Source organism: Lepisosteus platostomus, chromosome 7 (assembly GCF_059453375.1).
Source record: "Lepisosteus platostomus isolate fLepPlt1 chromosome 7, fLepPlt1.hap1, whole genome shotgun sequence".
NCBI lineage: Eukaryota > Metazoa > Chordata > Actinopteri > Semionotiformes > Lepisosteidae > Lepisosteus > Lepisosteus platostomus.
Window position 1 is genome coordinate 9,311,884 of NC_142617.1, and position 1,075,676 is coordinate 10,387,559.

At 39.5% G+C, this 1,075,676-nt stretch overlaps 45 protein-coding genes, 5 long non-coding RNA genes, 3 other non-coding genes and 10 pseudogenes across 99 annotated transcripts; 40 read left to right on the forward strand and 23 right to left on the reverse strand.

Moving 5' to 3' along the window:
- The first annotated feature begins 2,879 nt into the window (after nucleotides 1–2,879).
- On the forward strand, nucleotides 2,880–3,761 carry LOC148658096 (odorant receptor 131-2 pseudogene; annotated as a pseudogene).
- An 8,188-nt stretch (nucleotides 3,762–11,949) lies between these two features.
- Nucleotides 11,950–12,564, forward strand: LOC148658097 (odorant receptor 131-2 pseudogene; annotated as a pseudogene).
- Nucleotides 12,565–15,335: 2,771 nt separating this feature from the next.
- LOC148658098 (odorant receptor 131-2 pseudogene) lies at nucleotides 15,336–18,563 on the forward strand (annotated as a pseudogene).
- A 6,110-nt stretch (nucleotides 18,564–24,673) lies between these two features.
- Nucleotides 24,674–25,288, forward strand: LOC148658099 (odorant receptor 131-2 pseudogene; annotated as a pseudogene).
- A 5,798-nt stretch (nucleotides 25,289–31,086) lies between these two features.
- On the reverse strand, nucleotides 31,087–31,917 carry LOC148658100 (odorant receptor 131-2 pseudogene; annotated as a pseudogene).
- Nucleotides 31,918–39,734: 7,817 nt separating this feature from the next.
- On the reverse strand, nucleotides 39,735–40,507 carry LOC148658101 (odorant receptor 131-2 pseudogene; annotated as a pseudogene).
- A 2,313-nt stretch (nucleotides 40,508–42,820) lies between these two features.
- On the reverse strand, nucleotides 42,821–46,906 carry LOC148658102 (odorant receptor 131-2 pseudogene; annotated as a pseudogene).
- A 4,449-nt stretch (nucleotides 46,907–51,355) lies between these two features.
- Nucleotides 51,356–52,324, forward strand: LOC148658103 (odorant receptor 131-2-like). The gene has a single exon (XM_088639433.1). It carries the CDS (start codon nucleotides 51,356–51,358, stop codon nucleotides 52,322–52,324), a length of 969 nt encoding a protein of 322 aa, XP_088495559.1.
- A 3,190-nt stretch (nucleotides 52,325–55,514) lies between these two features.
- Nucleotides 55,515–57,435, forward strand: LOC148658104 (odorant receptor 131-2 pseudogene; annotated as a pseudogene).
- Nucleotides 57,436–61,775: 4,340 nt separating this feature from the next.
- Nucleotides 61,776–62,720, forward strand: LOC148658105 (odorant receptor 131-2-like). Its single transcript, XM_088639484.1, has one exon. It carries the CDS (start codon nucleotides 61,776–61,778, stop codon nucleotides 62,718–62,720), a length of 945 nt encoding a protein of 314 aa, XP_088495610.1.
- A 10,143-nt stretch (nucleotides 62,721–72,863) lies between these two features.
- On the forward strand, nucleotides 72,864–73,736 carry LOC148658106 (odorant receptor 131-2 pseudogene; annotated as a pseudogene).
- Nucleotides 73,737–74,689: 953 nt separating this feature from the next.
- Nucleotides 74,690–78,455, forward strand: LOC148658107 (odorant receptor 131-2 pseudogene; annotated as a pseudogene).
- Nucleotides 78,456–85,876: 7,421 nt separating this feature from the next.
- Nucleotides 85,877–88,144, forward strand: LOC148658108 (odorant receptor 131-2-like). Its single transcript, XM_088641905.1, has 2 exons — nucleotides 85,877–85,930; nucleotides 86,280–88,144. The coding sequence occupies exon 2, from the start codon at nucleotides 86,291–86,293 to the stop codon at nucleotides 87,248–87,250; it is 960 nt and encodes a 319-aa protein (XP_088498031.1). The 5' UTR covers nucleotides 85,877–85,930; nucleotides 86,280–86,290; the 3' UTR covers nucleotides 87,251–88,144.
- Nucleotides 88,145–88,954: 810 nt separating this feature from the next.
- or95a1 (odorant receptor, family 95, subfamily A, member 1) lies at nucleotides 88,955–96,803 on the forward strand. The gene is made up of 2 exons (XM_088639104.1): nucleotides 88,955–90,703; nucleotides 96,667–96,803. Exon 1 carries the CDS (start codon nucleotides 89,689–89,691, stop codon nucleotides 90,616–90,618), a length of 930 nt encoding a protein of 309 aa, XP_088495230.1. The 5' UTR covers nucleotides 88,955–89,688; the 3' UTR covers nucleotides 90,619–90,703; nucleotides 96,667–96,803.
- p4ha3 (prolyl 4-hydroxylase, alpha polypeptide III) lies at nucleotides 94,637–108,434 on the forward strand. Its single transcript, XM_088639098.1, has 13 exons — nucleotides 94,637–95,165; nucleotides 96,667–96,821; nucleotides 97,105–97,328; nucleotides 98,483–98,632; nucleotides 99,191–99,242; nucleotides 99,805–99,968; nucleotides 100,682–100,858; nucleotides 103,126–103,190; nucleotides 104,504–104,663; nucleotides 104,833–104,895; nucleotides 105,047–105,115; nucleotides 106,757–106,853; nucleotides 107,852–108,434. The coding sequence occupies exons 1-13, from the start codon at nucleotides 94,945–94,947 to the stop codon at nucleotides 107,920–107,922; spliced, it is 1,668 nt and encodes a 555-aa protein (XP_088495224.1). The 5' UTR covers nucleotides 94,637–94,944; the 3' UTR covers nucleotides 107,923–108,434.
- A 4,358-nt stretch (nucleotides 108,435–112,792) lies between these two features.
- On the reverse strand, nucleotides 112,793–126,699 carry ppme1 (protein phosphatase methylesterase 1). The gene is made up of 14 exons (XM_088639099.1): nucleotides 126,454–126,699; nucleotides 123,427–123,521; nucleotides 122,775–122,866; nucleotides 121,969–122,026; nucleotides 121,275–121,326; nucleotides 120,077–120,231; nucleotides 118,827–118,917; nucleotides 118,623–118,688; nucleotides 117,550–117,682; nucleotides 117,047–117,176; nucleotides 115,886–115,930; nucleotides 115,141–115,205; nucleotides 114,663–114,730; nucleotides 112,793–113,767 (listed from the first exon to the last, which is right to left on the reverse strand). The coding sequence occupies exons 1-14, from the start codon at nucleotides 126,540–126,542 to the stop codon at nucleotides 113,749–113,751; spliced, it is 1,158 nt and encodes a 385-aa protein (XP_088495225.1). The 5' UTR covers nucleotides 126,543–126,699; the 3' UTR covers nucleotides 112,793–113,748.
- On the reverse strand, nucleotides 118,962–120,070 carry LOC148658112 (uncharacterized). The gene is made up of 2 exons (XR_015940028.1): nucleotides 119,430–120,070; nucleotides 118,962–119,356 (listed from the first exon to the last, which is right to left on the reverse strand). It is a non-coding gene; the product is annotated as an uncharacterized LOC148658112 (long non-coding RNA).
- A 59-nt stretch (nucleotides 126,700–126,758) lies between the features above and the next one.
- On the forward strand, nucleotides 126,759–154,288 carry c2cd3 (C2 domain containing 3 centriole elongation regulator). 2 transcript variants are annotated; one of them, XM_088639095.1, is made up of 33 exons: nucleotides 126,759–127,781; nucleotides 128,384–128,653; nucleotides 129,444–129,601; nucleotides 129,988–130,208; nucleotides 130,835–131,070; nucleotides 131,485–131,614; nucleotides 131,903–132,061; nucleotides 132,402–132,549; nucleotides 132,692–132,855; nucleotides 133,359–133,571; nucleotides 133,842–133,954; nucleotides 134,051–134,169; nucleotides 134,470–134,601; nucleotides 134,769–135,269; nucleotides 135,633–135,784; nucleotides 136,481–136,724; nucleotides 137,085–137,268; nucleotides 137,593–137,776; nucleotides 138,352–138,524; nucleotides 139,204–139,339; nucleotides 140,044–140,312; nucleotides 140,879–140,959; nucleotides 142,511–143,122; nucleotides 143,893–144,213; nucleotides 146,018–146,156; nucleotides 146,413–146,477; nucleotides 146,608–146,813; nucleotides 147,006–147,139; nucleotides 147,431–147,559; nucleotides 147,761–147,978; nucleotides 148,176–149,106; nucleotides 150,070–150,178; nucleotides 153,973–154,288. In XM_088639095.1, the coding sequence occupies exons 1-33, from the start codon at nucleotides 127,697–127,699 to the stop codon at nucleotides 154,111–154,113; spliced, it is 7,077 nt and encodes a 2,358-aa protein (XP_088495221.1). In that variant the 5' UTR covers nucleotides 126,759–127,696; the 3' UTR covers nucleotides 154,114–154,288. The 2 variants fall into 2 exon arrangements, with proteins under 2 accessions (XP_088495221.1, XP_088495223.1); XM_088639097.1 differs by having other exon boundaries at nucleotides 133,362–133,571.
- Nucleotides 154,289–157,096: 2,808 nt separating this feature from the next.
- Nucleotides 157,097–161,193, forward strand: LOC148658114 (dicarboxylate carrier UCP2-like). Of its 2 annotated transcripts, XM_088639101.1 has the most exons (8): nucleotides 157,097–157,299; nucleotides 157,759–157,896; nucleotides 158,063–158,270; nucleotides 158,675–158,882; nucleotides 159,334–159,531; nucleotides 159,651–159,752; nucleotides 160,042–160,222; nucleotides 160,871–161,193. In XM_088639101.1, exons 3-8 carry the CDS (start codon nucleotides 158,145–158,147, stop codon nucleotides 160,983–160,985), a joined length of 930 nt encoding a protein of 309 aa, XP_088495227.1. In that variant the 5' UTR covers nucleotides 157,097–157,299; nucleotides 157,759–157,896; nucleotides 158,063–158,144; the 3' UTR covers nucleotides 160,986–161,193. The 2 variants fall into 2 exon arrangements, with proteins under 2 accessions (XP_088495227.1, XP_088495226.1); XM_088639100.1 differs by lacking the exons at nucleotides 157,097–157,299; nucleotides 157,759–157,896 and having other exon boundaries at nucleotides 158,005–158,270.
- A 2,505-nt stretch (nucleotides 161,194–163,698) lies between these two features.
- Nucleotides 163,699–169,375, forward strand: LOC148658115 (dicarboxylate carrier UCP2-like). Its single transcript, XM_088639103.1, has 8 exons — nucleotides 163,699–163,856; nucleotides 164,137–164,287; nucleotides 165,520–165,725; nucleotides 166,254–166,464; nucleotides 167,572–167,769; nucleotides 168,085–168,186; nucleotides 168,276–168,456; nucleotides 168,933–169,375. Exons 3-8 carry the CDS (start codon nucleotides 165,600–165,602, stop codon nucleotides 169,045–169,047), a joined length of 933 nt encoding a protein of 310 aa, XP_088495229.1. The 5' UTR covers nucleotides 163,699–163,856; nucleotides 164,137–164,287; nucleotides 165,520–165,599; the 3' UTR covers nucleotides 169,048–169,375.
- A 616-nt stretch (nucleotides 169,376–169,991) lies between these two features.
- Nucleotides 169,992–174,348, reverse strand: dnajb13 (DnaJ heat shock protein family (Hsp40) member B13). The gene is made up of 8 exons (XM_088639102.1): nucleotides 174,117–174,348; nucleotides 173,914–174,017; nucleotides 173,008–173,169; nucleotides 172,711–172,868; nucleotides 171,617–171,730; nucleotides 171,174–171,287; nucleotides 171,008–171,084; nucleotides 169,992–170,214 (listed from the first exon to the last, which is right to left on the reverse strand). Exons 1-8 carry the CDS (start codon nucleotides 174,182–174,184, stop codon nucleotides 170,061–170,063), a joined length of 951 nt encoding a protein of 316 aa, XP_088495228.1. The 5' UTR covers nucleotides 174,185–174,348; the 3' UTR covers nucleotides 169,992–170,060.
- A 1,261-nt stretch (nucleotides 174,349–175,609) lies between these two features.
- Nucleotides 175,610–181,180, reverse strand: LOC148658117 (proteasomal ATPase-associated factor 1-like). The gene is made up of 12 exons (XM_088639105.1): nucleotides 181,041–181,180; nucleotides 180,918–180,958; nucleotides 180,584–180,687; nucleotides 179,936–180,025; nucleotides 179,638–179,736; nucleotides 179,324–179,474; nucleotides 177,836–178,030; nucleotides 177,377–177,468; nucleotides 176,960–177,075; nucleotides 176,684–176,766; nucleotides 176,415–176,497; nucleotides 175,610–176,285 (listed from the first exon to the last, which is right to left on the reverse strand). The coding sequence occupies exons 1-12, from the start codon at nucleotides 181,085–181,087 to the stop codon at nucleotides 176,208–176,210; spliced, it is 1,179 nt and encodes a 392-aa protein (XP_088495231.1). The 5' UTR covers nucleotides 181,088–181,180; the 3' UTR covers nucleotides 175,610–176,207.
- Nucleotides 181,181–184,657: 3,477 nt separating this feature from the next.
- mrpl48 (mitochondrial ribosomal protein L48) lies at nucleotides 184,658–190,219 on the reverse strand. Its single transcript, XM_088639106.1, has 8 exons — nucleotides 189,498–190,219; nucleotides 189,192–189,244; nucleotides 188,921–188,952; nucleotides 188,601–188,689; nucleotides 186,701–186,870; nucleotides 185,951–186,053; nucleotides 185,236–185,325; nucleotides 184,658–184,862 (listed from the first exon to the last, which is right to left on the reverse strand). Exons 1-8 carry the CDS (start codon nucleotides 189,516–189,518, stop codon nucleotides 184,788–184,790), a joined length of 633 nt encoding a protein of 210 aa, XP_088495232.1. The 5' UTR covers nucleotides 189,519–190,219; the 3' UTR covers nucleotides 184,658–184,787.
- A 1,840-nt stretch (nucleotides 190,220–192,059) lies between these two features.
- rab6a (RAB6A, member RAS oncogene family) lies at nucleotides 192,060–230,844 on the forward strand. Of its 4 annotated transcripts, none has more exons than XM_088639111.1 (8): nucleotides 192,060–192,452; nucleotides 217,267–217,325; nucleotides 218,965–219,018; nucleotides 220,000–220,105; nucleotides 223,587–223,698; nucleotides 225,148–225,241; nucleotides 227,162–227,228; nucleotides 228,301–230,844. In XM_088639111.1, the coding sequence occupies exons 1-8, from the start codon at nucleotides 192,383–192,385 to the stop codon at nucleotides 228,363–228,365; spliced, it is 627 nt and encodes a 208-aa protein (XP_088495237.1). In that variant the 5' UTR covers nucleotides 192,060–192,382; the 3' UTR covers nucleotides 228,366–230,844. The 4 variants fall into 4 exon arrangements, with proteins under 4 accessions (XP_088495237.1, XP_088495236.1, XP_088495235.1 ...); XM_088639110.1 differs by lacking the exon at nucleotides 220,000–220,105 and adding an exon at nucleotides 219,807–219,912 and having other exon boundaries at nucleotides 192,061–192,452; XM_088639109.1 differs by lacking the exon at nucleotides 225,148–225,241 and adding an exon at nucleotides 224,462–224,555 and having other exon boundaries at nucleotides 192,067–192,452.
- A 6,051-nt stretch (nucleotides 230,845–236,895) lies between these two features.
- plekhb1 (pleckstrin homology domain containing B1) lies at nucleotides 236,896–245,946 on the reverse strand. The gene is made up of 6 exons (XM_088639112.1): nucleotides 245,688–245,946; nucleotides 244,332–244,484; nucleotides 243,087–243,189; nucleotides 242,825–242,864; nucleotides 238,371–238,473; nucleotides 236,896–237,445 (listed from the first exon to the last, which is right to left on the reverse strand). Exons 1-6 carry the CDS (start codon nucleotides 245,722–245,724, stop codon nucleotides 237,312–237,314), a joined length of 570 nt encoding a protein of 189 aa, XP_088495238.1. The 5' UTR covers nucleotides 245,725–245,946; the 3' UTR covers nucleotides 236,896–237,311.
- A 3,677-nt stretch (nucleotides 245,947–249,623) lies between these two features.
- On the forward strand, nucleotides 249,624–314,391 carry fam168a (family with sequence similarity 168 member A). 5 transcript variants are annotated; one of them, XM_088639131.1, is made up of 9 exons: nucleotides 249,624–249,846; nucleotides 270,096–270,202; nucleotides 276,492–276,583; nucleotides 295,514–295,594; nucleotides 301,374–301,499; nucleotides 306,617–306,759; nucleotides 307,127–307,301; nucleotides 308,206–308,336; nucleotides 308,855–314,391. In XM_088639131.1, the coding sequence occupies exons 2-8, from the start codon at nucleotides 270,132–270,134 to the stop codon at nucleotides 308,316–308,318; spliced, it is 801 nt and encodes a 266-aa protein (XP_088495257.1). In that variant the 5' UTR covers nucleotides 249,624–249,846; nucleotides 270,096–270,131; the 3' UTR covers nucleotides 308,319–308,336; nucleotides 308,855–314,391. The 5 variants fall into 5 exon arrangements, with proteins under 5 accessions (XP_088495257.1, XP_088495259.1, XP_088495255.1 ...); XM_088639129.1 differs by lacking the exon at nucleotides 249,624–249,846 and adding an exon at nucleotides 251,215–251,235; XM_088639130.1 differs by lacking the exon at nucleotides 249,624–249,846 and adding an exon at nucleotides 251,216–251,235 and having other exon boundaries at nucleotides 301,377–301,499.
- A 5,094-nt stretch (nucleotides 314,392–319,485) lies between these two features.
- On the reverse strand, nucleotides 319,486–349,777 carry relt (RELT TNF receptor). 5 transcript variants are annotated; one of them, XM_088639117.1, is made up of 12 exons: nucleotides 349,759–349,777; nucleotides 335,958–336,032; nucleotides 333,761–333,874; nucleotides 333,084–333,262; nucleotides 332,366–332,451; nucleotides 331,787–332,050; nucleotides 327,048–327,128; nucleotides 326,880–326,958; nucleotides 324,867–325,106; nucleotides 324,087–324,276; nucleotides 323,543–323,592; nucleotides 319,486–321,640 (listed from the first exon to the last, which is right to left on the reverse strand). In XM_088639117.1, the coding sequence occupies exons 2-11, from the start codon at nucleotides 336,000–336,002 to the stop codon at nucleotides 323,545–323,547; spliced, it is 1,326 nt and encodes a 441-aa protein (XP_088495243.1). In that variant the 5' UTR covers nucleotides 336,003–336,032; nucleotides 349,759–349,777; the 3' UTR covers nucleotides 319,486–321,640; nucleotides 323,543–323,544. The 5 variants fall into 5 exon arrangements, with proteins under 5 accessions (XP_088495243.1, XP_088495240.1, XP_088495241.1 ...); XM_088639114.1 differs by lacking the exon at nucleotides 349,759–349,777 and adding an exon at nucleotides 347,853–347,982; XM_088639115.1 differs by lacking the exon at nucleotides 349,759–349,777 and adding an exon at nucleotides 338,021–338,126.
- Nucleotides 346,874–347,772, forward strand: LOC148658123 (uncharacterized). The gene is made up of 2 exons (XR_015940029.1): nucleotides 346,874–347,380; nucleotides 347,483–347,772. It is a non-coding gene; the product is annotated as an uncharacterized LOC148658123 (long non-coding RNA).
- Nucleotides 349,778–352,746: 2,969 nt separating the features above from the next.
- On the reverse strand, nucleotides 352,747–444,676 carry arhgef17 (Rho guanine nucleotide exchange factor (GEF) 17). Its single transcript, XM_088639119.1, has 21 exons — nucleotides 439,300–444,676; nucleotides 378,979–379,056; nucleotides 376,574–376,756; nucleotides 371,028–371,144; nucleotides 369,915–370,007; nucleotides 368,364–368,540; nucleotides 367,523–367,573; nucleotides 366,869–366,978; nucleotides 365,712–365,797; nucleotides 365,208–365,326; nucleotides 363,491–363,698; nucleotides 363,115–363,188; nucleotides 362,539–362,726; nucleotides 361,592–361,830; nucleotides 360,649–360,892; nucleotides 359,548–359,634; nucleotides 358,934–359,001; nucleotides 358,368–358,516; nucleotides 357,907–358,081; nucleotides 357,024–357,290; nucleotides 352,747–356,607 (listed from the first exon to the last, which is right to left on the reverse strand). The coding sequence occupies exons 1-21, from the start codon at nucleotides 443,599–443,601 to the stop codon at nucleotides 356,402–356,404; spliced, it is 7,221 nt and encodes a 2,406-aa protein (XP_088495245.1). The 5' UTR covers nucleotides 443,602–444,676; the 3' UTR covers nucleotides 352,747–356,401.
- A 729-nt stretch (nucleotides 444,677–445,405) lies between these two features.
- p2ry6 (pyrimidinergic receptor P2Y6) lies at nucleotides 445,406–466,948 on the reverse strand. 4 transcript variants are annotated; one of them, XM_088639126.1, is made up of 3 exons: nucleotides 466,790–466,948; nucleotides 465,757–465,896; nucleotides 445,406–449,407 (listed from the first exon to the last, which is right to left on the reverse strand). In XM_088639126.1, the coding sequence occupies exon 3, from the start codon at nucleotides 449,347–449,349 to the stop codon at nucleotides 448,378–448,380; it is 972 nt and encodes a 323-aa protein (XP_088495252.1). In that variant the 5' UTR covers nucleotides 449,350–449,407; nucleotides 465,757–465,896; nucleotides 466,790–466,948; the 3' UTR covers nucleotides 445,406–448,377. The 4 variants fall into 4 exon arrangements, with proteins under 4 accessions (XP_088495252.1, XP_088495253.1, XP_088495254.1 ...); XM_088639127.1 differs by lacking the exons at nucleotides 465,757–465,896; nucleotides 466,790–466,948 and adding exons at nucleotides 451,106–451,164; nucleotides 461,026–461,339; XM_088639128.1 differs by lacking the exon at nucleotides 465,757–465,896.
- Nucleotides 466,949–477,456: 10,508 nt separating this feature from the next.
- Nucleotides 477,457–486,170, reverse strand: p2ry2.1 (purinergic receptor P2Y2, tandem duplicate 1). 2 transcript variants are annotated; one of them, XM_088639123.1, is made up of 3 exons: nucleotides 485,886–486,170; nucleotides 484,782–485,272; nucleotides 477,457–480,651 (listed from the first exon to the last, which is right to left on the reverse strand). In XM_088639123.1, the coding sequence occupies exon 3, from the start codon at nucleotides 480,625–480,627 to the stop codon at nucleotides 479,629–479,631; it is 999 nt and encodes a 332-aa protein (XP_088495249.1). In that variant the 5' UTR covers nucleotides 480,628–480,651; nucleotides 484,782–485,272; nucleotides 485,886–486,170; the 3' UTR covers nucleotides 477,457–479,628. The 2 variants fall into 2 exon arrangements, with proteins under 2 accessions (XP_088495249.1, XP_088495248.1); XM_088639122.1 differs by lacking the exons at nucleotides 484,782–485,272; nucleotides 485,886–486,170 and adding an exon at nucleotides 482,306–483,242.
- On the forward strand, nucleotides 480,164–484,395 carry LOC148658127 (uncharacterized). The gene is made up of 2 exons (XR_015940030.1): nucleotides 480,164–480,300; nucleotides 483,237–484,395. It is a non-coding gene; the product is annotated as an uncharacterized LOC148658127 (long non-coding RNA).
- A 290-nt stretch (nucleotides 486,171–486,460) lies between the features above and the next one.
- Nucleotides 486,461–569,133, forward strand: LOC148658128 (F-BAR and double SH3 domains protein 2-like). 2 transcript variants are annotated; one of them, XM_088639120.1, is made up of 21 exons: nucleotides 486,461–486,592; nucleotides 489,919–490,016; nucleotides 504,612–504,657; nucleotides 532,363–532,439; nucleotides 532,546–532,690; nucleotides 533,746–533,879; nucleotides 536,161–536,215; nucleotides 536,651–536,779; nucleotides 543,157–543,279; nucleotides 543,883–543,978; nucleotides 545,923–545,994; nucleotides 550,018–550,134; nucleotides 551,585–551,689; nucleotides 553,723–553,884; nucleotides 557,662–557,796; nucleotides 558,168–558,251; nucleotides 558,754–558,931; nucleotides 559,680–559,900; nucleotides 561,142–561,316; nucleotides 562,486–562,571; nucleotides 563,529–569,133. In XM_088639120.1, exons 1-21 carry the CDS (start codon nucleotides 486,572–486,574, stop codon nucleotides 563,610–563,612), a joined length of 2,343 nt encoding a protein of 780 aa, XP_088495246.1. In that variant the 5' UTR covers nucleotides 486,461–486,571; the 3' UTR covers nucleotides 563,613–569,133. The 2 variants fall into 2 exon arrangements, with proteins under 2 accessions (XP_088495246.1, XP_088495247.1); XM_088639121.1 differs by lacking the exon at nucleotides 545,923–545,994.
- A 1,159-nt stretch (nucleotides 569,134–570,292) lies between these two features.
- Nucleotides 570,293–581,352, forward strand: LOC148658129 (NACHT and WD repeat domain-containing protein 2). 3 transcript variants are annotated; one of them, XM_088639137.1, is made up of 7 exons: nucleotides 570,293–570,806; nucleotides 571,204–571,292; nucleotides 572,226–572,342; nucleotides 572,800–573,007; nucleotides 573,707–573,847; nucleotides 576,095–576,675; nucleotides 576,977–581,352. In XM_088639137.1, the coding sequence occupies exons 1-7, from the start codon at nucleotides 570,704–570,706 to the stop codon at nucleotides 580,706–580,708; spliced, it is 4,971 nt and encodes a 1,656-aa protein (XP_088495263.1). In that variant the 5' UTR covers nucleotides 570,293–570,703; the 3' UTR covers nucleotides 580,709–581,352. The 3 variants fall into 3 exon arrangements, with proteins under 3 accessions (XP_088495263.1, XP_088495262.1, XP_088495264.1); XM_088639136.1 differs by having other exon boundaries at nucleotides 570,294–570,806; nucleotides 572,800–573,003; nucleotides 573,694–573,847; XM_088639138.1 differs by lacking the exon at nucleotides 576,977–581,352 and having other exon boundaries at nucleotides 570,302–570,806; nucleotides 572,800–573,003; nucleotides 573,694–573,847; nucleotides 576,095–576,772.
- Nucleotides 581,353–582,436: 1,084 nt separating this feature from the next.
- On the forward strand, nucleotides 582,437–588,608 carry rps3 (ribosomal protein S3). The gene is made up of 7 exons (XM_088639139.1): nucleotides 582,437–582,594; nucleotides 583,322–583,452; nucleotides 584,272–584,365; nucleotides 584,728–584,822; nucleotides 586,511–586,698; nucleotides 587,841–588,042; nucleotides 588,536–588,608. Exons 1-6 carry the CDS (start codon nucleotides 582,565–582,567, stop codon nucleotides 588,038–588,040), a joined length of 738 nt encoding a protein of 245 aa, XP_088495265.1. The 5' UTR covers nucleotides 582,437–582,564; the 3' UTR covers nucleotides 588,041–588,042; nucleotides 588,536–588,608.
- LOC148658131 (small nucleolar RNA SNORD15) lies at nucleotides 585,514–585,661 on the forward strand. Its single transcript, XR_015940650.1, has one exon. It is a non-coding gene; the product is annotated as a small nucleolar RNA SNORD15 (small nucleolar RNA).
- On the forward strand, nucleotides 586,857–587,004 carry LOC148658132 (small nucleolar RNA SNORD15). Its single transcript, XR_015940652.1, has one exon. It is a non-coding gene; the product is annotated as a small nucleolar RNA SNORD15 (small nucleolar RNA).
- On the forward strand, nucleotides 588,243–588,390 carry LOC148658133 (small nucleolar RNA SNORD15). Its single transcript, XR_015940651.1, has one exon. It is a non-coding gene; the product is annotated as a small nucleolar RNA SNORD15 (small nucleolar RNA).
- A 1,499-nt stretch (nucleotides 588,609–590,107) lies between the features above and the next one.
- kctd14 (potassium channel tetramerization domain containing 14) lies at nucleotides 590,108–592,771 on the forward strand. The gene is made up of 2 exons (XM_088639140.1): nucleotides 590,108–590,359; nucleotides 591,473–592,771. Exons 1-2 carry the CDS (start codon nucleotides 590,303–590,305, stop codon nucleotides 592,142–592,144), a joined length of 729 nt encoding a protein of 242 aa, XP_088495266.1. The 5' UTR covers nucleotides 590,108–590,302; the 3' UTR covers nucleotides 592,145–592,771.
- A 3,104-nt stretch (nucleotides 592,772–595,875) lies between these two features.
- On the forward strand, nucleotides 595,876–607,180 carry ints4 (integrator complex subunit 4). The gene is made up of 23 exons (XM_088639144.1): nucleotides 595,876–596,035; nucleotides 596,829–597,026; nucleotides 597,613–597,730; nucleotides 597,875–597,981; nucleotides 599,025–599,210; nucleotides 599,306–599,356; nucleotides 599,686–599,774; nucleotides 599,997–600,117; nucleotides 600,204–600,275; nucleotides 600,387–600,561; nucleotides 601,268–601,473; nucleotides 601,794–601,936; nucleotides 602,161–602,276; nucleotides 602,470–602,603; nucleotides 602,983–603,140; nucleotides 603,460–603,553; nucleotides 603,644–603,724; nucleotides 604,498–604,628; nucleotides 604,839–604,898; nucleotides 605,350–605,509; nucleotides 605,760–605,903; nucleotides 606,155–606,275; nucleotides 606,969–607,180. The coding sequence occupies exons 1-23, from the start codon at nucleotides 595,925–595,927 to the stop codon at nucleotides 607,154–607,156; spliced, it is 2,964 nt and encodes a 987-aa protein (XP_088495270.1). The 5' UTR covers nucleotides 595,876–595,924; the 3' UTR covers nucleotides 607,157–607,180.
- A 354-nt stretch (nucleotides 607,181–607,534) lies between these two features.
- Nucleotides 607,535–612,001, reverse strand: aamdc (adipogenesis associated, Mth938 domain containing). 4 transcript variants are annotated; one of them, XM_088639149.1, is made up of 4 exons: nucleotides 611,905–612,001; nucleotides 608,660–608,829; nucleotides 608,173–608,268; nucleotides 607,535–607,869 (listed from the first exon to the last, which is right to left on the reverse strand). In XM_088639149.1, the coding sequence occupies exons 2-4, from the start codon at nucleotides 608,789–608,791 to the stop codon at nucleotides 607,729–607,731; spliced, it is 369 nt and encodes a 122-aa protein (XP_088495275.1). In that variant the 5' UTR covers nucleotides 608,792–608,829; nucleotides 611,905–612,001; the 3' UTR covers nucleotides 607,535–607,728. The 4 variants fall into 4 exon arrangements, with proteins under 4 accessions (XP_088495275.1, XP_088495273.1, XP_088495272.1 ...); XM_088639147.1 differs by lacking the exon at nucleotides 611,905–612,001 and adding an exon at nucleotides 609,763–609,841; XM_088639146.1 differs by lacking the exon at nucleotides 611,905–612,001 and adding an exon at nucleotides 609,698–609,805.
- A 2,093-nt stretch (nucleotides 612,002–614,094) lies between these two features.
- On the forward strand, nucleotides 614,095–634,047 carry rsf1a (remodeling and spacing factor 1a). Of its 2 annotated transcripts, none has more exons than XM_088639141.1 (16): nucleotides 614,095–614,492; nucleotides 618,129–618,220; nucleotides 618,633–618,725; nucleotides 619,067–619,272; nucleotides 619,673–619,830; nucleotides 620,166–622,072; nucleotides 623,153–623,374; nucleotides 623,852–623,956; nucleotides 624,239–624,318; nucleotides 624,437–624,551; nucleotides 625,937–626,040; nucleotides 626,303–626,370; nucleotides 626,530–626,737; nucleotides 627,624–627,835; nucleotides 628,359–628,538; nucleotides 628,810–634,047. In XM_088639141.1, exons 1-16 carry the CDS (start codon nucleotides 614,336–614,338, stop codon nucleotides 629,472–629,474), a joined length of 4,572 nt encoding a protein of 1,523 aa, XP_088495267.1. In that variant the 5' UTR covers nucleotides 614,095–614,335; the 3' UTR covers nucleotides 629,475–634,047. The 2 variants fall into 2 exon arrangements, with proteins under 2 accessions (XP_088495267.1, XP_088495268.1); XM_088639142.1 differs by having other exon boundaries at nucleotides 624,437–624,491.
- Nucleotides 634,048–636,172: 2,125 nt separating this feature from the next.
- On the forward strand, nucleotides 636,173–642,822 carry clns1a (chloride channel, nucleotide-sensitive, 1A). The gene is made up of 7 exons (XM_088639145.1): nucleotides 636,173–636,628; nucleotides 637,172–637,308; nucleotides 639,142–639,267; nucleotides 639,774–639,884; nucleotides 641,150–641,323; nucleotides 642,046–642,112; nucleotides 642,545–642,822. Coding segments are annotated over exons 1-7 (735 nt in total). The 5' UTR covers nucleotides 636,173–636,509; the 3' UTR covers nucleotides 642,546–642,822.
- A 3,832-nt stretch (nucleotides 642,823–646,654) lies between these two features.
- LOC148658139 (aquaporin-11-like) lies at nucleotides 646,655–652,171 on the reverse strand. The gene is made up of 3 exons (XM_088639150.1): nucleotides 651,429–652,171; nucleotides 649,507–649,623; nucleotides 646,655–648,983 (listed from the first exon to the last, which is right to left on the reverse strand). Exons 1-3 carry the CDS (start codon nucleotides 652,018–652,020, stop codon nucleotides 648,871–648,873), a joined length of 822 nt encoding a protein of 273 aa, XP_088495276.1. The 5' UTR covers nucleotides 652,021–652,171; the 3' UTR covers nucleotides 646,655–648,870.
- A 1,197-nt stretch (nucleotides 652,172–653,368) lies between these two features.
- On the reverse strand, nucleotides 653,369–655,809 carry LOC148658140 (aquaporin-11-like). Its single transcript, XM_088639151.1, has one exon. It carries the CDS (start codon nucleotides 655,605–655,607, stop codon nucleotides 654,903–654,905), a length of 705 nt encoding a protein of 234 aa, XP_088495277.1. The 5' UTR covers nucleotides 655,608–655,809; the 3' UTR covers nucleotides 653,369–654,902.
- Nucleotides 655,810–659,354: 3,545 nt separating this feature from the next.
- On the forward strand, nucleotides 659,355–704,178 carry pak1 (p21 protein (Cdc42/Rac)-activated kinase 1). 8 transcript variants are annotated; one of them, XM_088639161.1, is made up of 16 exons: nucleotides 679,916–680,024; nucleotides 680,620–680,729; nucleotides 681,184–681,400; nucleotides 684,825–684,919; nucleotides 685,812–685,959; nucleotides 686,268–686,305; nucleotides 687,743–687,856; nucleotides 690,222–690,399; nucleotides 692,181–692,244; nucleotides 692,852–692,900; nucleotides 695,175–695,287; nucleotides 695,767–695,884; nucleotides 696,251–696,350; nucleotides 697,008–697,204; nucleotides 699,794–699,931; nucleotides 700,928–704,178. In XM_088639161.1, the coding sequence occupies exons 3-16, from the start codon at nucleotides 681,208–681,210 to the stop codon at nucleotides 701,012–701,014; spliced, it is 1,632 nt and encodes a 543-aa protein (XP_088495287.1). In that variant the 5' UTR covers nucleotides 679,916–680,024; nucleotides 680,620–680,729; nucleotides 681,184–681,207; the 3' UTR covers nucleotides 701,015–704,178. The 8 variants fall into 8 exon arrangements, with proteins under 8 accessions (XP_088495289.1, XP_088495285.1, XP_088495286.1 ...); XM_088639163.1 differs by lacking the exons at nucleotides 679,916–680,024; nucleotides 680,620–680,729 and adding an exon at nucleotides 659,355–659,374; XM_088639159.1 differs by lacking the exons at nucleotides 679,916–680,024; nucleotides 680,620–680,729 and adding an exon at nucleotides 659,428–659,586.
- Nucleotides 697,842–711,150, reverse strand: LOC148658142 (uncharacterized). The gene is made up of 3 exons (XR_015940031.1): nucleotides 710,798–711,150; nucleotides 708,918–709,056; nucleotides 697,842–700,051 (listed from the first exon to the last, which is right to left on the reverse strand). It is a non-coding gene; the product is annotated as an uncharacterized LOC148658142 (long non-coding RNA).
- On the forward strand, nucleotides 709,764–744,634 carry LOC148658143 (glycerophosphodiester phosphodiesterase 2-like). Of its 4 annotated transcripts, none has more exons than XM_088639155.1 (16): nucleotides 709,764–709,970; nucleotides 727,734–727,986; nucleotides 728,922–729,025; nucleotides 729,383–729,476; nucleotides 731,066–731,125; nucleotides 731,726–731,824; nucleotides 732,016–732,109; nucleotides 734,200–734,345; nucleotides 734,659–734,741; nucleotides 736,867–737,017; nucleotides 737,460–737,684; nucleotides 738,403–738,560; nucleotides 739,630–739,777; nucleotides 741,737–741,819; nucleotides 742,214–742,293; nucleotides 742,772–744,634. In XM_088639155.1, exons 2-16 carry the CDS (start codon nucleotides 727,804–727,806, stop codon nucleotides 742,882–742,884), a joined length of 1,821 nt encoding a protein of 606 aa, XP_088495281.1. In that variant the 5' UTR covers nucleotides 709,764–709,970; nucleotides 727,734–727,803; the 3' UTR covers nucleotides 742,885–744,634. The 4 variants fall into 4 exon arrangements, with proteins under 4 accessions (XP_088495281.1, XP_088495280.1, XP_088495282.1 ...); XM_088639154.1 differs by lacking the exon at nucleotides 709,764–709,970 and adding an exon at nucleotides 718,209–718,574; XM_088639156.1 differs by lacking the exon at nucleotides 709,764–709,970 and adding an exon at nucleotides 718,209–718,536.
- Nucleotides 744,635–746,885: 2,251 nt separating this feature from the next.
- LOC148658144 (unconventional myosin-VIIa) lies at nucleotides 746,886–794,720 on the reverse strand. Its single transcript, XM_088639153.1, has 48 exons — nucleotides 794,579–794,720; nucleotides 783,459–783,572; nucleotides 782,829–782,981; nucleotides 779,962–780,146; nucleotides 779,394–779,515; nucleotides 779,090–779,232; nucleotides 778,541–778,654; nucleotides 777,978–778,131; nucleotides 777,750–777,826; nucleotides 776,845–776,964; nucleotides 776,551–776,693; nucleotides 775,931–776,141; nucleotides 775,319–775,454; nucleotides 774,658–774,764; nucleotides 771,759–771,896; nucleotides 771,289–771,447; nucleotides 770,776–770,868; nucleotides 769,566–769,660; nucleotides 769,115–769,199; nucleotides 768,447–768,665; nucleotides 767,665–767,772; nucleotides 767,014–767,223; nucleotides 766,331–766,534; nucleotides 765,827–766,003; nucleotides 765,065–765,154; nucleotides 763,691–763,818; nucleotides 763,422–763,548; nucleotides 763,141–763,260; nucleotides 762,746–762,919; nucleotides 762,095–762,322; nucleotides 761,686–761,856; nucleotides 760,893–761,010; nucleotides 760,290–760,416; nucleotides 759,761–759,930; nucleotides 757,826–758,016; nucleotides 757,342–757,466; nucleotides 756,559–756,716; nucleotides 755,878–756,031; nucleotides 755,351–755,506; nucleotides 753,788–753,893; nucleotides 752,893–753,006; nucleotides 752,590–752,677; nucleotides 752,014–752,120; nucleotides 751,339–751,524; nucleotides 750,856–750,972; nucleotides 750,333–750,416; nucleotides 749,836–749,955; nucleotides 746,886–749,437 (listed from the first exon to the last, which is right to left on the reverse strand). The coding sequence occupies exons 1-48, from the start codon at nucleotides 794,594–794,596 to the stop codon at nucleotides 749,345–749,347; spliced, it is 6,537 nt and encodes a 2,178-aa protein (XP_088495279.1). The 5' UTR covers nucleotides 794,597–794,720; the 3' UTR covers nucleotides 746,886–749,344.
- Nucleotides 794,721–802,055: 7,335 nt separating this feature from the next.
- Nucleotides 802,056–839,710, reverse strand: capn5a (calpain 5a). 2 transcript variants are annotated; one of them, XM_088639169.1, is made up of 14 exons: nucleotides 839,538–839,710; nucleotides 838,469–838,519; nucleotides 832,435–832,607; nucleotides 824,307–824,438; nucleotides 816,447–816,655; nucleotides 816,016–816,208; nucleotides 814,788–814,981; nucleotides 811,094–811,171; nucleotides 810,185–810,380; nucleotides 809,006–809,128; nucleotides 808,222–808,418; nucleotides 807,320–807,441; nucleotides 806,571–806,707; nucleotides 802,056–805,408 (listed from the first exon to the last, which is right to left on the reverse strand). In XM_088639169.1, the coding sequence occupies exons 3-14, from the start codon at nucleotides 832,597–832,599 to the stop codon at nucleotides 805,226–805,228; spliced, it is 1,929 nt and encodes a 642-aa protein (XP_088495295.1). In that variant the 5' UTR covers nucleotides 832,600–832,607; nucleotides 838,469–838,519; nucleotides 839,538–839,710; the 3' UTR covers nucleotides 802,056–805,225. The 2 variants fall into 2 exon arrangements, with proteins under 2 accessions (XP_088495295.1, XP_088495294.1); XM_088639168.1 differs by lacking the exon at nucleotides 838,469–838,519 and having other exon boundaries at nucleotides 839,538–839,707.
- On the forward strand, nucleotides 817,377–819,714 carry LOC148658146 (olfactory marker protein-like). Its single transcript, XM_088639173.1, has one exon. It carries the CDS (start codon nucleotides 817,457–817,459, stop codon nucleotides 817,928–817,930), a length of 474 nt encoding a protein of 157 aa, XP_088495299.1. The 5' UTR covers nucleotides 817,377–817,456; the 3' UTR covers nucleotides 817,931–819,714.
- Nucleotides 839,711–840,008: 298 nt separating the features above from the next.
- LOC148658147 (uncharacterized) lies at nucleotides 840,009–847,479 on the forward strand. Its single transcript, XM_088639167.1, has 5 exons — nucleotides 840,009–840,983; nucleotides 841,338–841,874; nucleotides 842,938–843,107; nucleotides 843,360–843,660; nucleotides 844,387–847,479. Exons 2-5 carry the CDS (start codon nucleotides 841,349–841,351, stop codon nucleotides 846,102–846,104), a joined length of 2,715 nt encoding a protein of 904 aa, XP_088495293.1. The 5' UTR covers nucleotides 840,009–840,983; nucleotides 841,338–841,348; the 3' UTR covers nucleotides 846,105–847,479.
- Nucleotides 847,480–847,610: 131 nt separating this feature from the next.
- Nucleotides 847,611–854,936, reverse strand: dcun1d5 (DCN1, defective in cullin neddylation 1, domain containing 5 (S. cerevisiae)). Of its 3 annotated transcripts, XM_088639170.1 has the most exons (11): nucleotides 854,802–854,936; nucleotides 852,982–853,038; nucleotides 852,545–852,590; nucleotides 852,351–852,459; nucleotides 850,632–850,723; nucleotides 850,001–850,071; nucleotides 849,529–849,620; nucleotides 849,255–849,363; nucleotides 848,831–848,935; nucleotides 848,451–848,553; nucleotides 847,611–847,937 (listed from the first exon to the last, which is right to left on the reverse strand). In XM_088639170.1, the coding sequence occupies exons 4-11, from the start codon at nucleotides 852,419–852,421 to the stop codon at nucleotides 847,882–847,884; spliced, it is 699 nt and encodes a 232-aa protein (XP_088495296.1). In that variant the 5' UTR covers nucleotides 852,422–852,459; nucleotides 852,545–852,590; nucleotides 852,982–853,038; nucleotides 854,802–854,936; the 3' UTR covers nucleotides 847,611–847,881. The 3 variants fall into 3 exon arrangements, with proteins under 3 accessions (XP_088495296.1, XP_088495297.1, XP_088495298.1); XM_088639171.1 differs by lacking the exon at nucleotides 852,545–852,590; XM_088639172.1 differs by lacking the exons at nucleotides 852,545–852,590; nucleotides 852,982–853,038 and having other exon boundaries at nucleotides 854,802–854,902.
- Nucleotides 854,937–858,412: 3,476 nt separating this feature from the next.
- On the reverse strand, nucleotides 858,413–875,267 carry LOC148658149 (cullin-5). The gene is made up of 19 exons (XM_088639174.1): nucleotides 874,986–875,267; nucleotides 871,573–871,682; nucleotides 871,229–871,328; nucleotides 870,858–871,034; nucleotides 870,414–870,555; nucleotides 869,921–870,066; nucleotides 869,260–869,340; nucleotides 868,787–868,880; nucleotides 868,249–868,379; nucleotides 867,621–867,728; nucleotides 867,245–867,309; nucleotides 866,484–866,616; nucleotides 865,915–866,046; nucleotides 865,261–865,384; nucleotides 864,899–865,074; nucleotides 863,019–863,180; nucleotides 862,522–862,640; nucleotides 861,891–862,014; nucleotides 858,413–861,136 (listed from the first exon to the last, which is right to left on the reverse strand). Exons 1-19 carry the CDS (start codon nucleotides 875,007–875,009, stop codon nucleotides 860,942–860,944), a joined length of 2,343 nt encoding a protein of 780 aa, XP_088495300.1. The 5' UTR covers nucleotides 875,010–875,267; the 3' UTR covers nucleotides 858,413–860,941.
- An 815-nt stretch (nucleotides 875,268–876,082) lies between these two features.
- Nucleotides 876,083–890,323, forward strand: LOC148658150 (queuine/queuosine transporter SLC35F2-like). 4 transcript variants are annotated; one of them, XM_088639178.1, is made up of 11 exons: nucleotides 876,083–876,195; nucleotides 881,943–882,023; nucleotides 882,713–882,854; nucleotides 883,417–883,540; nucleotides 884,760–884,935; nucleotides 885,559–885,686; nucleotides 885,915–886,074; nucleotides 886,699–886,855; nucleotides 887,693–887,745; nucleotides 888,392–888,546; nucleotides 889,661–890,323. In XM_088639178.1, the coding sequence occupies exons 4-11, from the start codon at nucleotides 883,434–883,436 to the stop codon at nucleotides 889,889–889,891; spliced, it is 1,167 nt and encodes a 388-aa protein (XP_088495304.1). In that variant the 5' UTR covers nucleotides 876,083–876,195; nucleotides 881,943–882,023; nucleotides 882,713–882,854; nucleotides 883,417–883,433; the 3' UTR covers nucleotides 889,892–890,323. The 4 variants fall into 4 exon arrangements, with proteins under 4 accessions (XP_088495304.1, XP_088495302.1, XP_088495301.1 ...); XM_088639177.1 differs by lacking the exon at nucleotides 876,083–876,195 and adding an exon at nucleotides 881,362–881,430; XM_088639176.1 differs by lacking the exon at nucleotides 882,713–882,854 and having other exon boundaries at nucleotides 876,084–876,195.
- Nucleotides 877,192–881,145, reverse strand: LOC148658151 (ras-related protein Rab-39A-like). Its single transcript, XM_088639180.1, has 2 exons — nucleotides 880,336–881,145; nucleotides 877,192–879,751 (listed from the first exon to the last, which is right to left on the reverse strand). Exons 1-2 carry the CDS (start codon nucleotides 880,548–880,550, stop codon nucleotides 879,325–879,327), a joined length of 642 nt encoding a protein of 213 aa, XP_088495306.1. The 5' UTR covers nucleotides 880,551–881,145; the 3' UTR covers nucleotides 877,192–879,324.
- Nucleotides 890,324–892,923: 2,600 nt separating the features above from the next.
- Nucleotides 892,924–904,818, forward strand: elmod1 (ELMO/CED-12 domain containing 1). Of its 6 annotated transcripts, none has more exons than XM_088639183.1 (11): nucleotides 892,924–893,058; nucleotides 894,648–894,725; nucleotides 897,935–898,080; nucleotides 898,243–898,271; nucleotides 898,567–898,664; nucleotides 898,772–898,901; nucleotides 899,554–899,687; nucleotides 899,999–900,067; nucleotides 901,230–901,280; nucleotides 902,562–902,695; nucleotides 903,225–904,818. In XM_088639183.1, the coding sequence occupies exons 2-11, from the start codon at nucleotides 894,709–894,711 to the stop codon at nucleotides 903,395–903,397; spliced, it is 981 nt and encodes a 326-aa protein (XP_088495309.1). In that variant the 5' UTR covers nucleotides 892,924–893,058; nucleotides 894,648–894,708; the 3' UTR covers nucleotides 903,398–904,818. The 6 variants fall into 6 exon arrangements, with proteins under 6 accessions (XP_088495309.1, XP_088495310.1, XP_088495308.1 ...); XM_088639184.1 differs by having other exon boundaries at nucleotides 892,966–893,054; XM_088639182.1 differs by lacking the exon at nucleotides 892,924–893,058 and adding an exon at nucleotides 893,409–893,888.
- A 660-nt stretch (nucleotides 904,819–905,478) lies between these two features.
- kbtbd3 (kelch repeat and BTB (POZ) domain containing 3) lies at nucleotides 905,479–911,025 on the forward strand. Its single transcript, XM_088639187.1, has 3 exons — nucleotides 905,479–905,810; nucleotides 906,677–906,921; nucleotides 907,371–911,025. Exons 2-3 carry the CDS (start codon nucleotides 906,701–906,703, stop codon nucleotides 908,968–908,970), a joined length of 1,821 nt encoding a protein of 606 aa, XP_088495313.1. The 5' UTR covers nucleotides 905,479–905,810; nucleotides 906,677–906,700; the 3' UTR covers nucleotides 908,971–911,025.
- Nucleotides 911,026–912,460: 1,435 nt separating this feature from the next.
- sln (sarcolipin) lies at nucleotides 912,461–914,826 on the reverse strand. Its single transcript, XM_088639189.1, has 2 exons — nucleotides 914,701–914,826; nucleotides 912,461–913,243 (listed from the first exon to the last, which is right to left on the reverse strand). The coding sequence occupies exon 2, from the start codon at nucleotides 913,128–913,130 to the stop codon at nucleotides 913,035–913,037; it is 96 nt and encodes a 31-aa protein (XP_088495315.1). The 5' UTR covers nucleotides 913,131–913,243; nucleotides 914,701–914,826; the 3' UTR covers nucleotides 912,461–913,034.
- Nucleotides 914,819–916,541, forward strand: LOC148658155 (uncharacterized). The gene is made up of 2 exons (XR_015940032.1): nucleotides 914,819–914,892; nucleotides 915,586–916,541. It is a non-coding gene; the product is annotated as an uncharacterized LOC148658155 (long non-coding RNA).
- Nucleotides 916,542–921,298: 4,757 nt separating this feature from the next.
- Nucleotides 921,299–937,679, forward strand: alkbh8 (alkB homolog 8, tRNA methyltransferase). 2 transcript variants are annotated; one of them, XM_088639193.1, is made up of 11 exons: nucleotides 921,299–921,467; nucleotides 922,025–922,259; nucleotides 923,135–923,263; nucleotides 923,564–923,659; nucleotides 923,846–923,950; nucleotides 925,521–925,591; nucleotides 932,934–933,040; nucleotides 933,385–933,536; nucleotides 934,332–934,597; nucleotides 936,117–936,266; nucleotides 937,002–937,679. In XM_088639193.1, exons 1-11 carry the CDS (start codon nucleotides 921,330–921,332, stop codon nucleotides 937,533–937,535), a joined length of 1,983 nt encoding a protein of 660 aa, XP_088495319.1. In that variant the 5' UTR covers nucleotides 921,299–921,329; the 3' UTR covers nucleotides 937,536–937,679. The 2 variants fall into 2 exon arrangements, with proteins under 2 accessions (XP_088495319.1, XP_088495318.1); XM_088639192.1 differs by having other exon boundaries at nucleotides 921,300–921,467; nucleotides 923,132–923,263.
- A 1,245-nt stretch (nucleotides 937,680–938,924) lies between these two features.
- Nucleotides 938,925–982,735, forward strand: cwf19l2 (CWF19 like cell cycle control factor 2). The gene is made up of 18 exons (XM_088639190.1): nucleotides 938,925–939,047; nucleotides 942,043–942,153; nucleotides 945,005–945,127; nucleotides 947,513–947,620; nucleotides 951,143–951,262; nucleotides 953,109–953,202; nucleotides 957,452–957,567; nucleotides 958,984–959,624; nucleotides 961,103–961,226; nucleotides 963,325–963,432; nucleotides 965,757–965,885; nucleotides 967,791–967,928; nucleotides 972,945–973,157; nucleotides 975,170–975,286; nucleotides 978,536–978,691; nucleotides 978,998–979,078; nucleotides 980,518–980,619; nucleotides 981,983–982,735. Exons 1-18 carry the CDS (start codon nucleotides 938,955–938,957, stop codon nucleotides 982,121–982,123), a joined length of 2,715 nt encoding a protein of 904 aa, XP_088495316.1. The 5' UTR covers nucleotides 938,925–938,954; the 3' UTR covers nucleotides 982,124–982,735.
- A 7,355-nt stretch (nucleotides 982,736–990,090) lies between these two features.
- On the forward strand, nucleotides 990,091–1,036,458 carry gucy1a2 (guanylate cyclase 1, soluble, alpha 2). The gene is made up of 8 exons (XM_088639191.1): nucleotides 990,091–990,321; nucleotides 993,481–993,542; nucleotides 995,120–995,241; nucleotides 998,555–999,282; nucleotides 1,011,307–1,011,792; nucleotides 1,014,537–1,014,680; nucleotides 1,026,676–1,026,830; nucleotides 1,034,065–1,036,458. Exons 1-8 carry the CDS (start codon nucleotides 990,091–990,093, stop codon nucleotides 1,034,282–1,034,284), a joined length of 2,148 nt encoding a protein of 715 aa, XP_088495317.1. The 3' UTR covers nucleotides 1,034,285–1,036,458.
- The last annotated feature ends 39,218 nt before the right edge of the window (nucleotides 1,036,459–1,075,676 follow it).

The window sequence follows — 1,075,676 nt, forward strand, 5'->3', positions numbered from 1 at the left end:
GCTTCAAAATGTGGTCGAGATGGAAGAGTGCCACCTACCTGTCTATGATCACCACTTAGAGCTGCACCCTTGTGCTCCTTAGGGGTCCATCAAGCCAGAAATTTTTAAGAGACATTCAAGTGGCTGGTCCACAGTTGAATGTCTTACAAGCCAGGATTTAGGCTGTGCTGTGGCTATTGTAAATAATTCTGAATGACAGAATAAACCTTTATTTTCTACAGGAATTTTCTAAAAATATTTTAAGAGACATGATTATCTAGAAGGCGCTGTTGCAATTCAGTTAACTAATCCCCTAATTGCAAACAACCTTTTTTGAAACCCTCCAATCTGGTTTCCAACAGCTTCACAGCACAGAAACTGTCCTGGTCAAAGTTACTAACAGTCTTTTAATAGCATCTGACTGGTTCTCTTTCTATCCTCTTTCTTCTTGATCTCAGAGCTGCTTTTGACACTGTTAACTGTCACGCCCTCTGCAGCCAGAGGGCGCTCCTTCTCTGTCCTGTCCCTAGTTTCCTGCCTGCTGTCCTTCCGGTTCCTCTCTTTCCCTTGGGCTATATATTTCCGGGTCTTGTACTCTGCCCTCGCTCAGCATTGACGTTCGGATGTCCTGAGACCTGCCTACCACTAGGTCGCCCCACGTCCGCTACCTGAGGGCATAGGTTTCTATACGGCACGCCTGAACTCTTTGCACTAATGAGCCCGGGCCTTTTTCCCCTCTCGCTGCTACGCATATGGGTCTTTTTCTGCTCTCCTGCCACTCCACGGTTAGTCCCTTTGGACGTCCGTGACATTAACCACGATATCTTACATTCTCATTTTGAAACTGTGTTTGGAGTTTGTGACACTACTCTCAAATCGTTCAAGTCTTGCCTCACTGATTGCTGTCACTTTGGCTCTCTTGGTGAATTTAGGTCTGAAATTGGACTCGTTAAGTCTGGTGTTCCTCAGGGCTCAATACTGGGTCCCCTACATTTCAGCATTTACATGTTTCCGCTTGCTCAGCTTTTAAAATCACATGACCTCAACTATCATTTCTATGCTGATGATACTCAAATCTACATCCATACCAAACCCGACACTGATGTGACTGGCTCTATTCTATCTAATTGCATGTCTGACATCAAAACATGGATGACTCAAAATTTCCTTAATCTAAACTGTGACAAAACTGAAGTCATGCTTATTGCCACCTCCGCCCCATCAACTTTGTAAAGCCAAGGCTGTAACTTTATCTGTGAAAGGTACTGTACTTGAACTTCAGTCTAAATTGAAAAACTTGGGGGTGATATTCGATTCAGGCTTGTTTGACCCACATATGCAACACATTGTCAAAACATCTTTCTTTCACCTTAAAAATATCGCTAGACTATGTCCTATGTTATCGCTAACTGTGGCTAAAAAGCTGATCAACACATTTGTCTTCTCCCAAATTAACTACTGTAATGCTCTACTCGCTGGAGTTTCTAAATCCACATTGAACAAACTCCAGTATGTCCAAAATTCGGCAGCCCGAATCCTGACCTGGTCTAGTGCAAGTGATCACATTACTCCTGTCCTGGAGTCCTTGCGCTGACTTCCTGCCAAGTTTCATGTCGACTTCAAAACACTCATGCCCACCTACAAGGCTCTGCATTGCTTGGCACCTCAGTACCTGTCTGAGTCCTACTCCCCACTTTGAAACCTTTGTTCTTCTAACTATGGTGTCCTAACAGTCCCCCAAGCCCATCTACTCTATGGGTGACAGGGACTTCTCCTGTTATTCCCCAAAACTCTGGAACTCTCTCCCCAAGAATATCAGAGAGTCACCTTCTCAAAACCTTCTTTAGAAGAGCCTTCACTTAACTGGTTCTGTTCTTTACCCCTCTGCTCCTACTGTATTCAGTACCTCCATCTACTGTGTCCTCCCATTGTGTATTCTCATTATGCATATGTTGTATTTTTTCATTGTTGTTGTTATCGTTCTGTAAAGCACTATGAGAAGCCATATTTAAAAGTGCTATATAAAATAAAGATTATTATTATTATTATTATTATAAATGTATAATTTCAAAGGTCACACATTGAAATGGTTATGGCACTAAAGGGCAAACAATCCTGATATTAAATGCAGAGCACATAGAGATCTTACGGCCCAAAGTTGTTTCCCATGCTTGATTCATTTGTTGTTGACAGGTTTCAATGGATTTCACATTAAAGAATTAGTTTGTGCATTTTGTATTACAAGCAAATTAGGAAACAAGGATTTCGAATCCTGTAGCAATTTAAAATTTGGTGAGACAGTGTATCTTGGATTGACATGTAAGCTCTTAGTGGTTCCCAATTAATGAAAAACAACTTGCTCTCAAAGGGCTCAATTGGATTTCTCAGTGGTTTGACAATATTCAAAACAGCATTCCTCAGAGAATGTTGATGTGCAAATTAGACGAACAAGTACTACAAAAACACTGTCTTCAGAGCAGTCTCTGAAAATACCATACAGTGTATGCTGTTTGAAGATACTATCAGTGTGTTTTAAGGTAATGCAGCCTTTAAATGATACACATTTAATATTAGACTATACAAGATAATGATTAAATAGGCACATTATGGTCATTACTCTATGGTTGATTTTTATTTCCAAGAGTAACAGAAGTATGCAGAGAAAATGTTTTTTAAAGACACATTGTTATGGGTCATTGGTTTCATCTGAAGAAACAAAACATGATGAGGAATATTGCATGTCTGATTTCCTTACATTTATTTACATTACATCTGTGATGTGTTTTCTACTCTTTTCTTCTTACTGTAGGTTATGGAATATGATTGAAAATACCACACAAAATAATGTGAGCACTGAAGACATTTTTTTTATTCCCAGCTTAGCTGTTCGCCAGCTGAGGATGGTCGTTGTCCAGGTGCTGGTTGCGATTTTTCTCTGTGTGAACTGTTTCATGCTCTTCACTTTTTTCAAAACAGAGATTTTTCGGACAACCACACGCTACATTTTGTTCGCACACTCGTTACTCAGTGACTCAGTTCTTTTGTTTTTGACAGACCTTGTGATATTGCAGATATATTTAAATATCCTGCTTCCTGTGGAATTTTGTATTTTACTCTGCATGATTATGGAAATTGTCTCCCGCACAACCCGGTTTCTCATCACTGCGATGTGTCTGGAGCGCTATGTGGCCATCTGCCTGCCACTGAGACATGCGGACATTTCCACCCTGAGGAGGACACTGGCTGGAATTCTCTTCATCTGGGCTCTTAGTTCTGTCTATGCCATTATTGATCTCTTCATTTTCACTGCTACAGCACCTCCAGGTTATTATGCAGAAAAGACATTCTGCAGCTATGAAATTTTATTAATGACAGAATGGCACAAGTACATGAGAGCCATTCTATCAAATTTGGATTTTGCTGTAATAGGAATCATCCTGGTATTTTGTTATATTAAAATAATGTCGGCAGCCAGAGCTGCTTCAGGAGATAATAAAAAATCCTCATCCAAAGCTCAAAAGACTTTGCTCCTGCACACCATGCAGTTGCTCCTTTGCTTAATTGAACTATTGTGTCCGTTTGTAGAGATGGCTGTTTTGGAAATTGACTTTCAGATTTTTGTAACTGTAAGATATTTCAATTTTATTGCTTTTACATTGGCTTCCAGATGTCTCAGCCCTCTTGTTTATGGTTTAAGGGATGCAGAATACTTTAATGCTCTTAAATATTATGCATGTCTTAGACTGAAGAAAACAGTGTCTCCTCACTTTGTATACACATAATGGAAGGTGTAAAACGTTGTTTCTGAGTTCTTATATGAAACTTTGTAAAAGTCTCTATTGCATAATGTAGAGAATTCTGGTTCTTGGGCTTGTGCCCCACTATGTCCCTCACCACATGGGCTCGAACCCGGGTCTCCGGCATTGTTCAACAGGGGTATTGCCAGCTGAGCTAAAGAAGACCTTCCTCGGCAAACATCCCTGTTATGCACAGGGGCGTATTTGTTAAACTATGTTCAGTGAGTAAAACATTCTGTCATCTTTAAAACTGAATTTTGCATATTGATTGTGGAATAGAAGTTTTTCGAACAACCTCAATGAATTAAAAAATCTATAAATTAAATAAAAATACATGTAAAACTTCACTTAGGAGCTAAGTGGATCTGGTACATTTAACAATATCACTTATGCAGGTCAAATGGTAACATTCTTTTCTAGGTGGATAAAATATTTGCCCTAAATACCATCTCCTGAAAATTATATTCAGTTCCAAGTTCCATGAACGGTTCACTGTGCATATTAATTATGTTTAATAAAGGGAAAAGTCTAAAATTTCAGTTTTTTTAAAGAAATGACATATGAGAACACATTTCTGATCTTAAAGCATAACTTTTGTTGTTTATTGCAACAGTAATAATATTAATACTGCATGTGAAAAGCACTGACACCAAACACAATGCTACAACTTCCCAGATTTCTCAAGCACAGAAACTCGGCCCTGTTTATATCCCCACACTGCCTTCCTGCAGGTGTCTGTCAATCACTCCAGCCCAAAAAGCCCATTCTGAGAGATTCAACAGAAAAACACTGAGTGTCTGCCCTGAAACACAGAACATTCTTTACTGTGAAACCTCTACAAAGCCTTAAATCGAATATATCATTGTATTACAATTTAAGAACTCTGATCAATTTTAGTGTATTGCTACATATTGTTTCTTAATTTTACAGATTTATTTCTACAATTACTATATACAATAGATGCACACTATTTTACATCCATGCTTTCACATAAGTATTAGTGTTTCCTTACAGTAATCCTGCCCCTAATGTTAAACAGTTATTGAAACATTCTTGTTCTGTCTTATTGCAGCAGCAGCCTTTGAACCTATGAATAATTGTGGAACTGCATCTTTAAATCTACAGCCTTGACTTCACCTACACAGCTGGGAGAAAATATGGACAATGAATGATAACCTCTTTTTTTTTTAACTTAAAACTCATGCATCCAAAAATAAAGTTATGCTTTAAGATCAGAAATGTGTTCTCATATGTCATTTCTTTTAAAAAACTGAAGTTTGAGTCTTTTCCCTTTATTAAACATATAATTAAACTGTTCTTTACAAAACCACTGTATTATGTATGAATAATATGTTATTTTGTAGTATTAGTATTATGTAACGAACAGTTCTTTCCGGACCCTATGCGGACGACACAATCCGAAGTGGGGAAACACAAGGAAAAAGTCATGCAGAGATACGGGGCTGAAAACAGGGGGGGCGTGTCCAAAGTGCGTTGGTGCACAGGGAAGGTGTGGCCGAGGCAAACAATCCAAAAACACAGGAAAGTCCATAGCCAGGTGATCCATCCAAACAAGGAACAGGAACAGGAACAGGAACAGGAACAGGAACAGGAACAGGAACAGGAACAGGAACAGGAACAGGAACAAAAACCTTAACGGGACCAGGCGCTTCCAGGTCCCGGACTCGCACGGTGCGGAAACCAGATGCAGAGCCAGGATGAACGTCAGCGCCTGGCTTTTAAGGTGGGCTGGGAAAAGGGGTCAGGTGCACAGAATTAAGTCTGAAGAGAAAGGGCTGGAGCACCCTTAAGGAGGAGGGACTATAATCATGACATATTATTACTTTTTGCCTCCTACCGAAAAGCCAGCATACATATGGTACAGATTGCTGACACAATAATCTAAGTGCAGCATGGTGAGTTAAAAGACAGGTGATCCGACAGTATACTTGCTTAATTAATGCTGCTCTTAATTGTGGGAGAAGGAGGTGATAAGAGCAGCTGACACACTGCTGTGTCTCTGGGAACACAATGGAGGCGAGAGGCCTGTGGGCCAAGACTGGAGATAGTGTTCACACTTCTCAGCAGACTGCAGATAACGGAGATATGAAAGCAGTAGCTATAATTATACACTCTTATGTTCAAATCATTTCCATGAGAATCTATTTTTATTCATGTTTCCATATTAGTGCCAACGTAAAGCTGATTTCTTTATTACTTTGATTGAATGAGAAATATACATACAGTACATGTATTTTTTCTGTAATTATTATGCACAGCGAACCGTTCTCCTTCAGGAGATGGTATTCAGGGCAAATATTTTATCCACCTGGAAAATAATGTTACCATTTGACCTTCTTACGTAATATTGTTAAATGTTCCAGATCCATTTATTGTACCAGTTTAACATGTATTTTTATTTAATTTATATATTTTTTTTAATTCATTGGGTTTGTTAGAAAAACTTCTATTCCACAATCAATATGCAAAATTCAATTTTAAAGATGACCGAATGTTTTACTCACTGAACATAGTGTAACAAATACGCCCCTGCGCATAACAGGGATGTTGGCTGAGGAAGGTCTTCTTATGCTCAGCTGGCAATACCCCTGTTGAGCAATGCTGGAGACCTGGGTTCGAGCCCATGCGGTGAGGGATGAACTGGGGAGGGAGCAGTGGGGCACAAGCCCAAGAACCAGAATTCGCAACAATATTATGCAATAGAGACTTTTACAAAGTCCAGACACATCGCAGTGATGACAAACCGGGTTGTGCGGGAGACAATTTCCATAATCATGCAGAGTAAAATACAAAATTCCACAGGAAGCAGGATATTTACATGTATCTGCAGTGCCACATGGTCTGTCAATAACAAAAGAACTGAATTACCAAGTAACGAGTGTGCAAACAAAATGTAGTGCGTGATTGTTCAAAAAAAATGTTTCTAGAAAAAGTGAAGAGCATGAAACAGTTCACTTAGAGAAAAACTCCAGTTAGCACCTGGGTAACCATTGTCTTCAGCTGGAGAACACCTTTGCTGTGTATAAAGAAAAATGCCTTCAGTGCTTACATTATTTTCTGAGGAATTTTGAATCATATTTCACAATCTAGAGTAAATGGAAGAGAAAAGTTTAGAATAGACATCATAATGTTAAGAAATAGCCAGCAGCCATATCACCCTGCAACTCACAACTGGCAACCCACTGAAGCTAAGCAGGTGTGAGCCTGGTCAGTACCTGGATGGGAGACCTCCTGGGAAAAACTAAGGTTGCTGCTGGAAGAGGTGTTAGTGGGGCCAGCAGGGGGTGCTCACCCTGTGGTCCGTGTGGGTCCTAATGCCCCAGTATAGTGATGGGGACACTATACTGTAAACAGGCGTCGTCCTTCGGATGAGACGTAAAACCGAGGTCCTGACTCTCTGTGGTCATTAAAAATCCCAGGGCTCTTCTCGAAAAGAGAAGGGGTGTACCCCGGTGTCCTGGCCAAATTTCCAATTGGCCCTTACTAATCATGGCCTCCTAATAATCCCCCTCTATGAATTGGCTACATTACTCTGCTCTCCTCCCCACTGATAGCTGATGTGTGGTGAGCGTTCTGGCGCACTATGGCTGCCGTCGCATCATCCAGGTGGATGCTGCACATTGGTGGTGGTGGAGGGGAGTCCCCATTACCTGTAAAGCGCTTTGAGTGGAGTGTCCAGAAAAGCGCTATATAAGTGTAATCAATTATTAATTATTATTATAAATATAAATGTAAGGAAATCAAGCATAAACTTAATCTTGTTTTCTTTCATCTGTCTTTTTTCTTCAATTTTTAGGAAATATAATGAGATTATTTAATTGATATTGTGGTGCATAATAATGATATAATATAACAATTGCAATAATAATTAGTGTCTAATATGAAAAAGTACTTTGATATGCAGGTTACCTTTCTTGCACTTGATAGTAAAGGTCTAATACAGAGTAAATCCAGAAAAAGCAGATTTAAAGAGTGCATACAATATTGCCTGTTTTCAGAATTTATTTTTTCTTTGCTTTGTGTAACAGTAAATGTGTATCATTATATATTGTATTACATTACATAAACACTCTGATCCTGAAACAATATAAGGTATTTCCAAAAAATATTTGTGGCACCTGAAGAAGGCTCCACGGACGAAATGTTGTGTCTTCTCCCTTCTTTTTTTCAGCATGGGATAAACCTATTACTTGTTCCTTTGCAGCCTACACATGCTGACGCAGCTACCCACCTGAAATATTTGTAATTGTTTGAAGACAGTGCTTTTGTAAGCCATATTTATCTTACTTGCAGATCTAAATTCTTTGAAGAATGATGTTTGGGTATTTTCCAAGTGCTGACAAGCTTAATAGAGCTGTAAACTGAAAGCAAGTTTACAGGATACAATGTCTAACCTAATTTTAAATTACTTCATTAAAACAAAATCCCTGTTTCCAACTTTACTATTTACACAACATGCACAAACTAGTTTTTTCACCTGAAAACCCTTGCATAGTTCACAAGGAATCTATCACCCACCACTGATGACGCAATATCCAAACAGATGTAACACCTATCTTCCTAAAACATTAGTTTGTATTAAGAAAACAGCTTGTTTTCATTAGAGGGGATGCATTTAGTGCACCAACAAGAAATCAAGGTCAATACTGGCAATGTGTGCAATCTGTTGTTTTGGCTCTGTAGATCAAGAACTGAAGTGCTCAGTATTTCAATTCAATATTTTACAGATGGGAGGACATGTTCAACACACAATGACAAGCTGATGTGAAGATTGCAATCCCTTCCTTCTGTTTTGTAACAGTGGGAGTCATTCTCCTTTACACATATGCAGCAATAATGTTGGAGGCCAGGTCAGTCTCCTCTGACAGAGCTTCAGCAACAAAGGCCAGGAATACAGTGCTGCTGCACGCAGTTCAGCTTAGTCTGTGCCTCATGTCCTTCCTGTACGGTGTGATAGAGGCCTTGTTAGCAAGGATGACTGTGTCTGTCTTCATTCACCTGCGGTACCTCAACTTTGTTGTTCTTCTCATCCTGTGATGATGTTTAATCCCACTTATACTGTATACAGTCTGAGAGACAAGAGCTTCTGCCAACTATTTAAATATTATTTTTTATGCTGCCTAAAAAAGTAAGACCCACATCAAAAAGAATATAATACAGGCCTGTCAGTTAATTTAGCCTTCTGATATATGATCTTAGAAGAGAATTACACCACTTGAGGCAGTCACCCATCTGAAATCAGGTCATTTGAACTATATTTTAAAAGCAGAGTTCCTCTGGTAAGCAAAGCTGATTTTAACAAATGTTGATGTATCTTTTAAATAACTTTTTCCAACAGGAATATTTTAGGCCTTCCTGCTGTGCTTATAAAGATTTAACACAGATGTTCAGGATAACTGTGAAGATTTCTAAGGATTCTGCTGTACCTGTGCTATGTATTTAGACTGATTGCAGAACAACAACTTGACAATGACATCCATATTCAAAATCTGTGCGTCTGTGTAAGGCTCCTCATTCAGTGTTATCCTCATGTTCTTTACATTTTCAGGTAGGGGGCCTATTTCATCATAAGCAAAACATCTTAATTAAACACAGAGCTCGATATTAATAATAAATGAAGTCTTCACTCCCTTTTCCTATAAATTAAGCACCTGAGAGTTTCAGTACTGACTCCATTTTAAGGTTAAAGAAGTTCAACAATGTTTTGCTCACAGATAAAGAAAAGTTCATTCTAACTTTTTTTTTGGATGACACTCTTGTGGCTGAGTTCAGCCAAGGAAGAAACAGGTACTACAGTGTGTGAGATAGCCTCTTCCTGGCTTTCTGCTTTTTCATGTATGACATTAAAGGCATCCTACCTAAATGATTATTAATTAACATGGACTCATGTCCAGTATCTGACCTCTGGCCCTGATGGGATGAGTATCTTTACAGACTAATCCTTGTCATTTAAACACTTCATTACATAGAAATCCATTGGCTTTATCGGTGGATCATGTGATGGGTAGGCTTCATTTTTTAAAATCGAGGTAGTAAATATTAAATAACTTAATATAGGCTGTAGCTGTAACACCAGAGTTGACTATTTCAGCACTAGCACCATTACAAGCATCAACATAATAATTAACCCTATGTGCACAAAAAACATTTTCTATGGATTTGCTCAGCACAAAACCAGGGATTTATAATAATAATAATTATAATAATAATTGCTTACACTTATATAGCGCTTTTCTGGACACTCCACTCAAAGCGCTTTACAGGTACTGTAATGGGGACTCCCTTCCACCACCAATGTGCAGCATCCACCTGGATGATGCGAAAGCAGCCATAGTGCACTAGAACGCTCACCACACATCAGCTATCAGTGGGGAGGAGAGCAGAGGCCCTTACCAATTTCCCATTGGTAAGGGCCAATGGGAAATTTGGCCAGGATGCCAGGGTTACACCCCTACTCTTTTCGAGAAACACCCTGGGATTTTTAAAGACCACAGAGAGTCAGGACCTTGGTTTTACGTCTTTTTACATCTCGGTTTTATATCTCATCCGAAGGACGGCGTCAGTTTACAGTATAGTGTCCCCATCACTATACTGAGGCATTAGGACCCACACAGTCCGCAGGGTGAGTGCCCCCTGCTGGCCCCACTAACACCACTTCCAGCAGCAACCTTAGTTTTTCCCAGGAGGTCTCCCATCCAGGTACTGACCAGGCTCACACCTGCTTAGCTTCAGTGTGAGTTGCAGGGTGTATGGCTGCTGGCATTTACATAGTTAAACCTAAGTGTCCAACTCCTGCTACAATTATGGCACATTTTCTTACTCTTAAAGGAATCTATATCTGAGACATAGTAGAGAAGAGTATAGTAGAGTAGTTTTTTGCCATATGTACATGTACATTGGAATTCTTAATTCCAATAAATGGAATAATCGGAATAAACTGACACATTAGACAAGATTATGTTAATGTTGTGTTAGACACTTCATTGGATGCAAAACTTTTACCAGACAAAAATAAAACAAACATAAATAACAAGAGGCTTTCACAAGGCCGATCCTGTACAGAACATTCCCCATTCATGCCAGTTCAAATTTAGACTATGCCATTCATGAAGAGCTATTCTGAGTACTGAGGGACAGAGTGATTGATATGAAAATGTCATTTTGTTTAACAGGAATTTAAAAACAAGCCCAAAGGCCTATGGAGACACTTTCGGTTGTCCAGGTCACACCTTAGAATCTTTGGTTTAACAGGGGCAAACAATTCTCAAATTAAACTGGAAGCACATTGCACATAGCACATCCCAAATTGATCCCATGTGCTTAATTTGTTGCTGACAGATTCCATATGAATTCACGTTTCTTTCAATGGTTTTCACATCAAAGAACTATTTTGTGAATTTTCTGTAATTACAAATTAGGAAACAGGCCTTTTGTCCTGCATGGTAATTTACACTTGGGATAGACTTTGTATCTTGGGTTGACATGTTAGGTGGTTGTGGTTCCTAATTAATGAAAACAAACTTGCTCTCGAAGGGCTCTAGTGGATTTGTTAGCGATTTAAAAATATTCAAAATGTCATTCCTCAGAGAATGTAGATCTGCATGTTTGATAAGTATATAAACACTATCTTCAAACCGTCTTTGGAAAAATATCATATATTGTTTGAGGATAAGAGTGCTTAATGAATGTAATGCAATATTAAGTGCCACAAAATTGATAAATTGTTCTTAATTTCCTTATAGATTTGTAAACCTGTGAAGCGTCTTCTAATCTTTTCTCTTCATCTTACTCCAGGTTATGAAATATGATTCAAAACTCCTCTCAATATAATTTAAGCACTGAAAACTTTTTTTTGACTGCCAGTGTTACTGTTCAACAACTGAAGACGGTAATTGTCCAGGTGCTGGTTGCGATTTTTCTCTGTGTGAACTGTTTCATGCTCTTCACTTTTTTCAAAAAAGCTGTTTTTTGGACAACCACACGATACATTTTGTTCGCACACACCTTACTGAATGACTCAGTTCTTTTGTTATTGACAGACCTTGTGGCACTGCAGATATATTTAAATATCCTAGTTTCTGTGGAATTTTGTATTTTACTCTGCATGATTATGGAAGTTCTCTCCCGCACAACCAGGTTTGTCATCGCTGCGATGTGTCTGGAGCGCTATGTGGCCATCTGCCTGCCACTGAGACATGCGGACATTTCCACCCTGAGGAGGACACTGGCTGGAATTCTCTTCATCTGGGCTCTTAGTTCCTTGTATGCCATTATTGATCTCTTCATTTTCACTGCTACAGCTCCTCCAAGTTATTTTGCACAAAAGACATTCTGCAGCTATGAAATATTACTACTGACAGAATGGCACAAGTACATGAGAATCATCCGGGCACATCTGGAATTTGCTATAATAGGAATAATCCTGGTATTTTGTTACATTAAAATAACAATAGCAGCAAGAGCTGCTTCAGGAGACAATAAAAAATCCTCATCCAAAGCTCAAAAGACTTTGCTTCTGCACACAGTGCAGTTGCTCCTCTGCTTAATTGAGATGTTGTGTCCCTTTGTAGAAATAGTTGTTCTGGAGTTTGACTTTCAGATTTTTGTAACTGTAAGATATTTCAATTTTATTGCTTTTACATTGGCTTCCAGATGTCTCAGCCCTCTTGTTTATGGTTTAAGGGATGCAGAATTCTTTAATGCTCTTAAATATTATGCATGTTTTAGATTAAAGAAAACTGTGTCTCCCCACTTTGTATACACATAGTAACAACTGTAAAACACTGTATCTGTATTCTAACAAATTATGCAAGGTTGTTCAGTGAGTAAAAGATTCTATCATCTTTAAAATTTCATTAAGCAAACTGAAGAATATAGGTTTTCCATAATAAACCCAATTGAAATATTAGGCTGTGTTATTTAAAAAATACATGTAAAACTGCATTTGCAATTTTAAAAAAAATTATTTATCATTTAATAAAAGTAATACAAATCAACATTACATTGACAAAAAACAGTATCCAAAACATCAATAAATAGATCCTCATGGAAATTATGAACAAAATAAATATTTGTACTTTTTGTATTATTGTACTGTAATTTCACTATTACCTCTAATTTGGTGGAATCTGTTGAAATACAATTATTTAAATTTAGTATAGAGGCTGTTTCTCATTCGAAGATATTAAGATATAGTAGTGTCCTGTAGCAGGACTACAAAATATGATAAACAGTAGAATAGCTCAGGTGCTCTTTAAAGAATCATTTGAGATCAGCTCAAGTTAAGCATCCTTACTTACATCAAAGCAATTAGCTTCCACCCCTTTTTAACATTAGCACAAGATTTGTAGCCCAGCTTTAAATATTGCATAACTTCATGTATCTATATCATTTATATTTATATTCTTTGGTAGTCAAGCCTATGGTTTTCAGCCAGCACAGACAAGCCATTCAGAACTATACTACATATAGACTTCTGTTCATGTTCAGTTTTTTTCTCATTCTCCTCCTTCTCCTCTTTTTTTTCTTCACAGGTTGCTGTTGCAATAAGACAAAACAAGAACTTTTCAATTATTGTTTAATATTAGGAGCACGACCAGTGTTAGGGATGGGGTCATGCTTAAGTGACAGATGGGAAATATGTAAAACACTGTGCACATAATAAGTAACAGCAGAAAAAAAAGTTAGTATTCCTGCTTTGCAGCACTAAAGAACTGTGTTCAACGCCTGGGGTGCTATCTTAACGGAGTATGTATTGTAATGCTCCCGGGCTTCGCTGACGGAAAGAAACAGTCCGGAGGCTCTGGCGCGGGTTGGCAGGACGTTTATTGAAGATGCTGAGGGGGCTTACACACACAGCAACAGGGGAAACACAGCACTGGACCACACCCGCACAGTCACAAGAGGGAGAGGGCGTCTACAGCCCTCGTCCCACTACTGTCTAGACAGGCGGGTAGTCCCGCCCCTCAGCCGCCGTTCCCAGCCTGCCTTGCGTGCGCATGGCGATATAGTATAGTATGTTCTCAGTATGTTTACTGAGAAACATGACTCTTCAACAGTAAACTGAAATAGATTAGAGATTTTATAATAATAATAATAATAATAATAATAATAATAATAATAATAATAATAATTGCTTACACTCATATAGCGCTTTTCTGGACACTCCACTCAAAGCGCTTTACAGGTAATGGGGACCTCCACCACCACCACCAATGTGCAGCATCCACCTGGATGTAATACATTTATAATTTCAATTCAAAGATTTGTAGAAGTTTCAAAACTATAATACTTTGAGTAATGACCTGTTGTTACAGGTCAGACATGTCTGGGTGGTTTTAATGTAAAGGATTCATGATTGATTTTTAAACTGGAGTGGATATGTGGATAGGAGTATAAACCCTATAATTTATTGAAGACAACTGAGGATGTTTATACAAAGGTTTAAACTGTCTAAGAAACTTGACTTAAAAGGAGCATCTCACTTCATCATTTTACATCACCAAAACCACAAAATGGTTTTGGTGATGTAACTTTTGTAAAGAACAGTTTAAATATATGTTTAATAAAGGGAAAAGACTCAAATTTCAGTTGTTTTAAGGAAATGAGATATGAGAACACATTTCTGATCATAAGCATAATTTTTGTTGTTCATTGCGACTAATAATATTAATACTGCATGTGTAAAGCACTGACACCAAACGCAATGCTACAATTTCCCAGATTCCTCAAGCACAGAAACTCGGCCCTGTTTATATCCCCACACTGCCTTCCTGCAGGTGTCTGTCAATCACTCCAGCTCAAAAAGCCCATTCTGAGAGATTCAACAGAAAAACACTGAGTGTCTGCCCTGAAACACAGAACATTCTTTACTGTGAAACCTCTACAAAGCCTTAAATTGAATATATCATTGTATTACAATTTAAGAACTCTGATCAATTTTAGTGTATTGCTGCAGATTGTTGTTTCTTAATTTTACAGATTTATTTCTACAATTACTATATACAATAGATGCACACTATTTTACATCCATGCTGTCACATAAGTATTAGTGTTTCCTTACAGTAATCCTGCCCCTAATGTTAAACAATTATTGAAACATTCTTGTTCTGTCTTATTGCAGCAGCAACCTTTGAATAATTATGGAACTACATCTTTAAATGTACAGCCTTGACTTCACCTACACAGCTGGGAGAAAATATGGACAATGAATGATAACATCTTTTTTTACTTAAAACTCATGTGTCCAAAAATAAAGTTCAACCTAACATTTAATAATGTGTCAAAGCTCTTGTGATTAGCTGAATGCATTTTTGAAATGAGGAAAATAACATTGAGATGTTAATTTATTTAAGCCATTTAGTTGGTATAAAAAAACTAGTGAGATCTGGAAAGTGATCAATGCTGTTTTTTATGTCATTCCAATAGGACAGTGTTATGCCTCGCCGCCCATCAGGATGACAGGGGTGGAACAGGAGAAGTTAAATACTCGAGATAATGGGTGCCATTGTCCAGGGTTATTGACTGACACGCTACAGAATGGACTCTGCTCTGCCAGGACAGATAGAAGGAGGAGAATCGGGGGCAGGTCCTGGGATCAGGCAGTTGGCGGAGCGGTCTGGCAAGGACAGCACCAGAAGTGGAAGTTTGGAAGTGGTCCAAATTAGACACGCTTTCAGAGTGGTCTTCTCCAGAGGGCGGGCTGAACTGGACACGCGCTGTCAGGGCGGCCCACTCCTGAGGCCGGGCTGAGCCAGGGTTGTGATGTCAGGGGAGGCCCACAGAGGACGCACCACGGATGGGGCTGAATTATAATAGTAAATACTTTTCTGGAAACTCCACTCAAAGCGCTTTTACATGTAATGGGGACTCCCCTCCACCACCACCGGTGTGCAGCCCCACCTGGATGATGCAACGGCAGCCATAGTGCACCAGTACGCTCACCACACATGAGTTATCAGTGTGGAGGAGAACAGAGTGATGAAGCCAGTTCATAGATGGGGATTATTAGGAGGCCATGACTGGTAAAGGCTAATGGGAAATTTTGCCAGGACGCTGGGGTAACACCCCTATTCTTTTCAAGAAACACCCTGGGATTTTTAATGATCATACAGAGTCGGTTTTATGTCTCATCCGAAGGATGGCACCTTTTTTTCACATTAGGGCATTAGGGCCCATACAGACTGCAGGGTAAGCGCCCCCTAGTAGCTCCACTCACCTCTTCCAGCAGCAACCTTATCTTTCCCAGGAGGTCTACCATCCACGTACTGACCAGACTCACACCTGCAGTGAGTTGTGAGTTGCAGGGTGACATGGCTACTGGCCATTGTACCTCATGTGTCCCCAAATCTAGTTGATTTTGGCCTTGTTGTTATTCGAGCTTTATGACAACTGAAATAAGAGCTCAAACTCATAAATCAAAAGATTTACTACATTACTGAATTAGACACATTTCTTTACTTTTACATTTTCCTCCAGATGTTTCAACCCTCTTGTGTATGGTTTAAGGGATGCAGAATTCTTTAATTCTCTAAAATATTATGCATGTCTTACATTAAATAAAACAGTGCCTCCTCACTTTGTAAACACATAGTACAAGTATGACTGACATATTTTCAACCTCTTTCAGATCTCTTTGTCTTTGGAAAATGTGTTACAGTACATGTAATGCAAGATGTTTTTGAAGCAATAATTTTATCAAGCAGAAATAAAACAAACATATATTTTAAGAGATATTCTAGTGGCTGGTCCTCTGTTGAATATGTTCTTTGCTTTCTACAGGAATAATATTTTAAAAAAGATTTTAAATGGTGGTATGATGATGTGCAACCTTGAAGGCCTGGAACATTTATGGGTTTAAAGATCAAACATATACTGCATGTTAAATGGATTTAAACTCAGAGCTTGATTCATTTCTTGTTAACAGCTTTGAAATGAAATAAAAATGTTATGCATGTCAAAGAACTAGTTTTTGTTTCTTTTCTAACCAGAAAGTTAGGAAAAAAAGATTTTCATTCATATAGTAATTTCAAATTCGGTTAGACACTTTATCTTGGGGTTAGCTCTTAGTGGTTCCCAGTTGATGTATCAAACTTGCTCTCAAAGGTCTCAGCCGGATTTATCAGCAGTTTGGAAATATTCAAACATCATTCCTCAGAGAATGCAGATCTGCATATTAGACAAACATCTCTTTATAAAAACAGTGACTACAGACCAGTTTCTGCAAATACTGTATGTTGTTTGAGGATACTATCAGAGTGTTTTTTAAGGTAATTCAATATTAAATGGTACATGCTTTACAAGACAATAATAAAATAGGCACATAAAGAATGAAATAGGCACATCCACACTTTTAAAATTAGATTTTGATCTTTACTCTGTGCTTCATCTTTACTGACAAGTGTTACAAAAGAAGTCTGCAGCGAAGTAATATTTTTCTCTTATTCGACACAATGTTATTGGCTTTCATTGAAGTCATTTGAAGAAAAAAACTAAATAAAGGAAACTACATGCATGGTTTCCTTACAGATACTGTACATTTATTAACATTACATCTTCATTGTGTTTTCTAATCTTATCTTTTCTTCTTATTGCAGGTTATGAAATATGATTCAAAATACCACACAACATAACGTAAGCACTGAAGACATATTTTTGCTTCCCAACGTAGCTCTTCGTCAGCTGAGGATGATCATTATCCAGGTACTGGTTGGTTTTTTTCTCTCTGTGAACTGTTTCATGCTCTTCACTTTTTTCAAACGGGAGATTTTTCGGACAACCACACGCTACATTTTGTTCGCACACTCGTTACTCAGTGACTCAGTTCTTTTGGTTTTGACAGACCTTGTAGTACTTCAGTTTAATTTAAATATCCCACTTCCTGTGGAAATTTGTATTTTCTTCTGCCTGGCTATGGAAATTGTCTCCCGCACAACCCGGTTTGTCATCACTGCGATGTGTCTGGAGCGCTATGTGGCCATCTGCCTGCCACTGAGACATGCGGACATTTCCACCCTGAGGAGGACACTGGCTGGAATTCTCTTCATCTGGGCTCTTAGTTCTGTCTATGCCATTATTGATCTCTTTATTTTCACTGCTACAGCACCTCCAAGTTATTATGCAGAAAAGACATTCTGCCGCTATGAAATATTATTACTGACAGAATGGCACAGCTTTATGAGAGCCATTCTGTCAAATTTGGATTTTGTTGTAATAGGAATCATCGTAGCATTTTGTTATATTAAAATAATGTCAGTAGCAAGGGCTGCTTCAGGAGATAATAAAAAATCCTCATCCAAAGCTCAAAAGACTTTGCTTCTGCACACCATGCAGTTGCTGCTCTGTTTAATTGAACTGTTGTGTCCGTTTGTAGAGATGGCTGTTATGGAAATTGACATTCAGATTTTTATACATATAACATATTTCAATTTCCTTACTTTTACATTGGCCTCCAGATGTCTCAGCCCTCTTGTTTATGGTTTAAGGGATGCAGAATTCTTTAATTCTCTTAAATATTATGCATGTCTTAGATTAAATAAAACAGTGTCTCCTCACTTTGTAAACACATAGTACAATATGTAAAACACTGCTTCTGAATTCTTCTAAGAAACCTTGTAAAAGTCTCTATTGCATAATATTTTCAGTGAGTAAAACATTCTCTTACCTTTAAATTGCACCTTTGGATATTAATTGTAGAATAGAAGTTTTTAGAAAAAGACCAATGAATTAATAATATATCAATTAAATAAAAATACATGTAAAACTGCACTGAGGAACTATGGTAAGTGGATTTGGTGCATTAAACAATATACAGTAACTAAAGAAGGTCAAATGGTAAAATTTTCAAAGTGGATAAATAACTTGTCCTGAATACTATCTCCTGAAGAAAAGAAGTTTGCTATGTGTAATATTGACATAAAAAATAAATGTTTGCATAATTCTCATTTAATCAAGGTAAAAAAATCAACATTACATTGGCACTCATTTGTAATACTGTTATATATAGTAGATTAAATTGAAAATTATTATAATATAAATATCATTAGATTATTGTGGAAATTATTTGAGCAAAATAAAATGTATTATTATTATTATTATTATTATTATTATTATTATTGTAGTTGTTCTTGTTTTCAATTAAATCTCCAGTCTGCTGAAAAGTGCTGAAATCATGTGATTTAAAATTAGTGTAGGGTTTTCATTAAATTACAATAAAATGTGAAAAGAACTGCAGAAATGGCCTGTAGCATAACTGCATTATGAGAAAATATGATACAATCTCAAAAAGCTCAGCTCCATTATAGCTATCCACAATGGTTGCCCACATTTATATTTTGCATAAAGTGTTTAAATTGACACTGAAGTACATTGCTCTTTGTGAGTGTATAATGTGTATAATGTTTTCAACTGGTAAGGATAGTCTGTTAAGAAATATATACAGTACATTATATATTAAGCCTGAGAAGTGAACACTGTAGCAGTTCTTGGCCCACAGGCCTCTCGTCTCCTCTGTGTTCCTAGAGACACAGCAGTGTGTCAGCTGCTCCGTATCACCTCTGTTTTCTCCTGCAGTTAAGAACAGCGTTAACTAAGCACGTATACGCTCTGATCATGTGTCTCTCAACTCATTGTACTGCACATAGTTTATTGGGTCAGCACTCTGCACCACAAGTATTAATGTTGGGTTCCTAGGAGGTGGTAAAAGGTCACCCATGTTCTCTTGTAACATGTAATGGAGAACCCTGATGTCCACATAATCTTACAGTGTTGTTGTAAAGAATGTTTAAAAATAAAAGGAAATGACTCAAATCTCAGATCATTTTTCAGTAAAGAAATAGATGTGCGGCACACTAACCCAGCTCATGAAAAAGCATGAAAATTCAAAAAGCTTTGAACTGAATATATCGTTGCATTAAAATTTAAAATCTATCATCAATTTTAGTGTACGTATGAAGAGTGTTTTTTCTTAATTCTTTCTGCAATGAATTAATACCTGCATAGTATTTTACGTACATACTGTCACTTTATTATATTATTGTATTAGTGTTTCTTTACTCCTGCCCCTAACATTAGTTCAGTTCAGTTTATTATCATATGCACAAGTGCAATGAAATGCTTATTTGCATGTATGCTCAAGTACTAAGACGTTAAGGAAACACCAAAAACATGAACACAGAACAGCAGCAGCAACAACAAAAAGAGTCAAATAACATACAACTGAAAGAAAAAACATCGATGTGAGCCAGGGGCAGAGGTAGAAGTCAGAAATCTGACAGCCTGTGGGAATAAACAGTTAATGCAACCTCAGGGCTTGTCAAAGTTGCAGTGGCCAGAGGTCAGGCCTCCGCTCTGCTCTGATCGCCGTGGAGACAGCTAATGCAGAGCACCTGGATGTAGTAAGAACTCTCACGGTACCAGGGCCTCTGGGGAATTTAAACCCTCTGCTCTCTTTTCTCGGTGATCTGAGAAGAAGTATGACGTGTTAATCCACCCTTCAGTGTCCCAGCAGAGCCCTTTCTTTTCTGGTTTCCAGTTCTTGGGCTCCACCTGTCAGCTCTGCCCACAGATGTCCTCTCCAGGGCTTCTCCAGGTTGAGTGAGGACCGCAGGTAGGGACCCTGCTGCAGACACAGACCTCAGCAGACAGCTCCCTCAGTCCTGTCTATACAGCATCTCCCCAGTCCACCCTGACAGAGCACACTGTTCCTGTATCTGGAGATAACCTCCCAGTGAGCAGGTGCCCTGTTCATACTGGTATCCTTGAGGATGACAGCTCAGACTGGGAGTATCCTGCCCAGCCTCAGAGCTGGACCCCTCGGCCCCGCGCTACGCTCTGTAAACAGCTTAGCTCTGGACCTGACGACTCTCCCTGTCCTGCAGCTACTTTCCCAGCACTCCTTCCCTGTGTTCCAGTCCTTCCTCCTGCCTGTCTGCATCCCAGGAAATTCCAGCAGTCTGTACACTGCCCTGCGCAGCCTTCTCTCCTGGAGCCTGGCCCAGGAATCCCGACTGAGCCTGATGGCCCACGTTACTGGTCCCTGCCAGCCGATTTCTGCCGACAGTGTTGCCTCAGACTGGCTTTGTGGCAGCCTGTCTTGTGCCCTCTCGACTGTGGCACTCCAGCTTTTGGGTCTGTTACTTCATTCAGCGTCTGCCCCTGTCCTGGGGCGCGGCGCAGGTTGTAACACATTTATCTTATTGTAGCAGCAAAAAATGAATGAAAAAATAGTGAGGAACTACATATTTAAGTCTGCTTCATAAAAGGAAGATTCACGGCGCGGCCTTGACTTGATTTTTTTTCTTATTACATATTCTACTTCACAGCTGAGAGAAAGTATGGAAAATGTGTAATAACCTCTTTAATGTCTTTTACTTAGCACATATTCTTTTAAATATAAAGTTCTGTATAACCCTGAATAATGTGTGACAGCTCTGGAGATTAGCTGAACATGCTGTTTAGTTATCAGCTCACTTGTGCAGAGCTCCAGGATCACAGGTGTCCAGTAAGTTCATATCCAAAGGCCAGCCTCCCCATCTGTATCAGTTCTTTAGGCACAGAGGCACTGTCAGTTTCTCTATGTCTCAGCACAAAAAGGTGCTGTGTATTATAGCAGTCCCCCTTAAAATCCCTCTGTGTGGGTGGTGGTGTATGAAGAGAGGCAGTAGACTGTGACAGCAGCTCACTCGTTTATTGCACTTTTAGAATATATGAGCTTTTTAATCACTCAGGCAAAGGCAGGGAAAGTAGCAAAATGGAGGCATGGTGTACAGAGCCTACTGCTCAGTTATGGGTTTGATGCGAGAATGTGGGAAAAGGGAAAGGGGAACCCGATTTCTATGGGAAGGGAAAAAGGGAAGTGAGTCTGAGAAATTGGTGATGTCAAGGTCAGGTGCTCAGGCTCCCAGGGGTGCTGAATTCTCAGCCTAACATCAGCAGTGCTGGGGTGCAGGAGGTAGAGTGTTGCACTGTGGGCCGGCAGGTCCCCAGGGTCCAGGTTAATCATTCTTCCAGGCCGGTGCCTTGCAGATGTAGGGGCATAGTCCCAGTCTTCAGGATTCCCAGGTGCTTGCACATGGCCTGGAATACCCGTGACTCAAAGTTCCACTCCTCATCTGAGTACAACTCCTGGGGGATTCCAATCCAGCTGAAAATCCCGTCGATAAGGGCATTACACACTGTCTCAGCCTCTGGGTTCAGCAAGGAATAGGTCTCCGGCCAGAAGGTAAAATGGTCGATTGTGACTAGCATGAACCGATTTCCACGGGGGGGTCTTCCTGTCCTGCTTGGTGCTGCACACAGTACTGGTACCTTCTCAATCCATCTGGCCACATGCCCCTCTGGCTCTTAGAAAGACATCAAACAGCTTAGTGCCAAATGGTCAGCGAGGACGGTGAATGGTAGGCCGCTGACATGATGCGTGAAGTGCTCTACAGCATCCACCACTGCTAGTAGCTCTCGTCATGTAATGTACTAATTCTGCTCTGTTTTGGTAAGGGCTCTATTGTAGTAAACGATTACCCTTTCTCTATCTCCCAGGTTCTGGGCAAAGGCAGCACCGATTCTGTTGTCGCTGGCATCAGTGTCCATGATAAATTGTGCCACAGAGTGTGAGTTCAACAAGGCACGCTAGTGGTGTCTGATCCAGCTCTATGAGGTTCCAACCCAGGTATGCTGGTGTAAGACAAGACAGATAAGATAAGACCACTTTATGAGCCAAATACACTTGCTTGCATTAGGAATTTGTCTTTTCACGTAACCCAGCTTGATCTCCATGAGACACACAGACAGGGAGAGAAGCTTGGGGTTAGAGCGCAGGGTCAGCCATTGAACAGGCAACCTTCTAGCCACAGGGGCAGATCCTTAGCCACAGTGCCACCGCTCCGCCCACTGCAGTGTGTTGTGTAGGGTCACAAATTGGAGTTAGTAAATGGCCAGGCCCAGGAAGGTCCTGAACTGCTTTGCATTGACAGGCATTGGCCAGTCTTGCACAGTGCACACCTTCATGTTTTTTTGGGGGCTACCCCTGCCCCACTCACACAGTGGCCCAAGAAAGAGAAGGCGCAAAGTGGAGCAGGTGACGTTTGCGACGGCGAAGCTTGAGCCCGCTATCTTCTCCAGATCCAGTTCTCCAGGGAGCATATCCAAAGACTCGTCGATCCGAGGCAGCAGGCAGGAGTGTTTCCGGGTCACGGCATTCAGCTTTCGATAATCCACGCAAAACCTCCAACTGGCATCCTTCTTCGGAAGCAGCTCCGCTGGCCTCCCTGGTATCTCAGCAATGGCGTGCTCGATGGCTATTTGCTTCTCTGGGTTTAGGTGGCAAGGTTGCTGTCAGAGTGGCATTGCATTGGCGGTCCTGTAGGGGTGTTGCACCATATTAGTGCAGCCAGGGTCCCGCAAAAACATACTGAAACCATTGTAAAAGCTCCCAGACCTGTATGTATGTAAAATAATATCCCAAAATTACTGGATGGATTCTATTAAGATCATGGTTGTGAAAGTTATCCTTATAAATTAAGAAATGGAATTGCATTTTTTATTATACCCCGTGCAACCCCAAATCTTGTTGTTACTGTCAAAAGTACAGTTGACATATTTTCGAACTATTTTAAGAGACATTGAAGTGGATGGTCCACTGTAGAATATGTTCTTCATGCCAGAATTTAGGCTGTGCCATTTAATTCTTATGACTATTCTGAGGACTGAATAGGAGAACGAATGATTTCTCTAGAATTCCTTACTTTCTACAGGGATTTTCCCAAAAGATTCTCAATGGACATGATGACATTTAAACGCACAGTCAAACATTATTTCCCATGCTTGATTCATTTTTTGTTAACATATTTGAAGATAAATAAAAATCTTCTGCAATGAACTTCTTATCAAAGAACTTGTTTGTGTATTTTGTCTAACCAGCAAACAAGGATTTCTACTCACGTAGTAATTTAAAATTCAGTTTAAGACACTGTATCTAGGGTTGACTATTTCTTAGTAGTTCCCACTGGATGAAAACTAACGTGCTCTCATTGGGCTCAATATGATTTGTCACCAGTTTGGAAATATTCAAAACATCATTCCTTAGAGAATGCAGATCTGCATATTAGACAAACATATCTTATAAAAACTGACTTCAGACCTGTTTCTACAAATACTGTATGTTGTTTGGGGATACTATCAGATTTTTTTAAAGGTAATTCAATATTAAATGATACATGTTATACAAGAAAATAAGAAAATAGGTAGAGAATGAAACAGGCACTTCCACACTCTTTAAATTTGTATGTTGAGCTTTACTCTGTGCTTTATCTTTACTGACAAGTGTAACAACAGAAGTATGCAGATAAGTAATATTTTTCTGTCTTATTCGACACAATGTTTTTGGCTGTCATCAATGTCATTTGAAGAAAAAAACAAGATAAAGAAAACAAACTAAACTACATGCATGGTTTACTTACAGATACATTTATTAACATTACATCTTTAATGTGGTTTCTAATCATATCTTTTCTTCTTATTGCAGGTTATGAAATATGATTCAAAATGCCACACAAAATAATGTAAGCACTGAAGACATTTTTTTGATTCCCAGTTTGGGTGTTCGCCAGCTGAGGATGGTCGTGGTCCAGGTGCTGGTTGCAATTTTTCTCTATGTGAACTGTTTCATGCTCTTCACTTTTTTCAAAACAGAGATTTTTCGGACAACCACACGCTACATTTTGTTCGCACACTCGTTACTCAGTGACTCAGTTCTTTTGTTTTTGACAGACCTTGTAGTACTGCAGGTACATTTCAATATCCTGCTTCCTGTAGAATTTTGTATTTTACTCTGCATGATTATGGAAATTGTCTCCAATACAACCCCATTTACCATCACTGCGATGTGTCTGGAGCGCTATGTGGCCATCTGCCTGCCACTGAGACACGCGGACATTTCCACCCTGAGGAGGACACTGGCTGGAATTCTCTTCATCTGGGCTCTTAGTTCCATATACGCCATTATTGATCTCTTCATTTTCACTGCTACAGCACCTCCAAGTTATTATATAGAAGACACATTCTGCAGCTATGAAATATTATTACTGACAGAATGGCACAGCTATACGAGAGCCATTCTGTCAAATTTGGAATTTGTTGTAATAGGAATAATCCTGGTATTTTGTTATATTAAAATAATGTCGGCAGCCAGAGCTGCTTCAGGACATGATAAAAAATCCTCATCCAAAGCTCAAAAGACTTTGCTCCTGCACACCATGCAGTTGCTCCTTTGCTTAATTGAACTATTGTGTCCGTTTGTAGAGATGGCGGTTTTGGAAATTGACTTTCAGATTTTTGTAACTGTAAGATATTTCAATTTTATTGCTTTTACATTGGCTTCCAGATGTCTCAGCCCTCTTGTTTATGGTTTAAGGGATGCAGAATTCTTTAATGCTCTTAAAAATTATGCATGTCTTAGACTGAAGAAAACAGTGTCTCCTCACTTTGTATACACATAATGGAAGGTGTAAAACGTTGTTTCTGAGTTCTTATATGAAACTTTGTAAAAGTCTCTATTTTATAACATTGCAGCAAATTCGGGTTCTTGGGTTTGTGCCCCAGTGCTCCCACCACAGTTTGTCCCTCACCACATGGCCTCGAACCCGGGTCTCTGCTGTCGCTCAACAGGGGTATTGCCAGCTGAGCTAAAGAAGACCTTCCTTAACCTGAATGGTCAACATCCCTGTCATGCGCAGGGGCATATTTGTTACACTATGTTCAGTGAGTAAAACATTCTGTCATCTTTAAAATTGAATTTTGCATATTGATTGTGGAATAGAAGGTTTTCGAACAACCCCAATGAATTAAAAAATCTAGAAATTAAATAAAAATACATGTAAAACTTCACTTAGGAGCTAAGTGGATCTGGTACATTTAACAATATTACTCATGCAGGTCAAATGGTTACAGTTTTTTCCAGGTGGATAAAATATTTGTCCTGAATACCATCTCCTGAACATGATATTCAGTTCCATGTTCCATGAACAGTTCGCTGTGCATAATAATTACAGAAAAAATACGTTTGCATATTTCTCATGTAATCAAAGTAATACAAAAATCAACTTTACATTGGCACTCATATGTAAAACATAACTAAAAATTGATTCTCATGGAAATTATTTGAACATAAGAGTGTATAATTATAGCTGCTGCTTTCATATCTCCGTTATCTGCAGTCTGCTGAGAAGTGTGAACACTATCTCCAGTCTAGGACCACAGGCCTCTCGCCTCCTCTGTGTTCCTAGAGACACAGCAGTGTGTCAGCTGCTCTTATCACCTCCTTCTCCCACAATTAAGAGCAGCATTAATTAAGCAAGTATACTGTCGGATCACCTGTCTTTTAACTCACCATGCTGCACTTAGATTATTGTGTCAGCAATCTGTACCATATGTACAGTATGCTGGCTTTTCAGGAGGGGGTAAAAAGTAATAATAATACAAAATAACTTATTATTCATACATAATAATACGGTGTTTTTGTAAAGAACAGTTTAAATATATGTTTAATAAAGGGATAAGTCTAAAAAAAATGACATGAGAACACATTTCTGGTCTTAAAGCATAACTTTTGTTGTTTATTGTGACAGGAATAATATTAATACCGCATGTGAAAAGCACTGACACCAAACACAATGCTACAACTTCCCAGATTCCTCAAGACAGAAAGCTCAGCCCTGTTTATATCCCCACACTGCCTTCCTGCAGGTGTCTGTCAATCACTCCAGCTCAAAAAGCCTATTCTGAGATATTCAAAAATCAGGATGACAGGGGTGGAGCAGAAGAAGTTACAGACTCCAGATAATGGGTGTCATAGTCCAGGGTTATTGACTGACATGCTACAGAATGGGCTCTGCTCTGCCGGGACAGATAGAAGGAGGAGAATCGGGGGCAGGTCCTGGGGTCAGGCAGTTGGCGGGGCGGTCTGGCAAGGACAGCACCAGAAGTGGAAGTTTGGAAGTGGTCCAAATTAGACCCACTTTCAGAGCGGTCTTCTCCAGAGAGCGGGCTGAACTGGACACACGCTGTCAGGGCGGCCCACTCCTGAGGCCGGGCTGAGCCAGGGTCGTGATGTCAGGGGAGGCCCACAGAGGACGCACCAGGGACCGGGCCGAATTATAATAGTAAATACTTTTCTGGAAACTCCACTCAAAGCGCTTTTACATGTAATGGGGACTCCCCTCCACCACCACCGGTGTGCAGCCCCACCTGGATGATGCAACAGCAGCCATAGTGCACCAGTACGCTCACCACACATGAGTAATCAGTGTGGAGGAGAACAGAGTGATGAAGCCAGTTCATAGATGGGGATTATTAGGAGGCCATCATTGGTAAAGGCCAATGGGAAATTTAGCCAGGATGCCGGGGTAGCACCTCTACTCTTTTCGAGAAACACCCTGGGATTTTTAATGACCATAGAAAGTTGGTTTTATGTCTCATCCGAAGGATGGCATCTTTTTACAGTACAGTGTCCCCGTCAATATACTGGGGCATTAGGGCCCAAAGAGACCCACACAGACTGCAGGGTGAGCGCCCCATACTGGCTTCACTCATCTATTCCAGCAGCAACCTTATCTTTCCCAGGAGGTCTACCATCCACGTACTGACCAGGCTCACACCTGCAGTGAGTTGTGAGTTGCAGGGTGACATGGCTGCTGGCCATTGTACCCCATGTGTCCCCAAATCTTGTTGATTTTGGTCTTGTTGTTGTTCAAGCTTTAAGACAACTGAAATAAATCATGAATCAAAAGATTTACTACATTTCTGAGTTATACACACAGCATTCTGAGCTGCTTTAATGTTCTATATTAATATTGAACATGTTGCCAAAGACACTGAAGACACACAACATCTCCACACTCGATATTCAGTAAATTACATATCCCATCTCCCATGCTCCCGCCCCTCGCTCCTCCTCTCTCCCAGCTTTTGTTCTTCTGTGCTACATTACCTTTGCTTACTGTCCTGTCTTACTCACACCTGAAGAAAGCTCCACGGCCAAAATGTTGTGTTTTCTTTCTTCTCTTTTCAGCATGGAATAAACTTATTAATTGTTCAAATTACATATCCCTCCTTGTAACGTAAAGTGACACTCGCCATTGTCTGTACACAGTGTTATCATTCTCCTGCTGTTTCCAGTGTTCCCAGTCCCTTAAGGCTCCCCCAGATGAGAGCCACTAGGGCTGATTAAAGCACCTCTGCCACCTGTCTGTGCAGGCTCATCACCCACACAGAGGTGCCATGATCTGTCTTGTGTTAATAAGGGAAAATGGACACAATGTACTGGCACATTACTGGATTCTCATCCCGAAGCCCAGAAGCCCAGTTCTGTGACTGGCATTTCGTGCTCTGGGACAGGCCCAGGCTTGCTGAAACCTCACCAGGATGAGGTCACATGTTTTTTAATGACGAATTTGCCACCTGTCATATTATGTCATTTTCTTGAGCAAATTAAGAGAGCAATGACAAAGGCTGAGGCTGGGGAGATGTATTAAGCTAAAGGAAGAGCACGTTTTTAAGCTGGTCTTAGAACAAAATTAATAAGCTGTTTAAAACAAAACACTAATGTTGTCACCATATCACCGAGGACCTCACATGGTCTCTCAACAACACCTGTCTGATCAAGAAAGCGCAACAGCGCCTGTACTTCCTAAGACGGTTGAAGAAGGCTAAGATATGTCCCCAGATCCTCACTAACTTTTACAGATGCACTACAGAAAGCACACTGACAGGCTGCATCACAGTGGGGTATGGCAACTGCAGTGCTGCTTACTGCAAAGCCCTACAGCGGGTGGTGAAAACTGCCCAGTCCATCACTGGGGTTACCCTCCCATCTATCCAGGACATTTATGACAGAGGGTGCTTGAGGAAAGCTCTAAGCATCATCAAAGACCCCACAAACCCCAGCTACAGACTTTATGATCTGCTACCATCTGGAAAACGGTACCGGAGCATTCGACAGTTTTTACCCCCGCACTATCAAACTGTTAAACTCCCAGCCTATCTCACTCTCACCTCACCTCTCACCTATGATCTGAACCTCACAGTGCCTTCTTTCTTTCTTACCAAAAACCCAAACACACATTGAAAATCTACCTCTACCATACATGTCAAAAGCTCACTCCCCATAATTTCTATCCCTTTATTTCATTCTGTTGATGCATATTTTTGCACATAACCTGTTACCTTTTTGTTGTTTTGCACATTGCATGTTGTTGTTTTTTGCACATTGCCAGTTTATGTTTTTGCACATCGTCTCTTGTTGTTTTTTGCACACTGCCTGTTGTCTCTGTCTTTCTTTTGTTACACAATTGTATAATTGTTATTGTTTTTTTTCTTTGTACTACTTATGTCCGAGAGCTAGCTAAATAGCATTTCGTTATACTATATACCATGTACTGTATATGAGTATAATGACAATAAACTTGAACTTGAACATTTCCAGAGAGAATCAAGACCTGTGCTTTCAAAAGACGTCCATAGACTTTTTAAATAAAAATATTAATTATTAGGAAACTCCTTATTGACATAACAAAGATGACAATTATCTCATTAGAGGGGATGAATTTAGTGGAAAAAATCAAGATAAACGTGGATTGGGTGTTTAAAATAAAAATGTCTCCAGTTGTGTCAGCATGATTTTTTGTTTTCTTTTGTTTTGTGGAGCAAATCCACTTTCAGGGAGTCTTCCCTCTGCATCGTATTTGCCATGTGGTCTGCAACGAATCTCTACCTCTTCACAACAGCATATTTGTACCTGGTTAGGGTGGGCTGACAGTGTGATTATAGGAGCACCTTTTACAACTCCCCTCTGAAGTTTGTTGTCATGTCTCTTGTGAAATAGCTACTACAAAAAGGACAAAATCAGCCACATCTATATTTTTTTTCTACTATATAAATAGGGCACCTAGATTTTCAGTATTTTAATTAAAAGCACTAGTTTGCACAGCAAATTTTGTGTAACTAACAAATTAAGAAACAGAAATGTTATTTCATGTACCAATTTAAAACTGTTTTAGACCTTGTATCTTGGGTTGAAATGCTAGTTCTTAACTGTTTCCAATTAATGAAAACAAACAATTCATACTGCTGGGCCTGTTTTCTGAAATCTGCATTGCAATACATACTCCATTAAGATAGCACCCCAGAAGTTGAACACAGGTCTTTAGTGCTGCAATGTGCTTGTTTCCTAATTTTACATTTTTTTCTGCCGTTACTTATTATGTGCTCAGTGTTTTACATATTTCCCAGCTGTCACTTAAGTATGACCCTTCCCTAACCCTGGTCATGCTCCTTATATTAAACAATAATGGAAACTTTCTTGTTTTGTCTTATTGCAACAGCAATCTGTGAATGAAAAAAATAATAATGAGGACCCAGGACTGCTATAGTGTTCCCTTCTCAGGCAGCTGTAGAAAATAAAAAACTAAACATGAACACAACAGTTTTTTTAAGTATATTTCTGAATGGATTGTCTGTGCTGGCTGAAAACCATATGCTTGACTACCAAAGAGAAATGCACGTCAGTGCAAATATACATTATATACAGTAGATCCATGAAGTTATGCAATATTTAAAGCTGGGCTACAAATCTTGATGTGCATAATGTTAGAAAAGGGGTGGAAGCTATTGATGCATTGATGTAAGTAAGGATTCTTAACTTGAGCTGATCTCAAATGATTCTTTAAACAGCAACTGAGCTATTCTACTGTGTATCATATTTTGTAGCACTGGTACAGGACACTTTCTATATCTTAATGTCCTCGAATGAGAAACTGCCCCTATACTAAATTTAAATAATTGGATTTCAACAGATTCCACCAAATTAGAGGTGGAATTAGATACTGTTTTTTTTGTCAATGTAAAGTTGATTTTTATTACTTTTATTAAATGATAAATAATGATGCATAATTTTGTGAGCTTCTGTAACTATTACGCACAATGAACACTCGTCATTCCTGATACAGTATTCAGAACAACTAGATTATTAATTAGAAAAATAGATTTATAGTTTAGTAATATGGTTAAATGTACTAAAATGTAATTTATGTTAAATGTACTAAAGCCACTTAGTTTGCAAATGCAGTTTTACATGTCTTTTTTAAATAACACAGCCTAATATCTAATCAATTGGGTTTATTATAGAAAAATTATATTCTTCAACTTGCTTAATGCAATTTTAAAGATGACAGAATCTTTTACTCACTGAACAACCTTGCATAATTTGTTAGAACACAGGTACAGTGTTTTACAGTTGTCACTATGTGTATACAAAGTGGGGAGACACAGTTTTCTTTAATCTAAAACATGCATAATATTTCAGTGCGGCAAAAAAGAATTCATCCCGTAAACCATACACAAGTGGACTTACACATCTGGAAGCCAATATAAAAACAATAAAATTGAAATATCTTACAGTTACAAAAATCTGAAAGTCAATCTCCTGAACAACTATTTCTAAAAAGGGACACAACATCTCAATTACGCAGAGGAGCAACTGCACTGTGTGCAGAAGCAAAGTCTTTTGAGCTTTGGATGAGGATTTTTTATTATCTCCTGAAGCAGCTCTTGCTGCTATTGTTATTTTAATGTAGCAAAATACCACGATAATTCCTATTACAACAAATTCCAAATTTGACAGAATGGCTCTCATATAGGTGTGCCATTCTGTCAGTAATAATATTTCATAGCGGCAGAATGTCTCTTCTGCATAATAACTTGGAGGTGCTGAAGCTGTGAAAATGAAGAGATCAATAATGACATACAAGGAACTAAGAGCCCAGATGAAGAGAATTCCAGCCAGTGTCGTCCTCAGGGTGGAAATGTCCGCATGTCTCAGTGGCAGGCAGATGGCCACATAGCGCTCCAGACACATCGCAGTGATAACAAACCGGGTTGTGCGGGAGAGAACTTCCATGATCATGCAGAGTAAAATACAAAATTCCACAGGAAGCAGGATATTTAAATATATCTGCAGTGCCACAAGGTCTGTCAATAACAAAAGAACCGAGTCATTCAGTAAGGTGTGTGCGAACAAAATGTAGCGTGTGGTTGTCCGAAAAACCTCTTTTTTGAAAAAAGTGAAGAGCATGAAACAGTTCACGCAGAGAAAAATCCCAACCAGCACCTGGACAATTACTGTCTTCAGCTGTTGAACAGTTACACTCGTATTCAAAAAAACGTTTTCAGTGCTTAAGTTATATTGAGAGGAGTTTTGAATCATATTTTATAACCTGTAGTAAGAGGAAGAGAAGATTAGAAGACACTTCACAGGTGTACAGTTATGAAATCTATAATGAAATTAAGCATGATTTATCTTTTTTGTTTTTTTTTCTGCAGATAATATTAGTGTCACTGAATATTGCATTACATTAATTAAGCACTCTGATCCTCAAACAATATATGGTATTTTTCCAAAGACTCTGAAAATAGTGTTTATATACTTATACTTATACTTATCAAATATGCAGATCTACATTCTCTGAAGAATGATGTTTTGGATATTTTCAAATCGCTAACAAATCCACTAGAGCCCTTCGAGAGCAAGTTTGTTTTCATTAATTAGGAACCACAACCATCTAACATGTCAATCCAAGATACAAAGTGTATCCGAAGTGTAAATTACTATGTAGGACAAAATGCCTGTTTTCTAATTTGCTAATAGTTTTGAATGTGAAAAGCTTTGAAAGAAATGTGAATTAACATGGAATCTGTCACCAACAAATTAAGCACAGGGGATCAATTTGGGATGTGCTATGTGCAATGTGCTTCCAGTTAAATTTGAGAATTGTTTGCCCCTGTTAAACCAAAGATTCTAAGGTGTGACCTGGACAACCAAAAGTGTCTCCATTGGTCTTTGTTTTTTTTTTTTTAATTCCTGTAAAAATAAAAATTACATTTTCATATCAATCGCTCTGTCCCTCAGTACTCAGAATAGCTCTTCATGAATGGTATAGTCTAAATTTGAACTGGCATGAATGGGGAATGTTCTGTACAGGATCGGCCTTGTGAAAGCCTCTTGTTATTTATGTTTGTTTTATTTTTGTCTGGTAAAAGTTTTGCATCCAATGAAGTGTCTAACACAACATTAACATAATCTTGTCTAATGTGTCAGTTTATTGCGCTTATTCCGTTTATTGGAATTAAGAATTCCAATGTACATGTACATATGGCAATAAACTACTCTACTCTACTCTTCTCTGCTATTCCTCAGATATAGATTCCTTTAAGAGTAAGAAAATGTGCCAGAATTGTAGCAGGAGTTGGACACTGAGGTTTAACCATGTAAATCCCTGATTTTGTGCTTAACAAATCCATAGCAAATGTTTTTTGTGCACATAGGGTTAATTATTATGTTGATGCTTGTAAAGGTGCTTCTAGTGCTGAAATAGTCAACTCTGGTGTTGCAGCTACAGCATATATTTAGTTATGCAAGATTTACAACCTAGATTTTAAAAAATGAAGCCTAACCATCACATGATCCACCAATAAAGCCAATGGATTTCTATGTAATGAAGTGTTTAAATGACAAGGATTAGTCTGTAAAGATATTCATCCTCACAGGGCCAGAGGTCAGATACTGGACATGAGTCCATGTTAATTAATAATCATTTAGGTAGGATGCCTTTAATGTCATACATGAAAAAGCAGAAAGCCAGGAAGAGGCTATCTCACACACTGTAGTACCTGTTTCTTCCTTGGCTGAACTCAGCCACAAGAGTGTCATCCAAAAAAAAAGTTAGAATGAACTTTTCTTTATCTGTGAGCAAAACATTGTTGAACTTCTTTAACCTTAGAATGGAGTCAGTACTGAAACTCTCAGGTGCTTAATTTACAGGAAAAGGGAGTGAAGACTTCATTTATTATTAATATCGAGCTCTGTGTTTAATTAAGATGTTTTGCTTATGATGAAATAGGCCCCCTACCTGAAAATGTAAAGAACATGAGGATAACACTGAATGAGGAGCCTTACAAAGACGCACAGATTTTGAATATGGATGTCATTGTCAAGTTGTTGTTCTGCAATCAGTCTAAATACATAGCACAGGTACAGCAGAATCCTTAGAAATATTCACAGTTATCCTGAAAATGTGTGTTAAATCTTTATAAGCACAGCATGAAGGCCTAAAATATTCCTGTTGGAAAAAGTTATTTAAAAGATACATCAACATTTATTAAAATCAGCTTTACTTACCAGAGGAACTCTGCTTTTAAAATATAGTTCAAATGACCTGATTTCAGATGGGTGACTGCCTAAAGTGGTGTAATTCTCTTCTAAGATCATATATCAGAAGGCTAAATTAACTGACAGGCCTTTATTATATTCTGTTTGATGTGGGTCTTACTTTTTTAGGCAGCATAAAAATAATATTTAAATACTTGGCAGAAGCTCTTGTCTCTCAGACTGTATATAAGTGGGATTAAACATCATCACAGGATGAGAAGAACAACAAAGTTGAGGTACCGCAGGTGAATGAAGACAGACACAGTCATCCTTGCTAACAAGGCCTCTATCACACCATACAGGAAGGACTTGAGGCACAGACTCAGCTGAACTGCGTGCAGCAGCACTGTATTCCTGGCCTTTGTTGCTGAAGCTCTGTCAGAGGAGACTGACCTGGCCTCCAACATTATTGCCACATACGTGTAAAGGAGAATGACTCCCACTGTTACAGAACAGACGGAAGGGATTGCAATCTTCACATCAGCTTGTCATTGTGTGTTGAACATGTCCTCCCATCTGTTAAATATTGAATTTAAATACTGAGCACTTCAGTTCTTGATCTACAGAGCCAAAACAACAGATTTGACCTTGATTTTTACTGCACACAGTATTGACCTTGATTTTTTGTTGGTGCACTAAATGCATCCCGTCTAATGAAATATTAGTCTTCTCCACAAGCTGTTTTCTTAATACAAACTAATGTTTTAGAAAGATAGGTGTTACATCTGTTTGGATATTGCGTCGTCAGTTGTGGGTAATAGATTTCTTGTGAACTATGCAAGGGTTTTCAGGTGAAAGAACTAGTTTGTGCATGTTGTGTAAATACTAAAGTTGAAAACAGGGATTTTGTTTTATGAAGTAATTTAAAATTGGGTTAAACATTGTATCCTGGGTTGACAAGTTAGATGTTGGTGGTTAACCAATTAATGCAAACAAACTTGCTTTCAGAGGGCTCTATTAAATTTGTCAGCACTTGGAAAATATCCGAAACATAATGTTTCAGAGAATTTAGATCTGCAAGTAAGATAAATATGGCTTACAAAAACAATTACAAATATTTTTTGGAAATAACTTATATTGTTTCAGGTTTAGGATCTGTTTATGTAATGTAATACAATATATAATGATACACATTTATTGTTACACAAAGCAAAGAAAAAATTAATTCTGAAAACAGGCAATATTGTATGCACTCTTTAAATCTGCTTTTTCTGGATTTACTCTATTAGATCTTTAATATCAAGCGCAAGAAAGGTAGTCTGCATATCAAAGTACTTTTTCATATTAGACACTCATTATTATTGCAATTATTATATTATATCATTATTATGCACCACAATATCAATTAAATAATCTCATTATATTTAATATAAATTTAAGAAAAAGAAAGATGAAAGAAAACAAGATTAAATTTATGCTTGATTTCTTTTCAGATATATTTCTTAACATTATGAGGTTTATTCTAAACTTTTCTCTTCCATTTACTCTGTAAAATATGATTCAAAATTCCTCAGAAACTAATGTAAGCACTGAAGGCATTTTTTTTTTACACACAGCAAAGGTGTTCTCCAGCTGAAGATAATGGTTATCCAGGTGCTAACTGGAGTTTTTCTCTGTATAAACTATTTCACGCTCTTTACTTTTTCTAGAAACATTGTTTTCAAACAACGACTCGTTTCATTTTGTTTGCACACTCGTTGCTCGGTAATTCAGTTCTTTTGTTATTGACAGACCTTGTGGCACTGCAGATATATTTAAATATCCTGCTTCCTGTGGAATTTTGTATTTTAATCTGCATGATTATGGAAATTGTCTCCCGCACAACCCGGTTTGTCATCACTGTGATGTGTCTGGACCTTGTAAAAGTCTCTATTGAATAAAATTTTAGCTAATTCTGGTTCTTGGGCTTGTGCCCCACTGCTCCCTCCCCAGTTCATCCCTCACCTCATGGGCTCGAACCCAAGTCTCTGGTGTCGCTCAACAGGGGTATTGCCAGCTGAGCTTCCTCAGCCAACATCCCTGATATAATGTCCAACATCCACTTAACTATACATAGGACGGGGACACTAAACTGTAAACAGGCACCGTCCTTTGGATGAGATGTTAAACCGGGGTCCTGACTCTCTGTGGTCATTAAAAATCCCAGGGCGTTTTTTTCTAAAAGAGTAGGGGTGTAACCCCGGTGTCCTGGCCAACTTTCCCATTGTCCAGAAAAGCGCTATATAAGTGTCATTATTATTATTATTATTATTATTATTATTATTATTATTATTATTATTATTATTATTATTATTATTATTATGTGCAGGGGCGGATTTGTTACACTATGTTCAGTGAGTAATACATTCGGTCATCTTTAAAATTGAATTTTGCATATTGATTGTGGAATAGAAGGTTTTCGAACAACCCCAATGAATTAAAAAATCTAGAAATTAAATAAAAATACATGTAAAACTTCACTTAGGAGCTAAGTGGATCTGGTACATTTAACAATATCACTTATGCAGGTCAAATGTTAACATATTTCCCAGGTGGATAAAATATTTGCCCTAAATACCATCTCCTGAAAATGATATTCAGTTCCAAGTTCCATGAACGGCTCACTGTGCATAATTATTATGTTTAATAAAGTGTAAGCAATTATTATTATTATTATTATTATTATTATTATTATTATTATTATTATTATTACTTCAGCAAGTCAAATGGTAACATTATTTCCCAGGTGGATAAAATATTTGCCCTGAATATCATCTCCTGAAGGAGAACGGTTCGCTGTGCATAATAATTACAGAAAAAATACATGCACTGTATGTATATTTCTCATTTAATCAAAGTAATAAAGAAATCAACTTTACGTTGGTACTTATATGGAAAACATGAATATACAGTGCCTTGCGAAAGTATTCGGCCCCCTTGAACTTTTCAACCTTTTGCCACATTTCAGGCTTCAAACATAAAGATATAAATTTTTTATTTTATGTGAAGAATCACCAACAAGTGGGACACAATTGTGAAGTGGAACGAAATCTATTGGATTTTTGAAACTTTTTTAACTAATAAAAAAATGAAAAGTGGGGCGTGCAAAATTATTCGGCCCCCTTGCGTTAATACTTTGTAGAGCCACCTTTTGCTGCGATTACAGCTGCAAAAACCAAATCTCGGTTATCTGCAGTCTGCTGAGAAGTGTGAACACTATCTCCAGTCTTGGCCCACAGGCCTTTCTCCTCCTCTGTGCTCCTAGAGACACAGCAGTGTGTCAGCTGCTCTTATCACCTCCTTCTCCTAAAATTAAGAGCAGCATTAATTAAGCAAGTATACTGTCGGATCACCTGTCTTTTAACTCACCATGCTGCACTTAGATTTTTGTGTCAGCAATCTGTACCATATGTATGCTGGCTTTTCAGGAGGGGGTAAAAAGTAATAATAATACCAATGATACAAAATAACATATTATTCATACATAATAATACTGTAACGCTTATGGCCGACAGGTACTGTGTAAGAGCCAGCGTTCCAGAGCAGGTGACGTCACCGCCCTTCCCTGTGATAGCAAGACTACAGCTACTGGGCTGTAGAGAGATCTCTCTTTGGCTCACAGGGCTGGGTCCATGCTGAGTGACGTGGGAGTCCTGGGTTCAAGCCCCCGACGGCGTGGGGCCGACCTAATGTGGCAAGGGCGCCTGCCTGAGCCCCCGTCGTGTTACATTGGTGTTAGGTGTGGGATGGGATAGCCCTTCGTTGGGGACAGCGATATAAGCAGGGGAGAGTGTAACGCTTATGGCTGACAGGCACTGTGTAAGAGCCGGTGTACCAGAGCAGGTGACGTCACCGCCCTTCCCTGTGATAGCAAGACTACAGCTACTGGGCTGTAGAGAGATCTCTCCTTGGCTCACCGGGCTGGGTCCCTGCTGAGTGACGCGGGAGTCCCGGCTTCGAGGGGCCGACCTAATGCGGCAAGGGCGTGCGCCTGAGCCCTCGTCGCATTACAATATGTTGCTTTTGTAAAGAACCATTTAATATATGTTTAATAAAAGGAAAAGTCTCAAATTTCAGTTTTTTTTTAAAAATGACATATGAGAACACATTTCTGATCTTAAAGCATAATTTTTGTTGTTTATTGCGACAGTAATAATATTAATACTGCAGGTGAAAAGCACTGACACCAAACGCAATGCTACAACTTCCCAGATTCCTCAAGCACAGAAACTCGGCCCTGTTTTTATCCCCACACTGCCTTCCTGCAGGTGTCTGTCAATCACTCCAGCTCAAAAAGCCCATTCTGAGAGATTCAACAGAAAAACACTGAATGTCTGCCCTGAAACACAGAACATTCTTGTGTGTGAAACGTCTACATAACGATCAATTTTAGTGTATTGCTGAAGATTGTTGTTTCTTAATTTTACAGATTTATTTCTACAATTACTATATACAATAGATGCACACTATTTTACATCCATACTGTCACATAAGTATTAGTGTTTCCTTACAGTAATCCTGCCCTAATGATAAACAGTTATTGAAACATTCTTGTTCTGTCTTATTGCAGCAGCAGCCTTTGAACCTATGAATAATTGTGGAACTACATCTTTAAATCTACAGCCTTGACTTCACCTACACAGCTAGAAGAAAATATGGACAATGAATGATAACCTAATTTTTTACTTAAAACTCATGCGTCCAAAAATAAAGTTCTACGTAACATTTAATAAATAGCTGAATGTATTTTTGAGATGAGTGACTTTCTAGACAAGAATTTTTACTTAGCTCTTAGGTAAATGTGACACTTTAGTGCTGCAAAGTGCTTGTTTCCTAATTTTACATTTTTTTCTGCTGTTACTTATTATGTGCACAGTGTTTTATATATTTCCCAGTTGTCACTTACGTATGACCCTTCCCTAACCCTGGTCATGCTCCTAATATTGAACAATAATTGAAACATTCTTGTTTTGTCTTATTGCAACAGCAATCTGTTAAGAAAAAAAAGAGGAGAAGGAGGAGGATGAGGAAAAAAATCAACATGAACACAAAAGTTTATGTGTAGTATATTTCTGAATGGATTGTCTGTGCTGCTGGAAACCATAGGCTTGACTACCAAAGAGAAATGCACTTAAGTGTAAATATAAATTATATAGATACATGAAAACTGGGCTACAAATCTTGATGTGCATAATGTTAAAAAAGGGGTGGAAGCTAATTGCTTTGATGTAAGTAAGGATGCTTAACTTATACTTAATTTCCTTGAGGATCTATTTATTGATGTTTTAGATACTGATTTTTGTCAATGTAAAGTTGATTTTTATTACTTTTATTAAATGATAAATAATTATGCATAATTTTGCGAGCTTCTGTAACTATTATGGACAGTGAACACTCCTCACTCCTGACACAGTATTCAGAACAACTAGATTATTAATTAGAAAAATAGATTTATAGTTTAGTAATATGGTTAAATTTACTAAAATGTAATTTATGTTAAATGTATTAAAGCCACTTAGTTTGCAAATGCAGTTTTACATGTATTTTTTAATAACACAGTCTAATAGTTCATCAATTGGGTTTATTATAGAAAAATTATATTCTTCAATTTGCTTAATGCAATTTTAAAGATGACAGAATCTTTTACTCACTGAACAACCTTGCATAATTTGTCAGAACACAGATACAGTGTTTTACAGTTGTCACTATGTGTACACAAAGTGGGGAGACACAGTTTTCTTTAATCTAAAACATGCATAATATTTCAGTGCGGCAAAAAAGAATTCATCCCGTAAACCATAAACAAGAGGGTTTAAACATCTGGAAGCCAATGTAAAAGCAATAAAATGGAAATATCTTACATTTACAAAAATCTGAAAGTCAATCTCCAGAACAACTATTTCTAAAAAGGGACACAACATCTCAATTACGCAGAGGAGCAACTGCATTGTGTGCAGAAGCAAAGTCTTTTGAGCTTTGGATGAGGATTTTTTATTATCTCCTGAAGCAGCTTTTGCTGCTGACATTATTTTAATGTAGCAAAATACCACGATAATTCCTATTACAACAAATTCCAAATTTGACAGAATGGCTCTCATATAGGTGTGCCATTCTGTCAGTAATAATATTTCATAGCGGCAGAATGTCTCTTCTGCATAATAACTTGGAGGTGCTATAGCGGTGAAAATGAAGAGATCAATAATGACATACAAGGAACTAAGAGCCCAGATGAAGAGAATTCCAGCCAGTGTCGTCCTCAGGGTGGAAATGTCCGCATGTCTCAGTGGCAGGCAGATGGCCACATAGCGCTCCAGACACATCGCAGTGATGATGAACGGGGTTGTGCGGGAGAGAATTTCCATAATCATGCAGAGTAAAATACAAAATTCCACAGGAACCAGGATATTTAAATATACCTGCAGTGCCACAAGGTCTGTCAATAACAAAAGAACTGAATCATTCAGTAAGGTTTGTGCAAACAGAATGTAGCGTGTGGTTGTCCGAAAAACCTCTTTTTTGAAAAAAATGAAGAGCATGAAACAGTTCACACAGAGAAAAATCACAACCAGCAACTGGATAATTACCGTCTTCAGCTGTTGAACAGTTACACTGGTAGTCAAAAAAATGTTTTCAGTGCTTAAATTATATTGAGAGGAGTTTTGAATCATATTTCATAACCTGGAGTAAGAGAAAAGATTAGAAGACACTTCACAGGTGTATAGTTACGAAATCTATCAGGAAATTAAGCATGATTTATCTTTTTCTGCAGAGAATATTAGTGCCACTTAATATTGCATTACATTAATTAAGCACTCTGATCCTCATACAATATCTGTTATTTTTCCAAAGACTCTTTGAAGATAGTGTTTATATACTTATCAAACATGCAGATCTACATTCTCTGAAGAATGATGTTTTGAATATTTTCAAATTGCTAACAATTCTACTAGAGCCCTTCGAGAGCAAGTTTGTTTTCATTAATTAGGAACCACAACCACCTAACATGTCAACCCAAGATACAAAGTCTATCCCAAGTGTAAATTACCATGCAGGACAAAATGCCTGTTTTCTAATTTGCTAATAACAGACAATTCACAAAACAGTTGTTTGACGTGAAAACCATTGTGAAAAACTGTGAATTCACATGGAATCTGTCAGCAGCAAATTAAGCACAGGAGATCAATTTGGGATGTGGTAATGCGCTTGTGTGCTTCCAGTTTAATTTGAGAATTGTTTGCCCCTGTTAAACCAAAGATTCTAAGGTGTGACCTGGACAACCGAAAGTGTCTCCATTGGCCTTTGGGGTTTTTTTTTAATTCCTATTAAAAAAATTACATTTTCATATCAATCACTCTGTCCCTCAGTACTCAGAATAGCTCTTTGTGAATGGCATAGTCTAAATTTGAACTGGCATGAATGGGGAATGTTCTGTACAGGATCGGCCTTGTGAAAGCCTCTTGTTATTTATGTTTGTTTTATTTTTGTCTGGTAAAAGTTTTGCATCCAATGAAGTGTCTAACACAACATTAACATAATCTTGTCTAATGTGTCAGTTTATTCCGATTATTCCGTTTATTGGAATTAAGAATTCCAATGTACATGTACATATGGCAATAAACTACTCTACTCTACTCTTCTCTGCTATTCCCTAAACCATGTAAATCCCTGATTTTGTGCTTAACAAATCCATAGCAAATGTTTTTTGTGCACATAGGGTTAGTTATTATGTTGATGCTTGTAAAGGTGCTTCTAGTGCTGAAATAGTCAACTCTGGTGTTGCAGCTACAGCATATATTTAGTTATGCAAGATTTACAACCTAGATTTTAAAAAATGAAGCCTACCCATCACATGATCCACCAATAAAGCCAATGGATTTCTATGTAATGAAGTGTTTAAATGACAAGGATTAGTCTGTAAAGATATTCATCCTCACAGGGCCAGAGGTCAGATACTGGACATGAGTCAATGTTAATTAATAATCATTTAGGTAGGATACCTTTGATGTCATAAATGAAAAAGCAGAAAGCCAGGAAGAGGCTATCTCACACACTGTAGTACCTGTTTCTTCCTTGGCTGAACTCAGCCACAAGAGTGTCATCCAAAAAAAAGTTAGAATGAACTTTTCTTTATCTGTGAGCAAAACATTGTTGAACTTCTTTAACCTTAAAATGGAGTCAGTACTGAAACTCTCAGGTGCTTAATTTATAGGAAAAGGGAGTGAAGACTTCATTTATTATTAATAGCGAGCTCCGTGTTTTGCTTATGATGAAATAGGCCTACCTGAAAATGTGAAGAACATGAGGATAACAGTAAATGAGGAGCCTTACACAGACGCACAGAGTTTGAATATGGATGTCATTGTCAAGTTGCTGTTCTGCAATCAGTCTAAATACATAGCACAGGTACAGCAGAATCCTTAGAAATCTTCACAGGTACCCTGGAAATCTGTGTTAAACTTTTATCAGCACAGCAGGAAGGCCTAAAATATTCCTGTCGGAAAACGTTATTTAAAAGATACATCAACATTTGTTAAAATCAGCTTTACTTACCAGAGGAACTCTACTTTTAACATATAGTTCAAATGACCTGATTTCAGATGGGTGACTGCCTCAAGTGGTGTAATTCTCTTCTAAGATCATATATCAGAAGGCTAAATTAACTGACAGGCCTGTATTATATTCTGTTTGATGTGGGTCTTACATTTTTAGGCAGCATAAAAATAATATTTAAATAGTTGGCAGAAGCTCTTGTCTCTCAGACTGTATACAGTATAAGTGGGATTAAACATCATCACAGGATGAGAAGAACAACAAAGTTGAGGTACCGCAGGTGAATGAAGACAGACACAGTCATCCTTGCTAACAAGGCCTCTATCACACCGTACAGGAAGGACTTGAGGCACAGACTCAGCTGAACTGCGTGTAGCAGCACTGTATGCCTGGCCTTTGTTGCTGAAGCTCTGTCAGAGGAGACTGACCTGGCCTCCAACATTATTCCTGCATATGTGTAAAAGAGAATGACTCCAAATGCCATAAAACAGAGTTTGCTTCTATACAATGTAGTTGATCCTCTGCTTAATTGAACTGTTGTTTACCTTTTTACAGTACAGTGTCCCCATCAGTATACTGGGGCTTTATGGCCCAAACAGACCCACACTGACTGCAGGGTGAGCAGCCCCATACTGGCTCCACTCATCTCTTCCAGCAGCAACCTTATCTTTCCCAGGAGGTCTACCATCCGCGTACTGACCAGACTCACACTTGCAGTGAGTTGTGAGTTGCAGGGTGACATGGCTGCTGGCCATTGTACCCCATGTATCCCCAAATCTTGTTGATTTTGGTCTTGTTGTTGTTCGAGCTTTAAGACAACTGAAATAAGAGCTCAAAATCATGAATCAAAAGATTTACTACATTTCTGAGTTATACACACAGCATTCTGAGCTGCTTTAATGTTCTATATTAATATTGAACATGTTGCCAAAGACACTGAAGACACACAACATCTCCACACTCGATATTCAGTAAATTACATATCCCATCTCCCCTGCTCCTACCTCCCGCTCCTCCTCTCTCCCGGCTTTTGTTCTTTTGTGCTACATTACCTTCGCTTACTGCCCTGTCTTACTCATACCTGAAGAAGGCTCCACGGTCGAAACGTTGTGTTTTCTTTCTTCTCTTTTCAGCATGGAACAAACCTATTAATTGTTCAAATTACATATCCCTCCTTGTAACAAAAAGTGACACTTGCCATTGTCTGTACACAGTGTTATCATTCTCCTGCTGTTTCCAGTGTTCCCAATCCCTTAAGGCTTCCCCAGATGAGATCCACTGGGGCTGATTAAAGCACCTCTGCCACCTGTCTGTGCAGGCTCATCACACACGCAGAGGTGCCATGATCTGTCTTGTGTTAATAAGGGAAAATGGACACAATGTACTGGCACATTACTGGATTCTCATCCCGGGGAAGCCCAGTTCTGTGACTGGCATTTCGTGCTCTGGGACAGGCCCAGGCTTGCTGAAACCTCACCAGGATGAGGTCACATGTTTTTTAATGATGAATTTGCCACCTGTCATATTATGTCATTTTCTTGAGCAAATTAAGAGAGCAATGACAAAGGCTGAGGCTGGGGAGATGTATTAAGCTATAGGAAGAGCACGTTTTTAAGCTGGTCTTAGAACAAAATTAATAAACTGTTTAAAACAAAACACTAATGTTGTCACCATTTCCAGAGAGAATCAAGACCCATGCTTTCAAAAGATTTCCATAGATTTTTTTAATACAAATATTATTAGGAAACTCCTTATTGAGATAACAAAGATGACAATTATCTCATTAGAGGGGATGAACTGAGTGGAAAAGATCAACGTGGATTGGGTGTTTAAAATAAAAATGTCTCCAGTTGTGTCAGCATGATTTTTTGTTTTCTTTTGTTTTGTGGAGCAAAACCATTTTCAGAGAGTCTTCCCTCTGCATCCTATTTGCCCATGTGGTCTGCAATGAATCTCTACCTCTTTACAACAGCATATTTGTACCTGGTTAGGGTGGGCTGACAGTGTGATTATAGGAGCACCTTTTACAACTCCCCTCTGAAGATTGTTGTTGTGTCTCTACAAAAGCTACTACAAAAAGGACAAAACCAGCCACATCTATAATTTTTTTTCTACTATATAAATGGGGCACCTAAATTTTCAGTATTTTAATTAAAAGCACTAGTTTGCACAGCAAAGTTTGTGTAGCTAACAAATTAAGAAACAGAAATGTTATTTCATGTACCAGTTTAAAACTGTTTTAGACCTTGTATCTTGGGTTGCAATGCTAGCTCTTAACGGTTTCCAATTAATGAAAACAAACTTAATTCATACTGCTTGGCCTGTTTTCTGATATCTGCACTAAAATACATACTCCACACAGGTCTTTAGTGCTTCAAAGTGCTTGTTTCCTAATTTTACATTTTTTTCTGCTGTTACTTATTATGTGCACAGTGTTTTATATATTTCCCAGTTGTCACTTACGTATGACCCTTCCCTAACCCTGGTCATACTCCTAATATTAAACAATAATTGAAACTTTCTTGTTTTGTCTTATTGCAACAGCAACCTGTTAAGAAAAAAAAGAGGAGAAGGAGGAGGATGAGGAAAAAAATAAACATGAACACAAAGGTTTATGTGTAGTGTATTTCTGAATGGACTGTCTGTGCTGCTGGAAACCATATGCTCGACTACCAAAGAGAAACGCACTGCAGTGTAAATATAAATTATATAGATACATGAAGTTATGCAATATTTAAAGCTGGGCTACAAATCTTGTGCTAATGTTAAAAAGGGGTGGAAGCTAATTGCTTTGATGTAAGTAAGGATGCTTAACTTGAGCTGATCTCAAATGAATCTTTAAACAGCAACTGAGCTATTCTACTGTGTATCATATTTTGTAGCACTGCTACAGGACACTTTCTATATCTTAATGTCCTCGAATGAGAAACTCCCCTGTACTAAGTTTAAATAATTGGATTTCAACAGATTCCATCAGATTAGAGTTATTATAGTACAAATAGTACAAATATATTATTGTGTTCATAATTTCCTTGAGGATCTATTTATTGATGTCTTAGATACTGTTTTTTGTCATTGTAAAGTTTATTTTTATTACTTGTATTAAATGATAAATAATTATGCATAATTTTGTGATCTTCTGTAACTATTATGGACAGTGAACACTCCTCATTCCTGACACAGTATTCAGAACAACTAGATTATTAATTAGATTAAAATAGATTTATAGCTTAGTAATATGGTTAAATGCACTAAAATGTAATTTATGTTAAATGTACTAAAGCCACTTAGTTTGCAAATGCAGTTTCACATGTATTTTTTATATAACACAGTCTAATATTTCATCAATTGGGTTTATTATAGAAAAATTATATTCTTCAATTTGCTTAATGCAATTTTAAAGATGACAGAATCTTTTACTCACTGAACAACCTTGCATAATTTGTTAGAACACAGATACAGTGTTTTACAGTTGTCACTATGTGTATACAAAGTGGGGAGACACAGTTTTCTTTAATCTAAAACATGCATAATATTTCAGTGCGGCAAAAAAGAATTCATCCCGTAAACCATAAACAAGAGGGTTTAAACATCTGGAAGCCAATGTAAAAGCAATAAAATGGAAATATCTTACACTTACAAAAATCTGAAAGTCAATCTCCTGAACAACTATTTCTACAAAGGGACACAACATCTCTATTAGGCAGAGGAGCAACTGCATTGTGTGCAGAAGCAAAGTCTTTTGAGCTTTGGATGAGGATTTTTTATTATCTCCTGAAGCAGCTCTTGCTGCTATTGTTATTTTAATGTAACAAAATACCAGGATAATTCCTATTACAACAAAATCCAAATTTGACAGAATGGCTCTCATATAGGTGTGCCATTCTGTCAGTAATAATATTTCATAGCGGCAGAATGTCTCTTCTGCATAATAACTTGGAGGTGCTATACCGGTGAAAATGAAGAGATCAATAATGACATACAAGGAACTAAGAGCCCAGATGAAGAGAATTCCAGCCAGTGTCGTCCTCAGGGTGGAAATGTCCGCATGTCTCAGTGGCAGGCAGATAGCCACATAGCGCTCCAGACACATCGCAGTGATGACGAACCGGGTTGTGCGGGAGAGAACTTCCATGATCATGCAGAGTAAAATACAAAATTCCACAGGAATCAGGATATTTAAATATACCTGCAGTGCCACAAGGTCTGTGAATAACAAAAGAACTGAATCATTCAGTAAGGTGTGTGCAAACAAAATGTAGCGTGTGGTTGTCCGAAAAACCTCTTTTTTGAAAAAAGTGAAGAGCATGAAACAGTTCACACAGAGAAAAATCGCAACCAGCTTCTGGATAATTACCATCTTCAGCTGTTGAACAGTTACACTGGTAGTCAAAAAAATGTTTTCAGTGCTTAAGTTATATTGAGAGGAGTTTTGAATCATATTTCACAACCTGGAGTAAGAGAAAAGATTAGAAGACACTTCACAGGTGTATAGTTACGAAATCTATCAGGAAATTAAGCATGATTTATCTTTTTCATTTTTTTTCTGCATAGAATATTAGTGCCACTTAATATTGCATTACATTCAATAAGCACTCTGATCCTCAAACAATATATAGTATTTTTCCAAAGACTCTTTGAAGATAGTGTTTATATACTTATCAAACATGCAGATCTACATTCTCTGAAGAATGATGTTTTGAATATTTTCAAATTGCTAACATGTCTATTAGAGCCCTTCGAGAGCAAGTTTGTTTTCATTAATTAGGAACCACAACCACCTAACATGTCAACCCAAGATACAAAGTCTATCCCAAGTGTAAATTACCATGCAGGACAAAATGCCTGTTTTCTAATTTGCTAATAACAGACAATTCACAAAATAGTTGTTTGATGTGAAAACCATTGTGAAAAATTGTGAATTCACATGGAAGGTGTGACCTGGACAACCGAAAGTGTCTCCATTGGTCTTTGGGTTTTTAAAAAAAATTCCTGTTAAAAAAAATTAAATTTTCATATCAATCACTCTGTCCCCTATCAGAATAGCTCTTCGTGAATGGCATAGTCTTAATTTGAACTGGCATGAATGGGGAATGTTCTGTACAGGATCGGCCTTGTGAATGCCTCTTGTTATTTATGTTTGTTTTATTTTTGTCTGGTAAAAGTTTTGCATCCAATGAAGTGTCTAACACAACATTAACATAATCTTGTCTAATGTGTCAGTTTATTGCGTTTATTCTGTTTATTGGAATTAAGAATTCCAATGTACATGTACATATGGCAATAAACTACTCTACTCTACTATTCCTCAGATATAGATACCTTAAAGAGTAAGAAAATGTGCCATAATTGTAGCAGGAGTTGGACTCTTAGGTTTAACCATGTAAATCCCTGATTTTGTGCTCAACAAATCCATAGCAAATATTTGTTTTTGCACATAAGGTAAGTTATTATGTTGATGCTGTCACGAAAACGTTCTTTCCGGACCCTATGCAGACCACACAATCCGGGTTAGAGTGAGGAAAACTATGCACGAGTCGGGAATGACTCCTATGCAGGAGGGGGGAAAAGCATGCAGGAGTCGGAAATGAAAACAGGGGGCGTGTCCATAGTGCGCTGGTGTTCGAGGAAGGTGTGGCCAAGGCAAACAGTCCAAAACTGAGTCCAATGGGGAATCCGAGAAAAGGCAAAATCCAGAACCGGGCGGTCCATCCACGACAAACAGAATTAAAACTGGAACCGGGTCGGAACCGGCAGGAACAGGAACTTTAAAACCTTGATGGGACCAGGCGCTTCCAGGTCCCGGACTCACCTGGTACGGGAACCAGTGCAGGGCCCAGAACAGAGTGAGCGCCTGGCTTTTATAGGACGGGGGGCAGGAATCAGAGGTAGGTGCAGGGAATGAGTTCTGAACAAGGAAGGGTTTACGATCATGACAGATGCTTGTAATGCTGCTTCTAGTGCTGAAATAGTCAACTCTGGTGTTGCTGCTACAGCATATATTTAGTTATGCAAGATTTATAACCTAGATTTTTAAAAATGAAGCCTAACCATCACATGATCCACCGATAAAGCCAATGGATTTCTATGTAATGAAGTGTTTAAATGACAAGGATTAGTCTGTAAAGATACCCATCCCCACAGGGCCAGAGGTCAGATACTGGACATGAGTCCATGTTAATTAATAATCATTTAGGTAGGATGCCTTTAATGTCATACATGAAAAAGCAGAAAGCCAGGAAGAGGCTATCTCACACACTGTAGTACCTGTTTCCTCTTTGGCTGAACTCAGCCACAAGAGTGTCATCCCAAAAAAAAGTTAGAATGAACTTTTCCTTATCTGTGAGCAAAACATTGTTGAACTTCTTTAACCTTAAAATGGAGTCAGTACTGAAACTCCCAGGTGCTTAATTTATAGGAAAAGAGAGTGAAGACTTCATTTATTATTAATAGCGAGCTCCGTGTTTAATTAAGATGTTTGGCTTATGATGAAATTGGCCCCATACCTAAACGTGAGTAAAATGAGGATAACACTGAATGAGGAGTCTTACACAGACGCACAGATTTTGAATATGGATGTCATTGTCAAGTTGCTGTTCTGCAATCAATCTAACTACATAGCACAGGTACAGCAAAATCCTTAGAAATCTTCACAGTTACCCTGAAAATGTGTGTTAAATTTTGATCAGCACAGCAGGAAGGCCTAAAATATTCCTGTTGGAAAAAGTTATTTAAAAGATACATCAACATTTGTTAAAATCAGCTTTGCTTACCAGAGGAACTCTGCTTTTAAAATATAGTTCAAATGACCTGATTTCAGATGGGTGACTGCCTCAAGTGGTGTAATTCTCTTCTAAGATCATATATCAGAAGGCTAAATTAACTGACAGGCCTTTATTATATTCTGTTTGATGTGGGTCTTACTTTTTTAGGCAGCATAAAAAATAATTTTTAAATAGTTGGCAGAAGCTCTTGTCTCTCAGACTGTATATAAGTGGGATTAAACATCATCACAGGATGAGAAGAACCACAAAGTTGAGGTACCGCAGGTGAATGAAGACAGACAGTCATCCTTGCTAACAAGGCCTCTATCACACCATACAGGAAGGACGTGAGACACAGACCCAGCTGAACTGAGTGCAGCAGCACTGTATTCCTTATATTTAACATAAAAGCAATCTGAACGGCAACACATTCTTGTGTGTGACACACCAACTTAATGTGTGAAACTTTGGTTTGAATTGAATTTTAGTGTACTGCCGAAGAGCATTCTTATTAATTTTACAGACTTTTTATGCTATTACTTGTTACTTATGCATACTATGTTGTACACAGTTATTCATCACATTGATAACAGGAGGACATAAATCTAGTGAGATCTGGGATGTGACACTTCTGTCTCACTTTACCTACTGATTTAATAGATAACTGCTGTTTAAACCATGTGCAAAAAGTATCTTTGTACTGTGAACTTTGGACAGACATTGTAGAAAGACTTGCAACTTGTAGTTCTGTGAACTAAGGAAATGGTGTCTAATGACTAAGGAATATGTCTCTCTAAGGTTGCCCTCATGTTCCAAAACACATGGAGTGTGGACCTTGCCTTCACAGCTTCTTAAGTTTCATATTACTATCACCCATATTTACTCAAATCTTCTTGTTATTAGAGCTTTATGAGAAAACAACATTATTGAGAAAAAAACTTTAAAATAAGTGCTCCTATTCATAAATGCAAATATATACGATATAACTGAATTACAGACTCAGACTTCCTGAGTATTTTTATGCTTCATACTGCTATTCAGCACGTTACCAAAAGTTCTAAAGACACACACTCCATATAAAAGAGATGATGTGTAATTTTTGTAATTGAAAGTGACACTCAAAAGGGCTCTGAACGCTATTCTGATTCTCCTGCTTTCTCCAGTGTTCCCAGTCCCTTAAGGCTTCCCTAGACCGGTGCCACTGGGGCTCATTAACACACTTCTGTCAGCTGTCATTTTACAGTAGATCTTCAGCTCTTGAAACATTAATCACCTCTCCTGTCACTTTGCTGTCAAGGCACCTCTCAGGACTGTATACCCCTGGTGTTGCTGAAGTGATGTCAAGAAATCACATGATTCCATGAATAGTATTTTAGAGACACCTGCCAAAGAGAAGATGCTTCTTTACTTCATCACCAAGAGGAGGTGCTGGCAGGTACTGTATGCTTTGCTATGCTACTGTTTACCAACAGACACAACAAAGATATTGTCATTTGTGTCTTTAATTTACACATTAAACTTTAATTCTGTAGAACAAGTAAGGAAAGTACTTTTCTTAATTGCAATTTTATTATTCACTTAATCTATTAGATACCATTTTCAGTCTTGTATTAATAAGGGTAAAAGGACACACCTGCCCTGCTGTAGACAGTGCAGTGTACGGTAGTCTGAGACAGGCCCAGGCTTGCTGAAGCCTCACCAGGAAGAGGTCTGGATAAAAGGGCACATGTGTTTAATTGCTCATTTCTCATATTTGTCATTTTCTTGAGCAAATTAAGAGAGCAATGATACAGGTGAAGGCTGTGGAGGTATATGTACTGAGCTGTAGGATGTGAAGTAGGAAATAGACTGCAGACACATTTTTAAACTGGTTGTATAACAGAACTTGTAGAACAGTTTAAAAACAATACACCATTCTTGCCACCATTTCCACCCGTGCTTGAAAAACATACAGTACTTACAACTATTTTATGTTTGTTTTAACAGGGAAATTGCCTATGGAAATGATAGAGATGTCAAATATTTCATTGGCGGAGAACAACATAGTGCACCAACAAGAAATTCGGATAGAAGTGGACTGGGTGTTCGGATTGAAAGTGGCTCTAGCTGTGTCAGCATGTTTTTTTTTCATCTATGTGAACGGCGTCATGCTGTTCACCCTGAGGAGCAAAAGCACCTTCAGAGAGTCTTCCCGCTACATCCTGTTTGCCCACATGCTCTTCAACGACTCCGTCCAGCTGCTGACCAGCGTCCTGCTGTACATCTTTGCAGTAGCATATCTGCACATAGTCAGGGCTGTGTGCGCCGTCATTGTGATTATGTCCAGTACCACCTTTTACAGCTCCCCTCTGAACCTTGCTCTCATGTCACTTGAGCGCTACATAGCCATCTGCTTCCCTCTGAGACACAGTGAAATAGTGACTCCTAAACGGACAATATTGGCTGTATGTGTGGTCTGGTTTTTTGGCTCAATAAATCAAGCAACTGACGTGATTGGTATTTTAATCACAGACCCCTCATTTTTCTTAACAACAGTATTTTGCACAAGGGAGAACATGCTCAAGACAAAGTGGCAAGTGGATATGAAGATTGCAATCACTTCCATCTATTTTGTAGCAGTAGGAGTCATTCTCCTTTACACATATGTGGCAATAATGTTGGAGGCCAGGTCAGTCTCCTCTGACAGAGCTTCAGCAACAAAGGCCAGGAATACAGTGCTGCTGCACGCAGTTCAGCTGGGTCTGTGCCTCATGTCCTTCCTGTATGGTGTGATAGAGGCCTTGTTAGCAAGGATGACTGTGTCTGTCTTCATTCACCTGCGGTACCTCAACTTTGTGGTTCTTCTCATCCTTCCCAGATGTTTAAGTCCACTTATATACGGTCTGAGAGATGAGAGCTTTCGTCCTCTTTTTAAATATTATTTTACCTGCAGTTCAAAGAAAGTAAGACCCATATCAAACAGAAAAAAGTCTAAACCATGATATTGCATCATTTGAGACAGTCTGCCACCTGTTGTCACCTTATAAAAGCTGAATTAATTTGGTAAGTGAAACTGAGTTTAATAAAACTGTGCTATATCATTCATTAGATAAGATATTCATACAGTAACACCCCTTCTTGTTGTACCTTTGAAAGTTTAACACAATATATTTTCAGGGTATTTGAACAGTTTTCTAATGGTTTTGCTATGTCTATATCATGTAGTTTGTCAAGGTAGTCATCAGTATGTGTAATACTTTGTATGAACTGAAGAGGAAAAATATATGCTGCTGAATATATTGTTTTTTATTGATACCAGTAATGATTATTATACAACCATCTAGCAACAAAAAAATAAACTGATTTCTGAAAACAAATCTGGTTGTATTTATGCCATTTTCTTTTTAAACGTGTATGATCTTTTTTTAGTAATATATTCAGGGGTAAAGGAGAGCTGAGGTTTGTGGGATATTCACACTGTAATGTTTAAGTTGAGTGCCTTATAATGACTCAGAATCTATTTGACCTATATGCAAGAATATAGTTTCCTCTGTGTCATGCTGCTGGATGACTGGTGCAGAATCTGCTTCTTTGGCTAAGCATTCCTTTTACTTTCCTCATTTGACCATATGCAGTCTGAGAGTTCCCAACTTCAAATACTGTGTTCACATTAGAGTCTTGTTTGGCGTGTGTAAATGTGGAATAAAAGGTCAGTTACCTGTTTGGTACGTTAAGTGCTTTTTTTTCTTCAAGATGTTAATGCTACTTCAACACAGTGCAAGGAAGATTTCACTTTAATATTGTAATGTCCACTCAGCTGTATAGCCATGGGCCACACCTCCCCTCTCCTGCCTGCCCTGTGCCTGTTGCTGAATGGACAAAATTCAACACGTGTTGAATTTAACAAAATTTAACACGTTAGGCTCCGGCGTCCACCACACCCCTATACTGGGTGAAGAAGTAGAAAATGGATTTATGGATAGAACTCTATTTGTGGACTTTCCAAAGAGAATGTTTTAAGGAAAAAAATAATTTATTAAAAAAACAATGAGAAATACTAGTGGAAAGAGTCTTCAAAAGTTCCTTAGTCACATGTGGCAATAAATAATCACAGGATATGCAAGACTAATTTAAGGTAATGAGTTTACATTCAGTCTTGGATTTATTTTTATTGTTTTAACAAAACCCAGAAGAGAACTGATTATTCTTAGGAACAGTTCAATCTTTTAATGACTGTTTCAATGATCTGCAAAGCAAAGTCTCTTGAGCCGGGGAGCTTCACTGCCTCCTTATCTTTCCTATTGTGATCAGAGGTGTATTTTCTATGTTATATAGTCATATTAAGCAGATGGAATTTCAAATAAAGTGAAACATATTGGAATTAATTCACCTTATTATTATTAAATATACTGTTGCAGAACTGACAGGGGAAATGAAGTTCTAAATTCTAGATATTTATTTGACATCTTTTGTACTTTTTTGTACTTTCCTGTATTTCAATTCTCTGATTCACACTGAATGCTTCTCACACCCAGTAGAGGAGTGAGTGGGCTGTCAGAGAACCCTGCAGTCACACAGCCCTTCTCTGTCCTGCTGTCTGAGAAGTGAACACTAAAGTTGGCCTGGTCCAACTGGAGTCCTGCAGCTCCCCTCTCAGTTCCCAGAGATACTGTACCAAACTCTACTCTGTAGGACATTGCTACTATATGTAACAGATTGCAATGTATGCTCTAAAACAGATTACACACTGCCTTGGTTTGTGTCCTTCAATACAACATATTGCATTAGTGTATATAGTATGTAGCCCTAATGATGATCCTCAGATGATGATCCTTATTCAAAACTTTTAAACGATGTATTACACATCAGCTAACTGGCTAATACAAAAGGTCTTTATACATATAAATCCCAATTACTTATTAAAAAGTCTGACTTATACTCTCAGAAGGTGTGAATTAAGTTATACTGTGGACTACTATGACTTGAGGGTATTGCTATATAATACATTAAATATACATTACCCCTCATATGAAAGTTATTACATGAAGTTCAAAAGGGATAATAACGGTGATAAGTCAATCTCCCACAGCCTAATAAACACTATCATTATGGAATTTCTGTCATGATTTCTGTACACATACACCTCCCTTTGCATTTGTCTCAAGCATCCCTCCTCCACACCATCTCCTCCTTGCAGCTGCCCCCTGGTTCACTCCTTCTGAAAGGGGTTCAAGCCTCCTCATCCTGCGGATACGGTCAACCTGGCTATCGAGGCCTCTATCAGACCGTACAGGAAGGACATGAGGCACAGACTCAGCTGAACTGTGAGCAGCAGCACTGTATTCCTGGCCTTTGCTGCTGAAGCTCTGTCGGATAGGACTGTACAGGCTAACCTAACATTAGTTTCCCTGTTGAAACAAACTAAGGTTTTTTAAAGACTAAAAATGTTTTTTTTTTAAATAGAAACTTCTGTTGTAGAATGGTGTCAACAGTTTAATTTGTTAAAGATTCCATATAAAATACAAGTAAGGCTGCGAGGGTTTTCAGGTAGAAGAATTTGCGTGTGTTTTTTGTGCAGATAGCACAAAACAGGGACTGTTAGGAAACAGTGATTTTGTCTCTTGTTGTATCTTGGGTTGGCATGTTAGATGTTTGTAGTTCTTAATTGATGAGAACAAATTGTTCTCCAGGTTGCTCTCAGGGTTGCTCTCAAAGGGCTCTATTGGATTTGACAGCAGTTTGGAAACATTCAAAACATCATTCCTCAGGGAATGTAGATCTGGAGATTGGTTAACCATGGCTTATAAAAACACTGTCTTCAAACAGTCTTTTAAAAATTGCCATATTGTTTTTGGGGAGGATCAGAGTGGTTATTTAATGTAATGTCATCTTAACTTATAACATGTTTCATGTTTTAAAATGCCAAGCAATAAAACAGAATGATTTGGATGAGGCACATTAACGTTATTTAAATTTGAAATTTAGTTTTGTTACAAGTACACAGAGAATAAAAATCTCTGGTTGATTGTCTTGGTTGATATGTACAGCAGCATTAATTTAATTTGAAGAAAAAAATAAACAAAAGGGAAAATAAAAACACCTGCTTGATTTTCTTACAAACATAGTTCTTAACATTACATTTGTGATGTGTATTCTAACGTTTTCTCTTCTTCCTCCTCCAGGCTGTGAAATATGATTCAAAATACCTCACAATACAATGTAAGCTCTGAGAACTTCTTCTTCACTCCCATCGTAGGTGTCCGCCAGCTGAAGATGATAATTGTCCAGATATTGGTTGGGATTTTTCTCTGTGTGAACTGTTTCATGCTCTTCACTTTTTTCAAAAAAGAGTTCTTTTGGACAACCACGCGCTACATTCTGTTCGCACACACCTTAATGAACGACTCAGTTCTTTTGGTTTTGACAGACTTTGTCACACTACAGTTCAGTTTAAACATCCTGCTTCCTGTGGAATTTTGTATTGTACTCTGCATGATTATGGAAGTTCTCTCCCGCACAACCCGGTTTGTCATCACTGCGATGTGTCTGGAGCGCTATGTGGCCATCTGCCTGCCACTGAGACACGCGGACATTTCCACCCTGAGGAGGACACTGGCTGGAATTCTCATCGTTTGGGCTCTTAGTTCTGTCTATGCCATTATTGATCTCTTCGTTTTCATCGCAACAGCACCTCCAAGTTATTATGCTGGAAAGACATACTGCAGCTATGAAATATTATTACTGACAGAATGGCACAAGTACATGAGAATCATCCGGGCACATCTGGAGTTTGTTGTAATAGGAATCATCCTGGTATTTTGTTACATTAAAATAACAATAGCAGCAAGAGCTGCTTCAGGAGGTAATAAGAAATCCTCATCCAAAGCTCAAAAGACTTTGCTTCTGCACACAATGCAGTTGCTCCTCTGCCTAATTGAGTTGTTGTGTCCCTTTGTAGAAATAGTTGTTTTGGAGATTGACGTTCAAATTTATGGAACTGTGAAATACTTCAATTTCATTGTTTTTACATTGGCTTCCAGATGTGTAAGTCCACTTGTGTATGGTTTAAGAGATGAAAAGTTTTTTTGTAATCTTAAATATTATGCATGTTTTAGATTCAATAAAGTAGTCTCCCTATTTTGAATACGCATAGTGGAAATCGTAAAACATTAGATCTGAGCTCTTCCAAGAATCTATGTGAGAGTGGATATTGCATGATGTGTTCAAGTTATGTTCATAGAAGTTTCTATTATTTCATTATTTTCGATTAATTTATTATGATCAGTTTCCAAAATATTTTTTTTACAGATGTATTTAATGAAAATATTATGCAATAACCACTCCCATATTTAAGAGTCTCTATTGCATAATATGTTCATTGAGTAAAACATTGTTGATTGATTGTAGAACATACATTTGTATAAAAAGACCAATCCATTAAATAGCTTATTAATTAAAATAAAAAATATGTGTAAAATTGTATTTAGTAACTTAATGGCTTTAGTACATTTAACCATATTACTAAAGCAGGTCACATTTGGAAATAGTTCATAATGACTAAGTGATCTACATCCAAAATGACATTTATTTACTGTGCATAATAATAACAAAAGATATGTAATTATGCATATTTCTCAGTTAATGAAAGTAATATCAATCAACTTTGCATTGGGTCAATTCATTGAAATATCCTGATGGAAATTAACTGAACCAAATAATATTTACTTGTTGTTTTCGAACATTGGAAATTATTAGAGAGTCAGTTTATCATTGGAGAACATTAAGATATGGAAAGTACTGCAGGAATGGCCTGTAGCATTAAAAATAGGACAGAAATTTTAAAAAATGTCCTGTTTAAAGATGTGCTTAAATTAAGGATCCTTATCTATAACAATGCAATGATCTTCCTCCACTTCCTTTCATTTTAAACCAATCCACAGTTGTAGCCCAGCTTTATATAATGTATCATTATATTTTCTTTACATTTGTATTTACTCCAAAGTACATTTATGTTTGTAAGCAAATCTGAAAGATGTCAACCAGTACCGACAATCCATTCAGATGTATACGTACAGTATGTGCATATGTTCGTTTCTCTTCTACAGCTGCCTGAGAATTGAACACTGTAGCAGTTCTTGGCCCACAGGCCTCTCATCTCCTCTCTGTTCCTAGAGACACAGCAGTGTGTCAGCTGCTCCGTATCACCTCTGTTTTCTCCTGCAGTTAAGAGCAGCATTGATAAACACACACTGTTTGATCTCCTGTATTTAAACTCATTATACTGCACATAGTTTATTGGGTCAGTACGCTGTACCATTAGTATTAACAATGGCTGCTCAGGAGCTGATAAAGGCCAACTGATGTTACGTGCATTAGAGCCTAATGTCCACATAACAGTACAGAGTTGTTGTAAACAATATTTAAAATATGCTTAATAAAAGATAATTACTCCAGAACCTTAATTAAAAAATTTCTGACAATGCATGACACCTGAGTACCTCTTTCTAAACTTAAAGCATAAGGTGTAACATCAATATTGTGACAGAAAGATTTATAATAATTTAACAATTCTGACGCACAACATCAAGCACCCACAACCACCGATTGCTTTTACAAAGGAAGTTCATCCCTATTCATATCCCCACAATGTCTTCCAGCATGTGTCTGTCAAGTCAGTCATGAGATGAGATTCCTGACCTTTAGCATAAAAGCACCCAGACAAATCTGTCCTGGTTTCTTTCAGAAATTACTGGATTAAATCCTTAGATCAGCCATACATCCTAGATGGGCCACATGGTTTCCTGTCATTTGTAACCTTTTGTTCTTTTATGATATTCTCTTTTTAGAATTCCTATTGTCGTGAACAGAAAAATTATTGTGTGTTGTATATTAACTACAGTAGAGTAGTATTTTTGAATCTTCCATAAACTTTATATTGAATGTGTAGCTGTATTCAATTTTTCTGTTTCTTAGTTTTATCAAATGTTTGTGTGTTTACTTATTACTTGCACACTGTTTTTACATATTTACAGTCACCTGAGAATTAATGTTACCTCACCCTAATCCTGCTCATATAAATAATTATTTAAACTTTTTCTTCTGTTTAATTACAGCAGCAACCTGTGAATGACAAAATAATGAAGAACCACAAACTAAAGGAAATAAAACATGAATTAATAAAAATTAGGTAAAATCTGCACTAAGAAAAGAATGAACAAGGAGCAGTGCTTGATTTTTTTTCTTAGTCTGTTTTCACCTACAGAAATGGAAGAAAATATGGACAATGTATAATAAACCCCTTTTATTTTTTAATTTTACCTGGCATATTCTTGTAAAAATAAAACTTTAGGTTACACTGAATTATTTGTGATGGCTCTGGTAATTAGCTGGGAATGCTGAAGGGGTCCAGTGAGCTCATTTGCAAAGGCCAGCTTCCCAAGCTGTACGCATAGCATAGAGGAATTGTTAGTGTTCCCCTGTCACGAAACACAAAAAGGTGCTGACAATAATAATCTGTAATGTTTTAAAAAAACATCCATAGATTTAAACTGTCACAAACCTATGTTTTGGAGTGAGAAGAAAATGGAGAGAGGGTCACAATATAGCACGCACATAATTTTATTAATCAAAACCAGAAACTTTAATGGGTTTTCTTGGTAGCTGATCTGGAAGGGTGGATATTCTCCCTTTTATAACATTCCAGGCTTGTAGATACAAGACAAAGAGAGGATACAAGTTTTTCTGGGGGGGGGGGGGGGACTTTTCTTCATACATAACCCATTTGGAGGTGGGGGAGCAACGATATATTACAGGGTGATACAGTCTATTTTTGGAACAGTACAGTATCAGATACAAAAGGAAAAAAAATGAAATTCTGCTCAGATAAGAATGAGTATTGTGACGACTCCAGTGTTGATTAGGGAAGGTGGTGTGAAGGAATTGCCCTGCTGTTTCCAGGAGGGCATGATAGTCACAGCTGGGAGACAGCTGAAAGGCCGGTGATGGACATGAGGCAAAGGGGGGGAGAGTAGAGACTCCCCTCCCTGTTTTTATAGGAGAGGAAGAGGAAGCAGTGAGGTAAAGAAAGGTGAAAGGGGAGAGGTTATGACCTAGTCCAGTGGTAGGGGTGCGGAATTCTACATGCCCACCCCCCTCAGTACCCTCTCCCCTGAAAGAAGATTTCGAAATCCTGGAATTTGAATTTGCTGTCTTCCAAGTTCCTGGAAGCAGCAAGGATCTCCTCCTGAGCTCTGGGGGGGTCTTTTTCCACAGAAGGCTGGGCAGTCTAACTCATGGGGGTTCGTGGACATGGGGGACGCCACCCTCTCTCAGTCTCTTTTCCAGCTCTGATAACTTTGCTTGGCCCACTTGCTTGCTTTTCAGTCCAAAGCAGCGTCCTCAGATCTGCTGTACTGCAGCCCTCACCTGCCTGGCAGAGGAATCTTGGACTGTCTCATAATGTTCTGTCTGGGAAGGAGGGCATCCAACCAGCTCATCCCACATAAGGTTCTGGGCAAGGGCACGCCTCTTGACAGATCATCCCGAATCTGGCTTTTGTTCCCAGTCTGTCACTTCTGGAGGCTCTGACAGCCTGGCTCATGGTCAGTGGGGTCTTGCCCAGGTGTGGACTCCTTGAGGTGGGGCTGAACAGTGTCTCCTAAATGCCCAGGGACTCTGAACTGCTTCTGCCTTAGGCAGCAGTAAAACAACACTGGACCTCTGGGGCACCTGGCAAGAGGGTGCTGGAGTATATGGACCATCTTCAGTCTCCCAGGCAGTGTACAGGGGTCATGTCCTTTCTGGAGTTGGAAGGACCCATTTCAGAGGTACAAAACAGCTTGAGCCTTCTTGCAAGAAATCCTGTCCTACAATGCAGGTCTCCAGGATTCGAGAACTATAAAATAAAATTTTGTACATCCACCTTGGTCATTTATGTAACTCCTTTGTTTTTCATTTAACATACAAATAATTGACAATAAATTAATCCATTTTCATAACACTTAGCCTGGAGGACATAAATCTACATACTTGTAGATCTGGGATGTGACACTTCTGTCTCACAGTACCCTTCTGGCTTAATAGATAGCTACTGTTTAAGTGATGGGAGGCCCCTGCAGCGCTGGGGCCCTGGGTTCAATTTCAGACCTGGGGTGCTATCTGCATGGAGTTTGTATCTTCACTCCTTGTTTGTGTTTCCTCCAGGTGCTCCAATTTCCTCCCATAGTCCAAAAACATACAGGTAGATAAATTGGATTCTGGGAAAATTGGCCCTGGTTTGAGCACTTGCGTGTTGGTGTCTGTGCCTTGCACACGTGGCCTTCTTCGGCCAAAACGTTGTGTTCTCTTTCTTCTCTTTTTAGCATGAAATAAACCTATTACTTGTTCCTTTGCAGCCTAGGCATGCTGATGCAGCTACCCACCTGAACTACTATACTACTGATTTACAGGCCGAATCTTCACAGCTTGTTATGTATTCATTTTACCATTCAGCATGTTACCATCAGCTCTAAAGACACACAGCATCTCCACACTCAATATTAAAGAGATGTGTTATTGAAAGTGACACTCAAAAGGGCTCTGAACGCTATTCTGATTCTCCTGCTTTCTCCAGTGTTCCCAGTCCCTTAAGGCTTCCCTAGACCGGTGCCACTGGGGCTCATTAACACACTTCTGTCAGCTGTCATTTTAGGTCTTCAGCTCTTAAAACATTAATCACCTCTCCTGTCACTTTGCTGTCAAGGCACCTCTCAGGACTGTATACCCCTGGTGTTGCTGAAGTGATGTCAAGAAATCACATGATTCCATGAATAGTATTTTAGAGACTCCTGCCAAAGAGAAGATGTTTCTTTACTTCATCACCAAGAGGAGGTGCTGGCAGGTACTGTATGCTTTCCTATGCTACTGTTTAGCAACAGACACAACAAAGATATTGTCATTTGTGTCTTTAATTTACACATTAAACTTTAATTCTGTAGAACAAGTAAGGAAAGTACTTTTCTTAATTGCAATTTTATTATTCACTTAATCTATTAGATACCATTTTCAGTCTTGTTTTAATAAGAGTAAAAGGACACACCTGCCCTGCTGTAGACAGTGCAGTGTACGGTAGTCTGAGATAGGCCCAGGCTTGCTGAAGCCTCACCAGGAAGAGGTCTGGATAAAAGGGCACATGTGTTTAATTGCTCATTTCTGCATCTGACATATTTGTCATTTTCTTCAGCAAATTAAGAGAGCAATGATACAGGTGAAGGCTGTGGAGGTATATGTATTGAGCTGTAGGATGTGAAGTAGGAAATAGACTGCGGACATGTTTTTAAACTGGTTGTAGAACAGAACTTGTAGGACAGTTTAAAACAATACACCACTCTTGCCACCATTTCCACCCGTGCTTGAAAAACGTACAACTATTTTATGTTTGTTTTAACAGGGAAATTGCCTATGGAAATGATAGAGATGTCAAATATTTCATTGGTGGAGAACAACATAGTGCACCAACAAGAAATCCGGATAGAAGTGGACTGGGTGTTCGGATTGAAAGTGGCTCTAGCTGTGTCAGCATGTTTTTTCTTCATCTATGTGAACGGCGTCATGCTGTTCACCCTGAGGAGCAAAAGCACCTTCAGAGAGTCTTCCCGCTACATCCTGTTTGCCCACATGCTCTTCAACGACTCCGTCCAGCTGCTGACCAGCGTCCTGCTGTACATCTTTGCAGTAGCATATCTGCACATAGTCAGGGCTGTGTGCGCCGTCATTGTGATTATGTCCAGTACCACCTTTTACAGCTCCCCTCTGAACCTTGCTCTCATGTCACTTGAGCGCTACATAGCCATCTGCTTCCCTCTGAGACACAGTGAAATAGTGACTCCTAAACGGACAATATTGGCTGTATGTGTGGTCTGGTTTTTTGGCTCAATAAATCAAGCAACTGACGTGATTGGTATTTTAATCACAGACCCCTCATTTTTCTTAACATCGGTATTTTGCACACAGGAGAACATGCTCAAGACAAAGTGGCAAGTGGATATGAAGATTGGAATCACTTCCATATATTTTGCAACAGTGGGAGTCATTCTCCTTTACACATATGCAGCAATAATGTTGGAGGCCAGGTCAGTCTCCTCTGACAGAGCTTCAGCAACAAAGGCCAGGAATACAGTGCTGCTGCACGCAGTTCAGCTGAGTCTGTGCCTCACGTCCTTCCTGTACGGTGTGATAGAGGCCTTGTTAGCAAGGATGACTGTGTCTGTCTTCATTCACCTGCGGTACCTCAACTTTGTGGTTCTTCTCATCCTTCCCAGATGTTTAAGTCCACTTATATACGGTCTGAGAGATGAGAGCTTTCGTCCACTTTTTAAATATTATTTTACCTGCAATTCAAAGAAAGTAAGACCCATGTAAAACACAAAAAGGTCCAAACCATGATACTGCATCATTTGAGACAGACTCAGATCATGTAAAATATATCTTTAAAGCTGAATTTGTCTAGTACTGTAAGTAAAGCTTATTTTATAGCATTTTGCTATATCTTTCCTTAGACAATATATTTACTCATATACATAACACACCTTCCTGTTGTGCTTATGAAAGTTTAGCACAATATATTTTCAGGGTATTTGAACAGTTTTCTGATTTTTTTGCTTTGTCTGTACCATGTAATTAGTTTGTCATGTTATCCATCAGTTTGTATCATAGTTTTGAAAAACTCCTTCTATACATCAGTTCTTTCACTATGGGTTCACTGTGTTTACTGCTTTTACTATAGTACTATAGTGTAATATCAAATTGAAATCTGTTCCTTTGTAGCTTTAATCCATTTTGTATGAAATCAAATTCAGTTAGTGTAAAATGCTTTTCACACCCTTTTCGCAGAATATAAAAATGACAATGTGAGGTACTGCTAATATTTAATTGAGAGGTCAAATGCACACTGCAGAATATTATTACACAAATAACACTATAAAAATGTTAAGTACTAAGATCCAATAAAATTTAAACTGCAAACAGATATGGTTTTGATTTATGGCATTATTGTATATGATCATTTTTTATTGATATCCTCAGGTGTGAACAAGGGCTTAGGTTATTCACGTTTTAGTGTTTTAATATGACAGAAAAGGTTTGCCTTTTACACAACTATACAGTTTCCTCTGTGTGATGCTGCTGATTGTTCTGTGTTGAATCTGTTGCTCTTCCTTTTTTCTGCATTATTTGATTAACACAATCTGACAGTTCCAAATCTAAACCCTTGTGTTCACATTACCGTCTTGTTCTGAAATTCGTGAAATTAAAACTGTCTGGTCTGCAATTGTTTTCCCTCATAGGACTATTTGGACATAATTTCCATTGGTTCTGACAGAGTGCAAGAAAATTTTCCTTTTATATAATATAGAATATGTGTTTAATTTCCATCTGCAAGCAGAAAATTCTCAATATGTCAGAATACTTTCCAAATTCAGTCAAATTAGTGTTAAAACACAATCTAGGAACCTGATGTAGAGATAATCTCTAAAATGATCTGCTCATAAAATGGATGTAACATGAGAAATCTAATGACAAGAATACATTTCTTTTTAACTGTGTGCCAAAGCAGAACCCAGAAAACACAGGGGGCAAGGCCAAAACACCCGGGAGATGACACACACACAAATTGTGGAGATACCCATTTAAACTTTGGAATGAAGAAACCACAGACCAGAACTGAACTCAGAATCCAAAAGCTGCAAATCAGCAGTTCTAGCCCCTCTCTAAAAGAGTGCCACTCTTCCTGTTTCAAGTGTGGTTTGCTTTCCCTGTACCGCATTTTATGTATCTAAACAGTGTTATGTTGTCCAGATCTGAAGATTCTCTATGCATATTATTGAATTCTTTGTGTTTTTAAAAAAAATACTGATTCATCTTTGTGCTCCTTACCTCCTCTTTCTGTTCCCAGAGATACAGCACTGTTAGCTGCTCTGTACCCTCCTTTACTTTTAATCATACACTCACTGTCTGGCCTCCTGCCTTCTAAACCATCAGGTACAGCTTTCATTAAGTATATAACACCGCTGACATATGTGTAGCTCGTGGATAATATGCAGTCCTTGGTCCTATGCAATGCCAAAAAAAAACATGTACATCAATCTCATTTTTTAAATGGGGTCATCCCTTACTCATTTAAAATAAATGTGTACTCATATGAAGCACTGTTGTTTGTTTTCTGAAATGTCCCAGATTTCTTAAATACATTACATTTGGTCTAGATTAGGTTGCCCAGCAGTAAAATAAAAGTCTATACTGTACTGAGGGCTGGAAGCCCATCTAGGGGTCCAACCTACTAGAGCTTATCCTAGTTTCTGTAGTTTTAAGTGGACTGAGAGTGTGAAACTGTCCCCTGGATGTGACAACAGTCCAAGCAGGATAACATCAAGGTGCAGTTGCTCCTCAGGTTACAGTAATTTAACTGTTGTGCCCATTGCCCATTTGTACAGATGGCTGTTCTGGAGATGAAAGTGTGAAATATTTCAGTTTCATTGTTTTTAAATTGGTCCACTTATTTACAGACACACCACATTTATAAGACACACCACATTCCTTCCTTTTAAAGATTAGGCATGGTGGCACAATAGTTGTCATTGCTGCTTTACATCACTGAGGCCCTGGGCCGAGTTTCTGGGGTGCTATCTGCAGGGAGTTCAGATGGTCTTTGTTTTGGGGTTCCTTTGGGTGGTCTGATTTCTTCGAATAGCCATTTGTACAGATGGCTGTTCTATAAATTGAAAATGATTCTTTTATAAATGTGAAATATCTCAACATTTCATTGCTTTTACATTGACTTCCAAATTTATATGTCCTATTGTGAATGGCTTTTGGGATGAAAAACATTTTGTTACTCTTAAATGTTATATGTGTTTTAGATTAAAGGCAAGAGTGACTCCTCACTTTGTGTTTGTAATAATGTACATGTTTGCACATATTTGTAATAATGTTTGTAAGAATGGGTATTGCAGCATGTGCTCAGTGAATAAAACATTCTGTTACCTTTAACAATGAAATAGAATAACATAGTATATTAATTCAATAAAGAATACATGTGAACAGTACTTGGAAATTAAATGGATCTCATACATTGAACAATATTTGCAACACAGGAACAATTGTTCAAAGTATTTTCTCCTGTATACCATATGTTTAATGAAAATCATTTACTGTGTATATTAATATCAACTGAAAATATTAAATTAAGCTTATTTCTCATTTCACGAAAAATAAAATAATTTATAAATGATAAAAAACAATAAAAATAAAATAATAAAATCCAACATCAACTTAACATTGACTCTCATTCATATAAATAGAAACTCAGGGAAATTATTTGAATAGAAGAATATATTCTTATTGTTGGTGTTGTTTTCAATAATTTCTCCAATCTGGTGAAAACCAGTCATTTAAAATTTGTGTAAAGAGAGTTTATCATTAGAGGACATTAATATATGGAACATACTGCAGAGATGGCCTGTACCATTACAGCAAAATTTGATAAAATGAGAAAAGCTTAGTTCCCGTTTAAAGAATCATTTCAGATGAGTTCAAGCATCCTTATAGAAATTATGATCTTCCTCCACCTCTTTTCGTTTTTATACCCATCCAAAACTATGGCCCAACTTTATCTAGTGCACATCTTTATACAGTAAATCTATATTGTTCAAATTTACACTGAAGTGTTTTCAGACAACATAAACAATCCAGATTTATACCTATGTACTTCTGTGTTTCTGTTCTTTTTTTCCTCATCTACAGCTGCCTGAGAAGTGAACAGTACAGCTGTTCTTGGCCCACAGGCCTCTCTCCTCCTCTGTGTTCCTAGAGACACAGCAGTGTGCCAGCTGCTCTGTTTCACCTCTTTCTCCCACAATTAAGAGCAGTGTTAACTAAGCACGTATCCTCAGATTTCCTGACAGTTCCTTGTTTTTATGGTTTGCAATAGAGTGGGAAGGATGTTTAACAAAAAATATTAAACATCAAATCGGAAAACTGATTTCATTATGAATAAAATGTCTGCATAATAAAGTTATAGTAGCATATTGAGGAAGAGAGTGAGAATAGAAAGGTGATCATGAAGGTCAAAGCTTTCCTTGTTTCAGCCATTATATCCAGGAGCAGAAATCTGAATGATGCCCACAACGAGAGAGATCTATATGTACAACATAATAAATGTTAGAGAAACTCCTATACAGTATCTTGAGTTCAATTCATTGATCTCCCAAGAAAGATGAAATATCCATGTTTACCATCCTTAAAAAAAGATTCAGCTGTTTAAAGTCACACTGAAAGAAAACAATGTGCTTTTAATGAAGAAGCCTCCACAGCTTAAACACTGTGTTTCATTTTTCAATGTGTTGGAACAGCAGCCTGCTGCTTCGATCTGTTTCATTGAAATACCGTGCCCATTCATAGAAAAAGCTGTCATGGAGATAGACTTGCATGTTTTTGTATCCTTGAGATATTTTGACTTGATTGCTTTTTCCTTAGCTTTGCGATGTCTAAAGATGAAATGTTTTTCACCGTTCTAAAATATCATGCTTTTTGTGGATTACATAAAACAGTATCCCCAGTTCCAGTGGATATCTGGGAGGAATAGCCTAAAACAGTTCCTTGAAGGTTTCTTATATTAAAAACGAATCTAAGTTGATAACCATTTATGATTTGCTAATAAATGTAATTACAGTATACATTTATGTTGAAAAATAAAAAAATGTAAAAACATTAGGTACATAGAAAGTAATACAAAGAGCATAGAAAATAGAATAGTTACAAGTTAGAATTATGGCATTTATCTCAGAAGTACAGTATCAAGATACAGCAATTTAGAGAGCAAATCAGCAAATCTAAAACTTTTCTGCATAACTCTCTAATGTCTCTCTTTGCACACTCTACAGCTTTGCAATCTACAAATTGTGCATAGATGTTTAAAAAATAATTTTACACTGCTATTTAAGAAGAAGCAAACCAAGACACTGTTATGTGAAAGTGTAGTATATTATTTTATATTTAGTCTTTTTTATTATACTAAGATGAAACAGGCTTACAATAAACTGTAAATAAAAATGCTATAATATTAAAATTTGCATTTTCATATGATCTTTCACCACCCAAACTGTACTGCCCCTGTATTATTGAGCTGTAACTTGGAGTGAGTTGATGTTGTGTACTTTTTGACACAGGCAGAGTTACACAAATAAAAGCTCTTGCCCCAAATTTCATTTGAACTTTTCATTACATTCATGACTTGCTTACAATCATATTAGATATGTGTAATTTCCTAAATCGATAAAATCACTGTCAGCTCTAATTAAAATGTTTTTAACTGAAATCTCAATTTGTCACAGTGTAGCAGGGCAGGGGATACGATGCTAGCAGATGCACTGCCTCTCTGCACAGCAGCCTGGGAACTGTCAGGGCTTTGAATGGAGTGTCCAGAAAAGCGCTATATAAGTGTAAGCAATTATTATTATTATAACTGTCACTAAAGCAGGCCTGAAGCCACTGGGCCATCTTTTGTGTCTTCTCAGAAACACAGTGTTGCGCTGCCTGCTCTGTGCATCAACATCTCCCACAGTAAAGTGTGCTGTTAATCAACCACAAGCTCTCTGGCCTTCTTTCACATTGTTAGTTTACAGTATACACAGAAGTAAAAGGAGACATTCTGTGCTTTTGCCTCATATCCGTTTTTCCATCTCAAACCCTACTGGCTTGAATATACGGCAAAAGTAGCAATTTTCACTTCACAGCCCAAATACTTCCAAAGGACGCTGTCATATTGAATGCTAATCAGATTAATTATTTATATATTGTTTCAGAAAAGCACTATAAAATGTAATTGTAAGTGATTGCAATCTGTAGGAATTTGAGATTTAGGTCACAAAAATCATTAGATTTACCTCATCCAGTATGTTTAAAAACAGTATGGCATTGGGCGGAGTGGTGGCTCTGTGCCTGTGGCTGGAAGGTTGCCAGTTCAAATCCTTCAGCTGGCAGAGGAAACCTACTCTGTTGGGCTCCTGAGCAAGGCCCTTAACCCCAACTGCTCCAGGGGCACTGTAGAATGGCAGACCCTGCACTCTGACCCCAGGCTCTCTTGTTTGTGTGTCTCATGGAGAGCAAGCTGGGGTATGTGAAAAGATAATTCCTAATGTAAGAAATTGTAAAGGGTTAATAAAGTAATGTTATATAACAATTTTGTGCATATTAAATACAAACATATTTTCCATATTATGTCAACTTTAGGTTTTAATTTTGTGCGCCTGAATGTTATTTTGTGTATGGTCTGTCTATACAGAAACACATGCCTGTATGTACATACTGTAGACAGTTGTAAGTTCAGTGGCTTCTCTCCAGCACTGGTATGAAGCAGCAGGAAGTAGCGTGAGTGCAGCTCTGTCAGACTGTAATGAGATCCTTGTCTGTGATACCTAATGCACATTTCCACTGAGACCGTGCTCTAGAGAAGAGGAACAAAACATGCTGCTTTGGTGCCAGTTCTGTACTTTAATAATTAATGAGGATTTTAATGAGTAGTGTGGAAATAAATTATACACCTGAGCTTTTTTGCAATTATCCGTCCATTATTGAGGAGACTATAACTCTCAGGACACAGGAACATGGGAAAATGTCAGTTTTATTATTGCAGAGAGCTTAACTGTCTTTCACCCCCCTGGCTTCATCTGGACTGATTATCTCCAAACCAGAAAGCTTTAGCTGGACACTGGGCTACAGTTGCATGAGAGCTCCATAATACAAGTTTTCTGTGGCTTGTGTACATTATTCATTTATCTGTATTCCCACTAAACCTTAAGTTCTTAAAGTGGGTATGGGGATCAGGCCCCTGTCTGGTCATCTTCCAGCTTTTCTGACCTGACCTTTGACCTTCTCTGGTCAATGTTCTGGCACTCAGGAAATCTTGCATCCACTGTCTGCCTGGGTTTCACAGTAACCCAGTTACAGTACAAGCAAAATGAAATATTGCCAATGAAAAAAATGTAGGCAGTGCATACAGCATGTACAGTAAATCTAGGCCTGTATCATTGATTTTCTGTTATTATCCTAAATTGCTTCTTATTCCCTTGTTCTATTAAAACAGAATGGATACACTCTCACCGCTCCAAAAGCACCCAAATGTTCTAAACTGTACTGAGCATCATTCTCATACAAATTCCCAATTTAGAATTTAGTTTGACTGGTCAATCTTGGTCTTAGTCAGCCATAGTCCAGGTTGTTCAGGTTAGGCTTAAATAATTGCAACAACAGTGTTGACCATTGAAACTGGTGAGTTGGTCAGATGAGTCATTGGTCCTTACTCCTGGTTCTGGAGTGCCCTTGGCTCTGCTAATGTTTATTCCAGCTAGGCCCTTAATCAGCTGTGCTAACTGCTAACAGCAATGAATCTGCTTTCTTGTTATAGCTGTTTTTCTGCTTTCAGAACTTGGCTTAAAAAATACTCTAGTACAGTGTTTCTAAGCCTTAGTCCAAGGTTACACTTGGGCCTTCTGTTTTTTGAGGCCTTTTGTAAATTTGCTTTTACCTATTAATTAGCTGAAAGAGATTTGGAACTGTTGGACAGCATGGTGACACATGGCTGCCGCACAGCAACGGGGCCATGTGTTCCATTTCTGGGGTGCTATTTTCTTCCTTCGTTCGTGTGGATGTCCTCCACATATTATAGTTTCCTGTCACAGTCTGAAGTCACACTGACAGGCTAATTGCTTCTGTATAACTGGCCCTGATGTTTGTGTGTTCATGTCTGTGCGTGCATTGTGATGGAATGATGTCTCATCCAGAGTGTATCCCACTTAGAGCCCGATGCTGGCCAAGCTAGGCTCCAGCATCCCCCAAGCCGCTGTACTGGATAAAATGGTTTAGAAAATGGATGGATGGATAATCCCTGTGTTTATTAGTGAGTTTCAGGACAGATAAGATGGTTGAAATATAACCAACTGGACTTAAAGAGTAACTGCAGACCAGTTATTAAAATCATGGTAACAAAATGAATTCATTGACATAATAGAAAACTTTTACCAATTTCAAATTAAGGACAATAATGAACTTTGTGGAAGTACTGTATAGTCGCCGTTGTTTTTGCAAACTCACTCTCGCAAAACCTTTGTTTTTGCAAGAGTGGGAGCTTGACTTTGTCGGCAAAACCTTCTTGAAGATGAGTGTGATATTTCTATCAGATCAAAAGAGGGCCTCACAGATTTGTTCCCTCGTTCTCAATCGCAGACAAATGACAACATGTCCTGTCTGTATACATGGAAGCGCTGTGGAGACGGTTAAGTCATACAAATACCTGGGCGTCCACATTGATGACAGACTGGAATGGACCAACAATACCAAGGCCATTTACAAGAAGGGTCAGAGCCGACAATACATGGAACTGGAATGGGCAATTTATTTATTATTCACAACTGTGCAATAGTTACCTATTCTGTGTAATATGCTTGGGAGTGTGCAATATACTGTGTATCACATCTTCCTTGTGTTTGGTATATTCATACTTTTTACGTGTGTGTGCTTTTTCTTTTTTGTTTGTAATTCTTTATTCAGTTTTTTTAAATGTATTTGTATCTGTATCTGGTAATCTGTATTGTATTACTACTTTTTTACTTTACTGTGTTGATTGTGCCTGGCTGCTGTAGCACATTAATTTCCAGCATGGGATTAATGAAGTACCTACATACTGTACCATTGCAGTTTGCCTTTAAGCAGAAGGAAAAATAATTTCTCATTGTGGTTGTTGATTGATTTAGTTTCAAGCACCTGATCAGAATTGTTCCACCGAAACAACAAATTTTATTAACCATTTCCAAAATGCAAAGCAAAACACAGGGACAGCATCCCTGGACACTGTAGGATTACAGCCCTTACTGTTATATAGGTTAAGATCTGAAAGATGAATCCTTGCTGATTTACCTGAACTATGACAGTCTCTTGCTCCAAGACAAGAGGACCGATATCAGATACAATGGCCACACATTATAGAACAGCATTCCTTTAGCTCAGATTCAATTTATAACTGCAACACTGTGACATCAAAGAAAAAGGTTCATTTCTGCAAAAAGTCTTAACAAACATTTAATTTGAATTTGAATGATTTAGGTGGTGTAACCACTGCATTGATTCTTGAGTACTGTTGGGAATAGAAAATGTCATATTACGTCTATGTCATGTGTATGGTTGCTTCTGCTAAACTATATTTGAACTTTTGTGACAAAGTGGCTGAGATATATAGATTTGTAATGGAGCTGGATCACTCATCTGGCCCTGGAGTACGTTGTTTGAAAGAAATAAAACCTGGCTGGAAACTGAAAGGGCTCTCCCCACCATTTTGAGCGTCAATACTAGAACAGAAGCACTTTAAAACATTCACATGTAAAATCTGGAAACACCAAAGCATTAAAGTTAGTTTTAAGGTGGTTAAATAGGCTTCCTATTTGAGAGCCAGATTTTAAATCATAGAGTTAAAAAAAAAAAAGATTTTTAAAATTAGTCAAGGTGCTAAATGAGTATCATCATTAAGAATTATCCTTGTTCTCTGGGGAGTTGAGTTTACTAGTCAGTTAGTGCTATATTTCTTTTCCAATGGTACATGATACCAGGAGCTTATCTGTTGCCAAGGCTCAGATTTGTCATCAACATCCTTTGAGAAATAGATCTGTTGTTTAGCTTAATACAGTATATAAAGGCATTGCATTAAGTATTGTGTCTGAGGTCATTGCAAGAAGATTTGTTGAAGGTAATTTGTTTTGCATTTTTTTCCATTCTAAGTTTAAAAAACTAAATAGCACTTTCTGATATAATAACACTGGTGAAGGAGGAAGTTTGATGATTTTGCAGGCCTGAATCTTTTACTTGATAAGCAATGTGTAAACAATATTTAGCGATGAAGGCTCTTGCTTCTGGCTTTTAAGTTACTATTTTGTATCAGGTTTGATATCTGGAACTGGTTAGAAGGGATTCATTGAAGACAGATTTAAGGACGTTCAAGACACATCAATTTAACTTGTAAATATGCATTCTGTACATAGATGTAAGATATGCATACAATAATTTTTCATTTTAATAAGAAACGCTACACCAATGTCTATATGATATATAAAAAACTAATATTAAAATAAAAATATTTCTTTAGAAGCAAATTTCTCCCAATTTACCTCTATATAGACATGAATAAATGTATTCATCTGTTCAGTTTTACTTTTTAGGGTATAAGGGAATATGTTATTTATTCAATTATCCTTTTGTAGCTACTGAAACATCAAAAACCACAGAGCAGAATACCACTTGTAGTCGTCCAGTCACATAGTCCACCGTGAAAGTATTATGAGGGTGGTGATCGTACTGATTCTGGTGATTGCTGCCACAGAAATGTTTTCTACTCTCTGCTGATGTTCTTTTCTTATCCTAGGCAGTTGGACACACAAAAACACAGTCAAAAACACCATGGTAGAGAGCCGTACTATAAACAGTACAGCGGTAAACTCTACTGGATATCCACCCAATCTGAAAATGGGTATTGTGCAGATCCTTGTTGTGGTTTTCCTGTATGTGAACAGTCTCCTGATTGTCACCTTCTTCAAGAAAGAAGCTTTCCGGACGAACATGCGTTATATGTTTTTTGCACACACACTAGTGGTTGACTGCATATTCCTGCTCCTGACCAATTTGGTCCTCCTGTGGAGTTACTTTAACATCCTAATAACCGCATGGTCTTGTATTTTAGTCTGCTTCATTATGGGAATCCTAACTTACGCCACCCCGCTGACCCTCACTGCCATGTGTTTGGAGCGCTATGTGGCCATCTGTATGCCCCTGAGACACGCGGACATTTCCACAACCAGCAGGGCCATTTCTTCCATCTTAATCATTCTGGCTCTGAGCGCCATACCTTCTACTCTCATCCTCACCATTCTCTTTTCTTCAGTATCGCTCAGTTTTTACACGACACGCACAATCTGCACCGTCGAGATAACGATCGTGCACAAGTGGCAATCCTATCTGAGGTCTGCTATAGCGCAGTTCTGTTTTTTCGCCATGGCAATTATCATTGCATTTACCTACCTTAAAATAATGGCAGCAGCCAAAGCCGCATCCTCAGATAACAAGAGGTTGGCTTCCAAAGGCTCTAAGACAGTGATTCTGCACTCCATGCAGTTGCTTCTCTGTCTAACCGAGATGTTGTGCCCATTCATAGAGATGGCTGTGTATGAGGTAAACATGCAGCTATTTCTTGACGTGAGATATTTCAATTATCTTGCCTTTATTTTAGCTCCAAGATGTCTAAGCCCCCTTGTGTATGGTTTAAGAGATAACAAATTCTACCTGGTTTTAAAATATTATGCCTTATTTGGACTAAATAAAAAATATCCCCATACTACATGAAAGACTAAAAGTCTACAGCACCAAAGAAAAACACTGTGATAGTAATGGAAACGTAACTGTGTTTTAAAGATAAACAATTAAAAAATAGAAAGTACATGTACTATATGTACAAAGGTCAGTGTAATTAATGCAAATTATCATATCTAGCTCAGCCCTGCAATGGACTGGCGTCCTATCCAGGTTGTATCCTGCTTTGTGCTCTTTAATTCCTGGGATTGTCTCTGGCTTCCCTTCGACCCTGAATTGGATGAAGCAACTATAAAATGGATGGATGGATAAATAAGTATTTAAAGCACTACTTCATAGACTAATTAGCTGTTAACACTCCATTGACTCATTGGCTAGCAATAGGAAACCAGTTGAAAAAATTACAGTATTATAACTTTTAAAACTATTGTGCCTACTGAGAAAACTTCATTTTCATATGAATCTATATGAATACGTAAGATTATTCATAACACCTTAAAGAACACTTAACACTTCCCAATCATTCTGGATTAAGTATTTAAACTGGAGAAAAACTATTTGGGTTTTTTTTTTTGAAACATTGCTGTCTTCTCGAGAGCATAACATCTAGTCATTCTTATGACCTCTGGGAAGAAGGAAATGTCTGGGATATCTGAGCTTCACCTGATTTCTGTGCTGTGTACCATCACCTGCTCCTACAATAAAGTATTCTCTTTAAATATCTCAAGTTTTCTCAATTTTTTTATTTAATCAGATTCTTTGTTGTGCTCTACTTTAATAAAATATGAACTGTATACCATGCTCCTCCTGTAGATGATCCTCTGTAGTTTTGTAAATTCAAAATGAATTGGCAAAAAACATGAACTGTGGTGTAACTAGGAGGTGGTGTAACTAGGATGCAGAAAAGAGAGAATGGATCCCGTGCAGGACTCAGGAGAGAGAGAGAGAGAGAACACTGAGTTCCAATCCAAATCACAAGGCTGAGAATGCGAGACTGGGCAGAGGCGCGTGCGGAATGCGGAACAGGTGGCCAGTTCAGGCAGGACGGAAGCTCTGCTCTGCAATACTGTACGTTCCCCAAGAAGCTGCAGGAATGTCCTGTGACCCTCACTCACCTGACCTTTTGGGAGCAGACAACTGGTCAGGTGGCAATTTAAAAATGAGGAAGTCGAGACACCCACACCATACCAGGTTCCATGGAGTGATGAGGTATTGTCATTTTTTGGAGGTCTCTAATAGGAATTTGAGTTTGGAATCTGGTAAGCAACCTAGCTGTCAGGAAACTAAAGAAGTCCAGTTAGTAGGTCAAAGTAGAGCTCAGGCTGTGTTTTTTTATTATTTCTATCTCGCTTTAGGTAAAAGAGCTACGGTTTCGTACCTAGCAGCTGTAGTTCTGTCTGTGTCTTATATATCACACCTCACTCTTAAAAAATGTATATTTTATGTCACCATCATAAGTAAAAACCTACTTTCTGGCTGCTGGCTTTAATAGTGGCACTTCCTAATTAAAAGAGACAAAGTTTGCAAAGGGGAGGAGAGGCCATTCCAGTCATTTTGCTGGTTTGGTTCTTAATAATTTATGGATCTGAGGCCGCCATCTAGCTGTTTCTCAAAAGCAGGGATGGGTTTGATAACATGGCTTGAGTGGTTTGTCCCAGGCTCCCATAAACCTTTTTTCGAAGTACTGCCTCCTGCTTTGTTGTACATGCTCTCTCTTTTGGTTTCCATTGGTGTTCACTGGTTCATGTGTCACTGTTAATTCTGAAGAAGTCAATAGGGTTGTCCCTATAAAAGAAGTTCCCTCCTAGATCTTGCTGCTCTAGGATAAAAAAGAATCAAGTCTTATAGCCTAACAGTGTAGGACAGTTCTTTGAACCCAGGAATGTATCTGGTTCCTCTTCTCTGGACAGGTTTCAGACTAGAGTTAGAAGGTGGCAGATGGAGACAAGATGGAGGCTCTTGTCAGGAGCCTCTGCTTCCTGGTTTTTAAATGTCACCCAACCAATTGTCTTTCTCCAAATGGTCAGGTGACAGAGGACAGCTTGTCATTGCCCACAGATTTTTGAGGAGTGTGGTTCCAACAAGACCCCCCCCGCCCAATCATATCTATACATACTGCTCTCTTACTGTAGCAACATCTTGAGTGGATTGTGGTGACCAAGTCCGAACAAATTATTCACTAGCATTTGAATGTTCCTAGGTGGGACTACAGTACAAATGCAGCCATTCAAAGTGCGCGGCACAAACACGTACCGCAGGCATTTGGCTACATCATAACGCGTCATCACGCGTAATCAGGCATCATACCGCGGTACATGATTGGTTGGCCAAAATGACCGACCAGGGCACTCGTGGTGCGTGGAAATATTTAAATGTCTTTACTGTGCATGTTTTAGTATTGAATATTTATATGGAATTTTACCACTGAAGGGAAATTTTAGTAGCTGAGCATAAAAAGAATAGGAGCATAACACATATGAAGGGCATAAACAATATTAATTTTGGAACATAAACATACAGTATTATGTAAACTGTATATGGCTGGTCTCTGTACTTTAAAGAAAAAATACACACCAGTATTCCATTTCTCCATGAACATTTTAAACATCAAAGTATTTAACTAACATGTGAAATTACATTAGAAATATCTTCGGTAAAGACTTTGATGGCGACAGCTCAAACGCTGTACATGAGAGGTTGAGCTTTATTAGCTCCACCTTGCGGAAATTCCGGATACTATTATTTTACTTTATATACGGTATTAATATATATGGTATTAATACGGTATTATACAGTAACTTGAGTTATACTGCGACAAGCGCACCACGTTATAATGCGGTATCACCCGTTTGTTTTGAATGGCTGCATCTGTATTCAGTATCAACACCTGGCAACATTCATCAGCAAAAAGATCTAAAATTTCTCATTCTTTTCTGAATAAAAGTTCAATAAACTTTCAAACTCTTGATTTAGAAAGAGTATTTAGCACATCTATGAATGCTAACCAGCCTGAATCTAAACACAGCACTGACCAGTAGCCATTTGGACAGTCACACTTAAAAGTAATGACTCAATTTCATTAAGGAGCACTCATTAAGTGTAGACATTTTCAAAACATGATATTTTATTGTTTATTTATTTTATTTTATATTTTATACAATCATTAACTCCGTAAACAAGATTGATAAATCACACACCACAAAAAATACTATTAATAACATTTTGCTTTCCTATAAAAAATCTACAAAATGTGGCAATAATACTAGTTTGTTTTACACTATGTGAGCTACTGATTTTTTTTTGGCATTCAATATTGAAAAATAAACTGTGTTCAGTACTGTGTAGACGTCCCGAATGCAGCAGTACTCTGGACCTATACTGGTAGCGTTGTGGATTTCAGCCCATCCTTAAACATGTTACTTTAGCATTATTTCTCCAGTCACTCAGCTGACTAAAGAGGTAACAGGATTGCTGGGAATAGAATGGACTACATGCCCATGATATACAGTATATGTATGTCTATAACTGTCCATTCTAAACATCTGCATATATTTACTCAGCTAGTGTCTGCAGTTTCATGAATCGACTGCAATGTCGATATCATGGGCTTAGTCTAGGTTATAGCAGTACACTTTATTACAAGATTCCTCACCTTCACTGCTTTAACTTAACTCTTTCAAGTCACAAACGCAGTACTTGCACAGCATGAAAAACGAAAAGCAAACAGTTTTAACACTTCCATGCTTTCCAATATGGTAGTGCAGGGTTGAAAACTAAAGGTACTTTTAAGATGTTAAATGAGTATCATCCTAAGAAATTAGCCATTGGTATTGTAGCGTTTTCAGGTTTCCTCAGGACAAAGGACAAGTGGAGACGCAATAGTAAACCAACCAACTGCTTTATTCTCCTATCGAAACCACACAAAAACCAACCACAGGATATACACACACATGAGGAGACCGACGGAACACGCACAATCGTTAGGGTGGTAATTCGTTAACAACAGGCTATACACTTATAAGGGTACACAGGACACTAAAACTACTATAACACTATTTAACTTAAAATACATATTTTAAGTAAAATAGTTAAATAGAGCGATACATAGCCATCTGTATTCCTCTGAGACACGCAGATATTTCGACTCCGAGAAGGGCATTGGCCTGCATTCTGATCATTTTTGCCCTCGGTTCTTTACCTCATTTTATTGTTCTCTTTATTCTTGTTGCGTCAGTGCCAGTTAGCTTTTATAAGGAACGTACGGTCTGCAGCGTCGAGATAATGGTTCGACACAAGTGGCAGTCCTATCTCATATCCACACTGTATCAGTTCTATTTCTTTGTCATGACAATTACCATTGCTTTCACCTACTTGAAAATACTTGCTACAGCGAAAGCCGCTTCTGCAGACAATAGGAAGTCCGTATTGAGGGGTCGCAGGACGGTGATTCTGCATGCTCTGCAGCTTCTCCTCTGTTTAATTGAAATGTGGTGTCCTTTCGTAGAAGCGGCCGTGTTTGAGATTGACGTTGGTTTATTTGTCAACCTGAGGTATTTCAATTTCATTGCCTTCATTTTGTCTCCAAGATGCCTAAGTCCACTTGTTTACGGTTTGAGGGATGAAAAGTTCTTCCTGGCTTTCAAATATTACACCTCTTTTGGACTAAACAAAACACTCTCCACAGTGTGACTACATTTTTAATCAAGATATTTTAAATATTTGAAGCAAGAAAAAATACAATTATGTTTAAAATAAAAAGTGTTTTAAAACTTGGTTAAAAAGCATGTATTAAATATGATTATATGGAAAAAAAAACGACAGGAACTGTATAGATACAGTAATTAGGCATAAGTAAGTTCCATTTTAGTTAAGAACATTTTATTAAGTGTTAGTCTGTCAATATGTGTGTCTAATATATTGTTTATTACATTAGAGGTACATTTAAGTCATACTATATATACTCTGGAAGTATTCCAGAGTCTTCCCTAATTTTAATAACTGTAACCTCAAAACTATAGATGAGCATTCTCTAGTTTATAATTCCATTGGTGTTACATATTACAACTGCAGTATTAAAACGGAACAAAACACTGGAATTAAGTTGGACTGCACCCACAGCCTAAGAACATTGTTCATTTCTGTGTATAGACATGTGGTTACTGCACAGTATAAGATATGCTTAGGCTTGGAAATGTTTGCTCATGTTAACATTGTGTAGCAATTGCTATACAGTTCAACCAAAAGAGTCTTGTCTAGAGACCATTTAGTCATGACCGGAGGAGACATCTGGAACATCTAAGCACATGCCAGTCTTCAAATGGCATTTTATCTTGAAGTCGCCTTGAAATAGTGTTTGGTGTAGTGGTTCCCACTCCTGGTCCTATTGAATCACACACCCTTTGGTTTGCGTTCCAGCAGTTCAGTTACACAATCAAACCCTTCACTGACTTCATAATAATATGATTAATTTGAACTGTTGGTTCCTTGCTCTTAAACATATTGGAGCTTTAACCATCGTATTTTGTAAGCGAAGTAAAATCCCAGTCTTGTGACTAGAAACAAAATGTAAATATTCCAAATGAAGTAACTTCTTAGATCCATTAAGTCTTCAATGACCTAATGAAGGCGGGATTGAATGAAAACCAGCAGGCGTGTGGGTCACCAGGACTGGAAACCACTGGAGTAGAATCGTCTTGAAGAGCTTTGGTTTTTCTCTTTGGCTACAATAATGTTCCACTGTCTGTGTGAAGTTTGTACAGCATGTTGTCCCTGTGTTCCCATGGGTTTTCAACCAGGTGCTCCATCCCATCCGGGCTGTACCCCACTTTGCGTGTGTTGCTTGTTGGGCTTGTAGGCTCCGTCTCCCCCATGACCCTGAATTGGAAGAAGCGGTTTGAAAATGGATACATGTTTGCTTTAATTTTGAGCCTCTTCTTATCTCACAATATGGTGGTGAAGAAGGTGGGCTGTTAGAGAGCCACAACAGTTGCACAGCTTTCTTCTCTACAGCTGCCCGAGAAGTGAACATCAAAACTTTTTGGGCACTCATGCTTCTCATCTCCTCTCTCTTCCCAAAAACATTCTTGCCTTTTACCATAACCTTCTGCCACTACAATTCATGATTTTAACCTGTCCAAACTGTTGTCTCTTGATCTCACAAGCTGTCAAAACTATTGTAATACATCAGAAGATATTACCCTAATAAATCTACAATGTATTTCATGAAAGACACGTTTGTGTTGTGTGATTTTCTTGTAGCATCCTCCTTGTTATATATCATGTAAGGTGTACTCTGCCTGATTTTTCACCCAGCTGAATAATTTAGCCAAACAACAAAAACATTGAGAAAAGATCCTCAAGTATGAGGGAGAGGTGAACAGGTGAACACAATTGTGTCTCACTGTCACTGGAGAAAGGGCACATCACACAGCCACTGTTAATACTGTGGTAATATTACACCCTACTGCAGTGCTGAGTGGGTCAAATATTGGTATGAATGACTATCTTTGAAACATTCAGATACCTACAAAGAAATAGAAATGGGAAAAAACAAAGAGCAACATATATTGTCCAAGAGCAAAAGAAGCAAAGTTCTGCTGGTAATATCAGTGTGTGTCTTGCCCTCCTCCTCTGCAATAACAGCGTTGATAAAAACAACTGACTTAAATATGTTCTAATCTAACTTTTCTTCAGACTGTCACGGATGTTGGAAGGGCATGCCGTGGAATGACAAAGAGAGCAGTAGTAGTAGTAGACCCTATGTGTAGCGGCAAAAAGGGGCAACACAGAGGTTAGCCCTGGCTCACGGCGTCAGACGATGTCAGATAGAAACCTATGCCCTCAGGCAGCAGAAGAGACGACCTGGTGCTAGGCGGGTCTCAAGACATCCGAACCCTCAATGCTGAGCGGGGAGCAAAGGGTGACCCAGAAATATATAGCCCCACACAAAGACACACCGGAAGGACAAGCAAAGCACAGGGAAACTAGGAACTAGTTGAACTAGTTGAGAAGGAGCACCCTCTAGACGTAGAGGGTGTGACGGAGACTCCTAACTTTTTTGTATCACTCATAAAATGATTAGTCCAGTGTGTACCCCGTCTTGCACAAGCTGTTTGCCAGGATGGGCTCCAGCTCCCCACGACCCTGAATCAAAAGGAGTGGTTAGAAAATGGATGGATGGATAAAATAATTCGTTTTTTCAGAATTCATGCAATTAAAATTCAGTTCTGGTTTAAATGTTATTTCAGAAGCAATAGCTAAAACGTTGCCCTCTGAATTCTACTTAAGGACTAAAACAAAATAGCAGGTGAATGAGTAACAGTATGTCACAGTAAGCATCATACTTTTTCTGCGAAACAGCTGCAAAATCATTTATGTGTAACACAGCACTTCTCTGCAACTGCAGAAAAGTAAACATTTAAAGAGGTCTAGGCCCAGTGTGTCCTCCCGGCGTCTCTTCTCTTGGTCTGTGTTATCATACAATACTGGAGTCATCACATGTCTCCTGTGTATCAGTTCATCATACATTGGACAATCATGAAACCATGTTGCTTCCGTAAATTTTCCTGCCCATTTGAAATGTGAAGGAAATGCAAGTGAATCAGTCGGTATCGAACATTTCAATACTGTATATATATTCTCCTCTTTAATAACAGGGAAGGATGCCTTATTTCCAGTTTTAAGAGTTTATATAGGGGTGTTTTTTATGTACTATTTTTATGTACAACATGCCCATTGATAGACAGAGATAAAATGCATTGTCTTTCAGATAAGGACACAAAAAAAGGTATTTGTAGATGTTTAGTTCAACAGCATTTTTGTTTTGCAGAGCAGGTGTCCTAACCTTGGAGTTACTGCCACATCTGTAGATGCAAGTGAATTATTATATGGCTATTAATCCAATCATGCCAATATCCTTAAATAGGATTGAAATCCTATTTACTGTGCCACCTGCCATGCCTAGATCTCCTTTAAAAAAAGACTCTTCTATTTTAATAAAGGCTTTGTTCCTGGATTAACTATGTAAATAAGATGCAAAATGGAAAAAGCTAATAATCATAAAACATCAGTTTAAGATTAACAGTGTTGACATACTAATTCAGTGCATAGCAGTCACTCAGAGACAAACAAAATAGCAAGCAAGGCACCTTATTTCAGCACTGAACTCAATGCTTCACAACTGCAGTTAATAATTAATGATACCCTAATGACTGAACAGGGGACTATTTACTAAACCTTTACCAAGCACCAATTCAAACTTGTCTCCCAGTCCCAGCTGACAGCCCAGGGGCTACGTAAGCTTCAACCTGCATTTCGTCACCCAGGGTGCTCTTCAGTGGCATCTCACAAACTTTTTCACTAGTAGCACGAAAAGTTCAAAGAGTTTCCGAAGTGAATTAATTACACAGTCCTTAACACAATCAAAATGTTGGGGTTTTATGCTAAGCACTTTAAAAGACAAGGTGTTCACCATCTTTAGGCAAACCGAGTGAATTTTGTAATAGGTCTACAGTATGTCAGTGTCTTGTCTGTAATTGCACCGTGCACCAGGAGAAACAATATTTCGCTCCACTGTATCCTTGAATTTGGCTGGCATGACAAATAAACTTGAACTTGAACTGTTTGTCTTTAATTATTAATCACCCTCACCTGTCACATCACTGCCACAGTTCTTCTTGATGTCTTCATTAACGGCTCAGGGGAGATAAGGGCTTGTTCACATTAGCTCAGCAATGTCCACTAAGTCCATTAAGTCTGCAGGAACACAAAGTGAGTCAACAGCTCTCGTTTGGTAGCAGCTGGATAAACTGAAAGGTATTCCCTTCCTTCCAAAAATGATTATACTAGTATTTGTTTAGAGGAAGGCAAAGAAAAACTGCATTCTGGTGTATAAATAATAATTTATTGAATCATTTAACCAATGTCCTGAGGTTGAGGGTGCTCAGAGCCTCACAGAATTTATGATCGTACTAGGCATTTCTTTTAGAAAATATTTACCAAATGTACTAATATATTACACAAGATCAATTGCAACATGTACCAAAAATATAAAAATACACAAAAAAGCTCAGATAAATTGAAGGAACTGGATCATTGTATAAATTGAGGCTCACTTTACCTCTTTCTACATCATTAGTTTATACAAACATGAATTATTGAGATTCCTTCAGGCTACGCAGGTATTTACTGTGAAATCCATACGTAAATGACCAAGTGCTTTGCTTTACAAATATCTTAATTTTAAAAATAAATGTGATTAGTCAAATGTTATTAACAAGATCAGTCTGCATTAACATTACGCTTTGTTCAATCTAGGCATTTCAGAGGATAAACATAACCCATCAGATATTTTCAAGTCTTAAATAAACATTTTTTTTCCATGTTATACCTCCAAAACTGACTTTAATGATAAGAACAAAAACATAAAACATAAAATATCCATTTTGTAATCATTAAGGTTTAACATTGCTATACTGTAGAACAGTTACCAATTTAGATATTTTCTTCTGGTTTATGGTCTGGCACTTTTCTAAATTCTTCTTTTAAACCTTCAGGCTGTTTTATGTGGTTTGTCAACTAGTACAGTACCAATTTCTGACTTTATAAGTACACTTCATTCCAGTATATTTGCTCAAATATAACCAACTAGACTAAACATAAGGAATAAAGTAACACTCACTGTGGGATGATAAATTGTCATTCCCAAATGTGACTTTTAATCAGAAATTGATGTCCTATTAACAGCTATTACAGCCAGAAGTAAACAAACTTAATTACCAGCTTGAGGAGACACTGCATAAAGATCTGTGTTCTGAAGTTCTTAGAAATAACATTCTAATTCAAAAACCAAGAAACAAGAACTAAATCAGTAAGCAGATCTTTTATAGGCACTAATTAGAATCAGGGATTAAGAGCCCAAGTTCTGACAAAAAACAGTGGTTCCCCAGAACCAAAACTGAGATTCACTGCTGGAAGGAAGGTTTGTGAAAGAGATTACAGCAGATGGACTCAGGACAGGGCTCGACTCCAACAGCAGGCACTGAGAGCAGAGGAGGACGTCCCCAACATCGTTTTTTCTTCCTATCTAACCAAAACTAGACTTGGAGACAAACAGGGTAGAAGAGAACATTGTAGAGGTACAGTGTAGAGGGACTCATTGTTTAGGACACCCGGGTCTGGAAGAGATGCCTAATAACCACCAAAGGAACTACAGTATACTGAGGACAGAACCTGGCAGCTGGGACATTTGCTCTGGAAACTGGGGTTGATGGGGGGCTTGAACTGGTCTGAAATGTGTGCCCCTTGGAGAGAGTTTGTGTCATGAGCTCTGGATGTTGGACAGACAGGGTGTTGTAACTGAGAATAAAAAGGCCACCTAAACAATACTATGTTGTCTGGTCTGTGGGTTCACTGGTGGTTCTGGGAGATAAAAAGAACCTGGAAGAGAAGAGAAGAGGGATCACCCTTTGAAATTTCTCGGTGCTGTAGTCAGCACAAAGCAAAAATTAGGGGTCACCATTCCATGACTTATTTTCGTATGCCACAAAACTGTAGCCACAAGTGTCTTGGAGCATTACATCATTGTACTCTCTAACCTGCTGTTAGCAAGAGATTCAGTGCATAGCAGCGACTGAAAAACATTGTTTGCCAAAGAAAACAACAAGCAAGGTACCTAATTCAGCAGTGAACTCACTCTGCACAACTGTGGTTAATTATTAATGATGTACTAATGACTGAGCAGGGGAATTCAGGCAAACCTTTTAACCATGCACTTGAGCTTTTCAGCCCTCTCTCCCTTCTACCGACTTGCGTAAGTCTGCTGCACAGGGATGAAGTCTTCCACAATCCCCCCCTGCATTTCATCACCCAGGGTGCTCTCCATCGGCACCTCACAAACTCTTTCAATTGCTGGATGAAAACTCCGTGGAAGAGCGCACTTCTTTTCACAGGTTCTAACGATGTCCAGAAATTCAAGGTTTATGACATTATACAATTCAAAAGGCATGCCATTCCTCTGTTTACAAGCAAACACAGACATATCAGATTTGGAAATACCCTTTCCAGCAGATGGTATCATGCTGTAAGATGCATTCACGCAGTGTTACTCAGTGGAGTTCCCTTAGAACAAACTTTTATTGACTCAGCAACACAGATTGGTATTCAGAATTTCACATTGCTTTTAGGGTAGCTTTAGCTATATAGATTCATACTAATTTATACAAGCTATGAAGAGAAGAGGGTAATGTAAATATACTATAACTATATATTGCAGAGTAATTTGTTTTTTAGCTACCAAAAAAGGCATGTTATTTCATCCTGGCATTTACAAACCAAACATTACAGAACATTCTAGAACTGACTTGGACATAATCTGTCTGATCGGAAGGAAGTGTTGCTGTGTTCTAGAGGCAGGGCCTATTATTTTGAAACTGTGTGAGGGACCATGACCTTTGCCCTTTTCAGCTAAGATATCCCCTTCATATGTATACAGCGAGGTTCTTAGGATTTCCTTCTCAGTGTGCCCTAATTTGTCTTCTGGTGTGCACACTTAATATTATTTTTAAACATTGGAGAAAAAATATTTGTATTTTACTAAACATATAAAAGGCCTTTTTCCCATTCCAGATTGTCTGCATAAAGGCATTCATTTGATTTTGGAAACTGAGCCTATAAATGGTTGTGATTTTGAATAAATGTGGACATCCCTATATTTCTATTTATATTCTCGCTCAGAGCTCACAAAGACGTATCTCATGACCGCAAATGGGGAAAAAAAGAGAAAAATCTAAAATTATTTGGTACAGAGAGACTTTATTGAAAATCTTCATTCTAATATAACTGAAAAGGCCAGTAGGCTATTTACTAGGGTCTTCAAATTAAATGAAAAGATTCCCAAGACTCAGGGCACATCAATCTTCTAAGTGGAGACAAACAAGAATCCCCTCTCATTTGCCTCTATCTTTAGCTGTTTCAAGTCACTCCAATTACCACTTTCTTCCCTAGACTGCAGCCAATGGGACAGATCACCCACTCTGCTTTCCAGGGCTCTGTTTGTCTTTAATTATTAATCACCCTCACCTGTCACATCACTGCCATGGCTACTCACGATGCTGAGCACATTAAGTCAGTGATGACAACTAAATCACGTGTTCATCTCCACTATGTCTAGAGAACCACAGAGTGAGTCGTCAGCTCTTCTTGTTGATTGCAGCTGGATGAACTGAAAGGTACGGACCTCCTTACAAATATTCTTATACCAGTATTGTCTTAGAGTAACCCAAATAATAAAATATATTCAGAGGTTTATATTTCACTGTTTTATAAATGTATTTTACTTCTTAATGGTTTAATTAAATGTTAAAATCGTTTTTTTTTCATGCTGGGTACATGGTCTTTCTATAGAGAATGATTTGGTATATTGCACTTTTTACAAAGGTGATAAAATAAAATTTGTAGGTCTTTTGTTTCAGTCTAAAATAATGCACTAATAGTGACTAACAGTTGTTGGTAGCATTTCCAGAGAAGCATAAAATGTGTGATTAAAAAATAAAACCCATTTTCTGTTTCTTTTAACAGGGAAACTTCCTATGGAGCTGACAAATATTTCATTAGTGAACAACTTCGTGCACCAACAAGAAATCAGGATAGAAATTAACTGGGTGGTTGGAATAAAAGGGACTCTAGCTGTGTCAGCATGTTTTTTCTTCATCTATGTGAACGGCGTCATGCTGTTCACCCTGAGGAGCAAAAGCACCTTCAGAGAGTCTTCCCGCTACATCCTGTTTGCCCACATGCTCTTCAACGACTCCATCCAGCTGCTGACCAATGTCCTGTTGTACATCTTCGCAACAGCGTATCTGTACCTAGTTACGGCCGTGTGTACCACTATTTTGTTCATGTCCAGTACCACTCTTAAAAACTCCCCACTGAACCTTGCTCTCATGTCTCTTGAGCGCTACATAGCCATCTGCTTCCCTCTGAGACACAGTGAAATAGCGACTCCTAAACGGACTTACATTGCCATAGGGATAATTTGGATTCTTGGCTCTATAAACCCCATAATAGACGTATTGGTTCTGCTAAAAACTGAGCCCACACTTTTCCTAATTCCTATGTTTTGCACACGTGAAAAGCTGTTCATGTCTAAATGGCAGGCAGACATGTATCAAGGATTCAACGCTTTCTATTTTGTAGCAGTGGGAGTCATTCTCCTTTACACATATGTGGCAATAATGTTGGAGGCCAGGTCAGTCTCCTCTGACAGAGCTTCAGCAACAAAGGCCAGGAATACAGTGCTGCTGCACGCAGTTCAGCTGGGTCTGTGCCTCACGTCCTTCCTGTATGGTGTGATAGAGGCCTTGTTAGCAAGGATGACTGTGTCTGTCTTCATTCACCTGCGGTACCTCACCTTTGTGGTTCTTCTCATCCTTCCCAGATGTTTAAGTCCACTTATATACGGTCTGAGAGACGAGAGCTTTCGTCCACTTTTTAAACATTATTTTATGTGTGGTTCTAAGAAAGTAAAACCTGTTTTGGTTAAATTTTAAAATAAAATTCCAAATGTTAGGCCTTTAGTTTAATTTTAATTTAAATGGAACAAAAAGTAAACAATAATAATCCAAAACATTTGGATTTATCTTGAACTTAATCTAACTGAGTTTCACATTTTCTGATTGGTGTGTTCTGCCTTTAAATAGAAAAAGGTTAGTGCAGGTTAAGTTTCTCATCATTATATTGGTAGAAAATGCAGAACTAAATTGGTAGAAATAATGCAATTAAAACAGTTTTTAGTCAGTTTGTAAAAAATGTTCATGTGAAGAAAAAAACACATTTTAAAAACTGAAATAATATTTGCTGTTATTTTTGTTTCAAATTAATACCTGGTGGTTTTTACAAACATGTATTAATTATACATGCAACCTGAGAAAACAGACATCCATCCATTTTCTAATGAAGCAGAAGCCTTTTATGGCAAGCAACGGGCACAAGGCAGGATACCCCCCTGGAAAGAAAGTTTAAGTTTTTACCAAGAAAGCTGTAAAGAACATGAAGTTTTGAAAAACTTTCTTACTTTTTTTATTTGTTTTTAATACAAATGCACTGTTGCCAAAACTGTTCTTAAATTTCTAAATGTAGAAAATTCAAATAGAAACTTAAAATTTCACAGATGCTGAAGGTGAGATCATCATGCTTCCTGGATCTTACAACGTATACTGTATATATATTTATAACCTTCAGATAAGCCTTCCTTTAAACAATGGCTAGATAAGACCATTAGATCAACTGTGTGTCAACTATCTACTAGCAACCAACAATCCAGATGGGTCTAACAGCCTCCTTTCATTTCTAACCTTTCCTCTGTTCTTCTAGTCAAAACAATGCTAAACCAACACCAAATTTGTAGAATTATTAAATATATACCATTGCTTGTAAAAAGCCAAATTATTTAAGCACAAAAATCAAATACAAATTTAAATGTTTTAAATTCAGCATTCATTATGGTCTCTCTCTATAAAAAAAGGTTAAAGCATTTTAATAGGGTTGTTTAACCCAATAACAGGGAATAATAATAGTAAAGCAAAAAACTAAAGTTAGTGGTAAAAACAAAACAACATTTTTTCCATCAACAGTGTGCTTGTTCATGTTACTGTTGTTAATGAGTATTACTTTAATACTAATACATGTGCTGATCTGAGTTGCTCATGGGGCACCGTGATGTGATACCAATTCAAACTGAATCCATAATTCTGAGACAGCTGTGAACCATTCTTGGAGTACAAATCCTTTCCTTGGTCTTTTTACCCACAGTTCCAAAAGAGATCTATTCCTTACTTCCCATAACTAACATCTCTTTGCTGTTGTTTCCATCAGTACTAATTATCAAAATGATGGATTGTGACTATAGCATGAAATTAATTTACCCCATGAGGAAAAACAGCATCATACAGACTAAAGAATATGTTTCCTAAGAGGATGAATTTCCTGCAGCTCTTTTAGGGCACTATCATATAAAAGTTGAACAAACTTGAAACTCTGTTATTATATTCTTCACTGGGCACACGAAGGTAAGATGGCTGGCGATAACAAACAAAAAGCTGAAGATTTAGCATTGGTGTAGATTTAGTAATATGCATCTAAATGCAAACCATTTTAAATTGCTAAAATGCAGCAAGATGCATGTAATCAATCTACTCACAACAGGAAACTTAAGAAAAGACTTGTTTAATTCTAAAAATGTATTATTTCCTTTATTCACAATCGTTTGCATTATTCACAATTGCATCTACACCAATTCAATAATCCATCTTGAAAAAGATAATTAAAGTCTACTTAAAGCAAAGCTTACCTAAACTACTAATATAAATCATCATAGAAACTCTTAAGGGACACCAACATATGTATTTTATTGTACACTATAATCATTTCTCATTCTTTGTTTTATTCAGATTCAATGTTTCATTCAATACAGTTCATAAGACTAAATTGAACAGACTTTCTTTCAAATGAGAAAATTATTTTAGTTGTTTTAGTCAAGCTTGTGAGATCCGGAAAAAAACAAATGGAACAAAGGGCATGGTGCAAAGCTGCTATGCAATTGAATTTGGAAGTATCCTGTAAGTATCAGTAAATATGAATCACATTAAAAGGCACCAAGCAAGTGATAATTGTTAGGAAATTAATGAATATTTATATCTGAAAATGATTCAATCTTAGGAAATACATTAAATCAACAAGAAACATAAATATCATTCCTAATTCTGTGCATATTTATAAAGGCCTTCTCTATAGCATACAAGAGACTGTCTTCTAACAATTAAAATAGAGGCGAGAGTGGGACTGTGACACGTCAATTCTTTACAAAAATAATGTTTTCAATTTCTGTCATCTGGATAATGACTATAATGCTTATTTTGTAGGTTCTCTGGGCCACATAAAACACAAGAAAGTCAGGGTTGGCCCTGTGTGTTACATGTGTGCCTAAGCCATGCAGAATTCACCTGCTCTCCCAAGCAATGTGACCTCTCCTGCCAGCAGTCTGTCAGTTGTGATAAAGATCTGTGTGGTCACCCCCCTTTTCTGCACCTTTTTGTACTTCATAATTCTGATGCTCTTCACGTTCGCCTCGCACAGACAGTTCTGGGAGAATTCCCGCTACGTGTTGTTTGCCTACATGCTGATCAACGACACCGCCCAGCTCCTGTTCTCCGTGCTGCTCTTTCTCTTCGTCATGACCAACGTGCGCTTCGCTGTCGTGTTCTGCACACCCCTGCTGTTCATCTCCACCGCCACTTTCCAGAACACGCCTCTCATCCTGGCCACCATGTCTCTGGAGCGCTATGTGGCCATCTGTTACCCCCTGCGGCACCCGGAGATCTGCCGAGTGGACAGGACCTGGATCGTGATGGGAGCTGTTTGGCTGATCAGCTGCATCCTTCCTGCCGTCGATTTTGCTCTAGCTGGGTCTTATTCGGACATAGACGTGTACTCGACCCCTGTACTCTGCAAGTCACAGGTCCTTAACTCTTCCCCCACTCAAACGCTGTTCAAAGTCACTATGAACGCCTTGTTCTTTGCTCTAGTCGCTGTCGTCATCCTGTACACCTACATCCGCATCTTGCTGAAGGCCAGGAAAATGCACTCCGACAGAGCCTCTGTGAAGAAAGCCCTGCACACTGTGATACTGCACGGAATCCAGCTGCTCCTCTGCATGATGTCCTTCACGCATCCCATCACTGAGAGCCTGATAGTGCTTCACGTGGGCTGGCTGAAGGAACACATCTCCTTCTTCAACTACTTCTGTTTCATTCTCCTGCCCCGCTTCCTCAGCCCACTGATATATGGCGTCCGAGACGAGAAACTCCGAACTCGCATGAAGAGAGCCATGCTGTGCTGTTCCAATAAAAATGTCCCATAATGCCTCAGGTAACCGCTTAGTAAAACGAGACAGGATTTTCTGTCAAAGATCACCAGGGAAACCAAGTGTTTCTAAAGAAAATGAGGTACGTCAAGATATTTTTATGTTATAATCTGATTAGTTTGTTATTCCACTAATGGAAAGCCAGATTTTTCTGATGCCATGATGTTGTGGTAAATCAATAAATAAAAAATACATAAGGAAAGCTTGTACATCTTATTTTTTTATGCCAACACAAGGTATGAACAGGAATTAATGCTTGGTTGATTGCAATAATGTTTTTTTTTTGTTGTTGTTGCTGCATAGCCTCTATGCTAGCGAGGAACGTAGAGGAAGAGTTTTATATTCAAAAGCTGAGGGTGGAAAAATTATTTGGAGATTTTAAAATATCAATTTGGGCAGGTAAAACGAAATTTTCTTTCTTAACAGCAAGTGTGGGTTTTTTTCGTTGCTAACAGATTCTAAAATATCACATCTAGAATAAAAAAAATGAAAAGAAAACATGTCCTTTGTCTTTAATTTTTGCTTTTGTTGCTAAACTCAGGTTTTGGCGCTCTTTAGGCTCGACAGCTTTCAATGAAAGGCTTCGCCTTATGCTTCAATTTAAATTTTTCCAACCAGTGCTTCATGATTTTGGTGCAGAAAAGTGTAATTTTTCACCCTTGTCATTTATATAGCAATACTGCCCCCTAGGCTTACCTGTAGGTCAACTGCCTAACCAGCTTCCCAGAAAATATTGCAAAATTCCAGCCGAGAGAACTCACTTTCAAAGGAGCAAAATGCCGCAAATATGCCTTGAATGTATGATAGTACATTAATGAATACTTAATTTATGTGTCATGAGAATGACAGCTAGCTTTTCAATTATACTCTTGAGCCTTTTCTGTATTCCAGTCTTCAACAAATGAATAAAATTCCCTTTGAATCTGAGTAGATAAAAAACTAATGCAACCCATAACACATCTGTCCCTAATTGTGCTTTTTGTGCCTGTGGGTAATACTATTAAAATGGTGTTTTATCTACTATATCTACTATAATATACTGTAAACATATTTCATTGAAATAAGTCCTTTTTGCAAATTGACTTAATTTTACCTGAAAGGAATCTCATCTAATTATTATTATTGCAATCATTTATTTTTGTTTCATTAGTCTGTTCCTGTCTTTCAAAAATGAATATATATTCTAGGGTTAGAGTTTATATATACAGTACATGCTCCCAGGCTGCTAGTAATCTATGTCGAAATCAAAAGCTTGCTCTTAAATTGTAATTGTCCCCCTCCAGTGCATTTCTCATGAATAAATAAATCCAAAAGTATCTATAGCTGACATTTTAACATTTTTACTAGAAAACCTGAGAGGAATGCTTTTTGCTCTCTTTTTTAGATTTTGCACACAATTTCATGTGAAGAAACATGTAGAAACATATTCCTTTCAGAGGATCCACGCTGTAGGTTTTACTTTCAAAGATGATTCATTTGGCTTAAGGGGTTACAGAAACACATGTTAAAGATGTTGTAATCATTCAAGAAAGAAAAAGGATGATGGCTCGGGGAATCAAACACTACTCTAATGAAGAGTTGCATAACAACAGCTCTTGGTTACAAAATATACATGAAGGTTCTGCAATTAGTGAAAACAGTGTGAGAAAACAGCGTCTTAATTAACTCCCAATCAGACTCTGTGCAGTTTATCCCAGACCATTAAGGAAAACAATTGAATGTAGTGTTACATGAGCTAAACAATGACTCAGCATTTGAAAGCAGGTTATTTTTCTCACTGCTCGACTTAGGGGAAAGTGCCTGTGTTTGTATCTATGCTCCACACAGACCCTGTAATTCTATTATATATTTTTTTAATTTGCATTATTCATCTCCCTGGGCTCATATCAAGGGAAGGGTGTTTTCAATTCGGCTAAGGAACAATTCTACTCAGTGTCTGCTTAAAAATGTGAAACAACCTTGGTTTTGCTTTGTTTTTTTTTTAAAGGGTTTATAGACAGTGGAAGACAGGGAGAGCAGGACTGTCAGACACATCGAATTCTGCTTTGGTGGTTTAGTTTAGCCAATGGAGATGTGTGCAGAATAGGCATAACAATTTAAGTCAACACACATTAATTTTGTGTCGGTATGACATTTTCAAGACTTTATTAGTATGCATTTACTGTAGCTCACAGCCAGAACAGGTGTTTCAGTTTCCACTTACACAAACTGATCAAGTGTGCAAACAATTGAATATTACATTTCAAAAGTGTGAGAGTGTGGGGAGGTTCTAAGATACAGATTAAGAACCTCAGATAGATAGATATATATATATACAGTATATATCTCAGATACAGATACTTTTGGATCTAATTATTCATGAGAAATGCACTTGAGGGGAATGATTACAAATGTAGAGCAAGCTTTTGATTTAGATTTCGATTACTAGCAGCCTGGCGGCATATATATGTAAATTTTAATGCTGTTGTCTGATGTTTCAAGTCTGTCAATACAAAAAACCCATCACAGGGAAAACAATCGTATTCTGTTTAGCAGCACTAGTGCAGGATGACTGCGATTCTATTGGAAGAAATGTTTCAAGTAAAGTTGAAACAGTTAAGCACTTCAAAAGCATTGAATTATTGTTTTTGTGACAACCTACATTTTGTTTTCTGAGGTATAACACTCCAACATATTAGAAACTAAAACAACCACTTGGTTTTGATTATGCTTTTTGTGGATGTGGTAAAGTAACAATGGAAAAACGTACCCTGTACTTTTTCCAAGAAAAGTGACAAGGGACACCTGAAGTAGGCTCCACAGCCAAAACCCTGTGTCTCCTTTCTTTTCCTTTCAGCATGAAATAAAACTTTACCTGTTCCAATTCGAGCATTTTGGTTTTGGTTCCAACTTAAGGAGTCATTTTATCCATCTGCCTATTCTCCCAGTTAGATCCTGTATATATGTTTTATTTAATGGCCGACTTATGCAGCCGGTTACTCAAAACGTTCACTTCATAAAAGGTGCAGTTACCTACAGTATAAAACCCCTCGTAGTGTAGTAAGGCGTTTTACAATTAGGCAGTTAATTAAATTTAACACACACACAAAAACAAAACAAAAGACGCTTGACTTTCCAGGAGCCGAGTTTGAGACCATTGATTTAAAACGGTTGATTCTCTCTGAAATTTCTCTATATGCTAATTCTACTATTTCCTCCTGGACGTAAGTACGTATTGCTGTAAAACTCAATTAAAACCAATTCACACCGTTGAAAAAACACTTTAAAAAATGTAAATCCTTTCACTAACCCCATCTGGAGGTGAAGGAGTTAAATGAAATGGAACGCTCTGCTTCCCAGGTGACCTTTGTATGCTGCTTTCCCCAAGATGCATTTAAACCCTCTTGTTATTATCATTTAATTTATTGTCTGTAATTGATTGTGAAAGTCTCTGCAAATCGGAATGCAATCCTCGGCAGATTACGCGTGTAACTGCTGTTTTGCTGTTCGCGTGGAGACGATTAGTGATGGTGATGTTTCAGTTTTGTATTTTTACAATTACACCTCTTAAACGCGTGCTTTGTACTACGTGTACTGTATATCCCTACCTCTATTTTACCTTTTTAATTATAGAGCAGTGGAATCCTTGATAAATTAAAAATAAAATTAATTAATTAAATAATCTAGTGCTCGTTATAAGGATTTTTCGAGTAAGAGTGTTGTGATTGGTTTTTGATGCATCAATATGTATAATATGTATGGTTTCCCAAGAGTCCTAACAATAAATAAAAATTAATTTTGATTAAAACAATAAACACTATTTCGGGGGTATTGTATTGGTATATTCGGCGGATTCCTAGAATTTAACATTTTTAAAGTGTGCTAATTGATATAGTTTGTAAAATAAAAACGTTTCAAATGGAGAAAACTAATAACACTTTTGTGATATGAAAACTAGTGCATATACATTTATTTTAACATTTTCGGTCCCTGTCCCAGAAAATGTCATAAACTGTAATTTAAATAAATATACATTTATTTGTTTTGTTCTGACCACATAAATTCGTCTCCTGCAAGTGTGGGCTGAACGCACTCAGACCTCCTGTGTTCACTTAGTACCTCATCTGCGTGGTCTCACATTTCTGCAGAGAACTGCGCTGGCCACAAGGAGATTTGGGAGTTGCAGTTAAAACGTCTGAAAGTAATTGTTAAAGGTTTCGAGAAACGCTTTAAATTGTGCTGAACTACTGGCTTTTAGCAAGGAAAATGCGATGGTTTTTTTTATATCCGTTTTCGTCGTTTATGCTGAACGTATTCAATGCGACTCTTTTTTTTTAAATTAAAATGACTTATCGAATATTATCCAGACACCGTGGAATATCTATCTTCCTGAAAAATCTCCAAATTCTGGTTTTCATCAACTTCATTGTGGTGCCGCATTCTCTCGGTGAAATTTACACTTCTGTGGTTAATGTGCAGAAAGCCATTTCTGTAGAGAAAGAGCTCCTAAGCCATTTAAGGACCTATATTGAGGATGAAACCCTCAGGCTGAATGACATCAAAAGGTGGGTCCAACTCTGTTTCTTGGCTAAATTCAAAATGATTTGTGTGTTAAGAGTGGCTAAGGCTATTTACCGTTTACGTTTTGCTTATCACTTTGCATTCATATTGCAGAGCTGTTAATCACAGCTGACAACAATTTACCGTCATGTTATCATATGGAAGTCACGCATTCTGGCAATATTTGGTCATATAATGTTTACTATTGAATATCACGTTTTAGATTCTAGAGGCGGGTTTTGTGTGTGTGTGTGTTTCGATAAGGCACTGCTAGCCTTTTCCTTTTCTCGTGTGTATTGGAAAAGCATACTAGCCCGTTAGCCCTAAACGGGTGTAATCTAAAACTTGTGCACGCCGCTTTCGTGAGATGCAGCGAGTCCGTCATGGCACGCAACTGTCATCACATAAGGTGTAGGATATGCTCAAATGCTATGGTGTGTGTGTGCGCATCGTAGTTTTTTTTCCCCCAAATGCGGAATTACATGGAGTGTGGTGTTTGGACTTGGAGAGAACCCATGTTATACTGAGTAAAAGGAAACGGTTTTTGAATATGACTGAAGAGGAGAAAGCTCTCATCCCAAAAAAGTACTCTTTAGCCGTGTTACCTACAGTACCTCTCATTTATTTATGTGTGTTCTTGTATTTGTGCTGGTTTCCCCTGTCTTGCTATTGGGATTGGGGTATCTTATTTACTAACCAATGGACATGAGGCAGAGCCAGGCTAACAGCATGTGTCATCAGCCTGTACTCTTTTCTCCTTCTCTGAAAGAGTGTGTCCTGTGGGGAGCAGCAGGGAGCTTGATCACTGTTGTTCCCTTCACAAAGGAACATTTTACTATGGCTTCTCGCACGGCTCAGCAGCCAAAACTGAATCCTAAAAAAAAATGGGTATTCTTTTCCCTGGTCATCGCAATTCCTGCTGTGTATTCAGCCCTCCTCAGACCCAGACCCATTGATTATTCTCAGACCCATTGATTATTCAATGTATACTTTCATTAGCCAGCTCTCTGTGTGCTGGCTTCTTTTCTTTTTCAATGAATTTTACTAGTTGTGTCTGACACTTTGTCGCCCATACGTCATTATCTGTTAATTGGACTAAGGCCTAACCCAGCCAGGAATATCGCATTTCAAAGCATCATTTGAAGGCAGAATTCAGGGGCTACTTATTAAATGGGAATCAGCTGTCAGGTGCCGGGTTTTGCCTTTGTAGCTGGCGAGTTCAGTTTTTTTCTGAACCTGAGTTCATTCTGCTTTCAGTTTTTCCTGCCATTCTAGGTAGGCAAGGCAAACCTGCAGGTAGTTTTTAGCTAATAACCAGCTAGTATAACAAGTTAGTAGTATCTGTATACAGACACAGACCTTAATTCATTAATTAAGGTCATTCATTTTTTGGAATAAATAACTTATACAGTATATAAAATAAATTGGAACTCCGTTGTTCTCAGGCTTTCATATGTGGTGCTATAGATAAAGTCCCTTACACATCAATCCTGTCTTTCCTTTCAGATTCTATGCGAAGGTGGCAGACCTGCACAGTCATGTGTATCACAGTCCAGTGGCAGCAATGGCTAATCCTCTGGTGGCATACACGTTGATTAAGCGCCTGCAGTCTGAGTGGCTCAATGTGGTCCACAGCAATGAAGCCCACGAGAACTCCCAAGGTGACAATTTCACGGCCGGTTTGCTTAACAGCTGAAGATCCCCGAGACGCCCTTCCCCCTTCCAGGAAGTAGCTGAACACTTTCAGCCTCTGAGTTCTGAGGGCAAAATAGTTCAATGTTTTAGTTTTTGAGTAGCGTGCTCTCCAAATTGCCGCGGTCCTTTCACCAGTTGACGTCTAATCAAGGCACGACTGGCTTATAAAGCAATTTTTTTTAAAATTGTTTTGGTCGCAATGCTGAATTGTGGGGCGGAGAATGACCCAGTTTCCTTGTCGTTGTTTAGCCTTCAAGTCGGGCTTTGAGAAAGAGGAGGGCCGCCTGCCCAACTTCGAAGATCTGGAAGGGGCTGCTAAGGGGCTGATGAGGCTCCAGGATGTGTACTCTCTCCGTGTGGAGGGGCTAGCGAATGGACTGTTCCAGAGGGTCACTGCAGGTCAGACAATGGACATTTACAGACCCGCTGTCTCCGTCCCCCTCTCGGGAGATGACTGCTTCCAAGTTGGAAAGGTGGGAAAACGCAAACAATCAAGGTTCTTCTGAGATAACCTTGATTGAATGGGGATTCTCACTGATCTGTGCATAATTGTAGCGGTTCATGAATTATTCAATAAAGCCAAATAAGAGTCAGAAATAATGACAATTCAGGCAAGGAAAGGTTGTTTAAAGTTCTGTAAGCCGAAACTGTTGCAGACAGTTCAAATAGGGTTTTTTTGACTGTTGGGACTGAGTGAAGAAACAAGTTCAATAATAGCCTAAACAAGAAAGCAGATCAATTAAGTCGTCAATTATCAATGGGTATGTAGGGCTCAGCTTGAACAACAGCCACAGTGACAGTGTTGCTCTAGGACAAAGGTTGGATTCCACTACCCCATATGTTGTCAATAAGACAGGAGGATCAACAAAATGCCGACTTGTGGGGTATGAATAATTTTGCACATTGTTTACTTAGAACAGATTTGGTTTTGCAATACCCTGTACCTGTTGCAAGTGTACATTCGGTATAAGTAATTGTTTTGGTAAAACCAAGTTTTGCATCAAATATCATGTCCATCAAGGGTAGCAGTATACAGTATATGAATTGTATGAAAAACTTGAGCCAGCTGTAATTCTCTTTTTCTTCAGACGCCCATGATGTCAAAGTGTTTTGGCAGACAAGTGCCCTGATTTCACAGCTAAAAACTGCGGCCTGACTTCCCACTCTTAAAATTCCACAGTGTAGAGAATAATTACAGCATTAGATTGTTTGGTCTTTAACAGTTCATAGAGACAGAAATCCGCGCATTCCCTGAGCACTGCAACAGGTCACTGGTGACTTCTGTGTGTCATCAGCTGCCTTCGAAGGACTCTTCACATTTTTTCCTTTAAATTTGCGTCTGCTAGGAAAGAGTATTCCACTGTTTTGGATTTTGTTCCTTAAAAACATAGAATGAGGATCTCCCTGTTTTTCTTTTTCTACTGGTCTCTGGCTATATGAACCAGTCTGTACAGTAAATAGAAAAAGTACCTGCCAGGGGTTTACATGTTCAGATCCATAAGCTACTGGCAACCAAATGACAATTGTTCTGATGGTCCTTGAGAAATGGAGGAATTAGTTTGGATTAGCTGTAAGTGTGCTGATGCAGGTAGCAGCTGGACATGTTGCCTGTCGGGGTGTGTTTCAGGTGGCCTACGAGATGGAGGACTTCTATCACTCAGTGCAGTGGCTGGAAGAGGCAGCTCGCCTGTTTCGCAGGGCTCAGGGTGAGTGGATCACTGAAGATGAAGGAAACCTGGAGGACACCCTGGACCACCTGGCCTACTCTCACTTCAAGGTAACCACATTCTCCCTGTTTCTAGCTCCCTTTCTCTGTCTCTCGTTGGTTTTCTTTCTCCTGCGTTAGGGGCCTGTCGACACAACCGCTAAACTGTAATCCAGCACTGCCTCTGCCTCTCAGCTACGGCTTACAGTAAGTAAAATTGCAGATGGGCGATTTATTTTGTCTACAGCTAGGCTAGAGTTTGAAACGGTGGATGGCAAAACATGCTTACCATACAACTCCAGACAGACGCACAAATGTTAGACTTAAGGCTCATCCTGCTTGGTTTTGTATGTAGGAGATTGTACGTGCTCTGTTTTGCTGTTTTCTACATAGCTCTGCATCTGTTTAGAACTGCTTAATGCATTTTGTAAAACCTTTCAGGAAATGGGGTGGGAGAACACCTCCAGAACACCTGGAATGTTAATCAGACCATCCAGGGGGCATTTAAAAAGGTACAGTGCAGGGTAATTCAGAGCAGTGCCCACTCACGGAGGTAGATAGGATTCTGTTCAGGAGAACTAGCTTTCTTTTCAACAGGCATTGAGCTCTTTTTTTAATGCTGTGTTTCAGACGGGAAACATATCCTACGCTTGGGTTCTCTCCCAGGAGCTCCTGCGTTATGGTATGTTTTTATCCACACTAACCGTACAGACTTACAGTATCTTCAAACAATACAGAGCACCAGCATAAGAGTCTGTGTCAAGCAGCTGCTTTTCATATTCTGCAGGATGAGATCCTATGGCATTTCCTTAATATACTGTATAAATGCTGTGCACATCGAATCATCTGTGCATTAATGTGGTTTTAGGTTCAGGTCTGCTTCAACAGAAGCGGAATATTAGGACAGGTTAATGCTTGTTGCTTGTTTCTCATGTTTGACATTTCTAAAACATTTTATGGCTGTTCTAAAAAATATTTTACAGTCTAACATTGTATTTAGAAAAAAGCTAATCGTATCGATATTGGGTCAAAAACTTTCATTTATTACAAGCTTTTCTTATGATTTTTTTCCAGTTGTTCTGTTGGTTTTGCAGCAAGCTTGGCTCAATTCTAATGGCTTTTCTATTTAGCTCCCACATTACTGCTGGAACATCCCATCCCCTTAAGATCACTGTTTTAGGCAACAAGCTGAAACAGTCAGGGTTACGCCATGCTCAGAGATTCTTTTGTATTTGTTTTTAAAGATCCTTCCAATAAAAGGGTTTCCCGGAACATTGAAAAATATGAAAAACTTCTTGCTGCATCTCCACCCATAGAATCCCACCATACTGTCCTGCAGAGACCAAACTCCACTCACTTGCACACAAGACACGTGTATGAAAGGCTGTGCCAGACTCTGGGGTCCCAGGTAATAACATATATCTTCTTTTGAGTCAGTGTTTGAGTGAGGAAATTGTTCCTATAAAGAATTTAAAAGCACTACAGAAACAAAAGTCATCTGATCAATGCTGTTGCCATTATGCTCCATTGTTTTTATTAAATGATTTTTTTATGTTCATCTTCAGAAAAATCTGTATACTCATGTGTTTATGGGTGGGGAGTGTTAAAGGGTTCATATGAACCCTATGAGCATGAAACGCCTTGTTACTTTTTAAGACGGAATGTATCTGTCATCATGGAGTTAAAATATAGTTGAAAGCGTCTTTGTGTTCTCTATTATAGACACACATCTAATTCCAAAAAAAGCTTTGCAATATTCTTGAATTCAATTTTTTCTTGTAATGTTATATTGACCTCCGTTTACAGGCCATTTTAACATTTTAAATCTTTCTGCAAAAAAAAAAGAAATGTTGAAAAGAGGATTCACGCAAAGTAGAAAAGGTTATTAATTAAACTTGATTTCCTATTCAAATTAACGTGTCCGTTATGTTTTAGAAATTGAAAGCTTTAATTTAATGAAATACCGTCACATCTTTTAGTCTTTGAAATGGGAGTTGAAACTGCTGCTGAAACCAGAAAACCTAATGCTCAAAAGAACAAAATTGACAAAAACACAAAAAAACAATGGTCTTTTTTTATTCCAGCTTTGTAATAAGCTTCATATGCTGTTTCTGTTTCCAGCCAAAACATTATGAAAACCCCGGGCTGTTCTGCGATTACTTTACTAACGGCAACCCAGGTCTGATTCTCGAGCCAATGAAACGAGAGGTCGTCAGCCTGGAACCATATGTGGTTCTATACCACAGCTTCGTCAGTGATGCGGAGGCTGAAAGTGTGAAGAGCTCTGCAGAACCAGGAGTAAGTTTGTACCCTTCGCATTGGTAATGCTCCTGTTTGCTCATGCCATAAGAATGCCATGCATCTGGAATACACTATGCTTTCTCCATCCCTGTGCATCGCTTTTAAAAATAGCACAGTTGTACCAATTTTCTCAGGCCACACAAGTGTCCACAAAAAGGCAAATATATTCTAAAGTGTTAAAAGTCCAGCACAGGTAATGGCAATGCTAAATATAATGCATGGTTTTTCTCTCCATAGATCCACAGTTTCAGAACTAGCATTAGTGAGTGTAGTTACAAGCCCACTTAAAAGCAAATATACAAAACAGCATATAGGCAACAGTAGAGCTGGTATATCCTCCTTGTAAAATTTCATTGACACACTTGAACATCAGAAGTTTATTACTCATCCGATAACACGCAAACAAAAAGTATCTTTGAGATTGGGTTTCTTGTTCAGGTGATGTGCAAATGTGACCGACCGTTTGCGTTTCGCAGACATTTCGGTTTATTTGGCTTGGCAGTCCTGTTAAGCTTCTGTTTATTTTAGGAAGTTTCCAATTTTGAAAGTTTGGAATCGGGTTTGTTTAGCGGAGCTTCAGGCTGGCGGCCAGGTGTACATTTTCTTGCTGCTTTATCAAGGAAGGTTTAGATTAAACTGGCAGCCGGACAGTCATACATTCAACTATAAACCATAGTCGATGTGGCAGTGAGTATATTAACTACTGGTCTGACTTGATGTTTTGTTTTATCTTCTGGTAGGTCACTCGGTTCAGCCTAGCATGAAGCTAATTTGAATAAATTTACACCTTTTTTGTGGCTCTTATAAATTAACTCCCAGTGCTGAATTTCAGTGGCCTTTAGAACTACCCAAGACAAAAACATAATACAAAATACAATTTTATAATTTTATGTTCAAAAACCCACATTTTGAGTAGCTTGAACTTTCTCAACTTTCAGACATGAGGTTAACTCTGTAAAATAAGTTACTTTCTATAAAAATGGGAGTCAATATTTCTGATCAAGGTTGGTCTTCATATCTCTTTCAACTACAGCTGTTTGCAATGAGCAAACAGATCCCTATGTTTGGAGGTTACTCTTGCTATTCGAGACTGCTTTTTTGGCCCTGTTCATATTTGGCATTGAGAGTGACAATTGAAAGACAGAGCAACAGACATCTGATACCTTCTGTGGCTCTGAAAATGTCTACAGCCATAATGGGCAAGTGGGATGTGATTCATACCTCAGATCACTGTACGTCCAAGTGATATTAATGTGGTCTTTTGTATCTGGGAAATTAGTGCTGCACAGGGATTAACAACTCCTAAGCGGAATGTTTGATGTGATTGCAGGCATTCTCTAGGGCATAACCAATGAATAACCAACACTCAATTTGTTTTCAATATTATCCTCTCTGTGAAAATTACAGTCCTCTTGGTTTTCTTCACATCCGTATGGATGGTGGAAACTATTCCCTCACTTTATCCTGTGGTGGGATAGGCAAGCCGGCTCTTGTGGTTTTGTGCAGAATTTTAGGAGATTCCATGAAAACAGTCCATCAGTATTAGCCAGCAGCTGCGGATGATTTACGTTTCTCCATTCCATCATTAATTGAAAACGTCTGTATTTATTTAATTGGGAATTCAAAAATATGATCATATTGGACAGAGTGCATTAAATCCAGACACGGAATATGTCTCATTTGCCCAAAATTTCGGCTTGTGTCACTTATTCCATTCTTTCCTAGCTCAGGGTCTATAACCTAGACATTTGAATGCTAGTAAGCAATAATGCAGAGCAAGTATTTGAGCATATCCATTCAAACACAATGCTCATGCTTTTTGGTTGAATTTAGTGGCAGTTTACTTAAACTAAATAAGCGATTTGCCTGAGTGTCCCTCCTTCAGCCTCTAGGCTCACTACACCTTCTACCCAAATATTTAGAATAAAACTTAAGAATGCATAATATATCTGAACATGTGTGATGTTTTGAAGACTTGGTGAAATTCTGGGATGGCAATCTTTTTGCCATTCCAAAGGTTTCCATGTGGCAGACAGCCCACAGATTGACCACCCTGAGCTTAGTGCTTTGTATAATCGTCCTGCTACTCTTTGTTTGGAGAAAACAGTGACGCACACGTTGCTGGAAGTGCAATAGTGTGAATCATAAGAACCAGCCACAAGAACTTATGGAGAACAAGACCAGTGGATTCTTGTACTTATTGAAGTTCCGTCTGAGGGAGCTAAATGACACATGTACCAACATTGAGTCTCTTTCTGTATCAGTTGAGAAGATCAGTGGTGGCCTCTGGAGAGACGCAGTCCGCAGCAGAATATCGCATTAGTAAGAGGTACAGTAAATAAAGCACGATACTACAATAAACGTAGAAGCAGTCCTGTATAATGAAAACAGAAACCAGCCAGTCATAACATTTTTTTTTCTTAATTGGGAACGGATAAACAGGGGTTAAGGCAAAGCTGTAAATCTTCTAATGCTGATATTTAGAAACAAGCATTCTTGGCACATAAACATCCATGTGTCTTTAAAACATGTTGTTATAGTTGACTTTTGTGTGGGGAGTTACCAACTAACAATGCAAGTCGTACTCTGTCTCTGAGCTAATTTTGGATCTTGAGATCAAGTAGTTTTCGTCTTTTAGAACAATATAAAGGCTGTAGAAGTTATCAAGAAGTTAAGGTATAAGATTTTCCCTTTCACAGATGTTCATCTTTCTCTTTTTTTTTTTTTAAAACAAAATTCACCCAAGAGGCTTCAAGGTCCATGATCCCACTCAAATTTAGTCATCATAGAAAGTAACTAAAGAAACTGTTAATTAAACAACAACAAAAAACCCACTGGAGTCCATAAAACTGAAAATGCGTTTCAAAAAAGTTCTCCACAGAAGCGACAACTGCCTCAAACTGCGTTTTATAAAAAGCTAGTGGTCTGTAAATCCCAGCTCTTTGAAGATGGATTCTGCAGTTCCTTCTAAGTATCATCTAAAAAGACAAAACGGGGCTCTCGGAGAATCTATGACGTGCAAAAATATTTAGAGTGAAAACCTCCCAGTAGTCCCAGCAGGTCTGGTCTCTCTTGCTCCTCTATACATGCTATAAAAAGCTGAAAACGGTCCATAAACATTTGCAAGGCTCTGTAATTTGGAAACTCGTTAAATGTTTATAGAAAATGTAATATACTGTGCTTTCCAGGGTACTGACACTCCTTGTTTTAAATGTTTCAACCTAATTCTGTTTATCTATTAAAATGTTGTGTCTGATTAGGAACGTGAATTAAAAGAACCATGTAGTCCATATCATTTGACGTCCTTTTCTATAGTTATTGTAACATCGTAAATTGGATAAAGATTTTTCATAAGTCTATTTTACAAATTTTTATTTTTAATATTGTGATTGTTCATATAAGATGCATTTTCATTTTGGTGTTACATGGTCATCACTGTAGATTTATTTTAAAAAATGTTTCTTCTCCATGCAGATGTGATTGATCATGCCCGTATAAAAGATGTTAGTGTTACGTCATCAGTGTGGACTTTCTGGACAATTAAATAAAAAAGACATGGCAGGAAGAAAAAAAAAAACATTGCAGACCACTGTTACGACACACTATAAAGGAGAATGACCAGAATGTCTTATGCAATTTCAGTGCCTGGCTAAACGACACAACACACCCTATTGTCAGGAGGCTTGACCAGCGAATTACTGCACTGACCGGATTAACCGTGCAGCCACCATATGCAGAGTATCTCCAGGTGGTGAATTATGGGATTGGTGGACATTATGAGCCTCACTTCGACCATGCCACTGTGAGTGTTTTCAAACATCTACTGTAGTTCCTCTGGCAATGCAGAACTCAAATTTGAAGGCTTATACCTTGTGCCTTGCCTTCAAATATCTACTTTGTTTTGCTCTTGTTCATGCCTAATTCTTGCCTTTTATAGCTGCTCTGATTTATTTTTTTCTTTTTGGAACCAGTCCGAGTCAAGCCCAGTCTACAAGCTCAAAACAGGAAATCGTTTGGCAACGTTTATGATCTATGTAAGTGTGATTTTTCTGTTTATGCACTTGTACTAATGTGCATAGTAAATACATACTAATGTATAAAGACCTATAACATTCCCTTTAGAAAAATGTGAATATAGAGTGATGAATCTGTAGTGTACAATGAACCCATTGTTGTCTTTGTCAGCTCAGCTCTGTGGAAGCAGGTGGATCCACGGCATTTATCTACGCTAACTTCAGTGTTCCAGTAGTGAAGGTAAAGACACATCTCTTATTTTTGCATGCTTTTAGCTTCTGTCAGTGTGCAGCAAGATCCATCTAATACCTTTGAGTTTTCTCAAAGATGACATAGACCTGCTTCAGTTTCTTTGATTTCAAAACAAAAGCCTTAGAGATAATTGTCCCAACTGGCTACAATGATTTTCTCAGTGTCCCGTGCGTGTGCTTCAATAAATTGAAAAAAGCCGTTTGTTGTCTACAAGTGTATTTAGACTTCTGTCTTTTATCTATGGCAATTGTAGAAGGTTTATTGAAGGCGCGTGAGTTGGTAGCTTGATGAATATCTCCTACACAATAGACTGTTTCCATAAACATGCTTGATAAACCTGGTTTTCCAATTTTATTACAATAAATAGTCAAGCATTTTTTCATCTCTCCTAGCAAGAAACAGTGTCTGTGTCTTACAGTTTACAGACATTGTCATCCCTCAGAGGTGTAAAATAAAGATCAGCACTTTAATGGCTGGCTGTCTTACAAACAGGGTGATGAAATGTTTTTTTACTGAAACATTGTCACTATACATGCATTTCTTTAGTGCAAGGAACACAAGATTTGGAAACACTGTTTTCTACATTCTCATTAAGACAGATACGGCTGCTTTACTTGTAACATCCTGTCATTTCAAGAAAGTTATATGACCACAAAAATGTTTATATATCCAAAATGGAAGATAAATCGTTTGGGCTGGAAAGTAGTTTTTCCAATGTAAGATAACCTGGTGCATATAGAAATGTCCTCATTACTGTGACATTGTAAATGATTAAACAGACCTGATATCCAAAGCATTATATGTTGGCGAGACGGTTTCTTTATATTGATAATATGAAATTACCGACTGCAAACCTGAAGTGTAAAACCGAGACGAGCTGCATGTTTTTTCTCTTACACAAACCAAAACTGACTCGGAAATAGACACTTGGTTTTTAAGGATAGTGCACCTTCTGAAGGTAGCTGCCCACCTGGCTGTACTCTGGCCCCGTGTGCTATCTGTTTATTTCGGGAAATGGGCAGGCTTTGTAATAGCAGAGAAGCTCTCCAGGGCTTTAACCTTGTGACCTCTGAGAAGCCACAGGGTGGAATGTGTAAACACCAGGGTCTGGAAGGTCCTGCTTCCTTTGCAAATGAATATTAATTGTATTGAATCTGTGTTTTTTTTTTTTACAAGGTCATGGTTTAATGAGAATAGCTTTTAACATGTTTTAGATTCTCTTGAGTTTATCTGCCATTTTATTTTGGGGTTGTAATGCTTTTCTTTTAGCTGCCTATATTTAAAATTGCCAGTTATTTTGTATTAACATGCCCATCCAATTCAGAGTGACTGATTTAGCCTCTTTAATTCTTGGCTCACAAAAGCAACAACTGCATGTACATGGGCACCATTGGACAGGGAGACAGACTTTTCCAACCTGCCTACCCACTAAGTCATTAAGTCATTAATCTCTTTACAAGCTACACACTCTGCTGTGATGCACAGGAGGCACAGTCTGCGATGGAGTTGCAGGGAGTGCTACTTGGAGTCGGGAATCTTAGCTGACTAATCCCAGTACTGCCTTTGGCAGTGCTGAGCTGATTGTACACCAGCATTGGGGAAATCCTAATCCTCCTACTTTTGTGGCAGAATGCAGCCGTTTTCTGGTGGAATCTGCACAGAAATGGCCAGGGCAATGGGGATACTCTCCACGCAGGCTGTCCTGTCTTGGTTGGAGATAAGTGGGGTAAGTCACTTTGAGCAGTCCTCTGTGTGAAATCTCTGTGAAGAGTATGCTTAATTTACGAATTCATGCAGAATTAACTCGGACGAAATGGGAAAAATAAGATTTCGGATGAAAACAATCCCATGTTTCCAAATATTTTTGGAATGAGTGTTGTATTTCTTTCCATGAGAAAAGTCTTACACCATCAAAAAAGAATTTAAGAATTCTGCCAGCTGATGTATGTGTACGTGGTTTTTCTCTTTTTGCCTACCCTCTTTTCACCCGTCTTGAGCCCAGTAGGCTCAGGGCCCAAGCTTAAATCTTGTCAGCCACTCCCACACATTGTTACTGGTAATGTACAATCGCACAAAACCAAGCATAACTCGATCTATTTAAGCTTGTAAGATTTTTTTTTTCCAGTTCAATAACTATCCACTTTAAAAACTGGCACCAGCTGTCTCCTCCCCATGGCAACATCATGAGTGCTTGGTGAAACATCTGGCTGATATTACAGCAAACCTGGGAGATTTAAGGCTCTGCACAGCTTCGAACACGGCTGACAGGCAGGCTTGCTGCACTGCCCTGTTATATAAAACGCAGGCAATGACAACTTAATAGCCATAATCTAGAGAAACTTTGCCAACAACAAAAAAAATCTTTCATAAAGCACCATTCTTGCGTTTTGAAGAAGGACTGATGACTACAGATTTGTTTATGGTGATTGCTGTGTTTTGGTGACTGGGTTCAGAAGGAGCCAAATTGAGATAAAGCAAAAAAAAAAGTTGACCTTTCTCCTTTAACCATTCTTGTTTTTACAACAAAGGCAGCCTTTTAGTATAACTTCCCTTAACCTTAAAGAAAACCAAAACACTTGGTTAGATGAAAAAGAATCTTTTATTTCCTAGTAAGCTGGCTATCTGCGTGCTTCTCGATCGAAGCTTTGTCTTGGTTGTCTTGTCTCCAGTGGTTGCTGCTCTTCTCTACTGGTTCTCACCTGCCTGCTCTCCTTCTCCTTCCAGTGGCCAACAAGTGGGTACACGAACACGGCCAGGAATTCCACAGGCCCTGCAGCTTCGACCCGGAGGAGTGAGGAGGGGCCCGTGAGGCAGTGGGACCGGTTGGAGTACAAGATCCAGCCTCAGAGCCGGAGCTGCCGGGGAGAGGAGGGGGAGGGACGGGGGGGGAGAGGCAGTTTCGAACAAGCCTGCCATACTGATTGGAGGGGCCCGCTGGAGGACGGGGCCGTCTGGATAGGGCTGGATGGGAATCTGGCCAGAAGCCAGCCAGGCAGGGAGGCAAGCGGGCAGGAAGGCAGCCGGCATGCCTCAGCACTCAAACTTCCCAGGAGGAATGGAGGAGGGATAGATGGGATGGTCTTTGCTTTCCTGTTCATTCCCTGGTGTGGGCGAGGACTCTGCTGTCAGCCCCCGGCTCTTCTGTTCCACGAGGCCGGCTGTCCCAAGCATTGCGCTGCACATTGACAGCAGCTTGTGGAGGGACAAATTTAAGCCTGATGTTTTTGTTGGGTTCTTTTATGATTTGTGAAGGAAGACAAAATTGCAGGGTTTTAAAAAATAAACATCTTTTGTTTACCTGCAAGAATTTCTAAACTGACTTTGGGTTTCTAGCAGCAGTTTCTATGCCTGAACAAAAACCAGATAATGCATTAGAATGCACATTTCTATTTATGGCTACATTAATGCTTTCATGTAGATTTACATCTTTACTAAAATTACAGTGTTAACTGTGATATGTTTAAAACAATGGTTGATCCCTTAAAAATATTTTGATATGTTACTGTGCATGTTCTAAGATTGCTGCCTGTCTTTTTCAGCTTTAAGCCTCAGCTATCCTTTTCATCAAAATACTTTTCTAACACTTGTCAGGGTTTATGTCATGCATGTGCCCCCTTAATAGGAAAAACATCTGCTCTGTCCTTTCCTTGACCTAAAACGGTTTTCTGTAGATGTCTGTCTGAAAGCACAGAATTATAACAGTTGGAAAAAAAACTTGCCAGACACTGCAGAAGCAACGCCTTAACCCATGTTGTAAATGGGTTATAAATCAAACCAGAGGCTAGTCTGTGCATACAACAGGGAGTGAAGCTAGTATGTTTTTCATTCATTCTTCAGTACTGGTGAGACTGGAGGCAACGTAACTGGACTCATTCTTATGAACTTCTCCAGGGCAACCACAACAAAAACCGAACAGGAGATACAAAGCTAATCCTTGTCTGTGGCTGTGTAAGCAATGATTTAAGTTTTCTGACATGGTGCCTCTGAGGCTGAACAATCATAGCACTCAGAAACAGCCTAGGCTACTGGTAGGAATGCTTGTCCTCCAGCCACATTCCAAAGTTTTAGTGCCTGACTATTCCATCAAAAATGAATTACAGCCTTACTTCATTTGACACGCCGATGAGAGGAGTGGACTAGATTAAGGCCTCGCAGACTGTTAAAACTGAAGGGGGGGTTTACACCTGTGGAATTCTCTGAAATACTAGTAGGGAGAGAAGCCAAGAAGAAAAGTCAGATGACAGTTTTAATGTTTTGATTTTTTTATTAACCCACTGACAAAAAAATAGCGAGGTGCACAGACAAAAGCATTTAGTCAGTATGACTCCTAGTCGAAATAGTCACAGAAGAAGCTGTAAAAAATAAAACAAAATATTTAGCACTGCATAGATCAGACTCAAAAGGCAATAACATTTTAGCATAATTGAATAATTATTGTCCTACATTAAGGTTTCTGTATAGCCTAAATGTGAATTTATCTTAGGTGATGTAGAGGGTAAATTGATTTTATTGTATTGTATGCTCACCTTAGAGACTTTTGTGCCATTCGAAGTGGCTAACTACTATTTTTCTCACTTCTGGAATGTGTAGCAGCAGCTGACCTCCACTAGTCTCAATTGCGCCCTCTACCTGTGTGTGTCATGTTTTTCCACAGCAATGCTGATGATGATTTCATTTCCAGGAGTCTTAGGGTCAAAACCACAATACCTAAGGCCACAGCCCCTGGACTCTGACAAAGCCTGTCTTTTTGGTTTTGTCATTCACGGTTTCCCCTTTCACTGAGTGTGCGTTCTTGTGGGCTAGACGGCACCAATTCAGAATTGCTATGAAACCTCTCCAGATGGAAAAAAAACACATTGTAGTGATGAGTTGGAGAACTATTAAACATATTCCAGGGTTTGGGGTTCTTGGTGTTGTCAAACTGAGATTGAGACACCTTGTCAGTAAAAAAGTATTTTAGTTGAAGTAGGCAAAGCAAAATTAAAATAACAGGGAGTTTACATGTAAGACTTCTTTGCAAGGATGAGTTTAGTAACAGCTTCTGGAATAGATTCTAATGCATGTTGCATGGGTCAGATCTCTGGTTTACAAGGAATAGTAGGACATAACTTCATACTGATCGGTTTTTAACTTTTTGTCAGTTACTAGTACACCAGCACATGGTAATCAAGTTGCGACATTTTTTCCTACAAATACTACCTGTTATCTCTGCAGGCAGATCACTTTGGAACATTTCTGCAGTGAAATATCTGCTGCACAACTTGTACTTTTTCCACTCGTAGCACAGTAGCACATTAGTCATGACCGTGACTAGCGAGCAGGAAGGGCTGCATCATAAGGCAATTCGCGCGAACCCTCGCTTTGGCTACTCAAAGTTCACGAGCTCGTGCTTAATTTGAAATTTGTAAAATCTTTCTAAATCAACAATGAATTTATTTTATTACCAAGATTTAATACCCAGTTTGAGAAATTGGGACTGCAGTTGCCATTTAAATCAGTACACCCCAGGTGGTAATAATTACTCTGGTATTGATGCCTTACCTTTAATCTTCTGCTGAGTTTTTTTATGACCTTGAGACCCCAGGTGGAAGCTGCCAGTTCAGAACTGATGGCTTGTGCTTTATCTGAAGTTAATTACACTTAGGCCATAGAGACAAATTACATGTAGGCAGAGTTTCTTTGATGTAATCTAAAATATGCTAAGGAAAAGCCCTAGAAGTGCAGTTTTTTTACGGAATGGAGTAGAGGTTAAAGCCCTGGATCTCCAGTCAGGGGGTTGTGGGTTGAGATATCAACCGAGAATCTGCTGTTGTACCCTACACCAAGGAATGTCTCTTAACCTGCCCCGCGTAAGATCCCACTGTATAAATGAGTACTCTCCATCATTGTAAGTCAGCATTTGTTGTCAGGTGATTTACCGATTTAAATAATCAACTTTCCTGCAAAATACGCATGGCATGAGAGATGTTTTATTAAAATACATGCTCTGTGGGCATAGACTATTCTCTGTTCACCTTGAATGGGTATAAAGTCTAATAATGACGTCTTGTATATTTAACAAGAGGCAGTGTTCACATTGCAAAGGAAAAGAAAACCATTGGGTTTTACTTTCTAATAAGAATTGTAATGTTTTTCTGTCTCAATGCTCCAGTGCCTGAGTGGAAATAGGTGTAGTATGATCAATGTGCTCACCAACACCTTGGTTTGCACCACCGTATGATTTCGGAGCCCATACCATCCACCAAACACAAGTATCAGAAAACCAGAATTTTCTGATAACAGTGTTTTCCCATCTAGAAACGTTCTTCCAGGGGAAGCAGGAAAACAGAATGGAAGCCATTGATCACTCTAGGAAGCCTCACTAGAAATGAAATTTAAACTCTGTGTGAAACAAGGAAGTTTATAGCTACTATTGTGTTGCTATGGAGACATACTTCAGTACAAATGATGGTGATTATTCAGCTCGGCCCAAAAACATCTGTACCTCTTTGTGAAGAAAAGTAGAAAAGACAAGAATCCAGTATCGGTAACTTACTGTTTGTGCTATAGAAACTTAGTTAATTGTTAATTAACTGTTAATTGTTAGTGCTATAGAAACAGAGTTTGAAAAAGACTCTAGAAACTATAGATAGTAGTATATCTGTCACTGACTTGGAAATATCCCTTTGTTTTTGTCTTTTTTCAGAGAATTGTCAGCTCTTCTAGGTTTTGGCCCAAGATACCTATCAAACAGGCAAAGGAAGATTTTGCGTGCATCTTAAAAATAATTTATCTTTACCAGCCTACCGTATGTGTGTAAAGTTCTAAACTCAGCCCAAAATATCTAAGATAGCAGTAATGTAAGCATTAAAATAAAACTTAGAAAAATATTAAATATTAAAAAATATATTTTTAGGTTTCTTATAGTTAACTTTTAAGTTGCAGTGTTTCAAACCTTTAAGAATCCTAATACTTATATAGTGCTTTTCTGGACACTCCACTCAAAGTGCTTTACAGGTAATGGGAACTCCCCTCCACCACCACCAATGTGCAACCCCACCTGATCTATTTGACATCTGTCACTAGGGCATACTATGACTGCAAGTGTATGAGTAAAAGGGGTTTAAAACACAGCCATTAAATTCTGTTTGTTTGCTCTAGGTATAGACATTTTGATCTTCTGTTCTGAATTCAGCGTAAAAGGTTTACCATACACCTGAGGGGAGGAACGGTCAGAAAATCAACTTTGTAACAGAGCTCACACTTGCAGCTTCACTGCAGAATTGCATTGGTCCCAGAAATACTTCAAGTCAAAGGCCAACTCTTTGAAGGTGTGTTGTTTAGTAATGTCCAATTCTCCTGTTAAGTAAAACTTTTCTGCTAGACATGTCAACTTACTACTTTATTTTTAACATTTACATACAGTATGTTTATCACAAAAAAAATAAACTGGGATAATCAGTTATATGCCTTGTTTAAACCGTTTAAATTTTAAGGTGTATGATATCTATAAGGTGATAAGATATAAGGTGTATGATTAAAGCCAAAATACAAAACCTATAAACAGCTGCACTCAGATATATACTGACACCAAGTGGCAGTTTTAGCCGATATTAAGGTACAGTTATCTGGATTCACCAGTTTCCATTTCTCAGTTTGGAACTGATGTAATGAATGTACATGGGGTATATCTGCACAACCTTTTATTTTTTAATGATTGCACTATGCCATGCATTCAAATACATTTGCCGTAATCATTAGGATGAACAGTTTTGTAATTGCATATCTTCGGCCTTTGAAGGTCTTAATTACAGTTTATTCACCAATATCAGTTTAATTAGATGAATGGGGCCCATCTCTCATCTATACAGACTACATAACGGGATTTCAGTGGGGAGGTGCATCAGCAAATAACAAGATTGTTTAATAGGTTAAGGTTTCTTCAAGTGTTAGAAGGTTTAAGATCTGAAACTTTAGTTTTAGTTTAGTTTTAGTTTTTACTTTTCAGCATAGAATACGCCTTTTATTATTCCTTTACCTAACAGGGCGACATTTTTCCCATAGGTTTGTAGGTAGTGCATTACATTTGGACAAAACCACATTGCCATCTAGCTGCAAAAGTACGCCATTACATGTAAATCACACCCAAACAAAATCAGCACATTACAAAGTCAGCTGCATTTGCCGATTTTTTTTTTATTACTCTTCTTCTTAAAAACCAACCATGAGAGACACGTTGGGCATATATCGTACTGTCATCACTCAAGACTCCAGAACAAGAACAGGCAAGGTATCACAGAAATAAAAAGGAAAGAAAAATAAATAGGTATAAATCAAAATTCCCTGCAATCTTGAAAAGGCATGACCTTGAAGAAGGTAAAAGAAACAGAATGTACTATTTTGCTCTGTAATAATTACAGCAGTAATAATAAACCAATACAAAAACCCCATATTCTAAGAGCTAAGCAATTTTTCAGCTTAAAGACCAGCACTTTTTGTTTGCCCATCTCAGTAAGAGCATCAGATGATTGCCTTTTGTAGGTTGCTGTATTGTCGATATTGTTGAATGGAGACTAGGCTGATGGAGGACATCACAGTGACCCCTGGTGCTTATTTACAGAGTAATCGAGGACTGAAGTGTATTAGCAAGCTGGAAACACACTGAAACAAACACAGAGGAGATCAAAGTTAGCTGGGAATGTGTATAACTGATTATTTCTTTATTGAAACAATATCTCTGTCAACTGTGCCCACAAAAACCTTCACATCCAGGTTATAATTTCCTGCACATCCATTTTTAATTGGGTTAGAACAGTTTAACACTTTGAATTACACCTTCAGAGCCAAACATTGATGGAATAGTACAACAGTGTATGCAACAGTATTTTAAAAACTAGACGAAATGAATAGTCATGGCACAGTTAAATCTAGCCTGGCCTAATCCATATTTGTATCAAAACAGTACAAGAAATTCAATAATATCTCACTAACGATGATATTAACTTTAAAATAAGAACTTTGTAGAAGTAAAAAAAGAGGATTCAATACGTAAACCTATGTGCTACTGAAAAGAAAGAAAAAGTACCTTTGAAAGCTTCTACTAGGTACGATACAGTTTGGAAGGGATGCACAATACTATGCTCTAACCATATGCACATGTCATATACATATGTCTTTCTACACCTCTTCTTATTTATAAATTTATAGCTTCCTTGAGTTGCAATGCAACACCTCTGAATCACACCCAAATCACCTACTTGAATGTACAGTGAAATGCAAACACATCTTAGCTCAATCTCATCGAAGGATACGCAGGGCAAATCAGATGGGGGAATGTCCCAGTCACGATTTTCAGAGTGAAGAATAAATTTCACACAGTGTCGCCACAGGAGGAAGTGTTGTCATGGGAACAGCACCTGAGCCGTGGTGCAGAAGCTACATGGATTTTAGAAGCTGCCACCTCTAAGTAAGACCTATGCTAAACTCACCGGATGAGTTTTTCTTGGCGATACTACAACATAAGGAATTGATCAATTGACAAATCTCTCTCTCTTACCACTGGAAACCCCCTTTCGCATCTGTGAACTTATGACGAACCATAAATGTTGCCAAAGCTTCAGCTACCTGCAAATGGAAAGAAATGAATCTTGACTTGGGCTCCGGACAATGACAGGGTATTCAGCCCGAGTGCTCGAAATATTCACACAGTCGTTCTTAATGAACACTCTTACATGCTTTTTATCTTGTCAACAAAAAAACCCAGAAATGTGTCAATCTTGAATATTAAGAACTCTGCATTTATAATATAGGTGTGATTTCCATCCTAAAACTCAGATAGGAGAACAAGAAATATTTGTATGGAACAGCAGGAAAAAATAGTTAAATGCATTATCAGACTCTTTATATTCAAGGGTAGTAACATTCGCCTCTCTAAATCTGAGAATAAAAAGAACAATGAGATAAATTTTTGACTTTATTGATATTACACATGTGGTTCTAATTTTAAATGTATTATATTAGGTCATCTCACTTACTTTTTCAGGGGCATCCTCATGCACAGCATGGCCGCACTGAGGAAGGACCTGCATCTGGAATTTCCCTGAAAGGAAACAGGCACGAGGAGTACTGTCATTGCAGGGAGCACTGACATTAACTTATTTTGAGCTGAGCATCAGTTCCCGCCCTCGAAGCTGAGAGATATTTTGATCATTAAGTTATAACTGTCAAATTTCTTTTAAAAAATACATAAAAACAATTCAAACAGGCAAATAGGTAATGTGTGAAATTTTGGACATAGAGAATATCTCTGAATGCTATGTTTTACTATGTTGAAACAGGGTTGTTTGGAGGACATTACCATTAATATCAGAGTAATAACACCAATGAAGCAAATTTCACACTCTAGTGGTGTAATCATAGAAATGTAGTTCAGGTGGGTAGCTGCGTCAGCATGCGTAGGCTGCAAAGGAACAAGTAATAGGTTTATTCCATGCTGAAAAAAAAGAAGAAAGAGAACACAACGTTTCGGCCGTGGAGCCTTCTTCAGGTGTGGACACCTGACACCTGACACCTGACACCTGACACCTGACACCTGACACCTGACACCTGACACCTGACACCTGACACCTGACACCTGACACCTGACACCTGACACCTGACACCTGAAGAAGGCTCCACGGCCGAAACGTTGTGTTCTCTTTCTTCTTTTTTTTCCAGCATGGAATAAACCTTTTACTTAATCATAGAAATTCTGTTTAAAAAAAAGACTAAATTCCTTACCTTGCATTTGTCCAATTGTAAGATCTTTATCCAACCTGTCAACACCTATTAACAAATTATTTAAAAATATTAGTGTCAGACACCTGGATTCTTAAAATGATCATTATTCCTATTTCCTTTCAAGAACAGTGATCAGCAATTGTGCAGAGATGATACAACGTCATATGTGTTTGTATATTTGCATGCATTATGGAAATCACAGCCTGAAACAGGGCGTGAGTCATAGCAGAACACACTGGAATGTCATTCTGGTGTTTTTTGGAACCTTTTAGATAAAAAATAATTTGAAATAAGGAAATGAATCAATATTGCCATCACAGGGTGCATCTCTGTGTTGTATTTTCTCTTTCCAATTTGGTGCTGCATGTAAGCAGTTTTGCAAGCACAGTGTCTAAGGGTGCAAAATGAATGTAGCTGATGAAAAAGCGGTTGGTGAAACTGTATCGAGCGTTCCAGTGAATCTTTTTGGGGGACTCCTGCTCTGATCTGTACAAAACTCCCTGTAGAAAGTCAAACACGTTAAACGCACCGACTGCCACATACTACATTCATTTTGCAAGCCAGCAGCCATATCACCCTGCAACTCACAACTGGCAACCCACTGAAGCTAAGCAGGTGTGAGCCTGGTCAGTACCTGGATGGGAGACCTCCTGGGAAAAACTAAGGTTGCTGCTGGAAGAGGTGTTAGTGGGCCAGCGGGGGGCGCTCACCCTGCGGTCCATGTGGGTCCTAATGCCCCAGTATAGTGACGGGGACACTTTACTGTAAACAGGCGCCGTCCTTCGGATGAGACGTAAAACCGAGGTCCTGACTCTCTGTGGTCATTAAAAATCCCAGGGCGCTTCTCGAAAAGAGTAGGGGTGTAACCCCGGTGTCCTGGCCAAATTTCCAATTGGCCCTTACTAATCATGGCCTCCTAATAATCCCCCTCTATGAATTGGCTACATTACTCTGCTCTCCTCCCCACTGATAGCTGATGTGTGGTGAGCGTTCTGGCGCACTATGGCTGCCGTCGCATCATCCAGGTGGATGCTGCACATTGGTGGTGGTGGAGGGGAGTCCCCATTACCTGTAAAGCGCTTTGAGTGGAGTGTCCAGAAAAGCGCTATATAAGTGTAAGCAATTATTATTATAATTATTATTATTATTATTATACTGTACCTGCCAGCAGGAGCAGCTTGGGAACAGAGCAGCTGAGGAAGAGACTGGACAGCCCCCTGAACCAGCCGTCCCAATACTTCTCCGTCTTGGCCAGCTCAATCCTCCAAGTGTACATGCACTCCTTTTTCGCCTGCAGCAATGCAGCAAAGCCCATTTAGTACAAAGTAACAAAAACGAGGGAAGGTGGGGAAAAAGTCTCATTTCTCAATTAGTGCAATTGAACTAATTGCATACAAACTAAGCCATTAGTGCACATGAACTAAGCCAATAAAAGAATCGTCACAATATTTGCAAACGTCTAGCGCTGTGGGAGACTGTTTTCAGAATGGCTTTACGGTTCATTTTAGAAACAGTGTGGTCTAATTCCCCTGCTACTGGACTGGTGTGATTCCAGGCTTTCTTTCCACCTCAAATCTCAATTACCTAAATCAGCTTGTTATTGGCCAATTTGGCCTGATTATTCGGGAGGAATAAAACCAGTGTAGTTAAAAAAAACGGTTGACCTCAAGATCGTCTTCCTTCTTTCTTTTGTGGTTGGACTCTCCTTCCTCCTCCTCCTCCTCTTCCTCCTCCTCCTCAATGATCCCTTCAACAATGCTCTTGGAGCCACCAGGACTGTCCAGAGGGTCCTCACACCTATGCAGGGGTGAAAAATGCAGCTGAGTAGCATAATATATAAAAAGTAGCACAGAACCAAACATTCTACACAGTAGAACTTGGTAGTCAGACCTGGAGCTCTGGTGTAACATGCAACAATCAAAAGTCGATTTAGTAATGATTATAAAACAGTGTTACAAGACCAAACAAATCTTCCCCAGAGCAGTATAATACCTGTATTTGTTTAGGCTTGTGGAATAATGGATAAAAAACAGTGATGTGCTTGGCTACACCGTATTCTTACCAGCAGCTATATCACCCTGCAACTCACCGCTGGCAATGTACTGAAGCTAAGCAGGTGTGAGCCTTGCCAGTACCTGGATGAGAGACCTCCTGGGAAAGTCTGTTGCCGCTGGAAGAGGTGTACGTGGGGCCAGTAGGGGGCGCCCACCCTGCAGTCTGTATAAGTCCTAATGCCCCACTGTAGAAATGGGCACACTATATTGTAAAAAAGGCGCCATCCTTCAGATGAGACGGAAAACCGAAATCCTAACTCTGTGAGCACAAAAAAAAACCCTAGGGCATTTCTCCAAGAGTAGGGGTGTTAACCCCACTGTCCTGGTCTTTATCTATCACGGCATCCTAATAATCCCCATCTATAAACTGGGTTCCACCACTCTGTCCTCCTCCCCACTGATAACTGGTGTGTGGTGAGCATACTGGTGTACTTTGACTGCTGTCGCCTCATCCAGGTGGGGGCCGCACATTAGTGGTTGTGGAGGGGAGTTAAGCGCTTTGAGTGGAGTGCCCAGAAAAGTACTGTATAAGGATTATTATTACTACTATTGCTGCTACTGGTACTGGTAGCACTGGTAGCTGCTACTGGCTTGCGATGAATGAAAGTAAACCTAGAGGAGCTAGGAGCTCAAAGCAGAGTTCTTGCTCTGCAAAGCGCCGAATCTGAGCTTCACAGACTTACTTTTTGACTTGGCCGACCATCGAGACGCGTGCAGACTCGACGTTCCGGATCTGCCCACTCTTCACACTGCAAGACAAGAAAGCCAATCCGTTCAATCTACTGGAGAAATGAACAGTTTGTAGACTTTCTGTTCATTTCTTTACATGAAAACAATATCGCCTATTCCACCACTACAAGCGGGAAACACAGAATCTTGAAACGCACCTCCATTCGATGGCATTCTCAAGGGATTTGAAAGTTTTCGGTCGACTCCGCAAGAAATTCTGCATGCTGTTTAAAGCATCCATTGCAGTACCTAGAGAGGAAGTACAAAAAGTTCAGTTATTCTACATGAGAACATTTATTTTATTTTTGATTGCTTCAATTGAAATATTTTACATGATTCTTTAGATCACATTGCTGGACGTGTGATCTGGTCACGGACGTGGATGTGGATTCTGGCCATGCATCAGGTCGCAGTGATGACTTGATGTCATATCTCTCTTCAAATCCAAACTCAAACATCAGCTTTTTACCAGGGTCTATGTCGGATTGCCCTACATTGTAACTGTATGAGCCTGTATGCTCCTGTTAATTTTTTTCATTGTATTTTCGGATTTTTCGGATTTTTCTTTTACCACTATGCACAGCATTCTTGTGTTTGGAAAGGAATTTATAAATAAAAGATAAGTATATAGGAAAGGTAGCTTAGTTCCTTTGTATAACCTCAATATAATAATAATAACAGCTAAAAGCTTCTGAAACATTGGGGTTGATAATAATAATAATAATAATAATAATAATAATAATAATAATAATTGCTTACACTTATATAGCGCTTTTCTGGACACTCCACTCAAAACGCTTTACATTTAATGGGGATTCCCCTCCACCACCACCAGTGTGCAGCCCCACCTGGATGATGAGACGGCAGCCAGAGTGCACCAGTACACTCACCACACACCAGCTATCAGTGGAGAGGAGAGCAGAGTAATGAAGCTAACTCATAGATTTGGATTATTAGGAGGCCATGATTGGTAAGGGCCAATGGGAAACTTGGCCAGGACGCCAGGGTTACACCCCTACTCTTTTTGAGAAACACCCCGGGATTTTTAATGACCACAGAGAGTCAGGACCTTGGTTTTACGTCTCATCCGAAGGACGGGGCCTGTTTACAGTGTAGTGTCCCCGTCACTATACTGGAGAATTGGGACCCACATGGACCACAGGGTGAGCGCCCCCTGCTGGCCCCACTAACACCTCTTACAGCAGTAATCTTTTTCCCAGGAGGTCTCCCATCCAGGTACTCACCAGGCTCACACCTGCTTAGCTTCAGTGGATTGCCAGTTGTGAGCTGCAGAGCGATATGGCTGCTGGCCATAAAATATTAATATTAATATATTAATGTGCCATAAGTGCCATATCCCAGCATCCCTACAAGAGGACCGACGTGGAGTCAGCGATTTGTGAATTACCTTCCACCACATCGATTACACAAAGGCCCAGCAAAGACGGAACATGATTGGCTGCTGCTGTGTGAACCGCTATTGCCCCGCCCATACTGTGACCAATCAACATAATGGGCGGAGGATTTTCACCATAAAGAGCTTCAACCACCTTTCCAACATCCCTGGAAAAAAAACAAGAACTGTGAGCCTTTTACACGCACACAAAATACATTCAGAAAGATACAACTTTTCAACTCAACAAACTTGACATTGAAACGCAAACCAGATAAAAAAAAATACTTGGAAAACTAACAAGAGGCCAATTTTAGCACAAAGACTTCTAGAAGTCTGGAAGAAATTAGTCAGCCTTGTTATTCAAAGCTGATATCCTGGATTACGCAATAAAACACTGGACTGAATTCTTTGACCAATTACCTACTAACTACCAAACAAGCTAGATGAGTCAAATGACTTCATCTTGTCTGCAACCTTTCTTATGTTCTTAGAAAAATTAAAATCTTCATCTACATTTACATTAAAGCTTTGATTGAGCACTTCAAGTTGCTATTGTTTTCTGGCGCGTGTCTGTCCTAAAAATAAACATTTTCAAAAATGAAGCAGGGCTACAGTAGAATCATCCCATCAGGGTAGATCAAACAGCAGATGGCTTGCTTGGCACCCCCTGGCCTATCTGAGGAGTCTGAAGTCTCTGCAAACTTCAAAACAATTTCAGAGCCTCTGTGAAGCTCAGGTAAGCATGAAACAAAAGAAAAAGCTTGTTTCTTTTTCTCCCACGTAAAAGCAGCAGGGACTGAACGGTACATCTTAGCCCATTAAAAAGGTGAACCACAAAGCAGTTTACACCAAAACAAAGAACCGCACAGGAAGCATGTCATTACCCTTCGTCTGAGCAGTCCAACAGTCACTGTCATCACACCAGGGGAACATTTTATCATTAAATTGTAACATCCCTAAAAAATATGAAAGTTATCCAACCAAGGAGATAGGGAGTGTGAAAAAATTTGAACTTTAAGAATACTTCTGATCTTTACTGTTGTATAAAGATGGATTTACAATACAAAATAATCCATCGATTTATTTATGCCCCGAGAATCTATTTTTTTAATAATTGGTTGATGTGGTTCTATTCTCCTACAGCTTCAACAATGATTTTTTTTTACCAAACCTATTTGGTTACAAACAAATTTAAAAAAAAAAAACTTACTTAGCCATAGTTTCTGCAGAAAGGTCTTCAGAATTTTTAACTTTCGTGTCACCTGTTAAAGAAAGTGTCACATTTGGGAGATAAATTTCAAGTTCTCTATTTATTACTCACATAAAAATACTTTTTTAATGATGACAGAGAGCGGGGAACTAATCACTAAGCACAGATTAAGGACACGGGGGCACTAATCACAATTATAGCCTTTAAGCAATATGCAATGATGGGTCACATCAGATGATAACTACATCACAGAGCGGGGAAAGTTACCAAAATACAGTACAGGATTTTAATATCACTTTCCTGACTGAAAGTCATTTTATTTTGTGTGGTGCAATACTGATCAGGCCACAGAAAGATGCTTTTGAGCATCTTTTGACCAGAAAAGGCACTAGACTTAAAGAGAAGCAATACATTATGATAATACAGGGGACTTATCGTGAACAAACCTGTGGCATAGTGTACAGGTGACTTATGAGCCTGTTTGGGCTCTGCTGTGTCAAACACACCTGTCTTGGGCACTCCAAGACACACAACTGTCACCATTCCGAGGTGGGAAGGCCCACCTCTCTTAATCTGGGAACAAGCAGCCGGAACAAGCAGGGAACCGTGTTGTGTCTGCCGAGAGCACAGCTCCACAGGGAGAAGGAAGCAAACCTTGGCCTGAACTTCACACAAGCCATCGACCAGCCCTTACCGTGTCCCCTGAGGTCCACGGCCACAACCCTGCAGTGGATCCGGTTAAATATCACAGCCTACGGGCAGAAAGACGCATGGGTTACTTTAAAAAAAAAGTCACGTTCTCTTCAATTAGACAGCCAGGCACTCTCCCCTATATGCCCAGTTTCAGTTATCTTCTTGAAAATCAGTTGAACCCACACTCGGCTCGTTTCCCCTGGAGGAAAAAGAAAAGAAAAGGCTTCTACGCAACAAAGCGTTTTTTAATAGAGAGTGTGATGTGTTTGCCAATTTACTGGGCAATTGCAAGGAACGTGTAGAGAGAGTATCAGGACGGCTGAAGGAAACATTAGACTCCTACTCAAGCACAGTGGGCTGCCTGACTGGCCCGCTAGAACACTGCTTAGACCAACACATTTTCCTGTGGGTCCAGGGCGTCAGCCCAGAAATAGCCTGGCTGCGTGTCACTGCAGTGAGTTTGCCAAGTGTCAGCGTTATACCTGCAGACATCCTCATACACAGATATTCTTTATTCTCTCGAGAGTCCCAGGAACTCAGAACCAAATCATCACGATGCATTTCTCCAGGATTGACATCTAAAAACACTCACATGAGCTGCACGCCCATTCGCTGAATTACGGTTCAATTGACTAATTGACTAATACTTTCAATTACAAAATAATTCCTAGTTTTCCCACACTCCAGGAGAAGAGCTCTGGCAGGTTTTGTGTGAAGAACAAAAAAAAAAAGTCAGGGCTGGTTAACTTTTTGACTGCAATGGAAAATGAGAAACAATATTGGAACACAAAGAAACTGCTGACTTACACTGAACACTGCCCATGAAAGGGCTGAATGACCTCCCCCGTGCAACAGAAGAACAACAGGGCCTTCTGAACCACTTCTGTAAATTCTAAAAGTGTGTGAAACAGTTAAGGTCTCCAAACGGTGCTGACGTGCCAAAAACAGAGGGAACAGAGAAGCAACAACCGAACAACTAGATTGTTAAAAGAGTGAGGACTTCAGCATTACAAAAATATAATGAAGGCAAGGGCGTCCACTTTGATACAAATGAGCAAATATGAATAATCGTGAAATCGCTATATCAAAAACCCCTGCCACATTTTTAAACTCAATGTCTACAATATTTTCTCCAGTGACGCACAATTAATCAGAAATCCCATGTTTTAGTATACACTAAAGGTTGATTCCAAGAGTTCTCGCTACACATGGTTAATATGATGTGGTTAATCCACTTATATTATAGTTTTGTATGGAAATGACTGTCTGACTCAGAATTGACAGTTAGTGTGATTATCGTTCTTGAAAGTCACCTCTAGCTGCAAAGTCATGTGACTCAGCACATTACTGACAAAACAGTAATCAGCTCCACACACATTGCCACCGTTTAATTATTAGTGCTAAAACCGCACATCATAATGAACCGATTCGAGTGGATAAGGAGGACGAGAAAAGGGTATATCTTTGCTGGATTCATCCTCAACTTCCACATCTTCCATCGACTCGAAATACTGGCTCCAGGGAACAGGCGAAAAGTCTCTCTTCCTTCCAGGCCTGTGAAAGAAAGAGATTCTGTCAACCACAGACAAACGTGTGCATCACTCCGGTCCACATCTGGCCACCCTTTGCTTTCAAGAAAGAGAGTCTCCCCATTTCCAGTCCACCTCAACAAATGAACTTCATCCAATTATAATGTGCTGCTTCAAAACGCAGACTATTTCTAGGTTTGGATTCTAAAGACTGCATGGCTCAGGAGCATTGATTTTTGGGGGAAGGGGCAGATGGAGGAGTTCAACAACAGATTTATCTTCTAGATATGCAACTTGAAGGTATGTAACTGTAGTCAACAGGAAATTCTTGCAATCATGGCCTAAACTCTAAACTGACATGAAATTGAACATCTTATCTTCTAGATAACCCGTTTCTGAAAAATAAATAATTTATAGCTTTTTTCTGACACTTTCCCGAATGGCGTGTGGCAGCCATAATATTCCAACAATACCAGCATATAGCAGATCAAGCTCAGGGTCATATTTGGCCTGGACACCAGGGTTGACACCCTTACTATTACAAACAGTGCCACAGCGCTGAGCACATCCTGTGAGATCCTGCGACTCGCATAAGTCTTCAGTAAAAGTTATGCTGCCTAAAGCCCGCGCATGGCCCAACAGCAGGAGAAGATAAAGTAAAGAAGGCCGTTATATTATTTTGAGGAAGGAAGAAATATTCGCTGTGACTCCTGATGATGTCCCTGCTATGGTCGGAAAACCAAAGGCATTCATAAAGATCGCCGCAAAACAGAATTGGCTGCCAAAAGCAAAATTTTAATTGTACAATTCATCAAAACACTTCTGCTTGTGAGAACTTGCAGCTCCGTGCTTCATGTAGTTATGCCTGTGGACTGTTGCTGAGCTGTCTTGACACACAGGCAGTTTCAAGCTCTACTTGAGCAGGTACAGTGTGTACAAGGACACTCCGTCTCCCAGCTGTGTTTGTTGGCTAAACTGTGCAAATGTTTTCACACACTTTGCGGACTGTCGTGATGTAACCAAGATCTTTTTGTCAGAAAAAGGCCAAAACTACCCAAAACCAGTGGGTCGCTGGTGGGATGACCAATGGGTTGCGTATTGAACATTTCCAGCCAACATCACTACGCATCTGAAGGAACTCAATCTCGATCTGCGGGGTCCAGACTAAAACTTTTGAGTCTGAAACATGGCAGGCATTTCTTGAGAAACCTGCCTTTTCCTCTTGGGACATTTTTCTTGGCACTACAGCTGACCACTATTTCCAGCAACTTAAATAACTCTCAAAATATCCCACCATCGGCGTTCCGGGGATGCAAGATGCAAGAACTCACAACAGAATTGTTTTTTTTTTTCAGATTTCATGATTTCCAGTGTTTTGGCCGAGTGGTTTTCCTTTCAGATATCGTGAATACCAGTGACATGGATTTGACAGGATGTCTGTGGATGGGTGGTGAAGATTAAAAAATGCAGCCCATTGAACTACAATGCTCCTCCTTATGAGCCTGGAAGGTTACGGACCTGCAAACTCACACTAGAGGCTACCGAGAGAGATCACAGGGTCTGTAATGTAACCTGATGGACGGCCCTGCCTGTGAAATTTGGCCGTTTAAAGAAATCGGCATTTTCACTGCTCTCAGCTTTTGGATCTCCATACCTCAGTCAGCGGATATATTCAAAACTGAACACTCGGGAGGTTTCCATGCCACTGGAAGTATAAATCTACAAGCCTGAGACTGGAGAACTCAGCAAGGGAAAGCAAGGGCTAAACAGTAAGATCTGTACCTGAATTTATTAATTTCATACTTATATTTTAATCAAAATGTAAGCTGTACCATTAATGACATGGGAAAAGTATCAACGAATAAATTAACTCTTTGCATTCCATTTCTGAAAGGTACAATAGCTAACTATGGGTTAGAAAGTTGTAAACCAGTGTGAAGAAAATCAGTCAACACTACACATATTTTCCTGGATTGTGTGTACATTGTATACACTGTCAACAGAATCTTCCACCGATTCCACTTAAATATATATATTTTTTTCAAAGACTACGCATTTCAGAACTGCTTTAAGAAAACTTAAAATTAACATCAGCTAATACGCCTTCAAATTGGCATTTCCTTGACTGAAATCATTCAGTTTTATATGCATGCATGGCTTTAATTTGGATGGCGTAAATATATTTAAAACAAACCTAAAGAGTAAGCGTAAGATTTTATTTTCCCGAGAACATCTGACCCAAGTTTTCTATATTCTGTAGTACACTGACTGTACCAATGCTATAGTAATGCTGTCGGTTATCGTCCTACTGAAACAACTATAGACCATATTGTAGTAACCTGCAGAGGTTTTGCGTGTGTTCTATCCTCAGTATCACAGCTAATAATACGGTTTCTATGAGAAATGCGCTCTTCATATTAATATTCGAAAGGGGTTTTGTTCACCAGTTGACGAAGGAAATGCTACATTTTTAAAACACTGTAGAAAACAAGACTGAACACAACGTATTTCACTGCAGCGTCGGTGATCAAAATGCGGATCCTCCCCTCAGACTTGATGTTGTTAGGTCATCCTAACCTCGATATTTAACGAAAACTTGCGTAGAATGCAGCAGTTAGCACAGCAAATTAAAATCAGAAACACTGACATCAACTTAACAAAAGCAAATTTAATCGGGGTGCATGCAGCATTCGTAGTTCAGCTTTAGAGATCAGTTTATTCAATTTGCATTACGACGCCGAAATAAAAACACCTCTTTACAAAATGCAGTTGAATTCGTAGCTGTAATGTGTTTTTTACTTAGCTTTAGCGTGTATAATAGTGAAGTTCATAAAACACTGTAGGAAAGACTAAATTCGTAGACGGCTAATCGTAGTAGTTCTGTATACACACGTATTTCCTTTTGGGAATATCACAGTGACAGAGACTTTTTTTATTAATTATATAGTAAAACTCACCCCATTCTCATTTTAGACCCTGACTGAAAACCTCCTCCAGACACGGGAGGTCTGGAAGATAACCGATTTAGATGCAACTGCTTCTCCATGTCGCTCGTGTGGGTTTTATTGCCTTGCAGGAACACTTTCTGTTTGATGTTTAAATCTTTTCCCCCTCCCCTTCACTCCACTTGATTTACCCCGCAAAAAAATCAGACTGAAACGTCCGCAGGTCAGATTGCAACAAAAATAAAAAGGGGTTCCTATACATCCACGATCTCCTCCCACAAAGATAATCGTCGTGCGCTGCTGCACAGTGGGAAATGTATTCACCGTTCGGGGGACCGATCCTGAAAACAGACGAGGATGGAAGTTAGAAAAAACTACAACACCCAGAGTGCACAAGAAACCGGCTGTTGGCGGTGTGACGACCGAAAAGGGTGACGTAATGTTTTAGTGGTGGTGAAGAAGGTTCGCAGTGAGTTAGTCCTGAAGTGGAACGAAATGGAAAGAGGTTGAAAGAACTGTAAAATATGAAACAACTGAATTTCTGAAAAAAAGTCTAAAAAAAGAGCAAGACATTTTTCTAGGCTGTTTTTATTTGTAATGTGCAAGAACAATTAAGCACAAAGAGGTTATGCGTTTGTGTTTTTGCGAAGTATTTTATTGTAGTGGTGTTTGATAATAGTTTTGGAGTTTGTTGTAGTTTTACAATGTCACCACAGGAAAATAAAACGTAATGGACAATGGTTTTTCGATCATTTCTAAAAAAATAATATTTTTTTTAATTAAATAACTAAACCAGATGTAAAATCGTTAAAAATACGTACTGACGTATACATTTTAAATGATGTGGCTGTATTAAATTAGGTAAAATAATGAAAATCATGTATACAGTAGTTGGAAATCGTGAACTATTGAGATAAGATCTATCGGATGATTTTGGAGAAACAAAAAGTGCAAAAATAATGTCTGCGACAATGCAGGCATACAAAACTTTACTTCTGTTCAGTTATTAATGCTGGTCTTGTCAGCTTTACGGCTCGCGTTCACGAGTTTAGGTTTAGGGATACCGCCTCTATCCCAGAATGCAACGGGCAGCAGCGCCAGTAATGTGATTGGCGGCGGGACGGGACAGGGAAGAGAGGCCGGGACGTTGTTTTAGTTGCCGAGGAACAGACGGATGCAGCGAAGTCAATGTTTGCGAGGAGGAACTGACACTTTTTTTTGATTGAAATGGTATCATGCCACTATACAGTCCTTGATGCGTTATAACGCCGCGGAATCTGGACATAAAATGAAGAATAAGAAACTGAAGTCCGCCAGGTTATGCAGCAAAAGAAAGAAAGGTAACTCATTTACTGAGATTGCATGCTGTGTTCGGTACCTGGGTACCTGTGGCCCGTTTATATTTCTAGTACGACCAAGCAAAACCTGATAGAGCAACAGCCTTCGGGTGTAAATTGACAACAGGTTACTGCGATATTGTTGCCTAATGCAGACATTACCAGTTGTGCAAAATATTGACGTGCTCAAGCATCGTGAATTGTTGTATGTTACAATATGTAGGCTATTTGCAGATCGTGATGTATAGGTTTGTGCTGTTGAAGTGTTGACGAATTAGCCGCTATCAAGAGTTAAACTGTGCAATTGGTGATGCAAATCATTATTTACAGTAAGTAAAACGCAAAGGCGTTTTGCAATACAGTGCTGTTGTTAAGCAAGCTACTAGAAATAGAATCAGATATCTCCCTAAAAGATAATTTTTCAAATCAAGGGAGTACGGTAGCTCATACGTAGGACGGTACAAATCTATGATCCCCACATCAAAGTTAAATACTGGAGAAAGTCGGGATGTACGTTGCACTTCAATGATAAACCGTTTGATTTGTGTTCACTGTAAGCCCTGTGGTATAAGGGGATGCTCACTTGGAAAGCCTGTGTTTTGCAGCTCCCAGTGATGTCTCCCCCTCCACCAGCCTCCCCCCTCTAGTGGAAGGCCAGCTGCGCTGCTTTCTCCGAGTGACCGTCAGCAGGATCTTGTGGACCGTCCCCAAGCCCCCGCCGGCGCCGCGGGTCCGGCTGCGCTGGTGGGGCGAGTCATCGGACGGCACTTGTTTCCGCCCCAGGGACAGCTCTCAGACCGAGCAGAGGGGCGTCAAGACCACAGCGCGCTTTGCCATTCGATGTGGTCCCAAGCAGTTTACCTCCTACCTGACAGGTAATACTGATGGAGGTTACTCTTCTTCAGGGCGCTATGCTATGGAAGGTTGCCAGTTCAAATCCCGCAGCCGGCAGAGGAATCCTATTCGGTTGGGCCCCTGAACAAGGCCCTTGGCCCTTGGCCCTTAACCCTTAACCCCCAACTGCTCCGGGGGCGCCGTATAAATGGCAGACCCTGCGCTCTGACCCCAAGGTTCTCTCTCCCCGTCTGTGTGCCTGTGTGTCTCATGGAGAGCAAGCGGGGGTATGCGAAAAGACAAATTCCTAATGCAAGAAATTGTGTATGGCTAATAAAATGATCTTATCTGAACTATTATGACTTAACTGCTGGATTGTCACAAGCAGTTTCCAGCGCTGGAAACTGGAATGCAGTGTCTGGAATGGAATGGAGCAGGTCTTCCATGTTGTCAGCAGCTTAAGGCTGTGAAAAGAGATAAACTGATAAATTTGATCCGTTTATCACTTCTCCCAGGTGAAAAGAACTATTTATAAACCCAGCTGGATTCTGTGCCATAAGCACTGGAGTTGAGAATCTCTGTACTATATATTAGTTGCATCTGAAATGTCAGTCAAATAATTTGAGAAAAATTCTTGTTTTTATAGAACTGTACCTGAAGTTGCAGTCCAAATACACAAAGAAGGAGTCTTTAAAAAAGAGAAAGGATGGGCAAAAATTCTCTTTCACAAATAAACCCACAGAACTACATAATGGTTAAACTGTTGTTTCCATTTTATTTACAGTGCATCTGTAGTTGATGTGAACTTTTTTTTTCCCCACTGGATTATAGATATGGGTGCATTGGTTTTGGAGGTTTTAACCAAACCAGACCACCTCCCTGTTGGCCGTGTTCAGATCAATGGCATAGCTCGACTGTCTCCATCTCATTCCATCAGTGGGTTCTTCACCCTGGTGTCTCCCACCTCGGAAAAGCTGGGAGAAATTCAGGTAAGATGGAAAGAAAACATCATGTTTAACATATCATCTTCTAAGTAGTTCTTCCATAAAGGGAACAATCACAGCAGAAATTCTAGACATTTCCTGTGCTGTCAGAAAATAGTATTGTATTGTCATAGAATACAGCTTGTTGGTTATATGCTGCATTAATTTAATGTCACCAGTCTGTAACCGAAAGCATTATGTGCTCTATAATATGCACTTCTCTCAGCAATTGGAATCAACCGTAGATTGAATAGTTTTAGTGTAGTAAACTGGTAACAACAAAAACAGCACAGATTTTGATATCTAGGAATTTAAGAGTTCTGTACCTTACAGGAAGCCAATGTTGTCCAACCCATCCGACTTACGAGACCCTTAATGTTAACTTGTTGTAGGTTTCTCTGTCTCTGGAGCCGCTGTCAGAGACCTATGACAGCAGCAGCTCTGTCCCCACCACTGATGTGAGTATCGATGCTGCAATGTCCTCTGTCAGCTCCAGGTCCAAGGCTGTGTCACAGGAGAACCTACTGGTTATCCCTTCTCTGCCCAGGCGTCTGTCTGTTAACAGCAACAGTGGAAAAGAGTCTGCAGGAAGCAGTGTTGCAAACACACCAAGGTCGGTTATCAGTTGTCCAGTCTTTCAAGTTTTTATGGATGTTTAGTATGCTGTCTGCTGAATCAAATAAATTGCATTAATGCAAATTCTGAATCATTTTGTGGTAGTAAAATCTGACAGAGTTTGGTTATTAGAAAGATATCTCCTGTTTTTGTGACTGGTGAAGTCTTATAAGTTAATGCCTTGTCGATAATCATATACAGTATTTTGTTCCAAATGTCATTGGCGTAGCATAGAAAATAAATTCTGTGTGAGGAATAATCTGACAACTAGACATGAAAGTAGTAAAGATCCAAGCACAGAATCCCATGAAACATCTTCATAAGAACATTAGATTTGTAATAGCCACAATTTATGGATGCAAAAAAGAGTCCAGACCAATCATGGGAAGTTCCAGTAACGCCTAGGTAATTTTCCATATGCTCTCCTGCATCTAAGTGATTCTTCTTTCACCTTCCAAAGACAAGCTGGCTAGGTTAAATAGTATCCACAGATGGTTCCTGTGTGTATCTACAGTACATGCCCTGTTTTTTAGTGGTGACATCAGGAAAAAGCAGATTCCTAATAATGTATAAATGTTAATAACTGTAATGTTAACTGACCTGAATACTTATTAACATTTTTAGGGGGAAGGATCATTTGTACTTCCAAGAGAGAAGTGAGAACCAGAAAGAGACTAGCTTTCCCAGTACAAGACCTGAAAGACCTGAAGATGGCCTGAGGAGTCTGAGACTACCATCCCATCACCACCAGGCAGAGCAGGGGCCCTCCACAGAGCCCCAGGGCCAGACAGCCTCAGACAGTAGGCCTGAAGCACATAATAAACAAGCAAGCAGCCAAGCCTCTAAGGACATCTTGTCAGGTCAGATAATCACCATTGTAGTGATCCTGTGTAGAATGGCTATATAGGGCCAACAATTAACTTCACCATCTGGGGATATCTCTTAGATACCTTAACTTTTTTAACTGTTCTTGGTCTAGAAATTATACAGGAAAGTATTCAGTATTGTATTGTTGTAACCATGCTTTTGTTGCTTTTTAAATACAGCAATTTTTTCATTAATTAGTCTGTGCCAGGTGGACTTTAGAGCTGTTTTTTAAATGACTGGACTGGTGAAGGAGCGAGAATCTTTAAAGGGCAAAAGATTATCCAATTGTATTTACTCTTACAAGGAGTATTGCTAGGGGGGCAGTATGTTTGTCACTGTTGTATGCTAGTTAACATAATAATGTGTTAGGTAATTCATAATTTCTAATGGACCTTTTCTGTGTTTAGTTCTTCTAGATCGTGGGAGCAAGCTCAGGAATGCCATGGTGGTTTCTGCTCTCAAGTCTGACTTGGATTGTGAGCCAGCTCTAAAGGACATTCCCCTGCCGGTCTTTAAAGATAACATCGACACACCAGCGTTAGTGTACTCATCAGAATTTAAAAAACAAAATCTTCAAGACTAGTACTTGGGAATAAAACATAATATTTTTTTCCACCAGGTTTAAGGTCTTTAATAAATTAAAATATGCATTGCTTTGCTCATAAAAGCTTCACTTTACAAAAGCCCTGGTGGCGTCTCTATATATGAGATTCCCTGGACTGCAGACAAATAAATCAAACCCTAAGAGAACCAGTCAATCAGATTCTGATTTTCTTTTTTCTCATTAAGAAAATAGCTAATCATATTTTTTTTCCTTTTCTTAAGGCCCCACTTGCCTTCATCAGGGAACCTACTGCAGAAACTTCTGCACTCGGACCCTGGTCTCTTGCCTGCTCAAAATAACCTCCTGTTGTCACCAGAGTATCCTGAGCAGGACTGCACTGCAGACACAGAAAACCGAGCCATAGAGCTGCTTCTTGGCAGGTAAGGAAATCAAAGCTTTTTTTTTTTACATTTGTTTTACCCTGAATTAATTTTATGGTTTACCACTGCAATAATGTAAACCTCTGCTGTTTAAATGCGGTTTAAGCACAACTTTGATCCAAGCTGCGAAACTGAAATTTTCCAACCGGTGACAGGTTGTGGTTTTATATAAGGTTTGAGCAACTAGCTTCTGGGCAATAAACACCAGATGAGGATTTGTTCGGTGACTGATGGGAAACGTTTCGATCTAATCCAAACTTTAAATGTTGTCTGAGCAGGTGGTTTCATTATCCAACGATAAACTAATGACTGCATTTGTTTTCCTATGTTGTTTTTTCAGTGTTAATGGGACTCCACTGCGATACTGGGATGGAACAGGTTCACCCCCTGAGAGTCTGTCAGAGAACAGCAGTATCTTTGGTGACAGTGAACTGAATGATCCACATTATGACCAAAGTCTGTTAGAGAACCTCTTTTATAAGACCCCTGTAAGTTTCTCAAATCCAACTATTCTTTTACTAATTATGCTTAGATGTAAAATAAATATTTTGTTTTCCATTTCTGTTTCCAGTTTTGTTCTGTGGGTGGTGACCTGGAACATGCTTACATTGTTTGTTTTCAATGTTGTAGAGATCTGACACCAGCCTGAGTGATTTTGGCAGTGAAGATAATGAAAAACAGTCTGTGAAACGGGAACTGAAGACCAGAGATGTTATAGGACTAAATGAAGAGCAGCGGCTTAGACATTCTCATGGGGCTTCATCTGGTCTGAGAAAGAGCAGCAGGAATAAACAGTCAGTTGATTTTTACTGTGTATTTTAGGAGACTTTTCAGCTTTGAATTGTTATAGAAATGTGTCCTTGTCTACCTTAAAATGTTTATATGTAACAGTTGTTTGTACAGAATATTCTCTGATGCTTCCTGTTACAGGTTCTTTTAAAATGTATACTTAACGTCATGTTTTTTAATAGCTGATAGAGGAATCAATTAAATATGTTTACTGTAATGTAATTCAGTATTAATGATTGAAGCCTTTGTCTGCCCCTCTTGCATAAAAGGATAAGTGAATAAGACGATGAAGTTTTGCTTTCTGTCATGTGGCAAAAAATCATTTCAGAATCATAATTTTTTAGCAGTAAATCACCACAGATAATGACAATCGCAAGAAGCGGGATATATATTCACTTAAGGTTTTCCATTTAAGGAATTTTCTGAAAGGAACATTTTAAGCGCCACAAGTCAATGCTGAACTGTGTTGAAAGATGATGTACCTCTTTTGTTTTTCTACTTTGTGAAGCAGTTCAGTCTTGGAAGAAGCGAGACCGACCGCAGTGAGAGACAAGTCCAGATCCGCTACGCTGAGCGTGGACCAGATCACCCTGCTGGGGCGGATCCATCTGGCCAGGGTGGTCATCCACACCCTGGGCATCCCTCCTGACAGCACTCACACAACACCCCGCCAAACGGCAGGCAAAGGGAGACCTCCCCGACCTCTGACCACCAGGAAGTGGTACTTTCTCATGCCATCAAGTTTTAGTGCTCTTGTTGTTGTGCTCAGTGTATTGGCCTTTAGAGTTCTTCTTGACTTCGGTGTTAACTTAACTTCATCCTGTAATTCCTGTATTGTTATTAGACGCAGTAGAATTTAACCTGCAGAGACTATGGGACTGGTACCTTACAGCTTTCATTAGCTATAGTTATAAAAAAAAAAACACATTCCCAGAGATATGGGAACATTCTGCTAGAGGCCAGAATGTTTAAAGTCTTGTTTCTCTTTCAGCACGTATTTTGTGGAGTACCTCTTCCCTGTAACTTCATCCAGAGGGCAGGCTGGTCAGATTTCCATGGCAACTGAAGTCACTCGAGTCGCTTCCAGCAAAATAACCGGAGGAGGTAGAGATCCAAGTACAGTGGAGTTCTGATTGGTGGGATTCATTTTCTTTGTTTTTAATGTCACTCGTCTTGATTTTTCTTCTTCATTCATTGTAGTTGTGAAGTTTGAGCAGCGGTTTGTGTTCCCAGTTCAGTTCAGTGGGGCCACTATTGAACGATGGTCGAACATGGATCTTGCCTTTAAGATCTATTCAAGGAAAAGCTCACAAAGAAAGGTATGTACCATCTGATTTTATTTGAAACATACTTTGTTGTGGATGGAATTCACAATTTATGTTGAGGTAAATTGACTAGACTATGATCTGTGGTTTACAACCAAAATATAACTGTGCATTGGATGGATATTTGGTGCTATAGTTGCTTTTAAAAAAAAAATATTTATAAAGTCAGTGAAAAGGTCTGACACAAAATTGTGGTATTGCTAGTTAAATGCAAAACCTTAAATTGTCCATCAACCCAATGTCATTTCAATTTTAACAATTGTAAATATTGTTTTATTTTTTCCCCCTTTAAAGCCTTTTCCTATTGGTATAGCACATTTCCCTCTGTGGAAACTCCTTCAGTCTGAGGAGCTGAGTTTGTCGGCAGAGTTATCAGTGTCGGCCCTTGATGGAGAGACAGAGAAGCAGGATCTGGGCCCTTTGAAGGTGAGCAATGCAGGGGTTTGTTCCGAGCCTTCTTTCTCCAGACATCTCCAGCGTAAATTTACAGTATGTTTTTGTGTCTCATGAAGTGAGTGTTGCAATTCTTAATTTTATCTTGGTCTTGGAAGTTGAGATTCATTTACAGATTTTTTTTTCTTTCTCTTCCCAAGGTGTCATTTGAACTGGCAGCAGACAACAAAGATTTTTCTTCAGCCCACGCCAGGGTGACAGGAGCCTCTAAAACCACTTTAAATGCTGTTACCAGTCCTGGAAAAAAGGCCGTCCCCCAGCATTTCAACTCCAGCAGTCAACAACAGGGCCCTGATGAGCCCAAATGCAACACCTCTGTACACATAACGGAAAGCACTGAGGTGGAGGTGAGCAGACCCGAAACAATTGCAGAAGTCCCTACCAAGAGCGGAATACAGCAGCCTGTGCCTTGCCACGCTCCACCCATTTACAATTTAAAGGACCAGAGAAACTGCAGCTTTGAAGAGGAAGGTGGGCTTCTGTTGCATGTATTGCTTATGGTGCCCAATGGAAAGGACTTTAAAGTGGGGCCCATGCAGTCCTGCAATGTCTATTTAAACTGTAAGCTGTTTGGTTGTGATGAAACCACAAGATCTCCTGTCATTTGGGGCCAGAATCAACCGACGTTCAACTTTACTCAGGTAAGTGTTAAAAAGGTAAACTTACTTTTACAGGCCCAGTGTTTGGGGACACTTGTGTCTATTGTATCTATAAAAGCAATATAAAAAATTGGTTATTTATGGAGTGTAATTAAACCTGTTTACCTTTCAGAAAGATTTTTCTTTGTGGTTTTGCTTTAATGTACTCTACATACTGTAGTTTCTTATAATGTGTAATGTTGAGAATAAAATTAGGTATAAACAAAATTCAGGCATGGGAAGAAGAGTTTGCTAAATTAATCATTTGGAAGTAATTTATAATGTTACATGAATCTTTTTAAGTGCTTAACTGTTTTGCAAACGAGAAGGTGATTCCAGAATCTCAGCAATGTCTGTTCATTCCAGGTCGCTCCTGTGACACTGACCTTCAGGCTGCTGGAAAGAATGAGGAATAATATGATGGTGATTGAGGTTTGGCAGAAAGTGTCAAGCCCAGGGCAGGATCTTCTCCTTGGGCTAGTGAAGCTGCCACTGCACCAGTTCTATATGTCCTTCAGGTGAGTATGTAACCTGGCCAGGCTCAGTTCTCAAAAATAGTGTTACATAGCTGCTTTCCTAATGGGGGAGTTAAACTCACCTTAGCTGCATCAGCAAGATATTATATCGTAACGCATCCCTTTGCCTCAAAGCATAAGAGAAGACTGATTTGTTGTATGTTCAGCAGTTGTGTCCCTGTGTCTATGCCTGTTTATGTTCTTCCTGTCCTGCCCTGTGCGTCTGTGATTTGGGGGTCTGCCTTGCATTGAGGTGGACTCCCCAAGATCCTTCAGCTGGGGCTATTCTCACACGTACCCATGTGGTGAGGGGATTCTGTTAAGGTGGGAATAAAGGAGGCCAAGCTCCCACTGGTGCAAAAAGCCCCCTTTCCTCCTGACATTACAGATCCCAGGGGGTGATGAATGTGAAAACCCTGCAAGGATTTGAGCAGACTAGCGATAGGCAATGCAGTGACAGTTCACTCTGCACCTGAAGTAATGATGTTATCATAGACAATGGATCATTCTGTGGCAGAATGAAAAGATATACTTATAATCATATGCTCTAGTTACCCTTTAAACCTCCATCCCTGGAAATGTCAGATGACTGAGATAATTAGGTAATTACAACAGAAGTGAACTCAAAGAATATTGCTCTTTTCATAACTTTAGGTGTCAGATTTGCTTTGAAAATGTTTGTTTTCTTTTTCTCATCAGAGATGCAAAGATTGCAAACCTGTTGCTCCAGGCTCAGTACCCTGTGGTGGGGGTCGATAGCTATATGCCCGTCGTGAATGTGTTTACGGGCAACATTCAAGGCAGCCTTCGGGTCCTTCTAGCTATGGGCTTGGCCGAACAGATAGCAGCACTGCAGCGTTTGAGAGACGAAGAACTGACTTCAGTTCCTCAGCCCCAAAGACCACTCCATTCGCTGGACCCCATGCCAAATACAGAACCTAAGGTTTGTATCTTAATACTTTCTGTGTAAAACAGATTATTTATTTGTTCATCTGTTATACATATTTTATTGGCCTGTGAAGAAATTAGAAAGTACATTTAGATAGATTCTGATTAGAGATATTGGTATTGGTTCATTTTCAGTGTTAACTGCATTTTAGATATGTGCCAGCAGATGAGTTTTACAATCAGCCTTACTGACCAGTCCAGGTATATTAATTGGCACATTCTTCTGAGTATATTCAAGCATTTTTCCTGAATAGTAAGCATCCCCTTTCTTACACTGTTTTATAGTTAAAATAGCTTGCGGAGACATTTTAGCAATACGGGGTAAAAGAGTGCTAGTTATTTTGCTTTCTTTCAGGTTAGTGGAGCGCATGAGGATTTGATCAGAGAGCACGTGTTTGAGATCACAGTGGAGCGTGTGAAGGGACTGACTCCTCTGCAGTCCACTGTTTGGGGAGAAGCGGACTGCTACGTCCAGTACAGCTTCCCCACTCAGGACACGGACACACCAGGGTCTTTGGACTCCCAGGTGGTAGAAAGTGGTAAGTTTTTACATTTTTTTGAGACAGACTTTAAGCTCAATACAGTTTCATAATGTTCTTTTTTTTTAACACTTCCATTAATTTTTATTTATTCATTCCCAAACTAAAGTGCCTTAACGTTCGATGAGACAAGAAGTCTAATTCTGTACCTCACAAATCACATTTCAAGAATACATCATCATGAATTGCACATTCTACCACGTTACCGATTCTCCCTGTTATGCTCATTTGTTTCTTATGCAAACCTCAGCGCAGGGAATCTCTGTGAGAGATGTGATGGGAACAGTGGAGCCGATGTTTTGCTTTTCTTCTTTTTTCCTGCAGGAGTTGGCATGAAGCTGTTCCGCACAGCCACCACCCTGTGCGTACCCGACCCCGTGTTCAGTCACAGTCTGAAGCACTCCCTGCTGGTCCCTGCAGGGGTTCCTGTGCAGAGGCTGCTGCTCAGTGCCTGCTCTAGGCAGGGGTTAGATGGAGGAGGGGGCATCCATTTTGAAGTCTGGTGCAGGTAAATGGAAAGCAATTCCACACTAGGGGGCAGCAGAGCCATAAATTTAATTTTTCTGTTCAGTTTCCATCGTTGCACACTGGGGGCATCCATTTATTCATATATTAGAAGAGGGGTTCCCAACCGGGGGTTTGTGAGATTGTGATGGAAATGTCAATGTCAAATTAAATAGTCCTATTAATAAATAACAATGTAATAATAAGAATGAGAAAAACAAGCGTAGTAATATTAATGTTTTGCAAAGTGAAAAGAAGCATGTTAAGAGGGTTGCTGTAGCATTTATCTACAATTATTGAAAGGTTTGATTTAGTTAAAATCTCAAGTAGGTGCTTGAGGTACATAATTTAGTTTGAAGGGGTTCAGCTGACAAAAAAGCACATGACATATGCATATGTCCAATATTATATATAATATAATTCATATTTGATATTTTAGGTTGTGGATATTGCAATTATATCGCTGGCTGGCCAGATTTGTTATGATTATGAATTTGCGGGTTTTAGAAATGTTATTGCCGGCTTTCTGTGTGCCTTGATTGTTGTCGAATCCTGTTGTTTGTTTTCCCCCCGCTGCAGGTATTACTACCCCAACGTGCGAGACCAGGTGGTAGCCAGGGGGGTCCTGCCTTTGTCCAAGCTGTGTGCCATGGTGACCATGCAGAGAGAGGAGCAAGCAGGAGCCCAGGTCTTCAGCCTGCCACTGGTCCCCAGAACAGAGCCTGCCCCCGGCCACCAGCCAAACCCTTCAGGTAGTCCACGGGATCAAAGGATCAGTGTTATGCCCAGGCTGAGTTTAACTTGCTGAGTTCTCGGTTCAGGGATTTTTGATGGAGCGGGTCCTATCTATACCATTGTAACATTTTAAGAAATCATGGGAAGATATACATCTTTAATTGCTTTCATTTACCAAATCCAAATTTTTTGTTTTCCAAATGAAGTTAGAATGTTAAAAGCAATTTAAAAGAGCACTGTTGTATTATTCTGTATAACATAAGGTGCATTAGATAGATAACACTTTATTAATCCGGTAGGGAAATTAATAAAGTTAATTAATTAACTTTAATAATAACTATAGCTATTATTAATACCTGAATAGTTATAATTACTATAACTATTAACATTACTATAGCTATACATTAACCCACAACAAAAACCCTTTAGCAGAAGAGTATCTGCAGCAAAAATTGTTTGTGAGTTATAATCCAAATATTGAGGTAGAAGCGTAATATTGCAGGATCAACAATTTCAACAGTGTATTCATTTCTCTGAAAGTAATATCTAATAAAATACTCAATCTCCGCAGTGGCATGTATTATACATTCTAATAAGAGTTGGTTTGATAACATATAAAAAAGTGAAAGGTGGTGAGCATCTTCATGATTAAATGATTACATGATTACAAGAATATTAATTGTGTATTTCTAACAGGCTTGCTCGATGTGTGTATATTGTACAAGCATGGGCCAGTGAAAACAGACTGTGTGAGGGAAGAAGCAGTGGCATCGCGAGTTGTTTTTTTGGCTGTTCAGGTACACAGAGCTGCAGGACTTAAGGCTGCTGCAAGGTAAATTCATTGTGTGAATAATTATGACAGCAGTGCTTTTAAATGTTAGCTGATAACACGATGAGGCCACAGGTCTCTCATTGGAATAGTGCTATAACCCTGGACAGCTTGTGTGGATGTTGTGACAGCATGTAGCTTGGTTTGCACATAAGAAATATCAGGTTTCATTAGAAGATTACTACAAGTGAGAGCGGGTCTTTCAACCCCTCTACTTTGTATATATATATATTTATATTTTATATGTATATATTTATTTATTTTTTTAAACTTTAAAATTATTTTTACAAATCTTAAATTATTTTGTGTTGCCACTTCTGCCTCTACATGGATGTTGTTTTTTTCCATTAATTTATCTACCAACCAGCACTGTTGAATTCTTCTTTGATGATGTTTTACTGACCAAATGAGCTCAAAGTGAGAAGTTGGAGAAGTTGTCATTGGCACTCAAATCAATTCATGTAGTACCTTTATTAGTGGTCTTTGTGGTCACTCCACAAAATAACTAGATTTCATATTCCTTGTCCAAAATCATACACCTGCAGTTGAGTACAGTATTTACATTGGGTTTACAAAATGTTTTGCCTTTGTACATAGTTGTAATTTCCCCCAGACGTCATGTCTATTCTCTCCATGGTTAGAATCATTCATTTCTCTGAATGTACATCAACACGTGTTTTTCCTCCATCAACCTTTGTGTATCACAGGGCTGTAGCAAAGCGAGACAGTTCATTCCAGTACTACATGGATGTTGGCGTTAACACGTACGTCACTATCCAGCTGGCTTTCTTCCCAGAGAGTGAGAGGAGGAGCACACGAGTTGTAGCTCGCTCCTTCTGTCCCGAGTTTGACCACCACACTGAGTTCCCCTGTAGCCTTCAGAGCCATAGGGCCAGCGGGGAGACCTGCAGCCTGGCAGAGCTGCTGGAATCGGCTCAAGTCCTCTTCATCGTCTGCCATCGAGACAGCCGAAAGGGTGAGCAACACTGCTCGCTGCCTAGCAAGCAGTGTGGACTTGAGACCTCTTCTCTTTCATTGCATGACGTTACCTGAAGGAAAACTGTCCAGGCTTTGACCCCCTGCTGAAAAATACATGCATTCATTGGTTAATTATAAGCCCATGGTATATAAAGTTAATTTATGCAGTGTATAAGTCAAAATCCTTTTTGCCAACTTTTCGAACCTAATGTAACTGTTCAAATAGATGAATAGGCAAAGTCACTGGTTCTCCTCAGATACCAGGATTTTGTTTCTCTTATGTCGCATTTCCTTGTCAAATGATAAAAAATAAAGTAGCATAGCTCAGCATCATTTAAATTCAGTTTATTCGTCACTATTAATGTTAGACAATTTATTAAAAGTCATCTTTTAAAAAATAATATATGAAAATATTTTTATTGTTTTATGTATGTATCGTGTCAAACAATAACATTATGAAATTATCATTAGACTTGTTGACGCCTAAACTGTTATTTATTCTCATAGTACTGGCAGTCACAATCAAGGTTAAAGTGAGATTATCATTTTGTTTTCTTATTGCAGCAATGGCTCACAGAATTTCAAAGGACACCGTATTAGGAACAGTAAAAGTACAGCTGGCAGAGTTGATTCATAAAAAGACAGGTACGTCAACTGAGCGTATTTATTCAAAATATTTTCTAGCAAATATTGAGAAAACGTGGTGCTAAAGACAATGAATTAGACTGTTTTGTAGTCTTTATTTCTGTAGAAGCATTATCAGGGAGTCTCAGTCTGGTATTGTGCACACAGGCAGAGAAGTTTTAAAAACCGCACTTAGGAGATCAACACCTTTTAAAATAATAATAATAATAATAATTGCTTACACTTATATAGCGCTTTTCTGGACATTCCACTCAAAGCGCTTTACAGGTAATGGGGACTCCCCTCCACCACCACCAATGTGCAGCATCCACCTGGATGATGCGACGGCAGCCATAGTGCGCCAGAACGCTCACCACACATCAGCTATTAGTGGGGAGGAGAGCAGAGTAATGTAGCCAATTCATAGATGGGGATTATTAGGAGGCCATGATTGGTAAGGGCCAATGGGAAATTTGGCCAGGACACCGGGGTTACACCCCTACTCTTTTCGAGAAGCGCCCTGGGATTTTTAATGACCACAGAGAGTCAGGACCTCGGTTTTACGTCTCATCCGAAGGACGGCGCCTGTTTACAGTATAGTGTCCCCGTCACTATACTGGGGCATTAGGACCCACATGGACCGCAGGGTGAGCGCCCCCTGCTGGCCCCACTAACACCTCTTCCAGCAGCAACCTTAGTTGGATGTCAGTCTTAGTTGGACAGGATGTCATGACACTTGTCAAGGCACTAGGTATTTAGGTATTTCTGTATCTGGGGAAGCATAATCTGCAGGCTGTTGAACTGCAGAATCACACAGAGAACATTTTTTTGCAGTAGTGCTGTATGTTTCTGTGTGAATGGGAAAAACAGATCATCATTCGTAGTTCTTGCTGCACTTCAGGGTGCATTTGCAGCACTTTAAGGCAGGAGTAAACCAGCTGGTATTTTAATATATCCTTGTGATGTTATTGTGAATTCTAGTATGAACAGAACCCTTTCTCTGTGTTGTTGAAAAATGCACAAATACAAAAGAGCTGAAATAAAACATGCAAAAATGATTTCAGAACATACTGTACTTACAAGCTGCCTTGTTTGCACATTACTTACCTAAAACAAAAAATCAGTGTTAAGAAAACCAGTACCAAACATGACAATATAAATCATCCTTGAATTCTGTCGTTTGGAAAACATTCCTTTAAATATGCAGCCTAATACATAATTCAGTATTGTCAGTTTATTAGCAGAAAGCACTGTATTACACATTGTCTGTTAACTTTGTGTTGTAGACATTGTAAACCTGTTGAACAGTAATACTAATGCTCTTTATAACGTGAGACACAAATAACAAGGGGGTCCCCATCTCCTTTCATAACAGGGTAGCACTGAAGGTGTAGTTTTAAATTACACACAGAGAATCAACCTTCATTTTAACACAAAACTCAAAGTGAAGTCTCAGTAGACATACAAGGTGCTTAAAAAGGAGCTGTCCCAGATATTGCTATAAAACCTGCTTCCGTCACGCAGTAGGAGTACAGTTAGTCTTACAAGGGAGCTGTTGGTATTACCTTGCAGGAATCTCAGGGTGGTTCGCGCTGACGGGGTCCCAGGATCCTGCCTCCTCCGAGATGCTGCAGAGCACCGGCGGGGGTCTGGAGATCTCGGTCAGCTTCGCTCACCACTCGGACAGGGAGAGGGTTCTGGGCGCCGCCAGGGCCTTGGGCTGGGCCCCGGGGGAGGACAGCGAGGGAGAGTCTGGGAGCAGTGAAGAGTGGGAGGACGGGGAAGAGGCTGTCTCCATCGCCGTGTCCGTACCCGTGGTCTGGCTCCCGCTGCACTGCCTGCTGCCAGCCGGCAGGAGAGACCTGGACCGGTCCACTTACTGCTACTTCAGATACAAACTGTACGACAGGGAGGCCTTCTGCTCCCCGCTCAGGCACCCGTCCCCAGAGGAGGACGGGGACGGGGTGGTCAGCGTGACCTTCCCGGGGAACAGGGCCGTGGGGCTGAGGAGCAGCCAGCCGCTGCGCTGGTACCTGCGGGAGGAGAAGCTGGAGGTGCAGGTGTGGGTGGCCTTCGGGAAGGAGAAGAGGCCCAGGCCGCACGACGCCGACCGGCTGGTCGGCTCCGCTCACGTTGACCTCTCCAGGCTGGCGAGGGGGACTCGGCGCCAGCTGGCAGTCAGTGGTGGGTGAAAAAAGGGCGGAGCAGAGCGGAAACTTCGCCGTGCATCTGAAACGCTTTGTGTTTTCTACAGAATTTTCTTTAACTCTTATTACAACTTCATTAATGCATCAAGTTGTATATCTTTACCCCCATCAAAAAACAGTAGTGGCATAAACTGAGTAGCATTAAAAATACAATGAATGACTTTGGTTCCACCACGCCTTTGTGGCATCTTGAATGCCTTTCAGTATACGTCGCATACAAAAAGCAATATTGGCAAACAACATAATTTTGCATTGCACACAGGATTCCCATGCTGCTCTTGTAAGGATTGGGACATAAACGCCCATCAGGGTGTTTCTCGAAAAGAGTAGGGGTGTACCCCGGCATCCTGGCCAAATTTCCCCATCGGCCTTTATCAATCATGGCCTCCTAACAATCCCCCTCTATGAATTGGCTTCATTACTCTGCTCTCCTCCCTACTGATCGCTGATGTGTGGTGAGCGTTCTGGCGCACAATGGCTGCCGTCGCATCATCCAGGTGGATGCTGCATACTGGTGGTGGTGGAGGGTAGTCCCCATTACCTGTAAAGCACTTTGAGTGGAGTGTCCAGAAAAGCGCTATATAAGTGTAAGCTATTATTATTATTATTATTATTATTATTATTATTATTATTATTATTATTATTATTATTATCATCAACCCCAATGTTTCAGAAGCTTTTAGCTGTGGGAAATGTCAGTGGTGAAGAGCTAGACGTTTTGACCCTGCGTGTGTTTGCTGGTGGCAGGGGTGTACCCACTCTTCAAACGCACTGCGCCGGACTTGGCGGGAGCCGCTCTGAGGGTCCACATCGCGCTGACCCCGGCCAGCTCCTCTGACCGCCCAGAGCCCGCCGCGCCCAGCGGGCAGAGTGGAGCCGAGGACGGCAGTGATGAGGAAGGGCCTGCCGGGGCACAGGATTCCCATCAGCCACGTGAGGACAGTCGGCACGAAAGAAGACCATCGCTCGTCGCTGAGCCGCCAAGCTCTCAGGCGTCTGAGGTGGATTTGGAAAATACGTTTGCTGTGACGATCACTGTGGAAAGAGCCATGCATCTTAGCCTAAAAGGTAAAGGAGTACGATTTTGGTGTGCCTTTTTCAAGTTAATTATTTTTTAATTACTTTAGTACATCTATTATCAATGGTAATATTATGGAAAAAAAAAACTGTTTTTAAAAACAAACTTCTTAAGACGCTTATGAAACTAATGTGCGTCAAATGATTTTTAAGCCAGTTCCTGTCATCCTATCTGCCATAATAGTCAATGTGAAATATGAGATAGGTGTTGGCCTATGCAGTAGTCACACATACAGTGCACATACACCGCAGATATTCTTTCCCTCTCTTTTCTCGGATCTGCCCTGTCTTTGCCATTCTCCTTTCCACTTCTGAACACCCTTTATACTGTATCTTGCAGAAAATAGCATCTCACTCTACACCTGGTATTTCACTGGGCAGTCAGCTGCGATCGCTTGCAATCGATTTCACTCAATCCAACTCGGTTTGATGGCACAGAAATTGTTAAGAGCACATCATGGCATTTACGAGTCGGGTTGTGGTGGCAAAGACAGTGATGAGACTAGGCTTTGCCAGGCAAAGAGGTTTTACTGATAAAGTGTACAGAACATCTTGCACTGACTTCCTTTGGTTAGCATACTGATGTAAACATGAGTGAAAAGACTGCTAAAAGTCTATTGGTGTTAGACTAGCAGTTTATTGAATGACACTTTCCTGGGAACAGCAAAAGTAAAGTTGTCATAGAGCATAGAGACAGATAGAGCAATTTGTCACTTTTAAAGGAAATTTCTAAGAACAGCAAATGGAAGGTTTTTGAACTAAAAATGGAACTGCCGATAAATGCACAAATACAATCATCCACATTTCCCTGGAATTTGTGTTCATCTAAAATTGAATTATATTTAGTATTTTCAAAGAAGTACCTTAAAGAATGCGTGCTGTTAGTTGACTCAGTTAATGCAATGAAATGATGCTACAACAATCTAATCATAAGGGAACAAAATTTGTGTGAACTGCATTCTTGTGAAGAATCCAGCTTATTTACATGAAGAGAACAGCTGGCTAAGGACAGGACATAGGCATGCTCACAGCCCTGTATAATTACACTGTCGAATCATACAGTGCATGTAATGTCAAAAAACAAGCTCATGGTTGGTATCTGAATTTCTGTGACCCAGTTCTTCATACTGTAGTTTCATATTGAAGCAGAACATTCAGTGTTCAAATGTTTCATGTTCTGTCACATTTTTCTCCAGGCTTGCACTGTCTCAAGGTTTAGTGAAACAAGACCTTTGTCAAATTACTTTTTGTACTAAATGTAATCTGATTTTTTGCATAGTTTAAAACGCTGTATATGAAGAGCCTGCTTTTTGGCTGAGGAAAATGTTGAATTCCATTGAAGCTGCAAAATACCTCTTTCCTCACTCATTCACACACCTAACTGAAACCTCATTTAGGAGGTGATATAGTTCAGAACAGTTCTGTTTCCTCACATTTAGGGAACATTGGAATATGGCACAAAATTAACACTTCAGGCTTCCACATAAACTGTTGTATACATTTTTTGTGTCAGTTGCAATAGATATTATACTGCATAACTGAAGTGACTAGTTCTCTGAAGAGGCTTCTTAAGCTTTTCAGAGCTGTCTGGAAATAGCACAGCAGAAACAGGGCACAGCTCTTAAGGTGCATTTCAGTTGTGGCCTGACAGCGCAGCTGTTATAAATGGCCCTGTGTATTGTGACAAAACGGAACAATGTGCCACGCGAGAGAAAGAGAAGTTGTCAGCTCCAGTAAGTCGAGATTTATAGCTGCAGTCACGTGCAAGTTTTTTTTTTCTTTTGTACTTTTCTAGGCAGCCCTCTGGTAGAATGCAGTGGAGTGAAGCCCAGCTGCTGTGTGTCGTATGCCACTGCGGATACTGCCAATCCTGTCACAACACAGGTCGTATCGGACAGTGACTGTCCCATGTGGGACCACCAGGTGCAGACCCGGTGAGAATTCGACTCACAGACCTGTCTCGGGCATCCAGTACGCTGTCCTTCAGTACAGACCCAGGGCTGCCTCACACATGCCCACCCCACTTTATTTTTAGTTCCATTTATAGAACGGCACCTGTAGGTGCTTTGTCGTTGTTGGCATCTGATACAGTTTCTTCTGATTTGAGAAACAATGTGTGTGTAAACATTTTAAAATTAAAACGCTGAATTACTAGACTGACCCAGGTTTTGTTGTTTTCTTTAATGGCAGGCTTTCAAAGGAAATATTAGTGGATCCCCAACAGACTCTGGTGTTCAAAGTCTGGCATAAAGGAGGTATAGTATGAATATTGCCTTTAAGATATGTTCTGCAGAAAACCCCTATGCATTAACGTGCTATGTCAGTGGAGTATTTAACCAAGGTTTTTTTGCCCTCATGCCAGTCTTTTTTTTTTTTTTTTTTTAGATGTTGAACGAGTAGTTGGGTTTGCATCTGTTGACCTGTCCCCCCTGCTGTCGGGGTTCCAGTCTGTGTGTGGGTGGTACAACGTCACGGACTTTAATGGACAATGCCAGGGGCAGCTCAAAGTGTCCATCTCTCCCTTGGAGACAGTGCAGGACCTTCGAGAGCAGAGACTGGCCGCATCAAAAGGCAACACCAAGGAGTCTGAAGTGCGTACCATGTATAGCTTGGCTTATGTTTTCCTGGAAACTCTTAATTTTCAAAAATTATTCAAAGTTTTAATATATTTCTGTATATGCGGCATGAGTATATTGTGTCATGTGTATTTCTGGGGGGAGTGAACATGAAACATCAGATTTTTGAATGTCTTAAGCTATTTATTTTTCATTTTGCCACTCTAGGCAGCTTTGCAAGGTTCTGCACTATCTTATCGGACTTCAGCCATGTACAGTACCTTCCCTACTCATATTACCAGATATCCTGAGCAGCTTGTTAACACCTTCCCAGAGCAAGCTGATTTCTTGGTATCTGAAAGGTAATGTCCTCCTGTTGGCATACACGTATCTGTTGAATTGTAGACTGAGTGCATGTGCCGTGTTTTTTAAACTTCCATATAATTTTCAATGTGATGTTTTGATCATTATCAATGAAATAACTGAGATAAAGTGTAGAGAGCTTGTGAAAGTTTTGTTACTTTTAATGGAACAGTTACGAGTTCATTTACTGCTGGATTTGTCATTACGGTTAATGAAATCTATAGTCCTGATAAATGAACTGTCAGTATTAATGATGCTCTAATTTTTCTTTGCGAATCCACTCTTCACAGTCGCCATGAGAAGCACATGGAGAATGTACGCAGATTCCACCAGGGCCTACAGCATGAGCAGAGAAACCTCCACAGTGCTCCCAGCAGTGAAACGCAACCATCCCAGTCTTCACTGGTCTCGGCTCTCAGGTAGAGAGACACAAGGACGGCTTCAGTAACTCACGTGGAAACAATTCGGTTGATTTTTCCATCGGTGGCGAGGCACCATTATTCTTGACATTTGAATTTTCAAACAGCTTGGCATTAGTTTCTTTTTAGAAGTTAAGTGAGAAACACTCTCGTATATTTAGAGAACAAAAATTTAAATTTTCTTTTCTTTGTCTATCACAGGAAAAATCTCAGTGAGCTGGATGAAATTCAGAGGTATTTCAGTCGTAAACTGTCCTCCCAAACATTTCCAAGCATTTCTGACCCTGGGACACTGTCCAGACGAGATGAAAACGTGGACCCCTTGACTGAGAACAACAGAGACTCTCATGTCACAGATTCCACACACCTGCTGGCAAAGTCAAGCAGACTGGTTGGTGAAGTGAATAACCTGCTTAGTGGTGAGATAGCTTTTTCTTTGTTAGGTAGTTATTGGTCGTTCAAAATCTTTATTGCCAATAATCTGTAATGTAAAAACAATCTAGAGTAAATATGTTTTTTTTCCAGCTTCTCTTACCAACAGGGCTACAGGAATTTTTAATTATTTAATTAACACATTTCTAAAGTGTTGTGTTCTCTGAATGTCCCATTTCAACAGGTCTGCATGAGAGAGATATGGATGTTTTATCTAATCAAGCTCCCCACCTGCCTCAGGGCAGCAGCTGGTTGGTTGGCTCAGCACAGGACTGTACTTCACCAATAGAAAAGTGTGAATCTCACGAAAGGGACTTTCTTTTACCTAATGTAGCAGACGACGTGAACCACACTGTAAAGAGTTCCCCCCCAGCTTCTCTTACAGCTGATGTCCCTGATGAAACCAGTAGCCAAGAAAAGATCTGTCCATTGAACGCTGAGGAGGAAAAGGATTCAAGCTCTGATCATGATCACAGCGAAGGTGACGGTTTTGCCAGTGGTTCACACAGTGAAGATGAGTATGAGGAGACAGTGGTACAGCCAAGACCCCTCAATGATGTGACCGCAATGACAGACAAAACCAGCCCCTGGTCCAGCCTTCTGTCGGAGGAAGAAGTGGAGAATTGGCCAGGCCAGGAACATCTCGAGAAACAGTCAGATTCTTCCAGACAGGAATACATGAGAGCAGACGGCAGCCCTTTGCCAGATATCTTGCATGATGGGCACTCCAGCATGCCTGGCAGTGCAAGAACAGCAGAGTCACAGAGTGTGGGTGACTGCGTAAGGACTGCAGAGCAGAAGGATTCTGATGAGTTTGAAGATGGAGCTACATTCAGACTCAATGAAACTGAAGGGGACTCCCAGAAACAAGAGAATAGGGAAGATGCAGAATCTAGTGAACATGTCAGGCTGGATTTCTCTTCGGATGCAGAGGACCCTCCAGACAGAAGAAAAGGCACACAGGACTCGCAGTCCTGTGAAAGAAATGAGGACTCGGGTGACGAGGTATTGAGATTACCAAACATCTCGGAGCATCTCCAGGACACGCCAGACAGAAGTGGGTCAGGAGAGGCAGCTTTTCGTTCAAAGGATGAAAAGGAGTCACCGACCAAGTTGTATCCTTTTGATTTTGTCTGCCTTTCTCCTTTAGGGCATTTCAGAATTTTTGGTATAAGGTTAAGGTTAGCATTCATGTGTAATGCCATGCAATTTGGGTTTCCCAGTGGCTCTACCAGTAAAGGCGGTTTCCTGAGCACACATTGAGCTCCATGGGTTATGTCACTATCCTATTTGCAAACACATATCAAATGAGCGTGTAAAAAAATTCAGTTCAATTCAATTCAACTTTATTTATCATTATACTTACACGGGTGCATGGTACAGTGAAAAGTGTTTCTCATTAGTCTCTCAGGTGCAGTATATAAATAGAACAGAAGACAAGACAATAGAGAGTAATACAACAATAACAATGATAAACAACAGTATGGTGCCAGTGCAAAATGGTCAAAAACAGAGAAAAGTATACAAACAGGTCAAAAACAGTGCAAAATAATACAGAGAAAATTAATAAATAGTACAACTAGTACAGTTTTAAGTACAATTTGGGCTTAAATAACATGACATATAACATAAAAATAACGAACAAAATGCACCATTGTTTGAGAGCTAATGAAGCCACCTTCTGGTTTAAAATGTAATAAAAGTTGTTTGTTTTTCAAACAAAAGATATAATTATTCTGTGAAATTTCATTGAATTTACAGCCTAATTTTTTTAGAATTTAATTCATATGACTGGAAAGGTATAAATTTGGATTCCCAAAACCGTTTCTATAAACAGATAAAGAGTTGTACACTGTTATCTTCTAATACTAATAACAAATGTTTTAATATACTCTTGTTCTATAGTACTCCAGGCGCATATAACAGAAAATTAAGTCTTAATCTTACTCAATCATTAGATTTCAGTGTGACACCAGTTTCTGTGGTACACAATATCTGGATGCACTGAATACATCTGCAGAGTAGACCTGTAGGGCCAGGACTGACATGCTTTTGGTTCCTTAACCTGGACTCCTCAGGTCAGATTCTGTGCTCATTCCCAATTTCTTCCTCCCCGCTCAACATCTGGAGACGTCAATGAGAGCTCTGCACATAGCCCCAATCTATCCATCAACTTCCTCTGAACCAGTGAGTATTCTAGAGAAGCTGCTGCTTTATGCCTCTTGCCAAGAAAGTTCCACCAACACCGCCATGTCTTTATTGTAGCATGTTTAGTCAGAAGTGGACAGTGCACGGAGGAGAAGAACATTACACTATTGTCATGCCCAGGCCAGATCCGACTCACGTTCCCAGCCTGTCATTCAAACTAGATCAGGATGCCGTTCAATTAAGCCAACCCTTTTTCAGTCGGGCTCCTGAGCTAGTTCCCATTCAGTTAGAAGCCCTGTTTGGTTTCTTTGAACCCCTGTATCATTGCTCTGTCATTAGGGCCTTAATCTCTGTGCAAATGGTTGCATCTCGCTAAACAGAAGTTTTTCTTTGTGTTTCCCTACTTCGCTGCACTGCAATACAGCTGTTTCCTGTTTATTTTTCCGTTAGCCTTGATAATTTTTTCTTTTTGTTTCTCATTTTTTCTCCCTTTTCTTTGTACTTTGTTTTCCTTTTTTTTAAGTCCTTTCTTTCTGGTTTGGCTCGCCAGCTTCCCCCTTTTAATTCTTATCTGGGATCCTCAACTTATTTTTTAGACAGTTCTTAAGAAACTGACCAGTTTCCAGTCTGCATCATTTCTCATTGATTGTCCGGATCCCCACACCTAGCGTCGTTTCCTGACCTATTTTTTCTTAGAATATATTAAAATCGAATGTTTAGCAATCGGGGTGTTGAATTAATCATCTGAAACTGATAATGCAGCTGTTGGATATACATGGATATACGGCTCCGCATCTGTAAAACCTTTTGCACGCTGTTGTCCCTCCAGAGTTAGTGTGCGCTTGGCTTTTGTGTGTTTATTCTACACGTCTAGGTTCTGCATGTTGGGTGCATACTGCGTCAAACCGAGTTAAAGATTTTGCAGTGGATTTCTGGAGTTATTGCCTTCTGTGTCCAAATTGCCGACATAAGGTTAATAATTTTGTGTTGGTGTGATAAAATTGCTCAGGATAGTAATGTTCTTTTCCTAATCATCTGCTATCTTCTGACTGCATAGCAATATTTGTTTTTCTTGAAACAGTAAAATTATCTGTCTCTTGTGTTATGTACTGGATTTATAAGAAACAGAAAAGAACAGAAACATCTACACAGTCAGTTAATGTTTATTGTACAACAATTTAATATTAATATACTTCGTCTTTCAATGGCAGTAAGACCCTTGAAAGAGACCAGGCCAAAAAGGACTCCTTGCTTCACAGACAAGCTATTCAAATGTCAGGTTACATAAGATCAAAAGTCTTTTTCTGTCTGACATTATAAGATTTGGGGACATAGCAGGGCTCCATGTTATTAGAACTGCTAAGCTACAGATTGTAATCAGGTGCATATTGTAATTTTGCACAATTATCAGGTGACCACCTGCTGCAGATATGGCAATAGAAATGCCATCCAAAAGCTAAGGATGTTTAGTGTGATACATTGTACCAATCCAACTACCATAGCCCTTATGAACCAGAAAGCTTTACGTTTTTAGATTAGTAGGACACTGAGAGATAGAGGAGATTTGCAGTGAACATAACATGGTTATGTTTATGCATGGACTGATTATTTATAAGAAGTGTCTAAAATTATTTAAATATATTTTCATTCAATTAGGTTTCACAGAGATAGCAGCCAATACTAACACATGTTATTGCAGTACAGAAGATCGATTCAGATAGACCATGATACGCCATGGTACCTATACGGGCAAGTTAAAAGCATGGAGTGGTTTTGCATGGTTTGAGAGGCAATCCTTGTTTTTAGTTTTAAACACAGACATCAATAATTGAATATACAGGAGTGCTGCATGGCTGTAGCAACGTCTGACCTATATTCCATGGTGGCAGAATCATTAACAAGTTTAAGTCCAACTGTAAATGAGTGGGATGTTGGCATCAGGTTAAGCTTGCAATAAACTCATGTTGGCAGTAATCTGAAGCCATTCCCATTTTGGAAAAGGTACTTAAGGGGGCATCAAAGCATGAAACTGTTCAGTCTGTAAAAGGGCACGGAGGATGTCGCCAAGCAGGCATACGCATAGAAAATGAGGTTAAAGGGCAGGAGGATGATCTTTCCGCTGTTGAAGAATGTGTCTCGCGTCTCACAACTGACCACTCAAATCTTTCAACTAAGTAACAGCTCCCTGACCTTTTGGACTACTTAGAGGCTACAGACGTTCGAGCAAATCTGTATAGAACTGTGTTGTGTCCGGGGATGAGATGTTTGCCTTATTCACATCACCCAAAAGGATATTAAGAGTTAAATGCCAATCTGAATAACAGCTAGCGAGGCAGGTGCCTGAGTGCACTTTTTGTTTTGCAGGAAATGCTCTCAGATTACTCTGGATTTGTTACCTTTGCAATACAATCTTGTTTCCCTGTGAACGAAGGAGTTAGGTGTTACTGTTGTTCTTTTAAACAAGTTTATCTGGATTGCCACCTGTAACTCTGATGTTTTTAGAAACATATCAAAAGAACTACTTTATAACTACTGTATTCCTGTGTTTTGTGTTTACATACTGTACATTAAGGTAAAGTTTTCACACAATACAGAATCCTCTGGCCAATCCTCTCCCGACATGTGGGAGACAGGACCCCAACTGTACTGATGCACCGCTGTTGTCTTCATTTTAGCGAAGATGCAAGAAAGCCATTTGTTCTTCTGTACTTTCAGTTGCAGTATTCTCAACTAATGATATTAGTTTAGATATTTTAAAAAATATCGAAATGTACCATGTAAGATGAGATTTGGAAAGCGTCTTTGTCAGCCTGTCACACCTGTATTAAATTTCCAGAGTTGTTTACCAGGAAATCTGTGTGCAAAGGTCACGAGACGCGTCGAGGAAACTGGTTCCAACTGGTCTGTAGTGTTTCTAAATGCTGACTGTGTAGCAGCACACACTCCCATCCTCCCTCAAGAACAAAATGTGCAAAAATAGCTTTTGGTTAAATATTCACAGTATACTTCAGCAGGAGAGAAAATATGTAAAGATTAGCTTATTTTAGAATTGCTCTTTTGTTCCAATATTTTCTTTGTGTTTCCCAGTTCTATGCATATACAATATGACAGGGAAACATGTATATACTGTATGTTAAGTGCATATATGAAGTATATTAAGCATCTGCACATGTGCTTAATATACTTGATCCAGGCATTCCTATTAGTATGATTGATTAAAGACATCACTTTTTTGGGGTGTTAATTAAATATTAAGTTGGCAATGTTCTTTCCACACAGAAAAGGGGATTTTAGATACAGTTATTAATAGAAGACACACAAAAAAACAATATACAATTGCAAGCATTTATTTGACGCAATATCCCAAACCAAAATGAATAAACATTGTATAATTTATAAACATAAGTTGATTATGTTTTGCCATTTTTTTATCAAACTTTTTTTTATCGCTTTACACTCCATGCATATATCCCTTATTTATCCAACCCTGGCTGTGTAATTAATAAACCATTCTTATTTGTGGAAACAAAAATCCATCTTTATCACTACTTGAAAATATGAACAAAAGTGAAATTTGACCTCACTAGTTGTTGTTGTTTTTTTAATACAGTTAAAGCATGCTTTAAACAACTGCCATAAATTCTCAATATAGGCTATCTGTGTTGTGATTTGTGATTTTTCCATTCACCCATATGACTAGTTGTTTTTGTGTCTCTCGGCTTGCAGATTTTTTTTTCCGGGAGAAACTAATGTAAACTGCGCTTAAGTTTGCAGAGCTGTCAAATTACTCATATTACTAGTCTTACTGATGGCAGGATCTCAATTCATTTCAGGCACAACGTTGTGCTCAGCATGGAATTCCTTTCAGAAGAGCTGCTCGCCTAAAGCCCAGTATACCCTCATCTTCTAAGAAGAAAGAAGAAACGAAAAGAATTGCTAAGATATTTGCAGCTCAGTTTACCGAGAAAAAATAGCCTTTTACTCTTTGTGTGTTTCTTGATGTGTTTATAAAATTATTTATAAATTATGATATTTAAATTCTCCAGTAATATTTGGGTGTCAGTGTGTCTAATGTTTAGACTTTTGTAAATGTAAATGTTTTTACTTTTTAACGTGTAGTATTTTTGTTGCACAAATAAATTTTTTTTTATCAACTGAGTGTATTCGGAAGCAATTTGGTGATACAGTTATCATTTTAGATAATTAAATGTTTATGTGGAAACTGTATAAGGAGTTACACAGTCTGAAATCTGACTCCATGTTAACAAACATGTATGTATGTGATCATCAAGATGTAACTTCCAGATATCTACAGTTCAAGGAATTTCATGCACTGATATTTCTCTTTGTTTGTATTCAGTCCATGAATGCAAACAAAGTTACGTTCGTCACAGCTTGCCACAGAGAGAAAAACAAGCACTTAAGGAATTCAGAAGTAGTCTTTCGTGTAATTTGGCCTTTTTTTCACGTTTCAATCCAGGTTAAGCTGTAAACAGAGTGGTTTGACTGTCTTCTCATCCAGTAGTCAACATCACAAGTCTCCACACTGTTATACACTGAAACTCACCCTGAAACACCCACGATCTAAACAGTACAAACTGTGCTTTTTAATGCGAGGGATGCTGGAAATATATGTTTTGCTTTGTTGCACTTTGTAAAGTCTCGTTGAGTCTCATCATAATTAAAAATGAATCATTGTTACTGTTATTGAAGTACGTGGACATGAGAGGTATCACATCCTGGAAATCAGCTCATCTATCGTAGGGAGTGTTGTAATTGGTGTTCATTTTAAGCTATTCCGTGCAGTTTGTGAAAGCCTAAAAAAAAACAATCTGGGGGGTATTCTGTAAAATGTTCTTATTATCAGAATGCATTTATTTACATTTCTAGTATACTAGAATACACAAGTGTGATTGTAATGTCAGATTTGCTGCATTTCTGTAGTCCAAAATCTAAATCATGTTCATTGGTATTTTCATTTGTTGTTCTACAGATTATTTTGAAGATAGTAGGAAATTGTACTTTTGTATCTTTTTTTTGTTTGGATTTTATCCCAACGTTGATTGAATATGTAGTGAAATACTTAGAAGCAGAATGACCAAAATCCGTTGAAGAACTCCAGGGTCTCAAGCCATGAGGCAAAATGTATGCAAGTACTTACGTACGCTCATATGGTTCTAACATGCTCACCAACGCTTATTTCTGGAACCAGATGCTTTCACAACTCCAGAATTGCATACAGATGGTAACACACCTCCTGTAAATTGTGTATGGATTGGCTAAATGGTTGGAGTTTCCTAACCTCCGTATTAATGAAGTAAAATTCCTTTCAGGGTCGAAGGGAAAGTGCTACTTCAAAGAAACAGACAGTAGAGCGTTTTATGCGAGACTGTTTCATCATCTGTAGACGTATTACAAAAGAAGGGTTTTTAATCTTTTACTCGGTTAAATATATGACTTTATTTTGCGTACAGCAGCTTTTCTATTTCCTTTCATTGAAATGAAGTGGTTTTCCAAGTAAGACCATCTATAAATGTGTACCAGTGCTGAACCTTGTTCTGGGTGTTATGGAAAATTGGTTTGGTCAGATGTGAAATTTAAAACAGCCCCTCTAATCTGTGAGTTAATCCAGATTCGCTCCATATCTTGGATATTGATACACAATACAGGGAATATTAATATTTTAGTAGCCCACAGCTACTTCCAAAAGTAACAGTGCACTTCAGAAACTAATGTCTCGTTGGTCTGCATTGTCAAGATATCAGTATTACTTTATTAAGTGTTTGTAATGAATATGTAATTGGAAAAATTGATGTTTTGTCTTAGTTTCCACAATATCAACCATTCTGCAATTTTGGGGTGTTTGAAAACCAGCTAGAAAAAGACTGGATGTCTTGTGAATCTGCGATGTCTCGTATACATTACAGTACACTAGGACATTAAAAAAACACACACAGAGAGAAGCCAGTTCTGTGGCGGCCACAACAGGTGTCACCCGCCATGAATTTAGTACTGTACACAGCCAGCTGCTGGGAACGTCATGTACTTCCCCGAATGAAATCTTAACCACTAGGACTGTTTATCCCAGACGAGCCCCCGGGCTGCATACCTTCCTGTAGCTTTTTCCGACAAACGGAGATCCAAACACAATAATGTGCACACACCTCACCATACATGTACCAGGTTCTCGAGATACGTTAATTGCAAGACTTTTAAGTGATTCTGCTATTGTATCATTCTGCAATCCGGGTTTACTTCTTAAAATACTCATCGTAGGATTTAACGAGGTGCCACATCGAATGATCTGTATTTGCACAATATTCTACTCGAATAGAAAGTGTAGTAGACCAGTCCAGCAGTTTTTCATAACAATTCTGCACATTTGATTAATCGTATAAAATCAAAGGAATCTGCGGAAAATGATGACTGTAAGTGTGATATTCTCATTGCTTACTTTTCACCCTATTAACATCAGTTTACCAGAGTCCAATTCAGTATTCCCCTGAGAAGCTGCAGACTGCACCCTTCAACAAAACTTGTTACTTGCCACCAAGAGATATCCATCTATGATCCATCTATCCAAAACCATGAGAACTGGTGAAAAACTACAAATCTGAGTTTAAAATGTTTTTAAGTGATTTTTCTGTGCCATTTCTGCAGATCATGTCAAGATTTTCAGAATCGTTTAGCAAAAGTAGACTGCAGGAATACCGAACACCTCCCATTCTCGTTACTGGACTGGAAGGACTGGTTGTGATCTTATTTAATTTATTGCAAAACACTCTTTTAGGCGGTATCTCAGTATAATCCCACCCTTTAGGAATATTTATAGTTTGATGGGTTCATTTGGTTACATCACTACATGGTTTTGCGGGGCTGCAGGTAATTTCTACACCACTTTGGAAACAAAACTGCACCGATTTGCAAGTGACATTCGGCAATGTCCCCGCTGTTAGGCAATTGTTGTCATGTCCTGAAACCTAATACCAATAGCACTTCAGAGAAGATGCTGGTATAAATAGAACGGTTCTTTGCAGATTAAAGGCAGTTTGAAGGGACACTAGTGGACAGACTGCCACTGATGGAAAACCACTGTCTGGAATATTGCATGTTGAATCTTCATTTTGGTGCACTGGATTAAAATCACTTATTTCTATCAGGTAAATATATTAATGTATTTTTAATGGAATCTTCAATTACACATTATTTTTATTAACGATTGAGAAGGCTTTTCAGGTGGTTGTGAATCAGTGAGAGTGATTTAACAGGGAATGAGAAGATAGTAGTGCTTTAAAAATGAAATTGAAAAGCACCTTCCTCAGAAAATATCTTTTGGGGATTTGCCTTCTGTTCATTGATTCAGAATAAGTATAAGTGATAAGTGTTTGGCTTACTTGCTTTACTGGTGTGCTGAAGGTTCAACACTGGACAGGTTATTGAATGCATCCAGTTCAAGCAACTTTTATTAATATTTACCTGGTGCATGCTTATTAAAAGTTGTAATATTTTCCAATACAAATCAAACAGAATCACCACTCGGAAGTTTTAGTACAGGGAAGTAAATTCCTGAAATCCCTAACATGCATCTCACAACATAACGCTGCTGTATTATGTTGTAGGAGGTGTGTTATGCTGCTGAGGAGCTATACCTTTGGCTGTTGTATGACTCTATGCAACACAAAAGGTAAACACATTCAAGGGAGACATTTTCCTCTGCCTGAAACGTGAACTTCGCAGAAGCATCTCTTTCTGTCCAGGTAACAGAAAACATGGTTGTGTTTGTGTTTAATAGTGTTTAATCCTAGCAGACTGACATTTTTTGGAGAGCCTTGCAAGTCCAGAAAAAAAAACAGGAAAAGTTTTATCCAGCTTCAGTTATCAGAATAACACAAGAATGTCTTGTTTTTCGGCTATTATCCTCAGGTTGGAAGAGGGCCGAGTATATCCTCCATTCACTTCAGAAGAAACAGAGCTCCCCTGCGATATCCACAGGCCTTGCGTGAGGATGGTCAGAGTGAAGACCACAGACCTGGCCCCCACAGCCACCGTCAAATTCTTTGGAGCTGGAACAGCTGCCTGCTTTGCTGATCTGGTCACCTTTCCCTTAGATACAGCCAAAGTCAGGCTTCAGGTGGGACAGGAGGAATTACTTTAGAATTCCCAAATAGTAGTAGTTGTTGTTGTTGTTGTATACCATAGTAACAGAAAACAAAAGTGTACCAAAGAACATTGAAATCACAGTAAAAGCATAATAAAAAAGAGGGAATTGTGGTAAAGCACAACATCATAAAATGGAAAAGAGGTGTCCAGTATTATAATTTACCTTGCTAAGTCTGTTAAACTGCTGCTTATAATGTTTAGAGACTGGCTCTACTGTGGCATCCAGTAGCTTTATGTTTTTCATAATATTAGTTTATGATTGCAGACTGTGTCAAGGCTCCTTCTTAACTTCAGACACACGGCAGGGCCCTGCAAACAAGGCCTTCAGCGACAATTCTGGAATCTGTTTTTAAACTAGGTTGGTGTTGTTTTCAGATCCAAGGAGAATCCAGGAGTCTGGATAGCAGCAAGGCGATGAAGTACAGGGGCGTGTTCGGCACCATCACCACCATGGTGAGGACAGAGGGGCCCAGCAGTCTGTACAACGGGCTGGTGGCCGGACTCCAGCGCCAGATGAGCTTTGCCTCGGTCCGGATCGGACTCTATGATTCCATGAAGCAGTTCTACACCAGAGGATCTGAGCGTGAGTCTTTACACACACTTGCGCTCCGTATAAACAAGTCCCGCAAGCGATTCAGAAATATGTGCCTCAGTGAGGAATAGTGAAGACTCTACCAAACCTCCATCTGCCTGGGGTCTTTACCAGATGAAAGGAGGAGTGCTTCTAATTAATACTAAACCAATTAAGGTCTGAAAAAAGTACTTAACCTACCTCGAAATGGAACATCTGTACAGCATTGAATGGCAACCCAGCTTGAACATACAGTACAGAGATCCACCCAAAGCCAAAAAATGAATGTTATTATGCATATTAATAATAATATAGTTTGCAGGTTGCTCAGGATGTGAGAGATGAATCTATCATACTGTTGTGACCTCAACATGGTCAAAGCATCCTTTTGATACAGACGCTTTGCTGCAGTATTAAACCTGACTCAGATCTGCAGACTCTCACTGGTGGATTCTCTCCTCAGAGGCGGGTATTCTCAGCCGACTGCTTGCGGGCTGCACCACAGGGGCCATGGCAGTGGCTTTTGCTCAGCCCACCGACGTGGTCAAAGTGCGGTTTCAAGCCCAGGCCAGGCTGGCAGATGGCATCAGGAGATACAGCAGCACCATGGGAGCCTACAAGACCATTGCCAAGGATGAAGGTGTCAGAGGCTTGTGGAAAGGTCAGGGATTCTCAAAACAGAGGACAAGTGTTCACTACTTGTATGTTTTACAATTCCAGACCTAAGAGGGTTTTATTGACATTATTGACACTTGTTCTCACTCTCTCTTTCCCTGTTAGGAACCTTCCCTAACATTACCCGTAATGCCATTGTGAACTGTGCAGAGCTGGTGACTTATGACATCATCAAAGAGCTCATCTTGAAATATGACCTCATGACAGGTAAGAAACGTAAAGTGAGCTCCTGCTTTAATCTTTAAACTCGTTGCCTGGGAAAAGGTCATTTGAGCTCACAAAGTTTGTAACACGTTATAGTTGCACTCACCACACACAGTAAGAAAGGCAAGAACGAAAAATGAGTTGTTCATGCTAAGACATCTTTAAGAAAGATGACAAGAACATTGTACAATTCATTCAGCTTACTTTCCCCGGCTGATTCCCAAGCATTCTCTGATCTGCAGATAAGCGCCAATGTCTATCAGCCAGTACAATTTGATGTTTTGTGTTACAGATAACTTGCCTTGTCACTTCACTGCTGCTTTTGGGGCTGGTTTCTGTACAACCATCGTGGCGTCCCCGGTGGATGTGGTGAAGACGCGCTTCATGAACTCCACCTCTGGACAGTACAGCAGCGCTCTAAACTGTGCCATCACTATGCTCACTAAAGAAGGACCCGCAGCTTTCTACAAGGGGTAGGTACCTGAGATGAGAGAGAAAACCTTCGGTGCAGACCGGTGCACGGTAGTTCTCCAGTGGGCAGAAACCTGGAACAAACCAGAGCCCGTCTTTCAGTTTCTGGAATTTCTCATCTCCTTCACTTTGTCTACCACCGCACACACCCCTCCTCCCATGTTTCCAAGAAGCTGCCTCACTAGTGGGGGAAGGGAAGCGATGGCAGACTCAGTATATCTCGGAAAGAATGAAAAGAAGCCCTAGGTCAGGCCTCTGACCGGCAATTCCGACATGGTTACATAAGTGACTGCTCTGCAGACCCTGATTAGCGTTAACCTTGGGCTAATGTCATTTCAGGGTACACAGGTCTAGGAGTCTTGCTAATCTTGTCCTATGAATCTAGCCCAGAGATGTATGTGGATCCAATGCATGTGTTTATTATAGTATTCGGTTTTAAAGCCAAATTGCAGCATCCTAAGGTGGTAGTCGGTTATGCAAAAGAGATATTTGCTATTGTTGACACCTAGTTATAATTTTTCTGCATGTTGTAAGAAGCACGATGGCTTTCAGTTAAAAAAGCCTGCCAAAAATGGGCATTTTTGTCAGTATCTCTTCAAAACTATGTACACTACTAAAACTTTTTTTTTAATTTAATTATCCTTGTCTAGGTTCATGCCTTCCTTTCTGCGCCTGGGATCCTGGAATATTGTGATGTTTGTTTCCTATGAGCAAATCAAACGAGCTGTAACGAGAGCCCAGCAGTCATGGGAATCTCCAGTTTGAACCGATTTTCCTTTCTGGAATCACTGAACAAGAATATAGTAAGGGGAAAATGTTTACATTGGTGTGATTGGTTGCTAAGGTGTACAAATAGAAGTACAGAAGTACCAGACATTGTTTGTTCCATCGCTGGTCGATGTATTTGAAACATGTTCTTTGTATATATTGGTGTTTTCTACTTATTTACTGTATAATAAATCTTCCAAAATCTGCCAGTCTCTTCTGCTTCAAAAGATGAAAGGAAAAAACCCCAGTGTCTAGACATTGTACTGCTGAGCTACAAATAGCAGTGTAGCTCCTTAGCACATTTTTATGAATCATTTGCTCAACCCCAGGAATGCCAGCCGAGCCCAACTGAATGAGACAAAATGATGGGTGAGGAACATTTCGTTGATGGTGGATGGCACAAGAGGAAAAGAAGAAATAATAAGAATGGTGATAATATTTGCAGCTTTTCATTCCAGTGGAATACAGAGTTTTCAGATATGGAGGGGGGCCCACTTCAGCCTTTATGTGCCAGCAGGTCAAACATAGGAATGAGAGGTTTCTGAATTAAGGAGAAGGTTTAGGAAGGACAGACTGTTCAAGCCCAGAACTGAATTTTGCCGAGACACCAGGCGTTAACGCCCCTACTCTTTCGACCAGTGCCAAAGGGATCTGTAATGTCTAAGTAACCAGGATCTTGGTTTTAATATCTCATCCAAAGAAGAAACCTTTCAGAGTTCCCAGGAACAGTGTTCCCTGTCACCACTCTAAGGCTTTGGGTTGGACATTCTAATCCGGGTGCAGGGGTGCCACCTACTGGTCCACCAATAACACTTACAGCAGCAACCTGGCTTTCCTTTGGGTGTGATCACCCCAGGACTGACGAGGCAATAGCCTTACATAGCGTTTGAGATGTAAGAAGGTGACGCTACGGGGTGGAAAGGCAGTTGTCAAAATATTTTTTCACTGTATAACAAAGCAGAATAAAACTAATGAATCTCTCAACTTTGACACAAACTGCTTGACGAGCTAAAAAAAAATTAGTTTCCAGCACAGGATTTGCTGAGGATCACTAATAAAAAAACAATTCTCTCCATGTCCGTGAATGCTTAATTTGAAATTGGTGGGACACACAAAGCATTCTCCGCTTCATAAAAACTGGAATCGGCTCTGCAAACAGTATTAGTTGTCATGCAACTAATGCATGTCTTGCAAAATCCAAATTAAGCTCAAATTAAGTGTATATGTAGCTGAACCATATTTTGAGTCTATGGCATGAGCAATAATTGACTTGCTGTCCATGTAGTGACGTATGATTGGTTACCAGTGAATGTCAGAAGTAAACTCACCTGCAAGCCAGCTAGGTATGAGGAGGCATCATTGAAAGAGACAGTGAACAACAGCACGTTTGTATTAGGTGTCATGCAAGCGGGACAAAGCATCGTTGAGAGAGAGAGTGAACTGTAGCACATTTGCCCATCTGCAGTGGCTGGCTCGGCATTTTTGGCTGCTAATATGCCGCAGTACATAAGGGCAGGACCAGTCAATCAAGCCTACGATTAGCTGAGAAAGTGGCAGTACTTACATATGGAGTTGGGGGCTTAACATCACCTTATCCAGTTAAGCTACGACACACAGACTGGTTTCAGGTATTTATTAGCATTTCAGAACATAAAAAACAAAACGCTTTCAAGTCAGCTGGCAACACTTGATCAATGACAAGCTTAGGACTTAAACTGAAATGGCAAGTTTCACAAGAAGTGAGAATTTTGGCACCCCGGGCTATTTCACTCAATTTCAGACCCGGAGCACAGAACTGCTTGACTTGGCCAGACAGCCCAAGGCTACAGCCAAGGACATCTGGCTCATAGGCACACTCTCATTTACTTCAGCTGAGCCCCCCCTCTGAACTGCAAACCAGATACAAAACATTAGGGCTACATTGCAGAAATGCATATTGTCAGTATGAGCAGTGTATACACTGTGCATGTATGTTATATAGTGGCATATTAATATAAAATTTAATTGATTTTTCAGTTCTAAAAACAATGCAAATGCAGAATGTGCTATATATTAGTGTACCATCTCTCGTATATAAGTGAATAATTTGATATTGTTGAAATTAGTTTTTTTTTAAAAAGAGTCTAGCAATACCTGAACTGCTGAGAGACTACCCAAATTTATTTTTAATTTAGGATTAATTCAAATGCATGATGCATTGTTAGGCCTCAGTGCCCTATAGTGCGTTTAAAGTTGCTAATTCACAAATTTAGAGCTTTTCAGTCATACTGTATACTGGCGTTTGTTAGTTGCAGTCCTTTGCATTCTGTACAACGGATTCGAGTCGAAAGGAAGGCTAACCAACTTTTTTTTTTCCAGTCCTTTGTTAGCGACATTGTTTCCTAACAACTCAAGACTTTTACTGCATTTCAAACACGGGTAGCAGACAGTATCCGGGTACTGTAAAAACCCCTGAGTGACCATAAAGAAAGTCCTATTTAACAGTTATAGCGTCAAAGGAAGAGCAAAGGGCTCCCAGGAGATAGGATGAAACAGACACAAAAAAAAAAAACTCCGGGCAATTTTCGAGTTCAAGTCGAGCCGACATTGATGTATGATTATGCGAGAGCTGTGTGTTATCGCAGCGAGGCGAACTCCTTCCTGGAACATTTCTGCGCAGACTTTCACTTCTCCTTCAGTGACGTCAGCGAGACAGCGGCCGGGAGACTATAAAACCACCTTCAAGTTCAGCATCCCATTGTGAAAGCTACCAGAACAGGAAGCTTTCTTCTCGGGGGAACGTCTGTGTCCATCGTCCATCATCTCATCTCGACAGAAGAAGCCATCGATTTCACCTTCTAAACTAAACCTTTCACGTTTGATTTTAAGGTAACTTTTCAAAGCGTACCGGTAGGTTAGGCTAGGTTACAGTATCGCACAACGTGGAGATAGTTTCGATTGTTGTCGTTTATGTAAATAAAAAAGACAAAAAACGATAAGACTTTAAATACAGTTAAATAATGTTGCCTTTGGATTGTTAAATCTTGAAAAAATATAACGTGTTAAACATTTCTCCCTGTGAATAAAATATACGAATTGGTATCCGGCAATTTCATTATCAAGATTGTGGTTAATACTAATAATTGTTGATGTTACTCTTTTTTTTCAGAATTTGGATTATGCTTTTTGCGAGTTTAGTTTTGGGAATTTTTTCTATGGAACAACAAGGGACCCAGATAATAGTTGAAAGTAATTTCAACGAGAGGGATACCTTTAGAGAATCCTGATCAACTGCGCCATCCTGGGTTACTTGACAAAAGGTAAGGTATAAAACACGAACATTAAACCTGTTGATTTCAGTTACTTTAGGCGGACACTGCAACTCCTAGTTTGAAAGAGACTCATATAGGATTCATTATTTAAATATCCCACGGGACGGAAATCCACAGAGATCCGTAAGCAATTATCAAAATCTAAACGTATACATACATGTCTTTTATGTGGTTTGTAAAGAAAAGCTTTACAATTTAAAAAATTTAGAGAAATACAATTAAAATAAAAATATACAGGTCATAAAATCCTCCTGTTTTGTACCCTATAACAAGTCAAATAAAAACGTTGTACTGGAAGAAACAAACAGCTGTGATCTATTTCCAATACAAGCACAATGCACTTTTTGTATTTATTTAAACCATTATTACAGTATGTTTTGAATAAAGGTATCAGCTACACTAATTGGGAACGTTTTGAAAGTCTTATTAATCCCTCCAAACACGCTGCTTGAGACGTGAATTTGTATCCTTCGGCGTTCTTACTCTTGACTGCTACCGCGGAGTGACCCAAAAAGTTAAATGTTTCACGCTGCGGCAAAGATCTGCTGTACATGGACTGAAACAACACATTTTTTTTCACCTAAGCATGCAAATAAGTGCTCTGACACAGCAATGCCTTTGTTAGCTCCTGCTGCGTCTGCCTATTGCGTACGCTTAGCAACAGGCAGGGGCCAATAGGTACGAGTTCCGCTGACAAGTGCGTCAAACAGGACTTAGACCAGAGTCGCTGAAGCAGAACAATATGTTCCCCGCACCCTCTTCCCAAAGCGGAACATCGTGCGGTTTTGTGAAGATAACGCTGCTCGGACTGAGACAGCATGGCCACACCCGAGTTTCAACGGCTTTAAAATAAGCCACTGTATTATAAAATTATAACTTTTCAGTCCAAAACGCGGACGTAGACGTGCTCTAGGGAGGAGTGCAATTGTATTTCAAGTAAAATTGTCTTGAACTGGAATTCAAGAGTAGAGTAGACCACATGTCTACTAAGTGATACAGAGAAGGTGCATAATACACATTATGAAGAATAACCTTCTGATGTTAAATGTATCTCTAATCTGAGAGGATACATCATTTAAACTTGATGGTTGCTTCCTTTGAAGTTCAGAGAGTCCAGCATGTCAAGTTTGAAGAAATTAATGCAGGCTGCTGGAGCTTTTGGTATGTGCTGCAAATTTCATGGCATGTGTTTTTCATCCGACTGATTTCTCCCATTTCAGAAGGGGCCAGAGTTCATCTGCCTTGTTTTCACACCACCTCTTCGTCGTCCATTCATTGATCTCCCATTATCTCCGCGAAAATGGTTGGATTCGGGCCTGCAGACGTCCCCCCTACCGCAGCCGTGAAGTTCGTTGGTGCAGGGACTGCGGCCTGCATTGCCGATCTTTTCACCTTCCCCCTCGACACGGCTAAAGTCAGGCTCCAGGTAGGCCGAGCTGATGACGTCAGCGTGCCTGTCTCTCTGTTTACTGTATGAGCAAGCACACTGAGTCCCAAGTCTGGCCAGTTTCTTCCCCTCCTGGGGCTTTAATTTGCCTAGATTTGACATTCCAGAAAGTTGCAGCAAAACTTTTCATAGTCCCGCGTGGCTTCTGTATCCAGACCAGGAGCAAAGTCCTAGATTTTAAGGTGAATCCAGTTTTGCTGTGTTGCAGCTCTCACCGGATAGATGGTTGTGTAATTCCCGTCAGTTTTAGTTCCCGCTGTTGGTGCCACATATGGATTTGATCTGAAGTGAACCTGATCTTTGAAAATTGAAGATGTCCCTGGGATCCGTGCACTTACTGATAGTCTCTCTCTGTGTATCTCTCTTGACTCCTCACTAGTAGACTCAGATGCCTAGCAGTGCGAAGCAGAGGACCATGAGCCGTGAGCTGTTAGTGACCTGGGTCTGTGCCCTGCCCACCCTTCCCGTGACTGTAAAGCCTCTTCATCCCCCTTTTGTCCTGTGCAGATCCAAGGAGAATCCAAAGCCACCTGTCCCAATGTCAAATCCGTCAAATACAGTGGCGTGTTTGGCACCATCACCACCATGGTGAGGACAGAGGGGCCCAGGAGTCTGTACAACGGGCTGGTGGCCGGGCTCCAGCGCCAGATGAGCTTTGCCTCAGTCCGGATCGGACTCTATGACTCTGTCAAGCAGTTCTACACCAAAGGAGCTGAGCGTATGTTAAAGCACATCCCTTTACAGCATTTACGCATGGCAGCATTAAATATACTTCTCTGAATATTTTAGAGACCATTCACCTCAGTAAAAAGCTAAGAGTCTGAACTGTTGGATCTGTGATTGATTCACACCCAGTTGTGTATAATTTATTCGCGAAAGAAAGAAATTGTACTGAAATTTCAACACCATGTTGAATCTAATTCCACCCGCTTAGATCACGATTCTCCAAACCTGGTCCTGGAGAGTCTCAGTCCAGTTAGTCTCGTCTGTTGCCAGTTTTTTCAAGTTTTGCAACTATTTTTAGCTATTGATTAAGCAAGTAATCTATTTAATTAAGATACCTCTGATCCTTGAGGGCTGAAGGATTGCTTATGATTTAGCTCTAAATGACTTCTCAGTTATTTTATTCAACAAATCAGGTGTTTAATTTACCATGGTAGAATTCTTCCATCTCTTTAGAAATTGGTGATTATATATATTTATATTTCAACGAGTGCATTTCTAACCACAATGAAAGTAAAATGTACTCAATAACGTGTAAAACCTAGAATTTACATTTCAAAATAAACTAAATTTCCAGGTAGGCGCAGCACTGTGTTCTGTGATTTAGAACGAGGCAACAAATTTAGTCATGTGAAGCGGCCTTATTGCATTGTAAAGAAGCAGTCTTGTGAATACATCTCTTTTAATCCAATAGAAATAACGCTCTCGACTTCCAGGCGGTTTTGCCGACAAATACGACTTGCTTGTTAACTCTGAATGCAGGTCATGTTGGAACATTTCTGCGGTGAAATGCCGGCAGCACAACCTGTACTTATTTGCTCGTACATCCCATTACACTAGTCATCACAGTGACTAGTGAGCAGGAAGGGCCGCTTCACGTCTCAATTTGGGTGAACTCTCGCTCTCGCCCGTGGCGAGACCAGTGGTTTGCGACACCACGGCGGCCATACAGTACTTTCACAGACGTCCCGATTTTGTGCGTAATTCAGAAAATGTTGCGATACCATCATTGAGTTGATTTAAGTTACGGAGATGAATAACCTGCTCCCCTTCAAGAATGCCGGAGGGAATGACAAGGTTTCTCTCTTGCTCGGGTCTCAAGATGCTGGGATTGGCAGCCGTTTGCTGGCTGGCTGCACCACCGGGGCCTTGGCTGTGGCTGTGGCTCAGCCCACAGATGTGGTGAAGGTGCGATTCCAGGCCCAGGCCAGTGTGGGAAACGGCAACAGGCGATACCAGGGAACCATGCATGCCTACAGGACCATTGCCAAGGAGGAGGGAGTGAAAGGACTGTGGAAAGGTGTGGGGGGTATTTTATTTTCATCACTGCAGTGAAGATGGAGCAGCAAATAAAAGTAGCAGATGGGAGAAGCAGCATTTTCAGTTGGGTCCGGTGGTTGAAAGCACTTTTCAAGATATTATTGTAAATACACAGGGTGTGGTAGCATGAGTTCAATTTTTCCTCTTGTTTTCACACCTTGCTACCAATGGCTTTTCTTTTGTGTTCTTAATTTTAAACTTTATTGAAAGATCATTTCAGCCATTACATCCTCTGCTCTACAGTCCCTCGGTAATCAAAGTATTGATTTCAAATATTGTGTTGTTTGATCCACAGGAACTGCACCCAATATTGCCCGCAATGCCATTGTAAACTGCACTGAATTAGTGACCTATGATCTCATCAAAGATGCTCTCCTGAGACACACCTCGATGTCTGGTATGTGAATGTCCTTAATCTGGAATGGCAGTTGACTTGCTAAGGCTTCAGTGTATTTAAGTATAACTCTCTCATATTTTGTTCTACAGACAACCTTCCTTGCCACTTCACCTCTGCTTTCGGTGCGGGTTTCTGCACTACTGTGATTGCTTCCCCTGTGGATGTAGTGAAAACAAGATATATGAACTCTGCTCTTGGCCAGTACCGCAGTGCCTTGTATTGTGCACTCACCATGTTGACAAAGGAGGGGCCCATGGCTTTCTATAAAGGGTAAATATACAATTATCTCTTGAGAAAATGATAACATTTATTTTTGGTTTTTTTTTGCTAAATAATACAGTGGTTATGGCTCTGGCCTTATAACTTGAAGGTTGTAGGTTCAAATCCCAGGCTGGGGTATGCTGTTGTATCCTTGACCAAAGTACCTCACTTCAGACTGCTCCAGAAAAACTGTTACATAAACAGAGGTGCCCTCCTGAGTTGATGAATTAGATAAAGAGAATCATCTATTATAAATGTAATAAGATTTTGTTCTCAGTTGACTAGCCTTTCTAATTCTTTTGGTGAAAAGAATATGTGCTTGAAATTAGTTAATAAACTACATGACACGTCTTCTCATATTACCAACTGTTTTTAAGTGTCTCAAAGAGGCCAGGGGGTTATTTAATGTATAGGAACTTTTCAGTTTAAATTTGAGCCTTTAACATCTTCACATTTCCCCACTAATTTTATTTATATGCCGTCAGGTTCATGCCTTCTTTCCTCCGTCTGGGCTCCTGGAATGTGGTGATGTTTGTCACCTATGAGCAGCTGAAACGAGCAATGATGGCAGCTCGCCACAACTGGGCATCTCCTCTGTGAACGCCGCTGTAGTGCCACAGTGCTTCTTGCTGTAGTGTTTGGTTTACATTTGTTTGTACTGTAGCTTTGTAGCTTTCTGTCTCTTACATATCAGTTTAACATCCAGAGCTTTATGCCTACGAAGTAAATGCTGGTGTTTTTTCTTAATTAGACCCTGATTAGATAATGATCTCACTTGTAAGACCTTTCTTTGTTTTAAACCAAGTAGGAAGCCTTTATTAGATAAATTCCCACACTATCTCATTCATGTTGCTGGAGTGTTCTTCCTCTTTTGTTCTTGTAACTATGTTCAATGCATCAAGCAAAATAAAGAAAAACATCACACTGATATCAATCTTTCAGTTTTTGAAAATCTTTTACCTGTACTATGTGACTGACGAATTGCTAACAGGACTAACCATACTTTAGAATAACCACATCACAGAATAAACCACATAGCTGCAAATTATAAACAAGGGCTTGCTCTCACTTAGACTCATATATAAATCTCAGGAGAAAATGTGATTAAAATACACACCCTTTTCAATACTAGTAGTACAAATGTATTAATCAATTTCACAGATGTTATTTTGAATATGTGAACAGGTTATAAACTGGTAATGAAAAGGCTGACATCATAATTTCATAATCAGGATAAAGTACATCTAATAAAATACAGTTGAAAAGTAGGAAGAAAACATATTGCCAAGACAAAAACACTATCATAGCAGATTACACACACTTATACTTAATCTACACTCAGGTCTAATTCATATGATTGATACAATGTAACTGGAAGCAGGCTTTTGTAAATACAAATGAAAGTGTAATACTTTAGGAAAGTACAAATAGAGTAATAATAAACAGGTGACTGAAGATAATTCTTACATATTAATGTAAAACTGTTTTGGCAATTTGTCAGTGGTAGTGTAGAAGTAAAGTAAATATGACAGAACACTATGGTATTATATTAGAAAATATGTTATTGGTAGAAATCATGGAAGCAAATTCATATGAAGGCATTAATACATTATTCAAATGGTAAGGGCTTGTTTTATGAGCCCCTTCTTTTCAGGTGAGAGCTTTTCAGGAAAATGAATTTCAAACTGAATAACGAGATTGCCTCTCAGGCTGGGGTTCTTGGTTAAGGGCATTCCTTCACTTGGCACCACTTTTGTATACTTCGGGCTAGGAGAGAAGGAGAGGGATATGAATTCTTGATCACAACTTCACAGGGTTAACAAAAGTCCTTCTGCAACAAATCAGGTGTTAAATCTGTAACTGTAGAATGTCAGTGTCATGGCGTTTACCAAACTGCTATATACCATACACTGTCATGGGACGCTGGAGTCTACCCGGCAAGCAACGAGCACAAGACAGGGTACCCCCTGGACAGGACACCAGTCCATCAAAGGGCAAATGCAAGCCAATCATACTTGGGGACAATTTAGAGGTAAAGGCCGAGGGGGGAATTTCACCCGGACACTGGGATAACTCCCTACTCTACTCGAGAAATGCCCGGGGATCTTTAATGACCACTGAGAGTCAGGACCTCGGTTTAACGTCCCATCCGAAAGACGGCGCCCACTACAGTATAGTCCCCGCCACTATACTGGGGCATTAGGACCCACACAAACTGCAGGCTGGGCCACCCCCCACTGGTCCCACTAACACCTCTTCCAGCAGCAACCATAGCTTGCCAGGAGGTGTCCCATCCAGGTACTGTCCAGGCTCAACCCTGCTTCGCTTCAGTAGGCTGCCAGTTGAGAGCTGCAGGGTGATATAGCTACTGGAATATACTGAATATATTCATTCAAAAAAAGTTACATTGTCTTTTACATATGAACTATAAATTATGCACTGTCTTAATGTATTTATCAGAACAATCCTTAGTTTTGCTAAGCTAAATGTACCTAAATGAACCTCGGACAATTTCTACCACATACTGTTGAAAACAAATAGCACTGAAAGCCAGACTCACTGAACAATGTCGTTAATAGGAATGTTGATGAGCCTGCCATCTAGTGTCTCCACGTCAACAGCACAGCCTATCAAAGCCTGTGAAGGAGGAGATGAAGTGGAAAACCATGAAATAAAGAATACCAGAGACATGCACGGCCCCAGGAAATAAATGTAGCTTGACTAACCTTCTCTAGGTGTATATGTGATGTATAGATCAGGTCATCCTGGTGTCTGGAAAACCGTGGATGTTTCTTCTCTTTCACAACAAAGACAATGTCAGCGGGAATGTTGTTAGGTCCCTTTAACAAAAGAAAAAAAACCCTAAACCGGCCATGCATAGACTTACTAATCATGATGAAATTGAACTTGTTACAGCTGTAAAGAAAGTTTACAAAGAAAATACATATATATTTTGACTGATAACATCTATCATTAAAATGCCATATTGACTTTTGATTTGTTGACTAAATTGGTTCTCTAGTAACAAAATGTTTTGGATTTGGACTTGTTTAGACAAAAATACTGTTTAGTCATTTTCAAGAACCAAAGTAGCACACTTTTCCACATTCAACCGATTTGTGGAGATCATAAATTTCCATGAAATATCTTTTTTTTGTTGTTCTTTTACTTGGTCTCCTTCTTTGGTGAATGTAATCGTCATCCCTTCCTTCCAGCCTGGTTTGACGTCAATGGTTAAAATCTTGTCTTTGATGCTTGAGGTGTGGCCATCTTCATTCATAACCTGGTTCAAAACAATAAAAACTCTTCATGCATGAAATCGATTTTGAAATGGTTCTTGAAACATTTTGGTGTAATGCCCATCATGTCAAATGTACTTTAAAAAGGGTTTTTCCTGCAAGTGTTTATTTATCTGTTATAAAAAGTTACATTTATCCAATATTATGAGACATATTTAAAATATGTATTTTAAGATTAGAAAACAATTCAAGTTCTATTTTGGGGGTTATACAAATAAATAGATATGTTTCCCTTAGACTACTCTTTATGCAAACACACAGAAAATTCCCATTATATCTCTTGACACACAATATTTTCTAAGGGGAATAATGTAGACTACAAACATACTACAAAGACAAATAATATTGAATTTATATTCAAAAAGTAATCTAATTCTCTGGAAATGTCATTTGTGATGGGGCTCCTACTACTTATGTTCTTGACAGGCCAAATTTAATACAAATTAGAATAGTGGTTTAGTTCACAGTCCTAACATTTTTATTGATATCCTACGGGTTCTACTCATGTTCACGTAGATTTCTCGTGGGTGTTCTGGTTTCCTCCCACAGTCCGAAGACATACTGGTAAGTTAAATGGCTTGTGGGAAAACTGGCCCTGGTGTGACTGTGTGTGTTTGTGTCCGTGTGCTCAGTGTTGTACTGGCTTCCAGTCCAGGATGTACCCTGCCTTACGTCCACTGTTTGCTGGGATAGGCTCCCCTGTGATCCTGTCTTGCATAGAACTGTTAGAAAATGGATGGATAGGTAAACTATATTTCCCATTCAATATCGTGAAAGAGAGAGGAATTGCTAGAAATCACCTCTACCCATTCAAACAAACAAACAAACAAACAAACAAACAAACAAACAAACAAACGTTCCATGTGTAGAATATTGTAGTTCAGCTGAAACCTCAGCCCTAGAGATGGACAAAAGCATAGACTGTTCACTTCTTCCCCTACCCCAGTTCTCCGCCCATTCTTACCCGTCGGGATATTTTGATCTTCTTCGTGCATCCATAGAACAGGTCTTCCAGAGAGAGGTAGAGGTCTCTCTCAATCGGAGGGTCCTGCTTTTTCACACCGCGACCCCTCAAGCCCCCGAAACCCGTGTTCACCTCCCCGCCATCTTCTGTGTAGAAATCTGGAGGGAAAAGAAGGCAGGCACACATGCACAACAAAATAGAAGGATACAGGGTCCCCTGCATGTGCAAAGTGCACAGCCAAATGACAATTTGGCCATTTTGAATTTCATGAATTAAAGTGCTACCTCAGTTTCTCACCAGAAAATGGATTGTCTCCTCCGAAAAATTCCCTAAAAACCTTATCCGCGTTGCCATGGTAGGTGTACCCCGTGGTCCAGGCTCCACTGCCCCCAAACTCTGGAGGGATGCCGCCTTTCAGGCCCTCCTCTCCAAACTTGTCGTAGGTAGCCTTCTTCCGAGCTGTGGGTGAAATGACATCACAGGAGTCTGCTACGATGAGGGGGCACACACTGGTGCCAGTTATTCAAAGCCCTTACAAGTATCAATTTCATGATATTACAAGGTATAAACAAAACGAGGGAAGATGCTTTTTTTCTACTAGGAAGAAAATGTGCGGGAAAGAGTGGACTTCTACTAAAATCAGTCTGGAAAATACCATGATGCAACCAGGTAGTTTCTGACTGTATAGGTACGATGTCTCAATATTACTACAGGGAGAAGTCACTTCTCCATTAGTGATGTCTGAATTCCGTACTGAAAGCAAACTCGTCTTTGTTTTACTCATATTTTCCTCCGTAAATTGAGGAAACTTGCCTCTCCTCAAGCAAAGCCAGTATCCTAGTAGTTAAAATATTTAATGCTTTAGCTGGTAAATGTATTTTATATATGTCCCATTGTATGAAGGAGTTAGGTAAATTCTCTTTTGTGAAAGTACTTGAATGAAGTCCGTTGGCAACGTAGGAATCACTCCTGCAAATAATTCCCTCACTCGATTATTAGCAAATATTTGTTCAGAAACGTTTCCTGTCTGGTTAAATAGAGTCGCGTATGTGTATCATTTTAATCGCAGTGTAAAATTAACTATCACAAACCATAACTTTGTGATATTCGACCAAACACGAGCATATAAACATTTCAGCACTGCGAAGTAATCGTACAAATAATTAATTATCCCGTCGACTGCAGGACAGAAAAGTTACTCACAGTCACTTAAGACATCGTAAGCTTCTGCAAGTTGATTGAATTTTTCAGGGGCACCAAGCTCGCTGTTTGTGTAAGGGTGATACTTCAACGCAAGTCTTCGATACCTAAAGGAATCGAATAAAAACAAATTAAACGCCAGATGATTAAGGTTTTCCAATTAAATCATGCACAAGCTGACTCACACGAAGTATATTTGTACTTACGATTTTTTTATGTCTTTGTCGGTTGCGCTCCTCGTTATTTCTAAAATTGCATAATAGTCCCGGCCCATGATAAACAGAAAAATGGATAATCAATTCCTAGCAAAAAAAAACGTGTCTGCACAAATATATGATTTAATTATTTTTTATGTTGCATTTATTGAAACTCTTTAAAATGATCAGCCACAGTCCAGTGGGTATCGCTCGGTTTCTAGGCTCGGTTGTTAAGGACGCAGTCAGCTCCGCGGGGGTTTCTGGGAGATTCCTGTGACTGCTGTACTGACTCGTTTGGCGATCGACCTGGAGAGAGTGAAAGAGGACTATTGTAGGATGTTCTTGATTACCTCACCAAGTTTAGGTTAGAAATGTTCACTTAAAGTATGTTCATGGCATTAAAAGATTGATCACGATTGCAATCTCAAATGATTAGTTTGCAAAGTACGAGTCTCACATCAGGAGACGGGGTATTTACTTTTCTTCATAAAGCATAATGCACCAGCCTTTTCAGAATTAAGTAGTTTATGAACATAAAGAGGCTGTAGGGGTGGTGGTAGGCCGGGGTCCCATTCTGCAATGCAGCATGTTCTGTGCAGTGTTTGCGTGTTCTCCCCAAGGTTGCGTGAGGTTTGCCAGATGCCTCGGTTTCCTCCCACCTCTAAAACAAATGTTTATATGTGCACCCCAGCATGCTCTTCAGCCTCGTGCTCCATTCTTACTGGCAATGCCCAGCTGTCAGTGGCTGAATGGGGACGTTGTATATTCTAGTTTTAATGAAAGCATAATTATATTAAAATAATTCCTGGACACTCCCCTCAATGTGTTTGGAGGTAATGTATCACCCACCTGGATGATGCAACAGCAGCCAAAGTGCACCAGTACACACCAGCTATCAGTGAGGAGGAGAACAGAGTGATGAAGCCAATTCATAAATAAGGATTATTAGGAGGCCATGACAGGTAAAGACCTGGGGAATATTTGGTCAGGACATCGGGGCTATCATCCCTACTCTTTTCAAGAAATGCCTTGGGATTTTTTTATTGGAGCATCAGGACCTTGGATTTATGTCTCATCGAAGGACAGTGCCTTTTTTTACAGTATAGCCTCCCCATCGCTATACTGAGGCATTAGGACCCACATAGACCACAGGATGAACACCCCCAACTGGTCCCACTAACACCTTTTCCAGCAGCAACTTTAAGTTTTTCCCAGGAGGTCTCCCACCTACTGGCCATACTCACACCTGCAGAGCTTCAGTGGGTTGCCAGTTGCAAGTCACAGGGTGATATAGCTGTTGGCTAATTCCCGTTTTTGATCACCAAACAACGACAGGGGTACTGTACTAGACTATTGCATTTTCTCATATGCTAACAATTAGGAAAGTTCCATTATCTTACAATAGACTGTTTGGTGCAACAGACCCATCTCTCAGGTTTTTTCAATCCATATTTCCCAAATTCTTGAAGATTGGTTTACATTACAAAAAACACAACTTGCTGTTTTTCTGAGGATAGGTATTTTATTTACATATTTTTTCATTACAACAGGTGCAGCAACGTGAATTACTACCCTTAACAACAGCAGGAAATACCTAGCATTTCATCTTATAAAACTGAGCATTGTTTCAACCCCCTACTAAACAAGCCACTCCTAAATGAAAACTTAGCAATACTGTAAGCCCAGTCTCAGGGATGTTCGTGGCACATTCAACCATGGTTGTCCTTGGTCTATTTCTTCTAGAGCTGGGGTAGCCTGCCCTGGTCCTGGACAAGCCACAATCTAACTGCTTTTATAAGGTCACCTTCAGATCATCCCATTTGTAAAGACGTGGAACAAACGAGTCAATGAAGTCAATTAATTTGTTTAATTAAACCATGAGTGGCAGATTGTGTTCCCTTGAGCGATAAAGGGAGTTCCACTTTGGATAACCACTACACTATGTCAACACACACACCAGCTGCTTAAGTGTTCAAAACTCAGTCCTTTTGAAACAAAATAGAGCTGAGGAAGAAGTGATCCAAAGGTCACCCACGCGGCTTGCTACACTGTGGCCTTCCAGAGCCAAGGTTGGCCAACCCCCTTCTGATGGAAGAGCAATCACAGATTAGAGAGCTGGTACTTCCTCACAAGTCCATCTCTGCAGCACGTGAAGACACTTTTTCCCCATGAAGTTGCCTACAAGGAAATGAAAAGTCGTCATCTCAAAGCGTCACTGATTTACCATTTGAAAGCTGATGGGAAAAAAAAAAAATGACTGAGCCCATACATCCAGTATAATTTGAAAGCATCTTAAAAACAGCTTACCTTGTAGACTGGATCTGCTTCAGGTCCTGTTAACTCAATGGCATGATCAAGATCCTGCTGAATCATAAAACAGCTTCCGTCACCTGTGAGAAATACACAAGGAGAATGTTGTCTCTGAACATTATGGTTTTGCATTTGTATTTTCCGACTTCCACCTACTTCTATAACACTTTGAAAAAGTATCAAAGATACTAACATCTAAATACTTCAAAGCCCTTAATCTCAACACAGGTTTAACATTTAGATGTTTTAAATTAAGACTCACATACCTTGGGTAACTATAAATCCTTCTCTGAATGGCACTAAGGAATGGACAGGAGCTCCAGATCTATGAATTACCTGCACAGGGGATCTGCAAAGAAACCAGTGAAAGCGGAATCTTTTCCAGTTAAATTTGTCAATGAAAAGTAATAAATTGTTGAATTTTGGCTTAACCAATATACTAAAGGAACAAGGAATTTTAGAAAAAAAAATCAGATCCCACATAGTGCATTTTAATGTAGTACAGATTTTAGAATTGCAAATTCCAGAGGTTAAAGATGTACCTTAAACATCTTGCATCTAATTTGTAGATCTTCCCATCCTGTGTTCCCGCAACTAAGGACACGCAAGAGAGGAACGTACAGCAGTTGAAGGCATCTGCTCCATCAAACATGAATACCTGGGAATTTTAAACAGAACTATGACAAAAATAATCGGGATACCAATATTAGCATAGGAATAGTTGAAAATAAAATGTTATACTGTACATAACTCCCTGAAACAAAGAAAGGCATATATTAACTAGCTAAACGAAATACCTTTTGGCATTTGTGGACTCTCTTGCCAGATTCCAAAGACATGCAGTCAAAATAATCTTAAATGGCCTGCAGAAGTCTGATTTATTTCCACATACACGCCTGTTTTTTCCATTTATATTTTGTATTTTTGTAAATAGCAAATTAAAATATATCTGCACTTACAGGCTGTCTGCTTTGAAGACCCACACCTTGGAATTTGTTATCTTCTCGAGCCAGGAGCAGCAGTTTGTCCTGTGTTCCTATTTCTCGATCACCTGCCAGAGACATTTAACCCCTTCAGTCACCGACAGTGCCGTCACCCAGTACTCTTCTACTGCAGCAGCGCAGGCAAACGGTTATGTTTAGCCGCTGTTTATTTGATTCTGTTAAAATCAGACAAGCCTTTCTTTACATGCAGTGTCACACAACAACCAAAAAGGGTTCAGGAGGTACATATTGACCCACTTACACCTTGGCCGATTTGCAGTCTTAAATATGTTTGCCACAGAGATCTACACCAAAATACAATCATCTGATCTCAAGTTGTGGGAGAATGTCAAGTTAAATATTTATACATTTCATTGTTTGTTTTTCTTAATACTAGCCTATGAATTTTAAATGTAAGGAAAGCTCTTGACTTACTGGTGGGCTGCTCTGGTGTCCCCAGGTTTATACTGTTGTCAGCGGTTCCAACACTGCAGCCATTGACAGGAGCACCACAGTCAGCCACCACTGCCAGGCATGCCGATTTCCCACAATCCCACAGGCGGGCAGTGCCGTCCCGCGAGCAAGATATTACATTCCGCCCACGGTCCACAATGGCAGTATCAAGAATACCTTGGGAAAGCAGCAGACACATAACATTTAAATTGAAGGAAAGCAGTGATGCCTGTGTCATTTGCCAACTTAGATCCTCAGGATGTTAGATCTGGTTCAAAAAGCAAATAACATGATCACCAGATTTACAGAATTAAATTTCCAGATCTGGGGGAATCCTTCATTTGAGTGGTTCTCTAAAGTAGGCACACATTACAGGTAGTTTAGCCCAGGCGTCTGCAGTAAGATTTATGTTCTGTGAATTCAGTACAATTGTTTGGCTTTTTTAATTCTTTTTTCCTATCCTGAATCAAAGTACCCAATCAATAAACAAGTTCACAAAAAAAGCAATGATTCATGAGCAAGTGCTCTCAGTGCATTATAGACAAAGTGTAGGGGTAATGTGTAATAATGTGGGGAGTACATTTACAGGTTCTGGTGTGCTTGTGTGGATTCCTGCAGGAGTGTTATGAAATTAATGTATGTATGTATGCACAGGTGTTTGTTATGTAGTAATGTTAGTATGTATTGTAACTTTTGTGTGTAAAACACAGCTGCTTTAATACAAGACAAAGTTCTGAGAAATCACACTAAATATTATGATATTGTATCTTATAGGTTGGCGCGAACATCCCCAAGAAATTTATTCTCCATAGAGATCAAGCACAGTTATAGGAACAAGTAATAGGTTTATTCCATGCTGAAAAAAAGAAGAAAGAGAACACAACGTTTCGGCCGTGGTGCCTTCTTCAGGTGTCCACCTGAAGATAATGCATTTTCATTATCTTTTTTTTGTTGTTGTTGGTCCTTGCACACAGTTTGCCCCCTTGTTTAAGTCTGGGCTCAGGCTAACCACTGGAGCAATGTTAGTAGTGTTTGGATGTCTGTGTTTCTTTGTATCGCTGTATTATAAGTATAATTTTGCACACCTGAAGAAGGCTCCACGGCCGAAACGTTGTGTTCTCTTTCTTCTTTTTTTCAGCATGGAATAAACCTATTACTTGTTCCTTTGCAGCCTACGCATGCTGACGCAGCTACCCACCTCAAGCACAGTAATAGTTCAATATGTTACTACACTACAGAAATCTGTGAGGTATACGATACAATAAATGCATATGTTCCGGATCTGATTTTCAACAAGTGTTGGAAGGGGATCTGATGCCAAAACGTTTTTTTTTTTTTTGTCAGTGAAAGACAGTGTTCCTGTTAAGAACAATGTGACAGTGTTCGGCAGTGCTTATGAAAGACATGACCAAAGCAGACAGAAGCAGCAGCATGTACTGTATTACAGCACTTCGGGACCATTCCACTTACCTCCTTTGTGTCCTTTAAATGTCACAGGACAGGTCCCGTCCTCACAGGACCAGATTTTGACTTGGGCGTCCATACCGCCGCTAAGAACCACCATGCCAGAGGGGAAAAACCGGCAGCAGTTCACTTCGTACACGTGACCAATCAGATCCCTCTGGCAAAGAAAAACACACACAGAGACCTTCTAACAGGGCGGGGCAGCACGAGTCACCAGTCTTCTCAGAAAAGATAAGAAACATCAACATCTGAACTTTTTGGCAGATTCTTCATATTACACTAACCACAAAGTCTACTCAGTTTCAGATCTTCCACTTTACCCTTCTGTCGCCATTTGTGCAGTTCCAGATCTTCATTGTGCCGTCTGTGCTGGTGGACACACCAAGACCTCCACCACACGAGATGTCCAAGCATGTTACCTGTACAAAGAAACACAGACATCCAAACACTACTAACATTGCTCCAGTGGTTAGCCTGAGCCCAGACTTAAACAAGGGGGCAAACTGGTTGCAAGGACCAACAACAACAACAACAAAAAAAGATAATGAAAATGCTGGAAAGAAGAAAAAAGGTCCAAATAAAGAAAGAATTAACTGAAATGTATCTGTGCATACTTACACTCTTGTCATGAATTCCAGCAAACGTTGTGTGTGGTGCAAGGAACTTTGATGATGTGTTCCCAGCTGGACAGGTTACATGGATACTTTTCTAAAAACAAAAACAAAAAAAATATTCATCAAACAAAGGTACTTTTAATAGACTAGTGGCAATATAGAAACATTAAATATCAATGAACTTTCCCAGTCTCAAGGTGTGTTTCCTTAAAATGCTGTATTATAAGTATAATTTTGTGCCAAAATTAAAAAGTTAAATCTACAGACTTGCACACACTGCTTGGGAAAGGAACGGTAAAAAATGAATAAATTACATGTTACTTGTGTAAGAGTTTACTTTTTAAATAAATAAGATGGGGAAAGTATTTCTATGAGGTAATATCTTATTTAACATTGCGAATACACACATTACTACACAGATAGCTGCAAAAATGAAGACTTTTTCAAATAATTAGATCTTCTTGTTAATTTTCAAATCCCTTAGACAAGTAAGTGTATTTAATCACCTTTTTCAAAATAATCTTCCCCAAACGCTGCTCATAAACTACAATAATGCTCAAACGACGGGAATAATTAAGGAGTATTTGGAACATCACGCAGAGTTTTAGTTTGGTTAACTGAAATTGTTTTACTGGCAATAAATTGTATCCACCTTAGAAACTTCAAGCACTTCAAACTCTTCAGAAGCGGTGACTTCAGGTATTCCGTCGTAACTCACGCCTTGACATTTCAGTGTGCCGTATACGGTTGGTTTTCCTAAAGAAAAACATGTCTAAATGAGTACTGGCGATGTATTCCTTTTCTCTGTGAAGAAAATCAGAACAGAAAACAGCTGTTGCGAAACAAAACATTGTTAAGCAATTTTAATTCTACCTGAATGTTGCGGGTTCTGACCCATGCAATCGCTAGACATAACAGGTTAAACCACAGTAACTATTTCTTTACAGTAGCTATAAGCATTGCGACATTTAGGTAGAACTTCTTACCTGTTATTTTGCAGCAGACCCACACTTCTCCTTCGTTCTCTCTGTTAGAATACACACAAATCCAACAAGATATAATTGCGTAAACGTGTTTCTTGTTCACATTCTTTCGGATTAAAAGATTACCTTAATACCTCTGACCAGTCACTTTGCAGCACAATCCTCGCTTCCATCTTCTTGCTACCTTACTGCGAACGGGCGTGTCGGAAAATGTTCGTCACGTCAGTGTCGTAAATACATACGGCAATGCCTCCTTTCCCCCATAGCAACGGGGAGTTTCTGTGTCAACAATAGGGGAAACTGTGGTCTGTACTTGGTTGTAGAGACCTTAAAGAGTCGAGGCTTTTTAAGTCGCATTCAAACCCTAACCTTCAGAAATGTTGGCACCGATTTCTACAACTATGCGGACAAGAGCGTGTAGTGGTAAAGTACCTTGATCAAGGGTACGACAAAAGTTTGGTATGTGGCTTTCAGCTGTAAGAACAGGGACCTGGCCACAACTCCACACATCTTGTTCAATATTCGAGTAACCTTCAGCAAAAAAAAATAAACGCAGAAAATGTACAGTGATTTATTTTACTCCCCCCCCCAGCACTACGTTTCCTCCTCTCTCAATATACAAATGATAGATATCTATCAGGAACAAGTAATAGGTTTATTCCATGCTGAAAAGAGAAGAGAGAAAACGCAACGTTTCGGCTGTGAAGCCTTCTTCACTATGCATGCTGACGCAGCTACCTACCTGAACGATATCTATTATATTCTGAAATTCAGTCCTAAAAGCAATTTTGTCTTTACCGAGTAAAAAACAAAGTCCTAGATAATAATACTATATAAAATGGGGTTTTCTTTGGAGAGTGTCTGTAGTCTCTGTGTTATGTAAGTTCAGCATGGTTCCACAGTTAACAGGGACCGCTCTGCGGGGGGTTCGTTCTCTGTTAAGTCATTTTCTTTACAAGCGTACAGCAGCTTCTGAGGGGATCCTGCTTTAGACTACTGATACTGACATCAAAGCTGCCGTGACTGTGGTAACACTTCACCGTAATTGAGGGATTAGAGCCATAAACAGGAAGCTGGGGAAGAAATGCTCGAGAAATAGAACAGAATCAATGGTAATGAGGAGTGATTTTAGAGGAAGGCATTTCAGCTTTTAGTGTTGGCAAGATATAAATGTGATTATTTTCTTAGTGCACTTTATCACATGCAATGCATTTTAAAGAAAACTGGGTGGAATTTTAAATTACTATTTTTTAGGTGGCTATGCGTTGAACCATAATGACACATTTACAATTTTGTTCGTTTCAGATGAAGCACAATATACTTTTAATGTATTTTTTTCACAGTAATTCACTTCTGTGATACTTGAACATGGAAGGAATCCAATCGTTGCAGACTGTTCTAGTCCAAAAGAGAGACTTTTTTTTCTCTTTTTCGAGCAGAAAGCAGAACTGGAAGCTCACTGTCCCTGGGCATTTTGATAGCAATGAGGACAAGCACATGCTGCGTAACATAAAGGAATTGCTTGTTGATGCAATGGGCCAAGAGCCAGCCTGATAGAACCAGTGGTCCCTGAGGAAATGACTGCAGTCAGGCAGGCAGTCAACTAAGAATTAGAACTCCTGTGCACTGGAACTAAAGCTGGTTTATAACCAGCTAACACTGTTATGTTGCCTTTTGCAGAAAAAATATTTTTAAACCTAAGCCGTTTCAACATGGGGAGACACAAATTCATGTCAGTTTTTACCTTAGCGGAGTTAGTACTTAACTGCAAAATATTATTCACCGTAGGCTCCCTAACCCTATTGTGCTTGCTGTTTTGTCCCTTCTATTTAAAAGAAAATACCCAACCCCTCACAAACACACATACTGTATATTTACAGTATTTGTATTATGGGAATTAATATTAATGAGCTCTTAATGAAAGTCAGAATTGTCTAAATAAAATTCTAATTCAAGATTGCATATATGAAATCAAAGGAGCTATGGACTATTGTAGTAGCTGCTTTGATAAAATCAGAATTGTTATGAACAGTTGTTCCACAAAAAAAAAATATATTGTATGCTTGCTTGACTTACACCAAAATAATTCAAAATGCACACTCCATTAGAAATTGGATGCCATTTCCAGGGAATTGTGGGCTTATCCCATCTCTTGTTTCATCCAAGCCTTAATAAAAATGTATTTTGTCTAGCTCTCTGCATTAATTTTAATTAGACTACCTGACAGTACTTATCAACCCATAGTGTTGTATAGGACAGATGTTCTCTAACAAAATTACCAACAGAAATAAACTGCCATCAGAAAAACAAATTGATCTCTGAAACCAAGGAAACTGAATTATAGAAGAAAACAGTCAGTTTCTTTTCCTAAGACATTTTTTTTGCATTTCATTTGTGAGAGATATAAACAAGACATCCTCATTCAGAAGAGAAGTTTTAATTTGAACTCCTACATCATGTTTTAAGTGTCAAACAAAGAGTCTGCTTCAGTGAGCTAGACACACACCACCCAGAAATCCTACAGGCTCACAGTAACATTACAGGGCTATGAAACCAAAACCAAGTGAACCACTTTAATGACTGATGCAATGAGACGATCTTCATCCAAACAGTCCAGCTCTCATTATTTATTCATGCTGGTTTAACAGCATTTGTTTTGTAAGGGCTTTGCAAAGATCTATATTCACTGTCAAAACCCATAAGCCTCATCAGGTGGGCAAAACTGGCAGAAAAATACCTTCCCTTTAAATATTGGTATTCAAGATCATTTGTCTGTTATTTCCATGCCATTCGGAGACTGCCATTAAGACTACCTATCTTAATTATATTATTGTATGCATTGTATATATACATTTTACTACATTTTTGCTATAATGCGCATTTAAACTCTGAAGGTCTATTTGCATATGAGACATTAATACAGATATTTCTAAATGTAAGGAAATAATTATAATTGTAAAAAATGATCAATTAATCAAAATGATGCCCAAAACTTCTAATGATTATCCAAAATGTATATTTCCAAAATCATAGTTTTATAGATGCTTAGTATATTTTGGATTTTTTCATAGTGAAATGTTAAAAGAAGAGATACAGATTTATCAACATCACAACAATAAATCCCATAAATTAAATGAGAAATAATAAAAGTTATATCACACCTTATGACACAAAAATAGCAAATATCATCTTGGCCACCGAGGACACAACTAAGATGAGTTCTTCATATTATCTTGAAATAAACATTTTAATTAAATGTTTAAATTACCAGACTTGAACATTGAAGCAGAAGATAATTAACTTGCCCTTCATCGTTATTGATAATCCATATAGTTTCTAAGAAATGTTATAGTCAGCAAAGGAAGTTCTAAATTTTATTAATAAAAGAGATTAAAGAATTTGATGTAAGCCTCCCTTAGGGTAATTTCAACTTGATGCTCCACATATAGTACCACTTTTGTAATTTGATAAGGCAGTAATTTAAACAATACTATATCCAGATTTGTGATTGTTGTGAAGGAGCTCTTTAAGAATCATTTTTACCAACCCTAACCCACATATTTCCTTAATTGTCTCCACACCAATTATATGCTGATATAACAGATAGTAGAAAACTAGTATACATAATTAAAGCGTTTGAAAACAATCACTGCCCAGATTAAACCATCTAAATGAATATGGAATGTGATGTTTTTGTAATCACACATCGAACTGTCATTCAGGCAGAAATAACATGGACCAGATAAACGGACACATCGATTTTATTGATTCATCCACTTCAAAGGTTGAGAAAAGGTCATGCTATAAGGGTGACCTTTGACCCAGGGCTACAGAGGGAGGCTGTTCTGTTGATGGAATTCGATGTTGCTTTGCTCAGCTCATTTGTGCAAGCAACCCCTCAAGCTCTGGGCGAGCTTTAAACCGGGCGTAGAAGTCTTCCTCTGTATGCTACAAAAAACAAGACCAGAACAGTGATCAAAATGGTAAGGTGGACATATTCATAGTACCACCCTTTTGATGGATAATGTATATTATTTACATGATTGTTTTTAGTGTACATTATTAAAAAGTTATTTATTTGTTAACAATATATGAGCTATGGGGCAGACTCTGCAAACTCCATAATGGCTGTCTTGCCTACAGTACTTGTGATGAAAATTATTGTCCTAATCATATGCAAAGATAACGTGAGATCATCAGGCAAACAATATAAATCTTAAGATGCACATTCAATCACTTCTGGAAACAAGTCCCTCCCTCCCCTTTAATTCACAGAAACTTCCTGTAAGCCATGTAAGTTTGCCATTACTGAAACCCCTACCTCTCTGACTGAAAACTGGACTCCCTCAGGCTGATTTCGTAGAAGAACCTCAACAAACACTGGAGCCAGCGTGGAACTCAAACCACTCAGCTACAAAGAGAGAGGAAGGAAACCGATCAGCGCTAAATAAAACACTACATCCAATAAGCAAACTATTTCATTCTTATCAGAATTAATTACATGAAGATCAAGTAAAGAAATCTTAAGCAGACTGTGTGGCATACATCATGAAGCCTAGTCCTAAATGTTCAATTTAGTGGCACAATTAAATTCATTAAATGACTTTTAATGGCCTAGCAAATAAAAAACGAAATGGTCACACGGGCTGGAGTTTGGGTTTACAACAAGATGCTTGAAGGTAGGCGATACTTGTAAACGTATTAGCAATAAAAAATAACTACTGGTAAATTATTAACAATAACTGTAAATTGTAAAGGCTGGAGTTGAAAATTCTTTCAGACACAACTAAGGCTTCTGACAGCAGAATAGAAATCATTAAAGCCATTAGAAAACCTACAATTCTCATTTTGTTCAGTGTATTATCCATAATAAGCAACATTTTGAAAGCTTTTCCTGACCAAGAGCAGTTGAAATCAGCTAATAACTGATTAGCTTCCAAGGCAATGACAGACACTGATAAGAATACGTAGAAATAGATATAGCATTAGAAAATTGTTTATGTTTCTTAAAAGCAAAGCACAGAATATTCCTTTACCTGCACAACCCTCTCATGTGTTTTGAGAACAGCGTCCACATACATCTTGGTGCCCTGCTCCTGCAGAATCATTAGCTCTGTGCTCTTTGTGGGCAATGCATAGCTAACAGGAAAGCACAATGGTGAGGGGATTGATCATAGAAGCTCATAGAAACTCTGCTCAGACAATACAACACTATGATGTGGTACTAATGTCAAATGATATGTCTACAGTCTTTGACTTAGAAACTAGCCTTTTTTCCTGGGAGGACACTGGCATTATTTTCCCATAACAAACCAGATATTGACAGATATTATAGTCTGCTGTTCCTACAGTTTGACACTAATGAATATTCCCTTCCCGTAGTACTGGTTCCAAACATACTACTAAACTTGGATAAAAAGCAATAACTTTCCTACCCCGTATGATTTCAGACTGATGCATTTGAAAACCTACATTGCAGTAGGCAATAAAAAGGAACTTACTTAAGCTGGTAATAAAGCACTAATGTGATACAAAAGAAAAGCTGAATTGTTTGAATTCTAACCAAATGCTTCTTTGACTTTTCCCCAAAGGGGATGTCCACATTATTATCCCCCCCCCACCCAAGAGTGTTTATAACTTTCTTCTCAACATCATCACTGGGGTTTCCTTGGACCATGATTATATTTATTTTTCTTCTAATTGTAATTATTTGTCTATTTATACATGCTTCATTATATATTGTGTCTTATTACTTCAGCATGGGGTCACGAGAAACCCCCTATTACCTCTCATCCACTGTGATCTTGAGGCGGTTGCAGAGTCTGTGGACATACTGAGCGTAGTGTTCAACTAACGTCATGTCGTGGCCCGACACCATCACATTCAAAATGCCATACTCCCTGTCTGTTGCCGATCGAATCTTCTTCACCTCCAATTTCTCCTTCTTCTTTTTAGGCTGTAGGTAGCACAGGAGAATGTCAAAGGAAAACTAAAAATATGCCCCAAATTGCTTATACCTGATAAATAGTTCAATTTATAACTTCCTTGGGGGAAAAAAGAAAAAGAAAATCCACACGCACACACCCTGCAGGACTTACATTACAGTCTCAAACTGTTCTTTAAATCACTGGCAAAAAAACAATACAGTACAAGTGCAAGCTGTGAGTAGACAGGATTTACAAAGCAGGGTAAACAGCTGCAGATAAATAGCCACCACTTGTTATTTTATCACAGCTTATTGCTAATGTTATTGGTCATCTGCCTCATTAGTTAGCTACTGTTGTGCTCTATTGCATACTGTGCATTATGGCAGTGCAATACATCATCCAGGGTAATGAACATCGGGAATCTACAGCTCAAAGCTTGGCCTAAAAGTTGCTGTAATGAACCAGAAAAATAACACTCCTGTGGCTACAAAATGGTTTGCTTCCCCCTCATAAATCAGTCTAGCTTTCACACTAAATCCTTTGTCATATTTTAAAGAATACCTTATCCAGCGTTTACCACAGTTCAGTTCACGTTTGTCATTCCAGCCATATACAAGTAGATAGTGGAACAAAATGTGGATAATTACAGCTACCACTGGGAGGTCAAATTATTTTCTGTATTTAAAAAAGGATTTCCATCACCTCCATGTTCACTTAGCAGTTTAAGTTTTTTTTTTTAATATACCAATATTTCCATATTCATATTTCAGAGGTTATTGGAATCAAGGCAATATGAGATTGTTACAAAAGTGTGTCCCCAAATGTTTACTAATGTTACTGGCATTCCCATACAGGTTGTCTTAATTTGTCAGCATCTTAAAAGGTATTAAAATGGAATGTTAAAAAACAAAACATTTAAATGTGATTGTAATCCTGAACACAATCCTGTTGCAATAAGTTTTTTCTAACCTTGTGCATATATTCCTTCATAAACAAATTAGGTATTAATTCATTCAAGAAGTTTTTAACCATAGAAAATGTTCCCTCCAGTAAAAGCAGGTTCTTCAGAATGCAAGAGGTAAGGTACATGTAAACACACATGAAAAGAATATCTTTCAATGAACTACAGGGGGCAATGTTAGACCGTGCAGTCAACTAAACTGTTTTCTCACAATAACTGATACCAGAACTGGCTTTATAATTTATAATAATTAACTGCACTTTATATACAGTATATAGCTCCTTTCATTCCAAACTTCTTTACATATAAAAGGGACCCAATGCTCTACCACGTGGTGCACAGCAGGTATTACTCACCAGCAGCCCCAGTGCACAGCAGATCACGTGTAGAGGTGAGAAATTACTTCACCAGCTGAATTAAGGGAACGTTTAGGTAGGCAAGCTTAAAATGTAATTCAGCCAGGACCCCAAGTTAGAACCCCTCCTCCTATGATCAGTGCTATGAAATCTTAATTGACCAAGTTGTGAAGACCTTGGTTTAACAGCTCTTCAGAATGACAGCACTTCCTACAGCACAGTGGCCCCGATCACCATAAGTGGGAATTGAATTCGAAACTCTGTTCCACTGGGAAGAGCATCACCTACTGGTCGACCACTGACATCACCCATCCTACTACTGCCCAGGCCCAAGCTTGTTTAGCTACTGGAAATGTGAAGATGGTGCACCTTTAACAGAAACAAAACATATTCCTAGGAACAACAACTTCAGTGTAATATTGGATATAAAATAGAATCTTACCACTTCCTTAGGTAGTAGATATTTATACCTGCCAATGCCATGAGTTGGCATGGACCTGTAATGTCTTTCATTGCTGTGTAACACTCCGCCTATGGAGAAACAGAGCTCAGAGTCACCATGTCTGTGGCTTTGAAACTACATCATGAACCTGCCTGCATACAACCTTCAAAATTGCACAAATACAACGCAATGACCAGGACAATACAACCTAAGAAAGAGCACGGAAGCCATAGTGTAGTAAAAGGAATACTATTTGGTGAATAACGCAAACAAAAGTGTTAATTTATACATACAGTACATGTCTGATAGCGAAGTCTTACCTAATAGTGGACACTGTTTTGAAACAGCTAACCTAAAAACAAAGATAAAGAAAAGTCAGCGTGACATACAAAAGCTGAGTTTTTTGCAACTAGAACCGTTTACCGAGGTTCAAAAGAATGGAAATCTCATTGGTATATATATATCATTATCAACTTTAACAATAACAATTGAAACATTAGTTGTTATACATGTTTACAAGTTATCCAGAACTCCATTAAGAAAGGATGTACATAGCAAAACGCGAGAGAGCTCTTATTAATTGTATCTTACCTAAATATCGATACAACTTGCTGAAACTCCTTTGCATGTCTTACAATGGATCCCTGCGATAATAAAGTACAACGTAAACAACGAACGGAACAATTACAGCATTTTATTTATATAAATCTAAGCATTGATATGCAGATACAAATTAGACGTCAAAAGCAAAGTTATACAAAACGTGTGCGAATCCAACAACAAAAGTAAATTACAATCACATATTAACACCATGCGCAGAAGGCAAAAGTGACCTTCCGGTATAAAGCCACGATCCTTTCTAAACCTTAGTATTTCGTTATTTTTCCAAATTATTACCTTCGTGAAAAATTGATACATATTTCCAATAGATCCTTCTTATCTTAATAACAGCACAAATACAACAGAAATGTACTTTTCGTTAACTATTAAGGAAATTGGATAACGAAAATACATTGGTCCGCCTCGTGAAATGCAGTCGGGGAAACTCAGACACAGAAAAATACGTTCCGCTTTCCCAAAAGTTAAGGTGAAGTATTTCCCATCATCAACATAAAATAAGATTTGTCTTCACTTGATTCTTATGTTAAAGCAGTTAATTGCCCTCAGTCATTACTAATAAAGTATGAGTTCAACAAATCGGTACGGTGGTGGCTTTTTTCAGAATGGACCACAGGCAAACTTAAAATAAATCAGATTTCCGTGTTTTCCATTTTTATCTTTCAAATACAGGTAAACGCGATAAAGGAAAAACAAAATCTGTCATGATCTAGAAGAGATGAAGTCAATGATTATACAAATACAAATTCAATGGTATATTAACTGATATAATTTTGTAACTCCGGTTTTGTTACCATTGTGATACAAATAAGTCAAAAGTCCTCATACAAACACTGCTCGTACATTATAAAGCTGAATTTTTATTTATATAATCATTTACCTAATCTCTTCTAGATCTTGATACGTTTTTTTTTTCCATTATCGAGTTTACCTGAATTTGAAAGATAAAAATGAAAGAAAAAAAACACGGAAATCTGTGATTTATGTTAAGATTACCTGTGCTCCATTCTGAAAATAACCACCAGCGTACCGATTTATTAATCTCATACTCATGTGTATACGTATGTAGTTGAACTGTAATTTAAGTTCACTGCCGCATGCAGGAGGTGGAACGTTTGTTTTGTATGTAATATAATCAATCACTTATGCTTAAACGAAATAAAGATGATGTCATCGCAAAAATATGTTTTCAGACAGGTGATCAACACTTCACACCCTCCTCAACTGTTTCTCAATCGGTGCTGTTGATGATGGTGATGATGGCAGCACCCAAAGTCCAAATGTGACGTTGCAGTGTGGTTTACGATGATAACGTGGCGCCCTCTTTGCTCAACTAAACCCGACGGTCAATTATGCCCGCCTTTCCCGAACACCTATTGGTTACTTCGCATTTAAAGGAAAGGATATCGCTGGATACTATTGGTTTAGCTCTGTACCATTTCTGTCAAGGGGGACGTAAACAAAGACAAAGAACCCCGCCCCTGTCAGAGGTCTGTCTGTGACATGTTTAAAACCCAGCGAATTTTAACGACGTCCATACTAGTTGTGGCCACGGCTGTGTTCTTAACTTTTCAGCTCTCGTTGTCTAAAATGTTAAAGAGCGTTTTGGGGTGAAAACCGCCTCATCAATATAAGAAGTTATTATTATTAAGATGGCATGCCATTTTTTAAATAAAAATGATAGATAACATTTAGTAATTAATAATTGCTTACACTTATATAGTACTTTTCTGGACACTCTACTGAAAGTGCTTTACAAGTAACGGGGACTCCCCTCCACCACCACCAATGTGCAGCCAACATGCGCCAGAACGCTCACCACACTTCAGCTAATAATGGGGAGGAGACCAGAGTAATGAAGCCAGTTCATAAATGGGGATTATAAGGAGGCCATGACTGGTAAGGGCCAATGGGAAATTTGGCCAGGGTGCTGGGGTTACACCCCTACTGTTTTCAAGAAACACTCTGGGATTTTTAATGACCACAGAGTGTCAGGACCTCTGTTTTACATCTCATCCGAAGGACAGCACCTTTTTACAGTATAGTGTCCCCGTTTGGACCAACATAGGCCACAGGGTGAGCGCCCCCTGCTAGCCCCACTAACACCACTTCCAGCAGCAACCTTAGTTTATTTCCCAGGAGGTCTCCCATCCAGGTACTGACCAGGCTCACACCTGCTTAGCTTCAGTGGGTTGCCAGTTGTGAGTTGCAGGGTGATATAGCTGCTAAATCATCTACTAACTATTAGTAGTAACAGTTTAGTAATTACAAGTACTATTCATTATAAAACCTACCATGTACGGAATTAAACGTGCAATTAATTTAATTCTTGCTTATACTTAGAATGAAGTAGCTGGAAGTTTAAATTTGTTCTACTCAAGGTTATATTTGAACAACCTAAATATCGTAAATGGGTTGTCTTTGACGTACTAAAGAAGATGATTTAATTCATATTTCACAACATATTTAGGTGAGCTCTTCTTTGTATGAAAAAGGATTATTTTCAGCCACCCACGATAAAATTATCCAGTATAGTACCCATAAACTACAGTCTGGGACAATACCACATAAAAGAAAAATATATTGAGATGTACAGTAACAATGATAAAAAAACAAGTTCTGCATAAACAGGAAATAAAACAATACGGTTTTCGTAGTATTTCATACGAAGGCCGGTCTCTACCGAATCTAGAGTCCTGTTACAAATCCCAGACTTCCAGTGGGGGGAAATAACGGGAAGAATGTTCCGCCACACCCAATATGGCGACCAGACTGCGAGGCGGGTTTCGGATTGGCTGAATGTTCCTGTCAGTCAAATTACGAAGAGAGGGCGGTAGGGCGGGTAGCAAGCTAGGCTGTGGTGAGCTCCCTAGTAACAGAGTGGAGGAGGGTGAGGTAATTCCGAGAAGATTCTGCTGCACCGAGACAGACAAAAAAAGTCTATTTAACAGGGAGGAAAGACTAGGAAGTGCAGGAGAATACTTTTGAGTTTCGCTCGCCGAATTCCGTAGGTCTGAAGTAGAAGCATACTGCCTTACGAAGGGAGAGCTGGTAGTTTTGTTTTTTTTTTTGCTCTCCAACTTTACGAAATAATAAAGTAGAGTGTGCTTCCCAGACCCTCCGGGTTTTTTTTTTTTGCTTCGCCTTCTTGAATTGTTGCAACCATGTCCGCGGGAGGAGACTTCGGAAACCCTCTCAGGAAATTTAAACTGGTCTTTCTAGGAGAACAGAGCGGTAAGTGCATACTTTTTCGTCTTCTGCGGTTTCCATAAGCAGCGGTCGGGGCGAGTCCTTTCAGATCGGTCCCCACCAGCACACCGAGAGTGCCGATTTGATTTTGTCGCATTAATGAGTAGAAATTTATTCTACCACCACCTACTGTACAGCAACAACTGTCTTTCCTGCTGGCCCCGAAGTACGCTTACCTTGTTGGTGTAAGGGAGTTATTTCATCATCATCACCGTGCTGGAGACATTTGGCAGCTCATCGCAAACAGAACCAGTAGCTACAGATTTAAGTAGCGGCAGGAATTTAAAAAAAACGGATTTATTCTCACCGCCTGCTGTCCTTGTGCCTGAACCGATGTCCTTTCACATATTATGAAATTAAATCGACCGTCTGTTACATAGCGATCGCACACCCTGTTTTAAGTAGCGAGGCTATAAAAATGAAACATCATGTGTAACAATGAGGTCCGAAACTGTTTCTCTGGTCACCGGTGCGAAACTGTTAAGTCGTGCTTCTTTTTTTTTTGTGTGTGCACAATTACTTATTCCGCATCTTTCTTTCGGCAGTCTTTTCAAGTTGAATGCTACTCGGGAGCGCTTGTTGCAGTGACGGGTGGCTGCCAAAAGAAAAAAAAAACCGTCTCGCCTGTCAGGACCCGCAAGCCCATGGTGTTCCCACAATCGCTTCTAATCCCCATCCGACCGCATGAAATCTGCTCAGTTCCTGCGAGCTAGCTTTCATTAACAAGCATGGGTTTAATTGTGTGGGGGGGCGGTATGAGTCCATCTGCAGTGTTGGGTTAGTTACATTAGACGCTTTCAGTCGGCTGTGATTTAGGAAATTATTTTTTAGATGGGGGGGGGGGGGACGGGAACGTAGATCCTGCTTGGGTATAGAGGACGACACGTTCTTGGGTTCGGATGTAAACTGCTTGCTTTTCAGGGTCTGTGTGGTGCAGTCTGCCGATCAATTAGTTCGTGATGTAAGCGTGTCTTGATTATGAGGGTTAGCTCCCACCGAGCAGGGCGTCGGGAGCAGGGCCCTTTACCAGCCCAGCTCCTGCTCGTCTAGCTCCGCGTCTAGCCGGGAAGAGCCAAGGTGCAGCTTTCCCTGCCGGCAAATCAGCGCCTTTCTCTCTCGCCGGCTCCGATCGGGGCTTACGTCGCGTCAGGTGGATCGTCCACCCAAATACATTATGATATACAAGGCCGGCGTGATTCCTTCATCGGGTTTTTTTTCTTCTTCTGAACCCTGAATTTATCTTAAATAAGTAAAAGCCTTAACATTTGGGAACGATCTGATTCCGAATGCCCTATTCTTGTTTTGTGTTCGTACCCAAAGAAGTTCGCGTGTTTCTCTAGGCAGGTTTTAATGGTCTGCCGTGACAGAATGCTGTTCCGGCACTCTTGATTATTCTGTTTTGAACAGTAGACTGTGTTCCATTTGCATTGAAGAGAAAATGTGCAATGCTGACTTCCCAGGAGGAAAGTGCTTGCTGCAGTTTTTTTTTTCCACATTGCCTACAGGTTGCCAAACACCGAGTATTTGACAAGCATGCAAAGCACTGGCAAAGGGACGTTTACTGAAGTTTCCCCCCTTCCACACAATCTCTTCCCTTTCCCCCACAACTGTTTGCTGCCCAGCTTTTAAACTGTGCTTGATCTGATGGGTGCAAGTCATGGAAGAAAAGGTTTCCCAACCCTTTCTTAAGTGTAATGAATGTATGTTCAGTTTTTAGCATTCTTTCAATAGATCTTGATTACAGTTGAGCCTTTGGTAATCTGATACACATTCATTGCAGTGTTTTTTGATCTGCTTCTGGGTGTCATTGGCTGTATATTGGAAAGCTGTTTTGTTAAGCTGAACAGCAGTGATAAATGTTTTTTTTTTATCTGCAGTGGTGAAGCAAGGAGTTGTTGAAACTAAGCCAGCTAGATGTGATTGATAATGAATTATTTATTTTAGATAGACATTGGAGGCTTTGGAGCAGGACATACTCAGCATGACAGAAGTGCTATTTAAATGAGGAATTCAGCAATATAAAATCTTTGAAACATTCCAGTATTTGCTGCAAAATAATTAGATTAGATTTTTCCTTCAGATATGTGTATCTCTTTTCAGCATAATGAGATATTGCTGTAATTTAAATACAAGCTTTATGAGTGGACAACCTATATCAACTACTCAAGAACTCTTCTGTCCACTAATAGCCTTTTATTTTTATGTTTTGTTTTTAATAGATGTATGTGGTAGGTTGGGGTAATATTTATTTTCCTGCAACATTTCATTTGTGGAGCTGAATGTGACTCACAAGGTTTCTTGGAACACCATGAATACAATACATCTTTGATTTATGTGTTATTGAAACAACTGAGATTTGTATAGTTTAGAATAAGTCCTACATATACAAGCTTTTATGTAATTACTAATTGTAAATTCATTGTACAGTTGTATTTAGTTGAAAATGTTTATTTATATACTGAAGCAGTTTCACTTTTTATATTAATTGATGTATTCAGCATGGTTTGTGCATAAGCTGTCAGTAAATCTATAGCTCAGATATTTATCCTGGCTCACTAAAGTTTTTACTTGTGTCTTGTGTTACAGATGTCTTTGAGCCTTTTCAAATGTGTGCTTCTACAGCACAGTCATGTTGAATTCCTGTCAAGGGTAAATTGTAAAATGAAATTTGCAGGTCATGTTTTCTCTTCTGCTGTTTTATACTAATTTTAATGGAAATAGGTACACATGCCGATGCAATTTCATCCGATAAAACTGCACTAGGTAGAATTTCAGCATAGTTTTCATGGGACATTTTGACCCAATACAGTGACTATGTCGTCTGATGTTTGCACACTCAGAAATGGGGAACGATTATACTGTGAAGTGGAACTGCAAGTTACAACACAAAATGCTATTGATTCTTGAATTAAAAGGGTGCCTCAGATAAAGACTGTGCTGCTTTTATCTGGTTCTCAGGGCTGAGTTTCTGAGTTCACGCCTGGAGCCTTGAAAGTACCTCAGTGTCAACCATGTTCCACACAGAAAATAGGTCACAGTAATTGCTTTATAAAAGGGGAATTGCTTTCATAGTTATAAATCACTGATGTTACACTCAAGATTTTTCCCAGTTTTCTTTTGTTTTCACCTCGCTGTTAATCATGCTTGAAAGGTGTATAGGGTAGAGAAAGAGATGGGGAAAAAAAAGTTTACCTGGGTTTAACCTGGTTACTGCCTAGCTGTGTAGTTCCACAAGTGTATGTTCAATTGCTAGAGCTGCTTTTACAGTTGTAGTTGTGCTTGCTTGCTCATGTGATTTCCTGTATACATATATATCTGCAGCTCAGTCTGATACAGGCAGATGATTACCTTCCACAGTCCAGTAACATTTTACACCCTAGAATAATTTCGCTGTATGACATCCTCCAAATGCTGGAAAAAATGTTGAACAGGAGGAATCCATTCTCTTTTGTTATTAGTAGCTCATTGATTAGAGAATCTCACTGAGTGTTTTCTTGTCCAGTCACACTGTGTCACTATCCACAGCATTGCCTGGTAATATATTGCCATCTTTTGCCTTTTTGAGTGATACCTATGTCTCTGGTACTTTGATAAAGAGAATAGATTTAGAATGACCTGGTGCTTTCTGTACATATAATGTGAAGTCATCTAGCAGTACTGGTTTCTGATGTTCTTTTCCCAGAGTGCTAAATGCAAAATAAAAGAACAGTGTAATGAATAGTGTGCAATTAAACACGTTTTCCAAATTTCCCACATTTTTCCTGAACTGCTGAGGTTGATCTGTGAAACACTGCATCACCGAGGACTAATGGGTTGAATTTCTTAAACATAGATATGAAAACAAAATCCAAGAAATTGTTACAAAATTCAGATCAAAGAATCATGAAACGTTTTCGATATGAAATGCGACAAGCAGTCAAACTAAAAAAAAGAATGTTAATATCAGCTAGAGCTCAGTATAGCTTTCTTGAAGACATATCATTCTAATCCTAGCACTACAGTGCTCTTATGGTCTCCTGTTGGAAAATCTGCATTTTGTTCAGATTGACTTGCAAGAGCGTAAAAACTGTTGTTTCTAGGACTTGGTCAATGCATCTCTGAGTTCTGAGGTTGCCAATTTCTACACCATGGAGATTCTTTCACATTTCCTCTATCCTATCGGTGGGTTTCAACAGCGCAGGAGTCGGTATAACACTCACTGTGATGTCTCCACACACATGCTCTTCTGGCAGGTCTGTTAGGGGCAAAATGCCCTTCTTTGGTGAATGACACACTCCAGCCCTCTCTCTGCTGCCAGCGCAAGTGTTCAGTGACCAAAAGGCGATGGCAATTTTGTCTCTCAGCTGTCAACATTACTCCTGAAGGACTTCAGGGCATTTAGATCATTTTCATGTAGACAGTGAGCTACAGTCATTCTGCTGACACACGGGTTATTTTTCCTCGCTACTGCAGTCTGAAAATGATTGCAAAGATGTGTCGGGTGGATAACACAGTCCTTGGCCCTTGTGGTGACCCTGTACCTTCCAGGACGGGACTGTTCCTCGCACTTCCAGTTTCCTGCTTTCTCTGGTCTAGACGGCTGATGGTTGAACCTGAATATATTGTACACCTGGAGACTTCTTTTCTAGACAGGCTTCCTTCTATCTTGCCAGGGGCACCTAAGGCATTGTCATTACTCCAGTCATTCCTTTTGCTGCTCTTGCATTTAAATAAAATTCTTATTCTTATTATTTTATGCATTTAAATAAAAGTCTTAATCATCTCATGTTGGCAGTTTGGCGTTATATACCAAGTAATCAGCACATTTTGACAGTGTTTGTATGTAAGAACATGTCTTGAGCTCAGTATTTTGTTATACCTTTAGAAATGACATGATTCAATCAACAAACCTTTCTGCTCATAATTTTGGATATAAATAACCTTATGCACTTAATGAGCTGTTGCTGTAAATCATAAACTGCTAAGTTTTCATTATACATCAGTATGTATTAAAAGACGTTCTGTTTAAGTATTAAATGTCTTCAGACTGAGACTGAGGCTTTATTCATTATAAGGATATGAAGCTGCACAGACTGTGAGATGGCATAGGTCTACTGTTTTAGATTGCTTGGATCAGTATATAGGTTTAGACATCTGACAGAATAGTAAAGGAAAATAAGGGAATATATCCACCCTGTGATCGTAGAATTACATCACTTAAAATGTTTTACCGTCTCAGAATTAGTTTATATTTTATGCACAGTTTGTCTGCTTACAAGACAGGCCACACTGGGATATGTAAAAATAATTCATGAGTTAGAAGGCAGGATGGCTATGCTTATGTCATGGTAAGCTTGCATTGCAAGCTCGTGTCATCGATTTTTCATTTTATTTCTGCAAGTGATTTGCATTGCATTTTTAAAAATTGGTCTTAAGTCAAACACAACAGAAAAAGACTTGGTGTAAAAAGATGCGCTTATTGTATGGTGGTGTGAGGGCAGAGGTAAATTAAAATTCCATCAAGGATAAAAGGGAAAATAAAGATTTGATGTGTGAAATAAATCCCTGGATGAGAAATTACTGCTCTTTATTCATGGCTTCTTAAATGTCTGCTGAAGAGAGCTTAGCTGAAAACGCAGTGTTTCATTCAGTTAAATGAAAAAAAATCCCTTTCAGGACGTTTATTTCTCCTTTCACTGTTTTTAATTAATTTTCTAATAATTTTCTATGTGAAATTAGTCTGCATTTTGAAACGTTCTTTTTCGGTTTCATTACAATGAAGTAGCTTCACATTGTGGGAATTTGTATAACTAATTGTTGAGTGCTTTTGGTCTTTGCTACTGATTTTACTTCGCAGGATCTATCTGAAATTACCAGAGATGGGGAAAAAATCAAAATAACTTCCTTTGTTTCCAGCACAAATTGCATACTGGTTCAAATGAAATTACTCTTTTTGAAATATGCCCCCAGAGAACAGCTTTGTACAGTTGATATGTAGCAGCAAGTTTAGAATTCATTTTTCCTTTTTTCAAAATAAAGAAAAATCATCTTAATTCCAATAAATCAAATATATCTGACTATTGAAAAGTTCCCCCTTTATATTTGTATACCCAGCCTATAAGGAAATGGTCTTGTTTTTTGGGCCAGGAAAACAAATCAATAGAACTACAGCAGTAACACTATATAAAATGAAACTTATGTGAAGCAGAATTTTCATTTTAGCCATTGGAAGTTGAGATAAAATGACGAGCGCATTCTCCATTACTAATGTAAAGTTTAAAATGTATTTCCACCTATAGTTTGTTCAGTCTTTGAGGCATCATGTTGTTTGGAGCCTTTCCAGCTTGGCACCACTGTATTGGAATAATTGACAGAAAAAAATAGAATTCCTGAGGGGCAGCAGTATTTATTCTGGATGAATAATTTTGGTTTACATTAAAAACAAAACTGCAGGGTGATAGAAAAAGAAGTGTATTGCAGCCCATCAGATTACATTCTTATGGTCCTAGGGGGCAGAACCCCAGAAAAGAAAGTGATTCCTTTATTGGTCTTTTATTGAAAATTTGCTGTCTTTTGATTTTACCGAGTCCAGTGAAAAATGTTGGTATAACAAATGATAAAGAACAGAGGATGATCTCAGCAGTGAAGCGCTGAGATTGAAAGTGAGATAAAGGAAGGTGCTAGCCCCAGGTCTAAAGGAATATTAAAATTAAGATCATTGAGTTCTTTATATAGCATGTGTATTTTTTTATGTCCAGTCACCCAGCAGTCATTCAGTAAACCACAGAAAGATGTGGCAGAGAATTACTTTTAACTAAAAGTTAATGCTGTGCCAGCTCTGATAACTTTTTAGATAAATTGTCCTCAGAATAGTTAACTCCTCATTAATCACTGCAAATAGATATTACTTTTTCCACTACACTGACATGCATTAATATATATTTAAAATATCTGAGCAGTTTTTAAAACTGATCACCACTGAGAACAGGCAGCAGAGTTGTATGAAACGCCCAGGATGTCCCAGGTTCCAGCTCAGATCTTATTCAGTAAAGTCTCTCTTCTGAGGTTTTCTGCTTGGCCCCTTCTGACTGTTGACTCGCCGGTACTACTAGCAATGTGTATTTCAAAGCATTGCGTGCCCTGGGGGAAATAGGGACATCAGGAAAATTGGGGATTATAATGTGGACAAAGGAATCAGGCGATTGGGACAGTGGGATTAGAAGGCGGATTGTAGTGATTATGGAGGTGTGTGGAGAGCATGTCCATGAGCACCAGAGATGCAGAAAAACAATTTCCCTGCAATTGCAGTGGATGTGTTTCCATTAAATGCTTTTAAACAAGTACTGTATTTACAGTGTTTTTCTAGCTCAGGTCTAGATTGTACAGATGACATAATCATATAGGAAAGCTATGTTATTTAAGATCATTTTAATTAGAAAGTCAGTCTAAGACTCTACATGCTAATTAAGGTCTGATTGCATAAAATGTCTACTATGTTTGCTAGAAGTAATAAGTACTGACTACAGATGCATGAAGCAGTTGTAAAGTAATTTGGATTGAGCCTGTCATGGAACAGGTGGTTTAATTCAGATGCTTGGTTGTATATTGTACAGATTTCTCAGTTTTGAGAAGCTCATAAATTACTGCAATCAGTAGTCAAATGTAGACTGTTTTTCTGTTTTTTTTCTCTCTATATAGCAATGTAATTCTGTAAATAGTTGCAAAACCTTTTTTAAAGAATAGAAATCTAATTTCAGTGAAATTGTGCTCGCAAAGTGTATGTAAAATATTTCCTTTGTTCAGAAAGTAGTTCCCTTTGCATTTCAAATATTCATAAACCCTGTGAAAAGTATTAAGGCTTGCTGTGATTAGATCAGTGCCTTTTTCTTCTGTAAGTACAGCTGCCACATTATCTACATGATTACCTAACATGCAGTGCTTTTTGTGCTGGACCTCTGTGCTTTGATGGTAAGGATTAATTAGTATACAGTGTATGAGATCATAGTTTTCTGACACTTAGGATCATTCTCAATATTTGATGCCTTATGTATTCTCTTGGACTTTGTGTTTCAAAGAAAGACTTGTACCTTCCAAAATCAGTCAAATGTTTATATTAAGTGTATTGCCTTTGACCTGTGAAGATCTTGTGCTGCTTAAAGACATTATTCCACCCTGAACATATTCTGAGCTCTGTACAGAAATGCTTTTGATTTAATTTAGTAGCTTTTATAAGGGAACAGTTTCTTAGTCATCCCTAGTTGCCATCCATTTGTGTCATTTTTCTTTGTTACTCCCCATAAAAAGACTAAAATGAACTGTGTCTCCATTTGTGATTTATGACATGAGCCTTGTATTGACACCTCTCAGAAGAATACATATTTCTTAGCATTGTGTAACCTGTGGTCTGTATTATTTATAAATCTTGAAGCTGCATAATTCTGCATTGTGGTGGGTTGAAAGTCTTCTGGCAGGCAGCACTAATATGTTATTACACTTTGATAGGAACATAAAGGGAGTGAAAAGCCCCAGGACAGAAGTTTAACATTGTCATCCTCTCATCCTAAGAGGTTGCATTTACACATTTTATATGTGTATAATACATATTGAGCATCAAAAGAAACATCACTCTATTTCTGTATGTATAGTACACAGAAAAAATACAAAATATACAGGTTTTGCATCTTGACAAAAGAATTTTGGCATCTTTCCGTGATTGGCTCTGGTATACTTGCTTCATAGCCACAAAATCGTCGCATTAGTGAGAGCACAGCTGGCAAGATTAATTCTGTTGAATATTAAGAAGCCTCCATGCCCCAATATCAAGAGGAAAATGCCTTTGTGTCAATGATATGTAGGACCAGGACCTCAGTTGGACTCACCAGCAGTGGTGCCAAATCCTCTTTAGCAGTGAATCAAGGTTTTGTGTAGACCATATTGACTGACTTCATCGTGTACGTGTGGAACGCTACTCTTAATTGTTGTGTACAACGTACAGATCGATGGGGAGGTCCGAGTGTGATGGTCTGGGCAGGAGTGTCTGATTGCTACAGAACTCCACTTACAGTGATTAATGGCAGCCTGACTGCAGGGTGCTACATTGATCAAGTCCTGGGACCTCGCCTGCTGTACTTCTTCTGGACTCACCCTAATGGAATGCATGTCCTCTTTCTGATCTTGTAACACTGGCTTTCTTGCGAGAAGAGAATGTGCCGGTTGTGCTGCAGATGTCCTGTTCGCCATATTGAACATTTGTGGGAAGGGCTGGCATGATATGTGACATGAAGACACTCAAAAGCTTCAGTTAATAAAAGTCTCAGTTAACCTGCAATATGCCGTCACTTTCCTGATGATCATTTTGAGGATTTGTTGCGGTAGTGATAACTTTTTTGTTCTCAATATCTGTATATATGAGATAAGATGTTGTAGTTTCTTTCTAACCTGGATTTTATACACCAAAGTACTGGGAGCCTGTGGAAAAATGACAGAAGCTTTGCGCAAATAATTTTATTTTTTATCTATATCTTTTTTAAAACTTATTAGCCTTGATTTATTGATGTAGACTAGAAAGGGTAAATAAACTGTGGGTATGTTCTTTGATCCTTTGTGACAATGTGTGAGAAGTTCTTGTTGTACAAAATTATTTCTCTTTGCACCGATAAATTCTTCTCCTGGTGTTGCACATTAGGAGGGCACATTAAGGATAAGGAGTGATTTTTAAATGTTTGGACCTCTTGTTGCATTCCCCACCTTCGTTATCAGCAGGATTTGCATGTCTCTGACTCATTCTTCGAGTGTTGCAACCAAAGCTGCCAAACGTGTAATGCATAACTAAAGAAACACCTGTCTATCCCTTCTGTTGGGTTTTCTCCTAAGCGAACAGTGTCAGAGTTAAGCCCAGACTGAGTTTGTCAAATCTAGACCTGTGAAAAGGTTAGGAGTTGCCTGGAGGATACCTTTGCTGGTTCTGCCATGAACAGAGACATTAAAGCGAATATGGATCAGAAACGATTCTCCAGGCGATTCCTAACCTTAGTTCCTTTAGTGCTAGTATGGAAATTGTAATAGCTGAATGAGCTTTGATAACAGGTGGCTTAGGAACAGAGTAAAATAAATTATACAATACCATTTTAAACCGCTGTCGTGTCTGTTTTGTGCTGTGAAAACAAATGCTTGAGCTACTTGAACTAAAGTATTGAATTATAATCGTTACCCAATTAAAGGCAGTACTCTAATCACTAAAAGTTTTTCATGATAGTGTAATCCTTACTTGGTTCTCAACAAAGTCTGTAATTTCTTTGTGATAGCTATGCTATTTAACTTATAGTGTGGAATGTAATTACTTATTGAAGTACTTATATTCCACATTTTAAGTCAAACATTACAATGTAGAAGTCTCTGCTATTGGTATGATTACCAGCTGACATTAACAAACCATGTGAGAGCCCATGTATTATTTAAGAATATTTAAAAGAGATCTTAAGAGATATTTCTAAAATAGATCATTAGAATTTCACTGCCTGCAAACACTTCTCTCCTTTCTGCCTTCCTAAAAGGCTCATTTTAGCATTGTCTATGTGAATGAGATTTTACCAGTCATCAATTCCAGTATTCACCTGTCTGACAGCTCTGTAAACTACTGACTGCTTAAATGTCAAAATCAGTTAGCTAATCCCTCCTTTCAATGCATTGTTTCCTTAAGTCCATTTAAACCCCTTTCCAAGTAATATGCAGTTTGGGGGGAAATGAATGTCTGAGGTGTTCAGAACTGTGTTCACGAACACCCACAGTTCTTGACACTCCAGACGACTTGAGAACTCTTGAGGCCTGCAGAGAGGGAATACTTGAAAAATAAAGCATTTGAAATTTAACAAAAACTGGAAATAAGACTCTGAAGCACCATTTCCAATCTACTAGTTAACGCAAGTGATGGATAATTAACTTATCTTGTTCTGTCTCATCCAATCAGGACTTTTATCCTGGTATTTCTCTTTTGGCCACCAGTATCCGTTGAACAATATGAGGAAATGGTTAGGTTTCATGAGAGCCAGCACGCATGTCTAGTGAAAATGCACAAATCTTGCAGCAACCTTTGACCCAGGCAGATATCAAATTTTCCCTGTGCTTTCAAACCACTGAAACGTTCTCGGTTTTAAAATTGTAAGCTATGGCTGACACGAACGTGTATAAATGTGTTTGTGGGAGCCCCTTTGCTGGCTGAGCCCAGGTAAGGCTTGTCTGAGGAATGCCTTTCCTTCCTTCTTTCTGTGATGGGCTTGTTTCGAAGAACAGCACAGGGGGAAAGGAGGTCTTGTAAGAATGCAGCATTGCCATTGTAGTTATTGGAAGCCGCGGTGTGGAAATTTACACAGGAAATGGGAGTGGAAACAGAATAAACCAGCCCTGGGGAAAAGGACAGCTAAGCAGCTAAGGCAGGTAATAAACACGGCGGCTTTGCTGCCCCAGAGGAAATTCACTTTCGGGAGAGCAGGCTGGAATATTTTGAGAGGTGCCTGGTCCAGTTGTGGAGAAGCTCAGCAGGGAGTGGGTGTAAGTTCGCATAGAGGTATAGGCCTATAAATTGGCAGCAGTCCTTTTGAATAATTAAAAGTTGCTGGGAAAGAAAGAGAAAAGGGGGCAGCTTAAAATCGCAATGCTGAGAAGAAAACCAAGGCATACTGACCGGTTCCTTGTCAAGAGTGTACCGAGAAGCAGATACTGGGGTTTTCTGAACTGGTCCATTTGTGAAGGGAGTGGCAGTAATTGACGTTCTAGATCATTTAAATTTATCCTAGATGTATCGAAGAGGTATGAAATCCTAGTTTCCCGTGATCGGGAAAGTTGACATTTTTTCCAAAACTGTGTTTTTACAGTAGCATTACTCCTTAAATTGTACTGTTAGACTTTTGTCTGCAGAAGCTGGAAATGGCCCATAGTGATGATGCCACGAGTGCACAACATGGACCTAAAGTTTCTCTAATTGCTACTTGCTTTCCTGGTGTAGAGGCGAGTATTGTCAGCCTGTGACTGGGACTTCCACTGTGGCAGGCAGCAGTGGGGGGCAAGGGGGGAGAGAGACAGAAAACCACTTGCCGTGAGTGTCAGCAATACAGAGCGCCTTGCGTCCGACCTTGAGAGTCAAAGGATGGTTAAATCTTTTTACATCAGGACTGCGTGCTTGAAAACAGACTCTAAAGACAGTGTTTCGCCTCAGAAACCCTGCGTATTTTCCATCATGTCCTGAAACTGCAAATTTCAGAACTCAAATGAATAAAATGCTTTGGAGGCCATTGCAATGGTGCAGGATTTTCAATGGTACTTAGAGTAGACAAGGACCTGCATACAAGCACTGAAAGAGGTTTTGATTTCTGTTTTAGGGGATGAAATGACTGAACACTTTCATACATACAACATTTCACCTGCCCTTGGCTTTTTACTACAGATTCAGAAGAGTCCTGTATATACATTTCCATTCCTTCTTAATGTTGCATTTTGCAAAAACACAAATTCATGTATAGTGTTGAGATTTAGAAATTTGCTTGTATTATCTGAATGTTTATTTACATTTTGACATTTTATTTTTAATGCAGACATTTTCCATGTAACAACAGTTGGACATCTTCATATGTTTTTTGCTTTTGTATCATCTATCTTTACCTAAAATATTATTCCATTATTGAAATTAACCTTTAAAATAACATTTTCTAATTTTTTGTCTGCTTTACCTGAAACCCACTGTGACACAATCTTTTTAATATCTCGGAAGGTCAAACCAATTTTATGCTGAGTGAATCAAATCTCCATTAGATGACAGTTTTCTGGATTTTAAAGTAGGATTATGGCTCTCTGATTTCCATGCCTCTGTTCACAGTATTTGTAGTACATAACAAAAATCAAAAATAGCAGCAAAATATTGGTTATGTTTTTTCACACCATACACCTCTTTTGATAATTTTACGAAGAATGTGTGCTTCATATAAGCTGTCAGATTCAGCAATTCTCTGCTACATGTTGTCTTTGATACCAGAGAGTTTTTATGATTTACAGGTTATGATCATGACTTAGAATCATGACGGGTCATGACTTAGAAACAATACATAATCAAATGGCAAATCCTTCTGTAAGTAATTTTGAAAATGTACAATGTTTAATTTTTTTTTCTTTCACTCACTGCATTACATAGCCTATTGAACCCTACAAATATGTTAATGCTTGAGGAGTAAAAAAAACAGAACTGTAGGACTTTTAACTTTACTGTGTTCACAAATCTATTTGACTGTTTTTTAGAAAACCTCACTGATTAACATTGATTACAAAATCAATGTTATAATCATACCTTGAGTGCATAATCTGATATTTAAAATTCCCCTGAATACATCAGCCCATGAATTTCTGTTATCTGCCTTCAGTAGATTTGGGTAAAAAATGAAAATGTAATCAAACACAGGCTTTTTCTTTCTGCCTCTGACTGTTGATTTGTGCTGTTTGTTCCAGCACACTATAACTGTAGCACTGTTAACGTAGGTTGGTTTCCTGCTCCTCTGGGAAATGTTATTTTAAATAATTAAATTGTGGATGTGTAGTTATACTGTCAATTTCCTGGGTAGCATGGCCACTGATCTTCAGTATGTGAAACACGCCATTCGAAAATCATGTTGAATTGTGAACTCTGAAATCTCTAAAGGATTCAAAATAACTGCTTATTTTTTACACAGTACTCAAGCCTTTCTTTGAAAACATCTGTTTATGAAGTGTTGTATTTTAAAAAAATATAATCCATTATATATAATCCATATAATATTATAATCTATTTTATAATAAATATTTTAATTATAATTTATCTATAGACATGTTCATTTATAAGGCACATCCACTATTTGGATCAATCATGATGCTAAACCATTAATATGTATGCTGGCTATTATACAGTATCTGCTATAGGCTTTGTACTACACGGTAATGCACAGTGGAGGTTTTGTCAATGATTCTATCACCATTCTAAAATCACCTAGGTTTTTCTAGAATAAAACCATTTACAGGCTACAATTATCGTTAAGGGGAGAAAAGGATACATATATTTGTATGTGTGAAGCAGCAAAACGCTTTCTCACATTGCATATAATTAGGCAGTCTGGGAGGAAGAGTGGATAGCTGCTGTGTTATCAGAGAAGCCTGAAATTACACTTGTCTGGTTAGGAAGTGTCATTCATACAGCAAGATTAACTTTAAATAAGACCGCATGAAGGGACTGAGTATCTCCTGATACTGTTGGAACTTGTTTCTCGATCATGATCATGAACAGAGAGGTTACATGTTAGCAGGAATCTACTATCTATGCCTACTTGGAGATGGTGTTTCATATATTTGGGTAACTCTTACGTGATTAATATATTCTGCTTTCTCCACCAAAGTTTGAATATCGAGAAAATGCTGCTATCTATCCCAGTGAATTGAATTGATTGCTTGTTTTTATCGTTAAAAAACATCTTTGTGTTTTAAATTGGTGCCGTGTGAAAGCATCACATAAAAGAAGAAACTGCAGAGCCCATTAACGTGCTCTGTATTTAGATGGTTTATATGCCCCAGCTGTGCAGTGAAATATCCTCCCCTACATCAGTGTGACAAAAAGTCATTTTCAGCTGGAATCCATCTCCACACACCCTCTGGAGCCTTATTAAAGCTACAGTATACTGCAGTGTTGGACCGTGTAGTTGTCCACACACCGGAGGATTTAATTTTAGAAGCCCTCTGCAAATCACTGCCTTCTATACAATTCTCCTTTAAGCCATCTATTCTCTAGTGCTGGGAATGTCCTGATACACAGATTTTCACAACCAGTGTCAGAAAGTGGGAAAGGAATAGCCAGGTTCTTGGCTATAATTCATAATATTTTTAATAAACAAATTCTGCATTGATTTTTGACCGGTGTGCACATTTTGAAAGTCAAAAGCGTGCCATTGTATTGTGAATTGGTTAATGATGCTTAAAGCGGATTCCCACATTGCCCTCATATCCAGTGGGATGTGTTTATGATGAGCTCCTGTGTGTGATACAGTGTGAAGTGGAATTTTCTAGCCTCTCCACATTTGTTCACATTGATACTTTGTTCTTCAGCTAGATTAGGCAAAGGTGTTGTTTTCCTTCAAGTGCTGCAGGCTTGCTAAAGTAGGTCATGTCAGCATCTGCAATGTAATGAATCCAGGTGTTTGGCTATTATTCTTTATGGTAAATTTCCTTTGAAAAGTAAGGCTCTTTTTTACCTTAGCTTTCTTAACTCTCATCTGTGAGTCTTCTTAACTGCAGTGAAACGTAGTTTGTTGGCTTGCATAATGATCATAATGCCTTGCTACACCTTTTACTTTTGCTTTATTAAATTCCTCCGTTGATGTAGTTGGGTGATACGTTCTCAGATATAATCATTCCTGAACTGTATCCAGGAGGATTGTGAAACTATCCAGACCTTGCGCAGCATGGTATGTTTTAAAGTCATCAACTACTTTAATTGATCACAGTGAGAGAGAGTATGAATTACGTTCTGTAATTAGGTATGTGACTGGATCTCTTAAAAATAAATTTCTGGATTCTCGTTTCTGAATTTTTTCATATTACTAACTTTGAGGGGAAAAAAATTGCAATCAACATTTTTTCCCTTCTTATGCCAGAAAATAAAATTCCAGTTTCATTGTCTCCAGCCTCATTTGTGTTCCAAAGCGCCGTGTTAAATAACACAGTTTACTCGTTTAATGAGCCTGCTGCTGGGACTAATCACACACTCATTGCAGCAGATTCTCTGATGTCTGCTGTGACAAAGAAGTAATGACATTTAAATTTAATTAAACTAGTCTGCCTAAAATGTGCAGCAGACATACGCCCTCAAGGCCTGGGAAGAAAGAACACCCACGATTTCTATGAGCGGGTTGGCAAGCTATTAATAAAAAACCCCAACAGGTTCTCATTCCTTCACAGGGTCTTCAGAAGAGCCAGTCATGGAGATGACTGGTGCCTCAGTTGTTTTATTGTCCCTCAGCTCACCGGCGCTTAACAAAGATGTAGAACAAAATTGTTTATTATGGTGGAATTGCAGGGATTAGCGCCCCATTAAGCTTGCTTAAAGTTTATGTATACAGTATTTCTGCGTGAGGGCAACAGGCCCAGGGCAAAGACCTCTCTGGACCTCTCTAATTCGCAAATTATAAATGAATATGGATATCCATGTGAATTATCCCCTATTGTGTTAAGAGTGGGAAGAAAGGAAAGGTTTTAATTCTTAAGTTTTTAAATCAAATTATTTGTTTCATGTGCATTTTGATCATGTAGTACAGTATATTGACTTGCATTTGTTTTGCCATGACCAACGATGTGGCCTCTGTGAGTTACAGACCCAAACCCTCCTCGATTTAAAAACAAACAGCTGTCTGCATCCTATAGTTAATGTTAATTTAACTTTTCACTGTGTTTTTTTCGCACTTGTCTCGCATCAAGATGCTCAAAATATTTCCAGTCCCGGTCATGCATGCACAAAACCCCAGGAGTGGCAATGTGGAGAGCTCCTATGTCTGGAAGATGCTGTGTCAAGGCTTATCTGCAATTTTGTTGCCATCTATTCCTGACAATGGTGTCTTCTGGGAAAAGAGACCATGGCTTCAGTGCAATCAGTGCATCTACAAGAAAATTAGAATTCTGTGCAGAATAGAGTGAACCTTTCCTCAAGAGCTTAACGCTCATGTCTTTGTGGATGATTCCTCACATTCACTTTTTGAAGGCGATTTTGCGAGCTGCCCTTATCATCTGCTGTAAATGGCTCCTGCTTCTTCCTGTTTCTGAACAAATGGGATGACGTACTACAGAGGAGGGATTATGGGGGAAGGACTGAAGCTGTCATTACTCCAGTGCCTTTTTATCCTGCACTCAATCCCTCTATCCTGCAACATGGTCTGCTAATAAATATTCATAAGGGCCTTCTTCCATCGCACCAGCCTTTGCCTGTGTGTCAGTGATGCATGCGGTAGGGCTGCAGACACAGTGGATTGTGGAGAGTCTCCATGGGACGCTGGCTTGTCTCAGCCCCTGGGCATGTCCAGAGAAAGCACAGCGTGAGGTCTTTTTAGTCACATTAACACCAGGATTCTGGGTTATGGCGCAGTGAAGTTGTTACACCTCCTGCAATGTGTCATGTCTGATTAACAAAGCAGCAGATTCAAAGGAGCAGCACAAATGTGCAATATTATGTGAAGTAATCAACACGGTTTTCCTTGAACCTAGGTGCTGCAGATGGGTTTGGTCCAGTACTGTCTTACAGTGAACTAAGGCATGCAGGATTTGCATAAAAGCACACAAGGAAACCCTGTATGATTCAATAAGTAAAGGTTTTGGCTGTTTGTCAATACGTTCTTCAAAGATGCTGTCATATTTAATAAGAGAAAAGGAATAGTTTTTGGGTGTAGTTTTCCTTGACAGTCTTCTGCAAATGTCTTATTTACTGATGTGCGTAGATCATTTATATGCTTAAAATGTCACTAGTAACAGAAGAGCCATTTGCTGTGTAACTGGGAACATAGAGCCTCATTTAAGAATGGTTGTTTGAGGCCTTGATAAATCTCTTCTTTTAATTTTTGGTTAATATTATTAATGCTCATGAGGTACTTCCATTGAATATTTTACTGTTGTCTATCCTGTTTTTGCTTTTATACAGCAGCTTCTTCGGTAACATCATGTAGACCTAACTAATTTAGTAAACAATAGGGAACTGCTAAAGGAGTTATGATGTTTGTACTTTATATAAACAGATAGTAATTTTCAAATCCGGATAAAATCCTGAATAAAAATTAAATATTCTCTACCACTTGGTAATTTGCTTCTGTTACTAGAGGCATCCTAGTTTTTTAAATTATCAGCAGTGACGATGGCTTTCTCCTTCACTGTCTGTTGTGAAGACTTTTTTAAAGATCAATTTCCATTGAAGCCGAATGGTAAGAGATTTCTACAGTGACACCTCTGACAGATGTAATCCAGATGCAAGTGGCCAACTAGTTATAATTTTGTGTTCATGAGAAGCAGACGGGTAGCAATCCCTTTATTTAGGATTTGCTTCACCCAAAGTTTTTTTAAAGAGATGCTAGCAGAGAAGAATGTTGAAGTTCTCTGACTGCATTATTTAGGGAGGCATCAAGTGTGGGAAATTGTTTTTCAATTATTTTAAAAGTGAAATTCGCGCTGAATTTACATTTCTCAAGTAACATTTCCAAAGTCCAATGCTCAAAAGGGATACCTAATGTCCTTGGACATTATGTAAATGACAAGGAAAGTAGCCTAGTAATAAAATAAAGGAATTAATATAATAGAGGCAATGGTTTAAATGACAGGCCCTGGGAAAATTTCTGTGGTGTAACTATCGAAAACCCATTTAACACTGAATGAATCGTTCAGTTTTACTCTTTTCTCCTCTCTGATTTTTCTTTAGAAATGGAAAACTTTTTTAAAAATCTCAATGTTGAGTAATTTTTTAAATATCACGTTTCATTGGTGTACTTTAAAACCACTAAGGAAAAAGTTAAAGTACCGTTTCAGTTAAATATTAAACTTGGAAAATAAAGGATGTCCATTTGTGCTTTGATATATAGGCAAATTAATTTAGTGTTATTGCTTCAGTTAATGTTCCTTTCCATGAGTCAGGATTGACCTCTGTAGGACTGTCAAAATGCTGCTAATCAAGAAATACTATACTGAATATTACTACATTGGGAACAGGTAAGTAATATTTATACAAAATGTGTTGTCATTTTCTATGTTAATGTTATGTCATTTGTCATGCGAGGAACTCAGGTACATATGACAAACGTGAACTCCACTTGATTAAAATATGAACTCATTGAAATGTCTGATTTAAAGAAAATGACTCCAGATAGATACCCAAGAACTATTTTCACAAGAGAAATTACTTTGCAATCTTTATACATCTTCGTGCATCAAAAGCAATGATGTGGCGAACATATTGTGGTATTTGAAGGAGACAATATGATCTCCCTGGGCCACGTTATTAGATGATCACTTCCTGCAAGTCAGGTTATTTTTTTTCTAAATCAAAGCCATTCAGATATTTTTATGCGATTCCCAACAATGCTGAAGTGCAATTTGAAGTGAGCTGCTGTGCTGTGAGTTTTGATTGTATTAATTTTAAAGATTTGTCAGTGAAGAACCTGGTGCAGCAGTGCTTTGGAATGTTCTGTATTTGCTCTCACTCCTCTAAAAAGCTCCTGAGCCAAATGTCTGTTGCATTGTCTTTATTTTATTTTTTTAAAAGGCTGTGTGCCCTTTTCAGATGAGGGCTTTAATAGTGATGCAATCGTGGAAGAGCATTTCAGAAGAAAAGCCTGTTGTAGTAGTTAATCACTTGGGTCAAGGTCTCGAGTGAGACCACAGAGGTCAAAAGGGCTCTGATAGCTTATTTTGATTTTTAGAGAGGATTTTGCTATAGACACTCCAGGGAAATTTGGCTGATACTACTAAAAATGGTATAAAAAGAGACTGTTCTATGTATGGAGGATCAGTCAGGAATGGAAAATAAAATGGGTTGATGCACAAGATTGAGAGCAGATGTCATGGGACTTGTTCATGAGAGGGAAAAAATATTTTACCTTTGTTTTTTTACTTCTATATTAGCTATCTTAAGCAGAACAGGATAAATCTCTTGGTAGTTCTAAGCAACTTTCTTGCCATCTATGTGTAGGACAAAACAGAAGATCGCTGTTAAAAAAATCTATTTGATATGAATTAAATTGTAATTTCTTCCTTCTACACAAAATGTTTAATACAATTTTGAGATGAACACTGCTATTAATTCCACAGATCGTCTCTTTTTCTAATAATGCAGGTTGTCTAAAACTATACTGTAATTAGTATAATTGGACCACATTTGTATAGTCCAATCCTCATTTTAAATACTACTCAGCCTTTTGGATCAACTGTTGTTGGATTCCTGGGACTCTTGTATTAGAATAAACTGCACTGTGATGTCCCGGACAAAAAAAGCCAATGTAGAAAACAGGTGTGTGTTGGGTTCCACTACAGTTGCTGTTCTGAAGCACGTGCTTCATATTAAGGGTTTTTTTGGAGTAGCAGCAGCAGTAAGCTGTTGGCCTGCATCAGAGCTCCTGTAGTCCTCCAGTTTGTGTCCCATGGAGTCTATTGTTCCTTGAATTGTACAGGATGCAATCCAAGTAACATCACACAGCTTTGGGAATTATAACTTGGTTATTTAGGAATAACTAAATAAGCAATTCTAGCAGACTGTTTCCAGAAAGTATTCCAGCAAAACTGACATCTATCAGGTCCCTCTTGACGACATGCAATACACCAGGTTGTTTCAGTGAAATCGCAGAGATCACAGTGAAATGTGAAATATTAATCTTGTTACGCTTGTGGACCTGGTGGCTGAGGCAAGGAGATATTCTCATTGTTTATTATTGGAGATATTGAACTCCACTTTCCAAAAACCTGAAGCACAAGCTGTTTAATTTTTCAGCGTGTTTTCAAAATAGCTTTAACCATGGTATTGGGGAACGATCTCACAACCGGAGCTCCAACAGCAATTTAATGTTGGCTACCCCTCACCCCCTGCTCTGTTACACAATTTAACAACTAAGTGTCTTTTTATTGATACAGAAATATCAAAGCATATTTTATATATTTTTTTAAAAGAAACCGTCCCTCACAGAAAACAAGTTTCACAAACTTTTCACCTTCAGTTAGTTGCTCATAATTCACATCTTGCTGATTGCCTTTCTGATGCAATTGTCACCTGTTGCTGTCCCCTCAGTGTAATGGAAGCAGTACAGATTTTGCATGACCACTTGCCATGAGACAGCTGTTCTGACTCCTGTTTCTCAGGTTCTGTTGCCTTAGCTATCGGAGAAGCACGTGGATGGGACCTGGTGCAGTGCTGGAGAGAAATGAGAGCAGCTGTCTGGATCACCATGGCCGTAATATCGGGTGTGATCCCGGAGCCTGTTGACCAGCAGTACCGCATGGCCAGGAATGGTTTACTTCATCTGTCCCTGGCTTATGGTTTAACTTGGACATCGATTTGGTCCAAGTGGGTACACAGCAAAACCAAGTGTTACACTCTAGATTATAATGATTAATTGTATTTATATAGCGCTTTATATTCCAAAGGATACTAAAGCATTTCACCTATAGGAGAAAACCCGTTTCATCTGCAACTACAGATACAGATAACTGCTATACCTACTGTAGCTGGGCTTATTCATGTCATGAATATAATGGTGTATGGATCCATGCACCACATGTATTTCCCTGATAACCCAAATCACACACCACAATGATAAAAACAGTTAATAAGAGCCTCACGACTGCTGCAGTGCCACATGATTCATTTGCATCAGGCTTGCTTCCTCATCAAGAAGAAGAAATTGTCATGTTTTGTCATCTTTCAGTTTACTTGTAAGTTTAGACTTTCATTGCACATGAAGGCTTTCTCGTGGTCACAGAACTTAATGGCGAAGACTAGATAATTCTAGGAACTTATTAAGGGGTCTTTTTGAACAATAGCTGCGACAAGAAGAGAATAGTAAGCAGATTGATTTTACCAAGCAGAAGGTCAATAGTCTTGTATTACTGCTTGGGACATTAATAACACAGTAGATTATAAAATCGATATACACTGTATAATAGTTAGTATCTTTAATCATTTGAATGTGAAGATGGCAAAATGTTGTTTTATAGAAATACTTGGGTCATATTTGCAGTGCAACCAGTGACAGTCAAGGGGTAATTTGTATCACTTTCCTGCCCTTCCTTAATGTCTTGCCATTTAAAAGACACCAGTATGATGTATCAAGATCAGGAGTATAGCAGGAATTGAGTAACATCTCCATGAGCAAAAGCTATCTTTTCTCTTGTTGCTATTTTATTATTAATAATCACCGATACTTGCTCTTGCCCTGTATGTGAAATCACAACCGTAATATTAAAAAAATAATTTAGACTTTTTTTTTTGTCAGTGAGAAACCTCTTTCCTATAGCCGGATAATACAGGTTTAATGTTTACATGGAAAAAGTTGAGGAAAACTAAAAATTAAGTCTGTCTGACTGCTCAGTGAAGATGTTAAATTATGCTGCTGTTTTGTGTGAGTCAACCACATTTTCAATAAGTGGTTAGTGTTTTATGAAATGGGGGGAAAAATACAGCATCAGTACATTTTCAGAGCCAAGTGGGGAAAAATAAAATGAGATCAATATACTTTTTTATTGTACACAGGGTTCTCTGTCTTTAGAGCTATTAGTTTTCTCAGTAATATATACAGAAATTTCCCTGTTCTTGCAATTTTGTTTTACATGTGCTTTGTCTGTAACTGTAGACGTGTGCTTTAGCCTATGGTAAGCAAAAACAAGAGTTTGAATAAAAGGAAATAAGCACTTCATTTCCTTTTAATTTTGAAGTTACATCAAAATTAATATCAGGATGATACACATGATCAAGGGACATACTCTGAAAGAACTAATCATTTCATGTCAGTTAAGTTAGAAAAATGAAGCATTTTGCAATGACTCTTCTTTGCTTTAGCTGCTGTTGTGTGTTGTACAGCACTTTGAGTTTGTTGCAAAGCGTGAATAATATTGTATTATTATATTCCGTTTCTAGTTAGACCGTTAGGTGTGCCCCAACACTAGTAGGGAAGAGTCTTGTATACTGCTATTATACAGATCACAGTAGGACCTGCCGTTGTTACTTTAATGTTTGTTGTCACTGTATATACACTCAGCATATTTCCAATTGAAGAAGGCTTAACAGCCAGAACAGGTTTCTTTCTTCTTTTCAGCTTGGAATTAGCCTTTACTCGTTCTCATATGTAGTAGTAATAGTTATAAATCCAGGTGGGTAGCTGCGTCAGCATGGGTAAGCTGCAAAGGAACAAGTAATAGGTTTGTTCCATGCTGAAAAGAGGAGAAGGCTCCACGGCCGAAACGTTGTGTTTTCTTTCTTCTCTTTTCAGCATGGAATAAACCTATGACTCGTTCCTTCATAGCGATATAAATGTTTGTGGACTTTTTGTTATTCTCACTCCTTGCAGAACCACGTTACGACAGTACGTGTCCGGAGAAGCTGACGGTTTGTTTCTCTGACGTTCCTGGTACTTCTGAAAACTTATTTTGTGACTTGTTTCAAGACTATTAAGAACATCAACATTTTAAGGCTGTACGTAGGGCTGGGGGCGATATGGCCTAAAATTTACATCACGGTATAATTTTAATTTTGTACGGTAACGATATATATCACGATATATAATTTTTTCTCAGAATTCCAATAGAACATACTTTAAAAGACTTGGATAGTAAGTTTTTGTTGTCTGGAGTTAACTATTAGGTTATTATTAACCCACGTGAACCCCCTAGCGTTACATTGGTGTCAGTAGTGGGATGGGATAGCCCTTCGCCGAGGACAGCAAGTTAAGCGGGGGAGAGTGTAACCCATACGGCCTCCATTGCTGGCGAGAGCTGAGCTGGCTTACCAGAGCGGTGACGTCACCGCCCTCCCCTGTGGATAGCAGGGGCCACAGCCGCTGTGCTGAAGGGAGATCTCTCTTTAGCTCAAGAGGCTGGGTTGAGTGACGCCGGAGGCCCAGGTTCGAGTGCCCAACGGTGGGGGGGCCGACCTGATGCGGCAGCGGCGAGGGCGCCCGCGTGAACTCCGTAGCGTTACAATATCATTGGAGCTAAAATACGGCAGAAATGTCCAAACCCCGTTTTGCGACGATGCTGGCGGCACAACCTGTGTAAACATCAAAATCCATTCTCTACCGCCCACCCCTAGCTGTACGTTTAAAATGAGGTCAAAAACATATCCATGAAGCTAATGAAGAGGATGCAAAATGTTATGCTGGTGATTATATCTGTCAAAGCTGCAAAGATGTATTTTGTATAAGCGAACACATCATCAATTCTTTGGAATTCCACACATTTGAGAAATTACCTGCAGCAATTTCCATCCTCTTACTTCTTCAGAAATGCTGTTTCAAAGGTGTTCATTCTTTAGAAGCAGGTACAGTATATGCTCATAAAATTGTCTAGAGCTTTCGAATAACTTACCCTAAAAATTATTATTACCCTTATGAAGAAACTTTACTGCCAGCACTACTCTGATGCTCATGCAGAATTCTGTTTAAATAGTAATATTCAAAAAGTGCCTTCTGTTAGCATCATAAAGTAGGGAGAATGGGGTAGGTTCAATTTACAGTGTATACGTTCTCTCAGAACAGTTAATTGGTGTGCGAGCTATAGGAACCAGTATAATACAAAGGACATCTGTTTTCTTAATCCTGCTTTATTAAATTTTTTTCAGTAACTTCACAGTGAAGATATAGTAATATCTTTATTCGTTGTGGTCAGTCTGAATCATTGACTGGCTTAGAAGTGGTAGGCTTACTTAGTCTTTCCAAATGCAACTTGTGCAGCTAGACACTGTTTCTTTGTTCAAATTTCAAACTGATTAGAGTCCACAGTACACAGATTAAATTAATGAATTGTTGGCAAAAAGAAAAGGCAGTGACATTTGTTGTGCTTTGCACACTTTTAATTAAATTGTCATCTAAAACTGTCTCCATGCTAAAACTGTGAAATCGGTTTCTTGGGAGAATCACCTTCTACATTGATGAGCTGTCAGTGATATGGTGGAGCGGAGATCTTTATTAATTGTATTGCTAGACGCCATGTTATGTGTGCGTGCTTTGTTTTTTTTTCAAATCATCACTCGTTATGAGTAGTTACATAATAGCTTACTGGTGTATAATAATTTCTTCTTTTCTAGTTGGAAAAACTTCATTGATCACCCGATTCATGTATGACAGTTTTGATAACACCTACCAGGTAAGTGTATGCCCTATTGTTCCTTTGGGTGTGTCTCTTTAATCTTGTTTCCCATTTTAATCATACTTATATTAGTTTTGTTAGGAGAGCAATGAAGTACAAATAAACCTTCAGAGGAACCGATCATTTCTGTAGCTAATTCACCAGTAGTTTTTTATGTAGGCTTATAGTTAATAAAATTTATTGTGCTTTGTGTCCATTGTTGTTTTTACATTGTTTCAGCACTGATTTTGATAAGGAGGCCAAGGAGGCTCAGTCCTGCTGTCACTGTCTAGGACTGTCTGGGAATTGATGGCTGTTGCAATTGATGAATTTATTGAAAGAAGTCTTTTTCCCATCCAGAGTTGTTCATGTCATAAAGCATGTTCAACATACGATGTGTACATTTGAATCATGTTTGCACAGGTCTTTGCCTTCAAGTCCTAGGCCCTTTCACATTTATGCTCCAGGTTGATCCTGGACTGCTGCCACACAGCTGCCTTTTGTCAAGTTCAAACATTTCCAAGATGAAAAGGCAGCCCTCACCCAACCTACATTTTAGGTCACACCTTAAGACCCAAGTTGGGTAATTGCAGGATCAGGACCAACGTAACAACCTATGATTGCACAGCTGGTCACAGTCATTTATGTGTCATATTATCAGTGAGAACATGTGGGGAACAAAACCCTGCACAAAAAAAGAAACTCGACACTATTGTACTTTCAGGGTAAACTTCCTTTTCATCAAGTCCTTTTTAATAATAACACAGCAGCCATTTAGTTTTTATTAGTAACAGTAATTGGTTAGAATTGTGCGTATCTGCGGCAGACAAATTACCGTATTGATCATCCCAAAAAAATCCCTAGTTATGCATTCACATTTTCAGAAAAATGAAGTATTCGTATTTTAGATGATGATGAAATTATCTGAGCTTTTTGATTGATCATTCATGGCTGACTGTGGTAGACTCAAGTGATTGCTGACAACCTGACTGCTGAGCGCTACATTGATCAATTCCTCGCAACGAACTTACTGCCTTTTCTGGCGGGCTCATCCAGACCTGATCATTTTCCAGCAGCACAATGTATGTTCTCGTGCTGTTTATGAAACAGGGACTTTCTTATGAGATGATAATGTGACTGTCACTTTTATGAGATTATGCCCTACTCACCGGAGCTGAACACCAGGGAACATTTCTGGAATGATGTGTGGCATCTAGGTCTTGTGGACGGTGCTTGTCCAGGCTATGTGAGAGGAATGGGACAGAATCAACCCCAGACAATATTGCGCAAAGCATGAATGAGATGAAGGGTTTTTAGGGCATCAGGCAGTGGCCACAGTTGCAACTAGACTGTCTTTTACCATATAACCCTTTCGATGACAGATATTGAAATTGACCATATCTTCTCCTTTCAATTTGGGTGCACCTGAAGCAAAAAGTGTCATTTTTATGATAATTGTCTGAATCAGTTGCTTTTATAAGTGCATGTTTCCTTTGATGCTCAGTGTACACTGAGTCTTTTAAACAAAATCCTGTCTGGATTATTTTGTCTTTTTCATCATCAGTGTTGTTTTTCAGGGTTTTGGTATTCAGGGGCAGGAACTGTGTTGCGCCGCTATGCACTTCTCAATTACCTTTTCCTCTTTTTCCCTCCTCAGGCAACAATAGGAATAGATTTTTTGTCAAAAACAATGTACCTTGAAGACAGAACAGTAAGTGGCATTGAATGTTTTGTTTTGTTTTCAGAAATGATGCAGACATTTGATTTCTCAAGATGGTGCTGCCATGATTTGCTTATATATTGAATATTACTTGAAATAGGAGGTAGGAGTACATTCAAAAAATAAAAGAAAAGAATGTACACTTTTGCCACTAAAGGTAACGCAAAACAGTGCTCTATAATGTGTGGGATATTTATCAATAGATGAAGCTGAAATAGTAGCACTGGAGAAAGTCTTGTGTTCCTTTGTAATTTAAATGCAAGACAAGTGCTCATATACACAGATCCCGTTGCATTGTCTGCTCTCACAGTTTTAATTCAGCATTTGCTATCAGGGTGTTTTGAGCCTGCCGTTTTGGCAGGGAAAGAACAAGCCCCGAGACTTGCCTGCACCTCATTTCCATATATTAGGCTGTTCATGTCATTAATTTTGATTGCTGCTGCTTCAGGGAATGATGTGTCCTTAAGCAAACTCCACATTTTTTTATGTGTTAGTGAAGGGTTTTCTTCAACCCTTTACTGCTCCCTTTTACCCCCATCCCCAAGTTTTGTATTATTTGTCTGTTCCAATCAGACTATTGGATGAAAAGGAATTTCTGAAAAGGTCTTCCTTCGTTACAAGACGCCCGTCTTTCTCATTTGCGTTATTCCGAACCCCTGCATGCCTTTTGCTTTTCATTTGGTCTTTTACCATGTTCTTTTAAGCATTTTTTATTTCTTTGGTTTCGATTTTTTTTTTTTTCCTTTGTTCGTTCTGTATAATTTTTCCCCATCCCACAGATCAGGTTGCAGCTCTGGGACACTGCGGGCCAGGAGCGCTTCCGCAGCCTCATTCCCAGTTACATCCGCGATTCCGCTGCAGCTGTTGTAGTTTACGATATCACAAGTAGGTATCTCATTCCGGGGGTTCCCGTTTCTTATCGCTGCCTCTTTTTTTTTTTTTTTTTTTGCTGTTGTCTACCTGATGTGCCAGGTGCGGCTGCAGTTGTGGGACACAGCAGGGCAGGAACGATTCAGGAGCTTGATTCCTAGCTACATTCGTGACTCCACTGTGGCAGTTGTTGTCTATGATATAACAAGTGAGTGGGGTCCTTTTGATGTTCTGACAAATTTGGCTTCAGATCGGCATGGATTCATTTCTCTCTCCCCATCATTACTTCTTCCTCAAGGCCCACCGTAGTAAGGCTGTTCTTCGGTTTGTGCCCCTTTCTGGTTAAAGGGGTCAATTTCAAACCGTTTTTGACATGAAAATTGTTTTCTGAGATTTGGATTTTTATTATTAGTGGAGAAGAATACCATTTGTTTTAGTTATGTAAAGTAATAGTGATATCACTTAACCAAGCCCACACCCCTTTGCTTACTAGTCAGTTTGAATACTAAATCTACATTATAATGTAATTGTTATGAGTAGAACAACTTGAATAATTTAATTTTCCCTTTAACATTTATTCATAAACACAAGATTACCCTAGTGATTGAATGTAGGCATACCTACAGAATGGAATTTTTCCTTTTTTTTTAAATAACAATGTTCAGTGAAGGTAACGACTATGTATTAAACACTTAGGAGATTTTAAATATTTCGGTGTTACACAGTGGGGGGGCTGGAAGTGCTTGCAGGTGTGTTCTGTTGGTAACTTCTTTAGCAGTACACCAGAGCTGAAGTGAGAGACAGAAAAAAATACCCTCCTTCCCCCTCCAAAATTAGTGGTATGAATATCATAGACCTAAATTATGGTTGCATATATATGTTAGGATTGTGATTTACAAGACTAGTAAATTGACCATAATAAGAGTAACATTCTGCAAAAGCAGTGTTGTTTTGGGTGACATTTTTTATAGGCTAAATTTAAAAATGAGCTTATTATCGGTATCTTATGGTATAAATCCAGATGCCTATATGATTTGCTGTACAGCCCACACAGGGCGGTGTAAATCCATTTGCTTGTTTTGTAATATCTTTATACACAACTTGAAGTTAAGTGTCCTTTGTCAGGGGATGGTGAACCCACCTTTATTATTCGGAGTAATAGATTGCTTTGTCAGGCTTCCCTTTTTACATATCTATTTTGTTATTCTTTATCGTCTGTCTTTAGGGACATTTCTGTAGGGGACTGAAAGTGATCTTGCAAGAATACAAAGAGAATCAATCTAGAGACCCTTGAATAAAATAAGGCTCTGTTTTTGCTTTGAGGGGAAAAAAACCTTTTCCATACTTTCAGGCAGTTCATTTTGACTGACATGAATAGTAAATATAAATGCTGCCAAGTCAGTCCTGTCCAGTGACTCACTGAGAATGCTGTAATGTCGAGGAAATTACAGAGCATGGAGAAAGGTGTTGTCAATCCATAAAGCTTTTATCCTTGAATTTAAAATCAATGTGTGGCCACTGGACCTATCTTCCAAATAAAGTGCACTCAAATCATCAAACGTAGTTTGCATGAGTAAGCCTGAGTGCATTGTTTTTGAAAGGTCTGTCATATGAACAGTGCCGCACAGAACTGCAGTCGGATGTTTACTTAAGATGTTCTAACTGGGGTGGTTATGTACAGCGTAAGGTTTCTTCTCCTTAATTATTTATTCTCGGAACACTAATTAGAAAATTGATTCTCCACTGCTTAAAAGCTAATATGTTCATGTTAGCAGTGCCTTTATTGGGTTTAAACTATGTGCAGTCTCTGTAGACTAATGTTTAAAAGCATTAGCTAGTCAAACTGGAGGATGACTGCTTAAGGCAAGAGCAGCATGTTGAAGTTTAGGAAGAAATAAACAATACAGCTTCATTACAACCTATTTTTTATAACATTTTTTCAGTCGGGATTTTACATTGAGCCTGTAAATAAAATTCTATCATTTAATTTTATGTAAGGAATGAAGAAAATACTTTCTTCACACAGCTAACTTGAAAGAACAGAGCTTTTATAGCAAGTTCTGCTTTGATCATTGAATTTCCCCCTTAATACCTTTAGACATAAAACAAGCATTTGTTTACTAAAACAAAATACAGATGCATTTTGTAGTGTGTAAAAAATATTTTTAGACTATAATTGTCAATTGTAATTATAGGGCAGGTTGAATTGTTTATTATTATAGATTATTATAGGTAATTTACTGTTGCTCTTTATTCATTGTTTTCCCTTTTTTTACTTTAATGACTATCTCCTATTTTGGTATGGTGATGCAGATGCAGGATACATCTGAATATAAGCAGGTTATCTTGGAAATGCAGAATTGCTTCCTAGCACATGTGCCACCTCAACAAAGCCTGCACCAAGAATGTCAAGTGGCGTTAGTGCAGCTTTATTCCTGTAATTGCCGTTCAACTCTCAAGTGAATTTATCGTTCTGTACCCTATTTATGTGCATATAAAAAACATCAGCATCCAGAGCTCATAAAGATTTCCAAAGTTCCTTATTAAGCCCTGAGGGAATGTCTCCGGTGCTTGTATGTCGTGATTCTTATCAGTACTGAAGGGTTTAAAAACAGAACACTTTGTATGGTTCACTTGTCTAGTATACAGACAGCTTGAAACAAAACCGTGAAATTGGTCCAGTGCATCAGAAAATTAGAAAAATGTCAATAAAAACCTATTCAGAAGGCTTTTGTAGATGAATACCTATTAATGCATGATTGGTTAATGGCTCCTCTTTTTTTTCCCTATAAGAATTTTTTAGGTTGGTATATTTCTGTTCTGTTTTACTCATTGTAAGGAACTCAAACCATTTTCTCTTCATTGTAAAATTGAGTCTTCCACACTCTGCAAGAATGTTGTTTGAAGATTTAAGGTTATTTTAATTTCCATGCACTTTTTATTTCTATAAAATCTGCATGCATGATATCCATGCACAATTAATTCCACTTCCACTGATGAAGTGTTTTTTAAATAACTTGCCAGTGTAACATGTATGTTCCTGAGACATGGACACATTCATAGTTTTAAATGAATGTGTCCAAAGTCCTTTTAAATAATGCTGATGGTCTGTTGTATTAACGTTGCTGGGAATGGAAGATCTGTTTCCTTACAAAACTTTTGATTTTCTTTTGTCTTTCTTTACATGTATATTGACAAAACCTATATAGTTTTAAATGATTGCATGCCAACTCTTCTTAAATAATGTTGATGGTCTGTTGTGTTTTATTAATGTTGCTGGAAATGGAAGATATGTTTCATTACAAAACTTAAATTTTCTTTTCTCTTTCTTGTGAATTTCATCTGACCTCTGGTATTCTTGGTTCATCTGTTCAAGGAATGCACAGCTCAAGTTCATAGAACCTTCCTGTTATTTTACCTACCCTGTGTTCTGCAAAGCTATTAACTTATTTTCCAAAGTTTTTAATTGCTGATCATTTAAAGATAATCTTGATGCATTGTTTGCAGGGTTATTTTCACCAGAAACCTGAGTTGTACATGAGTGACTTGAATAATGGTTACTATGTAAAGGTCAATGAGAGGATTCTGTCAATATAGTGATTCAGAGTATTGTCCTGTTGATATCACAGTAATCACTTTGTTCACGGTCTCCATCAAAAAGAGTGATTCACTTCGTTATTTCCTATCAGATGTAAATTCTTTCCAACAAACCACAAAATGGATTGATGATGTCAGAACGGAGAGAGGAAGTGATGTCATCATTATGCTGGTTGGAAATAAGACAGATCTTGCCGATAAAAGGTATGGCCATGGACCTGTGTTGATCTAGTCCATACTCTGTTAAAAGCACCCTGGGTCCCATCATTTATTTGTGCCAGTTCCTCTGTTTAAACCAAACCCTGACTGACCGTCTTTCAGTCTAGAGGCTTCAGCAACTGTGCTATGTGACTGTTGTATGTGTATTAAATATTATGATTCTTGGAAAACAGTACACATTTACAAAGTGTCAGTTATCTTTTATTGAATAGTATTCTCTAGTTTGTAGTTTTCTTATTTTAAGTTATCCACGAAGGTTGTGGCCTTTTTTGTCAATTTAATTTATATGTAAAAATGCAGCAAATCCTAAATAATTATACATAGAAGTCTCTGTGATTTAATTCCTACTTAAAAGATAATCATTAAATTAGCAATACAAGGTTACACTTAAACAGGCTTGTTCATGAAGACAGCACATAATTGGATACCTCTGTGTTACTCATTTCAGTAATTTACATTTATCATTTTATTGTACCAATACCTCTTATTGTATCAATACCTCTCATAACCTTTGTTTGCGGAAGCGTGGTTTACAGTACACTTGCAGTCCTTACAGTTGCGGATACCTTTTTGTTAGCATTTCATTAATATTAATGCTTTTTATGTATGAACATCTTTTGGGCATCATACAGTTTTTCATTTATCGGTGCCAACATTTTTTTGTAGTCTAAAATATTTAAATTCAAAAGATTCTTGTTTCAATGCATTTGCATATATATCGCACCTTTTGACATTCTATTTGCTACAGGCAAGTATCTATCGAAGAGGGCGAGAGGAAAGCCAAAGAGCTGAATGTAATGTTTATTGAAACTAGTGCTAAAGCAGGATACAATGTTAAACAGGTGAGTTTGTGCACTAATTGGACACTGTGAATTATGTTTGCTGCTGTTGTACATTTCTAAAGAGGAAATTTCAACAATTAAAATTGTATAGAATAGTGGGATCATTTCTCGTTTTGTAGTGCAGAATTGTATAGCTGCATATCCATGCTTCCATCTTTCATAGCTCATGAAAGTGCAGTCGTGATGGTTCCACATCCTATTCTTTTAGGTACGTGTAACATAAGCGGTAGTTGTTATTCATGGGGAAAAATGTTTAATTACGCACAAACCTGTCCATAGCCTATTAAATAAGCGGGAAATAAAATGATGCAAAATAAAATTAATTGTTTTAGACAGATTGAATAAAAAATGAATTTGGTGAAAAATCTTCGAAAGTTCATCGTATTTTGAAGTTCATTAGTTGTTAGAGTATTGTAATGCTGATGAAAACCTCCTAGAAGTCTGTATTCCCAGGCTCGTCCTCTACACTGTGCTTTAGATTTGGCTACAGCAGCAAGCAGATGACGCAGTGTGTATTTTCCTTTACTTTTTTTGTTTATGTTTTTTGTTTTTGTTTTGTTGTTTTTGTCCCTGTGTCTTGCCTCCCGTACAGGCAAATAACCACTGAGGAGGGAGAGCAGAGAGCCAAAGAGCTGAATGTTCTCTTTATTGAAACAAGTGCAAAGACAGGCTACAATGTCAAGCAGGTAGAGCATGCTGTTTTAGTGTGGGACAGAGAATCACAGTTTGACAATTCTGTATTAGGGCCATGTACTCTTTACCAATTTTCATCAGTACTTCTAAGAAAAGTGTTATAGCCAAGAACTATTCTTGATTTCTTTTAACCTTTTCACTATTTCTGTCCATACTTTAAATCTGCATGACTAAACTATCATTTCCTCACTGGTCACACCATTTATGGTTGATATATTGGGTTTTATTGGATTATGGAAAGGTCAGTGTCTGTGCTCTTATTCATATAAAGTAAAACAGTCATGTAAATGGACACTGAGCCTTGTATGTTTCCATAATTCATTTCTGTGTAAAGTAGAAGGAGGTAGAATCAGACAAAAGTATATCAACGTCATAGTGTTAATTTAGAGAAAAAGCATGGGATCTCTGAGTGTCTCATCAGGTAAATGCTTCCACTTAGAGTCCTGAATGATACCTATAGCCTTCAGGTCATCAGCCTCTCAATATATATATATATTAAATATATATTTTATATATAGGTACCTTTAAAAAAACTCAAAAGCTCTGTTCTGAACCAAAGTAAAAATCATGCTTCAGGACCCGAAGATAATGCATAATACATAGCTAGGAATGACAACTGAAAAATTTGTCAACTGCTACACAGGTTTTTGTGTCACATGACCTACAGTGTCATTTGTATCTAGAATCTGTGACAGGATCTGAATCCAGTAACTTAACCATAATGCACCTATTTCCAGAAGTTTCTGCATAACTTCAAATGTGTCCATATGGTTCTGAAGTTAACATTTTTTTTGCTTTTTTGTTTCTGATCGCTTTTATAGAGTACTGCTTTTCTGTTTTAAAGCAGTTCTTTGTTACAGGAACTTAATGCCATTTTTAAAAAGAATACTTCCTGAATTATCAGAGCTCAGGAAAAAGATGCAAGCCTTTAATCCATGTTTTTACTGACCATATGACCACATTTGATTACATAACTTTGTATTGAAAAACATGTCTTCAATCACAGCTTCTCTTATGCATATTGTAGGCATACGTACTGGCACTTCCAGTGTTTGTTGTGGTATTTTTTATCATTGAAGATTTAAAGTGTTACTGTAAATGGAAACATTCTTAAAATGTACCGTAATGTATGATTTTTTTTTTTACAATTTGGGTCTGGATTTGGGGAAAAAAAGCTGTCATAACATTTCTGGGTTTGGGTAAGACTCTCTCATAAGATGGTGCTAAATAAGAGTGTCAAAATCTGATTACCAAAGTCTCCAAACACCCAATAAATTTAAGAACCTTGGAAAAACAATCTTGATATCAATGTATTTTTTCACTTTGGTTTAAGGGTCTGTTTTAAGATTTGATTCTGCCTTAAGGAAGGATTTGCACTGCTTGGTAGAACTGGTCTGTTTTTTCTCTGAATCTCTGAGTGAAGCTTTGACTGTTGAATCTGACTGGGTGTTGCAAGAAAGACTGAATGGCTGTGAAACAAGGAATCTTATTTTTGGTTCTAATTGTTCTTTATGATACTTAATTAGTTCACTGTTTTTTCTTGATTTTGATCACTTATGTCTTCTGAGACTTACAGGTTTAGTATCTTAAAACTTGCTTATAGTTTTTGACGAGTTTATAAATTAAAGCAATGAATGCAATGAACAGAGTAATGTTTTAAAATAAGAATATGGCAATAACTAGCTGTTTATTTTAGCTTCTGTGCACAATTATTATTTATCCTTCAACCTAACATTGCCCATTTGACTTTTTTAAACGTGATTAGCAGTTCATGTATCGGCAAAGCCTTACAGTTGCCAGTGCCAATTAGCCAATCTGAATCAGACATCCGAAATGTTCCTGCCTGAGGCTATTTCATTTCTTTGTGGCGGTTGTCTACCAGATAACCCTAGAGCTCTGTTCTTTCCCCACAGCTATTCCGACGTGTAGCTGCTGCCTTACCTGGAATGGAAAGCACACAGGACAAGAGCAGGGAAGACAGTATCCTTTTTAACAGCTTCTGTGTTCATGGTTTAAAAGCAGCTAGACTGAATTTGATTTTTCTTCTGTGCTCCAGTCCACATGCAGTTACTGGCATGGTTTTGGGTAGTGGAGCTAAACACGAGCCTTGTGGATCAATATTTTATGATAATTACATTGAAGACGTACTTGAAAAGAAGGACATGATGATAAATGTGAAATTCCGAGTAAGCAGCTTTGCTCATTGCCACTGCAAAGCAAAAAAGATGCATATTGTGCTTACTTGCCTCTGACGCATGCACTGTGGAGTGCCCACAGCTAGTATCAGATGGAGGAGTGCTGCATCACTGCCAACACTTCAAATTCCCAGACACCTGGCAAGTCACAGTGGTGACTCTAGCCATCCAAACCTGACAGCGTTTAGCCAATTGTACGCAGTTTTTTGGGGCATCCTGTTCACACTGAATTAATGGGGTAGCCCTGAGCATGGAGATCAACCTGCACTTCAAAAGAGCATCTTTATGGCTGAACCATCAGGAGCCTTTATGCAATTTTCTTTCTAAATTAACCTTCGGTGTTTTTCCTAAGGTTCTGGAAATCTTTGATGTACTAAAATACCTCTGAGTATATTCACACCCAAAGAAGGCCCACAGCCGAAACATTGTTTTCTTTCTTCTCTTTTCAGCATGGAATAAACCTATGACTTGTACCTCTGAGTATTCCTTACCTCCCCAAGCTAAAAGCTGGGGAAGTGAGGAATTTAGTAGGAAGGACTTTTTGTTGGTACCCGGGTTTTCTTGCCCTAGTTTAGCAAAGAGCTAATTATCCCCAACTCTTTTCCCAGGACACTTAAAGCAAGGTTATTTTTTGCAAATGTACTTCACCTGGAATGTTCATTTGTTTAATCATTAACAATAAATAAATCAGTTAAAAATTTTCAGATTTTTGGAAATAGCCTTAAACTCGGACTTGTATTGCAACAACGTGTAGACTTAAGCATTTTGTAAATTAACTTTTTTTACAGTAAATAGTAAAGGTGTTGATTGTTTTTGGTCTTTGTATAATACAGTATCTTCCTTAACAGTGTTTCCAGTGATCGACATAAAGCTTGAAAAACCACCAGAACAGCCAGTCAGTGAGGGGGGGTGCTCATGTTAATACCTTGTATCTCATTCTTGCTCTTTCTCTCTGTCTCTGTCATTAAATGCCACTGCTTATCTCATTCCCATCAGCTGCAGTGTGAATATCAGCTTGTATTTTTCCCCATCAGAAAAACATCAAAACACTACATATAAAAAAAAAAGGAAAGGAATTTTTTTTTTTTACCATTGTTGACTGTCTCATAAAAAAAGACCTGTTAGCTTCTCAAGCACAAACAATGGACTGGAATGATGAGTTTTGTGATCTTTAAAGGCTAACAAAATTGTTGTACTGTTCCAACAGATGTCAGAGTTTCATTTTATTGTTTGTGAAATAATGCACATCAAGGAGTGCAGTTGTTTTAGGCTTGGCGTGAAAAGCTGTAGTACACACACTGGTCTTTATATCACCTTGATGAGATTAAAATAATAAACATACTGAGTTCAGTACATGGAAAGCAAACATAATGGACATTAATATGTTGAAATAGCAAAGTATAACATTGTAATCTGGTTTTTAAAGGGAGTATAGAGACATCATCATGGAGCAATAATTGCCTCTCTTGGTGATAGAATGCAAAGTTTATTAGGAGGCATGTATCCTTTCATCTTTAAGACAATTTTTAAATAATAAATGAAATGGGGGATGGTACTGGAGATCCCTTAAATTGAGAACAAAAGAATTATGTTGGGAAAGGATATGAAACAATGATGGAACTATTACGGAGCATGACTCTTAAATAAAATGTTTTAACACTTTGATCAAATGACCTGGTTTTCTGATTGGGATCTTTTGAAGGAAAGGATATCTTCAGTTTGCCTGCCGTTTTCACCTAATACTTATGTTATAAATTTTATTTTTTTTATTTTTTTAAAACTTGGAATCCACAGAATTTGATTGAAAATAAACTTGTATAAATGTGGGGAGTATCTCATTTAACGCGAGAGCAGGTTTTGTAAGGGAAGTATCGCATTTGAGACCTGACAAAATATGCAGATTTGCCTTTTTTGAAGCATTAATACTTTAGGGCTTCCACTGGTTTGGTTTTGCTAGGTTTGTAAAGTTTGATTTAACCTTCTTGAATATGACACTTTAGCTCAGATGTTTGTTGATATTTAACTTGTTCATTTAATTAACCAATTTCTGTCATATTTATTTTTACCGGATTGTTTTTTTTATTATTGTAATTATTTTAAAACAAAAGTCATTTAGTTTTTTTAAGTTAGTGTCTTACATTATTTTTGATCCCTTTTCCAAGAACATACTTTAAATCTTTATATTCCTGTTACTTACTGCAGATTCTACCCAGTATGTGGTACAGTGCAATGGTCTGGAAAAGTTCTAGTTTTATTTTAGTTACCTCTAATTCCTTTTCTTTTTTTAATAAAAGAAAAGATATCACCGCTACTGTGCACAGAAGCTCATATTTGCACTGCTAAAATTAGTTGTGGCACACAGTCTCTGTCATCCATAAAGGAACTGTATTTAGTGACTGTGCAAAATAGCTTTTTGGTAAAGATTAAAGTACTGGTAAAAAATGTGCCTGGTTGATCGGTTTCATCGCTGTCGTGATTTCCTGTTGCTATACAATTGGATGTATCCTTGTTAATAATTAAAAAATGTCGTCCACAAACATCAAATGCTTGTAGGAGCCTTGCTTACTACACACAAGGTTCTATTATCCTTGATCTTTAACAGAAACACAGCTGCGTATCCTGCTTGACAAGTCTTGTTATGTACTGTTGATTCCTGGCTTTCTACTGGCTTAAGAGCTCTTAACAATCTCCTGCTTCTTCAATATGGTTTTAATATACATAGTCTGGCAGCTTGGGTTTCTTATACAAAATAGTGTAAACTTTTGCTACTTTTTTGTACATTTAAAAAAATCACCTGATAGAAAAAAAAATACAAGTGTCTAAAGCCTTTGTGTGCCACAAGGAAACACGATATACAGTAAATATTAAACAAAAAGTTCAATTGGGCCATTGATTTTAAAGGCTGTAGATTGTAATGTCCACAACTTAGTTTTGAAGCATGACTTTTTAATGCATATCCTTGAACACAGGAAAAAAAAGAAAGCTTGTTAAAAATATTTCTATCTGAACAATAACTTCTCTCTTTTCTTTCTTAGTGGAATTGGAATGTGTGACACTTCTAAATTCTAAGCTGATATAGGCTATTGTAATTTTGAAGTAGATATAGGGTTTCTAAACACATCACAGTCTACTTTGGCTTGACTGTTGTGCCAGTGCAACTCTTTGTTCATTACTGATTTTCTGTATGCTTTGTCAATGGGTGTGGGCCAGTGCAGGGCAGGGAGAGTTGTGATTTAGGAAGAGCTCTGGAGAGACGCAGGAGTGCTGATCAGACGCAATGCAAAGAAACTGGAAACTAGTTCTGTCATTGAAACATCACCAGTACCTCAGCCTCTGTTTGACAATGTTAATACCCAAAGCCTGAACAGAAAATTAAATAAAACATCTGCCTATTCAATTACCTTACTTGTGTCCTGAACTTTGTCATCAGTTTGTGTTTGTTTTATCTGGAAAAGGGGTGCAAAATATTTATGCATTTTAATGGCTGATGTTACACACCTAAGCAAATCACCTCTGAGTGAAAGCCTTGAATGCAGTGAGGAGAACCATGGCAAAGAATTTTAAAATGAAGCCTTTAAAGTAATGCCTGTTTATAAATCAAGAATCTTTAATCATTGTTTAAATGCAATTTTTAAAAATCTGTTAAATCTTTCAAATCTGTTGATAGTGTATTGAAGTGTGCGGGTGAATAAAAGTGTAAACGGTTTCCTTGGTTCTTGTGAGGTCCATCAATCCCATGAGATAAGTTGTTTTTTTTTGGATATCCATGGGCGTAAATAGTACTGGTTTAATGTTAACATTTTGAAAATGGCCTCATGAATAGATTTTTTCACAAGCCTGTAGATTAAATGCAAATGGTTACAAAGTCAGCACTGTTTTTAATTTTAATCTTACAATCAGGGATGAGTAATCATTTTTAATTTCCTCTGTTGCATGGTTTCCTTTCCACCTCAATGTAACTTAATTACATAAAGATTTGGAGAAGCTGTTAATCTACCTGTAGTTACAACTAAAGCCTATAGAAATATGACCCTTGAGGAATGGAATTACTCATTTTAAGAAGTAGGGTGAATAAGGTAAAGTCATATTACACATGCAATTATTATAATTTCCATATATCATTACTGGTGCAGGAACATGTTTGCAGAGATAAAATACTGGGAAATTGATCCTTTTAAGTCCAACACCCTTTCCAAAGATACAGCATACAGTTCATTAGTAACAGGATAGTATGTATGGTTCGTTATGCTCTTCCATCTTTCTGTCTCCATTGTCATCACTAATTTGGAAGTAGAATCCTTACTCAGAACCTTACTGGATCTTTAAACGTCATCAAGAATTTCCTGAGATTTTTTTTCTCTCCAACCCACACAAGATCCGTCTGTTCAGCCTGCTGAATCGTGAAGCCCACGCTGCATGTTAGTACAGGCTTTTATTTATTACTGTAGCTGAAACAAAGATGTGGGTCTTTAATTTGAAAAAGGAATGAGTAAGCATCTGTACTAGTCAGAAAAATGGAAGCATTTTGCTAACAAAGAATCATTGTTTTTGTTCCCTGCTGAAACATCTCACTTCTTTCATTGAAAAAAAAGATCTGAAAAGGTTAATAGCATGCCTGTTAACAGCTTCTAATTTTATGAAGATTAATAAAATGCTTGTTGTGAAATGAATTTCTCCTTGAAGTGTTTCGTTGGCTGCTTGTCTGTCTATACATGTGGGTTTCCTGTCTTCTAAGTGTCCCATTTGTAGTGTGTGTAGTAACAATCTCTTTCCAAAAGGAGAAAAGTTTCTAAAGGCTAAATGAATAAATATTTTTCACTCAGAAAAGTTGTCAACTTTTCAAATTGAGGAACTTGTTCTTATTTACCGTGTTATCAGTAATCACATTATGATTTAAAAATCTCTTTATGCCTAAACCCAGTACTGAGAAAGCTTCACCAAGTTTGTTCGACATTTATTAGTAAATATTTCATATTTTGTAATGTATTTTAGGTTGTAAATAAAGAAATATTGTACATGGAGTTGTTTTAAGCTGAACAGATAAGAGGTCTGGAAAGAAGGATGAATAGTGAATGTATTCAGATACTGTGTTTAAGTAGAAAGTGTTGAATTTATTTCCCCCATGCATACTTGAATTGTCTTTGTCACTGTCTTATTAACTTTTAATTTTATATGTTCTGAGTCATGAGCTACAATTGATTAAAGAGCAGTCTAGACTGAAGAATGTTCCTCAGTTTGCATTTTAAAAGGGCTGACAGAGGATTCAGATCACTGAATCCCTCTAGACATGCTAGGATAGTGTCTATTATATCATTGGCCTGGGTAGGAGGATGAAAAAAAAATCTCTCAAATCATAATCCAGACATTCATTCAGACAATGATATCTTGCTTCTTCATCTGAATCATTAGTAATGTCTTCAAGTCGTTTGGTACGGATGTTAAGAACTGTAGCTAATTTAAAGTAATGAGACACTGTCCCTGTGTTAGCAGGTTGTCTAAATTAATACACCATCTTGTAAAAATCCTTGTTGTCAGTCGACAGAATGGTAGGGCCCAGTTTAAATACAAGATGAACTTCTAGAGCTACGGCTGCATTATTCTGAGGACCTTTAAATGACCAGCTGACCAGGGGAAACTTCCTTTGCCTGCTGGCTCTTTACTACAAAGTGCAGTGGTTTAGTGTTAATGGCTGACAGAACATTATGAATGAGATAAGGCTTCTGTCTGTTGTTATAGGCGGTAGCTGAGATTTCTGACAGTCCTTAAAATTGTGGTACAGTGAAATAAGCCTTAGGCTATGGTGTTATTATTGGTTGCTAGATCTTAATAATAATTGCTTACACTTATATAGTGCTTTTCTGGACACTCCACTCAAAGCGCTTTACAGGTAATGGGGATCCCCTCCACCACCGCCAGTGTGCAGCCCCACCTGGATGATGCGACAGCAGCCATAGTGCACCAGTACACTCACCACACACCAGCTATCAGTGGGAAGGAGAACAGAGTGATGAAGCCAGTTCATAGATGGGGCTTATTAGGAGGCCATGACTGGTAAAGGCCAGGGGGAAGTTTGGCCTGGATGCTGGGGTAACATCTCTGTAAAGTCAACATTTGTTTTTTAAAACACTAAAATTGCCTGAACTATAAATCTGGCAACACAGTGATAAACACCCTGCAAAATGTTTTAACTCGCTACTCTCAAGCCAGCTTTAGTAACATCCTATCTTCTGAAGTCGAAAGTAGCGGATGTATGGTTCAAAGAAATGTTTCTGAAGTTTTATATTTTCACCCCTCTGCCGAGCGTCTTTAAAAGTGGCCAAAAATAGAAAGGTGGAACAGACACGAACAGCCTGCCTGACGAATTTTGAGAGGCAATTAGTGGAGGGAGCTCAGCAGAGTTCAGACAATGACAGCAGTGGGGAGGCTGGGGAGGGGTGAGGCAGTGAAAATCGCAGGCTGGGCTGGGGTGGGCTGAGCGGAGCTGGGCTGGGCTGGGCTGAGCTGAGATGGGCTGGACAGCACAGCCTGGGAGCTGCGAAGCGTGTGTGTCTGCGTGGCGGCGTGGGTGTGTGTGCAGTCGTGCAGCACGGGATGCCAGGGCTGCTCTGGCTGGCTCAGTCAGAGGGAAAGGGGGGGTGGAGGGGAACTGGACTGCTCTGAAAGGAGAAGAGCTGCGCTGTCTGACTGGCGGGTGCTGTTCTTACACAGCTGCTCGTCAGCTCATCCATGCTGCCAGGTGTTGGAGCACATTGAGTCAGGTTCATCTTTCCTGCTAGTCAGTTTGATCAATAACTTTTCACTAACCTATAATACATGAATCTCCCCACTGATAGCTGGTGTGTGGGGAGCGTACTGGTGCACTATGGCTGCTGTCACACTGGTGGTGGTGGTGGAGGGGAGTCCCCATTTCCTGTAAAGATTTCCTGTCCAGAAAAGCGCTATATATGTGTAAGGAATTATTCATCATTATTATGAACACATTGGAAATGAATTCCTTTTAGCTGTGTCGGTGTGTGCGTTACAGCCACTCCAGTTGGACAAGATGTAAGAATTCCTTAAGAACTTTCGTTCAAATCTGCAGACCTGTCCTCGATCTTAACCAACCTTTTACTGTCAGACGTATTTCACAGATCATTCAATGTTCATTTCTGAGTTCTCCACAAGAACCATGCAGTATTTAGAAAGGCTGGAGTTACAGAGTATGACTATAAAGCACTAATTACAGTACTTACGAGTTGGCTGCTTGAGATGCAATCAGCAATTGCATATTAATATATAATTGTGCACCTTCATTGCTGTCGTATTTGAAGTGGTAATGATATTTAATTGTCAGCTACTAAAATACTGTATTATATTTCCGTACAAGGCCAGTGCCAGGACTTTATTTGATTGCTGAATTAGTCACCATGGGCTGGCAGTGCAGCAAGTAAACGTCTTTAAATTGCTTAGAATTCTGTATGGCAATTATAGGAAAAATGCATCCAGGAGAATTTCTATTTTTCCTTTTCTTTCGATTATGAAAAATTCACTTGGGGGTCACAGCAACCTGCATCTTATCCCAAACGCATAGGGTACAAGGCAGGACCATACCCTGGACGGTACACTAGTCCATCACAGGGCACCAACAGTCACAAAGCACACTAAATTAGAAACACTAATTAACATTGCAAATGTGTCTCTGGGAGGTCTGTGTAAACAGGACTGAGCACAAAGCCACATGAACACGGGGAGAACATGCAGATACTGAACAAGCCAGAATTGATCCCGGAGCCTAAGAGCTGTGACATAATTAAAAAGGAATTAAAATTGTTTAATTAGGCAAAAACGTGATAGACAGTAGGACAGTGGATTGAAACTGGATAGATGAGTGAATGTCGATGTGAATATGCTCCTTTTCTACCTTTGTATTGGTAGCGTTACATTAATTGTTCTATAGTTGTTATCTCCCTCTAGTGGCTAATAAACGTCATGTCATGTAGTACAACTGACGTTTTTGGAGAACGGTTTTTCTAAATATAGTCTATGAACTTGGGCTAAACACTTGAAAATCGGCTACCAGATAGATGAGCTTAATGCCACTATGTTCAGTTAGCCTGAGGGCTAAACTGTCTGCAGTCATATTGCAGTTACACAGTTTAATGTGATTTTGCCATCTTAAAACTTGGTGGTTGATTTTTATTTTCCATTTCTGAGACTCACGTTTATCACAAATTGTAACAACTCGAATTAATCTGTAACCATCCAATAGTTTGTGGTTTATTTCTTATCGAACTGCGTGAAAATACGATTTTGTTATTCCTCCTAGTTTTGCAAGAGTGTAATTTGTATAACTCAGACTTAATTTGTAAGTCTGAGAACAAAATGTCATCTGGTGCTGTCTTGAATAAGGTACTCAGAAGCCTCATCTTTCATGTGCATTTAGAGTAATTCATGACAGAGTTTTAAAGGATAAAGCATTTTAGAGTAAACTCCTGTAAGTGAAGAATCCAAGTGGTTCAAATCTGGTAGAAAATGCACATTGAATGCAATATCTTTCCTTGTCAGTGAGTCATTACAATTGAGGTGCAGCTGTGAGTGATCCTGCTGGGCTTGAGACCCTGCTCTGCCCTAACAGTCCGCTGTCCCTCTGCAGGCGGAGCCTCTGGGATTCACCACCAGATGAAGGGACAGCAAACAAAGAAGGAAGCTTTTTTATCCAAAGGACGACACATTCTCTCCGCCAGAGTTACTGCTTGGTGTAAAGCTGGAGTGTTTAAAAAACTTCTTTTTACTAAGTTGTCTTGAGGCCTTCCTGGTTTCTAAGGAGTCAATTAAATAATTCACTTAAATCTATCCCTAGATTGTGAAAAGCAGTCGGGCAGTGTCCGTATGTGCGTGTGAATGCTGCACACATCTAGATCTGACCAGTTCAGAGGCCAGTTTTCCACAAATGTCAAATTGGTGAGAAAATGCCAGACATTTTTAAAAACGGACACACAAACTCTCTTTACATGGGCATCTGAAACTTCTATGAAAATATTTTTGAGTGGTTTAAACATCTGTTTAACTGACAACCCAAGTGATTTTTTTAATCCCTCCAATTGGCAGTTAAATCTGCTCTGTCACATGACTAATGGTCTGTGAGAAAATGAACAAAAACATACCTAGTTTCATTGATTCAAACACTCTGTACAACAGAAACAGCCCTAAAGGTTTTTTGATAGCCTTTATTGTAATAATGCTTTGCTGTGAAACTCACAATACAGAAATTATTGCAAATATACAGTACATATGGCTTCTCCTTGCTTTAATAAGCACAATTTTTGCATTTGTTTGAATCCATTTTTTGTAAACTGTATATCGGAGTCTTTAGAAATATTTATTGTCTTTATTCAAATTATTATTATTAAAATGTAAAGTAATGGAACTGTAGCCTAATAATTGTGAGTGTAGCACAAGAGGTTTGGTTCAAATACTTTTTTGTTGTGCTTTAAATGCCTCTCATTTAGAAATCTGATTTATCTTGCAGAATATGTTAAAGTTTTCCCATCATTTTTTGGTTGTTTCATGCTTTATCATGCTTCTCCGTGCTTAATTATGAGTTCACTGTAAACCTTTACAAAGGAAGTCAAACTGTTTCCAGGTTCTGAAAACAACCTCACAAGGATATCATTGTTTAACACCACAAAAAGACATTCTTCCTCATCTCACAACTACGAAGCTTTGGTAGAAGCTGCTCTGTGTTCCAGTGTTTCCTAAGTCATGGTTTTCTTAGTTAAAAATGTCCCTTTTGTTGTGATCTAGCCCTGACAGCCTTTGGGTGGGGATGTAGTAGACGTAGCTGGCCAGTGAAGGTGCTTTACTGTAGCCCCTCGCCATGACGATCTCCTCAACAGAACCAGAAGGGCATCCACATCAGAGAGCGCAGCGCCGCCCCGGTGGCCATGCCAGCCAGCAGCCCCAGAGCCACCTGCGTCCCAACGCCTTCACAGGGGTCGCTGTGAACCAGCACGTGCTGAGGGCCTGCAGGTGGAGGGAGGGAGGACATGAGCCGTTATGTCAGAAACCGTTCTTACGCCCTTGTAGCCCTTCTTGCATTCCTGTTACACAAAGAGTTGTGGGAGTGTGGAACAGCCCAGCCATGTGGTTGAAACCGATACCCTGCAGTCTTTCAAAAAATGGCTGGACGAGAGCCTTGGGTTAATTACCTACTAACAAATGAGTTAGATGGGCCAAATGCCACCACTCGTTTTTAACCAGTCTTATATGCTTAAAAGATATGAGAGTATCTTTTAAGCATATATGCTATCATTGAGCTATCCCTTCCCTTTCCAGCCCTTCCCTTCCCTTTCCCTTTCCCTTTTATCACCCTAAGCATATATCACCCTAAGCATATATGAGGCTTAGGGTGACAATGGTTATCAACAAGTGCTTTCCCAATCCCAAGACATATTGTATTCTTGTAGCATTAGGTGTCGTGAACAATACTGAGCCTAATATAAAATACAGTAGATAGTCCATGACTAGTATTCAGGCACGGATGAGCAAGAAGGGTAAGGTTTAAGGTATATCTCGTTAAAAGCTATGAAAGAAATTGACATCTACGGGGAATGGAGCATGAGAGAGAGTAAGGTGAGATGCTCCCCCTGCATTTATAGATGCATGTGTTTTGAATGCATTTTGTCACTCTCCTTCCAGGTAAACGTATTTAACAGGTTAAAAGAATAACATCAGCCAATCCAGTGCTGATGTTTGTTTTTCTGGTGTGCTTCATTTTCATTTCAATTGCACAATCTCTCTCAATGAAGCGTTTTGGCGTGATTCTGCCGAGTTCAAAAGCACAAAGCCTCTGTGAACTAATACTCCAGCCTCTTGATTTCCAAAGTGTGGGCATTTCGTAACAGCCTGACATGCCGCAAAAAAAAAAAAAAAGAGGATGTTGAGATACCTCCATAGCCATATCCTGGGTATGCAGGGCTGATGTAGACAGCATTGTGACTGTCCAGAGGGACGGTGTGATAAGAGTCATCATAAGGATCATAAGTGTACACCTACGGAGACAAAGAAGTCAGAAAGCCCTTTAGTCTTTTATAGAAGGAATTCAAGCTCTGCATTGAGATGATTGTCTTTTTGTTCTATGACAACATTGCTGAAATACAGCTACAGCAAACAATAAATATTAAAAACCAACCTGCGGTGTAGCATTTCTCAACACAAACCACGCAGATGTAATGTATTGAACAAAAATTCAGGAACTATTTTCCTTTTTAGGGCCCACAGGACACCACAATTTCATTACAACCCAGTGGAACTGACAGGAAATGGATTTAATTGCAGGAATACAGAAATAGGACTGTTGAATTTTGCCATCTCAAAATGAATCAGGACATTAGACGACTAACAAATATAGGGATAGAGTTTGAAATGGTTGGAGGAAAAGCCTAGACATTTCATCGTCTTGAATGTCTTCAATTCAGAATCTATCCTGAACTGAGATCTCCAGTGACCTCTGTTGGTGAGATACAGCAATCAACCAGTTCCATTCTTGTCCAGCATCCAATACATATTGATTTATTCTTTTGTCTCAGAATTGTGAAGGTTAGAAAATATGATTTGCTTGTTATTGTACATTGCTGAACACTTAAAATAGCTTAACCTTTGTCTCTGCTAGTGAAGTCAGAGTTCGTTTTACTGTTTGTTTCATTCGTCTTTCCATTGTAAATGATTCCAGCTCTGATACTCTGAAGAGTTTCTAGCCGATACAGTCAAAGTTGTTGATGACACGTCTGCCTGCCACAGACCTGCATTAACTGTCATACCAGCAACATGAGGCAGTCCTCAATATTCTTAAAAGATTTTGCACCCACAGCACTGGGCACACATGCCATGTAGTGATAGAAAAGAAAAATAAATCGATTCCACGCTTCCCTTTGTAAAACTGCTTCTGGTCTGACCCCCTTGTCTTTACTGGGCTATAACGAGCTGGAAAGGGAAGGGATAGCTCAATGATAGCACACTGCCCAGGGGCACTGGACTTCAGCGCGACAGTACACAGCTTGATCAACACATTAACGGGGATACTGCAGAACTTTCCACTGTTCTCCACACCAGCTGGCAGCAACTCCTTTTCTTTGGGTTAAGAGCTTGTGAAAAACTGCTGAGTTAAACCGAGACAGGTGAAGCACTTAGCCTATGTACAGTAACTTTACCCTCTATTTCCTTTATGTTAGTGATAGCTATGCTCCATTTCCCTGATTTTATCACTTACGGAACAGCAAACAGTTTGTTCCTTTTTGCATTCAGGATACTTAAAGGATGATGTATATTGGTAAATTATTTAAAACTACCAGGGAAAAACAACCAAAGTTGCAGTAAAACATTGCTATGAATTTACTGCCAGTTTCTACACACTCTTAGCTTGGGGCATTACCTTAGGCTGTGTGTCAGCCACACTGACACAAATTAAATGCCCTGCTCCTTAGGGACATTATATTAAAACTAGATAGAGAGCTTTCATACGTAAGCTCAAATAAGCAACTACACTCAGTAATTAAGTACAAGAGCAGATTTTTTATATATATGAGGAATCGTGAATTATTCATTAGAAGAGGAATTTAATTAAAAACATTACAAGTCTCAGAGGCACAGTGCGAATCACACCAATTGTCAAAATTACACTTCTGAGTCAGGCTCAGAAATGAACTTAAATCCAGCAGCTACCTCCTATTTTAAGTAATTATTTAAATGTCACAGAGAACAGATGGTCTTCTCGAGGACATTAGTGCATTCCTTTGATGTAATACAGCTTGAGCTCCTGGTATTCTTCTCTGACAGAAAAGGTTTAAAGATGGAAGATAAGGAAAGAGAGGCCAGGGGCTCTTGATTGTGAAGTCACAGTACCTCTTAATTTCTCAAGTGTATAAGCTATTTCACCATTAAAAGATTACTTATGATTTAATTCAGATTTACATCTTCTGAAGTTCCACACTGGGCTCTTTGTGGCTTTATAAATAAACACATGATAATAAGACTATTAAACACAAGATAAGACATGAGAGTGTTAAATAACAGACACGAGGACATGTCAGAGTGACACAGAAATTATATGGTGTTATGGCAGACCATGCACAAAAGGAAAACAGATTCAATTAAAGAAGACACGTACTGATGTGTTTTCATACAGGTGCAAGGAGCAGAAATATTGTTTAAACCAGGTTTGCACCTTGTCAGTTAACTCTTTGACCTAAATGGTTCAAAATGTATCCAGATGACCATATCCAAATGTCTTTTGGATCCAAAGTGAAGTCTGAAAAACGCTGAGAGCAGACACATGCAGCAGTATGTATCACTCTCTCGGATGTCCCAATGTCCCACCCCACTGCATTACAGACTCATTACAGACTCATTCCCCTATTAATCATGATGAACGCGCAATCAGAGCTGATCACGATAAGCTTCAATGGGCCTCCCACACTGTGGTGGGGGTGGGGTGATTTAATTTCTAGTTGTTCTTATTAGACCTGACTTACAGCAATGGGGACATTAATCAGAAACGCCACACCTCACACACATAGTGCTGTAAAATACAGTAGCTCACAAGCCAGTGGCTGTTGATAAGACTCCAGTAGGCTGAGGAAACCATTATTTTTTCTTAATGATGAAATTGATCTGTGGTCCCAGTACTACCTTTGTCATCTTGTAAAAGTTCACAACCCACGTTTTCTAAAGTTATGTCATTGAACTAAAATACAGATAGAGAATACGTGGCTCAACGGTCTTGGCAAATTACTGTATGCCGAAGGATGTGTACACCAGGCAGTAGGTAGAGAAGGTAATTTCCATACCTGAGCCAAATCAGCTCATTGGGCCTGAGCATGTCCCTGTTTCCATGGCAGTAAGCAGACTGAGAGGACATGACTCCCCTCCCCCAAACACAGCTGGGAGGACTGGAGCAACTGGGGTAAAGTATCTCACCCAGGTACAACAGCATTGTCTACAGCAGGGACTTGAACCCATAACCCAGCGGTCCAGAGACTTACCCATCACACCGCAGTGTATCCCCCACTCACAGTTGACAGTATAGTAGAGAAAATAGCTGTTATTAACGGATTTACAAAAACATAATTCTGTGATCATGCTGTACAGCTCTGGAATAAATCATAATATGGAAATGTCTCCAATCAGATACAACCAGGAAAGCTTCAATATGGCCATGCACACCTTTCTGTGTCAGTATCTGCACAGTTGCTGAGCCTTTTGTTCCAGAAAGCCTGTGATCATATTGCTCCCTAAACTGCTGAATCTGTAGTATAATTATCGCATCCTTCAGTGCTCCTGTGATGTACCCATGCTGCCAGAACCTTTTTTTTTCTTCATGAACTGTACAGCTTTCCCGGAATGACCAGTCCGTGTAACTGCATCCCCGAGGGGTTGCCATCAAGGTGTTTTCACGCTAATGGGAGGCTTGATAGATTGTGAGTGCTCTGCACCGAAAAAGAGTCTGGCAAGGAGCAGTGGCTGCTTGGCATGGACCCACAAGAGGAGAGGCCCAAGACAGACACACACTTTCCTGATCCTAGCAGCCTACGCGCAGGAGCTACAAAGCAACATCCTCAGCCTTGTGACTGAGACATAGTATTGTACTCTGTAATTTCTTGATCCACTAACAGACTTTTACAGAGATACAACATGATAAAGACATGTTAACATTTTGTAAAACGCAAAACACTACGCAGATTTGCCACAATGGGTAAAATGGGTTTTTAAGAGCTACACATGAAAGTCCTGATAACCCCTGGGGTGGTACAAGGGTTAAAGCAGTAGGAAAACTGATCATAAATAGTAATTCCAAAAGAGGGAACCACGAAGAAAAACAGTTGTCAATTAGGAAAATGTCTGCCTCAGGTAAGTTCAATAGTTTGGAATTGAGTTGTTTTTCTTTGTGCCTCTCTTCATAAAGTCATCTCTGAAAATGTATGATCACTGTATCGTTTGTATCTGTGATTTAAACTGAGATGCCAAGACAGTGCATCTGAAATTCTGTGTGACTGAACAATGTAGTAGAAAGAATGGAAATCCATGTAATTCACTATAAAGACGAATATCTAGAATAATAAAGCATCTTGAGCAGGGGTGTCTAATCATAGTCCTAGAGGGCCACAGTCTCTCCATGTTTTTATTCCAACCCAACTCATGATGAACTAAATCAGCTGGTTACTGGCTTAACTGGAACAGTTTAACGGCTTCTTCTAGTTTTTCGGGCACTGCTGCTATAAAGAGACCTGGGATACTTGCAGACTCACCAGCTTTCCAGGATCAAAACTGAAGATCTCTGACCTAGAGTACATAATACAGCATCTAAAGTCATAATGTTCATCAAGGAAAGAAAAAGCTGATTCTTACCGGATTTCTCCTGGCTTCCAGCAGCGCCAGCTTCCATGCTCTGTGAACAATAAAATCCGAAAAACATCTCAAGGCAAGACGACAAATAAAGCCAAAACTGCATTGAATTTAATTAGTTTAGTAACTACAGCACAGGGGACCTAAGAAGGATTTTGCTGTCAAGGTAAGACACACATAATCATAAGCAACTTGATTCTGTCAGGTGGAACCTGTTTCAGTCTGCCTGTTTCCTGTCAGGAAGTCGTAGATGGGGAGCACTTACAGCGCCTCGTCTTCGCTGTCAGCACACAGCGCCAGTCTGGAGCCATCCTTCAGGTAGACCAGTACCAGGCATTCCCTTGGCCTGCCCTCCGGAGGGTCCACACCTGGAAGGGGCATGTGGAGAGGTGAGGGAGTGGCCCGGTCAATTACAGTTCTCCACTTTCGCCAACAACGAAAGCCAACATGAGGTTTCACACCATGGATTTCCGAGGACTGAAGGCAGTGCTCGGGCCAGGACAGAAAACAGTGTCCCTCCAAACAAGCGTTTCTATTGTACTCTGAAGAGCTTGATTTATTGGACACATATTGAATCCAAGAAAGAAGTGCAGTATGTGACAATCAATATATATAATCTATAGATTTTATAAAATATATCATTACCATCTCTTAGATGTTTTTTTTATATTTAGTAGTGCATCTTTACATATGGAAACAGAGTGGATGGTGGGAAGTACTGTTACCTTTAGCAACCTTAATTTGATTTGGCACCCTGTGTGTGGAGTTTGCATGTTCTACTGTGTTGGCATGGTTTTTCTCAAGGTATTCCTGCTTTCTCCTACAGTCTAAAGACCGACTGACTAGTAAATTAGGTTAATAAATGTCTCTATATTGTCTGACCCTGTGTGTGTATGTGAGCCCTGCAATAGACTGGTGTCCCTTCCAGGATGTGCTAACTTGCCTCATGCCCTATACCTGCAATAGGCTCTGCAATGCTGCAGCCATTACCAGAATGTATTTATCTCAATGCGTTGATGGATATGGATAACTGTGACCAGTATGACTCCTAGAAAAAAAGTACTTTGTTGCTTGAAAATGTATTCCAATTAATTGGGTCGAAGACGGTCCAATATCTATAAGTGGTACACTAAGATTTTTAAAGCTCTCCATTTAGAAAGACTGAGTGCAACAGTGAGTGGAAATGAAAAGTAATTTTTCTTAAAATGTGGCTGGTTTTCTTGGCCTGAGTCCCTAATGACTGTCAGGTATAATTGGAAATAGGCAAGTGTTTCTGAGCTAGAATAAGTGAGGCATTATTTAAGGTATACAGAGCACACGACACTCTGTTATTTATCTGCTTCATTAATTTTATTTTGCTTTGGTCATTTTTTAATTGTTTCTAATGCATGATTTTTCCTTATATATGTTCTTTTTTTCTGTTTCAATATTGAGAAACTACTAAGGTTTTCCTGAAAGAAATAAGCGTAGTTAAGATAGAGGATTTGAGGATCAGCTGTGCGTATCTTACCTGCGCATTCGAGTCCAGCCTTAACAGCGACACATTTATGCTTTAAGCGGACCCTGTTCTCATAGTCTCTCCGGCTCTCGTCTTCATAATACAGCAGGTTTCCGTCCACCCACAAGTCGAACCAGTTTTTCTTCCAGCGCCGGAGTACAGAGCCTCGAAGAAGAACGCAGGTAATGCTGTCAACTTCTGAGGAATTACCCATGTGTGCCGGTGACAAAGCCATCGGCTGAAAGCCTGCTGCTTGGGCGTGAGACACATCTTTCCATCGGTTTTATCCAGCTCAGGGCTGAGGGGGAACTGGAGCCAATCCCAGCAAGCAATGGGAGCAAGGCGGGATACACCTTGGGCAGGACGCCAGTCCATTGCAGAGCAGATAGACACCCCAGGGACAATGGTTATACTGACAGTAAGTCTTAGGACTGTGGAAGAAAATAACAGCACCTGCAGGAAACCCACACAATCACAGGCTGAATTTACAAACTCCACCCAGATTGCAACCCAGGATCCCAGTGCTACAAGGCAGCAATGCTAGCCACTGCGTCATCGTGCCACACACTAGTCTATTTCTTGATAAATTACTAAAACTAAGTAATCTCCATCCCTTTGGGCGATGTTGCTGGCTGGCTTCCTCCTTTAATATTTTTCTTCAGCCTTTGTCACAAATAAGTAATAGGATTAGCATCGGGTCATAAGGGTGTCGGTTTCATAACTGATGACCCTCATTTTTTACATTCCTTTAAACTTAATGGAGCTATCACCCTTCCCAACAAAATACTTATAACAAAATACTCATCCTTTGATAACTGGATTTTCATGACCATTATAGGAATAACAAAAGTAGGAAGACTGATATTTTCTGATTCACATCCTTTCATTGTATAACTACTGTAACTTTGTTTGTATTGAGAGGCATTACAATATGTACCAAATGTGTACTGGGACCAAGAGCACGTGATGTGTTTTTATTGTCTGTCAGTATATAATTCATCGTTACAAAACATATCTTGTGTCAGCCTTTAGCTTTGTATCCAAAATTTACATGAATGAAATTTTCAAAAATGATATTCTTATTTTTGGTATTTAAAAACCCCTCATGTTTGGTTTATCTATAAAAACACTACTTTGAAAGGAATCATGTGCCGCACTGCTAGAGTATAGAGTTCTCTATACGAGTTGTTTTACATTATCTGAACTTTATGTTCTATTTCTTTTTGTGGTACTACTTCATGTTTTCTTACAGCTTGTAGAGCAATAATGTTCTGTCCCCTATTGTTAATTAAGCATCATACTCTTCAACTAGAGGAAAACTAATCAAAGCGGTTAAGACAGTTAACGATAAATCAAATGTCCACTTACTTTGTCTCCAAAGCCATCCTGACCTCATGAGAGCCATCTGGGGAAATTATACCTAACGTCGGCTTTAAAGTGTGACGATGAACAGTGGGAAAACGTGTCCGGAAGATCTCCTTTTGATGTTGATGACTATTCTAGGGTTTTGCTCCCTGGTTGCACAGTTTTGGTAATCGGGGAAATGGTCCCAGAGAAGGAAAGACTGCGACTCTTTGTTTTCTTCTGGGTCTCTCTGAGGCGATGTCCCTTTAATCTCGCTGCTGACACGTGGGATAATGCGGGATTAGTGACCTGCATTAGCCTGTGGACATTGAGAAAAGCCTGGAACTTTCCTGCACAAACAGCCCTGGTCTTCCTCCGCAAGTTCCAGATTTAGAACCAACGTAGAGCTTCTGTTTAGAGCTTCCATTTAGATTTCCTTGCTAACCGTAGATCATACACACTAAACCTAAAAGCATTCGAACAATAATGTCATATATTTCAGCCCTAATTTAGACACACTTTATTTCAATGCTTTTACAATACGTTTGTTTTGGGAGAGGCTGGGCCATTTCTCATTTTTGCTATTGCACTGACTGCATGTTGATGTAAAATATTTTGGAAGGTAGATCTGGTAAATGCCTCTGTGCAGCTGGTATGGATGTTAACCAGAGGCACATGACCTTGGTATGAAACATGAAATAAATGAAACGGTGAATCAAACTGACATTAAATTAGCACTCAATCCATGGAAAGTGTTAGGCATTCTTAAAATTGCATTTTATATTAAACGTTACTTATATGGGTGTAACTCAGGGTGTAATTTTTGTTTAAGGTTTTGTAGGCTATTAGGTTTGGAAATAAAATGGAACTTACAGTAAATGGAAAAAAAAGACGTGACTATGAAAGATATGAAGATGAAGTTAAGTAATTTTAAACAAATACAAATCCCAGCATGCACTGTATGTACAGTAAAGACCACCTGAGATACAGAAAGAAGACAAGTCTTGAAGGGTTGGGTCGTTAAGCTCTTATGTTGTAAATCCCTGACTAATACAATTCAAATGACTCGTCAGGTTGTCATAAATACTGGACTCACATGACCACGTTCCTACATTCTTGATGACTTCATCTGTTACTATTTTGCTCCATTGGGGCATTTTAGAACTATTTCTATAGTCAAGGTAGCTGAATAGAATGGAAAAATGATGAATAAACTAAGCAGAGGCCAATCGATGTGCGGCAAAACCTAATGCAAATCAAGAGTGCAGCTCTGCAAAAATAAGAAAAGAGCACTATCTGACCGGTGAATCACTGGAGTCCACAAGGCAATATGTTGAAGCTGTTGTAAATGAAGTTTTACCACACTTTTTAACAACAAGGTACCAAACAATGAAGACTCCCAAGTATTCCAACACTACAAATCCAGTTCTTCTGTTTTAGCAAACTGTCACACCATTTCATTTCCAGTGCAGAACGTGCAGTGTGAACTATTATTCCTTCTTTTTTGCAGAAAAAAGGGCTATTTTACCCTGAGAGTTTAAATAACTAGATGTTTATATCATTGGAAATAACTTGTGTGTTGAGGTTGATAATAAAGATATAGAATATTGGATGGTTTATCACAAGAGGCTCTAAATGTGTATCTTACTGTAATATTCCACAACTTATGCAGATTTAGTGCTGCAAAATAAAAGACTTATGTATTAAATCTTCAGGGAGTCTACACCTAGTCAGTATGATATCTTAATGTCTTAATGTAATCAGTGCTGCCATTCAAGTGCTATTAATTGTTCAGCGGTCAGATCTGTGGTAGGCTCAGGACACACAGACAGCCACAGCTTGCAGCTTATCAAATGTATCCTTGACTCATGTCCCCTGCAGTGAATCTGGTTATTCTTTCAGGATATCTATGGTTTGCTTGATTTCAAACGTCTGATGTCCTGAACAAACGAAAAGGTCAGACTTTAGAGGTCTCTATAGAGAATAAAATTGTGGGCTGTCTGCCTCGTTTATCCATTTCTGGGCAGCGGGCCAAAATAAAGAGATCAAAGGGTTTAGGCCTTTAGCACAGTGATGAAGATTTGTCTTTTGTAGTACACATCTCTGCCACAAGAGGACGCTCACCAAATGCTCACTCAGACCTCGTAGAAATTGCCAAAACCGTTCGTTCGTTGCCAAAAATAATGAGATTAATTAACACCATAGAGACTTACCTGGATTATGTTTTTTTTTAGAAAAGGTGCACTTTACGCCGCTCTGTGTGTTTTGAAGTCATTACTGGATTTATAATTAAATCTAAAATAGACAAAAGTTAAATATGCTCAAAGGGACTGTGGATTTTCTGTGCAGAACACACACTGGCAATTGATTCTATTCCGTTACAGGGTGAATCCTCTGCAGGAAATAAGTCTCAAAATCCGCTTCCATTATTGACCACACAGGGGTGATAACGCAATATTGGTCTACTGTAATGGCTCTAAAGCCTGAAAAAAGCTAAATTTACCGTCATATCTATGTCACAATATTTTGAGTCAGGTCAAACGTGGCTTCAGTTTTGCATATTTTTTTTTGCTAAACTTAATCAAAACATTCACGTCTAGATTAACTGAATTGCTTTTAAACGATGTTGAAGATTTTTTACGGTATTAAGTCCTGATTAAATCAATTAGAGCGAGCACACGTCACGTCAAGCAGTGCTGAAGATCTGCTCTTAAAATCTGCCCGATGTGTTGTGAGTTCAGTTGATTGCTCTAATAAACTGTTTATGATCTCCCAATAACCACTCTGAATTTGAAAACGTCGGGGTTTGTCTCACCTGGGCACTGCGCTTGCTTTCTAGTCTGATAGTATTTGTTTTCTGCAACAGACCCCATTGGTCATGTTTGGATGAGTTAATAACAGACACATCTTGCTATTTTCAGATATTACAAATATGTGCACTCTGCTTCAAACGTATTTAAAGGATCGGTAGAAATATTATTTTTAAATCTGCTTTCTGAATTGCTGGCGCACCTAGTCGTAGAGGGTGGCTGCTTTTCAATTGATTTTGTCCCCGCACAGACCACTGCAAGCACAACCCATAAGCGATGTGACCGCTGGTGCAGTATACGTTCATACGTTCAAAAAAAAATTAATACAATTTGTTTCAGCTCTCAACGACAATAAAACGTTAAGTAGATCACTTATCTGGCCAAAAATGGGGGTGAATTTAAAGAGTACACCCTGTGTCCTCCTTACTAGACTCTGTTTCAGGTTTCACATACAAAAAGTATTGGGTCCTACATATCCTAATTCTTCATTCCCAGTCACATAACCGAACCCCTAATTGACTTAATAACACGATTTACGTGAACCCATTAACTGTTTCCCCTTCCAGCTTTTGCGAAGAAAAAAAATAACTTGCAAAGGTTTCAGCCAAGCAGTTCGCTAGTTCAATGAAGGATTCGATGAAAAGAAAAGCTCGAGTGGGTTGGGGCCCCCTGTTCTAGAACAGAATGTCTTCTAACATCCACCCGGGACGTGGTTCTTTTTTTTTTCACGATCACGTCCGCGTCATGGATCCTCTGACACATAATACAAAATGGCCATTAAAATGTAACACATATATAACATGGCTGTTCGTCGCAAAACGAACTAATTTCATGCTTGGGGAGGACGTTTCCCAGGCTATAAAAATAACAGCATCTCGTTGAAACACTCCTAGAAAGACTACTCAAGTAATATATTAAAAAAAAACAAGCTCAACATCATTGTCCCACTGATTAAAAATGATGCACACAGCAATTTGCTTGAAAGGCGCTAGTTTCCCCCCCCCATGTCCACGACCACTAACGTCACTAGTGTGCGCCATGATACGCGAAGGGACAGAGAAGGGGGAGGAGGGAACAGTCTCTGTTTGTTCGTGTAATTTGACGTCACAGAGAAAAGGTCCTCCTCCAATTTGCTTGCTTGCTTGCCTCCCCCCTCCCTCGCCTCTCGGTATCCCCATCCCCCACATTGTGTATGCGTGTGTCTCTGTTACCAACACTGACTGCAAGCCCGAAATCGCTGGAGCAAAGCGAGCGAGAGGAGGAAACCGCCAGCGTTCATAGAGAGAAAGGAGAATACGCACAACACAGTAGTGCTCGGAAAGAGTCAGAGGAAACTGGGAATAAAGTCGATAAATCCAACTGGATTACCACGGGTAAGAGAGGATCGCTGTGTGTTGATGGTCTGTGTGTATCCTGCTAATGCGTTTTTTTTTTCCCTCTTAAGTGTCCAAACCTGGAATGCAGTCATGCAAACTGGAAAATATGAGAAATGGAAATGGTTGGCGCATTGAGGGGTCAGAGGGGGGAAAAAGGACATAACGATCACAAAAATTAAATAAATATATTACTTATAGGACATTAGCTATCGTGTTGTATGCTCTCCTTCCATCACGTTAACACACAGGCAGAAGATACTGTACACACTGAGAGATACACAGAGATGCAAATGTTCAATGAATGCAATGGAATTGTCCGTGTTCAGACTTTTTTTTTTTGGGTAGACTTTTTACAAAATGTGTTCCGTGCCCTCATCCCAGTTAAAGGAGGGTGCTTCTCAAAATGGTGTCGGGAGCCCGTGTGTGACCATTTTAAAACGGAGTGGATTTCTGAGTGCTGCATTTTTTCTCTCCCAGAAATATGGTGCATAAAGATTAAGGAGACAAAACAGATATGCCATTTAGGGGAAGCCATCGCTAAAAAAAAAAACACGATCAGAGCAGGGCTGCATCACAGTCTTATTTTAATTTAGGGCAGATATTGTTAAGACAACCCTTTTTTTTTTCTTTTAGTGCGTTTTAGTATTTTAAGGAGGTTAGGAAAATACTTCTGCAACGTCTACGATGGTTCCTTTTTGCGTTATTTCGGGCATTTAAACAAATACCTGGAGTTTATTGATACATATTTTTTATTAGTAAACACTATGTTTAGAAGATCTGTTTCAAAACGAAAACAGAGGGGATGTAGGATACATTATTACTACGTGTTGGCGTCAACTGCGCCGCGGACTATGTAATTGTGACATTTCTAAATCCAAATGTTTTCGACCTTTGAGAAACAATGTAATAGGGAACACATTTATTTACGTCAAAAACCGTCGAGGATGTCAGCAAAGTGATCATGTAGCTGGTCATCGTTGATTCAGTGGCAGTATATAGCACATTCCCTTGACTCTGAAGATTGAGTTAATATTGTTAAAAACATTAATTTCTTTACGATGTTACATTAAGTTAGGTTACGGGGTTTTGATAGACAACACACGATTGCACTATGGCGTCTACATACCACTGGGCATCCTTGTGTAGTGATTGATTGTGCTTTAATTGTATAGTATGAACTAGTTTATTATTTGCAGTTCTGGTAAAGGAGGCCAGTGCGAGGCAACAATGAATTAACTAGTAAATCATGGAACCACGTGCCCCTTTATCGTGCTTTTTAAAAAAAAACATTTTGCATAATAACGAGGTGTTCCTCGAAAAATACTTGAAACATGTCGCAGTGATAGACGAGTTCGGGTTCCTTCGACAAGTTATTGCATGTGTTTTGTAAGTATATATATATTAAAACATTTTTTTTCCAGTACGTTGCACACAATCAGTGTGATCGTAAGACCTTTGTTGCGTTTCACTACTTGGAATCGTAGGTTCTCCGTTAATGACTTATTTTAATTGCGTGGAAGTTTCAGAAAAGATAAATCAACTACAATGGGGTACAATATTTGATATTTTATCTTTAAAAAAAAACCCAACGCTGTTTTTGTAACTTCCAGGTTACAGCCACAGATGCAGAACTGGTAGGTAACTTGAATTGTAATGAACGGAAATTAATGAATCTGGTTTCACCTCTGAGGCGTGTTCTAACAGGCGTGATTTTTAAAGCAGGATGCTTTGTTGTCTTGGAATGCAGCTCCATAACACGCAGCTGATGTTTTTCCTTCTTTGTTTAATCGCTCAGTTACTGGGAGTCTCGGCACGTACAGTCTTTCTTAGGTGTTGTGCGAGAGAGAGAGAGGGGTGGCTGACACTTCTAAGGCCTAGTTCATGACAAACCTCTTCACACGGGAAGGTTTGCTGAATAGTTATCTGTGCGCCTGCCTTGTAAATACTGGATTGGCGCTAAACAATTAGTATTGTCTTTGAAGTCAACTGCTTACGGTCCTCGTTAAGGATGGTTAAACAGTGAGGTAGGTATTGTCGGAGTGGGAGGCAAAGGTAAGGTTGAGATCTGTCTTCACAACATCATTAATATGTGGCAGATTATTTTTTATAGGCAGTATTATTTTAAATATTCCAGGTCTATTGTTTTTAGAAATTGCTTTTGACACTGGCTGTATCAAAAGAGACAAGTACTTACAGGTGGTGGCTTGGTTCAGAACACTTTGATTTTGTGCATCATTAGGAATCTGTGCAATTTTCTGTACTTAATACTGGTGATCAGAGATTGTCATTATTGTAATGTAATGAATGCATTATTGGGTGCAGGTGTTTGATTTTGCGAGACATTCCCTTGAAGTGCCAGTCAAGTACATGGGAACATATTTTTATGTTGCTCACTACTAGCTAAGAAAAGTCTGGAAAAGTATTAGTTTGTACTGTTCATACAGATCTGTCAGACTTGCTTAGTTGACAGCTGTCTGCATCCTTAGTGAAACACAAGAGGGCGCTATGTAAAACTGGTCGTCAAAGGTAAAATCTTAAAGGAGATGCTTTGTGTTACTGTTGACGTTTTAAGTAGAATTTTTTTCTGACAGTAGATTTTACGTTAGAATTCTTAATTTAGATATAATTATATTTTGAAGTAGCAAATGCATGTGAATGAATATATAAACCTATGTACACGTGCTCTTAAGAGCCAGCTGCCCAATATTTCAGTGTTCTTCAAAGATGAGCTTGGATTCATATTTTATAATATATGAATAGACATTTTAAAGTCTATTCACAGACCTTTAAATTAAGATTCATTCTTAATGCAGCACAGAATTTGATTGAAAAGGTATCCACTTGGCGTTGGTTGTTTGTCAAGAAATTTACATAAGATGTGAGATCTGTGGTACTGCAGGAAACCGAGAGTTGTAAGAAACAACTGCAGAAGATGTCTAAATCGAGGAATGTGTAGGTGTCTTATCATGTGATGGCTCAGGACTGGTTTTGCTATGATGAGCCAAGCTCTGTAGAGGAGATAGCTCGGGGAGTATACATTAAGAATTTAGGATTGGTTTCTCTGAAGGCTGAGCTGTTTCTGTTAATGTTAACTGGTTTAGTGTCCCAGCATTGTTGCTATATGGCTTTAGCAGTCTCTGTCTCAGTAGATAAATCCTTATGTGTAATAATAATGTTTGTCAGTCTTATTTAGATCACATACAGCACTTCCATGTTAAAGGTCAGTGTTTAAAGCCATGTCTTTATCACACTTCTTTCACATTTATAGGTTAAAAAGATAGTGGGGTAAAACTTTTAGTAATAGGGAATGTATTTAACAATGTTTTTTAGGAGGGTTTTAGAAATCCATTTGCCCTTGTCAAATGGGTTATCTTAGGTTAGCATTTGATTTGTGTTCTGCCTAGAATTGGGTCCAGTCCATGTTGTAGGCACCCATTCAAAGGCACTGGTTACTTCACTCAATTTGGCACGATACCGTGCTAATGAAAACGTTACTCAATAACAAGGCCAAAGTTTGGTTCCTTAAAACAACTTGTTTGTCAAAAAAAGGGAGCTGTGAAGGATGTTATTTGAGAAAAATGCCAGTGGGTTTATGATTGCCAAAATCTTTTAACAGTAACAGGTTTAGGCTGTTCTTCTCATGCTGTTTTATTTTGATGGGGCACAACTTGCTGTATTGTAAAGCCAAGAACTATGAGACAAGATCAGGCCAATTTAGTTGAGCATAAGTATCATGTGGCTTCAGATCAGACGGGCAATTAAGTTTTTAATTGCCTTAATATCTTCTCATTTTCTCCACATTGAAGGAATCGGAAATGGCTTCACTAGTCACTAGGCTGAAATGCAAGTTTTTATGCTTCTCCTTCATAGCCTTCGTTTTCCATATTCTGAATTTTTGTATCAATTTGATCATGAAAGGGATGGTACTTTTACGAGGTGTGATTGTCTATGGCTTGAATTTGGTGTAGTCCACAGGAGGGGAAAAAAGTGAATTATTTGATCCGATTGTGTAACCCGTGAATTTATACTTTTCAGTTTGAATGTTTACGTGTTAAGAGGAGGAGGAATTCTGGGAGACTTAGCTGACTTGTTTGCTTCGGGGCTTGTCGTGTTGATTTATTATTGATGAGATTGTTCACAGAGGCTCTGGAAGGCACTTGGCTCAATCTTTCATCTTTTCTTTATCTATGGAGCAGAGAGTCTTCACTTTTTTCCAGTGATGGTGAGGGTTAGCAAAACAGATTCACCGCGAAATGTATTCATTGTATACTATATTTGGGGAACTTAAAGATTCATATCCGCTGCTATGCAGTATGTAATCTTTGATTGGGATTTTATAGCCTAGATGGGGATCAATTTATATAACCGTGTTCTGTCAAGAAATGTAGATTTGGATGTGTGGATTGAAATACAGTGAGTATAGACAGTCACAACCCCCTTTCGAAATTTGTACCTTATGTTGTATGACACTCTGAAAATAAAAACAAATCAAATTAGGCTTGTTCCATTTTTATTTACACACGGTAACCCACATTAGCCAAGTGAAAATGAAATGCATTAAAACATTCTGAAAATTAACAGTAAAATACATTATTTGGATAACTGAACACCCCCTCCCCCTGCCTTACAATTGCATTTGTAAATTTGCTCAGGTATAACCAATCAACTTTCCTGTTATCTAGCTCTAATGCAGCTGTAGAGATGTGAGCTTTTCTCCAGTGCCACGACCTCTGATTTGCATTGTCCTTCATTTTGGCTTTGCCCTTCAGGGGTCATGTGTCGGTACTGTGTAAGCAGGCGGGATGTGACTGTGATGTTAGTTTTGCCGCAGGTACTGTACTGGAGGAGCAGCAAAGTGAGAGCCTGCCTTTTTTTTTTTTTGGCTCACTGCGAAAGATAACTGGAATAGCAGACTCTCAGATCAATAGGGTAGGAATGTTTCCCTGAAGCTGTGAAAGCTCTGGGGGGAAAACAGACATGGTAAAAACCGAAATTCAAAACAACAACCATCAGGCTGAACTACAGAAGAGGCGACTGAACGTGCCACCGTGCAGCCTGACTTGTCCGAATGGTAAAAGTACATCCGGCTTAAATAAAGTCCTGGAACGTTTATTTCAGGCAGCAGCATCAGGAAATGTATAGTGTGGGAAGTCCCATGAGGTGGTTACTCAACCACTAGTGTGGAGTGGCCTGGTCCTGTCAAAAAGACGGCGTGAGGACTGTGCACTGAGCTGGCACAGAGGACATGGGGAGGGCTGGGGGACTAGGCGTGGTTCATGAATGGACGGCACATTACTCCTTTTCTTTTAGAAAAAAAAGAGTAATATTGAAAGACCCAGAGAATAATTAAAAAGAATGGTCCACCCTGGAGAATACTTCATTTTCTCAGGAATGTAAGGGCATTCAGTTGTATGCAGGATGGGGACTCAGGGCTGTCAACTGGAATGTTGGTTTTGCTCAATTGTTCAGGAGATAATGGCCTTTACAAAACAGATGTAATGGTTGTATGAATGCCAGGCGTTTAATTAGAATAGGCTTTTTACAACAGAGAAAAGCACTCTTCAAGGGTTTAAAACAATCGCAGTATTTGCAGAGCTGAGAGGATGTTTTTTTTTCTTCCTGTGTAGTTACCACAGTGGTACTTACACAGATCCTTTTTTCATAATTGTAGTAAAAACTAGGTATGCCTTATGGATAGATTAACATTTTTTTTTAGCTCCGTCTGTTAATTATAATTTCTGACTCACAATTCGCATATTGGTTTTTCTATATGTCTGTGGTTTAAGCATTACGTCACTATACCGACAGCTTCAGCAGTAATTCTGCATATAACCTCCTGTCCTCTTTTAGCGCACTTCTTTCAATTATGGTACACAACTTTTTCTCTTAATTCTTAATTTCTCCTAATTTTTGCTTGATGGGAACTGATTTTATCATCTAAAGACTGTTCAGCAAATGCCTTCTTTTTAAGGAATTTGAGAGTATGCGCTGTCCTCTTCATGACATCCCAGTATCTAATTCAACTTGGCAGTGTGTGGTACTAGAAACTGATACATGTGTTTCAGTGGAAGTCATTTCTGCTCTGAAGTATCTTGATGGGAGACTCTGTCAGGGGCTCTCTGTTGTGTCTCTGTGGCCATCCCTGTTTTCTACTAGACGTGTTTCATTCACCCTCAGCTCGCAAGAGCGGTTTGCTTATCTAATCACTAGCTTTTCACCATGGAATTCACAAACGTCTCTCGTGCATCGGCAGGTTTTTTTTGTTTTTTTTTCTGCAAGATGGTCCCTTGGTACCGGGATTCTTCTTATAGTGCTTGACTTGACATTGAGGTTTTTTTTGGAGGTGTTGAGACCTATGTTCTTTTTCGCCTAACATTACAGGGGATCCTGCTCCATTTTCAGTAGCTCAGCTGAGCTCGGTCTAGACTGATTTCCTCCAGCAGCAGTGTCTGCTGGTTCAAAGGCCGTGCTGCAGGGACAGTGTCTGTGTGCTGCAGGCGTTCTCGAGCAGGTCTTTACCCGGATGCTGTGCTCTTGGGCATCTGTAGCAAACCATTTTCCAGCTTCTAACCCCCAGGGACCATTTAGAGCCTTCTTGATCCAACCTCCGAGGAATGTTTTGTGTTGTATTTGCAGGATTTTCTCACACCTAGCCCACCCACTCCCACCCCCCGGCCTTAAGATAAATATTGAAGCTCATTTAGAATATACAAGCCATGCTCATTATATTTAATAAAATGTTAAAAACCATGACATGAGCAAGTTTAAACACACGTGCTTGAGTGTGTTTGGTCTTAATTTAAAGGAAAGCAGTCCCATAGTGACCGCAGGATTTCCTTCAGTTTTCTGGTTCTTAGTGTGTTTTAAGTGTAGCTCATTTAGTTCTGTGCAAACTTTTGCTGAGTGTAAAGCGATAAGGTTATTTAACAGGCTGTAAGTTTTGGCTCGCTCTTGCCTTTGTAGATTCTAGGAATCAGCATTTTGTGCTGAACGTGTTTTTGTTGTTTGAGCACAAAGGATCGTTGTCAAGTCAAGGTCATGTTCAGATTTGGGATTCCAGTTGCTGCTCAACATTTTAACTGGTCCACTACCCTTGAATTAGAGCTGTGTTTTTCAACAACCTGTCCATGTGAGATTTTCTGAATTTTTTTTGAGAACATAGACAGTTTTAACGTTTACTGAATGTGAGCTGAGTTTCACCAAACCACCACCTACCTAGTGCTCGCAGTGAGCTGGCGTTCTGCACCATTAGCTAGCTCCTCTCCGGAATGAAATGTGCTTAAAAAGAATCCACCCACATCTCTATCAGACATTTAGGATTTATAGTCCGAATGTCAACACCGGAAGTATTTTCAGTAAATAGGAGAAATTGTGCATTATGTTTTCTTTCATAATCTTAACGTCTTATGCATATCATGTCTTGGCATAACGTCTTGATTTATCAGTTTTTTTTTAATTGTCATGCTCTTATTATGTTTAACGTTTGTTGTAGGTTTTCGAATTGGAACAGACAATAATAATAATTCCTTACACTTATATAGCGCTTTTCTGGACACTCCACTGAAAGCGCTTTATAGGTAAGGATGACTTCCCTCCACCACCACCAATGTGTAACCCCCACCTGGATGATGCAACAGCAGCCAGTACACTCACCACCCAACAGCCAATTGAAACCAATTTATAGATGGGGATTATTAGGAGGCCATGATTAGTAAGGGGAAAGGAGGCCAGGGTTACACCCCTACTCTTTTTGAGGAACGCCCTGGGATTTTAAATGAGATTCAGGACCTTGGTTTTACTTGTCATCCGAAGGACGGCACCTTCCCAAGAGGTCTCCCATCCAGATACTGACCAGGCTCACACCTGCTGACCTTCAGTGGGCTGCCAGTTGTGAGTAGCAGGGTGATATGGCGGCTGGACAATTAAAAAAAGTGTAGCAAACTGGTTTGTGTCCGTCTGACCATTTATGGTAAAGTTAGTTAGGAGTCGTTGACCTACGTATTGTTATAGAGGTGTGGAACAAGCAACCTAGACATGGTATTGAAACTTATACCGTGTCTTCTTTCAAGAGATGGCCGCATGAGATCCTTGGATCAATTGTCTCCTAACTACCAAATGAGATAGATGACATGTAGGGTCTCCTCTCATTTGAAACCTTTCTCAAGCTCTAATGCTGCATATTGCCAAACACATTTAGGCATTGACTTATTGGATTTGCCTTCAGGATCTCGTTAATCTGTGATTAACGTAAAAGATTGGTTAAAATTCAAATAGGTTTAAGTTTAATGTTTGATAGTTGACACTTTAGTAGCCAGATATTGTGAAATGCACAACAACACTTTTATCATTGTCGGCGTATGTATTTATTATTTTTTCTGGCATGGTATATATTGTAGTATAAATGCAGCAAGTTTGCATAAAACAATTGTAGCATAAGTACATCAGGGTTTCTTTTGATCCCCTTTCAGGTTTGTCCATACTTATTTTCAGCAGTATACACATTCACTCTCAATTCAACCTCATATTCTGTGCAGTACAAAAGGGGTCTATTGCAGGTGGGACAGTCAAACTAATTTTGAGTACTTCAGTAACACATGGAGTGAAAATACAGTTGTCATGCAGGTATAATAAGTTTCCATATGCTGTAGGCCTTTGTCCTTTGTATTATTTATTCAAATTTCTGTGGCACCTTCTTTTCTAACGTTTACCTGCAGGCTTTACCACTGAAAAGTTACAAGCACGAAACTGGCCTGGTTTTTCAAAGGACTACATGGGCCGCGGGAGTAGGAACACTGTCAGTCTTTCTCGGGTGTCAGAATGGTTGAAGCACTGCTGTGGTGTGGTGTGTCCTGTGCTGGATCTGAAGAAAGTCTGGCTGGCCAGTTCCTGGGCATGCTCGCACTCACAAGAGTGAATGCTGAAAAGATAAATGACTTCATCTTGCGTACATATTCTTCTGCGCTGATATCTGTGCAGGTCTTTGACACCTCTCCTGCAGCCTGGGGACCGTAAGCTCTGAAAGCATGTGTTCTGTGGAGAACATGCGAGTCTGTACACAGCTTTTGTCACATCACCTGAATTGTAACGGCACAGTGCTTTCCGCTGGTCTCTCATCTAGCTGATGGAAGGATTTGCACTCGATTCACTGAACAGCACCCCTTTCATTCTCTCTGACATTTATTTCTGTCTTTCTGGAAGGTTGATATTCTTGCTTCATCATGGGTTTATGTTGTACAACTGCTTTGATTGATGAAAGTGCAGTTAGTAATTACGGTGCATTAAATTAAAATTACCTAGATTTTATGCAAAGTCGTTTGTCTTGCCTCCAAGTCTATCTGTATCCTTTATGAGGTGCAATTAAAAGTTCATTTAGCAAATGTTGGTTTTCTAAATATTTGAGCATTTCAGTTTCTGTCATTGTAGTAAATTTATTTAATTGCTCATTAAGATTTTTCAGTATTTATGAATTTAAATGATAAGTATTAGAAGGCGTGCTGAATATAAACATTACACAACTGTAAAACAAAATCCCATTTCCGAATACAGTCCTCATATTTTAATATCATTAAAAAGTCTACAAATTCAGTCTTCTAATATATGTTGGTTATCTGGTAGCTTCACAAAACATCAGACTGCTCATGAAAGCTTATAGACGTCACCTTTTGCCATTGGTTATAAAAGGAGGCTCATGGGGGAAATCAAGAGAATTGTTCAAGGATCGAGATCATGAAGATGATCAACTTTGAGAGGCATGCAAAATGAGATCTCCCACTTGTGCGTATGTGCCTTTAACCCCCAGACATTCAAGGTTAGTAAGAGGACATTAGAAAGTTTTGCCCGAATGTGCGGTCTGAAATCCTGTTGTTTGGTGGGATAGCTATCCCTCCAAGGCAGCAATTTGAAATCTGGCCCATTAGGATACAGTTTCTCTAGGGGACCATTCAAGGCCGAATGAATGAGTTTGGGGTCTGTGGCAGAGTTCCATGACAGGATGAAAAGACATATTTGCCAGACAGCAAATAATTGACTTCCCAGTAAAATGAGACCTGGTACTGTGGCTGGGTAGAACACAAACTGAGGAGCCTTTGGAAAGTCTCGCCAGCAGTGTAATTAGCACAGAAAGGCGAGGCGTATGTTGAAAAAGTATGTCATCCTTTCTGTTAAGAACAGAAATGGATCTGTTCTTCTTTAGAGTCGTTTTGTATCCTCTGGTCATGATGCCAGAGCTGGAGAGGTTCTGCATAGAGTACATGTCCTTCAGGAATAGCTGAAGAGCCTTTTAAAAGTCTGCAAGAAGCATCATAAGGTTATCAAGCAGGGATCACAGAATACAGATTGCAGTATGGAGAGCATTTGAACCTCATGAGTTCAGAAATGTAGCTATTTCTGACAGATGTTCCATCTATATTTTGTACAAATTCACAAGTCATTAGTTTGTATATCAGAAAATCCGGATTATTAACATATATACCTTTAGGTTTTGATGATAAATCAGTTTTGTTACAGATCAGGAGAATGAATACATTTGATCTTTACTTTATCAATTATAGGAAAAAAAGACATCTGGGTATCATATTCTGAAGGGAGAAAATGGTTGTAGTTTAAAATAATATCACCATAACAAATTCTTTATTGCAATCCATTTTAATTATTTGGAAACCGAAAAAACTGTGGTGGATTTTATTGGGAGTGTGGCCCTTTAATTTATGGCAAGGGTGCAGTGGTTAAACACATTTAGTAGTGTGAAAAAAAGCCTGTAAACTGGGGGACAGGTTGTTGGTGAATGAATTATGAATTATAGATTAATTTTTAAATGGCATACAGGCAAAAAAAGTTCTAGGTACTGACTTTTTCTGACAGTGCATTTCAGTCCTGCTGTAGCTGAGTGCAGTGCTTCGTGTTGGGAATTATAGTATTCTAGTATAAATATGAAGATTAGCAGTGTTACCACCTTGATGTCTCGGGGTAAAGGAGAACTCCAGTCACAATTTCTCAGACTGGTTATTAAATCTCAGTTACAAAATAAATTCCTTGACTTTACAGAACCAATGTACACATTTCGAATTAAGCACAGAATTGTAGACTTTGTGAAAGTACTGCATGTTGCTGCAAACTCGCATTCGAGTTCCCATGAATTGCAACAAGATGCGGCCCTTCCTGCTCACTAGTCACCGTAATGAACTGGGATGTATGAGCAAATAAGTACAGGTTATTTAGCAGGTATTTCGTCTATGTAGTGATGTTAATTGGAGGTTTCACAGGTTACTGTGTACTTTTTTTACTTTCGTCGTGGTTTAAAACGCACTCCTCGATGCTGATTCTTTCTAACCCCGAAATATGAAAATAGCGCTGCAGTTGCCATTAATTAAGAAAACCCTGTTGGAGTTGCAAGTTGGTGGACCAGTAGGTGACGCTGTTCATCGTGGATCACAATTTCCACACCAGTGTTCCAGTAGGGGGATGGGAGACACTCTGCTGTAGAAAGGCAGCCTACAAAGGACTGCTCTGTGCAGCATTGGAGGTTCAACAATCTGTATAATAGAAGGACAGAAAGAAATGAACTGCCAACCATTCTTCTAAAGAAAAAAATGGTTATGTCCTATGGAAGGGCTTTTCCTGGTGTCTTGCTGTTCAAGGCTTTGAGAGTTTAACACAGGCATTTTGCCACCTCAGGCTGTGATCTTAGATAAAAAGGCCAAGTCAAAAGACAACTGGCAATCAGGCCTCTGGTTATACACGAGGATCCTCAGTCCTCACAGCACAGAGCAGGCTGTGGTGTTGCACTGTCAGCAGGGGCACAGCAAGACTGCCTAATGCACTCTTTGATTTTGACTCCAGCGGCGCATGTCTCTCACTGCCTCTTGTAGCAAAGCCTCAATGATTTTCAGTGGCTTTTAACTCGCTGTGAATAATTTAAGCTCATTCTCCTAGTGTGCAAGGCCTAGATACTTATAATTCCAGGAACTGGTAGAGAGAGAACACTGATTTTTGTTTCTTGGAAGAAAGGAGCAGTGTAATTTTATTTTAAGGTTGAATGCTTTTATTTATTTATGTGTTTGTCTCTGCTGAGATGGAAGAAAGAGGTTCTGTAAGATCTCCTGACTTCTTAATTACAGCAAGGGATTCTGCCACCGTTCACTGCTTTTGTACATGAAATTAAAAAGATTTTATTTTTTCCCCACCTGCCTGGTGTCTGCATTTCCTAGGGTAATGTCCGCTTATATGCAGTAATAGAATAAGCTACAGACGCCTATCCAATATCTGCGTTCTCCTTCGTGTAGGCTTCAGAAGTAAGAGGAGGAACCAGATCTGAAGTGAGACGTCACACTGGCAAGGAAGCTCCTTCTGCCGTGCCCTTGTCCTGCCTGGCAGGGAGTGGATGTGCCCAGCTTTGGGTGCAGAAACGATCAGTGCCAGGTGGTGCCACTCTTGTTGTCCTGCCTTTAGCCAGAGAGCACAGGAATGCGTGCACTACAAACCTGGGGTGTCAAGCCCGGGCTAAGAGATTTAATTTCAAGCCTTTCACTCATGGTTTCTGAGGTCCAAACTGCATGAAGGGTATTTTTCCAGGCTCGGGCTGCTTCGGGAGGTTTAGATCTGGCATCCCTGAATGGAACCGAGACTTCGCCTGGCAGGCTCTCGCATTGCTTCATAGCCCTTGTGCGGTCCGTGGTTCCTTGATTTTGGAACCCGAGCAAGAAGAAACTCTTGAAAGCTCAGCTAGAGGGAAGCTGCTCTATAAACCCATGCAGAGATTTAGAGATTTTTTTGTTTTGATGGTCTGTGCTTTCCTCTAAGCTCTAGCGGAGTTCGTCTGGGATACCCTGTTTATTGTCGCGCAAGTTCGGCAAACAAACAGAGAAAAGCAAACAAATCATCCGTGCCGACTTGCACCGCTACGTGTTTTCGGGTGTGGAGATCGCACCCCTCAGTGGGACAGCACGCATTCGATAACCTGACGATAAAAGGTAGATCGTGCGAAACGCGGAGTAAATGAAAACGGGTTGTAAGTGCCTTCACATTCCCTTGTTGAGTGAAAATGACTGTTGCTGAAACAAACGAGCTTATCTGTAAGCGTGGAATTGCATGCCTTTTTTTAAATCCTGCCTCTCTCAGAAGTGTGGTTTAGCCTTCAAGTTTATATCTTCATTAATTGCCTTTCCACCGTTGGTGCGAGTGTGCACCCCCTCCCCCCACACACCGTTTTCTGAGGCTGACGCGCAACAAACAAGGGTCACAATAAAACCCAGAAACGCCTTGAACCCATTGTCAAGCATTGCCAGTTCTGTGCGACTGCGGTCCGCACTTCAATAGTTAAACCAATTATGTTCTCCTTATTTTAATGAGAACTCTCTTGCTTGTATCACGTTATACGGGTAGTTAAATTCCATGTGGGCTGGGAAACACTGACAGCACCCTTGCTGAACGGAGAGAGGGAGGGAGAGCTGGGTTTAGTATGATCATGCCTCGCACGCAATTAAATTTATCTGTGATAAATTGCACAGCCAGGCAGTCAATTTTCTGTAAGGTTTTAGGGGGGAAAAGGTGATGGATAGGGAAGACTGCATAACAGCTGCCTTTTGTTTCATCAGGGGAAACGGTGTTGAAGCTACTGCTGTGATCCAGCTTTTGGTTCAAAGCTGATATTGCTTTGCAGTTGTCTTATTCTGCATCCTTTGTATGTGACTTTTACACAGAAACAGCAGCACTTTATTTTAGTTTCAGCGTTGTTTTAAATATCAGTGTAAATGTCACACATTTCTTATATAAGATGATGAAAGCTGCATTTGGCTAATGCTTTATGCAGCTAAGTCAAAGCTATGTTTTAATATGTGAGGATTTACATATTACATATTTATAACCTGAAGCTCAATGATTTGTTTGTTTTAATATTGGAAAAGGCTGTAAAGTCCTGTAAGGCAAAGAGGTGTGGTATGAACACAGCAGGTCTGGGATATTGTGTCTGGTTCTGGGCTGGTTCACCCAAACTGGTAATATCATGTGGTCATAAATAGTACTTACATAGATTAGAAATAGTTTTAAAGAACTCAAAAGTATAGATGAATGTATGAAGTTTGACTAGAGAATTTGAAAAATGGCTTTTTCTGGAGTGTCGGTCCGGTTCAGAAAGAGTGAATTATTGGAGGGGAAGAGATTTTCTGTACAGAAGCACAGTCGCAGCGGACTCAAGTTTTGCCCTTTATTCCACGTTCTGGTATATAAGGAGTTGCAGAGTTCAATAACAAAACACCACTAATTGTTTTGAAAGCGTTTACCAGAAAGAACCTTGAGAAAAGTTTGATTCATTTTTTTCAGAACTTTTGTTTTCTCACAATTAAATCTGAGGGGAAAGACTGTGAAAATGTTTCAGTTTAAAACTGAACACATAGTGTTCAGGGTCCTAATTCTAAGGCTGAGCAACATTTCTAGCATTTTGATTTAAGCTGTTTATTTTTTGTGCGTGTGTGCTGTACTTACTGTAGATCAAACTGTTAATAACTGTGGAGTTAGTGAGTCAGGATGCCTGCTTGATAAATTAAGGGAAGATCTTTGTAATGTAGTGCAACTTTATACAAGGTAACAGTTTGTTGCTGTTCCTTGCATTTCACCTTCTTCTTATTCTAAGAAATGTATTTGTGAAGAACTGTCTGCTTTATGGTTTCCTGTGGCTGAGGCCAAATTTAGAAGGATTCAGATTTATCGTCGCACAGCTTTCTTTGCTTTGGAATGGTGACGTTAACAGTAAAGACTATGTTGGCAGTCATCCTTGTTAAAATAGTACATCGCGTAGTAGGTGAGTAGGTCGGGTTGGGTTTGCAGGAAGGAAACCACAGGGTTTTAAACTTAATTAACTATGACTAATACAGTTTCAAATAGATGAGTATATTGTATCCGCAAACAACAGAAAGTATACACAATGTAAAGAGACTCATTCCACTTTCCGCCCTCCAGGTTTGTGTCTGTGCTATAAATCAACGAATAAATAGCATTTTATGGTTTATATTAAGCTGCTTTTCAGATACAATTTGTCGTCGTGCTTTTGAACTTTTTGGAACTGAAAGTTGTGCTGGGTGCTTTCTGTATCCAAACCAAGCGTGTGCCTTAGGCTGAATATGACCCATTTGCTCCTGAAGAACAAGATGTAGGACCTATACAGCCTAAACCTTGTGGTGATTCATCTTATTTTTAGCAAAATCCTATCTTTCCCAGAGGAAATTAAGATGTGCAGTTAAAGAAAGAGTTCATGCTGCTCTGTTCGGTAAAAAGTGCAACGTGATTTGTCAGATGGTTGTAGAAGGCCTGGAGAGTAAAAGTAGAGTGTTAGAAATACACGAGAGTGGACAGTTTGAGATTGTGTGTGTGTGTATATAGAGAGAGAGAGCATGCATGTGTACACTTTGGAGCGGAGGATCTCTCCTCCTTTTGTAGCCACTTTCTTTAGTCATATCTCGGTGTCAACAGGGGGCAAAAGAGCTCTCTGGGCCACAGGGAAGCTTATTACCTGTGGTGGCGCTGGGTGAGTCATGGCCTCATCTGTCACGTTGAGCCCGGGCGGATGGTGTGCGGGAGAGCTCTTATTCAAGAGTAATGTGAAGCGTGCTGCCAGGCCCCTCAGCCATTGTCGTCCTGCGGGCTGGGTGATTTACCACTCTCCCCCCCCCCTGCCTGTGCATCATTACCAGGGCTCTACACCATCATTGCCCCAGGCACAGCCTGACAGTAAAAGTGCTAATTTATAACACAGTGTGTGTGTAAAAAAAAAAAAAAAAAGTGCATGGGCCACTTTTTTTTGTTACAAACCACACACACTTTTTTTTTAGAGGTTAAAATGCCTTCTGATTATTGTAGTTATCCGTGCACTGTGCTACTCTAACCAGAGAGGATTCACTGTGTCCTCTGTGGAAGGTGAAGTCCTTGAGTTCCGCCTGCCAATGGCAAAAGGTTGTGATAAGAAATCTTGGTGGCAGGTTCATAAGCACAGCTCATTATTTTGTAGCCACAAAATGCGTATTTGCCACGTCTCTTTGAGGCCTGTGGTGAACACTGTGTTCATCCGTGTTACAACTGCTGGCAGTGTTTCCAGACCTGCAGTTTCACGAAGGGCAATGCTCCTCACAGTCATGTTTTACCTTCTGTTACAGATTTGGCTTTATTTTTGCCTTGGTATGAAAACTAGGTTATTACATTCCTAAATGGTCAGAAAAGGTTCAGAAAACAAACATTTGTTTGTTTGTTTATAATTTGTGGCGTTGCTTCTGAGAGGAAAAAAGTTTTTATTCACATTTAAAGTACAATTTAAAATTATTACAGCTTTAGGCCGAAATACAGGTGTTTACATTTTTTGTCACAGAGTCACTGAATAAAAAGGCTTTTGTGAATCTCCCAACCTGAATAGCCTTGGTGAAAATCAAGATATATTTTCACATTGTTGCTTTAGCTAACACCTGACACCAACAGGAACACTATCTAACACCTTTCAAACAGCTGGCAAGGAGCTCTGCACTGCATTACCAGCTGTTTCTGTAAAAACAAAGCATCTGTCAGTACCCACACATGCCTTTGATGTTTTGATGGTACCGTACATTCTTGAAATGCAGGGCTGAGCTGGAGTAGTGTTTTTTTTTTATCAAGCCTGTGCCCAAGCAAAACTGTCTTTTTCCAAAATGTTAAAAAAGGGAAGACATTCCGTAACTTATTCCTGCTCTTCCAGAATGAACCGCGAAAGGCACTGCGGATTTGTTCTCTTATGTGGCACAGGATTGCAGGAGCACTAAAAAGTTGTAAGACAAAAGAAAAGATTCAAGAGAGACGAGGCCATTTGGCACATGTTGTATAATCGGTAGTTAGTCGCTAGCTGATCCAAGGACTTCATCCAACTGTTTCTTGAAAAAAAAACAGGGGTTTCTGCTTCAGCGACATAGCTGGGCAGCTTGGTTCATACTCCTGCTACCCTTTGTGGAAGTGCCTCCTATTCTCAGAGTGAAATGCACTTCCACATAGTCCTACTTGTGGTCTTGTGATTGCTGTACATGGCTCGTGGAAGCTGTTCTCTGTTATCAAACAAAAAAAAAAAGCAAAACTCTCTGAGGCTCTGTAACATCTGAAGAGATCAGAATACTTAGCAGCACACAGTCTCCTGGGAGTCTTTGGTTTTCCTTTCATTGAGAAGTCAATCTGCAAACACACCTACCAACAAACACGGTAACTCAGGGATGTCTTGGAAGTGAGCCTCTGTCCTGTTTTTTTCTGAGCTGCAGTGTTGAAATAATGTTTGCTTCAGGTGCCCTCAGTGCATTGTAATGATTCAAGAAGTGTATGAGTGTACTATCGCTGTCATCCCCTCAGGTCAGGACTGAGGCGTATTTGTGGACCCAGGGCAGAAGAAGCTGTCATTGCTTAATGGATACAATATTGTGCCTCTGTCTAGGTTCTTAGGTAGGCAACTATTTGTCATGAATGAATAAGTTTTATTAAACATTAACGGCAGATTCCAGTGAAATAGAAAAGGATACTGAAGTTAGAAGGGTCTGTTTTGGAACTGGAATCTGCCTTTTCCTTTCTGGAAATAATAATTGTCAAGTGTTTAACAGAAACATAAGAGTTGAAACCATTCCACATATTCCTTTTGATTCTTTTGTAATGGGTTAGAAAAACGCGTAGTGTACAGTAGCTTTCCAGATGTGTAGTAAAAAGGAAAATGGAGTAATTCAGTCTGTGTAGACCTGGGTTTCTTAACTTGCTGTCTGCTGCTCTGTTTTACTTTGACATCAACAGCTGAGTTTTTTTGTTGTTTCTTTGGCTGGTTCTTGAGTTTGGCCTTGCTTTGCAGTTTACGTCACCTGAGTGTGATTTGGATAGCAGTCCACTGCTTTAGACCGAGGAGAGTGAACGTTTAAAAGTGACGTTAAAAAGAGGAATCTGTTGTGACCTCTGTGGTATCTGTGGTTTTATCTGGTTAAGCGTGGGGGCCATTGTTCTTGGTTGGTGTCTGTAAGGCTTTCTTCATTAAATTAAAAAAAGATGCATTCGAACTGAGCCTTTTGCAGATGGGTTTGAACGTAGAAGTTGAAATCAGAAATGTTCAAGAGGTGCCTTCTGTAATCATACTTTTTATTGTATTCTGTTTTAACTGCTTCTATACAAAGCGCAGAAAAGTAACATACTTTGAAGTGTTTCCTCTGAATAGTGTGTGTGACAGTGGCATGTGAAAAAGTGTGGAACATGAGAAAAAGGAAACTGAAACTTCCACCGTTATTTCCAGTATTTGGTGCAGAAAATAATAACTGAGGTTTCTTTAAATCCAGGATGAGAAGATGTGACTGGGAAGGAAATGCTGTAATGCTTTTTTAGCTTTTTAAAATGTAGTCTTTTTTAATTTTTTAATGTGCTAACACATTCAGGACTTCATTTTTTCTTATTGATGTCTGTGTGTAGTGGCCTAGTCTTTTTGCATTCAAGAAGAGGTCTGCCATGAGACGTCATTAAAGTCTTCTGCAATCTTTTATTGCTGCTTAAAGGGGAACAGCAACGCTGTTTTTATATTTCGGGGTTGGAAAGAATCAGCATTGATTCTTGATACACAGTAACGTGTAAAAGCTCCAATTCACATCACAAAATAGACATTTCCACGTATGCGCAACGCCATATTGCTGTCCTGCCATTCAGAATGACGCTACAAAACGTCCAGAGATTTAAGTGGCCCTATTACATTGTAAACAAGTAGGCTTGTGAATACATCTCTTTTCATCTAATAGAAATATTGCTCTTGATTTTCTGTGGAAAAGAAGGAGTGGTACAGAAAATATTCATGCCTCTCTATTGAATTTTTTGTGGTCGTATTGTAATACGTTCCTAGAACATTAAAAAGTCTGAAAGTTGACGAATTGATATTTGTATAGCAATATTTTAGGATTTGTGTAGTTGTAGTTATACTAAGACTTGTTTTTATATACAAATGTCTGTATGTCTGTTTCTGATCATATAGTTATACTGTAATGTCTTTTGTCTCTGTATAATGTGACCTAATGTCTTCCTGGAATTTCTAGGTGTTATGATATTGAAATCTTAGCATGCTGCATGCACTTATGTTGCTTAAAGTCTGAGTTCTTAAAAAAAAAAACTATATACATCTTTAGCACATCAGTTCTCGTCTGATTACTGCTATTACCAAATCTGCTGTTTTGGCTTAAGTACATATTTCTGTTTTGATAATTCCATGCAAAACCAAACAAAAACCGTTATGAATAAAGAATACCTTTGTTTTTGCAATATGTAATGCATGACATATTTTGCTGTGAATTAATGTTTTTGTTTTCCAGCGTTTTTGTGTAAAGACAATCTATGTAATCTGTACTAAATTGTTCATTCATGTATATTGCGTTCTGTGGGCTGTTTGTAGGCAAGCTGCAGTTTGGAAGATGTTTTAGAGGCAATGCAGCAGAGTTTCTCTTCATGAACATGTTTCATGATTCCATGTGGGTTTTAAAGTGTTTTTCTTGGAGGATCACTTTAATGAGCAGTCCTCATGCAGTATGATATGGACAGTGCTTGAATTATGATGTAAATATCAGAAAGAAATAGTGGTGTTCAGGGTATCTCATAACAAAAGACATAGGACCATGTAGAAAAACCTATTGTAGCATTGTAGCTTATAGCACTGGAATTTTTTATTGTTTCTAATGTCATGGTTTAAGTACCCAAGGTATTAAAATCTTGTTAACTCACAAATGTTAATTTTCAAATGTTCTAATTATTCTGATCATTTCCTTTTAAAAACGACATTGCAATAAAAAACACTCAGGTAACAGACCAACTGACCTTTCCAGTTGCAGACTTTCTTCCTTGTGGATCCAAGGCTAAATAGTCTCCACTTGGCTATGTGCACATCAGGAGGTTCTTAGAACTGCAGCTACATGCCAGTGACCTGTGAATGATATAAAATTCAGGAGAGGGAGGTTCTGTTTTCCATCGAATAAAGAAGGTGTCCATTATGGCTCCATCCATTGTTTTTCAGTGAATTTATCACGGGCCAATATTAGAAATGGAAAATCACCTCACAGCCTGTGCCAATTAAACTTTGGGAGTTAACAGAGTGAAAATGGATTTTAAAACCTTAGGTAATGCAAGTCAGTGTATTTGTAATGTATTAGAAGCCCTGATGAACCAACGTTGAACGCTATATGTTTTATTTTTTCTTTTTCTTTTTGATGTCCATTATAATAATGAACTCTTGATGTATTTTTCAGATTGCATATCCATTCCCTACCTTAGCTTTTCCAAGAATGGCAAGCGGGCACTCTACTGACAAATTCAGTTTCTTGTACCAACCTGAAAGCTGTCAAAACATGAAGAGGTCAGTGTAGAACTACTTAAATGCTTTGATGTCCAACACTGCTGATGATGGGGCTGGATGAGTTGGCTTATTACAAAGAAGGAAAGAAACCACCATGTCCATCAAGCCATGCCCTTGAATGTCAGAATGATGATCTTTTCTAATAAACAGACTCTTTCTATGTATGCCTTAAACTGATCTGTTTTGTTCCTGTGTGTTAAGTGCAGTTTTCATGTCTGCTTAGCATAAAAGATGTTCTATTTGTCTTTAAGTGTCCATGTGTTTATTTTTATTTTGTGGGTTCATTATTCACTGCCAGGATGTTGTTGCTAAACGAACTGAAGGCATAACCTCTATTTCCCTCAAGTGATCTGTTGTTTTTGTCAACTACTTTCAGTTACATTGATATGAGCACTTTCTCCATAAGTTGTGATCTGTGAAAATTGTGTGGAAAATGATACCGAAATTTGTAGAGGCCATGGTATTTCTTCATTGTTACAGAGCTTGGGAAGTTATCTAACAGCCGTCTGGAGTGATCACTCTGTAGAGTTGGGATACACAATAAAGAACCACTGACTCAAAGGTGAACTGTTTGCAATGACAGAGACATGAGTCTGGTCAGAATGTCTTGAATCAACTTGCCTGCTTTATGGTGCGGTTGTGGTTGGGCCCAATAAAATATATATTTTTTTCACACACACACAGGATGTTGTATGTCTGTTTCAGATCAAAATAAGCTGCAGCAGAACTTGTAAAACGTTTGTGTGCTGCTTACACAATAATCTTTGGGTTGCAGTGTCTTATTGCCACATCTTTCTGATCAGTAACGTAAGGGTCTGAACGTGCAATAACCTCTGTTTCGCCCCTTTTCAGTTATTTGAGTTTTTCATGAAAGCAGTGCATCAGAACAGGCCCCTACTGTATTTATTCATGTACCTTCAATTGCTCTTGAATTGTTTCACAGGTGTTGTGTGTTTGATTATTGAGAATCAGTCTTCTGCCCATTTACTGCATCCTGCCATGCATAGTGAATAAGGCCGAGCTACCAGATGCAACGTTGTCTGTTTTGCTCTGTCCTTTTTGAGGCGTTACCTTTGTGTTTAGACTGTTCTTTTTAATATTGCACAGTCCCTTTGTTTAACTGAAATAAGAGCACGCAGTTGTGTATAGGTTATCAGGAAAATGTTTGTCCGCAACACTAGTGAAATTTGGCATCTGATTTTTGAGGTGGTTAATATGTCAACTTTGAATTTGGGGCAAAAGCAGTGGACAATAAAGGTGTTTTGTTACAAGGCTGAAATAAATATCCAATCAAAAGTTTATCAGCTTTACAGCCACTCTTTGAGAAAACCCGAATCTTTAACTTTTAACAGCTTAAAGTGTTTATTTTTATTCACTGGGCAGATGCATTTGTCCAAATTGACTTACAATTGAGATAACAGTAGAGCAAACAATAAAATTGCAAAAAGAAATGCAGCCTTAAGTGTTCGAATGTATTTGCTGCTTGACCGTGTTCCCTCCTATATTATGTATAGATTCAGTGTGCAGATATGATGTACTTATTATAATTTTAACTTCATCACATCCATAAAGCAAAAACAATGTGCAGATGAGTTGAAATCCAAAGTCTGTCCTATGTTTTGTCACTGTTAACAGAACCAGAGAGGAGAAAAAGGATTCAGTATTCCTCTGTATTTCCTTTTTTTCCTTCCTCTCTGTGTTTGTTCTGTTAAATGAATGTGGAAAACGATAACATAGTGATTTCTGTGTCTATTCAAAGAATACAAATTATTTTTTCCTTTTAGCTAAATATTTGTACAAATGCTGACCAAATGAGGTAAAGATGCCAGGCTAAATTTCTAGGGTTGTAGGACCTTTTGAGATGTCACATTTAACACTGTCTGCAGTGTCTGTTATTATTGTGGCTCTCAGGCCAAAAACACACTGTGTTTGCCAAACACACAGGAAAGGAAGATTAGGGGGCAGTGTGTATTGCCTCATTTAGAATTGCAACATAGACAAAGGATTAATTATAACTAAATGATGATGTATTCAAAATAAAACAGTTGACCCCAAAGACCTCATCATCTATTAATGAGGGGGTCAGCGGTTTTATTTGTTCATCTTTTAATGCAGGTCTGGGCCCTTCAGAGCAACTCTTCACTGAAGCGAAAATGTCCTTGAATCACTTTCCCCTTCTTTCACCAGTGGGGAAAGGTGGCTGGCTCACTGCGGAGAATTGATTGACAGACCCATTTACACACTTCCCAGCTTCTGCGGCAAAGCTTTTAGTGGATAATGTGATAGTTTTGACACAAAACTCTTGTCGGCATCCCAGGGGACAGCCCGATTCATTTTGATTGCAATTTGGCTCTGAAGAGGAATTATGTTATCGCTGTAATAATGCAGTACAATGAAATGACTTTGAAGGGTGAAATCTCTGTAGATGTGGTTTAGTGGATATATTAGTCCAGTCCAGGTAAAGGAATTTCTCGGGCTTGGTTTTGTAATAGGTTTGCTGTCTCTTAAGTCAAGCATCTGTTCTCAGCCTTGAGCTGCTTCAGTTCCATAGGGTGTACTTGTATTAATACTTTGCAGTATTAGTGAGGAAAAGATCGGAGAACGCTCAGCTTGTGTGTCGCATCACCTGCATCTTTTAATGTGCTTTCCTACATCTAAATTCCAAAGCAGAACCCAAAAAAGCAAAGGCTTATTTTATCACTTTCTGGTCACATGCTGTTTTTGACCAAAAAAATAATATTCTCTGTTCTGCTGAGTAGTGGCAGCAGTTTTAACAGTTGTTGTGGTGAGCTATTGGTACTCATTTCTTATGTTAGTACCGACTCTTGAGTCCTGCAGGAATGTGCTCTTTAATGGTCTCAGTGGCTGCATTTCTCCCATTTCAGCCTCTGTCTAAAATACATCCTGATGCGGTCCACGTGTCTGTGGCTCAGTGTTTAAGCTATTTCAGCTGCATATACATCTGTGATCTTAAAACAGACCAGCCTCCACTTTTCCCGTATCTATAATCTAAAAGGACGTGAGGAGGGATAATGTCAAATATAGTTTATGGAGCATTTCTGCTGCTCTCTTTATTAGGAGCAATATTATAAATGGTTTAATTGGTTCGTTAAATAATGCAGTCTTATAAACCACTATTGTGAAGATGCATTAGTTGCCAACATTCTTCATAATGCAATATGTGCATGTTGAACATCAGAAAGGCTACAGGTAATAGCCATTTGGCTTATTCTGTTCATCTGTTTCTATTTCTCATAAAAACATGTTATGTCTGTGTGTTTCATTGTAAAAAAATGGGCTGATATAAATTAGTGTGCGAGACGCATTTGAAGGTGGCACAACTTAAAAAAAAAAATCTCAGATGCGATCCATTTATTTAAAGCTTGGGAACGCCTGGTATTCAGGTAAGGGTCCTTCCTAAGGCGAAAAGTAGCTGTTCTGCGTCTCAGTGGTGTAGTTCACGACAAAAAAACAAAACACCAGTTTGAGACCAAAAATACAGGTGGCACGTGTTGGTAAGAAATAAAACACTTTATACAGTAAATGAGCATTATCATCACGTAGCAAATGAAAATAATGATCTGGCAGAATCTAGGAATCTTGGAACTGATGGACTGCATTTGAGACAGTGATATGGTGTCTGAGATTTATCACTAAGCTCCTCTCAATTTTTGATAGCTCTGATGCAATATATAACATACAGTACCTCCCACAATGGGCAGGCAAGTACTAGCACTGGACTTCACAAATAAAGCTAAAAGATGGAGTTCTACAACGATTCCCTTTGATAACATCTGTATTGCATGTTAGGTAATAGCTTAAGGCATAGAAACAGAATGTTCAAAGCCTTCTCTGTTTTTTTTAAGACATTCTCTTGGCACCTGAGTTAAATATATACAGTGAGAACAATGTTTCACTGTTTACAGAAAAAAATACAAATTTAACATTAAACATAAGGGAAGTGAACTGCAATGGAGGCTGGTTTCATAGGGTCCACAAGTGCACGAGTGAAGGCGTTTGTTTGGCAGTTCTGTCTCCTTGAAGCCAGCGGAGATGCCACTAAGTCTTTACTGGCATTGCAGTGTATACCCAACATGTTTTGTTTTTTTTAATGGCACAAGTTTCTCTGCTCTTGGTAAGAGGCGAAGGCAAGATGTTCCGCTACTGTTGCTACCTGGGTAAAGAGCAGCGAGTCTGTTCTCGGTGGCTGTTTCCACAGCACAGTTCCTGTGGCGGGGGAGGGGGTGTGGGGGAGGGGTAGACAGGACTCTTCCATTGAGAGGTGAATCCAGAATCCTATTTGATTTTCACACGTAGGACTGGAAAGACCCAGTTTCTCTTCTTCCGTTAATTTGCTTTCTCGGTGCATAGGATCGCCACTTTTCTGTCAGAATAAAGAATAACCTTTGGACCAGGTTCTGGGATGGTTACTATTTCGTTTGGCAGAAACGAGCGCGATGCTGTGTCTGTATGTACACACGCATACATACGGACCATCTTAATTTTCCATTATGTGTAGGTTTCTTTATTAGCTGTTCTTTGCTCTTGAGGTAATTCGACTCTTAGTATAGGTACAGCCTTTGTAAGCTAGATGTACTTGTGCATGTTTAAGGTTTTTAACATGTAGCACTAAACATTTGTTCATAATGGAAAGTGACTAATTCTTAGTTTCAGTCCATTAAAATTTATCGTGCAGACAGCATTCACCGGCATTGAAGGCAGGACCTGGTATATTGTGTGTTAAACGTGAGATGGAGGGAGCTGCCATTCTCTCAGTTCAGTGTTATGATGGTCCATAGTTGCTGCTAGGCAATGGAGGGTCTCCACAGACAGATTTCAGATAATTACCGCGGCATGCATGTGCAGAATCGGAGAGCACACAGGGCTCAAGAGAAGCTGCCATGTCAGTGAAGCTGCAGTGTTTGTCATAGAGCAGTTGGGGAGTGAAGTGACTGGGAAAAGAATATAAGCCCTAATGGCAGTTGCTGGAGTAGCTCATACAAGCCAAGGGATTTCAAGCCTCTGTGTTAAAATGAGCGCACTCCCCTTGCTGGTGTTGACTTTGTGTTAGTTGGTGAGGTCAGAGATCAGTTTGACATAGAGGAACAAAAAGGGGGAAGGAATGAGGCACTGAAAGGTAGTTTTAGTTTTTAATACAAGGGAAGTGAGCTGGGTTCTTCAACAGTTCAGTAATATCAGTTAATACTAAATGGCAGACTGAGTAATAGTTTTTTTAAATCGGGAAATCACATGATATGTTAGGCCTATTTTAAGAATCCGTTTGCTTAATACGACTGAATTGCTGTGCTTCATTAAAAAAAAAGCATTTTCCTCTTCTGTGCTCCTCAGGGGAGTCATTGAGCAAGTTTCAGTCAAATTGGCAAAGACTGGCAAAGGCCTGTGGAGCCATTTATTTAAGGAACGTTATGAAGAATGAAATATTAAGTTTTAGCAAGGGCAGGCAACATAGCTAAAGCAAAAAGGAATATTTCCTTGTTTGTTGCAGAAACATTGTTCCAATTACTTTACAATACCTCATCACAGACTTAACATATTTAGTGGTTCTGTTATGCATGTTGATGTATAATGTATAAATTGTTTATATTCACAGTTCAATTTGCAAAAATCTTACATCTTACATTTGTATCTGAAATTTGCTGTTTTTCACGGTCTTATATCTATTACACAGGTGACTAAATCTCTCTATATGAGGTGTGTGCTCCATGCCTTGAAGGCTAAAATCTAAAGTATGTGTTGTTTCACTCCACCGTGCTAAAATGAGTATTTTGCCCAAATGTTCCAAATCCTCATGTAAGTGAATAGACCCCGTGGCAAGTGTTGGCTGGAGGAGTTGATTATCATTCCTGGCTGGAACAGTCTAGATTCCAGTGGTGTTAATAGTGATATGGGCAACCCACGCATTTTTACTACCACTACCCTCCTTACAGCCCCAGAGGTCAACCTAAGTAGAGACATTGGATGGGGTTTAGCTGTGCATGTTGAACAACATTGCAACATACCATGTCCTGTTACTGTTTCTCAAAGAGGCCAAACGTGATCTGGTGGGATTCCTAACATTTTGACCATTAGAGAGTATGTCTGTAATGTTGGGGTGTTCGGACAAAGTCAGTCTGAGGTGTTATCGTGATGGCCATCTTTTTGGACTGCAAACCTCTTAACAAGGAATTGGCTAATGTTTTCAGAGATAATTGATCACATTGTTAAGTTATGTTTATATAATATGTTGGGCTTCATCTATAAGTAATTGTTTTTATTTTTTGTCTTTCAGCAAAAGTAGACTGTCTTCCACTATGAACCCAGTTTACAGTCCCGTACAGCCTGGGACTCCCTATGGAAATCCTAAGAACATGACCTACACAGGTGAGAATCTCCTCAGCTTTCCTCATACTGTCTCATTCTGCGTGGAGTTTGTGGTGTGGAGATTCCAAAAATTGAAGAGGGCAAATTGAGATTTTCATTATGGGTTTCAACCTTTCAAGGGGTTTTAGAATCTTTGAAATCTTCAAAGCACAGACTCCTTCCTTCAGGAAAACCGTAGTCAGTGTTGGATGGCATGCATGTATGCAGACTGTGTGTAGACAAATGTATGTGTATCCTGCTGTGTTTTCCTTTTACTTGTTTGTGGTGGGCGGCCAGGTTCCTCGGCCCATATTGTGCACGGAGGCATAAAGATTCCGTTAGGAGCGTTTGAGTGGATCACCCTAAAATCCTTGTTCTACTCGTATTAAACTCTTTTGTGATGTGTTTTTTCCCCCTGTTTAATTCAGGCCCCAGTGAAACACTGGGACTTCACACAAAGGACTGCCGTACTCCACTAAAGTGTTTCATGTATTTTCCAGATGCTGGTGTACCAGCGCCTACTGTACAGTACATTTGGAATATACCCATATACTCATAGACTCACAGAGTTCATGTACAGTCCTGCCCTTTTTTACACCATGTACTGTTTTTTGGCTATTTATTTTAAAGAAAGGCTTTAGAGCTAAAAACGTCTATGTACAGTATCTCCTTATGTCCTATCCTTTTTTATCTTGGTCCATTTTAGTGAGTTTGCCTTTGACTTCCCATTATCCCCGTGACCAAGTTCGAAGTTCTGACTAAATTACTAGGGAATTACATATATGGAGCAGCTTTAAAAAAAACTCCCCCACTGATGCGCTTACCAGCAACACTTAGTTCCTTGCTTTTTTTTCTGCTTTACTCCCACAGAGTTGAAGTGTGGTATGTTTTCATACTGTAGCAATGGGGAACCTGTTTAATAACATCTCCAAGCCTATGATCCTGCCTGACAGACAGAGCAGAGTGAGGGAGGGTTATATTCTAGACACATCTGCATAGTCAGATGGATGCCATTTTGAATGAGGATTCCAAGTGATGCTTTTTTTTAGCTGAATAGATCCTGTCAGGATACATTGCACATAGCTCTAAAACACTTCAATGCGTTTTGCCCAGTTTTTAATCTATAGATGTCTATAAAGCATTTCCATGTACCTCAAGCGTTTTAGGATTGCTGTAGTTATGAGACTCTCATTAAATGTCATAGCTTGACATAACACAGCCTGACATGCTGCCTGTCACACATCAACACATATAAATATCCCTAGGAAGATTAGTGACATTTGTTTTCATTCCTCCCCCCCCTTTCCATCACGATCAGGTCTTTTGTGACAATATTAAAAGAATCCTTTTTGCCCACTGTTTCATTGAAGCACATTCATTGAAATACTTCAGTCTTGTATCTTTACTTTCTTCCATTGGGTGGGTCCACATCCTGCTTCGGCTCTGGTTAGTTAACATCCACTTTGTGCATCTCGCCCACATCTTTCATCCAACCACCCATTTTCTAACCGTTTCTTCCAGTTCAGGGTCGCGGGGGAGCTGGAGCCTATCCCAGCGAGCAGTGGGCACAAGGCAGGGTACACCCTGGCTGGGACGCCAGTCAATGGCGGGGCACACAGACACAAACACACACTCGCACCAGGGCCAGTTTCCCCAGAAGCCAAACAAGCTGCCAGTATGTCGTTGGACTGGGGGAGGAGACTGGTGCGTCCAGGGGAAACCCACGCGAACATGGGGGGAACATACAACCTCCATGCAGATAGCATCCCTGGTCTGGAGTTGAACCTAGTGCCCCACTTAACCACTTACCACTAATGCTAACTGCAGCTCCACTGTGCTACCTGGTCATACTGTACCTCATATATCCACTGTATATAACGGTATGTGACATATACATACACCAAGTTACTGACTCATGACACTGCAGATCTTTTTTTCTAAACTGAAAACGCCTCAACCATTAAACACAGCAGAACGTTCTTGGATGAATTCTGAATTATTTCATGTGCACTCCGTAGAAATCTACAGAAATCCACAGAAATCACTTGATACTGAAATAGAGTAATGCTCTGGTAAGCCCGAGCTCAGAAATGCTGTATATGCTCTGGCTGTTTGCAACAGAAAACAAATGACATTTGAGCAGGAGAATATCTCTGGAGAGCAAGCAGACTTTACTGGAAGCTAAAGGGCATTGCTTGCATGTAATAGATGTGTTGAGAGAGATGGACCTGAAGAGTAAAACAAAGTGACACTGGAGGGATTTGATAGGAATCGCTGTCTTGCGTGTGATGGCAAAGGCCAGGTCAAGAGGATATTTGGGGATATCAGAGGGAAGATTTAGAACGAACATTGGTAAACTGAATACAGTGTTTGTAACATTGTTATTTCTAAAAGGGTAACATCTCACAATCTTTTCTTTGGGGCTTTCAGGAACCACTGAAATCTTTAATTAAGCTGCTTAGGAGTTTATAGTTTGAAAAGAATGCTGTAGTATGGTTTGCCTGTCTGTTCTATAAATTCAGAGAGACTCAGATGCTAAAAAAGTCCAATTTACAAATACAGAAATTGAAATCGTAACTGCCTTTACGGTAATGTTCCTTCTGACCAATGGAGATTTTACTAGTTTGCTGATTAAAACTGAGTTGAGCATTCCAAATATTGCAGGAGATGCATGAACTCCCTATTTATTTTCTTCTGTTCTTGTGTTATACTTTATTTTTTCTTCTAATACAAGTATAAAGTTTGAATGATATGTGTAAACCCGTAATTTGGGTTTACAGAAACATACGTCACTGTCTCCCCATCTTAACATTTTTAAAGCTTCCTAAAAAAAACCTTTCACATAAACAAAAACGTCCTTTGCATTCTGGCCATGTGAATTGCATCTAGAGGATTACAGCATTTGTCAAACGTAATTACGCTAACTTCGTAATGTAAATAAATTGACTGATGGATTCAAATTGCTTAGCACAGTTCTTCACTAATCCAGGTTATGGATGTCTTCTCCTGTGAAGTGCAAATCCGTTTACTGCTGTGCCTGACTCTGATAAGGTTTGTGGGCTCCGTGGAAAGCTTATCTCTGCCATTCAGCAGCAGAAACTGCGGCAGTTGCTTTTGTGCTTTTCTGGTGTGGCATATTTTAAAGAAGTATTCCATTTTGAGCATCATTATACCATAATTAGTCTAATTAATTAATAGAAACAACTTTTTTGAAAGTAGTGTGCCTCTGTCATAATTTAATATGTGTTATGGTCAGGTGAAACCTGAGCCTTATGTCTGGGTTGGTGTACTGAAGAGGTGATTGAAAGTCCTCTGGTAAGACGATAGGAGTTTCTTGTTCACAGTAGATAGTTTGTTAGTGTGGCTTTGTGAAACAGATTCTGCCCAAAGGCCTCATTTACATGGTCTCCTACATTGGTATGGATTGATAACAGGGAATTGGTGATAGAGTACAAGTATAATGGCATACAATTGTTTTTTGCAAGAGGCTTCGTTTTAAGAAATTAAACATGTACTGTACTGTAAGACAGTAGGGCCTCCTTGCTTTCAGTAGTGCTTAGTCGACTTGCAATTGTGCCCTCTGCTTTAGCAAAAAGCACAGTACTGTTAATTGTATTTTTCTTCATTATAACTAGGATACAGTGCAAAGAAGAGCTGATAACATTTTTATATAATATAATCTGTTCTGTAGTTAGAGGAATTTTGTGGAGCTACAAATTTCACTGTTCGACAATAGTTTTAATCAGAGATTGCAGCTGAGTTTTTAGAAAACAGCTCCCCCCCATATAGTATAGGTATCAGGGTTTTGCAGAAGCTGTCCCATTAAATTTAAGATCACGCAGTGTCTGATATGTTTTAGATAGTCCACTAGAATATAAATGCACAAACTCTCTGATTAAAAATTAGTGTTGTATAAGAGACCTTTTCTCCTGATGGAAAGATCAGACTTCAGTTTTGCTTAATTTTTTCGATTTCGTCAGCAGTATGTTTCTGTACAGCTGTGCACTTGGCTCTTGCAGAGTGTAAAAGTCATTTCTGCGCATAATATTTAGACCAGGTGAGCAGTAAATATTTTTCTTCGTGTTTACAGACCCATGACACCTGATTCCTGCTGCTTGCCTACTCGGTTGTGTCTCTGGCGGCTGTAAGATACTGACTGTATTACTTTTGCTTATCATTTACCCTTCAGTGAGGTGACCTGAATATAGAGTGGGCAGGCTCTTGTGCGTCTTTCTCTTTGACTCTTTGCAGCATCTCTCTCTCTCTGTCTCCCCCTGGCGTCTGGCTGATTGTCGACCTCCTTTCAGGAGCAGATGCTGAGGCAGGCCTGGAATGTTAATGGTGTGGAAGGCCAGGGATGATTTATTAGCTCCTGTTTAAGTTTGGGGGGGAAAAGAGGGCAGCAGGAGGAGACGACTGCATCCCTCAGTCCAGGTGGCTAGTGCTAGATCAGACGAATGAATGAGTTTCTTCAAGGCCTTTACTACTGGGTACTCACGGGGGCTGGGTTTCCATATTCTTGTTCACTATTACACTTGGCCTGAGGATTTACCTGAGCTTGCTGCTGACTCCTATGTGAAATGCTATATGGGCGATGCTGCGATGTTGAGGACGCTTAAACTGCTTTAGGATATTTGAAGAGCGATATATATATATATTAGTTCAGGTGGGTAGCTGCGTCAGCATGCGTAGGCTGCAAAGGAACAAGTAATAGGTTTATTCCATGCTGGAAAAAAAAGAAGAAAGAAAACACAACGTTTCGGCCGTGGCGCCTTCATCAGGACACCTGAAGAAGACTCCACGGCCGAAACGTTGTGTTTTCTTTCTTCTGTTTTTCAGCACGGAATAAACCTATTATTTGATATATATATTATATTATACTTTACTTTTGCTTAATTCAAAGCTGAGAGCTGGCGAATCATTCCTTAGTACGCTGGAGCACTGAAAACCTCAGTCCTGACAGGGGTAGTGACTGATTCCTTTTCAGTGAATGCTTTTCGGATGGGCCTCTTTGGCTTTAGGAACTGGCACTAGACTAGGGGGAGATTGTACTGCCCTCCCCCCACCCCCCTTCTCTTCTCCCCAGCTCTCCTGTCACGTGTCGAGGAGAGGGACTTGCTTTGTTCCCTCGTGTTCTGCTGCTGTTCTCTTCACTCACCCTCCCCGGCGCTCGTGCTCCTCATTAGCTATTTTCGGATTTTTGCTGTTGGAGTTGTTTTTTACCTCCTCCGGGTCTGTACCTCTCCTGTCAGTCTGCAGACATCTGCTTAACGGATTCACCAACGGGCTGCCTCTCTGGGTCTCACTTGCTGTTAGCTGTAAGGTCTCAGAACGTATTAGAACGTATAAGACATCAGTTTATCATAGCATTCTTCAACTGTTGAAAGATTGCAGGGCATCGTTAGCGTGGGTGTGACTTTTCTTTCATTTGGTTGTGTTATTTGTATTATTTGCCAATAGTTAAGCTGTTCGACTGTTCCCATAGAAGGCAGCTTTTATTTGGAAGTGCGTGAATTTTTGTCAGTTTTTCTGGATGTCCTGGATAGATCTGCAAACCAGTCTGAAGTTAACGGGAGCTAAAAGTATTCTTTAAATGTATGTTTGAGCCACATATTTCTTTTGCCAGAAGGGTGATCACTACTATTCTGTCTGTAGAATTTGCGTGTTTCAGTTTCCCCAGAAACGAGAGTAGAACCTTTTTTGTCTTTGTGTTGGACATGTAGTTAACGCATGATATCCGTTTGAACCAATACCAAATTAACGCAAAGCAAGCCAATAATAAAATCCACCACACACAATCATAGGAAATGCAGAACTTCTCATTCTGCAGGCTGTGCCCTTCACTTTGCTTCAAGATCGTATTGGTAATTGACTACATGTCTTGCTGCTCTGTGGTAAATAAGTACATAAATAAGAATGTGACAAGGAAAGGCTGGATTTCGTCTGAAAAGGGCCTCTGGATGTGCTTTTTTTAAAGGTTACTGCTTTCTGTGTCTTGAAAGATAAAACATAATGTCAGCAAAAAATGATTTATGTGTTAGGCATGTAATGGGTTCATTTGTTTTCTTTTGCAGCTGGGGAAAAATGTCATCCTCAGTCCAAAATATATATATATTTTTACAAAGACCTGTATTAAAACATGACTAGTGCAATGTAGATGGCGCTTCTGCGGAATAGCTATAAAAAGCTTGGCCTTATGATTTTTTTTTTTAGCCTGGATGCGAATGACTCCTGCTTTGTCAGTAAGGTGTCTGGAGGAGCATTAAAACTCAGGTTCAATCACGCGACAAAAAAGGATTGAGGCATTGTGGGTCTGTGGGTGGTGTCGATATATTGTAGGGTTATCTCGACTAAACCCTTTTGTGTCTAAAGAAGTATATGTAGGGAAAGGATTCTAAAGGCCTGTCTTCTCATCAATTTACTAGAAAACATAGCTTAATAATTGGGTCGCGTTAGAAAAGAATGCTTGCTTAATTTAAACCATTTAGGTCTTGCAATTTTATGGTTAGTGCTATAGGACATTTCAAGTCGCTGGACTTAATAAATATCTCAAACCTCCATTTTAATTAAGTGAACAGACAGCATTCATTCAGTTTGCTAGTTGGGTCACAGAAAAAAGGAATTATGGGATATTATCCACTTGCTGAACAGTACATTTTCATGCACTAAAAACCATCATGTGCAAAGAGACTGTCAGTTTACTTTTCCATCTTGAATTTCACATTTGCATGTTTTACAACTTAATGTTTTCCTCAGATTAGTGAGCAGACTTAAATTATGTCCTGTAGGGTGTACAGATACTTCATTTGGTAAGCACCAGCATGCATTAGAAAATTTCCGTAATGAAGCACCTGACCCTGCCATTCATAAATAAAATTTGCATTACACTTTACATATCAAGATTTTGGAAGCAGTGATCAGAAATGCTGTAAAATTAATCTCACTTGTGACATTATTTTTAATGAAGGGATATTTTCTATTTTAGGAAATAGTTGGTTTTGTAAATAATTTAGGGAAGAGGCTTAATCCGGCATTGAGCTTCCAGTTCAAGCTGTTCCACTGTATTTTACATGTAGTTTAAGCACAAGGTACTTCTGGAAAGACGCCTGCTGCAATGGTGGTCTGTTGTGCATTAGTGGTGACATTAAAAACATTTGCCTGGTGATAAAAATGTAATTCTGGTTTGTTCTGAATAGTTGTAGACTAAGTTAGGCTGGTGACCCTTAAATTGGTTACTTTCCCTTGTTTACTCTGCCTTTCACATTATGAGGTAGTATAAGCCCAGTTACCCTGTTTGTATCAGACTATTTCCTTGCATTAAGGTAACAAAAAAATTGATGCAGCTCTCCAAGCATAAACAACATCCATCTGAATCCCGCTGTTTGATGTTAACCCCAGTAATGAAAGCTCTCGGATCAATAAATAATTGGATAAATCCGAAGGATGAGATTAAATTTCTTTTATCCATGACTAACGAATCTGCAGTGCATCAGAAAGAAGTGTTACCTGGGCCTTGTGCTCCCGAGCTGGAAATAGCGATTTGCTTCACACATTAGGGATATTCGCAGTTGCTGATGGCTGTATTCTCATATTTGCAAATATCTCTAAGCTAGAAGAGAAAATGTTCCCTTCCCAACCATTTGCCTACATTACATCAGAACAACTATAATAAATAGTTTGTTCATTTGTGTGAAATAGTATTGTATGCGTGTTCACACAAAGCTTGATAAAAGTTATTTTCATTATTCAGAATAACCATTAAGCTAGACTTGAGTTTACCTTTATCCTGGATTTAGTTTTCTATCCCTAGGAAATGTTTAATTCTATCGCCTTAACCTTATCCCACCACACCTCCCACTATCTCATTTATTAGGCAAGGAAATATAGAGGACTTCCACTGATCATTTTCATCATCCTCCACCTCTTTTTCGTGGTCTTAATGTGCTGAGCCTTTAGAAAAAGGGCTAGAAAAAATAGAAAAGGGATTTATGCTGCTCTAATTGTCTTGTTGCTGGAGGCTCAGAGTGTAATTAGCATTCCAGCAGAGAGGCTGTTACTATGGTTCTGGATATTGATGAAACGCAGCGGATGCAAGCGAATTAATTTAAAGGTGCCTGCAGCAATATGTTTTTTTTTGTAATTTTTTTAGCCTTGTGGCTTGTTTTTAAGGTCCAAAAATGAGAAAAGAAAAAGACATTCCGAGGCACGGCGAACCTGATCTTGAAAGAAATGCTAAATCTGTGCACCACAGTTCAAATAAAAGCAGCTCACTTTTATTGTGAGCTCAGGGGATGAAGATAAAATGGAATGAGTTCCAGGCAGCGGTCCTGATCGTATGAAGGTGGAACATCTAACCTCAGGGTTTTTACACTTTCTCTCACTGAGAGAGGCACCCCTCTCTGTTTGAACCCAATATTTTCTTCAGAGGCGGCAGAAAGATGTGGGAAGATGTAGCAGTATCTGAAACGCAAAACCATCGCCATAAAGCATTTGAAAAAATAGTTTGTGAAAGGCCATAGCAATTTGAGTGGATGACACTTGTCTCACAATTTGGATATCCCTGTTTTCAGACCATGTTAATGGAATATCCACAGCATTAATGGACATGCTGCAGATGCTGAAATATTTTAGTATTTTTCAATGTGCTTTGTACCCCACTCTGTCTGTTAAGTGTCATACTGTAGTTGTAGAGTCTGGTTAATACAAACCGGCTGCTAGAGTCATAAAAACGCCTTGTGCAGTGTTTGTTTTTTTGGGGCGAGGTTCTGTGAAGACCTCTCAGAGGGTAAGCATTAGTGGATGGGGGCAAGTAGATGGAACCGCGCAGTGTCGTGGCCCGGCCTCTCTTGCCATGGCGAGCCTGTCACGCACCACGTCACCGCCACACTGAGCCAACACAACAACACGGTTTGGCAGCCGATGTCTGTGGGAGTCCTTAAGGCTACAGCCTCAAAGTGGAATCTCTTCCTGATTGATGATGCGAGAACAGTTCCTCGTCGGCCAGCGATAATGACGGCGCTGCCACCAACGCAAGCCACAACCAAGCGCTGATGTGGACTGTCTCAATTGCATCCCACCAGAACTGACTTGCCCTGGTTTTGGTTACAGAGGGAAGGGCAGAAATGCAAAAGTACATTGTGATTGTGCCTTGTGTAGCACAGTCAGCAAACTGTCGTGAATTACTTGAGTGCCTTATAATTTAACTAAACAAAATACGGCTATGTCGACCTCAAGGTTTAAGCCTTTGTATTTGAAGAATATGTTTCTGGAACCTTTTTATAAAAGGATCTGTGAGGTCAGAGTATATACACAAACTTGTGGGTGTGTGGAGAACAGACTGCCTTAGATTTAGATTAACTCACAGAGACGAAATGACAGGGCTTTCAGGTGAATCCGGTAGATGACAATAGACTCTACTCACTTGTAACTTCTCTTGTTTTTGTCCATTATTAGACATGCATTCCTCGTCTGTGCTGTGCAATAAATAAAAAAAAGACCTTAATTAATGTGTGGGTACTGCATTTTCTGAAAGTGCGTGGGAGTAGTGTGCAGGGAAGGTTTAATGTGGCACAATAAATGGCTTTTATAATTTTTCATATTTATGGAAGAAGGGAAAGTCTTATTCAGATCTGCCTGAATTGCCTTAGAAATCCTTTTGTTTCAGTGAGTCTTTGTAGCTAGTAGTGATTATTCAGTTTGCTTCCTTGGGCTGGAATAAAAGTGTCTGTGTGCACCTACATGGTAAGGGAGAGCCCCTGATTTTATTATTGTTGTAAAACTAGTTAATGAGTACATTCCACCCATGATGTAAGTTATTTGCCATGACCATCAGTCTCAATGTACTTGTGAAGCAAAGGTCACACCTAGGTGAATGCCAGGTGTGTGATGTTATTTTCTCCGAGGTCTGGCTGTGTAGCATATGCAGCACATCGGTGTCTTCCAGAACAGCTGCGCCAAGCTTGGCTGCATGTTTTTTAGCTCCGACTCGGGCTGTGGAATCTCCTGAAGCATGCTTTTCCAGCCCATGCATCCTCTGCCCATCCCAAGGGAGTAAGTACTGCTTTTCCTGAAGGCCGTACCCTTTGAGTGAACCTTGTGCTCATCCCTGTCTACTTTTCACCCTAGAATCCATTTTCTCATGTGTTGCTCCACTAACAGAGGGACAGTACAGTAGCCTGTGCTGCAGAGATGGCCTATGCAATTTAGGCCTCCAAAGGAACGTTATTGGGTATACCGTCTAAAGACTGGATGAAGAGTGCACTGGTGGTTTGCACGGTTACTATCAGGTCCCGAAAATGATGCCTTTAACGTGTTGCACTGTGCTACACAGCCCTTCTTCAGTTGCGTCTCTCACTCACACCTTAGAGTCCTTTTTGTCCACAGTGCCCTGCTGTTTTACATGTAGACTGGCATTCATAAAAAACAGAAATCCCTTGGAGATTCTAATAAAGAACTGGGATACACAGATGGTATTGTGGTGCAGTTCGAAATGAAGAGAAAATGGTGACAGCCTTTTTATCTGGAACTTAGCATAGCAGGTGGGAGTAACCACTCCGGTGGGAGTACTGGCACTCACTGCTCCAGTTTTCTGAGATGTTCTGTCATATTAGGAGCTCATCTTCCTAAACGAGTCTCGCTGTTCCCTCTGTCCTCCCTCACCTAGGGAGGGAGCAGTTTCAGCCTCACCGTGCTGTTAATGGAGTGCCAGTGCTTGCGAGTCGCCCCTCAGCAGCTCATGTGGAGGGTGTCCCCGCTCATCAGAACAGTTTCTGAATAGTAATCAGTGCTTCAGTCACTGGCTGTGTCGCAGAACTGACCAATCTTTTACCTCCTCTATTTTACCCATAAGCCCTCGTTCCCTCCCCCCCCCCCCCCCAAACTGCATTGCCTGTTTTGATGCATTAGTGCTGCTTTACAGTTGTAGCAGAATGGTGGTCAGGAAGAGGTCTGTCTGAGCCAAATGTTGATTTCTGAAAAGAATAGTGCAATAAAAGTGGTTGTGGGTTAGTGTTAAGAGTCCTAGTTTGTAGTGTACACACGGAGGATGAAGTGCCTGTGGACAGCCCTGAGGTGCCTCTCTGCCGTTGTACAGCACCTGTTTCTAGCTAACCACAGGCCAAGACGGAGGCTATTAACTTGGCTGAGGAGTGTCACTGCGCTGAGAGAGAAACCACACCACACACACTACAGGTGTGCACGTTTGTGCTTCTTGAAGCAGTTGATCAGACTTTTTTTTTTATTCATGATGGTTTCTCAAATTAGTTTTATCTCCCATGTTATATATAATGTCATCTATGCCTTCAAATACTAATCAGACTACTTTACCATGATTAAGTAGCTGCATTGATACGAAGTTATACACAAAACAATCCTGAGCCGTGGATATTGAGGTACTCATGTAATATTTTTTTTTGCTTAAGTTCTTGCAAATGGGAATGGCTGTAAGTGACAGTTAAAATTACAATGTTTGAGTTTTATTTGGCGGTGTGGTACAACTTCATTATCAATTTTTTCATGTTGAATGCCCTAATGAAATTTCACACCCACTAAATTTAATTGCAAACGAAGACTCATCAGGCTAGGCAAGGGAATGATTAGCTGTATTGAGATGTGCTCTACGTATGAAAATTACAAAAGCCAGCATACTCAGTGTTGGGCATGGATGTTGAGGGTCTGTTCTTCTGAATGACCAGCCACTTCACGATCTAGGGTTCGGCTTTCCATTTTCTTAAGACAAAAAGCACAGTTGTTCCTTTCAACCCATTTATAATTTGTAAATGTATTGTCAAGGTGCAAGAAATTTGCTGCAGCAAAACCTTTCTGTTACAGAAGAAAAGTTGCAGTCACGGACATTGAAAGTCGCAACGATTGACGTTTTGCCAAGAATAATTTCATAAAAATCTTTTTTTTTTTACATTGCATCTATTATCGAAATGAAATTGGGCATTTTTTAAAGGAAAGGCTTAAGAATAAACGTTTAATTTTTATTGTCCCCATACCTTTGAAGAGTACATTGGGAGTAATGCCAAAAATTGAGTAAGAAATTGTTGACTGATCCTAGACAAAACAATTACATATTTCAGCTGGCAAGAACCAGGAGTAACGTGTATCAAGTGTAGTGTTCTAAGCGTCTTGTATTTTCAGTTTTTACCAAAACATTTTTTTCTAATATTATATGCATCTATTAGGCTTTCTTGTTTTAACTAATTTAATCACTTTTTCACACTTCTGACTTCTGCCCTTCTGCTTGCGTCCTCCTCTCCAACAGTATTATTCTTCTCAATTGTATAACTGTACTGTGAAGTTGTCTCTTCAGTGCTGCAGTACTTTACTTAAACCACATTTGTTTTCTCTCTCGCTTGTTAAACACAAGCTAATTAGCAAACAAAATTGGCAGTTTATCTTGGTTGTGGATACTGATGTAGTTCCTCACTAATTAGTTTGGCAATCATGTTAAAAAGTATGAAAATCAAGATATACATCCCATATGGGTAATTCACGTTAAATGCATTTTAATGAAGATGGATACAGCACAACTATGAAATGAAACATCTGTGAGGGTTACTTTAAAAAAAAAATCACATAAACAGCTTGGAATGCATACTCCTGTTATGACATTTTCCATAAATGACAGCTCTTGTTTCAGAATAAATTATAGACATTTTCTGCCTAATGTTTTTAATGCATATTTTAAATCTTTATGCACGTAACACTGTTTAGTGTAAATTAAGATGCACTGAGATTGACTCGGGTGATGGAATGCTTTTTTTAAGAATGCTATTACAATTGTCAAGCATCCCTAAAATAACAAAGAAGTTTGTTTCATTCTCTTAAGAAATTCAGTTAGAATTGTTTAAATAGCAATCTTTTGTCTACACTGTTTAGGAAACATCTGCAATTTTTAACTACCAGCTGATGAGAATTTTCCCCCTGCCCCTGATGGTGATCAACCGTGCTATCATACAGCTCTTAAAGGCACTCTTCATTAAAATTTTATTAGTGAACCTGAGAAAGGGAGAGTTGTTTGCATTTACAATTTACATCTCCTACATCTGTGAAATCACCTTCAATACTCACCGATTATAGTTAGCTCTAAAAAAGGACAGTTGTTTTCGAATGTCTTTAATTCAAACCACTGTGGTCACCTTGAATAGCATCTTCATGGTTTGTAATGGTAATTGCATAGAGACTCTAAAAAATGCATAATAAAAGAAGCATTATTTGGAAGCAGAACTCAAATTGATTTGTGGTTAGCTGTTTGATGGTTAGGAAGGCCATGCGCCAGTCTGCATGACCAAGTTCAAACCCACATTAAGTGTGTCTGAATAATGGATGAACAAAGTATTGAATGAATAGACTCCTTAATGGCTTCTGTGTGCTTGCAGATTGCGATAAACTTGCTTAAGAAAAAGTACTGAGTTACTGATCGCAGTGGAATTGCAGAGAAAGAATAGGTGCTGGTGAATTTTTGCACAGGACAGGGTGGTGTTCAACATGTCATGATGACAGCAGAGAAAAACAAAGTCTTTGGTTTGAAAGGAACATTTACGAGGAAATGACACTGCTTAGAGAGAATAAGACACATGCAACTTTGACGTTGCATTCAAGTGTCTCCCCTTTCTTGTACCTGCACATACACCATAACTGATGTTGCATTTGGGGAATCTGTCCATACTGCAGCTGTGTACGTGTGTGAGCATATTGACTATATAAAAGTGATTTATGCAGAGTTCAAGGGGAAAAAGTTCTTGTTTCAGGATGTTTTGGGTCAAGGAGTTAGCCATAGTGTCACAATGGGCTAAATATTTAATGGGCTTTTTTCCACTGAGATCTGCCTTATTTTCTCCTTTAATGTAATAAAAAAGGGACTTCTGACGTCTGCTGTACTGATGGTGTCGGTGCATAATGGCTGCCATCCTTCTCTCGTGTGTCTGATGCACGTCAGTAGTGGATTAAGTGGGTCACCATCTCTGTGTAAAGTGCTTTGGGATGATTATCACTTAACAAATATAAGGAAAATTCTTATAAGATTAGTGGCACGTTTGTGCATGTCTTAAGATTTCCACTATCGATTGAAGGGATTTCATTGAGAAGGATATGTGTGAAGTGATCTTTTACCCTCCTGATCCCTCTAAGTAAAATGTCCATGCGTGTGATTTTGCAATACAGTCTGAAGAGATTTTCAATTGGTGTTTTCATAATATAAAGAAATACAGCTCACAGCCGAAGAAGGCTCCACGGCCGAAACGTTGTGTTTTCTTTCTTCTCTTTTCAGCATGGAATAAACCTATTACTTGTTCCTAAAAGAACGTTAGCCTAGTGGCAAATGCTTTAGGTGTTGTGTCCTGTATTTCTTTGTCTATTGAAGTGTGTTTTGTAGATAACAGCCTCTGTGGTGCAGACATAAAGAGAACACGGATAAAACGGGTGAATGGTATTCTGTAAAGAATTCTCATGTCAAATGTTCCACTCTGTTCTAGGGCTACTCAGTAGGACGGGAGCACTGTCTAGTGAGATGGTGGTCCTCTGTTTTAATAAACTGGGTTTGCCCCCAGGCCAGTCTCATGAAATCCCTGATTGCTTTCTTTGTTAACTAAGTAAATGAAGAAACTAATTCCCTAGCTATACTGAGTGGTGGAGGGGAGTTAGCCCAGCCCTGGGAGGACTCCATCTGGCCTATGTTCAGTCAGTTTGCTCCCTGTTTGCTTAGGAGTCTATCTGCCATCTGGGACAGAAGAACAGCTTGTGATGTACACTTGGACTTTGTAATGTGCCAAAACCATTTCTTGCAAGTGTCTTTAAATAGTTTCATATTTTAAATGATTTCTAAAAATTATCTACAGCACGGATATCGTGGAGTCCTTTCCTCTTAATTAGGATGTGGAGATTGCTGGAACAGTAACGATTGTTTTAAAAGTGTTACTGAAAAATAAACGGCAAAAACTTTTAGCCCTAAAAATGTGTTCAGGCTTGATTTTGTTTTTGCTTCATCGGGTTCAAGAAGTGCTTCATCCATCACAACTTTTAAGTTCTAGGATTGGTTTTCCATTTGTTTGTTTTTCCCCTATTATCACTTCATTTGTAGTGGTTACTATATGGTGAATTATTGAGGTGTGACCAGTTGAAATACCTGAAACTAATGCCTTCTCTTGTTTTCCCAATGCGTTGAATGCAGTACAGTAAAAAAAAAAGTCTACAGATTTTTATGGGTTGTCTGCTCTTAATTCTGGGTGTTTTATGTATTTGATTGTAATGACAGTGTATATAGCAACTGTAAATATTATTGCCAAGACAGTAAAGCATTTGCTGTCTCACTTAAACAGTTGCTTAAATCTTATCAAGGGTGCCTTACAGAATTGCTTAAAACCTTTTGAAGAAAACTGAAGCATAAAAGTTCATATACAAGCCTGTTTAATACCACTGTTTTTTATTACAGAGTGCTCATTGTTTGTCTTCCAACTCAAGAATTTAACAAGGGCTACATTTCAGTTATTTCTGCTAATTCCCTGTGATTTATATTTTATTTAGCTATAGACTGATGTCAACACCATTAAACGCCTTTGGACAATATGACATAATTTATATGTTCATCAGACAATTACAGATCAATGGAAGAATACTGCAGTTAGTTGAGGTCTGAAGGTTTATTGTCCATAATATTGTAAACCAAATTAAGTTACTACTTAGACTCTAAAAAGCAAATATATATGTTAGCTTGTCTTGCGTCCGTGGAACTAGTATTTTAAGCACACTTTTCCTGCCTTTGAAAAATGCAGGGGATTTGCCTTAATTCCGTTTTTTTAAATGACTGGCAATGAGCAGCTCCTCGTGTTGTGTTAGGTGTTTATTAATTACCACCATGGTTATGTACTGTGCTGTAATTATACATGGTCCCATAAGGCAGTTTCTTTTTTTCAATAAAACTTTCAGAATCATTTCTCTGACCATTTTTCTGCTCAGACCCTCTGAGGTGCTGGTAGATATTTTGGGTTATCATCCAACGGAACATACGGCATCATCTTAAATGTTTTTTTTTTTAAGGATTAGGATCCTTGAAGGCGTGAAAGTGCCAGAGTGACTAGAAGGGAGGCAGCCGATGGTTATACGTTTGGCCTGACATTACACCACCTGCATCGTGGGTTCTGATCGCCAGACCACTGATCTTGATGCAAAAAAAAAAGTGTCTGTGTATAAAGAGCAACAGTGCCAGTCTTCGAATGGTTGGTTTGGGTTAGTTGAGATGCTCTGTTGAGCTGTGCTGTCACAGTATGCGTTTGAAGAGATGCAGGTGCCAGCAGAGTGTTGCCTGTTAGACCAGCAGGGACAGTGCTCTTTCCCTGGCCACCACAGTCTGCAGGAAGGGCTGTGCACTTATCTACAAGCACGGGGGGGGGGCTGCTCAAATCACATTTGGCTCAATTCTGCTGCCTTTTCTTAGATTGCCATAAGGTAGATGTTGGTTTGTCCATCCATCCATTCCCACTCAACAGTTGAATAACCATTTTCTGGAAATGTCCTGTCAGTATTGTGCCAGTCTATAGTCCGCTGTGCTGAAAATGAAATTAGTCTTGCTGCAGTGAGAGGTCTGCTGTTAGGCCCCAAGAACAGTTAGAGCTGTAAGACACTTTGTAGCTGTTCTCAGCCAGATTACATTCTTTTACTAGGGCTGAAAAGGTTAGCTTGCAAAGAAGAGAGAGAAAATGTTTCTGTGCGTGTTTGAATACTTTGTACGTGCTGCAGTGAGCCGTTGGAAAAGGAAGCTATTGTTCTATATGTTTCACGTGTGGAGTGTCACTTTCTTTAGATGGGGTGGTGAGCTGTCAGTGGGAAGTATGATATTCCCAAGACTGAGGTGTTGAATGTCGAGGCAGTCTGAAATACCTTCTCCGCAGTCGTGAAGAAAGGTTCTTATTGTGATAACCTCGAGCTGGCTTTTGTCCTCTGGAGAGCTTCAGGGAAGAGGAACAGATTTTATTTTAATTGCTCAGGGAGAGAGAGTGCTACTACTTGGCTTCAGAACAGCTAAATTTGTCCCTTCAGAAACTGGTGGGGGAAAAAAAGGAGCATCAGAACTGATTTGTGATGACCTTCCTCAGTTTTCTATTTAAAACATCTTAACTTGCAGCTGTGACACAGCTTCTACCAGATTCATGTCTCAAGCATGTATGTTGCTTTTTGTCAGTAGCCACTGTTATTATGTAGCAAGGAACCAATTATAAGATGTCAAGGATGCTCCAAGAGGAAATCATTTGTGACAGAGATGAGTGAAAAACTCTTTAAAGGTTAACACCATTCCATTCATTTTTTTTACAATATCTCACAGTGTAATAACAGCAGTCTGGAAGGAAATAATGATTATATTTGTTTGTTTCTCGAGGAAGCTGGGTTTCTCGACAAAAAGCTTCTTTTTTTTTAAATTCATCTTAATTTTCTGAGTTGTATAAAGTTGATTGGCCTCCAGTGAGACACAGAGGGTGTGCTCTCTTGAGTGGGTCTGCCACCACAATGTCATATTGATTAAATTTCTGCAAGCTGGCGAAATGAGATCCGTCAATGGTAGAAGTCACGTGTGCCCATATTCCTTTACTTCTGGAGTGAGTCATATTCAGATTCTAGGATTCTTGAAGGAGCTGTTGCAGAGCGAAGCTGAAATGAGAAATTTCACACACTAACAGATAAAGGAAGGCTGCCCTGTTAACGGTTGGTGAAATGAAGCGCTATTTGGGTGGATTAATGGGGAGATGAAGAAAGAAATATAATACACAGCTAGTAGATATACTTTACTCCATTAGCACTAAAGGCAGGAATGAGAACAAGCCCTTTAGCTCTTCAGTTCTGCTTGGGTTTTAATTTGCATATAACAATAGAATTATGTGGTTTTAAAATCTTCTGAATCACATTTTACTGTGCATCAAACTTTTTTGATTGTTTTTTTCCTGTTTTAAAAGCCATAACTACCTAATGTAAAACACTTTTCATTATAACTCGCATCGTTCATGTTGGGAATTACTTCTAATTAGTCCATTTTCAGCCTTGTCTGAAGCATCTCTGGTCTTCTTGCTTTTGTCAGAAGTAAGATTAGTATTCTTTCATGTTCTTTCAAGAGAGGACTTGTGGAATGACACCATATTTTGGCGTTTTGAGTACAAATGAAAACTCAAAAAGCATAAAATCAATACAGTAAAACACTGCTCATACTGTAGTGTGATTCATTCCTTGAACAGCAAATGAAGGTCAGTGTTTCGGTTTGCAGATATGCCTGAGGAGGGTAGTTTACAGATTCTAATGCTGACCTTCAGGTGCTGCTTTGTAGTTGAGTGAGGAAACTTGTGAAGCACAGTAGTGATGTTTCTCTATCAAATTGTATGCCGAGTGCTGTGTATCGGAGTGCTCTGAAGATACATTGAAGTAACACGCAGCGGGACTTTTTACGGGTATTTATTTTTAAACAAAGGCAGGTTTAAAATATTGTGTGAGAGAGCCACATTCATTTGTTAAGTTTTTTTTCTATATTTCACTCATGCCAGGCTGATATCACCAGCGTCGGTCGTGTCCTCCTTTCTTCATCTGTCTGTATAAGCTTGTGACCAGCGGCTCACTTCACCACGTGTGTCCCTACAGTCACTGGGCCCCCTGGCTATGTTACTGATCTCCAGGAGCTTGAGATGGTATAAAAAGTGGATTGTGCGCAGAGATGGGTGGGGACTTTTTCACATGCTGGTTTTCTGTGCACGAACTGGAAGTGTAGGCTCTTCTTTGTGGGACAAATTGGAGTAATCTGGTTGCTGGGTAATCTCTGCTGGAGGACGCAACGCCCTCGGGCGTCCACAAATCAAAATAATATGGGATGAGATTATTCCGAAGCTCTTAAATGTTGCTCTTTCATATTCTCTGCAGAGCTTTGATTGTTCCATAAGGCCGTGTTCTGAAAACAGTTTCTTGTGTCCTCAGGCTATCCAGGAGGATACCCTACCACAGCTCCCACTTATACACCCAATCTCTACCAGACTGGAAGCCCAGGATACCCCCCAGGTAAGACCAGTAGCAACAATGCATATGTTATACAGTGCCAACACTTCCCTTAAAGCCTTCCTCCAAGGCCCAAGGCTTATGTCAGGTTCAGGCATTTATTATCTTGATCATCTCGTGTAAAGCCTGCAGTGCTTTCCGAGTCTTTTCCATCTCTGTTCTCCTGTGTTAACTGTGCCTGTTCTGTAGTTTTGTAAAAGTGCACTAGATTAATTTTATGTACAGAACTTTCAAGGGTTTTACCTTTTTTTTTGTTTTTTTTTTACAGCAGAAAAGCACTGCAGTGGTGTCCAATGATAATGCAGAAGTGTTTTGGGGTTGTTTGACTAATTGCTCAGTTCGAAGCAGAAAGAAAATAGAACAGTGAAGTAATTCATCTTCGTACGGGGCTCAAAGATAAACGTCATTCTTTCTTTGTTCAAAGCTGTTGGAAAGTAAAAGATGAGTAGATGTCCTAAATTGTTTGGGAACTAGCAAGCTAAGGTTGTTACATAATCACTAATATTTTTTAATCAAGCCACGGTGATACATTCTATGAAAATTGTTGTTAAAAAACATCCCCAGAATACTTCAGCATGCAACCAGAAAATGTGTAAGAGGGCATGATGAATTGCACTGGTATTCTGATAATTTGTGGCATGATGTATACTACACATGCAGCAGTTATGGTATAGCCGATTTCTACTGTATTCATATTGAAAAACATGAATAGTTTTCATATTGAAAACTATTTGTAACTGAAATTGTTTCACAACATTTAAAAAAAAATGTAATTCAAGTGTTTGAGTCTTTTAACTTTGAAAATCTGTGCGTCTCTGTTTTGTTATGGTTCTAGTACACATGTGTTTTTCACAGCTTTCATCAAAATCTGGATGACAGGTTTAAATTACTTATCCATTTTCAAGGCATTGTTTCATTAGACAAAAGTATTTTTACCAAACTACGTTTCCAGTTTGTACCAGTAATCTTTCATACACCTATTCAAACATTAATGCCTTGAGGGCTTTTTCCACAATTTTTTTCAGAGAAACAACTCATTTCATCTGCGTTAAGGGCCTTTAATACAGACACCTTTTTTAAAACACAGTAATGTTTACTTTGTTAGTCAAAGGATGAGTTTTCCTGGATTAACCTGGAAGAAAATTCAGCAAAGAAAGTAATTCAGAGCGTTACTAGCATCTCTAGAGTTGAAACAATCTTGAAACAATTCCTGAGGTGAAGCTTGAGATAATCAAGATGAGAGAAAAATTCGAAATGACTCAACAGTTTGATGTGAAAATGGAGTTGTTTCATGCTAATTTGTTATACAACATGAGGATGTGAAATAAAATCGACACACCTGTCTACTTGCTGTAATCTGCTGATGTGACAGGTGTTTTGTGGCTCAGTCTTGGACAAATTTAGGAATAGTGTCTCTGTAAAAGGGAGAGAGATATTATCTTGAGGGTTTATATTAAAATAACTTCATGGACTAGGTATTTTTCTGTAATCTTAATTACTTAATGGAGTTTGAAGTGGAATTTCCTGCTTTTAAGGCTCTAATTCATTTTTAATTGAAAAGTAGCTGTGAAAGCCGAAGGACTGTGACCACCCTCAAGCACTGGGCCTGCTAATGGGATACGTTACAGAAAGCCTAATGTAACTCGTTACTCAAGGCTTGGCAGTAAAACTCCATTTGGTCTTACAGATGCATTAAAATGGTTTCAGTTAATGTAATAGCTAATTTTGTGGCAATTAAGAGCTCAGGTAGAAAGAAAATTAAGATTTGTGACATTGATGAATTGGGTTAGGTACGCTTACTGAAACTTTTGAAATGTATGTGCTTTATACAGGTAGTTCTACTCACTTAAAACTGTAAGTGGGAAAAAAATACATTTGTATTCATTCATCCCGTAGTGTTAAAACACCGCCTTGGTTGGGGAATATCCATCTTTTCCAAGTTACATGTAGGGAATAAAAGAGGGCCAGTTAGTTGAATTGATCCGAGCGTGGTGATAGCAATACCAGCTGCCATATCATCCTGCAACTTGCAACAGACAGCCCACTGAAGCTCAGCAGATGTGAGCCTGGTCAGTACCTGGATGGGAGACCTCCTGGGGAAAAACTAAGGTTGCTGCTGGAAGAGGTGTTAGTGGGGCCAGCAGGGGGCGCTCACTCTGCGGTCTGTGTGGGTCCTAATGCCCCAGTATAGTGACGGGGATACTATACTGTAAAAAGACACAGTCAGATGAGACGTAAAACCAAGGTCCTGACTCTCTGTGGTCATTTGAAATCCCAGGGCATTTCTCGAAAAGAGTAGGGGTGTAACCCCAGTGTCCTGGCCAAATTTCCCATTGGCCCTTACCAATCATGGCCCATCTATGAATTGGCTACATTACTGCTCTCCTCCCCATTGAGAGCTGATGTGTGGTGAGCGTTCTGGCGCACTAAGGCTGCCGTCGCATCATCCAGGTGGGGCTGCACATTGGTGGTGGTGGAGGGGAGTCCGGAGTCCCCATGACCTATTCTTGTTATTAATACCAAATTCGCGGGTTCGATCGCAGCCAGCACAGAGCTGGATACAGGCCAACATGTTTTTCTTCTTTAACCAAGTACCGTGTACGCCAGAACAGCGGCATGGCTGCCTCACAGCTCGAAGTCTCAGAGTTCCATTCCGGTCTGGATCTCCTGTCTGAACAGAATTTGCATGTTCTCTCCAAGTTTGTCTTGGCTTTTGCTTGGACTTCGTTTTTTTTCACCTCCCAGGGACATGCAAGTTAACTGCTCCGAATTACTCTGGGTGCGAGGGGTGGAAGTTTCAAGGGGAATTAATGCTTAGTGGCGTTTGTTCCCACTTCAACCAGTTCTCTTGGTGAGACTGTAGAAAAATAGAACCAGATAAGTGCAATGGGACCATATGGACTCATCCTTTCTCCTGACCTCTCAGAAGATGGATTTCCGAGCCAATATATTGAAAACTTTGGTGAGAACTGGATTACTGTTCACAGCAATGACGTGAACGAGGAGGCAGTCTGCATGTAACTGATTGTCGTGTGTTAATTCATAGTGGTGATCATACTCTTGTCCAAAAGCTTATATTCTCGGAAATTATGGTCATCTTAAAATGTGGTGGATGCCTCCTTTATGGAGAAGGATAAAATGATCAGTTCTGTCCTTTTCTTCCTCATGTGACATCTACACTGCCCTTTATTCAAAGTCATTCTTGTATTAAGCCTGGAAAGATGTTAGTTTGTGATCAACAGAGATGAAGGATTTTCAGATTTCCCTCACCCGAAGAGCACACAACCTGCGATAAATGCCTGAGAGAAATAAAAACATTTCATCAACTGATTCGATTTACTGAGTTTGAAATTGCCAATTGTGCTCTGTGTAACTCACTAAAGCAAAGTAATTTGACTGCATTTCTTATTGCTGTAGCTGCACCAGGAAAGTGTTTGCTTTAAGGATCTCTTAAGCTTGGACAGACAGTGCTGTTTGTCCCTAATAATGTTAATGTGGACACAGCAGGAAGAAAATGCTGCACTGACACATCTACATTTAGCAATATACCTCTCAAGACGAAGGTTTTAAGCACAAAAGACCAGTGGCGTTATCATTAACTTAATTTCTCCCATCTGCCTCTGCCTTTTTTGAAATTGCATGAATTTGCAGAATATTCATTTTGAGAGGGTATTGCCCTTGTTTTATCCGTGTTGGACAGTGTTTGTTGGTTTTAATTGAAGTAGATCCACATCAGGTTGTTGTAAGCTAATCATAATAATTTAAGAGGAAGTGACTTGTATCAGCTGAGGATCAACACCTTGGTTCACAATTGTTTAATGCTCATTGAGCCAAGAAGACCTATTTTGCATTTTTAAGAAAATGGAAAAAAACATTCAGAAAGTATTTCATTTATGAATTTGAAGATTAGAATACTGCTGCTGCTTAAGATTCTGTCCTTGATTCAAAATTGCCTTTTATGCATAATTTACTCTTGCTCAGAAGAAGGAACATTGATTATTTGTGTGCATCATGGGAGTCCAGTATGATTATCTAAAACACTCAATTTCAAAGGATTTTATTTTTGCTAAGCTACTATTGTTTCAGAGTGCAGATCTCATTACTGTATGTTTTGTGTGAAGTTGTTAGTTCAGGTTGGAAATTAAATTATTATGTGCTTCTGTGCTGTGCACAATAGTGACCTCAAAGCATATACAGTAGGTTCTGTATGATACTCTTCCTAGCATAGAAAATAATAAATAATTAATAAAGGTCTTCCTTCAGAGACTTCAGCATAGTTCGGTATGCTGTAACATCCCAGGGTGTGTGAGAAAGAGTTGTGTTAGTTGTAGGGATTCCAAAATGCGTACATTTAAGTGTGACTCTGAGGACCAAATTAGAGAAAACATCCTCACAAAGACTGTCTCCTGAGAAATGGGCATTACAAAGAGCAATAGGGATATCCTCGTAAAATTTTTATGTTACACATAGTGTCTTCTTTAAAATCTTAATATGGCCGAACTATTTGTTTTGGCTCTGTTTTCACCATATGCCAGTTTTTTTTGCAAGTACAGTGTTAAAATAGGATGCCCGTCATTGCAAGGTTCTCACAATTAGAGAAGTACGAAGGTGTGTGTACATCTTTGCAGGTGTCTGTTTTACATAGGCGCTTGTACTGAATGCCGTGTGCTGTGCTTGCTTTTGAGAGAGTAGGGTTTAAACCCCTGGAGCCTCATATGAAGACAACAGGCACATTGCCTCTGTGGGCAGGTGTAGTAGGAATGCACCCCAGGCGCCCTCTGGTGGTTGTACAGACATTTAACAACTATTCACTTAATGCAGCTGCAGATTAACTCTTTATTGTAAAAAATACTGCTTGTTTTTTTTCTGAGGCCCCTTTCAATTGAATCTGAAATTCTTTATAGATGTCTTTATTGATCCTTAAATCTGACCTGAAACATGTATCGGGAGATGAGCCTAATGCGGCATATTTATACTCACGCTTTTAGTCTTTATTTTCTGGTGCCTTTTACAATATGTACCCTACATGTAAACATAAGGAGGGAGGTATTTCCTATAAATACTGACAGATTTCCTTTAAACAAAGCGTTTTTTTTTGTTCTTCTGTAAAACACTTAACCGAACGAGGGACACTGCGGAGCGTAATCACTGCGTCACCAGCAATGATGAGTGCCACTGCGGTGTGCATTGTGCTCAGCTTGTTTTGCGCTGTTGGGAACGTGCCCGAGACTGGGACTGTGTGCGAGCTGAGCCTGTGCCCGGCGTGAGCATCATCCTTCTGCGTGGAATCGGTCACTGAGTGGGCGGAGGGGGCGGGCGCGATGATTGATCTCGTCGGGTCTGCGGTACAGACGGGGCTAGCAGGCACCTTGAGCTCCTCCTGCAGTTCCCCTGCGGCTTTACCTCTCTATAGGTTATCTGCATATTGCCTTAGCAGGGGGGTGTGTGTCAGACTGAAGGTCAGCCATATCTTCAAGGGCTCTTTCCTCCCACGCAGAAAAAGATCTTTATGCTATTTTTGGGGGGGGGGGGGTCTGGGCTGCGGCTCGTTGTCCCCCCCAGACTTGAGTGGTCTCGTTTTTTCCCACACACTTAGTCTTTAACTGCCTTTTCTCCCTGCCCCTTCCGAACAACAACAACAACACCACCACCACCACACACCACCAACAACAAAAACAGCCCAGAGCCCATAGCGGTAGGCGCAGCGGGGCGGACAGGCCTGCGGGAAATGGGGGGAGTGTTTGCTGTGTGTAACACCCTTCTTCTGTTGTCTCTGCTTAAGCAGTGCTGGTGGTGAAGCAGGGCTGGCCCCAGACCTCAAGCTCCAGTACCACTGAGGGTTCCTATGACCTCGCAGTGGACCCAGGGACTGAGAACAGAACTTACCAAGCCTCTTCTGCTGCATTCAGTAAATATTCTCCTTTTATACGGAATTTTAACCCCATTTGCTAAAGTTCCAAGCACAGCAGGGCATTGTAGGCTGGGGACTTGCTTGGCTTTCACTCCAGTGCAAAGTTTGCATTTTGTTCCCCCCCCCAACCCCTTCTTAACTCCATAGATCCAAACCTCCTAATTAGCCCCTGTGAGCTGGCTTTATCAAGGATTTTGAACTGAAGTGTGTATCTTCAAAACTACACTTAAAAATGACATCTAGTTTTTTATTATTCTAGAGGGGAAGGAGGTGTGAGCTTTGAGTTTCTTGCTTGCAGTTTACTTGATGCTTCCCCCCCCCCCTTACCTAAAAGCAATGAGAAAAGTGCACTTTGATGAAAGGTCCTTGATAATCTAGGCTTTAAATTGTCATTGGGTTACTTATTTGTGGTCATATTTTTGCCACTTAGTAATGTTGCAGATTTTACACCAGAGGAAAGCTCGGTAATCTTGGCTTTGTGTACACGTGTGTGTGTGTGTGTGTGTGTGTGTGTGTGTGTGTGTGTGAGAGAGACTGTAAATGATAATTTTGTGTGTGTGTATATATATATACTTAGAGGTTCTAATCTTGGAGACAAGAAACAAATGAACAGAGCGTGTGGAGGGATACGGAAAATGTAGTTCTTTCTTACATACAAAACTCCTGTAACTAATTAAACCTTCCCAGGATGAAAAATCCTCTCCACTTCACAAATACAAATACCTGTGAATTAATGTACTCCTTGGACCCAGTCATCAGGTTTGGGGTTCACAGGTTCAAAAAGTGGTTGAAATCTAAGTGCACAAATTAGAATTGTTGAAGTCCATGAACTGTGTTTTGAATTATATGCTTTTTTCCCAGTCTTTTCTGAAGCAGCTCTCTTTTACACAGGACTGACTACTTTCTCAGCCTGTGAATCTGTAGCTGGCCGTACCTCGGCACTCATTTTACATTTAGACAACAGTGTTTTTAAGCTAGATCCCTCTGAATTCTCAATCCTCTGGACATTATTTATTGCTTCCAAGCTTTAAACCTGTGTGAATGTGTATATGTGTGCATCTTGCGTCTCTGTGTAAGAATATATAGTTACAAAATAAACCTCCCTCTCTTGTACTTGACATTCATTCACTCAATGATAATTTGTAAAACTCTGTTCTGATAACTACATTTTTGGCCGGCGCTTTTGGTCCACAATATTTCCTTGAATAGTTTTTACATTTCTGCCAGATATCACATTTCTGGCCATATGCTGTATCAGACTGTTGGTTGACACTGATGATGAAATGGGCTCCCCATACTTTTGAGGTTAACTGAAACTCTTATTTCAAATTTAAAAATAATTCAGGATGATAACATTTTCCAGGTCACATTTCAAGTGCACATAATGTGTTTTATCATTGATTGCTGTTTTTGTAAACATGTTGCATTACAGTAAAACGTAAGCCTGTGTTTCATGGATTTAATTAGTGGTAATACTTGCACTTTTGGATAGCAGGGGGCTCAAGGCTGCAGTGATTTATCATTCCAGTCTTTCTGCTTGCAGTTATGTATCAAAAATGAGATGAATAGCTGTTGCCTTGTGCACCTCAAACTTAAAAATCATGAGTAATAATAACCCAATGAGTTATAGGTTGGGATACTGATTAAAAACTGAACATCACTCTTCATGAAAATTACTGTTGCTCTCTCATTCTGTTCTGTGGTCTATGGAAGCCCGTTTCCGCCAGGGAGTAAAAAAAAAACGCGCTATGGTGTCTCAGAATTGCGACTTAGCGTCTCAGAATTGCGACTTAGCGTCTCAGAATTGCGACTTTATATCTCACATTTGTGACTTCGAAATAGCCATATTTCATTGTCTGTCCTTTTGTTATTGTAACGGATTCGGGTTCTAGGGCTTGTGCCTTCGCCGCTCCCACCCTAGTTCGTGCCTCGCTGCACTGGCTCAAACCTGAGTCTTGCTAAGTCGCAATTCTGAGATACCATAGCGTGTTTTTTTTTTTACTCCCTGGCGGAAACGGGCTTCCATAGCGGTCTGTATTCTTTGCCTTTTAAAATTTACAATTATTCCTAGTTCCACTGATTTGCAAGAATGCTCATGTTCCTGACAACAATCTAAAATTTAAGATTATAAAAAGTTTCGTAACTATATTTATAACCATTTTCTATTTTACCCTGACATGCAGCTGTTAGGAATGGCAATATCTGAATTTCCTTGCTTTTTTGCTTTTTGTTCATGAACCACATTTCCAGTTATTACATATTGAAGATGGCGTTAGTTTTAGATTGAAGTTTAGTATCAGCCAGGGAGATATACAAAGTTAGCTTTGGAAAGATTGAAAAAAATTACAAAATCTTCAGACTTCAGATATTTCTATTCAGATACTTCTAATATCCCTGTTCCCTTTCTATATTTTCCTGACTAATTGCGTTTGTATGTGGAATGCATTTTTCTCAATTAATATTTATTTGCCAAGATCAGTCTTGCTTAGTCGTGTAAGGTAATAATACTAACTGGTCTAAAATTTCGAATTGGTTTTTAATTTTTTAAATAAATTACAATTTTGACTTGTTCACTTTTTTCTAATTGGTTCTGTGAATTGTGGACCTTTGAAGTGAGTTCATTTTAATCTGGCATAAAATACTATGAAGACACATAACATTGTACTTTTCTCCAGGCCTTCAGTGTTTGACTCTTATTCTGTAAGTACTTTGAAACTAATTGCCTTTCACACCTCGATAGTTCAGTAAAATAAGTCCTTTCTTAAAGCAACCAACACAGTCCAGGACTTCCTGTCTGTTAGTATCTTAAATCAAGAGGCGAAAATAACTTATATAAGCGGTACAGAATGCTATTAAATACCAACTATTATTTGAAAACAGTTTCTTATCCACATCAGCAAATAGTTAATCTGTGCACTTAAGTCACAGATGTTATTTTATACAAATCCTTTTTTTGTATGTTAATATTTTTATTGGACTAACATGCTGTCCCTTCAGTCATTTTAATGTCTGTCTTTAATACAATTCTTTACAATTTGCTTTCCAGAGATGTCTAGACTAAGTGAATAATGAGCCTTTTTCCTTTCATTTTGTAAGCACGGTATTTTAATAAGAGGAATGCTAAAGCGCCTTAGTTGCTTAACTGTCCCCTCATCCCAAGTAGAAATGCGCAGAGTCCCAAAGAATGTGACAAGTAAAAAAAAAGGTGTTATTAAGGCTCACAGCCAGAGAAGTTCTGCTTTAACTGTATCTCACCAGCTCACAGCACACTGCAAATCTCAGGTTGAGCTTTCTCCCACCACATCTGAGTAATAAATTCAACTGAGGCACCTAAAAATGTCCAAAAAGGAGTTCTGCAGCTACGTTGCAATACTAGGCTCGATACTATAACACTAGCAGCTCTTTGTTTCGATCCAAGTATTATTCAATAAAAAAATAATGCTAAGAATCTGAGGAAATGGCCTCCTGGTCAATAAATACTTCCTCCTCCTTCATCTCTGAGGACACTGGCGTGATCACCAGTGGTTCACAACAAAGCGAACAGATGAGTGCGTCACTTTCTGAGCATCAGTCACTGTAAGAGTGTGTTTGAAGGGCTAGGATGAGGATTTGGGACGAGCGGGGCTTTCTGGAAATACCTTGCAGGGTTTCTGGACTTCACGGGAGCCTCTTGCAGCCCCTGCTGTCAGTCTGAGGTGCCGAGGTGTGAAGTGGAGATCAATGCTGAGGCAGTTATTTTTTAAAAAACAGAGACGCGGAAACGAGGCCCTAGTGCAGAAAGATTACCCCAGCGGGGCTGGACTGCTTTTCGCTTTCTTAATGAAGCCTCGTCACTGAGGCTTGTTTTCAACATTTGAGCTGCTTGGCTTGAAACACGGTGCTGTTTGCAAGACTAATTATTTTTGGTTCTGAGGCTGTTTGTTTGATATCTGAAAGAATAGCGAAGGCTTAAACAAAATGGGAATGATAGATCTCTCACATTTACTAGGTTTTTCTTCCAGAATCGACAGATATGTTTCAAGGCCTTTTCTTGGGGGGGGGGGGGGGGGTGTTTATTAGTTTTGTTTATTTGCAAACAACTTTTTAGAATTTTTTTTTACTTTAAAAAGGAGGTTTGTAAGCAAATTTGGGAGTAAAACATGGCAGTTCTGTTCCACACAGTGTGTTTTATTGCCTCTGAAGTAGTTGGATCTCACATTTTCAATATGTCCCCCTCACACATTTGATCAACGCAGCAGATAAGACCAAACTTTCACAAAAAGGGACAGTCCTTCTGGAACTCTGTGAGATTAAAATTCTTACAGCTCGTCAGCTGCAGCCTTCTGTTTCCTGTATGTTCAGTTCAGACATGGCTGAAAGAAGCACTGAAAAGAGGTTTCTGCAGCTGTATTGATGTTAGGCGTTCTTGGAAAATGATGGCTTTCCAGCCAGTATGACGCATAAAAAAAGATTTTGTACTGACCGTATTCTGCCACAAGAGGGAAGTATTGAGGCATGTTTGAAGGAACGCTGTGAAAGGATGTGTGCACAAAGTACTCCATTGTTGTTTAAACCGAAATATAGCAGTTACATTTGATATGAGATTTTTACGTTTATCCTTACGCAATTCTGAAAAGAAATGGAGAGTGAAGATAAATATATTGTAAACGTAACTTCCAGGGACATTTCCAGTAACCAGGTGATAAAATATTGATTTTGCCATCAATGAATAAGCAGGTGTTCACCAGCATTAGTAGAGTGTACTAACAAAGGCTTAGACCTCCCTGGCAGTGTATTCGGCTTAAACGTCCAAGAGCTTAAAAAGACCTTACAGTGCTCGGTCTAAAGTATTTGTTGTTTGTTGACCTCACCTTGCATAGCTACAGTTTTTTGTTTTATTACAGACGTGTTACTGTGCTTTCGGTAGTATTGAGTTTCCTCTGTCTTAAATGTCACGGTAATTCAAGGCAACTCATGCCGATTAAACTAAATCGGACACTGCCGGCATTGTTGTGCAAGGCTGTGGGGGAGATGGGGTTTCATGCAGGCAGTTCAGCGTTACCCATGTTGAAAGAGGGTTTGTGGCTTGTGCTGCGTCCGGCTTGAAGTTGTATTTTTCTTTGTCTTCTTCTCAGGATACACTGCAGGAACCCCCTACAAGGTCCCCCCAACCCAGACTAATGGGGCCCCACCACCCTACTCCCCATCTCCAAACCCCTACCAGACAGCCATGTACCCCATAAGAAGTGCCTATCCACAGCAAAATCTCTATGCTCAGGTATGTGTCATCTGTTCTCCCCTAGTCCATCAGCTTGCTCAATAAAGAACAGTGAATTAAAGAAATGCCTGTGGTAGGAACCTAATGTTAGGATATCCATTTTGTGCAAGGTCAGTTGACCATCTTTGCAACATGGCGATTGCTTTCTTTTCATGTAAAAGTTCTTCGTTATTAAGATAGTCGACGTGACCCGTCTGTTTCGTGCTGTAGATCATTTTTTGCTGTTAACCAGGACGGAGAGAGAGAGAGAGAGACTGTTTTCTTGTGGAGCAAATGACTTTGTGCTTGTGGGTTTCGCCCACTTTATTGTAGCCTCTCTCTCCCCCCGTGTGTCACTGACACTGTCTCCTCTCTCTGGCTCTCTCAGGGTGCGTATTACACACAGCCTGTATATGCAGCCCAGCCTCACGTCATCCACCACACCACGGTGGTGCAGCCCAACAGTATTCCCTCTGCCATCTACCCAGCCCCTGTGCCGGCGCCCCGGGCCAACGGCGTGGCCATGGGCATGGTGGCAGGGACCACCATGGCGATGTCTGCAGGTGAGCCCCTGCTGTCTGAGAGGCCGCTGAAGGGCCGTAGATAAACTCCTCCATTCCCATGCATGTGCTTTGTCAAACCTGTCCTCAACTTCAAAAAAAGCTGATTTTAAGTGCTGCACATAATAATAATAATGATAGCTTACACTTTCTGGACAGTCCACTCAAAGCGCTTTACAGGTAATGGGGACTCCCCTCCACCACCACCGGTGTGCAGCCCCACCTGGATGATGCGACGGCAGCCATAGTGCACCAGAACGCTCCCCACACATCAGCTATCAGTGGGGAGGAGAGCAGAGTGATGAAGCCAGCTCATAAATGGGGATTATTGTGAGGCCAAGATTGGTAAGGGCAAATGGGAAATTTGGCCAGGACGCCAGGGTTTCACCCCTACTGTTTTCGAGAAACTCCCTGGGATTTCTTAATGACCACAGAGTCAGGACCTCGGTTTTATTTACTTCTCATCCGAAGGACGGTGCCTTTCTACGGTATAGTGTCCCCGTCGCTATACTGGGGCATCAGGACCCACACAGACTGCAGGGTGAGCGCCGCCTACTGGCCCCACTAACACCTCTTCTAGCAGCAACCTTAGTTTTTCCCAGGAGGTCTCCCATCCAGGTACTGTCCAGGCTCACACCTGCTGAGCTTCAGTGGGCTGCCAGTTGTGAGTTGCAGGGTGACATGGCTGCTGGCCATCGTTCACATATATCGAAAGCATGCTTTTAAATTCGCTAGTTTTACTTCCAGCCTGCAAAAGTTTTGGGGCTTTACATGGCAGATTAAAAGGGGCGTTTTTCTAAGGGTGTCATTTTTTTAGATGCTTCTTTTAGCGGTGTTGGGTTTTCAGCAGCAGAGTCGTAAGGGCTGTTATGCTCCTGTACTGACCTGCCTTTCTTCTGCGCTCCAGGGACCTTGCTGACCACTCCACAGCACACGCCCATCGGCGCACATCCAGTATCCGTGCCAACATACAGGCCTCAAGGAACACCTGGGTACAGCTACGTGCCTCCTCACTGGTAAACGCGCTGGCCAATTCATGTGAGTTATTCCTTCAGCCTTCAGCTTGACTCGGTCCCTGTGGTCTGTCTGGATCAGTCTCGACAGTTCAGGTCTTGCGACACAAGCCGTTCGCTCCAAGCTCCGAGAATACACGCTAGCTCATAATCCGCAGATGCACACCTGTCTTTGTTAGCCTTTTACGAGACAAAAATGGTCCAGCTGTGATGATGATGATGATGATGATGATGGTCCAAGGTTTGCCGCACTAAGTAAGCTTGTATGTAAGAGTTAAGTAAGAGTTTATGTTGTTGAATAAGGTCAGACATCACACAATACAAGCAAATGCTGATATCCATTTGCACAGCTTGGCTTGCTCTTACAACCCTGGGTTAAGTACCATAGTCGAGGATGTAATAACCATGCGTGCCTAGGTGACTTCAGCAGGTGAGCCTCTATCCATGGGTCTGGAGAGCTGGATGGAGGTTCTCTACTCCCATTTGCTTTGGGCTCTAATCCCTTATTTGTTCTTTAAATTGCTTTTCCCCTTTGTCTTTCAGATCTGGAGTCAAACATTGTATGCAACTACTCAAGTCTTACATTGGTGCTGGAGTGTCTACATCAGAGCACCGAGTCTGTTTGCAAGAACAAAAAAAAAAAGTGCAAGGGTCACTTTATGCATTCTTTAGTGTTTTTGTAAAAGCTGCTTTTTTAAGGAGAAATTGCATCTTGGTTTTTTTTTTCTTCCATTTTTACTTTCACGCTAACTCCAGACACAGACCGATGGTAGCAGTAACCATCTCTTTCTGTTATTACCATCTAATTCTATAATTTAACACAAGGCCAGTTCAGTGATGGGAATGTATACACCATTTTCTTACGCTGCCAAATTTTCTAAAACAAAAAATACATTTTAGAACAGGGTCTTTTTTTCCAAGTTTGCTCCCAGAAAGGGCTGACAGTTTATGCATTCATTATTTTTTTTCCTTTGATTTGTCCTTCCTATTTGGTTTTAAAATTTCATCTTCCAATATTGACAAAAGGGTGTCTTCCAGTTAGTATCAATTATTAGGTAGACTTATAAATATATCAGCTGTATTACAATATAAATGTGGTTATCCCTTTGATAGGAAAATAATATTACAATAATCTTAGATATACAATATGTAGATGACTTAAATAAGTCAGTAATTTCATTAGCTTGTACTGCAGGATGTAGAAAGCAGTTTTAGGACTATAAACACATACATATATACATACCTGCATACACACACATATGCATGTGTCTGTATGTATGGCATAGGACATGTTGTACTGGGAGTTGGCTGACAAGTAGTAGCCCCTACTTGAACTGAGTTGTCACTACAGGCACTAATGTGATTTTAACTTCTAGCCATGTCAGTCTAAGAGTGGAATGATTGCTAAATAGGAATTATTCAGGAACATGTTAAGGATTAAAAGGGATTTAGAGTTAGCAATGTATGCTTTTAATAAATAGAGCAAAATGTTTTTTTGGGGATGGGGGTTGAATTAGTGCTGAAGCTTAGAGTTGTGAAGACTGGACCCATTTGGATATGGGATAGAGGGTAAATTCCTGCCCTGTGTCCACTACACCTTTCAGACCCTAGGTTTATAACCCTATGTGCACAGGTGCCAAAGAGGTTGAATTTAAGGGATGCAAAATGCTACGCTTATTTGGTTGGAGTTTTCTATATGGAAGAATTTTTTTTTTTAAACTAGAGCTGATAAAGATTGAAAAACAAGTCAATGTTTGCAATAATTAGTGTTTACATTGCTGTAATTTGCATAAGAGGCAGGCCTGGCAGTGGTCATTTTAAAAACATCCATTCTTAGTGTCGGTCGGTGGGATACGGCCTTGTCTGTTCTGAGCCTAGCTATGACGCTGTTGATGTCAGTAACAGTTGAAACAGGGTGTGGAGGGCACAGGGCAAGGAGGGGAAGCAGGGAGATAGGGGCATAGACAGGCCTATTTCTGCAGTAACACAGGTCACATCTGCTCATATTCCCAAGGGCAAGATATAGGCGGGATGTTCCCTGGTTTTCTTGGGACAGTTTGACTGCTTATTATTAAAACAAGGCAAGAGGCTCTGGAAAAATCTGATTATTTTCCATGTAGAGTGAAATGAAATGGCATTTGTTTTCATTTGCAATTTTTTTGGTCTGTGTTTCTTTTAGACATCACATGTTCTCCCCCTTGTGAGGTGGAAGTCATAAAGTCGCATCTTGGTTTGCTGGCTCTCTTGCTAGCTTTTGGTGAACAAACAGGGTCTGTGCTACAAATTCCATTTGGCAAACGCCCTCACTAGCGTGCCGTGCACTGGTTGAGAACTGAGCCAGTGCATGGTGTTTACTGTGAGCTGCAGAAACGGGTGTATATGCACATCCAGAGTAAGCCATTGCTTTCAGCAATGACTCACATTGGATTTGGTGAGCCCAAGTGTATGGTACCTTTATTCTGAGGAGCAGATAAATGAAGACGAATTTCCTGCCAAGCTGAGCAATTGATTAGGATACATTTGCACATAAGGGTAGGATAAAGAGGAATCTGTGAATGACTAGATGGTGAGAGGAAGAGTGAAGCTAGGAAAAATGCTTTTGTGTGACATTAATAGAGGTGCAAAAATCCACACTGCATAATGTTATAATTTTGCACCAGGACTGTAGTCCCTGCCAAGTATTATGTTTCCATCATGCATCTGCAGAAACCCAAGTTTATTTTAAAACCAGACTTGTTGGTTGAATCTGAAATTAGTTTTATAGCTTTACTTGACCACACCTGGCCAGGATTTGATTAGCAGCCCATCATGCTATTTTCTTTTACATTTGAAGGAAGAGATGACTGTAGGTGTGTGACTATTTGGAATTGACAAGGCTGGGTGTTTGCACACCCTTCCTCACATTCTTTACATGTATATTTGTGATAAAGTGACCACATATCAGAGGTATTCTGTTAAACAAGTGCATTTAGATATGTTGCACAGACATCTATAGGTAATCGCTTATACTGATTAACAGGTACTTCAAATATACAGTACATGGGCTCTTTAAGCAGAGCTTTTGTTATAAACAAAAACAGATCTTCGATACGGTACCTTTTGGACTATATTAAAAGGAATAATATAAACCCAAATAGAACACTATCATTTATTCTATTAGCTAGCCACTGATAAAAAAAGCATTTTGTTTTGCAAAGTATTACCCACAGCTACTACACCATAAGAAAAACATGTATTCACATGTATGATTGCATGTATAATATAACTGAATGTGTTATATATGCAGAATGCAGAATTATGTCCTTGCAAAGCATGGTTACGTGAGATGCAGTGTAGACTGCAACCTTGATTTGTGCATTTAAACCCAAACTTTGACGAACACATACCTTAATCCAAAAATGGTCATGCATTGGTAAATGTTTGAAACATTGACATAGCTATCTGGCTTCCAAAGAGTTAGTTGCTGGAATCTGACCTAAAGCTCTAATATTCTGTGGCCTTCTATTGACTGTACATGAAGCATTCCATTTAAGGTCTTAAGGTTCATATCATCCTTAAAATATAAAAAAAACAGCACTATATTATTTGGGCATTCTTGTTTACATTGGTTAAAACATTCCAAATTGTGAATTAAATGTGAATTCTTCTGAATAATCCAGGCATCTGTATTTTGTGTTTGGAGAAGCATCTTCAATATGGTAGGACCCCCCCTGGATTTCACAAGCAGTGTTAATGGTGGCTCCAGCTGAGGTGCTTCATGTTAAGTTAAGCTCCGTGGCTTTTGGTGTCACAAGAAGGAGCTGGGGACAGGTCATTCCTCCAAGGGGCAATGCGTAACTGTCTGAACGCTGCCAGCATTGGGTTGGGCTAAGATAGCTAGGGTGTTGTCGGTACCCAGTGAACAACCAGCCCCAGGTGCCTGCAGGGTCATGGTGACATCAGTGAGGGGCACACCTCTCCTCCAATCAGATTTGACCCTCCTGGGTGTCACTTTGGAGTTTGCAGTGTGCCAAAAGGTGGCTGGCTTGATCAACAAAGGTGTTGGAGGAGCCTGTCTGCATGTCCTCACACTCATTCAAATGTAAAAAGACATTAGGCGCTTGCAAATTGGTGAGATTTTAAATAAAAAATAAAGTGATGCTAGCATTTCAACAGTTCTGCCAATCCACCGAGTAAAAACCTTTAAATCTTTCTGAACATTGTAATGCAGAAGTGCATTGGTGATCTTACGGAAGGGTTTTCCCTAATTCATTTTGATTTACTGCATATTGAACATTTGAGTGCAACCTTGAGGCTCTCAGATTTAAAGTATACAGTAACCACAAATCTGAATCCATTACAATGGTCTATACAGGCAAATTTGATGTAATATAGGCATTTGGATTCCACATAAATGCTGTCCTTAGTAAACCTGATTTTTGCTTTTCATTTAATGACACCTTTCATTTCATTTTGTTTTCACAATTTGCATTTACCACCCTATTGCTTGTACAGTTTTATCGTTACACAAAATCAGTGCAACAAAACCTTTGGCCAGGGTTGGCTGATTTTAAATCACTGATTTAAATCTTCATTGAATTGCTTACTTTATAAAAATACATCACTGATTTAAACCATTTTTGCTATTTTGTACAGTCTCTCAAGGAAAATATGTGAAAGTTTGTTTTAAAAAAATGTTCCGCAAACATTTTGAATATTTACTTTTTATCTGTTTACATTGGATTTAAAGGTTTCAGAAGGAGTAAGACAAGCTTGTGTCAATAGGTCATGAAAACAAGCTTAACTGTTTCAGATGATGCAGACTAATATACTCAATGGGAATTAAGCATAGCTGAACAGAGTTTGGCTTGCTCCTGGTCTACCTTTCTGAAACTGGTTACACTTCTATTACGTTCGACATAACTCGGTGATGTTTAGTTGTTTTAGAAGTAATTTTGTAACCAGAGCCTAAGGCCAGCATGACCCGAGACATTTATCAGTGTAACTCTGTATATATTACGGCAATGCTTTCAATTGGTCTTATGTGTCAGTGCTGTTATTATGATGTCTGGAAATTGGTTGTACCTGTCTGAAGAGATGTATGTTAAAGAGTTTATAAAATTCAGCGCTAGGGTTAGGTTAGAAGAGACTTATTTTCTCTTCAGGTAGCATCTTTCTGATAAAGTACCATAGTTATAGTTATACTAAATTTTTGTATTACCCTTCTCTGTTATTCTGTTATATAATTGACAGGTCATTGTTTAAATACTGTATACCTCGGTTTATTACTGTACTTCCACTTTACATACAGTACAACGTACATTACTTAAGAGTGGAGATTAAAATATATATCTTATTTCATATACAGGAAAACAAATTTGGTTTGGCATGTAACTTTTCACAAAGCATCACTTGCAGCATATCAAGAATGTTGAGAATATTTGGAGGTAGAACTACAACTATGGTACCATTCAAAGTTTTCCGCAGTTTAAAAAAAAATTGGATTTAACTTAAAATAAAAAACCGCCAACCCTGCCTTTGGCCCCTGTCTATTTTTTAAACTTAAAATACACAATTCTTAAGACGTAACAATGAAATCCTATTTTAGTGTTAGGATGTAGCAGCTTTAATGAACCTGTTTTAAAAAAAATATTCCAGGTTTTCCATGGAAAATAATCAGCAGAAGATAAACCAGTCCCTTGGTGTCACTGTCTACATGAATGGAAACGTTCCAGATTATAGAAATCAGATAGAAAATAGGCTTGTGGATAACTTTATTTATGTTCTGACTGTTTCCCTAAAATATGTAGCAGTTTACAAAAAATAGTGTATAAGGAATAAAGCTGGTGACATATTTCCACTACCTTGGGAATAATCCCCAAATCAAAAATCTTACTTTGAGACCATTAACAATTTTTTTTGGATGTCTTTGCTAAAAAATGTAATGCAGGACTTGAACAATGCATATTAATAGCTGTACCGGCCTGACTCGATGTTGAAGCAGAGTTCAAGAAGGGAGGAGAATTAACTTCAAGAGATTAAACCGTGTGTATGAGTATTGCCTCCGATATTTTAAACTTTAAGAAAAGGAAAGAAAATAACCTAGGTTAAAAAAAATCAGTTCTGATATGTAATTTAAGCGCTTTTTACCATAAGTGTTATTTAAGTTTTATTGATTGATGTTTATTATTCTTAAATAGAGGAACTTTATGGTTGAACTGAAGTCAGATGCTTCTTTGAGCTTCAGGGAGCATTTCAGAACACAAGTCTGTGGGGTTTTGTTTTATAAGAATCCTTAAACTTTCTTTTCTCAAGGAAAGGGCAAAAACAAGTGTTGTATGAAGCATGGGTGTTTAAATACTGCAAGACATTCGCAGGCACCCCCTACTACCCCTGATTAACCCTTAACGTAGAGACTAGTGTGTGAAAATACATTTACGTCTCGGGTGGTTTGAGTGTACCAAATGGTATTTAGAAGATGCTGGCTGGAGATTTTCAGGAAAAAAAGTAAAATTATTGATAAAAAAGAGGTGGCATTTGAACCAGTGTGGTAAGAGTCCTCTCTTCCCACTTCTGTTCAGTGGGCAACCTAGTAATAGGATATTTTATTTTATTGTAACAGGTGTCAACAGTTAATTTTATGGCACTATGACTCGTACTTCTAACTACAAAAAATGACCAATTTAGCTAAAGTCTGTGTTTTACCCTTTTTATTCTTCAGTAATTTGTCTTAAATGAATACAGATGTAAGAAATAAGGTTTGCAAATTGTATCCATGCTGTTCAGCTCTTGCTTGCCCTGTCTTTAAGAGCCTTCTGCTTTGAAGCCATTCCAAGCAACACAAAATTTCTTTTGTCTTGACATCGACTCAAATCAACAATGCTGAGTTACACTACAGCTGACGTATGGAGCCAGTATTTGTCTACGTCTCTTAAATGTAAAAGTGTACGAAGTTGGCTCAAGTAAAAGAAATTCCGGTTTGAAATAATTTTGATTCACGGTGTAATATAGGCAAGCCATCATTTTTTGTCTGGATTTGATCAATCAAAAAAATAGTTGTTTTTTGAAAGCTTAAATGATCACAGGTTTGAATCCTTATGAAAATCATGACAGACTTTAAAGGGTGTGTATGTCTGTATACACATGTACAGTAGTACATGCACTCTGTAATGGCCCCAAGTAGTTAAACTCTGTTTGTGCTTGGATTCCTTCATAGCTGAGGTATGAGAAGGGTAAATCAAGGTTAAACTGCTGCATTCAACAGATTTTATTTTCTAAATCAGCTGCAGCTTAAAAGTTTGTACTTTTTCTACTATTATTTGAACACTAATTGTAAAGCAAAAAGTGGAAATTCAATGTCTTCCAAATGTATTTCCAGAGTGGTTTTTTTTTTAAGGACAGCACCTCAGTCTTATGAAGCAGAAACACCCTCACCAGACTTGTGAATATGAAGTGTAAATCTGTTTTATTTTTGTTTTGTTTTTGAAGATCAGTTAGTGATCTCAGTGACAGAATTAAGCCAAGTTTGTAATTGTATGATATTTACTGTAAGATGTAGAACATTCAATAACTATTAAAATCTTTCCCAAAAAAAAGCCTGGTTGTTGTTTTTTTTTCTCCAAATACCCTTTCATTTTCAAGTGAATGTTTGAGAATGATTTTAAAGAGGACATGCTGTTTGTAGGGGAAAGAACCTCCAGAGGGTAGAAGCCTTGTTTTGATCTTTCCTTTCCCATAGGATTTAATATGCATCAGTTTTCTCTAGTCCTGCTCCTGGAGTTGTATATGACTTTCTGGTTTCCATTTATTCCATTTGAGCTCTTTGACTTAATTGGGCTTAATTACTCAATTAACATTCAGCTACTGAGAGAGAGGGTTTATACAACCTGAAGAACTGGTTCACCAGGAATGAGTTGGAAACATGAGTTTTCTTTTTTTTTATTTTGAGGTCACCTGTGTGCTGAAAAGAGGTCCTTTCTAGTTTTAAGGTTTTTTTATGCTCAAGTACAAAATTCGGCATCTTTAGTTTCTTTCATGTGTCTGGCTCAGCTCCATTTCAGTTTATTAGGCTCTATGCTTTCACGATAAAGCTATCAAGTTATTTTAAAAATATTTTAGTGAACTTCTGATAACTTCCTATTGGGGGGGAGGGGGGAATTGAGGTACAAGCTACCAAGGTTCCTAAAAGCAATATACACTGCTGAACTGGATTGTTAAAAAATCTCACTGCTTACCTATTTCTGTGAGTTTCCAAAAGATGTCACCTGGATTTGATTCTCTTCATCTGTTTCTCTGATGTGTTGATACTTCTGTGGTATTGGATAAATGCTCAAGTTCTGCATGAGCTGGGAATGTGAGGGATACCCAGTGAAACATGGGTGATTATTTGAAGATTTATGGTATTTAAAAAAATATATATTATACACAGCTGAAATAGGGCTATAAAAACCCAATTGCTGTATTATATTTAGTGGAGAGAAATAGTTAAATAGTAGAGAATGATTCACGTTTGAGTAAGGTATTTACTATTTGTAGAGTTAAATTAATCGCTCTGCTTCTTGTAGTAAGGCTCCCTCATCCTTTATCAGAAAGTTGAAAAGGTGCTGTCTGTCAGATGAGATGTAAGACTGCCCTGACACTCTGTGGTTGTTAAAAATCCCCAAGGCGTTTTTTGAGAACACTAGGGGTGTAACCCCGGCATGCTGGCCATATTTCCCTCTGGACATTACCAGTCAAGGCCTCCTAATAATCCCCATCTATGAACTAGCTTCATCACTCTGCTCTCCTCCCCACTGATAGCTGGTGTGTGTTGAGTGTACTGGTGAAATATGGCTGCTGCTGCATCACGCAGGTGGTGGTGGAGGGGAGTCGTCATTATCTGTAATGTGCTTTATAAGTGTAAGCAATTATTATTTCTAGTTAAAAGTCTCGGCAACTTATAGTCTGAGGCAGACAGCGCAAGGCAAAACCGATCTCCCGACAGGATTTTAGTCTGTCGCGGGACACTCGCACACTGACACATTTTGGAGAGGCCCTTGAGATTGCCAGCACAGTATCGCAAGCTGGGAAGAAGCTGAAAACCCATGTGACGATGGGGAGGACATAAACCTGCCACGCAGATGGCTTTATACCAGGGTAAGTGGTGGGCTTTGCAGCACGTTCTCGCGGTTCAGTATGTAGTTTTTGCCTCTTACTACACCTTCTGCATTAGTTCAGTGGTGGTGTAGAGCCCGTGACAAGTTTAGGAGGTGGTTGTGAGAGGAAGGCCGCCTTTTCCCTTTGAGTGTTGTTCAGTTCACACAGTAAACACCTCATGATAATACCTCCTTTTACAGTCTTCCAGTGGAAATGGCTTGCATAATGTTTTAGTGATTATTTTGTAGACTTCCTCCTGTTTGTCAATTTGTGGTGCATTTGTTATGTAAGACACTTAAAAGGTATTGTTTAAGTCTCATACTTGTTGCAAACCTGTTATGCCCTTTGTTTTTCGAATCTTCAGTGATATCCTGGGATTAAATATGGGTCTGCATGTCATCAAGAATGTTATTGTCTTTTAGTATTACGTGTTTACTTCTATTGGCATCTCAATACTTTTCAAAAGAGATTCCCAGTCCTGTCTTTAATGTTCCCCCGTCTCGTCTGTATTCTTTTCAAGACATGTTGCTTTGCCATGAGCTGAAACTATTTTAAATTAATTGAACTCTGGAAAATGGCATGAAGGATATGGAGGAAGATTTTGGGATAAAGAGGATGTTTCTGTCACTCTTCCTGAAGGTTTTCTTTCCATCCTGTGGGTTTAATGATGTGACTGGTTTTAATTAAAAGCATCCTATTTTTTTGTAAAAGCATTATAAATACACCCATAAAAATAACACTGGGTTTGATGGAAAAAGTAGGAGGTGTCGATTTCAAAGTTTGCAGCAATGTGTAAATGTTTGCTTTTGTCATTTATTGCGATCGCTGTCGCGGGGGCAGGAAATAGTTTAATGCATGCTCCACCCTGTCCTGTTTTCCATCAAGGATTAAAAACCAATAGGGGACTTCCTGTGAGGCCCAGCAGGAACAGGTCACCTGGATGCAGGTAGAATGCTCTGGTCACGGGTTTGAGCCTTTATCATGGCACTAGGATTATGTGTGGATCTCATACCCCATACCTGGGGCTTGCTAACATATAGAACTGTTGGTGAGGGATGTGCACGGTTGGTACATGGTTGTGTTGCCTGGGATATAAGAACGAAAGAAAGGTTACAAATGAGATGAGACCATGCTGCCCATTTGTTAGTAGTTTATTGGTCCAAGGATTTAATTCAGCTGCTTCCTATAAGAAAACAGGGTATCGGCTTCAACAACATCTAGGTAGCCTGTTCCATGCTCACACAGCTCTTTGTGTACAGAAGTGCCTCCTGTTCTCTGTTTTAAGTGCATTTCCGCATTGTTTCTATTTGTGTCCACTGTTCCATGTGTCACAGTTTATTCTGAAGAAATCCACCGTTGGCTTTCTCAATGCCTTTGAGGATACTTTGAATATTTGGATTGGGTCTCCCCTATTCAAGACTGAAAAGGTTCTGTTATTTTAACCCACGCCACACATGCCTTGAAGTCTCACAATGCAACTTATTGCTCTTCTCTGAACTTAGTCCCGAACAGCTATAATCTTTCTATAATGTGGTGATCAGAAATAAGCCACGATTCTCTAAATGAGGCCTCGCTAGTGTATAAAGTATTTTTAGCATAAAATTCCTTCATCTGAATTCTACACTTTTTGACTAACATTGTTTGTTTTTTAATTGATTCTCTGTTATCTAGAAAATGTCCCAGTCTTGAATTTGATCTAAATCATTTTGAATTTCATTTGCTAATTGTGACTCTAACGTTTTGTTCCCCTGCTCTCTGTATGAAAGTGGTTAAGTGTTCCTATACAATTTTTGTAACCTGCATTATAAGTCTGTGAAGCTCACTGTGACAAAGGGTGCTGTAGCAAATAATTGGTTTAATTTTTTAAAAGGAAGAAAAAAGCTTACAATATATTCAACATCTGTAGTATTCAGCGTCAACAGTTAGGCCTAGTAACAGTGTTTGTTCTCTTCTTATTGCTTGTTTGTCATTGTAAAGTCACTGAAAGTTATGTCAACTTCCAATGTATTCATCTGAGAGTTAAGTTACCTGGATAAAACAGGAAAGACTGTTACTAGAGGAGCCTTCCAATGGTTTCTTTATTTAAAGAATACAAATACCCAGCCAATGCAGCATAATAAATTAAACCTTAAAGGTTGGAGAGATGATGTTTTTACTACAGACATTTCAGTTAAAAACATTTAACACAGATGGAAAAACGTACAGCACAATGTCTAACCAATAAATACAATTAAAACCATTTTTTTTTAAAAAAGACCTTCACAAACGTACAAAAAACAAAAATGACTTGTAAACTATACAAAAATGTTAATGTAAACGGTCTCGCCAAAATTAACTCCCACAGGTCAGTGGCATTTTTCTGTTTTTTTTTCTGTTCCTTTAAACAAAAGAAAATCAGTACTAAGAATACTCATCCAGGCTTGATTCAAGGAAGGGACTGTGACAGGAAATGGAGATGTCGAAAGCAGCGTTTCAGGCCGATTTGTGCTCACAGCAAAGTAAAGGCTGTGAGACTTGGTAATATTATACTGTTGTTTTGCACATTCAGTTCCAATAAAGCAAAATAAAGCACAATCTGTCTCCTGTGGCAGGAACTCTCCTTCTTTTTTTTTTTGCAGCAGAAAGTCTGCAGCAAACACGCCTCCAGTGTCAACAGGTATCCAACAAAAGCATGTTAGCCGGGAGACATTACTTCATTCATCTTTTCTCTCTCTGTGTTGTGTGGTTTCTCTTGAGAACTTTTATTTCCCTCACTGGCATGTTCTGAAAGGAAGGCTTAAAGATATCCTGTTAACTACCCCTGCATCTCTGTTTCAATAAACGCTGACGTTTTGCTAGCCAGCATAGAGAGAGGTTTAAAAAAAAGCAGGACTGCACTGCGACATTAGGAGGTAATTAATCAAATCCATAGTGCAGCAGGGGTGTTGGACTGCAGTCATGGCGGAGTGTCTTCTGTAATTTGTTTGAACTTCAGCTCCGCAATAATTCAAATTTTTCGGTCGGCTGGGAATCGCATTAAAGTCCTTTTTTAAAACCTTTTCCCAGCTGATGGTTTAAAAAAAATTCACTTGAATCCCAGTGCAAACAAATCTTTTTGAAGGCAATGGGGCAGGGTGTTAAATCTGCATCATTAAGAAGATAATTGGACAGGTTAAGTAATAAGGAGCTCAGATGGAATAAAAGCCTCAGCACAGTAGCATTCAGAAGAACAGTGTACTGCTGTGTACATATGAAGAAAGTCCCAGGATAACCATCACTGATCCTGTCATAAATTAGAAATCTGATCAGAGGCACTGAACTGTGACAAATTGTGCGCCACTTAAAAATTGTGTATGTTAGGTAGTGGTAATGTTTAAGCTTCAGATTATCCTGCATAACTAGATCTTTTCTTTTTAAACGTAATGTCCATACACTGTTACAGCAATGCACATGCATGTAGCAAGGCTGTTTGCAGCTGGATACAAATAGTCCATAGCTCAGCCTTCTGAGTGAAAGCCTTCCTAACCCCTGAGTCTAAACCTGAATAATAATTTTGACTCCTATACCTCAACTGAGCTGAACTGGTCCCACTCTGTTGTGATTACGGCCTTGTTCCAATTTATCCAATACTGATACTTAGTATGCAGGACGTGTTCCATTTTTTTATACCGTTTTCCGAAAGTGCATTCAATGTTATTCACAAAGCCTACAGTTTGAATTTCAAGAACTGGAATTCATTCCAATCTAATGAAACCAGTAAATGAACAATGGCTTTTTTTATAGTTTGCCGATTTTTTAAAGAGAAACTCGATTTTTAAATATGTTTAGAAATTACTTTTTTAACATCAGGGCTGAATAACATGCAAGTGCTTGTGCTGTTGATATATATATGATGTAGAATGTTTTCAGAAAGTGCACCGACCGCAACACTGTAGTGATTGGGGAAGCACGGCAAAATAATTTGTTCGTCAGTCTCTTAATTCAGAATTCAAAATATAGCATTTCATCTTTGAGTCAATTAAAAAAATAAAAAATAAGCTTTCGGGCCAGGCCATGGAAAAATCCCACTGCTGCGTCAAGTGTTATGGGAATCTTTGTCATTGTCGCTGCATCAGGTGTCTCCTCAGGCTGGCGTTTTCAGCTCATTTCTCCTGCACACTCCTTGCTCCCAGATGTGTGGCACCGAAGCAGAGTTCTCTTCCAGCGCTCGGGTTGCTTCTCCCGTTAGATGTTCACCTGCGGAGAGAGGGACTGCTGAGTAATGGGAACAAGCATAGTCATGGGACTCGCCCCTCATCTCCTGGGGTTGAGGGTGGGCATGTCTGGGTCTGCCTGAAACATGATGAAGGAGAGTTGGAGTCAAAGCCCTTTATTGCAGATATTACCGTTTCTCCCTAAGACGGTGAAAACACCAATCCTGAACCTTTACCCCAATTACAAAAGGTTCCCCCACCCCGTAAGCTGAGTTTGAATGTTTAAATTAACGTGGTTTGCCTGTGCTGAAGCAGATGGCAAGATGTATAAAAATGCAAGAGTATTCCATTTCTGAGCTTTTTTTTAGTTAAGAATCTGTCATTTCAAGGCCATTCGCAAGTGTTTGCACACACCATTAGCTGAACTGGATTAACAAGAGGACAGCTAACAGTATATTAACAGTATACAACATATATTTGACTTAAAGCACACTAAGTGGTTTGAAATCAGGTATATCCTGTAATAGAGTATCTTAGACACACAAGAATTATTCACAATTTCCTGACTACACAATACGTTTGAAACAAGTAGTCAGTGCTAGCTAACTGATTCATGTCTGTTGCAGTTTCTTTCCTGTGGGTGATATTGCAGACTTTTGTTTGCATTGTTTAATGAAACCATTACGGATCTTCTATTGGCATCTTTCCAGACAATTTCCAGACTACCTCCTGTTGATCCAACTGGGTGAGGATGTGGAGTAAATGACAGGGCTCCTGAGAAAAAGAGTGCTCAGAAACCTCAGCTTGTTTTCAGCTCAGTTTTGCTCACCGTCTTCTTACAATGTGTGTTTGGCAGGATGCGGTATTTGAAGTTTATTTGAAGAGATAAAATGCAGTGTAGCAGACGCTTTAAATGGTAGTTTCTGTTAACACTGTTTGAATAATGCAACCCACAATTACAACTTCATTTGTTTAATCCTTGCATTTTCATCTGCATTTCCTGTGCCTACTAGGCTATGAGGTAACGGTCTAGTCTGATTAAACTGACGTTTGCCGTTTTCTCTTCGCTAAAATCAGCTGCTCTCAAAAATTCGTGTGCACATGTGTCGCAAGAGCTTTTCTGAGACTTGTTTAAACTTCGGTTTAAACAAAAACGGCATGTGTTGTAGCCCGTCGGATAGATTTTAAGCTATTGATTCTGCTGTCTCAATGTCATTCTAGTGCTCATTAAATTTAATAGACAAGTCCCTTGCAGAGTTAGTTAGTCTATTCAAGTAATGGTTTCAATAAAACTGCACCATGGATATATGTAATGTGGAACACACAGATATCCCTAGAAAGTTTGTTCTAAAGGGTGACAATTTTCTGTCAGCTGTTTTGCTTGGAACAGTGACTGGCACATTGGTGATGGCAGTGCCCTCTGTGAGTGCCGTCTTGATTCCTGAAAAATGCGTTTCCCATGTTGCCATAGAGCATGTAGCAAATTTCATTGCTCCAAGATTTTTATGATTCGGTTATGAATAGGCCAACTGACTTTTATCACATGAAATGGCCAGAAAATTAAGCCTCAGGAAAACAAGCTCCTTCTTCTCAATGAGAAATGTATTACGCCTTTGAAAATTGTTTTTGAGGAACTACCAGCATGCCATTTCTTGGTTTTCCACAGAATAGCAGTTCATATTTCAACAGCCACTCATATGGAAATTTATTGCAATTCACTGACCAGCGGGGTCACTCTAGCAGCTGAGTCACTGGCCAGCCCCCACCAGCAGCCGCCGTGTCTTTACTAAAAAAAAAACCGAAGCCAAAGCCGCAATTTTATTCAAAGCAGAACCAAAGCAGAGGAGCAGGGCCGAGTTACTGCGCTACACTAAGCGAGTATTGGAAATACGTCAATCAGCGGTTAACACCCAACCACCACCACATTACAAAACTCTTCAGTTACCTTTAAATAACAAGATTAGTTTCTCCCAGTCTTATGACAAGTTTTCGGTCCTGAAACGAGGGGAAAAAGCACTGAGTTATGATGGAAGATGGACCACAGGCTGAGAATTAAATTCTCAGTCAACACTGAGGGAAATGGTTTGCTTTTGGCACACATGAAAAAAGAAGCAATGTCACAGTGTAGGCCGTGCGGGGACATCTTCTTTAGAAAAACAGACTTAGCATTATGCATCTCATTAATTTGGCTAATCATAGCACTCGTGTAGCACTAATATCTTTTGTGGTCATTGACGGAAATTTTAGATAACTTGACAGCGATTTTTAAGGGAAAGAAAGAGGAAGTGCTTCAGCTTTAATAAATACAATGAGCAGGAAATCTGCATTGTGACTCACTGCCTGTTTTAAGTGAAGCCTGTTTAGCAGGTTGGGTTTTGTTTTTTTCCCATGAGTAAGCATTCATCGTATACGGCTTTTTTGACACCTTTCTATTAGTTCCCGGACCGGGAATTTATTCACCTACTATGCAGATTTCCCAGTTTGCTCACCTCTGGCTTGCTGTCCCCGGGTTTCAGCCACTTGGTCTTGGGACGGGTCGAGGAGGAGCTGCCCAGCAGTGACTTCTCGTCAGCTGGCTCTGTGTGTGTAGTGTCAATGGAGTCCGTGTCACTCGACTCCAGAGGGGTGAGCTCGGCCAGGGCGGTGGGCTTCAGCTCGGGAATCTGGGCCACCTGGAACCTGTGGAACACACCGTTTACACACGGGGTTTACACACTCTGGGGTGCACACACTCAGCAGGAAATTGAAATCGAAAATCAGTTTAGTTTACTCCAACTCCACCATGGTATTTCCCCCACCTGAGCTTTATCTCAAACTTAAGACAGAGGGGGGCCAGAAACAGGTGGGCTCTTTTTATTTCCGGCTCTTTGTCTTTAAACAAACAAAAGTTGGCCGGCACTGGAATGTTGCTTTCCTAAACAACTGTGGTGCTAAACTTGTGTGGTTGTTTCGCAGTACTGTCATTTTCATCGCTTCACAGAAGGCACTTCACAGAAATCAGTCCAACAAAAACATCCTCTGAGAAACCGTTTTCTCACAGGACAGCCGGATTTGGCAGAAGCTTCACCCCCTGAAAACAAAACCAGTGTTTACATTTCTGTGGTCTTCTACACCTTAGGGTCCTTTGTGAAGGTCCAGCTGGGCCTCCCCTTAGCTTTTGGCATATTTCATAGTGCTTTTGAATTTCTTATTGACATACATTTTTTAACACGTCTCTGCATGGTAAGAAAGAGAGCCCAGGTGGCGCAGGGAGTCTAGGGTTACCTCACCTGCCCACAGAGAGAATGGTGATCTCGCCCGGTCGGCTGTTCTTCGTGCCCACTTTGGTGGTCTTACTAGTGTCGATGGGCATCAGGATCTCTGGCCATTTCTTCTGGCTGCAGCGAGAGCAGCAGGTGCCCGAGCACGGGGCCAGCCCTTGCACGGTGTGCAGGTGGTGCTGGTGAGGGCACAGCCTGGGCAGGGGTCGCAGCTGGGGCAACTGGGGCAACTGGGCCACAGGAGGGAACCTGGAAGAGAGGAGCAGAGAGCAACAGTGTTATAACAATGCTGACAGCTCCCAGGTACGATTGCGCAGCACCCCAGCTCACTGGACAACAGCTGCTCCACCAGAGTAGCGCATTACTCATCTGTGCAGGCAGCAGGCTTATGAATAGCAATGTTATGCAACATGCAGTGCGGATGCAGATCACACTTGTTTTTTGTAATAGGCGTGTTGGGATTTTTTACTCTGGCCTCTATCTATAGACAGAAAGCCTATCTGTTTTGCATGAGCGCACAAAATAGATTGGCCTTTTTTCACATTGGTAAAAAATGCCAAAAATTCCTTTGTGTTTTGGGGGACAATTTAGTAATAGGAAGGGATTTCTCGTAGTATTCTGTCAGTTTAGAGCAGACTTATAAATAAGGATTCAGTCACGCTAATGGAAAGTGGCCCAATCTCACAGAAATTATACAGGGGCACTAAACTAAGGCACCATTTGTGAAAGTGTGGGCCTTTCTATATTTCAAGCTGCAGTGCAGGTGACCTTAAATTACCCCATACAGTATTAAGGGTTTGTTTTGTGGGAAAGCAGTACAACTAACAGCAATCTATTTTTAAAGAGAGATTTGTTCGTAGTGTAAAATCCAATTTAAAAAGGTTCAGTTAGATTTTGAACTTCATCTTAAAACTCGTCACCTATGGCACTGCAGCATGAAATGCCCTATTGTCCTTTTGCCAAGCAACCTGTAATATTTTCCGCTTGCAACAACAGTCCTGGGTGCCCCCCTGAGTGCTGCGCAGGGAACAGACAGAATGTGCTAGAAGCGCCTGGTACATGAGCCTGCTGCCATAGTGACCACACTTTCACGAGCTGGTGAATGAAAGCCTGGCTAACAATAACAAATTACTGATAAGAATACCTCAACCTGCTCCGATTTGATGTCTGAAGTGTATCTTGAAAATGGTGCTCTCAGTTTTCCTTTTGTTTTTGTACTTTGTTTCACATGACATGAGTTTTAAGTTATTCTTGAAGCAGACTATTTTGGCCTAGAATGAGCAGAATAGGCAAAGCCTCTCCCACAGAGATGCATTTTTCTGTTAATTTGCTGGTGTTCACTTATATTTCCTTCATTTCAGATTTGGAGTTGAATGGCATTGTGTGTTCTTTTCTATTTGTACTGTCTAGTCTAAGAAAGTGGGGGTTTAGGGATATTCAAGATATCTTTCAGCAATGGGGTAGAAGTAAGTGCATTGCTGGTCAAGGATTTATCCTGGTTTTCTTCACCGTTCTTAAAGTACAAAGCCATCTGACAAAACAGCGAGGTAACACCTTTTACCCATGTTGCTTCTCAGATCTTGCTTAAAAATGGAATGGTATACAGCTTGTGTAAATAAATACCCACGCCATTGTCTGAGGTTAGTATTTTTATGGTCCTGTGATAAAGCACTTGAATCAATAGCATGTTATGGAAAGGAGAAAATAATCCCTGAAGTCTCTGATTTCAGGTTGGTTTTGGTTCATGAACAAAAAGAGAATACAGCTATCCATGTCAGACTCAACCTTTTCCCTCCGGTTGTTACCATGGTACTACATCTTCTCCCACTGCTACAACTTTCATGGCAATCTGTAAACCTAGATCTGTCTGAGCTTTGATAGGTATTTGATACTGAAATACTATCTGCATGTTAAAGCAGAACTCCTCTCAGGAACATTAAAGATGTTCACACTGTGTCCAAGTGTTGTATTTCCAGGGGAATAAGAGTATGACTAAAATAATCATTTACAGTTGGTTCTTACTTGATGGAAGCTGCTTTACTGATGGACATCTGTTTGCTCTCATATTCCTTCAGCAGTTCTTCTAAAGCAGCAGCATTTTCTGAAGAAACAAATATGTTTTACTTTGGAGCTGTGACAGGTTTTACACATTAAAAATCAGGCAAGGTTCTCCCAGGCTTTAGAACATACCTTTTTTTTCAGTTATAAGTCGCACCAACACACTGATTGTGTCTTCATTGGCATCATCCACAGTGTAGGGGCAAACATTACCTTTAGGAAACAAGTAAAAAAACATACAAAACAGGCTGATCAGGATCTGGATTACTGGAGCTACTGGGGTGTAAAAACTGTGTTTCTACATGACCAGGCACTGTAGTAGAAGATACATATAGCATACTGAAAGTGATCCATGTCTTTCTTAGAGGCATCTGAGCTCAGGTTTTCAGATATACAGTAACATGATATTACTGGTCGCCTTGGGAAAATTAAAATATGACCGCACCGTAAGAAACAATCTACAAGAAGGTAGAAAATGCACTTCTTGTGACAGGAGACATCACTAGCACTGATGGAGAGGAACAGTTAACATCTAGGAAGATATACAGAAAAGCTGCAGGCAGAAGATAATGTTTAAGCGTAAAACATGTCTGGCAAGTGACGTATAATTATTTAGAAATCGAGGCAGGGAGTACTCTGAACTCGTGTCTTAGGCAGTACGGCTCAAGATTTTAATAGTGAAAAGTGGCTGTGTAATGGAAAGCTTTTGTTTATACGAAGGAAGGTCTGCTATATTAGAACAGAAATCGCCATGACAACCAGTCCGTTCCCACAGTTGCAAGAGGTCAGCATCTAGGCAAGCTGCAGAATAAGCCATTTAAGAATAATGAGAGACCTTTTAACGGTAATCCACTATTCAAAACAAAAATACTCTTGATTGTTATTTTAATCAATCCTCAGTCTCAATCAAGTCTCAATTTAAGCACTTTGTGCTTCCAATTCATGCTCACTAATTCAAATAAATAATGCAGCTTTCCCAGCAACAGTACATTAGTCACTATATACCAATGTATAGATTATAGATATAATAATTTGACGAAAAATTGTCCCTCAATTTTCTATCTAAGCAAATGCTTTCCTTCCACAAATCCTTTGGAATTTTTTTCTGATAATGTAAGAGCACATTTTAAGAAATAATATCTAACAAAAATAAAAGGTACATTCTCACATCCATTTGCAAAATAGGATGCTTACTTCAGGAATTTCCAATGTAGCACTTTGACATCCAAAATATGCTAAAGAAGTATCTCCTTTCTATCCCTCCTGTTTAAGACTTAAGGGAAAAAGTCACGAATACATTTGCAGGATGAAGGGGTTCAAGAGGGAAATCAGATTTTTATGTAAACTGAGCTTGAAGACACAAGAGCAAAGCAGAAGTGCAGATGAAAAACAATGTTGTTTGAGCTGTATACCTACCCTTGACCTTTCTCTTCTAACACTAACCTGATGTTGCAGGTTAAAGTATATACTTAAAACAGTCAACAGAAATGATAATAAGCTTCCACGATTACTGTGTGGATACTGCACACAGATAATAACAATTTTGTAAAAGGTGGTTGAGGTCTTTTCCTAGAACCCTGTCTTATTGTGCATGATTTTCCTGTGTGTTATAAAGTTTGCAGTATTGGCTTGAGTATTTACATATCAGTGCTAATTAAGAGCTTATAGCATTGTTTCTGTATTATTTTGCTTAGAGTTTTGAGAAGTGTCCAAAAGTGGTACCAAGAACAATCATTACAGAACTGCACAAAAAGAGAGATGTCAACCAGCATGGATACTGTACGCTGAAATCAAAAGATAAAAATGAAATCTGTCACCCTAGCACTGTGTGAAAGGACACACAGTGTCAAAGAATTGTCAGAGTTTCCTCTCATCTTTCCTGTATCTCTGTACTGTACTGTATGTCCTGCAGCTGTTTTAAATACCTGAACATGACTTTGCCGCAGTGTTCCTCAGAAACGCAGCAAACAGCAACTTTATAAACACAATGGAGCTGTCATCAAATTTATGCCCTGGACTGACCCCAATTGCAAGTCATGTAGAACACACAGTACGCACGGCAACAGTACTGAAGCTAAAGCTATTGCCTGACATTTTGTTTCACCTGAAGCTACATCGTAGAGAAACCAATGTTTTCTTTAAGGATACTAGACTTTTGGTTATAGCTTGATATCAGCTGCCATTGTTTTATTAAAAGGAGTCATTATTAAGCATTATTTAATTATTTACTTGGATGATAAGTGGAAACTTGAGTAATGTCTTCAGTGGGACTGCTAGTCACCCCAGATAGCTTATAGTTTCACAGGAGTCAGCTGATACTTCAGACATGCAACAGGAGCTGGGGTTTCTTACTAAGAGAAACCACACTCTTTAACCATTTAACACTTGTTCCATTTATGACTACTTTCTTAATATTTTCTGTTTCACTAGGAAACATTTCCATAAACCAGTCATTTCCTGACTTCTGCATCAAGAGGGATTTCCGTTATATTCACAACCCTGTCCCATCTTTTCCTTAAAATATGGCCTCTGCCACCCTATTATTTTTTGTGTGCTCTGTTTATTTTTGAATTTCATGCTAAAATCTAAAACTAGTGAAAAGGACAAAAAATAAATTCCATTAAAACAGGGGTGGTTCAGGTTGCAGGGCTGTACCCAAGCCACTCCACCACTATGAATTCCTCAAAGGGCTTTAATTAAAGATGAGCAGTTGAGTTATTCATCACAGCATGCCTCACCTGTTCCAGCAATGCCATAAAGATCCCCCCTCCCCACTGCCTTACCCTGCTATACCAACCCCCGATCAAGGATCAAAACTGCTGTGTCAGCAAGGCAGGTCACAGCATGAGTAATCACAAACAGCCAGTCTGCACATTTCCATTCAAATATATTAACTTCATAAAAGATCTGTAGGCTTTCTGTAAAAAATGACCAGTTTTGTATTGTCAGCTTTCCTAATGTACAGAATACTGACAGATTAGCTCATATGATGTGTTTGTCGGACATTAAGCAACATTGCTGTGTGTTTTCAATATAACCCAGGAAATTGAGAACGCATAGCTAACAGAGGTCATCTCAATGAGTGCAGTGTGTGATTATACACAAGAAAATCTGATCAGACTCCTCTTGGTGCTCTTCATGTGCTATCATATCAACCATCTATCTAATTTAGTCTAAACACTAACATGCTGTGGCCACCACATGGTGCACTAAAAAAAGTAAACCCCCTTTACTTAGCATGTCTGGACACTGGCATGCTCAGAGTCATGAGCTACATGGCTCGTCTCCAGATCCTCACCATGTAAGAACCCCTAGTAATCCGATATCTGATATGGGTTTGAGATTCTCTAGGAACGAGGTAGGGGAGTTCTGTTGAAAAAGTATCGAAAACGGCAAATTCCACAACAGTGACGTGAAGCACACAGTTCTGATTCACTCTTGTGAATGGAAAAACAAAGAATGATGGAAATATGAAACACAGCATAAAAAAATGTAACTTCTCTAACAGTGGTTTTGTTGTGTCCTGGACATAGGAGCCTAAGCCTGTTGGTATTTTGGACTTCCCCATTTGTCCCTTAAAACAACAAATCTTCAAAACAGAACTGAAGTAGAGGCTAACATAGAGGCAGAAATATATTTTAAGAACATTTATAGTGAAAACTGAAACAATTTGGCAGCAGAAATTCAGTCCCAATCAGTCTTTTGGATAAAAATCTTTTTCTGAAGTGCAGCATTAACAGGAATCTAAAATGCATGTTACAATTATTAAATTTGATGAGTGAAGGCACAATTCAGCACTCTGTTTCAATAGACTTTTTTTTTGTCAAGGTTGTTTGGTCAGCTGTTCATTATTAAATACTGTTTTTTTTTTTAGTTTGCTTCTGTGTGGAACAATTATATAATTTCAAGGGGCACACATAATGACCTTTGAGAAAACTATTAATTTGCATGTCTTGTGTTTGTTTTACTGTAGCTGTGGTTGCACGATTCATTAGAAGCACAAAGAACAATTGATTATAAATGGAAAATCCAGATAGTGCCACTCATTTGTGCCTGTAAGGTAGTTTGGCTTAATGTGGAAAATGGACGCTATTGCAAATGTGCTGGGAAAAAGGGACTGTAGCCTGAAGAGGCAAATCTACTAAAACTACACAAGTCTTCTTACTTTATCTCTGATATTCATATGGGCCAGAAGGTTAATACTAAAGCTTAAAAGAGAAAACTATTTTGGTATTAGGATGCTAACCCGTATCAGGTATTGACCCTTTGAATATCACATCAGTACATTTCCATTGAAACATATTGTCAACCTACTTTAAATTGAAAATGTATATTCTAGGAACCTGTAACATTGGCCTAAACAACTAGAACCTTCAGCCTCCACAATATCTCTCCTCGCCAAAGCAAAGGTTGGACTTGTATAAGTGCCACTCTGTTAAAAACACCTGGATTTATCCCAATGCTTCTGTCTACCATATTTCTTGAACTCAATATACATTTTGTGCCCACATGAAAACAATACTTTGTGCTGTAAGATGCAATTAATTCCAACCTTTCAGTTCAGAGGAGCCTGTAAATCATTCTATGGTTATCAACCCAACAAGCCAAAGCATGCAGAGACTTAGACCCGCCAGCCTATGACTGATCTCAATGTAAAACCTTTGGAAATGGAAATATCTTGCGTGCCAATACACTGAGTGGGAAAACCCAGCTACATTCGGCGGCCTTCTAAACAAGTCATTAATCTTTTAATTGCAACTAAAGCCACACTGATGTCGCTGTGAATCGCAGAGAAAAACGCAAGCGAATTTCAAGCAATTGTCGCCCGGGCTCTCATTCCTAACCCCCCCAGATGATTGGGTTTTTCTTACCGTCTTTCTCCGGGACAGGCGCCTCCTCGTCTCCGCCCTCCTTTTCTGGCACGCAGTGGTAGCCCTTCTTCTTCAGGATGTTGCAGATCAGGATGCCGAGCAGTCCCATCACGCAGAAGATGGGCACCAGGGCGAACACAGCGTACTCGGTGGTCTTCTCCTCGGCCGTCAGCGTGCTGGTGGAGTTGGCGGAGCGCTTGCCCGGCGTCTTGGCGGCGCTGCTCCCAGAACTCCTCGGCAACCGCGGGCTGGGGTTCGGGAGTCCTGCGGCAGCCGAAATATAGCCGTGACTAAATCAGTCGCTCTCGCCGACGCTTTAACGCACACAGGAAAGGTGCTCGTTTTACAGCCGGACAGTGACAGAATCCCACTCGCCCACGTACACAGCACAAAAGAAAAAAGCAATTCAACACTTAAATACAATATGAAAAAAAATTGTGGGATCAAGGCCCATGACTAAATGCCTCTACCACGGACGGTCACCTACAATACTCTCGTTGCGGAAAGTAAGTTATTTATTTTAACTGGAAAAGCTGATTCGGTGTTTAATAACCAGTAAAAGAAAGAAAATGGACTTGCCTTCACAAGCAGAAGTTCCTCTGGGTGCCAACTTGCAGCTCAAACAGGGGCTGAGAGCAGAGGGGTCCATCTGACTTGAGTAGAACCTACATGGCCAAGTAAATCCAGGTCAGATTCGGGCCTGGGAATAGCCCCACACATCCGTCTACCCTATAATTACCAGCAATGTATAACTCGCATATCAACAATGGATTTTTAACATTTTTTTATTTAAAAAACTCCAACACATTATGAGAAAAATCAGTTTAAAATGAAATGAATTCCTGAACCAGTGTGACCAGTGTAACCAGTGTGTTACAAACTACCAGTCCACTGGCTAAGCCCATTAGAAATATATCGTTTTAGAAATACACCACACCAATAGCTGGGTATTTGCATATTTGTTCTTCTGCTTCATTGACTTATGAATGGGACTTAACCCATTCATATTTCCAACCTTTAAAGTACTTCTGTTCCTACAGTGCACTGATCACGTTCTCTCTCCTGTATCATGATAACAGACAGCAAGCCTGAAACTATTTTTTAAAGATCTTAATCATGCGAGGCTACCATAAAAAAAAAAAAAACTATTTCATAACTGGGGTACACATTTTTTTCATGTGGTCAATTTCTTTTTACCACAGACGCTGCTCTGCCTATTTCACATTGCATACCGATTAACTGGGAGTAAGTTGCTTGTTAACGCTTGTTTTATGGCGATAAAAACACTCTGACATACCCAGGCAAGCATTCTCCACAGACCGTGTCCGTCTCCGCTGTCCCATGACGAAGGAGGGAGCGGTTCAGTGTGTGACACTGGGTATGAGGCCTACAGGGCTCGGCGTCCAGCCTGTCTGAGAAGGTACCACCAAGACAGGCCCTGCACGTTGACCCCAGAGCATCCTCAAAACCACAGGCCTACAAATAAACCATCCCGAACAGCAGTTAGATTTTTAAAGCAAGAAAGTCAAAAGTTCCATAAAAAATTTTCTGCAAAGTCCTGTGCATCTGGCTTCATATTCTATAGACTGGAATATCGCTCAGTATTTATCTAATACAGTTTTTGTGGTCATGGGGCTCAATACATGGCGAATGTATTTTCGCTCGTAAATCCATACAAATTGTTTCACACAAGTATTTTATTAGGACATTAAAGAGATCGTAATTGGCCTGTGTATGTGTTATACACAAAAATAAACAAACAATATCGGTACATCTCGAGTTATGTGCTCTTGCAATTCAGCCTTTGTGCTCTGAGATTATTTTTTTTTACTTGAGGGAAAAATGTCTAAATGCCAGCTGTATATCACTAATCTCTAAAAAGGCAATATGTCCTGACAGGGGAAAACGGGATGTGATTCTGATAAAGGCGGGGGCGAGTCAGTGTAAACTGGAGGTGGAGCTCTTTGATCTCACCCGGTCAGGCTCCTGTCCCTGGGGGCAGGTCAGGCAGGGAACACACAGACCTTGGCTGCTCAGGACCTCTCCTTTCCCACACTGCAGTGACAGGGAGCCCCGCCAGCTCAGCATCTGCATAGCAACAAGGAGGAGGGCTGTGAATTCTCCGGAGCCAAGCGCTTCAGTATTGCCTGAGTCCATGCATCGCCATACACTCTCTGGGTGCAGTTTTGAAACAGAGAGGTGATAACATATTTTGAGTACCTTCATCCTGCACTGTGCAATTTTGTTTTCACTTACTGGCTGAAAGATGGACATAATCCCTACTGCATCATTACCACCGACTGATGGTGATCTTATAATAAAAAAAAACGAGACTTATTTCATTTTATAGTTTGATAAGGATGATTCCGTTCCCAAACATCTGGAAAAAAAACAATCAGTCTTCAAAGATACCGTTAAAATGAAATGTTATTATTTAATTTATTATTAGCTATTGAAACATCAGAGAATTAAAGATATAAATTACATTCTGAGTCAATCATCCAAAGATCTTCACACGTTTAATGTTGTACTGTTCTGTTTATTCTTTGAGAATATAATGTCTGATCTGTGTTATCAGTGTATCAGGTCATTCCAAACCCTCAAGGGCAGAGAGAACCCCAGGCCCAGAGACTATGGGCACTCACAGGGAATACTATCATCAGCCTCACTGCAGCTCCCAGTAACATCCTCCGGAGAGCAACCATCCTAAATCTCTTTTGTGAATCTCAGATTTCCCACTGAATTGGCGAATGTTGAAAGGCAGCACATTTCCCAAGAGTCAACAGAATGACGGAGAACTTGTCTTATTGTGCCATTGCCTTCTATCAATCATATCATGGATTAATGTTGGAATGAGTAAAAGTTAATTCCACGCTGAAAAGTAGAAAGAAGGAACACAGAGATTTAGGGAGGTCCTTTAACCTTAAGAGACCTTCCTGTGTATTGTGATGATCAATGCCAGCCAGCTGCATTAACAGTGTTACACAACAGTCACGTACATTTCTAAAGTCCCCGGCTTGTTTTGATTGTGGTGGGCACCCTTTTGTTAAGTTCACAAAGCAAAAATAAAAAAAAATAATTCTCTCTCAGCAAACTGCTGCCGCGCTAATCGGGAGGCCAGTAAAAAACATGACACTGGGGGCCTCAGAAAGGGGTCTTAATTCCTTAAACACCCATTAAAAGTCAAAAGTCAGAAGATGACCCCCAGTTACAGTCCATTGCAAGCCCAAGTCCTTGTGTATCCAGGATAAAGCCGATTTAATTAAGTGGCGCTTACAACAGAATTAATTTGATTGTGCTGGAAAGGTCAAGGGGTATCAGCTGAGGCTGTCACTTCAGCAACGTCAGACAACATCAACAAGTCTTCCCTCTGCTGTGAGTTGTGGTCCAATCCACAGAGCAGCTGTCAGGGAAACAGTGATGTATGTACAAACCCTCTTTATATGCCCCCATATGGAATAAACGTAGGCTAACTGTGACTTACGTGAGGAGAAAAGAGTCAAAATAAAAAAGTGAATGCGAGACTAAAAGACTAACATTTTTGTTAGTGTGTTTTAGTAGGGTTAAATATGTAGCAACTGAAGAGGATTGACAAGATGCAAAGCAATGTAGTCTCCCCATAAACTATTGTAGCTTACTTACAGCTTTGAAATACCAATGAACTCTGTTGACCCTGAACCACATCATGAGATAGGAGCCTCAGATCGCTGTTAAAGCTATGCACAGGAGCAAGGCTACTCAACTTGCAGGATCTCCAGCCCAATCCATCGCACTATGTTGATTTAACCAGACACAAATAAATACCCTCTAGTTTCCAATTCAAATAAATGAAATAATTGCAACTAGCTGCAGAAAAATTCTGAAATGGAATGGGTTTGTGGGGCTACAATCTGAGTAACCCTGCACTAATTAAATAATCCCCTTCCCCCAAAAAAGGGAGCAGTTAATTTTAAGAAGACATCAATTACATCAGAACACAGTGAGAAAAAAAGTATGCAAAGTGTCCCGTGCTTTTACAGTTAAAATCTGTATCTGTGATTTAGCAAAATGTAAGTATTAAACTTAAGCATATACCCAGAGCTCACTCATAGAAGCATCAGAGAGATTCTTAACGCCTCAATCTGTATTCAAAACTCATGGAAGCAATGCAATACGAACGCAGGAAACTTACTGTGAGAAAGAAGAGAGTTGAACAACGAAGGTGGTTCCTCATCATCTTCAAGGTAATCTTCTATGACCATAAGATCTGAAAAGCAGAGAAAGGGGCAGATGCATGAGGAAGGGAGAAGGTTATCTGACAGATGAAAGTTCTGCAAATTGTTTTATCCTCCGACATTTCTCAGCTGGATCCCTGACACAGAAAAGAACCCAAGTTTAGGACCTAAACCAGAGGTCAGAAAAATGTTTGTCACAAACAGAGCAGTACAGGTTTGCTATCACCCTAATCTTTAGTCTTCATTTCTCTCTTTAGTATGCATTAATATTATTTATTGCAAATTTTATGCATGTTTGGATAACTCAATCTTAAGATCCTCCACTTTTGAACAGAAAATTTCCAAGAATAATGTAAAAATGTCTCACGTGGTTGAGGTTTTGAACAGTACTGGAGTGTGGAAGAGTATTATGAGAGTGCTAGCAGAAGTCATTCAAAGATATCTAAAACTTCACAGTAAGTGTGGAAAAAAACTCATCATAAAAACTCTGATAAGATATACCTCTGCAAGGTGAAAATAAATACAGAACACTCTGGGATTACAAAGGAGGAGGTGGAATTCCGTGTTTAATGGTTTAGTGGTTTTCTGTTTATATATTTATTTTTAGAAGTTTTGCAGGCAAGGTTATATTGGGATCTCACACAACAGGGCCTTAAAATAGAGTCAGCTCTAAAAAAAGAAAAATGAATCAGAACAGTGGCTTATGTGATTAGAGATCCATCCTACAGTGCCAATGCAACTAAGAAGCCCAATTGTTTGAGATGCTATAGCACCTTATTACTGACACCCCAGCAAATAACAGGTCCACAGCAGCCTCCATCTGAATGAACAGTGCACAAGTTGTCATTGCTTAAACATCTCCTCAGCCTGCCTAGGAAGATTGATATCAGACGTATAATTAAATGCAAGTTAAGGTGCTCAAACCATATGTCTCTGGAATGTTTGAAGTGCAAGTTAATACAGCACTTCCTAAGCATGCCTGTCAGGGTTTCACTCCAACTGGAATAGGTTCGAATCATGCAAGGTGAACACTGAGCAAATTGTCTGAAAGGCAGCCATCATTGCCCTGAGTCAAAGCCAAAGATCATTTGAGGTAAAGCACAGCGAGACACCCTTTGGGTATTTATCACGTTACTCACTCAGGATTTTAAATAAAAAATATTAACATTGGATATTGAGGATTGACATAAATTACAATCTTTCAACAGCAGCTTGTCTTAAAGGAAAATACAAAGTTTGGAATACTGTGATTTAGACCTGTGATACATACTGTGCATTAATAATGAAGCTTTAAAAAGAAACAAAAATAATATTGTTAATTTATAAAAAAAACACAATTCATAATTCTTTTAATGAATCATCATGTGCCTAAGATGTGTAGTCTACAAAAAAAACAACCTAATCAATGGAGAAAGAGAGTTTTTTAAAAACAGCTCATCTGTAGAAAATACAGGCACAAGGATTTTGAATGCCATTATTACTGTGAATGTACATAAAATGTTTTCCTTCTAATGCTTTGTGAAAAAACAATGAAAGATTTGCCACAGAATCTCAGCCTGAAAGGAAAAAATGAATGAATGAACTTTGTTTTTAGCAAAATCAACTAATAACTCTGTGCAACTACACCTTAAAGGTTCTAAAAAGGACAGAACATTCAAAACTAATATTAAATATATAGTTTGAAAAGAAAATGATTTTGAAATATACTCTAGAGAACTATATAAAACTCAATATTAAACTGAAAGAAAAATGAATCAAGGAACATTGTTACTGCAAAAGCTACTTGAAACTGTGCAATTGACCTGAAAGGATAAAAAAAAACAATATTAATACTAAATATATTTATTGAAAAGAAAATGATTTTGAAATATTATTTTGAAATAAATTAAAGATTCTAGAAGAATTTAGCTGATGGAGGATTTAAGTAAGATCTGTATTTAACTTGCTCACACACATACCGTATATAATACATATATTTATTCTGCAGATATTCAGACAAGAATTAAAAAAGCAAACCTACCCCAGAGCTCTATGTTGTGTCTTTGCTGCCCCCCGTAGCACCAGATATGTGTGGTGGAATTTGGAGCAGAGTCAATCACAGTTCAGAGACAGGAGCTAAAGACTACCTGCCTGGGACCAAACTATCTTTACTTATACTATCCCTTCATCACTAGGCTCCACCTCCTATGCCAAGACACTGCCCAACATAATCATCACAGTTTACCATTTATGTGCATTGAAGACAAATTAAAACGACCAAAGAGATAATGAGAGTTGGCCCGCGCAGCCTCATGGTATGGTACTCCATAATAATACAACAGTCATCATGTAAGAGAGATGCTCTACGCTGTTTGTCTCCCTGTATTACACTCACACACACACATATATACAGCATAGGCATCAAGCCAGGACCTTATAATCACTGTTTTCCACAATAATCGCCTGCAACAACAAGTCAGACAATCCCTGGTTGGCTACCCACCTTTAGAAAATATGACAGAAGTTCTCGGTTTCCAGCTGTGAGGTCTACCCAGATAACACATTTGGCCTAACACCCATCTAGAATGCTTGAGGGTTAGAATAATGGAAATCTCTGGCCACTGAAAAGTCAATAACATGTTTTGCAGAGTGCGGTACAGCTCAAGTAAACCGTGCCTGTTGACCTCTACTTGAAGGCTTGGTCATCCACTCCAAAGCCTTATTGGCAACACCTTGATGAGTAATGACTACTCGAGGCTCAGTGTAAGTGCAGGTCTGTGAGGAGCATGGGAGATTTTGATGTATCCACCATGTTTTGTGACCAGATGTGCTCATTTCAGTAAGCACATCAGCTCCGGCGCTTGAAATAATGTTTTCTCTTCTAAATTCACCTTAGAACCCCGAAAGACTTAAAAATAATTCTGCAACTTGATTTACATGTAAGCCCATGACTTGTATCACACTCTTGTTTCTGGGTTTCCTTTTTGAACTTTATACATTTTTAGAAGTATAATCATGCAATGCAGTAAATTACGGGGTGTTTTAAAATAATATACAGCTTCTGTAATTTTAGGGACTGAGAAACTAAAAGACCCCTTCTCAACCACCACTTAGAAAAACTAAGACCTGTCTTTCTGCGCAGTGTACAAAAGAAAGGCATGTGTAGCGTGCAGAGAAAGTTTAAATTTAGCCCCCGTGAGGAAAACTCTCCTTAACTAGAATCCTATAAAGCCAGAAAGAAACCTAATTACAGCTTGTTAAGTTTTTTTTTGGTGTTTTTTACCCTTCTTTTGTGGCTTTTGGTAGCACTTCAAAAACAAAGACAATAAAGTCAACTACTAACAAATTAAAAACGTATTTTTGGAAAAAATTATATAAACTGGTAATGGTGGGTTCTGGAAAAACTGTCAGATCATCATTTCCCCCTGATCTAGGGGCTCAATCTGGGTGGTTGTGCTGTTCGGTTTCTCTGACGTTACTTTCATTGGATGGAGATAAACAGGCGATCTGCAAAGGCAAGGCAATGTGCTTTTTAATCGGTGTGCGCTGCTGGTTCCTCGTGGACTGTACATGATACATGGCGATGAATATCAGTGCACGGTGGATGCATTAGGATTCCCACCCAGCAGAGCGTTTCTATCGTTAACTTTTAACTGTCTCTCTAGCACCAAATTCCACTGGTGACATCTAGCTCACCAGAAACAATCCCCAGACAACAGGACAATAGCCACCACAAAGCCCAGTCTGGGTGACTGGGACAAGTCATGTCTAATCAGCTTGATCTGCACAGCTCTATGTAAACGGTTGCCACCGATAAGTAATGTCTGATGGATTACTTAGTCAGACAAGATTTACCACTCCACTAAAAAAAAAAATGAACTCGCAAGTCAGACTTTCTCATTTGCAGCGGTTCTAAATGTCATGCTAAAAAAACGTGCACGATTTTCTTAACTCCATTTTGAAACTAAAATCAAAGATAAGCATTGCAGCGAGACCCTGCATTAAACCAAACAGTTAAGGAAAATGGAGGGAAGCTGTCTCAATATTTATGCATCAATTTCAATTGCATAACTCAATCCGGCAGAACTTTTCTGAAACACACTGTAATATGTGAATGCACTTTTGTCATGACTCTGACTAAACACAGGTTTGTCAATGCAACCTTTTGACCTAAACTGTTCAACTATAGTAGAGAATTATGCAGAAATAAATTCAATGAGTTCAAAAATTCATGGCATAACTAAGTCTCCAAAAGAATATACTGTACACACACTGCAGTCCTTATTAAACACACCATCAAAATCCTGATCAACAGGATTTAAAGCAGAGGTGCAACTCCCCAGTTCTTAAGGGGTGGAGTGGTTATAGGGTTGCATTCCACCCGAGCTCTCAAATACCTAATTAAACTACCTATTAGCTAAATGCAATCATGGATTTTAAGAGACTATTAACACATGCTTGTATTTCTTCAAAACTTTCAGAGCTTTATATACAGCCTTGAGATAAAAGGGAGGAATACACTTTAAATGGTCATTAACATCTGAAATAGACAACTGGAAAAAAAAATGTCAGAAAGTGGCTCAAGTAGGTATTTCTACATGTGTTGTAAGTTCCCCCTATCGGCCCCACAATACATTCACTGCTGTCAAGTAGTTGGGCTTTGTTAAGAGCAGAAGGGAGAAGAAATGTCTCATGTATGAATGCCGCACTGCAGATGATGACAGTTCTATTTTCAGGCCAGTCTTCCCCTGTTATCAAGACATTCATTCACACCATGAAACAGTTACACTCTCCATTGTGTCACAGCACATATAGGACATTACAGATTTAGCAGACCAATGTTGCATTTTTTTTTAAATTAACATGGCACTCCCAAACCAACTCTAATCAAAATATGACTTTTATGAGAGTGTTGTAACTGTATGGCAATAATTTCTGTGAATACAACTGATAATGTAGAGAATGAATACGTTAGTAGTCTGAGAGGAGGGTTGTTAATTCAGATTTTTACCACAATCAATGAGTGTTTTGTCCTCTGTCCCTTAACACTGATTTCATTCTCTATCAGACTACAAAAGCCATATCACCCTGCAACTCACAACTGGCAACCCACTGAAGCTCAGCAGGTGTGAGCCTGGTCAGTACCTGGATGGGAGACCTCCTGGGAAAAACTAAGGTTGCTGCTGGAAGAGGTGTTAGTGGGGCCAGCAGGGGGCGCTCACCCTGCGGTCCATGTGGGTCCTAATGCCCCAGTATAGTGACGGGGACACTATACTGTAAACAGGCGCCGTCCTTCGGATGAGACGTAAAACCAAGGTCCTGACTCTCTGTGGTCATTAAAAATCCCAGGGCGCTTCTCGAAAAGAGTAGGGGTGTAACCCCGGTGTCCTGGCCAAATTTCCAATTGGCCCTTACTAATCATGGCCTCCAAATAATCCCCCTCTATGAATTAGCTACATTACTCTGCTCTCCTCCCCACTGATAGCTGATGTGTGGTGAGCATTCTGGCGCACTATGGCTGCCGTCGCATCATCCAGGTGGATGCTGCACATTGGTGGTGGCGGAGGGGAGTCCCCATTACCTGTAAAGCGCTTTGAGTGGAGTGTCCAGAAAAGTGCTATATAAGTGTAAGCAATTATAATTAATTATTATTATTACAAAAATCATTGAGATTTCTAAGCAGAACAGAGATCATATTGAGGTAATCTTCAACACCCAATCACGACATGCTTCATACCTTTCATAAATAATACGAAGCACGTTTTAATTCTTTGGTTTATAGTCTGTGCAACAGTCTGGTATGTTCTGGTGTCAAAAAGCTGTATACAAATATTGCTGTATAATGTAAAAAATTATTTGACTTCACTATAGATCTAAATATCTTTTTATTTACCAAATGCTTGGCTTCAGACATAACCATTTCTATGCAACACAGAACCATAATGTAGTACTTTGTATTAGTATTATTACTTGTAAAGAACTGAAATTTCTCATAAGTGAAAATAAATATCACATGACTTTGAATGCAAAGTACACAAAATTTCTTTTAAACGGTACATGCTTAATATTTTAGCAGGTGTTACTGTACCGAGTGTCACAGGACTCAGCAGGTACTGAGCACGTTACGGAAGGTGACATCACTCTTTGGAACACGGATAGTGTTGAACTCTCCCACAGTGAAAGTCCCGGCCTTTTGATGTAGAAGAATTCCATGCTGCCTGGCCAGAGGTACCCATGATATTCAAATCCCAAACAGGAACAGTCCTGATCTTGTCACATGCACACAGTTAAAAGGCTTTGTACTTATAAGAAAGACACTGTAAATGCCAATGAAGAACTCTTGGTCTATGGTCTTAAAGTCAAAATCATATTGAAAATGTGAAGTCTATTCACTTAAAGGAAACAGGCCCTCCGGCTCCAGTTATATTGTAATGAAGCCTGTATAATATCTACAATCTCCAGCTTGCAAAACTACTTACGGATGAGTGAAGTATCTTATGGTAAATCTCTGCACCTGCTTCATTTAAACTCATGAATCCTCCTCCTCTCCCTTGCCTTGTTTTTGGCCTTGTCCCTCCCTTACTTCATTTTCTAAAAATTATAGTTTATTGTTTTCCATATCCTGAGTGTTTCTCCTGGTTCACAGATTGTGTGCTTCAGGCAACCACAGTTATTTGTAACAAGAGACCAGGAAGGAGGAGAAAATTAACACTTCTGAAAAACAACAACAAGTTGGACTAATGAGGAGTTGTGGCAGCTTGTAAACAGCTTTCTTTATAATTTATATGATTCAGTGGAAAATGATCCATAAAAGTAATGGAATAAGTCAAAACAGCCAGGGTAAGTAAAGGAGGAGTTCCTTGTTGTTGCTAGTGTGTTTTGGGATAGTAATTGCAAGTTGTTGCTGAACACTGTTTCTTTGTAATGATGTCAGGATATGACAAAGACCAAACAAGGGTATCATGGGTTGTTGTGTGCGTCTCAGGTTATTTGTAACCGGGCTCAGAAACAACTGAGAAAATACACTTCAGATTTCATATATGTTATTAAGCGACTGACAAAAAGAATGAGCTATTTTTCAAATATAACACAGCATTCTTCAGTAACGTCTGAGACTTTTTGAGTCCTTGGTGTCTCTTTGTACTGAACAAATCTTCCGGATTGAGATGACAAATGCAGAGCGGATTTTCACATAGGTTCCATTTAAGACTGACTAGACGTGCGCAGGCAGACACAAAAGGAAAGGTTGTGCGAGGTTTTAAATTACATTGAGGGGACAGAAATGCTATCATCACTGTGTCTATGAATGTACCTGGAGGCTCCTGTGGAGTCACTTGACGGTTTGTAAGTGCCCTGACAGGAGAGAAGCAGCAGTGTAGTTCTTTAGATTCAGCCAGCTTTCCAAACTTACGTTTGAAGCATTTGTAAACTGGATGCTCATCCAAGTTTTATTGTATCCTGTATGTGGCTTCTCTCTTTAGTTTCACTGAACGTCCAAAGAGTGCAAATCTGAAAGTCTGTACCCCATCATGGAACCGAAAAACACTTTAAATGATCATATGAACTGGGAAAGAGTGAAATTAGGAGTCCACAAAATTTGCTTTCAAACACATCAATCCAGCACGCCATGCAAATGCTCTTCAGTTATTTAACTAAACTGACTAAAGATCCGTTGCAAAAGAACAGGCATTAAAAGAATGCTCAGCATGAGTCAATAATAAAGTGCAGTTTAGCGATGATCGGAAGAAATCCTTTCTTTCTAGATTAGGACAGCGGAGGCAAACTGTTGGGCAGAGGAACAGCAGTGCACGAGCAAGCCCAGTACATTCGAACAGAAACTATAGTACATGCCTAATACAAACATGGTGGAAATGCGAAACCAACAGCAGGACACCACTGGCTGTGGATGGAGAATGGAAAAATTTCAAACGCGCCCACGTGTGTATGTTAAAATAAGCGGAGAGGTCATTCAGTTTAGCCAAGCGAAACCAAAGAGAAAAAGGAAAGCCTAGAGGACTCTCACTTACATATATTTAGTAAAGGTCTGTATTGCAGGGTTGGTCTGTTTTTGCTGACAAAAAGAAGTGTGTGTGTGTGGATATGACTCAGAAAGGTGCAGGACCATTGGACTGAGTCAATGCTTTTGGTGTGAATGATACTTCAGCAACCCCTGGTGTAAGTGACCACCTGATGCCCCTTAGACTCGGCCTATAATTATGCTCCAAAAGAGATTTTTAATGACAAATGTTATCTTTTAATGAATGACCATTGGTTACTATGAACAGCATAACCCCATTAGGCAGAACCAAATGATATTCTAAATACTGTTCTATAGCATGATTTTCAGCAGGAGGAGCACTTCCTGTCACATGCCACTATTGCATTCTTGCACATTTTTCTCAAGCCAATCCCAAGAAGCATTTCAACCATAATTATGACTCAGGAAAAATTTAAATATTACTTATACTATTTCTGGGCCTGAGGTTTACATTAAAACCTTTAACATTTTTAATGTTCATGACCGCATGAACCCAGAACTATACACATAAAACAGATTGTGACAGACCAACGGCTTCACATACCACAGCTGTTTATGGATTAAATGGATACATAGGATGAGAAATGAAATAGCTTAGTTTAGCTTGCATCATAGTCCAAAAAAGAATAAGAAGACAGCAAAAAATTAATGGTCTATGACTTCTAAACCCCTGGGTTTATTTCAGAAACAACTGTTTAAAAATCAAGGTCATCTTAAACATCTAAAAATGATCTAATTAAATAAAGAACATAATCTAAAAATGATATGCTATAAGCACTACCAGTATAAAAATGATAAAGTTAGCAGTTTTGCTGTGGATATGCAGTATGTAACTCAATACTTCTCTAGACCTCAGCAAGGTCAAAATATATATCTAGATTGTTTGCAGAAATTGGGGCTTTCAGCTGGGGGAAGGAACTATCACCCTGTTGGCGTTTCAGACATTTCATATTTGTGATAATGCTGGTCTGTTAAGAGGTATAAAAATTATTTGCATGCAAAAAATCTCTTTGCTTTCTGCACAGTCATCTGCTCTTTGGTGTCCATAGAGCAATAGCAGGTTCCTGTGGAGGTGTGAGGTTTTGGGGGCGGGGTGCTGTGAATAGATTGTAATTAAATCATCGATCTTCTTGTCAGTGTCAGGCATGAACTGAAACCACCCTATCAATTTCTGTGGAGCTGTGGCTTTGACAGGAGACCAGTTCCAATGACGGATGAGAGAATCACTGCCAAATGTATTCCACTTCAAATAGTGGCACAGTTAAACTCCTTCCAACTCATACCCGCAGAACTAAAGCATTAAATATACAAATTCAGGCCTCCATGTCGGATTGGCCTTATGTGACCCACTCCATCTCTGCCTGTAACAAAGGATCCTGATTCATAAACACTCAGAATTCTCCAAGGCCAGTTTTCAGAGCAAAAAGAAACAAGTGTAAAACTAGATTTTCATTAAACAATGTACTGTTGGAACAGTTTACATCTTCAAGGCTGGAAGTCATACTTAATAACCAAAGCTCACTTGTGACCTTCACAACTTATACTATCTGGCCAGCTTGATACATATTGTACCACTAATAAATGGGAATGGCATTGTCTTTTTTTTTATTTCAGAAATGCAAATTTCTTCCATATTGCAAAGGCTTCTGCTTCATTTGATACAGTTCATAGGCTAAATTAAAAATGGAGAAAATGTGTTTCAGGAATTTCTTCAAACCAGCCTAATCACTTCTTTTTTTGTGACAAGAGAAGAGTTTCCGCTAACTTGGAATGCTACCAAATCCTAGCCTTGAACGTAATTGTTACGGTGTTTTATCTTTGAAATTTAAACAAACTAGCTGCTGACTGATAATGTAAGCCGTGCAAGCCTGAAATTGATAGGTTCTCTATTGTTTTGATCCAAGTGTTGAAGACACAAAGGCGAGGTATCATTTTTAAAATCACATCCTTCAGTGAGAAAACAAAATCTGGATCACATACTTATTATAGAGAGATGGCGAGAGCATATACCATCTGTGTTTACTATACATGTACAACACATGACTAAATCGTTGGCAGAGATATTTTGCAGTGATAAAGACCGCAAGCAACATATAACTAGTGATAATTTGTATGTAGCCTCAAGGGCCTTACCTTCTGAATTCATACATCTATTAACCAAATAATCACTGTAACTCTGTTTTTACTTTATGGGGCCCATATATTTATAAGTGGTGGCACTGGGCACTGTAAACATGAACACGGTAATATCAGGGCAGAGAATAACAGTTTATTCCCATTTCAGTGGCGAGAAGCACAAAACACCAAAATAAAATCACCATGACACATCTGGATAATCTGTTGACAGTTTTACTTGTTTTTATGTTTTTTTAAGCTCTTGTGCTGACCAGTCATGATTCAAAATCATCTTTATAAAGATTATATAACATGTTAAACAAATTGCCAAACAAATGTCCTGTTCAGTACACCATCTTGCATAATGTTGCAAATTTGGAATATTGCAAAAATGTGGATATTTCAAAGCTTACCAGGTGATGACTTACTAGCTACAGTAAAACAGTAATCGCTACATTTCCCTAAAATTGCACAATGAATGCAAAAAGAGTAAGAGCTTGTACAGTCTGTACTAGGTTATTTCAGTTACAACACATAAATAAAATAGTGTCTTCTACTACACTTTAGATACTGATTGTATTTTTAAACTTTCATTAAAAGCAGAAAACAATTCAAAATAATATAAAAAAACAACAATGATTTCACTAAATGCCTAAAAAAACTTTAATAGAAATATATCCATAGGACTAGCATAATGACTGCAATTCAGCAAAAAAAAAATCAGAAGCCTTAATTTGCAGTAATGGTATTTTGTTTCTGACTCTGGTGGATACAAATGCCATTCAGTTTGATTAACAGGAATTTCAATATCTGCACAGGACTATAACCTAACTATAAAGAAAACGTTTTCTTTTTGTTTGTGTCATTTGTTTTTTGGTGAAATAGGTTGAATTATTAGTAGTGAATCCCTCACGCACAGCACAAAACAAGACGACAACAGAAGACCCCCAACACCATCGCCCCGTGTCGTATCCACTTCAGTATCGCCTCCGAAATGCGCACGCGTCACACATAACTTTTGTTTTTTTTAGGATACCTAATGATGCAGAGAGGGGACTGGCTGCATGATTGTGCCTTCGCTGATTACGACAGGGATAAAAAAAACACAGCCCATGTCAGTTTCTGGGTGTGTTTAATGCGTTTGCCATTGTTTAATGTACTGTACAAACGTTCAACCGCCACCACTTGAATGAAAGCTTAAGCAATCCTGACACAAGACAGAGGAACGCGAAAGAAAGCACACCAGGGGTATGTGCATTTTTTCTCCTTATGTGTTATAAATCAATCGTTTAGATGTTTATTACGATAGGGACATTTAATTTACGACACCTGTCCCGTATTTTCTTCCAGTTTCCGCCCACTATATTTCCCAAGGGTAGCTACGACAGAGACGGTAGGAATTTGACCGCATCAGCTGCAGCATTTGAAGACTCAGCTAACCCCTCACCGACTTCCACATGTCCGCATTTCAACATTTCTTGATGTCACACGACTGAATTAAAAAAAAAAAACATTGTCGTCTCAATTTTATAAAATTAAAAACTGGATTTGTGGACATTGTTGCCGGAGAAGTACTGTATGACATTGTTTCTTATTTGTGTCCCATTTAAAACTAAATAAAAACAGCAGAGTGTTACCGATTTAAAGATGTTTCTCACTATTTGATCATCATGCCAACCCTCATCATCATCGCACGGATAATAAAAAGAACCAAAATTACCGATATTTTTAAATGCCCCTTTGATATAGAGTAGGTCACCGCTTCAGGTGCCGGCGTTCTCTGACTTAGTCCTTAGTCTCTTGTCTCGGAGATACTAATTCGCGTAGCACCGACACTGTTTCGGACCTTAAATGAAAAATACAGAGGTAACTCCATTTGGTGTAAGAGTGGGACTCAAATCTATATGGGCTATGCGTCTGAAAACGGGCACGTCTTCACGGCAGTCTCTCCGGTCCCGGTTGTAAGTTAATGGATCTCTGCCGCACTTAAGAACTACTGTAGTCCCAGAACAGTTATTAACCTAGAAAAATTCAAAGATGTTCTGTTTATTAATTCAGACTACGAAATAACCTGAAAAAAAATACCTTGGGCGGGATTTTAAAAACACGAAAAAATCATTTTCGTTCAAAACTTTATATCCTAGGCCACTGCACATAGAGCGATAAAGATATTCTAAATTCAACCTCTGTATCGTAATACTGTAAATGCCAACATAGATGCAGTTTGATTGCTAGGTTATAATAAATTACCTTTATAGTAAAGCGCACCACGGTCTACACAGTAGGTGCCGGTCCTTCTATTTGTATTTTTTCTGTTTCTAAGTATGAATGGATTTGGGACATCATAACCTAAAGTCAAAAACACCCCTTACATCATATCTGCTGTTCTTTTAGGAGTTCTTTCAGGAATAGCTTAATATAATTTTCTAAATTCAATTTTGCAATCTGGACATAAGTGGTGTAAACAGCTAGAAATTATTATAAAATAACTGGTTGCCTACGATCAGTTTTCATCTTATTCAAAAACATTATTTAATTTGCCGTTAAGTTATTTTCCCCGACAGTTTTTCCCCACAAATACGGAAGCAACTGAGCTGTACTCGCAGGACTACTAAAAAGGCAATTTAGATCTTCAGTCTGGTTGCCTTTGCAGTCGCAATGAAAATCACCACTATGTAACAAGTAAAATATTTTACTTTACAACCTTATTAGTAGACATCTTTAACACACAGGCAAATGTCCCATCATGTCCCTCAGTGTTAATTATATTTAAGGAAACTGCATATGAATTGTCTATCGTTATATAGAGTTAGTCTAATGATGTTCTGCTGAAAATGAAACCGCAACACTATCCCACCGAGTCAGAATTTGGAAATTACGCATCCCCGCGTTGACCTGGCTATATGCGGACACTCTCAGTAAAAAAAAGGAGCCATTTATTTAATACAGATACGTACATATAAAAAGTCAGGGAAAGTGTTCAAGCCTTAACTTCCTGGAAGCGTGCCAAGCCGCTACTAGACAGGATGTGGTTGCTGTAGTACAGCCTCTTTCTCTATGACTAAATTTAAACTAACTTTTGAGATGTTCAAACAAATATGGACATATAGCAGGCGCTCGATTTGTAACTTTTGTGAAGAATTAAAAGTTTCCATTTTTTTGTACCCTGTTCATTTACATCGCTGAAACTTTAGTCTTCACAAATATTACATTAGTCTAAGTAAACTATTTCACTCACTAACATTTTATCTAACGACAGTTTCGTCTAATCAACATATATCGTTATATGTGTAACAACTTTAATTAAAATACTCCGTCCATCCATCTGCTGTTTAAAGACAGCCACGAACTCATTTTTATACTCAGGAATACTTTATAAATAGATATGAAAACGTTCTTACCTGGTTATGTGGTTATATTATAGCAAGTTAATGGTCTATAATCATGGTTTAGGTCTTAAATATAAATATTTCTTAAATAAAAAGTAAAACGCCGGTAGGAAGTACCCTTGGCGAGCTCTTCTCTTTGTGATCCAAAATTTAAAACAGAAATTCAATGGTTCGCTCAGCGCCTCAACGTCATCGGATGAAACACGAGTGCATGTTTCCCCACCCCCTCTTACTCACTTCCCTGTTCCTTACACGACTCGCCCGGCGAGGAAAAGCTCTTGTTCACCGTAGCCATCTGTCGGGAGCTATCCGCAACCAGCCCGTTTCTAAGCTGCCGGTGGCCTTGATTAAGACACGAGTCCCCCCTGCGTCGTCTTATTGACTTTTCAATATACAGTATATACAAAGAGGTTTGGTTTCCTTTACAGATAACATCCCTCCCGGTCTTAAGCGTGCCTATGTGATGACTTGACAAAGACAAAAAGAAGGAAAAAGAAAAAGTCTTCAGAATGAAGGACATGAAGCTTGAAACTACAGTTCAGACCCCTGGTTAGTTACAAACATTGCACTATTCAAACGGGCCTTTCTTTTTTCTCCCTTGCTAAGAATGAACAGAGGCAGTCTTTTGACAGTGATTCATAGACTGACAACAAAGGACTACTGTACAGAACAAGTCAAGCACTCCCTTGAGTCCAAGTAATGAATTCTTTTTAGTAAACTCAAATTTAATGGACAGAACTGCTTTGTATTAGACGTTTGGTGACAGAGAGAATGTCCCGAGATGAAAAAAAAATAGTAGTAATGAGCATTATATCAGGGTTTTGTGATGTACAGAAACTACTCATCTTTGGACACTATCTTTGGACGATAGTGTCAGCCAAATAAGGTCATAAGAAAAATGTCCGAGCGCAAATTCGTGCTTGATTTTTCTTTTGGCAACATCAGCACCTGAGAATGCAGAAGCTATTTTTTCAAAAGCAAAAGCACTCCATAATGTGCATTTATGAAAATGTCCCTCTTTACATACTTTAAAACCATCTAGCTTTTATCACTGTGGAGTATCACTTTAGATAAGATAAGCTCACTTTATTGGCCATATACAATTTCTTGTATGAGGAATTGGTCTTTTCGCATACCCTAGCTTGCTCTCCATGAAACACACAAGGAGAGAAGCTTGGGGTCAGAGTGCTATATATCATATATCTCTCCATGAAACACACAAGGAGAGAAGCTTGGGGTCAGAGTGCAGGGTCAGCAATTTATACGGCACCCCTGGAGCAGCTGGGGGCTAAGGGCCTTGCTCAGGGGCCCAATGGAGTAGGATTCCTCTGCAGGCTGCGGGATTTGAACCAGCAACCTTCCAGCCACAGGCGGAGATCCTTGGCCACAGAGCCACCACTCTGACCCCCAAATAGGGACAAAAAGGCTCCTTTTTCTTGTACTGATGTTTGTAGAGTCAGTTTTTTTTTTCTGCAGGTACAGTGTCCACCTATTCTGGTATCAAGTATAGCAATTTTTCTTGGGCAGTAAGCAGCTGGGAGAATAAGGGAATGTGGCAAATTTTTATATGGAGAAATACAACTTCAGATAATCGTTATTCTTAAACTGATTCAAGTTTAAAAGCCTAGCCCTTTAAAACACTTCAGCATCAAGCAGAGCGCACAGCAGAGTTCAGCTCTTTTCATGCTGTGTTAAAAGTACCTGTCTTTTACTGTACATAATTTTCCATCTCACTTCTGTCTACGGTGTGCACAAAGTGAATTTCTCTTTATAATTCAAAAACACATATTTGCTCGTTCCCATGCCAACGGTCTTCCTCTTTTCATGGAGCCGAATAATTTCACAAAGCGTTTCGCTAACGCTGCCAATGCGGTCCTATTCAGATATATTTAATTTCAAGGGCTTTTGTAGTGTCTGTTTGCCACGACAGAAATAGTAACCTTAACCTTTGCAGATAAAGCATCCCACATTGCAGCACTAAGATCAAAAGCCGTCCATGAATGCTGCAGTGAACTTTAATGTTGATTCCCCACACATTAAAGCTGCAACACTCCTCCCCATCCATCGGTGGCTTTGGCTTAAACCTGCAAACCAATTTCTTATGGGGAAAAAAAAAATCTCTACACCTGCACCACCTGTTGTGACGAACTGAGAACGTGCTTACGAAAGACAGACAGCAACTGCAGTACGTTCTACCTTATTAATTTATTTATCAACTGAAGATGCCCCTCTCTTCTGTCGAATTGACTGCGACACCATTTTATCTTAATTTTCCAGGAGGAGGAAGCACAGGTTATGCGTTCGAGGGACACAGCCTGACATACTGTTGGTATAGATTCTTCTACTCAGAGCGTTACTACAGTTCTACAGTGAAGAATTAAATGTGAACGGAGTTCACCTCAAACAACAAACAAGATTGATATTAGTTAATAACTAATGACAAAAGGTCTTATGTATTCAGACAATACTCTCACTCCCAGTAGCATAATGGATCACTCGTTATCCACCACGGAAACATAAAATCTGCTTGAGCTTTGCGGAGCAGTTGGCTTTGTTACTGATCCAGGGCAACCGATAAGACAAATTTCTGTATTAATGAAGACCATTTCTTTAAATCACTGCTTTCCTCCATGAATACGATACTTATACACAACTAAATTACATTCTATATCCTAAGATGGGTTTATATACTGTAGTACTTTGCACATTCCTTTGTAATACATTGTATTCCATAGAAAATGGGCCTACAAACATTGCATAAATACTGTTGTTCTTGCTTGAATAAGAGCATTGTTTTTAACTGGACTACATAACTACACAGTCCTCCCAGGCAGACCAGACACAAATATCCATTTAAATTAAAAGCATACTTTGCATTCTCCTTACTTGGACAATGTAGGGCAGTCACATACACAAGCAAGTAAGGAAGATGTATACCAAAGTAAATGGAGACTCTGGTGTGAAATACTTTCTAGCCTGGTTAAGATGCCCAATTGGTCTGTTTAGAGTTCAATATACTTGCCAGTTACATCATGCTCAAGCTGAATTTGACTCAAGGGTACAATTGGTACAGTAGAAACTTGAGACTTATGCTTTTCCTGCAGAGTTTCCCTACTGAAAAAAAAACATGACAACAATTAAATCAAATTACCGATAATCTGAAAACACTGAGCTGTCACAAATTAAAATTATACAAAATAGAAAGAAATAAACACAGAGTCTGGCACCAGTGAACTTTTTAATTACAAAGAACCCACAGTGACAAAAAAAAACATAGCAGGAATATGTGATACTGATAATCATGACATCTGTAATATCTCAAGATAAAAGTTTTCATTTTCTTCTTTAAAATACTGTAATCGTTATAATTTAAACGTGATGGCACAATAGGTGTGTACCTAAGAAAACTTAAACAAGTATATAAAAATATGCCATTAGATTCATATCAACAATTGAAGACTGGGAACAGTATGTACAGAAAAGGCAATATATACCAATATTTACAATACACAAAAACAACTTCTTTCACACATGGGCAGAACGGCTAATTACAGGGACGAGTTACAGTACATGATTCCTGCAAGAGAAGAGTCTATTTTGACCCAATCCGCATGGTAGTAACTTCTACTTAAGAAATGTTTTTTTGGAACAGGATAGGCAGTACTAGTTGTTTTAAAAAATAAATTTGAAAAATGTTTGAATCGAAAGCCTTTTTCTTTTCTCCATTTTGTTGAAATGTGTTTTATTCTGGAATATAAGGTCACAATTACAAATATTTTTTAAATATATTCTTGAGAACATACTTCATTACAAAGCCTATACGAATTTGTTGTTTTTAACAGCTCTGAAAGCAATGCCTTTCAGAAACAGTTAACGATTTTTAATTGGAACACTGTTCATGTGGTAGAGAACTGAAGGCACATTCAAATATTCAGAGTTGTCTGGAACTCTACAGAAATGGTTGAAGTGTAAAATTCCTAGCAATACTGGTTTTCTCTTATTTGTACAGTGCATATAAGTATGCTTCATTAGTCAGTCCACTTCAAATATGGGTTATCTGTATAAATAAAATACCAGGCTTTTAATGAACATCTACAAAAACAAAAAATACAGGCAATTTAAGTTCCAAATTCAACCATGAACCTGATAATGTAATAATTGTTTACATGCCTCTCGGATGGGCAGAACTTGAAAAGAGGCTATTCACCTGCTTTCTGGAGGAAACTAGGTAAAATTTTGCTTGACAATACCTGACTACTGTTAAATGAACGCAGTCAATTTCCAGACCGCTAATTCTACTTGTTAACTAATTGAAAACACCAAATCTTTTCTCTTGTTCAGAATAATAGTACTTACGTTACCAGACAGCTCATAACAAGATGTTTTTAATCTCAATTTAAGCATCATAAGGATGTTGACATACTATATACTGTGCAGTAACACATGAGAAAAGGGTGTGGACTGGGAATAAAGCAAAGTGTTTATTTCACACATGCTTTATAAACAAATGACCTCATTCTGGCCACGCATCACACAGACTAGTTACAAACACTTACAACTTACACCGTTTTAGCATTACAGTTTGAAAACACTTCAAATGCCATGTTTTGTCTGCACTTTACAGTTTGTACTAATCTTGCTGTTTATAATTTAGCTGAAATACATAACAGTAACTGTGTATTGGTAACTTCTATTTTTTATCAAGACTGCTACCCTCAAGTGGGTTTGTGTAATTTCCAAACCGTACTTCCAGAACGAATGTTTACTTCAGTATCCTTCAGCATGGTAGTAAGCCACAAGAGCTGCTTGTGTTCAAAACTCTGTTCAAAAACCTTCACCAATCCCTCTTTTGGTGTGAAAACCCTGACCAGTCGACTCATTTTAATCCAAAATGGGCAACAATGCAGGCAGGATCTGATGGAGTTTCTCGTCTTCCACTGTATGGTGGCGTGGCAAAATGAAAAACTAACAGGCAACAATTGTGACTACAGCAGATCAGACATTGAAAAATCACAAAAACCCTGAAATGGCAACTGCACTGATTATTTCAGAGATCTAATGCAATCTTTTAGATTTGTCACCTAAACAAACTTAAACCTTCTTTGTACATTACTATCTGGTCTTATTCCACAGCCTTAATGAAGTTTCATCTGCTTCTTTCCAGAACATGCATGATTTCCGACAATAAATGTAAAATGGGATAAAACAAACATGAACAATTAACTGCAGGGGTCTCCAAACGTCATCCCTCAAACCACATCCAGCAGGTTTTACAAGTGTATATTAAATCATTAATTTCTGAAGAGTTGGAAGAATTCATCTATAATCTGTTGTAAGAGGTGATTTGCTACAGTATATTAAGTAATTTAGAGATCACCTGGAATAAAAATCGGAATGTCTTTCAGGACCCTCACAGACCAGAGTTCCCTCGATTGAAAAAATTACTTGATTAAATCATCAGTCATTTACAGTGTTCCTCCTCTTTACAGAAACAGGTGATTTAAAACGACCTTCAAGCCTGACTGGGCTGGTTCTCTCCTTAACCATAACTGGAGCCCTTTCAAACACTTCAGCTGCAGCTCCTGAGTGAGGCGAGAGATTTCACGATGTAACTCTCAAACTAGCCACTCAACCTCAGCCCCACCTTCTGGCCCACACTAAAGAAAAATGTATAAATTAAGTGCTGTAAAAAGATAACTCAATTAAAATAAAACATAAATACTGTACAAACATGACTGGTATGGTACCATGAACAGAAAGGAATAAGATTTCTCTAGTACTGTGGTGGTCCAACAACAACAACAACAAATAACAATAATATAAACTTTAAAATGTAACAAAAAATAAAGTGAATAATGTGTCAGTAACTAAACTGTGGTTCTTAAGACTGAAGAGAGACACAAGCCAATTCATATCTCAACCCACAGACTAAGATATATATGTACTATATATAATCTCCTGTCAGGTACCCCAGGCCACTTATTGCACATTGGTTATTGTCTATGCTCTCTTACACTCTTCAATTAATAATAAAAAAGGAGATTTAAAAAAAAATCTTCATTTGTAGAGACACAAATCACAGTCTGAAATTAACAGTAGTTACCACACCATCAAGAATCGATGTGTGTTGACCATTTTCCTCTATTGAAATAAAAACATAGGTCGGGCAGAATATGTGATTTTCTTCTCTTGAATTCTGCCAACGTCCTCCTTCCGTTTCTTCAGACCTTTTTGATAGTCACTTGCTACGCCTCATTTCCCCCCCTTCCCTCTTCTTTTACACTTCACCTCTCTTTAGGCTGACCATGAGCCAGCCTGTGGAAAATCAAAAATATGCTCAGTGACGCCTTCAGGAAAGAGCTGGAAGCTTCTGGCTGAAAGGCTGACCTAAAAGCAAGGGCCCAGGGGTGAAACATCTGGAGGAAGCCAGCGCGGCACTGACCGGGAGAAATCGCACTGGGGGAATTCAACAAAGAGTTCAGACGCTTATCAGTCACTTTTCTTTTTTTTTTCCCTGTTTAAAAACAATTGCTTCGCTTCTTCAAACCCCTCCTCTTGCTGCTGCTCATGAAGTTAACAGTTTCAGCACAACGACAGAGCCGGGAACAACACAAGCCGCGCGAGATAATACTTCTTACACCGAATGGAAAAAAAAAATTGACCAAAAAATAAACTTTTTTTTTATGTGACCCCCCCACACACACACACATCCCCCCCCGCCCCCCGTGTTAAGAAACGCCCATGCACAGACAGACTGGATGTCCAAGTAGAAGACGTTTAGAATTTAAAAGACGAAGTCGAAGGCGGGGAGCCAGAGGCCTGCTGCCCCTGCGGTACTGGGGAGGGGCTGTGGGCAGGTCTGACTGCAGCAGGCAGCAGGTCACAGCCTCCACAGCAGCAGGTGGTTGGTGCTGTCATCCCGGCCCACCGTCTCGCTGCTGTTGTTGAGCATGAAATCCTCATAGCCGTCACCCCCACTGATGACGAGGAGGTTGGACTTGGACTGGAGCAGGGTGGAGGCACGCCGGCGGGCGGAGTCTTGTCTCTGAAGGCCCGACCCGCCTTCTCCGCCTGTGGCCGGGTTACCTGAGGGTGGCAGAGAGCACAAATCAGCGTGGCTGAAGCACACCGGTGGCAAAGTTCTGTTCCTGAAAGTATTCCCCAATAGATACATTGAAGACCCTAGGGGAGCAGTAATGGGGAACGGTTTCATGTGAGCAACTAGAGTAATTTCAAGATTCTTTGGATGGCCCAGACCTCATCATCCACTGACTTAAGATAACCAAGTCGAAAAGCATACTGGCTTGATCCCTGAGCCAGTTGGGGGCTTGGAGAGAAGGCTGTGTGAATTATAATACATCCAAAATCTGAAGAGGAAAGTTTCCACCTTCTGGAGTGAAACACAAGCAATGTGGCAGCAATCGCTCCAGCCCTGACGGCCTCCACCACGCCACCAGCTTCGAATATCCCTGTGTAAGACAGAGCAAGGCTCCCGCCTGTACCTTGGTCTCCAGGCAGCGGGAAGGCCACATCGAATCCCTCAGGGAGCTCGATGGAGGTGAGGAAGCGAACGTGGCCCGTGTGTCCGTGCGCCGAGCCCATGGGGACGGGAGGAGCGCGCAGGGGGCTTGTGCCGGAGGAGACGGGGGGGATGGTAAGGGTGAGCACCACCCCAGCGCTGGTGCCGATCCACAGCAGGTCCTTGCAGGCCAGCAGAGCCGTGATACGCAGGCAGGCCGCCTTGTGCTGCCGGATGATGGCGTCTGACCCTGTAAAGGAAGGCGGGAGAGGGAAGCTATTCAAAATCCTCAAGGGGTCTGAAGGAGTCCCTTGGGCTGGCATTGTCGGAATTAACAGTGGAACCTGAGCCATAGGAGACCACTAGAAACGAACATGGAAGCACACTTAAATCTGAGAGAAGGAGACTTTGGATCTAGTCAAAGGGTATTCAATCACGTTGTTTAAGTTGGATAACCTGGCTACTTTCAAGAAACAGCTGGATCAATAAGTAAATAGCTCCCAGACAGGATAGATTAGCTGAATAGCGTCCTCTCGCTTCTTAAGTTCTTCAGTCTTATCAGCTGCAGTCACACAGCCTTAAGCCCTGTAACTCCCTGTGAACACACTAGAAACTACCCCATGTTTTAGTGCAACAAATAAAGGCCCAATTCTGTGGAAACACTATCATTGATCCATGCTAATTTTGAACAGTTCCCACTATTTACAGATCAAAAACTAAAAGCTGAACAAGGTGTATCAAAGTGGAATATTTGTACTGTAGTCTGAATTGTAGCTTCCTACCGGATCACGTTTTCATTCTGCACAAGCAGAGTGGCTCAGGCCACCTGTGTGACTACGGCTCACTGCCCAGTGTCCGGCACTCACCCGCCAACATCTTATGCACAGCAGGGGCCACGTCCACCTCCATGAGGCTCTCACAGGTGACGGCATGGTAGAGCCGGACCTGGGCGCTGCCCTGCAGGGCGATCCACACACCCTGGCCGTAGCTCACCATGCTGGTCACGCAGCGGCTACTGTCCTGCCCAATCTGGAATGTGTGCTGCAGCAAAGAAAAAAAAACCAATAACAACCATATGCGATCAGGGGAAGATCAGTCCATATGCGTTTAAAAACAAATGCAAAATAACTGTTCACAGAGCTATGCCACATGGTTTGTGAGTTTGGGAGAAAATATTTCAAAAGTGTTTTTCTTTTTAATCAAGGTTGCAGTGAGGGAGGAAAGAAATTCACAGCTTGATCCAGTGTCGTGCTGTGTATGGGTGTACTGTAAGCCCCTTGGGCTATATCTAATCCTTGGCTGTGGTGTGGTGAGCCCTGTACTGTACCTCCTGCGCCAGAGTGTTGGTGTTCAGAATGAGGATGCGGTTCTGACAGCCACACCACAGTCTCCCTGTCACCGGCACCATTTTGGTCACAGGACTCCCGGGGGTGCCCAGAGACAAAGTCTGAGAGTTCTGGGGATCCCAAAAACTGCCTGTGTGAAAGAAGACATAACCCAGCAATGAATGCCTTGCACAAAGTCTTCATACCCATTCAGAATGACACCCAGAAATCTTCCGGTACTACGCTACATTTAATACCATCTAACTGTCTTGAAAAAGACAAGTAATCTTACTTGTAGACAAGGCTGAATACTTTTACACCTCTTGGGGAAAAACCCCTTAGACCATGGAAATGAACGAATAAAATGAATAATTTTGATTGATATGAAGGAACAGTGGTTTTTCACAACAGTGAAAGCATATGCTTACAGGCGGACACTGCTTTTGTTTCATTTGTTTGCTTCAAAACCAAATACGGTAAAGCTGGTCTTCCCAAGATGTGGATTTAGCAAGAACGGCCTCAAAATGATACTGCAAGTGGGATTCCTGCAGCACCTACTCAGACTCACCTGCTTCCCTTTGATAGACAATGATTTCACCGTTGGCAAGAGATACAAAAACTTTGTTGTCAAGATACCTGGAAAAAAGAGAGGAAGAGCTATTATTACACAAAGAAGAGTTCAGTATTTTATCTGCGATTCCTTCTTAGAATGATGCAGGTTCATAATTGCTCGGACAATCACAGGTGAAACAGTGCCAGTTCTGATACCTTATTCTAATTCTGCTTGATATAGCAAATAAGCCCATATTCTAGTTCAGCACATACAGGCTTGATCGAGGCGCTCACTGCTTTCACTGCTATTATTTTAATTTTGCAATTCCTGTTACACCTGCAGCAACATTTGACAAGCGGTCAAACAAAACTGCTTGACCACATTCGCAGCTGAGATACAACCCTGAGGGCTGTACTATCCATCTCTGTTATTTTAAGGTCACCAGTCCATGACGTGTGCTCTGTTCTTACCCAACATGTGAAGAGTTGCCAGCAGCAACAGCCCACACTGCTCTTTGGACAAACTGAAATAATTGAAGTTCTAGTAACGTCACATAGGAGTACACAATTTAAATTATTTCTCTTCTTCTCTTATAACGGTGTAAATGAACACTATAACCGGCAACTTACAAGATGCACAAAATGGATGCTGAGTGCTGCATCTTCATGCTGTTCTTCCTGTTCCGAATGTTGTCCGATGACTGATATACATGAATGCTGCCAAAACATATGAAATGTTTGTTAAAGGAAATCACTGAGAATATAAAACTAGTCTTGTTTCTTTAATGATATGCTTTCAGAAACGTAACGATGCAGTTCAGATGACGAAAGTGCAATTTGTCTTCCTAATATACTTCAAGGCTCTCCTGGCCTCTGTCAGGGATGCCGCGTGAGTGACCAAGCAAGGGAGTGAACAGGGTTGCTGTGCGAAGGGCCAAGCAAGGGAGCCGTGCGAGGGAGCGAATGGGGGAGCCGTGCGAGTGGAAGAGTGAGGGCGCGCACTGGGGAGCCGTGTGAGTGGAAGACCGAGGGAGCAACTCGGGGAGCCGTATGAGGGGTTGAGCGAGGGAGCCGTGAAAGTGGCCAAGAGAGGGGGCGAACCAGGGAGCCATGTGAGGGAGCGAACGGGGGAGCCGTGCGAGGGAGCGAACGGGGGAGCCGTGCGAGTGGAAGAGCGTGGGCACGCACTGGGGAGCCGTGCGAGTGGAAGAGCGAGGGAGCGCACGGGGGAGCCGTGCAAGTGGAAGAGCGAGGGCGCGCATGGGGGAGCCGTGCGAGTGGCCGAGCGAGGGAGCGCACGGGGGAGCCGTGCGAGTGGAAGAGTGATGGCGCGCACTGGGGAGCCGTGTGAGTGGAAGAGTGAGGGAGCAACTCGGGGAGTCGTACGAGGGGTCGAGCGAGGGAGCCGTGAAAGTGGCCAAGAGAGGGAGCAAACCAGGGAGCCATGCGAGGGAGCACAAGGGGGAGCCGTGCGAGTGGCCGAGCGAGGGAGCGCACGGGGGAGCCGTGCGAGTGGCCGAGCGAGGGCATGAAGGGAGCAGCCGTGCAAGTGACTGAGTGAGGGACCAAACGGAGTAGCTGCGAGAGTGACTGAGTGAGGGCGCAAACGGAGGAGTCGTGCGGGGGACAAAGTGAGGGCACGAGCGGAGTATCTGTGTGAGTGACCGAGCGAGAGAGTGAACGTTGTGCAAGTGAAAGAACGAGCCAAAGTGGGCGAAACCCAGGCAGTACCAGCCATCCTCGGTGCCCAGCCACACGGAGCTCTGGTAGGCCTCGGGGTCAATGCTGAGCAGGTCCTCCAAGCTGGCACGAGTGAAGGAGCCCCGGCTGGAGCGCCTCATGGCCCGGCCATCCATGGGGCTGTCGCTGCTGAGCCGAGGGGGGCCGTACGAGCTGGCCACCGACGGGAACTCCTGCTCCTCCTCCGAGCTCGTTGTCTCGGTCGTCATTTCTTTGGAGCCAACCATTTCGTCATCTGGAAGGAGGGGGGAGAGTAAGCCAGGGTGGGATGGCGGGGAATCGGAAGAACAAGGTGCAACAAGGGCAAAGGAGACCGAGAGAGCTGCAGCGCTTCAGAGGACAACATGCCTGACAAAACTCTAAGAAATAAAGCAATGCCTCCTATAACAATAATACAATGCCTCCTTTAACATTTTCAACTGAATTTTAAAGAAAAAATATTCTAATTACAAATAAAGAAAAAAAATGGTATGGCCAAGGCAGGATATTTCTCTCACCATCCCCAAATTTTATTTTTCCATCCTTTCATTTCCTTTACACATCTCTTTTCCTTCCTTTACTTAATAAACATTTTAATTTCCTTTCACTCTCAATATTTAGTATGTTCTATCTGGTGGTTTTCGTCTTAAGCAGGCCTTAAAATTGATTCATTTTACATTTCAGATTATAAGGAATCTTCCATGTTGAATTTGTACAACATTAAACCATTCCATGTGGGATGGCCTGTATTATCCACATATTTCCACATGATAGCGGGAGTACAGTTCAGGAAGTTCAGTTCACTTCAGGTAGTACAGTTTTCAGTTTCGATTTTCTTTTACAGAAGCTTATAGGAGGCTGAAGTCAGAACCGAGCCCCCCGCTACTCCGTGTGGAGGAGCTGTGGGGTGAAAGAGGCTGTCGAACACAGGAGCGCGAGCTCTCTCCTCACTTACTGCCAAAGCTCGAGGAGATGGTGGAGCGGCTGGCCTGGCTCTGGAGGGTGGAGGAGGGGCTGGGCGAGGACTCGTCATCTGTGTCGTCGCTGTCGAAGGGCACGAGCTCTCGACCCCGCCCTCGGGGGGGCCCCACCAGCTCCAGGGACGAGCCCGAGATGGAGATGTGGAGGTTCTGCTCCGAGGGAACAGGTGCTGGCTCGGGCGGGGGTGGGCTAAGCAGAGACTCCCCTCGATCCCTGGGAGGAGGGGGGGAAAATGTGAGCACACAAGACAAACTATAGACCTCTGAGAGACTGCAGCTGCTGCCCCGTTCAGCTGAGCCACTGACAATCAATCAGTGTCCTGGCAACATCTAGTTAGCACTAGAACCCAATTAGTGCTTACGGAATACAGTCTTCTGCTGAAACGTTAATCTAGTCCCTTAGAACCTAATAACGCTAATACACAGAAGTGGCCCATGAAAGCATAACGTGCAATTTTTCTTTCATTTTGACACTGACGTTTTAATTGAAGACATCACTTCAAAGATGCCGGTCTCCTGTTTACAATTCACTAATTCCGTATTTCCACGACACCAAAAAAATGTTGAGCACAGAAACAAAACACATCACAATATAGCCAAAAAAACCACATTTCTGTTTGATGCTAGCTTTGTAGAAAAATCAGTGAATCTTGAAAGAATAACGTCCTCCTAATAATGCACATCTATCAATTGGCTTCATCACTCTGTTTTCCTCCTCACTGACAGCTGGTGAGTGGTGTGTGTACTGGTGCACTATGGCTGCTGTTGCATCATCCAGATGGGGCCGCACACTGGTGGTGGTGGAGGGGAGTCCTCATTACCTGTAAAGCGCTTTGAGTGGAGTGTCCAGAAAAGTGCTATATAAGTGTAAGGATTATAATTTGTAGATCTAGAGGCAAGCACTGTAACCTCTCAGACACACCTGGCCTTGAGCCCCGGAACAGCAGAGATGCAGATGATCCTGGCAGAGCAGACAGCAATGCAGGCCTCCACTGTGGGCTCATCCTTGATGTTCAGAAGGCACACCTGGCCTACATAGCCATCGCTGTTACACACCCACACCTCATAGGTGTTTTCTGGGCAGCTGTGGCTGGGAGACGCACAGGAAAACTGGAGGAGAAAATGGGAGAACCAGTGAGAGTGGGCAGAGCTTCACTACAGAGAACATGTCCATTACACAATCAGTGCTTGTCTGTTTTTTTTTAGAACAGAGCCTTCAGAAACATCAGCCACCAAATGAAAAGGTGAATTAGATGTGTTTTTATGTTATTCAAGTATTTACACAATAAATCATTTTTCTGTATATTACACATTAACCTATGTATCTGAGGAAACATTATGACTCATTTTTCCCCCGTCTTACTGTGAAACCCTGTTGCAACATATTGCAAATCTGTTGTAGTGAAGTGACACTAGTTAAGCTGCAAACAGCACTACTGTCAAAAAAGAATAAATTCAATTTCTCAAACAGGGCACAGCAGAGCTGACACAAACTCACCTGCATTCCGCTTCTGGTTTTCATAATTGGAATAGCTTTCAGAAATTCTGGATCCCAGTAATCTTTATTCATTGCTTGAAAAGAACAGTGCACAAAAAGATGTTAGGGAAAAAAAAACAATTTTGGACCTCCATGCCATCACGACAGAGAGTTATAATATCACGTGGTCCATTTAATATCTAGAATTCCTTGTTCTAGAATGGCCTTACTTACAGCTTCAGACAATGTGAGCAGGATTTATTTTTTTAAAAAAGCACTGGTATACCAGTGCTGTCTAACCACTTCTAGGGGAAAGAAAAGACATTATGCTCCTTAATCTGTCTTCTTGAGAAAGCTGCTAGTATTTCCTTGCTTTTACATCCGAATCCCCAAGTACCGAGTTTCTTCTTGGCGTCCTCGAAGGCCTGTTCAAAGTTGCTCCGCGCCTCCGGTCCAGTGAACTCAAAGACGAAGGTGTTCTCAGCGGAGGCGGTGGTCAGCTCCACCTTCGTGGGCAGGAAGGTCATGCTGAAGGACAGCGACTGCTTCTCTGCCAGCTCGCGATGAACAGCAGCCATCAGGTCCCTGATCACATCATCCAGGCCCTGAGTTCAAACACAGCGGGTTAATCCCACTTCAGCCTTCAGGGAATCATTCACTGTGGTGACTCACCTGAGCACAAACTGTGCCCTCTGCAACAAAGAGGGGCAGACCCCCGGTGAGGGCAATACTCTACAGGCATCGCTCGATTTATATCACCCTGCAACTCACAACTGGCAGCCCACTGAAGCTCAGCAGGTGTGAGCCTGGTCAGTATCTGGATGGGAGACCTCCTGGGAAAAAAACTAAGGTTGCTGCTGGAAGAGGTGTTAGTGGGGCCAGCAGGGGGCGCTCACCATGCAGTCCATGTGGATCCTAATGCCCCAGTATACTGACGGGGACACTATACTGTAAACAGGCGCCATCCTTCGGATGAGGGACGAAAACCGAGGTCCTGACTCTTTGTGGTCACTAAGAAATCCCAGGGCATTTCTCGAAAAGAGTAGGGGTGTAACCCCTAAACAAATTTCCCATTGACCCTTACCAATCATGGCCTCCTAATAATCACCATCCATGAACTGGTTTCATTACAGTTCTCCTCCCCACTAATAGCTGGTGTGTGGTGAGCGTTCTGGCGCACTAAGGCTGCCGTCACATCATCCAGGTGGATGCTGCACACTGGTGGTAGTGGTGGAGAGGAGTCCCCATTACCTGTAAATTACCTCCACTTTGAGTGGAGTGTCCAGAAAAGCACTATATAGGTGTAAGCAATTATTATTATACATTTGTGCTACAACAAACGCTGCAACTTTATTCCGTGTTTTGAAAAACTGACATGTTTTCACTACAGTGCCCAAAAATCCTTCACTGGTGAGCATCCTACTATAGGTGGAGGAATTGACTTCAGTGTGTAGCATAGGTTTAAGCATCCTATATTTTCTACTACATTCATATTAGGAATTGCAAATTTATACTCTACATTTTGTATAAAATACAAACCTGTATCAAGTGTAATAGTGACCTCCCTATTTATTCATTGGTGAGCACCCTACCGTAGGTGGAGAAATACACTTCAGTGCTTAACATAGATCTAATAAACAATTTCAGACCACTAAGTCATCATCTACTATTATAATTATAATAATTAAGGTTTTATTAAAGAAAATTGTTGCATGTATTGCTTATGTTTTTTTGCACTATTGAAATACCATAACTACTGTCAATGTAAACATCTTTTAACATACAGAAAATAATTAGGCCTTTAAAGGTCAGCAATTTACATGAAAAAGTAATATGGTTGTCATTATAATTCTTTTGCACTTCACAAAAGTAAAATTTGTGATTGTAAGGAATTTGGAAACCAGTAAGAGGGATTTACTGTACATGTAATCTTCTTAGGGAAATTCATTTTCCATGTTCAAATTATGAATACATTTTTTGGAAAGAATTTCGTTCGTTAACCTAGGAAGGATACTTACCACAGCACTACGGGCACCTCTGACCAGCAGGGGTCATCCCTTCTAATTTAACGGCTGTGTACTGCACTGCCTGCTCCACACGGCCATGATCCTCACCTGATGAGGGAAGCTGAGGGTCTCGGACAGCTTGCTGATTTGACCCAGCGTGCTCAGGTCTTCATCCAGCCTCCCGATCGTCTTCTGAATGTTCTCCCGATTGGTGGCCTGAGACGTGCCTGTCAAGAGGGCGGGGAGAGAGGGCAGACACACAGGTTCAAACAAACATCTCTGGGCTCCCGCTTCATTTTCTTGACTTAATTCCCCGAGTCATTAGCACTTATCGTTTAGCATTGCCCAGAACGGTGTTTGGGCTCTTACGTTTTTGAGGTAGACAACAGAAGCAGTGGATGAAAGCATCAATAAGTTTTAGCAGTTCTCAAGAATGATGGTCTCCTCCAGACAGGCAGCGTAAATTGTAAGGTTACATAAAGTCTTATTTTTTCAAGCTCTGAAACAAAGTTCTTGAAATCGGTTTCCATTTCCCACTAAACAATGGAGTTCGTCACATTGGATACTGTTTGAGAAACTGTTATCTAGTAAACTACATAAAGCACGATTTACCTTTAACCATCTCCACATCTTCTAAAGGCAGTTTCCAAAGGAACTTATATTTACTCGAGGTGTCAATGACGCTTGCCGCCGTGTAACTTAAAAAAAGAGGAAGAAAAGAATACAATTACCAGGAATGACCACTAGATGGAGCCCTGCTGCGCTGAATGATTTAAAAAGAGTATCGTGAATAATGCATGTGCCCCACAGCTCTTTCAGTGCTTACATTTCCTTATACAAGCCGAGTGGTTTAAATTGACAGACTTTGGGAGACTGGGAAACAGAAGAAACATGATACAGCCACTTTGCTTTGCATGGGACACATTAATCCTGATGGGTTCTGAACAAATATGGCAAACTATTCGATTAAAGAAAATATTTGCTTAAAAAGAGGAGAATATGTTGGTGATTTTGGAAGGGTTCGGGAGGCATCACAATTAGTTCACTCTGCAGCATAATGGTCTGAAATTACTTATGTAAATGGCACAATTAGGGGAACTTCACCTGCATTAAGGGATACTCATATCTCTGATCATGATTAGATTTTAACATGTAGCTGCAATTGTTTGCTACCAATAAATTTGGATTGACCTGTAAGTAAGATGAGAAAGACCTGCTAAGCTCACATTTAGGCCCATCTGCCAAAAAGGAGGGCAGTGAATAGCCTGAACCCACGCCACAGTTCAATTAAAGTTTGACTATAACCAATGTACAATTGACAGTCCCGTGGTAATCATTCATCTGAGGTAGGGATATGAGATTAAAAGTCAAAATCTCAATTACTAATGATGTTTCCTTCACTCGGAGATTGGAGTGTTTGTCAAGGGAATTTGTCAGAGTTGCTAACTGTAAAGCAATCTGTCATCAGTTAGTAAACGAGAAAATCATTTGCACATCTACCAATCTCTTCTACAGAAACCAAGAGAAAGAGAGAGTAGAGAGAGCAGAGTAGTTTACACGTACATACATGGGGATTCTTAATCCCACTGATCTCTCGGGACATACACAGCACAACAGACAACACGACACAATGTAGACAACAGGAACAACAAATATATTGTGGAAAAATAAATATGTAGTAGTGAGATCGAGGGAAAATCCAAAATCAAACTCGTCTTTCTACCTAGGCCAACCTAGGCCATCATTCAGGTAAAAACAGAGTCACTTACAGACTCATGGAACTGCGACGCAGGGACCCTGATTTCCGTTTCAATGTTGTGCAAATCAGCAAGTCACTGAACAGGAACAAGGAACGGTCTTTCTTGCCACCCACAGTCTTCTGCAATACGCAGAGCAGTGTTAAATGCATTGTATTATCAGCAAAAGGAAAACATTTTTCTCCTCCAAACTGTACACACATATACAAAAAGACTCATCTCACAATAGCTCAGTATGAGCCTGTTCTTTATCTCAACACACGCCACAGACAGGAAACTGGAATTGTATTAGAAAATTACTTTAAAAGGTTGGGTAAACCTTTGAAAACTATAAAATCTGACTTCCAGATAACTACATTTAGGTATGCACATTCCTGAAATAACAATATGTTAAATAAAGTCCAGAAAGACATGGGTTAGTTCTGTTTTCCAACTACTCTCCATTGTCCATATATAGTTTTATTTTAAATATGAAGAATGAAGTAAAATATAGGAATGTATTAAAACATTAGGAATGCATTAGTACAGGTTACAGCTGTTTGTGATCTAGAGGGAAGAAATGAGTTACCAGCCTTACAGATGAAGTGCATTCACCTGTAATCCAATGTTAAGGACAGGAGGGCATAGAACTCTGCAGAGAAACTATAATAAGGAAAATGTTCTTACCACTTCCACCACCATCTCTTGCCTTAGGAACTTCCTCTGAGGATTTAAAAGCTATAAACGAGAAAGGTATCTCAGCATCACCTTGCACATATTAAAAGCCAAAAGATTTAAATCCCCAACAATCATGTTCTGCATCGATGAATCCAAATGAATAAATTCAACAATAACTCAGCATGGAGTGCTGGAACACAAGAACGGTGGGGAAGACAGTTCTACTCCACTCCAGGTGAACATTATTCGGATGTTTAGAAAAATATCCCAGTCTCGTTACAGCATTAAGCTTACATATATTTTTCATTCAACAAGCACAGCCAACCCAGAACTGAGGTAAATCACTCGTGCTGTTTTTAGGTTTTAAACTTTTTGTGTATTTAATGGAAGGTGACCACCACTGAAAACTAAAACTATGAATGTTTTGAGTGGCTCTACCTTTAATGCCGGCAAATGTGGAGCCTAACAGAAAATATCTGACCGTGCCTAGAGCAGTCTAGATCAGGAAGCAACACCATATCCAACAGCACTGGGTCAATAAACCACACGCTGAGCGCCAGCTGCCTGCCAGCCACAGCCAACTTGTTCATCAAGACAACAATTACTGGTCCACTTTCAATTGAAATTGATTTACAACAGCCCACGGCTGTCAGTCACGCTGAGGATTAAAATTTAAGCCAAAATCCGCCCACTCCCTGTGACATGAAGAGTGGTATTCTGGACCGGCTGGATTACTGAAGGAGAGCATCCGGCCGGTTGGCCTGTTACAGTGGGCAGAGAGATGAAACGACGAAGGGGAAGGGATGAGAAACGAGGGAGGACAGGGGAGGGAGTGGGGTGGCAACCATACATTCTCCACCCCCTCGATGTGCGCCTCGATCTCCTGCAGAACTCGGGTCTCCTTCTCGGCCTCCTCCGCGCTCCGCCGGCCCTTGTTGATCCTCTCGGCCAGCCTCTTGATGTTCTTCTGGGCGTCCAGCAGGAAGGGGTGGTCGGGGTGGTCTTCCGGGGTGTGCTTCAGCAGGTCCTGCCGTCCACACAAAAACACACACGTGCCGCCGTCAGACGCATCCCCCCCACCGCGAGCCGACCTGCAGCCTAGAAAGGTACTGAAGGAACCCGAGGTGTCGCACAAAATAGCGGGACGCAGAGAACAGTTCGTTCCTGTCGAGCTGCAGCTTTACGGCTTAGCCCTGCTCACTAATGACCGGACTCTAGGCAGACTAAGGAATAATTTGTACCATTCCATGTTACCCTGTTCGGCCTTTTACACACATTAAATAACCACGCAGGGCCCTTTAAGGAACATTTTTTATTGTTTTTTTTAAGGGTTAGTCTTCATACTCATTTCACTTTGTGGCCCCGCGTCATATTTTCACGACCCCAAAAGGACTAGTTTCCAGAAACTCCATGAGACAATGAATACCATATATAACCAGGCTGTAACCACACTCCAGGACATGTGCTCTGTGGTTAATGTAATCTATAGCGGATGTGGAAAACAAAGAAAACCTCTGAACTAATCAATGACAGACTTCACCAAGAATTACAGCTAAGCGCTTCTGCCTCTTCAGTTGACTTCCCTGTTACCATCACGTATGAGGATTGAGCGACTCGCTCATACTCCATCCATTGTTTTTTCTGTCCCATGTTGCTATCATAATATTAAAACAGCCGACCTTAAGGGCACAAGATACCTACATCTTGTTTTACTGGCAAAACCTACAGGCAATGTACAGTACAAAGATGGAATAAGGATAAAACAAGCTCCTTATCCGCTGCACTAGACATGTCCCTTTCTATCCATAATGATCATAATATTTTTCTTCACAAAAAAGGAAATATAGGTCACACATGTTCACAATCATCTTTTGTAACTTTAGATTACCCTGCAATCATCACACTTAATCCCAGATGCAATGCGAGGAGTGAATGCCCGGTGACATAATCCAGGAAAACAGGAATAGTTTGCAGATGACTAAGCTGCAAGTCAAGCAAGTTCATGTGCACCACAGTTGACATTCCCCAAGAGAAAATGAAAGGACCAAGAGGAGACAGATTGCCCTGACTACACAGCTGCCTTATGTATACTACAGCACCTAGTGAGATCCAGCACCTCTGAGATGTTTCAGTGTCACAGATCAGCACGTCAGAGACCAATCTTTCCTGGCAACAATGATTTAACCTCAGTAGGTCTTCAAAAGAATAAAAAAATCAATCCACAGATCTCCTCAGAAGCTGTCTATAGGAGCCATACCATTTTCGTAGTTATTATTTATGTGAAAAGATTCATAAGAAGCATAGCTGGAGAAAAAAAAAGTGTGGAGTGGGGGACTCGTAGATTGTTTGTTTTGCTTTTGGCAAGACAAACTTGGTCCTCCATCGGGTAAGGCGGACTCACCTTCACAAGAAGTTCGTAGCGGGGGATCCTCTGGACTGGTTTGATCATCAGATCTGACAGAGCTTGTTTCTCCTTGTTCTCCCTTGTACATTGCTGGCGATGGGAAAGAGAAAACAACAGAGGAAAAGCTGGACTTGTGGTTTCTATGGCACGCTGTGACTAAGAGCCCCAGTCGATATTCAAAGCAGAGTCAAACACTGCTTGACAAGGCAAACCAACCACTGATTAGGGCAAACCGCTGGCTTTCCAGTGTTTCTCCTCTCCAAAGACTTTGGAGAAGAACAAAGAGACATAGGTAAAAAGATGTTTGGTGAAGTAATGTAGTAATTTTATTTATTTTTACCTTGTGATTATCATGAAACTCTGTCATCTGAAGCCCGCAATCTATTATAATCCCCTTACTTTGCAATCAACCCTAACATTTTGAGAGTGGGTTATAGATAAAAATATCCAGCAAATGAAGAAATGTGTACTGCACAATGGTGTATGTTATTGCAATGATGTCCAGTAGGTGGCACACACATGAACAGAATATTACAACCAGATTAACGGTTTTATGAACATTTAAGAAATGACTTGAGTGCAATTACTCCTTAGTTAAGATGAAAAAATAGTGAGTGAATCATTGTCAAGAAAACTTCAAATATTTAGCATCAAGAAGAGAGGTTTCAACAGGTTCATGGTTTTGCTGGGAAGGATTTACTATCAAAGAGTGACAAGATCCAGCTCTGCAGTACCAATACCAACATACAAACAAAGTCACCACTACTTTGAAAGTGAACAATGAAAAATATATTCAAGCAAAACCAGATATCAACCTGCAACAGCCCTCGTATGCACTTAAATTTTTTTCCATTCCAACCCGTTCACAATCAACATTCACAAGCAAAAAAAAAAAAAAGGCAGTACGTTTTACGCACATTAAAATAATGAAGATTAATGCCAAACTGCTTGCTGACAGCACCTTCCTTTCAATATTCAACTCAACGCAAGCCCCGGGTGATGTCATTTTCCTTTTAAAAAAACCTGAACCCTTCACTGATTGTTTTACTCTGTGGTGAAAAGCCTATGACCAATCAAGGCACAGACCAAGGACAAGTAAACCCAACTCACCTCCAAGAACTTGAGGAATGCAGGCTTGGCCTCCTTGGCTATTCTTACGGCGTCTTTGGCATTCAGAAAGTTGTCTATGTATGCTGAATAAATATTCACAAGTATGTCCTTGGAGAACTGTTCAGAAGAAGACAAGCAAGCCACACAGCTTTATTCAAGTTAAATGAGGTGTAAGCAGCAGTAGTTCCAGTGCATTGACAAAAGCTTTATCAGTCAGCAAGCTACCGAAACCACTGTCTGATAACGAATGTGTGCTTACATTTTTATGTTATGAGTAAAACATGACATTTATTCAAAACTATAACAGAAGAACATGCGTTTTTGATAACGATTAATGACTTTTCTCCACCACACACTTCATGAAATAATACTGTGCTTTTTTAAAGAAGTGCTGTTCTCAGACTCATATGCACGTTCAGATGTTTTCCTTTTAATTACTGACCTTAAGGGAGGATTTAAGAGGCAGAACAATGAATATACATTATAACACCTAACTTCAGGTTGTGTTGGAAGAACAGATATACTCCCGACCTCTTTTGATGTTGCACACTTCCAACATTCAGGGTGAATGGGCCTACACTTTTGTAGCGATTTTCAAGGTAACTCAATTCCTGCCTCTAAGGACATGAGTGGACCCATGAATGCAAATGTGAGGTGGTAGGCTATCAGAAACATTCCCCTCAGTTGCCTACAACACCACAGCACAGAATGTAACAGTAAAGCATGTCTGAACCATTAGCAGTAATGAGCATGCCATGGTAGTAGTAGTGATACTGAGCCTGCCTTATGAAGGATCATAGCTCTCAATACATAATCTCCACCTGACTACCCCATAAAGAGGGAATTATCTGCTGGCCTCATCCTCTATAATCTTCTTCCATGTTGCCTGAAGAACACTATTTGTTCTATTACCTACCGTATAAGTACATCTACAACAGAAACATTTAATTCATTTGTGTGCCTGGACAAATTTAGAAGCTCAAGCTTTTTCTAAGTGGAGCTTTTAAGAAAAGTGAAAGGCTCTGATGACTTCACAATAAAGAAAGGTTTTCATTCTCTCCAAGAAAAGAGGGTAAATATTGCCCGCTGCAAATTATGAAACATGGTCTTTATTTATAGCCATTACTATGCATAGGCTTCAGAACAGTTTTTTTAAATGTAAATGCACAGAATTCTCTCCAGTCTCAACCATCATCAGAGTGTATACCCACCGCAACAATTCGACAACTATGAACACTTCAAACATGGAAAAAAACCATTAATGATATCTAATGAATGAACAAAGCTTCTAAGAGACTTCCCCCATCCTCGGAGAGCTTCACCCCTCTCTACAGTGTAAATGTAATTATGAAACAGCAACCGACAGCTGTATTTATTCTTTCGGGAAAGCACAGATTCATGACTCATGATGATATGTTTTCCTCTCAGCCGTTAATTCATCGCAGGACTAGGTGAGGATGTCGCTATGTGCCATCATGTTGGCACGTCAACACAGGCATGCAGTGGAGAAAACATTCAAGGTGGGCTCAGGTTGCTCCCCGAGGCCCCCGATGCCATAAGATCACGTCATTGGGAGCACTTGCAAGAAGGCGACAAATAACCAAGCTCTGAGGTGGGATTCTTCAGAGCCAGAAATCTTACGTCAACATTTCAAAGATCAAACCATAAACGCCGATTTAAAAAGGTCGCATTCCATTTCATGACTTTATATAAGCAAACAGAAAAGCCCGCTGAAGAAAAAATAAAAAGTCAACTTCAGCTTGATCGGAAACAGTTTCTCTTGAGCTAAGAATGCCAACAATGCTACAAGAAACATACAGAATTTGGGCCAGAAACTTTGCAACTGTTCTATTATAAATGTTTTTTATTTGATCTGAAGCAGAAGCCACATGTTTGATTCAGAGCTGTTAAAGCAATATGAAGTGTTAGATATTACCAGTCTGGTAATGACATATCAAGTACAGGTAATTTGCACACAACAAAAAAGGATCTCAGTAAGCTTCTGTACTAAAATGGCAGGCAGAACTGGTTACCTGATAAAATCGATTGGTTTTAAATCTATCTAAATGTTCCTTTCACAATAGCAGCAGTTATACAAGCAATTGCATTTAAAGAGATGGATGAAAAATGATGCTCATGTTGAAAGAATGTCAACCTTCTCCCAGATAAGTCTGACGTCTCAAGGATTCTTTTGATTATTCAGTTCCAAAGGACTATCTTTTTTGAAAAAAAAAAATACCGGCTCACACCCACATATTGCTCCAGCAAAAACAGCCACATCTCCACGTGGTCCAAATCATCCACTGGGGCTGTCAGTACATGAAATTGGGGCTTATCAGTCCCCCCTGCTGCTCATTAACGACGTAATCACTTGTTAACTGTGTTCATCTGCTCCTGTATTTAAGTCCTGACTGAGCCCATGCTCAGGGCTCCATCATTGGGTTCTCCGCTGTCTCAGCCAAGCTCTTGCTTGCCCTGCTAGAGATCTCGCTCTGCTTGCTCTTTCTCAAGCTCGCTATATGTCCACCTCCTTTAAGTTTTCCCGACCGTGATTCAAGATTTCCATGGCTTTTCTCCTCACTACTCCCGGGTTTCCAACCCTGCTAGCTTGTCTATGATTTCTGGAACTCTGGGCTGGGCTGTGTTTTCTGTACTAGCAGTGCCTGTCTCTTCGTCATGGAGGCGCAGTGGCCTTCAGGTTGTAGCACATCATTACAATAATACACTATCTTGTCATTTACACTTTCACACAATTAATCAAGAGTTAATACAACAGCATGGTAGGGATAAAGAATTGATAAGATCAGATAAGATCAGATAATAATATCAGATAAGATCAGATCACTTTATTGGCCATATACAATTTCTTGTATTAGAAATTTGTCTTTTTGGATACCTCAATGTGGTCTCCATGAGACACACAGACAGGGAGAGAAGCTTGGGGTCAGAGCGCAGGGTCAGCCATTTATACGGCGCCCCTGGAGCAGCGGAGGTTAAGGGCTTTGCTCAGGGGCCCAGTGGAGTAGGATTCCTCTGCTGGCTGCGGGATATGAACCGGCAACCTTGCAGCCACAGGCGCAGATCCTTAGCCACAGAGCCATCGCACTGCCCCCGAATAAAGAATTGATAATGTTACTGAATAAGGAAAAAACTAAAAGCCAACACCTGAAATTAACGTTGGACGATCCCGATATTCCAAAGAGTATTTAATACTCTCTTTTGTGTTTTTTTTACCGCTAAAAAGGTGATGCTTCCGGATGCGGATATCCAGTCAGGAGTGTAGAAGCACAGTGTATTTAAGGGTTCCTCTTCTTGGCCCCTCCCAGAAGTAGTGAGTACAGCAAATCCTAAGGGTACAGCTGCCAAAACACACTTACGCCTCAACTCAAGTGCTTGGCGACCTACTTTTGACAGCTGCCTTTGTGCCAGGTCATGGCTAGGAGCTCCTAGACATGGCTGTCTTGCCAAGGACGTCAGAGAACATACACAAGAATATGCATGGCTTTGTTCTTGAGAACACAGCGACTTCTGCAAGACCCAATGGCATGGAGACCAACACAGCTGAAGATCTCACTCTGCTGCAGCCTTTGTCCACCAGAACAGGCCTCTGGGATGTTATGAGTGGAAGGCTATCCATTATTCTTTGGTTGCCAGAGCCCTGTTTGCAGAGTATGGAAGATGCAGGAATCCTAATGGTAACAGAATTGCCTCCAGGGCTGAAGTTCTTTAGAAATTCACCCTTTCCAGACAATCCTGTCATCCCTGTGGTGACCCTACATGAACTGCTGCCCAATGTCCATAGAGAGGATGCCAGGGTGGACAATGGAAAACCAATAAACAGCCAGAAACCTTCAAGTGCTAAGACATTTACAACAATAGCTAAAAACCTTATTTGGACGGGCACGTCACGGCCCTGGGACTCATTCTAAATGCTAAGAGGCTCTGGGATTTTTATTCATGAGTTCTTGTTAAACATCCCACTACTTTCCTTTGACATACAGGAGCACTGGGGTACTCTACACGCTCCTCAACAAATCAGATTATAAATCTCTTCCCAAAACAAGGCCGAAATTAAAACATGCAACGCAAAATCTCAATGCACTGAAATGAAAAATGTTTATTAATCCTCTCTGCTCTTATCAACCTAAACTATTTACAGATTTTTTTTTTCTTCAAGCATATTTATTTGTGTTCCTAGTCTCCAATGCAATGCTAAACACGGAGAAACCAAAGCAAGAAATATTTTTGATCCGTGGGAGAAGAGCCACTGTTTGAGTGCCAGAGTTTATTTTCAAACAAAGAGGAGGTTTTGTGTAGTGGGGAAGAAAGCCACTGACTTCTGTAACTTACTGGGGTAGAAGCACCACATGGAGCAATGACTCACTCCTATTCAGATCTAGACACTATCTATCAGAGCCTCTGTACACCAGGCAGTAACAGACCTTTCTTCTATTCTGTGGACAGTTAGGTGGAACTTTATGATATTTACTAGCAATCTTGAAAACAGTTTTGGATATTTCTGATCATTTATTAACCTCATTTCAGAAAGGTTTAATATCCGTCACAGAGGCTCATTATCTAGGATGCCAAGGTCCCGAGGTCTATACAGGGTCTATGAGCTAAAACCTACAAGGATTTAAAATGCCCCATTTATCCAAAAGGAAATATACTGGATATAATGAATTGTTAAACACCTGTGCTGAAACAGAAATATGATCAGATTTCCTCTGCCTCCAGATCCATTTGGGTAACTCCTGTAGCCTGGGTTTTACCAAAAAAGACAGAAAGGGGAATGGAGAGATGTCCAAGGACAGTGAGAGGTACATGAAAGCAAGGGTTACCACATTAAATGGATTCCAGGGCATGGCCTCCCAGGGGCCAGTTGACAATAGTATAGGCACTGTCACATTAAGCTTCTGACTCAAATAAAACAGTCCACTGCCAGAAATAACAAGATGCACTTAAGCTGCAATGCGCCCAAGACACTGACAGCTCGAAGTTCTATTTTAGATACTGTGGCTCCATCCCCAGTACCCATTCCATTTATCACTGACCCATCCAGTCTGCTTGGGGGAGTGAGCTTCTAAGGCCCTGTGGTAATTGGACATACAGTATGATGGGTAATTAACTTTGAAAAGACTCCTGTCATGATGATGCATTTTCCAGTATGCGTCCGTCTGGAATTTGCATTCCCTGAGCTGTTAACACCTCACTCCCTTTCTGAACCGGTACTATGCTACAGAAAGAGTGGCACACGTCTCACTTGGGACATCTTGTTAGACCACACTGTGCGCTGGAAAAAGCCCTTGCCTGGCTGGAGACACTGTGCACACAACTCGATGCGCGCAGTTCACAGCAAAGTTGTCCTTTTATTACATGAAGTCGAATTACAGTTTTGGAAGTAGTCCTGTTTGACCTATGAGTGCAGAAAACAACGTGCAACGCTGCCATAAAATCCATGCCTTTATCCATCAGGAATACAAACCAATAACAATGTAGGAGGACCATGGGCATGGCAGTGATGCTGGGCACTGTGGCCTGCTTACCGATTCGATGAGCAGGCTGCCTACTTTCTGCTTGTCGTGCCAGTCCTGCACACAGAGCAGGACCTGCTCTAGGAACTGCTCATGGTGCTCCAGGATCTCGGGAATCTGGTAGAACATCTCATCCACCAGGGAAGGGTCGCAGATGAATGAGTTTTCCGGCTGCTTCAGAGGCTTCATGTATCCCTGTGGGATAAAACGGACAGACAGAAAGAGGGAGAAAGCACATGAGGGTTGTGACGTGGGGTACAAGTAATAAGTTTCAATGATGGACAGTGTGAAGAACTAATTTGCCAAATGAATTTAAAATGTATGAACTTCAATCTTGGCATAGCATTATAACCCAGTGGGACTCACAACACCCAGCTCACAAACTCCTTTTTCTCAAGTTTAAAATAATGAGACGTGTAAGAGAAGAAGCTTTTCTTCCCGTTTCTATCTTAGCATTTCTTTCATTTTCATTTATTAAGACGATAAGGAACAACCTGGAATCAAGGGTCTAGCAAATTAAATGAAAAAAATCTAGTTTGGGCTTCGATTTGCGACATTAGCAGGTGTCTGTATCATTAAAAGCTATTTTTGTCCTCAAAGCAAATGAGTCATTTAGGCTAAATGCTCTGTTCTGTTTAAGGTTGGTTCCACCAGCGCTGGTCTGGCAGCAATAATGTGGAAATATCCTCTAGTCTTCATATTCGCTATACTGCTTTGACAATAAAAACAATGATGTATCTACCTCAAATAAAAGCTATGGGAGATTGAGGGAATTTCCTTTTACGACAGGCAAGCCATCCCAGAACATGCCTGGTATTCCATTCAAACTGATTTCATAGCAGGGAAAAAAGGTGATTAATAAACATAAATAATAAAGAACAGCAATAACTACAAATAACAAATAAGCGTCAAGGCCTCATACTGTTCACGCAGTGTTCCTCTGCCCCAGCCTCAAAGCTTCCTGAACACGATGCAGTGTCTGACAGCTACACAAGCCCTGTTTCTAAAGTGAGCTCTTCAGGGGTTTCGTTCCTAGCTGAACAGCAGGAACCCATTCTTGCCTGACAGTCAGTTTTTAAAATAAGAGGGTGGGAAGAAGCTCCAACATGACTCACATGAAAGAAGGGCAGGGAGATCTACGTTAATGGATATTTACCGTTTCTACAGATTGCAGCCTATTTTAAGGGGTCAATAACCATCATTCAGCTTCACTTACTGTAGGCAGACACATCCATAGGCAGGTATAGCGATTTAAACTTTTACATACTCAGGTTGATCTATATGGTTGAGAATTTCTATACTTCAGTTCTATATTTAAGGCATAAACTTGAGAATCTTGAGAATCAGTGTCTAGGTTATTTTTTTCATTTCGACTGCATTGGCCACATTTGTTTGACATGTCTTTATAGATGACAAACACCCTTTTGTCAATCACAATTTTATACCAACAATGTCTGACCTCTTAGTTAAAAAATCATAAAGCCTTGTCTTTATTTTTAAACCTTCGTATAATATTTTTTGCCTTGAGTGAAAAATGTCATTTTGAAAAAAATATTTTTAGAAAACCATTTAGGCTAAAGACAAAGACAGGTTAACCTATGGTAAAATAAAAACTGGTAAACTGATAAAATATTGCTCACTTCTTTTAAATGTGAATAAACCTGGATTATGTCTTCAGAAATAATATTCTCAGATGTCAGAACAGCAGTCTTTATAATGCTTCTTGTCCAGTAGCCATGACAACGGTATGTGCCTCCTCGCTCCGGATAATATTACAGGAAAGCAGAATGGAAGAGCACACAGCTCTGTTGACAGTGCTCAACAATGATTAAACTTTTCAATATTTTTATAGCAATTTCTTCCTGATTCAGAAGCATTCATCCTACTGAATGCCAGAATTAAAAATCATGATAAATGTTATTATGTCAGTCTTCGGAAGCATTTTTCCCCTTTTTACGGCTGCACATGTTAAGGAACACCCCCAAAAGGCTGTACTGTATATCAAAGAAGATGATGTCAGGGACTGACCAACGCAGAAGATGTACTGCACAATTCACCAACAGATGGTAGAGTCAGGACAATGGTTTGTTATATTAATGTATGAACAGTTCCTGCCTTTGAGTGTCTTGCCGCATAAGAGATAAGTGTGCCTGAAATGTTTGTTTAATACCACATTAACTTTTGCTCTTCTCTGCAGTCCCATAGCCATTTCATTCATAAATAGCTTGCACTCTGGAGGAGGGAGATAGATATTAAGAGCCTGACAAGCTCTATATATGGCTTTATATGTTTTGATTAATGGAATTGTCCGCCCATGGATGAAGACAACTCTAAAGCAGGAGGAAAGAGGCTAACTGGGAACAGACCTGGAAACCACTGAACTAGATGTCTCGGTAAATAGACAGAAATCTCCTTACCTGTATTAAAGTGCGAAGTGACTCCACATAGGATTGTTCGGTGTCTAGAAGTGTCATCATGACATGCTTTCTCATATCCTGGAAAAAAAGACCAGCGAAAAACAGAAATGCAGGTTAATTACAGTAAGGCTTTTTCCATTTGATAAAAAGAAGGATGTATGTCAATATTTCAATCACAGGAGTCAACAAAGTCTTTCAGGTTCAAAAAACGATTTATATTACCCACTTTAAAAGCATTTTCAGAACACAGAATTCCCTGAAAAAGCATTTATTAATGTTTAAACAGAGAAATAAATTTTGATTGTAGAATTTATCTGAAAGAAATGCAGGCATAAAATATATTCAAAATACCATACATCACGATCTTACTGTGGCTAGGAAAATGCAAAAACAAAAGAAAAAGCATTTGCTTTCCGTCTACTTTTCTGTTCAGACATTTTTATTTGATTTTTAACTGCACCCTTGCACAAAATGCCTGGAAAAATCTGGATTGTTTCATACCGTTCACTGAAATAATACAAAAAATGTTAAATTAAGTGTAATAAGCCAAAAACTGAACTAAAACGTCCGATTCGTTAGGTATCCCCAAGAAAGCATGATGGGGATTAAACTGGACAAGGAGAATGTTGTAAGATCAACAGAACAGTGAAGCCCACTGGACATCCTTAAACTCAAAGGCATCACAACACAGGCTAGAATGCTCATTTAAGACAATATACCCCCCAGATTTCTTCTTTCTAGGTAGATGCTATTGAAACTGGTGGGGAAAAAAGCATCAGTTTAATCTGGCTAACAAGCTTAATCGAATGACTTAGACTCCGCGACAGATCTAATGCTTCCCTGTTTCAGAGTGCGCATTTCTGTTTATCCTCTGGCAACAATCAAGAAAGGTCTAGGATGCCCGACGCACTATTCTCTTGCAGACATCAGCGCAAATCACACTGCTGTCAGACTTGCTGGGAATGTATTTACATTAGCACCGGAAACTGTCAGCCTGTAAGAACCTTGGCTTTATCCAGCGGCTCAGGGCGCTAGCCTAGCGCAGCCTCAGGCCCTCCTGCTGCTCATACTGTAGCTTCGCAGTGCGTCAGCATCGCAGCAGCAGGGCTGTCTGAGGACAGTCTCAGTGGCCCGACACACTTCACAGCCTGATGCCTTTTTTCCTTTTCCTTGCCACCTTACTGAAACACCACACTATCTCACCAAGACCTACAGATATGAAAAACTGGCCCTGGTACAGTCTTGAGGTAACAAAATGGAATCTGGCTCCAGTGCTCTCAGGCCAGCCTCTACCGAACAATGGCTATGCAAAAGAGCAGTGCTTTCCCCCATTGCTTCGGAGATGTTTTCTCATGCTGAGTTTTAGATATTGAGATGTTGCCCAATCCTGTCTTAGCACCTTGATTTAAAGGCTAATGAAAGCATGCCTTTAAGCACACCGTTCATACATTGGAACCTCCTTAGCAGCAAAGAAGAACAACAGAGCATTCGAGCTGCTTTCCCCCTCTTTGTATTTCATGTATAGACTATTGTGAGCTATAATCCTTCATTGTGGTAAATAAACCCAAACTCCCGAAGCTTATGGGTAAGAGTAGACAGACTAAGTGAAGATGAGTCCAGCTTTGACTCTTTGCACAGGAATACGATTGGTTACATCCAGACATGTTGTATAGGGATTTAAGCAGAAGGTATGTTTTTTTTTGTGCTACACTACCTCACATACTGTACCTAGGAACCTCAGACCACAATAACAAAGCATTTGCTTCAGAGACAAATTTATAACTGCTTTTTCTTTTGTTGAAGAGAAAACTGATGGTTGCAACATGTGACTCCAGGATTCCATTTTGCTTCCACAGGAAACACACTAATTGATCACCATAAACACTCACAATTGAATTCTCCATCTTGTGCTTTTAGTTGCAAGAGTCTTAAGAGGCTTAAGGAAGTACCTGTATTTACTTTAATATCTGTTGTACAGCTGTGTTGGACAGACTATCATTAGAGGGAACTATAGTGAACATGTGTATATGACCTAAAAGGTCCCAGGAAAACATACTGTAGGTTGAGTGCCAGCAATGAGATTTAAAAAAGAAATTATTGAATTGGAATTCTGGAAAAGTGTTTAGTTATCGGATTGTGTTTCTGAATTCCAGAGAGATTATGACAATTGACTGATGGAGGAAGGAGATCTGGGAAAGAGCTCAGCACTTTGATAACCAAAGATTTCAGAACGAGAAAGCAAGCAAGAAAGTGAAAGACCTTGCTGTGGTAGCACAGCACAGAGTCCCCTGGTAAAACCTGCTTTCCCTGCTAGATAGTGTGCAGATCCTTTATTGACCTTATATTACCAGCCTTCAGGTTCATGAATCATTCGTCCTTGACGTGCAAATCTAATAGAATTAAACTTATTTTCCTAACAGCTGAAATAACCTTACAAGCTTATTTTGCAAATAGTGAGGTAATGTAGATAAAGCAAACCAACTCTTATATGGAAATGTTTTAGGATCCTTTGGGCTAAAAGTTGCTATATAAATGCATGGAATTATCATCATTACTGGTAATTTAGTAGTCTGAAATAAGATTTCTGCTATTTCCTATGCAGGAGTGCATACTGCATGTATATGAACTGTAAATTGTATCTTTTGTCCTCTGTTAACATGGAATGACATGTGAAAATAGTTACAGATGTATAATGTACTGAACACCAAGAAGAAACTTGTAATTCTGACCTGGGTCAAATACTTAACATTACTTATTACCTATTATTATATTAGAGTGTAAGAAGATAAACTATTTTTGTCTGTACTACATTAACTTTATGTCAAGATTTAGACGTATTATTGTATATATAGAAGGTTAACCCTTTTTCAAATGTTAATTATTGTTACCTGTATATATTGTACATCTGACAAGATATGAATTCATTTTCTAAATGCTTTTTTGAAACTGAAATCACAAAAAAATGAAAATTCTTTCAATTTCTACAGAGCTTTCCATCCAAACGAATCTCAAAGTGCTATACATACATACATACATCAGCGGACATTATGAGCCAGCAGCCCCTCTACAACACCAGAGAAGTGAGAAACTACTTTGGGAAAAATACTTGCTCTGCCACATTTAATATAATCAGAATTCTTTGTTTACGAAAGGCACAGTACGTCATCATAGAAAAATAGAACATTTTGACTCGTTTGTATGAACTAGCAAAAAACAATCTCAACAGCCTATATAATGTATAACGCTGACAGGAGGGCCAAGAAATGGAATCAAACTTGTGAGCAAAGTTACAAAGCTGTCTCAACCCACTCTAAACAGGCCATCACAAATGTTATACATAATATCCGTTATATATAATACATATGTTATACATAAATATAACATTTACATTGTAATGAAGTCATGTTGAAATATTTATATATCTTGTCATTCCAGTCCTGTCTGATCACATTTATAATAAGATGAATTATAAACTTGAGTGACAATTACAGATATCCACACGCAGTGCCTTACAAACATTTAACAGCTTTAAAAACAACATCCCCCTTGTTGTTCAGGTGGGAAGGCATTTTCTATGGATCCTAAAAAAAAAACTATCCAGAATGAGATGTTTTCTTCTCTCAACGTTCTCAGCTGGGGAGCAGTCCAGGCCCTGGAAATCCACAGAGCAGCAGGCGGCAGGAGGAAAGGGGAGACACTGTCGCAGCTTGCTGACGTTCTACTCTATTTTGATCTCAGACTTTATCGATTGCATGGCATCAAAGGTTTCAGATCCTCTTTAAGTGTGAAGAGATCACAACATGAATTCAAATCTGTCTGGAGCTACCAACCACTCTGCGGCTGAGTCTTCTGCCTCTTCAGAGACCACGGCAGAAAAATGAAACAGCTCTTTGACAAAGCCAAAATTAGCCTCCGCGTGCGTTCCTTATTTTTCCCTGACAGATTTTGATGACTGAGTGTCAGAAGTTACGAATGACATGTTTATTGCATTATGGAGGATTGACTCAAGAGGAGAAACAAGCACTTGTTGCTGCTACTCTACCTCGTGATGAAGTGCTCTTCTTTGCTGCCTTTTTTTATAGTGGTTCAATACGTACAATGTTCAATTCACGACTCGGGAGCCTCAGACATTTCGGCCTGGCTAAGATGTTGCACACGTAGGGTGTATTGAATAATGGCAGTATTGTTTTCTTTGATTCATATTTCTATTCTGACCTGTTACTCACACTGACCTGTCGTGAAGGTTATCTGCAGAAGATTTAACTGCGCCAGGGAGACACCTTCTGGACTTCAAAGGGAGATAAAAAGGAGTCACATTTCGGCTATCAGCTATGTATCTTCTGTCCCTTTTAGTTCTTTAATACAGGGAATTCACTATTTACTTTGAGAGGTTAGTTATGCTCATATATTAATCTAACAGTATTACTGACAGATGTCAGATGTAAAAATACTGGTATATGATGCATGTCTTTTAGGAATTGTACAAATTTTAAAAGCAACTATCCAAAGGTAATCATGATGCCCGGTGTGTAGTTGAATCAAAGCAAAAAATCAAAAAGGCTGTATTTTGTGCCTGTTTTTTAGGGAGTAAGGGCTTCTGTGCAAGATGTTGAACTGCTGCCATTGCAACAGTCTATAATGTAGCTAAGTAAAAGGTCTTCCAGGGTTTCACATACTCACAGGCCACAAACATAAAACTGAGTTCGGTATGAAAAGGTCGATTCACAGGTAAAGTCAAATCTAGGTCTCATCCCATGACCATATTTTAGTGACGTGAGCACACAAACATGGGAAAAAGAATACTGCTTTTCTAAGTCCGTACTCCTTACTGCGGCATATTCTTGTATTTACACAGGCCTGTGTATCTAGCTCATCTAACCCAAACACAAGAGCAGGAAACGGTCTTGTTTGCCTTTGTGATTATTCCTCATGCTTAGAACGCAGGCATCTCCCAGACCGACATGTGACCCCAAGACATGGCTCTGCGGCCTTCGTAGTTCACTGACTGCAAAATAAACAGGTTTCCTTAGCACAATCATTCCCTTGCACGTTGATTCGTCACTCCTCTGAGACTTGTGGGTCCCAGGACCAAACCACTCACCACAGCCCCATTCCACATGGTTGTCTTGAGAGGGGGGGTTTTACAGTATACTTCTTAATTTTAACTTCATCACCACGTGTCTTATTCACTTCCAGCATAACTTTAAAAACCAAACATAAAAATGGTTCATTAAAAAATATGCCAGTTTCAAAGCTTTTTAGATTGTCCACTGTGCTGGGGACTTGTAATTTCTTCTTTTATTATTAAATGGTTTCAATTTTTCATTCCCCAGTTTCAAGTCCTTGCTTAAAGGTATTCTGAAAAAATATTAAACTCAGATGAGTCTTATTACTCCTTCTTTAATGAAGCAGTCGTATTGAGCTTTTTCTAAATCAGTTGCTTTTTCTACAATACCACAATAAATGCAAATTTATAACACCCTTACTACTGTAACTGGTATTTCTGGAAATAAGCTAAAAAATTAAGGTATAACCCCTATATACTACATATCATTACATAATGATTATCAAAACATTTTAAGTAAGTAGCCAATTAAATAAATTCATTATGGCCATTAACATTTGTTGTCAGCAAGATTGATCCACTACAAAAGTCAGTGGCCAATATTGTGTGTGTGCTAGAAGCAATACAAGGCATGATTCTCATTGGGTTGCAAATGCTGTCTTGAAACAGTTCTCTCCCGGTCCCCAGGGACAAGCATGTGCCTGTTCACTGGTCCCTGAACCCCAGATCTCACAAAACCTCTCAGCTCATCTGATAAATGCTCAACGGGGCTCACATCTGCCAAGCACGCTGTCACCTGCCACAGGCTCATCTGAAGAACGCCAGAGTTACTGTAAAAGAGTGGCACGAGGACATGCGCAGTCCTACTGGAATGTTATCGCATCAGGATGAGGCCCCAGGAATGGCAGCAGCTCTGGTCCCTTCATCCATGTGATGCTGTGCATTCAGGTTCTAAGCGATCACTGGGAGTAGAGTTCCCCCACTGGACACCACTGCCAAGACCATCACACTTTGACCTCCTCCTCACAACAGTGTTGCAGAAAATCAAGTAAGAATATCGTTCTGCAGGTCTGCAGCACACCCGCTGGAGCCCATCACGTTGGTCTAAACACAACCCTCTGACATTTGATTTGATTCCAATGCTGGTGCAGTAGTAAGGTATAACCCCTGTATACAACACATCATTGTCATTATCATTGATATGTCCCCAGCATCCTACTGCCTCAAAGGCAACATCCTCTTGACGAGAAGCTCACATCGATTCCTTTCCATGTATCCCTTTCACAATTTTCACCAGGTTTGACATCCAACAGGTTAAAATCACCTTGTAGCTTGTGCCCAGTCACTAATGAGGTGATTTAGTGTTCATGCGACAGTCACAGTGAGTCATGATCAAAACATATCATGTTAGAAACAGTGCACAATATTTCTAACAACATTCATGCATAGCGATGAGATTCTTTTGTCCAATATAGATGCACAGATAAGATAAGATCACGTTATAGGCCATACACATATTCCAGCCACAGGTGCAGATCCTTAGCCACAGAGCCACTGCACCAGATCAACGTCAATGCCCACTAAATACCTCCTAGTATTAATATTACTTATATACACAATGCAAGTTCATAGGAGCCAAAATGGGGGTGCATGTTAAAGTGCATAATCAAGGGGAATACAGAGCACACATGAGACTCATGCACTCAATCATTCTCATTATCACATATGAAGACTTTCCTACTGTATGTACTTTTAACACAGTGGTACTCAAGCTAATGTTACATCCCAGTGAGAACAGAGCGTGGCCCTTCAGTTTCAAAATCTTGGTTTTTGGGCTGCCTTTAAAGGAATAAGTGCAGAACAACAAAACTTTTTTCCCACACTTGTTTTTTCACAACTCCTTGTGGAAAGTCACACTGCCTGCAGAGTCCTACTGGCTAGACAGTGTATACCGTAGCTGCTGAGAGATGAGAATCTGCCTTTTCTCCTAAATCAACACAGACATCTTCTGTCAGAAACCTAAATGGGGCACAAGGACTCCACAACATTCTACAGCACCCTGGTGGAGGAACAGGGTGTCTGTGTTGGGTCTTGACTGCCGATATACACAAAATTCTGAGCAAGAGCTTGATGGTCTCTGCAGCGTCACACCATACGCCTTGTTGATAAGGTTATAGTCACAGAAATAGCTAAGATCAAACACAAAATTCAATTGAACTAAAGTAAAGGGTAGTAAAGTACATTAGTTTAATGTCATTTACACTTGCTTTATTTCCTCTAGCAGAAGTGGGCTGACGCTTATATAAGAAAAAAAAATTCACGGAAACTACAATCTTTCACACAGAATATTATATTTTCACTCTACCCCTTTGCAGAGCAGCAGGGTAGTGCTGTGTCTAGCACTGCAGCCGTGCAGAGCTGCAGCCCTGAGTTCAATTCAGGACCTGGGGTGCTGTCTGCGTGGACTTTGCATGATCTAACTGTGCTCATGTGGGTGTCCTCTGGATGCTCTGGTTTCCTCCCCTAGTGAAAAGCCATGCTGGTAGGTTAACTGGCTTCTGGGAGAACTGGCCCTGGCATGAGTGTGTGTGTTTGTGTCCGTGTGAGCCCTGGAATGGACAAGTTTCCCATCCAGGCTGTATCCTGCCTTGTGCCTTGTGTCTGCTGGGATAGAGTCCTGCTCCCTCGTGACCTTGGACCGGATGAATTGGTGAGAAAACAGGCAGATGGATATATGCTCCTTCAATTATTCAAATCCAAACTGTATGACAGGAATTGAATTAAGGAATTTAAAAATGATTATACGCTCTTAAATCATGTTTTTATTAAATAATTTCAAAGTGGTTTGTCTTAAACAATAGTGCAACGCATGATCCTATAATGACAATAATTTATACAGTAGATGCAAAACCTAGAATGCAATATATTGGGCCTTCAGATAGCTTTCCACAAGTTATGTGATTTTATTGTTCTCGCCAATTCAAAATAAAACAAATAAATGGACTTTTGTGAAGCTATTAACTAAACAAGTCAAAAGGTATTTGTATTTTTGCGTACAGATTACTTTTATCTTGCCACTAGACAAGGCAGACGTACCTCCTTACAGGGTAAGCTTGAATTAGACAATAATGAAAAACAAGCACACCTTTCCACCCACCACCTGTACAGAGAGTGATTTTCCAGGCAGGGGTTTCTCAGCCTTCCTTGCAGAAATAGGGCCTGGTTCCAAATGACACTGTGTGGCTTTATTAAAAAGCCAGTTTTTTCTACTGAAAAGGAAAGCTTCTCTTTTTGTACAAAAAGCATGAAAACCACAATGGTGGTCTCTTGACATGGGGTTTGATTTTAAATACAGAAGGTATAAACGCAAAATTATGGGGAATGTAGAGCCCGCAACAAGGATGTATTACAGTCCATTTGAATTCTGTGTGTGGGTACATTACTTTTAAGAAAGCTTCAGACTTTATATTTTAGTATTCATTTGTTAGCTGGATTCAGAAATATTGCCCTGTCAATGTAAGGTAAGGTATGCGCATTATAAAAAACACTACAGAGCTAAAGCAGTTAAGATGTTCCAATCAACTTATGTCCAGTTAGGTGTATGACTAGAAAATGGTGGCTTTAAAGAAGACTCCAACTTGAATAAGAGTCTATATGCACGACACAAAGACAAAAGCCACGGGACTAAGGTGGATAAGGCATTCGTGTACATTCCTGATTTCATTTCTGCTAGAATGCATGCTTCCAACAGCACCCAAATAAAACCCAAGATGGGCATGGAAACATGATAGATCAGAAGCTATTTGCCTGGCATTTCAGCCTGTCATCTGTCTTCTACTGCAGGCTCATCTCCATCAGTCAGCAGAGGGCATTAACTGCAGGGTGCAGGGGTTTCACAACAAATGTCTTTTAAGTACATCCACTCTTGAGAAATGTGCGGCAATTACATGTCTATGTGCCCCTCTCTTCTACACAGAAAGTAGAGGGTGGTGTGATTTTAAGAAATTGTAAAGTACACACCAAATACTAATGAAAAACACAATTTAGTGCTTTACAGCATCCACAGCTGGGACACTCCTATGAACAATTTCTGCACAAATCTCTTTGGACTTACATAAGCAATCAAGCCAGAGGCAAGGGCACATAGCTAAGGATTCACAAGAGCTGAACACATGGTCTGGAATAAAATAATCAATGCACACATTTCCCATCCTTTACTTGCCTATGAGCTACAGAATCAATGGCCATCCACTGTGGGAAAAGTCACAGGGGGTACATTCAGCAGTATTCAATGTATCCAACGAAACACCACAGCACCACATGCAGCAGGTTAAAATATAAAAAACTGGACGACAGAATGACATGGGATTCCCTGAACTTAGCTGCATACATCAATGAATGGATTTCCTAACCCTGGCCAATCACAGAGTTGAAAAGGAAACAAGGAAATTCTTCAGGATTGCAGTTGATTTTAACATTAGCATTAAATTTGCTGAATTTTATATAGCAGTGAGAGTCTCAATACTTATCGTTATCACCATTAAAGCTGAAAAATAGATCAAAATATTTTCGCATCCTTTGGACCTTTATTCCCCTTGAAAATGCCTCAGTCAAATGAAATACTGTTCCACATAACGTTAACAATTATTAACAACAATTTTTACAAGGATACTTGCAAACTTCAAATTCAGTTAAAGAGGATAATGCCAAGTCAAGGGTAAAACACTTTCAAAAGATCTCCAAGTAATGAAAAATAAAATCAGCTTTGGCACGCTTTTGTACTTTCAAGCTGGTGCAGTCTCTCACATACTGTAGTCAGGGATGACAAACAGATGTCTATTTAGAGCCCAGCTCGTTTTCCCCCACATTTTCTCAAAAGATAAAACCACTTGTTGCTTCATATCACAAGACATAAAAAGTCAGTGAGACACAAGATGAGGCAAAGGCAACACAAGTATTAATGAGCTTACAGACACTGAGGACCTTTTCAAGAGTCTCCAATAACAGCCAGAGAAAATGAGGGAAAAAAAGCTTCTTTACAGCCAGTAATTTGATGAGATTTGCACTGTAATCTAGTTTGGCCTTTATAGCACAGAACAAGAAACCCCATGAGCAACGTGTCTTACAGATTGCGAAACACAGGCAAAAAAAACCCCACTACACTCAGCGTGATGGCTGCAGGAGTTCAGCAGAAGAGATCCGATAGGATGTGGAAGCTCACTGAAGATGAGAGAATCTGTAATCTAATCTGCTTTGCAATTAATAAAGGACACTGCTTTAGTTTCAATTGATTCTTATTTAACACGACAACCTTAAGTCATATTTCAAAATTTCTAAACAAGGGGGAGAGGGAGAACTGAAAAGTCATACAGATATAGAAGGGAGATGAGTCGTGTTGCTATAAATAATGTGCTATAATATTATAGCAATACGGTATTATAAGTTTTAGAAAGAGCAAACTACACGTAGGAGACGTAGATAATTCACAGCACAGCACAGACAAGGACTGCATTCGTAAAAGGCTGATTCATTCGCAGCTGTTTGGAAATGCTTTAAAATCTACAGATTGTAACACAGGACGGTGACAGCACAATTATTCTTGCAACCCAAGAACAAAGGCAGGAGCAAACTGCCTTAATTTCAAAAACCAGTGGGTCCACCCCTCAACTCTGCACATCTAAGATTGATCAAATTGGGACACGCTGATCCAGACGGAGGAATCTGGATCAAGCGGAGAGGAGCCCCGTACACAGCCGCACAAAGTGACGCATGCAGGGGTACCTCGCTGGAGGTCTGCGGGGAACCCGTGCCCCCGACGCCGTTGGCATCCGCGCCGCTCCTGTCCAGCGCCTCCTCCCCGGCCCCAGTGTCTTCGCTTGCACTCTCCCCATTCTCTCGCATCTCCTCCAGTGCGATGGTGAACTGGGCGAGCGTCCTTACCATCTGCAGCATGCGGGGCGCCGGGCGTTCTGCTGTCACGCGTGCCCGTTGGAAAATCGTCCCCCCACCCCCCCCCCGCCACCAAGAAAAAAGAAAAACAAGAACCCCCACAGTCTCCGGAGAGCCCCAAATCCGATAAAAAGCCCGGCTCCCTCCCTCCACGTGAAGGCTTGGGCTGCCCTCCCTGCCCGTCAGAGTGATCCACCGAGCCTGACAGTCCCTCACTCTTCTCCCTCCGTCGCTTCTCGCTCTCCCTCTCCTTCTCCTCTTTTCCAGGTGTACAGCCTGTGTGATGCACTGCTCTGCTCTTCAGTACATAATGAGAAGCAGCTAGCTAGGGAGCGGGCACAAGCCAACAGGCAGCAGGCTGAACCAATCAATAGCAGATCTCCAAGCAGATTGAATCAAAGCAGCGGGCACCAGCACTGCACTGCGGGGTTAACGCTTTAAAGATCTCCACAGCGCACGAGCAGCGGCGTCACTGAGGAGCACACTCGCACACACACGCAGACACACTTGCAGAATAGACCATCACAGCACGCAGGAAAGCTGACAGAAGTGGTATTGCCTATTTTAAATGGTCTGTGAACACAAAGCCTGTGACACTCAAGGCCAAAATGAGCACACTGATGCACCTTGAATAGGGTTTTAGAACTCCCCTCTGACAAGTAATTGCAATGGATAAATACTAGACGAGAATCAGTCCCAAGATAACATCATTCAGCTGTGAGGATCACCTATCAAATGGGCCTCAAATCCTAGAGAACATTGCAACTATAACGTAAGCACAGAATATTGAATTAGGTACTTCCAACTGACACCTTGGCATAATCATAATTAATTACTATGAGCCAGCACATTATAGTAATGACACAAAATCAAACTATTTAAAAGCAGTTGCCCTTTCAAAGCCAATATACTGTATATCTACACCTGAAGGACATTTCAGCAGAAAATGTCTTAATTAACTTAATTGCATGGAAAAAGACAAAGCCACTTCTCATTTTCTAATTTGGAAAATACAATTGTAAGTGCCAAATAATGTGCTTCCTATCTATGATTCTGTCAGTAAAACCTAACTCTAATTCCTACTGATGGCAGAACGCCAGCACAAGACATTCTTCGTTTTTCGTTAATATTAAAGACTGAAAAAAACATGGACAAATTAAAACTGGAAATCAGTAAATGCAGAGCTCATCGGATATTAAAATTGATCATTCTGAGCATATGTTTTGGAGATTGGAGGAGTGAATACAGGAATTTTTTGTCATTTTAAAGTCAGTCTATAATCACACAGTCTGTGCAGTTCAGGCATCAGGTACAGAGGGCTAGCTGGATGTATTATTGAGATGGACCCTGCAGTGCCTTGTGAGTGGAGAGAGAGCTGTCTTCCCTTTAGCTTGGCAAGATCAGAGAAGTAAAAGGTCATTCAAACTGGAAAAAGGGCACCTTTTATCTCGTTGCTACAGCACTGGAAAATGCACATTCAGAGCAGTAACCTGAGTATCCATCCATCCATTTTCCAACTGCTTCATCCAATTCAGGGTCGCAGGGCTGCTGGAGCCTATTGCGGGCAAGCAATGGGCATAAGGCGGGCTACACCCTGGATGAGACGCCAGTCCATCGCAGGGTAAACACAGACAGGCACACACTCACACCACAGAAAACTTTCCCAGACGTAACATGGTATTTTGAGTTTTAAAACAATGAGATTGGTTGAATTTTTAAATATTAAAGAAGGAGCATCAAAACGAAGGCCTAACTACAATGTACTTTCCCACAGAGTGGCAATAATAACCACAAGCCGATGCCCCTCGGTGTGCAGAAGGTTACACACTATGCCCGAGGCAATTTTAAATGTTTCATCAGAACAATATCTCGTCTTGCTTTCTTGAAAATTAAATAAAAAAAACTCTCACGTACAGCCCTAGCACCGTTTCAAAAAACACAGCTTCCAACCCACCCCCATATAGATAAGTCCGCGAGTCTCTAAAAAAAAATCCACCAGGGAAGAAAGAGTTAAGAGAGACATACAGGCCAAAATAAAGCTGCTAAAATCAAAAGTTTAAAAAACAGGCAATTGGAAATGGTACATTTGTGAGCAGGGCCTTTGAATTAAATTAAATTTGAAGACAAGCCGCACAGCAAATTATTTTACTAACCACAAAATTCTAGTCCTTACAGAATACTCCAAAACAGACAGCCAAGCACTGTGATTCATGCACTGCAAATGTGTCATAAAAATGCCTTTGTTGACATCAAAGCTCCCGCACAGACAACATACTATGTGTTAACAAATGATTTAAAATGCATCACGATCTCCTTCCTTCTTCTGGGGTCATTTCACCAGTGTGGACCTGATATAGAGAAACAGCACACCCTTCTCAGCGGGTTTCTTTGGGAAGTCTCAGAAAATAGCCAAGTGACACAAGTGACATTCCAGCATTCTAAACTGGTGCTCAGACCTTTGCTACCTTGCAGGGAGGCAGCAAAAAAGTCTTAAAAAAGACACAACCAGGCAGACGAGGTTGCTCAGTCACATTCTGAGGGGAATCATGTCATAAACCCTCAAAGGAAAGGAGAATACTCCTCACTGGGGTAGATTTGGTACAGTACGTGTGTTGATATCATGCAGTTTCAGGCTGCCAGGATGACTTAAAAGTTTTTTTTTTTCCTTCAAGCAGCTCCAGCAGTCTCTAAACTCTGCACCTCTTCAAAACAAGGCAGGCCTGGCTGTGTCTGTCGGGGGCAGTAAATCATGCAAGGTCACAACCTGGAAACTCGTTGTCAGAAGGTGCTGTGCAGTCAGCTGTCGGTGCGCAGTGATTTAAGGGGCAGGAAGACGTGAGGAGAAGGGAGCAGGGAAAAGGATTGGGGCTTGTTCCGTCATCCACTTTCACAGGGAAACAGAGGCCTCCAGCCGGGATAATGATGCTCCCCTCTAAATCTGTTTGATTGTTTGCTTTCTTCTGCTAACAATAATACTTATCACAGTTGGGCCTTTCAAATTAGAACTCCAGAAGAATCTTTCTCTATGCTGTGTACATTGCTTTTCATCACCATTTTATAACAGTACTGTATATTTAAGTCTTTAAAAACACCCTTTCTTTGTATTGCACCTTCCTGGCTTATTATATCACAGAAAAATCTCTGCTGATCCCCATTTTTCCCATCTTGTTTTTTCAGTAGATACTTCTGGTTCTTGTGCAGACCTACTACCCTTATTTTTGTTTTTGACCAGATTTGTATTGTATTGCTTTTTTCAACAAAATGTCCCAAAAAACAAAAAACAGATAGCGAGTCTTTTCAGGTCCCTATAAGGTATTCTAACATACCAATCTTCAAAGGTTTTTGCTGAATATGCTGTATTTGTTTTCTCATTCTGACCATATTATTTCTTCACATTAAGTTCTATGTGAAATTAAATATCTACATCAACACAGCTCATCATCTTCTGTATCATATAATAATAGTGTTCCCATTTACTATCCAGAAAAGAACAACTTCTGAAGCCCTAACATATACTGTATAGATATATCTTGTCACACAACAGCACTGATACTAAGGAACAACAAATTCATTGAGCTAACATTAAGAATTTTATAGATATGAGCAAAGCATATATCCTCTTTCCACGGCACCCAAGCTCTTCTTAATGGCCAACCTAACAGATAACCTTTGGATGAATAACAAATCAATCAGTATCACTGACACCCCTGCTGTCTTGACATGCACTGGAAGTTATTAATATACAGCCTTGGCATTTACTGTTAATTATCTACCTACTACCTCCAGTGAGAGAGTGGGCAGTAGCATACCCGTTGCCTGGCAGTAGGGAAGAGACAAAAAGAGAGAGATCCTGATTAAGTCAATAAATAGGTAATGCAGATAGTGCTTTCACTGCATGCACTCTGAGACAAAACCTGACCCTGGAAATTATCAAAAAGGGATCAAAATGCATTACTATCAGCCAAGAAAAAAGAAACAAAGTATTGTGGCTGCCCTCCTTAATAGCGAACGCTCCATGAATTAATCCATGGTCTAAGTTTAAGTATCACAAGCTAGTTCCTTTTTAATGAGTTGAATTGTAAAATAATTTTACAACCGCTTCATTAATACTTGTCTTAGAATTATAAAGAGACCAACCCAGGTGAAAACGGGTGTTCTCAAAAGTTTACCTCTTATCACACGAAATCTGGAGCCTCTAAAGAATCAGTTTCATCTTGCCGTTTCATTTTCATGTTCTTTATACTGTAAAAGCCATGGAAAACAATTTGAATTGCAAAACACTTTTTAAGTTTGCTTTGTTTTTGCTGTTGAAGGCTAATGTTTTCCTTGATTCATGAAACAACTAAACTACTGGCCCACCAAATCAGCATCACCAGCAAAAGAGTGCTGCCTGATGACAGATCTGTCATCCATTCCTACACCACGGCCTAGATAGACCTTTCATTATCACTGAAGCTCTGACCTCAGACCATGTTGTCACAAATCTTCTCTGCCTGTAGAGTCCACTTGGAGAACAGGCTCACTTATTGATAGTCCAGAGACATACTGGTAAGTCAACTGGCTTCTGGGAAAATTGGCCCAGGTGTTAGTGGGTGTGTTTGCCCAGCAATGGATTGAATTGAATTAAAGGGTAAGAAATGGATGGATGGAAATATAAATTAAACATCCACACAGATATTCAGATCACAGCTACAGCAATAAAAATAGACCACACAACTAAGCAGCTGTAATGTCACACTTATTAGAAAGGAGAAAATACAACCTTTAATGATTTAATGTTTGTTTATAAACATGCAGTTTCACAAGTATTTTTTAAAAGCAAACCTAAGTTACTAAAAGAGCCGAGCAGAATCTAGTAAAAGTGGTTACTGGAAAAGCTTTAAAAACCTCACATTTCCTCACCACCCAAGCTCCATATCAGGTTATGCTGGATAAAAATGTGTTTCTTTATCCTCTCCAGATATGGTTATGGTTTTATAGCTTATAAAATCCTGCCCAGTAACAGACATGGAAGTCTCATTTATATGATTTAACATTGTTACCGCTTTGTAATCAATGGTATTCATGTGCATGCAAAAATAAACTGGATGAATGAAAATTCAGACACGTTCTCTCACTCTATTCAAAAGCAGACACTGAGCCGTAATCCCTGCATATTCTCTGGCGAACAGATGTCACAAGCTGTTACACATAATCCATGTTAAGTTTCCAAGTCAAATAAACAGAAGACATCAACCTTTTCATAGTTCATTTTCTTCAATGACAGTTCTGCCCGTATGAAAAAAGCCCACATGAGGAACAAATAAAACACACACGTGCATGACCATGAGGAGAACAGCACCCCCTATCTGTCACAAGCAACAGCTCAGCGAAGACCTAAGACCTGGGACAGTACTTTAACACAGGGACAACGAAGATGCTGTAAAAACCTTCGGTACAGCAACTTTACCTTTTAACTAGTTTTTAGTTTCTTTTATGCTCTTTGGAGGTGGAAAAATCAAAAGGTTTTTTTTTCCAAAATAAATATACATTACAGAATGCACGGTGAATGAGAAATCCGCATCAAATTGCTCTGTCTGGTACACGCTGATGACCTTAATATAAACAAAGACACACCAAGGAAAAACAAGTGAGGTATTTCTGATACCTCATGAAACACCTAAGCTATTGTGTCCCTGAGCCTAATTGTCCTTTTTCCTTATGTATTTCACCTCCAACACCTGGTGCGGGCCTGTGTTGTGCTGTGACGCTAATCTGATCCTTTACCGAGTAGGTGGCTCAATGTTAAGTGTCCACAAGCTCCTAACGTTCTCTGCAGGAGGTATCCTGCTGCAGCTGGACAGGGGGTCAGGGAGTGGTGGTGTAATGATTACCTGATGAATAACTAACTTGTCTAGCATGTGCTCTGTCAGCTACCTATTGCAACCTGTTACTCACATGAAAAATCCAGGGGAGACAATTCCCATGTCTCCCGAACTGCTTGACTGCATCTTCTAAACGGGAATTTATGGAACGTTTCAGTGCAAAACTGAACAGCATGGTAACATTTCCCCAGTGAGTCCATAAATTACCCGAAACCTTAGATTTATGACCCCAAAAACCATTTCTAGCCAATCAATCAATCAGAGAAAACTATGTCAAACCAGACTTCCATTTTTGTGTACAACAGCAGATTGGCAGCAGTGTTAACACATTGTAGCCTGATCTGGCCAGGTCTCAGAATTTAAACAAGGCTAAGCCCAATCAGTACTAGAACTGGAGACCTCCAAGGAAAACCACGCTGCGAGAGTTTGTGGAGCAGTAGGAGGTGCTCTTTCCTCTGGATTAGAATTTCTAAAACATTGATTCCAACAAGGTAACCAGGGACACTGTGTTGCAGGAGCATGCCTTCTTTTTGGACGAAATGTTAAACCAAGGGACCAACCTCTTGGTCACTGAAGATCTCATGGCAGCGTTTCAAGACGGTATAGCTATTAACCCCAGTGTCCAGGCTAAATTCCAAACTGGGCATGTATAAGCTAGCCTCCCAAGTTTCCCTTTAATTCAACGAGTGGATCAAGTTTGAACTTCACTAGAACTGCTTTGTGGTGGGAGTGCTGATGCATAATGGCGACGCCGAGTGCTGCCCATCAGTGGTGGATGAAGTGGGTCTTGCATGCTTTTCGTGGGATATACTGTACTGTATATGTGTAAAGCATTCATTACCCTGCTTTTCATGGGACAAAAAGGGCTATGCAGGTCTACGGAATTCTTAATGAATATACATTGAGGCTAATCTAGTGCCACATGAGCACAAAATCTCGGCAGAAATCATAAGTTTAATACTGTGCACTCTTATTAACAAAATCTTTTAAGATATTTCTAGTACAAGAAGGCAATCTACAAACCCCAAGTGTCACGTAAAGTAAACTGCTGCAGCCAGTGGACCATATGTTTACTTCTAAATGCCGATATCGACTCTCACTGTTCTTTCTCTAAGTAAACAAACCAAACCTGACCCAGGACGTTCTAATAAATGCATAGCTATGCAGATTTCTTTATGTTTTCCAGACGTGAAGAAACCATCTGTCTTCAGACTAAACAAGTTCTTAAAACATTTGGTACATTTTTGGGCTGTGCAGATCAAGATAGACCAAATATACTGTACCAGTATTTCCACCCATAAATCAAAGACACAAATAATTCTCAGACATCCTTTACCACCTGAAAAGAGATGGGAGCACAATGAGAACTCTAGGAGGTGGAAACAGCAGGGCTGTCTGCAACACAGGCCAACAATGACAACTATAAAAAGAAAAGAAGGAGTCAAAAAACACTGCAGAACTGAGTGATTTATACTTTTATAAGTGCAAACATGATCAGCTAATGCCATGCAGGTACTGTATATACTCCATTTTACTTTCTCTTTGTGTGTGTAGAAATACATTTATTGAAGGGATTTTAGATTCTTTGAACTGATTTAATTAGTTTTCAAAACAAAGCTGCAAAAAAGTCCTTCACGGTTTTCTGATTAACTCAGGTTATGTTGTATTAAAAAAATCTTTAAAAATGTGCCAGCAATGATTTTTGATAATGTAAACATACTCTGGAAGGATTATTTGCAGTTTATGATCTTTGCATTTCATTCCATAGGGCTTTACTGGTAACATACAGAATGACTCTCATGGACTATTTTGGGAGTTAAAAGGAAAAGATATTGCTGCCCTGGAATCAGTCCAGAGAAGAGAAAACAGATACATTACAAGGCTTAAAGAAATGACCTACACTGGAGGCATAAGGAACTGAACTCTTTTTGTCTTGAACAGAGGAAACTAGAATGGTAACTGAGACCAAGTTCAGAAAGTCGTCAAAGTCAACGACAAAATCAGGCCAGCGGAAGTCTTCAAAATGAACACTGAATTACAAACTAGAGGACACCAGAAAACTTTTATCCAAGGGATTTTGGGGGGATTTTAGAAAACAAGCTAAACCCTGCCATGTTGTTGAGGTTGATACCCTCCATGGCTTCTTTCAAGAAATGGCCGGATGAGATCCTAAGATCAATAAGCTGCCAACTACAAAATACCCAAGTGACCTCTTATCTGTGTCTGTTCTTATGTGCTTACAGTTGGCACCAACCACATAAACCTCTAATCGCTGGTTCACCTTGGTTTTCAGCTGGTTTTCACATGATACAAATTGCTTTGAGAGGTGCGAAATCGAGAACAAGGTTTTTAACACTTGTAAAGCACATAAGGTCTCAGTTTTTCCTGTACCGAAAAACAGAGACATTTAACTTGAAACATATGATCGCATCATGTCAAGACAAACTCTGTGGGGGGGGGGGGGGGATTTCTGCCGTCATGTTAATAAGCCTGCGCTCTGAGCATGATCTCCATGACCCAGAATAGCTTTTCTCTTCCCGTAAGGCTCCGAGCTAGTCAGCCATCATAGTGACAAAGAGGCAAGGGTCTTCTTTTGCAATTAAGAGCCCAGCACTGCCACAGGCCACGAGCTTCCTCAAATATTTCCGTTCTGCTTCTCTGGACACATTCCCAGCCTCTCTGTGTACGCTGTGGAGCTGCTGTTTAGCACAGAGTGTCTGGAGGACGTAAGAGAATAACATCATCCCTAGCAGGGCCCATCTCCCACAAACATACAGTACTGGGCTCCTGTCCCACCCCTCCTCCTTTGTTTTTGGCAACCTCTAGCTCGTACAGCAAGATGTGCAGTGTTTCCAGTGGCGTTGATTGGAAAATGATTTGTAAGGGGTGCTATTCTAACAACTGTTTGTCTGTCCTCCCCCCCCCATCCCTTTAGGATAAGGTTCAGAGGGACTATTATTGGAGTAGTTTGAAGCATAAATCTTTCTAGTTGGACCTCCACACTACCCAGTTAAATCTGTACTACAGAAAAAAAATGCTTTCCACCAGGAGGCACCAATGTGAGCCAGAAACCCAGGTCATACAAAATCAAGGAAACAGCCAGAATGTATTTCTACTCCCTTGACAGTTGTCACAGGATCGTGAAAAACATCATAACAAACAGGAGTTTTCTATAGTATAGGTCTGCAATCCTTTAATACCATAAAATAAATTAAGGTCTGACTTTTACTCAGTTTGTAAATGGAGTTTTGAGAAAGGTGCTCGTCCGCCAGACTGAAGGAGGGCTTTACAACACTCCTGAATTGCTGCAATAAAGAGGCCTGTTGTCCCAGAGATCTCAAATCAAGACTATTACTGCAAAAAAGGAAGGAATTACATAGACCCCCATGGCAGAACCACTTCCCTCATCTTTTACGTTTTGTCTTTACTTCCTCATTGGTGTGATTATTCATAATAATCATTCAAGAATCCTGAAACATTTTGTTCAAAAAGGTCTGTAGATTGTTTTAATTGCCTACTCTGCAAGCATTATGCACAAACCATGTAGGTATTCATTCACAATGAAAAAAGCAGGAACGAGCTTTAGAGTTGGAGAACAGCAATATATGCACAGGTAACCGTTTCATTTGTATTAAATTCTACCTAAGCAAAATTCTCCAGAGTTTTTTTTTCCTGTTCAGAGAAAGAGTAGAGTGTCATTAGCCCGAGAAAAAGACTGAAAAGAAGGCCAAATGCATTCTCAGCTTTACTGTGCAGAAAATAGTTCAATTTAAAGACATATTTATTAATTATTTTTTCTAGCATCACTTTATTAATTAATACAGCCTTGAGTTCCGTTTTTCTAAAACCATTCCCACAGTGTGCTTGTCCTAAGATGTGAACACAGGAAATATTCAATATTACCCAGGGTCACGTCCCCCCTAACTAAGAGCCCAGGGTGTCTGCTAGTTCCTGATTCCTGGAAGCCTTGCTGTCAAACCTGGTCTTTGGCGACCACTGTCTCTCCAGGTTTTTGCTCCAGTCATACTGATTCCAATTTTCTGTTTCTAGCTGTATTTTAAAATTTTTCTTCCAGCTCTGAAAAAGGTTTAGGGGGCTTTTTCTTGGTCTCAAAGCTGTGCCTTGGTCTGACTTCCAAAGCTCCCCTCCTTCAGGTGCCTGAGCTAAAATATAAGCAAGTGGACCTAAGCAGAAGCAGAAAAAAACCACTCATCGAAACACCCAGAGCTGAAAGGATATCCAGTGCAGGGGTATCAACCAGGTTTCCTGGCAAAATTCTTTTCTGAGCTTACACATTCCAGTCTACCTAAGATGGCCTCTTATTTCATCTGGTCAAGCACTGGGACAGAATAGCAGCTGTGTGTCACTCTGGTGACTGCTGCTCACAGTTCACCAGGGGTTGGATGAAGAGCCTCTCTTTCCATGTGTAAGGATTAAAGCTTCTATATAAATGCAAGGGGGTATTACAACTGCTCTTTATTTCTGAAAAACGCTCTCGAATATGTTGCACAGCCCTATGGATCTGTGCTACAATTGCAAAAGCAGTAAGAGAAACACCCATTGAAGTGGAAGGCTCTTTACAAGAAGGCAGAGGCCTGGAAAGTTGACTATCCTGAAAAACTGATGTCAGTCGGCGATTAATTACTATCAGCCATGCATCCCCGTGTTGAATTCCAACACCCTAAGCCATGTCCCAGGAAGTGACCCACATACAAACCACTGTTGACACAAGAAAAAAAAAACATTTTTACATGCATATATCCCAAACATTCCTGGCATGCTAATTTGCTAAACATTCCTGGGATGCTATTTTTTCATGATCATGTCCTATTTTTAGAGATGAATAAATAATAGAGGAAAGTCATTTTCAAGCTATTATTTCTTCAGCTCCTGTGACCGCTTCTCTTTGTCATAACCCTGATTAATGAATAAACCTCTTTTTAAAGCACTCTTAAGCCTGGAGCTCCTGTGAAGTCTAATTTACTGTGGCGTCCCTGCTTTATTTTAAAAAAAAGCATATTGCAGTGATATCCATGAGTACAGAACTGGTTGGCAGCAACAAAGGCTGACTCACACTCCATAGAAAGCTAATACAGTTGACCCTATTTGAATCAAATCAGCATTGCAGTTACCGTTCTTTCTAATGGCTATGAGGAAACCATTAGACTGGATCAATTGGTTTATTCTTTCTCTGTGTTATAATTTGAATCAAGATGATTGAAGTCTAGTGTTTTTTGTTCCCCATGCCACATTTCGCAAGCACACAACCACAGGTGTAATCACAGAAGAAAAGAAACTTAATTTGCTGTGGATGAGCTCCACTGATCATTTTCTACGTCGTTTCTATACAGGATTGATTTGAAGCTGCCTTTGATGACTTGTCTCTGTTGTCATCATCTTATCTAGAGGAGGTACTATAAAGAAAAAGCTTTCTGTTATCCCAAACCTCATCTGTATGCCCTGGCTGATTGGGGCTTTCACTCTACTGATATTCAGGACCTCCTAAACTGTCTATTGGATAATATCAGTAGATTCCCATTTATAATCCCTGTATAAACATGTTCAATCACTTTGTCTTTTAACGTAATTTTCCTGCTCTTTTTATTTTTTTCTTTATACAAGTTAGTGATTTTTGTCTGTACTATAAATGGCTCTTGTCTCTGTACTGCTATTGGACTTGACCTTTTGTTCTGCTGCAGTCTTCTGCCAAACAAGAATATCTGGGTGCCCCATATTCAAGGAAAGTCAAATACCTTGACAAAGACAAGTCCAGTAAAAGCCTGCAATGTGTCCTCTTCTTCCTAGAAACTCATCTGTTGATATGATCTACCTGTCCTCAGGAAACCTGACTTTTGTACAAAATAAGATGCAATTCATTAAGATAGATGTTTTCATTTATGGGAACCATATATCAGAAACATAATTATTCTAAAGCCCACTAATGAGTTTGAAGTATATGTAATTTATGTTCCTATAATTATAACACATCTTAAAGAGGTTGAAAAATTAGTTGGTGAATTGCAGGCAGGCCCAATCCTGAGTTTTCCTAATTGCTTCTGCTGCTGTGTTTGAGAGTGCCAGCAAATCTACGCTTTCCCTTGCTTTCATACTCCGCCCTACCAAGAACTGAATACCCATCAAGTCAGGATTTGTTTTAGAACTCTAAACACAGCAGCTAACACAGCAAAAACGGAACAACAAATTTTAATGTATAAGAGAACAGACCAAGTCAATAAAGCTGACATTTCTCTGCATAAGCATTGATGATCTATACAACCTATGACAGCAACCTTAGAAGCACATTAATGCTGTGTTTTTGGCATGCATATGGCATACTTTTCAATCATCATCCTACAGAATGTCACAGTCACTAGGCACAGCAAATCCCATCATTCTGTTACTATAACAACCTGATGAATTGACTTGGAGTTGCTATGTCAGCATATTCTTTTAACCCGGCAATCAAAGAAAACCCATGCAACAGTCATATTCTGCACTATATACAGTACTGTCTTGCTTTTGATTTCCATATGGCAAACTGTAGTCTTTGATCCATCTCGGCACTGCAGCAACCTCTGTAACTTGCTCCCTATTGTAACTTGTGTCCAGTTCTGAAGTTTCGGATGATCTCTTTTTGTTTATACAGCTCTGCGTTGTGTTTGGTTCTGTTAGGTCTTTAGTGTTTGTATTTACCTTAGATTAAGGTACAGTCTAAATTACAACAGAAGCAGGAATAATTGGAACACAGCAATTTAGGAACTATTTATTAAAAATGAAATTGGTCAGATCAAGGACAATTACCCATCAGATACGCATCTGAAATGAATGTATTTTCAAATCTGCACAGAACAGCTTACACCCAAACCCCGGTTTCAGAAGGGACATTCAATTTTCCTTGCAGAAGGCTGCATCACAAGATGTATGAAAAGGCTTCTTTTACCCTTCTCTAAACAGCACTGCCTCAACGCAGGCAAGCTTACAGAATCGAAAAAGTGATGTCCAAGTACATATTACATATATTTGAGTATCAACTATGACTTCTATCTTACTTATAGCTACTCTGAGTGAACTATCTCTCATTTCTCAGACTTCTTTATTGCAGAGTGGCTCTTACAAAGACTGAGGACAATCCTCCTTTGTGAACACCTTTGTTTTATTAATGCACTGTACAATTCCATTATTAAATTCAGTGTATATAAGCAGAAAAACAGGAAGTTATTTATCTCAAAACAGAGACACATACTGTAGGTTGGCAAAATACTGTTTTTTATACTTTCCACCACAAGGCAGCTCAGCCCAAAACTTTTGAGCAAGGAGAATGTAATGTAAAAAAAAACAACATTTGACTGTTGTATATATAATACGAGAGAAGGGTCTGAGAAGATGAAAATCTGTGTAAACGAGGAACACTTGCACAGCACACTCAGACCTAGTACACACACTCCAAAAGTCATGGCAACCACCCATAAAGCACTTTAAAAGCGGATATTTCCAAGATAATCCTATATGCTCAAGTTTTGCTCGAATAGAAATAGTATCCCTTTGCCTTCACACAAATTCCCCACAAGATTCAGACTTTCTATTTTCGTTCAGGAGGATTGTGTAACTGTACCTCACGTGACACCAAAGAAGGCGTTTCACTACATTAGAGCTAATTATAGATATTCTTAAGGAATTAAGAAAATTGCAGGGCACACTCCCTATATATTAGAATGTCATGGTAAGTGCAGTCTTTGCAGATTATGAGCATGTGGTAAGCAAACTACAGTTTTTGAAACTGTTAAACCTTTTCTTTAAAGATAATGATAAACTGAACATTTCACCCTCAGAGACCCAGTAGCAGACATCTACGCGGAATCTCCACTTTTGGTCCCTTTGCCCATTAAACTAATTGACGAGAAAGACCTAAATAAGTTCATCACTGACAAAGCAAAGCTATTAAATTTTGTCCTCCCTTAAAACTACTTTTTCAAAAACCAAGATAAAATATAACGGATCTTTAGACATCTTGCAACATAAAAAAAGTCCTTACAAAGACTTCAGGAAAAAAAAGTATGCACTGAAAAGATTTATAACCGAGGTTCACGAAGATGTTCCGAGACAGCTGTAGTTTTCAGAAATATAAAACTACCATCACCCAGTTATGTTTATTTTAGCAACTCCTTGATTCTGGCTAAAGGAGAGACTCCAGGCCTGGGCATAAAACAAAGGGATTTGGAGTATGTCATGAAGAATGAGGTGCTGAGGAAAGCACACCTGGCAGCATTTAAATTCAACCACCCTGCCAGCTGTAGAAACTGTACACTGCAGTGAACACCTGTGATTCATAGAAGAGCAGCATTCCTGCATAACAGACAATGACACACTTCAAAACACAGCCAGAATGATTATTCATCCCCTTTACATATCACACTTCAAATAAATATGGTTGGAACACCTAATAAGAAGAACTGCATTCTGTAAATAGACACGTCTAACGCTGTTTCTGAAAGAAACATTTTCCAGTGCCCCAAACAAATTCCATTGCCTTATATGAATGACCACACTAAAAGGGTTAACCAGGTAAGCAAGAACTTTTGGCATTGTGTGAGAGGTTACAGCCTCTCACCTTTTCCACATAAACAGGTTTTAGATATGTTTCCTGTGAGATTTGTTAGTCATATAAGATGATCAAAGCCTCAGTCTTCCTAGAGTAGTATGGCAAAACAGCAGCTCAATCTTTCACTGTCCCTCACCTAAAGGTGTTTAATAGATTAGTCAACTCTATTGATATTATAATTACTGCTCTAGCCCTGCATTCTTTCTCTGTTCACCAGGGAGGTGCCTTAGGTAAGATCAAAATGCTCTCTTACTCATGCACTTGACTGATTTCTTTCCCCCACTAGCCTATTGCATGGGTCTAATTCATTTTTAACATGGATCTATTATTCAGACATGAAAAGTGGTTGTTGTTGCGACTACCACCTTACAGCAATGCCAGGATCGCAGGAGGGCTGCTTTCAGAATTCACAGAATCCATTTTTCAAAACCTAAAGGCTATATTATGAAGCAAGAACAGAAACCAGTTACAATTTACAGCAAGCCTCACGAAATGGTCGCATAGGCTATAGTAACTCTATAATAAAACCAGAGAGCTCATGGCGGTCAGATATCTGCAGACTCAAATTCAACAAGCAGAATATACAAAAGGCAAGAGGACAGACAGACAAGTACAGTATTTATGGGGCCCCTCTAGAGTTAGTGCTTCCATATTATTAAACATGAACAATTAAAGTCCCTGTGTGGGGCTGCTCCTCTCACAGGGACATAGGTCAAGGCTTTTAAAAGAAAGTCCACAAAAAAAAAAAACAGAAAAAGAAACAGCCAAGGTTAGGGTTCACTGCATCTCATTCTCATACTCCTCCCTGCATTCCTCAGCAAGTGATTCTGCTCCAGCAAAGTTCCAGCCAGTCCCTCGCTCCCCTGCTTCCCTACCATTGGAGGGCTGGTTGCTATGTGACACTGGTTGCCACAGAAACATCCTAAATGGAATTCAGTCAAACTACAGCTGAGTGGCTAAACTTCAGGAGAGGTGTGCATCATCCGGCTTCGCTTGAAACATAATCGTATTCATTGAAAGAAGAAAAAAAAAACACAGAGCAAGGATATAACATTAAAGGAGACAGTATTAGTGTTAGGGTGACCCACGCACGAGACTCCAGTCTTGGACAAAATGCAGAGTAAACACTGCATGTCACACTGCAAACATTTGGAAAAGGGAATCTGATGTGTTTTATACTCTGTTCCCTTTAAGGATGGCAGCACGTCTTGGTGGAATAAAAATCTCTCTCACATGCGTAAAATAATGTTTTTTAATGCATTAACGTAATAGAAGAGAGCATTACAGAACAGTTGTTAGGGTTCTGGACTCCAGTAGCACAACGCTGTTGTACCCTTGAGCAAGGCGCCTCACTCAGTACATGTCCTTCTGTATAAATGTTTTTTTGAGGTCAATGTTGCAACTAAGAATTTGTTCTCAATAGACTTGGTAAAGAACACACTTGTCTTCTCTAATATGAAACCAAGAAGCGCCATTCCTCAGAGTCAAAAGGACTGAAGCCTACCTGGTGGTGATTTTTGTTTTAAAAGGGTTGGTGTCGAAAACATTGCTTTTTTTTTTTTTAATCGGCTTGTTTTGATCAGACATGAAAGAAAATCAAACCCTGGCGAACGTTAATACACATTCTCATTCTTGGTCTCTGCTTGTTTATGTTAAACTGACAGGTGATCTAAAGGAGAGCTTAGTGGGGGAGGGGTAAGTTAAATGAAAAATAGGACATAAAAAGCTGGCACTTTTGTGTTTGGGAAAAAAACCCAATATCCGACAGCTTAGAGGACAGCTGGTCTGCTTAATGGATACTTGCTAGAGATTCACTATTGCATTCTTTCTTTCACACTGTAAACTCTCAGAAAAGCCCCGAAGCTAGAATTCATCACGTCAAGTATGCAGCCACAGCTGCAATAAACTTAAAATCAGCGTTATGTAAACTCAACAGCATTCAGACCACCTTACAATGCAGAGGTACCCAGTAATCTAAGCAGATAAGTGCACATGGCTCACTTTAGAGATGTTGTATGATTTTTACATGTATCAAAGTAGACTTTTCTACTCCTTCAGGTTGCTTGAACCGAGCAGATGAAGCCACCCAGGTTCAGACAATCACGTGGACGCCTACGGGTCATGCAATCGGGAATCTGCAGGGAATCATTTTTCCCCCAATGAAAAAGCATGAAAATGTACAGTAAGTCATCAAAGCTACACTGGCGAGGAGAATCCGAAGAAGATATTCACACTGCTAAAAATGTAAATTCAAAGGTAAAGTGCTGCAAAGTATGAATATCGCTCAAGTCAGAAACTAGGCGTTTTTCATTATTAAATGCAGCTGCCAAGATTAACATCACTGAAGTAACCAGCCATAAATTTTCCATAGGCTCCTGCAGTCTCCATGTTTACTGCACAATGAAGATACAGAAACCTGGTACTGTACACTGGCAAGCTAGAGGAGAAGATGTAGAAGGATATTTTTGATTCCCATTTTAAATCTCTGTGATTAGGCAGGGTCTTAAGCATAAAATCCTATACCTAGGCGTCTCTTAATTTAGGGATTTGAAAAAATTCAAAGATGAAAGGCTTCCAAGCAGATGAATGATTCTGTATGATGATTTACAGCTCCATGTTCCGAAAACCACTCACAGTACTCTCTTGCCTCCAGGTAGATTGGGCGTTTGTTTATTCATGCACAAGCAAAGTATAGGTTTTAGAAATCTTTGAAAGTGCTCAGTGTTGAGTTATCTTTTCTAATGAGGCTATAATGCGCTTCATATTTTAGAACCACCGAGTGTGAGCACAGTAAAGAAACACACATATTGAAAAGGCTGGCAAAGACTCTGGCAGCCCAGCCTGTATTGTTCACAGCTTGTTATCAACACCTTGAGTTTCCATGAGGACTTTAGATCAGAAGTAAAAACACCCTCGCACAGTCTTTACCAGATCCAGGGGTCACTATCTTAATCCCAAGGAATGGAAAAGTACCATGTGTCACAACTCTTTGGATTACCTTCATGTAAAAGATCACAAACTGAGGAAACGAAGCACAAGCAAGAAATTTACAGTATGATTTCCTTTTTGTAGCAATGCTCATTTTTGACTGTCATTTCAACAAAAAGACAAACTTCACATCCAAGCACCATGTGCTTTTTGAAGATACAGAATGGTTTTACTAGCAGGTTCGCCGATTCCTGCCTTCAGCAATGGAGTTCACCTCCCCCCACCCCCACCTGCGGTTTCCCCTTCATTACCTCTTGTAATTGCTTATGTTAAGATGAATAATAACAGAAATGGGCCAATCAAGCCTATGGAAGTGCAACGAGGCATTTTCGACATAAAAAAAGGTTTAAGCCATTTGTCTCTGCAAGGTAGTAAGGTTATCACCCGGCAAGGTAATAAAAGTGTAATGCTATCTTCGCTGTCATCTCCAAAAAAGGGAGCGATTTCCATGTACAATAGACTGCCTCATTGCTTTGAAAGGACACTTAGCTCCCTCTCAGAGTAATGGGATTCCAGCATAAATCATGAGGCTGATCTGTTTAAGACAGGGAACTGCTAACCTGTTCTCAATAATAACTTCCCTAGTACATGCCAAAATTTGCTCATGGTATCACCATCACAGGTACCACTGTGTCATAGGGCTGTGAGGAAGCTTGGGTAAGATTACTTAGAGTATATAAGAACTGATGTTAAAGATTCATTAGATAGCGGAAAAGGGACGTCTTACAGACTGCAAAATAATATAGAAAAGAGTGCATATACAGTAGAAAGGATCAGTAACAGTTCCTCAATTCCAGGGCTGGAGGGATGGCTGGTGTTACTGTCTCAGTACTCCGACTCTTGAGAGCCAGCAGGTTGTAAGATGCATCACAGAAACATCAGCATTGACAATGGACTTAATGTCCTATCAATAAGTTTACAGAAGAGTTTTCCTATTCACCTGAACTATGCAGCAGTTTTACTCTGCCAACCTTGCAATCATTCACATCTTTTCTATAGAGTATTACCTTACATCCATGCAGCTTTTTTGTTACACTATGCTACTATCTGCAATAAATAAATGGCAGCAAATTCTATATAACTGAAAAACATTAAAGGTAAAAAAACATGAAGAGTATTTAGCTCCATTTCAGGTACTCTGGGCAATCCTTCAGGTAAGAAGAAGGATCACGCATAAAGCAATTGCAATTGTTTCTTCTGGAATCGAGAATTGATAATCACGCCCCACTCGCAGGGGTATCTAGACAAAGTTCACTTTGTCCAAAATTCAGCAGCCAGAATCCTGACCAAGTCACATGCAAGTGATCACATTACTCCTATCCTGGAGTCCTTGCACTGGCTTCCTATCAGGTCTCATGTCAACTTCAAAATCCTCCAGCTCACCTATAAGGCCCTACATGGCTTGGTTCCTCAGTACTGACTTATTATCTGTCGGCTCCCCACCTCACAACCTTCAATTGTCCGATTCTGGTCTCCTATCTGTCCCCCAAGACAGGGCCTTCTTTAGCTACGTGCCAAAGCTCTGGAATTCTACTCCAGGGATTTCAGAGTCACCTATCCTAAGCGCAGCCATATCCAGACTCAAAGCTTTCTTCTTCAGAAAGGCATTTATTTACATTTTCTATCACTTTTCTAATCTCCTGTCTTAATTTGTGCTCAAAATTGATAGGAGATCTTTAACAGTTTTCTCTTGTTTTTACTTTTTAACATTTCCTAAAAAGCACTCTGTGAAGCAACCTTAAAAAGCACTATATAGAAACAAAATTTAACAATCCTCCTCATCCTCACTCCTGCTGATGGCAAAAGCACTGTAGATTTTAGAAGGTACATAAACTCCTCCATGATTAATAACCTGGGAACATTTGTAATATGGCTTACTGTAAGTCACTAACTGATTGAGCTCAGTTTCAGCAAAACTAGTAGACTCTGTGGTACTCTGGGACATGAAGCAAGGATGGCTGTGGTAGATATTTCAAGCTAGTTACCTCATATTGAATTAACTGGCACAGACAGGACTGTACGAAGTTCAAAACCTTTTTATGCTTTATCACTATTTGTAAAACAGCCGAGGCTCATAAAACATGAAATGTTATTAACCGCCTGTGCAATGGAAGTTTTTACTCTTTCCCCAAAACAAATTCAGGGGCAGCAAAGGCCCAGGGGTTCTCTTGGGCGGAAGTTGTGGATACATTATGCCTGTATAATACCAAAAGCTCTTGCTCCTGCAAATCTTATCATAGATCTTATCGGATACTGGACTCCAGCTCCTTTTGCACATTTCAGTTTGCTTTTTCTCTCCATTAAGTCGGACAAATCTGACCCCGTTGAAGGAAACGGCTCTGCTGGGCGATTTTATTGCTTTTGCTTAGGTTTGGCAACACCACAAGAATGGCAGCAAGTTAATAATTGGACAAAGAAAAGCCACAATGCCCGAGTATACCAGACCTTAATGCAAAACTGAAGACCTCTTCAAGCATCTAAACGACATTACAAGCTCTCCCTGAAAGAAAATAAAGAAGGCCATCCTGCCAGTTAAATATGCAACAATGTACGCATTGTAAACAAGCAGGCAGCTCAAAAAAAGAAGTGCACATTCAGCATTGCTCTCCACCCCTGCACGGTATACTCTGAAAGCTTTATTTCTTTTTAACAACACTGCCATTCAACTCTATGAACACTAACATGTATTTTGTTCCCGGGGTCAAAGGTCAGACTTTTGGCACAGGCTCAGTTAAACATCCTTTCTTGTTTCGCAATGGGAAGGGCTCGCACCAGTTCTCGCGCGCCGCGGCCCTCTCGAAAGAACCAGAGACAAACCGCGGCTCACCCTGCGACTTTTCATTCGGCCGAACGCAGCACGGACGGCCCACAAACCCTCTGCAGTCGCAAGCAGAAGAAGCTTGGTATTAAATGCAGTCATCGCAACCAAAAAAACCCCAATATTTTGTAAGTGTCCCAAGCTTAAAATGCTCCGTCTAGATTAACCTTACTTCAGACGATGCTGTTCTAACACTTTGGCTCTACCCGAGGAATAACGGATGGACGGTCTTTGATTTTATTCTCTCACGAACATTGTCTTTGTTAACTTAAAAGACGCCAGGCGATAACACAAAGTTCATTCATCCGAAGAAGTTCAGACTTTTGGCTGAGGAATTCATGCGCGTTCCACTTATAGAACTTTTAAAGGGGGACATGTCTAGGCTACAAAAAGCAGCAAAAAAAACAACCCAAAACTGAATATGTATGAGCCAGCCTATTAACTTGTGGGTTTTGAAAAGCCCTTATAAGTGTTTTTTTTTCCCTCAACAAGCCAAATCCATGGATGAAATCATCACTAAACAATGGCACTTTAATCAGAGGTCACTGCGCAGCAGAAGCAGAATGCCTTCGAGACAGATCACCTACGCTGGCAGCTCTCATTTAGGGGGAAAGCCGGCCGAGTGCCTGGGGGAGCTGACGTGGGCCTCTGTCACTCATCAAAACCCTCTTAGGAAAGAGAGCAGGCCTCAGAACAGACAGAAACCTGCTCTAATTAAATCTGGATGATATCATTTTAACCCTGTAGCAGAAACTGGCAAGGGCTCCATAACTAGATTATATCTCTGAAAGGCCTGACATCTGTTTAATCCTTTAGTCATGAAGAGCCCTCAACAGCACTATGTCTTTTTCAGGTCTGGCACCGTATGGGATAAATACAACTCATTATTTTATATACTGTATGTATTTTCTTATTGCATCAAGCCTAGGCAATGCAATTGCATCTGATTCCATCATCATTAATTTTTCCTCACGCAAAAGCTACACTTATCACCTAGGTGCTGACAGTTATACAGCCACTGAACAGTATGGATTTAAAACAATGATGTTTAATATGCATGCATTAGCTGAGCTTACACTTTCTTTCTGTACAAAGCAAGAACACAAAGCAAGAACGTCATCTCTGCCTTTACGATGCATTTTTTAAACTATATGTACTTGCAGGGAGCTCTAAGGTCTACAGAGCTGCTACCCGTAAAAGAGAGCAACAACAGGGAGTATGAACATTATGATTGTGTTATGCACTCTGTTCTTTCCAGAGGGTGGAATATACATGACTGATAGTCATGCACTGTAATCTTAGTCACTTAGTCAAGTTAACACAATTTGACACATTGCTCAGTCCACATTTAATACTTCAACTAACGCAAGTCAAATATTTTCTTCAGACTGGTCTTTTTTTAGGCGAACCTGCTCTGTGTGTTACACACATGCAAACACTTGACTCCTTGCCTGCCACAGAGGGAGACAGAAAGCCAGAGACTCCCGATTCAGCTCAGGTGGCAGGAGCTCATACAGGTCTCTCTCCTGATGCATTGACCTTCCTGCTGTTCAGCACGCTGCTGAAACCATTTCGGCAGTCACCGCAGAGCCTATTCTTAATATTTTAATTCAAGAAAAACCTGGACATTTTGTCTGCCAGACACTTCACTCTCCTCAGTTTTGGTTCATGAGAACCAAAATGCTGACCTCAATTCATGTAAAATCATGTAAGGTCATGGTAACCTCGCTTTTGGTTAACATGAGTCCATTATAGGCAATTTTGCTATTACTGCCACATCAAGCAAAAATGATCATATCCCCATGCCTTACTTTGAGATAAACATAGAGGTGGTTTTGGGGGAGGAGTTTTTTTTTGCATGCTGAATCTCTCCTTGCCTGTCTGGTCCCAAACATGAAACAGGGCTGAGCACCCAACTTTAACACCTGCCCCCAAGAACAGTGATTCAGGTTGCTCTCTTCCCTAGGATTAGGACTTGCACTGCTAATGGGAGCACAAACTATGAAACATAATTGTACTTACTGTAGCTCAGACATTATGTAAATTGCACAACTCTCTTTCATGAACAAGAAGGCATTAATATGTAAACACTTCATACAGAACTCCAGGGCAAGAGCTGTAAAGCCATTTAAATAATTGAATTAATATGAGATATATGTCAAAATCATTAGATTATTTACTGGTAAGATTGGGGACATCTGAAACTTCACATGCAGCATATAAGGCAAAGTTTTTTTTTGGGTGGGTGGACTCCATAACATTGTAACTGGATCACTGTCCTTGAAGCTTCGGGGAAAAAACCTTGATAAGAGGTTTGTGTTTAAACATATTACACTTAAAGAGGAAGACTTTCCTGGAATAACAGCTTAAAATAATAATTATTACACATTAAAATAATTCAACAGTGGCTTATACTTTCAATTCTCCTTCCTACCAAAAACACCCTGCAATGAATCACAGCGCTGCCTTTCTCCTGAATGTGGTCAAGCAGATCTGCTAATAACAAGGAGATGTGTTCAAATACAGAAAGGGCAGTACAAGGGAACAACAAGCTTCAAATGATAAATATCTCTCACTTATATTTACCAAAACCTAATATCAATTTCCTATTTAAAAATGATGACAGTTTGGGGCGGAGCGGTGGCTCTGTGGCTAAGGATCTGCACCTGTGGCTGGAAGGTTGCCGGTTCAAATCCCGCAGCCGGCAGGGGAATCCTACTCTGTTGGGCTCCTGAGCAAGGCCCTTAACCCCCCAACTGCTCCAGGGGCGCTGTACAATGGCTGACCCTGCGCTCTGACCCCAGTCTCTCTCCCTATCTGTGTGTCTCATGGAGAGCAAGCTGGAAATACGCGAAAAGATAATTCCTAATGCAAGAAATTGTAAAGGGTTAATTAAGTGATGATGTTATGTTATGTTATGTTATGTTAAAAAGCTCCCACCCTATACATCAGCTTCTGAATACGTCCCATTGCACTCTAATTTCCTTAAAACAGAGTCCCCAGTCATGGTCACCGGAGGGCCAGTATTCAGTTTTTAAAGCACAGCACCTAAAAAGCTCGAAGAAACTGTTAAACTGGTCCAATTAAGCCAATATTGTACTATTTCAAGTTGTTAAAATCTCAGATAGACTGAAAACCTATAGATCTACTGTACTCGTGCTCGAGTTGGGACTGGGAACCCACATTCTCATTTGCTAATATAAGAACAAGAATCTAAACCTATACTGGCACTGGGGACCCACACACCTGCAGGTGTTTGTTCCAGCTGAGCTCTCAAATACAAGAACCCTTTTCCTTCCAGCTACTACATTACTGAAGTTCACCTAAAATCTCTAACCTTTGAGTAGAAAAAAAAACTGCAAAGGTTCTAACAAAACGTCTAACCAGTTCAATTATGTAAAGACCTCATCTGTAATTAAAAAAAAAAACAGCAGATGCATGGATCCCTATGGCCAGAAGAGGGAAGGACCTGATCTAAATGTAATGCCTACTTTACCTTACTGCACCAAACTATGTTACTGTATCATTTACCACAGTTTCATTCAAATTCCTGCATGGCTCCCTAGAGAGCAAGCCAGGATTCTGTAGCTCAGTCTGTTTGAACAGGCGAGTTATGCGCACAATTCCCATAAAGCAGACTAAAAAGGGAAATGTTTGCTTTTGCAATCCAAAAGATATCAGATACTTCAAAAGACACCAGATAGCTTTATAACAATTAGTGTAAAAGCACATTCCAAGAAAAGAATCATAGTTCTTTCCCATTAAAAGACAAAGCCTGTCTGCTCTGTCAGCTAAGGTATCTGTAAACACGGTGATCCAATGCCATCACACAATGGGAAATGAGGTCATCCAGCACTGAGAACTTACACAATTAGTTTCAAAACTTTAAAGGTGTAGCTGTTGATGGAAGAAGCATGCTAACATTCAATATTTCACTCTCGTCATAGGGCCTGGCTTCGTAAACTGCGACTGCAACATTACAAAAACTAGAAGGCAGCTATAGATAATTAAAATGTCTACATTTGGACTCCCAAAATAATCTTGACTGGCAGTCAATGACAAATTTTTAACTGTACTGAAAGGCAGATAAGACAATACTAAAGTCTCCCCAAAATATTTTAAAGTAACATAAAGCAATCCTATGGATCTATATTTAAAAAAATGCCTTTATTGCATAAGCCACTTCTGAAAACAAATGTATAAAATAAAGCGAAGATTGTTTTTCTAAACCAGTGACACCAGTATTCAAACATTCACTCAGTCAAGACAATTGGAATCCAGTCCTTAAGTGTTTGACGAAGTGCAGTGTTTCAAATCAGACCAATGATTCCACTCAACAACGTTTAATTTCACTGCTACTTTATTGTTTCAAGAGACAGATAAAGCGGTTTCTTACAGGGCTAATGAAAATCAAATACCTTACTTTTCGCTTTCTGCCAAACACGGTACAGATCTGAATCTGCTGTAGCTGTGCTAAACGTACATTACCTGGTGTCCCAGTTTCTATGGTGATTTATAAAGCAGTGGTTTGGTTTAATATTGCCAGTCTCTATCCATTTTAATGCTTTAGTCAAATCTCCATGCTGAAAACGTTCTTTTATACTCTCCATGTACTGCATATTTTTTTTCTTAGAATTATCCTACATCTGTAAAAATGGTAAGAGATGAATCAGGTCTTTGGTGAAGACGGTGGTTTCTACTACATGAGATAAGTGGGATAATCTGACAGCGGACAGAGGACACAGCTGATCTATCAACATTGCTAATCCACATTTTGTGGAGAGAACAAAGTGAAAGCCAACATCAAACATGGTGAAAGTCACAAAAAGCAACTATGAAGTGAAAGAACGAGCGACTTCTGCTCATTGTTTCCACTTGTAAACATCTTGTTTTCCTAAGAGGCCTTCCTTGAGCAACTCTGTCTTTTCCATTTCATCTTGGATGGCAGAGATGAATTCCAGGCCTTTGTTTGCAGCTGCTGTAATGACACTAAAAATGGCCCTTCTGGAAATAGACTTTCTTCAGCTTTCTGCTGGGAAATCAGCTTGATAGCATTACGGGGATGTTCCTAAAGTCCGCCCTGAGCTCATGTTAAATAAACTCGACTTAAGTGGGATGATGTGAAGGATGCTTGCAGTTCAAGAATGGGCAAGAATTTACTTCCTAATGATGGGCCCTCTTTCTAATCTTTTCCAAGTAACCAAATCAAATTCCAGTTTATGAAAGCACATGGTTGTGCATTTTGCGCCAGCAGATCAGGAGTAGAGAAACTGCTTCACCAAAAGCAAGCACTTAGTGGAATTCAGCCAATAAATTCAGAAATAAGCAATTTTGAATTCTCTGCTCACTGCTAACACACATGGGGCAACATCTCATTGACGCCTTGCTCAATTCACCTTTTCCGGATTCAATTTTCTCTTGGAGGGCGGAGACTAATTTAAAGGTGCAGGAACCCATCCAAGAGGTGTCTGTGTTCTCAAAGACGGTTTTCCGAACTCATACATCAGAAAGAGTACAAAAACCAAAATTATCCTGCAGCTAGGATCACACCTTCCCCCTTCTCTTAACGACAGACTACTTTTCTTCTAAATTTTCTCCATTCATTGAAGGTTTCATTTCACACCTCTCTTCACCCATCCTGACTTCACACTACCTGATTGGCCACTCTGTCTGTCCCCCTGTTCCCGCCTCTCGCTCCTCCTCTCTCCCAGCCTTTGTTCTCCTGCTACATTACCTTTGCTTACTGCCTTGTCTTTCTCACACCTGAAGAAGGCTCCACTGCTGAAATGTTGTGTTTTCTTTCTTCTTTATTTCAGAATGGAATAAACCTATTACTTGTTCCAAGAGGTACTAGTTTGCTTTGACATGAATCCATCACTGAATGACAATGGGGTGTTACTTTTCTGAACAAAATCTCAGAACATTAAAGGAAAACATTTATCCTGTTACCTACAGTTGCCATACATATGACTACAAGGCTAAAAGTAAAACGTGATATAAAAACTGCAATGTTTTATAATGTATGAATACTTCCTTGATTCCTTGCTAATTCATAAAATACTAGTGTTCCCATTCTTGAGGTGCCACACTGGTTACATATCTAGATTAGATATCTAGTATCTCCAAAACTGTGAATCCTGTCTTCATACAGCATGTGCAAATTAAACCTGGAGCAACACAGGGTAACAACGGGAGAAGAAAACAAACATGAGGTATCATTCAGTAAACATACAACTTCCTGCTGAAGCCCCCAACTCAGAGAGGGTGTGGGAGAGGGAAAGTTAAATAGTAAATAGTAACTCTTGTATTGTATTGTATTGTATTGTATTGTACTATTAGTATATAATTCGTTACACTGTGGCTGTGTTGTGTGTGTTAAGCTGCTGTTGCACTGCAATTTCCCTCACGGGATCAATAAAGTATCTATCTATCTAAAAGTTCTGAAACAGAGCTCCAACCTGAAGGAGTTAAAACATGCGAGTTAAATGAAAACTGACTGTTTAAATTGAAAGCGCTATTAAAGAGCAGTCACTGCTAAACACTGTGCTGAAGCCGGCCCATCCTGCCAGCCTCCTTATTCTTTCACCAAATATGGAAGGTTTTTGCCGGAGATTTAGTCATGCGGGCCCTGGCCCAACAACTCTGCTTTCCAGATGATTAGATCACAGGCTGGCCTCCCTCCTTCCTCTGTCAGCGGGTCTTATCAAAGCACACTGGGAAGCTGCCTGTCACGTCTGGAGCCGCTGTGCTGGTCACCCTGTCAGTAAGTGACCAAGGGCCTAAGGTGTCCACAGCCATTAGAATTCTGGAAGTCAAATCTCTGTGTCAAATGCTAAAGTAACACTTCACTAAAAAAAAAAAAAGACACCAAGACAACCAAATAAAACCTCCCGTCAGACTCAGAGCCTTCTAAAAAGCTTTTAAGAACAGCATGCTGTAGGCATACAGTACGTTTTTCTGTGCCAAGGGGCGAAATAATGTTCCTGAGCCTTTTTTCTGTGAAAGCTGAAAGTAAAGACACAACTCAAATCCAGGTTATGAGGGCTTAAATCACCCAGAATTCATCCGCTGGAGAAATGTTTAAAGAAATGAAGAAGCCAGCACAGTAATTATGTGTTTGCTGAATCCAAACACTTTATTCTAGTTTAGGATAGTGTTTTGGAGCGCTGCTTTGATGTTGAACAGGAGACCTTTAATAAGCATTTAAAAAACAAAAAAAGATGTTTGAAGTGTAATATGAACCAATCTGTGTACAGTTTTATGAACTTGCTTTGTTCAGCTGCCTTGCTTTTATGTCAGCCTTGACTTTGTTATTAAACGCGTGTATAAAGTTACTTTTTTAAGCTTGCCATGTAAAGACAAAATAATCGAAAAGAGCTCTACCAATTAAAAGATTCCTTAAAAATACAAATAAAAATATCAGTCGTAGATGTTATCCAAGTGAGTTGCCTGTTACAATGAAAGGCAATGTATTTAGAAATGATTTGATTTTAAATAGTTATCCTCTTATGACAAGACTTTAATCAGAAAGTGCAAAGACAGCAACAATGTCAACACTTCCACACTATAAATGGGGAATGCAATAAAGATTAGGACAAATGTTTAAGGCACAGTATCTGTCCCTAAGAGCAAACAATAAAAAACAGCTAAGAATTCATGAAGTTCTCTCCTCACAATTGGCTACATTGTTCTACTAAAAAAGGTCAAGTATTCCGAATAACAAAAAACCGAATGTCGGTCTCTTTCTGAAAAGTTCACGTAAATGAAGAGAGTGGTGTGGTTTGTTTTTAGGACTGTATAGAATTCCCATGGAAATACACTCCAGCCTCCTATTTATAGTGCTGGAGTGACGGTCTTAATTTAGCTGTTCCCTCCGAAATTCCTCAGCCATTGTTCACCATGGTTACCAATGAATCCCAGAAACAGTTAAGTGAGAGAAGACCACATCCCATACCTTTAAAAGGAAGTCAGAGGGAAAAGTTCCCACAAGTCACTGACACCAAACAGCACCATTCTGAAATAAATAGTGAAAGGAGTCTGCGCCACTCACAAATTTTATATAAATTTAAAATAAATGAACTAGTAATTACAATGATACATAGAAAGGATAATGATAACAAAACAATTTTTAGGCAATCATTACTTCATGTATTCACATGTTTTGTATTTTGTTTACTGATTATCTTTGTACTTTTATTCTGGGTCGTTATGTCACAAATACAGAATGATGCATAGTCAAGAGTAAACAATAACTGCATTTTAGTCAAGGGGTCTCCAACTTCAGCCTCATCCATTAATTTCAAAGCGTCTCTTTTGATTGATTGATTGATTGATTGATTGATAATGCTCACCTTGTAGTCACTATTTTACTTCAGCCCTCTGCCGCAGAAGATCTCTCCAAAATATTAAAAGTTGCTTCTTGCAAACAGAAAACAGATGCAGGGTAATCGCAAACAGAAGACCGACACAGGGTAACCACAGCGTACAAGCAATCATCTTCTACCGACTACATACAGTTTGGAAAAAGTCGATGAACAAACGAAGCACACAGAGTAGTAAAGGCTAACATCCCATAATGTATACAACCGTTTTCTTGTTTTGTGAGGCGTTCTGAGTCGGAACATTTGCCTTTGACCCTGGAAACAAAATAAACTTGTCGGTCAATTGTTTTGAAATTATTTTTTGTCGGACAATGAAGAGAACTCTACCTAAAAGTTATCATGTATTAAATGAATACAGGAATATAAAGGAACACCGGCTGGAATGAGAAGGCTACTTGGCCCACTTGGCTTGTTTGCTTGCTAGATTGATAAGAGACCGATGGCTTGATGCGACCGATTCAAGGACCTTTTCCAAGTGTTTCTTTGTGGAAGCCAGAACAACAGGTTTGAGATGTAGATGCCAGAACAGATCAAGTATTTACACATGGACTTGCATCCAAAACAAATAATTTAAATGGTATGCAAAACAAAAGCTTTAAATAAGAAATAAGCAATATTCTCAATAAAATTCTAATATTCAAAAAATGTAGCCTCTCTATATGAACAATACATACACTATGCCAGTAACTATATCTCCTTACACCACATAACTGGCAGCCCAATGAAGCTCAGCAGGTGTGAGCCAGGACAGAACCTGGATGGGAGACCTCCTGGGAAAGCTGAGGTTGCTGTTGGAAGGACCAACAGGGAGCACTCACTCAGCAGTCTATGTAGGTCCTAATGCCTCAGTATAGTGATGAGAAAACTAGACTGTTAAAAAAGATGCCGTCCTCTGATGGGACATAAAACGGAGGTCCTGATTTTCCATGGTCATTATAAATCCTGGGGTGTTTTCGAAAAAAGTAATCCGATGTCCTGGACAAAATTCCCACTGATCTTCACAATTCATGGCCTCCTTGATCTCCTCTCCACTGAGAGCTGGTGTGTGGTGAGTGTACTGGTGCACTATGGCTGCTGTCGCATCATCCAGGTGGGGGTTACACATTGGTCGTGGTGGAGGAGACTACCCACTATTATATTATTGTTGTTGTTGTTATAATATTAATAATTGTATAATAATAATAATAATATAATTATATTATTCTTTTAACACTGGTATATTATTAATTCCATCAATGAGAAAAGAAAAGCATTGCAAACTGGCAGTTTTCACAGGGGAAATACTGAAACCAAAACAGGCTGCTATCTTGAACTGGCTTGCACATTAGGAATAAAACTGCTGATCTCACACTGCAGCTATGAAATAATGAAAATATTTTTCCCCTGCAGGTGAGTAAAATGTGGAACCGATTTTTTTAAATTAATTTCAACCTGCGAAATCCATAATCCCTTAGCAGAGGGAAGTTGGACCATTCCAATTACTTGTGTTTAAGATTAAACCACTGCATGGTTCTATATAATTGTTGAATAATTACACCAGGGAGAAAGGCCTGCCGAGCTGATTGAGTTCAACAACACAGTGATTTCCCTTGCCCTCCTGCTTGCAGTAAATGGCTGAGGTAATTTTCTGTACTCTGTGTTCTGTCATGATCGTCTATGTGCTGTGAGTGCACAAATTTTGTGCTTTAGCAGGCCAAAACGTTCAGCGCCTTCCTACATCTTGGCTCTGCTCTTTCAGCTTCAGCTTCTTTTTTCCAGGAGCTTCAGCACTCCACAGTATCCTCCAGACTAGGAAACATGAAAATACTGATCAGCTTGAACATCTCTAATGGATGTTAATGCGGGTCACCGTTTGAACTGAAAAACGTGATACTTGAACCAGAGCAATCACAACAGACAACACAGCTCACAGCTAACCCAAAAAAGACAAGTCTCAGTTATTCTCAGTTATAAAAAGCAAAACATAAAACAATAAAACATTTATAAACCATATTTAAGGAACATTCTGACCTACATAACACTTTAAGAACCACTACTTTATCCAAAATTGTATATTTTTAAAAAGATGTTTCGCCCACTCCTGTATGTTTTCTGCTTCTTTTTTCACCTGCTCTTCGTGTGAAGCATTCATTGCAAAGAGTGAAGTTTTAAATCAAAGAGTAAAGTATGTATTAATTAAAGGTTGGTTGATTGGAAATAAAGGAAAAATTAAACCACGGTAGCACTACGTTTTACATGCCTAACCACTTCATTTCTGCTCTCACTGTACACATCTTCAGACTCGCCCTGTCTAGTTCTGTAATGACATTAGCTATACAGGTAGCAATCAGGAGAAGGAATTAAAATTCATACCAACCCTGGCACTTTGTGCTGCTTTCAATTCTTGTGTTTTCCAGACTATCCCAGTGTGTCATCTAATCACAGTTGCTGTTGTTGCATGTGTTCACTGATTCTAATTTGAATAATGTCTCAGAGTCTTTAAAAACAAGGCTATTTAAGCCAGAGCAGGTAGAAAACAGGAGGATTTGATTTAGTTTATGGGTGTGACAACTTCTATGGTTAAGGCTTATAGCAATAAACCATGGTGACCCTAAATCAAGTCAGAGAAGGCTTTATCGCATTAGTCATCTGTTTTGGAGTATTTTGTGGGTATTGCGTTATGTCCACAGTAATTATCTGGGCATGGATAAAACAAGTCTTTTACTTTTTTTTTTTTACAGCTGTCAATGGGTTTAAAGCCAATACATTTCTTTGCAAAAAAAGAAATGAAATATTCTGGAGCCTCAATCTATATGTGTTATCTAAACATTTGCATTCAAGTAAAGTTGATTTGTTTTTGTTTTTAAAGTGCATTTATATGAACATCAGACATAAATAATTTAAATAGACACATTAGGCTCTCAACATCAAATTAGTCATATCTACTGCCAGATGCAAAATACGAGTTGAGTAACTACTTGCAACAATTATCAACTTCACTTTCATTGCCCAAAGATAATATCATCAAAACAAGAAATCCAAGATCAGTTTGAGCCGATTGGAAGTTTAAAGTCAATATTGGAAAATTTCAAACATTTATCAGTGATGCTGCATCAATACAAACCATAAAACTGAACGCATCTGCTAGAAGTTATTCTACACCTTACACTTAGTAAGCATGACTGCAGTGAGCATGAAAAGAGGCCAGGAAAACCGGTAGTATTTTAATTAACAAGCAGTGAAATAAAACCTTATTGATTTTCAAACAAGGAGCAGGAGGGCTTTCTGCAAACAGTAAGTGAACCACTGATTAGTATGAATCAATGTGGGATCTGATGACCTCCATCTGCTACCTATTTCTATTTTGCTCTTACAGCAACCAGGAATATGGTTATTTTTTCTTACTTGTCAACGATGTAAAATACTGAGAAGATATTGATCAATGACAGCTACGTCTGATCAATCTTTCAGTTCGCCTTCTAAGGTTTACGAGCACAGTGAATCTCAGGCTCTCAGCTGAGATCTCAGCAGCTAAAGTTATAGGGCCTATGTCACTTCCTATACATATCTGCGCCCTACTGTTACAATGCCCCTTGCAGCAGCACAAGAATGTCCACATAATCACACATTATTACAATGCTACCTAGCGCATTTCACCGTAACCCCGGTCAAAGGGTAATACGCACAAGAGAGGATCTGGATTTGAGAGGTCACACGCAATGTGGAGCCTGCAGAATTTCACACAACAATGCCATCCTGCAGGGAGAAGCGTGACCACTTCCCTGAAGAAGGAGACACATTAATCAGCAGTTTTATCCCTGAACTCAACACTGTATGCAAACAGTGCTATATTTATCCATTTTAATCAGTGAGAAATTTTCCCAAGGTTAAGGACATGCGGGTGTGAGTTTTCTTTTTCATAATAATATATCCCATTGATGTCTCATTTATAAAACCCGTAGTCCTAGTAAGTTGTAGTAAGACTTCAATATAAAAAACATTTCTGTAATTCACATCAGAGAAACATAAGAGACAACACACTTCCGGAATCTGATAAAAGAGAAGTCATCAAAGAACTGTTATGGGAACTTTCTGCAGCTTTTCTGATGGAACATGAGCACAGTAGCCTTACTAAACCTTTACCTTGAACAATACGGAGGGGTTTATTTAAATATCTTACTGTGCCGATTTTCCCACTTATAAATGCAACTTTGTCTTTTATGGAATTGCTAAAGCAGCACCAAATAAAAAGCAGATGTCAAGTTTAGGACAAAGAAGAATTCAAAGGCTAAAAATACCCCAAGATTTACAGAATGAATAGCTACAGTAATCTGGGGGCATTACTATGCAAGAGGCCTTTGGAGAAAAGCAAAAGATAAAGAAGAAATTAGATAGACTCCTTCATCAGGTTCAGGCACTTCAATTAAAAGCAGCTTTGCTGTACTGTAATACTTGAATGCCGAGATTATTTTTGGACGGAGAGTTCATTGATATACATGCTTTTCCGCTTCCCTGTGCGGATATAAACAATTAACCTGCTACAGTAAACACACAGGTCCCCTCTGTGAGTGCAGTCTTCCTGCCTTTTGAAACAGTTCGAAACGAGGAAAAGAGGGGATTTTAAAATCGTTCACGTGCCGAGACAGAGACGAAAAGCACAGTAATCAAGTCCAACACACTCTAATGGAAGAAGATGGTTTGTCTGTTATTCGGCAACCATTATGATGAAACAGAACAACGGGATGGTAAATAATTTCACATGCTTGCTACACTGCATTCATTAATACTAAACACAGAAGAACAATTCAGCGCTATAACCTACAATTCCTGCCATACACATAAAAGGAGGTACAGCACTGGCAAACATTTATTTGTTCTTGCAGCGACTGTGTCTGTTAGATCTGAACAGATAAGATGGATTTCAACTGAATGAGATGGGCACCAAGCAGCTTGGAGCAAGGAATCGATATTCAAATGTTAAAATTTGAATGGAAAGGGAGAGAATCCAGAGAAAATCTACCAGGGAGAAACGGGGGGTCCACTCAGTTCATCATGATCTCTGCCAGTCACAGAATACAAGACAAGTTTAATACGAGACACGGCAATACTAAATGACAATGTCTGAAAGGCTGCCAGGTCCAAAGATATGATCTACTTCTCTGGTTGTTAATGAGAGAAAGGTTGCAAAGCGTAAAATAGCATAGGCTTTGGAGCTTGCAGCACAGTCCTTGTTAAAAGAGGAGTGTGCCTGATTTTACCGATTAAAATGTTACTTCCCATCATATAACTGTATAACATTAAAAAAGCAAACTCTGAAAGGTTCATCTTAACAGGACATTAAAAACTGGGAAATGGGAAATGAGAGTATACTGGTGCATTAGATTTATTTTTTTTTAAGATTAAGCTTCTACAGCATGTTTGATGCACATTTGCTTGCTCTGCGTTCTACCACTCATGTCATACATGAGAAACCCATCTTGAGGTCTTATTGCTGGGTAGAGTATTCAGTGTCGCATATAACCAAGGGAGGTCCTTCACTAGAAGCACAGCAGTGTACCAGTCAACACAGAATGCAATATTTTTGTGACAAAAAAGCCATCCAAAAAGGAAACGGAGACCATGCAAACTACGACTTAAAATGACGCGGAAATTTTCTATTTCGGATAAGAAGGCGAAAAAAAGAACCAGTTGCAACATCCTCTGTTATTCCAGCTGTATGTATTCCTCTATTTATGGTGACAGGCACTTCACAATAATACTAGCACAGGAAAAGGCTTGCAGCGAACATTGCAGGGGTTTACAAAATAAAGCCAAGGGAAGAAGGCTGAAATCTGTAGGGAAAATGACAGGAAAGACAAGACAACAAGAGCTTTCCCAGGTCATAAGGGTCTCCATCATAGTAACTATAAGGAACCATCAAACAGCACTTAACACACCAGCTGCAGAGATTCTCTTTTAAATATACAGATTCAATACCCTAATCTGTACTACAGAACACCTGGAAATGTGGTTTTACTTTTAACAATAGCCAAAATGTTAGCCTCATAATGGTGTCTTGCTACTCTAATACAGCTATCAAAGCTAAAAAACAAAATCAGTGGACTATATTTCGTAATACTTGGTTTGTACTGCAGGGATTACTACTGTGAATCACTTTGTTGTGGAGTAATGTAACTATATAACAACATTTCCATAAATGTCTCTAGTGGTTCATAGGCAACACCTTAGAAAAACTTTAACACTACCACTTAGACATTTACACATCTCTGAAGTCTCTTTACTGGACAAGAGGTACTTCAGCACAGGACTGATATAATTTCCATGTTAGAACATTTGTTTTTATGCACACAAACCCATACAGGAAAGGTAGAGTCAATTGCTGTCATGAGGGGTTTCTCACTTACATCACTATAAAGCCTGATATGATGAAAACTTTATCTCTTGACATTTAATTCTTCAATTTAAGGCTCCTTACCTCCTTTCGGTAATTTATGACATTTATGACAGTCAAACCATTAATCATCAGGATTAGAGAAGTAAACCTGACAATATCCTTTAAAAAAGCCTCAAAAAACACCATAGCTTTAGTCTTTCATCAGGTTACTTTAAAGATAAACTATAAACACAGGATCTAAGAGAACACCACTTACACAGAATCTGAGAGATATTTCAGATAGCTTGGTTAATCTTAAACCACAAAGAGCATAAAAACCCGGGATCTATGGTGCTTATCAGCCTTTTCATTCTCAACACACTGATTTAAACATGCAATTCACTAAAAATGATTTGCTCAACAAAATTTAGATTCAGCCGTAAGTCACCTTTGTGCTGAAAAAGATACACGAGTCATAGAGGGAGTCTTAGTGAAGGAAAAAGGGAATGATCTTCGAGTAGAGTTTCTGAGATTACGAATAAGACAACACCGTAAAGAATGGAAAAGAGCCGAAGAGTTGGAGTGAGGTGATTGTTTCCTCTTCAACACCATTTAGCTTATCATCATGATTAGAAGGCAAAAACTTCAGACTTCTTCCCTAATCTTAAGCGGCACAGTTAAAACACATCGGCTGTGCTCCAGTCGAAATGTCTGCACTTGGCAAACAAATGAAGTCAAAAAATATGAGGACAGAGGCGCCAAGACGATTTCACACATAGTGAGAACTAACTAATCTCAGCTAATGTTATCCCTGCAGACTTGCAGCATTTTAACAAGCTTAGAAATTTGCCATTGGAGGAGCATTAGGTAGTTCTGGTAGGCTTCAAGAGCACACTGACGCAGTTTAATGGACTCCACTGGATTGAAATCAATTAAGGAGCAAACAGAGGAGTCCATTTTAGAAACTTCAAGGAGTTCTCTATTCCTTTTTTTTTCAAATCCTGTGGACATGATGAACTTTACCTAACCAAATTTGGTTGGCTCGGGCAGCAGGATTGTATTTAGCCTCGCTAAATTTGGAAAGACTGATGCCAGCTATGATGATTCCGAAATGCATTCTCAACAGGAATCTGGATAGGACCGGCACATTATGTAAAAAGCCTTTCCAGTCTTGAGGTCCTCTATTTTCTGTCTTTTTATTCCCGTTTTTCCTCAAACGGCTCTGGTTGTCACATCAAAAATGGATCTTTGCATCACACACTTACCAGGTGCCGTCTGGTAGATGAAAAACAACCACTGAAATCACAAAGTTGACATAAAGGGCAGAATTACCAGTTGAATTACCAGTCAAACAGTTGACAAAACCAAGAAAAAGGAGGAGGAAGGCCATTATCTTGTTTGGCAGGGCCATCAAACAAAACTCCCTGTTTGCACTGAATGATCACCTGTCATATATAAACATCTGCACCGTCATGCATCTTTGACAATATATCGGTGCATGTGAAATTTAATCTTGTTAGATGACAAGGACTTGTTTCTGTTTTTTAAATACAAAAGCACACACCCTCTTGCAACCCCTGTGGTGCGCGGTGCAGTAGAAATGAAGCGAACACAGAGCCATACTGAATCAGGGCATGGGAGTGAACCATAGGTCACAACACAACACCAGATGTGCTTCTCTCCACCCCAACTGCAGAAAACAAGAGGGAAAAAAACTGAACCACAAAACCATTATTATTTTCAGGCCCACCCAAGAAACCAAACAACAATTAGCAATATGGAAAGGACGGCAATGGCCTTTTTGGAGTTTTTTATTCAGAAAAAAAATAAGTCAGCAGTCCTTCCTGTGGAAAAACGACACCGGTTCTCTGATGATTCAGGCATCCAAGTTGAAACCAAATTCAACACAAATCTGTATAAATAACAGCTGATGGAAACCTGCCTTGCTGTAGCTCAGGGACAATATTGCTGGATGTTTTGATGTTGCACTGAGCTTTTGCATTCTGGATAAGAGCACAAAAACATGTTGAGCTGCTTAAAGTGTGTGGGTTACATTAGACAGTTCTGCCTTATTTAAAACCCTTTGCCTCACTGAACACCTATGAGGGCCTTGTTGAAGAACAGCTGAGGTTCTGCAGGTAAAACTATTCCCTCAAGAATAACAACACAATCTCAGTCCTCATGTCACTAGCGACAGAAGAGAGAGGACAGGGAACCAAAAGAGCAATTCAGAAGCATTTCAAACTCCTCATAGGCTCCTCAGTAGCATAACACGGATTTATGTATTCATGTATTTAATATGTATGGGTAGGGTTGAGCATCGCCCGCTTAACGGCAAGTCTGCGCATAATTAACGGTCCGCTAAAACTTCTATCACGCTGAAAGGAGCCGCACGCATTCCATTTTATGATCCAGCAGCATTTATACATGTAAATAATACATCCTTCCACGTAAATGACAGTGTGCGCCGTTTTGTTTTAAAGCCGAAAGCAAGCCAATATCTGCCGCCCACTTTTACCCTAAACCCACTGACTGAAAGAAAAAGGTGCAAAAGGTTTACAAAGAATCCCCCTCCCCTCACAGGGCAAAAGCCTGGAGTGCTATGTAGAGCTGAAATATTATAAACGAACTGAGGACTTACGACGTGGTGCGTTATGACCAAAAATACAGAACATCACCCACCCCTCCGCACCTCCACAGCACCCCCAAAAATGTAATCAGTTGTGACTCTAACTTGAGGTAGAGAAAGCATTCACAGCACGTTACCCTTACATAACGGCTCTACTCTGTAATTAGAAAGGGTGGTTTCCTAGGTAATGACTAGAAGATGGCTAGCTTGTGAAGAAAAACATACACTTAGCAGGGTTAGAAAATGATAAGGCATCCCGACATCTGTGGTAAATGCCAAAATAGCTCATTTTCTCTATATTGAGGGGTGTTTCAGTGACAGGTCTAGAATTTTTGAGTAAGACAGAAAGTTTGAAGGAAACAAAAGGGAAGCAATTAAAAAGAGAAGAGCTCAAAGGCTTTGGGACTCCCAGCCAGGGTTAATGAGTGATCCAATCCTCACAAACTTTAAACCTACAAAAATACTGCCCATATTCAGGAAACAAGCTTTTACACAGCCTCGCCATTCTTCCAGCACAAAAAGTGGGGGGAAAAAATCACAACGTTTTTTTTAAACTGAAAAATAGGCCAGAGATGCCCATTCATTATTTCTTTCATTCCAATTTCAATCCCTAACAAGCTCAGCACTTGAGGAAACGCATGGTAAATCTCCATTTAACATATGAAAATATCCACTGGATATGGAGGCTAATTCATCTTCGAGACGCAGTTTACCTGCTAAGGCAGAACAGGTCATCTTCAGGTAGTCAAAGAACGTTACCAATTGCACATCAAGTGATCATGGGCTCAGGCAGAATAATACTGACAAAATTAACCACCTGCAGCCCACCAAACAGCTGCTTCTCACCACCAGATAAAAACACCACCTCTTTATTAGCTTTTTGGTATTGTGACCCAAAACACGGAAGATTAATGCTACCAGCAGAATGCTGGAAATCAAAATACAGAACCAAGGAGTGTTTAACATCTTAAAGCATAAAAAGAAAAGGCAATGAAGGATGGTGACAAAAAAAAACAACTTTCAAACATTTACAATTTTTAGACCGATTCTGTAGACACTTCTGTCACGAACAGGATACAGTCACTGATTTTTATCATTTGCAGGGGGGTCGGATCCTCTTCATGCTGAGGATAAAGATCGTGGGTCTGCATTCATGCAGCTTCAATTTGTCAGTAAATGCCCTGGGGTTCCACACATTCACTGCCTGTCTGAAATAACAGGAAGCAGCAGGAAGTTAACTACAAAATTAAATCCAGTTTTAAGAATCCCCAACTCCTATTCATAAATGGCTACAATTCACAGTGAGATCAAAGGTTTTGATACATTTAACTTCATCAACCAGGTGAACGATTATCCAAAGAACTGAAATTGATCTAGAACACTGCAGCAGAAGACACCTGAAGTACTAACAGAACCTTCCTTCCCAACCTAACCAGCAGTTATGTTACAACATGAATTTAATCTTTAAAATATTAGCATATACCTGTACAATAACATAGGGACAGAAGATTATTATTTTATTTGCACTGGTCGGTTAACTTCAAAACTATTTTAAGACCTGCTGACACCATAATAAACAGATCTTTTTTTTTCCAGCGGACCTCCTACCTCAGTGGAACAAAACATTTGTGTTGCTCACATCCCAAAAACAATAATCCTGCCTGCTAGCAGAGAGGAAAGGCTATGTAAATTCTCAGCCTGTCGGTCTTTGCAGCTCCCCTGCAAACGCTACAGCAGGTCTGGCTTAAAAAAGTATTTTGAATCACATATTTGCCATTCTTTCCCTCTCTTAGCAGGGCAGGAGGTAAAAAAAAGTCAAGTGAATGCAACAGCACACATGCCAAATAAAGTGTCCCCTTGTTGCCCTCTGTGATTGCCAATTAGGGCACAGCATGGACTTAAGTGCCTGCAGCTACATTACGTGTGTATTGATCTGTGCTTTCTAACAACTCAAAACGATGAGACAAAGTGATCTGCTCCTCACTGACTCCTACAACTGGAGGAAAAGCTTCTCCCAGTAACCACCACACACTTTCCACAGATCCTCCTATGGCACGGCCTCCATCTGGACCACTGCCAGCGGTACCATGGGAAATTTCAAAGCTCTTGCTTTTCTGTGCCCTTCCCCAGTGCTTTTCTCATGATGTGGCCTCCAACCGGCTGGCCCCTCTCTCCCTCTCCCTCCCTCTCTCTCTCTCTCAGAAAGGGCGAACCAGAATTCCTAATGATCTCCAGCACAAAGTGGTGGTGGGGTTCCGACTGGGGAATCCTGTTGCAGATGGATGTCTTCTTGTTTCATGCGCATGTGTCATCTCTACACCCACACTGCTGTTTATCAGCTCTGTGGCTCTCATCCTGCTTTCCTTAGTAAGTCAGGGATTCACAAACATGTGGTCTGACGCTCTGCATCAAAAGCCCGAAAGAAGAAAAGAAATACAGATCCCACAGATCATGCAGTTGAACCGCAGTTGTATTCAGTTGTAGACAGAAAGTGGCTTGAAAAGTCTAAGACTGGGGTTTTTTTTTTGCACTATCACATCCATTTTATGTCATAGAAGACACGTCTGCAATACATATAGCATTTTATTGGAAACGGGAGTTTGCAGGGATTTTTCAGCATTGCACAGTTTTAAAGGCATTCGTGTTATCTAGCACAGCAATTTTCAGGAACAGAACTAGAAGAAACAAATCAAAGAAAAGCAAGGATAGCTCAGGTAAAAAGAACATTAAATGACCACTTGTGAAACCTTGGGGCTTTAGCCTGTGAATTTTAGGAACCCATCTTAGGGTAGCCAATCTTTTTTTTTTTTTGGCAAGCTACATCATTGAGCAGATAAAGTCATACAAAAAAAATGACTAGAAAAAGTTTTAACAAAAAACTCTTGTCATTAAAAGATACAATTCTAAACGACGTGCAGTGCCTTTAACATTTCCTTGCGGTGAAAAGTGAAAACGAAAAGTGAATAAGATTACACAAGCCTTGATAAAGAAGGACATGGGAGGTTCTGTTCCAGATAGTGGGCTAAAACTTTCCAACTTAATTGGGGAATGTAAAGCAAATCTTCAGTTTTTGTGCCGTCACGGTGACTTCCAAAGAAACACTTCAAGAGCAGCAGGAGAGAAATTTCTCTAATTGCCAAGTTTACAGAAAGACTTTGAGAGTCTTTGCACTGCATCTCATACTGTCAAAGACTTTTCAAGCCACCACATGCTCCCTTCCCACTATCACCCATGATCTCTGGGGTCTGCGGTAGTTATACATCCAGCAGACAAACAAAAATCACCAGATGTCATTGCATATAGAGTTGATGACCAACTGACAGTTTACAAGGTCAAGGAGGGATGCGGGAACAATCAACCGATTTTGACCTGGAGATGAGGGGTTTTTCTTCAAGTTCCTCCAACAGCTTTGAAAAACAATTTGTTCCTCTGGTATACCTGGCAGACAGCATTGCACTTCTGGACTAGCTGTAAAGGCTGTCCAAGGCGGACTTAAGATGAAATTAGTAGAACAAAGTCATGGCTTGACTACATACCTCTCGTTTCATAGAGGCAGCACAGTGGCTTGTTAGGAAAGAAACAAGCATCGAGGCTCCACAGGGATTCTGAGGCCAGAAAGCCGTCCATCACTATACCGGCAAGAGACAGCACTATCTACAGCTCTGACAGCTTGGCAAAACAGGGAGAATGAGCTAAGAATAACTGTGGACTCCAGTCATCTATTTATGCCATGCATGTACCACATCAATTTCGAGCACAGAAAAATGCCTGAATACAAGAAAAACAAATTGGTTGATGTCCCTTCGTGCCACGTGTTGCTTTAATCTGACTTTCCTCTGGCTTATTTTTGCTTTTTTGTTGAAGGCCTGCAATATTTCAGCACTGCATTTGCCTAATGTCACATTTTTTTCTGCCAGTGCACTGGCTTCGCCAGGATAGAAACTGAAATACAACACACCTGCAGTACAATTTCAGGGAACATTTATTTCAAATTATTGCAATTCTGCAGCACAGCAGGCTCTACTGTTCCTTAACATCCCCAAAACACATGGATCACAAGGTTTAAAAGCAACCTGAACAGAGAGAGAGAAAAAAGTAATTCTAGTGGAGATTTTCATCTTAAGTGGGCGATATGATTAAAAAGTGTTAAAAGAGGAAACACAAACAACAGCTTTTTAGCTGCAACTCGTAGAACCTTTAATTGGTCAAAATCTTCAATATTTTCAATATTTCATAAATTAAGACTTTTTTTCCAGGCCCTAAAACGTTCCGTCAGTACGATTTCCCTCCCAAGTCAGAAACTCGGGCCAGTTACCTTTTACAAGCTGGTGAAAAGCAACAGGAAATGCTTTGTGTATTAAAATAAAAGTGCAGGAAGTTCTAGACGTCTACTGAAGAATTTACAGCTCTGCGAACACGCTCTGCATCACCTCTGTCTTTTGGGATTCCTGTCTTTAGATGTCACTGATTATAGAACAAGAAAACCAAGAGGCAAAAACTAAATCTAAAAAGACTAACGTGGTATCCTCAAGGATGCTAGGTACAACACCCACATTAATTCAAACCAAAATGCAGGTCAAAAACAGTATACTATATGATTACGTCATAGAAGCAAGACATCAGTTTCAGAAACTTTTTACCCCAATCCTAGTTGTTTTTCTTCCCTTCGGTGAGGGGCAGACATTCCAATACCAGTTAAGGAAGAATATGTCAGGCAGCAGGAGGATACGAAAAAAAGAAAGAAAGAAAAAAGATACAGCACAGACCCTATGCCAACTGTCTGCCCCCGTTACCGGTGATTGATTACTTCAGGATGCAATTCATTTACGTCGTGGCAACATCCAAGGCAGGGTTCAAATGCCAGTTTAAAGCATTCACATTAAACAAAAAGACGGTTTCATCCCCCTTACATCTAGGAATTCCATTAAATCCAGTCAACAGTGGAAACTGCAAAGATGTATGTATTTCCGATTTAAAGAGACTCATACAAAGAAGAACCCAGGCTTGTTTTCATAAAAAAAAGATCTTGGTAAAGGTTCCTTCCATAATAACAATTCATATAAAAAGTTGTTGCCGTCTGGTGTCTGTGAGACATGAACCCACAGCATGTGATTGTACAGATCTCATTTCATTTATGTAGAGCAGAGTGGAACACCAATAGAATTTCACAGAAAAGACAATTTCACAGCCATTTACACACGAATGTGTGACTGTATTTACCATACGCCTTGCAATACCACCTGCAGGAGGACTAGATCATATGCCGGTAAGATGCATGTTTTAGTTTTGGAAATTCCTTATGAAGAACAAGGACTTACGGCAGACCCCACGTGTGGAAAACGGCAGAGTATTCTAGTAAACTTTGATAACAAAAGCCACCAGTCTCTCTATGGCTCTCTCCTGTCCATACTTGTGCTACAGCCCAACAGGTTTGGTTCACTGAAAAGAACATAAGCAATGGCAGGGAATTCAAAAGGCACTGTAACTCATCGCCCATATGGATCCTGTATAAGTACAGGTGCAGTTTCAGGACTCTGCACAATTCTGAAGCAGAAATGAAAAATCACAGCTACACTCTCATACCAGACCACTTTACAGCTCATGGCCTGATTTTAGTCAGCCACGCATTTTCAATTACCGCGCAGGTCGGCAGGCCTGGAATCCATCAGCGGGACATTTTTAGATGCCTCTCCTGTTTCCCCGAGTAAAACACAAGCCTGGCGCTACAGAATCACGGCACGCCAGCGTCAGGAATCAGCCCCATCTCATTCTGATGACAAGCAGAATACTTGTACTGACTAAATGTGCGCTGTTTCAGAGCTCATTTCGCTACCACTAACTAGACCACTGTTGCAATAAAACACACACTATATCCACAGGGCCAGAAAAGGGAACCGACAGCCATCCAAACATACCTTTGGACAACTGGAAAAAATTAAAGGAAACATTTTTGATTAAATACGAAGACTAACCGCTACGGTTGCAGTGGGAAAGGAAGGAATAATAAAGCTGAACAGGAATCACAAGAGCCAGATGTTTATCAAGCACACCTCTGTCCGTTCGGATGATCCTTTCATTATTCTAAAAAGTGCAGACAGGTGGAGAGCACATTAAGTTACAGCAGGCATGACGTATAGAGGGAACGTCTCCGAACACCTTGGGTCATTTTCTCAAGCCCATTACCCTTCTGCCTGCTTTCCAGCAGCAGAACAAAAAATCCTTCCCAGGGAAACTTGATATTAACCAGTAGCAACGCAGACTACTAAAAAAATAAATAAATAAGGGGGCTTTCTTCAGTTTATTTTTCACTGCTTTCCAGACTCGAAAGAAAGATAAAGGACAATGTAAAAGTATGAGCAATAAAACATTGTCTACAGCATGCGCTGTCTTCCTTTCTGCATACATTACAAAACAACGGTTCATCCTTCCAGTATGCTAGCACTGGGGAAGCACATTCCACCAGCTTGCTTTTGTGAAAACACTGCACAGTCCACTCCCAGCCCCCACTATAACTTTATACTATATATACCTGATCTCTGGCCTGATCCTGATTTCATTCAGCCTGAAGGGAATGACTTCATTTTCCAACTATGCTTCCAGTTAAGAACTGTCTGAAAGGGTTTGAGGAGAAAAAAAAGTGCGTGGCTTAATGTATGGAAAATTTTAATTCAATGATTTATTGGACATTACAACACCGCTTTGTCAATTATGTTTTAAGTACCTAATACATGGTATTTTACGGTCTTTGGTGTGGAAGTTGTAGCAGGCTTCTTAACCACAAAAGGGAAAAATTCACTTTTCTTGGTACCTGACTGTGGCTTTCCTCTCAAAACTGTACTGAAAAGGGTCTGTTTACTTTGCAAGTGACACAATCCAGACGAAACTTAGCACAAATGGTATTAAGCGGAGACACGATCAAACAAAACAAAAATGATGAAAATGAATAATAAAATGGAGCTACTTGCACCTCCTAAACTCGAATTCAAATTTGACCGTTAGAGACATTTTCAGAAAGAAGACTGACAACTACAACATTGAAAACAAAACCAATATACTGTAAAAGCCTCCTTGACCCCTTTGACATTCCTGCCTGCTCTTACCGTCTCTTCAAGGCATCATGTTAATAAAGAATCAATTCTGCAAATTAGAAAAGGTTAGGATCGCAAAAGGTAATTTAACCCCTGACCCTCATCAGACATTGGAATAAATCCATAGTTTAAAAGGGAAAGATCACTGCTATTCACCATCACTACAAGGAAACACTGTACAGTACATGCATGATGAAGATGTACTTGAAAAAACAAAGATTCTAGTTTTCTTGTGCTTGCAGTTTTGCTCTTCAATGGACAATGGTGTGAAGACCTACTGTACATGATAACGCCTCATGAGGGAAAGGCAAACAGGAGGATGTCTGTCTGGTTCCGAGAGAGGGAACCATAAATGACAACAGATTTAGGCTCTAGTCGCTTACTTGGCTTCAAAAGCCTGTAAAACATAAGCAAGGAGGGACAACCTTTCGGCTAATTTCAAAATACACAACATTCATGACGCTGTTAAAAAGGGGGGGGGGCTCTGTGGCTAAGGATCTGCGCCTGTGGCTGGAAGGTTACTGGTTCATATCCCGCAGCCGGCAGAGGAATCCTACTCCGCTGGGCCCCTGAGCAAGGCCCTTAACCCCAACTGCTCCAGGGGCGCTGTATAAATGGCTGACCCTGCACTCTGACCCCAAGCTTCTCTCCTTGTTTGTGTGTCTCATGTAGAGCAAGCTGGGGTATGTGAAAAGACAAATTCCTAATACCAGAAACTGCATATGGTCAATAAAGATCTTATTAAATAGTCTCAGACATTCTGGATCAGGGAATGGAAGATGCAGCTATTCGGAAGCAGTGAATCTATTTGCAGGCTGATGAGCATCAGCTCTAGGGCTCTTCCATCTTTGTCATGAAGTCGCCAAGATTTAAAAAACAATCTGATTTATCCTGGATCCGGTTTACATTTCTTTATTATAAAATAAATAAAAAAGCACATCTTTAAGAGAGATTGTTGATTTCATTTCAGCTATTTCAGTATGTTACATTTAGTCATGTCAAAAGTCAAAACTAAATATACCATACAAATGTCACACCTGCAAAATGACCACAAGCAAAAGTTCGCTCGCCTTTAAGAACTGCATCATGGAATGGTCAACAAGAAGGATGACCTTTGTCAATTTCTCTAACCCGACACAGAAGATGCTAATTTAATCTACAGATTGCTATGTATTCCTAACCTGGGACAAGAGAATCAATAGCTAAAGGGATTTAAATCTCTTTATGGGATATATCTGCCAACCAACAGGCGTTATTCATAGTGAGATACTAAAAAAAAAGACAATTACTGAATACATTTTAAGAAAGCATAAAAAAATCATAAAAAATAACTATTTAAACAGCATTGAAAAATTGTATCTAAACCACGTTTTGTTTCTGTATGCATTTCCTAAAGTGAGGAAATATCTGCTTGGCCCCGCAGGCTTCTTTTAATCCAAGTGTTTTTTTCCCCACATTTGCTGAACACACTAAAGGGGAGAAAATCAATTTTGGCGAATGTCTCACACAGAGGAGCAAAAGAGGAGTTAATTCATGTGAACCACCAGCAAAACAACCCCGGCAAATACAAGGAGGAGTGATTTAGTTGGTCATTAATCCTTTCTTCTAAACAAGTCTCCCTCCACAGAGGTTGGCTTTGCAACCTGCTTTTTCGCACTGAGTGTGCAATGCAATGGTGACATGGATGAGCGAATTAAAAAAAATACAGGGAGTGACATTTTTTCATGCAGCTCCGTTCCGCATGGCCCAATGATAACGTTCCCAAAACAGTCTTCCAAACAAACAGACCAATACTTATAAAACTGACGCCTGTCCACAGGAACTAAAGAAGAAACAATATAGACATTCTAAACATCAAAGCTCAACAATTGGCAGGCCAACTTGCCATTACATTTCAGTTTTAATGATGCACTCAAAGGTTCACACTGAGTGCAGCTCTTCACAAAGATGCAATCAGCATTTCCCATGACACACAAACTTATTCTACTGCATAGAATACGGATCAACAAATAAACGGTACAGTTCCTTTGTCCGTCATGAAATACCACACAAAAATCAAGGCCTAATATTCCTGCTAGGACAGAAAATGTTGTGTTGTGAGGGGCTGAGAGTTTGTTAAAATACTGTAAGTATACACAACATTCTCATTAAAAGCACATATTCACCTGATATACCAAGTGCAATATCTGACCTTTAAAGCTGACCTCCATATAAAAGGATCAACAAATGGGCAGCACAAAAATAACCTAGTTTATTGTGCTAACACTACACTCCTATTAAACTACACTCAGAGACTGTATAAGGGAGGTCCTTTGTTCTCTGCCTATTGAAGACCTGTTAACTCATGAACAATCTTATAGTCCGCTAGCTGAACCTCCTAGAAAGGAAAGTGAGTGCGGAGTTCAAATCAGGTCAACACTGTGATTAGCCTACATTGATCAATGCTGTGAAAGGCAGTGCAAAACATAAAAATCAATAAAATCTGCTTTCGCCAGGCAGCTAAGAAAAAGGATCACCACTATGAGCTTGCGCGTTACAGAATCGTAGGACATATTCCTCCTTATGACTAGAAAAAAATGATAAAAGCTGCACCTTGTCTGTCGTCTCACCATAACATTGGCATGACTCAAGTCACAAAAAATCTCATACTTCACACACAGACAAAATGCTCATCCAGCCCCTGAACTTCCTGCAATTGACCAGTGAAGAAACATCTTTGAATGTTCAGGTAAATGAATCCTACATTTCTTTGTACAGTACATCTTAAAACCAGGTCGGTTTGACAATGTGTGCTCCATGTGGCCTGCACAGAGCACTTCACATCTGATCAGCGTTATTGACGTAGTGGTTAAACTGGGCTCTCTTCCCTTTCTCTTTTTAATGCAACCAACCAAGTTCCACAGCTGTATTTCTTGGAGTTCTTTTAAGCTTTGGTTGACCTCATTTGAATTTTTCAGTACTATTCATCTTGTATATTTTAAGATCCCAGTAAATAAGTCCTAAAAAAGGGGAAACCAGTTTTGTGTTATTTAAATTGTAAAAATCTCTCAATTTAAAGTGTAAACATAGCACTTCTGTTTTTTGTGGCACATTTAGCTGAAATTCTCCTATAATGCACCTTAAAACTACTCATACAATCAAAGACTGGTGTATTTGAATTATTTTAACACAAACCAAGGCTCACCATCTACTGTATACCTCTTTAATGAATAGTAGTCTTGCAAGACAATGGACTTGCCTTTGTCAGCTAGATATTGAAGTAAATATTAAACATGAGGTGTTGTAGCTATTAGGTGCTGGATCCATGCCTACAGCTATTAGCAGTAATGGCTTGGTGTTATTATTAAGTTTCTCCATCCGCGTTCTGAGGTACTAGTACAAACAGGTATAATCTTAACACGAATCAGTGCTGTAACAGATAAAAAAAAACTATAACTGCTCCCTACACATAGCATTAGTTTAAAGAAAATACAGTTTCCTCAGAAGGAATTCTAACTGAGAGATTCTTTGTTTTTAGTCACTTTTATTTATTTATTATCGATCAGAAATTATCAGAAGGCATATACATCAGATCAGTTATATTACACAGCTACATCATGCAAGAAACCCTCAAAACCTGTTTCAGCTGTACACCGGGTGGGGCTTGAATTTTTACCAGCGCAAGCAATCATCTTCCTTCTCATTGCTTTTGTATTCTATAACTAAAGTCCGAGGCAGCATCTACTAGCTGTACCTTACCAAAAGATTTCTCTCTCTTCAGTTAAAAACATTACTTTTACATATAAACTGTGGTAACAGCAAGCAGTGGTAACAGAATTTAATACATGCTAATGTTATGTTAACAAATCAAAGGTTTCATACTGGAAGACTGGAAGACAAGAGCAATGCTTTAGAGCAAAACCAGGTAAGAGATGGAACAAGCAGGATCTTATGCAACACATAGAAATCATTAAGAACTTTTGTTCTCATTCATTGTTCTCATTCTTGCTCACATCTCAAGATAAAAAACAATCCTAACACATTCAAATATCTGGATTCTAAGGCTGAATGCTACCACATTAACAACCTACTCTAAAGTGTAAGTTGGCTTGAACTCCTGAGGTCTTCTAACAAGACTAATAACTTTAGTGTAAATTTTATTAATATCTTTGCTCGTGCCTAGCAAAAACCATATAAATGGTGACTTCTTAGCATTTAACATTCAAATTAAAAGGGTTCTGAAACAACGGAAGACTACAAAGACTAAAGATGAAATATAAAATTAAATTAAAAGAAATGGCTCTTTTATAATTCAAGTTTCTCATTTGATTTTCTCTGTCTGCATCTGCAAAACCAAAATTCTGTTAACTTATCAGCTTGCATCACCCTTGTATTCTGGGTCTAGTAGTCAAAAGGAGCACATTAAACATCATGTCCGGTCCCACCATGACACTAGAAAGAGCAGTAAAAAGCATAAGAAGAAAAGATCATTCTTTAAGGGGGAAACAAACTTTTACAACTTTCAGCTGAGCCTAACAGGGATGCTTTCACACACAGCGATGTTACTCAAAAAGTGGCACAATAAACTTCACAAAAGCTTGGTACTCACCACTTGGGGTTTGCTCTTCTGAGCTGCAGAGCTCAGGTCATCGTTGGCCTTCCTCAGGAGCTTCGCTTCCCCTGTGGTTGGAGTAGCAGGTGTTGACCTAGAGGTTTCTGGGGTTACGGGAACAGGTGTATCGACAGCGTTCAAAGTCAACATATACTGCTTGGTTACGTCCTCCAGAGAAGGAGCTTGGACGACGGGGTACGGTTTCTGCGGTGGTCTGGAGGGCTCGGGAACAGTGATGTGAACCGGATGGCTTTGGGACAGGTGCGTCTCGGGTGCGACGATGGGGACGAAAGTGGCGGGCTCGCTGGCGTGCCGGACATGCTTCGATGCAGGCCTGAGCTTGGGAGATGGCTGGAGCCGGTGCAGGTGCTCGGCATCATCCGGTTGTTGGTGCGCTCTGCCCTCCTGATGCGTGGCCCGATTGTTTCGCTTCTTGGAGCTGCGTCTTGCCATGCGGGGCGAAAGGACTTCCGCCAACTTGGGGTCAAACGGGAAACACGGCGCCTCTTCCAAAGCATCCGCCTCGAGGCGCGAAGGCAACATGTGCTCAGATTGGGAGCGGAGCTTCGCGTCAGGCCTGTACAGTTCCTGGAGCTCCCCCAGCTCATCCCTCTGCTCAGAGAGGATTGGCTCACTACTGGATGGTAGGATGGATTGGTCCATTTCATTGATTGGCTCACTTGGGCCCTTGAACCCAGGTGTGTCAGACTCCCCTCGGCGACTGGGATCACTAAAGGATTTCTTCTTCACAGTCTTTCCATTGCCCTTTTCGTCATTCAACTTATCCATGGCTCCAGGCTCCCTCACAATGCTCTGGATGACGGTACTGTAATCCTTCAGCCCATCACTGCAGACTGAAAGGTCACTGGCAGCACTGCCTGTGTACTCAGAGAGATCTGTGGCAGAGGACTCTGGCATCCCGTTCTTGGAGTTGAGTGAGCCCAGGAGGTTGCTATCGACCGAGAAATTCTTGGCGTCTTCCGAGATAGAACATCGTCGGTGTGGCATGGGGTCACTGAGAGATCTGTAGGCTTCCCCACTCGATTCGCCATTGCTTCCATTGCTGGAGTCTGAACCATTGTTTCCTGCAGAAGAAAACTTTCTCCTTCGGCGGATTGCGCTGGGTGTTGAAGGAGCTTCAAGAGGCCCTTGACTTACACTTTTATTATAGTTGGATTCTCCCCCAACTGCTACAGCGTCGTATTCAGTTCTAACAACTGGATCGGGCGCAGGAAGGATTTTCCCAGGTTGCAAATCCGTCAGATCTTCCTTGTAAAGCCCACTGCTCGACTGCTTCCTCACCTTTACTGACTTACCCAGAACGTCTTTGCTAGATGAAATCCCACAAGGCCCAGTCTCTGGCTCTGTAACAATTCCTTCATCTGTCAAACTGGACTCGTGTCCAGACAACTCATCTACCGATTTCTCACGAAATATATTTTCATCCGATTCCACCTTCTTTAAACTTTTCACACTTTCTCTTTTATTTCCCACAACCGAGCTATTGTTCTCTTCCGGGAGTGCTCCACCTTCCTCCTCTTGGTCCTTTTCCTCCCCCCTTTTGAAACATTCATTTTCCTTATAATCCACACCACAATAATATTCCTGCTGAGCCCCCATCTGGCTGATATCTCTGAAAACCTGTCGAGCTTCTTGTATGTACTGGTCTCGTAGTGGGCTTAGCAACTCATCGTCAAAGCCATCACTTCTCTGGCCGACGTCACTCTGCACTTCCCTGTCGGAAACAGCAGTGTATCTGTCCCCCAAGGTGTCCAGCATTTGCTCAGAGGGACTCTGCTTCATCGTGCCAGTGGCAGACTGTCGCCGCCCTACTGGTTTTTCAGAATAAGTAAAAGACTTGGCACGTCTTAAGGTAGCGGTCAGATCCTTAAGAGAAAGACGCCCTTGTGGAGGGAACTGGGCCCTTGAGCCCACTCTGTAGGCAGGTGAAGTGTTCTGGTAACTGGCCTGCTGACTGCAAACGGCTTCATTTCGATCACCTCCACCCTTCCCTCTCTTTCGATACCTTAGATCAGAAAGATCCATTTTGAGGAAGTTGAGCAGGGTGCGCGTTTCTGAAGCAATGTCGGGGTTTGACACGGACATCCTGTGTTTCGCTTTCTCGTTGACAAAGGCATGGGGGCTCCTGTTCTCAGACAAGCCCTCACTGGGAACTCTTACGATACCAAATGGCAGCTTTGGTCGTACGCGTACCTGAGGTCTGGGAACACAGTCACCCTGGCTGAAACTGGGTGACCTGTACATGGTGAAATTGCCATGAAAGCTTTTGCTCATCAGAGAAGAACCAGTCGAAGGCTGGTCTTCCTCCTTTAAGGTCTCTGTGCTTGAATACCTGCTACTGCTCTGGGAGCCACAAGGGCTGGGCATGAATGAAGAGATGTTGACTTTGGACACTCGGGAAACCTGCGGAATGGAGGAGCCAACCGAAGGGCTCTGGAAATTACGCTTATAGAACTCGTGTCCTCCAGAACGCTGCAAGAAATAACTTCCTTCCACTGGAGGGCACGTGTGGTGGTCCCGGGGCTGGCCAGCGAGGGAAGGGCGGTCCACTCCAGCTGTCAAGCTAGACCTGGGCCTCAGGACTTCATCTTTACACACCCAATGCTCCAAGTCGCAGGGGAACTGGCGTCTCTCAAAAGGCTCCATCAGCGGCTCATCATAACTGTCGTCAGACTCTCCATTGTTGCTGCTCCCACCCACATTCTTCTTCTTTTTCCTCAGGGATTTCCGACGAACGTTGTCCTTGTTGTGGGCTACTGCTGGCGGGCCATCCTCTTCGCTGCCAGACGATCTCCCCGGGGGCCGGACCCAGGAGCCATTTTTGTTCCTGCCAGCGCCGCCGCTGCCGCTGCTGTTGTGAGTCAAGGGGAAGCTGCCTCTGCTACCTCTGCGGTAGGAATCCTCCTCCTCGCTGGAGCTCACTTTATCACAGGCAGGAGCAGCCGAGGGGGCAGCCTGTGGTTTGGAAGAGCTATGCAAAGAATGTAAACTATCTGATTGCTGTCTTGCCTCCTGTTTGTGCTGCCAACCAAAGGAAAGCGACTGGGCTCTAAGGGAAAGGGGAACAGAGCTGCTCCTGGGCGGAGGAACTGGGGGAGGGGGCCTGGGGTCACTGTTTACCTTTGCAGTCCAATTCTCCACATTCTCACTGGGACTCCTTGTTCTGCAGACATCAGGGAGCTGGTCCTGTCGCTGCTGGCTGGTAAACTGAGCTTCATCGATGGGTTTAGTGCTGAAAACAGTGTCCATATCCGAGTCCGTACTCCTCTTGTTACTTAAAACGGTGTCCTTCCTGTCCACACAGCACACACCACGATCATCCTCAGGGCTGGCTTGCCAAAGTTTTGGTGGCGGTGGCGGCGACTGTCTCTCACTTATATCTGTCAGCGCACTTTCTTTCACACAGCCGAAGTGCTGACTTGCAGACTTCAGGTCGTCAGCGTCAGACGTTGACCTGTGCGGCTTTCTGTGGCCGTCTCCAAATAGCTTTCTAATTTTTGTAACGCTTGGCCAGTTGGTCATTTCAACACAAGGGGTGTCTGCTGTGAGAATGTCACGCTGCGACTTGCCAGCCGAGGCTCCCGCGATACAAACATCATCTTCGGTGGTTACGGTCTTTGTCAAACTAGTCGGCGTGCCAGGCGGCGCAGCGGTTGGAAAATAATCTTTCTTACCTGCGTTCGGTGTACCTGTATTCGCAGTTCTGTCGATAATCCCTCCGTGAGTTTTCACTGTCCCGTGGGTTAAAACAGATTCAGAAACTAAGTCTTGCTCCGCCTGAGCTTTGCTCGCAGCAGTCCCTAATGGATCTCTATCCGAGATCGGCAAATATCCTTTCTCCTCCTGCCGCAACTTCTGTAAAAGTCCCTCATTCCTGGATTTACTCCTGTTCGGAGCTGTGCCTTTTGAGACCCCTTTACTGACAGGAGCCGGAGCTGGCGTCCTCTCCGTGGCGGTGTTAAACTTCTCTGAAAGCTGGCGTATCGAGGGCGAAATCGAGTGAGGAGAGTTTTTCTTAAAATCTGCGGTCGAAACGTTGGCAGCTGAAATTTTGGAAACTTTTCTTGACACACCAACACTGCGCGTAGCCGAGGGCTGCGCTTTCTCGACTGCGGCTTCTGTAGCTAGAGGGGGATGGGCGCCGCTCTCTAAATCTTTTGATTTGTGTTGTTGATCATCAGTTGCCGAACGAGTTTTATTTGCGCTCCAGCTTTCAAGTCTTTTGAAAGAAACGCTCCGATACACAGCTACCTTCTTTCCCGGCTCCTTTTCTGCCATTGTGCGTTCCCCTTTTATTCGTTTTATTCAACTTTTTTACTTCATAGGTGCCTTACTTTTCTGTCGTTGTAATCCACAATAGCATTTTACTCCCCCATTTTCTCTCATCCACACTCTTGTTTTTTGGCAGGACTTCCAAAAATAAAAATAGAAAACGTTGCTTACAACTGAACTAATGAATTAAAAGGTAATCCAAGCGAGGAAACGTTGCATTTTGACCTCTGCAGGACTTTTCCCCTCCAGGATTCTGCTCGCTTTTCATCCATGCACAGAGAAAGGCTCCAAGTTTGGCCAAAGTTTTCCCTCAGCTTCTTCAATCCTGTAGCCCCTCCATCGACTTTTAAAAAATGCTCACTTTCCCAAACAAATCCCATTTCCAACGTTGCGGCGCTCACTACAAAGGCATCCCTTCCTAGGATTGTTTTGTAATCTCAACCAGTTCGTGCATTATTTTTATCTTGACATAATTGAGTTTTCCGTGACTTTTGTCTTTTAACATGCAAATACTGGGTTCCAAGGTGGGCGGGATTAAGTCAATAAGACCAGTCTTAGCCCCTTAGGTATGGGAAAAAAGATTTTTTTTTTGATGCGAACAAAGATACCGCGGACCAGACAATTCACGAAATATAACCCCTCAAGTGCTGGTAATAATTTTATTTCGGATTTATACAAAAGTGCGAAGAGGAACTTTTGAACTATTCCCGGAGAAAAAAATAAATAGGAACGACAACAAACATCATTATTTAGATACGTAGAAAAGCGCAGGGCTTTTTAACTCTTTCGAGGGTTAATGGTTTTGGACTTATGTGAGTTTTGCAAACAATCATTCTATTGTCGCTAGATTTCAGAAGCCTACTTTTAATGCGATCCTTTGTTCTCAGCATTGTTCCGGGGCAGAACGCTTGCTCCTGTCGACCTCTCGCGGAACACTGCAGAAGTGACGCTTGCGGATATCTTTTCAGATAATAACTAATTCAGGCGAGGAAAAACATCTGGAAGGTTATATATTCAGTAGCTCTGGGAAACGAGCTGTAGTCTTATGGGCAGGTTGGACATTACAGAACTGTGGAGGGTAGGTTTTTTTTTTTTTAAGCGTTACAGGATTTTCGGTCCTGTTAAACATGACGTACCGAATTTGCGAACACCGCGGTTAAAAATGCTTTATTGGTTAAGTTTTATTCCTTAACCTATTAAACGGATTCTTCCAAATCATCAACCTTGACAGTCAGAAGTGATAAAATGTTCATATCATACCATGGACGCCTCTAATGTTTCGACCTGTAACTCTGTTTCTCAACATTTTGATAACAGTACAGACAACATGCTCTTAATTTGTAAATATGAACACTAAGCTAAGAAACACATTATTATAAATTTGCCTGAGATTGCATGAATTATAACATTGTAACGTGAGGAGTGTTTTTACTGTTTACAAGATGTTATTTATAATTATTTTATATTTGTAAATAATAAGTAATAATATTTTCAGTTGTATACTTATTTGTACAGAAGTAATAAAAACGTGTGTGACTGTAGGGAGAAGGCGGGTGATCACACAGACAGAATAAGTAAAGTCCTAAGAATTTTTCAGTTACGGCAAACAATTGAAAACCAAAATGTTCAGACAAACTTTGGTATAACGAACATTTTTTAATGAAGGATCTCATTTAAAAAAATGTTGTTTGTCTAGTGCATTAGTTTGTTTTAAATGATTCTGATGCAATTCGATCAACCCATCAATCGCGATCGTCAGTCTAGCACCTTTTTGAGCTCCGATGGGAGTCTAAAACAGTACTGCAGTCAGTTAAAGGCAAGTGAGTTTATTACATCTCATTTAAGTTTACAAAAATTAACAAATCCCAAATTGGACATGAGAAAGAAGTAAAGTTAAACATTAGTACCTGGTAAAATAAAACACCATATTTTTTTCCCACAATAAATATATGCACATATATGTTACATTAACCTATGTTAACGTAACCTTGTCTCACATTTGAATGGAAATAAAAAAATATTTCAATATATATCGACTTCAGCAACGTATGTTAGAAACGAAGTTCTGCTCACAGTAATACTGGTACAGTAACAGCCATTTTTCACAATTACATTTGGCTTAGCTGCTACATTGTTATAACATCATACAGTAATTCCAGACGACGATTGAGGACAAGTGTACTTCATTCAACGGAGTGCATCACAGTCTCAAGTGAGTTGAAAAGAGAAAGAATATGGTTCCCCTCTTAATAACAAAGCAATACACTGGCCAAAAAAATAAAAAAAACAGAAAACCGCACACAAAATAGTACCATGGATTTAACGAGGAGAGAAGGCGAGTGTCATCTTATACTGTATATCCCATCTTACTTCCTGTTTGACCCTCCTGCACAGCTCATCAAATTGTGTCCAAGGGCCGTGAATAATCCTTACATCCAAATGTATTGTTAAGATTTTCACAAGCTTATTTACTAATTTCTCTTCATTTCTGTTAATTATTGTTAAATTTAATCGGTGGTGCTCTTTCGAATTTAATGATAACTGTCTATAAGACACTGTGAAAAAGTGGGAAGTTCAGTAGGATCACTTGTGTGACAAGTGACCAGGAAATTCACATTTATACAGAGATTCAGTCAATGCATTTCTGCGGGACGCAGCTGAAGTTTATAATGAGAAGCAAAATAGAGTATGTGAGCGTATCTGAAAAATGATATATTAACCTGAGTGTTTCCCCACTGCTCAGTGGAATTAAGCTAAGCTCATATTTGAAACACTGCAATAGATGTCTGAATTAATCAACTTTGGCCAGATAAACACTGTGTATCAAGCCTTTCACATGCAATATATTTTTTTTCAATTTTGGTTATGCTGCCATTCATTTATATACTGTAGTACTTCTAAGCATATGCCAACAATATACAAAGAACACAGAGTATGTCAAAATACGGCAGTGTGTTCTGTTTATCTAATGTTCTATATTGTATCATTCGGGAAATTACAGTTGGTAAGTAACATACTTAATTTGTCAATGCAATGAGGCAGCAATACACACGGCACAAATCAGCAGGTATACCACATACAAGACCTCTCATTATTATTTATCATGTAAAGATCATTTTTAAGCCATTTTGCCTTTTAGTATGTTATTACTTTGAAAGTCCGTTCTGTTACTACACACAAGAAACACAGTTAAAGATAAAATTAAAGGTTGAACCAAGGCCAACTGACTGAGACGTAAACTGCTATGATAGATCAATGTACAGTACCTACACATTTGTGTAGGAAACCAGAATGCTGGTTGTATGGGGAGGACATACAAACTCCATGCAGATACATGTACTGTAGCACCCCAGGAACTGAACCCAGGGCCCAGTGCCACAAGGCAGCACTCTCAAGTCCCAATAGCTTTATTTCATGTAGCACATCTGAATGAAGACAGTCCCGATTCTCACTCATTAGCACTCATTATACCCATTACAAATCCCATTCAGCGTTTTAAGAGAAAAAGAAATATGACAATGAAAATAAATTGACCAGTGAATAATACCAGAAACAAACACTAGAAGACACAGGGGCTACCCCAGATCACTCCATAGGTGTACAAACTAGAAAGCACAGGGGTTACTCAAGACCAGGACTGAGAACCACTGATTTAGTGGTAGTAAATTGTCAGTGGTTTTGTTCTTATATGGAAAATAAAAGAACAGGGAGACACTTTTCAAATCTGATTTTTAAATGAGTTCCATTGCTTACCTAAAATGCTGCTTTCTTTGAATCTTATGTCTCCGATACTTGTTAATGCATGTTCCATTCACTTGCATACAAGACCAAATTAGAACTGCCTGTTTTTGCGTAATCTTTTTCTACCAAGCATTTCCCTTGGATTATGTCATGGAAATCCTGCCAGATTGTAAACAGAGTTCTGTTTTAAATCAGTAGACATGGCCCAGTCAGTGTCAACTGATTTAGACCTTCATAAAAACACTATTTTAATCTCAAAACTGTGAGAAAAATAATGTGGAGTTCCCGTGCAGTAGGTCAGGATGATACAGGTTTAAAGGCAGTAATCTGGGATAGATTTGCATATGCTGTATGGTATCCACCCACATCTTGGTTAGAAAAATCTACTTTATAGCTTCAACTTTTTTATATATTGTCTTGAGAAGAATCTACATATTCATATTTACTGGCTACTATAACTGCCTTTCAGGAACTGATCACATTGATTTTTAAAATAAATATTACAAAAACTGTGACATTTTATTCAGAAAGAAAACGGTATTAATAAAGAAAGTTACAGTTACTGAACAGGCAAATTCACAATCTTCTTTTAAAGTTCTATTTGTCTGTATCATATTATACAAAAGTAATAACATTTTTGTTAGTAAGAGATTTACTTTGGTAGTCTAAATCGTTCAACAACACTTCTTCAATACAAATACCCAAACATTTTTTAGGAGTGTACAATGAAACTAGGTTCATAATAAACTGTATACACACTTACAGTTTTCTTCACAAGCCTAATATTCTCAAGTCAACAGTTCTAAGACCCATGCATTTTTGTGCATTGTTGTTCCTTCAACTGGTGAAAAGAAGCTATTTGACAGGCAAGAGATCTGTTTGAGAGACAGGAAGACACCTACTAGGGTTGAATATTGGCTGTCCTTTTAAAGAAACCGACATGAGGTAAAGACTATTTTATGCGGACAGGCAATACGAAACCCAGTCATATGATAACACCTTATTGTTGTGAGCTCCTGAGAGCTCGCAAAGACATTCTTTTTATTTTTTTGAGGTTTTGTCTCGTTTGGTGCTGATCTTGTCCATCAGCAGCTTGGTGCCCTCTCTGAATTTCTGCTGGGTGAAGTAGAAGAGAATGGGGTCCAGCACACTGTTCATACTGGCAAAGGGGCGAGTGCACTTGTAAATGATTGAGTACCGCTCCCGCATCCCGCAGGCCACATCTGTTAAGGCCCGGATAATCAGGTACATGGTCTTGGTCAAGTGGAAGGGGAAGAAGCTGATGGCAAACACCACCACCACGATGACAATCATCCGGATGGCCTTGTCCTTCTTCTCCCGTACCGCCAGGCCGGTCATGTGGTTGGTCTGGCAAAGGATCCTGGTCATGCAACAGTAGCAGACGACGATGGCCAGGAAGGGAATGACGAAGCCGATGAAGGTGAGGGCCATGCCGTAGGGGAAGTACTGAGCCGACCGGGAGGGCTCGCTCAGATCGTAGCACACCGTCCTGTTCCTCTGAATGCCGGTAGTGGCGAAGTGGAACGTGGGCGCACAGATGACCACGACGATCATCCACACCGCTCCACAGACCACCCAGGCAAACTTCCTGCCCCCCTTTTTGTGCCACTGGGCAAGGGGGTAGCAGATCCCGAAGTACCTTTGGAAACTCAGGCAGGTGAGGAACATGATGCTGCCGTGCAGGTTGCTGTAGAACTGGAAGCGCACAAACTTGCAGGTGTACTCTCCGAAGGGCCAGTAGTCGTGCTGGGCGTAGTTATAAATGAGCAGGGGGAGGGAGCAGACGTACAGGAGGTCCGCAATGGCCAGGTTCAGCATGTAGATCCTGGAGCGGGTCAGCACTTTCCGCGACCTCCAGATCTGAACGATGACTGTGAAGTTCAAGGGCAGCCCCAGGATGAAGACCACGCTGTAGACCAGAGGCAGGAGGATCCGCTTGAAGTCCTCATTGTAGGTGCAGGAGGGGCTTCTGGAGACTGTAACGTTCTCCATAGGATTTCCTGGGCAGACGTCCGAGTTACTGTGGGCAGGTTCTGTGCCGAGTTACATTCTGCAAGCCAAAATGAAAGAATCAGAGAACACAAGAACAACCTTGTTAACAACACTGAACAGGAATACCTTTTCTTTCTGTATAAACACTTTTTTTTTCCCCGTTTCACAACGCACACCGAACAGCAAAGATTAACCACAAGCCTCCGCTATGAAATTTCTGCAGGACCCTCCGTTGTGAAAGGGGATTCTGCAATGTAATTGTGGGGTATTGTCAAATCAAAAATGATCCCAACTGCTAGATATTTTGGTGTGATTTTATCTACAGAGGCATTAAATGATAAGGAGGTCATAAGGGCCACAGAACAGAATAAAATTGTTATTCAGTACTTCAGTTATTCAGTGTCATAAAGTCACAGATAAAGAGTATGTACAATAACCACAAGCCTTTATTACGAACATGTAAGAAATGGCAGACAGTGTGCCAGGAAATATAAGAATTCAATTGCTTCCCACAGAGACTCGAAGGACTCAAAGCAGGAAATAATTACTGCAGCAAGCCAACACAATCTCACACAGACAGGACAAAAGGGAATGGCGCTTGAAGGTTAATATAAAACAGCACATGATATGATGGATTGTGTTACTGATTATCTACCCAAAGTATGACACAGTAATTGAAAAACTATATGTAGTGTAAGTACTTAGGCCTATATTTTTATATCAGTATAAATGCACAGCTATTTAAAAACAATAAGAGACTGGTTTTAAACAATTGGCAGTTGTTACAGTATAAATCACAAGTTTTTATGGATAACAGTTGTCTGCTACAGTTTATGTGTTTGTGTGATAGTAATACATAATTAGCAACTCTTTTAATAAAGGTGAGAGACATTACTGGGTCAGGGATATTTCATTTAAGTGTCACTTTAAAAGTAGTTGTTTGAGGATGTCAGTTCATTTTATCCTCACTGAGCATGTTTAGTGATGTTTAGTGATGTTTAGCTGAAAATTTACATTGCATTTTAAATCCATGATCTTCAAATTTTTTTCTTAAGGAATTCTGAAAGGGCAAATGGAGATACTGTAAGTAAGGAGCTCCATCACAGAAATATGGCTGAAGCCTAGAATGACTACTATTATTTATCCAGACATTTTCCCAAATTTTATTTGGTCTTCATTTTAAAAAGCCACAGGAAAATTAAGTGCTCTTTAAACGGTTTTTTCTCGATTTACGAGCATACCGATTAACTACAGAACATAAAAATGACAATGCTACACAAAAAATATGGAAATAAATAAATACAAGACATTTGTGACTTATTCAGGATGAAGGGTTAATATTTTGTCTTCTAAACCTGAGGACTCAGTCCAGCAGAGACGGGAAAGTTGCTTCAATGTGCTTTTGTCTCACATTTCCCAAGTACTTATAGCAAATTAACAGACTATTCTGAACTCTGTGGATTCAGTCCTATCGTTGCAGCTTCTAAAGATAAATTGAGAGAATTGAAATGTAATTCAGTTTAAAAATCTGATTGTCTTTAAAAAACCCTTTGTCACCAGAGGGCGCAGTGAGCGCGCCTTTTTACTTAAGTTCGTAAATGAAACACAATTGCATTAAACTTCCAGTAGAAGACTTGACAAAAAGAGAAAGTCAAAACTACGGTGCTTCACAAAAATCGTACTTAATGTTTACAAAATAATTTATGCTTTCATTATACTACACAAACTTCACACCACACCATATCAAACCAGCTACCTTTGTCGGGTTTGTATGGTTCTCTATAACGGCTTCTTTTAACCAACGAGAAACCGCATCTGAAATGAAAAAATACAGCCGTCAGTGCCCATTAATTTTAAGTGTTGGTGTTAATTTTAACTCCCCTTCGATAAGAAATGTTTAATTTACATTAACCAGGCAAGTTTGGCCGGACTTGTGTCCAAGGCCTGATGATGTGTACTTTATACAAGGATAAAATAGTCCACATTTCAGCAACAACATGTTTGTTGTGGTCTTCCCCCCTTTATAAAGAAAAGAGAGCCAGAGTAAAAAAAAAACTCCTCCACACTAGATTAGTTTTGCCCTAATTTAATACATGTTCAGTAAGTTTAAACCCATCTGCAGGCACCGGCTTTGCCATTTATAACGTCGGCAATACGAGCATATGGTGAAAGCCACACAAAAACACCAGTAATAGCTGAAACCACCCTGGCAAAAACATGTTGGCTGTAAACGCACCGAGCTGACATCTAAACAAATCTAACACATCGTACCCAGAAATGAGTACGGAGAGGAATTTTCAGCATTGTGAAGGGTAAACGAGCAGATGGCGGCAAACAGTTTCCTGGATACAAGTGCTTTCCCCAGCTTCATCAGCCTGTGAGTTTTCTTTCACTGCCTCGGGAAGCTTGTTTGAGTAGGGCAGAAAAGGACCTGTTGAGCTGAGCGATTCATTATCCTCCTGTGCGGCTATTTGAACTGTCTCAAGCTCATGTACTGTATTACTTGGCGCATTCTGCTTGCAGACCAAATCCTGAGACATAACTTAATTTGCATTTACTACCAGACCTACAGTAAACACTGTTATAGTCTTCCCAAGTATTGTTCCTCATACATACAGTGTAAAAACAGGACAAAAAAACACATTTAAGTACTTAGTTAAGTAGTTGTATGCAGAATTACTCTCTTCAGAATGGTTTTCCTCTATCCCTTTGACTAAACGTTTTTTCTGGAATGCAGAACAAGCCTTTTCATCCGTCTAGGCAAGCCTGGAAAGATGAGTGTTTCCTGGGGTTGAAACGAGAACGTCATTATTAAAGAAAGAGTGAGCCGGTCACGTTCTGCACTCAAAGAACGATAAAACACAAGTATAAAAAAACATGTAAAAAAGCCTGAGCCTAAAAAATCCTAAAGAGCCCAAATAAGAAGGAAGAAGGTACATTGTAACTCAGAATTTGTTTTACACCTGCTCCAACTGTTCTGCCACTTGAGTAAGCCTGTGAGAATAACTACAGTATGGAGCACCAGTGGAGCAGAAATGGTCAGTGATCTACAGAGACAAATATTTCCCATCACCCCTACACAACTGCAACGCCTTTCTTAACAACAATTCCAGTGAACCAAACTCCTTTTGAGAAGATTTTGAGGCACTAAACAATGGTGGCTTTATACCCTCTGCGGAATTGCTGATTATGATGGAAGAGGTCCCCAGTGCCTGAGGAACCAGCTGAATACAAACTGGACAAGGTAAATAGCCTCTGCTTGTTGGAGGATATTTCATTCCCTCCTCCATGGAAGAATACGTTCTTACTGTGCAAAACAATATACTAAAAGGAGCAATTGGACAGTAAGGGTAAGGAAACACATGAGCTCTGAAAGTGCTAATTAACTCTGTTAATTAATTAGCTATTACATTTCTTTTGGAAGTGGTATAAAATAAATATTTAACCAAAGACATTAATTAGTGTAGAATGTTTTATTTTACAAATGGTGAAGTATTAGCTAAAGGTGAAGCATACTATAAGTACAGTATACTATATTGAGGGTGCTCATACAGTCTGATTTTGATAACATCCTGATGTGGTGCAGACAGCACCAAGAAAACTGCCTTTCTTCACTCATAAGGAAACCTGCAACAAAGCATCCACGGCCAGGAAGCAGATTTCTGCAAACAGCAGAAAACAAAGAAGTGAAAAAAATATAAAGGATGCAGCTGAATTCTTTCTTTTGAATTGAAGCTCTTGCACAAAGCAGGTGCTTTAAAAACCACCACCTGTGGAAGGAAAAAAAAAAAGCTTTTGCCAGTTTTCGATGATTGGAAAAGGCTCACAACTGACAGCCCCTGCTTAAAATGTGTTTTGTTCATTTCGCATAATTTATTACGAATAAATAGATCTCTGTATGTGTAAAGAGACAATAATGATCACATTTCATAATAATTAATATAATTTATACACAGTAGTAGCACTTTTCATCCCAAAGAACCACAGAATGTTCTACACTTACTTATTAGAGGCAGCCTTGAAATGCAGCCTCACCCTGGTGATGCACAACAGTGATTGTGCACCAGCAGCTACTGAACACAGCAGACCAGGTAGAGACGTGTGAATCAGGTGTGACAAAGTTATTACTAGTTTTCCAGCTTTGTATCCCATTTTAAATGACCCTTATGGATTAACCTTATATATTTTTTTTGTTTCAAGAAATGTTCTAAATCCTACAGTCATGGTCACCCTGCTTTTATTTCTTGGGCGGGTTAGAGAAGAAAACGCTAACAACTTAAAGACATGAAATTCATTGCCTTATGTCTCAAGATAATTAGCTCAACCACAGAACTTCAACCACTGTATAGTCTGGATTTTGTGCAATTGCTGGGAAACCAAGTACAGACTTGAACTCAGCTTGTTTTTCATTAACATGAGTTTTGAAAGTTAAAGTACTACCCTTACATTTATAAACAGCGACTTGCTCTATCTTTGTTTCACCTTAAAATCAGTGGTTTTGTGATCATTATGGATGTAGCAACTACACAATTTTCCCTCTATTGAATTTAACAGAAGAATTTCTCAGAAGACTCAGCTCACAGAAAGCCTACTAAACTACTTTATATTGAACCTAAGTTGCAAATCTATCATTATAGATGATAAAGTGGGTCCTTTTAAGTATAAAATAATATTGTCTGCATACAGTAAATGAGGATATCAGATTTACCTAACACTTCTGCAATATTTTTGCTGGAGACAAAAGTCAACCCAATATAGAACTTTGTTGGCCCCCCTTTATAACTGGAAGAGGTTGGGATACAAATCTAATTTTACACACAGCAGACAGTTTTCTTAGTAATTCTGAAACAATGCAAAGAAGTTTATATGAAGACCAGTACTGTGCAACCTTATCAGGACTGATACACAGACTCAAAAGGATTAGGTAAATCAGCTCAGATAAATCAAGTCTGATTCGTACTGAGTGCTGGTATGGTATCACAGAGAACATTAAAGGCTGCACAAAATGAGAACCAGACTGGATACAATTTCAGCCAGAATTTTCTTCCATGATTTTCAAAACCCAAGGCAAAATGGATATACTGGGTGTACAGTATGTGTATAAACGTTAGGGTCTGATTTATCACCATAACTACTAAAAAGAAAGCAGAATAAGGGCAGCCTTCCTATTTGCTGGGATTTCAGCTGTTTTAAAAGAGAGATGTATAGGTAGACCACATACAGTATAAGATGAAAAGCAATAATAATAACTCTACACCACTCAGCTGACTTATTTCTGTGTGCCTTACACAGTTCATTGAGTACTCCTGATTCACTAAATGGCTGTTTTGCAAAACTCCACGGACTTTGAGGTGGACCACTTTGTAATCAAATCATTCAGCAATAATGTTAATTATCCAGTTGACTTGTCAAACACGAGAAGCATTAGTGACATGTTCAACAAATTAAAAAAACATGTTTTATCCGTCACATTATTTTATTAAGTAATTTTAACTGGTAAGTGAGGGGGTAATTGTTTGTCCTCCATGAACTTATTTTGCCTTCAAATTTTCTTAATGTGAAGAAAGATTAGAATAGTGATGGTTGTAGTACCTTACATTTTAGAACTTTGTGATAACTTGTGTGCTTTGATGTCTAATCTGCGTGAAGGAAAATCTTCCAGTGGGATCTTTAGAAGCCCCAGCAGTTCACTGGGCTTTATTCTTTCTCTTAATTAAAGTTGACAGCATGGAGTCAAACAAAGAGCTGTCATATAAGTTATTATATATTTCCCCTTTTAATTCTATTTGTAATTGATCCATGCCTCAAAAATGTGTTTCCCAAAGATGATGATCTCATAAATTGCTGTCTACAATGACACAGGCATAGAAACCGCACAACAAGGGCAGTTTGAACTTTTTTGAATGTTTCAGATTTATTTCAACAATAAAGTGAAGCAAATGTAAAAATTATATCCCACATAATTTGCAGCCTGTTTTGGTAACGCTGCCTGAGAGCCAAAGGCTGTTCCGATTTGTGTGTGCCCCTCGCCCCCTATTTTTGTGAGTACAGGGCCTGACTGATGTGTGTGCTGACACGACAACCAGCCTGCTTGTCACTTCAGAAGCAGGCAGGCGATGAAGACATTTGCCAAGACCCAGAACCTCTGCTTCCTTCAAAGAGTCAGTGGGAGATACAGCCAAGATACTGATCCTGAGCCCTAACGTCCACACTTCCAGACTCCTAAACGAGGTTCAGTTCCCTCTGGATTACTAACAGAAACAGACAAGATAAGTCACTACTAATCCAACGGAATGTGTAACAAAAACATGGTTGTCTTACTTATTAGATAGCTGTATTAAAAGCCAGTCACAGACGGGTCTTTCAGCATGAACAGAAATCGTTGTCCTTCCTTAGTGTTTGTCACATTTCAAGTACATGTGAATGAAGAGTTTCGTCCAAGATGGGGATGGAGATTGGACTCTCCCTATATTTTCCTTCAGATCCTACGCTATGCAGATCTGCTGCTTTTGATTGCTTTTGAAGTTTTGCCCAATATCATTGCCACATTTCAGCAAAGTTTATTTTTCTTCTAATTTCTAGAATGTGGAATTTAGAGCTAATTTAGAGCTAATGCAGTGTGATCAGACAAGGAAAAGAATTCTGCTTTTTTAAACTGATTTCTTGTTCTTTGCCTCCAGCTCTCAGTTGTTAATGCGCTTCACCTTAGTAATGTAGCTTCTGAGAAGACGCCCTTTATAGAGACGGCAGAGTTGAGATTGACAAGGCCCTCATAACATCTTCAAAATCATTCAGATTGCTTGAAGTCAGATTGCTTTGAGATTTAGCATATCCCAAAACTTATTATGAAAAATGCCTTTTCCTCCTGAAAATCTTAAAATCTTTCCTGTCTAAACATTTTTGCTTGTTAAATTGTTAATGGGAAAAAAAGAACGTGCACTCGGGTTTCCATTTTTGGAAGTGTTACAGAAGCTTTTTTGCAAAAACTGACTGGATGTGTCACGCCCAGTACACCTCGAGGGCACTCTACGTCTCTCCTGTTCCTAGTTCCCTGTGATTACTCTTGTCTTTCTGGTGTGTCTTGTTGTGTAACCTATTAACTTCCTGCTTCTGCTCTGCTCCTCGCTCAGCATTGAGGTTCGGATGTCCTGAAACCCGCCTAGCACCAGGTCACCCCACGTCCGCTACCTGAGGGCATAGGTTTCTATACGGTATTTCCTGAACAGCTGAGCCCGGGCTAACTCTTGCCACTACGCATAGGGTCTTTTTCACTCTCCTGCCATTCCACGGTTTGTCCCTTCTGACATCTGTGACAGAATGCTGAGCTTACTCTAGACCCCGCGAGCGTTTTTTTTATTTTTGTTTCCTGGTTTTTGGGTGTTTTTTTTCTTTCTCCTGGTTCTGAGCTTCCATGCCCCCTGCCCTCCCTCTCTGTTGTGGGTTATTTCTTTTACGTGTTGTTTGTTCCCCTGTTCCGTCAGGGTTTATATTTGTTGCATGTTTTGTCTCGGGCTCCCACGGCCCCTGCTGCTGTCTCTGTCTCTGTCCCGGACTCCCATGCCCACTGCTGCTGTCTTTGTCTCTGTCCCGGGCTCCCACGCCCCATGCCGCTGTCTCTGTCTCTGTCCCGGGCTCCCATGCCCACTGCTGCTGTCTCTGTCTCTGTCCCAGGCTCCCACGTCCCCTGCTGCTGTCTCTGTCTCTGTCCCGGGCTCCCACACCCCGTGCTGCTGTCTCTGTCCCGGGCTCCAGTGCCCACTGCCGCTGTCTCTGTCTCTGTCCCGGGCTCCCACGCTCGCTGCTGCTGTCTCCATCTCTGTCCCGGGCTCCCACGCCCCCTGGTCTGGCTTCCAGGCCCTTATGTGTTATTTGTTCCCCTGTTCCGTCAGGGTTTATTTTCGTTGTTCGTGACTTTTTGCTTGGGTCTGGGTTTGTTTTGTCTTGTTCCTCCAGAGCCCAGTCCAGCCCACCCCCCACACCCCCCTGCCTTCCTCTACTCAATAAAGGTTTTTTACCCCGGAGGAGGGGGTAGCTCTCAGCCATGGACTCCCGGAGGTTTCCTTTCAGTTAAATGAGGTTTTTCCTCCCCCCAGTGCTGTGCACACCTAGAGGGCACTCTACTTCTCTCCTGTTCCTAGTTCCCTGTGATTATTCTTGTCTTTCTGGTGTGTCTTGTTGTGTAGCCTATTTATTTCCTGCTTCTGCTCTGCTCCTCGCTCAGCATTGAGGTTCGGATGTCCTGAAACCCGTCTAGCACCAGGTCGCCCCACATCTGCTACCTGAGGGCATAGGTTTCTATACGGCATTTCCTGAACAGCTGAGCCTGGGCTAACCCCTATCTTGCCACTACGCATAGGGTCTTTTTCACCCTCCTGCCATTCCATGGTTCGTCCCTTCTGACATCTGTGATAGGATGGTAATCTTCACGGATTTGGGGAAACTTTTAAAGATTGGAAATACACCCATACACCAGTCTTGTGGTATACATTGCCTTAAATCCTATTATTCATTTCTCAGCATATGCATGATATTAAATTATATATTATATATGACAGAATATTCATGATGTTATATTCTAATCCTATCTGTTGACCTTATTTATCATGTAAACAATACAGTTATTCTTAGACAAGTGAAGTATCTTCAACAGCGTGGTACTGCCTGAAGGAATATGTTTTAAGCATAACTGAGGTTGGTTCTTTGTGATGGAATCTTGACACAAAGACTTTATCATGATTCAATCTATAGTGCAGTTTAGTCAGCAGACAACAAATGGATTAGAATTTAAAAGCCCGGACAGATTAGTGGGTATTTATTTGGCACATTTACATAAATTACTACTTTGGATTGTATGCTTTTTAATCATATTAACTATATAAATGAATATCCTGTGTCATGTTCCCATTCTTAATTCTTTTACATAATAATTTCTAATAATGTAATAGAGAATACTTAACTTTCAAGACTTGGGAACAGCCCACTAGGGTTTCTGTAGGGTTAAATAATGTAATTAAAAAACAGGCTTCAAATATTACCAGCGTCTACATTTCTTAGATATTTTGACTTAAATGTTTAACATCTGTCCTGGCCTACAGAACCAATGAAAAGAAATCAAGTCATTGATTTACAGCCCTGTCCGCTGTTCGACTGATGCTGCCTTGAATAAATTTAAGACTGGACAAAAACCTGGCAGATGACTTTCAATTTGCATGTGTGAATACAAACATAAACTACAAGATTAGTGATGCAAATTCCTGAGTCTACAGAAGCACAGACCTTGGTATCTATTGTGTGATCTTATTTTCCTACTCTATGTAAAAGAAAAGAATCATACAGTACATCATGTTAAGATATATAATTGAAAATGTAGAATCAATTTGTGTCAAAAATGTGCCAATAAAAAATGCGCATCTTCTTTAAAATATTGAAAACGGCTTTAGTTGCAAAAAAGATACCGCTAGTCTCAAATCAGTCAGAAGGAATTCCCTTCATTTACAGGCTAAGAGAACCGAACATTTTTAGTCTTAAAAAAAAATCTAAAATCCTCAAACAATGTCAAGACAATGGACGTCTTCGTAATCAACAATGAACCAAAAAGCAGAGAATACAAGTCAAAAGGCAAGAGTATTTAAATATTTGAATCTGAGAGCACTTTTCTAAATAAATGGGTTGTGGGTATCTCATAAAAGCTAACGCACATGTAAAAATGCAGATACCCTGGCTAGCAACCAAAATAAGCCCAATGGCCTCTTGTTTGTAACCTTTGTTAAGTTCTTATGAAGGCTGTGCACAGAGGTTCTACTAATTCAGCTCTTTGCATTTGCTGTGATAATTCACTACTTTTAGACGTAAGGGGGTTTGTCTCCTATTTCACAACACCGTCTTTGGGGCTAGTCTTGCTGAAAATAAACGATCGGTGTTCTGTATGCCACAAAACTAGGGTTTGAAAGGCGAGGTTCCAAATAGAGCAGAGACATTAGGGGTCCAATTTGGAAGGCTCTCCACGCTGAGCTCTGTTTCCCTGGGAGCCCCATTCAGATGGGCTGTGACATTCTTCAGTGATCTCGTTTTCATCGCTGTTCTCTGCTGCCAGAGATGCGATTGCTCGCTCTCGCACTCTCTGGGTTCCAATGTGTTTACCAGTTATTTATAAACCTGAATTACATTGAACAACGAGACCTAATTAAATCATATAGGATAAAATCACAGAGAGATTTTAACTGGTTGATAGAAGTTAGTTTAAGGACATAAAACAGTTAATAGGAATTGTATTAAGGTTACAGTGACCTGTTTACTGTGCTGTGTGCAGGTACCATAGCAAATAACATACTACCTTTTAAAAAGAACTTGTCCCCCACCTTTTACTTGATTTGAAATGTAATCCTTTATGTCAGTAACTGAGTTCTAACATAAGTAACACAAGAGTGCAATTAGGATATCAAACGTAAGAGACCCTTGGATTGCAGCGTTTAAAAATACTGGAACATATAAAAACAAGGCAAGGCCATGCATGCTGTGGTAGGAATATTGTTGATTCTTTGTCAGAGGGACAGACATAACGAGCCGAGACAGGAATGGACTCTGCACCAAGATGAAATTTCAAGAGATACTGAATGTGATAATCCCTATGTCACAACAGCATTTGAGCAAATAACGTGATGAAAAACAAATTCTTAAAACAGCACCTGGTTTACTGTTAGGAACTGCTAAAACAAATATGCTTGCTTACTGAATTCACGTGGGTGTGGGCTGTTCAAGGATAGTCTGTAAGAGTCTGCTCTAAAAAAAAAAAACTATTCCAAGATTGTTCTCAAATCTCGGTGTATGGTTGTATACTGAGTAATAGCTCAAGACATTGATGATCAAGACAACTCCTGGATCGCTCCATGCTTTTGAAATGCGTGATATGGGAATGTATTTTCAGGAGTATTGGCTGTGCTTAAAGGAAAAATTAAAAAATAATAATATGGTAAAAAATACTATTGTTAAAAATGGAGCGCAAACTACGAATGAATAGATAGCAATGTATTATAGTGTATCAACGAAGCTTTAGAACAGCACTGAACAGGTATTTGAAGTTCGAGTTTGCTGTGGATCTTTTTTGAATGACACAAGATATGAAACTGTCGGCGCATTTTGTCTGTCTTAGCGAGAAAGCTAACCTATAAAGCACTATTTTTTCCTTTTTATAAAAAAAAACAAAAGTTTAATTTCGTTTTCTACGTTTTTTTATATTTTGATTTTATCAAAAAAGCCCGCACAGTCGATTTTATACCTAAATGCAGCGGTTTGTTGAGCTCAGATGAGGAAGAACTATACAGAAAGTACAGGTCTGAAGTATACAGTTTATAGATAACAAGCACCGCAAAGAAGAACTTCGAAGTACAGTAGCTGTCTTCTAAATACGTCCTGACCCTACTTTTCCCTTGGGAATTACTTTCACCTTCACCTGAGCTTGAAATTGTACTATTAGCAGCGTGAACGATACATATGCGACCGTTGCCCTTTTTTTAGAATAGCAAGGGTTAATCTGCCTTTTTACAGTGTATCTGTTGGTATTTAAAAGCGATTTCTTTAACAAAAGAAATCTGCTGTTTTACTCTTCTAGCAGAAAATAGTGTGCATCATATTTTAATTAATTAGCGCCAATTCCTTAAATAAATTAATTGTACTTACCTCAAACCTCGAAAAAATATAATTTTCATCCTTTTCCACCGTACTATTGAAAAGATCCAGATTGTTTGTATGCACTAAAGTTAGGGCACGATAAAAGTGCTACATCATGTTTTTATCCCGAAGGAAAAACAAACATCTAGCTGCGCCTAGTAGCAATTTGCAATTTCCATGCGTTTTCTTTTGGTGGATTGATTTCAGTGAACTGCTGTTCGGCTCCCACACATCATAAATCTTCCCCTTTCTTGTCTAACATTTGCGCAGCGAAGAAAGCAGTCGTCTGCGCCCGCTGACTGCTTGCTCAATACTTCAGAAGGTACAGTAGTTGTCACGTCGCTTGCGGTTACTGCCGCTGCATACTAATTTACTAACAGACCAAAGGAAGACTGGATTGATGGAAATCGTCTTCATATATAAATCATAAACAGTTTTCCGAGTACTGTACCACGTTTACCGTTAGGGGATACACGGTTCCACGGTGCTGGCCCTCATCCAATGAAGTATTGTGTTGAGGTGAGCCTGTATAGTAAATACTGTATCTTTCATATATAATTCTTAATCCTTGGTCAAGTGCCATAGCCGTTTAATATCAATAAGCGAATGACTTAATTTAATAAAACCCCTTTAATGTCACTGAATCATTAAAAAAGTTTTTTTGTCGGGTGTTTGGGTGTACTGTATGTGGAGGGGGTGTTATCCAAATCAATGTGAAGAAATGGGTTCATATAGAATAGGGTTTAGTGTACTACTCATTAGATAAGAAATATTCTTCTTCTAGTGACACCAAGACAGCTGATAAGGACTTGATTTAAAAAATCAAAAAAGTTTTTTAATCAATTAAAAAAGTGGCTTTAGGAAAAGTAGGAAACAGCTATTGTACATGTGAAAAAATATTTTGTTCTAGAGTTTATTTTTTCTGTCAATTTAAAAGATTCCAGTGAGTTTTCAAAGAATATTAATGTACTCTATTAACATTTGATACGGACTGTTGAAAGGTTTTTCAACAAATCTAGAATCTAGAATATCTAGAAATAAGCAAAAATAATAAACAGCACTTTATACAGCACATTTAAGAAATAGAGCTGGAACTGACTTGAGAATCTGGTCTTCAGATTTCAGAGTCCATATCAAGGTTTTCAGTGTGAAGAAAGTAAACAGATAGCCAGTTTTCTTTCTTGGTAACTTTCAATGTCGTCATAGCTGATACCCTAGCAGTTTTCAAGAAACTGGAAGAGATCTTCAGACTAGTCAGCGAGCTAGATAGGCCAGATGATCTCCTACTATGTCCTTGACACAGAGTTCCCATATTTGTTGCTTTGAATTTGCTTTGATCTTATGTTTTAGGCATATCACCAAGATGATGACACTAGTTAGTGAGCAACCCAGGTTTCCTTTACATAGATTAGGAACCTATTGACTCATAAGTAACAAGATAATTGCCTTTGATAACATTAGGAGCTTTTTTCAGTGTGAATGCCTACTGATTGTACTGATGACAACGCAGTGATTCTGTTTGTATGAAAGTTTTAATTACAGGAAGATCACTGTTATCTCGGATTAATTCATTAATATGTTTGTGAGGGCCCTACTGACAAACACATGAAGTTCCCCGTTTTGATATGAAACTCACAGCAGGAAGCAGAGAGCAGGGACATTACACAGCACAGATTATGATAATCTCACTAGCAGTAACACTGCAATTTAAGAATCAGTTTAATATCCCTCACGAAAATCTGTAGACTGCAAAAGAGATACAATATGCCCAAATGTTAAAAATAAACAATTTGTACTCTGTGTAAAATCGACCATTTTTAGTAACATAATATTTTATCGTTGTATGATTAAATGATAAATATCCCTTCGAAATTATGCGAGTCTGAAATCAATCCAGGAATTGATCAGAATTTTATAACACAATTCAATGAAATAAAGATCAATATAGCATACCTAAAGACTTATTCCTACTCTGTACAGACTCATTCCTGTTTCGTAATTATTTAAACGATACGGCCATTCCAGATGTACACTTTAGCCTCCCCATATGCCCCAATTAATAAAGGAAATGAAAGTCCTCCTCATGTAAAAGAAGAACCACATTTCCCCCATAGAGCTGCAATTATGATAAAGAAACTTAAGCGAATCATTTCAGTTTCACTTCTCGAAGGAAGGTAAAAATCTAAGGTTATATGACAAACAATTCTGCACATATTATTTTTTTTCAGCGATGTGGGCGTAGATACACGTACTGTACCCTAATTTTCCAGTTCGGTAATACACACACGTGGTTCAGTCTTCAAGTAGCGTGTTTCAGCCCTTGTTCAGACAACACAAGCCGGCAGGAATGGCACCTAAATACCAACATGAGAGACTGATTCTAAGGAATCTACTCCAACACATGTCAGTTCTCATTTACCCTGTTATGCATCTCTCTGGTAATTTTACACACGAGGTGCATATTAAATAACTTGAATGCCTAGTGGAGGATGCAAAAAGCAATAAAAAACTTTTAATATATTTTTTCTCACAGTTTGTGTTATGATAATATCTTACTTGCTCTTTGACCTAAGTATTTCCCTTGTAAAAGGAAAATTTAGTGTATGTAATAGGAAACAGCCTATTAAGGGTACCGAATCGGCCATTAGCACTGAATCAGTGAATCAGTGGTTTCATGGCTGAGTGAAGTAAGCAATTGTTCCAGGTTTGTTATAAATTAAGTTATTGAATTTCACAATAGTGCACTATAATGTAGGACTACTTAACTCATCATAACACTCTGGAGCTCATTTTAGGTGTATTTATTCCATATTGTTGGTCTTTGAGGCACTGTATTGTAATTCTGGTAAATTAAAAGCATTGATCTATCAAATCAATATACTATACTGTTGCTATGATTTCATAATCAGAAAGCGCACAATCCGACCTCCCAAATATTATCTTATCCTCAGGCTGTCATTCACTAATGGATCTAAAGCTCCAATAGATTGTGTGCTTAAATACATTTTTAGAGATAGGTATATTGGCTTTTGCACTTATTCTGTGTTTTTTTAAGATGTTAATTCCCTAATTTTAGGAGTGGACAAGAATATCTGATTTTAAACTATAGTAGTATCTCTGCACTGTAATCACATTGGTCTGTAAATCTGTAACTGTTGGATCTTGAAGAAAAGATCTGGGTTTTTGTTTTGCATCCGCATTAGAAAAATAAAAACACCACCAACGTCTCTTCACTGCCTGTTGTTTGTTGCCCAAAAATTAAAAGAGCAAACAATTGTTTTGCTCTCTGAGATACAACTCTCTGAGACACAGAGACACAAAACAATTTTAATTGTAGCTGTTTGGGATTCAGAAGATAAAGCCGAGAAGTACTGTAGGTTTTTGACTTTGGTCTATTTCAGTGATATCCACTGTCAAATCATTTTTTTACTTTCACTGCCTGTTCATTGGGCTTTGTGGGTAATGGTTTGAAGCAATGGTTTTGAGAGCAGTTAGAATTTGTGGACTTCTATTTTTTATTACAATGTGGCATCGCCGAGATTAGAGTAAATCAATTTTTTTCTGAACAGGCACTTCCATGCAGTTTTACAGGGATGGATTCAGTCCAGAAGGTCACAATGGCTCTGTTTATTTTATTTGTGGGAATCTGGAAACCTTTGCAAAGTGGTGTCAACGTGCTTTCTTTTTCTGTCTGTCTTGCCTTTCAGCAATTGATATATGGAAACCAACAGTCGAACACTTGGTCTCACTTGGTGGAGCTGTAGTCTTCCTAGGATCTCTCTTCAATGACAATAAGTCTTTACAGTGTTTTTTCCTGCCAAATGAGCAATTGTGAAAATAGCCTGTTATATATCAACGTTCTGGATACCACAGTGTTGAACTGGACAATGAACAGTGACATTTATTGACCACATCTCAAAGGCTCAATTTAATTTTAGTGATGGAGTGCTACAGCGAGCGATTTGGGGATAAATTGATAGTGGTGGAGGAAGATTTATATTACACTGACTCATTTAATAAAAATGAAAAAAATAATTGTGCCAACAAGCCTGGTAATAAAAAGACAGCCTGCATGGTTTCTTTATGTGGTGGAAAAAAGAAATCACATACATTTTTATATGGAGCAAAAGTTCAGGCTGTCCAGTTCCAAGTCAGTAGTCTTAAGTCCTTGTTAATAAAAACAAAGCTTTTGACTTTGCCTTCTCCTGTGGTGTTCCTTATCTACACATTACTGCAACTTAAAGAAATTGCAGCTCTATTATGCGGTAAAAAGTTAAACAGTGAACATTATATATATATATCTGTGAAATTAGGAGCAATAGTTGTATGAAGATTAATCTATTTAGGTTAGACATTACAGTAACGTATTTCATAAGACAGTTCATTAAAAAGCTTCTCTTTTCATCTGCACTTGGGCATAAAATAACTCTATATTCTATAGTTCTAACCTCTAGTGTTACAATAAAACAAAATTATCCAATACTTGGAAAACCCTAAATTATACAATTACACGTATACTGAATATATGTATATACATATTATAAAATATAGGAACAAGTAAATGTTTATTCCATGCTGAAAAGAAAAGAGAAAGAATGTTTCAGCTGTGATGCCTTCTTCAGGTGTGAAGAAGGCTCCACAGCCGAAAAATTGTGTCTGGAATAAATCTTTACCTGTTCCTTTGCGGACTACACATGCTGACACAGGTACCTACGTGAACTTCTATTTTGAAATACATACGTATATAAAGGCCCTTAGAATGTTGCTGGGAGAAATGTCTGGATGTGAGATTGTTCAGGACATTCGTGGTAAATCCAGCCACCACAACAGTGCTGATAGGAGGCATCTTTGGCCGACCCAGGTTGAAAAGATTACAGAAACTAGATTAGAAAGAGAAGGCATGTGAAAAGTGACCTCTGCAAGGCAAAAGCAACAGCTGCTAATACAGAAGACCCCTAAACCAGATTACATTCCCAAGGTATTCCCCCAGAGGTACTGGTGCCCAATGCAGGTGTCTCATCAATGGTAAGATCAACTACTGTGCACACATCAACATGGGTGGTAGACACCTTGACTATGAAAAAGAGTGATTTTTCTTCCGGTGAAACATTTGGCAATGGCAGTATTAGTAAGTATAAGAGAAATCTCAAAACATTCACAGAGGTCAGTTTAAGGGAATAATATTGTTTTAGTGGTGGGAGCACCGCCACCCAGTGGGACCCGTTAATGCTGACATTATGAGTTTGTTTGTTGCTTGTAGTGACTGTTGCGATCTAGCATTGGCCTGACAAAATTCTGAGAGCCATGCATGCTTTCTGAATTTTTCAGGATCTCCAACATTAGTGTCGTCCCGTAATCTTTCATTCCTGCACCGCAAGAATCATTGACATTTTCCATTTCACCATTTCACCTGGGATTAACATCATATTCAGCTTCTCCATCTTGCTGCAAAAACCTTGACCCATTTGAATGACTATGAGAGGTCTTGTTTGTTTGGCGTGTAGTCCTTGATGATTGGAAGAGCATCAAGACATGTATCTCACCTAGGACTTCATTTGTAGTATCTGTCTTGCATCCTCCTCCATGGCTGCTAATCTGCACCCTTGCAGCAGCTCCCTAATTCATTCCATACACTACTGAAGGGGGTTTTGGCCATCGGATAGACTGCCACGCCCTCAGCTAGGCAAGACACACCAAATACTTTCTATATAGTTCATCCTTCTATCAGATTCATTAGGATCTAAACAAACTACTGAAAAAATTGTTTTCTTACCTGAAGTAATCTTCAGCTACATTCCAAAATCCAGTCAAAAAATATTCATTTTGTTCCCCTTTCTGTAGTTGCAAAGTCTAATGCTGGGTTTGCATCGTTTGAAAATGAATAGCAAAGTTTTGTGTTGGGTTTCGAAGTTAGCTTTCTGTAACCAATTTGCATTTTGAGGAGGTTAATCCAGCCCTTCCAGAATAGCAGCATCTGACCTCATAGTTCAAAGCACTTCAGTGCCACATTAGAAACCACATGCTCTCCATATGTAAATAACCAGACAGAGAAAGAAAAGTTCTGGGTGCCAAATAAAATATCACTCAAATATTTACCGATTGCCTAAACTTCAATTGTAAGACCAAGAAGCATATTCAGACTTCAGCACTAAAATAATTTGTGGATAAAAGACTATGGCTCTGCTGTGTACATTCCCTATTTGTTTTGAGGCGTTCACTTCAATAAGTGTAGAAAAACAATTTTATCTGGAAACTGTTGGCACCGGTTAAATATACACTACTGAAAAACCGGCTGAAGTTGTTACAGGATGAAACAAGAACGTATTTCGTAGTTTACTTACCTCATTAATGGATTTTTAAAATTTCAAGAATTGATTAATGACATCTTGTAAGGTCTGTAGGTTCACAATCATCTGAGCTTCATAAGCTTTAACAAGCATAATATTATTGTAACGCTTACGGCCGACAGGCGCTGTGTAAGAGCCGGCGTACCAGAGCGGGTGACGTCACCGCCCTTCCCTGTGATAGCACGACCACAGCTACTGGGCTGTAGAGAGATCTCTCTTTAGCTCACGGGGCTAGGTCGCTGCAGAGAGACGCGGAAGTCCCGGGTTCGAGCCCCGGACGGTGCAGGGGCCGACCAGATGCGGCAAGGGCGCCCGCCTGAGCCCCCGTTGCGTTACATTATTAAGTTATCATAAGCTTTAATAAGCACTAAATAACCCAATATGTCTGCATATCTGTTCTGTTCTTTTTAATGTGGATCCTCAGTTTACACTTTCTATTGATATTGTTGGTACAAGTTCAGGTGAAAAATAATGAAAGAAAATAAGAGCTGCCTGTCGTATGCTGCAGAGTCACAACAAACAGATGTGTGAAAGAAACAATCCGTTCCCTGTCAGCACTGGAAATCTCTTGTGCACGCCTTCACATCTGTAAACATCTGGATGTGGTATTGTCGTGTGACACCAACATTATGTTTTAATCTGAAAAACGAACGGGACAGTGCAAATGCGAACGGTAACAGAATCCAACACTAACAAAGGCTGTGCGGATCTTTTACAACATTCATTAGAAAGGCTGATCATCCATTCCTTTGATGAGTTACATTCCCCCTGCTCATAGCTCATGCAAGCAGAGAGCTATAGTACTGTCTTGCCGCTATGTGGAATGTGATCCCTAATTTTGGCAGGCCAGTAAAAAGCAGTCATTAACCATAAGATATTTGGTATTATATGGTATCTGCAGTATACAACGTATTGAATGCATATCTTTTAAATCGCTTCTTCCTTGTAGAGTTCAATGTGTCATGAACACTGCGGTTTGGTAAGGGGTGATCTGCATTTCTCACATATTCTTCTGTGGTGTAATTATTGTACCTTTCTAACAAACTGAAATTAAAAACACACTGAAGCAAAGTTGCAACCAAAACAATAAACGAGTCAAAACCTTGTTGAGATAATCATGCATTCTAAATCCACATCAGTTGTATTTTTGACAGTGTGTGGAGTGCGTTTTGGTCTGTACAGTACATTAGGTGCTGTTCTCTACCAATGCCCAGGAGTTTGGTTACTCTCGGATGTGTCTGTTATAGCAGTAATCAATGCTCAAAAAGATAATGATGACTGTGAAGAAGACTAAGGAATTAGATGGGGTCTGTTGTTTCTTTTTCTTGAGTTTGGTTGAGATATTTACTGTACGTGATATTTAGGGCCATGACTCAGCCTCTATCTCTACATTTCCTTTTCCTTGGCTAAGTACTTATTTAATCTTTCTTTCTCTTTTTCGTTTTGACTAGAACATTCTAATGTGCATTGTGTATCTGTGTGAAGTGTGTGTGGTCTGTTTTGTAATGTGAGTGCTTTTGTGTTTTTTCCCCCTGTGGGGATGGGGTGTAAATAAATAAAATTAATGATAACAAATGTTAAAAAAGATAAATGCACATCAGTGCCAGTGGTAATTTTGTGCTTAACCCCAAAAGGTTTTTTTAAACTGGGGACTAATTGGTAATATTAATGTTGTCCAACACAGCTGCAAAACATATGAGAAAACCAAGTGTGCACTGTAAATTATTAACGAACAATCATTCTCATTGTGCTGGACTATAGATCTGGGAATGCCTGGGTAATTCATACAGAATCTCATTGTGCACATGAGCTTTTTTTTTCCTTTTGGAAAGCTTCTTGAAGATTTTTTTACAAACGTATCATTCTGTTAGCTCTTTAACTCAGTCCAAGTTCACATTAATAAAGATTGTATTGAATGTGCAAATCCAGAGATAAGTATGAAACCTTATCGTAAATATTTACTTGTTACATAAATGAATCCCTGTAGTTTATTACACTTGCATTAACACAGGGCACGTAAGCAGTGGTTAAGAACAAAATCCCATATTGCCTGTGTTTTAATATCTATCCATTAACACATCTGCTAGCATTGTCATGCTCTGCAGCTGAGTTTTCTCTAGCTGTTCTCACCAAGACAGAAGTTGTGGTTTCATGAATGGAGGAAGGATATTGTGAAACAACTTTCAGACTGTGAAAGCACCATCATGTTTTAGCAGGTCTCTCACAGAACCCCTTAATTTAGACAGACTGTCTTCCATAGAGTCATATGATCATCTGAAAAGACGCCAAAACTCTAATTTCTGCTTTGTTCTTGAATATCATAATAGCCCCAGCACCTTAATTGGCGTTTTATCTGTGATATCCTGGCTAAACTCTAGTTTGACCATGTATAACTTGGCCTTCCAAATTTCATCTCTTAATCCAGTTGGTGAAGTAATTTCTTACTTTTCAACTGGGTAAAGTGTGACTGCTGGTGCACCCAGGTGGGTGCCACACTTATTGTTATTTTTAGTAGTAGTGGTAGTAGTAGTAGTATAATACAAATTTGTGGATTGCTATCTTAAAACTATTAATGTATCTTCAGAATTCCACATCCGGCCCAAACAGTATTGATTAAGTGATGGCTCTGTTAGATCTTTTAGTTGCCACTCAGTAAATCAATCATCTAACAGAAATAACGGGACAAACTTCTTCCCAACAATAATCAAATGAAGATTGCATCAGTTCCTTTCACCCAATAGTGAAAGACTTTGATTGAAGTATTGACAAACGCTGTAGAAGTACTGGTAAGAGAATAAATTTAATAATTACAAAAGCTGTAGCAGGATGACGTACTGTAAGCTTGAAGGTTTACAATTTGGTCAACAGATCAAGTGCTAATGCGATCTGAAGACTTCTACTGACTTCTGTAAACTTTACTGTTGATTAAAAAAACAATGATGAATGCATTGCTGGGAACAGAAAATAGGGATTTACTGTACAATCACCTTGCACTAACTATTCTTCTGCATGCATTCTGTAACCAAAGCAAGTAGCAAGCTTTTCATACTATCCTGTTTGCCATCAGCAATTTGGCTGTAAGGAGTGTTAACAAGGAGGGCTTTGACACCTTTGTGTGCCTGTATTTCGCTCTCAAAAAGACATGACTCAAGGCCAAATACCCCTGTGAGGGAGAAGTTATTCTACCCATTCTGTCTGCTTTTTAAATAGAACTTCAGAAACCTCACCGCAAGCATGTTATTACACAACTTTCAGTGAAACATATAGCTGCACCTTCAGCTGCAAGTACGGGCCCAGAGCTGTTTTAGGATCTGCACTTAATCTGAATCACATTACAAATCCTGAGTCAGCTCATTACTATGGGGCCTATTCATGTTTCAGCTATAGTTAGACCTGTGACACCTGAACCCATAGAAGACATGGGTGATGTGATGTGTGGTAGGCCAACGTGTTTTTAGAAATGATCGCAGTAGAGCTCGGACATACCGGCACCTTGATATCACAAGTCAGGTTAACTATGTTCAACGTGTTATTATCTAAATATATAGGAGGATGAGAGGTAGTAAGTGATCCAGCCGTAATTTGCAATCTGGCTGAACACTCATCTGTCAGCGTTGAAAGAAACAAGACTGCTGGTTGGAGATCTAGAGACAGCTCTTGTTGCATAACTCGGGAAACTAGAGGAGTAAAAGAGTTGCTCATCTGCTTCGCTGTTTCAGAGTTAGCAATGTAAAGACAGACGGGAGAGTGTGTATCTTTTTGTCCAACATTTTGGATATAGAAAAAGTACTTCACTGAGAATTGTATTCTCTCCACATCAAAAATGTAGCCCTTGTTGTGAAGGAAGGAATATTTCAGCAGTACAGGACATATCTGGACATGTATCAGAACACTTTTAAAACCTGGCTATTTATTTAACTTACCATCAAGCCCAGTTTGCTTTCCTGCTGAAACCCGCTTTGGAATTATTTTGTCAGAAAATGACATTGCCAAAGGAACTTGCAATCTGTACAGCTGCTGGAATACTGCAGTACATACTTGCTGATTTATTTTGCTGGTACTTGCATTGCATCCAAAGCAAGTTATACTTGTACCCATTTACAGCTGGATATTTTACTAGCATGAGCTGGGTGAAGTACTGTAGTTTACTCAAGAGCACATCAGAAGAATCGCACCCACATCCTTCCCATTACAAGCCCAGAACCACACCTACAGCTCCACTATGTCAGCATTGGCTCAGTATGAGATGTTTAATTCAAAAGGTCAAAAAGCTGCTGAGTTATTGAAACGCACTTCAAATACATTCTCTGGTGCCTGTAATGATAGAATAATGTTACATGGAAAGAAAACACAATCGTTTTACAAATCCTCTTTTGCTTATTATCTCATTTCAGTGTAAAGAAGATTTTAATTTCAGAAAATAAGTTTTATTAATAACAAAACTGATATCAATTGCAGAAAATAAGTATGTACACTGAAATATGCAGAAAGGTAACTCCATTTCTCATAGTGGAAAACTGTGTCTTAAATGTTTTAATCCCTAATTTGGTAACATGTTTAGAAAGCCTAACACTCCAATTATTAAAAAGCTAGCATTTAAATCCATTTGTATTAGTATGCAATACAAAATTATCTGCTGAGGTAATATTACAATATTCTTTCATTTTTTACTTGAATTGCCTAATTTAAAAGCTGCCCTTTTCTCTATAGTTAATATTTACCTCACAAAGTTTCAGATCTGCATAGGGTGCAAAATCAGTGTTATTTAGCTGGTAAACACTGCTGATGCTTTTCGGACTTTTGCTGAAATCAAATGTTTTATGTTTCATCATGCACTGCCAGGTAACACATTTTCCTAATTGCTAAAGCTCTGTGTTATTAAAATGGACCTAATAAACTGTGTGGTGAAATATTTTTTCATACACCCATATTTACCTGTGTAAACAGACATCGAGACAGCAGTCCATTATAGCTTTATTTGTTTTGGACAAGACAGGCGCACTGGTGCAGTGGTTAGCATTAATGCCTTACAGCACTAGGGTCAGGGGTTCATTTCTAGACCTGGGATGCTCTCTGAATGGAGTTTCCTGTGGCTGCTCTGGTTTCCTCCCGCAGTCCAAAACATACTGGTAGGTTAATTGGCTTCTGGGAAGATTGGCCCGAGGTGTCAGTGCATGTGCGTCTGTGTGTCTGCCCTGCAGTGAACTGATGTCTAGTCCAGGCTGGACTCTGCCTTGTACCCATTGCTTGCCACAATAGGCTCCTACTCCCCCATAACCATGAATTGGAGGAAGCAGTTAGAAAACGAATGGATTGATGGATTCCAGACAAACATCATGAAAGTAAAAGCTACCAATCCAAACTTACTGTATGACATGCTTATGTCTCACATTCATAAAGGCAATGCTCTTGTAATTAGTAAGAAGGGGAAAAAATAAGAGGTTAGAAGACGATATATTCTTATCAGAATATATCTCCTCAACAATCAGAATTCATCCTTCATCCTTTCATAATTTTAGTAGAGCCAAGAATATATATTATGCAGACTGCGTAATGAGTGCATAATTTAAAATACAGTATAGCCTTTTCAATAATTCATGCACTAAAATGAGAGTACATTGCCATACATTGCCAGCTACTTTTGACATTTTCTCGTCATTCTCCCCCCTGATTTTGAATGTTGAGCAGGTGAAAAATATGCATTTTTCCTAATGATTTGGGTGAGAGCTTGATAAAATATAACAGGGACTACAAATATTACGTTTCATGCCACATGTAGTCAGTGAAGTTCTCAGGGAGAAAAATAATATGAGAGCTAGGAATCCTGATCGTATTGAAAAGTTTTATTCAAGTTTTATTTTTGATGGCTTTCGTCCTGCAACACCATCGCTGAATCCCACCTCGTCCATAAAAAGTGTCATGGATTGCCCCTGTACAATGTCCATCACTCTCATGTTTGTCATATAAAACATTTGTTTAATAATGTTTAGAATACATACGTCATTTTATGGGGATTGTGTATGTGTGTAGAGTTTTAACCTGTTTAACTTTAGGCTGTGGTCCTCGATTGGGACATTATGGAGGGTCACATAATCATTGCTTACAGTCTTTGAGAGGTTCATATTCATTCCGAGACAAGTGCAGTGTTGGAGTTCAAATGCATGGCAATTGCCCGACCTTGATAAGCCCCTCACGTGCCTTTGCTGCAAGAAAATATTTGGGAAAGTGGAATGCTGTAATGCAAAAAAAACATCCTGTGTTTACTCCACATTACGAATAAATTCCTGGCAGATTGGACACCAAAAATGGATATTTTCAGGGTATAAAAGAAGTGCTGTATAATACTGCAGCCTGTGTTTAATTGTAACCAGCTGAAAATAGTTTGTTCTTGTTTTTTTCTGTCCTGTACAGATAGTCACATATTTTAATCGAATTTTTTCCTCTGGTTATTGTCAATTTTCGTCCTACTTAAATCATGTTTCCCTTAGCATCCTTCTCAGTAGGTTCACTCTGTTCTGAAGCTACAGGATGAACAATACTGTGGAATCTTCTCTTTTGGTGGGATGTCCGAGACACCTGTACCATCCCAGGGCAGCTCTGAGTGCTGATGGTATTGTAGCATGCTCGGGTTCTTGGGGGGTTTCTGCCCTTGCTGCTCCTGCCCCAGTTCGTCCCCCGCGTCAGGATCAAACCCGGGCCTCTGGCGTCGCTCAACAGGGATATGGCTGGCTGAGCTAAAGAAGGCCTTCGTCGTTATGCACAGGGGAGTAGAGGGAGGTGCCGTCACTGTGTCACACTCTCCCCCGCTTAATTTTTGCTATTCTCAGCGAAGGCCTATCCCATCCCACTGCTGACACCAATGTAGTGAATTTGGATTTTTGGGGGGTTTTCTGCCCTTGCAGCTTCTGCCCCAGTTCGTCCCCCTCCTCAGGATCAACCCCAGGCCTCCAGCATTGCTCAACAGAGGTTATTGCCGGCTGAGCCCCAGAAGGCCTTCGTCAGCCCTGGCGGCCAACATCCCTGTTATGTGCAGGGGAGTAGAGGGCGGTGCCGTCACCGCGCTGCAACGGGCTCGTACAACCTGTATGTCAGCCGTTCGTTACAGTTATGCACAACAGTAGTGTGTTTTTTTGACTTTTCAGTGTATATAAATTGGCAACTTTGCCAGTGCCAAATATTCTGCATTCAGTAATGGCTCCAGATGGCTTTTAGCGGATGCCGATAGTGATAACAAGTCTTTTAATGGCTTCTGCATTAACAGCCTTTGGCAGCTAACTGTTGTGGTCCTGTAGGTGTGCACGCAAAATAGATTTTAATAATTTCAATCAAAACCAAGAAACCCAGCTGGGTTTGGTCAAGTTAATGGAAAACCATTCAACTAGATACATAAGCCACTACATCTGTTGTACTCAAGATTAACACTATCAAAATATTAAAGGTGTTTCTGGGTAACATTCTTTCAGTTTCAAATTGTATTGCATGTGATTTTAACAGAGGCATCTTAAGGAAGCAATAAGATGATAGCAATTATCAGTAAGGTGAGAGTTTTAGACATGCTGCAGAGTATGTCTTTAGAATGGAGAAAGATTAGCGTATGTGGCTTTTCATGAGAGCTTTGAGTCCAGTTATTATTTGAGTTCTGAAATTAAAGTGCCCTTTAAAAAACGACAGCAAAGACACTCTCCCCAAGGGTCTGCTAGACAGCTAGCATGACAATCTGACACCTTGTTGTGCTCAAATACGTCCATGGAAAGGTGTGCACAACACCCTGCAGTTAGGAAAGTGAATTGATGGGTGTCAGATGTAATAAACCAGCATGTTTTGCATACCGCATTAAATCTTGCTGTACTGGTAAAGCAAAACATAAATTGTGGTGAGACATTATCAGGAAAACAGAAATGCCAGCGAAGTATTTTAATACAAATATGAAAATACTATGGAATGAAACAACATAAACATCAAGGAAGCATGGTTAACCACAATGAAACCACATAACGGTGAGGGGATATTTTATGATATTCGGTTCCAGTAAAGAGTTTTATTTCTTCTCAGTCCTAACACAATACACACAGGGAGCATAGCCCATAGAATTCCTTTCTCAGTGTCTATCTCTGCTCTGTCTCCCACACAAGAACACATGCCTTGAACTCTACTCATTCAAACACAAAGCAAAATAACACCTCACCAGCTTTGCAAATTTAATTCCATGACAAATCTGAGACCTACAATCGCAGATTTAAATAATATCCTGATTTATATCCCTAGTTCTTTCATTCAAGTGTTCTAATGTGACAAAAAATCATCAGAACTGAAGTGACACCTAGTGGTCTTACTTAATAATAGTAGTACTGTGACACTTTGACACTTCTGTGACAATAATAGTGAGACACTTTAAATTAATAATAATAATTGCTTACACTTATATAGCGCTTTTCTGAACACCACTCTAAGCACTTTACAGGTAATGGGGATCCCCTCCACCACCACCAATGTGAAGAATCCACCTGGATAATGCAACAGCAGCCATATTGCGCCAGAACGCTCACCACACACCAGCTATTAGTGGTGAGGAGAATTCATAGATGGGGATTATAAGGAGGCCATGATTGGTAAGGGCCAATGGGAAATTTGGCCAGGATGCCGGGGTTACACCCCTACTCTTTTTGAGAAACACCCTGGGATTTTTAATGACCACAGAGAGTCAGGACCTCGGTTTTACGTCTTATCCGAAGGACGGCGCCTGTTTACAGTATAGTGTCCCCATCACTATACTGGGGCATTAGGACCCACACAGACCACAGGGTAAGTGCCCCCTGGTGGCCCCACTAACACCTCTTCCAGCAGCAACCTTAGTTTTTCTCAGGAGGTCTCCCATCCAGGTCCTGACCAGGCTCATACCTGCTGAGCTGCAGTGGGCTGCCAGTTGTGATTTGCAGGGTGATATGGCCATGCTGGCTTTTCTGAAGGATTCTGATCCTTTTATGGGAAGCTGACCATCCCAGATGCTTAACATCTGAGATCTGCCCAACCTCAGGATTTATTCAGGAGATATCTTTAAAAGATCTTTTAAGATGTAGTCATTACTTTTTTGTCTCGATCAGAGATTTGAAAAGTCACACACATTCTGTACAGGGCTGATTAAAAGGTGAAACAGCTCGTAGGACAAGACTGATTGTATCTGCATTGTCAGAAAACTAAAAGGGCTCTGGTGGTTCGTCACTTTCCAAAACTAAGATGAAATTAAAAAAAAAACTTAAAACAAACCAAAACTTGTCAAGATAGTATGTTCTGAACTCATCATTTGCAAAGACATTATTAAGCTTATTCTGGATACGTGGATCATGCATTCTGTAAATAAAAGAGGAAAAAAATCCTTGCCTCCTGTGAAGTTCAGGGAGATTTAGGTACGTGCTCCAAGCCCACTGATTATCCTGCTGGTTTTCAGCCAGTCCTTCTTGCTGGAAAAGCGGTTCAAGGGTCAGAATGAAGTAATTCATAACACTACCACCATGTGTTTACAGTATGTCCTCATTGCTGACAGGATGCCTTTTAATCAAACACCTATCAGATTATCTCACCAATGAGGCAAAAGCAGAGATTTGATGAGGAGCACAAAAGTTTTGTGAACCTGCGAGATCTCTAACAGTCAGTCCACTTTTTCATGGTACCGTCTTGCCACAAATTCAATATCCCAGCTTCACCTGCTCAAAGATGTTATACGTATTTTGGTCACTAGAGGGAAAACATTGGCGATTATACATAAATGTAGAGTATTCTACTCAAAAATACTTCAGAATAAAGTGTATAGCACATCGTTATTAATTACAGTTGAAGTGCCATAAATGTTTCCTAGCTTTGAATGTGTTGATACAGTAATTAAAAGAATACAAGAAACCAAACTGAAGCATCAAGAAGAAATCACATCTGTATTTTTTCACAAGGTAAGTGAAACGGTGAAAACATATATATTCATCCAAGTCAAAACCATTCCTGCTTTTACTTACGTCTGGATTTTTTCAATTCAATTCTAGAGCAGAACCCATCCCGAAATTAGATATCCAGTTCTCAGAAGAAATCCAACACTAAAAACAGATCATGTTTAGTTTTTTTTTTATTAAAATACCTCGCAAAGCCCCTGCTCCTTGATTTCTGATCCATGCCACTCTTTCCAATAAATGCAGTTTCATTTATGCAGCTGGAGTTTGCAGTTTCAACTTTCAGTGAGGCATTAAAATTGAAGACAACAATCATATCACCTATTTGGCTGTTGTTGATGTTTTTTTTGCCTTTTTGACAATAGGTAATTACTTTGAGTGATTCTGTTTTGTTCCCTATTCATGTCCCATAGTCAATGCAAAGATTTCCCTCATCCATGCAGAATTTTGTTATGGAAATCAGTGACACATAGGCAGTACAATAGGAAACAAATGAATGCACTTTCTTTTCCCAGAGGACTTGCCCACAGAAAAAAAAAAAAATGAATTCTGTCTGCTGGACCCATTAAAATGTTTTTTAAAAATTATATTATTCAAGAAAAACCTTTTATTGAAAAGCCTGTAGGCAAGTTCTGCCTTGTTTCCTCTGACATGCTTGTTGTGGCAAAATATGATATTAAAATTGTTTCCTGTCTCTTTTATGCACAGTAGTGCTGTGCACCATTACACTGCTTCACATGAACTATTTGGATTCATCTTATGTAACCAAATAGCAGCATTTCCAGTCATCCTTGTTCAGTAACCACAGAAAGTGTGCTATAATTACATGACCTCACTCATTGACGCTTTATATGCATGTCCATTTGGGCAGTTTTGAGACACTCTTGGCACAGAGAGAAAGATTTTTTCTTTTTTATTCCCGTGTTTCATTACATCTCCCCTGCTTTCTTTGACATTTTTTCAAAGTCCACCAAACTGAACCGATAGTGGCATGCGAAGAGTTAACGCCGCACAAATGCTTGACATTCCAGACATGTAAGATCTTGTGTGAGAACTGTCTTGAAAAGATAACAACGGATCATACTGGACCCCTGCTCAGAGCCCAAGATTAACCAGAAAAAACATCATGTTGGTGCTGTCATCATTTAGGATACCACATTAAAAACATTTTTTTAATATTTTCAGTTCATGAAAGGAAACCAACATTTACAATGAAACTAGCAGCCAGTACTAAAGTTAGTTGCATGAAAATGTATATTCACCATCTGCAACACACATTGAAGTGTATACAAATCAGAGATTTTGTTCTAATTTAACATCAATGACCATAAAAGGCTCAACCATGTGTCATTTTAAACTGGTAGTCCCTATACAAATTTGCATAATACACATCTATTTAAAATGTATTTCCTGATATTTTACAATAATGTTTCCCAGTTCTTTATGCAAACGCATATGGCTGGTCTATATTAAAACAAAGTTTTTTTTAGAAATAAGTACAGTATTTTTAATAGGTTGTATTACTTATATGACAAAATCATGACGTTCCCAAACTTTATGTCTGTCAAATAATAAATAATAAATGTAGTTCTGTAGGGGGTTTTCTGTGGAAGCAGGATGGATACCTTTCCTTTTGCGAATAAAATCTACGTTCCCTTCTGAATGATGAAAGCTCTCATGTTCCACCATTAAGCTTCCAGCCTTTTTTTAATCCTTTTCTTTGGAGCAGATAATTTCCTGTTTGTTTCTGAATTATGTTCACACGACGAGCAATATAACTGGGGGTCAGATTGGCTTCGTAGAAAGTGTGGCTCCACTTAACTGGGAGAGATGAACCCACAAGCATCAGACGACATACATGAAGTCTGCGTTTCACATCCGTTTGGGTAGAATTGACCCATCTTGTGTTTCCCTGCTGTATCTGTGCTTAAACAAATATTTCCCTGAGCTCTTAACAAACCCAAAGGCAAAGTGTCAGCTGGGATGATTGCCGTTGTGCTGAAAGGTCATTTGAATTAGAGGAGCTCCGTCAGGAGTATGGCCACCTTCCCTAAAGAGTACTGTACCTGTTCCCCACTCACAGCTCCAAGAGACAACAATTTTCTAATATTTGGGCATTTTCACACTCCTTTACTCATCATTGTGACACCACATTGTTCCAGAACCTGCTGATATGGCTTGTACACCCTTAATATGATGAAATAGTCCTACAGTTTATATTTTCCTATCTCGTGTCATGCCTTTCTGCCTCTCTACCAGCACAACAGGTAGAACTGCTTCTGAGGAAACCAAGCGCTTTATTTACATTATTGCTTCATGGTTTCCATCCATTACAGTTGAGTGGAGGAGAGCTTTGCAGTGCCTGCTTTGAGAGAGAGTTTCTTCTTTTCCACAGACAGCTTCTTACGAATTCCCTGCCCTGCCAGGAAGTACAATATGGGGTCCAGGCAGCTGTTGGCACTGGCAAGAGGCCTCGTGACCTTGTACGCAATGCTGGCGCCTTCAAGGGCACTGCAGCTGATGTCTTTGCCCAGGTATCTGAGGACGTAGTAGAGAGTGCGAGTGAGGTGGAAGGGCAAGAAGCAGACCATGAAAACCACCAGGACGATAATGATCATCCTGATGGACTTCTGTTTAGACTTCGACGAACAGGCCCCGCCCGCACTGGGCTCTAGCAGCTTCCTGACCATTAAGCCATAGCAGACCACGACCACCACGAATGGGATGCAGAACAGCATGATGGAGATGAAGGAACTATAAACCAGGAAGTCTTCAAACAGTTCACTGCTGGTGGTGTCGTAGCACACGTTCACCTCCCCCACCTCTGTGGTGCGAGAGAAATACAAGATGGGGGACTGAAAGGTTATCACGGCGATCCAGACGCCTACGGACATCAAGCGGGTCCTGTGCTTGCTCACCCACTGCAGGGACTGCATGGGGTAGCAGATGCCCAGGAAGCGGTGAATACTGATGCAGGACAGGAAGAGGATGCTGCCGTACAGGTTGGTGTAGAAGAGAAAGCGAACGATTTTACAGAAGGGCTCGGTGAACGGCCAGTCATTTTCACCTGCATAGTAATATATGAGGAAGGGCAGAGTGAAGATGTACAAGGTGTCGGACACAATCAGGTTGAACATATAAATGGTGCTGGGCTTCCAGCGCTTTGTCCTGAAGACAATAACATACATGGCGATGCAGTTGAGCGCCATTCCAATGAGGAAGACCAGCCCGTAGCTGACTGGAAGAAGAAGGTACTTAAAGCTTTCATCGAAAGAACAACGGTAGGGGCTGCTCTGGTTTGACTCACTTTTGTTGAGGGTGCCCATCATTTATCAACAGGGACTGCTCAGGAGCTGCCATGGGGAAAAAGAACAGAAAAGGACAACATTAAAAAAATGAGAGCAGACGCAGGCACCCCAGATCTCCGTCCATCTTTTTATCGACCAAGCAAATCCCTCATGAAGATTTCTATGATTCTCATACCTTTTCTATGGAAACTGCAGGGTCATTTAAATTTGCGATGGCGCGCACATATACTGTATGTAATTCAATTCCTAATAGTAAAGATTAGAGGAATCCCATGCAAACTCAGTTTTCTGTTTTGAAAATCGGCGAGGGAAGCTGGTCGATTTAGAGCTGCCTCGTTTTGTGGTTCCAGAGGCTTCACAACAGTTTCAGTCTGCTGCCCAATGTTAGCACAACGTCATGAATTATTAATGCAGTGGTGTGGAGGATCCATTAGGGCTTGACCTGGATGGGTTCGTATCCTGTTTGAGGCTCTGCTGCTGAGCTCTTGAGCAAGAGATTTCGGGATTTCAATCAGAATTCGGATTGCTCCAGCTGTATAAATAGTTACAGATGTCAATCTCTTTGGAGAACACTGTCAGCCAAATGAAATAATAATTTATTATAAAGGGCAATGTAAATAACGTGAAACAACTCACTGCTCGTTCAAAGCCCTCAGTAAAGACTCCGGGCTGATTATGTTATAAAAGGCACTGGGGTTGGAACAGTGTTGCAACAAAGAAAACGCTTGCTTGTGAACTGCAAATATAATGACTGAAAGAGTTGTTAGATGCTAGTTAGGTAAAGAATTTACTTTCTGCTTTATAGGGAACAGAGTGTGGTCTTGAAAGCGTCTAAAATGGTAATAATTATTTATAATACTCTGCTGACAGCTATGTCTTTTACTACCTATAGTGGTTATTATCAAAACATAAGGCACTTTTAAGGTTGTTTTGACACGCTTGAGGTTATGTGTTATCTGTTCTTACAAACTGTAGACAGTTTACACAACAGTATAATTTTCTATCACTTTTGAGAAGTATTGGGCTTGTTTTGGCTGCTTATATGTCTGTTCTGCAATCGAAGGTACAGATAATAAAAACTGAAAGCTTAATGTTCTTAAATTATTCTTTACTCCACATTTCTAAAGGGAATATCTGTATCAATCTCTCTATTGGAATCAATCCTTCAATCCATCAACCCAGTAAATCATCAACCAATCAATATTTTATTTTCTATTAAAAGCTTACAGCAGTTTACCTTTTGCTTTCCTTTTAAAATATTTGGGTATTCACTAAAAAGTTAATATAAAAAGAAATACAACTTCCATTACACCATATAAAAAGTGTCAACTGAATTAAAGTCAGCTGATGGGTTAACAACATATATTCTTAATCACGTCAAACATTAAGTTTTTCTCTTGAGGTGCAATACGAGTGATACACACCAGCAGAAAGCTGAGTAAAACAATTGTACAAACATACGTATGAGATGCAGTATGTTAAGAATGTCTTACATGAATCAACTTGAAAAATAAGCTTAAATATTCATTCAAGGCCAGTGCTTTTGTGATCACTGTGTAATCCCTTCAATAGTAGTTTGAAATATATTGACCCATTATGTTTCATAGATAGAAAACGTAAAAAACCTACATTTGTGATGTCGCTCTGCCCCTTTCTCAAACAAATATTAACGTTGTTTTATATAATTTCATTTACTTACAGTTTAATGTCTCGTTAAGGATGTCAAACCCCTGCTACTAGATGCATGGTCTGTTTCCTCTTGCTCACTACATACAAAATGATTAGCACCTTCACGTGGGAGTTAAAGCACATCTTTGCAAGTCAGAACTCGTGAATCTGTGGCATAACCAGCATGTCAGAGTGCATTGTTTGCACAGTATAATGTCAAGTCAAACAGAGCGGGTGCAGAAAGCCGGCTGTCAAACAGGAGGGAAAGATATCAAAGTTTGGATATACTGTAACCAGCTTTTTACCGTTTTGTTTTCTTGGTATCATCAGTTTATACTGTCGGTGCTCCGTAAAAAATATATATTTTCAGGAAGAAGGACCACATTCTTCGTGAAAAAAATTGGAACCAATCACAACTTGTTTTTACATACAAAGATAATGGAGGGAATGGCAGTTATAGTAACAAAAGTGAAAATGAAGCCTGAATAATAATTACACGCATAGTGTGCAATGTCACTGCAACAAATCAGTAAACAATAGCATCTTCCTTTCCAAAGTATATATATTTAATTGATACAACCTGTGTGCACTTAAATAATTTGTTACACTGTCGGGCTTCTATTATTTTCAGATTATCAATACAGTTCATTTCCATTCCCAGAAATAAAAGTCATTTTCAATAACACTGAAAACTGAAATTAAGCCATGTCGGTGTTGGCACTGTACGGGCTGCTGCCTGTGAACAAAACGCTTATCAAAAGAAAGGGATGAGATAAGACGTCCCTTATGTCAGAAGCAATATGGCAAACTTTAAAATGGTAGGAGAAAGTCTGGACACACAAAAATTGGCGGGTGGCTACTTTCAGTAACGCAGTAGAGGGGAGCAGCGAGAAACCCATTAGGCACAGCGATCGTTTATATCCCCACTAAATATATGTTTTAATAGTAAACATTTCACACAGGAGATGCCAGACGGGATAGCCTTGATGCGGGTGCAGGTGTCCAGGAATCACTGTGGGAATGCCAAAGGAAACATCCAGGAGAGACACCCCTGTTGGCATCCTCCTCCTCGACATCCTCACCACACTTCGGGCACAGGGCAGAATGCAAAATGTGAAAAGTGACACTTCCCAGTCCTTCAGAGCCGCAGAAAACAACAAAGTCAACATTCGAAAACCTTTGAAAATAATAAGCTAACAAGTCGATGGAAGAATTCTCATTTTTGTTTCTGTGGGGAGATGGAAAAAAAACAGGCATTTCTGATCAGTGGCTTATCAAAATTAATTGGAGCATTAATAATTACTTACTATGCAGATAAGTTAACATTGAATAGAAAACCTCAAGTCAATGTCTTTCTTTGTTCAACAAGCAACTCAAAGGAACATAGACTCTACATTTACATTGCTCTAGAGAGCCTTATAATGATATTGTTGGCACTGGAACCGTTAATTCGTACCCGAGTATGTTAATATCCAAAAATGCACAGAAAAAAACTAAGGTCAAAGCCATGACGAGAATTGTACTTACAGATGTAAATGTACTCAGATCCCTTAGAGGCATAATTCAGGTACTGACAACAAATTTGGAGTATATGTTATGAAACACACAACGTACAAATGTTAGTCAAAAGGTATCCTCCAAGGTATACACTACGCGTTTAGCTATAATTTACTTTCATTCGGGTTACTAGAGTGTCGCCTAGTGGGAAAAGTGCATAATGCCTTTCTTTTAAAAATGAGATTTTTTAAATCCTACGGTGCATACCGGAAACTAGATTGCGACATTTAAAGAGCATTTTTATTGTGTTTTCATTTTTCTTTCTCAGTTGAATGTTTGAGTCTCACGGGGCTAGTAGATAAAGACTAGTTTCATTTTTCTCAGTTGATTAGTACAGTCATAGCAACCATCCACAGATGTGCCCTTGACCCCTTTTTAACGGATAATTGAATTATCCGTAATTATTTAAAACGAGTACACTTTTGTTGGCATGAATTTGTTCTTCGCAGTTGTTGAAATAATAAAAGGGTCAATCCAAGACATCACTGAGGTTTGAAATTATCCAAAAACTACTTTCTTTTTGGACTATTGCATGGAATCTGAATAAAATCCCGTTACATTTCAGTTAGAAAACACGTTGTGTTCTTTTGAGCCGCAAGCGTTCTTGCAGATTACACCGATGAAGCAGAAAATGCATCTAATGTTATCCCAACATCATTCATCGTTTGGCGTTGCTTTACATCTGAGCTGACAGCTTTTGACACCTGAAGTAAATAGAACTACTGCAACAAATGCCTTATTTCTTCTCCCCCTCATGTTGACTTCATTTAAAGCTCTCAGAATAAGACGTTGCTATACTGGAACAGAATCCAAAATCTGTCAAATGAATTTTAATAGAAGTAATTGGTTTAAGAACCGAACTGGCGATATGAGTCGTGTGGAGAATATATTTGTCATTGGAAAACATATTGGACATTTGTGTCGATCACCATTTAAACATCATTGTATACCTCCTCATCACGGAGAAAACTGCAGCTCACCGATGCTAACCATTGACTATCCTTCTAATCAGTCAGCATCCGACTAGAGGCATCTTCTAGACGAGGCAGGGTATTGTTTATAACATCAAATTGTAAAAAAGATACACCTCAAAAAAGTCAGTCATCTTCATCACTACTGGGAGAGGTAGTTAAGTGATTATTTGAATTAGAAATTCCACATCAGTGATTTTTGAATTACTACAGCTATTGTTTATAGATTTCTACATTAATAATTACGTGACATAACGCTTTCATAAAATGATCAGACCTGTAAATTGTTTGGGGTTTTTTTTTTCAATTAAAGGGTTAGTTATGACATTTTTAAAACCCTTGAAGGACATCAAGGATGCTGAATCCCTTTCTCTGGGTTTGACTGCCTCTCTGTTGCCTAGCCCTCTCCAATCAATGTGATGTGCATCGTCTGCTTTTCCTTGTTGCTGAGCAGGTCTGGAGACGCAATCCTGCAGGGAATAGAAATGTTTGACACCCGTTTAAAGGAGTCAATAAATCTGGATTACCGCAGCGCGGCGCTATTCTCTCGGTTTCTGAGAAACGGGTCCACATTCTTCCGTGCATCAACCGATTTATGTTTTTTTTAAATAAAGAATTACATATTTACTTTGCTTGATTCGTGCAAAGCCTCGAAGTCTTGATACCCTGAAAAGGGCGTTATCCATTATTATGAAATCATATTTACCGCTTTGGTAATTTTTTACATAACTTTATTAGACATATCTTCATCAATATAAATCTACATTAATATGAACAATACTGAGAAAAAACAGCAATTGGCGTTTTGATTGTGATACCCTGATTCTCCGACGACCTGTGATGATTAAAAAGCGGTATTAATGTATTATATGTATCAAAATCATGCCCCGTTAATTTAAAACTTTATTCCCTGTCGGTAAATAACCTAAAGAAAATAAAACTGTCGCTTAAAATATCACCCATTACTCACAATACAATACACTTTGTTTAATATTAGCATTTATGCTAGGATATTTGCAACAAATTATTTCGATACTCTTCCTAGTGCATTTACAGTACATCATTATAATATACGGTACATACCTTTATACTTTTACGTACTTATCGTGCACAGAAAGAAATTAATGTGTTCTTATGAATAAGCTAACCACATTTCTACTCCAAACCTTGCCTTTTAGGTAACAAGTCATATTCGCAATATATTTGGGTCTAGTTGTATATTTGTTTCCCAGTTCTCTGTAACATATCCTTTATTTAGTTGCTCTCTTCTGATGTTTTATACCGAAGTTTATTGTTCTACCGGTTGTACATGGTGTGCCTTTTTCCCCCCTCATCATCAGACATGATGTTATGTAAATAAAAATCCCTGGGAAAAAAAACCGGTTCAATAACAACAACAACAACAACAACAACAAAAAAAACCCTCTTTTTTTAAAAAATGAAAAACAGCACACACTCTCCCTCTCCCTCGGATAACCTCAGCATGTCGCCATTGAGCCTGTTTTGGACCGGAAACCTGGCGCTGCATTTCCATTGCATTTCGGCTATTATTTTCCTGCATCGAGCCTCTGCGCTCTGCAGTGCTCAGCCTGTGTGAGTGGAGGTGGTTATCATGGCCGCCTGAGCGAATCCCGATCCGTCTGTACTCTCTTCTCCGTCTCACTCTCCTCTCTCTCCTCGGCTCCGGGGTCCTACATCTTTCTTTTACACCTTTTCTCGGGCTTAAACTCACTTCGCTAAGGATTTATCATTCATGTCAGAGCTCAAATATGCAGCCTCCTCCGAGAAAGGTAAGTTTTTTCTTCTTCTTTTCTTTGCTTTTCGGTAGTCGAAAATGATGCCCCCCCCCCCTCCCCAGGAAAAAAAACTCAGTAAGGCAGACTCTTATTTTGTCTCGGGGAGTATTTTGAACGTGCCAGTTCATAATGAGCAGTCGGGGACGTAGCTGGCAATGTGGTGTATAATATATAACGTTTTCGCCCATGCAGGAATGCATTTTTCACTTACGATTTCGGGTTTTTGCCCAGTGCGGAGCAAACGGTAATAAGATTGTAGCGGAACTTAACGGTGAACTTAAAATGTTCGTGTGGGGTATTTACTGAGCACACAGCAATGAACGATGTTTTGTTTCGGGTTTTGCTAGCTGTTTGGCACCAGTGATTTCAACTTTCTTCTGACCGATTTAACTTATTTAGTAAATACCGACTTTATAGGCTGCGGAGTCAAAGTCTATAAAGGAGACCCGGACAATATTTTTTATTTGATCTGGACGGTGATAAAAATATTTTTTTAAAGCCTACGTATTTTTTTAACTGTTACAGAATTAAATCGAACATCTAACCGATAACAGAAAAAAAAATGTGTACAGAGAAAAAAATGTGTAGATAGTGACATTTATTTAAACACAGTGATAAAAAAATATGTAGCCTAAAATTTTTCGATTTAGCTACACAGAATATCAGGGGACACAAGAATGTCAACACAAAGATATGGGCATCTGCTTAATATTATTGCAGAATAATGAAAGAATACTGTATGTCACACCCTCAGCAATACTGTACGGACTCGCTAAATTGTTGCAAATCGGTAAGAGTCTAGGTAAAACGAATTGGCGGTATCATCTTGATCACATATTTGGAAATAATTTCCTTTAGGCATCAATCAATTAAGCGCCCTGGACTAAAAAAAGCGTTCTGATGTTTGAGCTAAAAGGACAGTTTGGGATTGTGTTCTGTTTATGTACATTAAAGTATAAATATATCCCTTACTGTCGAAATTGTATTTACAGGTGTACGTAATCTGAACTGGGCTATACACGCACTTTGTAGAAGAGTTATTAGTAGACATACAGTATCAGTAAACCGCTGCAGTTGTAACAGTATTTACCGCTGGCATGAGTGACATTTTAACCCGCGTCATGTATTTTCTTCAAGGTTATATATTGGTGATATTAGCACCTGAAAAATAACGTGCTGAAGTGGCAGTGGGTGGGTATTGGATTCTGGGTTTAATCAAACCACTCGAGACGTGACTTGTAAGATCCTGTCAGTCTTGGGGTGTGTGACCGATTGAGGGTAATTAGAATGCAGTAGAGATTAGCTTATTTATTTTGGGGGTATATTGGTTTCACATGAATTGCAATTTTTTGTTAAAATACTCAGATATAGTGATCTAAATATTTGAAATGGACGCTCCATAATATTTGGCTTGTATCCATGGATTTTTCTTTGCAGTCTAAAGGTGGTTTCTTGTGCTGGGTGATGGTATCCCATTACAGATGTTGGCAAAGTTATCCAAACAGATTGTAAGCCACTTATGGTTCTCAGCGACTGCCCTGAATGTGATGTTTGCTGTACTTACTGTAAGTCATAAAACTTGTAATTTCTTTGTACTGGCTGTTCTCTGAGCGTAGCTAAGGGGTGTTTGGATAAGACATGATAAGCTGCCTTCAGAGATGTTTATGGCATTCGTAGACCAGCAGCTGTGTATCTTTCCATCAGTCAGTGGCTTCTGTTATTTTACATATTTTACATTGTTAAAGAGCCTCTTCTAAATCGCCCCCAACACAGAGGATAGCGGGACATACAGCTTCTTCACGGTAAATCTCAAGACGCCACCGAAACCAATTAACTTCCTCAGAGTTGGCCTCTGTTAATTGTAATTATTTTGTTCTGTTATTCTTGTGAGTGTATCAGGAGTCAGCAGCGCGGGCGCGCTCTGTGAGATTGGAGTTGCCCTCCTGGGCTAAGCCAGCTGTTGATTGAATTTCGCCAGCCAGCGCCCCTGCCCTCTGGGGCTGCCGCAGCCTCTCGGAAACCTGGGCTCGTGGGCGAGGAAGTTGCTAGCTGTCCCGCCTGTCCTCGCTCTTTGTTAAAGAAGCCACCTCAAGGTGTACAGTAGCCAGTCTTGCGTCCACTAGCTGCTGTGTGCTCTCCTGCAAGGGCACTGGTGTTGGGTGAGGGAAAAGAATGGTGGGGTATTTGCAGTGCAGAACTATTGCATATCGTTACAGCTGAAAGTGTATCATGTAATGGGGGGAAAAAACAATAATCTAATCCGGGGAGTTATCTGAATCTGCCGTTCTCTGCTGAAGTGCAAGATGCAGAGTACAGACTGTTCTTGAGAAGGCATGAGTGCCAAATCAAAATCAAAAAGCGGACAGGTTATCTAATATGTTGTCTTGCAAGCATTGTATGTCTGGTATTTTATACCAGTGGCCCAAGAAATAGGGTCATAACTGATGTCACAGCAGGGAAATAACCAGGCTCTTAAAACAAAAATGAATGAACCTCTGGTAAAAAAAAAATATTAGTTTATTCTGTGTCTCCAAATCATTTTAATTTGGATTTTGACACAGTCCACAGTACCCCGCCAGCATGCAATCACAGCTGGCTATTAAGTGGTGGCCCCAGGCGGGGGAACTAGGCAGAGATATGGAAAAATGCTTCTGATTTAGTTCAGATCTAGAGCTTTATTGCTCCCTTTTACGAGAACCTAATTTTTCACCCTGTTTCATTGTTCTTTGCTTGACATTCTTTTCTTTGTGTTTAGCTCCCTCCCTTGGAACTGCGCTGGGGCATTAAAAAGCTAACCGTTGAACAAACAGTGGAGGCAAACTTTTAAAACTGCGCTGTTGGTTATGACAAACAGTGGCCCACTGTCATACACATACACTATATCCATATTAAATGCATACTCCGTATATGCACACAATACAATGGCAGCTTAAAGGAACGTTTAACATTTATCTTCTTCCCGACTTAAAATTAAGATATTTGGCACTCTATATTTATGTCATTAAATTCAAATATGTAATACTGTAGTTCTCTAATTACAGAGGCTGAAAAGGATTTTCATTAGCACTAAGGATACACACTTACTGTAAATGTCAGCATTGTGAATTGGAGTATTTTATGCTGAAACAAAAGGGCGTGCAAACATTTTTTTCTGTAAAAAGCAGGAACGCCATCTGATGCCAGACGCTATTGTAAAATTGTCTTTTCACTGTAATTAACATTCTGTAGTTGTAAATGTGCTTTTTGCAGATTGTCAGGAGGCAGATAATTGGGGGGGGAGTTAAACAACACGTGGCTGATCTTTATTTTTGGGTTTGTAGGTAAAAGTCACCCAAGAACTGAAGAACATTCACGCTGAACAGATGACGAGGCTCCAGGTGAAGCACCAGGCAGAATGTGATCTACTGGAAGACATGAGGTAAACGCACTACTGTATATCATTAAAGAACCCCCCCCAAAAAAGAGGGGAAAGATCCTGATTTATTGGAAGAACATTCAGATTACAAAACTCGGGGATGTGACGAAGGAATTTCCTCTTGGATATCCTGCTCTGGGCCTTAAGAGGTCTGACACAGCTGGAAGCCATAACTGGAACTAATGCCGTGCAAATATTTTCCTTTTTTTTCCCCCTAATGAAAGTGTGAGGCATGTAATAGAAAGATACTTGACATACCAGCTAGGATCTCATTTTACTCCGTAGTATGTTGCAACGCTGTGGAGGCAGCCCGCACAATTTGGTGATTCTCGTCAAAAGGATGTCGGATTACACAATAGCCTTGATGTTAAGTGAGGTCGGAATTCTGTTTTATGCGAGATATGAAATATGCTTTATCGTTGGAAAGCAGTGGGATAGCTGGTGGTGGTAAGCTGTCACCAAGCAGGCCTGTGACAGTGAACGTTTCACACTTTTTCTCGTGCACATTTCTTTTTGATCGATGGGAGAATCGATTATATATTGAAGGGGCCTTGTTTTTTCCAGCAGCCTGAATCGCACTTCTATTCAATATTAACCCTTCAGTAGGAAGGCTATAGGGCTTGAAGAGCTGGAGGCTGGGCATCAGTTCCATTACATGTGAATGGTGCCAAGCTTGGTGTGAGAGTTCTGATATACTGTAGCTAACGCCCGGCTTTAAGGTAGTTTGCTGAGTGTGAGGAATATCACTGAAAATCCCTGTGCAAGTGTCAGAAGCACTGTGGTGGGAAAGAGATGAGTGATGCATTTTCCTCCATATATATTTGAACACCAGTTAAATGAACGCATTACATTTGTGATAATGGTTTGGGGTTCTTTGCACAGCTAGCAGGAGCTACAGAAACCGACTGGATTGTTTTCAACTATGCATTGTTTTGTTTTTTTAATTCCTTGCAGCAATTTCAATCCCCCTGTAACCTTTTTTTTGTGTTCATCGCTCGAAGGAAAATAAAAATGCCGGCGTTCTGCCCGTAAAGTGTAGGAGCATGATCCGTTTGTAGCGATCACGGAGTGTTTTGACTGGAGGAGATGGCCGATTTTGGGATGTGTCCTAGAGACATGAATACAGCTAAACAAGCTGCTGAGAGACCAGATTGCAAAGTCAGAGTGCTGTTCTGTAAATTGCTTAGCAACACCATCTATAGGATTCCCTAAAGACAACCGACTCCATAAATGCTGTCTGATTTTTTTTTAATCCGGGGAGTACCAGGGAGACTTTGTCCGCCACAGAAAGGATAAATCTAGATCTGAAAGTTTTTTTTATTCTTGTTTGTCAAGGAGTAATTGTAATTCCTGTTACTCCCCTGTGTCTTGTTGAAGAACTGTATTTAGGCACTTTGCTGAAATGCAGATCATTTCCAAGAGCTTGTAATAGACTTATTTAAATGTGATAACCCTGTTATTTTGGAAATAACATCCTATGTTATGCATTTTATTTGTTTGTAGGAAGTATGAAGTATTCACCTTTCGGCAGGAATTACCCTAGGCTAGCAAATCAAATATGATTGCCATTGCTGCAAGAAACATAATTTAAAAGGTGCCGTCACAGAAAATACTTGAAAATATAAGTGAGAATGGTAATGTGGAGACATTTCTAATGTGGGGAAATTAGGAAGGAGTTTAATATTAACAGGGATCCATTGTGTGATCCCTTTAATATTTAGTTGCTATATTCAGTCCAAAATGGAAATTGAGGTATTCTGAAATGTAAAAAGAAAATATTGTTTGCATATTTTAATACGCACATGAATTTATCTGCGAAATATTCCTTTATTATAAATAATGGGCTCCATATCATCATGGAGACTTAACCCCTTAAGACGGATTCTTTTCCCAACACGGATATTTTACACTTGAATCTCCAAAGCAGCTCTGTACACATTTACCTAATTAATCCTCAGCCTGCATTAAACCATGAGGGTCTGTGAGAGGTCACTTTCAGATCAGCGCCCTGGCCAGTCAATCAGAGCCGTGCCTTGTCTTTTGTGCTCTTTGGTGGGGTGTCTTTTTAGCAGAAGATAATGCAGTGTCACTGCAGTTACAGCAGACCCTGCAATTGCGCAGTGAAAGCAGCTACAGTAGGTGTGTTAAAGGCACAGTCAGTGGCTGTTTCAGCTGAAGACTGGAAACAGAATGAAAACAGCAGCTAATGGTTTGTCTAAGTGATGTCTCGCCCTTTAAGGCTGGAAAGATAAGAAAGGAAGAAGCGATGCAATGGACTTGAGAATATAGAAGATTTGTGGCAGTGGATGAGATAAAAACATAATCCTGCAGATCTTCCTTCAGCAAGTCACAGGTGTGTACCAGTAAAAGGTTGCTTTTGGTTAGCTTGAAGAGTGCCCGGAAATATTCAAAAAGCACATTTCTGCCCTTCAGAAAAATGTGAATGCCCTGATATCAGAAGTCGTAGCACAGGAAATAAAAAAATATGACCTTCTTGATTTGTTCAATAGGGATTATTCGAAAAATACAGGCATTCTGAAAGAATTCCATAGTTTACATGACTTATCTACATCCATCTAGGATTCTTGTTTAAAGACCAACTTGTTTTTGTTGAAGGAGCTAGATGCATCACATTTTCAATCTGCATTGATCCTGAGGACAAGAGATATGAGGCTGATATGGCCTAAGATAGTTCTGACCAATCCTGATCAGACTCATCGCAGTCATAATCTGTATTATTGTCTTAACCATATTCAGAATAATACTAGAAATATTTACAATATGATTGGGCACTGGTGGTATGCCATACAGTATATTGTACAGTATTAGTTATATACAGACAGTATACAGTATTGGTTAGGTTGTACCGCTATTTAGCTGTGGGGACTAGGGTGATCTTTCTGTTTTTATAGTGCTGTGCCCCCAGTGCAGGGACTTTGGCATTGTAATAGCTGTTACTAAGTGGATGATACCTGCCCCCTCTCCTCACAGGGTGAAGGTAGCTAAAAATACTGAAAGACAAAATTGTTCAAATATACACTAAAGTTACAGGATGTCCTGCTCTGTGTTTAGGAGTTAAGAGGAGGAACATGCTTTATGCCATGCTGGTTTACCCTGGACTTCTTCTGCCACGTATGTCATTGTTTTGAGACTAGTGAAATACAGGAGGGTCAGTCAATTTGACAACCCCATGGAACATTTCTCTTTTATACCCTTTTCATTTTTTTCCCAGGTAAAATAAATTATTTTAAAAGAGCAATGCCCAAAAATGTTATTCTCATTTTTTTTTATTTGGTTGTGATTACAATGCCTCTGGTGTCCAATTACTGCTCTGCCTTATACAGTTCTGTCCTTCAGGGTATTCTCTGTGAAAGTTGATCTTGTAGCAAGTCAAGTTTATTTTCATTCCTCTATGGAAATCTCTGCAGTGGGGAAGTAAACATCCTCTGACTTCTTTCCTTGAAGGAGACAAGATACAGGGCAGTTTCCTCTATACTAACTTCACACTGGAACAGCTGAAATCTCTTAAAACAAGAAGTGGGAAAACAAAAGGATGGTTTTCCCTTTTTTTGCTGATTCTTTTGATACAGGACACCTGCTATGTTTATGAAGTAACATGATAATTGCACATGTTGTCACATAGTGTTCCCCAGTGCGGGGAAAAAAAGAACTTTAAGGTCAGAAATCATTAAAATAATTTACAATGGTCACTTTCATCATTATGCCTGTCAAATTCTGAAAGTTCTTTATTATTATTGGCTGTGCACGTCTCTGGAGCGAGCTCCTTCGGTTCACAGATGTTTTCTGGGAATGAGTTTGAGCTCTTCGGCTCACCTGGAAGCTTTCACTAGGCACATGCGTGATGTAATCTCTTTGGAACTTGTGAGGTGGGATGTTCTAATTTAATCACTTGAATGCTATTAATAGTGGACACACCTGCATCTGGGTGTTCAGCTCTGTAAATCACACTACGTCTCCCCTCCCAGACACCTTCTGTTTAATATTTACAGGTCCATTACACATTAAAATACAGCCTTTGAAGCGTATTTAATCTAGCTACGAGTAGCGTGCTTTAGATAGTGTTAGTATCTTTCTGGAAAGGTGAAAGTGTTTTGAACACCACAGTGTGTTTTGAGAGCAAACATTCAATCGGCCAATCACAGATCAAGGAATGAGGACCTATCTGAATTCCTGTATGGAAATTTACTCCACGGGATGTTTTCCCTATGATTAGCGCGTTCTTGCTTTTGTGCCTCCCAAGGACACGTTTTCGCTCAGCTCGGTTGAAACTTGCCGTGGTATTCCCGTTTAAATGAGTTTGTTTGGGCAAAAAATAAAAGATACACGTCAGTGCATGTGAAGTTACGTTAAGATGGACAGCGACAGCAAGCACGTCCGGTTTTAAAGTGTGGGGGCAACTGGTTCTGTAATGCCCCACCATCAAAGGTCACTTTCTACAGTAAGTGGTCTCTGTAGATGTGAACTCTGCTTGGTCTTGGAAAAGTCAGTGAGCCTCTTAAGTTACTACTATCTGGTAGACAAAAAGAAGCGGGTGCCTAAGTTAATAAAGTGTTTTTCTTCGTTGATATCCAGTTAAAAAACCTGATTGATTGATGGGAGAATTCACTGATCCCCAATCCTCTTCCCTTATTTGAATTGCACTCTTCTATGCTGTCTCCGCAATCTGGAGAGAGCATGTGTGTGGCTTTAATTCCGTGTTCAGCAGGCGCTGCAGAACTGTGAGCAGAATGGTACTGCTTGGCTGCAGTTCTTTTTAGATATGTTCCTCTCAAGGCTGGTCAGCTTGGCCCGAAACTAAAAGCCTGTTCCCTGGGGTCCCGAGGTAATATCTGTAGCTCTGCTCAGCTGGAAATCTCTCCTCAGAATTCTCTGAGAATGCATTACCTTACAAGTCTCTCAAGTGTAGGAGTCTGTCTTGGTGACTACAGGGAATCCTTTTCAAGTTTTCCATTTTGAAGTTAGATGTCCAGCTTCGTAATAAAAAGAAACTTTGTGTCCCTCACCTTTCTTTCTGGATCCCAAGTTAAATTGACTTTCTTCAACAATACCAAAACGACATAAATTGAGGGCTAATAACATACAGTGGTTGTAGTAAGTCAGGTGCATCTGTGTTACCAAGCAAGATGTTTACTATTTTATAAGCTTTATTTCTCCAAATCTGTAGACTAGTTTGTTAAATGTTTTATGTGACAGGTGTGACTGTTCACACGCTACAGATATGGATTAAAGGAACTATAATGCAAACTTCAAGTCAAAATTGGGAGAAGAAAATGTGTATTGTTTCTTAATCATTTAAACAACCCTGGTGTTCTCCAAAATGCCCCTGTCTTCATTTTATTGTGTATTTATAAATGCTGTAAATCCTAACAAACTGTATTAGTGCCATTCACAAAGTCTCCTGCATCCCACTCCTTCCCTTTACAGCTGGGAGAGAGAGCGCTGGAACAGCTATAGATCTCTGCTGTTCAGTCTCTCCAGAACAAGACACATTCTCGGGCATACAGCACATTTCGGAGTTCTGGCAGTGGCAGGATGCCCAATATGAAAATAATAGCCAAGGTTCAAGAGCACCCCATCCCCCAGTGCCTCCTCCCCAGCAAGTCCGCATTACTGAAACCTGCCCAAGACTGAAGCCCCTACTTGAACTTTTGACACCGAAGCACACAGAGGTCAGCACTTGAAAGCACAGTGCTTAGTACAGGAATAGGGCTAGCCTTTTGCATCGGTTTGTTTGTGGTCCAAAGCTTTAGAGAGCTCTACATTATAGGCTGATTGTAAAGACATCATATGAGAGATGAGTATTCTTTTTCTCTGGATATTTATATAAATTCTGGACTCTTGATTATTGTTTGTCGGGCTTTCTCTCATTGATCATCTCAAAATGATCGTTGTTTTCATCAATGATGGGAAACTAAGTGTACACTTTTTAGTTTTGACTAATAATCACAGTCATCTCGTTAGCCTTCTTCATTGCAAATTAAAGAAAAGCATAATAACGTAATCTGAATAGCCTATATGATGAGAGACGGGACTGTGTGGCGTTGTTGGTACTGCATGTTTCTTGATGAAGGATAACTCAAACAGTAGCTCAGGCTGATGTTTCCCCCTGTTAAATAAAACTGAGCTGAAATAACAGAAAAATGTCATCACTACTACTCGAGTGGATCTTCATTTGTGAATATACACCCGATGTGTTCCCACAATAATTAATAAATCATGCTCTTGAGTTCTGTGTGTGAGGCCAGACAGGACTGTGTTCTGTACAGAGATCACATGTTCTTCCCAAGCCCATGTGGGTTTTCTCCAGGTATTCTGGGTTAGAAAGATAGCTCAATGGGTGTTTCTAAGTGGATCCTGTATGCTTGTGTATGAGTGCCCGGTGATCGACGGGTGTCCCATCCAGGGTATTGTCCTGCCTTGTGCCGTATTCTTTCAGCAAAGGCTTTGTGTTGCTGTGCCCCTTACCAGAAATCAATTACTATGGCCTTATTGAGAAGAGAAGCTTGTTCTGTGGGAAGGTGAGAGGTGGATAAAAAAGCCAGAGTTTTTCATAAAGGTGCTGTTGTTTTCTAGAATGGTCTTGTTCTTGCCTGATTCCCAGGCACACACAGATTTGCTTTACTCTGACCATTTGTGCAGATAAAATTAAGTGTGTTGTGATCCTAGGTTTTGCATGATTATGTATGTAATATACGTATGTTAGAATCTGGAGTAAAAGCAGACAGTTTTTTTTAACAAATTAATCTAAATGTATATATAAAATGTTTCCACTGACGAGGCGCATAAAAGACAGGAACCATCTTGCTTGTAGGTGAGAGACAGAGACAGCATAACAGCGATCATTGTTAATATCGTAATAAAATTAAAAAACACCAGCATACCCGACTAATTTGATTGGAGGGGAATTTAGCCAAATGACACTTAATTTCGGTGCTGGCCAGCCTCCAAGAATGAGCCGCGCAGGAGAAATGAAGTGCTGTTTTGCTAGCCTCTGCATCAGTTAAATTGAGATCTATCAAACCTGTGTTGGCATGGTTTGCGCTGCATAATGGCCGATGATGCGAGATATCTTTTATTATTGTGTTTCTATGTAGGTATTACTGTCTTTTTTTATTTATAGATATGACAGCATAGCCTAGCACCTTATTTTGGATGTCTAATGAGACAATTGTCTGAAAATAATGTTGACGTAACACTGCAAAGAAAACATCAGTCTTGCAAATAGTCTGAGAATCAAGACACTTCTTATTTTTTTTCCAAAAATGTACTAGCCACAGTGAATACTACGGTTCTGGGGTGTTTTACTATCTCACTGGCGTATAGCTGGAAGACTCTGGTGATTCCAGGGTTTCTGGTATGTGTGGGTGTTGACAGGTATTATTACCAAAATTCTGAGGCCAATTTTTCTCCCTATTTTGTCCTTGCAAACATATGATGTGGGAACGTCCCCACAATCTAAATAACTTCTTTAGCAACCACAGCTGCTTTTAAATTCTAAAACTGATAAAAAAAAAATGCTGGGGGTCTGCTTTCACCCCATGTAGAGTTCCATGTGGAACTGTATAAAATGGATCGCGTGTCAATGGAAGGTGCCCGCAAAAGTATGAATACGAATGTTAGTGTGCCGTTCGGAGACTGGACCCAGCAGAGATCCCAGATGACTGTTGACATAAAAGGGGTGCTAAAGCAGTGTTGAGTCTGTTTCTGTTCGCCAGAGTCTGTATAGGTACAGCACACAACCCCCAGGCAGTGGCTGTCTTGTGCTGCAGTTGGTTTTCCACGACAGGTCCTGTCATTGTCACGTATTACCTGGAACACTTGTCTTCCTCCTATACTTTTCAGGAACTGATTCTTAGTTCCCCTTGGAAGCAGTGTCGAGGAGAGTAAGAACTATATTGCTGTCAGTGTGAGCTGAGCTTCACTTGCTCCTGGTTATGAAATAAAAATAAATGATTCTGGTCAGCTCTACGATTGCAAGCCTGATGTGAACTGGGACACGCGTATATGTCTAACGCAGCATCATTTTAACTTAATCAAAGATTTTCTTCTCAGTTTAAGCTGTACTGCTGTCGTTATTTCTGCAGCTGACATCTGGAAGCAGAACTATATGCAGTACTGTATATTTAGGTGAATGGAGTTTGTCCTGTCTAGAGATCCGCTTAGCCAGCGTTTTCCCAGGGATGTTTCTGCACACACTTGGCCATAGAGATTGTGGCTTTGTGACTGTTGTGGTTCAGTGGCAGTAAGGCAGTAAGGAATGGGGCATGAGGACAGGCAGTTAGCACTGGATATGTTCATCTCTGTAAACTGGAGTGAGGGGTGTTCCCAAATGATAGTGCACTGTTGTCAACTGCAACAAGGTACCCTTTTCCATTCTTTTCAACTCTGCCATGAAAATAAAATAATTGCCAGTAACTTGTTGTTTCGGTGGAAAACTCTTTAAACTGAAGAATGACATGGCCCTCTTACCCGTGGCCTCTCCAATACAAAATAAGATTTAGCCTAATTTATTACAGTTATAAGAGCCCACAAAAATGATTTATCCTTCCCTCTTTCAGAAACAATGAAGGCAGTAACACTGTCTGCTACAGAACATGTATCTGAAAAATGGAAAAAAGGGTTTTTTACCTTAAGGGGACATCAAATATGTCTTAAAAGCTACCCTGTCTAGGTGAGGGGATCCAGTAAAAGACATTCTGTAGTAAACCTGACTCGAGTGGTTTTTCAGTTCTGGTCTCCCAACTTTGTTTCACTTTTGTTTCTTTGTCTTTCTGCCGGCCTTTTCTGTCATCTTATCTCTGTGCTTTATTATTCTTTTTCCCCCTTCTGGTACTGGTTTAGCTATAAAAAAAATCCAAATCTGTGTTTATTTCTCAATCACCGTGAGAAGAGTCAAAAAGCCCTGAAAATTGCTAGTTGGTTCCAAGACTGTTTGAACCACAGTGGTCTAAAAAAAATAACTGTTCAATAAGCAAAGTACCAGGTGGGAGACAATGGTCTGTCATAGACACTTGTTTCCAAAATATTGCAAATCCCACCAGATAACCTCAAATAACAAGTGAGAAATGAGGGAAGAGGCTTGTTTTCCAGTGAGCAGCTGCATTGAAAGAGTACCATCTCTGTGGCATGACATTCACTTTGACCTTTTATTGTTGTAGAATTAAGAAAAAAGCTATATACTTCCCATATGGTTTTAGAGCAAAACAATAAGCAAAGTTAAATCTTGTGAATCTAGCCATTTTTTTCTAAGGGAGCAGCAAACAGCAAAAATTTCTCTCATTAAAACCTGACACTCATCTGCTTTATGGTGTTAGTGGTTGGCTAAATATACTGTATGTGCCTCGCATGTATAATTAGTCAGCTATGTAGTTGGTTCTTAATATTCTATTTATTTTTTAAGTGTTCTGAAATGCTTTAATGGTGAACAATGCTTAAGCACCACTTGAAAAATGTTAAATCAGTTTTATCCTTTTTTTCAAGCTTACCAAATCTGTTTTGTAAATGTATTTGTCAGACTGTATACAGTAAAAGATAACTTAAAACAGTAACAGGTTCGTGTGGTAATGTGAATACATAATTCAGTGTTTGCCACTTCTTATGACTTATTTTAAGCCAACAAGTAGGACCAACATGACCTACTTGTGTTTTGATGCATTAGTGAGCAACTATATGATCTCACTCCATGCAAATGCCTGGACTGGGAGAATAGACACTCACTGTCAGACAGTGTAATTTAAGCTGATTCAAAACAAGTTACAGTAAGTGACAGGTCGTTCGTTACTGATCCAGAGTTTTCAGTGGATCGGTAGATTGCTGTGTAGTACTGAGTTCCTCGCTTTTTATTAATATTTCTCCCCCGTGTTTTGGGAGCTGAAACTATTCATTTACTTTAATTGATACACCACTGTGCAGCTGTGTTTCTACAGTATATCCTGTTCTCTGTGTTGTATGTGGACTTTCTGAATGATCGTGCCTGATGAATTTGTCAGTATGCCAAGTCGGAGCTCTAGGAAAAGAGAACACGCACTACTTTCTCTTGCATATCTTGCGAAATGTGATTAAGTTTTATTTACTTTTGTGTGTACTAGTGGAATTGTTAACACCCACTGCTTTTTTTAAAATGATTAAATATCAAACTTAGAACATAATTGGCTGTTATCTGTTTCAGTGAGTGTATACTTCATATTAGAGTCAGGGACTGTACAGGTGCTGTAGTACAGCTCAAATATTTCTCTTTATGTATTGTTCAACTTTTTCTTATCATTTTTGTGTTTTGCACTTCAGCATTTAATTTATATTGTTTGTTCCTGCTATGCTCCCTGTGTTTTTTTTTTTATAAACAGGTAGATATCGCATACTTCCTGTTAGAGCAAAGGTTTAGAAACACGAACTGTTACAGATTTCACAGGAAGTGGTAATGAAAGATGGCCCTTGTTATATTGCATCCTGTACTTTGAAATAAGTAGAGAGCTCACTGGCTCAGTTGGCACTAGACATCACCTGTCTCCGCTTCCTCCTCCCAACAGTGTTAGAGGATTATATAGCAGAATAAATCAAAGGATAAATTCATTGTCTCTCTTCTCTTATGAAGTCCCTTGTGACCTACTTTTCTTCTTTTTTTCGTTTTTAGTGACAGCATTGTTGTCCTTGAGTCTTTTTATGTAATCTGGCATCTGTCAAATCCCGCTGGTGCATTCACTGAAAGCATATAGACACACAAAGCATACTTCATAGCAAGAATGTTTTAGAAAGCAAATAGGGATGAGTTGCTTTGGCCACATGTCAATAAAAAGTTCAAATGTAGCACAAACCAAAAAAGCAAGCTTGTTGCTCCCTTGACAGTGGCAGAGAATGATCCCACAAAGAAGTGAAAAATGAATTCAGCAGTTTGTATTCCATATTTTCTGCACCCCTGCATATGGATTTGGGAAGAGCCAATATTCTCAGTTTGTAGATAATTGCAATAGGTTTAATGTATGCTTTGATTCATGAAGAAAAGTTAACAAGTATTAAAGATTTTATCATGCCACCCAAGCTGCTGTATTATATTAAACTTCTTCCCATTTTGTGAGTGAGTGTCTATCTGAGAGAGTGGGCTTTGGTTTTAAATTTAGGTATGAGGTGTGAGCTGTTGTATGTTACACAAATGTTGGATGTGGCTGTACTGTAAATAGTGGAGGTCTGCTCACACTCTTTGAGGAGAGCGGAAAAAAAAAAAGCAATTGTGTTTTTTAAGCACTTTAAATGTGGGTTGTCCTAATAAAAGGAGAAGATAATGCTGTCTTTTCTGCTAGCTGAATGCCTGGCTAGTAATTAGCAAGCCCCTGCAATTATAGATTTAAGTATCATTATCTTCCCTCTATCTTGGACAGGTTCCAAAGCATCAACAGTAGTTTTTACTTGCACAGTTTTAACAAGAAAATAAATTTCCCCAAGTGCCTGTAAAAAAAAAAAACACTTTACCTGGATTTTCATATCTCTTGTGCTTTTTACATAACTTCTGCTGTTTTAGCTTTTCATATCATCAAAAGATCAGTGCAAGAGGCTCTTCAGAAACAAAACAAGACAACTTTGGAATCCTGCTGCTTAGAATCTGTGGTGACCTTTGACCTTTGACCCGTGTGACTCAGTTTCCTGTGAAGCTGAAATGAGAGAGCAGGGTCATAAGGGAAAGTATTTCTGCGGCCTTACTGATCTGATGGTGCTGGACTGTGCTCTTCACAGATGAGTTATACAGGATGTGGGAGCCAGAGAGCAGCAAGATCCCTGGACAGACAAGGAGACGCTGCACAGTAATTAATAGTTTATTAATCAGTTGCGTTCGCTTTGCACTTTTCCTCTCAAAGGCTCCTTCACATATACTGTAGACACAGGACCAATTCATCTACTGCTGAAGAAGTGCAGCTGTACTTGGTTCACATTTGGCTGCAGCCCCACAACAGAACTGATCAGGTAGAGAAGGGAGAAGTTACTACACAAATTGGATTAAAGGGGATATTTAGGGAGGCTGGATTGTACAAGCCGAAACTCCTAGCTAAAACCCTTTTCTTCTGAACAGTGCCATGGGATCTTTAATGACGGATCAGAACCTTGTTTAACTTCTTATCTGAAGGACGGTACCTCCTCTGGCCTAGTGTCCCTTGTCACCATACTGGGCTACTGTGTGTGAGAGACGTGTGCTTACAGGAGTGACCTGGTTTTCCTGAGAAGTTGACATCCCAGTACTGTCCAGGTCCAGCCTTGCTTAATTTCCAAAATCCACAGAGATCAGGCTACAAGGTGGTTAATTGCTTGTTGCAGAGCAACAGTTTTCCGATTTTTGGGAGCTGGGAATACAATGCAGTAATACGTAGGATATTTCATGACTTGCTGATCTACACCTCATCATTTTTACTGCGATTTCCATGTTGTAATAAGTATTCTAAGTCTTTTAGTATGTGGCTTTAACTTATGACAAATGCCAATGCGAGTTTTGAACGGTAAAGAAATACATTTAAATCAGAAAAGATGTTATTTTTTTAATCAGGTCTGTGTGAGTGTACTTTTGTTTTTTTCTTTGCTGATGTGGAATTTTTTTTTTTACCTCTGCAATCTGGCAGGAAACAAATGTGGTCAATCAACTGAAAAATAGCCCCAGAGTCCATAAAAAAGGGATTTTTTTTGCTTTCTTGTTCTGCTTTAATTGAAGTGTGGGGAAATCCTCTCAAGACTGAATTCTTCACACACCTGTACGCCTACCCCCAACACCACCATCACTACCGCACAGGAAGAAGCTGGGCCCCTGGGAGAAATCTGAAGACTTGATCTTTCTATGTGTTGTAGAGTTCACATTCTTGTATATCGCTTGGCAATCAAATGTAAAAACGTTCTGTGACATTTAGACTACTGGAAACTTATGAGTTCACTTTTATGACTGTAAAAATTAAGAGAAAAGTGATCTTTTTTTAATATGGTCAAAGATGATTCCATGCTGAAAAGAAAGAAAAGTGACATACACAAACTTTTTGGCTGTAGAGCCTTCTTCAGGTATTTAGCGTGCAGAGTGATAAAGCCCTCTAACCTTTGGTTTTAAGTATGCATAAATCTGTGTGGATAAAAATGTTTGCTAGTGACAGGGGATCAATTTTGTCCTCAGATTCATTTAGTTGACATCTCAGACAGATGTAGTTTTCAACGTCCTCTCTTTCAGGAAGGCAGTCGATATCACTCTCGGGTGAAGTTATTTATAAGTGCCGTCTTTTGTCCACAGATGGTTTTATACAGTTTATGTTCCGTATTTCTGTATCATGAAACAAAAAGGTCAGTGCTGACCAGGAATCAAGCAACAGTCAAAAAGCAAGGTTTAATGTCATGTCATTTGACAAACCACTTTATACCATACGATGTGAAGGTTTAATGTTCTCACAGAATTACTTATTATTGAAGATAATGTAACCTTAACATAGGAATTTATTAGGTGGGCGTGCCTGCACACAGTCCTTCCTAACGGCACTCATGCCTCTTAAAAATTCAGAACACTGTGTGATAAAGGGCTGAATTAAAGCTTGCTGGAAGCTGGTAAAGAAATCTGGCAAAGCTCAGGGATTTGCAGTAAGTCATGTATTACATAACAGTCAGCAGATCAGGCATCACACAGATGTGGGCTGAGCCATGGGGAAAAATTCACTCTTTGTCTGAAGACTTGTGTTACAGTCAGGCAGGCCCATAACAAGAACTGCCCTGCCTGAACAGCAGGGAGAGGTTTTAGAATGTGCTTAAAGCAGTTATCTGAGGGAGGTTTAAGCCAATTGCTTTTTGGAAAGAACTAAAAAAGTTGATGTATAAAGATACGCACCCTGGGCCGGGCGCAGATGTTCACGAGAGAATGCTACACGTGTTTTGCGAGCAGCTGGCAGGAACAGAAGACAGTGATTATGGGGGATGCCAGTTCGAACAGCACCTTTCATCCCCAACATACTGTAGAAGTCAAAATGCCTCACCCCACCAGCCTGTGCCACAGGATATACCTTTAAACCTTTTTTCCACGTGAATTCCATCACAGAAGGATACTTTCCCTGGAGAACTCTTTTCTTCCTGACGTGGATCTCGAGTGTGTTCTGACTGTTCAGGTGGACCTGTCCATTGGGTCAGTAGCTGAGCTGTTACATAAACAGGCTGAGCCTGACTCAGCTCTTGGGGTCAGCACGGTTCAGGCTGGCTTTCATTGCAGGGCTGTTGTCTTGCCAAACAGCAGAGCCCCTAGAGGAATCATTGCATGCTTGGTTTGCTTTGGCAAACTATTCAACGTAGGAGAAATAATCTCTCTTTTAGTCGTGAGTAACCCTCAATACTATGCCCCTTAGCAAGCAAGCAAGCGAAACGTTCTGTATACCTCCAAATAGCAAACAAACTAAATGCTGACCTATTCTTGTGATGTAGAGTGGTGGAGAACAGAAGGTTGACAAGCAGTGTAAAATAGTTCTTTAAAAAGCCTTCAAACGGTGTGTGGTACTAACGAAGGAAATATTTTGTTCTCACATACTGTGGTATATTTTATTATGGCTCCAGTTCTAAGTTGTTTCTTTTTCTCTTGTACAGAACTTTCAGCCAAAAGAAGTCTGCCATAGAGAAGGACTATGCACAGGTATGTTGTGTGATTCCATTTTTTTAAATCACCACCTTGCATTGCTAAACATTATAAGTGAGTTCCTGATTTGACATCTATTGGAACACTTACCGTTGGGTAATTTGTTTTTGCAAAGGGTGCAGTACAAAGACTTAAATGAAGGGGGTGTTAATCTCAAAATCAGACCAGGAAGGCAATTCTTCAGTTACCTGTTGTATTGTATGCATGAAATTTAGCTGCTTCAGATTGAATTATACAGCAATTTAAATGTCTTTCTGGGTATGATGTTGCAGATAGGCTGAATGCTTTAATTTGGCTAGCAATTATTTATCAAATGCACAGTTTGTCCATGTACTTATTAAAGAAAAAAATAAGAATTTGTCATATATGAACACATTTATGCATGTGTATATAATTTAATGGTAGCGAGGTAATAAGATATAGTTTGCTGCATCTCGATTTCTAAGTGTAGTCTAAGAAATATACTATTTTCATAAAAAATGGGGATATGAACTGAGATTCGCACTGAATTAATATTGAATATCTGAAGCAAAATCTCAGCCACACGGCCTGCATGAATTAATCCTAGTCCTGCATGAGGCGATGAGTCAGCAGAGTTTCACCTGTGACGAATCTGGAATCGATGCAGTGTGCCACACTCCAGAGCTTTGCAATGGGAGAGACAGGCACACAACAGCAGGGCAAGGGCAAGAGCAGGGTGCCATCAGGATGTGGAGCCTGAGTTTGCCTTCCCTGTGACTCAGCACAGTCAACCAGCAGTGCTGCAGTGTCTAAGAGTTAGGAAAGAGGTTGGTTACGCATCTTGGTCCTAATATGGCTCTCTTGGCAGAGGAGGCACTATCTGAATATCTGATTCTTAATGTGTTTTTTTTTTAATTGGGCAGTCTCGAGTCAGATTGTTCCAGTACATTTGTGAGATGCAGGTTATATTCCGTATACACTGAGGAGTATTGGGATCAGAGTATTGTGTTTAAGTCGGACAACTCTGGGGATGTTTGTTCCTTAGATGAGATTTTAGTACAGTTTGCTCCCTTCTACTACAAAAGCTGTTGTTTGTGTTGTAACTTTTGGAAAACACTTTACTTCCTGTAATTCACAAAATGTAACAATGTTGTATTCAGTACATTACATATTGTTTTATTGTTTCAGATGCCAGGCTTTTCCATGTTTTAATAGAAATGAAACTCCAGGGCTACTGTTCCGTACTTTGCTCTGAGTTTCCACATATACAGTAGATTCCAAATATAGATGTACAGATCGACAGTAACCATTTAAAATACTTATTTTTTTTTAAATGGAGGTGGCCTTTGTGACAAAGCGTTTGAACTAGCAGAAGTTTATACAGCAGTGCTTGTGCTTGCTTTTCAGAAGCCTTTTTGGAAGAGCTTTTCTTCATTATGTGTAACACAAATACAAAACATTGCAGCTATGCACACTTTGACGTGCAGCTTAGTATAGTCTGATATTTACCACAGTTTCTTTTATTCTGTGTTACTGTCACAAAATTTAACTTACAGTTTGATTCCTTAAATTCTTCTGTGGGCATACTTAATCATAATTCTGTCTCATCTCCTGCATCTGTTGAATTCCAGTATTTTTTTTAACTTCAGATATGCATTATCCTGTACATGTACATGACCTTACTTGTGCAGGTTTTACTGCATTTACACTGGACATTTTTTTGTTCAATCTTGAATCTGGGTTGCTGAAACCAAAGTTTGGATCTCCTTTGCTGCAGCTCACCGGTCTGTTCACTGCCACATAATAAATGTGATCCTCACATGAACCCTGCTCTGGGTCAGTGGTTCTTTTACTTTTCTCTTTGAAGAGAGATTTGGGTTCAGATGGTTTTGCGCTCGGCAGCTCTAAAAAATAGAAAAATGTACTTGCTGCTGTGCTGCCAGAACTAGTTATTGCAAAGGTCAATTACTCAATTTCTAGACTAAATACTTTTCCGTAGTACAAAGGCGGTTCAGCGTTTTGAGGTAGTATAAATTCTGCAAGATTTATCTTGGAGATCTGGCACACAACCCGAATACAGACCCCATCACCAATTTGTTTGTGACAGCAGCTGGTCTCTCATTTCCATGTGCAAAGTTATTTAAAACTTGGTGGAACAGTTGAGCTGTTCATCAATAAAACCTTTAAATCCTGCAGTTCTCTCATCCTGCTGCTGGGAGTCGGGGGCCTCAGTCATCCTTCAGCAAACATTCCCATGGCCAGACTTCCACTCTGTCAAGCTGCTGCAGTTCATTTCCACAGGGGCATGCCAACCACAGGCAGGAAGTGTGCGCAGTGATACAGCAACGGCAAATAGGGCCTTTCAGCCTTTGCCTACCTTGGCATCGCCTTCTAGTAGATACAGAAATACTTCCTAAAGAACTCTGGCCGACGTCCAGTTGAAGACCAGCAGGGCAAAGTTAGCTGGATTGGTTGCTACCACAGTGCCGTTAGATACGCTAATTGGATGAAAAACATAAAAGCTTTAAGTAGCCTCATCCTTGCATAAAAGCTAGTTACCTTGCTGCGTATTATCGGTTGAGGTAAGTGTCTTCTGTCTTGCCATTAGGAATGTTTTCTAATCCCCGATGAGCGAAGATAGTTAACCTTGGCTTAATGTCGTGCCCCTGCCGTTACCGTTCAGTGATCTCCTCTTTTTTGTAGCGGGGGAATTACCAGCGGGAGCCCCTTAGCGTGCGCGCGATTGTACCGAGGGTGCCCAGAAAAGAATGGGCCGCATTTTTTAGAAAACAGACTTGAAACTTTCGGCACCGTAAAATTAAGCGGCCCCTTCTTTTTGGCAGAGTTCTTAAAATATTCATATAGAATCCCGTAACGATTAGTCGTTAAGAAGCATTGACCCAGAAAAATGGCGGGAACTTTTACTTTTACAGTTACTTTCTGACTGAACTACTTCTTATTTGGCTGATGGTCTCAAATGTGGCTAGCTTTCACAAGGAGTCGACCTCACATTCTCACCCTGCCCCTTTAATCGGAAAAGTTTGACAAAGCCATGCACTGAACACCTGTATCCATCCTTAGAGCTGGGACTGTGTGAAAGCTTCCACGTCTTTTTCTCATTGTCCAGTCTTGGTCCTGGGCATGCCATCCCCCGCAAGGACAAGAGGGAAACTCAGTGCCCACGATTTCCAGTGTCTGACTTGAAGTACCCAGATATCTCCACCTGTTGAATGGACTTGAGATGCTTCAGGCAAATCTGGCAGGATTTAGCAGGTCACCAAATCTGCCAAAGATGGATTTGAAAATACTCTATGAAAACGTGAAAGGTGTTTGTACCAATCCACCTGAAAAAGCACCCAGACCTTTTTAAAACATCTCCCGTCCACTTCAGCCTTTCCTGCAATTGGAGTAATTGTTGGTGTTTGTTTTGTTTGTTTTTTGCTGTTGTGATGTCCCACTGTATATTGCAATAATGTATAAACATCTTTATTGACATTGTTTCAACTCAACTTGACCCAGTTATTAAAAAGCAACTGACTTTGTGGTTTTAGTTTAATTTGAAAATCTTGTATTTAAATTACATTTAACTTTTTATGTTGAGAAATACAAAGTTGGGGTTGTTTGCCTGTCCAGACGGCTCTGAGTTAGTTGCCTTGTCAGTGTATCATTACAGTACCCACACTCTCCAAATAAAAATAAAAATCAAGAATTGGTTCTGTGAGGTGGCCATCGGGGACTTTTTTTAAGCTAAAACCTTTCGTTGTTCTGGAAAGATCCTAAATAAAGCTCCCCCTGTTGATTGTGCTAGGTGTTGGAGTTTTGTGGTTTTTCCAGCTGATGCCAGGCAGGGCGGTTTCGTTTAGTCCAGCCATTTTGTTTGCTTGCTGTGTCTAGGTCCAAGAATAGCCCCAGTCAAGTGTGACATCGTCTGGCTCCAATGGTTTGCTATTTCTGTCTTAATAAGTGAGGCAGGTTGGGACTTCGGCGAATGCTGCAGATTTCTCTGATTGTTGACTACAGTTTTAAACCCAGCCTTTGGCAGAGAGCACGGCTTCAGGCTGATGGCAGAAAAGAATAATTAGTGAGGCAATTTTTATATTTGTCCATTTTGTTTGCATTTCTTAGAAGCTGCACTGTTGTACTGTATCTGTTTTTTTTGCTGAATAATATACCCCCCCCCACCACCACCACTACCCTTTTCTCATGTTCCGTAAAGGACGTGAAAGGGAAAGTTAGTGACTCGCACTCCTGCATTCTAATTCCGAGAGCTTTTTCCAAAATAATGATTATTTCTTAATCTGGTTTATTTAACAAAATAATCCTCTGGAAACACTGGTTCAGACCAGGTTTGAGAATACCGTCACCTTAACAGAATCATGATGTCGCATTCAGCTGTTGCCAAAATGGGAAGGCTTTAACAGTTAAAGGGCAGCAGGTTGAATTATCACCTTCTGTGTAGAATAAGGAAGAGTTTTACGTCTGAGATCAATAGAACCCAGTAACTGATGTGCTGCAAACTGATGGGCACGTTTTGTGGTCAAAACGCAAAAGAATCCGAAGCTCCAAATTAATTGCATGTGGAGAGGCAGGTGAACAATGAAGCCACAGAGCAGCAGCTTGACTTCATATCTCGGCCTCGTTTTCAATTTAATGAATTAATATATATGGATATTTCAAGATGGCTGTGTTTCAGTGCTGTGGGTGTTTGCACGTGTGAAGGTTCTTTGCTTTTTTATTCTAACGTGTGTGTTAGTTCCCTACAGGTTACATCAACAATTATGTTAACAGTGACATCCTTTTGCCTGCTGCATTGCTTTTAAATAATACAATTTCCCCTTTTTTCACAGCCACAGGATTTTTTTTTCTCCCCTTTTCTAATCTTTTATGTGACTCTGTGCTCTTGCCCGAGTCCCCAGCTCTGCAGCTGTTCACACAAATAAACATTGTTTTATGGCATCCTGGCTAACAGAGATGCTTCTGATTCCAGGGGGTTTGTGGGTTCAGACCCTCACTGTGGGATCCGGCGGGGGTGGGGTTACAGAAAGAGCTGTTTGTTGTTCGGCCTGGGTCAGGTCTGAAGTTACCAGTACGACAGCAGCCGTCAGACAGAGGTAGCTCCATTGCTATAGATCCAGAAAAGTCAAACACTGTCCTCTTGTGTATCACAGGCCAGCGTCGCAGAAAAAAAAAAAGAAAAACTGTCTTTCTTGTAAGTTTACAAGTAAAACAAAGCAACTTCTACACCAATGAAAAAGCAAATCTTTCGGTGATGAGTTGGAAGCTAAAATTAAGATCGCGATTTTTTGTGTACTGTACATACACAGCTCTTTAGCAGCTATGTCTCAGTGTTTGTTGTTTGTAGAGTTCCGTTTTTTTTTGTCATTCTTTGAGAATGCTTTGTCAGTTCTTGCTCAAGTAACATTATCAGATCGTTGTTAGGTCTATGTAGTTCAAAAATGAGGCATAACAGATTCACTTTATGTACTCTAAATGCCACTTAATAAATTTTAAGCATTTGTTTGTCATTAGAATTGTGGGGTCCCTGGAGATGTTTCAAACAAGCAGCGCTGCTCTTTAACGCGGGTTGCTGTGAGTTTGACGTGTTGTTGAGTTCATGATTCACTGTGTGGCTTGGGGTATTGTAGTTTCTGGTTGCATGATTCACATTGTGTGGGTCTGTTTGGTTATGTTCCATCTATAGGTGCCGGCAGCCTTAACCCCAGGTTGTATTGATGTTTGTTATGTTTATTTGAAAGGACTTTTCTTCGAAATGTATAGTATAGAACTATTAAACCTTACAGTAATGTAAGAAATAAGCCTCTGAACTTCTGGATAAGCTGTTCCATCCCATCAGAACTTCTTCAAGGATTGTCACCATGTTTTAACCTTGATTTCTTCACTGCAATATTTTACATAATCTCAAATATCTGGAAAAGGCTAGTTTCTGGCCATCTGTTCACACGTTTTCTCCAGGAAAACCAGGGTCTGTATTAAATTTGTTTCTGTTCTGCAGGTTTTGAAAAATCAGATATTTTGCATTCTACGCCCATTGTCCACAGGCAAAAAATGGAAAGAGTGGGTAGTATACAGTGTAGCCTTCATTTTAAATTCATCATAAAACGAAAGCTGTTGTAATTGAGTGCCCTTTGCCTGACTTAACGGACACCTCTCAGCTCAGTCTTCACATACTGTTCAGCAAGGTGTTTTATAGAAGTCTGATGTAATGAGCTCAGTAATTGCTGAGATCCCAGGTTTGGAAACAAACTGCAAACAGGGTCAACTTTTTTCCTTGCATTAGAGTTGTCAGTTTGCCTTCCTCCCGGTTGTCTTTTGACACGCTGCAGGCTTTACAAGAATGTACAGGAGGGGCAGAGCCAAGTGGAAAAGAAGCTTGTCCTTCCCTGATGACGCTACAAGTCTGTGGACATTTTGTTGAAAGCCAAGAGAGCCCTAGTTGACTACTTGTACGTCTGTCCTTGCTAGTGTGGAGACAGTTGTGTCCCAAAGCATGGGGCGTCCCAGTTGCAGGGTAGTAGTGACAGGACCCAGGTTTCAACACATGACTTCTGCATCACAAATGTCAATGTTTTGAATTGGACAATTCAACAAAAAATTACCTTTTTTTTTGGCTTTCATTTTTCACGCATTCTCCTGCAAAAGGATGTTCGCAATTCAGTAGCTGTTTACAGACCGGCTGAATTGAAAACAATGTGGATTTTAAAGTGCATCTAATTTGAAAGTCAGCTTAATGCCATTATCCATGTGTGAGTTCATGTTGAGTTCATGATGCACTGTGGGACTTGACGTATTGTAGTTTCTGGTTGCATGATTCACATCGTGTGGGTCTATTTGGCTATATTCCATCTATAGGCGCCGGCAGCATTAACCCCAAGTTTCACTGATGTTTTTTATGTTTATTTTAAAGGACCATTCTTCTAAATATATAGTATAGAACTGTTAAAGTTTTTGTGTATAATCACAGCAGACAGTAAAGAAAAAAGCCAGTAAAATCCAGTGTATGGATAATATATCAATTATCGCAGCCGTGTTGATAGTTAAATATCGATTCTCTGAGCTGAAGCTACCTCTACCCTGATAAAGCTCAGGTACGGACAAGCCTCATGCTTGTTACAAGCCCTAAGCTGGTGATTTGGATTGTCTTTTCCAGAGCTGCTGTATATATCGAAGGTCTTTGATGGGAGAGTGGAAGTCTTTATCTTTTAAAGCTGAGATTTGTTTTGCAGAAGCACTTGTTTGAAGGCGGGATTCAAGACATGAAGCTATACAGCCTGTTGGCTCAGGAGTGAGCAGACCATCCGAGTGGGAAAAGCCCAGCTCCCAAACCTTATGAGCCTTTGATTTTTCTTTTGCACTGCAGCCTTTTGTGTGCCCCACTCCTCAATCCATTGGGATCACAGTTTTCTGATAAGTAAAGTTTCCCCACTGCTGACTAAGAAGTGCCTAACCTTTCAGTTAGGCTGCCTTTGGGATACAGCCAGGGTTTTCACTAATCAATTCCAAGGCAGTTTTCTTCCATTTCTCCTCTGCGCTGTGCCTGCCTCCCTAAGCCTTTTTCGGCATGCCTGAGCTCCTGTTTCTTTCACCTGCGAAGTGCACAGTTAAGGCGCTAATGTCGCATACATGCCAGCGCCGTGCTGTTCGGTGCTTTGAGCTTTGTTTCTCAGTGCCACCCAGCAGAACTACAAGCCATCTCTGCGTGTAATGCCTTGCAGTTGATAGAGTGAGTGAGAGGCAGAGATAAGATATTTACATTTTGATGGTGTAAAAGCTAAGCAACATTTGTAAGCATTGTGTATAGATTGTGTACGTAAAATGGTTGATTTGTGTTCTTCCTCGCAATACAGCAGGGGAATGGAAGCTGTTATTGAGGAGCCTATGATTTTGTTTGCTTTTATTTTTTTTTATCTTCCAGGATTAGGATGCTTTTTCCAAAATCTCTGTCTGGCACAGTGGAAATCTAGCACACAGTCTGTGGCTTTGACTGGAGAAGCTGCCTTAAACCTATTGCCTATTCCTCCCCCAGTCTCCAGCACTCAATCCCCGCCCCCCCCCCGCAGAACCTGTCAGGCAGCAAACAATGGCATGCCTCTGCATCAGCAGCACAATTCCTATGCTGCAGCTCTGGAAGGAGAATATCCACGAGTACACGGATGCGTTTCTCGAATTGAGTACACGTGTTACCCCGGTGTCCTGGCAAAACTTCCTCCTGGCCTTTTGCACTTTACCAACCATGGCTAGTAATCCCCATCTCTGAACTGGCTTCATCACTCTGCTCTCCTCCCCACTGAGAGCTGGTGTGTGGTGAGCGTACTGGTGCATCATCCTGGTGAGTGCTGCACATTGGTGGTGCAGGGGAGTAACCATTACCTGTACAGCGCTTTGAGTGGAGTGTCCAGAAAAGCGCTATATAACTGTAAGGATTATTATTATTAATAGTAGTAGCAGTATACATTCTTCAAGGAGTGCCTCACTGGATTATTTTTCATTCTCCGTGGGGCTACAGTAACGAAGCAGTCCCTTCATCTGCCTGGCAGGGGACAGGTTAAAGGTCGTCTTACACTCAGGGGCTCAGGGCTGTTTTTCCTCTCTTCCTTTTCGTGTACGTCTTTGATCCGATGGGCACCAACAACATTTTAAAGCCCTGTTGAAGTGAAGTCTTTAAAAAAAAAAGTCAGTGTGACACAAAGAAAATAAGGCAATAAAGTCTGTTTATGAAAAGGGAGGAGGCCAGTGTATTTTTAAGAGGAAGTGTCACTGAAATGTATTACTTACATAACATTTTGTTATGTAATGTCTCCTGCGTTGCTCTGTATTACTCTTTAGGGACGTGTTTGCTTATTTTGACTTTCATACTATAATCTGTTAAAATTGCATAGATTGCATTCGGTAAATTTTCATTCAGGTTCGGGTAATAAAAACAAAAGTAATCACACTATTTCTCCTTCACTCTGTGTGTACAGCGTAACCGATGATAAGAATTCTTTTAGCAGGCTGTGCTGATCTAAAAGGCCCAGACTTCCAGGGAATATTCTGCATAAGGTTTTGATTTCAGATGGGGTTTGTGTTTCAGCGAGTGCCAGCATGACCATCGTAGAGTCGGCAGGCAGAACAGGGTTGCTACTGGACAGTGTGCACGGTTGAGGCTGTGGGGCAGCTTTTCCACAGGCTGGGAATGAAGGCCTTACCACAGGCTGAAGCCCAGCCCCAGACCTCTCCTGCATGTTTTGAATACGAATGGAAGGTGGCGCGTTTGTTTTCGAATCGTTGAAAAGGTGATGATCCGGCTTTAGCTAAAGAAGATTGAGGAGGGCTCGCAAAACACTGTCCCAGCTGTCAAAACAAGTGTTAAAGAGGACATAGCATTCATTGTTGTTGCTTTTGCTGTTGATTTTGTTATGGCACAAGAGATGGATCATAGGCCACATGATTAAGGACACATTTAAACAATGAAGATTAGTCTGTATATGGCTGGTTTTCTTAACAAAGCATTTATCTCCTGTACTGGACTGCGGTCCTATTACATGCTAGATTTCTTGTATGTTTTCACGTCTGTTTTTAAATATTCGGATTGTGCACTTCATGCTCATTTCACTCATTGTCTTTCATGAGCTGCTGCATACTGCGTTAATAAAATCGTAGAATGCAGCTTTTGTTGTTCGGTTCGGGTTGTTGGTTTTTTTTTTTCTTTCCACTCGCGCCGCTCAGCCCAGTGCTGGGAACAGGTCTAGGACCCTGATAAATGACTCTCCATTAGAGTAAAAGACCGGGAGACAATCGGAGAAGTGAGTTAAATGTTAACCCGCCGGGTCACCACGCTTTGCCCCATTCATCAAGTGTGTGTCTCGTTTCCAGGCGCGTAGACCGAGTGTGCTGAGCGGAACTCTCCCACGAGAGGGCTCGGCTCGGTCGAGGAAAGACCGAGTCGGTCCTCTAGGAAAATAAAAACTGCCGCTTTAAGAGAAACACGAGCTCGTCCTTATAATTTGCCGTTTTATTCGTAACATAAACGTTCACGTTAGCTCATTTCGGATTTTCCTTAAATAAAAATCTATTTTAAAGTTCACCGACGTCACTCTCCAGCATCCAACGTTGGACCGCTGCATAATGCCCAAGTCTCCTTTCAAAACCTCTGTCTTGTACCCGAAAAAAGGCTCTTCGTGGTGTTTTCACAGGATTTCCACAGCTGGATATCTTTTGGACCGTATACACCCCAAAAGTGCGCAGTTAGTCAAAGCAATAGCGTTTCAGCAGCATGTGTTGTAGCAATTTCACAGTATGTTAGACGTTGTACTGGGGCACGAAAGAATCTGGATCTGAGATGCTTCAGATTCCCTCGACCAGAGGGCAGACCCAGAACTGACTGAGGAGGAGGGTAATTAGTTCAACCTCAGCACATTGCTGCTTAACTTTAATTATCGTTCAAAGAATGTGATAAAATATCCCCCGTGAGTCCTGGCTCTGGGAAAAAAGGCTCAGTGGTGGCCCAGGGTGAAGCTTCTTTTTCACGTTGTGCTGCATTCCCTCCCAAATTGACTTTTGTCATTGCAAAAAAAAAAAAGTTGCTGGCTTGTCTTCTGAGCGTCTTTGCCAAGCTTCAAACTTTTCACCTTTTCAGTTGTTCTCACCCATGTGCTACGCAATATAGAGAATGTCTTAAGGCAAAACTTGACTTCGAAAGTCTGTTTCATGGGGATGTTTCACGTGACAAGCTGTGATCTGCAGGTGTAAACAATTGCAAGTGGGCAACAAAATGCATCAGTACATAGTAGCTGCATAAATTGTGAGCTTGTGATGAGCCATGTGCAGCCAATGGAGCATTTCGTTTTCTCTGGTTAGGAGTCCTGCCCTGGAATTTCTGAAAGTTTTGTTGTGTTTGGTGCTCTTTGTTTGCTACAGTGTTGTTGTTTTTTTACTTTTAATGTTTTTCTAAACAGTTTTTTTGGAGTGGCTGAAGTGAGGAAACAGAAAAAGTGATTTCACTTGTTCTAAGAGTCCTTTATTTTCTTGAATGCAGTTAAATCCAATCCATTAATAAGAGGCAACAACAAGACACGAATTACTGTACCTGTTGTGAAGTGCGGATGTGCGCTGTTGCGTACTCTATTCCAGTTTTTTTTAAATCAAAACTTATCACTAAATCTTCTTAGAGTGGGTTAAATGGTAGGATAAATAGCCAGTGACATTAATTTTTGGTTGGAAAGGAGAAGACATCCAGACGTATTTTTTTATAAAGCAAAAACAAAGTTTATTCGCAGTCACCTTAAGGAGGGAACAGAGCACATTTGGTTTTGCAACTGTCTTGAGTTCAGAAGTAGTATGCAGGAAATAATTTAATTTTATTGTGGAGGAAATTTAGTTAAATATCAATCGATGTCTAGGTAGTTTGTGTCTCATTGCGCTGTTAAGTGACTGTTGATTTTATTAGGGTATGTGTGGCTCTGCTCATATTTGCATACACTTGACATGAAACCCACAGGCTCTTGACAGTGAAAGGAAAAGCCAGGTGTATAATTCGGTCTTTCTTTTTTCCTGAAGATACAGTTTTGTTTTCTACAGTAAGCCGTGAGTCACTTGCATTCAGTTTTGATTTGAATTCTTTTAATTATTGAAATTAAAAATAGGACTCTGGGTATCCATTTCAAATGTGTTTAAGATTGGCATTCAACCCCAAAAAAGCTGAGCACAGTTAATAATGTGTTCTTCACATAAAGCATGTGGTAAAATTGATTGATTACATGCCATTTTTCCATATTATACACTTGTTTTTTTTATCCATATAGGTAACAATGTTACAACTTCGTTTCCTGAACCTCATTCATATCTCCAGATTGAAGTTATTGTAAATAATGAAAAGATCAATCAAATCAGGGTTTGTTTTCAGTAAGCCAGGGTCTGACTTATTTTTAAAACTCTTAAAATGCTCTCTGTAACTAAATGAGTAAGTAACGAAAGACATCTTATTTGATAGTGACTTTTTTTTGCATGGTAAATATTAGTGGTATAAATATTGGATGTATTATACTAAAGTATATATAAAAATGCTACTTCAGAGGGAAAGATGTATGTTTTTATGTTTAGATGCGTTAAGTTCCACAGCACAGAGATTTAATCAAGAATTTGGTAAGATCCTCCCTAATCCATTTCACTTGTGTGTTTGAGTGGAGGGAGGAGGGAGTGACAGATTTCAGGTGATTGACAACAATGGGGGATCACTGCATTTTACAGTAACACCGAGCGCATCTAAGACATGTGTGGCTTTGTCGTCCCCCTTGGGACATCTCTGTCACAGCAGCAGACACTGCGGTTCTCTTCCTCCCGGGCACACGTCCTTCATTTGAAAGCATTCAGACAGAATCTCGCCCTGGCCCTTGATTCCTCGCTGTACTGTACGTGTTCTCAGAGGCGCTGCTTTGACCTCTCGCAAGGTGGCGGCTTCCCGACCTAACAGACCGCGGCCAGACATCACTGCTCTGTTTGTACTCCGGCAGCCTCCCCCCCCCGCCCCCCCCAACAACCCCCCACCCTCCCCTGGCAGCTCTGGGGCTACGGCTCCGGGCTACCCGTCCTGCGTTTCCAGTATCCCACCCCGGCCCTTCCAGCGCGAGAGGGAGGGAGAAAAGAAACCGTCTTCCTCGGTTTGTTTTTCCACATGGCTGAGGAACAATTACCTCTTCCACACTGAGCCCTTCTCCCCTTCCTGGGAAAATTGCTAGGAAAGGCCCGCATTTGCATAATCGTCTTTAGTGCTATTGTGGGCGGGCTTTTCTGAGGCAGCCGCGAGAGGCAGCTTGGCCACCTGTCCAGAACAAATGAACTTAGCCTTTGTAGAGCATGATGTGTTCTTCTGTGCCATTACTTTAATGAATAACTTGATTAAATATTAAAGAAAGGGAAATCCATCAGTCAATTAATGTTACCATATTAGAATGTCATAATAAGATCTCCCTTTTGTGTGTTCCTCCCCAACCCCTGGCTCCTGTCTCACTCTGATCCCTCTCTTCTCTATCTCGCCCTTTCAAGGTTTGACGAACTTGGGCTTTTTCTCATTTTTTTCCCCCCTTATTTTTCTGTGGGTGCGTGTATATCCGTGTGCTCCCTTTTGTGCTGCCTATGGGTATCGATCACAGTTGCCCTGTGTGCAAGTGCTCTCGTCTCGTCTGTTTCTTTGTGCGCCTGGGTGCATGCCTGCACGTGTCTGTGTGCGAGTGTGTGTGCGTGTGTGTGTGTGTGTCTACGTGCTGTATTTACTGGCTCTTGCTTACATAGCTTTATAGCTTTATACTGCCCTTTGTGTATCATAGCCCTCATGAATATTAAAAGGGGAAGGAGTGTGGGAATGAAAACAAAAAAGGGAAGAGAAAAACCAAAAACATGTGTTCATATCCCCAGGAAGAGACAAAAAAATAAAAAAATACTATAGGCCATTGGACTCTCCCAGACTGTCTTATCCAATCTGTCTACAATAGTAAGCATTGAAGAGCAAATCAACCATGATATAAAACAGATAACGTCCTGATAGTTAAAAATCCCTTCCCTTTGTAACCACAAGGAAGAGCGATACAGTAAGTGATTGCCCAGCACATCAGGCCGCCATCATTGAAATCCTCAGGTTTATGTCATTGCTTTGGACCAGATCTGGAATGTCTTAGCGCATTTGTCAGTGCAGGGAACAGACTGTTTTTTGGCGCTCCCACTGGTCTTGCTTAAGATCTCTGTTACGTTGTTTTCCCTGGCTCACATGACGGAGAAAGGAGGCTATTCAGGGGTTGTGAGAGTCTGGGAGAAATACCTGGCCTTGATGTCCTGGCTTCTGGTGGGATAAAAGGCTAGATGAGCTTTTTAGATCACTTAGTTACTAGCAGGCAAGCATCCTTTCTCCTGCAGGTCTGAAAATCCGATTTTCAAGGAGACAATTGTTGGACTCATGCAGACATTGATGTCCATTTCTAGACCTTACATTGGAGTTGGATTGGGATTTTGTGTAGTGTCTTCATATTTATGTGACGCTGCACAGTACATGCGAAAATGAACCTTTAGGCTGATAGACCCTGAAACAAACAATGGAATCAAAGTTAGTCTGCAATTTCCTTTCATATAAAAGACTAGGGGGGGGGACATCTGAGGGCTTGATTCGAATCCCTTGAGATCCCTTGTCCTCCTTGATCGGATTTAAGTTGTGCCACTTAACTTTACCCTTTAAATGTACAAGCTGCAATGTTTGGGAAAATCCTCACCCGTTCTATTTTTTTCCACTACGGTGGGCTCTGCTGGGAGAAAAGAAACGTTCAGTGCCTGGAAACGTGCCAGGTGCTTAACGGTCTCGAGCTCCCAACCTGGTGGAGTCACTCAGGCGTCAGGCATTTAAAAAACAATAAAGCTGCTGCACAAAGCAGGCTGTTTCGCTGATAAACTGGGACTGCAGGTAGAGCAAGAGCACTCCAGACTGGCACAGCTGCAGCCTGCTCTGAGAGGGCAGAGGAAGCTCCTGTCTCTGGTGATAACAATGCCTCCAGGGAATGTCAGCACACCAGCCTGAAAAGATTCTTCTTTTTCATGTAGCTGAGGCTAGGATAGTCTGGGCTTCGCACTACACTGCTGAGAGACTTCGATTTAGCCCTCAGCGTCAGAAAAAGACGGTTTCTGTGAGGTGCTGATATAAGAAGCAAATACAGGGTACTGGAGGCTTTGTACCTTTTGCTTTTGTTGTTGTGGATGTTGTTCTTGCAAAAGAAATTTAGGTTTCCTGGCTCACTCGCTCCTAAATTTTATGTTTCTCATCAAACACAAAAGCACTGTCAACTTTTCAAACCCCAGAGGACCCTCATCAGCCGGAAACCTCCGTGTTAAAGACTGTTGATCAAACATAGGTAAAGGAAAGGAATAACAGTCAACAAAGAATACAGCAACAGTTGCGCTAGGTTCATAATTACATTCCCAACAACATCAGCTCACAATCCTTTAGGCCCGATTAAGGTGGTCAGCAATTAAACCTGTATGAAAACTATTAAGTCAGAAATACATTTCCTAAAAATTAATATTATATACATAGATAACCCTGGCACAAACCTGAATTACAAGACGTGCTTAATAAAGTTTGTGTTAGTTAGTAAGAGTTCTCTCTTAAATAACAGGGTATTAGTATCTGTGTCAGTGATCACGTCAGCAGACGCTCTGCTTTCATCTTCAGCTGTGTCTCTCAGTGGGGTGTTAGAGGAGCCGGCAGTATCGTCTCTTATTTGTTCTGTGTAATTACTGCTCATCAACGCAGAGAAAGAGCAGAGGGCTTCACACCTGGGAAGGAAGACTTGAGACCCCATGCTCTGTATTCAGGCTTGGGAGTGTGCGGTTCTCTCTCTCATTGCTTCTCTCTGTCATGCATGCTGTGCAGTGTTAAATAAAAAAAAAAATCTTAGACGAATACCCCCCTGTTTAAATTAAGAGGTGCTAAAAATAGATTCCTTTTAGAATCCTGCAGTCCTGGTTTATGCTATAGAGAACCACAGTGTTATTTTAATTAAAGGTGGATTTCCTGCACTGTGTTTTGGGTGCTAGTGAAATAACCTCAGGAGCTCTGGGTGCCTGAACTCCTTGTCCCCTCCACAGCTGTGCTGGGGCTCTCAGCCTGTTGCAGACTCTGGCCAGTGATTTAGGCTGGGAGTCACCCCTCTGGTCTTGTGTGTGGGGTAGGGGGGGCAGACAGTGGGGGTTGGGAGCTTAGCTGATGCTCCAGTCCCAAGCACAGTATTCTTTTCGCAGGTTGGGGATGGCATGTGAGTGTGGGACCCTCCGGCTTTGTTACATTATCAGGAGCCTGACCTCTGGTACCTCATTATAACATCTGATCAGATCCCATTGAATGATGGCTTGTGTTGGAAGTGCGGCCAGCTGGAAGTGCGCACTGGCAGGGGTAGCTAAGGAACTGGAGGGGCTTTTGGAGGGAGGGCTGTTTTTTAATTTAAGGGGGGGAGAGAGTCACTCTGAGGCCAGATGACAAGCAGTAATTTATCACTCTTATTTGTTGTTGGAGCTCCATATTAATCTAGGTCATGTTAATCTACCACAGAGCAAGGTGATGAGTCTGTGTGGGTTTTGCATGGTTAGACAGATCATCGACACCTGACGGAGATAGATGTCAGAATGTTTTGATTTCAGTCTAGGCGTTGAAATTAAAAACCTAATTAATGGACATCCTGCTATGTGTGATGGATGCGTTTTCATCGGGAATGTTTCTCTTCACCTTTGGTGTTTAAATCAGTCTTCCCAGGAGTCGTTAGACAGAGATCATATAAAAGTGTGTTTCTGTCCCCATGGCTTGGGTTTCCTTTTCTCTCTTGATTTGTTTATCGGTGCTGCACAGCTTGGACTGCTTGACAGGCCATTTTTCTGTGGACCCCAGCTGTACCATCAGTTAAATTACAGCTTTCTGTTGTAATTCATTTTTACCCTTGCTGTGGTAATTTAATCAAATCAGCAGTGTTAGTAGGCATCGTATTGATTTTACACAGGAATATATGTTCATCCTTCACAGGCTGTTTTATTGCTACAGTACTAATACTGGTGGTGGTGGAGGGGAGTCCCCATTACCTGTAAAGCGCTTTAAGTGGATTGTCCAGAAAAGCGCTATATAAGTGTAAGCAATTATTGTTATTATTATTATAATAGAGCTATATAAAAAGTGCAGGCTTTCTCACAGACTTGGATTAGCTTTCAGACTGACACAGGCTGAATATTCTTGTAATATGGATCAGAATGAAAAGAAACAGTTATATTAAAAAATCCATGAATGTAAGCCTTCAGTAGGAACATTGAAGGGAGGTCATGAATTATAACAATCTATTAGCAAATAAATAACATTAAATAAATAAAAAGTTTTGGTCTGAGATGCTGTTAAACATTCTACATCGGTTTATTCCTTAGTTTCACTGATTTCAAAAAGCCTGGAACTGATGATATAGTACAAGCTTGGGGAAAGGTGCTTAAACAGGAGATCATTGTGATCAGACGAAGTTTGATTATAGTCCGTTGTACCATATATATGTTAAGGGATGATCTTGTGCATCTCGGGTCACAAAGAACTTCTGCACAAATCTCTGAAGTGACCATTTTTCAGCTGTGTCTAGGTTCAGTACACTATCTAGACAGTAACCCTTAACCTAAACCTGAGTAGATTCCCCCTGGCAAAACTAGGTTTTCTCCACCCTTCTGGTTTTTGCCTTTGATTTACAAATTTCAAGAATCTTGCATGCCGTTTGTCCTCTTTGGACCCAGAAATGGGCTTTGTGCACAGCCAGTCTCATACTACATGGTGTGCTTCCTCAAGTGCATTAGATCTCTCTCCCCGTAAGGCACTTATCCTGTGAATTTGTACTTGTGCACTTGTCTGTCATCGTTTTTAGCTGAACCTAACCCCCATCGAAAAATCCCCCAAAAATGTATTTCTGTATCCTCCGGTTTAAGACTCTTAATGAACAGCACGATTTCACAGTGTCCTCACTCACGGTCTTCTCCCAGATTCGTTGGTCTAACCTCTGGGCTGGAGCAGTATTTATGTGGGCCACGAGGTTAAAGGCTGGAGATCAGAATAATAGTGTGGTTGCTCTTTGAGGGGTCATTCGTGATAGAGGACACTTACCCTCAGCAGAATCCTCCTGTCAGTACACTGACATTAAAAGCTGTAATTAGAAGAGATAAATCTGAATCCTTTGCAAACACTTGGCCCTCAGCTTTGTAGTGTTTAGCCATTAGAAATACGCGGATCAGCACAGCATATGGTAGGCAGAAAGCCCTTGGCTATATAACACTACAGGACAATACACCCAGTGCCCAGGAATCACACTCGCAGTCTTGAAGTGGGCTTCAGATTTTCTGCTGATATTCAAATGCATTACGGACATAAGGTTGACTAGGAATGTCTGCTTACTTTAATGCCTCAGAAGGCAAGCCAGTGATATGATGTGATTACAGTGGGGTATTGTGTGCTTCTGTAGGGTCAAAGAGGTGTACCTGCGTTCTGTACAGTATGTTGGTTCTGCTGATTGTGTATGAGAAATAAACTCTCTCTCCCCCAATGAGTTTGCTCATAATCAGATGAATGGGACTGGGAAGGGTGGGTGTGGTTATTGCATCTTTTGAAAGAATGAAAGCCTGATTCTGGAATTCTCATTATGCCCCGGGCTGAATGCATTCATTATGTCCAGTACAGTTGGTAGGGTTTCTCGATAACGAACCTTTACTGAGGGAGCACAATGATGGGGCTGTACTGTAATGGTGAAACTGGAACTGCAACAAAAATAATGATAATGTTTGTACAATTCCAGATCTTCCGCTTTTGTTTTCGTGCACATTTCCAGACCCTGGAAGACTCAAGATGGTGTTTAACCTGTGCCGCTATCCAAAGGCTGTAGTGTAAATGTAGGGCAGGTTTTGACTTGGCAGAACTAGTGAAAATCAAACAGCACCATGTCTTCTGCTTCCACATTTCCATTTGTGCAGACAGAAATAAAATCAGTGATGTGTAATTGTTCTGTCACACAGAGCTGGCCCAAACTGGAACATTGGCACTGAAGAGCTGCAAAGTTATTGTTCTGACAAAGCATTATTCCACTTGTTGACCACAGCAGTTTCCATTGAATTGATTGAAAAACCACATGGTTTTTGAAAAGACGCTGTTTTAATATAGGAGCAATTAATCTTGCCATAGGAGCCAAGGCAGGAAATACTAAGATCCTGTTGTTTTAATCTACAGAGACAAATGCTGATGCAGCATAACCTGCCTGGTCTTTTCTATTCTCTTGTTTCCCAGTGTTTTCCCAGTTCGCTGACTTTACATATTTAAGCTGAGACAATACGTTGCCTATACAGTTTTTTAATGAAGTTGGTGGATGGGCTTTGTTGTCTGGATAGGCTAGACTGGGTGGGCTGCAAACGAGGCAGGCAGCTCGAGACCTCTGTGCAGCACAGAGGGCGCCAGAGCAGTGAGAGAGACAGAGAGGAACCCTGAAACACTAATTTAAGCCAAGGGGAAAATGTCCTTCTTTTCCCACTGCCTTCAGACCATCTCCTAGGACATTAGAGTTTTGATAACTCCAGGTGCCGGTGCTGGAGTAGAACATTGTGCCTCTGCAATTTCATGCCTTGAAACCAGGTGAATATAAAATGTGTAAAAAAAACACTGCTGTCACGCATAGTGTCTGTGTTATAGTACAGTTTCGGTTTCAGGGGCGCATCTAATGGAGTTTACCAAAACTGCACCAGAACAAAACCTGTAGTTTCTAATCATCCTGTCTCCTATTCACACTACCTGTACTGTTCTGCTTCTATCCTGTATTAACTGAATTGAAATTCGAAACTCACTGCTAGTGTGAATTTTTTCCCTGAGAAACAGAGCTTCTGCAGTGGTTTTGGTTTCAAGCCAGGTTCTCTGCAGACCCACTTTTAGGCTTATTGCACCTCGAGTGGCTAATTCAGCTTTGTAATGGGATACATTGCATTATAATAAAGGTTATATTAGCCACAACATGAGTGTGGTGCAGATGCCACAAGCAGACTAAGTGGCAATGCCCTTGATGTTATGAAGACTAGTAAGGTGTTCTTTTGTGCACGTTGCCATCTTACTGAACTAGCTGAAGGTTTTTAAACAGTTTAGTTTGTGGCGCGTCAGTTTACTGTGTTTCTGTCTCCCTTTTTTTATTACGTATATACTGTTAAACCGCCTCCGAGGCACACAATACACGTGTCCCGCTCAAGCAAGGACAGTTTTCTCTCCACCGGTCTTGTTTTGTTCAGGAGGCTTTGCTGCGATGCGCGGGGCGAAGGGCTGAACCCCCTTTTTGGTTTGTTCCTGGGAATTTGAAAAATATCCACGGTGTTCTCCAGCAATATTTGCCCACAACACAGAACGGAAGTAAGCGCTGATGCCTCAGAGCTGAGGGGCGCGGGAGAGTGAGGCGGAGTACAGGAGCCGCGCTGTGTAACTTTCTCTCCTTGGCGCTGGGGCTAGCGGCAGCTAAACGGCACAAGCAGCAATGGCTGTCTCGCACAAGGGGCGGTCTATGAGAGAAGACCGGGGAGCGGGCGCTAGCCGGGCCGGGCCTCTCTGACGCCCTTTCGCCCCCGCCGCGCAGCCGCTACCGCCGGGAAGGCTGACTCTGCTGTCCGAGGAGAGGCCGGCTGAGTTCGCGATTGTCCGGTCTGCTGAGGATATCCGCCTGGACAAAAACAGGAACTCCGCAGAGCACCCAGAGTACACTCCAGCTGGCACCTCTTGGAAGTGCCGACTCCATGCTTTCCTGTTTGTTCGATCTGAAATCTTGACGTATAAAAATGTGTAGCCGAAAAATTACTCTTACCAAACATTTTTTTCTCATTAGATGTTATTTCATAAAATAAGTTCTTATTTCCCTTCCAGTTTGACTCTTTGGTTGTTTGAGCCTTGAAAGATGTAGATACTGTAAATGCAGACCAGGCTTTTCCAGTGTGTTCATTTCCCTCACATGACTACATTTCTTTCTTTCAGAGACTACCCATTCAGTTTTCAATTGAACTGTTTATTGGAATAGATTTTTAGTTGTAATTACCCTTAGTACAATATTATAAGAAACCCAAAACATTTGATTGGAAATTTGGATGAATATGCCATTTATTTTACAGAATTCCATTGTGATAACAGGGATTTGTTTAAACTGGATTTATGCATCTCTATACCTGTTGAGTTCCTTAATAAAATCCTGCTCTTACCTTTTCTTGCATTAACAGAATGGGGAGAAAAATCATCATCTTTAGCCAAATCAGTGATCAGATTCTCAGAGATTCATCCACGTAATATTGAATTAAAGGTAGAATTGTGTAACTAACACAGTGTATTATTGTATTAACACTGTTAATAATTAAATTAGTCACTATGACAAAGCCTCTCACTTAGTACAGATGTCTTTTTTCCCCAGAAGATAGAAAACTGATTTTCATGTACTTTTAGCTTGTGCACTGCTGTGTCATGGCCAGTAAAATTTGTCCCACTCCTTCTGTACACCTCAGATAAGGGAGATTGGGCAGCTCTGACTGTCCTCCTTACTGTACACCACTCTCCAGCCAGGTCTCCTGAGGTTACACACAGACCTTGGTATGAAGTGGTTGCCTTTGTGTGGTATTATTAATAGCTTTTTTGTTGAGCCTTTATATGTGCTGTAACTTCACAGAGAGTCATTCAGTGCAGTCCTTAATTGTATTAAGAAACCCACAATGTGTCAGACCTCCTGACCTGTTCAACACCACCAGTGATCTATCCACATTGCCCCACACTCTTCTCACTGTTCCTTTTGAGCTGTGGAAACACGTCGAGGGATGAAGAAATAGTTTCAGAGATGCTGAATACACACATGATTTCACATGAAAACGGTGTTGATCTTGCCTATTAGGCATTGCTATCCCAACTGAAGGTGAAGGGGTCTTCAGGTGCTCAAACCTGTGTCAGATATTAACAGTCCTCTAGATGCTCTGACTTGCCTCCTGAGAAGTAGGGGATTTTTCCTTCAGTTTTTGTTGTATCATAAAAAGTAATAGCATATTCAGTATAATATACTAACTGTACAACAGCTATTCAGTTTCATGTATGCTGTTTCTAACTTAATCACCAGCTGTCAGCAGTGGTGAATTATCCACTAGTAGAAACAATAACAGAACTGTGCTATACATGAACTTATTTTAATCTATTCAGAAACTTTTCTGTCTTTTGTGAACTACAATATAAAAAAAACAGCTTTTACAGCCATTACTAGGCAGATAAACTTTTTAGACTGATAAGAATATGAGTATGAATAAACAGTTGGTTTTACTTTTTCCTTTATTGATGGAGCTATTTGTTGTCTGAATTTAACAAATGCCTTGTTTCACTAAATTTCTAGGGTTTGGTCTAATAAGTAGTTTACCTAGACCACACAGGAAGAAAAAGCTCTCTGTTAGACATCATCTGTAAACCATAATCAATTTGAAATTAAACTAGAGGATTAGTAAAACCTTACAGGGACAGGTTAATTTTTAAAAATGTTTTACTGCTAAAGTCTGGAACACAATGGAAATCAACCTTCATGAATATTTACCGCAGTATTATTACACTGTAATTTGTGGTTTCCTTGATGTTGAATACATTCCAACTAAACATTTATAATGTATTACATTCTAGGCCCGTGTGCATTAAGCTATTCAGTTCATTCTGAGTTATTGTTTGTAGGGGGAGCTGTATAATTGAGTAATTTCACATATTTTGTTTGGTCACCCTGTTTTTCACTCTTTTAAAATAGAAATAGTAAAAAAGGATTTCAGTAAACCTGACAGGCAAATCTAAACTGTATCTGTAGTGTCAGGCAATGGACCATTTTGTTTCACTACAGACCAGTTTTATTTTTGCCATTATCCCTCAATTTAAAAAATACAGGCCTTATTTTATATTTTCCATTTCCTTTCCTCTGCAGAACTTTTGAGTGCACAGTTGCTGAAATCTGCTGTATCCCTGTATTATATGTGTGTATTACTGTAAAAATGTGAAAGAATAAAGTTAGAGGAGCAATAATTTGAATTCTGACTACACAAAACCAGGAAAAAAGAATAATTTTTGTGCTGTAAGGCTTGAGTTGGAGTGCTGCGAGTAATTCAGTAGAGTAGTTGACATATTCAATAAAAATCCTAGCGAATCCATCACTGCCAGCCCCCATCCTTTCCCAACTGCCAAGCTGCCCAACAGGAGAGAGCCAGGCTAATCTTTCTGCCTTCGTCGCTATTGTATCCATGCTAGGGAAGAAAAGGAAGAGAGAAAAAAAAGTCATAAAAAATAAAATCTGATAATTGCATTAATGTCAAGCTGGTTTCACGGTCTCTGTAATTGAATCTTGTCATGGCAGTGTGCCTCTTGCCTGGTCTGTGGCCTCACCGCGGGGAATAGGATAATCTATGTGCTTGCTAGCCAGGCCAGTGGTGCCTTTAAGAGGCTCTGAAGAGGGAGAAATACAGGACAGGGGAGCAGGAGACCAGGGACAGCAGAACTCTGAGCATCGCCGCTGAACTGAAGTTAGGCAAAAGATGGTCAGAGGTCATCAAGCAGCATCCTGTGTGTAAACTTGTTGCCTTTTGTCTGCATTTATACACTAAATGCTGTTTCCAGTACTTTTGCATTGACTTCAGTTGAGACTTCCTAAGTGCTCAGAACATCTAATAATTAATTCAGGGCCTGTTGGTCATTTTTGTTTTTTAAAGGCCGTTGAAGTGGTAGTAGTTGTCTGATTTTGAGGCAGTAGTGGGAGAACCACACGGTTAAGTGAAATGTATGAAATTTGCTTAAGCCATTGTGGAGATGGAGACACAGGTCATGTCAAGAGCCTGCAACTCCATTTTTCTCCTCCTCCTTCCATGAACCTGAAAGCCTGTCTTCATGAATCACACAGGCTAGTCTATTTTTCAGTGTCTTGTTTGTCTCTTTGCAGAGATCATTGTATGTTTCCAATATATTTTTTCTAAGTTATATTTCATTGCTACGGTCTCTGTTTTGAAACACTGTTGAATTTCATCCCTCTCTGTAATAGACAATATTGCAGAGTTATATCTGTTTAAATCAGTAGTGAAAAGTAAACACATTTTGGGCACACTGTTATTATTGTGTGTCCGAAAGGTTAGACTTGAATAAAATGTTGTGAAATTGAATGTTAGAACCAGCAATATTATACTCTTTAGACCGATTGTACATTCTTTCAGGGTGTGGGTAATGTATGAGACATTATTTTCTCACGGGTATGGTTTTGTGACTGACCAGCCCTTTCATCAGTATTGGTGTTGATGTATTTTTTTTCAACACCTAACTCGGTACCTTTGAATTACTCATGCTAAAGAGGAATATTCAGAAATGCATAAAATAGGTGCACGATGTTGGTGTGGGTTGAAGAGCGCATAATAGCCATCTGTTACTTTAACCAAAAGCCTAAAAACACAAGCAGAACAGGCTGTATTCATCGACAGTGTGTTAGTAAGTGCAGCAGTAGCTGTTGAAATCATCATTGCAAGGATTTTAAAAGGGTTAAGAAAATGTGACACATCACATCGCTGTTCAAAGACCAGCTGAACCACAAAAGCTGTCTGACAGCCTCTGCTGAAGGTGTACTGGCTAGAGAGGTTAGTTTGATGTTCTTTGACACTGCAACTTCTGGGTTATGGGAAATCTGTTTTCGAAAATGTACTAAAGAGAGTTAGATCTGCTTAAAACAAATGGCGATATCTTCCAAACTGGGTTGAGATAAGATATAGATTCTCTATTGGAAGCCTATCTTCAAACCCGTCAGGAGCCTTTGATTATCTTACACTAGGAGTTGTGATTTTTAAATCGAATCCGCTTTTAACAAACTATTTTGTGCAAAATAAAGTTTCTTCCCTTCGTAAAGCTAGGAACGGACGTGCAGCCATTCTGAAAACTTGATGGCTAAACCAGTATGGCGTAAAACAGATGTTAAGAGCTGTTAAGATGTAACTCCTGGCCGGGCTAATCTGTTGGCTCACCAGTTCAATTTCGGGGCTAAGACTCGATGGCCTGTGACAGATAAACGAGTGTCCCGCACGTTCCAGGGACCTGTTTGGAGTCCCATTGGGGCAAAGGTTAAACTATCAGTGAAATTCCCGGCAGACTCGTGCACACACTGGCCATCATTGTGCTAACTGGTGGGGCTGAGATTCAGGGAAGCAGGGCAGCGAGTGGTGGTGAGCAGAGGGAGGGAGGGGTCAGCTGTTCCATGGGCACGCCACAGAAAGTTCCAAAACAGGGCCTTCGAAGTGTTCAGATTTCTATTGGTCAATTATATGTTTGGGGGGGGGGGGAAACGTCCAGACATGCCAATGGGAACGCTTTCCTTCCTGTTACATCCCTTCTTTGCAAAAAAAAAAGCCATTTCAGCTGGGTTTGTTGGGTAACACCCTCTTCCTAAGTGCTTGGACTCGTGACTTAGCCTGACTTCACTGGAGAAAAGCTCGTCTGGGAGTTATTTTAAAGCCCCAAGTCGAGAAAAATAAATAGAAGACGTAATCTTAGCTGATCAACATCCCATTGACACAGGACTGATTTAAATTCTCCAGCACTAAATGTCTCCATCAGAGGTAGCATTACTCCTCCTTCACAATAAGCCTTTAGAGGGGATTTCATATCATCATCTATTTACAGAATTACACAGCACTGTCTTCAAACATGCTTTGTTCCAAACTAAGCAACTGTAAGACACAACACACATTTTTGTAAAAAACCCAGGTGGCGAACAAAAGGAAAATTTAGATACAGAATGAAGATGTGAAGATTGGCGGCAAAATCTTAAATTAACCGATTTGTTTAATTTTAGGCTTTTTTGAAGACATACTCAGGATGACCAGGTTATTTGTGCTCTCATGACTCGTATTATGGTCGAGGGTTAAACCACTGTTGTGCTGAAGAAAAAATAAGTGTTGAAGGGATTAAAGTAAATGATTTTTTTCGTTGCGCCATTGTGTCTCGGGGAGTTAAATTCCGTTTTAACTGCAATTAGGCAGAACATTAAGCTTCATAAAGCCATCGAGGCCAACTGTGATTAAGACCTTCAGTTTTAGAACACAAAGCCATTGTAAAGTGAGAGTTAGTGTGAGGTGGCAGTCACACAGCTACAGGGCATCCTTATGTCCTATTGGCTGGCTGCAGGGACAAGGCCTGCTTGGGCACTGTACCAAGCCCTTTTTTTTACCACCCAGGTGCTGTGGCAGCTGAACTCAAAGACACCACATGGCCACGAATGGAGTTTTCACATGATGAATAGGGCATCCAGTTTCATCACTGGGCTACACTGTTGCCATTCAGAATCCCTCCTGCCATCCTCCTCCTTCACCATCCTGCGAAAATAAAACACTGCTGCAAATGAATACCTCTTTGTAACATTTAGATCTAACTGTTGCAATAGAGGTACAGACCAGCCCCAGTGCAGACACTGCTGTTGTTTCTGTCTGGCATGATACTAGTAGGATTCTGAATCTGCTGTAACTGTAATTTGGAGTATATATTTGCTACCATACAGTACCTGTCTTTCCTCTGTCCATTTTGCACAGGAATGGGCATCCAGAGTGTTTTTAAATATTTGCAGTACCTGCAATCCTCTGAATTTATTCTGGTCTCTCACAATAATTTTCGTTGATACGTACTGTATTTCTTAGTGTTGTATTTTGTAATGCACTTGAAATTCCCTCCTCCGTTTTGTGTTTTGCTTAAGATCTGGCTTATCTAAAACATGTTGCAGCTACTTGTCTGTGTGTTTTCCCTCAGCCTTAAAAAGCCAGGGATTTCTGTCATACAGTATGACAGTCACTCTTGTATGATCAGAGCTGCTTGAATGCCTGTGCTATAGTAAACTGTTGGAATGACGGTATTTCGCCAAAGTATTTCCTGACTCAGACATTGATGCAAACCGTACGGCTCCCTTGCTGCTTCTGCTTTATGTTGAAGAAAAGAAAGATTTTTTTATTTGCTTTTTCATAGTTCGGGAAAGGGACAAGAAAAAGCTTTTTCATAGAGGAGCAAAGATTTCTGATAAGCTCCTTTCCAAAGGGAAGCCTGTCGGGCGCAACATATCCCCAAGTCTAGGGCCGTTCTCCACGGCCACTCCATTCCTCTTCTGTTTGTTAGTATTTTAACTTTAATTTTCCTGGCTGTCCCCATGGTGCTTTGTTTCATCATGTTGTGGGGTCTAAGATCTAGCTCACTGTTTCCAGAACTTCTGTCCTTTACTCTTAATTCAACCAAACCAACTTGAGAATCAATCAAAGCCCAATACTGTTGATCTTCGCTTGATTGTGACACATTCACATAAACTACTTGATGTCCCATTGAACAGATTGCTGTAATTATTTGTAATGTCGGAGACCTAGCAGCTGGTTTGCTTAGAAAGAGAAAGAGCACTGCAGCTTGTCAGACTGGAGCTTGCTGTTGTATGTCTGCTTCATTTTTCCAGGCCTCATCTTGGCAATAAATTCTTTTCACTTGACTGAAGTGATGTGAGAAGGGACCCATATGGCCTGAAAGCATTCTGCTTGATCCTTGGATCCACTTGGTTCTGTCATTGTAAAGATCATATTCTCCCTGTATGCACATGCTATATTCCCCAGACATGAATTACATGTTAACGTTGAAATTAAAGCACAATCTTTTTCTAAACAATTTTTTTTCCTTGAATTATAAGCTCTTAATAGGTCACTATCTCAAGAAGAGCAAAACTGAGATTGGGAAACATCTGAGTTAGTTCAACAACGATCTGCAGGGAGTACTGACATACAGAAGACATGATGGATGGATTAATACCCTCATTCATTTTTTTCTTTTTTTAATTGTATAATGTTAGCATGCCCAAAGGGTTTGGGCAGCCAGTTGACCTTGGACCCCTAGAGTTTTTTTTTCTCCTCACTAAGGAGTTCTTGGTTCATCTCCTCTGTTCTTTTCTGTTCTGTCTTCACATGTATGGTTAAGCACCTTGGGGCAACCTTGTTGTGAAAGGCGCTATCTAAAAATAAAGTGAATTGAATTATCTCATTTAACTCCTGATAATTTCAGAATCAAGGTCACCAAACACCTTGAAATACACATCACAAGTACTGTCATATATTTTGCCAAATGAACAGGTTATAACCTTGACGCCCAATATTAATGTCTTTATTTAGACATTTTTGTCCTTATTTTTGCAGGCTTTACAGAAGCTGGCAAGCCAGTACTTAAAGAGGGATTGGCCAGGAATGAAAGCAGAAGAACGGACTGACTATAGGTAAATACCACTACCACTACCACTACCACTATGCTGCATTTTCTTATTATACTTCATGTGATTATATCTTTGTCTCACTGTGATCAAATGGTTGTTTCTCCTTCAGGAATGTCTACGCTGTCTGGAAGTCTTTCTTAGAAGGGACAGTGCAGGTGACCCAGTCTCGCATTAATATCTGTGAAAACTACAGAAATGAGATTTCAGAACCTGCCAAGATGGTCAAACTGCTGAAGGAGCAACAGCTGAAGAAGGTTAGCACCCTCACACTCGCAGCACTGGCAAAGCCTGACACCCAGATAAGGCCACCAGAAGCTTAGCAAAGTGGAGCTGTTGAAGTAATGCAGGTTTTTTAGAAATGTTTGCGAAAGACGTTTAATAGCTTTATCTGACAATTGAATGAGTGATGTTGCTTGCAGTATATGGTGTTTTTGAACAAAATAACGTAGAATGAAATCCAGAGCTTTTGAGATGTCTTAAGAAACCTTCTCCCTCACACATTTCTAAAACTTATTTCTTTATAACTGTGTCTAGAACTGCTAGAAACCAATAGACTGTAAAGATTTCTAGATATTTTTCCTGTGATATACTACAGTGATGATTGCAAACCTGCACAAACTCTGTTCTTAAAATATTTATTTGTCACATTGCTGTTAACAGTCAAGTATGGCGCTAGTCCTGCAACATGATGCTGACTTCTATTTTAAGCTGTTGTTAAGCTGTTGTTTCTATAGCCTGTTTGCATTCTTAAATGTATTTAGGGAATGCTGTACCAGTGGGTAGGTCTCCGGACTCGTGACTGGTGTGTTGTGGGTCCAAGTCCCCTGTTCCAGACATTAGTGTTCCATCTAGAGTGAAGTACTTTACTACAGTTGCTCAGTTGCTCCAGCCTGCGCAGCAGTATGGAGAACCAGTATTTGCTGGGGGAAGGTTTGGTAACAGACTGGCATCATGTCGGGGGGGGGAGAGTTATGAGTCGTGCTCTGTTTGCTTAACGCCATGGAAACCAGGATAAACTCTGGACTGATGGACCAGAACTGCCTACTTAGCGGTGATCTCATTAATATGTTAATATTCGGCCTGGCTTTTTGGTCTAATTCATTTTTTCTGTCGACAGTGAGTCGGAGGTGTTTTCGTTCAATACTGCATTTATTTCAAATGTTAAAATCTGCTTTAGTGCCGATCTCTTTTGTTTTGTATCCCCTGGCTCAAGCGCCACGCGTTGTTGCTGTGTGGGGAAAAGCACAGCGCTGGCCTCTGTCCGTCTCCTGCTGCTTTCTTCACGGTGTTGTCAAATGTTTTTCTGCAGTGTATAGAGCAGTTGACACGGATTCAGGCTGAGCTTCAAGACACGGTCAAAGACCTGGCTAAGTCCAAGAAGAAGTATTTTGAGATGGAACAGATGGCCCATGCAGTGCGGGAGAAGGCAGACATTGAAGCCAAGTAGGTGCATCGGAAGAATGAAATTTACAACAGTGAGAAAGTCAGACCGCTGATAACTAGGTGTAATGAGTTCTGAAAAAAAGCACTGTAAGAACCTGTGAAACTCTGCAGCAGAATTAGAGTTTTTGACTGGAAATAGTAACCTGCTAGGCTTGGAAAGCCAGGTACTGATAACTTGAAAAGTGAATAAGACTCTCTTTCACAAATATCATAGGTGTGAATTCTTTTTTTTTTAAGTCATGGGGTTTACTCATCTTTGTATATTAACAATACTTTTAGTATTCTAAAAATATTACTGTGCTCTCCCCATTATCTTTATTAATGGTGAAAAAAGAAGTGAAAGTTGGTATTAAATTCAGATCCTGGTGGAAAATTGACTCATTTTCCTAGGTGGTCTGTATTAGCGCATTGTGCTTGGTGGTGGTCCCATCATTGCTGGTCTTCTAGCTGGAAGAGCAGGGGTTTTTAAATTCTGAATAGTTAGGAAAGGGCCAGTTTGCCTCACGATGCCACAAGAACCTCAAGTTATCAGGCCTTCAGTTGTCTTAATCGTGCTGTCGTTAGACTAATGACCATTTGCTTTCAGTACTCTCCTTCATCCATTTAGACTCCAAGCAGTGAGGAGAGACTGCAGCTGGGTATACCAGAAACCGAAAAAACACGAAGAAGAGCTTTTATCATCTTATGTCTTATCCAACAGAATGCTTTGAAGAGTGCTATTTGATTCCATTTCCAAGTTGAAGTTGCCAGGCTTAATGATGGCAAATGAAATACAGAGAATGTGGATTGTTAACTGTGGCTTTCATTATTCAAGAACATAGTCTAATTTCAGAAAGACAAGTAATGAGCATTCTTAGAAAACACTTTTCCAGTTAGCAATTCCCACTAGTACAGCATTTTTTTCTTTAAAGGATCTACAGAGTTCTTATCTCAGGTCTTATTCTGACTTCCCCTGATGACCACTGGGCTTCTTATGTCCATCAGCAGTGGGATTATGTGAATATGCATTTTTAAGTATCTTTGCAGCTCTTTGTAGTGCTTGGTTCTGTATGAATATGAATTGGAAGTAGAGCGTTAAGTACATCTAAAACACTGGTGTGCTGCATTTAGCAGTCAAATACATAGGGAATACATTTTAATTAAGAAATGTTCTGTATATATTTCTTCTTACGTATTCTCAAAGCTCATGGCACACACTTAGCAGAGTTTTTGTGCAGATAAATAACCCTGTTGTTCTCTTCAGGAATCTGCAATGATCACCAAATTGAAGTGCCAAAATGTTGGAAAGTCTGTTACATTATCAGGCCTTATCCATCTGTTAAAAAGCAGAATTCCGTCCTCCTCTTCAATACCCAATAATCTAACTTCTCTATGTTAATGCTTTTAGCAGATGTTCTGAAAAATTGGCTTTTGCTTATTTCTTATTTCTCAGTACAAGCCCTTACAGTCTATGTTCACATCGATGCATAGTACTGAAACAGCTCTTGTTAGGCTTACTTATGATTTACTGATTACTGCTAACTCTGGCTTTTTTCAGTTTTTGTCTGTCAGACCTCATCTCTGTCTTTGATATCGTTATTCAGAACACTTGCTGAATAGTCTAGAGAGGTTTGTAGGTATTAATGGAACTATTGTGGCATAGTTTAAACCTTGCATGACTGACAGAAAAGGTTGTTCAACTTGGGTTTCGTTTCCCCTCAACTAAGTTGGTCATATCGAATGTCTCTCTGGGCTCTGTTGTTGGTCCTATTCATTTTAATATCTAGATATTGTAATTGTATAAGTTTCTTAGTAGGTATTATGTCTATTTTCTTTTCTTTGCTGGTGAATTTCTTTTCAGATAAAGGCATGGCATGAATCAAGCACTGTGTACCTTATCAGAGTGCTTACACAATAATAAAGAATTAATAGAGCCAATGTTTTTACTTTTGGACTGTGGCCTTCTTTCTTTTCCCTGAATAAGGCTTTCAGTCCTGGGAGACACTGCTTTCTGTACATGTGTGCCATGGATGATGGACATTTGTTCTATTCTGTTCTCTTGTTTTTGCTTTTATCTTGTTTTAAAGAACCTTTAGATAGTGGATTGTGAATGGTTCTATATTACATTCCAAGAAAAACAATCACTATCCCAAGTAAATGCTGAAAGACTAATATCCTTCTAATACCTAGTTATCCAGAGTGTTCTGAAGCCTAATTGCACCAGTCACTCTGAGAAAATGATGTTAAAAGATGACCTTTTTGGATGCTTTTCTTAAAAATGATTCTCTTCTCCTTATTACAGGTCCAAACTGAGTTTATTTCAGTCAAGAATAAGTTTGCAAAAGGCAAGTGTAAAGGTAAGGGTTATCTCCCAAGACATCTTTCACATGTATGCAGGGCCTTGACATGTTTGTTTTTTTCAACTTAAATCTCTTCTCATAGGATGAGTTTTTGCTTGCGCTGCCAGCTATGAATAATAAGAACGGTAACCTGGTACTTTGAGTATATAACTAGTGAATCACAGGAGACAACAGCAGTGGTGTTTTTAAAAGGTCATATTGATTTAGTTATTTTTTCATTCAAGCCAGAACTGAGAAGCCCAGCACTATTTCAGAAAGTCTTACCCTGATTTCCTTGGATGTGCTGCATTGCAAGGAGGTTGTGACTGACTTGTATACAGGACCAGAACCAAAGGGTTGATGAGTATACGAAGTGTTTAAATAGATAGGATTCTCTGCAGAAGTTCTTTTTCCCAGGTTGCTTTAAACTAGCAGCTTGCCTGTCTCTTGCAGTTAAAAGCCAAGAGGAGTGATTGCAACTCGAAAGCCACCCACGCCAGGAATGATTATCTTCTCACCCTGGCTGCTGCAAATGCCCACCAAGACCGCTACTACCAGATAGACCTCATCAGCTGCATCAAGGTAAGGCAGTGGGTGCCACTGAGAAACAGTAGGGATGGGGCTACGTGCCTCTAGGGAGAACAGGGAGAGCATTGTTTTTCCAAACACTTCACATTACAGGTTACTGAGCCATAACACTTCTCCGTGATTTTTTTTCCAGTCGAGGGTTGTTCTCGACGGTAGTGGAAAGCAGGAACAGGTTAATCTGAAGTGATAAAAGATTACATGCGTCCAAGAAACATGATGAATCATGTTGCTGAACTGAGGAGGTCAGGGCTGTGAGCTGTGAGCTGTTCGCGCACCGCAGACTCCTCTTCCAGCAGTGACACACCGAACAGATGTCATCAGAGCTGACTGACAAGCAGTGCGTAGGAGGGCTGTGATCCATCAGCTCAAGGCCTCCTAGACACAGAAAGCTGCAGTGTGGCTCAGATGACTTTACAGTACCCAGCTACATTAAAGTGACCACCTTTGCCACCTGATGATATCAGAGCACTAACAAAGTACTTCCATATACCAGCTTTGGCTAGTGCGTCATGCAGGCTCTGATATGAAGACAGTCATGCAGATGGATGAAAGTTATTCCACTGGCACAGCTATAGGTGATTTTCATATGTCTACATTCCAATATTTACATCACACAGTGAAAGTATTTGGGTATTTAGATCACCTCTGTTTAATTATTGAGTTTATTGTCATGCCTATATTGAAGTTTAAAGTGAGGGTTAACCTTCTGAACGATGTTTGAAATACAATCCTTGAGAGCTCCCACTCAAATGAATTGGCTGCCTCAGGGCACCTCAGACAAGGTGCATTTGACTTGAGGGGCAGAAGACAAACGCCCATCACCTTCTCTGTTCAGAATAACCTCCATATCTCGACCTGATAGGAAACTAAAGGAGCCAGTCGATCCCACATATTAGTCCCACAGATCATTACCTTCATCACAGCCTCAGCTGAAGCTAATCCTCCTAAAAGATTGGCTTAAGTCTGTGCTGCATTATTTACAGCACCTTGTGATATACAGTACACGCCATGTTACAGTATGTTCAGGTTGGTTATGTTATTTGCAGAGAGCTATTATGTTATTTACAGTATTTACAATATTTCGGCCAGTGACTTCATTAGCTTTGGAGAACTCCCTTTTCTTCTGTCAGAAACACAGATAGACCTTGTTGTATCTGTGTCGTAAGGTACTGTGTTAAAAAAAATCTGTTCTGTATTTCTGTAAAGCAGTTTATTCTTTGTATGAATTTGATTTTCAAGGGTAATTTCTAGCCTCAGTCTCTTGAGAGACAGATAAACAATTTCTTAGATTTGTGAGAATGTTAACAATGTGCTACTTTCTTGATTTTTTTGTGTGAAATTAGCATTGTTTTCTGAAAACAGAATTGGAAGCTTACTGTGCTGTCACATTCCTACTGCCAATCTGTCGCTGTTTTCTTCAGTTTGTTCAGGCAGTGGTAGTTTGGTGTCTCTGCCTTGCCAAGTCCTACATGATTAACGTTGTTAAACATGAGCCCAATTACTCCTTGCTTAGGTTGGGTTAGTCATTGAAAAAAACTAATGATCCATTTTACTGGCACAAATTCCATGGGAGGGTTTGGTCATTTCTTGATTCACTGCTATAAAACATATGTGCTGGGATGGTTTGTATTAATCTATTTTTTGTCTGTCTTATTATCTTTGTTCAACTATCCTAATATGTGGGATAGGGTTTATGAGGCTGTTAATGCAGTTAGAATATTTATTCCCTAATCCTGCTTTCAACCTTGTATTTTAATCCTGTACCTACTGTACAATAGCAAATCCCTTCGAGTTTGGGCACACTCGTTTACTCTCATTTTTAAGCTTTTTTATAGCCAATACTTATTGGCTCTCATCTTTATGCCAGAGACATTTTTATAGACACCACATTTGCTTGATATTTTGATTAGGAACAGAAACTCTTGAACACTAGAACGCGTAAAAGAAAATATTAAACTTCTATTTGTTTATTGGCCAGAATATAGATTGTTGAAAAACTGAGCCCATCTATTCAAAAGTGGTCTTTTATACATATTGTATATACAGTATAAAGATATCTGGGAATCATTATTTTACTGGCAGTGTTTTTTCATAGCCTTCATAGCACAATGGGGTTAATTGTCACCAGAGCTTTTGATTGATATATGACTCAGCCTGTTGCAAAGTTTCACTTCAAAAGATGCTTAGGGTGCAGGGATTTTATTGTGTCTGCTATTTGTTAAAAACATTATTAGCAAAGTTGAGTTTCTTGTACAGGAGATGTGGAAGGAAGGTAGTGTGCAGAAACCATAATATTTAAATATTCAACTTCAGCCACTTGCTGAGAACTCCACATCCATAGAGTGATGAGGCATTGAATGGATATTATGTGGGATATTTCCTGTTTGAGGTTGCAACATGTTGTGAAGAAACCATCAAATTAATTAACCATTCAGTTAAATTCTTTCTATAATAATTTGACTTGTCCTGGGGTAATCGAGGGTTAAGCTCCTGAAGTCCTTTATTTCTGCTTCATCCATGTGATTGTCAGGTGAGAAAGAAAAGTGACTTCGGGAGACAGTGTGATGTCGTACTTGATAAAGGTTACAAACAATTCCCTCTGGCCTCTTGGGTTTGTAATAAAACGGTTCAAGTGTAGCAGGTTTCATTTCAGACATTCTGGTTATCCTCACAGTGGTGTGACGCTTAAGAATAGTATTTCTTAGATGTGTTTTTCAGGAGAGTTCCACAGTTTCTATACAGTGTGATATGGGTTAGTGATCTAACCTCGTGGCCTGGGTGCATATTACCTCTGCCATAGAAAAAAGCATATGTGTTTTGTCAGGGTTCTAGTGTCTTTAGTCTGTTAGTAGTGGCTCTTTGTTGCTCATTAATCAGAGCACTATATGATACATGTTGAGTTGTATCAGCACATGCATAGTATTGACGGATAAGAGCACTCATTCTTTCATGGACTTTGCTGGTGGCAAAAAAATAGTGTTTCGTAATAAATAATTTACCAGCATTCTCATGACAGTGTGTCTGGTCTTGGAGGGCAGCAATCTGTGGTAATATACTGCACATTCTCTTTGATTTGCTTAAAGTTATAAAGGTAATGACCCAAATGGCATCATTCGGGGATTAAGAGAAATCCCTAGGCTAGTGTGTTTGGAATACTTGGTTCTTGGCACACAGAAGAATGGAAAGGGAATCAACACTGGAACCTGTGGAATGTCAGAGAGCACCCCCTTCTGTTGACTTGAGGTATTGCGGCCTAGCTAAGTAGAAAACATGCTACCTACCTGATGATCACAATTTTTAGAAAAGCGTGCTTCCCATCCTTCATTGAGATTACAGTACAGAATATCAAGGCATGGTGCCATTATGAAGCATGTTTTTTCTTGCCTATTTGTAAGTAGCTTAATTGTTGCCATTAGTGTTCCTGTTGTTGTGAAGGCTGTTTTTTGTCAAGTGAATCTCTCAGTATGTCCTCTCATGCACAACAAGACATGTTTGGGCTTCCTTGCTGTGCTAGCAGGTACATACCTGTCTCTTGTTGGTGGTGATTATTTTATTGATAGTAATTGTAAGAAAACAGATGAATAATCCATATATCCAAAACCCTAAAACTTCTCAGGAAGACTTTTTTTGCAAGCGCTTGTTAAAATGCCTTATAGCTATATCCAGTCTTTTTTTGTCATTGCTTATTCAATACACTTGATTTATGTTTAGGCTACTGACCATCCAGCCCGAGGGTGTATGTAGCTTTTAAAACACTCCCTTCAGAACTGTGCCCAGGTCACTAAATTAGTCTTTGGACAATTTTCAGGACTGCAGCACCTGACTTACGTGGGTGGACATGAAGATGCTGGAAATGGGATTTTAGTGTTATTGTAAACCATAAAGGTTTTCATTTAAATAAATTCTGTTTTAGACAGATGCTTACAGTGTTACATATGAACACAGAATCCTGGGCATAAATCAGATCACTTTTAAGCAATCACTAAGCCTCTTTTCGTTGTTTTTTTCAAAATCTTTCAGCGGTATGCCTATCTTAACTGTCTATCTGACCTTACCACAACAACAGCGGTGAAGAAAATAGTGAACAGAACATAAAGCCTGCATTGTGCAGCTGTACAAAACCCTGTAAGCAAAGACTAAAATAAAGGGCTGTTTTCGTCCTTCAAAATTTTATTGCCACAACAAGCACTTTAGTGATATTGAAGGGAAAGTGTGTATTATCGTTGTACCTTTCCTTGTATAATTGTAGGCAAATGAAGATTTTAATGCATAGTTGCAAGACAGATATGGTGTCCTCTTTGTCATGAAGTGATTTGAATCAGAGCTACAACAGTGAGGCTCTTTAATTTATTTTGTGCATGCAGAATGGTTACTATAAGCCATCGGCTCCTTCTGGTTGTTTGGTTGAGGGTGTTTAGGAGAACACTCCTTTTTTAAAGAATGTGTTTTTTAGAAATGCCTATATTTGATGTTAATATTAAAAGTATGGGTGCAGTTAGAGGGCATGCCAGTTTTCTTCCTTTTAGGAATATTTAGCACTCTGTTAGGTCTTTCAGAATCTGCTCTCTCACCAGTCGCCTTTTGGAATGCAGAAAAGCTATTCAACACTCAAGTTGCCTGATTTAAGCTTTGCTATAATTGGATAATTGCTAAAAGCGGAAGGGATTGGGAGAAGTTAGATTTTATTTCAGACAGTACCTCCACCCTCATAAGGAAATTCCCTGGTACCAACATCACTGCATTGTTTCCTGCAGTAGACAAACAGACACAAGAGACTAGCTTGGATCTGCTTTTACAGCTGTTTTTAAAGAGGCACGACCAATCAATTTTGATTTTGCTGCCTCTTTATGAGGTGGTAATCCCATAGACTAACTTCCTTTTTTATCAGTGAGAATATAATATACTGTACACTTGTCTTTTTTAAAGCTGCCAATTAAAATTTATTTAGGTGCTCTCTAATTTCAGCACATGATTTACAGTGGTATTTAGTACCACCCAGGTTTAAGATAGTGGGTAATTAATCAGACTTCATGTGCAGTTATGTCTTCAGTAGCAGAGTGTGTGCAAAATTAGATACAGGATTACTCATCTGAGCTCAGAGTTTCTCTGTAAAATCACTTTACAGTAAATCTGTTATGCTCTTAAACTACTGTATGATCATAATGATATTCAAAAAAGAAGGTTAGCTATTCTATCATTAGTCCAAATGGGATGTCACATTTTTTGGCACTGGAGTTTCTCTGGATTTCAGAGATATACTCTAGAAATAAACACCAGAGACATTTGTATAGTGACAGTGAAGTCCGGTATCAACTGGTGATGCACGAAACAGGGTCTTTCAGACACCTTTTTGAGGGACTAGGGAGCTCTGCCACTGGTGGAACATGCACCTGTATAGAAGTATTCTTTTTGACGGTATTGCAAGTTAAATTTGCCAGTGAAGCCCCTTTTTAAGGAACCGTCACAGATCTTGACTTCGCATTGCCTACCTCCTTGAAATATAAACTTATTCCTAAACATGTGTGCTATATACAATGCTGATTTACATGTAATACTTGACTTTATCTTTTTGAATGGTTGGCTGCTGATCTTGAGTTCAGTGCTTTTTGTTTACGTTTTGAAAAATGAATGAATGAATGAGGTACTCATATCCAGTGATGGTAAAAACTAATTTGCATCAGTACAACAAACAGGTTTTTTGGGGTTCATTCAAATAGGCATGTTCTAGTTCACATCAGTAGATTTTTTATTTGACAGCGCAGTGTTTTTTAAGGGTTTAAAACAAATAGTCAGCAAATACTGCGTGTACTGCATAAAATTTGTTTATTTTGTGCATCTATTTTGCTTTTTATTACAGTTCTGACTTGGATTCCACTTCTATTTTGAACTGTTCAGCCTTTAGTCTTTTTTAACCTCAGGCTGTGCTGAACAAAACAAGGAAGTAATTGGCTCAAGGGCTGAGACTCCAGAGCAGACTTGGGGGTCCTTTGTGTGTGTGTGGAGGGGTTCTATACTTACAGGACTCTGTCAGAAGGAAATGCAACATTTTGCTGATGTCCACTTTAAAAAACCATGAAAGAATATGCATCTCTCATTTGGCTGCCTGGAAATTAATTTAATCAAAGCCCGTCGCAGTACTTAAAGCTTATGAAATATGATTTTTTTTTTAGATAATATGAAATTTACATATCATTCTTATGTAAAGGCCATCAAAATTTGTTTCAGCACACCATGACAGTTCTGAACAACAATACAAATGCTCTGGCACAGTTAAATAAAAATGCCTCTCTTAGTTGTTTCACCCAAATGCATGCAGCTTCTCCTTTTCCCTTTGCTTGTAGTAGACATTGTTGTTTCTCTCTTTCTCGTAGGCTCTCGATGGAAGTATCTACGATCATGTCAAGGATTATTTAATATCATTCTGTCGGACTGAACTTGAGGCCTGCCAGGCTATCCACAATACATTCCAGTTCCTGTTGGAAAAATCTAGCAGAGTGAGTCCGTTTTGCATTTTTCTTTTATTATTATTATTATAATTTAATAATTTATCATAATATTATTTTCATCCTTGAAATGAAGGTAGTAACCCTTTTATATTTGTATTTGTAGGCGGAACAGAGGTAATATTTTTTTAATTGGGGCTTGTCTATTTAGTAAACTGGCCTAAACCTGTAAATGCACAATATGAAATAAAATCCCTGTTAAAAACTCTATTTACTTTAACATAATCTCAATTTAATGTCTTTGCCATTTGGATTCAATTCGAATTTTATTCCCTTCCTTAAATCCATTTTTTTTTCATTCTTGCAGCCTTGTCCACATTTCATGGGTTTTCAGAATACCCTTAATTTTTACTTTTCTGTTTTAAGGGTGTTTGTGGCTCGAACACCACAAGTTATCCAGCCTCGAATGTAGTTACACTATGAATGTAGTGTATTCATCATGTCTGTCACAGTGTAGGATAAAAAAAAATTAAGGGTTTATGCTGCCAGTGCAGTTAAAGGACGCAGTGGTTCCTGAGTCTCATCATTAATGAAAAATGGAGAGAAGTGCAAGTTAGTGCCAATGTAAACTCAAGCGTGTTTGTGTTTTCCCAGGTGGTGCAGGATTTCAATCAACAACTTTTCATGCAAGAGAACGTGTGCTTTCACAAAGCACAATGTTTCCAGTTTCAGCCCAGTGACAGCGACATGGTAAACTCCTCCTCTATACAGCCAATCTCTTCACTCTCAGCCAGTCATTCTGGAGGGATTTGAGAATTTTATGTGTTTATGACACAGGCAGATCTTGGTCTCGTGACAGGATTTTTCCTGTCCTTTACTTGGCTACACAGCAGCGTTTCTCTGGCACAGAGCACTGTGCAGTGTCTGTAACCCTGTCTGTTCTAACAGCTTTTGACGTACCTAATCAATGAGAGACCAAAAATAACTGTACTTTCTGTTTGTCTAGATTAGTATTTTCTTAAAGAATTCTGTGACTGTAATGTTTTCGTTCCAAGTAAAGTATACAGAAGACGTTGGGTTCCTAAAGCCTCATGCCATTATGTTACAACAAGGAAGTCCTGTTCCATACTGTGACAGATTCCAGCTGTTTGTTTTATTTTCAGCTTCTTTTTGAACGAAGAAGAAATTGGAATGCATTCTCTTTCGAAGGAAAGAAAGGACACATTCAGATTTGTCTAAGCCGTATTATTTACCGGTTCTACACATCATTTCAAACTTTTTTATAAACCTTAAAATCTTTGTTCATTCTCATATTTTCTCATATCCCACACGTTTTTTAGGATCTTTAAATTTACATTAAAAAAAATTTGAGAAGGGTCTCATTTTGTTTGAGAACAAGCTTGTTGATATAAAAGAGTGAGATGGAATCGCAGGGCCTAATGTCAGCAGGACAACCTGAGAAATCCATGATATTGAGATCTTTATTTACCCACGTTTTCTCTCAACACTGACATGTATTTAAATTGCCTGTCTATATGTGCTGAAACACTATAGAAATCTTTAGTAATCCCATATTCACAATGTATACAGGAGATTGCATGAAGTTATGTTTATTCTATTTCTTTATTAATCATTTGTAAACATTGTAGACAGGAAAGTTTGAAAGTCACAAGAGATACTGTCCACACAATACTTCGAAGTAGGGTTTAGCCACTAGCTAAGTGGTCAGCCTGGGGATTGATGTGCCGCTAGCTTGAATGCCAGCATGGAAATGCCTTGGGAAAACCAGGCAAAACCTGGAATATGGGATACAGACGTTTCTCCATTCAGTCTGAAGTTATTTAATGGGGGGTGGCAATGTTGTTAATCGCTAATTGAAGCACAAATTTACTGGGTGGCCATGGCCAAGAGAGCAAACATTCTATTAAATAATAAGGGATTTTGTTCACGCTTATGACATACAGTATGGTGGGGCACACATGAGGATGCATATGACAACAGGTGAGGCACAGGTGTTTAAACGCCATCAGTGTAAGAGTGCAGCAAAATCACCAACTAAGAGATTTAAATTTGGCATTAATGGTGTCCCATGTACTGTATCTGTGTGCTTTTGAAGCTAACCTTGGCTTTTCACATTGAAATCACAAACACAAGTGCATCGTCACACTGTTTGCCATTTCAGACTGAAGTGGTAATGAAGAGCACAATAAGGGATGGAAGCTCTGACATTGTACACATGCATATCACTGCCTCTCATACTCAAAACAGGTTAATTGGTTACAGTTGCATTATCAGTAAGGGTTGTCTATATCTTTCAACAGCCAAAATTCCAATAGATTTCGCCCAGGTAAATTGTCACAATCTGTAGGGCATTCTCGCTCCTTTTATTTAATTTCTTCTTATAACAGTCCAGTTCCCATGGCAACGGCACAGTGTCCAGGGATGACTCATTGCGTATCTGCTGGCAAAAGGACTTGATGGAGCTGTGACAGACTGTGCTCTTTAACAGGAGGACTACAGCACTTAACACTTGACTGTCCTGCACATGCAGACTTGACATCATAAAGTGGCATCATAAACGAATCCACTAGCTGCCGTTTTTTTGGCTGTTGTGTAAATAATGGCTTTGCACTGTGTTAACTGCATCTTCTATAACTGTCCTTGTCCTTGTGCAATTGTGTGTTTGTTGTTCAGAGTTTAAATGCCATCCAGTTGGTGGACATTGAGCCTTCGCCTGTGAGTGCTATGAGAATGACCTTGGCCGAGGTATACGCTGGTATAGACGGAATTGCTTGTGTGTTCTTTGGGTGTTGTCTGCATGCCGATCGCAGGAATGGGGATTAGACTCGGAAGTATAAACATATAGCCAGGTGAACGCCAGGCTCCTTGTTTCATCTTTTTGTCGTCATAAAATGGAGAATGTGCAGGTGCAGTTTAACAAACCTTGCAGTTGTTCAATGTAGACAGCTCTTTGTTTTTTTATGTGAGTGGTGTACTGTGGAGGGTACTCCTACATATCATGCAATCCCAAAGCAAGTGCTGCCACTGCACATGGAACACAATCTGTGCACTGCACGTCCCTCTGTTTAATCTGCCTGCCTGCCTTTCTCTGTGATGCTGCTGAGGTGCTGTTATTTATGGGATATGCACATGACTGTAACACTACTGAAAATTTGCCAGCTTGCCGAATGTGATACAGTTGCTAGTACTTTCATTATTTTTCTCCGCTGTTCTGTTGTTTCTTTGTTTGTTGTAAGCCCTTGCATTGCCAGGCTTCAGCCACACTGAGAACAAAATCGCTGCCTTTTTTCAGTGCTACAGAAAACCGTGCTTGTTGACTAGCAACAAGGTGGCAATTTAATTACTTTCTGCGCAGAAATGCTGTGTAGCAGTGCTGCCAGCAGGCAGTTGAAGAACGCATTCATCTGTATCTGTTACTTAGTTTGGAAAGAATCATGTTTCCAAAGACAGTTGGAATTGAGCTCTCTGAAAATGTAGCGAGGAAGCTTTACGTGCATCAGTAAGGTCAATCAATCATTTTATGGGCGCCCTTTGCAACACCTTACCCCAGAGCGCTTTACAGATTTAGTTAGGCGTTAACCGAAAACAAAAACTCCCAGTGGGAAAAAATAAGGCTCTGGTGGTCCCAGGCCCAGCGATTGTTGCCCCTCAGGGCAGAGGGTTTGTGGCACATTAATCATAACAGATCATGAGCAGTTTCTCCAAGTCTAGGTTGCCATGGTTATGTGCATGACAAGCTTTGTAATTAAAATATTTTCACTTTTTTGTAGTAAAGTTAGGGGACCCCCCCCCCCCCCCCTACACATACACACACGTAGTTATCTGCTAGCAGAAAGTACCTTGAGAGAACAGGGCCTTTTAAAGATCTGTTCAAGGAACCTCCCGAATCTGTCACAGGGTTGCACTAAAGATCAATTCGCGAACGTTCTCTGCATTTTATGAGTTTGAAACTGTTTCAGGCTCAGAAGCTGATTCCACCCACCTAAGGGAGTTTTTCACACTTGAGTAGGTGAATTGTCAAAGCGCTGAATTTACATTTGCACTGCATGTGAAAAATCCTTCTGCATGGCTGTGTGTTTCTATAATCTCTCCCTCGCGTCTGCAGAACAGCATCTGTGACTCGATAAGAGTTCTGTACCAGCACCAGCAGCTGAGTGAAGAGTTTGTGATTTCACTGCATATTTTTGCCACCTGAGCTTATTTTTTTAGCCGACTGGTATTTTAACACCGTTTTTCCCCCCGGGTTCAGGCAGGGAGATGCCAGTTTTACCGACTACACATGTTTAGTTCCATAATAAGCTTTTGTTCAGTGCATTTAATAATTGTGTAGTCACTGAGGTTCCTATTACAGGAATATTCTAGTGGAGAATGGCGTCTTTTTTTAGTTTCTTACTTTTTTTCCCCTTCTGGTGTTGTCATTTATAATGACATATAAATGAGATATATAATATAACTCTTCCCTCCCCCAGTAGGCGTGAGGAGAAGAGCACTGGGTGCTCCATGTGTGTTTGGTGGCAGACTAAGCTGCCTTCTCTGGGTGTGACCTTCCAGGTTTAGCCGTGATGGGACAGGCCTTTGACCGGCCCTCCTGTCCTGCAGTGAGCCTAGCACAGAATAGGCAATTTGTTCACGTCTGGGTGTGTTTTCATTGGAAATCAAACAGGCAGAGGTCTGTTCTTAATAAAATATTACTGATGTTGTGTTCTTGCTGGGAAATTGCAAAGAAAAAAAACAGAAGGCGTACATTCAAGGGCGCAGGGTATTAGTGGAAGCCTGGAGCTCCTTGTTAAAAGGAATTTCTGTGAAGTCTCGCTCTGTCACTGAACCCAGCAGCGTGCGGACAGGCTGAACCTCCTGGCCTCGTTCGGCATCGCCAGCTCATTCCAAGCCTCTGGATGCTAGAGAAACAGGAACTCCCGGCTTTCAATTGATTTTGCCTTTCGTGTTTTATATTCTAGAACATGGTTACAGAAAAAAAGTGCTGAGTTTGAAGGAATTCACCTTCGGCTGCGCTGAATTTGAAATATGACGCCTGTTAAATGCATTTAACCTGGAGGGCAAACCCTGCTGATGAATTTGTAATCTAGTGTACTTTAGCTTAATCATTTTTTATTTTTCATTTTATTCTCAATTATTTTTTCATGGCTTACAACAGTTTCTGTAACCAATTAAAAAGATTAGCCTCCTTTTTCTTTCCATGTTGTTCACAGCTGAACTGGTTTTTATTGTGCATTTTTCAGCCACCCAGAAATATGGGTGGAATTTTAAAGCAAAAGACAAAGTTTTTTTTTCCCCCCCTTGTGAATTCCTAGAGTCCTATGTGCATATCCCATAATGAAAGGCTTTCATTGTTGTGGGATGGGGTTAAATTGTCTGTTGTGTGCGTCTGCTCTGCTTGTTTCGCATGTTTACGATAAATGCCTGCTGAAGCATCGTCTTCACAGGACAGGAGGTTTCGTGTACAACATCAGTCATGGATGTCTTGCTTTTTAATGTTTGCGGAGCATAAAACAAACCTTTGTGAAGGTTTTAGTGTCATCAGATCTTAGCACAGTTATTGGTGGTGGTATCTCTAAAATCCTGAATACACAAACACAACTAAACAAAATGTTGGGTTGTATAAAACTTTGGCCTGAGCTGTCCAAAAGTGCTGGATTGATTTTGCATCATCATCCCAATATGCCTATTGGTAGTTAAAAGCAGATTAGTTCTCTTCGAAACATGCACTGAATAACATCTAACAAATGATTTTTTTTGTTTTAGCTAAGAAAAGGCTACTTAATGTGACAATTTTCTCAGCAGAGAAACTGTCCAGTCTCTATTTTACACATACAGTAGAAAAAAAATGAAATTATATTTGTCCATTATTTTTAATGAAAGTATTTGGTAAAATGTTTTTTCTCTGCATTAAACCTGTTCACATTCAAGCACAATGTGCATTACCTTTCTAACATGGTTTGACTAAGTATGTCAGTCATTCCTAATGAATGAGATTTATTTCTGAAGTCAGTTTGTCTGCATTTATCGTGTATTATTTATACCAAACTTGATATTCTTTTCACTTTCTTCTGATGTTGCCCTGTAGTTCTGGGTATTTCATTTGCTACATGCTTCTTTCTTGGCATGCTGCTCTTCTTTTAGTAGTAATAAATCTGTGAGCCGGCTTATAGACATCGGTGTGCTTTTCAGACTGGAGCTAAAGTGGCACTAAAATGGCTCATGAGGTGATAGATTTTGTGATTGTTGTGTTGAGAATCTCCATCTGCATTGTAAGTGTTAGCTTTATACCACATGACAATTTCCAGGACTTTCAAATATGTAGTGTGCTCTATTGAACTTAATAAGATACACAAGTAAAAGCCAGCAGAGATCATTGTGATAGATAAGGTGAGTATACCAGTAGGGACCTTATTGTTTCATGCTTATTTGTTTATGCATTTTATGTTTCTGTCTTCATACCTGGGCATTCCGGTTCCAGTCTGAGCCTCTCACAAACGAACAACAACAGGTCGAATTATGAGAGCAGTGTTTAAAGACCGTGTCAGGACTATGCACTGTCTAGTCGAGTCTTATTCTTTTTGTGATAATCCCGCAGTGGGACTTGTTAGTGCTGTGATAGCCCTCACCTGGAATTCTGAAGGCCGGCCTGCTGCTTTTGCTCCCAGAGCCTTCGGGCAGTTTGTCCGAGCGCACTGGGCAGCGTGGAGGGTGACGGGCGCGAGCGGGGCTGTCGCAGGGCGCAGGGGTGACCGTGTGCTTGAATTCCAGAGCCGGCAGCTGGAGTCGGAGAGCGGTACGACGGAGGAGCACAGCCTGAACAAAGAGGCCCGGAAATGGGCGACCCGTGTGGCCCGGGAGCACAAGAACATCATCCACAACCAGAGGGTGAGGCCCAAACACAGTAACCCGCCACCAGGCCTGTGACTCCTGTATTGCTATTGGGTTTTGCGATGCCACTGCTGATTATTAAGAAATAAGGGTAAAGATGGATCCCGAAAGTCCTGTAGTTTTTGAAAAGTCTTCTAAGTGCCAGCACCAGTGCCTGACACCTATTGAAGAACCTGCAAACAAGCCTTTTCACCTGGAATTGATATAACAAATAGAAGAACACAATTAAAGGGGAACAGCAAAGCCATTATTTTGATATTTCTGGGTCAGAAATATTCAGCATTGATGAGTGCATTTCAAACCATAATGGAAGTAACATGTACACGGTAATGTGTAAAACCTCCAATTTACATAACAACATTGACTAAATTGACTAAAATTGACAACGTTATGTGCCGCGTCATGTTCTGCAATTCAGAACGAGGCAACAAAACATCCGGTGACGTGCAGCAGCTCTGTTACATTGTAAACAAGCAGGCTTATGAATATATCTCTTTTCATCCAGTAGAAATCTTGCTCTCGACTTCCAGGCAGTTTTGCCAAAAATACTACTTGTTAACCGTGCATGCAGATGGTGCTGGAACATTTCTGCTGTTCTGCAATGCGCGCAAGCTTTCTCACTCGCCCATGGCGAGACCAGGAGTTTGTGACAACAGTGGCCGACCGTACAGTACTTTCATAAAAGTTCATGATATTGTACTTATTCGAAATTTGAACGTTTTTTTTTTCACCGTCAAGGAATTTATTTTGTTCCCAAGATTTAATAACCGAGAACTTAGTTTCAGTCTGAGAAATTTGGACTGCAGTTCCCTTTTTATAGCCTTCAAAATCATTGTTGGGTGAACTGTAGATGCTCTGTGTGGAAAGCAGACATTTTCTGATTTTTGTTCTTACTTTCAAACACAAAGGCGGTTTGTAATCTAATTTTTGGTGGATTTCTTATAGCAGATGGAAAAACATGCAAAACATTGTTCATTTGAGCCACTGACTTTCATTGCTTTTAGAAAAGTCCCTTTAATCAGCCTATATCATTTTAGCAAATGGCTTACTAGGTGTGTAGGTTAGTAGCTGCCCGTTATCAGCAACTACCAGTGCAATCATGTTTTTAGTTCTTTCGCTTAGCTAGTTTGTAGTCTTTATAAAGTTGTGGGCCAGTGCTTTTAAAAGAAGGTGTGTTGTAGCCTCATTCTAAAGTCTATCCTGATATTTGTTTGGTGAATTATATAAAACAAAACTCTCCAGTGCCATATCAAAGATAGCTCTTGGTAGAGAGCAGAAAATACACGTAGCTAAGATCAATTTATCATTGGCTATCAGGTTAACTTATTGACACAGAGAAATACAGAAGTTTTAATACAAGCTGTACAAGAGTTTAGGAAGACATTCCCAGATGTCACGTATTGTTGAGAGATTACCAATGTGACCATTTGTCGTGCTTTACCTGCAGACGTTGGAAGAGTGTGAGACACATGGGATTTTGCCATCAGAACAAAGTCGCAATGAACTGGAGCTAAAAATCGAAGAAGCTAAAGAGAATATCCGAAAAGCTGAGGTAACACTTTTTCATATGAAATGTATGTTTATGATTGTACATGTATCATCTTCAATTATCGAATTATCGAACATTTTGTGGGAAAACTCTGTAAGTTTCTAGACGTGAACAGTGTTCTTAATACATCAGTTTCATATTTCACAGCTATAGAGTTCAGTCTTGTGTTTTTTTTTTTCATTTTAATTTCCTTCTCCTGCCAGCTGATATGAATTGATTTTTCTTTTCAGAAAACATTGGCAAATTGTTATTGGCATTTTTAAAATGAAATGCTATACTTTTGTGTGTGAATACTCGCATTACTATCTTTCATGAAGAGAAGGGATTCATACTTGGCTAAACTCTTTGGCTCCCTCTTCTGGAAGCCAGAAGAATCTCATTTAAAATTAAAATCTCTTGACAGTAAATGGTCATTTAAAAAAAAGATTTAAAAGGAAACACTAATTCTTATACAGATACAATATTAATTAAATATCTGGGTTTGTGTTTGTCTCCTTGCCTTCAAAGTGCTGTGCAATGTCGCAGTAGTATAAATATTTAATTTAATTGCCCATTAAGGTGTAGTGGGAAATAAAAAAGTTAGTGTCAGAGTTCACGTCACTCTTTCTGATAATCTGCAATTATCCAAAAAGACAAAGCTCTTTTCTCCTACAGTTGATGTAATTAGTATTAATAATTAGACACTGCAGTGTTCATAACCTCAGGCCTCAGCTAACACAATTAGGACTCCAGCATTCAGATGAAATTCAAACTTGAGACATTCAGTCACGCAGTGTTGGATCAGCTGTGCTTTGGCACTTGTCCTCTGAATCTGTCAGTTGTTCCACTAAACTGAAGAATTCAGAAGTGAAGAGCTGGTACAGTGTGCCACTGGACGTAATGTCCTTTGTATCATCTTTCAGTTGATCCAAATTGAATGAACAGAGGTACATTTAATAATACACATGTAAAAAAAACATCCTGGGGGCCTTCATAGGTGAACAAACCGGACAGTTGTTTGAATAAGGGGAGAAATTTTTTTTTTGTCATAGTTGGTTCACCTTAGCTCAGTAAACAAACACAAAAATTCACAGTGTCTGCAGAGTGCACCCTGCACGATGTTATTGTAAAGGAAGCTGCAAAAAAAAAGCCTTTGTCATCACTAAGTTCCCAACCTACACTACCTGTTCAGAAGTCTGTAAAACCTTAGGAACCTCTGACATAACCAAATGTATGAAATAAATTGATAAAAAAGTCCATCCATCAATTTTCAGTCTTCTTGTGCTCCTTAGGGACCCCGCTTACACACTGAACTCATTCTGCTTAATTCACGGGTAGCTGTTTCTTTAACCTGTGATGTATTAGAACCTGAAGACCTCTGGAGATGCCCCTGTTATAAATCAGGGTGTGGCAGTTATAGAGACTTCTAAGAGAAAGCAGGAGGAAGGGTGATCAAAATTTGCTTTGCTGTCATGTCAAGCTGACAAATAGATGCTGTCCAGATGGAACCACTTTTTATGTATTAGAAGCATCACAACACCGTTTCTAGAGAAGAAATTTCTAAAAGAGTTTGATAAAGTATCTGGTAATAAAATTCTGTTTCAGTTGGTGTTAAAAAAAAAATATCTTGGGTGAGACAGCTTATGCAGCCCCTCAGAACAATTTCATTTGCTGCCTATTTCCAGCATTTGCTGCCATTTCCTGTCCCATTCCTTGTCCATCTGTCCTGATCCAGGCCTTACTGCTTAGATAATAGTGTGTGGCTCTTTTCTCACAGCAGCATTCAACATTACTCATGTGGTAGTGGTGTTTTCCCTAGTTGTTGATCCTCTCTGACGTTTGACACTTGTTGTCTGCTTTCTTGAGTGTCTGTTCATGTTCCCCATTTTTTTTAACTTCTCTTTTGGTGATACTCTCTGCTGGTATGCTGATGTCCACTTCCTGCATTATTCGTATCTTCTAGTTGGTATTTGCTCTCAGATCTTTGTAGCACACATCCCCTCCTAGTTCAGCCTCTGTGCTCTCGCTCTCTCACGGTGTTCTTGTTCCCTGGGCAGACGGTGAAGCTGAAGGCGGAGGCCCGCCTCGACCTCCTGCGGCAGATTGGCGTTTCCGTGGACACCTGGCTGAAGAGCGCCATGAACCAGGTGATGGAGGAGCTGGAGAACGAGCGCTGGGCCAGCCTGCCCAGCCTGACCAGCCACGACCCCTCACTCTCGGTGAGAAAACCGCACCAGCCTGGACACAGAGCTGCAGAGCCAAGACAACACACCACCAGCACCGTATGCACAGTCCATAACAGGCAGCAAAGCAGAAGACTGCACTGCATACGTACTCAGTAAAATATGCTACTCGGACATTGCTTCAGTTCCTGCAAGGTCATAATTACACTCTATAACAAAGAACATTTTGGGAAAGGGTCTGTTATGAGGTGTTAGACTGTAATATGAACCAACTGTGTGTGCTTTCGCGTAAAGATATGCAGTGTTATGTATGTCTTGTTGACAGCACTCCCCTTATCTGTCAGACCTTGCTTCCCTTTCCGTGACTGAAGTGTGTGTGGCTTTCCAAGGCTAGAAGAATTAAAAAGAAAGAATACTGAAGCAGACATGTGAATTGTTCTGGCTGGGAGTGTGCCTGTTTCACCGGACATGGTGCATTGTTGCATTTCCTAAAGCAAACACCCTCCGGCTTGCTCACATAATTGGAAAGAAGTGAGATGGTTTGTATTCTATGCTGTCATCATTATTGTCTTCAAAACAAACAGCAGCCCACAGATTCCAGATGGCTCATGGCACAAATTGGAAATTACCTGTCAGGCTGTCGGGCAGGCCGTGTGACACTGGAACAGTGTGACTTTCAGAGCACGGAGCTTTTTTTTTTCATGTACTCATGACTTTAACATTAAGCCCAAGTCAGCCATTGTTTCCGAGAAATAACTTTTGTCCTTGGTGAACTGCTGAAAGCCTCATAGCTTAGTGGTGACTGCGCAGTTAACCTTGAGCTGCCACATGTGCCATGAAGATGCTTCCTGCTACTGTTTTCTGTTTTTTCTTATTTTAGTAATTGGAGGCGTTAGATGAATGTGGCTCAGTGACTACTAGAAAAAAAGTTGTGCTTGTATTGTGTGCTCCAATGAGAATGCTCATTGTAGGGGGACGACCTGGGCTTGGGGAGGATTTACAGTTTTTCTTTTTAACTTCTCTTTCCTCTTAAATGTTAATTTGTTAAGCACTTTTCCCTGCAGAATGTGCTGAGTATTCATAGCACATCTGAGCTATGCCCACAGACTCTTAATAAAGTAATCACTAAGTAAAGGGCAATCACTAGGCCTGGATAAAAAAAAGCTGTTGTGCCAAACCAGTCCTGAGCTTGAAACCAAAGATAACTTTAAAAATATCTTTCTTTGGACTCCATAAGAGAAGGGAGACTGTAACTGTAACTTAGCTGTAGCTCTACAGCTGTGCTTGACTAAGTTTTTAAGAACCAGAGCATAGACTGAGATAGAATTGTAGATTCAGGTCTTACAGAGAACATGTAGAAAAGGTTCTACTGCTGTTTATCTGATGTTGCAGAGTGTATAGCGTAAAGCCTGTCCAATCCAAACATTTGCAGTGGCCAGGAAGTCTTCCTTTTAAATAATGTATTTTTGTCTTTAGTTTTCAGTTAAACCTCTTTTTTAAAACATCTTAAAAACATACTTGCTAAAATGTCTTGATTTGCACAATTCTGAATTGTCTCAAACCTTTTTTTCTTGGAAGGCTTGAAGAACTTCCCCATTTTTCAGCTCTCTGTGAATTAAACTGAATAAGAAAATGTAAAAAAAGAATACGAATGTATCTATGTTTTAACTTAAAGTGAGGCATTGGTGTTTTATTATAAGTTCATCCCTTGATGAACGTATAAAATGGAAAATTAAATGTTACTGCCTTAAACTCATCTGAGGAGCTTAAACTTATCGCCAAGTAAATTTAGGAAGTTATGCCGTATAAATTATGAATCTGCAGACTGGGAAGACCTCTATCATCCTCTTTTACCAGCTACTGTATGGCCATCCAGCTGGGTAAGGCTTCAGATTTGGTATCAAGCTCCTGATAACTGTTGGCTAGAAAAATAAAAAAAACCTTCAGCTACCAAATACCATCAAGAGTGGGAAATTGCAGGGATAAAAAATGGATATATAGAAAAGGTTAAACTGGAAACATAAAGAAAAAGGATACTTAAGAACAAAAATGAAAATGACACTATAGGTTATTCTCTTGCAATATTTCATTAAACTTAACTGTGGTCAAGGGTTGCAAACCAATCATAGTGAATTATTAGGCCTGCCAGAAAGCAAATGACTGTGATTGTTTGTATTGTTCTAGAAAATAAGAGCAGTGTGGATTTTTCATTTGGCCCGTTTGGCAGTAGAAGAAGCAGGAGTTTGCTTTTGAGGTCTCGGTCATCATCATCTGATCCACGTTTCTTCTTTCATTGTCCTTCCACTGGGCGCCTCTGCCTTCCATGTTGACTGTTGCACTCCAGCCCTTAAAATTGTCACACTGCGGTGCAGAAAGGAAGAAGGGAAAGGGATGGAGACCAGGACGTGAGCTTCACACGACACATTTAGTGGTTTTCCTGCGAGAAACCTGGATTACAAATGGAGGATTCTGTCAGTGACTTGGGTTTCAGTGTTCTTTTGTAGAACAGTTTACAGAAATGATTTCACAGAGTGCAGAGAAGGAAGTCTTTGAAGGACTTTTGATATGAAGAAGTAATCTTTTCGTTCTTGTAAAAAAAATAAGTGTCATGCATTTTCAGATAATGCCTAATAATTAGGAGTAAACCCTAAGCAGAACTGGTATTTCAGTTGAAAGTAAAGGCATGTCTAGACATGCTTGATCCTAAGTGGCCGTCACTGCGGTCTGACCTTCCAGAAACAGCTTTCAAAAACTGACCAAGATCAGCTCTGAGCTGGAGCTGCATCGACAGAGCCCCAGATTTAACACCTCATGGCTCCAGTTCTCCTGCTGTTCTCGTTGAGTGCCCGCCTGTTTAATAAAACATGGCAGATCAATACGAGCAGAGACGGGCCCTGTCATCATATCCAGTGATGGAGCATGGTTCAGTGGCCCAGCAGGCTGCCATCAGCTCAACTGTTCTGGGCTCCACACACATCTTAATGAGACAGTTTCATGAGAGTGGGCGTGTGCGCTTTGCAAATCATGTATTTCTCAAATTCTCAAAGAATTGTTTGTCTTAACACAGTAATTGGAAGCGTTAATATGTCACTGTCATTGTAAGGGAGTTTTTTTTTTACAAATTGGAATCAAGACTTGTGCTTTTTTAAATGTCTCTTTATTTTCTCATTTGTTAAAGTGGTTTACAGGTGTTTTGCTACTTTATGTGGTTAACAATTGTAATGAAATACAAGGGGGAAATGGTTGTGCACCATTATTTAAGGAAGGAATCTAGTAAATAAAACATTTTGCTCCTTCAGTCACCCGTCTTAGAGTTAAAGTCAGACCTTTCCAACTTGTAAGAACAACTTGCTAACAGATTGTTTTTTCATGTACCTGTTCATCTTATAAAACGCATTGTCTGCTTTACTGTAGTCCAAAGACCTGATGAATCGAGCCCTTGTTGTCACTCTGCACTCCTCTTGGCAGCCTGTATTATCATTTTCCAACTCCTTATTACTGAGGGATTGCTCAGCATCCCAGGGGAGGACAGCCCTCCAGGTGGCTAGCCCTTTGTAAGAGCCTGACTGCTTTCGGTTGAAGGAAAAGAAGCAAAAAAGATGGGAACAGGGAATGCACAGCTATCACTTTACCATCTTTTGAAAAGACGCTGGCTTTGGTGTGGGTGAACACTGCTTCAGGATGACAAAATCCAGCAGGTTCCCCTCCTTCTTTAAACTGAGAATATCCCGGGCCCAGACAAGCCAGCGGGCTCTATAGCTCATCTTTTATAATCCAAGACCTGCTATGACTGAGGATCTTTTGTGTCCACAGACTGGTACAGATTTTGACAGAGAGGAAGGGGAAGAATTTGAGGACAACATGGACGTGTTTGACGACAGCAGTTCCAGTCCATCTGGCACCCTAAGGAACTACCCACTGACCTGCAAGGTGATCTACTCATACAAGGTAATGGAATCAAGACACATCCATGCACCTACATTGACCTCCTTTGAAGTAACGAGTGCTGTGTTCACTCGTGATCCTTACAAAAAAAGACTGCCACCGTTACCACAGAAAACCGTTCAGATCTAATTCTTAGTTCTGTTCCAGTTTGTTCTCTTCCATCAAGTTCTCTTATTCCCTTTCACGTCAACAGTATGTCACCCTTTTGTGTGACGTGGCAGTCTGATGTGACAAAAATGAAAATCCTGGAGCTGGCACTTTTTGCAAACAGTTTCAGGCTTTTCAATCTTCATATGCTAAGAATTTGTGTCAGCCCAGCATCCTGTAAGTGTTAACACTCCTGTCTAACCTGGGCCTGCTGTGCGGGTTTGCAGGCCTCCCAGCCTGATGAGCTGACCATTGAGGAGCAGGAGGTGCTGGAGGTGATTGAGGACGGAGACATGGAGGACTGGGTGAAGGTACGAGAGCGCTCCTGGCTTTGTGGGAACTGCTATTGAGGCTACCGTCTTAATGAAGTACTGATGTTATCCTCTTCAGTCCTTAGTAAGGTTGATCCATGAATTGCATGATGCAGTTGCAACACATTCAAAGCTATAGGTTACTTGGAGGGAGTTGTTTTGAACTCCTATGTTCATTAATATGCTCGATGAGTTAATTGCACTTTTTAAGACTAAATATGGACATCCTTTCCACATGTTCTGCCTGGTGGACAATTAATACATCATCCCCTTATGTTCTACATGTTTTATTCTGCCACCCATATGATGTGGAAATAAGAACCCAGAAGCCCTTATTGGCAGATCAGACACACTTAGTTATAGCAGCCGCTGCATTTTTACATTGGGCTTTCCAGGGGCTTCTGTGTATATAATTGACGCAAAATTGTGGCATCACACTTAACTGCAAGAGGGCAGCTGACGCAATAGACATCGCCTAACTGATGGGGTTTGCTGATTCCAGGCAAGGAACAAGTCGGGCCATGTGGGCTATGTCCCCGAGAAGTACCTTCAGTTCCCCACGTCCAACAGTCTCCTCAGCATGCTGCAGTCCCTGGCCGCCTTGGACGCCCGGTCACACAGCTCCAGCAACTCCACCGAGCCTGAGCTGGCATCAGGCAGCATGAACGGGGATGCCAACAGTAAGAGCACCTACACCACGCGCTCGGAGAGCCGTACATACTCGACTTGTTCAGTTCCAAGACGGGCGCAAAGTGTGTTGGCCTCCTTCCAGGCCCCTTTTTTCTCCGTTTTGAGATATTGCAGAAATCCATATTTCAGAATATTGGTTATACGGTACATGAGGTGAACGGCATTGTGGCTCTTCGGTCAGCATTGCTGCCCCGCAGTGCTGAGGCCCTGGGTTCAATTCCTGATGCGCCAATGGGCTGCTGGGATAGGCTACAACTCCACCTCGACCCTGTCTTGGATGAGATGGTTAGAAAGTGGGCGGATGGATATATGAATCTTGAAAATATAACATTGAATAGTTGTAAATGTACAGTTGTCCTGCATCTGTATACCCGGTCTCCCAATTACCTAATAAATAAATCCTAATTACTAGTAGGAATCCTCCTTCATTCACTTCTAGATCGTTGTTTAAAGAAATAAATCAGGAAATGCAGTACTTGTCAGTGCAGATTGATCAAGGTGAATAATAGCCATTGGTGCAATTTAGTGAGTCTGTATGGTAATGCATGTCAGGTATTAATTCGTTGCAAATTAATTGTCACTAACATAAATCATGCTAACCCAAACACTTATAAAGTACGTGGCAAGAGTGTAGAGTTTGTTAAAGTGATAGCAGCGGTGTGGCACTCCGCGTTGAGGCAGTGTGGGATTGCGAGCGGGACGCCTGTTAATTTCTTCCGTGCGCGCCCTGGCTTGCAGTGAGCTTCGTGAAGGCGCTGTACGATTACGAGGGGCAGACGGACGATGAGCTGTCGTTCCCGGAGGGCGCCATCATCCGCATCCTCAACCGGGACAACCAGGAGGACGACGGCTTCTGGGAGGGGGAGTTCAACGGGCGCGTGGGCGTCTTCCCCGCGGTGCTGGTAGAGGAGCTGGCCACCTCGGAGAACGGGGACTGTCAGTGGATCACCGACTCACAGGTACACATACCCACACGCCACACCTGAAATGCGGTAGGAAGTGGTAGGTTTGTTACAAACTGAAAAATATTTAAGGATGCTTGATGATGATGTGTGGAGTACCTATTATAATCTGCATATCAGTTCAATATTATGTACCCCATTCATTAAACGGATAACGCTGGGTGTTTAAAAGGGAAATGCTGTTACATTTCTAAAACCCCTTCACTTGGAGTCCTTTAACTGCATCTGAAGATGAGTGTGTCACCTAGATGCACAAATAGACTGCTGTAAGTTTCTCTTTTAAAAGGGAGCTGCAGTCCCAATTTCTCAGACCTGTTCTTAAATCTCGGTAACAAATTGACGTTATAGAAAAAAAATGTCAAATTTCAAATTAAACACAAAATAATGAACTTTGTGAAAGTTCTGGAAGTCGCCATGTTGCTGCAAACTCACGTTCGAGTTCCCACGAGCTGTGACGTGATGCGGCCCTTCCTGCTCGCTAGTAACCGTAAAGACTAATGTAAAGCGAAGTACGAGCAAATAAATACAGGTTGTGCAGCAGACATTTCACAGCAGAAATGTTCCAATGTGATCTGCATGCAGAGTTAACAAGTAATATTTGTTGACAAACTTGCTTTGAAAGTGAAAGCAATATTCCTATTGGATTAAAAGAGAAGTATTCACAAGCCTGGTTGTTTACAATGTCATAGGGCTGCCACACATCACCAGAAGTTGTGTTGCCTTGTTGTGGATCACAGAACATTGTCCTGCGCATTCCTGAAGATTTAGTCTATTTGTGATCTAAATTGGAGGTTTTATACGTTACTGTGTATGTTACTTTCATTGTGCATATGGAATGCACTCATCAAAGCTGATTCTTTCTGATCCTGAAATCTTAAATAGCGTTGCAGTTCCCTTTAATTGTCTTTTGTATACAAGAACAGTAGATTTTCCAGGCAGTGGACAGATGTAACTCTCTCCACTGTCTGGAACTCTGTTCACGGTATTTGTGAAGACTAATAAATACGGACGGACGTGATGGTGCCCTTCCTGTAATTTGAATGTTTACAGAACTAGATCAAAGAGGGAAATCCGAGAAGGGAAGTGGTTTTGACTGGCCATTAGGCTTGGAATTTGGGAGATCTTGCCCCTTCTGTGCTGGTGACGCTGGGAAATGAGCTGCAGCACAGCTTCAAGCACGGCTAAAGGAAAATGGCGAAGGTTGTCTGAGGTTAAGGTCGTCTCGGCTGTCTTTGCAGGTGTCTCCCTCTCTGCGGCTGCAGTCCTCTCTGCCGCCACTGCCTCTGTACGACCAGCCCCCCTGCAGCCCGTTCACCAGCCCTGACAAGACCACGGCGCCCCCTTTCCCCCACTCCGCGTCCGTCAACGGAGAGCACCAACTGTTGCCTGCGCCACTCAAAGGCCCCGCTCACAGTAAGACGGCTTTCTGCGCGGTACCGTCCAGACCTCACCAAGAAATGTAGAAACATACTGGTGTTAAAAATTACAGTACAGATAATTCTGCTTCCACCATTCTCCCAGCAGTCACCGGCTGATCTGGAAACAGTATATCATATGTTATTTACACACAATAATTGCTTCTCATTAAGCAGGCACTATACTAAATTGCCAGCAGCCATAACTCACAACTGGCAGCTCACTGACTCTCTGTGGTCATTAAAAATCCCAGGGTGTTCTTCCGAAAAGAGTAGGGGTGTAACCCTGGCGTCCTGGGCAAATTTCCCATTGGCCCTTGCCAATCATGGCCTCCTAATAATCCCCATCTATGAATTGGCTTCATTACTCTGCTCTCCTCCCTTGCTGATGTGTGGTGAGTGTCCTGGCACACTATGGCTGCCATCATATCATCCAGGTGGATGCTGCACATTGGTGGTGGTGGAGGAGAGTCCCCATTATCTGTAAAGCGCTTTGAGTGGAGTGTTCAGTAAAGCGCTGTATAAGTGTAAGCAATTATTATTATTATTATTATTATTATTATTATTATTATTATTATTATTATTATTATTATTATTACTAAATTGAATATTTTGTTCTTTGCAGTTAGCAAGCTGAGGTTATGAGTACAATACAGCACTGAGTCTCTACTATATTATACTTTAAACGTGTATGTAGTGTATCTGTGTTTTTAAGTTCTCGATGCTTTATGACATTTTTATAAAGAAATTCAAAACACTAAATAACATATCCAAAACACCCCAAAACAGTGTCATATAAAAATGTGGAAAGTAAAATTCAGCTGTCGTTCACTGCTGTCTTACTTCATCATTGAATCAACACTAATCAACTTTTTTACTATGGAAAAAGTTCTGTGAAAGTATTTTAAAACGTAATGATTTTAAATTTCTCAAGGTGTGGTGTTTTTATACATCATGTCTTATTGAGATGCTAAATTGTATCTCGTAAGCATCACTCCCACATCGTAAAACTTTAGGAGTGCCTTTGTAGGAAGTGTTCTGTGTTAAAGGCGTGCAGAATGTTTAGTGGAGGTGGAGTCCATATTACTCTGGAGTACTATTATTAAAGTGCTAACGATGTTTTCAGGCTATGATGTGTTTCTCACATTGTTTAAATCCTTCTCTCAGATCACAACAGCTTCTGTTCTGAGTCCCCCGGCTATGCTCAGCCTCTGAGGCTCACACCAGACAGCGGCCCTGGAAAGCTTAGACCTGTAAGTTAACCATTCACCCTGAATTTCTACGTACAGTCGTCTCCCAGAAAAGAAAACTTTTGTGGTTTCAATAAGCCGTGTGCTTTTTTTTTAAAAAAAGAAAATGGGAATCAACTATGTTTTTAATTTAAACCTCATTTTGGAATCTCCCAACAACCTCCTTGTATTGGCCATTCATTCTTTGACATGTGTCAGCTGTAGGAGTGGGGCTCCAGACAAGTCACTGGAGTTATACTCTTGCCAGAACGAGAGAATATCCAGACTTCCTGGTGGGCCTCACAGCTGTTTCGTGTCACGGCCTAGGCTCCAGCTGGTGATGTCTGGGTCATAGGGCCCAGCATGCAGTCTGAGCCAGTCTCTTGATTGGCTGAGCCAATCTTAGGAGCCCCAAACCTGCATGCTTGAAGTGGAACATTCCGGAGCCTGTTCTGTACATCACAGATCTGGGAATCGGGGCCGGTTTTGGTGTTCGTAGGCACTAACCCTAGGCACTTTGACTCTGTAATGTTCAAAAAGAGGGGTAAACGCCAATGGAATTACGTCGATTGATATGATGCACTTTAAACTATTCTAATGCTAAACCATGTGATGGATGGAGCGAGTCAAGCGACCATCACTTCTATACCTGTAGTTTCTAGAACAGCCGCTAGACAGCGTTTGATTATTGATCTGGAGCACCTAGAGTCGATTGCAAGCATGTTGTTTCAGCTCATTTTTCGTTAGTCGCTAGTGTTTCCCTCCTTCGTAGGCCCTAGGCACTGTGCCTACAGTGCCTTATGGGAAATCTGGCACAGGATATTTCTAAACTGAAACCTGGATGAGGTATCCGGAAGGATTGTAAAGAGAAAGTAAGCAGAAATGGGACTTGGAACGTAAGGATGTGCAGTGGTAAGCTACACCATGAGGCTGCTCGAGGTACAGCACATCTAACGCAGATGTGTGGCTGTGTGTTTGCAGGTCCGTGCGGCGCCCCCTCCACCCACACAGCACCCTCGTAGGCAGGTAGAGAAGACTGAAGAGGTGGAGATCACTCTGGTGTAAGAGCACCACACCGGGGGAAGGCTGCTCGGGGGGCACCGTGCTCGTGGACTGAACTGGACCAGGCTCCGAACCGTGGTGGGGTGGGGGTGGGGTGAGACAGGCCCGTGGGATCAGTCCTGGAGATCCGGCACCTCTTCATTATGAGCCCTCGTCTTGAGTCAGGAGGAAGGAGGTTTGAGAGTATTTATTACGCAACAGACTGAAAGACCTTGGAAACCCGCTGAAGAGCAGGCCCAAAATCGGCGGTCTTCTCAGGGATCCTGCCTGCACCATGCGGAGGTGAACAACTGCAAAAAGGTCATCTGTAAACTCAACACCGGGCGGAGGACATGGTGTGCTGAAAAAAGGCTTCAGCAGTCCCTAGAAACCTTCCTCTGGCAAACGCCAGCAGTACAGACAATGGCACTGGTTGGATTGGGCCTATAATTTATAAGGATCTATAGAGAAATTCACAAACATTTAAACTAGAAAGAAAGGGGGAGGGGAAGATCCAAAGAAAATCTGCAAGGGAGATGTCTTGGAAGTAGAATCAAAAAAGAGAACCCAAGGGAAATCAGAACATCAAAGGACAAGGTAACTAGGTGCTTATACCTAAATCCCTGGAGTATTAGGAACAAAATACAAGAGATGGAAGCTACTGCAGTAACATGCACTTATGATGTAATTGGAATCACTGAAACATGGCTAATGGAGAGTGATGGCAAGTGATACAACATTAATGGGCAGTTGTTCTTGAGAGACCAGAAGGAATGAAGGCGTGGCGGTATAGCACTATACAGTACATCCAAAAGAGCATTCGTATACAGGAACTTAAAGAATCAGTGGTCTTATAAATTACATGGGTCATACTTAAACAAAAATACATAGTGTAAGGAGTAGGCTACAGATCACAAAATTCATATATTATGCAGTTCAGTATCATGAAATCAAGAACATGTGTAATGTCTGCATTAACCTAGACCCTTTCAATCGATCATGATAGGTTAAGGAAAATGGGTGCAAGAAAGCCATTAGAGATATCCGAAGCAGTTTAGGACATCATTTCAGAAGATCAAAGTAAAATGATTTCAGAAAATGAAGGAGTTCTTGAGAAGTGAAAGAGAACAGAAATGGAAACAGTAGAATGGATGACACCATTTTAAAGGTATTCTGCTTGAAGCACAGAACAGATTAAGTGAATAAGTAAATCAGAGTAAAAAAACAGTGTCCAGTACGGCTTAGAAAATCAATTAAGAAAAATAGAAGGGGGAAAAAAAGCACTTTATAAAATGATTGAAACATTTCAAAGGGAAAATTAATTGCAATCACATACACTAAGGTTATAGGAGAGGCAGAGAGAGTTATAATATCTCTCTGATTCTCTCTCAAGAACATAAGACCCTAAAATAAAGAAAATCAAGTCAGTATTACAGCTGTAAAAGATCAGTGAAAGATGAAGTGCAGTTTCACAGATACAATAACCAGAAAGACTTAGAGAATGAAAAGGCTGACATAAATTAAGATTTTATCCAGGTGTTTACCAAAGACGAAATTTACAACATGTCTCAGGCTGGGGAAGGACAAAGTTCTAAATTAGGAAAAAGTTGCAAAGAAGAAGTAGAATTGTTAAGGGTATTAGAAGCACTTAAATAATTCCCCAATACTCAAAGAAAGAGATATTATCTGTAGGTCATTAACAAAGCTCTTTGTGTAGTCCCTCTACACAGGGATAATACCCATTGACTGAAAAAGTACCCATGATTGGAGTAGCACCCAACATAACCATGGGGTGAAAAACTGATGGGGTTGTACACCAATAAGTCTTACTTCTATTAATTGCAATGTTACAGAAACTATTATTAGACCCAAACCAGAGGATAATCTGTTTAATGATGGGTCTAAGAAGGGTAAGTCATGCTTAACTCGTTTCCAGTTCTTTCAACAAGCGACAGGGGAAATGGATACCGACTGTACACTTGACTCACAATTTACGTAGGTGTTTAGGGATTTTGAGTAGTGTGTAAAGCCAAATTCGCATATAGTCACACTTTACCCTATAACCCTTATAAAAAACCCCTTCTAATTATGCTAAAAGCAGTATAAAACGGTTAATAAAAGTAAATTAATGAGACGACTGTATAGTGCTTACTCACTAGGTCTCATAGGCATGTTTGAAAATATTTCGAAGAATAAGGCATTTTTTCAATATTTTTTTAAATTTCCATAGCCAACTACGTAAAGCTGCTAAGTTGAGAACACGCAAGTTGCGAGTCGACTCTATTTAGCCTTTTAGAACTAAGTGCTTTTGATTCCTAATGAAAGGTTCATTCTTAAATTCAGGCAGTAAGAATTCTAGGTAATGCACATATTCGGATTGAGAACCGGTTAACATATAGACGACTGTACAGTCAAGGGGTGAATGCTCAAACTGGTGTGATGTAATTAGTGGAGTACCAGATGGAATTGTATCAGGACCATTGCTCTTCTTAATTCAAACAATTCTGCCATAGTTAGTGAACTCATCAAATTTGCAGTTGATACCAAGTATGCACTGTAGAAGCTGCAAAGATGATTTAAATTACAAATGATAAAAAAGGCTAGGTAAACACCTGTTAGATGGCCAAGTAAACAAGTTCAGAGGATTAGACGCAAGTAACAAAAACATAAAAATATAAAAATAAGATGGGAATCGGTGAGATTGAAGAAGATGTTTATGGGGGGGAAAAGGACCCATGTTGATGCATCATTTACATCTTCCACACAATGTTGGAGGAGCCAAACAAAAAGCAAACAGAATGGTAAGAAATATAGTTAAAAGTGTTCCAAGGGATGTTATGTGAAACTTGTATAGTGCACTAGTAAGAACCTCGTTAGAATATTGTGTACAATTTTGGTTACCACATTAAAAAAATATATATATTGCTGCTCTGGAATCAGTCCAGAAGTGTGAACAGATACATATCGGGGCTTAAAAGAATACACTCACAGGCTAAAAGAACTGATTCATTTTGGTCTTGAGCAAAGAAGACTACAAGGGGATCTGATTCAAAGGCCTCGACAAACTCAGCCCTGCCGACTTCTTCACAGTCAACCATGACATCACAAGGGGGAACTACAGAAAAGCGCGTTGAAAAGTGAAAAGGGAAGACCAAGAGACACTTTTTTACCCCAACAGTTCTGGGAGTTCTGGAACACGCTTCCCAGCCCCGTTGTCCAAGCTGATCACCCTGTCTCTTTTTCAAGGCTTGTCGGGATGAGGTCCTCGGATCGACTACTTACAAGCAACCGAACAGTAGATTTTCCGAAAGGTCTTAGCTCGCTCTAACCTTTCCTTGGCTCTGATGTTATCTGAACAGTGGAACAAAGGGATGGCAAGCAACTTGTGTATATACAGAGTCACAAATATTTTGTGCCTTTTTTGTGCATCTGTGTCTTTATTGGGCATTTGAAGCAGGAAACATTTGAGTGAAGAGGACATGGCAGAGAATGTCCATAAGCAGGCCTGTCCTGAAAGAGGAAGATGATTGGGGAACAGTGAGGCTGTTCTCCAGGAAGTCTAAGGCCCAGCTACATGTAGTCATATCATACGTATATAATATGCATTAGTACAGTACATTACTGTTGCCATAGGAATGTTCAAAATATGCGAAACATTTCTTCATATAGCATTACCATGTCGATATTTTATGTGATGTATAATTGTTCAAATTAACGTTTAGGTGAAAGGGAGTTGAAAAAAGCAACATGCGAAACAAGGGGCTGGACCCTCTTGGAGATTTTCCCCTTCACAAAATTAAATGAGAGTAAATTTCTTCTATCTCATAGATAAGGGAAGTGTGGCAATTGAAACAATACCAATTACATGATATATCTCTTTTTCAGCTTTTGTAATAGACACAATCCTCTGTATTGCTAACATGCAGTCCACAGTAAGAAGAAATGCAATGCAGATTAGAAGAAGATTTGGATCTGAATCAGGCATTAACATTAACGCCCATTTAATCAATGTGTAGACCTGTGTCTTTTCACTTATCATCGGACTTAATCTGCGTTTATATGCAATTCAATAAGTGAACATTAGTGGGGGTGCTTTATTTTACATTTATCTGTCATGTAGCTTTGTTAAGGATTGAACAGAATATAATTTGGCTAAATACTTAAGAAATGGGAGCATAGTGGTAATGTGTTTATCAGACTTCTTCCACCTGGTTTAAACTACAGCACAGGATCATTTCAGATCCAGTGAAAATCCTTCACTCATTTATCACGTTTTGAAAAAGCTGTCATTTCAGATTCTGTCTTTTCTGTGATCCTTTGATTTCTCTTTTTGAGGGGTGGCAACCTTCTTTAGATCTAGTGAACACTTCCCCCCCCCCCCCACTTTCAAAGTATTTTTTCCCGTGTACAGTCACCTAAACCTATTCTTGGTTCAGTGTCCTTTCAAGAAGTGAATTGTGTGCTTTCAGCTACGGTCAGGCCTTCAAACAAGCAGAAGTGGCAATTTATTTTTTCCAAATGACTGCAGAGCTCTCCAGGCATTTGAAATGCAAAACAAAACTGAAGAAAACCTTGTGCTTGCGGACCAGAAATCAAATGTCTGCATCATCAGGAGGAAGAGACTCCTCTCAGACTTGCCTGTAATTGGGTTATCTGTAGCTGACAACTAGTCAGCGTAAATTAATTCCTATAGGGGCAAACTGGTCATTCAGAATTCTGAAGCTCTCCAAACCAAAAGCAAGGAATATGTTAGTGTTCTATAACTTGAGAAAGTTAATTTAAAAAGTGCTTGGTTTTTATGCAAAAAATTCTTAACAGCACTTTTCTTGTTGCTGTTTTTTTGTTTGGCTACCCCTAAAATACAGCCTTTGCCACTTATCTTGCATATTTGTGAGTGTTGTTTCTCAGCATTAGTGTGACTAATGCCATTTGTGATTCTGCACACCTGTCACGGTTTTTATTTCTTAAAAATGAATTAGTTAGATCTTTTCAGGAGGAGAATGCTTTTAACATTTATCAGAATTATTCATTGTAAAAAAAAAGGTTGGGGGGGGAATGTGAAGTACAATATGAAATCAATCAGTCTAGATATTAAAAGTAGTTAGAGGGGAAGATGTATAAATATCTGTGTTTTCTGTCTCTTTCTCTTTCAATTCTTGTTGATCTCATTGAGATCTTTTGAATGTTATCAAACTTGTTTTGAAGTTTATGGTTTACAGCATTCGTATCCTTCAAACACTCTTGTCACCAGAGACCACCTCTTGTATTCTTTTTGGCCAGTTTATCACTTAATTCAAACAACTCTCCATTGAAATACCCACAAGTAGTATTATTTTATGTTTTATATTATTATATTTTTAAGCTGCTAAAAAAAGACATATAACGGGCCTTCCCTTAACAGACTTGTGAGCGCAGGGATCACTCTGTAACCCACAGTGTCAATGTTGGAGAGCAGTGGTGCAAAATACTTTCTGCATTTTATGGGCTGTAAAAAGTTTGTATTTATTGTGTACAAATGTTAAATAATAAAACAAATGAAAAGGTCTATATTTGTTTTTCCTCCTTGTCCGGTGTCCATGTTATTTTTGCTTGTTTCAATGCTAGAATTTCATTCCTCCTCTAAAGCAGACGTGTAACATCAAGTAACAGTCTGTAAATTCCTAGGCACAAAGAATATAATAATAATAATTGCTTACACTTATATAGCGCTTTTCTGGACACTCCACCCAAAGCGCTTTACAGGTAATGGGGACTCCCCTCCACCACCACCAATGTGTAGCATCCACCTGGATGATGCGACAGCAGCCATAGTGCGCCAGAACGCTCACCACACATCAGCTATCAGTGGGGAGGAGAGCAGAGTAATGTAGCCAATTCATAGAGGGGGATTATTAGGAGGCCATGATTGGTAACCTTAGTTTTTCCCAGGAGGTCTCCCATCCAGGTACTGACCAGGCTCACACCTGCTTAGCTTCAGTGGGTTGCCAGTTGTGAGTTGCAGGGTGATATGGCTGCTGCTATATAGTATTAGGTTGAAAATACAGTATTGTAGCGCTCTCGAGTTCACGTATGCGTCCTCGCCACTGCCGCCTTAGGTTGGCCCCACACAGCTGGGGACTCGAACCTGGACCTCCGGCGTCACTCAACATGGACGCAGCCAGTTGAGCTAAAGGAAAATCTCCCCTTCGCCCGACGGCTGAGGACCCTGCTATCCACAAGGAAGGGCGGTGACGTCACCGCGCTAGTAAGCCGGCTTGCACGATCTGTAATGTGGGCCGTATGCGTTACACTCTCCCCCGCTTAATTCGCCATCCTCGGCGGAGGGCTATCCTATCCCACTGCTGACACCAATGTTTTGTTCCCGGGTTCGAGTCCCCAGCGGTGGGGGGGCCGACCTGAGGCGGCAGCGACGAGGGCGCATACCCATGTGAACCCGAGAGCACTACAGTATAAAGTGAATCTCTGTGACAGTTTCTAAAATACCAAAGTCCTGTTCGAAAATATCCTGAATTGAGGCAACTGGGTTTTCTACTTAATTAAACCCTATAAAATGAGTTGAGTCTTTTAAATTATTGCCACAGAAGTGGGGAAGACGGCGCATATCGGCGCAAGGTAGCCCAGCTTCCAAAAATCACATACAGCTAGAGATAAGTAGTGCGACTCATTAGTACGAATAGTACAGTAGTAATAATGACTTACAAGCCACAGCCACTTTACCGATGTAAGTTTGGGTCCAGTCGCATGATGACCTCCAAAGTCAAGATGAACGCACAGTCTCTTCCTTGGCAATACTTAAATATTCGTTCTATGTAATTGTTTGTTTATTGAAGAGGGTGGGGAAGCGTTTCAAATTAGACGAACACGTTTCTAGCCTACGGATGTGTTCAACGTTTCGTTCATTTAAAAGGTCTGTTCTCACACGCAGTCAGCGGAGAGAGGACGGGGCTTTTATTTTCAGAGTTTCCTGGCAGGAACTCGACATCTTAAACAGCCCCCAAACGGTCATTTTTCATTAGTTTCTCTAGTAGATAAAACTATTTTCTGCCAGTGAAGGAGTTCAATACCAATGTTGTGTTTAAGCTTTTTTTAAACGACACAATAAAGAGTTTGGGCATATGGATAACTCAACAAACAGATTACTTTCTATGGATTTTTCCAAACTCTCATGGAAAGCGCCCAAAGCATGCATTAAAGTTTTCTTATGCGTCAATCCTGAAGGTAAGTTTTTGCATGTTATTATTATTATGAGTACGATCTGCAGCATTTATTGTAGTTAAACTAGATATTAATTGTCGGTATCGGAATTTAATATATGATCATTTTAACGAAACTTTTATTGCAGCTAAATCATTTGGAAGATGTTCGTATCAGCGTTACTACATTGTTACGATTTCAGAGTATATATGAGAATGTGGTTGCATTGCCACAATAAGTAGCATTTTTAAAAAACTTGTTCTGTTGATTGTAGAAAAAAGATTTATAGAAAACCCTTTTAACATAATTATAGAAAAATATCTTTTCATTTCCTTATGTCTGATATATTCGTGCCATGACTCTCTCCTGTCCCTTTCCAGTACTGGTAATGATCGTTCATTTTTGTTACTTGTTCGTTTAGATTTCCAGGAGGAAAGGAAAGCACTCAGAGAAACTATCTACCCTAAAATAAGGGAATACTGCAGATACACCTATGGTTTGGAATTCAGGGTAACGTGTGAAATGATCTTAAATCGGGATCTTTTTTTGTAAAACAACCGCCGTCTTATTTTAATTTTAAAATTAAGGAAATTAAAAGGTTCACGTGTGATCTGCTTTAGCGGTCAATACTGGCTCACCCTCTCAGAGACATCCGTCCAGTTCAACACATTTTACTCGCAAAACCATTGTTTTCTACCGCTGATCTCAAGCACCATAATACTGTATGAAGTCTTTAATGTTTTGATGAGATTACTATTGCAACAATAGGTACTATAGGTACAGTGTTATGACGTCTAGACTACATCAAAACACATTAACTAATATTTTAAGGTGTTTTGCTGGAGGCAAAGAGAATGGAAAACGTGCGTCATTAACATCAAGCAGGAATGGCCACAGGGCCAAGCTCTCAATTATTGATGTCTGTCGCGTTTAGGGCGTAGATATTTCAGTATATTGTGACACCCTCTGAAGAGCCGAAGAGCGTTGAAGACTGGCAAAGAGGTGAGTTTGCCGACAGTGACCCCTGCAGGACAGTATCTGGCATGCAGCAGGATGGTGGAGTGTGGGCTGGAGTCTATGTGCTACCTGACCTGACAGCTAAACTATCCCCCCATATACGACCCCTCTGTCTAACATCCGAACCACGGTATTTTGAGTGAGTGGCTCCATCATCCTGCAAGCTGCAAAGGTCAAGAAGTTAAGGAGGTTGTTTCGGAGCGTGCTCTGTTATTTTGAGTGGTTTTTTTTTTTAAGATGCAAGCCAGCTGATTTAGGAAACCGGTGAATTTAAATTGAAATTGTCACGCAGCAATTTTTAAAAAATGGCTATATTCAAAGTAAATGAGAAAACCGCTGGCCTGTGCTTTGCACCCTAGTCTACACACACAAGTACCCCCCACCCCCACCCATATAGAGCGAAGCTGCAGGGTGTTCTGTCTCCAGGTCATCGACGTGTACGAAGGGCTGGATCCTCACGGCCTGTGTGATTCCAGAGCCCAGCAGGTTCGATTGGAGTTGCTGGAGGAGTGCAAGGAGAGCTCTGCTGGCCCTTTCTTCGTGGTGAATAACCATATGTCAATGATGCTTTTTATTCTAGCTATTTTATTGTTGTTGACAGTCTTTTGTTCCTGATCATGGGGAAGTGCATGTCAGATATTTGCCCTCAAACTATAGTGCTGCAGTCTTTATAGAAAAGAGAAGCATTGTTTATCCTAATGAAGTGCAAAAGCCTATTCTGTAAGTGCTGTTCTGGGAACAATTGCTTTGTAACAAAAGCCATAAAGTGTGTTTAAGGCAGCACCTAATTCAGTTGGGTATTTAACTTTTAAGACTCCATCAATCCATGTTTGAGTTTACTCGCTGTAATGGTCAAAATGCTCACTCTTACAGATCTATACCATGAAGATTGACAAAAATACGGAACTTGGTGTCCATTATCTCCTTTAATTGACCTTTTTGTACAAATGTCTTGACTTTCTTTCTGTCGGCCTGGTGGGGGCGGGGGTGCCTCTGTCAGGCTCTGATTGGGGAGCAGTATGGCCGCCCTTGCCTACCTGCACAGATTGAGGTCTCGGAGTTCCAGGAGGTCCTGCGAGTGTGCCAGCAGGCTGGCGTTAGCACACAACCCCTAGAGCGCTGGTATCGCAGAGACGAGAACGCCATTCCCCCAGCCTTCTGCCTGCTGGACAAGCAGGAAGTACTCTCCAGTCACTACTGCCAGGTTAGTTAACATCTGTTTTCTAAGGCTACGTTCAGAGCAGTTATCAAACCAACTGGATATACCATGATATTTCAAGCAGAAGAGTACTGTAGATATCTACAATACAGTAGACGTATTTAACAAGAACAGAAAATGCATCAAAGAGCTTATAAAGCTAAAAGCATTGAAGAAAGTGGCATGGATACAGGCAAGAAATTTGATGGTAAGACATTCAATGGTATACTGTACTTACCAAGTACTGTCAACCAAAACGTGGGTGACACTTGGACATCTGGGTAATACATAATAATGCAGTCATACATTCCTTCATCTGAGGGACGACGGCTTTTTTGCCTCTCAAAGGAGGTCAGTAGACTTGGCCGGGCTATGTAAAAAAAAAGAGCTCAGTGCTTTCTGTATGTGAAGAACTTAGTAGCGCTTACCATACAAAATCCATATTGATGAATGACACCGGAAGTTAGATAAGGCAAAAATAATTATTTACTCGTTTAAGGCTCAGATTAACTCAACATCTTGGCCCACCAGTCAGCTGCTGATGCTGAACTCAGTATTCGATGGCGGTGCACTCCGTGTCAAGCTTGAAATGACTATTTCTAGGTTTGGAGTATAAGAAACATCTTTAAAAAAGACTGGTACATATTTTTCTTTATGGTCCTAAATATGATTTTAATAAAAGGGAAACCTTCTCAGACAGATGAACAAGATGAACAAGCCCGACAAACAGATCAGCATGAGTGGCAGGAGGCATTCCAAGAAATGAAGATGCTATTCTTTGTCATTGTTACAAGATGCATTCAGGAAGGAACAATTACCCCAGAACAAGGGCAGAAATACTTTATCTCAGGTAAATCTTTACAATAAATGATGTGCTGAAGATTCATCTGTATAAAATGACTGTGTGTTGTGTCTGTGTATATGTTTGTTTATGTGTACAGTAGGTCTGGGTATATTTGTTTGTGTATGTGCTTAGTATGTTTATGTATTGTGTGTGTGTTATGTGTTTGTTTTCTCTCATGGAGTGCTATCTTTCAGTAATTAGAAGCTCTGAACTTAGATTACTTATATTTGTAGTACATATGCATATATTGAGCATCCAAATAAACCTATCATTCATTATAACTACAGTTCATTCACAAAGTTCTTTTTGGAGATGCACCTGAAAAAGGCTCCACAGCTGAAAAGTTGTCTCTCTTCTTTTTTTCTTATGGAATAATCCTTTACTTGTTCATTTGTGTAACTCTGTGCACTGTATTGAACTGACATTATACAAGTAAATATACTGATGGAGAAAAGAAACGCAACATTTTCTGGAATGAGAATACTACAGTTTTAGCTTATGTACTTTCACAAAAAGCTGTCAATTTGTTTTAAGCCCTCTGACCAGCAATACCACTTGTGCAGTGAGGCATTTGCAACTTGCCAATGAGGTCCAGGTGGAACAATGCCTGATCAGGTCACCTTTAAAAAGGCTTTAATTCAAAGCTTAGGTCACTACAAGAAAAAGGCCACACTTAGTCAGTTTTCTGTGCATTCCATAATGCCTCACATGTCACCAGAAGCAAGGGAGAGGGCCATTGGCATGCTGCAGGCAGGCATGTCATGTGCCAGCGTTCCCAGACACTATGGAGTAAGCCGCTCCACTGTGTCCCGACTGCAGAGAAGGTTTCAGCAGACCGGCAGGACAGATGACTGTCCAAGATCCGGTCGCCCTTGAGTGACCACAACGGAGCAGGACCAACACATCAGTCTGGTCCGTCTGAGAGATCGTTTCAGATCTGCCACCCATACTGCTGCTGAAACTGCTGGCAGTTGCCCGCATCAGTGACAGGACAGTGAGGCTACATGCTGCTGGCCTTAGAGCAAGGCGACCTATCAGAGGCCCTCTGCTCACACCTCCTAGACATCACACCCGACTGGCTTGGGCCAGACAGAGGCTGCGATGGACTCGTCAGCAGTGGCATCAGGTCCTCTTCACAGATGAGTCACTCTTCAGCCTGTTCCACGCAGATGGAAGGGCCAGAGTGTGGAGGAGGAGGTGTTGCATTTCTTTTTTCCATCAGTATACATTACGCTGGTTAATGTTTGTCATCAACAAGGTTTATCAACAGAACTTCTATTAGAATGTCACAGGCTAGTAGTGTGTCTGGAAGCAACACAAGTTGCAGATCTGCAGTGCATACTTTATAATAGGTTGCAGATGATGCCTTGTGGGATTCTCATACACAAAAGTATGTGCCTGGTCACTGGACCCTAAGTCTTAGCCTCAGGTGGTACATGTGTCCCAGTTCATCCCACAAATGTTAAGTGGTGTTTAGTTCTGGCGAGCAGAATAACCCTAGGATAACCGTCACATTCATATCTTGCAAGAAAGCCATAGTTACACAAGTAGTATGAGGACCTGTGTTGTATCACGTGTGCGAAAAACATTCAATCTATATGTTTTTATTTTTCGAAGAACATTATTTATCATGCATAAATATAGTGATGTTTTAAGTATACACTACAGAGCTACCAGCAGCTGTCATTTTGCAGATAGTTGTCCAGAGATACCTTCATAGAATGTAAATCTCCAAGACACTATTTTGCATCCAGTGTTTTATTATACCAATGGACAGCATAATGCCCTGCAGTGGCAAAATGTGCAGTCTTAATAAAAAAATGTTTCACATTACTTTGAGCGCGTGCAAACATTATTCCACAAACACTCCTGGTACTGTTTCAAAGATAAGTAACATTACACAAGAAATTGCACTTTGCAGGTGTCTCAACCAGTTAAGGTGCTCACCTGCGTGCAAGAGGAGCTCAGTAATCACGGGTTTATGTCACCAACTGACTGTGAGAAGAGGTGCACAAAAATGCACAACTGGCAATGCCAAATCACCTGGGTATAACAAAAATAACTGGCAAGTCTGAAAAACCAAAATATTATTACACATTATTACAGTATGGATAGAATGATATTGAATGTGTTTCATACAGTGTACAGCATACAATACTTCGCTGCTTTGTGTTCACAGGCACGCTAAAGTACTGGCCATATACAGTAGAATGGTTATTAATGACTTGACCCTGCTGTGCTCTTTACCAACAGCTCTTGAAAAGGAAATGCAGTTCGCTCTTGAAAACTGTTCCAAGGAGGACATTGAAAGGTGCCTCTGTTACGTCCACAAGATTTCCAACTTGACTCGACAGAGGGAGAGAGTGGTGGAACCACAGGCCGGACTCGTCAGTGACTCAGAGCTCCAGGCGTTTTGCCACAGCAACGCCAGTGCCTTGCTCTGCCAGCTGCGCGATGTCTTCCTGCCCAACTTGGTAACATCCTCTGGGCTTCAGGTGTACACCTCCACAACCACCTGTGAGCTGAGGCAGGGTTACACACCTGAGCTGCGCCAGGAGTATACTGAGGGACTCTGTGAGCAGGTTTATGCTAATATGCTGAATCTCATTGACAGGACAGTGTCCAGAAACCCAGCTCGGCTTGACACTCTCACAGAGAACTTCTTGCAGCAGCTGGACTTGTGCGACATCTATTCTAGTTTGTACAGACTTGAATGTGCAGAGGTGGAGAACATTAAAAGTTACTTTGTGCAGAAGGAGACCAAATATCCACTTGTTGTCAGCGGAGGTCCTTGTACAGGCAAAACTGTATTGCTTGCTCACTGTGCCAAGCAGGTAGGCTACTGTCATTATGTCATTGTGATAAACAGCATTATTTTATAGAGGTCATGAAAGTTTAACATGCAAATTAAAACTCCTTTATGACAAAATATTTGACAGTTCAGCTGGTTCAAATTATTTCTCAGTCCTCTACCTAATATGATATGTAATGGAGTAATTGGCCATATTGTATAATGGTTGCAGCACACACAGGGTTGGGTGGCAAATGAAGTAGGTTCCCTCATTTATGTTATATACGCATTCAAGTAATTATTATTCAACAATTTTAAAAATGTTCTCTGTTGGTCTTTTTCAGGTGGGCCTCTGGCTCAGTGACAGGAATCCTGTAGTTGTTGTTTATTTCATTCGAGGTGACAGTGACTCGTTGAAACACCTTCTATCAATGATATGCCAACAGCTGGCCGCCAGCTATGATCAGCCACTGCAGAGCTGCCTGAAACACGTCAGTCAGCTTAAAGAAGAATTTGTTAGCCTTCTCTCTGCACCCTCATCTGAGCGTCCTCTAATCCTCATCCTAGATGGACTGGATCAGATAGCAGAATCTGATAGAACTCAAAGTATTTGGTGGCTACCCAAGTTCCTCCCTCCCCATGTTAAATTTTTAATTTCCACAGCCCCAAAGAAGCTTGGCATTTTGCAGGCCCTCAAGGTTCTGTACCGTGATTCCTCTCAGTTTGTGGAATTGAGGCCAATGAACAGGAAGGATCTTTCTAAGATGCTGACAGACCTTCTTTTGTCTTCTAAGCGGAAGATCACCTCGGGACAACAGGTGTACATCAATAAAGCCCTGAACGACTGCCCTCTCGCGCTGTACGTTGAGTTACTGTACAGGCAGGTGCGTCTTTGGCGGTCTGAGTTAGAAGTTACAGAAAATTCATTAAGAAAGGGAGTCCACGATAACATTAAAGTGTTCCTAGGCCATCTTGAGGAAAAACATGGCAAAGAGCTGGTCATCAAAGCCATGTGCTACATAACCATTGCAAGGTCCGGTTTCACAGAGGCAGAACTAACTGATATCCTGTCTTCTGAAGACCATGTGCTTTCAACATTCCTTCCTGGAGACAATCTGCCCTTCAAACTGAGGCTCCCGGAATCAACTGTAGAGAAGCTTCTTCTCGATCTCAAGGGTGTTCTGGTGAGGAGGTATGTGCTGGGGTCTCAAGTGCTGTTCTGGGCTAACAGACACTTCCCAATAGTCATTCACAAGCTCTACCTTGGCTCTGATGAGAAGGTGCAGGAAATGCACAACACAGTGTCCAATTACTTTAGTGACCGCTGGGCTTATGGAAGGGCCAAGCCTTTAATCCTCAGCCACAATCAAACAGCGCAGGGCAAACCACTGTTCTCTCTTCAGGCTTCCTCAAGCACACCTGCACCAAGAATTTATATTGATAGACAGCAACCCTCCCAGCCCTGGCTCTTTAACTCTCCAAAGACTATACTGAGTAATCTAAGAAAAATTCATGAACTACCATTTCACCTGAGAGCAAGTGGCAGACTTGATGAGCTAATCAAGAGCATAATATTGACATTCGGATTCCAACAAGCAATGTTGAAAGCTGGTCACCTGAATGGCATGATATCTGAAATTGAAGAGACTTCCCTGCTTGCTTTCAATAAAGAGCTGAAACTTCTTGCTAGCATCCTAAGAAGAGCTGCCTGTTTGCTTCAGGTTACACCTGATGACCTAACAATGGTAATTCAGATTAAATTGCTTCCATTTGTGGACATTTTACCAGGTTTAGTGAATTATGCAAAGCAAATTTATCAGGAGGGATTGCAAAACTGTGGCATAAATGTTGTGCATTCATCTGTAATGAGTGTGCCTTCCACACGCTCCATGCTGTCAGCGGTTGATGTCTCCCCTGTTGCTGAAGTTTTAGAGACTCAGAGTGAAACAATAGTAATGATTCTGGAAAATGGTTCTGTCTGGGCATGGAATGAAGACTTTCCGGGGGGCTTTAAATGTATTAACTCATCAGACCTAGGGTTTACCAGTGCCAAATGTGCAGGGCAGTTTCTTTTGCTGTCCACAAAATGTAACAGGTTACTTTTGTGCAATTTGAATGACCCTACAGTTATTCAAGAAATTGATTTCCAGAGGCCTATCAGCAAATCTCCACACACTGTTCAAGGCTTTTTAGTTGTTAAAAGCAGCATTTTTGTATGGTTCAGAGGTGCAAAATATGTCTGCATATTTGACTTAAACACAGGTAAATGGCTTGGACAGCTGGACTGTCGGTATGAAGTGACATGTGTATCATGTTCCTCCAATGGAAAGTTTGCATTTTGTGGACAGCACAAAAGCACGGTCTCCATTTTTGATACCCACAATGAAGGCCGTCACCTTAGTACTTCTTCAACAAGCGTAGCAAGAGCCTCTATCCTACACGTGCTCCACTCTGAATGTGAAGACACGATGTCATGGGTTGACAGCTTTGGAAATGTATTTGTCTGGGATATAGAAACAATAACTCAAACCAGGCTATTGAAAGAGTGCTATAATCCAGAGGATCGGGAAGAAGTTTTAGGAACTGAGAATTCAGTCGAGAATAAGACTTTCTTAATCTGTAAGCAGACGCACATAGTGCTGTGGAACACCACCAGCTGGACAATATGTGATCAATTTAAAGCTCCTCGGAATAAAAGGTTTATCCAGGCTGTTCTTTCCAGCGTTTGCAGCCTTATCATTGCTTCCTTAGAAGATTGCCCTTTCCTGCTGGTGTGGAACCGAAACACCGGCCAGTGCATTCTGAGTCTAGATGCTGGCCACACCCAGGTCCTGAAGCTCGTTAAACATCAGTCGACCTTGGTGGCTGTAACAGTGAGTGGCTGCCTTACGTTCTGGGACCTGGATTTAATTTTGGGTGCCTCCTGTGTTTCCAAGACTGGAATAACTATAAAAAGAATTCTTACAGGGTCACAAGGAGAGCACATTTACACAACAGATGGCACTGAGGTCGTGTATAAGTGGGGCATGCTGTCTGGCAGCCTGGAAGGCAGTTTCTGCCATAGAAACCCAGTGGAAATCTGTTCCCTTACAGGGACTGGCAAGTATCTGGTCACTTCCGATTCCTCTGGGGACATTTATGTTTGGAAAACTGATACAGGGGAGAACCTCTACCGCATCCGTGGCTGTCATGCATCCCAGCACCTGATCACCCCAAACAGCCATTTGGTAGTGTCAATCTGTGAGCACAGCCTCTCTCGGGTATGGAACCTCAGCGATGGGCACATTGTGTGCAATGTTCATCTGTATTTGGAGAATGCAGCCATCACGCCTGAGAGCACGTTTGTTCTAGGGCTGCATGAGAGAGACCTCCTGGCTGTAAGTCTGTGGTCTGGATGTGTAAGCAAGAGGTTCTCCTGTGGTGGAGAAACAGATGTTGTGGCCTTTCAGCCATTACTTGAACATCCAGACTATGTGGTCCTCATCAACTCTTCCGGATTCATTTACACCTGGAATATTGCTAAAGAGACTATCCGTCAGCATGTCCAGGTACCTGTTGCATTTTTAAGCCAGCTGGATATATTCCAGTTGTCCTCGGATGGAAGATATGCCATTATCTCAATTGATGGGGCCACAATCAATGTCTTAGACACTCTCAATGGGACCCTGTGTTCATTAGAGGCCAAAGCCCAGGTACTGTTTGTTAGCCTAGCCCTAACTGGAAACTACATAGTCTTCATTTGTGACGCTGAACCATGCAACTGCTCCTGCGATTTCCACTCCCAGCCGGTTCTCAATGTGGTTCAAGTTTCCAATGGGGAAAATGTAGGCTCCTGCTACCTCTGCAAAAGCCCATCAGCCCTAGCTGTGTCTGACAACCTCAGCATTTTTGTGGGATTTAAGGATGGATCCCTGGGGATTTATGCCCTTGCCCATCTTTCTGCAAGCAAAGTTCTAGTCAAAAACCGCATCAGCCGGTTGGGTCAGAGACAGCCCTGCCTTTGTGAAGAGCCCAAGAGATGGCTGCCTATGGAGACCCCCAGTATCGTATGGGCGGATTCTCCTACTGTGCCCTAATACTGTTGATGGGAAGGCTGAGAACCCTAGTAGGGGACACAACTCTCAATGACAATTATGTCATTTATGGAACGAAATAAAAAAAAAACATCTCACAATTCCGTCCATCCTTTTTCAATAACCACTTTATCCTTAAAAAGACTGCAGAGATCTTGTCAGGCATGGGGCACGAGTCAGCACTGTGACAGGATGCCAGTCCATTGCAAGACACAGACATATACATGGCAGAGATGCCAATTAATCTGGACAGCATGTGTCTGAGAGGCCCCAAATATTCATGAGCAGAGCATGTCAGCAGGATATTCCCCAATCTGGTGTCAAACCCAGGACCCAAGAGTTACCCTACTACTACTGACTGTGCAGCTTACATCTCATAATTAAAACCTGAGCATTTAGTGTTACAAACACTTTCTGAGTTTTCCTTGCTTAACACCTTAATATTTGCATATTTACATCACAATAAGACAAGAATAAACACTGGACGTGACTAGGGTTTGTTCTGGTATTATCTCTAACAAGCTGAGGTACTCATTGCTTTGTTTATTTTTGCTTTTCATTGTCTCTGGATATGTGATTTTCAAAATGATGTTTTGTAATTATTCTTAAATGTTCAATTTGAAGAATAAACAGTATCTGTTCTGCTACGTCATGCTTATTTTTGGTCACAAATTCCACATTTCCATGTCAATTCGTTCGATTAGTGTTTCCATGATTGGAAACAGACTTTTAGGCTTTAGTCAAATTATTCTTCATGTCATGCTGTTTCGATAAACTCAGCAGTTCTTTTTCATTTTAATTTATTTGCATGATATGTTTGAAATATTTCTTCCATAGGATGATGGAGGAGCTCATTCAAGGTCAGCAAAAGAATTGTATTTTTCTTACATAAAACAAGTGTGTTTAAAAATGAACTTGGTTTGCATATTTTCAGCTTGCAGGTGATAAAATAGGTACAAATTAGAGCCCTTTAATACAAAGCAGTTATAACAAATTGATTATGTTCTTCTAGATCCAACAGTGTCTTTCCTTCTGTTATTTCCATATAGAGTACTACAGTATATGGATATTTTTATTTCATAGGAATGTACACTTTGCTAAACTTAATGTCTAATATTATTTCTGAGTCCTGGCAAATTGGAAAAGAACATAGAGATTTAATTTTTTCAAGATCTGAATACATGACGTTTTCATTATAAATTACCTGCTTACCTATCTATCTGTACAATGCATCACTCTACCTGATGGTGTATATATGTTTTTAACATTTTGTGTTAAATAAAATTGTTGTACATGCAGCAATTAAAATTGCATAATGTGTGAATGTATGAAGAACATTACATCTTCAGGCACAGTGTTTCATTATAAATATCGATTAAACTGCTTAGCCATAACCGTAAAACAACAGTAATGTCTGTAATTGTTACACACAACACTTGTGTTAGTTCTCAGGAGAATAGGAGAGATGGTGGCATTAATCTCTGCTCTACATGGACATGAGGGGTCTCTCTCTTCACACTCTGCTGTTAGATTACGTTATTTAACCCAACACTTCGGAAAACGTTGTTCTGATCTACTGAATCTTACCGGCTATGGAGGGTGAAGGGGGGTGGTACAGTGTCATTCTAACGTCGCTTCAGATTATATACAATATTAACCTGGCACTATTGCAAATTTGTATCAAGGTGAGAATTTGTTTTACACACAATTCAGTGTGCGCTATAAAAATATCACGGATTGAAATCTCTTAAACACTACAACTCCCACAAGCCTCTCGATACTATGAACGGAAGAATGGATTCTTTAAATTGACTTCCGCCGGAAGCGATTTCCCTTTCCTTTCAGCGGCACGAAGCAAGATGGCGGCGCAGATCTCTAAGAAGAGGAAGGTAGGAGAATTATTTCTCATAAAAACTTGTACAGAAAAGCTTGCTCTAGAGAAATGTCCCCATGTTTTTGTGTGGAGCATTCTTGAAAATGTTTTGATGTGCTTGATTTTCTGCTGAGATGTGTACTGATGAAGGATTGCTGTAGATGGGGCCGGACTGTTCTACTGATTCCAAGTAACATGGCAGACCGCTTATGTGTCGGTCGTAGCTTGTATCTTGCTGTAGTTTCAATTAGATGTGTAATTATTCCATTAAATCCGCGGAACATTGTGAATTCCAGAGCGTAGAACTATGAACTTGTTAATTTGAGTGTTTTTTCTGTGTATTGACAGGCTTGTTAACCGTTTTGGCCTACTTCGTCAAATTTCCTGACTTCGTTAGTGCATCAGGACTAGAAAAATGACTCTCGTGCTATTTCTCTTGTATTTATCAGGTCAACAGGGAGTCTAAATTCGATGTCTTTATATCATTTAACTTCTTGACGTGTTAAATAATTATTTACCGGAGTATGTGCACGTCAGTTACCTTGAATTGTTATTAATAATAGGAATTGCATAGGTCGAGCCATGTGAAGTGTGTACATACAGGGGCAAGGAGGGTAAGGAAAAACTATGAAGCGTAGATGTTCATTTGATGGGGATGGGGGTGGCGGTATTGCTTTGCAAAGCAGGAAAGGAGCCTGAATTTCGAGCGTGCACAAATGTGTGAGAGGACATGTCGTGTTCAGTTTGTTGCAGACGGCATCTTTAAAGCTGAGCTGAATGAGTTCCTGACTCGCGAGCTTGCGGAGGATGGCTACTCCGGAGTGGAGGTGCGCGTCACCCCCACCAGAACAGAGATCATCATCCTCGCCACACGGTGAGACTCCACACACAATCACACGCCTCCCGGGAGCCTGGCATATAGCAGTCACTGTCAGAACTCCAGGGAGCTGTCAGTTAAAAACTTGAGGTCACAATTAGGAATTGGACATTGAAGTAGATTATTTTAGTAGTTCAGGTGGGCAGCTGCGTCATCGTGCATAGGAACAAGTAATAGGTTTATTCCATGCTGAAAAAAAGAAGAAAGAAACACAACGTTTTGGCAGTGGAGCCTTCTTCAGGTGTGAGAAAGACAAGGCAGTAAGCCACATTACCTTTGCTACTGCCTTGTCTTTCTCACACCTGAAGAAGGCTCCATGGCCAAAATGTTTTGTTTCTTTCTTTCAGCATGGAATAAACCTATTACTTGTAGATTATTTTAGGCCCTGTACACCGTGCACTGCACAAAAAAAAACACTTGTAACCTCATTTTGTGCATCTCTGAAAATTATTATATCAAAAAGATTTTTACAAGACCTTCTACTGGGCTCTTGTTAGAAGATGTTGAATTGGCATCCTGTCTGAAAGGAACTGTTCAATCTGCATCTTATTCCTGTAATCTTCCTGAGATTAGGGTCTTATAAATGTAGTTTCTGAAGGTTTTGTCTAAAAAGACTGTTGTGGACATGTTTTTGTACATGATTTGACCAGCATATGCAAACTCCATGTACATTACAGAAGCATTTGTAGTTCTGAAAGTTGTGGAGTGATTTCTGCTTCAAGAGGACGTGCTTCTCCTGGTTTGCAGTTGAGTCATGTTTGTGTTTTATTTGAAGTTTGGAAACCTGAGTTCTCACCTGTGAGTGTTTTCTTCCAGGACGCAGAACGTGCTTGGTGAGAAAGGCCGCCGCATTCGTGAGCTGACCGCTGTTGTTCAGAAGAGATTTGGATTCCCAGAGAACAGTGTTGAGGTGAGCTTTAAAAGCTTCCTTTAAGAAGAGGGGAAATTTACAGCAGCTGACCATTGGTTCATAGTGTTCTGTGTCATAAGGCATTCTGGTGACATACAGCACTTGAAGTTGATGCAGTTGAAGCCTCAGTGTATTTTACTGAAGGGTCAGAACCAGGATCCCTGTTTCAAAGTTTTATTATGGCAGCAGAGTTGTCTGTCTAATTTAAATCTAAGTTATATTAAAGCAGTGTGGGTCAATATATTTTCTTAATCGGCAAGCAGTGGTTATTGTCAGAAGTGTGTTTGGAGTATGATGATCTAGACAAACTTCATGCTGAGACACTGGACTGTGCAGTAATAGTAGTTTCACTCTCTCTCAAGCTTTATGCCGAGAAGGTTGCCACCAGGGGTCTGTGTGCCATCGCTCAGGCCGAGTCCTTGCGCTACAAGCTGCTGGGGGGGCTGGCAGTGCGTAGGTAAGTTTCTCATCAGAAGTTGCTGTCCCTTTGGGTCACTTAATGAACCTTGTGTGTCTGTTCATACAGAAGTTAAGTAAAAAAATATGCTTGCTCATAGTTTGTAAATATACAACATCAACTTTCATAGCAACCTGGAATTTAAGGCAGTGTTTCAAAGATAATTCTACCTATATTAATCTTTCAAGCTCTTGCATGAATGAATGGCACGTGCCCAATATTTGCAGTGTTAGACATTTTTAAAATCTATACACATTGTATTTTAGTTGACTGGTTCCCAACACTTCCTGGAAGAACACTGTCTTCTGTTTTTGCAGTGGTGGAATTCTTAACTTGCAGGCTAATTGTTTTTCTACATGGGACATATCTTTATATGGGGGGAAAAGGGTTTATGATTGTTGACGACCTTTGGCTAGATTTCATGTGCGTCTCCTAAACTGTTACCTGATTAGAACAACTTTCAACCAGTAAGAGTTGTTCAGTCAGAAATAATAGCAAGCAGTAGTCAACAGTAACTTTGAACCAGGGGGGGTTAACTAATTGAGACTGCCTGGAGACAGTTTAAATAAGCAAGTAGATCAATTAAGTCATCAGCACCGGAGACTTATAGTTCAGCCGAAATCAAAACCAGCAGACAACATCTTCCTTCAGGACCAGGCTTGGGAACCACTGGTTTAGTACTTTGCTGTTCCTTCAGTGATGATACGATGACGAGTCTGAACAGGACCCATCCTGTCTCTGGTGTCCTGGCTGGGGGCCACGTTCTGTGTCCCTCTGTTCAGGGCCCTGAGCAGAGTGTCCTCATTGTTTGATGACATAGAGGCATTTGTCTGAGAAGGATCTTCTAATTAGAATAAATACATACACATGAACATAGCCTTAAAATGATAAGGTGAAATTGTTTAATTACAGGCTCAATTATGCGATTGGATCCTTTAGAATAAGAATCCACGCCTTTTCTTACATAAATCCATGGGAGTAAATTAGATGAGGTTTTGCTTTATGCTTGCTACATTGTGTAAAAAAAAAAACTTTTAACATATTACATTTTTTAATAGAAAACAAGCTCAGTTGTGTTGACTGGGTTTATTTCCTAAGACTTACAGCCAGCTGACTGCACGAAGAGCTGCTGGGCTTGTAAACTACTGCCTTATGTGGCAAATCCTTTGTCTCACGCTGGTGTAAAGCCGCAAAGGCTTTTTTTTTCTTAGACTACTGTAGGTTAGATATAAGTTTAACTTGGATTTGAAGGCTTTTCACTTGTGCACTTGAATGCTGTGTATAGCTGTTTACAATGAGTTTAAGCAGGAAGCGGCTTCAGCATGGCTAGGCTGCAAAGGAGCAAGTAAAAGTATATTCTGTGCTGAAAAGAAACAAGGTTTCAGGTGCCTGTTTACAATGAGGTTCTGCTACGTCTGTTTTTGGCACATGTGATGGGCACAGACCAGGAATTTCTGTTAAAAATGTAAGCAGTGCATTAAAATGCAATGTATTATCTCATTGTACGGATGTTGGGAACTTCATATGGGCACTTACTCAGGTCATTGAATCATATTGGTAATCCTTTTCCTTTGATTTTTTTTAAGTGCTCTTTAGGCAGGTTGCTAACTTTCTAACTTCTAACTGCTGCAATCTTGAAAGAAAGCAGTTAGAGTGCATTTGAAGTCCTAAGCCCCCTTGTGTTCCAGAGCCTGCTACGGTGTGCTGCGGTTCATCATGGAGAGTGGTGCAAAGGGCTGTGAGGTGGTGGTGTCTGGGAAGCTCAGAGGCCAGAGAGCCAAGTCCATGAAGTTTGTCGATGGGCTGATGATCCACAGTGGTGACCCTGTCAACTACTACGTTGACACAGCTGTCCGCCACGTCCTGCTTAGACAGGGTATGTACAGCAGTAGATCTTGCCATCTAATGTAGTTGACCCGTAGTACGGTCAAGTCTATTCTCTAGTCATTAGTTTGCTATGCTTATGATTTCTTCCCTGGCTTTATGCATGTCAGTGATATTCTGTTAGACGCCACCCTGGGCTGGGGCCAGTCCCTTCAGTGATGATACGATGACGAGTCTGAACAGGACACAGCCTGTCTCTGGTGTTCTGACTCCGGGCCACGTTCTGTGTCCTTGAGTTCAGGCGCCTAGGCAGAGTGTCCTTACTGTTTGATGACATAGAGGCATTTGTCTGAGAAGGGCTTGAAGTTTGTCACAAGATTCTGTTTTATTTGTAAAAGGCAATTTGTATTTCTGGCTCTTGCATGCAGCAGCAGGTACCACACTTCTCTTGAGAGCATCATCCAAACCAGTGTCCCAGGGACACTGTGCATGTTTGGGATGATTAAAACCAAGTTCTTGACTGCTTGGTCATTAAGTATCACATGGGATCATTTTAAAAACTAGAGCATTAACCCGACTGTCCTTGCTAAATTCTGATCTGGAATATACACTGACACCCCCCTTTAATTCAATTAGTGAAGCAATTCCTCATTTCTCCCAATCTGTGATGTGGGCTGCTGTTGCCGTGCTTTGCCCAGGTGGTGCTGCAGTCCAGAGATGGTTAAAAGGGGTCCCTACCTGTGGGAAATGGAACGAACTTTGATTTATTTTCCCCCCTTAGATAACTTAGTAATATTAAAACCTGGAAAACTACTTTGAAGAAAAATGAATAATGAAATATGCACTTTACACTGCTGTAAAAACCTCAGGTTTGATGTGCATGTGGAAATGATGCTTTTACCTAGTGTATCTCATTCATGGACAGTATGTTAAAAAATATTGAAACATGCTTTGTACGTAGTAATTTTGAAATGTAGCTTTAGAGAAAAAACATAAATCTATTAAATCTTACTGAAAGGTATGTTTAATTACATCAAATATGATAGTTTTTTATTGGGAATTATGCTGTGTGCGTTTTGGGTTACCAGAAACACCTGTTTCCTGTTGTTTCCTGCTAACATGCTCTGCATTGTATATCCCCCACCATGTTCATTCTCCTCTGAGTGACCTGTTACCTGTACTCTCTGTCTCCAGGTGTGCTGGGTATCAAGGTCAAGATCATGTTGCCTTGGGATCCCACCGGCAAGATCGGCCCCAAGAAGCCCCTTCCCGACCACGTCAGCATCGTGGAGCCCAAGGATGAGGTCCTGCCTACCACCCCCATTTCTGAGCAGAAGGGTGCCAAGCCCGAGGCCCCCGTTATGCCTCAGGCGGGTCCTGTTGCCACAGCATAAAGGTAAGAAGGGTCATGATCTGGGCCTCAAGTTTTACCTCCTGCACTCCTGCAACGCATCTTTTCTGCAAACTCTTGGAAGTGTTGAAGTTATGTGCTGAATGGCCTTTGCCCCTTAAATATTGCACCTTCACCTGCCTCTGAACTTGGTGTCAGGGGTCCATGTGTATACGCCCCTTGCTGGCGACTTTTTAGTGAACTCCCTTCAGTGATGATACGATGACGAGTCCGAATAGGACCCATCCTGTCTCTTGTGTCCTGGCTGGGGGCCACGTTCTGTGTCCCCGAGTGCAGGGCCCTGAGCAGAGTGTCCTTATTGTTTGATGACATAGAGGCATTTGTCTGAGAAGGGTCTTGACAATTCATTATTACCTATTGCCTTAAGTGCACCAGCATCTTTAGGGTGTTTGGCTTGTTTCGAGTTGCTGCCTTATCCAATATTATTACACTCTGTAATATCGATTTGTCACTCATAGTTTTTTTTATTCCTTTGCAGGTATCCACTGACATCTGGAGATGGAAGTTTGTGGACAATTTCTGTAAAAATTTCAATAAAACAGTAAAAGACATGTCCCAGGTTCTGTCTTTTGTTGTGGGGTAGTATAAGAAAACTGTGCTTTAGTCATTCGGTGGCACAGAAGTGGTGGTGTTTTTTGTTAAGGAATGGGGTGACATTTATAACATTTTTTAAGGTGGCTAAATATAAAAGCTACATGATGCAAATGTAACAGATGTAAAGTAAATTGGTCATAACTTTTTGTACTCGTGCTACATACTTGCTGTTAATTTACCACTTCATTCAGCTGGAACAAGTATTTTGAGAGGAGATTCTGGGTGTCGGAAAAAGAACTGGTGGGGCATTTTTTCAGTGAGGCCTGCAGCAAACCCCTGCTGACCGGTTTTGCTCTGAACCTTCATCTCCTTCACACACTGAGCTCTGCTGGGATGCCTCTGTGCAGAACTGGCATTGTTTGGGTCTCTGTTTCTTAAATGAGATGCAGGTCCTGTACATTACAGGGCTCATTTGAAGTTGAATGATAAATGCTAAATCCTTCTGAAAAATCGATATGTTCCTCACAAAATTACTTGGGGGGGGCTGAGCCCGACAGTATTTGGTGCCAAAAGAAAGATACTGAGGTTGGAGATGTGACAAAGCAAGCTCTTATGCATAGAACAATATAGTGGTCTTGTATGGATGTTGAAATAGTTATACCAAATACGCACGGAAATAACACTAGTGATTTTTAAATGTATTAGTGAAAAGCCATTTATGTAGGCTGTATGGAAACACTTCTGACTGGGGATACAATATATGGCATGTGTGTCCACTGACTACGTGTATCGTCTTGAGTAAGGGAAGGAAGAATGCACTTACTGGCCTGTTATCCAGGTCATTAAAAAGTGAAACCACTGTTCCCGGGGTTTTCTTGACAAACACGAGCAAGTGATTCAGCTTTCAGTATCTAGGCGTTGGCATAAATACCCCATGATACGAAGTGAAAACTATCAGCTCATTGATTTGCTCAAACCCAGTGTAAATATCTTATGAGAGGTTATAGTGTTAGTTGATCTGTATCTGCACAATACGCCCTTTTGCAAATAGTTTGTTACAACTAAATTACGGCTTTGTAAAAATATTTCGTGACGAGTTAGTCCCGGACGACTTAGTGAAAATGATGCTTTTTTTTAACTTCAGTTCACAATTATCCTTCACTCGGTACATCACCCTAAATTCATTATGAATATTTTAAAAGGGCAAGAACAGCGAAGTATGTCGCTTTTAATCCAGATAAACTAGAATCAAAATTACTTACACCAAATATATTTAATATATTTGATCATACAAAAATATTTCATGACACGCGTACCTAAATGTTTTTTAGATAAATGCGTACTTTGAAACCATATGTTAGCTGGCCTGGTATTTTAATAATTGACGTTCAGAAGTAACTACTGAGTACGTAGTTTTAAGATTTAGAGCCTCTAACTGCGTTACTTTCAGCGAAGAAATAGGAACTGTTTTTTTCTTTGTTTTCAAGTTGGTAAAGGTTTATTAACTCTACCCTGATTCTGTATATTGATATTTTAACAGTAAAGCGCTGGTTCTTTAAATGTTCGACAACGTGGTTAATTTTCGAGGAGTGGTTTCGGCAAAAGTTTGTAGACCACACCCTCCTCGGTGAAGCTATAATCCCCTTGTCCTAAAGGAACTCCGGAATCAAGTAGAAGACAGGTTCATGTAGTCGCAGTTCGACATAAAAAAATGAATCAATCCGAATATAAATCTCCAGGAAAGCAATGTACCACCAATTTGCAGTTGGTAAGTTTTGAACAGAATGGTTCGTATTTAGACCAGGTTATTTTTGGAAGAATTGATAGAACAATGCTAGTTTACCGTTTGTTGTCTCGGGAATGTTAATGCTCAGTTTAGGAACACAGGAAATTTGTAGGTACTAAGAAACAACCGTCTTTTCCCCTTGTTGTACGGAGACGTCTCGTACTACAATAACTTTCAAAACTTAACATGAAAACATACTTAACATACGGTTTTTTTTTAAAACAAAATCAATTAGATACTTGCGTCTTTTTTCCCGGTTTCACTAACCAGTTTTTACAAGTTAGAAAAATAAGTTTTATATGTGTGAACAGCGCTCGCGTAAAGAAATGAAAGTGTATCGCTGGTAAGAGACGTCGCACTGTGACTTTTCTCTTTTTTGCGTCATTCATCAAATTACAGGGTATGTATGTCGTAGTAACTAGTGCGACTTTGCAATGTATGCTGCTCGTCTCGCAGTCTCAGTTTGTGGGACTCCCCTCGCATTTGTTTTTTAAATTGGGCCCTCTGAGGTGATTAATAGCATAAATTGCTTTACTGATTTAGTACGTGGAGAAATTGTGTTGGAAGGCGCTTTGCATGATATGTATTAGTACTTTTGATATTTGCATACTCTTACAGTACAAGTGCGTTTTTTTTATATTGACCCGATTTGTACCCTAATAAAACTGGGCCGTGTTTCAGCAGCTCCCAAGTGAAAGGGGAATATGTTGCATAACCTATGGTTTACCGAGACAACCTAAAGAAGAACAGAACAAATAAGAATGTTGAGATGACTAAGAGCTCGAGCTCCTATCCAATAATTAACTCGGGTTGAATTACATACAGGTAACTAAATATACCCACCTTAGTTTTACATATTATTCTTTCCCTGGAATTTTGTCAGTAAACGAATGCATGTATAAGTGTATGAGAGAGACTTGAATGTAAATCAATTTAATACTTTGGTACTACACAGACTAGATTTTTGTTTCAGATTGTCCAAGTTGGTCTTGAATTGGATAAAAAAAAAAAAAAAAATACATGCTTTTACCAGCCCCGGTGTGTAGAAGGGGCACCTGTCCTTATTTTGTTTTCCTCTTTCTTCTGGATTCCCAGCATTCACCCGTTGTGCAGCTCAACGTTGGTGGCCGGCTGTACAGCACATCGCTGGGCACCCTGCGGAGGTTCCCCAGCTCGAAGCTGGCCGAGATGTTTAACGGGCAGCCCAAGCTCAGGACGGACGCCGAGGGACGCTACTTCATTGACCGCGATGGGACGCACTTCAGACACGTCCTGGAGTTCCTCCGCACCCAGCGGCTGCCCACCGAGAACGTGCCGGAAGTCTACAAGGAAGCCCTCTTCTACGACATCCAGCCCTTAGCCAAGCAGCTGGAGGACTCGCCGCAGATATTTGGGGAGGTGGTGGGCAGGCAGCAGTTCCTGGCCAGGGTGCCCAACTACCGGGAGAACCTGGAGGTGATCATCAGGATAGCGCGGGCGGAGGCCATGGCCGCTCGCCACTCCAGCGTCATCGTGAGCGTCTTGAGGACGGAGGAGGACTCTGCGCGGTACAACGACGCCATCAACAGCCTGGATGCCGATAAAGAATCGGTGGTGAGGTTCGGCCCTTGGAAAGCATCGCCTACCGCCATGGACCTGCTGGACTGTGTCAAAATGGACATCGAGGCCAAAGGCTACAAGATCAGTTACCAACAGCACGTTGCGGACAAGGGATTCCGTTTCAAAAGCTACGACTTCTTCTACAAATTCATATTCACTTGGTGGTAGTGCCAGCTACCAATATTAGCCTCAATATTAGCCTCTTGATGAATTCTTGGCACCTGAGTTGCTTTTGCAGATCACCTTGTTGGTCTGGCCTTCGAAGAACAAGTTGAACTATTTTCTGTTCAGGTTAAGCCTGGATAGTGGCTGAAATTTAACTTGCCCCTGGACGTCCGGATCAGCATTTTAGCAGAAAAGGAAAAAGCAAAAACAAGACTGAGTAACAAGGAGAAATTTGTCAACTCATGTTTTTGCATTTCTTTATTGGTTCATCATGTGATGTTACCAAAAAATCAATTTGCTTAGTCTATGGATTTCAACATTTGGATGATTGACAGCTTACTTTTCCCTCTTCTTTGACTTATCTCCTACTCCGAGTTCTGGACAACCTCTTCTTCTTGCAGGGAGTTGTTTTAAAGAAGTAGTTTCTATAGAAGGGAACAAATGACTTTTTTTCTATTGACTGTGATTGTTGTCTATATGATTGTTGTAGAGCTATATTATGTTAATGTTCTATGTTTAATCAGTGACAAATTATTAATTGTGAAATGAGTGTATATAAACATAAAGACTAGATATTTTTTTACAAGATTCTTTTCTTTGTCCTTTGAATAAAATCAACAGAAACTCTTAGTCAGTTGCCATTTGTCTTTATCTGGAAAGTTGTAATGGTCGTTTTTTTTTTTTAATGCAGTACAATAAATGTGTTCAGAAAGAGTACGAAAATCGATCTGTTGCCTTGAACAGAAAATGACCCGGGTAGCTTAGCGCCTGTACAGAATGCATTTGCATTTTAATACAAACCAGGATGTCATAAATTGGGTCAATTTTGACACCCCCCATTGGTGAAGAGTCTATATCCGTGCCTCTGATAGATGTCACAACCACTCACCGCTCAAGATGACATGACTTAAGGGAATTGCTCTCTTGTACTATACATCTCTGGCCGCTTGACAGAAAAAAAGACTAAAGTGACCACCATAGCCCAACCTGCCACTGAACCAACTTCATCACTTCAAGCCATTGCCAGACTGAGAGAGACTACGTCAGCAGCCATATCACCCTGCAACTCACAACTGGCAACCCACTGAAGCTAAGTAGGTGTGAGCCTGGTCAGTATCTGGATGAGAGACCTCCTGGGAAAAACTAAGGTTGCTGCTGGAAGAGGTGTTAGTGGGGCCAGCAGGGGGCGCTCACCCTGCGGTCCATGTGGGTCCTAATGCCCCAGTATAGTGACGGGGACACTATACTGTAAACAGGCGCCGTCCTTCGGATGAGACGTAAAACCGAGGTCCTGACTCTCTGTGGTCATTAAAAATCCCAGGGTGTTTCTCGAAAAGAGTAGGGTTGTAACCCCGGCGTCCTGGCCAAATTTCCCATTGGCCCTTACCAATCATGGCCTCCTAATAATCCCCCTCTATGAATTGACTACATTACTCTGCTCTCCTCCCCACTGATAGCTGATGTGTGGTGAGAGTTCTGGCGCACTATGGCTGCCGTTGCATCATCCAGGTGGATGCTGCACATTGGTGGTGGTGGAGGGGATCCCCATTACCCGTACAGCGCTTTGAGTGGAGTGTCCAGAACAGCGCTATATAAGTGTAAGCAATTATTATTACATGTAAAACTGTTTCGACCCACAACAAGTGAGGTTTTGGATGAGATCCCAGTAGTAAATTTCACCTAATCAGCTGAGCTTTTGTCTACTCCGCTGAATATTCAGAGCTACAACCATGAGTAAGCAGACTTCCAACTTTGTCCCCATCTATGTCTCGACTTTTGTCTGAGCCATGTTTTGAGAGTCCCTGGAAATTCCTGGAAAGTCAATTGCAGAGACCAGTGAAGGATGGAATCTTTTCCTTTTCCTGCGGCGACAGGATAACCTTGGGACTGAGCATTTTGTTTTGAAAATCTCATTGTGATAAGCACATGGCTTGCATCTAATTTGAAGGACTGTATATTCCATATAGATTCCATGTTCACATTGTAACACTTGAGAATTAACCTATTATTCCAAACTAGTATGCTTAAGGAAGATTAATTCACAACAGTAATTATTTACTTGTCTTTTGAAAGTATGGAAGCTGCTTATGAGTTTGACTACTGAGTTATATGATTTTTACCTTGTTGCTGTTCTCTTTTGTATTGTCTGAATGTTTGATCAGACTTTTGTATGAGTCTTTGTAAATTAATTCTCATATATAGTGATTTTTGTACTGAATTATTTTGTACATTTTATTGTATTAATAAAACAATTATGTATTATATTATTTCAATTCTGACACCATTAGTTGTGATTGATTCCTAGTTGACATTAAGTACTGTCTGACTTCTTTTTCAGTTTCTTATTATTTCAGTAAATTCAAACCATGGTCACCACACAGTAGAATACATTTGTTCATGCACTTTATGCTGTACCATACAGTTATCTACTCATGGCCTACTTGGAAGTTTTTGCCATTTGTGTTGTGCAAAACAAGACTCAAAAAGATCTACACTTTTCCAGCAGAGGAGGTTTATCATGAATAAATACAAGCATGTCAATACTGAACAAATGTGACGCGTGTCAACATACAGTTTCCTAAATCCCAAATCAATGTCAAATCCTAATTGAAAGATGTAAGGTCTTTTGTTTTTATGTATAATTATTAAAATGTTACTTTTATACCAAAGTATGTCATAAACACTGTGTCCTCTTTATTTAACCAGGAAAGGAAGTCAGACATGTCACCCAGTAGCAACACCATAAAAATATATACACAGGTTACAGGGTTGTTTGTTCCCCTTACCCATAGCTATTCAATATTTAAGATTTTTTAGTCCTTTTTACATTTACACAATATTACATGTAATTTTAAGATTTTGTTTATTGCATTACTTTGTGTACATCTGTACTGTTTTAAGATGTATTTGTAAGTAATAATTACATTTTAAGAGATTTTACAGTTAGTATTTTAAGCATTTTTTGGTGCCACTTCCTTATATAGTAAAAAGGAATAGTCATGTGTCATGGAAATGTACCTATCAAGGAAGCCACAATAGAGAGTTCTCACCTGAGTAAGGTCTTTATTTCAATACTGCAATATTGGGAGCCCTGCTGTCACTCTGCAGAGTGCATCAGAGACTCAACTTGCTACAAGCAGCACAGGCTTTTTATAAAGATGTTATGCAGTGAAAAATACAGCACTTAGTCCCCATCTAATACTTCCCCTTTTACTTAGGACAAGAAGGATTACAACACAGAAACGAAAGAAGAAGCGCCAATACATATTTTGCAAAGTTTAGCAATTGCACTCTTCTCATTTGGTAATCTAGACAGTACATCCTGTCCTGACAAACTGTCTGCTGATAACATGCACGCAGATTTCCATTTCACATGAAAGACAAACAAAGTGATGATTTGATTGTAAACCTGAAATCTGCTGGAAAATAGGGGCTCCCTTATACATGTTCGCAAAAAAATTCGTGAAAGACCAAAATCACTGTAATCCACAACTGTTGTATCCTTTAAAAGTATTTGTATCTATAAAACTGCCTGTTAGACCACTGGACAGAACAACTACCCTATGTTATGCTGCGAAAACCGATCTTCACACATGTCGTTTCGAATTGTTACACCTTTTATAGTAGCATAATCTAATATACGTTTGAAAAAAGCCTGACATTTATAGACAACATATGTTCGGTCTTTTTTCCCCCCAGTGATTGCACTTAAATCAAGCATACAGTAAGCCTTATTGAACTACACTACGGCGACAAAAGTAGGACAGTCTTGTTTGACGCTCGATGGTACAGGAAAACGCGTTTGATTACAGTTTGACCACGATATCTTGTCTTTTAACAATGGCAGCGCATTTAAAGAAACGAGTTTATGAAGAATTCTCAAAAGTTGTCCAGGTAAGCAGATCTAACAGACTATTAAAGAAACACAAATGTGTCTAGAACGTCAGATTTAAATAGTTTGTAGTACTCTGCGAGCAAACACGGCTGCGTGCAAAAATGCTCAATGCGATCATAAGGCTTCACAGCCGGTTAGAAGTTACAGGAAAATGTCCCGAAAGCCTTCGGCCTGTACCGATGAAGCAAATTCCTGTGGATTAAAATAGGCTTATGTTCCTTGTATATCCACGATTTTATCACCGAGTTATTTAAAACTCATCATTTATTTAACATCCGTATTTTTTTCCATTGTTTTGCCATTAAATTATATACGATTAAACTTGCACGTACCAATTCAAAGTAATAATAAAAGTTGAAGTTGGCATTGTGCACGCTTTTTAAATTGTTGATTTTAAATGTAATTTTTTAAAGTAACCACCACAGTTTATATTTCTGTCTCTAAACAAAGAAAAGAGATCGTCAAAACATCTTATTTTACCAGAATGCGTTAACTTTATTTTAAACTTTAGAATGGATATTGTGGCGTCAGTGTCGTGTTTGAATGTATTAGCTAATGTCCATACACCCCCTTGTTTTTATTAATATTCATTGAAGAGATTTTGACCTGCTTTATAGTTATGCAGCAGTGTTCTACAGCCGTGCGACGTTAAGTCTTAAAGCAATTGCAAAAAAAAAAAAATCTTCAGCTATTCTGTTTGCAGAATTAAATAATAAAAATCGGGGTTTGAAAGTCTTTTTTCAACAAATGGGGCTGCCATAAACAAATGACGGATAAAATCAATGGTTTCAGCAACACCAGCAGGAAGAGATCCCAGCTAAGAAGTTAAGGTTGACCAAACCAAGCAAGTCGGCTGCCCTCCATATTGACCTGTGCAAGGCCAGCAGCCCCACCGAAGCGCTGCAGTACCTCCTTCAGTTCGCCCGCCAGCCCGTGGAGGCCGAAAGCGTGGAGGGGGTGGTACGCATCCTCCTGGAATATTACTACAAGGTATTGTCAAAACAGGGAAGACCCTGGGCTCACGCATGCCTCTGTATCCTTCGATTAGGACTGATTGTTTTGCAGTAGGCATTTCATCCACACTATCCCCCGGACTGTACGAGAGACAAATTCTTTGACTCTCTTCAATTCCAAAAACTCAAAACTCACCTTTTTACCACAGCTTGTGTCTGATTGCCCTACGTTCTGTCTGTATAAACATGTATGCTCTTGTTTATTTTTTTTTCTTTTACCATTTATTATACTTTTTTTGTCTTTTTCTTTATCACTGTGCACAGCATCCTTGGCTTTTGGAGAGGTGCTTTTTAAACATTAATAATCGTTTCTTATTATTTTTAGTAGTATTTGACTGCAGTAATTATTGATCATGAATAGAACAGGTAATGCATGAGGGTTTAAATAGACTGTTCTTAAATCAATAGATTCTTGTGATCAGCAGGAATGATTAACTGGAGGAACAGAGCACGATCCCTTTTTGTTAAGGAATAATACAAACCATACTATCAAGTGTTCAAAAGTGTTCTTTTTGCTGTTCAATTTTCAGTCGGTAACTGAGAGTTTGCCTTTTGCTCTGAAGGAAACGGACAGCTCAGTACGACTGAAGATTGCCTCTCTTCTTGGGTTGCTGTCCAGAACTCAAGGCTTTTCTCCAGACTGCATAGTGGATGATGCCATTAATACTCTGAACAATGAAAGTGAGTCATGTAATGTTTTTCAAAGGATCATTTCTATGCCAGGCTGGACACTTTACTGAGGTTGTGGAACATGTTTCTGAAGTGCTTGTTCATATTTAGACTTTACTTGCTTTTAACTATGACATTTTGTGTTATTGAATGCAGAATCACACCAGGTTCTTGCACAATTGCTGGACACACTTCTGGTCATTGGTTCACAGCTTCCAGAGAGCCAGAGTCTCAGACTTAGATTAGTTGAAGTGGCCTGCAAGGTAAGAAGTGAGCCAGTATTATTTGCTTTTGTTCCTGCATGACAGTATGCTTTTAATGATATAAACATTTAGAATTATATTATAATTTTAACTGTGATTTTGAGAGGTCCCTTAGTGTTTATTGTGGAGTTTTTACATAAACAGTGAATTGATTTGAGTGCAAATGTGCAGCACAACACCTTGAATAAGGGCTAAATATTGTATTATATTACTCATTATCTGAGGAGTGGTTACACCACTGGGACCCTAAGTTCGGTTCTGGACCTGGGATGCTAAACTCTTATATGGAGTTTGTAAGTTCTTTCCACGTTCGCGTTAGTTTCCTCCCTAAGTCCGAAAACATATCGATTTGTTAATTGGCTTCTGAGAAAATGGTCTCTGGTGTGTGTGTCTGCCCTGCAATGGACTGGCATCCCATCCAGGGTGTACCCAGCCATATGCCTGTTGCTGTCTGGGATAGTCTTCTACTCCCCTGCAACCCTGAATTGGAAGAAGCTGTTGAAAATGGTTGAATTAATCACTACAGGCGTCTGCTATAACTCGATAGATGCGTTCCTGTAAAACCTTGCGTTATGCAAGAACGCTCAATAAAAATAACAGGGCTTATGGGGAAAAATAGGGTTGGGGCAGACCACTCAAAACCGAACCAAATGCCTTACCAAATTTAATAATTATCCTAATAAAAATGTTAGCACAGTTTAAATATGTTAAATTCATAATAAAGAAAGAAAGAAATGCTCATATTTAGGGCAATGCAGAAGATTTAGTGAAAACAGCACAAAAATTGAGGAGCACCTCCAAGTTAGCACTTCCAAAACAAAGCATGTGGGACAACTGACCACCGCGTTCAGTTGTGTTACTCCGCGACGCAAAACATAAACATGTCGGGGATGAAATGGCGTATCAGCCAATGCCAGTTTCGCGTTATACAGACATCTTTCCCCTGTTTACCAATCACGTATGAGCCATTTCGCGTTTTGGAAACTCGCGCAATAGCCGAGATCGCTGTATGTGAAGTTTTAGCATCTGTTTTTCTTCTGCAGCATCTCGCCGACACGTATTTCGGCGTGAGGAATAAATGTCTGCAACTGCTAGGCTGCCTGGGGTCTGTGGAAAAGCTGGCGTCCAAAGAGAGCGAGAGTGTGGCTTTGAAGGATGTGCAGAGCATCGTCAGCGATTACTTTGGCGATCAAGATCCCAGGGTCCGGACGGCAGCTATCAAAGCTATGGTATGGGATTCCTGTCTTGCGAGTTGGCGGGGATCTGACATGGTTGCTGGGATAGATCCGTCAGAATGTATAATATTCATCTTTTTCATTTCCAGCTGCAGCTACATGAACGAGGCATGAAACTACAGCAGACCATTTACAACCAGGTAAGCAGCCAAAAAATCTTGAAAAGGAAAGACAGGAATTATTGCCATGTGTTGGATTGTACTGTACTTGTTTTAGCTGTGTGTAAACTATTTTGCCGGTGTATTTGAGGTCTTTCTTAGGAATAATTAGATGTTAGTTTCAATGAAAATTGAAAACAACCCATCAGTCTTCTTCAGGTGTGTGACAGCTGAAATGTTTTTTTTTAATTTATCTTCAACACAGACTGAACTTCTACGTGTTCCTCTGCTGCTTGCAAACTGATGCAGGTCTGCTCTTGAGCTCTTTAGGTTGTATGTGTGTAAGCATGAAATTTGTACATCCTCTGCAGGCCTGCAAGCTGCTTTCAGATGACTATGAGCACGTCCGCTCAGTGGCTGTGCAGATGGTCTGGGTTCTGAGCCAGCTTTATCCCGAGAGGTAAGTTTACTCTTGTATGTGTTGTATTTATCCATTGTTTTGGGGGGAATATGCAAAAATCATTTTGTTTTGAAGCTTGACAAGTTTTAGGATTAAACTAGCTTTACATACCCAAAGGGTATGTAAAAAACGTTATTATTTCTTAACCTGTGTATTCAGTCCCCATTGTGTTATTCGAAAATATCCAAAGCTGAGTTTTCCTATCGTTGTTTTTAAATGTAGCATAGTCCCTATTCCCTCTTCGAATGAAGAAATCCGACTGATTGATGATTCATTTGGCAAAATTTGCCACATGGTCAGTGACGGATCGTGGGTAGTCAGAGTACAAGCTGCAAAATTGTTGGTAAGTTCCGTATAGGTGTAAATCTCAATTTACATCCAAGCCATTGCATTGAGCAGAAGCAACACTCAATTTATTTTATTTTGCAGGGCTCAATGCAGCAAGTTAGCGCTCACTTTCTAGAACAGACATTGGACAAGAAACTGATGTCAGATCTGAGGGTAAGTTATAAAACAACAGCATGGCAGCTGCGAGAGATTTACCTGGACTTTTTGTCATTAGTTTTTCATGAAAATAGTCACACACTGACTGCTGTCCCTCTCTCCCTTCAGAGAAAGCGTACTGCCCATGAGAGAGCTAAGGAGCTGTACAGCTCTGGGGAGTTCTCCTCAGGCAGAAAATGGGCAGACGACGCTCCGAAGGAGAAAGTGGACACGTTCTCTGTCAATCTGATTGACTCTGGAGCCTGTGGAGCGTTTGTGCATGGGCTGGAGGATGAGATGTATGGTGAGCATCTTAACTTAAAACCTACAGAGAAAGTTATTAGTCCCCTGTGGGGCTTACAGAAATGTGTCTCTCCCCGTTCCCTGGCAAGACTTCTGCAAAACAAAATCCAGCATTCTGCAGCACACCTTTATGAGCTTCGCACACCGTGCAGATGTGTCTGGAGCACTCTGCTACCATGCTGTCTTCCAGGGGTTTGATGGTGGTGGGGTTGTCCTGCCATGGGTCACCTTTCCATACTTCTGCATCAGTTAGATCACCTCCCATCCAGGCTCTTAATGTTGTACATTGGTTCAGTACTTTACTGGAAGTTGTTTCTATTCCCATTTGAAGCTGGGTTCTGTGGTACTGCAAAAATTCAAAGACATTGTCATTGTTGGCAAATTAATGTTTTTCCATAAAAAATAATCCTTGCAACTTATGTAGCACTTTTCTGGACACTCCACTGAACACGCTTTACAGGTAATGGGGACTCCCCTCCACCACCACCAACGTGTAGGCCCCACCTGGATGATGCGACGGCAGCCATAGTGCACCAGAACACTCACCACACACCAGCTATCAGTGGGGAGGAGAACAGTTATGAAGCTGATTCATAGATAATCAGTAAAGGCCAGGGGGAAATTTGACCAGGTCTCCGGGGGTAACACCCCTACTCTTTTCGAGAAATGCCCTGGGCAATACGTCTGTGTGTTTCTGCTGTGTGCAGAGGTGCGGATTGCGGCCGTGGAGGCCCTGTGTGCACTGGCTCAGTCCTCGGCCAGCTTCGCGGAGAAGTGCCTGGATTTTCTAGTGGACATGTTCAACGACGAGATCGAAGAAGTTCGGCTGCAGTCCATCCACGCCTTGCGGCAGATCTCCACCCACATCACCCTGCGAGAAGACCAGCTGGACACGGTGCTGGCTGTGCTGGAGGTACACCTAGCTACTCCAGAATGATTTCTTTTTTCGCTTTTGAAATGTTACCAGTTCAAGCTTTTCCATTTGAATGTATTACTGCATATTTCTCCTAAGTGTTTTGAACCCACCATCCGGAAACGGCTCAGGGGGTGCACTTTCTGCAATGTGAATGAACGAGAGTATAGATGTGTGTGTGATCATACAGTCTGTCCGTCTGTGAACTCTACAAAAGACATAATGGCCTCTGTATGTAGTTGCGCTTTCTGAAACTGAAGAAATAAAGCAAAAAAAAAAGAGAAACGAAATCTGAAATACTTTTCTCCTGTGTCAACCAGGACTCTTCTCGGGACATTAGAGAAGCCTTGCATGAGCTCTTGTGCTACACTAATGTATCTACGAAGGAGTGCATTCATCTGTCCCTCGTGGAGCTGCTCAAGAACTTGACAAAGTACCCAACGGACCGCAACTCTGTCTGGAAGTACGTTGCTATCTGCTGAAGATCTTTGCATTCGTCCGGAAATGAAATGTGGACATCAGCTTGTAGAGATCAATGATTATTTTTTTCAACATTGTGAAGCTTCAGAATTACCTATGGAAATGAGAAACTTGAGATATTTTAGTAGCGCATATGAACATAATGTCTGTTTTTACATGGATTTTGCCTTTCTTCGGGTGGTTTATTTGATCCCTTGTTCTTTTCAGGTGTTTGAAGTTTCTTGGGGCAAGGCATCCTACATTAGTGCTGCCTATAGCCCCTGAGCTCCTGAGCACACACCCCTATTTTGACACTCCTGAACCCGATATGGATGACCCAGCGTGTATCTTTTCAATGTCTTGGAGGAGGGGGGAAATTTCCATTTGTATATAATTTAATTTAAAAGGATCTTCTCTAACATTTGGAATTAATTTTATGTGACCGTATTCATGTAATTCAACATCTGAAAGGCATTAGCAAATCTGAATTTTTCATATTTTGTTTCTGAATGATTTCCCTTGACCTTTGCTCTGTAGACATTGCTGTTCTGGTTTTGGTTTTTAATGCTGCCAAGTCTTGCCCTACCATGCCGGCACTTTTTTCAGACCACACATTCAGACATTATTCCTACCTGAGGGACAGCCTTTCTCACCTAGTCCCACAGCTAAGGGTAAAACCTAAACCTCATTTGTGATTCCCAGATCTTCCGCTGGAATTTATCGTGGACTTCTGATGATTGCCTCTAAAATGAATATTGTGTAAACAAAGTATTAAAAATGAATATAGTAGCACTTATGTGACATAGTTAAGAATGATGAATAATTGTAGCATGACTGCCATATTGTTTGTAAAAGAAGTTCAAGAATAGAGTTAAGTGTCATATAGAAACACAGCACTTAGCCCTTTTTAGAGCTCTTAATGTATGATGGTGTGAGTTAGTGGGTGCTTTCCATTGACTGCGTCCCACATAGGACCCAATGGAAGATTTAATATTCTGAACAAAAGCCTGGGATAATCGTGGCGCTGTCGTTGCTTGTGTTCCTGTCTAGCTGCCAGGGCAGAAGCTGGTGTCTGTGTCCGATTCCTCCAGCATGGGATCCAGTGTGGAGTCCTCTCAGCAGTTCCTCCAGGACAGCCTGGCCAGAGTCTGCACCATCCAGCACCTGGAGGCCCCTGGGGCCCAGGACCTGCTGGACTTTACTATCAGGTGACAGAGGAAAGCCAGTCTGGGGAAAGCTGACAAGGGGGGGGGTGGGCATCATGGGTCTGCCTCTGCTGAATCTAGTAACTACTTTGCCTAAAAAAAAGAACAGGATAACCTTTTAAATACAGCCGTATTCTGCTTGGTTTCTTGTTCAAAGAAAAGGGCCAGCTAGTGTTGTAGATCTTAAAATCAAGGTGGTTTTTAATGTCAACGTATTCTATTTAAAAACAACACTTTTGCTACGTATATAAACGCTAACTGAGTGAGATCTTAAATCGAATGATTACTTAGCTTACAGTGGAGTTCTCTCACACCTCCCCAGGGATCTCCAGAGACTGGGAGAGCTGCAGACAGAGCTGTCGGGGGCTGCTGATTTTTCGGCAACGTATCTTCGCTGCCAGCTGTTGCTCATGAAAGTAAGGACGGCCGGCATCCAAAGAGGCTTTTCTTCCCCGAGGAACAGCCAAACAGCGATTTGCCGTAACGTGTGGGCTGGTGTTTCCCAGGCTTTGCAGGAGAAGCTGTGGAACGTGGCTGTCCCCCTGCACCTGAAACAGAACGCCATGGCCTCTGCAGCCGCTCGGCAGGTAAGGGCCCGGGCAGGCGATGGCCGCCTCTGTTACGGCGCGTGAAGAGAGGAGTCCTGGTGGTGTAGCAGGGGGTTTTCACCTCTGTCAGATAGCCTTCCTTTGCAGATCGGGACCATGAGTCACGTACGATAAAAATTATAATAATTGCTTACACTTACATAGCGCTTTCCTGGACACTCCCACACCACCACCAATGGGCAGCATCCACCTGGATGATGCGACGGCAGCCATAGTGCGCCAGAACGCTCACCACACATCAGCTATCAGTGAGGATGAGAGCAGAGTAATGTAGCCAATTCATAGATGGGGATTATTAAGAGGCCATGATTAGTAAGGGCCAATGGGAAATTTGGCCAGGATGCCGGGGTTACACTGGGATTTTTAATGACCACAGAGAGTCAGGACCCCCGTTTTACGTCTCATCCGAAGGACGGCCCCTTTTTACAGTATAGTGTCCCCGTCACTATATTGGGGCATTAGGACCCACACAGACTGCAGGGTGAACGCCCCTCGGTTTATAAGAATCGGAAATGAAAAGTTCTGCAAAGAATCTCTTTAAACACTGGCTGCCTGCAGCACTGTCCCTTTCCTTTCTTACATCCCACATTACATTAAGCATTGGTATGAACAACTAAAAAGCCCTTAACATAATATTCTGTGATGTAGAGAACACCAGACTCTTCTCAGCGTGTGTTGATCTCCACATGCTAGACGTCCGCAGCTAAATAAATAACAGTAAGACGATTTATGATGTTGAATGGCTGTTTCAGATTCTGGAAGAGACGTACAAGCTCGAGTTCCTGTACAGCGGGCTGGAGAACAGACAGGTGGCCATCATTCACCATGTCAGACTGCAGGCCAAGGCGCTCCAGCTAGTCCTGACGGCTCGCACCAGACGAGGGCAAGTCATGCTGTTTGACACTGCTCGCTAACACTGAAGCAGAAAAATAAAAGCTCACTTTTTTGTATGTAAAGCAATAGCGTGACTTGGTTAAATGCTTCGTGTATAACAACGTGAACCTTTTGTTCTGAATTGGATGTATGTTAAAATACTTTCATCTCCTCTCCCTGCAGTAGAAAGAAAAGTAGTCCCTGTTGGTTTTTTTTTCAGGGTGGAGCCTTTGTTGAGTATCTGTGAAAAGTTTCTTCAAGACGTGGATGCATTTCAGAGGTACTACATATCCTGCAACTCTTAAAACATTAACCCTGAGTAGCTTGTTCAAGACACCCCAAATCATTGGTATAAAAAGGTACCTCCTTTTCTCAGTTTAAAGTGCCTTTCACCCTTAGTTTCCACTAGTGTCCTATGGTTCATGTTCACTGTTGATTTTAAAATAGTCCATTGGATTGACTTTTCTAATACCGTTGAGGATTTATAAAACTCCTCGTAGTCTTCACCATTCAGGATTAAAATGATTTGGTTCCTTTAGCCTGTCACTATGGAACATTACTAGAATGACAGGATTGCAGTTGCTCATAATAGGAGCTTTGGGATTTTTTTAAATTGGTTGGTTTCCATTGTCATGATTTTTATATACCTTTTTTCTCTTTGAACATTTAGCAGGAAAAACTAAACAGGAACAATCACATGATCTCATTCTCCCAACCCCTGTTTCTCCAAGGTGTTTTGCCTCAGAATTGCCCCATTTCCAAGATAGTTTTGTGGAGAAGCTGCTGGAATTGATGCCCAGGCTTGTGGCCTGTAAGCCTTTAGACCTGGTGAAGATCCTGCAGACCACACTCAGACAGAGTGGCTTCCTGCACCTCAAGCTGCCTGAACAGGTCAGTGTCCAGCATCACATCTGTAGTTACTGACCTGGTGTTGGTCTTTCACTATAAGCATTTCTGCACATTTAATAGCACTGTGACCCTTATGGCTTTTCCAAGTATTTACATGTGGGCAGACTGACTTTGGAGCTAATTCTACAATACACAAGATCCTGTATACTTGGCCCTTGGTTTTCCAGTAGCATACACAGATTCTGAGTTGTTGGATATGTTACATCCTTTTTTCTACTTATATATGTATTAGATCCACAGGGCAACTGCAACCATCATTGAGACAAATGGAGAATCTGATAATCCCCTGAGATTCACCTCTGGATTAGTGATGGCCCTGGACATTGATGCAACACTTGAACATGTGCAGGATCCACAAAATTGTGTTAAAGTTCAGGTACGTACATGAAGATGTTAGGCAACCTGAGATCTATTGGCTGTAAAGGGGTGGCGAGGGAAAATTGTGAGATTTGGATTGGGTTTTAGACTGGTCTTGGATTATGGTTAGAGTAGGAAACTTTTTGGTTAAAGGAAAAAGTAATTTTAGGGTTGCATTTAGACTGTGGAAGAGTACAGTTTTTTGGTTCAGGTGGCATTTGGACTAGAGTGACTTGTGTGTTATTAACGATGTATGTGTTACCCTTATAGGTTCTGTACCCAGATGGACAGGCACATATAATCCACCCCAAACCCAGTGATTTCAGAAAGCCTGGGCCTGGAAGGCACAGGCTCATAACTCAGGTGTACCTCTCTCATTCTGCCTGGACAGGTATGAAACAGTGTGCCATTTGTAACTTAATTAGCCCAAGGACATAGTTAGTAAAAACTATTACTGTTAGTGCTTTTGTTTATAAATAACTATAAAATGCTTCCAGACTTCAGATGGTATGTAATAACTTAGTTTGTGATTGTTGGGCTGTCAAAAACAAGGAAGTATCATTGAAATCAGGTGCCTCGAGCTTCATTCTTATGTTTTCAGGTCACTTTAAAAAATATTATTTTATCTTTATGGCATAGAAGATTGGATATTACATTTCTTCTTGTATTAAAACAGTAAAAGATGGAGTAAATGGTTTATCAGATAAGAGGTGATGGAATAGATAATATGCTAAGTGAATATTTCACACAAATCTTTGCAATTTAAAATGTCAATAACATGACATTTGTTTTAAAACAGTACCCTTCAGTATTACAGTATGTGTAATTTTAATATAACTGACTTAATATAACACCCTACAGACTAGGGTGGCTGAAAGAAATACCCATACTTCACATTTACATTTTACATCACTTTTACATTTTCAGTCTCATTTGATAAGGCTTGTGCTTTTTAAAAAAATGTGATATTTTGTTGTCGACAAAAGCTTTTCTTGTTTGATTGTCACTGCAATGAAAAATGCAGGTCGGCAGCTGAATACAGATCGTAGTGCAGGAAGTTGGCTAATGTGTGCCGTTGTTGCAGAGCCCTGCCAGATTGAGGTGAAGCTGCTGCTTGCCTACAGCTCCAGTGCAAGCAGAGTGCCCTCCCTCAAGCCAGCCTGGAATGACAGCACAGACGGGATGCCACCCATGGACAGCTCCATTGAAGGCACTATTCCCTTCAGCAAGCCTGTGAAGGTCTTCATCATGCCCAAGCCTGCCAGGCGCTGACCCGCACCTTGACACTTCACCCTATGAAGCTTCCTGCAGATGCTACACACTGTGGATAGAATTTCCTTAAAAGTAATGGCATTCGCACTCTGTATTCATCCTAAAAGATGTAAATAGGACAACTGTAATTTAATATTTTTTCTAAATAGTTTTGTTTCATAAACGTTTTGTATAAATGTGTTGTATGATGATACTGGAGGAAAACTAAATTAAACCTTCCTAAGAATATGTCAACAATTGTAGTCTCAATTACGTTATATACATTCTCTGCTAATATACACTGGAGTGAACGTCCACAAAAAAATCCAAAATAATTCCGTCTGCTATGTACGTATAGGCTTACGTTGTAATTCTGGAAGGAAGGAAACAGAAATAATAACCCTTCCAAAATGTTTTATTTGTAGCAATTGAAAACAAAGTCTAATGTATGGGCTATTTAGATTATATTAATTTACAAGTCACTTTAACACCTTGTTCAGTTTGAACCGAATTCTACATCTGAGCCAAACGCTCTGACAATGTTGCCAGAAGCTCTACAAAAGCCTTCCCTTGGAATTGACTAGGCTGACATCTCAGCAGGTTGAGTGGAAAACGCCTCCCACTTTGACTCCTTGCCCAGCCAGTGTGTTGTACTCTCTGACAGCCTTCTCTGTCTGAAAGACCTTCACATCCACACCCTGCTGCTTGACATACTCCAGGGTGGATGAAGGCACCTGGTGGAGAAAAATAAGTATTTAGAGCTTGATTCATTGTAACTGCATGTAATATTTTAAAATTGAATTTGAACCGATTTGGCACCTATTCAATTAAACCATTGGAGACAATGATAGGCTAGAAGTGGGACATTCAACATATAAAATCTGGCCTGTGAGGTGAGGGCTAAGGTAAAGGTTGTTTCATTTGAGATTGTTTAAAACTGACTCGGGGCAGCATCTCAGGTCACTTAAAATCTTCCTTGATTTAGCTTTTTTTGCATGTCAGCCATGCAATTCAAAAGGAAGAGGTGTCATTTGTACCTGTAAGGCTTCACTCATCCCCCGGCCAATTACCAAGGTATTCACCCCTTTCTTCAGAATTTCCTCCAGGTCAGTAGGCTGAACACCAGGGTAATGCTAAAGATAACAAGGAGATACATGCAAAACAATAGTACTAGAAAACATTTTTGAACCAGATTTATTTTTCTTCTATGTCCATCTACTGCTCAGCCCAAGCTTAAATAATAAAATTAGGTTTGTGGTATTACAGTACCTCGACACAAAGAGAAGATGGTGTTCAAATCTGGACTTGGCATCTACTGGTACAACCCTTGATCTAACACACTACAGATTATAGCAATTATTCCTTGCCTCCCACAGTCATTTAATTCATTGGCACTGTATTGAATGCAAATAGGGCTAGATTCCGTTGTGGAATGTTTCAGAATTGTGTTCATGGTCTTGACGGTGACACATTGTTTTGTAATGCAGTTATTTTGTTAACTCTCACTGGTTTTAAATCACTTACATCGGTGCCAGTTTCTCTCCAGTCCCAGGCACGGCTGCCTCCGGGCCATACTTTGCAGTCCTTATAGGATGCAGAACATCCCTTCACCTTCATATGTCCCCAGGACAGAGCTGCGATCTCCGGCGATGACATTTGGGCTTGTCAATCACATTCAGACTAAACCTGGAACACTGACAGTAATACAACTGTTTGAGGATTTAACTGTGAAAAAAAATATGATTGAGCAATAATGTAAAAATGTGGAATTGGGTGGAACACTCCAACCAACAATGACAAAAAGACGCCTTAAAATGACAATAAACAGACAGGGAGACAGGAAATATAATCATCTATCCTATTTAAGGTTCTTAATTCCATTGCCATATACTGTATGTGCTGTCAGAAGGAAGACTGGATTTAGTAAATAATATATTAGTCGTATATGGTTACATCACTCAATCATTGTCTAAAAGCCAAAACTGAAAATTGTTTTACTGGCACGAATATTTTCCACGTTCGCATCTAGTTACAACACACCGAACTCACCAATTTAAAGGGGAAGAATCGATTTTACTTCATTAGAATTGCAAAAGAATGAAGTTTAAGGTTGTGTTTTTTTTAAGAACTAAAGTATTCTAGAACTCTAAATTGTTTTTTTTAAACAAAGATCGTTTCATTTTGCCTTGCAAGTTTTGCTTAACTCTACAACAGCATAGTAGTAACTAAACAGTGCAAAACGTATTGCATTGAAAGATCCTGGATGTTTTTAAGATAAATGTTTCTTTTTAGTGTACATATATACAAAATTGATTCATGGCACTGCAAGTAGATTAGTAAGCGACTTAAAACAGCATTTTACTGCCCAGCAGTTCTGATCCGGGGGTTGCATGACAACATAAACAATGTGCCAAAAAGAACCTTCTAGCACGAACCTCGACAACTAACTCAAATGTGAACGAGAGCACAATTTCCACTCAATTAACGGCCTATAAGCACAAAAAAGAAGCAAAACATAGTACAAACGAATCCTTCGCTCTTCTCAGAAAGCGCAAACCATACCGGAAGGCAGGTGTGTCCTGTTAATGCTTAAAAAAAACACCGAAAAGCACAATACACACACTAACCCCAACCCTCCACCTCCTGTCCTCGCCTTATATGACAAAAGCGCCGTAACCCCACCCTGCATGGTTAGGCCACACCCACCTCCTCAAGCCTACATTCGTTTCCCGTCCAATCACAAAGGGCTGCTCTTCTCTAACCCCACCCCCTCCTTCCATTGGACAGTCAAGAGGTTGGTTAGGACCGAGTAACACAGGAATGAGTAAACTCATGCTTACTTTGTCCATTTTTCATTTGCGAGAAGCAGTGACAGTGGTTCACCCGATTTAACAATTAACGCAGCTGTCTGTAAAATCCCCCCAGTCCGGTAGTGAATTTCAATTAAGGATTCAACTGTGATGGCCAAGGGGCTTTCACAGCAACTCGGAGACTGACAGTTGTAGGAAAGCACACATCAGGAGTAAGGTATACAAAAAATAAATTAAAAACACTAAATAATCCTTTAAAGAATGTGCAGTTGATCATTATGCATTTCATATCACCCAGATACTGATTAGGTCAAGCTGTGGCTTTGAATTTAGCTGCTAGGCAACAGCGACTTTAAAGAGCTACATATTTCAACAGCTACAATTTGAGAAAATGTGCAGCAGTCAAATAATATTTCTGTCACTCCACAAAGATGGCCTGTATGGCAGAGAGCAAAACTCATCTCAAATCCTTCAAGCAGTTTGCATTGACGCATTTGAATGTTACACAAACTTGTGGTAAAAGGTTTTGTAGTCTGACAAGACAAAACTGAAACCTTTTGTCCAAATGCAGCCATATCACCCTGAAACTCACAACTGACAACCCACTGAAGCTCAGCAGGTGTGAGCCTGGTCAGTACCTGGATGGGAGACCTCCTGGGAAAAAGCTAAGGTTGCTGCTGGAAAAGGTGTTAGTGGGGCCAGCAGGGGGTGTTCACCCTGTGGTCTGTGTGGGTCCTAATGCCCCAGTATAGTGACAGGACTATACTGTAAAAAGGCACCGTCCTTCGGATGAGACCTAAAACCAAGGTCCTGACTCTCTGTGGTCATTAAAAATCCCAGGGTGTTTCTCGAAACAGTAGGGGTGTAACCCCGGCATCCTGGCCAAATTTCCCATTGGTCCTTACCAATCATGGCCTCCTAATAATCCCCATCTATGAATTCCCTACATCACTCTGTTCTATAAACCTATAAAGGGCTTTCAGTGGAGTGTCCAGAAAAGTGCTATATGTGTAAGCAATTATTATTAGTAGTAAATGCAAAGCATTACATCTGACACAAAGCCCAACATAGTGCATTGTTCAGTTCATATCATCCCTGCTGTCACATATGGTGATGGCAGCACTACACCACAGTTCTGTTCCCATGGGACTGGGAAGCTTGTGAAGACTAATACGAACATTGATAGAGAAACATTCTGGCCAATGGTTTAAGAATAAGATGGTGGATGTTGTGGTCCAGTCCTGACTTGAATCCTATCAAGAATCTGTAGAAAGACTTGAAAACTGCTGTCCATAACTGCACCTAACTGCACCTCAGGCAACTTGAGAGAGCCATGAAGAAGAGGTAAGAATTTTCTACCAAGTCAGCATGCAAAGTTTGTAGGGTCAGTTGCTGTCACCATATACTGAGTTCATGGGTCTGAATACGTATGCAATCAACATATCTCTCAGCCTGGTCTCTTTAGTTTTTGATTACATTTACTGTAACTTATCATACATAGCTTCACAACAACATAACTGTTCTTTTTCATTGGCAGGCATAATGCTTTTATTAGTAGGCATTTTTATACTAATTGTATCACAACCAAGGTTCAAATCAATGTGTGCAACTCAATGTTGTGTACATTCAATGACAATTTATTTTGCAAAGATTACTAATCTACATTCAACTCGTACACCGACAGTAACGGATGCGATTATCTTCTTTTAATTACTATTTTGGACAGCGGGTCATAAATTAGTGCACAAATTCACACGCATACTGACAGTGTAACGCTGTGATGCTTCACAGCCCCCTGACTGGGTGGCGCTATAAGGTGGCTGAAATGAAGATTAGATTCTATCCAACAACCTGCACACTTCCTCGTCAGTTCTGCTGTTATACATCTGTCCAGCTCTTGAGAAACCGCGCGGCTGCACAGACTTGTGGATGCGCGACCTGGCGCTGTTTTGTTTTTACCGGATGAGTTCACGCAGATGCCTGGAACAGACGTGGTGCAGACTCTGCGCAGACATTTGGGCCTTCTGCTGTATTCACTCCCCCCTCGTCTAGACCCTTGAGCCTGCGCACGACGTCACGATCTGTGGAGACGGCGTGTGGCTAGTTTTCTTGGAGGACTGATTTCTGCCAACATATTGTTCTGTGTTTTTGTTTTTTGAATACCCCCCTTGTCCTTCACTTTCATTACTTAATGTTCAATAAAACCTGAAGAAATAAAACAGTTATAGAGGAACTATCGTAGCGTGCGGAGCTGAACATGGAGGTGGTGTAGAGTTAACCCTTTAACGTTATGATACGCCATCAGCTCACAATACCTCCTTACTAAACATAATAACTAAATTGTTGTGAAGCTAAATATCACTTGAGGTATTAAAACATTTGTGCTATACATCAGTGCAAAATGCCACCACTGTAACTTTATTAAAATCGCTATATATTGCAAGGTAATGTATGCACTGCCCGTCAGCATGTACAGCTTGCTGCTGACAAACATCTCTACTTCTTTTGGCTCAGCAGGCTGACCCAGCACACCTCCTTCCGAGTAAGTGGTTAAATTCCAACCCCAGGGTGATTCCTATGTTAAAAACGGAGAGATGTCGACTTTCCTCATCTTCCAAAAATAGTCCCATAGCCATCCATAAAACCGTGCGTTTCCTTTTGAGACCGTAACGCTAATGTTACGCTGACGCCAGCAGCCATATCACTCTGCAACTCCCAACTGGCAACCTTCTGAAGCTCAGCAGGTGTGAGCCTGGTCAGTACCTGGATGGGAGACCTCCTGGGAAAAAAAATAAGGTTGTTGCTGGAAGAGGTGTTAGGAATGGGGTTGAACAATAAATTTAATACCCGGAACCGGGAAAAAGCACACGCACACAATACAATACAATACTGCACCTACACCTACACTAACACTAACACTAACACACACGAAGTCTCCCAGCCTCCGCCCCACTATATACAGTCCCGTTGTCCCGCCCCCAGGCGCTGCTCTCAGGCCGCCATGCCATGCGTTTGGCCCTACACAGCCCGCGCCTGGAGAGTCGAGCGTCCCGCCGAGCCCGACCCGTCCTTCCAGGCTGCACACGCAAGGCAGGCTCCGTCCGTGCCAGGACCCTCCGTCCCGCTGCTGACACCAATGTAACGCGACGGCGTCGGCGAGGATAGACGCAGGAAGACCGGCTCTTCTTAACTGAGAACACGGCGCTTTATTAATCGGCACAACAAAGGGAGAGAAAGAGACAAGTCTGCAACACACTGGGGTCAATTCGGGTCCAGTTACACAGGTATAGGATGGTAATTGGGTACATGTATAAAAGGGGGACAAAACCAAGGAAACGACATGAGTCCGGGCGATCTTGCGACTGTGTACACCTGTTCCACGACTGGTCAGCAGCACTGGCCAGTGGCTCTCCTAGTCCCCGCCCTGACCACCAATACTCCCTGCCCCTCGCCGTGCACCCCAGCCGGGCGCTCTTCGGCCGCAACGCCAGGCGAGGGCGCTACAGTACTCAATACGACAATAAACTTAAATCTCGACCACTCGTGGTGGGTCTCAGTACACGGCCTTTTCATACCACAGTGATGTGTAGACTAATGTTATCTAGATTTATTCTCGTAGTTTCCATCAAATGCTCATGTGTTGGAAATGACACTGGAAGATTCATTTGTGTCACTCATATTACAAGACCACTTGCCGACAAATTCAAGTTTGCAGGACAAGACAAACATAACGTTCATCTAATTAATTTACTGCAAAGACCATTTATACTCATTGCAGAGTTAAGGCAGAGTTTGAAGTTCCTGAAACACAAAGGGGATCCGACAGCACCCATGTATTTTGTCATTATTAAACCGAGGTGCACTTTACATTCTTTAAATCGTGTACATTCATTGACAATATATTTTGCACAGGTGATTAATCTGCATCAAACCGGTGCATTAACAGCAAGGCATGTGATAATCTCCTTGTAAGTATAATTTGGGACAGTATTTCATAAATTGGCTGTCACACGGAATTCACACGCATATTAATAGCGGGGGGGCTCGCTGGAGTTTCACACCCCCTGGCTAGGCGGCGCTCTCAGGGGGAGTGAGGATTATACACGGGTACCTGCACACGTCTTTGTTAAATCGCCACTCCTCTGTTGTTTTGAATCCGCGGCTGCTGCTACTGCGGACCGTTCAGTTTTGTGGAAGCGTGACCCAGTGACGTCTCAATCCGGCTGTGTTTACGCAGCCGTACAGGTCCCGGTTTGCTGCGGGAGCTGTGCAAACTCCGAGCAGACTTCCGTGTATCTGCGTGTCTGAGCGCAGCCATCGTTCTGGCGCGGTGGATTGTGGGCAGCCGTCGGTCCTCCGAGCCCAGTCTCCTGCACCCCCATTGGAAAAAATGGCTGCTTCGGCGGCGGCGGCGGTGGATTCTTGCCCCGGTTTGTGTCCCAGCTTCGCCGTAGTTTGCTCTTTTCTGGAGCGGTATGGACCTCTGCTGGACCTGCCAGAGCTGACTTTCCCACAACTGGAGCGAGCACTAAGGGAGACCTCGACAGGTAGGAGGTTTTAAAGTGCAGAGGCAGCGATGTAGTTAAAAAAAAAGGGTCTCCATCATCTTTGCTTGTGTTGGTGGTGCAGATCTTTGGGAGCACTGTTATTGTGTGATTAAGTGACGTTCAACTTCATTTTTCTCTGGCTTATTGACTTTTACGATGGGGGTTGTAGCCACCGGTCAATGCAGAAAGATGATTTGAGCTTTGCAAATAGTTTTTCTGCCCGAGAGAAGAGGAATGTGCTTGCTAGTGGCGTTTTGGAGTGTCTCGGGGGTTATTTTCCATCTTGACTTGATTTGCCTTCTCATGGAGTAAATAGTACTTTATTTTGCACAATAGTAAAGATAATGTTGGCTACAATGAGGGGTGAATTATACTATTCGTGGTAATATAGCGATTGTGCTTCCGTTAAGTTCCTATATGGGGACCGGAGTGTTTCATTGCACTCGAAATGCGCCGACGATATTTACAGTTTAATGATATTTTTTGGCAGATAGTGGTTCACTGTCAAGACTGCGCAGGCGCACACAAGCGATGCTAAACTTCCTGCTGAATGGAGTCTCTCCGTTTGTGATCTGATCATATTCACACCATTCAAACGGTACTTAGGCGGAATGGGCTTGTGTTTTACTGTCAGAAACATGTTTAAAGAATCGAGGGACAAGATGTATTCATTCATTTTTGTGTTCACATGGTTGAATCATTTGTTGATTACGACCGTGATATTTCTGAGGCAATTAAAATTAAAGACACCCAAATACCTGCGTCCACGATTTTTCACAATATCCCTATATCATACAGAATGGCTTTTAATAATCCGTGCTGTTAATGACCTTTCTTTGCGTTTGCATTGATTTTCTTTTTTCTAATGTGTCAAAACAAATGACGTCGCGGTAAATATTAGCACGCCGCGAGCCAACCCCAGGAGCACGTGTTTGTAGCAGGTGAATTAATATACACATTTCAGGTTTAATTATCTGACACTAACGATAAACGGTTTCTCTCAAGTCGGAAGAAATGCAAATCCCGTGTTTGTCATTAACGGTTCCCTTATAATAATCGATTAATTTTGATTTCGACAAAGTTGTCTGTGGGGGTTTCTGTTATGGACGTCAAATTTTGATTCAAGCATTTAAATGAAAACAAACTGTTGGATAGCCAATTCACATTATAAATTCCTTTACTTAATCTATATGTTTGGATGTTAGATTATTAGATTATTTCTTGATTGTGTGCGATTAATAAAGTTTTACATTTATATAGGTTTGTAAAAAATGTGTTATATCAAAGCAAAAAAGTTCAGGCGGGATATATATTGGCATTGCATTGTATGGAGTTTTATTTTTATCATACTGACAGTATTTTGTAAATCATTGGGAAGGTCTCATAATGAGGACTTTGAGTCCATTTTATCTCTACTGCCTATAAGTCATGAGTTGGTCATAACATTGAAAACACCTGTTCAGTGTTTTAAAAAGTCTGTAATGTAGTTAATATATTTGAAAAATACTTAACACTTATGTACTCATACCTCTTTCCAGATTTTTGATACTTTTATGTTGAAGTAATCTTTTAATGGTAAAGCACCATAGAAGACATTCTGCATTTCAGCTTTTTATATCGGTGATAAGTGGTGTTTGTAGTTAAAACTGGAGTCTGTGTACCACTTCATGTTGGTGTTAGATTTTGAAATTGCACTTTTGAAGTTCTTTCACTATTTACACCTCACTGTACAAAACTAAAATAGTACTCCTTAAGCGTATATTGTGTTTTCCTAGAATGTTTCTTTTAAAAGCCTTTAATATAGCTGAATAGTGGAGCAGAATTCTTTCAAGACATTGCTGTTTTCCACCCAGTTCTTTCTGCTCATGCAATTGTGATGCTTATCCAGTGAGATTAGTTTAAAATAAAAAAAAATAGTGCGCTAAGGAGATGCTACAGAAAAAAATGAGAAACATTGTCCACAAAGCATTTGGAGAGTGATTGCTTTTGTTAAGTCAGGACAAAGTCAGGATACAAAAAGGACAGATTTTATAGGGTTAAAGCATACAGAAAACATCTCTGCCTCTTTGAGGATTTCAGTTTAACTTGTGAATTACTCTGTGTGAAGATTTCTAGTTTTAAATTGTGAATATTTGAGAATTTATTATTCTGAATATGTGACTTACAAATTCTCACATAGGCACGCTAAGTCAGTTGGTTCATGCACTCAGAAGGGCTTGGCAGTATCCACAAGACACTGATTCTTGTTGTTCTGTCTGAGATGTGAGAATTTCAGAAATTAATTGCATACTTCCTGAGCTGGTAAAAAAAATTGCATAATGCAGAGCCTCAGAGAATACCCACTGCAGTGGGTTACATTGCAACAGGTTAATAGAGGAACAGGCAGAATGTGTTCTGCAATAGGGCACTAGGCTTTGTCCAGTGGATGAGCAGCACAAGCTAATTCTTTTTTAATTCGGTTTAGAACTGCTAGTTATTTGTGTTCTACCAACCTGATCTGACGTTCGTCACATCTGGGTGCGCAGTTATGAACCCCATGACCCCCACACAGCTGCAAATGAGGAATTGTAGGCAGACTCCCATGATGAGCCACTTGTCTTTCAGCATGTCACAGGCTGCAGAGCCTCGTACAAGAGGTTCACCGCCAACTGGGGCGGAGGTGTGAACGCACCGCATGTCTACGAGTACCCGGGAGGTTGCCGGGGTCAATGTGTCTCTGAAGGAGGCGAGCCCTGCCTGGCTGACCCCTCCCTACCCCCAGTGCGCCACTGCCTGGGGGTCCCAGTCAGACAGTGATGTGACCCCGTCTCGAACCTGTGATCTTGAAATTCAGTCAGCGCTCACAGTTCAGCCTCTTGGGAGACAACCACGTTTAATTTTAATGGTTTACATCATTTGTCTTCCTGTGTGGAAAAATAGCAGTCAGTAAGTGAGTAGGAGCTTGTTACTGATGTTGTTACTCAGGAGTTTAAAGCAGAATCATAGGTTTTCTGGAAATTATTCTCTTACGCTTGTGTCAACCCAGCCGCTGGGCACTGGTTGTCTTTTCCGCTACAACTTGGTTGGTTTTCCGCTAGAGCTGAGCCTTCCTGTGGGTAGTCTTGGGTATGCTGCTTCAGGAGCTAACCAGAGAGCTGTCCCTGTGGTTAAAGCCGCCATGCCCTGTACACTCCAGTCACTGGCTCACAGTCACATCATAAACCCTGTTCATACCGACAGAGTCATTTATCAGTAAGTGTGTTATTCTGATATGTGGATCTCATAAAATCCATAAAAATGCTCAAGAAAAAGAAAAATTGTTTATTTGTTGATTGCATTAAAGCTAGGAGACCTGTTAGGTGAAGAAATTTGGATTATTGATGGGGTAAACAAACTCGAGCTGGAATTAGAATTAAACAAATATGACAGAATGTTTCCTTTTCCTGTGTGTAAACTGTTGCTTTGGGGGACTCGTCTGGTGAAATCAAGTTCAGTTTAACTTTTTTTTTTCTGTGAGATTTCTATGAGCTTGATTAGCTACAGTGATAGTTAAGATTGAGATCACATGAAGACCGATCCTGTTAAATCTCAGCTAAGGTTGGGCTGTGAAAGGGGTTATATGAATGATCACAGCTTTCCTTTTGTTCCCCCCCTCAGTTCCCAAGCCCTTGGTGGAGCTCCACTTGAAGTTAATGAGGAAAATTGGCAAGTCTGTGTCGGCAGAGAGATGGGAGAAATACCTAATCAAGGTAAGGAGGTCGAGCTGCGGGAGGCAAGGTTGTTAAGTCACATCTCTCTGCTTCTGAAATCAGGAAACAGAAAGCAGAGTCCCGGTAATGGTATTGGACCTGGGTCAAAGCCTCAGTCCACCATCCTTTACTGATCCCTTCTCTCATTCTGTCCCCCATTGCTTTATTAGGAGTTCCAATACGTTTCTCATGGGTCTCTTTTGGGTTTATGAATAGCAGTGTCATGATACTGGCACTGTAGATTTTATGTGTAATTAAATTACCTGCACTATATACTTAGATTGTATACTTGGATTATGATAATAAATTTTGTGTGAAACATAACTGCAAGCTGTTATTTTCTGTAACTGTAAAAATGTAGAAAATCTTGTTCTGTGTCATGTTGCCTGTGATTTCTTTCCGCATCCCTCAGATGTGTCAGGAGTTCAACAGCACATGGGCCTGGGAGCTGGAGAAGAAAGGATACCAGGAGATGACTGTGGAGTGCAAGACGGGGATCCTCAAGGTAAGACCAGGGTCCCTTCTCTTGCACTTTCCTAAAATTACACCAAACTCCAGTTCCAATTACACCAAACTCCAGACCTTTTAGATAATACTGCTCTATATCTGTATATTTTTCACATGTTAGTGTTTCACTGTGAAGTTGTGGACTTATGTTGTTTCTAAATCACAATTTATCAAGTGTCCTGATTTCGTGCTACTCTTGGGGTGCAGGTGCTAGTAAAGCTTTTTTTTTTAATGTGTTGAGAGATCTCATCAAGTTTTTTAATCGATTATGCAACAGTGGCTATGATGCTGGAACAATTCCCTCAAGGACAGATATTCAGTATTCCTCTCTTTTTCTAGTACCTGTGCGAATGCCAGTTTGATGACAATATCAAGTTCAAAAATGTGGTCAATGAGGAAGACCCTGACGCGATGCGCCTGCAGCCAATTGGTCGTGACAAAGATGGCTTGATGTACTGGTTCCAGCTGGACCAGGACCACAATGTGCGGGTCTATGTTGAAGAGCAGGATGACCAGGATGGTTCTTCGTGGAAGTGCATAGTCCGGTGAGGATCTGTGGCAGGGATTTCCTGGGATGGGGGTGCATTTATCTAAGCTTGCACCTAGGGAGGGGTAAATCTACAGGGCTCTTTTTGTTTCTCTCATGTATGTATCTGCTTTCTGGGACAGTCCATCCAGTCTAGTGGTCCCAAACCCTCTTGCCCAAGGCTGGGTTTGGATGGAGTAGATGGGTATGTGGTGGACTCTTTAACTGTTGTGTCTTATGTGTGCTTGCAGGACTTAATGTTATCATGAAGAGGTGTCTTGCTACTGGGCGATAGCAAAGTGGTTTTGTTCAGGATCTGAAATTACAGTGAGAAGTGGACAGCTTGATAATGCTTGTGTCCCAGGCTGGACTTTTTTACCCAGCTTTTTCATCATTCAATTACTTCTTGTCCACCTCAGATCTCGGAATGACCTGGCGGAGACACTAGAGCTGCTGAAGGCTCAGATTGACCCATCGCTGCTGACAAAACCTGAGCAGCAGGAGGGCTCCTCCAGTACTAGCCCCGGCCCAGAGGATGAAGAGAACAAGAAGGAGGGTGGAGAGATCCCGCCACCAGGTACTGGCATCATCTGTTACTATGAGGAGTGAGCACAGACTGAGCAAAGACTTGCGAACTTGGAAGTGTAGTGGGAAGGCTCGGCTCAATTGAAACTGCAGTGCATAAGTATTGTTTCTGTAGGGAAAAGAGATATTGTTTGTCCATGGTTGTTACAGGAGAAAAGCACAATATTTTAGTAAGCCTTTGTGATCAAAGCAAATATTTGATTTTGAAAGAATGCTCAGAGAACTCTTTAAAATAACACGTTACCTTGAAGTTGAGGTCACAATACTTCAGGGATTAATACAGTTCTCATATGCTATTGTGTGAGATTACCAAATCTCTCTCTATAGGTGAATCCTCTGACATAAAAGCTGACAAAACAGATGAGGTTTCGAAGGACCAGGAAAGCAAATCTGCAAAGGAGACACTTGTTCCTGCTTCTTCCAAAAGTGTAAAAGAGGAGAAGGCACCCGCTTTGTCAGAAAAGGGAGAGCAAAAATCTGACTTGAATGTGGAAGTGAAGCAAGTCAAACAGGAATCAAATGAAAGCAAGGAAACTACCGAGAAGAAGGAGTTAATAAACAAAGCCGATAAAGTAATAGAAAGACCTGTGACCGATAAGAACAGAAATATCGCCACCCTTATCAAAGAAGATCCAAAAGACCCTAAAGATGCCCAGAGCTCTGGTCAGAACACGGTGGCCTCGGTGCCAGAAGTCCTTGTAAAAATTGAACTTCCCGAGGAGGTTAAAGAAAAGTCTCCGGAGGAATTGGAGAGAGCACTGAAGAATGACCAGCAGGCCAAGATTCCACTGAAGAAGAGGGAGCTCAAACTGACGGAGGACTTTGACAATGGAAGTAAGATTGTCCGTAACCCGTCCATCACCCCAACCAAAGAACTTCTTAAGGAGGAAGGGAAAACTGACGAGGAATCTAAGCCACCAGTTTTCTGCGCTGTAGAGAAGGAAGGGAAGGAACTGGTGAATGGAGAGGTTCAAAGTTCAGGAGAGGTGAACCACCACCAAAATCAAGAGGAGCCAGCGAACACAGGGGTTTCATCAGAGGAGAAAGTATCTTTGCAGAGTGAGCAAGCTAAGAAGGGAGAAGCCTTGCCTGATGTCTCCATAAAAAAACAAGAGAATGGGTTAGCAGAGTCCAGTCTTAAGGCAATCACAAGTCCACATAAAGAACAGGAAAATGCTTCTGAACAAGAGAATGCAGCGAAGACTGAGAAAGTTGAAGATGCCAAACAAGTGAAGGAAAATAAAGGACCCGAGGTAAATGTAAGTGATTCCACTGATGCTACTCCTACTACTGACCCTGCTTCTGCTGCTGTCCTGGAAGAAAAGAAGGAGACTTCTCCAAAACAAGCAGAGGCATCTCCTTCACCCAAAGCTTTTTCCCATCAAGAAGAATTCAAAGAGGAGCCAATGGAAGCATCCGAAGGTCCTGCGAACAAACCAGAGATGATGGAGAAACCTAAGGAACCTCAGGAAGGACAGAAGGACACGAATGATGAGAATTTGGACAAGGACAGTGAGAAATCCAAGAAAGATTCCTTGGTTACTCCAATGGAATGTGACATTTCTGAGAGGGAGGAGGCGGACACGAAGAAAGAAAATGATACGTCTTGTGCTGAGAAGGCAGAGTCAGCAATCGTTGGTAATGCTGGGGATGAAAAGAAGCAGGAAGCAAGTGGTCTGGAGGAAACCTCTGTAATCACTGTAACTCCACAAGAGGAGAAGTCAACACCAACTGAAGAGGCTGAGGACAACATGGAAAAGGAAAAGTCTGAAAAGAGTGAGACCCAAACAGCAGGAGCAGACCAACAGGCAGCTGTCAGTTCTGATGACAGCAAGCAGGAAGTGGAGAAGAAAACTGAAACGCTTAATGAAAATGAAAAGGAAGCAAAGGATGAAAAATGCAATGAGGCATCATCAGAGATCCAGAAAGGAGGGATCAGGTTGAAGATCAGGATCCCTGCACACAAGAGGAAGACCGTGATTCAGGTGGAGGAGAAGAGGCCAGACTGTGAGACTGAGGTGACAGATGGGAGGTCTCTGAGGAGGTCACCAAGGATTTGCAGGCCAACAGCCAAGGTGGCTGAAATCCGCGACAAGAAGCTGGAAAAGAAGCAGGCAGCAGCAGACGAGGAGGGGGAGGAGGATAATGAGGATGAAGAGAAGCCAGCCCCCCAAAGGAAAGCAAAAGAGGGATCAAGAAAGACTGATTCAGAGGCCCAAACCAGACCCACCAAGGTACTTCAGCAATGCTTATTTTCTATGGCATATTATCTATTTCATATTAGCAACACAGTAAAAAAGTCTCTTGTGCTCTGCTGAAACCCTTTAATGGGAAAATTGAAACCCAGATTCAAAATCTAGAATCAATATTATTTACACTTTAAATCTTTAAAAGAAGGATTTGTAGCTTCAGTAAAGGAGACTATGATAGAGTGAGGGAGAGCTTACAGCAACAGCTTTAGAAAAGATGGGAGTCAGGAGCGTGAAGTAGGATGTTTAAACTTCCAAAAGATATTGTTATACGCTTGAAAGAAATTAATCCGTCAGACAAGTCTAGAAAATGAGGGTCGAATGGTTAAACAAAGAAATAGAAAAACAGAAGTAATAAAGCGTTCAATACAGACTGCAAAAGAGGACAAGACATGGAGACAGTAATAGAGTATACTGAGCTTCAGGTGAAGGTGAGAAATTAAATTAGAATCACAGAGAAATGAACATTACTCTAATGTTCATAAGGGAGAGCATTTTAAGTGATAAAGTAAAACTTTTAAAAGCTGTTAATATGTTATATAACATAAGAACATTAATGGAAGAAGCAGAAGAAATAAACATGCTAGTTAAATATTTCACACATTTATGAACTAGAAGCCATGACAATAATTGTTGTAGTTGTCAGTAGAATACTTGTTTCATCTGGTAGCATCCAACATGATATATTTAGAAGAATTAAGCTTTACAAAGCTTTTAGTAATGTCCTTTCCAAAAGGCTAATTCACAATGTAAATATCATGGGAATCCAGTAAATGTTTGAGAATACATGGGGAACGAGTAATTGTGCTCCTTGAACAGAGGCCCCGAGTCATAGATGGACTCTGAATGTCCTTTGCCTTTCAGATGTTTCTGCTAGATATGCTGCTTACTTACTGATTAGGGTTGCAAATGGTAGTTTTAAAGTCTTGTAATTGATCTGTTGGCTTTTCTTCTAACGTTACAGTCACAGAGTTGGGATTCCCATGCCAGTTGTTTCATTGGTGTCTTAAGGCCTTAGGTCTTTTCCTTCAGCAATGAGCCAGGCTGCGTGCGTGTCCATTTCAGGGAAGGCGACGGCACCGGCGGACCCGCTGGACAAACACCCGCTCGCGGTGGCGTAAAGCGAAGGGCTCGAGCGAGGAGGAGGAGGAAAGCGAGGAGGACGACAGTGACGAAGACTACAAGGTGGAGAAAGACAAGGACAGACACGAGTCGGACTCCGAGGAGGAGCCAACTCCCAACGATGATCCCTGTAAACACTGCGGCCTGTCCAACCACCCTGAACTGGTGAGCAAACGGCTGAGGTCATGCGAGATTTCGGATGTTGATTCCTGTGGCCTGTCATGGGGTAGGGGGTGGAGATCTCAAATTGCCCCTTTGCAGATTCAGTATAAACACTGGGAAAAGAGTTGTACCAATTTACTGATGGATTAATTGTACCACTGTAACCCCTCTCCACACATATCTCAACGATTTGAAAAGATCAAACCTGCTCGGTACGTTGGAGACCTGAGGGGCCAGATATGAGAAGCTCTCCTTGAGAGCTTTGTGCAAAAACATTAGGATCCAGTCAGAGGTTGATGGAAAGTAGTTTTTAAATAGTGCCTAGTAAATAAAGAGCCATCAATTCATTAACTGGGTGTCTTTTATCATGGTTTAAATCCCTTTTGTCACACTAAGACGGCTAGTCTCAGGTTGTACCGTATTGCACCTTACCACTTCTGTCCACAGACCGGTTCTTTTGCTTTGTTGCCCCCCTTGCAGATCCTCCTGTGTGACTCCTGTGACAGTGGCTACCATACAGCCTGCCTGCGGCCCCCACTGATGGTCATTCCAGACGGAGAGTGGTTCTGTCCACCTTGTCAGCACGTAGGTTTGATGGAAAGAGACTTTCCTTTCTGACAGTGGATGTTGTGAAGATGATCATTAACGCATTTGAGGAGTAGTCTGTTTTTTTTTCCCTGTATGTGATGGGGGTCGGAGATTGGGGATTTGGGAGGGCCAGGGCTGTCACCCTGCAGGCGTAGGGGAGGGATGGAAAACAAAGGGCTCTCCCGCCGAATTTCAAAATGTAAGAAAGCGCGGCTTCAATTTCCAAGTGAAGGACTTCATGAAGAGAACATAATCTCTCATTCACTGGCTGTCTTGCAGAAACTTCTGTGCGAGAAACTGGAGGAGCAACTGCAGAATTTGGACGTAGTTTTGAAAAAGAAAGAACGTGCAGAAAGAAGGTGAAGTCGCTTCTGTTCCCACCAGAGTCTGACCAAATAAATTGTCTCCTAAAGTGGAAAGTCTTCTGTTTTTCTTACTCTAAGTGCTTTTCTCCTTTTCTTCTCGCCATCTCGACAGGCGAGAACGCTTGGTGTATGTTGGGATCAGCGTTGAAAACATCATCCCTGCTCCCGTAAGTAGTACGGACTTGGATTCTAATGGCGCTAAAGTTTTTAGCCCAGACACAACGAAGGTCAGTAGAGATTTAACTTTGGAATCAAATTGTACCATTTTACAGACTGAATTCTTTGACTTTGATCTCTAAGGGGGATTGAAATTTAACATTAGATTTCTATCTGCTTTTAGTCTGCATATTTCTGTTTACTTTTTCGTTTTTATTGTCTTCATTGAATGGAATGTATTCTTTATAGAATAGTGATTTTATTTTGCAATACTAAAGCTGAAAATGAAATTATGGAAATCTAGAATAAGTTATTTATTGTACATTGATTAAAAAAGTCATCTGTAGTCTAAAAATAAATGTTGACAGTTGTTAACATATTCAAAATCAGTAGAGCTTAATGCTTTTCAAACAGCTGACGGTTAGCAAAATTGCAGATTTTTATAGAATGATTGTGAGGTATTGTGTTCACCACCGTAGTATTTCATTGTTTTTGCTTTAGTATTGTTTTCATTGCTCTGTTACCTTTTCAGATTAGAAGGTTGTATTACCTTTACCTAGAGCAGTCATACCCAGACAAGTTAATCTCACAATAGATATTGTGAGATTTTCTTTTGCACACTGAATACACATTTGAACTGTTCTTGAGCTGTGTGATTTGAACTAAACTAGTAATGAAATTATGGGGCAATGAAAACATTACTTAAACATGTCATGCTTTGTTTAATCTTATTTAATACACCTTTTCCCCAGTATTTATTTTATATGAGCACATTACAAAATGAAGGCTGAGCCTTACTATATCTTTATCACAGCTACTTTTTGTTTTGGTCCAGTACTGAAATACATGTTAAAATTGATTCTCCTAGGCAACATCAGTAATGCTCTTGCCTCACTTTGTGACTCATACATGGCCTTGTCTGTAAAAACAAGGGCTTTTTAGCTTGGACTAATCTAAAAAACCAGATGACCAAAAATCATTCATACATAGTCATTTGCGAATTGTGGCATTTGCCTAATTTTTGAAATGTGCCCATAACCCATGTTTATCCCAGGTGTATTGACATTGTTATTTGATTAATTAATGACAACATTTGCTTTCAAGGGTTTATTTATTTCTTCACATGTTTATTTGCTTGTTTAAGCTGTTAGCACCATAAAGCTGTAAATCGACTTTTAGTTATGTAATGCTTTGTTTTTGTCTTTTGTTTACATACTTTACTCCAAAATGCTTAATTCTGACATCATCAGAAGTATTAAGGAATAGTAGAATCTGAATTTTCCTTCATGTCCTATTTATATTTTTTAAATCCAAGGAATATAGGAATGATTTGTTAAAAGTATGTCCATTTGGGGTCCTTAGGTTACTGTCAATAAGAAAGTGTGATCTACACATGGATGACTGCTAACTAACGATCAGACTCCACATCTGACCAAAGCGCTTCTGTTCTTTTTAGGAACCGGAGGTAGAAGAAGGGAATGAGGAAAAGAAAAAAGAATCAAGAAAATCCAAAACCTTGGAAAGGAGGTCAACTAGAACACGGAAGTCTATCAGTTACAGGTACCAATAAGAGGGGCTTTCCTGTCTTGTTGGCTGGGGAGACAGAGACCAAGCTCAGATGTTTGAGGTGGTGCTGAGTGGAATTATTGTGACTGGGCCTCATTGTACACATGGTACAGTTAACTGAAAGATGTATCAGCTTCATTTGAACTTGGAATTGAATAAGAAGAGATTTCTGGATGTTACTCTTCGTTTTAAAGTAAAGTTAAGCATTGTAGAGAAGGATTCTCTCTCAACTGCCATCTCTTTTTTGTGACGTTAGATTTGATGAGTTTGATGAAGCAATAGATGAAGCCATTGAGGAAGACATCAAAGAGGCAGAGGGAGGAGGTAAGCTCACACAGTGCGCACAGTTGCAGTTTGAGCTGTGCATTGTGTAGCACATTTGATTCTCGACTTGTGATGAAAATACCAAATGTACGAAGTGAAGGTCTGGCTCATGTTTGGACCGTTCCAGTGTAGTGAATGTGTCTTTGTCTGGCTTCATAGGAGCAGGCCGAGGGAAGGACATGGCCAACATCACGGGTCACAGAGGGAAAGATATCTCCACAATCCTCCAGGAGGAAGGCAAAGAGAACCGCCGTCCACAAAGAGCTGCTGCCTCGCGGAGGAAGAAACGCCGGCGCCTCAACGATCTGGACAGTGATAGCACCATGGAGGAGGACGAGAGCGAGGAAGAGTTCCGTGTCAGTGACAGGTGGGAGACCCAGTACTGAGGCCCTTCAGACATCATGTAATCGCAGTTTTTCCAGGACCAGCTGTAGGCAAGCTGTGCCAAACGTTTAACATGAATTACAATTCGATACAATTGAGGAAGCTAGAGTTCTGCTTTGGATTTGAAGGTCCAAATCCATGCGGGGCATGTTCAGTGTGGAGGCAGAGCCCTGGATAAAGGGCAACGTGTTGCCTTAGCAACCACAGCTGCCCTGGCTGATTAAGGATGAGCTGCAGCTGTGAGGGCTCTTTAAGACACACTGAGCACCTCCCCGGAGGGACGAGCAGGCCCCCCGCAAGGGGAGAACCTTCCACCGACTGTCCCGGAGGGGACTGTGACGCGAGCGCAAGCCTATCTTTTTCCTTCGTTTCATTTTCTTTTTCTTTTCGCCTGTCCCATCACGTATCTCCCACCGGGGCAGGGTAAACTTTTCGTTTCCCGTCCCGCAGTGTATCTCTCACTGGGACAGGTTGAGCTTTTTTTTTTTTGGCCTTGCGGTCCCTTTTCTTCCAGACTGGACCCCAATTAAATAGGGTCGGTCCATTCTGGAAACTGCTGCTCCAAGCGGTCTCTCTTTCCCAGGCTGGGCCCTATTAGATAGGGCAAATCCAGCATGTCTCTGTGCAAAGCGGTGCCTTTTTCTTTTTCCTTTCTGTTTTTCCCTAGCCTCACACCAGTACCTCTGCCCCCTCAGACGGGGCGTTGACTTTGACCGGTGTTCGCCGCGGCCCCTCCCACTCCCACATTGTTACAAAGGAGAAAAGTTCCATTGCAAAAGACTTCTTAACTGAGCCTGTTGCTATGAAACCCCGCTTCATTTGCCCAGTGCAGTGTATCGCTAAGGAAGGTCATGTGTGTGTTCAAGCAGCACAGAGGAGGAGTTTGTGGTGTCGGACGAAGAAGCAGAGGACAGCGATGGCGACATCCCCTCCAACGAGGACAGCGACCTCGGCCGCCGCACTCGCCGGACCCGCCAGAGACAGACCAAGAGACAGAGCCAGCGCATACGACGGAGACGAGGGCGCAGGGAATACTCTGACGACGACGAAGAGGAGACTGAGGAGGAGGAGGAGGAAATGGGTAAGGGGCCTGGTCAGGGAGAGAGAGGGACACAGTAACACGAGAGTAGTGTCCAGGCATATTGCTCTATCATTTCTCATTGCAGTGCTCTATAGGGAGGTTAATTCATTTCATAAGAAAAAGAAAATCTCAGTGACTTTGCTTCTGTATGTCAAAAGAATAAAAATGATGAATACAATAAGGAGAGCCATTGTTGCCTTCCCCTTATGTAAAAATTATATACAATGTGCAAGATCTGACATGTCATTGTGTAGATATGGCATTTAGTGGTCCTTAGTTATCCTGACCTATTGAAGCAGATTTAACACCACGTACAGTATCAAGTACTCTTACAGTGAATGAAAGTACAAAAAACAATGTGCGTTTCTTGTCCTGCAGAAAGTTAATGAGCTTTGAAATTCCTCATGCTGTTATTTTTGCAGAGCAGGGAAAATGTCATTTGTGATTGTCCTTCTTGTTTAGAAAGGGAGGCGTGCCCCCTGAAATGGTTTCAATTAACGGTGTGCTCTCTCTGCGCGTTCAGAGACGGAGCGGTCCAGCGATTACAGCGACGATGACCTGGACCTGCATCGGCGGCGCTCTCGCCGGAGCAAGAGGAAGCCGGTGAATTACTGCGAGACCTCGGAGAGCGAGGGGTCACGCGCAGGGGGCAACCGGGAAAAACACAAGTCCCACCGCCGCCGGCTCTCCAGCTCCAGCGAAGGTCAGCCATGGTGTCTGAAGGCTTCGCTCGTCTTCTCCGCTATTGGAGCGCTGAGCACGTCGAGGCGGTCTGTCCTCAGGCTGATTTCTTTGCCATTTTATTTTTGCATATACAGTAATGGTGTGAGGGTAGCAGCTGTGTTGAACTTCCACTGATAAAGAAATTCTGCAAAGTGATGTTTCGTCTACTTTTTGAGTCCACAAACAGCTCTGAGGATTTAAAGCCAGGATTACAGTCTAACTGATCTCTCTTGCCTTTTTAAATCTCTCAGGGAGTTTCCTTACCAAAGATTCAGAGGAGGAGGATGAGGAGGAAGAGGAAAAGGAAAAGCAGAAGAGAACGAAGACAAGGGGAGAGTCTTCAGAGGAGGACTCGAGGCGCCGGCGGCGGCAGATGCTGAAGAGACGGAAGACCTCGGAGGAAGAGGACGACGACGAAGAGGATTCTGAAGAGGAAGAGGAGCGGCCTGTCCGCAAGAGGCTGAACCGCATCGAGACCGATGAGGAGGACGAGGAGCCTCAGGAGGAGGCTGCACCCGAGAAGGAGCTGACGCAGGAGGAAGGTCAGCACCCGGGAGGGCTGAAGAAGTCCAACCGGATAACCAGCGATGATGAGGAGGACGGGGAAGCTTTAGGGAAAGAGGAAAGCCAGATGGACTACAACCTGGTGGAATTGCCTTCAACCAATGGACAGAGCCCAGGAAATGGTCTGGAAGGTTTCATCACAAAACCTGGTGCAGCTGCTAGTCAAATCGTCCATCCAGGTCCCAAGAACAGTGGTGCCCCTGCAGCGTCCAGTACCGCTGCCAACCCCTCCGCCATCCTGGCACCCAATGGCATGGCTGGACAGGAAGTACCCCCTCAAGATGAAGACGAGGATGACCTTTTGGGAGTGACCGACCTGGTGGACTATGTTTGTAATAGTGAACAGCTTTAAGACTGTTTTTTCTTTTGTTCTTTCAGCCCCTCTTCCTTCTTGTAGTATGATATGTACTTCCATGTCAAGGGGCTTGTGTATTCCACAGTAGCTGTCGCTATTGTCCAGACAAGGTTTTATGCAGGTTGGGGCTGACGGAGGTCAGGCCACTTATGGGGAGCGTGTGTGCTCTTCCACTACTCACTACACATACCGAAGTGAAGAAAGATATCAGATTCATCTTGGAGAGCCATTATTTTAACCCCCTTACACATTCTCGAGGATTTTTTTTTTTTAAATATGGATTTAGTATTTTAAATTCCCTACGTTGTATATTCTTTGCCTGTTGTTGTCCTTGTACAAATTAACCTTTTTCACTGTCAAATTTTTTTAGATTTCATAAGAAGAAAGGTTCATCACGCTGTGTTTGGAGAAGATTAAATTGGGGAGAAGGCAACAAACTGCATTCCTTTTCTGAAGGGACATTAGAAAATTTAGGAATTGTCTGCGACAGTAAACCTGTCCCAGTTTTTTTCTAGATAAGTCCACTAGTTTCCAGAATTATTGAATATGGAATAGAGCTACTTTAAAGTTACTGGTGCACGACACCTGGTTAGTAGGAGTTGAATCTGCGTAGCACATTTCACTAGGCTTATGTACACATCATAAGGTATTCGCTTCACTACTTTTAACTAGCTAGTTTAATAGCTAACTCGTATACATGTACTGTATTCCAGTCTCTTTTCCAAAAAGAGCCTCCATTTTTTTAAAGAAGCAATGTTATCATATTTTTGTAATTTGTGATCTTTGAAATGCAAAACTTCTTCCCCGCACATTTTGTGTTTTAGACAGGCCTTTTAAAAATAATTTATTACAACTATTGTTGACTATTAAGGTGAATTTCTGCCTATGATCTGATATTTTTTTAACCGTTGGGTTATTTCTTGAAATAGCTGACATTGGTTAAATTTGTGTTTGTGACTCAGTGAGAATTGGGCATGCTTTTAAGAATCTCAGTTAAAAACTTTGGAAAGCAAGGAAGATTTTTAGAAGGTTATAGGCAACAATCCTCTGATCAAGGCTGTACATCTTAGCACCAAGGCACTTGAATAATTTTTCTCATGGCCCAGAACAAATTTATATTAAAAACTAGTTTTTATTCACTGTAGTTTCCATTATCTGTGAGTATGTTTACCTTCTCACGAGGTTTAGTTTTGTTTTATTTTTGAATTTTTATCTTTTTGAAGAAGTCTGAATTTATTAATTACCTTGTTTATTCCCTTCTTATATCAGTACAGTCCTAATTACTTTTGTGCATTTTTACAGTATCAGCCAAGGCAGTTTATTTTAATGCTTAAAATGCCAAACTTTTAGACAAGTAAGGGACATCTTTGAGAATCCACATTAATTGCATTTGGAATAAAATACATGTATGCTAAAAAATGTAATGATGAAAACTATTTTTGTTTTACACACTTAGGTATCAAGTTAGATCTCCCTTGAACTATATGTACATGTTGAATTGTCCCTAAACATTTACCTTCGTCTTGCAATATTGCTTTCTTTTTATGCATCTTAAATCTTCAGTGCATCTTGGTAATTGTTAATGAAATCCATAAGCATAAAAAGTGCTCTGGATTAGATTTAGCCATAAAACTTGTTTTGAGAAATCACTACTGTTTTTTGCTTTTAAAAAAACTGTCATTAAGCTGTTTTCTTAGACATTTGCGATACTATTTTGGAACTTCCTTATGGTCTAACACCCCTTCCCTGTAATATACTTCCTATTTGTTCACACTGTTTCTTTTATTTAACCATGCTTTTGTTCTTTATTATATATATATATTTAATTTTTCATTGTCTGACAATCTTCTGTTGAGATACCAGTTTCATCAGTTCATTGACAATACTTACCTGACATAATGTAGGTACTTCGATGTATATGATGGGGAGTTTCACTTTTCCTTATTCTAAAGTACAGAGAATGGACCAATAGCAATGACATGGCATTCTCAAGATATTTCTCCATCTTGCAGGAGAAAATATCTCATAATGTTTCTGTGTTAGTTTGAAGCACAGTTTGCTGCCACTAGTCAAGGAGCTATAGAAGCTCACATTGATTTCCTAAAGCATAAAGAAGTGCATTATCATAGTTTTTCTCAGTGGCATGAATCCCAGCTTTGACTGGTACTAGAGAAAAACCACAATCACTTCAGACACTTCTCGGTGTTCAAAATTCTGGTCATTGGGCATTTCTGCACACTTCTAGAAAAGTACTACACACCTTTCTGCGGTGAGCAGCAGCAGCCAAATCCTGCTCCACTGTTCTGGCCAGATAAATATTTCATATTGAAACAACACATTGTTTTAGAGGAGGAGCCGAAAGATTTTTTCACCCCTTGCCCCTTTGTACCCCCCAGATGTTGGATTTGAAATCTTGCGCTTTTCGCAAAACGTTTTGTGGCCTACTTTAGCCATTTAGATTTCAGATGTGATGGAGTGGTTAAGAGGGATCAACTTCCAATTCACAACACTGAAAATGGTCTTGTGCCATTAGCAGGTGCCTTGGCAGAACTCGTAGAAAACAATATTACAAGTAGTCTTTGTCAAAGACTTTCCATTCTTGGTTTTAGGTGGTACTGAAGAAGTGTATTATTTAAGGTGGCTGGATTTTATTTCCCATCAATGCAGATTTGTTTTTTTTTTGTTTATATTGCAACGGTCTTGTTATACTAAATATTTTCAATTATTGTAGCAATTCCAATTGTATGTTGGAACATTTCTCAAACAGGGTCACACACCCACCTTGTCCTGTCACTGGTCATGCCTAGAGCAAGAGCAGTGCCGTGCAGTATCAATTTCGGCTTCAGATGTGCTGTAAGCATTTTTCGTTACGTTGCCTGTTACCCGTGGTTTCTTTAGAAATTATGATCCATTAAGTAAATGGAGCACCCTTCTTGTCTTGGTTGAGTTCTCATTTTAAAGGAGTTCTGATGCAAAAGGTCTCGGTGTTCCTCAGCCTGTTACAGAAGGCGATGCCACCCTCTTGGAACTCCAGTGGCAGGTGACCTGGTCCTTAAACTTGGCAGACGTCAGCCCTGTCTCGGGTGGGATGCTGGGTAGCTTTGAAACCATAGTAAGCATGATTGAATACCTGGAGGGGACCCAAGATGCACTCATCACCCTGATACCCTGCAGACTTCATTCAGTTTAAGTGTACAGTCTCAAAAATGGCATAACCCTTTTTCTTTGAGAAAAGAAAAAAAAAAGATATCTATCTCTTAATTGTGTGTATATTTGTAGTTTATGCTGTAACATATTTAGAAGCTTTTTTTATAATGAAAAGGTATATAAAGCAATTCTTTACAATTGCTACTGTTTATAATTTTTTGTAGCGGGTTGTGATATTTTGCACAACTTTTGTAATGTAAAAAGTTTCAGCATGGTGTTTGATTTCATCCTGCAGACAGTAGTAGTCTTTTTGCTTGAGGGTTCGAGTTTAAACCCACAGACCTGCACCCTTTTCCCTAACTTGTATCCAGCAACATCTCATTTCTTGGTACCGAACTGTGTAGATAATACTAAACCAAGTTACACAGAATTTGTAGTGATGAAGAATATCTGAGTGCAAAGATTAAACATACTCTGTTGTATGTCTGGGATGTATCATTTTGTGTTTTGACAGATGTACGAGACATGTTCCAAGTGACTGAAGACAAAAGCGCCTGTTTAGACAAAAATGATCTTAAGTAGTGTGCTTGTTACATGTTTTCTGAGTAACTACAGCAATTTACCAAGAGATATTTTGTAAACTATATAGTATGTCTTGCGCTTACTATACATTTTGTTCAGTAATAAAAGGAAAATTGATTTTTTTTTTAAATATCTCAACCTTACCATTAATTTGTTTGGGAACAAGTAATAGGTTTATTCCATGCTGAAAAAAAGAAGAAAGAAAACAACGTTTCGGCCGTGGAGCCTTCTTCAAGAAGGCTCCACGGCCGAAACGTTGTGTTTTCTTTCTTCTTTTTTTCAGCATGGAATAAACCTATTACTTGTTCCTTTGCAGCCTACGCATGCTGACGCAGCTACCTACCTGAATTAATTTGTTTACCCTCGTTTTAGCATTTGAACATAGTGCCCAGTCATATTTAGGCTTTGCATTCTCATGTCCATCAAAGCCTTTTGCAAGGGACTTGCCTTCTGCTGGAGAAAAATATTTGAGAAAATACTGAATTATCAGGAGTGAGAAAGATGTACATGCAGTTTCTCCAACATACTGTTTTTGATACTTTAAATTGAGTCCATGTTGTGTGCTCTCAAGATTTTAAATAGGTCTTCTGTTGCTTTAATTCCACAATTATTGTTGGTCTAAATAAAATAATGGAAAATCAGTGCCAATATTTTTAAGTGTTTAGTGTTGTCTCACTACAGTCTGGTCAAATATTTGTGTATAAGCTAGGCCTTTGGCCGTAGATGTTAGCTCCAGGCCTTAGTCTGTGTAACATTTTTTCTTTGTTTTCTTTCAGAGCGTTTTGTTAAACCTGCTGTAATTTCTTTCGTATAAATAAAACTTGTAAATTTGTCATAAAAAGCTTCATCCTGTCTGCCTTAACTAGTTTCCTATATTACAGCAAAATTCCCAGTGTAGGTTTTTATTTTTGTCTTATTATGCCAGCAGCCATATCGCCCTGCAACTCACAATTGTCAACCCACTGAAGCTCAGCAGGTGTGAGCCTGGTCAGTACCTGGATAGGAGACCACCTGGGAAAAACTAAGGTTGCTGCTGGAAGAGGTATTAGTGGGGCCAGCAGGGGGCGCTCACCCTGTGGTCTATGTGGGTCCTAATGCCCCAGTGTAGTGATGGGGACACTATACTGTAAACAGGTGCCGTCTTTCGGATGAGACGAAAAACCGAGGTCCTGACTCTCTGTGGTCATTAAAAATCCAGGGTGTTTCTCGAAAAGAGTAGGGGTATAACAACCTGGCCAAATTTCCCATTGGCCCTTACTAATCATGGCCTCTTAATAATCCCCATCTATGAATTGGCTACATTACTCTGCTCTCATCCTCACTGATAGCTGATGTGTGGTGAGCGTTCTGGCGCACTATGGCTGCCGTCGCATCATCCAGGTGGATGCTGCACATTGGTGGTGGTGGAGGGGAGTCCCCATTACCTGTAAAGTGCTTTGAGAGGAGTGTCCAGAAAAGCGCTATATAAGTGTAAGCAATTATTTATTATTATTAGACTGTACTGGTTCTGCACTTCAAGTATCTTCAATGAATGTGTATGTGAATTTTACTGCCAGATAGTTAAATCAGAGGGCAGTGTCTTTGCTGTTAACAATAGATGCTATAAGCGTTTTCAGCCACTTCTTTTCGAGCATTAAAAAGACATATTTTAAAGTAGCTTTATGTGTCATTTAAGTAACGCTTGGAATCGAGGACGGTAGAATCAAGTCCACAAAGTATGAAAACAGCAGCTTTATAATGATGAAATCGAAAATACAAAGGCGTACTGTATCTGCCTCTGCCAATTGCTTTATTATATATTTTCCATTGTGTAGGAAGTCAACATCGGAAGATTCACATCCAATTACTTTACCGTTACAAACCCGGTGGATGTCATAAGAGAAGTATTAAATCTAGACTTCAATCTGTTTCGGGTAGCGATGTTTATTGAATTTTACGTCTGTGGGAAATATACGATCTCTTCAAAAATAAATCACTCTGGTGAGCTCAAACCTATGTCTGTTTACAAAGCTGATTCAAAATCCCCAAGTATTCAATTTTTGCGGTATTTTGATATTACGGGGTTTTTTTTGTTGCGATAATCCATTCATACAGCAATAGCAATTTCTACAACTGGTACCCTTTCATCATTCTGTCATCACCAAGATTTTTAAAAACAAGGTAATGTTGTACTCGATTCTGTCACAATTTCCTTGTTAAAACAATTTTGGGACGGTGGTAAACATACAGTTCGTAAACATACCACCATGATACAAAGACAGTATCACCATGATATAGCGGCAGTGTTTGGTGCAATTGCGTTTTAAAAAGCAATTTAACCAGAGTTCTGCACTCTCGTTTAGAAATCTAGAAAGATCATATGAACTACAGCACCGTGCTTATTTATATAAATGGAATTTAATAATAAAATTGTGACTTAATCTCCACCAGTCACTGAGCTTCGTGTTCTAAATGTATCTTTATTATGACCTCTAAAGCACACAAAAGTTAATTAACCTAAGAACCTTTAGCCTTAACCAGTTGTCATCTTTGGGACAATGGGCTCTGTACCCAAATCGCAGTTTCCTACAAATTGTGTGTTAGCAGAGCTGTTATCTGAAGTCTAACCTGCACATAAGCCGTCACATCCGTGAAGATGCCTATGAAATACACTTAATCAACTGCGATCTACTGCTTTCAGACTCACCTTGGTTTTATTTTTTCTAAACAGTTTAGGCAATACCAAATTCGTGTTAATCACTTTGAGGATAGATCTAAAAAGATGTAAGAAATACATGTTCAAGATATGTCTGTATCACCAATGCTCCAATACTTGATATTAATCAACCATAATTGTTATCAGTAACGATGAAGATGGCTAAGGTCTTCAATTGTGCAACTAAACTCCAATCCTGTAGATGGCGCTATTAAATAATCGTACCGTTCTTTGGCGCTGTGCTCACGTCTTTGACTTCAGGGCAAGCTTGCCCATATGTTTGGCGGGGGATAGCTTCAGAGGAAGAGAAGCAGCCTAGAGAAGCATGGGGTTTGTTTTCCACTGAGCGACTGCGGGAGTGAGGCGACTTTTACGGAGAAACAAAAAGACCAGGACTGTACCCTTTTGCTCCAGCCTTTCGTTATAAATACAGCCGTGCGAGTGAAAACTGAATCGCAGTTTTTATTTTTTATTTTTTTGCCCTCTGCTTGATCGGATTTCTCGCTGTCGTTTGCGGTTTAGGCCGGCTTTTCTCGGCGATCTGCGGTGCTGTTTCTGTGTCGTTGTTTTTTAACTGGGGGTCAGGCGCGGCACTTTTCCTTAAGACGATGGTTTTGCTGAAAAACGTCTCCCCTCCCAGTGAAGGCGTCAGGCACCAGCAGGCTGAAACGACGGCAGTGCTGGATGGCAAGGGGCTGGGCTCTGGCACCCTCTACGTTGCAGAAAAGTAAGTGCGCTATCACACGGGTTAAGACTGGTCAACTGAAAACTCTTTTTCGCCTGCCCCTTTGATGTGTGTAAAAAACGAAAGAGAAACCTGTTTAGGGGGGGAAAAAAAGTTCTTGCCTCATCTCACCCTGCTTCTCCAGATGATCAACAGGTATCTGAGGGGGAAAGGCGACACTGCCCGGTGTGCGGTGTCAAACACGTGACAGCGCGCTACACCTGTGATGGCCAAGCACACCTCGCCAGAAGGAAAACCCCCAACTCTTTCCGATGCGTCGTTTTGTACGATCGTCCTCTCCGATTGTGCCAGCAGTAAAAATGCATGATCAGCAGATGCCAAAAAACTTTCTCCGGAGTCTTTCTGGAAAAAAAAAAAAAACATTTGCGAGTCCGCAGACAAAGATCGCGTCATCGTGGTTTTGCCTGTGATTTCGGACTACTCCTATGCAGTTGGGGCGATTGAGACGTTGGGGGTGTAGGGAGTAACTCGCGTGTGCACCCACCTAATCCGCCACCGTCTTTCTTTTCGTGTGTTTTATGACAGCCGCCTGTCGTGGTTTGACGTGTCGGGAAAGGGCTTCTCTCTGGAATACCCCTCCATCAGCCTCCACGCCATCTCCCGCGATCTCAGCGCCTATCCCCAGGAGCATCTGTACGTCATGGTCAACGCCAAGCTGAGCGGTGAGGCGGCGTGCTGTTGATGAATGATGACAGGAAGTTTCAAGACGGAACAGCTGACACTAAGAAAAAAAATCTTTAGAAAGGGACGATCGACTGGCAATCTTAAGGATTACAGTTGAAGTTGGGGGGTGGAATAAAGTAGTTTAGTGATTTGAACAGTTATGAGGAGGAAAAACGCTCCCTCTTGAGAATACATTGGAATCAATAAACCTATTTCTCCAGGCCCATCAATATTCTACATAGTGTAAAAAAATACAGTACAGCCTTGTCCTGCCCAGCAAGCACATGAAGGGCTAAAGTGTGCCTGTTCGGTTCTGGATAACATACTCGTGCATCCATTGCGGCTAAACTAAATTGGCACCAGCATGGCACTCCATTTTTGTAACTACCTGAAAACGGTTTGAAGGGAAGATCGGGGAATAAACCCTGTGCAGTAAAGGAAAAGAGTTGCGGTCTTTCACGCCACCTCAAATGCTGATATTGACTGAACAGGCTTTTGAATATGCAGGAGAGTCCAGCCTTGATGGCCATATCGCAGGTAGATATGTGGAGCTGTGGAGGCATCGCAATACAGCAGTGGGCGGCTTGGGCGGCTGCGTTTATTATTCTGTGCTCGTCAATGCTGCCTTGCACTCTGCTGTAGAGTTATTCTCCTGGTGTTCCCAGCATGAGAGAAGCAAAGAGACCATTCTTTCTTCCCTTAGGGTCGTACAGTCTCAAGCTGTCTTGAACAGCCCCGCACAGATTTCCACCCCGTTCTATAGCCCTCTGCTGAAATAAAAGCGCATTGTTACTCCCAGGGACTCCTGCCAGTCCCCACTGCAGAAAGACATTTAAATAAGCCTGGAAGCTGCTGAGCACAGATAAGTAGCACCCAGCTATAACATAAAATTAAAATGAATGTGATGCTACATTTTAGACAGCTGGTATTGTACTTTGTGTTTGCTGCCATAAAGTGCCGATGTTTATTTTGGTGTAGCTGGAAAAGATTTGTTTAGGAACTAGCAAATGCCTAGTCTAGTTACTTCCACAAGGATACAGGAGATTACCACAAGGAAATCTAAAGAAACTTCGCCTTTCTCTTTTTGACTGGATATTATTTCACTTTTAGTTTATTTAAATGAAAGCAGGACTTCTTTGTATTAAAATATAAAGAACTTACAAAAGCTTCACATTGGCTTTGCACTATCGTTTGGTACCTACTAGCAACAATCAGCAGGATGTTACCTCAGTGAACAGTGAAGCAGTGCCATAAATCATAAGGCCTTGTACGTACCTTCCACTGAGGGGCACAGACTGGCAAGGACTGTCTCTAAAGCCTGCTACATGAGCCTTTTACAAGCTACAGTAACAGTGTCTTTCATCTAAATCCAGCCCCAGCCCCCACTTTTGGCTTAATGCCATCTCTGCCATGTTGGTGTTCACTTGGTCAAACCCATTTAAGTTAACATGAATTATACTGGATCACGGGCCAGAAAGTTTGTTTCTTTTTCGCTTGTTTGGCCTGTTAGCTGTGTATCTATGGTGGTGGAATCTGAGCTGTGCAAAGCCGGTCTCCCAGAAACAAGAGTCCCAGTAGTCTGAGAGGCTTGCCTGCGGTACTATTCTGTGAAAGTTCTTAAAGTGATGCCTCCCTTTCCAGGCACTGGAGAACGGCACTCCTTAAACCAAGTTTTAATTGTACCTGAACCATTTGGAAGGACAGACGGACCAAAATGATCATGCTCTAGGCTCTCTGCGCAGTGCAAGCCAGCAAGTACAACTAGACCCCTTTGGCTCTCTCTCTCTGTAGAGGAAGCATGGCCCTGGCTTGATTTTCTGATCCCTTTCTAGATGAAGAGGTGACAGAATCTCAGATGGAGGAGAAAGCAGCTGAAGGAGAGGATGAGGACGATGAGAGCGATGACGACTCAGACCCCATCACAGAAATCCGATTTGTTCCCAGTGATAAGATGGCGTGTGAGTTTGGAAAAATCTTCCCTTCTGTGCTGTGCTGAGTGCTCAACCTGTCAGTACGTAGGATAGCCTACGTAGTTGTCAGTGTTTGTAATTTGTTTTTTGGGGGGTAAAAAGTTTTTGTGTTTTAATCCTGAGCAGATTAATTTGTGTATAGTCCCAGCTGGTGTGCTTTATAACTTTAGTTTACAGTAAAGGGCAAATAACATGTAACTGTTAGACTATTGAAGGAGTTTTTGAAGGATTTACGATTGAGTAAACAGAGTGAAAGGTGTACAGGGTAGGATGCTTTAACAAAGATGAGAAAAGCTAATATTTACACTGAAGACTAAGGTGGTAGGGAAAAAATGCTGAGGAAAATAGTCAGAAGGTTGAAACCAGAGGTGGTGATGCATTTGTAGAGGCCTGTGGGAAACTGCATGAATAGGGTTCTGGAACGGTCCTGAAAGAGAATCCTGGCAAGATTGTGGAAGACACCCTGAGAGCGAAGCCTATTTTCTGTGTTGCAGTGGAGCCCATGTTCTCTGCCATGTGTGAGTGCCAGGCACTGCACCCTGACCCTGAGGACTCTGACTCCGATGATGAGTTTGAAGGAGAGGAATACGATGTGGAGGAAGCTGGTGAGTTATAGGGCCTGGAGGACAAACTCCTGTAAAAACTTCTTTCAACTTTAAAGTGAATGGCTGTCATTTTTTAGACTGGGGTGCGGTGGCTCTGTGGCTAAGGATCTGCGCCGGTGGCTGGAATGTTGCTGGTTCAAATCCTGCAGCCATCAGAGGAATCCTACTCCGTTGGGCCCCTGAGCAAGGCCCTTAACCCCAACTGCTCCAGGGGCGCTGTACAATAGCTGACCCTGCGCTCTGACCCCAAGCTTCTCTCCCTGTCTGTGTGTCTGTGTCTCACGGAGAGCAAGCTGGGGTATGCGAAAGGAAAACTTCCTAATGCAAGAAATTGTATAGGGCTAATAAAGTGATGTTATGTTATAAATTCCACACCTCAGATTCCATATTTGAAATCGGGAGTTTTCCCATTCTTCTTAAACCAGCTCTTCATGAGTCAGCGGCAGTATTTGTTTGATTTGCGTTTGTTTGTAGGTTTTAAAATTTTGGGGGGTTTTATAAAGGGGAACTGCAGTCCCAATTTCTCAGACCGGTTATTCAATCTAATTAACAAAATAAATGGACGAAAAATTGTACAAATTTTGAATTGAGCACCAAATTGCGAACTTCTGTGAAACTACTGCAAGTGGCCTGTGGCTGCAAACTCGCATCCGAGTTCCCACGAATTACGATGTGATGCGGCCCTTCCTGCTCACTAGTCTCCACAATGAGTAATGTAATGCGATGTACAAGCAAATAGGTACAGGTTGTGCAGCCGACATTTCACCACAGAAATTTTCCAACGTGATATGCATAATTAAATAAGTAGTACTTGTTGGCAAAACTGTCTCAAAATCGAGAGCAGTATTTCTATCGGGTTAAAAGAGATATATTCACAAACATACTTGTTTACAATGTCATTGGGCCGCTTCACCTCGCCGGAAGTTTTATTGCCTTTCGTTGAATCGCAGAGCATGGTGCTACGCATATTTAATCTGTTTTGTGATATAAATGGGAGGTTTGCCACGTTACTCTGTACATGTTACTAATCAGAGCTAATTCTTTTTAACCCCAACATATAAAAATAGCATTGCAGTTCCCCTTTAAGTGATACCCTTCAAGAATACGGTCCTTCAAGACCAAGACGGGCTGAAAATCCCCACTTTGGAATTCCTTCCGGGTGGAAAGAAGTCAGCAGCCTGTAGCCTTCTGCCTGTGTGCCAAGTAAAGGATTCAAAACTCCATGGTGCTCCTGAAGGTCACCTGCTGCTGTGTATTCCCCGCAGAACAAGGCCAAGGGGACCTGCCCACTTTCTACACGTACGATGAGGGCCTGTCTCACCTGACGGCGGAGGGCCAGGCCACCCTGGAGCGGCTGGAGGGCATGCTGGCGGAGTCCGTGGCGCAGCAGTACCACATGGCCGGGGTGAGGACCGAGGAGACCGCCGGCGATTTCGAAGGTATGTTCGCGGACGGCGATGGCTGGGCCACGTTTTATTTCATCTGGCATCACGTTGCAGTGTCGCCCTGTAACGCTCTACAGAACGACATCGGGGCTTGTTCAGTACAAAGCGATCCGCAAGCCACATATTGAAGAGCTGCGTTTGTGGGCTGTAGATGTCTTTTCCGGTTGAGTTCGTGATAACATTTTTCTTGGACTTTGTCATGTGAGGGAAACGTGGCTTCTGGGCCTTCGGTGACAATTTTTTTTCTCTTAGATTCTGCAATGAGCAGTCTAGACTTCGGTGGACATAGCAAGATATGATTGAATTAAAATGCCTCAGGTTCTTGTCTGAGGAAGGGTGTCTAAATTTGTTTCCACAAGGGGGCAAACAGGAGCTTTCAACAGTCTTGAATTCCTTTCTACTAATGCGCTGGATTAGGAGTATATTCTTGTTCTTTCTCTGGCAGAGATCTCATTTTACGTGGTTTCTAAATTCCTTCAGCATTCCCTTAAACAAAAAGATTTCAGGACTCTTATTGTAAGACTTCCATTTTCTGTAGCGAATAAATGCACTTATGCCATGCTGCATATATTTTCTGCAGTGGTTTAGCAGCATTTGCTGTGATAGTGTCTCCATTCTGTTCACCAAAAGGGTCTAGGACCTGCAGTTTGGAGAAATTTGTTGTTGAGTCTGGCGTTATATCGGATGTGTTCTTGCTATTGCCCGTTCCTCTCTAGATGGGATGGAGGTGGATACCAGCTCAGCGGTCGCTGGGCAGTTCGAGGATGCAGATGTGGATCACTGGTAAGTGAGGCAACGCTTAAAATGTTCCCTTGCGAAGGAGAAATGAATTCCACTTAAAATGTTTCTCCTGTTTGTAAAGTTAAATTGGTGATAAAACAGATACAATACAGTATTTTCTTAGGCACAAATTCCATGTAAAATGTCATATACTGCTATACATAAAAACGTTCTAAGTATTTTAATACCTAACTTATGTTTATTTTTATTGCAGTAAAGAGGTTTTTTTTTTAAATGTATTGTGCTTGAAAAGGGTCGGGTTAGTCCCACGCATTTTAAATGACAGTTTTACAGTCACAGGATTAGATCTGTGAAAAGCCGTGATTAGATCCCGTGACGTTTTCATAGAGCGATACAAGAAGTAAGACTCTCAAGATGAAAATGTTTCCACAGTCGTGCGGCTGTTTGTATTGTAGATGTCATCTTCCATTTCAGATGTGAATATTGCCAGCAGTTAAGACCCACTCTTGGACAGGACACAATGGAAGGTGGATTATTCTAGAGATTGCAGAAGCCTGCAGCAAACATTCACCAACTAACTGTTTTGTCTGGTAATGTAAAAACAGGACTTTTTTTTGTTGTGTTGTACTTTAACATATTTACTTTTTTTAATTGAAGACCCATGGCCCGCACTCTCCTGTCCCTTGCTCTGACAGGGTTTTTGTCTTTGTATTACATCTGCTCAATAAAAACTAATTTTTGTATGTACATCAGCAGTGGTTGTATGACTCTAGTTTTTAGAGTAAATCAGAAACTGAAAGCACTATCAGGTTGTTGGACTAAAAATAGAAAATAATGTAGATCAATACAGTAGCACAGAGAAAATTAAATGTATAGGCTAGAAATGTGTAATAAGGTCAGTTTTTTTAACTAATGTTAATTGAAATGGAGAGCCTGATGTGATCACCAATGACTTTTGAAAATTGAAAATTCTGGTGTTTCATTGGAAAGCATGTACAGTACATAATGCAAAAAGGTGAAACTGCGCTGCAGTGAATGTGGAGTTTTTGGTATGTACAATGTCCCTTTTTTATCTTGTAAGGTTGCTGACATCGAGGCAGCATTTTCCTTTCACGCCTGGGTGACTGTTAAATCATTCAGAAATATTTGTCCTCATTAAAGTAGAAAGCCCCTTTGTATCTCAGACTGCTGCTTAGTCATCCAATTTTGCCCTGTCAGGAAGGCGATAGTGGGGAAAAATGAAAGTGAGTTTGAAATGTGCCACAGTCAACTGCGACACAAACGTTGCTCTGTTCTGCCTGCAGAGCTGACCCAAAACTAGGCCGTGTCACTGCCAAGGCAATCTTGCAGAGCGCTCTTCCAAGCTGTAAAAAGCTTCAGGGGTTTTGTGTAAATGAATAATGACATTATTTTCAACTTGACATTTTTGTCTTATCTGCTATTTCCTCAGATGTTCAGTTTTTCAATATTTTGCCTCCATGTGATGTAATATCCAATTTGATCTCTTGATTTTCTCAAAGCTTTCGCTTTCATTGTGACCTTGTTTTTTTCCCTGATAGCCAGTTGCTCAACAAGTGGTACCTGGAAGCAGATGTGGTATTTAAAATATGCTTCTTTCTTTAGTCATCATTCTTAATAGAATTCCAGTGCGTACTTGGGGAAATATGAATTCAAGTTGACTATCAAAAGTCATTTGCATCACTTTGATTCAAACCAATTAAGAGTATTAAATTTGTTCCCCGAGAAATGCTGTTGTGTGGAAACTAAACTTGACAGTCATGTTTACGTAGCTTTCATAGCTTTATAAAATTGATTCACCTTCACAACAGCTTTTGAACACAGAAGAAGGATTTGCAGAAGGATCAGCTCCGCTTAATAGTTATATAACAGTATCTGAATCGGTGATTAGCCTACTGCAAAACAAACCCCTTGCTCATGTGGTTTAGTTCAGTCGATGCAAATCTACATCTGTGGACGGTAATCAAGATGCATCTTAAACACCGTTTGCATCGTGTGCTGACAAACAAAGTAGGTTTTTGAATGCTGAGATGCCTTCTGTTGTTTTGGGGAAGAGGAGTGTGTAATGAGCAGCTGCACGTCGATGTACTAAAGTTAGCCTTCTTCCAGATCCAATGAAAACGACTGTCCTGAGTCTGCTGGGATTCATTACAGAATGGGTTATGAGATTCTAGGACGTGCCTGCCGTGTTGACAAAGCTTGTCACAGAATTGTTAAACACATGGATCCTCAGCACCTAAACAAGCCAGATTGGCCAAATTAACTCTTCTCAATTGTAACCTGTGTCCTTTATTGCACAATTGTGTTCTGAACAATGGAACGTTTGATCTAAAGCAGCATTTCTCGTACTTTTCCATCACATGGCACTTTTACATCAATATAAAAAACAAATTTGTGGTACACCGCCCCCTCCCCGCACCCCCACATACTCCTCAAAGCACCTAATAACATTTATTTCCGTCTTTAATCTGAGGTTCCTCGAAGTGCATACAGTAGTTCTTCCTGTTAGGAAATGGTGAATGTCAAACAAAGAGGTCTTGCTCGGCTGCTTATTTCTGTTTTTGTTTATTGTTACCCTAAAACTTGAAAAAGTCGCAGCACGCGATTCCCAGGTGTGCAGCCTTAAGAAAGTGGCTCGTGTACATTTTTTCTCGGATGTGACTTTTGACAAATTCTGTGGCGCGCCCATTACAGTCAAGGCACACTTTCAGATTCCAGTGCTCTGGGAGTTCTAGTGAGCTTTTTGCGTTCGTTGTCTTTAATCACTCGTACTTGACGTTGAGCCTGCGAACTTAAAGCAATGGCTCGTTTCACTTTTCTCATGCAGGATTCTGAACCCAAAATTAATTTTTGTATGGAATGTTTCTGAACCTGTCTCAGTACTGGAGAATCACGTATTCAGATTCCTTTCCCTGCACATTGAAACATCGGTATAGCCTTTAATCCAGTCTGCCACTTTACTGGCAAGTGAAATCTCTAGGCTCAGAGACATACCCACTGTCTTGTTTTTCTGCTTTAAAATTCAAAAAAGAGGTCCAGGCACAATTTATTTCTCTCTCCTAGAAATTGTCATGTTCTATTTAGATGCATATACTTCTAAAAAGTCACCTGCTCTCTGGTTCTGCCACAGAAGTCTGTTAAGGATATGAACTATTTCTGATTTCCCGAGTTTCAAAAAGATACGGTTTTGCAACATTTTAAAGTTAGGATTTGCAGCACATAGCAGCACTTGAATTACTTCCCAAGCCCCAGTTATACTCTTTGAGCTTTCTATTAGCTTATTCAGTACTTGAGAGTGTACTTAACCATGCACAAAAAGAAAGTAGAAATAAAAGGGAAAGGGGGGGAAAAATACTCCATTCTCTGTAGAAGCATTTCAGGAGGTCCAAGAGGGCCACAGTTGTCCAGGTTTTCCAGCTGATTTGTCATCTTGGGTGAGTCATTACAATGCTACGGTGGTAGTAATGAACAGCTGATTCATGTCAAGTCATTGAGAGCCCTGGATGAACTGAATACTCGAAATCACAGCTGCCCCACTGTCAAGAACATCACGCAAGCGTTCCCGTATTCCCACGAGCTCCAGTCACTCTACATGCCCCTGCACCAATTAACACCACTCTCTGTTTCAACCCGCGCTCTCCTCTTCATCCTCGCTAACTCTTGAGGTCTCCTCAATGCGCTCAGAAGCTAGTTACCTAGTCTCTCCAATCGTTTGTGTTCCCTTTTGGCTACTGACTCGGTACTCTCCTTCTGAGCACGACTTCGCCTCTCGTTTTTGGTACTTCTTCGAGTTGGAACCTTTCTGGCTCTGACTCCTTACTTTCGCTTAAAGACCACGACCGTCTCTCGTTAGGTACTGTTTTGGAACTCGATCTACCTCCTGACCAGTCTCCGCCGGACTGCTTCATGCCACCCAGAGGAAGAGGAGTGTCTGTTAGTGCTGTGCAGATTGACTACTTGTTAAGCTCCCCATCAAATAAAATAAACACTGTATTTAATAAAGTATAGATTTATCAATGTTTTGATTAAATAATTACAAGCAGTTATTAATGCCCTTTACTAGTCTGTACAGCTGTTTCAGTGTTTATTTTTAGTCACAGGACATCACTTTAATACATTTGATTAATTCAGACTCCCCAGCTGAAAACAAAAATCTTCTAATTCCCAAGATGCTTTTCACTTAGCATCTCCGCAACTACAGTGTTTTGCTTCATCAGTCTCCCAAGCACAGTTTACAGGAGATGCTGATCACCAATTCACTAGCCTGTGATACTGCCGTGGCCTGTATCTCTGTCTTACACTTTACCAACGGATACATCTGTATAAGGTCAGGCTGCACATCTGTTTTCCCTAGTTGTTGAACGAGAATCCTGTGAAAGCGGAACTGAACTGTTGCATGTAGTCACTACTTCCACTACAGAGCAACAGATCAGTTAATATTAAATTTAATCATCATCAGACGGGCACAAATCAAATATTAGTATTAAAGTCATTTTGCTTGAAATGAGCTGTGGGGAAAAAGCCAAAAGGTTTCTTTTTTAAATGAAACAGGCACACAGATGCAGGTAAATTTTAAAATAACTTTTATTCTGTGATAATGTAATCTTTCCATTACATTATTCTGTAATGAAAAGATTTTAAAATATAACTTCAGGCTTACAGAAACTGAAACAACAAGTCTGGTACTTTTGCTTTGACTGCAGGTCACTGAGAGCTCTAACACATTCCAGTTCATTTGGGAGGCACCCAAATCACCCAATCACTCAGTATCATCTCTTTAATCATTTACTTAACAAGCTTGCATTCCAAACATGTATCTGTTTGCACGGTTTCATTTTTGTGTACACTAATTTAAAAGAATGTGAACATTTGGAATGTTAAATCCCATACCCAATCCCATGACCAAAGTTTTTCTTTAAGCATCTCTAAAGTGCGCTGCAAGCATTTGTTTATATGGTAAATCGATCGTTAATACTCCTAGAAATGCTAACTAGATTTACATACAGTATCGACATAAGTTTGAGAAATATTTCTTCATTTTGTTGTGCTTTTGTTTCTAGACAAAAGACAAATATACAAACCCCTTTAAAATCTGTATGTATGAAGCCATAACTGTCTGGTAGTATTCAATACATTTTCAGTGATATCTGCATTTCAACTACAGATATTAGATATTTCAAACAAAAGTTATTAAAAAAACACCATGGTATGTGAGATTAATTCCCCCACCTACTTTGCTGCTTATTCTATTCAGGGTATACATAAATTATAATATTGTGTTTTTAATGTAAATTATAAAAAAACATTACAACAGGCATCAATATAACCTTAGGACGAAAGCTTTGTAATAGTTTGTATTCAGACAGGATTTAAATTTTATGTGATCACCAGTGTGTAATACAAATAATTAATAATAATAATATGGCGTAATCTCAGACAAAAATGGGCCATTTAAAGAATTTAAGAGAAAAAAGATACAAGACAGCATACATCTCTGTCTTCTTAAATGTCACCTGAATGCAGATCCACTTCATTGAAGTCATTTTGCACTACCACATCATCCCTTCATCATGTATATTTTATTATGATTGTTATGAAAGTTAACAGCAGTGTCACCACCTTGTACATCAGATGACCACATCTCACAAGCTAATCAAAACTGGGCCTGGTCAGTACTGGGATGGGAGACCTCCAAGGAAAACAAGTTTGCTGCTACTAATAACTAAATGACTGCTTGGTCATTAAAGATTCCAGTATTCTGTTCATAAGAGTAGGGATAAGTGAATTTCTTATTTCTGCATCTGGTCTGTATAGAGGAGATCCTGGACTATAATGGCTATAATGGAGATGTTTGTGACACTTGAGTAGTGTTGGTCCCTATATACACATACTATATGTATATGTGGTATTGAAAAAAATCTGGTTTATTTAGGATGTAAAGTACAGGGTTAGTCAAAATGCTGTTGACAACTTTTGAAACCTTTTTTGTCACAGTAACTCATGCAATTAATTTGTAATAAACCGTCAAAGTTTCTAACAGTTACCTTACAATCCTTTGCCATTTATACTTGTCTACAACATTAACCCTGTACTATGTTAATGCTATACAATACAAAGTGTCAATAATTACAATGACACTTTTTCATGAATCAGTACATTCTAAGTCAGCTGTATACATGAAGAAACCAGAAACTAAGACATCCTTTGCATTCAGCCTTGGACAAGGTCAGAACATTCTACACTGGCTGCCCAGATCTGGCACCTCTGGACTTCAAGTTGTTTTTCTGAAGGATCAAAAGCTTAAGACTTTAGTGTTAAATCAGACCAATTCTGGAAATAATTCATTTAGGTAAATCAAGTGGTTGTAGCAAAACCTGAAGTAAAAGTAAATCAGTGCAGAACAGAAAGCACAGATTTTAGGACAGGTGTCCGATATTCTTATATTGGAATGTTACACAATATTTGCATACATCTTGAGACTTAAGCAGGGACTACTTCTGACTTAATATATTTAATATTAGACTTTCTAATATTTTGAATAATATTCTAAAACCTCAGTTAAAAATACCAAAAGCAAATTGTGGTACAACTCTTAGGAAGCTATTTAAAGCACCAGTTTTGGCTTTGTGCACTGTGAACAGAGTACTGCCTTACTGTGATCTAGGTACTGCATTGTACAGCCCTACACATTGTCGTAAAACAACGCAGTTCAATTTTGCATTTTAAAGCTGTATGTGCATATTGCAGTAAACTGCAGTATTTTCTTTTCAGTATGACACCATTTACTGTATCTTTTTAGTTTGTGTCCGAGGAAATTCCATCATTTTTTGTGTCCCACCATTCCCATGTAAAAGTGGAATGACCTTGTCAAAAAGCAGCACAGAACTAGCCGTTCCTGGAAAATGAAAAAAAAAGAAAAAACCGTGAAAGGAGCAGACTCACCAGGTTTTGAAATACAGGATATAAGTCTTAAATAAAATGCCTTCATGTGCTTTATTTTACTGTAGATTACAGCAATGCAGGTGAATTTGTCTTTCAAAGTGCTTAATGTATCAAAAATGTCTGAACCTATTTAAATTTTAATTTCTTGGCCGACTGACTAAGTTGAAAAGAACATAATGCAACAATTTACATAATGTATGTAGCAAATGTTTCCTGATTTTTTACTTGGAATCTTTTGTTACCGTAATTTACTGAAACCACAAGAAATACAGTCCACACAAATCATGTGGTCATGTGCTTCCTTACTAAAAGCCTTCTATACTTCATATAGCTTCAACCACGGAACTTGGTTAAAAGTATCGTTTACCATCTGTTTTTGAATCGTTAAAGGGTGATTCGGCTTAAGAGCCTTTAGAACTGTTCGAAGCTAATGTGTCACGCTCTCAGAAGTAAGAGAAAATCACTTTTCCTCTTACCTAGTACTGGGCCCAGCCAGTAGACGAAGGCATACTCCATGAGGGTGTTGCCACTGCAGTGAAAGCAAGTGGAGAAGGCCAGTGCAGGGTTGAACACAGCTCCGGACACATGGCCCCCTGTAAAACACACCACGAGCCAGCAGTCAGGATATCTGAGGTGAAGAAGCCGTGCGACTGAAGTGAAACCCGATTTCTAGGATAGAAGCATGGACATCGGGTTTGCAGCAACCTGGTAGACACCAGTGCTACGCTGTCATAGAGGCATAACACTGACAGGGTCCAGATCACATTCATCCATCTAGCCAAGGGAAAAAAAAATGCCCGATGGAACAAATCGTAATGCGCAAAAAACAAGGTCTTCTTTAACAACATTTTAAAAGTTGCAGTAATTCATTTTCCTTTTTTAACAATGTTAACTAGTAAAGGTGAATTTTAAGAAACCCTATGAATGTCATTAAAGTACTGTACCCCATTCAAATTGTAACCCATGCTTTTCTTCATGGGTCTGAAATACAGCTGGGCAAATTTACTGCACCCTTAATGCGTCGGGTACCACCTTTGGAATTTAAATGCATTATTACTTAGAGGGAGCTGATTCCTGAATCCATGGACTGTACATATCGGATTGCTTCAGTCTATAGAGATTATTGATTCTGTTGACAGCAAGAGCCACTGGTTTGCCCTTGAGACAGTAGATTGGAACACAAACACACGCATTGATTCTCGACTGCCATTAACTGCTCATGAATACTGTACATTCAACAAACACGGGGTACATTTCTATAATGAGCGTTTTAGTTGTAAGAAAAGTCCATTTCTGCTCAGTTGTGTAAAAATCTTTTGCATCTGCACAAACCTTTTTTTGAGGAAAAAAATCATTTTATGCCACCATTGATTGCATCTTACAAGACAAAGCAGCACCAGGAATCATGGCCTGTTGTATGCACTGCACAGAGCACACTTCACTTGGCCATGCATTTATATCCTAGGATTCAATTTGTAACTTTCACTCTAGGCTATCGACATTGCTGTGACAGAGTGTGTCAGGCCACACCTTCACATACAAAACAAACCTGTTTTACAGTGCAGTGAAAATGAAAGTGGATGAAATCAATATAAAGCCTTTATGTACAGTATATACTGTATATTCAGGGATTCAATTTGTAGCTCAATTTCTCAATCCATATACGAAGGGCTAAATAATTTGCCATACCAAATTTGTAGAATCCAAAACCAGACTCCCTTCCAGTCGTTTAATTCAAATGTATTAACGAAAAGAAAGTTAATGCCATGGATACTTCTGAAAAGTCTAGAACACGCAAAGAAGTACCACACTTTAAGATTTGAAAGGAACAGGTAAAGGTTTATTCCATGCTGAAAAGAAAAGAAACACAACGTTTGACACCTGAAAAAGGCACAACAGCCGAAATGTTGTGTCTCTTTTCTTTCCAGCATGTAGTAAACCTTTACCTGTTCATCGCAGCCTGTGCATGCTGACGTACCTACTGTACCTACTTGAACTGCTTTAAGACTTCGGCACGTTCAGCCATGGCCTTTCCTTAATTTGACAAGTTGAGAAGGCATCTGAGGTCCTAGTGATGATATGGACATACTTGCTTCAAGTGACTAAAAATTCAAGTTAGTGTCACTTGTTCAGTTAAAGCTCTTAATAAAGCCACAAACAACCTATTATTTGAATGAGAATTTATGCAACATGCAATTCCGTAACTGAAAATTATTATGTAATCTGCCAATTAAAGACGGACGTGAACCAAACAAAAAGTCTGTAATGGCAAACGAGTTGTAATAAAGTTATTCCATGTAATGGATAGCTTGGAGACAATGTCTGCATCCCGCTGAAAAGAAGAAAGTTAAAAGTGTCATTTTTAGGTCACAGATGTTAAATAAGGCAGCAAACAAACCTGCGTAGACCAGGAGTGTGATGACAGCAGCTATAACGTGGATGTGATACTTTCCGTCCAGTTTGTGCAAGTGAGTGACAGTGGTCTGCATCACGAACGCACAACACAGCTCCACTCCCGCAGCCTTGAGGAGCGTGTCTCGTATCGGACTGCCGCACTGAAAGCCAGACAGCTCATGCTGGAGGTGCCAATCCGAGAGGCCTAAAGACCAGATGTTGGGGAGCAGCAAACGTGCAATCAAAGCGGCCAGAAACTGGCAGGCGATTCTTGCGATGGTGCCCAGACCTGTCAGCTTCCTCCGGTAAGCTTGCTCCAAAGTACTCGAGGGGTTGCAGATCTCTGTCTGGAATGTTAATCCATGGACCACTGATATTACGTAGGTCAGAGTCAGTCCTATTTGCGATTCTATCCCGCCTACCTCGGCCATGAGTATTAGCTCGTGGCAGCAAGCACACAGCTGAAAGGTGGAGATGATCTCCATCGCATACACAACATAATCCTTCGCCAAGAGCCTTCCTGTCAGCCTCCTTGCCCCTTCACTGAAAAGTACAATCAGTGCCAGCACTAACAGGGAAACCAAGAGGTCCGCCATTTGAGCAGGATGGTTCTCCAGCTTTGATCACCCAACTCTTACACCAGCAGTGAGGTCAAATCTGTGATTTTGTCTCCTGCAGTAGTCGCAACAATTTTCAAATGTGAACTTCCAGGCTGTCTAGGCTTTTGCTATGAGCTTCTTTTTAATAGCCCAGCCTGTGTGGGTGTTCCTTCATGCCAGGAAACAAACCTGTTCCACAACAGTAAAAGGTAAAGTGATGGCATGCTGGTGTACTGCTCTGCCAGTCCTGCCTTATCATTAAGCTGTCCCTGCCTGTTTGTGTACACATGTGCCTGTCCTACACTGGAAGGACAGGCTCAGGAATGCCTCGGCGAATGTCTTGTTAACGGATGGATTAAACTGAGGGAAATTCAGAACGTCAGTGTCTGAACCTCAAAAGATAGACGGGGCATATATCTGCATTTTAAATCAGTTTCACCGTTTTCTTCACCTTTTTTTCAAATGACCGACTTTTCAGATTATGGCGGGTTGTCATCAAGGTCGAATGTGTTATTTCCCGTTACCGCTCTCTGCTATTGAAGTCATTTATCTCATCTATCGTCTTCAGTGCCCTGTCCAACAGATTCTCTTTGATAATGGGGCACGTCCCAGCACAGAATGCGGTTTGTTTTTCTTAGCATAACTTTTCTTTACGCACACATTTTTCCAAGCAATTACACGCCTTTAGTGCCCCGTGATGGACTGGCGTCCCGTCCGGGGTGTACGCCGCCTTGCGCCCGTTGCTTGCTGGGATAGGCTCCGGCTCCCCCCCGACCTTGCATTGGATGTAGCGGTTAGGAAACGCATTAAATTATCAAAAGCATTGAAAGAACGTTCTGGCGGGTCGAATTAGTTCCGCGTTATCTGTAATATATTCATTTTTTGTAATTTAAAAATGCCTCATTTGCCTCAGATGTACACAAGACTCTGAGCAGGGTGAAAATCCGTAAGGCTGCAGGGCCTGATGGGATACCACCGTGCGTCCTGAAGACATGTGCAGCCCAGCTGACCACAGTGTTTACAGGCATCATTAACTGCTCCCCGTCACAGTCCATGGTCCCCACCTGCTTTAAAACAAACACTATTGTTCCACTCCCCAAAAAGGCAAAAGTGACATGCCTGAACGATTCCCGCCCAGTAGCATTAACATCTGTGGTGATGAAATGCCTGGAGAAGCTGGTGTTGTCACACATCAACTCCTCCATCACAGAGTCCCTGGATCCCTTGCAGTTTGCCTACCAGAACAACAGATCAGTTGATGATGCAGTCTCCCTGGCTCTGCATACAGCCTTGGAACACCTGGACACTAAGGACTCGTATGTGAGAATGCTGTTTGCGGACTACAGTTCAGCATTCAATTCCATCATACCCAGTCAACTGGTGACAAAGCTCAGGGGATTAGGCCTGTGCAACTCTGTCTGCAACTGGCTGCTGGACTTTCTTATCGAGAGACCACAGGTGGTGCGGATAGGCAATAAAACATCAACACCACTCACCCTGAGCACTGGAACCCCACAACGCTGCTGTCTGAGTCCAAGGTTGTACTCCCTGTTCACTCACGACTGCACAGCAAGACACGGCAACAACCGCATCATTAAGTTTGCAGATGACACCACTATAATAGGACTGATCAGTGATGATGACGAGTCCACTTACAGGGATGAAGTTGTACAGCTGCTTAGGTGGTGTCATAACAATAACCTGGACTTGAACGTAAATAAAACGAAGGAGCTAATAGTGGACTTTCAGAGACACAGGCCACACACTCACAGCCCACTCGGTATTGATGGAACGGAAGTGGAAACAGTCACCAGCTTTAGGTTTTTGGGAATTCACATCTCTAAAGATCTAACCTGGACTGTGAACACTGACTCTATTATGAAGAAGGCTCAGCAGCCTTCTTCACCCCACTGCCCTCAGGCAAGAGATATAAGAGCATACGGACTCTGACCACCAGATTCTTCAATAGCTTCTATCCACAAGCAGTGAGATTGGTGAACACATTTAGCCATCCCCCTCGGACCACACCTACACCATCTACCTCATTATGATTTCTTATTTATTGCACATCTCCAGTCATTGTTTACACGGCTGTATTGTTTACATTCAAACTGTCTACATGTTTACTTGTACATTGTCTACTGTTTGTTTGTATATTGTCTTGATGCACTGTCTGCACTTTGTGTTTTTACACTTGTTTTACAATCGAGAGACTTTCTGTAAGAATTCCATTGTACCAGTACATGTACCAGTTACATATGGCAATAAAGTTCAAATTCAAGTTTAGATATAATTGTGTCTCTATAATGTCCTCCATGTACTCTGGGATCCTCTTTGTACTCAGATTAGGTCTATGGGAGGAGATGTGCGAAACGTTTGGGATACAGTTGCTGAAAGCAGCAACTTTAGTTGGTTGCAACAACAGAGACAGTCCGGACGTGACTGTATCGACTTGCAATCTTAGATCTATGGCTTACTGAGTCAGTTTATCGTGGTCAGGGTAAAAAAAAAATGTCTTCTGAGACGCCAACTACAAATCCCACTGATTTCGATGAATCCCTCTGGTGAAAAGAATCTGCAGCTGAGAGGCGGATGCTGGAAAGATCTATTTGCATGAAATTGCCACCTGTGTGGTATATTTCTTTTATTTGTGTAAACGACTGAAAACGTTTGTGGGCTGCTGATTGACTATGCTGATAGTTCGGCAGTCTCGGAGCCCCGCTAATAGCGGGCGAGTAAGGAATTTGTAATTCAAATCAATTATTTGAATGATAATTTATGCAACATGCAATTCCGTAACTGCAATTATGTAAACTGGCAATTAAAGACGGACGTGAACCAAAAAAAAAGTCTGTAACGGCAACCGAGTTGTAACAAAGTTATTCCATGTAATGGATAGCTTGGAGACAATGTCTGCATCCCCCTGAAAAGAAGAAAGTTAAAAGTGTCATTTTTAGGTCACAGATGTTAAATAAGGCAGCAAACAAACCTGCGTAGACCAGGAGTGTGATGACAGCAGCTATAACGTGGATGTGATACTTTCCGTCCAGTTTGTGCAAGTGAGTGACAGTGGTCTGCATCACGAACGCACAACACAGCTCCACTCCCGCAGCCTTGAGGAGCGTGTCTCGTATCGGACTGCCGCACTGAAAGCCAGACAGCTCATGCTGGAGGTGCCAATCCGAGAGTCCTAAAGACCAGATGTGGGGGAGCAGCAAACGTGCAATCGAAGCGGCCAGAAACTGGCAGGCGATCCTCGCTACGACGCTTTTTTCTGTCAAGTTCCCCCGGTAAAACTGCTCCAAGGCACCGGAGGGGTTGCAGAAGGCTCCGTGGAAAGTTAATACGTGGACCACCGTGATGAGGTAGGTTAGAGTCAGTCCTATCTGCGGCTCGACCCTTCCCACCTCCCCCACGAGTTTCAGCTCATGGGTGCAAGCGCACAGCTGAAAGGTCGAGATGATCTCCACCACATAGACAGCATAATCCTTTCCAGCAAGTAACCTCGTCGCAGTCCTCCTCGTCACTTCACTGAGAAGCACTGTCGCCGCCAGCAGTAACAGGGAAACGGATAGATAGGCCATTGGAAGCCGACGGTCCTCCAGCCCCGCTTTTGCCCAAGCAAACGAATGTGATTTACGAAGTCAGACAGCTCCGCTCATGGATATTCCGCGCTATCGGGTTCAGTGCATTAAGCTCTAAAGTCCACACGGCTGCGGTGGACTTAGACCCCCTCTCACCCTCATACGGAAGTTGCAGCCGCAGAACTAGTACTGCACATGCGAGTTTCAGTAGTGTCACTAGAGGGCGCAATAAGCAAGATTGAGGACAGGCGGCGCGTAACGCTAAATGGTTTTTACAACTAAAACAGGGGATTCAATTAATTCATTAAAAAATCTGACTTATTTTTCACGAAAGCAAAGCTTAAAAATAGCATATTATAAAATAAAAACAGAAAGGAGAAGAAAGCTACTCAGCGCAGGAAAAAAATCAAATTTATTACATTTGATAAATACTGAAACGCCTTACAGTGATATTACTGGGGAATACGACATCAGATTGTATGCGTTTTGTTTTAACGTGAAAACGCTACCCGGTACCCGTAAAATAAATTACGTCTGCCCCTCTTGAGAATACAGTTGAGAATGAAAAACCAGTCACAGTTTCGGTAAAGACCAGAGTGACTCATGTAGATAGTGTAGTCTGTGCTACTTCAAGAATAAGTGATTTATAATTGAAATGAGTTGTCTGGTAGTCATGTAGTAACCTAGCTTCTTTCATGAAACGATTAGATAAAATCTAAAAAATCAACTGGCCCGTGAAACACGCAATGAGCTGAATGTCGCCTTTCATTCTTGCCTGTTCATATGCTTTTGGATCAGCAAAAACGGACTTTCATCAGCTCAGAAGAACACTACTGCTACGTTTTACAGTATTCTTCGCTTTTTACTGTAAATGTAACCGTGCAGACGATATCGCACTTGATTTAAGCGTTTCGCATAAGCATTGCGTAAACTGTTCTTTAGAGATAAAATGCCTTCGGTTCATATTGACGTGACTAGATACATGGAAGTCAAATTAAAACACTTTAAATACAAGCATCAGTAACCAACAGAACTATGAAAAACCCAGGAAAGCAGAACACCACAATACTTCTTGTGAAAACCCGTGTATCCCCAGAGCATCATGATTTTTTTAAAGAATGCAAAACAGATTACCAAAATAACGGAATTGTTAATATTATTGGTTTAATAAAAGGTTAACAACAAGACAAATGTTAACATTAACTAACAAGACAATTTTTTAAATGTTAACAAACAAGACTAACCTGTTACTATTAATGCAAACTTAACTGCCTGCGTTCTGTCGCAATATTCCTCTCATTTTTTCTTCTGACCGTCTGTACACCAACACTGCTGCTGGGGATAATAAAGACTCTGCTAAACGATATTTTCTTTCTCATGGAGTTTATTACTAAGTCATGCAAAAATCAGTACTGTAGTTCTATATAAAATATAAAAATAATATTTATAGGCTACAATCTATGATTTATGTGTTTACATGAAGCGCCTTATCTAAACGAGAACCCTGCCACGTTTAAATTCGACTGTAACTTCAAATCCACAGACTTGCAGAATTGTAGCCAGCAGATGGCAGCACAGGCACCCTTCAGAGACATCCCTCTCTCACCTGTAGCGATCCAGCTAGATTTCAGCATCACGAAAGGCAAGTTCAAATCTGCTGAACAGAGGAGGAAAATACCCAATAATTTGTATAATCCAACGAAGTTTTTTTTTTAGCTTTACAGGTTATTAGGTTTCCGAATAAAATGCCGGAGAACGTGTTGCACTGCAAACGTTTCAAGATTGGTCTTTATCGAACAATTCTTTCACAGACCAAGTAGGAAGCCCAATGAACCCAAATCATTTTTTTCTCGAAACAATAATACATATAATACACAGAGTAAAAATCCACTGAAGACCTTTTTGTCCAGCAGAAGAGGAGTTTATTGTATATTTGGCCAAAGAGAAGCACCCTCCTTGCAATTAGGGAGATGGGTCTAACAAGAAAAATATACAGCTGACCTTTTATACAATTGCTTGATAAGGAACACAAAGAGCCCAAGTCTCAAAAAGAAAAACAAAAGCTTCAGTCTTAATTAATTTATATTGGTTAAGCAAGCTTCTAAATAAAGCAAATAAAGCATTTAAATAAAGCAAATGTTCGTTGTTCATATATAATTATTCACTAGCTCGTAATAAAGTTTCATACAATTAAGGAACAACTCTGATGCATGAGAGACTGTGGAGTGATTTACAAACGGATTCTGCGGTACTCTAAGATGTCTACATAATTGAGCTATATCAGTGTTTTCTAGAAGCAGGTAGTCACAATTGGCCTTCTACACAAAAATAATTCTTTGGGATTCTTAAAACAAGCATTCTTTGTGCCTGCAGGTCCCTCGTCTTATCAACAGCAGATACATTAAATATTGCAGCTGGTGTTTTGCTGACCATGCTGTACAGAGAAAGAATTGTTAACCCTTCACACACAAGAGTACACATACCATCATCAGGAGTAATTAACACAGTTGGCTCTTACGAGAAAAAGTTAAATGAGGTAAATAACGATAAGGTACGCACACTTTCATATTTATATATTTAGAAATAGCTTGGAGATATCCACCCATGTGCATTTTAAAGGCTTCAGATGTGGGTCTCTTCCCAGACCATGTCATTTGAGCCCCACGCAAATATCTTCCTCTTCCAGAACTATAGACTTATTTTACTTTGCTCTTCGGCTTGTGTGTCGATTTGGTTTAGACTGTCTGCACAACACAACGATTTTAAAACAATGAAAAGCAGAGAGAGTAAATTGTGTTACAGTATATATACTAAATAGCCTTACATTAAATTAAATAAATAAATAGCCTGTTATTACACAATACAGGAATTATTTGTCCAAGACAGAAACCGAATAATATTAATAATTCCTTACATTTATACAGCTCTGGACACGCCACTCAAAGTGCTTTACAGGTAATTCCCCTCCACACCAATGTGTATCACCTACGTGGATGATGCTACAGCAGCCAAAATGCACCAGTCTGCTCACCACACGCCAGCTATCAGTGGGGAGGAGAACAGAGTGAAGAAGCCAGTTCTTGGATGGTTCTTACCATGATCGGTAAAGACTAAGAAAGACACCTGGGTTGATATCCCTACTCTTTTTGAGAAATGCCCTGGTATCTTCCATGATCACTATCAGTCAGGATGTTAGTTTTACATCTCAACTGTAGGACAGCACGTTATTGCAGTCTAGTGTTCCCATGACTATACTGGGGCATTAGAACTCACACAGACCGCAGGGTGAGCGCCCCCTACTGACCCCATTAACACTTCTTCCAGCAACAACCTTAGCTTTCCCAGGAGGGCTCTCTTCCAGATACTGGCCAGGCTCACACCTGCTTAGATTCAGTGAGTTACCATTCGCGAAGTGGAGGATGAGATAGGTGCTGGAGATCTAACGAGGTTTGTTTGGATTTATTTATTTTTTTTACCAGTAAATTCCCTGTATATTCTTAGATATCATACATTTCTAAATCAAAGACTATATGCCTAAGCGTAGCTTGGGTTCCTATTGGCTGCTTAACAAACTGTTGAAGTTGTAAAGCCTGTATCATCGTTATGGTGACATCATTTATGGCTTTCGAAAACCGTGCAAATGACGTCAACATACATAACGTCAGCACCAGCCGGCCATGAAGCCACACTCCTGGGAGCCTCGCGGAAGATTCCTGGGGTCCGCCTTGCTCCGAAGACGGATGTGAGGGGAGATCAATGATTGCAAGGTAAAATCTGGGAGTGACCAGTTGCATATGGGTAGGCTGCGTGGTAGGAGGGCGTTGCTATGTAGCATGTTCGTCTGTGCCTGACAATAGCTGGCGGTAGGGAAGCTTGCGGTGAAGAAAGGAGGAACTGAGAGCAGGCAGAATCAGGAGGGTGTGTGGCTGGCGAGGGAGAGAGACGTGCAGTGGGGATTTCTGTCTTAACACAATTAGATGTGAGTATTGACATTTACAGTGTTAAATATTTCTTCGCTTTCTTTGTGCTGGGTCGTGTTAGGGGCTGTCTCGCCTGGTCGAAGCGCAAGACAGAGACTGTTATATGAGCTGTATGAGACGAGCATGCCCAATGCTCTGACTGGACAAATGTGAAGCACTCCTCACAGACTTGATTCTTTTTTTTATGGTGCTGATTGCAACTTTATTTCAAAGGGGCAGCGCGATTCTCCCGCAAAATTTCGCTTATGTCGCAAGTCCATAACATTTTTCATTTATTCTGCTCCACCATTTTCACTTTCCATTTTTTCTGCATATAGTTGCTTAAAAATTTTGATTTTCTTTTTCATCAGTGTTAGCGAAGTGATCGGCAGTCAGAACATCGTATGCATTTTTTTTCAATTAAAAAGTATGTTCTTAGCTTCGAGTTTTTTAAAGAAAGCTTCGCAGTACAAAAAAACAAAAAACAAAACGAGTACAATATTAGGAATCTTAACCGTTTTAAACGATCAAGATGCACCAAATAGACACAATGCATGGTATACAATTCTTCCCGTCTCGTATTTCAAGCGTGTACTATAGATAAGTTTAATACGGCTACCCAATCAAATAATTAATGGTATTAGTTTCTTCTGCTCCGTTTCTTTTTTTCTTTTGAATCAACATGTTCGCGTTGCGGATCGATCGCTTGGAGTGGGTCAATTATGTAGAATCGGAAGTAGTTTCACGGTTTGTGAATGCTTCTGGCTGTTTTTGAATTGTGCAGAATTTAAGGCGCTGTTTAAAAAGCAAAACCTCAACAACTGGATGAGATGGGCTATTTAAAACCAGGAAAATAAGCACGTCGATAAATAACGGAGTGCAGTCACATTTTGCTTCCCGACACTGGGATTTTGCGTATTTAGTTCTTGTCCTGTTAACAATTTTTAGTAATCATCTAATATTCGTTGGTCGAAAATAATCTTAAGTAAAAATAAAGTTATAGGGAATTTAGTAATATATACGACATATAATCCCCCATTCCAAACTTTGTATCTCGTTGTGAAATGTTTCCTCTAAAAATGTAATCCCATGCATTTAAACCTATAGTATTAAAAACGCTATTCAAATACAACTTGGGTAGAGGTTGACCATGGTTGAAGAATCACATGACAGCATTTCTATTTTCTTCAGTCTCGGACTTTCACCTGTCACAAATCGAACAGTCATTTAACATTTTTGCTAGTCCTGCTTAAGAATGCCGGACTCCACAATAACCGAGTCATCTGTGGAATAGCTGTTCTTCCCAGGCCACTACGTTTTGTAGCCCTGAAAGTGATCACAAAAACGGAACAGAGATGAAGCGCAGCGGTAACGTCCACTCCAAAGAGTTTAAGGAGTATTGCAAGAAGTCATGTGTATATACAGTATATCCCTTACAAAACTGCTGTGAGCAGGATTCCCGAGTGGAAAGATGTTATGTAGCCACAGTCATGGCTTTGAATTGCATCATCATCTGATTTTCTTGATGGCCTTCAGATCCTCATTCTAAGAATCATTCTTTTAGAGTCCTGGAGCACAGGCAGTCGTTCTGGCTCTGTTGGACATGTAATTTGCTGGAAGTGAATAGAACGTTCCTCTTCCTGGGTGGGTTAAACCAATTTTTTTACACTGCAATGAAGAGAGCAGAAGTCCAAGCATGCCTGTGCCTATGTTTAGTTTACAACTGTAAAAAGCAATTATGCATCAGTGTGAGTTTAAAGGGAGCTGTCTGGGTGTCTTTAATTATTTAATTATTTTTCCGGATTATATGCTCAAAAACCTGAGCAGCGTTTTTTTTTTCCTGGATTATATGCAGTCTTGGTGTTTCGGGGGGTGGCTCCATATGCAAGGCTACAGTGTGCCAGTCTGGAGTTGTCTAGGGACATGCCTGTTGTTGTGTTCTGCTTATAGCAGTAGAAGTCTGCCGGATATGGATTTGGAAATTAAAAGGGAGACGGATCTCAGAAATTGCTTTTAAAACACCAAAGTATTGTGGCATTGCCAGAGTAAATGCACATTTGGCATTGTCATTAGTCAAAAAAGAGCTTTGATGTTTTTTGTAGACACAGATGTGGTTTTCCAAGGTGAAATTATGTGAGAGTTCGGAGTAACAATGTATGAAGTCATTGCTTTCTGATAAAATTACTGAAAAGGCAGAGTTTTTTTTTTCTCATAGAATTTGAATTTCTTTTGTCCTTAAAAAAAGGGGGGGGGGGGGGATTCCTGGATCTTTTCGGTTTCTGTTTTTTTCCCCTCCCAACTAAAAATAACTTGTTTTCTAATAGAAAGCAGGTGTTAGAAGGTAATATCTTACAGACATACTGTAGGTTACCCAGTTTTGCTAATTCCTTCACTGCTTTTATAGAATTGAAGAGGAAGACAGGGCTCTGCTTGACTGTGGTTTAAATTGATAACTAGCTGATTTTGTTTCAGAGAAAGTTTTATTTATTGAACATACTATCTGGAGATGTGGCTTGCTTAATCCTATCCTGGAGTGATAGTTGCAGGTACTGCAGTATCTACACCCTTGTGGGTATGCAGTAATGTGGCTCGATTAAAGCAAAGTAAAAGGAATTAACAACAGGATCCAAAACACCTACAATCCTTAGATTTAATGACCTGTGATCCTGTGGTATTTAAACAAAAATGTAGCATGGATTTTACATTTTCAGGATGGAAGTGATACTGCTGGAAACTGTTAGTATGGAAAAACCCAAGACATTTATTGAGAAAGATTATGCAAAGTACTATTATATTTACTACCATTTTTCTGTGACCTTTTTTTTAAAACAAAATCCTTTAAATGCCAGTTCTCATCCTTCTAGCATATCATGGAAAGTTTAGAGATGTGTGAAGCAATCGTGCATTCATGGAAAATGTTTCCATCTTAACATAAAGGTTACAGACAGTATACTGTCACTGTCTTCCTGTGACTAATCCCAGAACGATTGCATTGCTGTGTGAAATTGGTGTTAAACATGCAATGGAGAACAACAAAAGCTGTACGGATTCAGGAAGTTTGAAATCTCAATAAGGTTTCTGTTAGTAAGCCTGCTCACTCATGATTGTAAATAGTTGGTTCTGTCTGATGTGAATTGGGATTTTTTCATCCTGGGTGAGTTCACTCATGTTTCTTGCACTGTATTGAAGTGATAATTGGATGTTTTGGAGGAGGGGTACTTAAGTTTTGCCAAACAATGGGTTGCATTATAGTTCTTAGATCAGTTTCTAATGTTTTTTCTTTAAAATCTATACATTCAGTTTTTTAATTAAATTGTTGCATGATTTTTGCTGTGCAAAAATTGGCTGATCACTGTCTTCCTTGGGTTTTTCATAGGATAAGCTGAAATGCAGTAGAGGCTGCTACAGTACCTCTGGCATTTCACAATGAAAGCAAATGACCAGAGTGTTTCCACTGTTCAGCATTACTGCCGTGCCAAATACCATATCTCCTTGCTTCACATTGTCTGGAATATAGCCTATTGAGTTCTTCTTTGTACAGAGAAGATGCAATGTGTCATCAAAAGTAATGAGTGCAGTGAAGCTATAATGATGTTGCTCACTATAAATAAATTGTTTACAGTAGCTGAAGTCTGGGATGGTAATAGTAGTTATTCATACTTAAAAGTCAGGAACTGCATTTGCCTGAAAGGAGACTCCTGCACGTTGCCCTAAATCTAAAATATATTTGTTTTAAACCACTTCACTGTATTGCTGTAGTTTCAGAATGGACACAATCCTTCTTGCAGTGTTGCAAATGCATTACAGAATGTGGATTCTATGCTAATAATGACCCTAAGTCTGGAGCAGAGGATAGGGTTCAGGACTTGAAACAACAAGGTTAATAGTTGATATCCTGGGTAGGGCACTGCTGTAGTATCCTGAAAAAGGTATTTCGCTCATTGCTCATTTAAAATGTCCAACTGTCTAAATAGGTACATATGCAGTGTGTTTTAGATAAACGCAAGAGCCAGATAAATAAATGATGGTGATGATATACTGTATAAAGTGATAAGTAATAGAATAAACCTAGAGGTGATTTTGATTTGAGAACACTTTTTGTACAGTCATTCGAAGTGTGAAATGAACACAGAATATTCAGCCTTTATAGTTCTGTTTCTTTCAGAATAAGATGTAGCGTACATGTATTGCAGATACTGTTGTGGTTCTTTGACTCTGCAAATCAATGACCTTAGCCTGAACTCCAGCCGATGTTGTTGATTATCAATGGGAGTCCCTTCAGTGCTGATTGTTACTGTTTGCTGATCCTCTCCCAGAAACTTGAATCATAGACTGACCTTTGAACCGCTCACAGCACCTGCTGCTAGAGCTTAGAGAAGTCTGGGTGGTGTATTAAACATCGAGTCTTCTCAGTGTGGTGTCAAAATCAAAGACTGTTTGCTGTCTAAGGCAAGTCGATGTTAGAGGCCCACAGAAAATTTGTAGCTCTTGTGTAACATTATTGAAGCTCTTTGATATTCCCAGGTCTGACTGACAGCACCACCCCCTTCCAAAATGAAATGATAGCTTCTTAAGAGTCCGGGGTACATGTATGCTAATGGTGTGAATATTTCACTACCTTCTCATCCGGACGTCTGTTAGATTGCTCCTTTCTTTTAATTGTGTGGCATAGTTTCTAAAATTTACAGCTGTCCTTTAGAAAAAAAAACAACCTTTAACTCCTTAGGTGTCACCAAATCTGGGATCAAGAACTAGGGAGATTGGAATTTGGGCAATTGTATGGCTGAATACCTTTAAGGCATCAAAAAACATGATATATTATATCATTATATATTATTATGTTCCTTTACTCTTTGGAAAAAATAAACTGTTTAAACTCTCCAGTTTAATCACAATTTCCTGCTGTTTCCAATGTAAACCTTTACGTTTTCACCCTGTATAAAGCTGTATTCCACCCATAGCTAAAACCCATAGCTTGTAGACTTTAACGTAAGGGAGCTTTTGGACATTATCAGTTCAGAAGTGAAAATGAAAGTCCGTGCTGGAAAGAGTACATTGCTTTCCTTTGTGCCAGACACTGCATTGCTTAACCGGGGTTTAGTACAGTGCAGGGCCTCGCTGCCCCTGACGTACAGGAGGGGGAAAAATGACAGGTGAAAAATGGTTTATACATTGTGGTTCTAAAAGATGAATTGCGAAAGATCCATATTCTCTCTGTCCTTTTTTTTTAGTTGGTTTAACCAGCCTGCTCAGCCTTATTTGCTGAATAGCAGTTACTGCAGAGGGTGGGGTGAGATTGCAGTATTGTACAGATTGCTCTGTAGTCGGAAACTTTCTTTAACTGTACTTTGGAGCAATAACCTTCCATTGTAAGCAGTGGCAGTCGTCACAGGTGCGTAACCCAATGTTCATCTGTGTAGCAGTGGCTTGCCTAAGCATAGCATTATGAGGAAAGGGTTACAACCTGCATCTTTGAATTCTCCTAAATGCATAGTTTTGATTGACCACCAGTTTGCGATGGCTCAGAAATTGAGGTCAGCCTAACCCTTTCTTTAAAAGAAAAAAAAAACTGCCACCACTAGCACTTTATTCTGCAGGACATCCACAGTTTCGTGCTGGTGCAGCAGCTGTTTCTCAGTAGCTTTTCAAGAATTCATGCCCATGACGAACACAGCTGAAGCCTGCATTGTGTCTGCTCAAGCTTGGAGTTACCAGTTCTTGCAGTGCAAATAACTGTCATATGAGAAATTGTTTTAAGATGAAGTAATTCACAGTAGAATTATTCGCTTTTCTTTTAAATGTGCTTGCAGTGATGGGCTGCGGTATATTCGATTTTGGTCACACAGAACTAGCTGAAATAGCAGCATGTGGTTTGCTTTGGAAGGCTTTACAAATCATGATTTTTATCTGGAGTGTAAAGACTTAATTAGAAATGAGCTTATACGAATAACTCCATTCTAGCTTGTCTTTGATGCTGTCTCGTTTTTTGGCATAGCCATCTTAATAATTAGCAATTTTCCAGATCGGTGCGCTTACAGCACGGCTACCTTCTGACGGCAGGAAAAATGGGTAAATATTTTTCCGCAAAACCACAAAATATTTAAGTAGAAGATATAATATTTCTGAAAGACCAACATTAACGATAATCACAGCCAGTAATACATAACAGATGGAACTTCCTTTCCCCCCCATCTAAGATGGTTGATGTTCTTACTTAGCTCACAATGCGATATCATGGGCAGGCTGTCGTTCTCCCAGCAAAGCACTTAATTGTTATTTTGGGCAGGGACATAGACCGTGCAGGCTGAGGTTGTGGAGATGAAAGCTGAATAGACTGGTGAAATTAATGAGGTAAGATGCCTGAAGACGAAAGTGCAATTGTGAGACTAGAATCGTCGATTTCAAAAGTGGTGGGGGGGAAATGAGATGAACCTTAACTCGAAATCAAATCTGATTATCTTTTAAGAACTTACTTAGCTAGAACAGGGTGATATGCGGAGAAGCAGATGGAAATGATGAAATGGAATCGGAAGCATTGATTATTTTATTTTTTCTGCAGAGTGAGTTTTTTCCCTTCTCTTTCATTTGCTGAGTGTGATGAGAGTGGCACAGAGGCGTAGAAATCTCGAGGAAAGCGGCAGCTGCAGAGATCTGATAAATACATTTTTGAGCAGCCCCGTGCGTTCAGAGATGTGAAAAGATTTAGCTGTTAGCGCAGGCGGGAAGATGGATGACTGAGAGCCTGAGACTCGAGAGTGGTCAGCCAGCGTTCTTTCCCCTGGCCTGGGACGTCTCTCCCAGCGGCGCGTTCCGCAGGGCTCATCGTATCGCCAGCCATGTGAGTTTGTAGGAGGCCAGGGTGTAGGAGTGCATTTTTAACAAAGCCTATTGATTCAAGGTCTTTGTTGCAGTCCCATTGCCTTGGAATGGTTGTTTTCTTACTGTGACACCCCATTAATCAGGGGGTTACCACATTCCCAGCTTCCCCCCCAATACCTTTTCAAAAAGTATGGTCTTTGTTAAGTCGTTTAAGCAGGAAAAAATGATTCCCCCCCCCTCTTTTTCAGCAATATCTATAGGAAGACGTACCCAATTACAAACAAAATGGGTTTAATATAATTCCCTTTTCTCCCTATTAGAAATATAAATGTCAAGGTAAACGCATATTAGATATTTATATTTCACTGTTTGATTAGGTAAGATGTAGTGGAATTCTAGGTTTCAATGAAAATCATTGGAATACAACTCAAATCCATTGCCTTAATGTTAAAGTCAATTGTTTTGCTCCTCCGTTCACACCTTTTGATTCTTTTTGCTAGGCACGCCTTCTCTGCTGGCGTATGTGAACGTGTTTCCATCGGTTTTCTCCCTTTATCTCCTTTATTGTTGTTTGCCAAGGGGGCGTTACTCTGCGGCTGGACAGATTTCTCAGGGTCGGTGATGTGTCCGACGGTTTCAGACAGTTTTGTTTTCATCACATGGTTTTCCCCTGCATGAAAGAATGCAGAACTGGCAGCTGAGATACTGGAAGAGAAGACCTCTGCGCACAGTTCCTGATAATCTAGCAGCTTGTCATTGACTGGCACAGAGGTGATGAGCTTCACAAGTGTGCAATGAATAATGGAGCCCCTGTTCTACTACAGGCAGTGCATTGTCCCATGCTGTGCCGTCCTGTATTGTAATATTAAAGGCTCGCTAAAGAATAGATAGGACTATTCCAAGAGCCCTTGTTTTCAGGCTGAATTGGACGGATTTAATGGTTTGTGTAAGAGGCAGAACCGCTGCTTCAAATGAGTCAAGTGCAAGGGAGGAATTGGAGGATGTAAATGACCATGGATGATGCTTTTGCAGACAGAAAAGTTAAGCAATAGGTATTATTAACATGGCAGGATAATGTTATGTGGCTTATGTTTATTTACGCCATAAAGCAGAAGACAAATTACAAATCCATTCTCTCTGGGAGCAGGAAAAACAGTCAACTCTTATTGCCTTTCTAAAAACTAGACTAAAAGCTCATATTCTTTAGTTTGTGCATTATTTAAATTGCCTGACGCCACCAGGCATTAAGATCTCTTTTTTTTTGTCTACTCTTAAGTTTGCATTAAGTGCAGCTCATTAAGTGTTATTCGCAGCGAAAGCTCTTCTGGATCCCATGAGCGACAGGGCTACACTGCATGTTGGAGCACATGAAATGTTGCTGTCGGTGCAGACGTTTCTGACTTCATGTTCCCCAGGAAAACCCATGATGCTGATCACTGCTCTCTTCAGCTCTTCGGTGAGCTCAGGTGTAACACGCTTTCATTGTCTCCTCCTGTCTGTGTGAAGTGAATGATTCCTTGTGTTGGAAGCTTTGGTAAGTAAAAGATACATTACTGTATGTCCTGGTGTGCTTCCCAGTCCTATAAGATGAGGTAAACCTCAAGTTCTGCAAAGTTCCCCATTTGCGATAGTCCTGAGTGCAGTGTCACTCTTTGTGAAGTTAGGACGGTTGTTGATCAACAGCGTCGAGTCCGAAATGTTTCATAAAGCGCGTCGATCGGAGTGTTTGACCAGTGAGGCGAAAAAACAAGGAAACTGTTCTTGACATTCTGGCAAGTTATCACTTGAATGTAGAATCAGGAGTGCACCTTCAAAGAGTTTTGTTCTCTTAACCTTAGACTATACTAACGGGGAAAAGAACGCAAATGCTATATAGTTATGCAGCTATATACGCAAATTATACATGATTACTGAGACGTTCTTGCCAAGTTAAATGAAGAATACGCCAAATGAATCCAGATCCTTTAAATTTCCGCGCTCTACCCTAAGCAGTTCCATTATATGCAAGTCCACATTGGAAGATGTGATGAGAGACTGTGCAGTGAAATACATTTGTATTGGTAAAAAAAAGAAGCCCCATGGCACCATCTTGCATATCAGATTAATCTGTCTGAAGGCCAAGGGCTATAGTGTAATTTTCCACTGTCAAAAGTTTAAACAAGGATCAGTTACCTGAAATAATGGAGACTCTGTACTGTGTTGTCTGTCTTGGTTAAGAGAAATAATAATATTAATGAAGCAATTGGCATTGGCCTCTTCTTCTTTAACTGTTTTCATGTATTGCTGATTTTTTTCTGATTATTGAAAAGTGTGTATGGCAGTAAAGGAACAGAAATAAGCTTTTTTTTTTAAAAAAAAGGGTATTGACAATAAATTTTGAATCGGCCTGTCGACAGCCTTTCCTAGAGTGTGAAAATTCAAGCTTGCAATCTCCAACACGTCAGTGTCCAAGAATAATTGTGTGCTTGATTTGCTTTCAACAGACTGTAGCAAGGAACCGTGTGTGAGAATGTGACTTCTGAAACCAGGAAATCTGAGATGCGTTAGGTTAAGAAAAGTACTTTGTGTACGTCCACGTACATATGTTTAAACCTAGGATGGTTATGCTACAAGATACAACCACGAAAGGCCCTCCACTGTGATTTCTGTCCTCAGGAACGGTAGATTCACGATCAGAACTGACTTGCCACATAAGCACATACATAATGTAAAACAAAAAAATCTTTCCAGGTAATACAAATCTGATGTTTTCTTGTTGGTTGCTATATTTTGTAAGCAGTTTCAGGACCACAGTCCCAGGCCTGAGCTTGCTCTTCAGGAATCGACCTCGTGTGGTAGCAGGTATTGTGCTGGACTGTTAAAGAGGCCCAGGGGAAGGAGCAAACATTATCGATTCTGGGCTCTCCTCGGCGCAGCCTCATCACTGTGTAGGGTAACACTATCCAGGAGTTAACTTCTGATCGATGCACACGCGCAGCTGTTTTTGTTAGCCGTGGTTGTTTTCGTTTCAAATTAAATTGGGTAACCTGTTATTAAGAAGAAGGCGAGCTGGTATTTTGGTGAGGACAGACGGTCACGCTGTCATTTATTGAGGGATGAGCTGGCGAGGATGTGGGGGGCGGGCGTGGAGGGGGGGGTGCGTTGCGGTTTCCAGTCTAATGAAGGACATGAATCCGAAACGACAAAACAAGCAAAAAAAAAAAAGCCATTAAATATGCAGAATCTCTCTCATGGCAACAAAACTGAACTGCTGAGTCAGTGTTTTAACGCTTGGCACCCGAAATGTTGGGATTTTAATGTTTTTTTTTCCTTTATTCGAAGACGGGGGGGGGAACATGTACGTTGTTGCTTTTTACTGTGTGAAGGAACACGCTGTACTGTGTGAGGATTTCTGTGTTGCCAAACAAAATGGTCCAAGTTTGTGGTCATGTGATAAACCTTTTTAATCACTAGAAGTGCTTCCCTTTTTAAGTAAGGTGTTGTCAGCGATGAATGAAAATGTACTGCTGATGTTACTGTGCTGGGGTGCTGAATGCAGCTCATCTGCAGTGTGATGCTAATCATTTGGTCACAATTACCTGTACGTTTTCTGTTTCAGCATGCTGTAGCTGTGTGGCTCTTCTCAACTGTCACTGCCGGAGTAATGTTTCTTGTAACAGGGGACCTAATTTATATGACTATTGCCTATATTGTGTTGAAAGTGTGAAAATGATCTAACCTGGCCAAAGCCCCCCTCTTAAGACTATGAAATAAGGGGGAACCCCCAAGCTGGGGTATGACACAGGGGGAAAGACATTTTGAAATTCTGGCTAACTTTTGGCTTTGCGTCCAGTAGATAATGCTCTGTCAGAAAGCAGTGTTCACTAGATCAGGCTGAAAGCAGATCTGTCTTTCTTGTCTTTCTTGTCTTGAAGTTGTAGAATTACAAATGTATATAGCGTGGACACATCTTGGGAGTCTGGGGAGGAGAGGGGTTAAAATGGCATAGAAAATCACAACCTTAATGAAAGGCCATTCCAAAACACCCTTTGTCCCCTTCTCCCGAACTGTTGAATTTCAACATGCGATGTCACAGAGGAGACCGCAATCAATTTAACATTCAGCATGCTTCAGATTCATGCAAAGGGTCATTTGACTGTTTGAAAAAAATGGGAATTTTATAATATCATTCAGGTGTATAACCGATAGAAAAAAAAGGTCTTCTCTCTGTAATTATGTGAGTGCAGTACTGTATAAACTGCAACTGTTGAACTGCTCATGGACGTGAATTTCTTGGGTTCTTGGAATTAAACAGACTGACGAGCCAGTCATTTCTGCCTGTCAGCCCAGATCTTTCATTTGCTTGCTTTAGGAAATGAGTCAAGATTACATTGTGAGCCCCAGTCATTCTTAGGTATGAATTTGAGAAAGTCAAAGCAGGCCTGGTTTGTGTGCAGTACTACAGTATATACAGTAGCAGGAGTTCTAGATAAATTCCTGCTTGGACAGGGTTAAAGTTTTCCATGGAGTGTGTTGGGACTGTTGAAGGCTGGGTGTAGACTGATTTCAGTGCTGAATAGATGAAGTGTTATTCTTCCTCTGTGTAATGCTCTCTGTCAGAGTGTATATATCATGATCTATTACCAGGAGCAGGGGACAGTGCAAGTAGATGGAGAAGCATTCCTTCAGTGAGCCTTTTATCTTACTTCCCAGATACAGTCCGAGTAGACTCTTTTACAGCCAAACTGTGCTGTCAGGCCTGAAAATGAATTACACCCGCTGTATTGTGGTGCCATCAGCATATTGTTGTGTCCATGGAGAAGCCGACTCATCAGTCTGGATGATCATTAAATCTACATTGCTTGATGATGTATTTAGCGCCATTCTGTGTTGAATCCAAAAGTGCACGAGCAATATAAATGATTATCACGTTATATAGTTTATTCTGAAAGCCTCCTCATAGAACGTATTTATCTTTTCTTAACAATTCTCAGCGCTCTAGGCTGTCTGTGACGAAAGTATCGGTGAATTAATAGCAACTTAGTGCGTACGTTTTAGTTTTGTTCTGGTGTTTGCCCCCGTTCCAGGGCAAGTTGTCGAGGGTGCAGTCAAAGCGATTTTGTCCTTTTTCAGCTTCGGCGCGAAGCCTGGGTGGCTGAGAGCGTTCTGTCTTTTGAGGGCCGTTCTGCAGCTTCCATATGGAAGCGAGTCCCCCCACCCTCTCGTCTCTGTGGATTTGAAACAGCAGGTGAATGGTGTGCGCCACAAAGCTTTTTTTGGGGGGCTGGAACCATTTAAATGCAAATTGTCCTTGCCTCCTTCCCCCCCCCCCCAACGCCATCTGCCGTTCCCCAGGCCCGTTGTGTGTGGCTCCCGTTGGGACGCGTGGGCCGGCACCTCGAGGGTTTGAATGAATGCGCCCCGAGCTCCTCCTGCAGCAAAAGAACACAGACTGCACCCCAGCTTTAATTCTCCGCAGGCCTGGGCCTGGGGTAATGGTTAATTGATGAATGGGTGAATTTCAGCAAATCGCCTGTCAGGTGAGGAGATGCGGAATTAACGCGCAGCAGGTCTGCGATCGGGTAAGCTTTCCTTCTCCGGAAGATACAGCCACACTGTGCTTGCCTGCGTGTTGAGCAGCAGCAGAGCTGTCACGGGGGATGAGTTTGTTGTGACCTGTTTTTTTTGTTTTTTGGAGAACCTACCAACTGTTACAAATGAGAGGAGGCCATTTGACCCATCTACCGTGTGGGGTATTCAGGAGTTAAAGGATCTAAGGATTTGTCTTTTCTGTCGTTTAGTATTTGAAATCCCATTTGCCACCAGTGAATGGTTGAAGGCTGTGTCGTTGGAAGCGCTGGACATGGTAGCTTGTGTTTAAACATTGACATCAGCCAGTGATACTTTTGTCTCTTTAGGTTTTTGTCTGGACCTCAGGACCAAGTTTAATTCCGTCAAGTTTAACCCTGAGTGTCTCAAGCCACTTTATTGCCGTTTTTACAGTTTTTGATTTGGGTTAATTTCTGGTTTATTTTGAGTTCTTTTCCTTTTAATGAATTATAGTATGAGTTATGTTTTCAGAAATGTATTCTAGGGGATGGTGTAGCGCAGGGCTAATGAGCTCAACTCTTGGAAGCTCAGTATCTTCTAGTTTTTGTTCTGTGCTAAGTAGTCAAATAAACAATTGATTAAATTATTGTTTTAGACCCAGGGTTTTTTTTAACGTACTGTATTTTACAGTTCATAGCTTACTTTAGAGGAATCCACTCTCTAAATACCTGAAGACACTAGGCCTAACAGGAATTTTGTATGAGATCCGTGTTGATAAGTATTGCTCATAGTCTATTCCTAAAATTTCTTTATAGGTATCCTCTGGGTTTTAGTCATTGGTTTTTTTTTTATCCAGGGTTTCCTGGTACAGTAAGTTCATTGACGTTTGTGGCTGAATGCGACTTGTGCCTGACTCAGATGCTTTACCTGTAAAATGACCTTCACACTGACGTCCCAAAGATATAGTGTTTCTAAAATGCTAATAAGGTGGTTTTTGTGTTCGTGCATACTTCTTTCCTTGGTGTTTGTAACAAACTGCACACTGCAGACAAAATAAACGCTGTAGTGTTCTGTCTTTGGGGATCTGCTTGAAGATGTAGGATGGCACATTTCAATACAGTGCAGGTCGTTTCAGCCTAATATATGCTAAAATATACATTTGAAGTTGCATTTTTTCCGCCAGAGGGGGCTTCATTAGCATGCATAAAATGGTAAGTTGTGTTTTTTTTTTGCTGACTCTGTGGGGCAAAGCCCTCTTTATTGACGTTTAAAGAACAAACAGTTTTATTGAACAAACTGTAAGTTAGATGAATGGAGGAAAGATGTTTTCCGCATGTCTTCTGTTCTTTAGTGTCTTTTAAGCTTCCAGCTTGCACTTAATGAGTTGACTGGCCCTTGGACTGTAGAAATGTTACAAAAAGTAGCTGAGTATCTACCCCTGCAGCACAGCACCATCCTGAAATGAGAAATGGAGCTTTGTTCTTTGTCCAGTATTATTATGTGTAATAATTGTGTACACCTGCAAGCCTAGTGGACACAATATTGCTGCTTTCTTTCCTAGATTTATATTTCAGTCTGTATCAATCCCAGTTGTCAGAACTTGTCAGTATTTGGTGTTTTTATATATGGTATTGGCTATTATTGTCTATCACTAGGAGTTTTCTGAGACTGTCCTTACGATTCTGTAATTGTTTTTTTTAGTATGTGGAGTAAACATCTTAATGAGATGGGCTGTTAATAATCTACCCATTATTATTTATAGTGACAGTCATTTACAGTGATTAATTGAACAGCTGGCAGAATTTGTATTCCTTCATAGTTGTCCTAAAACATTTCTTAAAATGTCAAGGCTTTCAGCGCAGTCATATGCTTACTGCCACGAGATGAGGATTGATTAATTGATGGTGTATTGATTTAATGCAGGTAAAAATGTCCCAGCCGTGGTTGGTGGTAGGCAGTGTTATTTAACCTGAACAATGCTGCAGCTTGCTCTTACTGGTTCAGCGACTCTCAGTAAGGGAGTTCAGAAGCCTTTGGCAAGTGTGTCTTGTTTGACTGAGGTAACTGAGACCTTTTGATGTTTGGGGATGATGAAGGCAGATGTTTTGGGGATATTTAAGCACGCTGTGCTCAGCTATAGTATTCAACTGGTTGAAACCTAAAATACAGATTTACCTCAAATACAGTAGTTGTTCTGTACTGTGATTATGGTTTGATGGATGTTTATTTTATTTGCTCTACCTCTCCTTCTTTGCGAGATGGCTCTTCCTTCGCCTCCAGGTGAAGAACAACACACAGTTGGGGATGAAGGTGGAATGTGTGTAGCTCGTCTTTACTTCTTCGGCTTATTTCTGTCTGGTTTTCCGATCACGCTGCATCACGTTGGTGAGATGCAGATATTTCATCCAGCAGGGATGTGGTTAACCCCCAGCTCTGTCATCAGGGGGTCGCCGCTGTTGGCTCAGTTTAAGGAACTCGTTTGCTCGCTTTCCTGTTGTGTGACTGGCATTCAGACTTGTGGGCGATCGCAGTTGTTTAGTCCAGCTGGGAAGTGGTTAAACCATGGGAAATGAAGCTCCTCAAACTCTCACTGCTCTCTGTGCTGTTTCTGTCTGGTTTAGGAGTCGGTGTGACTGGAGGAGTCTTCACAGCCTAACAGTACGCAACCGAGGATAGCTCTGTCTTTTTTTAGCCTGTGTCGCTCGAGGTGCCAGGCGAGATCTCTCGACGCCCTGAGCACATTCTGTCAGCGCTGAATCGGCAGCTTAAGGAACGAGCTGTCATGGTTTCTGGAAATATGGTTTCATATGTACCCACATACACGTTTCATAAGCCGGTTGCAAGGAGTTCATATAAGGAAAAAGCCCCTAATTTTTCTTGTAATTTCCGTCCTACTGTTAGGACATGTTTATATTACACTTTCAGGCCTCGCTTGGGTTTATATGGTAGTGCAATAAAAGCCTTGCTGTTAGACGTTTCTGATATGTGAGGAGCTGTAACAATGAACAAACGGAGAAACGATCTTAAGTGATTTACAGTAGCAGTTAACAGTATAAGTTAAGGGGTTTCAGTTCAGGTTTTGTTTAAAAATAACTTAGGCACTTATAAGAGAAATGTGGGTTGTCATTTATTCATTCTAGATAAATATCTTATAAGATCACTTTATTGGCCATAAACAATTTCTTGTATTAGGAATTTGTCTTTTCGCATATCCCAGCTTGCTCTCCGTGAGACACACAGACGGGGAGAGAGAAGCTTGAGGTCAGAGCGCAGGGTCAGACATTTATATGGCGCCCCTGGAGCAGTTGGGGTTAAGGGCCTTGCTCAGGGACCCAACGGAGTAGGATTCCTCTGCCAGCCAAGGGATTCAAACTGGCACCCTTCCAGCCACAGGCGCAGATCCTTAGCCACAGAGCCACCACACTGCCCCCTTATTCTTTCACTGCTACTCCTGTAGAATATAGTCTGCTGTATTCTTTTTAAAGATGGACCTTTTTGATACATTACTCATCAGTGGAGAAGAGAGGGGATGACATAAGTGGTTGAAGCAAGATGACAGAAGCACTTCCCCTGACTGTACACATTTAATTTCTTGCCCTCTGGGGAAAACAACCAAAGCCAGTACTCTTCCAAAGCTTTATCATGTAGATTTTTGCCTTTCTAGACGAAGTGACTCAGGCTAAATCACAACTTGCAGTAAATGCTTTAGCGAAGTGACTAACGGCACTCCTCTGTGGTACCAGCTGTGTGGATGGCACTGCAAGGTAATGTAGTGGGTAGTGTAGTACAAGAATAGTCTGAAGTTTTAACTATTGCCACTCAGGCAGATGCTTGCAGATGCTAACTTTCCAGTGGGAATGTCCTTTTAATCCTATGAAACTAAAGAGCTTGGCAGTTCACAGCAAATAAGAGCCGGGTGCAGTAATGATGAATTCCCTGGGATATGCTGAGCATCGCGGTGTCTTTATGGGGTGTGTGGTATAATTTCATTGTAAATATCCCTGCCTTGGGGGCAAAAAAATTACCAGCAACTTAAAATACGTCTGCACAGTCTACTATCGGGAACATTTTGTGAGTATTTCTTGGCGTTAAACGCAGTGAATCTTGCGTTACCTTGTTTAGGATCATGCTATGTGCACAGAAAGTGGCATTATCCTGTACTGCAGTGGGCGCCTCACTGGGTGAGGGGCCCTGTAACATTACCCTGCGAAGGAGTGTGTGTAAATCAAACATCTTTACAGCAAGGGGGTATGGTGTCAGTGTGTGATCGGCAGAGCAACAAGGTGAGGCTCATTCCTGTCTGAAAAGTAACGAGAAAAAGAAATGCTGTGAAGTCAGCTCAGGTGTGTATATGTAACCTTACGGTATTTAAACGTTTACAGTAGGAGTTAGACTTGGCTGATTGTACAAAATGAACAGTCTTCTCTGCTTTCTAGAAACCATTAGGCCTGCTTTTCTACCAGGTGCCCTCTGCTTGCTGGCTTTGGTTCGCTGTAGCCTTTTCAGGACCAAGCAGTGACTGAAAATGGATGGATGAATGCTTGTTATTCAGGGGGTGAAAGAAAGCTATTACCATTTGAAAAGCTGGATGGGTATAGTCAAGGAGTGTACAGACCCCCGTGACTGATTTGCTTTTTACTTTTTCCTTATTCTGCCTTCTAAGTCTTTGACTTTGATGCCATACAGCACATTCTTAAAATACCTCATGTACAGTATTAGCTTTCGGTAGTCCTAAAAGTGCAGTAAAATATGAAGGCTTTATAGCACAAGCTCTAAATAGTGCACCTGATTAAAAGTTGTGCTTTGCAAGCAGCATTAAACAGGCAATATTTTAACGTCTTTCAGCCTGCTCATTTCCAGACCACTGTGGTTCACAGAAATGCAGCCTGTGAAGATGAAAGACTGTCGTCTTGTGGATTTGTGCTGTGACTAAAAATTGTTTCGAACCGTTTCAGACAGCCCAAATTTCACCCGGACGCTTTCTGTGATGGCTGTAGCTACCACCTCAGTGTATGGAACTGAGTTCCTTTCTCATAACGTTACTGGATTCAGACTTGTGGGTGATTTGGAATTTAGTTCAGCAGGGAAGTGGTTAAGCCACAGTGGTCTAATGTGGGAACTGAATCTCCTAAAAAGTTTCTGTGTCCTCTTTCTGTCTGATGATAGATGTCAGAAAAATGACAGTAGCCTCCAGGATCCTGGTGTTTCACAGTACCAACCTACTCAGCACCTTTTTTTTTAACATGTATTTCAAAGGTCGCCACTGCTGGGTGAGCTGTGTCAAAGCACCATGAGGATCAGGCCAGGAATAAAGCTGATCAGTTTAAAATGAGACTCTTATTGGTTGGGGAGTTTTTACAATGGACAGATCTGGGTGATCTTCTGTTAAAGAGACATCAAAACCACGTCTGAACTCCTGTATTGTATCTAAAGCTGATTCAGATACTGGCAGGTTTCTGGGCAAAGGTTTACTTCGTGGAATCACTAAAAAATATTGCTATTAGCCTAGAAGCCTTTTATTTTCCAGTACCATGCAAAATGTCCTCTGCTTCTGAACACTGACAAGAATATAAGATACATGCTGTATATAAAATAAAATGCTTCATGTGATCTAGTCCTAAAAGGCTGCTTCTGAATTGTTGATTTTCACTCCCTGCTCCGAAAGGGATGGAAGTGTAATGAACTTATGTTCTGTTTTAGAAGTGTTAACTTGTATAAATATAAATTGTTATAGTTTGCTGGAGGTGGCATCTGAATAGACCGAGAAACACAATCCAGAGAAGATGGGTTTTTCCCAGGATAAACTGTCTCTGTGGTCTTGCCACAAAAGAGGAGAATCTGCTTGGCTGAACGTTCTACAGTAAAACATGCAGTTCTCTGGTTTACATAAAACAGACTGTACTGCACATCTGTATGAGATGCCTTTACAAGGAACTTACTTGTTGTGGATTTTCAAGGCTTTTCATTTGCTTTTCTAATTTCTTAAGACTGCAAGTATGATGAACATCCTGACTTACTGGATTGATGTTTAAAATCTGTTTGAGGAAGTCAAGATGTCAAAGCCTTACAGTAAATCATTCAGAAGATCTTGCTAACACTTAGATTTTCTTCTACAGTATTTCCTGAATTCTTGAAACCAGTGTTGTTTGGAGTCTTTCATATTTGTTCTTTTTATGTACTTCAAGTTTTATTGCATGATAATGTTGTTTTTTTCAGCAGTTACATATAAAGATTACTTTCACTCATCCAAGAATTCTGCTATTCTATTCCTCTCTCCAGCTGTCTGGGCCTGCTCTACCCTGGCTCAGTTTTGAGATAGTCAGAAATGCTAAAAAGCCAGAAAGTCTGAGAAATTGTTCTTCTCAAAACATAAAGTGCACAATAAGAATAAGTTATATTTTAACATTTTAAAATTCAAATTCAGGAATTTTTTACTGGGAAATTGGTTTGCGGTCCAACCCCAGCATACATCAGGACAAACAGTGCTTCAGGAAATAAAATGATTTCACTTTATTCAGAAGTCGAATTACAGAGGAAATAAACCATTTTCTGACTCTTATCCTAAATAAGCCTCTAGATATCAAATGCTCTTTTTTAAAAAAAATTGTATCAAAGTATTACATTAAGTGCAGTTGAAATGGCCATGCCCTCCAATGGCCCAGTTGAGTTGAGATGAGAGTTTTCTGACAAACATACTTGTCAACACGTGTTTGAACAAGAGGAAAAGCAATTTACACCTTTTAGAATGAACAAACTGGAAGAGGTGACATTTAGCACTTTTTCACATGTTTAACATCCCTTCCTTAACCTGTTACTGTGTAAAACTGGTGTGATTCATTCAAAGCAATGTCTTCAGAGAAGGATTAACACCAAATTAAACTTCAGTTATGTGTTTTTTTTTCACCATGAGGTTTGTAGAGGGGCCAGGCAGCCATTTTCTGAGTCAAACTTGGTTGTGAAAACAGACACCTGTATTTGTCACTTCTTCTGTAATCCATGTGACTGAAAGCAAAACTTATCCCACTCCCAGTCCTTCCTTCTCCTGTAACACAATAACTGATGAATAACACAGAAGGAAGTGTCTGCTTTTAAGGGTAACATGATCTTTTTTTAGCCTTTAAACTTTTGAAAATAAGCAACAAGAGATTTACCACTATACATTATAATATTTTAGGCTCATTTTAGGAAACTGATTAGTTTAAGAGGTAGTTTAACAAACACAGTACTTTGCTTTTATTTTTTTTAAGTTAAAACCATTTGTAAAGGTACAGTAGCTCCTTCAAAATCAGTCATTTCTGATACACTTTATCAGTTTGCACTGTTAATGGGAAATTTACAGTTTGATACCCACAAAGGTCATTTTTAATCTTAGAATTTTTCTGCAAAGGGTTTGTCAAGCATCCCTGAAGAAAAAGCTTTGCTGAACACATGCAGTGATTTCATTTCTTAGATCACTGTAAGGCAGCATATTGCTGACAAAGCAAACTGAGCCTGTTTCCTTTCACAGGCAATGCAAGAAGGCGCTCAGCATAGTGAACACCCAGTCCCTGTGCACTAGGATTTTATTGCTAACAGGTTTTCAGGTTTTCTTTGTATAGTTAGAGAAATGGAAGAGGGTCAGTGAATAAGACTGAAGCAGTAGCCTGTTAACACTTGCATCGGTGTCTGAAATGTGATCGCTTTCACTGGGTTTCTTCAAAAGTTCTAAGGGAAAAAAACTGAGCAGCTCTGAGTGAAGCGCACGTTTATCCACGATGACAACGCTTGGTTAGAGGGGCTCAGCTCAGACACCAGAAGTCTTGTATGGCTTTTGTGCTGTTGTGTAAACAGCTGCTGTCCTTTGACTTCTCAGCTGTGTGCCTGTGGAAGGGATCACCTTACTTCATTCATGCCATTGTAAACAGCCAGTTTATCAGATGGAAGCCATGCCCCCAGTCCTGCTTACTCACACCATGACATCATGTCTAAGGAGGGTCTAGTCTCAGCACACTCATACAAGTTACACTAGTGCAGTTTAAAGACATAGTTTACAGCTACCAGAACCACTCTCACTCCTTAGAGCTGGGAATATTCTTCTAGAATTGAACCAAGATGAAAAGCTTTTGCTGAGGTAAAGTTGCTTTTATTAAATACATTTTTGAAGGGTTCTATGTGCAGGAAGAAGAGGGCGAAAAGAAATGAGCTGTATTGATTTAACTGCTGTCTGATTTCTGGCATTTTTGACATTGTTTTTATGAGATTTTTTTCATTGTGTTGATTTTTAGAATGGGTTGTTAGAAATCACATTGACTTGAAAGTGAATCTCTTCTTTATTTCCTCATTCTGGAAAACAAACTAGTTTTGTTTGTATTAGCTGCTAATCCTCTGCTGTTCTATAAGAACTTATCTGTTCTAATGCAATCATTCATTTTCTCTGAGTTCTGAGTTGTTTTAAAAACTACTTGCCTTCTATGTCCTTTCTGTGGATAGCCCCATTAACATCCTCCAGTCTGATATAAAAATAAGTATAAAATACCTGTGAATCTCTCATTAAGTAGCTCTAATATGGATACAGTCATACAGTTGTCCTCAGGAGAAATCAAACAGGCCATATTTGTGTGGTTAGTTATTAAATGTGAAAAAGCCTAGTGTAGCTTGCTGTTTAACCACATTAACAGCCAAAACTAACATGTTAACTTGCATAATGGTGTGTTTTGGGGGAACAGTGGAATATCTGATGCCACTCCTTCTCAGACTGGCCCCTCTGTCATGTGCAGACTGACCACAGGGTAAACAGTGACTGGGCATCTGGAGGTGAAGAAAAACTTTATTTAAGGTGAGGACCTCAGAACAGAAGGATCAGTGAATGTGTCCCAGTTGTAAGGCCAGACATGCAGTGCTGGGACATCATATGCCAGCGCTTTGAACACTAGACAGCAGCATTTTTTCCCATGGCACTGGTTTTGAGTTATGCTTAAATACAGCTGTAGCCAGGTATGCAGTCAAACTAGAAGGATTCTAGAAAAAAACCCACCAGTTCCTCCTTATCAGTGTTACTTAATACAAGCTTTAAGTCGGTGGATAAATTGTCCAAAAAAATCGGCTTACTAAGTATGTAAGTAACAGCCAAAAACTGTTGTTGCTTTTGTCAGAATTTGAGTTTTTAAAAGGCCCATTGCTTTCATGTTTATTATATGACGTGTCCCTAATAATTTAGCAGTGATTCCTGTGGGGTTTGTCTTCTTCCCAGTTTTGTAATGGCTTCTCCCTCTCTCTGGTCACTGTTACAGCAGGAGAGGTTGCGGTCCTTGAAGATGTCTGATAATGGGGAAGTTGAAGACAAGCCTCCTGCCCCTCCCATGAGAAACACCAGCACTATGATCGGAGCCATCAGCAAGGACACGGGGACCCTGAACCATGGCTCCAAGCCCCTGCCTCCCAACCCCGAGGAGAAGAAGAAGAAAGATCGCTCCATCCGTTCCATCTTGACTGGGGCGGGAGACAAGAGTGAGTTGGGGGGCTTGGCGGGGAGCCTGGAAGATCAGACTGGGGTGTGTTCCTTGTAACAGCCAGATCCCTCGTACAGTGATATCAGATGTCTGAAGATGGAAATAGCAGCAGAAACAAGCACAACGTATTCTGAAACAAGCAGCCAGTCTGGTTTTCAGAAATGTATTTCTTTATTCAGAAGCAATGAAGAGATTCACTTTCAAGTTTTTTTATATATATATCCACACTCAAGTGAGGGCTAAGTCAAAACTTCAGCTCCTTGGCCAAACAAACATTACAGGTCCAATACTAGATGACACTTTTTTGCGGGCAGGAGAAGCTGCATGCAAACAACCAAATGAGCTGGATGGGCTAAATGATCTAGTTTCAGACCTCTTCTTATGCTGCATATGTCTAGTCAGTGAAAGCCCATTCTCGAGAGCTGTGTTTCACAAAGGGTGGGTGAAAGTTACACATCAGACTTTCGTATTTAGTGTAGATTGTCCTGCCTTTTCCATTCAGTTCCGTCATGAGTTTCAGCTCGGATCTGCACAGCTGAGAAATTAAGGATCAGTTAATTAGTGCATTTGTTGGAGCAGTTACCTTGTCACTGGAAGAGCCTAAGCCCTCTATCCCTGGTCAGTGTGCTTGAGTTTCAACCTCGTTCAACTAGTTTTTAAAAAACAGCTGCTGCCTTCTTTAATAGTGTCGCACACAGAGAGCAAAGCTCCTCTGGAGCATGACTCTGAGGAGGAAGAGCACACAAAGGGAAATGAGAGGAGCTGTGATTGCTGTCGTCCAACAAATGGCAGGGAAAATGTGTCAAGCAGGAGAGCACAGAAGGGGAAGGATCTCCCTCACTGTGGTACCGGAAAGGCAAAGAAATCTGTCTCTTTGATCTGGGCCTCTGAAATATAAGCCCACAAGCAGTGTTTGTTGGAGCAAGAGGAGGAAAAGCTCTTTACCACAAGACAGGCATGTGGTTTTGTTTCAGAAATCTTGTGTCAAATCGGATTCTAGTATCAAATGGACGGAAGATGATTATAGGGGTGCTGGAAGGTAATTTAAAACCTGAAAGAAGCTGAGTGACATGCAAAAGCATGATAAATCACAATGAAGAGCTTATCCAATTGTGTTTGGATGTCAGTTGGGCCTTTTAAAAACTTGGCAATAGTTGTCCTCAAGACGCATCTTTTGGAATTAAGACTGTTAGAAATGCAAATGAAATTATTAAGTCATCTCCTGTTGTCTTGAAACGAAATGGTACATTACATTGATAAGGTTATTGCAAAGTAGTTCAGAGAGTCAGTACAGACCAGGGATCTCCCACTGTGTCCTATTGCACATCCAGATCTTATTTCCTTGGTTACGTGGCTTGTCTTTGAACTCTCCTAATACCTTTTCATGGCAGGCAGACAAATTAAAGGACCTGAAAAGTAGTCAAACCCACACAGGCAAGGGGTTAATTTTAACAGTGTTGAGGAGATGATAGCAGTGAAACACAATACCTCAGTCCCACTGGGTATTTGGATTTTATTAGATTTCACATACCGCTGAATGGGACCTACTAGACAGACTTTTAATAAATGTCGAGACTAATGTCTGCCTCTTTTCATGTTCTCGAAAAGTGGTTTTCTAAAGAGCAGTTATTTTTTGCTGCAGCATGCAGAAGGTGTTTCAGCATATTGTTGTATTTGAAAACTTTAATGCTGTTCGATGAGTAATAACTGAAATGGCAACAGACTTATTACTATTAAAACATCGTCCATTACTGCAGATTGGACAATACCACTGCAGTCTATTTACTGTGGGGGAAAATGGCTAGGAGTTCCTTGAACCTTTCATGAATCATGCAGGGCCAAAAGCTGTGGAGCTGTTATTCAGTCTTTGTTCTCACAGAAGCACATTCTAGCCTGAAATATGTTGAGATAATGAAGCAAATATTTAGTTTACCTGATTCACTGTGTTTTTCAGTACAAGCACCAATGTCAGTAATAGCAAAGGCTTCCCTCTGAGACTTTTGTTGCTAGTTTGCATCTGTTTGACCACAGCCTTTCCACCTTCTATTCAGATCTCAAGAAACTAAGAACAGTTGACCAGGCTGGTCACTACTGGGATAGGAGACTTCTTCCATTTGCTCTGGACCAGATTTTCTAAAATCCCAATTATGAGTGCTGAGGACAGTGTGCTCCTTTGGATGAGACATTAAACCAAGTCTATAACTGCTTGGACAAGAAAGATCCCATGGCACTTTACTTAACAGAAGGGGTGATGGCACTGGTGGCCAACTCTAATGCCCACTCTGGCCAGTACAGTTCCAGTTGCACAATATAAGATTCCTTTTGATTCAATTGGTGAAGTCAGTCCTCATATCTTCCAAGCTATGAAATAGTCGCACATTAAAAATTATTGTATATTGTTTGAACAGTCAGATAGTTATTGCCTGTCTATGGCAAATGTGTCATGTGGCATGTGTTTGTGTGGTGTTTGATTCCTGTTTGTGTTTCATGGAAGTTTCCTCAGGATAAGCGTCAAATTGATTTGATAAATTGAATGAAATGGTAATGATAGTTTCATAAAGAGGTTCACTGGGTTAGGTTCCTAAGGCCTTTGGCCAGTTCATCAATTTCCAAGAATTCCATCTCCCTTAGATGTAAAGTAATTAATATTTTGATAGATCAGTCAATCCGTAAAACAGTCTGTGACATCCCCAAATATAAAATATGCAAAGAGGACTTTTTTCAGTGCCTGGTGTTCTTTCTTTATCAGTCAAGTTCCCACTGAACCTACCTCTGTTGCTCACAAGAAATCGCAAAATCCCTTGTCCTGTGGCTCACAAGGAAATGTCTTTCTGAAAGAAAAGTCCTGTAGTTGGACATATAAGAGAGTTTTCAAAAAAGAGAAGGCCATTTGGTCCATCTAGCTTGTTTTGTTTTTAGTAACTAATTGATCATAGGGTCTCATCCACCTGTTTATTGAAAAAATAATGGTTTTGCCCTAAACCGGGCTTGCTTGCATATCTTGGTGACGAGGGCAAAGGAATTAATTATGTTCAGTTTTTACCTGGACATTTTTTGCAGAGGAATATAGATGAGACGTGAACGTTAATCTTACACATGAATGTGAGATGTAAAATTGAAGAAAACATCGCACACATGTTACACAGATATTGACATTTTTATTTTAGTTAAATTTCTGAAGAATTGAAATAATTGTTCTCTGGCAAAGTGGAGTTTGAACACGTTCTTCAGTATACTTTGTGCTCAGGAACAAGTGGCAGTTAATTCCCCTCTGAAAAATAAGAGAAAAGAGCTCCACAGCCCAGACATGTTTTTTCTGCTCACTTTGCAATTAACCTCCATTTATTCCAGACTGAGACAGCTCCCCGTGTAGATTTTACCTCTCCTGTACTCTGTACTAAACTGCACTTGTCTTCTTACAGCCAGAAACAAGAAGGAACGGCCTGAAATTTCCCTGCCCTCAGACTTTGAGCACACGATACACGTGGGGTTCGATGCGGTCACTGGGGAATTCACAGTAAGTACCCGCCACCATAGCGTATTTCTTCCACTGTAGAGCACAGGGTGGTTTGTTTCCCTCACAAGTGCAATAAAGTTAGTTTGTCCCTGCCTCCCACTGCCGCTATTGTGACATATGGGGCGGGGAAATTTACATGGCTGGTAAAGGAAAAATCCCTATTTTACATTCCAGGTATTTTCAAACACGTTACAATCTGTGTCTTCCTCCTGGTTCACTTTTTAATCTGGCCCAGGGCTACTTTTACGTGTTCCCTAGTATTTACATTTGCCATGTCGAAGAGCTGTAGTCCCGGTCAGCTGTATGCTGTCCTCCTAATCTGCGTGCAGTGTAGACCCTCTACTGCTTTCGCTTCACGTCAGTCTGCATGTAAGGATGGAGAGGGTCGTTTTGTTCAGTGATGTTGAGGGGTCACTCTTATTTAGTAAGGTGTGCTCTTTTCCAAAGCCACGCTTTTTGATGATGAGGGTGGGATTTAATAGTTTCTTTAGAAACCAGGCCAAAGATTCCTTTTAGCTACTCTTGCTTTGTCTTGTTCCCATGTCTCAATTTCTCCCTGGTTCCTGCTGTAAGGCACAATCTCGCTCTTAATGCAGTAATATAACAACAGTTTGTATATATATCCTGTATGTCTGAGAAAAGCAACCGACTTGCGGATGGGGATCTGTACACATTTCAGTTCATGCTAGCAAGCAGGTTGTTAGCGTTTCTTTTACATATTTCAATATGCCAGTAGATAAAATCCCAAAATAAAAATTGGCTCCTGTCAGGCAAAGCAGGGATGAGAGCGCTGACCCAGTTCTGAGGCTGCTGCAGTAGAAGGTACAGTATCCGCCACTGTCCCTAACTGCAGCCTCCCCCTCTCCTAACCACGCACTGTTTCTATTTAAAGGGCATGCCTGAGCAGTGGGCTCGGCTCTTGCAGACCTCCAACATCACCAAACTGGAGCAGAAGAAGCACCCAGATGTTGTGCTGGAGGTCCTGAAGTTCTATGACTCAAAAGAGACGTCCAACATTCAAAAGTATATGAGCTTCACAGGTAGGAAGAACACGCCATTTTAAACCCAGGTTCAGGGTCCCGCCCTTTCAGCAGTGCTGCTTGCTTCCTGGATTTAGGATGAAAGTGGAGATAAGGTTAATTGGTGTATGTCTTGTTTTGCTTTTTTTCTGGCATTTCGGTTGTAGGCGAGCACTTATAAAACAAAGTCGTTTTTCCATTTCAAATCTAGTTTTGTAGCACAAAGCAGTTCTACACTGTTAGTCGAAGTCATCGATGATCTTATTTGTACGAATTTGTTCATACAGTTGTATTTGTATTTGTTATGAAATATCCTCTTTCGTCAACAGATAAAACCTCGGACAATTGCAACTCTTCAAGCATTCTGGTGAGTGTTTAGAAAGATGGACGCATCCATTTTTTTTGTGTGTGTTCCGGTCTAATCTGGCTGCATGCTTGGATGTGTTGTCCTAGTTTTGTTTCCAGCTCTTTTGCTGGAATTCGCACGCTGTCGACTGTGATGCTGTGAAGTGAGAGACCGTGAATCAGCTAGGCACGCTAAGCCCCTGTATCTAGTTTCAGATGTGCAGGTGTAGGCTAGTGGACTTGTTCGTCTCCTTGTGTCAGTTTCCCATAATTATCTGGCAACTCCCCCACAGGACCAGCAGGCTGCTGTGTCCCCTTTCATGAGGAAAGTCATCCCTGCGGTATTTGATCAAGATGATTAAGGGGCTGCTCAGCTGAAGCGTGTTTAAGCTGTTAATAGAAAGAGAGCAGCTATCATCTTGCTTTCTAAGGTGTTGCTTTAATGCCACATACTGTAAGATGGCCTGGCTTGTGCAAACAGCTGCGTTTGCTTGTTAGTCCTCATGTTGGTGTGAAACAACACCACTTTTTCTTCTGACTTGTACACATCAGAGTACCGTTGAGTCAGCTCTTCATTGGGCTCTTTGGCATATATAGACTGTAAACCCCTGCCCCTTGCACTGACATCACATTCGTATTTTGTGCTGGTTCCTTAAAAAAAAACAACTATATATTTGTATGTTTATTTGTTTCTCTCTTTAAAAGAACTGTTAGGGTGAAAAAAACCATCTTGGCACACGGATATCTGTAGTAAGTCATGAAATTAGCAGTAAGCAAGGATTGGTTTGTAAAGACTGAAACATAGAGCTATATCATTAGAGCAGGCCCTTGAATTCAACTAGTGAGTAACATTGGAAACGCTGAGATCCAGTGATCACCTTGTTTGATCTACACTACCTGTTGTCACATTATGTTGATAATTGCCCTTTTGAAAAGCTATAAATTGATTTAACCTGAACTGATTTTGAGTGCTCGGTAAAAAGGGTATAAAGAATAGAGCTGAATCTTTTAACAGACAGAACAAACAGTTGCTGTAGATTCTACATAACATTGGCAATGCAATTTACCACCTTCCTGCAATCCTCTTCTTCTTTCTAAGCATGTGACAATGTTTTATAGTGGCTGGGCTTCTCTTTAACCATATCCTTGAAGTAACAAAAATAGTTCCTGATATCTTAAGAATGAGAAGAAAACATTTTCACAGCCAGTCGTGTCCCTCAACCCAAACAGAATCCTTGAAATACAGAAGTCAGACTGAGGGTGACTTTGCTTGGCGTTTTTAACGTGACGTACTGTATGATCATTGTGACCATGCTGCACGATGCTGTATTAGCAAATCTGGCCCAGCCATGGGTGATATAGTTTGAGGCATGCCCTTATAATCAGAAGCATTCAAGATATCACAGAAGCAGGCTTTTTGTGAAATATTTCACGGAGTTTCCCTCTCCGTTTGCTACAGAATACAAAAGCTGTGTCAGAGACCCCTGCGGTCCCTCCTGTATCGGAGGACGATGATGAGGATGAGGCAGTCCCACCACCTGAGATCGCCCCCAGGCCTGCGCACACCAAATCGGTGAGTATCCCTGCCAGAGGCGTCTGTTGAATTTCTTCACTTCGTCATCAAAACAAAATCAGACTTGTTGTTAGTCGTTACGTATGTATATCCTTTGTATATGCAGGTAATGGAGAGTAGGCCCCAAAACATTGTCAGAATAAATGATTTGTCATAATTTCTTCTGTTTATTGAGTGTAGGATGCTAGTTGCGGCAGATGTTTTCAAACCGCTTCCCAGTTCAGTAAAAAACATTTTCAAGAAAAGGTGTGTTTTGTCCATTCACATTTTAGGTAAAGCCTTCACTGCAGTTGAGCCTTGCTGTGTAGGTTAAAGAAATGTTTGTTGCCTCTGCTTTCCAGCCTCTCTGAATTAGTTGTGGGTCTGACACTGGCAGCTGCTGTTATTTTCCGTGAGGCGTGACAGTTCTGCAGGGGCGGGGTTGCTTATTAGTCTCTCCCGAGTCTCGGTCACCCAGGGAAACCTGCAGCAATCGGCTGTAGTCTCTGCACGGTGTTCTGATTTCTAGACTCCATATCTTAGAGACAATTATCTGGATTCATGACAGTTTGATGAAGTATAACTGCACTTTTTCATTTTTATTTTTCTCCTCCTGTGTAGAATGCCCACCTGTTTTCTGTCCTCAAAAGCATATATCCCTGTACTCACAGAACCTTAGCTCCAGTGAGACTGCTCTGAAGCTGTGATCACACTGAGAACTACTTCCTACAGAGCGCCTGCTTACTTCCCTGCCTCTTAGAAAATAAAAGCAATGAAGAAATAACACTGAAAACAATGAACAGGAAGCATTTTTTTGAGATTATGGAATTCATATGTCTGAATGAACTGATATGCCGGTACGCGCAGGTGACCGAAGTGGGGCACTTGGCAGAATGCTTGTGTACTTCCTGGACTGTGAATTTTAAAACTTCGGTTTCTGCCAGGCTAGTTCAAGGAATGGCCATAACCAGCTGGGGTTATCCCAAAGCAAGCACAGGAATCCCCTTAACTATACTAAAGCAGTAAGGATAAACGTGCTGCATTGGCTTTAACATCTTTGACGTCATTTTGCTCACTGTGAAATAAGGTGTCGACAACACCTGAAGAGGAATTGACTGTACCTTTACAGTAGTAAGCTCCGGTTATAACTTTTGGTCAATCCTACATCAAACTGTTACCATTGTTATTTTGGGCTGCACAGTGGTGCAGTGGTGAGCATTGCTGGGTCACAGGCTGGGGCCCTGGATTCGATTCCTGGGGTGCTATCTGTGTGGAGTTTTGTATATTATCCCCTTGTTCATGTGAATGTATCCGGATGCTCATGTTTCCTCCCAAAGTACAAAAACATACTGGTAGGTTACTTGACAGGAAAAGTTGCCCTAGTGTGATGAACTGGCGTCCTAGCCAGGGTGTATCCTGCCTTGTACCCATTGCTTGCTCTGGGTCCTGCACAATGCTGAATTGCAAGTGTTATTAGTATTATTGTAAATCATAAAGTATGCTTGCAGTTGAGTCATAATGCGGATATTCTATGTATATACTGCATGGTACTCATTATGTACTTAAAGGAGGAGTGAATACAATACATTTTCACATGAAACACTACACACAGCCATGGTTTTCGGAGACACTGTTAGGTAGTAACGTTGTCTTTCAAATATTACTATAACAAAATTATTTTACTGGTTTGTTCTGTTAGATCAACAGTTTGTTTCTTGACTTTCACAGTAATATGGTTAAAAGCTCTGTGCTGTTTTGACAGCTTTAATCCAGTACTTCTGTACTTTGCTTAATCAAATTTTCATATCAGATTCACTGCAGCAGAAATAGAAGCAATTTGTTTATGGTATCCTTGCACATTTTCTTTTATAGAAGCGTTTGAAGTTAAGGACCAGCAGTCAAAGACTGCAAACTGATTTTTGCGCAGTGCTATTAGATAAATGATGTGCCACTCCTTACTGCATTAAGTTTTGGATTAGATTTAATTCCAAGTTTCTAGTCTTAAAAGTAAAATATCCAAAGGAAATTCTTAAGATGGCAGGCTTATTAACTAGAAATATGATGCTCTTATGTTTGAGGCTTTGAAGTCTGAAGTGTTTTGCTGTTTCTGGTCTCTTGACCAAACTTGTATTGTTTTGCTGTTGGGGGAAAATACATTTCCCTTCAGTATAATTCTGGCTTCCTTGGAAAGTCAATCCTAAACTTCAGCAAAAGCACGTAGGGAGGGTAGCACAATACCAATGTAACCTGGGAAAGGAAACGGCACCCTGTGTATTGATGCAATGGGACCACTCTCGGACCCTGTCAGCTACTGTACAGTACATTGGCGCCATACCAGCAGGATCACACAACAGTAACCTAGGGTCTTATTCCTCCTGTCTGACAGATATATACCCGCTCGGTGATCGAGCCCCTCCCACCTCCGCCCACCAAAGATGCCGCGACTTCGCCCATCTCGCCCCCGGCGGAGAGCAGCCCCGCCCCCTCCAGCCCCCTGCCCCGCAGCACAGACAAGCAGAAGAAGAAGACCAAGATGTCAGACGAGGAGATTTTGGAGAAATTAAGTACGTTGATGTCGAAAACGTGACGTTTTCAGCGCAGGGTGTGGCGAAATGTGGTCTGCTTTGGTTTTCTAGGGGGAAATGGTAAAACGTGGGGTTTTGCCTCCCCAGCTCAAGCTGTCCTTCCAGTGTTCGGAGTGAAGCACTCTGTCTAGAGCACTGAAGGCTGTTTGTCCTCACAGAAATAACTGCAAAACATTTGACAAGCATGTCCTGTTGCTTTCATTGATTTAGTGGGTGTGAGCGATATGATTTTATAAGTCCGTTTAATGGTTTTATAATGAGTTTAATGGTTAAGCTAAATTATAAAATGAGGCCTCATGGAAGTTTTTACTGTGGTGTACTTCCTGCAGGCGAGCTTGCAGTCCTGTGGGTAAAACAAGCAATCCACTGTGATTATTGTGAATTGTATTAGTATACTTTTGCTGATGCAGATGACTCTTTACTGTAACTTTTGGCAACACTGGTAACTTGCAATAATGGCAAACGGTTGAGGGAAATGCAGTGCCAACTACGTGTATAAATATTGGAGATTTTAAAAAACGTGAAACATTTCCTATTCCAAAAAAAAAGACCTATTGCAGTTTTTCTTTAATTTGTTCTTTATTGAATGCTCCATGCTACAGATGGGCTAAGGTCGCCCTCTACTGGTAAGACGTAATGCTGCCTACAAGGCTGAGCATTTTCACACCCCTCGTTTTTGTAATGTTCTTTCGTGATCCAGCTTCCTCTTGATTCCTGTCACACCTACCTTTGAGTGTGCGATTTGTGAGTTCTGGGATTCAATTTCTACTTTCTGCAGCTCAAAACCATGCATTTCCCAGCATCCATCCAAACCCCTGTGTCCTTAATTCCGGATGTGCTGCAGAAGCAAATGGGGGGAAAACTATTCTGCCCATTTTGCGTCACTGGATTAGTACTGCCGCTGTGTTTTCTACAGTACTGGTCTTTCCACATGATGGAAAGTGGCAGTCAGATCCCCAGTTTGTAGAACATCAGTGCAGCAGTACCTTGCTGTGCACTGAGGTTCCGTTCCATAGAAAGGATTGTGGGGTTCAAAACTAATGGAGACAACTCAGTGGGTTCATTGCCTGGACACCAGTACATTCAGTTGGAGCTTGTATAGGTTAACCACCCTGTTTTGGAGTGAATAAAATAATGGTCAGTAAAAAGAGGGCTTTGTCAAATAAGCTCTAACAAAGTACATGTGGTATTGCGGTAGTAATGCCTGTCATAGAAAACAATGGGTCTGAAGTCCTAATGAATGAATACAGGGCCAGATTTATCAATTGATATTTTAATCTGACTGCTTGATGGTCTGGTGTGATTACGGAATGGAATCGGCTCATACACACGTTTGCTAATGTTGATTGCGGTAGCAGTTCCCTGCTTCCTGTTTTCAAAGCTCAGATCTCATACCTGATTTTGAAGTTTGTGGGTCAGACCTATTGGCTGCTTTGAGGATATTACTTAGACTGCTGCATATTCAGATTCTGGTAAATCACACTGAGGCACCCCACATGCCTTGACTTTCCCAACTTTCCACGTTGTGAGTTGGGCTGCATGCTATGAATTTGTTAATCTCTTCCCATCGCCCCTCTTTCCCAGCTGTCCCTCGATGTGGAGTGACTGACAAAGACTCTCTGCTGGCCCTTAAGAGCTCTTTATACATCCGTCTTGGTGAAGGAGTTTGACTGAATTCATTCTAGAGCCCTGAACCTCAACGTCTGCCTTCTGGTGCTGTGGTCACTCTTCCTTGGACAACCTGTTTGTTTCTGTTGCAGGAAGCATCGTGAGTGTGGGCGATCCCAAAAAGAAGTATACGAGGTTTGAGAAGATTGGCCAGGGGTATGTATGGAGTTTTTGCCGTATTTCACACCACCTCTTTCGCGCTCTCGTTAACTGTAAAACACGTGGGGCATGTTGTGATTGTATTGTCTGTTAAACAAGGGTCATAAATTGCGGCTTTTAACTTATAACAATCCACGCGCACATCCACATGCTTGTGTATGAAGGAGAATGATGGGTCTTTTGTTTGTCACTTTCTTTAATTACAGCATTTCCTCTGGCTATTTTTAATGCCAAAAGGTTCCGTACAATTACACTTATCATCCCACCCAGCTTTGTCTCACACTTTCTACAGTGCCAGGACTGTTCAAGAAATATGGCTGTTTAGACCTGGAAAAATGAAGCATTTTGGGTCAGTAGCAGCAGTATTCATTTTCTGCTGGAGCAAAGGGAAGAAGTCTATCTTAGAAACTGTGGATTTTGCGTGGGTAAGCAGAATAGCAGTGCATGAGCAAGTGTGTTAGATAAGCAAGGCAGTAAACAAGTCACTGTTGTCTGCAAACACTGAACAAGAAAGAAACTAATGTCAGTCTCCCAGTGTTAGTGTTATCCTGTTAGTTTTTTAACAGAAAGCACTGTATTGATTATTTTTTTGCTTCGCCAACAGAGCGTCAGGAACAGTGTACACAGCAATAGACATAGCTACTGGACAAGAGGTAAGAAGACCTATATGCCTTCAGTTTTTCATGAAAAGTTTTCAGTAACATACTGTGAAGTATTATCACACAAGCATCTGTAAAAACCATGGGTAATCTCAAGAGCCATTTACTTCTCTTCTGTGACACTGAAGTGTTATAGCTCAGTTTTACTTTAATTAATTTACTTTAATTAAAATACTGTATGTATCCTCAGCCAGAATTTGAATATCCATTTTTTAAAAGTTTTTTTTCGAATTTCACAAATACTGTGGTCTTAAGTGATTACAATGGTTAAGTCTATATGCATAAAAAAATAAGTTGCAGTTAGTGGTATATGTGATTTATTAAAATATCAAAAGAATCCTCTTAATAGCAGTAAAGTCCTCCACTGGTAAAGCAAAATAGAGATTTATCTTACTGTTTCTTTTTATATCTACCAATGTGGAATTGTCCATTGTCAAATGAATCGGCTTATTGCTACAGATCTCGTGTCTGCATAAAGAGGGGTGGAGACCACGTTTACGCATCCTTCAATATGCACCCTGCTGAGGGGCAACTGCGCTCCCAATTTCTCAGACCGGTTATGAAATTCCGGTAACAAAACAAATTCATTGACAGTATAGAAAAATGTTACAAAGTTACCGATGTTTGTGCTTAATTCGAACTTTGTGAAGTACTGCAAGTCGCCATGTTATCGCAAACCCCTGGTCTTGTTATGAGCGAGTGTTCCCACGAATTATGACGTGATGCCGCCCTTCCTGCTCGCTAGTCACCGTCATGACTAATGTACTGCAATGTATGAGCGAATAAGCACAGAGTGTGGGGCAGATATTTCATCGCAGAAAAGTTGCCATTGTGACCTGCATGCAGAGTTAATGAGTTAACGGCAAAACCATCTGGAAGTCGAGAGCAATATTTCTACTGGATTAAAAGAGATGGATTCACAAGCCTGCTTGTTTACAATGTAATAGGGCTGCTTCACATCACCGGAAGATTTGTTGGCTCGTTCTGAATTGCAGAATATGGTGGAGGCCACACATAGGTGTTTCATCTATTTTGGGATGTAAATTGGAGGTTTTACAAGCTCCTGTATACATTTCACTTTGCTAAGGTTTCACTTTGCTAAGGTTTGATGAGGTTTCGGCTCATCAGTGCCGATTCTTTCTGACCCCTGAAATCTAAAAATAGAGCTGCAGTCTCCCATTTAAGTCACCCTCCCCTTTGCGTTGTAAGCCTTAAGCACCAGTAGACAGTGGTGGAGCCAGTGGAGGACTGGTGCAGCCGTCATGGACAGCACTGGAATAGTGGTGGCTCCTGGAAAGCTTCTGGGTGGATAACAAGCCGAGTCAGACCCACCCAAACCTGGTGGTGCTTGAGCAGGTGCTCTGCTCTTTAGGGAAACCCGATCGAGGTGATGTGGGCCAGGTTTAAACCAGTAATATCTGGACTCCAGGGCATAGCCTTCACTCCCCATGAGCTCTCTGTGCTGGTTAAGTCACGAGGGAATCCCCTTAATCCTTGGAATGTCAAACCAGACTCCACCCACACCATTCAAAAGGCTTTCCCAAGTTACGATTGCATGTGAATAGTGAACCCTTTAGTGTTGAAAGGTTCAACTTTCAGATTCAAGTCTTAAATGATTATCCTGTGGGGTTCGGATATATTGTTCTTAATAGTGGAAAAAAAAAGCCAGCCCATCACGGAAGTAAATCTTGAAACAGACATCCATCAGTTGGATAGCTTGACCAAATATCCAAGTCAAAACCCTCATACATAATTTCCATTTATGTGCTCTGCATTCTGCTTAGTTAACAAAGTCCGACATTTTCTGGAATAGTCAAGAGATGAAGATTTAATTATAGCAATGTTTACTCTTGGCATATAAGATCACATGAGTATCCTAGAACTGGTGGTTGAAATCTTGAAAATTTAATGGAGTATCTTTTATTTGCGCAACATCATGCTATGATGCTGTAATCCTCTGTGTACATTAAACCATTTACAAGCCTTGTAAACATTTGCAGTTCTGTCAAATTAAAGCTATGAATATTAATGAGGACATGATTTTACATAGGCGTGCTGGAGCGGACTTTCAAAACTAGGATCAATAATGGAACGGCTGTAATCGAGTACATTCTGTCACATCCTGTTGTGGGATACTGGGCGTCATAACTTCTTACCTAAGCTGAATTTCAGTCCATGTATGTTGAAACGCTGGGTCACTCTTCAACATGTATATAATCAACCTAACTTTTACCCGGATTTGCCTGACTTAGTGTTCTTTGTTGTCAGGTGGCCATTAAACAAATGAACCTACAGCAGCAGCCTAAGAAGGAGCTGATCATCAATGAAATTCTCGTGATGAGGGAAAACAAAAACCCTAATATTGTCAATTATTTAGACAGGTAAGAAGAATAATGGAAACGCTTACAGAAAGCAAATGAACACTCACTCCACGTTTTGCTGATACTCCTGCAGATGCTTGTTCCTCTTGAATTGAGGGTTTAGTTTTCACACTCAGACATTCACAGTCCGCACATCCTACTTATAATTTTGTGCACAAATCCCCTTAAGACCGTGCTGAATTGGAAATGAGGTGTAAGGCCAATAATACTCTAAATAATTTATGAATACCGACCTCTTTCCCCACCTCTCTTGTTATTGCCACATTTAGGACTTGGTCATTTGTAACATCCTGGAATCATCTTGCTCTTGTTTTAGTGCCTTAGTACCATCTATTGTGGGACAAATCATCCTTATGCCCATTTAATACACATGGCCAGCATTTGAGTTTTAAAACTGGGGGCTCATAATGAATGGCTGAGCGATCGTGTGTCAGTTTCTGGAGGTGTGCCCATTCTTCCTCTCTGTGATTCGCCTGCAGTTATCTCGTGGGAGACGAGCTGTGGGTGGTTATGGAGTACCTTGCGGGAGGCTCCCTGACCGATGTGGTGACGGAAACCTGCATGGATGAAGCACAGATAGCCGCTGTATGCCGTGAAGTGAGTCATATTTATCGACACGTGTTGCTCATTAGATCTGCCTCTGGCTGCCTGGGCCCTGATTCTGTAGCTGCTGTCTGGAGCAGGTAGGATAGCTACAGCGGTGCCTGGCCTTCTGGGTAAAGGAGGGAATACACCTCGTCGAAAACACACACTGTCATATCCAAGAACTGAATGGTGGAAAAGATCCCTGTGCTTTCGGTTTCAGTAAAAGTTCAAGGTCTTTTAAAAGGTCTTCTGAACATGATTCGATTTTTTTAATTGTGGGGTTGTCTCTGTCCATATTGTGGTATGTGAGAGTTCATTATTAGTGCTTGGCCCACACTGTGGTCTTTTATTTTGTGATATGTGTTTTTCTGCCCTCAGTGTCTGCAAGCACTGGAGTTCCTTCATTCCAACCAGGTGATTCACAGGGATATCAAGAGTGACAACATTCTCCTGGGAATGGATGGTTCTGTTAAGCTCAGTAAGTCGGCTGTTTGATTCGGACTTTGAAAAATGCCTTTCTGAGCCATCTCTACCAGTCCTCTGATTGATCATTCCAGCTTGATCAGGTTCCCTTAAGCCTAACCCTGACCCTACCCCCTTTTTTGTTCTGTGCGTCTTCATTCTGCACTTATTCTTAATATGTAAAAGTCTCAAAGCTGGTTTCAACTAAAGAAAAAATGCAAAGGAATATGTAAGCAATTGAATGTTTCCAACAGCAGAGGGTGTCAGTGTAGCAAGTCCTGTTGCCTTCAAAGTTAAAAATTAAAATTGTCTGCTGCATAAAATGTTTTCTTTGATTAAAAATACATGTTATTGGCTGAAAATGTACATTTAAGGCAACGTGTACTTGAACGTAATTAATTTCAAAAAGATTTTCTCCAGTGAATTCAGGAGTTTTGCATAAAGTAGCAAATTGTCCTCCTGCTTTATATGTTTTTTTTACTGTTGGAAATGATTTTTAAAGAGTTGTTAAAATACAAAGACAAAAGAAGTGTGAAATGTCCCATGCTGTCTGGATGTGGAAGCTGCTGGAAACGTTGGTTGTGTTATATCTGCCTTCTGCACCGCTGTGTTTGAGAGCAGGACCTACTCGGCAAAGGCCACTCCTGACTGTCTCCTGGTTCTGTTTCCCCAGCGGACTTTGGGTTCTGTGCCCAGATCACTCCGGAGCAAAGTAAGCGCAGCACCATGGTGGGCACGCCGTACTGGATGGCTCCTGAGGTGGTGACCAGGAAAGCGTATGGGCCCAAAGTAGACATCTGGTCCCTGGGCATTATGGCCATTGAAATGATTGAGGGAGAGCCACCATATCTTAACGAGAACCCCCTGAGGGTAAGGGAATACCGTGATCTCTGCTATTACGCGAGTTTCCAAAACGAGAATTGGCTCATATGCGGTTGATAAATAGGGGAAAGATGTCTGTGTAACACGAAACTGGCTTTTTCTTGTCCGCAATTTCATCCCTGACACCTTTACACTTTGCGTCGCGGAGTAACACAACTGAACGTGGTGGTCCGCAGAGGAATACACAGTTGTCCCACGTGCTTTGTTTTGGAAGTGCTAACATGGAGGTGCTCCTCACTTTTTTTGCATTGGCGTAATATGAGTGGACAAGATTGACAAGAATGTGTCTAAGAAGTGTGCTGGTCATCAAATTTCAGGTGGTGAACTTTTTTTCAAGGTAAAGTCCTACAATTACTGTAGTATTTATTATGAATTTAACATGTATTTAAGCTCTGCTAATTTTTTATTAGGATAATTATTACATTTGGTAAAGCTTTGGTTAGACATTTGGTTAGGTTTTGAGTGGTCTGCCCCTAACTCTCTTTTTCCCATAAGCACTGTTATTTTTATTGTGTGATTTTGTATTACGCAAGGTTTTACAGGAATGCATCTATCGAGTTATCGCAGAGACGCCTGTCCAGCACTTTTATCAACGTTACTTGCATCATACAGAGGAACAACAGCATGAATGAACTGTCTTATTTAATGTCATCACCTGATTTCTTATACATGAATTGAAAGGGTTGTTTGAGTCTCATATGCTTCTGTGTCTGTTTCATCATGTGCAAGTGCAAGAGAGCACATTTTTAAAGTGAGACGTGTGCAGTAAATCAGTGTAATTGCTCTGTGCTCATACACCCAAGCTGTAGTACACCTGGTTATGGTGTGCTGCCCTGCTCTCCTTTTTTAATTTTGCTGTAAAGCTTTGGTGCATTGTAGCATGCAAGCCCTTTAATCACAGCATTGCTTTGTTTTCTGCTGATACCGAAGCAGATAAGTGTGTGCCTGCATCATCACTGAGAATAATCTGTTTCTGATGGAGACGAAGGGCTGAGCAGCCGCATTTTTGGCGGCGTCGAGAGAGTCGTCTGATGCACGCTGGGAGCAATGTACCTGCCACCTCCAGCCCTCCACACGCCACCTGGGTCTTTAACACCTGCCAGTGCAGTGGTCCCCTGTAAGGGCCAGGGAGCAAGACTTGCAGAGCTGGAAAAGGAGTATTGCTGGGAAGGGCTGCTTATTTGGCAGTGGTCCTGACCAGAAGAGGTTGTGATGTTACAGATTGAAGAGGGGTAGTGTTTTGAAACAGACCATTTCATTTTATTAGTCTTCACACTGGTTGGGGGGTGGCAGGAACTGGGGAACTATATCTGCCCTACGCTTGAATGCTGAGGAAAAACGAACTGCAGTCTTTGGTGCCACACTGTCCTATTTGGACCTAACAACCTTATTATCAATTACTAGGTTGTATGTCAAACATCAGAATGGTGTTCTTATTCATTGCCCCGAATATGTAAACATTTCTATTAATTACTTTAGTTTCACTATCTGTTAGTTTTAGAGAAACCAAGTTTCTCAGTAATCAAACCCTGGGACTGCTTAGATGATATACCTCTTAGATGATTACAGCAGACTATGCAATCTTTTTTTCAAAAGGAAAACTTCAGCCAGTGATTAGGTTTGGCAGGGCTGATGTGAAAACTCATGACTTCTTTGCTCTTGTTTTGCTTGCCAATTCCAGGAAATGTATTTCGTTTTAGGAAGAAAAACAGGATACTCTAATGCAAATTAATGTATGGGAAGGGGCATTTACACTGCCGCACCTGATATAAACAGCTACTGTTAACAATGTTAGAAGGATTTAATTCTTCCTAATGAACACAGTCAGTTCTCTTCGCACAACACTCCTGAGAGATGCAGTCAGTCAAATTTGTGTTCCCATTCCCTCGCATTAGACTTGCATTATTTTTTTAGCTGTATTGTAAAAGTGTGATCTAAAATCTACCTAAAAATGACAGTCTACATAAATGGGATTTTCTATTAATACCTGATATTTGACTTTGTCAGTGTTTTTTTGACTACCTGTAATTGTTCTGTGCCGGAGATGAAATTGACATGAAATACTCCGAATATCAAGTGGGAATTGAGAGGAGGATATAATGTTCAACGTTTCCTTGCTAATTAGTAATAAAGAAGTATATCAAGTAGGTAGCTGTGTCAGCATGTGTAGTCTGCAAAGGAACAGGTAACAGGTTTATTCCATGCTGAAAAGAAAGGAAACACAATGTTTCGGCTGTGGAGCCTTCTTTCAGTGTGAGGAACGTTGCAGCATGGAATAAACCCATTACCTGTTCCTATATAGAAGTATATATGAGACATATTGGCTTCTTTCCTGGCTTTTGTTCATTTTAATGAGGGATTAACTCACACACAAGCCAAACTATCTGGATAGAAATATAAGTTAACCACGGCATATGCAGTTTCAGTTTTTCTAACTTGCGTTTTGTAAGAAGTTGGGGGTGGAAATTATGAAGGCATGCATTACAAACATGCCTTATCAGTCAGGTGCTGCTACCTGCGTGTAGATATGTTTGGGCCCCTGAGCTGTTTCTGACTGCTGTGACTGCTTCTGTGCAGGCACTCTATCTCATCGCCACAAACGGTACCCCAGAACTTCAGAACCCCGAGAAGCTCTCCTCCATCTTCCGAGACTTCCTCAACCGCTGCCTTGAAATGGATGTGGACAAGAGAGGGTCTGCAAAAGAGCTCTTGCAGGTGAGATCTCAGTGGTGACAACACTTGGAAGTGCTGGGCCAGGACATTGATTCTTTAGCTGTCTCTCTGGAGTCCGCTATGCCATTGACAATCGATCTGCCTGCTACCTTCCCTTCTTGTCTGTAAAGAAGAGATAATTTCCTCTTAGTACAAAAGGGGTTAAGATTGGTGACCCAGATACACAGCAAGAATCCACAAACTGAAAACACTAAGTTAAGTGGGACTTTGAGATTTGAATGTCTTCTGGAGTCTACAACAAAAGATAATGATAATGAGAAAAATATTTGAAATTGCCTGTTCAAAGAAACCCTGTTATTTTGGCCAACTATTTTCCACTGGGCTCATGGAGTGATGGTCGCTGGTAAGCAGAGTGAGTATAATAATCACAATGCTTCTTTGTTTGCTTAGACGGACTTCAGGTTAAATGAGGACAGAATGCAATCTTCTGGGGGGGCTTTCAAGGTTACAATATGAGCAGCTGCTTGAATTTACAGTGCATGGCTCTCTGTGTGGAATACGTAATTTGTTCTTCATTTCTTATTTGCATTATTTTTGCCTTTATTCTGCTAGGCCGGTCTGCCCGAATGATAATTTTTTACTTATTCATTAGAGGAAGGTCTACACTGTCTTAAACATTGTGTCCTGGAAGCTTGCTGGATGGTTTTATAGTGTGTTATTTATTATATTAGATCACAACAATGGTGAAGAAATGAAAAAAGGTTCATTTTTAATTTTACACTTCATATTTATATACAGTTTCATATATAGTTATCAGAAAGATAAATAGGAGTCGAGAGCTCAGATGCATCTTAAAGTGAACCACAACCAAAAAACATTAATCTTCCCTCTGTAAACGAGAGCATCTAATTTTTTTTTCCAGAATGCAGTTTTATTTTTGTTAACGTTTTTTTTTTAATGTGACGGAACTAACGAACAACCAAAAGGTGTCAAACCCCTGAGGTGATTTTGTTTTGTGTGGTTCTGCTCTCTCTTCAGCACCAGTTCCTGAAGGTGGCGAAGCCCCTGTCCAGCCTCACTCCGCTCATCCTGGCTGCCAAGGAAGCCGCCAAAAACAACCGTTAGACTGGCGTTTCCGGCCTCCTCCTTCACCATCAGCCTTCTCGATTTTGCAGGGACCCCACACAGGACAGGGGCCAGCTGCCTCCTCTCTCCTGCACAGACACTGGGCTCCAAGCTGTTCATGACAGGGTCATGAATAACAGACTCTTAGAGGTCTAAAGGAAGTAAAGTAAAACAAATCTTAAATGAACTTTATACCCGTAAAAGGGTGTTTAATTGTTTTCGGTACGTTTTAAAAAGAAATAATAATAGGCCTAAGGAATACGGAAGCCTGATTGATTGGTTTTCATGTAGCAAAGTGTTTTTGACTCCTCTTCTTTTTTTAAAATTGTTTTCTTTAGTTTAAAATTGAAAGGTTGATCTTAATAAATTAAAACTTGTTTGTTCAGCTGCAGTCTTGAGTGGTGTCGTGACTCTTGGACTGTGTAGGAAGTGGTACGGTTGTGATTCTTTTTAATAATCCAAGGATGTTATGACCAGAAGCAAATTGGTCTTATTCTCTGGAATGTAATAATATTTTGCAGTAATAAAACAGTACGAAATTAGATTCACGTAGGACCTTAACTGTCTGGTCCCTTTTAAAAGATTGTTGTTGGTTTTTTTTGTTTTTTTTTTACAGGATTTAACAATTTGTTAACAAATGTGGAAAATTCAGGTCATCTGTGAAAATCATTACATGTTATTGTATATGCAATGCATTCAAAAAAGACGTAAGGTAGCCCAGATTTGAGATATTTGTCTAGATTTGCTTGGTATAATTTTGTGGTACTGCAGTGGGTCTCTGTTTTAAAAAACTGGTACATACCCCCATTGAACATTCTATCCATCTTGTGGAGATATGGAGAACTTTTTATTTAATATAATCCTGTTTATTTTTCATAACTCATTCCTAGAAAACAAACAAGATGTATACAGTATATGATGAAATGTACTGATTATCATGAAGTTCTTGGGTTTTCCATAAATTGAGCCTTAAAGTATCTAAATAAACGTTCCTGATGTTTCTATCAGTGAAAACATAAACGGTACAAATGATGTTGTTTTTTAGAAGATTTATAAGAGATAAAGTCCTGTCTTGTGATGCACAGAATAGAATCCTGTTTTTTTCTGTCTGACCTGTCTTTTTTGCCTATCTTTCAGTTTTCTGTTTCTTTACATAAGCCTTATCAAAGTGACAGTTATCGCTAAGGTCTTATCTAATTTTAATTCATGAGAGTTGAACTCAGTTGTGGAACCTGTTCCTTTTGAGTTTTTACAAAATGATTTAGAAATGTTTTTTTTTTTCCCCCAACACTGAAAGTGTTGTTGAGACTTTTCGGTACATTTGAATTTCATGCCTGTTGGTTTTGTTTCATTGTTTTTAATGACTGTGCTTATCCTTTCAGCTGGTCTTTAGCCACATTTGCTCTTTCGGTGAACCAGTAAAGGTTATCTGCTTGCTCTATGTGTTTTTTTTTATTATTTTGGCGAGCCATAATTTTTAACTCCAAGAGACGAGAGAAAAAAATGTTGTTATTCGAGCCCGGTTTCCCATAATTCCTCAAGACAGCATACTGCTTCTTCACAGGTTCAACTCTTTATTGTTGCATCATTGGTTTCAGTGCATAATGTAGTGTTGCATTTTGTATGTTATTTTATTCTGTATGTATTTTTATCCTTAATGTACTGAATGAATCATGAAGGCACAGCTTTATAGGCAACGTTAAATTCCAGGATCAATTCATAGCTCATCTTACAAGCATGTGGTGATGTGACTTATGACCTAACAGGTTTTTGACAAATATGGCATGACTCTTTATGATTGTGCTGATTGCTTTTCCTGTAAATGATGAACTACTTTGGAATGAGCTGAGGAGGGTCCATTATCATTACAGCACATACCTGCTGGTAAGTGAGGAATATATAACATAACATCACTTTATTCACCCTATACAATTTCTTGTATTAGGAATTTGTCTTTTTGCATACCCCAACTTGCTCTCCAGGAGACACACGGACAGCAAGAGAAGCTTGGGGTCAGAGCGCAGGGTCAGCCATTTATACGGCGCCCCTGGAGCAACTGGGGTTAAAGGCCTTGCTCAGGGGCCCAACAGAGTAGGATTCCTCTGCCGGCTGCGGGATTTGAACCGGCAACCTTCCAGCCACAGGCGCAGATCCTTAGCCACAGAGCCAGAAAGGGCTGTTTGTACCGCATATCTCACGGTATGGGAACAGCACAGGAAGAACAGAGCTGTGGTTTCCACCTGTGACAGAACGAATTGATGTTGACATGAAATCACCCCTATTTGGGTTTTTTTCCCCCCCAATCTTGGAACCAGATGAAGGCATGCCCTGTATCTGGACTTGGACAGCTTCGGCTTGAGTCTCGTGGCCCAGTTGATGGCTCTTCCGGTGTAGGCGCAGTCAAACTAGATTTATGAGCTTTGGGGGAAAAAAAATCCCTTTCGTCTCTTTGGACCTTTTGTGCAATGTCTTAGTGTCAAGTGACCAGCATGGACTTTTGTGTTAGACCTCACATTCAGTGTATGAGTTTTGGAAAATGTCAAATCTTGGTGATACCCACTCGTGGTGCCCAAGTAATATTTAGATGAAAGCATCTTAAACATCTTTGCATCATGCGATTGGAAGTAATATTGGAGTTACCCTGGTCTGGTACGGATGGAGGTGATTATGGAGACACAAGGAAGGACACCCTTGGGAATCTGGGTATATGTACGTGTTCACACAAAAAAAAATGTATTATAATAATATGGTTTTGTCTGGAGGGAAAACTTTTTTTCCATTTTGGTATTGTATAGCAGTATCAGTCTGACTTGAAATATTTTGAAGGAACATGAAATCGACCTGTTATACCTCTTGGCATATCCTTATTGTTTATATTCTCTTGAGCACATGAAACAACATCTTTTCTCTTTTGCGAAAGATTTTTTTTTTTCTTCAAATGAATCCTCTGCCCTGCAGCTACTGGAAGTCCTTTATGGAGCTGTGTCAAACAGAGATACCCTGATATTGCAAGGTAGCTGCTGTGTAAAAAGGAATTCCTGGATCAGCATTCTGTGCAGGCAAGCCTCTGACACTCCATTCAGTGGTCTGCGTGTATTGCTGATGAATGTTCTACATTTATACTGTATAGCAGAGTTTGAAATAAACTCTTGTTCCAGTTGTAAGATGGCTGGGGTTGTTTTCTATGTATGTTTTAAGTGTTGATTTTCTATGCATATCATCGTAAAGAGAGGAAACGATGCATATGTTTACGCCTGGGAACACCTTGTAGAGGGTTAGGTTGAGATTTGTTAAGGTTGGAAACTCCCTGCATTGCATTGTAAGTGCACCCAGTACCCTTAACCAGTTATCAGTTGTTTCTTTTGATTAGGTTCAAATTCTGTATGCTTTGATGATATTGAAGTGTGTTTCCTGCAATCAAATAAGAGCCCTTATGAAACTGCTGAAATTGGTGTTCTGTTCCGTGACACATTCAGTGGGGAATATTTCATAACCCTTTTCTCCAGCAGAACCAAATATAACAGTAAGTGTGCAAGTGCTCATTGGCTGAACATCAGAAGGTAGCTCAACAAAGTCCTTGTCGTGAATAATGCTCACGTTAATCAAGATGCATTAAAGTGATTGCATTAACCAAAAATTCATATTTCTAGCGTTCTAGCATTTTTAAAATTAAAACTGTTATAATGCTATGGGTTTATTTATTGCTTTCCTTATTTTGTGAAAGACATGGGAGAATGAGTGAATTATGAATGGGCTTTACATGATAGTTTCTTAGTTTAGCATGATAGTGTTCAGCCTTTTGATTTAGCTTTTTCCTTGTGTTTTTAACAGCTTCATGGAAAGGGTTTTCCTAGCATTTTACCATGTACTCTGCACATATTGTCAGGAACCTGCAACTAACCTGTTATTTTACCGTACTGACTGAGAAATCCCCCCAAAAGATTTTTTTGAGGACCCAGGATCTCAGAACTCCACTGAGGAAAGGGGATAGAGCATGGTGTGTGCATATTGAGTTCACCATAAGAGATATCAAGCATGCTTGCAAATTGTCATAGTCTCCTTTTTAGTATGTTACAAAAAGAATTTCAATTCCACTTTTAATATAATGGGAGTCCCAGTGTAACACAGTGAACTACATGGAGCTGTAGTCTACCAAATGCTCATCCCCAGTTTAATTCTGCAAAACAGCGCATGAGGAATGTCCCAGTGTCAAGATTTTGCAGTCAGTTTTTCTTTTACAATTTTTCTAGATAGCATTTGTTATTGCTTTATAACTTGCTCAAAGCTGGCAATAAGGTCATAAATCGACTAACAGGCAAGCACATCTTGAGTGAAAGTGTTTAATTTTAATTTGGGTTTACAGATTTAACCTCGGTGCCCTCAGGACTTTCAGTCTCATAAAGCTACACTGCATGGCATGTTCTTTTAGAAATGTTTAGGAATGCCCGTTTTACATCTCATTTCTATTTTGTAAAAGGGTCTATATACTGTATAGTCCAGTTAAAAATTATAGGTATTTTTACTTTTATATCAAAAATGAAAATATGAACACCGTTTCAAGAACCAGACTTACACTTCTGCAGCTGATTAAGCAATCAATCTTGCATGATATTGCTGAGATTTGCCAGTGCAGTCCAGTTTGCAAATGCTACTCTGACAAGGACAAATGACACCAGAAAGTGAGGAGAAACCCAATACTCTCCTGAAAAACCCCTGAGCTTGCCTGTGTTACTTCTCTCTCTGCTGAGGTTTGCAGAGCTTAGGGGAGAGGCAGAGCTCTTTTTTAAAGCAGAGCTTATCATTGGAGACAACATGATTCCACAAATGTATTGTTTAATTCAATCTCGTCTCTCAAGCCTGAATCACCATGTCATATTGTGAAAAGGAATGCCAGAAATTCATATGCCTCAATGTATTTTCCACCAGAACTAACCTTTTCTCTGCTGCATTGCAGGATCCCAGAGCAATGTGCTTATTTTCCTGCTTAACCCAGAATTAGCCTTGATGAAATTTCAGTTGCATTTAGATTTGAAAAGCCATGGTTCTAATTAACTTGTCTCTTGAGGTTGGTGTATTTTTTCCCCCCAGTTGAAAGAATAAAATCATAAGACTAATTAAACTTTTCACTGGAGAAGACCATCATAAAACAAATCATAAAAGAATACTATGTACAGCACACAAGTGCAAGTATACATTTCCATATCACTACAGTATGGACTACTTCGGGGATTTTTAAATTGTTCACAGTGTGCATTGCTTTAGAAGAAAATACTGCAATTTAAATGCTGTGCTGTGTTTTGGAAACTGATTTTATGGTTTACACAGGCTGGGTTCTGTTCATGCTTTTATCGTTTTTATAGAGGGATTCATTACCATATTCTTTGATAAATCATTATTTTTTTTCTGAAATAAAAAGTAATGTGTTGATGGCAGTTTAACCTATACAGCACCAAATTGAAGAGTTGTATTGTGAAGAAGTTTCTGGGCCCACCATAGCAAAGTATTGTGTAAATTAGTCCTGTGGACAGAATTTACATTAGATATCATGCTTAGTGTACTATCAGCATTACCCAAAGATGTCAGAGTAACTTTCTGTGCATTTATGAGAAATAAATCATTAGTTCTGTCTTAAGAGAGATGTATACTTTTTATAACATTAAACAGGATCAAATTCACCCTTTTCCCCATCTAGCTATATATACAGTATGACAGGAGAATTTGTCTTGAATGTTATTTAAAAGTGCTCTTCTGTAGAACAGTTTCACCCATGCTTTTTCAGCCCTCTGCTTTTCATTGCGTGTTGGCAGTTGTTTTTAACTTGAGTATCTTCTTCTGCTTATTTTGCATCCTGTTTGTTCTTCTGTACTGGTATGATGACTCACATGCTCAGGCAAAAGTGATCTCCAAAAATGGATTTAAGAAACCAATTATGGCTCTAACTTTGGATCAACTAAGTAGTTCTCATGATACACTGGTAACAATTTCTTCATTTCTTGGTCAAGTGAATTGTTTCCTGTAAATTATTAGCCTGATAGAAAGTTGGTAGTACTGTATCTGTTGCTTCAGTCAAACTAAAATTCAACTGTTAAATACTGCAGTCAGACAGAAAATCGGATGTACATCTTTGTTATGAAGTGGTGTTACTTTTGCAGTATTTTTTAGAATAAGTAGGGAAAATACTATTAGGCCCATTGATATATTTGTTGTAAGCTGTCCTAGCTCCTGTAGAACCTCTCTTTATTCTGATTTATTCTTTACTTTCTCCATTATACCATTTAGGCTATATTCTTATTTTAGGGATGAATTTGTTTTGAGGCTTTAATATTGTTTCAGAAATATAATGATCTGTTCCCACTTCACCATTTGTAAGTTATGCCTTATTCCTTCACTGACTGCTTTTTTAAGAGACCACGATTTAGATTACCAATATGAATGTAATTCTATTCCATCCACTCCACAGATTTTATCCTGGGCGTCTGAAAGGACTGGGAAAATAAAGCCATCTCTCCCTAGTTAGTTGCATTGAATAAACTGGGCTAAGAAGTAATCATGAACTATTTCATCTGTGTCAGTTTCAGCTTCTTTTTCCACATCACAATCTTCCAATTCAGATGTGGAAAATTAAAATCTCCTACTAATATAATATCCCCACTAATGCCACATACATCTTCCTGACTTTTACACAGTAAGCTACTTGCATCCATCTTTGCATTATGTGGTCTGTTGCTTCACCTGTTGTTAAACCCTTAGTATTTTTTTACAGTTTAACCAATGTATGTCCTAAACTCTCTATAGTTTATTCCTTCAGTCCCCTACAGGTTATTTCATCAATATTCTTACTCCACCATCTCTTCCATGAAGTTTCAAAACCTTCATAATCTTCCCCCATGTTTCAGTTATACAGTACCTCTTTTGTCATAGTTAATGCAGCAGCTTTGACTTTTCATCTTTTATTACACTTGCTCCTAGCATTGACGTATATGTATATCCTGTAAGAACCGAAGTGTTATTTAAGTTTGTTCTTAGTGTTGCCTTGGGCTTCTGGATCGCGTTAGGATTAGCGTGTTGTGGCTCCCTGCTTCTCAGTTTGCAGTTCTACAGTAACTCTCTCCTGCAGCTCTGCAAGAATTTGTCGGCAAGCTGGGCGTCGGGTCCATAGGTCTCACACTCTAGGGGCTTAACTAGATGTCAGGTTTCACAGAAATCTCCCTGGATGTCTCCAACCAGAAAGAAAGTCCTCTTTGCTTTGCATTGGCCTTGTACTGTTAGTTGTTAATTTGTTGACTGACACTTTTATCCACCGTGACTTATATTTGTGCCCTGGGTGTACATTATATACTGCTGGGTGTTTTACTGCGGCAATCATAAGTGACCTGCCTTGGTGAAGGTTCCCCGTGATTTAAATCCACAACCTTCCAATTACATGGCCAGAGCCCTCAACTCTACTCCCTCAGTTCCTTTTTACTAGTTAGGTAGCATATAAATATTGTACAAGGAAAAGCTCGTCTCCCTCCCCCATTCCCAAACAAAACAAAAAAACACAGCAGAACATGTGCACTGATCTTGAAGGTTACAGCTTGCCTTGGGGGTTCGGGGGTGTTTGCTTTTGACACCCATTTTCCCAAATGTCTCAAGTCATCATTCGCTTTGTGTTGTGCTCCTTTGTGGAGCTCCCCCAGCACAGCTACCATATGCAAGCATCAGCTCTCTTTGGTTAAGTCATTTATCTCTGCCTTGCAGGTCTGACAGCCTCATTTGTGAAATACAACACTGAAACTTACTGAAGTTTCCATCCCGCTGTGGAACACGGTCTCCTCGAAATCCTAAACGGTAAACGATGTGAAATACGGCTTGTTTTGTTTTGGGAGAAACATTTAAAACCAGTTTATTTTTATTAGAATACCTTGAGTGTCTTTGTACCTCTGGCAACTTTTTTCCCCCCATTGGATAAAGTGCCTGTATTCTTCCCTTCTTTCTGTCCTTTCCTCGTCGGTCTAGGATGAAGCAGCACTCAACCCCGATAAAGCCTTCATCAGTGTCTTCTGCAGGACAGGCATAGAATATAAAATGCTTTGATGAAATTGTGATTTTATATGCAGGCATATCATTCCAGGATTTTTTTCTTCAAACCATGTCGTAGAGCAGTGGTTCATAACCAGTACTGCAGCCCTGCACCCCTGTTCTATTCAAAATATGTTCTCGAACCCTTTATCAAAAATCTTTCTGAAAAAAATCTGGAATGTCTCACACCCAAAAAATCGCATCTCACCCCAGGTTAACAACCATTTATGGTGATTTATTATAGTCCGAGCAACAAAAGAAAAAATCTGAATCTAGGCTTATTCAGGAAATGTATTCATTCACACTCCCCCCCCAGGTTAAAAATCGTAGGTATCACGTACAAAATAAGGAACAACCGTTAACACTTTTACTGGTTAACCCTTGTCCTCCCTGGATGTTGTTAGAAACAACACCTGAGAATGGAATGTGTTTCAAAGGAAGCGGATAATTATATTTCATTTGCATTATGGAGAAGGCTAAAATAATTCGGGAAAGTCCTCTGCAGTTTTCATAAGGGGGTGAAATGCTGTATAGCTACGGGGATTTTTTAAAAAGTCTACCCGTCCTTTAATATATTGTGAGGCATTAAATCCAACACGAGTACTGGAATCAATTATACATGCAGTAATTACCTCCAGTTTCAGTTCCATGAGTCAGCACTGGAGTTTCCTTCTTATTGCTATAGTATTAAAGTGCCTATACTGTAGGTGTCTATAGTGTATGGTAGGTTTGAGCTTATAAAACCAGACCAAGTCGTCCGGCGAAAGACTGCGCCCTTAGCATTCCAGTTACTTGGAGCGAAGCAATCAAAGTTCACGCACACAGGGCTCGACAGCTCCAAAGTACAGTACGTCGGTTGCTTGGACAGGCCGAAGCTACTGTAACTGCGGCTGGGGTAAGTAGAAACATCCCCAGACCTTACTCAAGCAGATGTATTATTATTTCGCAATGCTATTTTGCAATTTTCTATTCTGCAAAGAGAAAAGCTTCACTCTGTTGCGCTGTTTTTTCGTCACCCCCCCAAAAAAATCCTAATATAAAACGGCTCTGAAGCTTCTGTGAAGCCCTGGAAAAACCGCCCCTATATTCTTATAGAAGCATTCATTTTGTCCAAGAGCAAATAAGCGGTTTTTGTTTAGTATTTAGCTTAGCCTCGGACTTCCGTAGCACTGGGTTAACAATTATTTAATTTATCCTCCGACCAAACATCTTATAAACCGGTAACTTCGATCAAATACTCAAACAACTACAGCAAAATACTGTACAGTACATTGCGTTTTCATTCTCACTCGCGTAAGTGAATTACAACCTTATTTTTTAAATGCTTTCAGTCTTTTACAGTCTTCAAATGTTTAGACTATTAGATAGATAGATAATACTTTATTAATCCCGTAGTGAAATTGATGTGTTACAGCAGTCCAGCCCAAGACAAGCAAAAACAGACATCAGAATAGTTATAAAACAAAAGACAACAAAATATATAAAAATAAATAAAAAATAAATAGATAGGTGTGTACAAAATGTGATGATGATGATCATAGTCACTGTAAAAACAATAAAATATGTGCAAAATGTGCATAGGTTTATCTCGCATTTAATTATTATTAAAGTTTAAGGTAAACATTTAAAACCAAACAGGAACGTGTCTCATTTTAATTTTGGACATCATCACCAAATAGGTTTTTGTAGACAAGATACAAAATCAAACAATACACGACTCACGTTTCCTTCAGCTTTGTCCGCAATTGGGATATGGAAATATGGTTGCAAACAAAATTCAGTCATTTGGCTATTCTAGTTCATTTGCTTTGTGGCAGCCAGTTCTTCTGAGAATTTCATCCAACTGTCTCTTTAGAGCAGCTAGACTTCTGGCTTCATCAACCTGGCTGGGTAGTTTGTTCAAAACGACCACAAACCTTTGTGTAAAAAAAAGAAAGAACCTCCTGTTTTGCACGCAGTTTCCCTTAGTTTCTATTGGTGTCTTGTGGTTGCGTCTCGCTGTTGAGTCAAGTAGCGTTTGTGCATTTTGACTACTTGAATCAGGTCACCTCATAATCTTCTCTGTTGAAAACTAAAAATATTCAGTTGTTTTGGTCTAGCAGTTCTTAGCCTGACATTCCTTTATGTCCTGGAACATACAGTGCCTTATTCTGGACTGATTCCAGAGCAGCAATATTGTTTTTGTAACATGGTTACTATTTTAAATATGGACTCGTATTAATGAACCATACAATTTTAACATAACATCAATTGATGTACATTCTTCACTTTTAACTGTTTTCTAACTTTTTTTTCCTTTGATTGATTCCCTATATTGCCTAGAAGATGTAAATAATATATCTGTCTAAACACTTGAGTCTTTTCCTTCAAGAAATTACTTCTTCATGTTTGGTGTTTCTCATTTTATATTTATAGTTTATGGTTTTGATATCTGCATGCAGTGTGTTGCACCTGACTGCATTAAATGTCATCTGCCCCTTTTTGCCTATCGTTTATTCTTTTAAATTAGGGAAGGCATTAGTCCTAATGCAGATTCCTGTGGTAACTATATCATTCCATTCTGAGTATTACAGCATTCTTACCTGTGCTCTGTTTCTAATCGTTAACTGATTACTGCTCAAAACATGCATTACCTCCACTTGTAAGAATTACTGAATCTATATTATTGAAATGTAAAAGAGCTCTTCTATGAGACTTCCTCGTAAGAGACTCTTGCATTACTGAAATGTAAGAATCTTTTATGAGGAAATTCATCAGAAGCCTTCTGAACATCTATATTAGATGTATGTTCAAAGATTCTGAACATCTATATTAGATGTATGTTCAAAGATTCTGTCTTATCAGAATCTATATTGTACAGATATAATGAAGAATATTAAGTAGTTCTGGACATAAAATTCTATGTATATCAAATCTAAGCTCTTTTTACTAGTCTTTTGCTTATTCTGCAGGATATGAAATATTACCATTTCAAATTTGGAGCCCCCCTTTTCATTTCCAGTTTAATAAATTATAATTTTTAAGGGCCTATTGACATTATTTGTAGTATAGTAGCACACCACTTGAATTTGTATTTTATTCAGACAAACCTAGTTCTAAAGCTACTATACCTGGAAAGAATTTATAACAGCTCTGTAACATTTCCTGTACAGTAGGAGTTAACGTCCATTTGAAAGTTTCCATTATCCAGTTTTAATACAAATTTGTTCCTAGCCTTCACCCCCAAACACTCAAGTCTTTCACTAAACAAGGAAGTGTGGGAGGGACATTTAATGAAAAAATGTTACACAACATCTTGTAAAAACAGCACTGAAATCTGTTTAGATTTCCTAACACATAATTCTACAAGGTTGCAAAAACATTGATTGTGCTGTTAAAAAAGATGGTTCAGAGAATTCTTCTTTGTCTGTAATAGGAAAGGCTCTGTATTTCCTTTACCACTGGTTTCAATGAGTGGAACAAAAACACTGTACAGTGTTCACAGCAGTAATATAGAGGTAATTTGTGGTAGACAGTACAGCCCACGTGGAGACCTTAAGGACACACTATGGATAAGAACATTTTTGTTGAATAATGTCATATTGTACATCCTGCTCCATGGATGCAATCACTAACTCTCTAAAGAAAAGCATAGCCAATGTGATCTTCAATTGCTCTGGAATTGCGGATACTCATAGTGTGCCCTAATATGTCTTGCCCTATGTAGTATTTAAGCAGTTTTCTGCATCACTGATAAGGAGAAAGAAGCAAGTTCATTAAGACGTGCTACATTTTAGCAACATTTTAAGCATTTCAGCAACGTTTTAGCAACATGAGATCGTCTTGGGCAATGATCTTGATGCCTTTGTTGTGGAACTTCGAAGGGAGACCTAATTCACAGCAGCAGTCTTTGTGAAGTCTTTCAGAACTACAGTACATGTTCAGGTCTATCTGCAGTGTCGCACACTCATCTTTGAGATGCTCTTTATTAAGCAGAAAGGCAAATTCTGTATTGCAGAACTTAGGCGTGGAGCACCAATGCATCTACACAGCTGTTTCACCTTATGTGACCGTTTGGGTTTCTTTTGTGTGACAATATTAGATGAAGGAACAGCTGGCAGCGATTACTTGTCTTTTCACAGCAATTATGTACCTTTTCATCTTTCCTAATCAACAAGGGAACTGGAATAAGATGAAAAATGAATTCATTTTATTTTTAAGTTAGATTGGAGGATCAGTTAATCCCTGGAATAAGTGTGCAATTTCCTTTGCTTTGGAATCAAACACGCAGAGAAAAGTTACTTTGCTCTTCAATTTTCATGTTTTTCTGCAGCATGGGTAGCTTGTCATGTTTCAGAGAGCTCATTGATGTGGCAGCATGACTTGTTTAAGAAAGTACATTTAGATGTGTCCCTATGACATTAAAGAACCCAAATCTGATGCTTTTTTTCATGTTTTATGTTCTTGGGTAGTCAAAGTTTTGCTGGTTCCTTTCCATTTCGGGGATGGATATGAATTATGCAGAATGGGGTGATAACAGTTGATTATGCGTATGAAACAATTTTCCCAGAGCTAGCACGTGCTGGTGATTGCTGGTGGTATTTGAGGGTTGTAGTGTAATTTTCATTTCTCAGACTGGTTCATGAGCCTTTATAATTTGTTGTGCATCGATAGGGAAAACAACTTCTGAGACACAAACCTGTGTAACCCAATACACAGTCTGAGTGAGTGGCAGAATGCCCTAACATTAAGAAGAGAGACGGTCTCAGTTTTTTCATTCCAGCTGGGCTGTATTTCACTTATGTTGTTAGCATATTCACAGTTTCTATTATTCAGACTACACCCACACATTTTGACATAGTTTCTTATATAAATCCTATTTTACATGCTATGTCATAATACACCCACTATACAAAAAGCATGATGACATGCTCAGCTTTGTCAAATCATTATATCTGCATCTGTTTTACAGTTAAGTTCTTTAGCAATAGGTGGAATGTGGGAGGTTACAGTGTCTGACATCAAGGCTTCCTGTCCGATCTGTCAGTCTGGTATATTTCTGGAACTGGAATGCCTTTAACTCAATAGGTGAATCAGGAGTTTCTCACTAAATGAAACAAAATCCTCAAATTATAATGATAATAAATGCACAAAATCTACAGTCTGCATTACTGTTGAAAAATAAAACTGTATTTGCCTTTTGTACAGAAGAAACAATCACAAACACGGGCTTAGACAAATCATACCAAATAGGAACATCTGCATTTTTTATGTATTATTTGACAGCTAATTGATTTTTGGTATTCTTGGCCATGAGCCACTGAACAAATCCATTGGTGCAATTATACTGTGACAAGCAGAAGTGCTTTAGCATATTGCAGAAAATGTTCAGCAAATGGGCCAGGACACAAATCAAATAGAGGATGGTGCAATAAAGCATCAATTACATATGAGTCTTAATTTTGCCTCCATTCATTACACCTGACTTTATGGTTTACATTTTAATTTCTATTGATCAGTGCTGGCACAACATCGGTTAATTCACCTCCCATTGTATACACAAGTACTGACTGATCATTTGAGAAACTCACAAGATACTGTTAATTCACTAAAGCTAGATCTCCTTGAACCAACTGAAGTTACAATTTGGATTTTATTTCAGCCCTTGTATGCTGCATTGGAACTGATGTACATTAAACTTGCCATTTTTATGTATTCTGTTAAGTAAGGCTCTGGTAATTCTGTGTCGCTCTAAGAAAGCAATTGGTAATGCATAAGAAATGAAATGCAGTGATATAAACTTGCATATTGCATGGATGAATAACAGATAAATTTTCAGTCTGTAGTTAATTTAGTTTTAGCAACTGGGACACAGTTTGATATGTGAATTTCTATACATTTTAACATATCTCTGCAATTTATAGATTGCTTATCATTAACATACCGTATAGTTATATACAGTATTAACATATACTGTATACAAAGTTATAGTTCACCATCATTCTTACAGATCACAGAAAGAACTGAAGTGATCTGAGTAATGGAGGAGATCCCAAATAAATACCTTTCTATATGTTAAACTCAATTTTAATCAATGCATTTATCTAGTTTCTCTAGGGTTTGATAATAAAAAATAATCCTTTTATGCTGTTATAGAAGGCAAAATGTGTTTCACATCTCACAATATCCTACTCCTTAAGTTTAAGATGACAGGCAATGCTTTGAAACTTTGATCCACCATCTCTTATCTGGTCAGGTGGCCAGGACATTTTACTGATCAATATAACCAGTTACCAGGTCATTCTTGGTGAAGTCATTAAATCAGCCTTCATAAAACATTAGAAAAGCAGCCCCAAAGCCTTAAATATATTAAATATAATACAGAAATTATAGAGAAAGACGGGATACGAAGAGAAAGACAGGACAAGCATCAGTACTGTGAGAAAGCTCATCTATACCCAGAGCAGATAATAGACCCTGACCAGGCAATCTGAACGCTAAAGAAATTGACTCTAAAGTTTTTATATAAGGAACCATTGCCTCGTGGTGGTAAAAATAGTAATTTGTAAGATAGGTCCTCAGTCCCTCCACTTTCTAACTGCCTTATCTAATACAGGGTTGCAGTGAAGCCGGAGTCTATCCCTGTAAGCAACAGGCACAAGGTGGGATACATCCAGACAAGCACATGTTCACACCAGGGACAGTTTTTTCAGAAGCCACCCTTCTGATTTCGGCCATTCACCATTCTAAAATACACCTCTCAATTGTTTTATGATGCACTAATTGAAACTGTGGGGTTCCCCTTAATTTAGCGTAAGTTTTATGAAGTCAGTTTTATTGGTCAAGAAACGGTTTCCCTTTTTTTCCATTTATGGTAAATCTGCATTACAGAGTGAGTTCTGCATTTTTTTTTCCCCTGGTACTGTAAGAAGACACGGTGCCGATATTTAACAAAACTTTATCCGTCCAGAATCTCAGTAAAATGTTGTGTTTTTGGCAAATAATTCTTTGTCTTGTAAAGATCGTTGCCTGGTTAATTACTTTGTTACCTTCCTGTGCCAGAGAACAAAGGAAATGTACTTAAAAGTGTTCCCCCTGCCAACTGGAGGTGGGTGGTTGTTAATTTTAATTTGCTTGCAAGAGAAGCTGGTGTCAGGGATGACACTAATTTTTCCCTCTCTTTAATAATTGACACCCTAGAATGTAACAATATGCTGGATGCTGTTTACTGAATATCAAGCACGACCTCTGTTTATGACTTGCAGTATTCCAGATGGAACTGCCTTGTTCATTAAATGCCATCTGCCCTCTAGTGCTCAAAACTGCATTGCTCATAACTCCTAATAAAATGGTCACATTGCACTTCAATACAAGGTAGATTTCTCCACTCCTGCCTTCTCTTGGAATCGGAAACTAAACGTTTTAAATTATTCAGTCCCATTTCGATACACAGGATTCATTCTAGCTGATACGATAAAATGTTTTTTTTTCCCCTGCTGTGCTGTATAACATCAAGTGGCGAGGCCTTAATTGAGTAGGCAGCTCATTGATTGTCGCCAGTTCATCTCCAGACAAAATGGGATTCCCCTGACATTTTCATTCGCGCTGTCAAAAAGAAGGGGGGCACAACAGACAGTTTTATGAACGGTGAAAATAGCCAATCCTTCCATCAGCCGAGAACATTTTCTGCTTCCTGATGGAATGGGTCGGTGTTGGAGAAATGGAAAGCTTTGTACATTTCCACTTTTGACAGAGTGAACAGTATTTGTTTATAGGCTAAATTTAAACCACAGGGAAATCAGCTGAAGCCGAGTTTGATTCTATCAGTAGTCCGAGGTTTATGTATTCTGCGTACCGGCTGTGTTGAAGTGAAGTGTATACTTTGGTCTTCCTGCTTTAAAATAGTTTAATTGACTTGCAAAACGCTTATGTATAAGTTGTTGAACTTTTGCATGGTTAAACACAGTGAAATTACTCATACACGCTTTCTGTTCTTACCACTGCCTTAATGACCTGCAAAGCTCAATATTGTTGATCTCCAAACATCACAGATATTAATGTAGCGAGCTGTCATATTGTTTTGAGGTCAGGAGTCAATTTGTATTCAGGAAGAAAACAAAAACACAATCTGGTGCTGCTAAAAGACAAAAGTTGAGCTGACCCATTTTAGAGCAGTCTGATCGCTTATTAATACACCAAAGACAAATAGTTCCATATATATCATGGGTGTGACATAAACATTAGGACGTCTGTCTGATCTGGCAGTGCAGAATGGTCTTAATTCCATTCTGAGCCGCCCGTAAGTGGCCTACTTGGAACTCGGGGAATGTCGCGGGCATTAAATCAAAGCCTGATACACAGTCTTTTCAGTTATAGGTCACGGGCTTAGACAAATGGTTGTGAAATATCGCCAGTGTAATACCTACATTAAACAGAACCCAGTTAATCAAATACTGTAGTGAACATGGTGTAGACAGTCTCTAACATGTCTGAATTCCAACGTTTTGATGTATTAAGAGGGTGAGGATCTGGATTAAAGAAAAAAAAGTCTTCGGTGATGGCTCAAGTCTCCTGTTCTGTTTACTAAATTAATCATTTTAAATCTTGAGGTCTGAAATATGAATTGTAATACAATTGTATTTTTCCACATTCGCCCATCATGCTGTTTCAACTCGTATTATGTTGGAAAATCTGAATCGGTAGGCGATATCTTAACTCTGGACTATTTTTGTTGAACTTCATAGTACCGGTCTGTACGTTGTTGTGATACTGTTTACTTTATCAAGGAGATAGTGTGTTTAAAGATTGTTGGGAAAAAAAATTACTTCTTTAATTCAAACGCCAGCAGATAAGAGATACCAATTTTTTAGGTTCCACAATAATGACAGTTGAGCCATAAAATACACATTTCGATTCTGACATCTGTAGTAATTTATTCTTTACAAAGTATACAACACGTTAGAGGTTGTATGTGAAGATAATACAGGTTGGCTAGCCGATATTAATAAGCAACTTCATAAGCTTAGACGATATTAATTATTCATGTCATGTTACAGACGGAGAGCTTTTTCTTTTTTATTGGCTATTTTTCACACATAAAAACCCTTCGATTCGTACAAGATCGACCTTGGCAGCGGTTTCTTAAAGCTGTTTGAGCCTTGTGACTTCGTCTCTTGTCGAGAGGCTTAAACGTAGCGTCTGAGGTATAATTATAAAGGAGCAGCTCACTTCGGCTCAGTTGAAGTCGGCGGCATTGCAGAGCGCAGACGAGTCCACACCTTTCCGAGAAAAGCACGAATAGGCGCAGCGACGAGGAGTTGGCGACAGGTGGGAGTTCCCAGCCTGGTCTCTGGAGCTGCCTTTACACAGCTCTGTATCAGGACCGCTGTGGTTACTAGCTGAGCTGCTATACCATCTCGTAGGAACTGCGCAACACTGCGGCTGTTAATTCCTGGGATTCAACTGAAGACTCTTCGGTGTTGGTGCGTAAGAGCTCTACAACGGCATAACTTCTGTATATGTAAGTTTAACGTTTGTATTTTTAGATGTAATGCATATGCGTGTCAGTAACTGTTGTGTGTGCAGAAGTGTTGTCCTCTCATGCTGTTTGTGTGTACTGTATGTATATTTGAGGTTTTGTAACCACAAATAATGCAGTATAAGTGTAATGCAGTGTAACTGATCGGATTTATTGCTTTTATTAATACTTATGTTGGCCTCGATGGTGTGAATGTGCAGGTTTTATACTTTAGCCACGTACTATGTTGTCTTGTTTCAATGAAGCAGTCGTGCACTGCAGTCAGTGAAGCACAGCGATAGCGCTTGCGTTGGGTTAGTGCTGGAAGGGAGAGACAAAAACGTTTTGTTCATTTGGTCTCTCTTTGTCTTTTTGTCCTTTTTGTCTGGTGTCATTTTCAGCAGTTCCTGTCGCGTTCTGCAATGACTGCCGGTCGGTTATACTGACGTGCTTTTAACGAATAGAGAAGAGAAGGAGCAGAGAATGTACTAGCTTTTCGCAATACGGTCCTAAAACTAGTACTTTCTTTGTTTCAGTTTTGTTCTGAAGAGTTATCGCAAGCGGGTTTCCACACACTAGTGTTAATAGTGAACCTCTGGAATGTACGTTTGTAGTTTATCTTTGATTTACCTTACAAAATACGTCGTGATGCGCTAAATAATTCCAACTCTCACGCCTACAGATATAAACATCATGTCCTAAAGGTTTATTTGTTTGGGCGGATCTTTAAATTACCTTTATAAATAGCCGGAGGAACGCTATTATTACATCAGTTGTGGAAACCAAACGCCGGTTTAGCAGTTAATAAAGTCATACAAGTACTGTTTTGAGTATAGTCGCAGTGGTAACAGTAATGTCATTATTTCCGAAAGAAAGCACCGATAAATGCAGACCATTTGAACACACAGTGCATTGCACCGAGTTTATGGGAATCCACTAAAAAAATGTCACGCTGTCATCTGTGATGATTTTAATTACATTTTAAATTTAAATGAACTAAAACATGGTAATGAAGGGGAGGTGACACCATTTTATCATTAAAACAAAATAATTGCAGGGGTTATTAAAATGAACTTAAAAATTAACCCCTTCTCCTCACTTTGGCATCTTGATAAATACAGTTTCTCAGCAAAGTAGTAAACACAGGGGGCATCACTGCAGGTAATAAATACCCTTGTATTTACCGTCTACACTGTCCAGTGAATAAATCTAATTAAGCGTTTGAGACAAGATTTGCAATATTGTAAAGAATTTAGCTGACCAAAGGTTAACTACAGCTTGCTGAACTTGTTGTAATGAGATGTTCTGTTCGCATGAGAACGTACACAAGAAAGGCTTGGATGATGGTGAGCACTGAATGTTATTAACCATACTGATATTAAATATTAATCTGCATTTTCCATTTGTGGACCTAGTTTGGATAGGGGACTACTTCAAATAAGTTGGATTGAACATAGAAATCAATATGTAAAGCATAATGTACACCTGATACGATAACACACTATCACACAACATACAATGGTCTGTATGGAGTAACACTTACAGTACCTTGCAGGGGCTCCTAGAGCTGGATACAGAAAATAGTATAGAAAGGACCAGGGCTGTCTACTGCAAGGATCTCTGAGCAAATTCATAGAAGCCCTGGTGTCTTCTCTTTTTGCTTTCAAACTTGGTAGCCAATTAATTTTTTGACATACATAAGATTATTTTTTACAGATGATTATTCCACTTTTTCACTTCATTATCTATAAAACACCTCTGTGTCTCACCTAGTTGGGCTTATCACATTTAGGCATATAATTGAATAATTTAGACCATCCGTGTAACTGAGAGCTCAGGCAGAACAAACCCCAGAAGACACTGGGCCTTTCACAAATTCGGCTTGAGATCCCTTGTATCGCGTTTTGTTTCTTTGAGGCCAGAAGAGAAGCTGAGAAGGGCTGAGGCTTGTGGGGTAGGATCCTGCAATACAATAGGCTCTAATTGTGAAGTATACCATATGATTTTCATGCTGAAGCTGGCCATTGCAGCCAGGAACAGTGACCCTGTAAGACAAATCGAGCCCTTTGTGCTTCTGTGGCTTTTTATTTATGTATCTTGTTGATCTGGTGATGCACAAGAATGAATAAACAAAGTAAGCGCTTACTGAAGAGGTCCATTGTTTACAAAAGTGTCGCGTCCCCCACCTTCAGCCCCCTTGCTCAAAACAGCCACTTACTGTATGAGGGACCAAATGCATGAGGGATTGGTTCTAATCTGAGTGCAACTCTTGTGTTAGTTTCTGTTTTGCACACAGGAAGGTGCATGCTTCTGCAAAATCAATAAAAATGACTGAGGTTTTTGTACACACATTGTTGGGACAGAGATTGCTGTATCATAATTTCCATCTTGATGCCATGTGGTCAGTGTCAGGCTGTGTGTGGGGTAAAGATTGATTAGATGACACGTCAAAACAAAAACTGCTTGAACTCTACTCATATCAGATCAGAACTAAACCATCTCACTTCGTCCCTAAGATGCATGTATATTATTTTGGTGTAATGTGACACTCTGTTGCATTTTTGTGTTGCAGTAGTAGCCTCAGGGAAGTCATATTCCATGAAATGACTGAAGTAGTGTTTATTCCATACAGAATCCTTCTAGTGAAATTATTCAGCAGATATTTTACAGTACAAAACTTTCCTCGGGCAACTGCTCTAATCTACTGCTGACCAAACTAATTTCTTGCCACTGATATGAAGCATAGTTACATGAGAATAAAAATGACCAATTCTATACTGTGTGTTTCATAAGATCCTTTATGAGAATTTTCGGCTATCACAACATGGTGTAGGCTGTCAGAATTGGTATCACTGTGTTTACCAAGTACATCACATGTACAACGAATTTGATCTGGTGTCTTGGTGCAAAAACATACTGTAGATGGAAAAAAATTAATAACACCTTTACACTTTACACAACAACCTGGCACAGGATCACAATTATATCCACACTACATCCCATATTCATGTATTCGGGGGCAGGAGGGCAACAGCCATGGGGAAAAGCTGTTGAGGTGCTGGGCATGACCTGAATTTGTATTACGTCAGTACAATTACTATCTCTGTCAAATAATTCTGCAGGTGAAGTTGTAAAAGAAAATCTCAGTTAAGCAAATTGAGCTACTGTATGAACCAAATCACATTTTCTGAACTGCAGTGTATGCTGACATTTTGAAAGTAAGACTCAGAACCTAGGGGCATCCACAGCTAAAATTCTTTCAGAATCACAAACATTTTCTACTGCTGCTGCCATGACTTGGTTAGAAAAGCAGTGGTTTTAGAGAGTAGCTCCTTAGAAGTTGTAATGACTTCCTGTGGAGACCTGAATTAAAAGGGGAACTGCAACTCTATTTTCAGATTGCGATGTTTGAAAGAATCAGCATTGATGAGTGCATTTCAAACCACAATAAAAGCAAAATGTACACAGTAACTTGTAAAACCTCCAATTTGCATCACAAAATAGATTAAATTTCCATTTATGCGTAGCACCACATTCTGAGATTCAGAACAAGGCAACAAAACATATGGAGATTTGAAGAGGCCTTATGACACTATAAACAAGCAGGCTTGTGAATACATCTTTTTTAATTCAGTAGAAATATTGCTCTTGACTTTGAGACGGTTTTGCCAACAAATATGAATTATTTGTTGACTCTGCATGCAGATCACGTTGTGGTGATGAAAATGTGGTGCTACACAGCCTGTACTTATTAACTCATACACCACATTACATCAGTCATTACGGTGACTAGTGAGCAGGAAGGGCCTCATCATGTTGCAATTAGTGGGAACTCTTGCTCTCGCCAGTGGCAAAAACAGGATTTTGCAACAACGTGGCGACATACAGTACTTTCACAAAGTTCACAATTTTTTTGCTTAATTTGAAATTTGTTAAATTTTTCCATATCCTCAATGAATTGAATTTGTTACCAAGATTTGATAACTGTATATTTACATGCTCATAACGAGAGTCTTGTACAGCTGTGGCATGGTGGGATTTTATATGAGGTGTTTTCCGGGAAGTGAGTTGTCATTTAAGGCAAAGGACCCCATTGTTCTGTAGAGACTCTGAGTTTCCAGATGTTTTTACAAGCATTTTGCCTGTGTCATCTGTTGTTCCAAGGAAATATGTTTCTGCAGTTGGAAGGCAAAAATAACATGTTTTCACAATTCAAAGATCAATGGGAAAACTAAACTGTAAAAAAATGAAAAATTCAAACTGTCTCAATCTTCCATTCCTAGGTCTCTTGATGTGCCTTTAAGAGCTTGGGGCCTTAGGATTATTCTTTTTAGGTCTGTGTAGAAACTGAAAATTAATACATTGTGTGTCAAAAGAAATAATATTGAAAACAAAGAGGCCAGTGCATATGAAAGTAATTAACTTTTGGAAACAGAAAAATTAATAATACTGCAAACATAAGGCTTTCATAAAAAGGCCATTTTGGTCAAACTATTGTCCAACAAGAAGTATGAAAGACTTTGAGTGTATTTGGCATTTTGAACAAAGATAACTAAAGTATTTGCTGTTCAGAAAGGGAAATTACGAATGAGCACATTAATCTTGGCATCTTCTGTTCTGGGAAGACTATATGCCTTTGACTTCTTTTGTTGCCATAGAAAAATGTCACACAGAGAAGAACTGAGGGAGAAGGACAGTATGTATTTACTGTTTTTTGACATTCAAGGCACTCAAAAATCCAGGATATTTTCGCACAATGTTAGAGGAATGGTCTGACTGTGTTATTGACCACAAGGAGCCAATGTGCAGTTAGTACTGGCAAAGCTCCAGTTTTTTTGTCTAATCCTTGAATCTCCCTGTAGAACTTGATTAGAGGAATTGCAAACAACTTCCCTGTGCATAGAAGAACTGAAGTAGCAGGAGGGAATCATTTCCATTTCATCTATCCCCTGTATCATCTAATTACTCTACTAACGAGCACTTGATTTAAAGCAAGTTGCTAATTTTTGTAATGAATTAAGTTATGTTTGTTTAAAAAGGACAGGCTAGGCTATAACTGATATCTACACAGTGGATTTGATGACTGGCCTGATTTCAGGGAAAGGAAAGTGTGGAGTTTGGCCCCATGATTGTGTTCTAAGTGGTACTCCATCTGGAATACTTTGCTACAAATTTGCAGAGAATCTCTGACAGATGGACCTGATAATCAAAGCTACAGTTGTATCCATAAACCCAGGCTAATTCCAAACAAACGAGACCAGTACCTTCCTTTAATTGCCCCTGCTTAGAGAACAGTTACTGCTGTTCTATTATCCCTGTATAATTCCACTTATTGACAAGTTTTTATGACACATTGGGTTTTGCTGTTTCTTTTCATTAAACAGTGCCCCCTTGTAGCAAATTTGTAGTAAGGTCTGCCAGTTGTTTGTTCTGCATACCATACTTGGCATCCAGAATATAATGTTTCTATGAGTAAAAAACTAAGGGTGGGTAAGGGAAAGTTGCTGTTGGAAGAGGTGTTAGTAGGACCAGTAGGGGGTGCTCACCCTGCAGCTTGTAAACTTCAAACACCATGTCTGCTCCAGACACAAGCCAGATTGAAAATTCCAGGACAAGTGATGTATTTTCCTTGTGTTTCAAAGGAGCTGGATGTTTTAAGAATGAAATAAACAGTAGAAGTGAAAAGGCAACTTAAAAGGAGAATACAGTGAGAAATACGAAAGGCACAGATGTCTGGATTCTATTCTTTTCTGTTTTTGTTTCAGGAAGTTTCATTTTTTTAAATGAATGTAAGTGAATGGAACCCATTATCTTCTCCTCAGTTGATTCACAAATATCTGTGAATGGCATGTTTTGATGCTGACACTAGCACGGCTGGATAGGGGTTATTCATCTCTGCGGAGACCACTATTTTTATTCTAATCTTTCAGACTAATTCCTTCTAAATGGCTTAGCCAAGACAGGAAGCAGATCCTGCTGCTACTATATCCCTGCAGATGTCAAAAGGACTGTGGCAACCCCTTACGAAAGAGAGGCCATGCCTCTGTGTTGCTCACCTCAGACATTCTATCACATACTGGCCCCTGGGCAGTGGCAATGCCATCACAGACAAGCTCCCTTTCGTGCTCTTTGCACTCGATCCCCCTCTGTGAGGAAACTCTTCTCCGCCACTCGAAAAGACATCGGGGTTGTTGTAGCAGCAAAGCTGGTCTGAGTCACCAAACAGCTGAATGAACGTTCGAGTGGATTTTGGTCCCTTCTCCATGTTAGCCAGCTCTGCTTCTCAAGAAGTAAGATATTTGTTTACTGCATCTGCTTATGTTTTATTGCTGCCTTTTTATATTGTGTTTTTTTTTTTTGCAGAGGAATGGTCATGTTTGGGATTCCTGGTCTTTTGCTGTTGTTTCACCTGCGTTTTGCCTCTTAATCACCACGTAGTGTTAACACGACAGGGAAGGTGGACTGTAAATAAGGATGCATTTTTGTTGTATGAATGATGTCTTCCAATACTGGTGAGAATACAGGATACAGGTATGAGTGTGTTGTAAAGAAGGTTATGTTTACAGTTAACACATAAAGGTTCATGTTTGCCCTATGCCAGTTACCCAGTAGACAGCCCACACAATTGTTAGACCGGGCTATGTGAACAAGGAGTTTTGATTTCATTAATACCTTTTTCGTTTCTGTTGTTTAATGATGTTGGAGTTGCAGAGCTATTTACCTTATTTTTAAGTAATCAACATTTTTTTTTCTAGGACCCTTACAAGAGATACACTATTCTAAATGTCTTGAGGTACAGGCATGAAAGAGTTGACTTGGAGACAAACCAGAAACCATATATTTAATGTAAAAGAATGCTAGCAGTTATCAAGGGAAACTGAGCTTTGGAGATCAACAGTGTGAAACTGGTGCTTTATCGAGCTTATGTTATCTGCTGATGTAACCGACAGATGCTACATATGCTATTACCTTATCTCAGCTTTGAAGGTCTCGTTCAGCATATGGTTACTTAAAATTCAGTAATTATTAATTACATGAACAAACAATTCCCCTCACTGCCTTCCTGTTTATACCTTGTCTTTCCTCAGTAATGAAAATAATCTAATTACCATTTCTGTATTACAACTGGACATCTTTCTTAGCTTTCTCTGGAGAACTCATGGAGAAGGTTTTATCATGCAGTTATACAACTTGTACTTTAGTTTGCTGAACCAGCCATTGTAAGAGTTATGGCACTCATATGTGGTGCATGTTCAATAAGAAACAGCCTAAGATCCATGTAACTAAAACAATGACCACTAAAGTTCATGCCTCATTGTTTCAGTGGTTCATTATAGTAACCTGAAACCTCCACAAAAACTCTGGAATTTATTTGTTCCATATTCAGAACACTTTGTGATGAAGAGCTTAAAGAAATACAACACCAGGTAAAAACAGCTGGAAACAATAGTAAGACGGTATTGACCGACTTGCTAAATATTTAATTCGATTTTGTTTATGAAGTGAAATATTAAATTACCCCAAATAGGCACTTACTGTGGAACAGCCCTTGGTAATTGTCTGGTACGCAAGTTATTTATTCATGGTGGAAATAAGGTTCACACATGATATTGTGCATATAGAAATAGTACATCACATTAAAACAGTGACACTCCTGCAACTTCAACTTCCTACAAGTATGTTAAAACGTGTTAGGTGAATTTATGTGGAATGGATGTCCAAGGACAGTACACAGGATTGATTACAGTCTGTGTAACATTAAAACTTATGAGATTTTGCAAAAAGAGATTGTTCATTCTTGAAGGGGGAGACTTCTGTATACTTGCATCCACAGAGCTGAGGAAATTGAGATTTTCACAAGTTATATTGGTGGGTCCACACTGGTAATGGACAGGTTGGCTCTTAGCATATAGTGTAAACAATAATATCACTGTGCTTAAACCCCTCAATTATATTTCATAGGAACAAACCACCAGTATATTTTAAGTGTTTTATTTTGTTTTTATTATGTTTAAATGCATGCGATTCAATAGGATGTCTTTCCAGTGCTTGAACGGTTTAAAGGCTGGACTGAGTTTTGCTACTGTTTGAAAAATGCGGCTAATAGGTTATTTTTTAGAAGATGGGTAGAGATAGAGCTTGAAAGATGTATAGCTAGACCTAGTTCTGTCACTGTTGTTGAATATAGTTTTGTTTATTTTTGGGAAAGCAGTGGCTCATCTCCAGTTTAATTGAAGTTCTACAACTGACAGCTTGGGAGAGAGGATAAAGCTTGTTTTGCTCAACTAAGCATAAATACAAGAAACAAGCACCCCTTTTCCCAGTGTTAGTTTTGCACCCCTCCCCATATTATTGCCCATCTGGCAGAAGCTCCTTGGCTCACTCTGACCAGTGGTAGGGACTCCAATAGCCTCATCCCCATAGCCAGCTTACCCAGGAAGTCACTCAGTAGTGTGGGATTTGTCTGAAGCCCTTGAACAGTTAAAAAGCAATGTGAGGAAACAATCAGAAATGCAAATAAAGTGGAGAAGATTATAAGGGGTCTGATACATGTTATCCCAAATCTTCAAAGGCAAAGCAGCAGGTTCCTTCCGAATAAAGTGAAACTGGAACCAAAGGGCACATTGGACTAAGAACTGGAGGCTCTTCTTCACTGAAAGCATGGTGGGAAAGTGGAACAGGCTACCCAGCCATGTTGAAAAAGGCCCACAATCCCCCTCACTGCCTTCTTGTTCATACCTTGTTCTTCATCGGTGATGAAAATAATCTAATTACCATTTCTGTAGTAGAATAGGACTAAGGACTGTTCTTAGCTTTCTCTGGATATAACTCGTGGGAAGGAGACCTTTATAGGGCAGTTAAACAGCTTGTACTGTACTTCTGTATGCTGAATTAGCCTTGGTAAGAGTGGTGGCACACATACATGGTGCATGTTCAGTAAGAGGTGCCGATATCCCTCTTCTCTCAAGAAACAGCTGGACGAGATGGTTGGACCAATGTGCTCCTAACTACCAAACAGGCTAGACGGGTCAGATGGCCAGCTGTTGAGAATACGGACCCTCCCTACGTGCTCAAAATGAAAACAGGAAACAAAGCGGGGGTAACCGAGACAAAGAACAAACAAACGAAAACACCCGTATCAATACGCTCCGCTCTCCGCAGACTTGTCCCAGCGGCCCCCTCTTCCGCCTCCCGACCCCGCCTGGCGAGGATGGTGCGGCGAGATTAACCCATGGGCAGATCTCCTACCACCCTGACCAAGCTGAAACTGGGGAAGCTCAAGGTCGTGCGGCGCCAGCTCCTGCAGCGCTACGAGCACCAGCCCTTCATCTCCTGCCTGGCGGGGCTCTATGGCTGCCATTGGAAGCGCTACCAGAGAGCCCGCGCCCAGCCTGGGGAATGCTGCTGCAGCAAGGTCTGTATTCCCCCCCCCCGCTACCTGCCTGGGCGCCTTCTCTTGCCCTTTGAATGCCTTCCTTACCTTTGGTACAGTACTGTGGCTGCCGCTGTATGAGACTGTATGAGGAAGTGTCTTCTGCGACTTGACCCACAAATCCCAGTTGTCTTTTTAATTCAGAATAATAGAAGCGCTGGCATTACTGGGGCCGATCTAAGGCATTCATGGTTCTGTTACCGGCCCACACAGACGCCGATAGATTCTTACGGTACAGAAATATTAATTCGCTAAGCGATAACTTTCATTTGGCTTAAGTGCGGTGCAAAATCCTAGCACTGTGTTGATTTTAAGCTTTAGATCAACTAATAAGAAGGTACGCGCAGGTTTCAGTGTACTGTGAATCGAGAGAGCTGTGCTATATGCTTGTCGTTTATCAAAGTGTTCCGTGAGACTTGAAGGGAAAAATATTTCCTTAAGTTGCCATTAGAACACCTTGTTCTCCTAAAAAGAATGACAATGAGTTTTGGGAAAAAAAGAGTAAGACACTGCTCAATTGGGTGCCATTGGGTTTTTTTTAATTTAATTTAAGAATGCAATATGAATACTAATTTTAACTCACTTAGAGAAATTCATTCTGTTTTTAAGTTAAGTTTTGTCCATTTTGATGATAAAGGTTTAATCAGTGAGCAGGTGTTTATCTTATGTTAATATACAGCCTTAACACATATATGTATTTCAATGTATAGTCAATACATGTACAGTATATTGGAAGAAACAATATACTGTACATACTAAATGAAGTTAAAATATGGTATTTGTGACTGGTGGGTTAAGTCTAAATTTAACACTTCACATTCCCATTGAGACATTCTCATCAAAAAGGAAACAGGTTTGACTTCACATTGGAGAGAAATGATCAAATATGTGCTAACTTAACTGGGATTTTCTTGCAGTTGGAATGCAGCAGTTTTGGAGTCCTGATAGTGACGTTTGGGCTCAGCTTGGTGTTTCTGTACTTCTGGAGCGAAGCCCAAAATGACTACAATGATTTTGACTGGTAGGTCTCACATCTGGTTTATTGCATTTTGACTTAGACTCTCAAAGGGCTCATTTAAACACACGTTTCCAGGAGAAAGTTCTGTTCGTTTTCTCTAGTTTTCAAGAAAACAGTTACATGCAAGACAATTGTTAAAATTAACTAGGCCTAAGAGGGGTAAAAAAGTAAGAGTAATTGGAAACTCAATTAAAGTGACTAATGAACAATGTGATTTCTTTTCAGGTTGAGATAATTCTTAGGTTTTTAATGCTATCATGAAGTTCACCTTTTTTGCTTGATTTTTTTTCTTTTTATAATCAAGCCATATTATTAATAGCTAATTTAAGATTTGTACCCCCCTCACCATTGTTTTCTCAGGTTCAGTTTTGGAAAGTTTGGGTACTGGTTCCCCTGGTCAGTGGTGCTGCTGGTTGTAGCTGCTGTGCTGTTCACCTATGTGGCTGGTTTGCTGGTGAGTAGCCCATAAGAACAGGCTCTGCTGCTGTTTTACCAGGTCTGGCTAGCAATATGGAAAGGACATTCTCAATATGGAGAGCTTTGTGTGATGTGTCAGATTTCCCTTGAAAAGGTTTTAGTAATGTACTGGAAGTACATATTACTTTCCGCCAGCAAAGACTATAACAAAGAAACATAACGGAAAATGTCTTGGTTTCAGTCCTCATTTGTTGCATTTTTAAATCTGTAGACATGTGTCTCTTCTCACTATGCATTTGGTGCACAGTGTTGCCTTGCATTACAGATCTCTTTCAAATATATAGAATAAGACTTAAACTTTCTGCTCATTGTCAGCATTTGTTGATTGGAGTTTCATAGATTTATTAATACTGCATTCATAGTGTTTGTTAAATTTCCCATTTGCGTAAAGATCTATAGCTACAGCGACCATGTCCCTTATAAACATCATGGTGATGCCTGGATAACGTGGGACGTAGAAAGTACAATAAGATATAGGTTTATTCCATGCTGAAAAGAGAAGAAAAAAAACAACGTTTCGGCCGTGGAGCCTTCTTCAGGTGTGAGGACAATAAATGACTGATGTACAATAATAGATGACTGACAGTACAATAAAATGACTGATCAGTCCTTTTGTGGACTTCACCAGGAAACTGAGTCTTTCATTTTGTTATCTCTATGTGTAACATGCTGAGCAGAACAAGCTAAAACACGCTGGGGTTTCACATAACGATATTTATCCTTATATGAGGGTATAAGGATAAATACCCTTACATAAATACCAGGGTGGAGTGGTGGTGGCTCTGTGGCTAAGGATCTGCGCCTGTAGCTGGAAGGTTGCCAGTTCGTATCCCGCAGCCGTCGGAGGAATCCTACTCCACTGGGCCCCTGAACAAGGCCCTTAACCCCAGCTGCTCCAGGGGTGCCGTATAAATGGCTGACCCTGCGCTCTGACCCCAAGCTTCTCTCTCCTCATCCTTGTGTCTATGTGTCTCATGGAGAGCAAGTGTATGTGAAAAAAGACAAATTCCTAATGCAAGAAATTGCATATGTCTAGAAATGTACTCTTTTGTTGCAGTTTAATATATGGCTTGAAAACGGCAAAGGAGATTTTCTTAATTTGGTGTAGAAGTAGAGCAAAAATACAAAATTTCATCATTACCTATTTGTGTTTTCCCTCCAAGGGTAAAGCTTACGTTATTATTGCCACGGGTAACTGATGACTATATTTTGTCTCGAAGCAAATATAGTATTGCTGAAACAATCAGGATTTCCCTATTGCAATGTTTACAGTGTTACAAAACACCTTTTCTTAATGATCACATGTTCTGATGGAACAGTTGTTGTCAAAGAAAAGCAATAACCTGCCTGGCAGTTCAGTGGAGACCATGAATATTTGCAAAAGATCCTGATGGCATCACGTTCTTTGCAGGGTGATATTGCTGATGTATGTAGCACAAAGTCAGAGCAGAGTCAGAGTGGATAATTGCTATTTAGAGCTGTATAAAAAGATTTGCCTCATTGTGCTCTGTTGACGCAACATTTAAGGGGATTAGCAGCATCTTAAAGGGTTCTGTTATCTTGCAGGTATTAGCAGTGTGTTTGCTAACTGAAGGCCAACGGTTGTATTTGCACTGGAGCCACAAGGTATTTTTTTATCTTTCTCCATTCCCGTAATGCGCTTTATTGCCCAGAGTTATCTATATTATACCCAAGTTACTATGAGAGATCTTCATTCTATATGAGTAGTAGCAGATGGCCAAGTTCACGTAGATGGAATTGAACTGTAAAATGACTCATAAAAGATGTACCATGGTTTATGGCACAGTGATTCTTCCATCTACTGTCCCTTTCGCCTTTTTCTGATTCACACTCCTCCACCCCTAACACTTCCAAATCTTTACTGACATTGAACACAGATTCCCAGTGATAAAGCTGAGTAATACAGGATGAGTCACTGTGTAGCCAGTCCTGCTTTATTGCACTACTGGGCCTATCAAGGACACTCTTAATATGAAGTCATAAGCAACCATAGCATGCTGTTTCTGTCAGTAATAAAAAAGGTTCTGCACCTCAAAAGATTTATTCCAGTGTTATAAGTGACTATAGAACTAAATTAATCTTGGCATTCTATATTTTTGTCACATTTCCTCATTTACCTGCACTTAAGTAGTAAGACTGCACATTTCTGTTGAAAGCGTGGTTAATCGTGTGCAAAAGAAATAATCACAAATGTGTTTTTTACAGATTGGAATTCTGGTCACTCTGACATTCTCTATAAGTGCCATCACAGTGTTGACTGATTTGTGGAAAGAAGAATGGAAAACTCTCTTACTGTCATTTCAGGTAGGACTTTCAGCATAGCCTGCAGTTTGGGAGGTGCAGACAGTCCTCAAATAACGTTTTCTTGCTCAACTTTTATTCTCCCACACAAAAATACAAAAAAAAAGGGAAAAACCCTTCATATACCCTTCACTATTTCATATCCTAGTAGTGACCTTCTCATTCCTTTGTTCTGTGTTTTGCTGACTGGTTAGGTCACAGCTCCGTATCTGCATGTGGGTGGAGTTTCGCTGATGACCCTATTGTCCTGGCCAATAGCGTTACACTTCTTCCGCATGAACAAAAGAGGTAAGATAAAAGTGCTTCACCTGATCATGAAGTTGTTACTTTAATATTATTGACTTGAACATAAGTTGTGCTGAATCGAAAATTTTGTAGAGCTAATTATTTGATAACACGTGACTTTAATGTAACATGCAGACTTCAGCAGACTTAGTAATATCTCGGAACAATATTGTTAGATATACCTTGATTTACCTGGTGAAGCAATGCCTGGTTCCTCTCCTGATCTGCTGTGTAGTGGGGTGCTTGCACAGTATGGCTCCTTTGTGCTTAAGTGGTGGATGACTTGGGTCCTCTCCTGTATATAAAGGGGTTTGAGTTCTTTTCGTATTAAAATTACTATATAAATTCAGTTATCAATATTTTTAGTATCATATAAACTTAATATTCTACCAGAGACAAATTATTTGACTGTCTTCAAATCCATACTTAAAACTTTCCTTTTTAAGAAGGTCTGTATCTGATTTCCATCTGTATAAACCTCTATGCTCGCTGTTTATTTTTTTTCAGTTTGTATTGTACTTTTTCTTTATCACTATACTCTATACAACATACTTGGGCTTGGAAAGGTGCTTTATAAATATTATTATTAGAATTTCACTAAATATTAATAAATATAATCCTTTTGTAAACGCTCATCTTAATATAACTAAATGTGAAGTAGTTTGTCATGCCTTTTAGTCAGATGCATTCATTTTAATTAGTACTACTGTAGCTCAGCACACTCAAACAGGTTTTACCACTATAATCCTCCTGGTTTATCTCTGCAAGTAAAGCCAGTATATTTTAGTGTTTTCCTCACAGAAATCCATAGTTCACAGAGGTAGGACAGTGCAGTAGTTGATCAGTTACTCTTTCATAACTCAGATGACTTATTCCTTCAGATGCTTGTTTGCCCTCTTTGTCTCCATGGCAGCTCTGTTTGTCTGCCTACAACAGCAGCTGTAATGTTGTTTGCGGTTAATGTTTGCAATCTTCAGGGAGCTTTAAACATCCTTCATTATTAATTAGTCAGGCGGAGAGCTTTCTCCAGGTTAGCTGGAGACTCTGCTGCTGTTGGTAGTGTATGTACACACCATCATTTAAGATGTTGCAAGTGTTTTTGCCTTTTACATCATCCAGTGTGAAAAAACAGCGTTTCGGGTAGCCTTGGTACAGGACTGTTTTTTTTTTAATACAGTAGACTGGATGCTGTGTAAAAGCCCAGGTGTTTTTATTATTTTTTTCTTTTCACTCAGTGTTGTTCCTTTGTTCAGAAACACTATTCTATGGTTATCCTCCACTAATATGTTAGTCATTGTATTTTAAGATACCAGTTGATCCTCATAGATATGTATTTTGTACTAAAAAAAGCAGTCTGTGAGCTTTATGTATTCATTGAGAGTAGCAGAAGATTTTCATCAAGTCAGCATCTATATCACCCTGAAGCTCACCACTGGCAAACCACTAAACCTCAGCAGGTGTGAGCCTGGCCAGTACCTGGATAGGAGATAGGATAGGAAAGGCTAAGATTGCTGCTCGAAAAGGTGTTAGTGGGAACAGTATGATCACCCTGTGGTCTGTGTGGATCCTGATTCCCCAGCATAGTGATTGAGACACATACTGTAAAAAAGGTGCTGCCCTTCGGATGAGAAAAACAAACTGAGGTCCTGACCCTTTGAGGTCATTAAACATGGCCCCAGGGTGTATTTTAACAAGACTGAGGGTGTATCTCTCTGATCTCCTCCCCACTGATAGCTGATGTCAGGGTTACACATTGGTGGTGGTGGCGCTTAGTCCTTGTTAAGCGCTTTAAGAGGAGTGTCCAGAAAAGCACTGTGGAAGTGTAAGGGATTAGTTATACGATTACCCTGGCTTGCTGTGATGTGACCAGGTTTTTACAATCCTAGTCAATTTGAATAGAAGATGACTGTGAAACTTGTTTTTCTCTGATCCAACCAAGCCGCATTATTAATAGTTCAATTGTCAGAACAGAAGAACACAAGTGGAGGCTTTGAGTAAATTGCTGATGCTCTCATAAGACAAATATGCTGATGGCATTCTTAATATGCACAGATACCGTATGTTCTTATTGAATTGGTGTGCCTCTTTTGCAGTGCGGCAGGTGCTGATTCTGGGGGTGTATCTGGCAGTCTTGTTCTCTCTGTACTTGGTGCCTCTGGGCATGTACTCTCCCTGTATTAAAGAAGAGGGGACCCTGGGTCAACCCCCTGCCCTCATAGGCCACAGAGGAGCCCCAATGGTAGGTGCAAGGTTATGTTGTTTAGCCTGGACTGTTATTGGGTGCTTTTTTCCCTCTGTCATGCTGAAATGTGCTACACTGCGTAAAGCATAGCCATAAAGTCTATCACTAATTTGATCCAGGGAAAAAAAATTAAACGGGACTACTGAGATTATTTAGTTATTATGTAGGCCACTAGTAAATCCTAGTAAGTCTTGAAATCCTGTCTGAGTAAAGCTAAACAACTGAATGTTAAGTATATAGTAACTAAATGCTATAATATATACATGAACGAGATCTTTGCTAAAACACCTCTTTTTTGTGTTTGAAACAGTTTGGTCCAGAAAACACCGAGATGTCCTTCAAGAAAGCCATTGAGCTTGGAGGTGATGGTCTGGAGACAGATGTCACCATCAGGTCAGGAGATGTTTAATCTTCTGTAGATTATATGTGGCACATTACATTAATGTAATCTTTCAGAGAATTTCATACTGGAGTATACTTTTTTCTACAACGGTTTTGTTACAATATATTGTTATTTTGTTGTTATTGTTATTACACTGCAGATTTTATCTCTGACAGCAACCACCAGTGCTGATGATTAATCTACAGTATATTTCCTAGTTCTGGCATTCTAGTTTGTATTTTCTTTAGTCTGTGACCATTCTTTGAGGAAAGAAACTGTTGTTATGACTAAGGAAGGATTGTTAAAAACGTGCAAAAGAAAGTGACATCATCTTTCTGTGTTTTCTCCTGGGTTTTGTGCTGTTTCCCCACACTGAAAAGGCACTGAACATTCTTTTTGGATGTCCAAAAGGGATAGTTCCAAGTCATGTCTTCATTATGATACAATTTTTCATAATTTCCTAGAAAAAGTTATAAAAAATTTAAAATGCTGTATTATCTTCATATGGTCACTGAGCTATAGTACAGATGGCAAAATATAAAACTTCAGGGCTACATTTTAAGTAGTTCATAACTGATATTATATATTTTGTCTTATTCAGTGTTCAGCCCTATTGAAATTTAATAGCAGCTAGCAGTACTCTGTGTCTTAAACAGTAAGAGGCTTGTGGAGTAAATCGGCTCAGTTACATTAGAATGAACTCCAGCCTCTGCAATCCTCTGCTAGCCAGCTAATTCAAAGGATCGGGGCTCCAGTGGTTTGGCGTATTGAAAGTTACTCTTGTCAGCACTCTACCCTAATTAAATTGAGCTATTACTAAAAATGAAAACCATACAGTTTCGTATTCAGCATGATCATTATCTATATCCTAGTTACAGGCCTTATAAGCACTTGCAACAGCTTAGCCTAGCAGTGATCACATGGTGATTCTGGTATGTTTGTCCTACATATTTGTTGTTAACTTTGTTAATTATCTGCATCTGTTATTAAGATCTGTCTGTTAAAAAAGATTAAATTAAAAGTTACCTTTTATATCAGCGGACTAGTGCCTAGAATATTCTGAGAAAGTACATGGGATATCTCAGTCCTTGTTTACTGCTCAGAGGCATCAGTAGTGTTAATATGAAGTGAGACTCTGCTATTCCAGAAGTGTGACACAACAGTCACCCAGTTGTATTTTGAATGTGTTGGATGAATGACCAGAAAAGGTCAGGCATGGCAGATAATCTCGTACATTAATCTTGCCGTGTTATCTGCTCTATCAGAGTGTGCAGAATGATACCAGATTTCAGAATCTGTGCACTGCAGATAACATCATGGAAACAAATCTGAAGGAGACCTTAGTTCTTGCCTTCATGGTCTTGAATGCTTGCTTTCAAAAATGCCCTTTCCTAAAAAAGGCATGAACTGTGGATTTCTGAGAAGTTTGAGAAGGCCGAGCTTCAATGAGGAAGCTTCACATGATTTAGTGTGCTATACCCTGTGCTGCACTTGGTGTTTAAGCTTGAAACTGAAAACGATTTTAGTAGAGAAGAATTAGGTGCGGGCCTATCCTAGTAAGAAGATTATACAGAATAATCTTGTCAAAGATTACAGCATGGACTTCATGCGCCACATAGTATGCACTATTGCTTCACACTTCTTAATACTGAAAAAGTGAAACTATAGGGAAAAGATGTTCAATCTATCAAATCATTCTACATGGGGCACTTCTCATAAACACATTTTGACAAGCATATCAGAGAACGGTGTTCCCAAATCCATTGGTAATTGTCTTGTTATATTGCTCTGAATATAAATATGACTGCGGAGAGGAGTCATACACAGTGCAGCACATTGGTGGGTGTGCAGGGAAAGAGCAGCAGAGAAAACACTAAAGGAATTACTGCTAGGAGTCACTTTTATACATAGCCGAGTGGTGGGTGTATACAAGAATCTACTAAACCAAGCGGCACCTGCTGATTCATCTTACAATTTCAAGCTGATGGAGAAAATCGCCGCATAATCACACTTAATTATCGGATCTATATAATGCCTCTGTACCACTTACATTACGTGGGCAGGCCAACGCTTTTATCACAGCAGGTCTCAGTTTTTGGAAACTCTGTTCTAAGGGTGCTGTCTTTTTCCCCACAGTTACGATGGAGTGCCTTTTCTCATGCACGACCGCCTGTTAAAGAGAACCACTAACATCCAGGAGGTGTTTCCCAACCGGAGCAGTGAGCCGGCTGCCATGTTCACCTGGAGCGAGCTGGAGGAGCTGAATGCCGGAGCCTGGTTCCTCAAGGTGGGCGGCCGTGGGGCCTTTTTGAACAGACTCGCAGAAAAGAGCAAGGCTTGCAATCCGGAGAGGGGAATATGAGCTGGGAAGCAGAGAACGTTATGTAAAAAAGATGTAAAAAAAACAAAACAAGGGGAAGCACGCTTCGTTTTTACATACACCTGCATAAATTGGGATTTTGATCCTACTGGTTTAAGTTTAAAGAACTTTTAACATACAGTGTACTCTGCAAGTGGATATTTTTGAATTGCACTATTTCCAAGCTGAATGCTTATTCAGATGTCTAGTCTCAGTATGAATTGTGCACGAGATAAAACTTAGCCAGTAAACCTGGCAAGTGCAACACAGAATGGAGTTAATCATTCAAAACCACAGCTGTGCTAGAACTGGCTTCCCCATTCTTGAACTGTTCTGGGTTTACCATCCTCTGCTTTCTCCTCCTCCTCAGCGCGATCCGTTTGGCACGGCTGCTTCTCTGTCCGGTGAGGATCGGAGCACAGCACAGAACCAGTCCATCCAAACACTGAGAGGCTTCCTGGAGCTCGCCTCCCAGCACAGGAAGCTGGTGATCTTTGATCTGTACCGCCCCCCCAGAGACCACCCTTACAGGGACTCCTGGATTAATCAGACCCTTGAAGTCATCCGCAGCAACTTCACCATCGACCCAAGTCTGGTATGTCATCTTGCCCATCTGGAGAAACTGAGCATTTCATTTCTGAAGCCCATAAAGGGTGTTATAGTGTAAAGTACTATTCTGCTTTTGAGAAGTGTAATTGGGTGGCTTTTTCTTCTTCTTTCATACATTTAATGATATTATATTGAAGTTATATAGTGCTTTCTGTTCTGAAGGAACCCAAAGTCCTTGACCCACTAGTGAAACACAGCACTTACCTGGGTATTGCATGTAAGCCATTTTGCACCCACAGCTCTGGTGCAGGGCAGATTCTTAGATTCCCCAGTTGAATTAGAGGAGGACACTAGATAGGCAATTTTATGCAAGGCCAGAATTGAATTTAACCTGGAACAACAAGATGAAAACCCTTACTCTTACGAACAGTGCCATGGGATTACCCAATATTGATCCAGCCAGTAGTCCAGACCTTGGTTTAATATCCTGTCTAATGTGAGAAAGAGAGTAGAGTTTATTGTCGTAATGCTTTCTCCAGTACATGGTCGCCAGTCACCATGATTAAATATTTGGACAATTTTGATCAGGGAAGAGTACCTACCAACTGCACATTCACCAGCCCCACTTATAGCAGCAACCTAGTTTTCACATTCATTCTGGATTGGAAGAAATTGCGTCCCTTCATAATAAGCAAGACTTGTTTTGCTGTAATGTACGTTGCAAGGCAGCCTGGTGAGTCAGTGGTTTGTGTCCTGGTCTGCAGGTTCTGTGGCTTCCCAGTGAACAGAGGAACATGGTGCATGATGTGGATCCCTGGCTACAGCAGACCTCTGGAGATAAGGCCTCCATTGAAGAGCTGCAGGAGAATAATATTGTGAGGCTGAACCTTCACTACAGTGCCATGTCAGCTGAGCAGATCAGGTACTGAACAGTCATATCCCTTCAGTACCACATTTGTGTTTTAATAATACAGGGGAGAAAGGTTCACACCTGCCTGAAAATACTTTGGACATAAACATGGAAAAAATCCATTTGTAGATTTTAAACATACATCAGGTTTCAAAATCAATAAATCATATAAATTTTAAATACCCACTATATTTTTGTGAAAAGAAACTGGATATTATGGATATCAGAAAAAAAACCAAAATGATGAAGCGCGACGAGTGCCAGCACTTTCTGTTTCTCACTTCCATGTGTGATATCCTGTTAGCGGGAATTCAACACCCACAGGCCCAGAGAGCTCCACTAGGCACTTAGCAAAGCAGTGGGTTGCAGGCATGGGCGTAATAGATGGGTGAATGGGCACTGCAGATACTGGCACATCATGTACTCTCCAAACCCCACGTACGGAGGCATTGTGTCAGAGTTTATACAGGCAGTCAATTATGATAATCAAAGTTATTATGTCCCACATAGAATGATAATGCATTAACATCTTAGCAAAACAGGAAAGAGAGCGAACACAACAGGGCTCTAATATGTCCTCTTGAGTATTTAGCCACATCATCTGTGTTTTTCTAGACGCCCACAAAGGGATTTCTGCCCCTGCTGAACTCGGTAGCACAGCGCATTTATTATGCAGTGCTTCCTGGGCCAAGCTGTAGACTGTGGGAAAACAACAGGCACAATGAGTAGAAAAGTCCCTTGGCTGCACTTTACTGGAATTTATAGTTTGCAATTGACAGTCTGGTTTTGAAATCCTGATTGGAGTGGATTTATAGAACCATAAAAAAACATTTTTAAGTACAATATTTCCTGTTGTATTTATTTTTATGAGGTTATTAAAGACCCATTCTACTTAATGGATGATAATTGTAAGAATATTTGCCCATCGCACACGATATGTCTTCAAATGTGTCAAATGGAAATGACCCTGCTTGAGTGTTTTTGAATGGAAACTGAGGGCTTTCGCATCATTTGCCAGGCTTCTGATCTGAGCTCTTTCTCACCAATTCTGATGTCGGCCTGTTCTGTTGTCACTTGACAGTAAATATGCTTCCGTGAACATCAGCACCAACCTGTATGTGGTTAGCCAGCCCTGGCTCTATTCCCTGGCCTGGTGTGCGGGCGCCCAGTCTGTCACCACTAATGCAATCCACATCCTGAAGGCACTGCGCAGGCCGCTGTTTCTGATGGTGAGTGGCTCTTACACAGCTGGGTGCACTGCTTTATACAGCATTGTAATAACTGACTAAGATGACAGATGGAAGCCCCTTGCTCCTGAATTGTGTTGGTACCATGTAAAACCATATTTTGCCCTCTAAAATAAGATTTTATTGTCCCCTGAGGGAAATCTTTTATGGACACCCAGCACTCCTGTATATTTAAATAGAATGGAAAGAAAAAAAAGGAGAAAATAAAAACATTGCACATTATTCTATTACAAAAAATAAGAAAAACATTGCACATCACTCTATGGCACATGTACAGTAGAACACATAACAACATGTAACATTTATAACACATCACAAAACATATTGCACTCAAGTGGGTTGTAAGAGTCCAAATTGTGTTTATCCTTGACATTTGCGTTGAAAGCTTTAATGGATAGTGGAACAAAGGAATGTTTGTATCTGATTGTACAAAATACGATCTGATTGTCCTGTTCCCTGGATCCTTCCACGGAACATTAGCAGAATTTGCTTCCCTGCTATTCTTAGTAATGATTTACACATATAGAGCTAATTGCAGCCTCCATAAACTGCCACTTTACTTGCATTTTTGAGAGGAGCCCATCTCTCTGTGTCTGATTCATAATTAATTCATTTTAACGTGCTGAAGGACAATGCTTACATCACGTGCTGTACAAGCAAATCAAGATCCTGACATTAAGCGTTTCTCTGTGCAACCGGTTTAACGCTCAGCTAGTGCATCTGTTTCATGTCTGAGTCGTGATGGCCCAAGTATTGACTTTTTGTTCAACTGAGGGAAAAAACAAAATTCCACCTCCATATGGAAAAACCCCTAGTATCATAGCTATTTTTTGACATTGTAGTCAATATTCTAATTCCAGTTTTTGAACATTCTTAACACAGTCTATAACTTGCTGACTGCTGCTAACCAGGCATTTTGCAAAGATGTGCTTCTTTCATTTACACTTGCAGAATGATGAGACAAACTGGTTGATATGGGGTCTGATATTGTCACAAGGGACTGAACAGATGCAGATGCTTGTCAGCAAACCCATAGTCATTGAAACATTTCCACTCTTTTCATTTCAAGTCTTAAAAATGGAACTGCAGAGCATATAAGTCCTTCAGAAATCTCAGCAAAGGCTATTATATGAGGAGGACGTACAGTAAATGGCTGTGACTGTAATTCAGAACTAGCAGTGTCTGGCCTGCTCCTTGGCTGGTGTGTTTGAGCACACTGTCCAGGCCCCAGCCTGGAAATTAAAAAAAAAACTTCAGTCCTTATCTTTGTAGTTTACCTCAATGAGCAATTTTAATCTGGGCTGAATATCTTCATCCCCTTTTCTTGCTAGACATTTTTAAATACATTTTTTAGGGGAAGGGTGCATGTTTTCATGTTGAGTGAGATAATCGTCTCAATTACATTATTTTATTTCTCCATATGAGCATCCACATTCCCCATAATACCATAGTGTTGGCCATCAAATACTCATAGGATTTGTTTGGTGTAGAAGACAGGTTGCCATCTTTGACATTTCTTTGTTGATGATAATTTTCTCATAATCTTTGTTGATGAGTTTCCATTGGCATTACTGCAAACATCATTGTGATATGATATTATAGTGTCCAAATAAGTATTGGGCTCCTCATCAGAATCTGCTGTATCTAGATGTAAGTTCTGAAGTCCCATAGGGGTCAAAAAAGCATTATGTTATGTATCTGAATGGGATTATAGCAACATGAGGTATTGCAATCAAGAGCACAATTTATGGTCCCAGCATTTCTTAAAGCATGTATAACTGACCTGTTTCATTAAATTGCATTTATAAAGGTTTATCCTTTAACCCGTGCTCTATGATAGTGCTGCAGAGTTGCTTGTTGTCACTACAGCATTGTTTTCCGATTGTATTTGGATCCAAACACTGTTTTAATACAGTTCACTTGCATGTGGTTTTTTTACAGACACCAGAGGAATACAGCCTAATGTGGATTCTGTCAGATATGCTCTCTGCTGTTCTCATTGCTGCTGTGTTCATATTCCATTGGTGAGCACTGCCTTAATTTTTAATCTAATTCACAGGCTTGTGTTTGTTCATTGAAAATTTTACAGGATTGGAAACCAAACAGAAGTTTTGCCATTTTTAATGTATTTTAATGCAAATCTGCAAACAGCTTTGCCTTTTTTTTTTTTGCTTGTTGTGGCAAAACAAAATTCTGCCCATTTGCAATAAAACAGCAATTTAATTTCCAAATGTAAGGTAAAGAATTAACAATAATGACACGTTAAGTGTTAAATACACAGGGCACTGTCTATATAGGGAAAAGTCAATTCCACCCCACGCTTCGTATTTTGTCAACACGTTTCTCTTGTCCTTGTTTTGTATTTGAATGAGTAAGGGGTGGCACGAGAAAACATCTTTTCCCTGACCTGTGTTTTAGGTGGCGAGAGAGGGGTCTGCCCTGCTGTTCGGGCAGCAGACAGACGCATGAAAACGGTCCATACAGCAAGTTCAGGACTGGTAAGAGCTTGTCCTCCGTGCAATCCGTACAGTATATTAACGATGCATGCAGGTTAGACTGCTTCTGTGCAGCTTAACTGCACGATGTTGAGACCTCATGCTGATTAGAATATTGCAGTTTAGTCAAACTGTTTACTGTTGTGGGATTTCAACTTATACATCACAACATATGAGGAAACTCTAAACACGATTCTAAGTCATTGTTTAAATATTTCTCTCCAGACTTGGAAACATTCTCTACAGTCCCTGGTTTAGGTTAGGTTTCAGAAGTTGTCGGCTGCTGGCAATATCCTAATTTCATATCACAGCGGTTCATTTTTAAGGTCGCAGGTCAGATGTGCTCTTTCAATGACTGTGTTTCTCGCGGGCCACGGCATTCCACTGAGGGCCTCAGCCGCCGCTCGGGCGGGCCCGTACCGTTATACGGCGGGAAGTGGTGTGCCCGGCCCGCGACGGTGCCCTCCTTGCTTTCCGGCAGAGCTCAGTGACGTGTGGTCCATCTCCGGCGTGAGCGTCCGTGGGGAGAGCAGGACCCCGCCAGCCGCCCCACACCTGCCCACCATCTCCGAGCTGCACGAGCCGCCCGTCTGACGCCCGCCGCTGGTCCGCTACGGAGTGGTCAGCAGCTGACCGCTGGGGTTCAGCCCGCCCCCTTCCTCCCAGGCCCCGGAGAGGAAGACGCTGGCTTTCAGGAAGCCGTCTGGAGAAAGCTGGGACATTCTTTCTTAATACAGCTGTTGTGGGGGGGAAAAAAAATACAACTATTTTTCTATAACCAGGATCACTGGCCGTCGCTGGAGCATCATTTGTAAGCTGCTTCAGCTCCTCTCTTTAACTGCGAAATAGGACAGAACATTCTTGTGAAAGAGGAATTTCATTGCCAATATAAGATTTTATATACACGTTTGTTCACGTGTGAATGGGATATCCACATCGGCAGTATAACGTGGCAACATGACGTTTTAACAGTCTTGTACGAATGGGGTTGTGTCCGGTGTGCAAATTAGCTTTATTATCACGATTTTAGAGTTTTGAATTCCGAATGTACTATAAAGCACAGGGCACTATTCTAGTCTAGTGCATGTGTCTGCATTTACCTCTAAAAAAGAACTAATCGCAGAATGTCTAAATATTTATATATTTACATATGACATGTATACTGTATGTAGCTTTCAGGGATATCCTTTCTCAATTAATAGAGAAAGATGAACTGCATATTCAGTAGAGTGCCATAGGATACAGTCCATGAAGTACACAGAACACCACTTTAAGTGTCTCGTCTTAATGAAAGTTGTCCCAATAGCAAGGTACCCCTGACAGTACAACTGGCATATTGCATAACTTGTTCCCATGCAAATCCTGACTAAGCCAGTTTCATCTTGGCTTCTAAAAATCTGACAATCTTTAAAAATGGTGACAATGCTATGTCGTTTTAAAGTAATTGCAAACTTGTCCTCCTGATTGGGAAATAAAAAGCTTAAAATAGATGTTTTAGATGTTGTCTTAGGCACTATATCGTATACCCCATGATGGAGGCAAAATATCCCTATTTCAGTTTTTTTTCTTTGCCTTATTCTGACTTTCAACACTTCATGTACTGTGTCCCTTGTAGCATATAATACACTTGCTAAAGTGGAGCAGAGAAACTTTTAGTTTTTTGGTGTTAATTTTTAAACAAGCAGATGAATGTGTGCATTTAAAATCTGATAAACATTAAAGCATTGAACAGTGGAGTTAGAATGCAATATGGAATTGCATGGGATTTGAATTAGGAAAAAAAGGAACAAATATAACATTACATTGCATTGCTTTATATTATAATATAAATATATTTTGAAATTGCAGCCAAAGAGCTACTATGCATATTTTCTTTTATTATTAGATACACTTCCATAAATGCAGCAGATATTCTTGATAAAAAATGAGCATTGCTATTGTAGCATTACTGGCTATGAACGTCTACCACCAGAGCTCTTTTTCTTTAGAGCAGGGCATCAAAAAGAGGTCTTCATTTTAGACAAACTGCTGTATGGTAAAGTGTAACATTAGCTGCTTCTCTTTCTTAATTATGAATGACTGACATTACAAGGTTGAGATTTTTATTTTTGTTTCTTATCAAGGGACTGAAACTGTAGATATTTTATTATCTAAAAACAATACTGAATAGGCCCTTCTATAACGGCATTTTCTGCTTGATTCTACGATATAAAGGACTAAGGAGGGCATCGATTGTTTTTAACTACCGAGTTTCCATACAGATGACTTGGATTAATGTATTATTTTTATGCGAGGGCTGTAAATCATAACTTAAGATGACCATTTTTAATAAAATGCAAAAATGGCAATTGTTTTGCTTGGTCTTATTACAGAAACAATATTTTTAAGGGATTACATATGGGTTATCTAGTACTAGTGCACTGTGTGAAACCCATTTTTGTGTTGTAGTCCCTTATACAGTACAAAATAGACTGATTAGACTTTCAGTAACCTAACGTGGTTATCCAATGTGAAAATAGACAGTCTAAAAGCTGCCACTGTGATGTATTACAGTATGTTATAAACACAAAAGGCCTGGGACTCAATGCAGATATCATTAAATAGCCTAAGTCCTTCTGTTGTGATTAAATGAAAAACTGGATGTTTCAACCAGAGTCAACTTCTGATGATTGAAGCTTTTCTTCAAATAATATGAATATTTCATCCTAATGAATTAATTTATAAAAAATCGAAAACCCCATCTATTCCCTAAATTGAAATGTCCTTAATTGTTTTATTTTACCAAAACAAAACTTGAGAAACTTTTTCTGTGCCATGTGGAAAGAGAAATTAGTATCTGACCATTAGCCTTTCCTGTTATGTTTGCTTTGAATAACCACAGACAAGACTTACTATTGTACCATCTGTGTCTCTTCCACTGCACATGAACAACGGAATAGAATTCCCAATTCTCTTTCTCAGGATCTGGAATCGAGCAAGATTTCTAATTCTCCTTAACATATAAATAACTCGTTTAAATGGACCTGTTTATCCCTTCAACACAGCCTTTGACTATTGACCCTGAACTGCAGAGCAAACACAAATATGATAGCACACAAATGTGAAACACCCTCTGTCACCTGGATTTGTGCTGTGGGCTTTTTGTATCAGTGTTGTTGTATTCATACTGTATGTGTTTTTGCCCTACCAAGACTACTATAAATATCACAAATTCCTTACAATGAACCATTAAAGCACAGGTTGTTACAGGCTTGAACTCACCACCTGCTACCCGGACAAAATGACTGATTTGACAACATTATAAAAGCAGTTTTGAATCAATGTTCCCCATATGGATGAATCGGCATCTTTTGTGCAATCCGTACAATATGTGGACAGTGCATGACGAAGTCCATTTTGATGATTCAGCTTAAAAATGTAGTTCTGGTTGATGCGGAAAAATTATAAATACCCTGGTTTGGATCCCTCATAGCCCTCCTGTACATGACCCGTTAATTTTTCAAGGGCTGGTTTTCTTTCAATACACTGGTGTCTTCCAAATATGAAATTCATTGCTCAGCACCTGTTACGCTTTCCATTCAAGACTCAAGTTTCCCTGATAACGCAGAGATATATCCTGTGACTTCACTCAGACTATTTTTCAGTTATGCTGGCTATTTTTCGTCTCTGGCTGTTATTCGGAATGGTTTCGGAAGGTAATGTCCCTGAACTCACCATTTTGATTTTGTTTTGCTGACTTTGTTGTGAAGTACAGACTGATATTTATTTCCAGGGGCGTGATAAGTATTCTGTCCACTGCAAAAACAGTAAACAGGGAAATGTGGGCTAGTTACACTTCAGCAAGAGCTTAAACAAGTGTGTCCTCTCTGTCACTCGCCCCACACCTTCTCTGAAGACTTATTTCTTTAATATGGTGGACTGCATTCTTTGCAAGAAAAAGCAGTGCAGTTAAGCCATGAGAAAATTACATTTGAAGGTTTGTCTTTTATGGTTTAGGAATTAAAGGCGTGCAGTTTTATAAGGAAGGGATAAAGTTTGTTTTCATTTTTATTCATCTTAAATACTGTGGCAAAACATAATAGAGCAGAGTATCAGTGCTTCAAAAGCTCTTTGTCATCTGATTTTAAAAATTAAATCTATTGACTGAGTATAGCTGGAAAAAAAATGATTCCATGTGATTTTTCTGACCAAAGAGAGAAATGTAATGAATGGAAATATTAAAGTGGAAGGTTTTAAATACATTTAGAAACATCTTTTTTACAGTTATGAACATTTTTACTATTTTACTTTGTATTAGTTTTAATTTATCAGCAATTTGTTCCTTTCTGTAAAATAACCGATGAGCTGCAACCTCAGTAACAGAGTACATTACCATAGTGGCTACTATATTTGTCATGACCAATTAAAGGACAGGAAGCTGTGACAGTTTAGAAACCAAAATTGTTCAAGTGGAAGAACAATTATTTATTTTTTTCATTGTGCCGGACATGAGGCAATTCCTTAATTAAGCATGATTAGATTTAGCTTGCAAAGCTGAACTATACATTATGACCGCCATCTCTGTAAACACAGGTCAAAATTTACAACTTCAGATATTCTTTCAGGCATGTGCTTTTATTAATTAAAAAACATCAACTTTTTTACAGCAAAATACACATGATGGAGCTTGTGGTACAGAATCACTAACATTCTCTTGAGTTATGAAATTTCCAGATGTGAAATATTTTTAGCAGCCCTATGCAAAGTTTAACAATGCATATACCATTTAGGTTAAATACGTATTAAAAGTTAATGGAACATGCATAACCCACAGAGATGGCATTAATCAACAACAAAAATGTCGTTTAGTGTTTTCAGGCATTGCATTATTCATCCTTACCAAACTCTTACTGTTAAATAAAGTACAATTTTTTAGATTTCTTTGCCTACTTTGAACACAATGACACCTAGAAAGTGTACATTCAAAAGCTTGACTCCCCAAGTACCATGCACAGTCAATGAACTACAAAATGGTGTTACTTTCACAGATTAAATCCAATGGATGAATTGCATACTCAATTAATAATGTCATGTAAAATTCAGTGCTGTAACTGAATCTTTCAAATCTCTATTGGAAACAGACTATTTCACAGGATTCAGAAGCTTAGTTTGGTGAATTGACAAATTTATTGAACCTGTTTATCAACTGATAAACAAGACAATTGTATCTGCCGTTGAAGGTAATATAGCAGTTTTAAGTATAAAAGTGATTTGGTCCAAGCGCAATAATAATTTGTACTTGTTAGTAAAAAATTCAGTACCACATATACAAAGTCACACTTCAAAAGACAAAAAATGCTTTTGTTACATTTGTTGTTTTTGTTTTTCTGTCTCCCAAGACCCTGGACTGCATTGTGAAATATTGTTTTAAAAATCTGTCATAACAGAAATGTGCTTTTTTGAAAGTGTTTCAGTGTTGGACAGAATTCAATCTTACAATTATCAATTTTAAAGGAGGCAAAATTATATGACAAGTTCATTGTGGGTGACAAAATTAGAACACAGTTTTACACTGAACTGTTATTACAAAGGCCATTAGTGAATTCAAACTTATATTTCTACAATACAGAAATTACTCTATATTTGCTACTATGCTCAGTGCCAGTTACTTGCTTTCATCCTAGTTTATTTTCATTTTTAAAAATAGCCTGTTGATTTAGAGTAAACATAAGATTAATGTAAACCGATACAGCACTCACTTTTGTAATACTGCTGAGTAAGTGGGAGATATTGTTAGAAATAGTTTAGTCTAACAATATTAATAACAGTATTCAGTAGTATAGTACTTACTGGTGGAAAATCTCTATTAATTGTTAAATTTCTCATTCAGGCGCTAAACATGAGCAGGCCTCAGATAGGCATTGTAAGGCTATTTGTGAGCAGCATATGGGAAGCCTTTCCTCATTTTGAATTTTACTACTTAATGAAATCTATTTCTGTTCTTAATAGCGCATGTTTAACAAAACAGTACACTCGTGCTTGGGCTAGCACTAGATTCTTGTTTGACAGAAAACAATACTGAGAGACTGAAATATCAGTTATTCCAATGAAAAAAACTGTAGTAGCAATGAAGGAAACTGCTAAACAAACAACAGTGTACAAGGAACAAAAGTTGTGTTTTACTTAATGAACCTCCTAATACTGTTAAATGAAATGCAAAATTAAAAAAATCGAAATATTTGTTCACACTTCTAATTATGCTGTTTTGTATTTTCATAATAAAAACATAGGAAGGGCCCAAACCTCTTCAGTTTACTTAGATTGGAAACCCAATAAATTTGAAAAATACCAACCTCTCAAAGTTAAGGCTTTGCAGAAGTGACCTCAGTGACCAAGATATCTAACCAGGGCCCCTGCTCAGGTAAAAGCAAGAAAGAATATACTTCTGAACTTTCTAAAACCATTTCATACAGAAATCAGTGAGCAACTCTAATGTTGAATGAGGGGTTCTAATGAACTCTGATGTTTAAAGCAGTACAATTTTGAAAGTATCTTCCTGCTTCCTATACAGGGATTAAAAATAATTTGTACCAGCGTCCCTAATGTCAGTCTGCATGGAATACACTTCAAGGAATAGCTTTTTTCCAGTCTTGAAAAAAAAAAGGCAAATTTTCTCTCTGCAGCCATTCAATCTGCAACTTGAAGTTAAATACATTGGTGGCCCAGATCACCTTGCACGCGAGCTTTGTTTTCACATTTCCTGGATGTACAGGTTTGAAAACGCGTTTCAGTACCCTGGGGACGCCGAGGTGACGCACGGAGTGATGGCCGGTCTGCGCCAGCTTCCTGGGTGGGGCAGGGCCGGCGGAGGAAGGGCGGATCAGAGGTAGTCGTCCTCGCTGGACGGAGAGGTGGGGCTGTGCTCGTCAGGGTCCGTATCGGCGGAGCTCAGCGAGGAGCTGCGACTCGTGCTCCACAGCTGGGCGGAGAAAGTGCTGGCCCAGCTGCACGGGTTGCCCAGGGGCTGGAGCAGACGCAGCAGCTCAAAGGCCTGGCGCCAGCGCTCTCTCTCAGTTCACTTATTGCTGCCCCGAGCGCTCCGCTGTTTGGTCATGGTGGTCAACATCTGGCTGATGTATGAGGTCAGCAGGTCATCCATCTTGTAGCCCTGTGTCAGAAAGCAGCAGCCTGAAGTAGCCTTCTACATCCCTGGCAATATTGCTTTCAACTAAGCCATGTTTCTTTTAAATATTTCCATTAACCTTTAAGCCTTTAATTGAGGTTCTTTGATTTCCACTCTGCACATCAGGCTAGAGAGAACAATCTTTTTGTCTCTGCAATGCTTCCTACCTGACTGTAAGTTTCTGTCCCCCCCCTTAACCCGTACATTCTTTTTTAACGAGAAGATAATAACAGTGACTTCGAAAAGTAGTTTCATGGGTCACAGGCAAAATACTTTGGCTCCGTTTGACGTGACATTCCACGCACAAGTCACGGTATGACTTACAGCCGCGACTACAAGACCGCTCTGAACCATTCGCTCGGAGAAGAGCGTTATCGCCTCACCAGTGAGGTCTCGCACAGGAGCTTGCTTCCTCGCACCAGGTTTCCGATGGTTATGTGGAAGTACGTGTTGCCGCTGCTCCAGTTGGAGATCTTGGTGAAAGGATGTGTTGTCAAGATATCCTGAAATCAGGTTGGAATTAGGTCAGATGTATAAATGCAATGGCACTGGTGTGATAAAGACACGAGGAGCTTTTAACATTTATTAGATTTTTTTTGCTTATTCCTTCTTACAATAACAAAATGGAAACTTCAGACTTACTTATACATTTATGTTTGTTGCTAAAGTCATCTTGAATAACGTGATTTATTAGAGTTAATGTCCCATAAAAACTGCTGTACTGTAGATTCCCCTAAATTAATCCTTTGCATGCAGTGATTATATATTTATACAGCAACATATGCTGTATACCATTGCCACTAGGCAGTGTTAAGGTCAAGGTAATTGAGATAATTCTGGAAACCCCAGTCTGCAACACTGACCACACAGCATAGCCCACCTTGTTCTTTGGGTCAATCAAGCTGACACCATGCTTGTTTATTGCGATTAGCAATATCTCTGGAAAGTTTGGCTCGGTGGTTTGCTGCGAAGCAAATAACAGCATTAAATGAAACTAAAAGAACACTTGGAAAAAGATGAAGCAATTTCTCAGGCAATAATAATAGCTTACTGCTGCTCTCTAATTGGTACATTTAGACCTGTAGAGCAGAGGAATATGGGGAGAGTGATGTAAGTAGCCAAGCTAAGATAAGTACTTTAAAACTTCTTCTGCAAAATGGTATCTGCCCCACAGGCGCATTGAAGATTCCCTCCCCCAGTCAGGAAAAACATCACATTTTCCGAGAGCTGCTTATTCTTGGTAAAGACTGCAGCACACTAAACTCCACTACGTTTCGATAGTGTAGCTAATTATATGGTGGTTCTTTATTTCATCCAGGTTTCTGTTTGCCATGTAATAATAAACAGCACGTAATGACCAACCACACGATACATGAGAGATCTCATACAGCATAATGGCTTACCTTAACTTCAAAGAAGGCAGATCCAAAGGTAGGCCATTTGAAGATGATTTTTAAGAACATCAGCTTAGCCTCCTCTCTCGACTTCCCTGCGAACTTGTTGAAATAGGCTACGATGGACTGCACAGAGACAGAGCAATCAGTGCACTCTAGCAAGCAACAGCAACAATATCACTGTAAGGCGTTTCAAAGCTGTAGCCTCAACTCCACCGTTCTTTCACTACCGACTGCTATGTAGTCAGACTGAAGAGAACCTTTCACATTTTTTATCTCACCGTCTGTCAAGACACTTGCAATTCCAGTTTGATATTCTGTAATATCCCTGCAATCGCTTTGCTTCCATTCAGAATCCTGAAATGACTGCTAGAGATAAACTCTCCGTTGTAGCGGATCGCCTTACTTACTTGACGGGGAACACTTCTGGAAGGACACCTGCAGGCTTACACATCCTGCTCTGCTGTAACGCATGCCAGTCTCGATGCTCACCCGTTTCCAGTCATCTGGGGAGAGCTGACGAATCAGATCTTGTGGCACCAGCTCTTTGAGCATCTTGGGAATGCTGGGAAAGTGGGACTTGTCGTCCTCAAATTTGACCCGGTAGATGAGCGCGGCCACCTGGAACACCTCCTCCCGTGAGCACTTATGGTAGCCACGTAGGTACTTGGGCAGCTCCTGGCCAGGGGAGACATTTGACATTAATTCATCACTGGCCCCTGCTTAAGCCATCACTAAGGCATTGGTGCACAAGAACCACTACTCAACACTGAGAAGTCACATTCCAGCCAACGATCATCCATTGATCGCACAGACGCAGAAAGGTGCCATTTTTTTTGGAGCTGACCAATTTGATCGATTGATTGATTGAACAGGTGAGTAAAGTAGTAAAGTGCAGAAATAAAAATGATTCGAATGTGTTCAAAACAGATGCATACGCAGGCAAGAGTGATGAAAGCACTATGGCGAAAAACCACCATTTGTGTTCATCTGTGGCCTAATGCTAAAAAAGAAAAGCACTATTAAAATATTAAAGTACACTGTCCGGTTCTGTTGAAAGAGTACGCATTTAAGTGAAGGGCAGAGCAGTGTGACAGTTTGAGCACAAAAGATGGAGGAGGAGGAGTAAGAATCTGTGAGCAAAAGTTTCCTACAGCCAGAGGTCACCTGATAATAGTGGAATATGGAATCTGCCATGGAGTCCTTCCCAGGGACTGTGCTTGTCCAGAGTTTTTTCATAAAGAACACCTGATATGTCAAAGAAGGCACGATACCTGCAAGGCAGCGAAGGCACAAATGAAAAAGAGTCCTGGAACAAACACATCTTTTTTTCCATCACCCAGGACCTTCACACGGTGTACCAAAATACTAAAGAATTGTAAGTTCTATGGTGACCTATCTCATACACCGCAGGGGGAATGGATCACAATACATAGTATGGAAATTGTTATTCCAGAAATAGCAGGAAACCAGGGTCTTTCCTCTGTATCTGTTATGGGAAAGAAGACTTATGTATGTTACCTCAAATGAGGAATCATTTTTGATGCCCCCAGTGTTTGGAGTGGAGTAGAGGGGGTTAGGTTTCTGACCAAAGGACTGTTAGCTGAAATATTGGGTGGGACGCTTGCTCTACCCTTGAGCAAGGTCATTCACTCAAATTGTTCCAGTCAGTGCCCTGTTGCACAAATAAGAAATACTAGAAAGAAGAATTAGTATACTGCTAGAAAATAAAAACAGCTTTACCATCTTTTGCAGGTCTGGCTTTCTTAATCCAGTCTGTAAGATGCCTCACAAAGTCAAAGAAGAAATCACCTTCTGGCACACTGATCACCTGATCAAAAGGAAATTATGCTATTCACAGAGCAGCTAGGGCATGAGAATGAAGCCTTAATACACAATGTTTTCACCTTGTATGAAGTATTCTGTTCACAGTATGTCTGTTATTCAAACATGTTATTCCAGGCTATGTAAAACAGGCTCTTTAATCCCAGGATTCTTCTGGCCTCCTGCCTCAGTACTGTATAAAAAATTAATCCCACTTCCTACCTTGTCAGAAATCTTTACAAACAAGCTGAAGCCCTCGGGTGATTTGAGCAGCAACCTGCTAGAGATGTTTTGACAGAAGTCCTTTGCTTTTGTGCTTGACTCCACTTCAAAAGCCTGCAAACACATTCAGGGGAGACTTAGTTTAATTCATGTGTCTTCCAGTGCAAATCATCACACCTGAGCTTTAGACTGCATGCACAAGCTACTGAGACTTGATAATATTAAATTAATCGGGAGAGGAAAATTTAATTTAGTTAAAGGGGCTACCAAATGAGAAACTAATTACAAACCAGTTGTTCTTTTAATTAAATATGTGAAACAGATTCTTGGAATTCATTAAATTCCACAGCCAAAGTTGCTTACTGCTGTTCTCACCGGCTCCATGCATTTTGAAATACATGCAAATGAGGTTAAGGAGAAAATAAGATGATGTTTTTCATTCTTCACCCATAAGCAAGACCAGAACCGTGAAATTTGTGTGATGGGGCTTGTAGGGAGAGCAGAATGTCTGGTTTTTATGTTGAACACATTTCTTTTGAGCCCACAAGATGGTTGCTTAGTTAAAGATCGTTAAACAAATAGATCTCTGAGTGTTATTTTAATGACACAGAAAATATGCCTTTTAATAAAAAAAACATTCTATGCCTTCCTGGAACACAGCATCCAATACACTAGATTATATTTTCTTTAAGAAATAAAATAATAGCAACTCTCTACAAAAAACAAACATTACAGTGGCAACATTATATTTAGCTATCGTTCGATCCACCTATCCATGTTCAGATTGTTGTGAAAACAAATAACCAAAATGTTATTAAGAAAAGTAACATTTTATCATGTTTTAACTGAAAAATGGACGCAACAGTGCTGAGGGTATGACTCCTTGTGTTCTCACCTCATCAGTGTCATCTGGGAAGTACACTTTATGAAAGATCTGGGTAGTTTTGTGCTGAATGGCTTCAACCTCCACCAAATGAGGAGGGTATTTCCTTGATCCATTTCTAAGTTTCCAAGAGGACAAAAGGAGCAGAAATGGAGAGAATTAAAAAAATCACAGAGAATAAAAAAAGGAATATTCTGTACTTCATTAGACCTCTCTAAATTATTTTGTTCCAAAATATTATTTGCCATTTTTATCTATGTTTTATAAATATTTTTCTAAACTAATGCACAAACATTTACCAAGCCACTGTTTCAGTTCACCTGAAACTGATCTGCCTGATATCAGGGTTACAACACTTGTGACATTTTTATGTTTAGGTCAGATACAGAAGATAACCTACAGTAGGTAACTTATCAAAACAAGAGCAACATCAATCTCCATGAAATTCCATGATGTTTCTCCATGAAAAAATGAGTTACTGATAAGTTCTTGTAACTTTTGGTTTTTTTAGCCCCTTTGCCTACTACTGCGTATAAAAAAAAACGTACAGCAAATAACATAAAGTATCATCTTAGGTATTTATCTTCTAGTGTCTTGGTCACAATTGTTCTGACACGTAGCTGAGTTGTGTATTGGATTAAAGATGTGAACAAGAGTTTGTTTCTTAATAAACCAAACCCAATTTCGAGTTAATTTCATATTTCTGTATCATTATTTCATAAAAAGTAAAAAACTACTTAAGAGATTTTTATTAGCCATTAGTGTTGGCTTTTCTTCATATCTAACGTTTACTATAAGTAAAGCACTTCCCACTCATTAGGTCCACACAGAGATTTTTCAGGATATTAGCTCACACCCAAAGAAGGCTCCACAGTGTTTCCTTTCTTCTCTTTTCAGCATGGAATAAACCCTTTACTTGTTCAATTTTCAGGTTGTTTTCTGAGACATTTACAGTACTTCACTCTGGTATCCTGCAAATTGTACTGAATGTATTTTTATTTAAATTCACAACAATGTTTGCAATATAAATAGATTTTTTTTAGTATTTAGTTGTAGTAAATTAAGAATATAAAAAGGATTAACATCCTAAAAGTGAATGGCTAACTAAGCTTATATAATTATAAGTTTTATTCCATGCTGAAATGAAAAGAAAAAAGACAGCGTTTTAGCTGTGGAGCCTTCAGGTGTCTTTATCTGTTCCTTTGCAGCCTACACATGCTGACGCAGCACCCTACTAGAACCTCTATGATTAAAGTCTCTATCTCAAACATTTCCATCACCTACTTGAAAGTATTTCTGGTAATTTTTTAAGACACGAGTTAGTCTAAGTTTTAGGATGAGATAACATTCTATCCACTATCAGACAGCCTCTCATTGCAGGTAAGGGCGAAGGCATCTGAAAATCCCAAAAGGACAAGATGGAAGGGACTGCAATGGGTGCCAGTCCATTGCAGTCCACTGACCTTACATACACCTACTAGCATACATTGACCAATTAACGTAGTCAGCATGTGTTCAGAAGGTGGGAAAAGCAACAGTTTGTTTACTTATACGTTTTTTCCCAAGCACTGTTACCGAAGAGCCTTTTGGAGTCTCTGCATGCAGTCCGGAGCCAGTGGGTGGTATTTTCTGGACTGAAGGAACCTCTGTACATGGGGCAGAAGCATGTTGCTAGGAGGAAACAGACCTGTGCACAACCATAGCAACTCCCAGCCTTTCTCTTCACTGTATCTGGGAAAAACAGGCACAACACATACACTGTGATTAGACAGAACAGGGCTGCAGTATGAAAGAAGCACTGTTCTTCCTCAGCAGTGTGACTTGACTTGACATGACTTTTTGCTGCCCCCTGTAGTTTCTTCACAAACACCTCAATTGCTATTTTCTCAGTTCTGCCCATCCCATACAGAGGTGGTATCTGCTAGGACTCTCAGTATTTGAGGACTCTCAAAAATGGAGCATTTTACAACAACAAATAAAGTACTGCGATTTCATGGAGGAAGGAGAGAGGATATTACAACACAGACAAGGGTAATATTAGTGAGAGGGAAGGTTTGCTTTGAAAGAAACATACACTAATCTAAAAAATTAAATCTACATACTTGACGTGATTTTCAGTGAGCTGTTTGAGTATCTGGCAGAAGATCTCATCTTTGAGGGGTTCTGCTTTCAAGGCACCTTCAAAAATTTGGTCTGTTAGCTCGTTCACGGAGCGTGTGCGCTTGGATGGGTAGTCACCCATGTACTTCATTATAGGTGGAGGACAAGCAGTTAAGGAAAAGTAATCAATCACCATTATTCTCTGAGCACCCAGTACCCACAATGTAATCCTTAAAGATAGCTAGCCTAAGAATGATAGGGCAATAACTCCTCATTTGCATGATTTATCATACATACTGTAGTATGTACTGCATACCCAAGCAAGATCATCAGCTTCTAAAAGGAAACAGTCCATCTTGGCTTTTGGTCACTTTCAGCAATCCACAGCACAATGCTTCAGGGTTAAAGTGGCACAATGAAGGCTTAGGTTAACCAGTTTAACCATGCTGAAAAGGTCTGAAGCTACTAATGAATTAAGGAGACCTGGACTGTTGCCCTTGATTTGGAGAGCCCTGTCTTAGACCCACCATCCAGACACAGCATTGAAATCGCACACAGAAGGGCTCGGATTGACAAAGAATGGAATCCAATATTTTTGAAAAAGTTGTGCTTTGTTTGAAACCCGCCACGGCGTCATGAAGACTGAAGGGTGAGTGAACCCCTTGAGCCCAGTGAGAGGATATCGATGAAGGCCATGCAGGCCTCTTGGGAGAGCTCCTCGTGGTTCAGAACCTTCTTCAGCAGTGGCTGTTTGATGGGCTCCCGGGTGCAACACCACAGCTTATCCTTCCCTCGGCTTTTGGTGATCATGACTCGACTCAGAGTGTGTTTAGGAGGCGGTCTGGAAACAAGGAAGAACACAGGGCAATTACCTTCATTCCAGCCTCCACAGAGAGTGGCAACACAGCCCGTTAGGGAGGGAGAGACAGTGGGTGATACAAATTCACAGTATTAGTTTGAAGTATTGTTTTGGAAAGGAAACTAGTTACCTGGTCACGGCTTTCAAAATGGTAAAAATACATATTCTAAAAATAGTGAAATAATGGCAGAAGGGGATCTGTAGGATTTAGACCTCAACAGGGTACCAATCTGACCAGTTAATTGGTCATCCTTCAGTAAGACCATAATTTCCTCTGGAAAGTGAAGTTTTATTATATATTCATCATTCACTATTTTGAAAATCTCAACTCAAAACAAAATCTTACATATACATACATGGAATGATATATATTCCATTTGGGAAAGACAATTATCTGATACGTCCGGTGATGGACTGGCGTCCCACCATCTCAGATCTAAGTTTCTGCCAAGATCAGGCTCCAGTCTCCCCGCGACTCTGAATTGGATGAAGCTGTTAGAAAATTGACAGAATTTTCCAATACATTTATCACTTTTTCTTCGTCTGGCAAGTCTTTAGGCCATACCATCTTTAACCGCAGGTAATTCTGCATGAAACCCTCTGGTACCTGAAGTAATCATAGGAGAATTCCTCTAGTGTATAGGGCTTGACTTTCTCTTCGCTGTCTACCAGAGCGAGCTGAGATGTCCTGATGGCATCCTGTCTCTGGTCAGGTGTCATGGTAACCAAGGCCTGGAAACACAGAGAGAGCTGAGCTAATGTGTGTGTATGTGAGTGTCAAAATCTCTGTGTTGCACTGGGAGTAACCTACAGTTATGGAAGCTTTGCGTACTGGGGGATGATCAGCCAGCTTTGTACAGCTTTGTAAAAAGAAAAAAATCTCTCTGGAAGATACGAACTGAGATAAACTGGAACACTGTTTCTGTTAATTATGTAGGGATTTTGTCAAATTAAAAAAGATACAGTAGGCTAATTCTTAGTCAAACCTCATGATTTTGCACAAAGCCCTTTAATAATATTGAGGTTTTTATTTTATATTTTAAATCTGAACTTTTTGAACAGTGTACCAAATGTTGTGAAGCGTCACTCACCACAATCTCAGACGGTGGCCTGGTGACAGTGGGCAGCACGTAGACACAGTCTGCAGGGAAATCGCCCTTCTGCTTGGTCCTGTCGTTGATGCCATGAGCCCAGCCAGAGTTCATTACCTGCTCCCCAGTGTCCTGGTCCAACAGGATGAGATCTCCCTTCACAAAACTCAGGAATGTGGACTCATCTCCAGCTGCAATCATTAAAACAATATTATTAATTACATCAATATTATTATTATTTCTTCTGCCTTTTCGTCCCTACACTGGAATAGAAATGTACAAATTGTAATTCGTGTGCAGTAAATCTTTTCATCTTTATAATAAGGATATGGTATATGGTAATATCCTTAATTAGAAGGATATGTAAATTATTTCTGAGACAGCAATGGAAACTTCTAGACAATGAATGAGAAATAGCTGATATACTGATTGAGTATTTTATTCAAGTGTTTAAGTTTCAATTACTAGAAGTGCTCAAGATTAATAATCCCCCAGGGCCTTTGTATCTTGGTATCTCATTAATTACTAATTGCACTGAAGGAAACTAGAGATGTTATTCAGAAGCCATTGAAGCAACTTGCAGACTAGGAAATTGCCCTGTATTCCTTATTGATAAGACGGTTGACCTAAGTATTTATAGACCAATAATTCTGACTTCTGTTACATTGAAGGTTATGGAAACAATTATATGAACTTAACCAGAAAATCACATATATGAAAATAATATTCTAGGGAACAGCCAATAAGAATTGGCTAGGTCTCACCTGACCACCCTGTTGGAGCTCTCTAAACAAACAGCAACAGTCATGCAGACACATGGAGCATGTGGCATGGTGTATTTATATGTATTTGTATGTTCAAAAGGATTTTGATAATGTTCCTCATGAAATATTAATTCTCAAATTTCAGGCGACAGGCTTTAAAGAAACTTGAGTGCCTGGGGTGTTCAGACTAGGGTATTGGAATTCGTGGAGTACCACAATGATCTGTACTAGGATGCCTGCTCTTAATTAGTAGAATAATTAAAAAGTAATTAATAGAATTATAAAGGTATGTAATAGAATTATACAAGTATTTAATGTAGTTAAGAAATTGCTAAAGTTAGCAGATTATACAACAATAGGAGGATTAGGAAAACTGTTAAAGTAGCAAAATTAATTAAAAAGAATTACTGTAGATAGGATTTGAAACTTGGCAAAGACCTTACAGATTACATTTAATTTAGACAAGTGCAAGGTATAATATAAATATATAAATAAATATAAAATGGGAATACTGATCTAAATCTAGTGGCTACTTATGAAAAAGACAATGTTTGTTGACATATTTTTTCATTTTATAGACAGTATGGGAAATCAATATAAAAGAAAATAAAGTTAAGATATATCGTCAAAGGTGTTGTGTTAAAATCAAGGCATGTTATGTTAAATGGTATAATGTTTAAGTAAGGAAGCATTTACAATATTACATAAATTTTGGTCACCATGGTTCAAAAAAAGATATTGCTGTTCTGGAATCAGTCCAGAAACAGATGTGTTCCAGGGCTTATAGAAATATCTTACACTCACAGGCTGGAAGAACTTAATTCATTTAGCCTTGAATGGAGAAAACAACCTTTTCTTGAACAGAAAAGGGAGATGGTTAATGTATTCAAAATCTTCAAAGGCTATGACCAAGCCCACACAGCAGACCTTTTAGAATGATAAGTAATGTAATGAAAATAGAGGTTTTGTGTCTGTGTTAACAGGCCCTGCCAAGCTTTAAATCAAATGAGAGGTTTGTTCCATCAATCAATCAAAAATTACAATCCTAGCTGCTGCTCAGCCTGTGGGTCTGAGGTTTGCAGTCAGAGAACAAATCTGTATTCCTTTGGTGTAATGCTCAGGATTTGGGAACACCTTAATAACTTGATTTCTTTGTGAACCGATAGCTTACCAGGATTGGGGTTGTCCTGCAGAGCCACCACAAACTTGGACCGGTTCCTCAGGCCTTCGAGGAAGGTGACGACGAGGTCTCGGATGTCTTCTGCATTGTTGGAGGTGAAGGTGTACTCATCTCCCTTGATGGTGGCGAGAGTGAAGCTTTGTCCTTGTAACTTGCCTCCTCTGTCATTGAAAGTTAGTAAACATGAGAAAAAAGCCATTTCAGTGCTCGCACTGTTTATTGCCTTCCCACATTTCATTAGGAATTATTGCTACAGATGCACATTAGCAACAGATGACCAGTTTTAAGACTTATACTGCTGATGTTCTCAGTTTCAACTAAGGGCTTGCCAATGAACTGTACACTGGAAAACAAGTGAAGTTTTTTCTGTAAAACATAATTCTTAGCACAGCAAACCATTACGATAAATAAATCTGTTCTCTTCAATGTGCACTGCACTAGTAGTCTGAATATATTTCTCCTCTGATGGACAGTGAGAAACTAGACCCGTAAGGTCAACGAATCAATCAGACAGATGTACCTGCTGCTGGAGACCGCTGTGATTTCAGGAAAGGAGAGTTCCAGGAGGACTTGCTCTTGTTCATCAACAAAATAAACCCCCGTCCAGTTCACGGCCACAATCACATCATTCTTTGGCAGACTGGGGCCTATTTAATGAAGCAACAAAATCTCTCAAAAATGAATTGCAGAATTAAGCATTTCAGAAACTAAATTGATGACAGTTGTAAAACCTGAAGATTAAATAAACAGATGACTCATCTTTTTAAAAAGGCAAAGATATTAATCTGTGATGAGCCAGGTCAGCAGCAGTAACAACTAAAGTTTGTGAAATGCGTGATGACAAGTTAACAAGTAAGGATGGCACACACAACTTTAGCACACCAGGACAATGTAAAGTATTCTATCAAACCTTCCCATTTTAGGCAGTGGGAAGAAACTGAAGTACCCTGAGAACACCTACCCAAACATGGAGAACAGACTTTACCAACCCTTTACCCACAGTCTCTCTCTGTATAGGGTAAACCAGCATCTTGAAGCTGTGACACAGTAGTGCCACCAAGCCTCCCTCCTCTAATCCATTAAAATATCTTAATCTTAAAATCTCAAAAAGTGATACACCAACCTGAAAATTTAAAGGCTTCATAAAATCGTGAGAAAAGTAAAGGCCACTTGAATCGAGCAAAATCTACCACTTCCTCCTTGACCTTCTGGGGGTCCATTCTTTTCTGGGTGTAAATTCCCTGCAGAACGAAAGGGTTACAAAAACTCCACAGAACTTCTCACTTTTCCAAAAGCAATAACCGCATGGAAGGTTTAGTTGATATGCAGCTGCATTGCACGAGTGCAGTAGTTCTTTAATCTATTAACAAGTGATCAACGGACGATGAGGATGAAAAGACACATTGAAAATAACACAGTGACTTTCAATGCTTTCAATTTTACTTTGCTTAAATTATATTCTAGCCCACCTGAATGAGGTGAATGAGGACAGTCTTGAAACTCATTAACTAGCACAGGGTTCATACCACTTACAAATTACGCAAATTACATGGAGCTTTTAGAAAGCTGAAAACCAATTTAAAAATGATAAAAAATAGAAAATAGATGTGGAAATAGAAAATAGAAATAGAAAAAATGGAATGAACTCAGCTAGAGCAAAAACCTGAAGATACAGAGATTACTCAGAACTGACTAAGAACTAGGGTATTTGGGGAACCAGGGCCAAAAAGTGCAGAAAAAGGTCCAACAATCAAAGAGATCAATTACTGGCATCAATTATCTCAGGTGATTAAAGGCCCAACCAAAAATGAAACTGCAGACACAGTGGTATTTTAAGATCTGGATTGAGAGCCACTGCACTGAATTCCCAATGCCAATGTCTTTTTTAAGGATGTCCTTTGGGTGCACGTTTTTACCTTTTTATGTGCTGCCATGATGAATTGTGCCCACTTCTCCACAGTCTTGGAGGAGCTGATCTCTCGGTCAGGGATATAGGAAGGGATTAAGCTGAGCAGTCGTTCCAGGAGCACATCTGAGCCATAGTCCACATAGTACTGCTGGGAGGCCAGCTCTGCCAGGTCTTCTTCCTGAGCAAGGATGCAGAAGGCAGCGAAATCATGAAAGAGACTTGCAGGTTTAACACCAACACTTTCCAGTGTCTCACATGGACATTTACTGCAAAAAAGTGATTCAGTGAACAGAACGTTTATAAACCGAATATTATCTTTTTTTGTCATGCAAGGCGTCCTATGAGTATTCAACCCAGCTTCCATTTTATAATCTGATGCTCCAACTTCTGGCCTGAAGTTCAGAATCAGAACTCACCCGGTCACAGCGGTACTCCCCGAATTTCACGCCCCTGACAATCTGCTGGTAGATGAGGTTGGTGGCCACGTTGTCCTCACTGGGGCTGTGCCAGGGCGTGAAGATCTCCTTACGGAAGAAGAGCCTCCAAGGCGCATTGCGCTCTTGGGCTCCCTGCTCCTTGGCGTACTGTTCGCACTGGGACACTGCGTCCATCACGTGGTCATTCCCGCTGCCCAGAGAAGACACCTACAGGGGGAAGACAGCCATAGCAGAGTGGAGATAAGGTCCTCCCGGGCTCAGCAATTACTCTGCACGATCTGCTCATCGAAATGGATTGCCCTACCTACATGGATAGCAGTGCACATTTCTGTGATGCCAATTGCTCACTAGGATACGGTACGTTGTCATCAAAACCAACTCACAACATGAAGTTAAAGAATGCAGATAAGTTCTAAATGGAAAAAAAAAGTATTTTCAGGCTGGGGGCCCACAACAATAAAGCTGTAAGAAAAATGACAAGAATTTACTTCTGCTCATTTACAAAGGAATAAGAATCCTGGTCATAGCCCTCTGATGCAAGACGTAATATACCGATCCAAAGTGTGAAAGAATTACAGGCCTTAAAAGCCCAGGCTACATTAATCCCCAGGCAAAGCATTCAACAGTTACCTTATCAAATAAGGCAATGTAGAGGGAGAAGCCAAAGCGGTCCTTCAGGTTGATCTTATCTGCGAGAGCATTGCAGAGCTCTTTGGCGGTTGTGGCTGAGTCCGTCAGCAGAGTCTTAGTTGTGCCATCCATGAATGTTACAGGCAGCATGATGGGCTTCTTTGACTTTGTAGCCTGGGACAAAAGGAGCAAAGTTATTTGCTTATAGCTAGAGATTATAAATGGATTTGGTAACCAATGTTTCAAATTAGAATTATGTCCACTGAGTCTCAGGTTGATCTTTTCTCATGATACACCTGCGTACTAATCCGGAAGATGCAACTCACACAAATGCCAAAACACATCTTCTTTGAGGTCTGGACAAAGAACGGTGGATGTAGAGAAAATTACGGTACCTGGAGCTCCAGCCAGGAGGGTGGCTGTGTTCTTGTCCCATTCACAAAGGTCCTCCTCAGCCTCTCCTCACAATACGGGGCATAGCCAGGTGGGCCGCCACTGATGAAGTTTCTTAAATACTGCAAGAGGAGATCAGGGGAGACCATGTGCTGGTGATCATGCACTTGGCAAACATTGATTTCAAGAAATAAAAAGGAGGAAGGCAGTTCAACCCAGGGGGAAACAGACTATACCACAGACATCATTTCTGAAAAGAGCAGGGCCAAAAACAAAGCCTTACTTTGACAAATTTCTCAGAGGGGGCAAAGCAGCCCACACAGAGGGACACGAGGATCCATCCTCGGGCGTGGCTGCTTTTCGAAGGGTTCTGAGTCAGCTGTTTGCAGATCTGACAGTAGATCTCATCTCTACCAACAGACAAGCATAAGCAAGCGATTTAAGATCCAGCAGATCCAACGAGGAAAGATATGATCAAGGCACTTGTGCACAGAGCAGTCTGTGTTGGGTCCTTCCTGGGGCTTAGAGCAGGAGGGACGGAGACAGACTTGCCTCAGGGCTGGCCGCAGGATACCATTGCCGATGATGAAGTGCAGCTTCTCCAGGTTGGAGGTGGGACGGTCCTCCAGCATGCTGTTGCCCTGTAGACTGTGCTCTCCATCGTTCAGCCTCTTCGTCACCTGAGGACACACATGGAACAGGTAACCAGGGCTTATGTGGGGAGAAGATCACTTCCCGCCTCCACCACCAATACCATACTCATATCACAAGGACGTAGCCTCTCATTTTAAACATCCGGCGGACTCAATGCCTGCTCTGGCTCTGCCTCTTTTAAAAAAAAGAGAAAAGTGCAAAGTTATAGACAAATGTCCATTTTGCCTTGTCTTTCTAGGACAATGGAAAAATTGTTGACACAAAGTTAGGATCTCTAGCTGCATTGTATCGGAGATGGATGGTTTTGTTCTGGGCATGAAAGTGTTACAGCAGACTTAAATTCTTCTGCTGCCATCCTTATAGATTTATCTAAGGCTTTTGATATTTTTGTGGATCACACTGTTCTTCAGAAAATGTTGTAATTTTTTTTTGCACGGTTTTAGAATGACTGTTCTTTTAAAGCTGTTTGTTTGTGAGATAGAGCTGCTCTTGGGGAATGTGATGTCATCTTACATTCTGCCTCAGAATTTACCACTGGTGCTCCCAGTCCCTCTCATTACTGTGATCTTTACCCTTCGATTGATCAGCCCAATCTACTAACTAGAAGAATACTTCATTGGTTTAAGTTAATTTATAGATCTCTAATTGGGAAAACACTTTCTTGTCTGTATAATTTAATGCAGTTCCCTCTGCCATCTTTCAAGACGTAGTGCTTTTATGACAATGAATCTCCTGAAAGCAACAACTGACTGGATTTAGTTGCCTACAACAATCATCGGAGTGAGCTGAAACTATTTTGTATGTGATAGTGATTTCAGCTGTATAATTGTAGATTGTCACTTGCCCTTGTTGACACTGCAACATCCTGTTATATTATGCCCTGATATGCTGTGTAATTTATTTTTATTGTTCTCTTTCAGTGCATTATTTTCTGCATGACAATGGTGTAATCCTACTGGCCAGGTTGTTTCTGCATATTTTAGAATTTGTTTGGAACTGATTTATCTGGTTAAATCAATTAGAATGATTAAATCATGGACTTATACATAAAAGACAGTACTTATCATATTAATTAGAAGTGAAAAACATGTTAATATGCATTATCAGAATACCTTTTTTTAGGTATGATTACAGATTTACAGATTATCTCCACTAAAACTGCCTTTTGTTCTCCAGCAAGATGAATACTCAACTGTAAAAATGACTTTTTGGGGTCTAATTTCAGTCAGGTCACACACATGCAGAAGCTGTGGTTTCCAAATCAAGTCTCACCTCCTCTGTTAACTTTGATTTTTTCTTAAGCGTGAGAGACACTAGCTTGTGGCGCACACTGTTCTTCTTGTGGCTGTCAATGTGAGTGTTCTGCAAACAAAAAATAAAGAATTCTATACAGAGCAAATCAGAAATTGTAAAAATCCATGAATATTTGAGCAATGCAGTTGAATTTAGGAATTTAGTTACTTTGTTGTGCAAAAATCCATGTGCACCAATGATTTAAGTGTTTTTGCATCCTTAGGTATAACAAACTTTGGGTATTTAAATATAATAAAAACATATAAAACGCTTTACACATTTTCAGATCCTGTAGATACAATGGATTTTATATTGCTTAACACACACATTGCTTTATCCAGTGATTTGCTGGATGCCAAGTTTCTGTAATAGCACCACATTTTCTCTGTAAGGTCACCAGATGTATAAAGCTTGATTAATATTCTCCAATACTATTTATTTAACATACAAGAGTGTTTCATAATGCCAGTACATGATAAACAGTGAACAGTCCATCTTGCAATGTTTGATAACACAGCTCCATACACTGCACTAGGTTTACTAAAGAGCATTTGTGTCACCTAAACTAGCACAAATCTAGTTGCTCAACTTCACAAACAGTATCTCATTATTGTCTGACATGGGAAAATGATGTCTTTCTGTGCTATCGCCCTGATCTCACTGACAGATGGGAGTTAATTTCTTGAAGTGAATAAGCAACTGTGTCCACAGCCCATTCTGCAGCTCCTTCCAGCTCCTCACCTCTCCTTCCCCCTGTAGGGCCTGCAGCTCCCTCTTGTAGGTCCTCTTCCCCAGGGTCTCGTAGATCTTGGTCATGACTGGGATCTTCTCGCTGCCATCGCTCATGGCTGTGTGATACTTCGGTTCAGGCAGATCTCCCATGAACCTCAGCACTGTGATCCACATGGCTAAGGCAGCCTGTAAACACGAAAACACTTCCTCTAGCCCCAGTCATCACTCTAGAAGAGGTAGACGTTGGACATCCTTAGCTCTAGGATTCTATGTTTAAACCAGATTCTGTGTTCAATGGCGAGCCCATAAAGATATTAGTCCATCCCCAACAACTTTCAGATTAGTGTTTTTAATCTATAGTATAAACTCAAAAGAATTAATAAGGACATTGAACAAGTAAACTGTCCGTAGAAATCACCTTCAGAGATGTTCAGAACAGGGTCTGAGCAGGGTCATTATTTTTGAAAATACAAACAGAACTGAGAATGTTCACTTAGTGAAACCAAGACCTACCAGCTGGTCTCCCTCGTCCTCATGGAAAAGAAGAGGCTGCTTGAGTGGGCGCCGGATGTAGGTTTGTGTAGTGGTGCCCTGGAAGTAAGTGGCGGCGAACTTGGCAAACTTGTACTCGGAGAGATCTTCCTGCTCCTCCTCCGGCAGGGGCAGCGCCTCATCCAGGTCCTCCTCCTCCAGCTCCTTCCGAGCCCGTTCCAGGTCCTGGCACACAAATACACACCGCCTCGCTGACACTCACAATAGGCAACTGCTTGGTAAACACAGATACTTCCTGTCTCCTTGAGGGACTAACTGTTTCATTTTATCTTGGTGTTTACGTTTGCATTGATAGATTTACTTTACGTCCCGGTAAATGCATTGCATTTCTTGACATCTCAGTCATTATTGAGCAGAGATTGAGTATAGTCATCTTTTTCATTATTGAAGGTAAATAGATCCCTCTTGAGCTGGGCTTAATTATAGGGTCTTAATTAAGACCTGTACACATGAGTGCGTGAAGTAAGACCAGATGCTTTGCTCGTTTTCTGGAGACTGGATGATCCTTGTTCATTTCCCAGTCATTCTTCATGTGTAAGCAAAGAGCGCTGATGTAAATTTAGAGCCGTTACAATCACATGTGCTTCCACCTGTGGGGAGGGGTCTCTGGTTGTGACTGCATTCTGGGCGTGTCTCATGATTACCTCAAATCCCGACGGCGCCTGTCCCTCCTGCCCTGGAAAGGAGTTGGTGGTGCCCAGGAAGCCGAACATCTTGTCCACCATTTCTGAGTCATTGACAGGCTCTTGTCGTGCCTTCTCCATCTGCTCTACCATCTCCTTCTTGCGTCTCGCCTCCTCCCGCTCCTTCTTCTCCCTCTCGGCGTCTTCGCGGGCCAGCTGAGCCAGACGCTCCTGCAACCCAGGCCAAGTGGGGCACTAGGTCATCAGCTATTCTCGTCTACACCCCGAGGTTCTTACACTCGGTTCTCATACTCAGATACTCAGATCAATCAAGAGGGCCAAGGGACATTGCTTAATTCACAGCAGGATGGGATTTAACAGCAGCAGAAAATGTAACCATTCTACCTGTATGAGGAAGTAGAATCAGTTGCGATATGCTATCAACAATATATCAACAATATCTCTAAAAAAATCAAATGTATACATGAAAAACCTGCTTTAGATTTTTAAATATTACATATTTTTTGAGACATTCGATGTAAAAAACAATCTAGTCTTTTCTAAGATCTTGGCTGATTTGGGTAAAAGATGAATCTGTTGTTTATATGAAGCAGGACAAAGGGTGGTGATGCAAGGGGTGTGCTCCCATCTATAGCTCCCCCATTTCCCCACCTGGTGTTTCTTCTCAGCCTCTGCCTTGGCCTTCTTGGCACTCATCTGGTTCCTCAGCTTCTCCTCTTCTGCCAGGCGCATCTTCTCAGCCTCCAAGCGCCGACGGTACTGACCACAAAGCCACAGGTTAAATTTTTTAGGGAATTCAAGTCTTCAACCTTTTAACTGAGCCTTTAACTTCCTATACAACTTTTTGTATGAAGAGGTAGGGTGTGAGGTACACATAAAGGTTAATTTCAGGCTGAAAAGTGACACCTCAAGAAGGCTTTATGCCTTTTCTTTCTGCTTTACACTGTGGAATCAACCTTGTTTCTTTTCCCACTCTAACTTCTGAATGCTAGCAACACCACACAGGTGACACTCGGAGAAGGCTTAAGAGCTTAAAAGTTGCATCCTTCTTTCTGCTTTTTAGGGAGAAATTACTTGTTCTTCTTTGTACAGTACATAGACTGTATAGAGTCATTCGCTCATATAAAGCTTAATGGAGCAGCAGTTGGAAGTACAGTAAGTATACAAGGTTTTCAGTAGTAATCACAGTATGTTGATTATCCTGTTCCCTTACAAGGACATTTGGTATGAATATATGTTTGAAAAAAATAAAATGAACAAGCATCAGAAAACCAATACTATAAATATACTATATACTGTAGTATAATATAAGGAATACTATACGTTTGGAAAAACCAAGGAACAATTAAATTCTCAGTGCCCCATTTTTACAAGAGGACGTATCTCTGCAGACAAATAGCTCTGTTGGCTGCGGTTGTGGTTTGCCAACTCACCTCTCCTTTAAGCCGCTTGTAGAGGCGCCGGGAGATCATGCCGCGGACGTAGGCCTGGATGGTGATGACAGCCCAGAGGCGGTGCCTGAAGGCCCGACGCACCAGGAAGCCGCGGCATCGGGCCTGGAAGCCCATGATGCGTTTCCTGGCCACATGATAGGTCTTATACAGCTTACGGGACCTGTAGAGCGCCTGAAGCCGCGAGAACCCGATGCGCATCTGGGAAAGAAACACGTACTTGGCAGAGGGCTCTCTCGTCGACAGGCCGAACAGAGACAAAACAAAACAACAAGCTGCAAAACAGAGCTGGCAGTTGGCTTGTGCTTGTCCCTCAGCGGGGCCTGCATCTGCAAGATGCTCATCTAGGGTACAAATGTATGGCTGGAAAACTTTGCTATTTCTTTTATACAAGGTCACCCATTTTAACACAACAGAACTTCCCTCATATACTAGTGCTCCCTTAACTGGCTATGTAATATTCCGCACAGATCTTATATGCTATAGTATTGTTTTATATACTGTATTTCTACTGCCTTTATGGGCACCAGCAAAACAATTTTAGACACCAATTTGGCTGGCTGTCAGACTGATATTAATGGTGTGTACATTTTTACCATATGCTGTTCATAATACAAATGGTTTCACATTAAATGGGAAAGAGGCCTTACTGCGCTGTAGTTCTTCCGACAGTGGTACCCTCTCCAGTGTTTTTGTATCAGCATCACCGACTTTCTGATTTTCAGGAAATTGGACCTATAAGAAAGTTTGACAACCACATTCACACACATTCAGGATCTGGGCTTACTGAACGCACAATGAAAGAGGCCATGTCAAGTACACACACTCTACATTACAGTTGGGGTTAGACTGGATTTTATCTGTAGGTTCAAACGCGCTCTTCTACAAGAAATCAAGTAGTGAAAACTGAGCTCTTCAATAAAATATACTTCCAGTTCATCTATCTGTGATGTGAACCTGCAAGGATTAAGCTCAGCAAGTTATGTGCTGTTTAAAACCAGAGCAGTACTTGAAAAGCTGAAAGTGTTAGGAGGGAGTTGCCAAATATAGCATGTCATAGAGTTCTCCCAGGCAGATAAGCTCCTGCTCTGTGGGCCTCACCTGTCTTTGAAGCCGCGGACAACCTTCTGGATGAGAATGACCTTATCGGTGATGGCCTTGTCCCGCTCAATCTCCAGCAGCATATCATGGTGATCCTGTGGAAACAGATTTGAGCTCAAATCAGTTAACATGCATTAGATACACATGACAGTAGGGTCTCAGGTTGTGCACGGTATTTCAATGTTTACTCAAAAACAACTGCATCACACCATAGATAATGTTGTTTTTATTTTCTTAGAAATCTTGAAATGTCAGCCATACCAAAATGTTGTGAAGTAATCCTTCTCATTGGTGACCAAGTGCCATCAGCAGAAATCTGTGTTTTTTGCTGTCGCTTTCAAAAGAGACTAGATTTTGTCATCTAGTACAGAAAGCTCCCCTCTACAGACACTTCCTGTGTGGAAGTGTTGAGTTTGCCCTCTTTACCTCTGAAGTAAAGCACTTCCTGCTTCCACAGCTGTGGCCTTCAGATAGTGACTCTGGGACTGGAAAAATATTTGGCACTTCAGAATGATGGACATGCTTTCCAAGAACTTTTGACCTACTGTAAGTCTGATGTTGCCTTCTCTATTTAATTATTTTTACCAGCCCTGGTTTTGATGTTTCTACGCCATTTGTACAATAAGATGATGTTTAACAACCTCATAAAAGTGTATGTGTTTTTATCAGTAATGCTAGTACATATTGTTAGACATGAAAGTACAAAAAGGTTTTTTTACAGTAACCATGATTTGATACCTTGTTTTCAAATATCTTAACTTTCAAATGTCATTGAAGCAGAACTTTTGCTTTGAGATGTTATATGTCATTATAAGTTAAAAGACTGTATATTTGCATACTCCTGAATAACAACAATGGGGATTTAGCGTTTTTAAGCTGCACGGTGAAAATATACTCCATATTTCACAAAGGACCTGTCAAGTGTCTAAAGACGGCTGAAGTAAAAATTAAATAAAAGGGTTGTCTGTGCACAAAACAATTATCAAATTAGTGTTGTACTTTTAAGGTCCAATGTACAGTAGATCGACAATCCTGAATCTTTAAATTTAGTGCATCAGTGCAGTGCAGGCAATTAGAAGTGAGAGTTATCCATTGTTCTGTTATGTCGAACCCTCCCGTCACTCTTTGAAGAGTGCATGCTACTTTACAGCCATAAAATAACAGCTTTCCAATAAAGGTCAATATTGCGGATATTTCCATTTAGCATTACCTTGAGGAAAATCTTTGTCTTTCCTATCTGCCAGTCATCATCTCTCCCTAGCACAGCTTCCGCTATTCTCTGACAAGTCCCTCGCAGATCTTCCTGTAAAAACAGCAAAACATGTGCACTGGTAACTAAAGGCAGCGCCCGTGGGGGATAATATGTATCTTTACGAAACATCAGCATGAAACTTAAACTCAGATTCTTGTAGTGTGCCCATGACCATCTACCTCAGGAAGACGTACAGTACAATAAGAAAACCTGTGTCATTGTAGTTATTGTTTTCAAAGTGAACAGCCTTCATTTCCTCACTCATAGAATGACTGCAACACTGTAGTTAACCTAGATATAACATTATCCCTTTAAGAAAATTCGCTGGGATCTTCATTTTCTCCTATGGGCAAACAGCTCATAAAAGAAATCAAATGATCAGATGGTCTTCCTGCAAATGGAGATCAGGAACTTTTCCCTGCAGTCCCTTTGTGGAGCGAAGCTCTGGGATGTGGGTTACAGGCAGCCCACCTGTTTGTAGGCAGGCTTGACTCCAGGCATGAGGACCCGGTATCGATCCACAAACTCCACAAAGGTGTAGCGGATGGGGTATCCCGCACGGCGAATCCGGATCGTCTCCATCATCCCAGAGTACCTCAGCTGCCGCACACACAGTTCCCGGTCGAACAACTGCAGGGTCGGGAAACCACAGAGCCGTTCATGAGTGTTGAACAAGAACAGGTATATCAAAATAGCATATCAAAAATGAACAGAGGTGCTGTTTGGAATGTACTTTTTATTTGTATAAAGACAAGAGAAAAACATGAATTATCCTTTGCTGAAGGCAGTATATAAAACTTAAATGAAGAAATTGTAAAACTGGGAATCTTTATGCAGATTTTTTTGTGTGTTGAAGCGCATTTAAATTACCTCTCCTCCGGCTTAAGAACTGCCCCTCAGGTTCCCAGCATAACCTGACCTCTCCAGGCGGATTTGCTTACCATCGGTTTCTTGTATTCATTGGGTTTGATGCAGCGGACGAAGAAGGGCTGACACACACTGAGCGTTCTCATGAGCAGCTCCAGCGAGCGTTTGAACTGGCTGCTGAGCGTTGGGGAGCGTTTTCGGGTCTCTGCACCCTGCAATGCGGGAAATGAAGAATACTCTCCTCTCAGGAAAGAGTGACAGGGAAGAAAATGGCAAAGCTATCCCTCTTTCCTGTTCCCCCTCCCACCTCCTCTTTCTGACTCTCACTCACACTCGACCGAGCTGTTATGGTATCTTTTCTTGTTTTACAGGAAACTGCAAGGCACGGATTTCAGTTCAGACTGTTATCAGCCAACAGGGTTATTATTAGACTGAACACTCTCAGAGGAGGCTTTTCCATTTCTCTATAAAAGCCAGTGCTGTTTGAGAAAACAAACAAGGAAAGTATCAGGTGGTGAGTTTTTTAAAGCACCCCAAATTTGATTTGATTAGAACCAAAAACATGGTGCATCAGCTATTAAGAAATGGATCAAATGCCCTGGAGCCATTAGGACTGACGTACTGTAGGGTAATAATTTTATTTGCCATTTATTGTTTAAATGAGAAAACCCTGAATTACATTTTTTGAATGTACAGTACTGTATGACCTAAAGCTCTGAAATCTAGAGTGAAATAATCTTGCTAACAAGATACATCCATATTATCAATATTATTATCAATATTTTACGTATATTAATGGATGACTAATAAACAAGCGCTACTTTATTAATGCATCCTAATATAATATACAATATTTCCAATGGCTTTGCATAAGGCCCGTGTACTAAAAGAAATACTTCAACGTTTTAACATATGTGTAATGGTTTATGAATACATTGCGAGTTCTTCAATTAACTATATATTAAATATGTATAATACATTAGTAAGACCCCAATAAGCAGAACCGCAAGTATAAAGTATTAATGTTTGTCCAACCAGTTGCTTCCTCTCAGCATGTTTCAAGGTAATGTAGCTCATGATTTACAAGCAACATTTCAGTCAGACCACTGAAAAGAGATTTCCCTTCATCACTCTTGATGATATAAAATACACATCTTAACGTTCCATAAAAGAGATATATTGTTGTACTCAGAACTTCAAGAAATCTTGAAAGTTTTTTTTCCACCAGAAACATTCACAGCATCTCTTGATTGATTTCAACCAATGCTACACAGAAGAAGACAAATCTCTTAAACTCATCATAGTTATTATCAGTAAATTATAAACACTCTTGTGTCAGACTGTTACTTATCTACAGTAACTATACTGAACAGCAAAGAGTCTACAGTATGTGAGCAATTTCAACAAACTGCAAAGACTATAGGTTAGTAATACAAAACAGAACTAAATCCATTCCAGGGGACACTACAATATTTGGACAAAATCTAAAATCCTGAAAAGCAGAAATGGAACTGCAGTGTGTTACAAGTACATCTCGCACACTCCATACAAGAAAAATGAATGCAAAACGGAAGGAATATATCTGAGATGAAAAATTTCACAGGGGGGAATGTGGTTGAGATATTTCTTTTTGAGAAGCTGTAATCATCATAAAGATTACCCACACGTTGGAATACAACAGCAGTAACAATATATTAAAACTTTGAACTTTGCACTCAGGTTTTAGCAAAACTAAAATGACTTTAGAAAGGAGTACATAAGTAAACTAATATTCATGAAATATTCTTGAAATCTTCTGATGGTGCCCAGAGAGAAACTTTGGCTGTATCACATTTAGAAAATACAGACAAAAGAGATCATGGTGACGTGAGGAGAGAAAGTGAAGGGAGGGGGCCAAGTGAAATGACTTGGGGGCAGTGCTATCAGCATAGCAGTCAAAACGCAGGGGAAGTGGGCGTTTTTACCTTTGGAGGAGGTGTTGAGGGCTGACCCAACACACCAGGCCCATAGCCACATAGAAACTGAGGTGGAATATCAGCCAGAAAGATAGGAGAAAGAGGTAATGTTAATCAGGCCAGCATCAGATACAAACCTGACAGCATTAGAGATATAAACCACAGAAAAATCAATCTGAGGCAAAAAGAAACCAAAGACTTCAGGTCTTTGAAATGGAACCACCAAAGCCTTCAAGAAAATGGGCATGAAAGTGTTTTGTGTTTCGTAATGAAATACGTGGTCGTTCTATAATGTTAAGTAAGGAATCCAACAGTACCCAGTAAATATTACACACAATAAACCATGTCACTCCATATGATGTCCTTTCACTCCATCTCATAGCTCAGTTTTTTCTCAATGTTGTTACATTAGCTCCTCCACATCTTATTAAGTGATTCCCTACTAATTAAGGAAGTGAGTGAATTAAGTCCTGCAAAGGAACAGGCCTCAATGCCTGCAGATAGTGTTAGCTGTGGCCACGTCTTCTCTGTTAGAACATGGACACCTAGCAAATTACCCTCAGAGTGGCAAGTTAGACTCTGGGCAAACTTCAAGGATTTAGACATATTATAAAACAATAGTACCGCAGCTAGAGTGGAGAAATGTATCAATAAATAAATACAAGATCCTCCGAAAATATGATTGGGAATATTGTCCACATTCAAAGAACAGAGAATGTGCAAAAGGATATAAACGTCTTCATTAAATGAATCTGAGTGATACTTCAAGAAGGAGTAGTAAAAAAACAACATTCTGTACTCCCTTTCTCATAAATCACTGGTCCTGACAGTTGTGCTGAATATAGATCTTTTTTCCCATTAACCTAAATGAGCAGCTTGCTTCATTTTGCACCTAACCATCTATGTATTGGAGCCTCAGTGGGCATGTTAATTACAGGGAGAAACGTACTACGTGCTGAGTAGTACGTGCCATTTTTACATTAACTTAGAAATAATCAATCAGACAACAGGACAGTACCATTGCCACATCTGCCTGGAATATCTGCTTGATGAACTTGTTCTTGGAAGAGTGGACCAGCTGAATGATGTCACCATGGAGGGTATCTCTGTTCTTCTCTAGAAAGCCTGGAATTAAGGGAAAGGGCCTGTCAAGATTGTCTTTCCCTTCATTTGTTTCTGTTAAAAACATATTAAAGGATTTCAGAGGGAGTTTTGTCAAATTAGATGCCTCTTTAATTTACGAAATTGCTTTACGTAGTTCATTTGTTCCTTATGGAAATAATAGAATGTATTGTCTTTTACAGCACAACAATACTTCATATTTATTGTTGGATTAATGTAAAGTTTGAAATATACTGTATGCCCCAAATTCTGCATTTTGTGTATATAAAGTCACAAATACCAGCCACAGACAGGGCTTTCACCCTCATTAGAGCTCAGCAGAAAAAGAAGCTGACCACTGAAACTTGTTTAATTACTTAAAACAACCAATCTTCAGGCCTGAGGTGTCTTCTCCCAGATGGTCTAATTTGAGCTAGTTAATATTTGTACCATTAATATGTAAAAATAACCAGTGAAATTATCTTTACGGCAACAAGTAAAAGAGACAAAATTCCAAAGCGTGATTTAACCTTGATCCATGAGCAAATGTTCCCACAAAGCAAAGTAAAATGCAGTACCTTTGGTCTCATAGTAAACCACCCCAGCAAAGTGGCTGATCCCAAACTGGGTTTCGTAAGTATTCTTTGGGGGGATGTAGTTGGTGTTGAGCTTGTGCTGGGAATTCAGTTTGTAGAGCATAGTGGTGTCAGTACCCTGTGAGAGGAGATACAGTACAAAATGTTTACATGGAGCTAACATTGTAACCTGAGCATTTAATATCCATGGAAAATAATGTCAAACAAGAAACTATTCATACAGCTTTTATCTGCTCATAGATAAGTGGAATTTGTGATTTTATGAATTTTTTAAAGTGTTCAATTGGCTTGTATATATGTAATATATACTTATTAGATTTAATAATATGGAAATCTTAAATAATTGGAAACCTGCTTAGGGAAATCTTAAGCAATGCAGGGCAATACTACATGAGGGAGTCTATATCAAAGCCCTTCCAATAAGCAGCGTGTGCAGGGATACCAAACACCAGAATTGAAATAACCACGAAAATGACAAGAAAACAGAAATCTGCAACACCAGATATTCTTTCATCAAAATATAGTAAAATCTTTGTCCCCGGGAGCTGGAAGGAAGCTGTGGGTGGAAAGCCCTCTTCTCCCATCTGACATTACCTTGGGGAACTTGCTTTCCTCGTCAATGAGCGAGATGATGTTCATGGGCTTGATGGCGATCATGTCCAGAGCATCTTGGTTGTCAGTGAACTCGATGTGCTGCCAGTTGATGTTCTCCAGGTTGTACTCCTCCTGCTCCAGCTTGAAGACGTGGCGCACAAAGAACTGTTGCAAGTTCTCATTGGCAAAGTTTATGCACAGCTGCTCAAAACTGGGGAAGCCAACAACACAAAACAGAACAGAACTGAATCAAGTTGAGAGTGGAAAGAGTGGAAGCCAAGCTTTTCAAGGTCTTTGAAGAATTCCTCTGCCCATGCAGGGACAAAGCTATTAAGCTTTGGACCCTCTTTTTTGTCCTGGGAATATGTGTCAAAATCCCATGATAACTACACAAAATTAAACTTTCCAAGCACATTTGCAGACATAGATACTGTTGGACATGAGGCAAAAGATTTGAATGCAAGATATACAGTAAATCATGCACGGAATGTTTAGCACAATTTGATGTAAAAAATATAGAATGTTTTTGATTTTAGAATCATGTTTAAATATGAACAGCTTGAGTGGTTTAATGAATACTTTTGCAGGATAGCACAGCAGACCTAGGGAAACAGCCTCACCTGTTTACAGTAAAGTTCTCAAACCCAAAGATGTCCAGCAAACCAATGGATCTTCTCACCGATTTAGGTTCAGAGGGCGGGGGTTTGTAAATAGCAGCATTAATCTTCTCCACTATCCACACAAACAACCTTCCGTAGATTCCCTGCATCACCAGCAATGACACCACAAAGGTTAGAAATGTTTTGTTCCTTTTTCACAAACGTGTTTCCAACGATACTTAAGACAGATGAGTGCCTAAGGGAAGAAAATGCAGAGGATGAAATGTTATGTCTGGCTGACCTGGCTTTCATTACCTTTACGAAGGCATCCCTGACATCGATAGCCTGCATTATGCTGAGTGGGGTGGAGACAGTCTCTCCGCGAGTGATCAGGGTGCGACTGGTCAGACAATTCATCACGTCCTGACGATCCACCTGGTCGCACAGAGAAGCGCAAGAAAAGCAACAAAAATGATCTGAAATTGATATTTCTGAACTCTCTGCTTGCTAAATGCTAAATACAGCAGCATGTGTAATTGTCAATCTAAGGGTGATGCCTTATTTTAGTTCTGTGCCAATTCTTTCTAGCATTATTTGCTTTACCATTGTTGACAGAAAGAATACTCCTCCCTTTTCTGAGGCACATCACATCCAATCATAGCAATCATGGTCTGGACAAGCACTAACAGAAGTCACAGCTATACACAACAACCTTGACCTGTTATTTTGTAAAATTGTGCCACTAGAGGGCTCTGATGCACATCGAACCAGGATGAGTCTAAACCTTAAGCAATTCCCAGTTCAGTTTACATTAAACTGTATTTGTTTGTATTCTTTAATCTGTAATCCTCACCAGTTCTTCAATTTAACTATCTTGCAAAGCTGTAATAAAACCTCTTTATACCGTACAGATCATTCAATTTTCGATTGTTAATTTCACAAGGGTGATAGTCAATACTGCAGCACCTCTGGGCAAAAGCATCCAAATCAAAGCTGCTGTACAACTCACAGTTCAGTCACAGTTTTTGTGAAGAAGGCTAACAAAAGCTGTCTCTAGAGTTGCAATAGAGAAAAGGCAAAAAAACCAACAACAACAACAACAAACAAGTTTGGTATAAGAAAAGCAAGGTGACTGTCAGAATCTGACTGCTGAGAAATCTGAAAGCGAATGATGTGCATGAATAGAACTGCAACTGCTGGTACAGTTGGTGGATACGTACCTCCAGCAGCGATGACGCCGTCGTGAGATCAGGGCAACGCACCACCTCACATGCATCCAGATTATCATACATCCGGGCTGGAGAGAAGGACATACTCAGACATGGTTTCAGATTTCTTGACAGAACAGTAACATCATTTATGTAGAGAAGATGCTAGGACACCCCTAAAGATGAGCTATTCTTCACTGCCAGAATCCCAGGCCAGGGACTTCTCATACTGTAGCTCACCTTCATACCGCAGGTTGCCCAAGTGCAGGATGGCAGCCAGCAGCTTTGATATTTCCCAGTTCTCTGTGTCTGTGAACATCAGGACCTTCATGGCCGATCGGATGTTGGAGTACTCCTTCGTATCATCGCGGCCGTCACAAACCGTGCAGTTTCCCTAGTGACATCACAGGGTTCCGAAACAAACTTGGATATCACCGTTTTTTGTCGATTTTTGGGGTATTACAACGAAAAGACAAAATTTCATTAGGAAACAAAGAACCCCTGTGATGCTGTTAGAATGATGAATCTGATTATTTGCATTTATTGAGAGGACAGCAGAACTTGCAGAGCCCGTAAACTGCAAACATTACCAGAACACCAAAGGTTAATCTGATCATGTTAATCTAACCTCAAGGTATTCCAAGAAATGCTTACTTAAAAGGGACAATCAGAATGTAAAACTGGTCATTATTATGTACTCCAAAGGAACGCATTTCAGGTTTTTTGTTTCACTGCAAAACACGTTCCCAACATGATCCAGGGAGGTGTCCTTGAAATATGGGACTGAGAAGACTGGCACTCACCATGGTGAGGTAGGTGTAATCTGTGGCTTTACCCAGACCCAGCTTCTTTTTCTGATCTGGGGTCATTCCTTTCAGCATGCAGTAAAATATATGGTAGTTCCTCTCATCACGAGCCTGAAGATGTAATATAGGCAGCTGTTACCTAACAATTTGCATCACAAAATACTATATAATATTTTCATAGCTAGAAACTGTACATTACTGTATGTGTAGGAGATTTGTTTTAGTCAGGGTATGTATAATGCATTTCGATATCCTGGAGACAAACAGGCCATGCCGTTATTTTAATATGAAGATAACTATTAAATGGTACAGTATCTAAAAATGTGTACTGGGCAGTTTTATTTTTTAAATAAAAATTTTGAATTAAAAAAAAAGATCTAAAGCATTGAGCACCGTGTACAAGACAAGAATGTCTTTCTCAACAATTTGTTGCAACTCAAAAGGGAAGGCGCACTATACTTCTTAACAAGAGAAAAGGTAAAAACGAATGTATAGAGACATGGTTTTCGCGACTTTCGATATCATGTTGAGGGACAGTTTCTTCACCTGTCTACACACTCGGGATTTCTCCAGCAGATACTGCTCAATTTTGGCTCCTTCTATGGCTCCTCTCTTGTTGAAGTGAATATCAATGTACTTTCCGAAACGGCTGGAGTTATCGTTGCGGATTGTCTTGGCATTGCCAAAAGCTGAAGGAAGAGACAGATATCAAACGTACAGGAAAACAAAAATGGTAGAATAAAAACTACAGAAGCCTTCCTCGTTTTTGACCTAAAAAAAACACTTTGTTAGCAAATAGTTGGTTGAATGAAAAGGAATCTCCTTCGTACACATTGTTAATATTTCTGACCTTCCAGGATGGGGTTGGCCTCCAGGACCTGCTGTTCTATCCAGGAGTGCTGGCCACTGATGGCAGCCAGGAACTGAAGGATCAGCTTGGTACTCTCAGTCTTCCCAGCCCCAGACTCCCCACTGGGCAACATAAAAATGAACATTGCTAGTCATCTATTCTCACTTACATCAAATGCCTCAGTGACCAGCTAATTGAGTCTTGTCACAAATCAGACAAACTACAGTCACTTTCAAACAAATCCAAAATCCGAACTCCAAATAACCACATGAGAGTATAAAAATTAAGATGTCCTCTAATAAAAAGATTTGGTATCATTCGATATTGTCCGATGTTACCACAGGGACTAACTGCACCTGTAGGTATGAAAATACCCCCAAAAGAAGAAGCTTATTAATGAAATACTTGTTAATAGCCTTGAAATTCTGCATCCAATTGTATTTTTACACCTGTAGTGAATGCAGAAATGGGTCGGCAGTGTTTGTACGTTTGCTTAACATAAATTATATTATGTTTGTTTTTATTTTAGTTTTTCAAAACAGCAAATATCAAGGATGGACCCACACACCTGATGATGCAGCACTGGTCCTTGTTGTTACGCTGCATGTTGAAGTAGCAGTTGTCTGCGATGGCAAAGATGTGAGGTGGCATCTCTCCAATTTTCTTGTTGGTGTACAGACGGATCTGATCTGCAGTGTAGATGGGCAGCAGCTGATAAGGGTTCACAGCCACTAGGATGGAACCTGTGTAGGTCTGGGATTGAAAACCAGCGGGTAAGTCATTACTTATAATAGTTCCTTGCATTTATGCAGCGCATTTCACTAAAAGCACTTCACATACAGGTATAGGAAGGGACTAATTTCCCACTGAAGTGTGGCACTCATCTGGGAGTGCTAGGGGCCAGCTACTCAGTGCCTTGGATTTCTAAATCAGGATCTCTGTTTAATGTTTCACTTGAAGGGTGACATCTCATGCAACACAGGGTCCCTGAATACTGTCCTGGGACATTGTTTTGGAAATTCAATTAGAATTAAAATGAAATACACATTTTGTTTTTCAAATTCACCTACACACCAGCACCAATTTCTTTTTTCCAAGTCAGATCTAGCACATGTAAGGGAAACTCCCTAAAAAGCTCCCACAAAAAAAGAAGCCTTTTAATTTAAAAGAAAGAATAAAAAAAAAATCAAAATTATATTGTCACCTCTTGTTAAATTTATTGAATGATGTTCATTTATTTTTTATTTATGTTTCAGAATAATTTTTATTTAATTAATATCTGATTATATTCCTGGTGAAAGGTCTATTTGGGTGGGTTTAATTCACCCATTTATAGGACTTTTGGCTTCTGAATTCCAGTAATTAAAGTAAGAAGCTCTTTATAATTGAAGACAAAGCTGTCGACGGTCTCATGCTTTCTGCTGCTATTGTCCACTTTGCCTCTCAGCCATGTTAAGGGATCAGACTGCTTTGTTTTTACACTGGGCTTTTTGTTTGATAGCTCTACATTTCAGGCTTATGTCTCCAGCTAAGTATTTATACAAAGATGGTCAACAGCCCCAGTGAGACCTTAAAGCACTTTATATAAGTGATTGTTAAAATGTGGGCACACACCCCACTCCACACAACACCTGCTCTGTGCTTACACAACAGCATCGAGTTGCATTCCAGTGAGCTCATTACTATCACATGAATTAATAATGCAGGACATTAAAGAAATTGAATTACCAGTATATCTAAGTTGTTTAAAAAACTATTTATGGAAGTTTCCAATTGCTTTAACAATCATTTGAATTGCAGCATATTTTTATATTAATTGTCTTATCAAAAAGTCTATTTATTCAAAAATAGACTGTGCTGCTTTAGCATCATTTGTTATTGAACCAAGATCATATTCCAATGAACATACAGTACAATGAACAGTGATGATGTTCATTATGATGATGTTGTGATTATGTTTTTTACAATGTGTGCATTACAGTATATTTCAGGTGTAGATACCGTAAACATTTGTACAGCAAACAGCCGGACAAGACAAATATGCTTGACATGAGAAAAAAAGCCTTCCTTATGAGTGCAACGAAAAAGAAATGTTAATATAAAAAATAACAAAAAACAGAATAACTTTCTAGCCAATGGTTTGCATATCCTTGACTTGCACCGCAGTTGCACAGTTGTGAGTCACACAGCTTGTTAACTGGAGGAATGACATGAGATGAACAGCAGAGGCAGGCGGTCTGTGTATCAGATATTAGTAGGACAATGGCTGGTGTATCAGTGTCAGTTAGGTGATCCACTCATCTTGTAATGGTGTACCCTTCACAGAATTTGATGGATGGCTACCCATGCAGAATATTTTGATACTTACCCTTCCTCCACAGTTAGTCTTCAGACAGAAAAGAATAGAACACAAGGTTGAATCGGAAGAAAAGAGGAAAGATATGCAAGTACTGTATCTGTATTTCAGTTTACAGGATCATTTATTTGTGGAACCCCACCAAAACAATGCTGCTTTTGATAAAGGTGATCCATAAACAGAGGTTCTCTGGGGAACATTTTGTAACTACAAAGGACCTATTTGAATTTTTCAGAGAGCATATTAGAAGTAAACATTAAAACTCTTAAGCTTTTGGAATTTTTATGTTCAGTACGTAGTGTAAAACAAAATATTGAAAGGTTTGACTATGGTAAAGGAGATGGTATTGACATTTTTTTTTCCTACCTCTTGAGCCACCCTGGCGACCAGAATGGTCACACAAGTGACCGCATGTGCATAATATGACTGAATATCACATACATTGTGGGAAGAAATAGCACAACAGTTAACGCAGTACTCTGCAAATTCAATTTATTAATCTAGATTACAATTCTTGAGAAAGTTTCTGACATTTCAGTCATGATTGTCATCAAGGATCTCAACAGAGATAAAAAGAGTATATTTTTGATATGATGGGCGAGTAAAGCACTACTTTCCTTTCTCTGCATGGAAATTTAACATAAATTATAATGGACATTCGGTGGTAGGATTAGATCCTAATTTCACACACTTCCCCTTGCCTATGCATATAAGCCTCGCACCCAGGACCTCCTTTTGCATATCTCTCTTTCATTCCCCCTCACCTCCCCATCTACATCCTTACAGAAAACTCCCCAGCTCAAGCCTCATACTAGTGAGCGGGTTTAGGCAGTCTGTCCAGACTCATTCCCTTAGTTAGAAACATTTTATACTGTACATATTCATCTTCTCTTGCACTTGTTAGGATCTAACCAGACTATTGAAGTTTGCAGTCAAACTGTTATAACAGCACACAGAATCTAAAACATTGCAGAGTCACCCTGATACTTTTATACAGAGGCTAATCAGTCTGTTAGCTCTCAGACGCCAGAATGGGTTAAAGTTAAGCTCCACTCCTGAAGCTGTATAAAGGGACTCACATAGATGAGGTGATCTCTGTACCGGATGAGCAGGTTGCGGAGTATCCCAGCCTCATTGAGGTCCCCCAGTCGGATCATGTCCTCCACGCCATGGATAGAAGTGGGGTGCATGGGCTTAATGTTGGTGGCATTCTGAGGTGAAATCCAGTGCTCCTGAGAGTCAATAAAAAATCAGTCCACACTTTTAGCACATTGCTTCAGTTGGGAATTTATTAATCATTAATTCATCTGCACATTACTCTCATAGATGACAAGTTATTTCAGGTGATAACAATAAATATCAACACTGAATTAAAAGTGTTTTCTGAAAAGATTTTCAGATATTTTTATTATAATACTGTTATTAGTATTGTATTAATTATTGATAGAAATGTACATACTGTAATAAGTAAACATTTAATTTTCATCACTCTCTCTTCAATCGCAATTAGGCTTTTATATTATAAATGATTCATCACATTTAGGATCAAACAAAATTAACTTAATACTTTTTTACTGCCCAGAGTTTTGGATTCAGTTTAGTCTGTACAACTTTCATCTGGCATCAAGAACAGACTTATACTGTAGGTTCTCAGTATGTCCTTACAGAGAAGAGCTGAGGTCCTGCAGTATTTTCTGTGCAATACTCACATTGCCTTCATCATCCAGCACTTGTATCTGGCCAGAGTCACACAACTTGACCACAGCTCCAACAGGAACATCAAATTCCCGCCCAGTTTTGAGGTCCAGCCACACATAATCCCCCTGAAATGAAACAGTCTGTCATCTACTCTGCCTTATAAAGAATCTGATGCAGTCTTTAAAATGGTTTACCAATGAGAACATAACAAAGGTTACCGATGAGAGAAGGCCATTGCCCCATCTAGCCCATTTGGTAGTTAGTAGTTAGTTGATCCAAGAACTGAAACATTTGTCTCAACAACATGGCTGATAGCTTGTCTCACAACCCTTTGAGTAAAAAAAAAGTGCCTCCTGTTCTCCAGTTTAAAAATATTTACACAAAGCTTCTACTTCTGTTGTCTTTTTGATGTTGCACTTTTTGTTCTGAAGAAATCCACTGGGTTAAATTTATCAATGCATTTGAGGATTCAGTACTTGTATTTAGGTCCTCTTGGAATGTTCTCTGTTCAAGACTAAAAATGTCCAATTCCTTCAGAGTCTTTACATTTAAAGTCAGCTGGCAGGTATTTGTCCAGTCATGAATTTTATTTTGCTGCTTCAACCAGCTAATTCTCCTATTTTGGTATCATCATCTAGTTTACCAAGTATACCAGAATTTTAATTTTTATAAATTAGTAAGAGCAGGGGTACTATTACAGATCCCTGTTCTCCACTAATGACATCACCTCAGAGAGCCCCTTATCTCTATTCTCTGTTTTTTAATTTCTTAATCAGATCTCAGCCCAAGCACTCACATTTCCGTGAATGCCTACTTCTTGCAATTTGAGAATCAATTGTTCGGGTGGAACTTAAATAAAAGCCTTCTGAAAAGGATAAGCTTGCCACCATACAACTGTGAACTTGATTTAACGTCCCCTTAAGAATCAACCATCAGCCTAAACTATTAATGCTCTCTATTTCTTTGCTGGGGTAAGAAAATTGCGTTCCTGGCAAAAATGAGTCAATTCAGAAACAGTCCACACTCATTAAACCTCCACTGTGACTCTAGCGTGGTATTCAAACAGCATTCCCTACAAAAAAAAATCCTGTCTTCCTTTTTTTTCAGAAACATTCTGATCCTGTAAATCCCGCTGACCTTTCTCTTCTATGGAATGGGACAACATTAGGAATCGTCATCACTACATAAAACCACTTTCACTACTAAATTTTGTTTTAAATCCTGATGCTAAATTTTGAAAACAGCATTTTTGGTAAATCACTTATAAGGTAGCAAATACTTTTCCAGCCAGCGTTATTCCTAGTAAAACCTTGTTAAAATTAAATATTGTTCTTCATGTTGACTGACAGCAATCTACTAATAAAGTAATGAGAGGATGGTGAGAATTAAAAGGCACTGCCAAGTTTATTTAAGGTGGATTCGAAGAAGCATGAATGAAGTAATCCTGGGATCATTTGATCATCAGTTACAGAGAACAGGTTACAAAAGGCCAGTTTAACGATCACATTACTCATCCAGGTCATACTGAAGGCAAGTTTTCTAAAGGACAGAGTAGTGCTTTCTATGTCCTATACTCATTGTCTGTGTGGGGAAGGGTATAGTTCATCTGAGTAAGTTTAACTGAGCTCTAACTCTTGTGCAGCAGTATTAAATAGTGATCATTTCACTGTAAGTAAAATCTTCAGTTTCTGTGCGAGAAACTCATTCTGTTCAGACTCACATATGTGTAACCAGTGGGTAATAGCACATCTCTCTCAGGTGTTCATTGTAATCCAGCAAAGACTTTCTAGAAACCATGCACAGTCTAGACCTTATATTTCCAAAGCAGTCATGCACAAATGCAGATTTAATTCACTTAAGAAAATACATTTTATAGTCTTGTGATACCATATCATAAATTAAGCCAAGTAACGTAATTTTTCTATACCCTTCTCTTCATGACTGTTGCATATACAGTACAGATGTTTTCTAATTGAACTGAATTTTTGTTTGATTTAAAGCCCGTGAACAAGAAGATGTATAGAGATATAATATATACAGTATGCAAATAAATTAATCTTAGTTGAGGTATTGTTAAAAAAACAAAACTACTAAAGCTGATTTCAGCATGGACATATGCACTATGAAAAACATCTAATATTTTATTACCATATTGGTGTTTGCTTTGTAAGTATTGTAGGTTGAAATACTGTATGTGGTTAGCAGGGTCATAATTTGCATTTAACTCAAGCACTACAATGAAACTGGACCCCTGTCAAAATAAGAATCGAATTGGAATAATTAAATCCACATTACACTCCAGTGAACAGCCAAATCTGCATTTCAGTATTGCTTCCAATAATCCAGATAAATCACTCCTACCGGTAACAGAGTGCTCTGTTTGAACACTGTGTTGACATTCCGAAAGAGCGCCCATTTTCCTTGGTCTTTCTCATACACGTTCCCTTGGTTACACTGGTTGTACATCCTTAAATCCCAGCTTTGCTTCCATTAAAACTCCAGGAAAAAAAAAAACAACGCCTTGCTTGAGAGCTGTCCCCAGCAGAGCAGTTTCCCTCTAATCACAGAAGATGCGCTACTTGAACTATCCTTTGAAAAACAGTCCAGGGTTCTACAGGAGCTCCAAAAATATCCTACTTATTTTTAAATAAATGCAACAAATACAGCGAAAATGGCGATGTTTGGGGGGAAAAAAAATCCCCAGACCCCAAAGGCAGAAAAAGAAATTACGCTACTGTTTGAATTGCGGTCTTCAAAGGTCAAATACCACAGATCATCGGAACAGACTTGCAGAAGGTGAATCACCCTAGACCAGCTCCTCAGTGGTGTGAAACAGAATCTGGGCACAGGTCTGGTTTCTGGCTGGATCTCACTGTCTGGCCTTGAACAATCATCCCCCAGGAAAGCTTAGATGGGAGCCTTAAGCACACCCACACTGACAAAGCCTTTATGGGTTACCTACAGCTTGACAAAAGCAGGGTGGGCATTCCCTTGAAATATACAGCTTTTTAATTAACTTAATATCCCCATCAGCAAATCAATACAGCAGCAATGAGAATCCTACACCAAAGCACAGCTGCCATTCCTTAAAGCAGCACACTATCCCTAGCAACAGTAATTAAATAATTTATTGTATTTTGTTTCTTTAAAGTCTTTGTTTCAACAGCAGGAAGAAAATAGGGAGTGTAGCACAGGAGATTCCACATTCGATTTGTCGTTTAATTCATGAACTTCAGGATCTCATACTGTATGTTCAGCTGCAGCTACCAGACTTAACTACAGTACTGTATGTGCCCTGAGGGGTGTATAATCATGGGTCCATATTCTGTTATCTTTACCTACAGTACCTCTGAGACATGCATTTCAGAGCAGATGCTAATGTAGGAATAAAACTAATTCCAGATCATATTTTTTTAAGATGCCCAAAACAGGCTTAGCCAAGCTGGTTTTAATTAACAACCTCTGGACTCAAGTCAGTCTTTACCATGTTTCATTTGCAGCTTTCCTACCTTCTGCATTCTCGTTAAACTCAAAACAGAGTCCCATCTCTTTGCTTTTCCATGCATTTGAATTCAAATTTACAGTTTAGGCATATAAGTAAATTATGTGACATTTCAATTTAAAATAATTTCTCATTTTTGGATTATAAATACCTAATTTCACAATCACTGCATAGTGTTTTTAAAAGAAATCTAACTGGAAAGTAATACTTGTTGTCTGTACCTTTTCATTCGTAGTGTCATTGTGAACACATCTCTCATAATAGTATCTTACTGACAAAGCAAAAGTGGCTACAATTAATTCTCAATTCCTTACTTCCCAGTGTCAGCCACTCATGAAATGCAGCCATTTGTATGCAATTGAGCTTGGATTTATGGCTGTGCTTCAGGCACTGAAGGCCCAAGCCCTCAGCAGTAAATTGTGTGTCCTGACAGAATAAAACAAGCAATCCAAAGGATCAATAAAGTTGCATTGTTAGTGTCAGCCAGCATAAATTCTACACTGCTGTGGTCTGACATAAAAGGACAATAAAATATTTTTAACTTAATTCCCCTCAGCCTCAATACTTTAAAAATAAATCCTACAGTGTTATTTCTTTAGATTGCAAAAAATCCTAGAAATGACCTCAGTTCAAATAGTCCATATAATAAGCACTTTTTTTAAACGAATCCTGATTTGAATACATGGTTTTTTGGATATAAGTTTTTATTCTAATCAAAGGCTGGGAATTTGCTGGAAACACAATACCTCACAAAGAAACACAATGGTTAAAAGGCAGTGTTCTACGTGTTTGGGAACTGGAAACAATAGTTCATACTAAACCATTTTAAGACAAATACGGGTACAATTATTTAATTGAGAGCCAATTGTGGAACACAAACCAGGAGATACTTGGATCCCCAGGACTAGGTTTGGGAAACAATGTACTAGAACACTATATTTACTGCAGGACAATTAGCTAAATACTCCTCTGCTTAAGGAAGCAGTTCAGGTCATTTGCTTTACGACTGATACAACAGTATTTACATTTTTGTATTAGAGAACCATTACAAGACAGTAATATTTAATGGAAGGACAGAAATAGCTTTATTTGTAATGTATTGGCAAGTTACAAAAAAGTATTAAATGACCTTAGATTAAAGCTTATCTACAGTATCTTTAGGTCTTGTCTAGTGAGGGTGAAGGTCTGTGTTGCCAGTTCATGTGTCATCTCAGAGCTGGGGCTTGTTGAAGGACCAGTTTAACTATGGGGGATGTGATGCACAGGTGTCAGACAGAAAACCAATCCCTCCAGGAAAGACTCAAGACTATCAGGTGAAGCATGAGCAAGGGCTCTCACAATCAGCCATTAAATAATTGAGAAAGTGCCTCGTTGATACCTCAGCGACAGGGCTGCATGTGTGGCTTATGTTTGTCTGCATGTTTTCATGTTGTCGGGTTTTAAGAAACACCATAAGAGAATATTCTGAATGACACTTTCTCACAAATGAACAAGGACTTAATTATAGAACATCTTTCTGACGGGAAAGATGAGTGCATTGTTTTTATTTGCCTAATGAAAAAGACAGGGATAAATGTATTTTCTCAGAGAAAACAACTGTAAAATACTGCTGTGTAAATGAACAATATGCAATACTGTAAAAAGATACACAATAATGTGTTAATTACAAACACTTGCAGAAGTGACTTAGGTACAAATAAAAAAAGATTCTCCCCTTTTTACTGTAAAGCAAAGTGAGTTACAGGGTACTTCACAGCATACTGATTACAGACTGCCCCCTGGTGGTACGTCATTGTGTTATTAACAGTTCAGGGTTCACGCAACATTGTTATTCATCCTTCTGAACAGAAAGGAATGCATTTTAACAGCCCATTGAGAGAACACCTTAAACATTTTGAGCGACCAACGCTTTCAATTTAATGTTAACCAGGATTTAGAAATGGTAAGCTGCAACACAACACTGTTTTTTAACACCAACTGGTAATTGCGCAAAAAGACAAACCAGCAGGATATGTTACGCATATATTCAAATACAAAATAAGAACAACAGAAGAGAAGAGCACTCAGGAAAAAAATCAAAGTAGATGAGTAACACAGGCTGAACAGCCTCCTCTTGTGCATTTATTTTTGATAATGTTAGAGTGATGAATTGTGTGTGCATGTGTGGGCCTCACAAGAAACAAAAACAGCAGAAGATACAGTACTTCTCATTCTGAAGAGAAGGAGGAAAAGAGCAAGTTTTCTTTTTAGCCTGGAAACCTCTGCTTGTTCATTTATATAGTTTATTTGATCTAAAGTCTTCAGACTGCTTGAAGGGAGAGTAAATCTGTGTTTTTTCATAATGTCTCAATATGTATGAGCATAATTCTGGAAAAAGACATCAATAAGTGGGCAACGTAAAGGGCTTTTGTGTTAAGAAAAGAAGTTTATGTATTTTTCTCTGGCAACAATGACAGCTACAGTATATCAGTTCTGAGACAGCCATATCAACAAACTGTTTTCCCTAGTATTTGATTTAATGTGTTCCACCCTTCTCTTTAAACAGGAGAAATATTCACATACCAGGGCGATCGGTCTGTTACCTTTGTGGGTGTTGAACACAGTGAGATTAGAGGTCTTCCACAGTGCACTTGTACTCAACCTGAAAGTAGTTACTGCCATTCCTGAATACTACAAAAATTCCATAAAAATGTAATTAAAGAAGTAACTCAATATCTAGTTTCTGTTTAGTTATGTTTGTAATTAAGTGCACAGACAAAGGTTAATCTTCTTTTCTTGAAAGGACAAACTCCGCCTCTCTTTTTAAGGCTCCAATAAGCCACATGATGTTGTGTTTATTTAATTTTTCAGGGTCAACATACAATTTTTATCAGTCACTATGTATTGCATGACTTATGCACGTTAGCTTCTTTGCATTGGGAGTCCTTGGACAGCTCAAAAACGTATCTAATCATACCGTGATCTCAATACACAAAACAACTTTGCAGTACTGTAAATATTACAAATATTTATTAACTCATTCAAACCACAATCCAATAGACATAAAAAGCTTCTATTTCTGTGCTGGTGTATAAGGACAGCCATCACACTTTCCAAATGCAGCTTTATCAATGGAAACATTTCTCTTACTGTGCCTCACATCATGCAGATTTCCCAGTTCAACTTCATTCATATTGACGCACTTAAATGCCATCTTTCCGTAATGTAGGAAATTCCATGAGAACACTACACATACTGTACCACTTTTCCTCCATGTATATCTAAAAGGAATGTAATTGCCGAACATAGCAATTAATGAGGATTATATGCCATAATTTTATCCTTGGTCATGGTCTGACTTGCTGTGCATGTTTTGTCTTCTTTTTGTTCAAGGGGTTTTAAATTCCACTGCACAGACAGGGTTCCCTTAAAGGGTTCAATTTCTAGAAAGCAGAATATTCAAAATGATACCGAGGAAGCAAAATAACAAGATTTTAATTATTCATGTGACTGAGAAGCCCTTTTCACAGTCTCTCCTGAACCTCCTTATTAAAATGGTCAGCACGAGTATAGGACGTGACACTGTTCTTACTGAATAAGAAGGAGTACATACAGTATAAGAAGGAGTGGATATAAAAATAATAATAATAATTGCTTACACTTATATAGTGCTTTTCTGGACACTCCACTCAAAGCGCTTTACACATAATGGGGACTCCCCTCCACCACCACCAATGTGCAGCATCCACCTGGATGATGCGACGGCAGCCATAGTGCACCAGAACGCTCACCACACACCAGCTATCAGTGGGGAGGAGAGCAGAGTAATGAAGCCAATTCATATATAGTAATTGTGTTCCAAAAGCCCATGCTGAGATTGATTTTATTGCATTTGCTGTATTTCTTAAATCAGACCATTTTCCAAAGAACTGTTTAATGCAATCAAAAGTATCATGTTACAGTGTCCACGTCTTCTGGACTTGCTCATAAGTGGAAATGATTTCTCCAATTTCCTCACATCCATAACTAAATTCATTAAATTGGTTGCCTGCATCTTGCTCCAAAATAGGATTTAAAATACATTTCAGATGATTCTTTTTAAGAACAAAAAAAAATGCTTCTAGTTTGACGTTGGTAAGGCTAGCAGAAATACTTTGCTAAAATTTATTTTAGGATCATGCAATCTATGGTGGAAAACGAACAAGCCATTAGCATTTAGATTGGAAGAGAAGTCAAATGTCACCAGTGTGTCATAGAGGTCTGTACTGGTGGCATTTGACAATTCAACACCACTTCATAGACGTCGTGAATCATTTTATTTCCTCACAATTTACCATACTATTAAAATGTCTCACAGATAATAAAAGCAGCTGATTTGAGGCAGCTTGATATGCTAATATGTTTCTGTCTCTGTGTAAGTAGGGGCTGTGTGTAAAGATTATCTTAGACAAAATTTTGCTTCAATAGCAGACCTCTTTTTTTCCCCACACATTAGCTGCTTTAAAGTTTTAAAACTTTTATTATTAGGCACATTTTCCATTTCTAATAATAATTTCTTTCTACTTCAGTTTATCAACAATAAATTGTTAAGAATATTTTGCAGAAAAAACTGCAGAATCTTTTTATTCTTCATCATGCCTAAGGAAGCAGGGTTTGTTTTAGTTACAGGATGTCAGAAGCTTATTGAAATAATTGACAGTGAAGCTACCTAACTCTGAATGGTGAGAGTGTCCAGCAATATACATCTAGCTAACCTGTAGAGTGCAGGTAAAATAAGTTACAGTACTTGCATTTAACTTAAAAAATAACTCTACTATCAATAGCTCAATTGTACCTACAATCATGTTTTACTGCAACTACAGTTTCAGTTCGCAACAGAAAATGATTTAATTTTTCAAAGGTGCCCATTAGGAAGAAAGAAAAGAAAACTTGAATTACAAAATTCTCACAGAGTTATAAACCTAAGTTCATCTTGGCTTTATACATCAACTGGAAAGCAATGTATTTACTGCAGAGTATTCAGTCTTTTTTTCCATTTTCCTTGCCTGTTTCCACATACATAAACATGAAAGTATACGCATTTGTAAGCAAGAACCCCTGACCATTCTAAGTACATTTGTTGGATTAGTCATTGAAAATATGATAGACCTGGTTATGGAAGTGTCATTAAGGAGTATTTTTAAATTGCATTTTAGTAAAGGAGGAGTCTAGACCAGTCAAATCAGATTACATAACTATATCTTCTGATTTCTACCCCATACAGTATTCAAATCTGCAGTATTTAGAGATCACCCCCCAAATAAAACTTGTTTGCCTTACAAAATGGTCAAATATCCCAGTTCGCAGAATATTGTAGAATCTGAAATATATATTTTGACAATCTGAAATATTAAAACATACAGTTTATTGCTCAGATCTAACAGTGAATATATAACACTATAATTTCTTGAATTGCAGTCATTTATCTCTCCATCTACATACTGTATTATTATGTTTTTTTTATGTTAGAACGATATTTTTCCATTTACTTCTATAATATATATTCATTTTAAGGAATAAAAAGAAGCTGTGTGGGTCACTCACACAGTTTGTCCTGTCTTTACCAAAACCTACATTACAAGCTAGTATATTTAAAAACAATTACCTTAATTTGAGTGGATCGCAGACTCAGCTTTTGTATTTCTTTGCCTGTTTCTGCCGAACACTCGGACCTATCCTGCTCTCCTGTCTCTGTATTTAAAGCCATGCCAACTGCATTTCATACAAAGGATTCCTTCAGGTCAGTAGCTTGCGCGCTAAGAAAGCAAACAGTTGTCCTTACAGCCTTCGGCCTACAGTACTTCCTGTCGTGCAACCTTGGGCCACCACGCCTTCAGTTTCAGCAGGAGGATGAGGAAGATCAACAGGGGAAAAGCACATGCCCCAGATATGTCGAAGCAAAAAAATGTCTGAAAAATGGATGGTTCTCTTGTCATCTGTGTGCTGAAAGGATGAGGTGTCGGTGCCAATTAGCAGCTTACAAAGGTTGATGAGCTAGGCCTGGCTCATCCAACTCCAACAAGACGAACTGCTGCCGTTTCTGTCAACCAATAAGCTGAATGGGCTCACTTTTTAAATGGTTTGTGAATTTTCAAAGCCACCAACCTCGCTATAATCAGCGTACCAACAATTTATTTAGAAATGTCAGGTATAATAAAGCTCAAAATATGATCTACAGGTTATGGGGTGAAACGATACCCACACCATTTTTAACAATCCTGGGTAACAACTGACTTACTGATCTAAAATACTTGGCTTTATCTGCTGTATTCATCAGTTTCAGTGATGAGGTATGCATCAGAGTTCTTTCTTAGTCACTCTTCATGATTAGACTTTTCTTTAAAAGTGACCTCAATTCTCTGACAGCCTTACTGTGAACTCCACACATGTCTGTGGAGGTGATCCTGGCTGGTGTCAGAAATGGTGGTCACTCCTTTCTGTTGTTTCTGTTACTCCCTGTTACTAAAACTCTTTAGTAAAAAACACATTTCTGGTAAAAGAAGAAATGTCCGACAGGAAATCATACAGAAAGGTCTGGGTTTTCAGGACGTGGAGCCACAACAATGACCATGAAAACAGGTAGCACAGACCATCATGGGAATTGTAAAAGGTTGTATTTGTAACTCAAGAGATGTGTACACACAGTTCAGACAAAGCAAGAATAAATAGAATAAAAGAGGCTGAATGGAAACCTGTCGATGTGACATGGACTATCAGAATCCATCAGCCTGTCTTTCCAAGTCATGTTAAAATGAACTGCACTCTGATCTGATTAGGGATAATACTAGCCTTTAGTCTCCTCTTCCGTGGGATGAGCTTGTATTCTGGGTCACTGGGTCTTTCTAGCTGTGTGTCTGGAGACATGGCAAAGGTCTTTGTGAAGTCAGACATCTATTTTAGTTTGTGCTGTGTGATGCCTCTTCTGAAGTGCTGACTTAAAAAGATTATTTTATTGCCCCCCTCCCAAAGTACCAGAATGAAATCCCAACACATGCTGACCCTCTTTTATGACAGAGCGAGTGGATTTTCTCCTTAAGTTGCCACTGGCGGACACTAACTGGTCAACAGCATAATCTTCAGGTGGCAATATTCCTCACTTAAAATCACTATGATCTACAAAGTTGAAAGTTAGGTTTAATGGACTGACAGGAGACTTCTAGTTTGGCGTGATGTTGACAGAGCAAAGAAACTGAAACTCTTTTATTTAACAATTTCACTGAAGCATCCTTGCATTGCCACAGAATTAAGCAAACACACTACCCTACACAATTTTTCTATGTATCCATAAAACAGTTTATTAAGTTTACAACCAAGAGATGGAAATGTATATGTAACATAAAATATTTGAGAAAAGATATTAAGATATTAAGACTCACATCGTAAGATCACACTTATACTGTACAGTTATATTAGACAAATGCTTTTGCTAGATTTGCTAGATTTTAACAGGAACATTTGCTTCTAATGCTAATGAACTTTCAAATAAATTTTGCAAACGTGTGCTGCAATAAGGATGTACTTTATTTTTTTTTAAATAATATGCTTCATGCCTTGAAACGTCTTACAGCACTCTAGGCCAAAACCCTCACAAGCAGGAAACTAGTCCCTTACCTGCTGCAGAATGACCATGGCTTCAGGTTAATACTTGACATCAGAAGTCACCATGTGAAGGCTCTCTTGGAAAGGAGAAGCAAACAGGAATCAAGACAGATCCACAGGAGGAGGCTCTGAAAAAAAAGCAAAGGGCCACACAGTTGTGAAACACAAAGCCAGAGTCTGGTTCCTTGATCCTGCAGGCAGTCATATGACTTAATGGATTTAGAGGCAAGAAGAAAGCAGCCTGCTGGTGTGCACTTGATCGAACACACAGTGCAGAAACCTTACAGGGCTCTCTGGACACACCAGAACACAAAGGTACCCGTGGATCTTCCTCAGGAACTGTGAGGAAAAGTTAACGCCAGACTCCTACAGATAATCTTTTGGGAAATAACAGGTCAATAAACAGTATCACATAACACATAACAGTACATGCAAAATAAGTAAATTAAACACCATTTTAAACCAATTATTCAACATAATTAATGTACATATATTATAAAAAAGCATATTTCAGGCATTAATTGTTTACAGAGGCTTGCAAAAAAGATGTTTTTTTTTAAATTATAGTTATTGAAAATCAGTATAGAGGTTCTTGACCATAGCTGTTCTGTATATGGGTCTTTCTAAAATCACTCACCTTCTTTAGTGGGATTTGCCACAGAACACACTTGGATTGTTAACAAAGGGATACTGGAGAAGAGTCATCCCAATCATTACATTTGGTGGAGTATATATGCAGTTACTGTCCCAGGCAGAGCAGTTGCTCTGTGGCTAAGGTTCTGCACCTGTGGCTGGAAGGTTGCCGGTTCAAATCCTGCAGCTGGCAGAGGAATCCTACTCTGTTGGGCCCCTAAGCAAGGCCCTTAATCCCAACTACTCCAGGGGTGCTGTACAATGGCTGACCCTGTGCTCTGATCCCAAGCTTCTCTCTGTCTCTGAGAGCAAGCTCATGGAGAGCAAGCTGGGGTATGTGAAAAGACGAATTCCTAGCGCAATAAAGTGATGTTATGTTATGCCTTCACTGTGGCCCAATTTACTCGAGTTAGTCTAGATCACCACTTTAACGCAATTAAACTGTTGTTTAAAAAATTAGTTTCAGAAACTGGTGATTACAGAATGTCTAAAAAAAACGAACAGAAGATAGTTAATGTAAATTATTATTATACATGACTTTAAAGCACAATTCATATAACATTTACAGACTATATAAGGGTGAATGCTAGGTGTGCACATTGCTCTGGGCACAGGCTCTCTGCTTATGGGGGTGGTTAAGGATTTATACTTGTTACCTAAACGTCCTTCAGAAAAGACTAAACCAAAATAGCTTGCACAAAAGTTGTTGAAATATAGACAAAAGATTTAGAGGCCAGAGAAGTGACAATACTTTTTTACAAACAGCACAGCTATGAAGCCAACACATCGTACAGAAGAAGATCCTGTAAGTGGTTTTGACCAGGAACGGCCTACTCCTAGTACTCAACTGCTCCCAGGACACGTGGTGACTCTTCGGCCAGCCTGTGCTTCGATCTCAATCACATGAGAGCCCACGCTGCCCTGGGCTAGGATGTAATCCTTGCAAACAGCACAAGCTAATTAGCAGCCCATGGATGTGTTGACCTTTCCAGGACTGCTTTAAAACTGCAGGGTCATTCAGTCAAGCTACGATCTACAGTATATGCACTGCGGTCCTTATTAATTATCAATGGGCAGTTCAAACTGTTCAATGGCTACATGAATTTCTTCATAGCAGTGCTGCAGTACACTGTATATTTAAAATATTAAACAGCAACCAAAAATGGTTTAAAATGATGATTGTAAATGTGTGAATATAAATACATTTCAATTGTTTGGGCAGTGGAGTTCTCTCTCACACCTTTTGTGCTGAAACAATTGAAAATACCTCAATCTGATCTTATTAAAAGATACAATCTGAAGTAGTGCTCACTCCACATGAAAATACAATCTTGAATGAAACTCTAGACATTTCCTTACTCACTATATCTCCTGAAACTACAGTTGTGCCCTTTATTTTGTTTAACTTCCTAATATGAAGACAGGTGCAATGTAAATGTAATTGTTTTGAGGTCAAAACCTTGTATTCACCAATATCGCTGCTAATTCATTAATAAATATATATCTATCTAAATAGGCTGTGATGTCACCATATACTGTACAAGCATATTGATTTTCAAAACTGTGTGACATAATGTAAAATTAAATTCAACTGGAGACTTCTGCAACACTATTTCCAGTGACTGGTATGAGCAAATGAATTAAAAAAAGATGATGTGTTACATTTGTGGGGGGAAAAAATATCATATCAGCATATGAGTATCTTAAACTGGAAACTCTAGTCTAGAAGATTCTAAGCCTTGCTGCTTAAATGCTTTGGAGGGCACAAGAAACAATCTGTTCAACACATCACTTCTAGCCTGCCACAGTGCAGTAAAGTATGAAGTATGATAAAGTGAGCAGTACAAATCATTATTAATACACAGCAGGCATACAAGGGATGAGATGATAACAACAAATCAGCTATAACAAGCTGTTAAGTGAGGGAAGACACTGCACAACGGGCAGCAGCTACACATTTTACCATGAATATTTAAATACCTAATTACAGCAGGAGGGGCATGAAACAATAAAACATGAGAGCTGCATCTGGAAAGTTGATATTGCCTTGCCATTCTCTTCCTGTAGGTCTGGTCAGGCAGATAACCATAGACCTGAGTTGGGATGTCAAAGGGGATAATCATTTCACTTTGTTCTTCGGCTTCCGAAAGTTACTGTTGCGGATGATTTGACCCTCGTCATCTCACAAACTTGTTCTACCTACATGACTTACTTGCAATTCATACTACTTATGGTCCACTAGTACTACAAAACTACTAGTAAACCTGGTTATAGCTGATGTAAGAGTTTAGCATAAAAAGCCTTCGTAGAGCACAGCTGGTTAGGCCGGTTCAGTGTACTGTCCTCATACATATCAAAATGAGTGACTATGGACCAAAATGTGAGCATGCATTGACCATCATTGCAGCTGTAGATTGAAAACGCCAACTTTATATAACCTTTGCTGCTACAATACACCCTACCAACTCTATAAAATGATTTATTAAATAACACTAAGTCATGCCCCCATGTGTGTTAGCACTCCACATGTGGCAATCCTATTAGCCCCTTAGATCACAGCCTCTAAAATTCTTTCAGTTTGCTGATTAATAATGTCTATCACATGCTTTTGAGGAGGGAAGCAGACAAAATTATATGCACCCCAAAAAAGTCATAATAATGCCAATCTGTGTTCTCAGCAATGGTATTTCATATTGCGAATATGCAACATTAATAAAACTACAGTACCAATCACAGCCCTTACAGAAGATGTTTCAGATACTGGAATTAAAAGTTGCAGGTGCATCTAATACTTATGCTCTTTTGCAGAGCAATGGCTTTTATATCCTTGTGTGCCTTGCTGAGACCAAGTGTGAGCTGCTTATCAAGTGCACTCCAGGTCAGAGAGGTACAATAGAAGACACCTTGTAAGGCCTGGGAATCAAAGTGGCTCATTTTAAAGACAAGTCCTTGCAATGGACGAATCACCAGCCTGCCTTATAAAGTCAGAAAAATCCTGTCCACAAGAATGTGCAGCTTACAACACAAAACCCAGCAGGAGCTGCATGTCAGCAATGTAGTTAGTATTCATAACAGACATGTTTCCCTCAACAAATTTCCTGCATATAATGATTTCAGTGCAGCCTGTGTATCGCTGCTTCTTGAAGGCTGGTTCCGAGGCAACTGTAAATTATGGAAAAATTAAAAGTGGGGATGAAGAACACAGTTTAGTAAGGAGCTCTGTTGGTTTGCTTTCACTTCACTTATTAGATTACAATGCAAAAAAAGTGTGGAACATAAGTTAATCATTACTACAGCTCGGTAATGGCTTAAGGAAAAAATGTAAATATCTTTGAACCTCCACAGTACTAGAATGTATCGTTTGCTGTAACTGCATGTCAGCTCAGTTTTGGCATCCATTAAGACTATCAATGCAAAGTGTTACATCATGGTTTCTTGGGGACAGATCTCAGACTGGATTTACCCCTGAAAATCCAATTGAAAAAGTTATGAAACACAGGTTATAGAGTGATACTACAAAAACAAACCAGCATTAGTTATGTATCAGGTTATGTAACTGTCTGCTGTTCAAGACTATTTAAGTCTGTGTCACAATCGGTGAACAGAGTCTGAACTTTAAAACAATGTGCTCATCCTCTAGACTAGCTACAATTCTTACAAACACTGACATAAAATGCCCTTCTCGTGTCTTGTCTCACTCTTTCAGTTCACTGCTCCTGTAGATTTACTGTATCTTGTCAAAGGATATGCCATTAATGAATGACCAATAAGGTCAAGTGCTTAATCTCTCTGGCACTAATAACAACAAGAAAGAAGTATCAGTGTGCCATTTCACCAGCTTCAAGAAAGTCTTCATTTTAGGGCTTGTGGTAGCTTTTTGTTTGCTAAAAAAAGTCTAATTTTCTAAGTGTGCATTAGAATTTTATTTCTATTGATTTGTCATTTGGCAGCCATCACTAAACTAGTTTCCTTCTGTTAAAATGTTTGCATTAAAAACTCAGGTTCATCTAATACAACTCAGGATACAGATCATTTTACCTCAAAATTCAATATATATTGTGTGCTAACTCTTGATGATCTAGAAAGCTCTCCTAAAAAGTCTGTCTCTTTTATTAAAGTGGCCCATTACCGTCTGGTTCCAGCTATGCTGCAGGGGAAAAAATGTTAGCTCTAAGAAGCTTTAAATAAACCCTTAAGAAACCAACAGCGCAGTTAAGCTCTGGATCCCTTTGCTTACCTTTTAACCAACCAGGAATCCTGCTCTTTCTGCTCCACTTTATTCCACAGGAAAATAGTCCAGAGCAGGGACAAGTGAGGCACCAGTTGGTGGTGCAGGTGACTGAAACGCAAAACTCTCTTTCAAGTTGACTGACGCACCTGCTGAAAACCGGAGTTGCCGTGTAGAGTATGTGTGCTGTTGGAGGGATTAGGCAGCAGTGCTGCTTTCATTCACAGACACTGATCCCTCTCACAGCAGGGAGGGAGGGCTTAGGGCAAACTGCTGGTCATCAAGGAGGGAGGAGGCAAACCAAGCCCTAAAGGAGAGCTTCAACACCATGGGCTTTGGAGAAGTAACCAGAATACTGTTACTGCCCATCTCCCTCCCTGCAGATCCTGTTCTCATTGTGGTGGTCCGTTCAAGTCGGGTTAGATTGGATTTTTAGGGAAAATTCCCTGTCATGATCCACCATTTCTCACGGCAGATTAACCCTTCAAGGGGACCTGAGGAAAAAGAGGCATTGGATCAACAGCAGTTCAGGTGGGTAGCAGCGTCAGCATGCGTAGGCTGCAAAGGAACAAGTAATGGGTTTATTCCATGCTGAAAAAAAGAAGAAAGAAAACAACGTTTCGACCATGGAGCCTTCTTCAGGTGTGAGCTCAGACGTCTTCAGCACTTCTTCTTGTACTTAGTGCAAGGTCTAAAACATAAAGTGCATATTTGCTCTAATTGATCAATCATACACATGGATTATTCTTGAGAGAACAAGATAGTAACATTCAGAATGCTGGTTTGTCAGTCCCAACCTGAAAAAGTTAGAATACCTCTTAATGCATAGTAATACGGTGATTATTTGTCAGATATTTTAAGTAACTGACATAGACAGAACTAAGTTTTCCCTGTAAAGGTGTATGAAATTGTAACTATTAATATTCAGTAAAAATAACCTTTAAGAGACTGTCTCAATGTCACGCTGGAGAAAACACAAGCACTTTGTAACATCACAGTTGCACTCAGTTTGCAGTTAATAGCTATTTTATGTCAATTATCTTTACTGTGTGGAAAGCAAATTGTCTAATATTCCACACAAGTAAACACGTATGTCCAAAAATCAACAATAATACATTTGTTTAACATAACACTCTTAATACTCAGCAAACTACTGTACGTTTTCAACAAAGTTATGTTATTTTATTACAAAGCTGCATTGTACCTATTTTTCAGTAACAGTGTAGCTTTCCTCACATAAATCCTGAGGAGCATCTTTTATTTGAGTCTTATTCTACCGTCATGCAATTAAAGATTCTCCTAATGTCAAAATAAATAAAAAAATACTTAGATTCAACACTGCAGCAAATTAGATTTTCAATTCAGTTCAATAAGAAATATTTATGATAGATGCACAATTTATTTTAAGATGAATGCCAGAAACTTTCTCTAAAGCCACAAATCAAGAAGCTATACTGCTTATTTAATCTTTGAAGAGAAATCTATTGCTTGGTATATCCCAAACTGTTCTTCTTCACAATGCGAGATTAATAACATTGTTTATGTGGTGCTGGAATGAAAAACACATAAATGTGTCTCAGGGCCCTTTATAAGGAATCACCGTTGCCTTAAGAAAGCTTCAAAAGTAAAAGTAACTTTTCTATCCACATCAGGTATAACCTGACTTCACAGTGAATTTATGTTTGTAATCCACGCTAATAGTTCATAAAATGGAGGATTAAAAACCAATGTTTCAAAAATTGTTCCCTTAAAGATTCCTACAATTTCTTTCATTTGTATTATACTTGCCATCGCGAAGGATCTTATAGTTCTTTACACACAGGATGGGAACCACTTCTTTCTAGATCTAGGTGATATACAGTAGCTGTGACATTCTGACTGCCACATTGCTTAATAGGTCTTATAGTGAAGTTAAAAATTACAGTACTTCAACATTTGAATTGAATTGAGGGGCAACCTTAATTAAGCCAGTGGTAAACTCCGTGTAATCAAGCACCATTTCTCTTACAAATATGAGTAACTTACCGTGCGCAGTGTCCCTAGTCATGATACTAGGGCACTGGTATGGCAAGTCTGGTCCAGATGGAAGAGCGCCACCTACTGGTCCACCTACAAAACATACTGCAGCAACATGGCTTTCCCTAAAGGCCTCTCATCCCAGGAACTGCCGGCCAACTGAGCTAAGCTTCTGAGATATTACTGCCATGGACCACTTTGCTGTTGGTGGATTTAAAACGGAGAGAAAAACCAGGGCGATCCCTGCAATTATCACATGCGAGCTCGAATTCCCCTCTCCTTGCCTTTCTTTCTTCATTTTCAAAGAAGAAAAAGTTCAGGTGTTCCATCCATTAATTGGTTAGCAAACTGGTTTCAAACTGTTAATTTGCTCCACCGATATGACAATATATCATCTGCTCACAGCAGTCTAAATCTGCACAGTCCATAACAAAAAGTAGAAATTTATTGCTGTTGTCGTCAGCTCTGAAGCAAAGCAGCTTTCGTCTTTAACAAAACCACATTCTAACCCCACAATAGTTCTCTGCTTTTCAACAATACACTACCCACAGAAAACTAAAACAATCTCTAAATACTGTAGCCATCTTAACAAAAAACGCTGGTAGAACCGAATAATAAAACAATAAAAGCTCTTTAATTTTATTTCAAATTCATGCCATAAATTGACATAAAATACAAAAACAAAATCCATAGAGTGTTATAAAATAACCACAGTAACACCCCAATTAGGAATTGACAAGAAACAAGGAAAACATCCTGAAGCACAGACATTGTTAAGCAATTTAACAACATTAGACATTTTTTAAATCAATATTCAGCACAGAAATACAAAAGATGTAACAGAAAAGTAGAAAATATTAAAAACATATTCATAAAAATCTTGCAGTGTCTGGTATAGAAGTTATCATGCAATACATTTGCAAGATTCAAGTCAGATTATGCAAAACAAGAGCTGGGTCTCTGCAATTGGCTGATTTTATTGACTAAATTTCACAGTTTTACACAGAATGAAAAGATGGTCTATATGACTACTATTTGAAATGTTGTCTATTTCTGTGGTTTGCATAAACTGTTAAGTACACGATTGCTGGAAAATGACACAAAGGAATGTGCAGAAAGCCGATAATCAGGAAAGGATTTAATTTACACTATAATATCAAAGGTCATTCTGAAAGGTGCATATATGGTCACATGTGTATGCTGAAAAACAATAATAATTGGCAATATTTTAAGCAAAGTGACTAACATGTTACAATCAGGTAGGTGAAAGAAGCTCCTTCTTCTGTTCCGTGCATGATTTAAAAAAAATTCCTTTTATATCGGATGCCGGTTTCAGACTAGGACACACATAATTCAGAAAACAAATACACTTACTGTACATTTGTTATACTCAGTCATTTATGACTTATAAAGCTACTACACAGATCTCAGATCTACCAGCAGTAGGTCAGAGAAAAAATGTAGCAGTATTAAAGAAGTACATATCATTATGCATTTTACATCATACAGTATATAGAGCAGAGCTATGTCAGTCTTTTTAAGTGTAAACAAAAATACTTTGTAATAATTTGCTCATGAGTTTTCTCCTCAGATCTAAAGCTTTAAGAGCACAAGTTAGCATCTTTTGCCACTGGGACAATCCCCGCACTGTACTTGGAATATTTGTATTTTTAGCTTTATTCACATTAAAAGAAAACCCATCAGAACAAAGTGCATGAGGACTACAAGGAATAAAACTGTTACACCAAAATCAAAATGGACGAACACTGCCCGAAATATCCTTGTTTAGCCCGTGTGTGCCTAGTCGTTTTTAAAAATATTCATCTATAAACATATGCTTCATTGTAATATTGGTAAAACCTAAAATTGAATGACTAACAAAAGCTGTTTAAAGGAGAGTGCTCTAGAAACCTGGGGTTTGGAGCAGGGAGACTACAGTATGTTGGGGGCACTTGGTGGAAAACAAAGTGTGGTCTCTAGAAAGACTTACGTCCCTTTACAGCACAGTACTTCACCCCAATTTCTGGCAGCCAATCCACAGCTGTAAAAATGGGTACCAGCATTGCTGGGGAGTAATGCTACAATGGACTGAAGTCCCAACAAACTCACAACCTGCTGAACGTTTTGGAATCAGGAATAAACTCTGGTTTAATGAGCTTCTATACAAACACCTCTGGTCTGAGTACAGCAAGTGAACAATTACCTTGGACTGCAAAACAGTCCCCCAACTATGTATGGAGAGCTTCCCATATAAATATCTAAAATAGAGGGCTTTTAATTTTTGTTCACTTACAATGAAAAAAATAATGCAATACAGAATTATTACAGATATATTAATATTGATTACTAATATGATAACAACAATTAATATGATTACAAAAATGAATAATACTTGATCACAATTGACAACTAACAATGTAAACTTGAATTAATGAGTGGCTGCATTTGATGTTACAGTACCCTCATGCGTACTGAAGTAATACAAGAATATGGCACAATTGATTTGGCTTGAGCTAAACTGGCAAAGCAAAATGTGCAGTTCTTTTTAGATTTCAGACAAGCTACCATCCTGAAACACCATTATGTTTTTCAGTGTCCAGGGTCAGGTGAGGTATATCGTGTCAGTCCCCTCTCTGCGATCACAGCACCACTGTGTCTACCGGCCCTTATGGGTCTGTTAAGGCTGACTCATACCCAATGTTGAACGAGGCAAAAAATGTCACGCTGAGATCAATAGCATTTTCTGACAATCCGAGATGAAAAAAGCACAAGACTGTTCATATAGATGAGGAATGTGATGGATAAGGAAAAAAATGATCTTTAGGACACTGACGTACTTAAACCCATCTTGCAATTCCATTATGCAAAAGAAATTAAAAAACCCATCAAGCTCAGTTTGTACTAGTTAATTACACCCATGCCGATAAGTAAAGAAATCAGTGGGAAAATACAAACTGGAATGGCTTGCATTGCTTTCAGAAGAGTTTAGTAAGTAAAATGCACCTTTTAAAATTCGTTTTCCTTGGTTTCTTGATTGTCTTACATTCTCACAAATGTCTTAAATATGTAACAGAAAACAGAGACCGTTAAAAAATTAAAAATGCAAATTTCCCCAGGTCACCCAACAGTCTCGCAATCTGTTTTCATGCGTTTTTTTTAGGACAAACCAAAGCTCTGGTCAATTCACCACCACCAGGCACACTGTACAGTAGCTTACTTGGCCTTGTGAAACCTCATGCTGCTTGATATGTGCCCTTGCTAACAATGCCTCAGGTAAAACAGCAAAGAAGAAAATCAACTGACCAGGAACATGGCGCTTGGTAGACAATTAAGTACATGGCTTCCTTTGGTCTCTTAAAGCACTTATTGATATGACATATACCATACAAAAACACATACATAGCTAATATAACCTAAATCCTTTTATTCCACATACTGTTATTGGATTGGTACTCTTCACTGGCACTGTCTAAAAGTAGGAGGTGTCCAGAATGTTGTTTAAATTCCTTTCAACATTTCTGCTGAAAGCCGCTCACAGAATGATACCGTACCCAAGGGGAGGCCAGCTGTCTTTCTAGAAGACGCAGCCAGGAAAGAGACGCAAGCCAGCTACAGCCGCGGACGGGGTTTTTCTAACACGGAGACGAACAGTGCCGCGAGACGACGAGGCGTAGCCCTTGTAAACGCGCAGGTATATGGAGAGGTTTTAATTCCCGGGAGAGTTTTAGTGTGGGGCGGCCGTGCCGGGCCTCTCCCGGCGCGGAGTTACGGGGGGGCGACGCTCAGATGTTGGTGAGCACGTTGCTGGTGATGATCCTGACATTGAGCGTGCCCGGAAGGTCGCTGCTTTGCCGGTTCCCCTTGTCGCGCAGGTGCACGGTGTGCTGTTGCTGGAGGTCGCTGGGGTCACTGGGGAGGACCACCTGGCCCAGGAATGAGTCGCACATCACGTTCTTGTTGTAGATCTGTCCCAAGCCCAGACGGAGAGGGAGACAGTGTTATCCTCTTAATAGACACTGACTACCGGCAGGACTACGAAGGGGTCTGTGAGCCCTATATTCGCAGGGGATTCGAGGAACACGTGTTAAATAACTGAACAGTGTTCAGGCACATTCGCTCTCAGCCCTGGCAGAGCTGTAAACCTGTTTCAGAAAGAATCTGAAGAAAGGCAGAGAGAAGAACAGAAACGTGCTCCTGCAGAAGGTCTGAGCCCGGGCCATTTCCTATTCCTATTGTACTCTATATTATTTCTCCCTTCCGAGCCCCATCACAGGAGATGGGCATGAGCTGGCCAGGATTTCTCGGGCTCAGCGCAACAATGTCAAGTGGTAGTAACTGGGCGTTTGTCATTTTGCAGCACAGTGCATCAGTGAGGAAGCTCTCTTCCAAAATCTCTTGCAATGAACTGTGAGGTTTGCAGCGTGTTACATTATGAAGGGCTTGAGAAGCAGAGCATTGGGGGAGGGTGCATACATGACCTTGTTAAACCCGTGGCACTGGGACCGTGGCACACTGATTTACAACTGTAAACTGTAAAAACTGTAGATCCACACCGGGAGGGTTTACAAACAAGTTACTGATGTAATTTAACAACAAAAAAGAAAGACTAGGGATTAATTGGTCTGTCCTCCCTGCTACAAGTTAACAATTTTTTTGCTGTATGTGATTTGGTGAGTAAAGGTCTAACAACAAGCCCTTGTGCCAACATCTGCTTTGGCGTGAGCCAATTTGAGTGCTAGCAAGCCAGCAAGCCAGCAAGCCAGCAAGCCAGCAAGCCAGCAAACCAGCAAATCTGCACTATGGCATTGTGGTTAGCTATATTGCCCCACAGTTTTATGGTCCTGGGTGTGTCCTTGGTGTGTCCTTTTGTGCGAAGTTTGCTTGCTCTCCCCAAGCTTTTTGGGGGATTTTCACTAGGACACATTAGTTGGCTCCCACTACCCAAAGACATGCAGGTTAAGGTTGACTGGCTACTCTTAATGGTGCCTTTTTCGGAGGAAGAAGTGCAGTTTGATCCCAGTACAATCAGTAGTGGCTAAGAGACCGAGAGAGACTGACACACTCAATGTCCTCCTCTTAGCACGTTCGTGAATGGAGCACTAGAAGCCATGAACGTCATTTCCATACCTCTATTTGGATGCCTTCTTTTGGTTTCTTCCTGTAAAAAAGCCCTGTGACATCAAACTCTGGATTGCGTGTATTCTTATGCACTGGAGAGCGAACCTTTTGCCCTTCACAGCTTATGATGACATAGGGATCAGAAGCTAAAAAAAAAAAAAGATGTAAACATCTCAAATCCTGTCAGAATAACACATACACTTTCCAGCATGTTTCCAAGAAGGAGGTCTTCATTAGAATTAAAAAATTAATTACAGCAGTTTAAACATCCATTATCATTTTACAAAAACTGGACTTTCCTTTGGAAAGAAAATATGGGGTAGGGCATACAATAAAACTCAGTTTAAAATAAAACTTCCTGTTCAGGTATTACAGTTTAAGACCACTAGGTGGTGTTCTGTCACAAACATTCTCATTAAACTCGGAAGTGTCACAAATCTCCAAATTGATTTGTTTCACTTGTCTATTCAAAAACACATGCTTCCCTAACAGAAATTATTTTGTTAAAAAATGCATTTGATATCACGGAACATACTTCGAAATATACTTGCTACTTGGTGATAATAAAATTAATAATTACACACCTAATTTAAAATACTTTATTCAAGATTACCATAAGCACATCATACATATAAGACACAGCCCTGCATTGCTTCAGTTATCTGCATATAGTGGGACAGAATTAGCAATGAAATGCAAGACCCACTTCCCACCATGTTCTTTGCCTCTGCAGTGTTGCACGCTGCACGAAACTATACCTCCATCAGAGTCCTGGGCCTGCAGGCCTTGGGCACTGACCACATGCACCTGTGTGACCAACTGGGGGTATCCACACATGCCGGTCCAGCAGGTCTGAGGTGGCTCATCCAGCGTTAGCTCCCTGGAACCAGGAGACATGGTCTTACACGGGACTGAGCAAGACATCTGCTCTTCACAGTCTCCAGCCCTACCCCAGCCATTCACAACCATCTGAACCTCACAAACTCCCATCACAGCTGAAGAGCACTGTTTTACTAGAAATGTGGGATTTTGATCAGATTTTTATTTCAGACCTACCAAATTCGGAATTACCAGGACCTGCAGACAAGCTCAGCTGTCAAACATTTTAGCCTTTACAGGCTGATCTGATATACCGTCAATGCAACTGTGCAGGTGCCTAAACCTCACAGAAAATGCCATGTTGCTGAAGCGATTCAGAAATCTCTGTTAGTGCTGGTTCAGACTGGAAACGGTGACCTTTTCATTTTTCAACCCACTGCCTGAGATACTCAAGAGGCATGGACAGGGAATTAATTCTTTGAGCAAACTGGAAGAGGATTCCTAAACAGATGGGGGAGGGTGTGACTGTGACTGTCAATCACCACCACTGCAGTCATGTTAAAAGACAAAATCAAAAGATCCCTGGACTAAAGTAAATACCTGGGTCTTAAGAAAGGGGAAATAAAACACGTAAAAAGTGTCTGTATGAGAGGATATTCAGGCGGGCCATCAGCAGGAGACATAAATATAGTAATGATTGTAAAAATCAACTAATTGAAAGGTTGTTTTTGTCAGTTTTACCGAATTTAAAAGGCCTTTGTTCTGAAAACAAGACACTAAGAGGGGGAAGAGAAGAGGACAGTCAGGTGAGGATGTACAGTAGCACATATGTCACACTTACTTGCAGTCCGAGGGCAAGTCCGTGAAGACCCTGAGCAGGAAGTCGCCCTGCAGGCCAGGGTCAAAGGTGCTGGGGATGATGACGTAGCGGCCCTCCTTCAGGTCCTTCCTCAGGAACACGCAGCGGGAATTGATGAAGATGGAGCTTGCCACTTTCTGCTGGGCTGAGTGCATACGGTACTTCCTGTTCAGCTCCACCTGGGTTGGGGGGTGGGGTGGGAGACGGACGGACAACGTGAGACACTATCACACTGGGACTGCCCTGGCTCCTTCTACTGAGGACTGTGAAAGACACCCGGCGACAAAGCTTCTAGGGTCAGTCCCGGCAGGTACAGAATTCAAGTTTTGAAGTCATTTCTTTTGTTTCTGCCATCACGGAAAACAGGCGCCGTGAAGAGCCTTCTTTAAATTATTCATTGGAGCAGTACTACCCAGTCCCCCAATTTGCTTATGACATATTTTCAGAGGGATTCACATGATAAAAAAGGACCGCTGTGTTAACACAACTGGTTACATACTGTATACAGTATGTAATCAAATCTTCTACGGAGGTGATTCTCCTTGTTAAATAATATCAAGGTGTAAATCAATGGATTTAAAATGGTGAGAGGTGTCACCTGTGCAAAATTCGGTTTGGTTAGAGTGTTATTAGAACTTGCTTCACTTCAATTTGGATAGATTCAGGTAGAAGTGGTGTTGGTCCCAGGATGTCTCGGGTTCTGTTGTTGTTTTCGGATCAGAAAAGACCTTTTAGCCGGAGCTCGGAGTTGCCCCCCAGCGCTCACCCGGTGGATGTCGAAGCCGATGGCCAGGTTTTCTCCCTTGCCTTCTTTGGGGCGGGCGCGCCGGTCCTTCTGCTGCAAGCATATGAGCACCTCGTCCTCGGGCTTCTTCACGTCGAACACGTACTGCACACACAGGCACCGGACACAACCAGCTCTGAGATGCAGGCTCGCGAAAGGCAAGATGCGTTCGCAACCCCGACGGCTTAAACCTTTCGCCACGAGAACCGTAAAGCACTTCATACAGGTTCATGGCAAAGACGTGTCCAGATTTCGTCTGGCTTTCGTTGTGGCCCGACTAGATTTAAAGTTGAGATTTATTTCAGCATGACTAAAGCCCTCCTCAAGATGGCTGAAAGCCCTGTCCTCTTCTTCACATCACTTTACACATTTTATATTTACCAAGTTATCTGGGAAAACATCTTGCCATTTCAGGTTCAAATATTTTTCATACATTCACAGGGAAATAAGGAATAGTTTGAGAACTTACTAGTGTCAACGAGTAATGAATAATCGAAGAAATGCTGCTTGAGGGCAAAAATAACTTTGAAATTTCATTCTGCCAACCCAGTTTTGTTGCAGTTCAGTGAGACCTCAGTAACACCATATGTGAACACACAGCTGTCACGGAAAAGCACATCCGAGTAGAGCATTCATTTGTGCCATGAAAATCCATCTGAGTGGCAGAGCACAAACCTGCATGGTATAAGCTAAATGAGCGCACCAAGATTTTCTTCTAAAAACAGGTGTGTGTCAAAATTAGACAATCTCTCTAGAACCCCTAGATTTACAGACTATCTCTGCATTCTAAAACACCTCAATTCACAGAACATCAATGCAATCTAGAATCCCTATATTTTACAGATCATCTCTGCATTCTAGAACCCCCCGATTCACAGAATGTATCTGCAGTCTAGGACACCATGATCTACAGATCATCTCTGCATTCTAGAATCCCTTGATTCACAGAACGTATCTGCAGTCCAGAACCCCATGATTTACAGATACTGTAATCTCTGAATTCTAGAACCCCTTGATACACAGAACGCATCTGCAGTCTAGAACCTCTATATATAGAGATCACCTCTGGATTCTAGAACCTCTCTATTCACAGAACGTATCTGCAGGCTCGAATCACTAGATTTATAGATCATCTCTGCAATCTAGAACCCCTGGGTGTACCTGAGGGTTCTGGAGGAAGGTGGCCTTATAATTGATGCAGCCCCCCGTGCGGTTCTTCAGGGGGTCCTCATGGCGAACCCAGGCCCCCCGCATCACCTCCTCCTCCCAGGTCTTGTGGATGCTCAGGTAGGAGGTGTTGATCAGCCGGCACAAGATGAAGTCCGTGAAGTGGGTGCAGAAGTCGTCAAACGTCATCCTTGAAAAGCGCACAGCAAACCAAAGGTAATCAACCTGGAATTCTCTCATGACATCCCACCTGAATTCCGACAGACATTCTTAAACACAGAGCTTCCCAGGTCCAGCAGGATTTGCAGATGTCTTTGAATCACTAACAGCACAAGCCCTCAGGAAGCTTAATAAGCTCAATTAAGGCTTAACCTCCCTGTAACCTTCTAGATCTGAAGTTCGTGAAAATTTAAGAAGACCTATAAAACTTACTGAATGATTTCTCTTCTCTTACCCTTGAGGTCTTATGACTAAAATTTTTAATACATTTACACTGGTATAGTCAACTTATGCGAGTCCTGACCTCAGTTTTATCATTCAGTTTTACCTCTTGCATTGTGCCGTTCCTGTCTGCTTTACAGCAAAAGTACATGCACTATTTTTACACAAAAGCAATCATGTAGTAGTTACATAGCAGTACTGTATGTACTGTTATTTTCTATAGAACAACTGAATAATAAAAAGAAACTGTATTAAACTCTCAATAGAAATGGGGACCGGGATGGCTGAGGCTATGATACACGCTAAAAGTGTGGTGAGAACGTGTAAGCATTTTTGGGAAACTTGTGCTGCAATCACTGTTTCATAGAAAGGGCAAACTAGCAGCAATGAGGAAAGCTGGCTAGAAAAGAGAACTGCAGCTTTACGTACAGGGTAAAGAAGTCGCTAGAGAACAACTCTTACCAGAATTCTCCATCGTCCTGCACAGTCACTCCCAACTTCTCCCTCTCACTCTTGCTCACTTTTTGCCATTCTTCAGAGCTGCAGACAAAAGAACGAAACAGACATTCACAACTCTGCACGCTAAGGAGGCCATGACACATTTGCTGTGGTCAGGAAGAAAAAATCTTTGGGCCCAGCTCTACTTCTTTCTCTCTGTGCTGCAAGCTGGAACTATCTCCTTCACACAGAATATCTCTATTAAAGCACCATTTTTATTTTACTTCTGTTTTAATGAGTTTTTGTCCCCAATGGCCTGAACTGCCAATTTTAAGTAAGAATGACAGAAAACCCTTTATTATGGAAGTAAATCAGGCAAAGACATTAACTCCTTTGAAAAGGTGCTATTTTAGTACTTTCATTTCAGTAGCCTTCCAATTTAGAGACGACGGTCTGAGTTTAATAAGATATATACATTAACATAAAAATAAGAGGATGAAATAAACAAGCACACACTGATGTACAGCCCCCTAGTAGCATTCTGCACTCAAGACTGAACAAAAATGTATTGAGAAGACAGCCATAAAAAACCAAAACCTTTTTCAGCATCTACAGGCAAAAATGGACCATAGGACACAAGGGAAACGTCCAGGAAGTGCCTTTAAGACAGGGGTGTCTCTTGAACAAAGGGTTGTGGGAATCTGGAATAAGCTACCCAAATACGTTGCAGTCGCTGCTGTCCTTTGAGAAATGACCTGAAGGGCTCCTCCAGCCAATTACATCATTTTTTCCCCCCACTTGTTTCATGAAACTTTTAAAAAAGGTAATGCCAGAACATCTGGCCTCAAAAGCACTAACTCAAATCTTTTGACCTCAAGAAAACCCCAAAACAAAATTATATGCAGAAAGTTTATCTAACACTCCCAAGAAGCTGCAGATAACTTAATGAAATAACCCAGACACCTTCTAGCCAAAAATCTTCAGTTAAGACAGACTACTATTGCTGGAAGCAGCTTCTTAAAAAAACAGCACACCCCTGACTGACCTGAAATGAAAGCACGTCCAGTTAAGTAAATAATTCATAGCATGTTATGAAGAAGATTCACTTCACTTTAATAAGATTTCTTCTTGTAAATAATTTATGCCAAATAAAGCCAAGCCAAAAAGAGAACACACTTTCATCTGAAGTGCATGCCATGAAACCATGAAAAAGATGAGCACCAAATTTATTTGAAAGACAGCAGCTGCCTTTCAGTTTCTGGAAACACCACAAGTAATCCCAAATTAATCATGCAAATTCACAAAAACCACACAGCAAGAATTTAAAAACATGCTCTTTTACAATCAATCTAGTTTACAGGTGAAGAAAACATTTGACTTCATACATTTAAGCCCCAAATACTGTAAAATAGTACAAACCCTACATTAAATATTAAATGTAAAAAGTTTTGCTGTGACAGCAATGCTAATTTGCTAGAATTCTAATGTTAAAATGTTGTCTATATTTTTTCAATCTTTCTGTCTGTAGTGCACAAAAGAGCACTACAAACTGAAAATCAAGATTTTAGTTTCAGAATATGACAATAGTAATTATGAAACAACCTTATGCCAAAGGAGGAGAAAATCTGGAGATACAGTATGACAATGAACCCCCTCTGCAGACATTAAGATTTATAGTTGAAAAAGATACATGATAGAAGCTGCTCTTAATTTCTTTTACATCAGAAGTGGGCAGCTCCGGTTCTCTAGAGCAATCAGGTCCCCCTGGTGTTCATTCTGATCCTGATGACTTAATTGAGCTAATTATTTGGATAGGAAGTCTAATCACCTGTATTTTTAGACATTTGATTGTCTTAATCAGTGACTGACTGAAAAGTACCTGTAAAACTTCAGGACTGGGCGCTCCAGGACTGGAGAGGCCCATTAGAGCAGATTGCTTAGATAACAAGTCTGCAGGTGTTAAGCCTCATCAATTTCGATTATTACATCACGAGTCGTACGCACTGGAAATCTGGCACACACCTGTTTTGGGGTGGCAGGAATTGAGAAAAGTAAATACAAGAGACACACAAGTATGCTGTTATTACACTACATACAGCTTTTAAACCATGGTCTATACTGGAAATAACATTTTTGCATGAATTTTCTCAGTCAGGGAGCATAGCTGCCAGGGCCTGTTTTCTCAGTCAGGAAGCACCAAGGGCAAGGCCAGCAGGTTTCACTACTCTGACGATTTTGCCCTGTACCTCAGGTTCCCCAGCTCTGCCTCTGTCACCTTGTGTTAAAAGAAAGCTTTGATCGCCCCTAGAATGTCGGAGTATATCAGCTTCCTTGAACAGATCCGCAATACCCAGAGTTCAGAAGAGTGCTGTGACACACATAGACATGAAAGCTGCAGGATGGGACCGACCTCCACTCAGCCGACACACAAGTCGTAGTACCAGCCTGACATCCACTGATCTGACACTGTACTGCTCTGCCCACCCAGACAGAAGTCTTCGACAGCTGCCATGCAATTCCCCTGACAGCTGTTGCTCGCTCAAACACTGCATTTTAGACAACCGAGAAATCACTCTAATGAGACACACACAGGGTCTAAAAAACCCTGCCCGGAGTGGTTCCAAGTGATCCAGCCAGTACTTGGGGAGTGGGAGCCATTTCCTGAATGGAAGCTGATTCCTCCCACGGGTTGGATTTTAAGAAGACAGTAACAGGCCTTAAAAGATTCACAGCTTAATAACAAATCTAATTCTGGGGAACCTTGCACTATCAAACTCTTTAGAAAGTGTGGCATGATTTCAGTTATCTGTCCAGTTATGTCACGCTGACTGAAATGTGTAATTTCCAAAATGTGCCAAACCGATAATATTGAAAACAGTTAATTTTAGTGTTAGTGCCAAAAGATAAAGACCAGCTTTATGACATAAACAGAAACCACACAACTTAAATTGAAAAGGAAACCGCAATGTTATTTTCATATTTCGCACTGATGAGTGCACAAGTAAAATGTACACGGTAACGTGTAAAACTTCCAAATTACATCACAAAACAGACATTTCCAGGTATATGCTGTACCATGTTCTGTGTTCTTCAGAACAAGGCAACAAAACTTCCAGTGAGGCAAAGCGGCCCTATTACAGGCCTGTGAATACATTTCTTTTAATCCAATAGAAACATTCAGCTCAACTTAAAGACGGTCGTGCCGACAAATACTACTTACTTGTCAACTCTGCACACAGATCACGTCGGAACATTTCTGCGGTGAAATATCTGCTGCCCAACTTGTACTTATTCGCTCTAACATCACATTACATTAGTCATAACGGTGACTAGGGAGCAGGAAGGGCCGCATCACGTCACAATTCTCTCACAAATCTCTTGACAACATGGCAACAGTACTTTCACGAAGTTCACGATTTTGCACCTAGTTCACAATTTGTAAAATTTTGCGATACCATCAGTTTATTTCGTTACTGAGATTTACTAACGCGTCTGAGACATGAGACATTGGGACTGGCGATCCCCTTTATAGTTACAATTAATATCAAGTTAAGCAAACTCAAATCCAGGTCAAATATTGTAGACCATTAAAAAAGTAAGACCGCAAGACCAACATCATTCTCGGAACTGCTATTCAACAGCCACTTGCCCATCTCTGTATGTACAGGTTAATCTCACACACGACACGTCTGTCGTGACCGTCAGGGCTCAGATTTACCTGTCACTCCACGGCCCGTTCCACTCCTTCTCCCCCCAGGGGTTCCTCATGCGGATCATGCAGAGCTTCTCCGACTTGAAGAAGGCCAGCAGCCCGTGGCCCAGTCGCACCTTCCTGACATCTGTCACGGCGTAAGCGTGCCCCTTCACCAGGCCACAGTCTAGCCGTGCCTCCATGTCCGCCGAGCTGGTGGCCTTCAAACGCACAAGAACACACCTGAAAGGGCCGCGGGAATGAACAGCCCCCGTATGATCTTTACAAAGGCACGAAGGTACGAGGGAATGTGTTCCAGGTGAGCTGGGCGAGCCCATGGTTCTGAGCGGGGGCTTGTGGTCAGCCAGCTGTGACCAGGACCCCCTGAAAACAGGGGAGCACGATCGTCTGGGAGGGCTTGATTCCAACTAATAACACCGCAAAAACATTTTGTTTTCGAATCACACCTAAGGTTTTTGCTCCGTGGAGTTTCTAAATTTTTCGTTGGCTGGCAACAAATGATTTTACTCTGAATAACAGTGACCAATAAAGTGCGCCACAAAAGGTTTTGTTTGACCAGATTTAGCAGTCAAAGTATAATGATACTGAGCGGTAATGATTACAATTCATCAGCATTAGTCTTAAAACTCTGCTCAGTCACTCCTATGGGCACTCCCATCCCCCTTTCTTCTTTGTGACTTTCTCAGTCAGTCACAAGGAATTCTTGGGTCACCAAGCTGGTGATGAGAAACTGGTGTCAACAACTTTGCAGCTCTTGTTCACACTCCTCGTGCTTTGTGAATGTTTTGTTGAAATTGATCTCTGAAATTCATGAATATAAAAGAGTATTTTCAATTCCCTGTAAAGATGTCTGTCTGAAATCTCAACAAGAGTGTTCTTGTTCAGTTGTTGCAGTGGCTTTGGAAAAAATGGAACCTGGAGCAAATGGGTAGAATAGGTGCTGTTTTATAATCCAAGACTTATTATTCAAGAATGCAGAACTGTACTTCAGATGTGTTAGATTCACAGACTGATTATGCTTGAGTGCCGATATTAAAGGCTCTAAGCCTTCTATACTACCATGGGCAGATGTACTGTAGAATCAAAATGTACTACCACTATACATTTAAGGATTCATGGCCAAAATACTTAAGCAAAAAAACTACAATGGAATATTTTATAGAAACAACATTAACAATACATCTGCGAGAGAAAAGGAGAATTGGCGAAATGGGTACAGACATTAAGATCTTACCCTGATTGAACAACTGATGAGGCCACCACGGTTGTGCACCTTCAGCACCCTCTCAAAAAGCTGGTTCCTCGCTGCCTCGTCCTCAGAGAACTTGCATTCCACTAGGTCCAGTGGCTCAGAGACCCCACCAGTGAAGTCCACTAGTGCATCTGCTGTATTTCCACCATCAAGAGCTTCATAGCAGCCATACAATCTGGGGAGACATAGTGACTTGTCAGGACACTCCCTGTCCATTGACTACATACTGTATAAAGAATCTCTCTATGGCAGGCTAGCTGTAAGAAGGGCAGTAATTGAAACTGACCTATAGAGGATGCTATACAGCCTCTAATGCTTGCCAATAGCAACACTAGAGGTGAATAGGATAGAACCGTTTAATCGTGGTTAACACTGTTCTTATCTCCCTATCTACTGTTATTGGCTGTACTTGCTTTGCGTAGGCCTTCTCCACAAGAGCACTCCAGAACTCGTTGCTGACGTTGGAGTGGCAGTATACTAGCTGGTTGCCGACGGTTGGGAGTCTGTCGTCGATAACCACGTCAACCCAGTCTCCGAAGCGCCAGAAGCGGAAGTGGAAGATCCCGGCGTAGGAATTTGGCTTCTCTGAATCCCATTCCTGATCCTTCCAGTCTGGAATAACCTGCAAAATAATCCCCACAGTCAGGATACTGGAAAATGAAGTACAAAGGAATTGGTTAATTAAAGGTCATTCAAGAACTACAAATGCGAAGCTTTATGAGGATTATATCTCCATTTTTTCTCATAAGCAGTGCTGCAAAACTCTTTGAGTATTCTGTTTTCTTCTGCTAGTATGTTCTTGCTTGCAGTTCAGCCAGTGTCCTATTATGTAATCAGCAGAGGACCGCTGTTTCAACTAATACAACAATTCATGAAAAACATTACAAACCCCTTTGCACATAAAAATGGGCCTAAAGCCGCCCTGAATGTAATGCAACTGAAATTGAATAAAACATATTTTCACTTGCTTTCAAGGGTATCACTATGACCACCCTGTTTTTTTTTTTTTGCAGTGACATGTTTTCACACCACATTGGTTTGTCAGCCTGGGCTCCAAGCAGGGCAGAGACCATCCTGAACAAGGGAGGTCCAAAAAAAAAACAGTGAGCAGTCTCTTCTCTGGATCAGACCAGCTATATAACAGGTAAGCTTGCGTCCGTGTGTTCTAGCACACTGCAGGCATCATGGAGTGCACATGTAAAGAAATCAACTCTCCCAAATGCCCAGAGGAAAATCCCAGGGTTGCAGCTAGATACGTCATTAGCCTTTGTTGCCTAGCGCTACCACACATCACACCAACATCACCTCCCCCTTCCCTCTCCTAACTGTACGTGCAACAGAATCAATAGACACCCGAACACTGCAACACACAGGACCGGGCACCGAGCAAGCCAGGAGCCGAGACAGACGAGATCCCACAGCTATGGCCTCGCAACTGGAGTTGACCTTCCGTCAAGATGCCCAGCTGACGGAGGTCATGCGCTTGAGGGTGAAGAGCCTGCAGCAACGCAACCAGAGGCCCCAGGACGGCGAGAAGCTCCTGCAGCCCCAGGAGGTCGTGTACCGGCTGGATTTCTCCCAGCAGAACCTCCGCTTCCTGAGGTGGAACGTCCAGTTCTCGGCCCCAGGCAAGATCACGATAACGGGCACCTCGCAGCTCTGGACGCCGGACCTCACCAACCTCATGACCAGGCAGCTGCTGGAGCCCGCGGGCATCTTCTGGCAGAAGCCCGGCGAGGACAAGGTGCAGTGCTTCGAGGCGGACGCCCAGGAGTTCGGCGAGCGGATCGCCGAACTGGCCAAGATCCGGAAAGTGATGTACTTCCTTCTCACATTCGAAGATGGCATGAGCCCGGCGGACATGAACTGCTCCATAAGCTTCAGGGGGTCTCCCTGAGGGGACAAGACGCCCCAGCACAAAAATCTTTTTTTTCCTGGGGTCAGGCTGTTTTCGCGTTTTGTGCTTGTGGTTGCAGTCGGTGTCTGCTTTGCCTGGCACTCTCCAAAAATGCAGCGCTTTCTGATTAATTTAACAAGTGGCCGCAGCTAAAGTTAAGTCGTACGTTTACTCATAACGGTCTTCGCACACCAGTGTGCTTTTGTAATGTCAATATTATAGAATCACTTGTGCTAACGTAAAGTGATATTTTTAGCATGCTTTATATTACAGAAAATTAAATAATATGTGGTTAAAGTATTACAAAAGAGCTTTTAGGCAGCTTTACCTCTGAATTTTGATTATCCTACCTTGTGTTAAATTTCGATAGGATATTAATGGCTTGAAAGACTTGCTCCTAGTTTTTATTTTGAAATATTTATTTAATAAAGTGTATTTAGCCTTAAGCTTAAGATAAGATAGAACTGGTTTTGATACCATAACAAAAAGTACTATTTTGTTACATAAAAATCTAAAATACACAGAGAAAACAATTCTATAAATCAGCATAATTGAATATATGCGCAGTAAATGAGACTAGGAATATACTGTAATTCAAGTTCAAAAGCAGCAACATTTCCTGTGCAGATTAGACTAAAAGCTATACAAACACCATAAAAACACAGATCGCTAAAATTCAACTAACCCAAAGTTAGTCATGCATGACTAATTATTACGCTACAATAAATACCGTGCTAAATTTCTTGAGTCAGGAACGCAATCTATAACATAGTAATAATGGGGTTTCTCTGTTAAAGCTTTGTCATAACCTTCACGCAACTTTGCATTACAGATTAAAGCAGATGGCATGTTTTCACAGTGTCCCTGTGCTGGTACAGTACAAAGGAGGTTAGACTCCATAAAAAATGTTTTGCAGTAGCCACTGAGCATCGCTTCAATGGGATCAATTGAATTCATGTCATACTCCCTTAGGTTAGAATCAGGATATTGTGTTGCAGTGAATTGTTAAATTCTAGCTAGGTCTATAATTCTGCAGAGCTGAAGTCTAAAAAAAACCAACAGATGCAAATTTATGATTCATTAATTAGAAAATGCCCACATGCTCAAACTAATTAAAATCCGTGACCTTGCTCTAATTCCACTTCACATGTTCTAGACCAAAATGGCTAAGATCTGTCCTTTAAGAGGGACAAGTATGGGTGGAAACATCCAATATGTTTTTAAAGTTTGTGGCATTTAATTATTGAGTGCTATTACCAAGAACGTAAATGAAAACCCTACATGTTTTGGAAACATATTTAAGATATAGATTTGTGCACCACTTTTCTTTTTAAATCAGTATTGTGAATGCGAGGCATATTTTTACAGAGATATTACCTGTACATTTTATTAACATTAAAATTAACTGTACATCGCTGCTCACATTTAAAAAAATCAGAGCTTTTTGAGGGAGTTTGAAAAAGGAGATCCACCAACTAGGGTGCTCTCTCTGAAACAGGTAACTTTCTCCTAAAACTTCTTTTGGCTAAAGGGGCATAAATGTTAACACAATGTACAATGTTAACGTGATGACATCTTGCTAAGAGACAAAAAAATGATTCTGATTCTAATCTTCACCTGCTTCTTGTATTCCCTCCTTTTCCTCAAGAGGAATAAGAATCTTTTTTTCTGAAAGGTCCTTGATACAAATGACAATGCAAATGTGTGACTTCATGGTGCAATATGACAATGTATTACATTTTGGTTTAATGCAGTAAATAAACCTTTCTGCACACTGAAAAGAATGTAATAGAAGCATTTTTCTAAACTTACACCTTGTGCAGCTATAGGAACAAAGAATTGTTTAAACCAGGCACAAGTGCTTTTATTCCACTAATCAAATGCATAAACAGACATCCTAGAGTCGCTCCTCTGACAGAAACTAGTGTTACTTTGGGATGTTTTAGAAGACATATTTTCCTATGGAACAGCCAGTTCCTCTGTAACTCAACTGCATGCATTCCCACTTAGGAAATCAGTTAAATGACTACGTGTGGGCAAGATTTAACATAGTATCTCCTCAATCCAGCTTTCCAGCTGATTAAATCCCCATCCCTGCAAAAAAGGTTTTTAAGGAGAACGCTGGCCAATCAGAACAGTAAAAGGTGAATCACACTGCAGGATTCATTTATGACACTTCCTATCCAAACCAATCAAGCCAACCATGTCTTTCGTACTTGAGTGCAAATGATGAGGAAAAATCTGTGGTACAAAAAAAAAACAGGTTCATTTTTGGGTATCGAAGTCTGCAACTGTCAGTCCGTCCTGAACAAACACACTACAGCCACAGACTAAAATTAGCCAATAACAGTGATACAGTATGCACTCCTGGCCCTGGAGAGTCAAAAGTATCTTCTGATTTTCATTCCACCCTGGACTCTTAATGAATGTAGTCAAATCAGTGTTCACTAAGTTGTTCTCTACAACCACTGTTTCCAGCTCTTTACTCACTGACGATGAAAGGTTACCTACTAGTTTACTGTGGCTCTCCAGGAGCTAATATCAGCTATGTGGTGTGTTGCTAGGGCAGCATTGCAAAGTGGGCAAGCCTCTGGGCTCATGACTTGTGGGTTCAAGTCCCTACTGCAGACACTGCTGTTGCAGCTTCAGTGAGCTATTTGACCCTAGTTGCTCCAACCCACCCAGCTGTAAGAAATGGAACCAGTATTGCTGGGTCTAGGTTCTGTGATGGATTGACCTCCCCATCCAGGAGGGGGAGTCGTGGTCTCTGACTGCCTCAGGCCTACAAACCAGAAGACCTCTTGGCCTGCTGAGCCAGTTTCTGTGAGTTGAATAGAATTACCTATGTGACATGTTAAATAGCTGAGATTTGTACTAGTTATTTGTGAGAATGAAGATCCACCAGTAAAAGCAGTATAATCTGTTTCAAAATACCAAATGCTTACCTAAACTACATATTTTTATCCATGCGTTTCTTGTGTCATTTATCATGTACTCCTGCACTACCCACTGGAATAAGTGGCTTCACCATCTTGCATTTGCTATGCAGCGTCCTACAGATGGTAACATGCAATACTGATGTTACAGTGTGAATCTAAACTGGAAAATAAAGCTATAGTGTAATTCTCTCTGAACACAAACGTACGTCAAGAGATAATCTGTAAAGTGGTAGAGGTTTCATAATGTGTGAAAAACATAAAACTGTGATCAGGATAATTATTAGTGCCTTTTAAAAGTGTAGTGTTTACTTCCCTCTATTAACTCACAATATTAAAGAAAAATGAAACACAAAAGTAGGTACATATTTATTATGGCCTTAATGATTAATACAAGGTGTGAATACGATAATCAGCTCATGGGTTCTTGATGTTACTGTGTGTATAATACAGTCTGTAATTTTGGCCATGGTTACCCTGAGTTTATGAAGTGAAACCCTCACACTAATCCCTCAAGAGAAAGCTAATTGGACCTACATTATTTTTTTTGCACGACTAAGTGTAAAGGATGCACAGAATACATTTCTAAAACCAGTGCTGACCCGAGAGACGTCACTGTTCCAATGACTGATTTTATCAGTTAAACCCAAGCTGATGGTAAGGGATACTGTCTTGAGTTGGGACGCTTCACACCAAGGGCATAAGAAGAACTTAAAACACGCCAATTCATAGAAGGGTATTCTTCTAAGAACTGGCGCATTTTTAAGTTCTGTGATCCACATCACGTCGTACAGAAATCAACAGCAGCTGAGGGCCCAGAACTAAGAAAAAAAAAGACCTTGTAGTGTCTGACAGGACAGCAGCAGTATCTTACGCAACTGTGTGGTTAGAAAATTTCCAGTGTAGGTGAAAACAATAGGGAGCTGGGGAAAGGATGTTCTAGTGAAACATCGACAAAAACGCAAGCAGAAATAGGCAGTAATGAGGCCCGGGGAGGAAAGGAGGTGTCTGTGAACATCGGCACTCTACGGAGTTGTATGTGAAAAAGGGAATTGTTAATCAGATCATTCTGAACTAGATACAACTTCCAGTGCTAAACAGCTACACTGCCAGCGGTTCACATTATCACTAGTGAATGGTGAGGCAGGAAAGGGTTTCAATCACACCTTCTATGAATGCTTGCTTGTGACACATTAATTAAGATTGAGGGCTTAAAATGATTAATGGGTTAACCATGAGGAAAAAAAAGGTATGTAAATCCATGACTACAATCTAAAATGGAAGCATTTTTAAAGGCATTCATGAGCGTAAAATAATATTTACCTGTTATCTTTGTGGTTCAGTCGACATAATAATAATAATAATTGCTTACACTTATATAGCGCTTTTTCTGGACATTCCACTCAAAGCGCTTTACAGGTAATGGGGACTCCCCTCCACCACCACCAATGTGCAGCATCCACCTGGATGATGCGACGGCAGCCATAGTGCGCCAGAACGCTCACCACACATCAGCTATCAGTGGGGAGGAGAGCAATTCACAGAGGGGGATTGTTAGGAGGCCATGATTGATAACAGCCGATGGGGTAATTTGGCCAGGATGCCGGGGTTACACCCCTACTCTTTTCGAGAAACACCCTGACATAGCTCTCATGCTCGAGCATAAGCACATCAGGATTGCGAAATACACGGGACATTTTAATAAGCAAATTTCGTGCATGAGTCACAGTTTAGCAGAACCTTGGATAATTTAATTTGAGCACGACATCAACTTTACTCCCCTTAGGCACAATAAGACAGGGGCATCCTTTTCAAGAGGTGGTGTGTTTCCAACCAATTATTTCAGGAAGTGGAAAAATATTTCCTTTTCCCCCCCCCCAATGTTTTTGCGTGAGCGTGGCCAATGAACAGATAACACAAATAGCCACAGCCACAGGTCTCTGGACATTACAGGTCACTGGGAAGCAGTCTGGCTCTCATCTGAGGGATTATTGTATTATATACTGTCCTGTTATTTTAATCCATTTTCGTTATAAAACTGTCCTCTTACTGGAAGCACAGAAAATCACTACTCCAAAACAAAAGCCCCTCCCTTTATATTTAAAGATAATTCAGATACCTTCAGCTGAAAGAATTCAATGAAAACTCTGAACCAACTTCACCAAGGTTTAAAATCCAATAAGATACTGAATTCAAGATCCCATATGTTTTAAAGGTCAGTTTCAATTAGCCTTTGGGCAGGTCCTTTACAAGATCATGAATAGCTGGCCTCCTGCCTGTAGTCACACCCACACCATGCCAAATCTCTGCCAGTCCAAAACAAAACTGTTAGGGATTACTGTTACGGAGCATTTTACGATTTGACAGTGGTATCTACTGTACAGACCATGTGGCATAGAAAGCACATTCCATTGTCAGACCAATAAGAAAAAAAATATACAAAAAGTCACCTATGTTGATTCTAGATCATTAAAAATATAAGTTGTCTTGATTTTTTTTTTTTATCAGTAACGTTCCCCCCCCATCACTGATCTTGGTCAATGAATATTATTCAAAAATGTGCTTTTAGTTGTCCACCCTTACAAAGCTGCTGCCAAAGCACATTATTATGCTTCCAATCTATTCAGTGCTTTTAGATTCACTCTAAATAAAAAGACAACTAACATCTGCATTTACAAACTCAAAAGAAACGTGCACAAAATACTGATCACCTTACAATCTATCATATGGAATTCTGTACTGATAAAAGAAGATATGGTAAGTACAATCAGGAATTCATCTAGAAAATTTCAATAAAATGAACCATAACAGGATGTTGTCTGAAATTTTCCAAAGCGTGCCTTTGGAGGTAATAGTGTTTTTCAAGAAAGAGCTCACTGTTTTAACTATAATAGATCAAAGAAACAACAGCACTGTCATAGAGCAATAAAGAGACATTTGTCTGCTTGATAGTTTGTCCACTATTACTGGATTATGGTCATTTGGGCTGAGAGTCACAAAGACAAGCCCTGTTGTGTGGGTTCAAAGACACAAGACGAGTTCAAGACACCGTTAACTTCTTCTTCATCTGTGTACAATCTATTTTATTTTCTCCCGTCTTCATTCATGAAGTCATAACCACATTTATTGGTCTTCTGCATCTAAGAATGTGGGCATATTGAATATAACTCACAATGAATTCTGGATCTTTTTTTACCTCTTCATCAGTATCTAATCCAGCCTACGGAAAACTGGATGGCTGGAATTAGGCAGATAAAAAAGGCGATTAATGGGGACTGTGGCCTTAATCATTTTTTCAGCAGATAGGAGGGAACTGTGTTTACTGTACATAAAGAATGGTTTCCCCAGACCAGCCAAGAAAACTGTCAAGTTTAATAATTATACTGTTCCCTTCAGGAGTTGGAAAACGTAGCATCTTTAATCTGAAGGTCAAGGCTTACTTTCTGCCATAGAGACTCTCTGGAGGCTAGACTGGAACAGGCCGCCACAAACCAGCAGTTTCCCAGCTGTCCCTGGTGCAAGTCGTGAGCACTGATCCCATCAACAAACAAGTGAGGGTCAGCACACAGCTCCTGTGAGAGAGAGAGAAAGCAAAGTGGATTGAGTGCATTATGAAGCATGGCAGGGACTCATTAATTAAGCAAGTAATCGTTGCATTTTACAGTAGGCAGCACAGCTCACCCACTATAAATCAAGTTGACAATATAGCTCATGACAGCACTGGGTATGCCTCTAGTTAGCACACTCACAGCTTGTGTCTGCTGCTGTCTTGGAATGGAAAAAAATGTTAAATGTGAAAATGACAAAAATGTTACAGCTTGCAGGTGTAAGAATAATCCTGAGCCTGAATTTAGACTCAAGCATGTGGCACTAACCTTAACTTCAAGAAGGCCTCAGGAATACCTGGCCAAAATGGGTGACGGCTTAAGTAAGTGAGAAATACCTCTGTACATAGCAAGCATTTACACAGCAAGCAGCTGGGGTAGCACACAGCTCCTGTTTTTTTCTAGATTAAGCTTTGTTTTTGATTTCTGTACTGTAGGACTACACTTAAATAATTTCATGCAGGACAAAAGCTTTGGAACAGTTCATCAGTTACTAACATGGCACAGAATCTACTAAGAGCACAGGGATACATCACTGGTGTAAGTGGCAAGACACATGTCACAATCACTAAACAGGCTATACAGCAATTACTTACAGCTCAGCTCCACCCTGAACCCAAACAATACTGTTCTGTTGAAGGCAAACACAAAGAAAGGCAAGACCAGAATGAAAGAATCACAGTATGAATAGACAGTAAACTATGTGACAAAGCCTTCTATACAGAGGGCAGAGGCTAGGAGCTCTATGCCACGTTTAATCAAGGCGTTTGCTTTGCACGTTGGATGTAAACTTATAGAACTCCAAATTGATCATAGGGAGTGCTTATTTACAGACTGTGTTGTTGTCAATTTGTTGCTGTGCTAGAATCTGGTGATTTGCATTCGTGCTTCTAGTGAAGCGAGTTACTACCTGCAAATGTTACTTGGGAAAGAGATAAAGGCAGGCAGTCGGCTCTCGCAGTGCTGTGAAGATCTGCGTCAACCTCATCAAAATGACCGAACACACTTTAAATGACGAAAAACTAAGCGGCACACGTAAAACTAAGAAAGTCTGCGAGGAAGGAACATGGAACAGCACAAGCAACCGTGTGAGTAGAGTGCATGTAAAGAGAACAAGAACATCCTTCTAATTTATGCAAGTTCTGCCATGTGACCTCTAAATCATGGACCATTAATTCCCGTGATATTGCCAAAAGAAGACCAGTAAAAAGTGAACCAAATTACTCTGAATACCCCTATAGAGACTAGTGGTTAGACATTATACAGTTATAAATAATATATGAAAGGTGTTTTCTTTGACTATTTTAAAGAAATGTACTTCATTTTAAATTGTTTTTATTTCATACGATTTAAATGTGAGTTTGTCTCATAATCAGGAGACTCTGTGTCTCTGTGCAACATTATTTTGTGCAATCTGGTCAGCGCCTGTGGCTGACAGAAGCTGAAAAAAAGAAAGTAAACAAGACACAAACCTCCCTCTTGTCATCTGTACTTAATGTCTACTAAGCACAAAAGTTCAATACTTAAATCTGTCAAGGGCTAGAAACAACTCAATACTCCTTAAGAGCAATCTCAAAAGACATGAAAGTTGAACACAGGAGTCACATATCACCTGGAATGCAGTACTGAAGTCTGAGGACGTCAGTAAGGTTGTGCCTGGAGCAGAGTTACATGATCTTGTGGTGTGGCTCTCGCAGCACAGTAAACACAAATCATCATCCTACACAAACAATCTTCGACGGAACAGGCTGATCTTCACTCTGAGAAATAAATCTGCCATCTCTTGGAGCTACAATTCTCAGGGATGGCTAACTCCTAAGCCCCTCCACCCCCATCACATGGACATCAAACGAATGTGTTGCCAGCAACCAAAAAATGTCAATGAATCTAATCCACTTTAAGACAATTAAAATAAATTGAAATCTCATGAAAAGGTAATACAAATGGATCGGCATTTCCAGGTAACAGATGGATTAAGGATTTTCAATGCATGACACTAGAAGCTGCAATGCACAAATCAAATGAACACTGCTCTGTTTATACAGTTACCCCAACTCCCAGAACACTAGTCCTTTGTTCTGCATCATTATGCAAAAATCTATATACTGGCAGACAGCTGCTTTTTCTTGGTAGGGGATGCGCCACTGGGTGAATATCTAAATTGCACCCAGCTGTCCCATCATGCCACCATGTCATCCAGATCAGATCGTACAGATCTGTGTTTCCTGATGGGCATTTGTATCAACCAATTGTATCGTGACCTTTTGATTTGAATCCTACTGTGCTCAGGCAAGCAGGTGATTTTGAACTGAAAGACATCTGCAACAAAACACATAACCGGCTCTCTACTGTTTATCCTGCAAAACGTGTCAAGATAAAAGTTTTACACAAGAAGGTTGTATTACATTTATTTTTAAATTATACAATTATAAAATTATACACACTGGTCTCCTGTCCAACAAATGTCTCCAGGAGCCAGTTTCCCTGGCTTTCAAACCATTTCTCCTTAAATTATGTTCAGTTGGTACACCATATATTAGAAGGGTTAATAGGTATTTAAGCTTTAAGCTTTTCATGTCTCCTTGCCTCAAGAACCAATCAGACTGGTTATTCTTCTCAAACTCTCTGCAAATATTCAGCAGATTGTAGATAATCTTACCACACCCATGTTTCATGAAAATAGCTACTTAAATGTCATAAAAAGTAAAGAATACATTGAGATTAAACTAAAGTTTACCTTTCATATTAGTTGAAATACTAAACCCTAACAAAGTGCCCTGCTATCACTACCCCAATATACTGTAATACTGTTAACTACTGTATGTGATTTTCATTATTTGTAATATGAAACACTCTTACACAAGACTAGAATGTTTCAAAACCTAATTGAGAACCTGTCTTTTTGCTTTTAAAACAAATGAACTGGAACTGGGTTTGTCTTTGCATATACCTTGTTTTTAGGTTTCTAAACTGCTAAGGCCCAAAAAGTACTAACTAAAAATGGATTTATGTTGTGTTGTATTCCATGTGAAATCTGAATGCACTGTAGAACTAAAGGTGCCCTCAAAATAAAATGCAAAGCCAGTTGCATTTTACTGAGCAATAATCTTTAGTGTTTCAGAACCTGTTATTGGCTGCTATGAATTACCATGAACATTGCAGCAGAATCACACTGGCAGCCATGACAATCAGGCTTATTTTTCAGCTTTTAGTTTCCTTTCCTTTTCAAAGGTATTTGCGTTCTCCCACTATCAGAGATTTTTAAGTCCTACAAACAAGTCCAAACATAAAATCTGCAAAACATGGTGGCTCAGCTAGAGCAATTAAAAGAAGCAGTTCTTCCTCTGCACATTAACAACCTGTGAATTCTTATTTCTAACAGTATTTTTAATCTCACAAAAAAAGGATTGAGATAATGAAATATCTGTTCCACAGCACAAGGGATAACCCACTCTTAATGAGCAAAACCTGTTCCAGAGGAATCCTAGATCTCTTCCCCAGAACAAAGAATAGAAATAAAATTAAAAAACAGCAACAACCTGGTTTCTGTTTTGGTTCTCTCTTTTCTAGCTGCTATTTCACTTCAGATCCTTCTCTGGCTTTGACACCCGGAAATGATTCAGTAATGTTCCGATTTATGACTTCTGCTGCTCAGAGACACAGGAACACACTGCAGTATGCAGAGGGAAAAAAGAGTTCATAGAGAGAACTCTTATGTAATCTTGAAAACACTACAGGTTTAATCCTAGCTTTTCTACAACATATTAACAAAGCATGTAAACTACTATACCAGAGTGACATTACATTCAGAGGATGTAAATCTAATCAAAGATAACTTAATTGCTAATTACTTTGTTTAAAATCTATTCAGACCAGCACAGCTATGAAACATTGCTATTTTAGCTGAAAGTGTGTCATGAATCTGCCTTAAACAAAATGTTTCAAAAACAAACTCATGTTTCAGTTTTGTTGGAGCTTAGATTTCAATAATTTGAATCATATGTGTTGGCAAAACACTTGGCCTTGTTGTGTCTGCTACAGGGAGTGAGATTTCCTTTCCAGTAGCAAGTTTACCCTGTGAGTTTGTGGCTGAGAGCTCACAAACTCATTCTAAATCTGGCCAAGATGATCAAAAGCACCCATTTCTTTATCTCTCTCTGCCCTAAGAATGGTTAAAATTGAACTGAATTAATCTTTGTTGCCCATAAGGGAATTTATCTTGCATATCAAGAGCTCATAAACATATGAGGCAACACCAGTAGAATACTGTACTATGATACAATACACGATTTAACAACTTTGCTCCATCAGAACTCAATCCAGTAGATGAAACCTTATCTAAACATGCGAATCCTTAAAAAATTCACAGTAGTATGTGAAAACTGGTACAACACAAAGGCTTTATAGCTAAGAATGTAGGCACCCCCAAACCCAGCATCACCAACTGTTGGATAGGCGGTATCAATACAATATCCATTTGACCATTCCCACAAATAAGATTCTCAGGGCTGCATTAACTGATGAAACCAATAATTCTGCCCCACTCGTATTAATTCTCTTCTAAACTCACATGATTGTGTTTTACTGCACACAGCACATTAGAATCAAAACATATCTTCATATCTTCTTAGCCTCACACTATTTGGACGGACAGAAAACTGTTTCACGGTATCTGCATTCTTACTACCAAGGCTCCACTTATGCCTGTGATAAGTTGCTCTGGAGTTCAGACAAGAACTAGCCAGTTGAATCAGGTGATTTATTTCTATCATAAATGATTAGATAAATGATATTCTATGCAGCAAACAGTCAGCTACATTTATTTATATCAAATGCACGGATAATGATTTCTGATTAGACAAACAATCAATAATCCTATAAAAAACAATCAATAAAACAAGAATTAATATGAAAAATGAATGTGAACTGCAGCACGCAACTCCAATATCATGTGAGCACCCCATAATGATTATTTCCCCAAACAAATCCAGGGTTTCCAGGATGCATCTATGAAACATTTTATACACAGCTCTGTGACAACCTAAACCATATTCTGCTTCACAGTCAGGGTCCTTTTATGTTGACTGATAGTGAAAATCTGCAACACTGAACTATAATGAGATACAGTCTGTTCTTGACTAAAACACATTATTTCCTTCTGTGTTTCTGAGCACCCTTGTTGAACCTAAAGAATTGCATTTTCTGAATGAAGAGAAGCCTGGGCAGTAAAAGGTCAGTAATCTGCTGACTCAGACCTACGGAACCACAAATATAACTTTTAATCCTACCCAGAGATCAGGAGGAAGGCCACTAGCTCATTTTCTCAAGGCTGTTGGCGTGACCAGCCCCCTGAAAATCTCCTATTGTTATTATTCAGATTTTAAAATAATCCTTCATAAAAATAATATCAGTGCACACAAATCTGTTTTTTTCAGTCTGACCCTTCCCCAGGAATAATAGTACCCACCTGCATTACAGAACATTCACTACATGACTAGTGCTAATGTTCTCTTCAAGTAATTCGTATTCTGAGCACAATAAAACTGTAAACTTGCACAACACTTAAAACCTTTTTTCTGAAGCTCTAATGCAATTTTCTTTGAGATTGCAACCCACACAAACTGAGTGGCATATATCATATATCACTCCATAGCGATGGACTGAGACATCTGAGACCCCACTGCATGCTTAATCACAAAAAATAGCTTTAATACTCAACATATGTGCCCACACATTCCCATAACTATTATTTGAAACATCATGTCTGGCAGGATTGAACTTAGAAAATCACAGCTTGCATTAGGCAAAGCACTAAATCAAACCAACACCTGTTTGAAAGAATAAGTGAAAGAGAGAACGATGAAATGAAAGAGTATAAGTTTGTTTTTTGTTGCCTTGGTTCAGTACCCGTCATGTGAGAGAGAGAGGCATCGATACAGGCCTCCTTCTGTTTTAATTCAATACCTATCGGATGTGGTAGAGAGCCAGAGTGCATCGCTTATGCATAATTTATGTTCTTAATTCTGATTTAAGCTTAACCACAAAAAACTCCCATTTCAAGAAGACGTTCATGCACAAGAGAGACATTACAGTGAATGAAAAGTAACTAAGATAATGGAGGAAGTAGAGGCCTAATTGAATTTTCATTAAAACTAATTGAAAACATGTCTTGATAATATATATATATATCTTGGATATACTGTCCAAGACCTGAAGGACTATGCAGTGAAAATGAAACTATAAAATTGCTCATTTGCACATATCATATGATTAAAAAATACTTTCAAATGTGTCTAATGGTAAGCCATTCAGTTCACAATAAAACAGGTACATGAGAGGGTTCTGGAGTTCTTTGAAGCTGGTCAAATGTCATTCTGTCCCTCAATGAAACACAGTGGTGCCTTGTACTTTAAAAACACCACCATGTGTCAAAGAACGTGATCTGTCCTGATATCAAGCTGCTTGTCAGAAGACTGTATTCGTAAAATGTCTTCATGGCCTAATAATTACAACAAGCACTCTGAGCCAACTAAAAACTAGAAAGGAATACTTTCAGTTCCCTTCTGTGAATTAATGGCACAGAGCTGACACACGTAAGTGAAGACAGGCTGTGAACCTGAGGATTCCCAGAGCTCCGAATATCCCTGAATTTCCATTAACCTCCCCGCTGTGAGCAGCCCAGTCACGTCACCGAGAGACATGGTAGAGTTGCAGTGCGAGATGCATTGAGTCACACCCTGCCTTGGGGAACAGCTGTACAAAACCACCTCAAAGAATCTGTCACACTTCACAATGCTGGACTCTCTATGGAGGAAATATAGACTAATATACTGTACACAGTACCCCACATACCATTTTACAAACCCCAATGAGAAGGCTGTAGCATAAAGTTAGGTGAAGGGAGCAGGGTCTGTCTTGTTCCACTTTTTGTATGAAATCTCCCATTGCTCTTTCTAAATCTTAGTTTCACCCAATGAATGAAGGCTCTCCTCTAGCTCTCTGGCATGGCCTCAAATGCAGAGGAACATGATGCCTCTATAGGTGGATCACACCTGCCAATCATTTCTCAATGTACATTATCATCTACAGTACCTGCATGCAGTTGTGTTAACATCTACTTCAAGCAGGATAAATAAACAGAGAAAGAGTTAAACTAAACTCAGACCTGTTTCTCTGGCAAGAAAGATAAACTTCTGTTCAGACCATATCTCATTGTTATGGAAGGGGCGACCACAAGGTGCTCTGTGTTTGAGTCTATACTCTGTGGCTAAGAAAACATTGAATTTAACTCCTGCATTTTAATTGAAGGTTTCTAGTTTCAAACAGGCTTCTTTTATTTTAATGCTGCTTTAGATTCTGTAGCGCTTAAACTTTCAGAAAGTTAAACTTACAGCTAAGACCACAAATGAGAAATTGACTTTGACCCTCTCAGTATTTGCCAAGTTTCTAGTTCCAGCAATTAGTCTAATGTTTTGGTCCCTTGAGCTTTACTTTTTCTATGCCATCTCGAATATCTCCAGACAGCCGTTATCTGCGACTCTGAAAACTGCTGATTGATCCAGATGCCCATTAATCATGTACTTAAATCAGACAAGGCATGCTGCATGTTTATTAAACCCACACAAAAGACACAGTGATTTACTCTGTATCTTAAATTCTGCAGAAATTATCTTTGTAGTTGGTGGTCTGGCATAGATCCAGATTCACATACTGCACTTTTGCAAAAGCTGGGGGCAGAGTAGCTTGGTGGGTAAGTCTCCGAACTATAGGTTGTACAGTGTTTGACATATCTGTCCAGTGATTTCCCAAAATACTTCTATTACACATTTAAAAGACAATTTGGCTTCATGCCCTGGGCTGTACGTCTTTGCAAAGCTTGAAAACATGAAATTTGTATCATTTAACTGAAAGTGCTTATTTACACATTTACATTCACACATGCTGTTGTCTTAAAACGCCTTACCTTAGGCCTTTTCCAGTGCACTCTGCCAATCCTGTTGCCCTGGTAAAAGAGTGACTCATCAACAGCAGGGAATAGGGGGTCCTCAAACAGCCCTCCACTCTGTTGGCACTGTTTCTTCAGAGAGGAATACTGTTGGTTCTCATAGGCCTTCACTGATGAGAACATACTGCAGCCTGAAACACAGCAGGCAAGGGAAACTATCACACCTGTGGGTATTAAACTAACCAGTGGGTTCTGTGGACAAACGAGAAGGAGGACCAATGGTCTGACTAGAAACATCAGGCGAAAATGTGTTTCATTAGTGACATCCCTTAAAAACACTTGCATCGAAGGAGGATATTTTGTGAGATTGTTGATAAGTACGGCTCAATGGAATGTTGCTTCTTTATTTACTTATAAGGAGCTTGCTACATTTCATCAAACAGGATCCCAGTGTACTTACATGTGGGCAGGGGACCCCCTGTTATGTGACAGTAGCTCACTGCACACAGACAAGGCAGAAAGGAGATCATTCAGGTGACCAATTAAACGGAGGCAGAAACTTGTGTCAGCTGGAGGGAAACAACTTGAACTAGAACTGAGCCAGGACACTCTTACTGCTACCCGGGAGGGGTTTTCAAAACAAAGGGATGACAACAACAACCAAAAAAGTGATTACCACAGGTGCCATCTATTCTTTTTAAAAAACGCAAGCAGCACTAAGCAAGTCCCAGTCACACACAGAGTTAACCTGGCTGTAATGTAGATGCTCGCCCATTTGCAGACATCAGAATGCCAGAACTGCTCTGACATAATTTTATTGTCATAGATCTATCGCCTGTAATTTGGGTATAACCTTGGAGACTGACACTATTAGAGACAGGGCTAATCATCATAATATTGAGGCTGGAGAATTCCCTATCCATCTTCAAAACGCTATCACTTCCAGACAGAAGCAATTTAAACCCAAGATAATCACAGAGAGTGCTCTTCTTAAGGTCACAATGGCTTGACATTGCACTCACAGAGCCTGTTTCTCTACCAAGAGCAAATCATGGTGGAAAAAGATTAACCAGAATTATCCAAATACAGATGCAGCATACAGCATACCTTTCATTTGATTTTGTGCTCAATAACCTTGTAACTACAATGTACTGGTTATACAAAATTCATTCTTTGACTGTTACCTTTTCTAAAACACATGTACACATGGTATCTGTTACAGTAGTGTGTTTTTGCAAAACATTACTTGCTTCGATACACATGACTATAGTTCAACAGAGGTATTGTGTTGGTGTCAGGTTGCAGTAGATGTTGGTCTTGTATATCTGATTTACCTAAAACACTCAATAAAGGCATTTTTTTTGTCTAGGCTTCTTAGGTGTGAAAAGCACGTCTGATTGAAAGATAAAACACTACAGGAGCACATATCCCAGGACCGGATTGTCTCAGCATGACTAAAAATATATTTTCCACAGCAGATCTGCACAAAAAGTTTCACTAAAATATAAATTCACAAACAGTTCCAAATGTGAAGCACACCTCACAAAAGAAAAAAAATAAACAAACACAGAAGTCAGAAAATGTTCTACAGCTTTGTAATTGCTGTAGTACAGAAATGGAAACGTCCTCTAACTATTTCACTCTGGGACTTCATGTGTTAGTATTCTACTCAAACATTGGATGTGTCAAGATCTACAAATGTTCTATGAAAATTGAGACCAAACCACCACATGTATGTACAACCTATTAGCTCTATTGCTTGTTCCAAGGTGATGGACTTTAATCTTTTACCTGTAATTCTTTACAAAATTTAAAGGAGGTGCCTTCAAATTTCAAATAATTCAAATGTCGCCAAGAGTTCTGGCTTCAACCTGATGCTCTTCTGGCTGACCTGGCCTCACTCGAGAGAGCACTGCGTAAATGTGTTCTGTTGCAATTAGTCTCTAGCAACCAAACCATGTTGTCAAGGAGATTCCTTCATGGGATAAAACAGGCAAGGCTCTAATCTTGTTATTGTTTGCGCAATATTATCGTAGGAAGAAAGACACTTGGTTGTCAAAGGACAGAAAAAACAGCAACATGGAATTAGATCTGGGAACCATCACTGCTCCCAGAGATATGGAAACTGCCAGTTAACTGCAGCTGTGATTTAAACCATGAAAAAATGGAAATTCTGTCCAATACCCTTTCCCATGTGCTTCATTATATACAATACAGAAAGCACAAACTTACTTTACTTTAAGAAAACTTTATAACTGTCTTTTTACAGTCTTATAATGCTTCACCTAAAGAAGCGGGGTTCTTTTAGAATCAATTACCAGAAATACACTGATTATCTGACCGATAGTGAAGAACAATCCTCAGCTGCCATCTCTGCCCCTACGGTAGCTGTTTACTCAGAGAGCATACCAGCTGTTTAATAATTAACACTGACCCTCAACACTGGATTTCTGCATTCCATTCGAACTGTTCTCCAATGCTGATTTTATTCTGCAAGGACAGACAGAATAAAATGTGATGCTCATAGACGAAAACAGCACTGCCAACTGAGGATCTGTTGATGTTGGCATTTTGTTGAAGTGCAACATCGGGACAGGGAGCCACATAAGAAAATAAAAACAGATAGAAAACATGTTAAGTAAACTAGCTTCAAGGTCCACCTAATTATATGTCAAGGGTGCATAAGAAAAACTGTAAAATGTTTCTGAAGTCGAAGATTTACCCTGAGATAAGCTGCACACAACTACATGCCAGCATGCTCTGCCAAATGAAACTCTCAAGCATCTTATCAGCTTCATTCAGGCATTCATGCTGTTTGTGTCATATGGGCGTCAGCTTGCATCATATGTCATAGAGGCTTCAGTTTAATTTCCGAGAATGACCAAAACACAGTTTCCTGTGCTTGTGTCAATTTGTGCTAACTTATATGGACACTATATCACACACCGCAACCTTAACACACCACTATCTCCTACAGCAAGCTCATTTAAGGTGACTTTTTTGGACTGCCAAATAATCAGGAAAAAAATATATTCACCCTTTCCTGGATTTTCTGTTTTTTGGCAGAGTACTTGCAACCAAATCCCATATTTTGGAGCCTCCATACGCAAGTCACCTTTCTTCATTTCAATTTAATGCATTGAACTAGCAGAGTGGTACAGTACAGACACGGGGATCTTTCACGGGGAGCAGAACAACAATTCTGTTCAAATATTCCTGCAGTAGTACGATAAAAGAGTGTGGTACATGCTGCACTGTACGTTTCCATTCATTTTATCACAAAATGATAAAAATATAATCTGACTAACTGCTTTAGATAACAAAGATCCAATGAAAGCTGCAATCAATAGGCTCAATTTTTTTTCCTATCCACTAAAAAGCAGAAAATAGACATTTACCCAAGTCAATTGGAAACTCACAAAATATCCCAGCTCAAGAACGAGCGATGGTTCGAGTACTTTTTATTGGCATGGCAACAAGGCGTGGTGGGAGGGGTATTTCGTTAACAAAATAAAATCTATCTTGCAAAATTCAAAACAAGCAGAAGGGAGAGAGTGCTGTTCTAATTACTGGAAAAGCAGAGGGTGCTTCCATTGCTACTCTAGACGCAAATCCACCGTAGGAGAGCCTTAGCCCCTATTAATAATAGTAATGTAATAATATTATACAATGTACCCAGGTAAGGCACTAAATAAAGAACAGTATTAAAACCCAGATTGTGGCGAGGAGAGAAGGGGGAGGGGTAAACTTCTTACCAAGGAAAAAAAAAACAAATTAAAAGGGGCAAATGAAAGCAGCGCTGTCGGAGGAAGCGGTGGCAGATGGCCCGGAGCTTTCAGCCAGAACACAGGCGTGAAGGCAGCAGCGCCACTCTGTTTCCCTCTGTCGCCTCCCGTTCCAGGTGAGGGCACCGGCAGGCTCGCTGACAGGCAGGTGGCTCTCCGGGGACGGCGAAGCGGGGGCTCGGGACGCGGCGCAGGCGCAGCCTCCCTACAGCCGCGCCTCGGCGGCGGCACACAGCGAGCCGTACGGTCGCCTATCGCCCCACAGCGCTATTTTTTTTTTGTACGGCCCATATCCTCAGAAGCGCCCCGCCAGGACTGTCTTTTTTTTTCTTTAAAGAACAACTGTGCGGTCCTGCTGACAGCCTCCACGTGTAAAATTAAAATAAATTAACAGAAATTAGCATGCAGCATAGAGAGACTTGATGCCTGGTGGTTTATATTTATTTAACCGCCTGACACTTATGCGAGATGACAACTATTAAGCTGAACGCTTGTACATCATACTCCCACGGGTAACAGTACTGTACATACAATCGGGAATGTGCTTTGCTACTGAAAGTGCCTTTTTAAACGGAGATGAGCAGACACTTCACGCAAAGAGTTTGTGGGAGGGTGGAAAACAGTACTTGGGCATGTAGGCAAACCGGATCATGGAGAAAAAAAAAGGTTGTATTGATTTTGTGGTTTCGACTCACATAAACAGCATGGCGGGTGCGGTGCAGTGCTTAGCATTGCAGCCTCGCAGTGCTGGGGTCCAAGATTCAAGTCCAGACCTGGGGTGCTATCTGTGTGGGGTTTGTGTGCTCCCCCATGTTGATGTGGGGTTTCCTCTGGGTGCTCCAGTTTTCTCCCACAGGCCAAAGAGAAGACACTTTGCCCTGGTGCGAGTGTGTACTGTATGTCCTGTGATGGACTGGTATCCCGTCCAGTGTGTATCCCACCTTACACCTGTTGCTTGCTGGGTTAGGCTCCAGCGGCCATGAACTGGAAGAAGCAGTTCTAAAATGGATGGATGGAAGTCAGAAAGCTTCAATGGTGACATTTTTTTTTTAAATTCAGAATTCAAACAATTGTCTAAATGTATTTCATGCTTCTCTTTTTTCCTCTTAACGACTCAGAAATGACAACAGAATCTGGAAGTACAGTATATCTGCTACAGTGTAGTCACTTATTAGTTCCCCCAGAGGTTAAAAAAGATAACTGAGAAGTGGTGTAGCCTCAATCACTTTAATTAGGAAAGAGTAAAGTTAGTGAACTTAACTGACAAAACAAACATCTGTTAAAAAGGATAAAAATGGCAGACTGATCGCACAACTTGTGCACAGTGCATCTGGGGATGTTAATTAAAAGCATCCGTCAAATATACAGATGCAATAATCTCTTCAATGCAAATGTTTTTAGTGTGTTACTAGATGCAAGTGATATCATTAGACACAGCAGTTTCTACTGTGTAACTTGACAGAGAACGCAGTATTTAACGGTCATTCTAGCTAAACAAGAATAAACTAGGAAGCAAAAATGATTAAAAATCAAAACATTCTCCAGTTAAATGGCTAAATGCCCTTGTTTCTAGTCCTGTCACAATAGCTACACAAAACAAAGTTTCAAAAAATGAATCATCCATGTTTTTTGTTGTAGTTATCCGCTGCTACAATACTAATCTCTCACAGCTGAAGGACTGAATGGCAACCACACCTTGCTGTTACATCATCAAAACAGCTACATTTGGGTCCGGACTCTCCTGCTTTTCCTTGTGGGAGAAACTTTTGAGAACAAGTTTTAAAACATCCCCTCATACCACCAGCTTGCCAGAGGGCCATTTCATGAGTAAGATTCTTTTCTTTGAAGAAAAACAACAACAAATGTGAGTCATTGTACTAGAGTTATGTACATAACCTCGTTCAGTTTTCCTCATATGACCATGCCATCTACGGATATAAAACTTCATGTTGATGTACAACGAATATCAAAGAACACTCAATGTTTTTGTTCTTCTTTTAAGCTGTATACAATTTCTAACTACCCACACACTTCCTTTGAGAGAGCGTGCATAAAAGGGAATATTTCAGTGAAGGCAGGACAGTGCGAGTTTCATTTTTTTTTCCGTGGCATTCAGATCCAACCGGACGTTAATGAACTCCAAACCTCATTAAGACATTACAGCGTAAGCAAGCGGATAAACCTGCTCCGTTCATAACATCTGAAATCTATTTCATGACTGTCTTTCAGCTGCGTGAACAAGAACTTAAAATTACGTCTTTTCATACCAGATAGAGTCGGTTTTCTTCAAGTGAATAAGTCCAGGTCTTTGTGTGCCCCTGCAGGGAATGATGACAATATTTTTAGTGGAGGTTAAATTAGACACAAGTGCTCTCTGGGTTGTTGAACCTCTTCACTCGCATACAAATAGAAGCACCTCCGCTGAGTCATCTTTAACTGGGAAGACGAAACAGGGACTGAAACCTTCTATCAATCTGAAGATTGTTGCTTTACGACGAACACCAGGGTTCAAACAATCTGTTCCTATAGACATACAGTATACTACATTAATTTAGGCTTTCAGCTCACGCGATTAAACATGATAGTAACATTTTATAAATACAACTCCATAGTCGTAGTTGTCTCTTAATTGGTCTTTTTTTCCGGGATCTTTTTAATTGAACATAAAGGCCAGCAAACTACGAAGGCAACCACGAAAACTTCAACACAATGCACTTAAAAGGTTAAGGTTGTATTATAGATGCATAATATAAAGTTCTGCGGTGTGGCTGCTGTTCGAACTTCAAGCTAAATGCCATTGTAGCGTTTTCCATGGATGTCTAACTTAACCTCTTTTTAAACATTACATTGTGGTCAATAATAGTAGTGCAATAAAACTGAGTTCTGCTAATCCCTTAACTTTTATTAAGCTTAACATCCTCAGCAAGGGAAACGTCTTGTTACTAATCCACACAAATGTCTCGTACTGACAACCGCCCCCTGCACACTCTCGAGTCAAATCATTTCGTGATCTGAACATCTCAAAACAGCAATTAACAACACCGTCCTTACACGCATATGCCACTTCAGTTCACCTCTGCCGTACAGCCCGCACAATTACAGATTAAAAAAAAAGGTAGCCCCCCCTATCATATTTTTAGATGGACCGTCGTGAAGGCTCAGATCAAGGAATGCCACAAACATTTTAAAAATGGGATCGCATTTCGGTCGGGGGTTCCTTCTCCGAGTGATGTCAGCTGCTTCCCCGAGTTCTTTTTTTTATTTTTCTCTCTCTGCCAGATTATACACATCGGGGGGTCGCGGTATTTTATTTTTTTTTGTGTGTGTGTGCCTCACCTGAATGGAGTCCCTTTCCCTCGGTGACGTCTTGTACCCAGTTCTCCGGGGATCCAGCTGTCCCGGAGCTGCAGCCCTCCCGCTCTGCGATGCACGGATCCTCGCTCTGTTTGCTAATTTCTTACACACGCTTGGGAGGAGCCGTCAGGCAGCCACCAAACTGCAACTGAGCATGTGCGATTACTTCTGCTAAACCCAAGCGGAAAGCGTTGGTCTTCACCGCCAGTGAGGAGATGTTTTGCGCATTTTGTGTTTTGCACACTATATATGAACAGCCGCATTTTGCTTGTGTTTTTGACCAAGTCGGCTGACGACGATGAAGTCATTCTAAAACTTTTCAAACCCCTTTTGGAAACAATATGGGCGTTTTGTGTTTTGGATCATTGCGCTTTCTTCCATAGCTATAGTTTATCGAGCTGATAAGGTCTGCAGGTGGTTTGCGGCATTCTCTCTCGCTCACCACGAGTTTTATCTCCCTGTTGCCATGATTGTACAACATGGGCGTTATGCATCACAGCGACTGTAATCACGAACTACATTTTTAGTGGTAGAACTTCGTCTCATCCGCATTAACTCTTCAAGATGGATTGTGTCACGACAATTCATTTGTTTCTTTTTTAGGATTATACAAATATATATGAAACAAAATATTTACACAGTATGATTGAATTCTTCCACATAGAGTAAAGGCGGGTAATAAACTGCATGTGTAAAGATAATTTTTAACACTTTAGCTGGTCGTACATACAGCGGATACCTATCCCGTCATATTCTGTGATTAGGGGTCAAACTGGGACTAGCTAGGCCGGGTTACTTAGAATCGTTAAAAACTGCTCAATGCCATCCTCTGCCGGCGAACTATAGCATTAGATTATACTGGAAAAGTTTTTTGGTCAATGTCAGGGACTAAGCTGGCTATACTGTATATATAAACAGTATGTCATATAGCTAAGTACGTCCACGTTTTTAAAAGAATGCTTAGACTAGATGAATGAACAAATGTAGGTATACAGAAACGTTTAGTAGGATTTGAAAATGTCAATAAAACAATAAAATGAGCAGTCTTGTAGTAGCATCTGAAATACTGGAAATCACGAGCAATATCAGCATTCCAGGTCTCTAGTCTAAGATCACAAATTGCGGCTTCCGGTTCTGCTTCCCGTTCTGTGTTCAGATAAAGAGGTGACAAGACACACTGCGTTGTGTACAGAAAACAGTGAATCACAGTTCCTTAATCACTTACTGATGTTAAAAGAGGTTAATTTTTAACTGTAAGGATGGAGCAGGACACAAGAAGTATCATGTGAAAAGTGCACTTTATACCCCTGAAAGAAAAAGGAAAAAACACATCCCAGAGGGATACGGCCTGACCTGGGCAATCTCAGCCGCTAAATTCAGTTTGCAGGTGTATTTCTTGGTTTTACATTGTTTAAAGTGAACCTGACGGTAAGTCATAACCTATTTGTTTGCTGTATCTTGGACATCTGGGCATAATGCAGTTGTGGCAACAGCTAAACAAATATCAATGCATTAACATAAATGTATTAATGAATTAAGAATTTTTCCAGAGCTGAAGTTTGCTGTATTACACAAAAGTAAATCAGTTCCCAATATGCAAAACAAAATGCAGCTAATAATATTTTTGAAATTTCCACATGATAAAAAAGAGGCTGTATTTTGTAACGTATGTGTATTTTCAGCTGATAGTTGTCATCTGATAGCCAACAGGCTACTGTGTATTGTACAGGAAATATGGGGTACTTGAATTAAGGTTTCTCTTCACAAACACATCTGTTCTAGAAGAAAGTAATATGGAGGCCATCACCCTGCGAAGATCTGGCCTCATCCTGTTCTTGTGCCTCCTTTGTGCCGATGGTGGGGTCACTGCACCAGACTCGCTCGCTCCCTGTGAATGGAAGAGGCTTGGGGGAAATGTCACGGAGGTGAACTGCCGTTCCCGGGGCTTGCAGACAGTCCCCGCCAACCTGCCCACTCAAGCCGCCGCCATCGAGCTCAGCTCCAACAGGATCACCCGCGTACTGCGGTCAGACTTCCCTCCGCTGGCGCCACGCACCGTCAGGCTCAACCTCAGCCGCAACTGGATCGGCGAAATCCAAGATGGGGCTTTGGCCGGCTTCGTTAACCTGGAAGTGCTCGACCTGAGCAGGAACCGGCTGGGGGCCTTGCAGCACGGGCCCTGGCGGGGCCTGGTTGCGCTGACGGAGCTGCACCTGGGACACAATGCCATAGTGAACATTCCCCCCTCTGCATTTGACAGCCTCGTCGGGGTGGAAGAATTATGGCTGCAAGACAACAGCCTGGTTAGCGTCCCACAAGGTAAGCGAGCAGCCGAATCTCCAGCGCAGCTTCTCAAGAGAGGGGCGCACAATTTGGAACCACTCCAAGCTGCTGCTTATCGCATTGCAGACTTTTTGATTTGCAATTAAGCAAACAAGTTGTTCTGTCTTAAGGGAAAGGCGTGTAATGAAGCTATCCATTCAGCCATGCCAAAACCCATTTGGTTCTCATTATTCTGCCTTCAGTCCTTCATTTCGTCTCCTTGATTTAAATTAGCGTTAGCTAATGTCAGGATGCCCTGTCTTGTCACCCACTGAATGACATATGTAACATTAAATGCAAGCCATTCTTCATCGTTTTACCACAGTGTGCTAATTGGCATTGTTCCACATTACCACCCACATAGCAAAGGACATCTCCAATTACATCTGTAATGCACGCTTTCTCCCTCATTGCAGCACATCATGCTGCCTTTACTGAAAGAATCTTTTATTCCAAGAGTTCATTGCTAACACTGCTAGTAAATGTGTCTTTAGTGCTCGGTGTCAATCACTCTAAATGGCTATCCTAGTGCCTTGGTGAAAGTTGCTGTGAATACACCTCTCCCAATACAAGGATATTCTTTAACGGTTGTGTCCGCAAAGGACTCTTTAGACGCAAATACAATTCACGAGGAAGGAAAACCTCTGCTGGTTCCACAGAAGCTGAACGATCGTGTAAGATATTTCTTCTGTGTAAGATCATTCTCATAACTTTTATTTTAAAGACCCAAGGATGCTGTACATAGTGATAAAGAAAAAAAATTAAAAAGTACAAAAAAAGTAAAAGAATATACAGGTTAGAATACAGTGCAATCACACATAAGCCTGGTAAAAGGGTGATTTTTGAGTTTAGATTTGAAGGGAGTCAAAGAATTTGTCTCTCAGAGAATCAGGGGAAGGGCAGTCCACGACAATGGGGCAGGGAGAGAAAAAGTACAGTCACCCAAAGCCCGAGATTTAGTCCTGGGTACAGCGAGCAGAGGTCCAGCCTCAACTGAACGCAGCCTGAGGGAAGGAGTGGAATTGTCAATATGGAATAATTATCAGCTTTGCATTTGCAGCACTGAAGAGGACACCTTCCCTCAGGGTCCTGTCTCTCTCTCACAATCGGATCATGTCGATTGATTCCGGCGATCTCCGGCCTTGTCGAGACCTGGTTGTTCTGCACTTGGAGCACAACGCCATTTCCAGAGTGGCCGAAGATGCATTCGAAGGCCTAGGGAAACTTCAGGTGAAGTGTTTACGCCTCAGGACTGGTTTTATAAAGAAGGGGGGGGGGGATATGGACTGAAACAGACAATAAACAGTATAAAGAGATAAAGAGAAAAAAAACACAAATTAAACAGAGAGAACCGGGGAGGAAGGATATGAAGCAGTTGTAATGCAATTATAATGAAGGCGCAACAGTATTAGAGCCAGATATTGAGCTTCTGGGATTTTTGCATGCTGTTGATTTCATATTAGGTCCTTTCTCCACTTCCAGAGGCTGAATCTGAGCTGCAACATGCTGGGAACTGTTCCCCCTGCTGCCCTACGAGAGCTCTGGGAGCGGGGAGCAGATGTAGTTCTGGGCGGTAACACCTGGGTGCGCGACCGCAGGCTGCAGGAGCTGAAGGTGTGGGCGCCCGCCTGGCTGCAGTGCCAAGGAGAGCCCCTGCAGGGCCTCCAGCCGAGGGGTGGGCGCAGGACGTGCCGCAGGCCCCTACGGGTCTCCCCCCTCTTCACAGTTCAGCTCCCAGCGGACCGGGGCCTGACGCTGGCATGTAAGACAGCCAGCCAGGAAGGTAAGAGAAATCAGCTGGAGGAATGGAAAATAATCCTTACACTCTTAAAAGAGCATTTCTGGACACTCCCCTCAAAGGGCTTAATAGTTCATGGAGACTCCCCTCCGCCACCACCAATGTGCAGCACTCACCTGGATGATAGCAGCCACAGTGCGCCAGAACGCTCACCACACACCCGCTATCACTGACAGATATCATACGATAATGATAGTATCAGTGGGGAGGAAAACAGGGTGATGAAACTGACTCATAGATGGGGATTATTCGGAGGCCATGATTGATAAAGGCTAGGGGGAAATTTGGTCAGGACACTGGGGTTAATACCCCTATTCTTTTTAAAAAAAACGCCCTGGAATTTTTAATGACCACAGAGAATCAGGAGCTTGGTTTTACATCTCAAGACAGTACCTTTTCACAGTATAGTGTCCCCCTCACTATACTGGAGCAGTAGGACACAAGCAGATTGCTGAGTGGGCCTATTGGTCCCACTAACACCTCTTCCAGCAGCAACCTTAGTTTTTCCCCAAGAGGTCTCCCATCCAGGTACTGACCAGGCTCACACCTGCTGAGCTTCAGTGGGCTGCCAGTTGTGAGTTGCAGAATGCTATAGCTGAAGCCATGTTCAAACAAATTCATATATGGATAACGATTACCCATTGACACAAGGCATTTGGCAATTTGGTTATGACAACTGACAACCTGATCTTTATTTGTCTTCATTTCTAGGACAAATTCTGTACTGGCAGACTCCATGGGGACAACTGAAGAAAAATGCCAGTTACAGCAGCTGGGATCCTGTTAAGGTTTTGAGAGATGGAAGTTTAAGGATTGTGAAGCCTGTGGTTTTTCACACTGGGCTGTATTACTGTTTATTTAGTGAAAGAGATCAAAGAACAATTGTTCCGTACAGAGTTGATTTGGGGGAAGCGCGCGATGTTAAAGGAGTGAATCCGAGGAAAACGAGAGAAGCAAGTAGAAATGAAGACACTGTCTCTGAAAGAGACTTCATTTCTGCTGTCGCTGTTTCGGTAGCTCTTAGCTTTCTAGGTGGATTTGTGCTTGGTGCCTTCAGCAGGTCTTATTTAAACAGATGCTGTAAGAACATGAATCCGCAAAAAAATATCAGAGGTGACTCAAACATGAAACTGGACACTCTGCCGCATCAATATGAAAACCCAGTTATGGGTCATAGTGAGCACTCAGAGGCTACAGTGGTCTATGAGAGTCTTTCCTTGGTTAGAAGTGCAAAGCAGGGAGTTACTCCGACCACAAACACCCTGAATGTCCAGGATTCCCGTGCTCCCAGGGTGGGTGATGTTTCAAAAGAACCTTGCGTGGTTGATGCCACACTGGAAAAGCCACCTTTGAGCACAAACACCTTGTACGCACACCCTGAGAGTAGAGCAAATTCAAAACCAAGTGATGCGAAGCCAGAAAACACCAGTGTGCCTGTCTCCCCATCCAGTGCCGGTTTGGGAAGGAGTGAATTCTCGCAAAACATTTCGGCTCGATACGAAGAGCTTGAGACAGCACCCTCCGAAGGTCAAGGAGGCAAAGGAAGCACAGATATAGAAAGCTCTGCTCCAGTACGCTCTCCCAAAAACAGCATGACGTTAGACTCCTTTGGAAGCACAGCGGCACCAGAGGAGAGAAAGGAGGAAGGAGAATACATCGTTTTCCCTGTGGAAGACGTTTTCAAGGTGGTTGGCTCACAGACTGCCGATGCCCTTTCTCCAAATAAAGACACCCATTTCAAGACAGTCCCCCTCTCAGCTGTGCCACAGGAGAGGCCATCCACACTGCCTGCTGAAATCAAATTTGAAATGCCAGCAGAAAATGATGTAAGCAAGACAGATCATTCCCAGCTTAGTACGAGACCGAGCTCAGAGGAATTACGCAGGTGGAAGGGAGCTTCTGAAGATGATGACACAGGATCCACAGGATCTCGTGTGCGAGAGGAAGCAACCAGTGAAAAAGATCAAGATGCTAGAGCCAAGGTGAGCCAGACTTTTGGGATCTGCAGTAATCCCCTCAGGGACGAGGAAGAAACAGGGGAAGGAAATGCTGTCTGCAGAGCAGTCAGTGGCCAGAGCAGCCCCGAAGAGGATTCCGAGACAGAGAGGGAGGAAGGACACCCCACAAACCAAGAACACAGCATGAACGAAAATGAAGAAAATAAATTTCAGGAGGAGAAAGAAGATAATGGCGAGAAGCAGGCAAGGGTGGCCAAGCGCCGAGTCATTAAGCTCTACAACTACGATGAGGAAGACAAGCTCTACGGTCACATCAAAGATCCTGATGAATACAGGAATACGCCCCGGCTGAAACAGAGATCGCTGTCCCTGACACGACTGAACGCAATAATGAGTGCGGAAACGGGTCAGACCACTGAACACTCAAAACATTCCCCTGTTGACTCCCCCCTCTTCAAACTCACAATCTAAATGAATTCGGTCATACACTTTAATTGAAAAGGGATATCTCCATTAAAAAGCGTCAAATGTTTAATTCAAATTTACTTACCTGTAGTCGTACCTACTATTGCTTGATTTGAACAAAGGTTAGTTTCCTTGCATGAATACACAAAACTCAATTATTGCTTATTTAATTTGTAAACAGGTAATGGTTTATACAACGGTAAATTGCAATGTGATAAAGTAGTGGTTATGAAATATGAATGACAGCGGTTTACAGTCGTATTCGTAGACTTTATCAGTGTTACTAATAACTACTTCAGTGCTTCAGGTCCCTTATGTGGTAATATTTGGAACAGATTTATAGCGTTTTTCTGTTAATATCACCATATTAACCATATATAGCCATAACACCCTGCAGCTCACAACTGGCAACCCACTGAAGCTAAGCAGATGTGAGCCTGGTCAGTACCTGGATAGGAGACCTCCTGGGATAAACTAAGGTTGCTGCTGGAAGAGGTGTTAGTGGGGCCAGCAGGGGGCGCTCACCCTGCAGTCCATGTGGGTCCTAATGCCCCAGTATAGTGATGGGGACACTATACTGTAAACAGGGGCCGTCCTTCGGATGAGACGTAAATCCGAGGTCCCGACTCTCTCTGGTCATTAAAAATCCCAGGGCGTTTCTCGAAAAGAGTAGGGGTGTAACCCCGGCGTCCTGGCCAAATATCCCATTGGCCCTAACCAATCATGGCCTCCTAATAATCCCCCTCTATGAATTGGCTACATTACTCTGTGGTGAGCGTTCTGGCACACTATGGCAGCCGTCGCATCATCCAGGTGGATGCTGCACATTGGTGGTGGTGGAGGGGAGTCCCCATTACCTGTAAAGCGCTTTGAGTGGAGCGCTTATTATTATTAATTTCGGAAATGTTTTAGTTAAAAAAAGTTTTAACTAGGCAAAAGATTCCCACTTCCAGCCACTAGATGGCAGGCTTGCATAAAATCCACAAAATGCATTTCTAACTGTAAACCGTATTGCCTTTCACAGGAAGTGATTGGGGGTCTGCAGAATAACTTTTGATTAAAACATTTAAGCTTGTGTAGTTAGACTCATACCAAGTAAAATGTTACAACACTGTTAAATTGCTTTCCAGTAATTACAAGGGGTTGTGTTTAACATTATCCCTACAAGATGAATATGTACTGATAGAATGGAATCAAATGTTTAAAAGCATCATAAATAAAAGTCCTTCTACACTGATAAGGAGACAGAATGGCTTCTGCCAAATAAAGCTTTTGGCTAAATTCCACATGCTCATCTCAACAGTAAATTAAAACCCAAGCAGTCCGAGGACTGTCCTGCATTTTTTCTAAAAACCAAATTTAAACAAAATGTGACCCATATCAGAAACCTTCTACTTTCCTCAGTTTATCCCATCATCAACTCGATATTCTTGCCAAAACAGACCTTCCCATTTGCGGACATTCCCACCTTTAAAAACTTCCCAGAATAGGCCAAAGGAAACACAAAAGAGGTACAATTCCATTCTTTATTCCTGTTCTGAAAACATATACTATAAACAAGGTAAGACTCGAGAAAAAGGAAAAAGAAAATCCCTGCTGATGGCTCAGCACTGGGTCTGCGCGGTCTTGACAGACGTGAAACACAAAGGCTCCCCCCTTTTGAAGCAATTAACACTGTAAAAGTCTCTTCAGAGCGATAAATCCGGGGCTGGTGGCTTTTCCACTGTCCTTGGAGGTGTGCCTTCTGAACCGACGGAAAACATCCACATGTGCTCTGCACCTGCTATGATGCCAGTCGAGCTTTTTGCCACTCCACAAACTCGTCTAGAAGAACTGGCCCTGCGGGGAGGAGGCAGAAGGAGCAGTAAAATACAAGCTAAGAGAATGCTGGGGATTTATTTTCATAGAAATGATGCAGGTTTTTTTTTTCTCTCTCTCAAAAACGAAAATCACAAAAATGGCTGTTGCTGGTATCAATGCACTGATAATTTCAGAATGTTGTTTATGTGTGTCTGTGTGAACTTAACCATAAACAACTCTGTAATTAGGGATTTAATTATACATCTTTTGAACAAATGAATAATTGGCTCAGTGTTGTTTGTATATTGAATGTATAATCTGGTATCTTTTTTTTAAACTTTTATTCAATATGGCCCTTTTTCAGTGGTCAGAATACTCTTCTTTCCAAGCCATCAGTATTTATAGTAAAAGAATAAATGTCTCCTGTTTCAGGTTATAACTCCATTGGTGTGTCAGGGTTGCACTGCATTTCCTACGTGAGAAAAGCCCTAGGGAGAGTACTATTATATTAATTTTTCCTAGTTTCTGGATATACAGAGAACATTTACTTACATGCTCCATCTTCATCGTAGTTACTGAGATCTGGATGGACCGTCCTGCTGAACTCTAAGACATTGTACCACTGATCCTTGTTCATTACTTTGTATTTTGATTGCTTAAAGAGAACAAGTAAAACAGCAGAAAACACAATTAGTACTTTCAAAAAATATAATTCAGATCTCCTTTGATAAAGGGCGACTACATATTCAGCATCTTATTTATAATGTAATGAGGTTTAAACGAACCATGCTGAAGTACCTCAGGTGCTGCAATACATTCCTGTAGCATATACTCAAATATGAGGCTTAACCCTCAACCAAATATTTTTAATCCTTCTGGCTCATCATAACCTTGATGTAAAAAGAGAGAAAAAAAAACAACAACTGACAAACCTCCAAAAACTGAAGAAACACTGGGAAGAGAGGCCAGGTTCTTCCTAGTAGCAGAGCTAGCATAGACTTGGCAGTGTCGATGTCAAGGCTGCGCTGGTCTTTGTCCTGAGGAGAAGACGTGCAACAGAACCTTCAATGATCGATAATGACTTCCGATTGAAAACACGCTGCCCTTCACCTGCAGGTCGGCTAATGTCCACAATGCCCAATGTCCAGGATCGTGGACATTAAAAAAGACAAACATCCTTACAATACTCCATTTTCCTTTAATAGTAGAAATAATCCCCAAATTTGAAAATGAATTGTGTTATATGAGCTCAAAGATATTGAGCTCAGACCAGTCTTCTAAAGTGAAGTCCTTTATTGCCTTGTAATCATTTGAAACCAATGGGTTGGCGGGGATAAACTATGGTACAGTACTCACCCTTGCAAAGTCAAAGGCATATCTGTAAATATTCTTGAAAGCTGTACTATCGTTGAGTTGGGATCTCAAATAATCAAGCTTATTCTGCAACCTTTCTGTACAGTCACATCTAGCAGAGTAGAAAAAAAAAAGATCTTCAGCATTACACTTCAAAATCAGTACAACTGTATATCTAAAACATGCAACTCACAACTAAAATAAAAAAAATCTTGCATCTGCCAAAACAGATTTTCAAAATATAGTGCATATGCAAATACAGTTAACAGATGCCTACTGTAGCAAGGTCATTCCCTTTAGCCATTCTTCCTTGGTGAAAAATCCCATATTTGGCGCTTCTAGTTTCCAGGCTAAAACCAGCATGATAATCTGCAAAAACACATTTTAAGATCCACATATTAACTCAAGGAGGAAGACTTAAATGGCAATGGAACAGATGCATTTAAAATGTATCTTTTAGTTAAAGCATTAATTAAAAAAGGGTAAAACACCAGCAAGGGTTAAATTAAAACTGGCTCAGGTAAGCATTCTAAAGATCAAGAAATACAACAGCTGATTTGCTACTTACGATAATTCTATAGAAAACAGATTTCTATGTTGTAAGAAATTTTGGATTAACAGTTAAACTTGTGCACTATATACTTTTTAATTTTTCCTTAGGAAATTGTACTTTATAGACCAAATAACTGGTCACAACTGCTTGCTGCGTTTGGAAAATGACACCCACAGACTTTCCAGGTGTAACTCACATTTTCAGGCTCCACACCAATGTCTTCACAAAATTTTTCCATGCCTTCTGGACCTACAATTTCATCTGGACCTTTGACAAAAAAAGAAAGATTGCTTAACCTGACTTCTTTTATTTATTATTAACCAACCTCAAATATGGAAATGGAAAAGAAGGAACATATGCCCAAAATCATTATACAGCATAAATAATACAAAAATAAGCTGACTCTCTGTAATTAATACATTAACTCAACATCTTGAAATCAATACATTCTCAAGATTGTAGACTTGGCTACAAACCTACTTTGACTATATCTTAGAAATTGTTTCTTAGGATACACAAGCCTATATACAGCTACCTACAAAGCAATATAATAAATATTTTCCAATTTAAATGGAAATGCTGAAAACCTTAAAGTGGGTATGATAAGTAAAATATTTAATTTCAATAACAACAACTACCAGCTAAAGCCGATGCAGATAACCCTATCCAACAAGCAACATATTGTACCTCTGCAACATGACTGGCTGCTGTTTTTATTCATACGGATGCACAATCGTTAACAAATCCTGATTAAAATGTTTGACAAGTGTTTTAAGCATCATGAGTCACATTTGAGAGATGGCATTAAGCGCCAGCACTATATATACCTGCATATTCATAAAACCAGGACAGGCACTTCTTGCTTGAAAAGTGGTCTTCCATGTTGATCAGTCTACCGGGGCCCTGTGATCTGCAAAAGCTAGACCACAAAAGTGCAAGGAACTGTTTTAAAACTGAGAAGTCACATCATGCAATCCCAAGCTGATAAAAAAAAATGTATAGAGCACAAAACACAATGTAGTTAGAATGGAAGAGTGTCAATTTATTTCTTCTCCAAGAAACCACAATACACATATTGTCTAAAATATTTGCTGAGCACTGAAAAATTCACAATTAACCAAAAAGGGTTTGAAGCCAAGTCAATCCAAGCCGAATGCCTTCGACTGACCAAGCATGCTTCCATATGCTAGAAAGCAAATAACATGGAGGCTGTGTTTAACCATTGACTCTCTGGCTTCACTGAAATGGAAATGTGCAGGAATGAACCTAATCCAGGAATGTGTAGTGTGGCAAAACGCAGGGGCGTGTTCAGTGTGGAGGCGGGGCCCTGCATAAACGGCGACGCGTTGCCTTAGCAACCACAGCTGCCCTTTGCTGATTAAGGATGAGCTGCAGCTGCAAGGGCTCCTTAAGACTGAGCACCTCCTTTACTGCGCACCTCCCTGGAGGGACGAGCCGCCCCCCCCGCAAGGGGAGAACCTTCCACCGACTGTCCCAGAGGGGACTGTGACGAGTGCGTTGAGGCCGCATTTTTCCTTAGTTTTTTCCTTTTTCTTTTCTCCTGTCCCGCCGTGCATCTCCACTGGGAGACGTTGAATTCTTTTATTTTCGGCCTCATGCTCCTTTTCTTCCAGTCTGGGTCCCACTAAATAGGGATAATCCAGACTGGCTACCAGTGTCCCATGCAATTCTTTTTCCCCAGGCTGGACCCCACTAAATAGTGACATTTTTCTTTTCCCTTTTTGTTTTTTTCCGGTATTCGCTAGCCTCACACCGCCTCTGCCCCCTCAGACGGGGTGTTGACTTTTACCGGTGTTTGCCACGGCTCCTCACGCTCCCACATTGTTACAATAGTGAGGAAAAGTTCCAGGAATGCTTTCTGTGCTAGATCAGAGTGTACAGACACAGTGGTTGGATGGACCTGATCTAAGATAAAAGGATATTAGAGTTCATTGTTACATATTCCACACTGCTGTAAAACAGTTTCCAACAAGGGGGCAGTGGAAAGTATTACACAATCATCAACAAAACAAGAGATGCTGAGATTCGAGGGCATGTTCTTCATCATATAGATTCCCATTTATTGTTTCGAGTGATGATCAGGTGTCAGAGTAATCTGACTAATTCACTGTAAGCATCTGTGTGATCTTCTTCTAAATTACATTCATGTCTGTTAATCTGGAGGATAAATGCTGCACTGCAGAGCCTAAAAGGCTCCACGGCCTAAACGTTTTGTCTCTTTTCGGCATGTTCTTATGTAAAATAAACTACATAATTTGCTGCTACTAACCAGCCTCATCACAAATATCGCAATGGATTATTTTGAATGAAAATGTAAGAATTGTTTCTGTTTACATATATTAGTCATGTATAAATCACATTTCGCCAGAAAGTGTTTTATATAAAAGTCTTAACATAAAAGTTAAATTGTTGATGGTTTAACAAGTGCTAATTACTAAAATTAACATATAGTAATCTTTATCATGTTCCGTTAAGGATAACTGTCCCATCCAAAACAAAAACCAGACAATGGAAATCCCACTTACCTAGTTATTTTGCATTTTCTTAGACCAGAATCATCAGGACCTGAAGACTTTCTCTTCTTTTTCACTGGCATTATGGAATGAGTGGACGTTCTGCTTATCTGACTCTGTCCTGGTAAAAAAATAAATACATTTATGAGTGCAAATGTAGGACTGATTTGTGCAAATGATGGAAAGCTTAGCAAATTAAGAGGTACCTATGTATTTTTGGTCACCTTGTCCATTCAAATCTTCTAATAAATTCTATGAGACATGAAATAAGAACATTAGTACATAACCTGTTACCTGGTTACAAATATTTCTGAAGAGTAAAGTAGTATCAAAATAAAGATCGTCAGTTCTAAAGTCTCAAAAGCGTTCTTACCACGATGGTTGACTTTCATTTATAAAACTTTTCCATATATTTTCTCTTAGAGAAAACATACCCCAACACCACATGCACACAGCGAACACGAAAAAGAGTGACAGATGAAAATAAGTACAATAAGGTCAGACTCCAATAGTGTTTTCCATTAAAGACTGAAGTTCCGGTTCCCTCATTTACAGATACAATGACACCAACAGAATGCCCTGTTGTGGCTATTCAAAAAACCTTTGCTTTCTGTAGCTCTGACAACCAAGATAAAATACATACAAGCCTGTCGAGTGTTTGAGAAACGTGCTGAATGTCAGCCAGTACGCACAGTTTCTTCTGAAACACAAAGCAAAAAATAAAGACGGTTAGAGCAAGCTCTGGCTTCGAAGGCCCTAAACATCCGAGTGGAGAAAATAACTAGACTGTGCTGAAATGGACATATGACCAAGACAACATTCTTGCATTTCTGTGGCCCTTTAAAACCAAAGCATCCCAAATCACTTTACATATATAAGATGACCAACTTGATCTACCACTGGAGTGCAGCACCCATTTACAGTACCTGGGTGACATGCAGACAGCCAGTATAAACCAGCAGCCCCACTCCAAAGCAGATCAGGAGGACAAGTGAGAAACTGCCCCACCAGTTAATTAGTAATTTTAGGGAGTCCAGACTGTGCAAGACAAAAACAGAATTTAGACACTACACTGGGTTAACAACCCTACGCTTGCAACAGTTTTTCTTTGCCGACTGTGAAATTAAGATCATAATGTTAACAGTTCACCTTTTTTAAAAAAAAAAAAACAGATTTTCCCTTTCGTTGAAGCTCTCCATAAAGATGCTTTAGTCTCAAGAACAAAATAATCATTCAATCTCTTTGAACCCCCAAACCACATCAATCTACACGTCAAGACGTTTCCGCACCCCTCCCCCCCCCCCCCCCAAAAGAAATCAGACTATTGTACAAGTGAGTAATTCCTTGTAATAGTAATTATAATATTTAAATAGTCATGGAAGATTAAAGTGAACAGGTCAGGACCACGACACTACGTCGTCGTGTTTAAAGTTTGCGCAACGAACAGGGAAATGTAATGTATATTTTAAGTCTAACTCATATGGCAAAGATTCTTACACTAAATGAAAGAACATACGACATGGACAACTGTGTTGTAAAAATATTACTCTTTTTTCCCCAAGGCACCCAAGTCTGGGACACTGGCGATATCGTAGATCTTGCTGCACGACGAAACGTTATGCATTTGAACCAAAACTAACATTTTCATGTAAAGACCCATATTAACTTCCCACGCATAAGCAGTAAAATAAGACAAGTTGGCAAGACAGATGTACGCAATAACATTTCTATTAAGAAAGGTATAGTCTTTTCTCGAATATTTATTTGAGCATGAAAACTAACTGCGTCACCACTTCATGGTGAGAAACGTATTGCTGCAAAATCCAACAACTTAACCGAGCTACCTATAGGTCCAAATACATTTGCACATTTTGGCGTGAAGAAAACGATCGGGCATTTCGTCTTGCCCGTGCTTTACAATTTATCAGAGAAGACCCAGTCAGAAAAATAATATCCACCAGTCGTTGCAGTCTGTCGAGGTATTTCACGGTAATTCGTTACTGCGTTTATACGGGCTGACGTACCATAATCAACAAGACATTCATTTTCGAGCAACAAAAATATACAGGCCTGCACTGTAGCGAAACAACGGATAACCTATCCTTTTTTAGCCAAACAACGAAATCATAACTGAAAATATCCCACCGCAAAAGAAGGACTGTAATTAGTTTTGTTTCTTCACCGTCGTGCTGTACAGTACTTGTATCTTTAAGCGTTAAACCGATCCCCGCAAGGTCTTAACCGGCAGTTCATAGTTTTTCTTACAAGGTTGTAACGTTCTCAGTAAGATCTGTCCCAGCATTTCCCAGGCTATATTTAGTCTAGACTTAGCTACCACTAGCAGCAGAAGAAAAAAGGACTGGACTTATTGAGCAAATACTGTCGTTAGTTTCCGTACAATCCGACAAGTTTGGCACTCACTGTTGAGCTACGTAAAAACCTGAGACATTTTATAATACAAACCAGTTAATTCCGACACTTTGTTTTCTTTTTGCCCGCACAGCAACCGAACTCTCCATCCACCAGCACAGAAATGAGTAACACTTTCTCACACCGGCACTGCAAACTCCTTCCTTCCGGGGCAACAGCAACCCTCTGAGGTCACAGCATTTTGCACATTTAAAGGGGGAGGTCAGTTAATTTGTAACATATACAAACACAGGCAATACAACCAAATCAAGTTTTTAAAATGTGTTTGTTTTTATATACATGGGGAAATGTAAAAAAAATTAAATCTTTATTTTGTGACATAATTCATTAGTTCGCTTTATGTGATAGATGCATTTTGCCCCCCTCGGCATTCTTGAAACTAGTTGGTGCCGTTTATGCAAGTGCACTGGTTTGTGGAAATGTGAAAAAAAATACTGCATAAAATAAAAAAAAAATAGAATAACAGGCATTTATAAAATGCAAAGCGTGTTACAAGCTATAATCTTGCAGCTCCCCTCAAAACTATATAAATGCGTGAGATTAATTATAAGTGAATTTACAGCACTAAGTACCATTAGATCTTAATCCGGTGTATAGGCTAAAAATGTTCCCCATACTTTCGTGTTTTCAACAGGAATAAAATCTTTGGTATTCATCATATCATTATAGTGACAGTTTAGTCATCAGAATAAGATCTAATGTTGGTTATAAAGAAGAAGTAGAAGACAAGGTACATGAAGAGTATCAAAATCTTTAAAATAAAGTCAGGTGTTATATAAACAATTGATAGGTGCACAATTTCAGTGCCATAAATTAGTTGCGTTAGTGTTTATACGCACATCAATAATTTGCATTAGGCTGGAGGTTAATTCTGCTGTGAATAGAACCATATTTCACAGTTATTTTTGAGGTCTCATCCATAAATGAATGTCAACAAGTAAAATATTGGGTGAGTCTAACCTAATCATATTTTCCCGTCATGAAAAAAAAATGTATCAAATGCTTCAATAGAAATGACTCTTTAGAATGTTAAAAAAACTGAAGCACTATTACTACATCTTTTTACAAAAACAGAAAAGTCAAAACTGGAGAAAAGCTTATGTTAGGAGAATTATAGGAGTGTGCCTTCCTTCTAATCTTATATAGGGAAGATTGAGATGTAAGAGGATCTAGAAAGATACAAATTCACCAAAATAATTACAGCAAGCAATTCAACAGCCTCTTTACCGTTTATTTTGCAAGAAAATAAATTATACAACTTAAAAAATAAATTCAGAAATAATGCATTACATCAAAATAGTTCAGCCAGACAGCCATACATAAACGATTATCATTCAAAAAATTGTACAGCATTTTAACCTTATGTAGTGGCACACATTCAACTGGTATATGTAACATAAAACCTAGGAATTCAAGTTTGCTTTGCATTCCAGGCTACAAATAGTGTATATACTACAGAACAAACAAAATCATACTCTATAAATGGATCACAGGTTCATTGTAACTTTTACAGACAAAATTCACCCATTACATAAAAAATGTAAAATGTTTGTAATTATCATACTTGTGAGGATAATAAAAACAGACACTACAATTTTAATTTAAGGAATTTGTACCTAAGAACTGTCAATTCATCTATTAACACTTATGTAGTCCATCAAGTTTCTCCTATCAAGTCTAACCTCAAAGTGAAGTTAAACTAAGAAAAAATGCTTTCAGGAAAAAAAAAAATCATTTTCCACTTTCACATTTTCACAGAGATAAAAAGCAATTATAACATTCAGATTTTTAGCACATTTGTATTATATTTCATGTTATTTAAAGATTATTAAAAAACTGAATTTAGATCAAAATCTCATCTCAAAGTAAGAGTAAAGGCCAAGGATTTTCATAACTTTTTACATTTTATTCATTAAAAAAAAATCACTGTCAAATCATTGTAGTGAAGGTAGAATGAACGGCTATCATCCAGTGGAATAATTGGGGAAAAAAAACCCTGTTTGGAGTATCCCCTCAGGAGCAATAAATCTTGCATGGGATAGAGTTTGATGTCAACATTAAAACTAAAAAGTGGAAGACATCACACTACATTAGGAATATCAATTCAAAAGATTTCACCAAAAGTGTAGCGGGCAGTTCTGATCTCTTTAGTTAGTGTAAACTACAATGCCACTGAATATTCATCAGAACCTCAAACAAGACATACAAGGTTTAACACTTGAATTCAGAGAAGGGCAGAGTGCTTGTATCGGGCTTTTAAAGATTCATGTATCCTTTTAGTAAGTTCAAGAAACCCCACAGCAGCAAAACTCAGAACTACACAGGTATAAATCATGTACAGGAAAATGTTCTGAAACAAATGTTCAGATATATTTAAGAGAGGATAATTGAAACCCAGACATCCTTATTACCATGCTGGTGCATGTATAGTAGTTGTAAAACTATTCAACAATCCAAATGCTTTTATTTTCACTAAACCCACAGCCGTCAAAGAAACCGAGGAATCTTTTTTAATAAGATAATGGGGAATAAAGTATTTGACAAATAAGGCTACTGCATATAAATCAAATGGTGATATGAAAGACATTCATACACCTATAATTTTACACTTCCATATTTTTCAATACCCATCTCTTGTTCAAAAATATTTTAAAAGCTCTAGGTATCGATAAAAATATATGATACAGTCCAGACATTCCCTGGATCAAAAGCTAGGATTTGTGATCGTTCTTTTGCAGGATTAAGTACAGTAATTCAGGTATTTCTCAGAAAATGTGATTTAAGAATACTATAAACTGCACACTGTTAAGATATGTTCTGTGTGAAACAAACTGCAAACTGAATAATGTTATAATAGAACAGAATGGTCTTATGGCATTATACCTTGCATAGATACCAATAGAAAACCAATCTGTTTTGTCACAGAATGAGGACAGTGTTATACGTTTTGCTATAACTAGTTTATTGATAGCAAAAATATTCTAAAACTATTGCTATTGTGCCCCCTTTTATGCCTGTATTTCTAGAAATATAAAAGGGTGAACTGTGCATCCATAAGTAGTTTTTACAGGCAGTCAAGTACTCCCTCCTTAATGGTTCATCAATCACGAACACAAGCAAAACACAATTCTAGGACAATAATGTAACACTATGTTTCAGGCAATGCGCAATACAACACTTTTCTTTACAGTAGACCACTAGTGAAATTTAAAACAGGAAAAAAAAAAACTGACAGCAAAACAGCATGCTTTAGTGTTAAATATAAATTGAAGAGATTCACCCCTTTAAGATTTTGCTCTAATTAAATATGCTTTTGTTACAATTTTTTGTTCCTCTATACTTTATGCATGTACAGTATATCTTATACTGGAAATCAAGGTGCAGAGAACGTGTTGAGAGAAATCCTGGAACAAAAACGTCTTTGAACAGCTCCCCACTGTGAAAATGAACAAAACCATTCATGTACGTAAAAGGTAATGAAATTCCCTAGCTTCTACTTAAATATTATGGACATCGATATAAATGGAGCAATGACAATATCCATAGAGAACAGATCCATCCTGCCACAAAAGCTGTCACAATTTCAGATGTTAGAAACCAATGGAAGTAAAAAGGGATCAAGCGTAAAAAAATACATTGTATCGTTATTGATCTTCAGAAATAGTTTAATTTAATTGTCTAAAAGCCCAATACATTGAATGCAGAATAAAATATATACATATATAACAAAAAAAACTCTAAGCACCATATTAATGGCTAATGTGAACACAAAAAAATGAAAGTAACAAACACAAAATATAGAAGAATTTGTATTATCATACTAAACAATCACCACTCTTCCTTAATTCATAGTCGATTCTTATATGAGGCAGACAGACGTTTTTGTCTAGGCTGAAGAAAACATCACTGGTTACTAGGAACATTTGACAAAACCAGCTGAAAAGCCAGAATGAGAGGTGACCGATGCAACTACCCTGCCATTCTGCTGACAACAGTCTGCTAGCAACACACACAGCCACCAACCCTCGACATTACCTCCTTTCAGCAGGAACTCTTTACAAGAGAGAAAATGGATTGGCTGTATTCTCTGGATGCAAAATCAAACGGAATAACTAGGAAATCATCTGCTCTACCAAGAACACCAGTTATCTTAACGAAAACCAGATTCTGAAGGAAAACAAACTTTTAACCAAATTGTTAATTGGGTTCTAAAGTAAAAGAAGCATTCAAGGGGGCTTTTTGACAAATTGGTAGTGACAAAACCAGTGCAAACCTGAAAGTCTTTGTGAGCACTTACAAACCCCACATACTGCAGATGTTCAGAGGTTGCAAGTACCCGAGTTTCATGGACAGGCTGCGATAATTATTAAAATAAGATGGTATCGCGTGTCAAGACAAACAGGGATGTGACTTCATTTTTTAAGAACATAGGATTTCTAATCTAACGGCTGTAAAGTCTAAAAATGATCTGGAGAACATAGTGTGCAGCATGACAAGGTCTACACAAGAGTAAGCAATCCTGTAAACATTGTTGTCCATCGAGTTGTAGGATTACCTCAAAAAACACTTTTATGCCACTCATGTAAAAATGTTGTACGGCTTCATTTACTGTGACAATACCTGTACATTCTGAAGTCTAACCCTTGATGGTTTACTGCAAGCAAATACCATGCGTCAGAGATCAAGGTTACAGATCGTTTCTACAGGTTATTTTAAAGTACAATTATAAAACTGAAAGAAAATATTAAAATGAGCAGTGAAACCTTGATTTTTCTTTGATTTAAAAGAAGTCAAGTCACATGTTTTAGTCATCTGTATTTCAAACCTTTTCTGTGGGCTTTATCAGCAGATTATGCACCCCCAAATGATTTTCCATGAATGAAACAAAAAATTAACAGTTAAGGTGCTTCAATTAGATCTCCTTTTCAGAAAACATGGTACAGATGACAAATGCAGCTCATTGTGCTTTGAAAGAATATAGAATAATACTGGGAAAGCTCAAAGGACATTTGACATTTATTGAAGGATTAAATTTTCAATTAATTTTAGAATGATACGGCAATCTTGAATCTTGAACCTTGGGATGAAGTTGATTTTTAGGGGACCTTTTTCAACACACCATGGATTACGCGTGTGTAAGCAGCTGGCTTTGTTTCAAGGGCCTGGAAAGAAGAAAGAAGTGAGCCCTGCTCCGATGATGATAATCACCAACTATAAATCTCTGAACCTTTAACACTCCAGGCTATAAGAAGAGTTTTTTTCTTTTTCAATTATTTTTTCCTTCCACATTAAATGGGATCTAAATAAGCACAAAGACCTCTTTCTGCACACGCTCAGAAGACCAGATTGTTAACATCATGTTTTTATTACCTTACAGTTACAAACCTTATTAAAACATGAAAAATCTCCCTGAAATCAGCATCTGATCTGTGTTCTGTGTCCTTTAAAGGGAGGCAAGATGGGTAATAATAAGGAGAACTGAAAGCAATAAAAGGAAAATTGTGACTTAAAAAAGATCACTCCAGGCAAAGACGAAAAAGCCCAATGATACCATCTCCATCATTATCGTATTGCATGACCTGTAGGCTTTATGGTCACATTTACTGACCTTTAGACATCTGTACCCCAAAAAAAAAGTTCAAAACCAGGACTTCAAACTAGAACCATGGTAAATGTATGTATAGTATTCCAGAAGTAAAGGTGCTAATCCTAGTTACAGTCACAGTTCTTTAAGTTCAAAAACTACTATCAGTTCCCCAGTTCATTTTGACTTTTGGGTCTGTAGTTAACAGTAGTGGGGGCTCGTCTGAAGGAGAAATATGAGTGATCCAACCTTTCAGTTGGATATCAGTGGATGGAAATCATAATTGTTTAAACGGCACAGAACAGGCTCTTTGATGAATGCAATACTTTCCACAGAATAGCATGCTGCTGAAGATGAAAAACAGGAAGGCAAATGCCACCATGCATACTGACTAAAATTGGCAAAATATAGTCCTTTTGTTGTTTTTTTTAATTTCCTAAGGTAAGGCAGGGAGTTTAATATTTATGTCACTGAACGGTCAGTCAGAAATCCAGTCCATCTCCACACAAGCCTGTTGAGAAGCCTCTGACCAATGCAGTTTCCACCTGGCATCCTCGTCTTCATCGCCGTCTCTATTGCCCCTTCTCGGCTACGCCATGTAAATGAAGGTATTAATGTCTGACTCGTCTCTCTTGATATATTTGTGCTCAATAAGCCACTCAATTTGCTCTTTGATCATTTTCTTCTGTGGCAAAAACATGTTTTTCAAAATTTCTACCAGTTCAGTTTGTAGCTGGGCATTGGTGATTTTCTTACGCATTTTCATTATTTGGATGATGGCCTCCTGGAATAAAAAGGGGGGGAAAAAAGTGTGACTTTTACACATACAATAGAAATGCCTGTACCCACTTACATCTGTCTAGTTTTAGTTAGTTATAGTCAATACTTTCAGCTAGAAAATAAAACCATTACATTTTTTTCTAACAAAGGCATCAATGTACTGTGTAAATCCACGCTACAAGCAGGTTATCTCAAATTTAGAGCAATGGGTTTCTTAAGATTTCTTTGTTTTAGTAGGTTTGTGTGGTTTTGCAAGTTATTCACAGATATGTTTCAGTTTTGGTTCTGAAAATGTAAAACGTTTGTACATGTATATCAAAATGTTATGTATAACACAGGATACCATCAGTAGATCAGTAATGTAAAAAAACATTATATCCAAGACAAATTCATTAGGTTATTGCTATAGTAATTTGTTTTACGTAACTGGAAAATTCTAAAATAGCCCCCAAGTGAACAATAATGTTATTTTTATAACAAATGTAGATTCCTAATATGTCGCTTGTTTTCTTGTTCAAGTGTCACTTGCTTTCTTATTGCAAATACAGAAAGATCCATCAGTTCATCAAAACTCAAGTAAACCTTGAGCCCAGGTCAAGATAAGTAATTTGACATTTGCTTTAAAAAAATAGTATTCCAGTTTGGTTTTATTTTTTCTTAAAAACTGCACCTCTCATTAAATGCATCTAAACATTTTTTTATGTGGGAAAGTTACTCATGTCACCCATTACAGCCACTGTCCACTGGAATGCACACACCTGGGTTCTCAATATTCTAAGCTGGACAATGCCTTCATTTTCCTCCTCTCTCATCCTCTCTGTTGTGAGCTGCAGTCTGCCAATGAGATTGATCTTGCCTCTCTTTTGAACCTTTCCGTTTTTTCTAAAAGGAAACACAATATACAAGGTTCAGACTTATGTTCATAAATGACCCGACCATTTGAAACCCTTAACACTGGTTAGTAGCAATGCAAGTAATTCCTAACATTTTAATTATCCCTCTTATCCTTTAAATTATTTTTGTTCAAACAAATGAATACATCTTTAACATCCTAATTCACATAGTTTTTTCGTATTTTGCAAAGCAATTTTTAAACTCATAGTCCGGTCCCTGGCAAGTACGTTTGCTATTCAACCTTACAGTACCACTACGCCAACATGGAAAATTATTCCCTTAGCAATACCTGATGTATATATAAACACCCCTCAACATGTCAACATTTCCCGGAGACAGCTAATATATGTCCCTTACATTACACCATGTTGATTTTTAAAAGAAAGAATCTGACGTCAAGAACAAGAGTACAACAACTATCTTTTTTATATTATATTTGAAATTATGCTTTTTGTTGTGATTTGATTATAATAATCAAAATGGCACAATGCTCACATTAAAGAAAACTCCTGGTTCACGTAGAAGAGGGTGCCTTCTGTGAAGTCTTTGGGAGAATTGACTTGAGGTTCGTATGTTAACACCTGCCGCTTCAGCTTTGGAAAAGCTACAAGAGACTGGGGGGGGGGGTAAGGATTACAGACATTTACTAACCATATGAAGAACTGAGCAGAAAGCAGTAAAACAGAATAAAACAGATTCCTTGAATAATATACAGTATTACAAAGAATGAAAAGGCAAATACTATCATAAAAAGCTCTGAAAAAAATACTTCCACAAATACTACTAAAAATAAATCAATGTTATGCAGAATTAGACTGTGAAAAGGCACTGTCAACTGAGAATATTCACAGCTCAGCTCTGTGTGGGAATTGGCAGCAGCTATACCCGATTATGACTCTCCAGGATCACTCCTGTGCTGATGAAATGAAGACAGATACTGAAACCTTTGCTGCCCAAAAAAACTTCATTTTCCCCGAAAGGCTACAGCTTACCCATAGAGTTCGTCGAAGCTCTGCGTCAGGAAGCTCAGTTGCCAATTTTAAATTTTCAAAACTAATTTTTTCTCTTGGTCTTTGGTTCCAGGCAAAGAGTACAGCCAGCTGAAAGGTCGTAACTTCTAAGTCATACTGTCCAACTTCATTCTTAAACGTGATCTGCAGAAAAGACAACACATCACGGGCACTGATACTTTTTCAGACCACACATTTAAAATCAGCAAACAAACACATCATCAGACCATCAAAGAAACACATCTCACTACGCATGCATTTAAAATAAAGTATACAAATATTGGACAGTAATTAAATATTGTTGACTCATGTTTGTATTTCGAAAGAGACTGTGATATACTGTACTTGAGTGTTTTTGTATCACAGGCACTAAATCACCTCATTAGTAAGCAAGCTGATTAGGCATGGGTAATGAGGTGTTTAACCTCTTATAAGTCAAGTCTAATAAAAAACACAGAAAGGAACTAATATACCTGCATATCAAGAGAACACCACCTCAGTAGTGGAGACCATACCTCAGTAAGAGATCAATCAACATTTTTTACAGACCAACCTGATGAAAGTCAGTGAGTGTAGAAGACTTGTCCAAGTTTGATGGTTTTGGTGGAAATCTACTGGCAGTGATGGTTATAAAAACTAGTGTTTAACTTAATATAAAATATATTTGTTTCACAACAGCAACCATTAATCTCCAATTGGTGCTGTTACTTTCCAGGTCTCCATGTTCACTTGGATAAAAAAGCAAGGAGAGTGAACAGCTTTGTCCTGTCCATGTAAGCCAGGGCAGACAGGCAGAGCAGGATGGCAACGAAGCTGAATTCCACAGAGACATGACATCAGGGTGTATCCGGCAATTAAACCAACTGGGACAGAGGTCACCTTTCACCCGATGCCCTAACCTACAGCATCACCCATGACTTTCACTCCTGATACGAATCCGACAGGGAGAAGACGGAGCTGGTGTTTGTTTTAGTCACAGAACCAATACTGGTCATTATGTAATCCCTCTCCTGCCCCCCCTGCAGAAAAGGATGATGCAGAAAGTCTGGGAAACTTGGAAGGAGGGAGCACCCAGCAAAAAAACACCCAAATATTGCCAAATAACTGCATTCAACAGAGAGGGGTGCCAAAAAGCTGGCATCACTTTTACCCATTACACCACTAAAGTTGCCTGCTGTGTTGCCTCAGAGACAGACTAAATATGGCTAAATATTTCACGTGGCAACTCCTCATTTGCTCCCCAGCTATTTAGCCAGCAGCCATATCACCCTGCAATTCACAACAGGCAACCCACTGAAGCTAAGCAGGTGTGAGCCTGGTCAGTACCTGGATAGGAGACCTCCTGGGAAAAAAAAACTAAGGTTGCTGCTGGAAGAGGTGTTAGTGAGGCCAGCAGGGGGCGCTCACCCTGCGGTCCATGTGGGTCCTAATGCCCCAGTATGGTGAGGGGGACACTATACTGTAAACAGGCGCCGTCCTTTGGATGAGACGTAAAACCGAGGTCCTGACTCTCTGTGGTCGTTAAAAGTCCCAGGGTGTTTCTTGAAAAGAGTAGGGGTGTAACCCCGGCGTCCTGGCCAAATTTCCCATTGGCCCTTACCAATCATGGCCTCCTAATAATCCCCATCTATGAATTGGCTTCATTATTCTGCTCTCCTCCCCACTGATAGCTGATGTGTGGTGAGCGTTCTGGTGCACTATGGCTGCCATCACATCATCCAGGTGGATGCTGCACATTGGTGGTGGTGGAGGGGAGTCCCCATTACCTGTAAAGCGCTTTGAGTGGAGTGTCCAGAAAAGCGCTATTATTATTGTGAAGTCCCAGCTCTGAGAGGCCAGCAAACAGGAGGTGCATTACTCACAATTCCGTTCGACATGAGGTGATGCCAGTGCAATTTCCTGCCACTGTGGTTCTTCTTGTAGAACTCTTCCACTTCTGGGATGAGGTCCTCAAGTTCGGTGGGCAGCGACACAAAAACCTTCTCTGAGCTCCGCGACCAGGCACCCGCGTTCAGGATTTTAATGTTCACGGAGTCAGCTGCACCACAGCAAAACAGATTGTGACAGATCAGCATTGCACTTCTTGAAAATAACAAGTCACTATGCTTTCCTTTATGGAACCATAACAAACTGTATATTTAAAAATATCTGTCAAATTTAGCATTGTGCTTGTTTATTATTACATGATGCTACAAAATTGGAGAACTGTACAGCAAAATGTTACCTGGCAAGGCCAGCTTGTTGTGTTTATGCATTTCTTTGAAAGCCTGGTTTAGATCTTCAGAAACTTTGATGTCCTGAAACATCCTGGCCAACTTGTTCACATAATCTGCAGGCATGCCCACTTCCTGTCCAGAGAGAACAGCAGATGGGTGTACAACACAATGATGAGCCACATTTGAAATGAAAAAAGACAAGACCAGGGTTTGCAATTGTCAACATAAAATGCACTTTTTACCAGTAAGTCATTCAGAGCTTTTCAAGCAGTAGAAATAAAAAACAACAACAATGAATTCAGCAGATTTATCTTTTGCAAATGTTTTTTTTTTAAACAATACTTAAAAATATTTCAGTTTGGAGACTCATTAGCAGTAATCTTTGAGTAAACCTGCTGAACTGGTACATTACTATTACATTTTCTGTATTTTACTGTTACTGTACAGTACAGTTGTGCTACTACCTCTTACACATTGTAAGATACTGTCTCTAAAGAGTTATTGCACTTACTGCATAATGACATTTATACACAGGTGCATTAATATCATATACAGTATCACTATTACAACGCACAATGTATATCTTACAGCTGTGAACTATAATGGGTACACAGGAGCAAAACTAAAAGGAAGAATGAAGAAGCTTATCTAATGTTCCTCACCCTGAGCCACTCCACCATGTTTTCTTCTATCTCACTGTCAGCTGAAATATCCAGGATCAAACGACGTGTCAAATGGGCCTTGTGATACCTCATGAAGACATCTTTATTTTGTACATATTTCAGCACCAGTAACTGAGAGAGAGAGAGTCAAGAAAAAAAAAATCACAACCTCTAAGCTTCAATAAGAAACGTTTTTCCAAAAAAAAGAGGAGTGCACACACGTGGCTTCGGATCCTTACTACAAACGACATGGAAATTACATAAATGAACTGGTGCAAAAGAAATATAAAGAACACAATAGTTAGAACACTACAGAGATTTACTCTTTTATTGATAACTACTTTAAACTTCATAATGGTTCAGAACGTTGCTTACAGGGCTGTCCTTCAGTGCTACCTGCCTGACACAATCAAAAAAGTCATGCCTAGGGGTTAATATAAGAAGATAAAATATAGGATTTAATGGTGTTAGGTGCCCTTTTACATTGTAAAATACACTGAAAATAAATTCAGAGAATTACTTAAGAACATATTAGGCACTCTCACAACCATGAAAGGATGCATACATACCACTTCTTTTAATTTGGCCTCTATTTCTTCTGACGTAAGTTTTTTACTTAGTGGTGTTTTTCTTAAGAGCATGTCACAGTAGTTAGCAAGCAGCTCAGGGCACTTGGACTCGGGCTGGGTTTTCAGGCCCACTCTACATTAGAAGAAAACACACAGTGCGTCAGCCATCACTCCATTATAACCCAAGTAGCACATTTCTACTGTAGCAGCAATGAAACAAATAGTTTGAACCATCATGCCTAATGGGTATGTTGCTTGTTGAGGAATACAGTATTTTTTCACATGTCTGAGGCTCCTACTCCATACAGTAGCTCACTGTCGTATGCCAGTGTAGTAAAATTGTACGTGGTTATGAACAACCTTGACAGAAATTGGAACATCACAAGCCTTTCGGAAGGCATTTTAAAGATCAGTTCTTCAACACCCTAAGAAACTGCCGGTCAGTAATTCAATTCATTTAATTTTATTTGTAAAGAATTTCTCAAAGGACTTGTGCAGGAATTATCATTAAATATCCTTATTAATTCTTATGCATTTTTGAAGAAACAAAAAACAGCTGAAAAATGTGTAATATTACACATTTTGCAACATTTGCAACTGTCCAAATGAGATCTAAAGATCCATACAAAATCAGTTCTAACCTGTTCTCCCTGTACCTGTTCTCAGGTTTTTTAAGATTCTACTAGATTTCATGTGATTAAAATACCAATTTAAGGACTTCCGCATATCTACAACTACATAAATCAAATTAGGAATCTTACCCTTTCTGCTTCAGTGGGAGTTCAAGTTTAAATATCGTTGCATCATTTACTACAGCTTTATATGCCTAAAAAAATACAAGGATTTGTAATTGGCCTGACAACAGTAGGCTTCAGTTTTTATTTTCATCACTGCTGTATGCAAAAAAGTCCTCAGTCACAGAATTAATGATGCTATCATAAGTGGATTTCAACTTTTTCTAAAATGATATTGCATGCAAAAAGAAAGTTTGAAAATTAGTATGTAAAACACAGCCTACTAAAATAAACAAAAAATAATTTCATGAACAAATCGTAGACATTGTCCGATACCGAATTTCTTAGAAAAGGCAACATGGAAATTGTCAACATTCACAGAGAATAGGAAATAAATACTTACTTTGTCTCTGGCAGTCAGAAATCGAGGATCATCTTGAAAAGCCTCTTTAACTAATTTACTGAATCGATTAAATAAAGTAAGGAGCTGCTCTACATATTTCTCAGAATCCTTTGCAAACACAGAAAAGGAAAAAGAAAGTCAATAAAGCAGTCTTCCTCTGCAGCATATCACATTTATTATTAGCACAAGCATGGCACATCATGCTAACCTTAAAAGCCCTTGCACACCAAAGGCCCTTGCCTCTGCTTTGTAAAACACTACAATTTGTCAGATGTCATGCAAATATTCCAAATGGCTAACATTGCGCAGTCCACTGCAATCGTCTGTCTCTTTCAGAACAACCTTTCCACCCCTGGTGAAGAAATGCCTAGAACTCACACTCCAGAATCCTTAATTTCTGCATCTGTTGGTACCGTCCCAATCTACCTTTCTGACTGCAATGCAGAGGACCAACTGGAGATTTATAAGAAAATAAACAATTTTTCTGCATAGGATAAAATTCTTAATAGTGACTGCTCTAAGTTACTTTTGTATATATATATACACACACGATTTATATGTATATTGTATATGACTGAGATTTTAAACATCTAGGGAAAATGAGGTTTACAGCAATTATCTTACTTACAGTAGTTATAGTTTCTGCGGCAGCTACCATGTCTGCTAAACCAGCATGAATTATGTGCTCCTCTAAATCTTTCAGCATGGGCTCAATGCCATTAGGAACCTTGTCCATCAGTGAAAACATGAGATGAAGTTCTAGTGAAAGAGAGAACAAACTGTTCAGGCTGAGCAAAACATGCACATTGGAAAGGTGATTGCTGTAGATGTTTTACTTTCTGTATATGAATGCACATGAGAATAATAGTTTTGTAAGCATTTAAAAACATATGAGTATATTTATTCTGATAGCTTTGTTAATAATTCTTACTTTCAGATAGATCTGAAGTTACATTAGCCTTCTTCATGTTAAACACTGAGCACACTTAAGTATAAAATAACAGATTTTTTTTAAATGACACTTGTAAAATATTAGAATCCTTGAAAACCACTTTCAGTAAGTAATTACTTCCTATGCAGGGAGGAAAGATTTAAAAAGTATTAACACAGTAACTACATTAGAAAAAGGCACAGAAAGCAGTTAGTACCCTATGTTCTGTACTCACTCTCAGTTTCATTTTGTTTAATCATGTCTTGACATTCTGCTAAGATTGTCTCTTTAAAAGACGTTACCAGAGCATTCACACAACATTCCATAAGCTGCAAAACAAGAAATAAAAATTTAATCCTTCCTTCCATTTTTATCACTTTTATTCTGATGCAAAACTTTTGTGAAAGAAAAATAACTTGACAAAATAAATACTGAATTAGGATTTATGAAGGAATAAAAAAGAACATTATACACTATACCTTAAAAGGAGTGATAGGAGTCACCTTGCACAATCTTTATATAACTACACAGGTGCAAATTTAAAAGGCTAAATATCTGTTAAAAATGCATAGCGTTGTAATGTTAATTAGAATTCCTTAAGGGTGACTAAATATTACAGTTTTTATCTCTATCAATGAACTTTATCACACTAAATACAGTTCAGATTTTCTTTAGACACGCAAAACCCATGAAAGCAACAATACTTACTGCCTGCACAGAGTTACATTCACGCCTCGTCTCTAAATAACGAAGGGCACGTTTCTCCTCTTCCCTTAATTTAGCGTCTGCCTGTTTGATAATACCGATGAGAATCAGTAAGAGAGCTGTGGGAGCATTCTCACGCTTTACTTTCGATTTGCAATTGACTCTTATTGTTATTATACACCCACCCGTTTTGGGATCGTCTATTGTTTTTTGGCGGCAATCACACAGGAAGGATCGAGAAGTGTGGCCAGGGTCTTCAGACCCCCCGCCCCCCCCCCAAGCCATTGTCCCAGAGCCGAGCTCTGCAGGCACATACAGTAGGTTCCGCACTGACTAGAGGACTGGTGCGTCCCTCACTGATGTCACCATGCTGGGAAATCCCATCAGTCACAGTTCCCCAGGAAACTGGTTATTCCCAAATACGCTCATGGCAGTGCCGAGCCAGTTAGGGGACTAATGCTACAAACTAGTGATAAGAGCCAAACTCCGACTTGCAAAACTGACCTGACCTTATAGAGGCAGTTGCAAGGTCAGCACTTATGAGCGAGATCCTCTTGTTTGAGCCACTCAGGAATCCCAGAACATGAGTTAAAACGTCATTTCCCTCTTCAGTACCCCACTTGAGTTGTGACAAACAGAAATGCGTTACTTAAGGTCAACTTACATATTTCATATAATTTTGTACACCATTCTGCTGCAGATAGGAAGGTGCCTGGGTGCGGTAAAACCGCTCAGTGGAATCCAGGTAGGCTTTTTCAAAATTATCTCTGTAGATCTGGAGTTTGTCTTCTGGGTTGGAACACAAATTCACTGGGGAAAAGGACAAAAGCATTGCAACCTTGAGTTCATGAACAGCTAAATAGCAATTATTAAAAAAGAGGGGGGCCAGAAAGAAATCTACATTGCCTGGGTCAGCGAAACAGAAAAAACAGGTTGTCATCTCACAGAATCATGCAACGCTTTGCTAGATATGTAAAAACTGGTCGAGGGAAACTTCAAAGTCAAAATCTTTTTTTAAGAAGTAGCCAGAAAACACTCTTAAACTCTTGCAATGTACACATCACAACATGGCCTGGTCAGTGCACCTATTACTTTTGGCAGCAATTAACAGAAGAAGACCTTCTTCACCGAGCAGTTCGCCCTCCTCTCCACCTCACCGTAGGACTCCCTGACGCCGATGACCAGCTGCGAGTCAAAGGCCTCTCCCAGCCTCTCTGCGTGCACCAGCTTCATGGCGCTGTCCTGCAGCCGGTTCTTGATGTTGGAGAAGATGGATTCATTCCACGTGTCCAGCATGAGCTGAGGGGAAGGGGGAAAAAAAAGCAGGATCGAGTTAAAGAGGAGGGAAAGAAACAAACAAAGAAAATGCCAAAGACTGTACTGTGGATATGAATTACATATTATTCTTTAAGAATTAGAATATGATGTCAGTATTGGCCACATAATTAGGTAGGCTTCAGGCGCAGGGAGGCCTAGGACAAGCACTGCAGTTGAGAGAGAGGTCTGAGGGCCTACCCACCTCTGCTCCCTACCATTCATTGAAGCCCTCCAGCTGTGGGAGATCATGGAAAGAAAACAAAAGGTCAGGCCACCTCCCTTACCTTTCTCACAATGCTGTCTTCCACGTTGGATTTCTTGTTGCTGCCCTGTTTTCCCATCAGCGTGATCTCCAGCTGGCAGAACGGCTTAGGGAGAATGTCACACTGAGTGAAGAACTTGCGCCACTCCACGATGTAGGCCTTGAGCAGGGCGGTGTCATCTTGGTGGCTCAACACTCTCTGCGTGGGCAGGAAAGATAGAAGATCACTTTGCTCGGATTAAGACATGAGCAATAGAAGCTGATTGATTCAAACCCTCCACTGAAACAGAATCTAAATATTTTGTGCTACTCACAGCAGTGAATAGCTGAAGTTACGGAAAAAAATCTAACCCCCCATGCCATTACAATCTTTGGAAAGGCAGGACAACTTACCGCCTGGGCTTGCTTGATAAAGTCTAAGATATCTTCTTTCAAAGCCTGGTGGATCTTTGCTGGACCTTTATCATCCCAGAGGCAAACTGCGTGAACGTCTCTACAGAAGCATTGGAAAGAAAAAGGTAAGTCGAGCTGACATTTCTGAAATATTAATGCTCAATGGTCAAACACCCCTGCTTTGAAAATCTTAATATTTGTGATTTGATCCATCTTTTCACTTTCAGATATTTTGACAACCTTCAAAGGTTTAAATTCTTCCCACTGGCATCCTAGATAGCACGTCAAACAATGACGTGTTACGTTCTAGCTCTAACAGAAGAGATAAAGAGGTGACTACTTACGAAAACAAATCGAACCATTGCTGTTTTGTGACAGATTCCTGGCGTAGTAGCTTAAGAACAATGGGGCGCATCAAATCCCATTTGTCCTCAAACTGGAGGGAGCCTTTGTTCTGAGCGGACAATTAAAAGACAGAATGAAATGAGAAGGAGTGAAGATTAGCAGAGAGGTAATTCTGAAGCTTTTCATTCAATTTAAACAAACAGTGCCTGAACAATGCCAATATCTCATTGTTTGACCCGGAAACTATATGAAAATGACCTTAATTGTCTTTACTTAGTCTAGGCATTTCAGCCAATCCAAATTTTACGGTTCACTGTCACTTCAGTTTTCTTTGTAGATACCAATGCCTGCTTATTCAGTTCGATACCACTTTTTTGAAGGAAAGGACCTGGGAAAATACCATCTCGCTTCATTTAAAAAGAATCAAAAGCCACATGCTGCAGTCTATGGGTACTGAACATCTTTTGCAAATTATTTTCAAATTCACCAAATGACCATATTCAAATATTTGTACACTCCACTGTTTGAGGATGTTTTGGCTGCACAATGCTCTCCAGTCTCCTGCCTCTCTTCTCACATGTAAAGCAAAACAGGCTCTCGTAAAATCTCTCTTTTCCGACTGACTGTCTCTCTGGAGCAAAGCTGTGCATCCGCTAAGACACTGCAAACATTCTTCTAGAGTGTTGCTTTTGAGGTTATAATTTTAATGTTCATGGTTATTTTAAGATCAATACCTAAAGGGATCACTGCCTTGTCTCTTTTGAAGTCTGGAATTTACAGCCTCTACTCGGTTGAAGTAATTACCATCAGTAGTCAACTTCAAATAATCCCTTCTGCTCGCTTGGTATTAAAGTTGGGTGTTTATGTAACTTACTACTCACAGGCCTGCAGATAAAAACAAAATTATCACGTGCACTGAACAGCACTGTGATTAGGGTATCAGCACATACTATGGATTGATTTAGGAAGGGTGATTTAGTTGTAGATCTGACAACTGGTCTGAATAATGGCGTTCATCTTCCCCTTTAGGGATATGTACTTATGGTACAGGCCTTTGAGAAATAAATGATGATTTGCAGCACCACACTGAGAATTACCATGAATGCACCCCCAAAACAATTCTATGCTGTATAATACATTGTTAAAAGTTTTTAAAAAGTTGCATTTCCATTTTAATCTCAGCTTAATTCTGTAATGCATTATGCTTAAACCTTATCCTCATTGTACTCAGCCAATTTCAGAAATGAGGCACTTAACACTGCATCTTCAAATCAAGTCACACCGGAAAAGGAGAAAACTTTCAGTATTCAGAAATCTCAGTGTTCCCTGCACTCTCTCCACTGATATACACAACAGGTGACCTGGACAGAAATTATTTCAGGGAGAACTGGAACTAAAGGCATTTTTATAGCTGTATCTCTGGGATGAAATGGCAGCTTTCCAAATGGATACAATTTAGAAGAGCAAACTGAAACATGGGGAGTGAGGGTACAGCTGAATGTTAAGTACTTGGCACGGAGGGAGAATTTAACGGGCAACTGAAAAACTTATGATGAGAAGAGACACTTCAGGAATCAAAGATAAAAATAAGTGCTTACATCCTTTTTTTAAAACAAAAAGTGATTGACCCAATCAACCTTGACAAACCATTTAATCTTTTTACGGATGACTAGGGTAATGCATGCAATCACACCTCACAACTTTTCTGTTTAAAAAATGAAATAACTACATGGGTCACAGTATGCTATTTTAAACATGTTTAAGATCTGTGTTTTCAATTATCTTGAAGCCTGGAGAACTTCTTCTAAAACCCAGATTTCTTCACTTGAGCTGCACATCGACAGGCAAGATGTAGTGCCAATTTCCTTGCATTACACTTTAAATCCATACCAAACCTTTCATCTATGATAAATGTATGATTTCATTATGCAACTGCTTTAACTAGGCCTGAATTGGAATGCATTAAAAAATGGCACTGGAAAATAAGGAATGCACATCACTGACCTGGAGCTGCAAGGAGAGAGATAGTTTGCAAAGATTCCTCTCTTTACTAATTCCTGTGGGGATCCATACTTAGCCATACACAATAGGCAACTTCCAGAATATAAGTAACAGAAAACAATTAAAGAGTTCAAACTAATCCCATTAGGTCAATTAAGGACTTAATTATGTAAGAAAGACCTCAACTGGAACACAAACCAGCGGGTGGGTGAGTCATCAAGACCAGGGTTTATTCAACTCTGTATTAGACATTATATGGCATGCCACTGCGGAACATGAACCTACATTATATATTATATATTATTTTTTCCCCCAAAAAGCTGCAGTTCTGAACAAGTTTGGCAAAAACTCTGCATTCTCCTCTTAATGTTAGGAAGATAAGTCAAAATAAGGTAGAGCAAAGGATAAGATAACAGACAACAAACCTTGTCAATCGCAGCTGACAGTTATTTAAGTATGCGCTTTTAATCCAGATTGTGGCTGAAAATAATGCAGGAGAAACGGCAGAGATTTGGGCGAGCTCTCATGATGCTTGTCTAGTGCCCACACCTCGCCTAGTGCAGCTTTTAACACTGAACATTAATGCTTCAACGACTGTCACAGTGGGATTTACATTCAGACAATCTACTGGGTAATGTTATTTTTATTACATAATTTCCCGGCATACGACGTATTCTTCACAATTTCGTGGAAAGATGACATCACGCATCTCAGTCTTTAATATTAAACTAAGGAGCTCTGACATCTATAACATAGAATAAAAATATGTGGTCATACGAACTGTCTCAAATTAGACAAGACCCGATACACACTTCCAACACTCACCGGTATCCTCATGATGTTTGAGAGCAGGGAATGATTTATTAGGATTTCTGTATTGCATGGCGTACATCGTGTAGCCCAGCTACAAGCTCACAGGCTATGTAAGCTGAAATCTCCTTTAATAAAATAGAACTTCCCCAGTCGTATCCGATACATCCAGTGTCTCTTTAAAACACTCTCAAAGCTTCGACTGTTTTAATTTTAACTCGGAATTCCTAGTGAGACTGACAACACGTACAGAAATCCGGGCAACCACAGCTAGCTGGTTATTTTACAACAGTCAGGGTGTATATTATATCTAAAAATAAAAATAAACTTAGAAATAACAAATCTTTATTGTTTTAGTATAATTAAAAAGGCCCATATCCTGAAAATAAGTTTGAACATCAGCCACCCAGTGCCAATAATATTTACCACCAAAGATAGCTTTGTCTCCCTTTTCTATTAATATGCACACACGTATTATTCTAACCTTGCCCCCAAACGCTCCGTCTTTGTAAAGAGCCGCGTTTTAAAATGCAGACAGTCGATCACGAATTAGCGTTACTTACACAAAATACTATCATTATTAAAATGAAGTGCCACCTACCTTTAGCAAATTAGACGTCGCCATGTTCCCTCAACTTATCCCCTCGCGCAGCCTCGCGAGATTTCCGAAGGCTTTAGTTACCAAGGGGTCCTGAGAGATGGAGTAATGTTGAGATACAGTCGGCAAAGTTTTTAAAATATAAATAGTCCCTTTATAAATTACAGTTTATACTATTCCATATTAAGTTCGTTATCGGGCACTGATTATGTGGTGTAGTGGAACGCATTCAATTGTTATTTGCAATCCCTTTTTTAATCATTGGCCTTCAAAACACGAACGCAACTCACTGGAACCGTGTCATGTATTTGAGTGGATGCTAAACTTAGCTTCGCCGAACTAAGTCGATCCATACAAGGGTATATCACATGACCGGGAAACAGTACAGAATAGAGAAAAAAACAGCGTAAGAAAGATTCCGAGTTAGAGCTGTGTCCATTAACTGCAATGACTATATTATCCAGAGCCTGGCTTGTGTATTGCAGGGGCAGAAATTATACAATTTCAAACAGACCCATAAAACCTATAAATGGTGTGAACAGAGAGGCATGCAGAAGTGCTACTGATCCAATAACAAGGTGGTCGAGGAACCTGTGACTTGTGTAGACGAATTGCAGTTACAAAAACATGTTTTGGTTGTTCCTCACACTTTTCTGCATTAGCTCGTACACGCAAATTTTGCTAAGATGAAGTCATCAGTGACAAGAACCGAAATGGGGAGACGTTTTTTTTTCCCCAAGTTTAACTTCACATGATTATGAAAATACCAGATTGCACAAATTGTTATTTGTTGTTGTCCACTAGGTGGCACTGTTGTATTAAATGGTGTGCCGGTATCCAAGAAACAGGGTTATTGCTAAAAGAAGTCTTTAAAGTTTTTTTCAACAATGAATTTATCTTCCGTTTTTTTTAACTTAGTTACTGTGTACACACTTTTTTTATGCCGTTGCATTTTTTTACCTGCCGCAGCAGTCCTCAATTCTAGGAACTGTTCATTTTTTACCGCAGTGAGGGCCAAGTTTTTTTTTAGATCCTCCTCTTCCTTCAAATCCTGCTGTGAACAAAACAGTTTCCCAAAGTACACAAACTATTAAGGATCATGCGGAAGACAAAAACAAAAAGTGTTCCGAAGTTTTTCCTTACCGATAAAACTTTTCAGTCCAACAATACACTCTGTAGAGGAAATGGCTCTTAAAAGAAGCAAGCTTCTGCGGTAAGTTTGCTTTTCAATTATTTCATTTTCAGGTGAACAATTTTTACACTTTGCGCCTTTTATAGAAAATGTAAAACAATTCTAAGTAATTTATAAAACCTAAACTTGAATTAAGTATTGATCTCATACCCACTTTTATTATTATGATACTTGACATACTTCCACACTTAATTAATATTTCAGTTATGCAGTAATGATTACTGGACTTTAAAATATAATGATTTATTAGCCTTTATTCTGTAGGTAAATGGTTTTGAGACATAGTTGTTAATCTTACTTTATAGACACCTTCAATATCTATTTTCAAATTCATGTTTAAGAGTCTCACGAGATTCTGTATCTCTGGTTAGCGCTGAATAATTTATATGTCTCTTCTCACTTGGTATTACATGGTACCCATACTAGGGGACACTACAGTATATGCTTTTTTAAAATAATATGTTGTAGGGCAAAAAAATAAATATTGCAGAAACCTGTTTTACACAACCACATCAAATTGCAAGCATATTGCACCATGGTAAAGTATTATATTGTGTAAGCTATTGATCAGCATATCCCAGATATAAATCTACTTTAAATGTTCATAGGAATTAATAATCAATTTTTTAAACAAAACGTTAAGGTCAGATATTAATACCTAGAATTTGGAATAACGTGTTACATCATGTGTGATGTGGATTCAGTCTTGGTCTCTGAGTGTCCTAAATTATAAAGAACTAAAAAATCCATCGAAACCAATAAAATGCTGGCAGTTCATTTTTAATGTACATGATTATGCAAGCATTTTTTAAATCCATTTAGAAAACTCTAATCTCCAGGACATCCTTTACACATCACAAGCTGCATGATGCTATAGTGTTATCACTAAATATAGCTGTTTTACTAGAAATGTGAACAGACAGACAGAGAAATGTTACTTCAGCAGAACAAAATATAATGTGGACAACAATCATTGCAGTTCAAATAACTGAAAAAACAAATAGATTACAAAGTAACTACAGTATAGCAGTTTAACTTTTTAATTGGCTTCCATTCAAAGCATCTTCCATCTAATGAGGAAAAGTTTTACATGAAAGAGAAAAAGTGCACATTTAACAGTGGTCTGTGAAATACAGAGGCAGTAGTATTTCCTCTAGACATTACTGTTGGTTTAGAGTTTTTAATGATATTAAAGTTGTGTGTAATCTATTAAATACAGTCACATGATGATCTCAATCTGAGCACATTTGTATAAGCAATAATGTAAAGTTGATCTAATCAGTGAACAACACACAATCATGCATATCTTTTTTATGCAAGTTTTCAAGCAAGTAAAAACACCATCTGCTTAAGGCAACGTTCTTGGCAAGCCTTGGAAGACACAAAAAGGCAACATTCACAGAGTGTAGTCCCTACAACACTGAGGGATCATTGCACTCTCATTAGCCATTAAAGTCCCTTAAATTACATTCTAATTTTCATTCTTACTGTCCCAGAATCTGAAACATTGTTCTTTGTAGGCGAACATCGTCCTAAAACACAAAATACGTTTAGGCCTGGTTTCACAGAGCCTCATTAGTTCTAGTCTCTGGCTACCTAAAGTTAAGTTAGACTAGGACTAGGGCTTCTGGAGTCTGTGAAACCATACCTCAAAGCCAAAAATGCACTGCTTTAAATCTCGCACTTACAAGGGATAGAGACATTCTGAACACAATACCCTTTTTTCCACCTATTTGAATATAACATTGGCGCAACAATACATTTCCCTTTAAAATAACATATCCTCAGGTGTGGGATAGATACACTCTATAGCCTGTTGGTCGAAGGCTGCATTTAGGTGCCTTGAGTGTACAAATAATAGAGCAGGAGATGCACAACCTGGAGTCTTGGAGAACAAGAGGCTTTATGGTTTTCTTTCCACCTGTGCTCTTAAATTCAAACAATTGGACTCCTTGTTTTCCTTAAGTGGAAAAGTTGAAGCCTCTCCTTCTTCTTTAGAGTTTTTTTTTTAAGGAGAGTTTCTAAAACCTGCTGGACAGCAACTCCTGTGGATTGGAGTTGGGCTCCAATCTGGCTGGTCTGAACCTGGCGATACTGTCAGCCATCTTGGGTTAGGAATCCCCAAGGGGCAGTGTGTAATCCACACTGGCTGGGAGGTTTCCTCATTGTGTAGTCTAGCAACCACCCAAGTGGTGCTGTGAGCTGCAGGCAGTAAGGAAAAAGTGCTCTTGACAAGAAGTGCCACATCTGAAAGAGGCTTAACTGCTGAGATGGCGTTCTTATTTCTTTTTCAGCATGGAATTAACCTTTACTTGTTCCTAATGCCAATTTTTCTCACAAACCAAAAAGTATAGCTCTTTCCTCTTAAAGTTATGCACATGAAACTGACAATTCCTATATAAAAATTGTTTTCACAAGGATCAATGTTTTTACACACGAATTTATCCGAGATTGCAGATTTTTTCACACATTTAATTTTCTACCTTTTTTTCGTGGTTTTAAAATGACTTCCTAATGGCTTTGAATTAAGGGGGAAGGGGGGTAAAAACACTAACACAAATTGTTTAAATATTCTCTTGGTACTAGACAAGCGACTTTGTTCAAATACATTCTTAGCCCTTTAATTGACATCACAACAGATGCTTCTTGCTTTCAAAGACCTATTGCTGAAGGGAGGCACATTACTATAGACAGTCATTCACAGAAAGGCATTGTTAAATGTACATAAAAAAACAACCTTGGAGTTACAAATCAAAAATGCTCTGTTTTTGCTATATTGGTCTTTCAGGCAGCTTCTTTCCCAAAACCTCAGGTTTATTTACAAAATATGCACGCACATAAATGGGAAAAACAAAACCAGCTAGCCTAAAAGAAGTGAATTTGTTCTGGAATTATAGTCAATAGATTCAGAACGTTTGGGAACCACAACGGTGAGCATTTCTTTACACTGTTTATGAAATGTTTTACAACCCAAGTCAAGTGATTAAATACAGGAACAGCATCTTGGGTCAGATCAAGAGGACTGCACCGGGATGGCGTAATCTAAAAGCTTGTTGACAGGACATCACACAGTCTTCTCTGGGCGCACTAAGCTACCCCACGCCGTCGCATTTGCGGTCTTTGGCTGAAGAACAATTCACGTCTGACTTGCTAGCATGGGCACCTCCTTCCAGGTTTTACAGCTTCCTCGGAGGAGTGGACTACGTTTGGAATGAAACCGCTTTTGACACCTTCCCAGTCCTCCTGAATGCTTATGTGCCCCCTCTTCACTCGCTCATAGATGTCTCGGGTGAGGATGGTGAAGGACTCCTCCACGTTCGTGGCGTCTTTCGCCGAGGTCTCTATGTATTTCATCCCGCAAGCCAGCGCAAATCTCTCGGCTTCCTCCCGGCTCACTTGCCGTTGGTGTCCAGCGTCACACTTGTGCCCCACCAGAAGAAACACGATCTCAAAGGGCTGCACGTACATCTTGGATTCATCTAACCAGTCCTTCAGGTGCTCAAAGGACCTCCGATTGGTCAAGTCAAAAACCAGGAGTCCTCCCACTGAGTTGCGATAGTAAGAACGCGTTATAGACCTACAATAATAATAATAAAAAAATAACAGTAATTTTAATCAATCGGAATCTGTTTCTACTGTACATACAGACTACTACTCTGGATTGAAGATGCATAACATTTTGTTTACCTTAAATCCCTAATTGTCCTTTTGAGGACTGTGCCAACTGTAATCTATTACTTGAGCTGTGGCAGAGTATTTCTACATGATCATTATCGCGGCCTACATTAGATTTGGTTGTTTAGGAGTGCACGTTTTATAACATACGTTGGCCCTGAATTGCAAACACGAATTATTTGTCAAGTCATTACAGGCGGTTTTAACTAACAGATTATCATAATCCGCATTCCCCCCTCCCAATAAAATCTAGGTGAATCAAAAGTTTCTAGGATCCATGCAATAAGACTTTTTAAATGTTTCATACACAATAAACAGAAGAACCTGAATTGCATCGTACAAATAAATGGTTGAGAAAGAAAAGGACGTGTAATGGTGTGCACAAGGTATAAATGATTCAACTGTTTTAAAAATCATTTCACCTCATGAACAACAAAAACTTCCCTTGCATTACATCGAGGCGACAGAACACGGTTGATCTCCTACCTGAATCTTTCCTGACCCGCTGTATCCCAGAGTTGTAGTTTGATTCGCTTCCCCGGTTCAATCTCAACTAGTCGGGCAAAAAAGTCAACTCCTACCGTAGGGTCAGAAACATCGGTAAACTTGCCCTCGGTAAAACGACGCAGCAAACACGATTTTCCCACCGTCGAGTCACCTATTACGATCAATCTGAACTGGTAAATCCAAATCGCTTCCATTACAACATCCCTTTAAATCAGCGATTTCAAAACACCCATAAGATCCCGCATAATGACAAAGCAATAACCGAGCACCCCCAGTTTTCGTTCGGTATCCACGTGCGGTAAAATATAATAACCGAATATAAACTGATAGATTTGTATTAAATGGTGAAATATCTGAAATTATGTGCGTCTATTGGGGCGAATCATGCCATCCGCCAGTTTTTTTGTGTGTGTGCAGTGACACTGCTTCCAGCATATTCGCTCAAATGTCTTTACTGCAGATATCACATCATCCTTCTTCTAAATCTAAGCACGGCTTCTTTAATTCAAGCATACTTCCGTGCACTTGCACACTATTAAACATGACGATTCAATTAAGAAACAAGTTTACCCAAGGAAAAAAAAATATACCAAGCGCATTAAAGTTAAATCCTGTGCAACGGAGAGTACTTTAGGCTGTTTCCTTTCCGCCAGTCTGTATCCTTTTCTTTTTTTGATGATGACGTGTACAGTACACATACAAAAAAAATCAACACTGAACTACAAAAGATACACTAACTAGTTATACTCGTGCACCCCTAGCACCAGAGAAAGGAGTTGTCACTTCAGCACCACGGTAGAGCTTGGTTGCAGCCGCAAACTCCCTGTACCACGAGAACTGCGCCAATGCTCGAGTGACACGTAATTGAACCAATCAACGGAGGATAAAGCCCGCCGGCTTTTTCAGTTTCGCCTATCAGAGCAGAGGAAGGAGGAACCTACGAGTCACACGGTAGATTATCCCGTAGACCTGGCACAATTACCTGCGGCGATGTGTATATATTGTCCTAGTCTCAAAATTAAAAAGGAGTAAATAAACTATAAATGGAAGACAAGCGAGGAATAAAATATTCAGGTAGAATACAATATTTAATCATAGGCAATCACGTAAATAGCTACTTCATAATACAGCGCAGTAGATCTTATTTAGAATTGTATTTAGAAAGTGGACGATCTGCATTCTTACACTGAATACGATTTTTACAAAATGAATAATTATATTATACGGCGAGATCGTTTTATATTTAACTCATTTCATTATGATTTCTTTACAAATACGTGGTTTATTGGACTGTGTACAGATAAAATCACACGTGTGCGCTGTAACCACGTGTTATATAAAATCATCCGGTCGGTGCTCTTGGAGGATTTCCTGTTTTACTGCAAGCATGTGTTTAATTTGCATTACCTTTGAATACATATGTAGTTACAGTATATCACGTTGTATATCAGTATATCAGTGTTGTCTGTAGTTAAACTTTAACAATTTTGTAGTTTTAATTATCTGTTATTATTATTAACTAATAAAGCTCACGACCTGTACCTTTTACAAAATGTAAATAACATTTTTTGTCTATTTGAAAACAGCGGTCCCGGTTTCATTCGACGTTAACAAATCAAATGGACTTCCGAAGACGAGTGAAAATTCCGGATGCATTCACGAATCGAGTAAGAATCCTTCACATGTATTTCCTCTTAGGATCGTACATCATTTATAAATAGCAACGTGAATAAATGCAGGTCTGTATTTTGCGACGAAGAATCAAAAACTCGGAAACGAGTCATAAACATTGAGATACGTTTTTTTTCCAAGTTATGGTTTTTAACTGTCGAACAAATAAACGACTTTTTTCGTATATTAGTGCACTTGTTCTTAAATAAAGCTACAAAAAAATCCAGAAAACAGAGGAAGACATCCGTTTTATTTCAATTCTTAAGTTCAGAAGTAGTTCAGATTAACTTCTGCTGTGCTTTCACCACACTGAAGCTCAGCAGGTGTGAGCCTGGTCAGTACCTGGATGGGAGACCTCCTGGGAAAAGCTAAGGTTGCTGCTGGAAGAGGTGTTAGTGGGGCCAGCAGGGGGCACTCACCCTGCGGCCCATGTGGGTCCTAATGCCCCAGTATAGTGACGGGGACACTATACTGTAAACAGGCGCCGTCCTTCGGATGAGACGTAAAACCGAGGTCCTGACTCTCTGCGGTCATTAAAAAATCCCAGGGCGTTTCTCGAAAAGAGTATAGGGGTGTAACCCCGGCGTCCTGGCCAAATTTCCCATTGGCCCTTACCAATCATGGCCTCCTAATAATCCCCATCTATGAATTGGCTACATTACTCTGCTCTCCTCCTTACTGATAGCTGATGTGTGGTGAGCGTTCTGGTGCACTATGGCTGCCGTCGCATCATCCAGGTGGATGCTGCACATTAGTGGTGGTGGAGGGGAGTCCCCATTACCTGTGAAGCGCTTTGAGTGGATTGTCCAGAAAAGCGCTATATAAGTGTAAGCAATTATTATTAATTATTATTATTATTAAACCTGTCTTTGATCTGGAAGATGATAGCATGCAACATAGCCTCAGGCTTCCAACTTTATTGGTTTCATTGTCACATTGCTACTGCTCTGCAGGCACTGCTGTGTTGCCATAGTCTGTTATCTTACAGTAAAACATTAGACAGTAGTTGATGTATACAGGAAGAGTAAGTACTGATGTTAAAATTTAGGTGCATCTAAAAACAACACATTGGGCAATTATTTAGTGAATGAGCTTAAAAGACCTGAGTTGTTGGAACTGTGCTACAAGACGGATTTTTAAGTGTGTATGATAATGTAGAGGCATATTTGTGTGGATTAAAGACCCAGAGGCATCATAAAAATTGACAGGTACACTGGTACTTTGCAATGCATCTATTTACAGTATGTCTTAGTTGTCTGATTGGGGGACACTTAAAGACAGATAAGCATTTTCTTCTGCACTTTGAGTCTGGGAGTTAATGATTTAGAGGAGTGCTGTAAAGTTTTCAGTCCAGAGTTCCAGCAAGTAACATTTATTGATCATTTTTAGGTCTGCTTCAAAAAAGAATGGAACTTCAGGAGCAAACCACATCACCTTCTGCTCAAAGGACAAGCAGCGAAAGCAGCTTTCTCAGTATGTTCCGGAAATATAAACTGAAAGAAGTTTTTACATGGTGAGTTGAATAAGCTTTGAAAGAACTTATTAAAACATTGTTGTGGAAGTTTGTACTCTTTACTAAGAGGCTGCTAGATTAAAAAAAAAACATGCTCTTAATAAGAGAACATCTCATTAGTTTCTTAGTTGTTCAGTTATTTTAATTAAATGGAGTGTTTTATTGCAGGTGTTTGTTAACAACTGATTTTCTGATCAGACTGACCACTTTGTAAAAATGAAAAAATGAGAAAAAAGGAGGCCCTGTGGTTGGACTGCATGTTTTGCCACTCAGCTTAAACCATAATTGTTAAAATAAAGAGTTGAGACATGTAACCATTTTCAGGGTTAGCCTAAACCTATTGATTGGCTAAATCCAAACCCTTAATTATCAGACACAATCTCCCATATTATTTAAACTCCATGATTTGCCAGTTTTAGAAAAAAAAGTGTTTTAAAGGTAGTTTTCAAGAACTAACATACTTAATGTGTAAGCATAAACCTGACATTCTTGCTTTGTCTGAAAGGACCAAATGTGTTATAGGGAGAAACCTTGTGACATCATGCACAGACACACACTAATTGTACAGATGTTTAAAAGTATACATGCCCAGGTAATGTAAAACAACAGCTGCAGACCACCAGTGGGTACACCTAACTGGATGAACTGGGAGAAACAATATTTTGGCTTTCTTTCTCTGCTGTTTGCTCGATTGCCGATTGGAAAGTCATGTCAAGGTCACTTCTCATAGTATCATTAAGCCGACCCTTTTCTTGGCGGAGTTAATGAGGAGGCCCAGGACAGAGGTGAAAGTTTCTTTCTTTTCATGGCCCGCAACAAACTAAGCCAGAAGCTTTAGAACTACAGTACCAAGCTTCATGCACATACTGGACACGTAAACGTGCGCATACACGCACATACAAACCAAATGTAACAAAACAAGTTTCTCTACAGTCTACAGAGGGTCTCTACAGTATATTTGGTCCTTTCATGAGGATCAAGTATGCTTTACTTCTAAAATAACAGACAGCTATCCTCCCAGAATACCATGTTTAAAAGATGAAGGAACTGGATGAAATCATTTGGGAATTCTGACACCTAACTAAAGGTATTAATATTATCATGATTGCCTTTTAAAACAGGATTTTGTGTCTTTGTGAAACTAGTGATTTTAAGTGACAGGCAAGAAATTTACTTGTCTTCTCTCAATGTATTTACATTTTTTTTAAATTTATTTCAGGAATCTGCTCCAAACTATAGTCTTGGGTCAGTGGTTATCTGTGCTTATATGTGGGACTGCGGTCACCAGCCAATACTTGGCACAAAGTTTTTCTGTGAACACTCCAATGCTACAGAGCTTTATTAATTATGTTTTACTGTTTCTGACATACACTTTTGCGTTGGCCTTGAGAAAAGGTGGGTAAACCTTTTGGACAGTATACACATCCTATGTCATTCTTACTTTTTGCTTAGAAGCCACAGCTGTCTCTTTCTTCCATGCTTTTTCATCAGCTTGACCTAGTTGTTGAAATTTGGCCTGTGTCTTTCTATTTGTGACCTTCTCCATTTGGAATTCAAATGTATTCTGTCTGCCAGTTTTTCTGTCAGTTGTTTTTCTGGATGGCTTCCTTAACAACAGCAAAAGATACAATACAGTGTATCCCTGTCTCCTTAATGTATTTGTTTTCACACAGTCTCTTCATTTACAGACTTCTCTTGCTGTATATAAAACAAACTGAAAAACAGTTGTTGGATTGTGTGCTAATCGTCATTGCTTGTTAAAATTGCCTTAGTAATATTTATTTAAGATGTTGTTGAAATAATACTGTACATGTACTAATTGTTAAAGTCAATACTGCGATTTCTTTCACGAAATGAGTGAATCTAAGTGCCATGTTAGCTAATGGACTGAATGACCCCTTTTCATTAATGAACTTTTTGTATTCTTAAGATAATACCCACTTTTATATTCTTGGGTCTTATAAATATCACATATATTTACAGGAATAACACATTGGTTACTTTTCTTTTAATCATAGGGAATGAAAATATTTTGCAGATTCTAAAGGCAAAATGGTGGAAGTACTTATTGTTGGGAATTACTGATGTGGAAGCCAATTATATGGTAGTGAAGGCATATCAGTTCACAACACTCACAAGCATACAGGTAACACCTTTCCTTAATCTTTATAAGTTTGTTATATAATTATCATTGCTAGCATTTGCTTTTTAAGTGATTAGAGTGTAATAGAACTAATCTGCTCTAATATCTAAAACTTAATGTGTAAGATACATAATCTTCATGAAGAGTGTTTAAACAAACAAAGACTCTTAATATGTGGACTTGTGAGTGAGTAAGAGTTGTGGTGTGAAACTTGCCTTGTTTGTCTTCCAGCTCTTGGATTGCTTTGTGATTCCCGTGTTGATGGGATTGTCCTGGTATTTCCTGAAGACCAGATACAGGATAGTCCACTATGTGGGGGTGGGGGTGTGCTTGCTGGGAGTTGGTGCGATGGTTGGGGCTGATGTTTTGTCAGGAAGAGACCAGGGCTCCTGTAAGCAAAAAATGTTTTGTTTTTTTTCCCAAAGCCTTTAGTGAGCAAATGTTTCCATGTGTTTTTTTAAGCGAACATCTGCTTAATAAAGTTTCACAAAAAGATCGAGAAAAATAAACTGTAGGTTGCGCAACAGCACAAGCCATTCCAGATTTTACTGCTTGAGTTTCACTCCACCAGCTGTCATCTGTCTAAGTTAATGTGCAAAAGCTTTGTTTATTATTAAACTTTAAATAACTTGACCTGCTATGTGTTTGGAATGTGTCCCTTTCTGGAAAAGGGCGATGGTGACAGGTGCAACATTAATGGAGTCATTTGCTACTGTGCATAAATCCATTTATATTAAAGATTTACTTCTTATTCAGACTAATTGTGGTTCGAAAATGTGGATAAATTCAGAAATTACTGAATCCGTACATGGGGCTTCAAATAGATGCATTACAAAATTTGAACCTAACATTTTTAAGATAACTTTGTAGTGCTTTTAACTTGCATTAAGTTTTGAGTAGCTATTCAACCTCGACTGATAAATACCGGATATGCTGTGTGTGTTCTGGAAGTCTGAGTGAGGTACGAAGGTGCAGCTTGTTTGTCTTCAAGCTGATTTTGTGTTTTTCCCCACAGCAAGTGACGTTCTGTTAGGAGATTGTCTGGTTCTCATTGGTGCTGCCCTGTATGGTGTTTCCAATGTGTGCCAGGAGTACACCGTGAAAAACCTGAGCCGAGTGGAATTCCTAGGCATGGTGGGAATGTTCGGGACCTTGCTAAGTGGAATACAGCTGTAAGACACGGTTTCTCTCTATCCATGCGTTGGGTCCAGGGTCAAGGATGGCTTAGTGCCTCTGCATCATGTATTTTGCACTTGTGATCACTTGTGCTATCTGTATGCTATGTAACTTTAATTGGACATGAATGATTGAGTTGATACAAGTCACCAGTTCAGTTCTAAAAAATTATAAACACTAAATTTCTAGTTTTGTATTTCAACGTAAAAAAGGGAAATGAGAGAAATATTAAGTTCCCTTTGAAAATGTAATATTTGGGATTTTATGTGTAATTTTCAATAGTGATACTATAAAAAGTGTCTTTCTTTGTGAACATTTTTGTTTTTCAAAGAGAAACATAGCAGTCCTACACCCCTAACCCCCTCAAATTTCTTCTTAAAGACCCCTAAAATATGGTCAAAGGTTAGCCCTTGTGCAGTGAGCTTTGACTGCATCACCAGCAACATTCCAGGGCTCCACTGTGCTCCCACTGGCCTTGGGGACTGCAGTAAATAAGACCTCTATATAAATAACATCATCACAGGCCGGGATCCAGGAAAACCCTGGCGAGGGAATATGGAGGCTCCCGATACAGTGCCAGCATCTTCTTATTAGACCAGCCAGCCAGATCTATTTCAGCCACTGCCCAGGTCAGAGTCATCATCTAACAACAGTACCACACAAGAAGAATCCTTGTTGCAGAAAGTAATCACCTCTGGGCGCTCCCAAAACAGACGTGTGCCACTTTCAAACGGGGTTTACAAAGGGAAATAAAAACTAGCTGTTTTGTACATTTATTAGGTGGGTTACCTTAAACGATCTAGTAAAATAATAGTTTCTGTTTTTCTATGCAGAGCCATATTGGAACACAGAGAGGTTGCAAAAATCAATTGGACCTGGCAAGTTGGTATGTTTTGCCTTTGAAAACCTGTATGTGCTTATCCTTTTCAATGAAATACTGTTTAAAAGCATCTGATGGTGTAAATGTCACCTTCTGAACACAATCTGTGGATGTGAAAATATTCAAATGTTTGAGTAAAGCACAGTTGCCTTCACTTTAGTGTTTCACTTTTCTCAGTGTTAATTCAGCTAAGCCAAGTTTGACTTTTTGGGAATATGTTATTTTTGTGAACATTCATTTCATGTATTTTGCTGTTTGACCATTATGTTTGTTACTTTCTAGGTTCAGATGGTTTTATAATATATACCAGGAACTTATTAAAATATTATCAGTACTAATGCCATCGCGTAGGTTTAAGAATAGAAACAACAGCTGCAGAGGTTAACTAACAGCTTCTAAATTTTGTTAGATTTTCAGAATATTCACTAACCAGTGGAGTAGTGGTTAGGGCTCTGGAGTGGTAATTGGAAAGTAATGGATTCAAATCACAGGTGGGATACAGTTGTTGCAAGGTACTTTGTTCAAATTGCTTTAGATTGTGTAAATGGGTAAACATGTGAGTTACTTTGGATCAGGAAAATTAATTAGTAAACAGGTGATTATTGATGTTTTTGTCCGATTAATTGATTTCAAGTTGTTTGCGTCTTTGCAGGCCTGCTGTTTGCTGTCTATGCTCTCTGTATGTTTGGGCTGTATAGCTTCATGTCCATTATTATTAAAATGACCAGTGCCACTGCAGTGAACCTCTCCTTGCTGACCGCTGACCTGTTCAGTCTTTTCTTGGGCATCTTCCTTTTCCATTGCCAGGTAAGGTAAACACAGGAATGTAAAATTTGCATGCATGTGTTTTTTAAAGTCACAAAATCAGTGGATTGAATTGTAATTCTGTGTGGCTCGCGATCTGCTTTAGCACAGAACTGTGTAAAGAATAAGTGCTGTAAGGGTTGTTATTGTCTATAGCTAGTAGCTAGGACACTCTCATGTTTGCGGTAGAAGTAAATCAAAGTCATGACTTGGTGAGATGTGGCATCAGGAGTCAGCCAACTGTCGAGAATGGTCTGATATCCGTTTTATAGCAGGGATAACTGTGAACAAGAGCAGAGTGAAATGTCTTTAATAATTTTGAGAAAAGACATGCTGTCTTCAAAAGCCTACAGTGTAAAAATAGAAAAGTTTAGATTTCTCCTCGTGGTCTTCACAGGATGATGAAGTGCTCTAATTGAGAAAGAGTATGTGCTTAATCATTCACCTCTATCATCTATTTCATATTCATTCGCTATATCAATGTTAAGAAAGGTTGCTTCATGCTAATTTTGTTCTCTCAGCTGCACTGATAATATGTAAACAGAATAGCATTGCACATTTTTTTAAAGTGCAATGTTCGTACCAGTGCTAATCATGTCCATTATGCGCTGTAGAGCAAATGTTCATACCAGTATATCATCTTTTAAGTGGCTAAATTTTCTTAAAATTGCAATAATAAACAATGCTGTGTTTCTGTTCTTTTTTTCTGTTTGTTGTGTTGCCAATACAGAATTAACATTAACATGATGTGAATTTAGAACTTGTATGCAGGTGTAGGATGGATGTGTAAAGAATTCAGTTTTCACAACTAGCCAATTCATAGACTTAAGAGTGTACAGTGGAACTGTTTTTTAGTATTTCTTTAATTTACACCATAACATTAATAGCATGTAACTCATTAAATTAGAATATTATCTATAATATCTAAATATCCTTGCATTGGTTTCCAAGATTTGATGCTGGTTTGTGAACATTTAACTGCTAAACTACATCTGATCAGTGAACAGATATGCAGGGGTGTCTTTATTTATAATATTTTGCATAACTTTTTGGGGGATCCGGGATAGTTTCTTATTCAAGGTCCTTGTTTAATAATTTCCTCTCTCTTTCTCTACAGTTCTCGGTTCTGTACGTCGTCGCCTTGGTGGTGATCATGATTGGGTTTGTTATGTATAACTCGGTGCCAACATACACTCTGGCTGCTGCATCTGAACCGGCCGGGCCAGGCATTGATAATCCTGCCTCAGAGACAGAGGAGGATAACAAACAGGAAATGGCCATAGAGATTCCACCGGCAGTAATGGACACAGCAGCTGCACATGTAACAACTGATGGCCCAGGCACGTGAAATCTAAAATGGAATGGAGTGGACTGGAATACACCTTGCTTTTTATATAGAAAAATAAGTCTGAAAGAGTTTTTTGTTTGCTTTTTATAGATAATTTAAAGAATTAGCAATGATTTAATTGCTGCCATTCACAGGGTGAGACACAAAAGCCATTATGCGTCTGTCTCCATTTTTCCCCAGTTTGGTATTATTTATTTGTTTTTTTTGTGAGAGGATATGATAGAAATCGGTCGAGTCATTATTTTGCACATTCCGTAAAAACATATGACTTCGGTTGTTGAAGCTGGGAGTGTAAAATCTATTGCAATCTATTGCATTGTCTTTCCTGGGTTTCAGAAGCAATGCTTTTACAAGTTTGATTTTGGCTTGTCTTCAACTATCTATTTGACTTCTGACAAACGATTGAAACATTAAAATGTTGCGTATTAGAGATGTGAAGTGTTTTCTTTATGAAAATGATGGATTTGTATGTTTTTAAAATGGAGACGTATCTCAAAGTTTTGGAAGAATAATGGCATTCAAATTACTTGTCTGTCAAGCACTGAGAAGATATTGTTCAGCTGTCTTCCATCTTAGAAATGAATGCCAGTACTGTTTCAGGAGAAGCCTTATCTTCATTGTTAAAACTGGAATCTTCTGTAACTCATTCAGAGGTTGCCACTGCCTTAATGCTGCTACCTTGTTGAGGTAACACCTTGCATGTTTTATATGTGAGGGTTTGCTTCTTAATTAATGAGCAAGCTGAATCTTAAAACATTTTTGTTTCTTTAAAAATGGCATTTGATAGAGTAAATCAGAGGTGTGAAACTAGTCCTTAAGGATAATAATGCAGTAGGCTTTAAAGATGACTTTAATTCATCAGCTAACTATTGGCTGGTTTCAGACAAGATATGCTGCTGAACAATGAAAACGCAACCATCTTAGTGTCGCAGTAGTCACTAGTTCTGTGGACATTGGTTGTTATTTTTATTTTAAATAGTGATAGGGTTTGTTGAGGATTTGAGTAGTACTGTTATTTGGTTAAACAAAATACCGAACTTTCATAAAATCATATGAGTTTAGTATTTGAGTTCAGTAAATTGCACCAATGAGTTGATTATAAATCTTTAAACAGATATGCAGAAAAAGCATGATTTTAATAAAAACAACATCGGTGAAAGATATGGTCATGTCCTAGTTAAGTTATAAATATCCTTTGATCACTACTGACATGATTTAAAATGGCTTGTCTGTGAGGGAATCTGCCTGTAGAATGGATATTCTGTTTCAGTAATAATTTCACTAATTCAGAAAACCTCTTGAGAGTTAGGTGACATCCTGTAAGACAGGGGACCTTTCAAACTGGCTGTGGGATGTTACATCCGTCTTATTTATGGAATTATTTTCAGAATGTATGTGGGCATTACATGAAAAATTCCTGGATGAACTAATGCAAATTTGCAGAGTGGTTGTAGCTCACCATTTGCAATAAAATTACTTGAATGCTCACAGGCCATACAGGAGTAACATTGAAAGCTGAGAGATACAATTACTATCTTGTGGGCCAGATAATGTATCATGTTGGAATGTCTTACAGTATACTGCGATAAATTGACAGACCTCCATGTACAGTAATATCTTCACAGCATGTGAGGATATCATTGTATGCGTTAAGGTGACTGCTGCATTGTTCAAGATAGCAGTGTCTGACCAGTCTGGCCCCAGCTGTGTGGAACTTTGCAATAAGCAGAACATCCCACAGCACTCTGTTCAGATCAGATCTGATCAGGTCCGGGCATCAAACAATACCGGGGTTGTGTTATAGTTCAATGAATTCAGCAATAAGTGATACTGACTTTGTATGTTTTCCTTTTTGACAGGGTGTCAAATATATGATTCTTTGATTTGTACTTTTGTTAAAGTGTTTTGATTGTTTCATATATATTTGAATTTTTTTTTATTAAATCTATTAGACCTGAGTGCTACATTTCTAACATGCGTCCATATATTTCTAAGTTCCATTAAGTATTAAGATTAACAACAGATATCTAAGATGATTTCAATGATTTTATTTGGGCACTTTAAACAAATGTTGTGTACTTCTGGCAAAAAAAAAATACCAAGGTTTTATAGCACTTTTATATGTACAATAAAACCATTAAAATACAAAATCTGCTTTTCTTGATTTTCATCCTTTGTTATGCCTTTATTACTAAATAATACACACAGAAGTAGTTCTGCCATGAGCTGTAATAGTAACCCCTGCCCACTCTGTGCTTGTGGTGGGGTTCAGTATTTGCCAGTGTAAATCCGCTGTCCCCTTTCTGTATGTTGTCTATGAGATTTTGCACTAGAGCATACTCCTCTGAGGGGCTGCTTTTTGAGAGCAAGACAGTGGATCTATTGTTTTGTTTATAATCTATGATATGATCTCAATCTACTCCTTAATGCCAAAGCTCACATTACAATATTTTATCTAACTACTACTACTACTACTATCCTGAAGTCAGTCATCATTTTGCACCATTATGCAGAACAAATGATTTTGTAAAAACTACTGTGCTTTGCACGATTCAAGGATTCAAGTTATTTAGATTTTCAAATGTAATAATTTAAGAGCCCTCTAGAACACACAGTGCACAAACTGCATTAATTTATACTGGAGATGTGTGTTCTACAAAACAAAAAAACCCCACTGACGTTTTCTTGGTAAAACATTACTCGTGTGGTATCTTACACTGCGTGAATCTTGAGAGTGCTATCAAGTGGAGGTCGCAATCCGCTGTAAAAACGTATGTCAGACTTTAAAATGTGACTGTACTTTGGAATTCATTTCCCTGGGGTCTGGTGTCCCACAGGTACATTTAGAGAAAACTACCAATCTCTTAGGATTTTTTAAAGAATCCAATCGTGTGAGTTTAGACCTCTCCGTTTACGCATCTTATCTTTTTCGGGCAAGGAACTGTAAAATAGAATCATTTAAAAAGAACATTTATTATGACATTTTCGTTGTGTCTGCGTGTAATTATAGTACGGGCCACAATGACGTAGTACTATACCAATATATTACAGCTCTCCTCCATGTGTTTCCTGTCCGATGGTTTACAACAGCGTCATGAGAGTGTGGGGACTGGGCTTGTCTGTCTGGAGTGCCTAGAGATGGGAGGCTAATACCGTCTTAATTGTAGGTGAGAACGAAATGTTCTACACGTTGTATCGCTACTTTTTCCTAATATCACCGTAGCCTCTAAAAAACGCCTAATCCCAATGCATTTTTCTTCACATATTTTATCGTTGAAGCACTAAAAATGTTTATATGCCTTTAAAACATTTCTTAAACGCATGCTTTTAAAGTCCGCGATGGCCATTTCCATTGTCAGTATGCCAGAATATTTAATGACTAAAAGAGTGTGAATTGTGAAAGATGTGCTATTCAGCACTGTAGTCCGAGCAGGAGCTGAGGACTCGTCTGTCGCTAAGCGACGACAGATCAATATGTCGAACCTACCACCGAAGGGGGGAGGCGACAGCACAACACTATTAAAGAAGTAAAAAAAAAAATCATCTGGGTTATTGTTGATAGATAAATGAATCGAGAAAAACTACAACAAAGATAAACGCTAACTAAGTTATGGAATTAGAAAAGAAGAATAGTTCTCTTGCTTAGCCTGAAAGAAAAAAAGGTAGAAGTGTTGCCGCTTGGTTTAAAATAATATGCTTATTGAAACATGCCATGCGCGATTATTCACTCCATACTGTTCAGACCTTCTGGGCTTTTAGGCACTCAGTTTGGACTATCACTGAAGTGTTTGCGATACCGAAGCCAACGTACAAGCTAAGGTTTCTGTATCGTACATTATCCAATGCCTAGTTATATCGGAGTTGGATTTTCTTACGGATATAATCATTAGGCTCGTGAAAAAAGCGATGCCCTTGAGTATCTTTGTTTTTCCTGATACTTCACACTAGTCACGTTTTTGTTTGGCAAGTGAGCACGCCGCTGTATCAGTTCACTCAGGTAAGCATACAATATGTAGGGCAGCGTCTAAATATAGCAAACATTAAAATTAGTTTATCTAGGGAGCGAGGGGGACAGGAAAGCAGCCCCCTGTGTTTGGCTGTGGCTTGGGTAGATCGGGTCTGCTGCAGCTCTGCATTGCGATGCTGTGGGTAGCTCGGTCTTAGCATTCAATAACACGTTCATCATGGAGGAGAAACAGGTACCTGCCAAGGACTGAACAATACAAGAGCCTTTGGAATTGCAGCGACATCTTCCTTGTGCGTTTCTCTATTTTATATATCAAAGAGGACTGCTCCCTACTTTTAGCGCTCTTGAAAACAGAATTATTCTGTTGTGGTGTGATTTTTTTGGGGGGTAATTATTAGACACTTGCATTCCGTTTGGTACGTGTAATAACCATTAGCTAAAAACAACAGCCTGCACATGACACAGCGTATTTGTCATATATAGCGATATTCATATTATTTTCCTGTCTTTAAGATGTGAGGTTTAGTAGAAAACTGAGACAAGCGACATCTTAATCTTTTACACACACAAAGAAGGGCTTTTGTGAGGTACAGTAGCCAATATCATTGAGTAAAATACCGACATCTTCTGTGTGTGTAATATATCGATTTAAAATAGTTTTATCTATTTTCATTTCTATTGTATAAAGGAGTAAGTTATCCATGATGTACAGTATGATACAGTGTATATTTTAGACAAACATAAAGAAGAGCATTTTATCTATATGTGTATTTTTACTCTGTTGCACAGGGAGAGAAACCTCAGTATTTTCATTGATTCATCAATTAAGGTTTGACGAAGGAAAATCAAAATGAAGCATTTTCTAAGGTATGTTTTTCGTGTGTTTATTTATTTTGGGACTATTTGTAAGATAATTTTACAAGGATTACTATTACCTTTATAATAGACTATGGAGGTGATTTAGAATGTAAAATTTAACATGTATACCTTCGTGTGTTGTTTCATTGTTGCTCTTGTGACTAAAATCATACTAGATCAGTAACTCATTTTTAAACATATTTTTATTCTGGAGGAAATATCTTCATTTGGGATTTTAATTATCATCTTAAATACCAGTATAATTGAAGTTTCATCCTTTATGCTGTGACAAGTAGAAATCTAAATTGGGAAGAAAACAGTAACGTGATGCAACACAAACAATAATGATCTTTGTATTTCATTATTAAGCTATTTATATAATAACCCCCAAAATGGAAACATTGCGTGTCTTTAATTTTTTAACAGGTTGTTTCCTCAAGTGTATTCTGAGCATATGATCGTGATACATTCAGCATGTTTTCAATGTCTCTTCCAATGTGGACCCTTAGTAAGAAAAACAAATCAATGAATTTATGCTTTTCTGTGATGATGTGGCTGTTCTTTTATTCATTCAATCCAGGGACGTGCTACTGGACAATTTCATGCAAAGCATCTACTGTATAACAGGAATGATTAATTAAATTGTCTTGGCTTCAGCCCAGCACTAAAGAACCTGGTAAACTAAACACTGTGGTTGGGCCTGTGTGTTTAGATGTTATTGCCTATTAACCACATATGCTGAAAAACAAAACTTTCATGTTAATAATTGTCATTTGGGCATTGAACAACACAAAACGCGAACCAATATTTTGTCATAGTTGTGGTTCTCTCAGAGTTTTAATTTTATGTTTTGTTGATTCTCTCGTCGTACACAGTACTGTAGTGCAATGTACATGCTAATTAATTACAAAGTCTGCGTGCACACCCAAGAGCATTTTATTTCAGCTATTGTTCCCTTGGTGGTAGTTAATGCAGTTACCGTACATTGTCTACAAACCTATGTTTAGTACTGTAGAAACACTACAGTATTGATTTTTTTCTCCTTGCTACTTACCACATGATAGTCCTGAACATGCTTATTTTACAACTTCACTGTCTGTAGCTAGAAATTAATTCATTTTATATGAGTAAAGGAGAAACAGTTAAACACATTTTTTTCTAAAAGTTAGTCATTCTGGGCTATTGTATGTAGTGACAATACATACAGTATATCAACTCACTTCCATTAACAAAATAGTATATCTGAGATATACTTCTCATCCTTGCCTAATGGAAAATTGCTATTGTAGACTTCTGCATGATCTTTGATGGCAGCTTTGATGATGATTAAATGGCAGCACTTACTTTACAGCTATATCAAGAAACTATGGAAGTGTTTTCTAAGTGTTTTGTATAGCGATGTTTGTATATAAATGTGATTAACATTGAGTGTAAGTGCAGAAGACTTTCCTGGGATTTGTCCCTTTGTCTGGCATGAACTAAGACCCATACAGTACCTGCTGTGTGATCATCACAGGTTCTGTTTTGTATCCATTTAAAGTAAAAGGAGAGGAGAATCTGTACCTGTTCAATTTGGGAATGGAACCAAATATTGCCAAATAGGTATTGCTAAGAGCACGTAGGAGTTTACCTGGAGTCCTTACATGTTTTTCTTGACTGATCAACAGATATCCAACCATGCTTTGTGGTGAAGTACAGGGGGATTCTAATGTGTTAAATCATAATAAAACATTTGAGATTCATCCCGTGAAGGGACTGTATGGACAGATAACATGAACACTACGTGGTGTTCTGGAACTGGATAGAGACTGTGTTGTTTTAAATTAAAATACATTTTGAATTATCAAAGAATAGAAAAGAGGAATATGCTGAAAACAAATTCCAGAGCCCTTTAATCACGGTGCTTTGTTTCTGGAAACAAGTTGTTTAATGATGCTTATATACAACAATATCTCAGTGGTTGTCATTTTGGCGCAGAAAGAGTATTCTACTATAGCACATTATGAACACAATCACCCCAGACTTCATTCAAGATGGCAATCTACCACATGACTGAAGAATTAATGACTACACTTGCTGATTGCAGAAAATAGATCAATTTAATTTTCTTGAGCTACAGAGTTAAATATATAGACAGAACTACAGCTCATTAAGCAGAATTGAAGGTTGCATTGATTAGAGGGCAATGTGTTTGAGCCTAAGCTACACAGTCTTTAAAACAGATCTCTAAACATGCAAATAACCGCTGGACCCATTTGACAAAAAACACATAAATGCCCATTTCAGTATAAAATCCTCTATTTGTTTCTATAGGGAACTAGCCTAGTTTCGTAAGCCCTGTTGAGTCTGTACTAGATTAGAAGGTGATGATGCGTCCTGTGTCCCAGTTTGTTGCTCTGTTCTAGTTGAGCTCAAGAAAATGGACTGAGCTGCATGTGTGGTTGGACTTTTCAGTTCAGAACAAAATTAGACACTTCACCTTATAATGAATTTGCTACGCTCCATAGAAATAGAGGCAAGTTCATCAATGTATGGGCATTGATAGAGAGCCAATATTGCTCATCTCTTTCTCGCATAATGACTAAGCCAAAATTGCATGAGCAAACACTCTAAGCACTTTTAGCATAATGTGACTACACAAAGAGGCAGAGAGTTGAAGGGCAGTGTTTGTTTTTTTGCTCTTTGATGATTAAAAAGAATTCTGGAGACTGCAGTCAGTTTTTTCACTTGCATTTAGTCTTACCATACCAGTGCATTGAAAAATTGTTTAGCTTACTCTTTCCCGTTATGAGGCCAATGTCCCTGTGGTTTAATTGATACATGGCATTTGTTCTGTGCTGTTGTCATATGGGAGCCAGCTTCTGAGAAACAAGGCATTGCTTAAGCTGTCACATTCTTTATAATTTAATGTTGTATTAGCAAATCTGAAATTCTTGAAATTAAGACGTCCGTGAGGTCAAATCGTTTATAAACAAAATAATGGAATAAAGGGCTACTCTGTGGTAAGGAGACCAGGCAGTTTATGCTGTTCAACTGTTCAATCAAGTAATAATAAGTTTTATTTTATATTGTGCTTTTAAAAGCTAATATGCATATCCATTAATGCGCAATCTGATATCAAAATGTAAGGAGTGGCATATTACATTGATCTCAAACATGTTTGCACTTTAAGTTATTCTTTTGAAATACATTTTGCGTCTGTCCCTTTTTTTCGGCAGGGTGCTGATGCAGTTCTTCCTCTATCTTTACTGTAAATGTCTGTGGCGATCCCTGAAGTTTGTGATTCGCAAAATGACAGGCCGCTGTGAGTTGCAGCGAATCTGCTACAACAACAAACCAGGAGCTCGAAGAACGCTCAAGATAGGTACAGTACTGTAGTTCTTACAAGACATTCTTGAGCACACTCACATGAACTAGCAGGTTCCTCAATCAGCAGAGCTCAATCATAGCTTGTGGACCTGCAGCGTACTGCATTGTGTGTGCTGAAACGCACATGTTTTACATGTATGTTTTTCTCTGTTAACAGAGTCTTCACTCAAGTTCTCTAAGACTGAGGTGAGTATGAAGCACATTTGTGTTGTCTGGTTACATGGTATTGCAATGTTTCTTTTTCAGCCCCTCCTGGCTCTTACGTTGTAACATTAAAAACTGGAGCAAACATGAATGCTCAGTCTTTTTATATCCTCCCAGTCCTGTAGTTTGAAATTGATATGATTTGGGGAGTAACCTAGGGGGAATGCCCATCTGTGTCTCATTGTACATCTGGTTTGTAATGCACTGCAGGTGAGCGAACACAAACCATTTTCATTGTGTGTTGATTCTTTGCATTGCATCATCCCTTCTGTTACAGCTCCTGCAGTCAGCTGTAACTGTCCACCCTGATTCAGTGGAGAAGACCATTGAAGACATAATGAATCTGAAAAAGATCAATCCAGATACTAACCCACAGTATGTACGGAAAACGGCTTTCACAAGAGCGTGTTTGAGTAATGATCTTAAAACCAAAGAGCTCAAGTCCCCTGTTTTGTGTTTTCCCTTGTTTTTGTGTGCTCCAGGCTGGGGATATCCTTACAGGCCAGTCTCCTCCAGATTGTAGGCTACAGGAGCCTGGTGGCTGAGGTGGAGAAGTTGCGACGAGAGCCATATGACAGCGAGAACCCTGAGCACGAGGACTTACTGCTAAAGGTGCAGCAGACACTCAGACAGCCGTCCTGACAACAAGATCCAGCCTGCACCAGCATACTGCTTATAACTGGTTACACTGCCGCATAATATAAACTCAAACCAGACCTGTTACAGGGACGCAGATCTCACAGTTTTCATGTAGGCTTTTTTTAGTTAACTCTGTCAAATTTGAATATCTGCTTTCAAAATCAAATCTCCGGAGGTCATTGATTACTTTTTTGAGATGAACAAGACCTATTGGTATTTCAAGAAGTGTGCGATTGACAAAGCTTTGTGCATCTTCCTTCTAAACCAAGTGCAAGGTGTAGGACTATGAACCAAAGGAATCTTTTATTGCTTATCATTTGTATTGATCAGAAATCAAACTGACATAAAAAAAACCTAATACAGGTTTATTCCAGGCTGAAAAGAAGAAAAGAAACACAACATTTCGGCTGTGAAATAAACCTTTACTTGTTCCTTTGCAGCCTACGCATGCTGATGCAGCTACCTACTTGACCTTATAAAAAACAATATTATTACTACAATATTAATACTCTTGAATATCAGATACTTCAATATGTAAAAATATTCAATATTGAATTCAACATCTTTGTGCTTCTGCGTTTCATCAAATTTCTTCAGCACTGTTACCCTCTTTTGCCATTTTTAGCTGTGGAAGTGTTTGCGACCTGATGCAGCATTGAAAGGCCGAATCACAAAGCAGTGGTGTGAAATTGGTTTCCAGGGCAGTGACCCCAAGACAGACTTTAGAGGAATGGGCCTGCTTGGTTTGCATAACCTGCTGTGAGTATTGGCTTCTGTACTACAGTTCACATACATTTTTTTAGGTTGAAATTCATCAAAAGCTTTAAAATGTTCTGCGAAATCCTGGAAAAAGAAGTTCATTTTGAGGAGCAATAGTTTTATCAAACAGAACTTCTTCATGTTTCACAGATCAGTTTACTATACTTTATTTTTTACCTACAGCTAGAATAGCCATCTTTATTTTATTATATACTCGAACCACCCAAATTGGATATATAATAAATTATTTTATGTCTGTCAAAATGTATTCAGTGTTGCTGAATTTAACTGCTGTAGCTTAATATTTACAGATACTTTGCTGAACACGACAATGCCACAGCCCTGCAAGTGCTTCATGATTCTCTGCAGCCAAAGCACAGGTGAGGCTTTCAAAGCAAGAGACACACTGGTGACAGTGACAACTCACCATTGAGTCACTGGGATGCCCATGTGGTGATACTGTAGGTGCTCTTTTTGTACCTACTGGTGCAGATAAGATGACCCACCAATTTAAATGCATACTTTGAAATACGTTTAGTACCTCAACCTAAATTTGTGAAGCACAATCCATCAAGAAAAGCAAATAATGGGCAAAACAATTCAAATTATATCTGGGACAATCAGCAGCTAACTTATTCTAATGATTTAAAGGCTATTAGATGTGTACTTTAAATGGCTTTTAAGTGGCTATAAACGGCTTTTAAGAAAAAAATACTTCCCTCCTGGCTAGGTCTGTGGTTAGGTTACAAATCACTTTAAACATTGTTGCTTTTTTATTAAATTGTTAATTACAAAGGAACACTTACTTAATTATCTCCAGCTTTTGTGTTCTTTCCCCATTCTGGGTTTCCTCTAGCTGGTGATGATCATATCCTTACACCTACAGTACACTCCTACTAACTTTAAAAAACAGAATATTTTAAAAGCTCGTACATAATGAGGGCCCATGTAGTATGTTGCCCTTTATAAATTTAAATAGAATGACAAAGTGTATTGAATGATAGTGGTGTCCTCAGTTAATTAGGAGTATAAATGTTTTGAAATAACTTAATTTAGTTCATAGTTATTAGAAAATAAACTATAAAGAAGAAATTAACATTTTACTACCTCTTGCAGACAGGTTTGGCAATGGCTTTTCTTGTGTGTTTCATTCCGCTCATCATGTATTGATTTTCTGCATTTCCATTGTGAATCCAAATGTGAAAAGTAAATCAGGCATTGTGGTGCACTGTATTTAGCACCTTGTGTTATTTATGTTGACCACATCCATCACATTTCATTTAACATTCTTGTTTTAACATCTTTGTTCACATCCAGGAATATTTTCAAGGAAGGAGAAAGGTATTTCATTTACTGTATTTCATATTGATTTTGGTTTTTTATGTTTACTTCTCACCTCACTATTATTTACATGTTGCAAATAAACTTTACTCATTTTTTGTGGTAGAACTTTCAGTTAGCAGTCACGCTGCATTTAAAAAAAATAAGAACACAGTGATGCTTCCAATGTGAAATACAGTTGCTTTGTATGTATTTTCACAGCAAGATGAGTGAACTTGAATGGGAAAAAAAGAAGTTTGATAAAGCAATAGGGTAAGTAAATCTCTTTTGACCAATACAAATCTTGAAGAGCAACAGTCCTTCAAAACTACAGAGTTTTTTACTGTTTTAGTTTGCTTGTATAACTGGGGTAAAGCACCTTACTAAAGGTACTGTGGCTGTGTTCAAATTTGACCTATTAATTGAAAACATTGTTTGATATTTAAAAGCTAATAGAAAACAAGAACTGTAAGACCCTTTGCTTACATGCAACATAGTTGGCTACTACCCTATAGATTCAGCTGCCTACAAAGGGCACTCAAAGGTAGGATCATTGATTTAAAAGCTCTCTCTTTGTACCTTCTGTTGGAAGAAAAAAAGAACCCTTTAAAATTAGTGGGTTAAGCTCAAACATGAGAGGTAAATCAAAAAGACATTTAAAAAGGTAAAAACCTAACAAAACCATGCAAGACTGCACACAGATATTGCATGCTGAATCTCCTGATCTAACTTGTGCTTTTTGATTCCTTAAAAACAGGGGAATTGTTCTGTGCTTGTCAAGCGCCTTCACAATGCATTAAGCCTAATTGTCACCAGTGGCCATCTAGCTTAAAGAAAATCTGCTTGTCTGGTGAACTTACCTCAGCAGATCGGTTGCAGGAGGAAATAAAAAGAGCTGAGGCAGCTCTGAAGATGATCAAAAGTGGCAGGAAGAGCCCAAAAAGGCAAAAAGCTGACCAATGATTTGTGAAAGGCGTGTAAGATGAGTGGGAACGGGTTAGTGGAAAGGGCTTGTGATATCCCCAAAAAACAAAACAGAAAGATTTATGATGTTAGACTCCAGTATTTCAGTACTGAAGTTTTAGTCAGTAATACCCAGAGCCTTCCTTTCCCTGCCAAACGTTCTCTGTTGCACAACATATCCTACATATGTATCATTGAGCTGTGTCTTCGTTTCTACTTTCTACTAAATATGTTTTAGGTAACACACACCTACCCTTTGTTATATTGCTTATTATATTGCAGATTTGGATAAATCACAGTTATGGATTGAACTACACTATACCTAGTATGTTGTAGTCTGGTTAGGAATATCTGGGTGATTGAATGTTCTCTGTGGAGTGTAATTAAAGCTTATTGGCTGAGTGCAAACAATATGAGTGCATATTGTTTTTTCAGAGTAATAATATGTAGAGGCTGTAGATGAAGAAAGGCTGAAAACTGTGGAATTACAGAATACACAAGATGTTCCACATATTTTGGAAATTCGCAAATAACCTGACAGGACGGATTGACGATAATGACAAATTCCTGTTTAAAATGATCTGTTTGCAGGTACTCCTTTGCTATAGTGGGCATTAACATCACTGATCTGACGTATTCGCTGCTTGTGAGTGGAGCTTTGAAGACACATCTGTACAATGTGGCCCCTGAGATGCCCACTTTAGCGCACTTTCAGCAGACGTTCTGTAAGTGTACACCTGTACAGAGAAAACTGTATCTGATCGAGATCTTGTCTCAGTTGGAGATCTGATTCTGCAATGCAACTGGAGGGCAAACTAGACTTGCATCTGTGATAAGACTCCCTGTTCAGATGTTTCCAGGCTCTCCAGTTTATTAAAATTGTATTATTCTTCTAACTGTTCTCTTTCATTTTCTGATTGGTTGTGCATTCTCCGTTGTATCCAAATTGTTTTTTAATGTACAGCGGTACAAGAAAATAATTTTCTTTGAAAAGTGCTAATAATTCATTGATTTCAGTGCTTGTTTAGATACTATTATTTTACAGTGTAGTGGTGCTGTATTTCTCTTTGCTATTGTTCACTAGATATGTATAGTGCTTTTGTTTGTATTGTCATAAAAAGACTGTATAATTTACTGTCTAGAAGGCAAATGTATTTATAGCACTTTTAGATCAGATATTAGCTCACAGAATAAAATGGTGAATGTTGTTCAAACTGTAGCAACATTGTCAAGATTTTTTCTACTCTTGTTTAGGTTATCTGATGCAGGAGTTCCATAATTTCTGGACTGAGGAGGACCCTTCTGATATAATGGAGTTCAACTGTGTCCGTGCAAAGTTTCACAAGAGGATCCTGAAGCAGCTGAGGAACCCCAATATGGCCCTGTGCCCCCATTTCACTGCCTCAGATCACTTAATCAACCTGTAATTGTTCCTGGCCACACCTCCTCCTCCTTTCACCAGCTGTGTCTCATCACTGCCAACTGCTCATCCACATTGAACCTGCAGCCTTGAGCACCACCAGCAAAATGAATGACCATAGCAATTGTATGCATGCGTGGCAGTGCTGCAGTTGATTAACCGACATAGCCAAAGTATTGCAAGCAAGGCGGCTATCCTGCAATCTGAATAAACAAACAACTGCAATGACTATTCTGATTAGAGAAAAATAAATGCACATACAGGGGTATTTTTAAAGAAAGATTAGCTATTACACTGAGAGAAACTTAATGATGTTTTAATTTGATAGTGGGCCATTTGTACTGTGTACCTGTTTATCGATAGGATGCCAAAACAGAATATGACTCACTTTAAGTATTCAGATAGCCAAAGCAATAATAAAGAAGTTATTTAAGCGTTTTAAGGATAGATCCATGCAGCACTAATGCATGCATTTTTGTTATGTTACCATATTTCTGCCATCTCCAGTATTGCTACACACTCATCCATTCCAAAGGTTAGCTGTTTACCAGTGTCTGCACTTCCTGTTGCCTCATGTGACTCTCTCTTCCCGGAGTTTCCCTAGAGGAGATTTTTCTATTTTTGTAAATGTTTTCCATGACAGCATCACAATGTATACAAAATGTTAGCATCATGGCATGTTTTGTAAAATTGACTCTTAACTGTGTATAGTCTTGTAAAGCCCTTTAATTTATTCAAGGTTTTTATTCTTTTCATTATTACAGCTCTCTATTGTGTTGGTCATTTTCTTTAGGAATTACAGGGTTTGCATGCTGAACTTTAATGAAATCATAATAATATTTAAAGCATGTTGTGCAGTCAAAAACAGTACAGATCTCAAGAAAGGTGAATTATAACATTATTTTTGCAAAGAAATCATTTCAGTATAGTATTATTGACTGAGTATTAAAATTGATGTTTTTAGCTGCACTAAAATTGTGTTAATGTCAATCTGTGGTGGAACTATTTCTTAAGCTTACTTTCACAGCTTAACAGGAATAAGGCAGGGATATAATCATTCACTTTATTTTAGTTATTTTCTTTTCCATGTATGATTGATTTGACTTATTGTAAATACACAGTTTGGTTAATAAAAAATGCATTTGTGTTTAAAATTAAAGGGCTTTGCCTTAGCGTGCACTAATGTAGATCACTCCTAGGAAAAGATGTGTAAATGGCTTAAAAAGAATCTTTGTCACAGTATCATGGCGCATGTTGAAATTCATTAGTCCAGCATATTGGCTTTTTTGTGCCGTTTCTACTCAGGCCTATGTGTTGTTGACAATACACACTAGTAGATCTGATGCTTGTGTAATGTGCAGATTCAGTGTACTTAAGTGTAAAAAAGATATGCTTTTTATTATATTAAACGCTTAATGTAATAAAAAATGTAACTGGATTTGTGTTTTAAATGCTTACATTTTTAGAGTACAGGGATTGTAGATTGATAATTACATCTGCACCATTTTCTTAAACCAGCACACTCAATACAGTACTCTCAATACGTTTTACACTATCAAATCTAGGTTGACAAAATGAAACAACAGATTTATTCTAAGAAACACAAAACAAACATTTGAATCGAGGCAAAATATTTATTAATAAATTAATATTTATTAACAAAATGTTATTAATTCACTGTAAATGTTAATTTCCTAAAAAGTATATAAAATAAAATTAGTACTACAAATACTTTTAATGCAGACTTTATTTTGTAGTGTACTAAATTACTTAATAAAGCTTTAATAGTAGTTCATCCCTGTTAAATAATAACAAAGTCTGTTATGTTACACATCATAGCATCTCGCAATGCAGCTGCTTTCCAATTATATTTTAAAAGCTGTTTTTTTTAATTGCCTGATGATTTTTTTATTCCTATCATTTTTACATAGACGTTAACCTGACAGGCCTATTATGCCTATTTTATTAAACATAAATCTCTCTAAAATCTATAGATATTTTCAGAATAATAATGGGAAACAAGATACGACAACTTAAAAGAACATTTCTAAAATCTTCAGTAACTCAATCATACAAGCAGAAATGGACACTCAATGAGTAAGTTTAGTATGAAATGCGTCTTTTGTTGGTGACAAGTAAACAACAAATACGATGAAAGCCTGCGTGAAAGGAGGAATTCCATTCGAACAAACGTTTTCTTTTTTTTCCCAGAGAGAGGAGTAAAAAAAACTTTAATACCTGTCTGCCTTTGCCAGGAAGCACAGAGATAAACCCTGACATCATTTCCTCATCTTGTTGTCTTATCATGCCTTCAGACTCCGATCTCTCGCTCTTCCGGTATATTTTTCGAGGCGGAGCAGCAATTGCTGTCCAGGGTGCTGAAATCGTAGGTAAAGTAGAATTGAATATTTCTAAATTAGGTAAGCACAATATTTTGAATTTGCAGTTCAACGTCGTGGTTTCGCTGTAGTTGTAAACGGTTACAATAATTTTATGATTATATTTGTTAATTTTGAACCACTATTACATTGTATAAAACCGCGAATACTCCGGAACCGCTTGCTTCTGAGGAGCACATCAAGACCCATGGAAATCCAATTAAACAGACTGCGGATAGTAAATTATCCACCCTAATATATGAATTATTAACAGGAAAAGACTCGGGAAACCATTGTGGCAGGTTTTTACTAAATGACCTGTCCGTATTGGACATGGCTGCTTCATGCTCAAGTTTCATAGCAGCATGCACAGACAGGTCTTGCTTGGGGCTGCTAAAGAAGTTTCTTTCATTTGTTTTTACAGGTTGCACATCAGTCACGTTGCAAATATTGCATTCGCTTTCAGGTAATTCCGCTAGATAGTATACGAATATTTAACCAATTTCTGACACTGGCTTGCATGGACTGTTTGCTGTTCTCGATGTGATTATTTTAGACAGAGAAAGTATTTTAATGCCTTTTGGTAGTAAAGACTGATTACATCCAGTTTTCTTTTCTGCATGTCAGAGATATGTAATGGTCCTCCTACAGGAAAACAGGTTGGCAATTAAAAAGCCAGATCAGGACCACAATGTGCAATAGTAGAAAAAATATAATATATTTACATAATTTTATTTTATATTTTAGTGCATTCCCTTTTTTTGGGAACCATCTAAATTGTCATGTAAATTATTTTTTCATACTACAGTAGCTGCTCCTTAGGTTTCTCTTCACTCTTAGGAATTCAACAGTGCAATCCTTTATAAATAAGTATTAAATGAATGAATGCCCTTGTTGTTATATTTTAGTCCGTCCTAAACTGACCGACTGTGATGATGGAGAGCCGGTGTGACCCGTTCAGCCAGACTGTGTGCAATGGAGTGCCGGAGAAGAAACCTGTTGTGCTGGTGGCAGAGGACCATGGACAGGAGATCCTGAGTGTGCTTCAGAGTTTCAGGGAGAAGAATGCCTTCTTCGATTTTCAAATCCTGGTCAAAGGGGAGACAATACCCTGCCATCGCTGTGTGCTTGCGGCTTGCAGTGATTTTTTCAGGTACTGTACTTTACATGTTAGAAGACACAACCTAAGAGTACAAAGTTGACTTCCTTCAGATTTAAGTCACTTACATGAAAGGAGAAAAAAGTGTTTTTCTTCCTTTACTCAGGCCTTAAGCTTTAAATTTAAAACTGTATTACATGGGAAAATAGTTTGGACAAATGGTAGTAATGTTAGATGTTGTCGTTTTTTAAAGAAATGTTCAATGAAGTGTCCACGCCTCACATGACACAAAATGTGTTTGTCAATGTGTACAGTAGTTTTTAACTTTTCTCTAGCTGACTGGGTCTAGTTATGGTTTACCCCCACTAAATGAAAATTGATTCACGTAATAGTTTTTATGTAGGGCTCTCTTCTTCGCCATCAACATAGGTGCACATACTGTAATTATTGCACAAGCCTGAAATTCCCAAACAGTAACTGGAATGTGTTGCACCTCCTCACAGGGCCATGTTTGAAGTGAACATGAGAGAGCGAGATGATGGCAGTGTGACAATGAGCAATTTGTCCCCCAAAGCAATCAAAGCCTTTCTGGATTTTGCCTACACTGGACAGACGATGATCACAGAGGAGAATGTAGATATGCTCTTCCAGTTGTCCTCCTTCCTGCAGATCTCCATTCTTTCAAAAGCCTGCAGTGATTATCTTATCAAAACCATCGACCTGTTGAACTGCTTGCAGCTGCTGTCTCTGTCAGAAGGGTACGGATCCACTCGGCTGTACGAACGCACGCTGGAGTTTGTGGTCCAGCACTTTCACACCCTGACGAAGTCTGCCGACTTCCTGGAGATGAATGTCAACGTCTTCAAGAAATGCCTGGAAGCAGATGAGCTCAATGTCCCAGACGAGGAAGCTGTCCTGAACGCAGTACTTTTGTGGACAAAGCACAGTTTGGAGAACAGACAAAAATTCTTTCCCCATTTAATCAAACTGGTTCGACTGCATCAGTTACCCAGGGGAGTCCTGGAGGAAATTTCTAAATCAGAGAGCCTGTTGTCAAGCAATGGGGACTGCCTTCAGATCATTAGAGAGGTTATTGTTAGCCTCCAGGATCTCAGTGGCTTTTTTCCTGATGCTCGTCCTTCTACCACGGAGAAGTACATCTATGTCCACAAGACGGAAGAGAACGGGGAGATTCGCCACGCCTTCTGCTACAACATCGAAACTGACCGCTGGAAAGAGCTTCCTCATTCCAACCTCGTGGACATGTCTGGCTCCAGCTTGGCTAGCTTTGGGGAAAAGCTCTTTGTAACGGGGGGTTGCAAAGGAAACTGCTGCAGGGCCGTGAGACTGCACATCGCCGAGCCCTTCCATGATGCCACAGATGAGACCTGGTGCTACTGTCCAGTTCAGAACCACTTTTTCTTGATACCCCCGATGAAGAGTCCACGAACTATGCATACGTCCGTCAGAGCCCTGAACCGGGTCTACGTCATCGGGGGAAAGACAAGAGGGGCCAGGAATATCAGAAGCCTGCTGGATGTGGAGTATTACAACCCCCTCACAAAAGACTGGAACTCAGTGAGTCCTCTGCCCAGAGGTATTTACTATCCTGAAGCCAGCGCCTGCAATAATGTCATCTACACTTTGGGGTCCGAAGTAGAAATAGCTGACATTTTCAACCCGTCGCTAGACTGTTTCTTCAGGTATGACGCCCAGGTCAACCAGTGGTCAGAACTGGTTGCTGAATTTGGTCAGTTCTTTCATGCCACCTTGGTCAAAGCAGTGCCAGTCAACAATACTCTGTACATCTGTGATTTGTCCACTTACAAGGTGTACAGCTTCTGCCCCGAAACCTGTGTGTGGAAGGGCGAAGGCTCTTTTGAGTGTGCGGGATTCAATGCAGGAGCTATTGGCATTGCAGACAAAATCTACATACTGGGCGGAGACTACGCTCCGGACGAAATAACGGATGAAGTGCAGGTCTACCACAGCAACAGATCCGAATGGGAGGAGGTTTCTCCCATGCCAAGAGCCTTGACAGAATTCCATTGCCAGGTGATGCGATTCAACCGTTACAGAGACCCGTGGAAGGCAGACCCATGAACGCACTGTGGTGGGAAACTAATCATATCCAGGGGCGACTGTATCCTTCGAAAAGGAATGGCTTCGTTCTACAGTATGTCTTTCTCTACAGGTTGGCCCTGTTTCATACATAGCACAGCTGTCACTGAATACGCCCGAACAATCACAAACAAGGACCCAGCCAGGGCAAGGTTTCGATCCTGTCGACATTTCAGTTTGTAGGTTACAACATTGTAAAAAAAAACACTTTATGAGTGCCAAAGCTCAGTTTTTGTGCAAAGCTTTAGGCCATTATCCTTAATAATTTGAGAATGAAGAAATCTTTGTTCAAGTTCAAGAAGACAGCATAAAGCATGAAGACGAAAGATCCAGATATATACATGATACTGTAGATGTAGAGTGGTCGTGTATTTATCTGAACTATTGTTGTATGAAGTTCTTTCTAAAAATACAAAAGCTGATGTGTTTAATGTTATGGTCTAAATCACCTCCTGCTCCTAGCTTTATATGTTCTGACTGCTCGGTGGCTGTAATAATGAGACAGTACCTACTTAGTCAATGAAATGGCCTTTACTTCACGACTTTCTTCATTTTCCCAGATACACTTTCAATTTCCAGATCAGGACACGACAGGAAGCATGAACAATCAAATACTGGCAAATAAAAGAAACAGCTGCTGTTACACTTCTGTGTGAGACTACTTCCTTTCTCTTCTTTGATACCATTCAAATAATGTAATTCCTGCTGCTTTCCCTGAAAATATGTATGGAGTACTGTTTCTTGATTTGATCTTTCTTCGTGTTGTACTTATTATTAATAACAATGATTTTTAAGATTACTTTTAAACTACATTTTTATACAAGATGTACTGTAAAAACTCAACATAATCTATTAATGCTACACGGGCCCTTACAAATGTCATTTAATATTTTTCATGTACCAGACACACAGAATACAAACCTGATCATGCCCTTTCACATTATCAGTTAGATTTTGCCTGTTTATCCTAGCAGTCTCTCATACATTCAAATATATACTTTTTATACTGCCTTAATAAACCACATAAAATGCGTATCATACAAAGAAATATTATATTATGTACAACAGTATGTATATTAGATAGTATATTTCAATGTGAGGTAACAAAGATGAAGTTTGGCTAATAGGTGTGAGTTTTTTTCCTTCTAAAGCCCTGGTATGTGATCATCCTTGCTCTGTAACAGCTGAATACTAGGGTAACAAGAAAAAACAAGAAAACTTTACTATTGTGCATGGCTTGTCAGTGCATCAGTGAGCAATGAAAAGGGTTTGGTATGTTTAAGGAAACTCAGCTGTAGTCATGGTGATGCTTGTGTTTATAGTCACGGTCAGAGTGGTTTTGTGAATGGAGTAAGTATTGTGAACTCCGCAGTCCAGCCATCTCATACATCATCAAACTGGCTTTCCTTTCCTGATTTAGGGATTTAGTCGGGCCTGAGCATGAGATGTGCTTTCTGAGAATGGTAAAACTTGTGATTCATGTACATTTGTCATGCAGCAGGCAGTAGAGCATCTGACATCCCTTCACAGACATGAAAAACACCATGAGTCACACTGTATACTTTTTGTAACTATCAATGCTAATTTTGCCTAAAGACAATATAAACAGGATTCTGAGGGGAAAAAAGCAATATTTTATCCATCATTGTAGTAGTGATGTTACTCAGTGGACTACCACTTTCAAAACTCTCATTATATTTTTAGAATTCAATTTTCTGTGTTAATAGAGGATTTGTAAGAAGGCAAAATGTCTCTTCCATTTCATTTTTGTACAAATGTATTTATATTGATTCAGATGTTATGCTGCTTTACAATGAATTTTGCCATTTAGACCTTTTTTGCTTTACATGTTCAGAACAAAATCAAATGCTGAGACACTGATGCTCAAATCAGTGTATATTTATTCAATTATATTCTAATGCATGAAAAGTGAAGAATGAGTAAATATTGTACACACATACTGTATGATTAAGGCTATGTAAGTTATCCATGTTACCTAACTCTATCTTAATAAAGTAGCCTCAAAGCTGAAGGATATATTATTTGTCTTTGGGTTTTAATTTGAAAGGCTGGTAGTCAATACTACACACCAAGCAAAGCTACCCTGAGTACCGCTGGTCTTCAATTTCACCCTGGGTTTGCAGTGATATGTAAAAACACAACACTGAAGTCCGTAAGGAAGGCTTTTCAATATTGTTCCTGTGATCCTGTCACACTAACTGTGTGATAAGCTCTCAATAAATATGTTAAAGTTGAAAAATATAAATTTAAGGAGCAATAGGTTATGCAACTTTATCACCCTCTTCTGGTCATAACTAGAACTGTGAGAACCCCTTAAGAATTGAACAGAATCATTCTCTAATGTAAACACTGAAAGATGTGATCTCCAGTAGACCAGTTCTAGTCATCTGCTTATTGAACTACTGGCCAAGTATTGGGAATTCTTCCTTTGTACAAATAAAGTCTGTTCTTTTGTCTGTACAAATGAAGATAAGATTCTGGAATTTTATATAATGTAGAAAAGTTCAATTGGTAAAAGAGAAATTCAACACCTTAATGTTTATAACAAAATGCCAGCAGCCATGTCACCCTGCAACTTACAATTGGCAACCCACTGAAGCTAAGCAGGTGTGAGCCTGGTCAGTACCTGGATGAGAGACCTCCTGGGAAAAACTAAGGTTGCTGCTGGAAGAGGTGTTACTGGGGCCAGCAGGGGGTGCTCACCCTGCGGTCTGTGTGGATCCTGATACCCCAGTATAGTGACGGGGACACTATACTGTAAACAAGCGCTGTCTCTCGGATGAGACGTAAAACCGAGGTCCTGACTCTCTGTGGTCATTAAAAATCCCAGGGTGTTTCTTGAAAAGAGTAGGGGTGTAACCTTTAGTAGGCTGAATTGGCTACATTACTGAGTTATCCTCCCACCCCCCCACCCCCTCTGATGGCAGGCAGAGCGACGCGCAATTTGAGTATTCTCAGTTGCATTTAATGGCAACGTCAGTTCAAAGAGTTAGGATGAGAGAATGTTTATAACAAAATAATGTTCTGAAAATGTGTTCTCCTGAGAGTTCATCTGAGGTGATACACTGTTGCCCAGGTGTCAGGGGTTGGTCATGTCACTGGTGGACTGTGACAGGTGTAGAATTAACCAAGCAGCTGTTCACAGTTGGCAGAGTTACAGTTCGTTGACCAGTGATCTCTTGGACTTCATGGAAATGGTGACCACCCCAGTCTTAAAGGACTCCCACTGTGCTTCAATATGAACTAAACATCCTGAAGGGGTCTCCTTTAAAGATGAAAGGCTCAAAGTGGGATGGGCTGTGATTCTTATTGATATCTCATGATTTTCCCCATGGTGTGGCTGTGAAATATGACCTGGATGTTGTAAATTAGGTGATTGCCTAATAGAAATAGAAATAATTGGAAAATACTGTTGAATCTTCATTGACATTGATACAAAACAAAGACAGTCTGACTGAAGCCTTTTTATTATACAAAGTGTAAACGGAAATGTACACAGAGGTTTCACATTTCTAGTACATCTTTGCTTGTAAGAATAATCAGGCACAAATCCAAAAGCACTGAAAGAACATTACTAAGGATTTCAGTTGTCAGCAGCTGCTTTCACTCAAGAAGTTGCTCTTGTAGTACTGGAAATGTTATACAAGAACAGATGTAAAAAAAAAGACTTTGCAACACAGCTCAAAACATTTTTTTTTTGCTGAACTGTTCACTAATGCATACACAGCAGCAGCGAAAATCAAATAGGAGGTACACAGATTAAAGAACACCTGATCCAGTTTGTATTTCCGTACATTATCACTATTACGTCACTGCTTTTAAAGGCCAGACAGTTGTACTCACAAGCTTCTTATGGGCAGGATGGTTACAGTAATGAATGCAAGAGCACATGCCAAAGCTTAATCAGCCCTTTATCCAGAGGCAAGCTGGTATGGGGGCTCAGCATATTTAACACTACTTTTCTCCATTGTTGGGACTATAAAAGGTGCCTCTGGAAAGAGAAGCCTGGCTGCACAGGACATGTCTCACTCCTGGTAGGATTTGACAAGGAGCCACATGAGTAACACAGTGATTAAGACAATCATGAAGTTCAGGAAGAGCTCCTGCACTGAGCGATCCATTCTGCTCCGGCCTGAGGACGAGGGCTTTGGAGGGGAGATCTGTGCCAAAGGCTCAGTTCGAGACGCTGGAGTCAGTCGCAGCAGGAAGAGCCACACACCTTCTGCTCCCAAGGCTGGATTCCGACGGGAAGGAAAAAATAACCGTCACATTCCAGAATCCTGAGGATCCTGAGGCATCCTGAGTGCAAATTTTACCATGGCTCTGTCACTGTAAATTAATCTAAGAGCTATATTTATAATGCATTCTATTCCACTGTCTTTTGCCTCACTGCATTAACATTGCCTGTTGTTCTATAGCAGATCAACTGGGGATATCAAATGAAATCTTCTGTGTTATCACATCATCTACAACAAATATAAATGCAGAACCTTCATATCCCGTGTTTGTACCACTGGAAATTGTGTTACGGAACTTCAATATTAAATTTTACGAGATAGACAGATACTTTATTGATCCTGTGAGGGAAATTGCAGAACTAGTTACTACTAGTTATAGTAGTGCTACTCAGTTAAAAACTGTGTAGTCTTTCTGTCACAGTGTTCTTAACTTTTTTGAGCTTTGGTTAAATGTACGTGGATGTTACAGAAAGCTGATTGAAAGGGCAAGTGTTTAAGATTCAGCGCCTTTTCTTGCTGAGAAATGTTTTGCGTTTCACCAGGGAAACACAAATCCTCACCATCCCATAGGGACCACTTGATTACTTTGCAGCTTGTCGCCCTATCAAGCGGCTGTGATTGCTCACTCTAAAAATAGATTGTGTACATAGATTTACAGAGAGATTTAAAAGGCACCCCAAACCCATGCACCAGCTCTGGCCAATTTGCAAAGCTGCTCGTCTTTCATAAGTTTGGAAGCTGCCACGCTCCAGATGATTCTTTGACAGTCTAGAGGACACATGTGAAAAAAGATCACGTTTCAATATAACCAAAATTACTGCTCTGATAGATTCTTGGTGCGTGTCATGTCCTCTTATATTCCACAGACTACAAAGTGACAGCACGTACACAGCATCCCAACATTGTGAACTGGATACTGGTATTTCATTGTTTCATAGCCACTTGTCACTAAATATGCCCATCATCATGGCTATTTTGATGGTGCTTTACTGATTTCTTTCACGCCTCTCATTTTACAGTTTTTTGCTGAAAACATTACATTAATGCTAACATTACTGTTGCTACTTTGTTGTACCAAAAGCGGTGTCAGGTCTTGAAAAGGATGCATATTATTTCCTAGATGTATTAAACAACACTGAAATCCCTGAACACTGAAAAGATTTCAGAATGCTGACGTTCTGAAATTATTTTGGCCCATGCCTTTTTTTTATAAGAACTGAGTGTGGATGTAAAAAGGATTTAACAAATTATACAATGTTCTAAAATAAGAATGAAATAAGAATAAATAAAAAAACAACACATTCCTTCAGCTTTTATGAAGCTATTACTTTTCCACATATGACTTTATACCTGTAATGAAAGGTGAGTATCCTCTTTCCAGTTTAATGATGGAATCTACACAGGTTTGCGTGGCAATTGAAATAGCCTCTGTCTCATGTCAGCACCTTCTTACCTGGTTCAGGTATTGAGCAGTTTTCCAACAAAACCAGTTACAGTTCCAGGGTTTCTCTGGGGCTCACTGTTCTGCTGGCTGGTGCCTTATCCTCCAGGTCCATCTGGGCTGGGAGTGACTGAGTCTCCTCTAAAGTACTCCGAGGGAGGGGATCACCAAATAATTTGGCAACAAAAGCAGTGATGTCACAGAGTAAGTATTTAAAGTCCTGTTTGCAGACAACAAAGCAAGCCAACGATTTCTGTGAGGGGATTTTTCGGGGGATTTTGGATATTGAGTTTGTATTTATTGGAATTTTAGCCCCTTGGGGAACTTATTTCTTTTGATGATGTAGATTAAGTCAAAGCAACTCTATCAATAATATAATATGCCTTAGTCCATCCTGTACAATATTATATGTTACGTTTTATAGTTCAATGTTTTCTATAAAACTATAGGTACTATAACATTCACAAACATCACATTGGAGTTTTCTAGTGTTTATAGTGGTTTTTGATACTATTAGCACTCACTGCAATACATTTTGGTTTGACTAAACCATGACTGACTTTAATATTTAAGAAATTCTTGCTTCTAACCAGTTACTAAGCTTTAAGTTGTTTTTCTCAGATATCTTTCTTTGCTTTTCTGAATCAGTGGTTACCATATACGTGTTTCTGGGCAATATGCTGTATTTACACAATGGCAAATCTTCAATTGCAGAATAATTCTAAGTGAAAATAACAAGTACAATTATTTGCCAAAACTCACTGTATTTTTAGCATTTTTTCAAACGTTTGCATTTACCTGATTCACCAGCAGAAACAGGATAGACATATTTTATCAACGATACAAATTAACTGCTGAAGATAATGGCTGCATGCTAGGCTAATTACTGTATTCCAGACACAACCGTGCTTGATCCTGGACGTCAATTCTGATGCAAGCACTGGGATATGATGACTCTGACCTCATTAGCAGGGAGACTGAACATTTGTCCAGTTGTGATAGATGGAAGCTGCCCAGTGGACAGTGGTGAAAGTAATGCACTTCATGACATCCGGATCGACAGCGTCTTGTACGAAGCAACAGAGTGGCACGGTTGTCCTGAGTACCTGGAAAATTGATTTAATACGGCAAGTGGACAAGTGGTGGATATGGGGGAGAATACTCTAATTTATAAATGTACAGTATCTAAGGAGTGCACCACAAGAAGACATAAAGACATATTCTCTGTTTTGTGCCATGATTCCATTAAATTCCATTGAATTAAATTGTGAGCACAGTTACACCAGATGGAGGATACTGTAGATACCGGATGAGCCTTTTCCAGGTCCTTCTGTTTCGACTGAAGGATGAAGGTGTAATAAAAAGTGAAACTTTTATCCTGGCACTTACCACAAAGCAGGATACACCAGAGAGGAGACGGAAATGTTAAACGTTGCATCGGATAATGTGTTTTCTTCCTTTCATTCTGCTCTTCAAAAGAAGAATGTCTTTGTGGATAATATATTTAGTTAATATACTAATATATTTAGTTATTATGTGATTAATGTATGATCTAAAATACAGCTGTTTGATGTCCAGAAATGAATATGCCGAGTGTAGATCAATTTTCAAGCACTACCATTGAAGTGGCTTTTTTAGGGGCAGAAAATCAGAACTATACATATTTAATATTGTCCAAACCTGGTAATTATATAGGAGGTTGGGAGCCCAGTATTTCCTGGTATCACTACAATATTCATTCCATTGCTAATACAATCATCTAGTCAACATCTAACAGAGTGTTTATGGGGACTAAATGGAGTGGGGGTGATCACATATGGTTGGGATATTTTCAAATAAAAGCCTAAATAAGATACCTGCAATACAGATATCATTATGCGTTATGATTATATCCTCCTAATAACCACAGTTTAAAAATTAAAAATATGGAGAACATTTAAAATGTTAGCCCATACCATTGTTTTGTCATTTTGTGTATAGAAGACATTTTGCACACTCGTGCCAAATCTTATTGAACAGTGGGACAGGGCTGTAAAACTTGAACAACTATGGGCTCAGTTATCTGCTATGCTGTAGTAGTGGAAAGAGAGCAGTTGGATCAGTGTTGTTAGATCTGTGAAAACTGAATTGCCTTTTATACATTTTATTTCCTAGATATCACTGTATCCTCCCTCTTTACGATTATTTCCTGCTCAGTTACTATTGTGTTTCTTAACAATTCTTGAGAAGGGCTACACTCTAACCTTCTCCTAAATTCCCACAGCAGTCACTGCTTCATACCTCACATACTGTAGCCACTCTGTTCTAAATATAAAGCTACATTCACTATCCTAAATTTCATATGGGAATAAACATCCAGTGTGGCATGAGACTGGAGCTGATACAGTATGAGCCTGTTTTCCTCATATTTTCCTCAAATGTTGACATATTGTACAATATGAATTTGTCCATATTATTTTCTAGTATTCTTGGACACATTTCTGGGGTACAGTGCTTCAACTGAACTGATATATGAGTCACTATTGACACTCACATTTTAACACTCCTACCAAAGAACAAATTAGGTTCTTACTACAAAGAAAAGAAAGAAGTACGTGGTTTTTCATTTCTTTTTCGGTAGATCCCACTCCTTGAGTGACTGGAGTGACTCAGGTCACGATTTTAACCAAAATATGAGTTCAAAGTGACAGGTCATATAACCTTCTGCCATTATGTTGAAGGTATTGCAGCTCAGATGTTTTGTGTGTGTACAACAAGAAAATGCAAAATGCAGAGGTGGGGTCTTAGTGTCCCAGAACTTTAAGCACCTCTTTGGATAGGCAGACAAGAGCTCTGCTTTAGGAACCAGTGTGGAAGCAAAATTTGATGCACCCTTGCAACTTCAGTGCTGTTTCTGTTTGCTGAATGAAAGCCAACAAAGTAGATCATCAGAGTGCAGAAATGTTTCCTGTATTAATCTTCATCTTATGGTAAACATTCCATATGGTGAACATTTATGTTCTGTGTCAAATTAGCTGTATATATTTGCATTTAACAAGCTGAAATATAAGGATGTTTTCTAGAATCCTTGCAATATGACCTCCTTGCAATACCTTGCCTGCAACCGAGTCCTTCCAGGCTATTTGCCACCTTTAACAGCTGTGAACACTAGTATTGCTCAGCTACTACTCAAAATAGACATTGCTAGATTATTCCATATCAAAGATTCTTATAAGGCACGTCTACTTAGACCCTATTTTTTGTCTTTCCTCCCTCATCCAAATGTTCTGCAGAGCCCAGCCTTCTTTAATGGTTAAAGTAAGTCAATATTGGTTAACTATAACTAATAGAAACACTTTAGAAGGATTTCATAATGGATTGTATAAATCAATGATATGCTATCAAGTACGACAATTTCCCAAAACTGTAGTTCTGTACAAGTTTGGCCGTTTGTTCTTTGCCTTAGTGATTTCAATGTATGAAAAACAAGTTGCATTTTATATTTAAGGTTTTAATTTCACCAGCTGGATGCAGTAGTTTAACTTCTGGGTCACAAACACCTGCATTTTGGACCCTAACATGTAGAAAACTGAATAGAGAACCAGATGGTCATCAAATAAACAGAGAACCAGACGTCATGTTGTATCGCATATCTTGCTGTAAATCTAATAACCTCACCCTTACCATATATGCTGTACACAAGATGCTGTGGTTATTGCAATTCATCAAAATGAGTGTACAGGAAGGCCTGAAAATGATTAATGTTAGGATAAAGCATCAGTGCCAGTGGAAGGACTTTGTGTAAAGGTCTGACACATATAACTCATCTCCTGTCTGCTGGAAGTGGGGTCTTGTTAAAGGGATTGCAGGTTAAAAAATTTCCTCATGCTTTTCATTCTTAGTGATGATTCTAGAGGGCACTATATAAGCAATCAGTGCTATTTAAAAAACAGGTCAGATGTCTCAGGAGCATTCTGTTTCATGCGATTAAAATATAGAGATTCCAGTGTAGATCTGCCTTGGCTACAAGGTTGAAATAACAGAGCTTTGAATGCATACTGCAATGATACACCTTACAGTTGAAAAATCCCAACCGGGATGAAGGAGGCCATGGAAAATTACAGACATTTCGAACAGGTGCCTTCAGTTACAGCGCCACTGGAGGGTGCAGGTTTGTCAGTTGATGGTAAAAACTAAGGGTTTAAACTAAAGTGTCTGTCCCAGCTGCACTGGATATCGATCTTATTCTGTCAGCTCTGTCAGCTTTAACCTTTGCTGGCTCAATGCCTCTAATTGGTCACTTTCTGTTTATAAAAGGAAATGGCAAATTTAATTGCTGCTCACAAAGGTGTCGTGTTGTATGACGGAGGTTTAAGGGAAGACGTATTTTTAACGTTAAACTAGCTTCCACGGGTCAGTCATGTGCGCTGTTGGTCTTGGCCGTGATAAGTTTCCAGACAGAGAGGGCAGGCCAACAATGTGTCAACTAAGCCACTTGACATTGCTGGACAGGTGGTTTTCAAAATTTGTTATTAAACACTGTGCCGCGTCGTTTGATCCTGGTTCAGCAGCCAGTCATACAATATCACGAAAAAAAGCCCTCAAACAATCAGCAGACTATAACAGACAGGGATGAGTGCAGAATGCAGAGGTTGGATATAGTCTAATTGATTCCCCTCAGACATACAGCTTAAAGCTTGCCGCCATAGGCTAAATTCTTCTTTGCTCTTGATGATTGATCTAAGGTGCTGAAACTAAAGTTGATCTCTGTTTTCACATTGACACCAGCTAACTCACTGCCCTCCCCAAGCCTTCCAAGTTAACATAAATAAATACCAAAAAGGTGATAAATACCTAGCAGTGCGCTGGACAGCAAGGCAAGTATCTTTTTTATTTACACTTAAGGGAACTTCAGTTGTGGTTGCATTACTAATACAGATATGAGACTCATATTTAAAATTTACGTGAACCTTAAGCGTTCATCAGCCTTACAAGAATGAACAAAGCTTTCGGTGATTAAAATCGCCACACAGCGGGAAGCCAGCTGTACTGTAGTGGGAATGGAAACAATCTACCTTTCTTTCTCCCAAAAGTGTTTCTAAAGGAAATTCTTCCATATTTTCTTATCAAGTTCGATAGTCTTACTATTTCAATTCATGATTATTTGATTTGGGTTGTTTCACAGGATTGATGCCCTGAAGCCAGGCTACAATACCAAAGGTAAATATGATTTAGATGAAGGTCCCAATAAAAAAGGCTTGCAATGACTGATAAATGTTCACCTGTCACAACAACAATGTACTTTTTAGATCAAATTACAGTTCTGTGACAGTGCCCACATATTTATACCCCTCTTCTCTTTCAACCTGCTGACCATAAATTCTCAGTTATTAACTTTACCAGAGTCTTTTGCACATTTAAGTAGAAGAATGAACTTAAAGGGACACTATTCTGCAAAGACATCAATTTCCTTTGAAATGCCACTGTTTCGTGTGTCCACAGTAACTGTGCCATCAGGGTATTTTATGAAAAGATTTTCAGCACTAGTATTCCAATAAGGTAGGTGGAGTGGTGGCTCTGTGGCTAAGGATCTGTGCCTGTGGCTGGAAAGTTGCAGGTTCAAATCCCTTAGCTGGCAGAGGAATCCTACTCTGTTGGGCCCCTGAGCAAGGCCCTTAACCCCAACTGCTTCAGGGGTGCTGTACAATGGCTGACCCTGTGCTCTGACCTCAAGCTTCTCTCTCCCTGTTTGTGTTTCATGGAGAGCAAGCTGGGGTATATGAAAAGACTAATTCCTAATGCAAGAAATTGTATAGGGCTAATAAAGTGATGTTATGTTATAAAGTTTTTGTATATAATTTGGACACTACTGGAGAAATTACCGATCTTTGAGGGGCTCCTATGGCCTTAAAGTCACAATATGTACCATTAAGTGCTTCAGATTGAACCCAGTATACAAAAGTAAAAACAATGTTATATTTTATGCAGACAGTACACACACTTCTTGGGTACTAACCCCCGCTGTTAGTGGAATATGTCATAAACATGTTCAGAAACTTTACTGTGCAATAAAAGCAGACTGTGAAAGAATTTAGAGAACACTTTTAAGGGTTTCCTCTTTTTCGGCAGGCAATCTGGGAGAGAGGGAGTTTAGTATCTATTTGTTAGACCAATGAGACCAATGAGAAACTTTCCGGGAACACATCCAGAATGTTAAAACCATTAATATAGAAGGCTTGTGCAGAAAGATCAGAGAGTAAGACAACAGGTGTTTGGTTTTACCACATTTGGCATGCGAACCCTTACTGATGGCTGTCCTTGACTTAAAAAAGCAGTAAGAACTCGTAGTCAAGGACAAGAACAATTCAGAGTGGTCTCAAATCACTGATGATGTGTACAGGATGTGTGTATGTCTCATGTACAGCAACTTTCTGTTTGAGACATGCACACATCATGTATTGATTAGTTTAACATGTTAAAGTTCTACCAAACTTATGTTTACTATTAAGAGCAATATAATTATTTTAATACATAAACAAAAAGCACGGCAAAACTGACTGCTGTCAGTTTTGTTATTAATCCTTCCAGCGATGGCTTTAACTGCCGCTAGGAACCATTTTCTTTTCTTCTGTTTCGTTCAGTGTTCAGTTCATTGTGGCACCATGGAGACACGCTTGGAAGAAGGTGTGAAACTACAGAAAAAGACTAAAGAGGAGAAAAAACTTTTAAGGAAGCAATTAAAAGCGAGCCATACATTACTAAAACATGAAGGCATTGACACAGTGTTGATACCAACAAAGGTGACACTATTTTTGTTGAAATAAGGCACTTGTAGTACACCGATCTTATGTTTAAGATACAGAACCTTAAAGATGTTTTTATAATGTATATAAAAATGTTTATATTGTATGTATGTCACGGATATGTATGTCACTTAAAAATGTAAATTGTATTGCGCTTAATGATGCTCTCATTAGCAGGTTTCGTTGCTTATTACGTACGCTGTTATTCATCAGTGACAGTTTGATCAAATCGTAACGCCAACCGAATGGAGTATCTTTGTTTCTTCCCCGAAATCGATTTAAAACTCAAATTAGCCCAAGCCTAAAAAGAAGGCGAATAGGTAAACGAATAGTCACTCTATTAGTACTCTTTCTGCGCAATTAACAACCACGTGTTTAAGAGAGCATTGTTTTTAAAACCTTAAGCATTTGGCGTTTTCATGCCTTGATGATCAAATGATTGAAAAAAAGTAATGAAACATCAAACGTGTGTAGTCGCTTTGCCCGGGGCCCGACAATGTAGAACGAAACAATGGCAAGTGAAGGGAAAATGATTGTGATTTCTCTTGTTTCAGAGCCTGGTGGTAGCAAACGGTGGTCTTGGCAATGGGGTGAGCAGAGAGCAACTGCTAGAGGTGCTAGAACAGTGTGGCTCACTCAGGGCAGTACTCATGCCACCAAACAAGCCCTATGCCTTTGTAATTTACCAGTCCGTAGATGCTGCTCAGCTGGCGCACACAACCCTCAATGGCAGACAGCTCGATACGGAGCACCAGCAAGTCACCCTGTACTTAAACTTTGTAGAGGAAGGTGAGCTGAGATGTTTGTTTGTTTTTTATTTTTTTATTTTGGAAAGTAGCTGCGGCTCGATTGCGGAAAATTCAGTTACATCTCTGATAGTCAGGGGAAATGTCGGGTAAAAAGCCAGCTCAGGCTTGGTTTGTAGGGCAAAGGGAAGAGAAGTCGAAATGTGGGCTGCACTGCGGTGTTATTTATTAAGAGGGTTTGGTTTCAGGGTATCCCGTGTTACTGAAAAGAAGGAAGCTTTTTCCAAGGAATTGTTTTTTGAGCGCTAGGTAGAGCGGTTTCTGAACACAGGGGCAGTAAGGCTGTTACAGTATAGAAAATAATGCAGACAGGCATTGATTGAGGGACAGTCTAAAGCTGGAATTTAACAAAAAAAAATATTGTCCTTAATTCTATGCTTGTTGCAGTGTACAGTTTTAGAAATGGACTATGAAAAATGTTATTTTTCAATAAACATAAGCCTTGGATGTCTGAATGTTTAATTCTTTTATTTGTGAGGTTCTTATCATGAAGTTATAGTGCTCTTTTCATACTAACAGATTTGAGAGAATCAGAGGCCCACTTTTAGAGAATCAGTCCTACTTTTAACAATTTTATATTTTACCCAACGTGATGGAAAGTACAGAACCTGTTACAGCAACAGCATGTTGAGTGATGACTTGGAGATGTTTAATAATGAAAAGATCGTTTTGTTCAGTGATTTGCCACTTTTGTATCCTGACGTGTTTAGATCATCTTAATCTCAAAGGTTAATTGGAGGCAACCTTAATCGACAGTATGTGTGACAACATCAATGAGTAAGGTCTCAGTAACTTCACAGGAAATGCTTTAAGGATGCAACCATTCCTTCAGCCCACCAGTGTCTCTCTCTGCAGTAGGAAGTGTGGTTTGGCAAGGACAGGACCTGCCCCCTGGTCTGAAGGTGGTGGAGGAGTTTCTATCACCTGAGGAGGAAATGAGACTGCTGGGAGCCATTGACTGGGGTTCTCATAGCAACACAGACACTGGTGAGAGGTTCATAGCACTTTCTAAAGTCTTTCATAACAGTTACTTCAAAATCTAAATATACCTCTTTTGTGTACCTGAATCTGCTAGTGAATTTGAATGGTTAGTAGTGCCTTAACTTCAATGTTTTGAAATATTTAAGAAATTGTAGATTTCAAAAAGTTAATAAAATCATAACAGGCCTTTTGTGCCTTGATTTATAGCATTTCTGAAAATGTAGTAGTTTCTAGCATTTTAAATTCATTTAGTACTAATGGATATTAGATTGATGTGGAATAATTTCTTTTCTCTTGCTGTTATAGCTCAGAAGGCTTTGAAACATAGGCAAGTAAAACACTATGGCTATGAATTTCGGTATGACAACAACAATGTGGACAAAAACAAACCTTTACCTGGAGGTAAGTACATTTGTATGAATTATTTTCTATAATTCAGTGATTTGATTTCACAGTTAAAAAATCCAGGTGAATTTAAATTGAGTGCCAGATACTGGGTTGAATACAAAGTTTTAGTTGTTTCTATAATGTTTTTTCTACCACATCATTGTTGTAAATAGAATGTTTGTGGTGCTGCTTGTTTTTCAGGCCTGCCCATGTTTTGCGATGAAGTGTTAGACAGATGTCTGAAAGAGAATCTCATAAAGGTCAAACCTGACCAGCTCACAGTAAATCAGTACCAGCCAGGACAAGGTAGGCTGTGGTGCACTAACACTGATTCAACACAAGAGGGCAGCACAGACCTTTTGTATAAAATACCAGCTATCAGTGGGGAGGAGAACAGAGTGATGAAACCAGTTCCGAGATGGGGATTATTATGGTAAAGGCCATGGTGAATTTTGGTCAGGACATTGGGGTAACACCTGTACTCTTTTCGCAAAACATCCTGAGATTTCTAATGACCATGGAAAGTCAGGACATTTTTTCATCCGAAGGACGGCGCCTTTTTTACAATATAGTGTCCACATCACTATATGGTGGTATTAGGACCCACATAGAGTGCAGGGTGAGCACCCCCTACTAGTCCCACTGATTCCAGCAGTAATCTTAGGTTTCCCAGGAGGTCTCCCATCCAGGTGCTGGCCAGGCTCACACCTGCTGAGCTTCAGTGGGCTGCCAGTTGTGCCTTTTTTGGTGCACTTATTTGTATTTTCAACTTTGCAGTAACAAAACAACATTTCTTCACAGGCACAGGTAAAGGGAAAAACAGACCCAAAGTCACAGAACCCCAGAGACACAGAATGTTTCAGGTGTTTCAACCTTCACACACCTGAAGAAGGCTCTACAGCTGAAATGCTGTCACTTTTTTTCCTTTCAGCATGGAATAAACCTTTACCTGTTCCTTTGCTGCTTACGCATGCTGATGCAGTTACCTATGTGAATTTCTTCTACACCTCAAACAAACAAATCCTCACAGCACAAAATCTTCCATGTCCATAGAAGTCCATGATGAAAATTTACATTATGAGCATCTCAAAATTATTAACTTTAAAATGTTTCATAATTAATATGTTTTATTAAAAATAATATTTTTGGGGGAAAATAAGCTTTTGTCTTTGTGATTAAATAGATAACATTTAATTTGCAGACCTGCAAGGTGATACTCCAAGTGTATTGCAGCATCTCTATTGGAAATGGACCATATATTCTCTGCAGCATGAGGAGCTTGAGGATGTGTCGAAAGACAGATCCTTATTTGTTCTTGTTTGCTTCATAAGAGTGAATACAGGGTGTGTTGGCGTTTGAAAGAGCCATTTTTAATCATTGCTGTGTGTAGGAAATTAACAAATCATTCAGAACAGAAAGTTACAGAGATTATTTCAACACATAATATGCTTCATGTGTTGTAACAATTATTACTTTATTGTTGTGCTTGAGTTATGAGTTAGACTTTCTAATCATTTTGCAATCATGTTCTCATCAGAGAGTGGAACCTACTGTGCTGATTGCTCAGCATTACAGCTGAACTCTGCGGTACTGAAGAGAGCTTTTCATTGTCTACAATCTCAGTATGTCCACTATTAAGGAGCGGAAAAGAATAATGATTTCTGGGTTTAATTTGAATTGTTTAGCTGTAATCAGTGTCAGGTTTCTGATCTTTGTTTTTACTAAAGCATGAGGAGGTTATATGCATATTATATCCCAGATTAAATCACATGCAGTACATACACGAAGACACATGGACTTACAGTGTTACATTGTTCTGCAAAATGTGATATTTTTTAAATATATGCTTTTATTTGTTTTTTGTTGTTTTTGACAGGTATTCCACCTCACATTGACACTCATTCTGCCTTTGAAGATACAATAATCTCATTAAGTCTTGGATCAAAGGTACGCTATTTTTGTTTTTGGTGTGCAGTAATCCCTTGTGATACAAGCATCAGCTATATGTTTATAAATGAGTTATTGCTTATATCGGATGTAGGAATTCCTCCATGATTTTGCAAAACTGGGTTCTTCTAAAGCCATAAACCATTTTAAAATCTTTTGTTATAAGAAAGACTTGTGTATTAAGTGCATATACAGTACAGTAGTATAGGATAGGACCCAATGTTTATATACTTGCTAACAACTGTAGCAATGTAACTAAAGTTCTGTTCCGTAAATGAGCAGGACTGTTATTATTTTCCTACTTATTGTTTATGCATTGGCTAATAAGAATAAACTGGGAATCTTGTCATTTTCATAATTAGATACTGATTTTGTGGGGTATTAAGGTGCATTTTGGGTGTTCGGGGGAACAGTTTTGTGTTCAGAAACCAATTGGAGGTTATAATACAGGAAGTAATGGCATTTTTCATTATAAGAGCTTTCACCTCACGAGCAGTGTTTGAGGAACAAATTACACTGGTATTTAAATGAATTTAATTAGGCCGCTAAATCAAATTTAAAGCTGGAGCTTGTGTGATGGTTTTTTAGAAAAGACCAGGATTATCTGATCAATGTCATATTCGGATACACAAAAATGTTTAGTTCTTCATCTTGATTTACCTTCTTCTACAATCTTTTATCTACTATACTAGTAATACTACTATTATACTATAATATACTAGATACTAACTGAACAGTACCAGCCATACTATGTTATACATTATACTCTGTCATAAATAGTTGATATAATCAAGGTATTTTGCCCACCTTTGGTCACACATTTAAGCTCTGTCAATTAATTTGATCCTAGAGCCCTTCATAAGAGTAAATTACCCATTACCACTCATTAATGAGTGAGAGAACCTAAACCTTTCCGTTCTCTGTCAGTTTCTTTGATAGCATTATAGCAGTCTGAATCCGCAGGATTTGTGAGCAGTTAAACCAGAAAGTAGGAAGAAATTCTTTAGAATATGAAGGCCAAAGGTGATAGGGAGAATATACTGATGGAAAAAAGAAACGCAACACCCCCTCCTCCACACTCTGGCCCTCCCATCTGCGTGGAACAGGCTGAAGAGTGACTCATTTGTGAAGAGGACCTGATGCCACTGCTGACGAGCCCATCGCAGCCTCTGTCTGGCCCAAGCCAGTCAGGTGTGATGTCTAGGAGGTGTGAGCAGAGGGCCTCTGACAGGTCGCCTTGCTCTAAGGCCAGCAGCATGGAGCCTCACTGTCCTGTCACTGATGCAGGCATTGTGTCTGCCGGCAGTTTCAGCAGAAGTACGGGTGGCAGATCTGAATCGATCTCTCAGATGGACCAGTCTGATGTGTCGGTCCTGCTCTGGTGTGGTCAGTCGAGGGCAACCGGATCTTGGACGGTCATCTGTCCTGCCGGTCTGCTGAAACCTTCTCTGCAGTCGGGATACAGTGGAGCGGCTTACTCATTAGTATCTGGCAATGCTGGAACATGACATGCCTGCCTGCAGCATGCCAGTGGCCCTCTCCCTTGCTTCTGGTGACATTCGAGGCATTATGGAAAACAAATTAACAACTTTTTGTGAAAATACATAAGCTATAACTATAGCATTCTCATTCCAGAAAATGTTGTTACTTTTTTCCATTAGTATATTTAAACTTTTAATGGCAGCAACTGAACTTTAGATGTGTGTTTTTTGCATTCTGAGTCTTTTAGATTAAGTCTGTTTTGTCTGGATGGGGACCAATGAAATCTGTTGAATTGTTTAAGCCCCATTCTAATTTTTCTTGATAGTCTTTTGACATCCTTAAGGATCTTAAAATACTTTTTTTTTTAAAGAGATCTTTAAATCAGCTTCCCACTCATAGCTTGAGCTTGGAGACTTTCTTTGTCCAGTTCTTGAAAGATGATAGAGTACACAGAAAACCTCATGCCCCTTTCCAAATCTACTAAAATGTTTATGTATTGTGATGAGTTAAAGACTTGACTTAATGTCTGAGTTGGTGATCTCTCTAAAATAATCTAATAATGGTTAATAGACCAGTCTAAAGCATTATAAACCATAAATCACCGATCATTATTACAATTTTCAGTTGGAGCCTCGGACTTTCTCCAGATCATTTATTGAGTTATTTTTAAATCAACTTTTTGCTTCACTGTTAACTGTGAACTGTTGGCAGGGCAGATTAATTACAATTCACAGAGTTACTGGAACCTGAAACAGTGCTTTAGACACAAATCATTCAGTAGTCTTACTTCACTGGATGGATAGCAGGTAATTTCTCTCAAAGTAAATGTCAGACTCTGACAAGCTTTACTACAGTCCAGTGATTTTCTGAGCTACTGATGAACTTTGTTGTTCAGATCTTCTCTCTGAGCAGCGACTAAGGCAAAATATAGCCCTGGTTTGCAATAATAGGAACATTGCAAACTAGAACAAAAACAAAATGTCAACTTGGCAGTCTGCATGGAATTCAAACTAGATAGGGGTCGATTAGAAAAACAAACACTGAGTAGTTTCTTGAGAATGAAAATCGAAATAGGTGACACGAAGAGCTTCAAAAACAGATTAGTTTGTGAATGTCCCGATATATATGTTTCACTTTTTCATCAGGCTTCACAGAACATTTGTATGCTATGCAGCAAGGTCACCATCATTGTCCTGGAGGTGGAATTCACTCATTTGCTATAATGTGACTCATGGAAGCCTGCCTGCTCGAATTTTTATCTGGCAGTTTAAGTGACCTGTGGTTAGGCTTTTATTTATGCCTCTGGAGAACTCGGTGCTTTATTAGAGACTGTACATCCTGACCAACTGAACCTTAACGTCTCACTCAGGTGTGATGTTGTAATTGCTTCGGCCCAAGAGCTGGACACGTGGCCAGTCTGGTGTTTCTCTCTAGTCCCCACGGCAGCCCTGACTATCTCTTGAATGCCTGCTGTTCTGTTCACTCCCTCCTGGATCATTGATCAACCCGTTCCTCCTTGAGGGGTTTATGACTGGCATCTATATTCCATCTGCCTGCCTCGTTCTGTGGAATTTAACCTTCTCACTCTCCTTCATTCTTTTCCTTATGGTTGCTCTCTGTTGTTGCTGCTTGCTTTTCTTGCTCTTGGTGGGATTTGCATTTCCTCTTTATCGCGTCCCTCTCTCTGTGGACTTTCCTGTTGATCCCCCGCCGTCTCATAATCCTTTCTGCGATCTAAAATCTGTCGCTCTCTTTTCGTTCTGGGTGGGTGGGGAACTAATGGAGTCAGAAATGAGCTCACTGTGTTCCTCTCTGTCAGCTGCTCTCCGTAATAAGGCCTGGTTGTTGCTATGGTCCCTCTCCAGGTCCCTTGACTCAGTCCTAATGTGCAGGGAATACACCATCTTCTGTATTCAGCTGGGACCCGTCCTCCTGTCAGTTCTGCTTGCTTTCGTCTCAAAGAGTTGCTTCCCACGTGGTTGAGAAAACAACCTAGTAGAGTGGTTTGACAGGCCAAAGGACATGCCTCATGGGACATTGTCAGTATGGTACTCTCTCACAGAGACACAGGGTCTCGCTCAGCTGCTGCCTCTCCACTTGGAGTTTTCTTTTGGTATCTTTTCAAGCTTTTTTCTGACTCGCTGATGGGTGAGAACTCTGGGTGTGAGCCCACTGCAACTTGTTCCCGTTAACCCCGATCTCTGTCTGGGAACCCTTGAGGGGTCCTGATGTTTCCCTCCTCTGAACATTGATATCCTAACAGAGCCCTAGACTACTATCTCTGGTCCGTATTTGGCCATGAATGCTGTGCCATAACCGAGAAATGGCCTGCTTACTTGCTTGGTGTCTGACTTTTCTGACAACCCTGATATAGGAGTGTTGGATCTTATGAGTAGCGAGTGTCTAAGCTCCTTCTGACCTGTTCTCTTAAACTCCTTTTAGTGAATACTATTACCTGGTAGCATGTTTGGAATTTCCCCAAGAAAAATATTCTCTTGAGATTCCACATGGAAATCCCTAGAGAAGCAGTACTGACAAGTACTGAATAGTACGGATGATTTTGGCACCCCTCATTCATCTTTCACCAGGACTATAACCCTTGCCTACTAGTCTTCCATTTCAAATGTGTCCAGCATACTAATGGTCTCTCTATAACCCTGGAAACTGTGGAAACTGTTCAAACCAAGTGATTGCCAGTACAGAACATTGCTCTGTGTGTATGTCGGAATTCACCATGAAAGTTTTGGATGAAGCTAGAGTAGAGGCTACATAACCTACTATGTTAAGGAAATTCATACAACCAAGATGGCACTCATCTTTTATTCATCACATATCTGGGTGCTCAGGTACTTTATATATGCATTTCTTTAATTAGCATTAAGAAAATGCTAAAAATATAGGGACCAAAATTTTCATCCGTTAAAAAAACACACATAGTTAAATGAAGTAATCATAATTGTCACACTGTGAAACACTGTATACCAGAATAAACAGGTTGCATTAGCTGAAACTTTCTCAGTCATGGATATGCTCATAGGATTTGAAAACACTGAAATGTGAGATATTGAGACATCTTTCTGTATTCTCGTTGTATTAATTTTAGCATAGTTAAGAGAGTTGTGGACTTGTGCAAATTAGACTAAGTAGAAACTATATGCTTCCCTTGTGAACAAGTAATTTTCTGTCACATGTAAAATGCAATGAATCTCTGAATGACTGCAGGGCAGCTTTTGATTAAACATTTACCTTGTTCCTTTTTTCCTTCTCCAATAGAATAAATAGGTCACCTCACAATCATGGATAATTCACATTATGAACAGCTTGTCATCCATAATTTGAGAGATCAGTTATCAAATTGGACTGCTGAAGGACTTATGCAGGAATTAAAAAGGTTATTTCTCTGTAAAGAAAAAAAAAATGAGTAAGACCTTAGAGGGATCAGCTAAGAAATGTTAATACCTCATTTATTTCTTTTTCATACCCATCTGCATCATGAGTGTTCTTGTGCTGATATCTCCTGTGTCAAGATAACATATAGAAGACAACTGGAGAGTAAAGCCAATATTTCCTTATCAACGGGTGGATTTCTTGACATTCTTACATTCTGCATATTTCCTACTGCAGTTCATTCAAAGGTAGCCATTTGCTGCAATTAATTTTGATATTGTGCAGCTCATTATAAAGGCTTATAACCAGGATTTATATAATATTACCACTAATCAAAGTAGGATGAATAAACCTCTGCTATTGTATCATTCAGAAAGGCCGCTCCACCCACATGGTGTGAATCCACTAACTAGGATGACTTAACGGCAATAAAGACGTGACTAAATCTTTGAAAACTTGAGAGGATTGGAATGGATGGTTGTTCCCCTTTGTGGTTTTCAAGGCATATTGGAATTCGACTTCGCTTGACTTTCTTTGGGCAAAAGCATTTTCGTTCAAACGTATAAAATGATTTTCCACATCATCATCCTCCTTTTTTTCTCTTAATTTGTATTGTTGGCAGTCCTCAAACAAATTTACACAGTAAACTGTGGGGGTAAAATTTTAGCTTTTTAGTTTACTTTGCCCAAAAGGAGAATTTAGTAAAAATAAAATCTAAATTTTTGTGATGCATGAGATTTACTAGAGCCTCAGACTTGTTCCAGATCGGTTACATTTTAATCTTATCCCCCTAAAAATTTCTCTTATTTAGATTAGAAAAAGAGGACCAAAATCAGATTTCTTTTCTTAATTTTCACCAGGTTTGACAGTCAATCTATTAAATCATCTCATCAATCAATTCATGTATTAATCAGGTGATTTTTTTGTTAATGCAGTCTCTTGAGTGAGTCAAAGTCTCTTGAGTGTATCCTGACCAGTCATGAATTATCAAAATGAAGCCTCAACATTTAATCAAAATGTAGAATCTGTAGACTTGAAGACCTATGTTTCTAAAATTGTGCATACTGATGTTTCTTTTGTTACTCATTAAATACTAATCAACAAAAATGAACCACAAGTGTAACATCTTTGTAAATGACAAAGAAACATGATCAAAATTTTAATTACAAAGGCAAATGACTAGTTATTTCTATCTGCTATTACATTGAGCAGTTTCTCTCATTCTTTAATTAAGAAACAGAGTTCTGTAGCTAGTAATGATGCAATTACGTCAACAAAACCTTAGCACAATGACAGTTTACGCATCAAAAAGATTTTTAATTGTTTCTCAACTAATTTATATTGAGTTGTTTGCATAGGAATTTCTGGTTATGATTTTAAGTTATTAATTTCAGCTTAATGCTTCACAACATTTTTGACATAAATGAGGACATAAATTCAGTATTACCATACATATCAACTGTAATGTGCTTTTGGAAGTAAGAGGCCCTTTAATTAAATGTGTGCATCCCCTGATAGTAGGTTTTGCAGACATTTTGTGTGTAGCCAAGGCCTTGACAAACAAAGTGAGTTCCTGCCTATGCAACTGATAACTTACTAATTCAAAAGTAAAAGTTGAGACGTTCAAAAGAACATAATGAAAGAAGCTATTTAGACCTTTTTAGTCTGTTTGGTAAGAAATACTGAGCTGTGAGAACATCAGGAATGAGATTTGCACCTAGAACAGGCTGAAAATGTCCTGAAAATGGAGTCTTCAAATTACATTTCCTAGATGGTTAGAGTTTGCAGAACAGGATATCATGCTTGGAGATGCATCAAAATCCACAATTTTAAATAACAGATCACAACTTCCATGCATGTAAGGACAAACATTTAGACATGTCCAGTTGTGGGCTAAATAACAATTCACATAAAAATATGAAGGGGGTTGTAATCTAAAAAATAAATCCACAATTTTAATTTTAATTAAATTTACTCTTAAATCTAATAATGATACATTGCATTATCTTTTAAAAGTATGCAAGCTTTTCTACAAACCTGAGCAGAAACTTACAGATAACATGGAGCTGTTGTGGTATGTTCTGAAATGAACTAAAAGCAGCAGGAAATTGCTGATTAACAAAAGCAAAGTTGGTGGTTGTGATGATGACGATGATACTAATGACGATAATAATAATGGATGATGTGACAGCAGTCAAAGAGCTCTAGTACGCTCACCACACGCTAGCTATGAGTGGTGCGTAGCTATTAGAGTGATGAAGCTAGTTCATACTGTACATGAGAGTTATTTGGGAGGCCATGATTGGTAAAGGCCAGGGGGAGATTTGGCTAGGACAGAGGAAGCGGAAGACATGTTTTGTTGTGTGGTTCCTGCGAATTGTAAGCAATATCACAGCTGCACATGGCCAGAGAAACCATGATAGAAAAAAAATCTGCACTTCCTGTAGCTTCCCTACAATGTGTCTTTCTGTAGACTGTGATGGATTTTAAGCACACTGATGGGCGTTCTATCTCAGTGGTGCTGCCTGCCAGGAGTGTCCTGGTGATGACGGGAGAGAGTCGCTACCTATGGAGTCATGGGTAAGAGAAAACACTTAACATTATTTTTGCATGCCTTGGAATTGATAGAATGGCATTAAAAGGAATTTGGCAAGTAAGAGGTGTCTGGCTCACTTGAGTGTTAATAGCTAATTGATCTGAGAATCTCTTCTAGTCATTACGTAAGACAAAATGAGTTTAAGCTTTAATGCCATTTTTCATTTTATGTTTATTTTTTGTTTTAGTTTTACATTAGCAAACAGTGAATTTCAGGACTTGTTGGTTCACAGCTAGAGCACTATTACCTACAGTTGGGAAAACAAAAAAACGCCTTGGGTCAAAGAGGTATACAAATTTAGTGACTATAGTGTTTTACGCTTTGACAGAATCACTCCCAGGAAATTTGATGTGGTTCCTGTCGGTGATGCAGAGAAGGCCAGCATCGTCAGTGGTGACTCTGGAGATTTAACACTCCACAAACGAGGAACAAGGACTTCCTTCACATTCCGGAAAGTGAGGAGGACTCCCTGCGACTGTGGTGGGTATTACGAAAAAAATGTAGACTTTACCCCTGCCTCTGTCACTCTGTGTTCATGGTTATAAGAGGTAGGTAATTGAAATGGGAGAACCTTTTACAGTATTGTACAGTATGAGAAGAAATGACAATAATAATAATTGCTTACACTTATATAGCGCTTTTCTGGACACTCCACTCAAAGCGCTTTACAGGTAATGGGGACTCCCCTCCACCACCACCAATGTGCAGCATCCACCTGGATGATGCAACGGCGGCCATAGTGCGCCAGAACGCTCACCACACATCAGCTATTAGTGGGGAGGAGAGCAGAGTAATGAAGCCAATTCATAGAGGGGGATTATTAGGAGGCCATGATTGGTAAGGCCCAATGGGAAATTTGGCCAGGATGCCGGGGTTACACCCCTACTCTTTTCGAGAAACGCCCTGGGATTTTTAATGACCACAGAGAGTCAGGACCTCGGTTTTACGTCTCATCCGAAGGACGGCACCTGTTTACAGTATAGTGTCCCCGTCACTATACTGGGGTATCAGGATCCACACAGACCGCAGGGTGAGCACCCCCTGCTGGCCCCAGTAACACCTCTTCCAGCAGCAACCTTAGTTTTTCCCAGGAGGTCTCCCATCCAGGTACTGACCAGGCTTACGCAGGGTGATATGGCTGCTGGCAATGACAAGAGACCATTAAACTGGAAAAAGGAGAGATGTAAATACTCTTTTACTTTTGTTTGTAAGTCAGGGTGTTGACACTGGAGCACGGCGCGAAACGTTTTGATTTGTTGGCGTCTTGTTGCGCAGCCTTCCCCTCGGTCTGCGACAGTCAGAGCTCTCCTGGGGATCCCAGCAGCCCCTCTGTCCCTCAGAGCGATCGCGACGCCTCCTGCCTGGAGAACGAGTTTGTACACAAGGTGTACGAGGAGATCGCCAGCCATTTCAGCAGCACCCGGCACTCCCCCTGGCCCAGGGTGGTAGACTTCCTCCAGTCTCTGCCCACTGGCGCCATCCTGGCAGACGTAGGCTGTGGGAATGGAAAGTACCTGGGGTTAAAACAGGACCTGTTTGCGGTAAGACAGTCTGTAGATCTGCAGTATTAATGATTCTTTACGGAAAGCCCCTCTACTCTGTGTTGACGAGCTGTATGATTTGAGTGAATTTCACGGGTTGTTGACCCAGCTCTGTCCTCCTCATTGTCGCCAAAGCATATATATTACTACTTCATGAGCTTTCGTTTGGAAAAAACTATCGAGCTGAGCTGAAAGACTATCATCTTCATTTAGAAAATAATATAACGTAGCATTTGTAAGTGCATAAAAATTACAATCTGCACATTGATTAGTATTAACCTTCTGATAATCCAAATTATTTGCAGTATCCTTGCTCGTCCCCTTATGGTATAGGAAGACAGTGGGCTCCTGAAGTACACATCTTTTTAAAAAAAAGATAAACAGATGAAAGATTACAGCTTTGAATATGTCCTAAGTATTCTGTCTTTTAGATAAGATCATGTTTATATGCAGAAAAACAAGTGTATTATATAACACTTTGCTTTTTGATTCAATTCCATATTATATTAAAATCTGTATTGGAAAGGAAAGTATGATGTACTGGCTGTTAAAAACGGTACTGTTTGATGTATTTGTTATACAACTATGGAGGAAAGCATTTTTTTAGGATAGGATGAACAAAATGTGTAACAATTTCTGTAAGTGACAAAGCCCTAGCTCATAGCTCATAATTGTCTTTCCATGATAATTTTGACCTTTCTTCTGTTTGGATAAGATAATGTTGCAAGTTGCAGGCTTTATTTTTGTGCAAAAGAACCCCTAACTGTGGAAGACACTTTTTAAAAGACATATTATCGTAAATTATAAGGTTTTTTTTTTATATTTGAGCACCAAACATGGCATCTTCTGTAAATTTCTGTTTTTATTTGCCTTTTACTGTGTCTTTCAAGCAGTAAAGCCAATATTGATTTATTGGTGTAAATCATGTCTTATTAAGAATTAGCCAGAATAATGTGTGGGGATTGCTATTGTCATTGCCTTTACCTTTTAAAGGTGTACACTCCTCATAGTGCCCCAAAATGTTTTTTTTTCTTTGCTTGTAACTGGTGCATTGTTGAATTATGCATGAGATAACACATTTTTAAAAATTTCGAATGTTTCCTCAAAATGCATTTGGAAAACGTAATTAAGATACTTTACGTGTCAAAATTAAAAATACTGCCACAAAATATAAAAAGATGATATGCTCACGGAGAAAGGCCCACAATAACACCCCTTGACTTAAACTCTGCATAACACAGACACAGTATGTGTGTTTTCAGCGACCTTCAAAGGATGTCACTGTTTGTTCAAGAGTCACAGAGGTGGCTGCAGACAGGATCCGATCCGAATGTTCTGGGACGCAGTGTGATGCTGCTTTTTGAGAAACCCCTTTGTGGTGGTTTTTATAAAGGCCACTGGCTGTCTGGATGGGGACTGAGATGGCCCCAGTTGTGTCGGGGTGGGTGCAGTCTGCTCACACGGCTCCTGGCCCTTGCTGCTGTTGATGCCCCGCTGCCCCCCTCCTGTGTTTTCGCAGGTGGGCTGTGATCGCAGCAGGAACCTGGTGGATATCTGTGGAGAGAGGAGCTTCCAGGTCCTGGTGTCAGATGCTCTTGAGGTGCCTCTTCGCAGTGGCATTTGTGATGCCTGTATCTCCATCGCCGTCATTCACCACTTCTCCACTAAGGTCAGCAGACACTCGTGGTTCTTCTTACCTAGAGCAGGCAGGACACAATGGCTCTGGATGGTTCTCCTAGTTATTCTTTTCATAGGAAATTTCACTTGATGAAAAAAGGCTAGCAGGAGAGTGCTACAAAAACAGCTGAAGATCAGTGAGGATCTCGGATAAAGCAGTAGACTGCATTTTTTCATTAGGTAGGAGATATTCAGTACAGTTCAAGAAGAAAACAAGTCGAAGCCTTAGTTTGCCTACTGTATCTAATCTTTTCCCAAACCACACCTTTTCTGAAGAGAAAAGTTACATCTAACTTCAGCTTTAATCTCTGGAATAAAAAAGATATACATAAAAAGGTATTTAAAGTTAATAAAAAGGTATTCACTGTTTTTAAAGTTTATTTCTTCTAAAGCCATTGAAATGGACAGGCTTGTGAAGCACGAAAGTGTTTTAGTGTTACCTTATAGTATTTTAGAATACTCAGTACTCAATCAACAGAATGCTTTAGAATACTCACTGGAAAACCATACAACCTGGCTAATCTCCACTGCAGTTACAGGTCTTAGGGAGAACTTTGGAGTTTGGGGCGTGGAACACTGCCACCTCTTCACTCTGCATTAAACAATTCTGCAATGTACCTACCCTACCTAGGGCTCCCCTGGGCTTTCTTTGTATTGGCTATTAAAAAAGAACAGAGCAGAAAAATGTAATTATTCACTGAGCTTACTAATTGTGTTTCATGTTCAGGAGAGAAGACTAGCTGCCATTAAAGAACTTGTGAGGCTTTTGAGGCCTGGGGGAAAGGCACTTATTTATGTTTGGGCAATGGAGCAGGAATATAACAAGCAGAAGTCCAAATACTTGAAGGGGAAAAAGGTGAATCAAGAAGAGGGCTCTGCGCAAAGACCTGAGCAAACAGCGGACCACCTAGGACACAGCACCTCTTTGGCATCAAACCACAGGCCTGCTGGGAAGGAGGTCAAAGATTGTCCTTTGACTCGGCAAAACATGTCAACATTGAGCGTTCACACCAACAGAACTGCGTTCCATTCCCAGGACCTGCTTGTCCCCTGGCATCTGAAAAGCTCTGCTCCCAGGGACAAAAACGTGGGAAAATCATTAGGATCTGCAGATATCTGCCCCATCTTTCACCGCTATTACCACGTCTTCTGTGAAGAGGAGTTGGAGAGCTTGTGTGGAGAAGTGGAGAACATTGCAATCCAGACCAGTTACTATGATCAAGGGAACTGGTGTGTAGTATTAGAGAAGAAAAGTGAATGATTTTTTAAATGTGATATTAAGGAAGCCAAAAAGAAAGATTTTAGTGTGACTTTTATGATGGCCGTTATCGAGTAATTCAAAATGCAATGAAGTAATTCAATGTAATGTATTTTATTTAATGAAAATAAAAGTTCTGCAAAAAGATTTTTACTTATCAGGAAGCACCATTTTTGGAAAGGATATCATACTACGGACACCGATGTTCGATGAGTTATTTTGAAAGCTTTATGAGTTTAAACCTTAGCATTTGTGCTTTAATATGCAGTTGCGTAAGATCTTTACCTCTGATGTCTCAATTTTAATATGGCTTGCTGAATACCATGTCCCTATGCATTGCTAGACTTATATGTTCTGTACTTTGAAAACGTAGAATTGACGCATAGCAGCAGTTTCTTAATTGCTTTTACATTTGTTCTACAGTAAGTTCATATTTAGTTTTTTATTGATTTTACAAATCTCAAAATGCAATGTATACTATACTCTTTTTTACTATTGTGATGTCTCAGGTGAAACTATGTCCTAAACTGCACCAGTCATCTGCGTTATTATTAATGGGTAATAGGCCTTTGATCAAAAGCTGGGACAAATTTTTGGCACTAGAATATTTGGCTGCATGTTTCCCAGCACAGAGACCTGCCCAGGATTGTTTGAATATTAACAGCAGATCTTCTTGTGCACAATTACAAAGTGAAGCAATGACGTGTATGAATTGTACTGTTTTAACATGGCTAGACTTTCTAGTAACAACTCCGGATTTTATTAAATAACGATCCGAGCTGATCTTTAGCCTTTGCATGAGGTCTGTCCACACCACCTCCCATTTCCTGAAAGGTTTATAATTTCACATATGACATAATCAAGTCATATGGCAGATTTTTCATTTTGACCCAAGACCATTGTATGAACAGATTCCAAAATTACAAGTGCAATAAAAAATGACCTCTGGCATAATAAAAACAATGTTCGCTACACCTTTCTATCCCACCCTTCTAAATCCAATGACGTAATCACAAAACAAATACTGTACAGTTATTGCCGTAGATTGACTTCTGGGCAGCTGTTTTTTTAATTTATGCATAACAGAATAACAAAAATTACAATACAAACGAGTACATATAACATCTCAAGACAAAAAGGTCGTCAGGGGTACATATTACAACATAAATTCAAGTTATGAAAAAAGATTAAACAAATTAAATCAAAATAACGTCCGCACCGCTTTTATATTTTTGCTGCGAATACTCCCTTACACCCACTTTAAAATGCTCAAAGGGTTCTTCCCAGACCACTTCATTTTATGTATATAATAACTTCTGGGCAGCTGTGCGTTATGTACTGTTGCGGCTTCAACTGTCGTAATGTATTTACGACCGTTTAAAAGGCCTTGGATTAACCGGCCGCTCGGTTTGCGGCATCGTCATGGCGGCGTACGGTGGTAGTTTTGAAAGTGCCAACAGCCTCAATGAGAAGAAAGAGTTGAAAAGGAAGGCAAGAGAAGACATTCTGAAGAAGGTAGGTGTTAGTTTCGATGAAAATTACTGTTCGTGAAGATTGCTTACTCCGTGTTCCAAGAAGGGTGGGAACTTTTATACATCTGTGCTTAATATGACTACTCTTGCCGTATTTACTGCATAATCGTTGATACTGAAATACTTAAAATCTTTACACGTACGCGTAAGCAAATAAGGATTATACAGTATATGCAGTTTCGAGGAAGTGATTTTATGCTTTGAAAGAAAGGGGATATGGAATATTTCAAGACAACTATCAGTAATGTCATTTCTGCACTTCTGTTGCCTCTTGTACTGTATTTAATTGGTAACTTTTTGTCAGACAAAGTTCTTGATGAGTCATATTAGCTGAACTATAAACAGGTGTAGCGGTTCCTAGTTCTTTTTATCACCAATTTCCTCTGGCACGTTATACTAAATAACGAGCTCTTGTATGTGCGCAGAGGGAAATTGATTTTTTACTCGCGTCATATAACTGCGAAACCACAAGGTGGGGATATCGCACCTGCAGTGAACGATGTCGTCTGTAGCTTATGTACATATCTCTTAGGGTCATTTTCTTTTCCATATTTTCTGGAAAGGAATTATTCAGACGTTTTAAATAAATTATTGTGAGCGAATTCATTATTTATTCTGTCCTTGGCACTGAAGCAGATACTGAAAGCATCTCCTTTAGTTCTTCAGGAAGTTTAGGGTATTACTATTCTACATTAAAATCAATGTATGCGCCAGTTTTGGATAGTTATTAGTCTTACACAGAAGATAAAATTAAAAATAGAAACTTGAATTATTTAGGCATTGTAACGGCGTGATAATAGGTATAGCAACATTGCACTCGATATTTTTTCTTAAGGAATGTTCAAGTGCGCTAAGCGAGGTGGAACGGTTTCCTTCTTTCGTGGGCTCTTGTAATGAAAATTTGTATCGCATATGCTGAACAAAAATAAGTATCATAAACCTTATCAGCACAACTGCCTTGCTGTCATCAGTCACTTTAATTACTTGGCTGGAGAGTCCAAAACCAAATGCTGAACGCTGGTGATAAGACGCATTACGCGCCGCTGCAGGAAGGAAAATATGCGGAGGAGCCTGTTTGTGCGTCAGCAATTTGTCCAAACACCGCCTGTAGCTCAGAAGCAAAGGCAAAACAAGCGTTGGTTTTTGAATAAACCATGCCTCAGAACAGTGTGTTGAAATCCTTTGCTTCTATCTGACGTGTTGAGCTTTACTTTCCCCCCCGTCTTCTCAAATCATGATCAATACTTAATAATTTGCATTCGGCATGGTGCAAATTCAAAGGCGAGGTTTTTTTTTTCCTAGTGCTTTGCAGACGCCTAGGAACATAAGCTTCTTGGACGAAAATTAAAGCTTTAAGAATGTTAATGTGTTATGCAAATACCATAACAATTTAAGGTATGCTAGCAAGTTCGTACAGTATATGCAGAACTAGAGTTTCAAAGACCTGTTGCTTGTTTGAATGACAAGGTGAATTGCCTGAACCTTTCTGACGTTTGACCACATGTCTGATTTGGTGGTTAAGGTATGCTTATATAAACAAAGAAACAATCAATTTAATAAGAAAAATCGTTTTTTTTTAAATAAGCCTTATTGGAAAATACGGTATTTGTTTAGGTAAATTACCACGTTTCTTGGTGAGTGGCTTTTTAATTAAATTACCTTTTATAGTTGGGCCAAGTTACCTTATCTCAACAGATCTCAGAATACAGGTCTTGGTCTGGTCCGTATAAAATGAGAAAACAGCATTCACAGCAGTAGCTTGGTTGGTGGACCAGTAGGTGGTGCTCTTCCCTTTCCAAAGTTTCTTGATCAATGCTGCAGTATGGAGTCCTCCACCATGCTGCAGGAGGTGTTATTTTCTAAATGAGACCCTAAACCTTAAACCCTGAATAAAGCAGATCAATTTATTTGGCTCTGTTACAAAACTACTTGATCATTAAAGGTGCCACAGTGCTGTTTGAGAAGGGATGTTGATTCCTGGTTCCTGACTAAGTTCTGCTATAGGTCTGTCCAGTCTGGCCTACCTAAAGTTCTTAATTCAGTCATGAACAATTTCTCACTGCTGTGTCTGATCGGTGTAGTGGGGCTGCTGGTGTGAGATGGCTGCTGCATGTCACCCAGGTGAGTCAACAGTATGTAATCTTTGTCTGCATGTCTTTTTCTTCTTCTTCTTCGCATTTTCCCACTTATGTGGGGTCTGCTTGTTTGCACCGATTTTTCCACTTCGTACGGTCTGCGGCGTCTCGGCAGGAGACTTTTGCGAGGCGCATGTCGTCTTTCAGCCAGTCCAGCCAGCGCGTTAAGGTTGTCCATGAGGCCAGCGGCCTTCCACATTCAATTCGAGGGCGGTCTTTGCCATTGGTGTGTCATTGCTGCGGAGCACGTGTCCATACCGTCGCAGGCGCAATTCCCTCATTTTCTCAGTGATTGGGGCGACTTGGAGTTTGTGGTTTGTGGTTAGGGAGACTGGGATTTGACAAATGACTTATTTTCAACCGAGTGATCTAAAAGCTGAAGGGTTTATTGCACTCTCCATGGCAGTGGAGGAACAAACAGGTTAATAATGTACCTCTGTCGAGCCCCCCAGCACTGTTATCTCTCCCACAGCTGTGTTAGCTCTTCTTAATTGTAAGGATGTGCTCCAGGATAAATTAGCCTAATTGTGATGGATCGGCTTCCTGCAGGAAATGATCGGATCCATGGAAATCCTGGGGGATGAGGAGTTTTTGTTTTGTCACAGAAGAGATTTAGTCCTTGATGGCTCCACTGAGGCCTAGTTTACACACAACTACATTTTGGAAATGTTTTTGAACATCTGTGACGTTATGGGGTTTATGTTGAAGGTGGATTACTAAATTGTGCCACAAATGTCTGAGATTATTGCTGTGCCATGAGAGTACAGCAGCTTTATTGCCTGTTTTGGAGGTGAGGGGTGTGTGAAAGAAACTGAAAGCTTGAGTCCCCTGTGTCAATTTCAGGCTAAAGAGCAGCATGAGCGGGACGAGAGGCGCAAGGAGCTCAGGCGAGCCCGCGGGGAAGACACGTGGATGTTGCCAGAAGTGGACATGAGGATCAAGCAGCAGGAGGAGGTGAGAGTGAAGGGAAGGGACGTCAGATTCCCTATGTTCTAATGTTCCAGTGCATTGAGAGGCTTGTAGTAAATCCATTCATGTCCCATCAACAGTTTAGGTTTGGATTTCAGAGTAAGGAATAGATCATATTTTTTAATGGATTGGCTAATGTATCCAGCAGCAAATCACCCTGCAGCTCACAACTGGCAGCCCACTGAAGCTCAGCCTGGTCAGTACCTGGATGTGAGACCTCCTGGGAAAAACTAAGGTTGCTGCTGGAAGAGGTACTAGAGGGGCCTGTAGGGGGCGCTCACCCTGCAGTCTGTGTGGTCCTTATGCCCTGGTATAGTCATGGGAAGACTATACTGTAAAAAGGCGCCGTCCTTCGGATGAGATGTAAAACCGAGGTCCTGACTCTCCGTGATATTTAAAAATCCCAGGGTGTTACCCCGACATCCTGGCCAAATTTCCCATTGGCCCTTACCAATCATGGCCTCCTTATAATCCCCATCTATGAATTGGCTACATTACTCTGTTCTCCTCCCCACTGATAGCTGATGTGTGGTGAGCGTTCTGGCGCACTATGGCTGCACTCGCATCATCCAGGTGGAGCTGCATATCGGTGGTGGTGGAGGGGAGTTCAAATTATCTGTAAAGCGCTTTGAGTGGAGAGTCCAGAAAAGCGCTATAGAAGTGTAAGCAATTATGTTCTTAGCAATGAGATTAAATCTCTCAAGAGTCTGGGCATCTAAAGTAACACAATTAGCCAAGAACAACAAAGCTAAGTGCACAATCCCCATATGGACAACAGAAAGACAAGGGGTTTATATATTTATTGTTTTATGATTAAAACAGGATTAGTGTGAGCATTAAACTGCTGCTTGTGAAATACAAATATTAAACACATTAACTCTAGTTGTCCAACAGGGTGTCGAGATTTATCCTGGAAGCTTGTTACAAACATTGTTAATGTACAGAACTTGGATTTCCTCTTCTGTCCTTTTAAAAAAAAGATTAAAGTTGCCAATGAATATCTTGATCCACAATAAGATGTGTTACATCGTTTACAAAAATGTATTTTATTTAAAAACCAAGACTTTAGTGTTCATAAGAGCAGGACATTAAAACATACAACCTGTTACATAAACTCCATGGCGAGGTGTTTGACTATTGGCATATTCTTAAAGAAAATTGCCCTGTCTTTTAAATGTTACATTAAAGTCTTCTAAAGCATACAGGCCCTGAAGGTAAATAAAGCAGATTTGAAAGTAAGATTTTCATGTTGGATCTAATCTATGGTTTGTGTTTTCTTCTTCATCTCTTAAATGTTAATGTTTATGTTAAATACTAATGTTTTGGACAAAGAAATCATTTTATTTCTCATATTTATTTACTATAATACAGTGTTTTATTCACATTTTAAGGAATTTTCTTAAATATGTTTTCCATTGACACACAAGGATCCTTTTTAAGGGTGCGGTAAATTGTGGGGGTCTTTTGTTTTTAATTAGACTATTTGCAGTTCAGTGCTTGTCATATTAAATTGTGGTAATCTTATCCACTTTGTACAATATTTCTCTTCATTAAAGCAAATCAGAAAGATATGGTGTAGCCTGTCAAACTGTTGAAACTGGAGTAATTAAAAATTTATCTGGTTCTTACTAGGGTAATTGTGCCAAACCCTTTTAGACATTCTGAACAGCAAACTGAATTAAGTCAGATGTATGCCATTAATTAATGTCAGCTGAAGTATCCATTTGCAGTCAGTGTAATAAAATCATGGTGTCTGTTGCATTGTCATGAAGCTGAATATATGATGTACCTTTTTGTAGATCAGAATCTATGAATAGTGGTGCGGTACATTTTGCATTGAGTCTAGATTGTCCTGACCATAGCAGAATCCAGCACTGCATAGAGCATGGTGATAATCCAGCATTGTAATTGTAATGTCCTCATTTTTTTGTTGCTCTTTTTAACTCCAATTCCAACAACATATACTGTAGTTGTCAGAGCTGTGGGGTGAAAAATCTTCTGTGAGCTGTGACAAATGCACTTGTACCACCTCTGTTATGATTCCTTTTCAGCAATTCGCAAGCTTTTCCCTGAAAACAAACTTACTGCTCTGTGTCGAATTTGCTGATTTCTGGGTATTCCAGAAGATGTCTTCATCACCATTTTTATTACACTTTGTTACACGTTTTGTCATACGAATCCTTTAAATATGAGGTACTGTATGGTCACATTGTGTGCAGGTGCTTAAACACAAGGGGCTCTTGCTCATTTTATTTAATTTGTCTGTGCATCTGAAAACTAAGGAACTCAATGGGACTTCGGTATTATATTTTTGAAAAGACTGTCTTTGCGTACCTCAAAATTCGAGAAAATTAAGCAAGCCAGTGATGATCACTAGAAAGTGCAGTTATAATGACTGCTGCTTCAGCTCACTGCTGAGGTCAATTAAAATTCACCTCTGAGTATTTCTGTAGGCCTGTGCTCTTGAACTGCCTCCAACCTGCATTCACAATGGCTCGCACATACAGTACAAGAGGTGACATCTGATCCCAGCATGAAAATTTCTAGCCCCTCTGGATTGGACTGTCTTTCTATGGCTTGCTTCTCTAAACGTTGATCTGACAGCACCGATTCCCCCAAGGATCGGTGACATTTCAGTCACTTTGAACCATTCCTGCAATCCAGGCCATGTTATTAACGTAAAAAGGAAGAATAAAAAGCAGGTGTGTAAAGCCCAAAGAGGAAAAAAAGAAAACCAAAAATTTCACAAAAGCTCTGCCTGTCCCTGAGCCGTAACTGGACTTGTTTTCCATGCAGGAGAAATTCCGCTTCTGACCGGTGTTTCATGTCTCTGCAGGAGCATTCCGTTAAAGGGAAAAACAACAACAACAAGAAGAAGAAGAAGGAGAAGAAGTCCAAAAAGAGTAAAAAGGAAAAGAAGAAGAAGGGTCAGGCCAATGACTCCGGTGACAGTTCTGCAGTAAGTAACCAGGCATCTCTGGGTGGTAATTAAAAGATAGTTCAGAAACAACAGTGGAATATCGGTTTTGCACAGTGTAGGTTAAGCCAACACATGTGAAATCTTATATCACTGATCTGCATCCAGGTGGTACTGCTAACCACCTGTGGATGAGAGTCCCCTTGCCTTCCCTGCCTGAGCACTTTCTGTAGCATTGGATGAGGGGAAGATGAAGAGATTCTCCAGTTGAGGACTGTGGTCTACTGGATAGTGTCGTGTTCATTGGGTGCCATTTGTGTCTTTATTTTGGCTGACCATTTTGGGTCTATTGTTTCTGTTCCACAGTACTGAAAATAGACAATTGGCCCGGTACTTACATATCAATGATATTAAGGGTTACCCTTAGTTAGTAGGATGTTAGTTTGATTCTCAGCTGATAAATCAGTTTGTTCTTGGATGACTATCTTACTGTCTATCTATTAATTTTATATATGTATATGCTTACACATTTGTGCACATAGCAATATTAAAATCTAATATTTACACAAGCATAATGCTTATACTGTCCCACAGAGCACCCAAGCAATCCTTTTTATTTATTTTTATGGTATGAAACGATCCTACTGGGAAGGGCCTGATTCTAAATTTTGAATTCCCTTCATAAAAACTTCTGCATTATCAAATATGTTATTTGGATGGTTTATAAACCAGAAAGTCAATGTCTTTTCATCCCTGCGGGAGTTGTTCATGTGCAGTCGCTTGGTTAAAGCACCTTCAGAAGTGCTGGGGAAAATCTGGCTGGGGATTTCACGGTTTGCTTGCTGTTTATACAATGAAGAGTCTAAAGAAAATGAGTTGTACTAATCACACTTGTAGGAGACAATTGCAGAAGGTGACTTCTTTTAAGTTTAAACTTCCGTTGTTAGATGAAGTGATCCTGCATCACCATAATTTTGAAGCATCTAATTTACTTGAAAACAGAAAAAGAACAAATTCAGGATCTGATTATCCAAGGTGAGAACAGACATTGCAAAAAGAAAAAACTTTTATTTGGCAGATTTTATTTTATTTATTTTTTTATCCTTCCCAATTTCGGATTTGCTAATAGTTGATGAAATCCCAGCTTCTGTGAAGCCAGTAATGTCTACAGTAGAGACAGCATCAGCTGGAGGACAAGTGCAGCTCTCACTGACAAAGATGAAAGTCTGACGAGTGCCAGACAAGACCAGGGGCACACTGTTGATTAGAAACAAGAGGATACTCGAGTCTATTCAGTCCTGGAAGCACTCAACCTCTGTTGCACCATTAGTACTGGAATCTCACTCACAATCAGCTAAAGACGAGGGTCCACAGCTGAAGCGAATGTGATGGATTTAAAGGGAAAAACTTTCAAGCAAAGAGACTGTAGTTCAGTGTGGTCATGTGGCTTTATAATTACTTATGGGGGAAAAAAGTCTGTTGTGTTCATTTTTCTTCTTTCAAGACTTTTATCTTGGCATCACGGTCTCTTGCTGTCATATCTGTATGTGTTAAAAAAAAGACAAGATGAATTGTGTTTTTCTTCATTAAATGAAGCAGACCAAACACTTAATTGCTTCAAGCTGCCAGGTATTAATAAAATGCTGAAACGTAACAGATAATGTTCATATTGTGTGGTGAATATCACTTAGGAGCCAGTTTTTTAATAAAAAATGTAATCCTTTTATTTTCTAACTATAGCATATCTATGCATCTGGGAACATTAATATTTATGGCTATAATATAATGGTGAAGGAGGGCCATGACATGGGTTTCTCTGTGGCTGATCTTACTGCTGTGATCATCTGGAAAATGTCTGTTCCAGTGAAGAGATTGAGCTGAATTAGTTCTCTTCATTTGTCAGCAGCGTTGATCAAGGTTTGCTTTGCTTTGTGGAATTGTGTCGGCAGTAACATCTCACAGCACAAATTGAATTGTCTTCTCCCTGGATTGAATCTGTCTCGGGCCTGGACAGCCCGAAGGATTTTTGAATGAATTTCTTGTTTACATACCCCGGGTGAAAGCTTTATGAAATTGGAGTCACATTGAAAAAGCAGGGGCATAGTAGAGGGTCAGTCTATAGCAGATGCTATCATTTTTTAATTGTCAAGTATTTGCTCATCAAACATTATATTAAAAGTGAGTACCATACTGAAACATGCAAAATATGGAGTCAAGTATCACTGTTGTCTGGAGTATACCATATTTTGTAATTGTAGTGGTTTGTAAAGCTCTTCAAATTATCCAGGAATCATGACTGACAAAAAGGTGGCTAAAATGCACAATTCTCAGTTTTGTATTTTACACATTAGTATATTAAATAGTTTGCCCTCATAAGCAAGTTCATGTTACAGAAATCTAAAGGCATGGGTTGTGTTAATGTTTCAGGATTCTGAAGATGAGTGGGTAGAGGCCTCACCTGCTCCACAGTCGGACACCACAGAGAAATCATGGCAGATTCCAAAAGAGAAGCCAAGTCCAGCAGACAGCAGTCAGGTGAGCACACCCAACAAAATTTGCTTGATCTTGTTCAGAGATTTTTTTTTTTAGGTGGGCCAGCAACCTTTACCCATTAACACTGTTACCTGTTATGCTGTGGCTACAAATTATATTTTTTTGTCAACACCTAAAACTTTTCTGTTGATTTTGAGTCACACTGCTACATGGGGGGGGGGCACAGTGGCACATTGGTTAACGCTGCTTCTCCGGGTGCTCAGGTTTCCTCACACAGACCAACGTTTGGTAAGTTAATTGCCTTCTGGGAAAATTAACACTGGCGGTGGACTGGCGTCCTGTCCAAGGTGTATCCTGCCTTGCATCCATTGCTTGCTGAGATAGGCTCCAGCTCCTCTGTGACCCTGTACTGGATAAAGTGGGAAGAAGATGGATGGATGGGAACTGCTGTACAGTTTTGTGAATTATGTTGACAATTGAATAGATTTGATTATATATTTTATTTGTTTTGTAGGGTACAAGCTGTTACAACAAAATTTGTAGGACAGTTTTTATATAATTTTTACTTTTCTCCCCAGCTTCCCAGTAAATTGCTCATGCCAGCATTGTCAGGTGTTGTTTAAAATGATAGTGTGCTTCATTGCTTGTGGAGGGTATTTAAGAGTCGTTTACCCATCTTTTTTTCTCACCCTTTTATATGTTACAGTTTTAATGAAACTCAATAATACCTTATCTGAAAGAATTAAGTTTTAAGAATAAATCAAAATATAACAGTTCCCCGTAGGTCAAAGCAAGATGAACTAAAAAAGCACATTGATTGAAAGAAGTTCCAATCCTAAAATTCCAAAATGTTTAAATTTGAGACTTAAATGCACAGCATTACAGTAAATGCCAAGCTTTCATGCTGACTTTTAAAAGATTCCTGAATTGCTAGGAGCTAGAAATGACCAGAAACTGATTTATTTGTTTTAGGAAAACAATTTGTTTTTCTCTTGAATACTTGTTTTGTAGTTTTCACACAAGGCCAGGAAGAGAAAGACCATTATTATGGTTAATTTTCTTCTTTATAGAAAGTATGTAGATGGCTCTGCAAGAGGTTATATTTTAATTAATGTGCACTTAGTTATGTGATACTTTTGTCTGTGTACTGAAGCATTATTGAAGTCTGGCTCTGATTTTCAGAAAGAGACCCTGAGATAATTTTTAAGACATTGTCAATAGACAGGGAAAGTATCTCCAAAATGAAGCTATGTGAGTGTTTTCTTTCGTTAGTTTTGTTTGATATTTTTAGAATATTTTTAGATATCAATTTAGCTTTGTTAAAGACAGTACTGTGGTAGAAGGAGCTTTGCATTTATTTCGGAAAATATTTGACTCCCACTGTCTGTACATTGTGCACTGTTTTTAAGCAGAGTGCATGTCTGCTTGACTTAGATGAAAGCAGATGGTACTTAAATGAGACCTTGAAAACTGACAGATTCACGTCAGAACGTAGATGTCATTCTAAAGCACAAGTTTAGCTGATGTTTCCTTACAAACAGCCACTGTATCAGACATCAGTATTGTTTGCTGACCTTTTATAGTATTGATTGAACATATTCCTCTGTCTTAGATCGATAGCTGGGTGCCTGATATTGATGGGGTTTCCAAAAATACAATGTTTCGAGGAGTTGTTGATCAATAGTGCATGGTACTTAACACATTAGTTTATATGGATTGATGACTTCTGCTGCTAATAGATGATCAATGATTACAGTTGTTATGGAGTCGATTTAAAACAAACTGTCTTCCCCAAGGAACAGGATATATGATTATTATACTTTCACTGTTGTCACTAGATCTCTGCGGTATATTCATTACCTAGGAGCACTGTTGTGGTGTCACAAAGGATCAGTAATAAACTGATAACTCTATTAAAAGGGTTTTAAAAATAAATCCAGCACTGAGACTGCATTGCATTCCGTGAATCAAGAAAGTGGATTAGTACAGTGCATCAGGTGATTTAAAAATACTGTTTTCGATAACTACTGTGGGTATTTCTTTGTAGAACAAGTTAACCTTAATGCATCCTTTTTTGTTCATTACTCATGACATCTTTGGCAGAGTAAATCTATTTGAAAACGTTCAACCCTGTTTATTTATATCTGGCCATAGCCTTTCCTGTTGGTGGTGAATGCCCAAGCAAAGGCATAACATAGGTTATGATGTTGGTCTTTTATTGCATTAATTATTTAGGAGATGACAGTCCTATATCTTAGAGGTTAAAAATCTTTCACGTAATTTTTGGAAATAGAGATTTTATCTTATAGAGGAGTCTCACAAGTATTAAAAAAATTATTTGCACACTTTCATTACTAGTTTGGAACTGCATGGATTTCAGTAATTATACTTTGTTAATGTTTTCAATCTTCATTTTCTTTTGTAAGATTGATGTTCTCCACCACCAATTGTGCAACTCGTAATCTGTATCCATTAACATCTAATTAAATCTGCGACAGGGCAAAGTATGAAATCTAGTTTTTTTCATGAACTTTACTGCAGGTTTTGTGATGTCTGTCATTACATTTAAAACAGTCTGCGTGATATTTACAAGATCTTATAAGTTTTATGAGTAATTACAATACATTTACCCAACAGTGAAATTAAGCTGTTGATGACTGAGTTTTTAATTAAAATTAATGGACAGGCAATTATGCTGACCTGGTAAAACACAACATAAACGACAAGGATTTTTTGTGATGTTTTTTTAATGATGTGAATGCCGGAAGAAGCTGTATTTTTTTTTAAACAAAACAACATCAGAGCAGCTGCTGCTGTTTTATTGGCAAGGTATGATTAATGCTGTGGCTTGATTTACTGCCACTGTAAACTGACATTTGAACAGCCCTTTCCTCCCCAGTGTGTAAACTGTGCATAAAGAGTGAGAGCCTTGTCTCTCAAGTCCCCAAACATTTCAGCGGGTGAAGAGGTTAAATCTTCATTTTCTGTAGTTCACAGAACGATTTTCCAAGCTCCGGCGAATGTTTTTGAACTGAAAGCTCCCACGATGGAAAACATGATGCAAATGATTACTGGTAGTTGTTGGTTGTAAAAGTGAATTTATTCAGGTTCTGAAAGTGCAGTCAAAGTTTTCCATTATTTGAATTCTAGAATTTTGTTTCAGAGGTACACTGTGCTAACGTTGCAACACCATATTTATGTAGAATATAAATTCCTTACAAATATATAGCACTTTTCTGGGCACTCCACTCAAAGCGCTTCATAGGCAATGTTGACTCCCCTCTATCACCACCAATGTGTAGCATATATTAGCATAACATCTCCTGAAATATATTAACATAATCTCTTGACCTAAGGTGCTTCACAGTTGTTTGCTGACATGGCTTACATATTCATCTTTGAAATAAAGCAATTTATTATCAGCTAAGGGTGCAGTAACACTGACTCACTGTAGACCTAATTTCCCTTGCTTCACCAGCAGCAACCCCCTCCTGCATGGCAACCAGGAGGCGTCATGAAACTTCATACCTGCCTTTATTTTTTTGTGTTGGGTGTCATTGCCAGAGAGACGAGTGGATGACCTTTGATTTCTTGTCCATGAAAACCGTGTCGACTAAAGAGCTCCGGGACGATAAGGAGAAACAGAAGGAAGCAGAGAGGGAGCGAGCACAGGCAATCGAGCAGGTAGGCTGTGCTGATCACTGTTGCCCTGTGTTGAGGTCCACTTACAAAGTTCATGGTTACTGCTGATCCAGAGGTCTGTGCAACCAGAGTAAAATCATGAGTGAATTATGCACATACATATAATATATAATGCATACAAGTGGGCAGATGTATATGGCAAAGTACAATTTTCAGGTATTAGGTATTTGCTCTATTTTTTAAATCTGTATACTAAAAATAAAATGGTTGCATACAAAATTTGTCAATATGGTCTCTAGACAATCTTGTGGCTCCTGTCCCATCATAGCTAAGTGAAGAATAATAATAATAACTATGATATTTCGTTCTTCTACAAACTGTTAAATTAACACTTTACTTTAAAAGGAAGGAAGGCTAAAAACGTGAATCTGATAAACCGCAAAACAGCATGCTGCCCTTATTTTTTTCTTCCAGTTTTAAAGCATCCACTTAGCACGGTATGTCCTTCTGCTTTGGACAGACAAAACTAAAATTGCTTATCAGAATTTTTCTTTGTTTTAGCATTAGTCCAGACTCAGAATGTTAAAGCTAATGAAAAACTGTTGTTCTGAATGCCATCTGTTCTTACTGTGCTTGATGGCGTTAGTCACTCTCCCTTGCTTTCTTTTGATAATACAGGGTAGCTGTAGAACAAGCAGTGCCTTTTCTCTTTTTTCCTGGTCAAGGTTTATAAATATCAATGTCTTTCACTTTCAATAAACCAAGGGCATTTATAAGTCTAAACAAAACCCGAGGCCTTTGTGATGCGTTTTTCTGTGACAGCTAATTAGAAAAAAGAGACATCTGTCTCTCTGTTAAAAAAAGAAGCAAATTGTGAAGTAATTCACCTGATAGAACACCTTCTTGGTAACCAGGGAGACCAAATTCCAGTTGTAATGAGAACTGATGTAAATTAATAGAAAATAGCAGAAAATGTCATTTATAACTAATTAGTACTGTGATAAAGTAATGCTTTTTGAAAAATAAGCAAGATGTGTGTCCATTTGTGGGATAGAATGTAATTAAAATGTAGGAATGTGGAAAAACCATCCATACCATTATCAGAAAGCTGCTTACACTTTCATAAAGTATTACCTTGTCCCCTTCTAGAGTTCATATTTTCTCAACATGGTGTACCACAACCTATAAAAGAAATCTAGTTATAAGATGTTTTTTTAAACCCAGGTCTTCGAAAATAAACAGAATCCCAAAAGGTGTTAACTACAGGTTTACATAACGCATTGTAGAGATGTGTACTGCTTAGATCCTAAATGCTTATTTCACAATGATTACTTAAGAACAGCCACATCGTAGAACTTACTGATAGAGAAGCCTGCCAAAAACATCACATGTACATGTCTATTCTATATAGGCAGAACTCACTGGGAACTTGCAGAATGACTTAATTTGGCAGATGTCTGCTTAAGAGTGAAAAGACGAAAACGAAAGCAAAGAACATTGTGCTTATGAAAGCCAAGTTACTAATGTTAAAATGAAAGATTTTGTCTTGTTTAATTGACCCGTAGACTTGACGCGTTAGGCAAAATCATTGCCTAAATGGCTGTGCTTCAAAGCCCCCTGAGAAAAGAGTAAATATTTCTGCATCTCTTCCTTTTTGTTTGCTGACATTTTGACATTTTAAAATGGTAATCCTGTAAACCCCTTTTAAAGATTTTCTTTGTTAAGATATGAAAAGGCCTAGCAGTTATGTGCTTCTGCATTGTAGATATCTCCATCATACAATATGTGAGTGTTGTGGATCACTGGGTTTATTAATATGATTAAAATTATAATGGAAGGGAATGCTCCCTAAAATTATTTTAATATGCTTTTGCTGTGAAAAATCGAGGCTGGACTACACGAGCGGGAGCTGAACCCTTTCTGGAAAGATGGAGGGACTGGTCTTCCTACAGAGAACAGCAGTGGATCGTGGTGTAAAAAAGGTAACGTCTACAGTTGACTGATGGGGTTTAACTCGTTCCTTCAACTCCTATAACAACAGAAGACCTTCTTTTTGAAATCCTTTTGTTCTCTACCTTAATTCACATTTTCTGAAAGTGAATTAAAACCTGTGACCGGCTTTTCCTTTGAGAAATAAAAAAAGATTGAATTCAAAGCTGTAGATATGGTTTTTGAGGTGTAATAGAATTCCGGGGCTGTTTGTTTCACAATTGAATGTCGTACAGCAGCAAATTCTTTTGAAGCCATCGTGCTCAACTGAGACTACGCAATGGGAGAAGGTCAGATTTTTTTAGAGGCATATTTTACTTTCTAATGTTTTCTTTTGGGGCTAAAGGACATTCTAATAGGATGGTAATGTAAACAGTGAGCAAATTTAACATTGATTAATGACAACTAGTTGTGCCCTATTTTTCACATTTTGACTACACTGCCAGATAGGAATGTTTTTCCTTTATTTGCATGATTTATATGCTTATTTGAGGATGTTTATGCAGAACTGGTCTTATTTTGAAGATGTTACTGAGTATATCTTCCTCTGCTGTCTGAACCTACCTGCCTTTTTACATATCTAGAGCGGCTTTATGCCTTATGGACCAATTTGACAGTTTCCCACCCCTCTCTTTGGTCTGAAGGTGCCAGTTTCAGTTTATAGTTTTACATCAAATTTTGAGATTGGGGTTCTTGACAAGTAAATATTAATTAAGTGAAGTTTCTTATAGCAGGTTATTTGGTGTACAGCAGCACGTCATCAGCCTCTTATTGCAGATTGTAAAATATATATTTTCTGGATTCAGTTTATGTTTGACACTGCTTTTGCAGTCCAGCAGAACAGACAGTTTAAGGGGCAACAGCTGTCCAGAAACAGGAGGTTTCAGTCAGTTGCTCAGATACCTGTACTAAGAGATTTTATTGAGTCTGTTACTTTCATTGTTTGTTTTTTTCCTTTACTTCTGCTGAGAGCATATTGGTCTTTTTTCTTCTGTCAACTCCAACAGATCTCTTCCTAGAAAAATGTTTGCAGTTTCATTCCCTGTTAACATTTTAGCAAGTACACTACTTTCTGATTAATTTCTCATTAGTGGTTGAATGCAAGATTTAGAGAATGCTTTTGTTTTTACATATGCCTATTTAGGAAGATATACAGCAGAATTTCTGTTTCGTTTTTGGCTTTAGCCTCAGATTTTCTTTCAAAAGCATACCCTGGTAGTCCCTCTACATTTCTCAATTATGCATCATGTTAAGGTGAAAATGAAGGGTTGTGCATATGAATAGTGAAATGTTATCCCTGAGTTTATAACAGCAGACTTTATTTGTCTTATTCACTGTAGACTTACAGTTGATTTATGTTCTAGGGAGTTTTCTTATATTTAGTACATAATAAGATAGAAAATTAGCTTTATACTGTCCTTGGAGGTTTTAGAATTTACTTGTGCTAATCCTGAATCTGAGGTTTTAAAATTAATGGAAGATCTACATTCACTTAGTTTTAATTCACATCCCCCAAAAAGTAAAAAAAATACTACTTAAGTCCTTGTTGTTTTCCTCCAAGTAAAAGATTTACTAATTTAATAAATTATTATTAATTGGATAGAAAATAGTATGTATATGGTTGTTAATATTGGGTTGATGTCATTAGTGGAGTATCACAGAAATCTGTATTAAGACCTGATAAAAGTATTCAATATCCTGAAAGGCATCGACAACTCAACCCAGTGGTCTTACTAAGAATGATCAGTGAAACTCAGACCAGAGCACATGAGTGTAAACTATCTGGAAGTGCATTTACAACAGGTAACAACAGGCACTTCTTTAACCAAATGATTTAGCGAGTATGGAATAAGATACCCAGAAATGTTGTTTAACCCCAATGCCTTGTCTTCTTTCAAGGAACAGCTTGATGAGATTTTCAGATTTACAACCAAAACACCTAGATGGGCGGAGTGGCTTTATTTCATTTTGATATTATGCTCATATTAAAGCAAGTGAAAAACAATTATAGAACATATTAAAACCATGACAAAAACAAACTTATAGTGCAGGACTACAGAGTTTAAAATCAGATGTGCCCAGCAGCCATATCACCCTGCAACATACAACTGGCAACCCACTGAAGCTAAGCAGGTGTGAACCTGGTCAGGAACTGGATGGGAGACAAACTGGATGGGAAAAACTATGGTTGTTCCTGGAAGAGGTGTTAGTGGGGCCAGCAGGGGGCACTCACCCTGCGGTCTATGTGGATCTTAATGCCCCAGTATAGTGACGGGGACACTATACTGTAAAAAGGTGCCGTCCTTCGGATGAGACGTAAAACCGAAGTCCTGACTCTCTCTGGTCATTAAAAATCCCAGTGCATTTCTCGAAAAGAGTAGGGGTGTAACCCCGGCATCCTGGCCAAATTTCCCGTTGGCCCTTACCAATCATGGCCTCCTAATAATCCCCATCCACTGTATGAATTGGCTTCATCACTCTGCTCTCCTCCCCACTAATAGAAGCCGGGTGCACTATGGCTGCCGTCGCATCATCCAGGTGGGGCTGCACATTGGTGGTGGTGGAGGGGAGTCCCCATTATATGTAACGCGCTTTGAGTGGAGTGTCCAGAAAAGCGCTATAGACGTGTAAGCGATTATGTTCTTAGCAATGAGCTTAAATCTCTCAAGAGTCTGGGCTACTTATTATAGTTTTGAAATGGCACTTATCACTTTATTTAATGAAGTCACATTTATTTTAGCACACCTATACAGATTTTAGCATAGGATTGTGCAAGGAAGCCACAATTATCCAGAGACTGCAGATAATGTGAATCTTACAATTTGCCTTTTATAATAAAAATGAATATAACAAATTAGTTCTAAAGATATGCGGGTATCAAGTGCGTTGGAATTCTCATAGTTTAGTGTTCTGTGCTTCTGTATTTCATGTCACTGACATTACTTTGGATTGATTATTTTTAAGTAGATCCAGAGATAGAAATTAGACTTCATTGCAAAATACTTACTGTAAGGAATGCCTCTGAATCTGTCACTCATACACCAGTATATGGTATGTCTCTGCTAGTGCAGAATAATGTGACATCTGTTTTCCATTTTGTTTCCAAAAGTAACATAATGAATTCCTATGCCAAAATAAAGCACTTTGTAATTGCTTTATTCTTTTTAATGAATTAAGTTTAATTAGTTTTTTTGTTAAATACTGTACATCACAAAAGCCCATAAAGGCAATTCAGCACAGTACTTATAAGAAGCAAGATTAATTACTTTGAAGAGCATGGCTAATATAAGTCTCCAGAGAAGCTTAAGTAAAGCTAAGAGAACATTTGTCTAAACTTTAGCATAAGCACAGACACCTCTGAAACATTTTATCTTGAATAAACTGCTCTTATTATTAGTAAAAACCCCAGAAGTATTGCCAGTTCCAGCAATTAAGGTATTACTCAGAAATGGCAGTTAATTCTCTAAAGTGTAATTATGTTTTAAAATATATAGTATATGCAGATCTAAAAGCCATATGACTCCATTGTGGTGGAAATGGGTTTGATCTGTTTTGGGAAACATAATGGGAAATACCATTCTGTCTGTTACAGGAAGCATGATGTTGTGATTTCCTGAGGGCATGAATTTCAGCTGCTGATAGATATCGTCTTGCTACAATTTGTCCGTGTAGAAAATCTAGACACTGGTGTCTTAACTTGGGCGATCACAAAATGACAGTTGTGTTATGTATTAATGTACAGCACTGAATGCTTCACCTGACCTTCAGTCTTGCTTGGAAATGAAAGTTCCTGTGCATGCTCATTATGCCCCATTTTATTACAGCACGATAAATTGATTGTGCGATCATTTTGTTGCCGCTATCCAATTACATTGACACATTATGAAAACGTTTTGACTGTCAAAGGCCAGGGTTGGAGTCTTCCAGTTGAGCTGTCATTTGCGAGACACTTCTTTGGATTTCTAATGGGCTCTGGAACATGTCACTGTTCATTCTATCCTTGGTCCTAGTTTGTAGTAGCTAAATTGGATGTGTGTACCGAATTGAAATGTGCTTTCCGGCAGTGAAGTATGTGGCAAGAAAGCAGTTTTATATATAAACTGAATCTGGAACTTCAAATGGATCTGAATTAGACAATCACATTAAAAGTATATGTACAAGTATATATACAGATTACATGCTCACAGCCGTCATAATTTGTCGGTACAGAATTCTAAAACGTTTCTGTCTGTCTTTCTTCAGTTGCAGTAGTTGATGATGGAGGTCTGAGTTGGCTCAAAAAGTCTTATCAGCGCATGAGGGAACAAGCTGAGAGAGAGAGTCGCAATCTGGAGGATGTAGTGGCGGAGAGATATGGGGTGAGCCTGTAAAATATGTACTCTTTACTTAGAAACCTGTTTTGTATCCTCACTTTCCTTCTTCAATGACAACTGTTCTGGCAGTTTCAAGATTTGGGTTCAGCCACTGGAATAATGTCTTTACTGATATATGGAAAATGTGCCTGGCTGTGTTACAGGCAGTACTTCATTAGTAATGACCCACAGCCTAATTCACTGTTCCTATTTAATCCTTGTGCTACCAGAGCAGTGAACTGTGTTGCATCAAGCTACTTGCTACTTTCTTCAGCTACAATGTAATGTAATAATCAAAGACTACTGTAATTTAGAAGTGGCAACAGCAATGTAATACAGCCCCCAACACAAATTAATAGAACAGCTTCTCACTGTGCTATCATCCAACCGTTTTCAATAAATGCTTAGTCCAATACTGGGTTGCAGTCATCTGGAGATTATCCTGACAGACAGTAGCCACACGGAGGATATACCCAGTCCAGAGGGCATACGTACTCATGCACTCACACATGTATACTGTACATGCATGTTTTTGGACCCAAGCTCAGGACCCAAGAGCTGTGACACTAATGCGTAAAGTGACACATTCTTTTTGCTAATTAATTGTACAAATAGCTAACTATAGACATCAGTATGAAGGCAATGAAAAACTATAGCAGACAGCTTTGACATACAAAACACTAAGTCCACTCATTGTCTTAAAAGGCATAAGTATGAAAGTATAATATATAAAAATATATTCTGTATATTGAAAAAAATATAGACTGCTATTTTTTCTATCCAAAACAGAGGTTACATACAGCTGAAAAGTGTTTAAAGCAGAGGATGAAAATGTGTTTTTCAGTGGATGCAATCAGAATCAAGTGAGTTAATAAAGAGGTGGTAATTTGAACTTTGATACAAACAGTTCAGTTGCACTCAGAATATAGTGCTAATTTATCTGTGCTTGTCTTCAGCACAGTCCTTAACACATCCACTGTTTCATGCTCTTCAAATTGAAAATGTACTGAAAATAGAGTAAGTGCCACCATGCTTTCACACCTTGAGAGAATGCAGCTGATTTTAAGTCACATATCTTAATTATCTGCAATTTATTAAAAATCTGCAGTTACATTACTTAAGCAGAGGCCTTTTTAATTAAAGCACCAGTATGCCATTGTGATTGCAATCGATGCAATAATCGAATTAACTCTATTAAGTGAGTAAGCGGGTTCAAAGCTTGACATTTGAATGTTTACAAAGTTCACAGTGCTGGGCAGCTTTTTAAAATAATTGTAATCCAAGTGATCAGTACTGAAATCCATTATATGGCATGTCACAACTACAGGTTCAAATCTCAAATATGTTTAAGCTTTCTGATCTCTGTTGGCCAATAATAAATGTAGCTTGGCTGGCAAGTGTTTAATATCTGTTTTTTTCTAGTCGATGGAAAAGTTCCAGAAGAGACTAGAAGAGGCTGAAAAGGCAGCGTATGAGCAGAGCTGGAAAGACAGGGATGGTGGACGAAAGAGATGGAGGAAAGAGGACCCTCAGGGTTCAGACAGCGACCACCCATCAGACAGCAGGCTCAGCAGGGCTGAGGACAGACCTCATCACCGAGGAGAAAGAGGGGGACATGGGCGATGGCACAAGGGTGACGAGGAGCTCAACAAACGCCGGGGCAGACAGACAGAAGAGAGAGACACAAGTTCTACAGAACGGTCTCGGTCCCAGCGTGAGAGCCCCAGGCAGTGGGAAAGAAAGTCCTCTTCATCTCAAAGAGCCACTGTGGTCAAGTTTCTCAAACCCTCAGAGACAGATGATACCCCTAGTGGAAGGTGGAATGTAAAACCCACAAGCTCTTCTGCTTCTGCACTGACTCAGAGCTCTGTAGGGTTCCAGAAACCTAATTATGACGATAGTGGTTGCAGCAATATTCTATCCTGGAAAAAAGAGAGCACACCTTCAGGTGCTGGAGAAGTGAAACAGACTCCCAAAACATCAACAGCATCAGAAAAGACATCTGAGCCAGCTAAGGGAGAACAGGAAGTATCCAAACCTCAGAGACAGATCACGCAGCACAGGTGAGGGGTTGTGAACTGTAGTAGGAAAACTGAGATTGAAAGTCTCAAAAGGGGCAATGCTCATAGATGACAGCTGTTTAAAATTTTTGTCATTAAAATAAACTCATATCATAGCTCTTCAGACACTTTGGTCACCGAAATATGTCCTACAGACCTTTCAAGACTAAAAACTTTACCCATGTGTGTGTCCAGCACCAAGGTCAAAACTAAAGAAAATGTCTGTGGACCTTTATTTTACCCTGTCTTCAGTACCAACGACACGTTAATTTCAAGCAAATAATCGGCTTGATAGTATATTTTCCAAATACTATAATCTCACACTTAAAGGTCAGTGTTACTTTGTAATCATAGACATTTACAATGATTAAATGAAATCTGAGTAGCCCCAAACCAATTACCCCAGTTAACATTTCGTTAGTGCTTCATCCCGATTTGACTACACACATTCTGATCTGTGTGTTCACATGTTTGTTGATGGCTTCCCAGGATTCATGCTTGCTATTGAATTGTGTGATTTTTGAGAGCTTAACTTTTGCACATTACCTTTTATTGCATTTTAAATCTTCTCCCTTGGCTGTTTTTTTTTTAGCTTTGGCTCACTGAAAGTAATAACAGTGCCAGAGATTGGAATACAAATGAGTTGTGTGTGAATGTGGTCTCTTTCTTAGTTACTTCAATTCCTCTTCTTTCCTCTGGTAATTTATTATTTTTTAGTGAAGTTTGTCCTTGACCATTTTGTCTTTAGTCTTCCCAGCTGTCCAAAGTCTCTTAAGAAGTTTCTGCTGTTTCAGATGCCAAAAGAACATCAGTTTGGTCTACATTCAGACTGCTGTTGCAGTTGATGATTTCCTGAAAGCCTGTTCATTCACCATTAAATCTCTCATCTGCATAGCCCTTCTTCTTTTAATTGCCTTGCTTTATGGTACCTGTATTAAAAAGCGAACTGGTACAGTATTTAATATTCGGAAAACCATCAGCATGAAATTCTACATTAATTGTCAGAAAATGTAAATTTCTTCCAGGAAATGAGTTTTATCCTGCACTTGCTAAAGGGCCATTTTAAGAGTTTAAAAGCCTGTTAAATAAAATAAAAAAAGATGTATGTCTGTTGACATTCTCAGAAGGTATGATTGATGACTTTTCAGTTTTCTTCTCCGGTTCAATTATGGTGTGTTTTATGTCTCATGCAACACTCTGAAGGTCAAATTTGATCAACTGATCAAACCCGAAAAGGAGCTGAGCTAATTTTGTGAAATATGTTTTAGTTTCTCTTATGAGTACTATCATATCACTTACTATCATAGTTGTTGTATTGAAAGATGCTATCCCTGTGTTTTGCTCTTTTTTTTTTGCTGAAGTTGACATGATTTAGAGCCGTAAGCTTAGGTTTAGAGAAAATCCACATCCACATTTCCATTCTGTACAGCTGCCTAAGAAAATGCTTGTTTCTCTCTGTTACTTTCATTTCCTGGGCATAGTAATCCTGCAGACCCAGGTAGAGATGCAGTTAGTGAGAAACAAGGAGAGGTGCAGATACTCAGCGATGAAGACATGAACAAGCTGGGAGCAAAGCTGGTCAAAGCAGAGCTGATGGGAAACACTGTAAGTTCTTCTTTTCAAAACAACATTTTCAGTTATTTATATATGTGTCTGTTGTGACTGATTGCTGTGCTCTCTCTGTGGTTAAGTTGTACGACATTCATTATCAAAGTCATCTTTTCTGAGACAGCTCCCAAGTGATTTCAACATCTGTCATATCTATTTTCCTTATACTTGCAAGAGGGACATGGGAGAGACCCTGAAGGAAAACAAAACTTGTTTTAAATATAACTCCTGGTAAATATCTGTCCGCCTTAAAGAAGTTTAAATATTTGATGTCAGGAACACCTAGTACTTGGGCATATTGGAGTCATGATTAGCGTCCGATACTGAAAACATAAACAGTCTATCAAAAAGAGAACATACTATCCACGCTATCATATATCCTTATACTGATGTGTGGTGAGCATTCTGGCGCACTATGGCTGCCGTCGCATCATCCAGGTGGATGCTGCACATTGGTGGTGGTGGAGGGGAGTCCCCATTACCTGTAAAGCGCTTTGAGTGAAGTGTCCAGAAAAGCGCTATATAAGTGTAAACAATTATTATTATTATACTGAAAACAGTATGAAGATAACACTGTTCGCCCCATCATGTCTTACTGATTTTCTGAAAAACTCCAGGGTATTGGCCTAAATAACGTGGCACATCATCCTATGCATTAATAATTTTCAGTGTAATCAAAAATCCCTGCCTTTATTTCAGCTTGATCTTTGGTAGAATTAAGAGCTAGAGCTAGTAAACATTCCACATTCCATTGATAAATACTGTCCGGGATCACTAAGAGATTAGTTCCTTGCTTTAAAGGGGTTTTGAGAAAATATCTTTTAGACAAAAATGTATTTGTTGGATGATGAGTATTAGATGGTTGATTGGCACAGGTGGAAGACAAATTTCACACATTCTAATGCCAATCAGTCTACGCATCGGGTTACCCCACTTGATGATACTCACACACCTGTAGGTTATCCGCTTAGAAAAACATTCAAGCAATCTTTGAAACCCTGCAAAAGTGTTTTACAGTCCTTCATAATGGAACGTGTCTCGACAATATAATAAATCTGGTTTCACCTTAGCTTTTGTTTTCTGAGAATTCGGGGGGAGGCTAATTCCATCCTTATCTTATCCTTGCTCTTAAGAGGTAGAATAAGTATGCCTGATCAGCTCTCGGCTTTCTCCGAGTTTTCTTCCCTTGTGTTGTGGATACTGTATACAGTTAAGGCATGTTGGATTTCATTGTGCCCTGCCAGCAGACGCACGCTTGACTTTTTGTTATGAAGATGCAGTAAATCCTGGAGGATTGCTCACAGTGTCAGCTTTCTGTTTTCCAAAGAAATGCCACGGGGTTTTACAACCAAATTAAATCACTGAATTATTTGGGGAAAAAGAAGAAAGAGGAGAATTTGCAAAACAATCTGAAAGGTTAAAAAGGAGAGGAGGCAAATCGGCAAACCTAGTGAAATCTAGACAGGGAAAAGGATGCAGACAATATTATGAATGTGTATGTTCCATTGATTAACCTATTTGGTAACAAAATTAGATTTCCCACATTGTCTTATTTATATTGCAATAGCTTCTCCCAGTTCAAATAGTTTTTTTTCTGGAGCAACTGGTCCTCCATATATTTCTCAAAACATATTAAATGATTGCTCTGAGGACTGAAACTTCATTTAAAGCGAAAAATAAAGATGGAAAAATGCTTCATAACAGTTTCATAATGTTCTGTGAAAATTAGGGCCCTATAGATCAATATCTCAAAAGTGCTAAAATTCTTAGGCATGAACCCCTGAGTATTGGAGTCACTAGCATTTGTTTTTAATGCCTTTCAACTGATTGATAGCACAGCAGTTTCTTGTTGTGCCCCTTTGAATATTTTAAATGTATTTCAGCAACATATTCTGCCTAGTGTCATGTTGGTTTGTCGCCTTACAACCTGCACCCAGTAAGCAGGTTTTACCCAAGAATATGTTATAGCTTCATGTTTTTTTCATTTGCCCAGGGAAATGCTTTTTATTCTGAATGGTGCTTGTAAATGAGTTGATAATGCTAGTGACAATGAGCTCTGTGGCTTTTGAAAAGACAGTGATTGTCTGTATTTCAGAATATGGTTAACAAGCTGAAAGCCCAACTGGAGGCAGCCCGCAAGGCAAAGGAGAGCCAGGTACAAAAGGCATCTACTGCTTCCCTCTCAAGAAAGTCAGAGACCCAGGTAACCAAAATAATTTCAGCTCATTTGAGAAATGTCTTTCACATTTATACCCGTCTGGCCGTCAGTAGTCTGGATAAATCAAGAAGACTGCTGCTGGATATTTTGGAGTGTGTAAGTGCCTGGGGATTTCCTAGGAATCATGTAGCCAAAGCACCTATCTGTTAAAGATTTTCAACAAACATCTGCCTTTTCCATGGAGTTGGTATTCCAGACATTTTTGTTTTTGCCAGGCTTTATTTTTTTATGTTCATGCCATCCTCTCTCTTAATTTTAAGGACTTTTACGTTTTTATAAGTTCTTCTTTTCCCTCAAGTATTTAAAATTGTCATTATTTCTTTATGGTGCTTCATGCTTTGCTGTGCTTAATTATACACTTAATGATTATGAGAAAGAGCTTAACCGAGCATCTTAATGATAGAAAACAAATGGTGGTTAATCGAATACGAAGTGAGTTTTTTTCCCCCTATTAAGATCTCCAAAGGCTTGTGTAGTTAATTCTGTGTTTCGGAAGCCAGGGATAATTTGCAGTGTAGGATGCTCCATTTCCCAGTTTGCAATTTTACAATATGCAATTAGGACTTGCTCTGTAAAAGGAAGCACAATTGCTGGGATGTATTGTGTTCTCTTCCTCACTGTTCTTGCAGCACTATGACAGTGGGGAACGTTTAGGCCACATAGAGATCTGTCAGTATTTAAACAAATATGAATTGCTCACTAAAGGGATTTAGCTCTCAGATTAAACAAGTTCAAAATGTTAAGCTCTTTTGTAAACTTGGAAATGTTTCTTGCTATGAATCTCATTTGGCTCGAATGATTATTCTTTGCTTTGTAAAGAATCCATCCTCTATGTTTTGGACTATTCCTCCCATGGGATCCCAGAACTGCGGCCCTTTGTTATGCTTAGTGAACACCAAATAATAAACGTGGATGAAATGTCATTCGATACTTTGGTAACTGTTGGTAATTAAAACTCTAGGTTATACTCCAGTTTCAGAGCAATTTTGCAGCGAATATTCAGAGTGTGTAAACAATTGAACTGCAGCAATGTTTTCTGCCAAATCTTGATTTATTTGTTCTTATCAATGTCTGTGTTCAGATTTACCTAACACGGAAGATTTATTTATGCTAAACGAAAAATGATATGATGTCTTAGAACGTATGACTGCAAAATTGGATTTAAACCGATGAATTTTTGACGTATTAACATTAACACAAAGCCAATTTGCTTTTTTTATAAGCATGTTCATATTTAGTAAAAAGTAAATGATAAACAAAGTGAAAAATAAGATTAAAACACATTTGTGGTTACTTTTTTCATTTAAAAGCCTTCATTATCTTCCTTAGATCTCAATGCCATAGCTTTGTATGGTATAGTAAGTGATAGCTGAAGTACTGTCAAACACAATGACATGACAAAAGACATTCCTTAGTTTAGTGCTTAGTGCCTTTTACAAATGTCTTGGAAATGGAATGCTTTTCTTGCTCACTAATGTACGTAAGTGTAATTTAAGCTTCTTCACCAATGTTCATAAATAGAATTGATTTAAAGTAATTCCACATTCAAAGCTGATATGTGGAATTTTCTTTCTGAACAGTTAGTGAATCATAGCTTGGATTATCAAGGAATTGGCTGGCGTTTTTTAAATTTGATTTGTTTTAAACCCTAGGCTGATAAGTTCAATGTGAATTCCAAATATAATTAACCTTAGAAGGAATAGTATTTTAGAGGGTTGATGTTTCCTAAAAATATTTTTTGTTTTACTCCTCATTGTTTCCCTTTACTAAAAGCATAATGGAGTGAATGCTATCACCACATGTAGTTTTTTTTTAAATAAGGAGGCTTTTAAAGTTATTCTCCTATTGTGTTTTATATTGTCTTAATCCAGTGTATTGGTTTCACATTTAGTTGGGGTTCTTTTTTTCAAACTTGAAACTTGAAAAAATGAAATGCTTTGAAACTGCTGTGTGTGACTGAGTGTAGAAACGCATCTGCCTTGATTTTGATGTGAACACATAATCATGCTGAAATCAAAATAGTTTAAATTTGCAATGAAACAGATCCTCCTTCATTTTAGAATTGACTGTCAGCTAACCCCCTAGAGCTGTCTTCAGACTGTTTTTAGCAGAACTTACTGTAGTTTTCAAGTCCAGATTCAGATTATTTTAATCCCATGGAAGTGCATTTTAACATTTTTCTTCTTATCTTATGATTTGTGTGTATCCTAATGGTATATTATCGCTGAACGTCTTTAGAGGTGATCTAAGTCTCTGTGTGCCTGTATTGTGTTGTGCTGATTTCCATGCTGCCCTTGTCAATGGTCTAGGTTGAAGGACAAGAAGAGACAGACCATGAGGTTGTTCTCTTCAGGACAGATCAATCTGGCAGAGCTTGGCCAGTCAGTGCTCCCTCACAACCCCTGGAGCCGAAAGGAGGACGGCGTAAGAAACCGATGGTAAGGGGAAAAAATACTCACCTTCTTGGAAGTGTCAGCAAATGGGAACTGAGTATGGATAATATTCAGAGTTCTCTGACCCTCCTGTTACTGCTTAACCAGGGACCTGCTTAAGTGCCACATCCCAAGAATAGTGCCAGCAGCACAGTCCAACTCACAACTGACAACCCACTGAAGCTTAGCAGGTGTGAGCCTGGACGGTACCTGGATGGGAGACCTCCTGGGAAAGCCACAGTTGCTGCTGGGAGAAGTGTTAGTGGGACCAGTAAGGAGCACTCTCACCCTGTGGCCAATTTGGGTCCTAATGCCCCATTATAGTGATTGGGACATTATATTTTTAAAAAAGGTGCAGTCTTTCTGATGAGACATAAAGTCCTGACTCTCTGTGACCATTGAAAACCCCAGGACATTTCTCAAAAAGAGCTGGTGTCCTGGCCAAATTTCCCCCTAGCCTTTACCAATCATCACCACTTAATAATCCCCATCTATGAATTGGCTTCATCACTCTGTTCTCCTCCCCTCTGATGTGTGGCGAGTGTACTGGTGCACTTTTGGAGGCTGTCAAATCATGCAGGTGGGGCTACACATTGGTGGTGGTGCAGGGGAGTCCAAATGACCTATAAAGCACTTTCAGTGGAGTGTCCGGAAAAGTGCTATATAATTGTAAGCAATTATTATTATTATTATTATTATTATTATTATTATTATTATTATAAAGATCATGCCTGAAAAAGCAGGTGAGGTCGATTTAAATTAACCACATGGTTAATTAATTATTCCAGTACTGTATGACAGAGGTGTCAAATGTCATTATTAAAATAACAAAATTACTGTTCCTCTCTGTTTCACAAGATCCACGTAGCTTTTCATGTTGAACCGGCAATCCAGTGATATTTCAAATTATTAACTAATAAATTACATTAGTAATGTGTTGATTTGACCATGTACATCTTAACAATGCTACATGGATGTAATGCATTGTTAATAAGCTGAACGTGCAGTGCAATAAGTTACTTAAGGGCCGTTTGTGGAGCTAATTACTTACAGATTGCAAGAGCAGAATTCTGTTTTCAGTTTTAAGCCCTAGACAGCAAATGCAAGAAAATAATGTTCAAGATATTCTGTTTACAAAGAGTCAAAGTTTCAGTGTTCAGTGTTGATTCAGTTCAGATGCAACTCCCTTGGAATGTGGGGACCCAGACAGTTCTCATTAGTCTGTTCCATGATGGATCTTGATGGCTGCTTGCTTCATTTTGCAGAAGGAATAAGTGGGGAGCAATGAGCTCATTTAGAGTGCACTTTCCAGAGGGGTAGGCGTGGGTTGTTATCGCTCTGTTTTTTGATGGTGGTGTTAGGCAAAAGATGTCAATATTCATCGCATCCCAGCTTTAGCCAGACAGAGAGATATTCAGGCTCTGCTCAGGGAGCTCAGTTATCAGACAGTGCAGACTCTTTCATGGCTTTCTGCAGGAGACTACAAATTATCATGAAAATGATTTGTATTAAAAGGACCTAAGACGGTTGCCTGAAAGTGTCTTTTTTCTCTGTGCTTAATCACATGAAGTCCTTTTAAGTTATTTTAAGACGACAGCAAACAGTCAGCAAGTTGTGAGTAAAGAAAACTGTGAATGTAGAATGGAGCTTGGGTTTGCGCTCACATAGAATTTACCACAGTGCTGTCTTGGATTTTCAAATGAGATAATCTGTAAATTCCATAATCTACACTTTATACAGTACGTTATAAAGCTAGCGATCAATTGTTAAAAAGGTATCGTGGATGTTTTTTCTGTTGGTAACTGTATGGCTCATATGCAATGTTACTGCATAGCAAGTCGATAGAATGATAGAATATCCTTCCTGTCGTTTGATGTCTGGCTCAGTTTGCAAGTTGGGTTTTCTCCACAGGTGGAAACTCATCGAGATGGGGAGAGGGTGCGCTACTTCCAGGATGATGACAACATTGATTTGCAGGAGATGGTGAAGAGAGAGAAGATGGGCACTGCAGAGGACCAGAATGCACTCTATTCCAGAATGGCATCGAAGGTGTGTGCCAAGTGGTTCCAATTTATAGCTCTGCTGACAAGCAAGGCCCCATGTTCATGACTTCTGATAGGTTGCACTATGATCTTTTCTTCAGAGTTCAAACTGTGTTTTACAGTTATTAGCTCTTCAGTTGTTTGTTTTTTGTGCACTGAACGAGCAACGGAAGTGAAATCAAGGCTGTACAGTCTGGTCTTATTTGCGGTGCAGTGGATTCTCTGCTGTCAAGGGGAGTGCCGCTGTGTTCGCTTTGAGCACACGAGTGACTGTGATCGAACTCGGGCAAGGGCAGAGCAGAGCTACACGAGTTACATTTGCACAAAGAATTATGTCCAATATTACAGCCATATCTCTAAGCGGCATCTGAACAGATGCCACTTCTTCAGCTGCCCAAAACTGGTTGGTGTGACCTGGTGTATTTTTTCCAGTGTATACCACAATGTTTGTGGATTGAGACTGTTGCACTGAAAGTTTGTAAGTGAAGTAGGTTTGTAAAGGTATATCTATAATAAGGTGATTACTTGGCCCATGGTAATTGAATTGTGCCTACAGTATTGGTCTTCATGCGATGTCTTTGGATGACTACTACTGGCATCCAGAAAATTGAAAGGTCTGTATCGCTGTATAACTCAGACAAGTATTGCTGGATGATTTTGTAGCTACAAATACATATTTGATTCTCTCTCTTCTCTTAAGTATTTTACTGTTGCGTGCATTCATAAGAAGGAAAAATAGTTTTTTGACAGTGCCTGCTGGCAGCATTCATGTACTTGATGTGTGTTGAACAGAATAACGGCCATTGGTAAGAATGAAACTACAGGATTATTACAGAAAGAACAGATTCCTGTAGGGCACAAGTAATTGTAAGTGTTTTGCATTTGCGGTTTCATTTGTCTGTTAGCCTTTACTGATGTCCTCATCTATACTTATTAAAAAAATACACAATGACACTGGCTCCCAAAGAGCTTGTTAGAATGTTTTTTAGATCAGGTTTGGGCTCTTTGTTGGAATGAAGATTATTCTTTGTCAAATTAGCATTTTTATTAGAGCATTTAGTGTTTCTATGTCACGTTGTTATTGCAAACTAGTGTGTAGCTGGAGGATGGGACTGATTCAGTGGATGAGAGGTAATTTACAGCAGAGGTGAGGAGTTCAGAAATAAAAAAGTGGAATTGCATTGTAGAACAGATGTAGAAATTCATTATATTTTTGCATATACCCTGAGCAAGGAATCTTTCCTTTTCTTTCATTCTTTTTCAAATTGTATTTAGTAGGTCCCTTTGTGTTTTTGCAATTCTTATAATTACAGCATCTATAAATGAATCACTTGATATCTGATTCAGACATACTGTGGGTAAAGAGCAGAAGCCTTTTATGGCTGATATCTTAATATGTAAACTAGGCATTCAGCTAATGCCTAGACATTTGCAACAACTCTGATGTGACCTTGCACATCCTTGTCATGTAATCTCACAAGTCAACAAGTGAATGAGAAGACATGACAACACAATTCAGTATGATCTTATCTGCTCATGGGTGAAAAGAACAATACTAATTTCATATAATGTTTAATTTCTTCCTAAATTATTTAATTTCTCTAGTATCTAGTAATCTTTTTGTCTTTTGCATGCTTTTTATGGCAGAAATATTCAACAGAAAACGTTAATGCATGTAAGTCTGCAAAAATGTGTCTTTTGTTTTTGTTTGTTTTAAATACATTCTGGAATTAAGATGCAGAACTGTGACGCACTTTTCTTCAGCTTGTCACAGTGTGCCTGTGCCTCAGTGAATTAATGACTCAATGCTGGCGTTAAATGTGAGCAAGGGCTGTTGTGCTTCCTGTAGAATTTACAGCAGCAGCACCCCTAAAACCAGCAATAAAAAAAAAAACAAATCAATGATTTAACAATATATTTCTATATAAGACTCTGAACCCTGGCTAGGACCACAGCCTGACATCTCTCAATTGCATTTGCATTCTGAAGTGCTTTTTGTTTTTACGATGAAAAACTGCCTTAAAAAGTTACCGTAAAACATACATAAAGTCCATCTTCATCATTCATGGGATATTAAGCTCTATCTGTGAGCACATTGTAGCAAAAGGGTTTTAGCTGAGAAAACTCCAGTGTGGTGCCCCTTCATACATGTTCTCTAGTACAACAATTAATGCAAATTAGATGCATCTGAAGCACCTATAAGCCATCTAGATAAAACGTCACGAATAAACATTTTCTCTTGAGCATTGTTAATATCACACATTGAAAAACCATAATGGTCTTGGAGCCTGAAGCCTCATTACTTAACACACCATGTGGCTTTCCTCTTAAATGTTCAGAGACCTTGGTTCAGAGGGAAACAAAAATTAGATACAGCCCGTTGTTATTCGGTGATATGCTGCCAATAAAGCTATTTACTAAATTGTATTGAATGCAGTCCTGTTTTCCACATCATAGCAAAGGCTTAATGATGGTTAATAAATTCTTATCTTGCAAAACAAAGGCTCCTTGTGTGTCACGGCTGTAACATGCATTCACATAGACGTTTTATAAAAACAGGTAAACCTTGGAATACTATTGCTGGATTTAAAAAGGTTGTGCAAAGCCACACTTAGAATTTCATCAATCTGTTTTTATTTATTTAGGCAGCAGATTAATGTATTATAACAAGTGCTAATTTAGAAATCATTAGCTGGTTCTTTGTTGTATTAAATAGCTTATAATGACATTCGTGCTGCAGGTAAGTGACCTTTTGATTAAAGGTTAATTGCAAGTACTGTGCATCATGATGATGAACAGTGATTATTAATTTTTAAAGGTTTCTTTGTTGAATGCTATTGTATACATCATAAGCATTTAGCATAAGCATTAGCATCTCCACTACAAAGACATTTTATATTTGTCTAACTATTGTGATGTAAAATAAAGCATCACATAGTTTTTAAATGTTTAAGTCTTTTTTAACTTTTTTTCCAGTTATAGCACTAAAAGGGTAAAGACATAAAGGCTTCTCATCTTGCAGCTGATCCATTCCATTCCAGACATCTGCTACAACCAACTCTTCAATTATTTAATTGATAATTATTGATTTGATTGATAATCTAGCAAGGTTGTTTGCGTCAAAATACTGCATGTGGACAATACAGTATGTGGCACTCGATCATAATACTGTTCATGTGTGGATGTATTATACTACATTTCTGATATACTGTTTTAGTTTTAATAGTCTATGTGTCAGAAATCTTTTCTGTTTTCTCATGTTAACTACGAGGCACTCTTTAAAAATAATCCATGGTATATTATTCATAAGCAGATTTGATGCTCGCAGTCACTGTAAGGGTAATGAAGCAGTGAGCAACTTTAAAGTTATTTGTTTTTTGGAATAGCATAATTTCTGTCAATGGGATGTCACATCAGTCACTGATCAAGGCGCAATCCCATTTGAGTGGAGAGTGTATTTGTTTTTGTCACACTGTTAACAGTTTGTCTGCTTGGAAGATTTATTTTCTGCCATCTATGTAAGCATTTTAATGGCTCTAGAAAAACAGAACTGTGTGGTCCTTTATGTCATGTTTAAAAATGTTGTCAATGCAGAAGCTAGTTGCTTTATTGTAACAGGTTTTCAGCAATAAACAAAAAATATTGGATGTAGGGTATAATATGTTTAACGAGATCCATCTCGCTTATTGTATTTGACATTTTTAATTTTCTTTTAATTGATCTCATTTGATACTTCTTTAGTTTCATGGGCTAAATCAAAGGGTGTTGGTTATTCAGCATTATGTTTTATGTATGTAGTTCAGTTTGGAAAACCTCTAGAAGGAAAAAGGAGTCGCAATTCTAGTTGTTATTTTTTTGCCTATAAATAAGAAAATTGTGTGTTATTTGATCATATTAAATGTGTGTAATGTGTGTAATTCCTTTAGGGGAGGCATTATTAATAAACTCCAAAGACGTCATTGTTTCCATGGAGATTCAAAATGAAAGCGACAAACGTTACACCTTTAGCTTTCTGCGATGCCATCTTCTCAGTACAACTGCTGATCTAAAACCAGACAAATCTGTAAAAATGAGCCTTGTCTTCAGAAATGTAGGGTTACAGTATCTTAAGGATGAAATACCTAATAAATATTTTCCTTAGTTTACTTAAGCAAATGCACAGGGAAAGAAAATCTTATTTTCTTGTCTGAGAAACAAAATGTCTGCCCCAGATTTTGTGGAAAAGTTGTTTGTTTTCAAATGGTTTTCACAATATTTTGGTAATTTTGTTTTAATCATCCACATTCTGCTGGATTATAGCATACTTTTTTGACTTGGTGAGTGGAGAAAAATAGAAATGGAAAGTTGTTTTGAGCAGTTAAAATATTATTGAAATAATATGTCAATGACCTAAGGCTTTGTATCAAATCTAAGTGAATGGCTTTACATGAGTGGGGTTGTAAGAATACATTTTAATTTGTTTCTTTCTGTATCACAGGATTGTATTCAGGAATATCATTTAGCTGGGGAAAGCCAGTTATCATTGCTTACACATAGGCCTTAGACAATAAACCTAAAACTGTATTCTTTCATATGGGGACAGTTTAAAAAAGAATAGCAGTAGTAGCCCAGGCTGAGTGAGATGAGATGTAGTTTTGCAAATAAGAAAGAATCACTGAGAGGGTGTACTGCAAAGCAATTGGAATTAAAACTATAATTGTGTTTGTACCTTTTTTTAAAAAAAAAAAGTTAAGTTTAGCATCACTTCCAAACCCCCCAGTTTCAACTTCAAGCAGGAAAATCTGCACCTCCTCCACAACTCTTTGTTTCCATGGACACTGAACACCACACTTTTCTCTAAAAGTAACCCTTTTGGAACAACACATTTTGATAACCAAATAAACTGCAGTACTACTGTACTACTATATGACCTACTATATGTTGTTTACACACCACACCCATAGGACAGCTATCTTCGACTTTATCCGTATGTCAGTACCACCCTTATAAAATAACAGCCCTGTGATCCCTTCTGTGTTGGCAGTTGATGGGGAGGACGGATGGAGATTACCACACCCTGGATGACATGTTTGTGTCCAGCGCTGCTCAGAGGGAACGTTCTGGCCTGGATGAGGAGAGACAGCGACAGAAGGCTGTCCAGGAGCACAGGCGTCTGGCTGGGCGCATGGAGAAATGCCCCTTCTGCTTCGACAGCTCAGAACTCCCTAAACATCTCATTGTCGCTATTGGCACAAAGGTACTGCTGAGCCGCTCGAGGAAGGAAGGAATAATACTATGCTTTGGTATAATGCCAAACTTTGCCAGGTATTCTTTTCTGGCTGTCCAGATTTACAGTTCATCACAGATACATGAATAATGAAAACATCCAAACAAAAAGTGTTTGAGCTGTTTTTTTGGCAAGAGAAGGAGAATATGTATTATCAGGAGAATAACTGGAAGTTTAAATCTACATCGCCAGACAGACATCTTTTTATTATTTGAATGCTGAGCATCAAAAGAAAAGTCCCGGTTTTTCTGTACAAAGGTTTTAGAAAAATAAAGTATAAGGATTTTGGATATTGATTAAACTGTTTTTGATGTTATTTTGGTTTACTGATCCTTCCTGTCTAACTGTGACTCGAGTGATGTTCACCATTACATAGTTACTAAATCTCCTCTAGTTACTAAGAGTTGATAGATCCCAGGAGGTGAGGTGATTTAAGGTATTGAATGTCAAGCCTGCTGAAAATAAAGAAAGGAACCATACTGTAGGTCCCGCCATTGAAGAGGACAAGGCCTTTGTGTCCTTGTATGACAAACACAGTCTTGTCAGTGATTTCACAATTTAGGATTCCACAGTCCATCAGTGGTTCCACAGATCCACATATCTTGCCAAAATTAATGGGGATGTCACAGTGTGTCACCTGTCGAGATTAATGTTAGCCTGAATGCACAGTGCAGCATTGATTGAAGCATTGAAGTCCTGGGACCGAATCCTGCCCTTCCTGTGAGCTCATCCTGATGTGACAGTGTTCTTGCAGGTCACCACATGTCCTCATGCTACTTGTATAGTCATGGTTTTCATGTGAGGTGACAATGTAACAGTTATGCTCCCTTTGCCCTAGTCTCCAGACTTTTAAACCCTTTGAATATTTTTGAGATGGGTTTTAGCTACATGTCACCTCTAGGGGGTCAGAGACCAGTGAGCAGGCATATGTGTTCAGGTTCAATGAGAAGAATGGAAGAGAATTTTACAAAAGATGCCATCTGCAACCCAGTGTGACTAGAAGTGGCCACACACTGCTTGCCTCTGACTTTGACTGTAGACCTTCAGTTGATCAATCCAGACAATGACAAATGTTAGTTAACATACAGTAATCAATCTACGATTGTTGTTCAATAAAAAATTGCCTTATCACTTTATGTTAAAAATAGGTATAAACCCATATTCTGTTAAAACATCTATGAAAGGTTTGTAAGGACTTGCTTCTTTCACAAACTGCATCAATCTTCCACTGGCTGATAATTGTTCTTACCAGTGTTCAAGAAGGAAAACCATGTGACTGTCCCATAGAAATTGAATATTTCATGGGTTCTGTGCCTTGAAGGATGAATGACAGGAGTTAAACTTTGATAAGTGCCATGGAGATCGTTTGGGTCAGAGATAAAAGGACAGTTTAGTGCTTGCGCAGTTTTTGACATTATCTTTGAGATGACTAAATATAGAGATTATTTTACATCTAACACTGACCTAAATAGGATGTTTTATATGGTTATCAAATGCCAGCTGCTGAATCTCCAGGGGATTTTAAAAACAAACCTTTCATATATGCTCTTTTTTAATTTTTGGAGACATGACCAAATCCATCTGAAGGGTTCATGAAAGCAAGATATAAAAGATTGTGATTTTTAATTTTCTTAACATCCTCCAAATGTGATTAAATTTTATTTTTTTCTTTTTAGGGCTCTGTTTCCCTATTGCAATGTCACGAAAAATCTAATTTCAATTTAATCAATTTTTGACTGTTAACAGTTTCAGCTATGCAAAATTACTTAGTAGTAGCTGATCTTTAAGCAGGGATTTGCTCTTGATAAAGGCAGACAGACATTAAACAGTATTTTTAATATATTTTTTTGCCGTAGCAGTACTAATACTGGCTGTACTCATTTTAACCTAATAGTTAGTAATAGACATCTTCTGTATTTGCTGTCCTAAAAGTGTATCACTCTTGAACAATTCTTGAGCTTGATACCTTCTTTCTCTTGCAGGTATACCTGTGTCTGCCAAACTCTCAGTCTCTTGCAGACGGACACTGCTTGATAGTGCCCTTGCAACACCACTCTGCAGCTACAGCACTGGATGAGGACATCTGGGATGAGATACAGGTCAGTTACACCTTACTATAGTGTCTTTATACTCCTTGTAAGGTATCAAGCCTTATAAGTTATAATAAGCAAAAAGGCTTGTTCTCTAATTAGCAGAGTTATTGTGTTCTTTGGGTATTGGGAAACGGAATCAGCAAAACACAAGTGATAAAAAATAAATGCCAGAAATGTGGACCAGTATTTGAAACTGGTGATATAAAAACACATTCACTTGTATTGTTTGCTGTCTTTACAAAGCTGTCTGCTTCCCATTATGTTCTATGAAGAAATATGAACTTTTCCATTTATCTTTTTTTTATTTTTTGATAACAAAATTGTATTTTTGTATAAGGCCATGTTACCGTGTACAAGAAGTCTCTTTTTGAGATCATAACAAACACTGAAACAGGTGTAGTTCCAATAAGACCGATGTTGGTTCAGTTTTGGGGTATGCTCCAGAATGTGGAAAAGTATGGGAAAAGTGTGTCTTCAGGTCATGTTGTGTCTGCTCCTGCTACTTTTTGAATAAAGATGCACCCCTGTCAAACTACATTTGTGACCTCATCAAACAGCGGCTCCTCAATTAGAGGGAGGGAACCGTAGGGAGTGCTGTGTATTCGAGACTGCTACAGTAACACCACCAAGGGCACCTGCTTTGTGTATGGGCTATTCAGGCTCAGACTAGGAGTGAATTGAATCTAGACCGATGACTCTGACTGCAAATGCCACACAAGACAAACAAATGGGCTTGGCTGGCTGGATTCCGATTAAATGCTCATTACAGCTGTCTTTTCACCTAGCCATGTCTAGTCTCATTGTAGATACTGCCAAGCCAGAGGTCATTAATTAAGATCAGACAAAAGCACAAGTCAGACAGAGGCTCCATGTACCTTCATTTTATAGCTTTTCACACTAAAATCAATCAATGGATTTTTTAAATTCTTTTTCTGCAGTACCAAGAGGTCAATATAACCACTTCTGGAACAATTATCCCATTGTTGTACCATAATCACCTCAATGAGTCATGTAGTTTTTACAGTTTATGCATATAAGCATGTACATTAACAGCAATATATATATACTTAACATACTAATTAAGTGTACATACTTAATATATACTTAAGTACTGTATATACATAAGTTGATTATATATAAGCTGTTGATCAACAGGAATATGTATGTAATGTGTTGACAGAATAGTTTTATATTTTAAATCAGAAAATTATAAATCAGAAAATGAGCTCAGTAATAAAATTAAGCAACGGTAGTCTATATAAAGCAGTATAAAGACGAAAGCAGTTTCCAAAGAGTATGTAAATGTCACTTACAGTTCAGTGAAAAAAGTGTCAAGTGTTGGATATTTTTCTGCTCAATTTAATCATTGTCAGTTGGTTTACTCACTCTGCTTTCATGGATTGATGTTGTTGTCTGAAAACCTGCCCATACGAAGAAACACTTCATTCAGTCTCTACAGAATTTGTAACAAATGACAAACATTGTTAGGCTTTCAGGCTTAGTTGGAAAATTATTTTTCAGGTTCCTTTCAAAATTCATCCAAACACATTCCACAGCCATGTTCTTTTGCATAGTGTTTGTATTCGTCCACTTCAGATTTACATTCATCATCAAAGCTTAGAATAAAATCTAGAAGGGAGAAGGATTCACATCTAACCTGCACTCTTGTTTTGGGTAGGATAGCCTGCCTCCCTTGAGGAACTTGTGAACTGTTTGAATTAAATGTTTTATTTTTTTAATTGATCCGGGTTTTTCACCTAAGGTTTTTATCAAAGTCTGTTTATTGTGCTGTCCAAGTCATGCATCTGCTGTGTCAGAATTCAATATGTATTTAATTCCTCATTTCTGTTGTGTATTTCATGGACCTTTAACTTTACGACTCTTAGGCCTCTGTACTAAATCATCCAATGTCTTGCCAAATATATTATGGCATTTGTATTTTATCTTAGTAAGTGATACCTTATAAGACAGCACAATAATAATAATCTGCAGCCCAGACTGTAAAATGTTCCTTTTGCTTCTCCCACTATGTTCAGTTATTCTTATACCTATTCTCGTGGTATGACCTTGAGTTTGGCTACAAACTGCCAGTGAACTACTTTACATCCAGGTGGTGACAACAGGTCAAAAGAGGCAAATTACAGACAGATGCTTAAATGCCATGGTAACTGTGCTTTTGTTACCATTTAATTGACTGTGTGCTAAATCCTACACCAAACATAAATGGAAGTTTGGAGTGTGCTACATGCATGACATGTGTTGTAATGCAAAGACATTTAAAAGTAATGAATTCAGATGTATTAAATTGATTTTAAAATATTGATTTGAATTTCTCTCCAGTTCAGCTATTATGGGCTTTGTGATTCTATTTTTAATTTAAAACAAACATCACTCTTACCATTAAACACACACATAAATGTTGGAATTTAATAAATATTAAAAAATAGGACTAAGAAATTGCTTTGGTGCATGATTTAATCTGTTTTGTAAGAATATTCACAAAATTTCTTAAGTTAAACTTCTCTTCAAAAGTAATTTCATGTGCTCTGCTATAGTACAAAAAGAGCGTTTATAATTAAATCAAATTAAAAGGTGTGGAATGTCTCTTTTTCACATTATTTTTTTTAAAGACATTAGCTGCAGTTACCAAGAATTCGAATTTAGATTAATAAGACAGCTGCCAAAACACAAAATGGAGTATAACAATGCCAAATCCTCTTTTTCCTGTGTGAAACTTTTGTGAATTGTTTTCCATCTTCCTTCCATCTTTTTTATTTACACATCTTGGAATTCACTGCAGGCAGTAGCACACTATCTACACTCTACCTGTATCCTGTAATGTTTGAAATAAGACTTGCTCATAATGTAAATGTATCTGATTATAGGCAGTATAGGACTGACTATCTGTGCATTTGGGTCAGTGTTTATATTTGGGTGAAACCCAGGGTTTTGGTCTTAAAATTGTGGTTTAATATTTAAATATATTTAAATAAAATAAATAATTTATATTTAAATATAAATATTAAATAAAATAAATATTTTGTTTAAAGGGTAAGGTTATTGCCACATATAGTTTGGCATAGTCTTAAAGTTTTGCATTACAAGGGATAACTGTGGTTTAAGGTGTTTGTATAGGATGTTGCGGGGGTCGTTACTGTGACCTAGGTTGTGGATTTGATTAGAAGTTAATTGCAGAATTGGGACAGATTTGGGATGGGGCAGGTTTTGCTCAATGTTTCAAATGCTTTTCCACAGGCATTTCGCAAGGCCTTGGTGAAGATGTTTGAAGACCAAGACCAAGACTGTGTGTTCTTAGAGACTCATATGAATCTCAAGAAACGGCGTCACATGGTGTACGAATGCATTCCTCTGCCTAGAGAACTTGGAGATATGGCTCCTATCTACTTCAAGGTAGATCACAATTTACATGTAGTAAATAGCAGTCTATTGTTTTCTTGTGGATCACGTTTTGCGTATAATTGCAAGCTTTTTTTAGTTTGCACAGCACAATTAACTGATTTGGTAACATTAATATCTTTTAGTAGGCCACTGGGAATGGACTATTGCAGTTGTATTGCATTTACTGAATGGTTTCTTTTCAGCACTTCTTATTAAAAGTCCCAAAGGAACATGCCAATATAGAAAACAAATTTTATTGTATTGCTTTTTCTATTAATATTTGATATTTGTTCTGCGTCTGAAATGATCTCTTTATAGAAAGCTATTCTGGAATCTGATGAAGAGTGGGCCATGAACAAGAAGCTGGTGGACCTCTCTTCGAGGGATATTCGTCGGGCTGTGAGTTGTGCTCTTCCTTTTCTTTTAAAAAGTGGGGAAAATGTGATATTAAATCACTGTGGTGTTGAAAAGTAAAAAGTTTGCTTTTCTGTGTGTTCATTAGAAACCAGAAAAAAGATAAGATAGATTTCATCTTTGGCAAACAATACATGGTTAGAAACTTAAAAAGCAGAGTGTTGTTGCTGGAAGTTTCCTCTTTAAGACATTAATTCGTCTTATTCATATATAGAAGCCCTTTTCTACACTTTAAAGTATGAAATGTTTGATATATGCTTAGTTTTTCAAACTTTGATAACAGAAATAGCTGTAATATTCTGTAATATTCTAAATATAGTGCTATTCTATAACACAACCAGAGTTACCCAGGAAAGACTCATTCGCAGTGTTGAAAACCTAAGTTGGTTTAAGTTGTAAACAAAAGCTTTATATATTCATCTCTGGCCATCCCTGATGCTTGGGAATTCAGTGCTCTCTTTCTTGTTTCCGAACTACAGCTTTTACAAAGGTTGGTCATTGCTCTGACTACGACTGTGCTTCTCTAGTAGTGTGATTACAAATTACAGGTGTAGTTCAGTGTGAGAAGGGCGTTCTTCTATTCCCTTAATTTTTTTCATTTTATTACACATCGATTTAGAGGCAGTGTACCTGTTTCAAGGGATAAACTGTGATGATCTTGCGTGCTGTCTTCACATGTATATCTGTACCACAAAAACCTGCCTTTTCGAATGACATCCGTTAACTGTGCGCTATGTAGCTGCCAGTGAAAAATGTCATTGAGAAATGTCTTCTGTTTTAAGCACTCTGATCTCACTACTGTCCCTGCAAGCATTAATTGTGCTGATCACACTGTCACTCACAGTCAGGCCTGACTGGAAATGGATTCATTAGCTCAATGTGAGAGGTGCCCCTCTTATTGGTAATCCAGTGTCCAGCAGTCCCCTCACATATGTGGAGCACTCACTATTATTGTGTAGGTATGATCATCTGTGAGTATATTTAGCAGTTGGCTGTATGGCAAAATGATCGCCCATTGTCATACAGATACCTATGGTTATATTTGTAGTTGTTTGTGATTTAAAGAGATATTTTGCCACCTTTTTTAGTATCAAGGACATCTCAATAAATATTAAGCATGAACTCTTCAGAGGGAAGGGGGAGAGTAAGTATTAGCAAAATGACACAATGCTTTTCCACTTATATTTTAATTGAAGAAATAAATTGCTATACCATATGGAACCAATTTATCTAAGTCATTGGTGCAGTTGTGTGAACTATTTGTAAATCCTGCCCTTGCTTTGTGAGAAGCAAGAATAAATGAGTTACTGTAGCTGTCTTGTGGTTTTGGTACTCAGTTGTTTAAAAAGTCTAAATCTTATTTTGTTTGATACATATTATAAATGATTGTAATTGTTTTTTAATATGGTGTTTTTGTCCTGCAGGTTCCCAAAGGTCTTCCTTATTTCTCTGTGGATTTTGGACTTCAGAGTGGTTTTGCTCATGTTATTGAGAATGAACACAAATTCCCTCATTATTTTGGCAAGGTATTTGATTCCTTGAAGATGCCCGTTTAGTGCCTCCAGAGTGTCTTTGTAATAAAAGTAATTTTGTCAGCTGTCTTATTAAGACGAAAGGCTGTTAAAAAAGAATTACAATCTGGTTTCTGCTGTTCCATTGAAGGTGAAGCTAATTACAATATATTGAGTTTATTATTGACATTGCAAGTTTACTGCAGTCACTCATGCTGATAGCATATTGAGGTTGACTTATAGCCAATAGAATTCTGCATCTGGAGACAACATTTTTTAATTGGCATTGTGTAGATGTAACAAGTCAATATGCCAGCTAAACTAATAGAGAACTGCTGATATTTTTGACAAAACTCTAGAGCGAGCACTCTCATTCATCAGTAAATGAGCCACATTCTGAGTGTGAGGTTGTTTCCTCTGGACCAGTTCATGTTTTTTTTTCTTGTTTCACTCATTATTGTCAGGACAGAAGGGGAGGTTGTATTTCATATCTGTCCTGAAGCATTTAATTCATTACTTGATTTATTCCAGTTGCACATATTCTAAATGGTGACTTGAGCCAAAAACAAAAAGAACATGCCTTTATAACCATTTTCCCTTATTAGTAAGTTAAAACTTCCCAGTACCAACAACTACTTGTCAGCTTAGCAGAGTTTATTTTTTATTGATGTTTAGTGGCATGATTTAAATATTTTTTTCTACCTTAAACCATTACTTTGAGGTTTTCCCCGCACATAAAAAATAGGTACTTCCACTGTCCAGTCTTGTCTGTGATGTGTATACAAAACCTGATTGCCTTTGACTCATTAATCTCTAAAACACTCATCCAGGCTGCATTTTCATTTATTGCTGCACTAAACTGTTCATATATTAATGGTAAAATAAAGCAGAATCTGTGGAGGTCAGGAGTGCTGCTGCCTCCAGATTCCAGAGCTTTCTGGCAGCAGAAGGGCTCAGTGCTTTATCAACACAAGCAACTGCCCAAATCTGCAGCATTAATGGCAAACTCAGTGTAATGCAGTTATCACCAGTAATTAGATTAGTGCTCTTTAACATCTTCAGCCAGATGGTGTATGCTCTTGTTGTCAAGAGAATCCTGAGTTACAAAGTCCAGGACATATACAGCACAATTTTGACACGGCCGGGGTTTACAAAGATAGAAGAAAAAAAAAACAGATCAGACTCGCCAACTCTAAGCTGTGTCTGGACAAGAATACAGTATATTAGTGTTTTACATCTCGTCTGTAAACTGCTTTAGGACCAGCTGTTTGGCCTACGGCAATAAAGAAAGTCCAACCTTTCATTTTTGCTGCAACAGTCCTTTCTGCCTGAATCTTTTTCCGGTGCAGTGATACTTTTTTTTTTTCTTTGGCCAAAGGAAATCATTGGAGGCATGCTCGACCTAGAACCGAGACGCTGGAGAAAACCAATCCGAGAAAATTTTGAGGACCAGAGGAAGAAAGTTCTCCAATTTGCTCAGATGTGGAAGCCGTTTGACTGCACCAGGAATGACAATTAACATTTCAGACCTGCAGATAATGAGAGATAGTTGGCAAATGTCTCCTTGACTCTGATCTCACCCTTTCCAGTAACTTCACTTCAGGAGTAACAGTATATATTTACAGATTACCTCAATTCTATGGTTAAAATGCCCAGCAAAATTCACATAATGAAATAGTTCTTTCATAAAACTACATTGGATGGTGAATGTAAAATACACAAAAACAGAACTCGATTTGGCAGCCCAAGGAATATAAAATTTTGATGAACTACACAGTTAAATTGACTTACATTTTGCAAGTAGCTAAAACTACTTTACGTCCAATGTAAAGTAAGAGATTTTGTCAAACACAGATGCTTTTGTATGTTGTGCTTTTAACTTTTAAAGTTATTGAGAGTTTTCACATCCTCCTGAATTTTTCTTTTGGATAACACAGTTCCCAAGTTCTTGAGGAAACAGAACTGTAGGGATGCTTAGATACATTTTTAAAATCTATATGAAAGTGTCAGTTATGTAAGAGTGGATCTGCAAAAGTTGATAATGTCATGTGAATTTTCATGTATTTTAAAAATCTTCTGTTTGTACCAAAAAAAATAAAATTGTATGACTGATAAAAGTCAAAACAGACAATCTTTGATTTCTTTACAAGCCAAACCTCTTTTTTTTATTTGGTTAGCCTCGTTACCTTTGGCAGCTTACTTTGCCAGTTTTTTTTGTTGTGTTTCATTTTAAGAAGGCCTGTAACAATACTTAAGATTGTTTGTAGTTCATTGCATTTTTAAGAAGTTTTTCCCTTCTTATCATAATCAGGTGCATCGCAATACATATTTTGAATTAACTGTGTTAATTAAGTGTATTATATGGTTCAGAGGGAAGGGAAGAATAAGTAAGTCAGTCGACAGTTTAAGGAAAGTTCTATGTAGATTGGTACACAATTTACAGTCTAAAGTCTGGGACAATTCACATATAATGAGTTCCGCTTGTATAGCATACAAGGGTCTTGAAAATAACTGAATAATACAGTTTCCCCTCAATATATTCCTCCTTTAAACCAGATCTTCAATAACTCAGCCACCAGATACCACTGTGTATGTCAGGGTCAGTTCTGTTTTTGGTTGTTTTTTTTGCATGCATTTCATATGTTGAGCCTGCTTTCAACTATGGCAAGGCTGTCTATATAGAATATAAATTGGCATATTTTCTTCTGTTACCATGCCAGTAGAGATGAAGCTGCAAATTAAACACAGCAGTAGTCATTAAGAATATTGTTTGTGGGTTTATGCAGTCTTTTAAATGGGCCTGAAAGAAAAAAAAGCTTTATTTTGCAGCTTGACTGTACTTAACAAAAAACATTTCTTGGCTTTTCTTAGCACATCAGAACAATGTGCACTCACAGCTCATTAGCTATGTAGCTACTAAATGAGCTGTTTCAAAGGTCTATTAAGATTCGGCTGCATTTGTAATGATAATTCTGTACATTTACTCTATAATAATAATACAATTAGTCCTTCCTGCAGTTGGTTGCACTGTTAGCATTTATTGTTGGATGGTAGGGTGTCATTTGTCTTCAGTACTATGTAAAATATACTCTGGAACATGAAGAAAAAACATCTCTATCTTCACATTACTGCTTAATGTAAAGCTGCTAGTGCAAAAACCCTATGAGGAATATTCATTTGTCTGTTGTCACTATTGGTCCACATTTGTTCAGGCATCCAGGAGCTATTTTGGAGATGTAGGAAAAAGTGAGTATATAATGAAAATGATGCTTTATAAATGAACATCTTTAATGTAAAAAGCTCATACTACCTAATATATTGTTATACTGCTATACTGCTATGTCACTTGTTGTCAGTCAACCTATCAGGAAGTTTTATACTATATTTATACTATATATATAGGAAGACCTGCACATGCATGAGTGGCAATACCTTTTTAGAGTTTTAAATATATGATGAAAACTCTGGATCCCGTGAAGGAAATCTGACATGATGAGCATAGAAATTGAAGTTTTAGGTAATGAAAGCTGCTCCTGTCAGGAGATTGCAGCGCAACTTTCCATTTCTCCTAAAAGACACACAGCTACTGTTGACAGCTATCCTGATTTAGCCATTTGAATCGCTCACTTTAAATTTGGTAAAGATCCTTTTCTCTGACCAGCTGCCTTGCCTGTCACCTATGTATCTCAGTAACATACCTTTCAGCCTTGTACAGAGTCCTGTCAGTCACTCTGTTTGGCCTTAAGCACTTTGCTTACAGCAGCTTTTGTTGCAGGGTTGGCTTGTCACCTGTAAACTTGTGCAATTCTCCAGTCTGCTGTCTCTGATGCACTAACCATACTGAAACATCATGCTATCTGTTGCACTTCACAATGCAATCATCCACACACTGCTTTATTGATTTGTATTATTTGGGTCTGGGCACTATCACAGTGTTTTTGTGGAGGTGCCTGGACTGCACTCGTCTTCTATGATAAATGTGTTTATGTCAGGAATGTAACTTATCATGGAAGGACTTGCCAGGACTTGGGATTTGCTGATCCTAACAATAATTGTGACTGAATTGTTTCCTTAAATGTTTCAGCTATTGTGAAAATTAAATTTTCTTTCTCACCTTGGAGTTTACTTTAGCAACACTAAGCAAGGTCAAGCAAAAGGTAGGTGCATAGAATACTATTTTTTTAAATCTGAATCTTGAGAACTTAATTATTGCTATTTTGGTTATGTATGCTGAATGAGTATGCAGTAAGCACAAAGATCTACTTTGGCTAGATGTTTTACACACATCAGACCTATCTTCTAAGACTTGGGCAGCTATGTAACTTCAACGGAGCTTGACGATGGTCCCATTTAAATGCATCTTCAAACTCTGGAGCTCTCCATAGTTCTGTCAGAACAGCAACGTTCTGTATGAATAGGAATTTCATGCTTGGAAACTAATTATTTCCAAACCTCAGAAGTTGTTTTCTTTAATTGTGCAATACAGTGTGTAATAACACAAACAATTTGTTCTAGTCAATTCTATATACTGTGTATATTTGAAGTATGCAGAAACATTTCATATGTGTAGTTTTAAGCACTTAGTATTCCTCCCCATACAGCTGTTTAGTGTATAAAAGCTTGTCTTCAAAAGAATGTCAGACAGCGTAGGCAATCTTTTCTGCTTACTGCCTCTGTGTTCTGCTCCATCAGTGTTTTGGATGATGGGATTGGTTTAATTTTTTTGGGGGGGTTCATTCAGCTAGTTATCACACCTGCGTAGCAAAAGATTGTCCACTGAAACCTTTGATCAGTGAAGGGTTTGGGATTTTGTTTAATTTTCTTTACTGAATCTGTTTCCATTGTTCTTCCCTGATAGTTTCATGATTGACTAGTATGTCTTGATTGCCAAAGTACCCTTTTGCGGAATGATTAAAAAAAAAACTACAGAGATGCTTTTTAAATCTGATACAAAGGCGGATATTCATTGTGGTAACAGTGTATGCCGTTGAGAATGGTGTGCCCTCTATTAGAGTGCATATGTATAGAATCAAAAGCCTTCGCCCCAGAGACTGCTGACAACCTCAGTCACAATTAAATCCGCGATAGACTGTGATGATTTCCTTGTCTTAAATTTCCACACCTTTGCTAATTCAGCTAATTATTCTGTTTTGGCAATTTTGCATGATTGCCAAAGCCAAGCAATTGTCTTTCTTCTGATTTTAAATATTCAACATTGCTGCTAGGCTACCTTGTAGATAGGACTGCATACTTAACAGAAGGCAGAAAATAGGTATGAAAGTGTGAAAAGTAATTAAATGTTTGAGGTGAATGAAGGTATATAAAGCTAAGGAAACAAATAAAAAATTCGAAGCAGAGGCTTTGTATGTTTTAGCCTAAATTTATTATCATGTACATTCAATGTTTTCTTGAAGCAGCTTCTAAGACACAGATGACTAACATCATGTGATGGTGGTATATTTTTATTTTATGTATCTGCCAGGTTTCTTGAAATGCAATTAGTGTTCATCCTTCCTTAAGTGAATCAGACAAAAATATTCCATTAATCTTTACTGACTATACCATATGGTGTAGTTAGAACCAAATACCAGGTAATGAACAAATTCTGAAGACATGATCTACAAATAGAAATTTACTGAAATAAGATGTATTGATATATTTGCTGCAATGCCTTAATGCAAGCAGGCTGCTTCTTTCTTATTCTTTATTGAGCAGAACTGTAGACAAGGGGATAGATAATAGTATTGGCCTGAGAAGGTATTAACTGTGAAACACAACTGCAATATGGCTAGTTTCTGCAAAAAATGGAGATCATGGAAAAAAACTCTTGAGAAAGAACAACCAAGGATCAAAAAGGAGAAAGGATAACCATTCTAAAACTGAACCTCAAGGGTAAGAATATGACCAAATATATTTTCTTTTGTTTTCCTGAATAACCAACAGATAATAATCTCATAATCTAATACTGTTCAGCTTTATATGCAACTAATCACTGAGACATGACTGAGCGTACATAATAATAAAACACATATTTACTTTTCTGGACACTCCACTCAATGTGCTTTACAGGTAATGGGAACTTCCCTCCACCAATGTGCAGCTCCCACCTGGATGATACAACAGCAGCTATAGTGCACCAGTACACTCATCACATACCAGGTATCAGTAGGGAGGAGAACAGAGTGATGAAGCCAAAAGGGAGATAAATGGGGATTATAAGGAGGCCTTGATTGTAAAGTCCGTGGGGGGGCTATTTGGGCAGAAGGAGGGGTAACATTCCTACTCTTTCCAAGTAATGTCCTGGGGTTTTTAATGACCACGCAGTGGCATTATGTCTCATCCCAAGGACAGCACCTTTTTTACAGTGTAGAGTTCCTATCATTATACTGGGGCATTAGGACCCACACAGACAGCAGGGTGAGCACACCCTACTGGCCCCACTAACAGCTCTTCCGGCAGCAACCATAGCCTTCCCAGGAGTCTCCCATCCAGGTACTGGCCAGGTTCACCCCTGCTGAGCTTCAGTGTGTTGCCAGGTGTGAGTTGCAGGGTGATATAGCAGCTGGCTATAATGGATTTCTTGAGTGGAAGGCTTTGTGCATTGTAACATCCTTCAGGTCTGAGTTGTAATCACTGCAAGTACTGAAGATTGTGCCTATGGGGTGAATGTTGCCCTATAAATATGGCTACTGTAATTGAGGTTTTAAACAATGAACAGATTCCTATGCTGGTTGTCTGGTTTCTTTCATTTCCTTTTGAAATTATATAAAAACTAACACCCAGTTGAAATATTGTGATGATATTTTCAAACAATTTGCATTCTAGGCTATTCTCTTTGAAAGTTATTTCTCAATATTCTACAGTTTCAAAACGGTGGCAGTTGGTTCCATAAATTATTTTTTTTAAATAGTGGTATGTGTAAAATCTTTATTTTTCATAAAGTCTACATCTTGATTCATATTTTGTGGAATGTGATGAAAAATACTAATGGAGTGTTTTTTTCTCCAGCCAGAAAAACATAAGGTCATTTTGTCTTGTAAAAAGAGACTAGTTTATGCAACAATTCAATTTGCTTCAATGTCATGTCTCTGTGGTAGCTTCTCCTTGGGGACTTTGCTTGTCTACTACAACTGTTTGATAAATGACAGAAGCAATCTGTGATTGAAAAATAAGCAAAGAAATTCCTTTAAAGATTAAAATACATAGATATAAAATACCCTTGAGTACCACTGTTCCTGTTCGGTCAATAAGGAAATGATTGAGAAGTTAAAAAGTATTTAAATTGTACTTAAAATAACACAGAATATAAAACTTAAAGCACATGCTGTCAAACACACTTCCAGTTGACTATAGTTAATGATTTGTACATATTATAAAACACATTGTTGTGCACAGTTTATCAGGGATAATGAATTGGTCCATTTAGCTCAATAATAAAAAAAAAGTAGAAGTGTCAGTGTCAAAAACCCTTCATGTAATTCTAATGCCAGTATCATTCATTAACTTTAGTCTCCAGAAAACCCAGTGAAACATGAGAGGTTGCAGTGATTTAGGAGGAACACTAGAATAACAACTACAGCAGCTGAACAAGTTCCAGACAGAATGGACCTACTGTTGCATACTTATTTTCTCAGTCCTCTTTCTCTGCTTTTATGGTCAACTAATCCGTTCTGGTCTCCCGATGCACAAACAGAACGGTCAGAGCAAGCAGGAGCATCATCCTTCAAGAAAGAGAATTCTTCCAAATTTCAACCCTTTCAGACACCCCTTTGCCATGTATACAGTACCTGTCACCCCTTTCTGAGTAACATTCTCTAAATCATGACATTATTATCTAGGTCATCTTTCAATTTCAGGAGGGCAAAAATTACAGCAATATAATTATCTCATATGACGTATTATTACGATTTCCAAACCTTTTGATTTCAAACTGTAGGGCTTTCAGTACAGGTTTTCTCCAGATTCCTGAAAAAAACAGCAGCGATGGACCTAAGCAGAAAAAGTATGGGCTCTTGTGTCGGACACTTTGAAAAGGTATTTTTTTTGCTACAAGAAACATCCCAATCCTTCCTCACAGTGCAGTGGATGTCACTGTATGTGCTTTGGTTGGTATTGTATTATCTAGCACGACGTGGGAACACTTTGCAAAGGAAAAGTGCCACTTTGGCATGTAGAGTCCTTGAAGAAGTGGCTACTTTTATTTTTAAGCCACAAGGAGTGCTCCGTGTCTTAAAGGTAGATCTTGGGTAGCTTTGGCATTGATTCTCATGTCACATTATTATCACCCACAACAAACACCGCCACCTTTTCATTCCTTCACACTTTGCCTTGGAAAAAAGCAATTTCGTAATCAAGATATGAAGGAATCAACTTCCAAATTAAAATGGTTGTGAAAAGAGAAGGTAGATGATTAATTACCCCCCCCCCCCCCCCCTCACACACACCATTGTTAGTGTGTTTAGGGCAGACAAAGCATTAAGTTTCTCTCCACGGTTTACTCTGATGACTAGTTCTTTATTTCATGTACCAACCAGATACCTAGAAGCACTGATAACAACATAATTAACTGCATGACCTATAATCAATCTTTTAAAGTAGCAAATACATGATAAGTGAAAAAAATTAAATGAGAATGTTGTATGACCACATGACAGAACATTTATGTGGGCAATTTGCATTTTCTGAAACCTTCTGTATCCGTATCCTAAGCAACGTGTAAAGCATGCCCATAAGTAGAAAAATAATCTCCCTTTATATACATAATGTTTCTTGACCTTCACCGGGACAGGCGGACTGAAAATGGACGAATTGATCACTAATGTACTATCATTGCTCTCCCCAGAAGTCGTCTTTTTTTTCTCAATCTCCGTTTCAAAACTACAAGACTTCGCATCCATCAGTCACAGTATGACCATATTCAAGGGGGCAGGTTGTTAACCTCACAAATTACTGATTGGCTGCCTCATACAGCTGAAAAAAAAAATGAAGGGGAGATGCTGTGATTGTGAGGACTGGCATAGCTCAGAAGGAAGAGTTCGCAAGCTTGACATAATTTAGGTTGTACTATCTCCCAGAAAGCTGCAGCCTGTTTTAATGTTTTATGGATTTTTATCAGGCAGCAAAAACAGCAGTGGGAAAATGAATTCTGTCCTAGTTCCTTCTGAAATAGGTGACAAAAAGAGAAGAGACACTGAAAACACGTGATTCTTGTTATCATTGAGCAGCAGAGGTAAAAAAAAAACGGGGTTTAAAATGCTCGACGGCTGGAGAAACGGACTAGCTATGTGACAACACACACAAAAGCCCCGTCGTGCTTACCTTTTCATTTTCCCCCTTTTCTCCCCAAAGGGCAACGTTTGTTCTGGGATCGCAGTTTATAATTAGCCAGTGGATTTTCATTTTGCCTTCTTTTTTTGCTCTCTTTATCTGTACGCGAATCAGTATCACTTAAATTTGAAATCTAATGAATCCCTTTAGCCGCCCAGCATGTCTTCAAGGAAGATTTCGTCGGAATCGTTCAGTTCAATGGGATCAGATTATCTTGAGAGCCCCGATGACGGAGAATGCCCCTTTTCCAGGGTATTTTGGAACGGGAAGAGCCCCTCCGGGTCTCTTTCGTGCCCATTTGAAGACATCGGGGTAAAACGGGCACCAAGGAGGAGACGCGTTAACTTGGACTCACTCGGGGAGAGCTTGAGGAGGCTCACGTCGCCTACGGTACAGCTGCTCTTTCCAAGTTAAGAAAATTGTCCTTCTGCATGCAAAGCAGCCCCTGCATGCTGGAGAAAAAAAAAACCAACAGCACTTTGACCGATTTTCCATTTAAAAACGTGCCATTGTGTTCTTCTAGTTGTGTTTAGATTAATTATATTCTTCAGGCAATTATCTCTGCAACTATCAACATTGTCTATTGCCAAAAAATGAAAACCGAAAGATTTCGCAGAAGTGCCTTCTCCGTCTGTATTAGATTTTATTCATCTAGTCTGTTAACTCTGCCATGCAGAAACCCTGAATCATTTGCATCTGGGTCTTGTGTAAAGTCAACCGATTGACCCGTTTACTCTTAATATGAGAATTACATATCACATGTAATATTATAATGTAATCGCGGGCTGATAAACGTAGGTATCAAAATGTTTTTGTGTTAATGGCATGCCTGAATGACCGGGCGTCTTTGTGGCGATTGGGAAATATACTGTATACTGTATATACTGTATACAGTGTGTTGGGTTCGATTTGGATTTTTCTCGAGTTCAGAAATTATTGGAATGAAGTTTTGTTTAAGATAGTTACATTTTTTATTTCCCATAGCTGCATGAATACTTCAGTCAATACAATGTAATGTATGTTATTCTAGATCACGAAGAATGGGTGATGTCTGCCATAAGAACAGGTGTGGTTATGTGTATAGAAAGCTGCACTGGTGCACCTGATAATCTCAGCCTTTCCTAAGACCTTTAGATCTGCCCCCTCACCACATTACAGTATGTGGTGAGACCCTCGCTTCTGAATTAGGCATCGACTGATGCTAGTAAGAGGGTAATTTCATTAGGGAGGTCTCGAAAGAATAAAAGAAGTGCGTTATTTGTGATACATACCCTGAATGTAGGGAGATAAACGGTACAAAGAAATTTCATTAGTTTTTCTGAAGAAAGTTATTTTTTTCTATTTAGTTTTACTTGGGTTTCTCACGTCCTCGATCAGAATGCCTGCTGTCTAATGTGTTTATATTAACTAGCCCCTAGTTAAGATGCAAAGGTTACAGCTGTTCCTTACATGAAATCTCGCTGTGTGTCATTCTGAGGGCCGAGAAGCAGCGCTAAAGGAAATTCAGTGTAGTAGACAAACATTGTGTCAGTGTGTCCTTTTCTTCATTGTATACAGAAACACTGCCAATCTGGCTATGAATGCTGGAGTAAGCTTCCATTACTTTCATCTGGAATTCATCAGTAAGCATTAGGGGCTACAGGCCAGAGTTATGCTAATGTTTTTACAAGTAAAATCGGAGATATATCAGGCAGAAAACTATTTAAAAACACAGAAAAAAGATGAATGGCACTGAAACTTTTTTTTTAGAATTTTTAAGTTTCGAGTTGTTCTATTTTTTTTTAAAGAAATCGTTACAACAGAACAAACTAAGCGGTCTCTTTAAGAGTCGCATGTTTTATAAACATAATTTGTTAACTTTCAAAGACAATTATTCAAATTGAATGCCAACATTTTTCAATAAAATGAGTTGTGGTTCTGAAGTTCAGTATTTTGGTATAATAAAAATATCCAGCCATATGTACGTATTTAACTTGAGACGTAAAGACATACAGTAAGAGCTTTCCATTATTTGTTACCTTGAATTTTCTATGGGCAGTTTAAAATAATGTACTCCTCCAGTCTATGAAACTTGTTGTTTTACATTTAGCTAACTAAATGACTTGTTTTTCAATACATACCCTCATACATATACAGCTCTTTTTTACATGGGGGAGCTACAACAGCAATTAAAAATCAGAATAAAAGATACAGGAAAGAGTGATAGTCCTGCTGACAGTACTGTACATTAATGCGTTTTCAGTAGATGGTCTTCTGAAAGCTGAAAGTGGTTAGTATAATTAAATTACAATGAATAGCTTTCTGAAGTGCAGTTTTAATTTGAAGCACACCGTGCCAGAAACCACAACAGCATGTAGCACCTTTTGTCTATATTAGACCTATATCAGACCATGTCTAATAGGTTTTAAAAGCCTTTCAAAGACATAAAATAACTTTGGTTTTGATTTGGAGGTAACTGAATAAGTATGGCAGCTATGATTTGCCTGTTCAGGCAAAGCTGATGATATTAATACTTCCAAATTAAGTGTTCCTGAAAGGCCAGTCAAAACAACACAAGCTATTGTTAGGCTTAGTGTGAGCTTAAGCCACAGGCTTCTCCACAATCCTGACCTCAACAGACAACCTTAACATTTATTCTTGGGGTTTATCTGACCACAACTAAGCCTAACTTCTCTTTATCGTGTGGAGTTCTACATTAGGGGTATCAAATGAAAATAAATCAAACTGTACAGGCAGGTGGAGAATTTTCAGTACACTTCCATAATGGCTTACTGTTCTATTATTGCTTTATTCCTAAACAGCGATTTTGAAATAATCTTTGCTGTCATATGTGGTGGGCAGGTTAAGCCTAGAGACTAAAATAATTTGAGTTGGTTGTTAATGTAATGTCAAGTTCACCCAAAAAAGGTCAAACTTAGTGGCCAAATCTGTAAACTCTATTAAAAGATTAATTGTTGTTGCTACATTTGCAGCCCCTTTGGTTTGTAATACATTTTCCATTTGCCCATCCTTAATTGCTTAAAACGGTTTCTGTGCATGGTCAACTTTCCAAAAGAGAGAACTAAGAGCACTGGATTAAGAAGATTAGGAAATTGTGGTTTGCAATATAACTCGGTTCTAGAAAGAATGTAATTTACAGATTTGCACAATTTTTAGGAGACGTCTATTACTGTTGATATATAGTATAGGCTATTCTGCCAAGTGTGAGGACTGTGGACAAAGTCTTAGCCTAACTAAAGCTTTGTCCATATAATACATAGATTTTTAAGAGTGTAGTTTTGGGGAAAATCTTTCTACACTCCTCGCTTAAGTAACAGATAGTGACAGTCTTTGTGTTCAACGAAGAAGGACACTATTGCAAAGGAGTGGTAACATTTCACCTGTGTTGTTTATAAATCTTACTTTAAAGTATTAATGTACATCTTACATTAAAGACCTTTTAAACACTCAATGCTACTTAATATGTTCTAGTAAATACTTCCCTTACAAAAACAATCACTGCAAAAATCTGATCAATTATTTTGTCGGTCTTTTTTTTATTGCCCTTAGACTCAAACAGTGCAGCAAGCTCTCCAGAGAACTGTGCAGATCTACAAGCATCAAGTAATAAGGTAAGAATTTTTTTCCCAGTAAAATAGGGTTTTAGGGCATTTACTGTTAGTCAAAGAGCTAACTTTAAGATTAAAAGAACTGACTTTCATCAACTTAAAAGCATCCACAACACAAACATATGGAAGATCTCTGGACTCAGCATCATTTATAATACTGTACGTTAAGAGTGATCGCTAGTGGGCTGTGGAAGCTAGTTACTGAAAGAATTTATGGGCAGATCCCAAAATTACTACTTTCATCATGACCAATAGCATGACTGGACAGCAATCCTCACCATAAATCGAACCTTAATCTTAGAAAAAGCATTAACTTCAAGGTTGGCCTAGATCCCACAACTATATTCACATACATATACAGTAGCAGAATGGTTGAATTCTAATTCTATTTGAAATTATCAATGCTTTAATGATAGTGAAATCTGTTTTTAAATACCACATGGATAGACAAATTGAATATATATATACATTTATTAAGAGAAGGTCAGATGTACAAAAAACACCTTCTGTTGAGCTGAAACAGATTATTTAGATTTGAGTTACCTTCTTTAATTTCCTAAACATATAATGGTTTATTAGGAACAGTGAGGAAGTGTGATTCATTAGCAGATAAGGTCTTTGTGCAAACTCTATCAACATGAATCATGTGGAGTTTTCTTCAGGTCACACATGTACTTTATCACCTCAATTATTTCTGATCCAATTCCTGATACGAAAGGCCTCTGGGAATGTGTGCAATGTAATATTGTCATCCCTTATGGATTTGGGTTTATCCTACTGAAAACTAGAGATGAATGGAGATGAATGGCACAGTGGTTAGCATTGTAGCCTCTTAGTGGTGGAGTGCTGGGTTTAATTCCAGACCTGGGCTGCTAGCTGTGTGGAGTTTGCATGTTCTCCCCAAATTCTTCTGGGTTTTATCAGTGCTCTGGTTGCCTACAACAGTGCAACAACGTATTGGTAGGTTTTTGGCTTCTGGGTAAATTGGCCCTGGTGTTAGTGTGTGCGTCACCTGCCCTGCAATGGACTGGTGTCCCATCCAGACTATATCCTGCCTTGCTTGCCAGGATAGGCCCTGTCTCCTCCTCGCCTCTAATTTGGAAGAGGTAGCTAGAAAATAATGGATGGACAACTAGAGAATGAGATTGGAATGCAGAAACAATGTATTATTGTTTAAATCTGTCATTTTGGCTGCAGCTTTAAAAAATATACTTCAGGTTGGAAAAGTACTGTATTTGCCAATTACACAGGGAGTTTATATTCATGTATTTTATTCATGTATTATATCATGTATTTTTAATTAGTCAGACTGAGGCCCTGTGTAAGTTTACATTAAATACGCAAAATTTTAATAATGAATTCACAGTTAGGTATTAGATATCAAATTGTTTAGCAGACATAAAATTCTCATTTGCTGTTTGTCAATGTCAAATATATCTTGTAGCATGCTGGTTCTTGACTAATAAGGTGCTTGGTATTTAATTCCAATTTAGCCTGCAATTCACAGTTCTTTATGTCCAGTCAGTGCTGTAAAAAAAACATGGATTTTGCTGTGAACTGGTATTGACTTTGTGTTTAAGGAGCAATGATGATGAGAAAGAAACACATAACCTTTCGAACAGATGCTCCTATCTGGACCATTCAGGCACAGAGGAGCTGGAAGATATCTCAGGAATTCTACAATGCACCGCCACGTTACTAGGTAAGAATATAAGACCTACTGAAATACATACTGTATGTGGCACTTTGGCAGATAGATCTGTACTTTTGTACAACTGAATTTAAAACAACAAAAACAAAACTGATGATATTATTATTAATAATAATTGTATGTAGCACCTTTAAAAGTAGCACCTTCAAGCTCTTTGCAGTGCAGAAACAAAAAGAATACAGTTATAGGATAGCAAATTACAAAATAAGCACACACTGTATAAGAAAGGCAAGTGGTTCGAAGTGCAGCAGAAGGCGTTCATTAGAAAATGGAGCAGACGCAGACACTAATTAAAAGAAAATTTGGAAAGAAATGTTTTGAGATTTGGATTTAAATGCACTCAGGGTTGGTGACTCTCTGATATCCTTGGGATTTCCAGAGTTCCAGAGCTTTGGGATGTAGGAAGAGAAGGAGACCAGAGTCAGATGAACAAAGGCTGAAAGGTGGAGAGCAGACAGATAACAAGTCAGATAGGTACTGGTGAGCCACACCATGTAGAGCCTTGTAGGTGAGCACAAGGATTTCAATGTGAAATCTAAACCTGATAGGTAGTCAGTGCAAGGAGGCCGTGACAGGTGTAATGTGATTGCTTGCACACAACCTGGTCAGGATTCTGGCTGATAAATTCTGAACATAATAGAGTTTGTTCAATGTTGATTTAGGTACCCCAGCGAGTAGGGCAGTAATCAGTTCTGGAAAAGACCAGTGTGTTGACCAGCTTTTCTTCTAGAGTCAAAGACAACATGGGTTGCATTCTGGCAATATTGCTGAGATGGAAGAATGACATTTTTACAATATCCTGATGCTTTCATTGTGTCTTCACGTCCTGTCATCCTGTACTTTCAACACGGCAGCTAACATGAGGGAGCTATTTGGCCAGTCTTGATTGTTTCGAAATTAAGTCACTACGTGAAACTGAATTTCCGCCCAGATGTTTCTTGAAAAACCTTGTTCTAGACACTGACAACTCTTTTCGTAAAGAAATGTTGATCTCCATTTCCAGCTGCTACTCCGTGTCCTTGTTTTGCTAAAATGTGTCTGAAATAGTTCCCACAGTTGACCCTATCGATACCTCTCTCGGTATATTCACTCAGAATCTCTCAGGGGAATTGATTACAGCTAATGAAGTGCATCCACTGGGATATAAATACATGTAGCACCTTGGCAGATTAATAGAATTCACATGAATACATGAGCATCAACAGCATCAGCATGTGGTGGGTGTAAAGGTGTTCACCTGTTAAATCCTATACACTGTAGTTCAGACATTGACAGTTAAAGCGAATCCTGACAGGGTGACTGAGGTGGCAGTGCCAATTGCCTTCAGGGAGGGTTAAAATAGGTGAGCATATGTTTGGGCACCCCTGTAGGTTGCCAGGAATCTCTGTACTTGCAGTGCTGACAGTGAGAGCTGCATCTCTCCTCTAAATGATGCCAGTGCCTCTTCAGGGACATCTGATGGCTCAGGCACTAAGCCCTCACACACACATACAATGAGCCAAGCAGATTAACTGCTGCTGACTCTGCTCGGATGTTGTGTGCAGGGAAAAATAAACTGTAAAATGCAGATATTACAGAAAGGTCTGGTGGGCCTGGATTTTGGAAAAGTAATCAGATTGCAATCCTGGCACCGTGTACCTGTAAGCATGAATTATAAGGAGAGACATAGATGCTTGAAGACAGAGAACAGCACCCTTTAACTAGTTTACATACTGTATGCAGAACTCCCTGAAAATGAATGAGTTTATAAAAACTTTTCCTGTTCAGACAATCTTCTCCATCCTGGAGGTGTGAATAAATGTGATTTTGATCTGTGAAATAATATTTTAACATCTTTTAATGATTGCTGAATCGAGGAAGTCCGAATACTGGAACTATCTCCTGTGACCACTACAGAGCCCCCATGTACAAATATTAATGTAGTTGTACTCTTAAAGAAACACATGCTGTAGTATTCATTTTGTATTTTTGCTATTCTATCTTTATTTACCATACTGCTAAAAGTAATGGGACTTTAAAAAAAAGAACTATGAATACTTATAACAATCATTTCCCGTGGAAAAAATATAACTGATAAGTGCAACAGCAAAATACTTTAATGCCATTTTTAATGCTTCCAATTCAGATGGAATTACAGTATGAGGAAACAAGATTAGTGGAACCATTTTCTTAAATGTGTTTCTTGTTGGTTAGGATTTTTCTGTTGGGTACTTACGCATTTACAGAAGAGCTTTATCAACCTGTCAACATCCTATCAAGCTGTCCTACTTTGGCTCCAGTGTTTAGCGTTCACAGTCCAAAGTCAAAATAAAAATCAAATAACTTTTCGTTAACGTAAAGCAGGCAATTTTGAAGCTGAAAGAGCAGAAGACAAACTCAGCCAGAAGCACCTCTCTGAAATTGCAGAAAAATCAACAATTTCGATTACACTGAAGATTAAAGACACCGCAGGCATAATTACAACAAGCCAAGTTTGGTTCAAGTCAATCTCTAGATTTAAATCTAATTAAACATGCATTTTACATGCAGGAGAAAAAAATAAAACAAGAATATCCCAAGTAACCTAAAATGCCTGTATATATATGCTTGTATACAGTATGTGTATATGAAATGATTTATAAGATATTTTGCAGATTGGGTGCCATCTTTGTTTCAGTATAAAACAATACCATTTTGATTAGTTCCATGTAAGCCAGAAAGGAGGGTGAATTGTATTATAAGTAATACATTTTCTGTTGCAGGAAATTTCTTTGTGAAAATTCTTTGTTCCTTTCTATGTTTTCAAACCTTAGCCATTTGTGTCTGCTGAACATTCAGTTACAACTGGTGAATTGTCTCTGAAAATATGTTTATGTGACACTTTAATGTTCTTCTAACTCAACTGTTTTGAGTTTATTTAAATAGGGAATGTAAACTGTAGGGTTGTAGGCTATTTTTAGCTAGCACAACATTCTTTTGTGCAGTTTTCTGTCTGACTTTTTTTAGCCTGACCTCATCTTCTTCTAGGCGCTTCATGGCTGAGATTGGAAAGTCTCCCTTGTCCAGAGTTTCTTCTTAGTTTATTAGAAAGCAGGAATACCAGACGTTTTATATGTTTATGACAAGGAGAGATCTGTCTCTCCATACTGCACTGCATATTAGGAAATGGATTAGCTGCATTGTTCAAAATATAGTAAAAGATTTTCCCCCATAGTAAATTACTCAAAACTGCCAAATTTTGTTAAGACAAAAACAGAATTTCGCTCATCTGCAACCTCTGCTAAACCTGAACGTTTAAGGAGCAACGTTCTCTTTTTGCCTGCAGGAATGAAGTTTGAAGAGTTGCGGGAGAAGTTTGGAGAGGAGTTCTTCGGCCTGTGCTTTGAGGAGAATGAGCGGGTCCTCAGGGCAGTGGGCAGTACCCTGCAGGACTTCTTCAATGGGTTTGATGCCCTGCTGGAACACATACGGACTTCCTGTGGCAAGAGGGCGTCCAACGAGTCACCCTCCTTCCTATGCAAAGACACCCCTGAGGGCAGCACGCTCCTGCTGCACTGTTTCCACCCCTCAGCCACAGTGGGCTTGGCCATGCCAGGGCTCATCAAGGCTGCGGCCAGGAGGATATACCACATGGAGGTGCAGGTGGAGGAGCTGACTGGCTCCTCTGACAAGCTGCCTTTAGATGGGACGCTCGCGGGCGACTACAACTGCCTCAGCTTCCTCATCAAAGTCTCCCAGCCCTCGGGGGTTCCCAAGCCACTCCCCTTGAAGTTGTCCTTTTCCCCACCGGACCTACGCATCAGCCTCAGCACCTTCTGCAGAGCTTTCCCCTTTCACCTGGTGTTTGACCCCAGCATGGCGGTCCTGCAGCTGGGGGAGGGGCTGCGAAAGCAGATCAAGTGTGAAGCACACAGGGCCTTGAACTTCCGCGATTACTTCGAGATCCTCTCGCCAATAATCGCCAGCACTTTTCAAGGAATTCTCTTGAGACTTTCTACACCCTTTGTGATAAGAACACGGCCCGAACCTTCTGGACTCGATTCCAAGGAAAAAGTAAGATAATAATAATAATAAACTTTATTGTATATAGTGCCTTTAAAGGTGGCTTCTCAAAGCGCTTAAAGATGTCTTTTGGGCTTCTTGTTTGAGCAAGTCAGTCTGCACTGCACTATTCTTCATATCGTTCTCTTAAAGAAGAATGTAAATGTATTATTCTTTGTGAAAATATTTGTCAGATCAGGAAGTGTGGTTGTGCAGTGTTGCAGTGGGCTGCTGGCATGTAAAATGGAAAACCATTAGGATTAGATCTGTTAAGTAAAGAAGTAATTGCAGGATAATTGTTAAAGGGAAGGAGTTGATGTTGGTCTGTGGTTTACCAAAATAGGCCACACTGTGTGCATTGAACTAAGGCTTCAGTTCCTTTCAGAGAAATATTACGTCATGAGATTCTGCACATGGCCTCTAAGAGCAAATTAAGCTTGTTAAAGCCATACAAGACATTTTCAAACATGCAAAGCAAGCTTAATTTGTAATGTTTATTTATGATTTAAGTACACCAAAAAACAAACTAGGAAAAAACTGGGTGTGTCCTGGCTCGCGACTTTTGTCTGCCAGTTAAGGCTCAGGCTCATTGTAGCCTTGCACTGGAATTAGCAGTTATTTAGAACAGATGGATGATGTTGGACCAGGTGGCTTGCAGGCTAGCTGTGCCATGATGTGAAGAGGGGGGCTTTGTTAACATCTCGCACATTAAATAACCAACATTTTCCTTTTACAAAAGAATGTAAAAAGCTTTGTCTTTTGAGCTTGTTGTGGTTAGTAAATACATTTTGCTGCCTGAAGCCCCTTCCCTTGGATAAAATTGTCTATTTTGAGTTGCTTGCCACTTGAACGCTGCTCTTTTGTAGAGAGGGGCTTAGTGATTCATCCTCTTGTTGGCTTCCACTTTTTCTAATGTTGCACAGACAGTCTGTGAATCTCTGGCTTAGTGACATGTAACTATGGGATACATCTTTTGTTCTGCCGTTCTGTGTTCATTCTGCTAGCATTATAAAACTCCTTACACTCCTTACACTCTGAGTTTTTTTTATTATAATTAATTATAATGACACCTTCATACGTTCGCTGTTTAAATTAGGTGGATGTAAAGCGGTTTTGCTGTATTCTGGGAATGGAATGAGTGTACAATTGCTTTTGACCTTTATCTATCCATAGTGCAGGCACAGATCGAGGTCCAATGGCCATCAATATGATACTCAGTGCTCCTGTAGGAATTTCCATTTGCTAGGAGTATAGATTAGCCTTTCAGTTGTTAGCCACAGTATTTTAGATAAGAAAGAGAATAGATAAGTAGAGTCACAAGGTAAATTTGAAAACTACATATTTCATCCTTTTTTCAACAGCTGTTAAAATGTGAGATTTAATTATCAGTTTCCTTGCAGTATTTGAAATTTTGGTAAAGACAGATATATTCTCAGCTTCAGTCCTCTATCTATATTGCAATTAAATAGTATGAGTCACGGATCTCTTGCATCGAATTATCAGTATTTTTTCACTGTATTGCATAATCATATTCCATTCTTCTGTCTCTGAGGTGTGATGCATAATACATGCTTTACAGTGACAGTACAAAAAACCAATAATTTTTGTCAGATTGATTTTGACGTTTAAATATCGTCTCAGGTCTGAGGCCCTTTAAATGAAAGGCAGCAAATGTTACCTTTGAGGATAAGTTTGCCTAACCTCAGTCTAAAAAAAATCTAAAATTGATGTTAGTGCACAATGATAAACAATAACACATATTAAACTGGTCAATGAACCTTCCTGATGATTCTGCTTTTGTGGTTTTGCTATAGCCTGCTTCTGACTGCTTAAAGGTTTCATCATTTTGCTTTTCCACGGGATTTGATATCATTAGACACTATGTGACGTAAATATCAAGAGCTTTACAAAAGACTTTCAAATCATATTGCACAGATCAGGGGCTGAAAACAAAATTGTGATTGTGTTTCAGAGAGGCGACAGAGGTGCTGTTTTAACATTTTCACTGAACGTAAAACTGGGGACCAGTCATTTCTCATTCATTTCTCATTTCAGCACAGGGGATTGGACAGAGGCGGAAATGTAGAGATCTGACATGTTTTTACGCCACTAATGAAATTAGTGGTTGGCACAGGGTGAGAAATTTAATGGAGGAAGTTTGTAAATAAGGAACCTTAGATTTTGGCTAAGGAAAATAGGGAGATGATTTGATGTATAAATCAGTAGGGCCAGATCGGCTGCTGGGATCCTGTTCAGGGTGTATAGTACCTTGAGCCCATTGGTTGCAAGGATAGGCTCCAGCTCCCCAGCAACCCTGTATTGGATAAAGCAGTTAGTAAATGAATGAATGGATGGATGGGAAAAGGTCACAAGTTACATATGATGCATCTGTGATCCCGAAATAAATAAGCAGGCATCGTGTTTTTTGTGAAAGCTTGAAAGCCAAAAGAGAGATGAACAACAAAGGCAGAACTTCTTTAGCAGGCTGGCCTTTCCAGAGGTTACTGGGGAGCGAAAGGTCAGACTAAAGGAGAGAAGTGGTGTAAGAGGAGCACCACTGGGTGAAGGATGATGAAGATGAGAGAGAGGTAATCTGTGTAGAAGAAGATGAGGAATTGCATACAGTCTCAGTGCAGTGCAGGCAGCTTATGCAGTGAGAACTACAAGGGAAACTAAACATGGAAAAAGTAGGTGAGATCACCTTTACCTGTACCTGTTTTTAAAGATATAATACTGTTTAAATGAGCGCAGCACAGATTAGTGGGTAAGGCTCTGGACTCCTTATTGGCAGGTTGTCTAGTGTCTGTGTAAACTGCCACTGCCACTGTTGATGTACCATGGTACTTATCCTGAAACTTTGTTTCAATCCACCCAGCTGGACTATAAGTGAGGACCAGAATAACTGTGATATGGTGCGGATTTCATCTTAACTGTAATGTGTAGAAATGTCACGTTTATGTACATCACACTTCTGTGTTGTTAGTTAGCTGCAGTGAAAGCCTTATGGGTTCCAAGCAAATTCATTAATAATATTTGCTGATGGATTTAGGAGATATTGAACTTAAAAACCTCTGTGTTTTTAGAAATATGACGTGTAGCAATGACTTTTTTACGCCCAGAATGAGCCACGCTGAAGAGAATGTAACTTGCAGGCACACTGGCATAGATCTGCTTTTCTTCAGTGCACTTAATAGCCATTTGCCAGCCTCTTGACAAAATGAATCCAATTAATTCTGCGTTACTGTTGGTCCATTTGTGTAACATTTCCTGGAAATCAATATTTATTTTGTCTGCATTCCCTGTATAGCTACATGTCTGATTCAGTACAAAAGCCTTTACAGGGAGGTGAGTGCCATTAATTGATGCCAGACAATTGTCAATAAAAAGATGAATTGATGTGTTTAAAAAAATGAATGGAGTCTCATTATAGAAGTTCACCTTACAGTGTATCATGGTGCCAAAACTCCTTTTAGTGGGCATCTCATTCACATTTAATTCTAATAACATTTTACAATTTTTGATTAAGTGTGAACAGTGATATTAAAGAAAATGAATTTCATTAAAAAGCACAGTGCTATTATCTGCTGAAAAGCTCTCAGGAAGGATGTAGTCATACTGACAGATAATAGTTTTTTTGCCATTTGTTGCAATTATTAACAAAGTGCCCTCATCTTTTGTTAGGTAATGAATTTTGCAACAAAGCAAGTAATTATTTCTCAGCCACCACAACCAACCTACTAAAACAACAATTAATAATTCTTGTATTGACAATGAATAGTTAACGGTATATTAGCAGGTCTTTTTTAAAACTAAACTACTTAGAATTAGAATGAACTCTGATCTATTCTTTATTTAAAGTTAATTTATGTCAGGTAGGATTCAGCCTTTAACTACAGGTCTGTATTTGAAAAAAGGGATTGACGTAAATCCCCTTAAAAGATTTAGAACTAAAGCATTTTATTTTACATAAAACACAGAAGTTAAATACAACACACCCTTAACACAGAGTACTCCGTATCAATTTAGCCTGTCAATGAAGGTATAGAATAGCTTGTCATTTATTTTATGTGCCATTTTAAATATTTTGCAGACGCATAAATAACTCCCTTCATATGTTTTAAGATGTCAAGTCTTATCAAAGAGAAATCACATCTGAAAGAATCCTGAAATTTGTTTTTTTTTATTTGCCGTTTGAGAAAATGATTAGATACTAAATGAGCATAAACAAGTACTTTACTGCAAACACTATTAAATAGTGTATTTGACAGCATGTTAATATCTTTGTTTTGCAAATTCTGGTTTATTGTTGTCTTTAGAAGGCTGTAAACTGCTCATCATAATGCTCCATGATGCTAATGTTTAATTTAGCAAAATTGATTGGGATAATTTCATGGATTACACTGTCAGTATATGTAAGTCTCTTTCCGTTCACCTTATGAATTGGTGCTTGTGTACAAATTGCATTGCATTTTGTGGGCTATTTGCATTCTACTGTTATTAGTAAGGCAAAATTAGCTCACAGACACTTTTTTTTAACCTTTTATTATATTAAGATAGTGCTAATGGATTTTATGGTTGATCAAAATATATGTGCTGCAAATTTGTTTGCTCTTACAAAATGTCTTAAACTGAAACAGTTGTAATCCAATTTATACTCTTATTGAAGACAAAACCACGCTATGAAATTTTGTTTTTACTAGTTGTCTTCTTTACAATTAAATTCCACATGTTGTCAAGGTGGCTTCATTTTGTGATGTCAGAGGATTTAATGAGCTGACATTTTCAACAGAAAGGACAAAAAGCACATCTGACAGCAATAAATCCAAGACTTGCTTTTAATCCAGGAAGCAGTTTTCGTCTGTCCTTGTCATCTAACATAAGACCCTCAGGATATCATGAGCCAGGTCATGATGTACTGAAGGTTCTAAAGGATGAAGGCTACTACAAATAACAAATATGAAACAAAACAACAGTTTGCCTCTTAGAACCCACATGTCAACTTGAACAGTCCACAACATCTCTGGTACCACCTCACAGATGAACTTTTCTTGAACAATAGATTCTGCTCCAGCTACTGAAATCACAATTTAATTACTATTAAAGTGTCATATAAAAGGACGATTTTCAACCAAAGGAATTTTCAGTCCATCCCAGTGCAGATCACTGTTACAATCAGTTGCCTAAAATCATAAAATCATACAATGTCATAAATGATCAAACAATGACATTAGTAATGACATTAGATATCTTGTAATTATTTACATTGGAATATGCAATGGTAATGATCTTTTCAATTACATTTAATCTTCTTTATTGGCATTTTATGATGTCAAGGCATAGACATGCTTGAACCTACATCAGCTTAAAAATAGGTTTTTGTCTTTCCCTACGAGTTAGTAAGAGTGAAGACGTTAGTAAAAAAAAATTAGCTGCCGGCACAGGATGAAGAAACATCTGACATTTGGTTTGGGAAGAAGCGTGCTAGGTAGTTATTAACAGGTGCATTAGCTTGTGAAGATTACCCAGCTGCATGTTACAAATGGCGTTTTGATTAAGGGACAGTGAAAGGAGACACCCACTCATTCTTTTGCAGCATGTTCTGTCAGGCAGCCATGGATAGAAAAGACAACAGTGATGGAAACTCAGCAGAGTGGGGTTTTACAGAAAAAAAAGGTACTGACACCAGTGACAGAAATGATTAGGATCCACAAGATTCTTCACAGCACATTTCAAGGCAAATTTGTCGGTGCAACCAGACAACATCTTATTTTTCCCGCTGTATGCATAGTGCTAAATTGAATATCTTTTCTGGAAGAATTTGACTTCATGGGAAAAATTAATTCTAATTATAGCTTGTAAATGTTCAAGTCTTTTGCTTAGATATGTCATTCCACAAATACACATTTATACACTGAATTTCTGTTTAAAAAACTACATAGATGTTCAAGTGTATTACACATTTGCATTATGTTCTGCTACTCAGTGGGCTAGCTGCAGTGTTTGTAATATTTACAAATAACTATGAAAAATAATAAAACAAAGTGATTATTTTTTCACATTTTCTTCCATTTTTCTTCACTATTTAATTTTTTAAATGTTGCTATTTAATTTGCTGTCACTTCACATCTCAACAAAAACAACAGTACACCAGAAGTCAAATTAATTTTGTCCCAATGAAATGTACATTTATGGTTCTTCTTCAACTTTGCCTATTAACACAAAATACTAACAGCAGAAACATGAAATTTGGCAAAAATTAGAAGAGCCCACTTTGCTTTATACTGTATATTGTGAATTTTAAGACAATACAATGAGTTAGTAGCCAGCTCAGTCTCTTCATTCAATCTGAATAATTAGGTAGAGACATGGTATTCATGTTTTCTGCTGAATGCTTTTTGTTTTTTTAAGTATTAGTATAATTCTTTAGGATGGTTAAATTCAGATGATTTTATATTTTTTGCTGAAAGTATTTTTATATCCATAAAACTAATTCACCTAAATTTCACACAGAATTTTCTTTAAAATTACTGATTTAATTGTAAGAATATACAGTGCTAGGAAAATATTTGTGATGCAGTAACTGGTAGCAACACCCTGAGTAGCCATGACTGCAACTAAAAACCTTCTGTAACCGTTGATCAGTCTCACACACCTGCTTTGAGGGTTTTTGGCCCATTCCTCCTTACAGAACTCCTTCAACTCTGTGACATTTGTACTGAAGGTGGTAAAGGTTGAAGACACATTTGAGGGCTGCCTTGCATGAACTGCTCGTTTCTGGTCCTGCCACAACATTTTAATGCGGTTTAGGTCAGAAAGTTGACTAGGCCATTGTAAAATTCTAAATGTCTTCTTCTGCAGTCATTCTTTTGTAGATCTCCTTGTATGTTTAGGAACATTGTCTTAATGCAAAAATCACTTTTTGTTCATCCTGACACTTTCCTCTAGTATCTTTTGATACAATGCGGAAGTCCTGGTTGTGTCAATGATGGCAGATCATCCAGGTCCAAAGCAAAGCCGCCCCAAACCATCACATTCCTATCACCATGCTTTTTGTAATGCTTGTGGCAGGGTAAGTGCTGTCTCCAGCTACCGTAACACCATGGCCTGTGGTCAATCATCGAATCAATCTTCCAATTTTCCTGTTCCCGTGATAATGCGGTCAGGCAGTTTGTCAATACCACCGACACGTAATTAACAGCATTTACCTTGTTCCCAGCAGGGTTTTTAATCCCACTCGAGTGGCATTAGAGTGCTCAGTCTTAGCGTTAGCTTTTGTGACCTTCTTGTGTCTCTCGCTGTTTTGAAGTTCTCCCTGGCTTGACACCTCGCTTGTTCCCCTGAACATACTTCCTTAACCTTCCCTTTTCCGGTCGTTGATCTCCCTCGTTTGGTCCGGATTGCCCGACTTTGTGAACCCTCTCCAGCATTTGGACCTCTCGCCTGTTTGACCACCCCACTTGGATTTCCCCTTTGAGCTTCTACCTGCTTCTATCTCAGTTGTGTCTTGCTGGTGCCCCTGCCTGCTTGCCTGCTTTGCTCACACATCACTGCTGCCTGCCAAAGGCTCTAGCTATTTCAGACTCCTCCTGCATCAGGATCCTTCTCCTAACTTTGGCTGCTGCCGCCTGCAGGTCCTTTCAGCCGTCCATTACAAGTAAAGTAGTTGATGGTTGGGATGAGGTTCTTCTGTTCAAAAGCAGCATTTGGTCTTGCTCAAACATAACATTACTCATTGAGGCAAACAAGTTCTTCCTTTGACTGGTCTGTCCAAATAATATTATACCAGAAGCCTTGTGGATCATCTTTGTGCTCTTCGGAGAACTTCTGATGGGCAGCAGTGTTCTTTATGGAGAGAGCAGTTGTTTTCTCCTTGCCATGGAAACCACTCTTATTCAGTTGTTTTCTGATTGTTGAGTCATGAAGAGTTATATTAGTCAAGACCAGAGTGGCCTGCAGTTCCTTGGATGTTACTTTGGGTTCTTTGAATCCTCCCTGATAATTTTTCAGTTTGTCCTTGGAGAGATTTTGATAGGATCACTGCTCATACGTAGAGTGACTGTGGCTTTGAACGTTCTTCATTTGTTGATGGTCTGTCTCAAAATGGATTGATGAACTGCCAAATCCTAAGAAACGGATTGTAACCCTTTCCAGAGTGATGAGCATCATTGACTCTTGTTCTGAGGTCCTCAAAGATTTTCTTAGATTGTGGCATGACTTGGCTCAAACAAATAGTTTTCTCATCTTTATATACAGTAGGTTAGGGCCTTTTGAACTCCTACTTAATTATTTAAACACCTGATTTTAATTATTCCTTTAAGTGAGTTAATGAAACTAAGGGTTCACTTACTATTTCACATCTCCTGTATCTTAATTACTCATTGTTTGTTTAATTCATGCATCATTGTGTTTCAGGAGATGTGGAATTAGTTAATAGAAACCCTATGGGATATTTACACAGTTTTTTATTCAAGAAGGCTGTCATGGCAAAACTGTAAATGTGTCCATATTTATCAGTGGGTTTCAAAAACCTCTTCTCGGCAGTGAGAAACCTTGCACGGCTAAAAACAAAGTAATCTTTTGAAGCTTAAATATACATTTAAAAAATGAATGAAATTGTTTTCCTTGTTTCTGTTAACGTCAGAAATCCTATTAAGATGCTTTAATTCTTATCTCGTTCCTTAGGCATCCATTTGCTAGGATTTTTGGTTGTACTTCTGAGTAGTTATAATGTCGCCTTTGTCGATGGAATGCTACTGAATGGGCTTATGTTCCCAGTTCAATTCTTTTGCTAAACAGAAAATTGAGGATAGTTATTAAAAGGAGGTTTTCAGACCGGAGGTGACTTGTTCCACTTGGCCACTTATTGCTGCCAACAATATCCAACAAACTGGGCCATTGTGGATACTGGCCACAAGTAGAAGCTGTTAATTGGAAAACAGCAGAGTATTCTCTTTTTATGAACAGAGTTTTCCTCTCTGAGCAGTAAGAGGCGGCAGGGTGCAGGGGTAGATAAATTAAACAATACGGTTGGTCTCCTAATCTCTAACATATCACTGTCCAGAAAATAGCCCTCCCCCTTTTTAAAATGTATTCAATATTATTATCTGCTTGCACCACTGAAACACTGTAATATCTCTAAACAAATGTGCATAGCAACTATCACCCCAAGGTAAAGGGTTCAGTTGTTTTGTTAGTGTTTTAAGCGATAAGCCACCGGTGTTATCAAGTGAAATATCTTATGCTCCTTTAAATTACATTGTCGCTTCTAATGAATTTTCATAAGCTGGCTGGGAAATTGTGAAGCCTTTACTTCAGTTATCTTATTCATTCCAGGCAGGCAGCAAAGTGCAAATATGATATACCCGGGGACAATTCTGATCTTAATGAATCGCCATACTTTGATATGGAAATTCACTGTTGGTGCTTTTGTGCCTTGTTTTGCAGTGTTGTGACTTATTGCATATTAACCCTGATGTCACTATGGAAATGTTTTGTATGTATCTGGGGGTGTCATTGTCTTATATGCATTTTATAATGTACATAAATAGCTGTAGTGTTTAAATTTCGCATATGTGGCAAATCACCAGATACAGTATATTGAAATTGTGGTAATAAATACAGTAACTATAAGAAGTTTTCCAACAGTAGAGAACTGGTCCCTGACAACTAATCTAATAATACCCTTATTGTAAATGCACATTGAAAAAATTCTCATTTTCCTTCGAGTTTAGAAAGAAATAAAATGATTTAATATTTTGCAGTTTACATTTGCTATGAACATCAACAACAAATAACACCATCAACTTGATATCACCAATCTAATTTTGATCAAGTGTAGACTCGTAGAGGAATGGGATTATGTTTTTAGGGGGCTAGCGATTTGCCAAAGGCACTAATGAAATTTTGAATTTCACAGACAGCGGAAATCAGATTATGTCAGAATTTTCTTTCTTGCCCGTTGTAAGACTGTTTTGTGCTCAAGTGAATTTATTGCAGCAAACTCATGCAATGCAGAAACATTACCCCACCAAGTCAAAATTATTAAACACAAGACGATCCTACACAGTTCTGAATGTGTTTTTGTAATTATAATATTAGACTATAATAATGTGTTTTGAAATTGGATTTCTCAGGCAATGTGTGTGGCCTTGTCAAAGCTGGTGTCTCATTCTTTTGAGCTGCATACAAAAATGATATCCCAATAAACAGTGGGACGTGTTTTGCCGTTATTGTAAACTAATGAGAAGTCTGGCTGTGGTAAAGGGATTCAGCACATCAAAGGAAAACCTCAAAACCGTCTTGCTGGTACAAGTGGTGCTGATGGGCCTGTAGTCAGCACTGTTATCTCTGGATTAAATGACCTTTCCTGAACAAGGACCGTGCTGTAGGAGTTCCTCTTCTTTGGGTGAAATGTTAAACCAAGGTTCTTACATGAACCAGAAGACAGTTGCAAACTAAGGGCAAGTGCTTTTAAAACTGAAAATGGGAAGCATCTTCCCCTACAGAGCTGTTTGAATAGGTAGCTGCGTCAGCATGCGCAGGCTGCAAAGGAACGAGTAAAGGTTTATTCCATGCTGAGACAAATGCAACATTTCAGCTGTGGAGCCTTCCACACCTGAAGAAGGCCCCACAGCTGAAATGTGCTTCTTTTCTTCTCTTTTCAGCATGGAATAAACCTTTACTTATTCCTTTTCATATAGAGGATTATGGGATTGTTGAACCCTAACCCTCCCATATTGTGGAAGGCCATAGTCTGGCTTCTTTCAAGGAGAGGTTCTGATCAATTACCTGCCAGTCACCTAGTGGGCTGGATAGGCAAAATGGCCTCCTCTCATTTGTAATCTTTTTTATATCTCTTTTCACAGGCCACATTTTATGTAAAGCCTCAAACATGGACACACTATGTTTGACTTCAAGCAATGGTTTTATATGTTATGTAATACTACAGGGGATTCTATAAATAATACAGAGACTTTTTCTGTTGCAAGCTTACTCATAGGCGGAATAAGTTTTTGTGACATTAGCTACTGAAAACAGTCAGATTTGCCCGGTTAATAATTCGCTGTACTGTTATACTAGCTGGCCATTCAGGAAGTGCAGGATTATATTTGTATGATGCTTTTCTCTTCCTTTGAATGTCCCTCCTGACAAGCAGGAGAACTCCAGTGAAATGCCCAGCAGGGATAGAAACACTTTTGAATGCAGTGTGACTGACAATGGGGGTGGGGTGGGGGGAGTGCAGAAGGAAGCAGGGTGAGACTTCCAGCCTTTGGGCTACTTGATTCTGCAAAAGCTCAGTGGAGGCTGGAAATAGAACGGTTGGATCGTCTGGCACAGTTCACTGCATTCGTTACACAACTGACAGAAATTCTAAATCTAAGCTTTTTTTTTCTCTGTGTGTGTAAGAGAATTTAAATATGTCATCACATAGATTGGCCCGCAGGGAACTCCAGCAACTGCGCTACTCAAACGAAGCACAGATCATTTTACTTAAGGTTTTGCCACTGTTGATGGCACAGAAAGTTAAGCAAAAGCTGCGCTGCACTCGTTTTAGTTACATTTTAAGTAACATTTGCACTGTTTTCAATTATGAAATTTCAATTATGCTACCTGTTAATTAAAAAATTCAATGCACCATGAGTGCTGAATAGTTATTAACTGAAAACCTACACTGCCTACCTAGTGGAGTTTAGAACAAAAGTTTGGGAGGGATAACAACAACCAAGCTCAATTGGACTCAGCTGTCAGTAATTAGTAATCGCTCCTGACAATCCATTCCTCTCCCAAACGCTATAAATACCTACGAGATCCCCATCTCTCTCTCTTGTACGTCTCTTGCATCCCACCTCCACCCCATCTCCACCTCTGCAGCTGCCCCTTGGTCACCCTGCATGGGGGTCCTGGTCTCCTTGTCCTATGGCCGGGAGGCCAGCCCTCAGCCAAGCAGGTTAAGCCACAATTTCACTCCATAATGCTTTATACTTGGGTGTTTGTCATTCCTCGTGAACAATAGTTAATTTATTATATGCATTTCAGGTGATGGAAATTAAAGGACAGATGATCCATGTCCCCGAGTCCAACTCCATCCTTTTTTTGGGTTCTCCCTGCGTGGACAAGCTGGAGGAGCTGATGGGCCGAGGTCTGCACCTGTCAGACATCCCAATCCATGACGCCACACGAGACGTCATCCTAGTGGGGGAACAGGCCAAGGCCCAGGACGGGCTGAAGAAACGTATGGACAAGCTGAAGGCCACGCTGGAGAGGACCCACCAGGCCCTGGAGGAGGAGAAGAAGAAGACCGTGGACCTCCTCTATTCCATCTTCCCCGGGGACGTGGCCCAGCAGCTGTGGCAGGGTAAAACGGTGCAGGCGCGCAAGTTCGACGATGTCACCATGCTCTTCTCCGACATAGTGGGCTTCACAGCCATCTGTGCCCAGTGCACCCCAATGCAGGTCATCAGCATGCTTAACGAGCTCTACACTCGCTTTGATTACCAGTGTGGCATCCTGGATGTCTACAAGGTGAGACAGTATTCTCTATATTTCACAATGATTTTAACTTTGATACATGCATGGAAAGTTTTAATTTATTGTGGTGTATTTTATAAAATAGTAGGGGCGTTTTGTAAAAGTTAAACCGATATTTTGGATGAAAAAACAAGATTATGGTTAATAAAATATGGTTAATACAATACCAAGATAACAAAATATACAGTACGTTTACACGAAACTAATGTCTGCGATTGAGGTCTTAGAGCTCAACATTATATTCAACCTCCCACTAACATTGACTTCCCTAGTATATTTATAAGTGGACATAAATCTTTAGTAAGGATAGGTCAGACAGCTTAAATAAAATCTGTATTTCTACAACAGGTAAGCATAGCCCTTTAGTGATGCTACAGAGGAGACATCTTGTCCCCCAGACAAAAATGCATTAAAATAAATGAGAGTGGCAAACAGATCCAACTGGATATACAATAAAAATAATTTTACTTGAAATAATACCACTGATCTGATTTAGATGAACCCCTCAGCAGTGCAAATGCTTTGTATATCCCCCCTCATAAACCAGATTAGCTAAGAAAAGGGGCAATTAAAATAACAATTTATACAGTACTTGACACAACCCATAACAACATTTAAGATATATAGGTAGAAGAATATTGTCTGCACCTGCCCTTTAAAGACCTCAGATACTATAATTTAAAGATATGAAATGCTACAAAACTAAGGGTTAATACAGCTAATAGCATTAACATCCTCAGTTTAAAGTCTCATGTCAGTATTTTGACCAATTGAATACCATCAGTACTATTTAGTTACTATCAGCAGTGCCATGATACTTTTTAGTCATACCAAAATTACTATGAAAGGAATAATGTTCCCATGTCTCATTGTATTGCACATTGTCAAATTCTGGAGTTAATTTTTCAATGCTTCCTAAAAATGCAATTGACTCTTTTGAATAAGAGAGCCTTTTATGTAAAGCTGCTGAAGATGTTTGGTTTCTTTCTGGCCTGACACTCAGCAAAGACGATACAGGTCCAGAGCAAATGTAATATCTATCATCTGCTGTACTATTTAAGGTAAATATTCTATTTATGGGCACATCACCATCCCAATAGACACGACAAGAGCCGATCACACCTAAAATACTTGTCTTTGGGGGGAACCAGCACACCCAGCAAAAATCCATGCAATGTCCACACAGACAGGTGCCAGCCAGCATCGATCCCAGTATCCTGTGGCTGTGAAGCGGCAGTGCTAACTACCATGCCACTCTGACACTGTGACTGCAGAGCCTTTTCTTTCAGAAGGACATTTTGTCTTTGTTTTTTTTTTGTGCATCCTGTCTGTGTGCCGCTGAATGAACTTGAATAAATGAGGGCTTATTTGATGTCTGGAATGTCTTCTGTGCTACGGCTGGCCACTCTGTTTGTTCACACGGCGCAGTCAGCCTCTTAATGAAAAACCCTGTGCCTTGAAGACTTGGTGAATCAGCAGGAAAAATGGCCTGTGGAGGTCTTGATATGAGTTGCTGCTCAAATTGCCAGGTTCATCCATAAAAGTGCTGACATCTTTCACTTGTGCTTCACAGTAATGGGTTTCCTCTCTCCCTCAAGTGCAAAGTTCTTTAAAAAAAACTGACCAAGGATATGTCTGAGTCCTGAACTTAGTTACTTACAAGAGGCAAAGATGTGACGGCCAGAGGCAAAGTTGAATTGCATTGATTCCTGTTAACTGCACGAACAAGACAGCCTTTATAGTTTTAGAGAAGATTTACTTATGTGCTGTAAGGTTTGAGCATGGTCTGACTGAAGACTGACGTTTCCGTTCCTCACAACAATTAAATTGTCCGTCACCCTTTGCGGTTTGTCAAAAAATGGGTCAAATGGGATTGTTGTTTGGCATTAGAAATTTTAATAATCATATCAACATTATGATATAGAACTTTTTTTTCTGGCAAAGTGGTGTACTGCTTTGTGCTTAACTTGCCATGAAAAAAGCACTAGAACTGGGTTTATGTTGTAAAAGCATGCACAGCCTACAGTTTGATTATGTACAAGGACTCCATAAAAAATGATGTTTCTGTCATCTTCTGAGATGAGGGAGAGTTTCTGGGAATGTAATCAGCCTAGCTAATATTTACTAGGATAGCAATTGAGATGTAATCCAGGAAAGTTGAAAAGATAATCATTACTCTCAGCAGAGGTAACTTCTGATAGTCCCAGTGACCTATATTCTGTCACTTGATATAGAAATAATAAATTGTTCTCTGTGCTTTTTGTGCCCTGAACATGCACTCTTTAAAACTCTGCCGGACTCATTACACAGTAGCTTGTGGACACCTGAAGAAGACTCCACAGCTGAAACTTTGTTTTCTTTCTTCTCTTTTCAGCGTGGAATAAACCTATGACTTGTTCCTTCACAACCAATGTTATACTGCCTCTCGAACAAACCAGCAACCATCAATAGCTACACATGAAATGTTATTCAGTTAATCAGGAAAAAGATGATTCAAATGGGGATGAATTTGTGATTAAAACTTTTAACGGCACGGCTCCGTTTTTAAAGCAAACATCACAAAACGAAGAAAGCACGATAGACGCGCTTTTTATAGTTCATCTGAGAGACCAAAAAGGGTCTTTTCTACCCTAATCCAATTCAAAGGAATGGTCCTCCATTGCAACATTGGCTTGCTTGCCTTCCTGATCAGGAAAGGGTTAAAGAAGGTAATCACTTGCTGTGTTTTTCCCTGACAGATTGAAACAATAGGTGATGCTTACTGTGTGGCTGGAGGGCTCCACAGGAAGAGTGACTGCCACGCCAAGCCCATTGCACTAATGGCACTAAAGATGATGGAGCTCTCAGAAGAAGTTCTGACACCGGATGGAAAACCCATCAAGGTAAGGAGATAAGAAAGCTGCAAGATGCAAGAAAGTTTTCAAGCAATCATTTTACACTCAGTGCTAAACTTTTAGAGTACGTCTGATACAGGCAGGCTACTGTATAGTGATTAAAAAACAAATTCTGCAAATTTGCGGGAATGAACTGTTGACGATATTTTAGGTGATAGCTGCTTAACAAGTTTAAATTTGAATAGGTTGTGCATTAACAGGAAATAAAATATGCCCCTGTGACTTTACGTATTTCTTAAATGAGGAAGTTCAAAATGGCAACAAGCAATGCCTCATGATGTATGGATGGAAAAATTCCGTGAAGTGATTTTTGATTTGATTTTTTTATTTCATGCGAAGATAAAATTTCGTTATAATGTTCCCTCCCGGAGTTGATGCTTTGTGAGGTTAGATATAAGATGTTATGGATGGCCAGACAAAATGCAAAGCAGTAATTGAATCTCTAGAGTTCAGATGAAGTCCACACATCTTTTGGACTGAATTACTGTCCTTTGTTCAAAGCAGACTTTCTATTATAACGTGAAGAATGTGTTCTCTTCCCAGTTCTTGTCTTCTTATATGCCGGACAAAGACTGATTTGATGAGAAGTCAAGTTGTGCGTTTCCATTCACCTCACACTTTGCTTTCATATTGTGATTTAAGTTCATTTGTTCTAGTTGGACAAAAAATCAGTGCATCAGTTTGCAACGTTTGTATTTGTTTTCAATAAATCAAACCCAAGTTGAGTAAATGTATGATTATCAAACATTGTCTAAAGACACTTAAATTGCAAACACAATCTACAGTCCCCGCTGAGGAAGTGGGTATTCAGTAAGTCAAAGTAAGATAATTGTTTTCTTTGATTTTGCTTCGGCTTCTTTTACCAGGATTAATTGTTTCACTTTACCTCTTTAAGACCTCTTAAGACCAACTTGTAGCTAATGTCCTATTAAATTGCTTTGCTAAATATGATGACATTTACACAGGTTCGGGTTCAACTTGTTAATCAATTTCACGAATGCAAACACATTGACTTCGTAATACTTTGCCTTCATGTTAGGGACGATCAGGCTTGTGCAGTAATGGACTGGCTTGACCTACCTCACTCCACTGTCTTGACAGTGCATTGAAGGGACACTAAAATGATGGATTTATACAGGGCCTTCCTCCTTCAGTCTCCTCAGTCATGGGTATAATTAATTATTGTGTAATTTACACAATGGTTAAGAAAGGAAAGCTTTTTTGTATTGAAAGCCTGCTGAGTGGGGGCTTTGAAAAATTGAATATCTTGGAAGAACATCCAGTTACTAATAAGAAAAGCCATTATTCAGAATATACAGTGCCTTGCGAAAGTATTCGGCCCCCTTGAACTTTTCAACCTTTTGCCACATTTCAGGCTTCAAACATAAAGATATAAATTTTTTATTTTATGTGAAGAATCACCAACAAGTGGGACACAATTGTGAAGTGGAACGAAATCTATTGGATTTTTGAAACTTTTTTAACTAATAAAAAAATGAAAAGTGGGGCGTGCAAAATTATTCGGCCCCTTTACTTTCAGTGCAGCAAACTCACTCCAGAAGTTCAGCGAGGATCTCTGAATGATCCAATGTTGTCCTAAATGACTGATGGTGATAAATAGAATCCACCTGTGTGTAATCAAGTCTCTGTATAAATGCACCTGCTCTGTGATAGTCTCAAGGTTCTGTTGAAAGCGCAGAGAGCATCATGAAGACCAAGGAACACACCAGGCAGGTCCGTAATACTGTTGTGGAGAAGTTTAAAGCCGGATTTGGATACAAAAAGATTTCCCAAGCTTCAAACATCCCAAGGAGCACTGTGCAAGCGATCATCTTGAAATGGAAGGAGTATCAGACCACTGCAAATCTACCAAGACCTGGCCGTCCCTCTAAACTTTCAGCTCAGACAAGGAGAAGACTGATCAGAGATGCAGCCAAGAGGCCCATGATCACTCTGGATGAACTGCAGAGAACTACAGCTGAGGTGGGAGAGTCTGTCCATAGGACAACAATCAGTCTTACACTGCACAAATCTGGCCTTTATGGAAGAGTGGCAAGAAGAAAGCCATTTCTCAAAGATATCCATAAAAAGTCTCGTCTAAAGTTTGCCACAAGCCACCTGGGAGACACCCCAAACATGTGGAAGAAGGTGCTCTGGTCAGATGAAACCAAAATCGAACTTTTTGGCCACAATGCAAAACGATATGTTTGGCGTAAAAGCAACACAGCTCATCACCCTCAACACACCATCCCCACTGTCAAACATGGTGGTGGCAGCATCATGGTTTGGGCCTGCTTTTCTTCAGCAGGGACAGGGAAGATGGTTAAAATTGAGGGGAAGATGGATGCAGCCAAATACAGGACCATTCTGGATGAAAACCTGTTGGAGTCTGCAAAAGACCTGAAACTGGGACGGAGATTTATCTTCCAACAAGACAATGATCCCAAACATACAGCAAAATCTACAAAGGAATGGTTCACAAATAAACGTATCCAGGTGTTTGAATGGCCAAGTCAAAGTCCAGACCTGAATCCAATCGAGAATCTGTGGAAAGAGCTGAAAACTGCTGTTCACAAACGCTCTCCATCCAACCTCACTGAGCTCGAGCTGTTTTGCAAGGAAGAATGGGCAAGAATTTCAGTCTCTCGATGTGCAAAACTGATAGAGACATACCCCAAGCGACTTGCAGCTGTAATCGCAGCAAAAGGTGGCTCTACAAAGTATTAACGCAAAGGGGCCGAATAATTTTGCACGCCCCACTTTTCATTTTTTTATTAGTTAAAAAAGTTTCAAAAATCCAATAGATTTCGTTCCACTTCACAATTGTGTCCCACTTGTTGGTGATTCTTCACATAAAATAAAAAATTTATATCTTTATGTTTGAAGCCTGAAATGTGGCAAAAGGTTGAAAAGTTCAAGGGGGCCGAATACTTTCGCAAGGCACTGTATACAGTATAGGGCTTTGGGTATACCTTGTAGGTTTTGTTATTTGATAGCTAATATTGCCTCTTTACCTCCAGTGTGTTCATACTGGTATGCCAATTGGTTGAGACAGGAATATTTTATTTTTAGCATGGAGCTATAATTTCTGAGGATTCTGATTTCAATATGCAGTAACTAGCAGAAGATGTCGAACGTTAATTTTTGGTCATAGTTCTCAGAACATAATTCTTTTCCTACCATCTCTCAACATCTGTTAGTATTGTAATTAAACAGCAGTGCTTCACTAAAAGAACTATATAATTTAAAAGCTTCAATCCTTTGACTCCCTCTCAATTTGATAAATTAGATGAAACCTGCAGATTATGTACTCAGGTTCAGTGTTTAAAATCTGAGGGTTCTGTTTTGTAAAGCTACAGGAAACAGAATTAAATGTGCTTGTCGTAGCTTTAAGTAGCATGGGACAAAACAGCCTCACAAAGCTCTGGGTTACAGGCAGAAACAAAATTAGGTGTAGACTTTATCTTTGATATCTGTTCAAGAATAAAATATATAATTACATAAGAAAACTGTAAATTGAAATGCACCACATTACCTAATACGCTTTACATATGAGCTGCTGCACCATCTGATACTTTCAAATGCTTGCATATTAAATATTAATGCATTTGTTTTAGTTAAGGGGATCTCTAATTAACCACTGCTGCTTGTTGCAGGATCTGTCAAAAACATTTAAAACACAGCAACACACCCATTAAAGAACTAACCAATTAACATTTAACAAGTTAGCTCAAGAAAATGTATGATTACATAACAAAGTTACCTGTCAGATAGTAATTAAAATATTATTTTATGTTTTTTTTAATTCAGTGAGACTAGCTACAGATTGGGGTCAGATAAGGTCCAGCAGAGTAAAGATAAGCAGCCTTACTGTAAGGAAGAGGCTGTCGAACCTCCCCACCAACACTTTCGAGAGGAATGAGCTAGGGAGCTGCTATAAGGGTGAAGTGGGGTAACAGGAAGGGTGCAAGAGAGATGTTCAAAGGAAAGTTCATACGTACCTGTAAATACATAGAAGCAGATGTTAGGATTAACATTGTGGAAAGGATCTGACTTTCCTCCCAAATTAAAAAAAATAATTTAAATATATTTTGCATTTTCTTCCAAGAAGATGCAAAATTACAAGTGGCATTTTACCAAGGTTAAAACAATTTTAAAGGTATTGCTTTTCATTATAATGCACAGCCACAAGAAATGTAGTAGTTCATACTGTACTGTATATATAATCAGCTAACTGTGAAGAAAAAGGAAATGCCTGACTTCTCTGTGCAATATTTATTTTAAGAGAAAGATACTTTGATACTGCTAAACGGTCGGAGATAACAGTGCTTTATTAAAATGCCAAAAGAAGTAGTCCGACATCTGTTGTGAAAAGCACTTACAGACTATTACGAAGAAATGATCTAGCCCCTTGTTGCAACAGGTATGGAGTCCCAATACATCAAGTATGACACATGATGAAAATGAGAAAAACAAGCAGGAATAGCATCCACCACCATCACAATAATTAATGTTAAAAAGTGTTTAATGCATAGTGTTCTAACCAGAGCAAATAGCTTTTTTTAAGGTCTTGTTTATCTGATAAATAGATAAAGATATTAGATATTAGATAAAAAGATAAAGCATACAATTTGGCATTCATTTTCAGCCTGAATACAACAGTGCACTAATCACAATGCATACAGCGATCAATCCAAAAACATTTAATTTTTTACTTGGCAAATTTTTGTAGGGGTGAGGAAGCTTGCAGAAAAGGAGCTTATTTTGTGGATTAAGTAGCGTCTGTTGAAGAGGTGTGCTGATTTTTGATTCTGTAAAAAATATTGTTCATTTTGACATCTGGTAGTTGACTTTACCGCATGTAAAGTCTCGAACGAAAATGTAAATGTTTTGTTTGTTTTTGGTTGCCTAGACATCTCCTCTCATGAATCATCTCTTGGACAAGGTGTGAGAGTGAAGCAAACTGAAAACTCAGGAATGAAAATATATGACAGTGTACAGTGTTTACTAATAGAGGAGTATCAACATTGCAGATGGGGACAAGTCCCATAAACAGCATCTTAAAATTTGTTTGCATTTTAGAACGGTTTAACACACCGGTATATCATGGGTGATCAAATTATTGTGTTGGTGCCTTTCAGGTAATTATAAAGCAAGGCGAGTTGTTTACATTGTCTGAGGTAAATTGCTCTGTAAGCCTTGAAATTGCTGTCTTTACACAGAACATTCTCCTTGTGACCGTTTACAATGTGGCTTCTTACCCTGAGATCTCTGTGGCAACAGGCAGCTGGAATAGACACCCTTCAGCTAACTGTGTGAACATTCATGCGTTCTTCTGCTGATGGCCGAGGGAAAAAAGATTTCTCTTGTCAGCACTTGCAAATAAGAAGACATTTTAAAGAAACTACTGTTTCACATACTTTCATACTTATAGTGGACCATTTCAATGAATGTAAATTATTCACTTATTTTTATGCTTGAATTCAATGAGCTTTCTACTGATTTAGGGTGCCGTTCTTTTTGGTCTTTTTTACAAGTTTGATGTAAATGCAAACTGCGGTAAAGAAAAGCTTTGCCAATGGTTATTTATGAGCCTGTGTCTCTGCTTCCTAGGGAGCCAAGTAGATGATAGAAATTGTTGTTCCACTGACTGAAGGAGCATGGATCTATGTACTGCTATTGTTCGCTTCTTAATTATTATTTGCTGCTCAAAATATAACAAGTTCCAAGATTCGTTTTCCTTTTACTCCTTACCCACTGGGGCATGCTGAATGGAGCCTCCATTTCCAGTTATTTTTGTACTTAATGACATCAGAGTGTTGCCTCAGGAGTTATCATGTTTGGGATGGGAGAGGAGTATTATAGTATATTGTTAACACCCAATAAAAATGATATGCTCTAATACAGAACTGAGAGTCTAGATACTGTATTTATACCATATTTTTATGCTTTGATTATCTGCCATGTACCCTATTTTCCAACAAAATATATATTTTGCTTTGTAATAAACATAAATGTAGGAAAGGAAAACGTTTAAAATGAATATTTATGAACACACCTCTGCAAAATGGTCTCAAAGCAAATTCTCCATCTCCTTATCAAGACTTCTTAGTAATACTTTTTCTTTGGCTTTGAAATGGTTTAAGCTGTATGACAAAATCCCATAATCTACTTCACGACTGCGGAGAGGGGGGTTTTAACGTGTAATTCCTGAGCCTCTCTAGCCTTCATCTTGGCAGCATTCAGAGAGAGGATGTGAAAATTATATATTCCACATTATAAACAAAGTGTTAGAAATAAACACAATGAAACACCATTAACAGCAGAAACCCACAATTAAAATTTACTGGGAGGCAATCAAAAATGCCTACTTTGAAGAAACAAAATCAACAGTTGTTGCATCTTAATTTCATTTCATGGTGAATCAACAGCATGTTGCTAGTGTTCAGTGCACTGAACCCTAGGAAAACTATCTAGAAGATGCGTTCCCAGATGTATTTGGAACACCCTAGAGGTGTCTTGAATTCTCAATGCTTAGCTGTTTCGCTTTTTCCATCACTTTATTTCTCTAACGCAAATAAACAAACATTCATCTTTCAAGTGGGATTGAGCAGCGGTTGGATTTTTTCTTCTACTGCAGAGAGACACCCAGAAGTAATGCATGAAGGCTGTATGTCAGGTGTGCTCTTTCACAAATTGTGATGCCAGTCTATTCATTATGATTCTCTTGTAGTTTTTTTATTAGCAAATGTAAAGCCCCTGCTGGATATGATTGTGCAGTAAGTCAAACGTTGTATACCCTAGTATATGACATATTATGGCACAGTCTCCATTTTCATGCAGTTAGGCCTAGAAAGAGATTGTTAAACACCTCTTTACTGCTACATAAGAAACAGGATCACATCACTCTTAGCCACCAAAGCAGAATTGTTAGGTTTGTGGTTTGCAGAAGGCTGTGCATAAAAACTCTTATTATCCCCTTGAGTGTGTGTGGTATAAAGCATCAGGAATGTGCACATACAACTATTTTTAACCTCGCTGGAATGGTGAATCTTTAATATTTTACTGAGGTGGTAGCACTCGTATAGTCAATTGCTCTCTGGCAGTACAGTCATCTGTGGAGTGGAGGTAATCAGTGGGAATCCATGATGCAACGCAAATAGAATACGAGAATAAAAGGATTCCAGGATGGGAAGTCGTTGCTGGTGTCGTTGTTCAAAAAGGCAAGCACCACAGGATCCGAGACTGAATTTTTTTTGTATCCCTCTGTGTTGCAAAGCAAAGATGACATTTGACACAATCAGACCTGAGGCCATCTCCCTGGGAAGGCAGAGAAATGTCAGGTCTGCAGAAAACGAAAGAGAGTGAGAGACTGTGTGTGTGTGTGTGTGTGTGTGTGTGTGTGTGTGTGTGTGTGTGTGTGTGTGTGTGTGTGTGTGTGTGTGTGTGTGTGTGTGTGTGTGTGTGTGTGTGTGTGTGTGTGTGTGTGTGTGTGTGTGTGTGTGTGTGTGTGTGTGTGTGTGTGTCCGGGCCTCTCATTTTTTGTGTGACTTTTATTGGCACAGCATTGTTCTGTCCTGAGCAACTATTCATCACATAAAAAACATGGAATGGTGATAGTTTCAGTGGGAATTATAACATTGTATTACTCATTCTAAGTCTGAATATAAACATGGAAATAGAAGAATGTTTATGCAGCAAGAGAAAACCACATCACATGTGTCTTGCTTGAGTTAATAACATTAACAGGTCTTAATTACATTGTTGTGAGACTTTGTGAAAAGACAAAAGAATTAGGTAAATGCCATTTTCTTAGAAAACACAATAAAAACAAAGTCCCCCTAAACCAGGGAAATTTAAATGTGTACCTGTGATGGGGCTAAAATGATTGTATAATTCTGAATAGAAACAGCATTAAATTGAGCATTCGGTGCTTTAATCCCCCAATGTGTGTCGCCAATGACATATTATTTTATTTATTGTGAAAGCTTTCAGTATCAAGTTTCTCATCAGTACTGTAGCTATTGATTTCTTCCTGAATTCTACCCTTGAGTTATTATTTATTCAAAAACCACTTTGACCACATTGATGTATTTCCCTTATAGTGTGCAAAGTAAGAGGGCACTGATATGTGTGTGAATATTGAAGAAGACTGAACAAGATCTAAACAAACTCTGAAACCTAAATGCAGGTCAGATGAAATGGTTATTGTCTTGAAAGGAAAAGAAAAAAAAACATAAGCCACAAGAGTGCCTTGCAAAAATATTCAGACTCTTCCATTGGTGTCCCGTTTGGGGATACATTTGCAAAATGATGCATTCTCATTTTTCAACACATTTGATTATTATTGTATGTAAAATCTGGAGACTCAAACTGAAGCATTCATAGAGTAAGGTACGTTACAATGAATATTAGACAAAGAGAAAAACATTAAATATGTTTATTGCATAAGGAATCAGACCCATTAACTCAATATTCGATGGAAGCACTGGTGGCAGCAATTTCAGCTGCTAGTCATTTTGGTCAAGTCAGAAATGTATCACAGCGCTGCCACCAACATGCTTGCTTGACAGTATGGTGGAATGGTGATGCTCTATGTTGAGTTTGCATCAGATGTAACACTTTGCATTTCGACCAGAAAGTTCCAGTTTTATCTTTTCTGGCCACAAGACCTGGCAACACGTTTCTGTATCACTTAACTATTTCGTTGAAAGCTCCATATGGGATCTGAGTTGGGTTGTCCACACTTCCATATGGGCCAGCTTTGCGGATTCCTTGGAATATTGTTGACTCATGGACTCTTCCTCTCATTTCCAATGGTGCGAAGCTGCCATCTATGGGATTATGACTGAATGCCTCTAAGTCAGAATTCCCCCCTTAAAGGGTGGAGCTCTGTAGCTGTTTCAAAATTGTCATTGGCCTCACAGTTAGTGTACATCCCTTCTCATCCTCCAGACAGGTTCCTCCTTGTCCGGCCGGTCCGTTTGGGGTGGGAAGGACACCCTCCTCTAGGCAGTGTCTGGGTACCTTCCACTTCTTAATGATGGGCTTTACCATGCTCAAAGATATATTTAGAATCATTTATACCCTTTTCCTGATCTGTGCTTATACAACCTTATACTGTAACTCAATTGTTCTTGAAGCTCCTTGGTATTCATGATTGACTCAGTGCTTGAAATGCACAACCTGATTGGACTGAGGAATCTCACAGAGACAGGTGAATTTAGAAATCATGCAATCCACTGTTATTGCACAACTAATTGTGTTGCCTATTAATGTAATTCTGTGTACATGAATACATTTAGGTTTACCAAAGAAAAGGTTTAAAGGCACAACGTTTGAAAACTTACATAATTTTGCAAGGCACAGTACGTAGTGTTTTAATGGTCTTTTAAAAGCTGCCTTAATGGAGGAGGGAGTTCTGTGAATACTGAAACATCTGTCATACACATGTATTGTGCTTCCTTTTAACTCTTTAAAATAGCAGAAGGCAGTACAAATAGAGTTAGTATGTCCAGAAAAGAAGAGAACAAAATGCCAGCAATCTAGTGCCAGATTGTTCGACTTCTGCAGGCGTTCACACTATTTCTGTGGCAATACTTAGTGTGGGCTGGTCCTTATAAGGACTTAAAGATGAAGTCTGTGTAAAGGAAGACTGGCATTTCATTTTCTTGACTTATAATAACATACATAGGCTTAATCTTGTTTCTGCTAGACAAAACACTAGGTGTGCACTGAGTGATCAGTGTGTGTGGTACTGATGTGTTGTCAACACAGGAGCCTCCCCCCGTCCCAATCCGAACTGCAACTAATTTTGAAATCTGGGTTCTGAGAGGCAGCTGGAGTGTGAGGAAATGCTGCTCTCCTGCTGGGGTCAATGGGGGGTCTGTACGTCGCTGTGCAGTGATGGAGCAGCAGGAGGGTGGGGGCTAGATTTATCATAGAACTCAACATTACTCTGCCTTGTCTGGTCCGAACATTTTTTTCTTAAATGGACGGTAAATGAAAACAGACGTGCAATTCTGTGTTGTATTCTGCCTCTGTTGCCAAACCTTCTCTGTGGATCGTGATATAATTAGACTTGGGTAAAGCAGAGTAAACAGACAGTGGTGTACAAATGAATGGAACAGAAATTGAAAGGAACAGCTCTGGAAATGGAAAGACAAATTTTTAACAGCCAACATTAATTACTACATGCTATGGTATGACTGCTGAGTACAGTATGAGCATAAGCACACAGTTGTGCACAAAAACTGTGTTGAACATACACAGTGTGTTTAGATTTCCAGCGGTCTAATGAGGTGTTTAGTCTGCCACTAGTAGTCAGTTTGGGAGTATTTTTGTGTGATTGAAAGAACCATATTTATTTTTTTCCTTTTTGCGATTTAAGAAAGTTGTTACCCAGGAATAAATGGACACAAACAGAATCTTAAGGCCCAAACATTGAGATGATTACCTGTTGCTCTTACCTGTTGTTTTGGGGTGATATCTTCAGTACTCCTCTACAAGCTTTTAGTTAATCTTCAGAAAGATCAGAGCATATTTTTCTCTCTAGCGCAAGGATAAATGCTTTTATATGACCATATTATTTTGTGAAAGGTTGATGCTTTGTGTTCACATTCTCTGTACTGTATATATCGCCATATATTCGACAGCTCAGGACAACCCATTGTGCCCTCCTCAGAAGGAGAATTGAATTAGATTGTTTTTCTCCATCATCATAAAATCACTGAACCAGAGAGAAAACTGGAAAAAGACACGTACGAAAAGTGTACAGCCCTGTCAGGAGACATGTACAGTAATTACCAGGCTGCCTCCTAATGCTGGCCCATGTGTTTCTCTGGTGGAGTGGGAGGAGTGGGAGGCTGCTAAGCAGTATTAATAGACTCCTTCTGCTCCACCAGCACAGAGTTCACGGGGAAAGAGCATATTCTGCCAAGCATGCAGTATTCTCTAACAGCACCCTGTGTTAGCGCTTATGAAATTATGCTCTCCTGCATTCTGACTAACAGGCTAACAGAACATCCTCAAGTTGGAATCTGTCTGGAAATTAACCTATTGGTTATGCTTTGCATGAGAGCAATATTCCATTGGGAATAAATGTGGATCTCACGTGACAGATCAATCTCCGGTACTTGCTACAAACGAATCTGGGATCTAATGTTCTTGGTAACTGTAGTTGACTTTACTACCACAACAAGCAATGGTACGTCTTTCAGGCTGTTTTAAAATGGGAACCTAATCAGTTTTCATTACCAATTTCAATCTGATTTCAATCACTTCATGGGTGTATCACCTGTAAAAATGTAAATGTCTGTGTGCTGCTACTTAAACTGTCTGAAGTGGAGTTAAATGTAACATCCTTTCTAGATGTTTCTGCCAGGTATGGAGTACATTCAGGTTGTTTTTAGCTAGAGTTAAAAACCTCTGCTCAGGCAAATTTCTAAACTTGACTACTCTGAGGCCTTCTAATGTGAAAATGTTGCAGCTCTAAATACACGAGGAAGCTGTGGTCACATAATTACAATAATGACCATGATAGCCTAGATGATTTGTTTATCATCATGAAAATATGTTCAGCATTGGTTCTGATTGACACTGATTTCTGCCATCTTGTTTTTATTCCATTGTCCTTTTGGTATGCTCCCATGCTTACCATCATGTGTGGTTTCCTGGCACCCGCCAGTGGTTTGCCTCAGAGATGCCTGTGTTTGAGAGGATAATTGGGCTTTTGGCTGGGATATCTTGGCAATGTAAAGTCACTTGGTAAATGTGAAATGTGTGTATCTATTCCTAGAATGCTAGACTGTTTTTTCCTGAATGAGTCTTATGCCAGTGTATTACTAATTCCAGTACAAATGGGCCTAAGTAACAAATGAACAAGTAACTGCTCCTGCCTTTATTTGCTCAGAATAAAAGCTCTGGAAGGTGCTTGTTTTGAAGCACGACCTTAATTCATTCTTGTCTCCTGTCTTACTGTCAGCTGAGGATCGGGATTCACTCTGGCTCCGTTCTGGCAGGGGTTGTTGGTGTGAAGATGCCTCGATACTGCCTGTTTGGGAATAATGTAACTCTTGCCAGCAAGTTTGAATCTGGAAGCCATCCTCGGTGCATCAATGTCAGTCCAACTACATACCAGTAAGTACATGTAATACTTATATAGCACTTTTCTGGACACTCTACTCAAAGCATTTTACTCCCCCCCACCAACACTAATGTGCAACCTGGATGATTCGACAGCAGCCAAAGTACACCAGTATGCTCACCACACACCAGCTATCAGTAGGGAGGAGAGCAGAGTGATGAAGCCAGTTCATAGATGGGGCTTATTAGGAAGCCATGACTGATGAAGACCAGGAGGAAAATTTAGTCAGGACACCGGGGTACCATCCTTACCCTTTTCGAGAAAAGACCTGGGATCTTTAATGACCACGGAGAATCAGGACTTTGGCTTTCTGTCTCCTCCAAAGGATGGAACTTTTTACAGTGTAGTGTCCCCATGAAGTTTGTGTTAACAAGTTTGCATCTCCCTATGCAAAGGAAGAATTAGAAAAAATAGTTTTGTTGAAGCATAGAAGCATAAAAGATGATAATGGAACATTGGTTACCCTTTTCTCTACAATGTTACAATGAAGTAGAAATGGAGAAGTCCATCTTAAGAATTCACTTCTCTCACAATTAAATTCAAATGGCTCATTAGACAAAGACCATTTCAAGATAGAATATATTTTTTCCAGAATGGTAACCATTGCAAGCATTGTGAAGTATTGTATAATGGACCAATTTATTCCTCTTTCCTTACGTGTATGTGTGGTATCTAATCACAGCCTCACTCTCTTTATGAATGGGTTCGGTGTTCTTTTTTTTCTTTGGTTTTTGTTAAAAGTCTCAATATACAAACTCAAAAGTTAAATAATTTTCAATTCTATATCGCACTTTATTACTGCATCATAGAGCAAGTTTAAGACATTAATGGATCCTAAGCCTATTATGCTAAATCTTCAGATCAATATGAAAAAAATTCAGCATGTCACCGAATCATTTTCCATTGAATAAAAAAGGCAAATGAAATTGCCCTGAACTTAAAATTGAAAATGTAAAAAAATAATTCAAAAGGATTATATTATGGTCTTTTTGTTACGTTTCCTTGCCTACTCACTTAAGCCTTTCCCAAGCATAACGTGTCCTTTTGATTATAGAAACCCCCTCCTACACCTGAGACGTGAAAGATGATAAGTCAAATACAGTATATTCCAAATTTGGTGGGTTTATAACAAAAAACAAATAGTGACTTTATATTAAAACAAAGACAAAAATGGATATACTTTTTTGTGAACCTGCATGTAATTTCTGAATGAATAATGGGTTCAGGATCTCATTGATGTTTAGTCAGCCATGAACTGGAAACCTATTTTCCATCTAAAGGTAGTAATGACTAGGATTTTTCTTGCTTGTAGGTAGGTAATTCCATTCTAGCCACACACCATAGCTTATTGGTGTAACGAGATCAGGTCCAGGCTCCCGTGAAGCATAGTTCAGGACCCTATGCAGACGGTATAATCTGGAAGTAAGTGGAGAAGGACATCAGGGGAGGAGACGAAGAGGATCAGGACGGGTTGACAGATAGGGGGGTGTGACGATGGTGATCCGGTGCTTGGGGGGCATGGTTTTGGCATGGTTTCATGGTTTCCTATCATGGAAAACTGGAGTTAAGCAAAATTAGTTGAACAAGTATTTGAGCTCCCCTTACTATACTACAAGTAAATTAGAGTTCCAGCATATGGAATTAATCAACTGTTTGATTAGGTTTTTTTTTTTTGTATAATCATTGACTGTATATTCATACTTAGAAGAGATCTGTGCAGAGGGGACAAAGGATTTGGAGCATAAAAACAAGAAAAGCAACATTGTCTTCAACTGAAAGATGAAAACATGTTTGCTTAATATAGTTTTTCAGATTTTTTTATATGCTTTCAATTGTATTTGTCAGGTGTATTGTCATCTGCACAATGTAATAACGACATTTGACACCTCTGTCATACAGTACTGGAATAATTAATTAACCATGTGGTAAATTTAAATCGACCTCACCTGCTTTTTCAGGCATGATCTTTATAATAATAATAATAATAATAATAATAATAATAGCTTACACTTATATAGAGCTTTTCTGGACACTCCACTCAAAGCGCTTTACAGGTAATGGGGACTCCCCTCCACGACCAATGTGAAGTATCCACCTGGATGATGCGACGGCAGCCATAGTGCGCCAGAACGCTCACCACACATCAGCTATCAGTAAGGAGGAGAGCAGAGTAATGTAGCCAATTCATAGATGGGGATTATTAGGAGGCCATGATTGGTAAGGGCCAATGGGAAATTTGGCCAGGACGCCAGGGTTACACCCCTACTCTTTTCGAGAAACGCCCTGGCATTTTTAATGACCACAGAGAAACAGGACCTAGGTTTTACATCTCATCCGAAGTGTTCCCATGACTATACCAGGGCATAAGGACCACACAGACTGCTGGGTGAGCGCCCCCTACAGGCCCCTCTAGTACCCTTAGTACTAGCAGCAGCAGCAACCTTAGTTTTTCCCAGGACGTCTCCCATCCAGGTACTAACCAGGCTCACACCTGCTTAGCTTCAGTGGGTTGCCAGTTGTGAGCTGCAGGGTGATATGGCTGCTGGCAGGAACACATACAAACTTTAGATTGTCTGTGTTCCTGCAGTGGTCCTCACAACTGTTTAGCTATGTAGAGCATTGTTTTGCATTTTAGCTACAAGAAATCCAAAGTACACAGGGAGAAACAGAGTGGGTAGCAGATTTCTACCAGTTGATTTTGCTGCAGAAATCGGTCATAACATTATGAGGACTGACTGATTTGTATTATTTTTATGAGTGCATTTCCCATCATCCACTTTCTAACTGCTTCATCCAATTCAGGGTCTATCCTGGCAAGCAACAGGTGCAATGCAGGACACACCCTGGACAGGACAGTGCATTGCAAGGCACACTTAGACACATAAAACTCACACAATGGCCAACCTACCAGTATGTATTTGGAGTGTGTGAGGAAACTTGAGCACCTTGTGAAAACTCATGCGGGTATGGGGGAGAACATGCAAACTCCACACAGATAGCACCTCGGGTCAGGAAATGAGGCAGTGCTACCCACTGTGCTGCCATATGGCGCACATTGCTGCCTGGTTGTCTTTGAAGTTAAATAACAATTTCCTTGCTTTTTTGGAAACAGCAGTAGGGGTCTCTGCCTGCCTCATTAGAATTCAGCCAAATCTATCTCCTTGTTCCCTAAAACACACTGCATAACAGCAATAAAGGCTGTAGTACAAAAGAGGGTAGATTTTCTGATCACTAAATGGTGACACTATTTCACAATCAAAGGGAAACTACATAAATTGTTATGGAAACCATATACTGAATTTAAAATGAAATAAAAAATCAGAGACAAATGTGTACTCAACATATTATCAAAATCTTTGTTCAATGTTATGAACATATGCTGTGGCTTGCATAAAAGGGATAAGCATTAAACATTATTTCCTTATACAGTATGTATACAGTATACTGTATATATATTCACAAGACCACCAGCTTCCACCTTTGATACATACAGTTATACTTATACTGTTACAGTAAAGACTTTAAATCAAAGCTTTTACAAAATCCATAAATATTTAACAGGAGACTTTAAAAGGGAATACATATCCAAACCTTTAACATGGATCACGTCTGACTATTCATTTCCATTTCTTTGTCTTTCGCAATAATGTCCTTGTCCATGAAAATGACATGCAGAGAACAAACTTTGAACAGCTTCAGTCCTCCCACGGAAACCTTATAATTGAATCATGTTGTGAAATAATGAAATAAAATCAGCATAAAGACATAAATGATGATTTTGAATTAGGTAGTAGATCGTTGTTTGAATGCCTTTGCCTTTTCAGCTGTTTTCTATGGCGTTTCTTAAGCTTTGGAACAGCAAGGCCATTAAGATGTGCTATTTTGACCCTTAGCCTTTATTAAGCCAACATATATTTAATTAGCTGAGAAGAAGAAATACTACTAGAGAGGGAGGTAACCCAATAATGGCAGCTGGCCATGTAGGTGACAGCTATTTTCCCCTAGAACGTACATGCTGTTGTAATGCAATTACTGAATAATACATGAAATTCAATTCCATTCAGATGATTTGGAATAGTGCTTTAGTCCTTGAGTTCAATTTGTATAAAACTAAAAAGTCCCTCACTTGCTTATAAGAAATTTATTTTTCAAGGTGGTTTGTCAGAGAAAAAAAATGCTTTACTTGTTACTTCGCTCGACATATGGACTAAAATGAATATTAAAAGGAAATCAAAATATTTATGTTCAGGTGATCTGTCTAATCAGATATTGAAATTATTCAGGTGACTAACACTGAATATATACTATATATATAATAATACTTCCTCTTCGAAAATACCTAAAAAGAGTATCAGAAATAAAAGGACCCTATTTCAGTTTTCTTTTTAAGTCTCATTTGTATTACGACAATTTGTATGGTAAAGTGCAGCACAAGTCAAAGTCGTTGCTGTGGCAACCACTCTTATTATTATTTTTCAAGGACTCCCTCTCCTTTCTCAGCATTCATTATGATGTCCGTAAAAAAGATAATTGTGTGGAGTTCATCATGGTCTTAGAAGCATCTATGCTATTAGGATACCAAAGATTTAATAGGGGTCTTTTAATAGGTAAATGTAGCCTTAAGAAATGTTTTTCTCTTAAAAAAAAAACTTACCACATTTCACTGAAATCAAAAACAAAGAATGCTTTAGCCTTCTTATGGGTAAGATAGATTTGTTGACTAGCAATTCTATACAGTATATTTTATGCTTTCACAGGCACAGTAAGTCTTATGAGTACACACATACTGTATAAGTATAGTTCTCTGAGAAATGTAGATCACAGGATATGTACTAAAAGACATAAAACAGCAGGCTTCCTTTTTACCAGTTTCATCTTTGTCTTGAATGTTCTCACACAACAGTCAGGTAGATGGAGCTTCTATGCTAATTTGTTTTTAGATTTTGGTTTTAAAGACATCACAAACAATGGCTGCTTCTCAATAATCCAAGGCACTCAATAATCCAAAATATTGAAATAGGTTAAGGAGTTTGTTCACTGTGAATCATGAGATGGCTATTTACTAGTAGTATTTAAACATTATATTAGTCATATGCTATTAACAAACCTCTTGCAGAGTGGTAATACCCATTAATAGGAAATATACCAATGTTGTGTAGACCCATAAAATTTTAAACAGATTAGTCATTAATACTAATGCAATGTTACAGAAAAAATTGAACTTAACTACAGGATCATCTTATATGGAAATATAGACATAATGGATTTAGAAATTGTGAGTCATGCTTAACTAATGTGTCAGCATTCAATGCGCAAGCAACAGAAGTAATTAAGTAATGCAGAGAACATAAAATTTAATATATTTATATTTGTAGAATCTTTTGATCACACTCCTCATAAAAGCTTCATTCTCAAATTGCAGGCAGTAGGCATTCAAGCTAATGCATGTGTGGATTGAGAACTGGTTTAAGGATAGAAAACAGTATTCAGATAAGGGGTGAAAAGCTCCAATTGGAATGAGGTTATTAGTAGTAGTAGTTTAAGAGTGGCATAGCGTCCTACTCTGATACGAATTTATATGAATGATACTGTTTCTAGTGACCCAGTTTGCTGATGATACCATAATAGGAAGATTAACAAACAGAGTAGGAGCTTCAAAGGAAATACAAAAAAATTTAGAATTCAAAACTCGGCAAATACAAACATATGGCATTTGAGATAGACAGGTTCAGAGTATTAGTAAGAAATTAATTGGTAGCTATAAAATGGAAAACAGCTTGAAAAAAACATCTAGGAAAAAGTGTTTCTATGGTAAATAGAATGTTAGCATGTGTTGTTAAAAACCTAGAATTTAAATATAGGGTTGTTATGGTGTGTTACAATTGTACAACACACTATTAAAACCTCATTTATAGTACTGTGCACAACTGTCATCATCCCCCTTTATAAAAAGATAATGCTTCTTTGGAATCAATCCAGAGAAGAGCAACCAGATACGGTACATTCTGTGCTTAAAGGAAAACGCTATGCTTACAGAAGACTAAAAGGAGAACTGACACCAGTATTCAAAATCCTCAATTACACTGAAAAAGTCTGCCCTGTGTACTTTCAGAATCAACTGTCCAATGTGAAACAGAGGACACAAGGTAAAATGTAGTGGACGTATGTTTGAAACTTAGAACAGCAGCAATTAAAAAAAGAAAATATAGGTATCTAAGACAAGATGCCAAGTCAGGTCATTGAAAATGATAACATTTCTTTCATGACGTGGTTGGAATATAGTATCCGCCAGATGAAATTGATAAGTGATAGGGACCCCTCTCATTTGTGTCTTTTCTTTTGCTCTCCAAAGTTCACAAAGTTGCTGACTACTTCATGCAAAAATACTGATTTTTTTAATATCATAACATGCTTAGGTGTAAAACGGTGATGTGTACAAATGTTTTGGTCAGTCACCTAAACACCATAAGTGCTTATTTTAGGTTTTCACAGAGAGCAGCTCTCTTTACTGTTGTTTCTTGGCAGCAAGGTAGAGTTTGAAATGGTAGAACTCCCTGAGAACCTGTTTGCTAACTCTAAGCTCCATATTGCTTGTCTTGTCTTTTTGGCACTGTTTGTAAAATGGACTGTCTGGTATCTGGTACCTGCTACTAAATATTAATAAAGCATATGGTGCTTAAATACAAGAGAAACAACGGCTGACAATATTATCTTGCTAATTTATTTCATTAAAGACCTTTCACTATTATAATACCATCTTTTTCCATACATTGTTCTTTACATATCATATCAGAAATAAAAACAATATTGTATCACTGCACATTTTTGGCATAAAACCTTCCTTATAAATACTGGGTGTTGTGTGATAGTAATTAACTCTAATAGTAATAAACTCTTCTTTTTTGGCAAAGTAGTAAATAATTATTTGTCCAGTTAATACAGCCTCATCTATTGAAAACTATCCAACTGCTGAACTTTCAAAAATATATATACAGTAGATCCTCAATGGCAAAGTGTTTGGCTTTCTAGCTATAGTTTAATATGTAAGAGTTAGTGCTGTATTTGTTCTTAAAGCCTTATGCTTCTATCCTCTGATCTAAATGTATAAACTGAAAAGGAATGTGTATAATGTGTAAGGGGCTCAGGGTTTTGCTTCTTTAAATGAAGTGTACTTGTAAAAAAAGGCAGAAAATAACACAGCAATGATATTTCTTCTCTTTCCTTCAGGCTTCTGAAGGAAGATAAAAACTTTGCTTTTATTCCACGCTCCCGCTTGGAGCTTCCTGATAATTTCCCAAAGGAAATCCCTGGGATCTGCTATTTCCTGGAAGCTGGCTCATCCCAGAACCAAGGCTCCATAGCCAGCTCAACTACAGCCATGTCTGTCCGCATCAGGAAGATCTCCTACAATATTGGCACCATGTTCCTCCGAGAGACCAGTTTATGAAGACTAACAAAGTCGAGGACAAAAGCTCAAAGAAAACTATTGGTTTTTTTTAAGAAGTGCTGTTACTGTCCAAGGTCCTGAACAGCCCACAGGGAATGCAGAGAGACAAAGGAAGTGAAGAATGAAGTGAAGAGAGTTCTGGTCCATAATACAAACAACTTAAGCGAACAACTTGCTTTGAGCATTGCAGGTATGAGATATTATTGTATAATTCGGTGCCTTTTATCCACACAACTGAAGTGAGTTGGACACGTATCTTATTGAAGCACACCTTTCTGAAAACCTATCTCATTCTCAGCAGTGCAGCTCTGTGTTTCTGTCTGTTTGAAATCTTTCACACTGCTCTGTCCCCGGTAGCTCTGTCCTTGGATTTCAATGTTGGACAGCATAATTGTTTGCAGTCCTGTGCCAGCCAAGTCTACTCACGGAACAGTCCACTTGCCCTCCTTGTTTCTGCAGCACTGCATCAGAGGGATAAACAACACACAACATGCATCATAGCATGCAAAGTTAATGTAGCATTTAAATTTGTACATGGTACTGGGGTATACTGTTACAAAACCAAACAGATTCATTCTGCTGTCTTTGTTAAATCTTGGACTCTTTATCACACATGAAGTGCACTCATTTACAATTTTCAGAATCCAGTAAAAGCAATCTCAATCATGCTAGGCACACTTTAATTTAATTTCTTTATTTGATTTGTCTTTTAATTGCCACCCTCATATACTAAATCACAGTATCTTTTACAAAACAATAACTGACCTGAATTTATATTCTCAGAAATAGAACAGTGTACATACTGTAGCCTGTTCATTGTCCCTGAAGCGTTAAATATGTCCTATTAGTATTGAAGAAATTGTGTTGCATTTATCTAGAACTATTTTGCCCAGCTAAATAAAGATTGTATTTTACAATGGGAGTTATTTGGAACAAAAACAAATGTGTTATTGTTAGTGTATAGTGTATAACATCAGTTCACTGAAATCTAGGGAGAATGGCGGCTTGCTCTGCTCTTGCCTATGGGTCATCACTGGTCCGGCATGCCAAGCTTAAAGTGGGACTTAGAGAAAGGCACAGGTACCTTGAAGAATGGTGCCTGAAGTTACAATCCTATCATGTAGACTAATGGCTCGATAAATATCAACTCACAGAGATGCAGCTTCTCCTGACTGAAACCCTTTATGAATCTGTAGTTAATTCCCAGCCCTGAGGACAACTGTCAAACTGCGAAATACAAAGAGACATAAAAAATCAACATTTTCTTTGCAAGCTGTTTGTCCCCATAGACATACAATATATTAAATAGTAATAATGGGGCTTTTTCCATTATCACTCAAATGGTGTGAAAAAGTGCTGCTTACCGAGTATCATAGCTGGCATTTTTAGATATTTGCCTTGAAACACTATAGGAAATATATTATGTATTGTACTGTACATGAAGATAAGCACTTGTTGGGAAAATATTACCTTTCTTCTAAAGAAGCATAAAAGAATAGATAAGATCAAAATAAGTGCCATTGTACATTTCTGTTTAGCACTCCATTTCGCAATCAGTGCAACTGCATTTTTTTGTGTAATGACTACATTATAGCTAGTGTTTGTATTTATTTAGAAAATTATGTAATTATTTTGCTGTTTCAGTACTGTGGTCCTGACACATGATGTCATAACACAGCACGATAAAAAGCATTGTCAGTGAATATGAAAAACAAATATCCAGGCAAACTATACTTCAAGCAAAATTGCACAAATGGGGACTTATTTTCTGTTTAATGGAGTTATAACCGAAGTTGTAAGAGGAATTCAAATGGAAGAGGTTCCAAGATTAGATCCTTAGCACACTTCCTTTTGTATATAAGTCTCGTATCTGGGATTTCCCATAGTGCATCTCTTTCTTACCCCTCCTGCCAACCCATCCAAACCCCTGCAGCAGCTCCCTGGCCAAATCTCACAATACTGACTGGTGGGGATTCTAGGGTTTACCAAACAGGCCAGGTTGCCAATTCCCTCCGTTTTGCAAGCAACGCCAAGTGCTCCCTGCACATCTGGTCTCTCTAGAATTTTACTAGAGCTAACCCAGCTACAGAAATATGGACTAGATTTTATTTTGTCATCTACATTAGATGTTTGTATTTGCAGAGTCAAGGCTCCACACTTCATGGTTATTGTACTGGTAAACAAAGGGTGTTGGAAAATAAAAGAAAATGGAATTATCCAACTAGAGGAAAAACGCAATTAGGCTATCTATCCTCTCCCACAGTTTCTGCTATGAAGGGAATTGTAGTGGTGAGCTGAATAGATGAAGAATTTGAGATTTAAAATAAGGGAATAATTGACAGGTCTGAATAAAATTAAAAAGGTTACACGTGCTTCCCAGTTTAATTGAAAGAAATGCCAGGAGCTGGAAATTTGCAAACCCAAGTAAAAGAAATTATGATTGACATTTTACATAAAAGAAGATTTTATCTTTCCCTCAGAGGATAATAATTCGGAAGCTCTATCTTATTATTCTGATTATTTGTGCTGCTGTGATTTTGTTCTTCTATTTACAGTATTATACTGGGCAGTAAAAAATAAGGCATTTATTAAATGATAGCTAACTCTGAATTGTATGGTATCAGTCTAAATTTATTTATCCAAGAAAGGAAGAAATAAAATAGTGTTAATTACTGTATATATATATTTTGAAATATAGTTACACGTGATTAGTATCTGGTTGACACTCAATGGTGTTTATAGAGTCGTATTTGCATTATCTTTTCAAATATTAGTTCAGAAAAAGTACAGTAGGTGTTAGATTTACAACAGGAAATAATTATACTCTGTCCAGAGCTAACTAACTGTATGTTTATTGATCTCAATTCAAACATTTCATTAATGGTTTTCAAAAACATTTTAAATATTAATGTGTGAAAAAGTACTTTAACTGATTTTACTTTCAAAGTTAACATTTCCAAGTTTTCCAATTACTCTTTTATAAATGGCACAAAAACATCTGATTTTTTAGCACAAAGTTTTTATTTAATTCTTGTGAGATTTCCATGTTTTTCATTCAGGCAACATGGAACTTCAATACCAGCTTTAGTACAGATTTAAATGAAAATCTAAAGTGCATGTAGTTAGCTTATACAAAGCATTTCAAAATGTAAAAGAAATGTTTAAACAGACCAAAGCATAAAAATCTAGTTTTAAAGCAGATAATGTAGAAGCTGTAATTGCTTACAGCTGAGACAAATTAAACCAGGTCTTAAAAGTTATAAGCCCAGGTGTGACTAATTAAACAAATCCTGGCAAAGCTTAAAAAGCTTTGTGCAACAGCACCTGTTTCTGAGGGTGTTAAAACTGACATTTAAATGTAAATTAATTGACAAAATCTTTATTTTGGGACATATTGTACCTTGCGCTGCATAGTTATAAAGAAAAATACAGTTGAAAAAGTATGTGTTCATAGATTTAATCATTATTTCTTTGTCCTAAAAACATAGTAAAGTATATTTTTAGCATATTAATTAGGATTGACATGCACAGTAGCAATCCACTGTGTACTTGACAACCCTTCAGACATTCAGACAGTGCATTAAAACAGCACTAATTCCACGCAGCTGCTGAAGCTGAAAAATGACAACGAATACACATATTGAAGGCAGTTCGGCCTTTGGCTTTTTGTGAGGTATTCTGCTTTGTTGAAATTTGCTGCCTTTGCAAAAGAGCAATGAGAGATTCTAGGCAATGTTGTTCTGTGATGGTCCTGGCCTGTTCCTAGGTATTCTACTGTACTATTCATCCCTCTTGAACTGTGTAACTTTAGTACACCAAGCCCTTAAACTTCTTGCTTGAATTTTGGATGTGTTTCAGTTCCTGAACAGCAGACCCCTGTTATAAATTGTTACAAAACGTACAGGACAGGTATATCAGATGCTATATTTCAGTTTTTGTCTCAAAATCTTCAAAATCAGGTTTGTTGTTGCAGTGACTGGGTTGAATTTAAGTTGGGGCCCTGCAGCTCCAAGAATGCTTCTTTTGATGGTTTGGTATGTCCACCTATATCTGCACGTCATTAATTGCTACGGTTAATTGCATTTTTAAAAAGCTACAATGAAAGCAACTCCTAATCACAGTTCTCGGAGATTACACTCTTAAATGAGATCATTTATGCCTGCATCTATTCCTATTTCTTTTTGAATTACCCTGTACTTGTTCCTTATGCAGCTCCCCACAGTAACCTACTGTATAATTGAAAGTATTTGTAAGTTGTGAGTGCAGAAAACAGTTAAAAGTCAATCAGGTAGTTCAATTAAGAACCCAATAATCCTAACTGAATAATTTATACGTTATTGGAGTAAAAATCAGGAGACTCGGGGATACTCCAGGACCAAGAATACAAAGTGTTGTAGAGAGAAGCAAATATCTGAAGGCAGTGGTTTTCATTACCCATTGACGGAACTGGCAAGACCTACATTCAACGGACTGCCACATGTCCAGCCTGGAGCACTTTTCTATACAGACTGATAGCATTTAAAAAAAGGCAAGGCCTGCCAAAAATAACAGATTGATTTCAAGAGGGACAACGACATCCAAGAAGTCGATGGTTTGTGAACGTTTAAGTATTTTAGGTGGGATAGGTCTGGCATAACAAACTCCTTTAAGGGGCAGAGAGAGGAGTGAACCAGGGGGACGCTGCAAGGAGGAGATGGGGGGGGGGGGGGAGAGATGCTTCAGACAAATGCGAAGGGAGGTGTTTGTGTCAAATACGGTACGTAACAATGATAATGATCAGGAACAGCTGTGGAAGATTGATTTGCTGTTATTATGCCTCCCAAACTTCAGTTAATAACTTCCATTTCAAAACAAGATTCAGCCTATTTCCTATTTAAGTTCATGTATTGATTTCAGTAATAAACTACTGTAAATTGCCTTTTCTGAAAATATGAAATATAGACCTTCTCTGTGAATTTTCAGTAAGCTAAAGACCAGATCATTTCACTGATGTGTGAGGTGATCAGGATCATGTAAATTGCTTATAATTAAAAGGCATTTAAATGAGCCACATGTTTCTAACAACAAAAAAACGCCTTTTTCGTTTGATAGCTGACCCATCTGCTGACTTCATAACTCCTCCGATGAAATGAATGTCTGTTACATTTATAATTGAAATACATACAGTAGTTCCCACAAAGTTAGCCATTACAATTTGATAAAAACACAGGAAATCAGTATATAAATAAAAATGTGAATATTCACCAGGTACTGGAGCACTGAAATCACCAGCAAAAGAAGCTAAATCTCTTTTAATATTTATAATGTCAAATACCTTCCCCACAAAGCGAAATCTGGCAGGTGTCGATACAGTATGTAGCAATCCTATGATGTCTGCCGTGTCAATGGTCGTAGCATAGCACTGGTTCTGAGGTACCACAGATACCTGCGAGCAAACAGAGCTCAACAGCTTGATGGGATAGTTAGCTCACCAGGGAAGGCTGATAATGCACGCTTAGGAAAGAGATGTCACAATTACAACTATAAATCATGCATATTGACAAACACACACAGATGCTTAAAAAGAAGCTTGTCTCTTGTAGATGTTGCAAAGCTCTTTAAACTGAGATGAACTGTAGTACGTCCAGTTCACCTGCCTGTAAGAAATGCTTATATATAACCAAAAGGTATTAACAAGTGCAGTGGAATTTAATGGTAATTAAAAACGTAGTTAATAATATAGGAACAGTTTTTTAAATATATTTTTAATATGCCTTTTTTGTGGTTAACAATACCTAAAATATTCGTTTGCACTACACTTTAATTTTTGTTATAGCTGTCTTTAAACATTTTTAACATGATGATTAATCAATAATTGTGTGCATTTATATGGAACCTTTCCTCCCAAATGTTCCCATGTTTCTTTTACATATGTCTAATATTAAGGCTGGGTGTGGTTCAGACTATGGTCAGGAGTAGGGTTCTGTTACATCTAAATAATCTACTGTAGAGATTAGTTGTTAACTCAATTGTCATCTACTGATAGTTCAGGAACTGAGAGGAATTTCAACACGTAATCGGTGGCAAGATCTTCAGTGTTGCTTCATTTCTTGTTTTTGTGCTGTGTACATTATATGCAGTATTTTCAAAAATCATACATTTATAAATAATGACATAAAGCAGAAACCCACTGTAAAATAAGTATATTGTACTGTAGGAAATTTGTATATTGTCTGAGGTTTCAAGCAATAAGCTGAGTATCCTTTTTGGGTCATAAATATAAAAAGAGAACCTCATACACAGCTGTTATTACTTTGATTTTGTGTAAAATATAACTGCCAGGACAGATGTGTGAAGTGGAAACATTGTCTACCACTTATAAAGTGAATACAATTATATAGTTTTGCCATGATTACTGCCTGCCGGAATGGGATTGCTAATTGTGTCTCATAATTGCTTGCACTCCAGATCTGAAAATTAACACAGTACCTAAAAGTGGTCTATTGAGAATTTTCACTAGTATTCCAACCCCTCTGCAATGGACTGGCATCCCATCCACAGTGTATACTGCTTGCTTGCTGGGATAGGCTCCGGCTCACCTGCGATCTGCGACACGTGGATAGCGAATAGAGTGATAGAATGATCTTAACTCTTTTGTTGTGTGATTGACTGACTGTTGATTAGATTATAACATGTTTAAAACTTAAAGGATTTGACTGATTCAAACTTACTGTATGTCATGGAATCATCAACACAGATATTGCCGTGTTAACATCGTCTTGTGATGAAATCAGATTCTTATTTTGAATTTCAAGTATTCAAGCTGTGCCTGATTTCCAAACTGTGCAACATCCTATTTTGTGCACGGCAGCTTGAATCAATTGATTTATCGTCACTGTCCATTTTTAATTGCTTCTGTCTGAACATCTTGCTGTTTACGTTTTTTATTTTTACGGTTTTCCTGCAAATATCCTTTAAAGGTTTTGAGGCACTTTTTCTTTGCTTTTTTTTGGAAGAATGTCTTGGCCTGGACCACAGTTTATGACAGTGCTCTTTCTCTGTGTTCAGGCTTGTATTGTGTCACTAAACACACGCACTTTATTTAACATTTGCCTTTGTACTCAAGTGGTACAAAGGATCTGAGAAAAGAATGAGAATACTTTAGTATAATTTAAAGCAAATTGTATGATCCATTTACACTGCTTCTTAAGAAAGCGTAATTTCAGCATATTGCAATACAAAACTATATAAGTAACCACTTCACTTCTTGGTATGATAGTAACTTTGATAATCTCATGGGTTCTATTTGAGTATGGAATCATTATTTTTTACTTCCTCATTAAAATTATCCAACACATGTTACAAAGACATAAGGGAAAACAAAGAACAATTACTTTTGTAATATACCAACTATGTATGTAACATTTCTAATTGGACAATGTAGGTGTTATAAAATGATAAAGGTACTGTATAAGGAAAGAGATCTACGTCTTATTCTCTTGTCTTCTGTGATTGTTCTGTTCTGCACAGGGACACCCTTGTCATTTTCAGTCAAGGTTTTAATTTACACTGCTTTCTTGTCAAAACTGTGTCTTTCTATTACATGGGTTCTCAACCAAAGAACTTCAAATAATGTACAATATATTATAACTGTAATACAAATCTTTTATAAAAAACACAACATTGTATAAATGCCATACCTGCACTAAAAATATACAGTCTATGGCTCTTTAATATATTCTGTTAGTAAATAGTATACAGTATATCTTAGTATGTTGTACTTTATGGGAAAAATATTTAATTAGTTTAGGTTTGTGACAGTCCATTTTTGCCAAATAGCCCAATCTTGTTTTCTTTGTACTACTTTTTTATGTGTATTTTTTTTTTCATCATGTATAAGATAAAGAAGCAAACCGGGGCTGTTCGACAAACTGTATATGACTACATTCTTATATGGTTTTCACATCTGTCTTGGCTGAGCAACAGAATATGGTACATTAAATATAATCTGTAAAGAAAATGTAAATAAATATCATTGTATACCTAAAAAGTGCTGCTGTGTTCTTTGTGTTTTATTTGATTTACCGCTGTGCTTAAAGAGTAAGGGGATTATAGGTAAGACTGAGAGTGGAAAACAACATCTTGAACAGGACAGTTCTTTCAGTCTCTTGTGGTTTTGGTGTTTCTAGTAACTGAGACACAAAAATGGCTGAAACATCTATGAAAGCACTGTTACATTTTCACATTCTTTAACATTTTTAATGCAAGTGTTCAACAAAAAGGTAATGAGACATTTCTAATAATTCCTTGGCTCCCCAGTATTCCTACTGGGGTTTAAATCTGCTGATAACGTGAGAGGTATACAGAAAGAATAGGCAAGTCCCTTGTAATTAGGGACAATCACAGAAAGTGTTGAGCGCTCTCTGTACAGCTTGCAAAGGAGGGAGAAGAATTCTAAATGACTCCTGGGCCTACCTAAGTTTTGAGGGCACTGCAGTGTATCTGTTTTTCTCAAGACTTGCATTATTATTCTGCTGTTCTTGCATTACTGTCATCTGTGCCTGATTGAACCACTGTTCCTGAGGCATTCTTTTCTGTTGTCACAGCTTTATTCACACTCTTGCTATGCTGCAAGGTTGAATTTGTTTAAAAAAAGTATGAAAACAATAGAATCATGCTGAGATATTACAATCTCATTGGGGCACACTGGATATCTAGAGGTCTTGCAGAGTTTTGAGATGGAAATGCTGAGAGCCGTACACTACCTGTGCAAAGGAACTTGTGGAAAATATTCAAATGCAAAAAAAACGGTCATAAAATATTTCAATGGAAAAAAATGGTCCGTTACCATTTTAAGAATTAACAGTACCATGACACTTTTTCCTATCCTCTTTTTTCATCTATTCGTGCATTCTTGAACTATTTTATCCACTACTGGTTTGCAGGGTGCCAAAGCCTATATTTTTCAACAATTTTTTGCCAGGCTAAAGCAAAAAAAAAAAAGTAAAAGATCAGACATCCAAACCCTATTCCTATTAAATGTAATCTTTATTGTTAAATGGTCTATTTAGAACAATAACAAACATATTCTACTGCCAGATGGGTGTTTAATTGTCAGTCTTTAACCTGTGTGCCAGTATGTCTTTCTAAATGAAAAGTTACATTGCAGACATTGAATTAAAGATGCATAGTGCTCATCTGCAGTAACTATAAGTGTCTTCAAGTCAAGATGATCGTTATCTAACCTGATTAATTTCATAAGTGAACAATTAAACATTGTTTTCTTGGTGATTTAAGAAGACCTACAGAACCAACTGGATTAACAGTCCCTGATGACTAAAGAGATCACTGTTTCAAATATTCACTGCATTACATTTTACCTGTTTTCACAATTTTGCATGAAGGGTAAAAGAGCACAAGGACATTTCCTGCTTTTTTTTTAGAAGGTGTAAATTTGCCACTTTCTATAAAGATTTCCTGAAATTGTTTGCCACCTCTGTATAATTTGCAGATTAATGTCTGTTTTGTTTGCTGTGTTTTGCAGAGAAACAATTAAAAAATAATTTAATCTAATCTTCTCCACCTGTTATCTGTGTCGTTTTGCTTCTTGATTGATTTGGCAAGTGTGTAATACACTGAATCATCTCTGAACTGTTATTTATTTGTCTCTTAAGCTTTCTAAGGAGTGCTGTCTATGTTGGCTTGTATGGTGGCATTTCAAAGTCTCTCAGGAGCTTTCTGATTTTCTAATATTACCCATTCACCTTTTTCTAACTCATTCTTCCAATTCAGGGTTTTTAGAGAGGTGATATCCCCTTCAGCAATGGGCACAAGCCAGGATACACCCTGGATGGGACTACAGTCTATAGCATGGCTTGCACACACAGACACACACCAGAGCCAGGTTCCCCAGGTCCCCCAGAAGCCGATTAACCTAGCAGTATGTTTTTGGACTGTGGGAGGAACTGGAGCACCTGGAGGAAACCTATGAAGACATGAGGAGAACATGCAAACTCCATGCAGATAGCACCTCAGGTCCACGATTGAACCCAGGGCTCCAGAACTGAATTCCAGCCTCTAATATTATCCAGAACCTTAAACTGTTTGTAGATATGCTTTAAAATACACACATATTATACCATAGCCAATGCATACTGGCACATTTGTGACATTTATTCGGAGCAGTAGCTAAAAAATAGAACTTGAGTTGTACTATATACAATGCTTATATCATAGTTTTTTTTTTCTGTGCTGTAACATAAGGAAGCTTTTGTACTGTATCTTTTAGACTGAATAAGAAAACCCATCCCGCATCCACCCACTATCCTGTAACATGGAGTAAAACCTAATTCTCTTGTAAATGGGGGTGAAGGTACTTGATACATCAAGCCAACACCTATTGATAGGCCCAAAGCTATCGTTCTCTTGCAATTTTAAAATTATTTTTCCTGTGAGACTCAATAGGACAGTCAATTCATCCAGGTTTAATATCCATATAGTTTTATAGCTTCCACCTTTTCTTTTCAGTAATTGGTTTTTAGAATAGCATTCACATAACAATCTTTCACTTAGAAGGCAAGAGAGGCTCTGGCATCTCTCATGTACATCACTTCAGCTCATTATAAACAAGTTAGATTACAAAAATGCGAAGTACAGGCAGGAGATTCCTAATCATATGCCACATTATGATTACAAATGAAAACATGACGCTGCTTATAACTGCAATTAAGTCAATGCCATGCAATTTTTCCTGTACACGTATCCACCCACATACAGTATGGATGATTCTACTGAATGCTTTTAATATTCTTTTGAGAACAATAAAAAAACTGATTTGATTGTAGATTCAGAAAAGCACTGAAGATCAGCTGTAAAATGGTTATGAATTAAGAACAGATGATAACGCCTTAACCAATTGCTCTCTCTCAAGTCTACGGATGTGTCTGTACGGATTGTTGTGTGCCCTGACACCACATTGTAATAATTTCCCTGCCTGGGGATTGGAACAAGCAGCCCTAGTGACCTATGCATGGAGCTTTCAATTTCCCATGGTTCGCACAATAATTAGATACTTTATTGATCCCGTGAGGGAAATTGCAGTGCAACAGCAGCTTAACACAGCAACAGTGTAACGAATGATACAATAATAATAATACAATATATACAATACAATCAGTATAGTGAGAAGTGCACTAAGAAGAGTTACTCACAGTCCAGAACACACAAAGAACAAACCAGAACAGAGCAGTACACAAAAAAGTTGTATTGCACAATATAAATATAAATATAAATATAAATATAAATATAGATATAGATATAGATATAAATATAAATGTGTTGCACAAGTCCCTGGCATATACTGTATTGCACAAAAATGGTTGTAAATGGGAAAAAGAGAAAGAACAGATGTAGCAGTTTACTGTTCAGTCCAGAAACAGGTCACTGTCAATGTTGCCTCTGCCCAGACGCAAGGTGGATGCGTTGTACAGTCTTATGGCAGAAGGCAAGAATGACCTCCTGTAGCGCTCCCTGTCGCACTGTGGATGGAACAGTCTATTTCTGAACGTGCTCTTCATTTCTACAAGCATGTCATAGAGGGGATGGGAGACGTTGTCCATGATGGCCTCTAGTTTGGACACCATTCTCTTCCAGGGGGTCCAGGTCAGAGCCAATGAAAGAGTTTGCTCTTCTGATGAGCTTGTTCAGTCTGTTAGAATCCACGGCTCTAATCCCAGAGCCCCAGCATACCACCGCGTAGAAAATGGCGCTCGCCACAACCGACTGATAGAACATATGTAGCATCTCACTACACACATTGAAGGACCCGAGCCTCTTCAAGAAGTAAAGTTGGCTCTGACCCTTCTTGTAAATGGCCTCGATGTTCTTAGACCATTCCAGTCTATCGTCAATGTGCACTCCCAGGTACTTGGGAAACTTTTTTAAAATCCTTATTCACATTACTTCAGATTCAGCCAAAGTCTTTCTTAAACAAAACTAACCTGACTTGCCAACATGAATCTGCACAGAACTTTACATGATCTGTTTATCTTGTTTTGTTTTTAGGATTCCATTTGGTTCTCTCTTTAGTATTGCCTGAATACCAAAAAACAAATATCAAAAGCAAAGCAGAAGGGCAATACTGTAACTGTAACTGTTCTTCCTGTTGCAATATTTACTATGATATTTACTATGGAACATTAGAGTTAGGGTTAGGGGAAATAGGACAACCCCTGAGAATGATACAGAATTTTAACAATTCTACAATTTTAATGTAATTCAACAAGAAAGGAAACAACAGCAATTGTTGTCTCACTTAGTGGAACCTTCACAGTTTACATCCCAAGAACTGCTGCAAAAGCCTAACTCATGGCTATTATTGTCATTCTATAGTACAACGGAGCTCAAGATTCAAGTAACTGAGTGGTTCTATTTCTAGATGTTACCTTACTCCTTTGTTTAGCAGGACTGTGATCTGACAGCAACTGTTGACACGTAAGACAAAGTCATTTGAGAAGCAAAAGAAGCTGTTGGAAAGTGCTTGTAACACTCAAGCTCAGATGATAATGAAATGCCAGTGTGCTTGCAGCAAAAAAAAAAAAAAGTGATAGGCTCTGTGAATGCTGTGTGCTGAGGTGACACAATTCAAAACCACTGCTGAATGTCAATCTGTCAAAAGTCAAAATGGAGAAGATAAAGAACTGAGCATTCAGCACTGCTTCCTTCAAAGATATGGTGTGTCTCTTTATAAAACTGAAGATAAACTCTACCTTAAACGCTTATTTATGTTGATTATATAAAAAAATTAAATATGGAACAAATTGAACAGGTTTGCAATCCTCTAAAGTAGTAAAATGATACAAGAGCAGAAACTAGTTTAATATAAGGTAGTCTTGGCAACTGCCTTACTTTATGTTTTATACATTGTGATTTTGTCACCTTCTTTCTCACTTTCCATGTATTTTTTCTTCAGAATTTTTTCATGCCGATTAAATGGAGGTAGAGAGGCTGACAAAAGCAATTCCTATTACTGTCACACTAGTGAGAAGCCTGGGTTCTCAGAGCCTCTTGACTGTCTAGTACTGTAAAAGGGAACAGTAAAATTATTTTTTTAGGGTTACAAAGGCCATTAAAACCAGAAAATCTTCCTTATCTCATTAGCCATAATATAAAAGTATCATTTAATATTTTATTATATAATAAATATAAAGAACCATATCAATATAAAGTACAAAAGTCTTCTTCATTTGGTAGAAGCTATCGATCCAGTTATGTCATGATTGTATGTTTGTACTGGACATCTTCCTCAAGTTACAGCTTGCTAATCAATTGGCTTCATGGTTTAATTCAAGCAAAGTTGAGTTTAATAATTATGAGGCATTGACTTCTTGTTTTTAGGCATTATGAGGCATTGTTTCTAAGTCTGAAATATTTTAAGAATCTCAGTAATTTTTTTTTCAGAGCTCATTAAGTATTACAAGCTGTTGTTTTTAAGCAGAGAAAAGAAGTGACAAGTAAGAGTAATAACTGTAGCTGAAAAATGTAATATTCTGGTATATCCCAGATATAGTATCCATCTGGGAGCAGACAGATGTCCAGAGGTGTGTTGATGAAGGTCAATGTCTATGTATTATGCCATCTAAATACACAATAATGTTTTTCTTTTTAAAATTATGTTTTTAATTAAACTGCCTTTCAAAGACCCGTGCCTAGTGTTTTTTCTTTCTTTCAAAGGCATCAAGACTCTGTCTCTGTGTCTGTCTGTGTCTACTTGATAATTTCCTTGTCACATCCTAGTTACATTCTTGGCCTTCTAGAATAATTTGGATCTTATTTTTACGTTAAAATTCAGCAGAAAAAAATAAGATTTGTTTAATGTTGTAAGAGGGGTTTGTAGCTTCTCATTTTACCAGTGAAAAAAGATAGTTCATTCCTTTTACTTTAAAATGCATTGGTTTATTATGCCTCTTCTCTGACCTTACAAGTCTGGTATTCTTCTCACTCTCACTACATCGGCCTAGTTAAAATGAGGTCACACTGCACTGAAATGCCAAAGCTTTTAGTTCCAATAGAGATGAAACTGTAATTGTGTTGACAAATCAAACAGCTTTTTTCATAAAGATTGGCTTGTACTCGAGAATCTCCTCACTGGATCTCAGTTCTGCTTGTAGCCATATAACCACTTATGATGATTTACTACATAGTAGAAACATGTAAATGTACAAGCAAACTATAACCACCCAAACTGAAAGCATGTGACAGCAGTTTGCAATAAGGCAAACCATTCAAGGAATCAGAAAGAAAGCAGTGCGATAACAGAAAGTCTGTAACCCCGGGCAGTGCAAGAGAAAACATTATATGTGATGAGAAATGCATGTTATATTCATTTGAAATATTAATGTTGATTTCCATTGCTTAGTAACCAAAATTACAAATGTAAAACTATCAATAACTCTTCAACACATTCTTGCCCTTAACTTATATCATAGCCAATATTTTCTAAGAAAGAAAACAACGACCATTTTTGTAATTAATGTAGTGAACTGATAAAGCTTTCTCCTTCAGGGAAGTAGACAATGCTTATACTTGATTGACATCTTATGCACTGCAAAATACCATAGAAAACAAGTGTCACTTCAGGTGCCGATGACCCTCACCAGGACAACTGACTTTCTGGTAATGAATTCATGAATGTTGAAAATGAGCTTGGATATAAAAAAGATCATATTTCAGCTGGAAGTAGAAGATATGATAATGGTTTTGTCAAGTGCTTTACGAACATAATTTATGCTACTATACTGCAACATAATGTATAGATCTCTCCTATTTGAATAGAGATAATTATGCCCTAAGGGCAAACAAACAGATAAAGGATTATAGCTTCACTGTAAACTAAAATAAGTAGACAAGAAAGCTTGAAAAAATACAGCTATTATATGGCAACTGTTCTTTGAGGTAAGCAAATCATAAACCCATAGAAACATTTGAATTTACTTTATGCATACATACAGTATGTATATACAGTATTATGTATAATTTGTCAGCTATTGCAAACACTCACACAAAAATACTTTAGCAATCTTAGAATAAAAACAAATAATAATTTGTTGTTTGTTACAATTTGCCATCTTCTGCATGGTCATTTCAAATTGATTTGTAATATTTCTCACGGTGTCACAGCTTTTTTCCAACACAACTGCCATTCTGTCTGTTAGCTGGGGTGAGAGACCTGACACAGGAGGTGGCTGTCATTCTAATGCGCTTGTGCAGCATGAGACATCCCTCAACAGGTATTTTTTCTTTTAAGAGAAAAATGTCTTTATAAATTGTGAGAAAGACCTCTCAACATTAGACCTGTAATATCTAAGACCCCTTCAGATTTGCTCCAGACACAGAAGGATTATTACTTGACAGATTAAGCGATAATCCCACAGGAGATTAGCAAACACCATGCATGGTGGTCCTTTCACAGAGGCCCCAGAAAGCACTTTTAAGGGAGTATATACAGTACAGTATACACAGACATTTCCATCAGAGCTTCTCTCCTGCTCAGTCACTCCAGGGTGCTTTGCTATTTTCTTAATGCTTCTTTGATCGCCTGCTCTTTAAAATCTGTCATCTGATTTACCTGGAATTGGATAGCATTGGCAAATGTGGTGAGGCACTCTAAAACATGGTGTGAATTTTAAAGACGGTAGCTCTTCTGCCCTTCCACTACAAACAGATAACAATCTCAGTTGAAGCTGTGTAACATACAGTACAGTACAAGGCACTGTAGTTCACTTTTTTGAATTTGGACACAGTAAACTAGACATAGTACTGATAACCTTTGAAGTGTGAAGAGCCTAATGGAATGCTAAAATCACAAAACCCAAACAAGTAACCTTGTGGGAATACCCTAAGAATCTAATTGCTGTGCAAGACGTGGTGTACGAACTCCCACCAACTTGTTTGGAGCATTTTAACATTCATGAGGCATTTGCAGTATATATCGCTATACACTGTTAGGACAATGGGAAACCCAGTGCTGAACTGCTTTGTAATTAGTGAACTATTTGGAAAAGCTTGTTAACATGATTCAGAGAATGTTCTCCAGCCTCATCACGCATTCACTGTGTCTGTCTGTGTGAAGCACATGATGACACATTTATTTTTCTTCTTTTATTTGACCATTTATGTATACCACGTTTAATGAATAATATATTTTGGATAACTTTTTGAGTTTTTACCTGTTTTCTTTTTGAAAGCAAAATAATACTTAATTTACATTAAAATTATATTTACTGTATGTTATTCACTGTGCATATAACCAAGGGTTTCAATACTTCGTCAAAAATAATTAATTACATTTGGCAAAAATTACCTACCTCATTTGTTATGGCAGGCCCAAATGAGATAAGATACAATATAGCACTCAATACATGCTTTTATTATCATATAGTAGTAGTGGCCAGGCTATTTACTCTTTTTCTGTGTAATTGCTTTCTGCAAAAAATTCCAAAATTCTCACTGGCTTGTAAAACATTTCTCCAGTCAGTTGCTGAAATGTATGACCTCAATTGAATACAGTAAAAGCAATGAAACAAACATTACAATTAAAAGTTGTCCTTGCCTCTAGGATATTATTGCCACTTTTTTCATATTGACAAATTATGAGAAAACAAAAGCCCAGATGCAATAAAATGTAAGGAGGTGATATCTATCTACAGTTTGCATGATTTTCATAAAATGCTCAATTCTCAGTCTCTGGCCTGTATATTCATCAGGTTCTGGAACAGATGAATATACACATTTAAATTTTCTGGTACTAGAAGACACACAATACTGTAAGTTCTCAATAAAAAATGACACAAAGAATGCAATACCATTCCTTTGGTGGGAACATTGTATATTATTAACTCTGGTATCATTTAACGGATTGAGGTCAAAAGTACATATTACATCATTGTACACTGTACAACTGCATAATTCAATACATCCTACTTACTCTTCAGTCCCTTGGTTTTGATCTCAATAAGATTGATTAAACATGATTTAAAAATATGACATAATTAAAAAAAAATGTTTGTCTTCTGTAGTTTTTGCAGTATGTTACATCTTTAAATGTTTACACCTTTTTCCTAAAAAGAAATAGTATTTATAATTTTCTTAATCAAGATTTGAGGTTTTATAATTCATGAAAGGCCTATTGGTTGCTAGGCAAATTCCATACTGTTGCCATGTAGCCTAAAGCACCAGGGAGTATTGCAAATTGCCTGAAAATTCAATGAGTTACAATGTTACAGTTCTGTTTTAAATGTTTAAATGAAGAGACAGTGTGATTTTTGAATCGTCTTAGACTTTAATTTTGCCATGGGCCTAAACTTTGTTTCTGTTCCTTGGCAGGCCTAATAATGAATATGCTCCAAATATAAGCCCCCCCCAAAAGATATACAGTATCAAGGTAGAATCAGATTAGATGTAAATTTAGCCCCCTTTACAATGAAAATATAATTTAGTCAGATTTGTGTCTTTAAAGGGAACTCTAAACCTTGCACAGCCCTAAAACAACCACTGTCAGAAAGCTTGACTTCAGAAAGCTTTACTAAACATGTGACTTATCTTTCTTGAAAAAAGAAAAATTCATAAAAAGAGTACTGTGTAAGAGACTGAAGGTCACTATTAACACTATCAGTAGCATATTTTAAATGGTAGAAATTCATTTTTTGTATCTTTTGGTTCATTTAGTGTTTGAAATGAAATCCAATGTTTAGATTACTAGTAAGTTTACAGCCTGTGATTGGATAGAGCTAGAATTAGAGGTAGAAATACAATTAATCATTGAACAAAACTAAATTTACCTTTGTCATTTGAGTGCATAAAATAAGAGAGCATGAGTTCCATACATTGAAACTTGGTTTCAAAATTTGACATGGGCATGATATGGCCTACTGGCTATTCTTTGTAAAACTGTGCAAGGAAATAATCTCAAGGTAGGACCAGAATGCAATTCAGGCTCTGTAATATACTGTACCTACTTTAAAAATAAAAAAATCTAGTTAGCATATAATATTGACATATACTGTCCTAAAATACTCTACAAATACCTACAATGCATACAATCAAGAATTTTGCGAACTGGGGTTTTGATCAAGCTACATGTACTGTAGGTCAAAAACATACATAATTAAAATATAGTTCTGTTAGTTTAAGGGTTGGGGTTAAATTTTGGGGCGGATTCTACAGTAGCTCCTTGTACTATTACCAAGCCCAAGTACTGAAAAAATTCATAATATGAGCTCTCAGACTGTTTGTACTCTATTTTTTCCTAAAATTTAATTTCAGCTCATTTTAAAACTTGTTTGAATTCCACACAAGGACAAATGCCACCTTAACACTGTTATGCGTATATCCAGTTTGTTTCAAAAGCATATTTTGTCTCCAGAGAGTGAAGTAAAATTGAATTGAAAAGTATTGAGAACATGGGTGGAAGAAATTCCATATTAGACCCTTCGGATTTGGAATTTGAGATCCCTGCACAAAACTCTATTACGATTTAGTGTCCAAACCACACGTAATGACTGGTTTGGTACATTTTATCCAAAAACCCGCCTTTTGATATACTGTATATGATTACACAGTACTGGATTGGGCAATGATGAAAAACACAACTCTTGGCCTCCTGTGAAATGCAGTGGGATAAGATAAATGTCAATGGACTCATTATCTTCAGTTTGTCAGTGTCTTATTTAGTGCCCAATTTGCAAATGCATTATTTATTTTATTTTACTATGGCACTTCTCCCGGGAGGAAGGCAGTTGGGCTCCCCATTTCATTATGTGCCTGGGAGTGGAATGGCTTTGGTGCTCCTGTTTTCTGTGACCTTTTCAGTTTATGGGACTACACAGACGGACATGCTACTGCTGAAATCTAGGCTTTGGGAATCGTGCTTCCTTCAAGTACAAGAATTTGCAATGAGAAAAAATAAGGGTTATTAAAGGGTGTATTTCTACTTTTTGTGTGGCAAGCAAAAAGAAGCGTGTTCACTCAGGAGACTAAGTGATGCCAATAAAAGGAAATAATAAAAATGTCACCCGCTTTACACTGACACCTGTCTCTAAGGATGTGCAGCTGAGTGTTAAAATTCTTCCAAGATAATTACAGATTTTTTATTAAACAGTGCCTCTAAAGCTGTCTCTTGTAAAACTGATCCCTAAGGTGACTGAGGAACATTTTAGTGCAAAAGATAGTTGAAATGGCTTTGAAACAGTCTGTGCTAACTTCTATGGGAGAGATCACAATCCAAGATTTCGGTATTAATTTATAACTACAACCCTGTTTTAATTTATTGGCCCAATCACCAAGTGTATATCAATCTCTTGAAGCCACTATAAAATATATACAGTACAGCATATACTGTAAATTTCACTGAGAACTCAGTGCACATTTCTGGCTGTCATGCATATATCATGTGGATTGTCATCATGATTTGTCATATAGATGTCATTGTAATCTATCATGCAAAAAAGCACAGGCTGGAGTGCTTCTATTTTAGTAATAAGCCAAAGAGGCTTCTATTGTGATTTGTAGTTCCTTGCTTAAACAAATACAACATGCAATAAAAAATGTTTATTGTTTAAATCACAGAACCTGCTTTGTGTTAAACTAGGAAGATCCAATAATTTGGAAAAGCAGTGGCGACCCTCAGAATGCAGAATTGTGAATAGCCCTCATCATACCTAATTCCATCATTCCTCTAAGGGTAGGGAGGCTGTTCTGCTCATAGTATAACACTTTTGCTTTGTTTCTCTTCACTTCTAAATGTATCCCACTTCATAATACATAACAAATTTGGACTATCATTTAAATACTGAATGATTTCATTAATCATCCTACACAGTATTCAGGGGATCATATTTATAAAATATTTTTAAAAAGAAAACTGCAATTGCTTTTGATCTTTCTTGAGTTAAATTGGATTGCTTTTTTATATTATATACTATACACATGCACGTGTGTATACTATGTAATTTGTTGTTGGTGATTTTGTACAGTATAAACCTCTTTAGGGGCTGGTGAAAAATGATTTCACAGGAATTTTTTATTTACAAGAAAAAACTGTGTGTCTGGGGGGGAGTTTCCAAGGTTCCAATTCAAATTCTTGTTTCATGTTTTTAGTTTTAGTTTTTTTTTATTTTTTCTGAAGAAACGGATAATCTACTTGAATATATCGCCTCTGCAGTTAGTGTGTTTTTTGCATACTAAACATAAATGCACAAACTGTACAAATGGCGAGTAAGAATTTCAAATTTACATTTGGGTGACTGAAAAACATATATAAATCAGGTATTTTCCCCTGAAAACAAAAGGTCACCAGCATCTGCCAGTACGCCTTGAGTAACATTCTAATTTAAAACCTCTATTTGTTACAGTTTATGACAGGCAGCTAATTTAAACAGCATCTGCCAACTTCATTTCTCAGTGCAGCTGTAAATGGCTCCTGAATGTAACATACAGTAATGTCATGGGAACTTTACTAACTAAAATTAAATGCTCAAGAGTTCTCACTTTGCAGATACTTTATTTGGAGGACACAACTGTTTCTAAGAATTACATGTACATACACAACTGCACTACATTAGAACATAGATAGGCTGAAGGGCCTTTTGCTATTATTCACTGTTCTTATGTATCTCAATATGAAAAGGTCTCTACTACTGTATTACAATATATTACATTTAGTGTTGATCTCTAGCATACAAAAAACAATAGTCCTAGAACATTCTGAAAAATTCTCATTGCTTCCCTAGGGAATCTCAGTGTTAAATCTGTTGCTGAGAGGTCAGTCAGGAAAATTCAGGTCAATAAGGAAAAATAATCATCACACATTCTTTTGTCCTTAAAGATTAATCTTTGAAGCTAGCACTGTGCGCAAAAAATGGAGAAAAGTAAGACAGAGGTAAGATAAAACCATAATGTCTGAAAAGGGCTAACACCTTTTTAGGTCACAGAGAATTAAGTGACTAATTGCAGATGTCGGAGTTCAGAGTCTACATGGACTGATTCTTTAGAATGTCAGCCCTTTAAAGCCATGTAAATCACAAAGATTAAATTGCCCTCCTACTCTTCAAAGGACAGTCTTGCTTTCACGTCACCTCTGAGCCAGAACATACTCAAATGAAATCAAACACAGTACAGTATATACTACTGGCAGCGACTGTGCAAGTAAATGGCACTTTGATTAGCTTGCAGTCTTATTTGTATTAAAGGCCTCATTTAAAGGTCTCCTTTATAGAAGAAAGCTTCAAAGGGGTACTGCCAAGCTTTTATGGATTTCAACAAGTTAAACTGAAACAAATATTCTGGATCTGAGAGGGACAGGTAGTAACTGCTAACTGGTCCGGATCCCAGTTTTATATTTTGGACAGGAAAGTGTTAAAATAATGTTACACTTTTTTCACCATTATACCTTACTTCACACTGCATTATTTGTAAAGGTCTGTGAAAAAAAACAATGCAAATAGATAAAAAAAAACTTTTTTTTTTAAGTCCAATGCATTGGAATGTTACAATACATTCTACAATATCGGTTGTAAAATATTGCAGTATCACAAATACTTGTCTTCATTTCTATCCAAAGGGTATATGCACCTTTCCTTTAACTTAAAGGTAAGTCATGTCATTTGCCAAACCGCTTTATACCATACACTGTCGTGGGAAGCTGGAGCCTACCTGGCAAGCAATGAGCACAAGACAGGGTACCCCCTGGGCAGGACGCCAGCCAATCATACAGTACATGAGGACAATTTGGAGGCCACAGTAAAGGCAGAGGGGGGAAATTTGGCCCGGATAAGTCCCTACTCTTATTGAGAAATGCCCTGGAGATCTTTAATGACCACTGAGAGTCAGGACCTCGGTTTAACGTCTCATCTGAGAGATGGCGCCCACTACAGTATAGTGTCCCCGCCACTATACTGGGGCATTAGGACCCACACAGACCTCAGGATGGGCGATTCCTGCTGGTCCCACTAGCACCTCTTTCAGCAGCAACCATAGCCTCCCAGGAGGTCTCCTGACCAGGCTCAACCCTGCTGAGCTTCAGTGGGCTGCCAGTTGAGAGCTGCGGTTTTGCTGATATGATATGGCTGCTGGCCTTAAAGTTATGTATTGGATATAAAACTGAATTATACTGTATATGGAATTTTACACTAGCTTAATGGAGCATTAGTTCATTTATGATGTATATTTAAGAATAAGCTGAAATTCCTATTCAATGGTTTTAAACCATTGAATTCTGTTCTGTGTGATTAAAGAAAGATGTGGCTTATTAGCCAGACCAAACCTCTGGCACCTGTTTTTATACTTTACTCAGTAAAATGAAATAGGAGAAACTTGAAGGCCCCAACACCTTACAGCTGTGGTTGAGAAATAGAACACATGAGGTGAAATGAACATATCTCATTTACTTAATTCTGGCATTATGCCTGTCTCTTTGATGAACAAGACGAAGGTATATGATTCGGCAGTCTCTCAAAAGATAATGTACAAATCCAGACTGTTACAATCAGTGCAATGACATGTTAGAATTACTGTAAGAGCTCTGTAGTTACACAGTATAGTAACTGTAACTTTGCACAGAACTCTACCCATTATGTTCCTGATTTGCTAATGGAAAAGCAATAGCATTGTGTAGAAAGGAAAGACAAGGACAGTGAAGTCAGTCACTTCTCAATGCAATTGAGAAAGTAAACATGATACAGATCATCTCAGTGCAATAATACTGAATTTCATTACAGATAAATTCTATTACAATTTCATGTATTTTAAATAGTAGAATGCTATGCTTATATTGACATATACTGTACAATGTCAAAGTGGTACTATACAAAAAACATCTGAAATGTGTATCCCACACATAGTTACAGCCACATAGAGTTGAATATGGAACACTTTTTCTATTGTGGAATATCAACTCTTTTTTCATCTGTTACTGCGGTTTCTCTAATATTGATAGAACAGTATTAAGGAATATTGCAAGCCACAACAAAAATTACCTACAGTATCACTGATTTTACATTTTGATCTTTATGTTAACGTTCGTTCAAAAGCTTATATCGATAATACCAATAGAGCACACTTCTTGGCTTTCTGCAGCTTAGTAAACAGTAAATGACTTTCACATTTTCTACAACACCGCCTTGGCAAATTCTAGCTGATAAGTCATTCGGAAAGCTATTTCTTTGGTTTGTAGAGATATATTACAAGGGTCAGCAAGGCACTATCAACAACTGTTTTTCACTTTTAACAACTTTAAAAGATGAGAGGAGCAGTTCCATTAGACTGTTAAATACCGGATCTCTTGAAGAGTCTAAATTCCATGGAAATAAACTTCATTGAAGTTGTGCCATAGTGATAAAATGGGTCAATTCGACAGCATTTGGTTTTAGTCAATATGAATGTCATAAATGTTCAAAAATAACCTGGTGTTTTTAGTTATTGCAAATTGATACACTGCATTTCTGAGTAGTGTGACATGAGCTGTCATCAACACACAAAGCCTAGAATAAAGACATCAATTCTGCTCACCTCCAGGGAAAAGGTTGTTATGTCACAGGGACATTTAATTACAACTGTTGGAAGTAACACAATGTGGTATGGGAAACCACATAAGGAATATGCAGCTTAGAACTGTCCCAAAAGAAGAACTCATGAGGAAGGCAAGTATGCCAATTTATCTTAATATACCCTTTAATTACTACATAGACATTATACTGTATATGTTAAAACAGTAAATACATGAACAGAGCCCCACTTCAATTAGTCGTCACAAACACATAGGGAGTTGAAGTACTGTGGTTCACGTAGGTAGCTGTGTCGGCATGTGTAGGCTGCAAAGGAACAAGTACAAGGTTTATTCTATGCTGAAAAGAGAAGAAAAACACAACATTTTGGCTGTGGAGCGTTCTTCAGGTGCCTTCTCCTTTACTTGTTCCCAAATAGGGTGGGGTATTTTTATTATTATTATCATCATCATCAGATATGAAACCCATTGTTGGAACGATTGACAAAACATATTCAGTACACCTAAAAACACATACAGTACAGTACGTGTTTGGTTCAAGACAAATATGCCATTTTGTTTCCACCTCTGTGTAAACATGGAAACAGCAGGCCTAGAGAGGTTGCAACAGAAGTTTTCACTGTAGAGTATTCATGCCCAGGGAAGGATGATAAACTGAAATAAAATACTATGATATATACTATGATAAATACAGTTGTAATATTCCTAGAGTCAAACAGGTACAAGAGTCACACAGTATGCTACTGTACCTAGAGTGTATACTGGTATGTTAATACAAGTACGTCTTTTAAAAAGATGGTAAAATTAAACAGAAGTAAGTAGTAGGTGATGGATGTTTAATACAGATATTTTCTGCAGCAGCAGAAAATGATTTTGAATATATTTCCTATTACTTAGATAATAATGCTAGTCTGAACTGCTATGTGATTAATGTAAGATCAAAATGACAGAGCTTCAGTCACCCAAAGCTACAAAGAATGCATGCTTTCTTCTGTCTTAAATCTTATTTAACATTATGAAAGTATCTCAATTACATTCATTCTATCATATATATAATTTGTCAGCAACTTGCTGTAATGCATACTTATAAGGTATACAGTAGCTCTACATTAAACCCAAATAGGCTTAATTATCTTCATTAAAAAGTACTTGAATTGCAATTTTCTGTTGAAGCTGCACTCTAATTTGCCAAAGGGGGTTCTGTGAGTCTTTAAAAACCTGATCTGCCGGCAAATTCAATTTTGTAACAATACGGATTTAAACATGACACCATATATCAGTATTTAATAGGTTGAAAAAAACTATTTGCTCAGTTATTTAATGTAGATCCGAGACAGAAATAAAACCACACTAAGTTCTATTAATTAGTGTCCATTATTCAAAATGTGGTTTGAATTTCATTCAAAATTAATCAAATTGGAGGCTGAGTGAAACTTTCTTCTATTCTAGACTTATCACCCTGCCTTGGGCTACATACTGTAACTGCATTGCAAACCCACTAATTTCAGAAATGTCCTATAAGTCTATGCCTCTTGTTTCATCTGCCTCCAGACCAGGACCTGCGTTTCTCAATCAGAAACATGTTACTGCTATAGTTTTTTTGGCCATTCCAGCCGACATTTCCTAACTGCTTCTAACAAATCAGGGCTATGGGGGAGCTGGAACCTTTCCCAGCAAGAAATGGGTGTAAGTTGTGACACAAACAGAACACCAGTCCAACACAGGGCACACACACAAACACGCATACACTATCTCAATTACATTCATTCTATCATATATCACATCCACCACAGGGCACACATACAAACATGCACACAGTCACACTAGGGCTAATTGTCCCAGAAGCCAACTAACTTACCAGTATGTTTTTGGACTGTGGGTGGAAACTGGAGCACATAGAGAAAACTCATCTGGACACAGGGAACACATATAGAGACACCACACATACAGTATGACCCCAAGACCTGATATGAACCCAGGGCCCCAGTGCTGCCAGGCAGCAATACTAACCACTACACTACCGTTTTCCTTATTGTTTTCCTTTAAAACCCTGAAGAAATATTCATCCTGAAATGTTGGAAAACCATCACTTCTTTCTACTGAAGCACGTTGGTCAACAGACACTATCACTCCACAGAACGTCAGCAGTCTTTGCCCATGAGTGAGTACTCAAAACCAGATATCAGTGTGTACTTTCCCACAGAAGCCCATGAGAAATGGCTCACCAGAAATGCTGAGCTGGAGGTGACCTCCAACAAGAAGCCATATGAACGGCCTGACCTGAAACTAACCAGCCATGACATCACAAATGAAGCAGACTCCCTTGGCATTTTCCGGAACAGTGCTGGTGAAGGACCTCCTCATCATAACAGTACAATAAAGGAAAACCAAAATGTCTCTAAATGCCTAAGGCATTTGTGCTCCCAGAAGTGTAATTGTACAGCAGGAAGTGAAACTTTCTATCTCCAACAGAAAACACAACATACAGTAGTATCTTCAAAAGTCCCAGGACAGTGAAGTTTATCATGAGGACTCATATCAATTGAGAGCCCCCTACTCAAACATTATACTGTATCAAGGCATATCAAGAGAAATTGTCCCGGCCCATAGTCATAAAGTTCACTATAATGATTGGCATTATATTTTTGTTTCAATCAATGGGGAGCTGCATCAGTGTGGTAGTTAAGAAAGAACGAGCAGAAGTTCATATTTTGGTTTGGTCAATTATGCTATACAGTTTCAATACACAGTATATGCAAAAAAGTTTTGCTTTTCAGTATAATAAGCAATGTGAAAATCTGGGTTGAGCATGCAATTCAATAGTGAGATTCTTGATGGTTTAATTAATTTCACATTTTGGTGCAATCATTATGGATAGTGGAGCCCCTCTACAGAAGATTCAAGAGCACTTCACAATAAATGCTGAATCTATCCCCTGGTTTGAAAGTGAAGTGCATCCTCCATTCAAAGAATAAAACATCTCAAAACAAAAACAACCAGAAAGTGGGAAGTGGATAAAATTAAGCAAGAGGTATTTAGAAAGATCTAACTCAACTGATTTTGCAACTATACAGTATATATACCTGTACACATACTGTAGCTCACTATGCTGTACAAAGAATATTTTGACAAAGGAAAAGGCATGAAAATGTGGGCACGTATTGGAAAAATGGAAAAGACAGGTAAAATAGATAATTACATATTATTCACAATTCTGAAATTGCTATCATGGCATGACATCCTTTTCCTTTTCTGTTTTTCAAGAGACTTGTTGATAGCAGCTTTGAATCAATCATGTTTCTGAAGAAATATTCCCAGTATATGTGAAACCTGGTACTCGCTTAACTATGAGGAGGCAGGCATAGATTTTACAGTGCAGCTTAACAGTGGAGAAGAAATGACAATCAATTATTTCCTATCCGCTTGTCTACTGAAGTGTGCTTCTGGCTCACATTTGTAAATACCAGCGCAATACTGACGTTTTAGTTCTGAAAAATCAAAAATCTAAAAGATCCACAAGCTGAGATACAGATTAATCAAATCTCAAAAAGACTTTGATGATTACACTTCTAAGCAATTAGGAAGAAGCAGCATCAGAATTTTTATTTTGCTGTTAAAATTGATAGAAAAGCTATTCTACAGAATCTACAGATGAAAATCAGCTGGAAAAAGATGCCTTAAGCTTTAAGCTTCTCTTCTTGCAACTAGAAGAAATTGAGTGGAATGATACACTAATTCACACTCTTAGAAAACTCTGGTAGAAGGAATGGGTTTAGAAGCAAAGCCAGTAGCACAGACAGTAGACAGTAGTCACGATGGGTGACTCTAAAGCAGACAAGTGAGCTGTTACTGTAGGTTTGTTTTAACTAAACTAATGTCTAACCACGGACAGCATTATCATTCTTCTCACTCTTCCTTTCTTTTCTTTCCGTCTAAACATATCACAAATCCAGTCGGTTTTACCAAACTTTTTTAAAGAAAATCTCTTAAATAAAAATATCTTAAATAAAAACTAAAGCAAATATACTCAATGCTCCCAAGTAGTTCCGATCTTCTTTGAAGTAAACCCAACAAAACATGATATAACAATTAAAATATATAGCAATTCACAGAGTTTATACCGTACTGCGGCTTTGCCAGTTTAGAAATATTTGCTCTGAAGCTCTAATCCTCTGTGCCTGACAAATGAAAACCATCACACTTGATTGCTGTTTCCAGCTGCAAACCCATCATTGTAATGTTTTTCCAGGCTCAGGAAGATGCAGCATTACTGATCAGATTCAGTCAATAAAGGCATTTCTCCTTTCTTCATGATAAATAAGTCAAAAATGACACTAGTGCTCTCCACATAATTGCTCTAAACTTCCAGTCATATCATTCCCCGGCAATACACCATGATTTTATTTCATTCTCAAAAAACAATATAAACACAGCACAGATTTCATCGCACCAAAATGAATTTATAGCACCTGGACTGTTATCAAGTAAAACACAGAAAATGAAGCCCAACATAAACCATTTGTTAATTCACAAGACATCTATTGGGTTTTATTTTACATTCACTAAATACAAAAAATAATTATTCTTTAATCTCTTACAGTACATACAATTTAATTTTATCAAGACGTGTGTCCTATTCTCAATTCGCAATGTTTAAATCAAGACAGAACTACTTTTTTTTGTAAATGTAAATGAAAATTTACATTAGCTCCTTATCCGATTTTTAATGTTGCCACCCTAATTTATACTGTTTATGGACTTTGTGCCTTTTCTTTTTTTCCACCATAAGAACAGAATAAACAAAAGCTTTAAATTTTCCATTGTCCAAAATGAAAGACGCACTTCACCAAGAGCACATTTCTTCCGTCTCACTAATGGAGTTTACAACAGAACTTGTAGGAAGTTTAGATCCTAATCTCACACACTGCTGGTCGCCAAAACATACAGTACAGTATACTGTATAAATCTTAAGAATCATCTTTGCGAACATCCTTCACATTCACACTACCTCTCTAGCTAACTCGTTGCACTAGTGAAGGGATTTGAGCAGCCTCATTTTCACAACTACTCTACATGTATGTAGCTATTCCCCTCAGGTGAATCACGCCAAATACTCTCGACATACTGTACAGTATTTCGTCCTTCAATCGCATTCATTACGATCTAACCGAACTACTGAATTATCGGTATCAGACAATGAGTTCAGTTGTTCCATTCTGTACTATAAACCACTCAGAAGCTTACTTTGAGTTATACTTTTTCCACACATAAAAAGGAATCGGGCTAATACAGATCTGCCAGAGGCCATTCAGAGGGTTTTAGAACAGTCGTACGCACGTCGCCCAGAGTGGGGTTCAGGTGAGGGTGCTGCGCTCCAGCCAGACCGTGTTGTATTTGACGCCTGCCTGGTGGCAACAACAGTTAATTGCCACCCAGAGAAAGGATTTATCAGCTCCTTTCCGAAGAACAGCTGGTCCCTGTGAAGCAGGCAGGGAACTGAACATTTTCCATAAAAGCCTTCTCAACAGACGTCATTAATACGGGTTTGTGATGGAATCCGGAGTACATGTGTTTTTCAAAAGAACATGATTTGTGGATGTCGTCCATATGTGAATTTGTAAAGCATTTTTGTTATCATTATTTGGTGTCTTGCTTCTGTCTGATTACTGGTTTCAATGCCTTACGTCACAGATTTTAATCTGACCTGAAAGGTTTATTCTTCCAAAATTAGTTTTACTAACAATCCAAATCACAAGTCTTTATCTTTATATATTACAAAGTTCAGTCTGTACTTAGAATAAATCATTTTTTAGAAAATGTGTTTTGACATTTTAAAATAATTAAATATATAGTTTAAATATTTATTATACACCCAGCTCAAGGTACCATTTCAATTTAAACCTTGTCATTAAGCTTTGACTAATACTCTTATGAAATGCAAGGGATTTTGAATATTGAAAATGCTTATAGAATCATAAGTTATTAAATTAACATTGAAGGAGAGTGCCAAGTAACACTCAATTTAATATACTTTTGTTGTGTTTTACCTTCACCTTAACACTTGGCAAGGTAAACATTCTCTTGGCATGGTACAGTAAACATACTGTAGGTGTAAAGGAACAAGTAATAGGTTTATTCCATGCTGAAAAAAAGAAGAAAGAGAACACAACGTTTCGGCCGTGGAGCCTTCTACCCACCTGAACTACTGTAGGTGTAGCCTGCCAGACTGGATATTTCTAAAATTGATATGTAAGTCCCATCAGATGTCTAATCCAGCCTTATCAGCTGTTGTGTCTTGAAAAATAATTATTGTACTGTGGAAAGCTAATGAGTGGAAAAATACACAACGTGGAAAAATAAGATTTGGAATATTCTGTGTGTCATCGTTTATTCATGACATTATTCCAGAGGAGTGCTACAGTATATGACCCTTAGCCTTGTGACCCTCATTTTCAGCCATTATTACCTTCTATTGCCACTGCAGTATGATAAGGCTTTAGCCAGCAAGCTAAACTGCCTGTCTCTATCCTAGCTTGTCCAATAAGAAACATGAAGGGAGACATGATAAATGGGTCCTCAAGGACAGTCCCTTTTAAATGCATTATCTTCTGAATGCTGTGTCCACTGCTTTGTCATTCGACAGCAGCATCTTTTCAGTTGAGTGGGGCTTCAGGTTCATGTGGTGCTGCTTGATAGTGACTGAATGAGAACAGCATGTGGACTGACAAGATACACTGCAGTCTTTGTTTCCTGCCAGTAAGCAAGCAAAAAATGGAAACAGCTGAATTTATAAACTCCTCTAGCTTGCTCCCACCCTACATGTGCTTGAGCTAATTTTGAAGGGATTTCATTTCTCTCTAACCCCTACAGGGTATTATTTAATAATGCCTAGAGGCAGAATTTAGTTCCAGGTTTATTTTTTTACACAAAAGATGGATTTAAAAATACAGTATGAAAATCTCAAAGCCAACACCAGAAAATATTCATCATCATCCTTTATGCTTGAGTAACATAATGAAAACAGAGAACTTGATTTTTTTAACATCAGTGATAGAATAGAAACAGGATTTAAATGATTAAATTAGAAATAAAAAGTGGATGCTTGAAATGATTTTGTACCATGGATAAAATACATTGCATATTAGCATACATTATGGCAGGTTCTATTTTTGTCCACTCCGATGAAACACAAATGAAAGTAAGATCACATGTGATGAGAAAATAAGAATTGTCCGAGCTTTAGACTCTTAGCAATGGTCTGTTTTGTGAACAATGCCTAGACAACTATTTTTTTAAATGCTCAGAATAAAAGGTGGCAGAAATGCCATTGCTTAACATTCAAAATACTGTCCTTCACATTGTACACTATACAGCAACTTACAGTACCCCTGAAAACAAAAAAAAAAGAATTGTTGCAGCTAAATACAGAAAATACAAATAAAAATTGAGTGCCTAACACTATTATATTTTATATTGTTTTCATGTTATTTGCTCCCAAACATAACTATTTTAATATATGTTCTTCATAATAATACAAATTCTGCAAAGCTTTCACACTAAACTTCTTATAATAACAATTTATTTTTCTGACTGTATCTCTTTCTGAAATCCGCTTTTCTGGATCACATTAAGCCTCATAAATAAACCTCATGCTCAGCTTTTAAAAATATGGACATTCAGTGGCTTTTCCTGCATTCCAGAGTACAGCAAACAAACTACAAATGTGATAGCCAAAGCTCTTAATACTGTCAGTGAATTAAAAGCAAAAACATTTGTTAGTTACACAAGCATAAGCTATTGGCAAACTAGACAAAAATTTTGAATTTAAATATACATGGCAGTAGCAGCTACATGATAATCATTTCCAAATGTCACTGTAAGGATCTTAGGAGAATGTTTCATGTGAATACAATCTGACACTGAGGTATAATTTTAACTTTAATTCTACAAAAAACAGAATGGATGGTACCACACTGGAGCCGGCATCATATTAAATGTGTTTTGATCAAAACTAACTCACTTTGATCACAAGCCTTAACAAAATAAAAATAGTAGCAGGAATTTCATATTTTGCACTACAGGTATTATTTAAATAATGTAATTTATGCATCTCAAGTAGACTGACAAATATTCACAGAATTAGCTGAATTTTTTTTGCCACCCCTGGAGAGTTGGGAGGCCTTGAGATTTAGATCCTTTTATACTATATGCTTATATAAATCCGGGATAAAAAAATCCCCATTAAGAGATTATAAAAACAGACTTCCTCTTCCTCATTTTTTAAATGGCTTACCAAAGAACCACAAAAGCTATACGAAGTCAAACATCTGTGTATAATTCTGAATCAGCCGGAAACCATTTGGAAGAAGAGCTTGCATCGTACAGTAACTGAGGCTAAGCAATGGTGCATAATACAAAAAAGTGTTTTTAATCATTTCAGACACAAGAATTGATTATAACATGCACCTATGCTTTTATAGACACATTTGTGCCTCTTGGGGATAAAATATTGCTTTATAAGTATAGAGGCTAGAAAAGATCAACAAAACTGCTTGTGTTTTCACGGCTACTTGTATTCTTTGCTTGGTTTGATCTTGTCCTCTTCTCCAGCCTAAACCCTAATTTTGAAATACGTATTTTGCAGTATACTGTGCAGGTGTCCTTGTCTACATCAGATACCACACACAGGGGTGAATCAGACAATGTGCAGTTTCATGTCAGGAACAGAGAACTGCATTTAATACTTCTCTTACAGTATTGCTCATATCATGTCCAATGAGAGCTGCAAAGGACAAAAGTAAAAAGAACTGTGATACACATCTCCTGTGTAAAACAATATATTCTTCCGATAAAGCATCAATGCCATAAAAAAAGATAATGTGATATTGGTTTCAGGTTATTGAGTTCCAGTTCTCAATCACATCACACCTTTACATCTGAATGAGTCCACTTAGATGAGATGGCTCCTGTGTTTCATTTTGTTTTCAAAGCTGGAATACCTTTTTTACTTTATTTGAAAACAACATTACATTCCTAATTAAAAAAAATATATATACACAAAAAAACAATTAGTGAAGCAAATGCCTCACAATTCTTTGCAAAAAAATAGATTGCTCTTGTTAGATTAAAATTGTGGTGCTTACTGCAAATGTTGTTAAACATCACCTTTGGGCAGAATAATGATATCAGATAAAGCAAGAGATTTAAAAAAGGATTTAAAAAATGACATGCAGACTGATAGTACAAGCAATTTACTTTCTGGACAGGTCCTTTAACCTCAGGGAGGATGTTCCTTTGATCGGAATTGGGGCTTAATTTGTACTTAACCGAGCACATTTTTGACAATTGTTAAAGTGATGTTTTTTTTATGATTGTTTAAACGTAATTTTAGGATCACCTATACCACAGCCCTTTAATTTTACTGCCAGTGAAGCTATCAAATCTTAATAATATATGTTTTTTTATATAAAAATATAATCAAGAAAAACTAGTTTAAGGGAAAAAAGTATTTAAAAGTAAAAAGTAATTTTTACCAGCTAATAGTATATGCCACCAATGAGCTATTTGCCCATTAATTACTTATTTGTGAATATCTGGAGAAAAAGGAGTGATTTTAAAACATTATTACAGTACTGTACAGGTACAATATGTGCAGTATCTTCAATCCTTAAGTCATACATGCCTAGTATGTTTTTAATGTAACAACCACACAACATGACAGTCTTTACAGAAAAGGAAACATTTTTTTTTTTAATTCAGAAACCATCACAGACTATTTCTAATTAAAATAAAGCAAGATTCAGGGTTGATAATCACATATTATCTTTCTCTCAGTCAAGAGCTAATTTGGGAATATTCCAATGTTTGAATAGTGCACTGGAGTACACAGTTACAAAGCATTTACTCTTTAGTCGCCTCATCTCTTTGTATTTACAGACCCAACTGATTTCTTGTGCAAACCAATACATTGAATTATTTAACAACAGATTTCAGAAGGAAATACATGTTTTAAAGCCCTTCAGATGAGTTCCTTTGGATATACTGTATATATACACATCCAGCGCAAATTCACCACAGTTGAGTATGCAGGAATCTTGCAGTCGATACTGTATATAATAGCAGTGGTCTCCAACTAGCATCTGTTTGAGCAGATGGCAGTGGATTTGGAGCTAATTATAAGTACGTTAATAAAAGGCAACATCATCAATATTTAGCCGAGAAGGGTGGGTGGGAGGGTGGAGGGCCACAGCACAGATCTCTTACTCCCCCACAATTCAGATGTCTAGTTCTTAAAAAAAGGATACTAAACTGGTCTTTTTCCATTATCTAGCCAGATATTCCAAAACACAAGCAAATAACTGATTCTCTTTAGCAAAGGAAAGAAATAGTGGGTGGTCCCCCTTTGCGGAATGCACAAGGTGAAGAACAGGTGCAGCTAACATTTTTATTATTGATAATAAATATTGATACATACAGTATCTGTTGATTCAGCTTAAGGAGTCTGTTCTTTCGGCTCCCTTCAGGGACTTGGTATAGAGCAACATGTTCATTCTGGCTCTTTTCGTTGCATTCGTTGCTCTACAAGCATTTAAAAATAAATAAATATTGCAATAAATTATTTGAAGGTTAAAGAAAAATAATAAAATCGTCCATGACTCCTGTTTTGGAGGCCCAAGTGAGTCCCATAGTGTGTTACAGGAGGGACCAGGTCTCCCTGACAACACAGCTGCTGTCTGGCACAAGCTCACCCGGCTTCATGTGGCCCTTTGGATGCCAACGCCAAGTGAATGAAGCTCATAGTCGGCTAACGACATAACCCAGACTCGAACCGGCAATGTCCAGGCTGTGCTCTGAATGAGCCTCCTTACTTGCTGACCCGCTGAAACCCTGTACAAGTGTATCATATGCGTATTATCATTCTTCAGATTTTTTTTTTCACAAGAAAATTTCCAAGGAGACTTTTGACTTTAGAATTTTAACAAAAAGGCTAACATGGAGAGAAATTCACCACAGGTACTATATTTTTTAAAATCACTTAAATTCATTAATTAATTGCTTACACTTATATAGCGCTTTGAGTGGAGTGTCCTTTACAGGTACTGAGGACTCCCCTCCACCACCACCAATGTGCAGCATTCCACCTGGATTTTGACATTTTTTTGTAATATTCAAGATTTTTTCCCTTGTATTTAACTGTTTAAAAAGAGATACTGAAGGAGTATGGGTGCTCACGTTTACATATCCACTGAGTCTTTATATGCACTAGGTGCATACTGAATATGACCCTCATACTGGGCTCATTACACCCAGTCATTAATCTCTGTCAAGTGCACTGATGAGCTTTGGCATCTTGTCCTGAGGGGAGTGGAACCTCTGGCTGGTTTGAAAATAAAATCACCAGGGGATCTACAAATAGCCTCCCTTCATGTGACATCTTTCGTGGGTGGATGCAGCAAAGATAACACCGAAAATGCATAAATAACATCCTGTATTTGAAGGGCTTCCTGCAAAATGGCCATTACCTTTTATCAAAATTTTTAAAAGGTTAAAATTAACAGAAAAAAAAATGTTTTCATTTAAAAACAATAGAAGACCTTCCTTGCACATAATAATAAAACAAATGCTCAAAATTAGACCTGTTCCCAGGAGCCCGTGGATGGACTCCTTGTTGATTTTATTAAGAAACAAAACTTAGGAGTTAAGTCACCGGACAACGCAATCTCCGGACAATGAGACTCTCCCCTGTGGATTCAGCAGCATCAATCTTTTTTTTAACAGTTTGCAGCCCGTGGTGTCTGCTTCTTGATGATTTAATTTACATATCTTTGAACTTAGTTTAATATTTTTGTTTTAGTTGGAAGCATAAAAAGTTCAGTTATTTAATTGCAAGGAATTAGACAACCATAAATATAAGTGCTGTAATATCACAGGTATTATGATCATGTCTCATGCTACTTACTGTACTTCACTTTGCTCACAAAACTCAAACTGTGACAGACTACTAAAACAATTTTCCCCACTCCTCTCTGTAACTCTGTTACATTATTCTCCAAACCTCTAGTGCTGAAGAGATGCTTATGTCTACATTGTCACAGTTTGATACAAGAGGTCAGATCTTGGGGAAAGGACATCGGTGTGACCTAAAGACTGAGAACTGAAATGTTGCTTTGTGCATTGTGCACATTGGACAGTGTTCAGCTAGAGTACCCCGATCTGCCCTTTCCTTGTATCAAGCAGATGACATACATGCAGAAGTGAATTCCACTCCACATGGAATAGGGATGGATTATTGCAGGCTATTGAAAGCAACAACTGGAAAACTAAATAGGAACCTTGCAAAGGTCTATGTTTTCCTTGATGGTGTTGAAATAAAATAAAGAACAGTGTAGCAGTTGTAGAAACATTGACAGAATCCAATCTGCTGCGTGGTATCATCATAATATGGTCCCCAAACCACTCTTTCCTCTGCATACTTGATATGCCTTCCAAAGCACAAGAAGCACTTGCCAATAATGGGTGAAATGAAATTAACAGCAGTATTCTAGTAATTTTTGTAATGTGCCATCATTGATCTTTTCTGGCATTGTTTGCTACCTAACCAGAGGGCAGAGTCTTTCCATCTTTAATTCTTTGATTTTCTCCCCAGTCTGCACAATAGTCTATGTGACAGATGATAGGGATGTTGTTTTTTATTTATGGTGATGTAGTTTACACATAAATCTCTAATCATTTAATACATCCAACAATAGAGTTTTTTTTTAAACAAAATGCATTAATTATTTCATTTGCAAGAAACTTATTAGATTTGATTTTCCTGTTTTGTATCCTAGACAGCCATCCAGCCAGTTGGTTAGATTTAATTATTTTGGTTGACTGGATATCACATCGGCAGCTGCTATTTGTTCTAATTTCTGCTGTGGTCGTACTCTGGAGGTTGTGGCATATGCATGTCAGAAGAAACATTAGTGAATTCCTCTAATGGAGACAAGAGATTACAGCACGCAAAATTGACAAAATGTTTCAAAAGAAAACATTGTAGTTACATATCTATAGTCACACAAGAATACTAAAGTATATCTTCCATTGATCATTTTCAAACCGCTTAAATCGGTTCAGGGGCATGGGGGAGCCAGAGCTATTCATGGCAAACACCTTAGATGGGACGCCAGCCCATTGCAGGGCACCAGGATCAATTTCCTAGAAGCCAACTAACCTACCGGTATGTCTTTGAACTGTGGATGGAAACTGGAAGGAAACCCAAAAACGAACACAGGAAGAACATAAAAGCTCCATGCAGATAGCACCCAACGTCTGGAATTGAAGTAAGGGCTCCAGCACTATAAGGCAACAGTGTTACCCATTCTACGGTATATATATATATTTTTTTTTTCTTGCACTACTTCATAAAAACAATGAGAGGTTTCAAACAATAATGTCACTGTTTATGTGTCAATTATTTAGCACAGACTTTGGGATTTTCCTGGGGATATGTGATTGCGAATGTACTGTAAAGTTTAAATTCAAATTTACAGATCACTGGCTGAGACGATGACAACACAAAGGGAACATCCAGGTAAAAGAATGGCATATGTTTTTTAGATTATATGAGATGAGAATCTGAAATCTTGATTGCACCGCTGTCATTGACCTCTATCAAACTCTTGCTAGTTCTGCTATGAAAATCCTGTGGACCCTTGCAGATGTTGTCAGCTGTCTGAAATGTCATTTCAGGGGGTCATAGGTATCTTGACAGAACAGGGCCAATCAACGATCTATCCATTGGATTATGTCTGTACTGACAGAAAAGGCCAAATATTATTAATCAGATAGAGCAACAAAACGTAGAACTTTGTTATGCTGCATTTTCCAGAATACTCAGAGACACTGTTTGCATACAAAATGCCATCAGACGAAACAAGTAACTACAGAATTTGAACCTGCTGGACAGTGGCTGGCCTCCCTTGCTATGGTGTTTATTACAGTAAAAACATTCTGCTTCCCCAGTGTGGCTGTCTTATCTATTTCATTTTTCTACTCTTCTCTGACTTTCAGTCATCTGAATATTTAATGTTTTATTGCTGATATTAATCATGAGATATTTCTAATTCTCATTTGTGGATTCTAACAATAAAGAGTCCCCAACACTACCACTCTGAAACTCATCCTGCATTCTATTCTGGGTTGTCTAAAGAGCATTTATAAAACATTTAAAGTGGAGAGTGAATTTGAAATGCAAAGCAAACAAACTGTCTTTTTGATTGCATTCACCGTTGCATGAAAGTTTTTAATTAAAAAGGGGAGATATATTCTTTTTTGTTCATTTTCTGTACTTCTGGCCCAGAGTATGTGGTATTTAATGTAACGTATGAAAACTAGACATTTTATTCATAGATGAAACCATTCTGTAAAAATAATGTTAGGGATATATTTCTTACACAGAAAATCATACTATAAGTAGTGATAAAAAATACAAATTAAAAGAAGAGTGACACATTAATCTGAATATTATTAGCTATTAGGTAAAAGTAAATTGTTGTATTACATTACAATAATATTCATCCTTGCAAATGTTTTTATAATTTTGTTGTCAATAATTTAAATGATTTTATTACCCAGTTTAATACTGTAATTGAAAATGTTTGTTATATTTGATCTAAATATGTCTGGTATGTCCTGATATACTGTATTTATGTTTCAATTGATACATCAAACACCATAACACACCATTAATATATTAATTTATTGCTAGAATTACTTTTTCTTAACTCCCAGTTATCTATTAAAAAGGCACTTCAGTCTTCTCACTACAGAGGTAATAATAATAAGAAAAAGCAGCTCCTACTGATCCAAAGGGCTTCAAGATTATGTAGACATAGTTTTTCAATAGTCTAATGTTGCTCTTCTCTATGTCAAAAGATTGGGAATGTTGCATCTGCTGCTGATAGGCTGTAATGAGAAAAGGTAGAGTTAAAATACCATTGCCCCCTCCTGCCACAGACCATCCACTTGGAACATTTTCACTGAGAGACATACATTCATGTCAAAGTTTGTCACTGTGTCTTCAATCCTTCACTTCAAAGTGTCTCAGGAAAACTATTCATGTCAGACTGCAGCCTACCATTACAGATTTCTTTCATGTGATATATACAAGCTATCGAAAGATCAGCATTGTGCAGTCATTATTGAAATATGTCAGGGCCATCACATCCATCCAGCTACACAACTGTCTTTATGTGTGTTTTCATTTCACATGATCATCATATTAATTAATAATTAGGTTATGTCAAGCCGTAAAACAATCCTGAAGGACTTATTGCAGTTTTATAAGGACCACACTACCATAGAAAATTCCTTCACATTTAATTATCCACGTCTTCACTGACACTAAATGTATTTAGCCCTAAGGTTTGAGAGACAAGAGAATTAAGACAAGCCTTCAAATAGTGAGATAAAGGTTGATAAATACACACACAAGTTTACAGTTAATTTAGAAATATCCCCAATTGGAGAAAATGGGCAAAGTGTGTGGTTTAGAAACAACGGATGCTGATTCTGCCACATGGAGACGGAGCGTATTTGGTTGTTGTGTATATTTTTTGCCAAGTTTATCAGACATGTTCTACAAAGGTCCATATTTATGATTTGAAAATGTTCATAATTTGTAGATGGAGGTGAAAACAGCACAGGTGACAAAAGAAGCCAAAACAGAAAGCTACTGATCGATGTGTAGTACTCTGTACAACAAATCTTAAACATTAAAATGCACATACTGTACCTGTAAGATAAGCAAAAGCAACTTATAACTGAAAAAGTTAACATGATGAGTTACTGATATTGAAATACAGATTCTATGTGAAAGTTCTCATAAGATAAGACTTTATTGATCCTGAAGGGAAATTGATGAAACCAGTTTCCCAAGTTTAAAAAAAAGGAAAGGAAAAATAAGGAAAACTGTGATTTGCAAGTTACAACAAAAACTACATTTATTACCATAAAAAACAGTAGTTACTTTGTAATCATGTTACTATACATGTATATTGCTGTTTTGATTTTAAAAAACTTTATTATTTTGAAAGAATTTATACGTAAAACCTGTCTAATCAGTAGAAAGGAGAATGATTTCTCAGACGCAGGTCATCGGATTTCGCATTACAGCTGACCACAATGTCCTGAACTTCAAGTGCCCGACTTCATGCACACTGGTTTTGACAAGGCTGGAGGCACACTCAGCACTGAGAGCTTGTGAAGCTTGGGAAACCCTTTTAACATTTGAAGGTCATTCATTTTAATGAAAGCTTGGATTCAAAGAACGTCAAGTAGTTTATTTGACTGCATCTCTGTGTACAGATTCAATCTTTCCGGCCAAACCTCTTTCCCCTAATAACTGAAAACATCTTGACGTCCATTTCATATTGTTCCTGCTGCCATAAAAATATTTCCGCAGACTAAAAGTTCCTATTAACTGTTTAAGAAACAACAGTCTCCATTTTTATGACATTCTAACATACAAACAAAAAGGAATCACTGCATTGCCAGATTGTTAAATGAAAGCTGTATGAAACTGTAGTCCTACACTGTAAATACTTCTGTGGGGATTTTGAGACAGATGGCTAAAGATTATTTACTCGTTTCCTTTGCCCTGGTTTCTCTGCCCCTACAGGTGTGTCTTAACCTTACTTTACAGTTTATGAAGTGTCCCACATGTCTTTTTTCTAGGAATCTATGAACATGCACTGATTAACTTTTATACTGTACTTACTGTAGTAACAATTGTTGAATGAGAATCACCGTCTGACATCAAAGCAAACTCATGTTTTGCATTCTGGCATCAAGTTAAGCCGTGAAAAAAGGGGCCCGAACTACAGATGAATCACATTCCATATTACACCAATAAACAATATACTGTATAAAGATGAAACTTTACATAAAAACCAAAGAGGAAAAAAAATAACTTGCATTACATACATAAGAAATGCTACATGGTGATTTCTTTTTATGAAACCACATACTGTACTGCACTAATGTGCAACTAAATTTAACTTTTATAATTTCAGACATTTTCTACAATTTTGTACACCTAACATAATAATGTGTAAGTAAGCACTGTATAAACAAATGTATGATAGTGGAAGCTCATAACTCACAGTATTCATGTAACTTAACAGGTTTACGGTTTAAAGCAGATAACATGAAGTACAGAATGTGAGGTCTGGCATAAGTTATTTGGATCAGTGGTTACAAGAGTGATCAGACAAGGTTTTCTGCACATAATAGTAGTCTGTCCTTTCAGCTTAAAGTAATATCCAGAAACAGCAGATTATTACAGATCAAAAGCACCATGTATTATTTCCTTCCTCTGTCTAGACAACAATATTATCCACCGGTAACAATCACAATATGAAGAAACACTGGCAGCAAATTATTACTGCCTGTATTTTTCGGGGGGTACACTATTTCAGACTGAAAATGTTTTTGTCTTTCTAATTGTACAGAAGTAACATCAAAATCGTCATTTCAGTTAGTCTATTTTCCACTTTGCACGTGCCAGTTATATATGTAACATTTCTGGCAGCTATAAATCATGACTAATTTTAAAGACTACGTTGCTCATAACAACTAGATATTCCAATATGATCTTTACATATTATTAAAAATGTTCTTTGTCAATTTGTTGCAAAGGGCTTTGTCAGGCTTTATAACAGTATTTTGAGGAGCTTTAAAGGGGTGTGAATTTCAACTATTGCAATGGACATGATGACTCATATTCTGTGATAAGATGTATTTCATCAATATTGTTGTGCCATGTTGCTGCTAAGGGGAGATAATTGGATATTTATTTAATCTGATACTCATTTC

What these genes read in the sequence shown, in the direction of transcription:
- LOC148658103 (XM_088639433.1), top strand. Translation starts at nt 51,356, where the DNA reads ATGTCAAATATTTCATTGGCGGAGAACAACATAGTGCACCAACAAGAA.
- LOC148658105 (XM_088639484.1), top strand. Translation starts at nt 61,776, where the DNA reads ATGTCAAATATTTCATTGGTGGAGAACAACATAGTGCACCAACAAGAA.
- LOC148658108 (XM_088641905.1), top strand. Translation starts at nt 86,291, where the DNA reads ATGGAGCTGACAAATATTTCATTAGTGAACAACTTCGTGCACCAACAA.
- or95a1 (XM_088639104.1), top strand. Translation starts at nt 89,689, where the DNA reads ATGCAGAATTCACCTGCTCTCCCAAGCAATGTGACCTCTCCTGCCAGC.
- p4ha3 (XM_088639098.1), top strand. Translation starts at nt 94,945, where the DNA reads ATGACTTATCGAATATTATCCAGACACCGTGGAATATCTATCTTCCTG. An exon ending in AGCCCACGAGAACTCCCAAG is followed by an intron (nt 96,822 to 97,104) that starts GTGACAATTTCA and finishes GTCGTTGTTTAG; the next exon opens with CCTTCAAGTCGGGCTTTGAG. An exon ending in TGGCAACGTTTATGATCTAT is followed by an intron (nt 104,896 to 105,046) that starts GTAAGTGTGATT and finishes TGTCTTTGTCAG; the next exon opens with CTCAGCTCTGTGGAAGCAGG.
- ppme1 (XM_088639099.1), bottom strand. Translation starts at nt 126,542, where the DNA reads ATGGAGAAGCAGTTGCATCTAAATCGGTTATCTTCCAGACCTCCCGTG. An exon ending in GGGTCTAAAATGAGAATGGG is followed by an intron (nt 123,522 to 126,453) that starts GTGAGTTTTACT and finishes TTTCTTTCACAG; the next exon opens with GCCTGGAAGGAAGAGAGACT. An exon ending in TACAATTGGACAAATGCAAG is followed by an intron (nt 115,206 to 115,885) that starts GTAAGGAATTTA and finishes GTTTCCTTTCAG; the next exon opens with GGAAATTCCAGATGCAGGTC.
- c2cd3 (XM_088639095.1), top strand. Translation starts at nt 127,697, where the DNA reads ATGCGTTATAACGCCGCGGAATCTGGACATAAAATGAAGAATAAGAAA. An exon ending in AGGATCTGGGCCCTTTGAAG is followed by an intron (nt 134,602 to 134,768) that starts GTGAGCAATGCA and finishes TCTCTTCCCAAG; the next exon opens with GTGTCATTTGAACTGGCAGC. An exon ending in GCAACACCAAGGAGTCTGAA is followed by an intron (nt 146,814 to 147,005) that starts GTGCGTACCATG and finishes TTGCCACTCTAG; the next exon opens with GCAGCTTTGCAAGGTTCTGC.
- LOC148658114 (XM_088639100.1), top strand. Translation starts at nt 158,034, where the DNA reads ATGTCTTGTTTTTCGGCTATTATCCTCAGGTTGGAAGAGGGCCGAGTA. An exon ending in CAGCCAAAGTCAGGCTTCAG is followed by an intron (nt 158,271 to 158,674) that starts GTGGGACAGGAG and finishes TGTTGTTTTCAG; the next exon opens with ATCCAAGGAGAATCCAGGAG. An exon ending in GAAATATGACCTCATGACAG is followed by an intron (nt 159,753 to 160,041) that starts GTAAGAAACGTA and finishes TTTGTGTTACAG; the next exon opens with ATAACTTGCCTTGTCACTTC.
- LOC148658115 (XM_088639103.1), top strand. Translation starts at nt 165,600, where the DNA reads ATGGTTGGATTCGGGCCTGCAGACGTCCCCCCTACCGCAGCCGTGAAG. An exon ending in CGGCTAAAGTCAGGCTCCAG is followed by an intron (nt 165,726 to 166,253) that starts GTAGGCCGAGCT and finishes TGTCCTGTGCAG; the next exon opens with ATCCAAGGAGAATCCAAAGC. An exon ending in CCCATGGCTTTCTATAAAGG is followed by an intron (nt 168,457 to 168,932) that starts GTAAATATACAA and finishes ATATGCCGTCAG; the next exon opens with GTTCATGCCTTCTTTCCTCC.
- dnajb13 (XM_088639102.1), bottom strand. Translation starts at nt 174,184, where the DNA reads ATGGGCCGGGACTATTATGCAATTTTAGAAATAACGAGGAGCGCAACC. An exon ending in AGATCAAAATATCCCGACGG is followed by an intron (nt 171,731 to 172,710) that starts GTAAGAATGGGC and finishes GTTTTGAACCAG; the next exon opens with GTTATGAATGAAGATGGCCA. An exon ending in CCTATTAACGACATTGTTCA is followed by an intron (nt 170,215 to 171,007) that starts GTGAGTCTGGCT and finishes CTTCTCTCCTAG; the next exon opens with CCCGAAGTATACAAAAGTGG.
- LOC148658117 (XM_088639105.1), bottom strand. Translation starts at nt 181,087, where the DNA reads ATGGAAGCGAGGATTGTGCTGCAAAGTGACTGGTCAGAGGTATTAAG. An exon ending in GACTGGTCAGAGGTATTAAG is followed by an intron (nt 180,959 to 181,040) that starts GTAATCTTTTAA and finishes GTATTCTAACAG; the next exon opens with AGAGAACGAAGGAGAAGTGT. An exon ending in GCACAAATGGCGACAGAAGG is followed by an intron (nt 179,475 to 179,637) that starts GTAAAGTGGAAG and finishes TTTCTTTGCCAG; the next exon opens with AGGGATCTGATTGGTCACGT.
- mrpl48 (XM_088639106.1), bottom strand. Translation starts at nt 189,518, where the DNA reads ATGTATCAATTTTTCACGAAG. An exon ending in CAAGTTGTATCGATATTTAG is followed by an intron (nt 188,953 to 189,191) that starts GTAAGATACAAT and finishes CTTTGTTTTTAG; the next exon opens with GTTAGCTGTTTCAAAACAGT. An exon ending in TCCAGTTTTCAGTCAGAGAG is followed by an intron (nt 184,863 to 185,235) that starts GTAGGGGTTTCA and finishes TGTTTTTTGTAG; the next exon opens with CATACAGAGGAAGACTTCTA.
- rab6a (XM_088639111.1), top strand. Translation starts at nt 192,383, where the DNA reads ATGTCCGCGGGAGGAGACTTCGGAAACCCTCTCAGGAAATTTAAACTG. An exon ending in TGTACCTTGAAGACAGAACA is followed by an intron (nt 219,019 to 219,999) that starts GTAAGTGGCATT and finishes CTGATGTGCCAG; the next exon opens with GTGCGGCTGCAGTTGTGGGA. An exon ending in ACAGATCTTGCCGATAAAAG is followed by an intron (nt 223,699 to 225,147) that starts GTATGGCCATGG and finishes CCTCCCGTACAG; the next exon opens with GCAAATAACCACTGAGGAGG.
- plekhb1 (XM_088639112.1), bottom strand. Translation starts at nt 245,724, where the DNA reads ATGGCTCTCATGAGGTCAGGATGGCTTTGGAGACAAA. An exon ending in GACAGCGAAGACGAGGCGCT is followed by an intron (nt 242,865 to 243,086) that starts GTAAGTGCTCCC and finishes TATTGTTCACAG; the next exon opens with AGCATGGAAGCTGGCGCTGC. An exon ending in TGGAAGCCAGGAGAAATCCG is followed by an intron (nt 238,474 to 242,824) that starts GTAAGAATCAGC and finishes TTGTCTCCGTAG; the next exon opens with GTGTACACTTATGATCCTTA.
- fam168a (XM_088639129.1), top strand. An exon ending in TAAGAACATGACCTACACAG is followed by an intron (nt 276,584 to 295,513) that starts GTGAGAATCTCC and finishes TTGTGTCCTCAG; the next exon opens with GCTATCCAGGAGGATACCCT. An exon ending in AGCCTCTTCTGCTGCATTCA is followed by an intron (nt 301,500 to 306,616) that starts GTAAATATTCTC and finishes TCTTCTTCTCAG; the next exon opens with GATACACTGCAGGAACCCCC.
- relt (XM_088639117.1), bottom strand. Translation starts at nt 336,002, where the DNA reads ATGATGAGGAACCACCTTCGTTGTTCAACTCTCTTCTTTCTCACA. An exon ending in AGGGACAGGAGCCTGACCGG is followed by an intron (nt 333,263 to 333,760) that starts GTGAGATCAAAG and finishes GTTTATTTGTAG; the next exon opens with GCCTGTGGTTTTGAGGATGC. An exon ending in AGTAAAGCAGCTTCCATCAA is followed by an intron (nt 325,107 to 326,879) that starts GTAAGAACCAAC and finishes CCTCTCTTCCAG; the next exon opens with GTTCCCTCCTGTGGCCCAGT.
- arhgef17 (XM_088639119.1), bottom strand. Translation starts at nt 443,601, where the DNA reads ATGGCAGAAAAGGAGCCGGGAAAGAAGGTAGCTGTGTATCGGAGCGTT. An exon ending in CACTTCGCACTTTAATACAG is followed by an intron (nt 376,757 to 378,978) that starts GTAAGGAGATTT and finishes TTTATCCCACAG; the next exon opens with GGATACATGAAGCCTCTGAA. An exon ending in CCAACACTCTGGCGCAGGAG is followed by an intron (nt 358,082 to 358,367) that starts GTACAGTACAGG and finishes TCTTTGCTGCAG; the next exon opens with CACACATTCCAGATTGGGCA.
- p2ry6 (XM_088639128.1), bottom strand. Translation starts at nt 449,349, where the DNA reads ATGGAGAACGTTACAGTCTCCAGAAGCCCCTCCTGCACCTACAATGAG.
- p2ry2.1 (XM_088639123.1), bottom strand. Translation starts at nt 480,627, where the DNA reads ATGATGGGCACCCTCAACAAAAGTGAGTCAAACCAGAGCAGCCCCTAC.
- LOC148658128 (XM_088639120.1), top strand. Translation starts at nt 486,572, where the DNA reads ATGCAGCCTCCTCCGAGAAAG. An exon ending in TGCAGCCTCCTCCGAGAAAG is followed by an intron (nt 486,593 to 489,918) that starts GTAAGTTTTTTC and finishes TTGGGTTTGTAG; the next exon opens with GTAAAAGTCACCCAAGAACT. An exon ending in TGAGAATGACCTTGGCCGAG is followed by an intron (nt 545,995 to 550,017) that starts GTATACGCTGGT and finishes CTTGAATTCCAG; the next exon opens with AGCCGGCAGCTGGAGTCGGA.
- LOC148658129 (XM_088639136.1), top strand. Translation starts at nt 570,704, where the DNA reads ATGGATAACTCAACAAACAGATTACTTTCTATGGATTTTTCCAAACTC. An exon ending in CTTATGCGTCAATCCTGAAG is followed by an intron (nt 570,807 to 571,203) that starts GTAAGTTTTTGC and finishes TTGTTCGTTTAG; the next exon opens with ATTTCCAGGAGGAAAGGAAA. An exon ending in TTGCTCACTGTGCCAAGCAG is followed by an intron (nt 576,676 to 576,976) that starts GTAGGCTACTGT and finishes GGTCTTTTTCAG; the next exon opens with GTGGGCCTCTGGCTCAGTGA.
- rps3 (XM_088639139.1), top strand. Translation starts at nt 582,565, where the DNA reads ATGGCGGCGCAGATCTCTAAGAAGAGGAAG. An exon ending in ATCATCATCCTCGCCACACG is followed by an intron (nt 583,453 to 584,271) that starts GTGAGACTCCAC and finishes GTTTTCTTCCAG; the next exon opens with GACGCAGAACGTGCTTGGTG. An exon ending in TCCCAGAGAACAGTGTTGAG is followed by an intron (nt 584,366 to 584,727) that starts GTGAGCTTTAAA and finishes CTCTCTCTCAAG; the next exon opens with CTTTATGCCGAGAAGGTTGC.
- kctd14 (XM_088639140.1), top strand. Translation starts at nt 590,303, where the DNA reads ATGAATCAATCCGAATATAAATCTCCAGGAAAGCAATGTACCACCAAT. An exon ending in GTACCACCAATTTGCAGTTG is followed by an intron (nt 590,360 to 591,472) that starts GTAAGTTTTGAA and finishes CTGGATTCCCAG; the next exon opens with CATTCACCCGTTGTGCAGCT.
- ints4 (XM_088639144.1), top strand. Translation starts at nt 595,925, where the DNA reads ATGGTACAGGAAAACGCGTTTGATTACAGTTTGACCACGATATCTTGT. An exon ending in AATTCTCAAAAGTTGTCCAG is followed by an intron (nt 596,036 to 596,828) that starts GTAAGCAGATCT and finishes CAATGGTTTCAG; the next exon opens with CAACACCAGCAGGAAGAGAT. An exon ending in GCTGGAGGATGAGATGTATG is followed by an intron (nt 600,562 to 601,267) that starts GTGAGCATCTTA and finishes TGCTGTGTGCAG; the next exon opens with AGGTGCGGATTGCGGCCGTG.
- aamdc (XM_088639149.1), bottom strand. Translation starts at nt 608,791, where the DNA reads ATGTCATCGCCGGAGATCGCAGCTCTGTCCTGGGGACATATGAAGGTG. An exon ending in GGAGAGAAACTGGCACCGAT is followed by an intron (nt 608,269 to 608,659) that starts GTAAGTGATTTA and finishes TGTTATCTTTAG; the next exon opens with CATTACCCTGGTGTTCAGCC. An exon ending in GGATGAGTGAAGCCTTACAG is followed by an intron (nt 607,870 to 608,172) that starts GTACAAATGACA and finishes TTTCTCCACCAG; the next exon opens with GTGCCTTCATCCACCCTGGA.
- rsf1a (XM_088639141.1), top strand. Translation starts at nt 614,336, where the DNA reads ATGGCTGCTTCGGCGGCGGCGGCGGTGGATTCTTGCCCCGGTTTGTGT. An exon ending in ACTAAGGGAGACCTCGACAG is followed by an intron (nt 614,493 to 618,128) that starts GTAGGAGGTTTT and finishes TCCCCCCCTCAG; the next exon opens with TTCCCAAGCCCTTGGTGGAG. An exon ending in AAAGAACGTGCAGAAAGAAG is followed by an intron (nt 624,319 to 624,436) that starts GTGAAGTCGCTT and finishes CCATCTCGACAG; the next exon opens with GCGAGAACGCTTGGTGTATG.
- clns1a (XM_088639145.1), top strand. Translation starts at nt 636,510, where the DNA reads ATGGTTTTGCTGAAAAACGTCTCCCCTCCCAGTGAAGGCGTCAGGCAC. An exon ending in GGTCAACGCCAAGCTGAGCG is followed by an intron (nt 637,309 to 639,141) that starts GTGAGGCGGCGT and finishes ATCCCTTTCTAG; the next exon opens with ATGAAGAGGTGACAGAATCT. An exon ending in GACCGCCGGCGATTTCGAAG is followed by an intron (nt 641,324 to 642,045) that starts GTATGTTCGCGG and finishes GTTCCTCTCTAG; the next exon opens with ATGGGATGGAGGTGGATACC.
- LOC148658139 (XM_088639150.1), bottom strand. Translation starts at nt 652,020, where the DNA reads ATGGCGGACCTCTTGGTTTCCCTGTTAGTGCTGGCACTGATTGTACTT. An exon ending in CACACTCCTGGTCTACGCAG is followed by an intron (nt 649,624 to 651,428) that starts GTTTGTTTGCTG and finishes TGTGTTTTACAG; the next exon opens with GGGGCCATGTGTCCGGAGCT. An exon ending in CTGGCTGGGCCCAGTACTAG is followed by an intron (nt 648,984 to 649,506) that starts GTAAGAGGAAAA and finishes TTCATTTTCCAG; the next exon opens with GAACGGCTAGTTCTGTGCTG.
- LOC148658140 (XM_088639151.1), bottom strand. Translation starts at nt 655,607, where the DNA reads ATGGCCTATCTATCCGTTTCCCTGTTACTGCTGGCGGCGACAGTGCTT.
- pak1 (XM_088639158.1), top strand. An exon ending in GGCCTGCGCACACCAAATCG is followed by an intron (nt 687,857 to 690,221) that starts GTGAGTATCCCT and finishes CCTGTCTGACAG; the next exon opens with ATATATACCCGCTCGGTGAT. An exon ending in GGATGGTTCTGTTAAGCTCA is followed by an intron (nt 696,351 to 697,007) that starts GTAAGTCGGCTG and finishes CTGTTTCCCCAG; the next exon opens with CGGACTTTGGGTTCTGTGCC.
- LOC148658143 (XM_088639155.1), top strand. Translation starts at nt 727,804, where the DNA reads ATGGGCAGATCTCCTACCACCCTGACCAAGCTGAAACTGGGGAAGCTC. An exon ending in CTCTCTTACTGTCATTTCAG is followed by an intron (nt 731,825 to 732,015) that starts GTAGGACTTTCA and finishes CTGACTGGTTAG; the next exon opens with GTCACAGCTCCGTATCTGCA. An exon ending in ATACAGCAAGTTCAGGACTG is followed by an intron (nt 742,294 to 742,771) that starts GTAAGAGCTTGT and finishes GCTTTCCGGCAG; the next exon opens with AGCTCAGTGACGTGTGGTCC.
- LOC148658144 (XM_088639153.1), bottom strand. An exon ending in GTCCGCGGCTTCAAAGACAG is followed by an intron (nt 769,200 to 769,565) that starts GTGAGGCCCACA and finishes ACTTTCTTATAG; the next exon opens with GTCCAATTTCCTGAAAATCA. An exon ending in GCAGGACAACCCCAATCCTG is followed by an intron (nt 758,017 to 759,760) that starts GTAAGCTATCGG and finishes TAATGATTGCAG; the next exon opens with CTGGAGATGAGTCCACATTC.
- LOC148658146 (XM_088639173.1), top strand. Translation starts at nt 817,457, where the DNA reads ATGGCCTCGCAACTGGAGTTGACCTTCCGTCAAGATGCCCAGCTGACG.
- capn5a (XM_088639169.1), bottom strand. Translation starts at nt 832,599, where the DNA reads ATGTTCTCATCAGTGAAGGCCTATGAGAACCAACAGTATTCCTCTCTG. An exon ending in AACGGGCCGTGGAGTGACAG is followed by an intron (nt 811,172 to 814,787) that starts GTAAATCTGAGC and finishes TTTTGTCTGCAG; the next exon opens with CTCTGAAGAATGGCAAAAAG. An exon ending in AAGAAGGCATCCAAATAGAG is followed by an intron (nt 805,409 to 806,570) that starts GTATGGAAATGA and finishes GGCTTGGGACAG; the next exon opens with ATCTACAACAAGAACGTGAT.
- LOC148658147 (XM_088639167.1), top strand. Translation starts at nt 841,349, where the DNA reads ATGGAGGCCATCACCCTGCGAAGATCTGGCCTCATCCTGTTCTTGTGC. An exon ending in CCTGGTTAGCGTCCCACAAG is followed by an intron (nt 841,875 to 842,937) that starts GTAAGCGAGCAG and finishes TTGCATTTGCAG; the next exon opens with CACTGAAGAGGACACCTTCC. An exon ending in AAGGCCTAGGGAAACTTCAG is followed by an intron (nt 843,108 to 843,359) that starts GTGAAGTGTTTA and finishes CTCCACTTCCAG; the next exon opens with AGGCTGAATCTGAGCTGCAA.
- dcun1d5 (XM_088639171.1), bottom strand. Translation starts at nt 852,421, where the DNA reads ATGCCAGTGAAAAAGAAGAGAAAGTCTTCAGGTCCTGATGATTCTGGT. An exon ending in CTGGTTTTATGAATATGCAG is followed by an intron (nt 850,072 to 850,631) that starts GTATATATAGTG and finishes TTTTTGTCAAAG; the next exon opens with GTCCAGATGAAATTGTAGGT. An exon ending in AAGGGAATGACCTTGCTACA is followed by an intron (nt 849,364 to 849,528) that starts GTAGGCATCTGT and finishes CTACTCTGCTAG; the next exon opens with ATGTGACTGTACAGAAAGGT.
- LOC148658149 (XM_088639174.1), bottom strand. Translation starts at nt 875,009, where the DNA reads ATGGCGACGTCTAATTTGCTAAAG. An exon ending in AAGACAGCATTGTGAGAAAG is followed by an intron (nt 870,556 to 870,857) that starts GTAAGGGAGGTG and finishes CCTTCCCCTCAG; the next exon opens with CTCATGCTGGACACGTGGAA. An exon ending in AGCTTCGACGAACTCTATGG is followed by an intron (nt 862,641 to 863,018) that starts GTAAGCTGTAGC and finishes CCCCCCCCCCAG; the next exon opens with TCTCTTGTAGCTTTTCCAAA.
- LOC148658151 (XM_088639180.1), bottom strand. Translation starts at nt 880,550, where the DNA reads ATGGAAGCGATTTGGATTTACCAGTTCAGATTGATCGTAATAGGTGAC. An exon ending in GCGGGTCAGGAAAGATTCAG is followed by an intron (nt 879,752 to 880,335) that starts GTAGGAGATCAA and finishes TTATTATTGTAG; the next exon opens with GTCTATAACGCGTTCTTACT.
- LOC148658150 (XM_088639175.1), top strand. Translation starts at nt 881,400, where the DNA reads ATGGAAGACAAGCGAGGAATAAAATATTCAG. An exon ending in CGGATGCATTCACGAATCGA is followed by an intron (nt 882,024 to 883,416) that starts GTAAGAATCCTT and finishes GATCATTTTTAG; the next exon opens with GTCTGCTTCAAAAAAGAATG. An exon ending in TTGCTAAGTGGAATACAGCT is followed by an intron (nt 886,856 to 887,692) that starts GTAAGACACGGT and finishes TTTTCTATGCAG; the next exon opens with AGCCATATTGGAACACAGAG.
- elmod1 (XM_088639183.1), top strand. An exon ending in TCGAAGAACGCTCAAGATAG is followed by an intron (nt 898,081 to 898,242) that starts GTACAGTACTGT and finishes CTCTGTTAACAG; the next exon opens with AGTCTTCACTCAAGTTCTCT. An exon ending in ACGAGGACTTACTGCTAAAG is followed by an intron (nt 898,902 to 899,553) that starts GTGCAGCAGACA and finishes TGCCATTTTTAG; the next exon opens with CTGTGGAAGTGTTTGCGACC.
- kbtbd3 (XM_088639187.1), top strand. Translation starts at nt 906,701, where the DNA reads ATGATGGAGAGCCGGTGTGACCCGTTCAGCCAGACTGTGTGCAATGGA. An exon ending in GCTTGCAGTGATTTTTTCAG is followed by an intron (nt 906,922 to 907,370) that starts GTACTGTACTTT and finishes ACCTCCTCACAG; the next exon opens with GGCCATGTTTGAAGTGAACA.
- sln (XM_088639189.1), bottom strand. Translation starts at nt 913,130, where the DNA reads ATGGATCGCTCAGTGCAGGAGCTCTTCCTGAACTTCATGATTGTCTTA.
- alkbh8 (XM_088639192.1), top strand. Translation starts at nt 921,330, where the DNA reads ATGGAGACACGCTTGGAAGAAGGTGTGAAACTACAGAAAAAGACTAAA. An exon ending in CAGTGTTGATACCAACAAAG is followed by an intron (nt 921,468 to 922,024) that starts GTGACACTATTT and finishes CTCTTGTTTCAG; the next exon opens with AGCCTGGTGGTAGCAAACGG. An exon ending in GAGGACTCCCTGCGACTGTG is followed by an intron (nt 933,537 to 934,331) that starts GTGGGTATTACG and finishes CTTGTTGCGCAG; the next exon opens with CCTTCCCCTCGGTCTGCGAC.
- cwf19l2 (XM_088639190.1), top strand. Translation starts at nt 938,955, where the DNA reads ATGGCGGCGTACGGTGGTAGTTTTGAAAGTGCCAACAGCCTCAATGAG. An exon ending in GTCCAGCAGACAGCAGTCAG is followed by an intron (nt 947,621 to 951,142) that starts GTGAGCACACCC and finishes TGTCATTGCCAG; the next exon opens with AGAGACGAGTGGATGACCTT. An exon ending in GAGCACAGGCAATCGAGCAG is followed by an intron (nt 951,263 to 953,108) that starts GTAGGCTGTGCT and finishes TGAAAAATCGAG; the next exon opens with GCTGGACTACACGAGCGGGA.
- gucy1a2 (XM_088639191.1), top strand. Translation starts at nt 990,091, where the DNA reads ATGTCTTCAAGGAAGATTTCGTCGGAATCGTTCAGTTCAATGGGATCA. An exon ending in TACAAGCATCAAGTAATAAG is followed by an intron (nt 993,543 to 995,119) that starts GTAAGAATTTTT and finishes TTTGTGTTTAAG; the next exon opens with GAGCAATGATGATGAGAAAG. An exon ending in GTCAGTCCAACTACATACCA is followed by an intron (nt 1,026,831 to 1,034,064) that starts GTAAGTACATGT and finishes TCTTTCCTTCAG; the next exon opens with GCTTCTGAAGGAAGATAAAA.